We start from the raw sequence: 1,148,507 nt of genomic DNA, 5'->3' as shown, positions 1-1,148,507 counted from the left end.
ACTGGCTCCACTGGGCACTGATTGGGTTTAGATACAAGTTCTGCTACCTGTTAATAGTGGGCTCTCAAGGTTGGGAAGCCCACTGTGCCTCAGTTTCTTTTAAAAGTAGAGGTAAGGATAATCTGTTTCTCAGAAATGGAAAGTGTTAGTTGCTCAGTCGTGTTTGACTCTTTGTGATGCCATGGACTATACTCTGTCCATAGGATTCTCCAGGCCAGAATACTGGAGTGGATAGTCATTCCCTTCTCCGGCGGGGGGGTGGGGGGGGTGGTGAACCTGGGTCTCCTGCATTGCAGGCAGATTCTTTACCATTCTAAGCCACCAGAGGGCTGTTGCAAAGATTATATATGACAGTAACAATCACAATATAGTCTGTGGGATAGTGCCAGTCCATAAGCTGTTTGTAACTGTGTTAAAAATAAGTATAGGAATTTCAAGAAAGTTAGAAACTCACAGCTATTCGCTATTTAAATGACATCTACACTCAGGATGGGTGGGATCCTGAACAAGCCAGAGACCAGTGTGAGCATCACACTTGCATGGGAGGCACACATGGCTGAGCTGCTCATTAGCCGTGAGCAGCTTTGCGTAGCACAGTGGGATCATTGGTTAGTTTGCAGTGGGCTGAAAATTTAAATAAAACTGATTCTTAACTCCAGAAAATTGGGAAGCACTGCTTAGAACAATACTGGATATGTGATTAGCTCTCAACACATCCCTTTTATTATAATAATATAATCTATATTATTATTATTATAGATTATTATAATAAGATTTATATATACTAATATTAATATATTAATTATATATAATTATAATATATAATGCTGCTAAGTCACATCAGTCGTATCCGACTCTGTGCGACCCCATAGACGGCAGCCCACCAGGCTCCCCGTCCCTGGGATTCTCCAGGCAAGAACACTGGAGTGGGTTGCCATTTCCTTCTCCAATGCATGAAAGTGAAAAGTGGAAGTGAAGTCGCTCAGTCGTGTCCGACTCTTCACGACCCCGTGGACTGTAGCCTACCAGGCTCCTCCATCCATGGGATTTCCCAGGCAAGAGTACTGGAGTGGAGTGCCATTGCCTTCTCCGATAATATATAATAGATATATATAATTATGTGATATTTATTATAATCATCAGTTCAGTTCAGTTCAGTTGCTCAGTCCTGTCCGACTCTTTGCAACCCCATGAATCGCAGCACGCCAGGCCTCCCTGTCCATCACCAACTCCCGGAGTTTACTCAAACTCATGTGCATTGAGTCGGTGATGCCATCCAGCCATCTCATCCTCTGTCATCCCCTTCTCCTCCTGCCCCCAATCCCTCCCAGCATCAGCGTCTTTTCCAATGAGTCAACTCTTTGCATGAGGTGGCCAAAGTATTGGAGTTTCGGCTTCAGTATCATCCTTCTAATGAGGCTATGGTTTTTCCAGTGGTCATGTATGGATGTAAGAGTTGGACTGTGAAGAAAGCTGAGCACCAAAAAATTGATGCTCTTGAACTGTGGTGTTGGAGAAGACTCTTGAGAGTCTCTTGGACTCCAAGGAGATCCAACCAGTCTATCCTAAAAGAGATCAGTCCTGGGTGTTCATTGGAAGGACTGAAGCTGAAACTCCAGTACTTTGTCCACTTGATATGAAGAGCTGACTCATTGGAAAAGACCCTGATGCTGGGAGGGATTGCAGGCAGGAGGAGAAGGGGGCAACAGAGGATGAGATGGCTGGATGGCATCACCGACTTCATGGGCATGAGTTTGAGTAAACTCCAGGAGTTGGTGATGGACAGGGAGGCCTGGCGTGCTGCGATTCACGGGGTCGCAAAGAGTCGGACACGACTGAGCGACTGAACTGAATGCACACCCAGGGCTGAACTCCTTTAGGATGGACTGGTTGGATCTCCTGGCAGTCCAAGGGACTCTCAAGAGTCTTCACCAACACCACAGTTCAAAAGCATCAATTCTTCGGCACTCAGCTTTCTTCACAGTCCAACTCTCACATCCATACATGACCACTGGAAAAACTACAGCCTTGACTAGATGGACCTTTGTTGGCAAAGTAATGTCTCTGCTTTTTAATGTGCTATCTAGGCTGGTCATAACTTTCCTTCCAAGGAGTAAGTCTTTTAATTTCATGGCTGCAGTCACCATCTGCAGTAATTTTGGAGCCCATTTTATATATATAAATATACATTAATCTTTAAATACGTATTATAATATATACAATAATAAATATTACATATATTTATAAATTATATACTAATATATAATTATTATATATTATATAAATTATTTAAAATTTACTTAAAATTTTATTCAAAATATATATAATATATTAAAATAGTTATAAATATATTATATAATTATATATAAACTATATATTTATATTATATAATTACATAATATAGATTATAATATATTATATATTATTATATCAATATTAATCTAAAAGTAAAGTATAAAGGCTTTCCACTATACATTGGAAATATTTTAATAGCATAAAAAATAAATTCCTAAAGAAAAAAATAAAATAAAAAAAAATAAATTCCTGCTCAAGAGATTTTTATTTTCCCCTAAAGTTTAACAATAGTACTGTGCATATGCTTACATCTATTCTATTCTCGAATGAACAGTATGATCTTTACATTGAAGAAGGTACCTGGGAACACATCAGATCACTTTAGAAACTCTTCAGAAAACATAAGGTTTTCTGTATAAGCTGCTGATTTTCCTTTAAAAACTGAAGGACTAGGGAATTGATGAGCTTTTGATTTTTAAATCTAATGTCCTAAGGAAATTTACCTCATTTTTTTCAAACATTATAACAGCAGTGTATGCTTCGAAAACCTGAGAGAAATGTATGCTAGTTTGAATTTGAATTAAAAAAAAATTAATAGAAGGAATACCATACCCTATGAAACCTCCATACTATATTCCACATTCATCTAATTTGCCCTGGGAGTCAAATTGGGGTTGTATGTTTTCTCAAGAACCAGGATCAAGGTTTAGATACCCTAATAATATTTTATACTAAGCTTACCTTGGACGGTTTTGATGAAATTCATTCTTCTCAATCAGTAACCATGCTTATAAAACTATCGAACTCACAATTATCCATTCCAATAAGTGGAAGCTTTGGGTACTCCAAACCAGTGTTTGATCCAAAAGCTAATCATACTTAATTTTACATGAAAAACATTTTTAAAATTAAATTTTGCAGACTATGTAGACAGAAATTATATCACACTTGAAATGGTATAAGGAACAGTCAGCAAAAGACTGAGGATTTTAAAACTTCATATAACAAAATTTTTAAATCTATGAGTTTATACTGATTATAATTAAATATAAAATAGGAAGGGCAAGATCCTTCTTGCAGTAGAATGCCAACTAACAAATGGAGAAAAGTGGACAAAAAGCATACCATATGGCAATAATAATTGTCACAAGTAACTCACAAAATTCAATATTGGCTGATAAATGAATATCAAGTGAGTATTTGGAAGGTGAGGGGAGATGGAATTTTGCATAGATTGAAAGTATCTTTCCAGATTAATTAGTTCATAAGGGAGGAATTGTATGTTTAAAGGGGAAAAACCTGGTAGGCAAAATCCTAACCAAGTGACCAGAATTAACTTGACCAGTAATGGATCGACTGACACCCTTGCCTCTTGATGTATGAGATAGTGACTATCATTTCTATGGTATTCTTTCCCTTGCTTCCAAAAGAAGGAAATGAGTATAGCCTGAATCAAATTAACAGACAACACATTTGAAGACATTGTACAAAAAAGCTGGCCTGTGCTCTTTAAAAATATCAAAGACAAAGGTTAAGTTTTAGTTTTGTATCATTTACACTGCTCCCTGCAAGCTGCAGAGGTCTGGTCTAGTTTGGGGTGAAAACACAGAAATATGCACAGCCTCTCCAGAGAGCATGTGGAGTTGAGGTGCTTCCTGCTAACAAAATTACTTTTCACAGAGGCAGCCTACTGCCTTAGGTGATTTCTTTTGATGGATATAATAATAATACCAAATGCAGACTCACCTGTGAGCCATTCATTCCACTGTTGTTAGAGGGAGGGGCCCCTGTGGGATCACCTGTGTTTTGAGAGGAGGTTCTGCCAATAGTGGAGCTGCAGTGAGGAGTGGGTGCCTGGGGCCTCCAGGGGCAGTGGGAACACAAACCACTGCTCATCAGAGGCTCTGTAGACTCCTCCAAAGTATGTGTTCTGGTATAAGTTCATTTTCTCCAAAAGACTTATCTTTTCCTGTAATATATAGATAATTTCTACCTGGAGTTGTGCCAGTCAGGTTTATTCTGGTAGGCCTTTTCTTAATATGAAAATAGACCAACACTTTTCCCTTAATTTTGTTAAAGACGTGGTTTAACGGCTCTGACTCTGCACAGGTGGGCTTTGTAAGAAAGTATGGCTGCTGCTGTGATGCTACCTGTATATGTAGTAACGAATCCAACACACAAGGACACAGGAGAAGGTTAATGATTCCAGAATTCCTTTCCTCCAAGTAGGAAACCATTTTCAGAAAGTTCATCTTGACAATTGGAGATAATGCTGAGAAACAGGGATGTCTGATTTCACCTAATAGATTAACATCTCTGGTCACTTTAAAGTTCTACTGAAATTTGCAGATTTCTTTTACTAAATATTTACAATTTTTTTTCTTTCCTGTTGTTTTATAGCAAATACAATGAAAATTATAAGGGCATATTATGTTCTCCAAGTCACAAGGATTATAACAGACAATAGTTCCCTCTTAGCTCAGTCAGTAAAGAATCTGCCTGCAATGCAGGAGACCTGGGTTCGATTCCTGGGTCAGGATGATCCCCTGGGGAAGGGCATGGCAACCCACTCCAGTATTCTTGCCTGGACAATCCCATGGACAGAGGAACTTGGTAGGCTACAGTCCATGGGCTTGCAAGAGTTGGACATAACTTGGAGACTAAACTACTACTACTACAGTTTTTTTCTTCCTTGTTTTATAGCAAATACAGTGAAAATAACAGGGGCATATTGTGTTCTCCAAGTCACAAGGATTATAACAGACAATACTTACTGTTGTCAAGGATCCAGTAAACTAAGCTCTTTCAAACATGCTGTCCACCCCTCGCTACCCTGGAAGACGTGCCTCCCAGGCCCAGGACCACTCACGCCTGAGGAGTTGCCTGGTGCCATTGCCCTTGGGAGGATGGACTCATGCAGTAGGCCCATACAGGCTGTTAAAATGAGTTGGGGCCATTTGGGCAGGTCATTCTGGTATCCTGGGTATCTGGAGTGTCTACATCAGTGCTTCTGGGTCTTTAAGTTGCCAGTAATCCCCCTGGGGATCTTGTGAGACTGCAGACACCTGTTGACATGCTATGGTCAGAGGGCAGGCTGGGGAGCCTGCATTTTTCACCACCATCCAGAGGATGCTAATGCTGCTTGGCCACACTCAGCCAAGTGAGCACCTGGAGGAGAGAGCTGGACAGGGGTGTCTGCTTGACTCTCAGAGGCTTTACCCCATGTATACGGGGGGGCTAAAGGGCTAGATGGGGTTCCTGTAAAGTGTGAGGCTCAGGGCAGAGGCCTCTTGCCCTGGTCTAAGGGCAGTCTGGTCCCTTCTTTGCCCACGTCCCGATGAATCCATGGGCTCTGTTCCCACACTGTGGCCCTGGTCCTCCCCTACCAGCTCTGCCATGGCAGCCCTTTGATCTCCCAATTCACTTTCCCCAAGTCAGGTTTCTCTTGACTCCGTTTTCTGTAGTGGTTCGTACTCCTCCCGGCCCCCAACCACTACCCCCGCCATTTTTACTTCATGAAATAAATAAAAATGTTTCAAAAATATTGACAGTTGATGCTGATGAAATCATGTTTTGTTCTGTTGTGATGTAAACAGGCAGTAACAACAACCAGAGATACAGCATCTCTGCTATGCTCATGAACAGAACCCATTCTGCTCACCCATTACCTCAAATCAGGTTTTCCAAACATAATATTCACCAGACTAGAGGAAACTGAATTTTTGTCCCATATTTGTATTTGCAGAAGGCTACAAAAGCTGATGGAATCAAATTGGCTGCTGAAACTAACCCTTGCATTTTGCATTACAAACGGGGAAACACTTCCTTACTATGATGAAGTATTCAGTGTTCCAGTATTTGCACTGGTTTGGGATTCTCTTCTTCTTCCCAAGGCTATTTCTCACTATTGATCTGACTTATTTGAGCAGGTAGCTTTACACCTCCTATGCTAATGAGGCTTTTGTCTGCTTTGAGGCTGCACAGGCATTTAAGGCAGAAATATTTCTTTCTTGGTAAACCATTCATACCTATTCTGATAACCAGCTGCAAACCATTCCAGAAGGGCCTTCCCCGAAGTGGACCCACATTCAGCAAGGCAGAGGTCCTGAGGACAGTGAGGAGGCAGGACCTTCCTCTTCTCTCGCACACACTACAAGCAGCCCTGGGGCTGTGTCTTATGTCTGCACTCTTAGTTCCCTGGTCACAAAAAAAAAAAAAGAATGAAGTGTCTGTGGGATAGGGAAAGCCAGCTTATATATAGTTTAAAGGGATCAGGTCCTGAAATAAACCCACACACTACTCATGGTCAGTTAATCTAGGACAAAGAATAGGCAAGAATATACAATAGGGAAAAGGCAGTCTCTTCAATAAGTGGTACTGGGAAAACTGGATAGCGACATGTGAAAGAATAAAATGACAAATTATCTAACACCATATGCAGAAATAAATTCAAAATGGATTAAATATCTCAGTGTAAGACCAGATACTATAAAACTAGTGGAAAACATAGGCAGTACACTCTGGCATAAATCTCAACAATATTTTTTGGATCTATCTCCTGCAGTAAAGGAAACAAATGCAAAAATAAATGGGAACCTAATTAAACTTAAAAGCTTTTGCTCAGCATAGAAGACAAAATGAAAATGCAACCTAAATACTTGGAGAAAATATTTGCAAATGATGCAATGATCAACAAGGGATTTATTACCAAAATATACAAACAGTTCATATAACTCATTATCAAAAAAACAACCACCACCACCCAAACAATGGGTAGAAGACATAGACATTTCTCCAAAGAAGCCATACATTAGCCAACATGCACATGAAAAGATGCTCTATACTGCTATTAGAGAAGTACAAATTAAAACCACAAAGAGGTATAACCTCAGTTTGGTCAGAATGGCCATCATCATAAAAGCACAAATAACAAATGTTGGAGGAGTGTGGAGCTACACAGTTAGTGGAAATGCAGATTGGTACAGCCAGTATGGAAAAGAGTATGGAGGTTTTTTAAAAAGCTAAAAATAGAGTTACCATGTGATACAGCTACACCACTCTTGGACATTTATCCAGAAAAGACAGAAACTTTAATTCAAAAAGATACATGCACCCTGATGTCCATAGTAACACTATGTACAATAGCCAAGACATGAAAACAACCTAAATATCCATCAATAGATGAATGGATAAAGATGTGGTGCATATGTCTATATCTATATATAGAATGGATTACTCAGTCATTTAAAACAAAAAAAAAAAAAAAAAGAAAAGAAAGAAAGAAAGAAATGGGACTTCCCTGGTGGTCCAGTAGTTAAGAATCCACCTACCAATGCAGGGGATGCAGATTCAATTCTTGGTCAGGGAACTAAGATCCCACATGCCACGGAACAACTAAGCCCAAATGCTACAACTACGGAGCCCTCACACCACAACTAAGACCTGACACACCCAAAAATAAATAAATAAATATATTTTTAAAAAAGAATGAGGGCTTCCCTGGTGGCTCAGTGGTGGAGAATCTGTCTGCCAATGCAGAAAATACAGGTTTGATCTCTGATCTGGAAAGATCCCACATGCTGTGCAGCAACTAAGCTGATGCGTCACAACTATGGAGCTCAATCTCTAGAGCCCATGAGCTACAACTGCTTACTAAAGGCCACGTTCCCTAGAGCATGTGCTCCACAAGAGACATCACCACAATGAGAAGTCCAAGAACCACAACTAGAGAGTAACCCCCACTCACCACAACTAGAGAAAAACCCACACAGCAACAAAGACCCAGCACAGCCAAAAATAAATATATTAAAAAAGGAATGAAACAATGCTACTTGCAGCAAGATGGATGGAGCTAGGGATCATACTAAGTGAAGTAAGTCAGGAAGAGAAAGACAAATATCATAAGATGTCACTTATATGTGGAATCTAAAATATGATACAGGGGAGCTTATTTACAAAACAGAAACAGACTCACAGACATAGAATAGAAACTTATGGTTATAAAAGAGGAAAGGAGAGAGGGTTATATTAGGAGTTTGGGATTAACAGATACACACTATAATATATAAAAATTAAATAAACAGCAAGGACCTACTGAGCACAGGGCACTGCACTCAAGATCTTGTAACAGCCTATATTAGAAAAGAATCTGAAAAAATGTATGTGTATGTGTAAAACTGAATCACTTTGATGTACACCTAAAACCACACAATATTGTAAGTCAACCATATTTCAGTGTTTTAAAAACAGGATACTAAAGTCCTTCTTCCAAAAAAAGAAGGGATCAGATCCTGCCAACAAAAGAGCCTGTGATGATACCTAGTGAGCTCACCTGGCCGCCACTCCTCACTTGTACTCTGTAGGTGGGATCTCAAGCCATCTTCCCTGTTACCCACAGTCACTTGGGACAGCCATGCCTGTATGTGTGTTTGTGTGTGCACATGGACACACACACAATTACAGGTAATATGCCAAGACTCTGGGTGCTGCAATGAAGCAACTGTGCCTAGTACTCCACCTCTATCAATGTCCTTGTACCTACCATGACCCTCCAGTCCGCTGTCATCTCTATGGGAGGCAGAGGAAAGCTGGCAACTAGTGTGTGAACATGAGATTTCTATCCAGTGGACAAAGACCACAAAGAAGTGTTGGAAGGCAATCCCTGGAGCATATGCTCACCTACTTTTATCTGTAAATGAAAACAAATGGAATGTTGAGAAAATATGTGATGCTCTTTTTCAAATTTATGTAGGAGATAGAGTCATAAAAATGTAATTTTAAGTTTAAAATATTGCTGAAAGCAGGGTAGCTCTCCTCAAAATGTTTTTGCTCATTCAACAGAGCACAGCAGCACAACTGTAATTGTACTGTAGGAGGCTGTGGTTTCCTCCCAACTTCCACCCACCCAACCCCAGAGAGTGACAGCCACTAGTAGGGTCTCGGATTGGCCAAAGTCACTGGTTCACAAACCTGGCTACACATTAGAATCACCTGGGAAGTCTCTCTGATGCCCAGACACACCTATAGCAATGAAACTGGGATCTCTGGAGGGAGGGGTGGTTCTGATGGGCAGTAGGTGTTGAGAACGTCCATCAGAGGACTCTCATCCTCTGGCCACAGTGATTGTCTCAGAGAGGAGCAGTGGCCTGAGGCCTAAACCAATCAGCATACAATTAGATGAGTGGCAGGGTGATCATATGGAAAATCAAGAAGAATAAAAGCAGAACCACTCTAAGATGCAGTCTGTAAGAAACAGTAAAGACATTCTGAACCCAGAAAACCAAAGTGTACTTTATGGAAGATGGTAGCGATGAGGCTGGAAGACAGGTTCAGAAGTATATTATTAACAGTTCTAACTAACACATGAATTGATCTGACATGGGAAAACAATTTTTATTCCTAAAATGTACATGATTAGAATTTTAGGAAGTTAATTTTGGTGTCATTATGGAGAAGGGCCCTAAATGGAGACAGATGTGGGCCAGCCACTGATTAGGAGGTTGGTGTAGTGGGCTAGAGAAGAAATACTGTAGGGCTGTGGAGTTCCAAGACATTCTAGAAACTGAGAGAACTTCCGTGTCACTTGGACAAAAGTGGTCTTGGGATACAGCCACAGTGGCTGATAATGTATCATAAGCAGGAAAGACAGAAGGATGAAAGGAAAGTTTCCAAACATTTTTTAAAATCACAGGACCATGACAAAGTGTAATCCATTAAATAACAAAAGAATCCATTATGTTTTTGCTCCATAAACAGGAGAGAAGGGAACTATCTTGCATAATAAAATGCAAAGAAATTTAGAAGGGACAATAGAGGCAGAAAATTTTCCATTGAAGAAAAAACTAAAAAAAAAAAGAAAAAACTAGTGGGTGAAACTTTGAATGTGGAGCACAATATTTATGGAGAGGGGCACGGCAACCCACTCCAGTGTTCTCACTTAGAGAATCCCATGGACAGAGGAGCCTGGCGTGCTACAGTCCATAGGGTCACAAAGAATCAGACATGACTGAAGTTACAGCATGTATAATATTTGCATATCAGATCATCTCTCTGCAAATTACTTACTAGTTGTAAAAGGAAAAAAGCAACTGTACAGAGGATCTTCCCCAAAAACCTATTCAAATCCACTATGCATTATTAAATGATATTAATATGCAGAGATAGCCCAAAGATTAGCACCATCTTACTGATTTTGCAGGGTAAGGAAATTTCCAAGGCCAGATAGTCACCACCCATGAAAGTGGAAATAGCCATCCTCTTACTTATTGCATGATTCCCAGCATAATATGGGTACAGAGGAGATTCTTGAGAATTATATGTTGAATAAATGAATGCCTATAAATTATTAAAGAAGCAGTAAGAGAGACTGAGCTTCAGGTTTTGCTAACTCTAGTAGTTAGGTACCCCTAAAGAACCCCAGTCCAGGAGTCAAAAGACGGGTTTCTAGTCCCAGCAGTGGTACTGGTGACCCAGGACCTCAACTGTCTGTCTCCATTTCCTTCTCCACTTCAGTTCAGCATTTCCAAGACCCTTAATATCTCTAGGTCTGAATCTCCTTCCAAAACAAAAGTTATCAGTCAGCATCGCCACTAAACAAGTTTGAAACAAGTTGAGCCATTTATCCTACAGTCATTCCCTACAGAAAACACTCAGGGAATTAGCACTGGGACCTACCCTGAAAGGCCCTCTTTAAAATTCTTCTAGCACAGGAAAAGATTTTCATCATTGCTAATCATTAAGGTAATGAAAATCAAAACCAGAAGGAGATATCACCTCGTATGTATTAGGAGGGGGGAAAAAAGAGAAAAGAAGGTTTGGCGAGGATGTTGACCCCAAGGCTAATGAGGGGCCAACTGAGAGGATCTGTGTTGCTCTAAAGATGTCCCGCCAGACAAAGAGCAGCCATCACCACAGCAGAGTTCCTGAGTTACCCCTTGTGAACCCCAATAGAAAGCCTCTGCTAAGTTTGATGGATGAGGTTTCTAACTTTAATAGCAGCACACAACAGGATGAAGAAAGATTCCTCTTCTTTCCTGGTAAGGACTCAGCCAATGAAAAGCTATGGAGTCTGTATACTATAGCCCTCCCAACTTCCTTTTCCCCTCCATAAAAAAGTTCTCCGTCCCTAGCACTTAGAGGATTTGCAAATGGCTCACCATGATTACCGGTATAGAATTGCAATTTGTTGCTGATCCCAGCTAAACCCATTTTGCTGGAGAAATATTTGACCATCTATTTGTTCTACAAAAGGTGTACCAAAGGAAGGGTGTTAACAAGTGTTGGGATCAGAAAGGCAAATTATCTGCCTGACACATTTGAATGAACACTAGTTGACACCTCTCAAGATGATTCAGTGAGTTTTCAACAGGATCACCTCCTTAAACCATCTAAGCACTCAGCCAGTTCACATCCCCCTCATGTCATCAGCTTCTCTGACAAGAGTCTCTGGACAGTCTGTCTTGACACCAGAGACAGTTTCCACATCTGCACTCTCTGTGCAAGGGGACAGTTCACTGACTGAGACATGGCCAGAGTCAGAGTAGTGAGGATGTAACCACTCCCTGATGGGCCAAGTGCATCTGGTCCAAGACCCTGCTCCACCCTCATCTCTGGGGACAGGTCCTGCATTCACCCCCAACCTGCTGGCCTCTGGGATGATGGGGGAGAGAAATGCAGAGCTCACCCCAGAGGATGCAGCGAGGACAGGGGGGACATTGCCAGGGAGAGTCTCAGCAGACTGGACAGTCTAGGCCCCAGCTGGACACGGTTCATAAACTAGGCCACTGATTCCAAATAATGGGGAAGAGGGAGAATTATTCAATAAACTATGATGGGAAAGTGGGCTGCTTTGGAAAAATGGGGTCTATCTTATAACAAAGTGGTGGCTGCGCAAGGCTGGAGTGGCCATGAGGAGATACCGGACGTCCCCATGTTTAGGGTATTTGGAGATATGCTAAATTTGGAAAACTCAGCAGTGGCCACAGGACTGGAAAAGGTCAGTTTTCATTCCTATCCCAAAGAATGTATTGTATTGTGCACGAGCTAATCACATACCCTGCAACTCCTTCACCTTGCCTTTAAAAACCCTTTCCTAAAATCCATTTGTGTTTTCCAGGTTTTTAAGCATTGCTCCTTATTTGGCACCTGCAATAAAGCCTGCACTTTTCTTCACCACAACCTGATGTCAGTAGATTGGCTTTACCGTGAGAGGGCAAGCTGAACCAAGTTTGGTTCAGTAACAGATGGAGATCTAGGAGGCCATGTGGGGCCTCATGAACATGAGTAATAAATAGTTCTTACTCATGAACATGAGTAATAGTTCTTTCCCCAAACTTCAGCTTTTCAAACCATTAAGGGAGACTCATAGGAACTCAGTACAGGAGGGAAGCTCTATATAATCCTGTAGGTGAGCTCATGGTTACTCCAGGCATGAAAAGTATAGCTAGTCTGATAGTTGAGACATGCCCCATTCTGCACAGTGAACACCCAGACCCCAGATAAAGCCCATTCAGACCAGAGGGACACATCCTGGAGAAGACTGACCTTCTTGTCATGCCAACAGCACAGGGCAACTTCAGGTGTCTCCAGGTGCTAGTGGACATTGTTTAGACTGGGCAGAAGGGCTCCCCACTAGAACTGAAATGGCAAAGTGGCTAAAGTAACTGAGAAAACCCCGAGGTTTGGGCTCCCAGGATCCTTGTGATGAGGAAAATCATAAATAACAGAAAGAAGAAAAAAAAAGACAACTGACATGCTCCATTTATGGCAGGCCTTTCCCAAAGTGCAATGTGCATCTACATTACACATTAACCAGACCTCCTCAAAACAGGAGGATGAAATCAATCTGTGAGAAAAAGCTGGCCCCTTTCTTCAGAAGCCAGCACTATAATAATTCTATGATTGTTTCTTTTTCATCTCATGCAAGGGTACAAAGGGTCACATGGACCAAAGGCTTGTCTGTACATGAGTAGTTTAAAAAAAAACAAACACTTCATTGGTTGAACTATGGATATGATGCTAACCTGTCAACCTGGCACATAATTTGTCTCAAAGATGTATGAAAATGCATCTTTAATTCCTGATCAATGAAGATGTTCTCACAGCTTTTAAGAAACTGTTTCCTGGGTTAGCACCTTCATTTGGCTTGAAGAAAATTCTCTATTCTTTCTTAGTTTGATTACTGTTGGTTTTTTTGTCAACACAAAGTATAATGGCCGAGCATTCCTGCCTCAAGTGACAAAAGTGATGACAAGCACCTTGGACATAAAATGGACCTCACACTCAGCCTGGAGACCCTGCTTATCCGGGAAAGTAGAGTGATCCAACCAGACCTTAAAAGGAAATTAGTCAAGCTATGCCAGAAGACTCAAAAAAATTGATTAAATTACTCCCAATTGCCTTGCCCTGCATGTAATTAGCTCCCAGGGATAAAGTCAAGTGTGTTTGAGCTCATGTGTCGTAGACCCACTCCCCAAGCCCGAAAGAGGAGACATTTTAGACCCTTTGAAATGAAACAACTTAAGTGTGCCCTCCAGGTAGGAGAAACTATGGTAACCAGGTGAGGCTGCACCTGCTCACCTGCCCTCCACTTCTTCCAGCCAGAGGACCAGGTGGATCTAAAAACCCGAAAACCAGCAGCCTGCAATACCAATCACTCATTAGAGAAGCGGACCCCACCTGGTGATGCCGACTACCATCAGCCAGAAGCTGCAGGAGTTCACTCCATGGGGACATCACACTCGACAGAAGGGGGCCCTGAGCACCAATTTATGAGGAGACAATCTGGAGCAAGTGGGTCCCCTGGACTACTTATGTGAACATCTCTCTGACCTGAAGCTTTTCTTCCAGGAAACAATAAAAGTGTGTCCCCAAAGAGCAAATGACTAATTGTAGGAACTGTTGCACTCAGGGCAGTTAGAGACCTTGGCCGAAGGAACCATAGTCAACATTCACCATAAAAAAGATAACAGCCACCCTTGCGATGTTGGCTGACCAGACCTGCCTGGACTTCTAGTGTGACATAAGCCCATTGCCTCCCTGGCCGGGATGGTCCTGGTGACCGAGTTGCCTCTAATCACCTGTTCGCTGCCTGGGGAGGGGTCTGTGCACCAGGTGGCATGTGGAGCTGTTTTCACAAAGATGCATGTAGCCTCACTGAAGGAGGCATAGATGGACACTGGGCTGCAGACACCAGGTTGCCTGATCTGGGGAACAATCTGGGGCCAGAGTGAAGGGATCACCTGAGCACCACTGGGTTTGTGCCTTTCCTGGGCCCCTCCATGACCCCGAGAGTCTAGAAAACTCCAGACAGCGGTCTCGCAGGGACAGGGCAATTAGGGCCGAGGCCCAGGGGCACTAGACGTGTCCACAGGTGGCGAGAGATGTCTCGTTCCTCCCCAGGGCCTGATAACCCCACACTCAGCAGGAAGCAGCTGCAGGAGCCAGACCTGCACCCTCAGCACCTTCAGGATGAGGAGAGGATGGGGACAGAAGAGGGACGTGTCACCACAAAGCCCGTCAACAGTTCCCGGAGAGGAAGCACAGAATCTGCTCATCAAATAGTCTAACCTTTTTTCTTCTTCTTTGTGCTGAGTTGAGTTTCACTTGCTCACAGAGTGCCTCCTGAAGAGGCCTTGCACTCAGCCTTTCAGACCAGATGCCCTGATGCGAAATGGCCACACCTCAGCTCAGAGGGCCGTGCACAGAGATGCTGCACCTGGCACTGTGATCTGGAGCTTCAAACAGCACAGCTGAGCCCTCCTTTGGGAACCTTGCCCCCTCCCAGCTGACAGGAATTATATAAAACAGCCCTGCTGGTTTGGGGGAGAGCGTGTGCTCTAGACCAAACTCCTACCTCTTACGCTTTATTGGGAATAAAGCTCTCCTCTCATTCTGAATCAAACTTCTCATTCTATGGGTGCAAGTGACTCCTGGCAGAAGGACCCTTTTTGAGGTCTGACTCAGGAGTGTAGGTGACAAAACAAGAAGAAATCAAACCCTCTTATGCCCAATAACAGTAGGATTCTCCTAGAGACTTAGATAAGGGAGAAGCACTAGACTAACCAAGAAATTAGAATTTGTTTGATTCTTAAATTCAAGTGTGATCTGTATTATTCCCCTGAAATGTGATGCTTACCCTTGGAAACTCATTGCTCCCCCCCCCCCCTTGTAGAAGTGAGGTGAGGTGTGGAGACCTTCTGTTCTATCAAGAACCAGACAGCCAGGAACCTCTCAGAGGTGGGATTCTTGAGGGAAATCCATTCTCCAGGAGACCCAGGCTCACACTAGACCCAGGAGCCAACAGCATCAGAGCATTTTCTCCTTCAAATGCCCCCACTCTATTTGCTGTGAAGTAATGGGACCGGATGCCATGATCTTAGTTTTTTGAATGTTGAGTTTTAACCCAGCTTTTTCACTCTCCTCTTTCAAGATTCTCAGGCAGGATGCCACCTTCCTGGTTAATCAGATGGTAAAGAATTTGCCTGCAACACTGGAGACCAAGGTTTGATCTCTGGGCCGGGAAGATAGAATTCTGGGAAGACCTAAATGGATGTGAGGGGAGGTCCAGGGGCAGAGGGAACAGAAGGGTGGAGGTGCTGTGGGCAGGGCAGGGGGAGGACCAGCTGGGTCTAGAGGACGCTCATTTATCTCACTCTCCTCACCACCTCTTAGTCACGGGCTCACTCACACAGTCAAGGGGCTGGTGATGGAGACACAACAAGCCTTCTCTTAGCCTCAGTCCTGCTCTTCTGGGGAAGATGTGGGAAGAATTTGCAGAGGATGAAAGACAGGACTAAGTGATATCTATGTCCTTTCTACCCTGGGAGGGGATGAGAGATCTGACACTATAAAATGTGTGATGTCTGTACTTTGGGGTGGAGAGTAGCAACCATTTATACAAAGAGACACAACACGTGTCTCCCTCAAGTCAGTTTCCATTCACAGCCTTGACCTCAGAGCCTCAACCTCAACCTCAGCCTATGTCAGAGAATAGCCAGAGTGAGCCCTCAGGGAACTTCTCCATTCATCCTGGGAGCCCCCTTCACACACACAGGACAGGCTTTGTGCAAATCACAGCAACTGGTTGTTGGCTGGTCTCTTCTTGAACTAACAAGTTATTTTCTCCCTTCTCTTTCCAACTGTCTTCTATTTAAATCATATAGGTGTCCTTACTCTGATGCTCTCCCCCCACCACATCTGAAATTTATTAGCCACTAAATCCCTAATTCAAGGGGAAAAAGAAGCATTTGGGACTGGAAAGTTGTTCACCTACAGCCTGGGTGCTTTCAAAGTTTAGCTGAACTAGCTGAGCCCTCCTGTGGGCCAGGCTCCCTGACAGGTGCTGGGGTCCCTGGAGGAGACATAGCTGCTACCCTTCCAAGCTGAAGGAGTATGGAGATGAGAAAGGAGTGGACACAGGAGAGTCAGGAGAGGGGACAGGGAAGTGGGGGGTCTCATCTCATGGAGGAGGAGCCCTGCTTGGTAGACCCATGTTTCATGTGTGACCTGAGAGTAAGAGTCAGTCAATAAAAGACAAGGGGAGTTTCCAGGCAGTGGAAAGATGGGCCCAAAGATTCAGAACAAAGGAGAGGTTGGTGAATTCGAGAAGCTGAAAGGGATTAAGACACACTGGAGCTCAGGCTGGAGAGAGAGAGTGAAAGTCTGGAGATGCTGACCTAGGGATCAAACCCAGGTCTCCTGCATTGCAGGCAGATTCTTTACTGTCTGAGCCACCAGGGAAGCCATAAAGAACCATACCTGGACAAAGAAAGAGTAAACGTGAGCAGGTGATTCTGCCGGAGTGTGTGTTTCCTGTGTGTAGAGGGTGGGGTAGATGGAGAGGGTGAGGCTAGGGCCCCCCACCCTTCTTGTTGCCTGTGTGGCCTACTAGACCCACATTCCAGGGCCTTTCCCCTTTGCTCACCTGGATGCCTGGATTCTGCTGCTCCCTGGTGGTAGTTTTCAGTATGGCATAGTGGTCCCTGGAAAGAAAAGTGAAAGTGAAAGTCACTCAGTCCTGTCTGACTCTTTGGGACCCCATGGACTATAGCATCCATGGAATTCTCCAGGCCAGAATACTGGAATGGGTAGCCTTTCCCTTCTCCAGGGTATCTTCCCAACCCAGGGGTCAAACCCACATTGCAGGTGGATTCTTTACCAGCTGAGCCACAAGGGAAGAGGTTTTATAAAAGCCTCGCCTTAGTTCAGCACAACCCTAAGAGCATGAGTCCCAAGCTGTGGCTTGCTGGGAGGGGACTCCTGGGAATTGTATGTGATGAGCATCTTGCCAGTAACTTCAGGAATCACTACTGAGCAGAAAAGCTCAGGAAGCGTTAGGTCACTGGCCAAGCGCTGGTCTGTCACATGCCTGTAACTGGAGCCTTCCTGTGCCTACGGTTTGAGGAAATTGGTCTTATGAGCCAGTGACAAGTGCCTATGATATCAAGCATCAGGAAGTGCAGAGGTGTAAGGTGACAAGCTTCACAATAAATAGCAACAGCCCCTTATTCTTCTCTGTGTGGCAGGATGTGCTTTAACTTATCATGTTTAATTTTAATGCAAGCTCAGAGGGTATTAGGATCCCCATCTCAGAGACAAGGAAATAAGCCTATAGAGCCTAAGGACCTTGATCAATATCATAGACTCTTAACTGATAGATGCAGCTTCTGAGCCCCGGTAGGACCACACAGTGTCCCAGCTCCATCCACATCCCAGCAGAACCAGGAGGTCTCCCTGCCCAAAGATATGCTCAGCGGCTTCAGCCTGACCCTGTGGGTGGGTCCATGTGGTCCCTTCCAGGTGCCCACAGCCCCTTTGCTCCTATTGCCCCAATTTGGATTCCCTCCTTCTGCAGGGCTGCCCCCGAGAGCCCCACGGTCAGCAGGAAGACACCCGTGCCCCGTTTTGGCAGTTCCTCCTGCAGTCAGCTCCCAAGGGTGGGGTCAGGCCAGGTTTCAGGCCAGGTTGTGAGAATCAGGAGAGAAGCAGGAAGGTGTGAGCTGGTGATTGGCACCTTCCTTTGACCTGGGACCTCCCTCTCTTTCCCCTGATGCTTCCTGCCCCTTGGGGGAGCTCCACTCCATACACCCCACCCCCATTACAAGTGCTCCTGTAGCTCTGTTGTGGATCAGAGTCAAAAGGGAAGGGGTCAGAATGCAGAGTCCTAGGCTCCAGCCCCAAAGATCTGGTCCAGGGGGCCTGGGAATTTAAATTTTTGATTAACAACCCAGTGGATTCCGTCAGGGGTTTTGGCAGGAATTCTAAGGTCTAGGTGCTCAGAGCATGGCCTGGAGGGGGAGGGGCTCCAGGTAGCCACCCCCCCGACCCCTTGTCTTCTCTGGCTTCCTGCACCTGAGGGAGGGTGCAACCACAGGATGATCCCAGCAGGGCCTCTAAACCAGTGCTTCTCTCACTGTAATGTGAGCAGGACTCACCTGGGATCTGGAGATTCTGAGTCAGTGGGGCTGGGGTAGAGATAAGATTCCATATTCTAACAGCCTCCCAGGGCAAGCTGATCACTGGTCCACAGGCCATGTTTAGAATGGCAGAGCCCTAAGGCAGGGTGGGCAGAATTTTCCTATAAAGTGCCAGGAAGTCCATATGGTTTCTACTCAGAAAAAAAAAAACAAAAACATCTACTTCTGCTTTATTGACTACACTAAAGCCTTTGAATGGGTGCATTACAACAAACTGGAAAATTCTTCAAAAGATGGGAATACCAGACCGCCTTACCTGACTTCTGAGAAACCTGTATGCAGGTCAAGGAGCAACATTCAGAAGCAAATGTGGAACAACTGACTGGGTCAAAATTGAAAAAGAAGTATGACAAGGCTGTATATTGTCACCCTGCTTATTTAACTTATATGTAGACTATATCATGTAAATGACAGGCTTGATGAATCACAAGCTGGAATCAAGATTTCTGGGAGAAATATCAACAACCTCAGATAGGCAGATGATACCACTCTAATAGTAGAAAGTGAAGAGGAACTAAAGAGCCTCTTGATGAGGATGAAAGAGGAGAGTGAAAAAGCTGGCTTGAAACTCACCATTAAACAATCTAAGATTATGGCATCAGATCCATCACTTCATGGTAAATAGAAAAGGAAAAAGTGGAAGTAGTATCAGATTTTATTTTCTTGGGCTCCAAAATCACTGCAGATGGTGACTGCAGCTGTGAAATTAAAAAGACATTTGCTCCTTGGAAGGAAAACTATGACAAACCTAGACAGCATATTAAAAAGCAGAGACATCAATTTTCTGACAAAGGTCTGTATAGTCAAAGCTATGGTTTTTCCAGTAGATATGAACGGATGTGTGAGCTGAACCATAAAAAAGGCTCATCACCAAAGAATTGATGCTTTTGAACTGTGGTGTTGGAGAAGACTCTTGAGAGTCCCTTGGACTGCAAGGATATCCAACCAGTCAATCCTAAAGGAAATCAACCTTGAATATTCTTTGGAAGAACTGATGTTGAAGTTGAAGCTTCAATACCTTGATCACCTGATGCAAAGAGCTGATTCATTGGAAATGACCCCAGTGCTGGGAAAGATGGAAGGAGAAAGGATAAGGGAGTAACAGAGGATGAGATTGCTATATAGCATCACCAACTCAATGGACATGTATTTGAGGAGATAGTACAGTACAGAGGAGCCTGGCATGCTACAGTGCATGGGGAGTGACTGAACAACAATTCATTGGAAGGACTGACGCTAAAGCTGAAGGTCTGATACTTTGGCCACCTGATGCAAAGAGCCAACTCATTGGAAAAGACTCTGATGCTGGAAAAGACTGAAGGCAAAAAGAAAAAAACATGGCAGAGGATGAGATAGCATCACTACCTCAATGGACATGAATCTGAGCAAACTCCAGAAGATAGTGAAGGGCAGAGGAGCCTGGCTTACTGCAGTCCACGGGGTCGCAAAGAGTCAAACATGACAGTGACTGAACAACAACAACAAATGCTTTCTTCTTCATGGGGCCTGGGGGTGGGAGTGGGTGGTAGGCAAGAAAACCAGAAATGATATACTGTTGTCATTATCTCACACATCAAGAGCCATGAGGATCAGCAATGAACTTATCTACGAAACACAAACAGACTCACAAACATAGAGAACAGATTTGTGGTTGCCAAGACAGAGGAGGTGTAGGAGCGGGATAGACTTGGAGTTTGGGATTCGCAGATGCAAACTATTTATACCTAGAATGGATAAACAATAAGGTTCTACATTACAGCACAGGGAACTATATTCAATATGCTGTGATACATCATAATGGAAAAAAATGAAAAAGAATCTATGTATCTGTAAACAGCAGAAATTACTACAACATTGTAAATCAACTATACTTCAATGAAATAAATTTTTAAAGAAACAAACAAAAGCCAAGGATATCAGGAGGTTCATTATTAGTAACATTAACTTTGGTCATTTGCTTAGCCTGGTGTCTACCAGATTTTTCCAGTTTAAAAATACAGTCCTTCCCTAAAGAATTAATCTGTGAAGATACTTTGAAATTCCATGTCTTCCCCAACTTGCCAAATATTCACCACCAATTCAGCTAATAATGAATTTTGTCTGAATTATTTATGACAACGATGGCTGCTATATGGTACTATTCTGTCAATATTTCTACATTTGTGAGTTGGCATTCTATTGCAAAAAAGAACTTTCCCTTTCAATTTTATATCTTATCAGAATCAGTATAAACTCATGGATTTTTAAAAATTTTATTGTTGTAAAATGTAGGGTTTAAAAACCCTCAATCCTCTTTCGTTACTTACTTACAACACTTCTAATGTGATATAAACTGCATCTTAGAGACTCATTACCTTTCTAGGTAGTCTGCAAAATTTAATTAAAAAATATTTTTCCAGTAATGCTGTCCAAATTTAAATATGATTAACCATTGGATCAAGCACTGGTTTGGAATACCCAAAGCCTCCAACTATTGGGATGGATAATTGTGAGCATGGTTACTGAATGAAAGAGTGTATTTAGTCAGAACCATCCAATGTAAGTTTGTGTAAAACGTTCTTAGTGTGTATAAGTCTTAACCTTGGTTTTCAAAATATCACAAAATCCCAATTTGACTCCTCAGGCAAGTCAGATGGACCTGGTGTGCAGATGGAAGTCTCATAGGGCTGGGGCATCTTATTCCTTCAATGTTATTTTTTTAGTTTTAAGTTCGAATATATATATATTTCTCCCTGCTTTCAACACATTGTTGTTTTAGTTTTTGAGAAAAAATCTTTGGAATATTAGGTTTAAAAAGCAAAATTTCAATTAATCCATATTCTTTCTATCTTTAGAGGAAAATTAACAGCTTATACATAAAAACTTGTGCATTAAAAAAAAAACAAAAAAGCAAAACTCTGGAGGGTTTAAAGTGACCTGTTGTGTTTCCAGAGACCTTCTTCAACATTAGGACCATGCTGCTGATTAAAGAGTAGAATCAGTATAAATATATGCATAGTATTGTTTTTAGACTTGAAAAAAAAAAAACCCTCTAAACGTGAACAGTAATATAATTATTTCTAACTTTTAAATTCTGTTAAAATATGTATAGTAGGGCCTTTTGAAAGCCTATATGTTCCTATTTTAAACATAAATTTGATAGTAACAATTAATAAAGAAGGTAGGGCCAGAGAGGGTAGTACTGATTGACAGCTAATCACACATCAAGAATTGTTCAAAAGCAGTGTTTCTCACCTGTCTGGGGCTAAGAATCTGTTTTATTTAATTTTACATTTTCAGCCCACTGCCATCGAATCACTGTGCACGGCTAGTGTGCAGCTCAGTCATGTGCCCCTCTCCCTGCAAGTGCAACACACACACTAGTCTCTGGGCTGTTCTGGATCCCACCCATCCTGAGTGTGTATGTCACAGCAATAGCTGATGGCTCTGAGTTTCCAGCTTTCTTAAATTTCCTGTACTTCTTTAAGACCTAGTTGCAAAGAATTCATGGACTGGCACTAGTACACAGACCCCACTGTGAGCATCACTGTCATAGTTAATCTTTGCAACAGGGCTCTGAGAATTGCACTATCCCCACCACAACCTTCAGATAAAGACACTGAAGCACAGTGGACTTCCCAACCTTAAGAGCCCATGATTAGCAGGTAGCAGAACTTGTATCCAAACCCAGTCAGTGCCCAGAGGAGCCAGGATTTGTCCCTGACTCCAGAGCTTGTGCTCCTCCGAGTGTGCTTGTGTCAATTTAACTACATGTGGGGAGGAACAGTTTGGTTTAGGCCATCTGATGAGGACCTCCTCAGATACACCTTCTACAGTCTACAAACCTCCTTCATCCATGCCCATCCTGCTCTCCTCTCCTGGTGATTAGGAATCACCAAGGTCAGTGATTCCACCCTGTGTCTTTGGATGCTCTTGGTCCATCCATCATGCCAACCAAAGCAACTGTTCAAGAGCAGGAATTAGATTCATTTCCCAGACAAGAAGCTGAGACTCCTAGGGTAAGACACTTATCCAAACATGTAACTATGGTTGTGTGTGTCCAGAGCCCATTTTGTTAAGGATGGTGCCAGTTTATTGTCCTGGCACCTTGGCTGGTTATCACTTTCCCGTCACTCTCAATTGTCCCACTCTGGACAGTACATTCTTTGGGCACCCACACTGCTAATGAGGAGTAGAGAAAGAACTGAGATGTAGATCAGTGTTAATGACTCTAAAACCAGGGCTTTCTGTTATCCTGCCTGGGCTACCTCTTATAACTTCAAAATTATAATTTTGAGAAGGAAAGTTTGTTCTCAGTCATCATTTATTCATTCAGCAAACATTTACTGAGCAACCCCTGTGTGACAGACACTGTGCTGGAAGATGTAATTAAAAAGTGACTAGGGCACAATTTCAAGTCTTTCTCTTACTTGGTTTAGTGAGAAAACAGACCGTGTGTTAACACTCACAGTCAGGGCAGACTCCATGATTTAGATGACCCAGTCACAATGGAAAGAACAGGGCTCTTGTTTACAAATGAAGCATTTCAGGATGGTGACAATGAGACAATAACCAAGTATGGTTCAGTTTAACAAATGAGAGGTGCTGAGGGTATTATAGAAATATGAGTTACCTAGGATGATGACTGATCTTAAGGTGACTTCTTAGAAGAGGTGACAACTGGACTAACCCTTGAGAATGAGGGTTTCTCTCCTACATGGACCTTTTCCCCTATTTCTTAGACCAAAAGGTAGTGAGGAGAATCATTAAGTCATCATTTTGACTTACACATCAGTCAAGAGTTTCCCCCACAGTACACCCTCATTATCCACCTCTGGAGCTGTGATACATGCCATGGGAGGACATGGAAACGTGCTGTCCTGACCTCCCTTCAAGGACTTGTTGTCCAACTGCTGTAAGTGCTGCCAGTGGGCAAGTTTAAACCACTAGCCCCTGTGGGGGCAGCCTGTGTGCACTGACCCACCCAGGGAGGGGCATAAAGGCCTGGCCAGTGGACGTGTCAGGACAACCCTGAAGGGCCATCATCACTCCAGACCCACACGGGGTCAGCTAAGGTCATCTGGCCAGTGATCCAGCTTGATCTTTCCCTCTGCCTTACCCTGTTTCTTTCCTCCTGATTCCACAGTGTTGACCCCAAGGGCACCCCTGATACACATCCCAGAGCTAAACTCCATCTGAGTCTGCATCCCAGAGAACCAGCCTGCAACAGGTATCAGAAAATATTCCAGTACTCAGGAGGATTTTTATTTGAAAATTACTGATTACACACATATTTATAACATTTTAAAACCCCCAAATAAAACATAAAATGGTAGAAATAAGGACTTTTGTGTGAATGTGGTTACTTTTGGTTTAAAATCCACAATCTAACATTGTCTGACCAAAATGAATTTAAGTTATATAGTAATAAAAGAAAATTATTATGTTGGAATATATGAAAGTGCCATTTTATAGCTTATAGAAAGACTGAATGTTAGCAGTTTGACATAATTCATTCTAATAGAAAAAATCCATTACCATTTGAAATTTAGAGAACATTATACTTCTGAACAACTCATAGGTAAAATATATAGTTAATTAAGTTAGGAATTAGAAAATACATAATATGATTAGTGGTAAGTATCAAAACTTGCAGGTTGCAGCTAAAGTGGATGTCAGAAAAATATGTTGGCTTTATATACTTATATTAGAAAAATAATGATGTTATTAATCTGTTTCCAATTTAAGAATTTAGAGAAAAAATTCTTAAAGTAAAGGAAATGTTGAAGGAAAGAATGATATTTTGAGCTAGGGAAAGAAAAAAAAAACCAGAAAGCATCAATCAAGCAAAAAGTTGATTATTTGAAAATAGGAAAAAGTTATGCAAGATTATTAATAAAAAAGAGAAGGCTCAAAGAAAATTAAAAAGTCAAAAGAATACAGAGATGCTGCAGTTTAAATATATAAGGTATTGTGAATACGTTTATGCCAATCAAGCTCAAAACTCACAGGAAACATTCACTCCTAGAAAAATGAAACTTATCAAAATGACTCTGCAGAAATAACACACCGAATAGGAAGCACATAATTACCAAAAGTTACCCAGACAATGTGGCTGCACAACACTGTGAATGTGATTAATGCCACTGAACTGTATGATCAAAAATGGCTATATGGCAAATTTTATGCTATACATACTTTACCACAATTTTTTAAAAATGTAAAAAAATAAAATCCTCTATCTAGAAGACAGTCTAGAACATGGCTGTCCTTCATTAGCAAATACCCTGGAAGAGTTTCTACTTTGATAAAGCATATTTTCTCTTCCTTCTCTTTTACAGGACTTCCCCAATGGCTCAGTGGTAAAGAATCTGCCTGCAATGCAGGAGACACAGGAGATGAACACATAATATTGTCCCTCTGTATTTTAAACATATTTCTTTTTGGAGGGTAATACCTCTCTCTTCTATAATGTCATTTAAACTACATGTATGTTTTTCCTGTTAGTTTTTTCTGTAGTATTTTAACCAGAGGTCTTTGAGTGGAAAAATGGACAATAGGTCTGTTAAAGGAAGTGGTTACATAAAACGGCAACTTCACACTGTCTTCAAGTAAACAGAATCCCTGATGGAAAGTAATATGTAATTCTGGGAACAGTAAAAAAAAAAAATCATCTGTGACAACTTTGTCTCAAACCTTAGAAAATCAGTTTTGCTCTAGAGTCTCTCAAGACACAAAACCTGGGAGACAGCTTTTATTGATGGCCTGCACCTCTAATTTGTGCCGGGCCAGCCGGAAGATTTCAGCGAGCAACACGACACGTTCCTTTAGGCTAAGAAATAAAGACACAGAACAGATGGGGTTGAGAGGATCGCTGCAGTCAACGATGATTCTTTATTTCTCAGGGTTACATATATACTAAACCAAGAAGAGAGGCATCCCAAAGAAAATTCTTCCCCATGTACATCATCTTTAAGATAACAATCACCAGAGTTCTCTCATGGCGCCAAGGGATAAGAAAGGCATCCTACTTATCTTAAGGGCAGTCGTGCAAAGCTATCTATCTGCGCCTTGTGTGCATTCAAGGCTTACTAATGTTCTGTTAGGATTTAACTTGGATAGTAAATTCCAGAGGGGTGGCGGGACAGAGAGCTATGTCCGCGAACAGACCCTTGATAATCAATCAAGGCAGCTCCCAGAGTCAGCTCTTTCAAGCCGCTCCCCGCAGATTTGGATAAGAAAGAAAATAGTTTAACATTTAAATAAACATAATAAATCACTTTGCAAGAGCTTGAAATCACTGAGTGAAGTTGGAGGAAAAAATTATAGATTAACATCTTGGAATATGTAAATATTTGTTGCTGGTGTAAAAAATGTATAATATAATTTATGCAGTGCAAAACCCTATTGGAAAAATACCTTTGGAATAGACATGAACTCATGGTAGAAACAGAACATTGACTCAAAAATTGTTGAGGATGAGGGCTGTCCACTGGAAATATTCATAATCACATGGTCACTGTAATATCTGGCTATTTCCTTTCAGAGTGCACCTAAGGGGGGAAAAAGACAAAAACAAGATGGTTAAGAATTTTAAAGTCCTTCTAAGGCAACACATTTCTAGGTTAACTTCTTCATGTGAAGCAAATCATATTGAAGGAGGAAACAGAACAGGCTCTATCTTGAAAGCAGGACTCCATCTTGGGCCGGATTGTGGACTTTGAGCTATATGCCCAGTATCTATGGAAATGACATACCAACTGGAAAACAGGAAGAGCCCCAGGGCTCTCCATCGCCTAAAAGAATACCCTAATTATCTGTGCAACCGGATAGAATCATACTTTCTATTATGCTTATTGGATTATGACCACAAGCCTATTGATAATTGTCCACTGTTAACTACCTAGGCTTAAGGCTTATGAATCACAGGTTAACTTTGATTGTATCTTTCTTTTTCCTTTGTTCAAATTAGTTTCAGGGAATTTTGGGGAGGTGGGTTTGGGTGCTAACACTTAGGGTATATAAGGTTTTCACAAAAACTGGTCGGGATCCTTGGCTAAGAGAAGACTCTGCCTTGGGCCTACTGGGTGTAATAAACTGCAGTGAGTTTGTTTGCCAGAACTCATGGCTACAACAATATCACTAGTGGAGGCACAATTTTAAAAAAACAGGGGTAGATTTATTCTATGGAGAAAGTAGCCTCACTAAAATATAATCCCTCAGTGGGACTAGACTTAATGCCAAATAACACTGTAGATACACTTGAGTTCTGACCATTCTGATTCACAAATATGTTTTGTCACTAGGGTAAACTGATAAGTAAAATCATTTTACTGACTCAAAGCCTGGAAATAAATTAAAAACAAGGTGACAAAGAGGCTGGGAAAACTATTAATACTGTCTGCCCAACGGTTACTCATTTTCACACATAAAATGAGCACAACAAATTTGGATGTTAATATCAGGTTGTAATCTCTACATTTTATAAACTCTGATTGACAAACACTGAAAACAAGGAGTAGGAAATGGAGAAAGCATAACACTTTTTCATGTCACCATGAAAAAGAATGAGACAACTGTATGCATTAATATAATGAGATACAATATTAAATGAAAAAAAGGAAAGAACAACTATCCTTTGTGCTTAAAAACCAAAAGGCCACATATTCACAAGTTCTTCCTGATACACAAGACAGTGAGCAGTAGTGCTAGGGCTCCACGTGGGGGAGGAACTTGTGATGACAGGAATGGAAAGTGATTTACTTTTTACTCATAATTTTTTTAAAAGTATTTTTAAAAAGTGTTTAAATTGTCTAGCAGTAGATGTATCATTTGTTTTGTCACGTGAGTATATGTTCCTCGGTTCTTTGTCTCGTCACAACAAAAATTTGGAGTGATGGACATTAAAGCCCCCTGGCGAGTCACAGCTCTCGGAGGACAGACCATGTTATAGCTCTCAGGTCTCGAACAGACCGTGTTATAGCTCTTAAATAAATCAGTGTTACAGCTCAGTGTTACAACTCTATTTATTTAGATAATAGCAGGAATATCCATCTTCGAAGTGTGAGGGCACGTCGATCCAAAGATGCGAAGAGAAGATCGCCCCCATCGCGTGGGAGAGAGAAGGGAGCAAAAGGAGGGAAGAGGGCTTTGGCTCCTCTTTTTATATGTTTCTCTGTCCCTGGGCCTGCCTTATGTAAATTGGGCTTAGGCAGGAGCGTTGTTTGTTTTACCTGAGGTTCTCACTCCGGTCCTCGGATCTTCCTTTGTTCTATTTTCGTGGGCTTTCCCTTCCAGGTCTTTTAGCCACCGCCATTTTGGACTCTTTTTCCCTATTCTAACTACCTAACAATTTTAAAACTTATTATTAAAAATACATTTTAATTATTTAGAGCAGTGGCCCCCAACCTTTTTGGCACCAGGGACCCAGTTTCATGGAAGACAAGTTGTCCACAGACAGGACAGAGGTGGGAGGGGAGTGTGGAGGGAGGTTCAGGTGTAATGTGAGTGATGGAGAGCAGCAGATGAAGCTTTGCTCCTTTGCTCACCACTCACCTCCTGCTGTGTGCCCATGGACCAGTACCAAACTGCAATCCAGAGGTTGGGGACCCCTGATTTAAAGTCTCTAAAGTTACTTAGAAGAACTATGGGTATATTTTTTATTATTGAGATGCAAGGCTTCAATCTATGGCCTTTTAAAAAATAACCACACTTTTACACTGTAAAATGCTCTACAGTCTCAAAGTACGTAAGCATGTACTCTCTCATCTGATCCCCATAATAAATTGAAGAAGCCGACGGGACTGTAATCCCTGCCCTACACACAGGTGAGGACCTGAGGCTCAGAGACCTGGGGGACACAAGGCCACGTGGATGCTAAGCACCTCCTCCATCTTTTCAAACTGGTCCAGGCTCCTCGAGCCAGGGTATGAGGATTTTATAACTTCTGGGCTCTATTAGGTGATTTCATGAATAAACAAATTGGCACCTCTGTTACACACTGGGAACAAAGAAACCTCAGAAAACCTCAACCAGATTTGCTTTATCACAGGACAGAATGGATGACAGGCATTCATCTTTTGAGGTGAACTGTGTTCCCTCCAATTTTACATGTTGAAGTCCTAAACCCCCTAGTACTTCAGAATGTGACTGTATTTGGAGACAGGGTATTTAAAGAGGCAATAAAGTTAAAATGAAATCTTATAGGTTGGTCCTAATCTAATAGACTGGAGCTCTTATAAGAAAAGGAGATCAGGACACAGGCACACACAGAGGGAAGACAGTGTGAGGACACAGAGAGAACACAGCATCTTCAAATCAGGAGAGAGACCTCAGAGGAAACCAACCCTACTGACAACTTGACCTCAGATTTCCAGCCCCCAGAGCTGTGAGAAAAAAACATTTCTGTTGTTTAAGTCACCTACTCTGTGGTCTTTGTATGGCAGCCCAAGCAAACTAATGCCCCCTTCAGCTTTATGTATCTAAAAGGTACTTTCTCTACTATTTCATAGATCATCAGGTCTCTGAAAGGGTCAATTAAACAGCGATCGGCTCACCTGAACTATATGTTTTAAAAAATGTGACTTGGAAGCACCTTTTCCCAGATGTTGAGTTTTCTTTTCAAGTGAATTCTGTTCTATTAGAGTGAAAAGCTTGCTGATTTAGGCTAATGCAGTGTTATAATCCAGTGTTATAACTCTGAACAATGAATTGGTATCTGATCCTTGCACATTAAAAAAAAATGATAATCTGACAGTTTACCTAAGAGGATGCAGAGTATGCAGAAATAATGCAGTGTTATAATCCAGTGTTATAACTCTGAACAATGCATTGGTATCTGATCCTTGCACATTAAAAAAAAAATGATAATCTGACAGCTTACCTAAGAGGATGCAGAGTATGCAGAAATAATGCCAAGAAGATATTCAACTGGAATGGGAACCAATAAATGCATTTCTGTAGAGGTGACCTGACCCAGGGGCAGGACTGAAATCCAAGAGTGAGGTTCTGCCACTCTGTGAACATGGGTGATGGTCCCACCTTGGCTACTATGTGAAAGAGGCAGTGTTCTCAGACTCGACACAGAACATAGCACCTAAGGTAGCCCTAAGCCTCCCCCAGCAATTGCCCCTCTGTGCTTCCTGGACCAGCTCTGTGACCTTAGGTGAGCCCTGGACCCAACTCCTCATCCATGTCGTGAATAAAAATGGACCATCATGAGATTAAGTGAAATCATACATGTGAGAACAATGAAAAAGAAATGATAAAGAACTATACAAGTTAACTTACCATTAATATTGTTAGAGTAGGTGCAGGATTACTAGACCAGGAATCACAAGATTTCTAATTCTGTGACCTATGTCTGCTTCCATATGTATGTTACACTTGATTTAAAACATTCACTGAAAGAACGTATTTTTAATTCTGTATCTGCTGCAAGCCAGCTTAACACTAGTTACATACATATAGTTATATACATATAGTGTTTTATATATATATATAGGGCCACCTTCCTTCTAAAGGGCTTTAGTTTCCTCACCTATAAAATGAGGGTGTTGAATCCTGTATCTTATGATATCTGGACCTATCTAAAGTTCTGTGATCTATTTCTCATTATTCAATGTCTTAATAATATATAATGATAACATAGTTTTTAAATGAAGACTTTGACACAGAGGTGGGTACATCTCTTTTTGATGTGAAATGCATAAGGTCAAAAGAGCAAAAGAGTATGGGAGCTTCCTGGGTCTCTTGGTCTCAGGAAGGAAGCTCTGACTGGGAGATACTCTTAACAGATGAAAGCACTTTGTGAATTTCAGGCATAAAAATACAGAGTTCTTTGTTCAGCTTCTCAACACTTGCACACAATATTAAGTACCTATGAAAATTTCAGAACACAGACTTCCTTGTCCCTAAACCTAAGTATGAACTCCAACTCTGCCACCTCTTCAGCCAGCTCTGCAACCCAGGCAATTTCCTACCTGTGAACAGTGGAAGGTCCTGCTTGGCATTTCCTCACTTCTAAGGAGGACTGAGATGAGACAGTGATAGAGGGAACTTAGACAACATTTCAGATAAAGCTTTCATATAGAAGTACTGAAGATACTGGGACATGTTTTCTTTAAGAAATTCTCTAAATATTTCACACAAGTAAACTTCTACTTACAAATGAAAATCTGGAAATGCAGAAAAGTATGAAGAAGGGAAAATGCTTCCATAATTTAACAGAGGTAAATTTTCAATGGGAAACCTCACAACAGGCAGCTGGAAGCCTCATCTCATCCCAAGCCATGCATGATAAGGGGCAAGAACACCAGACCTTCCTTCCCTCCATCTTCCCATCAACCCTATTCCCACTCCCACCTTGTTCCAAATTACAGATGGTTGTATGACAATGGCTAAGTCTCCTAAACCAGACCTAAGTTACCATCTCACCATTGTTAGGAAGATGTCACATGACCTGACTGTTACCCATCGATCCCCTTCCTCACACCATGCACAGAGCTTAGTGCTTCACACACCTCATCTCTGAGAAAGTGCTTTGTAAACCTTCAAGCACCATTCAGCCTACAGTGTGAAGGTGTTGTGAGTTCTTGATTTGTCCTGATGACAATTTAATATTCTAGAAAGTAGAGGAAGCATGGGAGGCAACTGGACCTAATTCTAAACAACAAAGAATTAGGGATAAAGTGACAGTATCAGGTTGGCATTTTCTTTACAGATTACAAACAGAACAGGCCTACACCTTTCCCTGGAAGATCTTTCTAGAACCAAAATATTCCAAAATTTTCCTTAAACTCTCAAATTTCCTGGATATTCTTTGACAGCAATCAGAATGAACATAAAGGGTCTGCAAAATGAGTGTTCTGTGCTCTATGAGAATCTGAACCCACAGTCCAAAATGTGGAAATTCCAATTTGACATCTCTCTCTCAGGCACAGGTGTGGTCACACAGAAGAGCACACATCCCAACCCCACTCCCAGCACTAGCTGCAGATTCTCAGCAGACCTGCCTTCTATCTGCCATGTGTTGTTAAGATCCAGTCATGAAGCTTCCTCTCTGGAGGCTTATAAGGGCACAGAGTGCTTGTTATCAGACCCCTGGTGGAACTCATGTGAAGGGTGAACCCTGGAGATAAACTTTAATTACAACTCCCCACAGCAGGCTCACCTTTTTTTGCCCTTTCAGTGAGGGCAGCAGCCTCGGTCTCACCCAGTTGTTGTGCCATATTGTAAAATAGGCTGTCTGTATCTTGCAGCAAAACATACGGATTATCATGTTCTTCCAGTCTCCCTGAATCCAAAACCTATTAATCAGTAGAAAGAAACCCATTAGCATGCAATGTCTCCCAGTAACATATTATAACTCATACAGTATTTCAAAAAGAGGCAGTACAGGGAGAATAGAGAGAATCTGTTTAGGTGGTAGGACTGGCTGGTGTTTAGATGGCTTGATTACCTTGTTTTACTAGGCAAAGGCCTAACCCGATCTTTTAATATTATAATGTTATCGGAAAGGAAGAAAACAGAAGTTTTAGACTAGGATTACTGGCACTCTGTAGCATCTTATATTCTGCCCAGGGCATTTGGTGTTGTTATCTTTACCTAGTGTTTTTAGCTATCAGGCTCTGAGTTTTCAAGCAATTTATACAGAAACACAGAGTTGGAAAATAACTTGATTCAAGAAAATCAGTCCATTTATCTAAAAAGTAGGTGCAGTTCAGTTCAGTTCAGTCGCTCAGTCGTGTCCGACTCTTTGCGACCCCATGAATCGCAGCACACCATGCCTCCCTGTCCATCACAAACTCCTGGAGTTTACTCAAACTCATGTCCATTGAGTCGGTGATGGCATTTAGCCATCTGATCCTCTGTTGTCCCCTTCTCTTCCTGCCCCCAATCCCTCCCAGCATCAGGGTCTTTTTCAATGAGTCAACTCTTTGCATGAGGTGGCCAAAGTACTGGAGTTTCAGCTTCAGCATCAGTCCGTCCAATGAACACCCAGGACTTATCTCCTTCAGGATGGACTGGTTGGATCTCCTTGCAGTCCAAGGGACTCTCACGAGTCTTCTCTAACACCACAGTTCAAAAGCATCTATTTTTTGGCGCTCAGCTTTCTTCACAGTCCAACTCTCACATCCATACATGACCACTGGAAAAACCATGGCCTTGACTAGAAGGACCTCTGTTGACAAAGTAATGTCTCTGCTTTTTAATATGCTATCTAGGTTGGTCATAACTTTCCTTCCAAGGAGTAAGTGTCTTTTAATTTCATGGCTGCAATCACCATCTGCAGTGACTTTGGAGCCCAAAAAAATAAAGTCAGCCACCGTTTCCACTGTTTCCCCATCTATTTCCCATGAAGTGATGGGACCAGATGCCATGATCTTAGTTTTCTGAGTTTTGAGCTTTAAGCCAACTTTTTCACTCTCCTCTTTCACTTTCATCAAGAGTCACTTTAGTTCTTCTTCACTTTCTGCCATAAGGGTGGTGTCATCTGCATATCTGAGGTTATTGATATTTTCTCATACAAATGAAAGGGCAGTGCCCTGACAACATATTAATGGTCAAGCTGATTTGAAAATTCAAGCAATATTTGAGGAAAAGAGTAAGTGCTTCTGGGATTTCTTTAGGGTCCTGGATTATGTCAGCTGCTAAGAGGAGCAGAATCCCTTGTCTGAGAGGTTGAGATGCTTCTTGAAGTTGGATGTGGTTGTAGTTTATTCTTCCGAGTGAAAGTCTGGCAAAAAGATCTGGTACATAAGCAGCTTTTGCAGGATTGCTCTGCACAGAAGAAATGTCTAAAAACCAGTTTTCTCTTTGGATAAGACTAAAGAAGCAAGTAAGAAATTGATTAATTTCTGTGATTATAGCCTGCAGAGCACACAGGGCCAGCCCAACCTGAACTGCCTAGGATCTGAATTTGTTTTCACAAACTATCTTTCTTCCCATTTCTTTCCTCAGCTGCCTGCCTTTCACCCCTTCTATTGCTCATTAGTAAGTCTGCTAAATTGAAACAGAAAGGGAGAGGAAGGGGCTCTCAACTCTTTCTGCTTACTAGTGACATTGGTTAATGGTTCTGGAGGGGAAAAAAGTGTCTGAAACAACCAGCCCAAATGATACAACTTTAAAAATAGTTCTGATATTCAGTGGTATTTAATTCTTCATTTAGGTCATATTTAGAGTAAATGTATCTTAAAAGAATATGCTGGATGGGCTTCCCTGGTGGCTCAGTGGTAAAAGAATCTGCCTGCCACTGCAGGAGTCATGAGTTCGATCCCTGGTCCAGGAAGATCCCACATGTCACAAAGCAACTAAGACCATGCTCCATAACTATAGAGCCTATGCTCTAGAGCCTGGGAGCCACAACTACTGAGCCCACATGCATAGAGCCTGTGTTCTGCAGCAAGAGAAGCCGTGCAATGAGAAGTCTGCACACTGCAATGAAGAGTAGCTCCCACTCACTGCAACTAGAGAAAAGACCACACAGCAAGGAAGATCCAGCATAGTCAAAAATAAACAAATAAATAAATAAGATTAATTTTTTTAAAAAAAGAAGAGAATATGCTGGAACTCTAAATAAGACACAGGTTGTTTTTCCACATCTAGATACTGCAACTAATTTCATCCTTTGTATTTAATTGGAAACATTTATTAAGTGGCATAAAGGCCATTTTCCTGTTAATCTTACTACTGTGAATCATTGCTAAGTGCAGCTTTCTCAAAAGAGTCCAAAAATACCTGAATCTGTCTCAGTTTAGTCGCTCAGTCGTGTTTAACTCTTTGCAACCCCATGCAGCATGTCAGCCCTCCCTGACTATCGACAACTCCCAGAGTATATTCAAACTCATGTCCATTGAGTCGGTGATGCCCTCCAACCATCTCATCCTCTGCTGTCCCCTTCTCCTCCCACCTTCAATCCTTCCCAGCATCAGGGTCTTTTCAAATGAGTCAGTTCTTCACATCAGGTGGTCAAAGTATTGGAGTTTCAGCTTCAGCATTGGTTCTTCCAACGAATATTCAGGACTGATATTCTTTAGGATGGATTGGTTGGATCTCCTTGCAGTCTTGGGGACTCTCAAGAGTCTTCTCCAACACCACAGTTCAAAAGCATCAATTCTTCAGCACTCAGCTTTCTTTATAGTCCAACTTTCACATCTATACATGACTACTGGAAAAGCTTTGACTAGACAGACATTTGGTGGAAAGTAATGTCTCTGCTTTTTAATATGCTGTCTAGGTTGGTCATAACTTTTCTTCCAAGGAGCAAGTGCCTTTTAATTTCAAGGCTGCAGTCACCATCTGCAGTGATTTTGGAGCCCAAAAAAATCTGTTACTGTTTCCCTTGTTTCCCCATCTATTTGCCATGAAGTGATGGGACCAGATGCCATGATCTTAATTTTCTGAATGTTGAGTTTTAAGCCAGCTTTTTCACTCTCCTCTTTCACTTTCATCAAGAGTCACTTTAGTTCTTCTTCACTTTCTGCCATAAGGGTGGTGTCATCTGCATATATGAGGTTATCACTATTTCTCCCAGCAGTCTTGATTCCAGTTTGTGATTCATCCAGCCTGGCATTTCTCATGATGTACTCTGCATATAAGTTAAATAAGCAGGGTGACAATATACAGCCTTGACATACTCCTTTCCTGATTTGGAACCAGTCTGTTGTTCCACATTCAGTTCTAACTGTTGCTTCTTGACCTGCATACAGATCTCTCATGAGGCAGGTAAGGTGGTCTGGTATTCCTATCTCTTTAAGAATTTTCCATAGTTTGGCGAAATTATAGAGTAACTAGAATTATAAAGCAGCTATAACGATTGTGGAAAATTTGACATATAGTGAGAATTACCAAAAGGTGAGACAGAGACATGGAATGAGCAAATACTGTTGGGAAAATGATGCCCATAGACTTCGATGCAGGGTCATGATAAGCTCTCAAGTTGTAAAAAATGCAGTATCTGGGAAGTGCAATACAACAAGGTACATCTGTATTTCTAAAGCAAACAATACTAATAAGGTTCAAAATTGGGAAAGGAGCATGTCAAGACTGTATATTGTCACCCTACTTATTTAACTTATATGCAGAGGACATCGTGCAAAATGCTGGGCTGCATGAAGCACAAGCTGGAATCAATATTGCTGGGAGAAATATCAATAACCACAGATATGATACAGATGACACCACCCTTATAGCAGAAAGCAAAGAGGAACTAAAGAGCCTCTTGATGAACGTGAAAGAGAAGAGTGAAAACGCTGGCTTAAAACTCAACATTCAAAAGACTAAGATCATGGCATCCAATCCTACACTTCATAGTAAATAGATGGAGCAACAATGGACACAGTGACAGCCTTTATTTTCTTGGGCTCCAAAATCACTGCAGGCCATGACTGCAGTCATGAAATTAAAAGACACTTGCTCCTTGGAAGAAAAGCTATGACCAACCTAGACAGCATATTAAAAAGCAGAGACATTACTTTACTGACAAAGGTCCGTATAGTCAAATATATGGTTTTACCAGTAGTCAAATACATATGTGATAATTGGACCATAAATAAAGCAGACTGCTGAAGAATTGATGCTTTTGAACTGTGGTGTTGGATAAGACTCTTGAGAGTCCCTTGGACTTCAAGAAGATAAAACCAGTCAATCCTAAAGGAAATTAACCCTGAATATTCACTGGAATGACTGTTGCTGAAGTTTAAGCTCCAACAGATTGACCACCTGATGTGAGGAGCCTACTCATTGGAAAAGACACTGATGCTGGGAAAGTTTGAAGGTAGGAGGAGGAGGAGATGACAGAGGATGAGATGTTTGGATGGAATTACTGACTCAATGGACATGAATTTGAACAAACTATGGGACATAGTGAAGGAAAGAAAGGCCTGGCATGCCAAGGTCCAGGGGGTCACAAAGAGTCGGACACAACTGAGCAGCTGAACAACAACAATTTTCAGGAATGAGAGGAGCAACTAAGAGAAAATTAAATTACTGGAGGTTCCAATCAAGTTTTACAAAGATGGATATGCTGAAAAACTTAACAGAAATGAAAAAATTCTAAAATAGTGAGGGTCTTACCATTATCCATGTGCAGTCAATGACATTGCTCAACCTGTGTGCGATGGTTAGCACAGTGCACTGGGCAAATTTTTCACGAATTTTTTTTTGTATTAACTCATCAGTTCTATATTAAAAAAAGTTGATTTAGTTCAGTAAAGACATGACAAGCAGACTTAAGACTTAAAAATATATGATATTTTTATAATGTTTCTAAAAATCAATATGTTAACATATAATCTTGTTCCTAAAAAACTAAGTACAAAAAGTCTATTTAGAAATTTACTCTTTTTCATAAAATGATGGAAAATATTCTTCTCTCAAAATTGCTTGAAACTATAAGGAGCTAGATTTAGGAATCTAGCTCTCTCAGAATGCCTCATAATAACATTAATGCCATACAATATGTCTTGGTTTTTCCTTTGTTTTCTGGAATTGATATTATCAAAAGATATCCATTGGACTAAGAGAGCACTTAGAAACATTTCTAAGCATCACCAAATGTTTTCCATTTACCACACTGACAAGTCAGATTCAAGGTTCCCTGGTCTCAGCTCCATTACCTTGGATCCACATTCGATGTGGCTTTGTCAATAATCAATATCCGATTTTCCCTGAGGATAGCCCTGGCAAGACACACCAATTGTCTCTGTCCAGAACTCAAGTTCAATCCAGATTCTGCTAATTCAGTATTCATTTTACCAGGAAGACCTTCAATGGCTTCTTTAAGTTGCACCTGTGGGTACAGAAAGAATGACTTTTTCCTAAGCAAACTGTTACTAAAGTAGACAAACCTCTTAGACATTAGAGCTTTGATGTCCTCAGGACTTCTTACCTATATTGCATGTACAGCCAGTGTGATGGGAAGAGCTCTTTCTAATGAGCATTCACTGCGAAAGATGGTGGAGTCAACTAAGGAGAGAAAGATCACAGTGTCCCCCATCCCTGCTACAGGATATCCATCAGAAACCTTGCCTAGGGATTAGTTAAGGAAGTCTCTCAAAAAATGAAGCCTTTTCTCCCAGTGTGGTTTCAACAGAAAAGTTAAAATGATCTTTATGGTTAGTCAAGTTTCCCAAAGTACATTTTGCATAGGAGTTGGTACACTGAAGAAAAACTTTAAAAATTATTTACAGTAAGTCTTTTTCTCTGAAGATATAATCTTATCAACACTTTACCATTTGGTGAAGTTTACAATATGCAAATTCAAACAATGGCAACTGGAGCCTATTTTGACAATAGCTCCTTCCCAAGTTTAATACTATAAATAGTGGACCAATCGAGTGCATTTTCCTCAGTGTCATAAATGTCTTGCAGTGAATGAAAACTCATTCATTGAGTTTCATATAATGAAAACCCATTATATGAAAATAAGACACAACACCTTATTTCCCCCAGAATATGGATATAGGTGATGTTTATATTAATCTATCTTCATAAAATTGTACTTTTAAGATTAGAGAAAAAACACACTTTTAATTGCCACAGATAACTGAAAAGTACATTTGGTGGTAGGGGTCAGTTCAATAAATATTTATTTTGGAAAAATATTATAGAGCATTAACCAAACTCAGGCTATACTTGAAGTTGAAGATCAAAGGCAAAATACACTTCAAATTAAGAGACCAACAGATTGATGAGTGATGGCCGATAAGTTTTCTGACACAGTATAATGTCAGATAACAACACACCAAGGGTCAGTGAGGAGTGTTTTCTTTTTTTCATTTTTCAGGTATCCTAAATGCTGGAACACATCTATGAATGTGAACCTGAATTGTGCTATTGATGGAGTCCAATCCCAAGAAAGGGGAATTCTGAGTTAGAATTAAAAATGGTATTGTTATGCAGCATTATCCTGAGAAGTACACAAAATCTAAAGGGTAAGACTTGGTTTGTGGTACAAGTGGTTGGACTGACATCCTGACTCACACTTGCCCCTGACTTGGATGACATCTCATCACTAATTTGGTTTTCTACTTTCCTTCGAGTTTGTCCATATCCACTTCATGAGGAAAACGGGTTGTGAGAGGAAATGTTTTTCAGAAAATGATGTTTTCTGAGACTCTGTTTTCATTTATAAATCAGGGATGGCTATGAGAATATATGAATATAAAGGTCTTCTGTAGTGTAATCATAAAATTAAGTTATAATTAAGTATTAAAATGGGAAAAAAGGATAGTAGAAGCAGTAAACAAAAATAACAAGGAATTATAATTAGTGAATCTGAAAACATCCTGGATAATAGCATAATATTCTCTCAGATCATCCCACCCTTGCCTTATCAAGTGTGAAACAGATTGCCAGTCCAGGTTGGATGCATGAGACAAGTGCTCAGGGCTGGTGCACTGGGATGACCCAGAGGGATGGGATGGGGAGGTAGGTGGGAGGGGGGTTCAGGATGGGGAACACATGTAAATCCACGGCTGATTCATGTCAATGTATGGCAAAAACCACTACAATATTGTAAAGTAATTAGCCTCCAACTAATAAAAATAAATGAAAAAAATGTAATATTACTATTAAATTTATTGATTGAGATAACTGTATTAGGACATATAAGAGAACGTCCTTGTTCTCACAAGGTATATATTTATATGTTTAAAGGTGATTCAAACTTTTAAATAAACATTTCTTCAACTTACAAATAATTCATCAAAATATAGATTTTTAAAAGAGAGGAAGAAAATATAGGAAGACATAATAGCTGATGAATCTAGGTGAAGGTGTATATGTGTTCATCATACTATTCCTTTCATGTTCCTGTAATTTGAAATTTTTAAAACAAAAAATTGGAGGCTTGGGACTTCCCTGGTGGTCCAGTGGTTAAGAATCCACCTGCCAATGCAGGGAACATGGGTTCGATCCCTGGTTCAGGAAGATCCCACATGGAATGGAAGTAAGTAAATCCATGTGCCACAACTACTGAGGCCACACTCTAAAGCCCACAAGCCTCAACTACAGAGCCTGCATGCCACAACTACTGAAGCCTGTGCCTCTAGAGCTCAAGAGCCGCTACAAGAGAAGCCATGGCAATGAGAAGCCTGTGCATTGCAATAAAGAGATAGTCCATTTGCTGCAACTAGAGAAAGTCTGCAAGCAGCAATGAAGAACTAGCACAACAAAAAAAGAAAAAAAAAATTGGAGGATTGAAGCCAGGCAGCCTGGGCATAAGTTCTACCTAGCTCTGCCAACTGGGTAAGTTACTAAACTTACTCTGCCTTAGCTTCCTAAACTCTCACACTATAATATCATAATTATAAAGGTGGGTACCTCATAACATTGATAGAATACAAAATAAATCAGTACATGTAGAATTTACAGCAGATCAATAGATATTGCCCATTATTACTAATGCTTCCAATATGCTACTGGGGAAGAGTGGAGAATTACCAATAGCCCCAGAATGAATGAAGCAGCTTGGCCAAAGCAGATACGATGCTCAGTTATTGATGTGTCTGTTGATGAAAGTAAAATAAAGTGGTGCAAAGAACAGTATTGTATAGGAACCTGAAATGTTAGGTCCATGAATCAAGGAAAATCAGACATGGTCAAGCAGGAGATGGTAAGAATAAACACTGACATCCTAGGAATCAGTGAACTAAAATGGATGGGAATGTGAATTGAATTCAAATAGCCATTATATTTACTACTGTGGGCAAGAATCCCATAGAAGAAACAAAGTAACCCTCATAATCATCAAAAGTCTGAAACACAGTATTTGGGTGGAACCTCAAAAATGACAGAATGATCTCAGTTTGTTTTCAAGGAAAGCCATTTAACATCACAGTAATCAAAGTCTATGTCCCCACCACCAAAGCTGAAAAAGCTGAAAATTGATCAGTTCTGCGAAGACCTAGAAGACCTCCTAGAACTAACATCTAAAAAAGATGTTTTATTCATCATCAGAGATTAGAATGAAAAGTAGGAAGTCAAGATATACCTTGAGTAACAGGCAAGTTTGGTCTGGGAGAACAAAATGAAGCAGGGCAAAGGTTAACTGAATTCTGCCAAGAGAATGCACTAGTCATAAAAAATACTTTTTCAGCAACACAAGAGACAACTTTACACATGGGCATCACCAAATCGTTAATACTGAATCAAAATGATTACATTCTTTGTAGCAGAAGATGGAGAAGCTGTATACAGTCAGCAAAAACAAAACTGGGAGCTGACTGTGGCTCAGATCACCAGCCTCCCATAGCAAAATTCAGGCTTAAGCTAAAGAAAACTGTGAAAAACACTAGCCAGCCAGTTATGACTTAAATGAAATCCTGTATGAATTTGCAGTAGAGATAACAAATAGATTCAAGGGACTAGATCTGGATAACAGTATGCCTGAAGAACTATGGACAGAGGTCCATAATATTGTGCTGCTGCTGCTGCTGCTGCTAAGTCACTTCAGTCATGTCCGACTCTGTGCGACCGCATAGATGGCAGCCCATCAGGCTCCCCTGTCCCTGGAATTCTCCAGGCAAGAACACTGGAGTGGGTTGCCATTTCCTTCTCCAATGCATGAGAGTGAAAAGTGAAAGTGAAGTTGCTCAGTTATGTCCGACTCTTAGCGACCCCATGGACTGCAGCCTACCAGGCTCCTCCGTTCATGGGATTTGTGCAGGAGGTGGCAAAAAAACCATCCCAAAGAAAAAGAAAAGCAAGAAGGCAAAGTGGTTATCTGAGGAGGCTTTCTGAAGAATGCTGAAGGCTGGAGGCTTTCAGAAGAATGAAGAGAAGTGAAAAACAAGGGAGAGAGGGAAAGGTACATCAAATTAAACACAGAGTTTCAAAGAATAGCTAGGAAAGATAAGAAGGACTTCTTCAACAAACAAAACTTAATAACATAAGAAAACAACAAAAGGGGGGAAGACTAGAGATCTCTTCAGGAGAACTGGAAACATCAAGGGAGCATTCCGCCCAAAGATGGGCACAGTAAAGGATAAAAATGGTAGAGACCTAGTAAATGCTGAAAAGATCAAGAAGAGGTGGAAAGAATACACAAAAGAACTATATATATATATATATATAAAGCTTAGTGAACTGGATTACTATGTAGGTGTGGTTAGTCACCCAGATCCAGACATTCTAGAGTGTGAAATCAAGTGGGCCTTAAGAAGCACTGCTATTAATAAAGCTAATGGATGTAATGAAATTCCAGAAGAACTATTCAGATCCCTAAAGGGGGATGCCATCAAGGTTTTGCATTCATTATGTTGGCAAATCTGTAAGACTCTGCAGTGGCCACAGGACTGGAAAAGGTCAATCCTCATCCTAATTCCCAAGAAGGGCAGTACCAAGAATGTGCCAACCATCAGACAATTGTACTCATCTCCCAAGCTAGTAAGGTCATGCTTAAAATTGTTCATGCTAGGCTTTAGCATTATGCAAATCAAGAACTTCCAGATGTCTAAGATGGGTTTAGAAAAGGAAGAGGAACTAGAGATCAAATTGCCAACATTCACTGGATTATAGAGGAAGCAAGGGAGTTTCACAAAAACATTTATCTTTAGTTCATCAACTATGCTAAACCCTTTGACTGTGTTGATAATGACAAACTGTGGAAAGCTCTTAGAGAGATGGGAATACCAAACCATCTTACCTGTCTCCTGAGAAGCCTGTATGTGGGTCAAGAAGCAACAGTTAGAACCCTGTATGGAACAACTGACTGGTTCAAGATCGAGAAAGGAGTAGGGCAGGGTGGTCTGTTGTTACCCTGTTTGCTTAACCTATATGCTGAGCAAATCATGAGAAATGCTGGGCTGGATAAGTTACAAGCCTGAAGCAAGACAGACTAGAGAAACATCAATAACCTCAGATATGCAGATGATACCACTCTAATGGGAGAAAGCGAAGAAGAACTAAAGTGCCTCTTGATGAGGGTGAAGGAGGAGAGTGAAAGAGCAGGCTTAAGACTAAATATTAAAAAAAAAAAAAACAACTAAGATAATGGCATCGTGCCCCATTACTGCATGGCAAATAGAAGGGGAAAAAGTGGAAGTAGTGACAGATTTCCTCTTCTTTGGCTCCAAAATCACTGCAGATGGTGACTGCAGCCATGAAATCAGAAGATGATTGCTTCTTGGCCGGAAAACGATGACAAACCTAGCCAGTGTGTTGAAAAGCAGAGACATTACTGTGCCAACTAAGATCCATATAGTGAAGGCTATGGTCTTCCTAGTAGTCACATATCGTTGTGAGAACTGGACCACAAAGAAGGCAGAATGCCAAAGAATTGATTCCTTCAAAGTGTGGTGCTGGAGAAGATTCCTGGAAGTCCCTTGGATAGCAAGGAGATCAAACCAGCCAATCTTAAGGGAGATCAACTCTGAATATTTACTGGAAGAACTGACACTGAAGATGAAGCTCCAGTATTTTGGCCATCAGACAACACATTGGAAAAGTCCCTGATGCCTGGAAAGATTGAGGGCAGAAGGAGAAGAGAGTGTCAGAGGATGACAAGGCTGAATGGCTTAACTGATAAAATGAACATGAACTTGGGCAAACTCCAGGAGATGGTGAGGGCCAAGAAGGCCTGGCGTGCTGCAGTCCATGGGGTAGCAAAGAGTCAGACACAACTGGGCAACTGAATAACAACCACCTCCTAACACTGATAGAGTATAAAATGAATCAGTACATGTAAAATTTATAACATATCAATAGATATTGCCCAATATAAGTAATGCCCTCAGCTAGCACCTCTTCCAGAGAAGGCAATGGCACCCCACTCCAGTACTCTTGCCTGGAAAATCCCATGGACGGAGGAGCCTTGTAGGCTACAGTCCATGGGGTCGCGAAGAGTTGGACACGACTGAGCAACTTCACTTTCACTTTTCACCTTCATGCATTGGAGAAGGAAATGGCAACCCACTCCAGTGTTCTTGCCTGGAGAATCCCAGGGATGGCAGAGCCTGGTGGGCTGCTGTCTATGGGGTCACACAGAGTTGGACTCGACTGAAGTGACTTAGCAGCAGCACCACCACCTCTTCATGTTCTGCTCCATTTTCTTCCTTTGCATGTATCAGCATTGAGACCTTGTTGCATATACACAGGATTGTTTTCCATCTTCTCCAAGAGAATTTAAGCTCCAAAAGGGCAGAGACTTTGTCTCTTGATGACTGTGATAGCCCCAGAATCTGCAACACTGCCTGTCTAACAAGCTCTCAGGAGATATTTGTTGGCTGCATGAATGAAGGCATAAGTGAATTTCATTGTGTGACATGTCTGTTCCTATAAATTAGAAAATAAATCCATATAGATAAATAATTTTTATATAACACTATGGTTTTTCCAGTGGTCATGTATGGATGTGAGAGTTGGACTGTGAAGAAAGCTGAACGCCGAAGAATTGATGCTTTTGAATTGTGGTGTAGGAGAAGACTTGAGAGTCCCTTGGACTGCAAGGATATCCAACCAGTCCAACCTAAAGGAGATCAGTCCTGGGTGTTCATTGGAAGGACTGATGTTGAAGCTGAAACTCCAGTACTTTGGCCACCTCATGCAAAGAGTTGACTCATTGGAAAAGACCCTGATGCTAGGAGGGATTGGGGGCAGGAGGAGAAGGGGACGATAGAGGATGAGATGGTTGGATGGCATCACTGATTCAATGGACATGGGTTTGAGTAAACTCTGGGAGTTTGTGATGGACAGGGAGGCCTGGCATGCTGTGATTCATGGGGTTGCAAAGAGTCGGACACAACTGAGCAACTGAACTTAACTGATTTTCTTACTAAGTATAAGTGTAAAAGGAATATATTCTTATAACAATTAACTGGCTCCAAGATATCATAACATCACACTTTAAACAGTGGAAAGCACTGAAAAAGTTATGATTTAAGGAAAATGGATCAAATAATACTATGACTCAGGGAACTCAAACAGGGACTCTGTAACAATCTAGAAGGATGGGATGGGGAAGGAGATGGGAGTGAGGTCCAGGAGGGATAGGACATGGGTGTACCTATGGTTAATTCTTGTTGATGTTTGACAGAAAACAACAAAGTTCTGTACAGCAATTTTCCTTCAATTAAAAAATAAATAAATTTAAAAAACTATAATCTCAGTACAGAATACTTCAGATTGTCTTTGAACTTGGGAAAAAATAGAATATAGCAAAATTGAAAAATAATAAACTGAAATTTAAGGCACTCTATTTTTATCACCTTAAACATTTTCAAAGTAACCTACTACATGTGCTATATCTACCAACCAGGCACCAGCACCCCTCACAGGTAGTCAACATAGATGTCAGATAGTTTCTATATTTTGTGGAACTTTCTTACTTTTCAAAAAGAAAGGCTGGTGTGAGCTGGACTGAGACAGGGAAATGCAACCAACAGATGGGGAAGAGGTTTTACTAGAGCAGGACTGACAGTAAATGAAGTCAAGGGAGAGCCCCTTCACCTAAACACAAGACCCCAGGAAATGGACATATGAGCTGTCCCACAGCAAGGACTGAACCACGTGATTCCTAATGCACACACTGCTGATGCCCAGATTTATGTATGTTGGTTTCCTGTGTGATGAGACATTGTGTTGTTGTTCAGTGGCTCAGTCATGTCTGACTATTTGTCGTACTGCAGCACACCAGGCTTCCCTGTCCTTTACCATCTCCTGGAGTTTGCTCAAACTCATGCCCATTGAGTTGATGATGTCATCCAACCATCTCATCCTCTGTCTCCCCATTCTCCTCCTGCCCTCAATATTTCCTAGCATCAGGGTCTTTTCCAATGAGTCAGCTCTTCTCATCAGGTGGGCAAAGTACTGCATCAACAATAGCCTCAGTAGTCTTTCCAATCAATATTCAGAGTTGATTTCCCTTAGGATTGACTGGTTGGATCTCCATGCTCTCCAAGAGACTCTCAAGAGTCCTCCAGCACCACAGTCCAAAAGCATCAATTCAGCCTTCCTTATGGTCCAACTCTCACATCCATCCATGCCTACTGGAAAAACCATAGCTTTGACTATATGGACATATGAGACATACTTCTTCCCTAATAAAGATACTATCAATGTCAACCATTTGACTGCATGATTTTGTCCCAGTTTTGATGTAACAGATCATATACTTAATTCCATATCTTAGAATCTAAACTGTTTTTTTTTTTTTTTTTTTAACAGAAGCAACAGTTCGATGATTCATTTTGAGAGTTTTATTTACTGTGCTCTTTTAACCTTTGAATGATAAAGTGCTTCATTTTCAGGTACACTCCTGTTATATTTGTGGAGCTGCCTTTGCACCCCAATCAGCACTAATTTCTGATGAACTCTTGTCAGTTTATAGTAAGTTAGCTAGTTTTCAGTATATGAAAAATGTATTTTCAGCATATTTTGAAAAATAACCAAGATGAGATGGGCAGCATCCACAGGACTGTCTCCCTTCTGAATGTCCATCTCTCCCAAGGAAGAAGGAAGAAACAGAAACTAGCGGACTTTAAAAGAGGAAACATAGTGGTTTCCTCCTACTCACTCTCAGACCAACTCTGTGAGTTTGGGTTCACATGTCCAGTTTGGCATCACTTACAAACTAGTAACTAGGGTTTTGAGTTCACTTAAAAATTGATCTCATTGATTTAGTGATACCTCTTAGAGTGATGGACTTCCCAGGTGGTGCAGTGGTAAAGAGTCCTCCTGCCAATGCAGGAGATGTAAGATATGTGGATTTGATTCCTGGTTTGGGAAGATTCCCTGGAATAGGAAATGGCAATCCACTCCAGTATTTCTTGCCTGGAAAATTCCATGGACAGATGAGTCTGGAATGCTACAGTTCCACAGGGGGTCAAAAAGAGTCAGGTATGACTGAGCATGCACATGCATACACTTAGAGTGATTAATCATACCATTATTCCTTTTCTCTATGAATTATTTCTTTATCACATTTGTATGTTTTTCAATGAAAGATTCTTTAAAACAGTCATAAAGAAGTAATTCCTAGAGAAACACAATGATGGGATGATTTCTCTAAGTGTTATCACCAAAGCTAACATGGTCAATTGCAGAAGCAGTACATGGAAACCACATACTTCACTTTTGAAATAAACTCATGTTTATTTCCTTTTATAGAAACCTCCAAACATAGTTTAAATAAAGGTAGATCTTAGTATTATCTACCACTTGTACCACCTCATCATTTTTAGAATTTAGATTAACATTGCCCCTCTGTCCATGGAACAATACGTTCTGAAATTCTAGACTAATTTTGCTACCTGAGAATCCACGAAAAAAGATCTCAAACTGGGAAACAAACAGGAAAATAATTAACTAGTACTTCCAGTTTTTTTTAAAGATGTCATAATTTCACCATTAAATTTCACCATTAAATCTTGCACTCCTGTGAGTCCAAGATCAGCAGATCATCCTATCTTTATTTCACGTTTGATGGTTAACTAATCTCCCCACCTCTTCTCTTTAGAATTTCACTATAAAAAGACTCACAAACTTAAATGAAATCAGAGGTGCACTTCTTTTCAGGCAGGAAAAGGTAAAGCAATAGTCCAACATAGGAAAATAAAATCCCCGCAGTTGCTGGAAAGCAGGGTGGTGTGTAAAGACTGTGTACTGACATCCTTCAGAAACCAGAATTACTGAATGGAAATTGTCAAACTCCCAAATTTGCCTGCTCACAGTCAAGGCTCATCTGTATATTACAGATTTCAGAGCTTCCCTGGAAAGGTGACACTAAATGACACACACACCAACTCAAAATAACACGAATAATCAGTCACTCAGATTTGTGCAATACAAAAATTTTTCTAAGAAATACACCACACTTCTCTGAAATGAAAAGATCAATAAAACATTTAGTAGTTATTTTTTCATGTCAAAAAGTATTTTTGCTATTTTCCTCTAAGAGTATTATAGTGTCTGGTCTTACATTCGGTCTTAATTCATTTTTAGTTTATTTCTGTATATGGTATTAGGGAGTGTTCTCATTTCATTCTTTTGCATGTAGCTGTCCAGTTTTCCCAGCAGCTGGGAAGAGACTGTCTTTTTGAAAAGACTGTCTTTTCTCCATTGAAAATAGAAAAGACCATCTTTTCTCCATTGCACATTTTTTGCCTCCTTTGTCATAGACTTGGTGACCATGGGTGTATGAGTTCATCTCTGGGCTCTCTAGCCTGTTCCATTGATCTATGTTTCTGTCTTTGTGCCAGTGCCATACCATCTAGAGTACTGTAGCTCTGTAGTGAGTTGACCAAAAAATTCATTCAGGTTTTCCCATAACATCTTGTATAACAAACTTTTTGGCCAACTCAGTATCTTAAGTCAGGGAACCTGATTTCTCCAGCTTCATTTTTCTTTCTCAAGAGTGCTTTGACTATTCGAGGTCTGTGTTTCCATACAACTTGTAAAAATTTGGGCTCTAATTCTATGAAAAATGCCATTGGTAATTTGATAGGGATTGTACTGAACCTGTAGATTGCTTTGGGTAGTATAGTCATTTTCACAACGTTGATTCTTCCAGTCCAAGAACATGGTATATCCCTCCATCTGGTTGTGTTGTCTTCGGTTTCCCTTGTCAGTATCTTATAGTGTTCTGAGTACAGGTTATTTGCTTCCTTAGGTAGGTTTATTCTTAGGTATTTTATTCTTTTTGTTGCAATGGTAAATGGGATTATTTTCTTAATTTCTCTTTCAGATTTTTCATTGTTAGTGTATAAGAATGCTGCTGCTGCTGCTGCTAAGTCGCTTCAGTCGTGTCCGACTCTGTGCGACCCCATAGACGGCAGCCCATCAGGCTCCCCTGAACCTGGGATTCTCCAGGCAAGAACACTGGAGTGGGTTGCCATTTCCTTCTCCAATGCATGAAAGTGAAAAGTGAAACTTAAGTCGCTCAGTCATGTCCCACTCTTAGCGATTCCACAGACTGCAGCCTACCAGGCTCCTCCGTCCATGGGATTTTCCAGGCAAGAGTACTGGAGTGGGTTGCCATTGCCTTCTCCGTATTAGAATGCACATGCTTGTTTTTTAAAAGCACAAGACTGAGCTAGGTTCTATGAGAAATTAGAAGTCTGTCTACAGTTTAGACGTCTAGAGTTTTTGCCATCTGATTTGTAAAACAATGGAAAATACACAAAGTACTTTGTATAAAAATACAAGACAATGGAAGCTTAATAGTCAAAATTTTTCATTCAATGGTAAGGAAATTCAAAGAAGTGGGGAAAGGGGGAACATGATACAAATAACAGAAAATTCTCTAGAAATAAACCTGTTCACATAAAAAGTGAGCAAATGCTCTAGGGTTCTGTTAGCTACATTTATGCTACAGCATTAAAATGGCATAATCACCAATAAATAACCATTATCACATTCCAGTTATATAGTCTACCTTTATAAACACTTTCCTAAGAAATGCATAGCATTTTATTGGTATAATCTGTCATATCTTTAAGTTTATAATGAAAAACTACTATTGTCTCCACATCGTGGATGTTCCCTAAGACCAGGGGAATAAAATGAACATTGGAGGGTAATTAGGGTAATTAATTCACCAGGTCACTAGTAGAATTTGATCCCACAGCTTTAACATCTAATTTAGTGTTCTGCTAAGGACAAGATAATGTATCTAGTTGCTCACAGTATTAGGGAAAAAGAAAAAATAGAAACGTGAGGCATTATATTGTTGGTTTTCATCACCATCATCAATACACACATTTTAAGTACACTCATGTCATCAGTATTTTCCTAGGAGGTAAACAAAGTCAGTTCAACTGATAAGCTCCTTTTAATTACCCACAATGTTAAAAATGTACACACATATATACTCATGCTTACACTTTACGTTTAATAAATTACCTCTTCTAAAACATTCCACAGTTCTACATCCATATGATCGTTAAAGGGATCCAGATTTTTCCTCATTGTTCCAGTAAATAAAACAGGTTCCTAAAATGCAACAAAATAGTGAATATTTTTACCTTAACCTCTTTTCATTTTATTCCAGTGCTTACAGAACAGAAATAAAACATAAAATTCAAATCAAAATTCACTGTGATTATTAATAATAAAGTTTCAAATATATGTTTACAAAATAGTATCTCTAAAATAATTTTCCATTGTACAAAGTGTGCTACAAAATATCCTCTGGACTATTGAACACTAACAGAAGGTAGTGTTGAAGAAGTCTTTTCATATTAAGAAAGAAACTGATGAAGAGTAAGGAAGATTTGTTTGTTTGTTTGTTTGATTTTAAATACCTTCCTAGTAATAAATATCTGCTTAAACACACACACACAATGAGGATATAATTATTTGAGAAACTTTACATCAAGATCTGCATAAATTAATTGTCAATCCTGGTGTGATGCTGGGAAACATCAATAGCATTATTAGTTGAGGTTTTTGCCTCAAAGCAAAATTGTTAACTATTTTCACATTGCACTGAAGAATAAACTAGGATTCCTTTCTCCATTTGGTAAAATAGCCTTCTGGGATGGGGACTCTCTCCATAGGTATGAATGGACATCCCCACACGTGCAAAGAGAAGTCAGCTCCTGGGGCCTGTGGCTCCTCTTTCCATGGAGAGATCTCCCCTGGTTCTTCACCAGCTGGTCCCATGTTCTCTCACCTATGCATCAGGACAGAATGCCTCATAGAACCTGGTTACTAACTGAAAAGCCAGGAGGACCTGAAACCCACTGTGACCTGTGTCATAATAACATTATTTTAATTTAATAGCTCTTCCTATTCATCTACTTCAGGAGAAGCCACAGGTAAATTACTCTGGAAATATATGCCTCCTCTTGTGCCTCAGATGTTAAAGAGTCTGCCTGCAATGTGGGAGATCCGGGGTCGATTGGTTGGGCAGATCCCCTGGAGAAGGAAATGGCAGCCCACTCAGTGTTCTTGCCTGGAAAGTCCCAAGGATGGAGGAGCCTGGCAGGCTACAGTCTATGGGGTCACAAAGAGTCGGACAAGACTGAGTGACTGCATTTTCTTTCTTTTCTTTCTTTCTGTGTTTAAGAGAGAATCTTGTACATAAGCTCATGTAGGCCATTTAAGTTTCTTCTGGAAGGCTCTAGTAACCCAGGACACAGAATATGAGCAGCAGAGAAGAGTCCAACTGACTCCTTTCAATGAAGGAGGCAGACCAGGGATGCATATGTGTGGGAATAAGAATGCGTGGGAACTGGTCAAAATCACCATGTTCAAATCCTGCCTAGCCTTAGAGCTATTCTGTTCCTCCTCATTTCACAAAAGCCTGAGAAGGAAAATGAATATAGATATTTCTTCACTCCAGCCATGAAGAAGAACGACAGCCTCCCACATCATCTTTCCCTATTGTCTTAGTCTTAAGTCTTATAAGAGAGAAATGGATGCAGAAAACACATGGTATGCCATCAAAAAAAGATGTACCCCCTAAGTAGAATCCAAAATTAAAAAGACATTATAAAGGGAGCTTCATTTGCACATTGTTGAGCAAGCAGCCAATATGCCTCTAAAGCACTGAAAATCACAGGTCACAGGATGTTTCAAAATGATTACTGAATTGAACTGAAAAAAATCACAAGAACCACATTTAAGGCCTCCTTTAAAACTCTGGAATTTAGGACCAAAGACTAAACAACCATTTAAGCAATGCTAAGAGTTCCTTGTCAGGAAATAATCATCACTCTACTCCATTTAGAAAAACTTTTTATTCTTTGTAAGATTCCAACCTGCAGGCAATTTCTCCTCCTTTAGCTGTTTCCATTAGATTTACACAAATGATGTCTCTGGGAGAGAGGAGACTGGTCTGCGATATTCCTCCACCTTCCCTCCAAGTCTCTAATCTATGGCAGGATTTTATTCTGGGGCCCAAAACAAGAGTCTCTTCAAGCATTCATATTTGAGGAGATAAAGGGCTTGAAAAAGGCCAGCTTAAGTAACCAGCTTTGAGCCCAATTGGGAAAAGTGAGATGGGGTCTCTTTGCTTACAATGATGACAGGAATGCTTCTTTGCCCATCCTGGCTTACGTGACCTGAATATTTTTTCTCTCAGGTTTCTCTCATAAAGCAAATTCACATCCTGTTAAGACATCTAAGGTAGGAAGCATCCACCTGGTTTTCAAAGTATAGTCTATAAAAGTGTTATCTAAGATAGTCTATGAAAAAAAATCAGCTTATTTTTTAAAGACCTTTCTTCCTTCCTTAAACAATGAAAAGCCTCACAGTATTAGCACGTTTGCGAAGGGCAGTTTTGGGGATTCAGGAGAACAGGCACAGTGTCCCCATTTAAAGTTCAATCACCGATTTCATAATTAGAGCCTCTACTTATTGTTAACTCCCTCACCTTCTCTTGAGAATACTCCTTGAAGAGGATGAAGTTCTTCAAAGACTAGGGGACTAAAGCAGGATTCTTTGCCGAAGGAGGAGTCCCTCACTTCTGAGACCCTGACCAGCACCTGCAGCTGCTTCAGACTGAGCTTTCATCAGAGCCCTCAGACACTATGTAGGCCTTAAGGAGGTTCTGTTAATTATCACCAAAGCACTGCTGAATGTCATACAAAAAACAGAAATTAAGCATTTCCCATTGTAATAAGGGTCCCCGCTCAAGTCTATACCATCAATATAAAAGGATATATTGAGAGTTATGCATGTTTATTTAGCAGTATTAAATGGAAGAATATAGTTTAGTAAATAAGACTATTTATCTTTGCTAAGACATTTCAAAATCAGTAAAATTTTAATCAAAACTTGCTGAATAAAAAGAATGACTAATTAAAACATTAACTGATTGAAGTTATATTTTTCTTTAAAGCTGGCAGGCAATTTGTGATCAGTCTGTTTTAATATGTCAGAGTGTTTTATGCATGGTGTTCATTTCAGTTTCTACTCATTCTACTTCCAACATTTGCCAAATAAGAAACCATTATCTTCAAAAAGTAATAAATGTGCTCACAGTAGACATATACCACAAGGGTAAATAAGGGTCAAATGAGTGATCATTTCTGATAGATATTATTAAATTACTCACCTCTAAGCAATAAAGTTAATGAATTAATCTTATAAATAAGTGCAGGCAGAACACTTCATTGTAGAGATTTATGGTAGGAGACACAACCTTCATGTAAATATACACTAAATTTATTGTCTCATGTGTATTTTTTCTGAAAGTACACAATTAAACCCCATATAATAAGAGTAAGTGGCTCAATGGATAAAGAATCCACAATGTAGGAGACGTGGGTTGGATCCTTGGGTCAGGAAGATCCCCTGAAAAAGGGAACAGCTATCCACTCCAGTACTCTTGCCTGGAGAACCCCATAGACAGAGGAGCCTGATGGGGTACAGTCCACGGGGTCACAAAGAGTCAGACATGACTGAGTGCACACTTGCAGAGCTGGCACCACAGAGTCAGGAAAACAGACACTTATTCAATGTAATATTTTAAATGAAGCATTAGATTAAAAACTGTCTTTCATCATGGTTTAAAGTTTACACTATTTAAATTTATCATTTGTGCTATATTCTGTAGTAATTTTTCCCTTTCTCACTAAAATACCACAAGTTCATATTGGGTGTGTGTGGAGAAATTAACTGACAAAATAGCATCATTCAGGCTCTCCTGCCCCACTCTCTCCCCGCCTCTTACCTTGTGTTCTGTAAACAACCTCCCTGCTGACCTTGGTAGCACTGGGCCTGAGCACCCACTTGATCATGGGCTACTTTTGTCTGTCTTAATATAACAGTAGTCTTTGAAGACCTGGCTGCCGGGAGCCGGCACACGAGATCCCACCCATGACAAGGTCATGAGGAGAAAACCTGACAGTCAAGGCGGATCAGGTTTTTAGGGATTCCGAAAAGCTGCCCCCAGCACTCACCTTAAAGATGATATCTGTCTTTCTGATGCCTGCCTCAATGGACTACTCCCTAATTTCTGTGACACAGGCAGAAGGCCTTCCCCGATCTCTTCCCAAATAAGAATCAATTTAGAACTTTAATCAATAAGTTTCCCAGGTGGTGGTATTTTATGAGATTATTCAGGGTGAAAGGAGTGTTTTAATTTAAACTCCTTTGCTGGTAGTTTGTTAGCCAAATGCATTTATGCCCTTGGTACTAATATGCATGATTGATTATAATATTTTAATCATAAAATAGCATAAAGAACCTGATTATATAAAAGCTCTAATAGACATAGGGCATTTTTGAAGAGTGAAGGAGTCCTATTAGAAAACATAAGAAAAATTATTCTATAGGTGGTTATTGGGTTGAGATTTGCTTGCTGTGTTTTGCTTGCTGTGTTTTTGCTTTTAATGTGCTAAGGTTGTGTTATAGAAACCATTGTTGATATAGTTAAAGATCTAGAGAAATAAGAACTTAGCCCTAGTGTGGTAACAATGAGATGGTTGCTAACTGTCAGCCAGGAGGGCTAGGCAGAAGCTGCCTTACCGAAGCCGCAGAGTCTGTGTGGGGTAAACTTCTTAGGGAAATGCAACTGACAACTTCTGCAGAAGGATTAATTTTTGTGTTAACAAGGTTATACTTCCACTCTGTACTGTTGCCCTATGAGACTGCTACCTTTCAGTTAAGGTCACCATAGAAACAGAAAATAGGTTTACATTCACCTGACCTGCATAAAATGTTAATAGGCCCCAAGGCCAGAAGATAATGTACAAGACCCTCATAAACAAAGAAGTATGCAGAAAACACCCTGGTTTTGTGAAGGACAAGCTGACGTAATGTAAAACTATCTTCCCCTTAGAAATGTACTAACTTAGGGTATAAAAGCTATGGTAAAAAATAAAGCATTGCCAGACTCTGCCAGACCCTGCAAACACCTCCGTCTGGTCATTCATTCTCTTTCTCTCTCTCTCTCTCTCTCTCTCTCTCTCTCTCTCGCTGACGCCGTTCATCCTGAGGGTATCCCCTGGATCCTGCCGAGGCTGGACCCCGGCACCTGGCTGCTGCTGCCCAGAGAGAAAAAACCGTTCTGTAGTCCCCACAGCTCCTCAAGTCTTCTTCCAGCTTCCCCAGTGACACCTTATCTACCCTAGGTCCAATGAACCAAGTGAGTGGCAAGACAGCGTGTGACCCAAAAATGGCCACTCTGAATCAGAACATTTAATGTAGTAAATTGATAATCCCTCAGCATAACTGCAGGACTGAAAACAGCAATCATACTAAACCTTTCATAGAGGGTGCTAGAAGAAAAGCCTCTCATTATCTTACAAAGGCTAACCACTAGACTTCAGATGCTTAAGCAACCTGGAATGAAGGCAAAAAACACACAAGTGGTTACAAACAAAGCAGATAAAGCACAGCACTGTGCCCTAATCATCTCAGTCCCAAACCAGGAAACTGCCTTCCACTAAAGTATATTCTCAAGTGTATCTACCACTGCTGCTTCCTTCATAAAATGTAGAAAGGCTATGTTTTCATTTCTAATCTGAGTAGAAAGGCTACATTCTCATTTCTAATCTGAGCACCTTATTTAAAGGCAGCTAGTGTCTCTTGTTTCAAGAACGTGGGAATCACATGAGGTTGCTTTAATCTTGTTTTCTTTTTCTTCTTCTTTTTTAATCCTAAACCCTCTGAATGAACTGATCATCACCCATAAAGTGAGTGAAGGTTGCTCAGTTGTGTCCGACTCTTTGCGACCCCATGGACTATGCAGTCCATGGAATTCTCTAGGCCAGAATACTGGAGTGGGTACCCTTTCCCTTCTCCAGGGATCTTCCCAACCCAAGGATCAAACCCAGGTCTCCCACAATGTAGGTGGATTCCTTACCAGCTGAGCCATAAGGGAAGCCCAAGAATACTGGATTGAGTAGCCTATCTCTTCTCCAGTGGATCTTCCCAACCCAGGAATTGAACCAGGATCTCCTCCATTACAGGTGCATTTTTACCAACTGAGCCATGAGGGAAGCAGTTATGATCATCACCCATATTCAGATGAAAACATTCTTTTCCAAGAAAGGAAAAAGAATTTAAGTCCCATAAAGTCCTTCAGGGACTCCAGGAAGCAGTTCCATGGGATTTAATGGAGACTTCAGTGTCAGGAACAAAGGGCCAATTGCATTAGGCTAGATTCTAGTTGTATATCTTAACAACAGTAAAGAAATGTATAGTAATCCACCTATTTTCTTTTTCTCAACAAGAAAAAATGGAAAGAAAGCCAGGTAATCACAGAGAAGTCAGAGAGACAGCTCTAGTTCACCTTCAACCTGCTGCAGAAAACTCACAGAACAGAAATAAGAAAAAGCAGAGAGGGCTGTTTAAAAACTACCATGTTTTTGCTTTGATTTAAAAAAAACTATTAAATATAAAAATGAATCTGATTAATCATGATAAAGGTGATGGCTGCTGATCTGTGCCAACACTTGCAGTGCAAACATAAATACTGAATGTGCATGGAATCCCTCTTCAATTGCAAACATTTCCTTTGTGCCAACAGCATAAGGGGCTCACGGTCCAGAGAATCATCTGAAGAGATTCTGAAATTCATTTTCCAGATCCTTTCAGATAAGCAGCTACTCCTGAATATAATCTCCCCTTGATATTCTTTCTGCAGAGCATACTTAAAACTAAATACTTCAGGTTGTGAGCACAAAGGATACATACATTTCAGCTACCTGTTCTGTTTAAAGAAATTATTTAGGAAGCAGTTTCATTTTTGCTTTTTCCTGAAACTGTGAACACAAAGTGAGGAGTACTTTCTTGAGAATACAGTATTTGTCTCCGAAATTTCCCTACCGGACTCCAGGACCGATGGTCTATGTCACCACTCCCCTGCCTCTGGTTCCTAGGCAGGTCTTTGATGCTGTTACACCTACCCCACTTCTGATCTGCCCATGGTGGGGTCAACAGTGATGGGGGTGAGTGTGGGAGACAGAGAGAGAGAGAGAGAGAGATGACCCTGGAAGCTCACCACTGCTCCTAGGATCACAGGGGAGCAGGGAACCAAGGAGGATAATGCAGGCCTGGATCACCTAAGTGGGGCAACTCACAGAAACAGCTCCCCCTCTACAGAGTCTGCTCTCAGCTTCCCAGGTTCCCTAAATCAGGATGTTGAGACACAGGCATCATTGCTTCCTATTCATTTCAGGAGAAAAGGGATGTAAGCTCTTTGTACTTAAACAAGTAGCTTAATTAACCAAATCAACAGATTTTCTCCACCTCCACAACCAGCTAGACATTGTAAAGAGAAAGGGCTTTTGGCTAGGGAGGAGCGAGATTTTGAGTATCTTTCCCTGACACTTATTAGCCCATGATGTATAAGTGAATAAATCTGTTTCTAAACGGATACTGTCCAAATAACAGACATAACATTAGGAGTAGTATCTTCCAGTCTTGCTCTATACTTATTCATGTTTGTTACGGTTTGGGGAATCCTTTTGAGTGGGTTGGTAGGAAAAAATGGGAAAATATCTGATGACAACATCATTCAATTCAACAAACATTTTTTAAAAAAGGACAGTTTATTAGCTATTTGGTTCAGATTATGTTACAAATCTCCCTGAGCCCTAATTCCATTACTGGAAAATAGGCTCTGCTGTGAGAACCTCAAACAACAATGAAGCTCCTAAAGTGATGCTAACATGGACCAGAAGCCCAGTCCAAAAGGATGACAATGAGGAGCCATGTCTGGAAACTGCAGGTACAGTCAGTGAATCGTGATATCAATTGTGGGCTTGTGACCATCATTTTGTCTTTTGTATGAACTAAAATAGAACATATATAATAGAAAATATTGGAGCACAGTGCAAGAATAACATTGTTTCATAAAATTGTTGTTTCTCATGTGTGTCTCTGTATGTGGGTGTATGTGTGTGTGAGAGAGATGTTTGCACAAGCATGAAATCACAATACGAAAAAGTTTTACTGTGGATCACAGTCAACAGCATGTTGAAGTCACTAACAGAACAGTTAGCTGCTCAGGCTCTGGAGTTGGGAATCTCCTCAAATTTGAATGTTGCTTATATATTTTGTAAATTGATTCCTTGTTGGTCACATCATTTGTAAGTATTTTCTGCTGTTCCATAGGTTGTTTTTTGTTTTGTTTATGGCTTCCTTTGCTGTGCAAAAGTTTTTACATTTAATTCGGTCTCATTTGTCTATTTTTGCTTTTGTTTCCTTTACTGTAGGAGATGGAACCAAGAAAATACTGCTGTGATTTATGTTAAATAGTATTTGGCCTATGCTTTCCTCTAGGAGTTTTGTAGTACCTGGTCTTACATTTAGGTCTTTAATTCATTTTAAGTTTATTTTTGTACATGTGTTAGAGAATATTCTAATTTCATTCTTCTGCATGTTGTGTCCAGATTTCCCAGCATCACTTATTAGAGAGACTCTCTTTTCTCCCTTGTATTATATAGTCTTACCTTCTTTGTCTTAGATGAATTGACCATAAGTGTGTGGGTTTATTTCTCAACTTTCTATCCTACTTCACTCATCTCTATGTCTGATTTCTGTGCCATTACCATTGTTTCCATTGAAGTAGCTTTTGAAGTATGGTCTGAAGTCATAGCGTGTGATTTCTCCAGGTCTGTTCTTCTTTCTAAAGACTGTTTCTAGTATTTAAAGTTTTCTGTATTTCCATAAAAATTTTAATCTTTTTTGTTCTTGTTTTATGAAAAATGTTATTGTTAATTTGATAGGAATTGAACTCAATTTGTAGGGTACCTTGGCTAGTATGGTCATTTTAACAATATTGATTCTTCCAATTTAAGAACATGGTATATCTTTCCAACTGTTCACGTTGTCTTAAATTTATTTAATCAGTGTCTTACAGTTTTCTTTTGACTCCTTAAGTAGGTTTATTATGAGGTTCTTTTTCTTCATTTTCTCATGCAATGATAAATGGGTATTTCCCTTAATTTCTCTTTCTGCTTTCTTGTTGTTAATGCATAGAAGTGCAACAGATTTTTGTATATATAACCGCTTATACATCTCAATATCAAAAAAACAAACAACTCAATCAAAAAACAGACAAAGACCTAAGAAGAAATTTCTCCAAACAGAAAATACAGATGGCCAAGAGGGACATGAAAATATGCTCAATATCACTAATTATTAGATAAATGCAAATTCAAACTACAATGAGGTATTGTCTCACATCAGACAGAATGGCCATCATTAAAAAGCCTACAAAAAATAAATAATGAAGGAGGTATGGAGAAAAGGGGACCCTTATACACTGTTGGTAAATTGGGAATGTAAATTGGTGCATTATGGAAAACAGTAAGGAAATTTCTTTAAAAAAAAAAATTAGAGTTATCATATGACCCAGCAAATCCATTCCTGGCCATGTATCTAGAAAAGACAAAAACTCTAATTCAAAAGATACATGCACCCCGATGTTCACAGCAGCACTAGCTACAAGACATAGAAGCAACCTAAATGCCCATTGACAGATAAACTGATAAATCAGTTGCTTCCCTGTCTTGTAAGTAGTGCTTATAAGACATTAAGCATCTCTTTATCAGTTCAACTGATAAAAGCACCTCATTATCAGTTTATCAGTCAATGGACATTTAGGTTGCTTCCATGTCTTGTAAGTAGGGCTAACAAGTAGTATGCATATATATATATACACACATATATATATAGCACTATACATATACACACACACACTATATATATATACATACATATACACAGTATATACACACAAAGACACACACATGGAATATTACTCAGTCACAAAGAAGAATGAAATAATGCAATTTGTAGTAACATGGATGGATCTAGAGATTATCATACCAAGTAGGTCAGACAGAGAAAGACAAATGTAGTATGATATCTCTTATATGTAGAATCTAAAAAAGATGATAGAAATGAACTTATTTATAAAACAGAAATAAGCTCACCAACATAGAAAACAAACTAAAGATTATCAAAGGGCAAAGCAGGGGGGAGGGATAAATCAGGAATTTGTGATTAACAGATACACACTACTGTATATAAAAAAAAATGAACAAGGATCTATTGTATAGCACAGGTAACTATACTCAGTATTTTGTAATAACCTATAATGGAAAAGAGTATGAAAAAGAATATACCTACTCACACACATATGTATACAGATACACACACACACATATAAAATTGAATCACTTTGTTGAACACTTGAAACACTATAAACAACCATACTTCAACTTAAAAAAAATAGACATACACAGAATTCAAATCCTGACTTTGCTGCTTGCTGCTTACCTGGGCAGTGGGTTAAACTCACGATTGCTGTTGTTTATTCACTAAGTCATATCTGACTCTTTTGCAACCCCATGGACTGTAACTGACAGGCTGCTCTGTCCATGGGATTTCTCAGGCAAGAATACTGGAGTAGGTTGCCATTTCCTTCTCCAGGGAATCTTCCCAACCCCGGGATCAAACCCATGTCTTCTGCATTGGCAGGAAGATTCTTTACTGCTGAGCCACCAAGGATGCCCTAAACTCACATGTCTTGGTTTTTAAAACTGTCAGATAAGAAAAACAGGAGGATTGTGAGGATTAACTAGGACATGGTAGTGAAAGAAAGTGCAGTCGCTCAGTCGTGTCCGACTCTTTGCGACCCCATGGACTGTATGTAGCCCACCAGGCTCCTCCATCCATGGAATTTTCTAGGCAAGAGTGCTGGAATGGGTTGCCATTTCCTTCTCCAGGGGATCTTCCCAACCTGGGGATTGAACCTGGGTCTCCCGCATTGCGGGCAGACGCTTAACCATCTGAGACACCAGGGACATGGTAGGGATAAAGGCTAAATTTAACACCTGTTAAGGATTCCACAAACCTTTGGAAATATTACTAATACCTGTGTAGCTTGTTAGAGTCTGCAACAAGCTCTGGAGCAATAGGAATGAGAGACACAGGCCCCGTCCTCAAGGACAGGGAGATCATAGTCAAGAATGTGGGGAGGGTTGAGAAAAAGGCCAGAGGTCTTGGTGGGGGACTGGAAAGTATGAGTGGGTACAGGGTGGTGGTCAGGAAAGAAGCTAGTGGGAGGGGAATATGAAATCAAAACAAAATTAAAAATTGATATTGTCTCCTCTTGTTCCTCACAGAAAAGAGCTTAGACATATTTTTCTGTTTTACTTTTCCCCAAAACCTCTATTGTGTGTGTCAGGATGGTGGGGGTTGCTTTTCTGGTTTTTATTTTTTGCTTTACTGTTTAAATTTATATAAATAATCTGGTTTATAACCAATAAATATAAAGAAAATCACACACACAAAAACATAAATAGAAATTGAAAAGCAAAATTGTTTTCAGAATGTGTTACTCTTTTTATTTAAGTAGAAATAATCTCTGAAAGTCCAGTGCCCTAATCCTTAAGAATAATAATAATTACTACTGACTGAGCTTTCTCAAGAACCAGATATGGGACACAAACATTTTCTCACCCAGCTACATCTTCACAACACATCTGTGCAGCAGTAATTCCTAGATCTAGCTTAAGGACAAGGAGTCTGAAATTTGGAAACTGAGTGTCTTCATCAAGTCCTCACAGTCATAAGAGGCAGAGCAGGAATTAAAATGTGGGTCATGTTGACATTTGGTCTAAACCCTTAAACATCCTATCCCTGGCTTCCTTCTGTATCATTTCCTGAGAACTTTACACATTGCGGGGTCTCTCCAGAAACTCTCTTTAATCAACCAACATTGTGCCTTGGAGACAAAAGCATATAAAGTGGAATAATAAGTTTTGTAGTTATAATGGTTGGTGATCATTATCTACCTGAATACAAAGTTTAGCACTGCTTTGTAATCATGTTCTCCTCCTCCTCCGGAGTGTGTACACAGAGCATGATCAAAAGTAGGGTGGAGATTGATGGAATAGAACAAAAACCTGGTGATGTCGAGGGATGTTTAGTCTTCGCTCAGATGTGATTCCAAATATTACCAGCAGGGCCAAGAATCATCCCATTTTTCTTTATTGATAAAGTTCTTTTATATACACAAGCATACAACCTTTTTTTTTTTATTAAGGGGTATTAAAAATAACACAGAGCACATTTATAGATTCTTTCATCTGAGGATATAAAAGGACTTAGACACATCCACTATTTCTGCTAACTAATCTCATTTGATTCATTTCAGAGATCGATACAATCAAAACTTGGGAATCTAAACTCCTTGCATTCTACTGCAACCACTAAGTCATGAATTTGGTAGCCAGGGGAAATCTTTAAATATAAGGATTACAGGTGCTGAAAATTTCTTCCCATTTTTCCTGAACGGGATATCTTTTAAAAACTATTTTTAAACTGTGGCAAAATAGCATGGCTATTTTAAACTGTGGCTCAGCGGTAAAGAATCTGCCTGCCAATGCCTGCAATGCAGGAGATGTGGGTTTGATCCCTGGGTTGAGAAGCTCTGAAGAAGGAAATGGCAACACACTCCAGTATTCTTGACTGGAAAATTCCATGGACAGAGAAGCCTGGTAAGCTATAGTCCATGTGGTGCAAAAAGTCAGACATGACTTAGTGACTCAACAAAAACACATAATATTTACCACCTTAATGACTTTTAAGTGTACATTTAATTGGTATTAAACACATTCCCATTATCGTACAGCCATCACCACCATCCAGCCACAGACTCCTTCCATTTTGCACAAATGAAACTCTATAGCCATTAAACTCCCCTCCCTGCAACTCCAGGCACCCACAATTCTTCCTGTCTCTATGAACTAACTAATCCAGGTACTTCATATTAATAGAATTATACAGCAATTATCATCTGTGACTGGCTTATTTCACTTAACAGTTTCCTCAAGGTTCATCTTTGTTGTAGCATGTGTCAGAATTGACTTCCTTTCTAAGGCTGAATTATATTCCATTGTTTTGTTTTTCCAGTTATCTGTCAATGGAACCTTAGGTGACTCCATGTTTTTGCTATTGTGAATAATGTTGCTATGAACAAAAATATATAGAGATCTCCTCATGATCCTGCTTTCAATATTTGCGATTTATACCCTAAAATTGAATTGAATAAAATTGAATTGTATAAAATTGAATTTATACCCTAAAATCCTAGAATTGCAGGATCATATGATAATTCTGGTTCCAAATTGGGAAAGGAGTATGTCAAGGCTGTATATTGTCACCCTCTTATTTAACTTATATACAGAGTACACAGGACTGGAAAAGGTCAGTTTTCATTCCAATCCCAAAGAAAGGCAATGCCAAAGAAAGTTCAAACTACTGAACAATTGCACTCATCTCACACACTAGCAAAGAAATGCTCAAAATTCTCCAAGCCAAGCTTCAACAGTACATGAATTATGAATTTCCAGATGTTCAAGCTGGATTTAAAAAAGGCAGAGGAACTAGAGATCAAAGTGCCAACATCCGCTGGATCATCAGAAAAGCAAAAGAGTTGCAGAAAAACATCTACTTATGCTTTATTGACTACGCCAAAGCCTTTGCCTGTGTGGATCACAACAAACTGGAAAATTCTTACAAAGATGGGAATACCAGATCACCTGATCTGCCTCCTGAGAAATCTGTATGCAGGTCAAGAAGCAACAGTTAGAACCGTACATGGAACAACAGACTGGTTCCAAATCGGGAAAGAATTTCGTCAAGGTTGTTTATTGTCACTCTGCTTATTTAACTTATATGCAGAGTATATCATGTGAAATGCTGGCCAGGATGAAGCATAAGCTTGAATCAAGATTGCCTGGAGAAATATCAATAACCTCAGATATGCAGATAACGCTAGCCTTATGGCAGAAACAAAGAAGAACTAAAGATCCTCTTGATGAAAGTAAAAGAGGAGAATGAAAAAGTTGGCTTAAAACTCAACATTCAGAAAACTAAGATCATGGCATCTGGTCCCATCACTTCATGGCAAATAGATAGGAGAAATAATGGAAGCAGTGAGAGACTTTATTTTCTTGGGCTCCAAAATCACTGCAGATGGTGACTGCAGCCATGAAATTAAAAGACACTTGCTCCTTGGAAGAAAAGTTATGACCAACCTAGACAGCATATTAAAAAGCAGAAACATTACTTTGCCAACAAAGGTCCATCTAATCAAAGCTGTGGCTTTTCCAGTAGTCATGTATGGATGTGAGAGTTGAACTATAAAGAAAGCTGAGCAGCAAAGAACGGATGCTTTTGAATTGTGGTGTTGGAGAAGACTCTTGAGAGTCCCTTGGACTGCAAGGAGATCCAACCAGCGCATCCTAAAGGAGATCAGTCCTGAATATTCATTGGAAGGGCTGATGTTGAAGCTGAAACTCCAATACTTTGGCCACCTGATGCAAAGAACTGACTCATTTGAAAAGACCCTGATGCTGGGAAAGACTGAAGGCAGAGGAGAAAGGGATGACAGAGGTTAAGAGGTTAAGGTGGTTGTATGGCATCACTGACTCAATGGACATGAGTTTGAGCAAGCTCTGGGTATTGGTGATGTACAGGGAAGCCTGGTCTGCTGCAGTCCATGGGGTTGTAAAGAGTTAGACATGACTGAACGACTGTACTGAACTGAACTGATGATAATACTATTTTTAACTTTCAGGAGTTTCTATTGTGCATATTTATATAATCCAGCCTCTAAAACACTCCCTAAAAATAATATTTCTTTAGCAAGAAGGAAAAAACAATGAACTAAAAAAACCCCATACAAAATAAACAAAAACAAAGAATCAGAACAAAGGAAAACAGAATCAGAGCCCAGGAAGAGATGATCAATTCAAAGCTTCATCATCGCAACTATCATGTATGGGGTCTACATGAAGCACTGCACATGCACTGAACCATTTAGCCCTCACATAAGCTCAATGAGTTGGACTGTTAGCTGCCTTGTAAGGGAGAAAAAACTGAGGTACAGAAAGATGGAATTCCAAGTCCCCTGTTCTAACTCATTATTCTGTACTGCCTCCCTGGTTAAAATAATTTACTAATAGCTGAATTCTAAAAGACTCCCCAAAGCATCTATATACATCCTATAATTCTCAAAGCCCCACAGTTTCACAGAAAGTCCTCCAGGGAGATAATCACCCTGGAAAAAGTGGCTTTATTTCCTACAATAAAGTTCCATCATTAAAACACAAAATTCAGGTTTCCCTATAGGAACCTCTCCAGTGCTGCACAAACTAGTTATCATTTTGTCTTAGAATTATGTGGTTATCAATAGACAATATCATGACACCTAAAAAAGTGTAAGTCCAGAAATCTGTCTGGGTCAGTTATTAAATAACATGCACACAAAAGAAACAAATAAACAAAGTCTGGTATCTGATAAAATGCCTGTTGAAAATACCTGCTGCTAAAAATATTCTCTATTGGGAGAAAAAGGATCAACCTTTCATGCAATTTGAAAAAAAAATCAAATTAAAAGCAATTAAATCAGGTGCCTCATAAAAAGAACACATGAGAATACTCTGATGTGCATACCTGAGGTGCAACTGTCATTTTCTTCCTTAAATCGTGAAGTCCAATTTCATTTGTCCAGATGTCATCAACCTGAATTCTACCTTCAGGCTCTGACAATCTAAGAAGGGCAGCAATGACAGAACTTTTTCCAGCTCCTGTTCTTCCCACGATGCCAACCTGTGAAGAGATCCAGGAGGGATTAACAATTAACAGTATGCAACCAACCTAGCAGAAAATCTGATTGCTGAAGATGATTTTAGAAAGTTCTATATAAAAAGTAGTCTCCATTTCCAGACTTTTTTTTTTTTTTTGTATTTACATTTGTCCCGTGTTAAAACAATGAAGCGAAAATCAGCTCCCCTCTCTCTCTTTAGCATGATTCATGTATTTATATAGATTTGATTATTTTAATTTTCCTGTCTTTTTTTATTTTGTAAATTTTATGTACAGATTTGATTTTTCATAGTTTTCCCCTAGATTTTCAAGATAACTTCGTGCATTTTGTTTTTGACCGGATTTTGGTGGTGTTCGTGTCATTTACCTAGCACCCTGATTTTTTTTTTTTTTTTTTAATATAACCAGGGTTTCACTCTCTGTCCTTTTCAACTGAAGTAGGACATTTCATTCATACATTTCAGTATAGTCATTCATTTCCAGCTGTACATAGGATGAGGACAGACCTGATCCATGAACATGTCTTAAATAAATGGGTTGCTGTATTTTAGGGTTATAAACATTTTTCATTATTGGAAAGTGTAATGAGGACCTTCTGCAGAATCGTTTAGAACCAAAACCACCAGGACACAATTTTTATAGTGTCTGTATATTTGTGATGCAAGGTCTTGTAAAGGTTTTTACTGAAAACTACCATTAACCAGTCTTTCTTACTGACAATAAATTATTAATAAAAAAAAAAAAAAAGTAGTCTCTAAGTTTCTCAAACATCGATGGCACTATTGATATTTTGTTGAGGGGATGGGGGACTACCCTGTATATTTCTGGAGGGTTAACAGTAGCCATGGACTCTACCCACTGGATACCAGAAGCACCCCACAAACTATGGCAACCAAAAATTTCAGGCATTGACAACTATCCCCTGGTTGGGACCACATGGTAACAAGACAAGTTAAAACTAACAGAATCAATACACTAAAAGTAGTGAAAAGCCAGCAGTCTTCTAAGTGGTCCATAAGAAGTCAGCTTATAAATTAGCTTTATCCCTACCTGTCTGGGTATTTTGACTTTTAGAATTATATGGGTAATTTTACAGAGATGTCAAGTCTAGTCAGAAGTGTGATACATAACCAAATACTCACTTTTTCAGGTATCTGCTATTTAAGAGGAATTATTCTTTGATAGAGAAATTAAATCACTTATGTTAAATATTTTGATTATATTCTATCTTGAAAGGAAACATCTTAAAATTATAAAATTCAGTTCTCAGTGTCTTAAAAGACAGTGACCAATAGACAGAATACACATAATGAGTCAACAGCAACACAAACAACATTTATATGGGGCCTTTCATTTGAGCAGCTCAAAAGGTATTTTATAACAATACTTACAACTGAATCTTGGAAAGATACATGTCAAGTGTCAGTCTAGTTATTAAAACCAAAACAGAGATAGGGAGTTTGGGGTTGACATGTACACACTGCTATATTTAAAATGGATAACCAACAAGGGCCTACTGTATAGCACAGGCAGCTCTGCTCAATGCTATGTAATAATCTAAATGGAAAAGAATTTGAAAAAGAATACACACATGTATACGTATAACTGAATCACTCTGCTATACACATTAAGCTAACATACCACTGTTAATCAACTATAATATAAAATTTAAAGATTTTTTTAAAAAGCAGAGAAAAACTAAGTATACTAACAGTAAGATTAAAGAGTCTGTATAATATAGGTAAAATGTTGGTGGGGAATAAAACTATACTGTAAAGACTGGCTTTTAACTGTGTGCATTTAATATGTACACAGAGACTTTTCTTTTTTCTGACCAATGAGCTTGCTCAACTGCAAATTCCCTGGTGGGAGCTTCTCAAGAGATGATTTCATCTCTATTTAGGGATTTGGGATCGATGAAGGGTGTAAGACATGCGTTCAATCATTTGTCAATTAACTCAGTAAACTTTTAAAACTCTTGGATTCAAACAGAGAACTAAATTTTTCTGAGCACTGTTATCAGAATGCCCATACTCAGAACCTTTCATATTTTCTCACTTGAATATCTCCAAAGTATTGAATCTTAAGTCTGTAAAATCAGTCATGGCATTTAAAAAAACAATTTATTATTACAGAGGTTAAATGTAAGAAAAGAGGGCTTACCTAATTTTATTATCTTTGTAGCCATTTTGTACCTTATATTAAACTCTAACTTATATAATATAGATGGACCAGTCTCTGTACATAGGCAGGTTTAGGGTATGTATGGATGTATGTGTGTGTGTGTATACATATATGTATATATAAAACGCCTGTGCTCTGTGTACAGACAGACCTCAAAGATATTGCAGAGTTGGTTCCAGACCACCTCAATAATATAAATATCACAATATTGACACTATATTATAGTCTACATTATGTCTACAATGTACATACCTTAATTTTCAAATACTTTATTGTTATAAAAACACTAACCATTATCTGAGCCTTTATTGGGTTATAGTAACATTAAATTTCAGATCACTGCAACAAAAGCAAAATGAAAAAGTTTGAAATATTGCAAGAATCACCAAAATGTGACAGAGATACAAACTGAGCAAATGTTGTAGGAAAAAGGGTGCTGATCCATTTCCTCGAAGCAGGGTTGCCATGAATGCTCAATTTATTTAAAAAAAAAAAAAGTAGCACTATTTGTGAGGCACAATCAAACCAGGTATGTCTGTATTTCTGGCTGTTCCCATATATAAATCAACACAAATCAGGACATGGGTGAGAACTGTGTCTATGAGAATGTATGTTTCCACACTCTCAGTTCTACTGAAACTGATTCACCTGCGCAAACATGAACAAACTCTTGGCAAATGGCCAAGATTCTCAGGGGCACCACAGGCTGCTCACAACAGCAGTACTGTGAGCTCCAAACCCCAGTGAGGAGAGTAAGAAAAAGGCAACTCAAAGAAAACCGAGCTTTGCCTATTTCTACCATTCAATAATCAAAACTATAATCTCAAGTCTTTCCCAGGTCATCAATGTGTTTTACCAATTGCCCATGCAGAGTGTCACCAGCATGAATAAATTTGCATTCCTAACAAAAAGACATTTGGAGACAAAATAAGATTATTTTAGCTGCTTTGTGATGGCCCCTTGCTGTTTTCCCAGACCACAGAGGTGTTGGTTTCTGATGACCACACCAAATTGTTAGACATCTGCATCTAGATCTCTCTTCATATACCAAACGTAACATGATCAACACCCAATGGCCCACACAAAACAGCCACTTCCTCTGACTTCCCCACTCTAATCTCATTACTTCTTTCCCAGGCTCATAGGCTCAAAATGTTTACCTTACTTCCAGTTTTCCCCAAGTGCAGTGTGGTGCCAAGACCTGAAGATTCTTCCCCTGCAATGCTTCATGACTCAATTCCTCATTTTAAGGACCACATTCAGTACCTGAATGCCAGCTGTGCTACTTTTGAAAAACAGAATAAACTCTTTCCTTAATTATGTTGTTGTTGTCATTGTTGTTTAGTCGCTAAGTCGTGTCTGACCCTTTTGTGACCCCATGGACTGTAGCCTGCCAGGTTCCTCTGTCTATGGGATTTCCCAGGCAAAATATCAGAGTGGGTAGCCATTTCCTTCTCTAGGAGATCTTTCTGACTCACAGACTGAACCCGTGTCCTGCATTACAGGTGAATTCTTTTCCACTGAGCCACCTGGGAAGACCACATAAGATTACTTCAGTCAGTCAGTTCAGTTGCTCAGTCGTGTCCGACTCTGTGACCCCATGGACTGCAGCATGCCAGGCTTCCCTGTCCATCACCAACTCCTGGAGTTTGCGCAAACTCATGACAGCCAGCCCACCTGACATCAGGTACCCTCTTTGCTCAGTGAAGTCATCCTCTTGTTCCACCCATCACATTTTATGCATCTATGTTCATATTATGCTTCAACTCTCCTGTCATAAGATCGCTATGTTAGACCCGTTCCTTTAACTGCAGCTACACCTCTTCCCATTTTCTCTGTTTTAGCTACACAGAGGGACAAGATAAAAGTATCAGGCCATCTAAGTGGCCTGGCAACTAAGGCCATGCCTAAAGTGTCAGGCAACTAAGTCTGCCTGAAATAACAGAGCCTACAAGTCACAAGATGGGACCCAAGTCCACATATGTTGGCCTCTTTTCCATCTGCTGATGGTTTTCTTATCACCTGGATAGCTTGACACTTTATCATGTCCCTCCGTGTAGCTAAAACAGAGAAAGCGGGGAGAGGTATAGCTGCAGTTAAAGGAACAGGTCTAACATACAGATGTTATGATGGGAGAGTTGAAGCATAACACGAACATGGATGCATATAATGTGGTGGGTGGGACAAGAGCAATGACGTTACTGGGCAAAAAGGGTATGTGAGGTCAGGTGGGTTGGGTGTCTGCAGGAAGAACCTGCACCCACAGTTGGGCTGGGAGAGAAACCTGCAGCTAAGTGGGGCACATGGTGCCTGGGGAACAGGCCAAACAGACCTCGTGACCTGCTTGAGGAGCAAGACTTATTTTGGATCCCATCAGGTGGTGAAAGAGCTGCACATATGCTGCTGCATGGGGCTGTCTCTGACTTCAGGTCCAGGCAGGGCTGAGCCTGTGGGAAATCCCTCTAGTTCCCATAGGAGGCTGATGTGGGGAAGGCAGGAGCAGGATGAAAACTGCCTGTGATGAAGACAGACTCCATGGAAAGGATTCAAACAAATGCAGTGGGATCACACAAAATTGGATTATAATGTAAGGGTGTGATTTGCAAAATATGAAAGTAAATAAATCTATAGGATATTAAGTGCTGCAGAACGTTCCGGAACCTCATGCTCAAACACAGCAGGCATTTCGGTGATTCATGAGTTTGGTTTCAAACTGTCAAAGGACATTTCTTGGAAATCATGGGTTATGTGTCATCAAACACTGCCTATGGGAGAGAAAGAACTTTCTCGGAAGATCCTGTTCAAACGCAATGCTGAGAAAGTGGTCTGGGTGAGCCTGAGTTTCTGTATAAGAAGATCGAAGAGATGCAGGTGATACTGACCCGGGCAACACAGTCTGAGTCACAAGGAATCAGGAAACTTGGAGGGAAAGTGGGACAAACTGGAAGTGAGGGGAGGGGTTGCTGAGAAAATATTATGTAAAAAAAGGAGAAAATGCAGGAAACCAATATTTTTACACACTATAGCAAGCATCTGTAAAAATTCAAGTAATACCTCTGAGCAAGAAAAAAATAACAAAGCAAAATCAATCTACCTCTAGAGCTGGAAAATGCTTTAAAATTGCCCAGGACTCTTTAAAATTATCAAATCAACCAAAAATCATCTAAATGAGAAATGCAGCCCAAGTTCAAAATCTACCCAGGTAGCCTAGGGTTGCATTTGCCTCATTCTGGATCTTTATTTTTACTTGGTATTTCTTCCATGAATTAAAAACCAGCATAGCACCAACTATACTTTCCTATTAACTTTAATTTCCATGAATCAGGACAACTGAGAACATGGCAGAAAGACAAAGAGCACCCCTTCCACTGGCTGGACTCACTCCCAAGTCCTCTCCTCTCCTGCAGCAACCTTTCTTAATCAAAGCCAATACCAAAGGCGTGTCCTGGAGTGACAGGGCTTGGACAGGTGAGTAGGAAAGGAAAACTGGGTTGTACACAGGTGGAGTGAGATCATTTCAAGAACACACTGCCTGGGTATCATCTCACAACACAGAAGTGAAGGCAATGGTGATGCTGAGTGGACCAAGGCACAGATCAAAAGTCAGATTGTCATATTTATTAATTCAGTCTCCAAATTAAATGTTCCCTCAAACATTTTAGAATCTCAGATAGTCCTATGATTTGGGGGGATTTAAGATGGAAGACTCTTGAGAGTCCCTTGGACTGCAAGGAGATCCAACCAGTCCATCCTAAAGGAGATCAGTCCTGGGTGTTCATTGGAAGGACTGATGCTGAAGCTGAAACTCCAATACTTTGGCCACCTCATGCAAAGATTTAACTCATTGGAAAAGACCCTGATGCTGGGAGGGATTAGGGGCAGGAGGAGAAAGGGACAACGGAGGATGAGATGACTGGATGGCATCACCGACTCAATGGACATGAGTTTGAGTAAACTCCGGAAGTTGGTGATGGACAAGGAGGCCTGGGATGCTGCGATTCATGGGGTCGCAAAGAGTTGGACATGACTGAGTGACTGAACTGAACTGAACTAAAGATGGAAGAATACAAATCTGTTATGTTCCTAAGCTGTATATGAAGTTTCTAAGATAATTCATATTTTATGGCTTTGGAAGAAACACACACAAATTAATGGAATTATATTGACAAGGTGAAATCTGATGGACACAGAGTTATGAGTAATCAAACACTGATTTGCCTATAGCACTCTCAGGGACAGGGCTGCGTCAAGAGCTGTGGTCAATGTTTCCAAACACAGAAGTCCTCACCTTCTTCCTGACCTACAATGACACTGGAAATAATTAGGAGCCAACTTTTGCTCAGTGACTAACTGAAGCTGCTCCCTGAGTCTCTTTGGGGCATTAAGTTGAATATTTATTCTTTCATGTCACAAGATATGACACATACATTATATCATGGTTATAGTCCTCTAGGTGTGTCTGTGGTGGAGAGTTTTAAAGAGTGGTTATTTAAATGTAATCTGTTGCTTACCCAGTTGTCTTGTGAGTATGTTTAGGTTACTGGTTGTTCACATGTGTGTGTTACTCTCCTAGCCAGCAGTCCTCAGCACCCTCTCTGTACCTGTAAAATGCCACTCTCTAGGGAACAAGGATGAAAATAAGATGCTCTCTGCACTTAAGAAACTTCAGGGTTCTGTGAGATACAGACTCAAAATTACAAAGCATAGCACAGGTGCTATATCTTTTATGTTAATTGTGGCAAAATACATGTAGAAACCTGTATACCGGTCAAGAAGCAACAGTTAGAACCGGACATGGAACAACAGACTGGTTCAAATTCGGGAAAGGAGTATGTCAAGGCTGTATATTGTAACCCTGTTTTTTTTTTTTTACTTACATGCAGAGTACTTCATGCAAAATGCCGGATGGATGAAACACAATCTAGAATCAAGATTGCCAGGACAAATACCAATAACTTCAGATATGCAGATGACACAACCCTTATGGCAGAAAGTGAAGAGGAACTAAAGAGCCTCTTGATGAAAGTGAAAGAGGACAGTGAAAAAGCGGCCTAAAACACAGCATTCAAAAAACTAAGATCATGGCATCTGGCCCCCTCATTTCATAGCAAATAGATGAGGAAACAATGGAAACAGTGAGAGACTTTATTTTCTTGGGCTCCAAAATCGCTACAGATAGTGACTACAGCCATGGAATTAAAAGACACTTGCTACTTGGAGGAAAAGTTATGACCAACCTAGGCAGCATATTAAAAAGCAGAGATATTACTTTGCTGACAAAGATCCATATATTCAAAGCTATGGTTTTTCTAGTCGTCATGTATGGATGTGAGAGTTGGACCATAAAGAAGGCTGAGCACCAAAGAACTGCTGCTTTTAAACTGTGGTGTTGGAGAAGACTCTCAAGAGTCTTGGACTGCTTGGAATGCAAGGAGATCAAACCAGCCAATCCTAAAGGAAATCAATCCTGAATATTCATTAGAAGGACTAATGCTGAAGCTGAAGCTTCAATACTTTGGCACCTGATGGGAAGAGCTGACTCATGAGAAAAGGCCCTGATGTTGGGAAAGATTGAATGCAGGAGGAGAAGGGGACGACAGAGGATGAGATGGTTGGATGGCATCACTGACTCAATGGACATGAGTTTGAGCAAGCTCCAGGAGTTGGTGATGGACAGGGAGGCCTGGTGTGCTGCAGTCCATGCGAGTCACAGAGAGTCAGACACAACTGAGTGACTGAACAACACCAACATGTAACATGAAATTTACTAATTTAACTATATTAAGTGATTATAGTATTACATATATTCACATTGTTGTATAACCAAACCTCAGAATATATGTTCCCTCGTAAAACTGAAATTCTGTACCTATTAAACAACAATAGCCCATTCTCCTTCCTGTCACTGGGGACCATCATTCTACTCTCTGTCTTTGATTTCTCCAGGAACCTCATAAAAAATGAATCTTATGTTATTGGATCCATTCGTGTCTGGTTTATTTCATATGTCATGATAACCTCATGGTTCATCGATAGTCATTGTTTTTTTCCTTTTTTAAGGCTAAATATCATTTAATGGTAAGGATATACCATATTTGTTTATCCATTCATCTGTCACTTTCATCATGGACACTTGGATTGCTTCCAACTTTTGTCTGCTATGAACACAGGTGTACCATAAGCCCTATCTTAAAAGAATATATAAGATGCTGTAGAAGCAGAGAGGGGCCTGAATAGGCAGATACATTAGAGTTGACTGAAAATGAGGAGACTTTCTCCATCTAGATGACAGAAGAGAAGGGTCTCTGAGGTGGAGGGGCAGTGTGTGCACACTGGAAGCAGGCAGGACATGGCGCTTTGGGAGAATCTACACATGACCTGAGTGTAGAGGTTGTGAGCACATTAGGACTCAGTGATGAACAGGCAGGTGGGGAAGAGCTTCCTACCATGTTGTGTGTCTTGGTTTATTCTCTTCTTCAAGATTCTGCCCTGGTCCCAGTCAAGGGCCCCAACCTGAGTGTAAATGGAAACATCACCTGCGGACATGGACGCTGACAGGACCAGATCACAAACCTCTCTACCGTCTCCCAAGTGCATCTTTCTCTGCTCCCTTCAATTAGCTCTCATCTACTCTGAGTGCATCTCTGGGCCCTGTCTCCACCTGCAGGCTCTGGCTCCTCACCCCTGACTGAGTCAGTTCTGGGCTCCTCACTTTTCACTACAAGCTCATCCCACAGCCCCTGCTGAAGTGGACTTAGGGCTGCACTATGGTTCTAGCAACAGGTCAATTAGGCCAATAAGGATTAGATCTGTGCTAAAGAAAGAAGTCGTCTGTGGGAGGGAGGGCAGGGAGATGGCAGCTCATTGTAGGTGAGTGGAGGACAAGTCTATGGGAAGGGCCAAGGGAGAGAGGAGGAGGCTGCAACCAGCGAGTAACATAGGAATAAGAGAAGATTTCAGAAATACAAAGAAGAAAAGATGGAAAGGAGGAAAGTGGAGAGATATTGGGAGAGTTAGTGAAGGGAGCCAGGGCTCACTTCCCAGACTTCGTATGAATAATCAGGTGTCATGTATAGTGTCCTGGGTCAGGTTAAACTCCAGCTCCAGAGTCCAGGGCCAACAACCACCATGCGTGAACTCATAACCCAGGGGAAGAAATGCTGGGATTCCCATCCCATGGTCAGTTTCCAAGAAGGATTCTCGTATAATGTCATTGATCTAATCTGCATCCAAGAGAATCCTCTGGACTCACTGACAAGGAAGCCAACAGTGGATATAGCACTAAATTTTTAGCTGGATTTTAAAGAGGCAAATGACTTAAACAAACCTTTTCACTTGAGAATATGCATGGTATCAGGTCCTTCAATACCAGAGGCTCATCTAAGCTGTATCTGAAGTTCACATTGTAAAAGTCAATCACTCCTCTATGGGGCCAGGCTAGTGGTGGTCGAAACTTGTATTCCCAGGGCGCTTCTTTCTCACACTCTGTATATTCAATCCCCCTTTCTACTGAAATCATCTGAAACACATAAGACAACACAGGAGTTAGGAAAGGAGGGTGTTGCTTATGGATGTTCAGAGACTGTAAACAAAACCTTCTGCTTTTATGTCTTTACATCAGCTTTTCCATGGTTCAGAAGATCTCAGGTCTTAGCATCCACAAAGGAGAGAAGTAGGAGTTTTATGAGGCCTTTGACGATTCGCAAACTTGTTCATGGTCTTGTAACATTGTCATTTACAGGTACTTCCTTCAATATTGTATGAAAACTAAAAGAACTAGAGAAATGAATGCAAAGATTTTATTGATCCACTTTTCACACCTGAATAAAAAAATAAGGGAATTTTGTTTAAGAAAAGAATACTTATGGACACCAATCAGTAATGTGCAGCTACAGAAGGACCATCTGCTATAGATGAGCAAAACTGGATGGCTACCAAACCTAATTTTAATAATTAGTCACTTGCTGCTTTATTAAAAGCAAGAAGTGGAACGTTTTAATTTTTATTTGTTTTTCTCCCTTTGGGAGAAGGTGCAAATATTCAAAAGAGGAGATTATAATTTACATATTGACTAAGGTCTCTTAAAGTGGCAAAACTCCACAATTCTAATAGAGCATTCTGAGAGGGAGCTTATCTGACCAGCAAGAAGAGACATCAGGAAATTCAGATGCTAAAATGGGAGTGGAGGAACCTACTAATTAAATAAACAAATCTCAAAATACTGAATCCTTTATCTTAACCAACAATGAGGAATTATCTATTAAGAAACAAAGATAAAAAAGCCACTAAGAAATTAGCTTTTATTCTCTCTAGGATTTCAGAACATTTCTCCTGCAGAGATATTTATTATATTTGAAGACAGTTTGTGATGAATATAAGACCTGCTGACACAGCACACATAAGACTGAGAAAAGTGCATATATATATTGTATTTTATATTAACTTTAAATACATGGAAGAGGATGCAAACAAAAAAAACACTTCTGTTAATCATGATGTAAAAACAAGAATTTTATGGTTCTACCTAAGAATTGCTTTTATGCCAGCTAATAATGGCCAGGAGATTTGAAAAGGCTAAGAATGACAAGGTAAACATCACCATATTCTCAGCTTCGATGCTTTGCCTGACACAACACTGGAACATCCCCGTGAGTATGAGTGTGAGGGCAAGAGAGAGCACCAGGCCAACCTCCCCGGGGTTCAAACCTAAACAAGGAAGAAGAGGAATCAAGTCAGAATGGTTTTTAAACCCTTACCCAGCTCCTTCTGTAACTTTACAAAGAAGACTCCTTAATCATATTTCAGTCATTCATGTCGTGATCGTATTATTCATACTTTTACTATGTGGATTGAGATCATAATACAGTGGGAAAAATGACTATGAAAGACTGTGAGATGTGTTTATTAATCCCATCAGGACTGACATATATGTGACAATATCATATTGGTGAAGAATCAAGTCATTATTCAGACTACCATCATTATGGCTGCAAGAACCATTAGGTAATATAACTTTCTACATATCCAACGCAGCTGCAGTTGAAACCACAAAAACAAGGCAATAGGTTTTAAGAGCAAGTGCTTTTAAATCTAAAATACTACTCTCATTGTTCCATATTAAAGATTCAATGCAGTTAATATGGAATCAATAGGGATGGCGAATTCATGCCACACACACCAACAACAACTCATCTGGTATGCACACAGTTGGACACTGTTCTTCGCTGTAGAAAATCTTTCTTAACCCAGTGTACCAGGCACCTACAACCAAGAGATTTGAGTAGCCCTAAAGCTAAAACCTAACCTCTAAGCTGAAGGAAAAGCTTAATGGTAAACTTGGTTCTCTCCTCCTAACTACAAGATACTACCTAGAATGTTCAGAAGATCAACTTGCTACAGTTGCGTAGACTTCAACCCACTCAACAAAAGATAAAACGATAAAAAGTCTCATATTAAGACACAAATGACTTCATATGGACCACACTGTGGAATCATATGCTGCAAACACTTTAAAACAATTCATTAGAACCAAACAGTATATGATATTAGAAGAGGTGGCAATAATTTAATAATTGTAAACAAAACTATAAACTGTAAGCATACCACAAACCATTATTCAAATCTGTACTTACTTTCTGCCAGAATCAGGGCCCCAAAGGCAACAACAGTGACAAAGATGGCACAGACTACATCTAGATACACAGCGAGCCATCGGGACGTCGTCAAAAGCAGGAACCAAGCCTCTGGATTTGTGAGCCATAATAAGCATAGTACATAAATAGAAAAACCATGTTAGCTGCTTCTAAAAAGGGAGAGCATTTTGCTCAGTTGAAATATAAGAGATTTTCACACAAGGTAGAACAGCAAAGATACACACCTAAGGAGCCTGAAGATTCCTGAAAGCTACATTTTGACACAAGACAACATATAGGAAACATAGGAACTAGTTCAGGGGCTTTGTGGGGAGCATGAACCAAAAAATTCAACCTACCGGTTATAAACAGAAACATGATTCTAATAAAGAAGATGGGAAATGGTCTCACTGCTGTGTTTCCTGCAGTGCTGGGCTTCAGTGTGAAGATCATCCTCTCACAGGGTCAACTGTTTTCAGCTCTCAGACAGCAGACAGCACAGCTCTGCTGTTTTCTGCACCTTCTGCATTTACTACAGAGCCCTGCAGAGTGTATTCTCAGGAGCCAGTATCTAAATGACCATGAGCTAACCAGATTGGCATGTGTCTTTTGAAATGCCGTTTTACCTTCAAAGCACAATAAAGATTGGAAAGATAGGCCAAATTTTTATAGACTTAGAGGAAATTCTGAAATTTCTACCTAGGAAAAAAAAATTCAGAGATACAAAGAATAACACACATCAAGTATGCAGCAAATCTGATGATCAGGAAATGATTTTCCTCAATCATGTCAGCCACCCTGCATGCTCTGAAAATAGAATTGGCAAACTACAGTCTGGGGGCCAAGAACAACCACCGTTGGGTTCTGAAAATAAGGTTTTATTGGAATGCAGCCACAGCCATTTGTTGATGTATTATCTTTGCCTGTCTCCGTAGTGAGTAGTTACAATAGAGACTATACAGTACACAAAGCCTACAATATTTTCTATCCAGCTTTTTGCCAAAATAAAGTTTGCTGACTCCTGTCCTCAAGGGACAGAAAGCCACAGGGCACAGTGATGGAAGGACAATGCAAGGCAGTCAGGGGAGAAAAGCAGAGCATGTGAGAGGGGAAAAGGGGTACAGAGAGGGGATGCTGAGAGGAAGGGGTAGGGGAAGCAGGTGTGCAGAGAAGGACAATGGGGTGCATAGAAAGAGGAGCTGGACAGCAAGACCACCTGAGAGGGAGGTCAGGCCTCAGAAGACAGCACATCCCATCCTTTGAAATCACTTTCGGAAACGTACAGACCTGAGTGCAAGTCCTGGCATGTGTCGAACACTTCCTGAAACCTCTGTTCGGCTTTGTACGCCCGGATGGTCCAGAGTCCCCGGAGAGAAGATGCTAAGTGGGAAAACACTGGGCTCCGAGCTGGGGAAGCAGAGGCAGACACACGACAGAGAAAGTCAGGGAGACTGGATGCGAGGAAACCCACTGCCTCCTGGGCTTTATGGTCACATGTCCCGCCAAAGGGCACACCTGTGGCTTCCTGGTGGGCTGCCTGGGGGAGGAGGGACAACACCCCTTCTGGAGAGGATTCTCCATGTGATCCTTAAACTCCTGCTCACACCAACCTTCACTTCAAAAACCTAGAAATGAAAGATTCTCTTTGAACCTTTCTTTGACCTCATTCAAATCACAGCTAGAATTCTTTACTACTACTTTTATCAAGGTCCTCCTCAAACATGCCTCCCTCCAAATTCTTCTGGCATCTTTCCAGGTGGAAATTGTTCATATTTTTAAAATATATTGAAGCACAGTTGATTCACAATATTGTGTTCGTGTCAGGTATATAGTATAGAGATTCAGTTATTTTTTCTGATTATAGTTCATTACAGACTATTATAAAATACTGAAAAAATTCCCTGTGCTTCACAGTAAATCTTTGTTACTCACCTATTTCAAGTGGTAGTGTGTATAAATCCCATACTCCTAATATGTTCCTCCCTCTCATTCCCCCAACTTTGGTAACCATAAGTTTGTTTCTATGTCTCTGAGCCATATTATCCTTTAGATTCTATGTATAAGTGATGTCATATCATATGTTTTTCTGTGACTTAATTTACTAAGAATAATATTCTCTAGGTCCATACACATTCTCTAGGTCCATACATATTCCACAAATGGTATTACATTGTTTTTCATGGCTGAGTATTATTCACTAATTTTGAGTCAGTAGCATTCCAAATTTTAATTCCTCATCAGAGTCCTCACAAGGATGAAGTTTGATGAGCAACATGTGTGCTATCTCCTCCTTAGATGAGTAACCTAAGGGCTGGGATAGAGTCAGTACATCCCTTACCCTGGATCAGAGCCAGACATAGGACAGGGTCAAGACGAGTAAGGGAGTGGACAGTCTGCCGTCTCCCCCATCGTGGGACTTCCCCTGCACTTGAGCCGGGAGTCTCTGTGTGGGTCACGGAGCACCTGGTACTGCACTGCTCTTGTGCCCTCAGGACCCAGCAGACGAGGAGTCTTTGAATAGTCTTGACTTCCACTCTGGGAACCTGATGGATGTTTTCATAACTGCCCTGCTGGATACCTGTCCTGGTGTTTGGAGGTCACTGTGACATGTGACACACATCACCCTTTTAGAATCTGACAGTGGCCTCAGTGTCCATTTTCTTTTCAGTGGCTTCTTGTGGGTTTGGGATCTGGTGTCACATGACTGCCCATTCATTTCCTGCCATCTTCTCTAAGAGCACACTGACCATGAGCACCAGGCTCCTGCCTGTCAGGGAACAGGAGGGGTGCAGGCTCCCAGGCAGGGAGGATTTCTTACGGTTCTCATTCCCCACCATGAACAAGGATGTAACTTGCTGTTGTCATGGGCAGATAGTGAGCCTGCAATTTCTGTCTGGGATGAGTGATAACTTGTATTTTAACAGAAGAAAATACTGACATCACTTTGTTACCTGTGCATCTCCTAGAGAAGCATGAGTGCTAAGTTGCTGGTTGTTTCCAACTCTTTGAGACCCCATGGACCATAGCCCTCCAGGCTCCTCTGTCCATGGGATCCTCCAGGCAAGAACACTGCAGTGGGTGGCCATTTCCTTCTTCAGGGGATCTTGCTGACCCAGGGATCCAACCCCTGTCTCTTATGCCTCTGGCATTGGCAGGTGGGTTCTTTACCACTAGCACCACCTTGGAAGCCCCTCCTAAAGAAGAACTGTTAGTAAAACCCAGGTGTTTAGAGGAAGTTATGATCACTTATCTTGCAGGAAGCTACAGAGACTTTATAAAATGATGAGGGATAAGAATCAAGGGGGTACCAAATTGCAAACAGGCTCCCAGTTTCTAACCAAGGACTTCCTGAGATTCTGGATGGTCGACATCCACTGGAAGGGTCGCGGCTAGAGGCCAGCTCCAGAGTACAGACACAAGGTGCACTGGACCTGCGCGCGGGGAAACTGAGGCTGGGACCGCGGAGGGGATAAGGCGCACCGCACCCGGGGAGAGTGCACCTGTCAAGCTTCTGGCTGCCTGAGCTGCTCAGGCTGGGGAAGGCACAAAACTCAGGCCCAACCGAGTCCGCTCTTTTGTGGAATACCTGAAAGCTGGAACTAATCACAACGCAGGGTCTGCTCCACATAGAGCAGTCGGGAGCCTGAGCAGTGTAGACCGGAAAGCACACACCCGTGAATGGGGGCAAACCCAGTGTGGCCCGAACACTGCAAGTGCTCCCCACACACGCCAGTGACTTTTGTCTGCAGCGCCCCTCCCTCCCCGCAGCACGACTGAACAAGCGAACCTAAACAAGAGACCACTTCCGCCCACTTGTGTCAGAGCGGAAATTAGATAGATACTGAAGAGACCTGCAAACAGAAACCAAATAAATAAAGGGAACCGCTTTAGAAGCGACCAGTGCAACAGATTAAAATCCCTATAGGTAACACCGACTACACCAGAAGGGGCCTATAGATATCGAGAAGTGTAAGCTGGAACGAGGAGCTATCTGAAACTGAACCGAACCCACACTGACCACAACAGCTCTAGAGAAATTCCTAGATATATTTTTACTATTTTTTTTTTAATTAAAAAAATTTTTCTTTTCTTTTTTTTAATTTTTTCTCTTTTATTTTCTTTTAAAATTCCCTATTACTCCTCCATTACTCCTCAACTTTCATTTTCATATATTTTAACTATTTTTTAATTAGAAAAAAATTTTTATTTTATTTATTTTTTTACCCTTATTTTCTTTTAAAGTCCTCTATTACTCCTCTATTACTCCTTCATTTTCATTTTCATTTCACTATAACCTTGCAAAAAAAAAAAAAAAAAAAGAAGAGGTGCTATTTTTAAAACAAACTTCATAAATATTTCTTAAATTTTTTGTTTTTGTTTTTAATATTGTATTTTTTTTTAATATTGTATTTTTAAGAGTCGAACCTTTACTCTAGATTTTTAATCTTTGTTTTTCAGTATTTGATATCAATTTTGGACATTTAAGAATCCAATATTCAGTACCCATTTTTACTCAGGAGTGTGTTGATTACTCTCTCCCACTTTCAACTCTCCGTTATCTCCCTCAGATCACCTCTATTTCCTCCCTCCCCCTTCTCTTCCCAATCCAATTCTGTGAATCTCTGTGGGTGTCTGGGCTATGGAGAACACTCTGGGAACAGAGAACTGCATAGATCTGTCTCTCTCCTCTTGAGTCCCCCTATTTCTCCTCCTGCTCATCTCTATCTCCCTCCTCCCTCTCCTCTTCCCCATATAACTCTGTGAACCTCTCTGGGTGTCCCTCACGGTAGAGAATATTTTCACCATTAACCTAGAAGTTTTATTATCAGTGCTGTATAGTTGGAGAAGCCTTGAGGCTACTGGAAGAATAAGACTGAAAGCCAGAGGCAGGAGACTTAAGCCCCAAACCTGAGAACACCAGAAAACTCCTGACTACAGGGAACATTAAGTAATAAGAGACCATCCAAAAGCCTCCATACCTACACTGAAACCAACCACCACCCAAGAGCCAATAAGTTCCAGAGCAAGACATACCATGCAAATTCTCCAGCAACGCAGGAACATAGCCTTGAGTGTCAACATACAGGCTGCCCAAAGTCACATTTAACACATAGACCCATCTCAAAACACACTACTGGACACTCCATTGCACTCCAGAGAGAAGAAATCCAGTTCCACGCACCAGAACACCGATGTAAGCTTCCATAACCAGGAAACCTTGACAAGCCAATCGTCCAACCCCACCCACTGGGAGAAACCTACACAATAAAATGGAACCACAGACCACGAGAATACAGAAAGCCCACTCCAGACATAGCAATCTAAATGAGATGAAAAGGCAGAGAAATACCCAACAGATAAAGGAACATGAAAAAGGCCCACCAAGTCAAACAAAAGAGGAGGAGATAGGGAATCTACCTGAAAAAGAATTTAGAATAATGATAATAAAAATGATCCAAAATCTTGAAAACAAAATGGAGTTACAGATAAATAGCCTGGAGACACGGATTGAGAAGATGCAAGAAATGTGTAACAAGGACCTAGAAGAAATAAAAAAGAGTCAATTAAAAATGAATAATGCAATAAATGAGATCAAAAACACTCTGGAGGGAACCAACAGTAGAATAACGGAGGCAGAAGACAGGATAAGTGAGGTAGAAGATAAAATGGTGGAAATAAATGAAGCAGAGAGGAAAAAAGAAAAAAGAATCAAATGAAATGAGGACAACCTCAGGGACCTCTGGGGCAATGTGAAACACCACAACATTCGAATCATAGGAGTCCCAGAAGAAGAAGAAGACAAAAAGAAAGGCCATGAGAAAATACTCAAGGAGATAATAGCTGAAAACTTCCCTAAAACGGGGAAGGAAATAGTTACACAGGTCCAAGAAACCCAGAGAGTCCCAAAAAGGATAAACCCAAGGCAAAACACCCCAAGACACATATTAATCAAATTAACAATGATCAAACACAAAGAACAAATATTAAAAGCAGCAAGGGAGAAACAACAAATAACACACAAAGGGATTCCATAAGGATAACAGCTGACCTATCAATAGAAACCCTTCAGGCCAGAAGGGAATGGCAGGACATACGTAAAATAATGAAAGAGAATAACCTACAATCCAGATTACTATACCCAGCAAGGATCTCATTCAGATATGAAGGAGAAATCAAAAGCTTTACAGACAAGCAAAAGCCGAGAGAATTCAGCACCACACTCTTCAACAAAGGCTAAAGGATCTTCTCTAGACAGGAAACACAGAAAGGTTGTATAAACGTGAACCCAAAACAACAAAGTAAATGGCAACGGGACCATACCTATCAATAATTACCTTAAATGTAAATGGGTTGAATGCCCCAACCAAAAGACAAAGACTGGCTGAATGGATACAAAAAAAAAAAGACCCCTATATATGCTGTCTACAAGAGACCCACCATAAAACAAGGGACACATACAGACTGAAAGTGAAGGGCTGGAAAAAATTATTTCACACAAATGGAGACCAAAAGAAAGCAGGAGTCGCAATATTCATATCAGATAAAATAGACTTTAAAATAAAAGTCTGTGAAAAGAGACAAAGAAGGACACTACATAATGATCAAAGGATCAATCCAAGAAGAAGATATAACAATTATAAATATATATACACCCAACATAGGAGCACCGCAATATGTACCGCAAACGCTAACGAGTATGAAAGAGGAAACTAATAGTAACACAATAATAGTGGGAGACTTTAATACCCCACTCACAACTATGGATAGATCAACTAAACAGAAATTAACAAGGAAACACAAACTTTAAATGACACAATGGACCAGCTAGACCTAATTGCTATCTATGGGACATTTCACCCCAAAACAATCAATTTCACCTTTTTCTCAAGTGCACATGGAACCTTCTCCAGAATAGATCACATCCTGGGTCATAAATCTAGCCTTGGTAAATTAAAAAAATTGAAATCATTCCAGTCATCTTTTCTGACCACAGTGCAGTAAGATTAGATCTCCATTACAGGAAGAAAAATTATTAAAAATTCAAACATATGGAGGCTAAATAACACGCTTCTGAATAACCAACAAATCATAGAAGAAATCAAAAAAGAAATCAAAATATGCATAGAAACAAATGAAAATGAAAACACAACAACCCAAAACCTATGGGACACTGTAAAAGCAGTGCTAAGGGGAAGGTTCATAGCATTACAGGCTTACCTCAAGAAACAAGAAAAAGTCAAATAAATAACCTAACTCTACACCTAAAGCAACTAGAGAAGGAAGAAATGAAGAACCCCAGGGTTAGTAGAAGGAAAGAAATCTTAAAAATTAGGGCAGAAATAAGTACAAAAGAAACTAAAGAGACCATAGCAAAAATCAACAAAGCTAAAAGCTGGTTTTTTGAAAAAATAAACAAAATTGACAAACCGTTAGCAAGACTCATTAAGAAACAAAGGGAGAAGAACCAAATCAACAAAATTAGAAATGAAAATGGAGAGATCACAACAGACAACACTGAAATACAAGCCTACCAGCAGCTCTATGCCAATAAAATGGACAACTTGGAAGAAATGGACAAATTCTTAGAAAAGTATAACTTTCCGAAACTGAACCAGGAAGAAATAGAAGATCTTAACAGACCCATCACAAGCAAGGAAATAGAAACTGTAATCAGAAATCTTCCAGGAAACAAAAGCCCAGGACCAGATGGCTTCACAGCTGAATTCTACCAAAAATTTAGAGAAGAGCTAACACCTATCTTACTCAAACTCTTCCAGAAAATTGCAGAAGGTAAACTTCCAAACTCCTTCTATGAGGCCACCATCACCCTAATTCCAAAACCAGACAAAAATGCCACAAAAAAAGAAAACTACAGGCCAATATCACTGATGAACATAGATGCAAAAATCCTTAACAAAATTCTAGCAAACAGAATCCAACAACATATTAAAAAGATCATACATCATGACCAAGTAGGCTTTATCCCAGGAATGCAAGGATTCTTTAATATCTGCAAATCAATCAATGTAATACACCACATTAACAAATAGAAAGATAAAAACCATATGATTATCTCAATAGATGCAGAAAAAGCCTTTGACAAAATTCAACATCCATTTATGATTAAATGCTTTCCTCCAGAAAGCAGGAATAGAAGGAACATACCTCAACATAATAAAAGCTATATATGGCAAACCCACAGCAAGCATTACCCTAAATGGTGAAAAATTGAAAGCATTTCCCCTAAAGTCAGGAACAAGACAAGGGTGCCCACTCTTTTTTTTTTTTTTTAAGGGTGCCCACTCTTACCACTACTATTCAACATAGTTTTGGAAGTGTTGGCCACAGCAATCAGAGCAGAAAAGAAGTAAAAGAATCCAGATATGAAAAGAAGTGAAACTCTTGCTGTTTGCAGATGACATGATCCTCTACATAGAAAACCCTAAAGACTCTACCAGAAAATTACTAGAGATAATCAATGAATATAGTAAAGTTGCAGGATATAAAATTAACACACAGAAATCCCTTGCATTCCTATACACTAACAATGAGAAAACAGAAAAAGAAATTAAGGAAACAATACCATTCACCATTGCAACAAAAAGAATAAAACACTTAGGAGTATATCTACCTAAAGAAACAAAAGACCTATACATAGAAAACTATAAAACCCTGATGAAAGAAATCAAAGAGGAGACAAATAGATGGAGAAATATACCGTGTTCATGGATTGGAAGAATCAATATTGTCAAAATGACTATACTACCCAAAGCAATCTATAGATTCAACGCACTCCCTATCAAGCTACCAACAGTATTCTTCACAGAACTAGAACAAATAATTTCACAATTTGTATGGAAATACAAAAAACCTCGAATAGCCAAAGTAATCTTGAGAAAGAAGAATGGAACTGGAGGAATCAACCTGCCTGACTTCAGGCTCTACTACAAAGCCACAGTCATCAAGACAGTATGGTACTGGCACAAAGACAGAAATTTGGATCAGTGGAACAGAATAGAAAGCCCAGAGATAAATCCATGAACCTATGGACACCTTATCTTCAACAAAGGAGGCAAGGATATACAATGGAAAAAAGACAACCTCTTTAACAAGTGGTGCTGGGAAAACTGGTCAACCACTTGTAAAAGAATGAAACTAGAACACTTTCTAACACCATACACAAAAATAAACTCAAAATGGATTAAAGATCTAAATGTAAGACCAGAAACTATAAAACTCCTAGAGGAGAACATAGGCAAAACACTCTCCGACATAAATCACAGCAAGATCCTCTATGACCCACCTCCCAGAATATTGGAAATAAAAGCAAAAATAAACAAATGGGACATCATGAACTTGATGTAAAAGCTTTTGCACTACAAAGGAAACTATAAGCAAGGTGAAAAGACAGCCCTCAGATTGGGAGAAAATAATAGCAAACAAAGCAACAGACAAAGGATTAATCTAAAAATATACAAGCAACACTTGCAGCTCAATTCCAGAAAAATAAATGACCCAATCAAAAAGTAGGCCAAAGAACTAAACAGACATTTCTCCAGAGAAGACATACAGATGGCTAACAAACACATGAAAAGATGCTCAACATCACTCATTATCAGAGAAATGCAAATCAAAACCACAATGAGGTACCATTACACGCCAGTCAGGATGGCTGCTATCCAAAAGTCTACAAGCAATAAATGCTGGAGAGGGTGTGGAGAAAAGGGAACCCTCTTACACTGTTGGTGGGAATGCAAACTAGTACAGCCGCTATGGAAAACAGTGTGGAGATTTCTTAAAAAACTGGAAATAGAACTGCCATAAGACCCAGCAATCCCACTTCTGGCCATACACACTGAGGAAACCAGATCTGAAAGAGACATGTGCACCCCAGTGTTCATCACAGCACTGTTTACAATAGCCAGGACATGGAAGCAACCTAGATGTCTATCAGCAGATGAATGGATAAGGAAGCTGTGGTTCATATACACCATGGAATATTACTCAGCCATTAAAAAGAATTCATTTGAATCAGTTCTAATGAGATGGATGAAACTGGAGCCCATTATACAGAGTGAAGTAAGCCAGAAAGATAAAGACCAATACAGTATACTAACGCACATATATGGAATTTAGAAGGATGGTAATGACAACTCTATATGCAAAACAGAAAAAGAGACACAGATGTACAGAACAGACTTTTGGATTCTGCGGGAGAAGGTGAGGGTGGGATGTTTCGAGAGAACAGCATGTATATTATCTATAGGGAAACAGATCACCAGCCCAGGTGGGATGCATGAGACAAGTGCTTGGGGCTGGTACACTGGGAAGACCCAGAGGGATCAGGTAGAGAGGGAGGTGGGAGGGGGGATCGGGATGGGGAACACATGTAAATCCATGGCTGATTCATGTCAATGTATGGCAAAAACCACTATAATAAAGTAATTAGCCTCCAACTATGAAAAATAAATGAAAAAAAAAAGAATCAAGGGGGTAAACTCTAAAATGTTTTCAAGTTCTCTCTCCTTAGTCTGGCATCTGAATGGTTCAGTCAGTAGCAATGTGCACACAAGCACTGCAGGTGTGTGTGTGTGTGTGTAGGGGGGGTTGGCTGGGGCACAAGCAAGCAAAGATACAGAACCTCCTCCTGTGCTCAGTGTCCCCGGTTCTATAAGGAAGGAGCACGTTTCCTCCTGTGAGACACTAGGGCTTAGAGAGGGTGAGAAGCTCTGGGCTGGGGGCCAGCTGACCATCCACTCAACCCTTGGGCTCTTTCCACCTGGGACATCTGACCAGGAATCTTAACTGTTAGAGGCCTCACCTGTGAAACTAATATAGGGAAAATACCTTCTCTGAACAGTGACATTTTCTAACGTTTCCCCTTTGTACTTAATTCAGGCACAGAGCCTAAAGTGATTCGGTGGTGGTTTTGATCATCCAATTGTGAACCTGTGTTTTCATTCCAACATCCACACTCCTCTCTCTTCATTTAACTATTTATTTTACTTTCCTATAACTTTGCACTTATAAAAGCAACATGAACACAGACTGAGCTCCTGCTCCAAATTAGAAAGGCCTTTTCTGCACCCCAGCAGGTGACCCAACTCACCCCCAGAACCCAGTCAGTCTGGAAGCAGGGTACTCACAGGGATGACACAGGTAAATTCTGGGGCCCATCATCCTGTCAGGAGGATGCCGAGAGACCAGCTCCAAGGAGTGTGTAGAACTCACTAGAACCAGGCTCTCATTTCCAGAGCAAATGTTGTGATGTCAACACTGTTCATCACAGACAAGGCATCTGAGGAGGAAGCAGACATGGCTGTTCCCCCAGGGAGATCCTGGAGTGAACTCTCCAGCATGGCCTCCCTCACCTGCTTCTCTTGTCAGGAAATCAAAGCTGCAGGTGATTCTTTCCAGCAGGGATGGAGGGTGGGGTTGACTTTAGAAACCAGGTGTTATCTTAGCCTTGAACACCAGGGAACCAAACACCCCATCACCTACCTCACCTCAAGCCCAAGAGTAAGAGCAGGTCAGAGGGAATCAGGACCTGTGAAAGGCCATCCTGTTTCTTTCAAACCTCATTTAGGGCTAAGCAGGATGCCAGAATGAGTGAAATGGAGTGTCTGCAAAGACAATTAACTAGTACGGGGTAGAGGGGATGTCAAGGCTTTGATCTTACCTTGCTCAATGTAACAACATCCTTTTTCTCAAAAACACTGAGCTAGCTGTTCTGAAGCAGACTACGGCATCAGTCTGCAGTCACAGATGTGTGTAACCCTACAGTTCACATGACTGACAGCTGTGTTTTCCACAACCTTGAGGACACTTAGAGACACACCCCACAATGACTGCAGATCTCCCCAGGCCAGGGAACCCCAGGCTGACAGTCCTGCTGCTAGGTTATCATTCAAGCTATGTGAGACCTGCTAGTTGTGAATAAGTTCTTAATTCCTTCATATTCAAGGTTCTAGTGCCTTTAGTAGTGGCCACCAAGCATTTTACAAGCATCAATTCAATAAATCCTCATGAAAACTCCAGAGACTGAGGGATTAAGGGAACTCTCTGCCCAGGATTAAGTATATTGATCCACATTAGTGATAAACCTGGGTGCTGAGAGTCAACCACGCCTACTTCCAAGACTATGCTTAATCACAATAGTAGTGTCTCAGAGAGAGAATAATCAGGATTAAGGATGCCCATGTGTGATGATGTATATTTTTCCCCAGAAAAATTATTATAATTATATTATTGTTGTATTATTAATATATTATTATTGATTTGTTAGTATTATGCAATATATTATTATTATGTTCAGAAAACCTCCAAATCTTACTCAGCTAATATCAACACTCTTAGCCACTACTGCACATCTGAGAATCCAGCATGAGGAACCCTTAAAACAGCAGACTTGAGGATCCGTGGTCCTGATACACCTGATACACAGGCTAACCCTACCCTAACAATGACCATGGCAGACATTACTAATCATAGCACTTTCAGACAGAATTTGAATATGGCTTCATCATTCAGGCACTGCCAAAAGTAAAAAGCTGGCTAGAAAAAGGCAACCAAATGCCATCCTGCTTTTATGTACTTGTCCATGACTGACCACTGTTACGCTCACTTTTGCAAAAATGTGCCCCCCCCCAAACCCCATTATAATCAGCTGCCAGTATGTCATTAAGATAAACATGTCAGCCTAAGCTTCTAGGGGAAGTTAGGCAGTAGAATCTGAAACTAAACCTCAGGATGTCAGTGGTCCTTCAGAGCACAGGGATGAAGCAGGTTTGTGCTTTCTGGCCACAGAAGTCAGGTCTCCTTCCTTTTGCTGGTGGCTCCAGCAGGGACCTTAAGATATACTATGTTACTATTTAGAAAAAACAGCAATGTCATCGTTTAAGGCACAGACCCACCACCTAGAGAGAGAACATACACAATTCTAATCAACTGGCCACCACATGTGGTTACCTGGGGCATGGAGGAGTGGGTATCTGCTACTGCTGCTGCTAAGTCGCTTCAGCCGTGTCCGACTCTGTGCAACCCCATAGACAGCAGCCCACCAGGCTCCTCTGTCCACAGGATTCTCTAGGCAAGGACACTGGAGTGGGGTGCCATTTCCTTCTCCAAGTGGGTATCTAGGCTGAATTTATTGTCTAACTTGTTGCAATCTCAGGGTGTAAAGAGTCCCAATATTCCACAGGGATGATGCCAAAGTTCTCAAACTCCCCAGAACAAACACTGAGAAAATCCTGTACTGCTTCTTGAAAAAAGACTCAAGAGGTGTCCTTCACTCCACTTCCATGTGATGGGAAATGGCTCTTGCCCCAAGCAAAACTCTCTGTCAAATGTTCCTTCTGGAATGACCCCTCTTTGAAGGTACCAGAGACCTGCTTTGCAACAAGACTGCTGACTGACTGAATTTCATGGGCAGTCTCAAATCATAAAATCTCTGAAGCCTTGTCTATACAGAGGGCTGGATGGAGTTCATCACTCCCTCTACTGCCTCCCCAGGTCACATCAGCACAATGTTACACACATCTGGGCTCTACTGCTACCCATCCATCCAAACATTTCACAAAAATGGACTTTATACAACTTTAGCTGGTTCTCTTGATGACTGAATTTTTTAAATATAGCTTTTATGAAACTGATGATCACTATCCTTTTCACAAATAATTAGAATAAATACCTCTTAAGTGTTTACTATAAAAACAAAACATGCAAATGTCACAATGAAAAAAGCTTCTTTGATTGGATGAATTGAGAATTTTTTCCATTAGTAGATACAAAGAACCATGGGACTTAATATGCTTCTCTACTTGGTTTGGTATCTAGAAGGTTAAGTTGGTATTAATTTGCAATAATTATTCATGGTTGAGGTCTCTGATACAAACATCTTCTCTCCTCATCTTTTCGTCTATAGTTCTTATAACTTTTTAAGAAATATATAGCAATTCTATTTTCCTTATTATTTTTTGTTTTAATATTGATGAAATATATATATTAATAATGAGATAAATTCAATTATTTCATAATTTGTGATTACCTATAGAATGATTAATCATAAAATGTGTTCTCCATTATTCTAATTTTTTTGGCTGCACCATGCAAGATCTTAGTTACTCGATCAGGGACTGAAGCTGTGGCCCCTAGAGTGAAGTGCAGACTCTTAACCATAGGACCACCAGGAAAATCCCTGTTCCCCATTATTTTAAAACTAGAAAGTTGAATGGGGTAATAGACCAGATGCATACTGAACATATTCCCCTCCTATGTTCTCCTAGGGGATTATTTTCAGCACTATTTATATGAGTAGTTTAGAAAAATGGGGGACCACACTGTGGTATCCCCAAATACTGGTGATGATAAACAGCAAAGCTGAAAATAATAGCACTTATCTTTTCAATACATTTAACAACTGCAACTTACATGAACATGTAAAAGAATGTATTTTTCAAATATATCAGTTCTGACATATATTTCCTGATGTCTCCTTTCCTTTTCCTAATTGTTTCCTTTCCTTGTCATTTCTGGTAACTTCAGGAGAAGAAAAATTCTCTATTTTCCTGCTGCTTAGTTCCAACATGATGAAATACCTTATTTTTAAGAAATTTATAGGCTGGATACTCTGTGTTAGGAAGTATATCATGAACCAGACAGAAACAGTCCCTGCCCTCATGATGCTTATATTCCCTGTCCTAAGATCCAAACTGGAACTGACACAGGTCCATTTGCCTTAAGGACCACACTGACTCAGTGGTCATATATTTAATTACCTAATGTTAACTTAGTGAGAAATTCAAGAAGAAAGAATCTGCAGAATTTCAGGGGTGTAGTTCATTACAGCAAAAATGGAGGCCAGCCTGCACTGCCCTCCCAACCTGAGAGCCCTGGTACTCACTTGTGGATTCCAGGCGTTTCACATCTCGTGATGTCTGTAAGAAATATCGTTGGAGAACAAAGAAAATGATGCCAAGGGGAATCACAGGTATAGCCATCCAAGGAATCGTAGCCACCATCACACCCACCACACCAATCACAAGTAGAAACATCTGAAATAACGAAAATACAGAGAAATCCATGTCAAGGATACTTTTCAAAGATAAACTTTAATGGTTTGTGTTGTTAGGATTGAACTCCTTTCCTTGAAAGACTTGTTGGAACAGCAAGAAATGCTTTCCCGTCCAAAGAGATAAAATTATAGGTGGTCCTCATGATGTTTATTGCATGAGCCAAATACTGTGATAAGAACTTTCTAGGTATCCACTCTTGTGATACACTCAGTAACCCTATGTGGCAGTCAGTACTATCTTTAACAGATGAGAATATTTGAGGTTTAGAGAGTAGGAGCTGAATCCCAAACTATCATGAGTCAGCAGGTGTTACTGGAGGGATGAGCGAGCAGGCATCAAAGATGAGGAATCCGGAAGCCTCAGGGATGTAGGGATAAAGAAGTGGTTAATTACAAATTCAGGGTCCAGAAATGTAGGAAAAAATTAAAATATTGACCTTTGGAAGTGGGAATTCCTCTTTCTTGGTTTTCTATCCATAGTTAACATTTACTGAGTGCTGACTGTGTTCAGGGCTGAACATTTGATATTTCACATGCATTAACTCATTTATCCTCACAAAAGCTCTACCTAGTAACAGTATTATCTCGCTTTACAGATGGAGACACTGAGGCCCAGGGAGAGGAAAACCTGATGGACACTGCAAAGTATAAGTCACGGAGCCGGGAAACCCATGTCATGAGACTTTATGACATGTTTAAGCTTTCCCCCAACATACAGCCAACTTTCTTTCATTGTGCTAAGTATATAAAATGTACATTTCAAAGGTTAGTGATTATAACAACAGCAGACACCATTTACCAGGCATTTACAATACACAAGGTGTTGTGCTAAAAGTTCCATGAACATTCACTTAATTATCATGTCATCTGTGAGATGATTTTATCTTGGAGAATAGTCTTGTTCTATAAATCATTGGTTGATGCTGATATAAGCATGCATCTTTATCAGGGAAAGTATGATACCATGGTGGGCAGTTGCAGGCAATAAGAATACGATCAATACTTAGTATCTGCTTGCTATGAGAGCAAGGTGGGGTGGTGGAGACATGCAGATTCATATGGCTTAGGCCAAGGCCTCTGGAGTTTATGATCTCAGATGGATACAAATCCATGGCGATCTGAACATGGTACTGAGTGCTAGGGAAACACAGAGAGGAATACCTGAAAATTCTTAGACAATTCTGAGAAGACTTAGGACTGAAATTTACAGACTGGTTTAACAAATAGAAAGAGTGGCATGAATAATTTGTAGGTGGTAATCACAGTTGATGGAGATTTTGACCAAAAAGGAGGTGGGATCAGGTTAAGATGTTTGCCCAAATTAACACCAGTTGTTCTGTGTCCTCTCAGCATCACCATCACCTGCATCCCACACATGCCACCTCAGAGCCTCCCCACCTTGTCATCCAGGGCAGCTGGCCCCAGCACGTCTCTGAGGGACGGATTAGGGGGGTAATGTCTGTATCACAGAGACTCAGGTTATCATTTCACAGCTCTTCCTGATCAGTTTTCTCAGAAGTTCTTCACAACCATCTTCTGAATGAGAAAAGCAAAAACTTCATTTTCATTTACAGATAATACATGAAGCTAGGAGGGTAAGCGGTTTTCCAGGGAAGGACTGCAGGTCATGGAGAAAGACAGGAGCAGTTTGTACTCAGAGAATCCTAGAGCCACAGCTGCAGGCAGGAGGAGCCTGAGAGGAGGAGGAAATGTCCAGAACCATGACTCTGTGTCCAGGAGCCCTTGGGAACCAAACTGCATTTTCTGGATGGATACCCATGTGCCTTTCCTGTTTTTCCCCATCTCTGCCATGGTATCAATATGAAACTCAGAGTGAAGAGGACGGGATTCTGAAGGAATAAATTCCAATCATAAGTGGAGAAAAATAGGGCTGTCTGACCTCTCTCCTATTAGACCTACAGATGAATGATTTCTTACAGCCACTGCATTAACTGTGTATCTCACCATGCTGGACCCTCTACGCTCATGGGGTGGGGTCCTTCCAGCTCCTGCAATGTCTGGTCTTTAGTCACTTGGCTTGCCATTGTTGGTTATCAAAAAACCCTGCTAAAATGTCAACCAGGGAAAAATCCAAATTACAGTTTTTTAGCAGACCCGCATCATTTGGACAACATCTACCAGTTTCAATGATCTGGCTCTCCCCAGGTGAGGGCCTTTTATGACTAACCCAGCCTGGCACGTAACCTGGGAAGCAGAGGTAAGATCAAAATGAAGGACTCCACAGGGGCCTGTGCCAATGTTTTTTCCTTAGGTACCCACTGAAGACCCATTATTAATGCTCTCAGAAGCTCCCTAGTTAGGTTAGGTCCTTCAGATTTCATGACCCTAAATTCTGAAGTAATTCAGAGGATGTCTCTAACAGGTTTATTTATACTTGTAGGTAATACTATAGCCACCCTCATTGTGGATTGGATATTATACATATACATATATACACATATATAGTGTATGGGTTTACATTTATACATATATAGACTTGTGAATTTTTTATTGCCAGCCATCTCAAATCCCTTATAGAAGTTTGTAGAAGATGAAAATAGCATCTAAGAAAAAAATCAACATCTCAGAAGGAAACAAAAGATTCTATTATGCTTCCTTGAAGCCAATCTCATTTCTTTCTCAGACATTCCCAGGAATTTCAAAAAGTCCGACTCAAGATACACACACAATTCCCCCAACTGATTGGATTCCAGGCCCACCTGATGGCCCACATCACCATGGACAGTGTTTCTGTACTTCTGTCGCACAGGCACAGAGACAATGATGGGTACATAGAAAAAACCATACTGACCCCAGAGTGACCCAAGTCCTGATGCCCCTCAATATAAGGAGAATAATTATTTTTATATATTTCCCATTTGGAGCACACCATTTGGGAAATTCTATCCAAAGTCTATGAATCCACATGAACAAATAAAAAAAATTCTTAGATTAAATCTTCACTTGAGAGAAAATGGTGATTTTTCATAATTCAGAAAAATTCTTTAGTTTGTAGAGAATGAGAACCTACATCTGAAAGGGAAATTCCACTAGCCCAGTATTGTGCTAAGACAGGGCTTAGGGCTAACCTTCTTGAATAAACAGGGAGAGTAAGACTCTATACTTCACTCTCAACCTTAGTAAAAACTGGGATATACCAACAACATAAAAGGATGGTGGTAGGAATTAAATGAGGTAATGCACATAAAGTGCTAACTAGTTCATACATAACAAATAAAAACTCTAACTCCATCATTATCACCCTTCAGTGTGTTCTGGATGCCAGAAGTCAGGGGAGGAGGGAGGAGGTATTCAAAGACTTATGGACCCAAAGAATCTTAAGAAACTCATGACATTGCACCCCAAGAGATCACTCACTCTAACCACTAGAAGAGCTGATACGTCCAAGGACATAGCAGAGCAGGTGTTATTTTTCCTTTAGTTTAGTTTAGTGAAAGTCGCTCAGTCATGTCCAACTCCTTGTGACCCCATGGACTATACAGTCCATGGAATTCTCTAGTCCAGAATACTGGAGTGGGTAGCCTTTCCCTTCTCTAGGGGATCTTCCCAACCCAGGGATCAAACCCAGGTTTCCCGCACTGCAGGCAGATTCTTTACCATCTGAACCACAAGGCCTAGATGTGGTAATGATGTCACATGTACCAAAGTGATTGTGGCTTTTCTTTGGTCACAGTGAAAAACGTATCTGAGGTCCATTTTGTTTGAAGATGCAATTTTAAAATAACACGACCAGTATACTTCATGACTACAATTTCTCTCCTGTCTGTATTATCTATCTAATTTTAGACCTTCCAAAGATTGATATACTTAGGGATATGGCAGCAAGTAACATTTTTGAGATGGTTCTTTTCTTATTCTATATACTTCTTCTCTTTCCAGTTATCCTTTTTATTGGTGCAGATTTACTGCTTTGAAACTCCTGAGCATTTATGGGTGACTAAGGGGGAAAGTGGTGGACCTCTGGATCAACAAAACCAAATCAGATTATTCAATATAGTCAAAGAGAAGATCAATTTCACATTTTTTATTTTATGCACCAGGAATTGGTATATTGATACCAGTGGAAGTACAAAATCTAGATTTTGTAAACTTGTGAATCTCAGGAAATTCAATGTGTCCACTCCAGGTTCAGCATTCTTGATGCAGGTAAGTAGCCTAGTTAGGACATCAGGATGAATAAGGTAGAGAAAATGTCACCACCACCTATGGAAGGAAGTCTAATGAGCACCTTTCATCCTCTGAAAGGACGCTGTGCTATGAGCAGCTGTTTATGACAAGCCACACTGGCATCTAAATGAATTGTACATGAAGTATATAGAAAAACAGCATATTAAAAAACAGCAAAGAAAATAACACTTGTGTAAATGTTAATGTTTAAAAAATGTGCCCAACCAAAAAATTGAAAAATAAGACCTTGCTTTACTGCTAGTTCAGTTCAGTTCACTTCAGTCGCTCAGCCATGTCCGACTCTTTGCAACCTCATGAATCGCAGCACGCCAGGCCTCTCTGTCCATCACGAACTCCCGGAGTTTACTCAAACTCATGCCCGTCGAGTCGGTGATGCCATCCAGCCATCTCATCCTCTGTTGTCCCCTTCTCCTCCTGCCCCCAGTCCCTCCAAGCATCAGGGTCTTTTCCAATGAGTCAACTCTTTGCATGAGGTGGCCAAAGTATTGGAGTTTCAGCCTCAGCATCAGTCCTTCCAATGAACACCCAGGACTGATCTCCTTTAGGATGGACTGGTTGGATCTCCTTGCAGTCCAAGGGACTTGGACTTGCAGTCTCCTTGCAGTCTCAAGAATCTTCTCCAACACCACAGTTCAAAAGCATCAATTTTTCAGTGCTCAACTTTCTTCACAGTCTAACTCTCACATCCATACATGACCACTGGAAAAACCATAGCCCTGACCAGACGGACCTTTGTTGGCAAAGTAATGTCTCTGCTTTTTAATATGCTATCTAGGTTGGTCATAACTTTCCCTCCAAGGAGCAAGCGTCTTTTAATTTCATGACTGCAGTCACCATCTGCAGTGATTTTGGAGCCCAAAAAAACAAAAGTGTGACACAGTTTCCACTGTCTCCCCATCTATTTCCCATGAGGTGATGGGATCAGATGCCATGATTTTAGTTTTCTGAATGTTGAGCTTTAAACCAACTTTTTCACTCTCCACTTTCACTTTCATCAAGAGGCTTTTTAGTTCCTCTTCACTTTCTGCCATAAGGGTGGTGTCATCTGCTTATCTGAAGCTATTGATATTTCTCCAAGCAATCTTGATTCCGGCTTATGCTTCTTCTAGCCCAGCGTTTCTCATGATATACTCTGCATATAAGTTAAATAAGCAGGGTGACAATATATAGCCTTGACGTACTCCCACCTCCAAGGAGCGGCTGCTGCGTGGGCGCAGGAGGGCTGAGAGGAGCTACTCCACATTCAAGGTCAAGAGGGGCGGCCGTGAGAAAATAACCCTCGTCCAAGGTAAGGAGCAGCGGCTGCGCTTTGCTGGAGCAGCCGTGAAGAGATACCCCACGTCCAGGGTAAGAGAAACCCAAGTAAGACGGTAGGTGTTGCCAGAGGGCATCAGAGGGCAGACACACTAAAACCATAATCACAGAAAACTAGCCAGTCTGATCACAGGACCACAGTCTTGTCTAACTCAATGAAACTAAGCCATGCTATGTGGGGCCACCCAAGATGGTCAGGTCATGGTGGAGAGGTCTGACAGAATGTGGTCCACTGGAGAAGGGAATGGCAAACCACTTCAGTATTCTTGCCTTGAGAACAGTATGACAAGGCAAAATGATAGGCTACTGAAAGAGGAACTCCCCAGGTCGGTAGGTGCCCAATATGCTACTGGAGATCAGTGGAGAAATAACTCCAGAAAGAATGAAGGGATGGAGCCAAAGCAAAAACAATACCCAGTTGTGGATGGGACTGGTGATAGAAGCAAGGTCCGATGCTGTAAAGAGCAATATTGCATAGGAACCGGGAATATTAGGTCCATGAATCAAGGCAAATTGGAAGTGGTCAAACAGGAGATGGCAAGAGTGAATGTCAACATTCTAGGAATCAGTGAACTAAAATGGACTGGAATGGGTGAATTTAACTCAGATGACCATTATATCTATTACTGTGGGCAGGAATCCCTTAGAAGAAATGGAGTAGCCATCAGAGTCAACAGTCAAGAGTCCGAAATGCAGTATTTGGATGCAATCTCAAAAACAACAGAATGATCTCTGTTTCCAAGGCAAACCATTCAATATCATGGTAATCCAAGCCTATGCCCCAACTAGTAACACTGAAGAAGCCGAAGTTGAACGGTTCTATGAAGACCTACAAGACCTTTTAGAACTAACACCCAAAAATGATGTCCTTTTCATTATAGGGGACTGGAATGCAAAAGTAGGAAGTCAAGAAACACCTGGAGTAACAGGCAAATTTGGCCTTGGAGTGCGGAATGAAGCAGGCCAAAGGCTAATAGAGTTTTGCAAAGAGAACGCACTGGTCATAGCCTTGACTAGACGGAACTTTGTTGGCAAAATAATGTCTCTGCTTTTCAATATGCTGTCTAGGTTGGTCATAACTTTACTTCCAAGGAGTAAGCATCTTTTAATTTCATGGCTGCAGTCACCATCTGTGGTGATTTTGGAGCCCAGGAAAATAAAGTCAGCCACTGTTTCCACTGTTTCCCCATCTGTCTGCCATGAAGTGATGGGACCGGATGCCATGATCTTAGTTTTCTGAATGTTGAGCTTTAAACCAACTTTTTCACTCTCCTCTTCCACTTTCATCAAGAAGCTCTTTAGTTCTTCTTCACTTTCTGCCATAAGGTGATGTCATCTGCATATCTGAGGTTATTGATATTTCTCCAAGCAATCTTGATTCCAGCTTGTGCTTCCTCCAGCCCAGTGTTTCTCATGATGTACTCCACATATAAGTTAAATAAGCAGAGTGACAATATACAGCCTTGACGTACTTCTTTTCCTACTTGGAACCAGTCTGTTGTTCCATGTCCAGTTCTAACTGTTGCTTCCTGACCTGCATACAGGTTTCTCAAGAGCTGGGTCAGGTGGTCTGGTATGCCCATCTCTTTCAGGATTTTCCACAGTTTATTGTGATCCACACAGTCAAAGGCTTTGGCATAGTCAATAAAGCAGAAGTTGATGTTTTTCTGGAACTCTCGTGCTTTTTCGATGATCCATCGGATGTTGGCAGTTTGATCTCTGGTTCCTCTACCTTTTCTAAAACAAGCTTTTTTATTGCTAGAGGCCATGACAAATTTTCTCATTACACAGAAGTTCCACAATTCTCTAGATCTAGCCAACAAGCAAAGAAAGGATGGTTACCCAACACACCTAAATACCATTAACAGATGACATTTCATAAGGCTTATCATGAGTCCCATGTTGCAGGTATTTCACAGGCTTTATTTAATCTCATTCTCACATCAGTATGAGTAGGAAGGATTATCCTCTCCATTTACAAAGTAGGAAACTTTGCAGTGATGCTCAGAGAGGTTTATTGATTTGCCCAAATTCAGATAATTCTGTCATTTTGACCCCAAGTCTGTTCTTTTACTTTCTGCCTGATACTGTATCACATATAGAGATAAAATCCACATTTTAAAAATTAATATCTAAACATACTCCTCTTTTATGTATTTTCCCTTCTGTCTGTATTTTCTAATTTTGTTGGGTTTCTTGGGGTCATATCTGGTCTCTCGCATGAGGGGACCAGTTCTAGATTCCCAGCTAATTAGGTAGTAACGGCCTGCTCAGTTCAGAGAGCAGACCGATCATTAAAAGATCCTAAAGATGCTCATTAATAGAACACACTAATGTGTCAATTTAAGAACTGTACTTTAAAAAAGAAAAAGAAAAATCTTTCTTTATAAGAATGATGAGTTATAATCCCACAAACCCCAAGGACACAAAAAGAGACTGAGTAGTTTAAATGGTTAACATCTATATTTAGCTGATAATGAAAATGTTAAAATTTCACCAGGAAGTTTCTACATGTAGAGTTAACACTGTATACTAACACTGCAGATTTTAACATATTCCTTTCTCAGTCACAGTTTGAAATATAAGGACCTGTTTGCCTCCTTGGCATTTAATTTCCAAACTGCTTACAGTCTTATAGAAATTCCTAGGTATCTACCTACATGTAACTTTAAACTTAATTCCAAGGGATTTTGTTCCTGACATTCTGTATGAAGCTTGTGCCAAAGAACATGTTTTCTATAAACAGTAGTAAAAATACATTCTCCTTATTTTATGCAAATAAATATGCTATCCATAGTTTTGGCTCACTCCATTCTTACATGAGAGCTTCCCTGATGGCTCAAACAATAAAGAACCTGCCTGCAATGCGGGAGACCTGGGTTTGATCCCTGGGTTGGGAAGATTCCCTGGAGGAGGGCATGGGAACCCACTCCAATATTCTTGCCTGGAAAATCACCGTGGACAGAGGAGCCTGGTGGGCTGCAGTCCATGGGATCGCAAAGTGTTGGACATACTGAGTGATAAAGCACAACACATTTTTATGTAAATTATTTCTTGCTTGCTTTTATACTTATATTAGGTTCAATGTGAAATATCTGTTTAATCAGTAGGTAGTAATTTTATTATTTGTTTACAGTATTAAAAAACAGAATCAGAATCATTAAGACTGCTAACACCTCAAAAGAATTTCTGAGATTTTAATTCTGCAGTCAGACTCTTAAGAACTCTGTTTCAAGTTATGGTAGTTACAAATCATCCAGATTACCCTACACTATTATCGATTTTGCAAAAGATATAACTTAAGTACAATAAACAAGCAAGAGTCACTTCTTGGTAAGAAAACAAGACATGATTTCCTTGTGATTTAAAGAGGAAAAATGATGACTAGTTTTAATCAGTGGTTTATTGATGTGGGTGTAGGTGAGAGTCTTTTATCCATTTATTCTGCAAATATAAGAGATAAAAAATAACCTGTCAATGAAAAGACTATCACATAGATTGTGCTGTTGGCTAACACAAGATTCTTGTGGATGCGTTAAAATGCTGAACAGACTACCTGAAATTCTGAAAGGATTAAGAAATAAAATGTAATTCCTATCCAATGATACTCATTACCCTTCAATTACAGGATGAATAGAAGCAAAAAGAAAACATGGAAGGCTTTTAAAGGTAAGCTCCTAATTGTAACACTAACCTAGGGTCAGTATTGAACCTGCATGTAAGCTGATATGGTACCCTGCACGTCTCATTAGGTTCAGAGATCAGCTCTGGTTCCCAGATCCTTGCTTTATCACCCCTGTTTGCTTTGATCTCACCCACCTTGGTTAACTCTGTTAAATCAGAACATTATAAAACACTGGGGTGTCTTATTAGTATGCTGAGATCTATACAATCCCTAAGACTAAGCTTTTCTAAACTTGTCCTTTCCTTGGGATACACTAACCACACTCTTCACCCCTCATTTGGCTGCTTTGTATCTTTTCACAACCACACCAACTCTGGGACCTGTATATTCTTCAGTTAGCTCACAATTGAGAACACAGCTAACTCAACTGAAGAGTGAAAGGTGGGTTTGATTTATAGTCTGTTAACCAGCACAACAGAAAGGATTAGGGAAACATGGTGCACTTCCTCCTTCGTGTTCAGTGTATCATTGATTAATAGCTTCCTTTCTACCTTTTGTCAGGATTCAAGTTTATTACAAAATTCAAGACTGGAATCCATTCATTTGCTAATTTTACAAAGCATACCTTAAAAATAATAGCACAGAGAACTCTACCCAATATTCTGTGGTAATCTATATGAGAAAAGAATCTAAAAAAAGAATGAATATATGTATAACCGAATCACTTTGCTGTATACCTGAAACTAACACAACACTGTAAATTAACTATACTCCAAAAAAATTAAATTTTTTTGAAAAAAAGTTTTTTAAAAAAGCTAAAAGTCAAGGGTTTTCAGATCCATCTTATAATTCAAAAATTCAGCATATATATGCATAAGAATAGAAATAAGAAAAAAAGTAGACCTGAATGAAATAAAAAACTAACTTATAAGCAAAAAACTCAACAAACACAAAGCCTAGTTCTTTGAAAGCACCATGAAATGTAAAAGAAAAAAAACGAAGGGAAAATTTACCATTAACATGAATCAAAAGAAAATAATACAGCATACTAATGAATTGAATCTAACAACAAAAAAAAGATAATACTCCACAATCAGACTTGGCTAGGCAAGTCCAGAATCCTCAGGGCTGGCTGTTACAAAGGACAGGCTGGAATTCTTGGGCAGAAGCTGATGCTGTTATCCACAGGAAGAATTTTTTTTTCTTTAGGGAAGCTGTAGCTCTTAGGGCATTTCAATTAACTGAACTGTGTTAATTAACTGAAATTGTTAATTTCAGTTAACAATTAACTGTGTCCATGGAACTATCCAAGATAATTGCCCTTACTTAAAATAAACTGATTATGGACTTTAATCACATCTATAAAATACCTACAGAGCAACACAGAGATCATTTTTTGATTGAATAACTGGGGAATGTAGTGTGGTCAAGTTGACACTTCAATGACCATCACAAAATAAGAACTTTTCCCATGTTTACTCGTGAGGCCTGCATAATTCTAATACCAAAAGCTGACAAAATATTTTAAGAAAAGTAAATTACAGACCAATATCCTTCAGAAACAACAGATACAAAAATTCTTGACAAAATATTAACAAACTACATACAGCAATGCATAAAAAAGAGGCTACATTTTGACCAAGCAAAGTTTATTCAAGGAATGCAAGTTTAATCTTCAAATACCAATCACTATAATTCATATTAAAAGAGTTAAGATAAATAATCACATGATTATCTGAAGAGATGTAGAAAAAGTATTTGTCCAAATTCAACACCTATTCTTCACTAGAAAAAAAAAAAAAGCAAAATTCTTGGCAATCGAGGAATTAAGGAAATGTTTTCAATCTGATAGCAGATATCGATCTTAAAAATTGTAGTTAATATCATTTGTAATGAAGAAATACTGAAAGATTTTGCCCTAAGAGTACAAGATTGTCTTATATAATCATTTCTATTCAACACTGTACCGGAAAAAAAAAAAACAAAAAACACTGTACTGGAAGGTCTAGCTACAACAAGTCAAGAAAAGGAAATAAGAGTCATAAATACTGGAAATCAAGAAACAAAACTGTCATTATTTACAGCTGACATGATTGTATGTGTACAAAATTCTACAGAATTAAAAAAACAAACAAACAAAAAAATACCACCACAAACTCCAGGCAAAGCAAAGTGAATTCGTAAATAAATCAACCATATTTCTAGACTAGCAACAAGAAGTTGAATAATGGTATTAAAAGAAAAACTAATAGGACTTCCCTGGTGGTCCAAATGGATAAGAATCTACCTGCCAAAGCAGGACACATGGGTTCAATCCCTGGTTCTGAAAGATTCCACATAACAAGGAGCAACTAAATCCATGGTCACACCTACTGAGCCCATGCTCTAGAACCAGCGGGCTGCAACTACTGAACCTGCACACTGCAGCTACTGAAGACCATGTGCCCTAGAGACCATGCTTGGCAATAAGAGAAACTACCACAGTGAGAAGCCCATGCATAGCAACTAGAAAAAGCCCACGCATAGATAGCAACAGGCACCCAGCACAGGCAAAAATAAATAAATAAATGTTTAAAAATCCAATAATACAGTGAAAAAGCAAATATGCATAAATACATTTAACCAGAGAAGTATAAGATGTCTATATTTAAAATTATGAAACATTTCTAAAATCAAACAATACCTAAATAAGCGGAGAGAGACACCACATTTACAGTTGCAGATTCAACATTGTTAAGACTTAGATTCCTCAAATTATCTACAGTTAAAAGGAAATATTAATAAAATTATCAGTGGGCTTTTATGGGAAAAAAATTGAAAGGCTTCTAAAATTTACACAGAAAAGAATCCAGGATGATAAAAACAACCTTGACAAAGGAGTACAGAGTTAGAGGACTTAGACTATGGGTTTCATCTCTTATGAAAATATACAATAACCAAGATTGCAGTATTGATATAAGGATAAACATATTAGTGGAACAAAATAAAGTATACAGACACAGACCTCCTTGCATAGATTCAAAGGATTCATAACCAAAGTGCCAATTCAATGTAAGAAAGTCATTTAACAAATGTGGCCAGGATGACTGGAAAATATAAACCTCAACCACTAACTACTTTTCCATACACAAAAGTTAGTGCAAGGTGCATCATTTTCTAAAAAGGTAAAATAATAGGAAAGCCAGGCCTGGAAATCAGTGAGACTAGAATGTTCTCTCCTCATTAATGAAAATGTTTCCTACTGAAATCAGGTAGCATCGATCCCTGTCCCTCTATATGGTCATGCAAAAATGTGATGAATTCTGATTCTGACTGGTAACTAACCATGAGCTAAGCACACAGTGGAAACCCAACCTTGATCTAGCTTGCTATAGCAAAGAAACAGAACCATTCACAATATCTTTTCAAAGTAATTCACAATCACTGTCAAAATGTGACAATGTTTTTTGGGAAAGATTGCTTCTGGGGATAAATTACGAAGCTAAAGCCAGCAGGACACATTCATAAAGCAAGTTTGCAGAAAAGAAAAAAAATCAGAATTTTTTTTTTGGGGGGGCAGTAAAAGTCCTCTGCCTCTGAATCTCAGCTCACTTCTCATTAGTAAACAACAGAAGCCTTTGCTTATAGGCTGTTTGCATTCAGATGCTCAATGCTGTATTTCTGTGTACAACTTTTGATAAACTCCTTTCATTTCTAAAATTAACACTTGGAAAGAAAAAGAAAGTTCCCCACAGGCTTAATCACTGAAAAGCACATAGAATTAAATAGAAAAAAACACCACACATGAGCAACAATGCTGAATGAAGAGAAGAGAACTGAGATGACCCTACATCATTCTTCAGAAACTCAAGTTCACAGACAAAACAAAGGCTAGATAGAAGGCTAGATTTCTTTTTTTTCCCCTAAGAAACCTTAAGACAGAGCAATCAGCATGTAAAAAGAAAAACTGCCAACCAAAAATGAACAAGACATTTTCTGAGATAACTTTGATCCCATAGTCAAATTACTGGCTTAAAGCCTTTGTATCTTCAATAACTGCTCTCTATTGTCCTTGTTGGGCATCCCAGGTGGCTCAGTGGTAAAGAATTGGCCTGACAATGAAGGAGACGTGGGTTTGATCCCTGGCTCAGAAAGATCCCCTGGAGAAGGGAATGGCTAGTCACTCCAGTATTCTTGCCTGAGAAAGCCCATGGACAGAGGAGCCTGGCAGGCTACAGTCCATGAGGTCACAAAAGAGTCAGACATGACTCAGTGACTAAACAACAACATTATCCTAGTTAAAGTATTATTTTTACCTTATTTTTACCAATCTTTTCTTTCTAAGTAACCACATGTGGTTTTATCCAAATAAAATGGTGCAGTAAATATTTGTCCTCTGTGGTAAATCAATGCATAATTTAGTTTATCTAGGTTATCTTTCCATGAAAGATGCTTGTTTCTGTCATGAAATATGCTCACAGTAAAGGGAATCCACATTAGACACCTGGAAGGCAGAGGGAGAACCACTCATCCAGCATGTTGCTGCTTCAGACTAACCTTGACATGACTGTAGAGCCACTCCTGCCCCAGGTGTCACTCATGTTAACTCAGCCTCCCAATCACAGCCACACCTTTCTCTTATAAACACAGTCTCTTAATGAAGATAACAGGACACATCACCAGGCTGAAAGCCCACCCTCAGCCTCTGTGAAAAGGCCTTGACAAACAGGTACTTTGCTCTTCCCTGTGAGAACTCTGACAGGACTGTTTTGTTACCTGGATGAAATCTTGAAATATCAGGGGCAGTAAGTCATCCATATGCCCAATGTCTTTGGAGAAACGATTCAAAATTCTTCCTGCAAGAAGAGGACACAAGAAATGACTCATTTCCTCAGATAAGAGCTTTAAGAGAAATAATTCATGAACAAATGAAAGCAATATTCTTAAAGTATATGTAATTAGGGACTTCTCTCATGGCACAGTGTATAAAAATCTGCCTGCCAGTGCAGGAGACATGGGTTTGATCCTTAGGTTGGGACGGTCCCGTGCAGGAGAAAAGGCAACCCACTCTAGTATTCTTGCTTAGGAAACCCCATGGATCAGGAGCATGGCAGGCTATAGTCCATGTGGTCGCAAAAGAGTTGGATACAACTCAGCAACTAAACAAAAACAAAAATTTAATATATTACAGATTCACATGAAATAAGCTGACATCCATGGTAAAAAGAAAAAGAAAATAAGATGAAATTATACCGAATGGCAGTGGGTTGAAACTGAGCTCTGATATTTAAAAGAATCGGGAGAATCTTGTGGCAGCATCAGGAAGGGTTGGTGAATTTCAGAATGTTTCCTTCTTTTAGATTCATTCCATCTAAGACTCACTCCAGTGCTAAACTGGTAATAAACAGTTGCAAAATATGTAAGCTAATCATAATTGTTACACTAATTTTGCTTTAGTTATCCATATTAATTTTGCTAAGTGACACTTTTTAAATAAATATGATTCTAACCTCTCTTTTATAATTAAGTAACAGAAAAAGATATTTTCTGAGATGACTTTGATCCCATAATCAAATCACTGGCTTAAAGGCTTTGTGTCTTCAATAACTGCTCTATCTAGTCCATGTTGGGCTTTCCAGGTCGCTCAGTGGTAAAGAATCTACCTGCCAATACAGGGATGTGGGTTTGACCCCTGGGTCAGGAAGATCCCCTGGAGAAGGAAATAGCAACCACCCCAGTATTCTTGCCTGGGAAATCCCATGGACAGAAGAGCCTGGTGGGCTGCAGTCCATGGGGTTGCAAAGAATGGGACAAGACCTAGCAACTAAAGCACCAACTACCATAACTTCTCTGTAATTTTTTTTTTCCCCTCCAGATGGTTCACAGCATCTCCCATTTTGGGAAATTGTGGATTCTGGTCATTTCTAAGTTGTGAGTTTACTACTGGGGTAGTAAGTTTTATTTTCAGAGGTGTACAAGATGTGACACAGACAGACTTACGAATAAATATCTAAGAATATCAGAGGGATGTAGGCAGGAAAACAAAAATATTACTGAATGACTAAGACTCACTTATCATTGATTTTCTTTCCCTTGTCATAATCCACAACAATAGCATATCCAAAAGGCTGTAGAATTAGAAGATGAGAACTAATTTCTAGTAAATATCTTGTGTGAACTAAAAATGCCACTTGTTATTTCAATAAACAAAGGTTGCTGCAACCATTAGGACTCTGCAGCCACCCCTGCAAGGGCATCGCACCCTTTGGAAACTCGGGATGAGAAAGCACAGGGTACTGGCCCCAGATAGCAGAGGTGCCCATCAAAGGAACTGTAGCAGGGAAGAGTCAATTTTGACTCCATGTTGAGTCTGCTTGACTTTAACTTTAGCTAGTCATAGTTTTTGTCAGCAAAACCTGCCCCTCTGCCTGAATGTTAAATTAAAATGGCTTTTTGTCAGCTCATGGGGAGACAATCTGATCCTCTCCATCTCTGAATGGCTGCAGAAAAGAAAAAGTAACACATTCCCTCCTATTTTGCAAGATAAATGGTCTTTTAACTTTACTTCCTCACCTCCTCTCCCTCTTTGTTCTATAAAACAGATTAGCATCCAGACCCCAATAAGAAGATTTTTTGAGGCATTAGTCTGCCATCTTCTCAGTCTGCCAATTTTCCAAACGATGTCATTATTCCTGGCCATCACGCCTTGTCTGTAAGATTTATTGGCCTGTCATGAGGCAAGAAGAGTGAGCTTGAACTTAGGAATATGGCTATACGTGGTTTTCTCTTTATGACATAACATACCAGAAACAAAGTCCACCAGAAACAATCTATTACAAATTCTACTTTTGGAAATAAACACAGGGAAGAGTTCGATTTAATACACTATTAAAAGGGTAAATAACTGATGCCCCTAAACCTTTGCAAATAACCTAGTTTCTATTTTCTTGAAGGAATGAAGTTCTGATAATAGATACAGGAGGGACAGAAAAGACAAAGACACACACTGTGTATGCCTACTGCTCCAGAATTAGTGACTTGAAGATTTAAACTTAGTTCAAAATTCTTGAATAATAAATAAATCAGTATCTGGATAAGCCTACAGGCCATCAAGAGCCTGGTTAACTGCGGTCACAAGCACTCAGAGGCTGCAATAAGAGAAATTCAGTCCCACATGATGCTCCCAAATGTATGACTGCAGTTTTCACACTAACAGGCAAAGCAGAGCAACTTCGCAGCCATAATAGCATGGACTCCTCCAATCACTTCCTCACTCTGGCTTCATAATAAGATGAGATTGTGTGGGCCTCTGAAGTTTACCATCCTATGTTCCACGTAGTGCCTGGACCAAACAACATGTGCTGAAAAAAATCTGCACAAGATGCTGCCCTGAATAATCTTATGTAATCCTCACAACAGTCTTATGAAACAGGAAGGGCAGCAGTTATTCCCATTTCACAGGAGAGGAAGTTCCCAGACACTGTGTCATCATCCTCACTAAGGTTCACTGGGCACTGACCCTGGGGTAAGTGCTGTGAATGTATTAACGTGCTTAACACACACAATTTCAAGATATTGTGAGTGTGTGAATAGTATTTTCATTTTATACGTAAGAAAATAGAGACACAGAGGAATTAAATAACCAGCACATAAGTATTAACATAACTATAAGTAGCTATTACTATTAGTAACTATTTCCAGGACTGAATCCAAGAAGTTGTCTCCAGAGTCCATACTTTTTTTTTTTCTTTTTTTTTTTTTAAATTTTTTGGCTGTACTGTGCAGCATGTGAAATCTTAGTTCCCCGATCAGGAGTTGAACCTGGGCCCCCTACACTGGAAGCACAGAGTCTTAACCACTGAACCAGCAGGGAATTCCCCAGAGTCCATACTTATAACCATGACAACATCCTGCCTGGAGATTTGCCTACTGTAGCATCTACCTACTTTGGCCTTGATCACACAGCTAGTTGATGGCCAGGCCAAGGCTACTGCTGCCCTCCCTCCAGTGACATCTGTGCCTCAACAGGTCCTGTTAATCATAACCTGCATCACAAAGCCTCCCTGGGCCTCAGCACAAGTCTAACCACCTGAACAGAATGAGCATGTGCACTGATGAACTAGCTCTTCATAGGAACCCAAGTCAAGAGGCCACCTTCATAAGCAAGACAGGTCGAAGCCCTCAAGGAGGAGGAAGCAACCACTGGGAAACCTTCCGGGACACTCTAACTTTATACTGAAGATCCACCTGCTACCTACCACAAGATTCTTAAATGTAACCAAAAGTCTACTATAAAACTGGAAAGCTGATCTTATTGAAGAGGATGTTTACATTTCACTGATCTTGTATTTTAATTAATTTTCCATTACCGTTTATTTAAACATCAAAATATGAGCACATGCCAGAGCTCCATGGTCCCAGAAATGGATGGGCAATGAAAGAAAGAAACACACAGCCTGTCTTCTGTAGAGATGTTCCCAGAAGGTCCTTCCTAGTTAGCTTAACACTATGTAACACAGCCAGCATTTCAGCAAAACAAGTCAAAAACACTTCAACATATTTACACCATATGTTGGGTGTTTTATATGCCACATGACAAATGGACTCTTAAATCATCCTGCAAAGTAAACATTCATTAATCTTTACAGATCTGTACAAATTGGAATAAAAGCTTATATGCTCCTATATTCAGATTTTCTCTGGTAGGAAAAAAATACCAGTGAAGATTTTTGTAGAAAATGAATAAACACACACAGTAATTTTCTTCCAAGCAGCTCTTCCATTTTCAAATATGAAAATGTACTCAGGCACTAAATGTGGTATATAGACACTTTCACTGAGAAACTTGGTGTCTGACTTACCTATTGGATTTCTACTGAAGAACAATACCGGGGCTCTCAAAATGGTCTCCAACATTTTGTTGTGCAAAGTTTGTGAAGAATTAACAAGGACGTAGAATATCAACAGAGACCTTGTGATGCCAAGAAGGACGGTAGATACAGTTAACCCTGAAATAAAGAAATAACACTCAGAACAAGATCTCTGCCTTATCCTCAATGATGCTAAAGGATGGCAGACAGTTTACAAAGATTAGTTCAGATCAGTTTAGTCGCTCAGTTGTGTCCAACTCTTTGTGACCCCATGGACTGCAGCATGCCAGGCTTCCCTGTCCATGACCAATTCCCAGAGCTTGCTCAAACTCATGTCCATCAAGTCGGTGATGCCATCCAGCCATCTCATCCTCTGTTGTCCCCTTCTCCTCCCACCTTCAATCTTTCCCAGCATCAGGGTCATTTCTAATAAGTCAGTTCTTCGCATCAGGTGGCCAAAGTATTGGAGTTTCCGCTTCAGCATCAGCCCTTCCAATGAATGTTCATGACTGATTTCCTTCAGGATGGACTGGTTGGATCTCCTTGCAGTCCAAGGGATTCTCAGGAGTCTTCTCCAATACCACAGTTCAAAAGTATCAATTCTTTGGTGCTCAGCTTTCTTTATAATCCAACTCTCACATCCATACATGGCTACTGGAAAAACCATAGCATTGACTAGACGGACCTTTGTTGGCAAAGTAATGTCTCTGCTTTATAATATGCTGTCTAGATTGGTCATAACTTTTCCTCCAAGGAGCAAGTGTCTTTTAATTTCATGGCTGCAGTCACCATCTGCGGTGATTTTGGAGCCCCCCAAAATAAAGTCTGCCACTGTTTCCATTGCTTGCCCATCTATTTGCCATGAAGTGATGGGACCAGATGCCATGATCTTAGTTTTCTGAATGCTGAGTTTTAAACCAACATTTTCACTCTCCTCTTTCAATTTCATCAAGAGGCTCTTTAGTTCTTCTTTGCTTTCTGCCATAAGGGTGGTGCCATCTGCTATCTGAGGTTATTGATATTTCTCCTGGAAATCTTGATTCCAGCTTATGCTTCATCCAGCCCAGCATTTCTCATGATGTATTCGGCATATAAGTTAAATAAGCAGGGTGACAATATACAGTCTTGATGTACTCCTATTGATGTATTGTGTATTTTATTCTATAAATAAAATTTATATATAGAAACTTACATATATAGAATAAATAAATTTTATATATGTAAATATATATAAAGTAGATTCTGTAAGAGTTTAATGCTTTCACACAAATACATTTATAAAGAAGAATATAAAAATCAATGTTTTCCTCTCACTAAATAGCAACATGAGGGGAGGGAATCATGTGTAAACTATAGTTTCATTTTAGGCTTTCCTGATTCAATTACAAGTTCTAAAAAAATTTCACAAGATTGATAATTATAAAAAGCAGTTGATCTTCCTTTTTCCACATTTCAAATTTCACTATTTACTTCATGTCCTGTAATCTAAAACTGAGACATGCTCTGGCAACAGCATGTGAATTAAGAGGGAACAGGATAAATGATTTACCATTTCCTTATAATTTACAAGGAAATTTACTTCCACATAAACTAGCTTCTTAAGAACCTATATATAGCATAGGGATTTCTAGTCAATGCTCTGTGGTGACCTAAATGGGAAGGAAATCTAAAAAAGAGAGAGGATACATTTATAATTGGTTCACTTTGCTGTACAACAGAAACTAACATAACATTGGAGATCAACTATACTTTAATAAAATTTAAAGTATTAAAAATAAAGTAGCTACTTCTATGCCCAAGTAGCTTTAAAGAGTATGAAAAGACCTTGTTAAGTTGCAAGTGGGCAATCTCTTTAAATAATTGAATTGCAAGACACTACAAATTATATTATGACATGAGATAATTAATCTAAACAAGCAACTAATCCCTAAGTGTTCTGTAGAAGCTCAAAGCATTTGCAAATAAAGATAATCATTTAAATTTGTTTTATCAATGACATAAATGAACACTACTATGCATCTAAAAATTAAAACAGCCCTCCAAACATCTCGTCAATTCACAATGCTAAATAGAGTTGGGATAACTTCTGTAATAAATACTTCATCAAGCATTTTTTTTTTCATTCAGCTGACCAGTGTTATTTAAATTCTGAAAGCTGCTCAAATTCCTGAATTCCATCAATAGGGATTTAGTCCACCACCCTTTATGAATGTGTAACAGAATCCCTTCTTCTTCCTTAAACCCTCCTTGTCCACCAATTCAGAAGTTAAACAGCTGGTGGATTCAAATTTCTTAGTAAGTGATCAACTAAATAAATACCAAATTTCAAGGAATGGAATTTTACATTAACTCACTCTTTTGTAGAAAACTTGTACAAGCATGTCCTATGAGGATATTTAAGTTTTTATTTAGCTGTTTTTTTAAAATTTTTATTGGATTATAGTTTTATAATGTGTGTTAGCTTCTGTTGTACAAGGAAGTGAATCAGCTCTATATTTACATATAACTCCTCCCTCTTGGGCCTCCCTCCCCTGCACCCCTCTAGTCATCACAGAGCACAGAGCTGAGCTCCCTGTGCTATACGGTAGCTTCCAACTAGCTATCTGTTTTACACATGGTAGTGTATATATGTCAATCCTAATCTCCCAATTCATCTTCCTCACCTCCACACCCCTTGCTGTGTTCACACGTCTATTCTCTACATCTACAACTCTATTCCTGCCCTTCAAATAGGTTTATCTGTACTATTTTTCTAGATCCCATATATATGCATTAATATAACCTTTTTTTGTTTGTTTTTCTCTTTCTGACTTACTTTACTGTGTATGATAGACTCTTGGTCCATCCATGTCTCTACAAATGACCCAATTTCATTCATTTCTATGGATGAGTAATAATCCAGTGTACATATGTACCATAAAAGAGATGAAAAGACAACCCCGAGAATGGGAGAAAATAACTTCAAATTAAGCAACTGACCTTGGAAGAGACCAACCTAGAGAGCATATTAAAAACCAGAGACATTACTTTGCTAACAAAGGTCCATCTAGTCAAAGCTATGCTTTTTCCAGTAGTCATGTATTGATATGAAAGTGGGACTATAAAAAAAACTGAGCGCCGAAGAATTGATGCTTTTGAACTGTGGTGTTGGAGAAGACTCTTGAGAGTTCCTTGGACTGCAAGGAGATCCAACCAGTCCATCCTGAAGGAAATAAGTCCTGAATATCCATAGGAAGGGCTGATGCTGAAGGTGAAGCTCCAATACTTTGGCCACTTGATGCGAAGAACTGACTCATTTGAAAAGACCCTGATGCTGGGAAAGACTGAAGGTGGGAGGAGCAAGAGACGACAGAGGATGCGATAGTTGGATGGCATCACCGACTCAATGGACATGAGTTTAAGTAAGCTCTGAGTGTTTGTGACGAACCTCCCTGGTAGCTCAGATGGTAAAGCAGTAAAGCCTACATTGCAGGAGATCTGGGTTCAGTTCCTGGGTTGGGAAGATCTTCTGGAGAAGGAAATGGCAACCCACTCCAGTATTCTTGCCTGGAAAATCTCATGGATGGAAGAGCCTGGTAGGCTACAGTCCTTGGGGTCGCAAAGAGTTGGACTCAACTGAGCAACTTCACTTTCACTTTCACTTTTTCTGGGAGTTTCTGATGGACAGGGAAGCCTGGCGTGCTATAGTCCACGGGGTCACAAAGAATCAGACACGACTAAGCAACTGAACTAAACTGAAGCAACTGATCACAATACACAAATAGCTCATGCAGCCCAATATTAAAAAAAGAAAAAAAAAACACAACCCAATAAAAAAATGGACAGGAGATCTAAACAGACATTTCTCCAAAGAAGACATACAGTTGGCCAAGTGGCACATGAAAAGACATTCAACATCACTATTAGAGAAATGCAGATCAAAACTACAATAAGGTATCTCCTCACACTAGTCAGAATGACCATCATCAAAAAATATACAAACAATAAATGCTAGAGAGGGTGTGGGGAAAAGGGAACCCTTTTGGACTGCTAGCAGGAACATAAATTGATATAGCCGCTATGGAGAACAGTATGGAGGTTCCTCAAAAAACTAAAAACAGAAATACTGTATGACCCAACAGTCCCACTACTGGTCAGATACCCTGAGAAAACCATAATTCAAAAAGACATATGCACCCCAATGTTCATAGCAGCACTATTTACAAGTCAGGACATGGAAGCGACCTAAATGTCCATCAACAAATGAATGGATAAAGAAGGTATTTAAAATTTTAGCTGAAGATATCCTTTAAATAGCATATAATGCTATATATATTCTAAACCCTCTTGTGAATAGAGAGAGTCATGTTAATATAAGTCTGGCAAGCCATATGATAAACTAATCACATAATTTGGGAGGAGATAACACTGATCTCAAAGTAAGAAAGAGAAGGAATCTAATCCCAGACACTTGATTTCCCCTACTTAGCTTCTCAAGCAATTAGTGAAGCCCAAGAGATGAGCAGTGTGGTGAAGGGGAGCTTTGCATACCTGGGAAGGAATAATGCTTTTATCTGGGGCCCATGCTGCCAGAGGATTTCATCCAAGATCAATAAAAGCCAAGGTTTACTCAGACAGAATTGGATCAAGGTGAACCACAGGGTAGGGATCCATTTCTAATCCCCTGCCCATCCATATAATGACATAAGATTTAGCAAAAGCAATCTATGAGAATAGACAATAGCAATATATTTCCAGTGGCTGATTTTCTGAATGTGCAATCCTGGTTTAACTAACAAAATCCAGTACACAGCAAATTAAGAGTCTTCATTCAATCTCTTTTCTTCTAGTAGATCTTTAAAATAATCATTCTAATTAACTCACAGAGTAAATGCAACTCAGACACTTAAACTGTTAAGACATTACTGAATTACTCTGGAAGCCCTTGTTGCTCACACAGACTCATTGTAAGTAAACTCTGGTATAAAAGAGCAGATGACTCAATTTTACCTGAATAAACTCCTAAGAACCAGTTCAGAATAAGCATCACATTGACATCTTTTACTAAAGCCCCAGAATACAGGTCACTTTGTACATTTGCCCTATGGAACAGGGAAGAAAAAATATTATACTACACATATACACAGAATTAACACAAATATCAAAAAAAATTACCTCAATTCAAGAAATATATTTATGCTGGAAACTGTTTCCCAAATCACAAGACCCTGTGGGGGTCTCTCTGTTAAATATTTGTATCATGACTTTCAGTTCTCAAAATTGTCTATGCAGACAGACTTAGAAAATGAACTTATGGTTGCTAAGTTCATTTTAGCTTCCCCTCTAACTATGGGGAAGTATAGTTAGAGAGTTTGGGATGGTCATGCACAAACTGCTATATTTAAAATAGATAACCAACAAGGACTTATTGTGTAGCACATGGAACTTTGCTCAGTGTTATGTGGCAGCCTGGATGGGAGGGGTTTTGGGAGAGAATGGATACACATATATGTATGGTTGAGTCTCTTTGCTGTTCACCTGAACATTGTTAATATCACAACAGTGTTAATCAGCTATACCTCTATACAAAATTAAAAGTTCTAAAAAAGGAAAAAAAGTTGTCTGTGAAGAAGCTGCTAAAAGGAGGGACATGGGGAGAGACAACCAGGGAATCATATTCCACCCGCAAGAAGTTTAATTTTAATTCAGGGAAACTATGTGAGGGTCAGAAGAGGAGGCTGAACAAGCCTCACCTCTCTCCGACTCTGTGGGAAAGTGAGGTTCGTGTAGATTTCACAGCACTTTGGGTCAGACCAGGAATCACTCACCAGTCTGTAAGCCACCAGTCCTGCAGGGCGTAGGTGACCTGGAGCAGGAAACACAGTCACTCAGACACTGATGTCACTGAGCCTCACCCCTGCTCACCAGGGTAGGGGATGGGAAGGCTCCAGAACAAAGGACCATGGAGAAGGTCCTTCCGGCTCAGATCTGCACCAAACCCCACATCCCAGATGACCACAGGTGAGGGCATGTTTCATTTTAAAATCTTTAAAACATATCCTCTTTTCCCTAGAAAATTTTGCTCCCACAGATAATGTATTTCAATGCAAATCCAAGTGAACCTCAAAATGCAATAATAGCAGTACAAATGTTGAGATTTTTCAAAGGAAAAATCTTGACAGGTACTATGATGGTCAGTTTTCTGTGTCAGCTTGGCCAGGACAGTCTCCAGTGATTCAACCAAACACTCGACTAGATGTTGCTGTGAAGGTATTTTGTGGATGTGGTTCACTTCCATCATCAGAACTTAAGTAGAGGAGATCACCCTTAACACTGTGGTGGCCTCATCAAGTCAGACAAAGGCCTGAGAGCAAAACCTGAGGCTTCCTGGAGGAGGAAGAAATTCTGCCTCAAGACAGCAGGGACAACTCCTGCCTGAAGTTCCAGCCCTCAGGCCTGCCTTTCTGATTTCACATTCAACCAGCTAGATCCCAAAACATCATAAGTCAATTCTTTGAGATAAATCTCTTAATACACATTTTAAAATAATTATAAAATTCAATATAAATAGTATGTAAACATCAAACTAAGAACACAAGCCAAAATAAAAGCCCTTATGTACCTGAGCGGCCAAGTATACTAGAATAAGGAAGATGATGACAGGCCAGTCAGCACCAGCTGTGAAATAATTCTCATAGGTCTTAAAACCAACTTTTCCTTCCAGATGGTCCTCTAGAGGTAGTGTAACCTGTATATTCTCAGTCTAAAAGGGAAAAATGGCAGTTAGAGATGAAACTTTGTAAGAGATGAAATTTTAAACAATGAGCCCCAAATTTCAAGAGTTCAACAATGCCCTCCACTGCAAAGCTGTGGGGAAACAGATACATCTCATACTCTGGTAGAAGTGCAACATGATCCATCTCCTATGGAGAAGGGAGTGGGAATATCTGGCCAAACCACATATGCACTTACCCCTGGACCTAGCCATTCCACTCCTAGGAATTTATTAGAAATAGAGAAACATCATTTTCATGAGGTAATTCACTGTTGGGTGACTTTGCTTAAAAGCATAATATCTGAATCTATTTGGTTACTAAATCAGAGAGTGATTCTTGAGTGTGGAAAGTGAGGGACCAATCTGAACACTTATCAGAATCATCCAGGCTCTTGGGTTTGGATATAAAAGAATATCTGTGTTGTTTTTAAGGGAGATCTAGTGCATTTTTGCATTTTTGACTGGAGGACTTAAAATGCATTATAGAGTCACTGGAGCCCCGGATATCCTTGGCTCTATGCTGGCCAATGGAATTCCAGATCAATAAGATGTGGGTCTCGGTCTTGACTGGTAAGAAAGGAGGATGGGAACTAACTCCAAAGTGTCTACCATGTATCAGGTCCTTTGAATACGTTACCTCTGAGTTATGATAAACCTTCTGACAATGAGGCAAAATAATATTATCAGTCGCCTGCAGTGCCAGAACATTCCAACATTTAGGGAAAGTAGCCAATTTAATGTAGTCACAGCAGGACTCAGTTTAAGGGGGTCTTAACAATAAGCCCCAGGATGCATAAGGAAACCAGGGGCCATCAGAGCAAGTAGTATGTAACTAAGGTAAACTGAAGAGTTCTCAATCAGTGTGAGCCACATATACCCAGAAATTCACAGCAGTGCACCCAACCCTGATCTCCACTAAGATCCTCCATCCTACACTCAAAGGAGAACCCCAAGCAGGCTTTCTTCCTTCATGCTCTTCTAACTCTACCAATTCCATGGAACAAGACTTTTTAAACCTTAGAGTCTACTTTGGGACAAATGAAGATGTCATGAGTAAAGCAGACTGAAGGTCCACAAGGCCACCAGCAGCAGACAGACCCAGGTACACTGCAGAAGGAGAAACTCACATCTTGGTCTTCCGGAGCCGCATCTTTCAATGAGGGTCTGGGAGACTGGAGAGACTGACCCAAAGACTCGGAGATCAGAGTGGGAGTTCCTGGACCTGGAGATAGTTCAGGCTGCTCGTTCCCCTTCTCAAAAAAGGAAAAAATGTCTACCCCGGATTTCAGGAACTCAGAGTAAGTCCCCCTTTTCACTGTTTTGCCCTGAAATTAAAAAAAAAAAAATTGAGAGGAATTAATTTATATTTAATAATATTAAACCAACTTAAATACTAATTTTTAAAAAAGTTATCTAGTCTTAAATTATGCTTTTTGAAAAAAAAAAATCCCTGGGTCTAGAATACTTGCTGAGAAATCTAATTCAGTCAACTCGACACAGAACTGAGCATTGTGTTCTCTGCCAAATCCTGTGTTAGGTGGTGGACTATGTGAAAGAAATGTGGTATCATCTGTTAAAAATGGAGGCCCTTTGACATAAGTACCCTGGGAACTTAGGGAAGCAAGAAGCACAGAAGTTGGTGTGAAGATTGGCAATCTTTTTAGACAACATAGGAATTGAGAGAAGCCTCATGTGACAAGCAGAATTTTAAAAAACAGTCAACTGGGAAGAATATTCCGGGAAAGAAAGTTAAACTTGCCCCAGAGATGGGCACAAGCACTTCTACATAGGTAAGGGTCACTCAGCAAATCTTCACTGACCACTGTCATAGTATCATGTGTCCCACTGGGATAAGACGTGTAGGAACCAGCCCTGGACAGAGAACCTACAAGATGCATCTTCATGATCTGTCCAACTGCCCCACACACTCAGGAAGTTCACAACTGAAAATTCAATATTCCACCTGTTCAAGTAGTTAAACGAGGAGGCCATGAGTCTCTAAATCCTTGGCAGCCTGTGTCCACAAACCAAAATCTAAGCCAGAATCAAGGCACTCAGATCCAAGAAAATACTTACAACCAACCAACCACGTGCAACCAACCAGGCTTCCCCAAATTAGGCAACTGCTTAAGCTACAGCCAATCTAATCATGTTCTTTGAAAATGTGTGACATATCCTTGCACAGGTTCCCTCCCTTACAAAATCATATAAAATAATGTGCAGATGTTTTCATTATCTTCTGACCTTATGAAATAAGACTCAGCTGATTCATTCAGTGGCAAATAAAACACTAGCAAAAAAACCCCAGGATGCGAAACTCATCAAATGAGAGCAACTCTGGTTGAGGCAGGTCAGGTGGAAGAAGGTGGCCCAAGATCCTCGCTGGGACCCCTCTCACCCTATTCCCTGAGGTGAGCCATGGGGAGAAACCCAGTGAAGCCTTTGGGTAGCATCTGATACTGCAGAACTATAAAGTTATACAGGATATAGTGTGGCTTGTTCCTCTTGGGAGGTGAAATTCACACACTTCTTTAATGAAATCACCACTATGAAATGACTAGTGGTACAAAGACAGAAATTTCACCCAGCAGCCAAGCGCTGACAATTCCAAGAGGACAAGAGGGCAGCCATACCCTCTCTGCTGTGAGAGAGGGACCAGACAAACAGTGAGGATGGACCCCAGCTCATCCAGGAGTGCTCTCCAGTGGACAAATAGTTGTTTTGTTAGTGCTAAATTGGGGGTAGTGTTCTCAAAGGAGGCCATAAGGGGCCCCAAAACATCTTGGGACTGGCTAAATAGGTTATTCTTTGCTCATAACACTGTCAACACTGCGTTTGCACTCTAGAATCACCCCCTCTGAACATGAAATCAACTGCTCTCAACCTTGAAAACCTTAGCCCGCCTAGAGGAATGAAGAAGAGTCGACACATGGAACTGCTTCTAGAGAAAGAGAAGTTCTGCATTTTAATAATCTTTCTTAGAGCAAAATTTCATTTCATAAGTCAGGGATCTGACCAATAGCCTGTGGAACAGGCAGGAGTTAACAACAGAAGTGCTGAGGCCCAGAGGCAAACGAGCCAAGGAGTAAAGCATCAAACTACCACCAAGTCTGCAAACTTCTCATTACTCTCCACCCCATCCCTAGTCATGCTAGGAGCTGTGGACTGGATGGTGGCTTCTCCTCAAAAAGATAAGTTCCAACATGACACCTGTGAATATGACCTTATTTGGAAACAGGGTCTTTGCAGATGTAATCAAGTTAAGATGAGGACACACTGGAGCAGGGTGACCCTACATCCACCTGATGTAAGGGTCTGATGTCCCTATGGGAAGAGACTCAGACATGGGGACAATGGCCATGTGACATCAGAAGCAGAGACCACAGCACTGTAGCTGGAAGCCAAGGAACACAAGGAAGGCAGGTGAACACCAGAGGCTGGAGGGAAGGATTCTCCCCTGGAGCCTTCAGGGAGAGCACGGCCCTGCCAGCACCTGGATTTGGGATCGGTAGTCTGCAGAACAGGGATACAATAAATTTCTGTTGTTTAAAGTCACCCAGCTTTGTGACGGCAGCTCCAGAAACTGATACTCTAGCCTGAGCCCACACTTCTGTCTCCTCAGCTTTCCTAAGCCTTGTAACTGCTTCTGCTGTCGCCCTTCCAGTGACCATCAGAGGACTCTCTTAACTCCCACATCAGACCACATCTCTCCTCTGCTCTGGACCCTTCAAGGCTTCCATCCCACTTCTGGTCCCCTGCCCACTGCTTGGAGACCAGCTCCCTCTCGTCCTCTCTTCACTTCCCTCAGACACTCTGGTCTTCCTGCCGTTCCTCCAACCTGCCAGGTCACTCCTTCCTTAGGACTCCTTACCTCAGACCCCTTCCCCCAGGTGACTGTGTGGCCCCCATCTTCATGTCGCTCAGACCCCGTGAGGCAGCAGCTCCTCAGGGAAGGAGACAGGATGTCACCTTCTTTGTCACATCCTCCCCATAAGAACAGGAGCCCCATGAACACAGGGCCTTGTCCTCCTGCTGCACAGGCTCCCACATGTATCAGGCACATAGAGACCTGGGCAGGGAGACCAGCAACTGGAGACACCAGCAGAGAGGACGTCTCTGACCCGGGTACTCGGATACCCAACCTCACTTCTGGTGTTAATGGAAGATACTCTTTAGACAACCTGCACATGATAATCGCAGGGGTACAAGCAGGTCTTAGCATCTCTAACATCTAAGTAATACACTTTGACTTAAGTCATGGAAGAGGAAAATAAAAAGTTCTAAATAAAATTGCATCATTATCCCTAACAGATTTCATCAGAACAGTGATAATTCAATAACCCTGTGTTTGCACTTTTATACACTTTAGGGTTTATGTGGCTTACAGCATAGTAGTTACATTTCTATAGGTCTTTGGATTCATTCCCCAAGGCATGAACACCAACTCTTAGAAGAAGAGGGCAAAAAACTGAGGGAGAAGAAGGCACTTACCATGAATCCAAGGAGAGTGACCTGCAGAGAGGTGTGTCCTTGAACACACCTGAGTGCTAGCAATTCCCCAGACTTCTAGAAATTACTTACATCTCTCAGTATCAGAATCTGACTTGCATCTTTCAGGTACTGCAGCTGATGAGTCACTAAGATTATGATCTTCTCCTTCAAGACCTGACGAATACAACTACAAATGTAAAAGGTACAGAATACAAAAGCACATTAATGCGGGTGCTTCAAACTGGAAACTTGTATTTTGAAAACAGTGAGACAAAGACCACACAGCAGTCAAAGATCTTTAGTTTAAATACCAAATCAATAATACAAATTAAACAAAAATCAATTAATCTGACTAGGTTCTTAAATTTATCAGCAGCAAGCTTGAACCTAGCTCTGCTTAAAAATTCTAAAGAAGAGTCCAGTGAAGGAGGCACCAACAGCTAAGTACTTTTTTCCCCTAAAATTCAGTTTAACAATTATTTACATGTTTCATAAAGAAAAACAACTGAGTAATACTGAGATTCCAAAATTTGACTGAACTAAAAGACTATCTTATTGCTATGTGAGAATTGGAGGAGAGGAATCTATGTAATATAAAAATGTGTACATTCTTAGATAGCATTTTAGGTTATTATTTATAATTAATGATGCAAATATTAGCAACAAAAATTAATAGATTCTTTAATAGCACCTTTGTCAGAGTGAGTTTTCTAGATACTTCTTCCTAAATAATATTAAACAGAAATTGAATGCCAGCATGGCCTCCATCATTCTCTACAACATTCTCAGTCCCATCCAGGAAGCAAGTCTTCTTTCATTAGGACTGAACACCTTTCAAATATGAAAATAACAGAACAGAATCCAAGTGACCCAAATCACAGTGGAAATAACCCAATGGCTCAAAGGACATGTCAATTCTCTGTAGTCAAGACACCCCTCACTATTTAACCTTAAATTTTTTTCACAGTAAAAAACAAAACAAAAACTGCTCCTACATTTTAAATGCGATCTTCTAGGAACTCAGCCCCAGTCTCACCCACAGGGTCCACAACCCTCCAGGGAAGCAAGTGGCCAGGTCTGGGGCCCTGCTGACCATGGGCAGGGCTCCATGCGTGAACTCTGGGAGTCCGAGACCCTCACAGAGCAAATCTCAGGAACCTGGGCCACAGCTCAGCTGAGTGAGTCAGATGAAGAGTCTGGAGGCAGCAGATAGCAGCTCAGTCCCTCTCATGAACCTGACGACGTCGAATGACTAAACCTCAGCTTCTTCATCTCAAAACAAGGCCAGTGACAACCCATCCACACATTCTGAGAAACCAAACCACCAGTTAGCTCAGTAAATGTCAGCCCCCTTCCCCACTCCTCCCTAACCATGAGCAGTCCTGTGCTTTGGACTCAGGATAGAAAAGTCCCAAGGGGACACTCTGGACACTGGGTCTGTGATCAGAAACCAGACGGGAGGTAGACACAAACACCATCGCTTCGTTAAGTCCAAAATGATTCATTTTTTACCTTTTGACATGTCAGTCTATGACATGTCCTCTGAAGGAAAAGCAAGGGGGGCTGCTGTCTTACATGTGGAGACACGGAAGCTCTGAGACTGGGGAAACATCCTAAAAGAAGACATGGCAGGTGTGGGGTTCCTGGGACAGAACATGCTGGGCTGAGGAATCTTCCTGCATTCACAGCTTATGGGGGGTGGGGGACTCATAAATGGTCAAATGCACCCACTGAGGGCTGTGGGAAGACAGAGGGCACGGGCGCCCCCTGGAGGAGAGGGAGGGAACAGCAGGGCTGGTCTTCCACCTTCTGTGTCCTGGCACACTGCTCCCTGGCTCTGGGACAGAGGGACCAGTACGTACAGACAGAGAGGGGTCAGAAGGGATCCCCGCAAAGTCAGCTTGGCTGGATACTGAATGGGTGTGGGGATGAGCTGCAAAGGCTGATGGGGCAGATAGGAAAGAAGCCTGTTCTCTGTTTGAGGACTTAGAGCTGCATCCTGAATGTGGGAGTGGGGCATGGTCTGAGAAGGGCTGAAGCAGGAGGGTGAGGTGTGCAAATAGAAGCATGGGAATCTGATCAGGACAGACCTTAAGAGCTGATGATGCAGGAGGCAGGGGTCTGGGATGTGGGGCTGAAACACGTTGAGATCCATAGCATGATCCCCATGGCATGACGAGACTGCAACAGGTCACCTAAATCCTTTCGCCTTCTATAGGTGATAGAACCCACTTAGTGTTCACAGAGTATAGATGCAAATCTCACAAACCTTAATAACCTTGGATATAGATTCATGACTGAAGGAATAGGTTAATGGTAAAGTAGAAGTGTGATTCATTAACTTATAACACAAAGCATTTCTCATTACTAAGCTCCCACATGACTACTATCTCTCACGGCATACTGTTCCATCCAGCTCTCTAACTTGAGAACACTCTCCAGTTGCTGCTGAGTGGTTTTCTAAATTGCTTTCATGCTCTCTGCTTTAAGTCACCCTAGACAAAGTGGTTCTGATTAGCAAACAACAATCTTAACCTTGCTTCTATCAAGTATATATCCAAAGTGGTGCACCCAAAATATTTGAGAGGATTTTATAAATATCACCTGTGTTCAAAAAAGAACTCAGGAGAACATCTGTGATCAGCACACTGTACTTGACACCAAAATGCCTTGCTCTCCTCTCCCTGTGACATGGATGCAATGATCAGCAGAGTCTGTTCCTGCCCTGATGGAGAACTTGGGCAGATACACACAAGATGGGGTGACACACATTTGTGAGCTCAGGGTGGGGTGCTGGGAAGAAAGAGACTGAGATACTCATGATGCCAGGAGGGTGGGGATGGGGAATCCCTGTCACAGCACTAGCTCCTGTCTCTGAACTCATGACAAGACACAAGGCACTTCTCTAAGGAAAATTCATCAAGTCAGTAATAGGAAAGGGTGGGAAAGGGGGGTCAGATCAGAGAGCTGGAGACCATGCCATGTGTCAGCAGTCCTGCTCTCTAGTGTTCTCAGATATTCAGTGCTACTATGCAGGTTTGTGTGCATGTGTGTTACAATATACCTAACATGAAATTTACCATTTTAATCATACAGCCAGATAGTGGCATTAGGTACATTCGCCTTGTTGTGCAGCCATCACCAGCATCCATCTCTATGACACTTTCATCACCCCAACACTAGGCACGTCTTACATCTGGGCAGTTTCTGCCAAAGTCTAACAACCCCCGCTTAGTGGATGTGGAATCCCAGCTCCTCGTGTCCAGAGCTCAGAGCTCCTCACATACCTACTGATTCTGCTGAAGTCCGTTTACTTTGCTATTCTGGGCCTGCTATACACCAATCATCTCCCCCCTCAAATTCATATGTCACCTTAGTTATTAGCACCTTAGACTTTGGTGACAGGGATCATAAAGAAGTAATCACTACCCTTAAATACACTACACCTAGTCTGTTCTGACTGGTGTGCTTAGATGAAGAGGAGTCTAAGACATAAGGATATGGATACAGGTATGTAAATCAATGAAGTTAGAACACACCCTCCCACCATGCACAAAATAAACTAAAAATGGCTTAAAGACTTAATCATAAGATGTGACACCATAAAACTCCTAGAAGAGATTAAAGGCAAAATATTCTCTGACATAAATTAAAGCAATGTTTTCTTAGGTCAACCTTCTAAGGCAATAGAAATATAAACAAAAATATACAAATGGTGGCTGCCCTGGTGGCTCAGTGGTAAGGAATCCACCTGCCAGTGCAGGAGACACAGGATCTTTCCTGGTCCCAGAAGATCCCACACACGCAGAGCAACTAAACCCATGAACCACAACTACTGAGCCTGAGCTCAGGAGCCCAGGAGCTGCAATCACTGAGCCCACATGTCCTAGAGCCTGTCCTCTGCAACAAGAGAAAAACAAAGTAAAGAAATTTAAGTCACTCAGTCATGTCCAACTCTTTGCAACCCCATGAACTGTAGCCTACCAGGCTTCTCCATCCATCGGATTTTCTAGGCAAGAATAATGGAATAGGTTGTCATTTCCTTCTCTAGGGGATCTTTCCATCCCAGGGATTGAAACTGGGTCTCCCGTGTTGTAGGCAGATGCTTTACCATCTGAGCCACCAGGGAAGTCCAATGAGAAGTCCACACACCACAACTAGAGTAGCCCCTACTCGTCACAACTAGAGAAAAACCATCACAGCAACAAAGACCCAGTACAGCCACAAATAATTATTCTTTTAATTTAAAAAAACAAACAAATGGGACCTAATCAAATTTACAAGGTTTTGCACAGCAAAGGAAACCATAAACACAATGAAGAGACAACCCACAGCTGGGAAAAAATATTTGCAAATGATGTGACCAAGAAGGGCTTAATTTCTAAAATATACAAACAGCTCATACAACTCAACAAGGAGATCTAATTAAAAAAAAAATGGGCAGAAGAACTAAATAGACATTTTTCCAAAGGACACATAGAGATGGCCAATAGGCACATGGAAAGGAGCTCACCACTGTGAATTATCAAAGAAATGCAAATCAAAACTACAATCACCTCACACCAGTTAGAATCAGTTCAGTTCAGGTGCTCAATCGTGTCCAACTCTTTGCGACCCCATAGACTGCAGCACACCATGCCTCCCTGTCCAGCACCAACTCCTGGAATTTACTCAAACTCATCTCCATTGAGTCGGTGATGCCACCCAACCATCTCATCCTCTGTCATCCCCTTCTCCTCCTGCCCTCAATCTTTCCCAGCATCAGGGTCTTTTCAAATGAGTCAGCTGTTTGCATCAGGTGGCCAAAGTACTGGAGTTTCAGCTTTAACATCAGTCCTTCCAATGAACACCCAGGACTGATCTCCTTTAGGATGGACTGGTTGGATCTCCTTGCAGTCCAAGGGACTCACAAAAGTCCTCTCCAACACCAAAGTTCAAAAGCATCAATTCTTCGGCACTCAGCTTTCTTTATAGTCCAACTCTCACATCAATACACGACTATTGGAAAAACCATAGCCTTGACTAGACAGACCTTTGTTGGCAAAGTAATGTCTCTGCTTTTTAATATGCTATCTAGGTTGGTCATAACTTTCCTTCCAAGGAGTAAGCGTCTTTTAATTTCATGGCTGCAATCACCATCTGCAGTGATTTTGGAGCCCCCCAAAATAAAGTCTGACACTGTTTCCATTGTTTCCCCATCTATTTGCCATGAAGTGATGGGACCAGATGCCATGGTCTTAGTTTTCTAAATGTTGAGCTTTAAGTCAACTTTTTCACTCTCCTCTTTCACTTTCATCAAGAGGCTCTTTAGTTCTTCACTTTCCCAAACACCTCACACTAGTTAGAATGGTCAACACTAAAATAGCAATGGTTGAGAGGGTGTGGAGATAAGGGAACCCTCTTACACTACTGCTGAGAATGACAGTTGCTGCAGGCACTATAGAATACAGCATGGAGGTTCCTCAGAAAACTAAAAATAGAGTTACCTTATAATCCAGTAGTCCCACTTATGGACATATACATGCACAAAACTATAAACCAGAAAGACATGTATCCCTATATTCACAGCAGCACTATTCATAATAGCCAAAACATGAAAACAATGTAATGTTCACAGACAGATGAATGGTTGTGGTACATATAGATAATGTAACACAAAGGTCTGTCTAGTCAAGGCTATGGTTTTTCCAGTAGTCATGTATGGATGTGAGAGTTGGACTGTAAAGAAAGCCGAGCACTAAAGAATTGATGCTTTTGAACTGTGGTGTAGGAGAAGACTCTTGAGAGTCCCTTGGACTGCAAGGAGATCCAACCAGTCCATCCTAAAAGAGATCAGTCCTGGGTGTTCATTGGAAGGACTGATGTTAAAGCTGAAACTCCAATACTTTGGCCACCTGATGCAAACAGCTGACTCATTTGAAAAGACCCTGATGCTGGGAAAGATTGAGGGCAGGAGGAGAAGGGGATGACAGAGGATGAGATGGTTGGAAGGCATCACCAACTCAATGGACATGAATTTGGGTAAACCCCAGGAGTTGGTGCTGGACAGGGAGGCCGGCATGCTGCAGTTCACGGGGTCACAAAGAGTCGGACACGACTGAGCCACTGAACTGAACTGAACTCAGCCATAAAAAAAGGAAAAAGAATGCCATTTGCAGAAACATGGATGGACCTGGAGATTATTATACTAACTGAAGTAAGTCAGAACAAGTAAGACAAATATCATATGATATCACTTATATGTGTAATCTAAAATATGGCAAAAATTAACCCATTGACAAAACAGAAACAGACTCACAGACATAGTGAACAGATTAATGGCTGTATGGGTGGGAGGAGTGTGGGGGAGGGATGGACTTGGAATTTGGGGTTATCAGATGCAGAGTATTATGTGTATAATGGATAGACAACAAGGTCCTACAGTACAGTATAGTGAGCTATACTTAATATTCTGAGATAAACCACAATGGAAAAGAATATTGAAAAGAATGTATGTATGTATGTCACTGAGTAACTTTGCCATGCAAAGAAATTAACACAATAAAATAAAGCAATTATATTTCAATATTTTTTTTCTTAAAAAGGACAGAGATGGGGGTGCACATAGACAGAAGACAAACCATGTGAGGGCACAGCAAGGTGGATGCCACCAGCAACCAAGGACAGCATTCTCAGCAGAAACCAAACCTGCCCACATATTGAAATTCCAGCCTCCAGAACTGTGAGAAAATTAATTTCTATACTTCAAGCACTCCATCTGTGACCACTTGCTATAGACTGAATGCTTTTGTCCTCAAAATTCATATATTTAAACCTAATTCCCACTGTGTACTGAAAGTGTAGCCATTGGGAAGTGACAGGTCATGAGGGTGGAGCCCACATGAATGGGATGAGTGTCCTTATAAAAGGGACTACACGGCCTCCTCATCACTTCCCCTCATGAGGACACAGGAATCGTGCCCTCACCAGATGCTGAATCTGTCAGCACCTGAACTTGGACTTTCCCAGCCTCCAGAACCATGAGGGATAAACTGCTGTTTCTCATGAGCCGCCCAGGCTCTGGTCTCCTGTGAGAGCAGCCTGGATGGACACAGCCCCAGCAAACCAACACAGGACCTGACAGCGAGAATTCCCAAACGGCTGCTCTCTGCCGAACACCCTGCCTCCTCCAGGCGAGGATGTGCCTGCTGTCCTCCTCACAGCCCTGCTTCCTTCTCCCCCTACACCTATACTTCTACTCTTCCTTCAGCAAAAGGACTGGGTCCTCTTCTCAGCCTCCACACACCTGCCCAGCCTGCAGGCCCCAGGGCACTGCCTGCCCAGCCCCGGGCACAGGGAGCTTTCCAACTTCAGTGAAAGCCTCCAGCTGCCACTTCCACTTCCACTTAGTATTTCCTACCCTGTATTGAAACTCTCTAAACCTTGACTCAGCTGACCTTTTCCCAGGCATCTGTCTTAACAAGCTCCATGTAGAAACAGGTTCCTCAGAGGCAGGAAATGAGAGCTGGGTGTTCTAGTCTCCCTTATTTTGCCCAGTGTGGGTCCTTCCCCTCTCCTGGCTCACTGTCCTCCTTGTAGACTGAGAGGTTTTGTGCAAGAATATCTGTAAGGGCATTGATCTCAGTGCATACAGCAGGGCATTAATAAGTGCAGCTGGAAGGCTTGTTGGCTTTAACAAGGTGAACAACAGCAAGGAAACTAACTGTGCAGGTAGATGTGGAGGCTGCTTCAGAAAAAGCGAATTCATGAGGCTTTCAAAGAAGACAGTCTAGACTCCACCAGAGGCCTCAGTCAGTGTGTATTAGGACAGAAAAGCATCAGAGCTGTTCTCCTTCAGGATTTCCATGGCCAAGAAAGAGCCACTTGAAACAAATTCCAAAAACAAAGTGAGAGTCAGGACTTCAGAAAGATTCTAAACACCGAGTTTCAAATTTGAGTCAATCCTATATGTGGGTCTAAGTATTAATTCTAGTAAGGATCCATGAAGAAAAGTTAAATAATTGAGCCATAATCAGATGTGGAATAAATCATCTGTAAATTCTAAACTTTACTAAGTGTTTCTAGACCAACAGGATACTAAGCATAAACCAACAGGGTCTTTCACTTCTAATGTGCCTTCAACAAATGACAAAGGAAAAGAACTGGCAGCCAGTTACCAGGTTACCAAGTCCTAGTCTCTGATTTAAAAACTTTACATCAGCCTTCTTATCCCTGGGGTCTGGATCCATCAACTGCAAGTCCTGGAGGAATCCGCCACCTATCCCTGACTCCCTAAGTCAGACCCCACTGGCCCCCACATACTGGAAGCACCTTCTGTATCTTCCTGTCCTGACCTGATCATGATGCAAAATTTCTCCATGATGGATCTTCTGTGGAGGGAAGGGAGGGGAGAGAGGGACACCAGGGCAGAGTTTAGTCTCCTGAAGCACGAAGACCTTCCTGAACTCTCTTCCCTGATCTCTACAGGGTTCCTGGAAAGAAGAAATGACAGACAATAGGAGCAAACTCACTGTTCGAACAAGTGCCTGCTGACTCCTGCATCTACTGCGCTGAGTGGATCGTCCAGGAGGTAGATGTCTGCATCCTGATACACGGCTCTAGAAAACATAAAGAGACATAAGAAGACACTGCACACTTGCTGGGTCTCATCTCTGAATCATGACGTTGTCCAACAACTCCATGGTTCATTCTAGGAGCCCAGGGGAAGGACCAAGACCCTGCTTCACACAGGCCCACCCGGTGAGCGGGGTCTGTGTGCTCACGTCCACTAGGAGCCATGGAAGAAGAGGGGCAGGATGGCAACTGAAACCCCATTTACCTGGCGAGGCTGACCCGGGCTTTCTGTCCTTCACTCAGCGGGGTTCCTCCATCTCCTGTCACAGTTAGATCTCTTTCCTTCAAATTCTGCAAATCCTGTACGGAGATAGAAAAGAGAAAAAAGAAGATTTAAAATGTGTTGTCCTCCTGCCATCAAAGCCTTTTTGTATCAGTTCTTCATACAAGTGTTTAATTAATAGCAATGGGCTTATTTCACAGTGACTAAACTGTAACCAGGAAAATTTTAAAAAGCTCTCAGGGGACATGGGAAGATGGCATAGGAATAGGACAGGGAGACCACTTTCTCCCCTACAAATTCATCGAAAGAACATTTGAGCGCTGAGCAAACTGCATAAAACAAATTCTGATCACTAGCAGAGGACATCAGGTGCCCAGAAAAGCAGCCCATTGTTTTTGAAAGGAGGTTGGACAAAATATAAAAGATAAAAAGAGAGACAAAAGAGCTCGGGATGGAGACCCGTCCCAGGAAGAGAGCCATAATAGAGGAAGTTTCCAAACACCAGGAAACCCTCTCACTGGCAGGTCTGTGGGAAGTTTTCGAATCTCGGAGGGCAACCTAACTGGGAGGAAAAATAAATAAAACTCACAGATTACATGCTTAAAAGCAACTCCCAGCAGAAAAGTACCCCAGACGTTCGCATCTGCCACCAGCAAGTGGGGGCTGAATGGAGAGGAGCGGGCGGCATTGCTTAGGGTAAGTACTGGGCCTGAATGCCCTGAGCGCAATCGGAGGGAGCTAACGCAAGATAGCAACTTAAACTGTGGGATAGCAAGAGAGAGAGAGAAAATTAACCGGAGAAAAGTACGCGAACCGAACACACTGCCGGTCGTTGGCAGAACAAAAGAAAGACTGAGCAATTCCAGAGAAGAGCTAGCCGGCAGTGGACCGGCCCATCCCCTGCTGGAGGCAGGAGGCAAGGGGAAGGGGAAAGGGGCAAACTCAGCCCCAGAGATGGCATCCCTTACCAAACTGCAAACAGGCTCCCAGTTTCTAACCAAAGACTTCCTGAGATTCTGGATGGTTGACATCTGCAGGAGGGTCGCGGCTAGAGGCCAGCTCCTCAGAACAGACACAAGGCGCACCTGACTGGCGTGCGTGGAAACTGAGGCTGGGACTGAGGAGGGAATAAGGTACACCACACCCAGGGAGAGTCAAGCTCCTGGCTGCCTGAGCTACTCGGGCTGGGAAGGCACAAAACGCAGGCCCAACCGAGTCTGTGCTTTTGTGGAAGACCCGAAAACTGGAACCACACGCCACGCAGGGCCCGCTCCCTACAGAGCAGCCTGGAGCCTGAGCAGTGTAGACGGGGAAAGCACACACCCATGAGTGGGGGCAAACCCAGTGGGGCCGGAACACTGCGAGTGTGCCCCACACACTCCAGTGACATTTGTCTGCAGGGCCCCTCCCTCGCCGCAGCAGGACTGAATAAGCAAACCTAAACAAGAGACCACCTCCGCCCACTTGTGTCAGGGTGGAAATTAGATACTGAAGAGACCTACAAACAGAAGCCAAACAAACAAAGGGAACCACTTCAGAAGTGACCTCTGCAAAAGATTAAAATCCCTGTAGTTAACACTGACTACACCAGAAGGGCCTATAGATATCGAGAAGTGTAAGCTGGAACAAGGAGCTATCTGAAACTGAACTGAACACACTGCCCGCAACAGCTCCAGAGAAATTCCTAGATATATTTTTACTATTTTTTTAATTAAATTTTTTTTCTTTTTTTAAAATTTTTTCTCTTATATTTTCTTTTAAAATTCCCTATTACTCCTCTATTACTCCTTAATTTTCATTTTCATATATTTTTGCAACTTTTTTAATTAATTTTTTTTCTTTTCTTTTCTTTGAATGTCCTCTATTACTCCTCTATTACTCCTTAATTTTCATTTTCATTTCACTATAACCTTGCAAAAAAAAAGACTATTTTGAAAGTGAACTCTATACATATTTCTTAAATTTTTTGTGTTTTTGTTTTTAATATTGTATTTTTAAGAGTCTAACCTCTACTCTAGATTTTTAATCTTTGTTTTTCAGTATTTGATATCAATTTTGGACATTTAAGAATCCAATATTCAGTACCCATTTTTATTCAGGAGTGTGATGATTACTCTTTTCCCCTTTTGACTCGCCTTTTTCTCCCCCAGATCACCTCTATTTCCTCCCCCCGCCTTCTCTTCCCAATCCAATTCTGTGAATCTCTGTGGGTGTTCTGGGCTACGGAGAACATTTAGGGAACAAAGTACTGTGCAGATCTGTCTCTCTTCTCTTAAGGCCCCCCTTTTCTCCTCCTGCTCATCTCTACTTCCTCCCTCTCCTCTTCTCCATATAACTCTGTGAACCTCTCTGGGTGTCCCTCATGGTGGAGAATATTTTCACCATTAACCTAGAAGTTTTATTATCAGTGCTGTATAATTGGAGAAGCCTTGAGGCTACTGGAAGAATAAAACTGAAAGCCAGAGGCAGGAGACTTAAGCCCAAAACGTGAGAACACCAGAAAACTCCTGACTACAGGGAACATTAAGTAATAAGAGACCATCCAAAAGCCTCCATACCTACACTGAAACCAACCACCACCCAAGAACCAATAAGTTCCAGAGCAAGACATACCATGCAAATTCTTCAGCAACGCAGGAACATAGCCCTTAGTGTCAACATACAGGCTGCCCAAAGTCACACCAAACACATAGACTCATCTCAAAACCCACTACTGGACACTCCATTGCACTCCAGAGAGAAGAAATCCAGTTCCATGCATCAGAACACCAAGGCAATCTTCCCTAAACAAGAAACCTTGACAAGCCAATCATCCAACCCCACCCACTGGGTGAAACCTACACAATAAAATGGAACCACAGACCACGAGAATACAGAAAGGCCACTCCAAACACAGCAGTCTAGACAAGATGAAAAGACAGAGAAATACCCAACAGGTAAAGGAACATGAAAAAGGCCCACAAAACCAAACAAAAGAGGAGAGATAGGGAATCTACCTGAAAAAGAATTTAGAATAATGATAATAAAAATGATCCAAAATCTTGAAAACAAAATGGAGTTACAGATAAATAGCCTGGAGACATGGATTGAGAAGATGCAAGAAATGTTTAACAAGGACCTAGAAGAAATAAAAAAGAGTCAATTAAAAATGAATAATGCAATAAATGAGATCAAAAACACTCTGGAGGGATCCAACAGTAGAATAACGGAGGCAGAAGATAGGATAAGTGAGGCAGAAGATAAAATGGTGGAAATAAATGAAGCAGAGAGGAAGAAAGAAAAAAGAATCAAAAGAAATGAGGACAACCTCAGGGACCTCTGGGACAATGTGAAACGCCCCAACATTCGAATCATAGGAATCACAGAAGAAGAAGACAAAAAGAAAGGCCATGAGAAAATACTCAAGGAGATAATAGCTGAAAACTTCCCTAAAATGGGGAAGGAAATAGTCATACAGGTCCAAGAAATCCAGAGTCCCAAATAGGATAAACCCAAGGCAAAACACCCCAAGACACATATTAATCAAATTAACAATGATCAAACACAAAGAACAAATATTAAAAGCAGTAAGGGAGAAACAACAAATAACACACAAAGGGATTCCCATAAGGATAACAGCGGATCTATCAATAGAAACCCTTTAGGCCAGAAGGGAATGGCAGGACATACTTAAAGTAATGAAAGAGAATAACCTACAACCCAGATTACTATACCCAGCAAGGATCTCATTCAGATATGGAGGAGAAATCAAAAGCTTTACAGACAAGCAAAAGCTGAGAGAATTCAGCACCACCAAACCAGCTCTTCAACAAATGCTAAGGGATCTTCTCTAGACAGGAAACACAGAAAGGTTGTATAAACGTGAACCCAAAACAACAAAGTAAATGGCAACGGGACCATACCTATCAATAATTACCTTAAATGTAAATGGGTTGAATGCCCCAACCAAAAGACAAAGACTGGCTGAATGAATACAAAAACAAGACCCCTATATATGCTGTCTACAAGAGACCCACCTCAAAACAAGGGACACATACACACAGAAAGTGAAGGGCTGGAAAAAAATATTTCATGCAAATGGAGACCAAAAGAAAGCAAGAGTCTCATTATTCATATCAGATAAAATAGACTTTAAAATAAAGGATGTGAAAAGAGACAAAGAAGGACACCACATAATGATCAAAGGATCAATCCAAGAAGAAGATATAACAATTATAAATATATATACACCCAACATAGGAGCACCGCAATATATAAGGCAAATGCTAAGGAGTATGAAAGGGGAAATTAACAATAACACAATAATAGTGGGAGACTTTAATACCCCACTCACAACTATGGATAGATCAACTAAACAGAAAATTAACAAGGAAACACAAACTTTAAATGACACAATGGACCAGCTAGACCTAATTGCTATCCATGGGACATTTCACCCCAAAACAATCAATTTCACCTTTTTCTCAAGTGCACATGGAACCTTCTCCAGAATAGATCACATCCTGGGTCATAAATCTAGCCTTGGTAAATTCAAAAAATTGAAATCATTCCAGTCATCTTTTCTGACCACAATGCAGTAAGACTAGATCTCAATTGCAGGAAAAAAACTATTAAAAATTCAAACATATGGAGGCTAAATAACACGCTTCTGAATAATAAAAAAATCATAGAAGAAATCAAAATATGCATAGAAACAAATGAAAATGAAAACACAACAACCCAAAACCTATGGTACACTTTAAAAGCAGTGCTAAGGGGAAGGTTCATAGCATTACAGGCTTACCTCAAGAAATAAGAAAAAAGTCAAATAAATACACTAGCTCTACACCTAAAGCAACCAGAGAAGGAAGAAATGACGAACCCCAGGGTTAGTAGAAGGAAAGAAATCTTAAAAATTAGGGCAGAAATAAGTACAAAAGAAACTAAGACCATAGCAAAAATCAACAAAGCTTAAAGCTGGTTTTTTGAAAAGATAAACAAAATTGACAAACCGTTAGCCAGACTCATAAAGAAACAAAGAAAGAAGAACCAAGTCAACAAAATTAGAAATGAAAATGGAGAGAGCACAACAGACAACACTGAAATACAAAGGATCATAAGAGATTACTACCAGCAACTCTATGCCAATAAAATGGACAACTTGGAAGAAATGGACAAATTCCTAGAAAAGTATAACTTTCCAAAACTGAACCAGGAAGAAACAGAAGATCTTAACAGACCCATCACAAGCACGGAAATCGAAACTGTAATCAGAAATCGTCCAGCAAACAAAAGCCCAGGACCAGATGGCTTCAGAGCTGAATTCTACCAAAAATTTAGAGAAGAGCTAACACCTATCTTACTCAAACTCTTCCAGAAAATTGTAGAAGAAGGTAAACTTCCAAACTCATTCTATGAGGCCACCATCACCCTAATTCCAAAACCAAAGATGCCACAAAAAAAGAAAACTACAGGCCAATATCACTGATGAACATAGACGCAAAAATCCTTAACAAAATTCTGGCAAACAGAATCCAACATATTAAAAAGATCATACATCATGACCAAGTAGGCTTTATCCCAGGAATGCAAGGATTCTTTAATACCCACAAATCAATCAATGTAATACACCACATTAACAAATTGAAAGATAAAAACCATATGATTATCTCAATAGATGCAGAGAAAGCCTTTGACAAAATTCAACATCTATTTATGATAAAAACTCTCCAGAAAGCAGGAATAAAAGAAGCCTACCTCAACATAATAAAAGCTATATATGACAAACCTACAGCAAACATTATCCTCAATGGTGAAAAATTGAAAGCATTACCCTTAAAATCAGGAACAAGACAAGGGTGCCCACTCTCACCACTACTGTTCAACATAATTTTGGAAGTTTTGGCCATAGCAATCAGAGCAGAAAAAGAAATAAAAGGAATCCAGATAGGAAAAGAAGAAGTGAAACTCTCACTGTTTGCAGGTGACATGATCCTTTACATAGAAAACCCTAAAGACTCTACCAGAAAATTACTAGAGCTAATCAATGAATATAGTAAAGTTGCAGGATATAAAATTAACACACAGAAATCCCTTGCATTCCTATACACTAACAATGAGAAAACAGAAAAAGAAATTAAGGAAACAATACCATTCACCATTGCAACAAAAAGAATAAAATACTTAGGAGTATATCTACCTAAAGAAACAAAAGACCTATACATAAAAAACTATAAAACACTGGTGAAAGAAATCAAAGAGGACACAAATAGATGGAGAAATAGACTGTGTTCATGGATTGGAAGAATCAATATTGTCAAAATGAGTATACTACCCAAAACAATCTATAGATTCAATGGAATCCCTATCAAGCTACCAACAGTATTCTTCACAGAACTAGAACAAATAATTTCACAATTTGTATGGAAATACAAAAAACCTCGAATAGCCAAAGTAATCTTGAGAAAGAAGAATGGAACTGGAGGAATCAACCTGCCTGACTTCAGACTCTACTACAAAGACACAGTCATCAAGACAGTATGGTACTGGCACAAAGACAGAAATATAGATCAATGGAACAGAATAGAAAGCCCAGAGATAAACCCACGAACCAATGGACACCTTATCTTTGACAAAGGAGGCAAGGATATACAATGGAAAAAAGACAACCTCTTTAATAAGTGGTGCTGGGTAAACTGGCCAACCACTTGTAAAAGAATGAAACTAGAACACTTTCTAACACCATACACAAAAATAAACTCAAAATGGATTAAAGATCTAAATGTAAGGCCAGAAACTATAAAACTCCTAGAGGAGAACATAGGCAAAACACTCTCCGACATAAATCACAGCAGGATCCTCTATGACCCACCTCCCAGAATATTGGAAATAAAAACTAATATAAACAAATGGGACGTCATGAAACTTAAAAGCTTTTGTACAACAAAGGAAACTATAAGCAAGGTGAAAAGACAGCCTTCAGAATGGGAGAAAATAATAGCAAATGAAGAAACAGACAAAGGATTAATCTCAAAAATACACAAGCAACTCCTGCAACTCAATTCCAGAAAAATAAATGACCCAATCAAAAAATGGGCCAAAGAACTAAACAGACATTTCTCCAAAGAAGACATACAGATGGCTAACAAACACATGAAAAGATGCTCAACATCACTCATTATCAGAGAAATGCAAATCAAAACCTCAATGAGGTACCATTTCACACCAGTCAGAATGGCTGTTATTCAAAAGTGTACAAGCAATAAATGCTGGAGAGGGTGTGGAGAAAAGGGAACCCTCTTACACTGTTGGTGGGAATGCAAACTAATACAGCCACTATGGAGAACAGTGTGGAGATTCCTTAAGAAACTGGAAATAGAACTGCCATATGACCCAGCAATCCCACTCCTGGGCATATACACTGATGAAACCAGATCTGAAAGAGAACATGCACCCCAATGTTCATCGCAGCACTGTTTATAATAGCCAGGACATGGAAGCAACCTAGATGCCCATCAGCAGATGAATGGATAAGGAAGCTGTGGTACATATACACTATGGAATATTACTCAGCCATTAAAAAGAATTCATTTGAATGAGTTCTAATGAGATGGATGAAATTGGAGCCCATCATACAGAGTGAAGTAATCCAGAAAGATAAAGACCAATACAGTATACTAACACATACATATGGAATTTAAAAAGATGGTAATGATAACCCTATATGCAAAACAGAAAAAGAGACACAGATGTACAGAACAGACTTTTAGACTCTGTGGGAGAAGGCGAGGGTGGGGTGTTCAGAGAGAACAGCATTGAAACAAGTATACTATCAAGGGTGAAACAAATCACCAGCCCAGGTTGGATGCATGAGACGGTTGCACAGGGCTGGTGCACTGGGAAGACCCAGAGGGATGGGATGGAGAGGGAGGCAGGAGGGGGGATTGGGATGGGGAACACATGTAAATCCATGGCTGATTCATGTCAATGTATGCCAAAAACCACAACAATATTGTAAAGTAATTAGCCTGCAACGAATAAAAATAAATGGAAAAAAAAAAAAAACAAAAAAAACCTCTCAGGGCTTTTCATTCTGTATTTTTTCAAAGCATTTATGCATTTGGCCATTTCAACATGTATTTATTGAGGACTGACTACATACCAGGCATTGTTCTGGGCACAGTGAATTCAGCCATGAGGAAATAGAGCCCCTAGAGTTTCTCTCCATGGTGGGAGATAAAGAATAAGGAGGTTAAACCTGAGTGCAAGTACTGAGGATGAGAAGGAAAAGGAAGCTGGCTCAGGGGGGTGGAGAGTGAAGGAGGGAAGTGAGTCCACATTGGGGTGTGAGGGCTCTGCTCAGAGTGGTTGTGAGCAGATCTGGGGGAGGGGGGGGTGCTCAGGCAGACCTGGAGAGGCTGCTCCTCACAGAGGGAGGGGCGAGTGCAGGGGCCCCAGGGAGATGCCCAAGGGGTTCAGGACAAGGAGGCAGGAGAGCAGAGTAAGAATGAGGAGAGTGAGGGCAGAGATGGAGCAGGAGGAGCCTGGGGTCACTCCAGTAAAAGGGGGAGGGGGAGGCAAGGAGGGACCTGGTCTGAGGTTTGCAAGGAATCACTCCTGTGCTTTGCAGTAAACAGACAGTAAGGTTGTTTGGGGAAGGGCGGGGGGGTGGAGAATGGTGAGGGCAGATACAAGTGAGGAGGCTACTAGAATAATCTAGGGAGAAGTGGAAATGGAGAGACAGGGTCACACTCCAGACACACTTGGAAGGTGGAGTCTGTAAGATCTGCTAACAGGACGGGTGGGGGCTGTAAGAGAAGAGGAGAACTGTGGTGTCTGGGGGTGAGGACGGGGAAGGACAGGGTCTCCATGTTGGGGAAGATGGTGGAGGCAGGTTTAAGAGACATCACTTGTGGACAAGCTGAGACGAGCTTTCGGTGATGTCACTGTGTAGCTGAACATGCAAGTGTGAAGATCTGTGCTAGAGACACAGGTGTGAGAGCTGGCGTCCCAGGCTGGTGAAGGCACAGGACTCGTTTTATCTTAAATTATCAGTTTTGCTGATCTTGGTCTCCACTTCCCATTTTCAGAGAAGGGATAACACCTGACCTGAGCCTTCATAGTGATATTTAAGGCAATTCATAGAGTGACAGACAAGGTCTGTACAAGAAATAGGAGCAGAAAGAGCAGGCTGGGCAGGAAAGCCAAAAGGAAAGAAACAACATGCTTGAGGGACACAAAGCAGATCAGTTGGACTAAGTATATGCTTGCCTATGGAAGCAGAAAATACTCAACGCTAAGAAGGATATGAAGTTTTGACTTGAGGATCTGAGAATCTATCATAAGTTATATTTGAGTATTATTTAAAAAGTAGACGAATCAGTCTATTTTCCCCAGAGTATCTGGAGAAATTTTTTTTAAAAATGACAAGAAAACCCCCAAAATGACCAGGGAACAATCAGGTTTAAGTTATTACATGAGAAATCTTTACTTGAAATTATCTATTAAACCCCTCAGGCATCAACCTAAGATACACAGCAGTACCTTTCTGCAGATGATGCCCTCACTTCTGTCTCTACTTTAGAAATGTGGGGAGAAAACATGTAGCACACTGGGGTCTCCATGATAAACTAGTCCTCTGATCTCCCTAAGTCTCATTTTCCTCTTCTACATAATGTGCTGTAGAAACCAGAATCACTAAATTCAAGGAAGCTGTGAGAATCTAAGGAAGTGTATGAACACCCTCCATAAATGAAAACAGGACATGAATTGATTATAACTTGCTATTGGTGCCTGATGTCTATTTTCTCTTCAAACCAACAGTGGGACCCCATGCACAGTGTGGATCACAATATGCAAAGTACACGATCACAAGGAGGAGATAGAGACTGTCTCCATCATAACCCTCCCTGACAGCCACAAAGACATACAGACACACGCAGGTTTCCTGCTCACTCAAAGCTTAACTTGGGTGAATCCAATGAAGGGCAACAATTGCTCTGTTGTGAAAATTCATCATTATTTCACCTTCTCTCTTTCTGGAGCTCAGAAATTAAAACCATCTCTTACTTTGGTTTTCATGAACAACAATGAACCATTTTAAGATAGGTTCCAAGCCTTATACATACACACACACACACACACACACACACACACACACACACGAGTTACTTGGCCTCCATTTCACTGATGACAGTCCTTGTAAACTGTTCCACTTAGCTTTTATGCTTTGATTTTACATTGTTTTGGTTTCTTTCTCAAAATAGTAACACATTATAGCACAAAAATCTTAACCACACTCTAGAAAAGGCAGCTAAATCCATTCTTTCAATTAGTACATTAGGGGATAGAAACAGGCTCTCTTCAAGTGTGGTGGTAGGACTTCAAGTGTGTTGGTGACTCTGAAATTATTCATGCATGAGCCCCAGATGGGCAAAACATTTCAGAAGATTTGAAGTAAAATCCAAGGCAGGCTAATTTCCCAGTCACCATTTTCTGATTAAGAGGGAAAAGCCTGACTTGAGCATATATTACAATTCCTCCCACTGACAGGAAGGTATTTTATTCATGTTATTTTCCTCTAAGTTAAATTTCACCAATTTTCACTGAAGAGTAGACACCCAAATGAGAGGCAAACTAGGAAACGGTGACATTGGTTTGATGCCATTATCCAGAAGCACATCCAAGGCCCTTCAGCGATGGTGGAGACTTATGGTAGAAACACTGTTCTGTAGAAAGCTTTCACTTTCATGTCAGGTTCAAGGGATTTGTTAACAAAATAAGCCACTCGTTATATACAAATAAATAATACCAATGTTTATTATAGAATTATCTAGCTTACTTTCAATATACTAACATTAAAAGAGAAATAGAAACACCAGGGGATACATCTTCAAATTGGGTTCTGACCAACATCCAGACTCAAACAGTGCTGAGAGGTCCCATAACACAGCACATCTGGGGTCTCAATTTGTTACTGAATCCAACCTCGCTCTGCTCCCCACACAACAGGCCAATGAGATGAGTGGTTGAGGCCAGGAAGAAGAGAATTTATTTGGGGAGTCCACTGTCTGGGAAGATGCCAAGCTAGCATCTCAAAATAACCATCTTATCGGGGTCTAGGTGACAGGTTCTTTATAGGTCAGAGATGGGGAGGTGAGGAAACAAAGTAAAAAGGCCATTAATCTTGCAGATCTCCTAGAATGGCAAGACTCAGGTAGGGGACGTGTTAATTTCTTCCTTCCTGCCATCTACAGGTGGACAAGATTCTGAACAAAGGCACTTTAGTTTAACAGGCAGAGGAGCAGGATTTTCTGAGGTAGGACGTTCAGTATGATTATAATAACAAATGCAACAAAAAAATGAGTCAAAGAAATAGTTTCAACATGGAGTTAGAATTGGCTTCTTCTCTACAATGAATTGGGGAAAGGAGCCAGGTAGCACATCCACTCTGTGGGTGAGATTTCAAAAATTGCAGTTCAGTTGTTGTTATTCAGTTGCTTAGTCGTATCCAACTCTTTGCGACCCCAGGGACACAGCACATCAGGCTTCCCACTCCTTCACTATCTCCTGCAGTTTGCTCAAACTCACGTTCATTGAGTTGGTGATGCCATCCAACCATCTCATCCTCTGTCGGCCCCTTCTCCTCCTGACCTCAATTTCTCCCAGTATCAGGGTCTTTTCTAATGAGTCGGCTCTTCACATCAGGTAGCCAAAGTAATGGGGTTTTAGCTTCAGCATCAGTCCTTCCAATGAATATTTAGAGTTGATTTCCTTTAGGATTGACTGGTTTGATCTCCTTGCAGTCCAAGGGACTCGCAAGAGTTTTCTCCAGCATCACAGTTCGAAAGTATCAACTGAACAACAACAAACACCACAGAGAAGACTGTAGTAATGATTAATGAGGGCCAGATGTGAGACCCTGGTAGAAGAATGCTGTACCTTGGACTCAAACAGGGGGAGGCCCTGTCTTTTTTCACAGTATTTTTTCCATTTGAAATTGCCCCTCCTCTCATGGCCTGTCAATATCCTGCCCATCTTTCCAGGCTCACTCCAAACACACTCTCCCATGAAACCATCCTGGATTTATCTCTCTTCCTGTTGGGTTCCTAAGGCTCTGTTTACATCCCTTGTGAAGGACCCATCTTATTCTGCTCCATCATTTATACACATGCAGACAACTTTTCTCAGCTGCTGGGGGATAAGATCTGTGCACCAAGCACTGTGCTGGACCCTGATACTGATTATCTCTAAGCCTCACAACAAGCTGCACAGTAAGTACTGGCCCCATTTCACAGATGAGGAAATTGAGATTAAGTGAGGTCACATTACTGGTATGAGGACTGTCACCTGTTAAAAAGAAGAGCTGGACTCTGAACCAGCTCATGTCAGTTCAGAGCCTTTTGCTCTTTCATATCACGCTGCCTAGGTCATGACTAAAGAGTATATTTGAAATGAAGACAACATTAAACTAACTCAAGACATGAAGGCCTCTATACCTAGACACAGAAGGATCAATTAACTTATTATCCTATGATTTTCCAGGCAATCTGGAAAATGTTCACGTTAGGGGAAGCACACTGACTGAAACCGCCTACCCTGGCCAGGCAACATGGTAACCATTTGCATGAGGTCCTGGTAAGGAACATGGAACTAATAAGCCACCACCAACTGGAAGAGTTCGGGAAAGGTCAAAAGGAGACACCACATGTCTGACCACCTCCCAGAATCCTTCTCTCTGGCATCCATCTTGGCTGAACGAGTCATGTACCACCAGGAAGGACTCTAAGTCAAAATGATTGGCTAAAGACAACCCTGAAACTAATCCCATCACCATAAAACCTGAGACTGCTAGCCACATGACAGAGCAGTTCTCCTGGGTTCCCTTACCCCACTGCTTTCCACCCGGGCACCCTTTCCCAATAAAATCTCTTGCTTTGTCAGCATACGGGTCTTCTCGGACAATTCATTTCCGAGTGTTAGACAGGAGCCCAGTTTCGGGCCCTGGAAGGGGTACGCCTTCCTGCAACATCCATGATGGCTGGAATGTGGTAAATATGAGATGAAAGTACAAGCTTATAAGCATCCAAGAGGGCTTTGTAAGGTCAAGTGATGTATGTGGGAAAATATCAAACTAGAATTTATCAGCATGATACCTTTAACTGTGTTAGGCCTAAAAGTTTTTAAAAGCCTTAAAAATGCTTTGTAAAAACTTTAAAAAAAACAACTTAAAACTCAAAAGTTTTTAAAAATGGTTAAAGATGACAAGTAGACCAATGTTGCATACGTTCTTGCTTATGGTAACAGAATATGTTTACTGTTGATTTATGTAATATACAGCATGCATATGTAATATATGTACAGCACTTATATAAATTATCAGCTCAAATAATGAAAGTGACATATATAAAGAAGATACATTTTTTCTTACAAGTCACATTTTATGGATGTGACTTTACCAAAAACTGGTTGAGCTTACAATTAGAGGCTAATTTATTTTCAAAATTATTTTAACATTTATAGAGTGCTGTTATGTCCCTAGCAATCAGGTGCTTTAAAATCACTATTGCATGTCATTCTTGAAACAACCTTATAAGATTGACAGTATTATTATCTCCATTTTACAAATGAAGAAACAGGCTTGTAAGGTTCAGACAATCAGCCAAAACCACATACCTAGCAAACAGAGAAACTGAGACTCAAACCCTGAGTCTTCTGAGTCCTGGGCCCTGGAGTTGACGTAATCAGCCTGAACTGATGTTGCCAATGGGATCACTTCATGTCTCCCTGTTTTATCAGAGGAATGTTTTCATCTGAATGAACTTAAACATTTACTTTAATTTGACCTAGCTTAATACATCTAGTTGTTATTGACATATGTATTCCAAGAAACGTTGTTTTCCAGTGCTTTTTCTGCTAGGATTTGGGGGATGTAGGAGGAGGGAGAACCTTGGGAAAAATATCTTGATTATATTTATATGGATGTATGTGTGGATGGGGCTTCCCTGGTGGCTCAGATGGTAAAGCGTCTGTCTCCAATGCTCGAGACCGGGGTTCGATCCCTAGGTCGGGAAGATCCCCTGGAGAAGGAAATGGCAATCCACTCCAGTACTCCTGCCTGGGAAATCCCATGGACAGAGGAGCCTGGTAGGCTACAGTCCATGGGGTCGCAAAGAGTCAGACACGACTGAGCGACTTTACTTACTTACTTATGTGTGGATGGACAGATGTAGAAAAAAGGGTTAGAATAGTAACGACAGCGACCATTCTGAAAACCTGACATGCCTGCATTTCACAGGCATGGCCTATAGCCTTTACAATAACCCCACTCCTCCTGCATTTAATAAGAAAGGATACTGAGACAAACACCTGGAGATACTGCCTAGAACTGCTTCTCTCCAAAGGCCAAGCCTTTTCTACTGCACATACAGTCTCCGTATCTACAGGACAAAATACCTCCAGCACACCACTATTATGTGACCACCGATGCCCATCCACTGACACACAGATTCCGAAAGGAGATGAGCAGAGGATCATTAATCGTCAGGTGGTTCCCAGGTTGTCATAACGACCTTGCTGATCCCTGTTAATCAGTCAGAGATGACACTTCAGAGCAGCAGCAAAACCTCATGGAAACTTTCTGATCCAATGTCATCTTGAAATGTCAGAGGCCCAGGCAGGAAACAGAACATACCTAAAGTGACAGAAGGGAAGACTAAGCCACAACCAGGACTCATCTCTTCACTACTTCTCCGCCCTGGGCCTCCTTCCTGCCAAGGAGGGAATGGGCATGAAGGGCCCAACTCCATGTCCTGACCGTGCAGAGAACAGGAGAGCAGTCCGTGTTCATAAACATCACATCATGTACGGAAGAAGTGCTATGCAGCCAAGTCCTACAGGGCCCCTTCCCACTAGAGTCTGTGCTGCACAGACTCTTCACCAAGGATGGGTGAAGCCCTGGACACTGCCCACATTACTGGTCCTGTCACCCCATGTGGCTGCAGCAAAGCATTGGCCCCCAGGGAAACACTGAATATCAGCCACTGTCTGATATTCAGCACCTGATCTTTTGCAGATGCTCAAATGTGGGAAGAAAGACAAGGCTGAGCTTCACCAGAAAGGCAAGGTCATAAAGAAACACCCACACACTGGTCTGGGTCTCTGGAGTCTGATCTGGGCATCAGGAAGTTGACATGATTAAGGTAAAGAGGAAACTCCGGAAATCTGTTTATTCAACATCCCACCTTCCAGCTTTATCCATCACCTGCTTTTTAAAAAGTTCTCTCTCCAAGCCTCAGTTTTACCAACTATAAAATGAAGATGATAACACTGAAGTTATTCATAAAGAATTAATAATTCATATACCCTCTTCTGGGTGCATGTCTGAGACAAATGATTTGTATGTAGACTCTGAAAAAATGGGAGCTATTGTCTCAACAATGTTTTATGTTCACTTTCCCCTTCTTTTCTTACACAGTATAAACAATATTTAATAAAAATCTTGCTGATAACTGCTAACTTGAATCAGTTCTGCAAACACAATCTCCCATTAATTAACCATAGCCCAGGAGAAAAGAACAGAAGAGTGAGCAAAACGTCATCAAAAATTGATGTTCACCTGATAAAAATCTATGATATTCAAGCATTACTCAAGCAAAATTGCTGTTTCCTCAGAAAGCAGATTTAGAGCCTCCACCACCACACCTTTGAAAGACAGTCCCAGCCTTTTCCTCACAGTATAAAAGATGTCCAGTCTGAACGGACCACCATTTTAACACTATTGTTCATGGATTTTTATAACCCAAGCGAGTAAAATACTGTCTAATCTGTATTTATGTTTTTCTTTCTTTTTGCCAAATTACATTTTCCTATTAAGTTCAGTTTTCATCATTCATTTACTAATTTCATCTAAATCCCAAGGTAGAGTTAAATGTTTCTTCTTGCCATTTTCTGTGAAACTCAATGCAATTTCTGAAAACAATCTCTCCCCCAATGAAATGAGGCAGGATTAAGAAGAAATTTTAAAGTATTTTAAATTTTAAAGCATTTCATTTTCTTTAATAAATTACAAGTCAAAATCAAGCAGAGAGGGAAACCTGGAGACTTAAAGAGACTGAGGAGGCACTAACAAAGTGCAGAGGGCAGACCTCATGTGGAGTCTGATTCCATCAATGGTGAAAAAGATTTCTCAGTGAGATGATTAGCAACATGTAAACACTGATGAGAAAGTTGATGATATTCAGAAATTAGGGTAATTTTTCAGGTGAAATGGAGTTGGTGATTTTTTTTCCAAAGGCTTTCCTATCTTTTAGACAAAAACAGATGAAATGTTTACAGATGGACTAATCTGGGGTCTAGGATCTGCTCCAGAATAATAATGGGGTGGGGGTGGGGCTGGCAGAGGGCAGGGGTGGAGGTGCAGCGAGACTGGCCACCAACTGATACTGGTTGGAGCTGGGGGTGGGTACATGAGGGTTCATTATACTGTGCTTTCTGTTTTTACAAATTTTTGTAACTGTCCATTAAAAGAAACCTAAAAGTGAATGAAGCTTCACCAAATGAAATAAAGGCATTCTGTGATTATCACATCAGAATTAAAACAGCTGGTATACAACTGCATATTTACCCAGACCAGATTAAAGCAACAATCAAAGACCTTTCAAATTTAAAAACAAAAAAGAACTTTCAACAAACCTTATAGCTTAAGCCAACACTATCATTTGAAATTGGAGTATATGCAGCTCAAAAGTCATTACTCACCTCTTTCAAAGCACAAGCGTTTATCACTTCTTCATATCGGTCTTCTTCGTATTTCTTCCCAAATAAAATATTACTTCTCACAGTTCCTGGAAACACCCAGGGCTGCTGCGAAACATATGCGATCCTCCCGTGCACGCTGACCTTCCCCTGGCTCGGGGGCAGCTCCCCCAGAAGAGCACGTAACAGTGACGACTGAAACAGATGGCAACACACACAGGTGAACAGGCAGCACTCAGGATGGAACACGCCCTGCAGCACAGCCAACCCCACCCTGCTGCTTGATCAAGGATATCAGAAAAGGATAAAGTGCAGCTCTGGATATTGAAGGAAAAAAAAATGCAAAAGAGCACTATTGGTCAATGTAAACTTAAGGTAGATAAGGAATATAAATATCATAACAATCTACCCTGCCTGAGTTTCCCCAAATGAAGTGCTCTACTCAGCAAAGACTGTTTAACATCCTTCACTAGCAGAGCAGACCAGCAGGGTGTGTACTTTCTGTATCTAATGCAGTTGTTCCTGCATCTGGGTATCTGTTACTTGACAAACACTTGTTCTTAAAAAGCCACTTGGGGACTTCCCTGGTGGTCCAGTGGTGAAGAATCCACCTTCCAGAATGGGGGGAAGGGATAGTTTGGGAGTTTGGGATGGACATGCACACACTGCTATATTTAAGATGCATAACCAACAAGGATTTACTGTATAGCACATGGAACTCTGCTCAATGTTATGTGGCAGCCTGGATGGGAGGGGAGTTTGGCGGAGAATGGATACATGTGTATATGTATGGTTGAAATATACCCTCCACTGTTCACCTGAAAATATCACAACACTGTTAATTGGCTATATCCCAAAACAAAATAAAAAGTTTAAAAAATTAATAATTATATCCAGATAATTAAAAAAAAAAAAAAAAGAATCTGTTTCCAATGCCAGGGGCTCTGCTGAGTAGGTAGGGAACTAAGATCCCACATGCCCCAGGGCAACTAGGCCCACACACAATTACAGAGCCCATGTACTGCAACTAAGACCCAATTCAACCAAATAAATAAATATTCTTTTTTAACTTAAAGCAATGTGTGAAGAATATATCCAAAGATTATTAATTAAGAGAACTCTGAGGTTGTTGTGGTCAAAGAGTTAAAGTCCATCATGTCCAGGGAGCTCAAATTCAGTGCTCTGAAACAACCTAGAGGAGTGTGAGGTGGGAGGGAGGTTCAAGAGGTAGGGGACATACATACACCTATGGCTGATTCATGTTGACATATGGCAGAAACTGACACAATATTGTAAAGAAATTATCTTCCAATTAAAAAATAAATAAATTTTAAAAACAGGTAAAATAAATACATAATTTTTAAAAAAGAAATATAAATAAATAAATATTTTTAAAAGTCCATCATAGAGGTAATCATCTCCCTCTCGTGTACAAATCCCACCTTTAGGTTTCTGTATTTTGTTGTGCAAAACACAGGAGACTAAGTTCACATACACACGTCCTTCAAATCTGTTATAACACACAGAAGCGACATGCCTATGTCCACACATCAGAGCACTCACCACAATGGGCTGAAATAATCTGCCTGCATATCTGTCTCACCTCAGAATCTGGTTGCCTCTGAAAGGCAGAGGCATCGGGGTCTGGCTCATGTCTGTGTCTTAAGCTCTACCACATGGCTGCACATTCACTTACATGTGCACTGACGAGACCAAGTCAAGTCACATGAGGAAATGCTCAGAGCTTCTGGGAAGAGCTTTCACCACCTCCAGACTTCCTGGAGGGGCCACTGTGACAGAAAGAAGTCCCCACTGTCTCCGTCCATCCTGAACAGCTGTCACATTAATAATTTCTTTCACTGAAACAGCCAAACTCCCCATAAGCGGTTCCCAACTGTGCAACGTGAAACATCAAGAAGGAAAACACAGTCTGTTTATCCAGACTTATTTGCCCATGAAACCTTCTTGCAAAACTAATATTCTATGGAACGCACCTACAGAAACACTGTTCTATACACACCCAATTCAAACTGTGTCACACTCAGCTCTGGGCTCCACTCTGAGAATTTAACAGGAGCTGCAGCATTGCGTCAAACTGACAAAAGGCATCACAACTTACTTTTCCTGCTCCCACAGGTCCGACCACAGTCAATAGTTCACCTGGTCTGATGGTAAACGAAAGGCCTTTTAGGGTTGGTGATTCAGATTCCTGCAAATTACAGTTTATAAAAACACATTCATTTCAACAAAGTAACACACATTACTTCAGAAAGTAGTTGAAAATAATATAATAGTCATTGATATACTAATATATCTTCCCTGGTGACTTCCCCTGTGGCTGAGTAGGTAAAGAATCCGCCTGCAATGTAGGAGACCTGGGTTGGGAGGATCCCCTGGAGAAGGGAACAGCTACCCACTCCAGTATTCTGGTCTGGAGAATTCCATGGACTGTATAGTCCATGGGGTCGCAAAGAGTCAGACATGACTGAGCCACTTTCACTTTCATGCTAATATAGCCCACATTTTTTCTCCTTCCTATTTTAAGATACTATGTCCTGGAGGCCTTTTCATCCAATCCTATCTCTATGGGTGTTTGAAGCAGCTATAATTGCCTTTAGGAAGATACTTTCTTTCACCAGATTTCCATACAGACACAGCTCTAGACACACAGAATTTAAGTAGTAGAGATGACAAGGTACCCGCCTGAAATGCAAATTGCATGATGCACACAAACTTATTAATATAATGTGCTTAGAATATTCAGGGGGAGGTTTCTAATCATTTATAAGTTTTCATCATGACCTTTGGTTTTACCTGTTTATCTCATTAATCTTCACATGGTGGCAGCATAAGTACCTAGCATGCCTGGTCTTTTAATAAATAACTTGAAATCACTAATCTCTCCATTTTCATTTGAGGTAGAATAAACCTCAGTAATGCTCAGCAAGCAAAAGGGCACTTTATATGAAGAAGTCACTCATGCTAAATTAACTCTTATAAGTAACGGTCAGAGCTCTAATTTAACAAGAGCTCTAATGTAACGCCAACAACAAAATAATGAAGAATAAAGAAATTAGTTATGACATCATGGGTCAGAATGATAAAACCTCAATTTTATATGTGATACATGCATTACGTATCCTGGCTAAACAGGAGCAATAAAGTGCTTCTACTGTAAGGAAAACAAAAAACATGGATGCATAGACCGTGCATAGTCCAAAATGATGGAGAAGGAAAAGTACTCATCATGCCAATCATGGGTCAGATTGTTGCAGGAAGGGGGACCCCTTCCAGGGCCCGAATCTGGGCTCTTGTCTAACACTAGGAAATGAATTGTCCGAGGAGACACATATGCTGACAAAGCAAGAGATTTTATTGGGCAAGGGTACCCAGGTGGAGAGCAGTAGGGTAAGGGAACCCAGGAGAACAGCTCTGCTGCATGGCTTGCAGTCTTGGGTTTTACAGTGATGGGATTAGTTTCCAGGTTGTCTTTAACCAATCATTCTGACTCAGAGTCCTTCCTGGGAGTGCACGAGTTGTTCAGCCAAATGGATGCCAGAGAGAAGGATTCTGGGAGGTGGTCGGACATGTGGTGTCTCCTTTTGACCTTTCCTGAACTCTTCTGGTTGGTGGAGGCTTATTAGTTCTGTGCTCCTTATCAGGACCTCCTGTTGTAAAACAACTCATGCAAATAATTACTATGGTTCCTGGCCAGGGTGGGCGGTTTCAGTCATTGTTATTCTCCTAACAATATTCCTGGGAGACTTAGGGTGTCTGTACATCTTTACATATCTAAATGTTAAGAAAACTGTCAGTAACTGCTATGTTTAAGAAAAATATACATACATAGTGGTTACATGAGATTCAGTAAAAGTCTAGATAATCTTCAAATTGATTTTTTTTTCTTTCTGGAAAGAACTGAACTGATTAAAAAACGTTCACATACTAAAAAAAAAAAAAAATGACAATGATTTTTCACCACCAAAAATGCTAGTTCCAGATTTTAGGAATTAAAAATCTATCAATAAAAAGCTAGATTTTAAAACAAGAGAAAGATTTTTTAAGCTTTTAAAATTTCTCCACTTCTTTCTTCTTGCCTGAGACTTATTATTCTTATTTTACTACTTTTCACTCAGTTATGACTACAAAATAGTGAGCTACCTACAAACATCAGCTTCCCATTACAGCCCCTCAGTCAGGGCCACACCGAGTTCCCTCCCTGTTCAGGCTTCAGGATCCAGCACTGCTCTGGGGTGACCAGAAGGGGACAGCACACGACAGCTCAGAGGCACTGGGTTCCCTCCCCCACTGGTTATCCAGGCTCAGGAGACACTGACTCAACAAAACACCATCAGCTGAGCCCGGACTCTGTGCAGACACAGATTGAAACCCCTGTTCCATGAGATCTGGAGGCTCCCACAGGACCTTTATTTTGCTTCTTTTTTTCTTATTTTGGCTGCACTGGGTCTTTGTTGTGGTGTGTGGGCTTAGTTGCTCCAGAGCATGTGAGATCTTAGTTCCTCAACCAGGGGTGGAACCCGAGTCTACTGCATTGGAAGGTGGATTCTTAACCACTGGACCACTAGAGAAGTCCCTGGGACCATTTATATTAAAGCTGAGACTTTCCCCACCTGCCCACCTGGGTATATAGTGAGAAGGTTACCGAGCTCATGTCTATCTCCTGCCTCCCAACCCAGCAGGGGCTTCATTCAGACTCGGCTTCTCTCCAAACTCCCAACGTCTGTGCTTCTCCCCCTTTCAAAGGCTCTCTCACCCATGATCTATGACAGCCCCTAATTACTAATGACCCCAGCAAGGGGCACAGTCCTTCCATAGGCAAGGCCAGGACACAGAACAGGGTGTTTGTTCTGTACTAAGGGAAAGAAGTCTGAGAACATGATATTCAGCTCTTGAAAGGACAAAATAGTTCATTTTAAAATGCCGCATAGTTTGGTACAAAAGAAATTCAATGGACACCTGCACACAATGCAGGGGTGCGTGTGCAGGAGACAGGAGGACAGATGCAGCATTGGGCGCCCCAGGTCCACTTGAACACCTGCACAGAGGACGCTTTGTTGGGCTCTCCCACCTGCTGCTCTGGGCTGCGGGCTGCCTGGCCGCCCTCTGTGTGATGACCGGCTCAGGGCACCATCCAGGCCCTGACGTGACTACAGCCCGGCTTTACTGAGCACCTCGAGAGCCCCAGTACTGCCACTCCTTAGGGGCAGCTCTCCAGCCCCAGAAATCTGGGAAACCATAACAGCTGTGTCTCCTGTTTAGATGTTAAGGCTGCTAACACTACCTGCTTTTGTATTGAATGAAAGGTAAAAGCAGCTGTTCAGATAATTCAACATTAGTGACTGCCAGGTGGTCAACACAGTTGCCACACCATACCAACCACTTCGAAAACCTCAGCGCTGCCTTCCCCTCCTAAGCTCCCACTACAGCTACTCAGCTACAACTAACACCACTCTAACTCCAACCTCGCAACCTATGCCAAAGCCTGCCTTTGATGCAGCCAGTTTCTTTAGAGGAAATGTCCTTATCTTGGGTGTATAGGCTGTAATTTTCTTTATAAATTCTGAAAATTGAAAAACAAAACTACCACACTCCATGGGCTTCCCTGATGGTTCAGATGGTAAAGAATCTGCCTTCAATGTGGAAGGCCCAGGTTTGATCCCTGGGTGGGAAAGATCCTCTGGAGAAGGGAATGGCCACCCATCCCAATTTAAATGTAGCCATTTTAAAGCCTGAAAGCTGCATTATTTTTTAAGTGAACTCAGGATGTACTTTAGTGACCAGAATTGAGAAGAATGTGCTAAATGAGCATCAATCAAGTGGATTTTAGGCTATCATTTCAAAAGTGGAATAAATTTAAAAATTTAATATCCTTAGAGTAAAATTTTGTGCTTGATAACAGTTGTTTTTTCTATGTGGAAAAAAAGATGCCACACTCCAGATTTAAAGAAATGAATGGAAAAGATACAAAAATAGTAAAGAATAACAGATTATGGTTCATATTTGTAAAGCACCTTATATCATTTAGAAATTAAAGAACAATGCCTTAAAGACTAGATTTAACCTAAAATGTTGGTGATTCGGTATTTCACATTAAAGAAGGGAAAAGTTTGTCTGAGGATATAACTGTTGATGTGGGCAATAAAAAATCTGCGTTCAGGTACTATACTGTTAGTATTTAACTGAAGACATACCTACTTTATTTCAAGCCTGCATAACTTAAAGGATTTATATAAAGTCAAAAGCCTTCATTTATTCAACCACCCTAAATTTTTCTTATGGCTGTTAAAAAGTATAAAGTTGATTTAATTATATTTTCCTTTGTACTTCAAAAAAGTATCCTAACACTGTTGTACCTTAAAAAGATTTCCACCAAGATTTCCTAAAAAGTAACCTCTATGAGGCAGGAAGGAAATTGTTTTAGAATAATTTACTAACTCTTTAATGAGACAATCACTTTAAGTTTTGACACAGCAAATGGGACCAGTATAATTTCAGAAAAAGAATTTTAGTTAATCAGATTACTGTAGATTTTTAATAATGATTACCTTGGGTAAACAGATCACATTTTCATTCTTCTCTATCCTTTCTCAGTTTCAATTCCTGTGGTATGATAAGCATGCATACTTTGATTTCTCTAGTTTCCTTATGAATCAATAGTTTTTTCAGGTTTAGAGGGATCCTTCTTCCCTGCCTTTGACACACAAAATTAGTTCAGGGGATTAAGTCAGTTTAAAATGAGCTTTTGCTCACTAAGTCTCCAGATCATTAAGGCTTTTTTTTTTTTTTTTTTTTAGTTTCTTTATCCTACAGTGGCTGAATTTAGCATTTGGTTTTCAATATTTTACAGTAAGAAATGACAAGCTGCTTTTGACCATTTCTTAAGCCAAAATTCCTTACATTTAGATAATTAAAGGTTCATAAAATGAAGATTCACTATTTTGTCATTGCTTGCTGGTGCAGCTATAGTTTGTTTTATTTGAAAGTTTATACATATCCCTAAAGTTTTTAAGTGCCTTAATTGTTTAATATCTCTGGCTTCAAAGGTTTCTGGGAAAAAGGTATGCTTGCCTCACATTTTTGTGTCTCAGTAGCAACAGTCTAGGTACCTCACAAAAAATTTTATTATGGTGCCATGACTGTTAGTTTTTTGTGAGTGCTATAAGAGACAAGATTCAGTTGAAAATATTTAGAATTTTCATTCCCCCAAAGTGGTAAAAATTAGCTGCAATAGCATAATTATCATTTACCTAGATAGGAATACCTTTGCTTTGCTTTGCTTTGCTAAGTCACTTCAGGCGTGTCTGACTCTGTGACCCTATGGGCTGTAGCCCTCCAGGCTCTTCTGTCCATGGGATTCTCCAGGCAAGAATCCTGGAGTGGGCTGCCATTTCCTTCTCCAAGGAAACCTTGCCACACATTAATGTTAACATTGTAGCTATTTTCATGAAAATGAAGCTGATGAAGCCTCTCATCTCTGTAATTTTGAATATTGCTCTAACAGAATCATAATAAGCAATTAGTAAGATTTTATAAGAAGAACCTTACAGCAGAACTCACAACCTTTTCCCCTCTTCCTTTAGCAGTTTAGTATCTTGAGTTTTTAATAATTTGGATTTTTCTTTTTTACTCTAGAAGGTATATAGAAACCTTTTCAGATTTTTCATCTGATTTATTCACATAGGCTGTAGTACAACTAAAATCCCTTATTCTACCTTACAGCCATTTGTTGCATAGGCAGATACTGTTGTGTATATTTTTATTTCCGTTCACTAAAAACTGCAGAACCAATCTGTATCATATACCAAATTGATTTAAAATAAATCTACGTGTTTACTGGGAATTAAAGAAATCTGCTAATGAGTCATACAAAGTATGTACTAGCATTCACATAGAGCAGACTTTATAATGTAATTTTAGTGGTGCTTTCTGTAAATACTTCAAGAGCGTTATGATGAGGAACACCAAGCAGGAGATGAATCCACTATATTAAGGTAGGAGAAACCATCAGGGAAGGTCAGACACCTTGTGTGAGTCTCCATGGACAGAAGGTGCTGGGATGTGGCTTCATGCATCTGGGAACAAACCACTGTGTTGTCGGTGGGGAAGGCAGCTGCTGAGTCAGAAGCAGGTGAACACGATGCAGGTGGCACCATAGAGTCACAGGCACGAAAGACAGGATGAGTCTACATTCAGGACACATGCTCTCTGGTCCCCGCTCTGACAGCCCGGGCTTCTGGGCTCTGATCTGGAGGGTGGGCCCTCTGGTGGAGGCGCCGCATCCCTGAGTCCCTCCAGCCCTGAGGGTAGTAGCAGCTTCCTGCCTTTGATAACCAGTGGGTTGTCTCATGCACCACCATTTTGCCCTTTCTGGTTTTTTCCCCTCTTTTATCATCTACGTAACTAATTCCCTGCATGGAACTCTCTCTCCTGTGTGGGGTTCAGTTTTCCTGACTAATCTCCACTGATAGAGGAGGGTGAGCACAGAGGACCATGGAAACAGGGGGCAGGGGGGCATTTCAGTTGGTAAAGGGGCTGCACTGGGTATATTTGTGTATATATTGTGTATATATATATTGCACTGGGTGTGCAATACTGACAGCTTCTTGAGACCAAGCCCTGTTGTTTTTTCTGTTTGCCTAAACCTAACAAATAAACCAAGAGTTGGAAATCACCAGTTCCCCCTGTCAGCTTGCCACAGAGTGCAGTTCTTTAACTGGGAATCACTGGTGCTCACTACATCCACCTGCTGTCTCCTCCTGCCCCTGGCTGCCACCAAAGTGTCCAGAACCACCAGAAGCTCAGGATGGGGAAGCCCCCATCCTACCCCACAGCCAAGATCCAGATCATGGCCTAACTCTCTATATAATACAGTGATCTGATAATCAAGGCAAAAGTGTACACTGATTCCCCAAAGCATCTTTAACAACCAGTTGTGTATTTGTTAGTTAACCCATTCCATGCTACAGCATTTTGTCTGTCCAATTCCATAAATTCTAACATTAGAAATGTATGGACTTTAAGTTCAAAATGTGCTAACACTTTGAAAGCTCTCTTGAAAGTGACAGTGAGAGCAACATGTCAAACATCTTAGGCCAATTTCATATTTAATCATTAGATAAAAACCTTAATCCCAATTTTGAAAATTTTTGTAACATACTTTTGGTTAATGAGGAAGTCACATTTTATACCATGGGTAAAATCTAAAAATTCTCCAATAAATTCATGTCACAGTTGTATGTTAGCATTCAGGATCTTGGAATGGAAGATTTCTTACCTCATCCCAAAAAGCAGTGAAATCTTGCATGTCCACCATCATTTCACCACCTGACAGCAGTTGAGTGTTGAGCTGTGGTATTTCATCAAGTGATAAAAAATTCTACAGAAAAGAAGAAAAAAACAGATTGTTAAACTGCAGGAAGAAAGCACAAACAAAAACAATTGCTTTCCTGGGATTTTCTAACTTTGAACAGTCTAATACTGTTTCACTAACTGTACTTACAGTATTAGTTCACATCAGAACATATTAAATAATATATGGAATAATATATACTATTATTACAGCTCATGGTTGTAGTGGGAATTCCTAATAATGTGCTTTTACAGCCTTGAGAAATTTCACAGAAATAGCACTTGGAAAAACAGCATACATTAAGAAACTTTATTATGATTATTCTTCATGTTTTTCTTAGAATAATAGCCTTTTTACAGACCCCGAGGCCAGACCCAGAAGGGAGTATGACTGGGATCATGAAAGCATGGACCTTGGAACACCAGATCAGCGTCAGATATGAACACTGCCTATGCACTTGCTGATTGTTTCTGAGACTTTCCCAGAAGGGAACAGCCTGGGGTAAAAACAAGGAGATCTGGGCTATGTCAGTGTAGTGTCTTGGGAAAGAAATATCAAAGAGAGTATTGTAGTCTGCAATTAGAAATAAAAGCTGGACTCAGAGTGGACTCTGCACTTCAGTCCAATAGAGGCTGCAGGTCCCCTGAGCAATTGCACCAGATTTCATGTTCTGTTTTCATTCTTGTCACTTGCTCCCAGACCTTTAGGGCAACACATGGTATATATCAATATAATCATATAATATAGTGCATTTGTTGCTGTTCAGTCACTAAGTTGTGTCTGACTCTTTGCAATCCCAAAGACTATAGCACTCCAGGCTCCCCTGTCCTTCACTGTCTCCAAGAGTTTGCTCAAATTCATGTTGAGTCAGTGACACTATCTAACCATCTAATCCTCTGTTGTCCCCTTTTTGTCCTGCCTTCAATCTTTCTCAGCATCAGGATCTTTTCCAATGAGTCTGCTTTTGGCATCAGGTGGCCACAGAAAGTACTAGAGCTTTAGCTTTAGCACTGGTCCTTCCAAAGGATACTCAGGGTTGATTTCCTTTAGGATTAGTTGGTTTGAACTCTTTGCAGCCCAAGGGACTCTCAAGAATCTTTTCCAGTACTACGATTCCAAAGCATCATTTCTTCCATGCTCAGCCTTCTTTATGTTCCAACTCTCACATCCATACATGACGAATGGAAAAACCATAGCTTTGACTATACAGACCTTTGTCGGTAAAGCAATGGCTCTGCTTTTTAATATGTTGTCTAGGTGTGTCATAGCTTTTCTTCAAAGGAGCAAGCGTCTTTTAATTTCATGGCTGCAGTCACCATCTGCAGTGCTTTTGGAGCCCTAGAAAATAAAAGTCTTCCACTGTTTCCCCATCTATTGTCATGAAGTGATAGGACTGGATGCCATGATCTTAGTTTTTTGAATGTTGAGTCTTAAGCCAAAATTTTCACTCTCCTCTTTCATCAAGAGGTTCTTTAGTTCCTCTTCACTTTCTGTCATAAGGGTGGTGTCATCTGTGTATCTGGGATTATTGATATTTCTCCCAGCAATCTTGATTCCAGCTTGAACTTCATCCAACCCCGCATTTCGCATGATGTACTCTGCAAACAAGTTAAATAAGCAAGGTGATAATAAACAGCCTTGATATACTCATTTCCAAGTCCTGTTCTAAGTATTGCTTCTTGACCCGCATACAGGTTTCTCAGGAGGCAAGAAAGGTGGTTTGATATTCCCATCTCTTTCAGAATTTTCCAGTTTGTTGTGATCCACACAGTCAAAAGCTTTAGTGTAGTCAATGAAGCAGAAGTAGATGCTTTTTTTTTGGTAGTAGATGCTTGCTTTTTCAATGATCCAATGAATGCTGGCACTTTGACCTCTGGTTCCTCTGCCTTTTCTTAATCTAGCTTGTATATCTGGAAGTTCTTAGTTCACATAATGGTAGGAATTATAAATTTGAAAGGAAGAGGGTAGCTAGAGAGAATGGATTAAGCAGTAAATGAAAAAAGGACAGGGACGAAAAGGCCAATCCAAAAGACAGGCTCAGACATCAACAAGCAAAACATCTGTGCAGGAAAGAACTCATTTCAAACACAGAGAATTAAGTGAATCTGGGGCCACTCTTCCTGTCCAAGCAGCAAGGAGCTCTCAGCAAGTTTTTCCCCTCCCAGCCCAGAGAGGAATCTTGTACCCCAGAACTGTGCACAGTCACTGCCTAGTCACTGGAGTTAGCACAAGAGATGCACTCTGTTTGCTTCTCCTGCTTTTAGACATTTTAATCACTCTGAAAGCATCACTGCACAAGGGCCCTGTGCTACTGCTACTTATATATATTACTGCCCCTACATGAGAACCAGTCCTAGGATATCTATAACGCACTCTACCTAATAAGACAAAAGAGTACCTACAACATTCTGGGAAGTCTGCCAGCTTTCGCACTGAGAGAGTTAAATATCTCCTATCTGGAACACAGTGACACCAAACAAAAGAAGGCATTTTACAAAAACTCCACCTACAAAGGAAAACAATTATTTGTCCCCAAACCTTGATTCTTTGGATGCTGATGACGGCCTCTGACACCTTCTCAACGGCCATGGGGAAGTAGAGGGTGCTTGAGAACCGCAGAGCCTCGAACAACGTCACCACCACAAACACTTGTCTGGCTGTGACATGGTTGTCAAGGAGCTCATTGGTGATGAAGGTGACAAAAATCATAATTTTGCTGACAGCGAAAAATGATGCCAAATTCATGCCCCTAAGGTAGGAACTTTTCAGAATCTTGGAAATTTCCTTCCTGGAAAAGAGAACATGAAATAGGTTTTAAAAGAAGCACCGATATTCACATGGAGGTACTACACAGTGCACACCAAGGGCTCTGTCCTAACACCAGAGTCACACACTTCATCACCACTTCACTTTTCCAACTAAACAGAGGCTTATTTAATGTTACCTTTTAAACACTGTGGGTCAACTGAACTGGGTTTGAACATTCTTTCAATAAGCATTCATAACCACAAGTCCTGGTCCAGGCTCCCCACTGATGACAGAAAGACACAGGCCATCCCCTCCAGGAGCTCATGAACTTACAGGGGAAGAGAATAAGACACTCCAAAATTGTGAGGCACCGAGACATCAGACAGAGGCAGGCACCATGGCCTGCCTATTGTAATGGCCCTCTGGAAGCACACGTCTTGGCTATTGTAAATAGTGCTGCAATGAAGATTGAGGTACATGTTTTTTTGAATTCTGGTTTTCTCAGGGCATATGCCCTGTAGTTGGGATGGCTGGGTGGTATGGTAGACTTATTCCTAATTTTCTAAGGAATCTTCAGCCTGTTTTACATAATAGCTGTGCCAATTTGCACTCTCACCACAGTGCAGGAGGGTACCGTTTGTAGATTTTTTGTTGATGGTCATGCCTACCAGTGTGAGGTGATACTTCATTGTAGTTTTGATTTGCATTTTTCTAATAAAGAGTGATGTTGAACATTTTTTCATATGTTTATTGGCTGTTTGTCTTCAGAAGCATATATAATTTTGACTTTAAGAAGATGGTAAATGGAACAGCAGGTTGAAATGACATTCCCCCTCTTCCACTTAACCCTCCTGCCACATGTGAAGTGTGGAGTTCATAGTATTTAAGCTCATCTTCATGTGAAAACTTGGTAAGACTTCTAACTTCAGTCAGTGAAAATAGGGGGAAAAGTACAAAAATATGCTGTGATACAAACAAAAACTTACCTTCTCAGTCTGGTAATAAGGTCTATAAATGACTTTTCCCAAGCATTCATTTTTATTGTTCTGATGCCAGTTATGACCTCACTCATGGTCCTGATCCTGTCATCCGTGAGAGCTGCAGTCTTACTCCTGAGGGGACAGATGTGAGATAAGACTCAGTGACCACAGTCCAATTTTCCATAGCAGCAGCAGGAGGCACAGGGAGGGACCAGGGGATCGATGATCCCCTACAGCTCTTCTGTGCTGACATCACAGGAAGGTCCTTCTCAAAGTGCACATGGAGAAAAAGACAGAGGAAGTCAACCATTCAAGGAGTAACTTGGAGAACTGGCAGTACTGGCTGAGGAAGACCTGAAGTGAGTCAGGTACAAACTCTCTGCCCAAGGAGGTTGCAGTTGGGAAGGGAAGACAAAGACACTAAATCTAATGGGAAGACAGTGTCTGTGCTGTGATAAAACAGAAGTGAAGTGCTGGGGAGCAGAAAAGATCAGGCTGTTAATTTCACTGGGAAAGGAAAGCAAGAAGAGCTTTAGAGACCTGGTAGCACTGGAACAGGGCCTCGAAGGATAAGGAACATTTCTCCACAGGAAGACAGGAAAGGAAATTTCAAATAGACAAAACTATCACATGTAAAATCACAAAAAAAGAAGAAGAAAAAACTCAAGGAAGAAAAACTTCAAACAGCACAATACCTCTATCACCTGACAACCTGGACAATGACCCACCTCCAACCCTCTGGGACCTGCTTCAGGTCTATCTCATCACCATTAGGTCCTTCATTACCCGTCACTGTTCTATCACATATGCTGCTGGGACTATGGGTCTTTATAAAGATATGGTTAATTAAGACTGACCTTGTCCTTGAGACTCTTATAAATTAAAGGAAACACTGAATTAAAAACAAGACTACATACCTGAAAATTGCTCTAACACAAGCATAACAAAAATACACTCAGCTAAATTTGAGCCTATAAGATTACTATTTAATAAAGTTTAAATAATGTCAACGTAGGTACATTCTACTCAAGGACACTCCACTTATCCAGGTATGGTAGTGGGAAGAGCCAGTGAATGCCATCATCTTTCCCCTTTCAAGATCAGCCTTCAGCTTAAGGCTGGAGCCTCCACTAGCGAAGCCTGAAGGGTCTACAATGCACGCAAAGAAGAGACCAGAGAAGGCATTGGTTTTTTTCAAGAAAAGCATCAAGAAGATGGTGCATGTTACCAAGCATATATCACCTGTTTTTTTAAACCAGTGTTTCTCTTACCGGAGTGATGAAAACAACATCCCGAAGCAGCTTTGCAAAAGCAGAAGAATAATGAGAACCGCCATCCCAGCAACACACGATATTCCAATTTCCATCCAGAGCAGAGTGGTCACTGCGATAGCCTGCAGTGGTCCCACCCACAGATAGTGCAAGAATATTGTAACCTTAAAAGAGAAAGACAAAGCCTTCTTAGGACTGCATACAATAAAACCAGTTAAGGACACAGTGTACAAACAATCTGCTCTGAAGGAACAGACAGGAATCCAAACAGAAATGATCTCAGTGAGTTTTAAACCTGATGAAGCAGAAATCCAAGAGTCTACCCCAGATGATGCTATTCCGGGGCAGCACAGGGTCAGACTCAGGTACGTCCCAGGAGAACCTGACCAGCCGCACTGAAGGAAGATGTTTATTTTCTCCACAACACAGATGAGCTCAGGGCTTCCCCAGACTCTCTCTGTCCCAAAATTCACCCCCTATCTCTCCAGAAGAGCCTATATTATGGTACCTACCACACTGTCCGATATCTACTTGTGCATTTACCTTCCAGACAGGCTGTGGCCTTTCCAGGGCTGAAATTAAGGATTATTAACCTTCAAATTAACTAGAGGCCTTACATCATGTTTGATGAATTAATAATTGAAAGAGAAGTGAAAGTGTTAGTCGCTTAGTCATGTCCAACTCTTTGCGACCCCGTGGATTGTAGTCCACCAGGCTCCTCTGTCCATAGAATTATCCCGGCAAGAATACTGGGGTGGGGTGCAATTTCCTTCACCAGGGGTTTTTCCTGACCCAGGGATAGGAACCAGGCCTCCTGCATTGCAGGTGGACTCTTTACCACCTGAGCCACAAGGGAAGCCCCCAAACTTAAAGGCCGGGATCATCCAGGAAAGAGAAGTGGGCTATACAAATCTGTCCAACAGCTACAACACTCTGAGTAACATGATCTATTCATAAGGTAAGTGTGAAATGAGTATGATGGGACAGCAGAGAGGAGGTTACATGTAGCTAGAGACCACCCACTTGGCATATTCCTCAAAGGCACCTGATGCAGCAGGCACTGAATAGGGTGCAGAGAACAATTCCTGCCCACCAGGCCTTCATCATCCAGAGGAGGAAGAAGACAGTCCAGCAACACTTACACCACATGCCAAGAATGGCCACTCTAGGAGGACCGCAGAACACTAACCAAGCTGGGCAAGAACACTGCTGCCTGCCTATTACTGAAGTGTGTTACAGACAATGTCAGAAAAACAAAATTCTCATCTACAGGACAACACATATTATCACATCTAAGCTGCACACAGAAGAAATGAGGGTTGGATAAAGAGAACCTTTGTCTTGTGTCCTCAGCAGAACCCTGGCTGACACCAAACCCTGGCACCTGGCATCCCAATAAGCTAAACTCAGTGAGAAGGATGGGAAATGGAAGAGGATCCCTCAGGGGCAGCTCACCTGATCAAACCTGTTCACATCATTGGACAGCAGGTTGACTATCTGGCCTGTGGTGGTCTTCCCCATGGTGGAGCTACTTAGGCGAAGGGCCTGAAATGAGAGAGGGAGACAGAGAATCAGATTCCTACAGTGATACCAAGTCAGTCTGAGAACATAGCAAAATGGAGTATATTTTCATGGGGTCTTGTGTGGTGTAAGGACGAGCAGGATGATGCCTGAAAGCAGGGCTCTCCTTAGGATGAACCATGTTCATCCTTAGATGATTCAATGTGGCAGCAGCCCTGCTTACAAGGACAGCAAAGGGAGGAGCAGGAGACAGAAGCAAAACCTTCCACTCTGTTTCTCAGTGAACTTGGACCTGCCTGAAGGATAAAGGAATAGAGCTTTAGACTTAGGGGTCAACTAAAGCAATTTTGAGCCAAAATCTAGACAGCATATTAAAAAGCGGAGACATCACTATGCCAACAAAGGTCCATATAGTCAAAGACATGGTCTTTCCAGTAGCTTTCACATGTACAGATGTGAGAGTTAGACCATAAAGAAGGCTGAGCATGGAAGAATTGATGCTTTTGAAATGTGGTGCTGGAGAAGACTCTTGAGCATCCCTTGAACTGTAAGGAGATCCAACCACTCAATCCTAAAGAAAATCAACCCTGAATATTCATTGGAAGGACTGATATTGGAGCTGAAGCTCCAATACTTTGGCCACCTGATGCCAAAAGTTGACAAACTGGAAAAGACCCTGATGCTGGGAAAGATTGAGGGCAGGAAGAAGAGGGAGCAACAGAGGATAAGATGGTTGAATGGCATCCCTGACTCGATGGGCATGAGTTTGAGCAGGCTCCAGGAGATATTGAAGGACAGGGAAGGTTGGTGTGCTGCAGTCCATGGGGACACAAAGAGCTGGACAGGACTGAGTGACTGAGCAACAAGATGAGAGTGGAGAGGCCGCCTCAAGGAAAGAGATTAGGGGACTTGAACTATAAATCTGGTCAGTCATTAATACCAGGTGTGATATCATTTAAACACTTTGGTCTTAGTTTCCTCATTCTAAAACTAACCAGCATAATATTCAAAACACTAATCCTGTGAGGAACCTGTGTTCTTAATGCCAGTCTGCTGACTTGACAAAAAGCACAGCCTATGATGTACAATTCCTTCATTTGATAAAAAGCTCTGAAAAATTCTCTAGAGATCTGAGGAACCTGAACAGATCACCTCGAGCTGTTTCAACAGATCACCAGCTGGAGCCATGGATCCAAACAAAATGTCATGGTTCATAAAAATGTTCCATTTAGTCCTCAAGTTAAAAGTGATATAGCCACAATGGAAATGACTATGGCAGTTCCTCAAAAGACCAAACGTGAAATTAACATATAGTATAGCAATTTCACTTCTGGGAATGTACTCAAATTAAAGCATGAACTTGAACTGATTGTTTGTGCACTGTGTTCATAGCAGCATTATGTACAATAGTCAAAAGGTAGAAACAACTCAAATGTCCACTAACAGATGAATGGATACACACATTGTTGTATATACATATAAAGGAATATGATTCAATCTTAAAACGGACTTAAATTCTGACATCTGCTCCAAGATGGATGAATCTTGAAGACACTGCACTTACATGGCATAAATAAAATGACAAACATTGTATGATTTCACTTATATGAGGGACCTAGAGGAGTCAGATTCATAGAAAGAAGTAGTAGAAGGATGATGACTAAGAGGAGGGGACTGGGGAGTCAGTGTTTAATGGGTACAGAGGTTCAGTTTTGGAAGAAGAAAAAATTCTGGAGTTGCACAGTGGTGATGGCTGCACAAGAATGTGAATGTACTTAATGTCACCAAATGGTGCACTTAAAAACAGTTAAAATAGTAAATTTCATGTTGTGTATATTTTAACCACAATTTTTTAAAATGAATGAACCAAAACCAAAAGTAATTTTACCAAAGCTGCAGAAAGGTAAATAAATGACAAGTCATCTTATATATGATGTGTGTATTAGTCACTCAGTCATGTTTGATTCCTTGTGACCTTATGGACTGTAGCCCTCCAGGTTACTCTGTCTGTGGAATTCCCCAGGCAAGAATACTGAGTGGGTTGCCATTTCCTTCTTAATTATACATGATACATATTCCAAATTACAAACTATGACTATGAGCTTGGCAGCCATCCCATTTCCAACACTGGACCTGCTTTCTCCTCAGGACCGGGGGTCAGTAGGTGGGGCCTGAGCATGAACCACAGAGGCTCACAGGGGCCTTTCAGAGCTGCTCGACAGCCCCAGCTATGCCCTAAGGAATTGGCCCACTTGTAACCTGCAAGAAATGTCTTATTTCTCCATCTCATTAGAAATCTACATGCAAGGCTGTGCATGAGGAAATTCCCATGTTTCTGGAACTTCAGGTTATGTATGTACACAGTTTCTGACTTTGTAAAGGAACAATTATTTTAGGCTAATTAAGCCAGTAAATGAACACTGTGGGAGATGTTTGCATTCACATAAACAACATACAAAGTCAGATCAGATTTCCCAAAGGAGACATTCCAAAGTGTTAGTGGGAAGAGAAAGAAAACCAGGTGGACAGTGGCTCACCTGTGTAGCAAAGAACGAGCTTTGTTTGACTAAACCATCATCTCAAATCTAACTTAAGGTTTTCACAGTGCAGTTCTGGTGGAATTTCTGGTATATTTATGGGAGCTAAGCATGATCTGGAAAGATAAATATCTAGCTAATTTGTGGGGAAATCTGAGTATTTGTCTACTAAATAGCAGAAGGTGCAAGAAAACAACAAAAATGATGATGGCTGACAATGAAGATTCTTAACTGGAAGGTACGTCACCCAAGGAGAAACTGGGCTCATGTGCCATACCCAAAAACACAGACAGTGAGATGCCAGGCCCCTGAGTCCACACAGTCCCGACAATTAAGAAGAGTCTACTCAAGGAAAGATGGGAGAAGAAATTCTACATTTTGCCCAGAAAAGTACTCCAAAGAAACAGGAGCTCTAAGTAAGTAACAAATAGTAAAAGAAGTAATAATTTTCATTTAAATCGCCTGGTTTTTGCTTTCATTGAGGATTTTCTTCATTTTTAATAAAATTAAATATATTTACTATGTGCAATGTGATGTTTTGATGTAAATAAACATTGGGAAATGGTTACAGTAGGAAAACAAATGAACATACCCATCATTGCACATAGTTATCCTTTTGTGTGAGTGGTGAGAACACTTAAGATCTACTGTCAGCAAATTTCAGCAATAAAATACAGCTAAATAAATTTTTTTTTTCCCTAGGAAAAAGCAAACAGCCTAGGGCGAAGAGATACGCAGGGTCGTTTATAAAGAGCACTTCAGTTCTTAACACTGTGGCAATTCCTTTGTGAAAACAGCTAAAATCCTTAATTCTTTTAAACTAGTTAAGACTAGGGTAAACTATAGAATAATTCTGTGGCATTTCTCAACACAAAATCACTGAACACACCAAATCAGGTCTTATAAAAGTGCTAAAATGCATACTAAAGAAAAAGGAAATATTGAATTAAGAAAATAACTTGAATGAATAGCAACAAATTCTCACCAAAATTACTAAAAACTGCATAAGATTTCAAGTTTCATCCTAACATTCACTCTATTCTTTAATACCATTGTAAACAATCATAGCTATAGAATATAGTGAGAGAATCTATGTTTGACTTGGGTTCCATTTATATTTTTCTTTAGTTCACACAATTACATTCAATATGACTAGATGGGTCATTTAAACATATAATCATTCCCTTTTTCAAATGCATTTTGTGCTCCTAAATTTAATTTTATAAATCCAATCAATGAAGTTTACTTTTAAACACAAATTTGAAGTAAAATATGGTCTTAATGAACAACAAAATTGCCACAAAAACAGCTACAAGATTAAGGCATGGAAGCACTGAAAACCAATTTGATACTTTTTATACTTATTTTTTTAATTAGATTCCATTACAAGCTGAGTGGATATTATGCAACAACCTGTGGATAAAAGTTATCAAAGGCATCCCTAACCCTATCTCAATACAAAACTTTTCATCAGTTACTGGTAAAGTTTGCTTAAATGACAACAACAAAATTGGCTTGATGCAAATAGCAAGCCTCTCTAGGAAGGTTAAATGATCCCAGTTACAGATGTTTAATTTACAGAGAACCTTCCCAAAACATTCCTGATGCTTCAGGGGAGGTACACACCGTGGTACCGCATGACACTTACCTTGCGGTAGATCATATGGCACAAGGCTACTCTCAGCCTCATCCCCACACGCTGAATGTGATAGAAGTACACGTGGTGCAGAACGGCCCACACGAGCACGCAGGCGCTCAGCCCTGCCGCGTAGCCACAGGCTTCGTGCAAAGCGGCAGAATTGGCAGGATCATAGTTTTCAACATAACTAATAATTTTCCCCAAAAATATAGGCAGAACTACTTTGGTGCCTTCCTGAAACAAAAAAACCTTAATTAGAAATACAAGTCATGCCAGATTTTCTTAACACCAGCTTTACTTTAATTATTAGCTTCTTAAAAAGGCATCTTGACAAAATGCCACATTCATAGTACTAACCTAAAAGAAAAACACACAGATCCACTATCTCCAGTAAGACAAGCAGAAAACAGTTTTAACGTAAGCCAAAATCTTACATTCAAAGACAATAAAACCTTAGTATTGGGTTGGCCAAAAAGTTCTTTCAGTTTTTAAGTAAAAGATACATTTTTTATTTTCACTTAGAACTTTGTTGAACAACATCTTTAAAGTTCTGTTTCACTATCTCCTGACATTTTTTCAGGAAACCTGACAATTCCACCTTCCCAAAACTTTATATCTTTTTGAGCAAAGAACGATTTCAGGTGCCTTTTACAGTCTTCTTGGGAATTAAATTTTTTCCACTAAGAGAATTTTGTAAAAAAACAAAATAAACAGAAACCGAAAGGAGCAGTGTCTGGTGAATATGGCAGATCAGAACTTCTAAGTCAAACTGTAACAGTTTTTGCCTGGTCATCAAAGAAACATGTGGTCTTACATTATCCTGATGGAAGATAATTCATTTTCTGTTGAATAATTTCAACACATTTCATCAAGTGCTGCATTAAGTTGGCCTAACTGGGCGAAGTACTCATTGGAATTAACTGTTTGGTTTTCCGGAAGAAGCTCATAATAGAGGACTCCCTTCCAGTCTCACCATATGCACAATATCACCTTCTTTGGATGAAGACTGGACTTCGGTGTGGCTGGTCGTGGTTCATTTCACTTACCCAATGATCTCTTTCATTTCACATTAGTGTACAGAATCCACTTTTCATTGCCCATCACAATTTGTTTTTAAAAAGGAGCATTTTATTTATGGTTACATTTCAGTAGAGAATTACATGTGGAAATAATGGTCAAAAAGGTTTTTCTTTTTTTTCCCCTCGCCTAACTTAGGTGGAAACCAAACATCAAAGTGATTAATATAACCAAGATGGTGAAATGACTTTCAATGGTTTTTTTTTTTGGATATTTTGAGTATGTTGGCTATCTCCAACATGGTATAACATTGACTGTTCTCAGTTAATGTCTAGATTTTATCTCTGTCGACTTTAACTGGTCTAATTGACTGCAAAACATCATCCACCAAGCAATCTCCAACATGAACCCTTTTTTTTTCGCTGTATTGGGTCTTCATTGCAGTGTGCAGGCTTCTCTTCTTGGAAAGCGCCAGCTTAGTTGCCCTGAGGCACGTAATATCTTAGTTCCCCAACCAGGGATCAAACCTGTGACCCCTGCATTGGAAGGCAGACTCTTCACCACTGGATCGCAAGGGAAGTCCCCCGACAGGTTTGTTTTTGTTAGCTCTCTTCTGTCTGTAAAATGTTGAGGAACCCACAAGACAATCAGAAGGAGAATCCAAAACTCAAAACACAAAGTATAACTAAAATGCATTTTCTGCTCAACTAACTACTGCCTGATCAGATTATTTACAGAAAGTAGATCCCATCTCTCAAATGGATGTGACACTGAAGCCCTGCACTCCTGTCTTGTTCTACACACATGTTCACAGGCTGTAACACCTGCCTTACCTTCCACAAGGTCACAGATTTCATCTACTCCAGAGAAGAGAAGACTGTTTATTGGAAGAGTTATGACTAAGATGACCATTTCAGAGGAAGATGACCAATTCTCAAGAACACAAAGGCTCACTGTTACATTTCAAGCAAGTCTCATCATTTACCCCTGGAGGCACTAAGAGCTTAAGAAGAGCCCCTCATAGATTGTAAAACACAGTGTTTGTACACTTTACTGAGATAGAAGTCTGGAGACTTACACAGAGAATCAAGAAATTCAAACTACACATGGCAGTCCCAGCCCAGATACGATCAAGGGAAGCCCAGTGCTGCAGGCTACAAACCTGGGGCTATCTACCAGAAGCCCAGTGGTAACACCTGCCATCCCAAGGTGTCCTAAAATTGTGATTCTTTTTGGAAATCACTGGTGTCTTTTCAGTTCAGTTCAGTCTCTCAGTCATGTCCAACTCTTTCTGACCTCATGGACTGCAGCTTGCCAGGCTTCCCTTTCTATCACCAACTCCTTGAGCCTGCTCAAACAGATGTCCATTGAGTCAGTGATGTCATCCAATTATCTCATCCTCTGTCGTCCCTTTCTCCTCCTGCCTTCAATCTTTCCCAGCATCAGGGTCTTTTCAATTGAGTCAGTTCTTCGCAACAGATGGCCAAAATATTGGAGTTTCAGCTTCAGCATCAGTCCTTCCAATGAATATTCAGGATGGATTTCCTTTAGGATTGACTGGTTGAATCTCCTTGCAGTCCAAGGGACTCTCAAGAGTCTTCTACAACACTACAGTTCAAAGGCATCAGTTCTTCAGGGCTCAGCTTTCTTTACAGTCCAACTCTTACATCCATACATGACTACTGGAAAAACCACAGCTTTGACTAGATGGACCTTTGTTGGGTGTCATTCAGCTGTCTATTACTCATCTATTTGATTTCTAACATTGCTTCAATTACAGGAGGAGTAAGAGTAATGTCACCCACCTAAAAGAATACTAATAAATGCAAGAAATCCAGCAAAAAAGAATATGAAATAAGGCAGGTCATTACCGCCTAAGAGTCTGGGTTTATCTCCTGAGAGAGTCTTTAATACCCAGTTGAGCAAACAGACTCACAAAGGAGTCATGCCAGTCCATGGCCTATAGCTTCTACTCTTCTGTCTATTCTTGATCCTAACCCTGAACTAGTGAGGAATAAAACAACTGAGAAAATATTCCCTATCAAACTTGAAACTAACCACATTAAAACTTTCTGGATAAGCAGGCACAAGATCAAAAATCATGCCCCAAATTCTTCACCTTTGACATCAGTCTTAAGTTTGATTTGAGAATATTCTTTACACAAACCAGTTGAGAATAGAGTTCTTACATCTTCATAGGAATTCTTCACAACTGTGAAACCATGAAAGATTTTTTAAAAGAGTCTATTATAATATGACAACATTCGATCAAGGTTCTACAACAATGTCAGAGTCTCTGGGACAGACATTTCTTGGTGGAGTCCTTGGTTTTCAGCCTCCTGAAAGCATTTGACTTTTGGGCCCCATCTCCTGCTTCTTAGGGGAAATTTTCACAGGGTTAAGTGCTAAAATTTCCCTACTCAGTATAGTTTCTCTGTTACATTTCCACACGTACTTAAAAGGTTTCTTACTCAACTCCACCATCTCTGCTTTATGAGAAAAATTAAGAAAACACAGAAAACAGAAACAACCTATATCAGACAAAGAAAAAATGTTTGAGTGAAATATGTAAGCAGAAAAAAGTAATCTTATGGGAAAAATGAAGGAGCAATTTACCTTCAGAAATGGGGGAACAGGTGACAAACAGTAGAGTTGAGAAAGATCCAGAGCTAAGGAGGAAGAGCAGTGAATCTGGGAAAATAATAACCATTAGGATGCTAAATATAACTTCACTCCTCCTGACACAGTGGTCTTCATCCTGACTGCACCTTAGCATCACCTGGGAGGGGTTAAGAGCACTCTGAGGCCTGAAGCCAAGCCTCCAGAAACTGGTTTAGGTTCAACTGATTAAGGACAGACCCTGAAGTTCCCCCTGCCTGGAAGATTCTGGATGTAGAAACTAATCCCATGGAAGCATCTGCTATTCTCCTGCATCATCAGGGCATCTGGGCATGGAGAGGCCGTGAACCTGCTTTGAAGGACTTACAAGTGCCACAGAAGGTTTTACCCTGAGTTCCATGTTACATATCATACTTCAAAGAAAATTCCTTATGAACCCAAACTCTTGAGACTCCAAAGATGAAATTCAGACTTTTCATTTGAAACCACAGGAAAAAAATAAATGTTTATAAAATACGGTATTTACAAAATTAAAATATGAATCAAATTTGTAATTTATAACTAAAGAGGGAGAAGAATTAGAATGGAACAAGGATACCAGTCTTCTTTAAAAGTAGCCTCTTCTGTTGATTTGACTTTGGAATTGAGAAAACATTATACAGAATTGTAATTATAAAACAATCAAGTTTTCAAAATCAATTTCTAAAATTTCAGAGTAAAATAAAACAAAAACTACATCCATCCAGGAGGTTGGCAGTTATAAAAAAAAGAATTATTAAAAGTGGTTTAAAAAAAATTGAAAACACTATTCCCTGTGTGATATGCCTATCTAAGAACAATATAAACAACAACAACAATATGCTTCCAAAAGTCACATTATGATTAATAGTATTGATACTATAAGATTTGTAAATGAATAATATGTTGGTGTCATTGAGAACTGGGATTAACTGAAGTTTCTCAGTTGTGTCCGACTGTTTGTAACCCCATGGACTATAGCCTGCCAGGCTCCTCTATCCATGGAATTTTCCAGGCAAGAATACTGGAGTGGGTTGCCCTCTTCCAGGGCATCTGCCCAACCCAAGGATCGAACCCAGGTCTCCCACATTGCAGGCAGACTCTTTACCATCTGAGCCACCATTAGGCATGGCAGAAAAGAGGAGAGATGATGACAGGGAAAGAGATACCAATCTAATAGTAAAAAGATAAAGTAAAAGCACTACTGTCCTGAATCCGATTTCGACTGGAAATACCCATATAAACTCAAGGTCTGCTTACTACAAAAAATGTATACTAGCTTTGTCCAATGAAAAAGCTGAGAAACAAGAGCCAACTCAACAGCAATGAGCACCCCTAGTGCCCAGACCGCAGTCTCTAAATACCATTTCCCACTAGAAGGAGCCATGGCTGCTTGGAGAAATGGAGATTCCAGGGCTGGGGCAAATTTGTACTTAAAGATGCACAGCTTTTTTTGTGTAATGATAAACCAGAACCTTCTTGTCACACCAGAAGGTAAAAAATTAGCAAAGATATCTACAGTTTGCACAAAAGACAGGAGTCCTGGGAAGAGACCTATTCTACTCTTAATGGCAGAGGCTGGTTTCACAAAGGGCTTAGAAAACTCACTGCTGTTTATAGGCCATTGTGACAGAACAAGAACTGTTGAGAAAAGTCACTTTTAGAAGCCAAATTTTCTGGACAGTAATTAAAAATTTCACTTCTAAGCAGAATTTTGAATTTTTCACCATTATGAAAGCAATCTTTTTAAAAATGAGTCACCTATTTCCTTGGCTTATTAAAGATAATGGATTGAGGGGGATTGGAGTATGAGTGAAATAGGTGAGGGAGATTAAGAGGCACAAACTTCCAGTTATGGGAATGTAATGTACAACATAGGAAATATAGTCAATAACACTGGAATAACTTTGTATGGTGACAGAGGGTAACTAGACTGATCAGGGTGATCATTTTATAATGTACAAAAATATTGAATTACTATGCTATACACTTGAAACTAATATAATATTGTAAGTCAACTGTATTTCAATTTTTAAAAAAAAGTTTTCAATGAGACAGCAAAAATACAGTTTTTTTTTTTTAATGAATTGAAAAGCATCACCCTCACATATGTCTCAAAGTCATTACTGTGGATATCACTAACATCTGATGGCTAATACTATGCTCTCAAAATCAGCAGGGCAGGTCTGCTCTGCAGTTCCCTATCTGCTTGGCTCAATGCGCCCTCCTCTTCTCCCTTGCTGTGTGGTCTTCAGTGGTTGCTCTCAGCCCACAGTATCTCTGCCACCAGCAGCCACTCCCCAGCCTCCCAGGTTGAGCAGAAGTGAGGGACACATGGAAGAAACGGTTGGGAAATAAATGCAAAGACCACTTAGCTCTTGGGAACCAGCCCTGAGTCCAGGCACGAAGCCCACTGTGGGACGCAGAGGATTCTGTTTACTTCCTGCCCATCGGCTGAACTCCAAAGGGAAGATTTATACAAATACATGCCTTCCTATAGCCTCTACCTATAGGAAGAGACAACCAGCAACAGGGGCCTTGGACAAAGGTCAGTGATTAGACAAGGCCGGCCATTTCTAAGGTTCCCAGGAAGAGGACATGAACCCTGGCCAATCCTCCCCACTCAGGGGAAGGGAGTGAGTGAACCCACTGAGGCTCTTCAAGGTCACCCCACTTACACACCAGCAGGTAAACACCTCTCAGAGAGAAGCCCTGATGACCTGGGGAGGTGGGCTCTGTGTCTCTGGTCCAGGAAGAGTCTTCAGGCCCCTCCTCTCCACCCTGAGGGTCCCGGGCAGGTGGAGATCTGCTCTCCTTCTCCTCACCCAAGATCCCCATGGAGGTGCACACAGGGGCAAGGGTGCTGGGAACTCGCTGGCTGTTCTGTTCTAATTAGGGGTGACCTGCACGTGCTCCAGGTTGAACAATAGCCTGGTACTTGCTTCCCCAAGCATTATGATCATTCTTCAATTCTCACAGGACAGAGGTTTCACACTTTGAAATCCTAACCCTTAAAGCCTCACCCTAGACTGGCATCGCCCTGCCTCTTCCCACTGGTGCTGCCAGGAGTGCCTCTGCTGTGGTTGGTCACAGCACTGTCTGGGAGCCATGGGTAACCCATGAGTCATTCTGTGCACCACAGGAATTAAAAGAGGGCAGGAGATCACAAAGTAAATGTGTTCATGTTTTAGAGAGTCCCTGAGCTGAGTTTAGATCTTCTGCTATCTAATTATCACCACTTAGGGATGGTAATGAGGGGAAGGTTAAAGGGCTCCTGGTCCATCTGAACAGAGCAAAATGTTGCTTCTAGCATCAACATCTTAGTCAAATCTGGCACCCAGGGGACATGGACACCTGAACTCTACCCTCATTTAGGATCCCAAATCTGACTTCCTGCTCCAGGAAGTTCTGAGCATCCTATTTATTATCATTAGACAATGTTCAGGATGCATGTGCCTGACACTATGAATACAAAGCTCTAAAGACAAGCCTTTCTGACCCTGGACGAGCTCTCAGGCATTGAGATGAACAGGCTCATAAGTCAGAGTGCCCGAAGTGAACCTCAGTTTGTTCTTTAAGCTCTGTGTGACCACAGGCATCCTATGTAACTACTTGGACTTAGAGTCCTCTCTTCTAAAATGGGGGTAATATGAAACCTACAACTTCATTGAGTTAGCCCAAGGAATAAGAGTGATATTACACATAAAGTGTTCATAGCAGTTCCTGATACATAACTTATCTTAAGTACTTACTATTGTTACTGCTGCTGCTGCTGCTAAGTCACTGCTAATAGTACTGCTGCTGCCACCACCATGACTACTGAGTATGAGCCCTTGTTACTGCTACTAGTACTTCTAGTACGACAGAGGATGAGCTCCCTTGTTTTCAAGGTCCTCTACTCCCCACTTCTCTGCCATGACTGCCCACAACCAGCCTCCTGAAGGAGGGGCCAGGGCTCTACCAACTGACACCTGACATAGCCCCCAGGCCTGGCCTTCCTAGATTCCCAGCAGGAAGTAGTACTGGAGCTGGACAACTTTGAAATCAACACTCCACCCCACTCTTCAAAAGTCACTGCAGTATCTCAGTGGTCAGAACCCTCTCTAAGGTGACACTCTGCCCCACATACCTGTCCCCACCCTCCAGCACAATGGTCAACCCACCTTTGTCATCAACGAGAACTCCATCCCCCAGGACCACCCAGTCCCCTGGGAGCTGACAGATCTCTGTCCCTCCAGTTGTGTGGGGCGGACTTCACCTGCCCACTGCCCACAGTGCCCTTCAGTACAGCACAGCCTTTAAACAAGAGCCACGCCACCCACCTGTGAACCACCTGGCCCACCCACCTCACCCCCAACACAACGGACTGATGGCAGCTCACGCCTTCTCCACCTAAAACCCCCCTTTCACAGCAGCTGCATCTTCCATCCTCCTGCTCACACACTCACAGCCCGCCCGTGTCCCTAAGGCAGCACTAAAGACCACGGAGACCACGAGCAACCCAGGGGTGTCTGCAGCAGACCTCCAGCAGGCTCAGCCAGAACAGGGGGCTGACGGCACTCTGTCCCCAAGTGAACTGTCTCACTGGGGGATCCTGACCCAGGATCTTCAGGGTCATGGAGCTCACTGACCTCACAGCTTTCTGCCTTTGGTTTTCTCCTGCACATCCCCTCCTACACTCTCTGCCAGTGCCAGGATACCAAGACTCTCCTTTCAACCAGCAAACCACCCCCACAGTCAGTACTGAAACCAGCACAGATGGTGCATGGATTCTCCACGATTCATGGTGAAGCTGGAGCTTCTCCCCATGGGGGTCTCTGACCTGGATGACCTGGCCCACAGGGAGGGAGCAGCCCAGGGAAGGGTGTGCTCTTGGAGCTCTGGCAGCTCCTGCCCAGATGCAGGGCCCCGGGTCCTGTTCCCCTGGAAAGGGAGAGGTGATGATCCCTTCTTAGGAAAGCGTTTATCAGATGTGTCCTGGGCAAGTTAACAATTGCTTGCTGAGTAACTATAAAATGTCTTAGATTTTGGGCTCAGGTCCAAGTTTACTTCCTCCAAACCTTGAGGCACATATTCCTTGAGGTTTTAGGATCTTCTTTTTCTCAAGGATCACTTTTAGCATTTATATCATTTACTGAGCACTAACAATGTCCTGGAGAAGGAAAAGGCAAGCCCACTCCTGGTGGGCTGCGGTCTATGGGGTTGCACAGAGTCGGACATGACTGAAGCTACTTAGCAGCAGCAGCAACAATGTCCTAGTATGGTATAAAAGGTGTTTTCTTGTCAGTGCCATCCTTCCACAATACTATGTTTTAATTGGTTAAAAGTAAAATATTGGCTTGGCAAAAAATTCATTCAAGTTTTGCCATAAGCTGTTATGGGAAACCTGAAAGAATTTTTTTGCCAACCCAATAGTAATCCCTTGGAGCATTTGTCTTTAAGCACCTGTCCATTCTAAAAGTAAATACAACTGATGAACTACATCATGATTCGCAGACAAGTTTTACCTTCAGAACTTAAACCACTGTTCTCTCTCCCCACCATCTCATCCATCTCATCACTGATCTGTATACACTGAGAAGCAATGCACAATAAGTAAAAACTTTTACCTCAAGAAACATAAGTAGTCCCAAAGAGAAATAGAATTTCCAGTAACACTTGACAATTGCTTTCGTTAAAGAAGGCTCCCGTGCACCTTTCTTGGCTCTCAAAACTTCTCGATCCCAGTACCTGTGATGAGAAACAAAGCACAGTGAAGAGCAGCCTGGCTACAGGTGAAACGGGGGAGGGGCGGAGTGGGAGATGAGCCTTTACTGCAGGTGCTCTGCGGCTGCCCCATAGGTGCTGGCTAATTGGTCACAGGGCTCCTGAAGGATGAGCAGTGTAGACTGAAGCACCAGAAAAACCACCAGATCAGGTTTTGAGGGAAAAGTCCCAGTCTCAGAAAACAAGTTCCGGCCAAGCTTTGCTGGATTCACAGGTCATGAGCAGCTCAGGAGAGCAGACACCCTCCTCCAGTGGCCCCACCTCCGGGGACAGAGATCAGCCTCCAGGGCTGTGGCTGCGGGCTCCCTCCACGTCCACAGATGCACAGGGAACACAGCCTCCCCCAGCCTCCAAAGTGGGCTAAGCCCGGGGTCAGCCTGAGGGTGTGAGTGTGCAGTGTCAGGGGAGGAGGCTCCAGAGAACCCAGAGGAAAGCAAAGAGCACTCCCCCCCACACACACACCTTTAGCCCCACGTGGAAATTCTCACTCTCACTCCCCTCCTCCCTGCTGTCTGTGCTCACCCTTGCAGCTCTTCTCCAAGGTGCTGGGAGCGATCTTCCGGAAGCACTGAGTACAAGTCATCTTGTTTTAATTTCCGTTCATAACCAATTTTAAACAAGGGGTTTAGCCACCTGTTAAAAATTAAAAGGACAGTGACATATATCTAAATTACACAGCTTAATTAGAATCCATTGGAGAAGACTCTTGAGAGTCCCTTGGACTGCAAGGAGATCCAACCAGTCCCTCCTAAAGGAGATCAGTCCTGGGTGTTCATTGGAAGGACTGATGTTGAAGCTGAAACTCCAATACTTTGGCCACCTCATGCAAAGAGTTGACTCATTGGAAAAGACCCTAATACTGGGAAAGATTGAGGGCAGGAGGAGAAGGGGATGATAGAGGATGAGATGGCTGGATGGCATCACCGACTTGATGGACATGGGTTTGGGTAGACTCTGGGAGTTGGTGCTGGACAGGGAGGCCTGGCATGCTGCGGTTCATGGGGTCACAAAGAGTCAGACACAACTGAGTGACTAAATTGACCTGAATTAGAATCCTACAGTGATGGGCTTTGTTAAAAAAAAAAAAAAAAAACTATATTTTAAATATATAGAGATATGATGGAATAATTAGACATGTGTTTACACACTCACACACAGACACATACACACTCCCTAACTCTGTAGGCTGAGAGGCCCCGGAAGCAATGACACACTGGTAGCAAAGAGCATTCTAGCCCCTGGTTCTTCGGGTTTTGTTTAACATACACATTTACAATTTTTTTTTTTTTTTGTGGAAAGGACTTTCAAGGTCTACTCTCTTATCACCTTTCAAGTATTCAATACAGTAGGATTAACTATAGTCACCAGACTGGACATTACACCTTCATGAAAGTGCAAGTTGCTCAGTCATGTCCAACTCTTTGCGACCCCAGGACTATACAGTTCATGGAATTCTCCAGGCCAGAATACTGAAGTGGGTAGCCTTTCCCTTCTCCAGGGGATCTTCCCAACCAGGGACCAAACTCAGATTTCTCGCATTGCAGGTGGGAATTCCATGAGCTGTATAGTCCATGGAGAGGCAAAGAGTTGGACACGACGGAGGGACTTTCACTTTCACAAGGATGTAATGTGCAGTCTGGTGACTATAGTTAATCCAACTGTATAACTTATTTTATAATGGAAGTTTGTGTCCTTTGGCCCCCTTCACCCAGGTCTTGGCTTTTTAATATCCTTCTTCCCTGAAAGGAACCAACTGAAGAAATGGCTGGTTCCAAGGTTGGGGCTGTGTGTGTCAGCACTGATAATTCTGTGTTTTTTTTTTTGTTTTTTTTTTACTGTAATATAAGTGCCTGACATGAAGCTTTGGAGACATCCATGTCAAAGACATCCATCTCCAGTGAACACGTGACAGCTACATAACGAGATAAAGAGCCAGGTCACCCCACCCGTGAAGTTCCCGCTTTTAGAAAGCTCTGGTTGACCTGATAACAGACCATCTCACTGACTGCTTGCTTCTCCCTTCCCGCACTTTAATTCCCACTCTTATTTTTTAAATTCACCAATAAAGAGTGAACCTTTAAAATCCTAGACACCCCACTCTCAACCTCAAAAAGGCAGAATCCTAAGCCCAAGCTTGCTCATGAGCACTCTCTCTCTAACCAGGACCTCGCTGTGTCAACCCAGGGGTGACTTGTACCCTCCAGGGCATGTGAGTGATACACCTTGGCATTTCAAAGTTCCCTGATGGTTGTTGCTGAGACGTGTCTCACAATCCTAAGAACCACAAGGGCCGGTCCAGCCACAACACTGACTGCAAAAGGAGAATTTCTGTGGTGGCTGCTCATAACTAGTATGAGCCCTGGTGAGCAGAGCCCCAGGCAATTCCAGCAAAAGCCTCACTGTCTACAGGCCAAGACCAACAGGCAGAGAAAGTCCAAGATGGGTCTGGGACATCTTGTGCCATAAAATAAGGAAGCACTCAAGGAATCATGAGGATGTGTAGAAGGACAGAGAAGCTTGAATGGCTCTTGCTAGACAAATCTGGGATACTTTAAGCATCAAAACAAGCAAATGGCAATGAACCCTAACCCAGTATATAATGAAAGAATCCATGAATCTGTAGTGCTATGTAAATAGCAGAGAAAGGAAAGCTCTTGCAAACAAATGCAAACAAACAAAAAAGGAGTAATCAGTTACTTTTAAGCTGTGTACATAACTGAAAATGTACCATACTGAATAACTTTTAAGTGTAAGATATTTTTTATCTTTATATGAGGCAAAGCCCTTGGGAAATTGTTTTGTGATTCAACCTGTAAACTATGTGTCCCAAGACATGTCTGTTCTATATAGATGCTTAGTCCCTTGTGCAAATCAAGTGTTGGTCCAAAAGACTGCTAAAAAGACTGCTTACTGATATTTTACACTTTTTTATCCTGCATTTCCTATAAAGTTATAAGTCTGCACAATAAAAATGTTTAACAATTCAGAAAGAAAAGGAACCGTCAAGTCAGAAAATCATCAATGGAAATTAAAAATAGTGTGTGAAAGCTTGAAGCAGAAAATGAAAATTTACATAATCTCAACTTATTTTTCTGCAATTATTTATTATAAAGGGAAAAAAACAGTAACTGTACAGATGATCCCACCAAAAAACCTCTTCTGATCAATTATACATTATTTAAATGATAATAGTTAGCATGTAGAGACAGTCCATTGGTAAACACCATTTTACTGATGTGCCAGGGTAAGGAAATTTCCAAGGCCAGACCATAATAACCCATGGATAGAGATCAAAGCAGTCAGTCCTAAAGGAAATCAACCCTGAATATTAATTGGAAGGCCTGATGCTGAAGTTCCAATACTTTGGCCAACCTGATGCAAAGAGCTGACTGATTGGAAAAGACCCGGATGCTGGGAAAGATTGAAAGCAAAAGGAGAAGAGGACAGCAGAAGATGAGATGGTTAGATAACATTACAGACTCAATGGACATGAACTTGAGCAAACTATGGGAGAGAGTAAAGGACAAGGAAGCCTGGTGTGCTGGTCCATGGGGTTACAGAGTTGGACACGACTGAGCGACTGAATAATAGCAGCAACAGAGATTGCATTTCTTCTATCCTATCATTGCGAGGACAACATGGGTACAGATGCTCAAGAACTATTTGTTGAATGTATGAATATCCATGACTCATTAAAGAACCAATAAAATAAACTGAACTTCAGATTTTTCTAATCCTGGTACCTTGGCACCTCTAAAGAACCCTGGTCCAGGAGTCAGAAGACTGGACTCTAGTCCCAGCAGTGGTGCTGAGCACCCAGGACCTCAGCTGTCCTCTGCTGCATGTCTCCACTCCAGTTCAGCAGCTCCACGACCTTTAACATCTCTAGGTCTCAGTTTCCTTCCAAAACAACAGTGTACATCTAGGAGCTTTACCACTAAGCACGTTTGACACATGTTGGGTGATTTATTCCACACTTGTCCCCTACAGAAAATGCTCAGGCAATCAGCACTGGGACCTACCCAGATGATGACACCCTGCCCCCAAAGTGAAAGCGTTAGTCACTCAGTTGAGTCTGACTCTTTGCAACCGCATGGTCTGTTCACAGAATTCTCTAGGCAAGAATACTGGAGTGGGTGGCCATTCCCTTCCCCAGGGGATCTTTCTGACCCAGGGATTAAACCAGGTTCCCCTGCATTACAGGCAGATTTTTTACCTTTATCTGCTCTACAAGGGAAGCCCACAAAAGACCCTCTTTAAAATTCTGCTTGAAGAGGAAAAGATGCTCAACATCAAAATATCTTTGGATGCAGATTCCTTCTTAACTTTCGATGGGAAAGTTTAACATTTATTTATAGCGTTAAATAATGTTAAAAATGTGGTATTTATTTTTTAATTAAACTTTTTATTTTGTAAAGGAGTATATCCAATGGACAACATGATAGTTTCAGGAGGATAGCAAAAGGACTGAGCCATACATACACATGTATCCATTCTCCCTCAAACCCCACTCCCACCCAGGCTGCCACATAAAATTGAGCAGTTCCCTGTGCAATACAGTAGGTCCTTGTTGGTTATCCATCCTAAATACAGCAGTGTGTACATGTCCCTGCCAAACTCCCTAACTATCCCTTTCCCCCTTCACTCTCCTTGGCAACCATAAGTTTGTTCCCTAAAGTCTGAGAGTCTGTTTCTGTCAAAATGTGGTATTTAATTGAAATGTATGCAGTCTTTCACTTTTGTTTAATACAGTTTATTGTTAATTAGGATGTGATGCACATCTATGACCATATGTTTTGGTGCATCTTTCCTTTTTCCAAATTCCCAGAAGTAGAATAATTAGTAAAGGGCTGAATTGTTTTCCATTAGGTTCAGACCTTGATGCAGGTCAGGAAGCAACAGTAAAAACTGGACAAGGAACAACAAACTGGTTCCAAATAGGAAAAGCAGTACATCAAGGCTGTATATTGTCACCCTGCTTATTTTACTTATATGTAGAGTACATCATGAGAAACCCTGGGCGGAATCAAGATTGCTGGGAGAAATATCAATAACCTCAGATATGCAGATGACACCACCCTTATGGCAGAAACTGAAGAGGAACTAAAAAGCCTCTTGATGAAAGTGAAAAGAGGAGAGTGAAAAAGTTGGCTTAAAGCTCAACATTCAGAAAACTAAGATCATGGCCTCTGGTCCCATCACTTCATGGAAAATAGATGGGAAACAGTGGAAACAGTGTCAGACTTTATTTTTTTGGGCTCTAAAATCACTGCAGATGGTGATTGCAGCCATGAAATTAAAAGACACTTACTCCTTGGGAGGAAAGTTATGACCAACCTAGATAGCATATTAAAAAGCAGAGACATTACTTTGGCAGCAAAGGTCCGTCTAGTCAAAGCTATGGTTTTCCCAGTGGCCATGTATGGATGTGAGAGTTGGACTGTGAAGAAAGCTGAGCACTGAAAAATTTATGCTTTTGAACTTTGGTGTTGGAGAAGACTCTTGAGAGTCCCTTGGACTGCAAGAAGATCCAACCAGTCCATCCTAAAGATCAGTCCTCGGTGTTCATTGGAAGGACTGATGCTGAAGCTGAAACTTCAATATTTTGGCCACCTCATGGGAAGAGTTGACTCATTGGAAAAAACCCTGATGCTGGGAGGGATTGGGGGCAGGAGGAGAAAGGGATGACAGAGGATGAGATGGCTGGATGGCATCAACAACTCGATGAACTTGAGTTTGAGTAGACTCTGGGAGTTGGTGATGGACAGGGAGGCCTGGCGTGCCGAGATTCATGGGGTCACAAAGAGTTGGACACAACTGAGCGACTGAACTGAACTGAATTTGCCCTCTTAACAGCTATTTGTGAGCTTATTTCACTGTCACCTTTGAGTACCTGAATTACAGTTTTTCTGGACCTAAAGTTAAAAATAATTCAAACAGTTTTAATTTGAATTTATTTGACTTATGCATGCTCAGTCACTCACTCCTGTTCGACTCTTTGCAACCCCATGGACTGTAGCCTGTCAGACTCCTCTGTCCATAGGATTTTCCAGGATAGAATACAAGAGTGGGTTGCCATTTGATTCGTAAAGATGGAACACTTTTTATGTCCCTTAATCATTTGTCTTTCTTCAAATATCTATTAATATATTTTCTATAGAGCATTTATATTTTTGAAATTACTTGTAATAGTGCATATAATACTTTTTCAGATTTTCATTTGTTCTTTAGAGGTTTTAAATTATATATCATTAAATAAAATCAAGATTTTCTTTTTTCATTTCTCCTACTGCCTTTGTAGTATGTCTTCTGTAGTATATCCTAACATCATCTAAATCTCTGAGTTTTTAGCTTTTTTCTTATTTTATTTCTAACAGTAAAGCCAGCTAGAATTTTTTTTTTGTTTGTTTTTGATATAGGATAGGCCCCATTTTTTCCTAAAACAGTCCATTCTCCCATTATGGTTTAATGAATGTTTCTTATTCCTCACTAATGGAAATAAGAAGCACAGTTAATGAAGTGTGTCCAGCTGGGGACTGGATTGTCCAGTCCCTCGAGACTCTGTCCTCACTGCAGCCTCTGGGGTGAGCTCTGCATTTCTCTCCACCCTCGTCCCAGAGGCCAGCAGATTGGGAGTGAGTGCAGGACCTGTCCCCAGGGATGAGGGTGGGGCAGGGTCTTGGACTAGATGCACTTGGCTCATCAGGAAGCTGTTAAATCCTTGCTCCCCTGACACGGGCCACATCTCAGTGAACTGTCCCCTTGCAAAGGGAGTGTGGATGCAGAAACTGGTATTAAGACAGACTCTCTGGAGACACTTTTCAGAGAAGTTGATGGCATGAGAGGGGATGTGAACTGGCCGAGTCCTGAGACGGTTTAGGGAGGTTGGTCCTGCTAGGCCCTCAGTTAACTATCGATTGTGAATGGATATAAATGTTTAATTTCAAACTATGATTCTTTGCACCATTTTCAGAATATGACTTGTTATTATTCTTCATTAACAGTCAGAAATCCACATGTAGATGGAGGCTGGGTGAGCTCTTCAGGGCTCTTTCTCTGACCTTGACCTTTTCCCAGTGAGTGTTTAGTTTGATGAGTTTTGGTAATTTTATACAATAACCACAGCCTCAAGCAAGAAATAGAACATCCCAAAGGTATAATCAAATTTACTGGTATGTCCTTACAGCAAAACAAACTGCCTAACAAATTTATCTCCTGTAGTTTACTCTTGATTTTTTTTTTTTTTTTTTGGTCTTTATAGTTCTGCATCTGATCAGCCTGAGACTAGTGTCCTTTTAGAGGTGTCAAGTGGATAATTTGCCATCCAGAGTCTTCCGTGGGTTCCCCAGTGTGTTGATTCCCTACCCTTTGTTGACCTGAAACAAACAGACTGTCAGATATTTCTTCAGCAAAGATGGGCTTATCCAGAATCAACAGAGAATGGCAGTTTGAGGTCTGCATTTGTGGAGAGCCAAGTATAAGTCCCCAAAGTGCCAGGGCTGGAGAGCACTTTTATAGAGGGGAAGAGGAGGTTGAGAGGGCTCTTACAGAGTCCATGGCTTTTCATGGGCTGAGTTCTTGCCAGGAAAGGAGAGGAGTCTTTCTTCTTCCTGTTGGGGGCTGCTGTTGTTGTATCCTCATCTATCAAAGTCATCAGAGGCTTTCTACTGGGGACCACATGGGATTGCTTTAGCACTCTGTGGTGGTGATGACTGCTCTTTGGTTGGAAGGACTTGTCCTGTTCAGAGCATCACCGATTCTCTCAGCATCCCAGGGAGGTGTTCTCTCCAGGTCTTTGCCCCACTTTCCTGAGGCCAATACTGAGAGGTTATGTGGCTGGTTCACGGTCATATAACCAGGAAGTGGCAAAGTCTAGACCCTAACACAGGAACACTTCCAAATGAGGCACATCAGGTGCCATTTTTGTTTCACATTAAATTTTTTAAAACTGTGGAAAATGCACACAACATAAAATTTACCATGTTGATGATTATTTAAGCACACAGTTCATTATTGTTAACTATCTTCACATTACCATGCAACCAATTCCAGAACCCTTTTCATCCTGTACTGGTGTGCTACGAAACACTAACTCCCCACTTCCCTTGGCAACCACAAGGCCACTTTGTTCTCTTTGAATTTGACTTCTCTGAGGACTTCAGGTAAATCAAATCATAAAATATTTGTCCTTTGTGATATACCATTTTACAACCCCACCATCAGTGTGCAGGGTTCCATCCACATCCTTGCCCACACTATTGTTTCTTCCTTTTTTTTCCCACGTGTGAGCTGGTGTCTCATTGTGGTGCATAACTAACACAACAGGGTTAAGCAAATATCTACCAATAAAAATTAATTTTAAAAAACCATGAGCTATAATTTTAATTAAAAAAAACTGTGCATGTGCAGATATGCAAAGGTTTCTAGGGTAAAGGCTAAGAAATAACCAAAATATCAGCAAGTAGACCTGGCTAATAAATGCAAATCCTTATTCCTTTCTTCTTGTACGTGCTCAGTCATGTCCAACTCTTTGTGACCCTATGGACTGTAGCCCACCAGGCTCCTCTGTCCATGGGATTCTCCAGGCCACAATAATGGTGTGGGTTGCTATTTCCTACACCAGGGATCTTTCTAACCCAAGAATCAAACCTGCGTCTCTTATGTCTCCAGCACTGGCAGGTGGATTCTTTAGCTCTGTGCCACCTCTCTGGGAGGCCCTTCTTCTTCTATAGTTTTAAGTATTTTATAGAAATACAAATATATATATATGTTTTTCTAAAATTCACAATTACCAACAGTCAAAATGTATGCTTTCTCTTAGACTCTCAGTCCTAGCTGTGCTGTGAAAACATTAAATCCCCAGTGCGGTCACTTGTATAAAGTCAGTAAGCTAGTTATTGGCATCATTCACAAGTTGAGAAAGCAGATGAAATGAGAGAAGAAAAGCAAACACCCAGTGAGAAGATGAAAATTCAGTTTCTCTACAAGGGGGGGCCTTGTCTCTGGGCAGCACTTCCTGCCTGAGCTCATTTCAACTTTCCCAGGACAGCGAGTGGGGGACACGAGGAAATCTTGAGGGAACCTCAGACTTTACAAACAAGATGGCAATTGTGGTCACCAACCAGCTTCACAAAGTCTGGACCCCTTTTAAAAGTTAGCACTGAAGGAACAATGCCAGTGGGAGGAGCGGCATAAAGCAGAAGCCAGGCTCCACCTTCCATCAGAATCACCTGGAGCTTGTTTAACCCCACCCCCACCATTTCTAAATTTACAGAATTGGTCTAAAAGGACTGGAGGGGGTGGGATTTGCATTTCTAATAAGCTCCCAGGTGACAAGGATGCCACAGGTCTGAGAGCCATACTCTAAGAACAGCCGCCCTAAAGCTTGATTATAGAGATGTTTCATGAGCATCATCTCAAACAGCAAGAACTTGAAGAACTTCCCTTGAGAAACTCCTGCCTACAAGACCAAAGGTGTGTTTGTATTTGCCTTCTCCCTGCATTTAAGAACAAGAATCCAAAGAGAAGCAGCTAAGAATAGCAGTTACATACAGAACACAGACTCGGGAGTCAGAATCCTGATTTGGGATCCAACTTTAGCTATTAAGCTGTGTGATGCAGGCAAATTACTCAAACTCTTAGAATTTGGGGGAGAATGGATACATGTATAGGTATGACAGAGTCCCTTTCCTGTCCACATGAGACTATCACAACATTGTAACTTGGCTATACTCCAATATAAAATAAAGTTTAAAAAAAATTACTCAAACTCTCTGCTTAAGTGACTTCACATGTAAAATTAGAGGTAATAGCTCCCTCCAATTCAGCAGGAAAATTGGAAATGGGGTCTACCCAAATCAATGAGAAGTCCTTATCTTCCCATTTCCATACACACACATTTTGAAAATCCACAAATAGAACATCCCTGGAGAGTTCCTTGCCCTGTCTGAAGTTAAGGAGAGGTGTCTCTACTTTGTTATCATTTACAGTTGTTGCTATTTAGTCACTCAGTCATGTCCAGCTCTGCTCTGGCCATGAGATTTCCCAGGCAAGAATACTGAAGTGGATTGCCATCTCCTCCTCTAGGGGATCTTCCCCACCCAGAGATCAAACCCACATCTCCTGGGCTCCTGCTACGGCAGGCGAATTATTTACCACTGAGGCAACAGGGAAGCCCACACCCATATTTTTCCTTCTTGACCCTCTTTCCTTAAGGGCTATCAAACAGCCAAGAGATGTAGCCACACACACTGAATACACCACCATCAAAACATGCACAGGAACTTCTGTTTCCTGGGGATCACCAAGGCCCTCCCACATAAAAACAAAAGAAATATCAGAATTTGTGGGAAAGATGAATGGTTTAGGGTCCAGGAACGAACGATATAATAATCACTTAAGTGTGATTAAACCCAAAGGTTCCGCCCCACCTAGTTAGTGGTCCCAGCTACCAGATGGAAGACTTCAGTTAAGAGCTTCATCTCTCTGAGCCACTTTTCATCTATGTTACCTCCCAGCTCGGGGACCCTTCAGTGGTATCAGGACCAGAGGACCCCTGGGCAAGACCACCTGTATCAAGACCCTGCACTGCTTCTGGAAAGGCTAGAGATGCAGATAAGACCCCACAGGCTTCAGGGACCCCATTCCCAGGGTAACTCTCAAAGGTGGAAGCAGAGACATTCACAGTTAGGAAAGGGGCTGGTCAAATGCATCCTCCAGTCCTCTCAATGTATCCCATATAGAAGCAAAATGGGTTCAAGAATCATGTCCCCATTCATTAAATAAAAAACAACAGTGTTCTTACACACATGAAAAGCGTCACAGCTAGATACCAGGATGTACAGTGAGAGATGCGCACGGAGAGAAAGAGGGAGGGAGACATGGTCACAGACACAGGGACAAGGGGGCCCGGAGCAGCTGGAACTCAGCCTTCACCTCAGGAATGTGGGGAAAGGTGGGGACATTATTGGCAGATGGCAACAGGAGCAGGGCACTAATTAGATAAAGGAAGCTGTTCAGGGCTATTTGCTTAGTGGGGAAAGTGCGAATTAGCTCAGAACTAGGAATCCGGAGCTGGCCTGGGAAAGCCGGCTAAGGATGGAGGTCCAGGGTCCTGTCCTTCTCCCGCTGGCGGTGACCCCCCTGGGCAGCCTGGGTTCTCAGCCTCCCTGCCTCCCGCTCCCAGGACTGAGGAGGCTGACGGGGCAGCGAGCTGCAAGGCAGGGAGACCCTGTGCCCCTCCACCAGGTCCCTCTTCCCGTTTCTGCTACCCCTTCCCGCCGCCCCACCCAGAGGGCGCAGACAGGGACTCCCATGGCTGGCGTGTGGAGACCCCACCCGCTACAAGTAGCCATCGCAAAGCACTCCCTCGCCCTGACCCTCCACCCTCTGCCCCTGCAAGGCGCAGCATCATCAGGCACTGGCCCTGAGGAGGCGGGGTGTCTCAGTCCAGGCGGGAGCTCACCAGGAGAACAGCCGCGAGCAGACATTCGCGTCCTGCAGTGGGTTGGGCTTCTCCTCCGGGGACACCGGCCGCATCTTGCAGGCCTGTGGGGTGGGGGCAGCCGGGGCCACACGCAGGTGTGAAGCGAGGCTGCAGGCGCCGCTGATGGAGTTGGGGGGAAACGCACGACTTGGGGCACCAGGACCCCAGGCGCCCTGGATCCTGCCCTGGCTGCAAATTCTTCCAGAGGGCGCGGCTCTGAGCCCCGGACCCCACCCAGAAGGTGGAGAGGGAAGGGCGGGCTGCAGTAGAAACACCCCTCAGCTGTGGTCAAGACCTGGAGAAAGCTGGCAGAAGGAGATAGCAGCCTGCCCTCTGGGCACGCTGCCCTCATCAGGAGCAAACAAGGGTGCTGTGCGAAGGTCTCCAACTGGAATGGAGCAGGACCATGGGGTCCTTCCTGGGATAGACCCCACCCCACCGAGAGATACCCTGAGCTAGTGGCCAGTGCTGGTCAGTGGAGGTGAGAACTGATGATGGGCACAAAGCTGCCAGGCTACTTAGATGACAGCCCCAGACTCCCTAGTGTCTGTTCTACTGCTAGGCTGGCCCTGAGGAATCCTGTTTTGATAAGAGGAGGGAAAAGGAAAGACTATAGCACATTCTTCTCCTGGCATGAAGGACAGTTACTCAGCAGTGAACTGAAGCACAGAGAAAATACATAAGCAAGGAGTCGTTTACTTTGTTTATCCCTCAAATAAATAAATTTTAAATCAGCCAATAAGTGGGTATCAGTACAAGAGGGAAATGAATAGCTTCAGACATTTTTCCCATACATGAAGCCCATATGAATATATATGAGTAAAATAAATGCATTCAAAGAAATATTTCTGGAATGAACAAATGAAGTGTGGTATAGACATACAATGAAATTTCACTCAGCCTTAAAAAGGAAGGAAATTCTGACACATGCCACAGCGAGGATGAACCTTGAAGACTGTGATGTTGTGACTTATAATTAAAATATGTATTTAGTCTTCATGATGCTGCTGGCACAGAACTCCTAAAACCCTTATGTGCTCTAAGGTAAGAGTGAAAAAGTATCTTTTGATAATTATAACAGGCTCCTTTCAACTACACCTGAGTTTTAGTGAATTCATCTGTTTGTCAGAAAAACCAAACACCTGATTAAAGGGTTGGCATTTTCAGCCGCACCCTCCCATACAGGGAGAAGAGGGACTGGAAACAGTTGAACTACCAATAGCCAATGCATTAAGCAGTCTTGCCTAAAGTATGCTTCTATGAATCCTCAATAAAAAACCAATAGGATGGGGTTCACAGAGCTTCCCAGCTAGTGAACCTGTGCAGGTGCTGGGAGGGTGACTCACCTGGAGAAGCCTGGAAGCCCCTGCCCCTCCCCCTACCTTGCTCTCTGCATCTGGCTGTTCCGGAGTTGAATCCTTTTATAATAAACTAGTGAGCTAGTTGGATAAACTGTTTTCCTGAGCTGTAAGCCACTCTAGAAAATTACCAAACCCAAAGAGGGGGTTATGGGAGCCCTGATTTATGATCAGTCCATAAGAAGAGCAGGTAACCACCTGGACTCACCACTGGCTTCTGAAGTTGAGAAGAAGGAGTAGTTTGGTGGGACTGGGTCCTTGACCTATAACAAGGTCTAACAAAAACTCCAGGCAGACAGTGTCAGAACTGACTTAATTGTGGGACACAGTTGTGTCTGTATAGTCAGAGAACTAGTTCAGTTCAGTCACTCGGTTGTGTCCGACTCTGTGACTCCATGGGCTGCAGCATGCCAGTCCTTCCTGTCCATCACCAACTCCCGGAGTTTACTTAAACTCAAGTCCACTGAGTCGGTGATGCCATCCAACCATCTCATCTTCTGTTGTTCCCTTCTCCCGCCTTCAATCTTTCCCACCATCAGTGTCTTTTCAAATGAGTCAGTTCTTTGCATCAGGTGGCCCAAGTATTGGAGTTTCAGCTTCAGCATCAGTCCTTGCAATGAATATTCAGGACTGATCTCCTTTAGGATGGCCTGGTTGGATCTCCTTGCAGTCCAGGGGACTCTCAAGAGTCTTCCCCAACACCACAGTTCAAAAGCTTAAATTCTTTAGCACTCAGTTTTCTTTATAATCCAACTCTCACATCCATACATGACTACTGGAAAAACCACAGCCTTGACTAGATGGACCTTTGTTGGCAAATTAACATCTCTCCTTTATAATATAATAAGCTGTCTAGGTTGGTCATAACTTTCCTTCCAAGGAGTGTCTTTTAATTTCATGGCTGCAATCACCATCTGCAGTGATTTTGGAGCCCTTAAAAATAAAGTCTGCCACTGTTTCCAGTGTTTCCCCACCTATTTGCCATGAAGTGATGGGACCAGATGCCCTGATCTTAGTTTTCTGAATGTTGAGCTTTAAGCCAACTTTTTCACTCTCCTCTTTCACTTTCATCAAGAGGCTCTTTAGCTCCTCTTCACTTTCTGCCATAAGGGTGGTGTCATCTGCATATCTGAGGTTATTGATATTTCTTCCGGCAATCTTGACAGACTGAAAACCACAATCACGGAAAACTGAAAATTAGCTGTACTTAATCAAGGTGACGCTGGTCAGACCACCAATGACCAATTTCAAGATGACTGGCAGCGCTGACTCTGCTCTTTATACATGTAGCCCTCTCCCTCTGTCTATAAAAGCTCTTGCCCACTAATTGTCAACGGTGGGGACAGTCAGCCTTTGGACAGTTGCCCATGCTCCCTGCCCCCCACCCCCACACACACATACTGGCATCCAAAATAAAGTTCCTTTCCACCAACCTGGCCTCTTTATTGGCTTTTGAGCAGCAAGCAGCCAGACCCCCTCTTTGGTACCACTTTTTGGACTTCTATGGTGAGCCTTTGAACTATCACAGCACCGGTCATGGTGAGAAGGCAGTGAATTTTAGTGTTCAAATGCTGAATCAGAGACCATACCATGCTCAACACCATCTTGATTAGTTGGTTCAAGCCAGTTTTTGTGTGATCCTGTTTTTCTCAATATCTGCACCCCTCTTCCTTCCTGTCTCAAAAGCATGGACACAATGTTTCCATAGTGAGGAGGCCATCTTAGCCTGTCATCTTGGAGTCCAGCCCTTGTTCTCTGTGTACCCTAATGCCTACGTCATTCCCTTTCCCACTTAAGCAATACCAGGTTGTCTTCCTCAAATGAAGGGCACCACGGACTCCCACTTACTTCAGGAGCAACATCAAGCCCCAGCCAAGAGGGAGTTACCTTATGCATTAAACAAACAAAACAAAAAAAACTGATCATATCAATACCATTCCTTTTGGACCTTCAGGCATAGAGGAGAAATTGGTCTCTTTATCTTCATCAAGATTATCTCCACAGGTAACAAAGGAAACGGTCATTAGAGGTAAGCTGGGGCCCTTAATGTTCAGAGAGGCTGGGCTGTGACAGAACAGTCACCGACAAAGCCCATCAACAATTCCCTGGGAGTAAAATTAGATTCTGGATAATGAAATAAAGTGTCACCTATTTTCTCTCCCTTTGTGCTGAGTCTTGTTTCACTTGCTCACAGGGCACCTCGTGCAGAAGCCTCACACCTGGCCCTTCAGAGGAGACTCCCTGGTGTGAAAGGTTGCGCTGACACCTTGGCTCTGAGGGCCATGTGCAGTCTCTGTGCCCGGCACTGTGATTCAAGATGGTGACCCCGGGGCTGTGTTCAGAGATGCTGAGCCCAGCACTGTGATCTGGAGCCAGGGGCAGCACAGCTGAGCCTGTCCTGTGAGAACTCCCCATCCCCCAGCTGACAGGAATTACACACAGCAGTCTCAGGGGTGCTTTTAGGAGTGTGTGTCCTCTAGAGAACATTCTATTGTGACATGCCACACCTGGCAGAGGGGCTTCCTAGGTGACTCAGCAGTAAAGAACCTGCCTGCCAGGGCAGGAGACTCGCGTTGATTCCTGGGTCAGAAAGATCCCTTGGAGCTGAAAATGGCAACCCACTCCAGTATTCTTGCCTGGGAAATCCCACTGACAGAGGAACCCAGAGGGCTGCATTCTATGGGGTTGCAAAGAATCAGACATGACTGAGTGACTAAGCACACACATAAACCTGGTTAAAGGACTCCCCAACCCCGTTTGGGTCTGACTGGGGAGGGTCAGTAACAAAATAGGAAGAAATCAAACCATATTTGGTTTTCCTGGTGGCTCAGACGGTAAAGAATCTGCCTGCAATGGAGGAGACCCAGGTTTGATCCCTGGGTTGGGAAGATCCCCTGGAGAAGGGAATAGGCAACCCACTCCAGTATTCTTAGGTGGAGAATTCCAGGGAATTCTGGTGGCCTATTTTATGGAGTTCCAAAGAGTCAGACAAGACTGAGTGACAAACATTTTCTAGCAATGAAAGCAGCTGCCATTTGGGAAGAAATGAGATCTTTTGCTTCTAACAGAGGTCCTCTCCTGGCTGCAGGGTGGAATTACCTGTGGGGTTTTAAAAAGCGTTGCCTCCTGCCTCCCCTCTCCCGAGATTCTGATTTAACTGAGATGAGGCTTCAGCACTGAGATTTACAGAACTGCCCTGTGATTTTACAAACCACAAGCCTTTGCCATGTTTAAGCTATAAGGACTCTATCTGGACGAGGAACAGAGTAAACAAATCAGGTGGTTCTGTAGGAGCAGGAGTGTGTCTTTCTGTGTCTAGGGTGTAGATGAGGTGGGTGAGGTTGAGGCCTGTGATACCTCTTGCCCGCTGAGAGGTCTTTCTGGCCCCTCATTCCATGGCCTTTCCACGCTGCTCACCTGGATACGGGGATTCGTCTGCCCCCTGGTGGTGATGTTCAGTATAGCACAGTTGTACTTGGAGGTTTCACACCAGCCCAGCCTAGTTGGGCTTCCCTGGTGGCTCTGGTGGTAAAGAATCTCCCTGCCGATACAGAAGCTGCAAGGTTCAATCCCTGGTTCGGGAAGATCTCCTAGAGAAGGAAATGGCAACCCATTCCAGTATTCTTGCCTGGAGAATCCCATATGGACAAAGGAGCCTAGCAGGCTACACAGTTCATGGATTCACAAGAGTTGGACATGACTCAGCGACTAAACCACCGCAGCCTTAGTTCATCACAAACCTGAGCCTGAGTCCCAAGGTGTGGCTTGCTGGGAGGGAAATCCTGGGAACCATACAGGCTCGGCAGTAACTTCAGGAGTCCCTCCTGCGCAGCGAAGCTCAAGGAGCTCCGGGCCACTGTTCAAGCATGTGTCTATAACAGGGCTGTGACTGGAGTCTTCCTGTGCCTGGGTTCTGAGGGGTGTGTGTGTTCAGTCATGACAACTCTTTGGGACCCATGGACAGAGGATGGGATTTCCCAGGCAGGAATACTGGAGTGGGTTGCCATTTCCTCTTCCAATGGATCTTCCTGACCCAGGAATAAAACCTGCATCTCCTACAGTTGTAGGAAGATTCCTTACCATAAGCACCCCCTGGGGGGTTGAGGAAATGGATCTTATCAGCCAGTGACAGGTGCTTCCCAGCCTCAGTGATAAAGAATCTGCCTGCCACTGCAGGAGACACAGGAGAGGCAAGTTCCTTGTCTGGGTTGGGAAGATGCCCTGGAGGAGGAAATGGCAACCCACTCCAGTATTCTTGCCCAGAGAATCCCATGAACAGAGGAGCCTGGCAAGTTACAGTCATAGGGTTGCAAAGAGTCAGACGTGACTGAGCACAGCCAGTAACAAGTGCCCATGATATCGAGCATCAAGAAGTGCAGAGGTGTAAGGTGATGAGCATCCCAACAAACAGCAGCCGCCCCTTATTCTGCTCTGTGTGCCAGGATGTGTTTTTACTTAACTATTACGTTGTATTATTTTTTGGTATATAAAAATTTATTACTATCATGCTTTCATCATCCAAATTTATGTTCTTGGTCTTTCCTTCTTGCCTTTGTATAAGGCCAAAAGAAAGACACTGGCTACTTTGACAACCTTAAGTCAGACTCTAGGAATGTCACCAATGACATGACCTTTGCAACCAAATCCAGCAACCAGAATGTCATCATTTTCCTTAATAGAATTCAAGCAACCGTCACTGGGTACAAAGCCTGTGATTTTTTGCCATTCTTGATGAGTTGAACACTGACACATTTCCTGATGGCAGAATTTGGTTGTTAGGCTTCAACCCCTACTTTTTTGAGCACAATTCTCTTGGCATGTGAAGTGCCTCCAAAAGGGTTGGCCTTCAGGGCTGTGCCCAGATGGGCACATGTTCTTGTACTATTTATCATGCTGCTTCTGGGCTCTTTGGTGGCTATAGAAATTCCTGGCAGTATGAAGACTGCAACACTTGCCCATTCTGCCAGTGTCTCGGGCCTGAACAAAAGACTATCATGTTTAATTTTAACACAAGCTCGAAGGGTATTAGAAGCCCCATCTTATAGCACTTTAGGACCTTGATCAATATCATAGGACTCCTAACTAGCAGATGTATCCTCTGAGCCCAGGCAGGTGGGACCACACAGTCTGTCCCTGCTCCTCCCATCTCTCCACAGGACCAGGAGGTCTCCCTGCCCAAAGACCTGCTCAGCAGCTTCAGCCTGACTCCCTGGATGGGTCCATGAGGTCCCTCCAGGCGCCCGCAGCCCCTTTGCTCCTACTACCCCTGACTCAGGTCCTTCATTCTGCAGGGCAGCCCCTGAGAGCCCCATGGTCAGCAGGAGGACACACTTGCTCCGTTCTGGCAGCTTCTCCCTGCAGCCAACTCGCGGGGGTGGGGTCAGGCCAGGTTGTGAGGAGAATCAGGAGAGAAGCAGGAAGGGAGTGAGCTCATGGTCAGCATCTTCCTCTGACCTGGGACCTCCCTCTCTTCTCCCTGAGCTTCCTGCCCCTTGGGGCAGGTCCTCTCCACACACACACACACCCTGCACCATTACACATGCTCCTGTAGCTCTGCTGTAGATCAGAGTTACCAGGGAAGGGGTCAGAATGCATGTTCCTAGGCCCCAGCCCCAAAGATTTGATCCAGGGGATTACACAAGTGGGGCCTGGAAATTTGAAATTTTTTTATGCAGGGGGTCCTCTGAACACACTTTGAGAAGCATTTAACAGACCTGTCAGTCACATCCCCAGGGGGCCCCAGGTCAAGAGTAGAAATGAAGTACATACTATATGTTTAAATATTTAAAAGTTATAAATCAGTCAAACAAAACTGCCAAGTACTATTAAAACCTGGCAGGACCAGGAGGTCTCTCTGCCCAAACACCTGCTCAGTGGCTTCAGCTTGACTCCCTGGGTGGATCCGTGAGGTCCCTCCAGGCACCCGCAGCCCCTTTGCTCCTACTGCCCCTGACTCAGGTCATTCCTTCTGCAGGGCAGCCCCCAAGAGCCCCACGGTCGGCAGGAGGACACCCTTGCCCCATTCTGGCAGCTTTTCCCTGCAGCAAACTCACGGAGGTGGGGTCAGGCTAAGTTGTGAGGAGAGTCAGGAGAGAAGCTGGAAGGTGTAAGTTGGTGTAAGTGCCTTCCTCTGACCTGGGACCTCCCTCTCTCTCCCTGACACTTCCCGCCACTCGTGGCAGCTCCCCTCCATGTCCCCCCTAACATTACACGTGCTTCTGTAGCTCTGCTGTGGATCAGAATCACCAGGGGAGGGGGTCAGAATGCAGAGTCCTAGGCTCCATTCCCGAAGATCTGATCCAGGAGATCACATAGTGGGGCCTGGGAATTTGAATCTTTATCAAACATCCCAGTGGATTGGGATACACAAAGTCCTGTGAACACTCTGAGAAGCATTTAACAGACCTGTCATTCACATCCATGGCCCCAGGTCAAGAGTATAAATGAAGCCCATACTATATGTTTAAATATTTAAAAGTTATAAATCAGTCATACAAAACTGTCAAGTACACCTACATAACTATTAATACCTGGCAGACTGGGGTTTTGGACACTGAACTCCAAGCCAGAAGGCAGGACAGCAGAGGGAGGGGCCGCCCCAGCCCCCAGCCGCCCCCTGCTCTCCCCACCTCTGGCTCTGACTCTCTCTGTGCCCTGAGCACTCTGCTGCTCAAGCAAGAGCACCCCAGCCTTCAGGTTCAATCTCAGGACACGATCTTCGTACCCATAAACAGCTGTCGGGCTGGGACATGGGCCCCAGTAGGGAGGCAGGTGCTGGCGCTGGGAACAGGGGTTCTGGAGCCCAGGTGCTCAGAGCACGGCCTGGAGGGGGAGGGGCTCCAGGTGGCCACGCCCCCTGGTCCTCTCCGCCTGCCTCCGGGGAGGGTGCAACCACAGGATGATTGAGCAGGGCGTCTAAACCAGCACTTCTCTGACTGTACTGTTAGCAGAACTCCCCTGGGACCCGGAGATTCTGAGTCAGTGGGTCTGGGATACAGACAAGATTTCGTGTTTTAATGGCCCCCCATGCCAGCAGATGCTGCTGGTACACAGGCTGCGCTTAGAACAGCAGAGCTCTGGAGCAGGGTGGGCAGAGTTTTCCTGTAAAAGACCAGGAAGTCCATTTCCAGGCCTTGCGGGCCTTACGGTGTCTGCTCAGAAAAACATCTACTTCTGCTTCGCTGAGTACGCTAAAAGCCTTTGACTCTGTAGATGACCGCAAACGGGAAAACTTAAAGACCACCTTACCTGTCTCCTGAGAAATCTGTATGCAGGTCAAGAAGCAACAGTTAGAACCAGACATGGAACAACTGCCTGGGTCAAAATTGGGAAAGGAGTATGACCTGTATATTGTCACCTTGCTTATTTAACTGATATGAAAAAGAATGTATGTATATGTATAACTGAATTACTGCTGTACAGCAGAAATTAACACAACATTGTGAATCAATGATAGATACTTAAATAATTTTTTTAAAAAACAAGGAAAAAAAAAGCCAAGGGTGTAAGTAGGTTCACTATTAATAATATTTACTCTGGTTACTTGCTTAGCCAGGTGTTTGTCAGATTTTTCCACTTTGAAAATACAATTCTTCCCTAAAGAGTTAATCTGAGAAGATACTTTGAGTCCATGAAAATGCTGTGTCTCCCCCAACCCATGAACATTCACTGTATATTCAGACAATGATGAATTTTGTCTGAATTATTTATGACAAGGATGGCTTCTATATGGTAATTTTCAGTCAATCTGTCTACATTTCTGAATTGACCCTCTACTGCAAAAAAGGGCTTTCCCTTCCTACTATCTATTTTATGTCTTATAGGAATCAGTATAAACTCATGGATTTTAAAAACATTTTTAGTGTTATAAACCATAGGGTTTAAAAGCCCTCAGTCCTCTGTTTATCGTTATTTACTTATGACATTTCTAATGTGATAAAAACTCCATCTCAGAGACTCATTTTTTGTCGAGGTTATCTGAAAAATTTCATTTAAAAAATGTTTTTCATATAATGTCCTCCAGAATTAAATATAAGCTTTTGGATCAAACACTGGTTTTGAATACCTGAAGCTTCCACCTATTGGGACGGATACTTGTGAGCATGTTTGCTGAGTGAAAGAGTGAATTTAGTCAGAATCATCCAGTGTGAACTTCCTATAGAACATTCCTAGTGTGTCTAAGTCTTAACCTTGGTTCTTCTTAAAAAAATCACACAATCCCAGTTTGACTCCAAAGGCAAGTCAGATGGGCCTGGAGTCAGGTGGAGGTTTCACAGGGCTGGGACATGCGATTCCTTCTAGTAATGCTATTTTTTAAGTCTAAATTCAAATAAATACGTATTTCTCCCAGTTTTCAACACACATTGCTGTTTTAGTTTTTGGAAAAAAGAAACACTTTCCTTAGAACATTAGGTTTAAAAAACAAAAGCCCAGTTAATCCACATTCTGTTTTTAAAGGAAAATTAACAGCTTACACATAAAACCTTGTGTTTAAAAATTCTGAAAGTTTTAAAGTGACCTGTTGTGCTTTCAGGGACCTTCTTCAACATTAGGACCATGCTGCTGATACAAGAATAGAGTTGGTAAAATATATGCACAGTATTGTTTTTAGATTTGAAAAAAAAAAAACCTTTAAACTTGAACTGGAATTTCATTATTTCTAACTTTTTAATGCTATTAAAAACATTGATAATTATAGTAGGGCCTTTTGAAAGACTGTGTGCTCTAATTTTAAGATAAGTATGATGGTAACAATTAATAAAGAGGATAGTGCTGGAGAGGGTAGTACTGATTGACAGCTAATAACATATCCAACATTGTTCAAAAGCAGTGTTTCTCACCTGTCTGGGATTAAATATCAGTTTTATTTAATTTTACATTTTCAGCTCATTGCAACCTAATCACTGATCCACTGTGCATGGCTAGTGTGCAGCTCAGCCATGAACCCCTCCCCCACCCCGCAAGTGCAACACTCACACTGGTCCCCAGGGTGTTCAGGATCCCACCCATCCTGAGGGTGGATATCACAGTGAAGAAGGAATTCATAGGGCCAGGACTCCATCTCAGGCCTATCAGTGCTGATCATGCTCGGCTGCCTCTCCAGTGGACTCTGAACTCTTTGCTTAGTGCCTGTGGGAACGACAATGGAAGGATAAGACCCCCTCCGGACAGGGGAATCTTGAAGATCACATCCAGGTTACTCATTGCCTAAGAGGAAACATACGGTAATCACCCCTGTCTCTGGACAGGTCCTAAACTTTTTCCGTATCTATCAGGATGTAATCACAGGCTTATCGATTATTAACTGGTTGGAATGTGACCACAAGCTTATTGATTATTAACTGTTTGGAATGTAACTACGGGCTTATTGATTATTGACTGTTTGAACACATAACACGTGAATGATGGGGTTATTGTAGTTATATTTACCCTACCTTTGTCTATGTAAGTCTCAAGGGACTTGGGGTGGTGGGTTTGGACACGTACACATGGGGTATAAAAGATTTTCACAAATGCTGGTCGGGGTCCTTGGCTAAGAGGAGACTCTGCTTTGGGCCCGTCGGTGTAATAAACTGCACTCCATGATCTGTATTGTCCTTCTGAGTGAGTTTGTTCCCAGGAAAGCGTGGCTATAACAGCAATACAGATGGTTTTGAGTTTCTAGCTTTCTTGAATTTCCTGTACTTATTTCCAACTAGGTTACAAACAGGTCATGGACTGACACTAGTGCACAGACCAGACTGTGTCACTGTCATGGTTAATCTTTGCAGCAGCCCTCTGAGAATCACACTATCCCCACCTCAGCTTTCAGACAAAGACACTGAAGCACAGAGGGCTTCCCAACCTTAAGAGCCCATACTTACCAAGTAGCAGAACTTGTATCCAAACCCAGTCAGTGCCCAGAGGAGCCAGTATTTGTCCCTGATTCCAGAGCTTGTGCTCCTCCCATGTGCTTGTGTCATTTTAACTACATGTGGAGGCAGAACAGTCTGGTTTAGGCCATCAGATGAGGACCTCCTCAAGTACACCTTCTACAGCCTACAAACCTCCTTCATCCACTGCCGGGAGCCAGCACACGATATCCAACCCATGACAAGGTCATGAGGAGAAGATCTGACAAGCAAGGCAGATCAGGACTTCAGGGATTTCGAAAAGCTGCCCCGGCACTCATCTTAAAGATGATTTCTGTCATTCTGATGCTTGCTATATTAGACTACTCCCTAATTTCTGTGACACAGGTAGAAGGCCTTCCCCGATCTCTCTCCAAACAGAATAAACTTAGAACTTTAATCAATATGTCCCCCAGATGGTGGTATCCTATAAGATTATCCAGGATGAAAGGAGTGTTTCAATTTAGACCCCTTTTATGGCATTCTAGCCTGCTTGGCAAATGCGTACTAATGCACATGACTGCTCACAGCACCTTAATCATAAACAGCATAAAGAACCTGATCACACAAAAGGCCCTAATAGGCACAGAGCCCTTCGGGAGGTGAGGAAGCCCTATTAGAGAACATAAAAATATTATTCTAAAAAAAAAAAATTATTCTAAAAGTGTTTAAAGATTTAGAAAAATAAGAGTTTAGAATTGTTAATTTTAACCAGGAATGCTAAGCAGGGGCTGCCTCACCAGAGCTGCAGAGTCTTTGTGTGGTAAACCTTTTAGATAAATTTAACTGATAATTTCTGCAAAAGGACTGACCTTTGTGTTCAACAAAGAATAGATTAAGGAAAACAGCTTTGCATTCACCTAGGTCATAAAATGGCAATAGGCCCTAAGGCCAGAAGATAATGTACAAGACTCTCACAGAGAAGTATGCAGAAAACACCCTGGTTTTGTGAAGGACAAGCTGATGTAATATTAAACTATCTTCCCCTTAAAAATGTACTAACTTAGAATATAAAAGCTATGGTAAAAAATAAAGATTTGCCAGACTCTACTGCACACCCCCAGTCTGGTTTCTGTCTCTCTCTCTCTCTCTCTCTCTCTCTCTCTCTCTCTCTCTCTCTCTCTCTCTCGCTGATGCCGTTCATCCTGAGGGTACCCCTGGATCCTGCTGAGGCTGGACCCTGACAATCCACATCCATCCTGTTATCCTCTCCTAATGATAAGAATCACCAAGGTCAGTGATTCCACACTGTGTCTTTGGATGCTCGTAGGTCATCCATCATCCCAACCAAAGCAATAGTTCAAGAACAGGAACTATATTCATTTTCCAGACAAAGAAGCTGAGATTCAGAGGTTGAAATGCTTACCCAAGCATGTAACTAAGACTACATGGCTGTAGGATGTCCAGAGCCTATTTTGTCAAGGATGGTGGCATTCTAATGTCCTGGCACCTTGGCTGGTTACTGCTTTCCCTCACCCACACTGCTAGTGAGTAGTAGAGAAAGGACAGATTGAAAGGTCGGGGCATGCCCCCGGGAAAGTGCTGCAAGGCAAATTCCAGAGGCTGGCTAAACTTCCAGGGGCTGGCCCCCTGCAGCCTTGTCCAATCAGGTACCAACATAGAGCCCTCGGACACTGACCACCACTGTAGCCCGCGCTTTCTTCCTTATATGAAAAGACCTGGCCTGGACGCTCGGCCCGGACTATAAAACCCCTCCCCACCCCTCATACCTTGCAGACTCCCTTTGTCTCCTCACTCACCAGCCCCCGGGAGTTCTGCCCGAGAGCAACGCTTAATAAAAGGCCTTTACCACCGGTCCTTAGAGGTGGCTTTTTCCTTCCCGCGGCGTTTTTCCTAACACAGATCAGTGTGACTGACTCCAAAACCAGGACTTTCTGTTATCCCAGGTGACCTCTTAATATCTCAAAGTTAAAAAGTTGAGAAGGAAGCTTTGCTCTCAGTCATCATTTGTTCATTCCACAAACATTTACTGAGCACCCTCTATTACAGATACTCTGCTGGAAGACACAATTAAAAAGTGAACAGGGCACAGTTTCAAGTCTTTTTCTCACTTAGTTTAGTGAGAACACTCAGAGTCAGGGCAGGCCACATGCACAACAGAAAGAACAGGCCCCTTGTTTAAAAATAAAGTATCTCAGGATGGTGACACAGGACACTAACCAAGTATGGTTCAGTTTAACACGAGAGGTGCTCAGGGTAACACTCAAATCCGAGTTACCCAGGATGACGACTGATCTTAAGGTGACTTGCTAGAAGAGGCGACAACTGGGCTGACCCCGGGAAATGACGGTATCTCCCCTACATGGGCCTTCTACTCTATTTTTTAAACCAGAGGGTATTGAGGAGAACCACTGAGTCATCATTTTGACTTAAACATCAGTTATCAAGAGTCTCGCCCACAGTACACCCTCATCACCTACCTCTGGAGCTGTGATACATGCTGAGGGGGGACATGGAGACGTGTTGTCCTGACCTCCCTTCAAGGACTTGTTGTCCAGCTGCTGGAAGTGCTGCCAGTGGGCAACCTTAAACCACCAGCCCCTGTGGGGGCAGCCTGTGTGCAATGACCCATACGGGTGGAGGTATAAAGGCCTGATCATTGGATATATCGGGACAACTCTGAAGGGCCATCTTCACTCCAGACCCCCATGGAGTTAGCTCAGCTTGTCTGGCCAGTGATCCAGCTTGATCCTTCCCTCTGCCTTACCCTGTTTCTTCCCTCCTGATTCCACAGTGTTGACCCCAAGGGCAACCCTGATACACATCCCAGCACTAAACTTCATCTGAGTCTGCATCCCAGAGAACCAGCTGCAACATGTGTTAGAAGACATTCCAGTATTTGGGGAGGATTTTTATTGAAAACTACTGGTTACACATGTCCTTAAAACATTTTAAAACCCCCCAATAAAATACAAAATGGTACAAACAAGGACCTTTAGTGTGAACGTGCTTATCTTTGGTTTAAAATTCACAATCTTATGTTGTCTGACCAAATGAAATTAAGTTACATATTAATAACAAAAGACAACTATATGTTGAACCACATGAAAGTGCCATTTTACAGCTTATAAAAAGACTGAATGTTAGCAGTTCCACATGGTTCAATCTAAAAGAAATAATCCATTAGCATTTGAAATTTAGAGAACATTATACTTATGAATAACCCATGGGTAAAAGATATAGTTAATGAATTAAATTAGGAATTAGAAAATACATAATAATATGGCTATTGACGGTGGTGAGTACCAAAACTTGCAGGTTGCAGCTAAAGTGGATCTTAGGGGAAAAGTCAACTTTATATACTTATATTAGAAAAATGATGAAATTACTAATCTCTTTTCAATTTAAGAATTTAGAGGAAAACTCTCAAAGTTAAGGAAAAGTTGAAGGAAAGAAAGAATGATATGATGAACTAGGGAAAAAAGAAAGCATCAATCAAGCAAAAAGTTGATTCTTTGAAAACAGGAAAAAGTTATGCAAGATTATTCATAAAAAAAAAAAAAAGGTTAAAAGAAAATTAAAAAGCCAAAAGAACACAGTTAGAGATGATGCAGAGATTAAACATATAAAGTATTATGAATAAATTTGTGTCAATCAAGCTCAAAACTCACAGGAAACAGATTCCTCCTAGAAAAATGAAATTTATCAAAATGACTCTGCAGAAATAACACACCAAATAGGAAAAACATAATTACCAAAAGTTACCCAGACAATGTGGCTGCACAACACTGTGAATGTGATTAACACCACTGGATTGTGTGACTAGAAATGGTTATATGGCAAATTTTATGTTATATATACTTTACCACAATTTGTAATGTAAAAAAATTAAAATAAAATCCTCTATCTAGAAGACAGTCTAGCACACATCTGTCCTTCATTAGCAAATCCCCTAGAAGGGCTCCTATTTTGAGAAAGCATATTTTCTCTTCCTTCTCTTTTAGAACATATAATATTGTCCTTCTGTATTTAACCATATATCTATTTTTTCTCACTTAAACTATGGTATATTATATGTTTTTCCTATCAGTTTTCTCTGTAGTATTTTAACCAGAGGTCTTTTGGTAGAAAAATGGATCCTAGTCATGTTAAAGGAAGTGGTGACACAAAACAGCAACTTCACACAGTCTTCAAGTAAACAGAATCCCTGATATAATTGGAAAGTGACATGTAATTCTGGGAACAGCAAACAAACATCTATGACAACTTTGTCTCAAATCTTAGAAAATGAATTTAGCTCTGGAGTCTCTCAAGACACAAAACCTGGGAGACAGCTTTTATTGATGGCCTGCACCTCTGATTTGGATAAGAAGCAAGTAATATAACATTTAAATAAACATAATATATCATTTTTCAAGAGCTTGAAATCATTGAGTGAGGTTAGAGAACTAACATCTTATAATGTGTAAATATTTGTTGCTGGTGTAAAAAAAAGTAGAATATAGTTTATGCAGTGCAAAACCTATTGGAAAACAGCCTTTGGAATAGACACGAACTCATGGTAGAATCACAGTGTTGACTCAAAAATTGTGAAGGCTGAGGGCTGTTCACTGGAAACATTCATAACCACATGGTCATTGTGAATAATATCTGGCTATTTCCTTTTGAAGTACACCTGAGGGAGAAAAAGACAAAAACAACATGTTTAAAAGTTTTAAAGTCCTCCTCCTGAGACAACACATTTCTAGGTTTCCTTCTTCATTTGAAGCAATCATATCACTATTGGAGGCACAGTTTTAAAAAACCAGGGCTGTGTTTATTCTATGGAGAAAGTAGCCCCATTAAAACCCTCAGTGGGGCTGAATGTAATGCCAAATAACCTGTAGATCTACTAGATTTCTGGTCATTCTGATTCACAGATATGCCTTATCACTACAGTAAATTGATAAGCAAAATCATTTTACTCCCTGAAATACATTAAAAACAGGGTAACAAAGAAGATAGGAAATCTAACATCTGAACAGGATTTGTCATTTTCACACATAAAAGGAGCACAGCAGATCTGGATGTTAATGCTGCTACTGCTGCTGCTGCTAAGTCGCTTCAGTCGTGTCCGACTCTGTGCGACCCCATAGAGGGCAGCCCACCAGGCTCCTCTGTCCCTGGGATTCTCCAGGCAAGAACACTGGAGTGGGTTGCCATTTCCTTCTCCGATGCATGAAAGTGAAAAGTGAAAGGGAAGTCGCTCAGTTGTGTCTGACTCTTTGCGATCCCATGGACTGTAGCCCACCAGGCTCCTCCGTCCATGGGATTCTCCAGGAAAGAGTACTGGGGTGGGTTGCCATTGCCTCCTCCATTGGATGTTAATATCAGGTTGTCATCTTTATATTTTATAAACTCTGATTGACAGGCACTGAAACACTGGCATATACGTATGAAATATCTTGGTGTTTAATTTGTGCAGCAAAGCAGTTATATAGGGCCTAAAGAAATGTGACCTGTGGATAGTGACCGGGTCCCAAGAATGAAAAGAGAATCGAATGCTTTAACAATGACTTAACCAAGAGACTTCTCTAAAATGTAAGATGATACCCAATAATAGGACAGATCTCTGCCAGACTTTTGAGCTCTTGAATTTTACCAGATTCTAGCTGAACTGGAAGAGATACAGATTTTCTCAGTCTATAATCAGAACACAAAGGAAATAAAGTGCTGTCAAGTTCCACAATCATCAGTTTTTAGTAGCTGTGTTGTATCTCGGTTCCTTACAGATGCACATAACAAAATAAAATAATGTCAGGGCTTGTGAAGCCTTATCTCTGAATGTGTTTGGGCAAAAAAGGACTTCAAGTGTAACTCTTTTTCCTCAAAGAAGAGTGTGAAAAGTTTCATTTGAGTCTTTAAAACAGAAAATGTATCCTCTATCAGAGGCTGACTCATGTCAAACTGGGTTGCTTAGACATATGATTCCAGATCTCTTTTATAAAACCTGCCTACAAGTGCATTTGTGGATGCTGTAAACAAAGTTATCATGAGAGAGAATGAACTTCACACATGAAACAGAAAAGCACTAGGACACCTACCTTCATAGTAAGTACACTTTCTTATTCTCTTGTTGCTAACATAACCTGCTCTGCATATGAAATGTTATGTACTTAAATGTCACTTAAGGAGAAAAATTAACCCTCCAAACATTCTTGGGCTCACTGGCTGAAATCTGAGGCTATTTCCATTGTAATGGAAGCACTTTAAAAAAGCCTTTAGACTTTTGGACTCTGTGGGAGAAGGCGAGGGTGGGATGTTTCAAGAGAACAGCATGTATATTATCTATGGTGAAACAGACCACCGGCCCAGGTGGGATGCATGAGACAGGTGCTCGGGCCAGGTACACTGGGAGGACCCAGGGGAATCGGGTGTGTGTGTGGGGGGGGGGGGGGTGGGAGGGAGGATCGGGATGGGGAATACATGTAACTCCATGGCTGATTCATGTCAATGTATGACAAAACCCACTGCAGTGTTGCGAAGTAATTAGCCTCCAACTAATAAAAATAATTGAAAAAAAAAACAAAGCCTTTGGTGGGAGTAGGGGGGAGGTTAATTGCATATCATCACCCTCCTCCATTTTATTAAGCTAGATGTATTTTGTGATTATACATCTAAGTACTCTTTTGGTGAAACTAAAAACAGTTAAAGGAACAAAAGAAAATTCATTTCATTTTCTACTGTTAATATATTTCCAAATCATCTGGTTCTCTTCTCCATAATCCTTCTCAATACAATTTTTTTATAAAGAAATATTATTTTTAGCAACTTTTAACTGAAAAGGACTTTGTTTCATGGTCTGAAATACCTGAACTGAATACTGCAAAGGATATTCAACAGTTGGGGACCCCTGATTTAGAGTCTCTAAAGTGACCTAGAAGAATTATGGGTATATTTATTATTGGGAGGCAAGGTTTCTACCTACAGCCTTTTACAAAATGATCCCATTTTTATACCGTAAAATACTCTATATTCTCAAAGCCCTTAAGCATGAGCTCCCTCATCTGATCCCTGTGATAAGTGTGAAGAAGATAGCAGGGCTGTAATCCTGCCCTACACACAGGTGAGGACCTGAGGCTCAGAGACCCTGGGGGACACAAGACCACATGGATGCTAAGTGTCTCCTCCATCTATCCAACTGGATCAGGCTCCTAGAACTAGGATATGAGAATTTTATAACTTTTGGGCTGTATTAGGTGATTTCACGAATAGACAAAATGACACCTCTGTTACACAGTGGTTTAACACAAAGAAACTTCAAAAAAATCTCAACCTGATCTGCTTCATCACAGAACAGAATGGATGACAGGCATTTATTCTTGGAGCTGAACTGTGTCCCCTCTGAAAGGCTGTTGCTGAACCACGAAAGATGCCATGATTGTTGGCCTCCAAAGGAGAAGAATTCAATCTGGGGCCAGTGATGAGGCTTGATCACTCAGAGCTTTTGTGTAATAAAGTTTTATTAAAGTATAAACGAGATAGAGTAAGCTTCTGACATAGACATCAGAAGGAAACAGAAAGAGTGTCCCCTGATAGTCTTTAGGCAGATGTTACATAGCTAGTAGTAGTAGTAGTAGTCGCTCAGTCATATCTGACTCTTTGCAAACACATGGACTGTGGCCTACCAGGCTTCTTTGTCCATGGAATTCTCCAGGCAAGAATACTGGAGTGGATTGTCATTCCTTTCTCCAGAGGATCTTTCCGACCCAGGGATCTAACCCAGGTCTCCTGCATTGCGGGCAGATTCTTTACCCTCTGAGCTACAGGGAAGATCCACATAGCTACTGGCAGTATGCTAATTAGAGAAAGGAAATGTCTCAAAACTCAGAGACTGGCACCAGGCCCCTCACAAACAACTTGCATTTTGAGGTAACATTGGCACAAAGTGAGTTGTCCCTGGCCATAAATTGACATGAATCTTGAAGAAAGGCAGGTTTCTAAGCAAACATAGTCTCCTTGTCATAGCTTAAGAGAACATCTGCATGAGTAAAACATACTGGTTTCTTAAGTCAATTCTGAGTCTTAAGGGGAACCCACTTGAAGACAGAGTCTAGGGTGAATACATAGTTCATTAACATAGTTTAAGACAAACATTTCCATAAGAAAAATGCATTGGTTAGCTCAAGGTTTGAGAAAAGTTAAGTTCAGGTGGAACCAGGTATCTTCATGGCAACACAGAATTTTAAAAGAAACCTCCTTTTAAATTTGTATAGGTTCAGTTCAGCCACTCAGTCCTGTCCTACTCTTTGTGTCCCCGTGGACTGCAGCACGCCAGGCTTCCCTGTCCATCACCAAATCCCAGAGCTTACTCAAACTCATGTCCATTGACTCCCTAATGCCATCCAACCATCTCATCCTCTGCCATCCCCTTCTCCTCCTGCCTTCAATCATTCCCAGCATCAGGGCCTTTTCAAATGGGCCAGTTCTTTGCATCAGGAGGCCAACATATTGGCACTTCACCTTCAGCATCAGTCCTTCCAATGAATAATCAGGACTGATTTCCTTTAGGATTGACTGGTTGGATCTCCTTGCTGTCCAAGGGACTCTCAAGAGTCTTCTCCAACACCACAGTTAAAAAGCATCAATTCTTCAGCACTCAGCTTTCTTTATGGTCCAACTTTCATATCCATACATGACTACTGGGAAAACCATAGCTTTGACTAGATGGACCTTTGTTGTCAAAGCAATGTCTCTGCTTTTTAATATTTGTCTAGGTTGGTCATAACTTGCCTTCCAAGGAGCAAGTGTCTTTTAATTTCATGGCTGCAGTTAACATCTGCAGTGATTTTGGAGCCCCCAAAAATGAAGCCTGTCATTCTCTCCATTGTTTCCCCATCTATTTGCCATGAAGTGATGGGACCAGATGCCATGATCTTAGTTTTCTGAATGTTGAGCTTTAAGCTAACTTTTTAGCTGTCCTCTTTCACTTTCATCAAGAGACTCTTTAGTTCTTCTTCACTTTCTTCCATAAGGGTGGTGTCATATCTGAAGTTATTGATATTTCTCCCAGCAATCTTGATTCGAGCTTGTGCTTCATCCAGCCCAACGTTTCTCATCATGTACTCTGCATCTAAGTTAAATAAGCAGAGTGACAATATACAGCCTTGATGTACTCCTTTCCTGATTTGGAACCAGCCTGTTTTTCCATGTCCAGTTTTTACTGTTGCTTTCTGACCTGCATATTGATTTCTCAGGAGGCAGGTCAGGTGGTCTGGTATTCCCACCACTTGAAGGATTTTCCACAGTTTTTTGTGATCCACAGTGTCAAAGGCTTTGGCATAGTGAATAAAGCAGAAGTAGATGTTTTCCTAGAACTCTCTTGCTTTTTCAATGATCCAGCTGATGTTGGAATTTGATCTCTGGTTCCTCTGTCTTTTCTAAATGCAGCTGCTTAAACATCTGGGTGTTCCTGGTTCACATACTGTTGAAGCCTGGCTATGGATAATTTTGAGCACTACTTTGCTGGCGTGTGAGATGAGTGTAATTGTGCAGTAGTTCAAGCATTCTTTGCTATTGCCTTTCTTTGGGTTGGAATGAAAAGTGAACTTTACCAGTCCTGTGGCCACTGTTGAGTTTTCCAAATTTGCTGGCATATTGAGTGTAGCACTTTTACAGCATCATCTTTTAGGATTTGAATTAGCTCAACTGGAATTCCATCACCTCCACTAGCTTTGTTCATAGTGATGCTTCCTAAGGCCCACTTGACTTTGCAATCCAGGATATCTGGCTCTAGGTGAGTGATCACACCATCATGATTATCTGGGTCATGAAGATCTTTTTTGTACAGTTCTTCTGTGTATTCTTGCCACCTCTTCTTAATATCTTCTGCTTCTGTTAGGTCCATACCATTTCTGTCCCTTATTGTACCCATGTTTGCATGAAATGTTCCCTTGGTATTTCTAATTTTCTTGAAGAGATCTCTAGTCTTCCCCTTCTTTTGTTTTCCTCTATTTCTTTGCACTGATAGCTGAGGAAGACTTTCTCATCTCTCCTTGCTATTCTTTGGAACTCTGCTTTCAAATGGGTATATCTTTCCTTTTCTCCTTTGCCTTTAGCTTCTCTTCTTTTCTCAGCTATTTGTAACGCTTCCTCAGACAACCATTTTACCTTTTTGCATTTCTTTTCCTATGGATATAAATTTGTATAGAGAAGGGGAAAAATATAACACTAGTAGTTTGTTTCCTCCTGCATCTTAAGAGAGAGATAAAAAATGTCTGACACTTGCAGCCTACTCCCTCCATTTGGAGGCTCCTGGCCTTCTTGCCTGTTACCCTCTCACCTCCAATTTTACATGTTGAAGTCCTAAACTCCCCAGTACCACAGAATGTGACTGTATTTGGAGACAGCATCTTTAAAGAGGCAATAAAGTTAAAATGAAATCATACAGGTGGGTCCTAATCTAATAGACTGGAGTTCCCATAAGAAGAGATCAGGACACAGGCTCACACAGAGGGAAAAGCATGTGAGACACAGAGGGAAGATGGTGTCTACAAGACAAGGAGAGAGACCTCAGAGGAAACCAACCCTGCTGACACCTGACCTCAAGACTTCCAGCCTCCAGGGCTGTGAGGATGTAAGTTTCTGCTGTTTAAGTTGCCTACTCTTTGGTCTTTGTATGGCAGCCCTAGCAAACTACTACCCCTTTTAGCTTTATGTATCTAAAATATACTTTCTCTACCATTTCATGTATCATCCAAAAAGAGTCAATCAGATGGTGATCAGCTCACCTGAGCTAGGAGTTCAACAAAATGTGATGTGGAAGCACCTTCTCCCAGATGTTGGGTTTTCTTTTCAGATGAATGAATTCTGTTCTATCAGTGAAAACCTTGTGACTTAGGCTAACACTCCCTGTGTTATAGCGCTGAACAATGCATTGATATCTGATGCTTGCACATTCAAAAAACTGATAATCTGACAGTTTATCCTCCTAAGAGGATTCAGAGTATGCAGAAGTAATGTCAAGATTGGATGAGAATTAATAAATGTATTTATTTCTGTAGAGGTGACCTGAGCCAGTGGCAGGACTGAAATCCAAGAGTGAGGTTCTGCCACCCTGTGAACTTCGATGACTGGCCCTCCCTTGGCTACCACATGACAGGAGCAGTGTTCTCAGGCTCAACACAGAACACAGTGCCTAGGACAGCACCCAGCCTCCCTGAGCAATTCCTTCTCTGTGCTTCCTGGACCAGCTCTGTGACCTTGGGTGAGCTCTGGACACACTCTCCTCATCCATGACATGGGATAAAAATGGACCATCAGGAAAGTAAGTGAAATCATACATGTGAGAACTGTATAAAATAAATTATAAAGGACTACACAAATGTAACTTACCATTAATACTGTTAGAGTAGATGCAGGATTACTAGACCAGGAATCACAAGATTTCTAATTCTATGACCTATGTCTGCTTCAGGATGTATATTACACTTGATTTAAAATATTTACTGAGAGAACAAATTTATAATCCTGTGTCTGCAGCAGACTAGCTTAACACCAGTTATATACATAGGGCCACCTTCTGTCTCAAGCACCTTAGTTTCCTCACCTGTACAAAGAGAGGGTTGAATCCTAGTATCTTATTATCTGGACCAATCTAAAATTCTGTGTTATATTTCTCATTACTCAATGTCATGATAAAATAGTTTTAAAATGAAGACTTTGACATACAGGTGGGAAAACCTCTTTTTGATGTGAAATGACTAAGGTCAAAAGATCAAAAGGGTTTGGGAGATTCCTGGCTCTCGAGGTCTCAGGAGGGATGGTCTGACTGGGAGACACTCTAGTGGATAAAAGCACTCTGTGAATTTCAGGCATTAAAAAAATACAGAGTTCCTTGTTCAGCTTCTCAACACTTGCACACAATGTAAGTACTTATGAAAAGTTCAGAACACAGACTTTCTTTTCCTTAAACCTAAGCATGAACTCTAACTCTGCCAAGTCTTCAGCCAGCTCTGGGACCCAGGAAGTCTCCTACCTGATGAGCAGTGGAAGGTCCTGCTCTGCATTTCCTCATTTCTAGAGAGGACTGAGAGAATACAGTGATGAACTCATGCCACATTTTAGATAAATCTTTCATATAGAAGTATTTAAGACACTGGGATGTATTTTCTTTAAGACATTTTAAATATTACACAAATAATCTTATTCTATTTACAAGTGAAAATCTGGGAGAGGCAGAAAATTATGAAGAATGAAAAACACACCCATAATTTAACATCTAGAGATAAATTTTCAATGGGGAAGCCAAATCCCACCCTGAGCCATGCATGTTAAGGGGCAAGAACACCGGAGCTTCCTTCCCTCCCTCTATCTTCTCATCAACCCCAATCCCACTCCCACCTGGTTCCAGAAAGACTTACAGAGGGCTGCATGACAGTGGCTAAGTCTCTTAAACCAGTCCTTGGTCACCACTGCACCTCTGTTTGGAAGATGTCACGTGACCCGGATGTTCCTCACTGAGCCCCTTCCTCACACCACACTCAGTGCTTAGTGCCTCCCACACCTCGTCTCTGAGAAAGTGCTCTGTGACCTTCAGCACCACTCAGACTACAGTGGGAAGGTGTTGTGAGCTCTTGATTTGTCCTGATGACAACTTCGTCGTCTAGAAGGAAGAGGAAACATGGCGCGGGGGGGTGGAGGTGGCGGGGGGGGGGGGGGGGAGGCAAATGGACCTAATTCTAAACAACAAAGAATTAGGGAGAAAGGGAAATTAGGGAAAACTCTTAATTTCAGGTAAGAATTTTCTTTATAGATTACAAAACAGTAGAGACCTACACCTTTCTCTGGAAGATCTTCCTAGAATCAAAGCATTCCAAGATTTTTCCCCTTAAACTCTCAAATTTCCTAAATATTTCTCAACAGAACTTGTATCACAAATATACTGAGCACCAATCAGAATGAATGTAAAGGGTCTGCAAAATGAGAGGGTTCAGTGCTCCATGAGAGTCTAAACTCAAGAGTCCAAACATGTGGAAAATCGAATCCAAAATCTCTGTCTCAGGCACAGGTGTGTGCACACAGAAGGGTGCACACGTCCCGACCCCACCCCGAGCACTGCTGTAGATTCTTAGCAGACTTGCCTTCAACCTGCCACATGTTGTTAAGACTCAGTCATGAAGCTTCCACTCTGGTGGCTTCTAATTGAAAAGAGCACAGAGTGCTTGTTCCTAGACCCTTGGTGGAGATCCTGTGAATAGTGAACCCTGGAGGCAAACTCTAATTACAGCTTCCCGCAGCAGGCTCACCTATTTTACCCTTTTGGTGAGGACAGCAGCCTCCGCCTTGCCCAGTTGTTGCACCATCTTGTAAAATAGGCTGTTTCTATCTTGCAGCAAAAAATAAGGCAAACTACATTCTTTCCATGTCCCTGAATCCAAAACCTGTTAACAGCAGAAAAAGACCCATTAGCATACAATATCTCCCAGTAATATAACTCAGACAATATTTCAAAAAGAGGCAAGTCAGGGAGAATTTGGGTAGTAGGACTGGTGGTATTTAAATGGTTTGATTACCCTGTTTTACTAGGTAGACAAAGGCCTAGCCCAACCTTTCATCATTATATGGTTATATAAAAGGAAGAAAATGAAAATTTTAGAATATGATTACTGGAACTGAACAGTCTGTAGCATTTTATATTTTTCCCACGGCATTTGGGGTTGTTATCATTAGTTAGTGCTTTTAGCTCTCAGACTCTGACCTTTGAGGGCTATTTATGCAGATACACATAGTTGGGAAATGTCTTGATTCAAGAAACTCAGACTGCATTTATCTAAAAAGTAGGTTGACATCATACAAATCACATGGCAGTGTCCTGACAACAAATTGTCAAGTTGATTCGACAATCTGAGCAATATTTGGGGGGGAAAAAGTGAATGCTTCTGGAATTTATTTAGGGTCCTGGATTATGTCAGCCCCTACAGGAAGGACTAAGGCTGAAGCTGAAGCTCCATTACTTTGGCCACCTAATGGAAAGAGCTGATTCACTGCAAAAGACCCTGATGCTGGGAAAGATAGAAGGCAGGAGGAGAAGGGGACAACAGAGGATGAGATAGTTGGATGGCATCACCAATTGAATCAACATGAGTTTAAGCAAACTCCGGTAAGTAGTGAAGGACAGGGAAGTCTGGAGTGCTGCAGTCCATGGGGTTGCAAAGAGTAGGAAACTGAGAGACTGAGCGGCTGAACAACAACAAGAGGGGCAGAATCCCTTGTCCAAAGGTTAATATGCTTCTTGAAGTTGGCTGTGGCTGTAGTTTATTGTTATGAGAGTGGAAGGCTGGCAAAAAGAACTGCTATATAAGCAGCTTTTGCAGAACTGCTCTACACAGAAGGAATTTCTAGAAATACAGTTTCCTTTTTGGATAAGACTATAAAAACAAGTAAGAAATTGAGCTCCAAATTGAAGTGATCACAGCCTGCACAGCACATGGGACAGCCCAACCCGAACTGCCTAGGATCTGAATCTGTTTTCACAAATTATCTTTATTTGCTTCTTTTTCTTTCTTTCTCAAGCTGCCTGCCTTTCACCCCTTTTACTGCTCATTAACAAACCTGCAAATTGGAAATTGAAAGGGAGAGGAAGGGGCTCTTAACTCTGCTTTTCTATTTATGAGTGACCTTGGTTAATGGTTATAGAGGGGGAAAAAGTACCTGAAACAATTGACCCAAATAACAGAACTACCAGCACAGTTCTGATGTTAAGTGGAATTTAGTTATTCATTTAGGTCATATTTAGGGTAAATGTACCTAAAGAGAATATGTGGTATGGGCTTACGGTGGCTCAGTGGTGAAAGAATCTGCCTGCCAGTGCAGGAGTCCCAGGTTTGCTCCCTGGTCCGGGAAGACCCCACAGGCTGTGGAGCAAGAAAGCTCATGCACCGCAACTACCGAGCCCACGCGTCACAGCTCCTGAAGCCTGAGCGCCCCGCGCCTGCGCGGACGACAGACGCTCTGAGAGGAGAAGGCTGCGCGTCTGCCGCAACCAGAGGAAAGCCCACACAGCGACGGAGGCTCAGCACGGCCAGAAATAAACTGATAAAGATATTTTCTTAAAAAAGAAGAGAATATGCTGGAACTCTAAACAAGACACAAGTTATTTTTTCTACACATAGGTATTGCAGTTAACTTCATCCTTTGTATTTAATTGGAAACATTTTTTAAGTCTCACAAAGGGCATAATCCTATTAATCTTTTGTTTATACTGTGAATCATTGTTAAGAGCACCTTTCTCAAAAGAGTCCGAGAATAATTGAATGTCTCATCCACATAATGAATTTTCTATATGTCAATTGGGCATGTCAATTTAGATGCCCTGAATGCACAATTTTACTTAAGCATAGATAGAACATAACTGCTCCTCCTGATGTTGAAGAAGAAATACTGCAGCTTTAAAACACAGGTCTCCAAATATCTGTGTTCAATTAATCTATGAAAGCTTAGGTAAGAATATATATTGAAGAAAAGACAGTGTCTTTGCTAGAGAGTACTGGGAAAGTTGCATACCTGGAAATTAATGAAATTAGAATACTCCCTCATAACACACATAAAAATAAAATAGTTTAAAGACCTAAGATAAGACTGGGTACTATAAAACAAAAGGAAAACACAGGCAGAGAACACTTTGACATAAATCACAGCAATATTTTCTTTGATCAGTCTCCCAAAACAAAAGAAATAAAAGCAAAAATAAATTGGATCTAATTAAATTGAAGTTGGCAAGACTTCACATTAGGCGCTACAAGAGCTAAGATGGGACATAGACTGAAAAATAGCTGGAAACAGAATTTTACCAACTTAGCTTTCACATTTACTAGCTTGATCAAAGGTTCTAGATATTTCAGAACAAATAAACATAAAGCAAATCTAAATTCTCTTTATGTACGCAAATAGGTATAAATTTTTTTCATCCCTTATAAGAAAAATCTCATGTAATTTCCCACTATGTCCCCACCCTTTCTGTAACACAATAAGTTAAACTATAAACTAAATCACACCTTAAAATTGGTGTGATAATAATCCCTGAACCCCAGGATCTCTCCAGGAAATCCAAGCTTGAGTTACTTATCAAGCTCTAGTAGGTTAAGTAAAAATACATTATGTTGGACAAGTAAGTGAGTTACATAAGCTCAATGAAGATGTGTTTATCAAACCTGTTTATGTGCAGATATTCCTGGTAGCTGTCTAGACAGCTCCTTAATTTAAAAATTAAATGGACCCACTGCAAGATAACTTGACCCATTCATTGGCAAGATGCCATCAGTGAAAAAGAGGAATGCAAGGAGAGGTGGGTGAGTGCACAGAGGGGCGGGGGGCAGGAGAGGATGGAGTTAAAGGTTGATAAGAAATGATGACACTAGAGATAGAGCCCCACTTATCGGCAAGTAGAGTTGCAAGGGGAAGATCTATGTCATGTCTCTGTTTCTGGTTGCCAGGTGATGACACAGGGACAGCTGTCCAAACTTGCATAGTGGGTCCCTCATTGGTAAAATGGGTGCCCATGATCTTCTCACTGGGCAACGTGGCAAGTATTAACTCAAAATCCTTTCCTAGATGTTGAAATAATATGAGTCTCTCACCATGGTGATGATGAAGGCTGGGTTATGATCACCTCCATAGTCACTTTCCCAAATCTGCTCCCTTTGCACATAAGCACTCCCCTCTTAAAATATCTCATCTCCCCAACTGTGCTTTCTGCTTCCATATTAGTTGTTTTCCTTTGAAAACTTGAATGAAATCTTTTGGAGTTTTTGAAGGAGTTTCCACTTCTGAAATATTCTAATTGCAGCCATGTAGGCTTCTGAAAGAAAGGTTCCAGGAAGGTGAAAAACAGAATTTAAGTAAAACTCTAGTTAGGTACGAGCTGTTTTGTGCTTTCCAGGTGGGGATATTAGAACAGTTTCTGGTTTTGCTTTCTCTGGGAAAAATTCTACTAAGAAGAGGTTTGTGTTGAGGAAGAAACATTAAAAAAAAAAAAAAAAACATAAGACTGACTATAAACAAAAGAGGTGGAATCTGAGTTTCCTGTCCGTGGTTTTGGTTCTTCATCATTTGTTTCCAAAGAATTCTCTAGCTGCAGACAATGAAAATGTTGATCACGGACAACAATACTGTTAATGCAAGTGCAGACTGTCACATGCTTCTTTGTTCATGCTTCTAGGGAGAATTCAGGTGATATGAAGACTGCAGTGTGCAGGAACTGGAGGCAACAGCTGTGCTATTGGCTGCAGAGAAAGCAGGTCACAAGCACCCAGCTAATCCTAAAATCTGTAGGAAGAATCATCTAATGTAGAGACAGTAGTGAGTCTTAGGAGAAAAAGGATTTCTAATTTGTCTGTCTTGCTCCACTATTTTGGAGCAAATGAGGACGATTAACTTAGTTGCTGTTATGACTTTTATGCTTAATCATAACTTAGATGCTGTTATGACATCTTTAAGATACTTAACATTAAGAGAATTTCTTTGTAAAATAAAATTCTGAAATGGTTTAACTAACCAAAACTGGGTAAATCCCTTCAGAGAGCCAACACATACACAAAGCTATTCATTGGGTCACAGTTGTTTCCCAACAAGCCTTTTCTCTTGTTTACTTACACTAAGCAAAACCATATCCATCTAATCATTTGAAGATTTTTGAGTAAAAGTGACAATTTAAAAAATATATAATCTCTAAAGTGAAAGTGTTAGTTGCTCAGTCATGTCCAACTCTTTGCGACCCCATGGACTATAGCTTGCTAGGTTCCTCTGTCCATGGAATTCTCCAGGCAAGAATACTAGAGTGGGTAGCTCTTCCCTTCTGCAGGGGATCTTCCTGATCCAGGGATCAAACCTGGGTCTCCTGCATTGCAGGCAGATTCTTAACAGTCTGAGTTGCCAGGGAAGCCCATATTATGTCAAAGTTTCAGATTAATTATACTCTAAGAGGAAATTTTAGACAGCTATTAAAATCATGCTATAGAAAATTAATTAATGACATGGGGGATTTTAAGAATATATTGTTGCTATAAAAGTTCTGCTGATGAAATACTCTGTTTTGCATAAGACTAACTATTAAACTATTAATAGTTCTAATTTTACCCAAATAATATTATAGTACTATACAACTGTTACTTTCTGGTGGTGCATATTTTGTAATCTTCCCTTTATGAGATTTTTAAAATTTTTCCTGTTTTTACCTTGCACATTTATTGCCTTTTTGTAACAAAAATATATTTTTATGAGTTAGGCTCTTCATTTTAAAAACCAGATTAAAAGAAAATATCCATCTAATTTTGTGCAGAAGTATTCATCAGTGCAACAGCATGTAATTATTACACCTTAACACTTGCAGTGACAGGACTTTACAGTGACAGCACTGTTGGTTATGCCCTTTGTCTGCATCTGTCACTTCCCCAGCCCCTCCCCCAGGCTGGCAGCCCACCCTGTGAAGCATCAGGCTTTGCAGCAGATTGACTTGTCTTTATGTCCTTAAAGCTTTCAGAACAGACAATCACTTGCTTTCCAGAAAGGAACTAGTATAGGCATCCCTCAGTGCTATTGTGGGTTCAGTTTCAGAAAACCAGAATATAGTGAATATTGCAGTAAAGTGAGTCATGTGAATTTTCTGGTTTTCCAGGGCATATAGAAGTTATGTTTACATTATACTATACCCAAGCATATGTACAATAGCATTATATCTGAAAAAAAACAATGTACAGACCTTAACTTAAAATATAAGGTACTGCTAAAAAACATTAACCATCATCAGAGACTTCAGTAAGTCATAGTAGTAATATAAAAGATCATTGATGTTACAGATCACCAAAGTAACTGCAACGATAGTGAAAATGATTGATATATTGTGAGAATTACCAAAAGGTGACAGAGACATGGAATAAGCAGATGCTGATGGAAAAATGGTGCCTATAGACTAGCTCGATGCAGGTTTATGACAAGCTCCCAATTTGTAAAAAACGCAGTATCTGGGAAGCACAATAAAATAAGGTATGTCTATAGTTCTAAAACAAGCAATAAAAATAAGATTGCCTCAAAAATTGAAGGTTTGGGAAAGAACATTATTTGTGATGTTTTTGCTACATTGAAAGCCAACTGGTAATTAGAAGCTCTAGAATAACATACAAGCTTTACACCTGGGGTGAATGGAGCACAGAGGACAATCCCCAACCCTGAAGCTGGAGGATGCCTGTCTCTTGGTGCCCTGAGGTCTAATCCTTTTATTCCTATCAGAGAAGTCAGCAACCACAATCAACTCAGACTGAGATGTAAACACAGGGCCAAGCTTACATCTCTTGGTGGGACCTCCCCATGACATCACTGATGACCTCAACCAGGGAATCTTAAACTGAAGGTCTCCCAACACAGGAGTGGGAAGAGCGGTCTACGGCCATACCACCCTGAACGCGCCCGATCTCGTCTGATCTCGGAAGCTAAGCAGGGTCGGGCCTGGTTAGTACTTGGATGGGAGGAGTGGGAAGAGCAGCTCCACAGTGACGGGTAAGATCCTTTCCTGGAAACAAGGTCATTCATCACAAAGGTGACAGGCTCCGAATAGAACCTTTGCATTTCCCTTCTCCCTCCATCTTCCCCATTCACTCAGATGCTCAGTCTCTGCACCCAGAAACCAGTGTCAACCTCTCTCTCTGCCCTCAGACCCCATGTTCAATCCATCACACAGTCCACTTGGCTCCACTTCCTTATCTTCCCCAAGTCCCACCATCTCACCATTTCCACTGCAGGCACCTTAGACTAAGCCAACAGTCTAGAGAGGGCACATTCTAAGAGAGTGAAGATTGAATCTGGAGAACTGAAAGACCATCAGTGTGATTTTAGCTGTAAAGGAAGGCGGGAGAGCAGAGTGGGACAAAACTACAAAGTTGGGGAGGGACGGGCTGTGCACTGCTCATAAACTACTTTAAAGATTTGTTCACAGACATTGACCAAGAGAGAAAAATTTGAGGTTATAGAAATTTATAACCTCCTTACAAGGAGATATTGGTAAGTAAAAGATGCTTGCTCCTTGGAAGAAAAGTTATGACAAACCTAGACAGTGTATTAAAAAGTAGAGACATTGCTTTGCTGACAAACACCCATATAGTCAAAGCTATGGTTTTTCCAGAAGTCATGTATGGATATGAGAGTTGGGCCATAAAGAAGACTGGGTGCCAGTCGAAGAATTGATGATTTTGAACTGTGGTGCTGGAGAAGACTCTTAAGAGTTCCCTGGACTGCAGATCAAACCAGTCAATCCCAAAAGAAATCAACCCTGCATATTCACTGGAAGGACTGATGCTGCAGCTGAAGCCCCAATAATTTGGCCACCTGATGTGAAGAGCCAACTCACTGGAAAAGACCCTGATGATGGGAAAGATTGGGGGCAGGAGAAGGGGATGACAGAAGGTGGGATGGTTGGATGGGGTCACCAACTCAATGGACATGAGTTTGGGTGAGCTCTGGGAGATAGTGAAAGACAGGGAAGCCTGGCATGCTGCAGTCCATGGGGTTGCAAAGAGTTGGACATGACTGAGCGACTGAACAACAAACCAGTAAGTAAAGCATTTTAAAAAATGAATGTATTTTGATAATATCAGGAAAGCTGACTGGTTCAGAGGGGATAGATGTTCACATCTGCAGATCAGGTGCTGAGTGATAACTCTTTAGGACTGATCAACTGACATAGCCTCCAAATTCTGTCTTTCTTCAGTTTCCCTAACCAACCACACATTTCAAGCTGACAGTATTTTTAAGAATTAGATAATAAAAATTATCTGCTACCATGAATGTCATTAATGCTGCAATACCAAAAACCAAAAATAAATATTCACTGTACATTTAGGAACAAAGAATTTAATTGAACAGAGCCTTAATTGAGCTGGAGATCAAGCCATCTTTCTGCTGCTATGTCTAAAGCCTGACAAAGGGCTTGAAACAGGTACATTTCACAGCATCATTTATTTGTTATGGAAAAATGGTGCACTGGGGGACAGTCTTTGAAATACAATGTTGGGAGGTAAGACCAATAAAGTGACAGGTAAAAAATAGAAATAAAAGGCTACTTTTCCAATTAACATTCAAGAACACAAAATGAAGGAGTAAGGATGCCTGACACAAAATATTTCTAGAAATGAAGAGTCACTGTTAGGCAATCTTGGATGCCACCCCATCTCTCATGAAAGTCTGCAGGTAGAGCCTGCTTCCTACTGTGATGTCTAGTCCAGGTAGCCAGACACACTGCTTAGAGCCTAGAGCGTCCCTTTGGTTGGGGATGCCCCACTCCTGTCGTCTGCCTCCCCAGAGCTCACTCTTGTGCACGCCCAGCTTGGGGAGTGAGGCTACAGGCACTGCCTCAGTGCTGACAGCCTGGTATCTACTCAGTGCCCCACTGATGATCCCACACGACAATGCATGTGAAGTAGGACAGGAGGTGATATTCCAGAAGCTGCCCAAGAAGTCAAAAGAGATGGTACTATTATCCTTAGACATAAGGAAATATGTGGGTATTACTGACCACTCATTAGTGACTATTTCCTGTTTTGTATGGACCATCAAAATACCTTAAAGTATCTTGCATTCCTTGAGATTATTTGCTGCCAAAGTTTTCCCTTTGAGGAATGGTTTTCTTATGTTATAAAGCCACATCCCATTTCTCATTTATTGAAACTGAGCAAGCAACAGAGGGAAAGGACAAGGAAAGAGATAAAATGAAAGAGAGAGAGAAAAGGAATAGATGGAGGAAGGAAATAAAGTTAAGGAAGGAAATATTAAATTACTAAGGAAGACCCAACCAAACCTGAAAGGAAGATACTAGACAGATAACCAGAGATCAAAGCCTGGAGCCTGCCGTGTGTGCAGAACAGAGCTATTGTGTAAGAAACTTGGGGGTTGTTTATTTAGTCTCTCATCCCTGATTTGCCTTTCTTTCCAAACTGGCATCTGTGATGCAGAAGCTGGAATCTCTGCCAGTCACTTGAGTTCAGACTCTTTTGCCAGGTGGCCTTTGTTAGGTCCTGCCAGTAGGGGGCACTAGAGGGAGACTGAAGGTGGGAAACACAGCTAATGTTCTACCTGATTCTGCTACTAGCATCACCTCAGCACTGGGACCTGACTCCAGGGCCCAGCTATTAGCACATGGAGAACCAGCCCCATGCTGACCCCTCACAACCGGACAGTGACCTCTCCTTGGAGGTCTGAGCATCAATTCTTTAGGGCCTCTCTTCCACGTTTTCAGGTCTGGAGATCTGTCTGTGGATATGTTAGCTGCTTTCTAAAATCATTACCCCACTGTTTCTTTTTTCTAGCCCTCTAATCCCTATGTAATACATTTCTTATATTACATCCTTTCAGTTAAAAAATACTGTTTTTCTCACTAGGCCTTTTCTTCTCATGGACTCCTGAGAAATTCTACAACTCTAGCTATCAACCTCCTGGCAGTCTAAATTAGAGTCTATTTTTTTGATAAGGGAATCTAAAAATGCTGAAACAACTATGACACAGTGAAAATGACTGTATTCTACCCCACTAAAATATGGAGCTATACTTGGATTTAGAATACTTTAACAGTCAGCCATCATAAAGAAATGACAATTCAAATAAACTTTTAATATGAAAATATAAGATTATTGGATATATTATTTAATAGTACATTCTAAAAGTATAGGTAAGTACTTGAGTAATTTTCAGGAATGAGACAAGAAACTAAGAGAAACATTAATGGAGGTTCCTATCAAATTTTACAAGGAAGGATACATTGAAAATTGAACATAAATGGAAACAGCTAAAATGGTGAGGGTCTTACCATTATCCATTCACAGTCAATAATGGTGCTCAACCTGTGTGCAATGGTCAGCACAGTGCACTTGGCAAATCTCTTACGAATTTTTTTCTGTATTAACTCATCAGTTCTAGAAACAAAGAAGTTGATTTAGGTTCAGTAAAGAAAGGAAAAGCAGACTTAAGACTTAAAAATATCCTATGATATTTTTACAATGTTTTTAAAAATCAATACTTTAACATATAGTTTTGTTCCTAAAAACTAAGTATAAAAATTCTACTCAGAAATTTACTATTTTTCATAAAATGATGGAAAATTAGTCTTCCCTCAACATTGCTTGAAACTATCAGGAGCTGGATTTAGGAATTCAGCTCTCTTAGGATGCCTCATAACAACATTGACACCATATAACATGTCTTGGTTTTATTCTTTGTTTTCTGGAATTAATATTATCAACAGATATCCATGAGGCCAAGTGAGCACTTAGAAACATTTCAAAGATTCACTAAATGTTTTCCATTTACCACATTTACAAGTCAGTTCAAGATTTCCTGGGGCTCCGCTCCATACCTTGGATCCACGTATGATGTGGCTTTGTCAATAATCAATATCTGATTTTTCCTGAGAATAGCCCTGGCAAGGCACACCAGTTGTTTCTGACCGACACTCAAGTTCAATCCAGATTCTGCTAATTCAGTATTCATCTTAGCAGGAAGACCTTCGATGGATTCTTTGAGTTGTACCTGTGGATACAGAAAGAATGACATTTTTCTATGCAAACTGTTCCTGAAGTAGACAGCCTCTTAGACATTAGAGCTTTGACATCCTCAGGACTTCTTATGTATCTTACATGTACAGCCAGGTGATGGGGAGAGCTCCTTCCAATGAGTGTTCACTGAGAAAGATGGTGGAGTCAACTCAGGACAGCAAGATCTCAGTGTCCCCCATTCCCACCACAGGACATCCACCAGAAACCCCACCTAGGGGTTAGTTAAGGAAGTCTCTCAAAAAGTGAAGCTATTTCTCCCAATGTGATTTAAACAGAAAAGTTAAAAGGATCTTTATGGTTGGGTCAAGTTTCCCAAAGTACATTTTGCATAGGAGTTGGTACACTAGAGAAACTTTGAAAAATTTTACAGAAAATCTGGTTCTCTGAAGATACAGTCTTATTGGCCCTTTACTATTTTCTAAAGTTTAATATATTCAAGTTTCAAACAATGGCAAACTGCCCCTTAGGAATCCTGGAGCCCATTCTAATGATGGTTCTTTTCCAAGTTTAATCCTATAAATAGTGGACCAATGAAATGCATTTTATTCAGTGTCATAAATGCATTGTAGTGAATGAAAATGCATGAAAATAAAACACATTTTATTTTCCCCAGCATATGGATATAGGTTGTTGTTGTTCAGTCGCTGAGTCATGCCAACACTTTGCAACTCATGGACAGCAGCACACCAGGGTTCCTTGTCCTTCACTATTTCTTGGAGTTTGCTCAAACTCATGTCCATTAAGTCAGTGATGCCATCCAACCATCTTGTCCTCTTTTGTACCCTTCTCAACCTGTCTTCCATCTTTTCCAGCATCGGGGTCTTTTCCAATGAGTCGTCTCTTCACATCAGGTGGCCAAAGTGTTGGAGCTTCAGCTTCATCATCAGTCCTTCCAAAGAAAATTCAGGGTTGATTTCCTTTAGTTTTGACTGGTTTTATCTCCTTGTGGTCCAAGGGACTCACAACAGTCTTCTCCAGATCCACAGTTCAAAAGCATCAGTTCTTCAGCTCTCAGCCTTATTTATGGTCCAACTTTCACACTGGTACATGACTACTGGGAAAACCATAGGTTTGACTATGTGGACATTGTCAGCAAAGTGATGTCTCTGCTTTTTAATATTCTGTACAGGTTTGTTATAACTCCTCTTCCTAGGAGCAAGCGTCTTTTAATTTCACGACTGCAGTCACCATCTGCAGTGATTTTGGAAATAAAGTCTGTCATTGTTTCCACTATTTCCCCATATATTGCAATTAAGTGATGAGACAGGATGCCATGATCTTAGTTTCTTGAATGTTGAGTTTTAAGCCAGCTTTTTCACACTCCTCTCTCACTTTTATCAAGAAGCTCTTCAGTTCCTCTTCTCTTTCTACCATTAGGGTGGTGTCAGGTGCGTATCTGATGTCACTGATATTTCTCTCAGCAATCTTGATGCCAGCTTCATCCAGTCCGGCATTTCGCATGATGTACTCTGCATGTAAGTCAAATAAGCAAGGTGACAACATATAACCTTGACGTACTCCTTTCCCAATTTGGAACCAGTCTAAATTGTGGCTTGGAACCAGTTGTTCTCTGTGTGGTTCTAACTGTTGCTGCTTGACCTGCATACAGGTTTCGCAGGAGGCAAGTAAGGTGCTCTGGTATTCCTATCTCTTTCAGAATTTTCCACAGTTTGTTGTGATCCACACAGTCAAAGGGTACAGTGTAGTCAATAAAGCAGATGTTTTTCTTAAATTCTCTTGCTTTTTTGATGATCCAATAGATGTTGGCAATCTGATCTCCAGTTTCTCTGGCTTTTCTAAATCCAGTTTGCACATTTCGAAGTTCTTGGTTCATGTACTGCTGAAGCCTAGCATGAAGGATTTTGAGCATTACCTTGCTAGCATGGGAAACGAGTGCAATTGTGTGGTAATTTGAACATTCTTTGGCACTGCCCTTCTATAGGAATGGAATGAAGACTGACCTTTTCCATTCCTGTGGCCACTGCTGAGTCTTCCAAATTTGCTGGCATATTGAGTGCAGCACTTGAACAGCATTATCTTTTAGGATTTGAAATCAGTTCAGTTCTGTTCAGTCGCGCAGTCGTGTCCAACTCTTTGCAACTCCATGGACCACAGCACAGCAAGCCTCCCTGTCCATCACCAACTCTCAGAGTTCACTCAAACTCATGTTCATTGAGTCTGTGAGGCCAGCCAACCATGTCATCCTTTGTTGACCCCTTCTCCTCCCATCTTCAATCCTTCCCAGCATCAGGGTCTTTTCAAATGAGTCAGTTCTTTGCATCAGGTGGCCAAAGTACTGAAATTTCAGCTTCAACATCAGTCCTTCCAATGAACACCCAGGACTGAGTTCCTTTAGGATGGATGGGTTGGATCTCCTTGCAGTCCAAGGCACTCACAAGAGTCTTCTCCAAAAGCACAGTTCAAAAGCATCAATTCTTCGGTGCTCAGCTTTCTTTATAGTCCAAATCTCACATCCATACGTGACTACGGGAAAAACAATAGGCTTGACCAGATGGACCGTTGTTGGCAAAATAATGTCTCTGCTTTTTAATATGCTGTCTAGGTTGGTCATAACTTTCCTTCCAAGGAGTAAGCATCTTTTAATTTCATGGCTGAAGTCACCATCTGCAGTGATTTTGGAGCCCCCCAAAATAAAGTCTGCCACTGTTTCCACTGTTTCCCCATCTATTTGTCATGAAGTGATGGGACTGGATGCCATGCTCTTAGTTTTCTGAATGTTGAGCTTTAAGCTAACTTTATTGCTCTCCTGTTTCACTTTCATCAAGAGGCTCTTTAGTTCTTCTTCACTTTCTGCCGTAATGGTGGTGTCACCTGCATAACTGAGGTTATTGATATTTCTCCTGGAAATCTTGATCCCAGCTTGTGCTTCATCCAGTCCAGCATTTCTCATGATGTACTCTGCATAGAAGTTAAATAAGCAAGGTGACAATATGCAGCCTTGATGTACTACTTTTCCTATTTGGAACCAGTCTCTTGTTCCATGTCCAATTCTAACTGTTGCTTCCTTACCTGCATACAGATTTCTCAAGAGGCAGATCAGGTGGTGTTGTATTCCCATATCTTTCAGAATTTTCCACAGTTTATTGTGATCCACACAGTCAAAGGCTTTGGCAGAGTCATAAAGTAGAAATAGATGTTTTTCTGGAACTCTCTTGCTTTTTGATGATCCAGCAGATGTTGGCAATTTGATCTCTGGTTCCTCTGCCTTTTCTAAAACTAGCTTGAACATCTGGAAGTTTACGGTTCACGTATTGTTGAAGCCTTGCTTGGAGAATTTTGAGCATTACTTTACTAGTGTGTGAGATGAGTGCAATTGTGCAGAGTTTGAGCATTCTTGGGCATTGCCTTTCTTTGAGACTGAAATGAAAACTGACCTTTTCCAGTCCTGTGGCCACTGCTGAGTTTTCCAAATTTGCTGGCATAGTCAGTGCAATACTTTCACAGAATCATCTTTTATGATTTGAAATATCTCATCTGGAATTCCATCACCTCCACTAGCTTTGTTCATAGTGATGCTTCCTAAGGCCCATTTGACTTCACATTCCAGGATGTCTGGCTCTAGGTGAGTTATCACACTATCGTGATTATCTGGGTCATGAAGAACTTTTTTGTACAGTTCTTCTGTGTGTTCTTGTCATCTCTTCTTAATATCTTCTGCTTCTGTTAGGTCCATACTATTCCTGTCCTTTATTGAGCGCATCTTTGCATGAAATGTTCCCTTGATATCTCTAATTTTCTTGAAGAGATCTCTAGTCTTTCCCATTCTATTGTTTTCCTCTATTTCTTTGCACTGATTGCTGAGGAAGGCTTTCTTATCTCTCCTTGCTCTTCTTTGGAACTCTGAATTCACATGGGTATATCTTTCCTTTTCTCCTTTGCTTTTTACTTCTCTTCTTTTCACAGCTATATGTAAGGCCTCCTCAGACAGCCATTTTGCTTTTTTGCATTTCTTTTTCTTGGGGATGGTCCTGATCCCTGTCGTACAATGTCATGAACCTCTGCCAATAGTTTATCAGGTACTCTATCAGATCTAGTCCCTTAAATCTATTTCTCACTTCTACTGTATAATCATAGGGGATTTGATTTAGGTCATACCTGAATGGTCTAGTGGTTTTCCCTACTTTCTTTCTTTTTTTTTTTTTTTTATAGTTGATTTATAATATTGTATTAGTTTGAAGTATACAGTAAAGCTGTTTAGTCATATTACACACATATATGGGCTTCTCAGGTGGTGCAGTGGTAAAGAGTCCCCCTGCCAATGCAGAAGACACAAGAGACACCAGTTTGATCCCCGTGTTGGGAAAATCTCCTACTTTCTTCAATTTAAGTCTGAATTTGGCAATAAGCAGTTCATGATCTCAGCTACAGTCAGCTTCCAGTCTTCTTTTTCCTGACTGTTTAGAGCTTCTCCATCTTTGGCTGCTAAGTATATAATCAATTTGATTTCACTGTTGACCATCTGGCGATGTCCATGTGTAGACCTTATCTTGTGTTGTTGGAAGAGGGTGTTTGCTATGACCAGTGCGTTCTCTTGGCAGAACTCTATTAGCCTTTGCCCTGCTTCATTCTGTCCTCCAAGGCCAAATTTGCCTGTTGCTCCAGGTGTTTCTTGACTTCCTATTTTTGCATTCCAGTCCCCTATAATGAAAAGGACATCTTTTTTAGGTGTTAGTTCTAGAAGTTCTTGTACGTCTTCATAGAATCATTCAACTTCAGCTTTTTTCAGTGTTACTGGTCAGGGCATAGACTTGGATCATCATAATATTGAATTACTTGCCTTGGAAATGAACAGAGATCATTCTGTCATTTTTGAGATTACATCCTAGACTGCTCTTTTGTTGACTATGATGGCTACTATGTTTCTTTGAAGGGATTCTTGCCCACAGTAGTAGATATAATGGTCATCTGAGTTAAATTCACCCATTCCCATCCATTTTAGTTCGCCAATTCCTAAAATGTTGATGGTCACTCTTGCCATCTCATGTTTGACCACTTCCAGTTTGCTTTGATTCATGGACCTAACATTTCAGGTTCCTATGCAATATTGTTCTTTACAGCATCAGACCTTGCTTCTATCACCAGTCACATCCACAACTGTGTGTTACTTTTGCTTTGGCTCTGTCTCTTCATTCTTTCTGGAGTTATTTCTCCACTGATCTCCAGTAGATTATTGGGCACCCTACCAACCTGGGGAGTTCATCTTTCAGTGTCCTATCTTTTTGCCTTTTCATACTGTTCATGGGGTTCTCAAGGCAAGAATACTGAAGTGGTTTGCCATTCCCTTCTCCAGTGGAGCACGTTTTGTAGAACTCTCTACCATGACCCATCTGTCTTGGGTGGCCCTAAAGGGCATGGCTCATAGTTTCATTGTTAGACAAGGGTGTGGTCTGTGTGATTAGATTGGTTAGTTTTCTGTGATTGTGATTTTCAGTCTGTCTGCATGGAGACGGATAAGAGGCTTATGGAAGCTTCCTCATGGGAGAGACTGAGAGGGGGAAATTGGGTCTTGTTCCAAAGGGCAGGGCCATGCTCAGTAAATCTTTAATCCAATTTTCTGTTGATGAGTGGAGCTGTGTTCACCTATTCACAATAGATCAGTTGGAATTCCATCACCTTCACTAGCTTTCTTCATCATGATGCTTCCTAAGGCCCACTTGACTTCACACTCTAGGACGTCTGTCTCTTAGTGAGTGATCACACCATTGTGGCTATTTGGGTCATTAAGACCTTTTATAAAAATAGTTCTTCCATGTATTCTTGCCACCTCTTCTTAATATCTTCTGCTTCTGTTACATCCATACCGTTTCTGTCTTTTTATCATGCCCATCCCTGCAGGAAATGTTCCCTTGGTATTGCTAATTTTCTTGAGGAGATCTCTAGTCTTTCCTTTTCTATTGGTTTCCTCTATTTCTTTGCACTGATCACTTAGGAAGGCTTTCTTATCTCTCTGTGCTATTCTTTGGAACTCTGCATTGAGATGCGTATATCTTTCCTTTACTCCTTTGCCTTTTGCTTCTCTTCTTTTCTCAGCTATTTGTACGGCCTTCTCAGACAACCATTTTGCCTTGTTGCATTTCTTTTTCTTGGGGATAGTTTTGTTCACCACCTCCTGTAGAGTGTTACAAACCTCTGTCCATAGATCTTTAGGCACTCTGTCTATCAGAACTAATCCCTTGAATCTACTTGTCACTTCCACTGTATAATTTGTAAGGGATTTGTTTTAGGTCATATCGGAATTGCTTGTGTTTTCCCTACTTTCTTCCATTTAAGCTTGAATTCATGATCTGAGCCATAGTCAGCTCCTGGTCTTGTTTTTGCTGATAGTATAGATTTTCTCCATCTTTGGCTGCAAAGAATATAATCAATCTGATTTTGGTATTGACCATCTGGTGACGCCCACGTGTGGAGTTATCTCTTGTGTTGTTGGAAGAGGGTGTTTGCTATGACCAGCATGTTCTCTTGGAAAAACTCTGTTAGCCTTTGCCCTGCTTCATTTTGTACTCCAAGGCCAAAGTTGCCTGTTACTCCAGGTATCTCTTGGCTTCCTACTTTTGTATTTCAGTCCTCTATGATGAAGAAGACATCTTTTTTTGGTTTTAGTTCTAGAAGGTCTTATAGGTCTTCATCGAACTGTTCAACTTCAGCTTTTTTGGCATTAGGGGTTGGGGCATAGACTTGGATTATTGTGATACTGAATAGTTTCACTTGGAAATGAGCCAAGATCATTCTGTTATTTTTGAGATTGCATCCAAATGCTGCTTTTGGATTCTTTTGTTGACTAAATTTTTGTAACCAAACAAAAATAAATTGGAGACTTGAAGCCAGGCAGCATGGGCATAAGTCTTGCCTGGCTGTGCCAACTGGGCAAGTTCCTGAATCTACTCTATCTTAGCTTCCTAAACTCTAAGTAAGACTATAATATCATAATTATAAAGATGTGTACCTCCTAACATTGTGAAGAACATTAAATGATGACTCATTTAATATTGTAGAATTTGTAATAGATCAATAGATATTGCCCATTATTAATAATGCTATCAGCTCACCCCTCTTCATGTTCTGCTTCACTTTTCTCCTTTGCATGTATCAGCACTGAGATTTCATTACATATGCACTGGCTTGCTTTTCAACTTCTCCAGGAGAATTTAAGCTCCAAAAGGATAGACATTTTGTCTCTTGATGACTGTGATAGCCCCAGAATCTGAAACACTGCCTGACAAGCTCTCAGTAGATATTTGTTGGCTGGATGAGGTTGGGCTTCCCTGGTGCCTCAGTGGTAAAGAATCCACCTGCCAAGCAGGAGACTTCAGTTCAATCCTGGGTGAGAACACCTGGCTAAGGAAATTGCAACCCATTCCAGTATTCTTGACTGAGAAATCCCATGGACAGTGATGCATGGCTGGCTGTAGTTCATGGGGTTGCAGAAGAGTCAGACGTGACAAACAGCAACAACATGAATGAAGGCATAAGTGACTCTAATTGTGTGACATATCTGTTTCTGTAAACTAGAAACTAAATTCATATGGATAAATAATTTATATTTAAAACTGTTTTCTTATTAAGTGTAACTGTAAAAAGGATATAATCTTATAACCATTGACTGGCTCCAAGACATCATATCACACTAAACAAAGGAAAGCACTGAAAAAGTTATAATTTAAGGAAAATAGAACAAATAATTACTATTCAAAACTATACATCTCAGTATAGAATACCTCAGATTATTTTTGAGCTTGGGGAAATAATAGAATATAGCAAAACTGAAAAGTAATAAACTGGACTTATAAGGCCCCTGTCTCTATCATCACTGTGTGCACTATATGTAGTAGGTGCTGACGCCCCTCAGGAGGTGAACACAGTTGTCAGGTGGTTTCCACATTTTGTGGAACTTTCTTACTTTTCAAAAAGAAAATCTGGTGTGGGTCAGAATGAGACACTGAAATGCAATCAACAAATGGGGAAGAGCTTTTACTAGAGCAGGGCCAGCAGTGAAGGAAGTTCACCTAATACAAAGCCCAGGGAAATGGACTTGTGACCTGTGGCCACCGCAAGGACTGAACCACATGTTTCCTGCTGCAGAGGCTGCTGATGCCCAGGTTTCTGTATTTTGGTTTCCTGTGTGATGAGACACATTTGTGTCCTAACAGAGACACTATCAACATCAGACATTTAACTATGATTTCTTCCCAGTTTTGACAGGACATTTTTGTTATTGCTTAGTTGCTAAGTTGTAGACCTTATGGATTGCAGCCCGCCAGGTTCCTCTGTCTATGGGATTTCCCAGGCAAGAAGACTGGAGTGGGTTACCATTTCCTCCTCCAGGGAATCTTCCCAACTCAGGGATCAACCCCACTTCTCCTCCATTGCAGGCAGACTCTTTATCACTGAACAACTGGGGAAGCCCCCATACTCTACTCTTAACTCCAAATCCCAGTATGTAAGGTGTTTTGTTTTTGCTTTTAATAGAAACGACGCATCATTGATTCATTTCCAGAGTTTTATCTACTATGACCTTTTAACCTCTGAGTGATAAAGTGCCTCATCTTCAGGCACTACTCATGTTGTATTTTTGGAGCTGCCTGTGCTTTCTAGCACCGCAATAGCACCAATTTCTGATGAACTTTTATCAGTTTACAGTAAGTTGGCAAATTTTCAGTACATGAAAAATGTATTTTCAGCATATGTAGAAAAATAACCAAAATGAGACAGGCAGCATCCATGGGACTGTCTTCCTTCTGAATGTCCCTTTCTGCCAAGGAAGAAGGAAGAAACTAGAGGACCTCAAAAACATTTCTAAGCCATCTTTTCCTTTTAATTGAAGTTCATAAGGAGGAAAACATAGTGGTTCCCTCCTATTCATTCTCAGGTTAACTCTGTGAGTTTGGGTTCACCTATCAAGTTAGGCATCATTTACAAATTAATAACTAGGGTTTCTGGTTCACTTAAAAACTGACTTCATTGATTTAGTGATACCTATTGATGAGGGTGAAGGAGGAGAGTGAACAAACTGGCTTAAAGCGCAACATTAAGAAAACTAAGATCATGGCATCCAATCCCATTATTTCATGGCAAATAGAAGGGGAAAAGATAGAAGCAGTGGCAGATTTCTTCTTCTTGGGCTCTAAAATCAGTGCAGATGGTAACTGTAGCCTTGAAATTAGAAGATGGTTGCTTCTTGGCAGGAAAGCTATGACAAAACTAGACAGTGTGTTAAAGAGCAAAGCTATCACTTCGCTGACAAAGGTCCGTATAATCAAACCTTTGGTCTTCCCAGTAGTCATGTACAGAGGCGAGAGCTGGATGATAAAAGAGTGCTGAAGAATCGATGCTTTTGAACTGTGGTACTGGAGAACACTATTGAGAGTCCCTTGGAAAGCAAGGAGATCAAACTAGTCAATCTTAAAGGAAATCAACCCTGAATATTCTCTGGAAGGACTGATGCTGGAGCTGAAGCTCCAATATTTTGGCCACCTGATGCAAACAGTTGACTCATTGGAAAAGACCCTGATGCTGGGAAACGTTGAAGGCAGAAGAGGGAGACAGAGGATGAGATGGCTGGATGGCATCATCTATTCAATGGACATGAACTTGGGCAAACTCCAAGAGATGGTGAGGGACAGGGAAGCCTGGCATGCTGTAGTCCAAGGGGTCACAAAGAGTCAGAGATGACTTAGCAACTGAACAACAATAACTTAGAGTGATAAATCACCCCTTTATCCAGATCCTCTAGGAATTATTTCTTTATCACATTTGTATGTTTTTCAATGAATGATTTGGTAAGTTTTCTTTTAAAATAGTCATAAGGAATCAATTCCTAGAGAAACGTAACGATGGGATGATTTCTCTAAGTGATATCACCAAAGCTAACAGCGTTAATTCCAGAAGCAATACATGGAAACCACACACTTGACTTTGTGAAGTAAACTCACATTTCTTTCTTTTTATAGAAAGTCCAAAATGTAGTTTAAATAGAAGTAGATCTTAGTATTATCTACTACTTCAGCATTTTTATGATTTAGATTGCCTCTCTGTCCATGGAACAATATGTTCTAAAATTCTAGAGTAATGCTACCTGAGAATCTGTGAAAAAAAGGCCTCAAAATGGGAAACAAATAGAAAAATAATTTATCAGTACTTCCAGTTATTTTTTTAAGATGTGTCCCAATTTCACCATTAAATCTGTCCTATGAATTCAAGAGTAGTGGATCATCCTATCGTTCTTTGTGTTTAATGGTTAAATGCTCTACACACCTCTTCTCTTGTAGAATTTCATTGTAAAAGACTCACAAACTTAAATGAAATCAGAGGTGCACTGTTTTTCAGGCAGGAGAAGGTGAAGCAATCGACCCAATTTAAGAAAACAAAATCCACATGCTGCTAAAAAGCAAGATGGGTGTATAGACTCAGTGGTGACATCCTTCAGAAACCAGAATTACTGGCTGGAAATGGTCATATCTCCAAATCTGCCTGCTCATAGTCAAGGTTCATCTGTATAGTACAGATTTCAGAGCTTCCCTGGAAGGGTGATACTAAATGACAAACACACCAATTCAAACCAATGTGATCAATCAATCTCTCAGATCTGTGTAACAACAACAACAAAAACGATTAAAAAAACATGCCACACTGCTCTGAAATGAAGAGATCAATCAAACATTTAGTACTTATTTAGGTAGAGTGTTTTCCCTGTGTTCTCCTCTAAGAGTCTTATAGTATCTGGTCTTACATTTAGGTTTCCAATCCACTTTGAGTTTATTTTTGTATATGGTATCAGGGAGTGTTCTAATTTTATTCTTTTACACATAGCTGTCCAGTTTTCCCAGCACCACTTCATGAAGAGACCGCCTTTTCTCCACTGTATATTCTTGCCTCCTTTGTCATAGATTAGTTGATCACGGGTTTGTGAGTTCACCTCTGGGCTCTCCGGCCTGCTCCATTGATCTGTATTTCTATTTCTGTGCCAGTGCCATACCATCTTGATTACTCTAGCTCTGTAGTGAACTGGCCAAAAAGTTCGTTGAAGTTTTTCCATAAAATCTTACGTAACAAGCTTTTTTGCCAACTCAATAATATATTCTGAAGTCAGGGAACCTAATTTCTCCAGGTTCGTTTTTCTTTCTTAAGACTGCTTTTGTTACTTGGGTCTTTTGTGTTTCCATTAAAACTGTAAGATTTTTGGCTCTAATTCTATGAAAAATGCCATTGGTAATTTGTCAGGGATTGTATTGAATCTGTAGATTCTTTGGGTAGTATAGTCATTTTCACAATATTGTTTCTTCCAACCCAAGAACATGGTATATCCCTCCATCTGGTTTGCATCATCTTTGATTTCTTTTGTCAGTATCTTGTAGTTTTATGAGTACAGGTCTTTTGTCTCCTTAGGTAGGTTTATTCCTAGGTATTTTATTCTTTTTGTTGCAATGGTAAATGGGATTGTTCTCTCAACTTCTCTTTCTGATCTTTCATCGTTAATGTATAGGAATGTTCATTCTTACTTTTTAAAAGCAAAAGACTATGCATGACAAAACCACTACAATATTGTAAAGTAATTAGCCTTCAATTAAAATAAATAAATTAAAAAAAAAGTCTAGGGTTTCTGCCAGCAGTAGAACTGATTTGTAAAAGGAGTGCAAATACACAAAATAGTTTGCATTAAAATATAAACTGACAGCAACTTAATAGTCAAAATTTTTTTCATGCAAGGGTGAGGAAATTCAAAGAAGTGGAGCAAGGGAAAACATGACACACATAACAGAAAATTCTCTAGAAATGAACCTTCCCATGTAAAAGCTGAGCAGATGTTCCAGGGTTCTGTTACCTGTATTAATGCTACGGCATTAGAATGACATAATTGCCAATAAATAATCATCAACTCTGACTATATAATTAACCTTTATAAACACTTTCCTATGAAACGTCTACATTTTATTAGTATGATCTTGTTTACATCTTTTAGTTAATAAGTAAAAACTACTATTGTTTCCACTTAGTAGATGTTTCCTAAGACCAGAGGAATAAGATGAATATTGGAGTGTAATGGAGTAATCAATTCACTAGGTCACTAGTAGAATTTGATCCCACAGTTTTAACACCTAATTGAGTACTCTGCTAAGGACAAGATAATGTGTCTATTTGTTCAGGGTTCTAGGAAAAGAGCTAAAATGAAAACATGTCACATTATATTGTTGATTTTCTTCATCATCAATATGCACATTTTTAAACACACCCATGTCATCATTGTTTTCCTAGGGGGTTACTGAAGTCAGTGAAACTGATACACTCCCCTTAATTATCTGCAATGTTCTAAATGTAAACACACAGATACTGATGCTAACAAGTTAATTACAGTTACTATTAATAAATTACCTCTTCTAAGGCATTCCACAGTTCCTTATCCGTACGCTCATTAAAGGGATCCAGATTTTTCCTCATTGTTCCCGTGAATAAAACAGGTTCCTAAATACCCCAAAATAGTGAATGTTATTACCTTAACCTCTTTTCATTTTATTCCCAATGTGTACAGAATATCAAAATTAAAATACAAAAACATATAAATTCATTAAATATTAATAATAAAGTTGCAAATGTATGTTTACAAAGTATCTCTAAAATAATTTTCCATTGTACAAAGTGTGCTACAAAATATCTTCTGGACTACTGAACACTAACAGAAGAAAGTATTGAAGAAGCTTTTTTCATCTTAAGGAAAAAAATGAAGATGAAGATTTTATTAAAAAAAAACAAAAAGCCACCCTGGTAATAAATATCTGCTTAAACACACACACACAAACTGAAGAAATAATTACATGAGAAACTTAACATCAAGATCTACATAAATTAACTGTCAATCCTGGTGTGACTGGGAAATACCAATAGCATGATTAGTAGAGGTTTGTGCCTCAAAGCAAACCATTAAATATTTACACATTAGCACTGAAGAATAAAGGAGGCTATCTTCTCCATTGGTCAGACTGTCTTCTAGGATCTGGAATCTCTCCACATGTGTGAAATGAATATCCCCACATGTGTAAGGGGAACGTCAGTTCCCGGGGTCTGCAGCACCTCTGTCCATGGAGAGATCACCTCTGATTTTGGCATTAGCTGATCCCCACATTCTCTTACCTGTGTGTCAGAATCACCTGTCTCACACAACTTCATTATTAAGTGCAAGGCCAGGAGGACCTGAAACCCACCATGACCTGTGTCATGGTACTTTAATTTAAATAGTTCTTCCTATTCATCTGCTTCAGGAGGAGCCACAAGTAAATTACTCTGGAAATATATGCCTCCTCTTGGCCTCAAGAGAGAATCCTGTACATAAGCTCATGTAGGCTATTTACATTTTCTTCTGCAAGGCTCAGTAAGCCAGGTCATAAGAATATAGGCAGCAGTGAAGATCCCAATAAGCTCCTTTCAGTGAAGGGGGCAGAACAAGGGGATGCACATGTGTGGGAACAAGAGGAGACCTGACTCTTCCACAAGTGCCCAGAACTGCTCAGAATCCCCACATTCAAATCCTGCCAAGTCCTTGTTACCATCACATCTCCCCCAGTTCTGACCTGTTCATGCAGTGTCAGCAGGGACGGGGATGAGCCTGGGAGGAAGAGAGACCACCATGGAAGCTCCCTGTTGCTTCCAGGATCACAGGGACCAGGGATCCAGGGAAGATCATGTGGGCCTGGCTCAGCTAAGAGAGGCGACTCAAAGAAACAGCACTGGGCTCCCCCTCTGCAGAGTCTGCTCTCAGCTTCCTAAGTTCTCTACAATGGGGTGTGGAGACACAAGCATCACTGCTTCCTACTCATTTGGGAGGAAGAGTTATGTAAGTTTTTGCACTTAGACAAGTAAATTCAAGCAACCAAATTAACAGACTTTCTCCACCTCTGCAGCTAGGAAGACACTGTAAAGACAAAGGGCTCTTGGTTGGGGAGGGATAAGATTTTGAGAATCTTCTCCTGACACATATCAGCCCATGATATACAGTAGGAAAAATGGGGAAAATATCTGATGAGTACAACACAGCTGAAGAACTGATGCTTTTAAACTGTGGTGTTGGAGAAGATTCCTGAGAGTCCCTTGGACTGCAAGATCAAACCAGTCAATCCTAAAGGAAATCAACCCTGAATATTCACTGGAAGGAATGTTACTGAAGCTGAAGCTTCAATACTTTGGCCATCTGATGCGAAGAGCTGACTCACTGGAAAAGACCCTGATGCTGGGAAAGATTGAAGGCAGGAGGAGAAGGGGATGGTTGAATGGCATCACCGACTCGATGGACATGAGTTTGAGCAAGCTCCGGGAGTTGGTGACGGACAGGGAATCCTGGGGTGCTTCAGCCCATGAGGTCACAAAGAGCTGGGCATGACTGAGAAGTGGACAAGGTGGAGACTGGAGAGTGTCATATGACTAGTGCTTTGGATTTTACTCTGCTTCGATGGGAGTCTTTGGAGATAAAGCAGAAACTCTTTGCTATACAATAGGATAATCTACCAGTGACTCAGTTTTTAAATCTGTCAGATAAGGATAATGACAAATTGTGAGGATTAAGCAGGAAATGGTGGGATAAGAAACTAAAATGTGTTAAGGATTCCATCATAAACGTTAGGAATTATTACTAATACTCATGTAACTTGTCAGGGACTATAGCAAGCACTAAAGGAATGGAAATGAGAGATGTAGGCCCTGTCCTCAAAGGGAGAAAGAAAATAGTCAAGAGCGTGGGGAGGGCTGAGAAAAAGCCTGGAGGCCTTGGCGGGGGATTGGAAAGTAACGGTATGTACAAGGTGATGGTCAGGAAAGAAGCTGGTGGGAGGAAAGCCAGAAATCAAAATACAAAAAAAAAAATTTTAGTCTGATTTCTTCCTCTTGGTGGAAAATGTTAGATACATTTCTCTGTCATGCTTTTCCCCAAAATTCCTATTTTTTTTTGTTTGTTTTTATTTTCTGTTTCTTTGCTTTACTATTCATAGTTATGTAAACAATTTAGTTTTTATTATTAAATGATAAATATAAAGAAAATCACCAAGGACCATGAACACATAAACAGAAATTAAACAGTAAAGTCACTTCAGAAGGTGTTACTCTTTTTACTGAAATAGAAATAATACCCAAAGGGGAAGTGCCCTGATTCTTAAGAATAATAACAGTTCCTGATGACTGAACATTCCGAAGAATGAGACATGGGCACAAACATTGTCTCACTAAGCTACATCTTCACCACAAATCTGTGGGGCAATGATTTCCAGACTGGGTTTAAGGATGAGGATGATGAAGCTTGGCAGCTGAGTGACATCATCAGGGCCCCACAGTCGACGAAGCAGAGCAGGAATAAACTGTGGTCACACTGACACTTGGTCTACACTCTTAAACATTCTAGCCCTGTCTGCCTCCTGAATGGCTTCCTGGGAATCTTTACACATTGCAAGTTCTCCCCAGATTTCTTTCTCTTTAATCAACCAACACTGTACCTTGGAGACAAAGGTATATAAAGTGGAATCTACATGGATACAAAGTTTAGCACTATTTTGTAAGCTTGCTCTCTGGAGTGTGTACCTAGAACATGCTCAAAGGAAGGATGGAAACCAACAGAACAGAACCAAAACATGCTGATGTCAAGGCATGTTTAGGCTTTTGCTCAGATGTGCTTCCAAACATTATTGGCAGAGCCAAGAATCATCTAATGTTATTTATTTACAGAGTTATTTTATGTACACAAGCATACAACTTTTTCCTGTTAAGAAGCATTAAAAAGAATGCAGGGCATGTTTCTAAAGCTTTGCATCCAAGGATATGAAAGGACTTTACAGAAATGTCCTTTATTTCTACTAATGAATCTCACATGGCCATTTCAGAGATGAGTACCATCGAAACATAAAACTTGGGAATTTAAGCCCATTTATTTTCTACTGGAACCATAAGTCATAAATCTAATAGCCAGAGGAAATCTTTAAATATGGGGACTGAATGTGCTAAAAAGTTCTTCCCATTTTTCCTGAAAGGGATATCTTTGAAAAAAATTTTTTTAATTGTGGTAAAATATACATAGAATTTGCTAGATTAACCACTTTATGTGCACAGTTCAGCAGTGTTAAATACATTCACACTGTTGTACAGCCATCACCACCACCAGCCACAGATCTCCTTTCATCTTGCAGAACTGAAACTCTGTACCCATTAAACAACAACTCCCCTCACCTGGCCACTCCTGGCACCCACCATTCTACGACCTGTATCCATGAATTTGCTACTCTAGGTACCTCCTAGTAGTTGAATCATATGGTATTTGTCCTTTGTGACTGGTTTATTTCACTTAGCTTAATTTTCTCAAGGTTCATCTGCACTGTAGCATGTGTCAGAATTTTCTTCTTTTTTAAGGCTGAGTAATATTCTACTGTATGAATGTGCACCACATTTTGTTGATTCATCTTCAGTGGACCTTTGGGTGCCTCCACCTTTTGGCTGTGGAGAATAATGCTGCTATAACATGCATGTTCCAGTATCTTTTCAAGAACTTTCTTCCTATTCTTCTGGGTTTATACTCTAAAGTAGAATTGCTAGGTCATATGATAACTCCATCACTAACTTTTCAGAGCAACCAGCAAGTTGATTTCCATAGTAGCTGCACTATTTTACATTCCTATCAGCAATGAACAAGAATTCTAATTTCTCTACATCCTTGCCAACACTTATCATTTTCTTTTTTTCTCTCCCTTTTCTTTGATAGCAGACATCTTAAGGGGTGTGAGGTAGCATTTCACTAGAGTCTGAAAAAAATATCTTGGTTTTAAAATTACCTAGAGTAATTCCGGGTATTTTCGAGGTCATGGGTAGGTAGCAACAGCTGTACCCAAGTCTACATTCACCTTCCTTTGGGTGCCATGTTGTACATGCTTCCTGATAAACAGGTATTTCAAGACACATTACACCCACATTCCAGGAAGCACATTTGCCTGGCTCATTCTGTCTCATCTCCTCTCTGTTTCTCATCTCAAGAGGGTATTTTTCTGAGCTTCCTTTGATGGGCAGATGATTACTAAATATCTAAATAAAAACTCAATTTTTTATTTTTTAAATCAACAAGTCTGTCAAAGAAGAGGGCAGAATGATAGATGAGGACACAAGATCTAGGTTGCCCTTGGCTATATACCTGGAGGATAGTAATTTCTCAGTAAATATTACAGAATTATGTTGAGTGAATGAACCACAAGGAATGACAGGAGTGTCTACCCATGCATATAAGCCAGTCTCCAAAACTCTTCCTGAAAGTTATACTACTTTACAAAGAAGAAGAAAAGAGAACAGAATCAGAGCCCAGGAAGAGATGGCCAGTTCAACTCTCCACCATCACAGCAGGCACATATGGGTCTACATGAAGCACTTCACACTCACTGGCTTATTTTGTCCTCGCAACAGATTGAGGGGGTGATACTATTATCTGCCTTGTAAGACAGAGAAAACCAAGGTACATAGAGTCAGAATTCTGAGTCCCCTGCTCTTCCTCACTATTCTGTATTGCCTCCCTGGTGAAAATTAACCATTAATGGCTAAATTGTCAAAGTCTCTCTAAAGAATCTATATATCCTATAATTCTCAAAGCCCCACTATTTCACAGAAACTTCTCCAAGGAAATAATCACTTTTTAAAAGATATTCTCGATTCCCACAGCAAAATTACATTTGTAAGACACTTATTAATAAAATTCATATTTCCCTATAGGAACCTCTCCAGCGCTAATCAAACCATTTAGCCTTCTGTTCTCAGAATTATGTGATTATCAATGGATAACACTGTGGAAACTGAAGTCTGAGTCCAGAAATCTATCTCAGTAAGTTATTAAATTACATGCACACAAAACTAACAAATGAGCAAAAAAACCCAAAATCTGGTATCCGATGAAAGTGTCTGTTGAGAATACCCGCTGCTAAATATATGCTCTATTGGGAAAAAAAGGATCAAGTCATTCACTTAACTTGAAAAGACCAATCAAATTAAAAGCACTTAAACTTTAGACACCTTATGAAAAGAACATGTGAGAGCACTCTGCTATGCATACCTGAAGTGCAACTGACATTTTCTTCCTTAAATCGTGAAGTCCAATACGCACTGTCAAGATGTCATCAATACAAATGTCACCTTCAGGTTCTGACAATCTAAAAAGGGCAGCAATGAGGGAACTTTTTCCAGCTCCTGTTCTTCCCACAATGCCATACTGTAAAGAGACCCAGGGGGATGAAGAATTAACACGATGCACAAAACCCAGGAGAACCCTGATTGTTGAAGATGAATTTTAAAAGTTCTATTATATGTAAAGAATAGTCTATGAGTTTCTCAAGCAAGGCCCTACTGACATTTTGGATAAATAATTCGTTATTGAGGGTTGGGGGCCTGTCCTGTATATTGTAGGATGATTAACAGTACCCATGAACCAGATTCAACCCCCAAAATTGTGGCAACCAAAAATGACAGAAATTCACAAATATCCTTGATTGAGACCACCATCATCCCAAGAATACACAATAGAGACTATAGTGACTTTCATGCCTTCTAAAATTGTCAGGCAATTTTATTCAGATTTCCCTGATTAAATGCTTAATATGCAGAAAATTGTTTGTTTTCTATAATTATCACATAGTATCCATTATGTGGTATGTTAAAGGGGGAGACATGTATGTGTATGTCATGTGTGTGTGTGTGTGTGTGTGTGTGTGTGTGTTTGTAACTAACATTCGTAAATAAAGGAAGAAGATAACTTAAAAAAAAGAATCTGCCTGCAGGGATAAACCAGCAGTTTCCTAAGTGGTCCATAAGAAGTCAGCTTTTAAATTAGTTTTATTGCTACTCCCTGTATTATTTGACCTTGAGGATTACATGGGTAATTTTACAGAGATATCAAGAAGTCAAGTCAGAAGTATTATACACAAACAAGTACTCACTTCATCAGGGATATGTTATTTATTTAAGAGGAATTATTCTTCAGTAGAAAAATGAAATCACTTCCTGATATTAAATATCTTATTTATATTTTATCTTGAAAGGAAACATATTCAAATATAAAATGCAGGTCTCAGTCTTGAAAGACAGAGGCCAGTAGACAAAATGTGCTTAATGAGACCAACAACAACATAAACAATATTTGCTATTTACATGGGATCTTTCATCGGAGCAGTTTAAAAGGCATTTTATTAATACATTAATACTTAAAATTGAACCTTGGAAAAACACATGTAAAGTGCCAGTCTATTAATTAAAAGCAAAGCAGAGAGAAATTAAATGCACTAGTAATAAGATTAAAGAATCAATACAATGTAGGTAAAATGCTGGTGGTTGGTGGTTTAGTCGCTAAGTTGTGTCTGACTCTTGCAACCTGTGGACTGTAGCCTGCCAGGCTCCTCTGTCCATAGGATTCTCCAGGCAAGAATACTGGAGTGGGTTGTCATTTCCTTTTCCTAGGTAAAATGCTGGTGGGGAATAAACCACATTTAAATATATATGCAGAAACTGGCCTTTTTTACCAATGAAGTTTTAAGTGAAAGAAAGCATTAGATGATAAGTCGTGTCCAACTCTTTGTGACCCCATGGACTGTAGACTGCCAGGCTCCTCTGTCCATGGAATTCTCCAGGCTAGAAAGCTACAGTTGGTTGCCATTTCCCTATCTAGGGGATATTCCTGACCCAGGGATGGAACCCATATCTCCCACCTTGCAGGCAGATTCTTTACCATCTGAGCCACCAGGGAAGCCCAAGGAATGATTGGCTCCAATCATCCACGAAGGAAGCTTTCCAAGAAATTATTTCATCTCTATTTAAAATCTGGAATTGATGAGAGTGTAAGATATTCTTGGATCATTTTTAAATCAGTAAAGTTTTAAAACCCATGGCTTTAAAAAAAGAACAATTAAATCTTTCTGAGCAATATAATCAGAATGTTTAGAACTTTTCATGTTTTCTGATTTGAAAACCTCGACAGCTTCATATCTTAGTCTGTCAAATCAATCATGGCATTTCAAAAAAGAATTTATCTTTATAGAGATTAAACATAAGAAAACTGGTTTCAGCTAGTTTTATTATCTTATAAAGATAATACAATGACTATAAGATGCCTTGTTAGTGTTTAGTAGTGTCCAACTCTTTGCAAGCCCATGGACTGCAGCATGCCAGATTTCCCTGTCCTTCACTATCTCCTGGAGTTTGTTCAAACTCATGTCCACTGAATCAGTGATGCCACCCAACCATCTTATCCTCTGTCATCCCCTTCTCCTCCTGCCTTCAGTCTTTCCCAGCATCGGGGTCTTTTCCAATGAGTTGTCTCTTCGTGTCAGGTGGCCAAAGTATTGGAGCTTCAGCATCAGTTCTTCCAATGAATATTCAGGACTGGTTTCCTTTAGGATTGAGTGGTCTGATCTTGATGTTCAAGGGACTCTCAAGAGTCTTCTCCAGCTCCCCAGTTCAAAAGTACTAATTCTTCAGTGCCCAGCCTTCTTTATGACCCAACCCTTACATCCATACATGACTACTGGAAAAACCATAACTTTGACTATATGCACCTTTGTCGGCAAAGCAATATCTCTGCTTTTTAATATGATGTCTAGGTTTGTCATAGCTTTTCTTCAAAGGAGCAAGCATCTTCTAATTTCATGGCTGCAGTCACCATTCACAGTGACTTTCAGAGCCTAAGAAAATAGTCTATCACTGTTTCCATTGTTTGCCCATCTATTAGACATGAAGTGATGGAACCAGATGCCGTGATCTTAGTTTTCTGCAAGTTGAGTTTTAAGACAGCTTTTTCACTCTCCTCTTTCACCTTCATCAAGAGGCTCTTTAGTTCCTCTTTGCTTTCTGCCATTCGAGTGATATCATATGCTTATCTGAGGTTACTTATATTTCTCCTGGCAATCTTGATTCCAGCTTGTGCTTCATCCAGCCCAGCATTTCGCATGCTGTACTCTGCATGTAAGCTGAATAACAGGGTAACGATATACAGCCTTGAAGTACTCCTTTCCCAATTTTGAACTAGTCCATTGCTCCATGTCTGGTTCTAATTGTTGCTTCTTGGTCTGCAAACAAGCTTCTCAGGACATTTTGTACCTTATGTTAAATCCTATTTCATATAATATAGATGGGTCATTCTCTGCATACAGGTAGGTCATAGTATGTATATACGTGGCTCATGTGTTCTATGTACAGGCAGGCCTCAAAGATATTTTGGATTTGGCTCCAGACCACCACAACACATGAATATCAAAATAAAGCAAGTTATATCAATGTTTTGTTTTTCTGTGCAAATAAAAGTTACATTTATACTATATTGTAGTCTAATGATGTACAACAGCATTATATATAAAAATGTGCATACCTTAATTTCCAATACTTTATTGTTAAAAGAATGCTAACCATAAGCATTTATAGGGTAGTAACCAACCAGTCCATCCTAAAGGAGATCAGTCCTGGGTGTTCATTGGAAGGACTGATGCTGAAGCTGAAACTCCAGTACTTTGGCCACCTCATGCGAAGAGCTGACTCATTGGAAAAGACCCTGATGCTGGGAGGGATTGAGGGCAGGAGGAGAAGGGGACGACAGAGGATGAGATGGCTGGATGGCATCACTGACTTCATGGGCATGAGTTTGAGTAAACTCTGGGAGTTGGTGACGGACAGGGAGGCCTGGTGTGCTGAGATTTGTGGGGTCGCAAAGAGTCGGACATGACTGAGTGACTGAACTGAACTGAACATTAAAAACCCGTGATCATAGATCAGGATAATAAATATAATAATAACGAAATGGTTTGAAATACTGCAAGAATGAATTATCAAAATGTGACAGAGACATGAAGTGACCAAATGCTATAGGAAAAATGGTGTCAATGTACTTGCCTGACACAGTGTTGCCATAAATGTCCTTTAAAAAAAAAAAAAAGCATTATCTATGAAGCATAGTAAAATAGGTGGGCCTATATTTCTGAGTGTTCTTATACACAAATCAACACACATCAGGATACAGGTGAGAACTGATCAGTGAGAATGTGTGTATGTTCCCATGTTGTCAGCTCCACTGAAACTGATCCATCTGTGTAAACGGGAACATCTGTAAACTTTGCATAAATGGACTGAGATATGTAGGGGCACCGAGGACTGCTCATGACCACAGGACTGTGAGTTCCAAACTCCAGTGAAGAGAAATAAAAAACCAGGGGACTTCCCTGGCATTCCAGTGGTTAAGATTCTGTGCTTCCACTGCTGGAGGCGTGGATTCGATCCCTGGTCAGGAAACTAAGATCCCACAAGTTGCACGGCCTCAGGCCCCCACAGAAAGAGAAAGGCAACTCAAAGAAAACCTGATTCTGATTATTCCTAGAGTTCAGTCATCAAAGCTACAGTCTGGATGTCTTTTCTGGGTAACCAAAGGGTTTTACCAATTATACATGGAGAGTGTCACCAGTATCAGTAAGCTCACATTCTTCAATCTAAAGACACTTGGGAGGTTTCCCTGGTAGCTCAGTGGTAAAGAATCTGCCTGCCAATGCAGGAGATGTGGGTTCAATCCCTGGTCCAGGAGAATCCTGCATGCTGCGAAGCAACTAAGCCCGTGCATCACAACTACTGAGCCTGCGCTCTAGAACCCGGGAACCACGGCTCTGAGCCCACGTGCCACAACTAATGAAGCCCTCACGCACTATAGCCCATGCTCTTAACAAGAGAAGACACCACAGTGAGAAGCCCACATGTGACAACTAGAGAAAAGCCCGAGCAGCAACAGAGACCCAGCACAGCCAAAAATAAATAAATAAAATTATAAAGACACTTGAAGAAAATCTTCTGTTATTTGCTTTGCAATGGCCCCTTTCTGTTTTTCCAACCAGGTTGTTCTCTAACGATGACACAACTTGTTAGACACTTTCACCTGGATCTCTCTTCACACATCAAACTCAACATAATCAACACTCAAGGCCCCACACAAAACAACCGCTTCATCCATCTTCCCCACTTTACTCTCCTTACATCTTTCCCAGGTTCATAGTGTTTAAAAAACAAATTAAAATAAACTCTTTTCTTAATCATAATCAGTGCAAATGAATTTGAAAAGTAAATAAATACTAGCTATAGCCCAGCACTCTGAAAAAAATATTCTTAAAATGGTTTTACTTTCTAGGCTTCTGTATGTGTTCTTTTTGTTGTTGTTGTATTTCTTTTTGTATATGTTCTTAAAGATACAAGTTCACATATTTAAACAAAATGGGATTAATATGAACATACTGTTATATGTATGTTCATTTTGTATTTCATAAAAAAATATTTATTTTAATGGTTGCATAATATTATAGTACATGTGAGCATTTATTTAACTAATCCTCTCCTGCTGGATATTTAGGCAACATCAAATAGTTAGCTATTATAAATAACCCTGTGTTAAATATCCCTGAAGCTAAATCTTTGAAAACAACATTAATCATTTCCTTCAAAAAAAATCTCAGATGTGGAATTGCTGAGAGTCATGTATGAACCTCTTGGAAAGCAAGGAGATCAAAGCAGTAAATCCTAAAGGAAATCAATCTCAAATATTCATTGGAAGGACTGATGTTGAAGCTTTATTATTTGGCTACTTGACACAAAGAGCCAATTCACTGGAAAAGACCCTGATGCTGGGAAAGATTGAAGGCAGGAGGAGAAGGGGATGACAGAGGATGAGATGGCTGGATGGCATCACTGATACAATGAACTTGAACTTGGGCAAACTCCAGGAGATGGTGAGGGATAGAGAAACCTGGTGTATCTCAGTCTGTGGGGTCATGAAGAGTTGAACATGACTAGGTGACTGAACAACAAAAAAATATGAACTTTTCAGAGGAAGCTGTTAAGCTGTTAATGTGCCCTCCAGAAGTATGATACCAGTTTCTACTACCACCCATATCCCTGCATGTTCACAAATCCAGGTGTTTTAGCTTTGTTTTAATCAACACCAACTTTTTCCAAGAAGTGGAATCACTTTCCCAGGATGTCTTGCTGGAGGCATAACAGCTCCTGGCTCCCTGCCCCCTGCACCTGCCCACTCTGGTCCATGTGCTCTCACTTCTCAGATTAAACTCCTGAATGCCAGCTCAGCACCCAACACTTCACCCCAGGATGTCTCTTCTACAAAACTGTCCTCTCTAACCTCTCCATCCTTGATGTACATGAGTCTGCTTCCTTGGCATCACTAGGTAGTTGTGAGGGTTGAATGTAAAAATGTGTGTTACACACTTGGCATTTCATTTTCTGGATGCTTTTTTTTGCAGGTGTCTAGTTTTTCATTCACTGGATCAGGGCATCATGCTTTTGCTTATGCTGGCCTTACCTCCCAGAATGCCTTTCACATGCATTTCCACCTTCTGAAACCCTAAACACTAAGTCAGTCTCACATGTCTAATTCCTTGGAAATGCTCTCCCTGTCCCCTAATATGGACTTGTTCCAACTCTAACAGAAGTTATGTCAGTTTTTATAAACATCTATAAAAACTGTGATCTCCTTTTAGCTTACAAAGCTAATATAGCCATTTTCTTGTTTCTTCAACCAGACTGTTTATGCTGACATCAGGATCTGTATTGGACTTGACTTTTTCTTATTTGTATTACCTGTGGTGTCCTGAGACAAAGATTTCCATGGGAGCTGAGATTTTTAACTCAGGCCAGAGAAATTTATGGAAAAGCTATTACCAAATTATTTATGTATAGGATATATCAGACAGAGACAGACACAGCAGATGGATCCTACAGCCATAAATACAACTTCAAATGGCCAACACCTTATTCTCATGGGACAGACAACACCTTCCACAGCACAAGTGGTTATGGCCATTTTATGCCCTATGAAAATGATGACCATTTTTTGTCCATGCATTTACTCTGGGTGCTTTATATGCCTTATCTTTAAGTTGTACATAAACCCTACAGGTTACAATCTATCACTTCCATTTTGTGTAAGAAAAGATTGAGGCTTAGATGAATTAGCCTATCTAAATATCACAGCCCATAATTAGCAGGATGGGACTCAAATTCACATCTGTTGGCCTCTTTTCCATCTGCTGATGGGCTTCCTTATCCCCTGGATGACCTGACACCTGTCTCTGTGTAGCTAGAACAGAGAAAGTAGGTATAGTTTCAGTTAAAGGAACAGGCCTACCATAGAGATCTTATGTTCAGAGCATTAAAGCATGCTGTGGACACAGGCATATATGCGGTGAGTGAGAGCAAAGAAGGTACCTGAGGGCAGATGGACCAGCTGTCAGGAGGAAGAACCAGCACCCACAGCCTGATTGAGAAAGAAACCCGCATAAGTGGGACACATGGTGCCTGGGGAACAGGCTAAACAGACCTTGTGCCCTGTTTGGGGCAGCAAGACTCATTTTTGATCCCATCAGGTGGTGAAAGAGCCACATATACACTGCTGCATTGGACTCTCTCCTACTCCAGGTCCAGGCAGGGCTGAGCCTGTAGGAAATTCCTCCAGTCCCTGCATGAGGCTGGTGTGGAAAAGGACAGATAGCAGGATGAAAACTGCCTGTAATGAAGACAGACTCCACTGGAAAGATGCAAAGAAAAGCAGTGGAATCACACAGAATTAGATTATAATGTAAAGGTGCAATTTATAGAGCATCAGTTCAGTTCAGTCACTCAGTCATGTCCGACTCTTTGTGACCCTATGGACTGCAATGCACCAGGCTTCCCTGTCCATCACCAACTCCCGGAGCTTACTCAAGCTCATGTCCATTGAGTCAGTGATACCATTCACCCATCTCATAAAAGCATAAACGTAAGTAAATCTAGTGGCACAGAACATTCTAGAGCCTCTTGTTCAGTCACAGCAGAGATTTGGGAATTCTTGAGTTCAATTTCAAACTGTCAAAGGACATTTCTTAGGAATCACAGGTCATCATTCATCAAAAACTGCCCATGGGAGAGAAAGGTGGAGGTCATGTTCAGATACTAGGCTGTCAAGAGGTCTAGGTGAGCCTGAGACTCTGCATTTCTAAGAAGCTCCAGGAGAGGCAGTTGCTGCTCGCCCTGGCGCCACCGTCTGAGTCACAGGAAACTAGGAGCCAGCAGGAGAATGGGAGCAATCTGGGAGTGAGGGGAGCGGCTTTTAAGAAAATATTACTTAAAAGAAGGAAAAAATGTAGGAAACTAATATTTTTGCACATTACAGCATGGTCTACTAAGCATCTGTAAACATGTATGATCCAAATAATAGCTGTAAGAAGAAAGAAAGCAAAATCAATCTACCTCGAGAGCGGGAAAGTATTTTGTTGCCCGGGATTCTCTAAAATGTTCAAATCAACCACAAAATCCTCTAAATGAAAAATGCAGCCCATGTTCAGACTCTAACCAGGAAGTCTAGGGTCCTATTTACCTCATGTTGGCTTTTATGTTTGGCTGTGCTGGGTCCTGCTTGCCTTGCACGAGCTGTCTCTAGTTGTGACGATGGGGGCTGCTCCTGCAGTGCACGGGCCTCTCCCTGAGGGGCTTCTGCTGATGCTGAGCAAAGACTTCAGGAGCTGTGGCACGGGGGCTCAGTAGCTGTGGTGCAGGGCTTAGCTGCTCTGTGGCGGGTGGACTCTTCAGACCAGGGATTGAACCAGTGCCGCCTGCATTGGCAGGCAAATTCTTATCCACTGCACCACCAGGGGAATCCTGGTTCTTTATTTTCACTTGCTATTTCTTTTGTGATTAAAATCATGCATAGTACCTACTATACTTTCCTATTGACTCTAACTTCTAGAAATCAGGACAGAAAAGGAAATGAGGGAAAGAGAATAAAGCCCCACTTCTGCTGGGCTGGCTCACTCCCATGTCGCCTGCCCCCAACACCCCCCCACCCTCCACCCCTGACAACAGCTTCTCTTAATCAAATCCAATACCAAAGGGGTATCCTGGAGTGACAGGGGCTGGGACAGGTGAGCAGGACAGGGAACCTGGGATATACACAGGGGAGTGAAATCAATTCATGAACACACTGCCTGGGTATCATTTCCAAACAGAAATGAAGCTAACAGCGATACTGAGAGTGAACCAAGGCACAGATCAAAAGTCAAGTTACTGAAGTTGTTAATTCAGTCTCCAAACTTAATTTTCCCTCAAACACTTTAGAATCTCAATGATCTTATGATTTACAGGTTTTAAGAAGGAAGAATAAGAATAAGAATCTGTTATGTTCCTAAGTTGTACTATAGAGTTTCTTAGATAATTCATATTTTATGGCTTTGGAGAAAATTTAAGACAAGTGCAGGTTAACAGAAGTATATTTACAACAGAATATCTAACAGACACATTGTCTAAGAGTAAGTTAACATCACATACAGTGCTCTCAGGGATAAGATTATATCAAGAGCTGTGATTAATATTTTCCTAACACAGCAGTTCACCTTTTTCCTGACCTACAGTGGAACTGGAAATAATGAGGACCAGTTTTTGCCCTGTGACTAACTGAAGCTGCTCCCTGGGTAACATTCTGGCATTAAGTTGAATATTCTTTTATGTTACACGGGTTTCATTCATTAAATTATAGCTATTTTCCACTAGATGGGTCTGTGGGGTGATAAGAGTTTTAAAGAGCAGTTCTTTCAGTTAATTATGGAGTTGTCATGTGTGTGTATGTGTGTGTGTGTGTGTGTGTGTGTGTGTTGGTTCCTGCTTGCTCACACCTGTGTAACGCACTCATCCTCACAACCAGCAGTCCCTCAGCACCCTCTCTGTGCCTTGCAGAATGCTACTTTCTGGGAACAAATATGAAAACAAGATGCTCCCTGATTTTAAAAAGCCTCAAGGTACTATGAGATACAGATCTCAATTATAGAGCATGCCACAGGTACTATCTTTTATTTTAATTACAATAAAATACACATAACCTAAAATTTAATTATTTAACCATTTTTAAGTGGACAGTTTGGTGTTAAGTACATTCACATTGTTGTGCAACCAGGCTTGAGAATTTTTTTCTGCCTTGTAAAACTGAAATTCTTACCATTAAACAAACAACTCCCCACTTCCCCTCCCGGAGTCCCTGGAGACCACCATCCTACTTCCTGTTTTCTTGAATTGGGCTACTCTCAGAACCTCACATAAGTGAAATCAGAGTATTCATTCCTTTTGTGTCTGCTTATTTCATTTAGCAAGATGTCATCAAGGTTTATCCACAGGTCAGAACTTTCTTCCTTTTTAAGGCCAAATAATACTTCATTGTAAGGATTTAGTTCCTTCCAACTTTTGGCTGCTATAAACATAGGTGTATAAACACTATCTTTATAAGACACTAAGGAAAAACTGAGGGTCTCAAAGATGCATTAGAGTTGACTCAGAAAATGAGGAGATTTTCACCATCCAGATGACAGAGGACCTGGGTCTCTGAGGTTGAGGGGCAGCATGTGCACTGTGAACAGGGAGGATGTGGTGCTTTGGGAGAAACTACATACAATCCGAGTGCAGGGGGGTGTGTATATCAGACAAATTGGCTGCAGAGGGAGGTGGGGAAGAGCTTCCTACCACCTTGTCTGTTCTGGTTTAGTCTCTTCTTCAAGATTCTGTCCTAATCCCAGCTGAAGGCCTCAAACTGAGTGTGGAAGGAACATCACCAGCAAACATGGATGCTGACAGGTCCAGGTCACAAGCCTCTCTCACAAGTCCAGGTCACAGGTCAGGTCACAAGGCTTTGTATGAACCACATGGATCTTCTCTGTTCCCATCAAATTGCTTTTGACTTTGAGCCAATCTCTAGACCTTGCGTCCATCTGATACCATGATTCCTCATTCCTGACTGGGTCATTATTCAGACTCTTCTCTGGTGGACACAAGCTCACCCCACAGCCCCTGCTGGAGTGGACTTGAGGCTATGCTATGGTTCCAGCAGCAGCTCACCCAACCCAGTAAGGATCAGATCTGTACTAAAGAAAGCAGCAGTCTGTGGGGGGAGGGCAGGGGGATGGCAGCTCAGTGTGGGTAAGTGGAGGACAAGGCTACAGGAAGGCCTAAGGGACGGAGAAGAAGGCTGCAACCAGAGGGCACCATGGGAGAAAGAGAAGATTTCAGAAATACAAACAAGAAAAGATGGAAAGGAATGAGACATTGGAGAGTTAGGGCCAAGAAGACAAGGCTGACGTCCCAGACTCTGTATGAGTAATCAGGTGTCACATATAGTGTCCTGAGTCAGGTTAAGATGAAGCCAGGGATCCCAGGGCCCATCAACCATCATGAGGGAGCTCACAACACAGGGAAAAAATGTCCTGGTATCCCCATTCCATGGTCAGTTTCCAGGAAAGATTCACCTACAATGTCACTGATCTAATCTGCATCCATTAGGAACAGAGTCCCCCTGACACACTGACAAAGAAGCCAAGAGCAAATGTGGTGCTAAATTTTTAGCTGGATTTTAAAAAGGCAAATGGCTTAAACTAACCTTTTGTCCTGAGTAAATATCTGCATACATGTTCCTCAACACCAGAGGCCCATCCGACTTATGCCTGAAGTTCACATAATTAAAGGAAATCACTCCTTTGTTGGGCCAGGATGGCGGTGGACGATACTCAAGTTCCCAGGGTGCTTCTTTCACAAGATCTGTGTATTCAATCACCCTTTCTACCGAAATCATCTGAAACATATATGACATCTCATGAGTTAGTATCAGAGGGTCTTGTTTACGGATGGTCAGAGATTGTAAATGAAACCTTCTGCTTTTATATGGTTCAGAACATCCCAGGTCTCAGCATCCACAAAGGATAGAAGTAGGAGTCTGATGAGGCCTTGGATGATTTGAAAACTTGTTCATCATCTTCAACACTTTTACATATGACTACTTTCTTAAATTTTATATTAAAGTTAAAAAATTAAAGAAATGCATGGTAAAATTTTATTGATCCTCCTTTCACATCTGAATTAAAAAAAATAATTTTTTCAAAGAAAATAATACTTATGGACACCAATTAGTAATGTGTGGCTACAGAAGGGCCACGTGTTATAGATGAAAAGAACTGGATGGTCATCAAACTTCATTTTAATAATCAGTCATTTTCTACTCTGTTATCAGCTTCCCTGATAGCCTAGTTGGTAAAGAATCTGCCTGCGATGCAGGAGACCCTAGTTCGATTCCTGGTTGGGAAGTTCCCCTGAAGAAGGGATAGACTACCCACTCCAGTATTCCTGGGCTTGCCTTGTGGCTCAGCTGGTAAAGAATCCTCCTGTAATGAGGGTGACCTGGGTTTGATCCCTGGGTTGAGAAGATCCCCTGGAGAAGGGAAAGGCTACCCATTCCAGTATTATGGCCTGGAGAATTCCATGGACTCTATAGTCCATGGGGTCACAAAGAGTTGGACACGACTGAGAGACTTTCACTACTGCTACTCTGTTACAAGAAAGAAATGGAAATTTTTCATTTTTATTGTTTTTCTCCATTTAGGAAAAGGTACAAATATAAAAGTGAATAATTTACACATTGATTAAGGTCTTCTAAACAACCATGACTCCACACCTTAGAAAGCACACTCTGAGAGGGAGCCTATCCTACCAGGAAGAACGACCACCAGCAAATTCGGTGCTCAACACACACAGGAATAAATGATAAAATGGGGGAGGGGTGAAGGAACATAGTAATTAAATAAACCTCAAAATACTGGATTATTTTCTTTTTACCAAAAGTGAGGAATTACTCATTAGGAAACAAATACAAAGAAGCTGCTAAGAAATTAGCTTATATTGTCTCCAGAATTTCAGAACCTCCCTCCTACAGAGAGATTTATTGTATTTGAAGACAGTTTGTGATGAATACAAAACCTTCTGACATGGCATACACATGACTGAGAAAAACATGCATTTATTTTATTTTACATTTAAGCACATGGAAAGTTAGCATGAAAGTTGCTCAGTCATGCCCAACTCTTTGCAACCCCATGGACTCTAGCCTGCCAGGCTCCTCTGTCCATGGGAATTCCCAGGCACGAATACTGGGGTGGGTAGTCATTCTCTTCTCAAGGGGATCTTCCCAACCCATGGATCGAACCTGAGTCTCCTGTGGCTCCTGCATTGCAGGAGGATTCTTTATCATCTGAGCCACCAGGGAAGCCCTTAAGAAGATGGAGGAGAATGTAAAAAAACATTGTAAAATGATATCAAAATAACAGTTTTATTATTTTATATAAGAATTGCTTTTATGTCATATAACAGCAAGGAGACTTAAAAACGCTAAGAACAAAAAGATAAACATCACCATGTTCTCAACTTCCACACTTTGCCTGACGCACCACTGGAACATACTGGTAAGTGTGATGGTGAGCGACAGGACCAGGCCAACATGCCCAGCATCCAACGCTAAATGAGGAAGAAGAATAATAAAGTCAGTCTACTTCTCAACCCCTCACATAGTTCCTTCTGTCACTCTACAAAGAAGACTCCTTTATTTTTATGATTTTTATTGGAGTAATAGTTGATTTACAAAGTTGCATTAGTTTCAGGAGTACCGTAAAGTGAATTAGCCAGACATATATGTAATCTGCTCTTTTAAAGTTATTTTCTCACATACATCATTACTGAGTATTAAATAGAGTTCCCTATGCTATACAGTAGGTCTTTTTTAGTTATTTATTTTATATATAGTGTGAGAAGACTCCTTTATAATATTTAAATCATTTGCATGTAATGACAGTATTACTCATAATATTACTTCTGTTGTATGAGACATAATAAAACCACTATGAGGGACTTTCCTGGTGATCCAATAGCTAAGACTCCAAGCTCCCAATGCAGGAGGTCTGGGTTCGATCCCTGGTCAGGGAACTAGATAGACTCCACATGTCACAACTAAGAGTTCACATGCTGCAACTAAAGTCCTGCCTATTACAACTAAGACTGAAGATCCTGCATTCCCCAACTAAGACCCAGTACAGCCAAGTAAATAAGTAAATTTTTTAAAATACTATGAATTTAGAAAGAACTAACAAAGTTTTTAGACGACAGAGGATTTGATGGTTGGATAGCATCACCGACTCAATGGACATGAGTTTGAGTAAACTCTGGGAGTTGGCAATGGACAGGGAGGCCTGGCGTGCTGCAGTCCATGGGGTCACAAAAAGTCAGACACGACTGAGTGATTGAACTGAACTGAACTAAACAAAGTTGTTGTTCAGTCACTAAGTCATGTCTGACTCTGTGTCACCATGGACTGCAGCACATCAGGCTCCCCTGTCCTTCGTTATCTCCCGGAGTTTGCTCAAACTCCTATAATTCCAAAAGATACATCCACCCTTATGTTCATTTCAGCACTATTTACAATAGCCAGGACATGGACGCAATCTAAATGTCCATCAACAGAGCAATGGATAAGGAAGATGCGTTATCATACATATCGTGGAATATTACCCAGCCGTAACCAAGGGTGAAATAATACCATTTGCAGCAACATGGCTGGACCTAGAGATTTTCATACTGAGTGAAGTAAGTCAGACAGAGAAAAACAGAATTTGATATTGCTTATATATGGAATATAACAAAAGGCTACAAATGAACTTATCTACAAAACTGAAGTAGAGTAATAGATGTAGAAAATAAACTTATGGTTAACGGGATAAGGGAAGGAAGGGATAAATTGGAAGACTGGGACTAATGCATACATACTACTATATATAAAATATTAAAATAGATAACAAATAAGAAGCTACTGTAAAGTACAGAGAACTCGGTCATGACCTACATGGGAAAGAACCTAAGAAAGAGTGGATACATGTATATGTATAGCAGATTGACTTTGCATACATTGTAAACTAAGACAACAGTGTAAATGAACTATACCCCAATACAACTTAAAATAAAAGTGAAAGAATGGTCCAAGTGAGCCAAAGAAGGGGCCCAAGGCACCACAGGTCTGCTGGAATAGGATCGTTCATACCTGGTCTTTGCTCCTAAAGATTCCGAAAGTCAAAAACAGAAATTCTTTTCTAAAAGACAATTCATTTGAAGTATTAATCAAAATGCAAATTACTAAAAAAATACATGCACCCCCATGTTCATGGGGTATGGAAAAAGAATCTTTAAAAAAGTGGATATATGTATAACAGATTCACTTGGCTATACACCAAGTATATACACATTGTAAATCAACCATATGCCAATCAATTTTTTTTAAAAATGGCCTCTAAAAGGACCTACTATAAATAAATAAGTAAATGAAAAAAAAAAAGATAAAAGTTTTCATCAATACACAAATGACTCCACATGGACACACTGTGAAGTCACATACTGCAGGCACTTTAATACAATTCATTGGAACCAAAGAGTATATATTAGACAAGATGACAAGAGTTTAATAACTACAAACAAAGCTAGAAGTGTAAACATACCACAAGTATTCATATCTGTACTTACTTTCTACCAGGATCAGGGCCCCAAAAGCAATAACAGTGACAAAGATGGCACAGATGACATCCAGATACACAGCGAGCCATCGGGACGTCATCAAAAGCAGGAACCAAGCCTCTGGATTTGTGAATCATAATAAGTGTAATATATAAGCAGAAAAACCATGTTAGCTCTATTGTTAGCTCTCATGAGGGAGAGCATTTTCTCAGTTGAGCTACAGAAGATTTTACGCAGGTAGGACAGCAAAGTTACACACCCAAAGAACCTGAAGATTCCAGAAAACTAGGTTCTAACACAAGACAATGTATGGGACACACAGGAATCAGTCCAGGAAGCATGCATTAGAAACTTCAACCCACAGGTTATCAACAGAAATACGATCACAAGAAGGAAGATGGAAAATCGTCTCATCGGTGCATTTCCTGCAGTGCTGGGCCTCAACCTGAAGATCATCCTCTCACAGGGTCGACTGCTCCCAGCTCTCTGACAGCAGACAGCACAGCTCACACTGTTTCTAGCACCTTCTGCCCTCACTACAGGGCCCTGTGGTGTTTATTCTTAGGAGCCAGTGTCTATATGACCATCAGCTAACATGATATGCATATGACTTTCAAAATGCCATTTTTATCTTCAAAATACAATAATTATTGGAAAGTTTGGCTTGAATTTTATAGACTTGGAGGAAATTCTGAATTTTCTACCTAGGGAAAAATTTTCACTGATAAAAACATAATCAAGTGGGTGGCAAATAAGGTCATTATTTCCTCGATCACATCTGTCACCCTCCACGCTCTGAAAAGAGTCAGGAAACCGCAGCCTGGAGGGTGAGAACAGCCACCACCTGGTTGTTTTACTGGAACACAGCTACAGCCATTTTATGATGTATTATCTTTGCCTGTCTTTTTGCCACAAAAGCAAAGGTGAGTAGTTGCAAGAGACACAGTATAGCCCACAGAGCCTACATTATTTTCTATCTGGATCTTTGCAAAAAAGAAAAGTTTGCTGACTCTTGCCCTAAAGAGACAGAAGTCCAGAGGGCACAGTGACACAAGGAAAATGCGAGCCAGTCAGGGGAGTAATGCAGGGGATGATGGGGAAGAAGGGAGCACTGAGGGGATGCTGAGAGGAAGGGGTGGGGGAGGCTGGTGTGCAGAGGAGGATGTTGAGGTGACACAGAGAGAGGTGCGGGCCAGCCAGGCCACCTGAGAGGGAGTCAGCCTCAGAAGGCAGCATATCCCATCCTTAGAAATCATTTCCAGAAGCTTACAGACCTGAGTGCAAATCCTGGTGTGCATCAAACAGCTCCTGAAACTTCTGTTCAGCTTTGTACGCCCGGATGGTCCAGAGTCCCCGGAGAGAAGATGCTAAGTGGGAAAATACCGGGCTCCGTGCTGGGGAAGCAGAGACAGAGAAAGTCAGGGAGGCTGGATGCAAAGAAACCCATTGTCTCCCGGGCTCTGTGGTCACATGTCCTTCCCAAAGGGAATCCTCCATGTGACTTACAAACTCCTGCTCACACCACACTTCACTTTAATAACCTGAGAATAAAAGATTCTCTTTGAAACTATCTTTGATCAAATTCAAATCATAGCTAGATTTAGATAAAGAAATTCTTGTTCTTTCATCAAGATCCTCTCAAACATACCTCCCTCCGAATTTTTCTGGCATCTCACCAGGTGGAAATTGTTCACAATTTTTAAAAATTATATTGAAGTATAGTTGATTTACAATAATGTACTAGTTTCAGGTATGTAATATAGTCACTTAGTTAATTTTTTTTGGATTATATTCCATTACAGGTTATTACAAGATACTGAATAAAATTCCCTGTGCTTTACAATAAATCCTTGTTATCTATTTGACACATTAATAGCAGTGTGTCTATTAATCCCATACTTCTAATTTGTTCTTCCCTCTCTCCCAATTCCCTTTGGCAACTGTAAGTTTGTTTTCTATGTCTCTGAGTCTATTTCTATTTTGTGTACAGATTCATTTGTATTATTTTTAGATTCCATGTATAAGTGATATCATATTTATCTTTCTCTGACTTACTTTACTAATAATAATATTCCCTAAGTCCATCAATGCTGTTGCAAATGGTAATATTTCATTCTGTTTCATGGGTAATTACTGTTCACTAATTTTTGAATCAGTAGCATTTTATAATTTAATTCCTCATTAGAGTCCTCACCACACTGATTTTGATGAGCTACCTGTGGGCCGTCTCCTCCTTGGATGAGTAACCTAAGGACTGGGATAGAGTCAGTACATCCCCAACCCTGGACCAGACCCAGACCCAGGACAGGGGGAGACGAGTAAGGGGAATGGACAGTCTACCGTCTCCTCCATCTAGGGACTCCCCTGCACCTGCACCAGGAGTCCCTGTGTGATCACGGAGCACCTGGTACTGCACCGCCCTTGTGCCCACAGGACCCAGCAGACGAGGAGTCTTTGAATAGTCTTGATTTCTGCTCCGGGAACCTGATGGATGTTTTTATAATTGTCTGCTAGATACCTGTCCTAGTGTTCGGAGGTCACTGCGGCATGGGACACTCACATCAATCTTTTAGAATCTGACAGTGGCCTTAGTGGCCATTCTCTTTTGAGTGACTTCATGTGGTTTGGGGTCTGGTGTCACATGACTGGTCGTTCATTTCCTGCCATCTTCTCTAAGAGCACACTGATCTTGAGCTCCAGGGTCAGGCTCCTGCCTGTCAGGGAACAGGTGGGCTGCAGGCTGCTCAGCAGGGAGGACCACTTATGGTTTTCATTCCCCACCATGAACGAGGCTGCAACTTGCTGTTGTCAGGGGCACATAGTGAGCCTGTGACCTTTGTCTGGGATGAGTGATAACTTGTGCTGTATCAGCAGGAAATACTGACGTCACCTTGTTACCTGTGCGTCTCCTAGAGAAGACCTGTTAGTACAGCTAGGTTGTTTACAGGAAGTTAGTAATGCATCTTACAGGAGGCTACAGAGATTTTATAAAATGATGGGGAAAGAATCAAGGGTGACACTCCAAACTGTTCTCAGGTCCTCACTCCTTAGTCCAGGATCTGACTGCCTGTCTGGTACAGTTCAGTCAGTACCGACGTGCACCCGGGAACTGCATGTTTGGAGGGGTTGAGGTACGAATAGGTAAAGACACAGAACCTCCTCTTGGGTTTAGTGTCCCCAGTTCCAAAAGGAAGGAGAAGGCTTCCTCCTATGAGACACTGAGGCTCATAAAGGATGGGAAGCCCTGGGCTGGGGGAGGACAGCCTGGCCTAGGGGCCGGGTGACTGTCCACTCAGCCTTAGGATGAGATGGTTGTATGGTATCACCAACTCAATGGACATGAGTTTGAGCAAACTCTAGGAGATGGTGAAGGACAGGGAAGCCTGCCATGCTGCAGTCCATAGGGTCAAAGAGTCGGACATGACTGAGGGACTGAACACCCCCCCCCCCCCACCACCACCTAGACAGAGAACACAAACATTCTAGTCAACTGGCAACCACATGTGATTATCTGAGGTGTGCAGGATGGGGTACCTGGATTAAATGTATTGTCTAACTTGTTTCAGCCTACTAGGTGCAAAAAATCCAAATATTCCACAGTGATAGTGCCAGAGTTCTCAGACTCTCCAGATCAAATATTGAGAAAATCCTATACTGCTTCATGACAAAAGCCTCAGGAGGAGCCCTTCTTGCCACTTCCATATGAATGGGAAATGGCCCTTGCCCCAGGCAAAAATTCTGTCAAATATTCTTTCTGGAACAACCCCTCTCTCAATTTGCCAAAGACCTGCTTTGCAACAAGACTGTTGAATGACTCCATTTCATGAGTGGCCTCAAACCATAAAACGTCTGAAGCCCTGTCTACACAGAAGACTGGATGGAGCTCATCACTTCCTCTTCTGCCTCCCCAGGTCCTACCATCCTACTGAGCCATACAGGTAGAACGTCACACACACCTGGAATCTACTGCTCTCCATCCATCCAAACACCTCACCAAACTCAACCTCACAGGAGGTTAGCTGCTTCTCTTGATGAGTGAAAATGTCTTCTACAGACTTAATGAAACTGATAATCATTATCCTTTTTGCAGAAAAAGATAAGTACCTCAAGTGTTTGTTATTAAAAATAAAACATACAAATGCCACAGTAAAAAAAACTCCTCTGACTGGATGAACTGAGATTTTTTTTCCATTTAGTAGATATAGAGAAGCATGAGACTCTATATGTGTCTGTCCTTGGCTTGGTTTCTAGAAGGTTAAGTTGGTATTAATTTGCAATAATTATTCACAGTTGAGGTCTCTGATGCAAGCGTATTCTCTCCTTACTTTTTGGCTGTTGTTTTATAATGTTAAAAAATATATAACAATCTATTTTCCTTATTTTTATTTTAATATTGATGAACTGTCTACATTAATAAGAGAGAAATTTGACTATTTCATCATCTGTGATTACCTGTAGAATAGACTAATTAATCAAAAATGTGTTCCCCATTATTCTGTTTTTTTAGCTGCACCCCACAGGATCTGGTTTCCCAACCAGGGACTGAAGTGGTGGCCCCTGTAGTAGAAGCACAGAATCTTACCCACAGGACCACCAGGGACATCTTTGTTCCCCATTATTCTAAAACTAGGAAGGTGAATGGAGTAATCAACTAAATGCATGCTGAACAGATACCCCTCCTGAGTTCTCCTAGGGGATTATTTTCAGCATCATTTATATGAATAGCTTTTGAAAAAGGGGTACATAGTATGGTGTCACCCCAAATCCTGACAATGACAAAGAGCAAACCTGAGAATAACAGGACTTATCTTTTCAATAGGGCTTCCCTGGTGGCTTAGACATTAAAGAGTCCACCAGTGATACAGGAGACCTGGCTTCAATCCCTGGGTCAGGAAGGTCCTCTGGAGAAGGGAACAGCTACCCACTCCAGTGTTCTTGCCTGGGGAATTCCAAGGACAGAAGAGCCTGGTGGGCTACAGTCCATGTGGTTGCAAAGAGTCAGACATGACTGAGTGACTAATAGACATCATTTCAATACTTTTAACAACTGCAACTTACTAGAACATGTGAAAGAATGTATTTTTCAAATATATCACTTCTGACATATATTTCCTGAGATCTCCTTTCCTTTTCCTCATCTTTTCCTTTCCTTGTCATTTCTGGTAACTTTCAGTTCAGTTCAGTTGCTCAGTCCTGTCCGACTCTTTGTAATGCCATGGGACTGCAACACGCCAGGCCTCCCTGCCCATCACCAACTCCCAGAGTTTTGATAAACTCATGTCCATTGAGCCGGTGATGCCATCCAACCATCTTATCCTCTTCTCCTGCCTTCAATCTTTCCCAGCATCAGGGTCTTTTCAAATGAGTCAGCTCTTTGCATCAGGTGGCCAAAGTATGGGAGTTTCAGCTTCAACATCAGTCCTTCCAATGAACACCTAGGAGTGACCTCTTTCAGGATGGCCTGGTTGAATTTCTTTGCAGTCCAAGGGACTCTCAAGAGTCTTCTCCAACATGACAGTTCAAAGGCACCAATTCTTCAGTGCTCAGCTTTCTTTTGAAGAAAAATTCTCTATTTTCCTTCTACAATAGTTCCAACATGATGAAATACTTTCAAGAATAGTATTAACCGAGTGGATACTCTGTGTTAGGAAGTATGTCGTGAACAAGACAGAAATGGTCCCTGTCCTCATGGTGCTCACATCTGTCCTCCTTTGGCTAAAATGCAAAGTGCAGCTGACACACCGCCAGCTCCATTTGCCTTAAGGGCCAAACCTACCCTCAGGGGCCATAACTTTCAATCACCTAATGTTAACAGTGAGAAATTCCACAGAACAGTCTGCAGGGTTTCAGAGGTCTGGTTAATTGCAGTATGAGTGGAAGACAGACTGCACTACCATCCCAACCTGACAGCCCTGGTACTCACTTGTACATTCCAGGCGTTTTACATCTCGTGACGTCTCTAAGAAATATCGCCTAAGAAAAAAGAAACTGATGCCAAACGGAATCACAGGTATAGCAGTCCAAGGAATTGCAGCCACCATCACGACCACCACACCAATCACAAGTAGAAATGTCTGAAATAGCGAAAATACAGAGGACTTCATGTCAAGGATACTTTTCAAAGATAAATTTTATTGATTTGTTAGGATTAAACTCCTTTCCTTGAAACTTGTTGAAACAGCAGGGAATGCTTTCTCTTCCAAAAAAATAAAATTATAGGTGGTCCTCATGATATTTATTGCATGCACCAAACACTCTGATAAGAACTTTCTAGGTATCAGCTCTTGTGACACACTCAGCAGCCCTTTGAGGCAGGCATTACTGCTTTTAACAGAGGAGACTATTTGAGGCTCAGAGAGAAGGAGCTGCATCTCAAGCCATCAGGAGTCAGCAGGTGTTACTAGAGAGATGAGTGAGCATGTATCAAAGATGAGGAATCCAGACGCCTCAGCTATCCATGTAGGGATAAAGAAGTGGTTAATTACAAATTCAGTGTAACATATCTAGTATCAGTATTATCTAATTTTACAAATGGAGACAGTGAGGCACAGGGAGAGGAAAAGCAACTTGATGGAGACTGCAAAGCCTGAGTCACGGAGCTGGGAAGCCCATGTCATGAGCCATTATGACATGTTTAAGCTTGCCCCCAACTTACAGCCAACTTTCTATCATTATACTAAGTATTTAAAATGCCCATTCCAAAGGTTAATAATTATAACAACACCAGATTCCATTTACAATGTGTGTACTGTGTGTAAGGCCCTGTGCTGAGTTCCATGAACATTCTCTTAATCATCACATTATCCCCTGAGATGATATTCTCTTGGGAAATGATCTTGGTCTAAAAAAGACAGCAGGTAGAATAGAAAATGAAATCACTGGTTGATGCTGATTTAAGCATCCATCTTTATCAGGAAAAGCATGATACCCTGGAGGACAGTATCAGACAATAAGAATGCAATCAACATTTAGTGTCTGCCTGCTATGAAAGTGGGGTGAGGTGGTAGGGACTTGCAGATTCACCCAGTCTGGGCCAAGGCCTCTGAAGTTTATGATCTCAGGTGGATACAAATCCATGGTGATCTGCAGAGCGTGCTGGGGAAACACAGGGAAGAATACCTGAATATTTTTAGACAATTGTAAGACTTATGACTGATTTCATAGGCTTGTTTAACAAATAGAAAGAATGGCATGAATGACTTGCAGGCAGTAATCATAGCTGATGGAAATTTTGACCAAAAAGGAGCTGGGATGAGAAGGTTGAGATGCTTGTCTGAGTTTACACTGGCTGTTCTTTACAGATAAGAAATATGAAGTTGGGAGGGTAAGTGGTTGTCCTAAAGTTTCCCAGGAAGGTATTGCTTATCCTAGAGAAAGAGAGGAGGAACAGTTTGTACTCAGGGAATCCCAGAGTCACATTGCAGGCAGGAGGAACAAACAACCAGAACGGTGACTCTGTGGCCAGGAGCCCATGGGAACCAAACTGCATGATCTGGATGGAGACCCATGTGCTTTTCCTGTTTCTCCCCACCTCTGCTGTGCTATCAAAAGAAAACTCAGAGTGAAGACGATGGAATTCTGAAGGAATAAATTCTAATCATAAGTGGAGAAAACTAGGGCTGTCTGACCTCCCTCCAATTAGATCTACAGAAAACAATTTCTTACAGCCACTGATTTGACTGTGCATCCCACTATACTACAACCTTCATGTTCATGGGGAGGGGTCCTTCCAGCTCCTTCTATGTCTAGCCTTTAGGTCACTTGTCTTGCCATTGTTGTTTGGAAAAAAAAAAAAAACTACTAAAATGTCAATTATAAAAAAAATCCAAATTACTGGTTTTTAGCAGAGTTGCATCATTTGATAGACAACATTTATCTGTTTCAATAATCTGGCTCTCCCCAGGTGGCTTCCCTGGTGGATCAGTCATTATAGAATATGACTGCTATACAGGAGACCCAGGTTTGATCCCTGGGTCAGGAAGTTTCATTGGAGAAGGAAATGGCAACCTGCTCCAGCATTCTTGCCTGGAACATCCCATGGACAGAGGAACCTGGAAGGCTAGAGTCCATGGGGTCAAAAAAAATCAGACAAGATTGAGTGACTAAACCACTCCAAAAAATAAAAAAAATAAACCACTCCAGGTGAGGGCCTTTTATGCCTAACCCAGCCTGTCAAGTAAGCTGGGAAGCAGAGGTAAGATCAAAATGAAGGGTTCCATGGAAGCTATGCCAATGCTTTTTCCTTAGGTACCCACTGAAGACCCATTACTAATGCTCTCAGAAAATCTGGAGCTAGGTTCAGATTTCATGGCCCTAAATTCTAAAGCAATTCAAAGAGGATGTATCCAACAGTTTTATTACACACACACACACATACACACACACACACACACACACAAAGCATACTGGTTCCCCTGGTGACTCAGATGGTAAAGAATCCGTCTGTAATGCAGGAGACCCAGGTTTGATCCCTGGGTTTGGAAGATCCCCTGGAGAAGGGACTGGCAACCCACTCCAATATTCTTGCCTGGAGAATTCCATGGACAGAAGAGCCTGGCAGGCTACATTCCATGGGGTCCCAAAGAGTTGGACATGACTGAGCACTTTTCCTCTCATATGTATATACATTCGTGAATCTTTTATTGCCAGCCATCTTAAACCCTTTATAGAAGTTTGTAGAAGATGAAAATAATATCTAAGAAAAAGTCAACATCTAAAGAAGGAAACAAAAGATCCTAGTGTACAATAAACACACAATAAACCCCTTCCTTGAAGCCAACCTCATTTCTTTCTCCTACATTCCCAGGAATTCCAAAAAGCCCAATTCAAGCTACACACACAATTCTTCCCACCTAGTTGGGTTTCAGGCCCATCTGATGGATCACAGCACCATGGCCTGTGCTTCTGCACCTCTGTCACACTATGGAACAGAGACAGTGATGGGTATATAGAAAGAAGCATACTGACCCAGAAGCAAGTGACCCAAGTCCTGATGCCTCCCAAATAAGGAGAATCATTATTTTTATATATTTCCCTTTTGGAGCACACCATTTGGGAAATTCTATCCAAAGTCAATGAATCCACAGAACAAAAAAAAAAAAAAAAAAATCTTAGATGAACTCTTTCACTTGAGAGAAAATCGTGATTTTTCACAATTCAGAAAAATTCTTTAGTTTGCAGAGAATGATCGCCTATACCTGGAGGAGAAATTCTATTTGCCCAATATTGTGGTGAGATAGGGCTTCCCTGGTGGTTCAGATGGTAAAGAATCCACCTGCAATACAAGAGAACTGGGTTGATCCCTGGGTTGGGAAGATCTCCTGGAGGAGGGCATGGCAACCCTCTCCAGTATTACTGCCTGGAGAATCCCCATGGAAAGAGGAGCCTGGCTGGCTACAGTCCATGAGGTTGCAGAGTCAGACAGAGTTAGACACAGAGTTAGGCACACAAACTTAACACAAACCAAGGGGCAGTGAAGTCTTCACAGAAGCATATAGAGCAGCTCACACGTCTCAGGAAGTTTAGAGATTGGCTCTGGTTCTCAAAACCCTCCTTCATCACCTCTGCTTCTCCTTTGATATCACCCAACCCATTTCAGTTCAGTTCAGTCACTCGGTCATGTCTGACTCTTCGCAACTCCATAGACTGCAGCACGCAAGGCCTCCCTGTCCATCACCAACACCCGGAGTTTACTCAAACTCATGTCCATCGAGTTGGTGATGCCATCCAACCATCTCATCCTCTGTTGTTCCCTTCTCCTCCTGCCTTCAATCTTTCCCAACATCAGAGTCTTTTAAATGAGTCAGTTCTTCGCAACAGGTGGTCAAAATATTGGAGTTTTAGCTTCAGCATCAGTCCTTCCAAAGAACACTCAGGACTGATCTCCTTTAGGATGGACTGGTTGGATCTTCTTGTAAACCAAGGGACTCTCAAGAGTCTTCTCCAACACCACAGTTCAAAAGCATCAATTCTTCAGCACTCAGCTTTCTTTATAGTCCAACTCTCACATCCATACATTTTGTTGGCAAAGTAATGTCTCTGCTTTTCAATATGCTGTCTAGGTTGGTCATAACGTTTCTTCCGAGGAGCAAGCGTCTTTTAATTTCAAGGCTGCAATCACCATCTGCAGTGATTTTAGAGCCCAAAAAATTAGTCAGTCACTGTTTCCAATATTTCCCCATCTATTTGCCAGAAAGTGATGGAACCAGATGCCATGATCTTAGTTTTCTGAATGTTGAGCTTTAAGCCAACTTTTTCACTCTCCTCTTTCACTTTCATCAAGAGGCTTTTTAGTTCTTCTTCACTTTCTGCAACAGGGGTGGTGTCATCTGCATATCTGAGGTTATTGATATCTCTCCTGGCAATCTTGATTCCAGCTGGTGCTTCATCCAGTCCAGCATTTCTCATGATGTACTCTGCATATAAATTAAAAAAGCAGGGTGACAATATACAGCCTTGACGTACTCCTTTTCCTATTTGGAACCAGTCTGTTGTTCCATGTCCAGTTCCAACTGTTGCTTCCTGACCTGCATACAGGTTTCTCAAGAGGCATGTCAGGTGGTCTGGTATTACCATCTCTTTCTGAATTTTCCACACTTTATTTTGATCCACACAGTCAAAGGCTTTGGCATAGTCAATAAAGGAGAAGTAGATATTTTTCTGGGACTCTCTTGCTTTTTTGATGATCCAGTGGATGTTGGCAATTTGATCTCTGGTTCCTCTGCCTTTTCTAAATCCAGCTACTTAAACATCTGGGAGTTTACAGTTCATGTATTGCTGAAGCCTGGCTTGGAAAATTTTGAGCATTACTTTACTAGCATGTGAGATGAGTGCAACTGTGCATTAGTTTGAACATTCTTTGGGACTGGAATGAAAACTGACCTTTTCCAGTCCTGTGGCCACTGCTGAGGTTTCTAATTTTGCTGTCATATTGAGTGCAACACTTTCACAGCATCATCTTTTAGGATTTGAAATAGCTCAACTGGAATTCCATCACATCCACTAGCTTTGCTTGTAGTGATGCTTCCTAAGGCCCACTTGACTCCACATTCCAGGATGTCTGACTCTAGGTGAGTGATTACACCATCATGATTAACTGGGTCATGAAGATCTTTTTTATACAGTTCTTCTGTGTATTCTTGCCACCTCTTCTTAATATCTTCTGCTTCTGTTAAGTCCATACCATTTGTCCTTTATTGATCTCATCTTTGCATGAAATGTTCCCTTGGTATGTCTAATTTTCTTGAAGAGATCTCTAGTCTTACCCATTCTGTTGTTTTCCTCTATTTCTTTCCACTGATCACTGAGAAATGCTTTCTTATCTCTCCTTGTTATTCTTTGGAACTCTCCATTCAAATGGGTATATCTTTCCTTTTCTCGTTTGCTTTTCACTTCTCTTCTTTTCACAGCTAATTGTAAGGCCTCCTCAGACAGCCATTTTGCTTTTTTGCATTTCTTTTTCTTGGGGATGGTCTTGATCCCTGTCTCCTATACAATGTCACAAACCTCTGTCCATAGTTCATCAGGCACTCTATCAGATCTAGTCCCTTAAATCTATTTCTTACTTCCATTGTATAATCGTAAGGGATTTGATCTAGGTCATACCTGAATGGTCAGTGGTTTTCCCTACTTTCTTCAATTTAAGTCTGAATTTGGCAATAACGAGTTCATGATTTGAGCCACAGTCAGCTCCTAGTCTTGTTTTTGCTGACTGTACAGAGCTTCTCCATCTTTGACTGCAAAGAATATAATCAACCTAACTCTGGTGTTGGCTATCTGCTGATGTCCATGTGTAGAGTCATCTCTTGTGTTGCTGAAAGTGGGTGTTTGCTCTGACCAGTGTGTTCTCTTGGCGAAATTCTATTAGCATTTGCTCTGTTTCATTCTGTACTCCAAGGCCAAATTTGCTTGTTACTTCAGGTGTTTCTTGACTTCCTATTTTTGCATTCCAGTCTCCTATAATGAAAAGGACATCTTTTTTGGGTGTTAGTTCTAAAAGGTCTTGTAGGTCTTCATAGAACCATTCAACTTTAGTTTCTTCAGCATTACTGGTCGGGGCATAGACTTGGATTACTGTGATATTAAATGGTTTTCCTTGGAAATGAACAGAGATCATTCTGTCATTTTTGAGACTGCATCCAAGTACTGCATTTCAGACTCATTTGTTGAATATGAGGCCTACTCCATTTCTTCTAAGGGATTCTTGTCCACAGTAGTAGATGTAATGATCATCTGAGTTAAATTCACTCATTTCAGTCCATTTTAGTTTGCTGATTCCTAAAATGTTGATGTTCACTCTTGCCATCTCCTGTTTGACCACTTCCAATTTGCCTTGATTCATGGACCTAACATTCCAGGTTCCTGTGCAATATTGCTCTTTACAGCATCGGACCTTGCTTCTATCACCAGTCATATCCAAAACTGTGTGTTGTTTTTGGTTTGGCTCTGTCTCTTCATTCTTTCTGGAGTTATTTTTCCACTGATCTCCAGTAGCATATTGGGCACCTACAGGCCTGGGGAGTTCATCTTTCAGTGTCCTATCTTTTTGCCTGGACTTCCCTTGTGGCTCAGCTGGTAAAGAACCCATTTAACTCTGTTAAATTGCAACATTATAAAACATTGGTGAGTCTTATCTATATGCTGCTGCTGCTGCTGCTAAGTCGCTTCAGTCATGTCCAACTCTGTGTGCCCCCAAAGACAGCAGCCCACCAGGCTCTGCTGTCCCTGGGATTCTCCAGGCAAGAACACTGGAGTGGGTTGCCATTTCCTACTTCAATGCAAGAAAGTGAAAAGTGAAAGTGAAATCGTTCAGTCACATCCGACTCTTAGTGACCCCATGGACTGCAGCCCACCAGGCTCCTCCGTCCATGGGAGATTCCAGGCAAAAGTACTGAAGTGGGGTGCCATTGCCTTCTCCAATCTATATGATGAGATCTATACAGACCCTGGATTTCCTTGGTGACTTAGATGTTAAAGAATCTGCAATGCAGGAGACCCAAGTTTGATCCCTGGGTCAGGAAGGTCTCCTGTAAAAGAGATTGGCACCCTACTCCATTATTCTTGCCTGGAGAATTACATGGACAGAGGAGGTTGGCAGTCTAGCCCATTAGATTGCAAAGAACTGGACACAGCTGAGCGACTAACAAGTGCACACACACATACAAAGCCTAAGACTAAGCTTTTCTAAACCTGCCCTTTGCTTGGGATACATTAATCACATTCTTCATCCCTCATTTGGCTGCCTTGGATATTTTCACAACCACGTAAGCTCTGGGACTTGGGTATCCTTCAATTCACTCCCAACTGAGAGTTACAGCTAACTCCACTGAAGTGTGGATGGTGGGGTTTGGTTCACAGTTTGTTAACCACCACAACAAGCTTTAGGTTTATTTCCTCCTCCATGTTTAGTATATCTCATTGATCAATAGCTTCCTTTCCTCTTTTGTCAGGGTTCAACCTTATTACAAACTTTAAGTCTGGAATCCACTTATTTTCTAATTTAACAAAGTACACCTTTAAAAGAAGAGCACTATAAAAGTGTATCAGAGGGAAGCTACTCAACATTCTATGATAACCTATATGAGAAAAGAATCTAAAAAAGAATGAATACATGTATATGTATAACTGAATCATTGTGCTGTACAGCTGAAATAAACACAACATTGTAAAACAACTATATTCCCAAAAAATTGTATTTAAAAAAATATTAAAAGTCTTTAAAAAAGCTAAAAGTCAAGGTTTTGAGATCCATCTTATAAATAAACAAACAGCATATTAAATTATGTAGAAGAATGAAAATAAGAAGAAAAAAAAAAAAGACTCTTGAGAGTCCCTGGGACAGGAAAGAGATCAACCCAGTAAGTTCCAAAGGAAATCAACGCTGATTACTCATGGGAAAGACTGGATGCTGAAGCTCCGATACTTTGGCTGCCTGATGCAAAGAGCTGACTCATTGGAAAAGACCCTGATGCTGGGAAAGACTGAAGGGAGTAGGAGAAGGGAGGGACTGAGGATGAAATGGTTGGATTGCATCATCAACTCAATGGACATGAGTTTGAGCAAACTCTGGGAGATAGTGAAGGACAGGCAAGCCTGGGGTGCTGCAGTCCATGAGGCTGCAAAAAGTCAGACACAACTAAGCAACTAATGACAAAAGACCCAAATGAAAAAGAAAGCTAACTTCTAAGCAGAAAAATCAACAAATACAAAGCGTAGTTCTTTGAAATCACCACAAAATGCAAAAGAAAAAAAAAGGGGGGGGGCGTTTACCATTACATGAATCAAAAGAGGATAATACAAAAGATTGGGCTTCCCTGGCGGCTTAGATGGTAAAGAATCTGCTTGCAATATGGGAGACCCAGGTTTGAGCCCTGGGTTGGGATGATCTCCTAGCAAAGGAAATGGCAACCTATTCCAGTATTCTTACCTGGAGAATCTCATGGACAGAGGAGCCTGACAGGCTACAATCCACGGGGTTTTAAAGAGTCAGACATGACTGAGGAACTAACACTTTAGCTTTCACTTTAATACAAAAGATATCATGAGCATTACAAAGAGAATATAATAAACACCATGCAGATCAATTTTTAAATTTTAATGTAAAGGTCAAATGTCTTTAAAAATGACATACAAAAATAACATAATGACATAGAAAATCTGGATAATTGCATATTGATTTAAGAATTTGAATCCTTTATTTTATTTTACTCTATTTTATTGTTTTGGACATACCGTGCAGCTTGTGGGATCTTAGTTTTCCTACCATCAATCGAACCCAGGCCCACAGCAGTGAAAGTACCAAGTCGCAACCACTGGACCACCAGGGAATTCCCTGAATACATAATTTTTAAATTTTCCACAGAAAAGACTTTAAGTTTAGAAGGCTTCACAAAAACATTGTGCAGAAAAGTTTTACCAAACTTTTCCAGGGTACATGAGTCCAGCAATATCATGATATTAAAACAAGATAAAGACATTAAAGGAAGGAAAAATTTTATAAACCAAACTGTCTTGGGATATTAAACACATACCAATGAACTGAATCTAGCAATATAAAAAAGATAATACTCCACAATCTAATTTGACTGGACAAGTCCAAAATCCTCAGGGTTGGCTGTTACAGAGGACAGGCTGGAACCTGTGGGAAGGTGCTGATGCTGTTCTCCACAACCAGAATTTCTTTTTATTTCAGGGAAGGCTTAGCTCTTAAAGCCTTATAACTGACTGAACTGAGCTCATTGGACTATGTAGGATACTTGTCCCTACTTAAAATCAATTGATTTTGGACTCAATCGCATCTACAAAATACCTACAGAGCAACACACACATCACTTTTTATTGAATAACTGAGGAATGTAGTCTGGTCAAGCTGACACATTAAACTGACCATTAAAAATGGAAATATTCCCCATGTATTTTCATAAGGCTACAAAAGAATTGATGCTTTTGAACTGTGGTATTGGAGAAGACTCTTGAGAGTCCCTTGGACTGCAAGGAGAACCAATCAGTCAATCCTAAAGGAAATCAGTCCTGAATATTCAGGAAGGACTGATGCTGAAGAATAATTAGAAAAAATAAACCTCAACCACTAATTACTCTTCCACATACAAAAATTAGTGCAAGATGCATCAATATCTAAAAACATAGAACATAGAAAGGTATCGTCACACTGCTAAGGATATGCAAAGGTTTCTTAGGATATAAAACATCAACTACAAAAGAAAAAAAAAAGGTAAACATTAGACTTAATTAAAATTAAACCTTGATCTCCACTATGGATATAAACAGCAAGCTACTGATAGGAATATCCACAAAGCACTAGGATTAAATATATATTAAAACTAAACATCCCCAAGAGGGATTTGAGGAAGGGGTTAGGGAAGGGATCAACACCCACAAAGATCTCAAAATGACAAAGTCATTGTTCAGTGGGAGAGGCTGGGATACTCTTTACACACTTTCCCTGACATCTCCTGACATCTCCCTACACATTTTCCTGACACAATAAAAGGCAAGGGTCAGTGACGCTGAGACACATAAAGGCTGTAAAAGCAAGTGACCCATAATAACTTATTATGCTGAGTCTCAGGCTTCGCTCTCAATATCCAGATGCAGTGACCTGTTCTTTTGCACTCCCCTCTCTGGAAAGAAATGACTGAGGACACCTCCTTCATAGTTTCTTTTTCTTGAGCATTTTCACTTCATAAAGCTGCAGTCAGTGTGTTCTATGTGTGCTGAGGAGGGAATGACACACACCCTGGTGGTCCCACCACGGCCGCCATTGGTGGCTCAAGGGCATTTGCCCTTTGTGTCCATGAAAGGATGTGAAGAGTCAGTTGAGTTCTAACAAGCTGCTGATTTTCTTTGTTTTTCCTGAATGAGGGGTGTGTGGGGAATAAATGTTTTGCAACTTAGTTTTCCTCAATAAATCACAGCATCTTGCTGAGGGCAGCTGTGTGCAAGTTCACAAGCTCAGAGCAGTCCCAAACTTTTTTTGGAAAATTAAAATACCTAAATCTAACTTCCATATCTCATCTTCATTTTCACTTGTTTAGCAATAGGAAGACTTCTTGGAGGTGATGATTTCAATGACAAGAATTGTAGATAATTGACACTTCTAACTTAGTTTTATTTGGGACTTTGGCAAATTGTATGAAAATTACATTACTCTGAAATATTTAATGCTCAGTGGTCTATCTTGAAAACAACTGATTTTTATTCTGTGAGTCTACATAAGAAAGTATCCATCAAAATCTCCAAGGACTACAGACCTAGAATCTCTGTGATACAAACTCATGAGATGATATTTATGGGCCTGGAAACTGTCTCTGACAATAATTTTAATACAATATAATGTCACTTTGCCAAAGGCAAAAAGAGAAGAGGGTGGCAAAGAATGAGATGGCTGGATGGCATCACCGACTCAATGGAAATGAACTTGGGCAAACTCCGGGAGATAGTGAGGAACAGGAAGGCCTGGCGTGCTGCAGTTCATGCAGTCACAAAGAGTTGAACATGACTTAGTGAATGAACAACAACAAATGCCACTGTCATCAGACTATTTCTCTTACCTAAAACACACATGTGATATTTTAAAAATAGTTACCCATTACCTAGTGCTCAACATGCATTTAGATATTATGCAAAAAATTAATTAAAATGAATTTCATTTTGCCTTCCCAACAAACCTTAGGAACTGGGTATTATTTTCTCAATTTTACAGAAAGGAGTGTGTGGCTTTGTGGGGTAGAGACGGTAAAAGGAAGAGCCGAGATAGGGGACTGGAAAGGGAGACTGCGGGGCTCTGCACTGACAAACTTTAAAGCTGTTGACATCATGAATGATTATCAGGTGCAATCACACCACATTAACTGACTTTTTATGCTGCTTTCCTTCATCCTTTGAAATGGTGGACAACTCCAATTTGCCCAACCACTCATATAATGTGACTGAACAGGCTGGTAGCTGTGCGTTAGTGTACAGGATGGTGCACAAACTCATGCTCGTCTCTCTGTTGGGATGTGGTCTCTGAGTGACATCACCTGAGGGGATGGACTGAGCTGCAGGGTAGACCACTATTCAGAATCCAAGGTTTTCCTTAGCCACACTTGACATTACTATCACAAAATATTAAATAAATTATCTGAAATTCCATTTAAGGGAATGAGAAGGAATTAGATGAGGGAAAGTATATGGAATAAACACTGTTGAAGTAATAAAAATAAAAATGATCAAGAATCTTCTAAGGTTTATCAAATAAACCAAGGATAAGCAAAATCATAAAAAATGAGTTTGAACACCGGTACACTAACACAGCTGAACAATGCCCTTCCAGACCCTTCCCTTCCCCCCTCTTAGCTGATGATAGAAAGACGGGGTCCCACACAGGAACTCGGCTTCCAGCAGCACCTTCTGCCTCACCATCCACAGTGGCCTTTCCCTCTCATCTGGGATCAAAGGTCACCTCCTAGAAGCTCTGCCACTTCCTGGACCAGGTTCCCTAACTGCCTCCAGCCTCCACATCCAGTTTGCCTTCCAGGACTTCCTCCACAGAGCTCCCACAATTAGGATTCCAAAGCCATCAAGGGGTGAATCTCTAGATGCCTTCTTTCCCTGGGGAGGGAGGAAACCCATGAGGGGAGGGCTTCATGCCTGACTCACCTCTGTACCTCATGGCCTCAATTCTTGCTTGCTGAAGGGAAGGACAGAAGAGAGGGAAAAATCACCCATCATAGCTTATACTCCCCTCCCAGAAACTAAAATCTCAAACAATAGGCAAGAGCTTCTGAGACCCTTCATTCCAGATGGGCCTCTCTCCTGATTCATTCAAACTCCTTTCAGGCTGTCTTCACCTCAACTCCCTTCATGCCTCCCGAATTTACAGCCCTTTGCTAACTACTCCCATCTGAAACCTGCTCCTGGGGTCACCAGATGCTTCCTGATTCCAAATCAACCAACAAATTTCCGTGGACTCACCGCCTCATTTGCACTGAACAGACCTGTCCTTCCTCAGATCTCCACCGCATGTCCTCCTCTCTTTCTTGCTGTTCATTATGTGTCTTCAGTACTTCTCTTCTCTCTCTGCTTTCTCTCTGAATATCAAGCCTTCCCTAAGCTTCTGATCTTGGCTCCTAAAATGCTTTCCTCTCTCTGGGCAATCTTATCCATCCTCACAGGTTTAGCTACTTGCTCAGTCAGTGAAGAATATGCAGGCTCCATGCTCATCCCAAGCCTCTCTGTCAAAGAGCAGATCCTTACTTCTAATGAACTACAGGACACCTCCACCAAAATTCAAGATAATTGAACTACAAGTGGTAGAGAGGGACTGGAAATCAGCTAGACTAGAATTTTCTCTTCTCTTTAATGATAATATTTCCTGCTGAAATCAGGTAGCATCTACCACTGTCCCTCTATATGCCATCCAAAAATATGTGACAAATTCTGATTATGATGACTAACTAACCATATGCTAAGCCATGGTGGAAACCCAACCTTGGCCTAGCTTGCTGTAGCAAAGAAACAGAACTTTTCACAAAATCCTTTCAAAGTAATTTATAATCACTGTCAAAACATGACACTGTTTTTAGGGGAAAATTGTTTCTGGGGATAAATTATGTAGCTAAACTCAGCAGGGCACATTTATAAAATAAGTTTGCAGAAGAGAAAATCAACAATCAGACATCATTGCAGTAAAAGTCCTCTGCCTCTGAGTCTCAGCTTAGTTCTCATTGGTAACAGTGGAAGCCTTGCCCACAGGCTGCACTGTCTGTAGGACACTGTTGCACTGTTCATTACTGCATTTTTGTGTGCAGCTTTTGATAAATGGGCTTCCCTGGTGGCTCAGAGGTTAAAGCAACTGCCTGCAATGTGGGAGACCTGAGTTCGATCCCTGGGTTGGGGAGATCCCCTGGAGAAGGAAATGGCGACCCACTCCAGTATTCTTGCCTGGAAAATCCCATGGACAGAGGAGCCTGGTAGGCTACAGTCCACGGGGTAGCAAAGACTCCGACGCGACTGAGAGACTTCACTTTCACTTTGATAAATGCATTTCATTTCCAAAATTAACACTTGGAAATAAAAAGTAAATTCCCCACAGGCTTAATCACTGTTAAGTAGACAGAATAACAGAGAGAGAGAGAAAAAAAAAAAGTCACTCCATAAGAGCAACAGTACCGAATGTGAGGATGAGAGCTGAGATGACCTAACATTATTTCTTAGAACCTCAAGTTCACAGACAAACTGAGGCTAGATAGAAGGTATTCCTGTAGGTCTCTCTCTCTCTCTCAAGACACCTTAAGACAGAGCAATCAGCTTGTGAAAATAAAAACTCCTCCATAAACAAAAGACATTTTCTGAGATGACTTTGATTCCAGAATGGAATTACTGGCTTAAAAGCTTTTGTGTCTTCAAAGGTGCTCTCTATGGTCCTTCTTGGACTTCTCAGGTGGCTCAGTGGTAAGAATCTGCCTGCAATGCAGCAGACACAGGAGGCACGAGTTTGATCTCAGGGTTAGGAATATCCCCTGAACAAGGAAACGGCAACCTACTCCAGTATTCTTGCCTGAGATATTCCATGGATGGAGGAGCCTGGCAGGCTGCAATCCATGGGGTTACAAAAGAGCCGGACACAACTTAGCAAATAAACAACATTGTCCTTGTTAAAGTATTATTTTCACCTTATTCTTAGCCAAACTTTTCTTTGTAAGTAACCACACGTGGCCTTATCCACATAAAATGGTGCAGCAGATATTTGTCCTCCATGGGAATACAATGCATCATGCTCGTGCTATTGTGTCTGACTCTTTGCAGCCCCATGGACTATAGCCCGCCAGGCTCCTCTGTCCGTGGAATTTTCTAGGCAAGAATACTGAAGTGTGTTGCCATTCCCTTCTCCAGGGCATCTTCCCAACCCAGGGATCTATTCCATGTCTCTTGCATCTCCTGCATTGGCAGAAAAACTGATGCTTTTGCACTGTGGTGTTGGAGAAGACTCTTGAGAGTCCCTTGAACTGCAAAGAGATCCAACCAGTCCATCCTAAAGGAGACCAGTCCTGGGTGTTCATTGGAAGGACTGGTTGTTGAAGCTGAAACCAATACTTTGGCAACCTGATGTGAAGAGCTGACTCATTTGAAAAGACTCTGATGTTGGGAAAGATTGAGGGCAGAAGGAGAAGGGGATGACAGAGGATGAGATGGTTAGATGGCACCACCGACTCAATGGACATGAATTTGGGTAGGCTCTGAGAGTTGGTGATGGACAGGGAGGCCTAGCTTGCTGCATTTCATGGGGTTGCAAAGAGTCGGACATGACTGAGTAACTGAACTGAACTGAGCCACCTGGGAAGCCCAATACAATGCATAATTTAGTTAATCTAGGCTATCTTTCCATGAGAGGTGATTATTTTTATATTATGAAATGTGCTCACAGTAAAGGGAATCCACACCAGACACCTTGGAGGCAGAAGGAGAACCACTTACCCATCATATCATTGCTTCAGACCAACCTTGATGTGACTGTGTAGACACTCCTGCCCCAGGGGTGACTCATTTTAACTCAGGATCCCAATCAGAACTTCACCTTTCTCTCACAAACACAGCCTTTACTGAAGATAACAGGACACATTGCCAGACTGAAAGGCCCACCCTCAGCCCCTATGAAAAATCCTTGAGAAATGGGCACTCTGCTCTTCCCTGTGAGAACTCTGACAGGACTGATACATTACCTGGATGAAATCAAGAAATATCAGGGGCAGCAAGTAATCCATATGCCCAATGTCTTTGGAGAAACGATTCAAAATTCTTCCTGCAAGAACAGGATACGAGAAATTACTCATTTCCTCAGGAGTTTTAAGAGAAATAATTCATGAACATATCAAAACAATATTTTTGAAGACTATGTATTTAGGGACTTCCCTGGTGGTACAGTGTCCCCAGTGCAGGGGACATGTGCTCAATCCCTGGTGCAGGAAGATTCCACATGCCACAGAGCAACTAAGCCTGTGCACCACAACTACTGAAGCTCATGTGCCTAGAGTCTGAGCTCTGCAACAGAAAAAGCAACCACAATGTGAACCCCAGGCACTGCAATGAGGAGTAACCCTTGCTCGCTGTAACTAGAGAAAGCCCATGTGTGGCAACAAAGACCTAATACAACTAAAAATAAATAAATAAATCTTTAAAAAAATAAAGTACTTGCATTAAATATTTAATATATTTGGCTTCCCCAGGGACTCAGTGCTAAAGAATACATCTGCCAATGCAGGAGATAAAAGAAACAGGGGTTCACCCTGGGTCAGGAAGATCCCCTGGAGGAGGAAATGGCAACCTATTCCAGTATTCTTGCATGGAAAATCCCATGGACAGAGGAGCCTGGCAGGCTACAGTCCATGGGACTACAAAAGAGTTGGTCATGACTTAGCAGTAAAACAAAAACAAATTTAATATATTACAAATTCATATGAAATAAGCCAATGTCAGTGGTAAAAACAAAGACAAAATAGGATGATACCTGAGGAGAAACAAAAATACCACCAAATGGCATTGGGTGGGAAATTGAAACTTAGCCCTGCTTTTTAAAAGAATGGGGGAACCTTGTGGCAATATCAGGAAGAATTGGTGGATTTGAGAAAGTTCCCTCCCTTTAGATCCATCCCACCTAAGGCTCACTCCAAGTGCTAAATCTGTAAATAAACAGTTGCAAAATTCCTAAGTTAATCCTAATTGTCACACAAATTTTGCTTTAATTATCAAGATTAATTCTGCCAAGTGATGCTTTCTATAATAAACATAATTATATCCTCTCAGTATTTTTTTTTTCCCTCCAGATGGTTCACAGCACCTCACATTTTGGGAAATTTTGGATTCTGGCCATTTCCAAGTTGTGAGTTTACTACTGCGATAATAAGTTGCTATTTTCAGAGGTGTACCAGGTGTGACAAGCACAGACTTACAAGTAAGCATCTAAGACGACCACAGGGATATGGGCAGAAAAACAGAAATATTACTAAATGACTAAGAATCACTTATTATTTATTTTATTTCCCTTCTCAGAATCCACAGTAATAGTATATCCTTAAGGCTGAAGGATAGAATATAGGAATTTCTGGTAAATATCTGGGGTAAACTAAAAATGTCACATCACTAAACAGAGGATGCTGCAGCCATCAGGACTCTGCAGCCACCCCTGCAAGGGTGGTGAACTCTGAGAAGACTCAGGATGAGAAAGAACAGGACACTGGCCCCAGACAGGGGAGGTGCACACCAAAGGAACTATAACAGGGAGGAACTAATTTGACTTCATGCTGGATCTGTTTCTTTGACCACTGCTAGTCATTGTTTTGGTGAGGGAACCCTGCCCCTCTGCCTGAATGTTAAACTAAAGTGGCTTTTTTCAGCTCACAGGGAGACAATCTGACCCTCACCACCTGTCAGTGGCTTCAGAAAAGAAAAAATGAACAAATACCCTCTTATTGTGTGAGATAAATGGCCTTTTGACTTTACTTCCTCACCTCCTCTCCTCTCTATTCTATAAAAGAACCAGGCATCCAGATCCCAATAAGATGGCCATTTTGAGACATCAGTCTGCCATCTTCTCAGTCTGCCAGATTTCCAAATAAAGTCATTATTCTTTGCCTTAACACATCGTCTGTAAGACTTATCAGCATTGGGAGGCAAGCAGAGCGAGGTTGAACTTAGTAACAAGTAATACCACTCTGTGTGGTTCTCTCTTCATGCCATCACATTCCAGAAACAAAGATACCATAAACAATCTATTATAAATTCTACTTTTGATAACAGAACAGGGAAGAGTTCAAATTTAATATACCAATAAAAGAGTAAATAACTAGCCCCTAAACCTTTGGGTCTATCTTTGCAGTCCTTATTTGGGTTTCTATTTTCTTGAAGGGATGAAGTTCTGATAATAGACACAGGAGGAGGAGACAAGATACACACTGTGTATGCCTGCTGCTCTAGGATTAGTGACCTTAAAGATTTAAACTTGGTTCCAAATCCTTGAACAATAAATCAGCATCTGGAGAAGCCTACAGGTCATCAAAAGCCTGGTTAACAGTGGTCACAAGCTGTAATAACAGAAATTCAGTCCCACCTGATGCTCCCAAATGTACAACTGTAGTTTCCACATTAATAGGAAAAGTAGAGCAACTTCACAGCCATAATAACAAAGATTCTTCCAATTACTTCCTCACACCATTCGTAATAAAATGAGATTGTGTGGGCCTCTGCAGTTTACCATCCTGTGCTCCTCACAGTGCCTGGACTAAAGAACATGTGTTGAATAAATCTGCACAAGATGCTGCACTAAACAGTCTTATTTAATCCTCAAAACAGTCTTGGGAAACAAAAGTGGCAGTGGTTAATTCCATTTCACAGGAGAGAAGTTCCCAGACACCATGTCAACATCCTCACTGAGGTTCACTAGGCACTGACCCTGTGCTAAGCACTGTGAATGTATTAACCTGCTTCATGCCCACAACATCCAGATATCAGTAAGTGTGTGAATAGTATCCTCATTTTATAGGTAAGAAAATTGTGACACAGAGAAATTAAATAACTAACATAGCTAAGAAAATTGAGACACAGAGAAATTAAATAACTAACATGTAAGTATTAACATAACTATAACTGGCTATTACTATTAGTAACTATCTTCAGGACTGAACCAAGAAAGTTGGCTCCAGAGTCCATACTTATGACCATGACAACATCCTTCCTGGAGATTTGCCTGCCCAGTAGTATCTACCTACTTTGATCTTGATCACACAGCTAGTTGATGGCCAGGCCAAGGCTACTGCTGTCCTCCCTCCAGTCACATCCCTGCCTCAACCTGTCCTTTCAATCATGACCTGCAAAAACAAAGCCACCCTGGGCCTCAGCACAAGTCTAACCAACTGAATAGAGTGGGTATGTGCACTGATGAACTAGTTTTTCATAGGAACCCAGGTCAGGAGGCTACCTTCCAAAGCAAGACAAGTTGAAGGCCTCAGGGTGGAGGAAGCAACCACTAGGAACCCTTCAGGGACACTCTTACTTAATAAAGAAGATGCACCTGCTACATACCATAAGACATCTTTAATGTAACCAAAAGTCCATTGTAAAACTAGAGAGTTGATTTTATTGAAGAGGATGTTTACATTTCACTGATTTTGTATTTTAATTAATCTTACATTACCATTTAGGTAAAACTCAAAATATGAGCACATGTCAGAGCTCTGTGGTCCCAGAAATGGATGGGCAATGAAAGAAAGAAACACACAGCCTGTCTTCTGTAGAGATGTTCCTGGAAGATGGTCCTTCCTAGTTAGCTTAACACTATGTAACACAGCCGATGTTTTAACAACTAGTCAAAAACATCTCAACACGTTTTCATCATATGTTGGGTGTTTCATATGCCACATAACAAATGGACTCCTAAATCATCCTGCAAAGTAAACATTCATGTAATTTTACAGACATGCATAAATTGGAATAAAAGCTTATATGTTCCTATATTCATATTTTCTCTGGTAGGAAAAATTACCAGTGAAGCTTTTTGTAGAAAATGAATAAACATACACAGTAATTTTCTTCCAAGCATCTCTTCCACTTTCAAATATGAAAATGCAAATAGGCACTTAATGTGTTAACAAGACATTCATTAAGAAATTTGGTGTCTGACTTACCTATTGGATTTTTATGGAAGAACAACACCGGAGCTCTTAAAATGGACTCCAACATTTTGTTGTGCAAAGCTTGTGAAGAATTAGCAAGGATGTAGAATATCAACAGAGACCTTGTGATGCCCAAAAGGACAGTAGACACAGTTAACCCTGAAATGAAGAAGCATCACTCAGCACAAGATCTCTGTCTTATCCTCAATCATACTAGAGTATGGCAGGCAGTTTAAAAAGATACTGTGCATTTTATTCTATAAATAAAAGTTGTATAGAGATTTACATATATACAGAATAAAAAACAGGTTATCTAAGAGTTATCTAAGAGTTTAATGCTTTCAAAAATATATTTATAAAGAAAAATATGAAAATCACTGTTTTCCTCCCACTAAATACAAACAACATGGGGGAAAAATCATGTGTAAGCTACAGCTTCATTCTAGGCTTGCCTAATTCAATTACAAGTTCTAATAAAACTTATAAGAAAGATAATTATACAAGTAGCTGATCTTCCTTTCTCCACATTTCAAATCTCATTATTTACAACATGTCCCATAATCTAAAAGTAAGGTATACTTTGGTGAAAGTGAAAGTGTTAGTTGCTCAGTCAAGTCATACTCTTTGCGACCCCATGGACTGTAACCCTCAGGCTCCTCTATCCATGGAATTCTCCAGGCTAGAATACTGGAGTGAATTGCTATTCCCTTCTCCAATGCTTTGCTACCAGCACATGAATTAACAGGGAAAAGGAGAAATGATCTACCATTTCCTTGTAATTTACAAGGAAATATACTTCCATGTAAAGTAGCTTTTTAAGAACTTATTGTATAACACAGGGAACTCTACTTAACATTCTGTGGTGAGCTAATTGGGAAGGAAATCCAAAGAGAGGATATATGTTCAACTGGTTCACTTGGCTGTACAACAGAAATTAACACAACATTGGAAAGCAACTATAATAAAAATTAATAAAAATTTAAAATATTAAAAATAAAATAGCTACTTTCATGCCCAAGTAGCTATAAAAAGCATGAAAAGACCATGTTAAGTTGCAAGTGGACAATCTCTTTCATAACTGAACTGCAAGAAACTACAAATTATATTTTGACATGAGATAATCTAAACAAGATAATCTAGTCTCTCACTATTTATAGAACCCCAAAGCATTTGTAATAATCATTTAAAGTTATGCCTTATCAATGACATAAATGAGCACTACTATGCATATAAAAATTAAAATAGCCCTCCAAACATCTCTTCAACTCACAATGCTATATACAGTAGGTAAAATTCGACAACATATATTCCACCAAGTACTTTTTTCCATTCAGCTGCCACATCAGTATTATTTAAATTCTGAAAACTAGTTATATTCTTGAATTCCATCAACAGGCATTTGCCTTAGCCCACAATCCTATATGAATGTGTAATAGAATCCCGTCCATCTTCTTTAAGCCCTCATTGTCCATCAGTTCAGAAACAGCTGGTAGATTCAAGTTTCTTATCAAGTGATCAATAAAATAAATACAAAATTTCAATGAGTGGATTTTTATATAACTTAAAAGTCCGTCTAGTCAAGGTTATGGTTTTTCCAGTGGTCATGTATGGATGTGAGAGTTGGACTGTGAAGAAAGCTGAGTGCCGAAGAATTGATGCTTTTGAACTGTGGTGTTGGAGAAGACTCTTGAGAGTCCCTTGGACTGCAAGGAGATCCAACCAGTCCATCCTAAAGGAGATCAGTCCTGAGTGTTCATTGGAAGGACTGATGCTGAAGCTGAAGCTCCAATACTTTGGCCACTTCATGCGAAGAGCTGACTCATTGGAAAAGACCCTGATGCTGGAAGGGATAGGGGGCAGGAGGAGAAGGGGACGACAGAGGATGAGATGGCTGGATGGTATCACCGACTTGATGGACATGAGTTTGGGTAAACTCCGGGGGTTGGTGATGGACAGGGAGGCCTGGCATGCTGAGATTCATGGGGTCACAAAGAGTCGGACACGACTGAGTGACTGAACTGAACTGAACTGAATTCTTTGCAGAAAGATTTTCCAAGCATTTCCTGTGAGGATATTTAAATTTTTACTTATTTAAAAAAATTATTGGGGTATATAGTTGCCTTACAATGTTGTGTTATTTTCTGCTGTTCAACAAAGTAAATCAGCTATATGCATACATATATCCCTTCCCTCTTGGACCTCCCTTCCCCCAATCCCTCCCCTCTAGGTCATCGCAGAGCACTGAGCTGAGCACCCTGTGCTATACAGCAGCTTCCCACTCACTATCTGTTTTACATATGGTAGTGTATATATGTCAATCCTAGTGTTCCAATTCATCTCCCTCACTTCCCCACTCCTGCTCTGTGCCCAAATATCTATTTGCTACATCTACAACTCTATTCATCCCCTGCAAGTAGGTTCATCTGTACCATATTTCTCGATTCCATGTTGTTGCTCAGTTACCAAGTCGCATTCAACACTTCATAACCCCATTAACTGCAGCACACCAGGCTTCCCTGTCCCTCACCATCTCCCAGAGTTTACCCAAGTTCATGAATTGGTGATGCCATCCAACCAGCTCATCCTTTGTCACCCTGTTGTCCTTCTGCCTTCAACCTTTCCCAGCATCAGGTTCTTTTCCAGTGAGTCAGCTGCTTGCATCAGGAGGCCAAAGTATTGGAGCTTCAGCTTCAGCATCAGTACTTCCAATGAGTATTCAGGTTGATTTCCTCTAAGACAGACTGTTTTGATCTCCCTGCTGTCCAAGAGACTCTCAATCTCAAGTCTTCTCTAACACCACAGTTCTAAAGCATCAATTCTTCAGTGTTCAGCCTTCTTTATAGTCCAGCTCTCACATCCGTACATGACTCCTGGAAAGACCATAGCCTTGAGTATACGGCCCTTTGTCAGCAAAGTGATGTCACTGCTTTTTAACACACTGTCTCGATTTGTCATAGCTTTCCTGCCAAGAAGCAATTGTCTTCTAATTTCATGGCTGCAGTCTCCATCTGCAGTGATTTTAGAGCCCAAGAAGAGGAAATCTGTCACTTTTCCCTTCTGTTTGCCATGAAGTGATGGGACTGGATCCCATGATCTTAGTTTTTTGTTTTTTTTTTTTTAATATTCAGTTTTACAGGCTCTTTAGTTCTTTTTTGCTTTCTGCCATTAGAGTGGTATCACCCACATATCTGAGGTTGATATTCTCCAGCATTCTTGATTGCAGTGTAACCCATCCAGCCTGGCATTTCATCCAGCATTTCATCCAGCCTGTGTATAAGTTAAATAAATGGGGTAACAATAAATAGTCTTGTTGTACTCCTTTCTCAATCCTGAACCAATCAGTTGTTCCATACAGGGTTCTAACTGTTGCTTCTTGACCTGCATACAGGTTTCTCAGGAGACAGGTAAGAAGGTCTGGTATTCCCATCTCTTTAAGAGTTTTCCATAGTTTTTTATGACAAACACAGTCAAAGGCTTTAGCTTAGTTACTGAAACAGAGGTAGATGCTTTTCTGGCATTCCCTTGCTTTCTCTATGATCCAGCCAATGTTGGCAATTTGATCTCTGGTTCCTCTGCCTTTTCTAAATGCATCTTGAACATCTGGAAGTTCTCAGTTCATATGATGCTGAAACATAGCTTGAAGGATTTTGAGCATAACATTAGTAGCATGGGAGATGAGTGCAATTGTCTGGTGGATTGAACATTCTTTAGTACTGCCTTTTGGGAATTGGGATGAGGATTGACTTTTTCCAGTCCTGTGGCCACTGCTGGATTTTCAAAATTTGCTGACATATTGAGTGCAGCAATTTAAATCTTTTAGGATTTTAAATAGCTCTGCTGGAATTCCAATCACCTCTAGAAGCAGCTATGCTTCATAAGGCTTACTTGACTTCACACTCCAGAATGTCTGACTCTGAGTGAGACACTACATCATAGTGATTATCCAGGTCATTAAGATTTTTATTATATAGTTCTTCTGTGTATTCTTCCATCTCTTCTTGATATCTTCTGCTTCAGTTAGCTCTTTGTCATTTCTGTCCTTTATTGTGCCCACCTTCAGATGAAATGTTCCTTTGATACTTCCAAGTTTCTTGAAGATATCTCTAGCCTTAACCTTTCTGTTGTTTTTCCTCTATTTCTTTGTATTGTCCATTGAAGAAGGGCTTCCAGTCTCTCCTTGCTATTCTCTGGAACTCTGCATTTAGTTCTAGGAGGGCTTCTAGGTCTTCATAGAACTGATCAACTTCAGCTTCTTCGGCATAAGTGGTTGGAGCATAGACTTGTATTACTGAGATGTTGAATGGTTTATCTTGGAAATGAACCAAGATCATTCTGTCATTTTTAAGGTTGAACCCAAGAACTGCATTTTGGACCCTTGTTGATTATGAGGGCTATTCCATTTCTTCTAAGCAATTCTTGCCCACAGTAGTAGATATAATGGTCATCTGAATTAAATTCACCCATTCCGGTCCATTTTAGTTCACTGATTCCTAAGATGTTCATGTTTACTCTTACCATCTCCTGCTTGACCATATCCAATTTACCTTGATTCATGGATCTAACATTCAAAGTTCCTGTGCAATACTGTTCTTTACAGCAGAAGATTTTACTTTCCCCAACAGACACATCCACAACTGAGCATCGTTTCCACTTTGACCCAGATACTTCATTCTATCTGGAGCTATTAGTAGTTGTCTTCTGCTCTTCCTCAGTAGCTTATTGGACACCTTCTGACCTGGGGGGCTAATCTTTTGGTCTTATATCTTTTTGCCTTTTTATGCAGTTCATGGGTTTCTCATGGCTAGTACACTGGAGTGGTTTGCCATTTTCTCCTCCAGTGGATTACATTTTGTCAGGACTCTCCACTATGACCCGTCTGTCTTAGGTGGCCCTACATGGCATAGCTCATAGCTTCATTGAGTTATGCCAGCCCCTTCACCATGACAAGGCAGTGATCCATGAAGAGGCTAGATTCCATATATATGCATTAATACAAGGATTTTTTCTATTTCTGACTTACTTTATTTTGTATGACAGATTCTAGGTCTATCCACCTCTCGACAAATGACCCAATCTCATTCCTTTCTATGAATAAGTAATATTCCAGTGTACATGTGTGTTAGTCATTCAGTCATGTCCAACTCTTTGCAACCCCATGGACTGTAGCCTGCCAGGTTCCTCTGTCCATGGAATTCTCTGAGCATAAAATACTGGAGTGGGTTGCCACTCCCTTATCCAGGGGTTGTTCCTGACCCAGGGATGAAACTCAGGTCTTCAGCATTGCAGGCAAATTCTTTACCATTTGAGCTACCTGGGGGAGCCACCCTCCCCTGATCCAGTGTATATATGTATCACAAATGAGATGAAAAGGCAGCCCTGAGAATGGGAGAAAGTAATTACAAAATAAGTAACTAACCAAGGATTAATCTCCACAATATACAAACAGCTCATGCAGCTTAATACCAAAAAAACCAAACAACCCAATATAAAAATAGGTTGAAGACCTATATAGAACTTTCTCCAAAGAAGACATACAGATGGTCAAGAGGCACATGGAAAGATGCTCAATATTGTTATTTGAGAAATGCAGATCAAAACTATAATAAAGTATTACTTCACACAAGTCAGAATGGCCCTCATAAAAAATATACAAACAATAAATGCTAGGGAAGGTATGGAAAAAGAGAACCTTCTTGCACTGTTAGTAGGAATGTAAATTGCTACAGTCATTATGGGGAACAGTACGTAGGTTCCTTAAAAAATTGAAAATAGAACTACCATATGACCCAGCAATCCCACTACTGGGCATATACCCTGAGAAAACCATAATTCAAAAAGATACATGCACCCATGTTCATAGCAACACTATTTACAAAAGCTAGGACATGGAAGCAACCTAAACATCCATCAACAGATGAATGGATAAAGAAAGCATTTAAAATTTTTATTAAAGACATCCTTTAAATATATATATTAATTATATTATATTTAATATATTAATTAGTATATATTAATTATATATTAATAATAAATTATTTTATATAATAATTATTGTTAATATATTAATTTATATAATTAATATATAATAATAATTTATATATATATATCCTAAATACTCTTGTGAATAGAGAGAGTCATGTTAATAGTTAATTAGTCTGGAAAGCCAAATTTTGAATTAATCACACAGTTGAGGAGGAGATAACACTGTGATCTCAGGGTAAGAAAGAGAAGGAATCCTAATTCCAGACACTGGATTTTCCCTGCTTAGCTTCTCAAGTTATGAGTGAAGCCCAGGAGATGAGCAGTGTGGAAAGGGGAGCTTTGCATACCTGGGAGGGAATAATGCTTTCATTTGCAGCCCATGCCGCCAGAGGATTTCATCCAAGATCAATAACAGTCTGGTTTATTCAGACAGAATTGGAACAACCTGAACCACAGGGTGGGGATTTATTTCTATTCCTTGTCCATCCATATAATGATATAAGATTTAGCTAAAGCACTTATTAGAATACACAGTAGCTACATATTTCCAGTGGCTGATTTTCTCAATATGCAATCCTGGTTTAACTACCAAAATTCAGTATGGAACAAGTTAAGAGTCTTCATTCAACCATTTTTCTTCTAGTAGATCTTTAAAATATTTATTCTAATTAATTCACAGAGTAAATGCAATTCAGATACTTAATCTATTAAGGCATTACTGAATTACTCTGGAAGCCCTCTTGCTCATACAGACTCACTGTAAGCACCTTAAACTCTGGTATTATAGAGCATATGACTCAACTTTACCTGAATAAACTCCTAAGTACCAGTTCAGAATGAATACTACATCTTCATCTTCTTTTACATATACCCCAAAATACAGTTCATTTTGTACTTTTGCCCTATGGAACAGGAAGTAAAAAATATTACACTATAGATATACATAGAATTTACACAAATATCACAAAAAAATTACCTCAATTCAAGAAATGTATATTATGCTGGAAAGTGTTTCCCAGCTTGAAAGGCCCTGTGTGTATCTCCCTTTTAAAAATCTGAATCACGACTTTCAGTTTTCAAAATTATCTGGGTAGACAGACTTAGAAAATGAACTTATGGTTGCCAAGAGAAAGGATAGTTAGGATGTTTGGATGCTCATCCACACACTGCTATATTTAAAACAGGGAACCGACAAGGGCTTATTGTATAACACATGGAACTCTGCCCAATGTTATGTGGCAGCCTGGATGGGAGGGAATTTTGGGGGAGAATGGATACACGTATGTGTATGGCTGCATCCCTTCACTGTTCATATGAAACTGTCACAACATTGTTGATCAGCCATATCCCAAAACAATATTAAAAGTTCAAAAAAAGAAAAGAAAAATTGTCTGTGAAGAATCTATCACATACTACCCACAGGAACTTTCATTTTTCTCCAGGGAAACTACGTGAGGGTCAGAAGAGGAGGCTGAACTAGCCCCATCTCCACCCCTGACTCTGTGGGAAAGTGAGGTTCGTGTAGATTTCACAGCACTTTGGGTCAGACCAGGAATCACTCACCAGAATGCAAGCCACCAGTCCTGCAGGGCGTAGGTGACCTGGAGCAGGAAACACAGTCACTCAGATACTGACGTCACTGAGCCTCACCCCGCTCACAGGATGGGGGAGGGGAAGGCTCCAGGACACGGAGGCAGTCCTTCCAGCTCAGGTCTGCGCCGAGACCCTCACCCCGATGAGCACAGGTTAGGGGAAGGCACCTTACATGTTAATATCTTAAAAGAAATCCCCTTTTCCCTAGAAGACTTTGCTCCCCAAATATAATGTACTTCAATGCAAATCCAAGTGGACTCCAAAGTCAGTAATAACAGAACAAATGTTGGGATTTTTCAAAGCAAAAAGCTTGACAGGTACAGTGATGGTCAGTTCTGGGTGTCAGCTTGGCTGGGCCAATCTCCAGTGATTCAATTAAATACTCGTCTAGATGTTGCTGTGAAGGTATTTTGTGGATGTGACTCACATCCATCATCAGAACTTAAGTAGAGGAGATCACTCTCAACACTGTGGTTGCCTCATCCAGTCAGTCAAAGGCCCTTAGAGCAAAATCTGAGACTTCCTGTAGGAGGAAGAAATCCTATCTCAAGACAGCAGGGTCAGCTCCTGTCTGAGGTTCCAGCCTGCAGGCCTGCCTTTCTGATCTCACATTCACCAAGCTAGGCCCACAACTGCATGAGCCAAGTCTTTGAGATAAATCTCTTAATACAAATATCTTAAAATAATTATAAAATACAGTATAAATAGTATGTAAATATCAAGCCAAGTACACAAACCAAAATAAACGCCCTTACGTACCTGAGCTGCGATGTTTACTAGAATAAGGAAAATGATGACAGACCAGTCAGCACTATCTGTGAAGTAATTCTTATAGGTCTTAAAACCAACTTTTCCTTCCAAATGGTCCTCTAGAGGTAGTGTAACCTGTATATTCTCCGTCTAGAAGTGGAAAATGGCAGTGAGAGATGAAATTTTAAAAAATGAACCCCAAATTTCAAGAGTTCAACAATGTCTTCCACTGTAAAGCTGTGCGAATCAGACATATCCCACACACTGGTAGAAGTGCAGGATAGTCCATCTCCATATGGGTGTGGGAATATCTGGCCAAATCATATATGTGTTTACCCCTGGACCCAGCCATCCCACTCATAGGAATCTATGAGAAATAATAGATTCTCATAGAATAGAAACTCATTCACATGAGGTTGTTCACTGTCGGAGAGCTTTGCCTAAAATAGCACATGACTCTCAACACACACAGAACAAAATCAATTAATGTATAATGTAAAAACTTCCTCTAAAATAACAGACACAATGATATGGAGCTAATGTATCCCTCTAGATCACTGTGTCATTCATTCATAGAAATATAAAACATACTTGGGGCTCAAAACATTAGCCAAATACAGTAAACTGAGTTCACAGAGAGTAAGAGTAAATAGGAGTTTACATACCACGTTGCAAGCGTATCACCTGAATATTTGGTTCCTAAATTTCAGAGAGTGATTCCTGAGTTTAGAAAGTGAACAACTAATCCAAATACTTATCAGAATCATCCAGGCTCCTGGGTTTGGATATCAAGGAATATCTGTGTATATTTTTAAGGGAGATCTAGTGCATTTCTGCAATTCTGTCTGGAGGACTTAGAATGCATTATAGAGTCAGAGGAGGCTAGGATGTCCTCAGCTCTACCCCGGCCACTGGGATTCAAGGTCGATGAGGTGTGGTTCTCAGTTTTGAAGGGTAATAAAGGAGGATGGGAACTAACAGCAAAGTGTCTACCGTGTGTCAGGTCCTTTGCACATGTTACCTCTGGCCTATCACAAACCATCTGACACAGAGACAAGTTAATACCATCAGTCAGATGCAGTGCTAGAACATTCCAACATACACGAAAAGTAGCTGATTTAACGTGGCAACAGCAGGACTCAGTCTAAGGGGGTCTTCACATTAAGCCTCTGGATGCATAAAGGAAGCCGGGGGCAACCAGCATGAGTAGGATGTAACTAAGGTAAACTGAAGAGTTCTCAATTAGTATGAGCCACATTCACTAAGAAATTCATAGCAGTGCAACCACTACTGATCTCCATAAGATTCTCCATCCTACACTCAAAGGGGAACCTCAAGCAGGCTTGCTCCCCTCATGCTCTTCTAACTCTACCAATTCCATGGAACAAGACTTTGGGAAACTTGGGGTCTACTTTGGGACAAATGAAGATGTCATGAGCAGAGCAGACTGAAGGTCCTTGAGACCACCAAGAGCAGGCAGACTCGGGTGTGTTGCAGGATGAGAAACTCACTTCTTGGTCCTCTTGAGCTGTATCTTTCAAAGAGGGCCTGGGGGACTGGAGAGACTGAACCAAAGACTCAGAGATCACAGAGGGAGTTCCTGGAACTGCAGATGGTTCAGACTGCTCATTGCCCTTCTCAAAAAGGGAAAAAATATCGATCCCGGATTTCAGGAACTCAGAGTAAGTTCCTCTTTTCACCGTTATCCCCTAAAATAAAAAATTTGAGAGAAATTAATTTATATTTGATAATGTTAAACCAACCTAAATACTAATGAAGAAAAGTTATCTGGTCTTAAATTATGATTTTTGAAAAAAAATGATGCCTGGGTCTAGAATTCTTGTTGAGAAATCTAGCTCAGTCAACTCAGTATGGAACTGAGCATTGCATTCTCTGCCAAATCCTGTCCCTGTGTTAGGTGCTGGGGGATATGAAAGAAACATGTGTTCACATGTTAAAAATGGAGGCCACTGACATGACTACCCTGGGCACTTATGGAGGATCAGGACAGTCTTTTTAGACAACATGGGAATTGAGAGAAGCCTCATATGACAATTATAGGAAAGAAATTTATACTTAACCCAGAGTGGGCACAAGTACATCTGCATACAGGTAAGAGTCACTCATTAAATCTTCACTGACCACTGTCACTGTCATACTATCATGTGCCCAGCCGGGATAATAGGAACCAGCCCTGGACTGAAAATCCATGAGAGGCATCTCCATGGTCTCTACAACTGCCCCCACACACTCAGCAAGTTCCCAACTGAAAATTCAATATTCCATCTGATAAAGTAATTAAACAAGGAGGTCCTGGAGCTGGGGTGGCTCTGAAGCCTTGGCAGTCTGTGTCCACAAACCAAAACCTAAGCCAGAATCAATGCACTCAGATCCGAGAAAAAACTTAGGAACGATCAACCACAAGCAGCCAACGAGGCTTCCCCAAATCAAACAACTGCTTAAAATACAGCCAATCAAATAATTTTCTTTGAACACATGTGACATATCCTTGCACAGTTTCTCTCCCTTACAAAGTCATATAAAATAATGTCTACAGATGTTTTACTATTTTCTGACCCCATGAAACCATAGTTAGCTGATTCCCTCAGTAGCAAGTAAAACATTAGGGAAAAAAAAATCTCAGGATGCAAAACTCATCAAATGAGCAGCTCTGGTCGAGGCAACTCAGGTGGAAGATGACCAGGACCCTCACTGGGACCCCTCTCACCCTTTCCCCTGAGGGGGTCCACTGGGAGAAATGCAGGGAAGCATCAGAGTACCATCTGATACTGCAGAACTAGAAAATGATGCAGGATATATTGTGTCGTGTTCCACTTGGGAGGCGAAATTCACACACTTCTTTAGCGAAATTACCACTCAACACATCAAATCTGTAATATGCAAATTTAAATGACTGGTGGTACAAAGACAGAAATTTCACTCAACAGTCAAGCACTGACAGTTCCAGGGGCATGAAGGGACAGCCATCCCCCGTCTGCTGTGAGAGAGGGACATGAGTGAGGATGGACCCCAACTCATGCAGGGGTGCTCACCAGTAGACAAATAGTTGTTTTATTAGTACTAAACTTGGGGGTAATATCCTCAAAGGAAGCACTAAGCGGACCCCAAAAAATCTAGAGATGGGCTAAATAGGTTATAATCCTGCCCACTGATCCTGTGCTCATAACACAGTCAACATTGGGGTTGACACACTAGAATCGCCTCCTCTGCACGTGAAATCAACTGCTCTCAAACTTGAGAAACCTTCAGTTCAGTTCAATCACTAGTCGTGTCTGACTCTTTGTGACCCCAGGCACGCCAAGCCTCCCTGTCCATCACCAACACCTGGAGTTTACACAAACTCATGCCCATCGAGTCGGTGATGCCATCCAGCCACCTCATCCTATGTCGTCCCCTTCTCTTCCTGCCCCCAATCCCTCCCAGCATCAGGGTCTTTTCCAATGAGTCAACTCTTCGCATGAGGTGGCCAAAGTACTGGAGTTTCAGCTTCAGCATCAGTCCTTCCAATGAACACCCAGGACTGATCTCCTTTAGGATGGACTGGTTGGATCTCCTTGCAGTCCAAGGGACTCTCAAGAGTCTTCTCCAACACCACAGTTCAAAAACATCAATTTTTCGGTGCTGAGCTTTCTTCACAGTCCAATTCTCACATCGATACATGACCACTGGAAAAACCATAGCCTTGACCAGATGGACGTTTGTTGGCAAAGAAATGTCTCTGCTTTTTAATATACTATCTAGCTTAGTCATAACTTTCCTTCCAAGGAGTGAGCATCTTTTAATTTCATGGCTGCAATCAGCATCTGCAGTGATTTTGGAGCCCTCCAAAATAAAGTCTGACACTGTTTCCACTGTTTCCCCATCTATTTCCCATGAGGTGATGGGACCAGATGCCATGATCTTAGTTTTCAGAATGTTAAGCTTTAAGCCAACTTTTTCACTCTCCTCTTTCACTTTCATCAAGAGGCTTTTTAGTTCCTCTTCACTCTCTGCCATAAGGGTGGTGTCATCTGCATATCTGAGGTTATTGATATTTCTCCCGGCAATCTTGATTCCAGCTTGTGCTTCTTCCAGTCCAGCGTTTCTCATGATGTACTCTGCATATAAGTTAATTAAGCAGGGTGACAATATACAGCCTTGACATACTCCTTTTCCTATTTGGAACCAGTCTGCTGTTCCATGTCCAGTTCTAACTTTTGCTTCCTGACCTGCATAAAGGTTTCTCAACAGGCAGGTGAGGTGGTCTGGTATTCCCATCTCTTTCAGAATTTTCCACAGTTTATTGTGATCCAAAGAGTCAAAGGCTTTGGCATAGTCAATAAAGCAGAAATAGATGTTTTTCTAGAAGTCTCTTGCTTTTTTGATGATCCAGCAGATATTGACAATTTGATCTCTGGTTCCTCTGTCTTTTCTAAAACCAGCTTGAACATCTGGAAGTTCTTGGTTCACATATTGCTGAAGCCTGGCTTGAGCATTACTTTTGAGCATTACTTTACTAGCATGTGAGATGAGTGCAATTGTGTGGTAGTTGGAGCATTCTTTGGGATTGCCTTTCTTAGGGATTGGAATGAAGACTGGCCTTTTCCAGTCCTGTGGCCACTGCTGAGTTTTCCAAATTTGCTGGCATATTGAGTGCAGCACTTTCACAGCATCATCTTTCAGGATTTGAAATAGCTCAACTGGAATTCCATCACATCCACTAGATCTGTTGGTAGTGATGCTTTCTAAGACCCACTTGACTTCACATTCCAGGATGTCTGGCTCTAGGTGAGTGATCACACCATTGTGATTATCTGGGTCATAAAGATCTTTTTTGTACAGTTCTTCTGTGTATTCTTGCCACCTCTTCTTAATATCTTCTGCTTCTGTTTGGTCCATACAATTTCTGTCCTTTTTCGAACCCATCTTTACATGAAATGTTCCCTTGGTATGTCTAATTTTCTTGAAGAGATCTCTAGTCTTTCCCATTTTGTTGTTTTCGTCTATTTCTTTGCATTGATCGCTGAGGAAGGCTTTCTTATCTCTCCTGGCTATTCTTTGGAACTCTGCATTCACATGGGAATATCTTTCCTTTTCTCCTTTGCTTTTTGCTTCTCTTCTTTTCACAGCTATTTGTAAGGCCTTCTCAGACACCCATTTTACCTTTTTCATTTCTTTTTCATGGGGATGGTCTTGATCCCTGTCTCCTGTACAATGTCACGAACCTCCATCCATAGTTCATCAGGCACTCTGTCTATCAGATCTAGTCCCTTAAATTTATTTGTCACTTCCACTGTATAGTCATAAGGGATTTGATTTAGGTCATACCTGAATGGTTTAGTGGTTTTCCCTACTGTCTTCAGTTTAAGTCTGAATTTGGCAATTAGGAGTTCATGATCTGAGCCCAGTCAGCTCCTGGTCTTGTTTTTGCTGACTGTATAGAGCTTCTCCATCTTTGGTTGCAAAGAACATAATCAATCTGATTTCAGTGTTGACCATCTGGTGATGTCCATGTGTAGAGTCTTCTCTTGTGTTCTTGGAAGAGGGTGTTTGCTATGACCAGTGCATTCTCTTGGCAAAACTCTATTAGCCTTTGCCCTGCTTCATTCCGAACTCCAATGTCAAATTTGCCTGTTACTCCAGGTGTTTCTTGACTTCCTACTTTTGCATTCCAGTCCCCTATCATGAAAAGGACATCTTTTTTGGGTGTTAGTTCTAAAAGCTCTTGTAGGTCTTCATAGAATGATTCAACTTCAGCTTCTTCAGCATTACTGGTTGGGGCATAGGCTTGGATTACCGTCATATTGAATGGTTTGCCTTGGAAATGAACAGAGATCATTCTGTCGTTTTTGAGATTGCATCCAATTGCATTTTGGACTCTTGTTGACCATGATGGCTACTCCATTTCTTCTAAGGGATTCCTGCCCATAGTAGTAGATATAATGGCCATCTGAGTTAAATTCACCCATTCCAGTCCATTTTAGTTTGCTGATTCCTAGAATGTTGACATTCACTCTTGTCACCTCCTGTTTGACCACTTCCAATTTGCCTTGATTCATGGACCTAACATTCCAGGTTACTATGCAATATTGCTCTTTACAGCATTGGACCTTGCTTCTATCACCAGTCACATCCATAACTGGGTATTGCTTTTGCTTTGGCTCCATTCCTTCATTCTTTCTGGAGTTATTTCTCCACTGATCTCCAGTAGCATATTGGGCAGCTACTGGCCTGGGGAGTTCCTCTTTCAGTATCCTATCATTTTGCCTTCTCCTACCGTTCATGGGGTTCTCAGGGCAAGAATACTTAAGTGGTTTGCCACTCCCTTCTCCAGTGGACCACATTCTGTCAGACCGCTCCACCATGACCTGACCATCTTGGGTGGCCCAACATGGCATGGCTTAGTTTCATTGAGTTAGACACAACTGTGGTCCTGTGATCAGATTGGCTAGTTTTCTGTGATTATGGGAAACCTTAGCCTCCACCTATTCATAGAGGAGTGTAGAAGGGCTGACACATGGAACTGCTTCTAAAGAGGCAGGGGTTCTGTATCTTAATAATCTTTCTTAGAGCAGAGATTCATTTCAGAAGTCAGGGATCTAGCCAAGGGACTGTGGAGCAGTCAGTGGTTAACAACAGAGGTGATGAGGCCCAGAGGTAAATGAGCCAAGGAATGAAGCATCAAACAACCTCTAAGTCTGAATACTCACTACTCTCCACCCCACCACCAACCATGCTAAGAGTTGTGGCTTGGATGGTGCTCCCTCCTCAAAAAGATGTGCTCAAACATGACACCTGTGGATGTGACCTTATTTGGATACAAGGTCTTCGCAGATGTAATCAAGTTAAGATGAGGTCACACTGGAGCAGGGTGACCCTACAGCCAGTAAGACCTATGTTGCTATGAGAACAGAAGAGAACCAGACTGACTCGGGGAAAATGGCCGCGTGACATCAGAGGCAGAGACCACAGTGCTGCAGCTAGAAGCCAAGGAACATCAAGGAAGGCCGGTGAACACCAGAGGCTGGAGGGAAGGATTCTCCCCTGGAGCCTTCAGGGAGAGCATGGCCCTGCCAGCACCTGCATTTGGGACTTGTAGCCTCCAGAAGAGGACGGTGATAAACTCCTGCTGTCACCCAGCTTGCAGTACTGTGACTTGGGAGCTCTATAAACTGAATCTCTAGCCTGAGCCCACACTTCTGTCTTTTCAGCTTTACTAAGACTCCTAACTGTTTTTTCTGTCACCCCTCCAGTGACCATCAGAGGACTCTCTTAACTCCCACATCAAATGACATCCCTCCTCTGCTGTGGACCATCCAAGGCTTCCATCCCACTTCCGGGCTTGCTGCCCACTGCCTGGAGACCAGCTCCCTGCCGCCCCCGTGCTGACTCTCCTCAGACACACTGGTCTTCCTGCCATTCCTCCAACCTTCCAGGTCAACTCCTTCCTTAGGAGCCCCTGCCTCAGACCCCATCCCCCATGTGACTGTGTGGCCCCCACCTTCATATCACTCAGACCCCATGAGGCACCAGGTCTTCAGGGAGGCAGCCAGGACGTCACCCTCTTTGTCACATCCTCCCCGTAAGAACAGGAGCCCCATGAAGGCAGGGCCTTGTCCTCCTGCTGCACAGGCTCCCACACGTATCGGGCACAGAGAGACCTGGGCAGGGAGACCAGCAACTGGAGACACCAGCAGAGAGGACGTCTCTGACCCGGGTGCTTGGTTACCCAACCTCGTTTCTGGAGTTAATGGAAGATGCTCTTTTGGCAAACTATGTATGACAACCACCTGGATACCAACAGATCTTAGAATCTCTAATTTATAAGTGATACACTTTGACTTAAGTCATGGAAGAGGAAAGTAAAAAGTTCTAAATAAAACTGCAACATTACCCTTAAATTTCATTAGAATAGTGATGATTCAATAACACTGTGGTTGCGCACTTTAGTGTTTATATGTCTTAGAGTGTAATAGTGACATTTCTACAGGACTTTAGGTTCATCCTCCAAGGTATGAACACCAGCTCTGAGAAGAAGGGGACAAAAAACTGAGGGAGAGAAGGTGTTTACCATGAACCAAAGGAGAGTGACCTGTGGGGAGGTCTGTCCTTCAACACACCTAAGTGCTAGCAATTCCACGGATTTCTAGAAATTACTTACATCTTTCAATGTCAGAATCTGACTTGCATATTTTAGATACTGCAACTGATGAGTAACTAAGATTGTGATCTTCTCCTTCAAGGCCTGACGAATACACCTACAAATGTAAAAGGTACAGAATGGAAAAGCACATTAATGGAATGCCTCAAACTGAAAACCTATATTTTGAAAACAGTGAGACAAAGACCACACAGCAGTGAAAGATCTTTAGTTTAAATACCAAATCAATAATAAAAGTTAAATAAACATAAATCAATTAATCCAACTAGGTTTTTAAATTTATCAGCAGCAAATTTGAATCTAGTGCTATAAAATATTCTTAAAACCAGTCTAGTGAAGGAAGCAAAAACAGCTAAGTTTTTCCCTCTAACACTCAGCTTAACAATTATTTACATGTTTCATAAAGGAAAACAACTGAGTAATACTGAGATTTCAAAACTTGACTAAACTAAAACACTATTTTATCACTATTTGGGAATGGGAGAAGAGGGATCCATGTCATTTAAAAATGTGTACATTCTTAGCTTTCTAGGTGATTATTTATAATTAATGATGTAAATATTCACAACAAAAAATTAATATATTCTTGGTAATCTTTGCCAGAGTGCATTTGCTAGACACTTGTTCCCAAAGAATATTAGATAGAAAATGAATGCCAGGGTGGCCTCTATCAGTCACTACAACATTCCCAGTTCCATCCAGGAAGCAAGTCTTCTTTCATTTGGAGTGAACATCTTCCATATATGACAATAAAAGAACAGAATCCAAATGGCCCAAATCAGAGTGGAAATCACCCAATGACTCAGAGCATCCACCCTTTCTCTTAGTCAAGACACCCCTCACTATTCAACCTTAAATTGTTTTCACAGTAAAAAAAAAAAAAAAAAAAACAAAAACCAAAAAACTACTCCTACATTTCAAATGTAGACCCCTAGGGTCACAGCCCCAGTCTCATCCCACAAGGTCCACAACCCCTCTAGGGAAGCAAGTGGCTCTGGGGCCCCAGTGATTCCAGGCAGGTAGTCTGGGAGCCCGAGGCCCTTGGCAGAGCAAATCTCAGGAACCTGAGCCAGAGCTCAGCCTGTGAGTGAGTCAGATGGAGAGTCTGGAGGCAGCAGGCTGCAGCTCAGTCTCTCTCACGAGACTGATGACATCAGACAAGTGACTAAACCTCAGTTTCTTCATCTCAGAACATGATCAAACAACTCATCCACATGTTCTGAGAAATCAAACCACCAATCTACTCAGCAAATGTCAGCTTTCTTTCCCACTCCTCCCTAACCATGAGTGGTCATGTGCTATGGACTCAGGTTAGAAAACTCTTAACGGAACACTCTGGACACTGAGTCTGTGATCAGAAACAAGACCCTGGGATGTAAACACATATACCATACCTTCGCTAAGTCCAAAAGGATTCATTTTTACATTTTGAAATGTGTTAGCCCAGCATTCATACCTGTTTCTTGACTAACACCTTTTCAAACTTAGTACTAAAAACTTAGTACTAAAACAGATTTTTTCTCCTTAATTCATAATTGCCTGCCAATAATCCCTAAAGGTGGATGTTAATCAAATCTGACAAGGTGTTGTGTCCAAGATAAACCAACCCAAAACTTTTAAGATATTTTCTTCCTAACCCCATCACAGATGAGGTAATACAAATAATTACAATGAAGAGATCAGTTAATACCTTTGAATTTTTCCTAAATGATGCTTTTATCCAAATCACTAGAAAAATACACTATTTTCCAAGTTTTTAAAGATTTCTAAGTCATGCCATAGAAATGACTGAGTCAGCAACCAGTTGTATAACAGTTATTCCAATATAAAGGCTGTGTTAATCCTATAATCCCACATATAATCCTATATAAGGGCTCTATTAAGAGGGGACACATCCCATGGTGGAGGTGATCCAAGTAAGACAGAGGCCCCACCTCCATTCATTCAATCAGCAGAGGTTTATTAAGGAGCCAGGCACTGTCCTAAGTGCTGAGGATCCACCCACAGGTCAGGATAGAAGACAATACTCTGCACCGTGTAGAGGACACACTGAACAAGTATAGAAAATCCACTATTGGGCTGTGACCTGTGCTCTGAAGGAAAAATAAGGGCAGCTGCTGTCTTAGATGTGGAGACATGGGAGCCCTGAGACTGTCTGGGGAAACATCCTGGAAGAAGGCACAGCAGGTGCAAGGTTCCTGGGACAGAACATGATGGACAGAGGCACCTTCCTGCATTCATAGTTTATGGGTGGCAGGTGGTGGTGGTGGTTTAGTGGCTAAGTCGTGTCCAACTCTTGCAACCCCATGGACTGTAGCCCGCCACGCTCCTCTGTTCATGAGATTTTCCAGGCAAGAATACTGGAGTGGGTTGCCATTTCCTTTTCTAGATCTTCCCGACCCAGGAGTCGAACCCGGGTCTCCTGCATTGCAGGCAGATTCTTTCCCAACTGAGCTACAATGGGTGGCAGGAAGACTCATAAATGGTTAAGTGCACCCACTGAGGGCTGTGGGAAGACATAGGGCACGGGCGCCCCCTGGAGGAGTAGATGGGAATGGCAGGTCCCGTCTTCCACCTTCCTTCTGTGTCCTGGCACACTGCTCCCTGGCTCTGGGACAGAGGGACTATGTGTACAGACAGACGGGGGTATGAAAGGATCCCCACAGAGCCAGCACAGCTGGATACCGAGTGCGTGTGGGAACAAACTGGAAAGGCTTATGGGAGTACACGGCAAGGAAGCCTGTTTGTTTGAGGACTGGAGCTGCTTTGTGAATGTGGAATGTGGTGGTGGCGGAATGGTGGTGGTTGGTGGGGCGGGGCGGGGGAAGGTGTCAGTGAAGGGCTGGAGCATGTGGGTGAGCTGTGTAGACAGGAGGGTGAGCCGTGTAGGCAGCAGTGTGGGGAGGCTGATCAGGACAGACCCCAAGATCTGATGACACAGGAGGCAGGGGTCTAGTGATGTGGGGCTGAACCAGGATGGGATCCATGGCTGGACACAGGTGAGGCTGCATCAGTTCATGTAAGGCCCTCACCTTCTGTAGGTGATAGAATCCACTATGTTCACAGCATAAAGCTGTCAAAGTCATGAACCTCAATGACCTTGGATATAAATTCATGACTGATGGAAACTGTTAACAGCAAGAAGAAGTTTGAGTCATTCATTTGTAATACAAAACCCTCCCCATGAATAAGCTTCCACACGACCACCATATCTCACAACATATTGTTCCATCCGATTCTCTAACTTGAGAACACACTCCAGTTGCTGCTGAGTGGTTTCCTAAATTGCTTTCACACTCTCTGCTTTAAGTTTCCCTAGAGAATGGGGTTCTGATTACAAACAACAGTCTTAAGCTTGCTTCTATCAAGTATATATCCAAAGCGGCATACTCAAAATATTTGAGAGGATTTTATAAATATCTCCAGTGTTTGAAAAAGAACTCAGGAGAACTTCTGTGATCAGTACACTGTATTTGGCACCAAAATGCCTTGCTCTCCCTTCCCTGTGACACAGATGCAATGACCAGCAGAATCTGTTCCTGCCCTGATGGAGAACTTGTGCAGATGCACACAAGTTGAGGTAACACACATTTGTGAGTTCAGAGTGGGGTGCTGGGAACAAGTAAGCTGAGATACTCATGATGCCAGGAGGGTGGGGGTGGGGAATCCCTGCACAGCACGAGCTCCTGTTACTGAACTCATGACAAGACACAGGCACTTCTCTAAGGAAAAATTCATGAAGCCATGAACGGGAAAGGCTGGGAAAGGAGGGTCAGATCGGAGAGCTGGAGACCATGCCATGTGTCATCTGCCCTGTTCTCTTGTTCTCAAAGATTCTGTGCTACTATGCAGGTTTGTGTGTGTGTGTTACAATACATTTAACATGAAATAAACTATTTCTGCCATTTTAAGCATACAACTCAGTGGCATTAAGTACATTCACACTGATGTGCAACCATCACCACCATCCATCTCCACAACTCTTTTATCACCCCAACACTAAGCACGTTTTATACAAGGGCAGGTTCCACCAAAGTCTAACAATGCCCACTTAGTGGAGGTGGAATGCCAGCTCCTAGCGTCCAGAGCCCAGAGCCAATCACAGGCCTCCCTCTCACATTTGCTGACTCTGCTGAAGTCTCTACTTTGCTATTCTGGACATGCTGTAAATCAATCATGTCCCCTCAGATTCACATGTGGTCACCTGAGTCATCAGTACCTTAGAATTTGGTGTCATGGATTTTAAAGAGGTAATCATTACCCTTAATTATACTGAATCTAATCTAATCTGACTGGTATGCTTAGATGAAGAGACTAAGACACAAGGACAGAGACACAAGCATGTAAATCAATGAAGTTAAAACACACCCCCTCACCATGTACAAAAATAAACTCAAAATGGCTTAAATACTTCATCATAAGATGTGACACCATAAAACTACCAGTAGAGGTTATAGGCAAAACATTCTGTGACATAAATTATACCAATGTTTTCTTAGGTCAGTCTCCTAAGGCAATAGACACATAAGCAAAAATATACAAATGGGGGCTTCCCTGGTGGCTCAATGGCAAAGAATCCACCTGCCAGTGCAGGACACACGGAATCCCTCCCTGGTCCAGGAAGATCCCACAGGCGCAAAGCACCTCAGCCCCTGCAGCACAACTACTGCGCCTGCGCTCTGGAGCCCAGGAACCGCAGCTACTGAGCCCACGGACCAGAGCCGGGCTCTGCAACCAGAGGAGCCGTCGCCGTGAGAAGCCCATGCGCCACAATAGAGAGCAGCCCCTGCTCGCTGCAACTAGAGAAAACCCCGGCCGTGTGAGGACGCAGTGAGGGGGATGCGGTCAGAAGCCAAGGAGAGAGGTCTCAGGAGAAACCAAACCACCCACACCCTGAACCTGTAGCCTCAAGAACTGTGAGAAATTTAATTTCTATTCTTTGAGCACTCCCATCTGTGACAACCTGCTACAGACTGTTTCTCTCCTCAAAAGTCATACATTGAGACCTAATCCCCACTGTGTTGGTATCAGGAGGTGGGGCCATCAGGAGGGACCAGGTCATGAGGATGGAGCCTGCATGAATGGGATGAGTGTCCTTATAAAAGGGACCCACACGGCTCCTCACCTCTGCCACCACGTGAGGCCGCAGGAATCGGACCCTCACCAGACTGAATCTTTCAGCGCCCTGACTTGGACTTTCCCAGCCTCCAGAACCTTGAGATAAAAACTTCTGTTGTTTCTAAGCCACTCAGTGCTGGTGTCCTGTGAGAGCAGCCTGGACAGACACAGTCCTAGAAACTATCACAGGACCTGACAGAGAGAATTCCCAAACAGCTTCTCTCTGCCGCACATCCCGCCTCCTCCAGGCAAGGACATGCCTGCTGTTCTCCTCACAGCCCTGCTTCCTCCTCCCTCCACACCCGATTTTCTACTATTGCTTCAGCAAAGGACTGGGTCTTCTTCTCAGCCTCCACATACCCGGCCAGCCTGCAGGTCCGCAGGGCACTACCCGCCCATAGGGAGCACAGGGAGCTTTCCAACCTCAATGAAAGCCTCCAGCTGACACTTCCACTTTACATTCAGCTCTTACTGTCCTGTAGTAAAACACTCTAAACCCTGACTCTGCTGAGCTTTCCTTCAAGCATCTGTCTTAAAAAGCTCCACGTAGAGACAGGCTCCTCAGAAGCAGGAATGAGAGCTGGGCATCCTAGTCTCCCTTATTCTGCCCAGTGTGGGTCCTACCCCTCTCCTGGCTCACTTGTAAACTAAGAGGTTTTGAACAGTAACATCTGTAAGGGCATTGATCTCAGTGCACACAGCAGGGTGTTTATAAGTGCAACTGTAAGGGTCCTAGGCTTTAACAAAGCGAACCACAGAAAGCAGACTGACTCTGGAGGAGATGTGGAGGCTGTTTTAGGGGAAAAAACAAGTTCACAAGGCTTTCAAAAAGGCCAGTCCAGACTCCATAAGAGGCCTCAGTCAGTGTATTTTAGGACACATTATACACAGAAAAGAATCAGAGTTGTTCTACTTTACTCATTGTGTAGCCAACCAGGAGCCACTGACAAGTTCTGCATTTTAGAAACAGGAATGAGAGTCAAGACTTAGGCCAGATTATAGGTGACACTACCTTGTAGGTCCAAGTATTAATTCTAGTAAGCATCCATGAAATAACATGAAATGATTGAAATCATACTCAGATGTGGAATAAATGATTCTCAAATTCTAGACTTTATTAAGTCTAGACTTAATACACACTTTATTTCCAAAGTGATAGAATAACAAGCATAAACCGACAGGGTTTTTCCATGGAAGCCCTATGTCAGTACCGAAAACTTCGCCTCTAACATGCATTAAGCAAATGATGGAGGAAAAAATACTGGCAGCCAAGTACCAGGTTACAGAGTCTCACTCTCTGATTTAAAAACCCTACATCATCTTTCTTATTCCTGGGGTCTGGATCTACCCAGAGTGTCTGGTTATCAACTGCAAGTAGCAGAAAGGAAACTGTCATTTATTTGTCACTCCCTAAAGCATGGACCCCACTGACCCCACACTAGAAGCACCATCTGTATGTTCCTGTCCTGACCTCATCATGATGCAAGATTTCTCTATGATGGATCTTTTGTGGAAGGAAGGGAGGAGAGGGAGAGGAGAGAGGGACACTAGTCCCTCCCTCAGGAGGGAGCTGAGTCTCCTGGAGCAAAAGACCCTCCTGGGCTCTCTTCCCTCATCTCTACAGGGCTCTTGGAAAGACGAAACGATAGAAAACAGGAGCAAACTCACCTTTCGAACAAGTGCCTGCTGACTATTGCATCCACTGCGCTGAAAGGATCATCCAGGAGGTAGATGTCTGCATCCTGATACACGGCTCTAGAAAACGTAGAGAGACGTCAGGAAAGGACACTACACACTCACATTTCATGTTCCTTCTACAAGCCCAGGGAAAGGGCCAAGACCTTGATTCACACAGGTCCACCCGGTGAGCCGGGTTTGTGTGCTCACGTCCACTAGGAGCCACGGAGGAGGAGGGGCAAGATGGTAACTGAAACCCCACTTACCTGGCGAGGCTGACCCGGGCTTTCTGTCCTTCACTCAGTGGGGTTCCTCTTTCTGCTATCTCAGTTAGATCTTCTTCCTCCAAAAGCTGTAAATCCTATACAGATAGAAAAGGGGAAAAAGAAAAAGATATAAAACATGTTCTACTACCATCTTACACTTTTAGCATTATTTCCTCATACAAGTATTTGATTAATATGCATATATACTGAGCTGCTAAGTTGAATTCAACTCTTTGTAACCTCATGGACTAGGGCTTGTCAGGCTCCTCTGTCCATGGGATTCTCCAGGCAACAACACTGGAGTGGTTTGCTATTTCCTCCTCCAGGAGACCTTCCTGACCCAGGGATCGAATCTGTGTCTCCTGCGTCTCCTGCACTGGCAGGTGGATTCTTTCCCACCAAGCCACCTGGGAAGCCAGAGCAGTCAGAGTAACTAAACTGTGGCCTTGAATATTAAAAAAAAAAAAAAAAAAAAAAAAATACCTCTGTGTTTTTTGTTTTCATTTGTAGTTTTGCACAGCATCTACACTTTGACCATTTTAACAGATATTTACTGAGGACCTACTGTATGACAGGCATTGCTCTGGGCACAATGAACTCAGTTGTGAAGAAACAAAGCTCCTAGGGTTTCTTTCCATGACGGAAGATGGACGATATGGAAAATAACCTGAACTCAAGGACTGAGGACAGGAAGGAAAAGGAAGCCGCTCAGGATGGTGGAGAGTGAAGGAGGGAAGTGAGTCCACACTGGGATTGGAGGGCTCTGCTCAGAGGGGGTGTGAGCAGATCTGGGGTGGGGAGGGGCTCAGGCAGACCTGGAGAGGCTGCTCCTCACAGAGGGAGGGGCAGGTGCAGGTGCTCCGGGGAGATGCCCAAGGGGGTCGGGACAAGGAGGCAGGAGAGCAGAGTGAGAATGAGGGGAGTGAGGGCGGAGACAGAGCAGGAGGAGCCTGGGGTCACTCCAGTAACAGGAGGAAGGGGAGGACAGACCTGTTTGAGGTTTTAAGAAATCACTCCTGTGCTTTACAGAAAAAGACAGTAAGTGCGGAAGGGTGAGGGTGGATACAAGTGAGGAAGCTCCCAGAATAATCGAGGTGAGAGATGACGGTGGTCAGGACCAGAGTGAGAGCAGTGGGAATGGAGAGATGGGGTTACACTTCAGGCACATGTTGAAGGTGGAGTCCAAAAGACCTGCTGATGGGATGGGTGTGGCTGTAAGAGAAGAGAAGGACTGTGGTGTTTGGGGTGAGGAAGGGGAAGGACAGGGTCTCCATTTACTGAGTTGGGGAAGATGGTGGTTGCAGGTTTAGGAGACTTCACTTATGGACAAACTGAGATGACCTATCAGTGATGTCACAGTGCAGCTGGACAGGCAGATGTGAAGGTCTGTGCTAGAGACACAGGTGTGAGGCCTGGTGGCCCAGGCTGGCAAAGGCACAGGACTTGTTTTTATCAAGGAATGAGTGTCTGTTAAAAAGACATTTTGCTGATCTCTGGCTCAGTTTCCCACTTTCAGAGAAGGGATAACACTTGACCCAAGTCTTCAGAGTGATACTTAAAGTGAGTGATAGACAAGGTCTGTACAAGAAATGGGAGCAGAAAGAGCAAGCTGGGCAGGAAAACAGAAAGGAAAGAAACAGCGTGCTCAAAGGACACCCAGCAGATCAGCTGGACTAAGGAGATGCTTGTCTATGAAAGCAGGAAAAACTCAAAACTAAGAAGGAAATAAAGTTGTAACTTGAGGATCTGGGAATCAATCAAAAGTTATATTTGAATGTTATTTAAGACGCAAATAGACAAATCAGCCTATTTTCCACAGAGCACCATGGGGTAAAAGAAGAATAGATGACAAGAACATTCCCAAAATGATGAGACTATCAGGCTTAAGTAGTTGTTCACTCACTCAGTTGTGTCTGACTCTCTGTGATCCCATGGAACGCAGCACTCCAGCCTTCCTTGTCCTTTACCATCTCCTGGAGCTTGTTCAAACTCATGTCCACTGAATCGGGTATACCATCCAACCATCTCATCTTCTGTCATCCCCTTCTCCTCCTGCCTTCAATCTTTTTCAGCATCAGGGTCTTTTCTAATGAGTCGGTTTTTCCCATCAGGTGGTCAAAGTATTGAAGCTTCAGTCCTTCTAATGAATATTTAGGTTTGATTTCCTTTAGGACTGACAGGTTTGATCTCATTGCAGTCCAAGGGACTCTCAAGAGTCTTCTCCAACACCACAGTTCAAATGTATCTGTTCTTCTGCACTCGGCTTTCTTTATGGTCCAACTGTCACATCCATACATGACTACTAGAAAAACCATAGCTTTGACTATATGGACCTTTGCTGGCAAAGTAGTGGCTCTGCCTTTTAATATGCTGTCTAGGTTTGTCATAGCTTTTCTCCCAAGGAGCAAACATTTTTAATTTCATGGCTGCAATCACCATATGCAGCGATTTTGGAGCCCAAGAAAATAAAGTCTGTCACTGTTTCCTTTCTCTCCCCATCTATTGACATGAAGTAATGGAACTGGATGCCATGATGTTAGTTTTTTGAATGTTGAGTTTTAAGCCAACTTTTTCACGCCCCTCTTTCACCTTCATCAAGGGGTTCTTTAGTTCCCCGTCGCTTTCTGCTATAAGGGTGGTATCATCTGCATATCTGAGGTTATTGATATTTCTCCCAGCTATCTTTATTCTAGCTTGTGCTTCATCCAGCCTGGTATTTCACATGGTGTATTCTGCATATAAGCTAAATAAGCAGAGTGACAATATACAGCTTTGTACTCCTTTCCCAATTTGGAATCAGTCTGTTGTTCCATGTCCTGTTCTAACTGTTGCTTCTTGACCTCCATACAGGTTTTACAGGTGGCTGGTAAGGTGGTCTGGTATTCCCATCTCTTTTAGGAATTTTCCACCCATTGTTGTGATCCACACGGTGAAAGGATTTATCATACCAATGAAGCACAAGTAGATGTTTTTCTGGAATTCTCTTGCTTTTTCTGTGATCCAACAGATATTGGGAATTTGATCTCTGGTTCCTCTGCCTTAGACTTAAGTTACATGGTATTACATTAGAAGTCTTGGGTTGCCTATAATTATCAATTGGCACATTCTGTCATAGACAGAGTTTGTTTGGAGTTTTTAATCTACTAAACCCCCCATGCCTCAACCTAGGATGCGCAGCAGTACACTTCTGCAAATGAAGTCCTCACTTCTCTGTCTCTACTGCAGCAAATCTGGGGAGAAAGCAAGTAGCTCACTGGTGCCACCATGAAAAACAAGTCCTTTGATCTCCCTAAGTCTCATTTTCCTCTCCTATAGAATGTGCTGCAGAAACCAAAGTCACTGAACTCAAGGATGCTGTGAGAATCTAAAGAAGTGTGTGAACACCTCCACAAATGAAAAAAGGACATGAGTAGATTATAACTTGCTGTTGGTGACTGATCCCTATTTTCTCACCAAGTCAACAGTAGGACCCTGTTTACAGTGTGAATCATAACATACAAAGCACATGACCACCATGGAAGAAAGAGACTCCATCATAATCCTCCCTGACAACCACAAAGACACAGACACACACAGGTTCTCCACTCACTCAAATCTTAATGGAGGTGCATTTGATGAAAGGCAGCAAGTGCTCTGTTGTGATAATTTATAATTACCTCACATTCTTTCTTTCTTGAGCTCAGAAATTAATACCATCTCTTGCTTTTGGTTTTCATTGAAAATATTAGCTTTATGTTAAGTTCTTAGCCTCATGCACACAAAAATAATTACTTGGCCTCTCTTTTACTATTGACAGTCCTTGCAAACTGTTCCACTTAGTTTTTATGCTTTGATTTTATGTTGTTCAAATTTGTTTTCTTCTTAACATAGCACCACGTTGTAATACAGCAATCTTAACCACATTCCAGAAAAAGCACTCACAGCCTCTCTTTCCAGGACATAAGAAACTATCTCTGAGTCTGGTAGTAATACTTTGAATGTGTTGTTGACTCTGTAAATTATACATGAACAAGCCACCAAGGGGGAAAACATTTTGGAGGATTTGAAGTAAAACCAAGTCAAGTTGATTTCTCAGCCAACATGTTCTGATTAAAGGGGAAATGCCTGAGTTGGGCATATATTATAGTTCCTTCTATTGACAGGAAAGTGTTATTATTCATATTTGTTACCTCTAAGTTAAGTAAGTGTTAGTCACTCAATCGTGTCCAATTCTGTGATCCCATGGACTAAAGTCTACCAGGCTCCTCTGTCCATGGACTTCTCCAGGCAAGAATACTGGAGTGGGTTGCCATTTTCTTCTCCAGGGGATCTTTTCAACCCAGGGAGTGAACCCAGGTCTTGCTGCATTGCAGATTCTTTACTGTCTGAGCCACCAGGGAAACCCAAAAATTTAGCCAATTTGCTCACTGAATAATTCTGCTCACTGAACAGAAGACACACACACTAGAGGCAAACTAGGAAAGGTGGTGCTGGTTTGATGCCATCCATCCAGAAGCACATCAAGGGCCCTTCAGTGATGGTGGAAACTCACATTAGAGACACCATGGAGCAGACTGCTGAAATGGTTAACGAGGGCCAGACGAGAGGCCCTGGCAGAGGAGGGCTGGACTGGAGAGTCAAGCAGCAGGAGCCCTGCTTCCTTCACAGCTTTCCTTCCATGTAGAATCACCCCTCCTCTCATGGCCTATAAATATCCCACCCATCTTTCCAGGCTAAGCCCAAACACACTCTCCCATGAAACTATCCTGGACTCATCTCTCTTCCTGCTGGGTTCTGTTTACATATCTCAATTCTCATGAAGTACCTGTCTTATTCTGCTCCATCATTTGTACATGTGCACATGGCTTCTCACAGCTCCTGGGGGGTAAGATCTGTGCACCAAGATCTGTTCTGAAACCTTATGCTGATTATCTCTAATCCTCACAGCAAGCTTCACAGTAAGTATTGGCCCCATTTCACAGATGAGGAAACTGAGACTGAGTGAGGTCACATCACTGGTCTGAGGGTGGTCAGCTGTGAAACAGAAGACCTGGAATCTGAACCAGCTCATGTCAGTTCAAAGTCTTCTGCTCTTTCACATCATGCTGTCCAGGTGGTTGACTGAAGGTACGTTAGAAATGAAGACAACACTTAAGTAACTCAAGACTTGAAGGCCTCTATACCTAGACATGTAAGTATCAATAAACTTACTATCCTATGGCCAAGTAAGTGATCTATGTGGAAAAATGTTAAACTAGAATTTATCAGTTTGATACCTTTAAATACATGTTCACTAAACATTTTCAAAAGCCTTAAAGATAACATGTAGACAAATTTTGCACACTTGTTTATATTATGGTAACAGAAACTTATTATTGTTGATTTATATAATGTACTATGTGTAGAGCACCTATAGAAATACCAACTCAAACAATGGAAGTTAATACTCAGATACCTTCTTTCTTACATGTCACATTTTATGGATGCAATTTTACCACTAAGTGACTGAGCTTATAATTAAGAATTAATTTATTTTCAAAATCATTCTAATACTTACAGACCGCTTATGTCCCTAGAAATCAGGTACTTTAAAATCATAACCACATTTCATCTTCAAAACAACCTCATGAGGTTGATAGTCTTATTATCTCCATTTGATAGATGAAGTAACAGGCTTTTAAGGACAATCAGCCAAAACCATATGTCTGATGAACAGAGAAACTGGGACTCAATTCCTGAGCTGTCTGACTCCTAGACCCTGGAGTTAATGTCATCAGCCTGAATTGATGTTGCCAGTGTGATTACTTCATGTCTCCCTATTTTGTTACAGAAAAGTTTTCAGCTTAATGAACTTATATGATTACTTCAATCAGATCTAGTATAATACATCTAGTTGTTTTTAACATATGTTATATAAAAAATGTTGCTTTTAGAAAGATTGTAATGATGATCTTACATGCAAGGCAGCAAAGGAGACTGATGTAAAGAACAGACTTTTGGACTCTGGGAGAAGGCGAAAGTGGGATGACTTAAGAGAATAGCATGGAAACATCTACATTACCATATGTAAAATAGATGACCAGAGCAAGTTTGATGCAAGCAGGGCACCCAAAGTCAGTACTCTGGGACAACCCAGAGGGATAGGGTGGGTAGGGAGGTAGGGAGTGGGTTCAGGATGGGGGGGACATATGTATACCCGTGACTGATTCATGTTGACGTATGGCAAAATCATCACAATAATCCTACAATTAAAATAAATAAATTTTTAATAAATAAATAGATGTTGCTCTTTTATGGCTTTTCCTCTAGGATTTAAGGTAGGTGGGAGTAGGGAGAATAGTAAGGAGAAAGCTTTATTATATTTATATGGCTGGATGATGGATGGAGAGAAAAAAGTTAGAACAGTAACAGTAGCCACGACTTACTGAAACCCTGGCTTGTTTGCATTTCACAGGCATTGTCTGCAATCTTCACAGTAACCCCACCCCTTCCCCATTTAATAAGAAAGGAAACTGAGACAAACACCTGGAGTCACCACCCAGGACTGTTTCTCTCCAAAGGCCAAGCCTTTTCTACTGCACATGCTGTCTCTGTGTCTACGGCCAGACTAACTCCAGGACACCACTATTTCCTATGCCTGCCTTATGTCCATCCACTGATACCTGGAATCCCAAAGGAGATAAGCAGATGCTCTCACACTTACCAAGTAGTTCCCAGGTGTCATAAAGACCTTGCTAACCTCTTGTTAATCAGAATCATAGATGACATTTCAGAGCAGCAACAAAACCCTCTGACCTAATGTCCTCATTTTGCTGCAGAAAGGTCAGAGGCACAGGCAGGTAACAGGACGTGTCCAGAGTGACAGCAGGCAAGTGATGAACTTGGGGCCAGAGCTCTCCTCTCCACTACTTCTCCATGCTGGGCCTCCCTTCCTGCCGAGGAGGGAATGGGCACGAGGGACCCAACTCCATGTCCCAACTATGCAGCAGAACAGGAGAGCAGTCAGTGTTTATAGACGTCAAATCATGTACAGAAGAACTGCTGAGAATCCCAGCCCTGCAGGGCCCCTTCCAACCAGAGTTTATGCTGCACACATGCCCCACGTGGGTGAAGCCCTAGAACACAACCCACATTGCTGGTCTAGTCGCCCCAAGAGGCTGCGGCAAAGCATCGGCCCCCAGGATCTGAACTTGAGCTACAAATGTAGAGATGAGGTGACTCATCTCTCCAGGCCTCAGTTTTAATAACTATAAAATGAAGATGGGAATATCGAAGACACTCATAAAGAATAAATAATTCATAAACCTTTTTACGTGTGTGTATGCACATATGTGAAAGGCAGAAAAATGATTTGCACCTGGACTCTGAATTAATGGAAGCTACTGTTCTCACTGTTCCACGTTTGCTTTCCCTTCTTATATGGTATCTAGACCATTTAATAAAAATCTAGCTCATTCCTGCTAACTTGACATCATTTCTGCAAATGTACAGTCACCCATGAACAAGAACCTGGAAGAAAGAAACAAGCCCATTAAACAAGCAATTCTGCTTGACCACATCATTGTAAAATGCTGCTCACCTGATGCAGAGCTTCCCAGGTGGTGCTAGTGGTAAAGTATCCACTCGCCAAGGCAAGAGACAGAGACTTGGGTTTGATTCCTGGGTTGGGAAGATCCACTGGGGAAGGAAACGGCAACCCACTCCAGTATTCTTGCCTGGAGAATCCCATGGACAGATGTGTCTAGCAGGCTATAGTTCATAGCACCGCAGAGCTGGACACAACTGAAATGACTTAGCATGCGCAAACACACCTGATACAACCTATGATGTTCAAGCTGTTGTTCGAGAATTACTATTTCCTCACAAAGCAGGTTTGAAGCCTTCAACACCACACCTTTGAAAATCTGTCCCTGTTTTTTCCTCACAGTACAAAAGAGCTGTCAGATGTCCAGACCGCACTGAGCAGACCCCAGGGGGACCTTTAATGTTGTTATTTACTGATTTTTTACAACCTGAGAGAGTAACATAGTATTTAATATTATTTACCCTTTTCTTTTCTTTTTGCCAAATTGTATTCTATCTCTTAAGTTTAGTTCTCATCATTTATTCACTGGGGTTGCTGCTGCTGCTGCTAAGTCACGTCAGTCATGTCCAACTCTGAGACCCCATAGACGGCAGCCCACCAGGCTCCGCCATCCCTGGGATTCTCCAGGCAAGAACACTGGAGTGGGTTGCCATTTCCTTCTCCAATGCATGAAAGTGAAAAGTGAAGTCGCTCAGTCGTGTCCTAATCTTATTTAAATCCCAATGTAGAGTTAAACCTTTCATCTTACCATTCTCTGGGAAACTCAGTGCTGTTTCCGAAAACAATCTCCCTCAGTGAAATGACACAGTATTAAAAAGAAATTTTAAAGCATTCTGGTTTCCTTAAATAGTAAATTACTAGTCAAAAATGAAGTGGAGAGAGAAACTCACAGACTGAAAGGGACCAAGAAGGCATCAGCCAAGTGAAGGGGACAGACCTTATGTGGGTTCAAACAGTGGTGAAGATTTCTCAGTGAGATGATCAACAGCATGTAAACATAGACTAGCAGGTGGGTGATATTCAGGAATTTGAAGTATTTTTCAGGTGAAATAAAGTAGTGGTTTTTTCCCCCAAAGCTTTCCTATCTTTCAGAGAAAAATAATGAAATGTTTACAGATGAGCTAATCTGAAGTCTAGGATCTGCTTCAGGATACTCTGGGGTGGGGGTGGGGCTGGCAGGGGTAGAGATGCAGCGAGACAGGCAACCAGCTGATTCTAGCTGAAGCTGGGGGTGGGTACATGAGGTTTCATTACACCATGCTCTCTATTTTTGTAAGTATTTGTAGCTTTCCATTTAAAAATTTGAAACTGCACTGGAATGACCCAGAGGGATGGGGCGGGGAGGGAGGTGGGAGGAGGGTTCAGGATGAGTAACACATGTACACCCATGGCAGATTCATGTCAATGCATGGCAAAACCAATACAGTATTGCAAAATAATTAACCTTCAATTAAAATAAATTTATATTAAAAAAAAGTTGAAAGTGAATGAAACTTCACAGAATGAAATAATACCCCCCTCCAGAGAATGTATTGTGTTATTAACCTATAAGAATTAAAACAATAGCATATGTAAATACACCTGCTTATTTACCCAGAAGACCAACTTAAATATTAAGCAATATTCAAAAATCCATATTTTATTTTTTTTAATTAATTTTTTTTCATTTATTTTTAGTTGGAGGCTAATTACTTTACAATATTGTAGTGGTTTTTGCCATACATTGACATGAATCAGCCATGGATTTACATGTGTTCCCCATCCCGATCCCCCCTCCCGCCTCCCTCCCCATCCTATCCTTCTGGGTCTTCCCAGTGCACCAGCCCTGAGCACTTGTCTCATGCATCCAACCTGGGCTGGTGGTCTGTTTCACCATTGATAGTATACTTGCTTCAATGCTATTCTCTCAGAACATCCCACCCTCGCCTTCTCCCACAGAGTCCCAAAGTCTGTTCTGTACATCTGTGTCTCTTTTTCTGTTTTGCATATTGGGTTATCATTACCATCTTTTAAAAAAAAAAAAGAACTTTTAACAAACCTTGTAGTTTAAACCACTATCTTTATTTGAAATTCAAGTATATGCAACTCAGAAGTCATTACTCACCGCTTCCAAAGCACAAGCCTTTATTACTTCTTCATATCGTTTCTTTTCATATTTCTTCCCAAATAAAATGTTACTCCTCACAGTTCCTGGAAACACCCAGGGCTGCTGAGAAACATACGCGATCCTCCCGTGCACGCTGACCGTCCCCTGGCTCGGGGGCAGCTCCCCCAGCAGAGCACGTAACAGTGAGGACTGAAACAGACAGGAACACACACACGTGAACAAGGAGCACTCAGGACGGAACATGCCCCGCAGCACAGCCAACCCCACCCTGGCGCTTGATACATGATAGAACCTTTTCCTTCAACAGGATAAAGTACAGCCCTCGCAATTGAGACCAAAAAAAAACCCAAAAAAACAAAACTGAAAATAACACTGATGGTCAACAAAAATGACTGATAAGGAATATATTAATAGTATAAACAATCTACTCTGCCCAAGTATCCCCCCAAATTAAATTCTACTCAGCAAAGAATAATTGAGAATGCTTAACATCCTTCTCTGGCAGAGCTCAGCAGGATATGTATTTTATGTATCTGATGTTTAGTGTGATTATTCCTGCATCTTGTTTCCTTTACTTGACAAACACTTGTTCTTAAAAAGCCCATATTCCACATTAGATTTCTGTATTTTGTTGTTTCAGACCAAATGCATGTGCACCTTTCCTTTCAATCTTCAACATCACACAGATGTGGTGTGTATGTATCCTTACCATAGGAGTGCTCATGACACTGGGCTGAAATAATATATTTGCATATCTGCCTTGCCCCAGAACCTGGTTGCCTCTGAAAGGCAGACAGTCAGGGACTTGCTCACATCTGTACCTTTATCTCCAGCATGTGGCTGCACTTTCACTACATGTGCACTGATGGGATCACGTCAAGTCACAGGAGGAAATGCTCAGAGCTTCCAGGAAGAGCCTTTATGATCTCCAGACATCCTAGAAGGGCCACTAAGATGAAAAGAAGTCCCCATTGTCTCTGTCTATCCTGAATAGCGGTCACATAAATAATTTCCTTCACTGAGGAGTCCAAATTCCCCATAGGCAGTTCCTAACAGGGCAAGGTGAAGCACCAAGAAGGAAAAGACAGTGTGCACTTATCCTGATTTATTTGGCCATGAAACATTCTTGTAAAATGAATGTTCGATGGAACACACCTTAGAGAGATGCTGTTCTAGATACACTCAATGCAAACTGAATCACACACAGATCTGGGCTCCATTCTGAGAATTTAACAGGAGCTGTGGTGTTGCATCAAGCTGACAAAAGACACCATAACTTACCTTTCCTGCTCCCACATGTCCAACCACAGCTAACAGCTCACCAGGTCTGACAGTAAAGGAAAGTCCTTGTAGGGTTGGGGTCTTTGACGCCTACAAATTAAAGTTTTTAATTTAATTTAATTTACCAATTTTAATAAAGTAACACAAGCTTTTTTAGAAAGTGAAAAGTATAACAATAATCAACATAATTGATATGTAAAATATAATCCACATTTTTCTCTTTCCTATTTTAAGATACTGTATCCTGGAGGCCTCTTCATCAAATCTTATCTCTCTGGGGATTTGAGGCAGCTTTAGCTGATTTTAGGAAGGTTCCTTCTTTTACTAGATTCCCAAATGGACAGAAGAATGCTCCAACTACCACACAATTGTGCTCATTTCATATTCTAGCAAAGTAATGCTCAAAATTCTTCAAGCTAGGCTTTAGAAGTATGTGAATTGAGAACTTCCAGAGGTACAAGCTGGAATTAGAAAAGCAGGGGAACCAGAGATCAAATTGCTGATATCTGTTGGATCACAGAAAAAGCAAGGTAATTCCAGAAAAATATCTACTTCTGCTTCATTGACTAAAGCCTTTGACGATGTGGATCACAACCAACTGTAGAAAATTCTTAAAAAGATGTGAATACCAGACCATGTCACCTGTCATCTGAGAAATCTGTATGCAGGTCAAGAAGCAACAGTTAGAACATGCAACAATGTGCAACACAGACATGCAACAACAGACTGGTTAAAAATCAGGAAAGGAGTAGGTCAACAGAGTATATGGTCGCCCTGCTTGTTTAACTTTTAGGCATACTACATGATGCAAAATGCCAGGTTAGATGAATCACAAATGGAATCTAGAATTCTGACAGAATATCAACAATCTCAAACACACAGATGATGCCACTCTAATTGCACAGAGTGAAGAGGAACTAAAGAGCGTCTTGATGAAGATGAAAGAGAAGAGTGAAAAAGAGTGAATGTTGGCTTAAAATTCAACATTCAAAAATCTAAGATCATGGCATCTGGTCCCATCACTTCATGGAAAATAGAAAGGGAGAAAGTGGAAACAGAGGCAGATTTTATTTTCTTGTGCTCCAAAGTCACTCCAGACAGTGACTGCAGCCATGAATTCAAAGATGCTTGCTCCTTGGAAGAATAGCTATGACAAACCTAGACTGTGTATTAAAAAGCAGAGGCATTACTTTGCCGATAAAGGTCCATGTAGTCAAAGCTTCCCTGGTAGCTCAGAGGTTAAAGCGTCTGCCTGCAATGTGGGAGACCTGGGTTCGATCCCTGGGTCGGGAAGATCCCCTGGAGAAGGAAATAGCAACCCAGTCCAGTATTCTTGCCTGGAGAATCCCATGGACGAAGGAGTCTGGTGGGCTACAGTCCACGGGGTCACAAAGAGTCGGACATGACTGAGCAACTTCACTATTCACTATAGTCAAAGCTATGGTATTTTCAGTAGTCATGTATGGATGTAAGAGCTGGACCATAAAGAAGGCTGAGCACTGACAAATTGAAAGGGTTTGCAAAAATTTTGAACTATGGTGTTAGAGAAGACTCTTGACAGTCCCTTGGACAGCAAGGATATCAAACAAGTCAATCCTAAAGGAAATCAATCTTGCATATTTATTGAAAGGACTGATGCTGAAGTTGAAACTCCAATACTTTGGCCACCTGATACAAAGAGCAGACTCATTGGAAAAGATCCTGATGCTGGGAAAGATTGAAGGCAGGAAGAGAAGGGGACAACAGAGAACAAGATGATTGGATGGCATGATCAACTCAATGGATGTGAGTTTGAGCAAGCTCCGGGAGATGGTGAAGGACAGGGAAGTCTGGTATGCTGCAGTCCACGGACTCGCAAAGATCTGGACATGACTAAGTGACTGAACATCAACAACAGAAATATTGGAGTGGTTATCCATTCCCAGAGACAGAGGGGCCTGGTGGGCTGCAGTCCCTGGGGTCACAAAGACTTAGATACAACTGAAGCGACTGACACTTCACACCTCAGCTCAAAACATTAGATCTGGGTTTTCAAGAAAAGATATATTTGTGCTATTTATCTTTTCTTTAAGGTGATCCTATTGTATAGCACAGGGAATTATATTTAACACTTCGTAATAAACCATAATGAAAAATAAGCTAAAAATTAAAAGAAGATTTACATACTTTAAGTTCAACACGTGCTTATACACTGAAAGCTCTCTTGAAAATGAAAAAAAGTGCAACATGTCAAATGCCTCAGACTGATTTTACACTTAAGCTCCATTCATTCAAACCTTATTCCTGATTCTGAGCATTTTTATAACATATTCTCAGTAAATGAACAAGTCACATTTTACAGTATGTGTAAAATCTCAAAATTCTCCAATAAATCTATGTCACAGTTGTCTTTTACCAGGCACAATTTTGGAATGGAAGGTTTCTTACCTTTTCCCAAGAAGCTGTAAAAGCTTGCACATCCACAATTGTTTTACCATCTGATGGCAGCAGAAGGTAGCACTGTGATATCTCATCAAGCAACAGAAAGTTCTACAGAAAAAAGCAAACCATAGATTGTTTATACTGCAAGAACAAAGCACAAACAAAGCAATTCCTTCCCTTGAATTTGCAATAAAAAGTTTTATATCTATCATCATTTTACAACTGAATTTTATTAGGTCTTGGTTCACATGAGAAATATTAAATAGTATATAGTATATAATATACCATTATTATAGTATATATACACCTAAGTATAGAATACAGTATAGCACATAATATAGCATATACATATATATATATATATGTGTGTGTGTGTATATGTGTGTGTGTGTATGTATATGTGTGTGTGTTTCTGTGCATGTATAAAACAGATAAATAAAGAGTTCCTGGCCATGGGGCTATCTTTTTTACTTTCTCAACAAGTGTACAGGTTCCTAAGAAAAAAATATGGCTTCAAGCTCCAATACATTTAGAACCTGGACATTTTTATTGCTTTACTTTTGTGTTACCAACAATAAACAGGTGAGCTGGTAGGAAATTATTTCATAAATACTAATTGAATCCCACCAGGTGCCAAGCACCATGCGGCACTGCTAGGACACAGAGAAGAAGGCCCTTCCCAGGCCATCAGGAAGCAGGTGGCACAGGACAGGCTGGGAACACAAGATCAACGACAGAGACTTTGAGTGCAAACCCTGTACACTCTGCTTTCCCCCTCGTGTGTGTCAATACCACATCACTGCTTGTCATAAATTATCACTTAAGTCATCATTCTAAAAAGAAAATGCCATTGTTTCTATGTCTTAAAAAATATTTTACAAGCATCTTTTCACAATCACTGCCTCTTCTTAGTCAATGCCCTCTCTCCTCCACAGCAAGAATGGCTGCACTTCCCACTTCTTGTTATCTTCTACACCATTTAGCAGCTAATTGATGCAAAGTAGTAGAATAAAACAAAGCCTCATAAACTGCTACAAAGCTGACAAACACATACAAGAAAACTCCCTCTTGCCTTGCAAATGCTAAACATAATTCAATGAGAAAAGCTAGAGTAATAAAGATACTGAAAAGACAACTTAGACCACTCCCACTCCCCAAGATCCCCAAAAACTGTGAACATGAGGCAGAGACTGTTGGCTGTCCTCAAAACCTGCTCTCGTTCTTCTGAGGTAACAAACCTGGATTTTAGCTGCACGTGGCAGCCTGGAAGGAGGCCCTGACTCCAGGCTCCTGAGAAGACAGGAGCAGCCCCATGACTAAATCCAGGGCAGTGGGGAGTGACAGCAACCAGGACCTTCCTCTGCCCCAGCCTGGGCCTTGTGGGCTACCAGCGGGGTCAAGTCACATGCAGTGGAGTAACATAAGAAGAGAGAAAGAGTCTGGGTCCCAACACCATGGAGGTTCACACTAGCCATGGTACTAGTTATGAGGTGAATTGGATCCCCACAAAAAGATAAACTGCAATCCTAACCCCAGTTACCTCAAAATGTGACTTTATTTGGAAATTTGGTTGTTGTAAATGTAATCAATTAAAGTGAGATCACAGTGGAGTAGGGTGGGCCCTGAATCCAATATGACTGGAGTCCTAATGAGAGATGCAGACACAGACACACAAAAAAAAACTACCTGATGATGGAGACAGAGGCTAGAGTGATGGCAGTTACAAGCCAAGGAATGTCAAGGTTTGCCTGCAACCACTCAAAACTAGCAGAGACAAGAAAGGACGCTCCTTTATCGGATTCAGAAGGATCCTGACCCTGCTGATACCTTGATTTCAGACTTCTAGCCTCTAGGGCTGTAAAACAATACTTTCCCTTGGTTTTAAGCCACGTGGTTTGTGGTACTTCATATCAGCAGCCCCAGGAAACCCATTCAGAGCCTCACAAGGATTCTTGCATGAGAGAAAAACAAATGACCTGTGTAAGCAGCTTTAGCATGGGCACTTCTGGGACCCACAGGCAAACCAAATCCTAACCCATATAGGGGGCAACTGACACAAGCATGTGAGGATGTTTAAGAAAGAAAACAACACCAGAACAGTAATCTACCACCTTAAATATCTTGACACCCCATCTATCGTGCCTCAGAGTCATAAATGTGATAGCAAACTTCTACTTCAAAAGAAGAACAGGTAAACACTGAATGTGAAAACCTTTGTGCAGAAAAGGAAAGACGTGGTCCTTACATTTCTGTCAAATATCAGCTGGTGGAAGATGCTATTCCTTCATCCCCTCTGCCTCTCATTCAAGCTCACTGAGAACATAACACTGGGCATGGAGACTCCTACCATCCCCAAACTGTCCATCCCCTGTCCATCAGGAGGCAGGATGGACAGACCGTGGTCTGAGGACACAATCACAGACTCTCAACCACCGCAGCCTGAGTCCTCTCTCCACACCACTTCTCCCATCATCAACCAGGTACCAGCTCTCGTCTATTCTAACACAATTCACCTCTCTCCCAATTCTCTTTTCCTCTTGAAACAAAATAATTTCAGAATGTCACTCACCATTAATTATCTCAGTAATGCAACTTTTCTTTTTCTGGTTCCTTCCCCAGCCCTCTCCAACATCACTGACCTACCCCAAGACAACTCCCTCCTGATCTCCTTACAGCCCCTCTGAGAGTGTCCACAAGCTTAACACTCCCCAGTGACCCACAGCATCTAAGTCCACTCACCCCAGGTGGTGTCTGCCTGGACACCCTGAGTACTGACCCCAACCACCCTTCTGGGTCCATCTCAAATACTAACCATACTGGGAACCAGCTTGGCACATCCCCAGCTGGCACTGCCCTCCCTACCTCTGAATTCCCAGAGGAATATTAGGTCACACAGAGGGGAGACACTATGTCATCCATGCACTTATACAGTCCCAACTTCAGCTAAGACTGAATCTTACACAGTCTAAGCTGACACAGCAACAAGCAAAAGATTATGAGACATGCTTGGACCTGGGGTCCTTTATGGGAGCACTTGCACCTGGGCAAACGTCTCCTTGAGCAACAAAATACAAAGAAATCCTAAGGGACTAAAAATAACCACACACATGCAAAGGCGATCATGAACAGCAAGACACAAAAACACCACAAGCCAACTGGCATTTCTGAGGTGCTGGGAGCAAATCAGCGTACTGCATACAATCTTGGCACATGGCACCTACAAGACAGTAGGCAGACCACATAAGTCACCCCTCTGGCTAACACCACCAAACCTCCCCTACCCTCACCCCACTTAAGGAATCAGCCTACCCTTCTCAAAGAGTCAACAGGGCATCAGTCTCTTGTTTTCATACTTTGTGCTGTAGCACAAGCCTCAGTAAAGCCTTGCTTGAATTTCTTGTCTGGCCTATTATCAACTTCTATTGATTAAAAAGACCTAGGGCCCTGGAGAGTAATGTATATGTTATATATCTGGTCTAGACAGAATCAAATTCCAGTTTCAGCTGAAGCATGTAACCAAGACATCAATACTGAATGTGTATATATTAGAATAGAAATTCCTCACTTTGAAACAAAAAATAAAGAAGAGGAAAATTATGCCCTAAGTGAAGAATTGAATTTATTGACCACTTGTCCACAAATAATAGCTCTGAGGGGAACAGATGTCACAGTCTTCCAAGGGTTAAATGAGACCCCATTCAACACATGATCAGCTTGTAAAGGCACCAGAAGTGCTGGCTGCATTTTTCTCCAAGACTCACTCTGATGAAAAAGCTGAAATTAAATGGCCATTAGAACCATGAAGTACAGACCCAGAACAGGTTATGCAGGAAAGTATCAATATCAGAATTGCAGCTAAAGAGACTGATTTGTTTGTGGCTGGTAATGGATAACCTAAAGCTGCTTTTGAACAATATAATCCCAAAGACACATTTTACTGAATGTTAAAGTTACTGAAGACTTTTAGTGAGTGCTTTGAAGTTGAGATCTTTTGCGATCCTATTCGAGTCATCCAGTGCTAAGACCATGGGTCCCCCTTCCTCACTCAAAGATAAATAGAGAGACTTCTTGGGCTTATGAGGTCATCATAAACTATTCATTTTCACAGAGTTGATTCAATCTTCATTTTAAAAAGAAATACTTGAGCACCTCCTGTGTGCCAGGCCCTTGTCTTAGTGATAAAAATGATTTACCCCTGACTATTTAGGGACAGTTAGTTTAAAAAAGGAGACAATAGGTATGGTGGGAATCACAAGTTTGAAAGGAAGAGAACAGCTAGAGACAGGCTTAGACACTAAATAAAATAAGGACAGGAACAAAAATGCAGAGATCAACAAGAAAACATCTGTAAAGGAAAGAATCCATTTTTGAACACAGAGAAATAAGTGACTCAGAGGCCACTCTTGCTGCCCAGGGAACAGGGACTTCTCAGCAAGTTCCTCCCCTCCCAGCCCAGAGAGGAACCCTCGTCAGCCCAGGACTGTGCACAGTCCCTGCCTAGTCATTCCAATCAGCACAGGGGACGCATCTGTTTGCTTCTCCTGCTTTTAGACATTTTAATTGTCCTGCAGCCATTATTGCACATCAAGAGCCTGTGCTGCTGCTGTTTATACTACAGGTCCTAAACAAGCATGGATCTTACAGTACTTTTAATGCACTTTACCTAAGAAAAGAGGGGAATACATACATTTTGGAAAGATTGCCAGCTTGGCACTGGAAGAGTTAAATCTTATCTAACTGGCACACAGTGATACCACATAAAAGAGCATTTTAGGTAAAATTTGCCTATAACTTTAAAAAGTTATTTTTCAATAAACCTTGATTCTTTGGATGCTGACGACGGTCTCTGACACCTTCTCAATAGCCATGGGGAAGTAGAGGGTGCTCGAACACCTCAGAGCCTCGAACAGTGTCACCACCACAAACGCTTGGCTGCCTGTGATCAGGTTGTCAAGGACCACATTGCTGATGAAGGTGACAAAAATCATGATTTTGCTCATAGCGAAAAATGATGCCAAATTCATGCCCCTAAGGTAGGAACTTCTCAGAATCTTGGAGATTTCCTTCCTGTAAAAGAAAGTAGGACATAGGTTTTATAAGAAGCATCAACATACAAGACATGAATTCAGTGCCCTATGTAAGTGGCCCCTTTCCTAGGGAATGGACACAGATAAAGAAAATCCATCCCTCACTCATGCAGACACTGCACACCCAGGGGTCTGTCCCAACACCAGGACCATACACTTCATCTCCACTTCACTCTTTCTGTTACACTTTCAAACATTTAGGAGGCTTTCTCTTACACTTTCAAACATTTCGGGTCAATCAGACTGGGTTTGAACATTCATTCAACAAACATTCATAATCACAAGTCCTGTGCTGGGCTCCTCATAAAAAAACACAGACTGTCCCCTCCAGGAGCTCATGAACTTATAAGGAAAGAGAATTAGCAACCACAAAATTGAGAGACATTAGACAGAGATGATCAGCACAGCCCCCACGGGAGCTCAGGGCAGAGGCATGTAACTCGGAACAGTGGAGTCAGGGCAAGTCACACATACGTGGACCCTGAGATGAGCTGGAGTCAGTCAGGCTGGGTGGAGGCCAGAGAAGAAGGAAGATGGGCTCCTCAAAAGTGCAAAGTAAGAGGTGACAACATGGGGTCAGAGAAATGCTCATCAGATATTTAAATAAAATATAGAAAAACAGTTTACAAACATGAAGCAAAGCAAAAGGGACAGTATTTTCATAGCTCCATTTGAAATTAATAATAGTGATTCATGAACTTTCATGGAGGCAAAGAATCCACCCCCAATGCAGGAGACACGGGTTCAATCTTCCTGACTTGGGTCAGGAAGATCCTCTGGAGGAGGAAATGGCAACCCCTCCAGTATTCCTGCCTGGGAAATCCCATGGACAGAGGAGCCTAGTGAGCTACAGTTCATGGGGTCACAAAGAGTCGGATACAACTGAACGAATAAGCACAACAATGAAGAATAGTGATTCATGCAGTTCGGCTGGATACAGGTTCACCCAGACTCCACGTTTAAGGGCCATCAACATAAATTACAATTTTAATTTGAATGTCATTGTCTCAAATACTATCTTAAAAGCATTGCTTATTGGGATTCAAGATATTAAGACCTACTTAGAATTTCATTTCTATATAAGTAAGAAGCATATATTTTTTTCTTTTGAGGAGATGGCAAATGGGAGAGCAGGTTAAATGATTTCTCCACTATTCTCCTTAACACTCCTGCAACATGTGGGGGATGCAGTGAACAGTAAGTATTTAAGTTCATGCTAATGTGAAGGTGAACTTAAATGCTTCTTTGGTAAGACATCTAAAAGACATCCAATAGAATAGGAAATAAAGCATGAAAATATGGAGTGATATCTATATAGATAAACTTACCTTCTCAAGCTGGTAATAAGGTCTATAAATGACTTTTCCCAAACATTCATTTTTATTGTTCTGATGCCAGTTATGACTTCACTCATGGTCCTGATCCTGTCGTCTGTGAGAGCTGTGGTCTTACTCCTGAGGGGACAGACATGAGAGATGAGCCTTAGTGACTACAGCCCAAGTTTCCTTTCCAGCAGCAGCAGAGGGCACAAGGGGGAGTAGCTAGGAAGCAAACGGTTCTCTACAGCCCTTTTGCACTTAGAACACAGGCAGTTCCTAGTCAAAGTAGAAATGAAAAAAAAAAAAAAAAAAGGCTTCAATTGAAAGTCAACCATTCAGCCCATTTCAAGAAGCAACTTGGAGAACATGAAGCATCGGCTAAGGAAGACCTGAAATGAATCAGATACAAACCATTTGCTCAAAGAGGTCACAAGCAGGAAGGAAAGGCAGAAAGATACCTAGGAAGACAGAGTCTGTGCTGTAATAAAATAGGAGAGAATTTCTGGGGAGCAGAAAAAATGGGACTGTTAATTCTACCAGGAAAGGAGAACAAGAAGAGCTTCAGAGACCTGGTAGCACTGGAACAGGGCCTGGAAGGATAGGGAGTATTTATCTCTCCAACAAAGACGGGAAAGGAAATTCCAAATACAGAAAGACACCGAGCACAGACCTGCACACACACAACACACACAAGAACTCAGTGAGCTTCAAATAGCACAACATCTCCATCACCTGACAATCCCCCACCTCCAACCCTCTGGGACCTGCTTCAGGTCTAACTCAGCAGAAGGCTCTTCACCACCAGCCACTTTTCTACCACATGTGCTGCTGTGAATGTGGGGCTTCATAAAGATATAAGGAAGATCAGCCTGGCCCTTGGGGTGCTTATAATTTAATGGCAACATGAACATAAATACCTGAAAAGGCTCCAACACAAGCAAAACAAAACTATATGCATCAAGAAATGGACCTACAAGATTATTACTATTTAAAAATATTTAAATAACTTGGACATGGGTAAATTCTGCTGAGGACACTCTACTTGAACAGATATGGTGCCAAGAGGAGCCAGTGAATGCCTTCACTGTTCTTGTTTCAAGATGGGCCTTCAGCTTAAGGCTGGAGCCTCCACTGGCTAAGCCTGAAGGGTCTATAAATCACACAAAGAAGAAACCAGAGAAGGCATTTGTCTTGTTTTTTGAACAAAAGCATCAAACAGACTGTGGATGTTACCAATTACATATTATCAATTTTTGAAAGAAGTGTTTCTCTTACCAGAGTGATGAAAACAACTTCCCTATGCAGCTTTGCAAAAGCAGAAGAATAATCGCAACTGCCATCCCAGCAAGACATGACATTCCTATTTCCATCCAGAGCAGGGCAGTCACTGTGATAGCCTGCAGTGGCCCCAACCACAGATAGTGCAAGAATGTTGTTACCTTAAAAAAAGAAAGATAAGTCTTCTTAGGACTGTATACAATAAAACCAGTAAGGACACAGTGTAGAAACAATCTGCTCTGAAGGAAAAGACAGGAATCTAAACAGAAATGATCTCAGTGGGTTTTAAACCTGCTAAAGCAGAAATCCAAGTGTCCACCTGCTCTGGGGTTCCCTGGCACCCCAGGAAAGCCTATATTTTGGTACTTACCACTCTCTCCAGTAATTACTTGCGTATTTACCTCCCTGATAGGCTGTGGCTTCTATAGGGCAGAAACTAAGCTTTATTCATCCCTGAAACTGGGTAACAGCCTTACTTCATGTATAATGAATGAATACTTGAAAGAGGAGTGTCTAGTGCAATACAGATCTGGCCAACAGCTAAAACGCCCTGGGTCATGCTATCTATACAAAAGGTCAGTGGAAAAAAGACTGTGGAGGAGACAGCAGACAGGAGGCTGTGTCTGGCTGGGGACCACCCTCTTGGCATATTCCCTGAAGGCTCCCTATGCAGCAGGCACTGAACAGGGTGCAGCAGAAAGAACAATCCTTGCCCACCAGGCCTTCATCACCTAGAGAAGGAGGAAGACAGTATAGCAAAACCCACACCACGTGCCAAGAAGGGCTGCTCCAGGAAGACCCCAGGAACACTAACCAAGCTGGGCAAGAACACTGCTGACTATTTATTATTAGAAAAACAAAACTTTCACTTATGGAAAAATAAAGGTAATTACATCTAAGTTGCACAGGGAGAAATGAAAGTTGGATAAATAGAACCTTTGTCTTACATCCTCAATGGAATCTTGGCTGACACCAAACCCTGGCACCTGGCATCCCAATAAACTGAACCCAGTGAGGACAGGAAATGGAAGAGGATCCCTCAGGGGCAGCTTACCTGATCAAACCTGTTCACATCATTAGACAGCAGGTTGACTATCTGGCCTGTGGTGGTCTTCCCCCTGGACGAGCTACTCAGGCGAAGGGCCTGAAATGAGAGAGGGAGACAGATATCCGGATTCCTAAGGTGATACCAAGTCATCTTAGAATATAACACAATGGAGCATGCGTTCCTGGGGTCTTGAGTGGTGTCAGCACGAGCAGGGTTCTAGGGACCCTCATTTAACCTTTAACTCTTCAGTGTGGCAGCAGCCCCGTCCACAAGGAAGGCAAAGGGAGGAGCAGAAGGAAGAAGAGAAATCCGCCCTGCCCCACCCAGTTTCAATGAACTTGGACCTGCCTGAAGGATAAAGGATGTAGGTTTACACTTAAGAGACAACTAAGTAATTTTGAGCCAAATTAGATGAGAGTGGAGAGGCTGCCTTATTGTGATCCACAGACTCGAAGGCTTTGGCATAGTCAATAAAGCAGAAATAAATGTTTTTCTGGAACTCTCTTGCTTTTTCAATGATCCAGTGGATGTTGGCCATTTGATCTCTGGCTCCTCTGCCTTTTCTAAAACCAGCTTTAACATCTGGAAGTTCTCGGTTCACGTATTGCTGAAGCCTGCCTTGGAGGATTTTGTAAAGAATACTTTACTAGCGTGTGAGATGAGTGAAATTGTGCAGTAGTTGGAGCATTCTTTGGGATTGCCTTTCTTAGGGATTGGAATGAAAACTGACCTTTTCCAGTCCTGTGGCCAATGCTGAGTTTTCCAAATTTGCTGGCATATTGAGTGCAGCACTTTCACAGCGTCATCATTCAGGATTTGAAATAGCTCAACTGGAATTACATCACCTCCACTAGCTTTGTTCATAGGGATGCTTTCCAAGGCCCACTTGACTTCACATTCCAGGATGTCTGGCTCTAGGTTAGTGATCACACCATTGTGATTATCTGGGTCATGAAGATCTTTTTTGTACAGTTCTTCTGTGTATTCTTGCCACCTCTTAATATCTTCTGCTTCTGTTTGGTCCATACCATTTCTGTCCTTTATTGAACCCATCTTTACATGAAATGTTCCCTTGATATCTCTAATTTTCTTGAAGAGATCTCTAGTCTTTCCCATTCTATTGTTTTCCTCTGTTTCTTTGCACTGATCACTGAGGAAGGCTTTCGTATCTCTCCTTGCTGTTCTTTGGAACTGTGCATTCAAATGGGAATATCTTTCCTTTTCTCCTTTGCTTTTCACTTCTCTTCTTTTCACAGCTATTTGTAAGCCCTCCTCAGACACCCATTTTGCTTTCTTGCATTTCTTTTCCATGGGGATGGTCTTGATCCCTGTTTCCTGTACAATGTCACGAACCTCCATCCATAGTTCATCAGGCTCTCTATCAGATCTAGTCCCTTAAATCTATTTTTCACTTTCACTGTATAGTCATAAGGGGTTTGACATAGGTCATACCTGAATGGTCTAGTGGTTTTCCCTACTTTCTTCAGTTTAAGTCTGAATTTGGCAATTAGGAGTTCATGATCTGAGCCACAGTCAGCTCCTGGTCTTGTTTTTGCTGACTGTATAGAGCTTCTCCATCTTTGGCTGCAAAGAATATAATCAATCTGATTTCAGTGTTGACCATCTGGTGATGTCCATGTGTAGAGTCTTCTCTTGTGTTGTTAGAATAGGGTGTTTGCTATGACCAGTGCATTCTCTTGGGCAAAACTCTATGAGACTTTGCCATGCTTCATTCCATACTCCAAGGCCAAATTTGCCTGTTACTCCATGTGCTTCTTGACTTCCTACTTTTGCATTCCAGTCCCCTATAATGAAAAGGACATCTCTTTTGGGTATTATTTCTGCTTTACTGACTATGCCAAAGCCTTCGACTCTGTGGATCACAATAAATTGTGGAAAATTCTGAAACAGATGGGAATACCAGATCACCTCACCTGCCTCTTGAGAAACCTGTAGGCAGGTCAGGAAGCTACAGTTAGAACTGGACATGGAACAACAGACTGGTTCCAAATAGGAAAAGGAGTATGTCAAGGCTGTATATTGTCACTCTGCTTATTTAACTTATATGCAGAGTACATCATGAGAAACACTGGGCTGGAAGAAGCACAAGCTGGAATCAAGATTGCTGGGAGAAACATCAATAACCTCAGATATGCAGATGACACCACCTTTATGGCAGAGAGTGAAGAGGAACTAAAAAGCCTCTTGATGAAAGTGAAAGAGGAGAGTGAAAAACGTAGTTTAAAGCTTAACATTCGGAAAACTAAGATCATGGCATCTGGTCCCATCATTTCATGGCAAATAGATGGGGAGACGGTGGAAACAGTGTCAGACTTTATTTTGGGGGGCTCCAAAATCACTGCAGATGGTGATTGCAGCCATGAAATTAAAAGACGCTTATTCCTTGGAAGGAAAGTTATGACCAACCTAGATAGCATGTTAAAAAGCAGAGACATTACTCTGCCAACAAAGGTCCATCTGGTCAAGGCTATGGTTTTTCCAGTAGTCACGTATGGATATGAGAGTTGGACTGTGAAGAAAGCTGAGAGCCGAAGAATTGATGCTTTTGAACTGTGGTGTTGGAGAAGACTCTTGAGAGTCCCTTGGACTGCAAGGAGAGCCAACCAGTCCATCCTAAAGGAGATCAGTCCTGGGTGTTCATTGGAAGGGCTGATGCTGAAGCTGAACTCCAGTACTTTGGCCACCTCAAGGGAAGAGTTGACTCATTGGAAAAGACCCTGGGGCTGGGAGGGATTGGGGGCAGGAGGAGAAGGGGATGACAGAGGATGAGATGGTTGGATAGCATCACCGACTCGATGGACATGAGTTTGGGTGGATTCCAGGAGTTGGTGATGGACAGGGAGGCTGGCGTGCTGCAATTCATGGGGTTGCAAAGAGTCGGACACGACAGAGTGACTGGACTGAACTGAACTGAACTGAACTGAACTGAACTGGAGAGGCTGCCTTAAGGAAAGAAATTCAGAGACTTGGACTATAGATCTGGACTTAATCAATTCTGTGGGTGACGATACCTTTGGCTTAGTTGGTTCATTTTGAAATGAGCAAGTATAATGTTCAAAATACTGTTCCTGTGAGGAAAATCTGTGTTTAATGCCAGATTGCTAACTTTGCAAAAAATACAACCTGTGTTGCACAATCTCTTTATTTTGTAAGAAAAATGTCCTAGAGATCTGAGGAAACAATAGACACCAGGAACTGCTACAACAGACCACCAACTGGAGCCACTGATCCAAACAAAATGTCATGGTTTATAAAAATGTTTCATTTATGCCTCAAATTAAAGAAGAAAACCAATGATCAAGTGAGAATGTAAAATAACCACAATGGAAGAGAAGGTGCAAGTTCCTCAAAAATGAAACATGAAATTAGCATATAATACAGTAACTATACTACTAAGAAGATACTCAAGGAAACTAAAAATACAAAGTTGAACAAGCAATTTGTAAACTCATATTCATGACAGCAAAGTTCACAATAGCTAAAAGGTGGAAACAACTATCCATTGACAGATGAGGGAATACACAGAATGTTGTATAGACTTATAATGGAATATCAGTTCAGTTCAGTTGCTCAGTCATATCCGACTTTTTGCACCCCCATGGAATGCAGTACACCAGGCCTCCCTGTCCGTCACCAACTCCCAGAGCCTGCTCAAACTCATGTCCATTGAGTCGGTGATGCAATCCAACCATCTCATCTCTGTCGTCCCCTTCTCCTCACACCTTCAATCTTTCCCAGCATCAGGATCTTTTCAAATGAGTCAGCTCTTCACATAAGGTGGCCAAAGTACTGGAGGTCAAGCTTCAACATCAGTCCTTCCAATGAACACTCAGGACTGATTTTCCCTTGGGATGGACTGGTTGTATCTCCTTGCAGTCCAAGGGACTCTCAAGAGTCTTCTCCAACACCACAGTTCAAAAGCATTGATTCTTCGGCACTCAGCTTTCTTTATAGTCCAACTCTCACATCCATACATGACTACTGGAAAAACCATAGTCTTGACTAGATGGACCTTTTTTGGCAAAGTAATGTCTCTGCTTTTTAATATGCTCTCTAGGTCGGGCATAGCTTTCCTTCCAAGGAATAAGCGTCTTTTAATTTCATGGCTGCAATCACCATCTGCAGTGATTTTGGAGCCCAGAAAATTAAGTCTGCCACTGTTTCCACCGTTTCCCCATCTATTTGCCATGAAGTAATGGGACTGGATGCCATGATCTTAGTTTTCTGAATGTTGAGTTTTAAGCCAACTTTTTCACTCTCCTTTTTTACTTTTATCAAGAGGCTCTTTAGTTCTTCACTTTCTGCCATAAGGTGGTGTCATCTGCATGTATTAGGTTATTGATATTTCTCCTGGAAATCTTGATTCCAGCTTGTGCTTCTTCCAGCCCAGCATTTCTCATGATGTACTCTGCATATAAGTTAAATAAGTAGAGTGACAATATACAGCCTTGACGTACTCCTTTTCCTATTTGGAACCAGTCTGTTGTTCCATTCCAGTTCTAACTGTTGCTTCCTGACCTGCATACAGGTTTCTCAAGAGGCAGGTGAGGTGGTCTGGTATTCCCATTTCTTTCAGGATTTCCTACAGCTTATTGTTATCCACACAGCCTAAGGCTTTGGCATAGTCAATAAAGCAGAAATAGATGTTTTTTCTGGAACTCTCTTGCTTTTTCGATGATCCAGCAGATGTTGGCAATTTGATCTCTGGCTCCTCTGCCTTTTCTAAAACTAGCTTGAACATCTGGAATTTCATCGTTCATGTATTGATTGAAGCCTGGCTTGGAGAATTTTGAGCATTACTTTATTAGCTTGTGAGATAAGTGCAATTCTGTGGTAGTTTGGAAGGCAGATTCTTTACTGGCTGAGCCACAAGGGAAGCAATGGAATATCATTCAGCCTTATAAAGGAATTAAATTCTGACACCTGCCACAACATGGATGAACCCTGAAGACATTGTGCTACAGAACATAAGCCACACACAAAATGACAAACACTGTATGATTCCACTTACACGAGGTACCTAAAATGGTCAAATTCATAGAGAGAAGTAGTAGAATGGTGCTAGGTGAGGGGAGAGGGCCTTGGGAGTTAGCGTTTAATGGGTACAGAGGTTTAGTTTGGGAAAAAAGAAAAAGCTCTAAAGATGAATAATGGGTATGGTCACACAGTGAAGTGAATGTATCTAATATATCTAATGTCACTAAATGCTGCACTGAAAAGGAGTGAAAATGGTAAACTTTATGCTGTGTATATTTTACCACAATAAAAAAATCAATGATCAAAAGCCAATAATAACTTTACCAAAGCTGTGGAAATGTATTAATGAATAAATGGCAAATCATTTTTATATATGATACCTCCCTCACGATCATTCAAAGTTCATCTGAAAAGAGCACGAAAATGCTGAATAGGCCATTTTATGAGTGGAAATGTGCACAGATCTCCTGGAGACCTGCCCCAGCCTGGAATCCACAGTGTAGATAAAGCACAGCTACAAGCTTAGCAGCCACTCAATTTCTAACACCCAATCTGATTCCTCTCCAGGACCAGGGATCAGGAGGTGGGGCCTGAGCATGAATCACAGACATTCAGAGGGGCCTTTCAGAACTGCTCGGCAGCACCAGCTTTGCCCTAAAGAATCAGCCCACCTGTTACCTGCAAAGAAGTGTCTTGTTTCCATAGCAGCAGGACTCTGTATGCAAGGCTGTGCATGAGGAAATCTGTCTTTTCCAGGTTTCTGGAATTTCAGGCTATGTCTATGGTGTAATCCCCACAATTCCTGACTTCATATGGGGATAACCTTTTAGGTAAAATCAAGCCTCCAAATGAACTTCTTGGGAAATATTTACATTCACATAAGCCAACATTCCAGGTGAGATCACATTTCCCAAAAGCAAGATTCCAAAGTGTTAGAGGGGAGAAGAAGAAAAACAGGTGGAAATGGCTCACCTGTGCAGCAAAGAGTGAACTTTGACTAAACCATCAGCTCACACCTAACTTAAGGTTTTCGCAATGCAGTTCTGGTAAAATTTTGTAACAATTATGAGTTAAGTATGATCTGGAAAGGCAAACATTTAGCCAATTTGTAAGGAAATCTTTGAGTATCCATTTCCTAAATGGTTAAAGATGCAACAGGATAACAAAGATGATGATAAATGATAATGAAGACCCCTGACTGGAATGTTACCAGCACAGCTGCAATTTCACATCATCCAGAAGGAAACCAGCTCAGATATTGTTGCCAAACACAGACAGTGAGATGCCAAGTCCCCAGGTTCACACGGTCCTGAGATGAATAAAAATATGCTCAAGGAAAGATGACATGACATCTCACTTTCTGCTGAAAGAAATATTCTGAAGAAATAGAAGCTCTGGATAAGTAGCAGCTAGGTAAAAGAAGCAATATTTTCAAATTAAGCTGTTTGGTTTTATCTTTCAATGAGGACTTTATTTATTTATAAAAATTGTATATGTTTAAGGTTACAACATGATACTTTGATATAAATACACATTGGGAAAATTACTGTAGTAAAGCCATTTAAAATATTCACTATCTAGGATGGAGGAGCCAAGATGGCGGAGGAATAGGACGGGGAGACCACTTTCTCTCCTACAAATTCATCAAAAGAATAATTGGACGCAGAGCAAACATCACTAAACAACTTCTGATCACTAGCTGAGGTCATCAGGCACCCAGAAAAGCAACCCATTGTCTTCGAAAGGAGGTAGGACAAAATATAAAAGATAAAAAGAGAGACGAAATAGCTAAGGATGGAGATCCATCCCAGGAAGGGAGTCTTAATAGAGGAAGTTTCCAAACACCAGGAAACCCTCGCACTGGCAGGTCTGGAGGAAGTTTTTGAATCTCGGAGGGCAACCTGACTGGGAGGGGAACAATAAATAAAACCCACAGATTACGTGCCTAAAAGCGACTCCCAGCAGAAAAGTACCCCAGATGCCCGCATCCACCACCAGCAAGTGGGGGCAGAATGGAGAGGAACGGGCGGCATTGCTTAGGGTAAGGACTGGGCCTGAGTGCCCTGAGGACAATCGGAGGGAGCTTTTGTGAGATACCAACTTAAACTGTGGGATAGCAAGAGAGAGAGAGATAATTAACCGGCCCTAACACACTGCCGGCCGTTCGCAGAACAAAGGGACCGAGCAAGTCCAGAGAAGAGCTCACAGGCTGCGGACCGGCCCAGCCCTGCCGGACGCAGGAGGCTGGGGGGAGGGGAAAGGGGCAGGCTCGGCCCCAAGGACCGCATCCCCTACCACACTGCAAACAGGCCTCCAGTTTCTAATCAAAGACTTCCTGAGATTCTGGATGGTCGACATCCGTTGGGAGGGTCGCCACGAGGCACAGGGCGCAGGCACCCAACCAGCGCAGGCGGGGACTGGGGCTGGGGACGCGGAGGGCAGAAGGCACACGCACCCGACTGGCGTGGGTGGAAACTGAGGCTGGGACCACGGAGGGGAGAAGGCGCACTGCACCCAGGGAGAGTGCGCCCGTCAAGCTCCTAGGTGCCTGAGCCGCTCAGGCGGGGAAGGCACAAAACGCAGGCGCAGCTTTTTGTTCCGTGCTTTTGTGGAACACCCGAGGGCTGGAACCGCACACAGCACAGGGCACGCTCCATATAGAACAGCCGGGAGCCTGAGCAGCGTAGACGGGGAAAGCAGCGCCAGGCCCTCCCCGCAGCGCCAGGCCCTCTCCGCAGAGCGACTGAACTAGCAACCTGAACAAGAGACCACCTCCGCCCGCCTGTGTCAGGGCGGAAATTAGGCACTGAAGAGATCGGCAAACAGAAGCCAAATAAACAAAGAGAACCGCTTCAGAAGGGACCAGTGCAACATATTAAAATCCCTGTAGATAACACCGACTACACCGGAAGGGACCTGTAGATATTGAGAAGTGTAAGCTGGAACGAGGAGCTATCTGAAACTGAACCAAACCCACACTGACTGCAACAGCTCCAAAGACATTCCTAATTATAGTTATACTTCTTTTTTTTTAAGTAAAATTTTTTTCTTCTTTTTTATTTTTTCTCTTTTATTTTCTTTTAAAATTCCCTATTACTCCCCCATTACTCCTTAACTTTCATTTTCATAGATTTTTATGATTTTTTTAATTAGGAAAATTTTTTTTTCTTTTTTTTTCCTTTTTCTCTTCTATTTTCTATTTTTCTTTTTCTCTTATTTCCTTTTAAAGTCCTCTATTACTCCTCTACTACTCCTTAATTTTCATTTTCATTACACTATAACCTTATAAAAAAAAAAAAAAGAAGCCCTATTTTTAAACCGAACTTCATATATATTTCTAAAACTTTTTTTGTGTGTGTTTTGGTTTTTGTTTTTAATATTGTATTTTTAAGAGTCTAACCTCTACTCTAGATTTTTAATCTTTGTTTTTCAGTATATGATATAAATTGTGGACATTTAAGAATCCAATATTCAGTTCCCATTTTTATTCAGGAGTGTGTTGATTACTCTCTCCCCATCTTGACGCTCCGTTTTCTACCTCAGAACACCTCTATTTCCTCCTTTCCCCTTCTCTTCCCAATCCAATTCTGTGAATCTTTGTGGGTGTCTGGGCTACGGAGAACACTCTGGGAACAGACAACTGTGTAGATCTGTCTCTCTCCTCTTGAGTCCCCCTTTTTCTCCTCCTGCTCATCTCTATCTCCCTCCTCCCTCTCCTCTTCTTCATGTAACTCTGTGAACCTCTCTGGGTGTCCCTCACAGGGGAGAATCTTTTCGCCATTAACCTAGAAGTTTTATTATCAGTGCTGTATAGCTGGAGAAGTCTTGAGACTACTGGAAGAATAAAACTGAAATCCAGAGGCAGGAGACTTAAGCCCAAAACCTGAGAACACCAGAAAATTCCTGACTACATGGAACTTTAAGTAATAAGAGACCGTCCAAAAGCCTCCATACCTACACTGAAACCAACCATCATCCAAGAACCAACAAGTTTTAGAGCAAGACATACCACGCAAATCCTCCAGCAACGCAGGAACATAGCCCTGAACATCAACATACAGGCTGCCCAAGGTCACACCTAACACATAGACCCATCTCAAAACTCATTACTGGGCACGCCATTGCACTCCAGGGAGAAGAAATCTAGTTCCATGCACCAGAACACCGACGCAAGCTTCCCTAACCAGGAAACCTTGACAAGCCAATCGTCCAACCCCACCCACTGGGTGAAACCTCCACAATAAAAAGGAACCACAGACCTCTAGAATACAGAAAGCCCACTCCAGACATAGCAATCTAAACAAGATGAAAGGGCAGAGAAATACCCAGCAGGTAAAGGAACATGAAAAATGCCCACCAAGTCAAACATAAGAGGAGGAGATAGGGAATCTACCTGAAAAAGAATTTAGAATAATGATAATTAAAATGATCCAAAATCTTGAAAACAAAATGGAGTTACAGATAAATAGCCTGGAGACAAAGATTGAGAAGATGCAAGAAATGTTTAATAAAGACCTAGAAGAAATAAAAAAGAGTCAATTAAAAATGAATAATGCAATAAATGAGATCAAAAACCCTCTGGAGGGAACCAAGAGTAGAATAACGGAGGTAGAAGATAGGATAAGTGAGGTAGACGATAAAATGATGGAAATAAATGAAACAGAGAGGAAAAAAGAAAAAAGAATCAAAAGAAATGAGGACAACCTCAAGGACCTCTGGGACAATGTGAAACGACCCAACATTCAAATCATAGGAGTCCCAGAAGAAGAAGACAAAAAGAAAGGCCATGAGAAAATACTCAAGGAGATAATAGCTGGAAACTTCACTAAAATGGGGAAGGAAATAGCCACCCAAGTCCAAGAAACCCAGAGAGTCCCAAACAGGATAAACCCAAGGCAAAACACCCCAAGACACATATTAATCAAATTAACAAAGATCAAACACAAAGAACAAATATTAAAAGCAGCAAGGGAGAAACAACAAATGACACACAAAGGGATTCCCATAAGGATAACAGCTGATCTATCAATAGAAACACTCCAGGCCAGAAGGAAATGGCAGGACATACTTAAAGTAATGAAAGAGAATAACCTACAACCTAGATTACTGTACCCAGCAAGGATCTCATTCAGATATGAAGGAGAACTTAAAAGCTTTACAGACAAGCAAAAGCTGAGAGAATTCCTCACCACCAAACCAGCTCTTCAACAAATGCTAAAGGATCTTCTCTAGACAGGAAACACAGAAAGGTTGTATAAACGTGAACCCAAAACAACAAAGTAAATGGCAATGGAACCACACCTATCAGTAATTACCTTAGATGAAAATGGGTTGAATGCCCCAACCAAAAGACAAAGACTGGCTGAATGGATACAAAACAAGACCCCTATATATGCTGTCTACAAGAGACCCACCTCAAAACAAGGAACACATGCAGACTGAAAGTGAAGGGCTGGAAAAAAATATATCACGCAAATGGAGACCAAAAGAAAGCAGGAATCGCAATACTCATATCAGATAAAATAGACTTTCAAATAAAGGATGTGAAAAGAGACAAAGAAGGACACTACATAATGATCAAAGGATCAATCCAAGAAGAAGATATAACAATTATAAATATATATGCACCCAACATAGGAGCACCGCAATATGTACAGCAAACACTAACGAGTATGAAAGAGGAAATTAATAGTAACACAATAATAGTGGGACTTTAAAACCCACTCACAACTATGGATAGATCAACTAAACAGAAAATTAACAAGGAAACACAAACCTTAAATGACACAATGGACCAGCTAGACCTAATTGATATCTATAGGACATTTCACCCCAAAACAATCAACTTCACCTTTTTCTCAAGTGCACACGGAACCTTCTCCAGAATAGATCACATCCTGGGCCATAAATCTGGTCTTGGAAAATTCAAAAAAACTGAAATCATTCCAGTCATCTTTTCCGAACACAGTGCAGTAAGATTAGATCTCAATTACAGGAAAAAAAAAATTGTTAAAAATTCAAACATATGGAGGCTAAATAACACGCTTCTGAATAACCAACAAATCATAGAAGAAATCAAAAAGGAAATCAAAATATGCATAGAAATTAATGAAAATGAAAACACAACAACCCAAAACCTATGGGACACTGTAAAAGCAGTGCTAAGGGGAAGGTTCATAGCATTATAGGCTTACATCAAGAAACAAGAAAAATGCCAAATAAATAACCTAACTCTACACCTAAAGCAATTAGAGAAGGAAGAAATGAAGAACCCCAGGGTTAGTAGAAGGAAAGAAATCTAAAAAAATTAGTGCAGAAATAAATGCAAAAGAAACTAAAGAGACCATAGCAAAAATCAACAAAGCTAAAAGCTCATTTTTTGAAAAAAATAAACAAAATTGACAAACCATTAGCAAGACTCATTAAGAAACAAAGAGAGAACCAAATTAAGAAAATTAGAAATGAAAATGGAGAGATCACAACAGACAACACTGAAATACAAAGGATCATAACAGACTACTACCAGCAGCTCTATGCCAATAAAATGGACAACTTGGATGAAATGGACAAATTCTTAGAAAAGTATAACTTTCCAAAACTGAACCAGGAAGAAATAGAAGATCTTAACAGAGCCATCACAAGCAAGGAAATTGAGACTGTAATTAGAAATCTTCCAGCAAACAGAAGCCCAGGACCAGATGGCTTCACAGCTGAATTCTACCAAAAATTTAGAGAAGAGCTAACACCTATCTTACTCAAACTCTTCCAGAAAATTGCAGAAGAAGGTAAACTGCCAAACTCATTCTATGAGGCCACCATCACCCGAATTCCAAAGCCAGACAAAGATGCCACAAAAAAAGAAAACTACAGGCCAATATCACTGATGAACATAGATGCAAAAATCCTTAATAAAATTCTAGCAAACAGAATCCAACAACATATTAAAAAGATCATACATCATGACCAAGTGGGCTTTATCCAAGGAATGCAAGGATTCTTTAATATCCGCAAATCAATCAATGTAATACACCACATTAACAAATTGAGAGATAAAAAACATATGATTATCTCAATAGATGCAGAGAAAGCCTTTGACAAAATTCAACACCCATTTATGATTAAAACTCTCCAGAAAGCAGGAATAGAAGGAACATACCTCAACATAATAAAAGCTATATATGACAAACCCACAGCAAGCATTACCCTCAATGGTGAAAATTGAAAGCATTTCCCTGAAATCAGGAACAAGACAAGGGTGCCCACTCTAACCACTACTGTTCAACATAGTTTGGGAAGTTTTGGCCACAGCAATCAGAGCAGAAAAAGAAATAAAAGGAATCCAGATAGGAAAAGAAGAAGTGAAAGTCTCGCTGTTTGCAGATGACATGATCCTCTACATAGAAAACCCTAAAGACTCTTCCAGAAAATTACTAGAGCTAATCAATGAATATAGTAAATTTTCAGGATATAAAATTAATACACAGAAATTCCTTGCATTCCTGTACACTAACAATGAGAAAACAGAAATAGAAATTGAGGAAACAATACCATTCACCATTGCAAGAAAAAGAATAAAATACTTAGGAGTATATCTACCTAAAGAAACAAAAGACCCATACATAGAAGACTATAAAACACTGATGAAAGAAATCAAAGAGGACACAAACAGATGGAGAAATATACCGTGTTCATGGATTGGAAGAATCAATATTGTCAAAATGGCTATTCTACCCAAAGCAATCTATAGATTCAATGAAATCCCTATCAAGCTACCAACAGTATTTTTCACAGAACTAGAACAAATAATTTCACAATTTGTATGGAAATACAAAAACTTCGAATAGCCAAAGTAATCTTGAGAAAGAAGAATGGAACTGGAGGAATCAACCTGCCTGACTTCAGGCTCTACTACAAAGCCACAGTCATCAAGATAGTATGGTACTGGCACAAAGACAGAAATATAGATCAATGGAACAGAATGGAAAGCCCAGAGATAAATCCATGAACCTATGGACATCTTATCTTTGACAAAGGAGGCAAGACTATACAATGGAAAAAAGACAACCTCTTTAACAAGTGGTGCTGGGAAAACTGGTCAACCACTTGTAAAAGAATGAAACTAGAACACTTTCTAACACCATACACAAAAATAAACTCAAAATGGATTAAAGATCTAAATGTAAGACCAGAAACTATAAAACTCCTAGAGGAGAACTTAGGGAAAACACTCCGACATAAATCACAGCAGGATCCTCTATGACCCACCTCCCAGAATATTGGAAATAAAAGCAAAAATAAACAAATGGGACCTAATGAAACTTAAAAGCTTTGGCACAACAAAGGAAACTATAAGCAAGGTGAAAAGACAGCCTTCAGATTGGGAGAAAATAATAGCAAATGAAGCAACAGACAAAGGATTAATCTCAAAAATATACAAGCAGCTCCTGCAGCTCAATTCCAGGAAAAGAAATGACCCAATCAAAAAATGGGCCAAAGAACTAAACAGACATTTCTCCAAAGAAGACATACAGATGGCTAACAAACACATGAAAAGATGCTCAACATCACTCATTATCAGAGAAATGCAAATCAAAACCACAATGAGGTACCATTACACGCCAGTCAGGATGGCTGCTATCCAAAAGTCTACAAGCAATAAATGCTGGAGAGGGTGTGGAGAAAAGGGAACCCTCTTACACTGTTGGTGGGAATGCAAACTAGTACAGCCACTATGGAGAACAGTGTGGAGATTTCTTTAAAAACTGGAAATAGAACTGCCATATGACCCAGCAATCCCACTTCTGGGCATACACACTGAGGAAACCAGATCTGAAAGAGACATGTGCACCCCAATGTTCATTGCAGCAATGTTTATAATAGCCAGGACATGGAAGCAACCTAGATGCCCATCAGCAGACAAATGGATAAGGAAGCTGTGGTACATATACACCATGGAATATTACTCGGCCGTTAAAAAGAATTCATTTGAATCAGTTCTAATGAGATGGATGAAACTGGAGCCCATTATACACAGTGAAGTAAGCCAGAAAGATAAAGAACATTACAGCACACTAACACATATATATGGAATTTAGAAAGATGGTAATGATAACCCTATATGCAAAACAGAAAGAGACACAGATGTATGGAACAGACGTTTGGACTCTGTGGGAGAAGGCGAGGGTGGGATGTTTCGAGAGAACAGCATGTATATTATCTATAGTGAAACAGATCACCAGCCCAGGTTGGATGCATGAGACAAGTGCTCGGGCCTGGTGCACTGGGAAGAGACCCAGAGGAATCGGGTGGAGAGGGAGATGGGAGGGGGGATCGGGATGGGGAATACATGTAAATCTATGGCTGATTCATGTCAATGTATGACAAAACCCACTGCAATGTTGTGAAGTAATTAGCCTCCAACTAATAAAAATAAATGAAAAAAAAATAAAGTATTCACTATCTAATACAGTTATCCTATTTTTGTCTGTGGTGAGAACATTTAAGATCTACTCTCTTGGAAAATTTCAAGGATATGATACACTCAATGAGGATTTCTTTTTTTAAAGCAGTCTAAGGCATAGAGGTATCCAGGATGAAGAGTTTCAGCTTTTGACACTGATGTGTCTGTGGTAATACCTTTATAAAGATACCATAAATCCTTATTCTTTTTATACCAGTTTATACCAGGGTAAACTATGGAATAATTTCATGGCATTCCTCAATACAAAATCACTGAACACGTTAAATCACTTATTAAAAATGCTATAATGCATACTAAAGATAAAAGGAAATAATGTATTAAAATAGCCTAAATGAAAAGCAACAAATCCTCTTTAGAATTAAAAAAACAGTGTAAAATTTCAAATTTTATCTCAAATGTGTGTTCACTCAGTCGTGTTCAACTCTTTGTGACCCCATGGACTGTAATCCACCATGCTCCTCAGTCCATGGTACTTTCCAGGCAAGAATCCTGGAAATCCTGTCATTTCCTTCTCCATTATCTCAAATAGCCTACTATTTTATTTAATACCATTAAAAACAATACCATCTGTTAAATATAGTGAGTATATATTTGACATGAATTATCCATATTTTCCTTCAGTTAACATAATTATATTGACTATAATTAGATAGGTCTTTTAAAATTATAATCATTTTCTTTCTCAAATACATTCTCTGCTTCTAGATTTAATTTTATAGATCCAGTCACTGAAGTTCACTTTTAAATACAAATTTGATGTAAATGAAGGTTTTAATGAACAACCACAAAAAATTTCCATGAGTGACACTATGGGATTTAGGCATGAAGACATTGAAAATCATCTTGATACTTTTGATACTTAGTTTTAAATATTAATTTAATATTTTCACTACTAATTTACTGGGTATTAGGTCCATCTAGTCAAGACTACAGTTTTTCCAGTGGTCATGTATGGATGTGAGAGTTGGACTGTGAAGAAAGGTGAGCGCCTAAGAATTGATGCTTTTGAACTGTGGTGTTGGAGAAGACTCTTGAGAGTCCCTTGGACTGCAAGGATATCCAACCAGTCCAGCCTAAAAGAGATCAGCCCTGGGTGTTCATTGGAAGGACTGATGCTAAAGCTGAAACTCCAATACTTTGGTCACCTCATGTGAAGAGTTGACTTATTGGAAAAGACCCTGATGCTGGGAGGGATTGGGGACAGGAGGAGAAGGGGATGGCAGAGGGTGAGATGGCTGGATGGCATCACCAACTCGATGGGCATGAGTTTGAGTAAACTCTGGGAGTTGGTGATGGACAGGGAGGCCTGGTGTGCTGTGATTCATGGGGTCGCAAAGAGTTAGACACGACTGAGTGACTGAACTGAACTGATGCAGCAGCCTATGACTAAAAGTTATTAAGGGCAGGCTTCACTTGACCTGAAAAGAAAATTTTTCATTATTTATTGGTAAAGTTTGCTTCAACCATAACAATGAATTTGGCTTGATGCAAATAGTAAGCTTCTCTAGGAAGGTATAAACAATATCAGTTATGAAATTTTTAGTTTACAGAGAACTTTCCCCAAATGTTCCTGATCCCTCAAAGGAGGTACACATGGTACTTAGTGACACTTACCTTGTGGTAGATCATATGGCACACAGCTACTCTGAGCCTCATCCCCACACGCTGAATGTGATAGAAGTACAAGTGGTGCAGAACGGCCCACACCAGCATGCTGGCGCTCAGCCCTGCCGCATAGGCGTAGGCTTCATGCAAAGCGGCAGAATTGGTGGGATCATAGTTTTCAACATAACTAACCATTTTCCCCAAAAATATGGGTTGAACTACTCTGGTGGCTTCCTAAAAGAAAAGAAAAAAGCCTTAACTAGAAATGTCAGTTTTTCTTAACACAAGATTTACTTTTAGCATTCAATTCAGTCAGTTCAGTCACTCAGTCATGTCCATGCTAAAAACACATTTTGACAAAATGCTACATTCATGGATAATTTAAAAGAAAAATATGCAGATATACTATCTCCTATAAGACAAGCAGACAACAGTTTTAACCTTAAGACAAAATTTTAAATTAAAAAATAGTAAAGCCTTAGTACATTGTGCTTAGTGCACTGTGGATGCTCAGTATAAATATCACAACCAGAGCTTTAGAAGTCTACTGGCACAATACCAAGTAAGTCTTTTTTTTTTTTTTTTTTTTAAGATGAGTAAGAAAAAGGTGGCAGAAGAAGAGGAAGAAATCTGCTTCCATATGAACAAGCCTGCTGGCAGTCTGCCCCTGTCTCCTGTATTCTCAATGTCCCAGCCCAATAGAAAGTCAACATGATTCACATATGGGAGACACGCTTTTATCACCTTCATGAATCTTTATGAACTGAGACACTGGTACAAACACATCCACTCTTTTCCACCCCAAACTCCACATGTAGATTAAAGAAATGGAAACCAGCTTCAGTTGGAGCACCACAAAGAAACCGGGCTTGGCAACTCTGCAGGCTCTCAGTTCCCAAGAGTGCTGCCTCAATATGTCTCTGTCCCCTAGAAGTTGGAATGACCCTTGGAGTAAAAAAATTAAACATGGTGGAGGCCAAGTTTAAAAATTATGTCATCCATGGTTCTCCATCTACCATCCAATGCAGTTGGTGGTTTGGAAGACATATTCCCATCCTCTCTTCCCCAAGTCCTAAATCAATTGACTCAGGGTGCACTGAGGCTTCCACCCTGAGTAAGACTTAGGGAAATCCAGTTTCTTTCCCAAAGAAAAAGGCAAAGGAACAGCAACACTTACCCACCCTGCCAAACAGCCACTCCACCCCACAACCTACTTCCTCTCTCTAATCATTTCCTGAAGGGCCTCTTCTCCCCAGTTCCCCTTCCTTCTCCCCCATGAAGGAAAACCAAACACTCAACGAATCCAAGTCACCAAAAGTAAACACCTTGGCCCTCAACATCATTTCCTCCACAGACTTCTCAAAAGACAAAACACCAAAAGTTTGGAAGTCTTTTAGGAACAGGGCTTTTCCTTTTTGGCAATCCCACCTTACTAACACAGACAGAGGTAGCAACTGACAGGTTTGCTTTGATAGTTCTCTTCTGTGTGTCCAAAGCTGAGGAACCCACACACAAGAGGAAAGGAAGGAGAATCCATAACACCAAACACCAAAAAAACTAACCATTTTCTGCTCAGTCAACCAGTGCCTTATCAAGATATTTATCAAAAGATGGCTCAGTCCCTCATATGGGTGTCTCATTAAACCTCAGCATTCATGTCTTATTCTACACACATGCACACATGCATGCACACACACACGTTCACAGGCTGCACCAACTGCCTATCCTTCCATGAAGTCATGGAAATTTTCATCTACTACAGAAGATAAAGGGAACAGTATTGAGTTGAAGAAGTATAAGTAAGATGATCAGACCTGAGTAAAATAATCAGTTCTGATACATTTCCACCATGTCCTGTCATCCATCCCAAGTGGCATAGAGAGATCATGGAAGAGTCCCCCATACAATGGATTGTCAACCACACTGTTGTTATGGAATTTCCTGAGATGGAAATGTGGAGGCTCACACAGAGAAGCAAGAATATCAAACTGAACATACAGGCAGTCCCAGCCTAGGCATGGCCAAGGGCAGTCCAGTGCTGGAGCCACAAACCACCAGAAGCCCAGCAGTAATATCTGCCATTCCCACATTTCCTAAAACTTACGATTCTCTTTTGGGAATCACTGTTTCCTGTTACTCAGCTCTCCATTTGCCCCTAACACCCTTGTAATTACAGGAGAAATAAGAGTAATGTCACTCACCAAAGAGTATATGGATAAGTTCAATAAATCCAGCAAAACAGAGTGTAAATAAAGGCAGATCACTAATGCCTAAACATACCTGGATATGTTTGCTGAGAAACAGTATTTAATAACCCAGTAGAGGGACTTCCGTGGTGATCCAGTGGCTAAGACTCCACACTCCTAATGCAGGGTACCTGGGTTCAGGCCCTGGCTGGGGAGCTAGATCCCATATGCTGCAAATAAGACCCAGCTCAGTCAAATAAATAAATATTTTAAAAAAAGAAAACAGTTTAGCAAACAGCCTCATTAAGGTGTAATGCTAGTTCACAGCTTGTACCTTCCACTCATCTGTCAATTCTTTTTTTTTTTCTTGATGATTTTTCTTTATTTGGGATAAAAAATTTCAAAAAGATAATAAAGGTTTTCAATCATGGCCTGTAACTTTAATCTGATGTAACCTGGGAGGATAGTCATTTGTTATTTTTAAGCACTATTTTGGGACTTCCTTCCATGGCTCAATGGTAAAGAATCCAACTGTAATGCAGGAAACACAGGAGATGCAGGTTTGATCCTTGAGTTAGGAAGATCCTCTGAAGGAGGAAATCGCGACCCACTCCAGTACTCTTGCCAGGAAAATCCCACGGACAGAGGAGCCTGGTAGTCCATGGGGTCGCAAAGAATCAGACACAACTGAGTGACTGAGCACACATGCACAACTTTGCCTGCAGCAAGGAGCAGTCATAGCAATTCAGAAAAGTGATGAAAAGTATAATGTACAAGGAATTTCCATTCTGGAAATTGCAACTGTTGAAAATATAAAATTGACATTATACTCCATATGAAAAATAACAGCAAGTAAAAGACAATTTTATAGTAATTTCTCTCAAAAAAAAAAATAGAAAGCAAAATAGTGAATAGCACAAAATTGTGAAAACAAAACTCCAAAGTACATATAGAGAATAAGAACACACATATTAAATATGATTCTCCAAAACTTCCAGAACACATAGGGCAGAAATGACTGAGACCATCAAAGGTAGACTGAGTAAATGCATGCCCTCTACACACAAGGAAAGGTTAGAGATGAAGACTAATTTAACAGGAGAGCTGGCAGCAGCATTCGTAATCTGTGAGTGTTTCCATTTCTGACATTTGGTAAAACTGGCTGAGGCAAACCAGGTGAAAGGTTTTCCAGTTACCAGAAGATTAACTCCTGCATATGCTCAATGCTATGTTCCAAGTTTTAACTCCAAATGAAACAGTGGTATGAATCCCAAGGAAAGGTCCAATTTCAGAAGACTCTGCTTGTCTTGGAGAGTGTCTCAGAGAGGCAAGGAGTGACTGTGGCTCACCCTGGGGACACAGACACTGGCATCAGCTATTCCCGGGAGCCGCCCCTACACGTGTACACTGGTGTAGGCAGACACCATCAAGGAAATCTCTTATCTGTACATTCCTGATTCTCACCTTCAACTGATAAGAAATAAAACAACTGAGAAAATATCAACCATGGAACTAACAAGATTAAAACTTTCTTGACCAGCAGGAATAAGGTCAAACACTGCCCCCTTAAACCCTTCCTCTTTGACATCAATCTATGACCACATGTATATTCTTTTCACAAACCAATTAAGAATATAGTTCTTATCCTTTCACAAGAATTCTTCACAACTCTGAAATCATAAAGGATGTTTAAAATTAAGGGCCTATTTTAATACTACAGCATCCATTATTCAGGATTCTCTGAGAGTCTGAGACAGACTTTTTATTTTGACTACACAATGTGGCATGCAAAATTATAGTTTCCTGACCAGGAATCAAAAACCCTGGCATCTGCATTGGGGGCACAGAGTCTTAACCACTGGACTGACAGAGAAGCTCGAGGTAGACCTTTCTGGATAGAGTCCTTAATATTCAGCCTCCTGAAAGCACCTGGCAATGGGTTCCAGCTCTTGCTTCTTACGGTAACCTCTTACACAGCTAGGTTAGATGCTAGAACTTCTACAAAAGGTAGTATTCCTTCTCCACATTAATGTACTTAAAATATTTCTTACTCAACTTCCCCATATCTCATTTATGAAAAAATACTGGAAAAACAGAAACAAGCTATCAAAGAAAAATGCTTGAGTGAAACATATAAGCAGAAAAGTGTGAGCTTGCAGGAAAAAAAAATGAATAGGCAGTTATTCTTTAGAACTGGGGGAGAGGTGACAAAATGTAGAGTTGAGAAAAATCCAGAGATAAGGAGGAAAAGCAGTGAATCTGGGGAAATCATAGCCATCAGGATTCTAGACATCCCAGCCTTCACTCATCTTTTACACAGTGGTCTTCATCCTGACTGCACCTTAGCATCACCTGGGAGGGGATAAATGCACTATGATGCCCGAGGCTCAAAATCACTGCAGATGTGACTGCAGCCATGAAATTTCAAGACGCTTGCTCCTTGGAAGAAAAGCTATGACCAACTTAGACACCATATTAAAAAGCAGAGACGTTACTTTGCCAACAAAGGTCCGCCTAGTCAGAGCTATGGTTTTTCCAGTAGTCATGTATGGATGTGAGAATTGGACTATAAAGAAAGCTGAGCACCGAAGAATTGAAATTTTTGAATCACGATGTTTAAGAAGACTCTTGAGAGTCCTTTGGACTGCAAGGAGATCAAACCAGTCAATCCTAAAGGAAATCAGTCCTGAATATTCACTGGAAAGACTGATGCTGAAACTGAAACTCCAATACTTTGGCCACCTGATTCAAAGAACTGACTCGTTGGAAAAGACTCTGATGCTGGGAAAGATTGAAGGCAGGAGAAGAAGGAGACGACAGAGGATGAGATGGTTAGATGGCCTCACTAACTCAATGGACATGAGTATGAGCAAGCTCCGGGAGTTGTTGATGGATAGGGAAACCTGGTGTGCTGCAGTCCACGGGTTTGCAAAGAGTCAGACATGACTGAGTGACTGAACTGGACTGAACACCCGAGGCCCAGCCTCCAGAAAGTGGTTTAGGTTCAATTGTTTATGGTGGATAAAATTCCTCCCCCTGTAGATTCTGGATGCAGAAACTAACCCCACATAAGCATCTGCTAACTTCAACTCTTACACTGTCATGGCATCTGAGCTTGGAATGGCTACAGACCTGCTCTGAAGGAGTTCCAAGGATCACAAAGTTTCAACCAGAGTTGCATGACTTATTACATGCTTCTAGAAAAATCCTTATATACACAAATTCAGAGATTACAGTGACAAAATTAAAATTTTTCATTCGGCACAGTAGGAAAAATAAAATGTTTAGAAAAGACTATATTTTAAAAAGATTAATAAAAAGATTAATCAAAATTAGCCTGGAAAGTTACCCCTAAAAGGAGAAGTTGTTAGAATAGAGCTAACAAGCATATCAAACTTGTTTGAAAATAGCCTTCTCTTGATTTTGGAATCATGAAAACATTATACAGAATTATAATTATAAAATAATTGTTTAAAAATCAATTCCTAAAATTTCAGAGTAAAATTAAACAAAAGTACCTAAATATATACCCATTCTTTTGATTGACAGAGCCTTACAAAAAAAGAACTATCAAAAATGGTTTTAAACAAAACAACTTGAAAACACATTCTCTGTGTGATACATCCACCTGAAGACAGTATGAACTGCAAAAAAAAATCTTAAACTGTTTTCAGAAGTCACATTATAATGTAAAACAAATGAATAATTATGTTGATATCATTGATAACTGGGCTTAGACATGCGACAAATAATAGATGATGGGAGAAAAGAGATACAGATGTAAGAGCAATAAGATGAAATAAAAACACTAGTGATCTGCATCTGACTTGGATTCTAAATACCCATGTAAACATATTTATTTACCTTAAAAAATGTATTCTAAGTTTGTCTAATGAAAAAGCTGAGAAACAATAACCAAGAACAATAAGCACCTCTAGCACCCAGAGGTCTAGAAGTTTTAAATAGGTCTATAGTCTTTAAATACCATTTCACACTAAAAGAAGCCAGGGCTGCTTGGAGAAATGGATGATTCCAGAGATGAAGCAATGCTGTACAAAATGAGCTCGAAATATCCTGTTACTACAGAAACCAAAAAGAAAACAAAACAAAAAACTAGAAAAGACTTCTAGAGTATGTGCAAAAGACTTCAGACCCAAACTGAACAGACTCCCACTGCCCAAAGATGGCCAAGGTTGGCACAAGCGTAAAAATGAGTGGACTAAAGCAGATCAGAAATGCTTAAATCCATGAGCTCAAACTGATATTCACAAAACCAAACCAAACAAACAATAAAAATTCACTAGCCCCAGAAGAGAATCAACACATCATTTTGGAAATAGGTTTTAAGAAGTGAAAAAATTAATTTTCCCTACTCTTCCTATAAATATATTTCAGGATTAACCAAAGAGCTTAGAACATCCTCATTTTGCAACCCTTAATGAATCAATAGACCTTGAGCAAGGATCATGAATAGCTCATAACATCACACACACACACACACACACACACACACAAAATGTTATGTACCTCATAAGGAAGGTATACAACCCTACCTCCTACATAGACGAAAGGGGTGAAGAAAATCCAAATGAGTTACATCAAACTTTTAGACCTAAAGACCAAACTAATGTGCCAGAGGAACATGTTAATTGACACAGGGGGAGAAGTGACCAGCCAAATTCAGGCTGTGGGAATCTCTACAGGACAAACAACCTAGAGACATGGGGTGGAAGGGAACAGAAAAGCAATCTATATAACCTATGTCAGCCAAATGTACCTTGTTTAATACTGCTTCCAACAGCAAAAGGGGGAAAAAGACAGCTCTGAGTACTGACTAGATACGATGATATTAAAATTAATATTTATGCATAATAATAATATTTATGTTAATATGTTTAGTGGGGAGGGAGATTCTACATGTTTTAAAGATACATACTAAAATATTTATGGGTAAAAATGATATATCTTGGAATTGCTTTAAAATAATCTTGGGAAGGGAGAGCAAGTAGGGGTTCAGATGAATCAAGACTGCTCATTATGGCAATTATGGAAGCTGACTTAAGGTTACATTTCCCTGTACCCTTCTGAATTCTTAGCTGATTATTATTGTTTAGTTGCTAATTCGTGTCTGACTCTTTGCAATCCCATGGACTGTAGCCCTCCAGGTTCCTCTGTCCATGGGATTTCCCAGGCAAGAATACTGGAGAGGGTTATCCTTTCCTCCTCCAGGGGATCTTCCCAATCCAGTGATTGAAACTGTGTCTCCAGCATTGGGAGAGGAGATGAGTTTTTTTATCACTGAACCATGAGGGAAGCCCGGATAAGTGACAAAATAACAAGAGAAAATAAAACAGAAGTTTATTATCATGTCTATTTCTGATACACATGGGAAATATCAAGAAGAACTGAGTAACTCCCTGAGATGGCCCAAGCCACCACCTTAAATACCATCTCCAGCTAAAGACAAAAGAAAAGGTGAGGTAGCCCCTATGAGAGGTTAATAGGAAAAGCAGCTTAAACTAGGGTAGGGTTGGGTTTGTTATGTAGTTTTCATTCTTCTTGAAGATTGTCCTTCAACAGGATTCTGCTGTGATTTAGAGCCATCCTTCTCTTTCTGGTACAGAGAGGGAGTGAAAAGTGAAGTGAAAGTTGCTCAGTCATGTCCAACTCTTTACAGTCCATGGAATTCTCCAGGCCAGAATATTGGAGTGGGTAGTCTTGCACTTCTCCAGGGGTTCTTCCCAATAGAGAGGGAGATACCTTTACAAATGGAGATTTCCTTTATCAATGCAAATGTCCCTCATAGAAGAGTAACTTTTACTCTGACTTCAGAGTTTCTCTTGTGTTTATTTCTCAAAAAAAGAATCAACTCACAACAATCTTCCTGTCAGAGAGCCCTGTTCTGCAGTGACACATTGTGTTACCCTTCAAAAATTTCTATTTTTATATTTTTGAAATATTTTTAAAAGTCTACAGGGGAAAAAAAAAAACCCTCTATAGGAAGCAGTTGACAGAGGAGCCAGGAGCTGTTGAGGCTCTTGACTCTGAGCCTCAGTGGAGGCTGTGAGAGGAGAAGCCGCCTCAGGACATGATGCAGAGAACAATGGTCTAGGAATCAGAAGACTGTGCTTCAGAAACCAGATCGGCCACCTGAGAGTCACATGACCCCAGGGATCTCTTGTGCGTGCCCACCCCCCAGCCCAAACCCCATTGCTTCCAGGTCCTTATCTATGGAAATAACTGCCTTGCTTCTCTGGGTGGAATCCTGGGACAACTAAATGAGCTACAATAGCTCAAAGTGCTCTGAAATCATGTCATCATTTTTAATAACAGAAGTCCAGGGCAGAGATTTACTCTATTGATAATGGCAGAAGCTGGTTTCACAAAGGGCTTGGAAAACTCATCGCTGCTTACAGGTGATCATAGTAGAACAAGAACTCTTGAGAAAAATCACGTGTAAAAGCCAAATTTTCTAGACTGCAATTAAAGTTTCCCTTCTAAGCAGACTGCAAAAATTCTTAACCATTATGAATGCAGTCTTTTAAAAAAGAGTCACCTACCTCCATGACTGCTTAAAGAAAATGAATTGAGGGGGGTGAAGTGAAAAAGTGAAATAGGTGACGGAACTTAAGAGGTATAGACACCAAGTTATAAAATAAATAAAAGAGGATTGGGGGAAAAAGATAAATAACTAAAATAAATCACAGGATTTTAATATACAACATAGGAAATATACTCAATAATATTGGAATAACTTTGTATGGTGACAGTTGGTAACTAAAATTACTATATACTATATCAAATATTAAATCATTAATGATGTATACCAGAAATTAATAAAACATTATAAGCCAATCTTACTTCAATTTTAAAAACTCTTAATTTTGCAATAAAAACTTACATATGCTTAGAAAAAGAAAAGAAAGTGGATTGAAAACCATCACCCTCATTTATAACTCAAGGTCACATTGTGGATATTACTAACACGTAATGGCTAATGCTATGCTCTCAGGAACCAGCAGGGTGCACACAGCAGGTCTGCTCTGCAGGTCCCTGTCTGCTTGGCTCAACGCCTCCTCCTCCTCTCCCTTGCTGTGTGGTCCTCAGTGGTAGCTCTCAGCCCAGAGTATCTCTGCCACCAGCAGCCGCTCCTCAGCCTCCTGGATTGAGCAGAAGTGAGGGACACATAGAAGAAAGGGTTGGGAAATAAAGGCAAAGCCCACTGCAGCTCTCAGGGAACCAGCCCTGAGTCTAGGCACAGAACCCACTGTGGGACGCAGAGGATTTTGTTTACTTCCTGCCCATCAGCTGAGCTCCAAAGTGAAGGTTTACACACACATGTGCTTCCCAGCCTTCACCTGGACCAGAGACCATCAGTAAAAGTGGCCTCAGACAAAGGCCAAGTGACTGGACAAGATCAGGCGACTTCTCAGGGTCCTAGGAAGGGGAAAACTCCCAGCCACACCTCCCCTCTCAGGGGAAGGGACTGGGTGAACCCACTCTGGCTCTCTGAGGTCACCCCACTTACACACCAGCAGGTGGAGACCTCGCCTCTCAGAGAGAAGTGCTGATGAGCTGGGAAGGTCGTCTCTGTGACTCAGGCCCAGGAAGAGGTTTCAGGCTCCTCCTGTCCACCCCGAGCAGATGGAGACCTGTCCTCCCCACCTGCAGTCCCCGTGGAGGTGCACACAGGGGCCAGGGTGCTGGGAACTCTCTGGTTGTTCTGTTCTAAATAGGGGTGACCGGCAAGTGCTCCTTAGCCTGACATTTGTTTCTCTGAGCAATAGAGATACTCCTCACTTCTCATATGACAGAGGTTTTCAAATCTCAAAATCCTAAAACCCTAAAAGCCTCACCCTGGACTGGTGTCACCCTGCTTTATCCCAAAGGTGCTGCCAGGAGTACCTGGGAGGCCCTGCTGGTGCTGTGGGTGGTAAGACCACACTGCCTGGGATGATGGATGATTCACGGGGTGTTCTGTGCAGCCAAAAAATTGAAAGAGGGCTGGAGGTCACCAAGGAAACACGTTTGTGTTTTAGAGACTTCTGGGTTGAGTCTACATCTTCCACTATCTAACATACAAAGACCAACAAGCAGTAGAGATAGATCACAACATGGGAAGTTGCTTCATAAAATCAATTATTTAGCTAACTAGTACTGCTTACTAGTACTAGCAATACTACTACACAGATAAGCCCCTACATTTATGGTCCTCTACTCCCCACTTCTCCACCATGACCACCCAACAACCAAGCTCCTAAAAGAGGGGTCAGGGCTTTACCAGTTGCACCTTGTGCAATCCTCAGGGACCTTCCTTGACCCTTCAAGTGGCTCAGATGGTAAAGAATCTGCCTGCAATGCAGGAGATCCGGGTTTGATCCCTGGGTCAGGAAGATCCCCTGGAGAAGGAAATGGCAACCCACTCCAGTATTCTTGCCTGGAGAATTCCATGAGCAGAGGAGCCTGCCGGGCTACAGACCATGGGGTAATAAAGAGTCAGACCAACTGAGCAACTAACACTTTCACTTTCAGCAGGAAGTATTCCAGGGGCTGGACAACTTTGAAATCAACACACCCAGCACCACAGTGGGGCAGATCCCTCTCAGGAAGACCCCAGATCCTGTGGCCTCTCTGTCCATGTCTGCTTCTCTCATGAGCTGCCACAGCCATGATCCAGAGCTCATATTAGGATGGGATCCATCCAAGTCTTAGTGACCCCACCCAAGGAGCCAATAACCCAGGACAGCAAGAAAAACCAGAAGCTCAGTTCAAACCCAGCCACATGGGCTCTGCTTTGAGACCCACTTGCCTTCAAGCTTCTTTAGCATCTGGTACTAAAGAGAAACTAGAGGGCCAGGGACAGCAGAGAAAGACCTGCTCAAGAATGTGATGCAACATTAAACCTGGAGAACACTCATCCAACCAGGCACCTGGGATGAGCCACAGGCAGACACCGGAGCCCCAGGGTTTCCTGATAAGCAGAATTCATGAGAGCTCCGCTGTGTGAGGTCAGGAAATCCTGCACAAACAGGCCACACAGGCTTGCCACCTGTGTATTTAAAACAGACTTACTGTGACTATGCGGAAATACCATGACTGGGACAGCTACACCTGGGACAAAGAAGGGCTGGGACAGACTGAAGGTTTCCTGCTCCCTCTCCCACCCCCTGCCCTTCACAAGGCACTAAGGTACCTAGGTGGTCAGTGCCCTCTCTAAGGTGGCACTCTGTCCCACATGCCTGTCCCACCCTCTGGTGCAATGGCCAATCCACTTCTATCATCAATGAGAACTCCATCTCCCAAGACTATCCAATCACCTTGGAGCTGACAGATTCTCTGTCAGTCCAGTTATGTGGGTCAAACTTCACCTACCCAGCTGCCCACTGCCCGCAGTGCCCTTCAGTACAACACAGCCTTTAAACAAGAGCCACGTTGCCCACCTGTAAACTACCTGGCCCATCTCAACATACTGATGACAACTCACCACCTTCTCCACCTAAAACCCCCCTTTCACAGCATCTGCATCTTCCATCCTGCTCTCACACACTCACAGCCCGCCCGTGTCCCTAAGGCAGCGCTAAGGGACCACGGAGAGCACGAGCCACCCAGGGGGTCTGCAGCAGACCTCCAGCAGGTCAGCCAGAACAGGGGGCTGCCGGCACTGTGTCCCCAGGGGGACTGTCCTCTGGGGGGTCTTGACCCAGGATCTTCAGGGTCACGGAGGTCACTGACCTCACGGCTTTCTATCTCTGGTTTGCCCTGCACATCCCCTCCTACACCCTCTGCCAATGCCAGCTACCAAGACTCAACCAGAAATCAACCCCACAGACAGGACAGAAACCAGCATGGAGGGTGCAGAGAATTCACGGTGAAGCTGGAGCTCCTCCCCTCGGGGGCTTTGGCTCACAGTGCCAGCCCACGGGGAAGGGGGCGGCCTGGGGAAAGGTATGCTCTTAGGAGTTCTGGGCGGCTACAGTGCAGATGCAGGGCCCTGGGTTCTGTTCCCCTGGAAGAGGAAAGGCGATGGTATCTTCTTAGAAAAGCATTTATCAGATGTGACCTGGTCAAGGTAACAACTTTTACCTTGTTAAATTATAACAAGAGAGCCATAAAATGTATATTATTCTGGGCTCGGGTCCAAATTACCTCCCTCTAAATCACAGGGTACATATTGCCTGAGGCTGCTGGACTCTTCTTTTGGTCAAAGATCAGTCAGCGTTTATACTGAGCACCAGGAACTTTCTAACATAATATAAACTGCCTTTTATTTCAAGGCCATCTTTCCAAAACACTGTTTTCATCAGTTAAAAGAAAAATAGTAACCCCTGGAGGTCCAGCCCTTGTCCATTCCAGAGGTAAATACAACCTCTGAGCTCTATCATGTTTCCTAGAAGGTTTATCCTCAGACCTTAGACTACTGGCCTCTCTCCCTACCTGTCCCGTCCATCACAGAACTCAGATACATACAGCAAAAAGCAATGCACAGTATGAAACTCTTTTACCTCAAAAAATGTAAACAATCCCCAAATTAAATAGGATTTCCAGTAACACTTTATGATTGCTTTCATTAAGGAAGGCTCCTGTGCGTCTTTCTGGGCTCTCTTAACTTCTTGATCCCAGTACCTGCGATGAGAAACAGCACAGTAAAAAAAACAGCATGTCCACCAAAGGGAAAATGGGAAAGGGACCAGAGTGAAAGATAATCCTTCACTAACAAAGGTCTGTCTAGTCAAGGCTATGGTTTTTCCAGCAGTCATGTATGGATGTGAGAGTTGGACTATAAAGAATGCTGAGCGTCAAAGAATGGATGCTTTTGAACTGTGGTGTTGGCTTGAGAGTCCCTTGAACTGCAAGGAGATCCAACTGGTCCATCCTAAAGGAGATCAGTCCTGAGTGTTCATTGGAAGGACTGATGTCAAAGCTGAAACTCCAATACTTTGGCCACTTGATGCGAAGAGCTGACTCATTTGAAAAGACCCTGATGCTGGGAAAGACTGAAGGTGGGAGGAGAAGGGGACGACAGAGGATGAGATGGTTGGATGGCATCACTGATTCAATGGATATGAGTTTGGGTAAACTCCGGGAATTGGTGATAGACAGGGAGGCCTGGCATGCTGCAGTCCATGGGGTCACAAAGAGTCAGACACGACTGAGCAACTGAACTTAACAGAACAGAACTAAGCCCAGGGTCAGCCTGAGGTGGGTGAGCATGGAGTGTCAGGGAAGGAGGCTCAGAAGAACCCAGAGGAAGGCAAAACCCCCCTCCCCCACACCTTTAGCCCCACGTGGAAATTCTCACTCTCCCTCCCGTCTCCCTGCTGCCTGTGCTCACCCTTGCAGCTCTTCTCCAAGGTGCTGGGAGCGATCTTCCGGAAGCACTGAGTACATGTCATCTGGCTCTAATTTCCGTTTGTGACCAATTTTAAACAAGGGGTTTAGCCACCTGTTAAACATTAAAAGGAGAGTGACATGTATCCAAATTACACATCTCTAATTGGAATCTTACATTCATGGATGTTGTTTTAAAAAAGTCTACATTTTAAATATATAAAGATATGGTGGAAATTAGACATGTGCTTACAAACACACACACACATTCTAGGTACAGGAAAGTCATGCTGGCTTATACATGATATAACTTAATTAAAGAAGCCTGTTTGTGGCCTACTGATCATACATGGTACATCCACTTTAATTATTAAGGAAATAATACATTTAGAAATCAAAATAAAGTAACAGTGGTTCAGGCATGCAGAAGAGAGCTGAAAGGCCATTGTGGGTATGGCTGCAGATATGTTCCTGTATTACTGGGGACTTAAATCTTCTGAACTGTATCAGATTCAAGGATAGCTAGTTGATGCTAGTGGTAAAGACCCTATTTGCTAATGCAGGAGATGTAAGAGATACTGGTTCGATCCCTAGGCTGGAAAGATCCCCTGGGGAAGGAATGGCAACCCACTCCAGCATTCATGCCTGGAAAATCTCATGGACAAAGGATCCTGGTGGGCTACAGACCACGGGGTCACAAAGAGTCGGATATAACGAAAGTGTCTTAGCACCAGTCATATTCAAAGCAGCTGCAACCCTGCCATCTCAAGATCTCTTTAGAACAGCTGTCAACACAGAGGAGTTTTTACAGGGAATTATCTTATGGACACAACACCCTGAGTCTAACAGGCTCTGGATCCTGACCTCCTTACAGTCATGTCAGACTCCCCTCAGCCAGAACACTCATGAGAGCCTCTTTCTGACCCCAACATTCTGAAGACAACCTCAAGATAAGTAACATCTTCCTAACTAAAATGCACGGTTGATTCTTCTTATGGTCCTCCTTGCTATCACTCCCTAGCAGATTTATTTATCTTAAAAAGAAACATTCAAACATCCAAAAGGGCTGGAGTTTTACTGACTGTTGGATCTGTCACCATCAGCCTCAGTCGGGAAATAAATAGAGCCCACCAGACTTTCAGGGAACTCCACTAACAGCTGACAGCATCACCAAACTAGGTTTAATTCCTCCAAGCCCAGGCTTCTGACTAGGGACATCAAGGTTGCCCCCATTGCCACCCTTCTGCAACAAAGGCGTATGTGTTAGTCAAATTCCTGTTTCCTGGGGGTCCAACCAACCGTTCAATATGAGCCCTGCACCTACAGGCATGGCCGACTCTAGATAGTTACCATGCTTATGGGCTCTGGGGACAGGATCATACCAAACATGGAGGGGTCTGGCTATGCAGCCAGTGCCCTGGATGGAAGGGCACCACCATGAGCCTAAACATGACTCAAGAAAACCCAAAGACAGTGTATGTGCCCCTGAGGGATGTTTGTTCCTTGGGGCTCCTGTGGCATGTGTTACCCACATTGGGCCATCTACTGTCTCCAAGAAAACTCTACCAGGGGACACTGGGCTATAGATGGTTCATACCAGATCCAGGTTACTTTCAAATTTTAATTACATGCACACCACCTGTGAATCAAAGGGGGGCATTCATCTAGTCAAGAGCGGAGCTGGACTGGTAATAGCAGTGTCACTCTTGTAGGATCCCTGGTGAGCCTAGAATGAGAAACAATTTATAATACCCTAAGTATTTAACAACAACAACAACAAAAAGTCAGAGACTGGCCTGGGTAAGTAGAGGAACCAGTTCTAACCTTAGAATGACAAAATCTTCACTGGACCCTTGGCCCACATGACCACTACAAAGCTCTTGATTACCTGCTGGCTGATCAAGGGGGAATTTGTGCCTCAGCAACCATTTCCTATTGTTTCTATGTTAACAGAAGTGGTCAGATAGAAGAGAATGCATCCCAACTATCAGAGAAAGTCACTTGCAGACAAAGACAAATATTATATGGTATCACTTATACATGGAATCTTAAAAAACAGTACAAATGAACTTATCTACCAAACAGAAATAGAGATGTAGAAAACGAATTTATGTTTACCAGGGGGTAAAGGAAGAAGGGACAAATTGGGAGACTGGGATTGACATATATAAGCTGATATATTCATGTCCAACTCTTTGCAACCCCATGAACTGTAGCCCGCTAAGCTCCTCTGTCCATGGGATTCTCCAGGCAAGAATACCAAAGTGGGTTGCCGTTTCCTTCTCCAGGATCTTCCCAACCCAGGGATCTAACCCAGGTCCCTGCATTGCAGCTGGATTCTCTACTGCCTGAGTCTACAGGGAAGCATATATAAAATAGATAACTAGTAAGAACCTACCATATAGCAGAGGGGACTCTACTCAACCCTCTGTAATAGCCTTTATCTTTTTCTTTTTTAAAGAAAAGAATCTTTTTTTAAAAAGTGGATATATGTATAATTGATTCATTTTGCTGTATCCCTAAAACTAACACAACATTGTAAACCAACTATACTCCAACAAGAAAAAAATTGTTTTTAATAGACAGGCCACTTGGTTAAATACTCAGGTCAAAATGGCCTGTCTGAACAAATTTGTGACAATTTCAAAAGAAGGATTCCCAGCTTCCCTGAGCTTCTAAGGCCATTCTTAGAACCCCCTACAGTTACTGTCCTTCTCTTGCTCTTTGGTCCATGATTCCTCAATTGTCTCATCAGTTTTATCTCTTGGAGAACCAATACAGTCAACCCGCAGATGGTCTTTACTCTGGGCTATGGGCAGCTGGGACTCTAGTCTGGTGACAATCAGATTTGTTCTGGTTGAATCAGGAACAATACTGCTCCTCTAACCCAACATATGACAACACCCATGCTCAGCAGGAAGCAGCATCAGACCAACCTTCACCCTTTCAGAGTCTCTCAGATAAAAGGAGCTATAAAAAGGAAAGGCTGTTATGCCAGAATTATATCCCTGCCCCTCCCTTGAATGGAAACCAACTGCTCTTATCTGAGTTTCAAGCTTAATCATAAAAGGAAAGAGAGAAATAAGAACCGATTAGAACTAGTGAGGACCCAAATGGCAGAAGGCCTAACCTCCAGTAGACACAGAGCCTCATTATGCATTCATTGCTTCTCCATTCTTTCGTCACTGAGCAAAGCTTGTGCTTTACCAATCTCACCATTGGTTTACTTACTGGTTGCGGGAATATAAGTGGAAAAAGAACCTCCCCAGTCTTGATAAGGGGTTTCAACCTGGGCTAGAACCCTTGCACAAGTCCAGGCAACCAGTTCCATGACAAGCACAGCAGTTACATACACAAGAAACGTAGACTCCAGAACCAAACTGCCTGGCTTGAGATCCCACTCCACTGCTTACTAGCTGTGTGATGGTAGGCAACTTACTCAACCTCTATGCTTCAGTGTCTTCAGGTGTGAAATAAGAGGCTCCTTCCTCCCCAGCAGGAAAACTGGAAACAGGTGCCAACCAAAACCAAAGTCTTCACCTTCCATTTCTATGCACATACATTTTCAAAACCAACAAACAGAATGTGCTTTGAGAGTTTCTTAACCTACTTGAAGTTAAGGAGACATTTGTCTGTTTTGCTATTATTTATAGTAACCACACACATATTCTGGAGAAGGAAATGGCAACCCACTCCAGTATTCTTGCCTAGAGAATCCCATGGACAGAGGAGCCTGGTAGGCTGCTATCCATAGTGTCGCACAGAGTCAGACATGACTGAAGTGACTTAGCAGCAGGAGCAGCACACACATATTCCTTCTTCTAGGACCCTCTTTCCTTAAGGGCCATCAAATAGCCAAGAGATGTAGCCACATACACTGAATACACCACCATCAAAACAAGCATAGGAGCTGCCATCCCCCTGAGGATCCCCTAGACTGTCCCATAAAAGAAGTATCACAGTTTGTGGGAAAGATGAATGGGTTAGGGTAGAGAAACAAAAGACCTAATAATCACCCAAGTGTGATTAAAGTTCAAAGGTTCAGGCCTGCCTTTCTGCAGTCCAAGCTATTAGATGAAGACTTCATTTAAGAGCTTCAGTTCTCTGCAGCATTTTCATCTGTGTATTTCCTCCCAGCTCAGGGACCCTTCAGTGGTTTCAGGACCATAGGACTCCTGGACAGGACCATCTCCATCAAGACTATGCACTGCTCTCTGAGCTAGAGATCTGGATAAGACCCCACAGGTTTCAGGGACCCCATCCCAAGGGTTTGGTCCTCAAAGGTGGAAGTGGAGATATTTGCAATAGGGAAAGGGGCTGTGGTCAAATAGTCTGCTCCTGGCTGTGTGTCCCAGGGAAAAGCAAAAGGTGTTCCAAAATGGTATTCCCATTCATTTCATAGAAAACAATTGTGTTTTGTACGCACATGAAACTGACCACAACTAGGTACCAGGACAAACAGTCAACCACACAGGGAGGGAGGCAGGGAGAGAAAGAAAGACATGGTCATGACTGGGGGAGAGAGGGAGTGCAGGGCATTTGGAACTCCGATGTTCACCTAAGGAACATGGGGAAAGGTGGGGACATTATTGGAAGATGGCAAAGGTGCAGGGCACTGATTAGATAAAGAAAGTTGTTCATAAGCTGCTTGTTTGGAGTAAAAGCTGCAGCTTATTTCAGAGCTGACAGTGAATTGCTGAGCAGCTCTGAGGCAGCTGGATAAGGTGGACACTGGGTCCCTGGGTCCTCTTCCCAGGCCTACTGCCACCGGCCCCAGGCGTGCACCCTCTCCTTGTCCCTTGGTCCCCAGCAGAAGCCAGCAGTGTCAGGCAGGTGCCCGCAGCGATTGTCACAGCTCAGACGGGGCGCTCACCAGACAAACAGGCGTGAGCAGAAGTTCGCCTTCTGTAGCGGATTCGTCTTCACCTCCGGGGACACGGGCAGCATCTTGCTGGCCAAGGCGGACACAGACCGGGGTTGCCCTGCTTAGGTGGCGGTGGGGCTCCTGCTGCTCCTGGAGGTGCCGGCGGGGATGCTAGAGAGTGGCTGCCCCACAGGTCCACTGGGCGGGAGCCTGAGAACACCTGCTTCTGAGAGCGGAGCGCCCTTTGTGCACCAGGTCCCGCCTCCCAGGACTGAGCAGCCTCGAGTCCACCTTTGAGGCTCCCGCTCTGTGCAGGTCTGCCACAGGCATAGGATGGATACAGTGTGCCAAGTGTGGGGCTGCTGGACCAAGACACACCCAAGTAGACACTTCCAGAAGCCCCACGCAGGTGGGAGGCAAAAGCTACCAGATCTTTGATAAAGGCAGGCAGGCTGACTGCGGGGCACAACCAGCCCAGCTCCCTGGAGCACACCTGGCTGCAAACTCTGCGGAAGTTCCTGCTCTGAGCCCAGGCACTCACCCAGAAGGTGGAGAAGGGAGGCTCAGGCCCCGCCCATCTCTGCTGCGCACAGGCTCCCCATGAGCTGAAAAGGAAACCTGGAGAAAGCTGGCAGAAGGAGATAGCAGCCCACCCTCTGGGCATGCTGCCCTCCTCAGGACCAAACAAGGGCACTGCGGGAAGGTCTCCAACTGGATTAGAACAGGACCCCTGAGGGACCTTCCTGGGATAGACCCTACCCGCACCGCATGCCCTCTGCCTGTCTCTTGTTTGTAGAAAAGCTTCAGTCTCCCAGGCCTCCTCTGAGTCACAAAAGGCTGGCCCAAGGACGATTGGAAGAATATGAACATGTAATAACAAAAAAACTTTATCAATAGATTAGCCATACAGCAGTCACAGAATCTTTATAATAGGGTCTGGTGCACATTCCTGAGTTGTTTTGCAGATGCTAAAAAGTCCACCAGGTGGAAGAAGTTAACTGCATGATGACCATGATAAACTGGAACCTAGTGATTTATGATGATAACCCCTGTTACATTACCCTGCTCCTCAACATCAATCGGAATAGTACATGAGCTAATCAAGTACCCTGGACTCTCTCCCTCAGCTTGCCTTTAAAATCCTCCTGTGAAACCCACTGGGGACTTCCAGCCTTCTGAGCATGAACATCCTGTACTCCTTGCTTGACCCTTGCAATGAACCTTTCTCTGCTCAGAACTCCAACTTTTCATTTTGTTTCACCTCAATGTACATTGGGCACAAGACCTTGGTTTGGCCAATACAAACCAGGCACCAAACATTTGACGATGGCCAACAACAGGGTTTAGCACAGACTATGGTTACAGAGCTGCAGGACTTAGAGAAATGTAACAGAAGATTAGAAGGCTTCACATGATTTCGAAAGATGAATTCATGCTGTCATTAGAGATCTCCACAATGTGAGATGTCTTGCATCTCACAGGTTACATTGTGGGGGGACTCCTGGAAGCTTTTTGCTGCCCTCTTACAAGGGGAATTTGGGACAGAGAGATTGCCTTATGATTTCTTTCATCATGAGCTCAGGGTCTGCCTAGCAGAGTAACAGTGGCATATGTTACAGAATACAGGTTATGTGCATTTGTGGGGAACTTACTTCACTTTTAACCTAAACAATGCCCTATTGAAGGAGGTGTTATCTCTGTTTTACAGATGAGCAAAATGAGGCTCAAAAGACAGCACTTCTCTAAGGTCTTCGAATCAGTAAATGATGAATCTTGATTTGTATTCAAGTCCAAGTCCAGCATGACTGTCTCATTGGTGGATGGTCAGTGTGTGAAAAGTGCCAAGAATATGCTATCTGAATGAATCAATGACTGCAGGACTGAGAACAAAATCTTGGGCCCTCACTCATAAGCGATAAGTTATTTGTGTGGTCATCTTACCAGCTCAGAGGCTTTTGTTCCCTTTCATTCAAAATGAAGAAAGATCAAAGTTTGTGGGGCTTATAGCAAGATCACCTCATTATTCTTTGCTAATTTCCCATGTACCTTGGCTAAAATGGTGTTATTAATAATGACTTTTAGCTTCAGTTATACAAGATGAATATGTCCTGCAGAACTAGCGTATGGCGATGTGGCTACAGTTGACAGTACTGTACTGTGTCCTTTTCTGAGAGAAATGTACTGTGTCATTTGCTGAGAGAGTAGAGCTTGGGAGTTCTCAACATAAAAGAGAGAAAAAAATCTAAATGATTAAGATGTGAAGTGATGGATACATTGATTGGCTTGGTACGATGAGCATTTCATGTGTATATGTATGTCAAGTTGTACATCTAAATATATACAATTTTTGATTGTCAATTAGCCCTCAATAAAGCTGGAGGAGAAATCAACTTTAAAGAAATCCTTAATGTTTTCTAATACTTTTTATAACTCAAACATGTAACAATGGCAATGTGCTGATTATTTTCTATTGATGGGCATGATGGTGGTTTATTATACTCTTTTCTTGATTTTCATGCATGTTTGAAATTTTCTTTTGCAAAAAGGAAGACAGAGCTGAAAATTGTCAGTTTTCAATTACCCATCTTTCTGGTGTTAACTCCTTCTCAGATAATGCAATCTACAATCTAAATAATCACTCCTCACCTAATTTCCAGTTGTCTTTGAAATTCTCTACATTTTCTACCCCTATAAATGTTCAGCTACTAGTTCTACTTCAAAGATGAAGCAATTGCTTGCTGAAGTTGGAACTCTGGTGACTTCCCTTGTCACAATTCCCCAGACTGTTCTCTCTAGTTCCAGCTATCTCAGGACCATAGTTGTCATCTCCAAACTGTCAAATACACTCAGTCCCTTCAGCTTCTGCTGTATTTTTTTAAACTAATATTTTTTTTGAAACTTCTTAGCATTCTTTTCTGAACATAAACTAATATGATGTTTAGAAGAAATGTTGAAATCCATTGTTAAATTGTTCACAGAAGTGTCTCTAGAGCCAGGGGACCAGATATTTCACTCATCCTACTTCCAACAGGTTTACTGTGAGCCTCAGAATTTGCGAAATCATTTTGCAAAAACTAAAACCTAAAACAGCATGCAAATAAAACTTTGTTTTGAACAGATGTTCAGTGAATGCCTTTCAGGTGCAGGACCACTAGGCCAGACAGAGAACTTACAAACACGGGGGAGATGTCATAAGACCTCTATCGGTACTTGTTTATTCATCTGAAATGGTTCAATACTATGACTAATGGAGCAATAACAAGTGATAGAGAGGATGCAGAGAAATAGGAATCCTCATAGATTGCTGGTGGGAATGTAAAATGGTACAACCACAAAATTACCACATAACCCAGCAATTCTTCTCATAGTTATCTATCCAAGATAAATGAAAACCTATGTCCACTTGAAAACTTAGTTACAAATGTTATAACACCATTATTCATAAAAGATAAAGGTGTTAGAAGTGGGAGGAAGCAAGTGTACACCACCTTATGACTGGTAAATGAAATCTGGAATTACATGCAATAGGATATGATTTGTCAAGATAGATACACTGCTGTATGCCACAAAGCAGATGAACATTGAATATATTATGCTGAGTTAATGAAGACAGCCATTGACTGTAGTGAGGAGGGCAAAACAATATCTTAGGAAAAATTAAATCTTGTTGGACTTGATGATTCATTTCCAAACAAATCTCAAGGATACATTGTGGAAATATGCATCTGTGCAAACTATAAATTATTATATGGTCTACAGAAGGGGTCTCAACAACTGGTCTGTGGCCTGTTAGGAACCAGGCCACATAGTAAGAGGTGAGTGATGCGTAAGGAAGAGAAGCTTGATCAGTATTTACAACCACTCCACTCATCATTCTCATTACCACCTGAGCTCCGCTTCCTGTCAGATCAGCAGTAGCATTAGATTCTCTTAGAGGCACAAACCTTATTGTGACCTCCCCACATGGGGGATCTAGATTGCACACTCCTTATGAGAATCCAATGCCTGATGATCTGAGGTGGAGCTAAAGGGATAATGCCAGCGCTGGGGAGCACCTGCAAACACATATTATCATGAGCAGAGAGGTTGACGGCACAGAGACCAAAATAAAGCAATTGCTTGCAGACTCAGATCAAAACCCTTTCAGTGAGTGGCAAGTGACAAGCTGCATCTGCTAGCAGGCTCTACAGGAGCACATGAGTCGATGTACTTCAGCTGCACAGTTGCATCTCGTGATAAGCTTTCAGTCAGAATTCGACACTAATTTTAGTGTGCACAAGGCCTGCCCATTATTTTATTTACCACTTCCATCAGTGGCTTTTTCCTGCACTACACACTTGTCTCCATCACAGTTTTGGTAAGCCCACAAGCTAACTTTACCAAAATGAGTGAAAAACAAACATAGCTGGAGAGCTTCTTTGATAAGGGGGAGAGACCCAGTGATGAGACAGCAAAAGACTCTAAGACAGCCAACAGAAAGAAAACTTCATTTAAGATAAAATTTCCAGAGTTCTACATCAATTATGGGTTCATTGCAACACATATATGTGGCAACCAGCTATTTAACAAACTAAAGTAGCTGCATTCTTTGCCAAACTGGATCTATGCAGGTGACAAGTAAATGTTGGAGATTTTTGACATGTTTCAGGAATTAGCACAGATTTTTAAAGAGACTGAGCCAGGGACTTCTTTCTCCCAGCTGGTGTGTGATCACCCATCTCAGACTTCTAATGAGTTTGAGCATTATATCCCAACCACAAAAGACTCTTGAACTGGGAAGGAATGGATTGCGACACATCTGTGAATAAGACAGGTGAATCGACTTTGTTCATGCTAGAAAGAGGATCAGCTTCTTGAAACTGTAAATGATTATGACCTATAAAGTATGTTTGAGACAACTTCAAATTTCTATATGTTCTAGATTAAAGTCAAGGCAAAATATCCTGCCACAGGATATTCTCTGTAGCAGAGATTGCCAGAAAGCACTGAAAAGCCTATTTTCATTTCCAATAAGCTATCTCTGTAAAGCAGGGTTTTCTGCAGTGACAGCAACCAAAATAAGATGACAAAAAAGACTGGAGATAAGCAACACACTTCGGGTGTCACTCTTTCCCATCACCCCTGGATGAGACCATCTAGTTATAGAAAAATAAGCTCAGGGCTCCCTGATCCTGCAGTATCATGAGTTGTATAATTATTTCATTATATATCACAATGTAACAATAACAGAAATAAAGTGCACAATAAACAAAGTGATTGAATCATCTCGAAATCATCTCACTCTCCCTGGTCTGTGGAAAACTTGTCTTCCATGAAACTGGTCCCTGGTTCCAAAAAGGTTGAAGATGACTGGTCTACAGGATCTCTGTCAAATAGTCAAAGTTTTAAGAGTTAACTCTGGAGCAGATATAAGAGCAGAACTAAAATGGTTCAGCTGAGATAATGCGGTCCTCAAGCATTTTCAACCAAACCATATAGAAAAATGGGATTCACAGTTTAAACATAATCCTGTGGGTATCCATAGTTCTGAATATAGTGACAATTTCTCTATCACTCCTCCTAGCAATATATCCACCTCTGTAAACTCAAGAGTGGGCACCCAGTTGAAATCTAGCCAATCATCATATGCCATGTCCATGTCCAAAGGGCTTGGCCCAGAGGTAGTGAAAGTGAAGTCACTTAGTTGTGTCCAACTCTTGGCAACCACATGGACTGTAGCCTACCACGCTCCTCCATCCATGGGATTTTCCAGGCAAGAGTACTGGAGTGGGTTGCCATTTCCTTCTCCAGAGGATCTTCTCAACCCAGGGATCAAACCTGGGTCTCCCATACTGTAGGCAGACACTTTACCATCTAAGCCACAAAGGAAGTCATATGGTAACCTCATGGCTAACCAGACCAACTGAATTTCTTCCTTGAGATGGTGAGTGGGAATGAATTTTGTTTTCTGCTGGAACTAGAATGAGAAAACCTCTCTTTCCTTTCTGATGAGGGAGTTTTAAGGACATGACCCATGATTGGTAACCATGTGCCCCATTTACATTGAGAGCCTAAAAGAATAAAGCAGGCACTCAGGGAAAGTCAGGAGAAGGCAATGGCACCCCACTCTAGTACTCTTGCCTGGAAAATCCCATGGACGGAGGAGCCTGGTAGGCTGTAGTCCATGGGGTCGCGAAGAGTCGGACACGACTGAGCGACATCACTTTCACTTTTCACTTTCATGCATTGGAGAAGGAAATGGCAACCCACTCCAGTGTTCTTGCCTGGAGAATCCCAGGGATGGGGGAGCCTGGTGGGCTGCCGTCTATGAGGTCACACAGAGTCGGACACGACTGAAGTGACTTAGTAGCAGCAGCAGCAGGGAAAGTCATACAGTAAACAACTATTTATTAAACACCTACTGCTCCAGGAGCTAGGGATACATAAGTGAACAGGAAGAATGGTATAAAGCAGAGTCTCGGTGACATCAAATCCCTAGGGCATCTGAGGCTAACAGGATCTCTCCGTGGATGGTGTGACCTGCTGGAGCAGAAGCTGTCACTTTCACCTCTGACTTGTCCAGGACTAAGGAGCTCACTGCTTATCTGAAATTCTCTACTTAGGGCTTCTTTCTAGCTATGGAAGCTCACTGGGGCCATATGCAAAGCAAGCCAAAAACCTTGGATTCAACCCTTAATCAGTGATGGATGGGGAGGGGGTAGATAAATGTCCCAGTGCCCTTGCCTGTGAGTTGGAATAATTCTGTCTACCAGAGTGACCCCAAGGGAAGGAGCCCAGTTGCAAAAGCAGTAACTTTCTTGCTAACACACTTTTTATTAGCTTCCTTCCTATTTTTGTCTCACTTCACTCCCTACATGTGGATCACTTCCTAAATTAAGCCACTTCCACTCAAATGTTTGCCTCAAAATCTATGACTGGGGAACCCAAACTATGAAACCTATGAGGAACATCATTCCAAGTATTAAAAACTATATTCACTCCCTCCTTGAACCCATGAAAACCCTTTTTAATATTATAAACCTTAATGAGTAGCTCTATTCACATGACAATTTTGAGGTCTTGAAATGCATCTGGTCCAAACTGAGGTATGCTTTAACTCTACAATACAACACGGATTTCAAAAACAGCATAAAACTCTTTTTTGTCTCAATGATTTTTTACATTTATTACACGTTGATAAAGTATTTTTGACACATTGGCTTAAAAATATCTTACTAATATTATTTGTCCCTTTTAACTTTTTCACATGGCTACTACAAATCTAAATTTACAGATGTGGTTCACTTTATATTTCTATGGATAGCATGGCTATAACCAGTGGAAAGGCTTTAGCACCAAAAATTTCTCTCCCACTCAAGAAAGCAAATAAGTAAGGGTCATGTTAGTATACAAATTTCGAATATGATCTAATTCATGGAAAGAAGTCACATTCACATTTCAAAACTTTGTTTTTAGTGATGAGCTCCCGTGTCACTTCCCACTGGCCCTCAGTCATATTTGCATCGTTTCACTATCAGATAGAGCCCTGATGTAAAAAATTAAGCAAAACTTCTCAATTTGGGCCAATGGCTTCCCAGGGGGCTCAGTGGTAAAGAATCTGCTTGCTAATCAGGAGACCTGGTTTTGGTCCCTGGGTCAGGAAGATCCGCTGGAGAAGACAATGGCAACCCACTCCAGTATTATTGCCTGGGAAATCACATGGACAGAGGGGCCTGGCAGGCTACAGCCCATGCGGTCACAAAAGAGGCTGACTGAGTGACTAAACAACAACATTAAGATATTATAATAATACCGTTATTATTATATATATATATTCATATATATATTATATTCATTTATATATTATATTCAGTTATTTTGTTTTCAGCCTTTTGGAAAACTAGTCCATTACTGAGATAAGTTGTCCAGAAACTGCTAAGAGTTGATAAAGGTGTCCTTAGAAAATAATATACCTAAAAAGATGAAAACCCTGCTTTCATTAGGCTCACAATCAAAAGGCAAAGGTAAAAAGAAAATTGCAGCAAAATAATACAAATAATATAAACATATAAATATATTCATTCTCACCTATTAAATTAGCAACAATCTTTAAAACCAGAATACCCCATGCTAATGAAAAGTGTGATAGGCACTGTAATCTACCATTGGTAAACCATAAATTGGAAAAGCCGTTTCAGAACATAATCTGACAATATTAAGAGCCTTAAAAATGTTCATCTTCTTTGACTCAATAGGATTTCTACTTACAAGATGAAGGAAAAAAGTCATTTATAGAAAGCTATTTATGCACAATTTTATTTATATACAAATGTTTCTCAGAGCAGTGGTTATTGTTAAATTGTAACAGGATTTAGTAACATCAGAACTGCTAACTTTAGCAATAGCAACATGATTGAACAAATTATCAATTATTTTTAAACAAGTGCTTTTGAACATCTACCATATATCTACCCTTCAAAGCACTGGGAACCAATGGACTACAAGATATGTAAGGTTTATCTTCTCATGGTGTTTACACTGAAGTAGTGGGAGATAGACAGTAAAAAAGTAAATGGATGAACAAGATAACACCAGGTTTGATGAGGAATATGAAGAACAGGAAGTGAGAATGGCTGGAGATGGCTGGTAAGCCCTGATTTAAACTGGGTGGTCAAGAAGCCTGCTCAGAGAAGAAACTTCGGCAAAACCAGGGAGTCAGTCTTCCACAAACCTGGGAGCCAAAAAAAGGTAAAAACAAAAGATTAAAAAAATCCATGGTATTGAATAAGATAACTTAGGTGAGTGCAGATTAAAAAAAAAAAGAGGAAAGGGAGACCTGCTCTTGCATCTGTCAGAGGAGGCAAACTGCCACCCCTGAGACTGGGGAGGCCCACAGGTGAACAGAGGAAGTTGAGGCTTCCTCAGGGTGAAACCACCATGGGAACCCACGCTTGGGGAGGAAACCAGAGCCATAACCGACAAACTGCTGGAGGCTCAGTGTGAGCAATCTGAGAGTAAAAACTCCCGGGGACACAGTCATGGGGGGACTCACAATACTGTGAGCTTTACCTCCAGGAGCTTCACCAGGATCCTACAGTAAATGCCAGGGAAAGTACCCCCTGCTGGGAGTGGGGGGATGGGGAGTGGCCAATTTGAAACAGACCAGAACACTCAGTCCTCTTAAGAAGGCCTTCCCTAGAGGAAAACTAGTACTAGAGTCTAACCCTCCAGGGTATTAACTGAGCCCAACTGACCTGGGGGAAGGGAAATACCCAACTCCAGCTGGTTCGAGCCATTCTGTCCCACATAAGGGAAGGGGTGGGAGAGAGAAAAATGAGAAACACTTGTGAGGTTCACAGTCCAGAGGCAGAGGCTCACTGAGGGGCTGAGACCTAATCATGGGATCTGCCCGCCCTCACACTTCACCTCCTCATTACTAAAGCCCTCTTGTAGCAGTGGCTTTAATCCAGGACATCGTGTCTGTGTTTCAAGAAAAAGTTACAAAGGCATACCAAAAGGCTAAAAAAAAGAAAAAAAATATTTTTGAAGAGACAAAGCGTGCATCAGAACTAGACATGACAGTGATGTTGGAATTATCAGACCAGGAACTAAAAGCAACTATGACTTCCCTGGTGGCTCAGTGGTAAAGAATGTGCCTGCCAATGCAGGAGACCTGGGTTTGATCCCTGAGTCAGGAAGATCCCCTGGAGAAGAAAACGGCATCCCACTCCTGTATTCTTCCCTGGGAAATCCTACAGACAGAGGAGCCTGACCGGCTACAGTCCATGGGGTCACAAAAGAGTCAAACACTATGGAGAGACTAAACAACAATGACAATGACATAATTAATATGCCAAGGACTCTAATGGATAAAGTATACAGCATATAAAAACAATTGGGCAATAGAAGCAGAAAGATGGAGATTAAGAAAGAACCAAGAGGAAATGCTAGAGATAAAAAGCAGTGTAACAGAAATGAAGGGGGCGGGGGGGTGGGGAGCGGGAAACCCTACAACTAGGCTTATTATTTTCAAATTAAAGAAAAACATTTTGGCTATAGAGAAAGATAAGAATTATATCCAATTCTCCTCAGAAACCAAGCAAACATGGAAAAGAGTAGAGTGAAAAAGTTTTAAGTGTTAAGAGAAAAAACCACCAACTTAGAATTCTATAATTTGTGAAATGATTGTTCAAAAGTGAAGGAAAAATGAATACTTCTTCAGACAAACAAAAATTGGGAAAGGATTACAACAAGGCTATATATTGTCATCCTGTTTATTTAACTTATAGGCAGACTACAGCATGCAAAATGCCAGACTGGATAAAGCACAAACTGGAATCAAGAATATCAATAACCCCAGATATGCAGTTGAAGCCTAGTGTGCTGCTGTCTGCAAAGAGTTGGACACGACTGAGCAACTGAACTGAACTGATGCAGATGATACCACTCTAGTGGCACAAAGCAAAGAGGAACTAGAAAGTCTCTTGATAACGGTGAAAGACAAGAGTGAAAAAGCTGGCTTGAAACTCAACATTCAAAGAGCTAAGATCATGGTATCTGGGCCCATCACTTCATGGCAAGTAGATGGGGAAAAAGTGGAAGCAGTGACAGATTTTATTTTCTTGGGCTCCAAAATCACTGCGGATGGTGACTGCAGTCATAACATTAAAAGACACTTGCTCTCTGGAAGGAAAGCTATGACAAACCTAGTAAAATCTAAAGGGAAGATGTAGAAATTCTGGAGATGGATTCACAACAATGTGAATATAATTAATGCCACAGAGCAGTGCATTTAAGAAATGGTTAAAAAGGTTCGTTTTACATTATGTATACTTTACTGTGTAGGGGAGAGGAAAATTCCTCTTTCCTTTACACTTCTAGGCTCTCTGGATGGAGCCTTGGAAATTTAAATGATGTAAAACAGATGAACAAGAGAAATACAGTTTATTAACCTGTGCAGCATGCACACTTATGGAAAGATCTTCTATCATTTACAGATTGCTATTGGTGTACTCAGACAGTTTTGCAAAAGTGCTTCATGTTCAAGAAGATTCATAGAAAGGACTTTTGATAAAGACAGGTTGCTGAGAAATTTCAGACCATGCTGGTCAACTTTGTAAGAAATTTTATAAATCTAGCAGAAAACCTGATGGCTTCATAAAACTGTTAACAAAAAGAATTAGTTGCTGAGTGAACTGGTGAATATGGTTATGATTTTATAGTTTCTGTCTAAAATGTTACCAGTTTAAGTTTGCATTTTCAAGATATAATGAAACCCTTCCCTTCAAGATAATTATGACTTACAACAATTTGGAAAATTAGACCTATGTAAGTAGAACTAAAACATGGCTTTTCTTTCTACCTGATCCCTCCAAAACTTGGAAACTTTTTAGGTTCCCAGCAGATGTATCAGATAAATAAGGAAGGCTACCTCCTAACAAGGACAACTCTTCCACCTCCAGTTGATAATTGTATTCCTTGAACAAAGTTTCTCATCTGTAAAGTGGGTACTGAAAAGTAGTATCAATTTCATGGAGTTATTGTTGATATGAAACTGCTTACTGCAGTTCTTAGCATGGAAGAGATGTTCAATAAGTGGAAACTATTACAGCAAGATATTTTACCAGAATATTAAATTGACTGTCCCTTGCTATGTTGTGAATGTTTGTGTAAAAGGAATGAAAATGGAATTCTTGAGGTTATAGCTTAAAGGGTATTGGTGCTGGTATAAAGAACACAATGGGCAAGAAAACAGCCAACCAAGATTTCCTCCACAGAAGAGAGATCAAAACCCAAGTCAGAGGAGAGCAAAGGTCTGGGAATGAGAGGCAGAGAGCGGAAGAGCCCTCTCCCCAGTGATCACCATCCCCAAAGTAGGGGGGATATAGGATATGATAGCAACTCCTTCATGTATGGCTCATGCCTTACCTCCTGCTAGAAACCAGCAGAGTTACCAGCTTTGCAGAGAAGACTCCCGTGCCATAAACCTGTGTTACGAGTGAAGTAGAAAACCCTGATTTCCCTCTTGGGGTCTTGAAAATTCAGAAAGTGGAAGGCAGCAGGATTATGGAATCTGGAGCCAGGATGAGAGAATGCCATAGAGGGTGATGAAGCATGTGCCGTCCAGCTGGGGAGCAGATGAGAACCAGTTACATCCTTCCTTTAAAATCCCATGAAGCCAAGTGAAGTGAAAGTCACTCAGTTGTGTACAACTCTTTGTGACCCCATGGACTATACAGTCCATGGAATTTTCTAGGCCAGAATATTGGAGTAGGTAGTCTTTCAATTTTCCAGGGGACTGTCCCAACCCAGGGATCGAACCAAGGTCTCCCGCATTGCAGGCAGATTCTTTACCAGCCTGAGCCACCAGGGAAGGCCAAGAATACTGGAGTGGGTAGCCTACCCCTTCTCCAGTGGATGTTCCTGACCTAGGAATCAAACCGGGGTCTCCTGCATTGCAGGCAGATTCTTTACCAACTGAGCTATCAGGAAAGCCCTAAAATCCCATAGCAAAGTAGATTTTAAAAACAAAACAAATTAAAAAAGCAAAATCTGCTGGGAAAGCAGAAACCAGACTTTGCTAGAGTTTAACAGACACTAGGACAATAAATAAGAATTCTTCTTAAATATAGGCAACTACTTTATAATCAGGTTAGATCTATAATCTCTAGCCTTCATCCTCCAGGTTACAAGTGGTTCAGGAAAAGGAAATATCATCCTGGGAGCCCTGAAACCAGCTGTCCAGTGAGGGGTCCTTGGCTTCTGCAGGAAAGAATACAAGAGCGAGCTGAAGTAGAGTGAAAATGCACTGATTCAGGGAAATACACACTCCACAGACAGAATGTGGACTTTCTCAGAAGGCAAGAGTGCCCCCAAAGTATGGGGCTGTGAGTTTTTATGGGTTGGGGAAATTCATAGGATAGCGATTGGGAAGAATATTCTTGCTATTCTGAGGAAGGGACCGGGAATGTAAGGAACTGGGTCACTGCACATTTTTTGACCTTTTATGGTCAAGCCTTGGAACTATCACAGCGCTTGTCATGGTGTGAGGGGAATGAGTTTTAGCGTTCTAATGAAGGTGTAATGAGTTAGAGGTCAGTGACCAGATCATACTCAACACCATCTTGATTATAGCCAGTTCGAGCCAGTTTTTGTGGGATCCTGTTTTTCTTAATATCTGTGCTCCTATTAACAAATGCTCCTGTGCATTCTGTTAACAAATATGCCCCCTCCTTCCTGTCTCACAAGCATAGACACAGTTTCCACAGTGATGAGGCCATCTTAGCCCCTTAACTAGGAGCCCAGACCTGGTTCTATTACACCCTGATGCCTACGCCCTTCCCTTTCCTATTTAAACAATACCCAGTTATCTTTCTCAAATGAAGGGCACCAAAGACTTCCTCTAATTTCAGGAGCAACATCAAACCCCTGCCAAGAGGGAGTTACTTTGCAGGTAAAAAAAAAAAAACAAAACAAACAAAATTGATTATTTCTTCCGGCTTAGGGAAGAAATTGTTCGCTTTCTCTTTATTGGATTAGCACCACAGGTAACAAAGGAAATGGTCCTTAAGGCGGTGCCCTTAACATTCCAGGAGGCCAGGTGCTGATGAAACAGTCACTAGCAAGGCCCACCAACAATTCCCTGGAGTAAAAGTAGAATCTGGGGCTTCCCAGGTGACTCAGTGGTAAAGAAACCACCTACCAATGCCAGAGCCACAGGAGATGCGGGTTTGATGCCTGGTTGGGAAGATCCCCTGGAGAAAGAAATGACAACCCACTCCAGTACTCTTGCCCAGGAAATCTCATGGACGGAGGAGAATGGTGGGCTTCAGTCTACGTGGTCACAAAAGAGTTGGACAAAACTGAGCAACTAAACAACAGAATGTAGAATCTGGGTCATAAAATAAAAATCTAACCTTTTTTCTTTCCCTTTGTGCTGAGTTGACTTTCACTTGCTCACAGGTCACCTCCTGCAGAAGCCTCGCATCCCTGGCCCTTCAGACGAGACTCCCTAGGGAGAAATGGCTCCAATGACGCCTCACCGCAGAGGGCCGTGTGCAGAGACGCTGCTCCCGGGGCTGTGATTCAAGATGGCGCCATGGCCAGAGACGATGCACCTGGCACTGTGATCTGGGCGCGTAGCTACACAGCTGAGCCCGGACTCGCGAGAACCCCGCCCCTCTCCACTCACATGAACCACAAGCAGCAGCCTCGTGGAGGGCTTTTAGGGGAGAGCATGTGCTCCAGAGCAAGTTCTATTGGAACAAGCCACACCTGGCAAAGGACACTAGCTGGGGGCCTGATGTGGGAGGGTGGGTAACAGAACAGGAAGAAATCCAACCCCCTTCTGCTCAGTAAGAGTGTGATTCTCCTGCTGCTGCTCAGTCTCTTCAGTCGTGCCCGACTCTGTGCGACCACATAGATGTCAGCCCACCAGGCTCCCTGGTCCCTGGGATTCTCCAGGCAAGAACACTAGAGTGGGTTGCCATTTTTTCCTCCAATGCAGGAAAGCGAAAAGTGAAAGTGAAGTCGCTCAGTCGAGGCCAAAGTGACTCCATGGACTGAAGCCTACCAGGCTCCTCCGTCCATGCGATTTTCTAGGCAAGAGTACTGGAGTGGGTTGCCTTTGCCTTCTCCATGTGATTCTCCTAGAGACCTAGATAAGGGAGAAGCAGCAGACTAGTTAAGAAAATCATTATTTAATACCATTGTAGTTTGTATCATTCCCTTTAAAAGTTATGTTTACTCTTGGAAACCTGTGCCTCTCCTCCTGATAGAAGCCAGGTGAGGCTTATATACCTTCCTGTTGTATCAGGTCAAAGACTTAAAGAAGCAGACTCTCAGGATCCTCTCAGAATGGGATTCTTGAGGGAAATCCATTGTCTCAGTGACACAGGCTCACACTAGACCCAGAAACCAAGAGCATCTTCTCTTTCAGATGCCCCCACCCTTCCTGACCTGAGCCCCAAGAAATGCCCCGTCATGCTAAACAGGATTTAAACTCGAGATTTGCCAACTGGCCAGGGAATGGAGCCTGACTCAAGTGATGAGACCTTCATGAGGATGAGGTTTTCCCATGAGGATGGGTCTCCTGCAGGAGGCAGGTAGAGATTCATGTGAACAGAGTGGAAGGGAGCCCTCAGTAAAAAAACGGGTTCAAGAGGGATGGTGTTGCCCTGGGGAGTTCCCCCAAAAGAAAGAAAGAAAGTCAAGTCACTCAGTTGTTTCCAACTCTATGCAACCCCATAAACTGTAGCCCACCAGGCTCCTCTGTCTGTCGAAATCTCTAGACAGGAGTACTGGAGTGGATTGCCATTCCCTTTTCCAGGGGCTCTTCCCAACTCGGGGATTGAACCTGGGTCTTCCACGTTGCAGGCAGATTGTTTACTATCTGAGCCACAAGGGAAGCCTAGTCTCAATTCTTTAAGTGATTTCCCCTTTATAATATGGGAAAAGACAAATTGTGAAAAACTTCAGCTATTTCCCAGCTTACTGAAATAGATACTGACCCTTTTAAACATATTCTGGTTCTTGAGTTAACTAAGTGAGACCATCCCTGCCCAGCGCAGGGCTGCAGTTCCAGGGAGGCTGACAGACAGGAAGGTGAGATGGAAAGGGGACCAGTCTCCCCACCTCCACTCACTGACCTACTGGGGAGAGAGCGTCATCCTGTCAAGTGGACCGTGACTCAGAAACTCAGGTCCTGAGAGCAGTCCTGTGAAGGGGACAGAGCAGGAGGTAAGGGGAGAATCCCCCACAGTAGCAGGGAGCTCTCCTTCCTGCGCAGTCAGGGACAGCAGGGAGAATGAATCTGCTGTCACTACATCAACCTCCTGAGACATAAGCAGCCTAAACAGTGGTCACTTATTCATTACTCAGTACAGTTGTGAGGTCTGATGAGGCAGAGTTGTTGCTGGCCTCCTGGGCTCACTCACAGGCCTGCCCACAGCCGGGAGCCCTGCTGGTACTGGGTGTCCAGACAGACCTCACTTCCACTGTGGGCTGAGCTGGGATGGCTGGAGGACCTGGGGTGGCCTGGTTTCTCTCCCCATGTGGCCTTTCATCTCAGGCTGCTGACCGCTCGGTGGTCAGAGAAGGAGTCTGTGATGGAGTCACCTCCAAGCTGAGGTCTCCTAAAGGATTAGAAGGCAGCAGTGAGCAGGGAAAAGGGGGAGAGGCTGGTGAGAGGGCAGAAATTGACTTATAAGAGAGAATAGCAAGACCCTGTGAGGGAGGAGGAAGTATGACACTTTCTAGAAAAACAGGAATAAAATTAGTTTTGTTACTGCAAGTAATATAAGAAAAGAGGGGAGGTGAGTGTCCGGTCATGCAAATTCAAGGAGCTAAGGAGTTTTTTTTGTTTGTTTGTTTTTAATCTTCGTACTAAGAGTGGGAAACCATTGAGAAGTTTTAAGCAATGGGGTGACATGATCTGATGTTCTCTTTAAAGAAAGAGCATGATTATGCATTTCAGGTTTTACAGGGGGACTAGAGCAGGCTTTCTCAACCTTAGCACTGTTGCCATTTGGACCAGACAAGTCTTTTTTGGTGAGGGGACCTGTACATTGCAGGGTGTGTCACAGCATCCCAGACCTCTATCCACTGGATGCAGCAGTCACCTCCTCCCTCAGTCATGACAACCAAAAATGTGTCCAGACATTGTTGGTGAGCTATCCTTGGGGAAGCCAGTTCCTGGTTGAGAACCACTGGGCTGGAATGAATGCAGGTTTTCCTCTGATTTCCAGGAGAGGAATACTCCTCACCTGGCTTGCGTGGTGGAGGTGGAGCTGAGATGGGCAGATGGAATAGCAGAAAACAGGAGATAAACTCAACAGTACTTGCGTGGACAGACCCATCACAATGATCCAGTCCTCAGTCTTCTCTCTGCTTCCCTCCTTCAGCATTTCACCTGCTCTTTAGAAAGAGTCTGGTCTTGTGTTGGGGATACTCATAGTTGGGTGGCCAAAGAATAGTATGTGGAACTTAAAGTTCTCTTTCACCCTGTTGTTGTTTGCTGATGCAATGCTCATATAGTGTCGAAGTCTGATCAAGGAATTGATTTCTCACGTAGGGTCAAAGTTTAATCAAGGAACTGATTGAAAATTAGCAAGGCAGGGCAAAAACCCCCAAAAGTTAAAAAACAACAACAAAAGGAATTTCCCTGGCAGCCCAGTGGTTAATAAGACTATATACTCCCAATGCAGGAGGTACAGGTTTAATCTTATTTTCCCTGGTGGGGGAACGAAGACCCCCCCCCCCCCAGCTGCCACACAGTGTGGCAGGAAAGAAGGCAGGTTAGTCCGAGGATTGTTTGTTTACTTGTTTTACTTTTGGCTGTGCTGGTCTTTCGGTCTTTGTTGCTTTCATGCAGCTTTCTCTAGTTGGGGAGAGCAGGGGCTACTCTTCATTGTGTGTGTGGGCTTCTCTTTGCGGTGACTTCCCTTGTGTGGAGCATGGGCTCTAGGCATGCAGGCTTCAGTAGCTGCAGCACAGGCACTTGATAGTTGTGGCACACAGGCTTAGATGTTCCACAGCATGTGGAATCTTCCCGGACCAGGGATCAAACCTGTGTCCCCTGCATCAGCAGGTGGATTCTTATTCACTGTGCCACCAGGGAACTCCTCCCAGGCTTATTTTTGAATGAGGGAAGTCTAGAGGTCTGGAGAAAAAACTGAGATGTGAGGGCAATGGGGAGAGGACTCTGGAATGAACTTGCATGAGGCACTGGTAGCAAACCTTAGAACATCTGTCTGCAGAGGCAACCATGTTCTTTTAAAATATAATTGTGCCCTCATTCCCTTGGGTTTTCTTGTTCTTATTCAGTCACTTAGTCGTGTCCAGCTCTTTGTGACCTTATGAACTGTAGCACACCAGACTCCTCTGTCCTCCACTGTCTCCTGGAATTTGCTCAAATTCATGTCCATTTAGTCAGTGAAGCTATTTAACTATCTCATCCTCTACCACCCCTTCTCCTTCTGCCTTCAGTCTTTCCCAGAATCAGGGTCTTTTCCAATGAGATGGCTCTTTGCATTAGGTGGCCAAAGCATTGAAGTTTCAGCAACATTCCTTCCAGTGAATATTCAGGGTTGATTTCCTTTAGGATTGACTGGTTTGATATCCTTGCTATCCAAGGGACTCTCAAGAGTCTTCTCCAGACCACATTTCAAAAGCATCAGTTCTTTGGCCCTCAGCCTTCTTTATGCTCCAATTCTCACATGGATACACAACTATGGGAAAAACCAGAGCTTTGACTATATGGACCTTTGTCGGCAATGTAGTGTCTGCTTTTTAATACACTATCTAGCTTTGTGATACCTTTTCTACCAAGGAGCGAGTGTCATTTAACTTCATAACTGCAGTCACCATCTGCATTGATTTTGGAGTCCAAGAAAATAAAATCTGTTACTGCTTTCACTTTTTCTTTTTCTATTTGCCATGAAGTGATGGGATCATATACCATAATCTCAGTTTTCTTTCATGTTGAGTTGCAAGCCAGCTTTTTCACTTTCCTCTTTCACCCTCATCAAGAGGTTCTTTATTTTCTCCTCACTTTCTGCCATTAGAGTGGTGTCATCCACATATCTGAGGCTGTTGATACTTCTGCTGGAAATCTGGATTCCAACTTTTAATCCATCCAGCCAGACATTTCACATGATGTACTCTGCATAGAAGATAAATAAGAGGGTGACAATATACAGCCTTGATGTACTCCTTTCCCAATTTTGAACCAATTAGTTGTTCCACATTTGGCTCTAACTATTGCTTCTTGACTCACATACAGGTTTCTTTTTACATAATGAATAATAATTCTCTCTCCTGTGCCTGCCTATTAAGGAAGTATCATGAGAAATGGTGAGTTCCCAACTCTAAAACACTGGCAATTCATCTGATCAAAGACCCTGTCCTTAGTTCTTATTTGTTCATATCCTATCATGGCAAGTACGTGTTTAAACTTCTTATTATAGAAATTTTCAAACATATCCAAAAGAATAGCACAATGAACTTCCACAAAACAAGCTTCAACAGTTATTCACATGTTGTCCATCTCATTTCATTAAACTCTCCTCTTTTGCAGTAGTGCCCCCAGTATTTAGCACAACTCCCAGGTACATATTTCACCCACTGATGCTCCAGGACACATTCCTAAGAGCTAAACAAACACCTGAGAATGATGAACAGAGTACCATCATCCCTTTACTAATCACCTTAACATCAATATATATGTGTGTGTGTGTGTATATATATATACTCACACTCAGTACAGTATCTCAAGAGCATCTTAAGAAACTGACAGTTGCCTGCTAAAATCTTAATGCTAGGACTTCACTACAGTTTTCTTCAGATCCATCAGCCTTTATAAGCATATGCATTTAATTCAACATTACAGTCCTTTATGTATTGAACCCAAGAGGTTGTTCCAATGATCACTGCTTCCTTTTCTATTTTTTATTAAATTTATTTATTTTAATTGGATGCTAGTTACAGTATTGTATTGGTTTTGCCATACATTGACATGAATCTGCCACGGCTGTACATGTGTTCCCCATCCTGAACCCCCCTCCCGCTTCCCTCCCCATCCCATCCCTCTGGGTCATTCTAAATCATCATAAGCCATTGCTTTAATACTGCACTTGGGCTTCCTTGGTGGCTCAGTTGGTAAAGTATCTACCTGCAGTGCAGGAGACCTGGGCCTGGCTTGGGCAGATCCCCTGGAGAAGGGAAAGGCTATCCACTCCAGTATTCTGGCCTAGAGAATTCCATGGACTATGCCCATGGAGTTGCAAAGAGTCAAACACAACTGAGTGACTTTCACTTTCTTTCATGCTTTCTTTGTAATTTTACATGAGGGCAATTTCTGGAATGGTTTTTCTTCCCTTTGAAACATTGGATAATGAGCTTCAGTCTTATCTTGATACCACTCCTTTTCTTTTGCTATTATTATGCAATAAGCAAATGAGATAATTTTCCACCCAACAACTAGAGCCAGATAATAAACATGAGTTTGAGGGCTTCCCTGGTGGCTGAGATGGTAAAGCATCTGCCTGCAATGTGGGAGACCTGGGTTTGATCCCTGGGATTGGGAAGATCCCTTGGAAAAGGGAATGCCTACCCACTTCCATATTCTTTCCTGGAGAATCCATGGACAGAGAAGCCTGGCAGGCTACAGTCCATGCGGTCACAAAGAGTAGGACATGACTGAGCGACTAATACTTTTACTTTCACTTTGAGGAGAGGTAGGAACAAACCAAAGACCTGGAGTGTTGGGAGGGGCTGCTGGTGACACGGAGGTCACAGACCAACAAAGGTAACTTTTCCCCCCTGTCACAGTTGTAGGGGAGCTGGTTCTGGTGAAAATGCTGTGATGTGTGCCTTTGCTGTGTATTAAATGCCCCACTCCCTAGTTTAAAAGTGAGATAAGAAACCAATCAACACCTCAGACCCTCCTGCCTTTTCCATACTCCCGGTTCTCCCCTTGTCCTCCTGAGTGAAGTCACTCAACTATATCAAGTTATAAGCTTTTAAACAACAGAGAAGATGGTTTAAGAAAGATTTCTGCTCTGAGATAGAACTCTGGGAGGCCTTGCGTGAATATGAGAGGAAATCCAAGGGCAAGTCCAAGGGCAGAGGGAATGGAAGGGAGGAGGTGCTGGGGGCAGGGCAGGCGGAGCACTGGCTGAGGGGCCAGAGGACACTCACTCATCTCACCTCCACCCCACCTCTCAGTCACAGGCTCACTCAGCAGTCAGGGGGCTGGGGATGGAGACACCACAATCCTTCTCCTACCCTCAGCCCTGATCGTCTGGGGAAAGGGAATGAGGAGTTCTCAGAGGTTGAATGATAGAACTCAGTGATAACCAGTCCTTCCTTCCCTGGGAGTGGATGAGAGATTTGGACACTGTAAAATGTGTGATGTCCCTATTTAAGCGGCTTGTTTGGGGATGCAGAGTAGCAACCATTTATTCAAAGAGACACAACACGTGTTTCCCTCAAGTTGAGTTTCCATTCACAGCCTTGACCTCAGAGCCTCAGCATATCAGAGAAACAGCTAGAGTGAGCCTTCAGGGAACATCTCCATGGCACGTTCATCCTGGGAGCCTCTTTCACACACACAGAACAGGCTTTGTGCAAATCACATAAACTGGCTGTCAGCCATGCTCTTCCTGAAATTCCCAGTTCTTTTCTCCCTTCTCTCTCCAACTGTCTTCTATTTAAATCATGCAGGTGTCCTTACTCTGATACTCTCCCCCAAACACCTGAAGTTTATTAGCCACTAAGTCCGAAGTCCAAGGGGAAAAGAGAAGCAAGTGGACACATTTGAGACTTGGAATGTCCTTCACCTACCACCTGGGTGCTTTCAAAGTCAGCCACTGAATACTGAGCTCTCCCAGTTTCCCAGACAGGTGCTGGGGTCGCTGGGAGGAGACACAGCTGCTGCTCTTCCAGGCTGAAGGAGGAAGGAGAGGAGAAAGGAACCAACACAGGAGAGTCAAGAGATGGGGGGCATGGGGGGTGCTCATCTCAGGGAGAAGGAGTCCTGCTGGGTAGAGCCATGTCTCACTTGTGACCTGAGAGGAGAGTAAAAGTCAGTCAATAAAATATGTGTGTGTGTGGGTGGGGGGGGGGGGGGTGGATTCCTTGGCAGAAAAAGATGGGTCCAAAGGTCCAGAGCAAAGGAGAGGTTAGTGGATTTGAGAAACTAAAACAGTTAAGACAAGTTGGAACTCAGACTAGAGTGAGAGAAAGTCTGGAGATGAAGCAGACTTTAAGGAGGCAGGACTCAGGTGGTGGAGGCCTGTCCTTCTGGACAGACTAGAGCCACTCCCACTTCCTCCTGTGGACACAGTCTTTCATCCTAAAGGAGTCCTTCCTCAACTTCTTACATGACCCATTAGGATTTTTTAATGAGTAGTTAAAATCCAATCTTCCTCAGCACCTACTTGGGTAGGCCTGGGACTAGACCTGGAAGAAAACAATGATAACACTCAGTCCTCTTAATAAAGGGGCCATGTAATTATGTTGTTTTTGAAACACCAAATATTAAACACAATGAATCTATCTAAGACATAGGAGAAAAAAATTAAAGACTAAAAAAAAAAATTAAAGAACCCCACATAATCAACTCCTTTCAGTCATGTCTGACTCTTTGCAACACCATGGACTTCAACATGCCAGGCTTCCGTGTCCATCACCAACTCCCGGAGTTTACTGAAACTCATGCCCATTGAGTTAGTGATGCCATCCAACCATCTCATCCTCTGTTGTCCCCTTCTCCTCCTGCCTTTACTCTTCCCCAGTATCAGGGTCTTTTCCAATGAGGTCAGTTCTTCCCATCAGGTGGCCAAAATTTGGAGCTTCAGCATTAGTCTTTCCAATGATATTTAGGACTGATTTCCTTTAGGGTGGACTGGATGGATCTCCTTGCAGTCCAAGGGACTCTCAAGAGTCTTCTCCAATGCTACAGTTCAAAAGCATCAATTCTTTGGCACTCAGCTTTCTTTATGGTCCAGCTCTCACATCCATACATGACTACTGGAAAAAACATAGCTTTGACTAGACAGACCTTTGTTGGCAAAGTACTGTCTCTGCTTTATAATATGCTGTCTAGGTAGGTCATAACTTTCCTTCCAAGGAGCAAGTATCTTTTAATTTCATGGCTGCAGTCACCACCTGCAGTGATTTTGGACCCCCAAAAAATAGTGTCTCACTGTTTCCATTGTTTATCCATCTATTTCCTATGAAGTGATGGGGACTGGATGCCATGACCTTTGTATTTTGAATGTTGAGTTTTAAGACAGCTTTTTCAATCTCCTCATTTACTTTCAAGAGGCTTTTAGTTCCTCTTCACTTTCTGCTAAAAGTGTGGTGTCATCTGCATATTGATATTTCTCCCCTGGCAATCTTGATTCCAGCTTGTGCTTCTCCCCACCCAGCATTTAGTATGATGTACTCTCCATATAAGTTAAATAAGCAGGGTGACAATATACAGCCTTGATGTACTTTTCCCCAATTTGGTAGCACCATGTCCAGTTCTAATTCTTGCTTCTTGACCTGCATACAGATTTCTCAGGAGGAAGGTCAGGTGGTCTGGTATTCCCATCACTTGAAGGATTTTCCACAGTTTTTTTGTGATCCACACAGTCAAATGCTTTGGCGTAGTCAATACAGCAGAAGTAGATGTTTTTTTCTGGAAGTCTCTTGCTTTTTCCATGATCCAATGGATGTTGGCATTTTGATCTCTGGTTCCTCTGTCTTTTCTAAATCTAGCTTGAACATCTGGCAGTTCTCAGTTCTCGTACTGATGAATCCTCACCTGGAGAATGTTGACCATTAATTTGCCAGCATGTGAGATGAGTGCAATTGTGCAGTAGTTTGGACATTCTTTGGCATGGCCCTTCTTTGGGATTGGAATGAAAATTCAACTTTTCCAGTCCTGTGGTCACTGCTGAGTTTTCCAAATTTGCTGGCATATTGAATGCAGCACTTTCACAGCGTCATCTTTTAGGATTTGAAATAGTTCAACCGGAATTCCATTATCTCTACTAGCTTTGTTCATAGGGATGCTTCCTAAGGTCCACCTGACTTCACATTTCAGGATGTCTGGCTCTAGGTGAGTGATCACACCATCATGGTTATCCAGGTCATTAAGATTTTTTCTTTGCATAGCTTGGTGTTTTCTTGCCACCTTTTCTTAATATCTTCTGCTTCTGTTAAGTACACTGTTTGTGTCCTTTATTGTGTCCATCTTTGCATGAAATGTTCCCTTGGTATCTTTAATTTTCTTGAAGTGATCTCTAGTCTTGCCCATTCTATTGTTTTCCTCTTTTTTTTTTTTTTTGCATTGATCAGTTAAGAAGGCTTTCTTATCTCTCCTTGCTGTTCTTTGGAATTCTGCATTCAGATGTGTATATCCTTCCTTTCTTCCTTTGCCTTTAGCTTCTCTTCTTTTCTCAGCTAATTGTAAGGCCTCCTCAGACAACCATTTTGTCTTTTTTCATTTCTTTTTCTTGAGGATGGTTTTGATCACAACCTTCTGTATGATGTTACGAACCTCCATCCATAGTTCTTCAGGCACTCTATTTATCAGATCTAATCCCTTGAATCTATTTGTTACTTCTACTGTATAATCATAAGAGATTTGATTAGGTCATATCGGAATGGTCTAGTGGTTTTCCCTACTTTCTTCAATTTAAGTCTGAATTTTGCAATAAGGAACTCATGATCTGAACCACAGTCAGCTCCTGGTCTTGTTTTTGCTGATTGTATAGACTTCTCCATCTTTGGCTGAAAAGAATATAATCAATATGATTTTGCTGTTGACCATCTGGTGATGTCCATGTATAGAGTCATATCTTGTGTTTTTGGAAGTGGGTGTTTGCTGTGACCAGTGCGTTCTCTTGGCAAAACTGTGTTAGACTTTGCCCTTCTTTGTTCTGTACTCCAAGACCAAATTTGCCTGTTACTCCAGGTATCTCTTGACTTCCTACTTTTGCATTCCATTCCTCTATGATGAAAGGGACATCTTCTTTTGGTCTTATTCCTAGAAGGTCTTGTAGCTTTTCATAGAACCATTCAACTTTAGCTTCTTTGGCATTAGTGGTTGGGGCATAGACTTGGATTAGTGTGATATTGAAACGAACAGAGATCATTCTGTTGTTTTTGAAACTGCGCCCAAGTACTGCATTTCAGACTCTTTTGTTGACTTGGAAACGAACAGAGATCATTCTGTTGCTTTTGAAATTGCACCCAAGTACTGCATTTCAGACTCTTTTGTTGACTATGAGGGCTACTCCATTTCTTCTAAGGAATTCTTGCCCACAGTAATAGAAGAAATGGTCATTTGAATTAAATTCACTCATTCTGGTCTATTTTAGCTCACTAATTCCTAAAATGTCGATGTTCACCCTTGCCATCTCCTGTTTGATCACTTCCAATTTACCTTGATTCATGGACCTAATATTCCAAGATCCTATGTAATATTGTTCTTTACAGCATCAGACTTTACTTCCATCACCAGTCACATCCACAACGGGGCACTGTTTTCTCTTTGGCTCTGTCTCTTCATTCTTTCTGCAATTATTTCTCCACTTTTCATATTGAGCAACTACCAATCTGGGGAGTTCATCTTTCAGTGTCATATCTTTTTGCCTTTTCCTACTGTTCATGGGGTTCTCAAGGCAAGAATACTGAAGTGGTTCGCCATTCCCTTCTCCAGTAGACCACGTTTTGTCAGAAATGTGAATGAAAGCAGCTGCCATTTGGGAAGAAAGATCTTTTGCCTCCAACAGTGGTTCTCAGTTGGCAACAGGGTGGAATCACCTGTGGGGTTTTATTAATAAAAAGTGTTGACGCCTGCCTCCCCTCCCCTGGGATTCTGATTTAACTGAGATGACTACTCAGCATTGGGATTTTATAGAGCTCCTCTGGTGATTCGAATTTGCAGCCAAGTTTACAAACCACTGGCCTTTTTCATATTGAGGATATAAAGGACTGTACCTGGGGAAGGTAACTGAATATACAGGGATCAGGTGATTCTGCAGGAGCAGGAGTGTGCGTTTCTGTGTGTGGAGGGTGGGGTGAATGAGGGTGAGGCAATGCTAGAGGCCCCGCCCCTCTTGCCTGCTGTGAGGCCTTCCTGGCCCCTCATTCCATGACCTTTCCATGTGCCTCACCTGGACTCGTGGATTCTGCTGCCCTCTGGTGCTGATTTTCAGTATGGTACAGTTGTCCCTGGAGGGTTCTTACAAGCCCTTCCCCAATTCATCACAAATCTGTGAGCAGGATTCCCTCATATCTCAAAGATGTGGTTTGCTGGGAGGGAAATCCTGGGGACCCTACACAAGGAGCAGCTCGGCAGTAACTTCAGAAGTTGCTCCTGCACAGGGAAGCTCAGGGAGCTCCAGGTCAGTGGCCAAGCGCGGGTCTGGCACATGCCTGTGACTGGAGCCTTGCTGTGCCTGCGGTTTGAGGAAACTGGTCTTACCAGCCAGTGACAAGTGCTTGTGATATCAAACATCAAAAAGTGCAGAGCTGTAACTTGACAAGCTTCACAGTAAATGGCAACAGTCCTGCTGTATATTGCACCCTCCTGTATAGCAAAGATGTATTTTTACTTAATTACCATGTTTATCTGTAACACAAGACTAGAGGATGTTAGGATCTCCATCTCACAGACAAGGAAACAAGCCTACAGAGCTTAAGGAAATTGCTCAAGGTCATACAACTCCTAACTGACAGATGCAGCCTCTGAGCCCAGGCAGGTGGGACCACACAGTCTGTCCCCACTCCTCCCATGTCCTGGCAGGACCCAGAGTTATCTCCTGTCCAAAGATCTGCCCAGCCCTTCAGCCCGACTCCCCAGGTGGGTCCGGGTGGTCCCTCCAGGTGCCCACAGCACCTTTGCTCCTATTGCCCCTGACTCCCATCCTTCCTTCTGCAGGGCAGCCCCCGAGAGCCCCACAGTCGGCAGGAGGACACCCTTGCCTCATTCTGGCAGCTTCTCCCTGCAGCCAGCTCCCAGGGGTGGGGTCAGGCCAGGTTGAGAGGAGAATCATAAGAGAAGCAGGAAGGGAGTGAGCTCCTGGTCAGCACCTTCCTGTGACCTGGGACCTCCCTCTCTCTGCCTGACACTTCTGGCTACTTGTGGCAGCTCCCCTCTACATTCCTCCCCCCCCCCTACCCCGCCCCATTACAAGTGCTCCTGTAGCTCTGCTGTGGATCAGAGTCACCAGGGGAGAGGTCAGAATGCAGAGTCCTAGGCTCCATTCCCAAAGATCTGATCCAGGAGGTTACACAGTGGGGCCTGGGAATTTGACTTTTTATCAAACATCCCAGTGGATTGGGGGATTGGGATGCAGGGGGTCCTGTGAACACTCTGAGAAACATTTAATAGACCTGCCACTCACATCTGTGGGCCCTGGGTCAAGAGTACAAATGAAGGCCATAGTGTATTTTTAAATATTTAAAAGTTATAAATCAGTCATACAAAACTGTCAAGTACACCATCCTAGCTATCAATACCTGGCAGACTGGGGTTTTGAACACTGAGCTCCAAGCCAGAAGCAGGACAGCAGAGGGAGGGGCTGCCCCCCTCCACCCTACATTATAAAACGTAGGGTTTGAAAGCCCTGTCCTCTGTTTATCATTATTTACTTATGACATTTCTAATGTGATAAAAACTCCATCCTAGAGACTCATTTTTCGTCTAGATAATCTGAAAATTTTAATTTTAAAAACATTTTTCCAAAAAAAAAACCAAAAAAAACGTTTTTCCTGTAAAGTCCTCCAGAATTAAATACGATAAGCTTTTGGATCAAACACTGGTTTGGAATACCCAATGCTTCCACCTATTGGGACGGATACTTGTGAGCATGTTTGCTGAGTGAAAGAGTGAATTTAGTCAGGACTATCCAATGTAAACTTCTTGTAGAACATTCCTGGTGTATCTAAGTCTTAACTTTGGTTCTTATCAAAAAATCACACAATCGCAGTTTGACTCCTAAGGCAAGTCAGATGGGCCTGGAGTACACATGGAGGTCTCACAGGGCTGGGGTATGCGTTTCCTTCTAATAATGTTATTTTTTAGGGCTAAATTCAAATAAATATATATTTCTCACAGTTTTCAACACATATTGCTGTTTTAATTTTTGGAAAAAAGAAACACTTTTCTTAGAACATTAGGTTTAAAAAACAAAAGCTCAGTTTTTAATGGAAAATTAACAGCTTACACTTAAAACCTTGTGTTTAGAAAAATTCTGAAGGTTTTAAAGTGGCCTGTTGTGTTTCTAGGGACCTTCTTCAACATTAGAACCATGCTGCTGATTCCAGAATAGAATTGGCAAAATATATGCACAGTTTGTTTTTAGACTTAAAAAAAAAAAAAAAAAAAAAAAAACCCTTTAAACTTGAACAGGAATTTAATTATTTCTAACTTTTTAATGCTATTAAAAACATTGATAATTTATCGTAGGGCCTTTTGAAAGCCTGGGTGCTCTGATTTTAAGATAAATATGATGGTAGCAATTAATAAAGAGGATAGGGCTGGAGAGGTTAGTACCGATTGACAGATAATCACATATCCAGTATTGTTCAAAAGCAGTGTTTCTCACCTGTCTGGGATTAAATATCAGTTTTATTTAATTTTACATTTTCAGCTCATTGCAACCTAATCAATGATCCACTGTGCGTGGCTAGTGTGCAGCTCAGCCATGTGCCCCTCCCCCACCACACAAGTGCAACACTCACACTGGTCCCCAGGCTGTTCAGGATCCCACCCATCCTGAGGGTGGATGTCACAGCAATACAGATGGTTGTGAGTTTCTAGCTTTCTTGAATTTCCTGTACTTATTTCTAACCGGGTTACAAACAGGTCATGGACTGACACTAGTGCACAGACCACACTGTGTCACTGTCATAGTTAATCCTGGCAGCAGCCCTCTGAGAATCATACTGTCCCCACCTCAACTTTCAGACAAAGACATTGAAGCACAGTGGGCTTCCCAACCTTAAGAGCCCACACTTACCAGGTAGCAGAATTTGAATCCAAACCCAGCCAGTGCCCAGAGGCGCCAGGATTTGTCCCTGACTCAAGAGCGTGTGCTCTTCCCCATGTGCTTGTGTCATTTTAACTACATGTGGAGGAGGAACAGTTTGGTTTAGGCCATCAGATGAGGACCTCCTCAAATACACCTTCCACAGTCTACAAACCTCCTTCATCCACACCCAACCTGTTCTCCTCTCCTAGTGATAAGAACCAGCAAGGTCAGTGATTCCACACTGTATCTTTGGATGCTCGTAGGTCATCCATCATCCCAACCAAAAAAAAATGGTTCTAGAGCAGGAACTATATTCATTTTCCAGACAAAGAAGCTGAGATTCAGAGGTTGAGATGCTTATCCAAGCATATAACTAAGACTATGTGGCTGTAGGATGTCCAGAGCCTATTTTGTCAAGGATGGTGCCATTCTAATGTCCTGGCTGGTTACTGCTTTCCCACACCCACACTGCTAATGAGTAGTAGAGAAAGGACGGACCAGTGTGACTGACTCCAAAACCAGGACTTTCTGTTATCCTAGGCTACCTCTTAGTATCTCAAAGTTACAAAGTTGAAAAGGAAGGTTTGCTCTCAGTCATCATTTGTTCATTCCACAAACATTTACTGAGCACCCTCTATGTACAGATACTCTGCTGGAAGACATAATTAAACAGTGAACAGGGCACAGTTTCAAGACTTTTTCTCAGTCTAGTGAGAAAAAGACCACGTGTGAACACTCACAGTCAGGGCAGGCTACATGCACAACAGAAAGAACAGGCCCCTTGTTTAAAAATAAAGTATCTCAAGATAGTGACTGTTGGTCCTTTAATGGACCGGAATCTGGTGGCCCGGAGTCGACAATAAGAAAGTAAGAGAAAGAGGCTGATGGCGCTTGTTGGTCCTTTAATGGACCAGAACCTGGTGGCAGAGAGAGAGAGAGAGAGAGAGAGAGAGAGAGAGAGGCTGATATCCCCTGGTTTTCACGGAAAGCCATTAGAGTTCTGTTCTTAGGGCTCGCGCTGCTGCACGTAGGCACCAGGCGCCCTCTCGAGGAGGTGAAGGCACAATGCGCCTTCTCGAGAGGGTCTTAGAAGCCCGGGCAAGAAAGTGAGCTCAGCAGGCCTCCTTGTTCCAAGGAATTAGCCAGAAATAGAGAGAGAGAGAAAGACAGAAAGAAGGAATAGAAAGAAAGAAAGACAGACAGACACAGGGACCAAAGCTCTGATGGAGCAAAGGTGTTTTAATCAACATGGTGTGGACATATATACTGTCTTACAAGGTGGTTATTCTCAGCAAAGACAAAGATTAAAATTCCAGACTTACAAAACATAAGATGATCCCTATCAAAAAGAGAGTTGCAAACAATCATCTTTTACCATATGGCTCACAAAAAGGAAGAGGGTATTTATCACTGTAATGAGAAATGCCTGGGTTCCTCAGCCCCAGGAAAGGCATGCCTCTCCTCTTAATTCCTGAATATTCAGGAATCAATAAGGGCCAGAGGGTTCCTGACAGATCCAAAACAGCACACAGGAAGCCTCTTGTTCAAAGTTTCCTGATAGGTGACAATGGACTCTAACCAAGTATGGTTCAGTTTAACATGAGAGGGGCTCAGGGTAACACAAATCCAAGTTACCCAGGATGATGACTGATTTTACTGTGTGACTTCCTAGAAGAGGTGACAACTGGGCTGACCCTGAAGAATGACGGTATCTCCCCTACATGGACCTTCTCCTCTATTTTTCAGAACAGAGGATATTGAGGAGAGTCACCGAGTCATCATTTTGACTTAAACATCAGTCATCAAGAGTCTCCCCCGCAGTACACCCTCATTACCCACTTCTGGTGCTGTGAAACATGCCCGGGGGGACATGGGGATGTGCTGTCCTGACCTCCCTTCAGAGACTTGTCCAGCAGCTGTAAGTGCTGCCAGTGGGCAACTCTAAACCACCAGCCACTCTGAGGGCAGCCTGCATGCAATGACCCATCCGGGTGGAGGTATAAAGGTCTGGTCATTGGATGTGTTAGGACAACCGTGAAGGGCCATCGTCACCCCAAACTCCCATGGGGTCAGCTCAGGTCGTCTGGCCAGTGATCCCGCTTGATCCTTCCCTCTGCCTTACCCTGTTTCTTCTCTCCTGAGTCCACAGATTTGACCCCAAGGGCAACCCCAGCACTAAACTCCTTCCGAGTCTGCATCACAGAGAACCACCCTGCAACACGTATCAGAAAACATTCCAGTATTTGGGGAGGATTTTTATTGAAAATTACTGGTTACACATGTACCAGTTAACATTTTAACATTAAATGTTAACATTTTAAAAACTCCCAATAAAATACAAAATGGTAGAAACAAGGACCTTTAGTGTGAATGTGGTTACCTTTGGTTTAAAATTCACAATCTAATGTTGTCTGACCAAATGAAATTAAGTTACATATTAATAACAAAAGACAATTATATGTTGAACCATATGAAAGTGCCACTTTATAGCTCATGAAAAGACTGAATGTTAGCAGTTCTACATGGTTCAATCTAAAAGAAAAAAATCTATTAGCATTTGGAATTTAGAGAACATTATACTTATGAATAACCCATGGGTAAAAGATATAGTTAATGAATTAAATTAGGAATTAGAAAATACATAATACTATGGCTTTTGACGGTGGTGAGTACCAAAAGTGAAACCAAAGTGCAGGTTGCAGCTAAAGTGGATCTTAGGGAAAAAGCCAGCTTTATATACTTATATTAGAAAAATGATGACATTACTAATCTCTTTTCAATTTAAGAATTTAGAGGAGAAACCTCAATGTTAAGAAAAAGTTGAAGGAAAGAAATAATGATATGATGAACTAGGGAAAAAAAGAGCATCAATCAAGCAAAAAGTTGAATTGTTTGAAAACAGGAAAAAGTTATGCAAGATTATTCATAGAAAAGAAGGTTAAAAGAAAATTAAAAAGCCAAAAGAACACAGAGATGCTGCAGATATTAAACATATAAGATATTGTGAATAAATCTGTCAATCAAGCTCAAAATTCACAGGAAACAGATTCCTCCTAGAAAAATGAAACTTATCAAAATGACTCTGCAGAAATAACACACTGAATGGGAAAAACATAATTACCAAAAGTTACCCAGACAATGTGGCTGCACAACACTGTGAATGTGATTAATGCCACTGGATTGTGTGACTAAAAATGGTTATATGGCAAATTTCATGTTATATATACTTTACCACAATTTGTAATATTAAAAAAAAATAAAATAAAATCCTCTATTTAGAAGACAGTCTAGCACACATCTGTCCTTCATTAGCAAATCCCCTAGAAGGGCTCCTATTTTGAGAACGCATTTCTCTTCCTTCTCTTTTAGAACATATAATATTGTCCTTCTGTATTTAACCATATATCTATTTTTTGTTGTTGTTACTTAAATTATAGTATATTATAAGTTTTTCCTATCAGTTTTCTCTGTAGAATTTTAACCAGAGGTCTTTTGGTGGAAAAATGGATCTTAGTCATGTTAATGGAAGTGGTGACACAAAACAGCGCCTTCACACAGTCTTCAAGTAAACAGAATCCCTGATATAATTGGAAAGTAATATGTAATTCTGGGAACAGTAAAAAAAAATCTGACAACTTTGTCTCAAATCTTGGAAAATGAGTTTAGCTCTGGAGTCTCTTAAGACACAAAACCTGGGAGACAGTTTTTATTGGTGGCCTGCACCTCTGATTTGGATAAGAAAGTGAGTAATATAACATTTAAATAAACATAATAAATCCTTTTTCAAGAGCTTGAAATCATTGAGTGAAGTTGGAGAACTAACATCTTGTAATGTGTAAATATGTGTTGCTGGCGTAAAAAAAGTAGAATATAGTTTATGCAGTGCAAAACCTATTGGAAAAAAGCCTTTGGAATAGACACGAACTCATGGTAGAATCACAGTGTTGACGCAAAAATTGTGAAGGCTGAGGGCTGTCCACTGGAAACAATCATAACCACAAGGTCACTGTGAGTAATATCTGATTATCTCCTTTTGAAGTGCACCTGAGGGAGAAAAAGACAAAAACGACATGTTTAAAAGTTTTAAAGTCCTCCTCCTAAGCCAACACATTTCTAGGTTTCCTTCTTCATGTGAAGCAGTCATATCACTATTGGAGGCACAGTTTTAAAAAAAAACAGGGTTGTATTTATTCTATGGAGGAAGTAGCCCCATTAAAACCCTCAGTGGGGCTGGATGTAATGCCAAATAACCTGTAGATCTACTAGATTTCTGGTCATTCTGATTCACAGATATGCTTTATCACTAGAGTAAATTGATAAGCAAAATCATTTTATTCCCTGAAATAAATTATAAACAGAGTAACAAAGAGGATAGGAAATCTAGCATCTGAACAGGGTTTGCCATTTTCACACATAAAAGGAGCAAAACAGATTTGAATGTTAATGCTGCTGCTGCTGCTTCTGCCAAGTTGCTTTAGTCGTGTCCGACTGTGTGTGACCGCATAGACGCCAGCCCACCAGGCTCCTCTGTCCATGGGCTTTTCCAGGAAAGAGTACTGGAGTGGGTTGCCATTGTCTCCTCCGTTGGATGTTAATATCAGGTTGTTATCTTTATACTTTATAAACAGATTGACAGGCACTGAAACACTGGCATATGCGTATGAAATATCCTGGTGTTTAATTTGTGTGGCAAAGCAGTTATAGGGCCTATAGAGATGTGACCTGTGGACAGTGGATCCCAAGAATGAAAAGAGAATCAAATGCCTTAACAATGACTCAACCAGGAGACTTCTCTAAAATATAAGATGATACCCAATAATAGGATAGATCTCTGTCAGACCTTTGAGCTATTGAATTCTACCAAATTCTAGCTGAAATGGAAGAGATACAGGTTTTCTCAGTGTATAATCAGAACACAAAGGAAATGAAGTGCTGTCAAGTTCCACAATCAATCATCAGTTTTTAGTAGCTGTGTTGTATACCGGTTCCTTACAGATGAACATAACAAAATAAAATAATGTCAGGGCTTGTGAAGCCTTATCTCTGAATGTGTTTGGGCAAAAAACAACTTCAAGTGTAACTCTTTATCCTCAAAGAAGAATGTGAAAAGTTTAATTTCAGTCTTTAAAACAGAAAATATGTCATCTATCAGAGGCTGACTCATGTCACAAACAGGGTTGCTTAGACATATGATTCCAGATCTCTTTTATAAAACCTGACTGCAAGTGCATTTGTGGGTGCTGTAAGCAAAGTTATCATGAGAGAGAATGAACTTCACACACGAAACAGAAAAGCACTAGGACACCTACCGTCATAGTAAGTGCACTTTCTTATTCTCTTGTTGCTAACATAACCTGCTACCCCCAAAACAGCTCTGCATATGAAATGTTATATATTTAATTGTCACTTAAGGAGAAAAATAAACCCTCCAAGAATGCTTGGGCCCACTGGCTGAAATCTGAGGTCATTTCCATTGTAATGGAAACACTTAAAAATAAAGCCTTTGGTGGGAGTGGGGGGGTGGTTAATTGCATATCATCACCCTCCTCCATTTTATTAAGCTAGACATATTTGGTGATTATATGCTTATGTACTTTTTTGGTGAAACTAAAAACAGTTAAAGGAACAAACAAAAATTCATTTCATTTTCTACTGCTTAATATTCTTTCCAAAATCTTCTGGTTCCTTTCTCCATAATCCTTCTCAATACAATTTTTTATAAAGAAAATATTATTTCTAGCAACTTTTAACTGAAAAGAACTTTGCTTCATGGCCTGAAATACCTGAACTGAATACTGCAAAGGATCTTCAGCCGTTGGGGACCCCTGATTTAGAGTCTCTAAAGTGACCTAGAAGAACTATGGGTATATTTGTTTAATATTGGGAGGCAAGGTTTCTACCTACAGCCTTTTACAAAATGATCTCACTTTTATACTGTAAAACACTCTATATTCTTAAAACACTTAAGCATCTGCTCTCTCATCTGATCCCTGTGATAAGTGTGAAGAAGCCAGCAAGGCAGTAATCCTGCTCTACACAAAGGTGAGGACCTGAGGCTCAGAGACCCTAGGGGACACAAGGCCACGTGGATGCTAAGTGCCTCCTCCATCTATCCAACTGGACCAGGCTCCTAGAGCTAGGGTATGAGAATTTTATAACTGCTGGGCTGTATTAGGTGATTTCACAAATAGACAACATGACACCTCTGTTACACACTGGGAACAAAGAAACTTCAAAAAACCTCAACCAGGGCTGCTTCATCACAGAACAGAATGGATGACAGGCATTTATTCTTGGAGCCGAACTGTGTCCCCTCTGAAAGGCTGTTGCTAAACCACAAAAGACGCCATGATTCTTGGCTTCCAGAGGAGAAGAATTAAATTTGGGGCCAGTGATGAGGCCTGATCACTCAGAGCTTTTGTGTAATAAAATTTTATTAAAGTATAAAAGAGATAGAGAAAGCTTCTGACATAGACATCAGAAGGCGGCAGAAAGAGTGTCCCCTGATAGTCTTTCAGTTCAGTTCAGTCAGTTCAGTCGCTCAGTTGTGTCCAACTCTTTGCGACCCCATGAAGTGCAGCATTCCAGGTCTCCCTGTTAGGTGGATGTTATATAGCTACTAGTAGTAGTCGTGTTAGTCACTCAGTCATGTCCAACTCCTTGCGACCACATGGACCGTGGCCCACCAGGCTTCTCTGTCCATGGGATCCTTCAGGCAAGAATACTGGAGTGGGTGGTCATTCCCTACTCCAGAGGATCTTTCCGACCCAGGGATCTAACCCAGGTCTCCTGCAGTGCAGGCAGATTCTTTACCATTTGAGCTACAGGGAAGATCCATATAGCTACTGGCAGTCTGCTAATTAGAGAAAGGAAATATCTCAAAATTCAGAGACTGGCACCAGGCCCTTCACAATCAACTTGCATTTTGAGACAACACTGGCACAAGATGAGTTGACCCTGGCCATAAAATGATTGACATGAATCTTGAAGAAAGGCAGGCTTCTAAGCAAATACAGTCTCATTGACATAGCTTAAGAGAATATTTGCATGAGTAAAACATACGGTTTTTCAAGTCCATTCTGAGTCTTAAGGGAAACATACTTGAAGACAGAATCTAGGATAAATACATAGTTCATTAATATAGCTTAAGACAAACATTTCCATAAGAAAAATGCATTGGTTAGCTCAAGGTTTGAGAAAGTTAAGTTCAGGTGGAACCAGGTATCCTATATGGCAACACAGAATTTTAAAAGACAACTCTTTTAAAATTTGTATCAGTTCAGTTCAGTTGCTCAGTCCTGTCTTACTCTTTGCAACCCCATGGACTGTAGTACACCAGGCTTTCCTGTCCATCACCAACTCCCAGAGCCTACTCAAACTCATGTCTATCAAGCTGCTGATGCCATCTAACCATCTCATCCTCTGCCATCCCCTTCTCCTCCTGCCTTCAATCATTCCCAGCATCAGGGTCTTTTCAAATGAGTCAGCTCTTTGCATCAGGTGGCCAAAGTACTGGAGTTTCAGCTTCTAAATCAGTCCTTCCAATGGACACCCAGGACTGATCTCTTTTGGGATGGACTTGTTGGATGTCCTTGCAGTCCAAGGGACTCTCAAGAGTATTCTCCAACACCACAGTTCAAAAGCATCAATTCTTTGGTGCTCAGCTTTCTTTATAGTCCAACTCTCACATCCATACATGAGTACTGGAAAAACCATAGCTTTGACTAAATGGACCTTTCTTGGCAAAGCAATGTCTCTGCTTTTTAATATGCTGTCTAGGTTGGTCATAACTTTCCTTCCAAGAAGCAAATGTCTTTTAATTTCATGGCTGCAGTCACCATTTGCAGTGATTGTGGAGCCAAAATAAATAAATAAATAAATAAATAAATAAAACCTGCCACTGTATCCACTGTTTCCCCATTTATTTGCCATGAAGTGATGGGACCAGATGCCATGATCTTAGTTTCCTGAATGTTGAATTTTAAGCCAACTTTTTCACCCTCCTCTTTCACTTTCATCAAGAGGCTCTTTAGTTCTTCTTCACTTTCTGCCATGAGGGTGGCATCATCTGCATATCTGAGGTTATTGATATTTCTCCCAGCAATCTTGATACCAGCTTGTACTTCATCCAGTCCAGCATTTCTCATGATGCACTCTGCATATAAGTTAAATAATCAGGGTGACAATATACAACCTTGATGTACTCCTTTCCCAATTTGGAACCAGCCAGTTGTTCCATGTCCAGTTCTAGCTAATGCTTCCTGACCTACATACAGATTTGTCAGGAGGCAGGTCAAGAGGTGTGGTATTCCCATCACTTGAAGGATTTTCCACAGTTTGTTGTGATCCACACAGTCAAAGGCTTTGGCATAGTCAATAAAGCATAAGTAGATGTTTTCCTGAAATTCTCTTGCTTTTTTGATGATCCAACAGATGTTGGCAATTTGATTTCTGGTTCCTCTGCCTTTTCTAAATCCAGCTTGAACATTTGGAAGTTCATGGTTCACGTACTGTTGAAACCTGGCTTGGAGAATTTGGGGCATTTGAGAGTGTGAGATGAGTGCAATTGTGCAGTAGTTTTAGCATTCTTTGGCATTGCCTTTCTTAGGGATTGAAATGAAAACTGACCTTTGCCAGTCTTGTGGTCACGGTTAAGTTTTCCAAGTTTGCTGGCATATTGAGTGCAGCACTTTCACAGCATCATCTTTGCGGATTTGAAATAGCTCAACTGGAATTCCATCACCTCCACTAGCTTTGTTTGTACTGATGCTTTTCCTAAGGCCCACTCGACTTTGCATTCCAGGATATCTGGCTCTAGGTGAGTGATCACACCATCGTGATTATCTGGGTTATGAATATATTTTTTGTATAGTTCTTCTGTGTATTCTTGCCACCTCTTCTTAATATCTTCTGCTTCTGTTAGATCCATATCATTTCTGTCCTTTGTTGTACTGATCTTTGCATGAAATGTTCCCTTAGTATTTCTAATTTTCTTGAAGAGATCTCTAGTATTTCCCATTCTGTTTTTTTCCTCTATTTCTTTGCATTGATCACTGAGGAAGGCTTTCTTAATCTGTCCCTGCTATTCTTTGGAACTCTGTGTTCAAATGGGTATATCTTTCCTTTTCTCCTTTGCTTTAGGTTCTCTTCTTTTCTCAGCCATTTGTAAGGCTTCTTCAGACAACCATTTCACCTTTTTGCATTTCTTTTTATGTGGATATAAATTTGTATAGAGAAGGGGAAAAAATATAACACTAGTAGTTTGTTTCCTCCTGCAGCTTAAGAGGGAGATAAAAAATGTCTGATACTTGCAGCCTATTCCCTCCGTTTGGAGTCCCCTGGTCTTCTTGACTGTTACCCTCTCACCTCCAGTTTTACATGTTGAAGTCCTAAACCCTCCCTGGTACCTCAGAATATGACTGTATTTGGAGACATCATCTTTAAAGACACAATAAAGTTAAAATGAAATCATACAGGTGGGCCCTAATCTAACAGACTGGAGTTTTCATAAGAAGAGACCAGGACACAGGCTCACACAGAGGGAAGAGCACGTGAGGACACAAAAGGAAGATGGTGTCTACAAGACAAGGAGTGAGGCCTCAGAGGAAACCAACCCTGCTGACACCTTGACCTCAGACTTCCAACCTCCAGGACTGTGAGGATGTAAGTTTCTGCTGTTTAAGTTGCCAACTCTTTGGTCTTTGTATGGCAGCCCTAGCAAACTACTGCCCTCTTTAGCTGTATTCATCTAAAAGGGACTTTCTCTATTATTTCATGGATCATCCAAAAAGGGTCAATCAGACTGTGATCAGCTCACCTGAGCTAGGAGTTCAAGAAAATGTGATGTGGAAACACCTTCTCACAGATGTTGGGTTTTCTTTTCATTTGAATGAATTCTGTTGTATTAGAGTGAAAACCTTGTGACTGAGGCTAATGCTCCCCATGTTATAGCTCTGAACAATACATTGATATCTGATTTTTGCACATTCAAAAAACTGATAATCTGACAGTTTATCCTTCTAAGAGGATGCAGAGTATGCAGAAATAATGTCAAGATGGCATGAGAATTCAGAAATGTATTTCTTTCTGTAAAGGTGACCTGAGCCAGTGGCAGGACTGAAATCCAAGAGTGAGGTTCTGTCACTCTGTCAACTTCAGTGACTGGCCCTACCTTGGCTACCAGGTGACAAGAGCAATGTTCTCAGACTTGACACAGAACACAGTACCTAGGACAGCACCCAGCCTCCCTCAGCAATTCCCCCTCGGGCGCTTCCTGGACCAGCTCAGTGACCTTCGGTGAACTCTGAATGCACTCTCCTTATCCATGACTCGGGATAAAAATGGACCATCAGGAGATTAAGTGAAATCATACATTTGAGAACTGTATAAAATAAACTATGAAGAAATACACAAATGTAACTTACCATTACTATTGTTAGAGTAGGTGCAGGATTACTAGGCCAGGAATCACAAGATTTCTAATTCTATGACCTATGCCTGCTTCAGTATGTATGTTACACTTGACTTACAATGTTTACTGAAAGAACAAATTTCTAATTCTCTGTCTGCTGCAAACTAGTTTAACACCAGTTATATACATAGGGACACCTTCCTTCTAAAGCACCTTAGTTTCCTCACCTGTACAAAGAGAGGGTTGAATCCTATTATTTTATTATCTGGACCAATCTAAAATTCTGTGTTCTATTATTCATTACTCAGTGTCATTGAGAGGGTAACAGACAGGAAGGCCTGGGGTCTCCAAACAGAGGAAACAGGCTGCAAGTGCCAGACATTTTTATCTCTCTTAAGCGGCAGGAGGAAACAAACTGGCGATATATTTTTTCCTTCTCTATACAAATTTAAAAGGTTGTTTCTCTTAAAATGCTGTGTTGCCATGACACCTGGTTTCACCTGAAGCTAACTATTCTCAAACCTTCAGTTAACCAATACATTTTTTCTTATGGAAATGTTTGTCTTAAGCTATGTTAATGTACCCTAGACTCTGTCTTCAAGTTCTACCAAATGACTCAGAACCTACTTGACAAACCGGTATGTTATACTCAGATATTGTCCCCCTAATCTATGTAAACGAAACTATTTGTATGGTAAACTGCCCTTCTACAAGATTCAAGTCAATCGTTTCATAGTCCAGGATGAATCATCTGGTACCAAGATTATCACAAAATGCAATTTATGGATGAGGGGCCTGGTGCCATGCTGAGTTTTAAGACATTCCTTTCTTTTCATTAACAGACTGCTAGTGACTATGTAACATCTAGCTGAAGACTAGCAGGGGGGTATTCTTTCTGCCCTCTTCTGATGCCTATGTCATAAGCTTTCTCTATCTCCTTTATACTTTAATAAAACTTTATTACACAAAAGCTCTGAGCGATCCAGCCTCATCTCTGGCCCCAGATTGAATTTGTCTCATCCGGAGGCCAAGAATCCCAGCATCTTATCGTTCAGCAACAACCTTTCATCATGATAATATAATTTTAAAATGAAGACTTAGACACACAGGTGGGAACTCCTCTTTTTGATGTGAAATGACTCAGGTCAAAAGAGCAAAAGGGTTTGGGAGATTCCTGGCTCTCAAAGTCTCAGGAGGAATGGTTTGACTCAGAGACATTCTAGTGGGTAAAAGCACTCTGTGAATTTCAGGCTTAAAAAAAATACAGAGCTCCTCGTTTAGCTTCTCAACATTTGCAAACAATGTAAGTACTTATGAAAAGTTCAGAACAGAGACTTTCTTCTCCCTAAACCTAAGCATGAACTCTAACTCTGCCAACTCTTCAGCCAGCTCTGGGACCCAGGAAGTCTTCTACCTGATGAGCAGCGGAAGGTCCTGTTCTGCATTTCCTCATTTCTATGGAGGATTGCTGCAACGGACCGCCCAGAAGCATGGCCGTGAGGAGCTACCCCCTCCCCAAGGTCAGGGGTAGCGACCCAGAGCACCAGGCTGCCACAGCGCAGGAGCAGCGGCCAAGAGGAGCTTCCCCACCTTCAAGGTCAGGGGCGGCGGCCAAGAGGAGTTACCACACCTCGGAGGTCAGGGGTGGCGGCCAAGAAGAGCAACCCCACCTCCAAGGAGCGGCTGCTGTTGGGCGCAGGAGGGCTGAGAGGAGCTACTCCATGGTCAAGGTCAGGAGGGGCGGCCGTGAGAAGATACTCCTCCTCCAAGGTAAGGAGCAGCGGCTGCACTTTGCTGGAGCAGCCATGAAGAGACAACCCATGTCCGAGGTAAGAGAAACCCAAGTAAGACAGTAGGTGTTGCGAGAGGGCATCAGAGGGCAGACACACTAAAACCATAATCACAGAAAACTAGCCAATCTGATCATAGGACCACAGTCATGTCTAACTCAATGAAACTAAGCAATGCCGTGTGGGGCCACCAAAGATGGTTGGGTCATGGTGGAGAGGTCTGACAGAATGTGGTCTACTGGAGAAGGGAATGGCAAACCAGTTCAGTATCCTTGCCCTCAGAACCCCATGAACAGTAATGAAAAGGCAAAATGACAGGATACTGAAGGGGAACTCCCCAGGTCGGTAGGTGCCCAACATGTTACTGGAGATCAGTGGAGAAATAACTCCAGAAAGAATGAAGGGATAGAGCCAAAGCAAAAACAATACTCAGTTTTGGATGGGACTGGTGATAGAAGCAAGGTCCGATGCTGTAAAGAGCAATATTGCACAGGAACCTGGAATGTTAGGTCCATGAATCAAGGCAAATTGGAAGTGGTCGAAGAGTGAATGTCGACATTCTATGAATCAGCAAACTAAAATGGACTGGAATGGGTGAATTTAACTCAGATGACCATTATATCTACTACTGTGGGCAGGAATCCCTTAGAAGAAATGGAGTAGCCATCATACTCAACAAAAGAGTCTGAAATGCAGTATTTGGATGCAATCTCAAAAACGACAGAATGATCTCTGTTCGTTTCCAAGGCAAACCATTCAATATCACAGTAATCCAAGCCTACGCCCCAACTAGTAACGCTGAGGAAGCTGAAGTTGAACAGTTCTTTGAAAACCTACAAGACCTTTTAGAACTAACACCCAAAAAAGATGTCCTTTTCATGATAGGGGACTGGAATGCAAAAGTAGGAAGTCAAGAAACACCTGGAGTAACAGGCAAATTTGGCCTTGGTGTACAGAATGAAGCAGGGCAAAGGCTAATATAGAGTTTTGCTAAGAGAATGCACTGATCATAGCAAACACCCTCTTCCAACAACACAAGAGAAGACTCTACACATGGACTTCACATATGGTCAACACCGAAATCAGATTGATTATATCTTTGCAGCCAAAGATGGAGAAGCTCTATACAGTCAGCAAAACAAGACCGGGAACTGACTGTGGCTCAGATCATGAAGTCCTTATTGCCAAATTCAGACTTAAACAGAAGAAAGTAGGGAAAACCACTAGACCATTCAGGTATGACCTAAATCAAATCCCTTATGACTATACAGTGGGAGTGAGAAATAGATTTAAGGGATTAGATCTGATAGACAGAGAGCCTGATGAACTATGGACGGAGGTTCGTGACATTGTACAGGAGACAGGGATCAAGACCATCCCCGCGGAAAAGAAATGCAAAAAGGCAAAATGGTTGTCTGAGGAGGCATTACAAATAGCTGTGAAAAGAAGAGAAGTGAAAAGCAAAGAAGAAAAGGAAACATATTCCCATTTGAATGCAGAGTTCCAAAGAATAGCCAGGAGAGATAAGAAAGCCTTCTTCAGCAATCAGTGCAAAGAAATAGAGGAAAACAACAGAATGGGAAAGACTAGAGATCTTTTCAAGAAAATTAGAGATATCAAGGGAATATTTCATGCAAAGATGGGCTCAATAAAGAACAGAAATGGTATGGACCTAACAGAAGCAGAAAATATTAAGAAGAGGTGACAAGAATACACAGAAGAACTGTACAAAAAAGATCTTCATGACCCAGATAATCACAATGGTGTGATCACTGACCTAGAGCCAGACATCCTGGAATGTGAAGTCAAGGGAGCCTTAGAAATCATCACCATGAACAAAGCTAGTGGATGTGATGGAATTCCAGTTGAGCTATTTCAAATCCTAAAAGATGATGCTGTGAAAGTGCTGCACTCAATATGCCAGCAAATTTGGAAAACTCAGCAGTGGTCACAGGACTGGAAAAGGTCAGTTTTCATTCCAATCCCAAAGAAAGGCAATGCCAAAGAATGCTCAAAGTACCGCACAATTGCACTCATCTCACACACTAGTAAAGTAATGCTCAAAATTCTCCAAGTCAGGCTTCAGCAATACGTGAACCAAGAACTTCCAGATGTTCAAGCTGGTTTTAGAAATTGCAGAGGAACCAGAGATCAAATTGCCAATATCTGCTGGATCATCGAAAAAGCAAGAGAGTTCCAGAAAAAGCAAGAAAGTCCAGTATTGACTACGCCAAAGCCTTTGACTGTGTGGATCACAATAAACTGTGGAAAATTCTGAAAGAGATGGGATTACAGACCACCTGACCTGCCTCTTGAGAAACCTGTATGCAGGTCAGGAAGCTACAGTTAGAACTGGACATGGAACAACAGACTGGTTCCAAATAGGAAAAGGAATACGTCAAGGCTGTATATTGTCACACTGCTTATTTAACTTATATGCAGAGTACATCATGAGAAATGCTGGGCTGGAAGAAGCACAAGCTGGAATCAAGATTGCCAGGAGAAATATCAATAACCTCAGATATGCAGATGACACCACCCTTATGGCAGAGAGTGAAGAGAGTGAAGAGGAACTGAAAAGCCTCTTGATGAAAGTGAAAGAGGAGGGTGAAAAAGTTGGCTTAAATCTCAACATTCAGAACACTAAGATGATGGCATCCGGTCCCATCACTTCATGGCAGATAGATGGGGAAACAGTGGAAACAGTGTCAGACTTTACTTTTTGGGCTCCAAAATCACCGCAGATGGTGATTGCAGCCATGAAATTAAAAGAAAGCTTACTTCTTGGAAGGAAAGTTATGACCAAACTAGATAGCATACTGAAAAGCAGAGACATTACTTTGCCACCAAATGTCTATCTGGTTAAGGCTATGGTTTTTCCAGTGGTCATGTATGGATGTGAGAGTTGGATTGCGAAGAAAGCTGAGCACCAAAAAATTGATGCTTTTGAACTGTGGTGTTGGAGGAGACTCTTGAGAGTCCCTTGGACTGCAAGGAGAGCCAACCAGTCCATCCTAAAGGAGATCAGTCCTGGGTGTTCATTGGAAGAACTGATGCTGAAGCTGCAACTCCAGTACTTTGGCCACCTGATGTGAAGAGTTGACTCATTGGAAAAGACCCTGATGCTGGGAGGGATTGGGGGCAGGAGGAGAAGGGGACAACAGAGGATGAGATGGCTGGATGGAATCACTGCCTCGATGGGCATAAGTTTGAGTAGACTCCGGGAGCTGGTGATGGACAGGGAGGCCTGGCATGCTGCGATTCATGGGGTCGCAAAGAGTCGGACATGACTGAGCGACTGAACTGAACTGAACTGAATAGAAGATTGAGAGAAGACAGTGATGAACTCAGGCCACATTTTAGATAAATCTTTCATATACAAGTACTTAAGATACTGGGGTGTTTTCTTTAGGACATTTTAAATATTACACAAATAACAAATAATCTTATTCTATTTACAAATGAAAATCTAGGAAAGGCAGAAAAGTATGAAGAAGGGAACATACAACCATAATTTGACACTGAGAGATAAATTTTTGATGGGGAAGCCACCTCCCACCCTGAGCCACGCATGTTAAGGGGCAAGAACACCAGACCTTCCTTCCCTCCATCTTCCCATCAATCCCAATCCCACTCCCACCTTGTCCCAGAAAGACTTACAGATGGCTGTATGACAATGGCTAAGTCTCCTAAACCAGCCCTTGGTTACCAGTACACCTCTGTTGGGAAGATCCCACGTGACCCAAATGTTCCTCACTGAGCGCCTTCCTCACACCACACACAGTGCTTAGTGCCTCCCACATCTCATCTCTGAGAAAGTGCTCTGTGACCTTCAGCACCACTCAGACTACAGTGTGAAGCTTTTTGAGTTCTTGATTTGTACTGATGACAATTTCATTTTCTAGAATGTAGAGGAAACATGGGGGGCAAATGGGCCTAATTCTAAACAACAAAGAATTAGGTAGAAAGTGATAATATCAGGTAAGAGATTTCTTTACAGATTAGGAAACAGAAGAGACCTAATTTTTTACAGAAGATCTTCCTAGAATCAAAATCTTCCAAGTTTTTTTCCCTTTGCTCTCAAATTTCCTGGATATTCCTTGACAGAACTTGTATCACAAATGTGCTGAGCACCAATCAGAATGAATGTAAAGGGTCGGCAAAATGAGAATGTTCTATGTTCCATGAGAATCTGAACCCAGAGTCTGAACATGTGGGAATTCAGATCCAAAATCTCTGTCTCAGGCACTGATGTGGTCACACAGAAGGGTGCACATATCCTGACCCCACCCCCAGCACTGCTGCAGATTCTCAGCAGACCTGCCTTCCACCTGCCACATGTTGTTAATGCCCAGTCATGAAGCTTCCTCTCTGGAGGCTTCTATTGAAAAGAGCACAGAGTGCTTGTTCCCAGACCCTGTGAAGAGTGAATTTTAATTACAGCTTCCCACAGCAAGCTCACCTATTTTGCCCTTTTAGCAAGGACAGCAGCCTCCGCTTCACCCAGTTGTTGCACCATCTTGTAAAATAGGCTGTTTCTATCTTGCAGCAAATTATTTGGCCGATTATATTCTTTCAATTTCACTGAATCAAAAACCTGTTAACAGCAGAAAGAAACCCATTAGCACACAATGTCTCCCAGTAACACATAACTCAGACAATATTTTTTTTTTCAGACAATATTTTAAAAAGGAGCAGGACAGGTAGAATTTGGGTGATAGGATTGGTGGTATTTAAATGGTTTGATTACTCTGTTTTACTAGGCACACAAAGGCCTAACCCAGCCTTTCATTATTATATGGTTATAGGGAAGGAAGAAAACAAAAGTTCTCTTTCATTTTCAGAAAATGAAAGTTTTAATCATGACTGTGATTACTGGAACTGAACAGTCTGTAGCATTTTACCCAGGGCCTTTGGGGTTGTTATCATTAGTCAGTGCTTTTAGCTCTCAGAATCCAAGCTTTGAGGGCTATTTATAAGATACACAGAGTTGGGAAATGTCTTGATTCAAGAAAATAAAACATTCAAGAAAATCAAACATCTGTCACTTCCACAGCCCCTCCTCCAGGCTGGCGGTCCACCCTCTGGAGCATTAGACTTTGCAGCAGACTGACTTGTCTTTTTTTTTTTTTCCCATTTATTTTTATTCATTGGAAGCTAATTACTTTACAATATTGTATTGGTTTTTGCCATACATTGACATGAATCAACTTGTCTTTATGTCCTTAAAGCTTTCAGAGCAGACAATCACTTGCCTGCCAGAAAGAAAATAGGTACAGGCATCCCTCAGAGCTATTGCGGTTTCAGTTTCAGAATGCCAGAATATAATGAACATCACAGTAAAGTGAGTGACACAAATTTTCTGGTTTCCCAGGGCACATGAAAGTTATGTTTACATTATTCCATACCCAAGCATGTGTGCAATAGCATTATGTCTGGGAGGGGGTGGGGAACAACAATGTACAGACCTTAACATAAAAATAAGGTATTGCTAAAAAATATTAACTATCATCAGAGACTTCAGTAAGTCATAGTAGTAATATCAAAGATCATTGATGTTACAGATCACCAGAACAACTGCAATGATAGTGAAAATGTTTGATATATTGTGAGAATTACCAAAAGCTGACACAGAGACACAAAATGAGCAAATGCTGCTGGAAAAATGGTACCCATAGACTTGCTTAATCCAGGTTTATGACAAGCTCTCAATATGTAAAAATTCAGTATCTGGGAAGCACAATAAAACAAGGTATGTCTATATTTCTAAAGCAAGCAATAAAAATGCCTCAAAAATTAAAGGTTTGAGAAAAAATATTACTGGTGATGTTTTTGCTGAATTGAAAGTCAACTGGTAACCAGAAGCTCTAGAAAAACATACAAGCTTTACACCTGGAGTGAATGGAGCACAGAGGATAATCACCAACTCTGTAACCGGGGGATGCCTGTCTCTTGGTCCCCTGAGGTCTAATTCTGCTGTTCCTACCAGAGGAGTCAGCAACCACAGCCAGTTCAGACCAAGATGTAAACAAGTGGCCGAGTTTACATCGCCTGGTGGGACCTCACCATGACATCACTGATGACCTCAACCAGGGAGCCCTAAACTGAAGGTCTCCCAACACAGGAGTGGGAAGGGCAGCTCCACAGTGAAGGGTATAATCCTTTCCTGGAAACAAGGTCATTCATCACAAAGGTGACAGGCTCCAAAGAGAACCCTTGCATCTCCCTTCTCCCTCTGTCTTCCCCACTACAGATGCTCAGTTTCTGTACCCAGAAACCAACATCAACTTCTTTCTCTGCCCTCAAGATCCCATGTTCAATCCATTACGCAGTCCACTGGCTTCACTTCCTTATCTACCCCAAGTCCCACCATCTCACCATTTCCACTACAGGCACCTTAGACTAAGCCAACAGTCTAGGGAGGGCACATTGTAAGAGAGTGAACACTGAATTCTGGAGAACTGAAAGACCGTCAGTGTGATTTTAGCTGTAAAGGAAGGAGGGAGAGCAGAGTGGGACAAAACTAGAAAGTTGGGGAGGGACTGGCTGGACATTGCTTCATAAAAGTATTTTAGAGATTTGTTCATAGACATTGACCAAGAGAGAAAAATGTGAGAATATAGAAATTTACCAGGAGATATTGGTAAGTAAAAGACACTTGCTCTTTGGAAGAAAAGCTATGACAAACCTAGACAGTGTATTAAAAAGCAGAGACATTGCTTTGCTGACAAAGATCTGTCTATGATTTTTCCAGAAGTCATGTATGGATATGAGAGTTGGACCATAAAGAAGGCTGAACACTTTAGAATTGATGCTTTTGAACTGTGGTGCTGCAGAAGACTCTTGAGAGTCCCCAGACTGTAAGAAGACCAAGCAAGTCAATCATAAAGGAAATCAACCCTGAATATTCATTGAACGGACTGATGCTGAAGCTGAAGTCCCAATACTTTGGCCACCTGATGTGAGGAGGTGATTCACTGGAAAAGATCCTGATACTAGGAAAGATTGAAAGCAGGAGAAGGGGACAACAGAGGATGAGCTGACTAAATGGACACTAGGAGATAGTGAAGGACATGGAAGCCTGAGTTTCCTGAGGGACTAAACAACAAATCAGTAAGTAAAGCATTAAACAAATGAACATATTTTTATAATAGCAACAAAAGCTGCTATATTCAGAGGATACAGATGTTCACATCTGCAGATCAGGTGCTAATGATAACACTTTAGGACTGATCAGGTGACAGTTGAGCTCAGTTCAGTCACTCAGTCATGTCTGACTCTTTGCGACCCCATGGACTGCAGCATGCCAGGTCTCCCTGTCCATCACCAACTCCCAGAGCTCACTAAAACTCATGTCCATAGTCAGTGATGCCATCCAGTCATCTCATCCTCTATCAATCCATTCTCCTCCTGCCTTCAGTATTTCCCAGCATCAGGGTCTTTTCCAATGAGTCAGTTCTTCACATCAGGTGGCCACAGTATTGGAGCTTCAGCCTCAGCATCAGTCCTTCCAATGAAGATTCAGGACTGATTTCCTTTAGGATTGACTGGTTGGATCTCCTTGCAGTCCAAGAGACTCTCAAGAGTCTTCTAAAACATCACAATTCAAAAGCATCAGTTCTTTGATGCTCAGCTGTCTTTATGGTCCAACTTTCACATCCATACATGACAACTGGAAAAACCATAGCTTTTAACTAGACAGAGCTTTGTTGGCAGAGTAATGTATCTGCTTTTTAATATGCTGTCTATGCTTGTCATAGTTTTTCTTTCAAGCATCAAGTGTCTTTTAATTTCATGGCTGCAGTCACTATCTACAATGATTTTCGAGCCCAAGAAAATAAACTCTGTCACTGTTTCCATTGTATCCACATCTATTTGCCATGAAGTGATGGGACCGGATGCCATGACCTTAGTTTTTTGAATGCTGAGTTTTAAGTCAGCCTTTTCACTCTCCTTTTTCACTTTCATCAAGAAGTTCTTCAGTTTCTCTTCACTTTCTGCCATAAGGGTGGTGTCATCTGCATATTTGAGGTTATTTAAATAGCTGATAAATGAAGAGAAGCTAAAGGAGAAAAGCAAAGATATACTCATCTGAATGCAGAGTCCCAAAGAAAAGCAAAGAAAGATAAGAAAGCCTTCCTCAGTGATCAATGCCAAGAAATAAAGAAAACAATAAAATGGGAAAGACTAGAGACCAGGTGACATGTCCAAATTCTGTCCTTCCTCAGTTTCCCTAACCAAGCACACATTCCAAGGTGACAGTATTTCTAAGATTTAGATAATAAAAAGAATCTGCTACCATTAATGCCATTAATGCTATAATACCAAAAACCAAAAATAAATCTTCAGGGTACATTTAAGAGCAAAGAATTTAATTGAACAGACCCTTTACTGAGCTGAAGATCAAGCCGTCTTTCTGCTGCTATGTCTAAAGCCTGACAAAGAACTTGAAATAGGTAAATTTCACAGCATCATTTATTTATAATGGAAGAATGGTGCCTGAGGGGACAATCTTTGAAATGCAGTGTTGAGAGGTAAGAACAAAGTGACAGGTAAAATCTAGAAATAAAAGGTTACTTTTCCAATTAGCATAAAGACCACAAAATGAATGACTAAGGATGCCTGACACAGAACATTTCTAGAAATTAAGAGTCATTGTTGGGCAGTATTGAGCGTCACCCCATCCCTCATGAAAGTCTGCAGGTAGAGCCCACTTCCTACGGTGATGCTAGTCCAGGTGACCAGATGCACTGCTTGGAGCCTAGAGCATACGTTGGGTTGGGGATGCCACACTCCTGTCATCTGCCTCCCAGAGCTCACTCTTGTGCACACCCGGCTTGGGGTTACAAGCTACAAGCACTGCCTCAATGATGACAGCCTGGTATCTACTCAGTGTTCCCACTGATGATCCCACACGACAATGCATGTGAAGTAGGAAAGGAGGTGATATTCCAGAAGCTGCCCAAGAAGTCAAAAGAGACGGTACTATTATCCTTAGACATAAGGAACTGTGGGTATTACGGAACACTCATTAGTGATTATTACCTGTTTTGTATGGACCATCAAAATACCTTGAAGTATCTTGCATTCCTTGAGATTATTTGCTGCCAAAGTTTTTCCTTTGAGGAATGCTTTTCTTGTTTTATAAAGCCACATCCTAACATTTATTGAAACTGAGCAAGCAACAGAGGGAAAGGACAAGGAAAGAGATAAAATGAGAAAGAGAGAGAAAAGGAATAGATGGAGGAAGGAAATAGAGCTAAGGAAGGAAATATTAAATTACTAATGAAGAAAGAGCCAACCAAACCTGGAAGGAAGATACTAGACAGATATTCACAGACCAAAGCCTGGAGCTTGCCGTGTGTGCAGAACAGAAATATTGTGCAAGAGACTCGCAGGTTGTTTATTTAGTCTCTCATCCCTGATTTGCCTTTCTTTCCAAACTCTCATCTGTGATGCAGAAGCTGGCTCTCTGTAAGTCACTGCAACAGTTCAAAGACTCTTTGGCCAGGTGGCCTTTGTTAGGCCCTGCCAGTAGGGGGCACTAGAGGGCGACTGAAGGTGGGAAACACAGCTAATGTTCTACCTGATTCTGCTACTAGCATCACCTCAGCACTGGGACCTGACTCCAGCGCCCAGCTATTAGCACATGGAGAACCAGCCCCATCCTGCCCCCTCACAAATATGACCAGCAACCGGGCAGTGACCTCTCCTTGGAGGTCTGAGCATCAATTCTTTAGGGCCTGTCTTCCGAGTTCTTAGGTCAGGAGATCTGTCCTAGGATATGGCAGCTGCTTTCTAAAATCATTACTCCAGTATTTCATTTTTCTAGCCCTCTAATCCCTATGTAATATGTTTATTATATTAAATCTTTTCAGTTAAAGTACTGTTTTTCTCATTAGGCCATTTCTTCTCATGGACTCCTGAGAAATTCTACAAGTTTAGCCATCAACCTCCTGGCAGTCTAAATTAGAGTCTATATTTTGGTAAGGGAATCCCAAAATGCTGAAACAACTATGACACAGTGAAAATGACTGTGTTCTATCCCACTAAAATATGGAGCTATAACTTGGGTTTGGAATATTTTAATGGTTGGCCATCATAAAAAAAATGACAATTCAAATAAACTTTTAATATGAAAATATAAGATTATTGGATATATTATTTAATAGTGCATTCTAAAAGTATAGTTAAGTACTTGAGTAATTTTCAGGAATAAGAGAAGAAACTAAGAGAAAAATTAATAGAGGTTCCTATCAAATTTTACAAGGAAGGATACATTGAAAATTGAACATAAATGGAAACAGCTAAAATGGTGAGGGTCTTACCATTATCCAGTCATAGTCAATAATGGTGCTCAACCTGTGTGCAATGTTCAGCACAGTGCACTGGGCGAATCTCTCACGAATTTTTTTTTGTATTAACTCATCAGTTCTAGAAAAATAGAAGTTGATTTAGTTCAGTAAAGACAGGAAAAGCAAACTTAAGACTTAAAAATATCCTATGATATTTTTACAACATTTTTAAAAATCAATACTTTAAGATATATTCCTGTTCCTAAAAAACTAAATATAAAAAGTCTACTTAGAAATTTACTATTTTTCATAAAATGATGGAAAATTAGTCTTCCCTCCAAATTGCTTGAAACTATCAGGAACTGGATTTAGGAATTCCGCTTTCTTAGGGTGCCTCATAACAACATTAACACCATGTAACATGTCTTGTTTTTTTTCCTTTGTTTTCTGGAATTAATATTATCAACAGATATCCATGAGGCCAAGCGAGAACTAAGAAACATTTCGAAGATTCACTAAATGTTTTCTGTTTACCACATTTACAAGCCAGATTCAAGATTTCCTGGGGCTCAGCTCCACACCTTGGATCCACATATGATGTGGCTTTGTCAATAAGCAATATCTGATTTTTCCTGAGGATAGTCCTGGCAAGGCACACCAGTTGTTTCTGACCAACACTCAAGTTCAATCCAGATTCTGCTAATTCAGTATTCATTTTAGCAGGAAGACCTTTGATGGATTCTTTAAGTTGTACCTGTGGATACAGAAAGAATGACATTTTTCTAAGCAAACTGCTACTGAAGTAGACAAGCCTCTTAGACATTAGAGCTTTGATATCCTCAGGACTTCTTACATATCTTAGATGTACAGCCAGGTGATGGGGAGCACTCCTTTCAATGAATGTTCACAAGAAAGATGGTGGAGTCAACTCAGGACAGAAAGATCTCAGTGTCCCCCATTCCCATCACAGGACACCCAGTAGAAACCCCACCTAGGGGTTAGTTAAGGAAGTCTCTCAAAAAGTGCAGCTATTTCTCCCAATGTGATTTTGAACAGAAAATTTAAAAGGATCTTTATGGTTGAGTCAAGTTTCCCAAAGTACATTTTGCATAGGAGTTGGTACACTAGAGAAAAAGCTTCAAAAATTTTACAGAAAATCTGGTTCTCTAAAGATATAATCTTATTAGCCCTTTACTGTTTTCTAAAATTTAGTATATGAAAGTTCAAACAATGTCAAACTGCCCCTTATACATTAGTAATCCTGGAGCCCATTCTGATGATGGTTCTTTCCCAAGTTTAATCCTATAAATAGTGGACCAATCAAGTGCATTTTTTTCAGTGTCATAAATGCATTGTAGTGAAGGAAAATGCATGAAAAATAAAACACAACATCTTATTTCCCCCAGCATATGGATATCTGTTGTTGTTCAGTCACTGAATCGTGTCCAACACTTTGCAACTACATGGACGGCAGCACACCAGGGGTCCTTGTCCTTCACTATTTCCTGGAGTTTGCTCCAGGAAATTCATGTCCATTAAGTCAGTGATGCCATCCAACCATCTTGTCCTCTTTTGTACCCTTATCCACTTGCCTTCCACCTGTCCCAGCCTCAGGGTGTTTTCCAATGAGTCATCTCTTCACATCAGGTGGCCAAAATACTGGAGCTTCAGCTTCATCATCAGTCCTTCCAAGGAAAATCCAGGGTTGATTTCCTTTAGGATTGACTGGTTTGATCTCCTTGCGGTCCAAGGGACTCACAACAATCTTATCCAGAACTACAGTTCAAAAGCATCAGTTCTTCAGTGCTCAGCCTTATTTATGGTCCAACTCTCACACTGATACATGACTATGGGGAAAACCATAGGTTTGACTACATGGACTTTGTTGGCAAATTGATGTCTTTGCTTTTTAATATTCTGTCTAGGTTTGTCATAACTCCTCTTTCCAGGTGCAGGCATCTTTTAATTTCATGGCTGCAGTCACCATCTGCAGTGATTTTGGAACTAAAGTCTGTCATTGTGTCCAATATTTCTCCATATACTGCAATGATGAGACAGGATGCCATGATCTTAGTTCCTTAAATGTTGAGCTTTAAGGCAGCTTTTGCACACTCCTCTTTCACTTTTATCAAGAAGCTCTTTAGTTCCTCTTCACTTTCTACCAATAGGGTGGTGTCAAGTGCATATCTGATGTCATTGATATTTCTCTCAGCAATCTTGATGCCAGCTTCATCCAGCCCCACATTTCACATGATGTACTCTGCTTATAAGTCAAATAACCAACGTGACAACATATAGCCTTGATGTAGTCCTTTCCCAATTTGGAACCAGTCCCAATTATTGCTTGGAACCAGTTGTTCCCCTTCCGGTTCTAACTGTTGCTTCTTGAACTGCATACAGATTTCCCAGGAGGCAAGTAAGGTGGTCTGTATTCCTATATCTTGAAGAATTTTCCACAGCTTGTGATCCACACAGTCAAAGGCTATCGCTTAGTCAATGAAGCAGATATTTTTCTGGAACTCTTTTGCTTTTTCGATGATCCAATGGATGTTGGCAATTTGATCTCCAGTTCCTCTGGCTTTTCTAAATCCAGTTTGCATGTTTCATGTACTGTTGAAGCATAGCATGAAGGATTTTGAGTATTATCTTGCTAGCATGTGAAATGAATGCAATTGTGTGGTAATTTGAACATTCTTTGGCACTGCCCTTTTTTGGGAATGGAATGAAGACTGACATTTTCCAGTCCTGTGGCCACTGTTGAGTCTTCCAAATTTGCTGGCATATTGTGAAAGTTTTTGAGCACTTTCACAGCATCATCTTTTAGGATTTGAAATAGCTCAACTAATATTCCATCACCTTCACTAGCTTTGTTCGTAGGGATGCTTCCTAAGGCCCACTTGACTTCACATTCCAGGATGTCTGGCTCTAGGTAAGTGATCACACCATCGTGATTATCTGGGTCGTGAAGATCTTTTTTGTACAGTTCTTCTGTGTATTCTTGCCACCTCTTCTTAATATCTTCTGCTAGGTCCATACCATTTCTATCCTTTATTGAGCCCATCTTTGCATGAACTGTTATCTTTGTATCTCTAATTTTCTTGAAGAGATCTCTAATCGTTCCCATTCTATTGTTTTCCTCTGTTTCTTTACATGATCACTGAGGAAGGTTTTCTCATCTCTCTTTGCTATTCTTTGGAACTGTGCATTCAAATGGGTATATCCTTCCTTTTCTCCTTTGCTTTTCACTTCCCTTCTTTTCACAGCTATTTGTAAGGCCTCCTTAGACAGCCATTTTGCTGTTTTGCATTTCTTTTTCTTGGGGATGGTCTTGATCCCTGAATCCTGTACAATGTCATGAACCTTTGTAAATAGTTCATCAAGGATTCTATCAGATCTAGTTCCTTTCAATCTATTTCTCACTTACTCTATATAATCATAAGGGATTTGATTTAGGTTATACCTGAATGGTCTAGTGGTTTTCCCTACTATCTTCAATTTAAGTCTGAATTTGGCAATAAGGAGTTCATGATCTGAGCCATAGTCAGCTCCTAGTCTTGTTTTTCCTGACTGTTTAGAGCTTCTCCATCTTTGGCTAAAAAGAATATAACCAATCTGATTTTGGTGTTGACCATCTGGTGATGTCCATGTGTAGAGTCTTCTCCTGTGTTCTTGGAAGAGGCTGTTTGCTTTGACCAGTGCGTTCTGTAGCAGAACTCTATTAGCCGTTGCCCTGCTTCATTCTGTCCTCCAAGGCCAAATTTGCCTGTTACTCCAGATGCTTCGTGACTTCCTACTTCTGCATTCCAGTCCCCTATAATGAAAAGGACATCTTTTTCAGGTGTTAGTTCTAAAAGGTCTTGTAGGTCTTCATAGAACCATTCAACTTCAGCTTCTTTAGCATTAGTGGTCGGGGCATAGACTTGGATTACAGTGATATTAAATGGTTTGCTTTGGAAACGAACAGAGATCATTCTGTCGTTTTTCAGATTGCACCCAATTACTTCAGTTTGGACCCTTTTGTTGACTATGATGGCTACTGCATTTCTTCTAAGGGATTCCTGCCCACAGTAGTAGATATAATTGTCATCTGAATTAAATTCACCCATTCCAGTCTATTTTAGTTTGCTGATTCCTAAAATGCCAACATTCACTCTTGCCATCTCCCATTTGACCACTTCCAATTTGTCTTGATTCATGGACCTAACATTCCAGGTTCCTATGCAATATTGCTCTTTATAGCATCAGACCTTGCTTCCATCACCAGTCACATCCACAACTGGTTTTGCTTTTACTTTGGCTCTGTCTCTTCATTCTTTCTGGAGTTATTTCTCCACTGATCTCCAGTAGCTTATTGAGCACCTACCGACCTGGGGAGTTCATCTTTCAGTGTCCTATCTTTTTGCCTTTTCATATTGTTCATGGGGTTCTCAAGGCAAGAATACTGAAGTGGTTTGCCATTCCCTTCTCCAGTGGACCACATTTTGTCATAACTCTCCACCATGACCCATCATTCTTGGGTGGCCCTAATCGGCATGGCTCATAGTTTCATTGTTATACAAGGGTGTGGTCTATATGATTAGATTGGTTAGTTTTCTGTGATTGTGGTTTTCAGTCTGCCTGCCCTCTGATGGAGAAGGATAAGAGGCTTATGGAAGCTTCCTGATGGGAGACAATGACTGAGGGGGAAACTGGGTCTTGTTCTGAAGGGTGGGGCCATGCTTAGTAAATCTTTAATCCAATTTTCTGTTGATGGGTGGAGCTGTGTTCACCCATTTGAAATAGATAAGCTGGAATTCTATCACCTCCACTAGCTTTCTTCATCATGATGCTTCCTAAGGCCCACTTGACCTCACACTCCATGATGTCTCTCTCTAAGTGAGTGATTACACCATTGTGGCTATTTGGGTCATTAAGACCTTTTTTCTTTTTTTTTTAAATAGTTCTTCCATGTATTCTTGCCACCTCTTCTTAATATCTTCTGCTTCTGTTACATCCATACCGTTTCTGTCATTTATTGTGCCCATCCTTGCAGGAAATGTTCCCTTGGTATTGCTAATTTTCTTGAAGAGATCTCTAGTTTTTCCTTTTCTATTGTTTTCCTCTATTTCTTTGCATTGATCACTTAGGAAGGCTTTCTTATCTCTCTGTGCTGTTCTTTGGAACTCTGCATTGAGATGGGTATATCTTTCCTTTTCTCCTTTGCCTTTTGCTTCTCTTCTTTTCTCAGCTATTTGTAAGCCTTCTTGGACAACCATTTTGCCTTGTTGCATTTTTTTTCCTTTGGGATGGTTTTGTTTACCACCTCCAGTAGAGTGTTACAAACCTGTGTCCATAGATCTTCAGGCACTCTGTCTATCTGAGCTAATCCCTTGAATTTACTTGTCACTTCCACTGTATAATTTGTAAGGGATTTGTTTTAGGTCATATCATAATTGCTTGTGATTTTCCCTACTTTCTTCTATTGAAGCCTGGGTTTTGCACTAAGGAGGTCACGATCTGAGACACAGTCAGCTCCCGGTCTTGTTTTTCCTGACTGTATAAGAGCCTCTCCATCTTTGCCTGCAAAGAATATAATCAATGTGATTTTGGTATTGACCATCTGTGATATCCATATGTAGAGCCGTCTATTGTGTCATTGGAAGAGCATGTTTGCTATGACCAGCATGTTCTGTTGGAAAAACTCTGTTAGCCTTTGCCCTGCTTCATTTCGTACTCCAAGGCCAAACTTGCCTGTTACTCCAGGTATCTCTTGATTTCCTACTTTTACATTTCAATCCCCTGTGATGAAGAAGACATCTTTTTGGTTTTAGTTCTAGAAGGTCTTGTAGGTTTTCATTTAACTGTTCAACTTCAGCTTTTTTGGCATTACTGGTTGGGGCATAGACTTGGATTACTGTGATACTGAATCATTTCCCTCAGAAATGAGCCAAGATCATTCTGTCATTTTGGAGATTGCACCCAAATACTGCATTTTGGACTCTTTTGTTGACTTTTTTTTTTTTTTTTTTTTGCATCCAAACAAAAACAAACTGAAGACTTGAAGCCAGGCAGCCTGAGGATAAGTCTTGCCTGGCTGTGCCAACTGGGCAAATTCCTGAACCTACTCTACCTTAGCCTCCTAGTCTCTAAATAAGACTATAATTCCATAATTATACAGGTGTGTAACTCCTAACATTGTTAAGAATATTAAACGAGTCAGTACATGCAGAATTTGTGACAGATCAATAGCTATTGCCCATTATTAATAATGCTATCAGCTCACCCTGCCTCAAGCTCTGCTTCACTTTTCTCCTTTGCATGTATCAGCACTGAGATTTCGTTACATATGCATTGGCTTGCTTTTCAACTTCTCCAGGAGAATTTAAGCTCCAAAAGGACAGACATTTTGTCTCTTGATGACTGTGACAGACCCAGAATTTGCAACACTTCCTGACAAGCTCTCAGTAGATATCTTTTGGCTGGATGAAGGTGGGCTTCCCTGGTGGGTCAGTGGTAAAGAAGCCACCTGCCAAGCAGGAGACTTGGGTTTGATCCTGGGTGAGATCCCCTGGCTAAGGAAATTGCAATCAACTCCAGTATTCCTGACTGAGAAATCCCATGGACAGAGGAGCATGGTGGGCTACAGTTCATGGGGTTGCAGAAGAGTCCGACGCGACAAACAGGAACAACACGAATGAAGGCATAAGTGACTCTAATTGTGTGACATATCTGTTCTTGTAAATTAGAAACTAAATTCATATGAATAAATGATTTATATGTAAAACTGTTTTTGTATTAAGTGTAACTGTAAAAATGATATATTCTTATAACAATTAACTGGCTCCAAGATATATCACACTTTGAACAAAGGAAAGCACTGAAAAAGCTATAATTTAAGGAAAATAGAACAAATAATAACTATTCAAAACTATATATCTCAGTATAGAATACTCCAGATTATTTTTGAGCTTGGGAAAATAACAGAATATAGCAAAACTGAAAAATAATAAACTGGGCTTATAAGGCGCCCTGTTTCTATCATCACTGTGTGCTATGTGTAGTAGGTGCTGACGCCCCTCACAGGAGGTGAATGCAGATGTCAGGTGGTTTCCAAATTTTGTGGAACTTTCTTACTTTTCAAAAAGAAAATCTGGTGTGGGCCAGAAGGAGACACTTAAATTCAATCAACAGATGGGGAAGAGCTTTTAGTAGAGCAGGGCCAGCAATAAAGGAAGTTCACCTAATACAGGGCCCAGGGAAATGGACATGTGACCTGTCTCCACCGCAAGGACTGAACCATGTGGTTCCTGATGCACCAGCTGCTGACGCCCAGGTTTCTGTACCTTGGTTTCCTGTGTGATGAGACGAACTTGTGTCCTAACAAAGACACTATCAAAGTCAGACATTTAACTGCACAGTTTCTTCCCAGTTATGACAGGACATTTTTGTTATTGCTTAGTTACTACGTCGTGTACCTTATGGACTATAGCCCGCCAGGTTTCTCTGTCCATGGGATTTCCCAGGCAAGAATATTGGGGTGGGTTACCATTTCCTCCTCCAGGGAATCTTCCCAACTTAGGGATCAATTCCACTTTTCCTCCATTGCAGGCAGACTCTATATCACTGAGAAACTGGGGAAGCCCCCATACTCTACTCTTAATTCCAAATCCCAGTATCTAAGGTGTTTTGTTTTTGCTTTTAATGGAAGCAACGCATCAGTGATTCATTTCCAGAGTTTTATCTACTATGACCTTTTGACCTCTGAGTGATAAAGTGCTTCATCTTCAGGCACTACTCATGTTATATTTTGGAGCTGCCTTTGCTTTTTAGCACCCCAGTCAGCACTAATTTCTGATGAACTTTTATCAGTTTACAGTAAGTTGGCAAGTTTTCAGTACATGAAAAATGTATTTTCAGTATATTTAGAAAAATAACCAAGATGAGACAGGCAGCATCCATAGGACTGTCTTCCTTCTGAATGTCCATCTCTGCCAAGGAAGAAGGATGAAACAGAATGAGAGGACTTTAAAAAATTTTTTTAAGCCATCTTTTCCTTTTAATTGAAATTCATAAAGAGGAAAACATATTGGTTCCCTCCTACTCATTCTCAAACTCTGTGAGTTTGGGTTCACATATCCAGTTAGGCATCATTTACAAATTAATAACTAGGGTTTTTGGTTCACTTAAAAACTGACTTCATTGATTTAGTGACACCTTTTGATGAGGGTGAAGGAGGAGAGTGAAAAAACTGACTTAAAACTCAATATTAATAAAACTAAGATCATGGCATCCAGTCCCATCATTTCATGGCAAATGGAAGGGGAAAAGGTAGAAGCAGTGACAGATTTTGTCTTCTTGAACTTTAAAGTCAGTGCAGATGGTGACTGTAGCCTTGATATTAGATGATTGCTTCTTAGCAGGAAAACTATGACAAAATTAGACCATGTGTTAAAAAGCAACGATATCATTTTGCTGACAAAGGTCCATATAATCAAACTTATGGTCTTTCCAGTAGTCATGTACAGGTGTGAGACCTGGACCATAAGAGTGCTGAAGAATCAGTGCTTTTACACTGTGGTACTGGAGAAAATTATTGAGAGTCCCTTGGAAAACAAGGAGATCAAACTAGTCAATCTTAAAGGAAATCCACCCTAAATATTCTTTGGAAGAACTGATGCTGAGGCTCCAATACTTTGGCCACCTGATACAAACAGCTGACTCATTTGGAAAAGACCCTGATGCTGTGAAAGACTGAAGGCAGAAGGAGAAGAGGGAGACAGAGGAAAAGATGTTTGGATAGCATCATTGATTCAATGGACATGAACTTGGGCGCACTCCAGGAGATGGTGAGGGACAGGGAAGCCTGTGATGTTATAGTCCATGGTGTCACAAAGAGTGACTTGGCAGCTGAACAACAATAACTTAGAATGATAAATCACCCCTTTATTCAGATTCTCTAGGAATTATTTCTTTATCACATTTGTATGTTTTTCAATGAACAATTCGGTAAGTTTTCTTTTAAAACAGTCATAAAGAATCAATTCGTAGAGAAACACAATGATGTCATGATTTCTTTAAGTGATATCACCAATGTTAACAGGGTTAATTTCAGAAGCAATACATGGACACCACACACTTCACTTTGTGATATAAACTCACATTTTTTTCTTTTTACAGAAAGTCCCAAATGTAGTTTAAATAGAAGTAGATCTTAGTATTATCTACCACTTCAGCATTTTTATAATTTAGATTAACATTGGCTCTCTGTCCATCGAACAGTATGTTCTAAAATTCTAGCGTAATGCTGCCTGAGAATCTGTGAAAAAATATCTCAATCTGGGAAATGAATAGAAAAATAATTTACCAGTACTTCCAGTTATTTCTTTAAGATATGTCCCAATTTCACTATTAAATTTGTCCTATGAATTCAAGAGTAATGGATCATCCTGTCGTTCTTTACATTTAATGGTTAACTGCTCTACACACTTCTTCTCTTGTAGAATTTTACTGTAAAAGACTCACAAACTTAAATGAAATCAGAGGTGCACTGCTTTTCAGGCAGGAGAAGATGAAGCAATCAACCTAATTTAAGAAAACAAAATCCACATGCTGCTGAAAGGGAGGGTGTGCTTATAAAGACTCAGTCGTGACATCCTTCAGAAACCAGAATTACTTCCACATTAGGAACTAGAAAGTTCCACATTAGGTAGAAAACATTCTACCTAAATAACTACTAAATGTTTGATGAACCTTGACTGTGAGCAGGCAGATTTGGAGGTATGACCATTTCCAGCCAGTAATTCTGGTTTCTTTTGTCAGTATCTTATAGTTTTGAGTACAGGCCTTCTGCCTCCTTAGGTAGGTTTATTTCTAGGTATTTTATTCTTTTTGTTGCAAAGGTAAATGAGATTGTTTTCTCAATTTATCTTTCTGATCTTTCATTGTTAATGTATAGGAATACTCATTCTTACTTTTTAAAAGCAAAAGACTGTGTCAGGTTCTAGGAGCAATTAGAAGTCTGTGTATTGCTTAGAAGTCTAGGGTTTCTTCCATCAGTAAAATTGATTTGTAAAACAAGTGTAAATATACAAAATAATTTGTATTAAAATACAAACTGACAGCAACTTAATAGTCAACTTTTTTTTTTTTCATGCAAGGGTGAGGAAATTCAATGAAGTGGGGCAAGGGAAGACATGACACAAATAACAGAAAATTCTCTAGAAATGAACCTACTCATATAAAAGCTGAGCAGATGTTCCAGGGTTCTGTTACCTGCATTAATGCTACAGCATTAAAATGACATGATTGCCAATAAATAATCATCAATTCTGACTATATAATTAACCTTTATAAACACTTTCCTATGAAATGTCTACATTTTATTAGTATGATCTTGTTTACATCTTTTAGTTAATAAGGAAAAACTATTATTTTCTCCACTTAGTAGATGTTTCCTAGACCAGAGGAAGAAAATGAATATTGGAGTATAATGGAGTCATTAATTCACTAGGTCACTAATAGAATTTGATCCCACAGTTTTTTTTTTTTTTTGATCCCACAGTTTTAACATCTAATTGAGTACTCTGTTAAGGACAAGATAAGGTATCTATTTGTTCAGGGTTCTAGGGACATAGCTAAAATGAAAACATGTCTCATTATATTGTTGATTTTCATCATCATCAATATACACATTTTTAAGTGTGCCCATGTCATCAGTGTTTTCCTAGGAGGTAAACGAAGTCAGTGAAACTTATACGCTCCCCTTAATTATCTGCAATGCTCTAAATGTAAACACACAGATACTGATGCTAACAAGTTAATCATAGTTACTATTAATAAATTACCTCTTCTAAGGCGTTCCACAGTTCATTGTCTGTATGCTCATTAAAGGGATCCAGATTTTTCCTCATTGTTCCAGTGAATAAGACAGGTTCCTAAATATTCCAAAATAGTCAATGTTATTACTTTAAACTATTTTCATTTTATTCCAATGTGTACAGAATATCAGAATTAAAATACAAAAACATCTAAATGAATTAATTATTTATAATAAAGCTGCAAATGTATGTTTACAAAATAGTATCTCTAGAATAATTTTCCATCATACAAAGTGTACTAAAAAATATCTTCTGGATTATTGAACACTAACAGAAGAAAGTGTTGAGGAAGTTTTTTCATCTTAAGGAAAAAACTGAAGACAAAGGAAGATTTGAATTAAAAAAAAAAATCCTGGTAATAAATATCTGCTTAAACACATACACAAACTGAGGAAATAATTACATGAGAAACTTAACATCAAGATCTACGTAAATTAACTGTCAGTCCTGGAGTGACTGGGAAATACAAACAGCATGATTAGTAGAGGTCTGTGCCTCAAAGCAAACCATTAAATATTTACACATTAGCACTGAAGAATAAACTAGGCTATTTTCTCCATTGGTCAGACTGTCTTCTAGGATCTGGAATCTCTCCACACGTGTGAAATGAACATCCCCACATGTGCAAGGGGAACGTCAGCTCCTGGGGTCTGCAGCACCTCTGTCCCTGGAGAGATCTCTGATTCTGCATCAGGTTGTCCCACATTCCCTCACCTGTGTGTCAGGATGACCTGCCTCACAGAACCTTGTTACTATCTGCAAGGCCAGAGGACCTGAAACCCACTGTGACCTGTGTCATGATACTTTACTTTAAATAGTTCTTCCTATTCATCTGCTTCAGGAGGAGCCACAAGTAAATTACTCTGGAAATATAAGCCTCCTCTTGGCTTCAAGAGAGAATATTGACATAAGCTCATGTAGGCCATTTACATTTTCTTCTGGAAAGTTCTAGTAAGCCAGGTCATAAGAATATGGACAGCAGTGAAGAGCCCAACAGGCTCATTTCAGTGAAGGGGGCAGAAAAAGGGGAGGCACACGTGTGGAACAAGAGGAGACCTGACTCTTCCACAAGTGCCCAGAACTGCTTAGAATCACCAAGTTCAAATCCCGCCTGGCCTTGGGGCTGGACTTTCCTCCTCAATTCACAAAAACCTGAGAGGAATCGAAGAAGACAGACATTTCTTTTGCCTAGTCATGAAGAGGAATGATATCCAGGAAGCCTTCCAAACCTTCCTTAATTATGGTCTCAGTTTTAAGTTTGGTGAGAGAGAAATGAATACAAAAAACTCAGGGTGTGCCACCAAAAAAAAAGAGAGGTATCCCGGAGCAAATCCATAAATAAAAAGACATGATAAAGGGAGATTTATTCACACAAAGTTGATTAAGTGGCCAATATGCTTCCAAAGCACTGAAAATCACTAGTCATACAATATTTCAGAATGAGTACTGAACTGAACTAAAAAATCTCGAGACCCAAATTTAAGGTTTCCCTTAAAACTCTTGAATTCAGGATCAAAGACTAAGGAACTATCTAAACAGTGGTAAGCGTTCATTGTCAGGGGAATAACCATCATTCTATTTCAGATTTTTATAAAAACTTGTTACTGTTTGTAATTATCAACCCTAAGGTTCCCATTTGCAGGTGATTTCTCATCCTTCAGCTGTCTCCATGAGGTTTACACAAGTGAGGTTGCCAGGTGAGGGGAGGCTGGTCCCCAATATTCTTCCTCCTTCCCTTCTCCATCTCCCCTCCATTTTCCAGGTCCTTTCAAGTAAGCAGGCTACTCCCTGCATATAATCTCAATCTCTGTTCTTTCTGGGGGACATATTTAACTACTTCAGATCCTGAGCACAAATAACACAAATATTTCAGCTACCTGTTGTGTTTAAGGAAATTTTTAAAGAATAACTTTCATTTTAGCTTATTCCTGAAATTTTGAACAGAAGTTGAGGAATACCTTCTTAAGAACACAGTGTTCGTCTCTGAAAGTTCCCCCCAGGACTGATGGTCTATGTCCCCACTCCCCTGTCTCTGTTCCTACCCAGGTCCTTGTTACCATCATATCTCCCCCAGTTCTGACCTGTTCATGGGGGGTCAGCAGTGACGGGGATGAGCCTGGGAGGAAGATAGACCATAACAGAAGTTCCCTGCTGCTTCCAGGATCACAGGGACAGGGATCCAGGGAAGATGGTGTGGATATGGCTCACCTAAGAGAGGCAACTCAAAGAAACAGCGCTGGGCTCCCCCTCTGCAGAGTCTGCTCTCAGCTTCTGAATTTCCCTACACTGGGGTATGGAGACACAAGCCTCTCTGCTTCCTACTCATTTGGGGGGAAGAGGAATGTAAGTTTTTGCACTTAGACAAGTAAATTCAAGTAACCAAATTAACAGATGTTCTCCACCTCTGCAGCTAGTAAGACGCTGTAAAGACAAAGGGCTCTTGGTTGGGGAGGGATAAGATTTTGAGTACCTTCTCCTGACACATATCAGCCCATGACATACAAGTGCATAAACCCATTTCTAAACTGATATTTCCAAATGAGGAACAGAGCAATAGGAGTAGTATCTTCTGGCTTTGCTTTATCCTTATTCACTCTTCCTATGGTTTGGGGAGTCCTTTCAAGTGGGATGGTAGGAAAAATGGGGAAAATATCAGATGAGTACAACACAGCTTAAAATTGATGTTTTTGAACTGTGGTGTTGGAGAAGATTCTTGAGAGTCCCTTGGACTACAAAGAGGTCAAACCAGTCAATCCTAAAGGAAATCAACCCTGCATATTCACTGGAAGGACTGATGCTGAAGCTGAAGCTTCAATACTTTGGCTATCTGATGTGAAGAACTGATTCACTGGAAAAGACCCTGATGCTGGGAAAGATTGAAGGCAGGAGGAGAAGGGGGTGGTTGGATGGCATCACCGACTCGATGGACATGAGTTTGAACAAGCTCCAGGAGTTGGTGATGGACAGGGAATCCTGGGGTGCTGCAGTCCATGGGGTCACAAAGAGTCGAACATGACTGAGAAGTGGACAAGGTGGAAACTGGAGAGTGTAGGTCTCTGTCATATGACTGGTACTTTGGATTTTACTCTGCTGTGATGGGAGTCTTTGGAGATAAAACTGAAACTCTTTGCTTTACAATAGGATAATCTCCCAGTGACTCAGTTTTTAAATCTGTCAGATAAGGATAACAACAATTTGTGAGGATTAAGCAGGAAATAGTGGAATAAGAAACTAAAATGTGTTAATGATTCCATAAACATTAGGAATTATTATTAATACTCATGTAACTTGTCAGGGACTGTAACAAGCACTAGAGGAACAGAAATGAGAGATATAGGCCCTGTTCTCAAAGAGAGAAAGAAAATAGTCAAGAGTGCGGGGAAGGCTGAGAAAAAGGCTGGAGGTCTTGGTGGTGGATTGGAAAGTAAGAGTGTGCATAATGTGATGGTCAGGAAAGAAGTTGGTGGGAGGAAAGCCAGAAGTAAAAATACAAAAAATTTTAGTCTGATTTCTTGCTCTTGGTAGAAAATATTAGATACATTTCTCTGTTGTGCTTTTCCCCAAAATTTCTATTGTGGTTTTTTTTGTTTGTTTCTACTTTCTGTTTCTTTGCTTTACTATTCATATTTATGTAAACAATTTAGTTTTTATTATTAAAAGATAAATGTAAAGAAAATCACCAAAGACCATGAACACATAAACAGAAATTAAAGAGTAAAGTCATTTCAGAAGGTGTTACTCTTTTTACTTAAGTAGAAATAATACCCAAAAGGCCAGTGCCCTGATTCTTAAGACTAGTAACAGTTCCTGATGACTGAACATTCATAACAATGAGACATGGGCACAAACATTATCTCACTAAGTTACATATTCACCACAAATCTGTGGGTCAGTGATTTCCAGACTGGGTTTAAGGATGAGGATGTTGAAGCTTGGCAGCCAAGTGACATCATCGAGGCCCCACGGTCGACGAGGCAGAGCAGGAATAAACTGTGGGTCACACTGACACTTAGTCTACACTCTTAAATATTCTAGCCTGTCTGCCTCCTGAATGGCTTCCTGGGAATCTTTTTTACACATTGCAAGTTTTCTCCAGATTCTTTCTCTTTAATGAACCAACACTGCACCTTGGAGACAAAGGCATATAAAGTGGAATCTACATGGATACAAAGCTTAGCACTATTCTGTAAACACGCTTTCTGGAGTGTGTACCTAGAACATGCTCAAAGGAAGGATGGAAACCAACAGAACAGAACCAAAACATGCTGATGTCAAGGCATGTTTAGGCATTTGCTCAGATGTGCTTCCAAACATTATTGGCAGAGCCAAGAATCATTTAATGTTATTTATTTACAGAATTATTTTATGTACACAAGCATACAACTTTTTCCTGTTAAGAAGCATTAAAAAGAATGCAGGGCATGTTTCTAAAGCTTTGCATCCAAGGATATGAAAGGACTTTACAGTAATGCCCTTTATTTCTACTAACAAATGTCACATGGCCATTTCAGAGATGAGTACCATCAAAACATAAAACTTGGGAATTTAAGCCCATTTATTTTCTACTGGAACCATAAGTCATAAAACTAATAGCCAGAAGAAATCGTTAAATATGAGAACCGAATGTGCTAGAAAATCATTTCCATTTTTCCTGAAAGGGATACCTTTGAAAAAAAATTTTTAATTGTGGTAAAATGTACATAAAATTTGCCAGATTAACCACTTTAAGTGCACAGTTCAGTGATGTTAAATACATTCACATTGTTTTACAGCCTTTACCACCACCCAGCCCCAGATCTTCTTTCATCTTGAAGAACTGAAACTCTGTACCCATTAAACAACAACTCCCCTCACCTGGCCACACCTGGCACCCACCATTCTATGTCCGGTATCCATGAATTTGCTACTCTAGGTAACTCCTATTAGTAGAATCATACAGTATTTGTCCTTTGTAAATGACTTATTTCACTTAGCTTAATTTTCTCAAGGTTCATCTGTGCTGTAGCATGTTTCCGAATTTTCTTTTTTTTTAAAGGCTGAATAATATTCTACTGCATGTATATGCACCACATTTTGTTTGTCGACCCATCTGTCAATGGACCCTTGGGCACCTCCACCTTTTCGCTGTTGAGAATAATGCTGCTATAACATGCATGTTCCAATATCTCTTCAAGACCTTTCTTCCAATTCTTTTGGGTTTATACTCTAAAGTAGAATTGCTAGGTCATATGATAATTCCATCATTAACTCTTCAGAGCAACCAGCAAATTGATTTCCATAGTAACTGCACTATGTTACATTCCTATCAGCAATGAACAAGGATTCTAATTTCTCTACATCCTTGCCAATACTTATCATTTTCTTTTTTTCTCTCCCTTTTCTTTGATAGCAGACATCTTAAGGGGTTTGAGGTGGCATTTCACTAGAGTCTGAAAAGAATATCTTGGTTTTAAAATTACTTAGAGTAATTCCAGGTATTTTTGAGGTCATGGGTAGGTAGCATTAATTATACCCAAGTCCACATTCGCCTTCCTTTGGGTGCCATGTTGTACATGCTTCCTGATAAACAGGTATTTCAGGACACATTACACCCACATTCCAGGAAGCACATTTGCCTGGCTTGTTCTGTCTCATCTCCTCTCTGTTTCTCATCTCAAGAGGGTGTTTTACTGAGTTTCCTTTGATGGGCAGATGATTACTAAGTATATAAATAAAAACTCAATTTTTTTTTTTTTAATCAGCAAGTCTGTTAAAGCAGAGGGCAGGATGATAGATGAGGACACAAGATCTAGGTTGCCCTTGGCTATATACCTAGAGGATAGAAATTTCTCAGTAAATATCACAGAATTATGTTGAGTGAATGAACCACAAGGAATGATAGGAGTATCTACCCGTGCATATAATCCAGTCTCCAAAACTCTCCCTGAAAGTTATACTTCTTTATGAAGAAGAAGAAAAGAGAATAGAATCAGAGCCCAGGAAGAGATGGCCAACTCAACACTCCACCATCACAGCAGGCACATATGGGTCTACATGAAGCACTTCACACTCATTGACATATTTTGTCCTCACAACAGATTGAGGGGGTGATCCTTTATCTGCCTTGTAAGACAGAGAAACCCAAGGTACATAGAGACAGAATTCTGAATCCCCTGCTCTTCCTCACTATTCTGTATTGCCTCCCTGGTGAAAATTATTCATTAATGGCTAAATTGTCAAAGTCTCTCCAAAACATCTATATATCCTATAATTCTCAAAGCCCCATTATTTCACAGAAAGTTATCTAAGGACATAATCACTTTTTAAAAGATGTTCTCCATTTCCCACAGCAAAATTACATCTTTAAGACACTTATTAATAAAATTCATGTTTCCCTATAGGAACCTCTCAAACATAAGCAAACACTTATCTTTCTATTCTCAGAATTATGTGATTATCAGTGGATAACATCATGGAAACTGAGGAAGTCTGAGTCCAGAAATCTATCTCAGTAAGTTATTAAATCACATGCACACAAAGCTAACAAATGAACAACAACAAGAAAACAAAACCTGGTATCCAATGAAAGTGTCTGTTTGAAAATACCTGCTGCTAAATACATGCTCTATTGAGAAAAAAAGGATCAACTCATTCACTTAACTTGAAAAGACTGATAAAATTAAAAACACTTAAACCTTAGACGCCTTATAAAAAGAACATGTGAGAGGGCTCTGCTATGCTTACCTGAAGTGCAACTGACATTTTCTTCCTTAAATCGTGAAGTCCAATACTGGTTGTCAAGATGCCATCAATAAAAATGTCACCTTCAGGTTCTGACAATCTAAAAAGGGCAGCAATGAGGGAACTTTTTCCAGCTCCTGTTCTTCCCACGATGCCATACTGTAAAGAGACCCAGGGGGATGAAGAATTAACAGGATGCACAAAACCCAGGAGAACCCTGATTGCTGAAGATGAATTTTAAAAGTTCTATTATATGTAAGGAATAGACTATAAGTTTCTCAAGCAAGGCCCTGCTAATATTTTGGACCCATAATTCATTATTGAGGGTCGGGGGCCTGTCCTGAATATTGTAGGATGATTAACAGTACCCATGAACCCACTAGATACCAACCCACTAGATGCAACCCCCAAAATTGTGGCAACCAAAAATGACAGAAATTCACAAATGTCCCTGATTGAGACCACAATCATCCTAAGAATACACAATATAAACTATAGTGACTTTCATGCCTTCTAAAAATGTCAGGCAATTTTATTCAGATTTCCTTGATTAAATGCTTAATATGCAGAAAATTTTTGTTTTCTATAATTATCACATAGTATCCATTATGTGGTATGTTAAAGGGGGAGACATGTATGTGTATGTGGTGTATGTGTGTGTGTGTGTATGTTTGTAACTAACATTTGTAAATAAAGGAAGACGATAACTTAAAAAAAAATCACCTGACTGCAGTGAAAAACCAGCAGTCTCCTAAGTGGTCCATAAGAAGTCAGCTTTTAAATTAGCTTTATTCCTACTCCCTGTGTAATTTGACCTTGAGAATTACATGTGTAATTTTATAGAGATATCAACAAGTCAAGTCAGAAGTATTATACACAAATAAGTACTCACTTTCTCAGGGATATGTTCTTTATTTAAGAGGAACTATTCTTCAGGAAAAAAATGAAATCACTTCCTGATAATAAATATCTTAATTATATTTTATCTTGAAAGGAAACATCTTCAAATATGAAATGCAGGTCTCAGTCTTGAAAGACAGAGGCCAGTAGACAAAATGTACATAATGAGATTAACAACAACACAAACAATATTTGCTATTTACATGGGACCTTTCATCGGAGCAGGTCAAAAGGCATTTTATTAATACATTAATACTTCAAATTGAACCTTGGAAAAACATATGTCAAGTGTCAGTCTATTTATTAAAACCAAAGCACAGAGAAACTAAATGCACTAACAGTAAGATTAAAGAATCAACACAATGTAGGTAAAATGCTGGTGGTTTGTGGTTTAGTCACTAAGTTATATCCAACTCTTGTAACCCCTTGGATTGTAGCCTGCCAGGCTCCTCTGTCCATGGGATGCTCCAGGCAAGAATACTGGAGTGGGTTGCCATTTCCTTTTCCTAGGTAAAATGTCAGTGGGTAATAAACCACATTCAAATATACATGCAGAAACTGGCCTTTTTTACCAATGAATTTTTAAGTAAAGAAAGCATTAGATGATCAGTCATGTGCAAATCTTTGCCACCCCATGGACTGTAACTTCCAGGCTCCTCGGTCTGTGGAATTCTCCAGGCAAGAATACTAGAGTGGGTTGCCATTTCCTACTCCAGGGGATCTTCCTGACCCAGGGATGGAACCTGGGTCTCCTGCCTTGCAGGCAGATTTTCTACCTTCTGAGCCACCAGGGAAGCCCAACTGCAAATTCTCTGAAGGAAGCTCTCCAAGAGATGATTTATCTCTATTGAAAATCTGGAATTGATGAGAGTGTAAGATATGCTTGGAACATTTGCATCACTGACTCAATGGACATGAGTTTGGGTAAACTCCGGGAGTTGGAGATGGACAGGGAGGCCTGGCATGCTGCGGTTCGTGGGTGGCAAAGTGCCGGACAAGACTGAGCGACTGAACTGAACTGAACTGAAAGTTTAAAAACTCATGGCTTTAAAAAAAAGAACTATCCTTCTGAGCAATATAATCAGAATGTTTAGAACTTTTCAGGTTTTCTGATTTGAAAACCTCTGAAGTTTCACATCTTAGTTTATCAAATCAATCATGGCATTTCAAAAAAGAATTTATCTTTATAGAGATTAAACATAAGAAAAGTGGGTTCAGCTAGTTTTATTTTCTTATAAAGATAATACAATGACTATAAGAAAGTGGAGAAAACTACTAGACCGTTCAGATATGACCTAAATCAAATCCCTTATGACTATACAGTGGAAGTGAGAAATAGATTTAAGGGACTAGATCTGACAGACAGAGTGCCTGATGAACCATGGATGGAGGTTTGTGACATTGTACAGGAGACAGGAATCAAGACCATTCCCAAGAAAAAGAAATGCAAAAAAGCAACATGGCTGTTTCAGGAGGCCTAACAAATACCTGTGAAAAGAAGGGAAGTGAAAAGCAAAGGAGAAAAAGAAAGATATACCCATTTGAATGCAGAGTTCCAAAGAATAGCAAGGAGAGACAAGAGAGCTTTCCTCAGTGATCAATGCAAAGAAATAGAAGAAAACAACAGAATGGGAAAGACTAGAGATCTCTTCAAGAAAATTAGAGATACAAAGGAAACATTTCATGCAAAGATGGGCTCAATAAAGAACAGAAATGGTAGGGACCTAACAGAAGCAGAAAATATTAAGAAGAGGTGGCAAGAATCCACAGAAGAACTGTACAAAAAAGATCTTCATGACCCAGATAATCACAATGGTGTGATCACTCACCTAAAGCCAGACATTCTGGAACGTGAAGTCAAGTGGGCCTTAGGAAGCATCGCTACGAACAAAGCTAGTGGATGTGATGGAATTCCAGTTGAGCTATTTCAAATCCTGAAAGATGATGCTGTGAAAGTGCTGCACTCAATATGCCAGCAAATTTGGAAAACTCAGCAGTGGCCACAGGACTGGAAAAGGTCAGTTTTCATTCCAATCCCAAAGAAAGGCAATCCCAAAGAATGATCAAACTACCGCACAATTGCTCTCATCTCACATGCTAGTAATGCTCAATAGTCTCCAAGCCAGGCTTCAACAATACATGAACCGAGAACTTCCAGATGTTCAAGCTGGATTTAGAAAAGGCATAGGAACCAGAGATCAAATTGCCAATATCCGCTGGATCATCGAAAAAGCAAGAGAGTTCCAGAAAAATATCTATTTCTGCTTTATTGACTACACTAAAGCCTTTGACTGTGTGGATCACAATAAACTGTAGAAAATTCTGAAAGAGATGGGAATACCAGACCACTTGACCTGCCTCTTGAGAAACCTGTTTGCAGGTCAGGAAGCAACAGTTAGAACTGGACATGGAACAAAGACTGGTTCCAAATAGGAAAAGGAGTACATCAAGGCTGTATATTGTCACCCTGCTTATTTAACATAAATGCAGGGTACATCATGAGAAATGCTGGGCTGGAAGAAGCACAAGCTGGAATCAAGATTGCCAGGAGAAATATCAATAACCTCAGATATGCAGATGACACCACCTTTATGGCAGAGAGTGAAGAAGAACTAAAGAGTCTCTTGATGAAAGTGAAAGAGGAGAGTGAAAAAGTTGGCTTAAAGCTCAACATTCAGAACACTAAGATGATGGCATCCGGTCCCATCACTTCATGGGAAATAGATGGGGAAACAGTGGCTGACTTTATTTTTCTGGGCTCCAAAATCACTTCAGATGGTGATTGCATCCATGAAATTAAAAGATGCTTACTCCTTGGAAGGAAAGTTATGACCAACCTAGATAGCATATTAAAAAGCAGAGATATTACTTTGCCAACAAAGGTCTGTCTGGTCAAGGCTATGGTTTTTCCAGTGGTCATGTATGGATGTGAGAGTTGGACTATAAAGAAAACTGAGTGCTGAAGAATTCATGCTTTTGAACTGTGGTATTGGAGAAGAGTCTTGAGAGTCCCTTGGAGTGCAAGGAAATCCAACGAGTCCATCCTAAAGGAGATCAGTCCTGGATGTTCATTGGAAGGACTGATGTTGAAGCTGAAACTCCAATACTGTGGCCACCTTATGCGAAGAGCTGACTCATTTGAAAAGACCCTGATGCTGCGAAAGATTTATGGCAGGAGGAGAAGGGGAGGACAGAGAATTAGATGGTTGCATGGCATCACCAGCACAATGGACATGGGTTTGGGTGGATTCTGGGTGTTGGTGATGGACAGGGAGGCCTGGCGTGCTGCGGTTCATGGGGTTGCAAAGAGTCAGATATGACTGAGTGACTGAACTGAACTTATAAGACACTTTGTTATTGTTCAGTAGTGTCCGACTCTTCACAGGTCCATGTATTCCAGCATGCCAGGTTTCCCTGTCCTTCACTATCTCCTGGAGTTTGCTCAAACTCATGTCCATTGAATCAGTGATACTACCCAGCCATCTCATCCTCTGTCATCCCCTTCTCCTCCTTCCTTCAGTCTTTCTCAGAATCAGGGTATTTTCCAATGAGTTGGCTCTTCGTGTCAGGTGGCCAAAGTATTGGAGCTTCAGCATCAGTTCTTTCAATGAATATTCAGGACTGATTCCCTTTAGGACTGACTGGTTTGATCTCCTTGCTGTTCAAGGGACTCTCAAGAGTCTTCTCCAGCTCCCCAGTTCAAAAGTATGAATTCTTCAGTGCCCAGCCTTCTTTATGACCCAACCCTTACAAACGTACATGACAACTGGGAAAACCATAGCTTTGATTATATGTACCTTTGTGGGCAAAGCACTGTCTCTGCTTTTTAACATGCTGTCCAGGTTTCTCATAGCTTTTCTTCCAAGGAGCAGTTCAGTTCAGTCACTCAGTCATGTCCAACTCTTTGTGACCCCATGACCACAGCATGCCAAGCCTCCCTGTCCATTACCAACACCCAGAGTCTACCCAAACCCATGTCCATTGAGTTGGTGATGCAATCCAACCATCTCATCCTCTGTCATCCCCTTCTTCTCGTCATCTTTCCAAGGCCCTCAATCTTTCCAAGGAGCAAGCATCTTTTAATTTCATGGCTGCAGTCACCATCCACAGTGATTTTCGGAACCTAAGAAAATAAAGTCTGTCATTGATTCCATTGTTTGCCCATCTATTTGCCATGAAGTAATGTAACCAGATGCCGTGATCTTAGTTTTTTGCATGTTGAGTTTTAAGCCAGCTTTTTCACTCTCCTCTTTCACCTTCATCAAGAGGATCTTTAGTTCCTCTTTGCTTTCTGCCATTTGGGTTTTATCATCTGCTTATCTGAGGTTACTGATGTTTCTCCTGGCAGTCTTGATTCCAGCTTGTGCTTCATCCTGCCCAGCATTTCTCATGCTGTACTCTGCATGTAAGTTGAATAAGCAGGGTGACAATATACAGCCTTGAGGTACTCCTTTCCCAATTTTGAACCAGTGCATTGCTCCATATCTGGTTCTAACTGTTGCTTCTTGATCTGCATACAGGTTTCTCAGGACATTTTGTACCTTATGTTAAACTCTAATTCATATAATATAGATGGGCCATTCCCTGCATACAGGCAGGTTGTAGTGTGTATATATGTGGATCATGTGTTCCTTGCATAGGCAGGCCTTAAAGATATTTTGGATTTGGCTCCAGACCACCTCAATACATGAATATAAAAATAAAGCAAGTTATATCAATGCTTTATTTCTCTGTGCAAATAAAAGTTACATTTATACTATATTGTAGCCTAATGATGTACAATAGCATTATATATAAAAATGTACATACCTTAATTTCCAATACTGTATTGTTAAAAGAATGCTAACCATCTAAGCATTTATAGGGTAGTAAGCAACAGTTAGAACTGGACATGGAACAACAGACTGGTCCCAAATAGGAAAAGGAGTACATCAAGGCTGTATATTGTCACCCTGCTTATTTAACTTATATGCAGAGTACATCATGAGAAATGCTGGGCTGGAAGAAGCACAAGCTGGAATTAAGATTGCCAGGAGAAATATCAATAACCTCAGATATGCAGATGACACCACCCTTATGGCAGAGAGTGAAGAGGAACTAAAAACCCTCTTGATGAAAGTGCAAGAGGAGAGTGAGAAAGTTGGCTTAATGCTTAATATTCAGAAAACTAAGATCATGGCATCTGGTCCCATCACATCATGGGAAATAGATGGGGAAACAGTGGAAACAGTGTCAGACTTTATTTTGGGGGGTTCCAAAATCACTGCAGATGGTGACTGCAGCCATGAAATTAAAAGACACTTACTCCTTGGAAGGAAAGTTATGACCAACCTAGACAGCATAGTAAAAAGCAGAGGCATTACTTTGCCAACAAAGGTCCGTCTGGTCAAAGCTATGGTTTTTCCAGTGGCCATGTATGGATGTGAGAGTTGGACTGTGAGGAAAGCTGAGCACTGAAAAAATGATTCTTTTGAACTGTGGTGTTGGAGAAGACTCTTGAAAGTCCCTTGGACTCCAAGGAGAGCCAACCAGTCCATCCTAAAGGAGATCAGTCCTGGGTGTTCATTGGAAGGACTGATGCTGAAGCTGAAACTCCAATACTTTGGCCACCTCATGCAAAGAATTGACTCATTGGAAAAGACCCTGATGCTGGGAGGGATTGGGGGCAGGAGGAGAAGGGGACGACAGAGGATGAGATGGCTTGATGGCATCACCGACTTCATGGGCATGAGTTTGAGTAAACTCTGGGAGTTGGTGATGGACAGGGAGGCCTGGCGTGCTGTGATTCATGGGGTCACAAAGAGTCGGACATGACTGAGCGACTGAATTGAACTGAACATTAAAAACCACTGATCACATATCAGGATAATAAATATAATAATAATGAAATGGTTTGAAATATTGCAAGAATTATCAAAATGTGACAGAGATATGAAGTAATCAAATGCTATAGGAAAAATGGTGCCAATATACTTGCCTGACACAGCATTGCCATAAATGTCTTTTTCTTTTTTTTTTTAAAGTATTATCTGTGAAGCACAGTAAAACAGGTGGGCCTATATTTCTGAGTGTTCTTATACATAAATCAAGACACATCAGGACACAGGTGAGAACTGATCAGTGAGAATGTGTGTATGTTCCCATGTTATCAGCTCCACTGAAACTGACCCATCTGTGCAAATGGGAACATCTGTAAACTTTGGGTAAATGGACTGAGATGTGTAGGGGCACCAAGGACTGCTCATGACCACAGGACTGTGAGTTCCAAACTCCAGCAAAGGGAACTAAAAACCAGGGGACTTCCCTGGCATTCATTCCAATGGTTAAGATTCTGTGCTTCCACTGCTGGAGGCATGGATTCGATCCCTGGTCAGGGAACTAAGATCCCACATGCTGCATGGCCCCAGGCCCCCCACAAAGAAAAAGGCTACTCAAAGAAAACCTGACTCTGATTATTCCTAGAGTTCAGTCATCAAAGTTATAATCTAAACGTCTTCTCTGGGTAACCAAAGGTTTTTACCAATTGCCCATGGAGAATGCCGCCAGTATCAGTAAGCTCACATTCTTCAATCTAAAGACACTCGGGGGCTTCCCTGGTGGCTCAGTGGTAAAGAAACTGCCTGCAAATGCAGGAGACGTGGGTTCAATCCCTAGTCTAGGAGAATCCCACATGCTGTGAAGCACCTAAGCCCATGTGCCACAACTATTGAGCCTGCGCTCTAGAACCCAGGAACCACGACTATGAGCCTACATGCTACAACTGTTGAAGTCCTCACACCCTATAGCCCTTGCCCTTAACAAGAGAAGACACCATAGTGAGAAGCCCACACACAGCAACTAGAGAAAAGCCCGAGCAGCAACAGAGACCCAGCCCAGCCAAAAATAAAGAAATAGATACAATTATAAAGACACTTGAAGAAAATCTTCTGTTATTTGCTTTGCGATGGCCCCTTTCTGTTTTTCCAACCAGGTTGGTCCTGATGATGACACAACTTGTTAGACACTTGCTCCTGGATCTCTCTTCACACATCAATCTCAACATAATCAACACCCAATGCTCCACACAAAACAACCCCTTCATCCATCTTCCCCACTTTACTCTCATTACATCTTTCCCAGGCTCACAGTGTTTAAAAAACAAAATAAACTCTTTCCTTAATCATAATCAGTGCAAATGAATTTGAAAAGTAAATAAATACTAGCTCTAGCGCTGCACTCTGAAAAAAAATTCTCAAAATATTTTTACTTTCAAGACTTCTGTATGTGTTCTTTTTGTTGTTGTATTTTTTTTCTATGTGTTCTTAAAGATACAAGTTCACATATATAAACAAAATAGGATTAAGGTGAACATACTGTTAAATGTGTTTTAATTTTGTATTTCACCAAAATATTTATTTTAATGGTTGCATATTATAGTACATGTGATCATGTATTTAACAAATCCTCTATTGCTGGATATTTAGGCATTGTCAAATAGTTAGCTATTATAAATAATTCTGTGTTAAATATCCCTGAAACTAAGTCTTTGAAAACAACCTTAATCATTTCCTTGAAAAAAAATCTCAGGTGTGGAATTGCTGAAAGTCATGTATGAACCCCTTGGAAAGCAAGGAGATCAAACCAATCAATCCTAAAGGAAATCAGTCCTGAATATTCATTGGAAGAACTGATGCTAAAGCTCCAATACTTTGGCCACCTGACACAAAGAGCCAACTCATTGGAAAAGACTGATTCTGGGAAAGATTGAAAGCAGGAGAAGGGGATGACAGAGGATGAGATGGCTGGATGGCATCACTGATGCAATGAGCATGAACTTGGGCAAACTGCAGGAGATGGTGAGGAACAGAGAAGCCTGGTGTGTGTCAGTCCATGGTGTTGCAAAGAGTCCATGTGACTAGGTGACTGAACAACAACAAAGTATCAACATTTTCAGAGGAAGCTGTTAAGCTGCTAACCTACCCTCCAGAAGTATGATACCATTTGCTACTCCCACCCATTTCCCTGTATGTTCACAAATCCAGGTGTTATAGCTTTGTTTTAATCAACATCAACTTGATTTCAAAAAGTGGAATCACTTTCCCAGGATGTCTTGATGGAGGCATAACAGCTTCTGGCTCCCTGCCCCCTGCACCTGCCCACTCTGGTCCATGTGCTCTCATTTCTCAGATTAAACTCCTGAATGCCAGCTCAGCACCCAACACTCCACCCCAGGATGTCTCTTCTACAAAACTGTCCTCTCTAACCTCTCCAACCTTCATGTACATGAGTCAGCTTCCTTGGCATCACTAGGTAATTGTGAGGGTTGAATGTAAAAATGTGTGTTACACACTTGGTAGTTAATTTTCCTGAGTTCTTTGCAAGTGTCTAGTTCTTCATTCACTAGATCAGAACATCATGCTTTTGCTTATGCTGGTCTCACCTCCCGGAATGCCTTCCACATGCATTTCCACCTGCTGAAACCCTAACCACTAAGTCAGTCTCACATGTCTAATTCCTCAGAAATGCTCTCTCTGTCCGCTAATATGGACTTGTTCCAACTCTAACAGAAGTTATGTCATTTTTTATAAACATCTATAAAAATTAGATCTCCTTCTAGCTTACAAAGTTAATATAGCCATTTTCTTGCTTCTTCAACCAGACTGTATATGCTGACATCAGGATTTGCATTGGACTTGGCTTTTTCTTATTTGTATTACCTGTGGTTTCCTGAGACAAAGAAACCTCCATGGGAGCTGAGATTTTTTAACTCAGGCCACAGAAATTTATGGAAAATCTATTACCGTATTATTTAAGTACAAGATAAATCAGACAGAGACAGACACCACAAATGGATCCTACAGCCATAAATACAACATCAAATGGCCAACACCTCATTCTCATGGGACAGACACCACCTTCCACAGTGTAAGTGGTTATGGTCATTTTACACCCTATGAAAATGATGACCATTTGTGTCCAGGCATTTACTCTGGGTGCTTTTACATGCCTTATCTTGTTTAAGTTATACATAAAATCTATAGGTTACAATCTATCACTTCCATTTTGTGTAAGAAAAGATTGAGGTTTAGATGAATTAGTCTGTCTGAATATCAGAGCCCATATGTCATAGGATGGGACTCAAACCCACATCTGTTGGCCTCTTTTCCACCTGCTGATGGGCCTCCTTATCCCCTGGATGGCCTAACACATTATCATGTCCCTCTGTGCAGCTAGAACAGAGAAAGTGGGGAGAGGTGTAGCTGCAGTTAAAGGAACAGGCCTACCGTAGAGATCTTATGGTCAGAGTTAAAGCATGACGTGGACACAGGCATACATGTAGTGAGTGAGAGCAAAGAGGGTACCTGAGGGCAGGTGGACCAACTGTCAGCAGGAAGACCCAGCACCCACAGCCAGATTGAGAGAGAAATCTGCAGCTAAGTGGGACATATGATGCCTGGGGAACAGGCCAAACAGACCCCATGCCCTGCTTGGGGCAGCAGGACTCATTTTTGATCCCATCAGATAGTGAAACAGCCACACATACACTGCTGCATGAGGGTGTCTCTGACTCCAGATCCAGGCATGGCTGAGCTTGTGGGAAATCCCTCTAGTCCCTGCAGGAGGTTGGTGTGGGGAAGGACAGACAACAGGAGGAAAACTGTCTGTAATGAAGACAGACTCCACTGGAAAGATGCAAAGAAATGCAGTGGAATCATACAGAATTAGATTATAATGCAAAGGTGCAATTTACAGAGCATCTGTTCAGTTCAGTTGCTCAGTCATGTCCAGCTCTTTGCAACCTCATGGACTGCAGCATGCCAGGCTTCCCTGTCCATCACCAACTCCCAGAGATTACTCAAACTCATGTCCATCCAGTCAGTAATGCCATTCAACCATCTCATAAAAGCATAAAAGTAAGTAAATCTAGTGGCACAGAACATTCTAGAGTCTCTTGCTCAGTTAGCAGCAGAGATTTGGGAATTCTTGAGTTCAATTTCAAACTGTTAAAGGACATTTCTTGGGAATCACAGGTTATCACTCATCAAAAACTGCCCATGGGAGTGAAAGAAGGAGGTCATGTTCAGATACAAAGCTGAGTCAAGAGGTCTGGGTGGGTCTGAGACTCTGCATTTCTAAGAAGCCTCAGGAGATGCAGGTGCTGTTGGCTCTGGCACCAGTCTGAGTCACAGGGAATTAGAAAGCCAGCGGGAGAATGGGGACAATCTGGGAGTGAGGGGGAGTGGTTTTTAAGAAAATACTATTTAAAAAAGAAAAAAATGTAGGAAACTAATATTTTTGCACATTATAGCATGGTCTACTAAGCATCTGTAAAAATGTAGCATCCAAATAATAGCTGTGAGCAAAAACAAAGCAAAATCAATCTACCTCAAGAGCTGGAAAACACTTTAATTTCCCAGGACTCTCTAAAATGATCAAATCAACCACAAAATCGTCTAAATGAAAAACACAGCCCATGTTCAGACTCTCACCAGGAAGTCTAGGGTCCTATCTACCTCTTGTTGGCTTTTATGTTTGGCTGTGCTGGGTCCTGCTTGCCTTGCACACATCTAGTTGTGATGATGGGGGCTGCTCCTGCAGTGCACGGGCCTCTCCCTGAGGGGCTTCTGCTGACGCTGAGCAAAGACTTCAGGAGCTGTGGCATGTGGGCTCAGTAGCTGTGGTGCAGGGTTTAGCTGCTCTGCGGCGGGTGGACTCTTTCCAGACCAGGGATTGAACCAGAGTCTCCTTCACTGGCAGGCAAATTCTTATCCACTGCACCACCAGGGAAGTCCTGGTTCTTTTTACTTGTCATTTCTTCTGTGAATTAAAATCCTGCAGAGTGCCTACCATACTCTCCTATTGACTCTAACTTCTAGGAATTGGGACAGAAGAGGAAACGAGGGGAAGAGAATAAAGCCCCACATCTGCTGGGCTGGCTCACTCTCACATCCCCTATCCCCGTCACCCACCCCCCACCTCACCCCCCCTCCCCACCGCCCGACAACAGCTTCTCTCAATCAAATCCAACACCAAAGGGGTGTCCTGGAGTGACAGGGGCTGGGACAGGTGAGCAGGAGAGGGAACCTGTGATGTATACAGGCGGAGTGAAATCAATTCATGAACACACTGCCCGGGTATCATCTCCAAACACAGAAATGAAGCTAACAGTGATACTGAAAGTGGACCAATGCGCAGATCAACAGCCAAGTTATGCAGTTATTAATTCAGTCTCCAAATTCAATTTTCCCTCAAACATTTTAGAATCTCAATAATCCTATGATTTGCAGTTTTTAAGAAGGAAGAATAAGGATTTGTTATGTTCCTGAGTTGTACTACAGAGTTTCTTAGATAATTCATATTTTATGGCTTTGGGGAAAATTTAAGATAAGTACAGGTGAACAGAATTACATTTACAACAGAAAATCTGACAGACACACTGTCTGAGAGTAAGTAAACATCATACACAGTGCTCTCAGGGACAAGATTGTATCAAGAGCTGTGATTAATATTTTCCTGACACAGCAGTTCACCTTCTTCCTGACCTACAATGGAACTGGAAATAATTAAGACAAGCTTTTGCCCGTGACTAACTGAAGCTTCTCCCTGGGTAATGTTTAGGCATTAAGTTGAATATTCTTTTATGTTACAAGGGTTTCATTCATTAAATTATAGCTATTGTCCACTAGATGGGTCTGTGGGGAGGTAAGAGTTTTAAAGAGCAGTTCTTTCAGTTATTTACAGAGTTGTCATGTGTTTGTGTGTGTGTGTGTTGGTTCCTCCTTGCTCACACCTGTGTGTTACTCACTCACCCTCTCATCCAGCAATCCCTCAGTACTCTCTCTGTGCCCTGTAGAAAGCCACTTTCTGGGAACAACTATGAAAACAAGATGCTCCCTGATTTTAAAAACCCTCAAGGTACTATGAGATATAGATCCCAAAGTACAAAGCATGCCAGAGGTGCCATCTTTTAATTATGATAAGATTCACATAACATAAAATTTAACTATTTAACCATTTTTAAGTGGACAGTTCAGTGTTCAGTACATTCACATTGTTGTGCTACCAAGTTGAGAATTTTTTTTCTGCCTCAAAAAACTGAAATTCTTACATATTAAACAAATAATTCCCCATTTCCCCTCCCTGAGTCCCTGCAGACCACCATCCTACTTCCTGTTTTTTTTTAATTTGACTACTCTCAGAACCTCACATAAGTGGAATCAGAGTATTCATTCCATTTTGTGTCTGGCTTATTTCATTGAGCAAGATGTCATCAAGGTTTATCCATAGGTTAGAATTTTCTTCCTTTTTAAGGCCAAATAATACTTCATTGTAAGGATTTAGTTTCTTCCAACTTTTGGCTGCTATAAATATAGCAGTACCATAAATGCTATATTAAAAGAATATATAAGACCCTAAGGAAGAACTCAGGGTCTCAAAGATGCATTAGATTTGACTCAGAAAATGAGGAGATTTTCACCATCCAGATGACAGAGGACCTAGGTCTCTGAGGTTGAGGGGCAGCATGTGCACTGGGAACAGGGAGGACATGGTGCTTCAAGAGAACCTACACACAATCCAAGTGTAGAGGGGTGTGTATGTCAGACACACTGGCTGCAGAGGGAGGTGGAGAAGAGCTTCCTACCACCTTGTCTGTTTTGGCTTAGTGTCTTCTTCAAGATTCTATCCTGATCCCAGCTGAGGGCCTCAAACTGAGTGTGGAAGGAACATCACCAGCAGACATGGATGCTGACAGGTCCAGGTCACAAGCCTCTCTGCCATCTCCCACACGGATCTTCTCTGCTCCAATCAATTTGCTTTTAGCTTTTAGCCAATCTCTAGACTTTGCCTCCAACTGATACCATGATTCCTCACTGCTGACTGGGTCATTATTGAGGCTCTTCTCTGGTGGACACAGGCTCATCCCATGGCCCCTGCTGGAGTGGATTTGAGGCTATGCTATGGTTCCAGCAGCAGCTCAGCCAGGCCAGTAAGGATCAGATCTGTGCTAAAGAAAGCAGCAGTCTGTGGGGGGAGGACAGGGGGCTGGCATCTCAGTGTGGGTGAGTGGAGGACAAGGCTACAGGAAGGGTTAAGGGACAGAGAAGGAGGCTTCAACCAGAGGGCACCGTGGGAGGAGGAGGAGATTTCAGAAATACAAACAAGAAAAGATGGAAAGGAATGAGATATTGGAGAGTTAGGGCCAGGAAGACTTTGTATGAATAATCCAAGGTCTTATATATAGTGTCCTGGGTCAGGCTAAGATGGAACCCTGGATCCCAGGGCCCATTAACCACCATGAGGGAACTCACAACACAGGGAAAAAATTTCCTGGTATCTCCATTCCATGGTCAGTTTCCAAGAAATATTCACCTACAATGTCACTGATCTAATCTGCATCCCTTAGGAACAGAGTCCCCCTGACACACTGACAAGGAAGCCAAGAGCAGATGTGGTGCTAAATCTTTAGCTGGATTTTAAAAAGGCAAATGGCTTAAACCAACCTTTTCTCTTGGGTGAAAGTCTGGATACATGTTCTTCAATACCAGACGCCCATCCGACTTATGCCTAAAGTTCACATAGTTAAAGGTAATCAGTCCTTTTTTGGGCCAGGATGGCGGTGGACGATACTCAAGTTCCCAGGGCGCTTCTTTCTCAAGGTCTGTGTATTCAATCACCCTTTCTACTGAAATCATCTGAAACACATATGAAATCACATGAGTTAGTATCAGAGGGTCTTGTTTATGGATGTTCAGAGATTGTAAATGAAACCTCCTGCTTGTCTGTGATTCAGAACATCCCAGGTCTCAGCATCCACCAAGGACAGAAGTAGGACTCTGATGAGGTTTTAGATGATTGAAAACTTGTTTATCATCTTCAACACTTTTATATATGCCTACTTCCTTCAATTTTATATTAAAGTTAAAAAAATTAAAGAAATGCATGATAAAGTTTTATTGATCCTCCTTTCGCATCTGAATTAAAAAAAAAAGAATTTATTCAAAGAAAAGAATACTTTTGGACACCAATTAGTAATGTGTGGCCACAGAAGGGCCACGTGTTACAAATGAACAGAATTAGATGGTCATCAAATCTCATTTTAATAATCAGTCACTTTCTACTCTGTTATCAGCTTCTCTGATAGCTCAGTTCGTAAAGAATCCGCCTGCAATGCAGGAGACCCTGGTTAGATTCCTGGGTTGGGAAGTTCCCCTGAAGAAGGGATAGGCTACCCACTCCAGTATTCTTGGGCTTGCCTTGTGGCTCAGCTGATAAAGAATCCTCCTGCAATGCAGGTGACCTAGGTTTGATCCCTGGGTTGGGAAGATCCCCTGGAGAAGGGAAAGGCTACCACTCCAGTGTTCTGGCTTGAAGAATTCCATGGACTGTATAGTCCATGGGGTCACAAAGAATCAGACACGACTGAGTGACTTTCACTACTTCTACTCTGTTAGAAGAAAGACATGGGAAATTTTCATTTTTATTGTTTTTATCCCTTTAGGAAATGGTACAAATATTCAAAAGTGTATAATTTACACATTGATTAAGGTATTCTAAACAACCATGACTCCACACCTTAGAGCACATTCTGAGAGGGAGCCTATCCTACCAGGAAGAAGGGCCACAAGCAAATACGGTGTTCAACACACACAAGAATAAATGACAAAATGGGGGAGGGGTGGAGGAATATAGTAATTAAATAAACGTCAAAATGCTGGATTATTTTCTTTTACCAAAAATGAGGAATTACCCATTAAGAAACAAATACACACAAGCTGCTAAGAAATTAGCTTATATTATCTCCAGAACTTCAGAACCTCCCTCCTACAGAGACATTTATTATATTTGAAGACAGTTTGTGATGAATACAAAATCTTCTGACATGGCATACACATGACTGAGAAAAATATGTATATATATATTTATTTAACATTAATTTTAAGCACATGGAAAGTGAAAGTGAAAGTTGCACAGTCGTGCCTGACTCTTTGCAACCCCATGAACTGTAGCCTGCCAGGCTCCTCTGTCCATGGGGATTCTCCAGGCAAGGATACTGGAGTAACCATTCCCTTTTCCAGGGGATCTTCACAACCCAGGGATCGAACCTAAGTCTCTTGTGGCTCCTGCATTGCAGGAGGATTCTTTACCATCTGAGCCACCAGGGAAGCCCTTAAGAAGATGGAGGAGAATGTAAAAAGCTTTGTAAAATGATGTAAAAATAACAATTTTATTATTTTACATAAGAATTTCTTTTATGTCATATAATAGCAAGGAGACTTGAAAAGGCTAAGAACAGAAAGGTAAACATCACCATGTTCTCAACTTCCACACTTTGCCTGACGCACCACTGGAACATACTGGTAAGTGTGATGGTGAGCGACAGGACCAGGCCAACATGCCCAGCATCCAAAGCTAAATGAGGAAGAAGAAGGATAAAGTCAGTCTATTTCTCAACCCATCACATAGTTCCTTCTGTCACTCTACAAAGAAGATTCCTTTATTTTTATGATTTTTTTTATTGGAGTAATAGTTGACTTACAAAGTTATGTTACTTTCAAGTGTACAGTAAAGTGAATTAGCCAAACATATATGTAATCTGCTCTTTTAAAATTATTTTCTCACATATGTCATTACAGAGTATTAAATAGAGTTCCCTGTGCTATACAGTAGGTCTTTTTTAGCTGTCTATTTTATATACAGTAGTGAGAGGACTCCTTTATAATATTTAAATCATTTTCATATAATGATAGTTTTACTCATATTACTTCTGTTGTATGAGACAATAATAAAGTTAAAACACACACACACACACACACACACACACTATGAGGGACTTTCCTGATGGTCCAATAGCTAAGACTATGAGCTCCCAATGCAGGGGGCCCAGGTTTGAACCCGGGTCAGGGAACTAGACTCCACATGCCACAACTAAGAGTTCACATGTTGCAACTAAAGTCCTGCCTGTTACAACTAAGACTGAAGATCCTGCATGCCCCAACTAAGACCCAGTACAGCCAAATAAATAAGTAAATTTTTAAAAATACTATGAATTTAGAAAGAACTAACAAAGTTGTTAGATGACAGAGGATGAGATAGTTGGATGGCATCACCGACTCAATGGGCATGAGTTTGAGTAAACTCCGGGAGTTCGCAATGGACAGGGAGGCCTGGCGTGATGCAGTCCATGGGGTCGCAAAGAGTCAGACACAACTGAGTGATTGAACTGATCTAAACAAAGTTGTTGTTCAGTCACTAAGTCATGTCTGACTCTGTGTCACCATGGACTGCAGCACACCAGGCTTCCCTGTTCTTCGTTATCTCCCATAGTTTGCTTAAACTCATGTCCATTGAGTTGGTGATGCCATCCAACCATCTCATCCTCTGCCACCCCCTTCTCCTCCTGCCTTCAATCTTTCCCAGTATCAGGGTCTTCTCTAATGAGTCAGTGCTTCGCACCAGGTGGTCAAAGTACTAGAGCTTCAGCTTCAGCATCAGTCCTTCCGTGAATATTCAGGATTGATTTCCTTTAGGATTGACTGGTTTGAGCTCCTTACAGTCCAAGGGACTCTCAAGAATCTTCTCCAACACCACAGCTTGAAAGCATCAATTCTTCGGCCCTCAGCCTTTTCAATGGTCCAACTCTTAACATCTGTTGACAACTCTTACATGACTACTGGAAAAAATATAGCTTTCACTATATGGATCTCTGTTGGCAAAGTGATGTCTCTGCTTTGTAATATTCTGTCTAGATTTGTCATAGCTTTCCTTCTAAGAAGAAAACATATTTTCATTCATGGCTGCAGTCACAGTTTAAAGTGATTTTTGGAACCCAAGAAAATGAAATCTGTCACTGCTTTCAGTTTTTCCCCAGATGGGTCCAGATATCATGATCTTAGTTTTTTGAATGCTGAGTTTTAAGCCAGCTTTCTCACTCTGCTCTGTAACTTTCATCAAGAGGCTCTTCACTTTCTGTCATTAGAGTGGTATCATCTGCATATCTGAGGTTATTGATATTTCTCCCAGAAATCTTGATTCCAGCTTGTGCTTCATCCAGCCCAGTATTTTGCATGATGTACTCTGCATATAAATTAAATAAACATAGTGACAATATACAGCCTTGTCATTCTCCTTCTCCAGTTTTGAAGCAGTCGATTGTTCCTCATCCAGTTCTAACTGTTTCTTCTTGACTTGCATACAGGTTTCTCAGGAGACAGGTAAGATGGTCTGGTATTCCTACCTCTTTCAGAATTTTCCAGTTTGTTGTGATCTACACAGTCAAACCCTTTCACATAGTCAATGAAGCAGATGTTTTTCTGGAATTCCCTTGCTTTCTCTATGATCCAGGGAATACTGGCAATTTGATCTCTGGTTCCTCTGCCTTTTGTAAACCCAGCTTGTACAGCTGGAAGTTTCTGGTTCATGCACTGCTTAAGTCTTGTTTGAAGGAATTTGCATACAACCTTGCTAGCATGCAAAATGAGTGCAATTGTATGATAGTTTGTGAACATTCTTTAGCATTGCCTTTCTTTGGGATTGGAATGAAAACTAACCTTTTCCAATCCTGTGGCCACTGTTGAGTTTTCCAAATTTCCTGGTATATTGACTGCAGCACTTCAACAGAATCATCTTTTAGGATTTTAAATTGCTCAGCTGGAATTCCATTACCTTCACTAGCTTTGTTCATATAATGCTTTGAAGTTAAGGCCCAGTTGACTACACAGTCCAGGATTTCTGGCTTAGGTGAGTGACCACATCATCATGGTTATCCAGATCATTAAAATCTTTTTTGTATAGTTCTTCTGTGTATTCGTGCCATCTCTTCCTAATCTCTTCTACTTCTCTTAGGTCTTTACCATTTCCGTCCTTTATCGTATTAATCCCACCTGGATTGAGATACACTTGACAGTATAATAAAGGTAAGGATGTCATTGTTCAATTTTTTGACCTTATGCTTCAATTGTCATTATTTAATTTCACTTTCTATGTCCAATGTAGCTGCAGTTGAAATCACAAAAATAAGGCAATGGGTTTTGCAAAACAAGGCACTGCTTTTAAATCTAAAAAATTACTCTCATTTTTGCATTATTAAAGACTGCGATTCAGGGCTATTGCAATGGAATTATTAGAGGGACGGTGAATTCATGCCACACATTCCAACAACTGCTCATCTGTGACCCACATAGCAGTGAGGATACTGTTTTTGCTACAGAGACTCTTTCTCACACCAGTACACCAGACCCCTACAACCAAGAGATCCAAGTAGCCCTAAAGCTAAAACCTAAAACCTAAGCTGTACAGAAAGCTTAATAGTAAACTTGGTTCTCTCTATACAACTACAGGACACTACCTGGAATGTTCAGAAGGTCATCTTGCTACAGTTATGTAGACCTCAACCCATTCAACAAAAGATAAAAAGATAAAAGATCTCCATGAAGACCTACTATAAACAAACAAACTACTTAAGCAATCTACAGATTTAGTGCAATTCCTATCAAATTACCAATGGCATTTTTCACAGAAGTAGAAGAAAAAAGTTTACATTTTGTATGGAAACACAAAATACCATGAATAATCTTGAGAAAAACAAAGAAGAAAAATGAAGCTAGGAGGAATCATGCTCCCTGTCTTCAGGCTATACTACAAAGCTACAGTAACTGAAAGTGGCATCATAATAAAAAATACAGATCAACAGAATAGGACAGAAAGCCCAGAGATAAACCCACGTACCTGTGTCACCTATGAGAAAGGAAGCAAGAATATACAATGGAGAAAAGACAGTCTCTTCAGTCAGTGGTGTTGGGAAAACTAAACAGCTACTTTTAAAAGAATAAAATTAGAACTTTCCCTAACACCATACACAAAAATAAACTCAAAATGGATTACAGACATAAATGTAAGACCAGACACTACAAAACTCTTATATGAAAACATATGGAGTACTCTGACATAAACTGCAGCACATCCTAGAGTAACAAAAACAAAATAAAACATAAACAAATGGGACCCATTTAACCTTAAAAGCTTTAGCACAGCAAAGAAAACCGTAAAAAAATACCAAATCCAACCTGCAGAATGGGGGGGAAATACTTGCAAACAAAGTGACTTACAAGGAATTACTCTCCAAAATATACAAACGGTTCATGCAGTTCAATATCAATAAATAAATAAACAACAAACTTTAAAAAAATGGGCAGAAGATTAAAAGAGACAGTTTCCAAAGAAGATACACAGATGACCAAAAAACACATGAAAAGATGGTCAACATCTCTAATTAGTATTAGAGAAATGTATATCAAAACTACAGTGAAAAAAAATGAAAAAAAAAAAAAAAAAAGCAAAAATCTACCATGAGGTTTCACCTTACACCAGTCAGAATGACCATCATCAAAAAAAAAATAAATACTGGAGAGATGTGGAGAAAAGGGAACCCTCCAACACTGTTGGTGGGAATGTAAACTGGTAGAGCCACTATGGAGAAAAATATGGAGGTCCCTTTAAAAACTAAAAATAGAGCTACCATATGATCCAACAATCCCACTCCTGGGCATATATCCACTGAAAAACATAATTCCAAAAGATACATCCATGCTTATGTTCACTGCAGCACTATTTACAATAGCCAGGACATGGAAGCAACCTGAATGTCCATCAACAGAGCAATGAATAAGGAAGATGTGCTATCATACATACAATGGAATATTACTCAGCCATAGCAAACGGTGAAATAATACCATTTGCAGCAACATGGCTAGACCTAGAGATTTTCATACTGAGTGAAGTAAGTCAGACAGAGAAAAACAGAATATGATACTGCTTATATATGGAATATAACAAAAGGCTACAAATGAAATTATCTACAAAACTGAAGTAGAGTAACAGATGTAGAAAATAAACTTATGGTTACCAGGGAATAAGGGAAGGGAGGGATAAATTGGAAGACTGGGACTGACACATACATACTACTATATATAAAATATTAAAATAGATAACTAATAAGAAACTACTGTAAAGTACAGAGAACTCAGTAATGACCTACATGGGAAAGAACCTCAAAAAGAGTGGATATATGTACAGTATGTACAGCACACTGACTTTGTATACATTGGAAACTAAGACAAGAGTGTAAATGAACTATACCCCAATAAAACTTAAAATAAAAATGAAAGAATGGTCCAAGCAAACCAAAGCAGGGGCCCAAGGCACCACAGGTCTACTGGAACAGGCACGTCATACCTAGTCTTTGCTCCTAAGGATTCCAAAAGTCAAAAACAGAAATTCTTTTCTAAAAGACAATTCATTTGAAGTATTAATCAAAATGCAAATTACTAAAAAATACATGCACCCCAATGTTCATGGGGTATGGAAAAAGAATCTTTAAAAAAGTGGATATATGTATAACAGATTCATTTGGTTATATACCTGAAGCTAACACATTGTAAATCAACCATAAGCCAATCATTTTTTATAAAATGGTCTCAAAAGGGACCTAATATAAATAAATAAGTAAATGAAAAAAACAGATAAAAGTTCTCATCAAGACACATATGACTTCACATGGACCTCATTGTGAACTCACATACTGCAGACACTTTAATACGATTCATTAGAACCAAAGAGTGTATATATTAGACAAGATGACAAGAGTTTAATAACTACAAACAAAGCTATAAACTGTAACCATATCACAAATATTCACATCTGTACTTACATTCTACCAGGATCAGGGCCCCAAAGGCAACAACGGTGACAAAGATGGCACAGATGACATCTAGATACACAGTGAGCCATCGGGATGTCGTCAAAAGCAGGAACCAAGCCTCTGTATTTGTGAATCATAATAAGTGTAATACATAAACAGAAAAACCATGTTAGCTGCTTCTCATGAGGGAGACCATTGTGCTCAGTTGAGCTACAGAAGAGTTTACACAGGTAGAACAGCAAAGTTACACACCCAAGGAACCTGAAGATTCCAGAAAACTAGGTTCTAACACAAGACAGTGTATGGGACACACAGGAATCAGTCCAGGAAGCATGCATTGAAAACGTCAACCCACAGGTTATCAATAGAAATACGATCGCAAGAAGGAAGATGGAAAAATCGTCTCATCGGTGCATTTCCTGCAGTGCTGGGCCTCAGCATGAAGATCATCCTCTCACAAGGTCAACTGCTCCCAGCTCTCTGACAGCAGACAGCACAGCTCACACTTTGATTCCAGCACCTTCTGCCCTCACCACAGGGCCCTGCAGTGTTTATTCTTAGGAGCCAGTGTCTATGTGACCATCAGCTAACAGGATCTGCATGTGACTTTCAAAATGCCAGTTTCATCTTCAAAATAAAATAATGATTGGAAAGTTTGGCTTGGATTTTATAGACTTAGAGGAAATTCTGAATTTTCTACTTAGGGAAAAATCTTCACTGATAAAAACATAATCAAGTGGGTGGCAGATCAGGAAATTATTTTCTCAATCACATCTGCCACCCTCCATGCTCTGAAAAGAATCAGCAAACCACAGCCTGGATGGCAAGAACAGCCACCACCTGGTTTTGTAAATAAAGTTTCATTGGAACACAGCCACAGCCACTTTCTGATGTATTATCTTTACCTGTCTTTTTGCTACAACAGCAAAGGTGAGTAGTTGCAACAGACACAGTATAGCACACAAAGCCTATAATATTTTCTATCTGGATCTTCATAAAAAAAGAAAAGTTTGCTGACTCTTGCCCTGAAGAGACAGAAGTCCACAGGGCACAGTGACGCAGGACAATGTGAGCCAGTCAGGGGAGAAAAGCAAGGGTGATGGGGAAGAGGGGCGCACAGAGGGATGTTGAGAGAAAGGGGTGGGGGAGGCAGGTGTGCAGAGGGGGATGAGGGGCGACAGAGAGAGAGGTGGGAGCAGCCAGGCCACCTGAGAAGAAGGTCAGGTCTCAGAAGGCAGCAGATCTCATCCTTTGAAATCATCTCCAGAAACTGACAGACCTGAGTGCAAATCCTGGTGTGCGTCAAACAGTTTCTGAAACTTCTGTTCGGCTTTGTACGCCCGGATGGTCCAGAGTCCCCGGAGAGAAGACGCTAAGTGGGAAAACACTGGGCTCCGTGCTGGGGAAGCAGAGACAGATACACAACAGAGAAAGTCAGGGAGGCTGGATGTGAGGAAACCCACTGCCTCCCGGGCTATGTGGTGACATGTCCCACCAATTGGAATCCTCCATGTGACCCTAAACTCCTGCTCAGAGCAAGCTTCACTTTAAACCTGGGAGTGAAAGATTCTCCTAGAAACTATCTTTGATCAAATTCAAATCACAGCTAGATTTAGATAAAGAAATTCTTGTTCTTTCATCAAGATCCTCTCAAACACGCCTCCCTCCAAATTTTTCTGGCATCTCACCAGATGGAAATTGTTTACAATTTTTAAAAAATATATTGAAGTATAGTTGATTTACAATAACATGCTAGTTTCAGGTATATAGTATAGTCATTCAGTTATTTTTTTATTATATTCCATTACAGGTTATTACAAGATACTGAATAAAATCCCTGTGCTTTACAGTAATTCCTTGTTGTTGTCTATTTGACACATTAATAGCAATGTGTCTATTAATCCTATACTTCTAATTTGTTCTTCCCTCTCTCCCAATCCCCTTTGGCAACTATAAGTTTGTTTTCTATGTCTCTGAGTCTATTTGTATTTTGTGTGCAGATTCATTTGTACTATTTTTAGATTCCATATATAAGTGATATCATGTTTACCTTTCTCTGACTTACTTTACTGATAATAATATTCCCTAAGTCCATCAATGTTGCTACAAATGGTAGTATTTCTTTCTTTTCCATGGGTGAGTAATTACTGTTCACTAATTTTTGAATCAGTAGCATTTTAAAATTTAATTCTTCATTAAGTCCTCACCACACTGATTTTGATGAGCTACCTATAGGCCGTCTCCCCCTTAGATGAGTAACCTAAGGGCTGGGATAGAGTCAGTACATCCCCCTCACTGGACCAGACCCAGACCCAGGACAGGGTGAGACGAGTAAGGGAGCGGACAGTCTGCCGTCTCCCCGCTCCTGGGCCTCTCCCCGCACCTGCACGAGGAGTCTCTGTGCGGGTCACAGAGCATCTGGTACTGCATCGCCCTTTTGCCCACAGGACCGGGCAGATGAGGAATCTTTGCATGGTCTTGACTTCTGCTCCAGGAATCTAATGGACGTTTTTATAACTGTCTCCTGGATACCTGTCCTGCTGTTCTGAGGTCACAGCAGCATGTGACACTCACATCAATCTTGTAGAATCTGACACTGGCCTCTGTGTCCATTCTCTTTTGAGCGACTTCATGTGGGTTTGGGGTCTGGTGTCACATCACTGATCATTCATTTCCCGCCATCGTCTCTAAGAGCACACTGACCATGAGCACCAGGGTCAGGCTCCTGCCCATCAGGGAACAGGTGGGCTGCAGGCTGCTGGGCAGGGAGGACCCCTTACGGTTCTCATTCCCCACCATGAACGAGGCAGTAACTTGCTATTGTCAGGAGCAGACAGTGAGCCTATGACCTCTGTCTGGGATGAGTGATAACTTGTGCTGTATCAGCAAGAAATACTGACATCACTTTGTTACCTGTGCGTCTCCTAGAGAAGACCTGTTAGTACAACGAGGTTGTTTACGGGAAGTTAGTAATGCATCTTACAGAAGGCTACAGAGACTTTATAAAATGTTGGGGAAAGGATCAAGGGGGAAACTCCACACTGTTCTCAGGTCCTCAGTCCTTAGTCCAGGATCTGAATGCCTGTCTGGTGACAGTTCAGTCAGTACCGACGTGCACCCGGGCACTGCCCGTTTGGAGGGGTTGAGGTACAAACAGGTGAAGACACAAAACCTCCTCTTGGGTTTAGTGTCCCCAGCTCTATGAGGAAGGAAGGAGCAGGCTTCCTCCTATGAGACAGTGGGGCTTGGAGAAGGTGGGAAGTCCTGGGCTGGGGGAGGACAGCCTGCGCGGGGGGCCAGGTGACCATCCACACGGCCCTAGGATGAGACAGTTGGATGGCATCACCAACTCAATGGACATGAGTTTGAGCGAATTCTTGGAGATGGTGAAGGACAGGGAAGCCTGGTGTGCTGCATGCAGTCCAAGGGGTCAAAGAGTCAGACACATCTGAGGGACTGAACACCCCCATCACCATCACCCAGAGAGAGAACATAAACATTCTAATCAACTGGCCACCACATGTGGTTATCTGAGGTGTGCAGGACGGGGTACCTGGATTAAATGTATTGTCTAACTTGTTGCAGCCTACTAGGTGCAAAAAGTCCAAATAATCCACAGTGATAGTGCCAAAGTTCTCAGACTCTCCAGATCAAATATTGAGAAAATCCTGTACTGCTTCTTGACAAATGCCTCAGGAGAAGCCCTTCTTTCCATTTCCATATGAATGAGAAATGGCCCTTGCCCCAGGCAAAAAGTCTGTCAAATATTCTTTTGGAATAACCCCTCTATCAAGGTACCAGAGACCTGCTTTGCAACAAGACTGTTGAATGACTCATTTCATGAGTGGCCTCAGATCATAAAACATCTGAAGCCCTGTCTACCCAGGAGACTGGATGGAGCTCATCACTTCCTCTTCTGCCTCCTCAGGTCCTACCATACTACTCAGTCATACAGGTAGAACGTCACACACACCTGGACTCTATTGCTCCCCATCCATCCAAACACCTCGCCAAACTCGACCTCACAGGAGGTTAGCTGCTTCTCTTGATGAGTGAAAATGTCTTCTCCAGACTTTATGAAACTGATGATCACTATCCTTTTTGAAATAAAGGTAAGTACCTCAAGTGTTTATTATTAAAAACAAAACATACAAATGCCACAATAAAAAGAAAACTCCTCTGACTGGATGAACTGAGATTTTTGTCTGCTTAGTAGATACAGAGAAGCATGAGACTCAATATGTGTCTGTTCTTGGCTTGGTTTCTAGAAGGTTAAATTGGTGTTAATTTGCAATATTTATTCATGGTTGAGGTCTCTGATGCAAACATATTCTCTCCTTACATTTTGGCCATTGCTTTTATAACTTTTAAAATATATATAACAATCTATTTTCCTTATTTTTGTTTCAATATTGATGAAATGTGAGCATTAGTAAGAGGAAAAAAGTTGATTATTTCATCATCTGTGATTACCTGTTGAATAGAATAATTAATCATAAAGTGTGTCCCCATCGTTCTGTTTTTTTGCTGCACCTTACAGGATCTGGTTTCCCAACCAGGGACTGAAGTGGTGGCCCCCACAGTGGAAGTACAAAGTCTTAACCACAGGACCACCAGGGGCGCCTCTGTTCCCCATTATTCTAAAATTAGGAAGCTGAATGGAGTAATCAACTAAATGCTTACTGAACTGAGCCCCCTCCTGTGTTCTCCTAGGGGATTATTTTCAGCATCATTTATATGAATAGCTTTGAAAAAGGGGTACACAGTGTGGTGTCACCCCAAATACTGACAATGACAAAGAGCAAACCTGAAAATAACAGGGCTTATCTTTTTCAACAGGGCTTCCCTGGTGGCTTAGACATTAAAGAAACCACCAGCAATGCAGGAGACCTGAGTTCAATCCCTAGGTCAGGAAGATCCTCTGGAGAAGGGAATGGTTAACCACTCCAGTATCCTTGCCTGGGGAATTCCATGGACAGAAGAGACTGGTGGGCTACAGTCCATGCAGTCGCAAAGAGTCGGACATGACTAAGCGACTAACACACATTTTTTCAATACTTTTAACAACTGCAACTTACTAGAACATGTGGAAGAATGTATTTTTCGAATATATCACTTCTGACATATATTTCCTGAGCCCTCCTTTCCTTTTCCTAATTTTTCCTTTCCTTGTCATTACTGGTAACTTTCAGTTCAGTTCAGTTCACTCGCTCAGTTGTGTCCAACTCTTTGCAACCCCATGGACCACAGCACGCCAGGTCTCCCTGTCCATCACCAACTCCCGGAGTCTACTCAAACCCATGTCCATTGAGTCAGTGATGCCATCCAACCATCTCATCCTCTGTCGTCCCCTTCTCCTACTGCCCTCAATCTTTCCCAGCATCAGGGTTTTTCAAATGAGTAAGTTTTTCACATCAGGTGGCCAAAGTATTGGAGTTTCAGCTTCAATATCACTCCTTTCAATGAAAATTAAGGACTGATCTCCTTTAGGATGGACTGGTTGGATCTCCTTGCAGGCCAAGGGACTCTCAAGAGTCTTCTTGAACACCACACTTCAAAAGCATCAATTCTTGGGCACTCAGGTTTCTTTTGAAGAAAAATTCTCGATTTTCCTTCTATGATAGTTCCAACATGGTGAAATACTTTCAAGAATAATATTAATAGAGTGGATACTTAGCATTAGGAATTATGTCATGAACAAGACAGAAACGGTCCCTGTCCTCAGGATGCTCACATCCATCCTCCTTGGGCTAAGATGCAAAGTGCAGCTGACACACCGCCAGCTCCTTAAGGGCCAAACCTACTCTCAGGGGCCATAACTTTCAATCACCTAATGTTAACAGTGAGAAATTCCACAGAACAGTCTGCAGAATTTCAGGGGTCTGGTTAATTGCAGTATGAGTGGAAGACAGCCTGCACTGCCCTCCCAACCTGAGAGCCCCAGTACTCACTTGTACATTCCAAGCGTTTTACATCTCGTGACGTCTCTAAGAAATACCACCGAAGAACAAAGAAAATGATGCCAAGGGGAATCACAGGTATAGCAGTCCAAGGAATTGCAGCCACCATCACGACCACCACACCAATCACAAGTAGAAATGTCTGAAATAGAGAAAATACAGATGCCTTTGTGTCAAGGATACTTATCAAAGATAAATGTTATTGATTTGTTAGGATTAAACTCCTTTCCTTGAAACTTGTTGAAACAGCAGGGAATGCTTTCCTTTCCAAAGAAATAAAACTATAGGTGGTCCTTATGATGTTTATTGAATCCACCAAACACTCTGATAAGAACTTTCTAGGTATCAGCTCTTGTGACACACTCAGCAGCCCTTTGAGGCAGGCATTACTGCTTTTAACAGAGGAGACTATTTGAGGCTCAGAGAGAAGGAGCTGCATCTCAAACTTTCAGGAGTCAGCAGGTGTTACTAGAGAGATGAATGAGCATGTATCACAGATGAGGAATCCAGACGCCTCAGCTATCCATGTAGGGATAAAGAAGTGGTTAATTACAAATTCAGTGTAACATATCTAATAACAGTATTATCTAATTTTACAAATGGAGACAGTGAGGCACAGTGAGAGGAAAAGCAACTTGATGGACACTGCAAAGCCTAAGTCACGGAGCTGGGAAGCCCATGTCATGAGCCATTATGACATGTTTAAGCTTGCCCCCAACTTACAACCATCTTTCTACCATTATACTAAGTATTTAAAATGTCCATTCCAAAGGTTAACTATTATAACAACACCAGATTCCATTTACAATGTGTGCACTATGTGTAAGGCTCTGTGCTGAGTTCCAGGACCATACTCTTAATCGTCACGTTATCTCCTGAGATGAAATTCTCTTGGGAAATGATCTTGGTCTAAAAAAGACAGCAGGTAGAATAGAAAATGAAATCACTGGTTGATGCTGATTTAAGCATCCATCTTTATCAGGAAAAGCATGATACCCTGGAGGACAGTATCAGGCAATAAGAATACAATCAACATTTAGTGTCTGCCTGCTATGAAAGTGGGGTGAGGTGGTAGGGATTCACCCAGTCTGGGCCAAGGCCTCTGAAGTTTATGATCTCAGGTGGATACAAATCCATGGTGATCTGCACAGAGTGCTGGGGAAACACAGAGAAGAATATCTGAATATTTTTAGACAATTCTAACACTCATGACTGATTTTATAAGCTTGTTTACCAAATAGAAAGAATGGCATGAATGACTTGCAGGCAGTAATCACAGTTGATGGAAATTTTGACCAAAAAGGAGCTGGGATGAGAAGGTTGAGATGCTTGTCTGAGTTAACACTGGCTTTTCTTTAAGATAAGAAACATGAGGTTGGGAGGGTAAGTGGTTGTCCTAAAGTTTTCCAGGAAGGTATTGCTTATTCTGGAGAAAGAGAGGAGCAGTTTGTACTCTGAGAATCCCAGAACCACAGCTGCAGACAGGAGGAACAAACAACCAGAACTATGGCCAGGAGCCTTTGGAAACCAAATTGCATGATCTGGATGGAGACCCATGTGCTTTTCCTATTTCTCCCCATCTCTGTGGTGCTATCAAAAGAAAACTCAAAGAGGATGGAGTTCTGAAGGAATAAATTCTAATCATAAGTGGAAAAAAACAGGGCTGTCTGACCTCACTCCTATTAGATCTACAGAAAACAATTTCTTACAGCCACTGGCTTGACTGTGCATCCTACCAGGCTACAACCTTCATGTTCATGGGGAGGGGTCCTTCCAGCTCCTTCTATGTCTAGCCTTTAGGTCACTTGGCTTTCCATTTTTGTTTGTCAAAACAAACAAACAAACAAACAAACTACTAAAATGTCAATTATAAAAAAAATCCAAATTACTGGTTTTTAGCAGACTTGCATCATTTGATGAACAACATTCATCCATTTCAATAATCTGGCTCTCCCCAGGTGGCTTCCCTGGTGGATCAGTCATTAAAGAATCTGACTGCTATGCAGGAGACCCAGGTTTGATTCCTGGGTCAGGAAGTTCCCCTGAAGAAGGAAATGACAACCCACTCCAGTATACTTGCTTGGAACATCCCATGGAGAGAGGAACCTGGCCGGGCTAGTGTCCATGGAGTCAAAAAGAGTCACACAAGACTGAGCGACTAAACCACTCCAGGTGAGGGCCTTTTATGTCTAACCCAGCCTGGAAGGTAACCTGAGAAGAGCTAAGATCAAAATGAAGGGCTCCATGGAAGCGGTGCCAATGCTTTTCCCTTAGGTACCCACTGAAGACCTATTACTAATGCTCTCTGAAGCTCCGGAGTTAGGTTCAGATTTCATGGCCCTAAATCTAAAGCAATTTAAAGAGGATGGCTCTAACAGCTTTATTACACACACACACACACACACACACACACACACACACACACACACACACACAACATATTGATTTCCCAAGTGGCTCAGATGGCTAAGAATCTGCCTGTAATGCAGGAGACCCAGGTTTGATCCCTGGGTTTGGAAGATCCCCTGGAGAAGGGACTGGCAACCAACTCCAGTATTCCTGCCTGGAAAATTCCATGGACAGAGGAGCCTGGCAGGCTTTGGTCCATGGGGTCCCAAAGAGTTGGACATGACTGAGCACTTTTACTTTTATATGTATATACATTTGTGAATCTTTTATTGCCAGCCATCTCAAACACTTTATAAAAGTTTGTAGAAGATGAAAATAGTATCTAAGCAAAAAGCCAACATCTGAAGAAGGAAACAAAAGATCCTAGTGTACAATAAACACACAATAAATCCCTTCCTTAAAGCAAACCTCATTTCTTTCTCTTACAACCCCAGGAATTAAAAAAAGCCCAATTCAAGCTACACACACAATTCCCCCCACTGGTTGGATTCCAGGCCCATCTGATGGACCACATCACCACGGCCAGTGCTTCTGCACCTCTGTCACACTATGGAACAGAGACAAGGATGGATATAAAGAAAGAAACATATTGACTCAGAAGCAAGTGACCCAAGTCTTGATACTCCCCAGATAAGGATAATCATTATTTTTATATATTTCCCATTTGGACCACACCATTTGGGAAATTCTATCCAAAGTCTATGAATCCACATGCACAATAAAAAAAATTCTTAGATGAACTCTTTCACTTGAAAGATAATGGTGATTTTTCACAATTTAGAAAAATTCTTCAGTTGGCAGAGGATGACAATCTATACCTGGAGGAGAAACTCCATTAACCCAATATTGTGCTGAGATGGGCTTCCCTGGTGGCTCAGATGGTAAAGAATCTGCCTGCAATGTAGGAAACCTTCTTTGATCTCTGGGTTGAGAAGATCCCCTGGAGGAGGGCATGGCAACCCTCTCTAGTATTCTTGCCTTCAGAATCCCCAGGGACAGAGGAACCTGGCAGTATACAATCCATGAGGTTATAGAGTTGGACATGACTGAGCGACTAAGCACACAAGCTTAACACTAACCAAGGGTCAGTGCTGAGTCTTCATGTAAGCAGTTACAGTAGCTTGCACGTCTCAGGAAGTTTAGAGATCAACTCTGGTCCTCAGATCCCTCCTTCATCACCTCTGTTTCCTTTGATATAACCCAACTCATTTAACTCTGTTAAATTAGGACATTATAAAACATTGGTGAGTCTTAGCTATATGATGAGTCTTAGCTATACAAACCCTGGATTTCCCTGGTGACTCAGATGGTAAAGAATCTGTCTGCATTGCAGGAAGACCCCGGTTCAATCCCTGGCTTGGGAAGATCCCCCAGAAAAGGGAATGGCACCACACTCCATTATTCTTGCATGGAGAATTCCATGGTCAGAGGAGGCTGGCAGTCTATAGTCCATCAGATTGCAAAGAATCGTACACAACTGAGTGACTAACATGCATACACACACACGTACAAAGCCTAAGACTAAGATTTCTAAACCTGCCCTTTGCTTGGGATATATTAATCACATTTTTCATTCCTCATTTGGCTGCCTTGGATCTTTTCACAACCATGTAAGCTCTGGGACCTGAGTATCCTTCAATTCGCTCCCAAATGAAAGTCACAGCTTACTCCACTAAAGAGTGAATAGTGGGGTTTGGTTCACAGTTTGCTAACCAGCACAACAGGAAGCTTTAGGGAAACATGATGTATCTCTTCCTTCATGGTTAGTGTATCTCATTGATCAATAGCTTCCTTTCCACTTTTGTCAGGGTTCAACGTTATTACAAAATTTAAGTCTGGAGCCCACTTATTTGTTAATTTAACAAGGTACACCTTCAAAATAAGAGCACTATATAAGTATATTACAGGGAAATCTACTCAACATTCTGTGATAACCAATATGAAAAAAGAATCTAAAAAAGAATGAATATTTGTACATGTATAACTGAATCACTTTGCTGTACATCTGAAACAAACACAACATTGTAAATCAACCATATTCCAATAAAATTAAAATACCTTTTAAAAAAGAAAAAAAGTCTTTAAAAAAAGCTAAAAGTCAAGGGTTTTGAAATCTATCTTATAAATAAAAGAAAAAAATAGAACATAAAGTATGTAGAAGAATGAAAATAAGAAAAAAAAAAAAAAAAGCCTCTTGAGAGTCCCTGGGACAGAAAGGAGATCAAACCAGTCAATCCCAAAGGAAATCAATGCTGATTATTCACTGGAAAGATTGGATGCTGAAGCTCCAATACTTTGGCCACCTGATGTGAAGGGCTGACTCACTGGAAAAGACCCTGATGCTGGGAAAGACTGAGGAGAAGGGAGCGACTGAGGATGAGATGGTTGGATGGCATCATCAACTCAATGGACCTGAGTTTGAACAAACTCTGGGAGATAGTGAAGGACAGGCAAGCCTGGCGTGCTGCAGTCCAAGAGGCTGCAAAAAGTCAGACACAATTGAGCAACTAAATGACAAAAGACCTGAATGAAAAAGAAAACTAACTTTTAAACAGAAAAATCAACAAACACAAAGCATGGTTCTTTAAAATCACCAAAAATGCAAAAGAAAAAAAAAAGAGAAAAGTTACAATTCACACGAATTAAAAGAGGATAACACAAAAGACTGGGCTTCCCTGGTGGCTCAGATGGTAAAGAATCTGCTTGCAATAGGGGAGATCCAGGTTTGAGCCCTGGGTTGGGAAGATCTGGAAAAGGAAATGGCAACCTACACCAGTATTTTTGCTTGAAAAATCCCATGGACAGAGGAGCCTGACAGGCTACAGTCCATGGGATTACAAAGAGCGGAACATGACTGAGGAACTAATACTTTAGCTTTCATTTTAATACAAAAGATACCATAAGCATTACAAAGAGAATATAATAAACATTGTGCAGATAAATTTTTAAATTTTAATGTAAAGGACAAATGTCTTAAAAAATGACATACAAAACTAACATAATGACATAGAAAATCTGAATAACTGCATATTGATTTAAGAATCTGAATCCTTTATTTCATTTTACTTTATTTTATTGTTTTGGCCTTACTATGCAGCTTGTGGGATCTTAGTTTTCCTACCAGCAATCAAACCCAGGCTCACAACAGTGAAAGCATACAGTCGTGATCCATGGACTACCAGGGAATTCCCTGACTACATGGGCTTCCCTGAATACATAATTTTTAGATTTCTCAAAGAAAAGACTGTAAGTCCAGAGGGCTTCACAAAAACATTGTACAGAAAAGTTTTACCAAACTTTTCCAGAGTACATGAGTCCAGCATTATCATGATATAAAAAAAACAGATAAAGACATTAAAAGAAAGAAAAATTACAAACCAAACTGTCTTGGAATATTAAACAACATACCAATGAACTGAATATAGCAATATAAAAAAGATAATACTCCACAATCTAACTTGACTGGGCAAGTACAAAATCCTCAGATTCGCCTGTTACAAAGGACAGGCTAGAACCCTTGGGCAGGAGTTGATGCTGTTCTCCACAAGCAGAATTTCTTTTACTTCAGGAAGGCATTGTCCCTACTTAAAATTAACTGAATCTGGACTTCAATCACATCTACAAAATACCTACAGAGAAACATACAGATCACTTTTTGACTGAATAACTGAGAAATGTAGTCTGGTCAAGCTGACATTAAACTGACCATTAAAAATGGAAATATTTACCATGTATTTTCATGAGGATACATAAGAATTGATGCTTTTGAACTGTGGTGTTGGAAAAGACTCTTAACAGTCCCTCAGACTGCAAGGAGATCCAACCAGTCCATCCTAAAGGAGATCACTCCTGGGTATTCGTTGGAAGGGCTCATGCTGAAGCTGAAACTCCAATACTTTGGCCACCTGATGTGAAGAACTAACTCACTGGAAAAGAGCCTGATGGTGGAAGGATTGAAAACAGGAGAAGAAACGTGGCTTGGGAAATTTTGAGCATTACTTCATTAGCGTGTGAGATGAGTGCAATTGTGCAGTAGTTTGAGCATTCTTTGGCATTGCCTTTCTATGAGATTGGAATGAAAACTGACCTTTTTCAGTCCTGTGGCCACTGCTGAGTTTTCCAAATTTGCTGGCATACTGAGTGCAGCACTTTCACAGCATCATCTTTTAGGATCTGAAGTAGCTCAACTGGAATTCCATCACCTCCACTAGCTTTGTTTTAGTGATGCTTCCTAAGGCCCACTTGACATCACATTCCAGGATGTCTGGCTCTAGGTGGGTGATCACACTATCATGATTATCTGGTCCTGAAGATCTTTTTTGTACACTTATGTGTATTCTTGCCACCTCTTCTTAATATCTTCTGATTCTGTTAGGTCCATAACATTTCTGTCCTTTATTGAGCCCATTTTTGCATGAAATATTCCCTAGGTATCTCTAATTTTATCGAAGAGATCTCTAGTCTTTCCCATTCTATTGTTTTCTTCTATTTCTTTGCACTGATTGCTGAGGAGGCTTTCTTATCTCTCCTTGCTATTCTTTGGAACTCTGCATTCAAATGGGTGTATCTTTCCTTTTCTCCTTTGCTTTACGCTTCTCTTCTTTTCACAGCTATTTGTAAGGCCTCCTCTGACAGTCATTTTACTCTTTGCATTTCTTTCTCCTTGGGATGGTCTTGATTCCTGTCTCTTATACAATATCACAAACCTCCATCCATAGTTCATCAAGCACTCTGTCCATCAGATCTAGTCTCTTAAACCTATCTCTCACTTTCACTGTATAATCATAAGGGATTTGATTTAGGTCGTAACTGAATGGTCCAGTGGTTTTCCCTACTTTCTTCAATTTAAGTCTGAATTTGGCAATAAGACACCTTAAGACAGAGCAATCAGCTTGTGAAAAGAAAAACTGTCTACAAAAGCAAAAGACATTTTCTGAGATGACTTTGATCCCATAATTGAATTACTGGCATAAAAGCCTTCATATCTTCAAAGCTGCTCTCTATTAAACTTGGTGGACTTCCCAGGTATCTCAGTGGTAAGAATCTGCCTACACTGCAGGAGACACAAGTCTGATCTCTGGGTTAGGAATATTCCCTGGACAAGGAAATGGCAACCCACTCTGGTAGCCTTGCCTGAGAAATACCATGGATGGAGAAGCCTGGTGGGCTGCAGTCCATGGTGTTACAAAATAGTTGGACACAATTTAGCAAGTAAACAACACTGTCCTTGTTAAAGTGTTATTTTCACCTTATTTTTAACCAGTCTTTTCTTTGTAAGTAACCACACCTGGCTTTATCCAAATAAAAAGGTGCAGCAAATAATTGTCCCCTGTGGGAATACAATATATCATGCTCGTGCTTAGCTGTGTCCAACTCTTTGCAGCCCCATGGACTATAGCCCGCCAGGCTCCTCTGTCTGTGGAATTTTCTAGGCAAGAATACTGAAGTGGGTTGCCATTCCATTCTTCAGGGCATCTTCCCAACCCAGGAATCGAACCCACGTCTCTTGCATCTCTTGCATTGGCAGGTAAATTCTTTACCACTGAGCCACTTGGGAAGCCCAATACAATGCATAATTTAGTTAATCTAGGTTATCTTTCCATGAGAGGTGATTGTCTCTCTGTTGTGAAATGTGCTCACAGTAAAGGGAATCCATACCAGACAACTGGAAGGCAGACGGAGAACCACTTACCCAGCATGTTCCTGCTTCAGACCAACCTTGATATGACTCTGTAGCTACTCCTGCCCCTCATGCCCCTCATGAGTGACAAGGTGTCACTCATGTTAACTCAGCCTCCCAATCACAGCCATACCTGTCTCTCAGAAACACAGCCTCTTACTGAAGATAACAGGCGACATCAGCAGGCTGAAAGGCCCACCTCAAATCCCTGTGAAAAATCCTTGAGAAACAGGCACTCTGCTCTTCCCTGTGAGAACTCTGGCAGGACTGGTACACTACCTGTATGAAATCTTGAAATATCAGGGGCAACAAGTCATCCATATGCCCAATGTCTTTGAAGAAACGATTTAAAATTCTTCCTGCAAGAATAGGGATACAAAAAATTACTCATTTCCTCAGATAGGAACTTTAAGAGAAATAATACATGAACAAATCAAAACAATATTTTTGAAGTATATGTATTTAGGGACTTTCCTGGTGATACAGTGTCCCCAGTGCAGGGGACATGGTTTGATCTCTGGTGCAAGAAGATTCCACATGCCACAGGGCAACTAAGCCTGTGCACCACAACTACTGAAGTCCATGTGCCTAGAGCCTGAGCTCTGCAACAGAAAAAGCGACCACAATGTGCAGCAACAAAGACCCATTGTAACTAAAAATAAATAAATAAATAAATATTTTTTTTAAAGTACATGTATTAAATATTTAATATATTGGGCTTCCCTAGGGGCTCATGCTAAAGAATCCACCTGTCAATGCAAGAGACATAGGAGACAGGAGTTCAATTCCTGGGTCAGGAAGATCCCCTAGAGTTGGAAATGGCAACCCGCTCCAGTGTTCTTGCTAGGAGAATCCCAGGGACCGAGGAGCCTGGTGGGCTGCCATCTATGGGGTCGCACAGGGTAGGACATGACTGAAGCGACTCAGCAGCAGCAGCAGCCAGTATTCTTACCTGGGAAATCCCATGGACAGAAGAGCCTGGCAGGCTAGAGTCCATGGGACTACAAAAGAGTCAGACATGACTTAGTGGTAACACAACAACAAATTTAATATATTACAAATTCATATGAAATAAGCCAATGTCAGTAGTAAAAAGAAAGACAAAATAGGATGATACCTAAAGAGAAACAAAAATACCACCAAATGGCATTGGGTGGGGAATTGAAATTTGAGTCCTGATTTCTAAAAGAACGGGGGAATCTTGTGGCAGTAAAAGGAAGGGTTGGTGGATTTGAGAATGTTCCCTCCCTTTAGACCCATCCCATCTGAGGCTCACTCCAAGTGCTAAATTGGTAAATAAATAGTTGCAAAATACCTAAGTTTATCCTAATTGTTACATCAATTTTGCTTTAATTAACAAGATTAATTTTGCCAAGTGATACTTTTTAAATAAACATAACTATAACCTCTCTGCAATTGTTTTTTTCCCTCCAGATGGCTCACAGAAGCTCACATTTTGGGAAATTATGGCTTGTGGCCATTTCCAAGCTGTAAGTTTACTACTGGGGTAATAAGCCCTTATTTTCAGAGGTGTACTAGGTGTGACAAGCACAGACTTATGAATAAGCATCTAAGAAGACCAAAGGGATGTAGGCAGGAAAACTGAAATATTGCTAAATGACCAAGAATCACTTATCACTGATTTTATTTCCCTTCTCAGAATCCACAATAATAGTATATCCTTAAGGCTGCAGGATAGAATATGAGAATTTCTGGTAAATAGCCGGCATAAACTAAAAATGTCACCTGTCACTTCAGTAAACAAAGGATGCTGCAGCCATCAGGACTCTGCAGCCACCCCTGTGAGGGTGCTGCACCCTAAGGAAACTCAGGATGAGAAAGAACAGGACACTGGCCCCAGACAGGGGAGGCACACATCAAAGGAACTGTAACAGGGATGAGCCAATATTGACTCCATGCTGGATCTGTTTCTTTGACCATTGCTATTCACTGTTTTTGTCAGGGAACCCTGCCCTTCTGCCTGAATGTTAAAGTGGCTTTTATCATCTCACATGGAGACAATCTGACCCTCACCACCTGTGAATGGCTGCAGAAAAACTACCCTCTTATTGTGTAAGATAAATGGCCTATTGACTTCACTTCCTTGCCTACTCTCCCCTATATTCTGTAAAAGAACCAGGCATCTAGACCCCAATAAGATGGTTATTTTGAGATTTTAGTCTGCCATCTTCTCAGATGGCCAGGTTTCCAAATAAAGTCATTATTCTTTGCCTTAACACATTGTCTGTAAGACTTATCAGCATTGTGAGGCAGGCAGAGTGAGCTTGAACTTGGCAACAAGTAACACCACTCTATGTGGTTTTCTCTTCATGCCATCACATACCAGAAACCAAGACCACAATAAATCATCTATTAAAAAATTAGACTTTTGAAAATAAACACAGAGAAGAGTTCAATTTAATACACCACTAAAAGAATAAATAACTGATGCCCCTAAACCTTTGGACCTATCTTTGCAGTACTTATTTGGGCTTCTATTTTCTTGAAAGAATGAAGTTCTGATAATAGACACAGGAGGGGGAGATAAGATACACACTGTGTATGCCTCCTGCTCTAGGATTGGTGACCTTAAAGATTCAAACTTGGTTCCAAATCCTTGAATAATAAATCAGCATCTGGAGAAGTCTACAGGTCATCAAGAGCCTGGTTAACAGTGGTCACAACCACTCAGAGGCTGTGATAACAGAAATTCAGTCCCACTTGATGCTCCCAAATTTATTACTGTAGTTTTCACATTAACAGGCAATGTATAGAGACTTCACAGCTGCAATAGCAAAAACCTTTCCAATTACTTTCTCATTTCAGCTTTGTAATGAGAAGAGACTGTGTGGGCCTCTGCCATTTACTATCCTGTGCTCCTCACAGTGCCTGGACTAAAGAATATGTCTTGAATAAATCTGCACAAGATGCTGCCCTAAACAGTCTTATTTAATCCTCACAAGTCTTGTGAAACAGGAAGGGCAGTGGTTATTCCCATTTCACAGGAGAGGAAGTTCCCAGACCCCATGTCGACATCCTCACTGAGGTTCATAAGGCACTGACCCTGTGCTAAGTGCTGTGAACTATTAACATGCTTAATGGCCATAACACCAAGATATTGGTAAGTGTGTGAACAGTATGCTCATTTTACAGGTAAGAAAATTGAAACACAGAGAAATTAAATAACTAGCATATAAGTATTAACATAACTATAACTGGCTATTACTATTAGTAACTAGCACCAGGAAGTTGGATCCAGGGCCAATACTTATAACCATGACAACATCTTGCCTGGAGATTTGCTTCCAGTAGTATCCTCCTACTTTGGCCTTGATCACACAGCTAGTTGATAGCCAGGCCAAGGCTACTCCTGTCCTCCCTCCAGTCACACCCCTGTCTCAACAGGTCCTGTCAATAATCACCTGCAAAAACAAAGCCACCCTGGGCCTCAGCAGAAGTCTAACCAACTGGACAGAGTGGGCATGTACACTGATGAACTAACTCTTCATAGGAACCCAGATCAGGAGACTACCTTCCAAAGCAAGACAGGTGAAGGCCTCAGGGTGGAGAGAAGCAACCACTAGGAACCCTTCAGGGACACTTTTATTTAACACTGAAGATCCACCTGCTATAAACCACAAGACCTCTTAAATGTAACCAAAAGTCCATTGTAAAACTAGAAGGTTGATTTTATTGAAGAGGATGTTTACATTTCACTGATCTTGTATTTTAATTAATCTTACATTACCATTTAGGTAAAACTCAAAATACGGGCATGTGTCAGAGCTCAGTGGTCTCAGAAAAGGATGGACAATGAAAGAAAGAAACACACAGCCTGTCTTCTGTAGAGATGTTCCTGGAAAAAAAGGTTCTTCCTCGTTAGCTTAACACTACATAACACACCCAACGTTTCAACAGCTGGTCAAAAACATTTCAATACATTTGCATCATCTGTTAGGTGTTTCATATGCCACATAACAAATGGACTCCTAAATCATCCTGCAAAGTAAACATTCATGTATTTTTACAGACATGCATAAATTGGAATAAAAGATTATATGTTCCTATATTCAGATTTGCTCTGGCAGGAAAAATTATCAGTGAAGTTTTTGTAGAAAATGAATAAACAGACACAGTGATTTTCTTCCAAGTGTATCTTCCATTTTCAAATATGAAAATGTAACCAGGCACTTAATGTGTTAACAAGACATATTCACTGAAAAATTTGGTGTCTGACTTACCTATTGGATTTATATTGAAGAACAATACTGGAGCTCTTAAAATGGCCTCCAACATCTTGTTGTGCAAAGTTTGTGAAGAATTAACAAGGATGTAGAATATCAACAGAGACCGTGTGATGCCAAAAAGGACAGTAGACACAGTTAACCCTGAAATAAAGGAAATTTACTTCCATGTAAAGTAGCTTTTTAAGAACTCACTCTACTTAATGCTCTGTGGTGACCTAAATGGAAAGGAAATCTAAAGATAGGATATATGTTCAATGGTTCACTTGGCTGTACAACAAAAACTAAAACAACATTGGAAAGCAACTGTAATAAAAATTAATAAAAATTTAAAATAATACAAATAAACTAGCTACTTCTATGCCCAAGTAGCTACAAGGAGTATGAAGAGACCATGTTAAGTTGCAAGTGGACAATCTCTTAAATAATTGAACTGGAGAAACTACAAATTATATGTTGACATGAGATAATCTAAACAAGATAATCTAAACTAATCTCTCACTATTTTATAGAACCCCAAAGCATTTGTAAATAAATATAATCATTTAAATTTATGTCATATTAATGACATAAAAGAGCACAGGAGACAGGGATCAAGACCATCTCCATGGAAAAGAAATGCAAAAAGGCAAAATGGTTGTCTGAGGAGGCATTACAAATAGCTGTGAAAAGAAGAGAAGCAAAAAGCAAAGGAGAAAAGGAAACATATTCCCATTTGAATGCAGAGTTCCAAAGAATAGCCAGGAGAGATAAGAAAGCCTTCTTCAGCAATCAGTGCAAAGAAATAGAGGAAAACAACAGAATGGGAAAGACTAGAGATCTCTTCAAGAAAATTAGAGATATCAAGGGAACATTTCAGGCAAAGATGGGTTCGAGAAAGGACTGAAATGGTATGGACCTAACAGAAGCAGAAGATATTAAGAAGAGGTGGCAAGAATACACAGAAGAACTGTACAGAAAAGATCTCCATGACCCAGATAATCACAATGGTGTGATCACTGACCTAGAGCCAGGCATCCCGGAATGTGAAGTCAAGTGGGCCATAGAAAACATCATTATGAACAAAGCTAGTGGGTGTGATGGAATTCCAGTTGAGCTATTTCAAATCCTGAAAGATGATGCTGTGCAATCAATATGCCAGCAAATTTAGAAAACTCAGCAGTGGCCACAGAACTGGAAAAGGTCAGTTTTCATTCCAATCCCTAAGAAAGGCAATCCCAAAGAATGCTCAAAGTACTGCACAAGTGCACTCATCTCACACGCTAGTAAAGTAATGCTCAAAATTCTCCAAGGCAGGCTTCAGCAATACGTGAACCATGAACTTCCAGATGTTCAAGGTGGTTTTAGAAAAGGCCAAGGAACCAGAGATCAAATTGCCAATATCTGCTGGATCATCGAAAAAGCAAGAGAGTTCTAGAAAAACATCTCTTTCTGCTTTATTGACTATGCCAAAGCCTTTGACTGTGTGGATCACAATAAACTGTGGAAAATTCTGAAAGAGATGGGAATACCAGACCACTTGACCTGCCTCTTGAGAAACCTGTTTGCAGGTCAGGAAGCAACAGTTAGAACTGGACATGGAACAACAGACTGGTTCCAAATAGGAAAAGGAGTACATCAAGGCTGTATATTGTCACCCTGCTTTTTTAACTTATATGCAGAGTACATCATGAGAAACGCTGGGCTGGAAGAAGCACAAGCTGGAATCATGATTGCTGGGAGAAATATCAATAACCTCAGATATGCAGATGACACCACCTTTATGGCAGAGAGTGAAGAGGAACTAAAAAGCCTCTTGATGAAAATGAAAGAGGAGAGTGAAAAAGTTGGCTTAAAGCTTAACATTCAGAAAACGAAGATCATGGCATCTGGTCCCATCACATCATGGGAAATAGATGGGGAAACAGTGGAACCAGTGTCAGACTTCATTTTTTTGGGCTCCAAAATCACTGCAGATGGTGATTGCAGCCATGAAATTAAAAGATGTTTGCTCCTTGGAAGGAAAGTTATGACCAAACTAGATAGCATATTAAAAAGCAGAGACATTACTTGGCCAACAAAGGTCCATCTGGTCAAGGCTATGGTTTTTCCAGTGGTCATGTATGGATGTGAGAGTTGGACCGTGAAGAAAGCTGAGCACCGAAAAATTGATGCTTTTGAACTGTGGTGTTGGAGAAGACTCTTGAGAGTCCCTTGGACTGCAAAGAGATCCAACCAGTTCATCCTAAATGAGATCAGTCCTGGGTGTTCATTGGAAGGACTGATGCTGAAGCTGAAACTCCATTACTTTGGCCACCTCATGCAAAGGGTTGACTCATTGGAAAAGACCCTGATGCTGGGAGCGATTGGAGGAAGGAGGAGAAGGGGACAACAGAGGATGAGATGGCTGGATGGCACCACCAACTCGATGGGCATGAGTCTGAGTAAATTCTGGGAGTTGGTGATGGACAGGGAGGGCTGGCGTGCTGCGATTCATGGGGTCACAAAGAGGCAGACACGACTGAGCGACTGAACTGAACTGATGCATATAAAAATTAAAATAGCCCTCCAAACATCTCTTCAACTCACAATGCTATATAGAGTGGGGATAACTTTGGCAATATATATTCCATCAAGTACTTTTTTCCATTCAGCTACCACATCAGTGTTATTTAATTTCTGAAAGCAGCTTAAATTCCTCAATTCCATCAACAGGAATTTGCCTTAGCCCACCATCCTATATTTCTGTGTAACAGAATCCCTTTCTTCTTCTTTAAGCCCTTATTGTCCACCAATTCAGAAGTTAAAAACTGGTAGATTCAAGTTTCTTATCAAGTGATCAATAAAATAAATACCAAATTTCAATGAGTGGATTTTTACATATCTTACTCTTTGTAGGAAGCTTGTACAAGCATTACCTGTGAGAATATTTCAATGTTTAGTTATTTAAAAAAAATAATTGGGGTATAGTTGCTTTTCAATGTTGTATTAGTTTCTGCTGTTCAACAAAGTAAATCAGCTATACATATACATATATCCCTTCCCCCTTGGACCTCCCTTCCCCCATTCCTTCCACTCTAGGTCATTACAGAGCACTGAGTTGAGCACCCTGTGCTATGTAGCAGCTTCCCACTAGCTATCTGTTTTACACATGGTAGTGTGCATATGTCAATCTGAATCTTCCAATTCATCTCGCTCACCTCCCCACTTCCGCTCTGTGTCCAAATATCTATTCTCTACATCTACAACTCTATTCATCCCCTGAAAATAGGTTCATCTGTACCATTTTTCTAGATTCCATGTTGTTGTCAGTCGCCAAGTCATGTCCAACTCTTCACAACCCCATGAACAGCAGCATGCCAGTCTTCCCTGTCCCTCACCATCTCCTGGAGTTTGCCCAAGTTCATGAATCGGTGATGCTATCCAACTAGCTCATCCTCTGTCACCCTCTTCTCCTGCATTCAACCTTTCCCAGCATCAGAGTCTTTTCCAGAGAGTCAGCTATTTGCATCAGGTGGCGAAAGTATTGGAGTTTCAGCTTCAACATCAGTCCTTCCAGTGAACACCCAGGACTGATCTCCTTTAGGATGGGCTGGTTGGATCTCCTTGCAGTCCAAGGGACTCTCAAGAATATTTTCCAACACCACAGTTCGAAAGCATCAATTCTTTGGTGCTCAGCCTTCTTTATTGTCCAGCTCTAACATCTGTACATGACTACTGGAAAGAGAGCCTTGTGTATACAGACCTTTGTTGGCAAAGTGATGTCTCTGCTTTTTAACACACTATCTAGGTTTGTCAAAGCTTTCCTGCCAAGAAGCAATTGTCTTCTAATTTCATGGCTGCAGTCACCATCTGCAGGGATTTTGAAGTGCAAGAAAATAAAGTCTGTCACTTTTTCTGATGTTTGCCCATCTATTTGCCATGAAGTGATGGGACTAGATACCATGATCTTAATTTTTTTAATATTCAGTTTTAAGTTGGCTTTTTCACCCTCCTTCTACAACCTCATCAACAGGCTCTTTAGTTCCTTCTTTATTTTTGCCATTGGAGAGGTATCACTCACATACCTGAGACTGATACTCTCCAGCAATCTTGACTTCAGCTTGTAACCCATCCAGCCCAGCATTTCACATGGTGTGCTCTGTGTATAAGTTAAATAAATGGGGTGACAACAAACAGCCTTGTCACACTTCTTGCTCCATCCTGAACTAATCAGTTGTTCTGCACAGGGTTCTATCTGTTGCTTCTTGACCCACATACAGGTTTCTCAGGAGACAGGTAAGATGGTCTGGTATTCTCATCTCTTTAAGAGTTTTCCCCAGTTTGTTATGATCCACATAGTCAAAGGCTTTAGCTTAGCCAATGAAACAGAGGTAGATGTTTTTCTAGAATTCCCGTGCTTTTTCTATGATCTGGAAAATGTTGGCAATTTGACCTCTGGTTCCTCTGCCTTTCTAAATGCAGCTTGGACATCTGGAAGTTCTCAGTTCACATGATGCTGAAACATAGCTTGAAGGATTTTGAGCATAACATTACTAGCATGGGAAATGAGTGCAATTATCTGGTGGACTGAAATTCCTTAGTACTGCCCTTCTTTGGAACTGGGATGAGGATTGAGCTTTTCCAGTCCTGTGGCCACTGCTGGGTTTTCCAAATTTGCTGACACATTGAGTGTCACTTTAATAGCATCATATTTTATGACTTTAAATAGCTCTGCTGGAATTCCATCACCTCCACCACATTATAGGCAACAGTGCTTCCTAAGGCTTACTTGACTTCACACTCCAGAATGTCTGGCTCTGCTTAAGAGACTACATCATTGTGGTTATCCAGGTCATTAAGATCTTTATTGTACAGTTCTTCTGTGTATTCTTTCCATCTCTTCTTGATCTCTTCTGCTTCCATTAGGTCTTTACCGTTTCTGTCCTTTATTGTGCCCATCTTCGGATGAAACGTTCCTTTGATATTTCCAATTTCCTTGAAAAGCCTTATCCCTTCTGTTGTTTTCCTCTATTTCTTTGTATTGTCCATTGAAGAAGGCCTTCCGGTCTCTCCTTGTTATTCTCTAGAACTCTGCATTTAGTTCTAGGGGGTCTTCTAGGTCTTCATAGACCTGGTCAACTTCAGCTTCTTCAGCATCAGGGGTCGGTGCATAGATTTGGATTACTGAGATGTTGAATGGTTTGCCTTGGAAATGGATCGAGATCATTCTGTCATTTTTAAGGTGGCACCCACGAACTGCATTTTGGACTCTTGTTGATTATGAGTGCTATTCCATTTCTTCAAAGTGATTCTTGCCCACAGTAGTAGATACAATGGTCATCTGAATTAAATTCACCCATTTCTGTCCATTTGAGTTCACTGATTCCTAAGATGTCGATGTTTACTCTTACCATCTCCTGTTTGACCACATCCAGTTTACCTGGATTCATAGACCTAACTTTCCAGGCTCCTATGCAATACTGTTCTTTATAGCATCAGATTTTAACTTTCCCCACAAGACACACCCACAACCGAGTGTCATTTCCACTTTGACCCAGCCACTTCATTCTGTCTGGAGCTATTAGTAGTTGTCTTCTGCTCTTCCCAATAGCAGCCATGAAATTAAAAGACACTTACTCCTTAGAAGGAAAATTATGACCAACCTAGACAGCATATTAAAAAGCAGAGATATTACTTTGTCAACAAAGGTCCATCAAGTCAAGGATACGGTTTTTCAAGTGGTCATGTGTGGATGTGAGGGTTGAACTATAAAGAAAGCTGAGCGCAGAAGAACTGATGCTTTTGAACTGTGGTGTTGGAGAAGACTCTTGAGAGTCCCTTGACTGCAAGGAGATCCAGCCAGTCCATCCTAAAGGAGATCAGTCCTGAATATTCATTAGAAGGACTGATGTTGAAGCTGAAACACCAATACTTTAGCCACCTGATGTGAAGAGCTGACTCATTGGAAAAGCCCCTGATGCTGGGGAAGATTCAAGGCAGGAGGAGAAGGGGATGACAGAGGATGAGATGGTTCGATGGCATCACCGACTCAATCATCCGAGAGTTGGTGATGGACAGGGAGGCCTGACATGCTGAGATTCATAGGGTCACAAAGAGTCGGACATGAATGAGCAACTGAACTGATCTGAACTTCCCCAGTAGCATATTGGACACCTTCTGACCTGGGGGCTAATCTTTTGACATCCTATCTTTTTGCCTTTTTATGCATTTCATGGGTTTCTCTTGGCTAGTACACTGGAGTGGTTTGCCATTCCCTCCTCCAGTGGATCCCATTGTCATAACTCTGCACTATGATCTGTCTGTCTTAGGTGGCCCTACATGGCATAGCTCATAGCTTCATTGAGTTATGCCAGCCCCTTCGCCATGCAGAGACCCACAAAGAGGCTAGATTCCATATATATGCATTAATTAAAGTATTTTTTTTTTCTGTTTTTCTCTTTCTGACTTACTTTACTTTGTATGACAAACTCTAGGTCCATCCATGTCTCGACAAATGATCCAATTTCATTCCTTTCTATGGATAAGTAATACTCCAGTGTATATGTGTGTTAGTCACTCAGTCATGTTCAACTCTTTGCAACGCCATGGACTGTAGCCTGCCAGGCTCCTCTGTCCATGGAATTCTGCAAGCATGAACACTGGAGTAGGTTGCCATGCCCTTATCTAGGAGTTCTTCCTGACTCAGGGATTGAACCCAGGTCTTCCACATTGCAGGCAGATTCTTTACCATTTGAGCTATCAGGAAGCCCCCCCTCCCCCGACCCAGTGTATATATGTACCATAAATGAAATGAAAAGACAGTCCTGAGACTGGGAGAAAATAATTACAAAATAAGTAACTGACCAGGGATTAGTCTCCACAGTATACAAACAGCTCATGCAGCTTAATATATATACATTAAAAAAAAAAAAAACCCAATCAAAAAATGGGCAGAAGATCTATATAGACCTTTCTCCAAAGAAGATATACAGATGGCCAAGAGGCACATGAAAAAATGCTCATTATCATTATTAGAGAAATGCAGATCAAAATTCTGATACGGTATTACCTCACACAATAAATGCTAGAGAAGATGTGGAAAAAGGGAACCTTCTTTCACTGTTAGTAGGAATGTAAATTGCTACAGTCACTGTGGAGAACAGTATGCAGGTTTCTTAAAAAATAGAACTATCATGCAACCCAGCAATCCCACTACTGGGCACATATCCTAAGAAAACCATAATTCAAAAAGACACACGCACCCCAGTGTTCATAGCAACATGGAAGCAACCTAAATGTCTATCAACAGATTAATGGATAAAGAAGACATTTAAAGTTTTTGTTAAAGACATCCTTTAAATAATACATAATGCTATGCTATATGTATTCTAAATACTCTTGTGAATAGAGACAATCATGATAATATTAGTCTGGCAAGCAAAAGTTTGAATTAATCACACAGTTGGGGAGGAGGTAACACTGCGATCTCAGGGTAAGAAAGAGAAGGAATCCTAATTCTAGACAATGGACTTCCCTGCTTAGCTTCTCAAATTATTAGTGAAGTCCAGGTAATGAGCAGTGTGGAAAGGGGAGCTTTGCATACCTGGGAGGGAATACTGCTTTTATCTGGGGCCCATGCTGTCAGAGGATTTCATCCAAGATCAATAAAAGCCAAGGTTTATTCAGACAGAACCGGAACAACCTGAACCACAGGGTAGGGATCCATTTCTAATCCCCTTGCCCATCCATACAGCGATATAAAATTTAGTTAAAGCACCTATTAGAATACACAATAGCTACATATTTCCAGTGGCTGATTTTCTCAATATTCAATCCTGGTTTAATACCAAAATCCAGTATGGACCAAATTAAGAGTCCCCATTCAATCTCTTTTCTTCTAGTAGATCTTTAAAATAATTATTTTAATTAATTCATAGATTAAATGCGATTCAGACACTTAGTCTGTTAAGACATTACTGAATTACTCTGGAAGCCCTTGTTGCTCACACAGACTCATTGTAAGCGCCTTAAACTCTGGTATAACAGAGCAGATGACTCAGCTTTACCTGAATAAACTCCTAAGTACCAGTTCAGAACAAACACTACATCTTCATGTTCTTTTACATATCTCCCAAAATACAGGTCATTTTGTACATTTGCCCTATGGAACAGGAAATAAAAAGTATTACACTATAGATATACACAGAATTTACACAAATATCACAAAAAAATTACCTCAATTCAAGAAATATATATTATGCTGGAAAGTGTTTCCCAGCTTGCAAGGCCCAGTGTGTATCTCCCTTTTAAAAATCTGAATCATGTATTTACATGTATGACAAAAACCACTACAATATTGTAAAGTAATTAGCTTCCAACTAATAAAAATAAATGAAAAAAAATAAATTAAATAAAATAAAAATCTGAATCACGACTTTCAGTTTTCAAAATTATCTGTGAAGACAGACTTAGAAAATGAACTTATGGTTGCCAAGAGGAAGGATAGTTAGAATGTGTGGATGCTCATGCACACACTGCTATATTTAAAACAGGTAACCAACAAGGGCTTATTGTATAACATTTGGAACTCTGCCCAATGTTATGTGGCAGCCTGGATGGGAGGGAAGTTTGGGGGAGAATGAGTACATGTATATGTATGGCTGCGTCCCTTCGCTATTCAAATGAAACTATCACAACATTGTTGATCAGCTGTATTGCAATACAATATTAACAGTTCAAAAAAAAAAAAAAAGAATTGTCTGTGAAGAAGCTGCTATGGGGAGGGACATGAGGAAGGACCACAGGGGGATCACACACCAACTGCAGGAACTTTCATCTTTCTTCAGGGAAACTACCTTAGGGTCAGAAGAGGAGGCTGAACTAGCCCCATGTCTCCCCCTGACTCTGTGGGAAAGTGAGGCTCCGTGTATATTTCTCAGCACTTTGGGTCAGACCAGGAATCACTTACCAGTATGCAAGCCACCAGTCCTGCAGGGCGTAGGCGACCTGGAGCAGGAAACACAGTCACTCAGACACTGACGTCACCAGGGTGGGGGATGGGAAGGCTCCAGGACACGGAGACGGTCCTTCTGGCTCAGGTCTGCGCCAAGCCCCACAGGTGACCACAGCTCCGGGGAGGGCATCTTACAACTTAATATGCTTAAAAGAAATCCCCTTTTCCCTGGAAAACTTTGCTTCCCAGATATACCGTACTTCAATACAAATTCAAGTGGACTGCAAAAGGCAGTAATAACAAAACTAATGCTGGGAGTTTTCAAAGCAAAAAGCTTAACAGGTACAGCGATGGTCAGTTCTGGGTTTCAGGTTAGCTGGGCCAGTCTCCGGTGATTCAACCAAACACTCATCTAGATGTTGCTGTGAAGGTATTTTGTGGATGTGGTTCACATCCGTCATCAGAACTTCAGGAAAGGAGACCACCCTCAACACTGTGGTGGCCTCGTCCAGTCAGATGAAGGCTTGAAGAGCAAAACCTGAGGCTTTCTGGAGGAGGAAGAAATTCTGCTTCAAAACAGCAGGGTCAGCTCCTGCCTGAGGTTTCAGTCTGTAGGCCTGCCTTTCTGATTTCACATTCACCCAGATAGGCCTACAACTTCATGAGCCAACTCTTTGAGATAAATCTCTTAAAACACATATTTAAAAATAATTATAAAATATAGTATAAATAGTATGCAAATATCAACCTGAGTGCACAAACCAAAATAAACACCCTTACATACCTGAGCTGCGATGTTTACTAGAATAAGGAAGATGATGACAGGCCAGTCAGCACCAGCTGTGAAGTAATTCTCATAGGTCTTAAAACCAACTTTTCCTTCCAAATGGTCCTCTAGAGGTAGTGTAACCTGTATATTCTCAGTCTAGAAGGGGAATATGTCAGTGAGATGAAATTTTTAAAAATGAACCCCAAATGTGAAGAGTTCAACAATGTCCTCCACTGCAAAGCTGTGGGAAACACACATTTCATACACTGGCAAGAGTGCAGGATGGTCCATCTCCTATGGAGAAGGGTGTGGGAATATCTAGCCAAATCACATATGTGTTTACACTTGGACCCAACCATCCTACTTCTAGGAATCTATTAGAAAGAAGGAAATGTCATTCGCATGAGGTTATTCACTGTTGGGTACCTTTGCTTAAAATAGAACATGACTCTCAACACACACACAACAAAATCAATTATAACTGCAGAAGCTTGCTCTAAGGTAACACACAAAATGATATGGAGCTAATGTATTCCTCTAGATGACTTGTGTCATTCAATGATAGAAACATAAAACATACTTAGGGCCCAAAATACTAGCCAAATACAGTAAACTGAGTTCACAGAGAGAGTTGGAGTAATATGAGTTTGGATAGCACATTGCAAGCATGTGATTTGAATCTATTTGATTCCTAAGTTTCAGAGAGTGATTCCTGAGTTTAGAAAGTGAACAACTAATCTGAATACTTATCAGAGTCATTCCAGGGTCCTGGGTTTGGATATTGAGGGTTTGGTTATCAAGGGAATATCTGCATATGTTTTTAAGGGAGCTCTAGTGCATTTCTGTCTGGAGGACTTAGAATGCATTATAGCACCACAGGAGCCTAGTGTGTCCTCGGCTCTCTCCTGGCCACTGGGATTCAAGGTTGATAAGATGTGGTCTTTCTTGAAGGGTAAGAAAGGAAGATGGGAACTAACACCAAAGTCTCTACCATGTGTCAGGTCCTTTGCCCACATTACCTCTGACCTATCATAAACCATCTGACACTGAGGCAAAATACTTCCATCAGCCACCTGCAGTGCCAGAACATTCCAACATATAGGAAAAGCAGCTGATTTAATGTGGCAACAGCAGGACTCAGTCTAAGGGGGTCTTCACATTAAGCCTCTGGATGCATAAGGGAAGCCAGGGACCACCAGCATGACTAGGATGTAACTATGGTAAACTGAAGAGTTCTCAATCAGTGTGAGCCACATAAACCCAGAAATTCATAGCAGTGCACCCACTCCTGGTCTCCATAAGATTCTCCATCCTACACTCAAAGGGGAACCCCAAGCAGGCTTGCTCCCTTCATGCTCTTCTAACTCTACCAATTCCATGGAACAAGACTTTGGGAACCTTAGGGTCTACTTTGGGACAAAGGAAGATGTCATGAGCAGAGCAGACTGAAGGTCCGTGAGACCACCAAGAGCAGACAGACCCAGGCACACTGCAGGATGAGAAACTCACATCTTGGTCTTCTGGAGCCGCATCTTTCAGCGAGGGTCTGGGAGATTGGAGAGACTGAACCAAAGACTCAGAGTTCACAGTGGGAGTTCCTGGAACTGGAGATGGTTCAGACTGCTCATTTCCCTTCTCAGAAAGGGAGAAAACATCTACCCCAGATTTCAGGAACTCAGAATAAGTTCCTCTTGCCACCATTTTACCCTAAAATTAAAAAAATTGAGAGAAATTAATTTATATTTGATAATATTAAACCAACCTAAATATTAATCAAAAAAAGTTATCTGGTCTTAAATTATGATTTTTATAACAAAAAAATGATGCCTGGGTCTAGAATTCTTGTTAAGAAATTTAGTTCAGTCAGCTCAGGACAGAACTGAGCATTGTGTTCTCTGCCAAACCCTGTCCCTGTGTTAGGTGCTGGGGGATGTGAAAGAAAGGTGTGCTCATGTGTTAAAAATGAAGGTCATTGACATGACTACCCTGGGCACTTAGGGAAGGAAGAAGTACAGAGGTTGGTGGCAGGATCAGCACAGTCTTTTTAGACAACATGGGAACCGAGAGAAGCCTCATGTGACAATTCCAGGAAAGAAATTTAAACTTAACCCAGAGTTGGCACAAGCATATCTACATATAGGTAAGAGTAACTCATTAAATCTTCAGTGACCACTGTCACTGTCATACTATCATGTGCCCAGCTGAGATAATAGGAACCAGTCCTGGACAGAAAACCAATGAGAGGCATCTCATGGTCTCTACAACTGGCCCCACACACTCAGCAAGTTCCCAACTGAAAATTCAATATTCCACCTGATAGAGTAATTAAACAAGGAAGCCAAGGGTCTGGGGTGGCTGTAAAGCCTTGGCAGTCTGTGCCTATGAAACAAAACCTAAGCCAGAATCAATGCACTTAGATCCAAGAAAAAACTTCAGAACAATCAACCACATGCAACCAGCTAGGCTTCCCCAAATTAGGCAACTGCTTAAGCTACAGCAAATCAAATCATTTTCTTTGAACATGTGTGACACATCCTTGCAGTTTCCCTCCCTTACAAAGTCATATAAAATAATGTGCAGATGTTTCACTATTTTCTGACCCCATGAAACCAGACTCAGCTGATCTCCTCAGTAGCAAATAAAACATCAGAGGAAAAAAATGTCGGGATGCAAAACTCATCAATTGAGAGTTGTGGTTAAGGCAGCTCAGGTGGAGGGAGATGGCCCAGGACCCTCGCTGGGACCCCTCTTACCCTCTTCCCTGAGGGGGTCCACTGGGAGAAATGCAGGGAGGCATCTGGGTACTGTCTGATACTGCAGAACTAGAAAATTATGCAGAATGTATTGTGTCTTGTTCCACAGCAGAGGCAAAACTCACACACCTCTTTAATGAAATCACCACTCCCCACATCAAATCTATAATATGCACAATGAAATGACTGGTAGTACAAAGACAGCAATTTTTCTCAGCAGTCAAGCACTGACAATTCTGAAGGGACAAGGGGGCAGCCATCCCCTCTCTGCTGTGAGAGAGGAACCAGACAAACAGTGAGGATGGTCCCCAACTCATCCAGGAGTGCTCACCAGTGGACAAATAGTTGTTTTGTTAATACTAAAGTTGTAGGTAGTGTCCTGAAAGGAAGCAATAAGGGGGCCCCAAAACATCTAGGGACTGGCTAAATAGATTATTCTCCTGCCCACTGATCCTGTGCTCAGTGGGTCAATAGCAACACTGCAGTTTACACACTAGAATCACCCCCTCTGAACATGAAATCAACTGCTCTCAACCTTGCAAACCTTAGCCTCTTCTAGAGGAGTGGAGAAAGAGTTGACATATGGAACTGCTTTCAGAGAGGCAGGGGTTCTGTATTTTAATAGTCTTTCTTGGAGCAGGGATTCATTTCAGAAGTCAGGGATCTGACCAAGGGCCTGTGGAGCACTCAGGGGTTAACAACAAAGGTGCTGAGATCTAGAAGTAAAAAAGCCTAGGTTAAGTGAAGCATTAAACAACCATCAAGTCTGCAAACTTCTCACTAACCTCCACACCACCCCCAGTCATGCTAGGAGTTGCGGGTTGGATGGTGCCCCCTCCTCAAAAAGAGAAGTTCAAACATGACACCTATGAACATGACCTTATTTGGAAACAGGATCTTTGCAGATGTAATCAAGTTAAGATGAGGTCATACTGGAGCAGTGTTATCTCCAATAAGACTGATGTTCTTATGAGTAGAGACCCAGACATGGGGACAATGGCCATGTGACATCAGAGGCAGAGACCACAGTGCTGCAGCTGGAAGTCAAGGAACACCAAGGAAGGCCTGTGAACACCAGAGGCTGGAAGGAAGGATTCTCCCCTGGAGCCTTCAGGAGAGCACAGCCCTGCCAGCACCTAGATGTGGGACCCGAAGCCTCCAGAACAGGGAGATGATAAACTTCTGCTGTTTTAAGTCACCCAGTTTGCAGTACTTGGTTACGGCAGCTCTCGAAACTGATACTCTAGCCTGAGCTCACACTTCTGTCTCCTCAGCTTTACTAAGACTCCTAACTGCTTCTGCTGTCCCCCCTCCAGCGACCATCAGAGGAATCTCTTAACTCCTACATCAGACCACATCCCTCCTCTTCTATGGACCGTCTAAGCTTTCCATCCTACTTCCAGGCCCACAGCTCAGAGACCAGCTCCCTCCCATATCCCTGCTCACTCTACTCAGACACGCTGGTCTTCCTGCCGTTCCTCCAACCTGTCAGGTCAGCTCCTTCCTTAGGACCCCCTGCCTCAGACCCTGCCTCCCCCAGGTGACTGCGTGGTCCCCACCTTCATGTCACTCAGACCCCATGAGGCACCAGCTCCTCAGGGAGGCAGCCAGGATGTCAGTCCACCTCTCTCTGTCACATCCTCCCCGTAAGAACAGGAGCCCCATAAGGGCAGGGCCTTGTCCTCCTGCTGCACAGGCTCCCACATGTATCAGGCACATAGAGACCTGGGCAGGGAGACCAGCAACTGGAGACACCAGCCGAGTGGGCATCTCTGACCCGGGTGCTCAGCTACCCAATCTCACTTCTCGTGTTAATGGTAGATGCTCCTGAGGCAAACTATATGACAATCACCTGGATACAAACAGATCTAAGTATCTCTAATTTCTAAGTAATAAACTTTGCCTTAAGTCATGGAATAAGAAAATTTAAAAAAATCTAAATAAAATTACATCATTACACTTAACAGATTTCATTAGAAGAGTGATGATTCGGTAACCTAGGTTTTATGCAGCCTAGAGTTTGAAAGAAAGTGAAAGTCAGTCATGTCTGACTCTTTGTGACCCCATGGACTATACAGTCCATGGAATTCTCCAGGCCAGAATACTGGAGTGGGTAGCCTTTCCCTTCTCCAGGGGATCATCCCAACCCAGGGATTGAACCCAGGTCTCCCACACTACAGGCAGATTCCTTACCAGCTAAGCCACAAGAGAAGCCCTAGAGTGTAGGCTTAGAGTATAGTAGTGATACTTCTGGGCTTTCCAAGTGGCACTAGTGGTAAAGAATCTGCCTGTCAATGAGATAGTGTTCAATGGTAAGAGACTCAGTTTTAGTTCCGGGGTTGGGAAGATCCCCTGGAGGAGGACATGGCAACCCCCTCCAGTATTCTCGCCCGGGAAATCCCATGAACAGAAAAGCCTGGTTGGCTACAGGTCTTTGGATTCATCCTCCAAGGCATGAACAGCAGCTCTGAGCAGAAGGGGACATAAAACTCAGGGAGAAGAGGGTGTTTACCATGAATGCGAGGAGAGTGACTTGTGGGGATGTCTGTCCTTCAACACACTTGAGTGCTAGCAATTCCACAGACTTCTAGAAACTACTTACATCTTTCAGTATCAGACTTGCATCTTCTAGGTACTGCAACTGATGAGTCACAAAGATCGTGATCTTCTCCTGCAAGGCCTGACGAATACACCTACAAAGGTAAAAGGCACAGTATGCAAAAGCACATTAATGGGGGTACTTCAAACTGGAAACTTATATTTTGAAAAGAATAGGACAAAGACTAAACAGCAGTCAAAGATCTGCAGTTTAAATGCCAAATCAATAATAAATATTAAATAAACATAAATCAATTAATCCAATTATGTTTTTGAATTTATCAGCAGCAAATTTGAACCTAACTCTGCTTAAAAAAGCAGTCTAGTGAAGGAGGCACCAACAGCTAAGGTTTTTTTCTAAAACTCAGCTTAACAATTATTTACATGTTTCATAAATAAAAACAATTAATACTGAGATTCTGAAGTTCTACTGAACTAAAATACTATTTTATTGCTATGTAGGAATGGGAGGAGAGGGATCTATGTCATATAAAAATGTGTACATTCTTAGACACCTTTCTATGTAATTATAATTAATGATGTAAATATTAACAACAACAAAAAAAAACTAAGATTCTTGGTAATCTTTGCCACAGTGCATTTGCTAGACACTTGTTTCCAAAGAACATTAGATAAAAAACGAATGCCAGCGTGGCCTCCATTAGTTTCTGCAATATTCCCAGTTCCATCCAGAAAGCAAGTCTTCTTCCATTAGGACTGAACACTTTCCAAATATGAAAATAAAATGAACGTATTCCAAACGGCCCGAATCACAGTGGAAATCACCCAAAGTCTCAGAGCACGTGCCAGTTCTCTATAGTCAAGATCCCCCTTACTATTCAACCTTAAATTTTTTTTCATAGAAAAAAAAAAAAAAAAAACTGCTCCTACATTTTAAATGCAGACCCCTAATAACTCAGCCCCAGTCTAACCCCAAAGGGTCCACAACCCCTCTAGGAAAGCGAGTGTCCAGGTCTGGGGCCCTGGTGACCACGGGCAGGTTTCCAGGCAGGTACTCTGAGAGCCTGAGCCCCTTGCAGAGTAAATCTCAGGAACCTGGGCCAGAACTCAGCCTGTGAGTGAGTCAGGAGAGTCTGAAGGCAGCAGACTGCAGCTCAGTCCCTCTCAGGAGCCTGACAATGTTGGACAAGAGAGTAAATCTCAGTTTCTCCATCTCAGAACAACATCAATGACAACTCATCCATACCTTCTAAGAAATCAAACCACCAATACACTCAGTGAACGTCAGTCCTTTTCTCCACTCCTTCCTAACAACAAATGGTCAAGTGCTTTGGACTCAGGACAGAAGAGTCCTAAAGGGACACTCTGGACACTGGGTCTGTGATTAGAAGCAAGACTCCAGGATGTATACACATACACCATCGCTTCATTAAGTCCAAAAGGATTCATTTTTACTCTTTAACATGTGTTAGTTCAGCATTCATACTAGGTTTCTTGACTAACACTTTTTTTCAGATATAGTACTAAAGCATTTAAATAGAAATTTTTCTCCTTAATTCATAATTACCTGCCAGTAGTCTCTGAAGGTGGATGTTAATCAAATCCAATGGGCTGTTATGTCCAACCAACACAAAAGTTTTTAAATGTTTTCTTAACAGTCCATCACAGATGAGATAACGTAAATCATTACAAGAAAGTGATCAGTTGATGGCTTTATATTTTTTCCTAAAAAATGCTTTTATCCAAATCATTAGGAAAATACACTATTTTCCAAGTTTTTAGATTAAAGATTTCCAAGTCATGACATAGAAATTACTGAGTCAGCAACCAGTTGTTTAGCTGTTATTCCAATATAAAGTCTGTGTTAATCCTATAATCCCACATATAATCATATATAAGGACTGGCCCCTGATAGCTCAGTTGGTAAAAAAACTGCCTGCAATGCAAGAGACCTTGGTTTGATCCCTGGGTTGGGAAGATCCCCTGGAGAAGGGAAAAGCCACCCACTTCAATATTCTGGCCTGGAGAATTCCATGGACTGTATAGTCCATGGGCTTGCAAAGAGTCGGACATGACTGAGTGACTTTCACTTTTACCTTAAGAGAGGACACATCCCTTGTTGGAGGGGACACAAATGAGACAGACAGAGGCCCCACCTCCATTCATTCAATCGGGAGAGGTTTGCTGAGGAGCCAGGCACCGTCCTAAGTGCTGAGGATCCACCCACAGGTCAAGATAGAATATAGACATACAGATGGCTAACAAACACATGAAAAGATTCTCAACATCACTCATTATCAGGGAAATGCAAATCAAAACCACAATGAGGTACCACTTCACATCAGTCAGAATGGCTGCTATCCAAAAGTCTATAAGCAATAAATGCTGGAGAGGGTGTGGAGAAAAGGGAACCCTCTTACACTGTTGGTGGGAATGCAAGCTAGTACAGCCAATATGGAGAATAGTGTGGAGATTCCTTAAAAAACTGGAAATAGAACTGCCATATGACTCAGCAATTCCACTCCTGGGCATACACACTGAGGAAACCAGAATTGAAAGAGACGTGTCTACCCCAATGTTCATCACAGCACTGTTTATAATAGCCAGGACATGGAAACAACCTAGATGCCCATCAGCAGACGAATAGATAAGACAGCTGTGGTACATATACACCATGGAATATTTCTCGGCCATTAAAAAGAATACATTCGAATCAGTTCTAATGAGGTGGATGAAACTGGAGCCTATTATACAGAGTGAAGTAAGCCAGAAAGAAAAACACCAATACAGTATAATAATGCACACATATGGAATTTAGAAAGATGGTAATGATAACCCTGTATGTGAGACAGCAAAAGAGACACAGATGTATTGAACAGTCTTTTGGACTCAGTGGGAGAAGGCGAGGGTGGGATGATAAGGGAGAATGGCATTGAAACATGTAAATTATCATATGTGAAACGAATTGCCAGTCAAGGTTTGATGCATGAGACAGGGTGCTCAGGGCTAGTGCACTGGGATGACCCATAGGGATGGGATGGGGAGGGAGGTGGTGGGGGCTTCAGGATGGGGAACACATGTACACCCATGGAGGATTCAAGTCAATGTATGGCAAAACCAATATAATATTGTAAAGTAAAATAAATTAATTAATTTAAAAAAAAAAGAAGATAATGCTCTGCACCATGTAGAGGACACACTGAACAAGTATAGAAAATGCACTATTTGGCTGTGACCTGTGCTCTAAAGAAAAACCAAGGGGGGCTGCTGTCTTAGATGTGGAGACACGGGAGCCCTGAGACTCTCTGGGGAAACATCTTGGAAGAAGACACAGCAGGTGCAGGGGTCAGGACTGAACACTCTGGGCTGAGGCACTTTCCTGCATTCACAGTTTGGGGGTGGGTAGAGGGGACTCATAAATGGTCAAGGGCACCCACTGAGGGCTGTCGGAAGACAGAGGGCATGGGCGCCCCCTGGAGGAATGGGAAAGAACGGCAGGGCCCACCGTCCTTCTGTGTCCTGTGCACTGCTCTGGGATAGAGGGACCAGTGTGCACAGACAGACAGGGTGAGAAAGGACCCCCACGGAGCCAGCACAGTTGGATACCGAGTTGGTGTGGGGATGAGCTGGAAAGGCTGATGGGGACAGACAGCAAAGAAGCCTATTCTCTGTCTGAGGACCTGGAGCTGCTTCCTGAATGTGAAGAGGGGTCTGTGAAGGGCTGGAGCAGGAGGGTGAGCTGTGTAGACAGCAGTGTGGGAATCTGATCAGGACAGAACTGAAGACTTGATAATGCAGGAGGTGGAGGTCTGGGATGTGGGGCTGAACCAGGACCAGATCCATGGCTGGACACAGGTGAGACAGCATTGGTTCACCTAAGGCCCCTCACCTTCTGTGGGTGACAGAACTCATTTAGTGTTCACAGCATAATGTAAAACTCATGAACCTTAATGATCTTCCTTCATGACTGAAGGAATCTGCTAATCATAAGTAAAAGTATTATTCATTCATTTTTAATACAAAACCCTTCACATGACTAAGCTTCCACGTGACCACCATATCTCACAGCATATTGTTCCATCCAATTCTCTAACTTGAAAACACCCTCCAGTTGCTGCTGAGTGATTTCCTAATTTGCTTTCATGCTCTCTGCTTTTGCTTTAAGTCTCCCTAGAGAATGTGGTTCTGATTAGCAAACAACAGTCTTAAGCCTGCTTCTATCAAATATATATCCAAAGTGGTGCACCCAAAATATTTGAAAGGATTTTATAAATATCTCCTGTGTTCGAAAAAGAACTCAGGAGAACTTCTGTGATCAGCACACTATATCTGACACCAATTGCCTTCCCCTGTGACACGGATGCAACATCCAGCAGAATCTGTTCCTGCCCTGATGGAGAACTTGTGCAGATGCTCACAAGATGGGGTGACACACATTTATGAGCTCAGGTTGGGGCGCTGGGAACAAGGAGGCTGAGATACTCACGATGCCAGGAGGGTGAGGGTGGGGAATCCCTGCACAGGACAAGCTCCTGTCACTGAAGTCACGACAAGACACAAGGCACTTCTCTGAGGGAAAATTCATCAAGTTATTAACAGGAGAGGGTGGGAAAGGGAGGTCAGAGCAGAGAGCTGGAGGCCAAGCCATGTGTCATCTGCTCTGTTCTCTCATTCTCAAAGATTATGTGCTACTATGCAGGTTTGTATGTGTGTTACAATATACCTAACATGAAATTTACCATTTTAACAATTTTAAGCATACAGCTCAGTGGCATTAAGTACATTCACATAGTTGTGCAGCCATCACCATCATCCATCTCCATGACTCTTTCATCACCTCAACACTGAGCACATGTAAAATTTGGGCAAGTTCCACCAAAGACTAACGATCCCTGCTTAGAGGACATGGAATCCCACCTCCTCATGTCCAGAGCTCAGAGCTCCTCACATGTCTCCCTCTCACACACTGGACTCTGCTGAAGTCTCTACTTTGCTATTCAGGACCTATAAATCAATCATGTCCCCTCAGATTCACTTGACACTTTTAACCATCAGTACCGTCAAATTCACTGACAGGAACTTTTAAAAGGTGATCATTACCCTTAGTTATACTGGACCTAATCTAATCTGACTGGTGTGCTTAGATGAAGAGGAGACTAAGACACAAGGACACAGGCATGTAAATCAGTGAGGTTAGAACACACCCCCTCACCATGCACAAAAATAAATTTAAAATGGCTTAAAGACTTAATCATAAGATGTGACACCATAAAATTCTAGAAGAGATTAGAGTTTCTCTGACATAAATTATACCAATGTTTCCTTAGGTCAGTCTCCTAAGGCAATAGAAATATAAGTAAAAATATACAAACAGGGGCTTCTCTGGTGGCGCACTAGTAAAGAACCCGTGTGCCAATGCAGGAGACATGGATTTGATCTCTGGTCCTAGAGGATCACACATGCCATGGAGCAACTAAATCCATGCACCACAACTACTGGGCCTGTGCTCTGGGGCCCAGGAGCCTCAACTACTGAGCCCACGCACCCTAGAGCCAGTGCTCTGTTCAAGAGGAGCCACTGAAATGAGAAACCCACACACTGCAACTAGAGAGAAGTCCCTGCTCATCACAGCTAGAGAGAAAGCCCCACAGGAACAAAGAGCCAGCACAGACATAAATAAATATTTTTTAATTAAAAAAATAAACAAACAGGACATAATCAAACTTACAAGCTTTTGCACAGTAAAGGAAACCATAAACACAGTGAAGAGACAAATTACAGAATGGGAGAAAATACTACAAATGATGTGACCAACAAGGGCTTAATTTTCAAATACACAAACAGCTCAACAAGAACAACTACAAAAAATCCAATCAAAAAATGGGCAGAAGAACTAAATAGACATTTCAACAAAGGACACATATATATGGCCAATTCAGTTGAGTTCAGTCACTCAGTCATGTCCAATTCTTTGCGACCCCATGAACTGCAGCATGCCAGGCCTCCCAGTCCATCACCAACTCCTGGAGTCCACCCAAACCCATGTCCATAGAGTTGGTGATGCCATCCAACCATCTCATCCTCTATTGTCCCCTTCTCCTCCTGCCCTCAATCTTTCCCAGTCTTTTCCGATGAGTCAGCTCTTTGCATCAGGTGGCCAAAGTATTGGCGTTCCAGCTTCAACATCAGTCCTTCCAATGAACACCCAGGACTGATCTCCTTTAGGATGGACTGATTGGATCTCCTTGCAGTCCAAGGGACTCTCAAGAGTCTTCTCCAACACCGCAGTTCAAAAGCATCAATTCTTTGGTGCTCAGCTCTCTTTATAGTCCAACTCTCACATCCACACATGACCACTGGAGAAACCATAGCCTTGACTAGACGGACCTTTGTTGACAAAGTAATGTCTCTGCTTTTTAATATGCTGTCTAGGTTGGTTATAACTTTCCTTCCAAGGAGTAAGCATCTTTTAATTTCACTGCTGAAGTCACCAACTGCAGTGATTTTGGAGCCCAGAAAAATAAAGTCAGCCACTGTTTCTACTGTTTCCCCATCTATTTGCATGAAGTGATGGGACCAGATGCCATGATCTTAGCTTTCTTTTTTTTTTTTTATGATCTTAGCTTTCTGAATGTTAAGCTTAAAGCCAACTTTTTCACTCTCCTCTTTCACTTTCATCAAGATGGCCAATAGTCACATGGAAAGAAGCTCACCATTTTGAATTATTAGAGAAATGCAAATCAAAACTACAATGAGGTATATCACCTCACACCAGTCAGAATGGTCATTATTAAAATAACAGTTGCTGGGGGGGAATGGAGTAAAGGGAATCCTCCTACACTGCTGGGGAATATCAGCTGTTGCAGGCATTATGGAAAAGACTATGGAGGTTCCTCAGAAAACTAAAAACAGAATTACGTTATAATCCAGTAATCCCACTCCTGAGCATATATCTGGAGGAAACTATAAATCAAAAAGACACATGCTTCACTCTGTATAATGGGCTCCAGTTTCATCCATCTCATTAGAACTGATTCAAATGAATTCTTTTTAACGGCTGAGTAATATTCCATGGTGTATATGTACCACAGCTTCCTTATCCATTCATCTGCTGATGGGCATCTAGGTTGCTTCCATGTTCTGGCTATTATAAACAGTGCTGCGATGAACACTGGGGTGCACGTGTCTCTTTCAGATGAAGCCATATAGATAAAGAACATTACAGGATACTAACACATATATATGGAATTTAGAAAGATGGTAACGATAACCCTATATGCAAAACAGAAAAAGAGACACAGAAGTACAGAACAGACTTTTGAACTCTGTGGGAGAAGGTGAGGGTGGGATGTTTCAAAAGAACAGCATGTATATTGTCTATGGTGAAACAGATCACCAGCCCAGGTGGGATGCATGAGACAAGTGCTCGGGCCTGGTGCACTGGGAAGACCCGGAGGAATCGGGTGGAGAGGGAGGTGGGAGGGGGGGATCGGGAGGGGGAATACGTGTAAATCTATGGCTGATTCATATCAATGTATGACAAAACCCACTGAAATGTTGTGAAGTAATTAGCCTCCAACTAATAAAAAAAAAAAAAGAAAAAAAAACAAAAAACAAAAAGACACATGCATCCCTATGTTCATAGCAAAACTATTCACAATAGCCGAAACATGGAAATAACCTAATGTCCATAGACAAATGAATGGATAAAGAAGATATGATACATACAGACAATGCAATACCAGTTAGCCATAGAAAAAAAGAAAGAAAGAATACCATTTGCAAAAATGTGGATGGACCTAAACTTTATCATACTAAGTGAAGTAAGCCAGAAAGAGAAAGACAAATATCATATATCACTTACATGTGGAATGTAAAATATGGCAAAAATGAACCTATCTACAAAACAGAAACAGACACACAGACTAGTGAACAGACTTGGGGTTGTATGGATGGAGGGGGTTTGGGGGAGAGATGGACTGGGAATTTGGGGTTATCAGATGCAAACTATTATGTGTATAATGGACAGACAACAAGGTCCTATGGTATTGTAAAGAGAACTATATTCAATATCCTGAGATAAACCATAATGAAAGAATATTAAAAAGAATGTATATATGTGTATAACTGAGTCACTTTGCTGTACAAAGAAATTAACACAATACTGTAAATCAACTTTATTTCAATAAAAACTTAAAAAAAAAAACACAAAAAACGAACAGAGACACAGGGGTGCTCAAGGACAGAGGGAAGATCATGTAAGGACACAGCAAGGTGGACGCCACCAGTAGCCAAGGAGAGTGTTCTCAGCAGAAACCAAAGCTGCCCACACCCTGAACTTCCAGCCTCAAGAACTGTGAGAAAATTAATTTCTGTTCTCTAAGCACCTCCATCTGTGACACTTTGCTATAGACTGAATGCTTTTGTCATCAAAATTCATGCATTAAAACCTAATCCCCAGTGTGTTGGTATTAGGAGGCGGAGCCATCAGGAGGTGATCAGGTCATGAGGGTGGAGCCTCCATGAAAGGGATTAGTGTCCTGATAAAAGGAACCACAGGGCTCCCTCACCCTTCTACCATGTGAGGACACAGGAATCAGACCCTCACCAGATGCTGAATCTGTCAGCACCCTGACTTGGACTTTCTCAGCCTCCAGAACTGAGAGAGATAAACTTCCATTATTTTTAAGCCATCCAGGCTCTGGTCTCCTGTGAGAGCAGCCTGAATATACGCAGCCCCAGCAACTAACACAGGGCCTGACAGTGAGAATTCCCAAACAGCTTCTCTCTGCTGAGTACCCCGCCTCCTCCAGGCGAGGACGTGCCTGCTGTCCTTCTCACAGCCCTGCTTCCTCCTCCCTCCACACCTGAGCTTCTCCTCTTCCTTCCCCAAAAGAACTGGGTCCTCTTCTCAGCCTCCACACACCTGCCCAGCCTGCAGGCCCCCAGGGCACTGCCCACCCAGCCCCGGGCACAGGGAGCTTTCCAACTTCAGTGAAAGCCTCCAGCTGCCACTTCCACTTAGTATTTCCTACCCTGTATCGAAACTCTCTAAAGCTTGACTCTGCTGACCTTTTCCCAGGCATCTGTCTTAACAAGCTCCACGTAGAGACAGGTTCCTCAGAGTCAGGAATGAGAGCTGGGTGTCCTAGTCTCCCTTATTCGGTCCAGTGTGGTCCTTCCCCTCTCCTAGCTCACTGTCCTCCTTGTAAACTAAGAGGTTTTCTGTAGGAACATCTGTAAGGGCATCTAACTCAATGCACACAGCAGGGTGTTAATAAGTGCAGCTGGAAGGCTCATTGGCTTTAACAAGGTGAACAACAGCAAGAGAACTAACTGTGGGGTAGATGTGGAAGCTGCTTCAAAAGAGTGAATTCATGAGGCTTTGAAAGAGGCCAGTATAGACTCCACCAGAGGCCTTGGTCAGCATGTGTTAGGACAGAGAGGCATCAGAGCTGTTCTTCAGGAGTTCTGTGGCCAAGAAAGCACCACTGACAACAAATTCTAGAAACAAAGTGAGAGTCAGGACTTCAACCAAGATACCGAGTTTCAAATTCAAGGTAACCCTACATGAGGGTCTAAGTATTAATTCTAGTAAGAATCCATGAAACAGTGTTAAATAATTGAGTCATACTCAGATGTGAAATAAACCATTTGTAAATTCTAGACTTTATTAAGTATTTCCAAACCAACAGATTAATAAACCAACAGTTTTTCTATGGAAGCCCTATGTTGGTACTGAAAACTTCACTTCTAATGTGTCTTCAACACATAATGGAGGGAAATGATTGGCATTCAGTTATCAGGTTCCCAGGGCCTATTCTCTGATTTAAACATTTTACATCATCCTTCTTATCCCTGGGGTCTGGAAACATCAACTGCAAGTCATGGGGGAATCTGCCATCTATCCCTGACTCCCTAAAGCACGGACCCCAGTCTCCTCCACACACTGGAAGCACCTTCTGTATGTTCCTGTCCTGACCTCATCATGATGCAAAACTTCTCTACGATGGATCTTCTGTGGAGAGAAGAGAGGGGAGGGAGGAACACCAGGGCAGAGCGAGCTAAGACTCCTAAAGCACAAAGGATTTCCTGAGTTGTCCTCTCTGATTTCTCTCTACAGGTGCCTGGAAGGCAGAGATCATAGAAAACTGGCGCAAACTCACTGTTCGAACAAGTGCCTGCTGACCACTGTGTCCACCGCGCTGAGCGGATCGTCCAGGAGGTAGATGTCCGCATCCTGATACATGGCTCTAGAAAACATAGAGAGATGTCAGGAGAAAACACTTCATACTCCCTGGGTCTCAGCCCTGAATCATGACAGCGTCCAACAATTCCATGTTTGTTCCAGGAGCCCAGGGGAAGGAGCAAGACCCTGCTTCAAACAGGCCCACCCGGTGAGCGGGGTCTGTGTGCTCACGTCCACTAGGAGCCCTGGAGGAGGAGGGGCAGGACGGCAACTGAAACCCCATTTACCTGGCGAGGCTGACCCGGGCTTTCTGTCCTGCACTCAGCGGGGTTCCTCCATCTCCTGTCACAGTTAGATCTCCATCCTGCAGAAGCTGCAAATCCTGTATGGAGATAGAAAAGGGAAAAAGAAAAGATTTAGGATGTATTCTCCTCCTCGCATCCTATTTTTTTTTTTTTTTTTTTTTAGCCACACCGTGTAGCTTGTGGGATCTTAGTTCTTTGATAAGGGACTGAACCCACAGTCTCAGTCATGAGAGCACAAAGTCCTAACCACTGAACCACCAGGGAATTCCCATCATCCTAATCCTTTAGCATCAGTTCTTCATACAAGTATTTGATGAAGAGCAATGGGAATGTTTCATAGCGACTAAACTATAACCTTGAATAATAACAGCAAAAAAAAGCCTCTTAGGGTTTCTCATTTGTTTTCATTCTGTAGTTTTTCACAGCATTTATGCATTTGACCATTTTAATAGATATTTATTGAGGATTGACTACACACCAGGCATTGTTCTGGGCACAATTAATTCAGCCACTGGAAACAAAGTCCCAGAGTTTCTTTCCGTGGTAGGAGATGATGATATGGAAAATTAACCTGAGTGCAAGTACTAAGGATGAGAAGGAAGGAAGCCGACTCAGGGGGATGGAGAGTGAAGGGGGGAAGTGAGTCCACACTGGGGTGTGAGGGCTCTGCTCAGAAGGGGTGTGAGCAGATATGGGGGGGGTGCTCAGGCAGACCTGGAGAGGCTGCTCCTCACAGAGGGAGGGGTGGGTGCAGGGGCGGAATGCCCGAGGGGTTCAGGACAAGCAAGGACACAGGAGAGCAAAGTAAGAATGAGGGGGTGAGGGCGGAGACAGAGCAGGAGGAGCCTGGGGTCACTCCAGTAAAAGGTGGAGGTGGGTGATGGATCTGGTCTGAAGTTTTTAAGGAATCACACCTGTGCTTTATGGAAAACAGACAGGGGCAATGAGTGACGGTGGATACAAATGAGGAGGCTACTGGAATAATCGAGGTGAGAGATGACCACAGTCAGAACCAGAGTGGGAGCAGCAGGAATGGAGTGACAGGGTCACATTCCAGACCTAGTTGGATGGTGGAGTCTGTAAGACCTGCTGTGAGGATAAGCATCGGTCATAAGAGAAGAGGTGGTGTCTGGGACATGAGGAAGGGGAAGGATAGGGTCTCAATTTACTGAGTTGGGGAAGATGTTGGATGCAGGTTTAGGGGATTCTGCTCATGGACAAGCTGAGATGACCTCTCAGTGATGTCATGCTGCAGTTGTACATGCAGGTATGAAGGTCGGTGCTAGAGACACAGGTGTGAGAGCTGGTGTCCCAGGCTGGTGAAGGCACAGTATTTATTTTATCTTAAATTACCAGTTTTGCTGATCTTGGTCTCCCCTTTCCACTTTCAGAGAAGTAATAACACCTGATCTGTGTTTTCACAGTGATACTTAAGGCAAGTCATAGAGCAACAGACAAAAGCTATATAATAAATGTGAGTGCACACACACACACAAAACAAGCTGGGCAAGAAAAACCAAAGGGAAACAGTGTACTCAAGGGACAACAAGCAGATCAGCTAAACCAAGTAGATGCTTGCCTGTGGAAGCAGAAAACAAAGTTAAGAAGGATATAAAGCTTTGATTTGAGGATCAGGGAATCTATCACGAGTTTTATTTGACTATTACTTAAGAAATAAATAGAAAATTCAGTCTATTTTCTCCAGAGTACCTGGTGAAATTAAAAAAAAAATGACAAGAACATCACCAAAATCACAAGATAACAATTAGGTTTAAGTTACACAGTTATTAGAAATTTTAGACTACCTATATAATTATCACTGGACAAACCCTGGCATAGACAAAGCAGCACTCATTTCTTTGTCTCTACTTTAGCAAATTTGGGGAGGAAGCAAGTGACACACTGGGTCTCCATGATAAACAAGTCCTTTGATCTCCCTAGGTCTCACTTCCCTCTTCTATAGAATGTGCTGCAGAAACAAGAGTGACTAAACTCAAGGATGCTGTGAGAATATAAAGAAGTGTATGAACACTCTCCATAAATGAAAAAAAGGACAGGAATTGATAACTTCCTATTGGTGACTGATCACACTCCTAGTAAAGAGACAAACTGAGACTCAATCCTTGAACCTTCTGACTCCTGGACTTCAGAGTTATGTCATCAGCCTGAATTGATGTTGCAAATGTGATTACTTCATATCTCCCTACTTTCTTACAGCAAAGTCTTCAGCTCAATGAACTCAGAGGTTTATTGAGTTGCTCAGTTGCTCACTTCAGTTGCTCAGTCATGTCCTACTCTTTGTGACCCCATGGACTGCAGCACACCAGGCTTCCATGTCCATCACTAACTCCCGGAGTTTACTCAAACTCATATCCATCGAGTCGGTGATGCCATCCAACCATCTCACCCTCTGTTGTCCCCTTCTCCTCCTGCCCTAATCTTTCCCAGCATCAGGGTCTTTTCCAAAGAGTCAGTTCTTTGCATCAGGTGGCCAAAGTATTGGAGTTCCAGCTTCAGCACCAGTCCTTCCAGTGAATATTCAAGACTGATTTCCTTTAGGATGGACTGGTTGGATCTCCTTGCAGTCCAAGGGACTCTCAAGAGTCTTCTCCAACACCTCAGTTCAAAAGCATCAATTCTTTGGCACTCAGCTTTCTTTATAGTCCAACTCTCACATCCATACATGACTACTGCAAAAACCATAGCTTTTACTAGACAGACCTTTGTCAGCAAAGTAATGTCTCTGCTTTTTAATATGCTGTCTAGGTTGGTCATAGCTTTTCTTCCAAGGAGCAAGCATCTTTTAATTTCATGGCTGCAGTCACCATCTACAGTGATTTTGGAACCCTCCAAAAATAAAGTCTGTCACTGTTTCCATTGTTTCCCCATCTATTTGCCATGAAGTGATGGGACTGGATGCCATAATCTTAGTTTTCGAATGTTGAGTTTTAAGCCAGCTTTTTCACTTTTCTCTTTCACTTTCATCAAGAGGCTCATTAGTTCTTCTTCACTTTCTGCCATAAGGGTGGTGTCATCTGCATATCTGAAGTCATTTATATTTCTCCTGGCAATCTTGATTCCAGCTTGTGTTTCATCTAGCCTGGCATTTCTCATGATGTAGGGTGACAATATACAGCCTTGACATACTCCTTTCCCAATTTGGAACCAGTCCATTGTTCCATGTCCAGTTCTAGCTGTTGCTTCTTGACCTGCATACAGATTTCTCAAAAGGCAGGTCAGGTGGTCTGATATTCCCATCTCTTTTAGAATTTTTCAGTTTGTTGTGATCCACAGAGTGAAAGGCTTTGGTATAGTCCACAAAGCAGAAGTAGATGTTTTTCTGGAACTCTCTTGCTTTTTCTATGATCCAATGGATATTGGCAATTTTATCTCTGGTTCTTCTGCCTTTTCTAAACCCAGCTTAAATATCTGGAAGTTCACAGTTCATGTACTGTTGAAGCCTGGCTTGGAAAATTTTGAGCATTACTTTACTAGCATGTGAGATGAGTGCAATTGTGTGGTAGTTTGAACATTCTTTGGCATTGCCTTTCTTTGGGATTTGACTGAAAACTGACCTTTTACTTCAATTAGATCTAGTTTAATACATTAGGTGTTATTAACATATGTAATACAAAAAAAATATGTTGCTTTTTAAAAAACCTATTTGTCCTCCAAAATTAGGCAGATGTGAGCATAGGGAGAAATGTAAGGAGAAATCTTTATTATATGTATATGTATTTAAGTATGGATGAATGAAGAGAAATAGGCTATAATAGTGACAATGACTACCATTAACTGAAAGCATTTCACAGGCATGGCCTGTAGCCTTTAGAGTAATCCCACCCTTCCCCCACTTAATAATGAAGAAACTGAGATAAACACCTGGAGCTAGTACCAAGGACTGTTTCTGTTCAAATTCAAGCCTTTTCCATTGCAGATGTAGTCTCTGTATATTCAGGCCAAAATAACTCTTAAAACACTACTATTCTGAGACTATCTTATGTCCATCCACTGACACGTGGATTCCACAAGGAGATAAGCAGAGGATTATAACTCATTAAGTGGTTCCCAGGTGTTGCAAAGACCTTGCTGACCCCTTGCTAGTTGCTAATCACAGTCATAGACAACATTTCAGAGCAGCAATAAAACCTCTTGGAAACCCTCTGATTCATGGCCCTTACTTTGTTGCAGAAATGTCAGAGGGCCAGGCCGGTAACAGGATGTGTCCAAAGTGATAGCGAGCATGTGATGAACTGAGGCCAGGACTCCCTCTCAGCTTCTCCTCCACCCAGGGCCTCCCTTCCTGCCAAGGAGGGAATGCACACAAGGGGCCCCGACTCTATGTCCCAACCACACAGAGAACAGGAGAGCAGTTCATGTTTATAAATGTTCCATCACATACAGAAGAATCACTGTGCAGGCCAGTCCTGCAGGGGCCCTTCCCACCAGAGCCTGCTGCACAGACCTCCGAGGGTGGGTGAAGCCCTGGACACTGTCCATGTTACCGTTCTTGTCACCCCACGTGGCTGCGGGAAAGCATCAGTTCCCTGGGGAAAACGCTGAACAGCAGACACTGTCCCAGCATCTGCTCTTCTCAAGAGATGCTCAAATGTGGGGAAGAAAGACAGGGCTGAGCTTCACCAGAAAGGGGAGGCCGTGAAAGAAACACCCCACCCTGGCCTGAGTCTCTGGAGTCTGATCTGGGCATCAGGAGGTGGACGTGACTAAGCTAAAGAGGAAAGCCTGAGATCTGTTTACTCCACATCGCACTTTCCACTTTCATGCATCATCTGCTTTTTAAAAAGTTCTTTATTTTAAACTTCTTCAAGACAGCACAGCACTATGGGCAAGCATGGAGTCTAGAGTTGTACAGAAACGAATCTGAACTTGAGTACTAAACTTTAAGGACAGCTGTTTCAATTCCCCAAGTTTTAGTTTTACCAGAAAACAATGAGGAATTTAACATCAAGGACACTCACAAAGAATAACTTACATACCTTCTTATGTGTGTTCTCACAAACGGATGAGAGAGAGAAAAATGATTTACATGTACACTCTGAAAAAATGGGAGCTGACGTTCTCACTGTTTCACATTTGCTTCCCCCTTTTCTTATGCAGTATTTGTAATGTAGTGTTAGTTGCTCAGTTGTGTCTGACTTTTTTGATTCCAGGGACTGTAGCCCACCAGGCTCCTTTGTCCATGGGATTCTCCAGTTAAGAATACTGGAGGGGATTCCATTCCCTTCTCCAGGGATCTTCCTGACCCAGGGATTGAACTTGGGTCTCCACATTGCAGGTAGATCCTTTACCACCTGAGCCACCAGCGAAGTCCAAATATTTGCTTTTCTATTGTTTTTTACTTTTTGGTTGTGCCATGTGACATGTAGGATCTTAGTTTCTTGACCAAGGATTGAACCCATGCCCCCTGCATTGAGAGCACAGTTTTAACCACTGGGCCATCACAATACAAACATCATTTAATATAAATCCAGTTCACTCCTGCTTCCTTGATACCGTAATCAGGAAGGGTTATTTTTGAATTCATACTGGATCTATTTCTGTGATGTTAACTCTTATCTTGCTGCTTTTGCTATTGTAATAACAATAATCCTGCCCACCTCTGAAGGGTTATAAGGAAGTGAAAGTAACACATCCCCCTGCCTGAGGCTGCTGCTTTATGAGATACTTGCAAGAATTAAATGGCCTTATATTTTGTTTCCTCACCTCCTCCTACCTCTGATCCAAAGAAGAACCTGGAAACAGGCCCCAACAAAATGGTTATTTTGAGGTGCTAACCTGTCATCTTCCCAGGCAGCTAACTCCTGAAATAAAGTCCCTTCCTTTTCTGATTGCACTCATCTCACACACTAGCAAAGTAATGCTCAAAATTCTCCAAGCCAGGCTTCAACAGTACATCAACTGTGAATATCCAGATGTTGAAGCTGGATTTAGAAAAGGCAGAGGATCCGGAGATCAAATTGCCAACATTCATCATCAAAAAAGCAAGAGAGCTCCAGAAAAACACTGACTTCTGCTTTATTGACTATACCAAAGCCTTTCACTCTGTGGATCACAACAAACTGTGGAAAATTCTGAAAGAGATGGGAATACCAGGCCACCTGACCTGCCTCTTGAGAAATCTGTATGCAGGTTAAGAAGCAACAGTTAGAACTGGACATGGAACAATGGACTGGTTCCAAATAGGAAAAGGAGTATGTCAAGACTGTATATTGTCACCCTGCTTATTTAACTTATATGCAGAGTACATCATGAGAAATGCCAGGTTGGATGAAACACAAGCTGGAATCAAGATTGCCAGAAGAAATATCAATAACTTCAGATATGCAGATGAAACAACCCTTATGGCAGAAAGCGGAGAAGAACTAAAGAGTCTCTTGATGAAAGTGAAAGAGGAGAGTGAAAAAGTTGACTTAAAACTCAACATTCAAAAACTAAGATTATGGCATCCAGTCCCATCACTTCATGGCATGTAGATAGGGAAACAATGGAATCAGTGACAGACTTTATTTTTTTGGATTCCAAAATCCCTGTAGATGGTGCCTGCAGCCATGAAATTAAAAGATGCTTACTCCTTGGAACGAAAGTTATGACCAACCTAGACAGCGTATTAAAAAGCAGAGACATTGCTGACAACGGTCTGGCTAGTCAAAGCTATGGTTTTTCCAGCTGTCATGTATGGATGTGAGAGTTGGACTATAAAGAAAGCTGAGTGCTGAAGAATTGACGCTTTTGAACTGTGGTGTTGGGGAAGACTCTTGAGAATCCCTTGGACTGCAAGGAGATCCAACCAGTCCATCCTAAAGGAGATCAGTCCTGAGTGTTCATTGGAAGGACTGATGTTGAAGCTGGAACTCCAATACTTTGGCCACCTGATGCAAAGAACTGACTCATTGGAAAAAACCCTGATGCTGGGAAAGATTGAAGGTGGGAGGAGAAGGGGACGACAGAGGATGAGATGGTTGGATGGCATCACCGACTCGATGGACATGAGTTTGAGTAGACTCTGGGAGTTGGTGATGGATAGGGAGGCCTGGTGTGCTGCAGTCCATGAGGTTGCAAAGAGTCAGCGACTGAACTGAACTGAACTGTCTCCACACCTTATCTCGGATTTACTAGCCTACTGTGTAGTGAGCAGATCGAGCTTGGTCTCGGTAACAATTCATTTCCACAGAAGCACAATCTCCCATCAACAACAATCCAGGAGAAAGAAGGGTTTCCCTGGTGGCTCAGCTGGTAAAGAATCTACCTGGCTTAGATCCCTAGTTGGGAAGATCCCCTGGAGAAGGGAACTGTTACCCACACCAGTATTTTGGCCTGGAGAATTCCAAGGACTGTATAGTCCATGGGGTCACAAAGAGTCAGACACAGGACCATTAAACAAGTGATTATGTTCTGTTCATACCATCATAAAATGCTACTCACCTGATACAATCTATGATGTGCAAGCCCCTGTTCAAGCAAAATTACTAATGCCTCACCAAGTGAGTTTGGAGCCTTCAATACCATACTTTTAAAAGCCCATCCCAGCTTTTTCCTCACAGTATAAAAGAACAGACTGTACTGAATAGGCCTGGGGAGGGGAAGCCCTTCAACACTGTATTATCCACAGATTTTTATAACTCAAGAGAGTAATATAGTATTTATCAGCATTTAGTTTTTTCTTTCTTTTTGCCAAAGTATATCCTCTTATCAGGTAAGTTCAGTTTTCACCATTCATTCACCAATTTTATCTAAATTCCAACACAGGGTTTCATCTTGCCATTTTCTGTAAAATTCAATGCTATTTCTGAAAACAATCTCTCCCCCAGTAAAATAGGAAGAATTAAGAACAAATGTTAAACCATGCTATTTCCTTTAAATAAGAATAAGTCAAAACCAAGTGAAGAGAGAAACCTAGAGACTGAAAGGAACCAAGGAGGAGTGCATGGGGCAGACCTCATGTGGAGTCTGATTCAAACCAATAGTGAAGGAGATTTCTCAGTGAAGTGATTAGCAACAGGTAAATACTGACAAAAAGGTTGATAATATTGAGGAATTTGGGTTATTTTTCAGGTGAAATAATGTGTTTTTGTAAAGGCTTTTCTTAGTAAAACATTTTTGTATTAGTTGCTCAGTCATGTTTGACTCTGCAACTCCATGGACTATAGCCCCCAGGCTCCTCTATTCACAGAATTCTCCAGGCAAGAATACTGGGGTGGGTACATTCTTTCTCCAGGCTATCTTCCCAAGCCAGGAATCAAACCCAGTTCTCCTGCACTGAAAGCAGGTTCTTTACCATCTGAGCCACCAGGGAAGCTTTCAGTTTAGTTCAGTTCAGTCACTCAGTTGTGTCCGACTCTTTACCGGTCAACTAATCTGAGGTCTAGGATCTGCTCTAGAATAATCTGGGGTGGGGGGTGGGGCTGGCAGGGAGCAAGAGTAGAGATTCAGCAAGACTGGCCACCAGCTGAACCTGGCTGAAGCTGGGGATGGATACATGGGGGTTCATTACACTGTGCTCTCTAATTTTAGAAATTTTCATAACTGTAAACTAAGAAGTTAAAAGTGAATGAAACTTCACAAAATGAAACAATCCGCCCCGCAAAGAAGGGCATTCTGTGAGTGTCGTTATGACATCAGGATTGAACAGTAACATATATGCCTGCATTATTACCCAGGAGACCAGCATAAATATTAAGCAACACTGAATGATGTTTCAAACTTTGGAGAAAAGAAAAAACTTTCAACAAACCATACTTCTATTTTAAACCAGTTTATCATTATTTGAAATTATGGAACTACTCAAAAGTCATTACTCACCTCTTCCAAAGCACAAGCCCTTATTACTTCTTCATACCGTTCTTTTTCATATTTCTTCCCAAATAAAATATTACTCCTCACAGTCCCTGGAAACACCCAGGGCTGCTGAGAAACATAGGCAATCCTCCCTTGCATGCTGACCTTCCCCTGGCTCAGGGGCAGCTCCCCCAGCACAGCGCTCAACAGTGAAGACTGAAACAGAGGGCAACACACACAAGTGAATAGGGTGCACTCAGGATGGAACACACCCCGCGGCACAGCCGGCCCCACCCTGGTGCTTCATAAACAATAGAATCCTTGTTTTGGAACAGGATAAAGCACAGACCTTGAAGTCTGGACAAAAGCAATTGAAAATAACACTACTGGTCAATGTAAATGAATGGTTGATAAAAAAATATTAATAAAATACTACAATCTCCTCTGCCCAAGAGGAGACCCCAAATGAAGTACTACATTCAGCAAAAACTAAGAATGTTTAACATTCTTAACTAGCAAAGCAGCCCAGCAGAGTGTGTATTTCACGCACATGATGTTTAATGCAGCTGTTCCTGCATCTGGGTATCCTTCACTTGACAAACACTTGTTCTTAAAAAGCTATGTGTGAAGAATATATACAAAAATTATTACTTAAATGAACTCTAAAGTGAGTCGTATCTAAAGAGCAAAAGTCCATCACAGAGAAAATCATCACCCTCTCCTGTACACATCTCATGTTGAGGTTTCTATATTTTATTGTTTCACAACACAGGAAGCTAAGTGCAAGTGCACATGTCCTTCAGATCTCTTATAACACACAGAAGTGACATATCTGTGTTTATACCATCAGTGTGTTCACCACACTGGACTGAGATAATCTGCCTGCATATCTGTCCTACTCTGGAATCTGGTTGTCTTTGGATGGCAGACTTGTCAGGGTTTTGCTCATGTCTGTATCTTTAGCTCCAGCACATGGCTGCACATTCACTACACGTGCACTGACAGGATCAAGTCAAATCACATGAGGAAATCCTCAGAGCTTCCCAGAAGAGCCTTTACCACCTCCAGACTTCCTGGAGGGGCCCCTGTGACAAAAAGAAGTCCCCATTGTCTCCATCCATCCTGAACAGCTATCACATCAATAATTTCCTTTATTGAGATGTCCAAACTCCCGACAATGGTTCCCAACTGTGCAACATGAAGCACCAAAAAGGGAAACTCTGTGTGTGTTTATCAAGATTTACTTGCCATGAAACCTTCTTGCAAAACTAATAGTCCATGAAACACACTTAGAGAGACGCTATTCTAGACACACTTGATTCAAACTGAGTCACACTCAGCTCTGGGCTCCACTCTGAGGATTTAACAGGGGCTGTGGTATTGCATCAAGCTGACAAAAGGCATCACAACTTACCTTTCCTGAGCCCACAGGTCCAACCACAGCTAATAGTTCACCGGGTCTGACAGTGAAGGAAAGTCCTTGTAGGGTTGGGGTTCCTGATGCCTACAAATTAAATTTCATAAAAATGTGCACATTTCAATAAAGTAACATACATTACTTCAGAAAGTACAGAAAATTGATAAGCTAATGTAATTCATACTTTTCTCCTTCCTATTTTAAGATACTATGTTCTAGAGGGCTTTATATCCAATTGTACATATCTCTTTGGGAGTTTGAACGGTTTTAGTTGCCTTTAACAAGGCGCATTCTTTTATCAGATTTCCATAAGGACATAGCTCTAGACACCCACAGAATTTAAGTAGTAGAAACAGCAAGGTATCTGCCTTAAATGCAAACTGAATGATACATCTGAGATAATTAAAATAATGTACTTAATAGAACATTCGGGGGGGGTGGTGGTTAATCACTTATAAGTTTTCATCATAAACCTTGGCTTTAACTATCTCACTAAACTCCAAAGGTGGCAGCATAAGCTCCTGGCATGCCTTTGATATTTTTCAGTGGCTCTGTCTTATCTGACTCTTTGAGACCATATGGACTACAGCATGCCAGGCTTCCCTGTCCTTCACTATCTCCCAGAACTTGCTCAAACTCACGTCCATTGAGTCAGTAATGCCATTCAACCATCTCATCCTCTGTCATCCCCTCCTCCTCCTGCCTTCAATCTTTCCCAGCATTAGGATCTTTTCTAATGAGTCAGCTCTTCACATCAGGTGGCCAAAGTATTGGCGCTTCAGCAGCAGTACTTCTAATGAATATTCAGGATTGATTTCCTTAAGGATTTACTGGTTTGATCTCCTTACAGTCCAAGGGACTCTCAAGAGTCTTCTCCAACACCACAGTTCAAAAGCATCAATCCTTTGGTGTTTAACCTTCTTTCTGGTCCAACTCTAACATCCATCTATGACTACTGGAAAAACCATAACTTTGACTGTACAAAAGTTTGTTGGCTAAGTAATGTCTCTGCTTTTTAATATGTTGTCTAGGTTGGTCATAACTTTTCTTTTAAGGAGTGAGCATCTATTAATTTCGTGGGTGCAGTCACCATCTGCAGTGATTTTGGAGCCCAAGAAGATAAAGGCTGTCACTCTTTCCATTTTTTCCCCATCTATTTGCCATGAGGTAATGAGACCAGATGTCATGATCTTCAGTTTTTGTTTTTGTTTTTTTTTCTCTTGTCTTGGAAAAAATTTTATTTTATTTATTTTTTAATTTTTTCCATTTATTTTTATTAGTTGGAGGCTAATTACTTTACAATATTGTAGTGGTTTTTGTCATACATTGACATGAATCAGCCATGGATTTACATGTATTCCCCATCCCGATCCCCCCTCCCACCTCCCTCTCCACACGATTCCTCTAGGTATTTCCAGTGCACCAGGCCCGAGCACCTATCTCATACTTCCAGGCTGGGCTGGTGATCTGTTTCACCCTAGATAATACACATGTTTCGATGTTGTTCTCTCGAAACATCCCACCCTCGCCTTCTCCCACAGAGTCCAAAATTCTGTTCTGTACATCTGTGTCTCTTTTTCTGTTTTGCATATAGGGTTATCGTTACCATCCTTCTAAATTCCATATCTATGTGTTAGAGCCCTCAGATTGGGAGAAAATAATAGCAAACGAAGCAACAGACAAAGGATTAATCTGAAAAACATACAAGCAACTCCTGCAGCTCAATTCCAGAAAAATAAATGACCCAATCAAAAAATGGGCCGAAGAACTAAACAGACATTTCTCCAAAGAAGACATACAGATGGCTAACAAACACATGAAAAGATGCTCAACATCACTCATTATTAGAGAAATGCAAATCAAAACCACAATGAGGTACCATTACACACCAGTCAGGATGGCTGCTATCCAAAAGTCTACAAGCAATAAATGCTGGAGAGGGTGTGGAGAAAAGGGAACCCTCTTACACTGTTGGTGGGAATGCAAACTAGTACAGCCGCTATGGAGAAGAGTGTGGAGATTTCTTAAAAAACTGGAACTAGAATTGCCATATGACCCAGCAATCCCACTCCTGGGCATACACACTGAGGAAACCAGATCTGAAAGAGATACATGCACCCCAATGTTCATCGCAGCACTATTTATAATAGCCAGGACATGGAAGCAACCTAGATGCCCATCAGAAGACGAATGGATAAGGAATCTGTGGTACATATACACCATGGAATATTACTCAGCCATTAAAAAGAATACATTTGAATCAGTTCTAATGAGATGGATGAAACTGGAGCCCATTATACAGAGTGAAGTAAGCCAGAAAGATAAAGACCAATACAGATCTTCGTTTTTTGAATGTTGAGTTTTCAGCCAACTTTTTCCGTCTCCTCTTTCCCTTTCATCAAGAGGCTCTTTAGTTCCTCTGCTTTCTGCCATAAGGATGGTGTTTTCTGCATATCTGAAGTTATTAATAATTCTCCCTGCAATCTTGATTCTAGCTTATGGTTCATCCAGCCCAGAATTGTTCATGATGTACCCTGCATAGAAGTTAAATAAGCAGGGTGACAACATACACCCTGACATACTCCTTTCCTAATCTGCAATCAGTTGGTTGTTCCATGTTTGCTTCTAACTGTTGCTTTTTCACCTGCATACAGATGTTGTAGGAGGCAGGTAAGGTAGTCTAGCATTCCCATTTTTTTAAGAATTTCCCACAGTTTGTTGTGATCCACACAGTCAAAGACTTTAGTGTTGTTAATGAAGCAGATGTTTTTCTGGAATTCTCTTGCTTTTCTATGATCTAATGGACATTGGTAATTTAATCTCTGGTTCCTCTGACTTTTCTAAACCCAGTTGGAACATCTGTAAGTTCTCCGTTCACACACTGTTGAAGCCTAGCTTGCAGAAGTTTGAACATTACTTCACTTGCATGTGAAATGAGTGCAATTGTGTAGTAGTTTGAACATTCTTTGGCAGTACCCTTCTTTGGGATTGGAATGAAAACTGACCTTTTCCAGTCCTGTGGCTCAGGCTGAGTTTCCCATATTTGCTGGCATATTGAATAAAGCACTTTAACAGCATCATCTTTTAGGATTTTAAATAGCTCAGCTGGAATTTTATCAGCTTCACTAGGTTTGTTCCTAGTGATGCTTCCTAAATCCCACTTAACTTCTTATTCCAGGATGTCTGGCTCTGGTGAGTGATCACACCATTGTGGTTACCTGGATCATTAAGATGTTTTTTGGTATAGTTCTTCTATAGTTCTTCTGTGTATAGTTCTTCTAAGTCCTCTTCTTAATATCTTCTGCTTCTGTTAGGTCCATAGAATTTCTGTCCTTTTTTGTGTCTATCTTTGCATGAAATGTTCCCTTGTTATCTCGAATTTTCTTGAAGAAATCTATAGTCTTTCTCATTCTATTGTTTTCCTCTATTTCTTTGAATTGTTCACTTAGGAAGGCTTTCTTATCTCTCCTTGCTATTCTTTGGAACTCTGCATTCAGATGGGTATATATTTCCTTTCCTCCTTTGCCTTTAGCTTGTCTTCTTTTCTCAGCTATTTGTAAGGCCTCCTCAGACAACCATTTTGCCTTTTTGCATTTCTTTTTCTTGGGGATGATTTTGATCACTGCCTCCTGTACAATGTTACAAAACTGTCCATAGTTCTTCAGGCACTCTATCAGATCTAATCCCTTGAATATATTTCTCACTTCCACTGTATAACTGTAAGGGACTTGATTTAGGTTATATCTGAATTGCCTAATGGTTTTCCCTACTTTCTTCAATTTAAGCCTGAATTTTGCAATAAGGAGTTCATGACCTGAGCCATAGTCAGCTACCAGTCTTGTTTTTGCTGACTGTAGAGAGCTTCTCCACCTTTGACTGCAAAGAATATAATCAATTGATTTCAGTATTGACCATCTAGTGATATCCATGTGTAGATTCTTCTCTTGTGTTGTTGGAAGAGGATGTTTGCTATGACCAGTGAGTTCTCTTGTCAAAACTCTGTTAGCCTTTGCCCTGCTTCATTTTGTACTCCTAGGCCAAACTTTCCTGTTACTCCAGGTATCTTTTGACTTCCTACTTTTGCATTCCAGTCCCCTATTGTGAAAAAAAAAACTTTTTTTTTTTCTTTTTTACGTTAGTACTAGGTCATATAGGTCATCATAGAACTGTTCAACTTCAGCTTCTTTAGCATTATTGGTTGGGGCACAGACTTGGATTACTGTGATATTGAATGGTTTGCCTTGAAATCAAACAGAGATCATTCTGTTGTTTTTGATATTGCACCCAATTACTGCATTTTGGACTTTTCTGTTGACTATGAGGGCTGTGGGCTTCCCTGGTGGCTCAGATGGTAAAGCGTCTGCCTGCAATGCAGGAGACCTGCGTCTGATAGCCAGATCAGGAAGACCATCTGGAGAAGGAAATGGCAGCCCACTCTAGGACTCCTGCCTGGAAAGTTCCATGGATGGAGGAACCTGGTGGGCTACAGTCCATGGGGTTGCAAAGAGTTAGACATGACTGACTGACTTCATTTCATTTCACTTTGTGAGGGCTACTCCATTTCTTCTAAGGGATTCTTGCCCACAGTAGTAGATATAATGGTCATCTGAATTAAATTCACCCATTCCGGTTCATTTTAGTTCTCTGATTCCTAAAATGTTGTTCACTCTTGTCATCTCCTATTTGACCACTTCTAATTTACCTTGGTTCATGACCTAACATTGCAGGTTCCTAAGCAATACTGTTCTTTACAGCATCAGACTTTAATTTCACCACCAGACACATCCACAGCAGGGCATTGTTTCCTCTTTGGCCCAGCCTCTTCTTTCCTTCTCGAGTTATTTCTCCACTGATCTCCAGTAATATATTAGCCACCCACCAACCTGGGAAGTTCATCTTTCAGTGTCATTTCTTTTTTTGCCTTTTCATACTGCTCATGGGGTTCTCAAGGCAAGATTACTGAAGTGGTTTGCCATTCCCTTCTCCAGTGGACCACTTTCTGTCAGAACTCTCCACCATGACCCATCCATCTTGGGTGGCCCTACATGGCACAGCTCATAGTTTCATTGAGTTAGACAAGGCTGTGTTCCACATGATCAGTTTGGTTAATTTTCTGTGAATGTGGTTTTTATTCTGTCTGCCTCTGATGGATGAGGATAAGAGGCTTGTGCAAGCTTCCTGGTGGGAGGGAGTGGCTGTGGGGGAATCTGGGTCTTGCTCTAGTAGGTGGGGCCAAGCTCAGTAAATCATTAATCCAATTTTCTACTGATGGGTGGGGCTTTGTTCCCATAGTTTGGCCTGAAGGGTAATGGCTTTCCTTCAAAAGGACTTATGCCAACATGTCAAGGCTCCCAGGTCTGTTGTTGTCAGTCCTCTGACCTGGCAGCAGGCTACTGTCAACCCATGTCTCCTCTGGAGACTTCCAGACACTCACAGAGAAGTCTGGCTCATTATCCTGTGGAGTCACTGCTCCTTTCTCCTGGGTCCTGGTGTGCACAAGGTTTTGCTGTGTCCTCAAAGAGTCTGTTTCTTTGAGGGTTTTCAGTCCTTTTGCCGGATGCCCAGGTTAGGAAATCTAGAAAGGTTGTGGGCCAGGTTGTGGGCCCTAGAACTTTTGCAACACTGCAAGAACTTCTTTGGTATAATTGTTCTCCAGTTTGTGGGTTGTCTGCAAGGCGGCTCTATAGTGGCACTAATGGTGACCTCCCCCAAGAGGACTTATGCCTTTGCTGATTTCTGGGTTGTCTCACCCACCACCATTTTACCATTTTTGCTTTTCCCTGCTTTCATCATCTATGTAACTAATTCCCTGTAGGAATTCCCTCTCCTGTGGTTAGGGTTCTGTTTTCCTGACTGGTCCACACTGATACAGGAGGATATGCACAGAGGACCGGAGACCATAGTGATGGAAATGTTTCAGTCATGGGTAAAGGGGACAGCAATTCATGTGCAATTTTGAGAGCGGACCCTTTTTGTTTTTTCTGTTTGCCAGAAAGTCATAAATAAACCAAGTGTTGGAAAATCACCAGTATCCCTATCAGCTTCCACACTGTGCAACCCTTAAACTAGGAATCACTGGTGCTCATGATGCCCACCTGCTGTCTCTCCACTGCCTGTGGCTGCCACCCAAGTAGCCAGAACCATCCAGAAGCTCAGGATGGGGGAGCGCCCACCCTACCCCACAGCAAAGATCCAGATCACCCAGTATATAATAAAATGATAATCAAGGCAAAAAATGTACACTGATTTCCCAAAGCCTCTTGTCTTTAATAAATAGTTGTGCATTCATTAGTTAACCCATTCCACACTGCAGCATTTTGTCCCTCCAGTCCTGTAAAATCCAACATTAGAAACACATGAACTTTAAATTCAAACATATGTCCTTTTAAGTTCAATCATATGTACTTTAAATTATTAGAATAGTACTTTGAAAGCTCTCTTGAAAATGAAATAAAAAGCAACGTGTCAAACTTCTTAGGCTGATTTTACACTTAATCTCCATTAGCTGCAAACCTTATTCCCTATTTTCAGAATTTTTGTAACATAATCTCAGTCAATGATCAAATCACATTTTACACCATGTGTAAAACCACAACATTCTCCAATAAATCTGTCTTCGGTTGTCAATTAGTAGTCATGATGATCTTGGAATGGAGGACTTGTTACCTTTTCCCAAGAAGCAGTGCAATCTTTCACATCCACTATCGTTTCACCATCTGATGGTAGCTGACTGGTGAGCTGTGATATCTCATCAAGTAATAGAAAGTTCTACAGAAAAAAGGAAAAACAGTTTAAGTTGCAAGAACAAAGCACAAACAAAAATTATTGCTTTCCTGGAATTTGCAATAAAAGACTTTATACAGCCTACATATCATTTTGCCAGCTGTACTTAAAGTAGTTTTGTTTCATATCAGAACATACTAAATAATATACATTCTATAGAACAATATATATCATATGGAATATACAATCATGTAATATAGTATATATGTATACATAGTGTTTTATATACATATACATGTATAAATATGTAAATATATTTGTATAGAAAGCACATATAAGAATACTTCACATATAAATATTGTTGTCTAATCACTCAGTTATGTTGCCTCTTTTGAGCAACATTGGGATTTTTGGGATTTTTCAGGCAAGAATACTGGAATGGGTTTCCATTTCCCCTGCAGGGGATCTTCTTGACCCAGGGATCAAACCTGCATCACTTGCATCTCCTGCACCTCTTGCATCTCCTGCACCGAAAGGATTCTTTACCACTGCACCACTTGGGAAGCCATATAAACATATATACAAAATAAAGATTTCCTGGCCATGAGCAAAGTTATAACTTTCTCAACAAGTGAACTAGTTCCTCCTTAAAGGGAAAATATGACTCCAAACTCCAACAGTTAAGAACCTGGACACTTTTTATTGCTTAACTTTTGAGTTACTAACAACAAATAGCTGAGCTGATAGGAAATGATTCCATAAATATTTCCTGAATCCCACCATGTGTCAAGCATTATTAAGCACACTGCTAGGAACAGAGAGAGGAAGGCCATGCCCAAGCCTTCAAGTATCAAGTGGCACAGGACAGGCTGGGGACACGAAACCAAAGGCAGAGATACCAAACAAAAATCCCAGCTATGCCTGTTTTGCCTCATGGTCTTTTCCTGGGCACTTAAGCACACTTTGCCTTTCTCCTCATGTGTGTTAGGTCAGTATCACTGCTTTTCATTAACTATCACTTAAGTCATTGTTCTAAAAATAAAATACTCTTAAATTTCCATCTCTTAAGAAATATTTTACAAGTATCTTTTCACAATCACTGTCACTTCTCCCTAGTCACTGCCCTCTCTCCTCCTCTAGAGTAGGAATGGGTGCAGCTCCCACTTTTCGTGATTTTTCACACCACTTAGCAGCTATTCAGTGGAATATAGCTGAATAAAACCAAGTCCTGAGAACCACTACAAAACTAATATAATCTTATGCAGGAAAATTCCCTCTTGCCCTTCAAATGCTAGACATCATTCAGTGAGAAAAGCTACTATGATAGAGAAATTGAGTAAACAACCAAGACAACCCCAGTGCCACCTCCTCCTGCAAGAACTGTGAATGTGTGGCAGAGACTGTTGGCTGTCCTCAAAATCTGTTCTTCCTGAATGCCGGATTTTAGCTGCACCTGGCAACCTGGAAGGAAGGCCTCTCTCTCCAGCCTTCTGAGAAAATAGGTGCAGCCACATGACTAAATCCAGGTCGATGGAAAGTGGCAATGCCCAAGACCTTGCTCCACCCACCCCACCCCAAGCCTGGGCTTTGAAGGCTGCCAACTTGATCAAGGCCATACACAGTGGGGTAACAAGAGTCTGGGACTTCCCTCATGGTGCAGTGGATAAGAATCTGCCTGCCAATTCAGGAGACAGGGATTTGATCCCTGGCCCAGAACATTCTACATGCCACAGAGCAACTAAGCCCATGTATCACAGATACTGAGTCCAAGCTCCAGAGCCCATGTGCCACAACTACCAAAGCCTGTGCACCTAGAGACCATGCTCCACAACAAGAGGTCACGGCAATGAGAAGCACACTTGTTGCAACTAGAGAAAGCAGCAATAAAGACCCAGCACAGCCAAAAAAATTAATTAAATTTATTTTTTTAAAAGAATTTGGGCCCCTGGTACCATGGAGGATGATACTAACCACATAACTTGTTATGGGGTGAACAGCATCCCCACAAAAAAGTGTGCTGAAATCCTAACAGTGAGAACTGGACATGGAACAACAGACTGGCTCTGAATAGGGAAAGGAGTCTGTCAAGGCTGTATATTGTCACCATGCTTGTTTAACCTATTTGCAGAGTACATCATGAGAAACGCTGGGCTGGAGGAAGCGCAAGCTGGAATCAAGATTGCCAGGAGAAATATCAATAACCTCAGATATGCAGATGACACCACCCTTATGGCAGAAAGTGAAGAAGAACTAAAGAGCCGCTTGCTGAAAGTGAAAAAAGAGAGTGAAAAAGTTGGCTTAAAGCTTAACATTCAGAAAACTAAGATCATGCCATCCAGTCCCATCACTTCATGACAAATAGATGGGGAAACAGTGGGTGATTTTATTTTTGGGGCTCCAAAATCATTGCAGATGGTGACTGCAGCCATGAAATTAAAAGATGCTTACTCCTTGGAAGGAAAGTTATGACCAACCTAGACAGCATATTAAAAAGCAGAGACATTACTTTGTCAACAAAGGTCCGTCTAATCAAGGCTATGGTTTTTCCAGTAGTCATGTATGGATGTGAGAGTTAGACTATAAAGAAAGCTGAGTGCCAAAGAATTGATGCTTTTTAACTATGGTGTTGGAGAAGACTCTTGAGAGTCCCTTGGACTGCAAGGAGATCCAACCAGTCCATCCTAAAGGAAATCAGTCCTGAATATTCATTGGAAGGACTGATGTTGAAGCTGAAACTCCAATACTTTGGCTACCTGATGTGAAGAGCTGACTCATTGGAAAAGCCCCTGATGCTGGGAAAGATTGAAGGCGGGAGGAGAAGGGGACAATAGAGCATGAGATGGTTGGATGGTATCACCGACTCAGTGGATATGAGTTTGAGTAAACTCCGGGAGTTGGTGATGGACAGGGAGGCCTGTTGTGCTGCAGTCTGTGGGGTCTCAAAGAGTCAGACACAACTGAACAACTGAACTTAACTAAACCTCAAAATATGACTTGTTTAAAAACAGGATTGTTGCAGATGTAATCAGTTAAGGTGAGATCACACCAGAGTAGGGTGGGCCCTGAATCCAATATGGTTGGTGTCCTTATAAGAAAAGAAACCCAGAGACACACACAGAAGGAGAAAATGCCCACGTGATGATAGAGACAGAGGCTGAAGTGATTGCAATTACAAGCCAAGAAAGGCCAAGGTTTTTCTGCAACCACCTAAGTTAACAGAGGCAAAGAAGGATTTCTTCTTCCAGGATTCACAGAAATCATGACTCTTCTGACACCTTGATTTCAGTCTTCTAGGCTCTAGGACTGAGAAACAATTAATTTCTGGGGTTTTAAGCACCTATTTGTGGTACTTGGTTATGGCAGCCTCAGGAAACCCAAACACAGCATTAAAGGACACTCACATGAGAGAAAAATAAACTGTGTAAGCAGCTTTAACATAGGTAATTCCAGGACTCATAGGCAAACCAAGTCCTAATCAACACAGGGGAAATCTGAAATAAGTCTTTGAGGATTTTGAGGAAGAAAACAACACATAAATAGTAAACTGTGTGCTTAGTCGCTCAGTTGTGTCCTACTTTTTGGGACCCCATGGGTTGTAGCCTACCAGGCTTCTCTGTCCATGGAGATTCTCCAGGCAAGAATATTGGAGTGGGTGGCTTATTCTTTCTCCAGGGGATCTTCCTGACCCAGGAGTCAAACTGGGGTCTCCTGCATTGCAGGCAGATTCTTTATCGGCTGAGCTACCAGGGAAGCCCCAAATAGTAACCTACTACCCTACAAATCATAAATACCCCTGAAGCATTTAACTTCAGAATATCATGTCCCAAAGTCACAAATGTGATTGAAATCTTCTGCTGCAAAAGAACAAGTTGTAAAAACTGAATATGAAAACCTGCTTCTATGCAGGAAAAGTTAGATGAGATCCTTGCCCTTGCATTTCTCTCAAAGACCAGCTGGTGGGAGATGCAATCCACTCACTCATTCCTCCTCTCATCCAAGCTCACTGAGAATCTGAACACTGGGTACACCTACTCCTATCCACCCCGAGCCTGTGTCCAGAAGGAAGCAGGCCGCATGGACGGTGGTCTAAGGACTTCTCTGCAGACTCTCAACCACTGCTGCCTGAGTCCTCTCTCCACACCACCTCTCCCATCATCAGCCAGGTATCAGTTCTCACCTGTTCTGCCACTGTTTCTCCCCTTCCACTTCTTTCCTCTTGAAACAACATAATTTCAGAATCTCACTCACTATTAATCATTGTAAATACTAATACAACTTTTCTTTTTTCTGGCTCCTTCCCCAGCCCTCCCCAACCCCATCAAACTGACCCCAACACCACTCCCTCCTGATCTCCTTACACACCTGCAAAAGTGTCCACCACACTTAACAGCCTCCAGTGACCTGTCAGCACCTAAGTCCACACTCTCCAGGTGGCCTCTGTCTGGACACCCTGAGTGCTGACCCACCTATCCCTCCAGTCCATCTCAAATGCTAATCCTCCTGGGAACCAGCTCAGGACATTCCAGGTTGGCATCACCCTCCCTAATTTTGAATCTGCAGAGGGATAATAAGTCACGAAGAGGGGCGACACTATGTCATTCACACACTTACACAGTCCCAACTCCAACTAAGACCAAGCTTTGCACAGATTGACCAATTCATGGGTAAGATAAGGAACAGACTGTAGGGCTGGTTCAAATCAGTCCAACCATTGACTGCATGGCTATAACCTTACACAGCTGAGCTAACACAGCAACCAAAGGTCACACATGTATATTATACATCTTGTCTAGACAGAAATTCCAATTTTAGCTTAAGCATGCTACCATGACAAAAAAAAAATATCCAGTATGTACACAGTAGAAATTTCCAACTTTCAAAAAAAATAAGGTAAAGAATAAGCATGTCCTAAGTGAAGAATTAAATCTATTGAGCACTTGTCCACAAATAATAGGACTGAGTAGGGAAAGACATCACAGTCTTCCAGGGATTAAATGAGACTCCACTGAGCACATGACCAGCTTGTAAAGGTGCAGAAGTGCTGGCTGGATTTTTCTCAAGGACTCAAGGTAATGAAAAAGCTGAAATTAAATTGCTGTTAGACCCATGATGTGCAGACCCAGAACTGGTCACGTGGGAAAGTATTAACACCAGAACTGCAGCCAAAATGACTGACTTCCCAGTAGCATAATGGAAAACCTGCTCTGTGAACAATATAATTTTAGACACATTGTACTGGATGTAAAAGTCACTGAAGACTTTCAGTGCTTCAAAGTTAAGACAAGATATTTACAATCCTATTGGAGTCATTCAATGCCAAGACTTGCAGTCCCTTTCCTTATTCAGAGAAAAACAGAGGGACTTCTTGAGCCTGTAAGATCATAATAAATCTTCAAATTCTTTATATGAAAAAGGAAATTGAAAAGCATGTATAAATAAGACAAGAAACTTTGAAGCCCATTTGTAGGTCTGCCTGTGGGTATGAACCATCGCACCCTCTCCAAGGTGGGCAGGGGTGGTGGGTTTCCTTCCTAGGGCTCCCAGACATGACCTGAGCAGAAATCCTGGATGATGAACTATCCAGTCTACTGAGTGCCAGGCTGCAGGAGGCAGTGGGGCAGCAGGGCTCAACACCACACTGTGTTCTAAACTCGACACTCCCACCACGTCTCCAGCCCATCTGTGGTCAAATCTTGCCAAGTTTTGACCACCTGGTCAGTAAACTCAGCTGACCTTTTCTCCAACTTCTGTCCTTTTCACCTTCTAGTTGGGCATTATCACAATCTAAATGAGAGTCAGGGAAAGGAAGAAAACGAATATCTCATCATTGCCTGTTACTTGTTAGATAACAGGACAGAAGGCTGAATCAGGCCCATGGCTGGTCAGTCAGGTGGGTCTTAGAATAAAACTGAAAACACTGAGGTACTTCACAGCCTCTCAGAATTCAAAACCAAGTTCATGCTTTTCTCCTCCCCAAATTTGGTTCTCTTACAGTATTTATTTTAGTGAATCCAGGTGATTTTGCAGCCTGAAAACCAAAAGCAGCCCAAGATTCACCTCTCCCTCCTCTCATACCCAACTCAAGATGTGCCCTGAGTGGCTCTCAAATCTGGCCAAGGCCATTTCACCCTAAGCTAAAGCACATCATACTTTTCCTGGGCCATGCACAGCACTAAGCTCTTGATGCTTTTCCCTGTCTCTGCTCTGGGTCCCCATCCCACTTCCCTGACTTGTTTCCCAGGCTGCAGCCACAGTGAGCTTTGAGATAAGAAAAACTTTGATGTTACCTGTGGAGTCCTGTATAAAGTCAAAATCACTCAGCCATGTCTGACTCTTTGCAGCCTCATGGATGATACAGTCCATGGACTTCTCCAAGCCAGAATACTGGAGTGGGCAGCCTTTCCCTTCTCCAACCCAGGGGTTGAACCCAGGTGTCCCACATTGCAGGCAGTTTGTTTACCAGCTGAGCCACCAGGGAAACTCAGAATATTGAAGTGGGTAGTCTATCCCTTCTCCAGCAGATCTTTCCGACCTAGGAATCAACCCAGGGTCTCCTGCATTGCAGGTGGATTTTTATCAGCTGAGCTACCAGGGAGGCCTAACAGTCCCCTGCTCAAGCCTCTCACTCTCTATTCTGCAGCCTCAGACATTTTTGGTTCCTCAAATGCATGACCCCTTCCTGTGCACTAAAAGCCTGTGTCATATCACCATCCGCAGGAAAATGTGAAGCATCAACCCCCTACCTACCCCACCTCCCCACACAGAATTCTCCAGGTAACTTTCTCAGCCTTCCCAGGAAGCACGAGCTCTAAGACTACACCAGTAACTCTGCCAAAGCACCCCATGGCACCTTGGACTTTTCCTTCCAAGGACTAATGACACACAAACATGTCCACAGTGAGTTTCACTATTTGATTCTCTATTAACCCCCCACTTAATGAAACATATATTCCAAGCGGGAATCACTTCTCTGCATCTCCTTACCTATGATTGTTATATAAGCATCTAGCCTGTGCCAGGCTTCAGGCAGGCACTCAGTTATTCTGTAGAGAAAGTGACTGAAGGAATAAATTTAAATTTCACCCTGAAAAGTCTAGCATAAAACAAGAATTTTTTTTTTTTAAATCAACTGATTTTAGTCTTAACAAGATGCTATCATCTAAATGCTAAAGTACATTTTGTTTTTGTTTTCTGTAACCAAGATAATGTTACCAAAATATGGTTTATTTTCAGGTACACAGGATCATTGACTAAAGATATAGATATCTTGGGCCCTAGCCAATATCCCTAATGAATCAGAAACTCCAAGGTGTGATGATGTAGGTTTAATAAGCACTCCAGGTGATTCTGATGAACTAGAGAACTAGATTTTTAAAGGGTTGTCAAAACTGTATATTATGAAGAAGCATCTAATATCTAAAAGGTAAATCTTACGCCAATTAATTCAACTCACCAGGAATCAATTTCCCATGGTAACATCAACCCTTATCACCACTGTTATTCTCAGCCATTTGTCCCACCTTTACTGATAACAGCTACTGAAGAAAGATCTCTAAATTTCTAGACCACCTTCCTGACAGACACTTTGTGTACACAAGGGAAATTTTAGGTTTTATGACCAAAACAAAGGTGCTTTCTTCATCAGGACACAAAGGAGCTTGACAAAGTCAGCCCCAGAAAATTTAAAGTGTTTCCCAGGTCGTGATTTTAATATTACTGCACATATCTGCACAGGAAGAAATTTCAAGCCTCAGATAGTTCAGCTGCATTTTGGTGGGAAAAGAATAAAAAATCCTACCTAAATATTTGAGCACAATTCCTTGAAAACCTTCTGTAGGATCCCTTTTATACCACATTCTTTGGTGCATCACATAATTCACCAAAGAATCAAAGTCATCTGTCTCTCCACTACAACCATGCTTACTGGTTAGGCATCTGTTGCAGCCCAGACATGATGGAGCTGGAAGGTCCCTTCAGTTGCACATTTCCTGAGTACTTGCTATTTGGGAGGACTATGAAGATTAGCGAGGCATTGTATCTGCCCTTTAGGTAAGTCTGGAGTTCAGGGAAGCAAAGAAATCCATAAACACATGGCTTAGTGAGTACAAAGTCATATTCGGGAGCTTTAAGGAAGAGACGGGGATTCAAGAGGGTGTGATGGCTAATTTTATCTCAACTTAACTGAACTGCAGTCCCCATACACTTACTTAAATATGCATTACAGTGAAAATATTTTTCAGGTGAGACAAACTTCTAAATCCAGAAGACTCTGAATAAAATAGATTAGTCTTCATAGTGTGGATGGGCCTCATCCAATTAGTCAAAGGTCTTCAGAGAAAAAAGACTGACCAACTCCAAAGAGGAGGGAATTCTGTCTCAAAACCACCTTCAGACTAGAGATGCATTTTACCATAAAGCCTCATGGTATTGATCTTTTTTATTATTTCATGATGGCCAACAAGACAGTCGGACTAACTTTGTTAACTCAGTAAGACTGACTGTTTCTAATCACCTACAAGCCCCATGAGCCCAGATAAGGAGCCAGGCCAGCAGAGTCTACATGAACACCAGGCTGTGCAGGGCACAGCTTCTCTCTTCCAAGAGCAGGTCCACCAAGTCCAGTCAGGCTGGTTTCAGATACACAAATGGACACACAGAACAAGGGGAGGATTCCGACCTATTCCCACTCTGGATAAGATCCAGCTCCCCTGGGTTGAGACCCTTCCCCAAGACCTGATGTTGCAGAAATGCCTAACTCTAGCCTGCTCCCTCCTGCATTTCTGCAGCTTCTAGTACAGGTTGGATCACCCTGGGCCTCTGTGTCACATCCCAGCCATTTCCTGTAACTCTTGTTTCAATCAATCCAGTGTTTATCTACACTTAAGAGCAACCAGACATAGTCTGCTGTCACGGGGCTCAGAACACTCCCAGGGAGTCAGCTTCACGCCAACAAATACTAGGCTGAGTGGTGTGGGACTGGCCGTGCACATAAACAGAAGTCCTGGATCAGCGTGAACGGAAGTGCTGGCAGAGGGTCATGGGGCTGTGGGAAGCTCAGCAGCATTTGCCTAAATCAAGAACAGAAGAGAAGGAACCCAGGGGGCCCAACAGAGTGAGCCAAGACTCCAGAGTGAGGGTGAGTGTGGCAGGTCACAGGCAATGTCCCCCACTTCCCCCAACCCCCAGAGGGCAGAAAGTAATGGAGCAGCCAGTGGAGCCTAGGGTTTAATATTTTGATTCTACAAGAAACAAAGAACCTTTGAAGGTCTTCTGAGTGAGACTAGATGATGGAGACCACATTCAGGAGATATCTCACGTGCCAGAAGGCATGAAGGAGATACCATAACAGTGGTTAAAAATGAGGTTTTAGACAGACTCCTAGTTCTGTCACTTATGAGTAAGGATGGGTGAGCTGTTTCATCTGTTCCAGGAACCTGCTCGCTTATATGTATGGTGGGGGCACTGATGATTATCCCATTCAGTTGCTATCAGGTAAATGAGAAGATGTGTGACGGTTTCAGGACTGCCCAGACCACACATCGAGTCCTGACGGCACTGATCTAAGACAGTGACTGCGCCAGCAACAACCACAAAACCACAGCAGCACAAAATACATACGTGTGAAGCTTTCATCTGAGCAAATTACCTTGTCACTGATAAGGTCACCATAATCCAAGCACACAGTCCAAGTGTATTCCTAAACATCTTATTTCAAGATGTGAAAGCCATGAAAAAGAAATTTTGTTGAACTGAATGTATCATCCCTTATCAGTGTTGCTAAAAGCCCCCATCAGAAAGAAGAATAAACTCACAGAATCAGAACTGACTCCATATGACTAATGTTTTATGGGTAATAGTTTTTTGTAGTATAGAAACTTCATCACACACACACACACAAAATCAGCTTTTATGGCAAGACCTAAAAATAAAATGTCATCACAACCAGAGCTATATAACTTTTCTAGAGATCTATTACTGACCATACATCACTGTGGAGAAGTAGGAACAGAACGATTTAGACTTTTTATAAAGCCCAGATAAGTTCAAGCTCAGGCTGCACCACAGAGTCAATATATCTTCATTGCAGACCTACTCATAAACACGTGAATACTTGAGCACCTACTGTGTGCCAGGGCCTTATCTTGGTGATGTAAATTATCTGCCCCTAGCTATTTACAAACAGTTAGGAAAAGGACACAGTGGGTATGGAGGGAATCACAAGTTTGAAAGGAAGAGGGCAGCTAGAGATAGGATTAAGCAGTAAGTGAAAAGAGGACAAGGATGACAAGGCAGATCCAAAAGGCATGCTCAGAAATCCACCAGCAAAGCATCTGTGGAGGAAAGAACCCATTTTTAAAGACAGACAGCTAAGTGAATCTGAGGCCACTCTTCCTGCCTGAGGAGCAGGGAGCTCCCAGCAAGTTCTTCCCCCGCCATCCAGGCCAGAGAGGAAAGCCTATTCACCTCAGGACTGAACATAATTGTTACCTAGTCATTCAAGTCACAATCTGCTTCCTTCTTCTGCTTTTAGACATCTAATCACATTGCAGTCATCACTGCAAATTAAGATGCAAATGCCACTGCTACTGCTACCCATAAACGAGTAAGGATCTTAGCATATTTGTAATGCACTCTACCTTGCCTAAAAAATTCATGTTCAAGTGGATGGAGAAGCCTGGTGGGCTACAGCCCAAAGGTTCACAAAGAGTCAGACACAACTGAGTGACTGAGCATGTATGCACTACCTAAGAAAAGAGAGGAGTGTGTAAGACAGTTTGGAATGGCTGCCAGGTTTGGCACTGAGAGAGTTAAATCTCATTTATAGGAATACCGTCACATCAGATAAAAGGTATTTTACATAAAATCCACCTACAACTTGAAAAAGTTATTTGTCCCCAAACCTTGATTCTTCGGATGCTGATGACAGTCTCCGACACCTTCTCAATGGCCATGGGGAAGTAAAGGGTGCTCGAGAACCGCAGAGCCTCGAAAAGTGTCACCACCACAAACACTTGGCTGGCTGTGATCAGGTTGTCAAGGAGCTCATTGGTGATGAAGGTAACGAAAATCATGATTTTGCTTACAGTGAAAAATGATGCCAAATTTATTCCTCTAAGGTAGGAACTTCTGAGAATCTTGGAAATTTCCTCCCTAGAAATAAGAGTTTTAAAACAGATTTTAAAACAATTGTTGACATCCAAGGCATGAATTCAAGTGCCCTAGGTGAGTGACCCCTTTCTAGGGAGTAGACACAGATTAAGATAAACCACCCCTCCCGTCATGGAGACACTACACAGTACATACCCAGGGCCCTGCTCCAACGCAAGGACCACACACCTCATCACCACTTCACTCTTACAATTAAATGGAGGCTTAATGTTGCACTTTTAAACATTTTGGGTCAATCATACTGTATTTAAACATTCATTCAACAAGCATTCATAACCACAAGTCCCATGCCTGGCTCCTCACTGATGACAGAAAGACAAAGCCCATCCCCTCCAGGAGCTCATTAAATTGGGGGAGGGGGGAGAATAATAAACCCCTGTACTTCCCTTGTGGTACAGTGGATAAGAATCTGCCTGCCAATGAGGAGGACATGGGTTCAATCCCTGGTCCAGATAGTTACACATGCTGCAGAGCAACTAAGCCCATGCGCCACAACTAATGAGCCCAAGCGCTGGAGCCCACATGCTGCAACTACTGAAGCCAGCGTGCCTAGAGCCTGTGCTCTGCAACAAGAGAAGCCACCTCAGTTAGAAGTCCACACACCACAATGAAGAGTCTGCTTGCCACAACTAGAGAAGGCCTGCATACAACAATGAAGACCCAGCACAGCCAAAATTAATAAATAAAGAAATAAATAAAATGATGTGGTGTGATGTGTGTGTACATTAAAAAAAAGAAAAAAGAATAAGCCCCCAAATTGTAACACACTAGACAGAGGCAGCCAGCATAGCCCCCACAGGAGCACAGAGCAGAGGCATGTAACCCTGAACAGTAGTGACAGGAAAGTCACACACATGTGGACCCTGAGATGAGCTGGAGTCAGGGCTGGCAGAGGCCAGAGAAGAAGGAAGATGAAGGTGTATCCCCAGCAGAGGGAGGGGTGCACACAAAGGTGCACAGTGAGAGGGGACAGGGAGCAGCCAGAGAATTCTAAGCACCCTGGGCTCGAGGACAAACACTCATCAGATATTTAAACGAAATATTTTTTAAAAGTCTACAAACATAAAGCAAAGACAAAAGAACAGTCTTTTCAGGGCTCTGTTTACAATGAGTAATACTGGTTCATAACATTTGGCCTGATACAGGTACACTCAATCTCTATCAACTCCCCATTTATGCTATATCAACATATACTACAATTTTAGTTTAAGTACTGTCATCTCAAACACTAATATTTTACAATCAATGCTTAAGAAATATTTAGAATTTCATTTCTGTATAAGTAAGAAGCATATATGTATTTTCCTTTAAGAAGATGGTAGATGGAGAAGCAAGTTAAACTGACATCTCCACTGTTCCACTTAACATTCATGCCAAGTGTGAGGGGATAAAGTGAGTAGTATTTAAATTCACTTTAATGTGAAAACTAGATAAGACTTCTAAACCATTCAGTAAAAATAGGAAATAAAAAACTACAAACATACAGTGTAATATATATATATATATATATATATAAAACCTTACCATCTCAATCTGGGAATAATGTCTATAAATGACTTTTCCCAAGCATTCACTTTAATTGTTTTGATGCCAGTTATAACTTCGCTTATGGTTCTGATCCTGTCGTCTGTGATAGCTGCAGTCTTACTCCTGAGGAAACAGATGTGAGAGATGAGCCTTAGTAACCACAGCCCAAATTTCCTTATTATCAGCAGCAGCAGGGGGCACAGACAGAGACCAAGGATCAGAGAAGTCCCCACAGCTCTTTTGTGCTGACAACACAGGCAGCTCCTACTCAAAGTACAAATGGAGAAAGATTTCAATTAGGAAGCCAACCACTCAGTCCAAATCAAGAATTAACTTGGAGAACTTGCAGCATCAGCTAAGGAAGACCTGAAATAATTCAGATACAAAGCATCTGCTCAAAGAGGTCACAGTTAGGCGGGGAAGGCAGAAAAGAATATAACAGGAAGACAGTGTTTGTGTTGTAATAAAAATAGGAATAAAAATTGCTGGTAGCAGTGGAACAGGGCCTGGAAGGATAAGGAACATCTCTCCAAGCAAAGAGAGGAAAGAACTTCCAAGTAGAGAAAAATACCACACATGGTTGCAAAAAAAAAAAAAGTAGAAGAAGAAGAAAAAACTCAAGAAAAAACCTTCAAACAGCACAACACCTCCATCACCTGACAACCTGGACAATGAGACATCTCCAACCCTCTGGGACCTGCTTCAGCTTTATCTGATCATCACTAGGCTCTTCATCACCAGTCTCTTTTCTGTCACATACACTGCTGGGACTCTGGGGTTTTATGAAGACATAATTAAGGTCAACCTTGCCCTTGGGATGTCTATAACTTAATGGAAACATTGAAATAAAACACAACATAAACATGGCTCTAACACAAGTATAACAAAAATAAATGCAGCTAGAAATGGGCCTGTACAATTATGATTATTTTTAATAACATTTAAGTAACTTAGACATGGGTAAATTCTGCTTAAAGACACTCTGCTTATTCAGATACAATGCCAGGAGGAGTCAGTGAATGCCATTACCATGTCCACTTCAAGATCAGCCTTCAGCTTAAGGCTGGAGCCTCCACTGGCTAAGCCTGAAGGGTGCATGTATGTGTTCAGTTGCTAAATCATATCTGACTCTCTGCGATCCCGTGGACTACAGTCCACCAGATTCCTCTGTCCACGGGATTTTCCAGGCAAGAATACTGTAGTGGATTGCCATTTCCTTCTCCACGGGTCTACAGCCCACACAAAGAAGAGAGAAGAGAAACCTTTTGTTTTGCTTTTGAACAAAAACATCTAGACTGTGGAAGTTGCCAAGTACATGTTACCTATTTTTTAAAACCAGTGTTTCTCTTACCGGAGTGATGAAAACAAATTTCCGAAGCAGCTTTGCAAAAGCAGAAGAATAATGAGAACCGCCATCCCGGCAAGACATGACATTCCTATTTCCATCCAGAGCAGGGCGGTCACTGCAATAGCCTGCAGTGGCCCCACCCAAAGATAGTGCAAGAACATCATTACCTTAAAAGAGAAAGACAAAGCCTTCTTAGGATGGTATAAAAACAAAACCAGTAAGGACCCATTATAGAAATAATATGCTGTGAAAGAATAGACAGGAACCTAAATGGGAATGATCCCAATGAGTTTTAAACCTGCTGAAGCAGAGACTCAAGCATCTACCCCTGATGACGCTGTTCTGGGGCAGCACAAGGCCGGCCTCAGGGACATCCCGGGAGAACCAGACCAGCAGCCTTGAAAGAAAATGTTGATTTTGTCTATACCACATGTGAGCTCAGGGCTTCCCCAAACTTTCTCTGCCTCAATGTTCAGTCCCCATCTCACTCCAGCACCCAAGAAAAGCTTATATTACCTACCACACTCTCCAGTAATAACTTGTATACTCACCTTCCTGACAGCCCGTGACTTCTCCAGGGAAAAACTAAATTGCATTCATCCCTGAAACTGAGTACTGTCCTTACTTCATGTTTGATGAATGAATAACTGAAAGAGAAGTGTCTAGTGCAATATAGATGTTTGACCAATAGCAATAACACCCTGGGTCATGTGATCTATTCATTACATAAGTGGGGAAAAAAAGTATGGCGGGATAGCAGAGCATCAGCTGTGTCTGGCTGGGGACCACCCACTTGACATATTCTACACGGGCTCCTGATGCAGCAGGCACTGAACAGGGTTCAGGGGAAAGAACAATCCCTGCCCTCCAGGCCCTCATCATCCAGAGGAAGAGGAAGACAGTCCAGCAACACCAACACTACATGCCAAGAAAAGCCACTCCAGGAGGACCCCGGACACTAAGCCAGGCAAGAACACTGCTGCCTGCCTAGTATTAGAAAAACAAAACCCTCATCTACAGGACAACATACATTATTACATCTAAGCTGCACACAGAAGAAATAAGCATTGAATAAAGAGAACCCTTGTCTAAGTTCCTCAACAGAATCCGGGCTGACACCAAACCCTGGCACCTGGCATCCCACTAAGCTGAACCCCGCGAGAAGGACAGGAACTGGAAGAGAATCCCTCAGGGGCAGCTTACCTGATCAAACCTGTTCACATCGTTGGACAGCAGGTTGACTATCTGGCCTGTGGTGGTCTTCCCCATGGCGGAGCTACCCAGGCGAAGTGCCTGAAATGAGAGAAAGAAACAGAGAACTGGATTCCTGTGGTGATACCAAATCACTCTTAGAACATAAAATGAAGAGTTTTTCTGGGGTCTTCTGTGGTATCAGGACAAGCAAGATGATCCCTGACAGCAGGGCTCTAGGGACGGACTTCATTCATCCTTCGTGTCCTCAATGTGGCAGCAGCCCCACCCATGAGGACAGCAAAGGGAGGAGTAGAAGGTAGAAGCAAAATCCTCCACCCTGTTTCTCAGTGAACTTGGCCCTGTCTGAAGGATAAAGGGTGTAGGTTTAGGTTTTCCTTCTCCAGAGGTTTAGACTTGGGAACAAACTAAAGTAAATTTGAGGCAAATTAAGTGAGAGTGGAGAGGCTGCATTAAGGAAATAAAATAAGAGATTTGGACTGTAAATCTGGAATCAATCATTAATTCTGTGGATGATGTCATTTAAACACTTTGGGCTTAGGTTCTTCATTCTGAAATGAGTAAAACCTGAAATGTAGCATTCAAAGCACTATTCCTGTGAGGAACCTGTGTTCTTAATGCCAGTCTGCTGACTTTACAAAAAACACAGCCTGAGTTGCCCAATCCCTTTATTTGGTAAAAAGTTCTGAAAAATGCCCTAGAGAGAGAAAGAACCTGAAGAGACACCACAAGCTGCTTCAATAGACCACCAACTGGAGCCACTGATCCAAACAAAATGTCAGTTTGTAAAATCTTCTCATATAGTCCTTAAGGTAAACAGAAAAACCAATCAAGTGTGAATGTAAAATGATGTAGCTATGATGAAAGAGAGTATAGCAGTTCCTCAAAAAACTAAACATAAGATCAGCATATAGTACAGCAATTCCACTTCTGGGGATGTACTAAAAGAACTGAATACACAGACTTTTTGCACATCTGTGTTCATGGCAGCAATGTTCACAACAGCCAAAAGGTGGAAAGAACCCAAATGTTCACTGACAGATGAATAGATATACACAATGTTTTATAATGGAATATTATTCAACAATGGAATATTATGGAATATTACTCAACAATGGAATATTATACAACAATGATCTATAATGGAATATTATTCAGCCTTAAAGAGGAATTAAATTCTGACACCTACTCCAACATCAATGAACCCTGAAGGCATTGTGCTACATGACATAAGCCAGACACAAAATGACAAACATTGTATGATTCCACTTACATGAAGCACCTACAGTAGTCAAATTCAAAGAAGTAGAATGGTGATGTCTGATGGGAGGGAAGTTGTGGCTAAGAACAGTGGTGATAGCTGCACAACAATGTGAATGTAATTAATGAACTAATGGCTGATGCGTGTTGACGTGTGGCAGAAACCAACACAACACTGTAAAGCAACTATCCTTCAATTAAAAAAAAAATTAAAAACATAATAATAAAGTAATGAGATGCCCTTTAAAAAAGGCTCAGATGGAAAGAGGTTTAAAAGAAAAAGTTAAAAATGGTAAACGTTATATTGTGTATGAAGTGAAGTGTTAGTCGCTCATTCACGTCCAACTCTTTGTGACCCCGTGGACAGTATAGCCCCCTAGGCTCCTCTGTCCATGGGATTCTCCAAGCAAGAATATTGGAGTGGGTTGCCATTCCTTTCTCCAGGGGATCTTCCCGACCCAGAAATGGAACCTGGGTCTCCTGTATTACAGGCAGATTCCTTACCATCTGACCACCAGGGAAGCCCTATATTGTGTGTATTTTGCCACAATTTTGAAAAGTCAATGATCAAAAGCCAAAAGTAATTTTACCAAAACTGTGGAAATGTTAATAAATGACACACCGTTTTACATATGATCCCTCCCACAAGATCAAAGTTCATCTGAAAAGAGCACTAAAATGCTGAATGGGCTATTTTAGGAAATGGCAGATGTGCAACCTTAGAGAGCTCCTGGAAACATGCCCAGCCTGGAGTCCATGGTGTAGACAAACTATGACTATGAGCTTAGTGGCCACTGCATTTCTAATACTCAGCCTGGTTTCTCCCAGAATCAGGGATTATGCCACAGCCTGTGGGCTGAAAGTCATCAAAGGCAGCCCTGACCCAATCTCAATAGAAAGCTTCCCATTATATACTGGCAAAAGTTTGCTGAGATGACAACAAACTTGACGAGGCAAATAGCAAGCTTCTCTGTTGCTGTTCAGTCACTAAGTTGTGTACAACTCTTTGAGACTCCACAGACTGTAGCCTCCCAGGCTCCATGGGATTCTCCAGGCAAGAAAACTGGAGTGGGTAGCCATTTCCTTCTCCAGGGGATCTTCTTGACCCAGGGATCAAACCTGTGTCTCCTGCATTGGCAGGCGGGTTCTTTACCACTGAGCCACCTGGAAGCCCTAGCACATGTTTCTCTAGTAATGTGTAAGTATTTCTAGTCACAAAATGTATAATTTACAGAGAACTTTCCCCAAATGTTCCCAGTGCTTCAGGGGAGGTACACACTGTGGTACCGAGTGACACTTACCTTGCGGTAGATCATATGGCACACGGCTACTCTCAGCCTCATCCCCACACGCTGAATGTGGTAGAAGTACAAGTGGTGCAGAACGGCCCACAGGAGCACACAAGTGCTCAGCCCTGCCGCGTAGCCGTAGGCTTCGTGCAAGGTGACAGAATTGGAGTTTTCAACATAACTAATCATTTTCCCCAAAAATATGGGCTGAACTACTCTGGTGCCTTCCTGAAAGAAAAAAGCTTTAATTAGAAATGCAAGCCATACTTTTTTTTTTTTTAATTCAAGCTTTACTTTTATTATTAGAATGTTAAAAAGGTATTTTGACATAATGCTACATCCACGGCTAATCTAAAAACAACAACAACAACAACAAAACAAAACAAAAAAAGCATATATACTATCTTCTAGAAGACAAGCAGACAATAGTTTTAACCTTAAGCCCAAACTCTATATTCCAAGACAAGAAAGCTTTTAGTACATTGTGCTGAATACACTCTGGAAGTTCAATAAATAGTACAACCAGTACTTTAGAACACATTTGACAAAATACCAAGTGAGCCTTAAGATGAATAAGCATAAAGGTGGCAGAAGAAGGCTAAGAAATCTGCTTCCATATGAATACAAGCCCTCTGCCAGGCTTCCCCTGTCCCTCGTATGCTCAATGTCTCAACCCAACAGAAAGTCAAAGTGGCTCCTATATGTGGGACATGCTCTTACCATCTTCTGCTTTAAGAATCTTTATGAACAGAGACACCAGCACAAACATATCCACTCTTTCCCACCCTGAACTGCACATGTCTGTAGATGAAGAGAATGGAGCCCAGCCACTGTTGGAGTATAACAAAGAAACCAGGTTGGGGAGGTTCCCAGGCTCTCAGTCCCAGGGTGACACTGTGTTAACATCTCTACCCCCTAGAATCTGGGATGTACCTCAGAATCAACAATTAAACATGGCAGAAGTCAATCTAAAAAACAATATCTTCCATGATTTGTCATCAGCCACATATTGAAGGTACTGGTTTGGATGAAATGTTACCAATCATCTCTTCCCCAAGGCAAAAATTAAAATCCTAAATCAATGAACTGGGGGGCATTGAAACTTACCTCCTGAGTAAGACTTACAGAAAATAATTTTCTTCCCCAAAACTAAAAGCAAAAAAACTACATTTGCTCACTCTGCCAAATGGCCACTCCACCCCACAACCTACTTCCTCCCTCTAGTCACTCCCTGAATGTCCCCTTTTCCCCCATCAAGGAAAACCAAACACTCAACACAAATCCAACTCACCAAAAGTGAACACCTTGGCCCTCAACATCATTTCCTCCACAAAAAAAGACACAATGACAAAAGTTTGGAAATCTTTCAGGACCTTTGAAACAAGCTTTTCCTTTTAGGTAATCCCTTCTTATTAACACAGACAGGGTGAACAGCCAACAGCTTGCTTTGATAGCTCTCTTCTGTCTGTCTGAAGTTGAGAAGCCCACATGCAAGTGGAAGGGAAAGAGAATCCAAAACATCAGACATGAAACAAAACTAACAGCATTTTCTGTTCAGCCAACTAGTGCCTGATCAGGATATTTACAGAAAGGTGTCCCCATTCCTCAAGTGAATATAACGTGAAACTCCAACACTCCTGTTTTGTTCTACATACATGTTCACAGGCTGTACCAACTGTCTCACCTTACACAAGGTCACAGAAGGCTTCATCTACTACAGAGAAATAACAGATCAGCATTCAGCTGAAGAAGTATGAGTAGGATGATCAGATCAGAGTAGTAGGATCAATTCACAAGAACACAAAGGCTTACTATTACATTTCCAGCAAGCCCCATCATTTACCCCTAGAAGCTCTAAAAGTTTATGGAAGAGCCCCTCATACTGTAAAATGTAAAACAGACTTTTTATAGACTTCACTGAAAGAGAAATTTGTAGGCTCACACAGAGAAACAAGAATGTCAGCCCAGGCATGGCCAAGGGCAGTCCAGTGCTGCAGCCTGCAAACCCGGGGCTCTCCACCAGAAGCCAGCACTAACACCTGCCATCCCAACCTTTCCTGAAACATATGATTCTCTTTGGGAATCAGTGTTGCCTGTTAGCTCTCCATTTGAGCCTAATATCAGTGTAATTACAGGAGAAATAAGAGTAATGTCCCCTACCAAAGAGAATACTGATAGATACAACAAATTCACCAAAAATGAGTACAGAATAAAGGCGGGTCATTACTACCTAAGTGTCTGGAATTTTCTGCTGAGAGACAGTATCTAATAATCCAGTTGAGTGATCAGTCTCATTAAGGAGTAATGTCATGGGCTTCCCAGGTGGATCAGTGGTTAAGAATCCACCTGCCAATGCAATAGACATGGGTTCAATCCCTGGTCCAGGAAGATCCCACATGGCACTTAGCCCATGCACCACAATTACTGAGCCTACAGTCTGTGCTCCACAATTAGAGAAGCCATCATAATGAGAAGCCCGAGCACTGTAACTACAGTGTCCCTCACTTGCCACAACCAGAGAAAGCCTGAGCGCAGCAATGAAGATTCAGCACAGCTAAGAAAAAAAAATCACATAGGGATGGTAATGAGGGGAAGGTGATTCCTGAAGGGCTTCTGGTCCATCTGAAGGCAGCATGATGTTGCTGCCACCGTTACCCTAGCCACTTCTGGCACCCAGGGGACATGGCCACCTGGACTCTACCCTCATTTATGATCCCATCTGACTTCCTGCTGCAGGAAGTTCTTAGCATCCTATTTATTACCCTTTGGCCAAGTTCAGGATGCATATGTCTGAGACCATGAAGACAAAGCTCTCAAGACGAGCCTTCCTACCCTGGACAAGCTCGCAATCATTGAGATGGTCAGGCTCACAAGTCAGAGAGCCCAAGATGGAACCTCACTGTCCTTTATGTTTTGTGTGATCAGAGGCACACTGTGTAAATACTTGGACTCAGAGTCCTTTCTTCTAAAATGGGATGATATGAAACCTACAACTTTGTTGTCAGCCAAAGGAATAAAAGTGATACTGCACATAAAGTGCTCATTGCAATTCCTAATACATAACTTTTTTCAAGTACGTCCTGTTGTTGTGTGTGTGTGTTTTCATTTGCTAAGTCACATTCCACTCTTTGTGACCCCATGGTCTGCAACCCACCAGATTCCTCTGTACATGGGATTTCTCAGGCAAGAAAACTGGAATGGGTTACCATTTACTCCAGGGGATCTTCCCAACTTAGAGAAGGAACCCTCATATCCTGCATTAGCAGGTGTATTCTTTACCACTGAGCTACCAGGGAAGCCCTGCTTACTAAACTAATAGTACTGCTGTGGATACCACCATAACTTCTGAGTATGTAGTTATTTGTTACTTCTAGTACTAAAGAGGATGAACCCCCACATTTACCAGGTCCTCAACTCCCCACTTCTCTGCCATGACCACCCAACAACCAGTCTCCTGAAGGAGGGACCAGGGCTCTACCAGTTGCACCTTATGCAGCCCCAGGCCCGGCCTTCCTAGATCCCCAGCAGGAAGTATTCCTGGAGCTGGAAACTTAGAAATCAACACTCCATCCTGCCCTTCTCAAAACGCTGAGATATCTACATGGTCAGAGCCCTCTCTCTGCCCCACACACCTGTTCCCACCCTCTGGCACAATGGTCAACACACCTTTGTCATCAATGAGAACTCCATCCTCCAGGACCACCCAGTCCCCTGGGAGCTGACAGACTCTCTGTCTCTCCAGTTGTGTGGGGCGGACTTCACCTACCCAGCTGCCCACTGCCCACAATGCCCTTCAGTGCAGCACAGCCTTTAAACAAGAGCCACGCCGCCCACCTGTAAACCACCTGGCCCACCCATCTCACCCCCAACACAATGAACTAATGACAGCTCATACCTTCTCCACCTAAAACTCCCCTTTTACAGCAACTGCATCTTCCATCCTCCTGCTCACACACTCACAGCCCGCCCGTGTCCCTAAGGAGCACTAAGGGACCACGGAGAGCGCAAGCCACCCAGGGGGTCTGCAGCAGACCTCCAGCAGGCTCAGCCAGAACAGGGGGCTGCCGGCACTGTGTCCCCAGGTGGGCTGTCCTCTGGGGGATCTTGACTCAGGATCTTCAGGGTCATGGAGGTCACTGACCTCACAGCTTTCTGTCTCTGGTTTTCCCTGCACATACCCTCCTCTACCCTCTGACAGTGCCAGGCTACCAGGATCCCCCTTCAACCAGCAAACCACCCCCACAGCCAGGATGGAAACCAGCACAGCTGGTGCACAGATTCTCCACGATTCATGGTGAAGCTGGAGCTCCTCCCCACAGGGGGCTCTGGCCTGAGTGACCTGGCCTCTAGGGCAGGGGGAACAGCCCAGAGAAGGGCGTGCCCCTGGAAGCTCTGGCAGGTTCAGCCCAAACACTGGGCCCAGGTTCTGTTCCACAGGAAGGGGAAAAGAAATGATCATTTCTTAGGAAAGCATTCATCAGATGTGACCTGGGCAAGTTAACAATTATTTGCTGAGCACCTGCAAAATGCCTTACGTTACTGGGGCTCTGGTCCAAGTTTATTTCGTCCAAACCAGGAAGTATATATTCCTTGAGCTTGTAGGATATTCTTCTAGTAAAGGAATAATTTTAGCATTTATATCATTTACTGAGCACCAATAATGTCCTAATATGGTATAAAATGTCTTTTCTTTTTTAGTGTCATCCTTCCATCACACTATGTTGAAAGGAAAATATTCAATTAGCCAACAAATTCGTTTGGGTTTTTTCAAAAGACGTTATGGTGGTTAAGTGGTTCAGAATTCACATGCTAATGCAGGGAATACAAGTTCAATCCCTGGTCCGGGAAGGTTCCACACGCCATGGGGCAACAAAGCCTGTCTGCCACAACTGCTGAAGCATGTGTGCCCTAGAGCCTGTGCTCTGCAAGAAGAGAAGCCACTGCAATGAGAAGCCCACACACCATAACTAGAGAGTAGACCCTGCTCACTGCAACTAGAGAAATCCTGCACACAGCAACAAAGACCCAGTGCAGTCAAAATACATTTTTTTTTTAAAAAAAGATACATACAATCACTGAGTTATATCATATTTCCTAGATGAGATTTAGCCTCAGACCTTAAGCCATTGACCTCTCTCCACACATGTCCATCTCAGTACTGACCCGCATACCCTGAAAAGCAATGCACTGTATGTAAAAGTTTTTACCTCAAGAAAAGTAAAAATTCCCCAAACTATATAGGATTTCCAGTAACACTTTATGATCGCTTTCGTTAAAGAAGGCTCCCGTGCATCTTTCTCAGCTCTCTTAACTTCCTGATCCCAGTACCTGCGATGAGAAACAAAGCACAGTGAAGAACAGCATGTCCATCACAGGGAAATGGGGAGGGGCGGAGTGGGAGATGGGCCTTCACTACAGGACGCTCTGTGGCTGCCCCCCAGATGCTGGCTAACTGCTCACAGGGCTCCTGAAAGATGAGCGGTGCAGACCTTGAAGCACCAGAAAAACAGGCCTTGAGGTAAAAGTTTTAGTCTCAGGAAATAAGTTCCTGCCAAACTTTGCTGGATTCTTAGCACCATGAGCAGCTCATGAGGGCAGACATCCTCCTCCAGGGGCCCCACCTCCGGGGACAGAGCTCGACCTCCAGGGCCATGGCTGCAGACTCCCTCCACGTCCACAGATGCACAGGGAACACGGGCTCCCCCAGCCTCCAAAGTGGGCTAAGCCCAGGGTCAGCCTGAGGGAGTGAGTGTGCAGTGTCAGGGGAGGAGGCTCAGAAGAACCCAGAGGAAGATAAAGCCTCCCCACACCTGTAGCCCCATGTGGAAATTCTGACTCTTTCTCCCTTCTGCCTGATGTCTGTGCTCACCCTTGCAGCTCTTCTCCAAGGTGCTGGGAGCGATCTTCTGCAACCACTGAGTACAAGTCATCTTGTTTTAATTTCCGTTTATAACCAATTTTAAACAAGGGGTTTAGCCACCTGTTAAAAATTAAAAGGACAGTGACATATATCTAAATTACACAGCTCTAATTAGAATCCTACAGTGATGGGCTTTGTTAAAAACAACAACAACAACAACTGTATTCTAAATATATAGAGATAGGGGGAATAATTAGATATGTGTTTACACACTCACACACAGACATGCACACACATGTACACACTCCGTAATTGTATGTTGAGAGGCCCCAGAAGCAATGACACACTGTTAGCAAAGAGCATTCTAGCCCCCCGATCTTGGGGTTTTGTTTAACATACACAATTACAATTTTTTTTTCTTGTCGGAAGAAATTTGTAAGGTTTACTCTCTTATCAGCTTTCAAATATTCGATACAGTAGGATTAACTATAGTCACCAGACTGCACATTATATCCCCATAACTGACTTGTTTTATAACGAAGTTAGTGCCCTTTGGCCCCCTTCACCCAGACCTTGGCTTTTTAACACCTTCTTCCTTAAAAGGAACTAATTGAAGAAATGGCTGGTTCCAAGGTTGGGGCAGTGTGTGTCAGCACCTGATAGTTCATTTTTATTATTGTAATATAAGTGCCTGACATTAAGCTTTGAGGACAACCATGTCAAAGAAATCCATCTCCAGTGAATATCTACACAACGTGACAGCTACACAATGAGATAAAGAGCCAGGCCACCCCACCCATGAAGTTCCCGCTTTCAGAAAGCTCTGGTTGACCTGATAACAGACCATCTCACTGACTGCTTGCTTCTCCCTTCTCAGACTTTATTTCCCGCTCTTATGTTTTAAATTCACCAATAAAGAATGAACCTTTAAAATACTAGACACCCTACTCTCAACCTCAAAAAGGCAGAACCCCAAGTTCAAGCTTGCTCATGAGCACTCTCTCTCTATCCAGAACCTTGCTGTGTCACCCCAGGGGTGCATTGTACCCTCCAGGACATGTGAGTGATACACCTTGGCATTTCAAAGTTCCTTGATGGTTGTTTCTGAGATGTGTCTCACAATCCTAAGAACCACAAGGGCCAGTTCAGCCACAACACTGACTGCAAAAGGAGAATTTCTGTGGGGGCTGCTCATAACTAGTATGAGCCCTGATGAGCAGAGCTCCAGGCAGAGAAAGTCAAGATGGGTCTGGGACATCTTGTGCCATAAAATAAGGAAGCACTCAAGGAATCATGAGGATGTGTAGGAAGGACAGAGAAGCTTGAATGACTCTTGCTAGACAAATCTGGGATACTTTGAGCATCAAAATAAATAAATGGCAATGAACCCTAACCCAGTAAATAATGAAAGAATCCATGAATCAGTATTGCTACATAAACAGGAGAGAATGGAAAACTCTTGCAAACAAATACAAACAAACATTAAAGGAGAAATCATTTACTTTTAAACTGTGCACATAACTGAGAATGTACTCTACTGAAAAAATTTTAAGTGCAAAGGTATTTTTTTATCTTTATATGAGGAAATAACTTGGGGAATTGTTTTGTGATTCAATCCGTAAACTATGTATCCCAAGACATGTCTGTTCTATATAGATGCTTAGTCCTTTGTTCAAATCAAGTGTTGGTCCAAAAGACTGCTGAAATTTTAAATGCTTACTGATATTTTACACTTTTTTATCCTGCATGTCCTGTAAAGTTATAAGTCTACACAATAAAAATGTTTAACAATTTCAAAACAAAAAGGAACAATCAAGTCAGAAAATCATCAATGGAAATTAAAAACAGTGTGTGAAAGTTTGAAGGGGAAGATTATATTGACATAATCTCAATGTATCTCTCTGCAATTATTTATTATAAAGGGAAAAAATAGAACTGTACAGAAGATCCCACCAAAAAAACCTATTCAGATCAATTATGCATTATTTAAATGATAATAGCTAATATGCAGAGACAGCCCATAGGTAAACACCATTTTACTGATTTTGCCAGGGTAGGAAATTTCCAAGATCAGACCATAAAACCCATGGATACAGATCAAACCAGTCAATCCTAAATGAAATCGACTCTGAATATTCATTGGAAGGCCTGATGCTGAAGCTCCAATACTTTGGCCAAGCTAATGCAAAGAGCTGACTGATAGGAAAAGACCCGCATGCTGGGAAAGAATAAAGGCAAAAGAGAAGAGGACAGCAAAAGGTGAGATGGTTAGATGACATCACTGACTCAATGGACATGAGTTTGAGAAAACTCTAGGAGAGAGTAAAGGACAAGGAAGCCTGGTGTGCTGGTACATGGGGTGGCAAAGAGTTGGACAGGACTGAGTGACTGAATAACTGCAATGACAGAGATTACATTTCTTTTATCCTGTTATTCCTAGGATGACATGGGTACAGATGCTCAAGAACTATTTGTTGAATGTATGACTATGCATGACTCATTAAAGAAGCAATAAGACTGAACTTCAGATTTTGCTAATATGGGTACCTTGGCACCCCTAAAGAACCCCAGCCCAGGAGTCAGAAGACTGGACTCTAGTCTCAGCAGTAGGGCTGAGCACCCAGGACCTCAGCTGCCCTCTGCTCCAAGTCTCCACTCCAGTTCAGCACCTCCACCACCTTGAACATCTCTAGGTCTCAGTTACCTTCCAAAACAACAGTATACCATCTGTGAGGTTTACCACTAAACAGGCTTCAAACATGTTGGGTGATTTATTCCACACTTGTCCCCTATAGAAAATTCTCAGGGAATTAGCACCAGGACTTACCCAGATGATGACATCCTACCCCCAAAATGAAAGTGTTAGTCACTCAGTTGTGTCCAGTCTGCAACCACATGATCTGTCCATGGAATTCTCCAGGCAAGAATACTGGAGTGGGTAGCCATTCCCTTCTTCAGGGGATCTTTCTGACTCAGAGATTGTCTCCTGAATTACAATTTTTTTCATCATTTAAGTGACAAGGGAAGCCCACAAAGACCCTCTTTAAAATTCTGCTTGAAGAGCAAAAGATGCTCAAAATCACTAATCATGAAGGAAATGCAAAAGAAAACCACAATGAGATTCCAGCTCACATGTATTAGGAAGACTACCATGAGAAAAAAAGAATAAAAAATAGTGTCAGCAAGAATGTGGAGAAACTAGAACCCTGCACACTGATGGTGAGACTGTAAAATGGTGCATCACAAAGGCAAATATTTTATGATTTGATTTACATCACATGCTAGTAAAGTAATGCTCAAAATTCTCCAAGCCAGGCTTCAGCAATATGTGAACTGTGAACTTCCAGATGTTAAAGCTGGTTTTAGAAAAGGCAGAGGGACCAGAGATCAAATTGCCAACATCTGCTGGATCATCGAAAGAGCCAAAGAGTTCCAGAAAAACATCTATTTCTGCTTTATTGACTATGCCAAAGCGTTTCACTGTGTGGATCACAACAAACTGGAAAATTCTGAAAGAGATGGGAATACCAGACCACCTGACCTGACTCTTCAGAAACCTGTATGCAGGTCAGGAAGCAACAGTTAGAACTGGACATGGGACAACAGACTGCTTCCAAGTAGGAAAAGAAGTATGTTAAGGCTGTATATTGTCACCTTGCTTATCTAACTTACATGCAGAGTATCATGCATCATGAGAAATGCTGGGCTGGAGGAAGCACAAGCTAGAATCAAGATTGCCAGGAGAAATATCAATAACCTCAGATACACAGATGAGACACCCATATGGCAGAAAGTGAAGAAAAATTAAAGAGCTGCTTGATGAAAGTGAAAGAGGAGATTAAAAAAGTTAGCTTAAAGCTCAACATTCAGAAAACTAAGACCATGGCATCCAGTCCCATCACTTCATGGCAAATAGATGGGGAAACCGTGGAAACACTGGCTGACTTTTTTTTTGGGGGGGGGGCTCCAAAATCACTGCGGATGGTTATTGCAATCATGAAATTAAAAGATGCTTACTCCTTGGAAGGAAAGTTATGACCAACCTAGACAGCATATTAAAAAGCAGAGACATTGACAACAAAGGTCCATCTAGTCAAGGCTATGGTTTTTCCAGTAGTCATGTATGGATGTGAGAGTTGGACTATAAGGAAAGCTGAGCACCAAAGAATTGATGATTTTGAACTGAGGTGTTGGAGGAGACTCTTGAGAGTCACTTGGACTGCAAAGAGATCCAACCAGTCCATCCTAAAGGAGATCAGTCCTGGGTGTTCATTGGAAGGACCTATGTTGAAGGTGAAACTCCAATACTTTGGCCACCTGATGTGAAGTGCTGACTCATTTCAAAAGACCCTAATGCTGGGAAAGATGGAAAGCATGAGGAGAATGGGATGACAGAGGATGAGATGGCTGGATGGCATCACCGACTCAATGAATATGGGTTTGGGTAAACTCTGGGAGTTGGTGATGGACAGGGAGGCCTGGCGTGCTATGGTTCATGGGGTCACAAAGAATCGGACACAACTGAGTGACTGAACTGAACTAAACTTATATGAAGTCCTCAGAGCAGTCAAATTCAAAGAGAAACAAATTGGCCTCGTGGTTGCCAAGGGCTGGGGGCAAGTGAAGTGGCAAGTTATTGTTTTAATAGCACACTAGTATACCGTCTAGTCAAGGCTATGGTTTTTCCAGTCATCACGTATGGATGTGAGAGTTGGACTGTGAAGAAATCTGAGTGCCAAAGAATTGATGCTTTTGAACTGTGGTGTTGGAGAAGACTCTTGAGAGTCCCTTGGACTGCAAGGAGATCCAACCAGTCTATCCTAAAGGAGATCAGTCCTGGGTGTTCAGTGGAAGGACTGATGCTAAGGCTGAAACTCCAATACTTTGGCCACCTCATGCGAAGAGTTGACTCATTGGAAAAGACCCTGATGCTGGGAGGGATTGGGGGCAGGAGGAGAAGGGGATGACAGAGGATGAGATGGCTGGATGGCATCACCGACTCGGTGGACATGAGTTTGGGTGAACTCTGGGAGTTGGTGATGGATAGGGAGGCCTGGCTTGCTGTGAGTCATGGGGTCACAAAGAGTTGGACTCGACTGAACGACTGACCTGAACTGAACTGAGTACAGGATGAAAAGTATTCTAGAAATTGGTTGCATAATAACATGAATATACTTAACAATACTGAACCGTATGCTTAAAAATCATCAAGATGGTAAATTTTGTGTTGTGTACATTTTCCACAGTTTTAAAACATTTAATGAGAAACAAAAATGGAACCCAATGTGCCTCATTTAGAAATGTTCCTGTGTTAGAGTCTAGACTTCGCCACTTCCTGGTTACATGACCATGAACCAGCCACAAAACCTCTCAGGATTGGCCTCTGGAAAGTGGGGAGAACACCTGGAGAGAACACCTCCCTGGGATGCTGAGAGGGTCAGTGATGCTCTGAACAGGACAAAGTTCCCGGCCCCACCCCCCCCCCCCCCCCGCCCCAGACAAAGAGCAGTCATCACCACCACAGAGTGCTTGAGTAATCCCATGTGGTCCCCAGCAGAAAGCCTCTGAAAGTTTGATACATGAAGTTACAACAGCATTGCCCAACAGGAAGAAGAAGGACTGCTCTCCTTACCTGGCAAGGACTCAGCCAGTGAAAAGCCATGGACTTTGTAAGAGCCCGTCCAACCTTCTCTTCCCCTCTAAAAAAGTGCTTTCAAGCCCTGGCACTTTGGGGACTTACACTTGGCTCTCCACAAATGTAGACCTCAAACTGCCATTCTCTGATGATTCTGAATATGCTCATCTTTGCTGGAAAAATATCTGATAGTCTATTTGTTCAGGTCAACAGAGGGAATGGAATCAACAGGACAGGGAATCAACATGGAAGATTCCAAAAGGCAAATTATCTACTTGACACATCTGAGTGGATACTAGTCTCAGGCTGATCAGATGCAGGACTGTAAAGCCCAAAAAAGTCAAGAATAAACTACAAGAGATAAACTTAAATTTGTTAGGCAGTTTATTTTGCCATAAGGACATACGAGTAACTTTAAATATACCTTTGGGTTGTTCTACTTCTTTCTTGAGGCTATAGTTATTGTATAAAATTACCAAAACTCAACAAACTAAACGCTTACAGGCAACAGGTCAAGGCCAGAGAGAGAACCCTGGAGAGCTCACCCAGCCTCCTTCTACAACATGTGGATTTCTGACTGTTAATGAAGAATAACAAGTGGTATTCTAAAAATGGTGCAAAGAATCCTAGTTTGAAATTAAACATTTCTATCCATTCACAATCAGTAGTTACTGAGGACCTAACAGGACCAACCTCCCTAAACCATCTCAGGACTCAGCCAGTTCACATCCCCCTCATGTCATCAGCTTCTCTGACAAGAGTCTCTGGAGAGTCTGTCTTAACACCAGTGACAGTTTCCACATCCTCACTCCCTTTGCAAGGGGACAGTTCACTGACTGAGACATGGTCAGTGTCAGGGGATTGAGGATGCAACCACTCCCTGAAGGGTAAAGTGCATCTGGTCCAAGACCCTGCTCCACCCTCATCTCTGGGGACAGGTCCTGCACTCACCCCCAACCTGCTGGCCTCTGGGACAAGGGTGGAGAGAAATGCAGAGCACACCCCAGAGGCTGCAGTGAGGACAGTAGGGACATCATCAGGAATAGTGTCAGCAGACTAGACAATCTGGTCCCCAGCTGGCCACGGTTCATTAACTGTGCTTCTTAATTCCAATAGAGAGAAATAAGAATTATTTAATCAACCGTAATAGGAAAATGGACAGTTTTTAAAAAATTGGGGCCTATATCAAAAACTGAAAAAAAAATTTCTAGCTGTCTTTACTGTTAGAAATAAAATAAGAAAAAAGCTAAAACAAAACAGATTTAGATGACTTTAGGACTTTTAAAAGACATACTACAAAAGCCACAGGAGAAATAAAAAAGAAAAGCTCAATTTTAATTAACGATATATAATTTAAAACCTCTAAAGAACAAATGAAAATCTGAAAAAGTATTACATACACTTCAGTTCAGTCACTCAGTCATATCCAACTCTTTGGGACCCCATGGACTGCAGCAGACCAGGCCTCCCTGTCCATCACCAACTCCCAGAGTTCACCCAAATTCATGTCCATTGAGTTGGTGACGCCATCTAACCATCTCATCCTCTGTCCTCCCCTTCTCCTCCCGCCTTCAATCTTTCCCAGCATCAGGGTCTTTTCAAATGTGTCAGCTCGTCACATGAGGTGGCCAAAGTATTGGAGTTTCAGCTTCAAGCTAAGTCCTTCCAATGAACACTCAGGACTGATCTCCTTTAGGATGGACTGGTAGGATCTCCTTGCAGTCCAAGGGACTCTCAAGAATCTTCTCCAACACCACAGTTTAAAAGCATCAAGTCTTCGGCACTCAGCTTTCTTTGTTGTCCATCTCTCACATCCATACATGACACCTGGAAAAACCATAGCCTTGATTAGATGGACCTTTGTTGTCAAAATAATGTCTCTGCTTTTTAATATGCTGTCTAGGTTGGTCATAACTTTCCTTCCAAGGAGTAAGTGTCTTTTAATTTCTTGACTGCAATCACCATTATATGCACTATTACAAGTTATTTAAAAAATATAAATGCTCTATAGGAAAAAAAATCTATTAATAGACATTTGAAGAAAGACATAAATGGTCAATAGACATAAAAAAAATGTTCCATCTCTACAAATCAAATGGCAACCCACTCCAGTATTCTTGCCTGGGAAGTCCCATGGACAGAGGAGCCTGAGAGGCAGTCCATGGGGTTGCAAAGAGTCGAACAGGACTAAGTGACCAAGCTTGCGTAAATTAAATAAATTCAAATTAAAACTGAACTATTTTTAACTTTAGTCCCAGGAAAAATGTAATTCAGGTACTCGAAGTTGAAAATGAAATAAGCTCACAAACAGCTGTTAAGAGGGCAAATTGGTCTGAACCTAATGGAAAAAAATTCAGCCTTTCACTAATTATTCTACTTCTGGGAACTTGGAAAAGGAAAGATGCACCAAAATATATTGTCATAGATGTGCATCACATCCTAATTAGCAATAAACTGTATTAAACAAAAGTGAAAGACTGCATACATTTTAGTTAAATACCACATTTTGACAGAAACAGACTCTCAGAGAAGAAACTTATGGTTGCCAGGGAAAATGATAGGGGTAAGGGATAGTTAGGGAGTTTGGTAGGGACATGTACGCACTGCTTCATTTAGCATGGATAACCAACAAGGACCCGCTGTGTCACACAGGGAACTGTTCAGTGTTATGTGGCAGTCTGGATGGGAGGGGGGTTTGAGGGAGAATGGATACATGTGTATGTATGGCTCAGTCCCTTTGCTGTCGTCCTGAAGCTGTTACATTGTCCATTGGATATACTCCTATACAAAATAAAAAGTTTAATTAAAAAATAAATGCCATGTTTTGCACATTAGATAATGCTATAAATAAATGTTAACCATCAAAAATTAAGAAGAAATCAGGATTCAGACATATTTAACTTCATAGGAAAGCATGCATAACACAACATTGTTAAGCAATTTACTCCAATAAAAATTAATTCTAAAAAACCATAAGCTATAATTTCAATTAAAAAAAAAAAAACTGTGCATGTGCAGATAGGCAAAGATGTCGAAGGGAAAGACTAAGAAATAACCAAAATATCAGCAAGTATATCAGGCTAATAAAAACAAATCCTTATTCCTTTCCTCTTCTATGTGCTGTCCTGTCTGACTCTTTGAGACCCTATAGACTGTAGCCCACCAGGCTCCTCTGTCCATGGGATTCTCCAGGCAACAGTATTGGAGTGGGTTGCCATTTTTTACACCAGGATATCTTCCTAACCCAGAGATCAAACCCCTCGTCTCTTGTGTCTCCTGCACTGGCAGGTGGGTTCTTTATCTCTGTGCCACCTATCTAGGAGGCCCTCCTTCTTCCATACTTTTAAGCTTTTTATAGAAATATAAAAATATATATATTCTTCTCAAATTCACAATTACCAACAGTCATAATGCACGACTTCTCTTAGACTCTCAGTCCTACTTGTGCTGTGAAAACACTAAAACCCAGTGTGATCACTTGTATAAAGTCAGGAAGCTAGTTATTGGCATCATTGACAAGTTGAGGGGTTGCACAGAGTTGAACACGACTGAAGCGACTTAGCAGCAGCAGCAGCAACAAGTTGAGAAAGCAGATGAAATGTGAGAAGAAAATCAAACACCCAAAGAGAAGCTGAAAACTCAGTTTCTCTACAAGGTGGGTCTTGTCTCTGGGCAGCACGTCCTGCCTGGGCTCATTTCTACTTTCCCAGGACAGCGAGTGGGGGACACGAGGAAATCATGAGGGTACCTCAGACTTTACAAACAAGATGGCAATTATGGTCACCAACTAACTTCACAAAGTCTGGACCCCTTTTTAAAAGTTAACACTGAAGGAACAATGCCAATGGGAGGAGCGGCTTAAAGCAGAAGTCAGCCTCCACCTTCCATCAGAATCGCCTGAAGCCTGTTTAACCCCACTCCACCATTTGTAAATTTACAGAATTGGTCTAGAAGGACTGGAGTAGATGGGGGTGGGGTGGGGGTGGGGATTTGCATTTCTAACAAGCTCCCAGGTGACGACAAGGATCTTGCAGGTCTGAGAGCCATGCTCTGAGAACAGCCGCCTTAAAGCTTGATTATAGAGATGTTTCACGAGCATCATCTCCAACAGCAAGAACTTAAAGAAAATCCTTGAAAATCCCCTGCCTACAAGACCAAAGCTGTATTTGCATTTGCCTTCTCCCTGCATTTAAGAACAAGTATCCAAAGAGAAGCAGTTCTGAACAGCAGTTACATACAGGACAACACAGACTCAGGAGCCAGACTCCTGGTTTGGGATCCAAATTTTACTATTAAGCTATGTGACACAGGCAAGTTACTCAAACTCTTGGAATTTGGGGGAGAATGGTTACATGTATAGGCATGACTGGGTCCCTTTCCTGTCCACATGAAACTATCACAACATTTTAAATTGGCTATACTCCAATATAAAATAAAAAGTTTAAAAATACTACTCAACCTCTCTGCTTCAGTGACTTCACATGTAAAACAAGAGGTAATAGCTACTTCCAATTCAGCAGGAAAATTGCAAGTGGGGTCTACCCAAATCAATGAGAAGTCCTCATCTTCCTATTTCCATACACACACATTTTGAAAATCCACAAATAGAACATCCCTGGAGAGTTCCTTGCCCTGCCTCAAGTTAAGGAGAGGTGTCTCTACTTTGTTATCATTTACAGTTGTTGCTATTCAGTCACTCAGTCATGTCCAACTCTTTTGCAACCCCATGGACTGTAGCCTTCCAGGCTCCTCTGTCCATGGGATTTCCCAGGTAAAAATACTGGAATGGGTTGCCATTTCCTCCTCTACGGGATCTCTCCAACCCAGGGATTAAACCCACGCTTCCTGGTCTCCTGCTATGGCAGGCAGATTCTTTACCACTGAGCCAGCAGGGAAGCCTACACCCATATTTTTTCTACTTGACCCTCTTTCCTTAAAGGCTACCAAATGGCCAAGAGATGTAATTACACACACTGAACACACCACCATCAGAACAAGCATAGAAGCTTCGGTTTCCTGGGGATCCCCAAGGCCCTCCATATAAAAAAATGAAATGTCAGAATTTGTGGGAAAGATGAATGGATTAGTGTTCAGGAACAAAAGATAAAAATCACTCAAGTGTGATTAAACCCAAAGGTTCTGCCCCACCTAATTAGTGGTCCCAGGTACCAGATGGAAAACTTTAGTTGAGAACTTCATCTCTCTGAGCCACTTTTTGTCTTTGTTACCTCCCAGCTCAGGGACCCTTCAGTGGTTTCAGGACCAGAGGACTCCAGGGCAGGACCACCTGCATCAAGACCCTGCACTGCTTCAGGAAAGGCAAGAGATGCAGATAAGACCCCACAGGCTTCAGGGACCCCATCCTCAGGGTGACTCTCAAACGTGGAAGCAGAGACATTTCACAGTTAGGAAAGGGGCTGGTCAAATACATCCTCCAGTCCTCTCAATGTATCCCAGATAAAAGCAAATTGGGTTCAAGAATCACGACCGGTTCATTAAATAAAAAACAATAGTGTTCTTACACACGTGAAATGTGTCACAACTAGATACCAGGATGTACAGTGAGAGATGCGCACGGAGAGAAAGAGGGAGGGAGACATGGTCACAGACACAGGGACAAGGGAGCCCGGTGCAGCTGGAACTCAGCCTTCACCTCAGGAATGTGGGGAAACGTGGGGCCACTGTTGGAAGATGGCAACAGGAGCAGGGCACTCATTAGATAAAGGAAGCTGTTCAGGGTTGTTTGCTTAGTGGGGAAAGGGTGCAAATTAATTCAGAACTATGAATCCGAACTGTCCTGGGGAAGCCGGCTAAGGATGGAGGTCCAGGGTCCGGTCCTTCTCCGACTGGCGGTGACCCCTCTGGGCAGCCTGGGTTCTCAGCCTCCCTGCCTGCTGCTCCCGCTGCCCCTCCTGCCCCCGAGACTAAGGAGGTTGACGGGGCAGCGAGCTGCAAGGCAGGGAGACCCTGCGCCCCGCCACCAAGTCCCTCTTCCCATTCCTGCTACCCCTTCCCGCCGCCTCACCCAGAGGGCGCAGACAGGGACCCCCGCGGCCGGCGTGGGGCGACCCCACCCGCTACAAGCAGCCACCGGAAAGCGCTCCCTCGCCCTGAACCTCAACCCTCAACCCCTGCAAGGCGCAGCAGTGTCTGGCACTGCCCCTGAGGCGGCGGGGTGTCTCAGCCCAGGCGGGGGCTCACCAGGAGAACAGCCGAGAGCAGACATTCGCGTCCTGCAGCGGGTTGGGCTTCTCCTCCGGGGACACCGGCCTCATCTTGCCCGCCTGGACCCGCACGGGCCGGGGGCGTGGGGTGGGGGCAGCTGGGGCCACACGCAGGTGTGAGGCGAGGCCGCAGGTGCCGCTGATGGAGGCGGTGGGGGAACCTCACGGCGCGGGAAGCAGGACCCCAGGCGCCCACGTTCCCGCACTGGGCTGCAAACTCTACCAGAGGGCGCGCTCTGAGCCCGGGCCCCCACCCAGAAGGTGGAGAGGGAGGGGCGGGCTGCTGCAGAAACGCCCCTCAGCTGTGGTGAAGACCAGGAGAAAGCTGGCAGAAGGAGATAGCAGCCCGCCTTCCGGGCACGCTGCCCTCATCAGGACCAAACAAGGGCTCTGTGGGAAGCGCCAACTGGAATGGAGCAGGACCCTGGGGGACTTTCCTGGGGTAGACCCCACCCCACCGCGAGATACCCTGAGCTAGTGGCCAGTGCTGTTCAATGGAGGTGAGAACTGATGACGGGCACAAAACTGCCAGGCTACTTAGATGACAGCCCCAGGCTCCCTAGTGTCTGTTTTACTGCTAGGCTGGCCCTGAGGAATCCTATTTTGATAAAATGAGGGAAAAGGAAAGACCACAGCACATTCTTCTCCTGACATGAAGGACAGCTACTCAGCACTGAACTGAGCACAGAGAAAAGTACATAAGCAAGAAGTCAACGTTTACTTTGTTTATCCCTCAAATAAATAAATTTTAAATGAGCTAATAAGCAGGTATCAGTACAAGAGGGAAGTGAGTTACTTCAGCTATTTTTCCTATACACGAAGCTCATATTAATATATATGAAGAAAACAAATGCATTCAAAGAAATATTTCTGGAATGAATAAATAAAGTGTGGTATAAACATACAATGAAACATCACTCAGCCTTAAAATGGAAGGAAATTCTGACACGTGCTGCACCGTGGATGAACCTTGAAGACTGTGATGTTGTGACTTAGAATATGTCTTTGGTCTTCATGATGTTGCTGGTACAAAACTCCTAAAACCCTTAGGTGCTCTAAGGTAAGAGTGAAAAAGTATTTTTTGATAATTATAATAGGCCCCTTTCAACTACACCTGAGTTTTAGTGAATTCATCTATTGTCAGAAAAACCAAACACCTGATTAAAGGGTTGGCATTTTCAGCATCACCCTCCCATGTCTAGGGAGAAGAGGGACTGGAAACAGTTCAACCTCCAATGGCCAATGCTTTAACCAGTCTTGCCTAAAGTATGCTTCTATGAAACCTCAATAAAAAACCAATAGGATAGGGTTCACAGAGCTTCCCTGCTAGTGACCCTGTGCAGGTGCTGGGAGGGTGACTCACCTGGAGAAGCCTGGAAGCCCCTGCCCCTCCCCCTACCTTGCGTTCTGAATCTCTTCCATCTGGCTGTTCTGGAGTTGAATCCTTTTATAATAAACTATTATTGGGTAAATTGTTTTCCTGAGCTGTAAGCCACTCTAGATAATTACAAAACCCAAGGAGGGGGTTATGGGAACCCTGATTTATGATCAGTCCATAAGAAGAATAGGTAACCACCTAGACTCACCACTGGCTTCTGAAGTTGAGAAGAAGGGGTAGTATTGTGGGAATGGGTCCTTGACCTATACATGGTCTAACAAAAATTCCAGGCAGTGTCAGAATTGACTTAAATTGTGGGACACAGTTATGTCTGTATAGTCAGAGAACTAGTTCAGTTCAGTTGCTCTGTCATGTCCGACTCTGCAACCCCATGGGCTGCAGCATGCCAGGCCTTCCTGTCCATCACCAACTCCCAGAGTTTACTCAAACTCTTGTCCATTGAGTTGGTGATGCCATCCAACTGTCTCATCCTCTGTCATCCCCTTCTCCTGCCTTCAATCTTTCCCAGCATCAGGGTCTTTTCAAATGAGTCAGTTCTCTGCAACAGGTGGCCAAAGAATTGGAGTTTCGGCTTCAGCATCAGTCCTTCCAATGAATATTCAGGACTGATCTCCTTTAGGATGGACTGGTTGGATCTCCTTGCACTCCAAGGAACTCACAAGAGTCTTCCCCAACACCACAGTTCAAAAGCATCAATTCTTCAGCACTCAGCTTTCTTTATAATCCAACTCTCACATCCATATATAACTACTAGAAAAACCATAGCTTTGATTAGATGGACCTTTGTTGGCAAATTAATGCCTCTCCTTTTTTATAAGCTGTCTAGGTTGGTCATAACTTTTCTTCCAAGGAGCAAGCGTCTTTTAATTTAATGGCTGCAGTCACCATCTGCAGTTTTTGGAGCCCTTAAAAATAAAGTCTGTCACTGTTTCTATTGTATACCCATCTTATTTGCCATGAAGTGATGGGATCAGATGCCATGATGTTAAGTTTTCTGAATGTTGAGCTTTAAGCCAACTTTTTCACTCTCCTCTTTCACTTTCATCAAGAGGCCCTTTAGTTCTTCTTCGCTTTCTGCCATAAGGGTGGTGTCATCTGCATATCTGAGGTTATTGATATTTCTCCAGGCAATCTTGACAGACTGAAAATCACAATCACAGAAAACTGAAGATTAGCTGTACTTAAAACAATCAAGTTGACACTGGTCAGACCACCAGTGACCAATTTTAAGACGACTGTCAGTGCTGACTCTGCTGTTTATACACACAGCCTTCTCCCTCTGTCTAAAAAAGCTCTTGTCCACTAATTGTCAATGGTGGGGACAGTCAGCCTTTGGACAGGTGTCCACCTTCCCCCAGCCCCAAAACACACATACTGGCATCCAAAATAAAGTTCTTTTCCACCAACCTGGCCTCTTTATTGGCTTTTGAGCAGCAAGCAGCCAGACCCCCTCTTTGGTATCACTTTTTTGACTTCTATGGTCAGCCTTTGAACTATCACAGCACTGGTCATGGTAAGAGGGGAGTGACTTTTAGTGTTATAATGCAGGATCAGAGGCCAGACCATGCTCAACACCATCCTGATTTAACTGATTCAAGCAAGTTTTTGTGGAATCCTGTTTTTCTCAATATCTGTGCCCCTCTTCCTTCCTGTCTCAAAAGCATGGACACGCTATTTCCTTAGTGACCAGGCCATCTTAGTGTGTCATCTTGGAGTCCAGACCTGGTACCTGATGCCTAGGTCTTTCCCTTGCCCATCTAAGCAATACCAGGTTGTCTTCCTCAAATGAAGGGCACCACAGACTCCCACTTATTTCAGGAGCAACACCAAGCCCCAGTCAAGAGGAAGTTATGTTATGGGTAAAAAACTAAAACTGATTATATCAATACCTTTCCTTTTGGACCTTCAGGCATAGGGGAGAAATTGGTCTCTTTCTCTTCATCAAGATTATCTCCACAGGTAACAAAGGAAACATTCATTAAAGGTAAGGTAGGGCCCTTCAAAGCCCATCAACAATCCCTTGGGAGTAAAATTAGAATCTGGATAATGAAATGAAGTTTACCTTGTTTCTGAACTCCCTTTGTGCTGAGTCTTGTTTCACTTGCTCACAGGGCACCTCGTGCAGAAGCCTTGCACCTGGTCCTTCAGACAAGACCCCCTGGTGTGAAATGGCTGTGCTGACACCTCAGCTCTGAGGGCCATGTGCAGAGTCTCTGCGCCCGGCACTGTGATTCAAGATGCTGGCCAGGGGGCCGTGTGCAGAGATGCTGAGCCCAGCACTGTGATCTGAAGCCAGAGGCAGAACAGTTGAGCTTGCCCTGTGAGAACCCACCCATCCCCCAGCTGACAGGAATCACATACAGCAGTCCCAGGTGTGCTTTTGGGAGTGAGTGTGTCCTCTAGAGCATGTTATGTTAGGACAAGCCACACCTGGCAGAGGGGCTTCCCAGGTGGCTCAGCAGTAAAGACCATTCCTGCCAGTGCAGGAGACTCGCATTGATCCCTGGGTCAGGAAGATCCCTTGGAGCTGAAAATGGCAACCCACTCCAGTATTCTTGCCTGGGAAATCCCACTGACAGAGGAGCCTGGAGGGCTGCAGTCCATGAGGTTGCAAAGAGTCAGACATGACTGAGTGACTAAGCACACACACAAACCTGGTTAAAGGACTCCCCAACCCCGGTTTGGGTCTGACTGGGGAGGGTCAGTAACAAAATAGGAAGAAATCAAACCATCTTTGGTTTCCTGGTGGCTCAGATGGTAAAGAATCTGCCTGCAGTGGAGGAGACCCGGGTTTGATCCCTGGGTTGGGAAGATCCCTTAGATGAAAGAAATAGGCAACCAACTCCAATATTCTTACATGGAGAATTCCTTGGAATTCTGGAGTTGCATGAGAGTCATGGAGTTGCAAAGAGTCAGACAAGACTGAGTGACAAACATTTTCTAGCATGAAAGCAGCTGCCATTTGGGAAGAAATGAGATCTTTTGCTTCCTATAACATAGGTTCTCTATTGGCTGCAGGGTGGAATTACCTGAGGGTTTTTTTAAAGTGTTTACTCCTGCATCCCCTCTCCCGAGATTCTGATTTAACTGAGATGAGGCTTCAGCACTCGGTTTACAGAGTCCCCTGGTGATTTTACAATCCATTGGACTTTGCCATGTTTAAGCTATAAGGATTCCATCTGGACGAGGAACGGAGTAAACAAATCAGGTGATTCTATAGGAGCAGGAGTGTGTGTTTCTGTGTCTAGGGTGTAGATGAGGTGGGTGAGGTGGGGGCCTCTCTCTTGCCCGCTGAGAGGTCTTCCTGGCTGCTCATTCCATGGCCCTTCCACGCTGCTCACCTGGATACATTGATTCATCTCCCCCCTGGTGGTGATGTTCAGTATAGCACAGTTGTTCCTAGAGGTTTCACACAAGCCCAGCCTAGTTGGGCTTCCCTGGTGGCTCTAGTGGTAAAGAATCTCCCTGCCAATACAGGAGCTGCAACAGACACAGGTTCAATCCCTTGTTCGGGAAGATCCCCTGGAGAAGGAAATAGCAACCCAATACTGCAGTATTCCATGGACAGAGGAGCCTGGCAGGCTATAGTCTGTGGGGTCGCAAATAGTTGAACACAACTGAGCACACACACACACACACACACACACACACACACACACACACGCAGGATTTATGGGCAGATGCTGACAACATCAATTCACTCATGTTATTAAAAGCTGGCTACAAAACAGCCTCAGTGTGGATAAGTGCCTCTCCAAGTGTTACACTCCTGCAGTTACTTCTTTTAAAAGATTCCCTGATGGCTCAGATGGTAAAGAGACTACCCGCAATGCAGGGGATCTGAGTTTGATCCCCAGGTCGGGAAGATCCCCTAGAGAAGGAAATAGCAACCTACTCCAGTATTCTTGCCTGGAAAATCCCATGGACAGAGAAGCCTGGTGGGCTAGAGTCCATAGGGTTGCAAAGAGTCGGACACTGAGCGACTTCACTTTCACTCCTGGGGCTTCCCTCCTAGCTCAGCCAGTAAAGCATCTGCCTTCAAAGCAGGAGACCTGGGATTCAATCCCTGGGTCGGGAAGATCCCCTGGAGAAGGAAATGGCAACACATTCCAGTATTCGTGCCTGGAGAATCCCATATGGACAAAGGAACCTAGCAGGCTACAGTCCATGGATTCACAAGAGTTGGACAAGACTTAGCAACTAAACCACCACAGCCTTAGTTCATCACAAACCTTAGCCTGAGTCCCAGTGTTTGGTTTTCTGGGAGGGAAATCCTGGGAGCCGTACAGGATGAGCAGCTGGGCAGTAACTTCAGGAGTCGCTCCTGTGCATAGAAGCTCATGGAGCTCTGGGCCACTGGCCAAGCACGGGTCTATAACAGGGCTGTGACTGGAGTCTTCAAATGCCTGGGGTCTGAGGGGTGTGTGTGTTCAGTCATGATGACTCTTTGGGACCCCATGGACAGAGGATGGGATTTCCTAGGCAGGAATACTGGAGTGGGTTGCCATTTCCTCTTCTGGGGGATCTTCCTGACCTAGGAATGAAACCTGCATCTCTTGTGTCTCCTACAGTAGCAGGCAGATTCCTTACCACAAGCACCCCCTGGGGGGTTGAGGCAATTGATCTTATCAGCCAGGGACAGGTGCTTCCCAGTCTCAGTGGTAAAGAATCTGCCTGCCACTGCAGGAGACACAGGAGAGGCAAGTTCCTTGTCTGGGTTGGGAAGACACCCTGGAGGAGGAGATGGCAACCCACTCCAGTGTTCTTGCCTAGAGAATCCCATGAACAGAGGAGCCTGGCAGGCTACAGTCATAGGGCTGCAAAGAGTCGGACGTGACTGAGCACAGCCAGTGACATGAACAGCACAGCACAGCCTATGATATCGAGCATCAAGCAGTGCAGAGATGTAAGGTGATGAGTGTCCCAATAAACAGCAGCCGCCCCTTATTCTGCTGTGTGCCAAGATATGTTTTTACTTAACTATCATGTTTAATTAGTTTTTGGTATATAAAAATTTATTACTATCATGCTTTCATCATCCAAATTTATGATCTTGGTCTTTCCTTCTTGCCTCTGTATAAGTCCAAAAGAGAGACACTGGCTACTTTGACAACCTTAAAGCGTACTCCAGGAATGTCACCAACAGTATGACCTTTGCAACCAAATCCAGCAACCATAATGTCATTATTTTCCTCAATAGAATTCAAGCAACCATCACTGGGTACAAAGACTGTGATTTTTTACCATTCTTGATGAGCTGAACCCTGACACTTTTCCTGATGGCAGAATTTGGTTGTTTGGCTTCAACCCCTACTTTTTCGAGCACAATTCTCTTGGCATGAGAAGCGCCTCCAAAAGGGTTGGCCTTCAGGGCTGTGTCCAAATGGGCTTTATTGTACTACTTATCATGCTGCTTCTGGGCTCGTCAGTGGTTACAGAAATTCCTGGCAGTATGGAGACCACGACACTTGCCCATTCTGCCAGTATCATGGGCCTGAACAAAAGACTATCATGTTTAATTTTAACACAAGCTTGGAGGGTATTAGAAACCCCATCCTACAGCACTTTAGGACCTTGATCAATGGCATAGGACTCCTAACTGGCAGATGCAGACTCTGAGCCCAGGCAGGTGGGAACACAGTCTGTCCCCACTCCACCCGTGTCCTGCGGGACCAGGAGGTCTCTCTGCCCAAAGACCTTCTCAGTGGCTTCAGCCTGACTCCCCGGGTGGGTCCTTGAGGTCCCTCTAGGCACCCGCAGCCCCTTTGCTCTGACTCAGGTCCTTCTTTCTGTAGGGCAGCCCCCGAGAGCCCCACGGTCGGCAGGAGGACACCCTTGCCCCGTTCTGGCAACTTCTCCCTGCAGCCAGCTCATGGAGGTGGGGTCAGGCCAAGTTGTGAGGAGAATCAGGAGAGAAGCTGGAAGCTGTAAGTTGGTATCAGTGTCTTCCTCTGACCTGGGACCTCCCTCTCTCTCCCTGACACTTCCTGCCACTTGTGGCAGCTCCCCTCCATGTCCCCCCTAACATTACACGTGCTCCTGTAGCTCTGCTGTGGATCAGAATCACCAGAGGAGGGGGTCAGAAGGCAGAGTCCTAGGCTCCAATCCCAAAGATCTGATCCAGAAGGTCACATTGTGGGGCCTGGGAATTTGAATCTTTATCCATCCCAGTGGATTGGGATACATGAAGTCCTGTGAACACTCTGAGAAACATTTAAAAGACCTGTCACTTACATCCGTGGCCCCAGGTCAGGAGTATAAATGAAGCCCATACTATATGTTTAAATATTTTAAAGTTATAAATCAGTCATACAAAACTGTCAAGTACACCTAGGTAACTATTAAAACCTGGAAGACTGGGGTTTTGGACACTGAGCTCTAAGCCAGAAGGCAGGGCAGCAGAGGGAGGGGCCGCCCCAGCCCCCAGGCCTCCCCCTGCTCTTCCCGCCTCTGGCTCTGACCCGCTCTGTGCCCTGAGCACTCTGCTGCTCAAACAAGAGCACATTTACCCAGCCTTCAGGTCCAGTCTCAGGCCACGCTCTTCGTGCCCATAAACAGCTGTATCGTGACCACCTGTCGAGCTGGGACATGGGCCCCGGGAGAGGGGCGGGCACAGGCCCTGGGAGCAGGGGTTCTGGGGTCCAGGTGCTCAGAGCACGGCCTGGAGGGGGCGGGGCTCCAGGTGGCCACACCCCCTGGTCCTCCCTGGCAGCCTGCACCTGGGGAGGGTGCAACAGTAGGATGACGGATCAGGGCCTCTAAACCAGCACTTCTCTGACTGTACTGTGAGCAGGACTCACCTGGAATCCAGAGATTCTGAGTCAGTGGGTCTGGGATAGAGACAAGATTCCGTGTTCTAATGGCCCCCCAGGCCAGCCGATGCTGCTGGTCCACAGGCTGCGCTTAGAACAGCAGAGCTCTGGGGCAGGGTGGGCAGAGTTTTCCTGTAAAGGACAAGGAAGTCCATTTCCAAGCTTTGCGGGCCTTACGGTGTCCGCTCAGGAAAACATTTACTTCTGCTTCGCTGACTACACTAAAGCCTTTGACTCTGTAGATCACAACAAAATGGAAAACTTAAAGATCACCTTACCTGTCTCCTGAGAAACCTGTATGCAGGTCAAGAAGCAACAGTTAGAACCAGACATGGAACAGCCACCTGGGTCAAAATTGGGAAAGGAGTATGACCTGTATATTGTCACCCTGATTATTTAACTTATATGAAAAAGAATGTATGTATAACTGAATCACTGCTATACAGCAGAAATTAACACAACATTGTGAATCAATGATAGATACTTAAATAAATTTTTGAAGAAACTAGGGAAAAAAAAGTCAAGGCTGTCAGTAGGTTCGCTATTAATAATATTTACTCTGGTTACTTGCTTAGCCAGGTGTTTGCCAGATTTTTCCACTTTGAAAATACAATTCTTCCCTAAAGAATTAATCTGAGAAGATATTTTGAGTCCATGAAAATGCTGTGTCTCCCCCAACCCATGAACATTCACCATATATTCAGACAATGATGATTTTTGTCTGAATTATTTATGACAAGGATGGCTGCTATATGGTAATTTGCAGTCAGTCTGGCTACATTTGTGAGTTGACCCTCTACTGCAAAAAAGGGCTTTCCCTTCCTACTACCTATTTTACATCTTATAGGAATCAGTACACTCATGGATTTAAAAAAAAATTAATGTTATAAAACAGGGTTTTAAAGCCCTCAGTTCTCTGTTTATCATTATTTACTTATTACATTTCTAATGTGATGAAAACTCCATCTCAGAGACTCATTTTTTGTCTAGGTAATCTGAAAATTTTAATTTTAAAAATGTTTTTCATGTAATGTCCTCTAGAATTAAATATGATAAACTTTTGGATCAAACACTGGTTTGGAATACCCAAAGCTTCCACCTGTTGGGATGGATACTTGTGAACATGTTTGCTGAGTGAAAGAGTGAATTTAGTCAGAACCATCCAATGTGAACTTCTTATAGAACATTCCTAGTGTGTCTAAGTCTTAACCTTGGTTCTTCTTAAAAAAATAATACAATCCCAGTTTGACTCCAAAGGCAAGTCAGATGGGCCTGGAGTACAGATGGAGGTCTCACAGGGCTGGGGCATGTGATTCCTTCTAATAATGCTATTTTTTAGGTCTAAATTCAAATAAATATATATTTCTCCCAGTTTTCAACACACATTGCTGTTCTAGTTTTTGGAAAAAAGAAACACTTTCCTTAGAACATTAGGTTTAAAAAATAAAAGATCCACATTCTTTCTGTTTTTAAAGGAAAATTAATAGCTTACACATAAAACCTTGTGTTTAAAAATTCTGTAGGTTTTAAAGTGACCTGTTGTGCTTCCAGGGACCTTCTTCAACATTAGGACCATGCTGCTGTTTCAAGAATAGAATTGGTAAAACATATGCACAGTATTATTTTTAGACTTAAAAAAAAAAAGAAAAAAACCTTTAAACTTGAACAGGAATTTAATTATTTCTAGCTTTTTAATGCTATTAAAAACATTGACAATGTATAGTAGGGCCTTTTGAAAGCCTATGTGCTCTAATTGTAAGATAAATATGATGGTAACAATTAATAAAGAGGATAGTGCTGGAGAGAGTAGTACTGATTGACAGCTAATCACATATCCAGTATTGTTCAAAAGCAGTGTTTCACACCTGTCTGGGATTAAATATCAGTTTTATTTAATTTTACATTTTCAGCCCATTGCAACCTAATCAATGATCCACTATGCACGGCTAGGGTGCAGCTCAGCCACGTGCCCCTCCCCCACCCCAAAAGTGCAACACTCACACTGCTCCCTGGGGTGTTCAGGATCCCACCCATCCTGAGGGTGGATGTCACAGCAATACAGATGGTTTTGAGTTTCTAGCTTTCTTGAATTTCCTGTACTTATTTCTAACCAGGTTACAAACAGGTCATGGACTGACACTAGTGCACAGACCACACTGTGTCACTGTCATAGTTAATCTTGGCAGCAGCCCTCTGAGAATCATACTGTCCCCACCTCAACTTTCAGACAAAGACATTGAAGTACAGTGGGCTTCCCAACCTTAAGAGCCCCCACTTAGCAGGTAGCAGAACTTGAATCCAAACCCAGTCAGTGCCCAGAGGTGCCAGGATTTGTCCCTGACTCCAGAGCGTGTGCTCTTCCCCATGTGCTTGTGTCATCTTAACTACATGTGGAGGAGGAACAGTTTGGTTTAGGCCATCAGATGAGGACCTCCTCAAGTACACCTTCTACAGTCTACAAACCTCCTTCATCCAAACCCATCCTGTTCTCCTGTCCTAGTGATAAGATTCACCAAGGTCAATGATTCCACCCTGTGTCTTTGGATGATCTTAGTCCATCCATCATCCCAACCAAAGCAATGGTTTAAGAGAGCAGGAACTATATTCATTTCCCAGACAAAGAAGCTGAGATTTAGAGGTTGAGATATATACTCAAGCATGTAACTAAGACTACGTGACTAAAGGATGTCCAGAGCCTATTTTGTCAAGGATGGTGCCATTCTAATATCCTGGCACCTTGGCTGGGTACTGCTCGCCCACACCCACACTGCTAGTGAGTAATAGAGAAAGGACAGATCAGTGTGACTGACTCCAAAACCAGGGCTTCCTGTTATCCCAGGCTACCACTCAAAATCTCAAAGTTATAAAGTTGAGACGGAAGGTTTGCTCTCAGTCATCATTTGTTCATTCCACAAACACTTACTGAGCAATATGTATAGATATTCTGCTGGAAGACATAATTAAAAAGTGAACAGGGCACAGTTTCAAGTCTTACCACGTGTAAGCTGAAGCTGACTGTGGCTCGGATCATGAACTCCTTATTGCCAAATTCAGACTTAAAATGAAGAAAGTGGGGAAAACCACTAGATCATTCAGGTAAGACCTAAATCAAATCCCCTATGATTATACAGCAGAAGTGAGAAATAGATTTAAGGGACTAGATCTGATAGACAGAGTCCCTGATGAACTATGGACACAGGTTCATGACATTGTACAGGAGACAGGGATCAAGACCATCCCCAAGAAAAAGAAATGCAAAAAAGCAAAATGGCTGTTTGAGGAAGCCTTACAAATAGCTGTGAAAAGAAAGGAAGCAAAATGCAAAGGAGAAAAGGAAAGATATACCCATTTGAATGCAGAGTTCCAAAGAATAGCAAGGAAATATAGGAAAGCCTTCCTCAGCAATCAATGCGAAGAAATAAAGGAAAACAATAGAATAGGAAAGACTAGAGATCTCTTCAAGAAAATTAGAGATACCAAGGGAACATTTCATGCAAATATGGGCTCAAAAAAGGACAGAAATGGTATGGACCTAACAGAAGCAGAAGATATTAAGAAGAGGTGGCAAGAATACACAGAAAATCTATACAAAAAAGATCTTCACGAGCCGGATAATCACAATGGTGTGATCACTCACCTAGAGCCAGACATCCTGGATTGTGAAGTCAAGTAGGCCTTATGAAGTATCACTGGGAACAAAGCTAGTGGAGGTGATGGAATTCCAGTTGAGCTATTTCAAATCCTAAAAGATGATGCTGCACTCAATATGTCAGCAAATTTGGAAAACTCAGCAGTGGCCAAAGGACTGGAAAAGGTCAGTTTTCATTCTAATCCCAAAGAAAGGCAATGCAAAGAAAGTTCAAACTATCACACAATTGCACTCATCTCACACACTAGTAAAGTAATGCTCAAAATTCTCCAAGCCAGGCTTGAGCAATACATAAACTGTGAACTTCCAGATGTTAAAACTTGTTTTAGAAAAGGTAGAGGAACCAGAGATCAAATTGCCAACATTCACTGGATCATCGAAAAAGCAAGAGAGTTCCAGAAAAAAACATCTATTTCTGCTTTATTGACTATGCCAAAGCCTTTGACTGTGCAGATCACAATAAACTGTGGAAAATTCTGAAAGAGATGGGAATACCAGACCACCTGACCTGCCTCTTGAGAAACCTGTATGCAGGTCAGGAAGCAACAGTTAGAACTGGACATGGAACAACAGACTGTTTCCACATAGGAAAAGGAGTACATCAAGGCTGTATATTGTCACCATGTTTATTTAACTTATATGCAGAGTACATCATGAGAAATACTGGGCTGGAAGAAGCACAAGCTGGAATCAAGATTGCCAGGTTAAATATCAATAACCTCAGATATGCAGATGACACCACCCTTGTGGCAGAAAGTGAAGAGGAACTAAAGAGCCTCTTCATGAAAGTGAAAGAGGAGAGTAAAAAGTTGGCTTAAAGCTCAACATTCAGAAAACTAAGATCATGGCATCCAGTCCCATCATTTCATGGCAAATAGATGGGTAAACAGTGGAAACAGTATCAGACTTTATTTTTCTGGGTTCCAAAATCACTGCAGATGGTGACTGTAGCCATGAAATTAAAAGACGCTTACTCCTTGGAAGGAAAGTTATGACCAACCTAGACAGCATATTAAAAAGCAGAGACATTACTTTGTCAACAAAGGTCTGTCTAGTCAAGGCTATGGTTTTTCCAGTAGTAATGTATGGATGTGAGATTTGGACTATAAAGAAATCTGAGAGCAGAAGAATTGATGCTTTTGACCTGTGGTGCTGGAGAAGACTTTTGAGAATCCCTTGGACTGCCAGGAAGGACTGATGTTGAAGCTGAAACGCCAATATTTTGGCCACCTGATGCGAAGAGGTGACTCATTTGAAAAGACCCTGATGCTGGGAAAGATTGAAGGCAGGAGGAGAAGGGGGCGACAGAGGATGAGATGTTGGATGGCATCACCGACTCAATGGACATGAGTTTGGGTAAACTCTGGGAGTTGGTGATGGACAGGGAGGCCTGGCGTGCTGCGGTTCATGGGGTCACAAAGAGTCAGACACAACTGAGTGACTGAACTGAACTGAACACTCACAGTCAGGGCAGACTACATGCACAACAGAAAGAACAGGCCCCTTGTTTAAAAATAAAGTATCTCAAGATGGTGACAACAGGACACTAACCAAGTATGGTTTAGTTTAACACGAGAGGTGCTCAGGGTAACACTCAAATCCGAGTTACCTAGGATGACAACTGATCTTCATGTGACTTCCTAGAAGAGATGACAACTGGGCTGACCCTGGAGAATGAGGATATCTCCCCTACATGGACCTTTTCCTCTATTTTTTAGAACAGAGGGTATTCAGGAGAATCACTGAGTCATCATTTTAACTTAAACATCAATCATCAAGAGTCTCCCCCACAGTACACCCTCATCACCTACCTCTGGAACTGTGATACATGCCCAGGGGGGACATGGAGATGTGCTGTCCTGACCTTTCAAGGACTTGTTGTCCAGCAGCTGTAAGTGCTGTCAATGGGCAACCTTAAACCACCAGCCCTCTGGGGGCAGCCTACATGCAATGATCCATCCAGGTGAAGGTATAAAGGCCTGGCCATTGGATGTGTCAGGACAACCCTGAAGGGCCATCGTCACTCCAAACTCACATGGGGTCAGCTCAGGTCATCTGGCCAGAGTTGCACCTTGATCTTTCCCTCTGCCTTACCCTGTTTCTTCCCTCCTGATTCCACAGTGTTGACCCCAAGGGCAACCCTGATACACATCCCAGCACTAAAGTCCATCTGAGTCTGCATCCTAGAGAACCAGCCTGCAACACGTATCAGAAGACATTCCAGTATTGGGGGAGGATTTTTTATTGAAAAAATTTTATTGAAAATTACTGGTTACACATGTACTTATAACATTTTAACCCCCTGCCCCGAATAAAATACAAAATGGCAGAAACAAGGACCTTTAGTATGAATGCGATTACCTTTGATTTAGAATTCACAACCTAATGTTCTCTGACCAAATGAAATTAAGTTATATATTAATAACAAAAGACTACTATATGTTGAACCATATGAAAGTGCCATTTTATAGCTTATAAAAAGACTGAATGTTAACAGTTCTACATGGTTCAATCTAAAAGAAGAAATCTATTAGCATTTGAAATTTAGAGAACATTATACTTATAAATGTTCAAGCTGGTTTTAGAAAAGGCAAAGGAACCAGAGATCAAATTGCCAACATCCGCTGGATCATCGAAAAAGCAAGAGAGTTCCAGAAAAACATCTATTTCTGCTTTATTGACTATGCCAAAGTCTTTGACTGTGTGGATCACAATAAACTGTGGAAAATTCTGAAAGAGATGGGAATACCAGACCACCTGACCTACCTCTTGAGAAACCTGTAGGCAGGTCAGGAAGCAACAGTAAAAACTGGACATGGAACAACAGACTGCTTCCAAATAGGAAAAGGAGTACGTCAAGGCTGTATATTGTCACCCTGATTATTTAACTTATATGCAGAGTACATCATGAGAAACACTGGGCTGGAAGAAGCACAAGCTGGAATCAAGATTGCCAGGTTAAATATCAATAACCTCAGATATGCAGATGACACCACCCTTGTGGCAGAAAGTGAAGAAGAACTAAAGAGCCTTTTGATGAAAGTGAAAGAGGAGAGTGAAAAAGTTGGCTTAAAGCTCAACATTCAGAAAACGAAGATCATGGCATCTGGTCCCATCACCTGATGGGAAATAGATGGGGAGACAGTGGAAACAGTGTCAGAATTTATTTTTTGGGCTCCAAAATCACTGCAGATGGTGACTGCAGCCATGAAATTAAAAGACGCTTACTCCTTGGAAGGAAAGTTATGACCAATCTAGAGAGGATATTAAAAAGCAGAGACATTACTTTGCCAACTAAGGTCTGTCTAGTCAAGGCTATGGTGTTTCCAGTATTCATGTATGGATGTGAGAGTTGGACTTTGAAGAAAGCTGAGCACCGAAAAATTGATGTTTTTGAACTGTGGTGTTGGAGAAGAGTCTTGAGAGTCCCTTGGACTGCAAGGAGATCCAACCAGTCCATCCTAAAGGAGATCAGTTGGGTGTTCATTGGAAGGACTGATGCTGAAGCTGAAACTCCAGTACTTTGGCCACCTCATGCGAAGAGTTGACTCACTGGAAAAGACCCTGATGCTGGGAGGGATTGGGGGCAGGAGGAGAAGGGGATGACAGAGGATGAGATGGCTGGATGGCATCACCGACTCAATGGGCATGAGTTTGAGTAAACTCCAGGAGTTGGTGATGGACAGGGAGGCCTGGCATGCTGCGATTCATGGGGTCGCAAAGAGTCGGACACGACTGAGTGACTGAACTGAAGTGATTCTTATAAATAACCCATGGGTAAAAGATATAGTTAATGAATTAAATTAGGAATTAGAAAATACATAATACTATGGCTATTGACAGTGATGAGTACCAAAACTTGCAGGTTGCAGCTCAAGTGGATCTTAGGAAAAAAGTCAGCTTTATATACTTATAGTAGAAAAATGATGACATTACTAATCTCTTTTCAATTTAAGAATTAGAGGAAAAACCTCAAAGTTAAGCAAAAGTTGAAGGAAAGAAAGAATGATATGATGAACTAGCAAAAAAAGAGCATCAATCAAGCAAAAAGTTGATTCTTTGAAAACAGGGAAAAGTTATGCAAGATTATTCATAAAAAAGAAGGTTAAAAGAAAATTAAAAAGCCAAAAGAACACAGACGCTGCAGAGAGTAAACATATAAGATATTGTGAATAAATTTATGTCAATCAAGCTCAAAACTCACAGGAAACAGATTCCTCCTAGAAAATGAAATCTATCAAAATGACTCTGCAGAAATAACACACTGAAGAGGAAGCACATAATTACCAAAAGTTAGGCTGCGCTACACTGTAAATGTGATTAATGCCACTGGATTGTGTGACTAAAAATGGTTATATGGTAAATTTTATGTTATATATACTTTATCACGATTTGTAAACAATAAAATAAAATCCTCTATCTAGAAGACAGTCTAGCACACATCTGTGCTTCATTAGCAAATCCCCTAGAAGGGGTCCTTTTTTGAGAAAGCATATTTTCCCTTCCTTCTCTTTTAGAACATCTAATATTGTCCTTCTGTATTGTATTTAACCATATATCTATTTTTTTTGTTACTTAAACTATAGTGTATTATATGTTTTTCCTATCAGGTTTCTCTACGGTATTTTAATCAGAGGTCTTTTAGTATAAAAATGGATCCTAGTCATGTTAAAGGAAGTGGTGACACAAAACAGCAACTTCACACAGTCCTCAAGTAAACAGAATCTCTGATATAATTGGAAAGTAATATGTAATTCTGGGAACAGTAAAGAAACATCTGTGACAACTTTGTCTCAAATCTTAGAAAATGAGTTTGGCTCTGGAGTCTCTCAAGACACAAAACCTGTGAGACAGTTTATTGGTGGCCTGCACGTCTGATTTAGATAAGAAAGCAAGTAATAAAACATTTAAATAAACATAATAAATCTTTTTTCAAGAGCCTGAAATCAATGAGTGAAGTTGGAGAACTAACATCTTGTAATGTGTAAACATTTGTTGCTGGTGTAAAAAAAAGCAGAATATAGTTTATGCAGTGCAAAACCTGTTGGAAAAAAAGCCTTTGTAGTAGACATGAACTCATGGTAGAATCACAGTGTTGACTCAAAAATTGTTAAGGCTGAGGGCTGTCCACTGGAAACGTTCATAACCACAGGGTCACTGTGAGTAATATCTGGCTATCTCCTTTTGAAATACACCTGAGGGAGAAAAAGACAAAAACGACATGTTTAAAATTTTAAAGTCCTCCTCCTAAGGCATCACATTTCTAGGTTTCCTTCTTCATGTTAAGCAATCATATCACTATTGGAGGCACAGTTTTAAAAAACCAGGGTTGTATTTATTCTATGGAGGATGCAGTCCCATTAAAACCCTTAGTGGGGCTGGGTTTAATGCCAAACAACCTGTAGCTCTAAATTTCTGATCATTCTGATTCACAGATGTTTTATAATTACAGTAAATTGATTAGAAAAATCATTTATTCCCTGAAATAAATTAAAAACAGGGTAACAAAGAGAATAGGAAGTCTAGCATCTGAACAGGGTTTGTCATTTTCACACATAAAAGGAGCACAGCAGATCTGGATGTTAGTATCAGGTTATTATCTTTATATTTATAAACTCTGACAGGCACTGAAACACTGGTGTGTATGTATGAAATATCCTGGGGTTTAATTTGTGTGGCAAAACAGTTATAGGGCCTATAGAAATGTGATCTGTGGATAGTGGGTCCCAAGAATGAAAAGAGAATCAAACATTTTAATGATGACTCAACCAATAAACTGCTCTAAAATGGAAGATGATACACAATAATAGGACAGCTCTTGAATTCTACCAAATTCTAGCTGAACTGGAAGAGATACACTTATATCAGTATTTTTCAGTATATCAGTATTTTTTCAGTGTATAATCAGAACACAAAGGAAACGAAGTGCTGTCAAGTTCCACAATCATCAGTTTTTAGTAGCTGTATTGTATCTCGGTTCCTTACAGATGCACAAAACAAAATAAAATAATGTCAGGGCTTGTGAAACCTTATCTCTGAACATGTTTGGGCAAAAAATGAATTCATGTGTAACTCTTTTTCCTCAAAGAAGAATGTGAAAAGTTTACTTTGAGTCTTTAAAACAGAAAATGTATCCTCTATCAGAGGCTGACACCTGTCACAAACTGGGTTGCTTAGACACATGATTCCATATCTCTTTTATAAAACCTGACTGCAAGTGCATTTGTGGGTGTTGTAAACAGTTATTGTGAGAGAGAATGAACTTCACACATGAAACAGAAAAGCGCTAGGACACCTACCTTCATAGTAAGTGCACTTACTAATTCTCTTGTTGCTAACATAACCTGCTCTGCATATGAAATGCTATATATTTAAATGTCACTTAAGGAGAAAAATAAACTCTACAAGAATGCTTGGGCCCACTGGCTGAAATCTGAGGCTATTTCCATTGTAATGGAAGCACTTAAAAAAGCCTTTGGTGGGAGTAGGGGGGAGGTTAATTGAATGTCATCACCCTCCTCCATTTTATTAAGCTAGACATATTTGGTGATTATATATTTAAGTACTCTTTTGGTGAAACTAAAACAGTTAAAGAAACTGTTAGGTAGTTAGAATAGGGAAAAGGAGTCCAAAATGGTGGTGGCTAAAAGACCTGGAAGGGAAAAGCCCGCGAAAATGGAACAAAGGAAGGTCCAAGGACCAGAGTGAGAACCTCAGGTAAAGCAAACAGCACTCTTGGCTGGCCCAATTTACATAGGACAGGTCCAGGGAGAGAAAAACATATAAAAAGAGGAGCCAAATGTAGCTCGCTCTCTCTCTCTCCCGTGCACTGGGGCACTCTTCTCTTCGCGTCTTTGGGTCGACATGCCCTCATGCCTCGAAGATGAATTTTCCTGCTATTATCGAAATAAAATAGAGCTGTAACACTGAGCTAACACTGATTTCTCTAAGAGCTATAACACGGTCCGTTCGAGACCTGAGAACTATAACATGGTCTGTCCAAGACCCGAGAGCTGTAACATGCTGAGGGGCTCTAACATCCATCACTTCAAATCTTTGTTGTGACGAGACAAAAACCGAGGAGCATACACTCGCCTGACAGAACAAAAGAAAATTCATTTCATCTTCTACTGCTTAATATTCTTTCCAAAATCATCTGGCTCTTTTCTCCATAACCCTTCTCAATACAATTTTTTATAAAGAAAACATTACTTTTAGCAACTTTTAACTGAAAAGGGCTTTGTTTCATGGTCTAAAATACCTGAACTGAATACTGCAAAGGATATTCAGCAGTTAGGGACCCCTGATTAGGGTCTCTAAAGTGACCTAGAACAACTATGGGTATATTTGTTTTATTACTGGGAGGCAACATTTCTACCTAGAGCCTTTTACAAAATGATCCCACTTTTATACCATAAAACACTCTATATTCTCAAAGTACTTAAGCATCTGTTCTCTCATCTAATCCCTGTGATAAGTGTGAAGAAGCCAGCAGGGCTGTAATCCTGCTCTACACACAGGTGAGGACCTGAGGCTCAGAGACCCTGGGGGACACAAGGCCACATGGATGCTAACTGCCTGCTCCATCTAGCCAACTGGACTAGGCTCCTAGAGCTAGGATATGAGAATTTTAAAACTTCTGGGCTGTATTAGGTGATTTCACGAATAGGCAAAACGACACCTCTGTTACACACTGGGAACAAAGAAACTTCAGAAAACCTCAACCAGGTCTGCTTCATCACAGAACAGAATGGATGACAGGCATTTATTCTTGGAGCTGAACTGTGTCCCCTCTGAAAGGCTGTTGCTGAACCACAAAAGACGCCATGATTCTTGGCTTCCAGAGGAGAAGAATTAAATTTGGGGCCAGTGACGAGGCCTGATCACTCAGAGCTTTTGTGTAATAAAATTTTATTAAAGTATAAAAGAGATAGAGAAAGCTTCTGACATAGACATCAGAAGGGAACAGAAAGAGTGTCCCCTGATAGTCTTTAGGTGGATGTTACATAGCCAGTAGTAGTAGTCAGTAGTGTTAGTTGCTCAGTTGTGTCCAACTCTTTTTGACAACATGGACTGTGGCCTGACAGGCTCCTCTGTCCATGGGATTCTCCAGGCAAGAGTACTGGAGTGGATGGCCATTCCTTTCTGCAGAGGATCTTTTTGATCCAGGGATCTAACCCAGGTCTCTTGCATTGCAGGCAGATTCTTTACCATCTGAGCTACAGGGAAGATCCATATAGCAACTAGCAGTCTGCTAATTAGAGAAAGGAAATGTCTCAAAACTCAGAGACTGTCACCAGGCCCCTCACATACAACTTGCATTTTGAGATAACATTGGCACAAGGTGAGTTGTCCCTGGCCATAAAATGATTGACATGAATCTTGAAGAAAGGCAGGTTTCTAAGCAAATACAGTCTCATTGACATAGCTTAAGAGAACATTTGCATGAGTAAAACATTCTGGTTTGCAAAGTCCATTCTGAGTCTTAGGGGGAGCCCATTTGAAGACTGAGTCTAGGGTAAATACATAGTTCATTAACATAGTTTAAGACAAACATTTTCATAAGAAAATTGCTTTGGTTAGCTCAAGGTTTGGGAAAAGTTAAGTTCAGGTGAACCAGTTATCCTATAGCAACATAGAATTTTAAAAGAAACTTCTTTTTAAATTTGTATCACTTCAGTTCAATCCCTCAGTCCTGTTCTACTCTTTGCGTCCCCTTGGACTGCAGCATGCCAGGATTCCCTGTCCATCACCAACTCCCAGAGCTTACTCAAACTCATGCCCATTGAGTCATTGATGCCATCCAACCATCTCATCCTCTGCCATCCCCTTCTCCTCCTGCCTTCAATCATTCCCAGCATCAGGGCCTTTTCAAATGAGTCAGTTCTTCACATCAGGAGTCCAAACTATCGGAGTTTCACCTTCAGCATCAGTCCTTCCAATTTCCTTCAGGATGGACTGGTTGGATCTCCTTGCAGTCCAAGGAACTCTCAAGAGTCTTCTCCAACATCACAGTTCAAAAGCATCAATTCTTAGGCGCTCAGCTTTCTTTACTGTCCATCTCTCACATCCATATACAACTACTGGAAAAACCATAGCTTTGAGTAGATGCACCTTTGTTGTTTAAGCAATGTCTCTCTCTCTCTTTTTTTTTAATATGCTATCTAGGATGTTCATAACTTTTCTTCCAAGGAGCAAGCGTCTTTTAATTTAATGGCTGTAGTCACCATCTGCAGTGATTTTGGAGCCCCCAAAAATAAAGCCTGTCATTGTTTCCATTGGCTCCCCATCTATTTGCCATGAAGTGATGGGACCGGATGCCATGATCTTAGTTTTCTGAATGTTGAGCTTTAAGCCAACTTTTTCACTCTCCTCTTTCACTTTCATCAAGAGGCTCTTTAATTCTTCTTCACTTTCTGCCATAAGGGTGGTGTCATCTGCATATCTGAAATTATTGATATTTCTCCCGGCAATCTTGATTCCAGCTTGTACTTCATCCAGTCCAGCACTTCTCATGATGTACTCTGCATATAAGTTAAATAATCAGGGTGACAATATACAGCCTTGATGTACTCCTTTTCCTATTTGGAACCAGCCTGTTGTTCCATGTCCAGTTTTTACTGTTGCTTCCTGACCTACATATAGATTTCTCAGGAGGCAGGTCAGGTGGTCTGGTATTCCCATCACTTGAAGGATTTTGCACAGTTTGTTGTGATCCACAGAGTCAAGGGCTTTGGCATGGTTAATAAAGCAGAAATATATGTTTTCCTGGAACTCTCTTGCTTTTTCGATGATCCAATGTATGTTGGAAATTTGATCTCTGGTTCCTCTGTCTTTTCTAAATACAGCTGCTTAAACATCTGTGAGTTCATGGTTCACATCCTGTTGAAGCTTGGCTTGGAGAATTTTGAGCATTACTTTGCTAGTGTGTGAGATGAGTGCAAGTGTGCAGTAGTTCAAGCATTCTTTGCTATTGCCTTTCTTTGGGATTGGAATGAAAACTAACCTTTTCCACTTCTGTGGCCACTGCTGAGTTTTCAAAATTTGCTGGCATATTGAGTGCAGCACTTTCACAGGATCATCCTTTAGGATTTTAATTAGCTCAACGGGAATTCCATCACCTTCACTAGCTTTGTTCGTAGTGATGCTTTCTAAGGCCCACTTGACTTTGCATTCCAGGATATCTGTCTCTAGGTGAGTGACAACACCATCGTGATTATCTGGGTCATGAAGATCTTTTTTGTATAGTTCTTCTGTGCATTCTTCACACCTCTTCTTAATATCTTCTGCTTCTGTTAGGTCCATACCATTTCTGTCCTTTATTGTATCCATATTTGCATGAAATGTTCCCTTGGTATTTCTAATTTTCTTGAAGAGATCTCTAGTCTTTCCCATTCTATTGTTTTCCTCTATTTCTTTGCATTGATCACTGAGGAAGGCTTTCTTATCTCTCCTTTCTATTCTTTGGAACTCTGCATTCAAATGGGTATATTTTTCCTTTTCTCCTTTGCCTTTAGCATCTCTTCTTTTCTCAGATATTTTTAAGGCCTTCTCAGACAATCATTTTGCCTTTTTGCATTTATTTTTCTGTGGATATAAATTTGTATAGAGAAGGGGAAAAAATATAACACTAGTAGTTTTTTCCCTCCTGCAGCTTAAGAGAGAGATAAAAAATGTCTGATACTTGCAGCGTATTCCCTCTGTTTGGAGTCCCCTGGTCTTCTTGCCTGTTACCCTCTCACCTCCAATTTTACATGTTGAAGTCCTAAACCCCCCAGTACCATAGAATGAGACTGTAGTTGGAGACAGCATCTTTAAAGAGGCAATAAAGTTAAAATGAAATCATACAAGTGGGCCCTAACCTAACAGACTGGTTCTCATAAGAAGAAACCAGGACACACTCTCACACAGAGGGAAGAGCATGAGAGACACAGAGGGAAGATGGCGTCTCCAAGACAAGGAGTGAGGCCTCAGAGAAAACCAACCCTGCTGACACCTTGACCTCAGACTTCCAACCTCTGGGACTGTGAGGATGTAAGTTTCTGCTGTTTAAGTCACCCTCTCTTTGGTCTTTGTATGGCAGCCCTAGCAAACTACTGCCCCCTTTAGCTGTATGTATCTAAAAGGGACTTTCTCTACTATTTCATGGATCATCCAAAAAGGGTCAATCAGACTGTGATCAGCTCACCTGAGCTAGGAGTTCAAGAAAATGTGATGTTGGAAGCACCTTCTCCCAGATGTTGGGTTTTCTTTTCAGATGAATGAATTCTGTTCTATTAGAGTAAAAACCTTGTGACTTAGGCTAATGCTCCCGGTGTTATAGCTCTGAACAATACATTGATACCTGATGCTTGCACATTCAAAAAACTGATAATCTGACAGTTTATCCTCCCAAGAGGATGCAGAGTATGCAAAAATAATGTCAAGATGGCATGAGAATTCAGAAATGCATTCGTTTCTGTAGAGGTGACCTGAGCCAGTGGCAGGACTGAAATCCAAGAATGAGGTTCCGCCACCCTGTGAGCTTAGGTGACTGGCCCTCCCTTGGCTACCACGTGACAGGAGCAGTGTTCTCAGGCTCGACACAGAACGCAGTGCCTAGGACAGCACCCAGCCTCCCTCAGCAATCCCCGCTCTGTGCAGAAAAGTATGAAGAAAGGAAAATACAACCATAATTTGACACCCAGAGATAAATTTTCAATAGGGAAGCCACATCCCACCCTGAAACATGCGTGTTAAGGGGTAAGAACATCAGACCTTCCTTCCCTCCGTTTATCTTCCCATCAATCCCAATCCCACTCCCACCTTCTTCCAGAGAGACTTACAGATGGCTGTATGACAATGGCTAAGGTTCTTAAACCAGACCTTGGTTACCAGTACACCTCTGTTAGGAGGATACCACGTGACCGGAATGTTCCTCACTGAGTGCCTTCCTCACACCACACACAGTGCTTCGTGCCTCCCACACCTCATCTCTGAAAGTGCTCTGTGACCTTCAGCACCACTCAGACTACAGTGTGAAGGTGTTGTGAGTTCCTGATTTGTCCTGATGACAATTTCATCTTCTAGAATATAGAGGAAGCATGGGGGGAAATGGACCTAATTCTATGCAACAAAGAATTGGGGAGAAAGTGATAATATCAGGTAAGAGTTTTCTTTACAGATTAGGAAATAGAAGAGACCTACTTTTCTCTGGAAGATCTTCCTAGAATCAAAATCTTCCAAGATTTTTTTCCCTTAAATTCTCAAATTTCCTGAATGTTCTTTGACAGAAATTGTATCACAAATGTGCTGAGCACCAATCAGAATGAATGTAAAGGGTCTGCAAAATGAGAATGTTCTATGGTCCATGAGAATCTAAACCCAGAGACCAAACATGTGGAAAGTTGAATCTAAAATCTCTCTCTCAGGCACAGGTGCAGGCACACAGAAGGGCACACATCATGACCCCACCCCCAGCACTGCTGCAGATTCTCAGCCGACCGGCCTTCCACCTGCCCTGTGTTGTTAAGACCCAATCATGATGCTTCCTCTCTGAAGGCTTCTATTGAAAAGAACACAGGGTGCTTCTTCTCAGACCCTTGGTGGAGAGCCTGTGAAGAGTGAACTCTGGAGGTGAATTGTAATTATATCTTCCTGCAGCAAGCTCACCTATTTTGCCCTTTTAGCAAGGACAGCAGCCTCTTCCTCACCCAGTTGTTGAACCATCTTATAAAATAGGCTGTTTCTATCTTGCAGCAAATCATATGGTGGATAATATTCTTCCTGTTTCCCTGAATCAAAAACCTGTTAACAGCAGAAAGAAATCCATTAGCACACAGTATCTCCGAATAACATATAATTCAGACAATATTTCAAAAAGGGACAGGACAGGGAGAATTTGGGTGGTAGGATTGGTGGTATTTAAATGGTTTGATTACTCTGTTTTACTAGGCACACAAAGGCCTAACCCAGCCTTTCATTATTGTATGGTTATAGGAAAGGAAGAAAATGATAGTTCTCTTTCATTTTCAGAAAACAAAAGTTTTAATCATGACTATGATTACTGGAACTGAACAGTCTATAGCATTTTATATTCTGTCCAGGGGCTTTGGGGTTGTTATCATCAGTTAGTGCTTTTAGCTCTCAGATTCTGAGCTTTGAGGGCTATTTATAAGATACGCAGAGTTGGGAAATGTCTTGATTCAGAAAAATCAAACATTCAAGAAAATCAAACATCTGTCACTTCCACAGCCCCTCCTCCAGGCTGGTGGTCCACCCTCTGGAGCATTAGACTTTGCAGCAGACTAACTTGTCTTTATGTCCTTAAAGGTTTCAGAACAGACAGTCACTTGCTTTCCAGAAATAAAATAGGTACAGGCATCCCTCAGAGCTATTGTGGATTCAGGTTCAGAATACCAGAATATAATGAACATCACAGTAAAGTGAGTCACATGAATTTTCTGGTTTCCCAAGGCACGTGGAAGTAATATTTACATTATACTGTACCCAAGCATGTGTGCCATAGCATTACACCTGAAAAAAAATAATGTACAGACTTTAACTTAAAAATAAGGTATTGCTAAAAAATATTAACTATCATCAGAGACTTCAGTAAGTCATAGTAGTAACATCAAAGATCATTAATGTTATGGATCACCAGAGCAACTGCAATGATAGTGAAAATGTTTGAAATATTGTGAGAAGTACCAAAAGGTGACACAGAGACACAAAATGGGCAATTGATGCTAGAAAAATGACACCCATACACTTGCTTAATGCAGGTTTATGACAAGCTCTCAATTTGTAAAAAATGCAGTATCTGGGAAGCACAATAAAACAAGGTATATCTGTATTTCTAAAGCAATCAATAAAAACAAGATTGCCTCAAAAATTAAAGGTTTGAGAAAGAACATTACTGGTGATGTTTTTGCTGAATTGAAAGTCAACTGGTAACCAGAAGCTCTAGAAAAACATACAAGCTTTACATCTGGAGTGAATGGAGCACAGAGGATAATCCCCAACTCTGTAACTGGGGAATGCCTGTCTTTTGGTCCCCTGAGGTCTAATCCTGCCGTTCCTACCAGAGGAGTCAGCAACCACAACCAGTTCAGAACAAGATATAAACAAGTGGCCGAGTTTACATCTCCTGGTGGGACCTCCCTGTGACATCCCTGATGACCTCAACCAGGGAGCCCTAAACTGAAGGTCTCCCAACACAGGAGTGGGAACGGCAGCTCCACAGTGAAGGGTAGGATTCTTTCCTGGAAACAAGGTCATTCATCACAAAGGTGATAGGCTCCAAAGAGAACCCTTGCATCTCCCTTCTCCCTCTGTCTTCCCCACTCACACAGATGCTCAGTCTCTGTACCCAGAAACCAACATCAACTTCTTTCTCTGCCCTCAGATCCCATGTTCAATCCATCAAGCAGTCCACTTGGTTTCACTTCCTTATCTATCCCATGTCCCACCATCTCGCCATTTCCACTACAGGCACCTTAGACTAATCCAACAGTCTAGGGCACATTGGAAGAGAGTGAACACTGAATCTGGAGAACTGAAAGACCGTCAGTGTGGTTTTAGATGTAAAGGAAGGAGGGAGAGCAGAGTGGGACAAACTAGAAAGTTGGAGAGGGACTGACCGGACATTGCTTCATAAAAGTATTTTAGAGATTTGTTCATAGACATTGACCAAGAGAGAAAAATGTGAGATTATAGAAATTTACCAGGAGATATTGGTAAGTAAAAGACACTTGCTCTTTGGAAGAAAAGCTATGACAAACCTAGACAATGTATTAAAAAGCAAAGACATTGCTTTGCTGACAAAGATCTGTCTATGATTTTTCCAGAAGTCATGTATGGATATGAGAGTTGGACCATAAACAAGGTTGAGCACTGCAGAATTGATACTTTTGAACTGTGGTGCTGCAGAAGACTCTTGAGAGTCCCTAGACAGCAAGAAGATCAAACAAGTCAATCCTAAAGGAAATCAAACCTGAATATTCATTGAACGGACTGATGCTGAAGCTGAAGTCCCAATACTTTGGCCACCTGATGTAAGGAGATGACTCACTGGAACATACCCTGATGCTGGGAAAGATTGAAAGCAGGAGGAGAAGGGGACAACAGAGGATAAGCTGGTTGGATGGCATCACCGACTAAATGGACATGAGTTTGAGCAACCTCTAGGAGATAGGGAAGGTCATGGAAGCCTGAGCTTCCTGAGGGACTAAACAACAATTTGATAAGTAAAGCATTAAACAAATGAACATATTTTGATAATAGATACAAAGCTGCTGTGTTCAGAGGATACAGATGTTCACATCTGCAGATCAGGTGCCGATGATAACACTTTAGGACTGACCAGGTGACAGTTCAGCTCAGTTCAGTCACTCAGTCATGTCTGACTCTTTGTGACCCCATGGACTGCAGCATGCCACGCCTCCCTGTCCATCACCAACTGCCAGAACTTTGCTCAAACCCATGTCCATAGAGTCAGTGATGCCATCCAATCATCTCATCCTCTGTCGTCCCCTTCTCCTCCTGCCTTCAATCTTTCCCAGCATCAGGGTCTTTTCCAATGAATAAGCTCTTTGCATCAGGTGGCTACAGTACTAGAGTGTCAGCTTCAGCATCAGTACTTCCAATGAATAGTCAGGACTGATTTCCTTTAGGATTGACTGGTTGGATCTCGTTGCAGTCCAAGGGACTCTCAAGAGTCTTCTCCAACACCACAATTCAAAAGCATCAATTCTTTGACACTCAGCACTCAGCTTTCTTTACGGTCCAACTTTCACATCCATACATGACTACTGGGGAAAAAAACATAGCTTTTAACTAGACAGAGCTTTGTCAGCAGAGTAATGTCTCTGCTTTTTAATATGCTGTCTAGGCTTGTCATAGATTTTCTTTCAAGGAGCAAGTGTCTTTTAATTTCATTGCTGCAGTCACTATCTGCAGTGATTTGGGAGCCCAAGAAAATAAACTCTTGTCACTGTTTCGATTGTGTCCCCATCTATTTGCCATGAAGTGATGGGACCGGATGCCATGGTCTTAGTTTTTTGAATGTTGAGTTTTAAGTCAGCTTTTTCACTCTCCTCTTTCATGTTCATCAAGAAGTTCTTCAGTTACTCTTCACTTTCTGCCATAAGGGTGGTGTCATCTGCATATCTGAGGTTATTTAAATAGCTGGTAAATGAAGAGAAGTTAAAGGAGAAAAGCAAAGACATACTCATCTGAATGCAGAGTCCCAGAGAAAAGCAAGGAGAGATAAGAAAGCCTTCCTCAGTGATAAATGCCAAGAAATAAAGGAAAACAATAAAATGGGAAAGACTAGAGACCAGGTGAAATGTCCAAATTCTGTCCTTCCTCAGTTTCCCTAGCCAACCACACATTCCAAGGTGACAGTATTTCTAAGAATTAGATAATAAAAAGAATCAGCTACCATTAATGCCATTAATGCTATAATACCAAAAACTAAAAATAAATCTTCAGGGTACATTTAGGAGCAAAGAATTTAATTGAATAAACCCTTAACTGAGCGGGAGATCAAGCCATTTTTCTGCTGCTGTGTCTAAATCCTGACAAAGGGCTTGAAATAGGTAAATTTCATAGCATCATTTATTTATAGTGGAAGAATGGAGCTTTAGGGGACAATTTTGAAATACAATGTTGAGAGGTAAAAACAATGTGACAGGTAAAATCTAGAAATAAAAGGTTACTTTTCAATTAGCATCAAGAACACAAAATGAACGATTAAGGATGCCTGACACAAAACATTTATAGAAATTAAGAGTCACTGCTGGGTAATCTTGAATGTCACCCTGTTCCTAGTGAAAGTCTGCAGATATAGCCTGCTTCCTACTGTGATGTCTAGTCCAGGTAACCAGACACACTGGAGCCTAGAGCATCGTTTTGGTTGGGGATGCTCCACTCCTGTCGTCTGCTTCCCCAGAGCTCACTCCTGTGCACGTCCAGCTCAGGGAGTGAGGCTACAGGCACTGCCTCAGTGCTGACAGCCTGGTATCTACTCGGTGTCCCCACTGATGTCCCATCTGACAACACATGTGAGGTAGGGTGGGAGGTGATATTCCAGGAACTGCCAAGTCAAAAGAGGTAGTTCTATTATTATCAGACATAAAGAACTCTGGATATTACTGCCACTCATTAGCAATTATTGTCTGTTTTATATGGACCATTAAAATACCTTAAGGTATCTTCCATTCCTTGAAATTATTTGCTGCCCAAAGGTTTTCCTTTGAGGGGTGCTTTTCTTATTCATAAAGCCACATCCTAACATTTATTGAAACTGAGCAAGCAAAAGAGGAAAAGGACAAGGAAAGAGATAAAACGAAAAAGAGAGAGAAAAGGAATAGATGGAGGGAGGAAATAGAGCTAAGGAAGGAAATATTAAATTACTAAGGAAGAAAGAGCCAACCAAACCTGGAAGGAATATACTAGACAGGTATCCAGAGACCAAAGCCTGGAGCCTGCCTTGTGTGCAGAACAGAGCTATTGTTTAAAAGACTCACTGGTTGTTTATTTAGTCTCTCATCCCTGATTTCCCTTTCTTTCCAAACTCTCATCTGTGATGCAGAAGCTGGCTCTCTGCAAGTCACTGCAACAGTTCAAAGACTCTTTGGCCAGGTGGCCTTTGTTAGGTTCTGCCAGTAGGGGGCACTAGAGGCAGACTGACGGTGGGAAACACAGCTAATGTTCTACCTGATTCTGCTACTAGCATCACCTCAGCGCTGGGACCTGACTCCAGCCCCCGGCTATTAGCACATGGAGAAACAGCCCCATGCTGCCCCCTCACAACCGGACAGTGACCTCTCCTTGGAGGTCTGAGCATCAATTTTTTAGGGCCTCTCTTCCGAGTTCTCAGGTCTGGAGATCGTCCGAGGATATGGTAGCTGCTTTCTAAATTCATTACCCCAGTGTTTCATTTTTCTAGCCCTCTAATCCCTATGTTGGAGAAGGAAATGGCAACCCACTCCAGGGTTCTTGCCTAGAGAATCCCAGGGACGGCGGAACCTGGTGGGCTGCCGTCTGTGGGGTCACACAGAGTTGGACACAGCTGAAGCGACTTAGCAGCAGCAGCAATCCCTATGTAATACATTTCTTATATTAAATCCGTTCGGTTAAAAAATACTCTTTTTCTCACTAGGCCTTTTCTTCTCATGGACTTCTAAGAAATTCTACAACTTTAGCTATCAACCTCCTGACAGTCTAAATTAGAGTCTATTTTTTGGTAAGGGAATCCCAAAATGCTGAAACAACTATGACACAGTGAAAATGACTGTGTTATACTCCACTAGAATATGGAGCTATAACTTGGGTTTTGGAATATTTTAATGGTTGGCCATCATAAAAAAAATGACAATTCAAATAAACTTTTAATATGAACATATAAGATTATTGGATATATTATTTAATAGTGCATTCTAAAAGTATAGTTAAGTACTTGAGTAATTTTCAGGAATGAGAGAAGAAACTAAGAGAAAAATTAGTGGAGGTTCCTATCAAATTTTACAAGGAAGGATACATTGAAAATTGAACATAAATGGAAACAGCTAAAATGGTGAGGGTCTTACCATTACCCATTCACAGTCAATAATGGTGCTCAACCTGTGTGCAACGGTCAGCACAGTGCACTGGGAAAATCTCTCATGAATTTTTTTTTGTATTAACTCATCAGTTCTAGAAACAAAGAAGTTAATTTAGTTCAGTAAAGACAGGCAAAGCATACTTAAGACTTAAAAATATCCTATGATATTTTTTTAATGTTTTTAAAAATCAATACTTTAACATATATTCTTGTTCCTAAAAAACTAAGTATAAAAAGTCTACTTAGAAATTTACTATTTTTCATAAAATGATGGAAAATTAGTCTTCCCTCCAAATTGCTTGAAATTATCAGGAGCTGGATTTAGGAATTCTGCTTTCTTAGGGTGCCTCATAACAACAATAACACCATATAACATGTCTTGATTTTTTCCTTTGTTTTCTGGAATTAATATTATCAACAGATATCCATGAGGCTAAGCAAGCACTTAGAAACATTTCAAAGATTCACTAAATATTTTCTGTTTACCACATTTACAAGTCAGATTCAAGATTTCCTGGGACTCAGCTCCATACCTTGGATCCACATATGATGTGGCTTTGTCAATAATCAATATCTGATTTTTCCTGAGAATAGTCCTGGCAAGGCACACCAGTTGTTTCTGACCAACACTCAAATTCAATCCAGATTCTGCTAATTCAGTATTCATTTTAGCAGGAAGACCTTTGATGGATTCTTTAAGTTGTACCTGTGGATACAGAAAGAATGACATTTTTCTAAGCAAACAGCTACTGAAGTAGCCTCTTAGACATTAGAGCTTTGACATCCTCAGGACTTCTTACATATTTTACGTGTACAGCCAGGTGATGGGGAGAGCTCCTTCCAATGAATGTTCACTGAGAAAGATGGTGGAGTCAACTCAGGACAGAAAGATCTCAGTGTCCCCCATTCCCATCATAGGACATCCAACAGAAACCCCACCTAGGGGTTAGTTAAGGAAGTCCCTCAAAAAGTGAAGCTATTTCTCCCAATGTGATTTAAACAGAAAAGTTAAAAGGATCTTTATGGTTGAGTCAAGTTTCCCAAAGTACATTTTGCATAGGAGTTGGTACACTAGAGAAAAACTTTGAAAACCTTTACAGAAAATCTGGTTCTCTAAAGATGTAATCTTATTGGCACTTTACTATTTTCTAAAGTTTAATATATGCAAGTTTCAAACAATGGCAAACTGCCCCTTTTACATTAGTAATCCTGGAGCCCATTCTGATGATGGTTCTTTCCCAAGTTTAAACCTATAAACAGTAGACCAATCAACCATATTTTCTTCAGTGTCATAAATGCATTGTAGTGAAGGAAAATGCATGAAAAATAAAACATAACATCTTATTTCCCCCAGCACATGGATATAGGTTGTTGTTGTTCAGTCACTGAGTTGTGTCCAACACTTTGCAACCACATGGACAGCAGCACACCAGAATTCCTTGTCCTTCACTATTTCCTGGAGTTTGCTCAAACTCATGTCCATTAAGTCAGTGATGCCATCCAACCATCGTGTCCTCTTTTGTACCCTTCTCAACCTGAGGCCATCTTTCCCAGCATCAGGGTCTTTTCCAATGAGTCATCTCTTCAAATCAGGTAGCCAAAGTATTGGAACTTCAGCTTGATCATCAGTCCTTCCAAGGAAAATTCAGGGTTGATTTCCTTTAGAATTGACTGGTTTGATCTCCTTGAAGTCCAAGGGACTCACAACAATCTTATCCAGAACCACAGTTCAAAAGCATCAGTTCTTCAGTGCTCAGCCTTCTTTATGTCCCAACTCTCACACTGATACATGACTATGGGGAAAACCATAGGTTTGACTACATAGACTTTGTCAGCAAAGTGATGTCTCTGCTTTTTAATGTTCTGTCTGTGTTTGTTATAACTCCTCTTCCCAGGAGCAAGCATCTTTTAATTTCATGGCTGCAGTCACCATCTGCAGTGATTTTGGAAATAAAGTCTGTCATTGTTTCCACCATTTCCCCATATATTGCAATGAAGTGATGAGCTAGAATGCCATGATCTTAGTTTCTTGAATGCTGAGCTTTAAGCCAGCTTTTTCACACTCCTCTTTCACTTTTATCAAGAAGCTCTGTAGTTCCTCTTCACTTTCTACCATTAGGGTGGTGTCATGTGCATATCTGACATCATTGATATCTCTCTCAGCAGTCTTGATGCCAGCTTCATCCAGCCCTGAATTTCGCATGATGTACTCTGCATATAAGTCAAATAAGCAAGGTGACAATATATAGCCTTGATGTACTCCTTTCCCAATTTGGAACCAGTTCAAATTGTTGCTTGGAACCAGTTGTTCCCTGTCCGGTTCTAACTGTTGCTTCTTGACCTGCATACAAGTTTCGCAGGAGGCAAGTAAGGTGCTCTGGTATTACTATCTCTTTAAGAATTTTCCACAGTTTGTTGTGATCCACACAGTCAAAGGGTACAGTGTAGTCAATAAAGCAGATGTTTTTCTTAAATTCTCTTGCTTTTTCGATGATCCAATAGATGTTGGCAATCTGATCTCCAGTTTCTCTGGCTTTTCTAAATCCAGTTTGCACATTTCGAAGTTCTTGGTTCATGTACTGATGAAGCCTAGCATGAAGGATTTTGAGCATTACCTTGTTAGCATGGGAAATGAATGGAATTGGTTGGTAATTTGAACATTCTTTGGCACTGCCCTTCTTTGGGAATGGAATGAAGACTGACATTTCCCAGCCCTGTGGCCACTCCTGAGTCTTCCAAATATGCTAGTATATTGAGTGCAGCACTTGAACAGTATTATCTTTAAGGATTTGAAATCAGTTCAGTTCAATTCAGTCATTCAGTCGTTTGTCAGCTTCTTTGCAACCCCATGGACCGCAGCACATTAGGCCTCCCTGTCCATCACCAACTCCCAGAGATTACTCAAACTCATGTCCATTGAGTAGGTGAGACCATCCCACCATCTCATCCTCTGGCAACCCCTGCTCCTCCCACCTTCAATTTTTCCCAGCATCAGGGTCTTTTCAAATGAGTCAGTTCTTTGCATCAGGTAGCCAAAGTATTGGAGATTCAGCTTCAACATCAGCCCTTCCAATGAATATTCAGGACTGATTTCCTTTAGAACGGACTGGTTGGATCTCCTTGCAGTCCAAGGAACTCACAAGAGTCTTCTCCAACACCACAGTTCAAAAGCATCAATTCTTTGGCACTCAGCTTTCTTAATAGTCCAACTGTCACATCCATACCTGACTACAGGAAAAACCATAGCCTTGAATATATGGGCTGTTGTTGGCTAAGTAATATCTTGGCTTTTTAATATGCTAAGTTAGTCATAACTTTCCTTCCAAGGAGTAAGCATCTTTTAATTTCATGGCTGCAGTCACCATCTGCAGTGATTTTGGAGCCCAAAAAGATAAAGTCTGTCACTGTTTCCACTATTTCCCAATCTATTTGCCAGGAAGTGATGGGACCAGATGCCATGATCTTAGTTTTCTGAATGTTAAGCTTTAAGCCAACTTTTTCACTCTCCTCTTTCACTTTCATCAAAGGGTTCTTTAGTTCTTCTTCACTTTCTGCCATAAGGGTGGTGTCATCTGCATATCTGAGGTTATTGATATTTCTCCTGGCAATCTTGATTCCAGCTTGTGCTTCCTCCAGTCCAGCATTTCTCACAATGTACTCTGCATATAAGTTAAATAAGCAGGGTGACAAAATAAAGCCTTGGCATACTCCTTTTCCTATTTGGAAGCAGTCTGTTGTTCCATGTCCAGTTCTAACTGTTGCTTTCTGACCTGCATACAGATTTCTCAAGAGGCAGGTCAGGTGGTCTGGTATTCCCATCTCTTTCAGAATTTTCCACAGTTTATTTTGGTCCACACAGTCAAAGGCTTTGGCAGAGTCATAAAGCAGAAATAGATGTTTTTCTGGAGCTCTCTTGCTTTTTCAATGATCCAGCGGATATTGGCAATTTGATCTCTGGTACCTCTGCCTTTTCTAAAGCCAGTTTGAACATCTGGAAGTTCACAGTTCACGTATTGTTGAAGTCTTGCTTGGAGAATTTTGAGCATTACTCTACTGGTGTGTGAGATGAGTGCAATTGTGCAGAGTTTGAGCATTCTTGGGCATTGCCTTTCTTTGAGACTGAAATGAAATCTGACCTTGTCTAGTCCTGTGGTCACTGCTAAGTTTTCTAAATTTCCTGGCATATTCAGTGCAGCACTTTCACAGGATCACCTTTTAAAATTTGAAATAGCTCAACTGGAATTCCATCACATCCACTAGCTTTGTTCGTAGTGATGCTTCCTAAGGCCCACTTGACTTCACATTCTAGGATGTCTGGCTCTAGGTGAGTGATCACACCATCATGATTATCTGGGTTATGAATATCTTTTTTTACACTTCTTCTGTATATTCTTGCCACCTCTTCTTAATATCATCTGCTTTAGTTAGGTCCATACCATTTCTGTCCTGTATTGAGCCCATCTTTGCATGAAATGTTCCCTTGGTATCTCTAATTTTCTTGAAGATATCTCTAGTCTTTCCCATTCTATTGTTTTCCTCTATTTCTTTGCACTGATCACTGAGGAAGGCTTTCTTATATCTCCTTGCTATTCTTTGGAACTCTGCATTCACATGGATATATCTTTCCTTTTATCCTTTGCTTTTCACTTCTTTTCTTTTCACAGCTATATGTAAGGCCTCCTCGGACAGCCATTTTGCTTTTTTGCATTTCTTTTTCTTGGGATGGTCCTGATCCCTGTCTCCTGTACAATGTGATGAACCTCTGTCAATAGTTTATCAAGTACTGTATCAGGTCTAGTCCCTTAAATCTATTTCTCACTTCCACTGTATAATCATAAGGCAGTTGATTTAGGTCATACCTGAATGGTCTAGTGGCTTTCCCTACCTTTTTCAATTTAAGTCAGAATTTGGCAATCAGGAGTTCATGATCTGAGCCACAGTCAGCTTCCAGTTTTTTTTTTTTCCTGACTGTTTAGAGCTTCTCCATCTTTGGCTGCAAAGTATATAATCAATCTGATTTCACTATTGACTATCTGGTGATGTCCATGTGTAGAGACTTCTCCTGTGTTCTTGGAAGAGGGTGTTTGCTTTGACCAGTGCGTTTTCTTGGCAAAACTCTATTAGCATTTGCCATGCTTCATTCTGTCCTCCAAGGCCAAATTTGCCTGTTACTCCAGGTGATTCTTGACTTCCTACTTTTGAATTCCAGTCCTCTATAATGAAAAGGACATCTTTTTTGGGTGTTAGTTCTAAAAGTTCTTATAGATTTTCATAGAACCGTTCAACTTCAGCTTCTTCAGCATGACTGGTTGAGACATAGACTTGGATTACCATGATATTGAATGACTTGCCTTGGAAACAAACATATCATTCTGTCATTCTTCAGATTGCACCCAAGTACTACATTTCGGACTCTTGTTGACTCTGATGTCTACTCCATTTCTTAGAAGGGATTCTTGCCCACAGTAGTAGATGTAATGGTCATCTGAGTTAAATTCACCCATTCCAGCTCATTTTTGTTCGCCAATTCCACAAATGTCGACGTTCATTCTTGCCATCTCCTGTTTGACCACTTCCAGTTTGCCTTGATTCATGGGCCTAACATTTCAGGTTCCTATGCAATATTTCTCTTTACAGCATCGGAACTTCCTTCCATCACCAGTCACATCCACAACTGGTTTTGCTTTTGCTTTGGCTCTGTCTCTTCATTCTTTCTGGAATTATTTCTCCACTGATCTCAGGTAGATTACTCGACACCTACTGACCTGGGGAGTTCATCTTTCAGTGTCTTATCTTTTTGGCTTTTCGTATTTTTCATGCGGTTCTCAAGGAAGATTACTGAAGTGGTTTGCCATTCCCTTCTCCAGTGGACCACATTTTGTAGGACTCTCCACAATGACCCATTGGTATTGGGTGGCCCTAAACAGCATGGCTCATAGTGTCATTGTTAGACAAGGGTGTGTTCTATGTGATTAGATTGGTCAGTTTTTTGTGATTGTGGTTTTTGGTCTGTCTGCCCTCTGATGGAGAAGGATAAGAGGCTTATGGACACTTCCTGATGGGAGAGACTGACTGAGGGGGAAACTGGGTGTTGTTCTAAAGGGTGGGGTCATGCTCAGTAAATCTTTAATCCAATTTTCTGTTGATGGGTGGAGCTGTGTTCATCCACTTGAAATAGAAAAGCTGGAATTCCATCACCTCCACTAGCTTCCTTCATCATGATGCTTCCTAAGGCCCACTTGACTTCACATTCCAGGTCGTCTGTCTCTAAGTGATTGATCACACCATTGGGGCTATTTGAATCATTAAGACCTTTTTAAAAAATAATTCTTCCATGTATTCTTGCCACCTCTTCTTAATATCTTCTGCATCTGTTATATCCATACTGTTTCTGTCCTTTATTGTGCACATCCTTGCAGGAAATGTTCCCTTGGTATCTCTAATTTTCTTGAAGAGATCTCTAGTCTTTCTTTTTCTATTGCTTTCCTCTATTTCTTTTCACTGATCACTTAGGAAGGCTTTCTTATCTCTCTGTGGTATTCTTTGGAACTCTGCATTGAGATGGGTATATCGTTCTTTTTCTCCTTTGCCTTTTGCTTCTCTTCTTTTCTCAGCTATCTGTAAGGCCTTCTCAAACAAACATTTTGCCTTGTTGCACTTCTTTTTCTTGGGGATGGTTTTGTTCACCACCTCCTGTAGAGTGTTACAAACCTGTGTCCATAGATCTTCAGGCACTCTGTCTATCAGAATTAATCCCTTGAATATACTTGTCACTTCCACTGTATAATTTATAAGGGATTTGTTTTAGTCACATCAGAATTGCTTGTGGTTTTCCCTAGTTTATTCCATTTAAGCCTGAGTTTTGAACTAAGGAGTTCATGATCTGAGCCATAGTCAGCTCCTGGGTTTGTTTTTCCTGACTGTATAGAGCTTCTCCATCTTTGGCTGCAAAGAATATAATCAATCTGATTTTGGTATTGACCATCTGGTGATGTCCATGTGTAGAGTCCTCTATTGTGTCATTGGAAGAGGGTGTTTGCTATGACCAGCATGTTCTGTTGGAAACACAGTTAGCCTTTGCCCTGCTTCATTTTGTACTCCAAGGCTAAACTTGCCTGTTATTCCAGGTATCTCTTGACTTCCTACATTTGTATTTCAGTCCCCTAATATGAAGGAGAGTCTGAAATGCAGTACTTGGATGCAATCTCGAAAAACGACAGAATGATCTCTGTTCATTTCCAAGGCAAACCATTCAATATCATGGTAATCCAAGCCTATGCCCCAACCAGTAATGCTGAAGAAGCTGAAGTTGATCGGTTCTAAGAAGACCTACAAGACCTTTTAGAACTAACACCCAAAAAAGATGTCCTTTTCATTATAGGGGCCTGGAATGCAAAAGTAGGAAGTCAAGAAATACCTGGAGTAATGGGCAAATTTGGCCTTGGAGTACGGAATGAAGCAGGGCAAAGGCTAATGGAGTTTTGCCAAGAGAACACATTGGTCATAGCAAACACCCTCTTCCAACAACACAAGGGAAGACTCTACACATGGACATAACCAGATGGTCAACACTGAAAGCAGATTGATTATATTCTTTGCAGCCAAAGATGGAGAAGCTCTATATAGTCAGCAAAACAAGACGAGGAGTTGACTGTGGCTCAGATCATGAACTCCTTATTGCCAAATTCAGACTTAAACTGAAGAAAGTAGGGAAAACCACTAGACCATTCAGGTATGACCTAAATCAAATCCCTTATGACTATACAGTGGAAGTGAGAAATAGATTTAAGGGACTAGATCTGATAGACAGAGAGCCTGATGATCTATGGACAGAGGTTCGTGACACTGTACAGGAGACAGGGATCAAGACCATCCCCATGGAAAAGAAATGCAAAAAGATTGTCTGAGGAGGCTTACAAATATCTGTGAAAAGAAGAGAAGCAAAAAGAAAAGGAGAAAAGGAAAGATATTCCCATTTGAATGCAGAGTTCCAAAGAATACCAAGGAGAGATAAGAAAACCTTCCTCAGTGATCAATGCAAAGAAATAGAGGAAAACAACAGAATGGGAAAGACTAGAGATCTCTTCAAGAAAATTAGAGATATCAAGGGAACATTTCAAGCAAAGATGGGCTTGATAAAGGACAGAAATGGTATGGACCAAACAGAAGCAGAAGATACTAAGAAGAGGTGGCAAGAATATACAGAAGAACTGTACAAAAAAGATCTTCACGAGCCAGATAATCACAATGGTGTGATCACTCACCTAGAGCCAGACATCCTGGAATGTGAAGTCAAGTGGTCCTTAGAAAACATCATTATGAACAAAGCTAGTGGATGTGATGGAATTCCAGTTGAGCTATTTCAAATCCTGAAAGATGATGCTGTGAAAGTGCTGCACTCAATATGCCAGCAAATTTTGAAAACTCAGCAGTGGCCACAGGACTGGAAAAAGTCAGTTTTCATTCCAATCCCTAAGAAAGGCAATTCCAAAGAATGATCAAACTGCCACACAATTGCATTCATCTCACACACTAGTAAAGTAATGCTCAAAATTCTCCAAGCCAGACTTTAGCAATACGTGAATCGAGAACTTCCAGATGTTCAAGCTGGTTTTAGGAAAGGCAGAGGAAACAGAGATCAAATTGCCAATATCCGCTGGATCATGGAAAAAGCAAGAGAGTTCCAGAAAAACATCTATTTCTGCTTTATTGACTACGTCAAAGCCTTCGACTGTCTGGATCACAATAAACTGTGGAAAATTCTGAAAGAGATGGGAATACCAGACCACCTGACCTGCCTCTTGAGAAACCTGTATGCAGATTAGGAAGCAACAGTTAGAACTGGACATGGAACAACAGACTGCTTCCAAATAGGAAAAGGAGTAAGTCAAGGCTGTACATTGTCACCCTGTTTATTTAACTTATATGCAGAGTACATCATGAGAAATGCTGGGCTGGAAGAAGCACAAGCTGGAATCAAGATTGCCAGGAGAAATATCAATAACCTCAGATATGCAGATGACACCACTCTTATGGCAGATAGTGAAGAGGAACTAAAAAGCCTCTTGATGAAAGTGAAAGAGGAGAGTGAAAAAGTTTGCTTAAAGCTTAACATTCAGAAACTAAGATCATGGCATCTGGTCCCATCACCTGATGGGAAATAGATGGGGAGACAGTGGAAACAGTGTCAGACTTAATTTTGGGGGGCTCCAAAATCACTGCAGATGGTGACTGCAGCCATGAAATTAAAAGACGCTTACTCCTTGGAAGGAAAGTGATGACCAACCTAGACAGCATATTAAAAAGCAGAGACTTTACTTTGTCAACAAAGGTCTGTCTAGTCAAGGCTATGGTTTTTCCAGTGGTCATGTATGGATGTGAGATTTGGACTGTGAAGAAAGCTGAACGCCGAAAAATTGATGCTTTTTAACTGTGGTGTTGGAGAAGACTCTTGAAAGTGCCTTGGACTGCAAGGAGATCCAACCAGTCCATCCTAAAGGAGATCAGTCCTGGGTGTTCATTGTAAGGACTGATGCTGAAGCTGAAACTCCAATACTTTGGCCACCTCATGCAAAGAGTTGTTGATTCATTGGAAAAGACTCTGATGCTTGGAGGGATTGGGGGCAGGAGGAGAAGGGGGCGACAGAGGATGAGATGGCTGGATGGCATCACCGACTCAATGTGCATCAGTGTGAGTAAACTCCGGGAGTTGATGATGGACAGGGAGGCCTGGTGTGCTGCGATTCATGGGGTTGCAAAGAGTCGGACACAGCTGAACAAATGAACTGAACTGAACTGAACTGAAGTGAAGATGAAGGAGACATCTTTTTTTGGTTTTAGTTCTAGAAGGTCTTGTAAGTTTTCATTAAACTGTTCAACTTCAGCTTTTTTTGGCATTAGTGGTTGGGGTATAGACTTGGATTACTGTGATACTGAATAGTTTCCCTTGGAAATGAGCCAAGATCATTCTGTCATTTTTGAGATTGCATCCAAATACTGCATTTTTGACTCTTTTGTTGACTTTTCTTTCTTTTTTGTTTTTTTGCAGCCAACAAAAACAAATTGGAGACTTGAAGCCAGGCCCCCTGAGGATAAGTCTTGCCTGGCTGTGCTAACTGGGCAAATTCCTGAACCTACTCTACTTTAGCTTCCTAAACTCTAAGTAAGACTATAATATCATAATTATAAGGGTGTGTACCTCCTAACATTGTTAAGAATATTAAATGAGTCAGTACATGCAGAATTTGTGACAGATCAATAGATATTGCCCATTATTAATAATGCTATCAGCTAGCCTCTACTTATGTTCTGCCTCACTTTTCTCCTTTGCATTTATCAGCACTGAGATTTCATTACATATGCACTGGCTTGCTTTTCAGCTTCTCTAGGAGAATTTCAGCTCCAGAAGGACAGATATTTTGTCTCTTGACGACTGTGACAGCCCCAGAATCTGCAACATTGCCTAAGAAGCTCTCAGTAGCTACTTGTTGGCTGGATGAAGGTGGGCTTCCCTGGTGGCTCAGTGGTAAAGAATCTACCTACCAAGCAGGAGACTTGGGTTCGATCCTGGGTGAGATCCCCTGGCTAAGGAAATTGCAACCCACTCCAGTATTCTTGACTGACAAATCCCATGGACAGAGGAGCATGGTGGGCTACAGTTCGTGGGGTTGCAGAAGAGTCAGACATGACAAACAGCAACAACATGAATGAAGACATAAGTGACTAACTGCATGACATATCTGTTCCTGTAAATTAGAAATTAAATTCATATGGACAAATAATTTATATATAAAACTGTTTTATTATTAAGTGTAATTGTAAAAAGGATATATTCTTATAACAATTAACTGGCTCCAAGATATCATATCACACTTTAAACAAAGGAAAGCACTGAAAAAGTTATAATTTAAGGAAAATAGAACAAATAATAACTATTCAAAACTATACATCTCAGTATAGAATACCTCAGATTGTTTTCGAGCTTGGGAAAATAATAGAATATAGCAAAACTGAAAAATAATAAACTGGGCTTATAAGGCATCCTGTTTCTATCATCATTGTGTGCACTATATGTAGTAGGTGCTGACGCCCCTCACAGGAGGTGAACATAGATGTCAGGTGGTTTCCAAATTTTGTGGAACTTTCTTACTTTTCAAAAAGAAAATCTAGTGTGGGTCAGAAGGAGACACTGAAATGCAACCAACAAATGGCAAAAAGCTTTTATTAGAGCAGGGCCAGAAGTAAAGGAAGTTCACCTAATACAAGGCCCAGGGAAATGGACATGTGACCTGTCTCCACTGCAAGGACTGAACCACGTGGTTCCTGATGCAGAGGCTGCTGACTCCTAGGTTTCTGTATCTTGGTTTCCTGTGTGATGAGACACACTTGTGTCCTAATAGAGACAGTATAAATGTCAGACATTTAACTGTATGATTTCTTCCCGGTTTTGACAGGACATTTTTGTTATTGTTTAGTTGCTAAGTCGTGGACCTTATGGATTGTAGCCCACCAGGTTCCTCTGTCCATGGGATTTCCCAGGCAAGAATATTGGGGTGAGTTACCATTTCCTCCTCCAGGGAATCTTCCCAACTCAGGGATCAACCCCACTTCTCCTCCCTTGCAGGCAGACTCTTTATCACTGAGCAACTGGGGAAGCCCCCATACTCTACTCTTAATTCCAAGTCCCAGTATCTAAGGTGTTTTGTTTTTGCTTTTTAATAGAAGCAACACATCAATGATTCATTTCCAGAGTTTTATCTACTATGAACTTTTAACCTCTGAGTGATAAATTGCTTCATCTTCAGGTACTACTCATGTTATATTTTGAAGCTGCCTTTGCTTTTTAGCATCCCAATAGCACTAATTTCTGATGAACTTTTATCAGTTTACAGTAAGTTGGCAAATTTTTAGTACATGAAAAATGTATTTTCAGCATATTTAGAAAAATAACCAAAATGAGACAGGCAGCATCCATAGGACTGTCTTCCTTCTGAATGTCCATCTCTGCCAAGGAAAAGGGATGAAAGAGAACTAGAAGACCTTAAAAAAATTTCTAAGCCATCTTTCCTTTTAATTGAAGTTCATAAAGAGGAAAACATAGTGGTTCCCTCCTACTCATTCTCAGGTTAACTCTGTGAGTTTGGGTTCACATATCCAGTTAGGCATCATTTACAAATTAATAACTAGAGTTTTTGGTTCACTTAAAAACTGACTTCATTGATTTAGTGACACCTCTTGATGAGGGTGAAGGAGGAGAGTGAAAAAACTGGCTTAAAACTCAACATTAAGAAAACTAAGATCATGGCATCCGGTCCCATCATTTCATGGCAAATAGAAGGGGAAAAGATAGAAGCAGTGGCAGATCTCCCTTTCTTGGACTCTAAAAGCAGTGCAGATGGTGACTGTAGGCTTGAAATTAGAAGACGATTGCTTCTTGGCAGGAAAACTATGACAGTGTGTTAAAAAGGAAAGATATCACTTTGCTTACAAAGGTCCGTATAATCAAACCTATTGTCTTTCCAGTAGTCCTTTACCGGTGCGAAAGCTGGACAATAGATGAGCGCTGAAGAATTGATGCTTTTGAATTGTGGTAATGGAGAACATTATTGAGAGTCCCTTGGTAAACAAGGAGATCAAACTAGTCAGTCTTAAAGGAAATCAACTCTGAATAGTCTCTGGAAGGACTGATGTTGAAGCTGAAGCGCCAATATTTTGGCTGCCTGATGCAAACAATTGACTCATTGGAAAAGAGATGCTGTGAAAGACTGAAGGCAGAGAAGAGGGAGACAGAGGATGAGATGGCTGGATGGCATCATCGATTCAATGGACATGAACTTGGGCAAACTCCAGGAGATTGTGAGGGACAGGGAAGCCTGGTGTGCTGTAGTCCGTGCGGTCACAAAGAGTCAGACGTGACTTAGAAACTGAACAAGAATAACTTAGAGTGATAAATCACCCCTTTTTCCAGAGTCTCTAGGAATTATTTCTTTATCACATTTCTATGTTTTTCAATGAATGATTTGGTAAGCTTTCTTTTAAAACGGTCTTAAGGAATCAATTCCTAGAGAAATATAATGATGGGATGATTTCTCTAAGTGATATCACCAAAGTTAACAGAGTTAATTCCAGAAACAGTACATGGAAACCACACACTTCACTTTGTGAAATAAACTCACATTGCTCTCTTTTTATAGAAAGTTCCAAATGTAGTTTAAATAGAAGTAGATCTTAGTATTATCTATCACTTCAGCATTTTTATAATTTAGATGAACATTGACTCTCTGTCCATGGAACAATATGTTGTAAAATTCTAGAGTAATGCTACCTGAGAATCTGTGAATAAAGGTCTCAATCTGGGAAACAAATAGAAAAATAATTTTCCAGTACTTCTAGTTACTTTTTTTTTTTTAAGATGTGTCCCAATTTCACCATTAAATTTGTCCTATGAATTCAAGAGTAGTGGATCATCTTACCATTCTTTACATTCAATGGTTAAATGCTCTACACACCTCTTCTCTTTTAGAATTTTACTGTAAAAGACCCACAAACTTAAATGAAATTAGAGGTGCACTGCTTTTCAGGCAGGAGAAGGTGAAGAAATTGACCCAATTTAAGAAAACAAAATTCACATGCTGCTGAAAAGCAGGGTGGGTGTATAAAGACTCAGTGGTGACATCCTTCAGAAACCAGAATTACTGGCTAGAGATGGTCATACCTCCAAATCTGCCTGCTCACAGTCAAGGCTCATCTGTATATTACAGATTTCAGAGCCTCCCTGGAAGGGTGACACTAAATGACAAGCACACCAATTTAAACCGACATGAACAATCAATCTCTCAGATTTGTGTAACAACAAAAAATTTAAAAAATATGCCACACTTCTCTAAAATGAAAAGGTCAATCAAACATTTAGTAGTTACTTATGTAGTGTTTTCTCTGTGTTTTCCTCTAAGAGTTTCATAGTATCTGGTCTTACATTTAGGTTTTCAATCCACTTTGAGTTTATTTTTGTATACAGTATTAGGGAGTGTTCTAATTTTATTCTTTTACACATAGCTGTCCAGTTTTCCCACAGAACTTACTGAAGAGACCACCTTTTCTCCATTGTATATTCTCCCCTCTTTCATCATAGATTAGTGGACCACAGGTATGTGAGTTCATCTCTGGGTCTCTAGCCTGTTCCATTGATCTATATTTCTGTTTTTGTGCCCATGCCATGCCATCTTGATTACTCTAGCTCTGTATTGAACTAGCCAAAAAGTTCATTAATTTTTCCATAAAATCTCATTTAACAAACTTTTTGGCCAACGCAATAATATATTCTGAAGTCAGGGAACCTAATTTCCCCAGCTTTGTTTTTCTTTCTTAAGACTGCTTTGGCTACTTGGGGTCTTTTGTATTTCCATTAAAACTGTAAAATTTTTGGCTCTACTTCTATGAAAAATGCCATTGGTAATTGACAGGGATTGTATTGAATCTGTAGATTATTTGGGTAGTATAGTCATTTTCACAATATTGTTTCTTCCAATCCAAGAACATGGTGTATCCCTCCATCTGGTTTGCATCATCTTTGATTTCTTTTGTCACTATCTTGTAGTTTTATGAGTACAGGTCTTTTGCCTCCTTAGTTTATTCCTAGGTATTTTCTTCTTTTTGTTGCAATGGTAAATGAAATTGTTTTCTCAATTTCTCTTTCTGATCTTTCATTGTTAATGTAAAGGAATGCTCATTCTTACTTTTTAAAAACAAAAGACTGAGCTAGGTCCTAGGGGAAATCAGAAATTTGTCTATGGCTTAGAAGTCTGTTTTCCACCAGTAGAACTGATTTGTAAAATGAGTACAAGTACATAAAATAGTTTGTATTAAAATATAAACTGACAGAAACTTAATAGTCAAAAAAATGTTTTTTTCATGCAAGGGAAATTCATGGAAATTCAAAGAAGTGGGACAAGGGAAAACATGACACAAATAACAGAAAATTCTCTAGAAATGAACCTACCCATATAAAAACTGAACAGAATTTCCAGGGTTCTGTTATCTGCATTAATGCTACAGCACTAAAATGACATGATTGCCAACAAATAATCATCAATTCTGACTATATAATTTACATTTATAAACACTTTCCTATGAAACTTCTACATTTTATTAGTATGATCCTATTTACATCTTTTAGTTAATAAGGAAAAATTACTATTGTCTCTACTTAGTAGATGTTTCCTAAGACCAGAGGAATAAAATGAATATTAGAGTATAATGGAATAATTAATTCACTAGGTCACTAATAGAATTTGATCCCACAGTTTTAACATCTAATTGAGTACTCTGCTAAGGACAAGATAATGTATCTATTTGTTCAGGGTTCTAGGGAAATAGCTAAAATGAAAACTTATCACATTATATTATTGATTTTCATCATTATCAATACACACATTTTTAAGTGCACCCATGTCATCAGAGTTTTCCTAGGAGGTAAACAAAGTCAGTGAAACTGATATACTCCCCTTAATGATCTGCAATGCTCTAAATATAAACACACAGATACTGATGCTAACAAGTTAGTTACAGTTACTATTACTAAATTACCTCTTCTAAGGCACTCCACAGTTCGTTATCCGTATGCTCATTAAAGGGATCCAGATTTTTCCTCATTGTTCCAGTGAATAAAACAGGTTCCTAAATACCCCAAAATAGTCAATGTTATTACCTAAACCTCTTTTCATTTTATTCCAATGTGCACAGAATGTCAAAATTAAAATACAAAAACATCTAAATTCATTAATTATTATTAATAAAGTTGCAAATGTATGTTTAAAAAACTATATCTACAATAATTTTCCATTGTACAAAGTGTGCTATAATATATCTATTGGACTACTGAACAGTAACAGAAGAAAGTATTTAAGAAGTTTTTTTCATCTTAAGGAAAAAACTGAAGACAAAGGAAGATCTGTTTTTGTTTTTGTTTTTTTAATACCACCCTGGTAATAAATATCTGCTTAAACATGTACACAAACTGAGGAAATAATTCCATGAGAAACTTAACATCAAGATCTACATAAATTAACTGTTAATCCTGGTGTGACTGGGAAATACCAACAGTATGATTAGTAGAGGTTTGCTCAGTTCAGTTTAGTTCAGTCACTCAGTCATGTCCGACTCTTTGCGACCCCATGAACCACAGTACGCCAGACCTCCCTGTCCATCACCAACTCCTGTAGTTTACCCAAAATCATGTCCATTGAGTCAGTGATGCCATCCAACCAACTCATCCTCTGTCATCCCCTTCTCTTCCTGCCCTCAATCTTTCTCAGCATCAGGGTCTTTTCAATTGTGCCTCAAAACAAACCATTAAATATTTACACATTAGCACTGAAGAATAAACTAGACTATTTTCTCCATTGGTCAAACTGTCTTCTAGGATCTGAAATCTCTCCACATGTGTGAAATGAATCCCCACATGTGCATGGGGAACGTCAACTCCTGGGATCTGCAGCACGTCTGTCCATGGAGAGATCTCCTCTGATTCTGCATCAGCTGGTCCCACATTCTCTAACCTGTGTGTCAGGATGACCTGCCTCAAAGAACCTCATTATTAACTGCAAGACCAGGAGGACTTGAAACCCACTGTGATCTGTGTCATGATACTTTAATTTAAATAGTTCTTCCTATTCATCTGCTTCAGGAGGAGCCACAAGTAAATTACTCTGGAAATATATGCCTCTCTTGGCTTCAAGAGATAATCCTGTACAAAAGCTCAGGTAGGCTATTTACATTTTCTTCTGGATGGTTCTAGTAAGCCAGGAAATAAGAATATGGGCAGCAGTGAAGAGCCCAACAGGCTCATTTCAGTGAAGGGGGCAGAACAAGGGATGTACACCTGTGGGAACAAGAGGAGATCTGACTCTTCCACAGGTGCCCAGAACTGCTCTGAATCCCCACGTTCAAATCCCTCCTGGCCTTAGGGCTGGACTTTCCTCCTCACTTCACAAAAGCCTGAGAGGAAAGATGAAGACAGACATTTCTTTTCCCTAATCATGAGGATGAATGATACTCAGGAAGCCTTCCAAACCTTCCTTCAATATGGTCTCAGTTTTAAGTCTGGTGAGAGAGAAACAAATACAGAAAACTCATGGTGTGCCACCAAAAAAGAGATATCCCTGAGTAAATCCACAATTAAAAAGACATTATAGAGGGAGATTTATTCACACAAAGTTGGTTAAGTGACCAATATGCCTCCAAAGCACTGAAAATCACTAGTCATACAATATTTCAGAATAAGTACTGAACTAAACTAAAAAAAATTTGAGACCCAAATTTAAGGTCTCCCTTAAAACTCGAATTTAGGACCAAAGGCTAACAACCATCTAAACAATGGTAAGCGTCGCTTGTCAGGGGAATAACCATCATTCTACTTCAGATTTTTATAAAAACTTGTTACACTTTGTAATTCTCAACCCTAAGATTCCCACATGCAGGTGATTTCTCATCCTTCAGCTGTCTCCATGAGGTTTACACAAGTGCCAGGAACAGGCAAGGGGAGGTTGGTCCCCAATATTCTTCCTCCTTCCCTTCTCCATCTTCCCTCCATTTTCCAGTTTATTTCAAGTAAACTGGCTGCTCCCTGCATATAATCTCAATCCGTGTTCTTTCTGGGGATATATTTAACTACTTCAGATCCTGAGCAAAAAGGATGCACATACTTCAGCTACCTGTTGTGTTTAACGAAATTATTTAAGAATTTTAATTTTTGCTTATTCCTGAAATTTTGAACAGAAGTTGAGGAGTACCTTCTTAAGAACACAATATTCATCTTTGAATATTCCCCCCGTGACTGATGGTCTATGTCCCCACTACCCTGTCTCTGCTCCTACCCAGGTCCTTGTTACCATCACATCTCCCCTAGTTCTGACCTGTTCGTGGGGGGTCAGCAGTGACGGGGATGAGACTGGGAGGAAAAGAGACCACCATGGACGTGCTCTGCTGCTTCCAGGATCACAGGGACCAGGGATCCAGGGAAGACGGTGTGGGCCTGGCTCACCTAAGAGAGGCAACTCAAACAAACAGCACTGGGCTCCCCCTCTGCAGAGTCTGCTTTCAGCTTCCTAAGTTCCCTACAATGGGGTGTTGAGACATAAGCATCACTGCTTTCTACTCATTTGAGGGGAAGAGGAATGTAAGTTTTTGCACTTAGACAAGTAAATTCAAGTAACTAAACTAATAGATGTTCTCCACTTCTGCAGCTAGCAAGATGCGGTAAAGACAAAGGGCTTTTGGTTCGGGAGGGATAAGATTTTGACAATCTTCTCTTGACATATATCAGCTCATGAAATACAAGTGCATAAACCCATTTCTAAACTGATATTGTCCAAATGAGGGACAGAGCAATAGGAGTAGCATCTCCTGGCTTTGCTCTATCCTTATTCACTCTTGCTATGGTTTTGGGAGTCCTTTCAAGTGGGATGGTAGGGAAAATGTGGAAAATATCTGATGAGTATGACATAGCTGAAGAATTTATGCTTTTTAACTGTGGTGTAGGAGAAGATTCTTGAGAGTCCATTACAAGGAGATCAAACCAGTCAATCCTAAAGGAAATCAACCCTGAATATTCACTGGAAGGATTGTTGCTGAAGCTGAAGCTTCATTACTTGGCTATCTGATGTGAAAAGCTGACTCATTGGAAAAGACCCTGATGCTGGGAAAGACTGAAGGCAGGAGGAGAAGGGGATGGTTGGATGGCAACACCAACTCGATGGACATGAGTTTGAGCAAGCTCCGGGATTTGGTGATGGACAGGGAATCCTGGCATGCTGCAGTCCATGGGGTCACAAAGAGATGGGCATGACTGAGAAGTGGACAAGTTGGAGACTAGAGAGTATAGGTCTCTGTCATATGACTAGTACTTTGGGTTTTACTCTGCTGCAATGGGAGTCTTTGGAGATAAAGCAGAAACTCTTTGCTATACAATTGAAACATTGTGAATCAACTATACTTTAATAAAAAAAAAAAAAAAATAGACTTGCATAAAATTTGAATCCTGGCTCTGCCCCTTACTTGAAAAGTAGGATAATCTCCCAGGGACTCAGTTTTTAACCCTGTCAGATAAGGATAACAACAAATTGTGAGGATTAAGCAGGAAATGGTGGGATAAGAAAATAAAATGTTAATGATTCCATAAACGTTAGGAATTATTATTAATACTCGTGTAATTTGTCAGGGACTGTAGCAAGCACTAGGGGAACAGAAATGAGAGATACAGGCCCTGGCCTCAAAGAGAGAGAAACAAAATAGTCAAGAGTGCGGGGAAGGCTGAGAAAAAGGCTGGCGGTCTTGATGGGGGATTGGAAAGTAAGAGTATGTACAAGGTGATGGTTAGGAAAGAAGTTCGTGGGAGGAAAGCTAGAAATCAAAATACAAAAATATTTTAGTCTGATTTATTGCTCTTGGTAGAAAATATTAGATACATTTCTCTGTTGTGCTTTTCCCCAAAATTCCTATTGTTTTTGTTTGTTTGTTTTTATTTTCTGTTTCTCAGCTTTACTATTCATATTTATGTAAACAATTTAGTTTTCATTATTAAACAATTAATATAAAGAAAATCACCGAAGACCATGAACACATGAACAGAAATTAAAGAATAAAGTCATTTCAGAAGGTGTTACTGTTTTAGTTAAGTAGAATTAATACCCAAAAGGCCAGTGCTCTGTTTCTTAGGAAAAATTACAGTTCCTGATGACTGAGCATTCCTAAGAATGTGACATGGGCACAAACATTATCTAAGTTACATCTTCACAACAAATCTGTGGGGCAATGATTTCCAGACTGGGTTTAAGGATGAGGATGTTAAAGCTTGGCAGCCAAGTGACATCATCGAAGCCCCACAGTTGATGAGGCAGAGCAGGAATAAACTGTGGTCACATTGACACTTGGTCTACACTCTTAACCATTCTAGCCCTGTCTGCCTCCTGAATGGCTTCCTAGGAATCTTTACACATTGCAAGTTTTCTCCAGATTCTTTGTCTTTAATCAAGCAACACTGCACCTTGGAAATAAAGGCATATAAAGTGGAATCTACATGGATACAAAGCTTAGCACTGTTTTGTAAGCATGCTCTCTGGAGTGTGTACCTAGAACATGCTCAAAGGAAGGATGGAAACCAACAGAATAGAACCAAAACATGCTGATGTCAAGGCATGCTTAGTCTTTGCTCAGATGTGCTTCCAAATATTATTGGCAGAGCCAAGAATCATCTAACATTATTTATTTACAGTTATTTTATGTATACAAGCGTACAACTTTTTCTTATTAAGAAGCATTCAAAATAACACAGGGCATGTTTTTAAAGCTTTGCATCCAAGGATATGAAACGACTTTAGAGACATGCCCTTTATTACTACTAACTAATCTCACATGGCCTTTTCAGAGATGAATACCATTAAAACATAAAACTTGGGAATTTAAGGTCATTTATTTTCTATTGTAACCATAAGTCATAAATCTAATAGCCAGAGGAAATCTTCAAATATGGGGACTCAATGTGCTAAAAAGTTCTTCCCATTTTTCCTGAAAGGGATACCTTTGAAAAAAATTTTTTTCAATTGTGATAAAATACACATAAAATTTGCTAGATTAACCATATTAAGTGCACAGTTCAGTGGTGTTAAATACATTCACATTGTTGTATAGCCATCACCACCATCCACCCACATATCTTTCATCTTGAAGAACTGAAACTCTGTACCCATTAAACAACAAATCCCCAGGGGGGTGGTCCTAAAATGGTGGAGGAATAGGACAAGGAGACCACTTTCTCCCCCACAAATTCATTGAAAGACCATTTGAACACTGAACAAATTCCACAAAACAACTTCTGAACACTGGCAGAGGACACCAGGCACCCAGAAAGGCAGCCCATCATCTTTTAAAGGAGGTAGGACAAAATATAAAAGATAAAAAGAGAGACAAAAGATTTAGGGATGGACACCCGTCCCATGGAGGGAGTCATGAAAGACGAGAAGTTTCCAAACACCAGGAAACCCTTTCACTGGCGGGTCTGTGGGGAGTTTTGGAATCTCAGAGGGCAACATAACTGGGAGGAAAAATAATAAAACCCACAGATTACATGCCTAACCACAACTCCCAGGGGAGAAGTAGCCCAGATGCTCGCATCTGCCACCAGCAAATGGTGGGGGGGGCTGCTGAACAGGGAGGCACAGGCTGCATTGCTTAGGGTAAGGACCAGGCCTGAATGCCCTGAGGGCAATCTGAGGGACCTAATGTGAGATAACTACCCAAACTGTGGGGTAGCCAGAGAGAAAGATTAAGAAAAGAGATAGAGAACTTTCCTGTGAAAAGCTCTAACCTAAGGCATGCTGGGCCTGCTCACAGAACAAAGGACTGAGCAAATACCAGAGGAAAGCTAGCCGGCTGCGGACAGGCCCACCCCTGCCAGAGGCAGGCGGGCAACAGCCAGAGTGGGAAAGGGGCAAACTCAGCCCCAGAGACAGCATCTTCCACCAAACTGTGAGCAGGCCCCCAGTTGCTAACCAAGACTTCCTGGGATCCTGGATGGTTGACAACCGCCAGGAGGGTCATAGCCAGAGATCAGCTCCCCAGAGGAGAAACACAGCACACCTGAGGTGGTGCTCTCACTGCACAGCCAGAAAACCTAGTGGCTGGGACCAGGGTGGCGATAAGATGCACCACCCGCCTGGGGAGAGTGCATTCATCAAGCAGCCTCAGCTGCTCAAACGTGGGAAGGGCACAAAACACAGGCCCAACCAAGTCTCTGTCTTTGTGGAGTACCCGAGAACCTGAACAGCTTAGACCTGGGAAGTACATGCAGCCCAGCCCACCTCAGTCAGTTCCCCTGCAGAGCAACCTGGAGCCTGAGCAGTGTAGACTGGGGAAGCACATAAACCGTGAGCTGGGGCAAACCCAGTGTGGCCCAGGCACTGTGAGCACTCCCCACACCTGCCAGTGATATTTGTTTGCAATGATACTCCCTCCCCACAGCACAATTGAACAAGGGAGCCTAAATAAATGACCACCTTCACCCTCTTGTGTTAGGGCGGAAATTAGACACTGAAGTGACTTGCAAACAGAAGAAGCCAAAATAAACAGAGGGAACCGCTTTGGAAGAGACAGGTACAACAGATTAAAACCCTGTAGTTACCACTGACTACATTGGAAGGGGCCTATAGACCTTGAGCAGTACAAGCTGGAACAAGGAACTATCTGAAACTGAACTGACCCCACACTGCCTTCAACAGCTCCAGAGAAATTCCTAGATATATTTTACTATTACAATTTTTTAAAAATTTTTTTTATTTTTAAGTCCTTTATTACTCCTTTAATTTTCATTTTTATAATCTACTATTACCTTGCAAAAAAGAAATACCCTATTTGTAAATCAAATTTCATTTATATTTTTATAATTTTGGGTATTTTGCTTGGTTTTTTTAATATTGTATTTTTAAGAGTCTAACCTCTACTTTAGATTTTTAATCTTTGCTTTTTGGTATTTGTTATCAATTTTGTACCTTTAAGAATCCAATCTTATGTACCCATTTTTACTTAGGAGTGTGATTACTGGCTTGATTGCCCTCTCCCCCTTAGTGACTCTCCTTTTTCTCCCCAAGGTCACCTCTATCTCCTCCCTCCCCCTTCTCTTCTCTACCCAACTCTGTGACTCTCTTTGGGTATTCCAGGCTGTGGAGAGGACAAGGGATTTTATTACTGGCTAGATTGCTCTCTCCACTTTTGATTCCCCCTCTTCTCCTCCTGGCCACCTCTATCTCCCTCTTCCCACTTCTCTTCTCCATGTAACTCTGCAAACCTCCCTGGGTGTCCCTCACTGTGGAGAATATATCTCCATTAACCTAGATGTTTTATCATTGGTGCTGTATGGGTGGAGAAGTCATGGGGGTACTGTAAGAATAAGACTGAAAACCAGAGGCAAGAGGCTTAAATCCAAAACCTGAGAACACCAGAAAACTCCTGACTTCAGGGAACATTAATTTATAAGAGCTCATCCAAAAGCCTCCATACCTACACTGAAACCAAGCTCCACCCAAGAACCAACAAGTTCCAGAGCAAGACAGTTAAGTTCAGTCACTCAGTCATGTCCGACTCTTTGCGATCCCATGAATCACAACATGCCAGGCCTCCCTGTCCATCACAAACTCCCGGAGTTTACTCAAACTCATGCCCATTGAGTCAGTGATGCCATCCAGCCATCTCATCCTCTGTCATCCCCTTCTCCTCCTGCCCCCAATCCCTCCCAGCATCAGGGTCTTTTCCAATGAGTCAACTCTTCACATGAGGTGGCCAAAGTATTGGAGTTTCAGCTTCAGCATCAGTCCTTCCAATGAACACCCAGGACTTGTCTCCTTTAGGATGGACTGGTTGGATCTCCTTGCAGTCCAAGGGACTCTCAAGAGTCTTCTCCAACACCATAGTACAAAAGCATCAATTTTTCAGCACTCAGCTTTCTTCACAGGCTAACTCGCACATCCATACATGACCACTGGAAAAACCATAGCCTTGACCAGATGGACCTTTGTTGGCAAAGTAATGCCTCTGCTTTTTAATATGCTATCTAGGTTGATCATCACTTTCCTTCCAAGGAGTAAGCATCTTTTAATTTCATGGCTGCAGTCACTATCTGCAGTGATTTTGGAGCCCCAAAAAATAAAGTCTGACACTGTTTCCACTGTCTCCCCATCTTTTTCCTATGAGGTGATGGGACCAGATGCCATGATCTTAGTTTTCTGAATGTTAAGCTTTAAGCCAACTTTTTCACTCTCCTCTTTCACTTTCATCAAGAGCAAGATATACCACACTAATTCTCCAGCAGTGCAGGAACATAACCCTGGGCTTCAATATACAGGCTGCCCAAAGTCACATCAAACCCACAGACACCTCAAAACTCACTACTGGACACTTCATTATACTCCAGAGAGAAGAGATCCCGCTCTACCCACCAGAACACCGAAACAAGCTTCCCTAACCAGGAAACCTTGACAAGCCAGTTGTCCAACCCCACCCACAAGGAGGAACCTCCACAATAAAGAGAAGCCACAAACTGCCAGAATACAGAAAGGTCACCCCAAACACAGTGATCTAAACAAGATGAAAAGACAGAGAAATATTCAGCAGGTAAAGGAACATGATAAATGCCCACCAAACCAAACAAAAAAGTACGAGATAGGGAGCCTACCTGAAAAAGAATTCAGAATAATGATAGTAAAAATGATCCAAAATCTTGAAAACAAAATGGAGTTACAGATAAATAGTCTGGAGACAAGGATTGAGAACATGCAATAAATGTTTAACAAGGACCTAGAGGAAATAAAAAACAATCAATCAATATGAATAATACAATAACTGAGATCAAAAACACTCTGGAGGGAACCAACAGTAGAATAGCTGAGGCAGAAGATAGGATAAGTGAGGTGGAAGACAGAATGGTAGAAATAAAGCAGAGAGGAAAAAAAGAAAAAAGAATTGAAAGAAATGACGACAACCTCAGAGACCTCTGGGACGTCATATGCCCAAACAGTCAAATCATAGGAGTCCCAGAAGAAGAAGACAAAAAGAAAGGCAATGAGAAAATACTTGAGGAGATAATAGTTGAAAACTACCCTAAAACGGGAAGGAAATAGCCACCCAAGTCCAAGAAACCCAAAGAGTCCCAAACAGGATAAACCCAAGGCGTAACACCCCAAGACACATATTAATCAAATTAACAAAGATCAAACACAAAGAACAAATATTAAAAGCAGCAAGGGAAAAACAACAAATAACACACAAGGGGATTCCTATAAGGATAGCAGCTGATCTATCAATAGAAACTCTTCAGGCCAGAAGGGAATGGCAGGACATACTTAAAGTGATGAAAGAGAAAAACCTACAACCCAGATTAATATACTCAGCAAGGATCTCATTCAAATATGAAGGGGAAATCAAAAGCTTTACAGACAAGTAAAAGCTGAGAGAATTCAACACCACCAAACCAGCTCTCCAACAAATGCTAAAGGAGCCTCCCTAGACAGGAAACATGGAAAAGGTGTATAACCTTGAACTCAAAACAAAATAAATGGCAATGAGATCATACTTATCAATAATTACCTTAAATGTAAATGGGTCGAATGCCCCAACCAAAAGACAATGACTAGCTGAATGGATACAAAAACAAGACCCCTATATATGCTGTCTACCAGAGACCCACCTCAAAACAAGGGACACATACAGACTGAAAGTGAAGGGCTGGAAAAAGATATTTCATTCAAATGGAGACCAAAAGGAAGCAGGAGTACCAATACTCATATCAGATAAAGTAGACTTTGAAATAAAGGATGTGAAAAGAGACAAAGAAGGACACTACATAATGATCAAAGAATCAATCCAAGAAGAAGATATAACAATTATAAATATATATGCACTCAACATAGGAGCACCACAATATGCAAGGCAAATGCTAACTAGTATGAAAGGGGAAATTAACAGTAACACAACAATAGTGGGAGACTTTAATACCCCACACCCACCTATGGATAGATCAACTAAACAGAAAATTAACAAGGAAACACAAACTTTGAAGGATACAATGGACTAGTTAGACCTAATTGATATCTGTAGGACAACTCACCCCAAAACAATCAATTTCACCTTTTTCTCAAGTGCACACAGAACCTTCTCCAGGATAGATCATATCCTGGGCCACAAATCTAGCCTTGGTAAATTAAAAAAAATTGAAATCATTTCAAGCATCTTTTCTGATCACTTGCGGTAAGATTAGATGTCAACTACAGGACAAATCTATTAAAAATAAAAACATACAGAGTCTAAACAACACTCTACTGAATAACCAACAAATCAGAGAAGAAATAAAAAAAGAAATCAAAATATGCATAGAAATGAATGAAAATGAAAACAAGACAACCCAAAACCTACGGGATTCAGTTAAAGCAGTGCTAAGTGGAAGGTTCATAGCAACATAAGCTTACCTCAAGAACAAGGGAAATATCAAATAAATAACCCAACTCCACAACCGAAAGCAACTAGAAAAAGAAGAATTTAAGAACCCTGGGGTTAGTAGAAGGAAAGAAATCAAAAAAATTAGGGCAGAAATAAATGAAAAAGAAACAAAAGAGACTAGAGCAAAAATCAACAAAACTAAAAGCTGGTTCTTTGAGAAGATAAATAAAATAGACAAACCATTAGCCAGGCTCATTAAGAACAAAAGGGAGAAGAATCAAATCAACAAAATGAAAAATGAGAAACCACAATGGACAAAACAGAAATACAAAGGATCATAAGAGACTACTATCAGCAACTATATGCCAATAAAATGGACAACTTGGAAGAAATGGACAAATTCTTAGAAAACTATAACTCTTCAAAACTGAACCAGGAAGAAATAGAAAATCTTAACAGACCCATCACATGAATGGAAATTGAAACTGTAATCAGAAATCTTCCAGCAAACAAAAGCCCAGGACCAGACAGCTTCACAGCTGAGTTCTACCAAAAATTTAGAGAAGAGCTAAAACCTATTCTACTCAAACTTTTCCAGAAAATTGCAGAGGAAGGTAAACTTCCAAACTCATTCTATGAGGCCACCATCACCCTAATGCCAAAACCAGACAAAGATGCCACAAAAAAAAAAAAAGAAAGAAAGAAAAGGAAAGAAAACTACAGGCCAATATCACTGATGAACATAGATGCAAAAATCCTTAACAAAATTCTAGCAAACAGAATCCAACAACATATTAAAAAGATCATACATCATGACCAAGTGGTCTTTATCCCAGGGATGCAAGGATTCTTTAATATCCACAAATCAATCAATGTGATACACCACATTAACAAATTGAAAGATAAAAAGCATATTATTATCTCAATAGATGCTGAGAAAGCCTTTGACAAAATTCAAGATACACTTATGATAAAAAAAAAAAAAAAAACCCTCCAGAAAGCAGGAATAAAAGAAACAGATGTCAACATAATAAAAGCCATATATGATAAACCCACAGCAAATGTTATCTTCAATGGTGAAAAATTGAAAGCATTTCCCCTAAAGTCAGGAACAAGGCAAGGTTGCCCACTCTGACCATGACTATTCAATATAGTTTTGGAAGTTCTAACCACAGAAATCAGAGAAGAAAAAGAAATAAAAGGAATCCAGATCAGAAAAGAAGAAGGAAAACCCTCACTGTTTGTAGATGACATGATCTTCTACATAGAAAACCCTAAAGAGTCCACCAGAAAATTACTAGAGCTGTGGTGTTGGAGAAGACTCTTTAGAGTCCCTTGGACTGCAAGGAGATCCAAACAGTCCATCCTAAAGGAGATCAGTCCTGGGTGTTCATTGGAAGGACTGATGTTGAAGCTGAAACTCCAATACTACTGCCACCTGATGTGAAGAGCTGACTCATTTGAAAAGACCCTGATGCTGGGAAAGATTGAGGGCAGGAGGAGAAGGGGACAACAGAGGATGAGATGGTTGGATGGCATCACCGACTTGATAGACATGGGTTTGGGTGGACTCTGGGAGTTGGTGATGGACAGGGAGGCCTGTTGTGCTGCAGTTCATGGGGTCGCAAAGAGTCAGACACTACTGAGCGACTGAACTGAACTGAATCAATGAATACAGTAAAGTTGCAGGATATAAAATTAACATACAGAAATCCCTAGCATTCCTATACACTAACTATCAGAAAACAGAAGGAGAAATTAAGGAAACAATTCCATTCACCATTGCAATGAATAGAATAAAATGCTTAGGAATAAGTCTATCTAAAGAAACAAAAGACCTATATATAGAATACTATAAAACACTGATGAAAGAAATCAAAGAGGACACAAATAGATGGAGAAATATACTGTGTTCATGGATTGGAAGAATCAATATTGTGAAAATGAGTATACTACCCAAAGCAATATATAGATTCAATGCAATCCCTATCAAGCTACCAACGGTAATTTTCAGAGAACTAGAACAGATAATTTCACAATTTGTATGGAAATGCAAAAAACCTCGAATAGCCAAAGCAATCTTGTGAAAGAAGAATGGAACTGGAGGAATCAGCCTGCCTGACTTCAGGCTCTACTACAAAGCAACAGTCATCAAGACAGTATGGTACTGGCACAAAGACAGCAATATAGATCAATGGAACAAAATAGAAATCCCAGAGATAAATCCACTCACCTATGGACACCTTATCTTTGACAAAGGAGGCAAGAATATACAATGGAGAAAAGGCAATCTCTTTAACAAGTGGTGCTGGGAAAACGGGTCAACCACTTGTAAAAGAATGAAACTAGAACACTTTCTGACACCATATACAAAAATAAACTCAAAAGGAACTAAAGATCTAAATGTAAGACTAAAAACTATAAAACTCCTAGAGGAAAACATAGGCAAAACACTCTCCGACATAAACCACAGCAGGATCTTCTATTACCCACCTCCCAGAGTAATGGAAACAAAAGCAAAAATTAAGAAATAGGACCTAATTAAACCTAAATGCTTTTGCACAATGAAGGAAACTATTAGCAAGGTGAAAAGACAGCCTTCAGAATGGGAGAAAATAATAGAAAATGAAGCAACTGAAAAAGAATTAATCTCAAAAATATACAAGGAACTCCTGCAGCTCAATTCCAGAAAAATAAGTGACCCAATCAAAAAATGAGCCAAAGAGCTAAACAGACATTTCTCCAAAGAAGAGATACCAATGGCTAACAAACATGTGAGAAGATGCTCAACATCACTCATCATCAGAGAAATGCAAATCAAAACCACAATGAAGTACCATCTTATGCTGGTCAAAACAGCTGCTATCAAAAAATCTATAAACAACAAATGCTGGAGTGGGTGCAGAAAAAAAGGAACCCTCATACACTGTTGGTGGGAATGCAAACTAGTACAGCCACTATGGAGAACAGTGTGGAGATTCCTTAAAAAACTGAAAATAGAACTGCCATATGACCCAGCAATCCCACTGCTGGGCATACACACTGAGGAAATCAGAATTGAAAGAGACGCGTCTACCCCAATGTTCATCGCAACACTGTTTACAATAGCCAGGACATGGAAGCAACCTATATGTCCATTGGCAGACGACTGGATAGGAAAGCTGTGGTACATATACACAGTGGAGTATTACTCAGCTATTAAAATGAATGCATTTGAATCAGTTTAAATGAGGTGGATGAAATGGAGTCTAATATACAAAGTGAAGTAAGTCAGAAAGAAAAGCACCAATACACTATATTAATGCATATATATGGAATTTAGAAAGATGGTAACAATGACCGTATATGTGAGACAGCAAAAGAAACACAGATGTAAAGAACAGACTTTTGGACTCTGTGAGAGAAGGCGAGGTTGGGATGATTTAAGAGAATAGCATTGAAACATGTATATTATCATATGTGAAACAGATTGCCAGTCCAGGTTTGATGCATGAGACAGGGTGCTCAGGGCTGGTACACTGGGATGACTATGAGGGATGGGATGGGGAGGGAGGTGGAGGGAGGGTCAGGATGGGGAACTCATGTACAACCATGGCTAATTCATGTGAATGTATGGCAAAAAATACCACAATATTGTAAAGTAATTAGCCTCCAATTAAAATAAATTAAAAAAAAAAAAAGAAAGCTGTGGTACATGTACACAACGGAATATTACTGAGCCATTAAAAGGAATGCATTTGAATCAGTTCTATTGAGATTGATAAAACTGGAGCCTATTATACAGAGTGAAGTAAGTCAGAAAGAAAAACACCAATACAGTATACTAACGCATATATATGGAATTTAGAAAGATGGTAATGATGACCCTATATGCAAGACTGCAAAAGAGACACAGATGTATAGAACAGTCTTTGGACTCTGTGGGAGATGGCAAGGTTGGGATGATTTGAGAGAAGAGCATTGAAACATGTATATTATCATATGTGAAATAGATCTCCAGTCCAGGTTTGATGCATGAGACAGAGTGCTCAGGGCTGGTGCACTGGGATGACCCTGAGGGATGGGGTGGGGAGTGAGGTGGGAGGGGGGTTCAGGATGGGGAACACACATACACCCATGGCTGATTCATGTCAATGTATGGCAAAAACCACTACAATATTGTAAAGCAATTAGCCTCCAATTAAAATAAATAAATTAATTAATTTTTAAAAAATCCTCTCTCCTGGCCACTCCTGGCATCTACCATACTATGTCCTGTATCCATGAATTTCCTACTCTAGGTAACTTCTATTAGTAGAATCATATAGCATTTGATCTTTGTAAATGACTTATTTCACTTAGCTTAAATTTCTCAAGGTTCATCTGTGCTTTAGCATGTGTTAGAATTTTCTTCTTTTTTAAGGCTGAGTAATATAGAACTGGACATGGAACAGCAGACTGGTTCCAAATCTGGAAAGGAGTACATCAAGGCTGTATATTGTGACCATGCTTATTTAACTTATATGCAGAGTACATCATGAGAAACACTGGACTGGAAGAAGCAAAAGCTAGAATCAAGATTGCCAGGAGAAATATTAATAACCTCAGATATGCAGATGACACCACCTTTATGGCAGAAAGTGAAGAGGAACTAAAAAGCCTCTTGATCAAAGCAAAAGAGGAGAGTAAAGAAGTTGGCTTAAAACTTAATATTCAGAAAACTTAAGATCGCGGCATCTGGTCCCATCACTTCATGGGAAATAGATGGGGAGACAGTGGAAACAGTGTCAGACTTAATTTTTGGGGGGCTCGCAAATCACTGCAGATGGTGATTGCAGTCATGAAATTAAAAGACGCTCATCCTTGGAAGGAAGGTGATGACCAACCTAGACAGCATATTAAAAAGCAGAGACATTACTTTGCCAACAAAGGTCCGTCTGGTCAAGGCTATGGTTTTTCCAGTGGTCATGTATGGATGTGAGAGTTGGACTATAAAGAAAGCTGAGCACTGAAAAATTGATGCTTTTGAACTATGGTGTTGGAGAAGACTCTTGAGAGTCCCTTGGACTGCAAGGAGATCCAACCAGTTCATCCTAAAGGAGACAAGTCCTGGGTGTTCATTGGAAGGACTGATGCTGAAGCTGAAACTCTAGTACTTTGGCCACCTCATGCGAAGAGTTGACTCACTGGAAAAAGCCCTGATGCTGGGAGGGATTGGGGGCAGGAGGAGAAGGGGATGACAGAGGATGAGACGGTTGGATGGCATCACCAACTAGATAGACATGGGTTTGAGTAAACTCCAGGAGTTGGTGATGGACAGGAAGGCCTGGCGTGCTGCGATTCATGGGGTTGCAAACAGTCAGACATGACTGAGCGGCTGAACTGAACTGAACTGAATATTCTACTGTATGTATACACATCACATTTTGCTTTTTGATTCATCTTTCAATGGATCCTTGGGTGCCTCCACCTTTTGGCTGTTGAGAACAATGCTGCTATAACATGCATGTTTCAGTATCTCTTCAAGACATTTCTTTCAATTCTTTTGGGTTTATACTCAAAAGTAGAATTTCTAAGTCAGATGAGAATTTTATCTTTAACTTTTCAGAGCAACCAACAAGTTGATTTCCATAGTAGCTGCACTATTTTACATTCCTATCAGCAATGAACAAGGATTCCAATTTCTCTACATCCTTGCCAACACTTATCATTTTCTTTTTTCTCTCTCTTTTCTTTGATAGCAGATATCTTAAGGGGTGTGAGGTGGCATTTTAATAGAGTCTGAAAAGAAGATCTTGGTTTTAAAAGTACTTAGAGTAATTCCAGTTATTTTAGAGGTCACGGGTAGGTAACAGCTGTATCCAAGCCCACATTCACCTTCCTTTTGGTGCCCATGTTGTACATATTTCCTGATAAACAGGTATCTCAGGAAACATTACACCCACATTCCAGGAAGCACATTTGCCTGGCTCGTTCTGTCTCATCTCCTCTCTGTTTCTCATCTCAAGAAGGTGTTTTCCTGAGCTTCCTTTGATGGGCAGATGATTACTAGGTATATAAATGAAAATTCAAAATTATTTTTAAAATCAGCAAATCTGTCAAAGCAGAGGGGAGGATGATAGATGAGGACACAGGGACTTTGTTGCCCTTGGCTATATACCTGGAGGATAGTAAATTATCAGTAAATGTCACAGAATTATGTTGAGTGAATGAACCACAAGGAATGACAGGAGTGTCTACCTCTGCATATAATCCAGTCTCCAAACTCTCCCTGAAAGTTTTACTACTTTACAAAGAAGAAGAAAAGAGAACAGAAGCAGAGCCCAGGAAGAGATGGCCAACTCAACTCTCCACCGTCACAGCAGGCATATATGGGTCTACATGAAGCACTTCACACTCATTGACCTATTTTGTCCTCACAACAGATTGAGGGGGTGATCGTGTTATGTGCCTTGTAAGACAGAGAAACCCAAGGTACATAGAGACAGAATTCTGAGTCCCCTGCTCTTCCTGATTATTCTGTATTGTCTCCCTGGTGAAAATTATTCATTAATGGCTAAATTGTCAAAGTCTCCCCAAAGCATCTATATATCCTATGATTCACAAAGCCCCACAGTTTCACAGAAAGTTCTCCAAGGATATAATCACTTTAAAAAGATGTCCTCATTTCCCACAGCAAAATTACATCTCTAAGACACTTATTAATAAAATTCATGTTTTCCTATAGGAAACTCTCCAGCACTAAGCAAACCACTTATCCTTCTATTCTCAGAATAATGTGATTATCAGTGGATATAATTGTGGAAACTGAGGAAGTCTGAGTCCAGAAATCTATCTCAGTAAGTTATTAAATCACATGCACACAAAGCTAACAAATGAACAAAAAACAAACAAAACCTGGTATCTGATGAAAGTGTCTGTTGAAAATACCTGCTGCTACATATATGCTTTACTGGGAAAAAAAGGATCAACTCATCCACTTAACTTGAAAAGACCAATCAAATTAAAAGCACTTAAACTTTAGACACTTTATAAAAAGAACATGTGACAGTGTTCTGCTATGCATACCTGAAGTGCAACTGATATTTTCTTCCTCAAATCGTGAAGTCCAATGCTGGTTGTCAAGATATCATCAATGTAAGTTTCACCTTCTGGTTCTGATAATCTAAAAAGGGCAGCAGTGAGGGAACTTTTTCCAGCTCCTGTTCTTCCCACGATGCCACACTATAAAGAGACCAAGGGGGATGAAGAATTAACAGGATGCACAAAACCCAGGAGAACCCTGATTGTTGAAGATGAATTTTAAAAGTTCTATTATATGTAAAGAATAGTCTGTACGTTTCTTAAGCAAGGCCCTGCTGACATTTTGAACCAGACAATTCATTGTTGAGGGTCAGAAACCTGTCCTGTATATTGTAGGATGATTAACAGTAGCCATGAACCCACTAGATACCATATGCAACTCCCAAAACTGTGGCAACCAAAAATGACAGAAATTCACAAATGTCCCTGATTGAGACCACCATCATCCCAAGAATACACAATATAAACTATAGTGACTTTCATGCCTTCTAAAAATGTCAGATAATTTTATTCAGATTTCCCTGATTAAATGCTTAATATGCAGAAAATTGTTTGTTTTCTATAATTATCACATAATATCCATTATGTGGTATGTTAAAGGGGGAGACATATATGTGTATATGTGTGTGTGTGTGTGTGTGTATGTGTATGTATGTAACTAACATTTATAAGTAAAGGAAGATGACTTAAAAAAAAATAACCTGACTGCAGTGAAAAACCAGCAGTCTCCTAAGTGGCTCATAAGAAGTCAGCTTTTAAATTAATTTTATTCCTACTCCTTGTGTAATTTGACCTTGAAAATTACATGGGTAATTTTATAGAGATATCAACAAGTCAAGTCAGAAGTATTATATACAAACAAGTACTCACTTTCTCAGGGATATGTTATTTATCTAAGAGGAATTATTCTTTGATAGAAAAATGAAATCACTTCTTGATATTAAATATCTTAATTACATTTTATCTTGAAAGGAAACATCTTCAAATATGAAATGCAGGTCTCAGTCTTGAAAGACAGAGGCCAGTAGACAAAATGTACATAATGAGACCAACAACAACACAAACAACGTTTGCTGTTTACATGGGACCTTTCATCAGAGCAGTTCAAAAGGCATTTTATTAATACATTAATACTTACAATGGAACCTTTGAAAAACATATGTCAAGTGTCAGTCTATTTATTAAAAACAAAGCAGAGAGAAATTAAGTGCACTAACAGTAAGATTAAAGAATCAATACAATGTAGGTAAAATGCTGGTGGTTGGTGGTTTAGTCGCTAAGTTGTGTCCGACTCTTGCAACTCATGGACTGTAGCCTGCCAGACTCCTCTGTCCATGGGATTCTCCAGGCAAGAATACTGGAGTGGGTTACCATTTCCCTTTCCTGAGTAAAATGCTGGTGGGGACTAAAATCACATTCAAATATATATGCAGAAACTGGCCTTTTTTACCAATGAATTTTAAAGTGAAATAAAGCATTAGACGATCAGTCATGTCCAACTCTTTGCAACCCCATGGACTGTAGACTGCCAGGCTCCTCTGTCTATGGAATTCCCCAGGCAAGAAAGCTAGAGTGGGTTGCCATTTCCTACTCCAGGAGATCTTCCTGACCCAGGGATGGAACCTGAGTCTCCTGCTTTGCAGGCAGATTCTCTACCATCTGAGCCATCCAGGAAGCCCAACTGCAAATTCTCTGAAGGAAGCTTTCCAAGAAATGATTTCATCTCTATGTAAACTCTGGAATTGATGAGAGTGTAAGATAAGCTTGGATCATTTATAAATCAGTAAAGTTTTAAAACATCTGGCTTTATAAAAGAATAACTAAATCTTTCTGAGCAATATAATCAGAATGCTTAGAACCTTTCATGTTTTCTGATTTGAAAAACTCTGAAGTTTCACATCTTAGTCTGTCAAATCAATCATGGCATTTCAAAAAAGAATTTATAGAGATTAAGCAAGAAAAGTGGGTTCAGCTAGTTTTATTATCTTATAAAGATAATACAATGACTATAAGACATTTTGTTTTGTTTAGTAGTGTCCGACTCTTTGTGACCCCATGGACTGCAGCATTCCAGGTTTCCCTGTTCTCGGTCTCCTGGAGTTTGCTCAAACTCATGTCCATTGAATCAGTGATGCCACCCAACCATCTCATCCTCTGTCATCCGCTTCTGCTGCCTTCAGTCTTTCCCAGCATCAGGGTCTTTTCCAATGAGTTGGCTCTTCTTGTCAGGTGTCCAAAGTATTGGAGCTTCAGCATCAGTTATTCCAGTGAATATTCAGGACTGATTTCCTTTAGGATAGGCTGGTTTGATCTCCTTGCTCTTCAAAGGACTCTCAAGAGTCTTCTCCAGCACCCTAGTTCAAAAGTATGAATTCTTCAGTGCCCAGCCTTCTTTATGACACAACCCTTACATCTGTAATTGACTACTGGAAAAAACCATACTTTGACTATATGCACCTTTGTTGGAAAAGCAATGTCTCTGCTTTTTAATATGCTGTCTAGGTTTGTCATAGCTTTTCTTCCAAGGTGCAAGCGTCTTCTAATTTCATGGCTGCAGTCACCATCCAGAGTGACTTTCAGAGCCTAAGAAAATAAAGTCTATCACTGTTTCCATTGTTTCCCCATCTATTTGACATGAAGTGATGGAAACAGATGCTGTTATTTTAGATTTTTACATGGTAAGGTTTAAACCAGCTTTTTCACTCTCCTCTTTTACCTTCATCAACAGGCTCTTTAGTTCCTCTTTGCTTTCTGCCATTCAGGTGGTATCATCTGCTTATCTGAGGTTACTGATATTTCCCCTGGCATGTGGATTCCAGCTTGTGCTTCATCCAGCCCAGCATTTTGCATGCTGTACTCTTCATGTAAGTTGAATAAGCAGGGTAGCAATATACAGCACTGAGGTACTCCTTTCCCAATTTTGAACCAGTCCATTGCTCCATGTCCAGTTCTAACTGTTGATCTGCATACAGGCTTCTCAGGACATTCTGTACTTTATGTTAAACACTAATTCATATAATATAGATGGGCCATTCTCTGCATACAGGCAGGTCATAATATGTATATGTGTCATGGCTCATGCGTTCTGTGTACAGGCAGGCCTCAAAGATATTTTGCAGTTGGCTCCAGACCACCTTAAGACATGAATATCAAAATTAAGCAAGTTATATGAATGTTTTGTTTCTATGTGCAAATAAAAGTTACATTTATACTATATTGTAGTCTAATGATGTACAACAGAATTATATATAAAAAATGTACATACCTTAATTTCCAATACTTTATTGTTAAAAGAATGCTAATGATCTAAGCATTTATAGGGTAGTAACATTAAAAACCAGTGAAGGCAATGGCAACCCACTCCAGTACTCCTGCCTGGAGAATCCCATGGATGGAAGAGCCTGGAAGGCCGCAGTCCATGGGGTCACTGAGAGTCAGACAAAACTGAGCGACTTCACTTTCACTTTTCACTTTCATGCACTGAAGAAGGAAATGGCAACCCACTCCACTGTTCTTGCCTGGAGAATCCCAGGGACGGGGGAGTCTAATGGGGTGGTGTCTATGGGGTCACACAGAGTTGAACACGACTGATGTGACTTAGCAGCAGCAGTAGCAATATTAAAAACCACTGTTCAAAGATCAGGATAATAAATATAATGATAATGAAAGGTTTGAAATACTGCAAGAATTATCAAAATGTGACAGAGACATGAAGTAACCAAATGCTATAGGAAAATGGTGCCAAGGTACTTGCCTGACACAGCGTTGCCATAAATGTCCATTTCTTTTTAAGGCAATATCTGTGAAGCCAGACATCCTGGATATGAAGTCAAACGGGCCTTAGGGAGCATCACTACAAACAAAGCTAGTGGAGGTGAATGCCAGTTGAGCTATTTCAAATCCTAAAAGATGATGCTGTGAAAGTGCTGCACTCAATATGCCAGCAAATTTGGAAAACTCAGCAGCGGCCACAGGAATAGAAAAGGTCAGTTTTCATTCCAAACCCTAAGAAAGGCAGTGTCAAAGAATGCACAAACTACGAACAATTGCACTCATCTCACACACTAGTAAAGTGATGCTCAAAATTCTCCAAGCCAGGTTTCAGCAATATGTGAACCGTGAACTTTCAGATGTTCAAGCTGGTTTTAGAAAAGGCAGAGGAACCAGAGATTAAATTGCCAACATCCGATGGATCATCAAAAAAGTAAAAGAGTTCCAGAAACACATATATTTCTGCTTTATTGACTATGCCAAAGCCTTTGACAGTTCACAATAAACTGTGGAAAATTCTGAAAGAGTTGGGAATACCAGACGACCTGACCTGCCTCTTGAGAAATCTGTATGCAGGAAGCAATAGTTAGAACTGGACATGGAACAGCAGACTGGCTCCAAATAGGAAAAGGAGTGCGTCAAGGCTGTATATTGTCACCCTGTTTATTTAACTTATATGCAGAGTACATCATGAGAAATGCTGGGCTGGATGAAGCACAAGCTGGAATCAAGATTGCTGGGGAAAATATCAATAACCTCAGATATGCAGATGACACCACCCTTATGGCAGAAAGTGAAGAAGAATTAAAGAACCTCTTGATGAAAGTAAAAGAGGAGAGTGAAAAAGTTGGCTTAAAGCTCAACATTCAGAAAACTAAGATCATGGCATCTGGTCCCATCACTTCCTGGCAAATAGAAGGAGAAACAGTGGAAACGGTGGCTGACTTTATTTTTCTGGGCTCCAAAATCACTGCAGATGGTGACTATAGCCATGAAATTAAAAGATGCTTACTCCTTGGAAGGAAAGTGATGACCAACCTAGACAGCATATTAAAAAGCAGAGACATTACTTTGTCAACAAAGGTCCGTCTAGCCAAGGCTATGGTTTTTTTCAGTGGTCATGTATGGATCTGAGATTTGGACTATAAAGAAAGCTGAGCGCCGAAGAATTGATGCTTTTTAACTGTGGTATTGGAGAAGACTCTTGAGAGTCCCTTGGACTGCAAGGAGATCCAACCAGTCCATCCTAAAGGAGGTCAGTCCTGAGTGTTCATTAGAAGGACTGATGTTGAAGCTGAAAGTCCAATATTTTGGTCACCTGATGCGAAGAGCTGACTCATTTGAAAAGACCCTGATGTTGGGAAAAATTGAAGGCAGGAGGAGAAGGGGATGACAGAGGATGAGATGGTTGGATGGCATTACCAACTCAATGGACATGGGCTTGGGTAAACCCTGGCAGTTGGTGATGGACAGGAATGCCTGGCGTACTGTGGTTTATGGGGTCGCAAAGAGTCAGACATGACTCTTTCACCTTCATCAAGAGGCTCTTTAGTTCCTCTTTGCTTTCTGCCATTTGGGTGGTATCATCTGCTTATCTGAGGTTACTGATATTTCTCCTGGCAGTCTTGATTCCAGCTTGTGCTTCATCCTGCCTAGCATTTCTCATGCTGTACTCTGCATTTAAGTTGAATATGCAGGGTAACGATATACAGCGTTGAGGTACTCCCTTCCCAGTTTTGAACCAGTCCATTGCTCCATGTCCGGTTCTAACTGTTGCTTCTTAATCTGCACACAGGCTTCTCTGTATAAAAAATGTACATACCTTAATTTCCAATACTTTATTGTTAAAAGAATGCCAACCATCTAAGCATTGATAGGGTAGTAACATTAAAAACCACTGATCACAGATCAGGATAATAAATACAATAATAATGAAATGGTTTGAAATATTGCAAGAATTATCAAAATGTGACAGAGACATGAAGTGACCAAATGCTATAGGAAAACTGGTGCCAGTGTACTTGCCTGACAGAGTGTTGTCATAAATGTCCTTTTTTTTTTTTTTTTTAAGCATTATCTCTGAAGCACAGTAAAACAGGTGGGCCTGTATTTCTGAGTGTTCTTACACATAAATCAAGACACATCAGGACACAGGTGAGAACTGATCTGTGAGAATGTGTGTATGTTCCCATGTTATCAGCTCCACTGAAACTGATCCATCTGTGCAAATGGGAACATCTGTAAACTTTGGGTAAATGGACTGAGATATGTAGGGGCACCAAGGACTGACTGCTCATGACCACAGGACAGTGAGTTCCAAACTCAAGCACAGAAAACTAAAAAACCAGGCGACTTCCCTATTAGTTCAGTGGTTAAAATTCTGTGCTATCACTGCAGGACGCATGGATTCAATCCCTGGTCAGGGAACTAAGATCCCACATGATGCATGGCCCCAGGATCTCCAAAAAGAAAAAAGGTAACTCAAAGAAAACATGACTCTGATTATTCCTTGAGTTCAGTCATCAAAGCTATAGTCTAAACGTCTTTTCTGAGTAACCAAAGGTTTTTACCAATTGCCCATGGAGAGTGCCACCAGTATCAGTAAGCTCACATTCTTCAATCTAAAGACACTCGGGGGCTTCCCTGGTGGCTCAGTGTTAAAGAAACTGCCTGCCAATGCAGGAGACGTGGGTTCAATTCCTACTCCAGGAGAATCCCACATGCTGTGAAGCAACTAAGCACATGTGCCACAACTATTGCACTCTAGAACCTGGAAACCACGACTATGAGCCTACAATGCTACAACTGTTGAAGTCCTCACACCATATAGCCCTTGCTCTTGACAAGAGAAGACACCATAGTGAGAAACCCACACACAGCAACTAGAGAAAAGCCCGAGCAGCAACAGAAACCCAGCCCAGCCAAAAATAAGGAAACAGATACAATTATAAAGACACTTGAAGAAAATCTTGTTATTTGCTTTGCGATGGCCCCTTTCTGTTTTTCTAACCAGTTTGCTCTCTGATGATGACACAACTTGTTAGACACTTGCTCCTGGATCTCTCTTCACACACCACACTCAACATAATCAACACCCAATGCTCCACACAAAACAACCCCTTCATCCATCTTCTCCACTTTACTCTCATTACACCTTTCCCAGGCTCAGTGTTTAAAAGTAAAATTAAAATAAACTCTTTCCTTAATCATAATCAGTGCAAATGAATTTGAAAAGTAAATAAACACTAGCTATACCCCAGCACTCTAAAAAAATAAATTCTTAAAATTTTTTTACTTTCTAGGCTTCCGTATGTATTCTTTTTGTTGTTTTATTTTTTTGTATATGTTCTTAAAGACACAAGTTAACATATTTAAACAAAATGGGATTAATGTGAACATACTGTTATATGTGTTTTCATTTTGTATTTCATAAAAATATTTATTTTAATGGTTGCATAATATTATACTACATGTTGAGAGGGTAACAGGCAGGAAGGCCAGGGGTCTCCAAATGGAGGAAATAGGCTGCATGTCAGACATTTTTATCTCTCTCTTAAGCAGCAGGAGGAAACAAACTAGTGATATTTTTTTCCTCCTCATTACAAATTTAAAAGGAGGTTTCTTTAAAATACTGTGTTGCCATAATGATACCTGGTTCCCGTGAAGTTAACTATTCTCAAACCTTGAGTTAACCAATGCATTCTTCTTATGGAAATGCTTGTCTTAAGCTATGTTAATGTACTATGCATTTACCCCAGACTCTGTCTTCAAGTTGGTTCTGCCTAATGGATCAGAACCGAGTTGACAAACAAACCAGTATGTTATATTCAGACATTGTTACCCTAATCTATGTAAACGAAACTGTATGGTAATCTGCCTTTCAACAAGATTCAAGTCAATCATTTTGTGGCCCGGGATGACTCCTCTGGCACCAAGATTATCCCAAAATACATCTTATGGATGAGGGGCCTGGTGCCATTCTGAGTTTTAAGACATTCCTTTCTTTCATTAACAGACTGCTAGTGACTATATAACATCCAGCTAAAAACTAGCAGGGGATACTCTTTCTGCCCCCTTCTGATGCCTATGTCAGTTGCTTTATCTATCTCCTCTATACTTTAATAAAACTTTATTACACAAAAGCCCTGAGCGATCAAGCCTGTCTCTGGCCCCAGATTGAATTCTCCTCCTCCAGAGGCCAAGAATCCCAGCGTCTTTTCATGGTTCAGCAACAACCTTTCAATATCATTTATTTCACAAATCCTCTACTGCTGGATATTTAGGCAGCATCAAATAGTTAGCTATTATAAATAACTCTGTGTTAGATACCCCTGAAGCTAAATCTTTGCACACACCTTAATCACTTCCTTCACAAAAATTCTCTGATGTGGAATTGCTGAGAGTCATGTATGAACCCCCTGGAAAGCAGGGAGATCAAACCAGTCAATCCTAAAGAAAATCAGTCCTGAATATTCATTGGAAGAACTGAGGCTAAAGCTCCAATACTTTGGCCACCTGACACAAAGAGCCAACTCATTGGAAAATTCCCTGATGCTGGGAATGACTGAAAGCAGGAGGAGAAGGGGATGATAGAGGATGAGATGGCTGGCTGGCATCACTGATACAATGAGCATGAACTTGGGGCAACTGCAGGAGATGGTGAGGGACAGAGAAACCTGGTGTGTGTCAGTCCATGGGGTCGTGAAGAGTCATACACAACTAGGTGACTGAACAACAACAACAAAGTATGAATATTTTCAGAGGAAGCTGTTAAGCTGCTAACCTACCCTCCAGAAATATGATACCATTTTCTACTACCACCCATTCCCCTGCATGTTTACAAATCCAGGTGTTACAGCTTTGTTTTAATTGACACCAATTTGATCCCAAGAAGTGGAATCACTTTCCCAGGATGTCTTGCTGGAGGCATAACAGCTCCTGACTCCCTGCCCCCTGCACCTGCCCACTCTGGTCCATGTGCTCTCACTTCTCAGATTAAACTCCTGAATGCCAGCTCAGCACCCAACACTCCACCCCAGGATGTCTCTTCTACAAAATTGTCCTCTCTAACCTCTCCATCCTTCATGTACATGAGTCAGCTTCCTTGGCATCACTAGGTAGAGGGTTGAATGCAAAAATGCATGTTACACACTTGGTAGTTCATTTTCCTGAATGCTTTGCAGGTGTCTAGGTCTTCACTGGATCAGGGCATCATGCTTTTGCTTATGATGGTCCCACCTCCTAGAATGTCTTCCACATGATTTCCACCTCCTGAAACCCAAACCACACATCACTAAGTCTGTCTTACATGTCTAATTCCTTGGAAATGTTCTCCCTGTCCCCTCATGTGGGCTTGTTCCAACTCTAACAGAAAGTTATTTCATTTTTTTTTTTTTTTTTAATTTTTTTATTAGTTGGAGGCTAATTGCTTCACAACATTTCAGTGGGTTTTGTCATACATTGATATGAATCAGCCATAGATTTACACTTATTCCCCATCCCGATCCCCCCTCCCATCTCCCTCTCCACCCGATTCCTCTGGGTCTTCCCAGTGCACCAGGCCGGAGCACTTGTCTCATGCATCCCACCTGGGCTGGTGATCTGTTTCACCATAGATAGTATACATGCTGTTCTTTTGAAACATCCCACCCTCACCTTCTCCCACAGAGTTCAAAAGTCTGTTCTGTATTTCCGTGTCTCTTTTTCTGTTTTGCATATAGGGTTATCGTTACCATCTTTCTAAATTCCATATATATGTGTTAGTATGCTGTAATGTTCTTTATCTTTCTGGCTTACTTCACTCTGTATAAGGGGTTCCAGTTTCATCCATCTCATTAGGACTGGTTCAAATGAATTCTTTTTGACGGCTGAGTAAAATTCCATGGTGTATATGTACCACAGCTTCCTTATCCATTCATCTGCTGATGGGCATCTAGGTTGCTTCCATGTCCTGGCTATTATAAACAGTGCTGCGATGAACATTGGGGTGCACGTGTCTCTTTCAGATCTGGTTTCCTCAGTGTGTATGCCCAGAAGTGGGATTGCTGGGTCATATGGCAGTTCTATTTCCAGTTTTTTAAGGAATCTCCACACTGTTTTCCATAGTGGCTGTACTAGTTTGCATTCCCACCAACAGTGTAAGAGGGTTCCCTTTTCTCCACAGCCTCTCCAGCATTTATTGCTTGTAGACTTTTGGATAGCAGCCATCCTGACTGGTGTGTAATGGTACCTCATTGTGGTTTTGATTTGCATTTCTCTAATAATGAGTGATGTTGAGCACCTTTTCATGTGTTTGTTAGCCATCTGTATGTCTTCTTTGGAGAAATGTCTGTTTAGTTCTCTGGCCCATTTTTTGATTGGGTCATTTATTTTTCTGGAATTGAGCTGCAGGAGTTGCTTGTATATTTTTGAGATTAATCCTTTGTCTGTTGCTTCATTTGCTATTATTTTCTCCCAATCTGAGGGCTGTCTTTTCACCTTACTTATAGTTTCTTTTGTAGTGCAAAAGCTTTTAAGTTTCATTAGATCCCATTTGTTTAGTTTTGCTTTTATTTCCAATATTCTGGGAGGTGGGTCATAGAGGATCCTGCTGTGATTTATGTCGGAGAGTGTTTTGCCTATGTTCTCCTCTAGGAGTTTTATAGTTTCTGGTCTTACATTTAGATCTTTAATCCATTTTGAGTTTATTTTTGTGTATGGTGTTAGAAAGTGTTCTAGTTTCATTCTTTTGCAAGTGGTTGACCAGTTTTCCCAGCACCACTTGTTAAAGAGGTTGTCTTTTTTCCATTGTATATCCTTGCCTCCTTTGTCAAAGATAAGGTGTCCATAGGTTCGTGGATTTATCTCTGGGCTTTCTATTCTGTTCCATTGGTCTATATTTCTGTCTTTGTGCCAGTACCACACTGTCTTGATGACTGTGGCTTTGTAGTAGAGTCTGAAGTCAGGCAGGTTGATTCCTCCAGTTCCATTCTTCTTTCTCAAGATTACTTTGGCTATTCGAGGTTTTTTGTATTTCCATACAAATTGTGAAATTCTTTGGTCTAGTTCTGTGAAAAATACCGTTGGTAGCTTGATAGGGATTGCATTGAATCTATAGATTGCTTTGGGTAGAATAGCCATTTTGACAATATTGATTCTTCCAATCCATGAACACGGTATGTTTCTCCATCTGTTTGTGTCCTCTTTGATTTCTTTCATCAGTGTTTTATAGTTTTCTATGTATAGGTCTTTTGTTTCTTTAGGTAGATATACTCTTAAGTATTTCATTCTTTTTGTTGCAATGGTGAATGGTATTGTTTCCTTAATTTCTCTTTCTGTTTTTTCATTGTTAGTATATAGGAATGCAAGGGATTTCTGTGTGTTAATTTTATATCCTGCAACTTTACTATATTCATTGATTAGTTCTAGTAATTTTCTGGTAGAGTCTTTAGGGTTTTCTATATAGAGGATCATGTCATCTGCAAACAGTGAGAGTTTCACTTCTTCTTTTCCTATCTGGATTCCTTTTACTTCTTTTTCTGCTCTGATTGCTGTGGCCAAAACTTCCAACACTATGTTGAACAGTAGTGGTGAGAATGGGCACCCTTGTCTTGTTCCTGATTTCAGGGGAAATTTATTTCATTTTTTTATAGACATCTACAAAAATTATGACCTCCTTCTAACTTCCAAAGTTAATATAATCATTTTCTTGTTTCTTCAACCAGACTGTATAGGTTGACATCAGGATCTCTAGTGGACTTGACTTTTTCTTACTTGTATTACCTGTGGTGTCCTGAGACAAAGAAACTTTGATGGGAGCTGAGATTTTTAACTCAGGCCAGAGAAATTTATGGAAAATCTATTACCATATTATTTAAATATAAGATAAATCAGAGACAGACACAGCAGATCAATCCTACAGCCATAAATACAACTTCAAATGGCCAACACCTCATTCTCATGGGACAGACAACACCTTCCACAGCGTAAGTGGTTATGGTCATTTTACACCCTATGAAAACAACTATTTTTGTCCAAGCATTTACTCTGGGTGCTTTGCATGCCTTATCTTGTTTAAGCTGTACATCAACCCTACAGGTTACAATCTATCACTTCCATTTTGTGTAAGAAAAGATTGAGGCTTAGATGAATTAGTCTGTCTGAGTATCAGAGCCCATAAATAGCAGGATGGGACTCAAATCCATATCTGTTGGCCTCTTTTCCATCTGCTGATGGGTCTCCTTTCCACCTGCTGATGGGCCTCCTTATCCCCTGGATGGCCTGACACATTATCATGTCCCTCTGTGTAGCTAGAACAGAGAATGTGGGGAGAGGTGTAGCTGCAGTTAAAGGAACAGGCCTATCATAGAGATCTTATAGTCAGAAAGTTAAAGCATGATGTGGACACAGGCATACATGTGGTGAGTGAGAGCAAAGAGGGTACCTGAGGGCAGGTGGACACCAGCTGTCAGCAGGAAGACCTGGTACCCACAGCCAGATTGAAAGAGAAACCTGCAGCTGAGTGGGACACATGATGCCTGGGGAACAGGCTAAACAGACCCCATGCCCTGCTTGGGGCAGCAAGACTCATTTTTGATCCCATTAGGTGGTGAAACAGCCACACATACACTGCTGCACGAGGGTGTCTCTGACTCCAGATCCAAGCAGGGCTGAGTCTGTGGGAAATCCCTCCAGTCCCTGCAGGAGGCTGGTGTGGGGAAGGACAGACTGCAGGATGAAAACTGTCTGTAATGAAGACAGACTCCACTGGAAAGGTGCAAAGAAATGCAACAGAATCACACAGAATTAGATTATAATGCAAAGGTGCAATTTACAGAGCATCAGTTCAGTTCAGTTGCTCAGTCATGTCCAGCTCTTTGCAACCCCATGGAATGCAGCACGCCAGGCTTCCCTGTATGTCACCAACTCCCAGAGCTTACTCAAACTCATGTCCATCGAGCTGATGATACCATTCAACCATCTCATAAAAGCATAAAAGTATGTAAAGCTAGTGGCACAGAACATTCTAGAGTCTCTTGCTCAGTCACAGCAGAGATTTGGAAATCCTTGAATTCAATTTCAAACTGTCAAAGGACATTTCTTGGGAATCACAGGTTATCACTCATCAAAAATTGCCCATGGGAGAGAAAGAAAGAGGTCATGTTCAGACGTGAAGCTGAGTCAACAGGTCTGGGTGGGCCTGAGACTCTGCATTTCTAAGAAGCTCCAGGAGAGGCAGGTGCTGCTGATCCTGGCACCACCATCTGTCTGAGTCACAGGGAATTAGGAAGCCAGCAGGAGAATGGGGGCAATCTGGGAATGAGGGGAGTGGTTTTTAAGAAAATAATACATAAAAAAGGAAAAAATGTAGGAATATTTTTGCACATTATAGCACGGTCTACTAAGCATCTGTAAAAATGTATCATCCAAATAATAGCTCTGAGCAAAAGCAAAGCAAAATCAATCTACCTCAAGAGCTGGAAAATACTTTATTTCCCAGGACTCTCTAAAATAATCAAATCAACCACAAAATCATCTAAATGAAAAACACAGCCCATGTTCAGACTCTCACCCGGAAGTCTAGAGTGCTATTTACCCCATGTTGATTTTTTCTCTGTTTGGCTGTGCTGGTTCTTGATTGTTTGCATGAGCTGTCTCTAGTTGTGATGATGGGGGCTGCTCCTGCAGCACACAGGCCTCTCCCTGAGGGGCTTCTGCTGATGCTGAGTGAAGACTTCAGGAGCTGTGTCATGGGGACTCCATAGCTGTGGTGCAGGGCTTAGCTGCTCTGTGGCAGGTGAACTCTTCAGACCAGGGATTGAACCAGAGTCCCCTGCATTGGCAGGTGAATTCTTCTCCACTGCACCACCAGGGAAGTCCTAGCTCCTTATTTTTACTTGCTATTTCTTCTGTGAATTAAAATCCTGCATAGTACCTACTATAGTTTCCTAGTGACTCTAACTTCCAGGAATCAGGACAGAAGACGAAATGAGGGAAAGAGAATAAAGCTCCCAGTCTGCTGAGCTGGCTCATTCCCATGTCCCCTGCCTGCCTTCACCCCAACCCCGCAGCTTCTCTCAATCAAATCCAACATCAAAGGGGTGTCCTGGAGTTGTGAGGGATGGGACAGGCAGAAGAGGGAACCTGGGATGTACACAGGTGGGGTGATGCCTGGGTATCATCTCCAAACAGAGAAATGAAGCTAACAGTGATACTGTGAGTAGACCAAGGCACAGATCAAAAGTCAAGTTACTGCAGTTATTAACTCAGTCTCCAAATTCAATTTTCCCTCAAACATTTTAGAATCTTGATAATCCTATCATTTGCAGGTTTTAAGAAGGAAGAATAAGAATCTGTTATGTTCCTACATTGTACTACAAATTATCTTAGATAATTCATATTTTATGGCTTTGGGGAAAATATAAGACAAGTGTAGGTGAACAGAATTATATTTACAACAGAAAATCTGACAGACACACTGTCTGAGAGTAAGTAAACATCACCTACAGTGCTCTCAGGGAAAAGATTGTATCAGGACCTGTGGTTAATATTTTCCTGACACAGCAGTTCACGTTTTTCCTGACCTACAATGGAACTGGAAATAATTAGGAGGGGGCTTTTGCCCTGTGACTAACTGACACTGCTCCCTGGGTAGCATTTGGGCATTAAGTTGAATATTCTTTCATGTTGCAAGAGTTTCATTAATTAAATTACAGCTACAGTCCATTAGATAAGTCTGGGGTGGTAAGAGTTTTAAAGAGCAATTCTTTCAGTTATTGACAGAGTTGTCGTGTGTGTATGTGTGTGTGTTGGTTCCTGCTTGCTCACACCTGTGTTACTCACTCACCCTCACAACCAGAAGTCCCTCAGCACCCTCTCTGTGCCCTGCAGAATGCCACTTTCTGGGAACAAAAATGAAAACAAGATGCTTCCTGATTTTAAAAAGCTTCAAGGTTCTGTGTGATACAGATCCCAAGTTACAAAGCATGTCACAGGTGCTATCTTTTATCTTAATTATGATAAAATTCAACTAACCATTTTTAAGTGGACAGTTCGGTGTTCAGTACATCCATATTTCTGTGCAACAAAGCTTGAGCATTTTTTTTCTGCCTCAAAAAACTGAAATTCTTACCCATTAAGCAAACTAGTCCCCATTTTCCCTCCCCCAGTCCCTGGAGTCCACCATCCTACTTCCCATCTTCTTGAATTTGATTACTTTAGGAATCTCACATAAATGGAATCAGAGTATTTATTCCTTTTGTGTCTGGCTTATTTCATTTAGCAAGATGTCATCAAGGTTTATCCATAGGTCAGAATTTTCTTCCTTTTTAAGGCTAAATTGTAAGTATTTAGTTCCTTCCAACTTTTGGCTGCTATAAACATAGGTGTACCATAAACACAGGTATACTATAAACACTATCTTAAAAGTATACATAACACACTAAGGAAGAACTGAGAGTCTCAAAGATGCATTAGAGTTGACTCAGAAAATGAGGAGATTTTCACCATCCAGATGACAGAGGGCCTGGGTCTCTGAGGTTGAGGGGCAGCATGTGCACTGGAAACAGGGAGGACATGGCGCTTTGAGAGAAACTACACGCAATCTGAGTGCAGGGGGGCATGTATGTCAGACATACTGGCTGCAGAGGGAGGTGGGGAAGAGCTTCTAACCACCTTGTCTGTTCCGATTTAGTCTCTTCTTCAAGATTCTGTCCTGATCCCAGCTGAGGGCCTCAAGCTGAGTGCGGAAGGAACATCACCAGCAGACATGGATGCTGACAGGTCCAGGTCACACACCTCTTTGCCGTCTCCCACATGGATCTTCTCTGCTCTCTTAAATTTGCTTTTGACTTTGAGCTAGTCTCTAATCCCTGCCTCCATCTGAGGCCCTGGTTCCTCACTGCTGACTGGGTCATTATTGAGGCTCTTCTCTGGTGGACACAAGGTCACCCCACGGCCCCTGCTGGAGTGGGCTTGAGGCTATGCTATGGTTCTAGCAGCAGCTCAGCCAGGCCAGTAAGGATCAGATCTGTGCTAAAGAAAGCAGCAGTCTGTGGGGGGAGGGCGGGGGCTGGCAGCTCAGTATGGGTGAGTGGAGAAGGCTGCAGGAAGGGCTAAGGGACAGAGAAGGAGGCTGCAACCAGAGGGCACCATGGGAGGAAGAGAACATCTCAGAAATACAAACAAGAAAAAATGGAAAGGAATGAGATATTGGAGAGTTAGGGCCAGGAAGACAAGGCTGATGTCCCAGACTCTGCATGAATAATCAGGTGTCACATGTAGTGTCCTGAATCAGGTTAAGATGGAGCTCTGGGTCCCAGGGCCCATCAACCACCATGAGGGAGCTCACAACACAGGGAAAAAATTGCTGGGATCCCCATTCCATGGTCAGTTTCCAAGAGGGATTCATCTACAATGTCACTGATCTAATCTGCATCCATTAGGACAGACACACTGACAGATCCCCCTGACACAATGACAAGGAAGCCAAGAGCAGATGTGGTGCAAAATCTTCAGCTGGATTTTAAAAAGGCAAATGGATTAAACTAACCTTTTGTCCTGGGTAAATGTATGCATACACATTCTTCAGTACTAGAGGCCCATCTGACTTATGCCTGAAGTTCACATTGATAAAAGAAATCAGTCCTTCATTGGGCCAGGATGGTGGTGGACGATACTCGAGTTCCCAGGATGCTTCTTTCTCAAGGTCTGTGTATTCAATCACCCTTTCTAGTGAAATCATCTGAAACACACATGACATCTCATGAGTTAGTATCAGAGGGTCTTGTTTATGGATGTTCAGAGATTGTAAATGAAATCGTCTGCTTGTCTGTGGTTCAGAACATCCCAGGTCTCAGCATCCACAAAGGACAGAAGTAGGAGTCTGATGAGACCTTGGATAATTAGCAAACTTGTTCATTGTCTTCAATACTTTTACTTATGACTACTTTCTTCAATTTTATATTAAAACTAAAACAATTAGAGAAATGAATGGTAAAATTTTATTGATCCACCTTTTACATCTGAATAAAAAACAAGAGAATTTTTTCTAAGAAAAGAACACTTATGGACACCAATCAGTATATGTGGCTACAGAAGGGCCACATGTTACAGATGAGCAGAACTGGACAGTCATCAAACCTCATCTTAATAATCAGTCACTTTCTACTCTGTTAGAAGAAAGAAATGGAAAAACTTCATTTTTATTGTTTTTCTCCCTTTAGGAGAAAGTACAAATATTCAAAAGTGTATAATTTACATATTGACTAAAGCTTCTTAAACAACCATGACTCCACACCTTAGAGAGCACACTCTGAGAGGGAGCCTATCCTACCAGGAAGAAGGGCCACAAGCAAATTCAGGTGTTCGACACACACAAGGATGAATGCTAAAATGGGGGAGGGGTGAAGGAACATAGTAATTAAATAAACCTCAAAACACTGGTTTCTTTTCTTTTACCAAAAATAAGGAATTACCCATTAAGAAACAAATAGAAACAAACTGCTAAGAAATTAGTTTATATTGTCTCCAGAATTTCAGAACCTCCCTCCTATAGAGACATTTATTGTATTTGAAGACAGTTTGTGATGAATATAAAACCTTCTGACATGGCATACATATGACTGAGAAAAATATGTATATATTTTATTTTACATTAACTTTAAGCACATGGAACATGAAAGTGAAAGTTGCTTAGTCCTGTCTGACTCTTTGCAACCCCATGTACTGTAGCCTGCCAGGCTTCTCTGTCCACAGGGATTCCCCAGGCAAGAATACTAGAGTGGGTAGCCATTCCCTTCTCCAGAGGATCTTCCCAAACCAAGGATTGAGCCTGAGTCTCCTGTGGCTCCTGCATTGCAGGTGGATTATTTATCATCTGAGACACCAGGGAAGCCCTTAAGCAGATGGAGGAGAATGTAAAACTTTGTAAAATTAAGTAAAAATAACAGTTTTATTATTTTACATAAGATTTACTTTTATGCCATTTAACAGCAAGGAGACCTGGAAAGGCTAAGAACAGAAAGATAAACATCACCATGTTCTCAACTTCGGCACTTTGCCTGACGCACCACTGGAACATCCCGGTAAGTGTGAGCGTGAGAGACAGGACCAGGCCAACATGCCCGAGATCCAAAGCTAAATGAGGAAGAAGAGGAATAAAGTCAGTCTACTTCTCAACCCCTCACACAGGTCCTTCTGTCACTTTACAAAGAAGACTCCTTTATTTTTATGATTTTTATTGGAGTATAGTTTATTTACAAAGTTGTGTTAGTTTCAGGTATACAGTAAAGTGAATTGGCCAGACATATATATAATCTGCTCTTTTAAAATTATTTTCCCATATACATCATTACAGAGTATTAAATAGAGTTCCCTGTGCTATACAGTAGGTCTTTTTAGTTACCTATTTTATATATAGTAGTGAGAAGACTCCTTTATAATATTTAAATCAGTTGTATGTAATGATAGCATTACTCATAATATCACTTCTGTTGTATAAGACAATAATACATTAAAAAAATTTTAAAAACCCATTGTGTGGGACTTCCCTGGTGGTCCAATAGCTAAGACTCCAAAATCCCAGTGCACAGGGCCCGGGTCTGATCCCTGGTCAGGGAATTAGACTCCACATGCCACAACTAAGAGTTCACTTGTTGGAACTAAAGTCCTGCCTGTCACAACTAAGACTGAAGATCCCAAGTGCCCCAGCTAACACCCAGTACAGCCAAATGAATAAGTAAATTTTTAAAAATATTTTGAATTTAGGAAGAAGTAACAAAGTTGTTGTTGTTCAGTCACTAAGTTATGTCTGACTCTGTGTTGTGATGGACTGCCACATGCCAGGCTTCCCAGTCCTTCATTATCTCCCAGAATTTGCTCAAATTCATGTCCATTGAGTTGGTGATGCTATCTAACCATCTCACCCTCTGCCACCCCCTGCCTTCAATCTTTCCCAATATCAGGGTCTTTTCTAACGAGTCAGCTCTTTGCATCAGGTGGTCAAAGTATTGGAGCTTCAGCTTCAGCATCAGTCCTTTCAGTGAATATTCAGGGTTGATTTCCTTTAGGATTGACAGGTTTGATCTCCTTACAAACAGTCCAAAGGACTCTTAAGTGTCTTCTCCAACACCACAGCATGAAAGCATCAATTCTTCAGCCCTCAGCCTTCTTAATGGGCCAACATGTAAATCTGTTGACAACTCTTACACAACTACTGGAAGAAACGTAGCTTTCACTTATACAGACCTTTGTTGGCAAAGTGATGTCTCTGCTTTTTAATATTCTGTCAAGATTTGTCATAGTTTTCCTTCCAAGAAGCAAACGTCTTTTCGTTCATGGTTGCAGTCACACTTCACAGTGATTTTTTGGACCCAAGAAAATAAAATCTGTCACTGCTTTCAATTTTACCCCAGATGGGACTGGATGCCATGATATTCGTTTTTTTAATGTTGAGTTTTAAGCCACATTTTCCACTCTGCTCTCTCATTTTCATCAAGAGACTCTTTAGTTCCTTTTCACTTTCTGCCATTACAGTGGTATCATCTGCATATCTGGGGTTATTAATATTTCTCTCAGCAATCTTGATTCCAGTTTGTGTTTCATCCAGCCTGGCATTTTGCATGATGTATTCTGCATATAAGTTAAATAAACATAATGACAATATACAGCCTTGTCATACTCCTTTCCCAATTTTGAACCAGTCCATTGTTCCACATCCAGTTCTAACTGTTTCTTCTTGACCTGCATACAAGTTTCTCAGGAGACAGGTACAGTGGACTGGTATTCCTATCTCTTTCAGAATTTTCCACAGTTTGTTGTGATCCACACAGTCAAAGCCTTTCACATAGTCAATGAAGCAGATGTTTTTCTGGAATTCCCTTGCTTTCTCTATGATCCAGTGAATGTTGGCAATTTGATCTCTGGTTCCTCTGCCTTTTCTAAACCTACCTTGTATAGCTGGAAGTTCCTGGTGAATGCACTGTTGAAGTCTTGTTTGAAGGAATTTGAGTATATCCTTACCAGTATGCAGAATGAATGCAATTGCATGATAGTTTGAACATTCTTTGGCATTGCCTTTCTTTGGGATTGGAATGAAAATTGACTTTTTCCAATCCTGTGGCCACTGCTGAGTTTTCCAAATTTGCTGATATATTGAGTGTGGCACTTCAACAGAATCATCTTTTAGGATTTTAAATAGCTCAGTTGGAATTCCATTACCTTCACTAGCTTTTTTCATATTAAAGCTTTGAAGTTAAGGCCCACTTGACTTCACACTCCAGGATGTCTTGCTCTAGGTGAGTGACCACACCATTGTGGTTATCCAGGTCATTAAGATCTATTTTGTACAGTTCTTCTGTACATTCTTGCCATCTCTTCCTAATCTCTTTGGCTTTTCTTCGGTCCTTACCATTTTTGTCCTTTATCCATATTAATCCCACCTGGATTGAGATACACTTGGCAGTATAATATAGGTGAAGATGTCATTGTTCAGATTTTTGTCCTTATGCTTCAATTATAATTAAGTAATTTCACTTTCTATGTCCAATGTAGCTACAGTTGAAATCACAAAAACAAGACAGTGGGTTCTAAGAGCCAATGTTTTTAAATCTAAAATATCACTTGCATTTTTCCATTATTAAAGACTGTGATTCAGGGTTATTGCTATGCATAGTGAGGGATGATGAATTCATGCCACACATTCCAACAACTGCTCACCTGAGACCTACATAGCAGTGGGGATACTGTTTTTGCCACAGAGAATCTTTTTCACCCCAGTACACCAGACCCCTACAACCAAGAGATCCAAGTAGCTCAAAAGCTAAAACCTAAGCTGTACCTGGTTCTCTCCATCTAACTATAGGACACTACCTAGAATCTTCAGAAGGTAATCTTGCTACAGTTATGTAGACCTCAACCCATTCAAAGAAAGAGAAAAAGATAAGAGATCTCAATGAAGACCTACTGCAAACGAACAAGCAAACTACTCAAAGCAGTATACAGAGTCAATGCAATCCCTATCAAATTACCAATGGCATTTTTCACTGAATTAGAACAAAATTTACATTTTGTATGGAAACACAAAATACCATGAATAGCCAATGTAATCTTGACAAAAAAAAAGAAGAAAAATGAAGGTAGGAGGAATCATACTCTCTGTCTTCAGACTATACTACAAAGCTACAGTAATTAAAACAGTATGCTAGTGGCACCAAGGACAGAAATATAGATCAATGGAACAGGACAAAAGTCCAGAGATAAACCCATGCATCTGTGATCACCTATGGTAAAGAAGGCAAGAATATACAATGGAGAAAAGACAGTTTCTTCTGGGTCTCTCGAAACATCCCACCCTCACCTTCTCCCACAGAGTCCAAAAGTCTGTTCTGTATATCTGTGTCTCTTTTTCTCTCCTGCATATAGGGTTATCATTACCATCTTTCTAAATTCCATATATATGTGTTAGTATGCTGTAATGATCTTTATCTTTCTGACTTACTTCACTCTGTATAATGGGCTCCAGTTTCATCCATCTCATTAGAACTGATTCAAATGAATTCTTTTTAACAGCTGAGTAATATTCCATGGTGTATATGGACCACAGCTGGCTGATTCATGTCAATGTATGACAAAACCCACTACAATATTGTAAAGTAATTAGCCTCCAACTAATAAAAAGAAATGAAAAAAAAAAAAAAAGACAGTTTCTTAAATAATTGGTGCCGGGAAAACTGGACAGCTACATGTAAAAGAATAAGATTAGAATACTCCCTGACACCATACACAAAAATAAACTCAAAATGGATTACAGACATAAATGTAAGAACAGACACTACAAAACTTAGATGAAAACAGGGAGAACTCTCTCTGACATAAATTGCAGCAAGCTTTCTTTTTTTTTTTTTTAACCCATCTCCTAATGAAAATAAAATAAAATAAAACCTAAACAAATGAACCCAATTAAGCTTAAAAGCTTTTGAACAGAAAGGAAAACCATAAAAAAAAAAAAAAACAAAAAAAAACAAAGACAACCTGCAGAATGGGGAGAAATACTTGCAAATGAAGTGACTGACAAGGGATTACTCTCCAAAATACACAAATGGTTCATTGCAGTTCAATATCAAAAAATAAATAAATAAACAAACAACAAAACAAAAAAATGGGCAGAATATTAAAAGACATTCTTCAAAGAAGACATACAGATAGCCAAAAAGCACATGAAAATATGGCCAACATCTCTAATTATTAGAGAAATGCATATCAAAACTACAGTGAAAAAAAAATGAAAAATAAAAGCAAAAAACTACAGTGAGGTGTCACCTCACACCAGTCAGAATGACCATCATCAAAAAGTCTACAAAGAATAAATACTGAAGAGGATGTGGAGAAAAAGGAACTCTCCTACACTGTTGGTGGGAATGTAAACTGGTACAGCCACTAAGGAGAACAATTTAGAGGTTCTTTTAAAAACTAAAAATAGAGCTACCATATCATCCAGCAATCCCACTCCTGGGCATTTATCCAGAGAAAACCAAAATTCCAAAATATACATACACCCTTATGTTCACTGCAGCACTATTTACAATGCCAGGACATGGAAGCACCCTAAATGTCCATTAACAGAGCAATGGATAAGGAAGATGTGCCATACATACAATGGAATATTACCCAGGGATAACAATAGGCAAAATAATGCCATTTGCAGCAACATGGCTGGACCTAGAGATTTTCAAACTGAGTGAAGTAAGTCAGACAGAGAAAAATAGAATATGACATTGCTTATACATGGAATCTAACAAAAGGCTACAAATGAACTTATCTATAAAACAGAAGTAGAGTAACAGATGTAAAAAACAAATTCATGGTTACCAGTGAGGGTAACAGGCAGGAAGGCCAGGGGTCTCCAAATGGAGGAAATAGGCTGCAATTGCCAGACATTTTTCTCTCTCTTAAGTGGCAGGAGGAAACAAACTAGCGATATTTTTTTTTTCCTCCTCTATACAAATTTAAAAGGAGGTTTCTCTTAAAATGCTGTGTTGCCATGACACCTGGGTTCACCTGAAGCTAACTATTCTCCAACCTTGAAGTAAATACATTTTTTTCTTATGGAAATGTTTGTCTTAAGCTATGTTAATGTACCCCAGACTCTGTCTTCAAGTTGGTTCCGCCAAATGGCTCAACCTACTTGACAAACCAGTATGTTATACTCAGATATTGTTCCCCTAATCTATGTAAATGAAACTATTTGAATGCCCTTCTACAAGATTCAAGTCAATTGTTTTATGGCCCGGGGTGAATTATCTGGTGCCATTCTGAATTTTAAGACATTCCTTTCTTTTCTTTAACAGATTGCTAGTGACTATGTAACATCCACCTGAAGACTAGCAGGGGGTACTCTTTCTGCCACCTTCTGATGCCTATGTCAGAAGCTTTCTCTATCTCCTTTATACTTTAATAAAACTTTATTACACAAAAGCTCTGAGCGATCCAGCCTCGTCTCTGGCCTTGGATTGAATTTGTCTCCTCCGAAGGCCAAGAACCCCAGTGTCTTATTATTCAGCAGCAGCCTTTCACCAGGGGATAAAGGAGGGGAGGAATACATTGGAAGGCTGGGATTGACACATTCATACTACTATATATAGAATATTAAAATAGATAGCTAATAAGAAGCTACTGTAAAGTACAGAGAACTCTGTAATGACCTATATGGGAAAATAATCTAAAAAATTTTGTGTGTGTGTGTGTGTGTGTGTGTGTGTGTGTGTATGTATATACACATATATATACATACATTATGTATAGCGTGTATATATATATATATATATATATATATATATATATATATATGTATAGTGGATTGACTTTGCTATATATCAGAAACTAAGACAACAGGGTAAACAAACTAAACCCCAATAAAATTATATACAAAAATGAAAGAATGGCCTGAGTGAGCCAAAGCAGGGGCCCATGCCACCACAAGTCTGCTGGAGCAGGCATATTCATACCTGATCTTTGCTCCTGAAGATTCCTAAAGTCAAAAACAGAAATTCTTTTCTAAGTGACACTTCATTTGAAGTATTAATCAAAATGCAAAGTACTAAAAAAATACATACACCCAAATGTTTATGGGGGTATGGAAAAAGAATCTTTAAAAAAGTGAATATATGTATAACAGATTCAGGTACACATGAAGCTAACACACTATAAATCAACCACACACCAAAAATTTTTTTTTAAATGGTCTCAACAAGGACCTACTGTAAATAAATAAGTAAATGGAAAAAAAGATAAAACTTCTCACCAAGACACAAATGACTTCACATGGACCACAATGTGGAGTCACATACTGCAGACACTAATACAATTCATTAGAACCAAAGAATATATATTAGACAAGATGACAAGAGTTTAATAACTACAAGCAAAGCTATAAACTGTAAATGTACCACAAATATTCACATCTGTACTTACATTCTACCAGAATCAGGGCCCCAAAGGCAACAACAGTGACAAAGATGGCACAGATGACATCTAGATACACAGCGAGCCATCGGGATGTCATCAAAAGCAGGAACCAAGCCTCTGGATTTGTGAACCATAATAAGTATAATGCATAAGCAGAAAAACCATGTTAGCTGCTTCTCACAAGTGAGAGCATTTTCTCAGTTGAGCTACAGAAGACTTTACATAAGGCAGGACAGCAAAGTTACACACCCAAGAAACATGAAGATTTCAGAAAACTAGGTTCTAACACAAGACAACATATGGGACACACAGGAATCAGTCCAGGAAGCATGTATTGAAAACGTCAACCCACAGGTTATCAATAGAAATATGATCACAAGAAGGAAGATGGAAAATCGTCATTTCCTGCAGTGATGGGCCTCAGTGTGACGATCCTCCTCTCACAGGGCCGACTGCTCCCAGCTCTCACACAGCAGAGAGCACAGCTCATACTGTTTCCGGCACCTTCTGCCCTCACTACAGGGCCCTGTGGTGTTTACTCTTAGAGGCCAGTGTCTATGTGACCATCAGCTGACAGGATCTGCACGTGACTTTCAAAATGCCATTTTATCTTCAAAATACAATAATGATTGGAAATTTTGGCTCGAATTTTATATACTTAGAGAAAATCCTGAATTGTCTACCTAGGGAAAAAATCTTCACTGATAAAAACATAATCAAGTGGGTGGCAAATCAGGAAATTATTTTCCTCAATCACATCTGCCACCCTCCATGCTCTGAAATGAGTCAGCCTGGAGGGCGAGAACAGCCACCACCTGGTTCTGTAAATAAAGTTTTATTGGAACACAGGTACAGCCATTTTCTGATGTATTATCTTTCCCTGTCTTTGTGCCACAACAGCAAAGGTGAGTAGTTGCAACAGACACAGTATAGCACACAAAGCCTACAATATTTTCTATCTGGATCTTTGCAAAAAAGAAAAGTTTGCTGTCTCTTGCTCTAAAGAGACAGAAGTCCACAGGGCACAGTGATGCAAGGACAATGCAAGCCAGTCAAGGGAGAAAAGCAGGGCTGTGAGGTGGGGGAGGGGGAGCATAGAGTGGGTGCTGAGAGGAAGGGTGGGGGAGGCGGGTGTGCAGAGGGGGATAAGGGGAGGCACAGAGAGAGATGCTGGCCAGCCAGGCCACCCGAGAGGGAGTCAGCCTCAGAAGGCAGCAGATCTCATCCTTAGAAATTATCTCCAGAAACCTACAGACCTGAATGCAAATCCTGGTGTGCATCGAACACTTCCTGAAACTTGTGTTCAACTTTATACGCCCGGATGGTCCAGAGTCCCCGGAGAGAAGATGCTAAGTGGGAAAACACCACGCTCCGTGCTGGGGAAGCAGAGACAGACACACAGAGAAAGTCAGGGAGACTGGACGTGAGGAAACCACTGCCTCCTGGGCCCTGTGATCATACGTCCCGCCAAAGGGAATCCTCCATGTGACCCTAAACTCCTGTTCACACAAAGCTTCACTTTAATGACCTTGGAATGAAAGATTCTCTTTGAAACTATCTTTGATCAAATTCAAATCACAGCTAGATTTAGATAAAGAAATTCTTGTTCTTTCATCAGGATCCTCTCAGACATGCCTCCCTCTAAATTTTTCTGGCATCTCACCAGGTGGGAATTGTTCACATTTAAAAAATACATATATTGAAGTATAGTTGATTTACAATAATGTGTTAGTTTCAGGGATATAGTATAGTCATTCAGTTAGTTTTTTCGATTATATTCCATTACAGATTATTGTAAGATACTGCATAAAATTCCCTGTGCTTTACAGTAATGACTTATTGTTATCTAGCAGTGTGTCTATTAATCTCATACTTCTAATTTGTTCTTCCCCCTCTCCAAATCCCCTTTGGCTACTGTAAGTTTGTTTTCTATGTCTGTGAGTCTATTTCTGTTTTGTGTACAGATTCATTTGTATTATTTTTAGATTCCATATATAAGTGATATCATATTTATCTTTCTCTTACTTTACTAATAATAATATCCCCTAAGTCCATCAATGTTGCTGCAAATGATAATATTTCATTCTTTTCCATGGGTGAGTAATTACTGTTCACTAATTTTTGAATCAGTAGCATTTTAAAATTTAATTCCTCATTAGAGTCCTCACCACTCTGAATTTTGGTGAGCTACCTGTGGGCCATCTCCTCCTTAGATGAGTAACCTAAGGTTGGGATAGAGTCAGTACATCCCCCACCCTGGACCAGACCCAGACCCAGGACAGGGTGAGACGAGTAAGGGAGCAGACAGTCTGCCGTCTCCCCGCTCCTGGGCCTCTCCCCGCACCTGCGCCAGGAGTCTCTGTGCGGGTCACAGTGCATCTGGTACCGCACCGCCCTTTTGCCTACAGGACCAGGCAGGTGAGGAATCTCTGCATAGTCTTGACTTCTGCTCCAGGAATCTAATTGACGTTTTTATAACTGCCTGCTGGATACCTGTCCTGCTGTTCTGAGGTCACAGCAGCATGTGACACTCACATCAATCTTGTAGAATCTGACACTGGCCTCTGTGTCCATTCTCTTTTGAGTGACTTCATGTGGGTTTGGGGTCTGGTGTCACATCACTGACCATTCATTTCCCACCATCTTCTCTAAGAGCACACTGACCATGAGCACCAGGGTCAGGCTCCTGCCTGTCAGGGAACAGGTGGGCTGCAGGCTGCTGGGCAGGGAGGACACTTCCTGGTGGGGTTTTCATTCCCCACCATGAATGAGGATGTAACTTGCTGTTGTCAAGGGCACATGGTGAGCCTGTGACCTCAGTCTGGCTGAGTGATAATTTGTGCTGTATCAGCAAAAATACTGACATCACTTTGTTACCTGTGCATCTCCTAGAGAAGACCCGTTAGTACAATGAGGTTGTTTACAGGAAGTTAGTAATGTATCTTACAGAAGGCTATAGAGACTTTATAAAATGATGGGGAAAGGATCAAGGGGGAAACTCCATACTGTTCTCAGGTCCTCACTCCTTAGTCCAGGATCTGAATGCCTGGCTGGTACAGTTCAGTCGGTACCGACATGCACCCGGGCACTGCCCGTTTGGAGGGCTTGAGGTACAAACAGGTGAAAACACAGAACCTCCTTTTGTGTTTAGTGTCCCCAGCTCTATAAGGAAGGAAGGAGCAGGCTTCCTCCTTGTGAGACACTGGGGCTCAGAGAGGGTGGGAAGCCCTGGGCTGGGGGAGGACAGCCTGAGCAGGGAGCCAGGTGACCATCCACTTAGCCCTAGGATGAGATGGTTGGAAGGCATCACCAACTCAATGGACATGAGTTTGAGCAAACCCTGGGAGATGGTGAAGAACTAGGAATGGGAAGCCTGGTGTGCTGCATGCAGCCCATGGGGTCAAAGAGTCGGACATGACTGAGGGACTGAACACCCCCATCACCACCACCTAGATAGAGAACAAAAACATTCTAGCCAACTGGCCACCACATTTGGTTATCTGAGGTGTGCAGGATGGGGTACCTGGATTAAATGTATTGTCTAACTTGTTGCAGCCTACTGGGTGCAAAAAATCCAAATAATCCACAGTGATAGTGCCAAAGTTCTCAGACTCTCCAGATCAAATATTGAGAAAATCCTGTACTGCTTCTTGACAAATGCCTCAGGAGAAGCCCTTCTTTCCACTTCCATATGAATGGGAAATGGCCCTTGCCCCAGGCAAAAAGTCTGTCAAATATTCTTTCTGGAACAACCCCTCTCTCAATGTACCAGAGACCTGCTTTGCAACAAGACTGTTGAATGACTCATTTCATGAGTCACCTCAAACCATAAAAGGTCTGAAGCCCTGTCTACACAGAAGACTGGATGGAGCTCATCACTTTCTCTTCTGCCTCCTCAGGTCCTACCATACTACTCAGTCATACAGGTAGAATGTCACACACACCTGGACTCTACTGCTCCCCATCCATCCAAACACCTCGCCAAACTCGACCTCACAGGAGGTTAGCTGCTTCTCTTGATGAGTGAAAATGTCTTCTACAGACTTTATGAAACTGATGATCACTATCCTTTTTGCAAATAAAGATAAATACCTCAAGTGTTTATTATTAAAAACAAAACATACAAATGCCACAATAAAAAAAAACAACTCCTCTGACTGGATGAACTGAGATTTTTGTCCGCTTAGTAGATACAGAGAAGCATTAGACTCAATATGTGTCTGTTCTTGGCTTGGTTTCTAGAAGGTTAAGTTGGTATTAATTTGCAATAATTATTCATGGTTGAGGTCTCTGATGCAAACATATTATCTCCTTAATTTTTGGCTAGTGTTTTTATAAAATTTTAAAAATATATAACAATCTATTTTCCTTATTTTTAATATTGATGAAATGTGTGCATTAATAAGAGAAATTTGATTATTTCATCATCTGTGGTTACCTGTAAAATAGACTAATTAATCATAAAATGTGTTCCCCATTATTGTTTTTCTGCTGCACCTTGCAGGATCTGGTTTCCTAACCAGGGACTGAAGTGGTGGCCCCTGCAGTGGAAGCACAGAATCTTACCCGCAGGACCACCAGGGACGCCTCTCTTTCCCATTATTCTAAAACTAGGAAGGTGAATGGAGTAATCAACTAAATGCATACTGGACAGATTCCCCTCCTGTGTTCTCCTAGGGGATTACTTTCAGCATCATTTATATGAATAGCTCTGAGAAAGGGGTACATAAACAGTGTGGTGTCACCCCAAATACTGACAATGACAAAGAGGAAACCTGAAAATAACAGGGCTTATCTTTTCAGCAGGGCTTCCCTGGTGGCTTAGACATTAAAGAATCCACCAGTGATGCAGGAGACCTGGGTTCAATCCCTGGGTCAGGAAGATCCTCTGGAGAAGGGAACAGCTACCCACTCCAGTATTCTTGCCTGGGGAATTCCATGGACAGAAGAGCCTGGTGGGCTACAGTCCTTGTGGTCGCAAAGAGTTGGACATGATTAAGCAACTAACACACATATTTTCAATACTTTTAACAACTGCAGCTTACTAGAACATGTGAAAGAATGTATATTTTCAAATATATCACTTCTGATATACATTTCCTGAGGTCTTCTTTCCTTTTCCTAATCTTTTCTTTTGCTTGTCATTTCTGGTAACTTTCAGTTCAGTTCAGTTCAGTCACTCAGTCGTGTCCAACTCTTTACAACACCATGGACTGCAGCACGCCAGGCCTTCCTGTCAATCACCAACTCCCAGAGTGTACCCAAACTCATTTCCAATGAGTCGGTGATGCTATCCAACCATCTCATCCTCTGTCATCCCCTTCTCCTCTTGCCCTCAATCTTTCCCAGCAATAGGGTCTTTTCAAATGAATCAGCTCTCTGCATCAGGTGGCCAAAGTATTGGAGTTTCACCTTTAACATCAGTCCTTCCAATGAACACTCAGGACTGATCTCCTTTAGGATGAACTGGTTGGCTTTCTTTGCAGTCCAAGGGACTCTCAAGTGTCTTCTCCAACACCACAGTTCAAAAGCATCAACTCTTCAGAGCTCAGCTTTCTTTTTCTTTTTTTTTTTTTTTTTAATTTATTTATTTTAATTGGAGGCTAATTACTTTACAATATTGTACTGGTTTTGCCACACATTGACATGAATCAGCCATGGGTGTACATGTGTCCCCCATCCTGAGCTCTGCTCTCAACCCCCTCCCTATCCCACCTCTCTGGGTCATCCCAGTTCACCAGCCCTAAGCATCCTGTCTCATGCATCAAACCTGGACTGGCAATCTATTTCACATATGATAATATACATTTTTCAATGTTATTCTCTATTTTCCTTCTACATTAGTTTCAACATGATGAGATAGTTTTAAGGATAGTATTAATACAGTAGATACTCTATGTTAGGAAGTATGTCATTAACAAGACAGAAATGGTCCTTGTCCTCATGGTGCTCACATCCGTCCTCCTTGGGCTAAAATGCAAAGTGCAGCTGACCCACCCCCAGCTCCATTTGCCTTAAGGGCCAAACCTACTCTCAGGGGCCATAATTTTCAATCACCTAATGTTAACAGTGAGAAATTCCACAGAACAGTCTGCAGAATTTCAGGGGTCTGGTTAACTGCAGTATGAATGGAAGACAGCCTGCACTGCCCTCCCAACCTGAGCACCCTGTACTCACTTGTACATTCCAGGCGTTTCACATCTCGTGATGTCTCTAAGAAATACCACCGAAGAACAAAGAAAATGATGCCAAGGGGAATCACAGGTATAGCAGTCCAAGGAATTGCAGCCACCATCACGACCACGACACCAATCACAAGTAGAAATATCTGAAATAGCGAAAATAGAGGCATTCGTGTCAAGGATACTTTTCAAAGATAAACTTTGTTGATTTGTTAGGATTAAACTGCTTTCCTTGAAATTTGTTGAAACTGTAGGGAATGGTTTCCCTTCCAAAGAAATAAAACTAAAGGTGGTCCTCATGATGTTTATTGCATGAACCAAACACTCTGATAAGAACTTTCTAGGTATCAGCTCTTGTGACACATTCAGTAGCCCTTTGAGGCAGGATTTACTATTTTTAACAGATGAGAATATTTGAGGTTCAGAGAGTAGGAGCTGCATCTCAAACTATCAGGAGTCAGCAGGTGTTGATTCATCTACTAGAGAGATGAGTGAGCATGTATCAAAGATGAGGAATCCAGACACCTCAGCTATCCATGTAGGGATAAAGAAGTGGTTAATTACAAATTCAGAGTAACATATCTAATAACAGTATTATCTAATTTTACAAATGGAGACAGTGAGGCACAAAGAGAGGAAAAGCAACTTGCAAAGGACATTGCAAAGCCTGAGTCACAGAGCTGGGAAGCCCATGTCATGAGCCATTATGACATATTTAAGCTTGCCCCCAATATACAGCCATCTTTCTATCATTATACTAAGTATTTAAAATGTCCATTCCAAAGGTTAGCTATTATAACAACACCAGATTCCATTTACAATGGATGTACTGTATGTAAGGCTCTGTCCTGAGTTCCATGAACATTCTCTTAATCATTACATTATCCCCTGAGATGGCATTCTCTTGGGAAATGATTTTGGTCTAAAAAAGACAGCAGGTAGAACAGAAAATGATATCGTTGGTTGATGTTGATTTAAGCATCCATTTTATCAGGAAAAGCATGATACCCTGGAGGACAGTATCAGGCAATAAGAATACAACCAACATTTAGTGTCTGTCTGCTATGAAAGTGGGGTGAGGTGGTAGGGACTTGCAGATTCACCCAGCCTGGGCCAAGGTCTCTGAAGTTTATGATCTCAGGTGGATACAAATCCATGGTGATCTACACAGGGTGCTGGGGAAACACAGGGAAGAATATCTGAATATTTGTGGACAGTTCTAAGACTTATGACTGATTTTATAGGCTTGTTTACCAAATAGAAAGAATGGCATGAATGACTTGCAGGCAGTAATCACAGTTGATGGAAATTTTGACCAAAAAGGAACCAGGATGAGAAGGTTGAGATGCTTGTCTGAGTTAACACTGGTTGTTCTTTAAGATAAGAAATATGAGGTTGGCAGGGTAAGTGGTTGTCCTAAAGTATCCCAGGAAGGTATTGCTTATCCTGAAGAAAGAGAGGAGCAGTTTATGCTCAGGGAATCCCAGAGCCCCAGCTGCAGACAGGAGGAACAAACAACCAGAAGTGTGACTCTGTGGCCAGGAGCCCTTGAGAACCAAACTGCATGATCTGGATGGAAACCCATGTGCTTTTCCTGTTTCTCTCCACCTCTGCTGTGGTATCAAAAGAAAACTCAGAGTGAAGATGATGGAATTCTGAAGAAATAAATGCTAATCATAAGTGGAGAAAAATAAGGCTTTCTGACCTCCCTATTAGACCTATTAAAAAACAATTTCCTACAGCCACTGGTTTGACTGTGCATCCCACTATGCTACAACCTTCATGTTCATGGGGAGGGGTCCTTCCAGCTCCTTCTACGTCTAGCCTTTAGGCCACTTGGCTTGCCATTTTTGTCAAAAAAAAAAAAAAAAGAAAAAAAACTACTAAAATGTCAATTATAAAAAAATGCAAATTACTGGTTTTTAGCAGACCTGCATCATTTGATGGATAACATTCATCCATTTCAATAATCTGGCTCTCCCCAGGTGGCTTCCCTGTGAATCAGTCATTAAAGAATCTGACTGCTATGCAGGAGACCCAGGTTTGATCCCTGGAGAAGGATATGGCAACCCACTCCAGTATTCTTGCCTGGAAAATCACATGGACAGAGGAACCTGGCAGGCTAGAGTCCATGGGGTCAAAAAGAGTCAAATAAAACTGAGCAACAAAATCACTCCAGGTGAGGGCCTTTTATGACTAACCCAGCCTGGCAGGTAACCTGGGAAGCAGAGGTAAGATCAAAATGAAGGACTCCATGGAAGCTGGGTCAATGCTTTTTCCTTAGGTACCCACTGAAGACACATTACTAATGCTCCCAGAAGCTCTGGAGTTAGGTTCAGATTTCATGGCCCTAAATTCTAAAGCAATTCAAAGAGGATGTCTCTAACAGCTTTATTACACACACACACACACACACACACACACACACACACACACACAACATATTGTTTTTCCAAGTAGCTCAGATGGTTAAGAATCTGCCTGTAATGCAGGAGACCCAGGTTTGATTTCTGGGTTTGGAAGATCTCCTAGAGAAGGGACTGGCAACCAACTCCAGTATTCCTGCCTGGAAAATTCCATGGACAGAGGAGCCTGGCAGGCTACAGTCCATGGGGTCCCAAAGAGTTGGACATGACTGAGCACTTTTCCTTTTATATGTATATACATTTGTGAATCTTTTATTGCCAGCCATCTCAAACCCCTTATAGAAGCTTGTAGAAGATGAAAATAGTATCTAAGCAAAAAGTTAATATCTGAAGAAGGAAGCAAAAGATCCTAGTGTACAATAAACACATAATAAATCCCTTCCTTGAAGCCAACTTCATTTCTTTCTCCTACATTCCCAGGAATTCCAAAAAGCCCAATTCAAGCTACATACACAACTCCCCCCACCTGGTTGGATCCCAGGCCCATTTGATGGACCACATCACCATGGCCAGTGCTTCTGCACCTCTGTCACACTATGGAACAGAGACAGTGATGGGTATATAGAAAGAAGCATACTGACCCAGAAGCAAGTGACCCAAGTCCTGATGTCCCCCAAATAAGGAGAATCATTATTTTTATATATTTTTATATATTTCCCATTTGGACCACACCATTTGGGAAATTCTATCCAAAGTCTATGAATCCACATGCACAAATAAAAAAATTCTTATATGAACTCTTTCACTCGAGAGAAAATTGTGATTTTTCACAATTCAAAAAAATTCTTCAGTTGGCAGAGGATGACAATCTATACCTGGCGGAGAAACTCCATTAGCCCAATATTGTGCTGAGATAGGGCTTCCCTGGTGGCTCAGATGGTAAAGAATATGCCTGCAATGTGGGGAACCTGCCTTTGATCCCTGTGTCGAGAAGATCCCCTGGAGGAGGGCATGGCAACCCTCTCCAGTATTCTTGCCTGCAGAATCCCCAGGGACAGAGGAACCTGGAAGGCTATAGTCCATGAGGTTGTAAAGAGTTGGACATGACTGAGCGACTAAGCACACAAGCTTAACACTAACCAAGGGTCAGTGCTGAGTCTTCATGTAAGGAGATACAGTAGCTTGCACGTCTCAAGAAGTTTAGAGATCAGCTCTGGTTCTCAGATCCCTCCTTCGTCACCACTGTTTCCTTTGATATCATTCAACTCATTTAACTCTGTTAAATTAAGACATTATAAAATGTTGGTGAGTCTTAGCTATATTATGAGTCTGAGCTATACAAACCCTGGACTTCCCTGGTGACTCAGATGGTAAAGAACCTGCCTGCATTTCAGGAAGACCCTGGTTTGATCCCTGGGTCGGGAAGATCCCCTGAAAAGGAGAATGGCACCCCACTCCATTATTCTTGCCTGGAGAATTCCATGGACAGAGGAGGCTGACAGTCTACAGTCCATGAGACTGCAAAGAATCGGACACAACTGAGTGACTAACATGCATACACACACAAGTACAAACCCTAAGACTAAGCTTTTCTATACCTTCCCTTTGCTTGGGATACATTAATCACATTCTCCATCCCTCATTTGGCTGCCTTGGATCTTTTCACAACCATGTCAGCTCTGGGACCTGGATATCCTTCAATTCACTCTCAACTGAGAGTCACAGCTAACTCCACTGAACAGTGAATGGTGGGGTTTGGGTCACACTTTGTTAACCAGCACAACAGGAAGCTTTAGGGAAACATGGTCTATTTCTTCCTTCATGTTTAGTGTATCTCATTGATAAATAGCTTCCTTTCCACTTCTGTCAGGGTTCAACCTTATTGCCAAATTTAAGTCTGGAGTCCCCTTATTTGATAATTTAACAAGGTACACCTTAAAAAGCACCATTACAGGGAGATCGACTCAACATTCTGTGATAATCTATATGAGAAAAGAATCTGAAAAAGAATGAATATATGTACATGTATAACTGAATCACTTTGCTGTACATCTGAAACAAACACAATATTGTAAACCAACCATATTCCAATAAAATTAAAATAATTTTTTAAAAAAAGTCTTTAAAAAACTAAAAGTCAAGGGTTTTGAAATCCATCTTATAAATAAAAGAAAAAAACAGCATATTAAAATATGTAGAAGAATGAAAATAAGAAAAAAAAATAGACTCTTGAAAGTCCCTGGGACAGCAAGGAGATCAAATCAGTCAATCCCAAAGGAAATCAACGCTGATTATTCACTGGAAAGACTGGATGCTGAAGCTCCAATACTCTGGCCACCTGATGTGAAGCGCTGACTCACTGGAAAAGACCCTGATGCTAGGAAAGATTGAGGACACAAGGAGAAAGGAGCGACTGAGGAAGAGATGGTTGGATGGCATCATCCACTCAATGGACATGAGTTTGAACGAACTCTGGGAGATAGTGAAGGACAGGCACACCTGGCGTGCTGCAGTCCACGAAGCCGCAAACAATCAGACACAACTAAGCAACTAAATGACAAAAGACTTGAATGAAAAAGAAGGCTAACTTCTAAGCAAAAAAATCAACAACCACAAATCATGGTTCTTTGAAATCACCACAAAAATGCAAAAGGAAAAATAAAAAGAGAGAGAGAGAATTTACAATTCACATGAATTAAAGGAGGATAACACAAAAGATTGGGCTTCCCTGGTGGCTCAGATGGTAAAGAATCTGCTTGCAATAGGGGAGATCCAGGTTTGAGCCCTGGGTTGGGAAGTCCCCCTGGAAAAGGAACTGGCAACCTATACCAGTATTCTTTTTTTTTTTTTTATCAGTTGGATGCTAATTACTTAACAATATTGTAGTAGTTTTTGCCATACATTGACATGAATCAGCCATGGATTTACATGTGTTCCTCATCCCGATCCCCCCTCCTGCCTCCCTCCCCACCCCATCCCTCTGGGTTTTCCCAGTGCACCAGCCCTGAGCACTTGTCTCATGCATCCCACCTGGGCTGGTGATCTGTTTCACCCTTGATAGTATACTTGTTTCAACGCTATTCTCTCGGAACGCCCCACCCTCGCCTTCTCCCACAGAGTCCAAAAGTCTGTTTTGTACATCTGTGTCTCTTTTTCTGTTTTGCATATAGGGTTATCGTTACCATCTTTTTAAATTCCATATATATGTGTTAGTATACTGTATTGGTGTTTATCTTTCTGGCTTAATTCACTCTGTATAATGGGCTCCAGTTTCATCCATCTCATTAGAACTGATTCAAATGAATTCTTTTTAATGGCTGAGTAATATTCCATGGTGTATATGTACCACAGCTTCCTTATCCATTCGTCTGCTGATGGGCATCTAGGTTGCTTCCATGTCCTGGCAATTATAAACAGTGCTGTGATGAACACTGGGGTGCACGTGTCTCTTTCAGATCTGGTTTCCTCAGTGTGTATGCCCAGGAGTGGGATTGCTGGGTCATATGGCAGTTCTAATTCCAGTTTTTTAAGAAATCTCCACACTGTTCTCCATAGCGGCTGTACAGCATTTATTGCTTGTAGACTTTTGGATAGCAGCCATCCTGACTGGTGTGTAATGGTACCTCATTGTGGTTTGATTTGCATTTCTCTGATAATGAGTGATGTTGAGCATATTTTCATGTGTTTGTTAATCATCTGTATGTCTTCTTTGGAGAAATGTCTGTTTAGTTCCTTGATTGGGTCATTTATTTTTCTGGAATTGAGCTGCAGGAGTTGCTTGTATATTTCTGAGATTAATCCTTTGCCTGTTACTTTGTTTGCTATTATTTTCTCCCATTCTGAAGGCTATCTTTTCACTTTGCTTATAGTTTCCTTTGTTGTGCAAAAGCTTTTAAGTTTAATTAGGTCCCATTTGTTTATTTTTGCTTTTATTTCCAATACTCTGGGAGGTGGGTCATAGAGGATCCTGCTGTGATTTATGTCGGAGAGTGTTTTGCCTATGTTCTCCTCTAGGAGTTTTGTAGTTTCTGGTCTTACATTTAGATCTTTAAACCATTTTGAGTTTATTTTTGTATATGGTGTTAGAAAGTGTTCTAGTTCATTCTTTTACAAGTGGTTGACCAGTTTTCCCAGCACCACTTGTTAAAGAGGTTGTCTTGTTTCCATTGTATATCCTTGCCCCTTTTGTTGAAGATAAGGTGTCCATAGGTATGTGGCTTTATCTCTGGGCTCTCTATTTTGTTCCATTGATCTATATTTCTGTCTTTGTGCCAGTACCATACTGTCTTGATGACTGTGGCTTTGTAGTATAGTCTGAAGTCAGGCAGCTTGATTCCCCCAGTTCCATTCTTTTTTCTCAAGATTACTTTGACTATTCAAGGTTTTTTTGTATTTCCATACAAATTGTGAAATTATTTGTTCTAGTTCTCTGAAAAGTACCGTCGGTAGCTTGATAGGGATTGCATTGAATCTATAGATTGCTTTAGGTAGTATAGTCATTTTCACAATATTGATTCTTCCAATCAATGAATATAGTATATTTCTCCATCTGTTTGTGTCCTCTTTGATTTCTTTCACCAGTGTTTTATAGTTTTCTATATATAGGTCTTTCGTTTCTTTAGGTAGATATACTCCTAAGTATTTTATTCTTTTTGTTGCAATGGTGAATGGTATTGTTTCCTTAATTTCTCTTTCTGTTTTCTCATTGTTAGTTATACCAGTATTCTCGCCTGGAGAATCCAATGGACAGAGGAGTCTGACAGGTTACAGTCCATGGGGTTATAAAGAGTCAGACATGACTGAGGAACTAACACTTTAGCTTTCATTTTAATACAAAAGATACCATAAGCATTACAAAGAGAATATAATAAACATTGTGCAGATAAAATTTTTTAATTTTAATGTAAAGGACAAATATTTTAAAAATGACATACAAAACTAACATAATGACATAGAAAATCTGAGTAACTGCATATTGATTTAAGAATTTGAATCCTTTTTAAAATTTTACTTTATTTTTTTGGCCATACTGTGCAGTTTGTGAGATCTTAGTTTTCCTACCAGCAATCAAACCCAGGCCCACAGCAGTGAAAGCACCAAGTTGTGACCACTAGACCACCAATGAATTTCCTGAATACATAATTTTTAAATTTCTCAAAGAAAAGACTGTAAGTCCAGAGGGCTTCACAAAAACATTGTGCAGAAAAGTGTTACCAAACTTTTCCAGCGTACTTTCCCAGGGTCCAGGATTACCATGATACAAAAACCAGATGATGACTTTAAAAGAAAGAAAAATTGTGAACCAAACTGTCTTAGAATATTAAACAACATACCAATGAACTGAATATAGCAATATAAAAAAGATAATATTCCACAATCTAACTTGACTGGGCAAGTCCAAAATCCTCAGGGTCGCCTATTACAAAGGACAGGCTAGAACACTTGGGCAGGAGCTGATGTTGTTCACAACAAGCAGGATTTCTTTTTACTTCAGGGAGGCTTTGTCCCTACTAAAATCAACTGATTATGGACTTCAATCACATCTACAAAAATACCTACAGAGCAAAAAAAAAAAAAAAATACCTACAGAGCAACACACAAATCACCTTTTGACTGAAAAACTGAGGAATGTAGTCTGGTCAAGCTGACATTAAACTTACCATTAAAAATGGAAATATTTCCCATGTATTTTCATGAGGATACTTAAGAATTGATGCTTTTGAACTGTGGTGTTGGAGAAGACTCTTGAGAGTCCCTTGGACTACAAGGAAATCCAACCAGTCCATCCTAAAGGAAATCAGTCCTGAATATTCACTGGAAAGACTGATGCTGAAGCTGAAACTCCAATACTTTGGCCACCTGATATGAAGAACTGACTCATTGGAAAAGACCCTGATTCTGGGGAAGATTGAAGGCAACAGGAGAAGGGGATGATAGAGGATGAGATCGTTGGATGGCATCACTGACTCGATGGACATGAGTTTTGAGTAAGCTCCAGGAGTTGCTGATGGACAGGGAGGCCTGGCGTGCTGTGGTTCATGGAGTCGCAAAGAGTCAGACATGACTGAACAACTGAACTAACTGACATACTTCTGGTAACAAAAGCTGACAAAATATTTTAAGGAAAGCAAATTATAGACCAATATCCTTCATGAAAAACAGGTACAGAAATTCTTGACAAACTACACACAGCAATAAATAAAAAGATGCTACATTCATTTTAGTTCAGTTACTCAGTCGTGTCCCACTCTTTGTGACCCCATGAACCACAGCATGCCAGGCCTCCCTGTCCATCACCAACTCCCGCAGTCCACCCAAACCAATGTCCACTGAGTTGGTGATGCCATCTAACCATCTCATCTTCTGTTGTCCCCTTCTCCTCCTGCATTCAATCTTTCCCTGCATCAGGGTCTTTTCAAAGGAGTCAGCTCTTTGCACCAGGTGGCCAAAGTATTGGAGTTTCAGCCTGAACATCAGTCCTTCCAATGAACATCCAGGACTTATTTCCTTTAGGATGGACTGGTTGGATCTCCTTGCAGTCCAAGAGATTCTCAAGTGTCTTCTCCAACATCACAGTTCAAAATCATCAATTCTTCTGTGCTCAGCTTTCTTTAGAGTCCAATTCCTACATCCATACATGACTACTAAAAAAACCATAGTCATGACTAGATGGACTTTTGTTGTCAAAATAATGTCTCTGCTTTTTAATATGCTATCTAGGTTGGTCATAACTTTCCTAACAAGGAGTAAGTGTTTTTTAATTTCATGGCTGCACTTACCATCTGCCGTATTTTTGGAGCCCCCAAAAATAAAGTCAACCACGGTTTCCACTGTTTCCCCATCTATTTGCCATGAAGTGATGGGACCAGACGCCATGATCTTAGTTTTCTGAATGTTGAGCTTTAAGCCAACTTTTTCACTTTCCTCTCTCAAGTAAAGTCTTTTCTGGGAATGTTAAGTTTATCTTTCAAATACCAATCACCATAATTCACATTAAGAGAGTAAAGATAAGTAATTGTATGACCAGCTGAAGAGATGCAGAAGAAATATTTGTTAAAATTCAATACCTCTTCTTCATTTTTTAAAAAAAGTAAAATTCTTGCAATTGAGGAACTAAAAGAAATATTTTCAATATGATAACAGATATCTACCTAAAAATGCAATTAATATTATTTGTAATGAAAAATCACTGATTTTTCCCTGAGAATACAAGATTATATTATCTAACCAATTCTCTTTAACATTAACTGGAAAGTCTAGCCACAAGTCAAGAAAAGGAAATAAAAGTCATAAATATTGGAAATGAAGATACAAAACTGTGATTATTTACAGCTGACATGATTGCATATGGACAAAATCCTATAGAATTAAAAAAATAAAAAAGCATACCACTATTGACTCCATCAATGCAAAGTTAATTCACAAATAAATCAACTATATTTCTATAGACTAGCAACAAGCAAGTGAATAATGGTATCAGAAACAAGACTTCCCTAGTGTTCCAACTGGTTAAGAATCCACCTGCCAATGCAGGGAACATGGGTTTGATCACTGGTTTGGGAAGAATCCACATGTGTAGAGCAGCTAAGCCCATGTGCCACAACTACTGAGCCCAGGCTCTAGAACCAGATTGCTGCAACTACTGGCACCCATGAGCCCTAGAGCCCATACTCTGCAATAGAAAAGCCATCAAAATCAGAAGTCCACCCATAGCAACTAGTCACCACCTCTCACCGCAACTAGAGAAAGCCCATATATAGCAAAGGAGGCCCAGTGCATCCAAAATAAATGAATAAATAATTTTTTAAAAATCCAATAATACTATGAAAAAGAAAATATGCATGAATAAATTTAACCAGAGAAGTGTAAAATGTCTATAGTAAAAATTACAAAATATTTCTAAAATTAAAGACCTAAATAAGCAGAGACACATATTAGTAACTGTAGATCCAACATTGTTAAGACTCAGACTTCTCAAATATTTTACAGCTAAAAGGAAATATTAATAAAATTTTCAGGCTTTTATTTAAAAACAAATTGAAAGGCTTCTAAAATTTACACATAAAAGTAAAAGAATCCAGAATAATTAAAGCAACCTTGACAAAGAAGCACAAAGTTAGACAATTTAAACTATGGGTTTCATCTCTTATTAAAACGTACAGTAACTAAGAATGCAGTATTAGTATAAGGATCAAAATATCAGCATAAACTGCAACTACTGAGGAACAAAATATATCATACAGATTTCCTTAATTCAATGCATAAAAGTCTTTAATAAATGTGTCCAGAAAAATTGGAAAAAATATAACTCAACCACTAATTACTCTTTCACATATAAAATTAGTGCAAGATGCATCAATATCTAAAAAGGTAGAACATAGAAAAATATCTTCACACTTCTAAGGATAGGCAAAGATTTCTTAGGATACAAAAACATCAACTGTGAAAGAAAAAAGGTAAACATTAGACTTCATCAAAATTAAACCTTGATCTCCACTAAGGATAAAAATGGCAAGCCACTGACTGGAAGAAAATATCCACAAAGGACTCGTATTAAATATATGTTAAAAATAAACACCCCAAGGGGGATTTGAGGAAGGGGTTAGGGAAGGGATCCACACCACAGAAATCTCAAAATGACAAACTCATTATTCAGTGGGAGAGGCTGGAATACTCTCTACACACTTTCCCTGACATCCCTACACAACAAAATGCAAGGGTCAGAGGTGCTGAGACAAGTAAAGGCTGTAAAAGCAAGTGACCCATAATAACCTATTATGCTGATTCTCAGGCTTCGTTCTCAATATCCAGGTGCACTGGCCTGTTCTTCTGTGCTCCCCTTTCTGGAAAGAAATGACTGAGGACACCTCCTTCACATTTTCTTTTTCTTGGGCATTTTCACTTCATAAAACTGCAGTCAGTGCGTTGTGTGTGCTGAGGAGGTAATGACACAGCATTACCTGTGTAACACACAGCATTATAGCTGTGGCGAGGTGCTCTCACCACAGCCGGCATTGGTGGCTCAAGGGCATTTGCCCTTTGTGTCCATGAAAGGACGTGAAGACTCAGTTCAGCTCTGACAAGCTGCTGATTTTGTTTTTTTCCCGCTGAATGAGGGATGTGTGGGGAATAAGCATGTTACAACTTAGTTTTCCTCAATAAATTACAGTGTTTTGCTGGGAGCAGCTGTGTGCAAGTTCACACGCCCCAAACTTTTTTTTTTTTTTTTTAATTAAAATGCCTAAACCTAACTTCCACATCTCACTTTCAGTTTTACTTATTTTAGCAGTAGGAAGACTCCTTGGAGGTGATGATTTCAATGACAAGAATTGTAGATAACTGAGACTTCTTACTCAGTGTTATTTGGGACTTTGGCAAATTGTATGAAAATTACATTACTCTGAAATACTTAATGCTCAATGGTCTGTCTTGAAAACAACTGATTTTTATTTTGTGAGTCTACATAAGAAAGTGTCCATTAAAATCTTCAAGGATCATAAACCTGGAATCTCTGTGATACAAAATCATGAGTTGATATTTATGGGCCTGGAAACTCTCTCTGACAATAACTTTAATGCAACATAATGCCATTTTGCCAAAGGCGAAAAGAGAAAAGGAAAGCAGGGAACAAGATGGCTGGATGGCATCACTGATTCAACGGACATGAACTTGGGCAAACTCTGGGAGATAGTGAGGGACAGGAAAACCTGGTGTGCTGCAGTTTATGGGGTCACAAAGAGTTGAACATGACTTAGTGACTGAACAACAACAAATACCAGTGTCATCAGACTATTTCTTACCTAAAACACATATGTGGTATTTTAAAAATAGTTACTTACTGCTCAACATGCATTTAGATGTTATGCAAATAAGAATATTAAAATGAATTTCATTTTGTCTTTCCAACAATCTTGTTAAGTGGGCATTATTTTTCCATTTTACAGAAAGGAGAGTGTGGCTTTGTGGGGCAGAGATGGTAAGAGGGAAAGCTGGGACGGGGGCTTGGAAAGGGAGACTGTGGGGCTCTGCACTGCCTCACTTTAAAGCTGTTGACATCATGAATGACTATCAGGTGCAATCACACCACATAAATTGATTTTTTAAGCTGCTTTCCTTCATCCTTTGAAATGGTAAGCAGCTCCAATTTCCCCCACCACTCATATAATGTGACTAAACAGGCAACATATCTGGTAGCTGTGAGAGTCAGTGTACAGGATGGTGCACAAACTCACGATCACCTCTCTGTTGGGATCTGGTCTCTGAATGACATCACCTGAGGGGGTGGACTGTCCTGCAGTGTAGACAACTACTCAGAATCCAGGGTTTTCCTTAGCAACACCTGGCATCACTTTCACAAAATATTAAATAAATCATCTGAAATTTCATTTAAGGGAGTGAGAAGAAATTAGATGAAGGAACGTATATGGAATAAATACTTTAGAAGTAATAAAAATAAAAACAATCAAGAATCTTCAAAGGTTTATACAACAAGGATAAGCAATATCATCAAAAATGAGTTTGAAACAGGTGCGCTTACCCAGCTGAACAAGGACTTTCCAGCCCCGTCCCTTCCCCTCCTCAGCTGGTGATAGAAAGACTGGGCCTCACACAACAATGTGGCATCCACCAACACCTCCTGCCCCACCATCCACAGCAGCCTTTCCCTCCCATCTGGAGTCAAAGGTAACCTCCTAGAAGCTCCGCCACCTCCTGGGCCAGGAGTCAGCTCTTTGCGTCAGGTGGTCAAAGTATTGGAGTTTCAGCTTCAACACCAGTCCTTCCAATGAACGCCCAGGACTGATCTCCTTTAGGATGGACTGGTTGGATCTCCTTGCAGTCCAAGGGACTCTCAAGAGTCTTCTCCAACACCACAGTTCAAAAGCATCAATTCATTGGCGCTCAGTTTTCTTTATAGTCCAACTTTCACATCCATACATGACTACTGGAAAAACCACAGCCATGACTAGATGGACCTTTGTTATCAAAGTAATGTCTCTGCTTTATAATATGCTGTCTAGGTTGGTCATTACTTTCCTTCCAAGGAGTAAGCGTCTTTTAATTTCATGGCTGCACTCACCATCTGCAGTGATTTTGGAGCCGCTCCAAAAAAAAGTCTGCCACTGTTTCCACTGTTTCCCCATCTACTTGCCATGAAGTGAGGGGACCAGACGCCATGATCTTAGTTTTCTGAAAGTTGAGCTTTAAGCCAACTTTTTCACTTTCCTCTTTCACTTTTATCAAGAGGCTCTTTAGTTCTTCTTCACTTTCTGCCATAAGGGAGGTGTCATCTGCATGTCTGAGATTATTGATATTTCTCCCAGCTATCTTGACTTCAGCTTGTGTTTCATCCAGCCCAGCGTTTCTCATGATGTACACTGCATATAAGTTAAATAAGCAGGGTGACAAAATACAGCCTTAACGTAGTCCCTCTTATATTTGGAACCAGTCTGTTGTTCCATGTCCAGTTCTAACTGTTGCTTCCTGACCTGCATAAAGATTTCTCAGGAGGCAGGTCAGGTGGTCCAGTATTACCATCTCCTTCAGAATTTTCCACAGTTTATTGTGATCTACACAATCAAAGGTGTTGGCATAATCAATAAAGAAGTAGTAGATATTTTTCTGGAATTCTCTTGCTTTTTTGATGATCCAGAGGATGTTGGTAATTTGATCTCTGGTTCCTCTGCCTTTTCTAAATCCAGCTTGAACATCTGGAAGTTCACAGTTCACATATTGTTGAAGCCTGGCTTGGAAAATTTTGAACATTACTTCACTAACGTGTGAGATGAGTGCAATTGTGCAGTAGTTTGAGCATTCTTTAGCATTGCCTTTATTAGGGGTTGGAATGAAAACTGACCTTTTCTAGTCCTGTGGCCACTGCTAAGTTTTCCAAATTTGCTGGCATATTGAGTGCAGCACTTTTATGGCATTATCTTTTAGGATCTGAAGTAGCTCAACTGGAATTCCATCACCTCCACTAGCTTTGTTTTAGTGATGCTTCCTAAGGCCCACTTGATGTCACATTCCAGGATGTCTGGCTCTAGGTGAGTGATCACACCATTGTGATTATCTGGGTCGTGAAGATCTTTTTTGTACAGTTATATGTATTCTTGCCACCTCTTCTTAATATCTTCTGATTCGGTTAGGTCCATATCATTTCTGTGCTTTATTGAGCCCATTTTTGCATGAAATATTCCCTTGGTATCTCTAATTTTCTTGAAGAGAACTCTAGTCTATCCCATTCTATTGTTTTCCTCTATTTCTTCACACTGATCACTGAGGAAGGCTTTCTTATCCCTCCTTGCTATTCTTTGGAACTCTGCATTAAAATGGGTATATCTTTCCTTTTCTCCTTTGCTTTTCACTTCTCTTCTTTTCACAGCTATTTGTAAGGCCTCCTCAGACAGTCATTTTGCTTTTTTGCATTTCTTTTTCCTGGGAAATGGTCTTGATCCCCGTCTCCTGTACAATGTCCTGAACCTTCATCCATAGTTCATCAGGCACTCTGTCCATCAGATCTAGTCCCATCAATCTATTTCTCACTTCCACTGTATAATCATAAGGGATTTGATTAAGGTCATACCTGAATGGTCTAGTGGTTTTCCCTACTTTCTTCAATTTAAGTCTGAATTTGGCAATAAGACACCTTAAGACAGAGCAATCAGCTTGTGAAAAGAAAAACTGTCTACAAAAGCAAAAGACATTTTCTGAGATGACTTTGATCCCATAATCGAATTACTGGCTTAAAAGCCTTCATATCTCTAAAGGTTCTCTCTATTATAATCTTGGTGGACTTCCCAGGTATCTCAGTGGTAAGAATCTGCCTACACTGCAGGAGACACAAGTCTGATCTCTGGGTCAGGAACATTCTCTGAACAAGGAAATGGCAACCCACTCTAGTATTCTTACCTGAGAAATTCCATGGATGGAGAAGCCTGGTGGGCTGCAGTCCATGGTGTTACAAAAAGTCCCACAATTTAGCAACTAAACAACATTGTCCTTGTTAAAGTATTATTTTCACCTTATTTTTAACCATTTTTTTCTTTGTAAGTAACCACACCTGGCTTTATCCAAATAAAATGGTACAGCAAATAATTGTCCCCTGTAGGAATACAATGTATCATGCTCGTGCTCAGCTGTGTCCAACTCTTTGCAGCCCCATGGACTATAGCCCGCCAGGCTCCTCTGTCTGTGGAATTTTCTAGGCAAGAATACTGAAGTGGGTTGCCATTTCATTTTTCAGGGCATCTTCCCAACCCAGGAATTGAACCCACATCTCTTGCATCTCCTGCATTGGCAGGTAAATTCTTTACCACTGAGCCACTTGGGAAGCCCAATACAATGCATAATTTAGTTGATCTAGGTTATCTTTCCATGAGAGGTGATTGTCTCTCTGTTATGAGACATGCTCACAGTAATTGACAAAAGACACGTGGAAGGCAGAGGGAGAACCATTTACCCTGCACATCGCTGCTTCAGACCAACCTTGACGTGACTGTGTAGCCACTCCTGCCCCAGGTGTCTCTCATGTTAACTCAGCCTCCCAATCACAGCTGCACTTCTCTCTCAGAAACACAGCCTCTTACGTAAGAAAACAGGACACATCAGCAGGCTGAAAGGCCCACCTCCAGTCCCTGTAAAAAATCCATGAGAAACAGGCACTCTGCTCTTCCCTGTGAGAACTCTGGCAGGACTGGTACACTACCTGGATGAAATCTTGAAATATCAGGGGCAACAAGTCATCCATATGCCCAATGTCTTTGAAGAAACGATTTAAAATTCTTCCTGCAAGAATAGGATACAAAAAATTACTCATTTCCTCAGATAGGAGCTTTAAGAGAAACAATTCATGAACAAATCAAAACAATATTTTTGAAGACTATGTATTTAGGGACTTCCCTGGTGGTATAGTATCCCCAGTGCAGGGAATATGGGTTCAATCCCTGGTGCAGGAAGATTCCACATGCTGCAGAGCAACTAAGCCTGTGAGCCAGAACTACTGCAGCCCATGTGCCTAGAGCCTGAGCCCTGCAACAGAAAAAGCCACCACAATGTGAACCCCAGGCACTGCAATGAGTAGTAACCCTTGCTCGCTGTAACTAGAGAAAGCCCACATGCAGCAACAAAGAAGAATGCAACTAAAAATAAATAAATAAATCTTTTTTTAAAGTACATGTATTAAATATTTAATATATTGGGCTTCCCTAGGGGCTCATGCTAAATAATCCACTTGCCAATGCAGGAGACATAAGAGACAGGGGTTCAATTCCTGGGTCAGGAAGATCCCTGGAGGAGGAAACGGCAACCCACTCCAGTATTCTTACCTGGGAAATCCCATGGACAGAGGAGCCTGGCAGGCTACAGTCCATGGGACTACAAAAGAGTCAGACATGACTTAGTGGTAACACAACAATGAATTTAATATATTACAAATTCATATGAAATAAGCCAATGTCAGTAGTAAAAAGAAAGACAAAATAGGATGATACCTAAAAAGAAACAAAAATACCACCAAATGGCAGTGGGTGGGGAATTGAAATTGAGTCCTGATTTTTAAAAGAATGGGGGAATCTTGTGGCAGTAACAGGAGGGGTGGGTGGATTTGAGATTGTTCCCTCCCTTTAGATCCATCACATCTAAGACATACTCCAAGTGCTAAATTGGTAAATAAATAGTTGCAAAATACCTAAGTTAATCCTAATTGTTACACCAATTTTGCTTTCATTATCAAGATTAATTTTGCCAAGTGATACTTTTTAAATAAACATAATTATAACCTCTCTGCAATTGTTTTTCTCTCCAGATGGCTCACAGCAGCTCACATTTTGGGAAATTATGGCTTGTGGCCATTTCCAAGTTGTAAGTTTACTACTGGGGTAATAAGCCATTATTTTCAGAGGTATACCAGGTGTGACAAGCACAGACATATGAATAAGCATCTAAGAAGATCAGAGGGATATAGGAAGGAAAACAAAAATATTACTAAATGAGTAAGGATCACGTATCATTGATTTTACTTCCCTTCTCAGAATCCACAATGATAGTATATCCTTAAGGCAGCAGGATAGAATATGAGAATTTCTGGTAAATATCTGGCATAAACTAAAAATGTCACCTGTCACTTCAGTAAACAAAGGATGCTGCAGCCACCTTTGCAAGGGTAGTGCACCCTGAGGAGACTCAGGATGAGAAAGAACAGGACACTGGCCCCAGACAGGGGAGGTACACACCAAAGGAACTGTAGTAGGGAGGAGCCAATATTGACTCCATGCTGGATCTGTTTCTTTGACCATTGCTATTCACTGTTTTTGTCAGGGAACCCTGCCCTTCTGCCTGAATGTTAAACTAAAGTGGCTTTTATCATCTCACATGGAGACAATCTGACCCTCACCACCTGTGAATGGCTGCAGAAAAACTACCCTCTTATTGTGTAAGATAAATGGCCTTTTGACTTCACTTCCTTGCCTACTCTCCCCTATATTCTGTAAAAGAACCAGGCATCCAGACTCCAACAAGATGGTTATTTTGAGATATTAGTCTGCCATCTTCTCAGTCTGCCAGGTTTCCAAATAAAGTCATTATTCTTTAGCCTTAACATGTCGTCTGTAAGACTTACTGGCATTGTGATGTGAGCAGAGCAAGCTTGAACTTGGTAACAAGTAACATCACTCTATGTGGTTTTCTCTTCATGCCATCACATACCAGAAACCAAGACCACAATAAATCATCTATTAAAAAATTAGACTTTTGAAAATAAACACAGAGAAGAGTTCAATTTAATACACCACTAAAAGAATAAATAACCGATGCCCCTAAACCTTTGGACCTATCTTTGCAGTACTTATTTGGGCTTCTATTTTCTTGAAAGAATGAAGTTCTGATAATAGACACAGGAGGGGGAGACAAGATACACACTGGTATGCCTGCTGCTCTAGGATTAGTGATCTTAAAGATTTAAACTTGGTTCCAAATCCTTGAATAATAAATCAGCATCTGGAGAAGTCTACAGGTCATCAACAGCCTGGTTAACAGTGGTCACAACCACTCAGAGGCTGTGATAACAGAAATTCAGTCTCACTTGATGCTCCCAAATGTATGACAGTAGTTTTAACTTTAACAGGCAAAGTAGAGAGACTTCACAGCTGTAATAGCAAGACTCTTCCACTTACTTCCTCACTCTAGCTTCATAATACCATGAGATTGTGTGGGCTTCTGCAGTTTACTATCCTGTGCTCCTCACAGGACCTGGACTAAAGAACATGTCTTGAATAAATCTGCACAAGGTTTATTCACTGAACAGTCTTATTTAATCCTCACAACAGTCTTGTGAAACAGAAAGGGCAGCAGTTAATCCCATTTCACAGGAGAGAAGTTCCCAAACACCATGTCAACATCCTCACTAAGGTTCATTAGGCACTGACCCTGTGTTAAGCACTGTGAATGTATTAACCTGCTTAATGCCCACAATATCAAGACACTGGTAAGGTGTGTGAACAGTATCCTCATTTTATAAGTAAGAAAATTAAACATAGAGAACGAAACACAGAGAAATTAAATAACTAGCATATAAGTATTAACATAACTTTAACTGGCTATTACTATTAGTAACTAGTACTAGGATTGAACCCAGGAAGTTGGCTCCAGACTCCATACTTATAACCATGACAACATCCTGCCTGGAGATTTGCCTGCCCAGTAGTATCTACCTACTTTGGCCTTGATCACACAGCTAGTTGATGGCCAGGCCAAGGCTACTGCTGTCCTCCCTCCAGTCACATCCCTGCCTCAACAGGCCCTGTCAATCATGATCTACAAAAACAAAGCCTCCCTGGGCCTCAGCAGAAGTCTAACCAACTGAACAGAGTGGGCATGTGCGCTGATGAACTAACTCTTCATAGGAACCCAGGTCAGGAGGCTACCTTCCAAAGCAAGACAGGTCGAAGATCTCAGGGAGGAGGAAATAACCACTGGGAACCCTTCAGGGACACTCTTACTTATAATGAAGATCCACCTGCTAGGTACCACAAGACCTCTTAAATGTAACCAAAAGTCCATTGTAAAACTAGACGGTTGATTTTATCAAAGAGGATGTTTACATTTCACTGATCCTGTATTTTAATTAATCTTACATTACCATTTAGGTAAAACTCAAAATACGGGCACATGTCAGAGCTCTGTGGTCCCAGAAATGGATGGATAATGCAAGAAAGAAACACACAGCCTGTGTTCTGTAGAGATGTTCCTGGAAAAAGGTCCTTCCCACTTAGTTTAACACTACATAACACATCCAACGTTTCAACAATTAGTCAAAAACATTCAATACATTTGCCTCATCTGTCAGGTGTTTCATAAGAAATGGACTCCTAAATCATCCTGCAAAGTAAACATTCATTTATCTTTACAGATATGCATAAATTGGAATAAAAGCTTATATGCTCCTATATTCAGATTTTCTCTGGCAGGAAAAATTATCAGTGAAGCTTTTGTAGAAAATGAATAAACAGACACAGTGATTTTCTTTCAAGTGTATCTTCCATTTTGAAATATGAAATTGTATTTCATACAAACCAGGCACTTAATGTGTTAACAAGACATATTCACTGAAAAATTTGGTGTCTGACTTACCTATTGGATTTATATTGAAGAACAATACTGGAGCTCTTAAAATTGCCTCCAACATTTTGTTGTGCAAAGTTCGTGAAGAATTAACAAGGATGTAGAATATCAACAGAGACCGTGTGATGCCAAAAAGGACAGTAGACACAGTTAACCCTGAAATAAAGAAACATGACTCAGCACAAGATCTCTGTCTTATTCTCAACCATGCTAAAGCATGGCAGGCAGTTTAAAAAGGCACTGTGTATTTTATTCTATAAATAAAATTTATATAGAGGTTTACATATATAGAATACAGAAAAACCATATATGTATGTATATATATATATATTTATATATAAAGTAGATTCTCTAAGAGTTTAATGCTTTCAAAAAATACATTTATAAATAAAAGTGTAAAATCACTGTTTTCCTCTCACTAAATAGAAACAACATGGGGGGAAAATGTGTAAACTACAGTTTCATTCTGCTGCTGCTGCTGCTGCTAAGTCACTTCAGTCGTGTCTGACTCAGTGCGACTCCATAGACGGCAGCCCACCAGGCTCCGCCGTCCCTGGGATTCTCTAGGCAAGAACACTGGAGTGGGTTGCCATTTCCTTAAAGTGAAAAGTGAAAGTGAAGTCGCTCAGTCGTGGCCAACTCTTCGAGATCCCATGGACCGCAGCCTACCAGGCTCCTCCGTCCATGGGATGTTCCAGGCAAGAGTAATGGAGTAGGTTGCCATTGCCTTCTCCACAGTTTCATTCTAGGCTTGCCTAATTCAATTACAAGTTCTAATAAAACTTATAAGAAAGATAATTATACAAGTAGCTGATCTTTCTTTCTCCACATTTCAAATCTCATTATTTACAACATGTCCCATAATCTAAAAGTAAGGTATGCTTTGGTGAAAGTGAAATTGTTAGTTGCTGAGTCGTGTCATACTCTTTGCAACCCCATGGACTATAGCCCCAAGGCTCCTCTAACCATGAAATTCTCCAGGCAAGAATACTGGAGTGAGTGGGTTGCCATTCCCTTCTCCAATGCTTTGCTACCAGCACAAGAATTAACCGGGAAAAGGAGACATGATCTACCATTTCCTTGTAATTTATAAGGAAATTTACTTCCATGTACAGTAGCTTCTTAAGAACCTACTGTATAGCACAGGGAACTCTACTTAATGCTCTGTGGTAACCTAAATGGAAAGGAAATCCAAAGATAGGACATATGTTCAATGGTTCACTTGGCTGTACAACAGAAACTAACACAACATTGGAAAGCAACTATAATAAAAATTAACAAAAATTTAAAATAATACAAATAAACTAGCTACTTCTTTGCCTAAGTAGCTATATAGAGTATAAAAAGACCATGTTAAGTTGTAAGTGGACAATCTCTCAAATAATTGAATTGCAACAAATTATATTCTGACATGAGATAACCTAAACAAGATAATCTAATCTCTCACAATTATATAGAACCCCAAAGCATTTGTAAATAAATATAATCATTTAAATTTGTGTATTATTAATGACATAAAAGAGCACTACTATGCATATAAAAATTAAAATAGCCCTCCAAACATCTCTTCAACTCACAATGCTATATAGAGTAGGGATAACTTTGGCAATATATATTCCATCAAGTACTTTTTCCATTCAGCTACCACATCAGTATTATTTAATTTCTGAAAGCTGCTCAAATTCCTGAATTCCATCAACAGGAATTTGCCTGAGCCCACCATCCTATATGAATGTATAACAGAATCCCTTCCTTCTTCTCTAAGCCCTCACTGTCCACCAATTCAGAAGGTAAACTGCTGGTAGATTCAAGTTTCTTATCAAGTGATCAATAAATACCAAATTTCAATGAGTGGATTTTTACATAACTTACTCTTTGTAGAAAGCTTGTACAAGCATTTCCTGTGAGAATATTTTAATTTTTTAAAATTTATTGGGATATAGTTGCTTTTCAATGTTGTATTAGTTTCTGCTGTTCAACAAAGTAAATCAGCTATACATATACATATATCCCTTCCCCCTTGGACCTCCCTTCCCCCTATCCCTCCCCTCTAGGTCATCACAGAGCACTGAGCTGAGCACCCTGTGCTATGTAGCAGCTTCCCACTAGCTATCTGTTTTACACATGGTAGTATGTATATGTCAATTCTAATCTCCCAATTCATCTCTCTCACTTCCCCACTCCCGCTCTGTGTCCAAACATTTTTCTCTACATCTACAACCCTGAAAATAGGTTCATCCCCTGAAAATTCATCCCCTGAAAATAGGTTCACCTGTACCATTTTTCTAGATTCCAAGTCATGTCCAACTCTTCACAAACCCATGGACTGCAGAATGCCAGGCTTCCCTGTCCTTCACCATCTCCTGGAGTTTGCTGAAGTTCATGAATCAGTGATGCTATCCAACTAGCTCATCCTCTGTCACCCTCTCCTCCTTCTGCATTAAACCTTTCCAAGCATCAGGGTCTTTTCCATTGAGTTAGCTGTTTGCATCAGGTGGCCAAAGTATTGGAGTTTCAGCTTCAACATCAGTCCTTCCAGTGAACACCCAAGACTGATCTCCTTTAGGATGGGCTGGTTGGATCTCCTTGCAGTCCAAGGGACTCTCAAGAGTCTTCTCCAACACCCCAGTTTGAAAACATCAATTCTTCAGTGCTCAGCCTTCTTTATTGTCCAGCACTCACATCTGTACATGACTACTGGAAAGAGAGCCTTGTGTATACAGACCTTTGTCGGCAAAGTGATGTTTATGCTTTTTAACACACTAGGTTAACACATCTAGGTTTGTCATAGCTTTCCTGCCAAGAAGCAATTGTCTTCTAATTTCATGGCTGCAGTCACCATGTGCAGGGATTTTAGAACCCAAGAAGAGGAAATCCGTCACTGCTCCCAGATTTTCCCCTTCTGTTTGCCATGAAGTGATGGGACTGGATGCCATGATCTTAATTTTTTTAATATTCAGTTTTAAGTTGGCTTTTTCACCCTCCTTCTTCACCCTCACCAAGAGGCTCTTTAGTTTCTTTTCGCTTTCTGCCATTAGAGTGGTATCACCCACATCTTGAGACTGATACTCTCCAGCAATCTTGACTCCAGCTTGTAAACCATCCAGCCCAGCATTTCACATGATGTGCTCTGTATATAAGTTAAACAAATGGGGTGACAACAAACAGCCTTGTCATACTTCTTTCTCCATCCTGAACTAATCAATTGTTACATACAGGGTGCTACCTGTTGCTTCTTGACCCACATACAGGTTTCTCGTGAGACAGGTAAGATGGTCTACTATTCCCATCACTTTAAGAGTTTTCCCCAGTTTGTTATGATCTACACAGTCAAAGGCTTTAGCTTAGTCAGTGAAACAGAGGTAGATGTTTTTCTGGAATTCCCGTGCTTTCTCTATGATCCAGCAAATGTTGACAATTTGCTCTCTGGTTCCTCTGCCTTTCTAAATGCAACTGGGACATCTGGAAGTTCTCAGTTCACATGATGCTGAAACATAGCTTGAAGGATTTTGATTATAACATTATTAGCATGGGAGATGAGTGCAATTGTCTGATGGATTGAACATTCTTTAGTACTGCCCTTCTTTGGAACTGGGATGAGGATTGACCTTTCCCAGTCCTGTGGCCACTGCTGGGTTTTCCAAATTTGCTGACACACTGAGTGCAACACTTTAATAACATCATGTTTTAGGATTTTAAATAGCTCTGCTGGAATTCCATCACCTCCACTACATTATAGGCAACAGTGCTTCCTAAGGCTCACTTGACTTCACACTCCAGAATGTCTGACTCTGCATGAAAGACTACATCATCTTGGTTATCCAGGTCCTTAAGATCTTTATTGTACAGTTCTTCTGTGTATTCTTTCCATCTCTTCTCGATCTCTTCTGCTTCCAATAGGTCTTTACCATTTCTGTCCTTTATTGTGCCCATCTTTAGATGAAACGTTCCTTTGATATTTCCAATTTCCTTGAAAAGCCTTACCCCTTCTGTTATTTTCCTCTATTTCTTTGTATTGTCCATTGAAGAAGGCCTTCTGGTCTCTCCTTGTTATTCTCTAGAACGCTGCATTTAGTTCTAGGAGGTCTTCTAGGTCTTCAGAGAACTGGCCAACTTCAGCTTGTTTAGCATCAAGGGTTGATGCATAGACTTGGATTACTGAGATGTTGAATAGTTTGCCTTGGAAATGAATCGAGATCATTCTGTTATTTTTAACTGAATTTTGGACTTTTGTTGATTATGAGTGCTATTCCATTTTTTCCAAGTGATTCTTGCCCACAGTAGTAGATACAATGGTCATCTGAATTAAATTTACCCATTCTTGTCCAATTTAGTTCATTGATTCCTAAGATGTCGATGTTTACTCTTACCATCTCCTGCTTGACCACATCCATTTTACCTGGATTCATAGACCTAACATTCCAGGGTCCTATGTAATACTACTCTTTACAGCATCAAATTTTACTTTCCCACCAGACACATCCACAACTGAGCATTGTTTACACTTTTGTCCAGTCACTTCATTCTCTCTGGAGCTATTAGTAATTGTCTTCCACTCTTCCCCAGTAGCATATCGGACACCTTCTGACCTGGGGGCTAATCTTTTGGCATCTTATCTTTTTGCCTTTTTATGCAGTTCATGGGTTTCTCATGGCTAATACACTGGAGTGGTTTGCCATTCCCTCCTCTAGTGGATCCCATTTTGTCAAAACTCTCCACTATGACCCATCTGTCTTAGGTGACCCTACATGGCATAGCTCATAGCTTCACAGAGTTATGCCAGCCCCTTTGCCATGCAGTGATCCACGAAGGGGCTAGATTCCATATATATGCATTAATTCAAGTATATTTTTTTCCTGTTTTTCTCTTTCTGACTTACTTTACTTTGTATGACAGACTCTAGGTCCATCCACATCTCGACAAATGACCCAATTTCATTCCTTTCTTTGGATAAGTAATACTCTAGTGTATATGCGTGTTAGTCACTCAGTCATGTTCAACTCTTTGCAACCCCATGGACTGTAGCCTGCCAGGCTCCTCTGTCCATGGAATTCTCCAAGCATGAATACTGGAGTAGGTTGTCATACCCTTATCCAGGAGTTCTTCCTGGCCCAGGGATCAAACACAGATCTCCCACATTGCAGGCAGTTTCCTTACCATTTGAGCTACCTGGGAAGCCCCCCTCCCTCCTTGACCCAGTGTATATATGTACCAAAAATGAAATAAAAAGACAGTCCTGAGAATGGAAGAAAATAATTACAAAATAAGTAACTGACCAGGGATTAATCTCCACAATATACAAACAGCTCAGCAGCTTAATATAAAAAAATATAAAATTAAAAAATGGGTAGATCTATATAGACCTTTCTCCAAATAAGACATACAGATGGCCAAGAGGGACATGAAAAGATGCTCAATATCATAATTAGAGAAATGCAAATCAAAACTCTGATAAGGTATTACCTCACACTAGTCAGAATGGCCACCATCAAAAAACATACAAACAATAAATGCTAGAGAAGGTGTGGAAAAAGGGAATCTTCTTGCACTGTTAGTAGGAATGTAAATTGCTACAGTCACTATGGAGAACAGTATCAGTTCAGTTCAGTTGCTCAGTTGTGTCTGACTCTTTGTGACCCCATGAACTGCAGCATGCCAGGCCTCCCTGTTCATCACCAACTCCCGGAGTTTACTCAAACTCATGTCCATTGAGTCGGTGATGCCCTCCAACCATCTTATCCTCTGTCATCCCCTTCTCCTCCTGCCCTCAATCTTTCCGAGCATCAATGTCTTTTCAAATGAGTCAGCTCTTTGCATCAGGTGGCCAAAGTATTGGAGTTTCAGCTTCAACATCAGTCCTTCCAATGAACACCCAGGACTGATCTCCTTTAGGATGGGCTGGTTGGATCTCCTTGGAGTCCAAGGGACTCTCAAGAGTCTTCAACACGACAGTTCAAAAGCATCACTTCTTTGGTGCTCAGCTTTCTTTATGAAAGTTCCTTAAAAAATAGAAAACAGAACCACCATACGACCCAGCAATCCCACTACTGGGCACATATCCTGAGAAAACCATAATTCAAAAGACATATGCAACCCAGTGCTCATAGCAACACTATTTACAAAAGCTAGGGTATGGAAGTAACCAAAATGTCCATAAACAGATGATTGGATAAAGAAGGCATTTAAAATTTTTGTTAAAGACATCCTTTAAATAGTATGTAATGCTATGCTATATGTATTCTAAATACTCTTATGAATAGAGCAGTCATGATAATATTAGTCTGGCAAGCCAAAATTGAATTAATCACACACTTGGGGAGGAGATAACACTGTGATCTCAGGGTAAGAAAGAGAAGGAATCCTCATTCCAGACAATGGACTTCCCCTGCTTAGCTTCTTGAGTTATTAGTGAAGCCCAGGAAATGAGCAGTGTGGAAAGGGGGAATACCTGGGAGGGAATAATGCATACCTGGGAGGGAATAATGCTTTTATATGGGGCCCATGCAGCCAGAGGATTTCATTCAAGATCAATAAAAGCCAAGGTTTATTCAGACAGAATTGGAACAACCTGAACCACAGGGTGGGGATCCATTTCTAATCCCCTTGCCAATCCATACAGCAATATAAAATTTAGTTAAAGCACCTATTAGAATATACAATAGCTACATATTTCCAGTGGATGATTTTCTCAATATTCAATCCTGGTTTAACTACCAAAATCCAGTATGGACCAAATTAAGAGTCTCCATTCAACCTCTTTTCTTCTAGTAGAGCTTTAAAATAATTATTTTAGTTAATACATAGAGTAAATGTGATTTAGACACTTAGTCTGTTAAGACATTACTGAATTACTCTGGAAACCCTTGTTGCTCACACAGACTCATTGTAAGCACCTTAAACTCTCGTGTAATGGAGGAGATGACTCAGCTTTACCTGAATAAACTCCTAAGTACCAGTTCAGAACGAACACTACATCTTCATCTTCTTTTACATATCTCCCAAAATACAGGTCATTTTGTACATTTGCCCTATGGAACAGGAAATTTAAAGTATTACACTATAGATACGTACAAGATTTACACAAATATCACCAAAAAATTACTTCAAGAAATGTATTTTATGCTGGAAAGTGTTTCCCAGCTCACAAGGCCCTTTGTGTGTCTTCCTTTTAAAAGTCTGAATCATGAATTTCAGTTTTCAAAATTATCTGTGAAGACAGACTTAGAAAATGAACTTATGGTTGCCGAGGGGAAAGATAGTTAGAATGTTTGGATGCTCATGCACACACTGCTATATTTAAGACAGGTAACCAACAAGGGCTTATTGTATAGCACATGGAACTCTGCCCAATATTATGTGGAAGCCTGGATGGGAGGGAAGTTTAGGGGAGAATGGGTACGCGTATATGTATGACTGCATCCCTTCACTGTTCATATGAAACTATCACATTGTTGATCAGCTATATTGGTATACAACATAAAAAATTAAAATACAATATTTAAAGTTAAAAAAAAGAAAAAGAATTTTCTGTGAAGAAGCTGCTACAGGGAGGGACATGGGGAGAGACGACAAGGGGATCACACACCACCCACGGGAACTTTCATTTTTCTTCAGGGAAACTACCTGAGGGTCAGAAGAGGAGGCTGAACTTGCCCCATCTCTCCCCCTGACTCTGTGGGAAAGTGAGGCTTCATGTAGATTTCACAGCACTTTGGGTCAGACCAGGAATCACTCACCAGTATGCAAGCCACCAGTCCTGCAGGGTGTAGGCGACCTGGAGCAGGAAACACAGTCACTCAGACACTGACATCACTGAGCCTCACCATCCCCCCACCCCTCCACCCCGCCTCACAGGATGGGGGAGGGGAAGGCTCCAGGACACGGAGGCCGTCCTTCCGGCTCAGGTCTGCGCCAAGTCCCTCACCCCGATGACCACAGGTCAGGGAGGACATCTTACATGTTACTATCTTTAAAAGAAATCCCCTTTCCCCTAGAAGACTTTGCTCCCCAAATATAATGTACTTCAATGCAAATCCAAGTGGACTGCAAAAGGCAGTAATAACGAAACAAATGTTGAGATTTTTCAAAGCAAAAAGCTTGACAGAAACAGTGATGGTCAGTTCTGGTTGTCAGCTTGGCTGTGCCAGTCTCCAGTGATTGAACTAAACACTTGTCTAGATGTTGCCTTGAAGGTAGTTTGTGGATGTGGTTCACATCTATCATCAGAACTTCAGGAGAGGAGATCACCCTCAACACTGTGGTGGCCTCATCCAGTCAGTCAAAGGCCTTTAGAGCAAAACCTGAGGCTTCCTGGAGGAGGAAGATATTCTGCCTCAAGACATCAGGGTCAGCTCCTGTTTGAGGTTTCAGTCTGCAGGCCTGCCTTTCTGATTTCACATTCACCAAGCTAGGCCCACAACTGCATGAGCCAAGTCTTTGAGATAAATCTCTTAATACAAATATTTTAAAATAATTATAAAATATAACATAAATAGCTGAGTGCACAAATCAAAATAAACACCTTTACGTACCTGAGCTGCGATGTTTACTAGAATAAGTAAGATGATGACAGGCCAGTCAGCACCACCTGTGAAATAATTCTTATAGGTCTTAAAACCAACTTTTCCTTCCAAATGGTCCTCTAGAGGTAGTGTAACTTGTATATTCTTAGTCTAGAAGGGGAAAATGGCAGTGAGAGATGAAATTTTTAAAAAATGAACCCCAAATTTCAAGAGTTCAACAATGTCCTCCTCTGCAAAGCTGTGGGAATCAGACACAACTCATACACTGGTAGGAGTGCAGGATGGTCCATCTCCTACAGAGAAGGGTGTGGGAATATCTGGCCAAACCACATATGTGTTGACTCCTGGACCCAGCCATCCCACTCATAGGAATCTATGAGAAATAATTAAATGTCACCCACATGAGCTTATTCGCTGTTGGGGAGCTTTGCTTAAAATAGAACATGACTCTCAACACACACGTAACAAAATCAATTAAAGTATAAATGCAAAAATTTCCTCTAAAATAACATACAAAATGATATGGAGCTAATGTATCCCTCTAGATGACTTGTGTCATTCAATGAGAGAAACATAAAACATTCTTGGGGCTCAAATACTAGCCAAATACAGTAAACTAAGTTCACAGAGAGTAAGAGTAAATAGGAGTTTACATAGCACGTTGCAAGCATATGATCTGAATCTATTTGGTTCCTAAATTTCAGAGAGTGATTCTTGAGTTTAGAAAGTGAACAGCTAATCTGAATACTAATCAGGGAGGACCCAGGGGAACCGGGTTGGGGAGGGAGGTGGGAAGGGGGATCTGGATGGGGAATACATGTAACTCCATGGCTGATTCATGTCAATGTGTGACAAAACCCACTGCAATGTTGCAAAGTAATTAGGCTCCAACTAATAAAAATAATTGGGAAAAAAAAAAAAAGAATCATTCCAGGCTCCTGGGTTTGGTTATCAAGGAACATCTATGTATATTTTTAAGGGAGATCTAGTGCATTTCTGCATTTCTGTCTGGAGGACTTAGAATGCATTACAAAGTCACAGGAGGCTAGGATGCCCATGACTCTCTCCTGGCCACTGGGATTCAAGGTTGATAAGATGTGGTTCTCAGTCTTGAAGGGTAAGATAGGAGGACGGGAACTCACATTGAAGTGTCTACCATGTGTCAGGTCCTTTGCACACATTACCTCTGACCTATCACAAACCATCTGACACTGAGGCAAAATACTACCATCAGTGATATGTAGTACCAGAACATCCCAACATACAGGAAAAGTAGATGATTTAACATGGCAACAGCAGGACTCATCTAAGAGGGTCTTTACATTAAGCCTCTGGATGCATAAAAGAAGCCGGGGGCCACCAGCATGAGTAGGATATAAATATGAGTCCTCAATCAGTGTGAGCCACATTCAGTCAGAAAATCACAGAAGTGCACCCACTCCCGGTCTCCATAACATTCTCCATCCTACACTCAAAGGGGAACACTAAGCAGGCTTGCTCCCCTCATGCTCTTCTACCAATTCCATGGAACAAGACTTTAGGAACCTTAGGGTCTACTTTGGGACAAATGAAGATGTCATGAACAGAGCAGGCTGAAGGTCCATGAGACCACCAAGAGCAGACAGACCCAGGCACACTGCAGGATGAGAAACTCACATCTTGGTCCTCTTGAGCTGCATCTTTCAACACGGGTCTGGGAGACTGGAGAGACTGAACCAAAGACTCAGAGATCACAGTGGGAGTTCCTGGAACTGGAGATGGTTCAGACTGCTCATTCCTCTTCTCAAAAAGGGAAAAAATATCTATCCCAGATTTCAGGAACTCAGAGTAAGTTCCTCTTGCCACCATTTTTCCCTAAAATAAAAAAGTTGAGAGGAATTAATTTATATTTGATAATATTAAACCATCCTAAATACTAATCAAGAAAAGTTATTTGGACTTAAATTATGATTTTTGAAAAACAACAATCCCTGGGTCTGGAATTCTTGTTGAGAAATCTAGTTCTGTCAACTCAGTACAGAACTGAGCATTGTGTTCTCTGCCAAACCCTGTCCCTGTGTTAGGTGCTGGGGGATGTGAAAGAAAGGTGTGCTCATGTGTCAAAAATGGAGGCCATTGACATGACTACCCTGGGCACTTAGGGAAGGAAGAAGTACAGAGGTTGGTGACAGGATCAGCACAGTTTTTCTTAGACAACACAGGAATTGAGAGAAGCCTCACGTGACAATTCCAGGAAAGAAATTTAAACTTAACCCAGAGGTGGGCACAAGCATATCTACATATAGGTAAGAGCAACTCATTAAATCTTCTTTGACCACTGTCACTGTCATACTATGATGTGCTCAGCTGGGATAATAGGAGCCAGTCCCAGACAGAAAACACAAGAGAGGCATACCTGCCCCCACACACAGCAAGTTCCCAACTGAAAATTCAATATTCCACCTGATAAAGTAATTAAACAAGGAGGCCATGGGGCTGGGGTGGCTCTAAAGCCTTGGCAGTCTGTGCCCACAATCAAAACCTAAGCCAGAATCAATACACTCAGATCTGAGAAAAAACTTAGGAACGACCAACCACAAGCAGACAATTAGGCTTCCCCAAATCAGGCAACTGCTTAAGCTACAGTCAATCAAATCATTTTATTTGAACACATGTGACACATCCTTGCAGTTTCCTTCTCTTACAAAGTCACATAAAATAATGTGCAGATGTTTCACTATTTTCTGACCCCATGAAACCAGACTCAGCTGATTCACTCGGTAGCAAATAAAACATTAGAGGAAAAAAATGTCAGGATGCAAAACTCATCAAATGAGAGCAGCTCTGGTTGAGGCAGCTCAGGTGGAGGGAGATAGCCCAGGACCCTCGCTGGGACCCCTCTCACCCTCTCCCCTGAGGGGGTCCACTGGGAGAAATGTAGGGAAGCACCTGAGTACCATCTGATACTGGAGAACTAGAAAATGATGCAGGATATAGTGTGCCATGTTGCACTGGGGAGGCAAAATTCACACACCTCTTTAAGGAAATCACCACTCACCACATCAAATCTGTAATATGCAAATTGAAATGACTGGTGTTACAAAGACAGCAATTTCACTCCACAGTCAAGTGCTGACAATTCCAGGGGGATGAAGGGACAGCCATTCCCCATCTGCTGTGAGAGAGGGACCAGACAAACAGTGAGGATGGTCCCAACTCATGCAGGGCTGGTCACCAGTGGACAGATAGTTGTTTTGTTAGTACTAAAATTGGGGGTAGTGTCCTCAAAGGAAGCAATAAAAGGATGCCAAAACATCTAGGGACTGGCTAAATAGGTTATTCTCCTGCCCACTGATCCTTTGCTCATAACACTGTCAACACTGGGGTTTACACACTAGAATCGCCCCCTTTGCACATGAAATCAACTGCTCTGTTGAAAACCTTAGTCCCTCCCCCCATTCCTAGAGGAGTGGAGAGGAGTTAACACATGGAACTTCTTGCAAAGAAGTAGGGGTTCTGTATTTTAATAATCTTTCTTAGAGCAGAGATTCATTTCAGAAGTCAGGGATCTGACCAAGGGCCTGTGGAGCAGTCAGGGGTTAACAACAAAGATGCTGAGACCCAGAGGTAAACAAGCCAAGGAGTGAAGCATCAAATGACCACCAAGTCTGAACACTTCTCACTACTCTCCACCCCACCCCCAACCATGCTAGGAGCTGTGGATTGGATGATTCCCCCTCCTCAAAAAGATAAGTTCAAACATGACACCTGTGAACGTGACCTTACTTGGGAACAGCGTCTTTGCAGATGTAATCAAGTTAAGATGAGGTCATACTGGAGCAGGGTGACCCTACATCCAATATGACTGATGTCGTGATGAGAATAGCAGAGACTCAGACTGACATGGCGACAATGGCCATGTGACATCAGAGGCAGAGACCACAGTGCTGCAGCTGGAAGCCAAGGAACGCAAGGAAGGCTGCTGCTGCTAAGTTGTTTCAGTCCTGTCCGACTCTGTGCGACCCCATAGATGGTAGCTCACCAGGCTCCCTGGGATTCTCCAGGCAAGAACACTGGAGTGGGCTGGCAAACACCAAAGGCTGGAAGGAAGGATTGCCCTTGAGCCTTCAGGAGAGAATGGCCCTGCCTGCACCCGATTTAGGACCTGTAGCCTCCATAACAGGGAGACAATAAGCTTCTGCTGTTGTAAGTCACTCAGTTTGCAGTACTAGGTTACGGCAGCTCTAGAAACTGATACTCTAGCCTGAGCCCACACTTCTGTCTCCTCAGCTTTACTAAGTCTCCTGACTGCTTCTGCTGTCACCCCTCCAGTGACCATCAGAGGAATCTCTTAACTTCCACATCAGACCTCATCCCTCCTCTGCTCTGGACCATCCAAGGCTTCTATCCCACTTCCACCCATTGCCCACTGCTTGGAGACCAGCTCCCTCCACAGCCCCTGCTCACTCCCCTCATACACGCTGGTCTTCCTGCCATTCCTCCAACCTGCCAGGTCAGCTCCTTCCTCAAGACCCCCTGCCTCAGATCCCCTCCCCCAGGTGACTGCGTGGTCCCCACCTTCATGTCACTCAGACCCCGTGAGGCACCAGCTCCTCAGGGAGGCAGCCAGGATGTCAGTCCACCTCTCTCTCTGTCACATCCATCCCCATAAGAACAGGAGCCCCATGAGGGCAGGGCCTTGTCCTCCTGCTGCACAGGCTCCCATGTATCGGGCACATAGAGACCCGGGCAGGGAGACCAGCAACTGGAGACACCAGCAGAGTGGGCGTCTCTGACCCAGGTGCTCGGCTACCCAACCTCGCTTCTGGTGTTAATGGAAGATGCTCTTTAGGCAAACTATGTATAACAATCAACTGGATACAAACAAATCTTAGATCTCTAACTGCTAAATAATACACTTTGACTTAAGTCTAATTTCTAAAAAATACACTTGGACTAAATAAAATTGCATCATTATCCCAAACAAATTTCATTAGAACACTGATGTTTCAATAACCCTCTGGTTGCATTTCTATATACTTTAGGGTTTATGTGACTTAGAGTGTAGTAGTGACATTTCTACAGGGCTTTGGATTTATTCTCCAAGGCAAGAACACCAGCTCTGAGAAGAAGGGGGTGAAAAACTGAGGGAGAAGAGGGTGTTTACCATGAATCCAGGGAGAGTGACCTGCTGAGAGGTCTGATCTTCAGCATGTCTAAGTGCTAACAATTCCACAGACTTCTAGAAACTACTTACACCTTTCAGTATCAGAATCTGACTTGCATCTTTTAGGTACTGCATCTGATGAGTCACTAAGATTGTGATCTTCTTCTTCAAGGCCTGACGGATACACCTACAAATGTAAAAGGTACAGAATGCAAAAGCACATTAACGGGGGTGTTTCAAACTAGAAACTTACATTTTGAAAACACTGAGACAAAGACCACACAGCAGTCAAAGATCTGCAGTTTAAATATCAAATCAATAATAAAAATTAAATAAACATAAATCAATTAATCCAAATAGGTTATTAAACTTATCAGCAACAAATTTGAACCTAATTCTGCTTAAAAAATTCTAAAAAGTTCTCCAGTGAAGGAGACACCAAGAGCTAAGTTCTTTTTCCTAAAACTAGGCTTAACAATTATTTACATGATTCATAAAGAAAAATAACTGAGTAATACTGAGATTCCAAAACTTGACTGAACTAAAACACTATTTTATCTCTATGCAGGAATGGGAGGACAGGGATCTATGTCATATAGAAATGTGTACATTCGTAGCTTTCTAGGTGATTATTTATAATGAATGATGTACGTATTAGCAACAAAAACTTAATAGATTCTTGGTAACTTTGCCACAGTGCATTTTCTAGGCACTTGTTCCCAAAGAACGTTAGATAGAAAATGAATGCCAGCGTGGCCTCCATCAGTCTCTACAACATTCCCATTTGCAACCAGGAGGCAAGTCTTTTTTCATTAGGACTGAATACCTTACAAATATAAAAATAAAAGAACAGAATCCAAACGGCCCAAATCACAGCAAAAACCACCCAACAGCTCAGAGCACATGCCAGTTTTCTATATCCAAGACCCCCCTCACTATTCAACCTTAAATTTTATTCACAGTTAAAAAAAAAAAGCTGCTACATTTAAAATGCAGACCCCTAGGAGCTCAGCCCCAGGCTCACCCACAGCATCTACAACCTGTCAAGGGAAGCAAGAAGCTGGGTCCGGGGCCCCAGTGACCATGGGCAGGGCTCTAGGCAGGGACTCTGGGAGCCCGATGCTCCCACAGAGTAAATCTCAGAAACCTGGGCCAGAGCTCAGCTGAGAGAGTCAGAGCAAGAGTTTGGAGGCAGCAAACGGCAATTCAGTCCCTCTCAAGAGCCTGACGATGTCAGACAAGCAACTCAACCTCAGTTTCTTCATCTCAAAACAAAGTCAATGACAACTCATCCACACCTTCTAAGAAATTAAACCACCAATACGCTCAGTAAACTTCAGCCCCCTTCTCCACTCCTCCCTGACCCATAAGTGGTCCTGTGCTTTGGACTCAGGACAGAAAAGTCCTAAGGGGACATACTGGACACTGAGTCTGTGATCAGAAGCAAGACTCTGGAATGTAGATGCATACACCATCACTTCATTAAGCCCAGAAGGATTCATTTTTACCTTTTGACAACGCTTGCTCCATGTTCATACTTAAGTTTCTTGACTTAAGTTTCTTTTCATACTTAAGTTTCTTTTCAAACTTAGTACTAAAACATTTCAACAGAATTCTTCTCCTTAATTCATAATTACCTGCCAATAGTCCCTAAAAGCAGATGTTAACCAAATGTGAAAGTCCGTTATGTCCAAGATGGACCAACCCAAAGTTTTAAAACATTTTCTTCCTCACATTCCATCACAGATAAGGTAATATAAATTATTACAATGAAGTGATCAGTTGATGTCTTTGAATTTTTCCTAAATAATGCTTTTATCCAATCACTAGATAAATACACTGTTTTCCAAGTTTTTAGAGGAAAGATTTCCAAGCCATGCCATACAAATGACTGAGTCAACAACCAGTTGTTTAACTGTTATTCTTATATAAAGGCTGTGTTAATCCTATAATCCCACATATACTACTATATAAGGGCTGTGTGTGTTAAGAGGTGACACATCCCATGGTGGAGGGGATACAAATAAGACAGACAGAATCCCCACCTCCATTCATTCAATCAGCAGAGGTTTGTTGAAGAGCCAGGCACTGTCCTAAGGCAAGACAGCAGATGATACTCGGCACTGTGTACACAGGGACACACAGAATGAGTGTAGAAAATGCACTATTGCACTGTGACATGTTTTATGAAGGAAAAGCACAGGGTGCTGCTGTCTTAGATGGGGAGACACAGGAGCCGTGAGACTGTCTGGGGAAACATCCTGGAAGAAGACACAGCAGGTGCAGGGCCTGGGACAGAACACTCTGGGCTGAGGTGCTTTCCTTCATTCACAGCTTAGGAGGGGTTGGGGGGACTCATAAATGGTCAAGTGCACCCACTGAGGGCTGTGGGAAGGCAGAGGGCATGGGTGCCCTGGAGGAGCAGGAGGGAACAGCAGGGCCCATCTTTCACCTTCCTTCAGTGTCTTGGGACACTGCTCCCTGGCTCTGGACAGAGGGACCAGCACGTACAGACAGAGAGGAGTGAGAAAGAACCCACCACAAAGCCAGCACAGCTGGATACCAAGTTGGTGTGGGTTTCCAGTGATGAGCTGGAAAAGCTGATGGGAGCAGACAGCAAAGAAGCCTATTCTCTGTTTGAGCACATGGAGCTGCATCCTGAACATGAGGGGTAGAGGGGGCTCTGTGAAGGGCTGGAGCAGGAGGGTGAGCTGTGTAGACAGCAGTGTGGGAATCTGATCAGGAAGACATGAAGAGCTGATGATATAGGAGGAGTGGGTCTAGGATGTGGGGCTGAACCAGGATGGGATCCATAGCATGATAAGACTCCGTCAGTTCACCTATGGCCTCTCACCTTCTGTAGGTGATAGAACCAACTTAGTGCACCCAACATAAAACTCCCCAACATAAACTCACAAACCTCAATGACCTTGGAGATAGATTCATGACTGTAGGAAAGTGCTAATGGCAAGTAGAAGTGTGATTCATCCACTTTTAATACAAAACACTCCCCATGACTAAGTCTCCATATGACCACCATCTCTCACAGCATATTGTTCCATCCAATTCTCTAACTTGAGAACACTCTCCAGTTGCTGCTGAGTGATTTCCTAAATTGCTTTCATGCTCTCTGCTTTAAGTCACCCTAAAAGACATGGTTCTGATCAGCAAACAACAAACTTAAGCTTGCTTCTATCAAGTATATATCCAAAGTGGTACACCCAAAATATCTGAGAGAATCTTACAAATATCTCCTGTGTATGAAAAAGAACTCAGGAGAACTTCTGTGACCAGTACACTGTACTTGGCACTAAAATGCCTGCTCTCCCTTCCCTGTGACACGAATGCAACCACCAGTAGAAACTAATCCTGCAGTGATGGGGAACTTGTGCAGATGCTCACAAGACAGGGTGACAGACATTTGTAAGTCCAGGGTGGGGTGCTGGGAACAAAGGGCCTGCTATACTCAGGATGCCAGGAGGGTCGGGGTGGGGAATCCCTGCACAGCACTATCTCCTGTCATTCAACTCACAGCAAAACACAAGGCACTTTTCTAAGGGAAAATTCATCGTCATGATCAGGAGAGAGTGGGAAATGGGGGCTAGATCAGAGAGCTGGGGGCCATGCCATGTGCCAGCTGCCCTGCTCATTCATGTTCTAAAAGATTCAGTGATACTATACAGTTGTTTTTTTTAATTGTGGTAAAATATACCTAACATGAAATTTACCATTTCTGCCATTTTAAGCAGACAGCTCAATGGCATTAAGTACATTCACATTATTGTGCAGCCATCACCACCATCCATCTCTACGACTCTTTCATCACCCCAACACTGAGCACATTTTATATTCGGGCAAGTTTCACCAAAGACTAACGACCCCTGCTTAGTGGACATGGAATCCCAGCTTCTCATGTCCAGTGCTCAGAGCTCCTCACATGTCTCTCTCTCACATTTGCTGACTCTGCTGAAGTCTCTACTTTGCTATTCTGGGCCTGCTATACATCAATCATGTCCCCTCCAGATTCACTTGCTGACACCTTAGTTACTAGCACCTTGGAATTTGGTGACAGGGACCTTAAAAAAGTAATCATTACCCTTAGTTATACTCAGTTCAGTTCAGTCGCTCAGTCGTGTCTGACTCTTTGCGACCCCATGAACCGCAGCACACCAGGCTTCCCTGTCCATCACCAATCCCCAGAGTTTACTCAAACTCATGTCCATCGAGTCGGTGATGCCATCCAACCATCTCATCCTCTGTCGTCCCCTTCTCCTCCTGCCCTCAATCTTTCCCAGCATCAGGGTCTCTTCAAATGAGTCAACTCTTCACATCAGGTGGCCAAAGTATTGGAGCTTCCACTTCAGCATCAGTCCTTCCAATGAACACCCAGGACTGATCTCCTTCAGGATGGACTGTTTGGATCTCCTTGTAGTCCAAGGGACTCTTCAGAGTCTTCTCCAACACCACAGTTCAAAAGCATCAATTCTTCTGTGCTCAGCTTTCTTTATAGCCCAACTCTCAAATCCATACATGACCACTGGAAAAGTCATAGCCTTGACTAGATGGACCTTTGTTGACAAAGTAATGTCTCTGCTTTTTAATATGCTATCTAGGTTGCTCATAACTTTCCTTCCAAGGAGTAAGCCTCTTTTAATTTCATGGCTGCAATCACCATCTGCAGTGATTTTGGAGCCCCCAAAAAATAAATTCAGCCATTGTTTCCACTGTTGCCCCATCTATTTCCCATTAAGTGATGGGACCAGATGCCATGATCTTAGTTTTCTGAATGTTGAGCTTTAAGCCAACTTTTTCACTCTCCTCTTTCACTTTCATCAAGAGGCTCTTTAGTTCTTCTTCACTTCTGCCATAAGGGTGGTGTCATCTGCATGTCTGAGATTATTGATATTTCTCCCAGCAATCTTGATTCCAACTTGTGCTTCATCCAGCTCAGCATTTCTCATGATGTACTCTGCATATAAGTTAAATAAGCACGGTGACAATATACAGCCTTGACGTACTCCTGTTCCTATTTGGAACCAGTGTGTTGTTCCATGTCCAGTTCTAACTGTTGCTTCCTGACCTGCATACAGGTTTATCAAGAGGCAGGTCAGGTGGTCTGATATTCCCATCTCTTTCAGAATTTTCCACAGTTTGTTGTGATCCACACAGTCAAAGACTTTGGCATAGTCAATAAAGCAGAAATAGATGTTTTCCTGGAACTCTCGTGCTTTTTCAATAATCCAGCAGATTTTATACTGTACTTAATCTAATCTGACTGGTGTGCCTAGATGAAGAGGAGACTAAGACATGAGGACATGGACACAGGCATATAAATCAATGAAGTTAGAACACACCCTCCCACCATGCACAAAATAAACTAAAAATGGCTTAAAAACTTAATCATAAGATGTGACACCATAAAACTCCTAGTAGAGATTACAGGCAAAACATTCTCTGACATAAGTTATACCAATGTTTTCTTAGATCAGTCTCTTAAGGCAATAGAAATATAAACAAAAATATACAAATGGGGGTTTCCCTGATGGTTCAGTGGTAAAGAATCCACCTGTCAATGTGGGAGACATAGGATCCATCCCTCGTTCAGGACGATCCCACAGGCGCAAAGCAACTAAGCCCATGCACCAAAACTACTGAGCCTGTGCTTTGGAGCCTAGGAGCTGCAACTACACACAGCCCACACAGCCTAGAGCCCATGCTCTGCAATGAGAGGAGCCATCGCCATGAGAAGTCCACACACCACAGCTAGAGAGTAGCACCTGTTCATCACAACTAGAGGAAACCCCCCCACAGCAACAAAGACCCAGGGGAGTCACAAATAATTATTTTTTAAAAAAATTAAAAATGGGACCTAATCAAACTTACAAGCTTTTGTACAGCAAAGGAAACCATAAACAAAATGAATAGACAACCTATAGAATGGAAGAAAATATTTCCAAATGATGTGACAAACAAGGGCTTAATTTCCAAAATATACAAACAGCTCATACAACTCAACAACAACAAATCCAATAAAAAAAATGGGCAAAATATCTAAATAGACATTTCTCCAAAGGACACATACAGATGGTCAACATACCTATGAAAATAAGCTTACCACTGTGAATTATTAGAGAAATGCAAATCAAAGCTACAATGAGGTATCACCTCACACCAGTCAGAATGACCATCATTAAAATAACAATGACTGAGAGGGTATGGAGTAAAGGGAACCCTCCTACACTGCTGGCGGAATACAAATTGCTGCAGGCACTATGGAAAACAGTATGGAGGTTCCTCAGAAAACTAAAAATAGAGTTACCTTATAATCCAGTAATCCCACTCCTGAGCATATATCTGGATGAAATTATAAACCACATGTACCCCTATATTCATAGCAACACTATTCACAACAGCCAAAACACGGAAACAACCTAAATGTGCATTCACAAATAAATGGATGTGGTACATAGCAACAATGCAATACTACTCAGCCATCGAAAAAGAAAAAAATTATACCATTTGCAGAAACATGGATGGACCTGGAGATTATCACACTAAGTGAACAAAGTCAGAAAGAAAAAGAGAAAGAAAAAGACAAATATCATATATCACTTACATGTGGAATCTAAAATATGGCAAAAATGAACTTATCTACAAAACAGAAACAGACTCACAGACATAGTGAACAGACTTGCAGTTGCATGGATGGAGCCATTATTGGGGAGGGATGGACTGGGAATTTGGGGTTAGCAGATACAAATTATTAAGTATAGAATGGATAAACAAGGTTCTACAGTATAATACAGCAAACTATATCCAATATCCTGAGAGAAACCATAATGGAAAAGAATATTAAAAACAATGTATGTATGTATATGGGCTTCCCACATGGCTCAGTGGGTAAAGAAGCTGCCTGCAGTGCAGGAGATGCAGATGCAGGAGACACAGTTTCGATCCCTGGGTAGGGAATATCCCCTGGATGTGGGCATGGCAACCCACTTCAGTATTCTTGCCTGGAGAATCCCATGGACAGAGGAGTCTAGCGGGCTACAGTTCATAGATTTGCAAAGAGTCGGACAGGACTGAAGCAACTGAGAATGCATGCACATGTATGTATATAACTGAGTAACTTTGTCACACAAAGAAACTAACACAATATTATAAATCAACTATATCTCAATAAAAACTTCTTTAAAAAAGGGACAGAAATACAGGGGTGCACAAGGACAGAGGGAAGACCATGTGAGGACATCGTAGGGTGGATGCCATCTGTAGCCAAGGAGAGAGGTCTCAGCAGAAACCAAACCTGCCCACACCTTTAACTTCCAGCCTCAAGAACTGAGAAAATTAACTTCTATTCTTTAAGTACCCCCAACTGTGACAACTTGTATAGACTGAATGTTTTTGTCCTCAAAATACATACATTGAAACCTAATCCCCACTTTAAAGGTACTAGAGTATAGCCACTGGGGGGTGACCAGGTCTTGGGGGTGGAGGTTGCATGAAATGGATTAGTGTCCATATAAAAGGGACCCACACTGCTCCTTCATCCCTGCCACGACATGAGGACATAGGAACTGGACCCTCACCAGACACTGAATCTTTTGGCACCCTGATCTTAGACTTTTTCAGCCTCTAGAACTGAGAGAGATAAACTTCACTTCTAATGTGCCTTCAACACATGATGGAGGAAAAGAACCGGCAGCCAATTACCCGGTAACCAAGTCCTACACTCTGATTTAAAAACGGTACATCATCCTTATTTCTGAGCTCTGGATCCATCCACAGTGTCTGGATTCATCAGCTGCAAGTTGCAGGGGGAAATCTTCCATCTATTCCTCACTCCCTAAAGTACAGACTCCACTGTCCTCCACACACTGGAAGCACCTTCTGTATTTTCCTGTCCTAACCTTATCAGGAAGTAAGATTTCTCTATGATGGATCTTCTGTGGAGGGAAGGGAGGGGACAGAAGGACACGAGGGCAGAGCAAGCTGAGTCTCCTGGAGCACAAAGGCTTTCCTGAGCTCTCTTCCCTGATCTCTACAGGATTCCTGGAAAGCAGAGATGATAGAAACACAGGAGCAAACTCACTGTTCAAACAAGTGCCTGCTGACTCCTGCATCCACTGCGCTGAGCGGATCGTCCAGGAGGTAGATGTCTGCGTCCTGATACACGGCTCTAGAAAGCAGAGAGAGACGTCAGGAGAGGACGCTTCACACTCCCTGGGTCTCATCTCTGAATCATGACAGCGTCCAACAACTTCATGTTCCTTCTACAAGCCCAGGGAAAGGGCCAAGACCCTGCTTCACACAGGCGCACCCAGTGAGCAGGGTCTGTGTGCTCACATCCACTAGGAGCCGCGGAGGAGGGGCAGGATGGCAACTGAAACCCCATTTACCTGGCGAGGCTGACCCGGGCTTTCTGTCCTTCACTCAGCGGGGTTCCTCCATCTCCTGTTACAGTTAGATCTCCTTTATTCAATTTCTGCAAATCCTGTATGGAGATGAAAAAGGGAAAAAAGAAAAAGATTTTAAATGTGTTCTCCTCCTGCCACCTTAACCTTTATAGTTCTTCATACAAGTGTTTAATCAGTAGCAATGGGCTTATTTCACAGTGACCAATCTGTAACCTGGAAAATTAAAAAACCTCTCAGGGATTTTCATTGGTTTCTATTCTGCATTTTTTCAAAGCATTTTTGCATTTGATCATTTTAACAGATATTTATTGAGGACTGATTATACTCCAGGCATTGTTCTGGGCACAGTGAATTCAGCCATGAGAAAACAGAGCCCCTAGAGTTTCTCTCCACAGTGGGAGATGGACACAATGGAAAATTAACCTCAGGGGAAGTACTGAGAACAAGAAGGAAAAGGAAGCCGACTCAGAGGGGTGGAGAGTGAAGGAGGGAAGTGAGTCCACACTTGGGGGGGGGGACGGCTCTGCTCAGAGCGGGTGAGAGCAGATCTGGGGCGGGGAGGGGCTCAGGCAGACCTGGACAGGCTGCTCCTCACAGAGGGAGGGGTGGGTGTAGGGGCCCCGGGGAGATGCCAAAGGCGGTCAGGACAAGGACACAGGAGAGTGGAGCTGAGTTAAAATGAGGGGAGTGAGGGCAGGGATGGAGTAGGAGGAGCCTGGGGTCACCCCATTAAAAGGGGGAGGGGGCAGGGGAGGACTGAGATGGTCTGAGGTTTATAAGGCATCACTCCCGTGCTTTGCAGAAAACAAACAGCAAGGTCGGGGTGGGGGGGTGGATGGAGGGTGAGGGTGGATACAAGTGAGGAGGCAACTAGAATAATCTAAGGAGCAGTGGGAATGGAGAGACGGGGTCACACTCCAGACACACTTGGAAGGCAGAGTCTGTAAGACCTGCTGACAGGATGGGTGTGGGCTATAAGAGAAGAGGAGGACTGTGGTGTTTGGGACATTAGGATGGGGAAGAAAAGGGTCTCCATATACTGAGTTGGGGAAGATGGTAGAGGCAGGTTTAGGAGACTTGGCTTGTGGACAAGCTGAGATGACCTCTTGGTGATGTCAATTTGCAGCTGGACATGCAGATGTGAAGGTCTGTGCCAGAGACACAGGTGTGAGAGCTGGTGGCCCAGGCTGGTGAAGGCACAGGATTTATTGTATCTTAAATTACCACTTTTGCTGGTCTTGGTCTCTGCTTCCCACTTTCAGAGAAGGGATAATACCTGACCAATGTCTTCACAGTGACACTTAAAGAGTGACAGACACAGACAAGGTCTGTGCAAGAAATGAGAACAGAAAGAGCAAGCTGGGCAGGAAAACCTAAAGGAAAGAAACAGTGTGCTCAATGGACACCAAGCAGATCAGCTGAACTAAATAGATGCTTGTCTGTGAAAGCAGGAAAAACTCAACGCTGAGAAGGATATGAAGTTTTGACTTGAGGATCTGGGCATCTATCATAAGTTACATTTGAATATTATTTAAGAAGTAAATAGACAAATCAGTCTATTTTCTCCAGGGTATCTGGGGAAATTTAAAAAAAATGACAAAAATATGCCCAAAATGACAAGATAACAATCAAGTTTAAGTTACACAGTTATCATATTAGAAATCTTTGAATTATCTACCAAACCCTTCAGGCATCAATCTAAGATACACAACAGTACCCTTCTGCCGATGACGTGCTCACTTCTCTGTCTCTACTTTGGCAAACTTGGGGAGAAAGCATGGTACACTGGTGTCTCCATCATAAATAAGTCCTTTGACCTCCCTAAGTCTCACTTTCCTCTTCTACAGAACGTGCTACAGAAACAAGAGTCACTAAACTCAAGGATGCTGTGAGAATCTAAGTATGAACACCCTCCACAAATGGAAAAAGAATAGGAATTGATTGTAACTTGCTACTGGTGGTTGATGACTATTTTCTTATCAAACCAACAGTAGGACACCATTCACAGTGTCGGTCATAACATGCAAAGCACAGGACCATAAAGAGAAGAAAGATAGGGTCTCCATCATAAGCCACACTGATAGCCACAATGACACACAGACACACACAGTTTCCCTGCTCACTCAAAGATTAACTGAGGTGCATCCAACGAAAGGCAACAATTGCTCTGCCATGAAAATTCATCATATTTCACCTTCTTTCTTTGTTGAGTTCAGAAGTTATTACTAGCCTTTGCTTTGGTTTTCATGAACAATAATGAGCCATTTTAAGACAGGTTCTCAGTCCCCCCACCCGCCACACACACACACACACACACACACACACACACAGGTACTGGCCTCTATTTCATTGTTGAAGTCCTTGCAAACTGTTTCACTTAGGTTTTATGCGTTAATTCTACATTGTTTCATTTTGTTTCTCAAAATAGTAACATGTCATAGCACAGCAATCTTAACCATGTTCTAGAAAAGGAACCTAAACCCACTCATTTACTCAGCACAGTCAGGGCATAAGAAACAGGCTCCCTCCAAGTCTGGTAGCAGGACTGTGAGTATGTTGTTGACTCTGACAATTATTTATGGACCAGCTCCAAATGGGAAAAACATTTCAGAGAATTTGATGCAAAATCCAAGTCAGGCTAATTTTCCAGTCACCATTTTCTGATTACGTTAAAGGAGAAAGCCTGACTTCAGCATACACTACAATTCCTCCCACTGACAGGAAGGTGTTCTTATTCACATTATTTTCCTTTAAGTTAAATTTCACCAATTTTAACTGAACAGCAGACACACACACTAGAGGCAAACTAGGAAATGGTGATGCTGGTTTGACACCATCTGTCCAGAAGCACATCAAGGGCCCTTCAACAACTGCAGAGACTTAAGAGTAGAAGCACCACAGAGCAGACTGTTGAAATGCTTAATGTGGCCCAGACATATCCTGGCAGAGGAGGGCTGGATTCTGGAGTCAAGCAGCAGGAGCCCTGCCTTCCTTCACAGTTTTTCTTTCATTTGGAATTGCCCCTCCTTTCACGCCTGTCAATACCCTGCCCATCCTTCCAGGCTCAGCCCAAACACACTCTCCCATGAAACCAACCTGGATTCATCTCTTCCTGCTGAGTTCCTAAGGCTCTCTTTACATCTCTCATCTCTTATGAAGGATCATCTTATTCTGCTCCATCATTTGTACATGTGCACACAGATTCTCTCAACTCTTGGGGGGTAAGATCTGTGCACCAAGCTCTGTGCTGGACCCTGACGCTGATTATCTCTAATCCTCACAACAAGCTGCACAGGAAGTACTGGGCCCATTTCACTATGAGGAAACTGAGACTAAGTGAGGTCACATCACTGGTCTGAGGACAGTCAGCTGATAAGCAGAAGAGCTGGAATCTGAACCAGCTCATGTCAGTTCATAGTCTTTTGCTCTTTCACACCATGCTGCCCAGATGGTAACTAAAGAGCATATTTGAAATGAAGGCAACACTAAAATAACTCAAGTCTTGAAATCCTCTATACCTAGACACAGACGGATCAATACACTTATTATCCTATGATTGTCAGGGCAATCTGAAAAGAAAATGTCCAAGTTGAAAGGAGTGTGTAAATATAAGATGAAAGTACAAACTTATAGGCAGCCAAGAGGGATTTGTAAGGTCAAGCAATCTATGTGGAAAAATATCAAACTAGAATTTATCAACATCATAACTTTAACTATGTAATGCCTAAAAGTTCTTAAAATCCTTAAAAGCTTTTTATAAAAACTTGTTTTTAAAAAAAATCTTAAGTTTTTAAAAGTGGTTAAAGATAATATACAGGCAAATGTTACATACTATATTGCTTATGGTAACAGAATATGTTTATTGTTGATTTATATGGCATCTGGTCCCATCACTTCATGCAAACAGACAGGGAAAAGGTGGAAACAGTGACAGATTTTATTGTCTTGGGATCAAAAATCACTGCAGATGGTGACTGCAGCATGAAATTAAAAGATGCTTGCTCCTTGGAAGAAAAGCTATGACAAACCTAGCAAAATATTAAAAAGCACTTTGCCAACAAAGGTCCATATGGTCAAATCTATGGTTATTCCAATAGTCATGTACAGATGTGAGAGCTGGACCATAAGGAAGACTGAGTGTCAAAGAATTGATACTTTTGAATTGTGTTGCTAAAGAAGACTCTTGAGAGTCCCTTGGACTGAAAGGAAACCAAATGAGTCAATCCTAAAAGAAATCAACCCTAAATGTTCATTGGAAAGATGAATGCTAAAGCTGAAGCTCCAATACTTTGGCCACCTGGTACGAAGTGCCAACTCATTGGAAAAAACCCTGATGCTGGGAAAGACTGAGGGCAGGAGGAGAAGGGGATGACAGAGAATGAGATGGTTGGATGGCATCACCATCTCAATGGACATGAGTTTGAGCAAACTCCTGGAGATGGTGAAGGACAGGGAAGCCTGGCCTGTTGCAGTCCATGGAGTCGAAGAGAGTTGGACAGGACTTATTGACTGAACAACAACAATGAAATGTTTACAGATGAACTAATCTGAGGTCTAGGATCACTTTAGAATCCCAGGGGATCAGGTGGGGGTTTGAGTGGAGGGGTGGCACAGGGCAAGAGTAAAGATCCAGCAAGACTGGCCACCAGCTGACCCTGGATGAACCTGGTGGTGGGAACATGAGGGTTCATTACACGGTGCTCTCTATTCTTACAAATTTTTGTTAACTGTCCATTAAAAAAAGAATCTAAAAGTGAATTAAACTTCACCAAATGAAACAAAGGCATTCTGTGTCCATCATTATCGCATAAGAATCAAAACAGCAACGTACATGACTACATACTTATCCAGAAGTCCAGCTTAAAACAACAAATAAAAGACTTTCCAAACTCAAATAAAAAGAACTTTCAACAAATCTTAGAGCTTAAACCAATATTGTCATTATTTGAAATTCGAGTACATGCAACTCAAGAGTCATTACTCACCTCTTCCAAAGCACAAACCCTTATTACTTCTTCATATCGTTCTTTTTTATATTTCTTTCCAAATAAAATGTTACTCCTCACAGTTCCTGGAAACACCCAGGGCTGCTGAGAAACATACACGATCCTCCCGTGCATGCTGACCTTCCCCTGGCTCGGGGGCAGCACCCCCAGCAGAGCATGTAACAGCGACGACTGAAACAGATGGGAACACACACACGTGAACAGGGTGCACTCAGGATGGAAAACTCCCCGCAGCACAGCTAACCCCACCACGATGCTTGATCAATAATATCAGAACAGAATAAAGTACAGCTCTGGAAGATTCAGGAAAAAATGGAAAACAGCACTATTAGTCAATGTAAACTAAAAGTTGATAGTTCAGTTCTGACACTCAGTCATGTCTGACTCTTTGTGATCCCATGAACCGCAGCACACCAGGCCTCTCTGTCCATCACCAACTCCTGGAGTCCACCCAGACCCATGTCCATTGAGTCGGTGATGCCATCCAACCATCTCATCCTCTGTCATCCACTTTTCCTTCTGCCCTCAATCTTTCCCAGCATCAAGGTCTTTTCAAATGAGTCAGTTCTTCACATCAGGTGGCCAAAGTATTGGGATTTCAGCTTCAGCATCAGTCCTTCCAATGAACACCCAGGACTGATCTCCTTCAGGATGGACTGGTTGGATCTCCTTGTAGTCCAAGGGACTCTCAAGACACCACAGTTCAAAAGCATCAACTCCTTGTTGCTCAGCTTTCTTTATAGTCCAACTCTCACATCCATACATGACCACTGGAAAAACCATAGCCTTGACCAGATGGACCTTTGTTGACAAAGTAATGTCTCTGCTTTTTATTTTATTTATTTATTTATTTATTTATTTATTTTTTCCAGTGGGTTTTGTCATACATTGATATGAATCAGCCATGGATTTACATGTATTCCCAATCCCAATCCCCCCTCCCACCTCCCTCTCCAATGCTGTCTAGTTTGGTCATAACTTTCCTTCCAAGGAGTAAGCGTCTTTTAATTTCATGACTGCAGTCACCATCTGCAGTGATTTTGGAGCCCAAAAAAATAACGTCTGACACTGTTTCCATTCTTTCCCCATATATTTCCCATGAAGTGATGGGACGAGATGCATGATCTTAGTTTTCTGAATGTTGAGCTTTAAGCCAAATTCTCACTCTCCTCTTTCACTTTCATCAAGAAGCTCTTTAGTTCTTCTTCACTTTCTGCCATAAGGGTGGTGTCATCTGCATATCTGAGGTTATTGATATTTCTCCCAGAAATCTTGATTCCAGCTTGTGCTTCATCCAGCTCAGCATTTCTCATGATGTACTCTGCATATAAGTTAAATAAGCACGGTGACAATATACAGCCTCGATGTACTCCTTTTCCTATCCGGAATCAGTGTGTTGTTCCATGTCCAGTTCTAACTGTTGCTTCCTGACCTGCATACAGGTTTCTCAAGAGGCAGGTCAGGTGGTCTGGTATTCCAATCTCTTTCAGAATTTTCTACAGTTTATTGTGATCCACACATCAAAGGCTTTGGCATAGTCAATAAAGCAGAAATAGATGTTTTCCTGGAACTCTCTTGCTTTTTCAATGATCCAGCAGATGTTGGCAAAAGTTGATAAGGAATATTAACACTGTAACAACCCACTCTGCCTGAGTTTCTGCCAAATGAAGTGCTCTACTCAGCAAAGACTAAGAATGTTTAACATCTTTCACTAGCAGAGCAGACCAGCATGATGTGTACTTTCTGTATCTGATGTTTAATGCAGTTTTTCTTGCATATGGGTATCATATACTTGAGAAACACTTGTTCTTAGAAAGCTATGTGGGGACTTCCCTGATGATCCAGTGGTTAAGAATCCACCTTCCAGGATAGGGGGAAGGGACAGTTTAGGAGTTCAGGATGGACAGGTACACACTGCTCTATTTAATATGGATAACCAACAGGGTGACTGTTGTAGTCAACATGGTGACTACATGGTGCAGCCATGAAATTAAAAGACGCTTACTCTTTGGAAGAAAACTTATGACCAACCTAGACAGCATGTTAAAAAGCAGAGACATTACTTTGCCAACAAAGGTTCATCTAGTCAAGGTTATGGTTTTTCCAGTAGTCATGTATGGATGTGAGAGTTGGACTATAAAGAAAGCTGAGCACTGAAGAATTGATGCTTTTGAACTGTGGTGTTGGAGAAGACTCTTGAGAATCCCTTGGTCTGCAAGGAGATCCAACCAGTCCATCCTAAATGAAATCAATCCTGAATATTCATTGGAAGGACTAATGTTGAAGCTGAAACTCTAATACTTTGGCCACCTGATGTGAAGAACTGACTCATTTGAAAAGACCCTGATGCTAGGAAAGATTGAAGGTGGGAGGAGAAGGGGACAACAGTGGATGAGGTGGTGGTTGGCATCACCGACTCAATGGACATGAGTTTGAGTAAACTCTGGGAGTTGGTGATGGATAGGGAGGCCTGCGTGCTGCAGTCCATAGGGTCGCAAAGAGTCGGACATGACTGAGCAACTGAACTGAACTGACTGAACCAACAGGGACCTACTGTATAGCACATGGAACCTTATTCAATGTTACATGGCAGCCTGGATGGGAGAGGGGGGAGAATGGATACATGTATATGTATGGCTGACATATACCCTTCACTGTTCACCTGAAACTATCAGAACATTGTTTATTGACTAAACCCCAATACAAAATAAAAAGTTAAAAAAATAATAATTACATTCAGATAATAAACACTGCAGAAAAATAAGACAAAACTACTTCCAATGCCAGAGGCTCTGGTTAGATCCCTGGTCCCCTGGTCAGGGAACTAAGATCCCACATGCCCCAGGGCAACTCAGCCCACTTGCCACAGTTAGAGATATCATGCACTGCAACCAAGACCCAATGCAACCAAATCAATTTTAAAAAACTTTTAATCTATATGTGAAGAATATATCGAAATATTATTATTTAAAAGAACTCTGAGGTTGTTGTATTTGAAGAGTAGAAGTCCATCATGCTCAGGGAGCTCATATCCTGTGCTCTGTGACAACCTACGGGGGTAGGATGGCGTGTGAGGTGGGAAAGAGGTTCAAGAGAGAGGAAACATATGTAAACCTATGGCTGATTCATGCTGATGCATGGCAGAAATGAACACAATATTGTAAAGTGATTATTCTCCAATTAAATAAATTTTTTAAAAGTCCTCCATGGAAGAAATCATCACCCTCTCCTGTACACATCCCATGTTTAGGTTTCTGTATATTGTTGTACAAAACACAGGACACTAAGTGCACCTACACATGTCCTTCACATCTCCTGTAACACACATAAATGATGTATCTGTGTCCACACCATCAGAGTGCTCACCACATGGCTGAAATAACCTGCCTGTGTATCTGTCTTGTCCCAGAACCTGGTTGCCCCTGAAAGGCAGAGAGTCGGGGTCTTGCTCAAGTCTGTGCCTTTATCTCCAGCACGTGGCTGCACCTTCACTACATGTGCACTGATGGGACCAAGTCAAGTCACGTGAGGAAACGCTCAGAGCTTCCCAGAAGAGCCTTCACCACCTCCAGACTTCCTGGAGGGGCTGCCGTGACAAAAAGAAGTCCCCACTGTCTCCATCCAACCTGAACAGCTGTCACATAAATAATCTCCATCACTGAGACGTCCAAATTCCTGACAACCAGTTCCCAACTAAGCAACGTAAAGCACCAAGAAGGAAAACATAATGTGCATTTATCCAGATTTATCTGGCCATAAAACCTTCTTACAAAACAAATATTCCATCAAACACACCTAGAGAAACACCGTTCTAGATACAGCCAATTCAAACTGTGTCACACTCAGCTCTGGGTTCCACTCTTGAGTGTTTAACAGGGGCTGTGGTATTGCATTGAGCTGACAAAAGGCATCACAACTTACCTTTCCTGCACCCACAGGTCCAACCACAGCTAACAGTTCACCAGGTCTGACAGTAAAGGAAAGTCCTTGTAGGGTTGGGGTTTCTGATTCCTGCAAATTAAAATTTATAAAAATGTACCCATTTCAATAAAGTAACACACAACTTACTTTAGAAAGTAGAGAAAATAATGTAATAGCTATTGATATGCTAACATTAACCAACATTTTTCTCCTTCCTATTTCAATATACTGTGTCCAGGAGGCCTTTTCAACCAACTCCATCTCTTTGGGGGATTGAGGAAGTTTTAGTTACTTTTAGGAAGCCTCCTTCTTTTACCAGATTTCTGGACACAGCTCTAGACCCCCACAGAATTTAAACAATAGAGGTGAGCAGGCACCTGCCTGAAATGCAAACTGAAGGATGCACACTAGTTTTTAAAAATAATGTACTTAGTAGAATATTCAGTGTGGGAGGTTTTTAATCATGTGGCTCAGATGGTAAAGAATATACCTGCAATGTAGAAGACCTGGGTTCGATCTCTGGATCAGGAAGATCCCCTGGAGAAGGGAATGGAAACCCACTCCAGTATTCCTGCCTAGAGAATATCAGGGACAGAGGAGCCTGGTGGGCTACACACCATGGGGTCACAAACAGTAGGACCCCTGAGTGGTCTGAGCAACTAACACTCACTTCCTTTTCAAGTTCTCATCATGACCCTTGGTTTTAACTGTCTATCTCATTAATCTCCACAAGGTGGCAGCATAAGCACATGGCACTTTAATAAACAATTTATAATATAAATAAATATAATAATAATCTCCACAAATCTCTCCATTTTCATTTGATAAAGAATGAAACTCAGTAATGCTCAGCCAAGGAAAGGGGAACTTTAATATGAAGAAGTCACTGTTGGTAAATTAACTCTTACATGTAACAGTCAAAGCTCTCACTTAACGAGAGCTCTAATGTAACACCAACAACAAAACAAGGTGGAATAAAGAAATTAATTATGACATCATAGGATAAAGTGATATAGCCTCAAATTCATATGTGGTACATGCATTACCTGTCCTGGCTAAATAGGAGCAATAGAGTACTTCTACTGTAAGAAAAACATAAAACATGAAGGTACACGCAACAGCACACATTCCAATGTGAGGGAGAAGAACAAAGTACTCATCATGCTGATCACAGGTTGTATTCCTGGGAGACTTAAGGGTGTGTGCATGTGTCTTTACATATTCAAAGTGTTAATAAAATTGTCAGTAACCACTGTGTCAAGAAAAAAAAAAGGAGTGGTTACATGTGATTAAGTAAAATGCCCTAAAAACTAAAAGCACAGAGTCTGGATTAAAAGTCGGAATAATCTTCAAATTGAAATTTTTTTCTGAAAAGAACTGAACTGATTATATAAGATTCACATACTTAAAAAAATGACAATGATTTTTCAACACCAAAAAAGCTAGTTTCAGATTTGGGAAATGACAATTTATCAACAAGAAGCTTGATTTTAATACACAAGAAATACTTTTTAAGCTTCTCCACTCCTTTCTTCCTGTATGACACTTAGGATTACAACATTACTACTTTTTACTCAGTTATGACTACAAAATAGTGAACCACCTACAAACATCAGCTTCCTATTGCAGGCCCTCAGTCTCTCAGGGCCAGCCACTGAGTTCCCTCCCTGTTCAGGCTTCAGGATTCAGCACTGCTCTGGGGTGAACAGAAGGGGGCAGCACTCAACAGTTCATGGCTGCTGGGTCCCCTCCGCCACTGATTATCCAGGTCGGGGGACACTGACTCACAAAAATCATCAGTTGAGCCCCCACTCTGTGCAGACACAGTTCAAAACCCCTGCCCCATGAGATCTGGAGGCTCCCACAGGACCATTTATTTATTTATTTTATTTTGGCTGCACTGGGTCTTTGTTGCGGTGTGTGGGCTTAATTGCTCCATAGCATGAGATCTTAGTTCCTCAACCAGAGGTGGAACCCACATCCTCTGCACTGAAAGGTGGATTCTTAACCACGAGACCATCAGAGAAGGCCCTGGATCATTTACTTTAAAGCTTAAAGACTGAGACCAGGTACTATTATTCCACGAATGAGACCTGGGTCCCTGAGACCTCCCCACACCTGCCCAACTGGCTGTCTAGGGGAGCAGGTTACAGAGCTCTTGTTTGTTTCCCACCTCCCAACCCAGCAGGGACTTCATTCAGACTCAGCTTCTCTCAGAAACCCCAATATCTTCCACTTCCCCTCGAGGGCTCTCTCACCCATGACCTAACATGACAGCCCTAATGACTAACGACCCCAGGAAGGGGCACAATCCTTCCATAGGCAAGGCCAGGACAACAGAACAGGGTGTTCTGGACTACAGTGCAATTTACACAGAAGTCTGTGAGCATGTTATAAAGCTCTTGAAAGAACAAGATAATTAATTTTAAAATGCTGCATAGCTCTATGCCAATAAAATGGACAACTTGGCAGAAATGGACAAATTCTTAGAAAAGTATAACTTTCCAAAACTGAACCAGAAAGAAATAGAAGATCTTAACAGACCCATCATAAGCAAGGAAATTGAAACTGTAATCAGAAATCTTCCAGCAAACAAAGCCCAGGACCAGATGGCTTCACAGCTGAATTCTACCAAAAATTTAGAGAAGAGCTAACGCCTATCTTACTCAAACTCTCCCAGAAAATTGCAGAGGAAGGTAAACTTCCAAACTCATTCTATGAGGCCACCATCACCCGAATTCCAAAACCAGACAAAGATGCCACACAAAAAGAAAACTACAGGCCAATATCACTGATGAACATAGATGCAAAAATCCTTAATAAAATTCTAGCAAACAGAATCCAACAACATATTTAAAAAAATCATACACCATGACAACTGGGCTTTATCCCAGGAATGCAAGGATTCTTTAATATCCACAAATCAATCAATGTAATACACCATATTAACCAATTGAAAGATAAAAACCATATGATTTTCTCAATAGATGCAGAGAAAGCCTTTGACAAAATTCAACATCCATTTATGATTAAAACTCTCCAGAAAGCAGGTATCGAAGGAACATACCTCAACATAATAAAAACTGTATATGACAAACCCACAGCAAGCATTATCCTCAATGGTGAAAAATTGAAAGCATTTCCCCTAAAATCAGGAACAAGACAAGGGTGCCCACTCTCACCACTACTATTCAACATAGTGTTGGAAGTTTTGGCCACAGCAATCAGAGCAGAAAAAGAAGTAAAAGGAATCCAGATAGGAAAAGAAGAAGTGAAACTCTCACTGTTTGCAGATGACATGATCCTCTACATAGAAAACCCTAAAGACTCTACCAGAAAATTGACAAGCCATTAGCAAGACTCATTAAGAAACAAAGAGAGAAGAACCAAATTAACAAAATTAGAAGTGAAAATGGAGAGATCACAACAGACAACACTGAAATACAAAGGATCATAAGAGACTACTACCAGCAGCTCTATGCCAATAAAATGGACAACTTGGATGAAATGGACAAATTCTTAGAAAATTATAACTTTGCAAAACTGAACCAGGAAGAAATAGAAGATCTTAACAGTCCCATCACAGGCAAGGAAATCGAAACTGTAATCAAAAATCTTCCAGCAAACAAAAGCCCAGGACCAGATGGCTTCACAGCTGAATTCTACCAAAAATTTAGAGAAGAGCTAACACCTACCTTACTCAAACTCTTCCAGAAAATTGCAGAAGAAGGTAAACTTCCAAACTCATTCTATGAGGCCACCATCACCCTAATTCCAAAAGCAGACAAAGATGCCACAAAAAAAGAAAACTACAGGCCAATATCACTGATGAACATAGATGCAAAAATCCTTAACAAAATTCTAGCAAACAGAATCCAACAACATATTAAAAAAATCATACACCACGACCAAGTGGGCTTTATCCCAGGAATGCAAGGATTCTTCAATATCCGCAAATCAATCAATGTAATACACCACATTAACAAATTGAAAGATAAAAACCATATGATTATCTCAATAGATGCAGAGAAAGCCTTTGACAAAATTCAACACTCATTTATGATTAAAACTCTCCAAAAAGCAGGAATAGAAGGAACATACCTCAACATAATAAAAGCTATATATGACAAACCCACAGCAAGCATCACCCTCAATGGTGAAAAATTGAAAGCATTTCCCCTGAAATCAGGAACAAGACAAGGGTGCCCACTCTCACCACTACTGTTCAACATAGTGTTGGAAGTTTTGGCCACAGCAATCAGAGCAGAAAAAGAAGTAAAAGGAATCCAGATAGGAAAAGAAGAAGTGAAACTCTCACTGTTTGCAGATGACATGATCCTCTACATAGAAAACCCTAAAGACTCTACCAGAAAATTACTAGAACTAATCAATGAATATAGTAAAGTTGCAGGATATAAAATTAACACACAGAAATCCCTTGCATTCCTATATACTAACAATGAAAAAACAGAAAGAGAAATTAAGGAAACAATACCATTCACCATTGCAACAAAAAGAATAAAATACTTAGGAGTATATCTACCTAAAGAAACAAAAGACCTATACATAGAAAACTATAAAACACTGATGAAAGAAATCAAAGAGGACACAAACAGATGGAGAAACATACCGTGTTCATGGATTGGAAGAATCAATATTGTCAAAATGGCTATTCTACCCAAAGCAGTCTATAGATTCAATGCAATCCCTATCAAGCTACCAACGGTATTTTTCACAGAACTAGACCAAAGAATTTCACAAATTGTATGGAAATACAAAAAACCTCGAATAGCCAAAGTAATCTTGAGAAAGAAGAACGGAACTGGAGGAATCAACCTGCCTGACTTCAGACTCTACTACAAAGCCACAGTAATCAAGACAGTGTGGTACTGGCACAAAGACAGAAATATAGACCAATGGAACAGAATAGAAAGCCCAGAGATAAATCCACAAACCTATGGACACCTTATCTTTGACAAAGGAGGCAAGGATATACAATGGAAAAAAGACAACCTCTATAACAAGTGGTGCTGGGAAAACTGGTCAACCACTTGTAAAAGAATGAAACTAGAACACTTTCTAACACCATACACAAAAATAAACTCAAAATGGATTAAAGATCTAAATGTCAGACCAGAAACTATAAAACTCCTAGAGGAGAACATAGGCAAAACACTCTCTGACATAAATCACAGCAAGATCCTCTATGACCCACCTCCCAGAATATTGGAAATAAAAGCAAAACTAAACAAATGGGACCTAATGAAACTTAAAAGCTTTTGCACTACAAAGGAAACTATAAGTAAGGTGAAAAGACAGCCCTCAGATTGGGAGAAAATAATAGCAAATGAAGAAACAGACAAAGGATTAATCTCAAAAATATATAAGCAACTCCTGAAGCTCAATTCCAGAAAAATAAATGACCCAATCAAAAAATGCGCCAAAGAACTAAACAGACATTTCTCCAAAGAAGACATATAGATGGCTAACAAACACATGAAAAGATGCTCAACGTCACTCATTATCAGAGAAATGCAAATCAAAACCACAATGAGGTACCATTACACGCCAGTCAGGATGGCTGCTATCCAAAAGTCTACAAGCAATAAATGCTGGAGAGGGTGTGGAGAAAAGGGAACCCTCTTACACTGTTGGTGGGAATGCAAACTAGTACAGCTGCTATGGAGAACAGCATGGAGATTTCTTAAAAAACTGGAAATAGAACCGCCATATGACCCAGCAATCCCACTTCTGGGCATACACACTGAGGAAACCAGATCTGAAAGAGATACGTGCACCCCAATGTTCACTGCAGCACTGTTTATAATAGCCAGGACATGGAAGCAATCTAGATGCCCATCAGCAGACGAATGGATAAGGAAGCTGTGGTACATATACACCATGGAATATTACTCAGCCGTTAAAAAGAATTCATTTGAATCCATTCTAATGAGATGGATGAAACTGGAGCCCATCATACAGAGTGAAGTAAGCCAGAAAGATAAAGACCATTACAGTATACTAACACATATATATGGAATTTAGAAAGATGGTAATGATAACCCTATATGCAAAACAGAAAAAGAGACACAGATGTACAGAACAGACTTTTGGACTCTGTGGGAGAAGGCGAGGGTGGGATGTTTTGAGAGAACAGCATCGAAACATGTGTATTATCTATGGTGAAACAGATCACCAGTCCAGGTTGGATCCATGGGACAAGTGCTCAGGCCTGGTGCACTGGGAAGACCCAGAGGGATCGGGTAGAGAGGGAGGTGGGAGGGGGGATCGGGATGGGGAATACATGTAAATCCATGGCTGATTCATGTCAATGTATGACAAAAACCACTACAATATTGTAAAGTAATTAACCTCCAACTAATAAAAATAAATGAAAAAAAAATAAATGAAATGCTTCATAGTTTGGTACAAAAGAAATTCAATGGATACCTGCACACACTGGGGGCGGGGGGGAAGGTGCAGGGGACAGAAGGACAGACAGCGTTGGGTGCCCCAGGTCCACTTGAACACCTGCATGGAGGACATGATGTCCAGGCTCTCCCACCCGCTGCTCTGGGCCACAGGCTGCCTGGCCATGCTCTGTGTGATGACCGGCTCAGGGAACCACCGTGACCCTGAACGTGACTACAGCCCCAGCTTTACTGAGTACCACCACTAGAGCCCCAGTACCACCACTCCTCAGGAGAACCTCTTTAGCACCAGAAATCTGTGAAAAGCACAAATGTGTTTCCTGTTTTGATGCTAAGGCTGCTAATACTACCTGCTTTGGGAATAAATGAAAGGTAAAAGCTACTCTTCAGATAATTCAACATCAGTGACTGCCAGGTGCTGAATTCTGTTCTGTGCCCACTGCCAACCTTCACCAACCAATTCTAAAACCACAACTCTGCCTTCCCCTCCTCAGCTCCCACCACAGCGACCACATCAGGTACAACTAACGCCACTCTAACTCCGACCTCCCAACTTGTGCCAAAGTCTGCCTTTGACACATCCAGTTTCTTTGGAGGAAATGTCTTTGTCTCGGGTGTACAGGGTGTAATTTTCTTTCTCTATAAATTCTGCAGATCTAAAAAACAAAACTACTACACTGTGAAAACAGACCTGCTAAATTAACAAGGACTGGAGTGTGACTAACTGAAACAATATTATCTTTCAATATGTCCCATGTGGAAGATGTTATACTAGGACCTTTAATTGTTCCCATATGAGCATTGCCCTTGAAGAAGAATCAGTTAAATCACTTTGTTCAAGGGAATATTTAAAATATTCTTCATGAATCCTTGTGTCTTCTTTTACCTTAAATGATTGTTGCTGTGTTATTAGGTTCTCTCTTCTTGACATGTCAGCTGTGACTCTGTAAGTGATGGAAAACACTGTCCTGTACAGACAACCCCATGACTCTCTTGGCAGTTTAAATGTTGTCATTTTAAAGCCTGAAAGCTGAATTATTTTTATGCAAACTCAGGATGTAGTTTGGTGACCAGAATTGAGAAGAATATGCTGAAGGAGCATCAACCAGGTGGATTTTGGGCTATCATTTCCAAAGTGGAATAAATTCATAAATTTAGTGACCTTAGAGCAAAATTTTGTGCTTAATAACAGTAATTTTTTCTACATAGAAACAAGAAAAATAGTAAAGTATAGCAGCGTATTGTTCATACTTGTAAAGCACCTTATATCATTGAGAAATTAAAAAACAGTGCCTTCAATACAGACTGAAAGGTATACTCAACCTAAAATTTTGGTGATTCGATATTTCACATTAAAGAAGGGAAAAGTTGGTCTGAGGATGTAACTGTTGATGTGGGTAGTAAAAAACCAGGTTTAAGATACTTAACAGTCAGCATTTAATTGAAAACATCCCTGTTTTAATCAAAGCCCAAGTGACTTAAACAATGTTATATTAAGTCAAAAGCCTTCGTCTATTGAACCACCCAAAAGTTTTCTTATGGCTATTTAAAGTATAAAATTGATTTCATTTTACTTTCCTTTGTACTTTAAAAAATTATCCTAACACCGTTGTGCCTCAAAGAGATTTCCACCAAGCTTTCTTGAAAAGTAACTTCTATAAGGCAAGAAAGAAGGTGTTTTAGAATCATTTACTCTTTAATGAGACAATCATTTTAAGTTTTAACACAGTAAATGTGAGCAGTGTAATTTAAGAAAAAATTTAGTTGATCAGATTACTGTGGATTTTTAATGATGATTGCCGTGAGTAAACAGATCATACTTTTTCTTTCTTCTCTCCCATCCTTTACCAGTTTCAATTCCTGTGGTTTGATAACATGCATACTTTCATTTCTTTAGTTTCTTTATGAAGCACTAGTTTTCTCAGGCTTAGAGGGATCCTTCTTCCCTGCCTTTGACACACAGGATTAGTTCAGGGGCTCAAATCAATTTAAAATGAGCTTTTGCTCATTAAGGCTCCAGTCACTAAGGCTTTTTTGTTTTAGTTTCTTTAACCTATAGTGGTTGAATTTAGCACTTGGTTTTCAATATTTTATGGTAAGAAATGACAAATTGTTTTTGTCCATTTCTTAAGCCAAATTTCCTTACATTTAGACAATTAAAGGTTCTTAAAATGAAGATTTACTATTTCTTCATTACTTGTTGGTACAGCTTGAGTTTCTTTTCCCTGCAAATCTGTACATATCCCTAGTGTTTTCAAGGGCCTTAATTGTTTAAAATCTCTGGCTTCAGAGGTTTCTGGGGAAAGGCAGGCTTACATTTTTGTGTTTCCCTCAGTAGTAACAACCGAGGTACCTCACAATAGTGCCATGACTATTAGTTTTTAGTAAGTGCTATAAGATACAAGATTCAGTTGAGAATACACAGAATTTCCATTCTCCCAAGGTGGTAAATATTAGCTGCAATGGCATCATTGTCATTTAGGTAGACAGGAATACCTTGCCACACAGTAAAGTTAACACTGTAGCTATTTCTGTGAAAATGTAGCTGATGAAGCCTCTCCTGTAATTTTGAATGCTGCTCTAACAAAACCATAATATGGAATTAGAATTTACAAGAAAAGTCTCACAGCCTTGTTCCTCTTCCTTTAGCAGTTTAGTACCCTGAGTTATTAATAATTTGATTTTTTTTTTTACGTTAGAAGGTATATAGAAACCATTTCAGATTTTTCACCTGATTTTTTCACATAGACTGTAGTACAACTAAATCTCTTATTTAAAAATAAAAATAAATAAAAAATAAAATAAAATCCCTTATTTTACCTTACAGATATTTGTTGCACAGGCAAATATGGTTGTATATAGATACTTTATTTCAGTTCATTAAAAACTGCAGAACCAATCTGCATCATATATCAAACTGATTTAAAATAAATCTACAAAAAATAAATAGATAAATCTATGTGCTTCCTGGGAAAAAAGAAATCTGCTAATGAGTCATATAAAGTATGTGTTAGCATTCACATAAAGTGGCCTTTAAAATGGAATTTTAGCGGTGCTTTCTATAAATGCTTCAAGAGCATTATGCCGAGAAACAGCAAGCAGGAGATAAATCTACTATATTAAAATAGGAGAAACCATCAGGGAAGGGCAGGCACCGTGTATGAGTCTCCATGGACAGAAGGTACAGGGATGTGGTTTCATGTATCTGGGAGCAAACCACTGTCTTGACTGTGGGGACTACAGGGGCTGAGTCAGAAGCAGGTGAACACGATGCAGGTGGCACCACAGAGTTACAGGCACGAAAGACAGGATGAGTCTACAATCAGGACATGTGCTCTGTGGTCCCTCCCCACTCTGACAGCAGCCGGGTTCCTGGGCTCTGTTCTGGAGGGTGGGCCCTCTGATGGAGGTGTCTCCTCCCTGAGTCCCCCCAGCCCGGGGATGGGAGCAGCTTCCTACCATTGCTAATCTCCAGGTTGTCTCATGCACCACTGTTTTACCCTTTCTAATTTTTTCTCCCTCTTTTATCACCTACGTTACTAACTCCCTGCATGGAACTCCCTCTCCCGCGGTGGGATTCAGTTTTCCTGACTAATCCACACTGATACAGGAGGGTGAGCACAGAGGACCACGAAACCTGGGGTGGGGGGAGCATTTCCCTCGGTAAAGGGGCTGCACTGGGTGTGCGATACTGACAGCTTCTTGAGACCAGACCTGGTTGTTTTTTCTCTTTGCCTGAAACTAACAAATAAACCAAGTGTTGGAAATCACCAGTTCTCTGTCAACCTGTCATCAAGTGCAATCCTTTAACTGGGAATCACTGGTGATCATTATTCCCACCTGCTGTCTCCCCCTGCCCCTGGCTGCCAACAAAGTGCACAGACCATCCAGAAGCTCAGGATGGGGGAACCCCCACCCTACCTCAGCCAAGACCCAGATCACAGTCTCACTCTATGTATAATAATGTGATCTGATAATTAAGGCAAAATTGTACACTAACCCCCCAAAGCCTCTTTAACAAACAGTTGTGCATTTGTTAGATAACCCATTCCACACTGCAGCATTTTGTCTGTCCATTTCTGTAAATGCTAACATTACAAATGTATGTACTTTAAGTTCAAATGGTGCTAATACTTTGAAAGCTCTCTTGAAAATGACATAGAGAGCAATAAGTCAAAGGTCTTAGGTTGATTTTATACTTAATCTCCATTAGATACAACTTTAGTGCCAATTTTGAGAATTTTTATAACATACTTTCAGTAAATGAGCAAGTCACATTTTACACCACGCATAAAATTTAAAAATTCTCCAGTAAATCCACGTCACAGTTGTCTGTTAGCAGTCAGGATCCTGGAATGGAGGACTTGTTACCTCATCCCAAAAAGCAGTGACATCTTGCACGTCCACTGTCCTTTTACCATCCAATGGCCGCTGAGGGTGGAGCTCTGGTATCTCATCAAGTAATAGAAAATCCTATAGAAAAGAAAAAAGAAAAAAAATATTGTTAAACTGCAGAAGAAAGCACAAACAAAAACAACTGCTTTCCTGGGATTTGCAATAAAAACCTTTGTACAGTCTAAATAATGTTTTACCAACTGTACTTAAAGCATTAATTCACATCAGAACATATTAAATAACATATGGAATAATATTTACTGTTATTACAGCTCATGGTTTATATCAATAAAATCATATAATATAGTGTATTTGTTGTGGTTCAGTCATCAAGCAGTGTCTAACTCTTTGCAGCCCCATGGACTGCAGCATGCCAGGCTCCCCTGTCCTTCACTATCTCCAAGAGTTTCCTCAAATTCATGCTGATTGAGTCAGTGACACTATCTAACCATCTCATCCTCTATTGCTGCCTTCTCCTGCCTTCAATCTTCAAAAAACATCAGGGTCTTTTCCAATGAGTCGGTTCTTGGCATTAGGTGGCCAAGTATTGGAGCTTCAGCTTCGGCATCAGTTCTTTCACTGAGTACTCGGGGTTTAAAATCTTTGCAGCCCAAGGGACTCTCGAGAGTCTTCTCCAGCACCACAATTCCAAAACATCAATTATTTGGCACTCAGTCTCCTTTATGGTCCAACTCTCATATCTGTCATTACTACTGGAAAAATTATAGCTTTGACTATATGGACTTTTGTCGGCAAAGTAATGTCTCTGCTTTTTAATATGCTGTCTAGGTTTGCCACAGCTTTCCTTCCAAGGAGCAAGCATCTTTTAATTTCATGGCTACAGTCACCATCTGCAGTGATTTTGGAGCCCAAGGAAATAAAATCTGTCACTGCTTGCACTGTTTTCCCATATATTGCAATGAAGTGATGGGACCAGATGCCATGATTTTAGTTTTCTGAATGTTGAGCTTTATTTCTGAATGTTGAGCTTTTTCACTCTCCTCTTTCCCTTTCGTCAAGAGGTTTTTAGTTTGTCTTCACTTTCTGCCATTAAAGTGGTGTCATCTGCATATCTGAGGTTACTGATATTTCTCCTGGCAATCTTGATTCCAGCTTGAGCTTCATCCAGCCCGGCATTTCACATGATGTACTCTGCATATAAGTTAAATAAGCAGGGTGACAATAAACAGCCTGATGTGCTGTGCTGTGCTTAGTTGCTTTGGTCATGTCCAACTCTTAAGGACCCCATGGACTGTAGCCCGCCAAGCTCCTCTGTCCATGGCAATTCTCCAGGCAAGAACACTGGAGTGGGTTGTCATGCCCTTCTCCAGGGGATCTTCCCAACACAGGGATCAAACCCTGGTTTCCTACATTGCAGGCAGATTCATTACTGACTGAATCTTGACGGAAGGTTACAATACACAGTCTTAACATACTCTTTTCCCAATTTGAAACCAGTCTTTGTTCCATGTCCTTGTTCCAGCAACAGTTCTAACTTGCTTCTTGACCCGAATACAGTTTTCTCAGGAGACAGGTAAGATGGTCTGGTATTCCCATCTCTTTCAGAATTTTCCACAGTTCATTGTGATCCACACAGTCAAAGACTTTGGTGTAGTCAATGAAGGAGAAGCAGATGTTTTTCTGGAATTCTCTTGCTTTTTCTATGATTCAATGGATGTTGACAATTTGGTCTCTGGTTCCTATGTCTTTATAAATCCAGCTTGTGTATATGGAAGTTCTTGGTTCACATAATGGTGGGAATTACAAATTTGAAAAGAAGAGAGCAGTTAGAGAGAGGATTAAGCAGTAAATAAAAAGGGGCCAGGGATGAAAAAGCAGATACAAAAGGCAGGCTCGTATACCAACAAGCAAAACATCTGTGGAGGAAAGAACTCATTTTTGAACACAGAGAATTAAGTGAATCTGAAGTCACTCTTCCTGTCCAAGGAGCAGGGAGCTCTCAGCAAGTTCCTCCCCTCCCGGCCCAGAGAGGAATCCTGTACCCCAGGACTGTGCACAGTCACTGCCTAGTCATCAGAGTTAGCACAGGAGAGGCAATCTGTTTGCTCCTGCTTTTAGATATTTTAATCCCTCTCTGCAGGCATCACTACACAAGAGCCCTGTGCCACTGCCATCTATATATACTACTGGCCCTACATGAGAACCAGTCTTATGATACCTGTAACACACTCTACCTAATAAAAGAAGAGAGTACTTACAACATTCTGGGAAGTCTGCCAGCTTTGGCACTGGGAGAGTTAAATATCACCTAACTGGAACACAGTGACACCGAATAAAAGGAGGCATTTTACAAAAAATGCACCTACAACTGAAAAAAATTATTTGTCACCAAACCTTGATTCTTTGGATGCTGATGACAGCCTCTGATAACTTCTCAACAGCCATGGGGAAGTACAGGGTGCTTGAGAAACGCACAGACTCGATCAGAGTCACCACCACAAACACTTGGCTGGCTGTGATCAGGTTGTCAAGGAGCTCATTGGTGATGAAGGTGACAAAAATCATGATTTTACTGACAGCAAAAAATGATGCCAAATTCATGCCCCTAAGGTAGGAACTTTTCAGAATCTTGGAAATTTCCTTCCTGGAAAAGAGAGCATGAAATAGGTTTTAAAAGAAGCATCGATATCAAGTCCTCACAAGGAGGGACTATACAGTGCACCTCCGGGGCTCCATCCCAACACCAGGACCACAGAGTTCATCACCACTTCACTCTTCCAACTAAACAAAGACTTCATGTCACCCTTTTAAATACTGTGGGTCAATCAGACTGGGTTTGAACATTCATCCAACAAGCATTCATAACCACAAGTCCTGGGCGGGGCTCCCCACTGACGACAGAAAGACACAGCCCCTCTCTTCCAGGAGCTCATGAACTTGTGGGGGAAGAGATTAATACACCCCAAAATTGTGAGACACCAAGACATTAGACAGAGGAAGGCACCATGGCCCCTCTGGAAGTACATGTCCTGGCTATCGTAAATAGTGCTGCAGTGAACATTGAGGTACAAGTGTCTCTTTGAATTCTGGTTTTCTCAGGGTATATGCCCAGTAGTGGGATGGCTGGGTCATATGTAGACTTATTCCTAGTTTTCTAAGGAATCTCCATCCTGTTGTCCATATAGCTGTGCCAATTTGCACTCCCACCACAGAGCAGAAGGGTATTGTTTGTAGATGTTTTCTTGATGGTCATTCCTACCAGTGTGAGGTGATACTTCATTGTAGTCTTGATTTGCATTTCTCTAATAAAGAGTGATGTTAAGCATTTTTTTCATGTGTTTATCGACTGTTTGACTTCAGAAGCATATATAATTTTGCCTTTAAGAAAATCATAGATGGAACAGCAGGTTAAAATGACATCTACCCTCTTTCACTTAACCCTCTTGCAACATGTGAGGTGTGGAGTTCATAGTATTTAAGTTTGTCTTCATGTGAAAACTTGGTAAGACTTCTAATTTCAGTCAGTAAAAATAGGGGGGAAAGTACAAAAATATGGTGTGATACATACAAAAACTTACCTTCTTAGTCTGGTAATAAGGTCTATAAATGACTTTTCCCAAGCATTCATTTTTATTGTTTTGATGCCAGTTATAACCTCACTTATGTTCCTGATCCTGTCATCTGTGAGAGCTGCGGTCTTACTCCTGAGGGAACAGACGTGAGGGATGAGCGTTAGTGACCACAGCCCAACTTTCTACAGCAGCAGCAGGAGGCACAGGGAGGGGCCAGGGATCAATGATCCCCTACAGCTCTTCTATGCTGACATCACAGGTAGGTCCTTCTCAGAGTACAAATGGAGAAAAAGACTTCTAGGAAGTCAACCATTCAGCCTAATTCAAGGAGTAACTTGGAGAACTCGCAGTACTGGCTAAGGAAGACCTAAAGTAAGTCAGGTACAAACTCTCCTCCCAAGGAGGTCACAGTTGGGCAGGGAAGGCAAAAAGACACTGAATCTAACAGGAAGACAGTGTCTGTGCTGTGATAAAATAGGACTGAAGTGCCAGTGAGCAGAAAAGATCAGGCTGTTAATTCCACTGGGAAAGGAGAACAAGAGCTTCAGAGACCTGGCAGCACTGGAACAGGGCCTCAAAGGGTAAGGAACATCTCTCCACAGCGAGACAGGAAAGGAAATTTCAAATAGACAAAAATAACTCATGTAAAGTCACCAAAAAAAGAAGAAGAAAAAAAAATTCAAAAAACACAATACCTCCATCATCTGACAACCTGGACAAAGACCCACCTCCAACCCTCTGGGACCTGCTTATTATTACTATTTAATAATGCTTAAATAACTTCAATATAGATAACTTCTTCTCAAGGACACTCCACTTATTCAGGTATGGTGCTGGGAGGAGCCAGTGAGTGCCAACACCTTTCCCTCTTCAAGATCAGCCTTCAGCTTAGGGCTAGAGTTTCCACTGGCTAATCCTGAAGGGTCTACAAAGCACGCAAAGAAGAGACTAGGGAAGGCATTGGTTTTGTTTTTGTACAGAAGCATTGAGCAAATGGTGAACGTTACCAAGCACATATCACCTATTTTTTAAACCAGTGTTTCTCTTACCTGAGCAATGAAAATGCATTTCCAATGCAGCTTTGCAAAAGCAGAAGAATAATGAGAACCACCATCCCAGCAAGACATGATATTCCTATTTCCATCCAGAGCAGGGCGGTCACTGCGATAGCCTGCAGTGGCCCCACCCACAGATAGTGCAGGAACATCGTTACCTTAAAAGAGAAAGACAAAGCCTTCTTAGGACTGTATAAAATCAAAACCAGTAAGGAGAGAGTGTAGAACAATCTGCTCTGAAGGGACAGGAATCTAAACAGAAATGATCTCAGTGAGTTTTAAACCTGATGAAGCAGAAATCCAAGTGTCCACCCCAGATGATGCTGTTCGGGGTCAGCATAGGGCCAGCCTCAGGGACGTGCCAGGGAGAACCCAACTAGCAGCACTGAAGGAAGATGTTGATTTTGTCCACAACACAGATGAGATCAGGGCTTCCCCAAACTCTCTCTGTCCCAAAATTCAGCCCCCATCTCCCCAAAAAAGCCTATATTATGGGACCTACCACACTCTCCAATAATTACTTGAGTATTTACCTTCCAGACAGGCTGTGGCCTTTCCAGGGCAGAAATTAAGGCTTCAGTTCAGTTCAGTTCAGTCTCTCAGTTGTGTCCAACTCTTTGCGACCCCATGAATTGCAGCACTCCAGGCCTCCCTGTCCATCACCAACTCCCGGAGTTTACTCAAACTCATGCCACCGAGTCAGTGATGCCATCCAGCCATCTCATCCTCTGTCGTCCCCTTCTCCTCCTGCCCCCAATCCCTCCCAGCATCAGGGTCTTTTCCAATGAGTCAACTCTTCGCATGAGGTGGCCAAAGTATTGGAGTTTCAGCTTCAGCATCAGTCCTTCCAATGAACACCCAGGACTGATATCCTTTAGGATGGACTGGTTGGATCTCCTTGCAGTCCAAGGGAATCTCAAGAGTCTTCTCCACCACCATGGTTCAAATGCATCAATTCTTCGGCGCTCAGCTTTACTCACAGTCCAACTCTCACATCCATACATGACCACTGGAAAACCCATAGCCTTGACCAGACAGACCTTTGTTGGCAAAGTAATGTCTCTTCTTTTTAATATGCTATCTAGATTGTTCATAACTTTCCTTCCAAGGAGTAAACATCTTTTAATTTCATGACTGCAGTCACCATCTGCAGTGATTTTGGAGCCCCCCAAATTAAGGCTTATTCACCTTCAAATTAAATATAGGCCTTCAGATCAGTTCAGTCGCTCAGTCATGTCCAACTCTTTGCAACCCCATGAATTGCAGCACGCCAGGCCTCCCTGTCCATCACCAACTCCCAGAGCTTACTCAAACTCATGCCCATTGAGTCAGTGATGCCATCCAGCCATCTCATCCTCTGTTGTCCCCTTCTCCTCCTGCCCCCAATCCCTCCCAGCATCAGGGTCTTTTCCAGTAAGTCAACTCTTCGCATGAGGTGGCCAAAGTATTGGAGTTTCAGCTTCAGCATCAGTCCTTCCAAAGAACACCCAGGACTGATCTCCTTTAGGATGGACTGGTTGGATCTCCTTGCAGTCCAAGGGAATCTCAAGAGTCTTGTCCAACACCATAGTTCAAAAGCATCAGTTTTTCTTTTTTTTTTTTTTTTTAAGACATTTAAAAGAATTTATTTATAATCTTATGTACAGAATTTATATAATTAAAATATTACCTAAATATTTGTTGCTAAATCATTTTAGCAACAATTCAAAGATGTAATATGAATGTGATACCATTTTTAATGTTGTTTTTATGTTTTTTCTTTTTCTTCCCCATTTATTTTTATTAGTTGGAGGCTAATTTAGACGCTCAGCTTTCTTCACAGTCCAACTCTCACATCCATACATGACCACTGGAAAAACCATAGCCTTGACCAGATGGACCTTTGTTGGCAAAGTAATGTCTCTGCTTTTTAATATGCTATCTAGGTTGGTCTTACATCATGTTTAATGAAAAAATAATTGAAGGAGAAATGAAAGTGTTAGTCACTTAGTCATGCCCAATTCTTTGCGACTCCATGGATTGCAGCCCACCAAGCTTCTCTTCCCATGGGATTTTCCCAGGCAAGAATGCTGGAGTGAGCTGCCATTTCCTTCACCAGGGAATCTTCCTGACCCAGATATAGAAACCAGGCCTCCTGCATTGCAGGCGAACTCTTTACCACCTGAACTACAATGGAAGCCCCTAAACTTAAAGGCCAAGATCATCCAGGAAAGAGAAGTGGTCTATACAGATCTGGCCAACAGCTACACCACTCTGGGTAATGTGATCTATTTATAAGGTAAGTGTGAAATGGGTATGATGGGACAGCAGAGAGTATGCTGTGTCTGGCTGGAGACTACCAACTTGGCATATTCCTCAAAGCCTCCCTATGCAGCAGGCACTGAACAGGGCACACAGAAAGAACAACCCCTGCCCACCAGGCTTTCATCATCCAGAGGAGGAGGAAGACAGTCCCTCAACACCCACACCACGTGCCAAGAAGGGCCACTCCAGGAGGACCCCAGGGGCCCTAACCAAGCTGGGCAAGAACACCGCTGCCTGCCTATTACTGGAGTATGTTACAGACAATGTCAGAAAAACAAAATGCTCATGTACAGGACAACACATATTATCACATCTAAGCTGTACACAGAGGAAATGAGGGTTGGATAAAGAGAACTTTTGCCTTGTGTACTCAATAGAACCCTGGCCAACACCAAACCCTGGCACCTGGTATCCCAATAAGCTAAACCCAGTGAGAAGGATGGGGAATGGAAGAGGATCTCTCAGGGGTAGCTCACCTGATCAAACCTGTTCACATCATTGGACAGCAGGTTGACTATCTGGCCTGTGGTGGTCTTCCTCATGGCCAAAGTACTCAGGCGAAGTGACTGAAATGAGAAAAAGATACAGAGAATTGGATTTCTACAGTGATACCAAGTCAGTCTGAGGACATAGCAAAATGAAGTGTATTTTGATGGGGTCTTGTGTAGTGTCAGGACAAGCAGGATGATGCCTGAAAGCAGGGCTCTAGCGACCCATGTTCATCCTTAGAAGATTCAATGTGGCGGCAGCCCTGCCCACAAGGACAGCAAAGGGAGGAGCAGGAGACAGAAGCAAAACCCTCCACCCTGTTTCTCAATGAACTTGGACCTGCCTGAAGGATAAAGGGATACAGATTTAGACTTAGGGGTTAAATAAAGCAATTTTGAGCCAAAATCTAGACAGCATCTTAAAAAGCAGAGACATCACTATGCCAACAAAGGTTTATATAGTCGAAGCTATGGTCTTTCCAGCAGTCATGAACAGACGTGAGAGTTGGACCATAAAGAAGAATTGATGCTTTTGAAATGTGGTGCCGGAGAAGGCTCTTGAGAGTCCCTTGGACAGCTAGGAGATCTAACCACTCAATCCTAAAGAAAATCAACCCTGAATATTCATTGGAAGGACTGATATTGAAGCTGAAGCTCCAATACTTTGGCCACCTGATGCCAAGAGTTGACAAACTGGAAAAGACCCTGATGCTGGGAAAGATTGAGGGCAGGGAGAAGAGGGGACAACAGAGAATGGCATGGTTGAATGGCATCCCTGACTCGATGGACATGAGTTTGAGCAAACTCCAGAAGATATTGAAGGACAGGGAAGGCTGGTGTGCTATATAGTCCATTGGGTCACAGAGAGCTGGACAGGACTGACTGACTGAACAACAACAACAAGATGAGAGTGGAGAGGCAGCCTCAAGGGAAGAGATTAGGGGACGTGGACTATAAATGTGATCAGTCATTAATACTAGGTGTGATATCATTTAAACACTTTGGTCTTAGTTTCCTCATTCTAAAACTAACCAGTATAATATTCAAAACACTAATTCTGTGAGGAACCTGTGTTCTTAATGCCAGTCTGCTGACTTTACAAAAAGCACAACCTATGCTGTACAATTCTTTCATTTGATAAAAAGCTCTGAGAAATTCCCTAGAGATCTGAGGAACCTGAACAGACTACCTTGAGCTATTTCAACAGACCACCAACTGGAGCCATGGTTCCAAACAAAATGTCATGGTTCATAAAAATGTTTCCTTTAGTCCTCAAGTTAAACAGAAAAATCAATGATCAAGTAAGACTATAAAGTGATACAGCCACAATGGAAGAGACTATGGCAGTTCCTCAAAAACCAAACATGAAATTCACATATAGTATAGCAATTTCACTTCTGGAAAGGTACTCATATTAAAGCACAAACTTAAACTGATTATTTGTGCACTGTGTTCATAGCAGCATTATGTACAAAAATCAAAAGGTAGAAACAACTCAAATGTCCACTAACAGATGAATGGATACACACAATATTGTATATACATATTAAGGAATATGATTCAATCTTAAAAACGACTTAAATTCTGACATCTGCTCCAAGACGGATGAATTTTGAACACATTGTACGTACATGGCATAAACAAAATGACAAACATTGTGTGATTTCATTATATGAGGGACCTAGAGAAGTCAAATTCATAGAAAGAAGCAGCAGAAGGGTGATGACTAAGAGGAGGGGACTGGGGAGTCCATGTTTAATGCAGGCAGAGATTCAGTTTGGGAAGAAGACAAAATTCTGGAGATGCACAGTGGTGATGGCTTAATGTGAATATACTTAATGTCACCAAATGGTGCACATAAAAACAGTTAAAATGGTAAATTTTATGTTGTGTATATTTTACCACAACTTTTTTAAATGAATGAATCAAAGCCAAAAGTAATTTTACCACAGCTGCAGAAAGGTAAATAAATGACAAGCCTTTTATATACAATCCTTTTTTTGTTAGTTTTACAGTTTATTTTTAATTGAATAACATGTTTTAGTTAGTTTTCCATGTCTACAAAAGTAGTTCTAACATCCATTTTTAAAACAGAATGATTTATACTAGCCACTCAGTCACGTTCGATTCTTTATGACCCTATCGACCAGAGCTCTCCAGGCTCCTCTGTCCATGAAATCCCCCAGGCTAGAATACTGGAGTGGGTTGCCATTTCCTTCTCCATTATATATGATACGTATTCCAAATTATAAACTATTACTTTGAGCTTAGCAGCCATTCCATTTCCAACACCCGACCTGCTTTCTCCTCAGGACCAGGGATCAGGAGGCAGGGCCTGAGCATGAGCCACAGACGTTCACAGGGGCCTTTCAGAGCTGCTCGGCAGCCCCAGGTTTGCCCTAAGGAATTGGCCCACCTGTAACCTGCAAGAAGTGTCTTATTTCTGCATCTCACGAGAAATCCAGATGCAAGGCTGTGCACGAGGAAATTCCCATGTTTCTGGAATTTCAGGTTATGTACAGTTTCTGACTTTGTAAATAAATAATTATTTTAGGCTAATTAAGCCAGTACATGAACACTTTGGGAGATGTTTACAATCACATAAGCAACATACAAGGTCAGATCAGATTTCCTAAAGGACTCCAAAGTGTTAGTGGGAAGAGGAAGAAAACTAGGTGGACAGTGGCTCACCTGTGCAGCAATGCATGAGCTTTGTTTGACTAAACCATCATCTCAAATCTAACTTAAAGTTTTCACAATGCAGTTCTGGTGAAATTTCCTGCATACTTATGGGAGCTAAGCATGATCTGGAAAGATAAACATCTAGCTAATTTGTGGGGAAATCTGAGTATTTGTCTACTAAATGGTAGAAGGTGCAAGAGAATAACAAAAATGACGATGACTGACAGTGAAGACCCTTAACTAGAGGGTATGTTACCCAAGGAGAAACTGGGCTCATGTACCAAACACAGACAGTGAGATGCCAGGGCCCTGAGTCCACACGGTTCTGAGACTTAGCAAGAGTCTACCCAAGGAAAGATGGGAGAAGACATTTTACATTTTGCCCAGAAAAGCATTCCCAAGAAACAGGAGCTCTAGATAAGTAACAAATAGTAAAAGAAGCAATAAGTTTCATTTAAATTGCCTGGTTTTAGCTTTCATTGAGGATTTTCTTCATTTTTAATAAGAATTAAATATATTTAATGTGGGCAACATGATGTTTTGATGTAAATAAACATTGGGAAACGGTTACAATAGGAAAACAAATGAACATACCCATCATCGCACATAGTTATCCTTTCATGTGTGTGGTGAGAACACTTAACATCTACTCTCTCAGCAAATTTCAACTATAAAATACAGCTAAATAAAAAAATTTTTCTAGGAAAAAGCAAACAGCCCAGGGCAAAGAGATATGCAAGTTTATAAAGTTTATAAATCTTATAAAGTTTATATAGTTTATATAGAAACTTTATATAGAAACTTTATAAACTATAAAGTTTATAAAATTTATAAAGATCAAGTTTATAAAGAGCTCTTCAGCTAGGTGTATCTGTGGCAATTTGTAAAAACACCTAAAATCCGTATTTCTTTTAAACTAGTTAAGATCAGGGTAAACTATGGAATAATTCTGTGGTATTTCTCAATACAAATTCACTGAACACATCAAATCAGGTTTTATTAAAAGTGCTAAAATTCATATTAAAGAAAGAGGAAATATTGAATTAAGAAAATAACTTGAATGAATAGCAATAAATTCTCACAAAAATTACTAAAAACAGCATAAGATTTCAAGTTTCATCCCAACATTCAGCTCTATTCTTTAATACCATTATAAACAATCATAACTACAGAATATAGTGAGCAAGTCTATGTTTAGCATGGATTCCATTTATATTTTTCTTTAGTTCACATAATTACATTCAACATGATTAGATGGGTCATTTAAACATAAAATCATTCCCTTTCTCAAATACATTCTGTGCTCCTAGATTTAACTTTACAAATCACTAAAGTTTACTTTTAAAAACAACTTTGATATAAAAGATGGTCTTGCTGCTGCTGCTACTGCTGCTGCCGCTGCTAAATCGCTTCAGTCATGTCCGACTCTGTGCGACCCAATAGCCGGCAGCCCACTAGGCTCCTATGTCCCTGGGATTTTCCAGGCAAGAATACTGGAGTGGGTTGTCATTTCCTTCTCCAAAAGATGGTCTTAATGAACAACATAATTGACACAAATACAGCTACAAGATTAAGGTATGAAAACATTGAAAACCAATTTGATACTTTTTATACTTATTTTTTAATTAGATTCCATTACAAGTTGAGTGGATATTATGCAATAACCTGTGGATTAAAGTAATCAAAGGCAGCCTTGACCCGATCTCAATACAAAACTTTTCATTATTTACTGGTAAAGTTTGCTTAAATGATAACAACAAAATTGGCCTGCTGCAAATAGCAAGCTTCTCTAGGAAGGTGTAAATGATCCCAGTTACAAAATGTTTAATTTACCGAGAACTTTCCCAAGACATTTCTGATGCTTCGTGGGAGGTACACACTGTGGTACCAAGTGACACTCACCTTGCGGTAGATCATGTGGCACACGGCTACTCTCAGCCTCATCCCCACATGCTGAATGTGGTAGAAGTACACGTGGTGCAGAATGGCCCACACGAGCACGCAGGCGCTCAGCCCTGCCGCGTAGCCATAGGCTTCGTGCAAAGCAGCAGAATTGGCAGGATCATAGTTTTCAACATAACTAATAATTTTCCCCAAAAATATGGGCAGAACTACCTTGGTGCCCTCCTGAAAGAAAAAAGCCCTAATCAGAAATACAAGTCATGCCAGTTTTCCTTAACATAAGCTTTACTTTTATAATTAGCATTTTAAAAACCCATCTTGACAAAATGCTACATTCATGGCTAACCTAAAAGAAAAATACACAGATCCACTATCTCCAATAAGACAAGCAGAAAATAGTTTTAACATAAGTCAAAATCTCACATTCAAAGACAATAAAGCCTTAGTATTGGGTTGGCCAAAAAGTTCTTTTGGTTTTTAAGTAAAAATAAAAGACACATTTTTCATTTTCACCAAGAACTTTGTTGAACATATTCAAAGTTCTGTTCCACTATCTTCTGCCATTTTTCAGGAAACTTCATAATTCCATCTTCCCAAAACTTTATATCTTTTTGAGCAAAAACTATTTCAGGTACCTTTTACAGTCTTCCTGGGAATTAATATTCTTTCCATTAAAATAATTTTGTAAAAAACAAAATAAACAGAAACCCTAAGGAGCAGTGTCTGCTGAATATGGCAGATGAGTCAGAACTTCCAAGGCAAGCTGTAACAGTTTTTGCCTGGTCAACAAAGAAACATGTGGTCTTACATTATCCTGATGGAAGATAATTCATTTTCTGTTGACTAATTCCAACACTTTACATCAAGTGCTGCTTTAAGTTGGCCTAACTGGGAGAAGTAGTTGTTGGAATTAACTGTTTGGTTTTCCAGAAGGAGCTCATAACAGAGGACTCCCTTCCAGTCCCACTGTATACACAATATCACCTTATCTGGATGAAGACTGGACTTTGGTGTGCTTGATGGTAGTTCATTTCACTTACCCAACCATCTCTCTCATTCCACATTAGTGTAGAGTATCCACATGTCATCGCCCATCACAATTTGTTTTTAAAAAGGAGCATTTTATTAATAGTTACATTTCAGTAGAGAATTGCATGTGGAAATAATGGTCAAGAAGGTTTTTTTTTTTCCCTCGCTTAACTTAGGTGGAAACCAAACATCAAAGTGATTAATTGAACCAAGATGGTGAAATGACTTTCATTTTTTTTTTTTTTTTTTTGCATATTTTGAGTATGCTGGCTATCTCCCACATGATATAACATTGATTGTTCTCAATTAATGTCTAGATTTGATCTCTATCAACTTTAACTGGTCTACTCGATTGAAAAGCATCATTCACCAAGAAATCTCCAACAGGAACCTTTTTTTTTTTTTTTTTTTTTTTTTGCTGTATTGGGTTTTCATTGCAGTGCACATGCTTCTCTAGTTGGAAAGCACCAGCATAGTTGCCCTGAGGCATGTGATACCTTAATTCCCTGAAAGTGAAGTCGCTCAGTTGTGTCCGACTCTTTGCAACCCCATGGACTGTAGCCTACTAGGCTCCTCCATCTATGGGATTTACCAGGCAAGAATACTCGAGTGGGTTGCCATTTCCTTCTCCAGGAGATCTTCCCAACCCAGGGATTGAACCCAGGTCTCCCGCATTGTAGGCAGATGCTTTACTGTCTGAGCCACCAGGGAACTCAAAGCCTACAGCACCCGGTATTTCCACGTGGTCTCCCATCAAAGTACTAACCAGGCCTGACCCTGCTTAGCTTCCCAGATCAGACGAGATCGGGCAAGTTCAGGGTGGTAATCAAACGCATGACCCTTGCACTGGAAGACAGACTCTTAACCACTGGACCACCAGGGGAGTCCCCTGATGGGTTTGTTTTTGATAGCTCTCTTCTGTCTGTAAAATGTTGAGGAACCCACAGGAGGAAGAGGAGAATCCAAAATTCAAAACACAAAGCATAACTAAAAGCACTTTCTGCTCAACTAATAGTGCCTGATCAGATTAATGACAGAAAGCTGATGCCATCTCTCAAATGGATGTGACACTGAAGCCCTACACCCCTGTCTTGTTCTACACACATGTTCACAGGCTGTGACACCTGCCTTACCTTCCACAAGGTTACAGGAGATTTCATCTACTCCAGAGAAGAGAAGACTGTTTATTGGAAGGATTATGAGTAAGATGACCATATCAGAGGAAGATGACCAGTTCTCAAGAACACAAAGGCTCACTGTTACATTTCTAGGAAGCCTCATCATTCACCCCTGGAAGCACTAAGAGCTTAAGAAGAGCCCCTCATAGATTGTAAAACACACTGTTGATATAGTTTACTGAGATGGAATTCTGGAGACTTACACAGAGAAGCAAAAACATCAAACTACACATGGCAGTACCAGCCCAGATAGGATCAAGGGAAGCCCATTGCTGCAGGCTACAAACCTGGGGCTATCCACCAGAAGCCCAGTGGTAATACCTGCCATCCCAAAGTGTCCTAAAACTCTGATTCTTTTTGGGAATCACTGCTGTCTGTTCAGTACAATTGCTCAGTCATGTCCAACTCTTTACAACCCCATGGACTGCAGCATGACAGGCTTCCCTGTCCATCACCAACACCCAGAGCCTGCTCAAACTCATGTCCACCAAGTCAGTGATGCCATCCAACCATCTCATTCTCTGTCATCCCTTTCTCCTCCCACCTTCAATCTTTCCAGCATCAGGGTCTTTTCCAATGAGTCAGTTCTTCGCATCAGGTGGTCAAAGTATTGGAGTTTCAGCTTCAGCATCAGTCCTTCCAATGAATATTCAAGACTTATCTCCTTTAGGATGGACTGGTTGGATCTCCTTGTAGTCCAAGGGACTCTCAAGAGTCATCTCCAACACCACAGCTCAAAAGCATCAGTTCTTCAGTGCTCAGTTTTCTTTACAGTCCAACTCTCACATCCATACATGACTACTGGAAAAACCATGGCTTTGACTAGACGGACCTTTGTTGGCTGTTACTCAGCTGTCTGTTACTCATGTATTTGGTCATAACATCATTTCAATTACAGGAGGAGTAAGAGTAATGTCACCCACCTAAAAGAGTACTAATAAATGCAAGAAATTCAGCAAAAAGAGTGTGAAATAAAGGCAGGTCATTACTGCCTAGGCGTCTGGGGTTATCTCCTGAAAGACAGTCTTTAATAACCCAGATGAGCAAACAAACTCACTAAGGAGTAATGCCAGTCCAGGGCCTATAGCTTCTACCCTTCTGTCTATTCTTGATCCTCTCCTCAACTAGTGAGGAATAAAACAACTGAGAAAATATTCCCTACCAAACTTGAAACTAACCAAATTAAAACTTTCTGGATAGGCAAGCACAAGATCAAAAATTGTTCCCCAAAACTCTTCATCTTTGACATCAGTCTGATTTGAGAATATTCTTTCCATAAACCATTGAAGAATAGAGTTTTTATATCCTCATAGGAATTCTTTACGACTATGAAACCATGAAAGATTTTTAAAAAAGAGTCTAATATAATATGACAAAATTTGATCAAAGTTCTACAAGAATCTGAGTCTCTGCAGCAGACATTTCTTGGTGGAGTCCTTGGTATTCAGCCTCCTGAAAGCAATTGATTTTTGGGCCCCATTTCCTGCTTCCTAGGGGAACTTTTCACAGAGTTAAGTGCTAAAATTCCTACTCAGTATAGTTTCTCCGGTACATTTTCACACATACTTAAAAGGTTTCTTACCCAACTCCACCATCTCTGCTTCATGAGAAAAATTAAGAAAACACAGAAAACAGAAACAACCTACATCAGACAAAGAAAAAATGCTTGAGTGAAATATATAAGCAGAAAAAAAAATGAGCTTGTGGGAAAAATGAAGGGGCAATTTATCTTCAGAAATGGGGGAACAGGTGACAAAGAGCAGAGTTGAGAATGATCCAGAGCTAAGAAGGAAAATCAATAATCCTGAAAAATCATTAGGATTCTAAATGCAACTTCACTCCTCCTGACACAGTGGTCTTCATCCTGACTGCTCCTTAGCATCACTTGGGAGGGATTAAGAGCACTCTGAGACCTGAAGGCAAACCTCCAGAAACTGGTTTAGGTTCAACTGATTAAGGATGGACCCTGAAGTTCCCTCTCCCTGGAAGATTCTGGATGTAGAAACTAATCCCATGGAAGCATCTGCTATTCTCCCACATCATCAGGGCATCTGGGACTGGAGGGGCCATGAACCTGCTTTGAAGAACTTACAAGTACCACAGAAGGTTTAAACCTGAGTTCCATGTTACATATCATACTTCTAAGAAAATTCTTTATGAACCCAAGCTCTTGAGACTCCAAAGATGAAATTCAGACCTTTCGTTCGAAACCACAGGAAAAAAATAAATGTTTATAAAATAAAGTATTTACAAAATAAAAGTATGAATCAAAATTTGTAATGTTACATCTAAAGAGGGGGAAGAATTATAATGGAACAAGGATACCAGTCTTCTTTAAAAATAGCCTCTTTTGTTGATTTGACTTTGCAATTGTGAAAACATTATACAGAATTGTAATTATAAAATAATCAAGTTTTCAAAATCAATTCCTAAAATTTCAGAGTAAAATGAAACACAAACTATATCCACCAAGTAGGTTGGCAATTACACAAAAACAAATTATTAAAAGTGGCTTTTAAAAAAAATTTGAAAACACATTCCCTGTGTGATATGCCTATCTAAAAACAATATCAACAGCAACAACAACAACAACAATATGCTTCCAAAAGTCACATTATGGTTAATAGTGTTGATATTATAATATTTTTAAATGAATAATTAGGTCAGTATCATTGAGAACTGGGATTCACTGAAGTTGCTCAGTCGTGTCCGACTCTTTGTGACCCCAGGGACTATAGCCTGCCAGACTCCTCTATCCATGGAATTTTCCAGGCAAGAATATTGGAGTGGGTTGCCATGCCCTCCTCCAGTGGACCTTCCCAACCCAAAAATCGAACCCAGGTCTCCCATGCTGCAGGCAGACTCTTTACCATCTGAGCCACCAGTAGGCATGGAAGAAAAGAGAAAAGATGATGAGAAGAAAAGAGATACCAATCTAAGAGTAAAAGATAAAGTAAAAGCACTACTGTCCTGAATCTGATTTAGATTGGAAATACCCATATAAGCTCAAGGTCTGTTTACTACAAAAAAAATGTATTCTAGCTTTGTCCAATGACAAAGCTGAGAAACAATAGCCAACTCAATAGCAATGAGCACCCCTAGTGCCCAGACTGTAGTCTCTAAATACCATTTCCCACTAGAAGGAGCCATGGCTGCTTGGAGAAATGGAGACTCCAGGGCTGGGGCAAATTTGTACTTAAAATGCACAGCTTTTTTTTGTGTAACGATAAGCCAGAACTTCTTGTCATACCAGAAAGCAAAAAATTAGCGAAGATTTCTACAGTTTGCACAAAAGACAGGAGTCCTGGGAAGAGATCTATTCTATCCTTAATGGCAGAGCTCGGTTTCACAAAGGGCTTAGAAAACTCACTGCTGTTTACAGGCCATCATGGCAGAACAAGAACTCGAGAAAAGTCACATCTAAAAGTCAACTTTTCTGGACAGTAATTATAAGTTTCACTCTAAGAAGAATTTTGAATTTTTCATGATTATGAAAGCAATCTTTTTAAAAAGGAGTCACCTATTTCCTTGACTTATTAAAGAAAATGGATTGAGGGGGATTGGAGGATGAGTGAAATAGGTGAGGGAGATGAAGAGGCACAAACTTCCAGTTATGGAAATGTAATTTACAACATAGGAAATATAGTCAATAACACTGGAATAACTTTGTATGGTGACAGAGGGTAACTAGACTGATCAGGGTGATCATTTTATAATGTACAAAAATATTGAATTACTACACTGTACACTTGAAACTAATATAATATTGTAAGTCAATCATCCTTCAATTTAAAAAAAAAGTTTTCAATGAGACAATAAAAATACAGTTTTTTTTAAATGAATTGAAAAGCATCACCCTCATATATGTCTCAAGGTCATCACTGTGGATATTACTAACACCTAATGGCTAATGCTAAGCTCTCAAGAACCAGCAGGGCGCACACAGAAGGTCTGCTCTGCAGGCCCCTGTCTGTTTGGCTCAATGCCCCCTCCTCCTCTCCCTGCTGTGTGGTCCTCAGTGGTTGCTCTGAGCCCACAGTATCTTTGCCACCAGCAGCCACTTCCCAGCCTCCCGGGTTGAGCAGAAGTGAGGGACACATGGAAGAAAGGGTTGGGAAATAAATGCAAAGACCACTCAGCTCCTGGGGAACCAGCCCTGAGTCCAGGCACAAAGCCCACTTTGGGATGCAGAGGATTCTGCTTACTTCCTGCCCATCAGCTGAGCTCCAAATCAAAAACTTACACAAATATGTGCCTTCTTATAGCCTCTACCTAAAACAGAGACAGCCAGCAAAAGTGGCCTTGGACAAAGGTCAGTGATTAGACAAGACCGGCCATTTCTAAGGTTCCCAGGAAGAGGACATAAACTCTGGTCACTCCTCCCCACTCAGGGTAGGGAGTGAGGGAACCCACTGAGGCTCTTCAAGGTCACCCCATTTACACACCAGCAGGTGGAGACCTCACCTCTCAGAGAGAAGCCCTGATGACCTAGGGAGATGATCTCTGTGTCTCTGGCCTAAGAAGAGTCTTTAGGATCCTCCTCTCTACCCTGAGGGCCCCAGGCAGGAGGAGACCTATTCTCCTCCTCGCCCAAGATACCCATGAAGGTACACACAGGGGCCAGGCATGCAGGGAACTCACTGGCTGGTCTATTTAGGGGAGACCTGCACATGCTCCAGGTTGAACAATAGCCTGGTACTTGTTTCCCCAAGCATTATGGGCACTCCTCAATTCTCACAGGACAAAGGTTTCACACTTTAAAATCCTAACCCTTAAAGCCTCACCCTGGACTGGCATCACCCTGCCTCTTCCCACTGGTGCTTCCAGGAGTGCCCGTGCTGTGGTTGGTCACAGCACTGTCTGGGAATCATGGGTAACCCATGAATCGTTCTGTGTACCAGAGGAATTAAAAGAGGGCAGGAGGTCATAAAGTAAATGTGTTCATGTTTTAGAGAGGCGGAGCCTGGTGGGTTGACATCTATGGGGTCGCACAGAGTCGGACACGACTGAAGCGACTTAGCAGCAGCAGCAAGCTGAGTTTAGATCTTCTGCTATCTAAAATTATCACCGGTGGTAATGAGGGGAAGGTTAAAGGGCTCCTGGTCTATCTGAACACAGCATGATGTTGCTTCTAGCATCAACATCCTAGTCAAATCTGGCATCCAGGTGACATGGACACCTGAAATCTACCCTCATTTAGGATCCCAAATCTGACTTCCTGACCCAATTACCTGGGAGCTGACAGATTCTTTGTCTCTCCAGTTGTGTGGGGCGGACTTCACCTCCCAGCTGCCCACTGCCCACAATGCCCTTCAGTACAACACAGCCTTTATACAAGAACCATGCTGTCCACTTGTAAACCACCTGGCCCACCCACCTCACTCCCAACACAATGGACTGACGACAGCTCACACCTTCTCCACCTAAAACCCCCCTTTCACAGCAGCTGCATCTTCCATCCTCCTGCTCTCACACACTCACAGCCCGCCCGTGTCCCTAAGGAGCACTAAGGGACCACGGAGAGCACGAGCCACCCAGGGGGTCTGCAGCAGACCTCCAGCAGGTCAGCCAGAACAGGGGCTGCCGGCACTGTGTCCCCAGGTGGGCTGTCTCACTGGGGGATCCTGACCCAGGATCTTCAGGGTCACAGAGGTCACTGAGCTCACAGCTTTCTGTCTCTGGTTTGCCCTGCACATCCCCTCCTACACCCTCTGCCAATGCCAGCTACCAAGACTCTCCCTTCAACCAGCAAACCACCCCCCACAGTCAGGACTGAAACCAGCACAGATGGTGCATGGATTCTCCACAATTCATGGTGAAGCTGGAGCTCCTCCCCATGGGGGGCTCTGACCTGGATGACCTGGCCCACGGGGAGGGTGCAGCCCAAGAAGGAGCTATGCAGCTCCTGCCCAGATGCAGGGCCCCAGGTCCTGTTCCACTGGAACGGGAGAAGTGATGATCCCTTCTTAGGAAAGCATTTATCAGATGTGTCCTGGGCAAGTTAACAATTGCTTGCTGAGTGACTATAAAATGTCTTAGGTTTGGGGCTCAGGTCCAAGATTACTTCCTCCAAAGCAGGAGGCACATATTCCTTGAGGTTTTAGGATCTTCTTTTTCTCAAGGATCACTTTTAGCATTTATATCATTTACTGAGCACTAACAATGTCCTAAGTAAGTAAAGTCACTCAGTCATGTCCGACTCTTTGCGACCCCATGGACTGTAGCCTACCAGGCTTCTCCGTCCATGGGATTTTCCAGGCAAGAGTACTGGAGTGGGTTGCCATTTCCTTCTATTATGGTATAAAATGTCTTTTCTTGTCAGTGCCATCCTCCCACAATACTATGTTTTAATTGGTTAAAAGAAAACTATTAGCTTGGCAAAAAGTTCATTCAAGTTTTGCCATAAGCTGTTATGGGAAACCTGAAAGAATTTTCTGGCCAACCCAATAGTAATCCCCTGAAGCATTTGTCTTTAAGCACCTGTCCATTCTAAAAGTAAATATAACCACTGAACTCCATCCTGATTCACAGACAAGTTTTATCTTCAGACCTTAAACCACTGTCCTCTCTCCCCACCATCTCATCCATCTCAGTACTGATCTGCATACACTAAGAAGCAATGCACAGTATGTAAAAGCTTTAACCTCAAGAAATGTAAGTAGTCCCAAAACGAAATAGAATTTCCAGTAACACTTGACGATTGCTTTCATTAAAGAAGGCTCCCCTGCATCTTTCTTGGCTCTCAAAACTTCTTGATCCCAGTACCTGTGATGAGAAACAAAGCACAGTGAAGAGCAGCCTGGCTACAGGTGAAACGGGGGAGGGGCGGAATGGGAGATGAGCCTTTACTGCAGGTGCTCTGCGACTGCCCCATAGGTGCTGGCTAATTGGTCACAGGGCTCCTGAAGGATGAGCAGTGTAGACCGAAGCACCTGAAAAAGTACCAGACCAGGCCTTGAGGGAGAAGTCTTAGTCTCAGAAAACAAGTTTCTGCCAAGCTTTGCTGGACTCACAGGTCATGAGCAGCTCAGGAGGGCAGACACCTTCCTCCAGGGGCCCCACCTCCGGGGACAGAGCTTGGTCTCCAGGGCCATGGCTGTGAGCTCCCTCCACTTGCACAGATGCACAGGGAACACAGGCTCCCCCAGCCTCCAACGTGGGCTAAGCCCGGGGTCAGCCAGAGGGGGTGAGTGTGCAATGTCAGGGGAGGAGGCTCCAGAGAACCCAAAGGAAGCAAAGCCTCCCCCCACACATAAACCCCTTTAGCCCCACGTGGAAATTCTCACTCTCCCTCCCTTCTCCCTGCTTCCTGTGCTCACCCTTGCAGCTCTTCTCCAAGATGCTGGGAGCGATCTTCTGGAAGCACTGAGTACAAGTCAGCTTGTTTTAATTTCCGTTCATAACCAATTTTAAACAAGGGGTTTAGCCACCTGTTAAAAATTAAAAGGACAGTGACATATATCTAAATTACACAGCTCTAATTAGAATCCTACATTGATGGGCTTTGTTAAAAAAAAAACTTTATTTTAAATATATAGTGATATGATGGAATAATTAGACATGTGTTTACACACTCACACACAGACACATACACACTCCCTAACTCTGTAGGCTGAGAGGCCCTGGAAGCAATGACACACTGGTAGCAAAGAGCATTCTAGCCCCCCAATCTTGGGGTTTTGTTTAACATACACAATTACAATTTTTTTCTTCTGGGAAGGACTTTTAAAGTCTACTCTCTTATCACCTTTCAATTATTCAATACAGTAGGATTAATTATAGTCACCAGACTGGACATTATACCTTCATGAAAGTCAAAGTTGCTCAGTTGTGTCCAACTCTTTGTGACCACATGGACTATACAGTCCATGGAATTCTCCAGGCCAGAATACTGGAGTGGGCAGCCTTTCCCTTCTCCAGGGGATCTTCCCAACCCAGGGATCAAACTCGGGTCTCTCGCATTCCAGGCTGGAATTCCGTGAACTGTATAGTCCATGGGGTTGTAAAGAGTCAGACACAACAGGGGGACTTTCACTTTCATGAGGATGTAATGTGCAGTCTGGTGGCTATAGTTAATCTACTGTATAACTTATTTTATAATGGAACTTTGTGTCCTTTGGCGCCCTTCACCCAGTTCTTGGCTTTTTAATATCCTTCTTCCCTAGAAGGAACCAACTGAGAACTGGCTGATTCCAAGGTTGGGGCTGTGTGTGTCAGCACCTGATAGATATAAACACCTGACATGAAGCTTTGGAGACATCCATGTCAAAGACATTCATCTCCGGTGAACATGTGACAGCTACACAACGAGATAAAGAGCCAGGCCACCCCACCCTTGGAGTTCCCGCTTTCAGAAAGCTCTGGTTGACCTGATAACAGACCATCTCACCGACTGCTTGCTTCTCCTTTCCCGTACTTTAATTCCTGCTCTTATTTTTTAAATTCACCAATAAAGAGGGAAACTTTAAAATCCTAGACACCCAACTCTCAACCTCAAAAAGGGGGAACCCCAAGTCCATTCTTGCTAATGAGCTCTCTCTCTCTACCCAGGACCTCGCTGTGTCACCCCGGGGGTGCCTTGTACCCTCCAGGGCATGTGAGTGATACACCTTGGCATTTCAAAGTTCCCTGATGGTTGTTTCTGAGATGTGTCTCACAATCCTAAGAACCACAAGGGCTGATCCAGCCACAACACTGACTGCAAAAGGAGAATTTCTCTGGGGGCTGCTCATAACTAGTATGAGCCCTGGTGAGCAGAGCCCCAGGCAATCCTGGCAAAAGCCTCACTGTCTACAGGCCAAGACCAACAGGCAGAGAGAGTCCAAGATAGGTCTGGGACATCTTGTGCCATAAAATAAGGAAGTGTTCAAGAAATCATGAGAATGTGCAGGAAGAACAGAGATGCTTGAATGGCTCTTACTAGACAAATCTGGGATACTTTGAGCATCAGAACAAATAAATGGCAATGAGCCTTAACCCAGTAAATAATGAAAGAATCAATGAATCTGTAGTGCTACATAAACAGGAGAGAAAGGAAAGCTCTTGCAAATAAATGCAAACAAACATAAAAGAAGTCATCAGTTATTTTAAGTTGTGTACATAACTGAAAATGTGCTATACTGAATAATTTTTAAGTGCAAGATATTTTTTATCTTTATATGAGGAAAAGTCTTGGGAAATTGTTTTGTGATTCAATCTGTAAACTATGTATCCCAAGACATGTCTGTTCTATATAGATGCTTAGTCCCTTGTGCAAATCAAGTGCTGGTCAAAAAGACTGCTGAAATTTTATATGCTTATTGATATTTTATACTTTTTTATCCTGCATGTCCTGTAAAGTTATAAGTCTGCACAATAAAAATGTTTAACAACTCAGAAAAAAAAACAAGGATCAAGTCAGAAAATTATCAGTGGAAATTAAAAATAGTGTGTGAAAGTTTGAAGCAGAAGATGATATTTACATAATCTCAACTTATCTCTCTGCAGTTATTTATTATAAAGGGAAAAAAACAGTAACTGTACAGAGGATCCCACCAAAAAACCTATTCAGATCGATTATGCATTATTTAAATGATAATAGTTACTATGCAGAGACAGTTCATTGGTAAACACCATTTTACTGATGGGCCTCGGTAAATTTCCAAGGCCAGACCATAAAAACCCATGGACAAAGATCAAACCAGTCAGTCCTAAAGGAAATCAACTCTGAATATTCATAGAAAGGCCTGATGCTGAAGTTCCAATACTTTGGCCAAGCTGATGCAAAGAGCTGACTGATTGGAAAAGACCCGGTTGCTGGGAAAGATTGAAGGCAAAAGGAGAAGAGGACAGCAGAAGATGAGATGGTTAGATAACATCACTGACTCAATGGACATGAACTTGGGCAAACTCTAGGAGACAGTAAAGGACAAGGAAGCCCAGTGTGTTGGTCGATGGGGTCGCAGAGTTGGATATGGCTGAACGACTGAATAACAGCAATGACAGAGATCACAGTTCTTCTATCCTGTTATTCCAAGTACAACATGGGTACAAATGGTCAAGAACTATTTGTTGAATGTATGAATATCCATGACTCATTAAAGAAGCAATAAGATAGACTGAACTTCAGATTTTGCTAATCCAGGTACCTTGGCACCTTTAAAGAACCCTGGTCCAGGAGTCAGAAATCTGGACTCTAGTCCCAGCAGTGGTGCTGAGCACCCAGGGCCTCAACTGTCCTCTGCTCCACTTCATTCCAGTTCAGCTTCTCCATGACCTCTAACATCTCTAGGTCTCAGTTTCCTTTCAAAACAACAGTGTATATCTAGGAGATTTACCACTAAACAGGTTTGAAACATGTTGGGTGATTTATTCCACACTTGTTCCCTACAGAAAATGCTCAGGGAATCAGCGCCAGGACTTATCCAGATGATGACACCCTGCCCCCAAAGTGAAAGCATTAGTCACTCAGTTGTGTCTGACTCTTTGCAACCCCCTGGTCTGTCCACCGATTTCTCTAGGCAAGAATACAGGAGTGGGTAGCCATTCCCTTCTCCAGGGGAATCTTTTTGACCCAGGGATTGAACCAGGTTCTCCTGCATTACAGACAGAGCTACAAGGGAAGCCCACAAAAGACCTTCTTTAAAATTCTGCTTGAAGAAGAAAAGATGTTCAACATCAAAATATCTTTGGATCCTGATTCCTTCCTAACTTTTGATAGTTAACATTTATTTATAGCATTAAATAATGTTCAAAATGTGGTATTTTTCTTTTTTTAAATTTTTATTAGTTGGAGGCTAATTACTTTACAATATTGTAGTGGTTTTTACCATACATTGACATGAATCAGCCATGGATTTACATGTGTTCCCCATCCCGATCCTACCTCCTGCCTCCCTCCCCATCCCATCCCTCTGGGTCTTCCCAGTGCATCAGCCCTGAGACTTGTCTCATGCATCCAACCTGGGCTGGTGATCTGTTTCACCCTTGATAGTATTTTTTAATTAAACGTTTTATTTTGTATAGGAGTATAACCAACAGACAATGTGATAGTTTCAGGAGAACAGCAAAGAGACTGAGCCATACATACACTTGTATCCATTCTCCCTCAAACCCTGCCCCAATACAGGCTGCCACATAAAATTCAGCAGTTCCCTGTGCAATAAAGTAGGTCCTTGTTGGTTATCCATCCTAAATGCAGCAATGTTTTCATGTCCCTACCAAACTGCCTAACTATTCCTTTCCCCCATCACTCTCCCTGACAACCATAAGTTCATTCTCTAAAGTCTGAGAGTCTGTGTCTGTCAAAATGTGATATTTAATTGAAATGTATGCAGTCTTTCACTTTTATTTAATACAGTTTATTGCTAATTAGGATGTGATGCATATCTATGACCATATATTTTGGTGCATCTTTCCTTTTTCCAAATTCCCAGAAGTAGAATAATTAGTGAAGGGGTGAATTGTTTTCCATTAGGTTCAGACCAATTTGCCCTCTTAACAGCTGTTTGTGAGCTTATTTCATTGTCACCTTTGAGTACCTGATACAGTTTTTCTGGGCCTAAAGTTAAAAATAATTCAGAACGTTTTAATTTGAATTTATTTGACTTAACGCGTGCTCAGTCACTCAGTCCTGTTTGACTCTTTGCAACCCCACGGACTATAGCCTGTCAGACTCCTCTGTCCATGGGATTTTCCAGGGAAGAATACAAGAGTGGGTTGCCATTTGATTCATAGAGATGGAACATTTTTTATGTCTCTTTATCATTTATTTGTCTTTCTTCAAATGTCTGTTAATATATTTTCTTCTATAGAGCATTTACATTTTTGAAATAACTTGCAATCATGCATATAATACTTTTTCAGATTTTCATTTGTTCTTTAGAGGTTTTAAATTATATATTATTAAATAAAATCAAGCTTTTCTTTTTCATTTCTCCTGCTGCTTTTGTAGTATGTCTTTTAAAAATCCTAACTTCATCTAAATCTCTATGTTTTATTTTAGCTTTTTTCTTATTTTATTTCTAAGAGTAAAGGCAGCTAGCATTTTTTTTTTTTTAGTTTTTGATATAGGATAGGCCTCATTTTTTCCTAAAATAGTCCATTCTCCCATTATGGTTTACTGAATTTTTCTTATTCCTCACTATTGGAAATGAGAAGCACAGTTAATGAAGCGTGTCCAGCTGGGGATTGGATTGTCCAGCCCCTTGAGACTCTGTCCTCACTGAAGCCTCTGGGGTGAGCTCTGCATTTCTCTCCACTCTCGTCCCAGAGGCCAGCAGATTGGGGGTGAGTGCAGGACCTGTCCTCAGAGATGAGGGTGGGGCAGGATCCCATCAGGAAGCTGTTAAATCCTTGCTCCCCTGACATTGGCCACGTCTCAGTGAACTTTCCCCTTGCAAAGGGAGTGTGGATGTGGAAACTGGTGTCGAGATAGACTCTCTGGAGACACTTTTCAGAGAAGCTGATGACATGAGGGGGGATGTGAACTGGCTGAGTGCTGAGATGGTTTAGGGAGGTTGGTCCTGCTAGGCACTCAGTAACTATCGATGGTGAATGGATAGAAGTATTTAATTTCAAACTCGGATTCTTTGCACCATTTTCAGAATATCACTTGTTATTCTTCATTAACAGTCAGAAATCCACATGTTGTAGATGGAGTCTGGGTGAGCTCTCCAGGGCTCTTTCTCTGACCTTGACCTGTTCCCAGTAAGTGTTTGGTTTGATGAGTTTTGGTAATTTTATACAATAACCACAGCTTCAAGCAAGAAATAGAACATCCCAAAGGTATAGTCAAATTCACTGGTATGTCCTTAAGGCAAAACAAATTGCCTAACAAATTTAAGTTAATCTGTAGTTTACTCTTGACTTTTTTGGTCTTTATAGTTCTGCATCTGATCAGCCTGAGACTAGAGTCCTTTCAGAGGTGTCAAGTGGATAATTTGCCATTCGGAGTCTTGCATGGGTTCCCCAGTGTGTTGATTCCCTACCCTTTGTTGACCTGAAACAAATAGACTGTCAGATATTTATTCAGCAAAGATGGACTTATTCAGGATCAGCAGAGAATGGCAGTTTGAGGTTTTCATTTGTAGTGAGCCAAGCGTAAGTCCCCAAAGTGCCAGGGCTGGAGAGCACTTTTATAGAAGAGAAGAGGAAGTTGGGAGAGCTGTTACAGAGTCCATGGCTTTTCATTGGCTGAGTTCTTGCCAGGAAAGGAGAGGAGTCTTTCTTCTTCCTGTTGGGCACTGTTATTGTTGTATCCTCATCTATTAAAGTTATCAGAGGCTTTCTACTGGGGACCACATAGGATTGCTCAAGCACTCTGTGGTGGTGATGACTGCTCTTTGTTTGGAAGGACTCGTCCTGTTCAGAGCATCACCGATCCTCCCAGCATCCCAGGGAGGTGTTCTCTCCAGGTGTTCTCCCCACTTTCCAGAGGCCAATACTAAGAGGTTATATGGCTAGTTCAAGGTCATATAACCAGGAATTGGCAAAGTCTAGACTCTAACACAGGAACAAAGCTTCCAAATGAGGCACGTCAGGTGCCATTTTTGTTTCACATTAAATTTTTTAAAACTGTGGAAGATGCACACAACATAAAATTTACCATCTTGATGATTTTTCAAGCACACGGTTCATTATTGTTAACTATCTTCACATTACTGTGCAACCAATTTCCAGAACTCTTTTCATCCTGTACTAGTGTGCTATTAAAATACTAACTCCCCACTTCCCTTGCCCCCAGCCCTTGACAAGCACAAGGACACTTTGTTTCTCTTTGAATTTGACTGCTCTGAGGACTTCATGTAAATCAAATCATAAAATATTTGTCCTTTGTGATACACCATTTTACAACCCCGTCCAGTGTGCAGGGTTCTATCCACATCCTTGCCAACACTATTGTTTCTTCCTTTTTTCCCCATGTGTGAGTTGGTGTCTTATTGTGGTGCATAACTAACACAACAGGGCTAAGCAACTATCTGCCAATAAAAATTAATTCTAAAAAACCATGAGCTATAATTTAAAAAAAAAAACTGTACATGTGCAGATATGCAAAGATTTCTAGGGTAAAGACTAAGAAATGACCAAAATATCAGCAAGTATACCTGGCTAATAAAAATAAATCCTTATTACTTTCTTCTTGTACGTGCTCAGTCATGTCCAACTCTTTGAAACCCTATCAACTGTAGCCTACCAGGCTCCATGGGATTCTCTAGGCAACAATAATGGTGTGGGTTGCCATTTCTTACACCGGGGAATCTTTCTAACTCAAGAATCAAACCTGCATCTCTTGTGTCTCCTGAACTGGCAGGTGGATTCTCTACCTCTGTCCCACCTATCTGGGAGGCCCTTCTTCATCTATAGTTTTTTTATAGAAATAGAAAAATATATATCCTTTTCTAAAATTCACAATTTACAATAGTCAAAATGTATGCTTCTCTTAGACTCTCAGTCGTACTTGTGCTGTGAAAACACTAAAACCCCAGTGCGGTCAGTTGTATAAAGTCAGTAAGCTAGTTATTGCCATCATTTATAAGTTGAGAAAGCAGATGAAATGTGAGAAGAAAAGCAAACACTCAGTGAGAAAGTGAAAATTCAGTTTTTCTCTACAAGGTGGGCCTTGTCTCTGGGCAGCACTTCCTGCCTGGGCTCATTTCAATTTCCAGTGGGGACACAAGGAAATCACAAGGGTACCTCAGACTTTACAAACAAGATGGCAATTGTGGTCACCAACCAGCTTCCCAAAGTCTGGATCCCTTTTTAAAAGTTAGCACTGAAGGAACAATGCCAGTGGTTGGAGCTGCGTAAACCAGAAGCCAGCCTCCACCTTCCATCAGAATCACCTGGATCTTGTTTAACCCCACCCCCACCATTTCTAAATTTACAGAATTGGTCTAAAAGGACTGGAGGGGGGATCTGCAGTTCTAACAAGCTCCCAGGTGACAAGGATGCCACAGGTCTGAGAGCCATACTCTGAGAACAGCCGCCCTAAAGCTTGATTACAGAGATGCTTCACGAGCATCATCTCCAACAGCAAGAACTTTAAGAACTTCCCTTGAGAAACTCCTGCCTATAAGATCAAAGGTGTGTTTGCATTTGCCTTCTCCCTGCATTTAAGAACAAGTATCCAAAGAGAAGCAGCTCAGAATAGCAGTTACATACTGGGCTACACAGACTCGGGAGCCAGGCTCCTCATTTGGGATCCAACTTTCACTATTAAGCTGTGTGATGCAAGCAAGTTACTCAAACTCTTAGAATTTGGGGGAGAATGGATACATGTGTAGGTATGATACATGTAGGATGAAAGGTCCCTTTCCTGTCCACATGAAACTATCACAACATTGTAAATTGGCTATACTCCAATATCAAAGTTTAAAAAAAAATTACTCAAACTCTCTGCTTAAGTGACTTCACATGTAAAATAAGAGGTAACAGCTCCTTCCAATTCAGCAGGAAAACTGGAAATGGGGTCTACCCAAATCAATGAGAAGTCCTCATCTTCCCATTTCCATACATTTTGAAAATCCACAAATAGAACATTCCTGGAGAGTTCCTTGCCCTGCCTGAAGTTAAGGAGAGGTGTCTCTACTTTGGTATCATTTACAGTTGTTGCTATCTAGTCACACAGTCATGTCCAACTCTTTTGCAACCCCATGGACTGTAGCCTACCAGGCTCCTCTGTCCATGGGATTTCCCAGGCAAGAATACTGTAGTGGATTGCCATCTCCTCCTCCAGGGGATCTTCCGCACCCGGGGATCTTCCGCACCCAGGGATCAAATACACGTCTCCTGGTGTGGAGGAGACCTCCTGCTATGGCAGGCGAATTATTTACCACTGAGGCAACAGGGAAGCCCACACTCATATTTTTCCTTCTTGACCCTCTTTCCTTAAGGGCTATCAAATGGCCAAGAGATGTAGCCACACACAGTGAATAAACCACCATCAAAACATGCACACAAGTTTCTGTCTCCTAGCGATCCCCAAGGCCCTCCCACATAAAAACAAAAGAAATGTCAGAATTTGTGGCAAAGATGAATGGTTTAGCGTCCAGGAATGAAATATATAATAATCACTCAAGTGTGATTAAACCCAAAGGTTCTGCCCCACCTAGTTAGTGGTCCCAGTTACCACATGGAAAACTTGAGTTAAGAGCTTCATCTCTCTGAGCCCCTTTTCATCTGTGAGTTTCCTCCCAGCTCAGGGACCCTTGAGTGGTTTCAGGACCAGAGAACTCCTGGGCAGGACCACCTGCATCAAGATTCTGCACTGCTTCTGGAAAGCCTAGAGATGCAGAAAAGACCCCACAGGCTTCAGGTACCCCATCCCCAGGGTGACTCTCAAAGGTGGAAGCAGAGACATTCACAGTAAGAAAAGCGGCTGGTCAAATACATCCTCCAGTCCTGTCAGTGTATCCCAGATAAAAGCAAAATGGTTTAAGAATCACATCCCCATTCATTAAATAAAAAACAATAGTATTCTTACACACATGAAATGTGTCACAACTAGATATCAGAATGTACAGTGAGATGCGCACAGAGAGAAAGAGGGAGGGAGACATGGTCACAGACACAGGGACAAGGGAGCCCGGTGCAGTTGGAACTCAGCCTTCACCTCAGGAATGTGGGGAAAGGTGGGGACATTATGGCAACAGGAGCAGGCCACTAATTAGACAAAAGCAGCTGTTCAGGGCTGTTCGTTTAGCGGGGAAAGTGAGAATTAGTTCAGAACTATGAATCCAGAGCTGTCCTGGGGAAGCCGGCTAAGGATGGCATGCGGGGTCCGGTCTTTCTCCGGCTGGCGGTGACGCCCCTGGGCAGCCTGGGTTCTCAGCCTCCCTGCCTCCTGCTCCCGCTGCCCCTCCTGCTCCCCGGGACTAAGGAGGCTGACAGGGCAGCGAGCCGCAAGGCAGGGAGACCCTGCGCCCCGCCACCAAGTCCCTCTTCCCGTTCCTGCTACATCTTCCCACAGCCCCACCCAGAGGGCGCAGACAGGGACCCCCGCGGCTGGTGTGAGGAGACCCCACCCGCTACAAGTAGCCATTGGAAAGCGCTCCCTCGCCCTGACCCTCGACCCTCAGCCCCTGAGAGGGGTCAGCAGCCTCAGGCACTGGCCCTGAGGCAGCGGGGTGTCTCAGCCCAGGCGGGGGCTCACCAGGTGAACAGCCGCGAGCAGACGTTCGCGTCCTGCAGCGGGTTGGGCTTCCCCTCCGGGGACACGGGCCGCATCTTGCCGGCCTGTGGGGTGGGAGCAGCCGGGGCCACACGCAGGTGTGAGGCGAGGCCGCAGGTGCCGCTGAGGGAGGCAGTGGGGGGACCGCACAGCGCGGGGCACAGGACCCCAGGTGCCCACGGTCCCGCACTGGGCTGCAAACTCTACCAGAGGGCGCGCTCTGAGCCTGGGCCCCCACCCAGAAGGTGGAGAGGGAGGGGCGGGCTGCAGCAGAAACGCCCCTCAGCTGTGGTGAAGACCTGGAGAAAGCTGGCAGAAGGAGATAGCAGCCCGCCCTCCGGGCACGCTGCCCTCATCAGGACCAAGCAAGGGCGCTGTGGGAAGGTCTCCAACTAGAATGGAGCAGGACCCTGGGGGGGCCTTCCTGGGATAGACCCCACCCCACCGCGAGATACACTGAGCTAGTGGCCAGTGCTGGTCAGTGGAGGTGAGAACTGATGACCGGCACAAAGCTGCCAGGCTACTTAGATGACAGCCCCAGACTCCCTAGTGTCTGTTCTACTGCTAGGCTGGCCCTGAGGAATCCTGTTTTGGTAAGAGAAGGAAAAAGGAAAGACCACAGCTCATTCTTCTCCTGGCATGAAGGACAGTTACTCAGCAGTGAACTGAGCACAAAGAAAAGTACATAAGCTGGAAGTCAAGGTTTACTTTGTTTATCCCTCAAATAAATAAATTTTAAATGAGCTAATAAGCAGGTATCAGTACAAGAGAGAAATGAATAGCTTCAGACATTTTTCCCATACATGAAGCCCATATGAATATATAGGAAGAAAATAAATGCATTCAAAGAAATGTTTCTGGAATGAATAAACAAAGTGTGGTATAAGCATACAATGAAATATTACTCAGCCTTAAAAAGGAAGGAAATTCTGACAAGTGCTGCAGCGTGGATGAACCTTGAAGACTATGATGTTGTGACTTAGAATATGTCTTTGGTCTTCATGATGTTGCTGGTACAGAACTCCTAAAACCCTTAGGTGCTCTAAGATAAGAGTGAAAAAGTATCTTTTGATAATTATAACAGGCCCCTTTCAACTACACCTGAGTTTTAGTGAATTCATCTGTTTGTCAGAAAAACCAAACACCTGATTAAAGGGTCGGCATTTTCAGCCACACCCTCCCATGTCTAGGAAGAAGTGGGACTGGAAACAGTTGAACTACCAATGGCCAATGCACTAACCAGTCTTGCCTAAAGTATACGTCTATGAAGCCTCAATAAAAAATCAATAGGATGGGATTCACAGAGCTTCCCAGCTAGTGAACCTGTGCAGATGCTAGGAAGGTGACTCACCTGGAGAGGCCTGGAAGCCCTGCCCCTCCACCTTAAAGGTAAGGTGGTGCCCTTAATATTCAGGGAGCCTGGGCTGTGATGGAACAATCACTGACAAAGCCCATCAACAATTCCCTGGGAGTAAAAGTAGAAACTGACTAATGAAATAAAGTGTCACCTTTTTTCTCTCCCTTTGTGCTGAGTCTTGTTTCACTTGTTTCACTTGCTCACAGGGCACCTCATGCAGAAGCCTCACACCTGGCTTCTGGTGTGAAAGGCTGCACTGACACCTCAGCTCTGACGGCCATGTGCAGTCTCTGCACCCGGCACTGTAATTCAAGATGGCGGCCCCAGGGCCGAGTGCAGAGACGCTGAACCCACTTCTATGATTCAAGATGGCAGCAAGGGGGCTGTGTGCAGAGATGCTGACCCAGCACTATGACCTGGAGCCATGAGCAGCACAGCTGAGCCTGCCCTTTGAGAACCCCATCCCCCAGCTGACAGGAATTACACGCAGCAGTCCCAGGGGTGCTTTTAAGGGAAAGAATGTCCTGTAGAGCATTCTATTGAGACAAGCTACACCTGGCAGAGGGGCTTCCCAGGTGGCTCAGCAGTAAAGAACCTGCCTGCCAGTGCAGGAGACTCCCGTTGATCCCTGGGTCAGGAAGATCCCTTGGAGCTGAAAATGGCAACGTGCTCCAGTATTCTTGCCTGGGAAATCCCACTGACAGAGGAGCCTGGAGGACTGCAGTCCATGGGGTTGCAAAGAGTCAGACATGACTGAGTGACTAAGCACACACACAAACCTGGTTAAAGGACTCCCCAGCCCCGGTTTGGGTCTGACTGGGGAGGGTCAGTAACAAAGTAGGAAGAAATCAAACCATCTTTGTTTTTCCTGGTGACTCAGACGGTAAAGAATCTGCCTGCAATGGAGGAGACCCAGGTTTGATCCCTGGATTGTGAAGATCCCTTGGAGAAGGGAATATGCAACCCACTCCAGTATTCTTACGTGGAGAATTCCAGGGAATTCTGGTGGCCTACAGTCCATGGAGTTGCAAAGAGTCAGACAAGACTGAGTGACAAACATTTTCTAGCAATGAAAGCAGCTGCCATTTGGGAAGAAATGAGATCTTTTGCTTCCAACAGAGGTCCTCTCTTGGCTGCAGGGTGGAATTACCTGTGGGGTTTTAAAAAGCGTTGCCTCCTGCCTTCCCTCTCCTGAGATTCTGATTTAACTGAGACGATGCTTCAGCACTGGGATTTACAGAGCTCCCCTGGTGATTTTACAAACCACAAGCCTTTGCCATGTTAAGCTTTAAAGACTCTATCTGGACGAGGAACAGAGTAAACAAATCAGGTGATTCTGTAGGAGCAGGAGTGTGCGCTTCTGTGTCTAGGGTGTAGATGAGGTGGGTGAGGTGGGGGCTTGTGATACCTCTTGTCCGCTGAGAGGTCTTCCTGGCCCCTCATTCCATGGCCTTTCCACGCTGCTCACCTGGATACGTGGATTCGTCTGCCCCCTGGTGGTGATGTTTAGTATACCACAGTTGTACTTGGAGGTTTCACACCAGCCCAGCCTAGCTGGGCTTCCCTGGTGGCTCTGGTGGTAAAGAATCTCCCTGCCAATGCAGAAGCTTCAACGTTCAATCCCTGGTTCGGGAAGATCTCCTAGAGAAGGAAATGGCAACCCATTCCAGTATTCTTGCCTGGAGAATCCCATATGGACAAAGGAGCCTAGCAGGTACAGTCCATGGATTCACGAGAGTCGGACATGACTTAGCGACTAAACCACCATAGCCTTAGTTCATCACAAACCTGAGCCTGAGTCCCAACGTGTGGCTTGCTGGGAGGGAAATCCTGGGAACTGTACAGGATGAGCAGCTCGGCAGTAACTTCAGGAGTCGCTCCTGCGCAGGGAAGCTCAGGGAGCTCCGGGCCACTGGCCAAGCACAAGTCTATAATAGGGCTGTGACTAGAGTCTTTCTGTGCCTGGGGTCTGAGGGGTGTGTGTGTTCAGTCATGAGGACTCTTTGGGACCTCTTGTTGGGCTGGGACATGGGCCCCGGGAGGGAGGCGAGCACTGGCGCTGAAGCGGGGGTTCCGGGGTCCGGGCGCTCAGAGCATGGACTGGAGGGGGCGGGGCTCCAGGTGGCCACGCCCCCTGGCCCTCCCTGCCTGCCCCCCGGGGAGGGTGCAACCTAGCAGGAGGACCAGGAGGACGGGTGCAGGGCCTTTAAACCAGCGCTTCTCTGACTGTACTGTGAGCAGGACTCCCCTGGGATCCGGAGATTCTGAGTCAGTAGGTCTGAGGTAGAGACAAGATTCCGTGTTCTAACAGCCTCCCAGGGCAGGCCAAAGATGCTGGTCCACAGGCCTCGGTTAGAACGGCAGAGCCCCAGGGCAGGGTGAGCAGAGTTTTCATGTAAGGGACCGGGAAGTGTATTTCCAGGCTTTGGGGGCCTTATAGTCTCTGCTCAGGAAAACATCTACTTCTGCTTCACTGACTACGCTAAAGCCTTTCTGTGGATTACAACAAACTGGAAAACTTAGAGAGATGGGAATGCGAGACCACCTTAACTGTCTCCTGAGAAACCTTGTACGTCGGTCAAGAAGCAACAGTGAGAACCAGACATGGAACAACTGCCTGAGTGAAAATTGGGAAAGGAGTATCATAAGGCTGTATATTGTCACCCTGATTTAATTTATATGAAAAAGAATGTATGTATCTGTATAACTGAATCACTGCTCTACAGCAGAAATTAACACATTGTAAGTCATATACTTAAATATACATATACTTAAATGAATTTTTAAAGAAACATGAAAAAAAAGCTAAGGGTGTCATTAGGTTCATTATTAGTAATGTTTATGCTGGTTACTTGCTTAGCCTGGTGTTTGCCGGATTTTTCCACTTTAAAAATATAATTCTTCCCTAAAGAATTAATCTGAGAAGATATTTTGAGTCCATGAAAATGCCGTGTCTCCCCCAACCCCCAAACATTCACTGTATATTCAGCCAATGATGAAATTTGTCTGAATTATTCATGACAATGATGGCTGCCATATGGTACTTTTCTGTTAATCTGTTTAGATTTGTGAGTTTGCATTCTACTGCAAAAAAAGAGCTTTCCCTTCCTCCTATTTTCTGTCTTATCAGAATCAATATAAACTTGGATTTTTAAAAATTTTTATTGTTGTGACGTGTAGGGTTTAAAAACCCTCAAGCCTCTGTTTATCATTACTCATGACATTTCTAATGTGATATAAACTACATCTAAGAGACTCATTCTTTGTCTAGGTAGTCTGCAAGATGTAATTTTAAAAATGTTTTTCACATAATGTTCTCAATTAAATATGATTAGATTTTTTATCAAACACTGTTTTGAAATACCCCAAGCTTCCACCTATTGGGATGGATACTTGTGAGCATCGTTGCTGAATGAAAGAGTGAATTTGGTCAGAACCATCCAATGTAAACTTTGTGTAAAACATTCTCAGCGTGTCTTAACCTTGGTTCTTCTTAAAGCACACACACACACACACACACACACACACACACACAATCCCAGTTTGACTCCTAAGGCAAGTCAGATGGGCCTGGAGTACAGATGGAGGTTTCATAGTGCTGGGCATTTTATTCCTTTTTGTAATGTTATTTTTTAGGTCTAAATTCAAATAAATATATGTTTATCCTAGTTTTCAACACACATCGCTGTTTTAGTTTTTGGAAAAAAACAATTTCCTTAGAACATTAGGTTTAAAAAACAAAAGCTCAGTTAATCCCTATTCTTTCTGTTTTTAAAGGAAAATTAAGAGCTCACACATAAAATCTTGTGTTTAAAAACTATGAAGAGTTTTAAAGTAGCCTGTTGTGTTTCCAGGTACCTTCTTCAACTTTAGGACCATGTTGCTGATTCAAAAATAGCATCAGTATAAATACATGCACAGTATTGGCTTTAGACTTGGGAGAATAAAAACCTGTAAACTTAAAGAGAAATTTAATTAGTTCCAACTTTTTAATGCTATTAAAAATATTGATAATGTACAGTATGGCCTTTTGAAAGCCCATATGGTCTCATTTTAAGCAGAAATAAGATGGTAGCAATTAATAAAGAGGGTAGTGCTGGAGAGGGTAGTACTGATTGAAAGCTAATCACACATCCAGCATTGTTTAAGAACAGTGTTTCTCACCTGTCTGGGATTAAATATCAGTTTTATTTAATTTTACATTGTCAGTCCATTGTGACCTAATCACTGAAACACTGTGCACGGCTAGTGTGCAGCTCAGCCCCATTCCCCTCCCCCTGCAAGTGCAACAGTCACACTGGTCTCTGGGATGTTCAGGATCCCACCATCCTAAGTGTGGATGTCAGAGCAGCAGCTGATGGCTCTGAGTTTCTAGCTTTCTTAAATTTCCTGTGCATACTTCTAACCTGGTTACAAACAGTTTACTTGCTGGCGCTAGTGCACAGACCACATTGGGAGTGTCACTGTCATAGTCAGTCTTTGCAACAACCCTCTGAGAATCATACTATCCCCACTTCAACTTTCAGACAAAGACACGGAAGCATAGTGGGCTTCCTAACCTTAAAAGTGCATGATTAGCAGGCAGCTGACTTTGTATCTAAACCCAGTCTGTGCACAGAGGAGCCGGGATTTGTCCCTGACTCCAGAGCTTGTGCTTCTCCCCACATGCTTGTGTCATTTTAACTACATGTGAAGGAGGCCATCAGATGAGGACCTCCTCAGATACACCTTCTACAGTCTACAAGCCTCCTTCCTCCACACGCATTTTGCTCTTTTCTCTTGGTGATTAAGAATCACCAAGGCCAGTGATTCCACCCTGTGTCTTGGATGCTCTTGGCCCATCCATCATCCCAACCAAAGCAATGATTCAAGAGCAGGAATTATATTCATTTTCCAGACAAAGAAGCTGAGATGCAGAGGTTAAGATAGTCTCCCAAGCATGAAACGAAGTCTACATGGCTGTAGGGTGTCGAGAGCCCATTTTATCAAGGATGGTGCCAGTTTATTTCCCTGGAATCTTGGCTGGTTATCAGTTTCCCATCACTCTCAAGTGTCCCACTCTTTGGACACCCACACTGCTGGTGAGTAGCAGAGAAAGACCTGACAGGCAGGTCAGTGTGGCTGACTCCAAAACCAGGGCTCTCTGTTATCCCAGGCTACCTCTTAAAATTTCAAAATTATAAATTTGAAAAGGAAGATTAGTTCTCAGTCATCATTTATTCATTCAACAAACATTTACTGAGCACCCCATTTATGATGCACATTGTGCTGGAAAATATAATTAAAAAGTGGATAATTCCAAGTCTTTTTCTCACTTGATTTAATGAGAAAACAGACCATGTATGAACACTCACAGTCAGGGTGGGCTATGTCCTTTACAGGACCCAGTGCACAATGGAAAGAACAGACTTTGTTTACAAATGAAGTGTCTCAGCATGGTGACACAGGACACTAACCAAGCACGGTTCAGTTTAACAAACGAGAGGTGCTCAGGGTCCTACAGAAACACGAGTTACCTAGGATGATGACTGATCTTAGGGTGACTTCCTAGAAGAGGTGACAACTGGGCTGACCCTGGAGAATGAGGATATCTCCCCTATAGGGACCTTCTCCTCTGTTTTTTAGACCAGAGGGTATTGAGGAGAATCACTAAATCACCATTTTGACTTACACATCAGTCATCAAGAGTTTCCCCCACAGTACACCCTCATCACCTACCTCTGGAGCTGTGACACATGCCCAGGGGTGACATGGAGATGTGCTGTCCTGACATCCCTTCAAGGACTCGCTGTCCAGCTGCTGGAAGTGCTGCCAGTGGGCAAGTTTAAACCACCAGGCCCTCCAGGAGCAGCCTATGTGCACTACCCATCCAGGGGGAGGTATGACAGCCTGGCCAGTGGACGTGTCAGGACAACCCTGGAGAGCCCTCATCACTCCAGACCCCCATGTGGTCAGCTAAGGTCATCTGGCCAGTGTTCCTCTGCCCTATCCCATTTTGTCCCTCCTGATTCCACAGTGTTGACCCCAAGGGTACCCCTGATACACATCCCAGCACTAAACTCCATCCGAGTCTGCATCCCAGAGAACCAGCCTGCAACATGTATCAGAAAACATTCCAGTATTTGGGGAGGATTTTTATTTGAAACTTACTGGTTACATACATATTTATAACATTATAAAACCCCAAATAAAATACAAAATGGTAGAAACAAGGACTTTTTGTGTGAATGTGGTTACCTTTGGTTTAAAATCCACAATCTAATGTTGTGTGACCAAAATGAAATTAAGTTATATATTAATAACAAAAGAAAACTATTATGTTTAACCATATGAAAGTGCCATTTTACAGCTTATAAAAAGACTGAATGTTAGCAGTTCCACGTGGTTCAATTTAATAGAAAAAATCCATTAGCATTTGAAGTTTAGAAAACATTATACTTATGAATAGTCCATAGATAAGATATAGTTAATGAATTAAATTAGTAATTAGAAAATACATAATACTTTGACTCTTGCTTGGTAGTATCAAAACTTGTAGGTTGCAGCTAAAATGGATCTCAGAAAAAAAATGTCAGCTTCATATACTTATATTAGAAAAATAATGACATTATTAATGTTTCCAATTTAAGAATTTAGAGAAAAAAATCTCCAAGGAAAAGTTGAGGGAAAGAAAAAATGATGTGAAGAATTAGAAAAAAAAAAAGAGAGAGCCTCAATAAAACAAAAAGTTGATTCTTTGAAAATAGGAAAAATTTATGCAAGATTATTAATAAAAAAGAGAAAGCTTAAAGAAAATTAAAAGCCAAAAGAACACAGAGATGCTGCAGAGATTAAGCATATAAGATACTGTGAATAAATGTATGCCAATCAAGCTTAAAACCCACAGGAAACAAATCCACTTCTAGAAAAGTGAAACGTACCAGAATGACTCTGCAGAAATAACAAACTTTACCAAAAGCTACCTAGACAGTGATGGTTGCACAACCTGTAACTGTGATTAATGCCACTGAATTGTATGACTAAAAATGGTTATATGGCAAATTTTATGTTATATGTTTTACCACATTTTTTTAAAATGTAAAAAAAAATTAAATTCTGTATCTAGAAGACAGTCTAGCACATGTTTGTCCTTCATGAGCAAATCCCAGGAAGGGTTCCTACTTTGAGAAAGCATATTTTCTCTTTCTTCTCTTTTAGAGGGTTCCCCAGTGGCTCAGAGGTAAAGAATCTGCCTGCAATGCCGGGGACACAGGAGATGAACATAAAATATTGTCCTATACTTTAACCATATTTTTTTTTTGGAGGGCAACACCTCTCTTTCCTATAATGTCACTTAAACTACATGTATTGTATGTTTTTCCTATTAGTTATCTCTAGTATTTTAACCAGAGGTCTTTGAGTGGGAAAATGGATTGTAGTTCTGTTAAAGGAAGTAGTGACACAAAACAGCAAATTCACACTGTCTTCAAGTAAACAGAACCCCTGACATAATTGGAAAGTAATATGTAATCTGGAAATAGTAAAAAATCATCTGTGACAACTTTGTCTCAAATCTTAGAAAATGAGTTTGGCTCTGGAGTCTCTCAAGACACAAAACCTGGGAGACAGGTTTATTGGTGGCCTGCACTCTGACTTGGATAAGAAAGAAAATACTGTAACTTATAAATAAAGATAATAAATCCTTTTGCAAGAGCTTGAAATCAGAGTGAAGGTGGTGAGAAAAAATCCAGAAAAAAAAATAAACATCTTGTGATACATAAATATTTGTTGCTAATGCAAAAAGTGCAATATGATTTATGCAGTGCAAAAACATATTGGAAAAATGCCTTTGGAATAGACATGAACTCATGGTAGAATCACAGAATTGACTCAAAAATTATTAAGGCTGAGGGCTGTCCACTGGACATTTATAACATTCATAAAATCACACAGTCACCATGAGTGCAATCTGGCTATTTCCTTCAAAACACACCTGGGGGTGGGGAAAGACAAAAACAAAATGTTTAAGAGTTTTAAAGTCCTTCTCCTAAGGCAACACATTTCTAGGGCTACTTCTTCATTTGAAGCAAATCATATCAGTACTGGAGACACAATTTAAAAAAACAGGTGTGTTTATTCTATGGAGGAAGTAGCCCCTTGAGAACCCTCAATGGGGCTGAACTTAATGCCAAACAACCTGTAGATCCACTAGAGTTCTGATCAGTTTGATTAACAAGTAAGTTCTATCGCTAGAGCAAACTGATAAAATCATTTTACTAATTCCAAGCCTGGAGATAAACACAGGGTGACAAAGAGGCTGGGAAATCTATTAATACTGTCTGCCCAAGGATTTCTCATTTTCACACATAATGTGAGTACAACAAATTTGGATGTTAATATCAGGTTGTAATCCCTATGTTTTAAAAACCCTGCTTGACAAGTATTGACAATAAGGAGTAGGAAATAGAGAAAGTGCAACACTATGTAGTCATTAAAAGGAATGAGACAACTATATGCATTGATATAATCTGAGATATAATATTAGCTGAAAAAAGGAAAGAACAGCTATCATATGTGCTTAAAAACAGGAAGACCACATGTTACACAAGTTCCTCCTGATGCACAGAACAGTCAACAAGACAGTCAACAGCAGTGCTGGGGCTCCACCCGGGGAGGAGCTGTGTGATGACAGGAGGGAAGGGTGATTTACTTTCTGTTCATAAATTCTTAAAAAGTATTTTTAAAAAATTTTAAATTTTGTAGCAGTATATGTATCATTTGTTTCAAAACTTATTATTAAAAATAACTTTTAATTATTTACAGCAGCAGTCCCCAATCTTTTAGGCACCAGGAACCCAGTTTCATGGAAGACAAGTTGTTCACAGACAGGACTGGGGTGGGACGGGAGGAGGTTCAGGTGTAATGTGAGTGATGGGGAGCAGCAGATGAAGCTTTGTTCACCAGCCCACCACTCACCTCCTGTTGTGTGACCCAGTTCCTAACAGTCCATGGAGTGGTACAAGTCTGTGGTCCAATGGTTGGGGATCCCTGATTTAGAGTCTCTGAAGCTACTTAGAAGGACTATGGGTATATTTGTCTTATTATTGGGAGGCAAGGCTTCTGACTACAGCCTTTACAAAATGATCCCTTTTAATTTTTTTTTAATTGAAGGATAATTGTTTTATAGAATAGTGTTGGTTTCTGCCAAACATCAACATGAATGAGCCTTAGGTACACATATGTCCCCTCTTTTTTGAACCTCACTCCCACTCCCTTCTCATCCCACCCCTCTAGATTGTTACAGAGCCCAGGTTTGAGTTCCCAGAGTCATACATCAAATTCCCACTGTCTGTCTATTTTACATTCAGTAATGTAAGTTTCCATGTTACTTGCTCCATACATCCCACCATCTCCTTCCTACCCCCATCACACCAGGTCCATAAGTCTCTTCCCTATGTCTATGTCTCCATTGCTGCCCTGCAAATAATTTCATCAGTACAATCTTTCTATATTCCATATATACACATTGGTATATGATACTTATTTTTCTCTAGAGTATAATAGGCTCTAGGTTCATCCACCTCATTAGAACTGACTCAAATGTGTTCCTTTCTATGGCTGAGTAATAGTCCACTGTGTATATGTACCACAGCTTCTTTATCCATTCATCTGTCGATGGACATCTAGGTTGCTTCCATGTTCTAGCTATTGTAAGTCATTGCTGCTACAACATTGGGGTACACATGTCTTTTTCAATTTTGGTTTCCCCAGAATATATGCCTAGTAGTGGGATTGCTAGGTCATATGGCTGTTTCATTCATAGTTTTTTAATGAACCTCCGTACTGTCTTCCATAGTGGCTGCATCAACTTACATTCCCACCAATAGTGAAAGAGGGTTCCCTTTTCTCAACACCCTCTCCAGCATTTAGTGTTTGTAGACTTTTTGATGATGGGTGTGAGGTGATATCTCACTGTGGTTTTGATTTGCATTTCTCTAACAATGAGCAATGTTGAGCATCTTTTCATGTGTTTGTTAGCCATCTGTATGTCTTATTTGGATAAATATATGCTTATGTCTTTTCCCCACTTTTTGACTGGGTTGTTTGTTTTTCTGGAACTGACTTGCATGGAAGTGCGGTAGTGTTAGCATCTCAGTTGTGTACGACTCTTTGCGACCCCATGGACTGTAGCCCACCAGGCTCCTCTGTCCATGGGAATCTCCAGGCAAGAATACTGAAGTGGGTTGCCATTTCCTATTCCAGAAGATTTTCCTGACCCAGGGATTGAACCTGGGTCTTGCACATTGCAGGGTTCTCCCTCATTGCAGGCAGATTCTTTACTGTCTGAGTCACTAGGGAAGCCTTGCATGGGCAGCTTGTATGTTTTGGAAATTAATCCTTTGTCAGTTGTTTCATTTCCTATGATTTTCTCACATTCTGCGGGTTGGAAAAATGATCCAACTTTTATACTGTAAAACACTCTATAGTCTGAAAGCATTTAAGCATCTGCTCTCTCATCTGATCCCTGTAATGAGTGTGAAGAAACTGGCAGAGCTATAATCCCTGCTCTACACACAGGTGAGGACATGAGGCTCAGAGGCCTCAGGGGACACAAGGCCACATGGATGCTAAATGCCTCCTCCATCGATTCAAACCGGTCCAGGCACCTAGAACTAGGATATTAGGATTTTGTAACTTCTGGGCTGTATTAAGTGATTTTATGAATAGACTAAATAACACCTTTGTTACACACCAGGAGCAAAGAAACTTCAAAAAACTTCAACCAGGTCTGATTCATCACAGGACAGAATGAATGACGGGCATTTATTCTTTGTTGAGTTGAACTGTGTCCCCTCCAATTTTACATGTTGAAGTCCTAAACCTGCCAGTACCTCAGAATGTGACTGCATTAGGAGACAGTCTTTAAAGAGGGAAAAAAGTTAAAATGAAGTCAAACAGGTGGGTCCTAATCTAACAGACTGGAATTCTTACAAGAAGAGAAGATCAGGACACAGGTACAAACAGGGAAGACCATGTGAAGACACAGAGGGAAGATGGCATCTCCAAGCCAAGGAGAGAAACCTCAGAAGAAACCAACCCTACTGACACCTTGACCTCAGACGTCCATTCTCCAGGGCTGTGAGAAAATAAATTTCTGTTGTTTAAGTCGTCTACTCTGTGGTACTTTGTATGGCAGTCCTAGCAAACTAATGTCCCTTCAGCTTTGTGTATCTGAAAGGTAATTTCTCTGCTATTTCATGGATCATCTAAAATGGTCAATAAGACAGTGATTCAGCTCACCTGAACTATGTATTTTTAAAAATGTGACTTGGAAGCACCTTTTTCAAGCTGTTGAGTTTTCTTTTCAGATGAAGGAATTCTGTTCTATTAGAGTGAAAATTTTGTTGACTTAAGCTAATGCTCCTAGTGTTACAGCTCTGAACAATTCATTGGTATCTGATGCTTGCACATCCAAAAACCTGATAATATGACAGCTTACCTAAGAGGATGCAGAGTATTCAGAAAGAATGTCAAGAAGATGTTCAACTGGGATGAGGATCAAGAATGTTTTTTTTTTTTTTTTTTTTTCTGTAGAGGTGACATGACCCAGTGGCAGGACTGGAATCTAATAGTGAGGTTCTGCCACTCGGTGAACTTGGACGATGGCCCCACCTTGGCTACCACATGAAAGAAGCAGTGTTCTCAGACTTGACACAGAACACAGTACCTAGGGTGGCCTTCAGCCTCCCCCAGCAATTGCCCCTCTGCGCTGCCTGGACCAGCTTTGTGACCTTAGGTGAGCCCTGGACCCACTCTCCTCATCCATGACGTGGATAAAAATGGACCATCATGAGATTACATGAAATCATACATGTGAGAACAATGTAAAATAAATTATGAAGAACTACACAAATGTAACTTACCCTGAATATTGTTAGAGTCGGTGCAGGATTACTAGACCAGGAAGCACAAGATTTCTAATTCTATGACCCATGTCTGTTTTTATATGTATGTTGCACCTGATTTAAAACAGTTACTGAAAGAAAAGATTTCTAATTGTGTATCTGTTGCAAACTAACTTAACACCAATTATATACATAGGGCCACCTTCCTTCTAAGGGGCCTTAGTTTCATCACATGTAAAATGAGGTTGTTGAAACCTGTTATGTTATCTGGACCTATCAGAAGTTCTGTGATCTACTTCTCATTACTCAATGTCTTGATAATACATAATGATAATAGTGTTTAAATGAAGACTTTGACACAGGTGGGTACACCTCTTTCTGATGTGAAATGCCTAAGTTGGAAAGACCAAAAGAGTTTGATTCTTGGCTGTCTTGTGATTTGGTCACACAGAAAATGACAAATGCTTATCAAGTCTTCAATGACTGGCAGACTCTCAAATTAATGAAAATGCTCTGTGAATTTCAGGCATTAAAAAAATATATAGGGTGATATATGGCTCAGATGGTAAAGAATTTGTCCTCAATGTGGGAGACTGGAGTTCAATCCCTGGATTGGGAAGATCTCCTGAAGAAGGGAATGGCAACCCACTCCAGTATTCTTGCCTGCAAAATTCCATGGACAGAGGAGACTGGTAAGCTACAGATAATGGTGTTGCAGAGTCAAACATGACTTGATGACTAACACACACACTCTACAGCTGCATACAATATAAGTACTTTGGAAAAGTTCAGAACACAGACTTTCTTGTCTCTAAACCTAAGTACGAACTCTAACTCTGCCACCTCTTCAGCCAGCTCTGCAACCCAGGAAGTCTCCTACACTATGAGCAGTGGAAGGTACTGCTCTCCATTTCTTCATTTCTAAGGAGGGTTGAGATGAGACAGTGATGAACTAAGGCCACATTTTAGATAAATGTTTCATATAGTAGTACTTAAGATACTGAGACATGTTTTCTTTAAGACATTTAAAATATTACACTAGTAATCTTATTCTACTCACAAGTGAAAATCTGCGAAATGCACAAAAGTATGAAGAGCAGAAAACATACCCACAATTTAATACTAGGAGATAAATTTTCTATGGGGAAGCCTCACCACAGGCAGCTGGAAGCCTCATCCCACCCCAAACCCTGCATGTCAAGGGTCAAGAACACCAGACCTTCCTTCCCTCCCTCCATCTTCCCATCAACCCTATTTTCACTCCCACCTCCTTCCAGAAAGACTTACAGATGGCTGTATGACAACGGCTGAATCTCCTACACTAGACTTCAGTTACCATCTCACCTTTGTTAGGAAGATATCACGTGACATGAATGTTACCCATCGATCCCCTTCCTCACACCATACACAGTGTTTAGTCCTTCACACACCTCATCTCTGAGAAAGTGCTTTGTAAACCTTCAAGCACCATTCAGACTACAGTGTGAAGGTATTATGAGATCTTGATTTGTCCTGATGACAATTTCATTTTCTAGAAGGTAGAGAAAGCCTGGGGGTGGTGGGTGGCAAATACACCTAAGTCTAAACAACAAAGAATTAGGGAGAAACTGGCAGTATCATGTAGAAGTTTTCTTTACAGATTAGAAAACAGAAGAGACCTACACTGTTCCCTGGAAGATCTTCCTAGAATCAAAATATTTCAAAAATTATCCCCTGAACTCTCAAATTTCCTGGATATTCCTTGACAGAACGTGCATCACAAATATGTTGAGCACCAATCAGAATGAATGTAAAGGGTCTGCAAAATGAGAGTGTTCTGTGATCTATGAGAATCTGAACCCAGAGTCCAGAAGTGTGGAAAGTCCAATCTGACATCTCTGTCGCAGGCACAGGTATGCACACAGAAGGGTTCACATATGGTGACCCCATCCCCACCACTGCTGCAGATTCTCAGCAGACCTGCTCTTAACCTGCCATGTGTTAAGACCCACTCATGAAGCTTAGTCTCTGGAGGTTTATAAGGGCACAGAGTGCTTGTTATCAGACCCCTGATAGAGATCTTATGAAGAGGGAACCTGGAGACAAACTTTAATGACAACTCCCTGTCCTATTTTGCCCTTTCAGTGAGGACAGCTACTTCCTCCTTGCCCAGTTGATGCACCATTTTATAAAACAGACTGTTTCTGTTCTGCAGCAAATCATTTGGCTGACCAGTTTCTTTCCGTCTCCCTGAATCCAAAACCTGTAAACAGCAAAAAGAAACCCATTAGTACATAATGTCTCCCAGTAACATATTATAACTCAGACAGTATTTCAAAAAGTGGCAGGATAGTGAAACAGAGAAAATCCATTTGATTAGTAGGACTGACTGATGTTTTAATAGTTTGATTAATTTGTTTTACTAGGCAGACAAAGACCTAACCTGACCTTTTAATATTATAATGTTATAGGAAAGAAAGAAAATATAAGCTTTAGACTATGACTACTGGTACTCTATAACATCTTATTTTATATTCAGGGCATTTGGTGTTATCATTAGCACCTTTAGCTCTCAGACTCCGAGCTTTGAGGCAATTTATACAGATACACAGAGTTGGCAAATATCTTCATTCAAGAAAATCAAACTCCATTTACCTAAAAAGTAGCTTGATGTCATACAAACCAGAGGGCAGTGCCCTGACAACAAATTAATGGTCGATTTGAGAATCTGAGTGATATTTGGGGGAAAAAACAAAGGCTTCCAGGATTTCTTAAGGGTCCTGGATTATGTCAGCTTCTAAGAGGAACAGAATCCTTGTCCAAGGGGTTGAGATATTTCTTGAAGCTGGATGTGGTTGTAGTTTATTCTTCTGAGAGTGAAAGGCTGGCAAAAGGAGCTGGCACATAAGCAGGCACAGAAGAAATCTCTAGAAATCCAGTTTTCTCTTTGGATAAGACTAAACAAGCAAGTAAGAAATTGAGCTCCAAATTCCAGTGATCATGGCCTACAGAGCACAAGGGGCCAGCCCAACCTGAACTGCCTAGGATCTGGATCTGTTTCCACAAATTATCTTTCTTTCCTTGTTTCTCTTTCTTTCTTCAGCTGCTTTCCCTTCACACCTTTTATTGCTCATTAATAAGTTTGCTACATACAAACTGAAAGGGAGAGGAAGGGGTCCTTCACTCTGCCTTTCTACTTATTAGTGACTTTGGTTAATAGTTCTGGATGGGGAAAATGTGTCTGAAACAATTGGCCCAAGTGATATAATTATAAAAACAGTTCTGATGTTCAGTGGTATTTAATTCTTCATTTAGGTCATATTTGAAATAAATGCATATTAAGAGAATATGCTGGATGGGCTTCCCTAGTGGCTCAGTGGTAAAAGAATCTGCTTACTAATGCAGGAGTCTCGTGTTCCATCCCTGGTCCAGAAAGATCGCACATGCCACAGAGCAACTAAGCCCATGTGCCGTAACTACAGAGCCTGTGGTCTAGAGCCCAGGAGCCTCAACTATTGAGCCCACATGCCTAGAGCCCATGCTCTGCAACAAGAGAGCCCATGCAAAGAGAAGTCTACACACACCAATGAAGAGTAGCCCCTACTCGCTGCAACTAGAGAAAAGTCAGTGCAGCAAGGAAGACCCAGCACAGCCTAAAATAAATAAATAAATAAATAAATAAATAAAAGTTTGTTGTTGTTTTTTTTTTTTTTTTAAGGAACAGAATATGCAGGGACTCTAAATAAGACATAGTTTTGTGTTTTTCTTTCCCCAACATATAGGTACTACAGTTAACTTTATCGTTTGCATTTAATTGGAAACATTTATTAGTCTCATAAATGCCATTTTCCTGTTAATCATTTGTTTACTACTGGGAATCACTGCTAAAGGCAGCTTTCTCAAAAGAATCCAAGAATAATTGAATCTGTTTCATCCACTTACTGGGCTTCCAAGGTAACTCAGTGGGTAAAGAATCTGCCTGCAATGAAGGAGACACATGAGACACAGGTTCGATCCCTGGGTTGGGAAGATCCCCTGGAGAAGGGCATGGCAACCCATTCTAGTATTCTTGCCTGGAAAATCATATGGACAGGGGAGCCTGGTGGACTACAGTCCATGAGATGGTAAAGAGTTTTTATGACTTTTTTTATGACTTTTATTTATTTATTTATGACTTTATTTATGACTGAGCAACTTTCACTTTCACATCTGCATAGTAATTTAAATGTTCAGTGAAAGTTGTTCAGTCATGTATGACTCTTTATGACCCTGTGGGACTGTAGTCCACCAGGCTCCTCTGTCCATGGAATTCTCCATGTAAGAATACTGAAGTGGGTAGCCATCTCCTTCTCCAGGGGATCTTCCTGACCCAGGGATTAAACTCAGGTCTCCTGCATTGCAGGTGGAATCTTTACCATCTGAGTCACCAGGGAATCCCTGTAATGTGGCGTGTCAATTTAAATGTCTCAAAAGTGCAATTCTACTTAAGTATAGCATAACAGAACATAACTACCACTCCTGATGTTGAAGAAGAAAAACTGCAGTTTTAAAACAATTGGTCTCCACACATCTATATCAATTAATCTATGAAACAGCAAACAAGAATTAGAGAAGACAGTTTCTATGGTAAATAGTACTGGGAAAGCTGAACACCTGAAAATATATGAAATTAGACACTCCCTCACATCATGCACAAAAATAAACTCAAAATGGCTTCAAGATCTAATATAAAACTGGGAACTACAAAACTAAATGAAAACACAGGCAAAAGACTCTTTGACATAAATCACAGCAATTTTTTTTTTTAGATTAGTCTCCCGAAGCAGAAGAAATAAAAGCAAAAACAAATGGAACCTAATCAAACTTAAAAGCCAAGGCTCACGTAGAGTCTACAAGAGCTGAGATGGGACACAGACTGAAAAAACGCAAGAAATAGAATTTTACCAACTTAGCCTTTACATTTACTGATTTGGTCAAAGACTGTAGATATTTCAGAACAAAAATAAACATAAACCAAATCCAAATTCTCATTATGTATCAAAATAATTTTGGACTTTTTAACATCCCTTATAAGAAAAAGCTCCTACAATCTCCCATTAGGTCCCCAACTCTTCTCACAACCCAAGATAAACTGTAAACTAAACCACATATTCAAATTGGTATGATAACAATCCCCGAACCCTAGCATCTCTCCAGGAACCACAACCATGAATTGCTTATAAAGCTCTAGTAGGTTAAGCAAAAATACATTATGTTGGATGAGTAAGTCAGTTACATAAGCTCAATGAAGACGTGTTTATGAAGCCTGTTTATGTGCAGATATTCCAGACAGCTGTCCTAGAAATAAAAATGAAATGGACTCACTGAAAGATAATTTGATCCATTTTCACTGGCAGGATGCCATTAGTGATAAAGAAGAATGCAGAGAGAGGTGGGTGAATGTACCAAAAGGCAGTGGTGCTCAGGAGAGGATGGAGGAAAAGCCTGATAAGAAAGATGCTGGGAAATGATGACAACAATAGAGAGAGATACCACTGAGCAACAAGTAGAGTGGGGAGGGGAAGGTCTGAGTGTCAGATCTGTCTCTGGCTACCAGGTAATGACACAGGACAGCTGTCCAACCCTGGAAGGTGGGTTCTCGTCGGTAAAATGGGTGCCTGTGATTTTCTCAGTGACTGGACAATGTGGCAGGTATTAACTCAAAATCCTGTCTTGGGTCTTGAAATAGTAAATCATTATTCTCACTGGGGAGGGATGAAGGCTGGGTCAAGGCGACCTCCTCAGCCACTCTCCCAAAGCTGCTGCCTTTGCACACAAGCGCCCCCCTCATAAAGTATTTCTTCTCCCCAACTGCACTTTCTACCTCAGTGTTAGTTATCTTTCCTCTGAAAACATGAGTGAAATCTCTTGGGAGTGTTTTTGAAGGAGCTTTTCTCTTCTCAAATGTTCTAAATGCAGCATGTAGGTTTATGAAAGAAAAGCTCCATTAAGGTGAAAAATTTAAATAAAACTCTAGTTAGGTTGAGCTGTTTTATGCTTTTCAGGTGGGGGTGTTAAAACCGTTTCCGATTTTCACTTCTGTGGGAAAAATTCTAAGTAGAGGTTTGAGATGACGAAACAACTAATATAAAACCATTAGATGGACTATAAACAGAAGAGGTGGGATCTGAGGTTCTCAGCTCTGCTTTTGGTTCTTCATCATTCATTTCCAGAGAATTCTCTAACTGAGGACAGTGAAAGTGTTGACCACAGACAACACTGTTAGAGCAACTGCAGATTGTCACATGCTTCCTTTGTTCACACCAAGAGGAGAATCTGGGTGATATGAAGGCAGCAGCGTGCAGAGACTGGAGGGAAGAGCTGTGCTGTTGGCTGCAGAGAAAGCAGGTCACGAGCACCCAGCTACTCTCAAAAACCACAGGAAGAACCCTCTAGTGTAGAGAGAGTGGTGAGTCTTAGGATAAAGAGCATTTCTAATTTGTCTGTCTTGCTCCACTGTTTTGTGGCAACAGAGAAAGTAAGGAAGATTATATTAGATGTCATTATGACTCCATCATGTTTAATAAATATTGAGAGAACTTCTTTGTGAAATAGAATTCTAAGCCTGACACATGAATGGTGCTTAATGAACCAAAGCAGGGTAAATCCCTTTGGAGAGACAACACATAAACAAAGCTATTAATTAAGTCACACTTGTTTCCCAACAAGCCCTTTCTCTGATTTACTTACAGTGAACAAAATCATATCCATCTAATCATTTCAAGATTTTTTATAAAAGTGACAATTTGGAAAATATATAGATGTCTAAGTTTGAGATTAATTATGCTCTATCCCTGTGATGAAATTTTAGGCAGCTTTAAGAACTGAGATGTGGAAAATTAATAAATGGCATGGGGAATTTTAAGAATACATAAAAATTCTGGTAATGAAATATTCTGTTTTGCAGAATAAAACAAATTTTAAAATGGCTCTGATGTTATCCAAATAATATTATAGCACTATATAACTGCCACTTTCTGGTAGTGGGAATTTTGTAAACTTGCCTTTATGAGATTTTCTTTTATTTTCCTATTTCTACCTTGCACATTTATTGCTTTTTTATAACAAAAAATATTTTTACAGATTAGATTCAATTAAAAATAGAATTAAGAAAATATACTCATATATCTTTCTGAGGAAGTATTCACGTGTAATAAAATGTAATTATTACACCTTATCACTTGCAATGATAGGACTTTATGGTGACAACCCTGTCGGTTATGCCCTTCGTCAGCATCTGTCACTTCCCCAGCTACTCCTTGAGGCTGGTCACCCGCCCTCTGGAGCATCAGGCTTTGAAGCAGATTGACTTGTCTTTATATCCACATTAAAGCTTTCAGAATAGACAGTCACCTGTTTTCCAGAAAGGAAAGAGGTTCAGTCATCCCTCAGTGTGGGTACAGTCCCAGAACACCAGAATGAAGTGAATATGGCAGTAAAGTGAATCATATGAATGTTCTGGTTCCTCAGAACATACAGAAGTTATGTTTACATGACACATGCCTATCAAGTGTGCAATAGCATTATGTCTGAGAAAACAATGTAGAGACCTTAGCCTAAAAGCAATGCATTGCTTAAAAAAAAATACTAACCAACAGAGGAGACTTCAGCAAGTCATAGCAGTAACACTGATGTTATAGATCACCAGAGAAACTATAATGATTGTGAAAAAGTTTGACATATAATGAGAATTACCAAAAGGTGAGACAGAGAATTGGAATGAGGAAATACTGTTTGAAAAATGGTGCCCATAGACTTGGTAAATGGAGGGTTATGATAAGCTCTCAATTTGCAAAAATGCAGTATCTTGGAAGTACAATAAAAAAAGGATGTCTATTTCTAAAGCAGGAAATATAAATAAGGTTCAAATTGGGAAAGGAGTATGTTAAGGTTGTATACTGTCACCCTGCTTATTTAATATATATGCAGAGTACATCATGCAAAATGTCGCGCTGGATGAAGCTCAAGCTGGAATCAAAATTGCCGGGAGAAATATCAACAACCTCCGATATGGAGATGACACCACCCTTATGGTAGAATCAAAGAGGAACTAAAGAGCCTCTTGATGAAAGTGAAAGAGGAGAGTGAAAAAAGCTGGCTTAAAACTCAGCATTCAAAAGACGAAGATCACGGCATCCGGGGCCATCACTTCATGGCAAACAGATGGGGAAACAATGGAAACAGTGACAGACTTTATTTTCTTGGGCTCCAAAATCACTGTAGACAGTGACTGCAGCCATGAAATTAAAAAGATGCTTGCTCCTTGGAAGAAAAGCTATGACAAACCTAGACAGCGTATTAAAAAGCTGAAACTTTACTTTGCCAACCAAGTTCCGTCTAGTCAAAGCTATATGGTTTTTCCATATAGTCATGTATGGATGTGAGAGTTTGACCATAAAGAAGGCTGAGCACCAAAGAATTGATGCTTTCAAACTGTGGTGATAGAGAAGACTCTTGAGAGTCCCTTGGACTGAAAGAATATTAAACCAGTAAATCCTAAAGGAAATCAAGCCTGAATATCCATTGGAAGGACTGATGCTAAAGCTGAAGCTCCAATACTTTGGCCACCTGATGCAAAGAGCTGATTCATTGGAAAAGACTCTGATGCTGGGAAAGACTGGAAGCAGGAGGAGAAGGAGAAGAGGACGACAGAGGATGAGGCGGTTGAACAATGTCACAGACTCAACAGACATGAATTTGAACAAACTGGGACACAGTGAAGCACAAGGAGGCCTGGTATGCTGAATTCCATGGGGTCACGATCAATCAGACATGACTGAGTGACTGAACAGCAGTTTTCAGGAAAGAGAGGAGAAACTAAGAGAAAATTACATTACTGGAGGTTCCTATCAAGTTTTACAAGGAAGGATACATTGAAACATTGAACATTATTGAAATCAACTAAAATGGTGAGAGTCTTACTGATATCCGTTGACAGTCGATGACATTGCTCAACCTGTGTGTGATGGTTAGCACAGTGCAGTGAGCAAATTTCTCACGAATTTTTTTCTGTATTAACTCATCAGTTCTAGAATCAAAGAAATTGATTTAGTTCAGTAAAGACAGTTAAAGCAGACTTATGACTTAAAAATATCATGATACTTTTATAATGTTTTTAAAAATCAGTACCTTAACGTATAATCTTGTTCCTAAAAAACTAAGTATAAAAAGTCTATTTAGAAATTTACTGTTTTTCAAAAATGGAAAATAGTCTTCCCTCAAAATTGCTTGAGATTATGAGCTGGATTTAGGAATCTAGCTTTCTCAGGATGCCTCATAACAACATTAAACCTATATAACATGTCTTGGTTTTTCCTTTGTTTTCTGGAATTAATATTATCAAAAAATATCCATGAGGCCAAGAGAACACTTAGAAACATTTCTAAGCATCACTAAATGTTTTCCATTTACCACCTTAAGAATTCAAGGATTCAGATTCAAGGTGTCCTGGATCTCAGCTCCATACCTTGGATCCACATTTGATGTGGCTTTGTCAATAATCAATATCTGATTTTTCTTGAGAATAGCCCGAGCAAGGCACACCAGTTGTCTCTGTCCAACACTCAAGTTCAACCCAGATTCTGCTAGTTCAGTATTCATTTTACCAGGAAGATGTTCGATGTTGTCTTTAAGTTGCACCTGTGGATACAGAAAGAAGGACATTTTCCTAAACAAACTGTTATTGAAGTAGACAAGCCTCTTACACATTAGAACTCTGACATCCTCAGGACTTCTTATGTATCTTACATGTACAGCCAGGTTATGGGGAGAGCTCTTTCCAAACAGCGTTCACTGAGAAAGACGGTGGAGTCAAGTCAGGACAGAAAGAAATCAATGTCCACCATCCCTGCCAAAGGACATCTTCCAGAAACCCCATCTAGGGGTTAGTTAAGGAAGTCTCTAAAAATATGAAGCTTTTTCTCATTAAACTTGTCTGTTTAAATGTGGTTTAAACAGACAAGTTAAAACAATCTTTATGGTTGAGTCAAGTTTCCCAAAGTTCATTTTGCATAGGAGCTGGTACAGTAAAGAAAAACTTCAAAAATGTTTATAGTAAGTCTTTTTCTCTGAAGATAAAATCTTACCAGCACATTTGGTTTTAGAAAAGGCAGAGAAAACAGAGATCAAATTGCCATCATCCACTGGATCACTGAAAAAGCAAGAGTTTCAGAAAAACATCTATTTCTGCTTTATTGACTATGCTAAAGTCTTTGACTGTGTGCATCACAATAAACTGTGGAAAATTCTGAAGGAGATGGGAATACCATACCACCTGACCTGCCTCGTGAGAAATCTGTATGCAGGTCAGGAAGCAACAGTTAGAACTGGACATGGAACAACATACTGGTTCCAAATAGGAGGAGTACATCAAGGATGTATATTGTCACCCTGCTTATTTAACTTATATGCAGAGTACATCATGAGAAATGCTGGGCTGGAGGAAGCACAAGCTGGAATCAAGACTGCCGGGAGAAATATCAATAAATTCAGATATGCAGATGACACCACCCTTATGGCAGAAAGTAAAGAAGAACTAAAGAGCCTCTTGATGAAAATGAAAGAGGAAAGTGAAAAAGTTGACTTAAAGCTCAACATTCAGAAAACTAAGATCATGGCATCCGGTCCCATCACTTCATGGCAAATAGATGGGGAAACAGTGGAACTTGGCTGAATTTATTTTGGGGGGCTCCAAAATCACTGCAGGTGGTGATTGCAGCCATGAAATTAAAAGACGCTTACTCCTTGGAAGGAAAGTTATGACCAACCTAGACAGCATGTTAAAAAGCAGAGACATTACTTTGTCAACAAAGGTCCGTCTTGTAAAGGCTATGGTTTTTCCAGTAGTCATGTATGGGTGTGAGAGTTGGACTATAAAGAAAGCTGAGCACCGAAGAACTGATGCTTTTGAACTGTGGTGTTGGAGAAGACTCTTGCGAGTCCCTTGGACTCCAAGGAGATCCAACCAGTCCGTCCTAAAGGAGATCAGTCCTGGGTGTTCAGTGGAAGGACTGATGTTGAAGCTGAAACTCCAATACTTTGGCCATCTGATGTGAAGTACTGACTCATTGGGAAAGACCCTGATGCTGGGAAAGATTGAGGGCAGGAGGAGAAGGGGATGACAGAGGATGAGATGGTTGGATGGCATCACTGACTCAATGGACATAGGTTTGGGTAGATCCTGGGAGCTGGTGATGGATAGGGAGTCTTGGCGTGCTGCAGTTCATGGAGTCACAAAGAGTCAGACACAACTGAGCAACTGAACTGAATGGAAAATACACAAATTCAAACAATGGCAAACTGCAGCTTATACACTAGTAATCCTGGAACCTGCTCTGGTGATGGTTCTTTCCCAAGTTTAATTCTATAAATAGTGGACCAATCAAGTGCATTTTCCTCAGTGTCATAAATGTCTTGCAGTGAATGAAAACTCATGAAAAATAAGACACAGTGTCTTATTTCCCCCAGAATATGGATATAGGTGATGTTTATATTAATCTATCTTCATAAAGTTATACTCCAAAGATTAGAAAAAGCAAACTTTTAACTGCCAAAGATAATCTGAAACTACATTTGGTGGTAGGGATCAGTTCTATAAATATTTATTTTGGAAAAGTATTATAGAACAAGAACCAAACTCAGGCTTTACTTGAAGAACAAAGAAGACATACACTCCAAATTAAGAGACCAACAGATTGATGAGTGATGGCTGATAAATTATCTGACACTTTACAATGTCAGATAACAATACACCAAGGATGAGTCAGCAGTGTTTTTAATTTTTCATTTTTCCGGTATCCTAAATGCTAGAGCACGTCTATGAATGTGAACCTGAATTGTGTTCCAGATGGGACTCCGATCCCATGAAAAGGGAATTCTGAGTTAGGATTAAATATGATATTTGTAGGTAGTGTTAGCATGAAAAGTACATAAAATCTAAAGGGTAAGATTTGGATTGTGGTGCAACTGGTTGGATTTGCTTAAGACTGACATCCTGACTCACACTTGCCTCTGACTTGGATCACATCCCATCACTAATTTGATTTTATACTTTCCTTTGAGTTTGTCCATATCTGCTTCATGAGGAAAAAGGGTTGTGAGGAGAAATGTTTTTCAAAAAATGTTAATTTCTGAGACTCTGTATTCATTTATAAATCAGGGATGGTTATGAGAATATATGAATATGAAGGCCCTCTGTAATGTAATGATAAAATCAAATTATATTAAGTTTTTAAAATGGGAAAAAAAGACAATAGAAGCAGAGACAATAAAGAGCTAAAACTAGAGAATCTGAAACCATACTAGATAATAGTATAATATTACTGTTAAATTTATTGATTAACATGCCTGTGTTAGGACATATAAGGGAATGTCCTTGTTTTTACAAGGTGTACATTTTTGTATTTAAAGGTGAAATCCAACTTTTAATAAACATTTCTACAACTTACAAACAATTGAGCAAAATATAGATTATATTGATGGAGAAAATATGGGAAGACACTAACAGCTGATGAACCAGGTGAAGGTGTGTATGTGTTCATCATAATATTCCTTCCATGTTCCTGTGATTTGAAAATTTTAAAACAATAAATTGGAGGCTTGGGACTCCCTGGTGGTCCAGTGGTTAAGAATCCAACTGCCAATGCATAGGACATGGGTTTCATCCCTGGTCCAGGAAGATCCACATGGCAAGGAGCAAGTAAATCCATGTGCCACAACTACTGAGCCCACACTCTAGAGCCCACAGGCTGCAGCAACTGGCCTGCAGGCCACAGCTACTGAAGCCTGTGTGCTCCAGAGTCCAGGTGTCACAACAGGAGAAGCCATGTCAGTGAGAAGCTGTGTCCTGCCACAAAGATTAGCCCCTGTTTGCCACAACTAGAGAAAGCCTGCAAGCAGCAATGAAGAACCAGCACAGCCAAAAGTGGGGGAAAAAAAAAATGGAGACCTGAAGCCAGACAGACTGGGCATAAGTCCTGCCTGGCTCTGCCAACTGGGCAAGTTACTAAACTTATTCTACCTTAGCTTCCTAAGCTCTAAGACTATATTATTGAGAGGGTAACAGGCAGGAAGGCCAGGGGTCTCCAAATGGAGGAAACAGGCTGCAAATGCCAGACATTTTTATCTCTCTTAAGCAGCAGGAGGAAACAAACTATTGATATTTTTTTCTTTCTCTATACAAATTTAAAAGGAGGTTTCTCTTAAAATGCTGTGTTGCCATGACACCTGGTTTCACCTGAAGCTAACTATTCTCAAAACTTGAGTTAACCAATACAGTTTTTCTTATGGAAATGTTTGTCTTAAGCTATGTTAATGTACTATGAATTTACCCCAGACTCTGTCTTCAAGTTGGTTCCACCAAATGGCTCAACCTACTTGATAAACCAGTATGTTATATTCAGATATTGTTCCCCTAATCTATGTAAACAAAACTATTTGATGGTAATCTGCCCTTCTACAAGATTCAAGTCAATCGTTTTATGGCCCAGGATGAATCATCTGGTACCAAGATTATCACGAAATGCAATTTATGGATAAGGGGCCTGATGCCATTCTGAGTTTTAAGACATTCCTTTCTTTTCATTAACAGACTGCTAGTGACTATATAATATCCAGCTGAGGACTAGCAGGGGATACTCTTTCTGCCCCCTTCTGATGCCTATGTCAGAAGCTTCCTCTATCTCCTTTTTACTTTAATAAAACTTTATTACACAAAAGCTCTGAGCGATCCAGCCTTGTCTCTGACCCCGGATTGAATGTGTCTCCTCCGGAGGCCAAGAATCCCAGCATCTTATCATTCAGCAACAACCTTTCATTATCATAATTATAAAGATGGGTACCTCCTAACATTGATAGAGTATAAAATGAATCAGTACATGTAGAATTTATGACAGATCAATAGATATTGCCCAATATTAACAATGCTGTCAGCTAGCCTCTCTTCATGTTCTGCTCCATTTTCCTCCTTTGCATGTATCAGCACTGAGACCTTGTTACATATGCATTGACTTGTTTTCCATCTTCTCCAAGAGAATTTAAGCTCCAAGGGTAGAGATTTTGTCTTTTGATGACTGTGATAGCCCCACAATCTGCAACACTGCCTGTCTAACAAGTTCTCAGGAGATAAGTGTTGGCTGTATGAATGAAGGCATGACTGTATCTCATCGTGTAACACAATTGTTCCTATAAATTAGAAAATAAATCCACATATATAAATAATTTATACATAACACTATCTTCTTATTAAGTGTAAAAGGAATATATTATAACAATTAACTGGGTCCAAGATATTACAACCTCACACTTTAAACAGTGGAAAGCACTGAAAAAGTTATGATTTAAGGAAAATGGAGTAAATAATACTATTCAAAACTATACATCTCAGTACAGAATCCTTCAGACTGTTTTTGAGTTTGGGAAAATAACAGAATATAGCAAAATTGAAAAATAATACACTGAAATTGAAGGCACTCTATTTCTATCACCATAAACATTTTCAACGTAACCCACTACATGTACTCTATCTACCAACCAGCCACCAACACCCCTCACAGGAGATCAACACACATGTCAGATGGTTTCTATATTTTGTGGAACCTTCTTACTTTTCAAAAAGAAAGGCTGGTGTGGACTGAAGGAGACACTGAAATGCAATAAACAGATGGGGAAGAGCTTTTACTAGAGCAGGACCGGCAGTAACGGAAGTAAGGGACTTAATAACTTAGTAAAGTTAGCCCGTTCACCTAACACAGGGCCCGGAAGTGGACATGTGACCTGTCTCCACCTCAAGGACTGAACCGTGTGGTTCCTGATGCACAGGCTGCTGATGCCCAGGTTTCTGTATCTCGGTTTCCTGTGTGATGAAACACACTTCTGTCCAAACAGAGACACTATCAACATCGAACATTTGACTGCATGATTTCCTCCCCAGTTTTGACAGGACAGACCATATGCTTAACTTCATATCCCAGAATCCCAGCTGTTTTGTTTTCATTTTTTTAACAGAAGCGACACATTGGTGATTCATTTTGAGAGTTTGATCTACTGTGCTCTTTTAACCTTTGATTGATAAGGTGCTTCCTCTTCAGGTACATTCATGTTATACTTGTGGCATTATCTTGCTTCTTAGTGCCCCAATCAGCACTAATTAACTGAAGAATTTTTGTCACTTTATAGTAAGATGGCTAATTTACAGTATATAAAAAAATGTATTTTCAGCATATTTTGAAAAATAACCAAGATGAGATGGGCAGCATCCACTGGACTGCCTCCCTTCTGAATGTCCATCTCTCCCAAGGAAGAAGGAGGAAACAGGACTGCTGCTGCTGCTGCTAAGTCGCGTCAGTCGTGTCCGACTCTGTGCCACCCCATAGATGGCAGCCCATCAGGCTCCCCCATCCCTGGAATTATCCAGGCGAGAACACTGGAGTGGGTTGCCATTTCCTTCTCCAATGCAAGAAAGTGAAAAGTGAAAATGAATTCATTCAGTCGTGTCCAACTCTTAGCGGCCCCATGGACCACAGCTTACCAGGCTCCTCCATCCACGGGATTCTCCAGGCAAGAGTACTGGAGTGGGTCCCCAGTGCCTTCTCTGGGAAATAGGACTAGAGGACTTTAAAAGAGGAAAACATAGTGATTCCCTCCTACTCACTCACACTCAGGCCACCTCTGTGAGTTTGGGTTCACATGTCCAGTTTGGCACCACTTACACACTAATAACTATGGTTTTGAGTTCATATAAAAATTGACCTCACTGGTTAGTGATACCTCTTAGAGTGACAGGCTTTCCAGGTGGTATAGTAGTTATGAATCCTCCTTCCAAATTCAGGAGATGCAAGAGATGCGGGTTCAATTCCTGGTTTGGGAAGATCCCCTGGGGGAGGAAACAACAACCCATTCCAGTATTTCTTGCCTGGAAAACTCCATGGACAGACGAGTCTAGTGGGCTATAGTTCCAACAGAGGGTCACAAAAAGTCAGACATGATCAAGCATGCATACACACACACTTAGAGTGATAAATCATCCCATTATTCTATTTCTTCAGGAATTTTTATCACATATGTATGTTTTCAATGAAAGATTTGGTAGGTTTTCTTTAAAACAGTCATAAAGAAGCAATTCCTAGAGAAAAACAATGATGGGATGATTTCTCTAAGTGACATTACCAAAGTTAACACAGTAAATTCTTGAAGCAATATCCAAAAACCACATACTTCACTTTTGAAATAGACTCACGTCTATTTCTTTTTATAGAAAGCTCCAAATGTAGTTTAAATAAAGGTAGATCTTAGTATCATCTACCCCTTCTACCACTTCATCATTTTTAGAATTTAGATAAAAGTTGCCTCTCTGTCCATGGAACAATGTGTTCTAAAATTCTGGAGTAATTTTTCTACCTGAGAATCTGTGAAAAAATATATCACCTGGGAAACAAATAGAAAAATAATTTACCAGTACTTCCAGTATTTTTCTTAAGATGTCATAATTTCACCATTAAACCTGTCCTGTGAATTCAAGATCAATTAGTTCAATTCAGTTCAGTCGTTCAGTCATGTCCTACTCTTTGCAACCCCATGGACTACACAACACCAGGTTTCCCTGTCCATCACCAACTCCCGGAGCTTACTCAAACTCATGTCCATCAAGTCAGTGATACTATCCAACCATCTCATCCTCTGTCGTCCCCTTCTCTTCCTGCCTTCAATCTTTCCCAGCATCAGGGTCTTTTCCAATGAGTCAGTTCTTCACATCAGGTAGCCAAAGTATTGGAGTTTCAGCTCCAGCATCAGTCCTACCAGTGAATATTCAGGACTGATTTCCTTTGGGATGGACTAGTTGGATTTCCTTGCAGTTCAAGGGACTCTTAAGAGTCTTCTCCAACACCAGAGTTCAAAGTCATCAATTCTTCGGTGCTCAGCTTTCTTTATAGTCCAACTCTCACATGATTACTAGAAAAACCATAACTTTGAGTAGAAGGAACTTTGTTGGCAAAGTAATGTAATATTTAAAGTAATATGCTGTTGAGATTGGTCACAGCTTTTCTTCCAAGGAGCTAGCGTCTTTTAATTTCATGGCTGCAGTCACCATCTGCAGTGATTTTGGAGCCCACCCCAAAAAAGTCTTTCAGTGTTTCCATTGTTTCCCCATTTATTTGCCATGAAGTGATAGGATCAGATGCCATGATCTTTGTTTTCTGAATCTTGAGTTTTAAGCCAACTTTTTCACTTTCCTGTTTCACTTTCAACTGCAGCTTCTTCAGCATTCTTCAGCAAGATCAGTGGATCATCCTATCTAATTACATTTGATAGTTAACTGCTCTTCCCTCTTCTCTTCTAGAATTTCACTATAGACTCAAAGACTTAAATGATCAGAGGTGCACTTCTTTGGGGGCAGGAAAAGGTAAAGCAATTGGCCCGATTTAGGAAAACAAAATCCTCACGTTGCTGGAAAGCCAGGTGGGTGTGTAAAGACTCAGTGCTGACATCCTTCAGAAACCAGAATTTCTGGCTGGAAATGTATGACCTCCATCCAAATCAGCCTGCTCACAGTCAAGGCTAATCTACATATTACAGACTTCAGAGCTTGCTTGGAAGGGTAACACCAAATGACAAATACATCAATTCAAAGCAACATGAACAATTACTCGGATTTGTGTAACAAAAAAAATTTAAAGAACTATGCCACACTTCTCTGAAATGAAGAGAGCAATAAAAATTTGGTAGTTATTTATGTCAAAGAGTGTTTTTCCTTTGTTTTCTCTAAGAGTTTTATTGGGTCTGGTCTTACATTTAGGTCTTTAATCCATTTTGAGTTTATTTTTGTATATGGTATTAGTTGCTGCTGCTGCTAAGTCTCTTCAGTCGTGTCCAACTCTGTGTGACCCCATAGACGGCAGCCTACCAGGCTCCTCTGTCCTGGAATTCTCCAGGCAGGGATACTGGAGTGGGTTGCCATTTCCTTCTCCAATGCATGCGTGCATGCTAAGTCGCTTCAGTTGTGTCTGACTGTGCGACCCTATGAACAGCAGTCCACCGGGCTCCTCTGTCCACAGGATTCTCTAGGCAAGAATACTGGAGTGGGTTGCCATTTCCTTCTCCAATATGGTATTAAGGAGTATTCTAATTTCATTCTTTTACATGTAGCTGTCCAATTTTCCCAGCACCACTTATTGAAGAGATGTCTTTTCTCCATGCTAGATTCTTGACTCCTTTGTCATAGACTAGGTGACTTTATCTCTGGGCTTTTTATACTGTTCCATTGATCTATATTTCTGTTTTTTTGTGTGTCTGTGCCAGTACCATGCCATCTTGATTACTGTAGTTCTGCACTGAATTTGTCAAAAAGCTCATTTGGGTCTTTCTATAATATCTTATGTAATGAACTTTTTGGCCAACTTAATAATGTAGTCTGAAGTTAAGGAACCTAATCCCCAGCTTCATATTTTCTTTCTTAAGATTGCTTTGGCTATTTGGGATCTTCTGTGTTTCCACATAAATTGTAAAATTTTTTGCCCTAACTCTATGAAAAATGCCATTGGTGATTTGACAGGGATTGTATTGAATCTGTAGACTCTTTGGGTAGTATAGTCATTTTCACAATTTTGATTCTTCAAATCCAAGAATATATCTTTCAATCTGTTTGTGTCAACTTTGGTTTCCTTTGTCAGTAAATTACAGTTTTTTGAGTACTGATCTTTTGCCTACTTAAGTAGGTTTATTCTTATGTATTTTATTCTTTTTGTTGCAATGGTAACAGGATCCTTTCCTAATTTCTCTTTCTGATCTTTCATTGTTAGTGTATAGGAATGCACATGCTTACTTTTTAGAAGCACAAGACTGAGCTAGGTCCTATGAAAAATTAAAAGACTGTCTATGGTTTAGAAGTCTAGAGTTTCTGCCCTCAGTAGAAGCAATTTGTAAAATGAGGGCAACACTAAATATTCAAACCAACAGCAAGATAATAGTCAAAAATGTTTCATGCAAGGGTAAGGGAATTCAAAGAAGTGGGGCAAGGGGAAACATGATACAAAAAATGACAGAAAATTCTCCAGAAATGAACCTCTCCACATAAGAGCTTAGCAAATTCTCCAGGGTTCCGTTACCTGCATTCATGCTTCAGCATTAAAATGACATAATCACCAATAAATAATCATTCTCATATTCCAGGGCTTCCCTGGTGGCTCAGACAATAAAGAATCTGCCTGCAATGTGGGAGATTCAGGTTCGATCCCTGGGTTGGGGAGATCCCCTGGAGGACAGAAAGGCAACCCACTCCAGTATTCTTGCCTGGAGAAGTCCATGGACAGAGGAGCCTGGCAGGCTACAGTCTGTGGGATCACAAAGAGTCAGATATGACTGCATGAATCTCTTTTTTCTATCTTCTTCTCATATTCCAACTATAAAATATACTTTTATAGACACTTTACTATGAAACTTCCTCATTTTACTGGTCTGACCTCATTCACATCTTTCAGTTAATAATGAAAAACTACTACTGTCTCCACTTAGTAGATGTTCCCTAAGACCAGAGGAATAAAATGAACACTGGAAGGTGATTAAGGTAATGACTTCACTAGATCACTAGTAGAATTTTATCCCATAGCTTTAACATCTAATTTAGTGCTCTGCAAAGGGCAAGATAGTGTGCCTAGTCATTCAAGGCTTTAAGGAAAAAGCTAAAATGGAAACATAGCATTATGTTCTTGGTTTTCATCATCATTAATTAATAAACATTGTAAGTGTACACATGTCATCAGTGTTCTTATAGGAGGTAAACAAAGTCAGTTAAACTGTAAAGCTCCTCTTAATTACCTGCAATACTCAAAATGTACATGCATGGATACTGATGCTAACAGTTAATTATATTTAATATTAATAAATTACCTCTTCTAAGGCATTCCATAGTTCCTCATCTGTATGTTCATTAAAAGGATCCAGATTTTTCTTCATTGTTCCAGTGAATAAAACAGGTTCCTAAATGCCCCAAAATACTGAATGTCATTACCTTAACCACTTTTCATTATATCCCAATGCTTACAGAACATAATTAAAATATAAAATATCAAAATTACTATAATTATTAATAATCAAATTGCAAATGTATATTTAGAAAACATTATCTATAAAATAATTTTCCATGTACAAAGTGTGCTACAAAATATCCTCCAGACTATTGAACATTAAAAGAAGAAAAAAGTGTTGAAGAAGTTTTTTATCTTAAGAGAAAAACTGAAGAGAAAGGATTTAATTATTTTTTAAAAAAAAGGTTTCCTGGGACCATGGGCTTAAGCACACACATGCAAACTTAGGATATAATTACTGGAGAAACTTTACATCAAGATCTACATAAATTAATTGTCAATCTTAGTGTGACTGGGAAATATCAATAGCATGATTAGTTGAGGTTTCTGACTCAAAGCAAACCATTGTGACTCAAACCATTAAATATTTACACATTGGCACTGAAGAATAAACTAGGCTCTTTTCTCCGCTGGTCAAACAGTCTTCTAGGATATGGAATCTCTCCACTTGTGTGAAAGGAACATCCCCACACGTGCAAAGAGAAGTCATCTCCTGGGGTCTGCAGCACCTCTGTCCATGGAGAGATCTCCTCGGATTCTGCGTCAACCTGATCCCCACATTCTCCCACCTGTGTGTCAGGATGACCTGCCTCACAGAGCCTCCTTACTACTAACTGCAAGGTCAGGATGACCTGAAACCCATTATGACTGGGTCATAATAAAATTATTCAAATAACTTTTCCTGTTCAACTTTTGGAGGAGCCACAAGTAAACTGCCCTAGAAATGTATGTGTCCTTCCAAGTTTCAGGACTTCCCTGGTGGCTCAGAGGGTAAAATGTCTGTCTGCAATGCAGGAGACCCAGTTTCGATCCCTGGGTCAGCAAGATCCCCTGGAGAAGGAAATGGCAACCCACTCCAGTATTCTTGCCTGACGAATCCCATGGACGAAGGAGCCTGGTAGGCTGCAGTCCACTGGATTGCAAAGAGTCCAACATGACCGAGCAACTTCAATTTCCTTTCCCTTTTTCTAAGTTTCAAGAGAGAATCTTGTACAAAACTCCTGTAGGCCATTTACATTTTCCTCTGGAAGGCTCTAATAATCCAGGCCACAAGAATAGGAGCAGTAGAGAAGAGCCCAACTGGTTCCTTTCAGTGAAGAGGGCAGAACAAGGGGATGCACATGTGTGGGAACAAGGGGAGACCTGACGCTTCCACAAGTGCCCGGAACTGCTCGGAATCACCAGCCTCAAAAATCCTGCCTGGCCTTGGGGATAGACTTTCCTCCTCACTTCACAAAAGCCTGAGAAGATGAAAAAGACAGATATTTCTTTTTCCTAGTCATGAAGAAGAATGACACTCAGACAGCCTCCTATACCTTCTGTCAATATTGTCTCTGTTTTAAATCTGGTGAGTGACAAATGAATGAGAAGACTCAGGGTGTGCCACCAAAAAATGTGTATCCCTAAGCAAAATCCTACATAAAAAGACATTATATAGGAGCTTTATTGCACAAAGTTGATTAAGTGGCCAATATGCCTCCAAAGTGGTGAAATCACTGCTCATACATTTCAAAATGATTACTGAACTGAAAACTCCCAAAACGCAAATTTAAGGTCTTCCTTAAAATTCTTGAATTTAGGACCAAGACCAAACAACCATCTGTGCAATAGTAAGAGTTCCTTGTTAGGGGAACCATCATTCTACTTCAGAGTTTCACAAAACTTTTTTACTCTTTGTAATTATCAACCCTAAGATTCCTACATGCAGGCAATTTCTCATCCTTCAGTTGTTTCCATGAGGTTAAAACAGATGACATGGCCAATCAAGGGGAGGCTGCTCCCCAGTATTCCTCTTTTCTCCATCTTCACTTCATTTTCCAGATCCTTTCAGATAAGCAGCTGCTCCCTGAACATAATCTCAGTCAGTGTTCTTTCTGGGAAACATACTTAACTACTTCAGATCCTCAGCACAAAGGATGAACATACATCCTTTGTTCATCAACCTACTTTGTACATCAGCCTACTTCAGATTCTCAGCACAAAGGATGAACATACATCCTACTTGCTCTGTTCAAGGAAATAACTTATGAGGAGCTTTCATTTTTGCTCATTCCTGAATTTTGAACACAAACTGAGGAGTACCTTCTTAAAAACACAGTATTCATCTTCAAAAGATCCCCCCAGGACTGATGGTCTATGTCTCTACTCCCCTGTCTCTGGTTCCTACCCAGATCCTTGCTGCTATCCCCTTTCCCCCAATTCTGATCTGCTCATGCAGGGTCAGCAGGATGGTGGGATGAACCTGGGAGAGAGGTAGACAGAGGACCCCAGAAGCTCGCTGCTGCTCCAAGGATCACAGGGCAGCCAGGGAAGATGCTGCGAGTTCATTATCTGAGTGGCTCACCCGAGTGGGGCAACTCAAAGAAACAGCCCTGGGCTCCCCTTCTGCACAGTCTGCTCTCAGCTCCCCAGGTTCCCTAAATTAGGGTGTTGAGATACAAGCATCACTGCTTCCTACTCATTTGGGGGGAAGAGAGATTTAAGTTCTCTGCACTTAGACAAGTTAACTTCATGTAACCAAACCAACAGACTTTCTTCATCTCTGAGCCAGTAAGACATTGTAAAGACAAAGGGCTCTTGATTCAGGAGGGATAAGATTTTGAGTATGTTTTCCTGACACTTATTAGTCCAAGACACATAAACAAATAAACCCATTTCAAAACTGATACTGTCCAAATAAGGGACAGGACAGTAGGAGTAGTATCTTTTGGCTTTGCTCCATACTTATTCACTTTTGTTATGGTTTGGGGAAAACTTTTGAGGATTTTTTAACATAAAATGTTATGTTATGTTATGTTAAAAAATTCAGGAAAATATCTGATGAGAACATCATTTAGTTCAACTAACATTTATTGAAAAAAAATAAACTTGGAGTCAGACAATTCTCAGTTCTGATTTTACTGCTCATAGTTATTAGACTCAGGGTAAATTATTAACCTTCCCAAGATTTACTGCAAACTGGGGTTAGCCTTGCAGGGCTGCTCTGAGAATCTGGAATAACAGGGAAGCTCCTGCTGTGATGTTAACATGGACCAGAAGCCCCCAGCAGGGGGACAGTGATAAAAGGCCGTGTTTGTCAAAATGCAGGTGCAACGAATGGATCAGGAAATCAATTTTGTGCCTTGTGACCATCATTTTATCATTTATATGAACTAGAATAGAACTGGTATCACAGAAAATATCAGAGCACAGAGCAAGAGTAATGTTATTTGTGAAATTTTTGTTCCTCTGTGTGTATGTGTGTATACACACAGAGGCACATGGATCATGATACAAATCAACTGTACGTGAACCACACTCAACACCCACATGAAGGCACAAGCAGAGTAATTTGCTGCCCAGGCTCTGGAGCTGGGACTCTCTTTAAATTTGAACACTGTTAGTATATTTTGGAAATTAATACCTTGCTGGTTGCAACATTTGCACATATTTCCTTCCCTCCCAGAGGCTGTTGTTTCAGTTTTATTTATGGTTTACTTGGTGCTTCGATTCTTTTAACTAGGCCCCCTTTATTCTTGCTTCTGTTTCCATGACTTTAGGGGACAGATCCACAAACATATTGCTGTGATTTATGTCAAAGAGTATTCTATGTTTTCCTCTAGGATCTTGTCTTACAAATCTTTAGGTCTTTAATTTATTTTGACTTTATTTTTGTCTATGTTATTAGAGAAAGTTCTAATTTCATTCTTTTACATATAGTTGCCCAGATTTTCTGGCACTATTTATTGAGAGACTGTCTTTAATCCATTAATATTCTTACCTCTTTTGTCTTAGATTAACTGACCATAAGTGCGTGGGTTTATCCCTGGGTTTTTTATCCTGTTCCATTAATCTATGTGCCTGGTTTCTGTGACAGGAACATACTTTTCTTTATTGTGTCTCTGTAGTACAGTCAGAAGTCAGAGATTTTGAATCCTCCTGCTGTGTTCTTTCTCAAGATGGTTTTGGCTATTTGAGGTCTTTCCTGTCTCCGTATAATTTTTTTAAAATTTCTTTTGTTCTAGTTCTGTGAAAAATGCCATTGGTAATTTGATAGGGATTGCACTGAATCTGTAAATGGCCTTGTATAGTTTTGTCATTTTTAACAATATTGATCCTTTCAATCTAAGAACACAGTATAACTTTCCATCTGTCTGTGTTGTCTTCAATTTCTTTCATCAGCGTCTTATAGATTAAGGGTCTTTTGCCTTCTTAGGTAGGTTTATTCTTAGTTATTCCTAGCATTGTTTTTATTTTTTATTTTTTTCCCTTTGACATGATGCCCAATGAGGTTGTTTCCCTAATTTCTCTTTCTGATACTTTGTTTTAGTCTATATAAATGCAAGAGATTTCTGTATATACAACAGTTATACAGCTCAATATCAAAGACAGAAACAACCCAATCAAAAAATGGACCAAAGATCTAAATAGACATTTCTCCAAAGAAAAATACAGATGGCCGAAAGGCATATGAAAAGATACTCAACATCACTATTAGAGAAATACAGATCAAAACTACAATGAGGTATGACTTCACACTGGTCAGAATGGCCATCATGAAAAAGTCTGCAAATAATAAATGCTGGAAAGGGTGTGGAGAAAGGGTACCTTCCTACACTGTTGGTGGGAATGGAAACTGGTGCAGCTATTATGGAAAACAATGTGGAGGTTCCTTAAAAAGCAGAAAAAGAGTTCCCATGTGATCCAGCAACTCCACTCCTCAGCATATATCCAGAAATAGATAAAAACCTTTATTCAAAAAGATACATGCACCCAAGTGATCACAGCAGAACTACTTAACAACAGCCAAGATATGTCCATAGACAGATGAATGGATGAAGAAGATGTGGAGTATACTCACACATGCACACACAATGGAATATTATCAGCCATATAAATGAAACAAATAATGCCACTTGCAGCAACAAGGAAGGACCCAGAGATTGTTAGGCTAAGTGAAGTAAGTCAGACAGAGAAAGACAAACATCATATGAGGTCGCTTATATATGGAGTCTTAAAAAATGATAGAAATTAACTTATTTACAACCCAGAAATAGACTCACAGACATATAAAACAAATAATGGCTACCAAAGGAAAAGAGATAGGGAGGGATAAATTAGAAATCTGGTAATAATGGATACACACTACTATATACAAAAAGATTAAAAGGATCTACTTATAGAACAGGGAACTATATGTAATATCTTGCAATAACCTATGATAAAAGGATCTGAAAAAATATGTGTGTATATACATGCATATATATAATTATATATAAATATATATAATTATATATATAAATATATATATCTGAACCTCTTGGCTGTACTACTGAAACACTGTGAATCAACTATGCTTCAATTTAAAAAATAAACAGACATACACAAAATAAATCCTGACTCTGTCCCTTACTTGATAAGTGGGATAAGCTCCCAGTGCCTCAATTTTTAAATCTGTCAGGTAAGGATAACAAAAGAATTGTGAGAATTAAGCAGGAAGTGGTAGGATAAGTGGCTAAGACATGTTAATCATTCCACAAACATTAGGAATTATCAATACTCATGTAACTTGCCAAGGATTATAACAAGCACTAGAGGAAGAGACATGAGAAATATAGGCTCTTTCCTCAAGGAAATGAAGAAAAGAGTTGAGAGTGTGAGGCAGGCTGAGAAGGCCACAGGTCTTGGTGTATAAGTAAGTAAATGAGAAAGTGCCAGTGTGTATAAGGTGGTGATCAGGAGAGAAACTGGTGGGAGGGGAGCCAGAAATCAAAGTACAAAAAAATGCTAATCTGTCTTCTTGCTCTCGGTGGAAAACATCAGATACATTTCTCTGTTACACTTTTCCCCAAAATTCCTACTGTGTTTTTTGTTTCTTTGCTTTACTGTTTATATTTATAAAAATAACTTAGTTTATACTGTAACAATAAAGAAAATAACCAAGGACTATAAACACATAAGCAGAAATTAAAGTCACGCCAGAAGGTGTTACTCTTTTTACTTAAGCAGAAATAATACCCAAAGGTCTGTGCCCCAAGCCTTAAGAATAACAACAGTTCTTATTGACTGAACTTTCCTAAGAACTAGACACGGGCACAAACATTTTAATACCCCGTTACATCTTCACAGCAAATCTGTGTGACAATGATTCCCAGAACTGATTTAAGGATGAGGATGCTGAAGCCTGGCAGCCAAGTGATGTCTTCAAGGTCCCACAGTCATATGAGGCAGAGCAGGAGTAAGACTATGGGTCATGTTGACACTCGGTCTACACTCTTACACATTCTACCCCTGTCTGCCTTCTAAATGGTTTCCTGGGATCCTTTACACATTGCAAGTTCTCTCTAGACTCTCTCTCTTTGATCAACCAACATTGCACCTTGGAGAAAAAGGCATATAAAGTGGAATTTAGATGGATACAAGTTCAGTTCAATACAGTCACTCAGTCATGTCCCATGGACTCTTGGGTGCGCCTCCACCTTTTTGCTGTTGAGAATAATGCTGTTATAACATGCATGTAGAGGTATCTCTTCAAGACCTTTCTTCCAATTCTTTTGCATTTAATATCTAAAATAGGATTGCTAGGTCATATGACAATTCTATTTCTAACTTTTCTGAGCAAACACCAACTTGCTTTCTACAGTGGCTGTACTATTTTACATTCCTACAAGCAATGAATAAGTTTTCTAATTTCTCTACATCTTTGCCAACACTTGTCATTCTCTTTTTCTCTCTCTTTTCTGACAGCAGACATCTTAAAGGTTGTGATGTGGCATTTCATTATAGTCTGAAAAGAATATCTTGGTTTCAAAAGTACTTAGAGTAATTCCAGGTATTTTAGAGGCCACGGGTAGGTAGCAACTGCTGTACCCAAGCCCACATTCTCCTTCCCTTTGGGTGCCATGTTCTATATGCTTCCTAGTAAACAGGCATTTCAGGGCATATTACACCCACATTCTAGGAAGCACAATTGCCTGGCTCATTTTCTCTCATCTCCTTTCTGTTTTTCATCTCAAGAGGGTATTTTTCTGAGCTTCCTTTGATGAGCAGATGATTATCCAGTATATTTTTAAAAATTCAAATTCTTCTTTTTTAAATCAGTAAGTCTGTCCAAGCAGAGTGCAGGATGGAAGATGAGGACACATAATCTAGGTTGCCCTTGGCTATATACCTGGAGGATAGTAATTTCTCAGTAAATATTCACCAAATTATGTTGAGTAAATTAACCACAAGGAATGACAGGAGTGTCTACACTGCATATAATCCAGTCTCCAAAACACTCCCTGAAAGTTATACTTCTTTACGATGCAGAAGATAAGAAAACAGAATCAGAGTCCAGGAAAGCACTGGCCAACGGCCAGCTCAGTGCTCCACCATCACAGCAGTCACATCTGGGTATGTGAAGCACTTCACACTTTGTGACCTATTTTGTTTTCACAACAGCTCAAGGGGTTGGTACTGTTAGTTACCTTGTAAGAGAGAGAAAACTGAGGTACATAGAGACAGAATTCTCAGTTACCTGCTCTACCTCCCTATTCTACACTGTTTCCCTGGTGAAAATTATTTATTAATGGATGAACTGTCAATGTCTCCCCAGCATCTATATACCCCGTAATTCTCAAAGCTCAACAGTTTCACAGAAAGTCCTCCAAGGAGATAATCACCTTTGAAAAGATGTCCTCATTTCCCACAGCAAAATTCCATCTGTAAAACACTTAAAAGTCATGTTTCCCTATAGGAACCTCTCCAGAACTAGACAAGCCATTTATCCTTTGATTCTCAGAATTATGTGATCATCAGTGGATAAAATTGTGGCAACTGAGGAAGACTGAGTCCAGAAATCTATCTCAGTAAGTTATTAAATCACATGCACACAAACTAACGAATGAACAAAGAAACAAAACATGGTATCCGATGAAAATGTCTGTTGAAAATACCTGATGCTAAAAATGTGCTCTATTGGGGAAAAAAGGATCAATCCTTTCATGTAATTTGAAAATAAAAATCCAATTAAAAGCAATTAAACTTATACACTTTATTAAAAGAACATGTGAGAATGCTCTGATGTGCATACCTGAGGTGCAACTGACATTTTCTTCCTTAAATCATGAAGTCCAATGTTGGTGGTCCAGATCCCATCAATCCAAATGTCAGGTTCTTCAGGTTCTGATAATCTAAAAAGAGCAGTGATGAGGGAACTTTTTCCAGCTCCTGTTCTTCCCACAATGCCACGCTGTAAAGAGACCCAGGGAAATTAAACCCTGATTGTTGAAGATGAATTTTTAAAGTTCTATTATATATGAAGTGTAGTCTATAGTTTCTCAAGCATGGTCTTGGTGACATTTGGGTCCAGATAATTCATTGTTGGGGCGTCTGAGGACTGTCATGCATATTGTAAGATGTTTGACAGTAGCAATGAACTCTACCCACTAGATATCAGATGAAATGCCCAAATTGTAGCAACCGAAAATGGCAGATATTTACAAGTGTCCCTGGTTGAGACCACCATCAACCCAAGCATATGTAATATAAACGTGAGTGATTTTTATGCCTCCTTACAGTTTTATTTATTTATGTAGTATTATTCAGATTTCCCTGGAAGTGAAAGTGAAGTCACTCAGTCGTGTCCTACTCTTTGCGACCCCATGGACTGTAACCTACCAGGCTCCTCCATGGGATTTTCCAGGCAAGAGTACTCGAGTGGGTTGCCATTTCCTTCTCCAAAGGATCTTCCCAACCCAGGGATCGAACACAGGTCTCCTGCATTGTAGGCAGATGCTTTACCGTCTGAGCCACCAGGGAAGTCAGATTTCCCTGAAGGAAAGCTTAATATGCTAAAAATTGTTTGTTTTCTGTGATTATCACATAGTATACACTATGTGGTAGGTTAAAAGGGGGAGACATATATTGTGTGTGGTGTATATGTATACATGTGTATGTATGTGTGTAATTAACTAATATTCATAAATAAAGCAAGAAGATACAAAAAAAAATCTGCTGGCAATGAAAAAACAGCAGTCTCCTAAGTGGTGCATAAGAAGTCAGTTTTTAAATTAGCTTTATTCCTACTGTTTGGGTAATTTGACCTTGAGAATTACATGGGTAATTTTACAGATATGTCAACAAGTCACCAAGTGTTATACATAAACAAGTACTCACTTTCTCAGGAATCTTTTAAGAGGAGTTATTTGGTAGAAAAATGAAATCACTTCCTGATATTAAATATCTTAATTATACTTTATCTTGAAACAACTTAAAATATAAAATAGATAAAATGCACATAGAGATTAAAAACAACACAAAGAAAATTTGCTATTTACATGGGACCTTTCATCAGAGCAGTACAAAAGGCAGTTTATTAAAAAATTAATACTTACAATTGAATTTTGGAAAAATAAAAAATACATATCATGCCAGTCTATTTATTAATACCAAAACAGAGAGAAATTAAATGACTAACAATAAGGGTAAAGAATCTATAGTGCAGATTAAATGTTGGTAAGGAATAAAACTGCATTCGAATATGTATGCAGAAACTGGTCTCTTTTACCAATGAGTTTGAAAGTGAAAGAAAGTATTAGTCACTCAGTCTTTTTTTTTTTTTTTGGTGGAGAGATAATGTGGTTTATTTTTTAATTTTTTATTTTTTTCCATTTATTTTTACTGGTTGGAGGCTAATTATTTTACAATATTGTAGTGGTTTTTACCATACATTGACATGAATCAGCCATGGATTTACATGTACTCCCCATCCCGATCCCCCCTCCCACCTCCCTCCCCACCCCATCCCTCTGGGCCTTCCCAGTGCACCAGCCCCTAGCACTCAGTCTTGTCCGGCTCTTTGTGACCCCATGGAATGTAGCCCGCCAGGCTCCTCTGTTCATGGAATTCTCAAGGCAAGAATAGTATAGCAGGTTGCTGTTTCCTACTGCAGGGGATCTTCCTGACCCAGTGATGAAACCCAGATCTCCTGCCTTGCAGGCAGATTCTTTTCCATCTGAGCCACCAGGGAAGCCCAACTGCAAATTCCCTGAAGGAAGCTTCCCTAGAGATGACTTCATCTCTATTTAGAATCTGGAATTGATGATGGTGTAAGACATGATTTTGATCATTTGTAAATCAGTAAAATTTTAAAACTCATAGCTTTAAATGGAACAACTAAATCTTTCTGAGCAATATAATCAGAATTCTTGGAAATTTTCATATTTTCTGATTTGAATCTCTAAAGTTTCGCATCTTAGTCTGTCAAATCAATCATGGCATTTCAAAGCAGAATTTATCTTTAAAGAGATTAAACATAAGAAAAAGTGGGTTTAGCTAATTTTATTATCTTACAAAGATAATACAATGTCTATAAGAGACTTTGTTGTTGTTTAATCACTCAGTCACGTCCAATTCTTTGCGACCCCATGGACTGCAGCATGCTAGGCCTCCCTGTCCTTCATCATCTCCCCAGGCTTGCTCAAACTCATGTCCATTGAGTCAGTCAGTGATGTGATCCAACCATCTCATCTTCTGTTGTCCCCTTCTCCTCCTGCCTTCAATCTTTCCCCTCAGGGTCTTTCCCAATGAATTGCCTCGTCTCATCAGGTAGCCAAAGTATTGGAGCTTCAGCTTCAGCATAAATTTTTCCAATGAATATTCAGGATTGATTTCCTTTAGGATTGACTGGTTTGATCTCCTTGCTGTCCAAGGGACTCTGAAGAGTCTTCTTCAACACCACAGTTCAAAAGCATCAGTTCTTCAGTGCTAGCCTTCCTTATGCCCCAACACTCACACCATACATGACTACTGCTTTGATTTTATAGACTTTTGTTGGCAAAGTAATATCTCTTCTTTATAATACACTGTCTAGGTTTGTCATAGAGTTTTCTTCCAAAGAGCAAGCGTCTTTTAGTTTCATAGCTGCAATCACCGACCACAGGGATTCTGGAGCCCAAGAAAATATAGTCTGTCACTGTTTCCATTGTTTCCCCATCTATTTGCCACAAAGTGATGGGATTGGATGCCATGATTGTTGTTTGTTAAATGTTGAGTTTTAAGCCAGCTTTTTCACTCTCCTCTTTCACTTTCACTCTTTAGTTTTTTTTCACTTTCTGCCATAAGTTTGGTGTCATCTGCATAACGCATAACTGAGTTTATTGATATTTCTCATGGCAGTCTTGATTCCAACTTGAGCTTCAATCAGCCCAGCATTTCACATGGTACTTTGCATATAAGTTGAATAAGCAGGATAACAATATACAGCCTTGATGTACTCTTTTCCCAATTTTTAACCAGTCTTTTATTCCATGTCCAGTTCTAACTCTTGTTTCTTGACCTGCATACAGGTTTCTCAGGACATTTTGTACCTTATTTTAAACCCTAATCTGTATAATACAGATGGGCCATTCTGTGCACACAGGCAGGTTATAGTGTGTACATATGTGGCTCACATGTATGTATATGTAGAACTCAAAGATATTTTGGATTTGGTTTCAGACAACTTTAATCATGTGAAAAATCACAGAATAAAGAAAGTTATGTGAATTTTTTGTTTCTCTGTTCAAATAAATTTATGTTTATACTATATTGTAGTCTCGGGGGGAAAGGGATGACAGAGGATGAGATGGCTGGATGGCATCACCGACTTGATGGACATGAGTTTGAGTAAACTCTGGGAGTTGGTGATGGACAGGAAGGCCTGGCGTGCTGTGATTCATGGGGTCGCAGAGTTGGACACGACTGAGTGACTGAACTGAACTGAACTGAAGTGTACAATAGCATTATATATTAAAATGATGTACAACCTTAATTTTCAATAGTTTATTGCTAAAAGAATACTAACCATCATCTGAACCTTTAACATTAAAATACACTGATACAGATCAGATTAACAAATATAATAATAATGAAACAGTTTGCAATTTTGCGAGAATTACAAAAATGTGACACAGAGACATGAAGTTAGCAAATGCTGTAGGAAAAATGGTGCCAATATACTTGCTTGACACAGTGTTGTCATAAATGTACAATTTGTTTTAAAAAATGCATTATCTGTGAAGCACAATAAAACAGGTGTGCCTATATTTCTGGGTGTTCTCATACACAAATCAACACACATCAGGACACAGCTGAAAACTGTATCTGTGAGAATGTGTGTATGCTCCCATGTTATCAGCTCCACTGAAACTGATCTATCTGTGCAAACAAGAACATTTGTAGACTTTGAATAAGCGGGCTGAGATATGTAGGGGCACCGAGGACTGCTTATAACCACAGGACTGTGAACTCCATACTCCAGTGAGGAGAATAAAAGAAAGAAAAAAAAAAAACACAAGAAAACGGGGGTACTTGCCTGGCAGTCCAGTGGTTAAGATTCAGTGCTTCCTCTGTAGGAGGTGTGAATTCAATCCCTCATCAGAGAACTAAGATCCCACATGCAGCATGGCCACAGGCCCCCCGCAAAAGAAAAAGGCAACTAAAAGAAAATCTGGCTCTGGCTATCCTGCAGTTCAGTCACCAAAACTATAGTCTGAATGTCTCTTCTGGGTAACCAAAGGGTTTTACCGATTACCCATGGAGAGTGTCACCAGTATCAGTAAGAGCACATTCTTCAATCGAAAGACATTTGGAGGGTTTTCCTGGTGGCTCAGTGGTAAAGAATCTACCTGCCAGTACAGGAGACATGGTTTCAATTCCTGGTCCAGGAGAATCCCACATGCCACAGAGCAACTAAGCCTGTGTGCCACAACTATTGAGCCTGCACTCTACAACACGGGAACCAAAACTACTAAGCCACATGTCACAACTACTGATGCCCTCACATCCTATGGACTGTGCCCTGTAACAGGAGAGGCCACCACAATGAGAAGCCCAGGTACACAACTAGAGGAGTCCCCGTTCACAGCAACTAGAGAAAAGCCCGAGCAGCAACAGAGACCCAGCACTGTCAAGAATAAATAAATAAAATTATAAAGACACTTGGAGAAAATCTTATTTTATTTGTTTTGAAATGGCCCCTTTCTGTTTTTCCAACCAGGTTGGTCCCTGATGATGACACCAACTTGTTAGACATTTGCACCTGGATTTCTCTGCACACACCAAACTCAACATAATCAATACCCAATGCCCCACACAAAGCAACCCTTTCCTCCATCTTTCCCACGTTACTCTCATGACTTCATTTCCAGGCTCAGGGGCTTAACTGTCCACCTTACTTCCCTGAATCCAGGACAGTGCCAAGCCCTGAAGACTCGACTCTTGCAGTGTGTTATGACTCAGTTCCTCATTTTAAGATCTACAGTCAGCACTGGAGTGCCATGCTGCATTACCTTTTAAAAACAAGTTAAAACAAACTTTATGATTTATAATAAACTATGCTTTATGGTTATGACCCTTAATCATAATCAGTGCAAATAAATTTGAAAAGTAAATAATAGCTATACTCAGCACTCTGAAAAAAACATTTTCAAGATGATGTTTTTACTTTTTAGACTTCTGTATGTGTCCCTAAAGACACAAGTTCCCATATATAAACAAAATGGGATTAATGTGAACATACTGCTGTGTGTTTTCATTTATTATTTCATAAGAATATTTATTTTAATGGCTACAAAATATCACAGTACATGTGATCATTTAACAAACCCCTTCTGCTGGATATTTAGGCAGTTTCCAATAATTTGCTATTATAAATAATCTGCTAAATATCTTTGAAACTAAATCTTTTTTTTTGCAAATACTCTCAAGGATTTCCTTTAGATAAATTCTCAGATGTGGAACTGCTGAGAATCAAGTATGAATATTTTCAGAGGAAGCTGTTAAGCCGTTAACCTATTCTCCAGAAATATGATACCATTTTCTACTCCCACTTAATTCCCTGCACATTCACATACCCAAGTGTTATATCTTTGTTTTAATTGACATCAGTTTGGTTCCAAAAAGTGGAATCACTTTCCCAGGACATTTTCCTGGAGGCACAACAGCTCCAGGCTCCCCACCTCCCGCATCTGCCCACTCTGGTCCTCAGGCTCTCACTTCTCAGATTAAACTCCCAAAGGCCACGGGCTCCATGCCTATCACTCCACCCCAGGATGTTTCTTTTACAAAACTGTTCCCACTAACCTCTCCATCCTTCATGTCCACAAGTCACCTTCCTTGGGCGACTCGGGAGTTGTCAGAGTTGAACATGAAAATGTCTGCTGCACACCTGGCAGCTGATTTTCCTGAATGCTCTGCAGGCGCCTAGTTCTTCACTCACTGGATCAGGGCATCAGGCTTTTGCTTATGCTGACCCCACCTCCTAAAGAACTTTCACACGCATTTCTGCTGAATGCATCTCCACCTGCTGAAACCCTAACCACACATCACTAAGTCTGCCTCACATGCCTAAATCCTTGGAAATGCTCTCCCTGTCCCTCAGGTGGGCTTGTCCCAACCCTAACAGATGTTATGTTGTTTTCGTAAAAACCTCTATAAAAATTATGATCTTTTTCTATCTTACAAAGCTAATATAGTCATTTTCTTGTTTCTTCAGATGAACTGTAAATGTTGACAGCAGGATCTGTATTGGATTTGACTGTCTTATTTGTATTACATGTGGTGTCCTGAGAAAAAGAAGCTTCCATTGGGAACTGAGATTTTTAACTCAGGCCAGACAAACTTATGGAATATCTATTACCGTATTATTTAGGTATATGATAAACCAAACAGATAAATATAACAGATGGATCCTACAGCTATAGATACAACTTCAAATGGCCAACACCTCTCTTCTCATGGAATAGACAACTTTCGGGTGTAAGTGGTTATGGTCATTTAACACCCATTGAAATGATGGCCATCTTTATCCAAGCAATTACTCTGATCCCCATGCTGGGTGCCTTACATGTCTTATCTTGTTTAAGTGTACAACAAACCTACAGGTTACTTCCTATAGCTTCCATTTTGCAAAAGAAAAGATTGAGGCTTAGTTAGATGAATTAGTCTGCCTGAAATGTCAGAGCCCATAAGTCACAGGATGGGACTCAAATCCACATCCTCAGGCTCTTCTCCATCTGCTGATGGCCTCCTTATCACCTGGATAGCCTGGTACCTTCTCATGTCCCTTTGTGTAGCCAGAACAGAGAAAGTGGGGAGAAGTATAGCTGCAGTTAAAGGCACAGGCCTAACATAGAGATCCTACAGCCAGAGAATTAAAGCATGGTGTGAATATTGGCATGTACCTAATGAGTGTGCCTGAGGGCAGGTGAGTCAGCTGTCAGCAGGAAGAACCAGCACCCACAGCTGGGCTGAGACAAACCTGCAGCTGATGGGGCACACGGTGCCTGGGGAACAGACCAGACAGACCCCGTGCTCTGCTTGGGGCAGTAAGATTCATATTTCATCCCGTCAGGTGGTGAAAGAGCCACACCTACTCTCAGCAATCTCTGACTGCCTCACTTAGCTATCTCTGACTCCAGTTCCAGGCAGGGCTAACCCTGTGGGAAACTCCTCCAGTCCCTGCAGAAGGCTGGTGTGGGGAAGGACTGACAGGATTAAAACAGCCCATGATGAAGACAGACTCCATGGGAAGATGCAAATAAATGCAGTAGAATCAAAGAATTAGACTATACTGTAAAGACCCGATTCATACAATATAAACGTAAGTAAATCTGTAGGGTAAATGGCACAGAGCTTTCTAGTACCTCCTGCTCAGTCACAATAGGGGTTTGGGTGATTCATGAGCTCAGTTTCAAACTGTCAAGGACATTTTTTGGAAATCACAGGTCATCAGTCATCAAACACTGCCCTGTTTAAATGCAATGCTGAGAAAGTGATCTGAATGGGCCTGAGACCCTGCATTTCTAAGAAGCTCCAGGAGATGCAGGTTTTGCTGCTCTGGCACGACAGTCTGAGTCACAAGGAATGAGGAAGTCGGCAGGGGAAGGGGGACAAGCTGAGAGTGAAGAGAGGGGTTTATAAGAAAACATTACATAAAAAAAGAGAAAATATAGAAAACTAATATTTTTGCATATTATAGCAAGGTCTAGTAAGCATCTGTAAAAATGAATTATCCAAGTAAGAGCCGTGAGCAAAAACAAACAAAATCAATCTACCTCAAGAGCTGGAAAATGCTTTAGTATGGCTCAGGACTCTCTAAAATGATCAAATCAACCACAAAATCATCTAAATGAAAAATGCAGCCCATGTTCAGGATCTAACCAGGAAGCCTAGCAGGCTATTTACAAGCTGATTTTTTTTTTTTTTTTTAGTTTTTGGCTGTGCTGGGTCATGGTTGCTTTGGGTAGGCTGTCTCCAGTTGTGATGAGTGGAAGCTACTCCTTGTTGCAGTGCAGGGACTTCTCACTGAGGTGGCTGCTTTTGTGGCTGAGCACAAGCTTTAGTAGTTGTGGCATGTAGGCTCAGTAGTTGTGGCGCATGGACTCAGCAGTTATGGCACACAGGCTCAGTTGCTCTGTGGCATGTGGAATCCTCTTGGTTCAGATCAAGGATTGAATCAGTGTCCCCTGCATTGGCAGGTGAATTCTTCTCCACTGCACCACCAGGGAAGTTCTGGCTCTTTATTTTCACTTGTCATTTCTTCCATGGGTTAAAGTCCTGCATAGTATCTACTACACTTTCCTATTGATGGTAACTCCCAGGAATTGTGACAGCAGAGGAAACAAGGGAAAGAGAATAAAGCCCACTTCTGCTGGGCTGGTTCACTCCCACGTCCCCTCCCCACCCACAGCAGCCTCTCTCAATCAAATCCAACACCAAAGTGGCGTCCTGGAGTGACAGGGGTGGGGACCCGTGAGCAGGAGAGGAAACCTAGGATGTACACAGGTGGAATGAGATGGCTTCGTGAACATGCTGCTCGGGTTTCATCATCCCACACAGAAATGAAGCTAATGGAGATACTGTGTCAAGCTGCTGCAGTTATTAATTCAGTCTCCAAATTTAATTTTCCCTCAAACATTTTAGAATCTCAATAATCCTATGATTTGCAGGGTTTAAGAAGGAAGAATGAAAATCTCTTAATGTTCATAAGTTATGCTACAGAGTTTCTTAGATAATTCATATTCTATGGCTGTGGGGAAAATTTAAGAGAAGTGTAAGTTAACAGAATTATATTTACAATGGAAAATCTGACTGACACGTTGTCTGAGAGTAAACAAACATTGCCTTCAGAGCTTTCAGAACAAAATTGTATCAAAAACTGTGCTTTATGTTTTCCTGACATGGCAGTTCACCTTCTTCCTGACCTACAGTGGAACTGGAAATAATTAGGACCACCTTTTGCCCTGTGACTAACTGAAGCTGCTCTCTGGGTAGCATTTGGGGATTAAGTTGAGTATTTATTTTTTTCATTTTCATGTTACAAGGCTATCATTCATTAAATTACAGCTATAGTCCACTAGATGGGTCTGGGGCGGTGAGAGTTTTAAAGAGCAGTTTTGGTTATTTACAGAGTTGTCTTCTGTGTGTGTGTGTATTGGTTCCTGGTTGCTCACACCTGTGTACTACTCACTCACCCTCTCATCCAGCAATCCGTCAGTACCCTCTCTGTGCCCTGCAGAATGCCACTTTCTAGGGAACAAAGATGAAAATAAGATGCTTCCTGATTTTAAAATGCTTCAAGGTACTGTGAAATACAAACTTCAAATTACAAAGCATGCCACAGGTGCTATCTTTTAATTTAATTATGATAAAATTCACATAACAAAAGATTTAACTACTTAACCATTTTATTGGACAGTTTGGTGTTCAGTACATTCACATTATTGTGCAACCAAGCTCGAGAGTTTATTTTTTTTGCCTCATAAAACTGATATTCTATACCCTTTAGACAAACAACTCCTCATCTCCCCTCCCGTAGTCCCTGGAGACCACCATCCTACTTCCTATCTTCTTGAATTTGACTGCTCTAGGAAACTCACGTGAGTGGAATCAGTTTCATTTCTTTTGTGTCTGGTTTATTTCATTCAGCAAGATGTCCTCAAGGTTTATCCATAGGCCAGAATTTTCTTCCTTTTTAAGACTGAATAATATTTCATTGTAAGGATTTAGTTCCTTCCAACTATTGCCTGCTATGACCACAGGTGTACTGTAAATGCTATGTGAAAAGAAAAGATAAAACACTGAGGAAGAATTGAGAGTCTCAAAGATGCATTAGAGTCGAGTCAGAAAATGAGGAGACTTTCACCATCCAGATGATGGAGGGGATGAGTCTCTCAGGTTGAGGAGCAGACTGCACACTGGAAGCTTGGAGGACACAGTGTTTTGGGAGCACCTACACACGACCTGAGTGCAGGGGTGTGTGTAAATCAGGAGACATACTGGCCGCAGAGGGAGATGGGGCAAGGGCTTCCTACCACCTTGTCTGTTCTGGTTTAGTCTCTTCTTCAAGAGTCTGCCCTGGTCCCAGTTGAGGATCCCAATCTGAGCATGAAAGGAACATCACCAGCAGACATGGATGCTGGCAGGTCCAGGTTACTAGCCTCTCTGTCATCTCCAATGTGAATCTTCCTTGCTCCCTTCAATTTGCTTTCGACTCTGAGTGAGTCTCTAGGTCCTATCTCCATCTGGGGCTCTGGTTCCTCACTCGTGACTGAGTCGTGATTCTGGCTCTTCTCTAGTGGCTAAGAGCTCAACCCACAGCCTCTACTGGAGTGGGCTTGGGGCTGTGCTGTGGTTCTACTGGCAGCTCACTCAGGCCAGTAAAGTCAGATCTGTGTTTCAGAAAGAAGCAGTCTGCAGGGTGGGGCAGGGCGATGGCAGTTCAGTATCGGTGAATGAGGACAAGTCTACGGGAAAGGCCAATGGAGAGAGGAGGAGGCAGCAACCAGAGGGCACCATAGGAAGAGGAGGAGATCTCAGAATACAAAGAAGAAAAGATGGAAAGGCGGAAAGGTAGGGGATATTGGGCAGTTAGTGGCAGGGAGCCAGGGCTGACTTCCCAGACTTAGTATGAATAATCAGGTGTCCTGTAGAGTGTCCTGGGTCAGGTTAAGATTGAGCCCTGGAGCCCAGGACCCATCTACCATCATGAGCGAGCTCACTCCACAGGGAAAAAATTGCTGGTATCCCCATTCCATGGTCAGTTTCCAAGAAAGATTCACCTATGATGTCACTGATCTAATCTGCATCCATTAGGAACAGAGTCCCCCTGACACACTGACACGGAAGCCAAGAGCAGATGTGGTGCTAAATCTTTAGCTGGATTTTAAAGGGGAAAATGGCTTAAACTAACCTTTTCTCTTGGGTCAATGAGCGTGTCCAGGTTCTTCAATACCAGAGGCCCATCCAGGCTGTACTTGACGTTAACATAAGTAAATCCTTCCTTCATGAGGCCAGGATGGTGGTGGACGATACTCGAGTTCCCAGGGTGCTTCTTTCTCAAGGTCTGTATATTCAATCCCCCTTTCTACTGAAATCATCTGAAATGCATATGACATCACACAAGTTAGTGTCAGACAGTCTTGCTTATGAATTTTAGAGATTGCAAGTGAAACCTTCTGCTTTTATATCTTCACATTAGCTTTTATATGGTATAGAATATCTCAGGTCTCAGCATCCACAAAGGACAAAAGTAGGGGCCTTTTGTCTTATGGGGCCTTGGGTGATTTGCAAATTTGTTCATCATCTTCATCATCTTTTACTTACAACTACTTCCTTCAACTTTATATTAAAGCTAAAAGAATTAGAGAAATAAATGTTTAAGATTTTATTGCTCTACCTTTCACATCTGAATTTTTAAAAAAGAGAATTTTTTCAAAGAAAAGGACACTTATGGACACCAATTAAAAAAGTGTGGTTACAGAAGGGCCACATGTTACAGATGAGCAGGACTGGACGGTCATCAAACCTCATTTTAATAATTAGTCACGTTCTACTCTGTTAGAAGACCGAAATGAAAAGACTTCATTTTTATTGTTTTTCTCCCTTTAGGAGAAGGTGCAAATATTCAAAAAGTGTATAATTTACATATTGACCAAGGCCTCTGAAACAACTATAACTCCACATCTTTGAGAGCACATTTTGAGAGACAGCTTATCCTACCAGAAAGAAGGGCTTCTAGCAGTTTCAGGTGCTCAACACATACAAGAATAAATGATAAAATGTGTTGGGGGGAAGGCAGAGGAAACTATTAATTAAATAAACAAACCTCAAAATACTGACTTCTTTTTTTTTTTAACCAAAAATGAAGAATTACCCCTTAAGAAACAAAGATAAACAAGCTGCTAAGAAATTAGCTCATATTGTCTCCAGGTTTACATGACCTCCCTCCTACAGAGACATTTATTATACTTAAGGATAATCTGTGACTATAAAACCTGTTGACATTGAGCACATAAAACTGAGAAAAAGATGTATATATTTTAATTAACATTAAGCAGATGGAGAAGAATAAAAAAAAAATCCCTCTGTTAACAATGATGCAAAAAGGATAGTTTTACTATTTTACATTAAAATTGCCTTTATTCCATTTAACAGCAAGGAGACTTGAAAAGACTAAGAATGGAAAGACAAACATCACCATATTCTCAACTTCGGTACTTTGCCTGATACACCACTGGAACATCCCCGTAAGTGTGATGATTAGAGACAGGACCAGGCCAACCTCCCCAGGATTCAAAGCTAAATGAGGAAGAAGAGGAATAGTCAGTCTCCTTCTCCACCCCCTTACCTAGTCCCTTCTGTCACTTTATGAAGAAGACTTCTTTATTTTTATAATTTTTATTGGAGCATATTTGATTTACAAAGTTGTGTTAGTTTCAGGTATACAGTAAAGTGAATTAGCCACACATATACATAAAATCCATTCATTCTAAAATCATTTTCCCATATAGGCCATTACAGAGTATTGAGTAGAGTTCCCTGTGCTATATAGTAGGTCCTTAATAGTTATCTATTTTATACTAATATATAATAGTGAGAAGACTTCTTTATGACATTTTAATCAATTGCATGTAATGATAATGTTACTCATAGTAATTACTGTCTATTGATTGGGACCATAATACAGTGAAAAAAACACTATGAATTTAGAAAGAATTAGACAGATGATTTTATTAATCTCAACTGGATTGACATACAGTTGACAGTATTATATGGGTGAGGATCATGTCATTATTCAGACTTTCATCATTACGGCTTCAATTATCATTATGTAATCTCACTTTCTATGTCGAATGTAGCTGCAGTTGAAATCACAAAAACAAGGCAATCAATTCTAGGAGCCAGTGCTTTTAAATCTAAAGTAGTACTCTCATTTTTCATCATTAAAGACTATGATTTGGAGTTATTACTATGAAATAGTTAGGAATGGTGAATTCATGTCACACATGCCCAACCTGCTAATCTGGTACCCATACAGCAGTGAGGATATTGATCTTTGCTACAGAGAATCTTTCTTACCCTAATGTACAATTACCTATAACTAAGAGATCCAGGTAGACCTAAAGCTAAAACCTAAACTCTCATTTGTGGAAAAAGTTTAATAGAAAACTTGATTCTACCCTCCCAACTACAGGACATTACCTGGAATGTTCAGAATGTCATGTTGCTACAGCTGTGTAGACCTCAACCCATTCAAAGAAAGATGAAAAGATAAAAGGTTTCAACAAGGACCTACAGCAAATAAATATACAAAGAAAGTACCCGAAGCAATCTATAGATTCAATGTAATCCCTATCAAATAACCAATGACATTTTTTTACAGAATAAGAACAAAAACCTTTACAATTTGTATGGCAACACAAAAGACAATGAATAGCCAAGGCAATCTTGAGAAAGAAAAATGAAGCTGAGGGAATCAGGCTCCCAGTCTTAAAACTATACTACAAAGCTTCAGTAATCAAAACAGTATGCTACTGGAACCACAAACAGAAATATAGATCAATGGAATAGGATTGAAAGTACAGAGATAAACCCATGCTCCTATATCACTTAATCTATGACAAAGGAGGCAAGAATATATAATGGAGAAAAGACAGTCTCTTCAATAAATGGTGCTGGCAAAACTGGACAGCTACTTGTAAAAGAATGAAATTAAGACACTCCCTAACACCATACACAAAAATAAACTCAAAATGGATAACAGACATAAATGTAAGTCCAGACACTGTAAAACTCTCAGATGAAAATAGATAAAACACTCTCTGACATAAGCTGAAGTTGTAACTTTTTGATCCACCTCTGAAAGTAGTGAAAATAAAATAAAAAATAACAAACAGGACATAATTAAACTTAAATACTTTTATACAGCAAAGGAAACCATAAATAAAATGAAAAGACAACCCATAGTATGGAGGAAAATATTTGCAAATGAAATGACTAACTAGGAATTACTCTCCAATATATAAAACAGTCCATGGTTCTATATCAAACAAATAACCCAATCAAAAAATGGGCAGAAGTTCAAAAATGACATTCTCCAAAGAAGATATACAAATGGCCAAAACAGCACATGATAAGATGCTCAACATCTCTAATTACTAGAAAAATGCAAATCAAAACTACAATGAGGTATCACCTCACACCAGCCAAAATGACCATCATCAAAAAGTCTACAAACGATAAATGCTGGACAGGATGTGGAGAAAATGGAAACCTCCTACACTGTTAGTGGGAATGTTAACTGGTATAGCCACTATGGAGATCAATACAGAGGTTCCTTTAAAAACTGAAAATAGAACTACCATGTGATCCAGCAATCTCACTTCTGGGTATATATCCAGAGAAAACCATAATTTCCCCCAGTGTTCATTGCAGCACTATTTACAATAGCCAAAACATAGAAGTTGGACATAAATGTTCACCAACAGAGGAATGGATAAAGAAGAGGTGGTATATATACACAATGGACTATTACTCAGACATAAAAAGGAAGAAATAATGCTGTTTGCAGCAACATGGATGGACCTAGAGATTCTCATAAGTCAGATTCAGAGAAAGACAAATAGAATATGATATTGCCTATATGTAGAATCCAACAAAAGGCTACAAATGAACTTATCTACAAAACAGAAATATACTTACAGATGCAGAAAATATAAGGGTAAGGGAGGGGAGGGAAAATTGGGAAGACTGACACACACACACTACTATAGATAAAATAGATAACTAATAAGGACCTACTATAAAGTGCAGGGAACTCTGTAATGACTTATAGGGAAAAGAAGCTAAAAAAGAGTAGGTATATGTATAACAGATTCACTTTGCTGTACACATGAAGTGCTGTACACTAAGACAACAGTAAAAATCAACTATACCCCCATAAAATACTTTAAAAATAAAAGAATGGCCCAAGTGAGTCAAAGCAGGTACCCAAGGCATCACAGATCAGCTGGAACAGGCACGTTCATACCTGGCCTTTGTTCCTGAAGATTCCAAAAGCCAAAAAGAAAAATTCTTTCCAATAGGGCCATTTATCTGAAGTATTATTTAAAATGAAAATTACTAAAAACATGCATGCAGCCCAATGTTCATGAGGTAGAAAAAAAGAATCCAAAAAAGGGGGATATAAGTATAACAGATTTGGGTTTCCCAGGTAGCTCAGTGGTAAAGAATCTGCCTGCTAATGCAGAAGACACAGGTTTGATCTCTGGGTCGGGAGTGGCAACCCACTCCAGCATTCTTGTCTGGAAAATCCCATGGACAGAGGAGCCTAGCAGGCTATGTCCATGGAGTTTCAAAGAGCTGACATGACTTAGAGACTGAGCACACAGTAACAGATTCACTTGGCTGTATATTTGAAACTAATACAACATTATAAAGCAAATAAATGCCAATAAATCATTTTTTAACGGTCTCAACAAGGATCTACTGTAAATAAATAAATGGAAAAAAAGATAAAAGTTCTCATCAAGATGCAAATGACTTCACATGGACCACGCTGTGGAGTCACATGCTACAAAACCTTTAATACAATTCATTAGAATCAAAGAGTATATATTAGACAAGTGGCAAGAGTTTAAATTAATAACTGGAAATGAAGCTATAAACTGTAAGCATTTCATAACTATTCAGATTTACTTACTATCTGCCAGAATCAGGGCCACAAAGGCAACAATAGTGACAAAGATGGCACAGATGACATCCAGATACATAGTGAGCTGTTGGGACATCGTCAAAAGCAGGAAACAAGCCTCTGGATTTGTGAACCATAATATAATGAATAAACATAAAAACCATGTTAGCTGCTTCTAATGAAGGAGAGCATTTTGCTTAGTTAAGCATTTACACAAGGGGACAGCAAAGTTACACATTCAAGGAAACTGAAGATTCCAGAAAGCTAGGTTCTGACAAAGACAACATATAGCACATATAGAATCTGTCCAGTGGCTTTGTGAGAAGCATGCACTGACAACTTCAACTCACTGGTTATCAACAGAAATACAATCACAAGGAAAAAGAGGGAAAAAATTCTAATCCACACATTTCCGGCAGTGCTAGACCTCAACATGAAGGTCATCCTCTCACATGTCGACTATTCCCAGCTCTCTGATAGCAGACAGCATAGCTCACATTGTTTCCAGCACCTTCTGCACTCATCACACGACCCTACATGTGTCTACTTTTAGGAGCCAATATCTAAAGGACCATCAGCTAACAGGATCTGCATGCGGCTTTTTAAATGCAGTCATTATCTTCAAAACAGAATAAAGATTTTAGAGACAGGTCAAAATTTTACAGACTTAGTGGAAATTCTGAAATTTCTTCCTAGAAAAAAATTCACTGATACAAAGTATGATGAAGTGGGTGGCAAATCAGGAAATTATATTCCTCAATCACATCTGCCACCCTGCATACTCTGAGAGGAGAGTCAATAAACTAAAGCCTGTGGGTCAAAAACAGCCACCACCTGGTTCTGTAAGGTTTTACTGGAACACAGCCATGGCCATTTGCTGACATATTACCTTTGCCTGTCTTTGTGCTACAACAGCAAAGGTAAGTAGCTGCAATAGAGACAGTATAGTACAAAAAGTCTACAATATATTCTACCTGGATCTTTACAAAAAAAAAAAAAGAAGTTTCATAACTCCTGCCCTAAAGAAAGAGAAAACCATAGGGCACAGTGATGGAAGGACGAAGGACAATGCAAACAAGGCGGGGGAGAAAAGCAGGGGGTGATGGCGAAGAGGGGCGCACAGAGGGATGCTGAGAGGAAGGGGTGGGGGAGACAGGTGTGCAGAGGGGGATGGGGGGTGGCAGAGAGAGAGGTGGGAGCAGCCAGGCCACCTGAGAAGAAGGTCAGCCCTCAGAAGGCAGCAGATCTCATCCTTTGAAATCATCTCCAGAAACTGACAGACCTGAGTGCAAATCCTGGTGTGAGTCGAACAGTTTCTGAAACTTGTGTTCGGCTTTGTACGCCTGGATGGTCCTGAGTCCTCGGAGAGAAGATGCTAAGTGAGAAAACACTGGACTCTGTGCTGGGGAAGCAGAGACAGACAAACAAGAGAAAGTTAGGAAGACTGGATACAAGGAAACCACTGCCTCCCGGGCTCTGTGGTCACATGTCCTGCCAAAGGGCACACCCAGGGCTTCCTAGAGGGCTGCCTAGGGAAGGAAGCTGCCCCTTTTGGAGAGGATCCTCCATGTGACCCTCAAACTCCTGTTCACACCAACCTTCACTTTAACAACCTGGAAATTAAGGATCCTCTTTGAACCCACCTTTGACCAAATTCAAATTGAAACTAGATTTATGTAAAGGAACTCTTTATTAATTAATTCATCAAGGTCCTCTCAAATACACCTCCCTCCAAATTCTTCTGGCATCTCTCTATGTGGAAATTGTTCACAGTGTTTTTTAAAACATATTGAAGGATAGTTGATTTATAACAATGTGTTAGTTTCAGGTATATAGTACAGTGAGTCACTTATTTTTTCTGATTATATTCCATTATAGGTTATTACAAGATACTGAATAAAATCCTTTGTGCTTTACAGCCAATCCTTGTTGCTTACCTATTTGACATGGTAGTGTTTATCTGTTAATCCCATATTCCTAATTTATTCCTCCCTTCCAGTCCCCTTTGGTAACCATAACTTTGTTTTCTATATCTCTGAGTCTATTTCTGTTTGGTATATAGTCTTTTACTTTTTAGATTCCACGTATAAGTGATGACGTATCATATTTGTTTTTCTCTGAATTACTTTACTAAGAATAATATTGTTTCCATCCATGTTGCTGAAAATGGCAGTGTTTCATTCTTTTTCATCACTGAGTAATTATTCACTAATTTATTAGTCAGTGGCATTCCAAAATTTAATTCATTACAGTCCTCACCACACTGAATTTTGATGAGCTACCTGCGTGCTGTCTCCACCTTAGACAAGTAGCCTAAGAGCTGGGATAGAGTCAGTACATCCCCCACCCTGGACCAGAGCCAGACCCAGGACAGGGTGAGACGAGTAAGGGAGCGGACAGTCTGCCGTCTCCCCCATCTGGGGCTCTCCCCGCACCTGCACCAGGAGTCTCTGTGTGATCATGGAGCACCTGTTACTGCACTGCCCTTGTGCCCACAGGACCCAGCAGATGGAGTCTTTGAACAGTCTTGACTTCCACTCCGGGAACCTGATGGATGTTTTTATAACTGCCTGCTGGATACATGTCCTGGTGTTTGGAGGTCACTGTGGCATGTGACACTGACACCACCTTTTTAGAATCCGACAGTGGCCTTGATGTCCATTCTCTTTTGAGTGACTTCATGTGGCTTGGGGTCTGGTGTCACCTGACTGGTCATTCGTTTCCTGTCATCTTCTCTAAGAGCACACTGACCACGAGCTCCAGGGTCGGGCTCCTGCCCATCAGGGAACAGGTGGGCTGCAGGCTGCAGGGCAGGGAGGACCCCTCAGGGTTCTCATTCCCCACCGTGAACGAGGCTGTAACTTGCTGTTGTCAGTGGCAGACTGTGACACTGTGACCTCTGTCCGGGATGAATGACAACTTGTGTTTTATCAGCAGGAAATATCGACATCACCTTGTTACCTGTGCATCTCCTGAGAAGAGCTGTTAGTAAAACCTGGGTGTTTAAAGGAAGTTAAGATCACTTATCTTACAGGAGGCTATGGAAATTTTATAAAACGAAAGGGAAAAAAGTCAAGGGGGAGAACTCCAAATTATTTTCAGGGCCTGACTCTTTAGCCAAACATCCAAATGTCTGTCTGGGTGACAGTGTAGTCAGTACCAGAGTGCACATGGGCACTGCAGTGGGGGTGGGGGCTGGGGTACAAGGGGGCAAAGACACAGAACCTTCTCAATGTTTAGGGTCCCTAGTTCTACCAGCAAGGAAGGAGCAGGCTTCCTCCTGTGAGGCACTGGAGCTCAGAGGGTGGGAACCCCTGGCTGGGGGAGGACAGCTTGGGCTGGAGGCAGTTGACCATCCACTGGACCCTGGGGCTCTTTCCACCTGGGGGTGTCTGACCAGGAATCCTAACTATTAGGGCCCCACCTGTGACACTGACTTAAAGGGAAAACCTTCTCTGAACCTGATCAAACATGTCCCCTTTATACGTTGTTCAGGCAAAGACCTGAAAGTGATTCAGTGGTGCTGTGCGTTTGATCATACAGTTGTGTGCCTGTGTTCTCATTTCAGCATCCACACTGCTTTCTGTCTTCATTAAGTTGAATAACATTTTATTTTAGCTTCCTATAACTTTGCCCTTATAAGAGCAACACAAACACAGACTGAGCTCAAGCTCCAAATAAGAGAGGCTGGGACCTCTGTTCAGGCCTTTTCAATACCCCAGCAGGTGTCCCAGTCCAACCCCAGGACTCAGTCTGGAAGCAGGGTGCTCACAGGGATGATGCAGGTGAATTCTGGGGCCATCACCCTGTCAGAAGGATGCCAAGGGTCCAGCTCCAGAGGGCACAGAAAACTCACTAGAACCACTCTCATTTCCACAACAAATGTGGTGACATCAACACTACTCATCACAGACAAGGCTTCTGAGCAGGAAGCAGACTTGACTGTTCACCCAGGGACAGTCCTGGAATGAACTCTTCAGCAAGGCCTCCCTCACCTGCTTCTCTGTCGGGAGATCAAAGCTGCAAGTGATTCCAGCAGGGATGGTGGGCAGGGTCGACTTTAGAAACCAGGTGTCATCTCAGCCTTGAACACCTGGGAACCAAACATCCTACCACATACCTCACCTCATGCCCAAGAGTTACAGTGGGCCAGAGGGAACGCACACCTGTGAAAAGCCATCCTGTTTCTTTCAAACCCCACTTAGGGCTAAGCAGGATGCCAGGATGAGTGAATGGGAGGGTCTGCAAAGACAATTAACTCATACAGGGGAAGAGAGGATGTCAAGGCTCTGGTATTATGTTGCCCAATGTAACATCCTTTTTCCCACAAACACTGAGCTCACTGTCCTGAAGCAGATATGTAACAGACATGGCATCACTCAGCAGTCACAGACACGTGTAACTTTACATGGCATCACTCAGCAGTCACAGACACGTGTAACTTTACATTTCGTGTGACTGACAGCTACATTTTCCACAACCCTGAGGACACTTGGGAACAAACCCCACAAGGCCAGCACAACTTCCCTGGCAGGGGGAGGGAGGGAATTGCATGCAAGGACCCTGGGCTGACAGCCTTCCTGCAGGTTATCATTCATGCTCTGTGAGACCTGCTAGTTGTTGTTGTTCAGTCCCTAAGTCATGTCTGACTGTTTGTGACCAAAAGAACTACAGCACGCCAGGCTTCCCTGTCCTGCACTCTCTCTCAGAAGTTTGCTCAAATTCATGTTCACTGAGTCAGTAATACCACCTAAACATTTTATCCTCTGTCATCCCCTTCTCCTGCTTTCAATCTTTCCCAGCATCAGGGTCTTATCCAATGAGTTGGCTCTTCAGATCAGGTAGCCAAAGTATTGGAATTTCAGTTTAAGCATCAGTCCTTCCAATGAATATTCAGGACTGATTTCCTTTACAATTGACTGGTTTGATCTCCTTGCTGTCCAAGGGACTCTCTAGAGTCTTCTCCAGCACCAAAGTTCAAAAGCATCAATTCTTCCATGCTCAACCTTCTTTATGGTCCAACTTTCACATACATACATGACTACTGGACAAACCATACCTTTGACTATACAGACCACTGATATCTCTGCCTTGTAATATGCTGCCTAGGTTTTTCAGTTTTTCTTCCAAGGGCAAGTATCTTTCAATTTCATGACCATGGTCAACATCCACAGTGATTTCAGAGCTCAAGAAAATAAAGTCTGTCACTGTTTCCACTTTTTCCCCATATGGGATCCCCATCATGGGATGGGATTGGATGCCATGATCTAGTTTTTTGAATGTTGAGTTTTCCCCATCATGGGATGGGATTGGATGCCATGATCTAGTTTTTTGAATGCTGAGTTTTAAACCAGCTTTTTTCACCCTCCTCTTTCACCTTCATCAAGAGATTCTTTAGTTCTTCTTTGCTTTCTGCTATTAGAGTGGTTATCACCTGCATATCTGAAGTTGTTGATATTTCTCCCAGCAATTTTGATTCCAGCTTGTGATTCATCCAGCCCAGCATTTCATACGATGTACTCTGCATGTAAGTTGAATATGCAGGGTGACAATGTACAGACTTGAAGTACTTCCTTCCCAATTTTGAACCAGTCTGTTGTTCCATGTCCAGTTATGACTGTTGCTTCTTGTCTTGCATGCAGGTTTCTCAGGAGGCCGGTATGGTGGTCTGATATTCCCATCTCATCAAGAATTTTTCAGTTGTTGTGACCCACACAGCCAAAGGCTTCTATGTAGTCAATGAAGCAGAAATAGATGTTTTGCTGGAATTCCTTTGCTTATCTATGATCCAACGGATGTTGGCAATTTGATCTCTGGCTCCTCTGCCTTTTCTAAATCCAGCTTGCACATCTGGGTGTTCTTGGTTCATGTACTGTTGAAGCCTACCTTGAAGAGTTGTGAACATTACCTTACTAGCATAGAAATAAGTGCAACTGTGCAGTAGTTTGAACATTTTCTGGCATTGCCTTTCTTTGAGATTGGAATGAAAACTGACTTTTCCAGTCCTCTGGCAATTGCTGAGTTTTCCAAATTTGCTGGCATATTGAGTTTGCAGCAAACTAACAGCATCTTCTAGGATTTGAAAGAGCTCAGCTGGAACTCGATCACCTGCACTAGCTTTGTTTGTAGTGATGCTTCCGAAGACCCATTTGACTTCACACTCCAGGATGTCTGATTCTAGGTGAGTGATCACATCATCGCTGCTGCTGCTGCTCAGTTGCTTCAGTTGTGTCCGACTCTGTGCGACCTCATAGACGGCAGCCCACCAAGCTCACCCGTTCCTGAGATTCCTCAGGCAAGAACACTGGAGTGGGTTGCCATTTCCTTCTCCAATGCAGGAAAGTAAAAGGGAAGTCACTCAGTTGTCCGACTCCTAGCAACCCCATGGACTGCAGCCTACCAGGCTCCTCCGTCCATGTGATTTTCCAGGCGTGAGTACTGGAGAAGGGTGCCATTGCCTTCTCCAGATCACATCACTAGTTGTTAATATTTTCTTATTTCTTCTTGTTCAAGGTCTGGTGTCTTTGGCAGTGGCCTGCAAGTACTTTATAAGTGTCAAACTCAAGAAATTCTCATACCGCAGAAACTGAGAGATTTAGAACACTCACTGCCCAAGATTAAATAAGTTAACCTACCTAAGTGGTAGAGCAGATGTCAGACCCGACTCTGTTTTATTCCCAAGTCTGTACCTGTGTACTAAGTCATTTCAGTCATGTCTGATTCTTTATGACCCTATGGACTGCTGCCCACAAGTCTCCTCTATCCATGGAATTCTCCAGGCAAGAATACTGGAGTGGGTTACCATTTCCTTCTTCAGGGGATCTTCCCACCCCAGGGATCGACCCTGCATCTCTTATGTCTCCTGCACTGAGAGGCAGGTTCTTAACCACCAGCGCCACCTAGTTCAGTTCAGTTCAGTCTCTCAGTCGTGACCAACTCTTTGGAAGCCCCTTATTCCCAAGGCTGGGCTTTTATTCACAGCTGCAGTGTCTCTGAGGGAGAATAATCAGGGTTAAGGATGCCCATGTGTGAATACATGCATTTTTCTTCAGACTTCATTATTTATATTCAGAAAACTCCCAGATCTAACTCAGCTAATAACTAACAGCCTTTGCCATTACCGTACGTCTTATTAAGCACCAGAGATTGAACAAAGTTCCTGGGAATCTTGTATGAGAACATCTTAAAACAGCAGACTTAAGGATCCATGGTCTGAATACACCTGAACAATGTGCTAACCCACTGCAAACAAAGCCTGTGGCAGACATTGCTAGTTGATCACAGCAGCCTTTCAAACAGAATTTGCATGTGACTTCATCATTCAGGCACTGCTAAATGTGGAGTGGACCAGACCATTAAAAAGAATGAAATAATGCCATTTGCAGCAACATGGATGGACCTAGAGAGTGTCACATGAATGAAGTCAGACAAAGAGGGAGAAATATCATATGAAATCCTTTATATGTGGAATCTAATAGGAAATTATACGAGTGAGCTTACAAAACATAAACAGACTTGTGTACTTAGAGAACGAACTTATGGTTGCCGGGGGAAGAATGAGAAAAGATAGGGAGTTTCGGATGGACATGTACACAGTGCTGTATTTAAAATGGATAATCAACAAGTATCTACTAAGTAGCACATGGAATGTTAAGTGCAACCTGGATGGGAGAGGGGTTTGGAGTAGAATGGATACATGTATATGTATGACTGAGTTCCTTCATTGTTCACCTGAAGCCATCACAACGTTGTTTGTTAACTGGCTATACTCCAATATAAAATAAAAAGTTTAAAAACAAACAAAAAAGAATTGGCTAGAGAAACACAATCAAACGCCATCTAGGTTTTATGCACTGCTCTGTGACTATTGCTATGGTCAATTTTGCAAAAATGTTCTCAATAAACCCATTATAATCAGCTGCATATTCATCATTCAGATGAAAATGTCAGCCTAATCTTCTAGAGGCAACTAGGCAGCAGGATCTGAAACAAAACCTCAGGACTTCAGTAGTCCTTCAGAGCACAAAGAAGAAGCAGGTTTATGCCTTCTGGCCACAGCAGTCAGACAAGTGAACTTACAAAACAGATGTCCCTACAAAACAGATGTATGGTATCCTTCCTTTTGCTGGTGGTTCCAGCAGTGACCTTAAGATATACTATCAGTTACTATTTAGAGAAAACAGCAGTGTTATTATTTATGGCACAGACACACCACCTAGAGAGAGAACATAGACAATTCTAATCAACTAGCCACCACATGTGGTTATCTGGGGTGTGGAGGAGGGGGTATCTGGATTGAATTTACAGTCTAACATTCCTGCAGCCTACTAGGATACTAAAAACTCCATTATTCCACAGGGATGGGGCCAAAGTTTTCAGACTCTTCAGATGAAACACTGAGAAAATCCTGTACTGCTTCTTCATAAAAAAGGCCTCAGGAGGTGCCCTTCACTCCACTTCTGTGTGGAGAGGAAATCTTAATCATATGTTCCTTCTGGAATAACCCCTCTTTGAATGTACCAGAGATCTGCTTTTTCCAACAAGACTATTGAATGACTCCAGCTCATGTGCACCCTCAAATCATAAACATCTGAAGCCTTGTCTACACAGAAGACTGGATAGAGCTCATCACTTCCTCTTCTGCCTCTCCAGGTCCTACCGTGCTACCAAGTCACATCAGCAGAACGCCACACACCTGGACTCTACTGCTCCCCATCCATTGAAACACCTCACAAGACCAGACTTCACAGGAGTTCAGCTAGTTCTCTTGATGAGTGAAAACTTCTAAAGCTTTTATAAAACAGATAATCACTATCCTTTCGGCAAATAATTAGAATAAGTATCTCTTAAGCATTTTTTATTATTAAAAACAAAGCACACAAATGCCACAATAAAGGGAAAAAACTCCTTTGACTGGATGAACTTAGGTTTTTTTCCACTTGGTAGATACAAAGAACAATGGGACTCATATTCTTCTCTTCTTGGCTTGGTTTCTAGAAGGTTAAGTCGGTATTAATTTGTAACAATTATTCATGATTCGGGTCTCTGATATAAACATCTTCCTTCCTTATTTTTTGGCTATAGTTCTTATAACTTTTTAAAAAATATATAACAATTCTACTTTTATTTTTTAATATTGATGAAATATGTACATTAATAATCAGATAAATTCAATTATTTCATATCCTTGATTACCTATAGAAGGATTAATCATAAAATGCATTCTCCATTATTATTTTTTTTTTTTTTTGGCTGCACTGTGTGGGATCTTAGTTCCCCAACCAGGGATTGAAGTTGTGCCCCCTGCATTGGAAGCACAGTCTTATCCACAGGACCACCAGAGAAGTTCCTGTCCCTCATTATTCTACAAGTAGGAAACTGATTGGGATAATAAACCAAATGCCTACCAAACAAATTCCCCGTCCTGGGTCCTCCTAGGGGAATGTTTTTCATACCGTATCTCATAGAGCTATTCCCATATAGCATCATTTATATGAGAAGTTTTGAGAAAGGAGGAACCACAGACAGTGTGGGATCACTCCAAATACTGGTGATGATAAAGAATGAAGCTGAAAATAATAGGATTTATCTTTTCAATACATTTAACAGTTGCAACTTACTTGGACATGTAAATGAATGTATTTTTCAAATATATCACTTCTGACATACCTTTCCTTAATGTCTCCTTTCCTTTTCTTAATCTTTTACTATCCTTGTCATCTCTAGTAGGAGAAGAAAAAATGTCATCTTCAGGAGAAGAAAAACTCCCATTTTCCTTCTACATTAGTTCCAACATGATGAAATGTTTCATTTTTAAGGAAAGTATTTATAGAGTGGATAATCTGTTAGGCAGTATGTCATAAACAAGACAGAATGGTCCCTGTCCTCACTGTGTTCACATTCATCTTCTTTGTGCTAAAATGCAAAGCTGCGGCTGACTTGTTAAGGGCCACACTGACTCACAGTGGCCATCACATTCAATTACATAACGTCAACTTAGTGAGAAATTCCTGAAGATAGACTCTCTGGAATTTCAGGGGTATGGTTAATTACAGCATGGAAGCCAGCCTGCTTTGCCGTCCCAACCTGAGAGCCCCAGTACTCACCTTCAGATTCCAGGCGTTTCACATCTCGTGATGTCCTTAAGAAATACCACTGGACAACAAAGAAAATCATGCCGAAGGGAATCACAAGTATAGCAACCCAAGGAATCACAGCCACCATGACACCCATCACTCCAATCACAAGTAGAAATATCTGAAATCGCAAAAATAAATACAGAGGGCTCCTTAGGAAGGACACTTTTCAAACTTTAATGGGCTGTTTTGTTAGGATTAAACTCCTTCGCTCGAAAGACTTGTTGAAACAGTAAGGAATGCTTTCGCATCCTAAGAAATAAAACTATAGGAGGTCCTCATGATGTTTATTATATGAACCAAACACGATGATAAGAACTTTCTCAGTATTCTTGTTCACTTGCTAACTTGAGCCTGACTTTTTGTGACCCCATGGACTGCAGCACACCAGGCTTCCCTGTCCTTCACCATCTCCCAGAGTTTGCTCCAACTCATGTCCATTGAGTCAGTGATGCCATCCAACCATCTCATCCTCTGTCATCCCCTTTTCTTCCCGCCTTCAATATTTCCCAGCATCAGGGTCTTTTCCAGTGAGTTGGCTCTTTACATCAGCTGGCCAAAGTATTGGAGCTTTAGCTTCAGCATCAGTCCTTCCAATGAAGAGTCAGGGTTGATTTCCTTTAGGATTGACTGGTTTGATCTCCTTGCTGTCCAAGGGATTCTCAAGAGTCTTCTCCTAACCACAGTTCAAAAGCATCAATTTCTCAGCACTCAGCTTTCTTTATGGTCCAGCTGTCACATCCATACATGACTACTGGAGAAACCATAGCTTTGACTAGATGGACCTTTGTTGGTAAAGTAATGTCTCCGCTTTTAATACACTGTCTAGGTTTGTCATTGCTTTTCTTCCAAGGAGCAAATGTGTTTTAATTACATGGCTGTAGTCACCATCTGCAGTGATTTTGGAGCCCAAGAAAATAAATTCTGTCACTGTTTCCATTGTTTCCCCATCTATTTGCCATGAAGTGATGGGATTAGATGCCATGATCTTTATTTTTTGACAGAGCTCCCACAATTAGGAGTCCAAAAGCATCAAGGGGTGAGTTTCTAGATGTCTCCCTCCCCTGGGTGACTGGAGGACACCCAGGAGGGGAGGGCTTCAGGCCTGACTCACACCTGTACCTCAGGACCTCAAATCTATCCCGTTTGTTGAAGGGAAGAAGGGAGAGAGGGAAATATCCTCACCACCTCACACACACCTAACTCACAAACTTAAAATCCAAACAACCAGCAATATATCCTCAGACCCTACATTCCAGATGGACCTCTCTCCTGCTTCAGTCAAACTCCTTCCAAAAGTAGCCTGTCTTCACCTCAACTCCCTTCACGCCTCCTGGATTTGCAGCCCTTTGCAGTCTGGCCTCCTCCCATCTGAAGCCTATTCCACGAGTCACCAGAAGCCTCCTGATTTGAAATCAACTGACAATTTTCCAGGGACTCACCCTGTTATTTGAGTTGAACAGACTCATCCTTCCTTGGCTCCCCAACCTAATTCCTCCTTTCTCCCTTGCTATTCATTGTGTGTCTCCTCTCCTCCCCTTTCTCTCTGCTTTCTCTTTGAGTATCCAGCCTTCTTATCTTGACCCCTAAAAGTGCTTCACTCTCCCTGGGTTTTCATCTTCACAGATTCAGCTACTACCTGCTCAGTGGAAAATACACAGGCTCCTTGCTCATCCCAGGTCTCTCCCTCGAACACCAGACTCTTACTTCCAATGACCTGCAGGACGCCTCCACCTTCAACTTCAAGATAATTGAACTACAGGGCAGAGCTGGGATTGGAAATCAGTGAGACTAGAATTTTATCTCCTCATTACTGAGACTGGATCCTACAGAAATCAGGTAGCATCTATCTCTGTCCTTCTATATGTCATGCAAAAATATGTGACTATTCTGATTATGACCACTAACTAACCATATACTAAGCACACGGAAGAAACCCAACCTTGGCCTAGCTTGTCATTAACAAAGATACAGAGCCTTTCACAAAATCTGTTCAAAGTTATTCACAATCACTGTTAAAATATAACACTGTTTTTAGGGAAGATTTGTTTCTGGGGCTAAACTATGTAGTTAAACTCAGCAGGATGCACTTATAAAATAAGTTTGCTAAATCCACAGCTGATTCATGTCAATGTATGACAAAACCCACTACAATACTGTAAAGTAATTAGCCTCCAACTAATAAAAATAAATGAAAAAATAAATTAAAAAATAAAATAAAATAAGTTTGCGGAAGAGACAAAAAAAAAAAAAGAACAAACAGACATCTCTGCAGTAAAAGCACTCTGCCTCCAAATCTCAGCTTAATTCACACTGGTAACAGTGAAAGCCATGCCCACAAGCTACACCGTCTGCAGTCAGATATTGACTGCTGCGTTTCTGTGCTCAGCTTTTGATAATGCATTTCACTTCTGAAATTAACAATTGGAAAGAAAATGAAAATCCCCCACAGATTTAATCACTAAAAAGTTGACAATATTAAATAACAGAAAAAAACACTTCACATGAGCAACAGTACTGAACAAAGAAATGAGAGCTGAGATGACCCAACATCATTCTTTAGAACCTCAAATTTGCAGACAAAACAAAGGCTGGATAGACAGTATCCCTGTAGCTCTCTCTCTCTTTTTTTAAGACCCCCTTAAGACAGAGCAATCAACTTGTTAAAAGAAAAACTGCCTACAAAAACAAAAGACATTTTATGAGATGGCTTTGATCGTGGAATTGAATTACTGGCTTAAAGGCTTCGTATCTTCAATAACTGCTCTCTATTGTACTTGCTGGACTTCCCAGGTGGCTCAGTGGTAAAGAATCCACCTGCCAGTGCAGGAGATGTGGGTTTGATTCCTGGGTCAGGAAGACCTCCTGGGCAAGGAAATGGCAATCTGCTCAAGCATTCTTGCCTGAAAAATCCCATGGATGGAGGAGCTTGGTGGGCTACGGTCCGTGGGGGTCACAAAATACTTGGACACAACTTAGTAACTAAACAACAACAACATTGTCCTTGCTAAAGTATGAATTTCACCTTATTTTTACCACTTTTCTCTTTGTAAGTAACCACACCTGGCTTTATCCAAATAAAATAGAGCAGTAAGTATTTGTCCTCCGTGGTAATACAATGTATCAGCTCGTGCTCAGTCATGTCCAACTCTTTGTGACCCCATGAACTGTAGCCCACCAGCTTCCTCTGTCCATGAAATTCTCCATGCAAGAATAGTGGAGTGGGTTGCTCTTTCCTCCTCCAGGGGAATCTTCCTGTCCCAGGGGTCGAACTCACATCTCTTGCATCTCCTGCACTGGCAAGCAAGTTCTTTACCACTGAACCACCTGGGAAGCCTGACACAATGCATAATTTAGTTAATCTAGGCTATCTTTCCATGAGAAGTAATTATTTCTGTATTATGAAATGTGCTCACAGTAAAGGGAATCTAGTGAGACACCTGGAAAGCAGAGGGAGAACCACTTGCCCAGCGTGTTGCTGCTTCAGACCAACCTTGACGTGACTGTGTAGCCACTCCTGCCCCAGGAGTTGCTCGTGTTAACTCAGCCTCCCAATCACAGCTGCACCTCTCTCTCATAAGCATGACCTTACAGAAGATAACAGGACACATCACCAGGCTGAAAGGCCCACCCTCAGCCCCTCTGAAATGGCCTTGAGAAACAGGCACTCTGCTATTCTCTCTGAGAACTCAACAGAATTGGTACATTACCTGGATGAAATCTTGAAATATCTGGGGCAGCAAGTCATCCATATGTCCAATGTCTTTGGAGAAACGATTTAAAATTCTTCCTATAAATAAATAAATAACTAAATAAAATAAAATTCTTCCTATAAGAACAGGATATGAGAAATTACTCATTTCCTCAGCTAGGAAACAATTCACAACAAATCAAAACACTATTTTTAATAGCGTTAATAATACATATAGTTATATGTATTTAGGGACTTCCCTGGTGGTACAGTGTCCCCAGTGCAGAGGACATAGGTCCAATCCCTGGTCCAGGAAGATCCCACATGCCGCAGAGCAACTAAGCCTGTGTGGCACAACTACTGAAGGCCCTGTGCCTAGAGCCTGAGCTCCACAAGAGAAGCCACTGCAATGAGAAGCAGGAGCACCACAATGAAGAGCAGCCCTGCTTGCTGTAAGTAGAGAAAGCCCATGTGCAGCAGCAAAGACCCAATGCAACTATATATAAATAAATCTTAAAAAAAAGAAATATGTCTATTAAAAGACATCTATTAAATATTTAATGTATTGGACTTCCCTAGTGGCTCAGTGGTGAAGAATCCACCTGCCAATGCAGGAGACAAAAGAGATGGAAGCTCAATCCCTGGGTTGTCAAGATCCCCTGGAGAAGGAATGCAAGGATTCTTTAATATCTGCAAATCAATCAATGTAATACACCACATTAACAAATTGAAAGATAAAAACCATATGATTATCTCAATAGATGCAGAGAAAGCCTTTGACAAAATTCAACACTCATTTATGATTAAAACTCTCCAGAAAGCAGGAATAGAAGGAACATACCTCAACATAATAAAAGCTATCTATGACAAACCCACAGCAGGCATCACCCTCAATGGTGAAAAATTGAAAGCATTTCCCCTGAAATCAGGAACAAGACAAGGGTGCCCACTCTCACCACTACTATTCAACATAGTGTTGGAAGTTTTGGCCACAGCAATCAGAGCAGAAAAAGAAGTAAAAGGAATCCAGATGACATGATCCTCCACATAGAAAACGCTAAAGACTCTTCCAGAAAATTACTAGAGCTAATCAATGAATATAGTAAAGTTGCAGGATATAAAATTAACACACAGAAATCCCTTGCACTCCTATATACTAACAATGAAAAAACAGAAAGAGAAATTAAGGAAACAATACCATTCACCATTGCAACAAAAAGAATAAAATACTTAGGAGTATATCTACCCAAAGAAACAAAAGACCTATACGTAGAAAACTATAAAACACTGATGAAAGAAATCAAAGAGGACACAAACAGATGGAGAAACATACCGTGTTCATGGATTGGAAGAATCAATATTGTCAAAATGGCTATTCTACCCAAAGCAATCTATAGATTCAATGCAATCCCTATCAAGCTACCAACGGTATTTTTCACAGAACTAGAACAAATAATTTCACAATTTGTATGGAAATACAAAAAACCTCAAATAGCAAAAGTAATCTTGAGAAAGAAGAATGGAACTGGAGGAATCAACCTGCCTGACTTCAGACTCTACTACAAAGCCACAGTCATCAAGACAGTATGGTACTGGCACAAAGACAGAAATATAGACCAATGGAACAGAATAGAAAGCCCAGAGATAAATCCACGAACCTGTGGACACCTTATCTTTGACAAAGGAGGCAAGGATATACAATAGAAAAAAGACAACCTCTTTAACAAGTGGTGCTGGGAAAACTGGTCAACCACTTGCAAAAGAATGAAACTAGAACACTTTCTAACACCATACACAAAAATAAACTCAAAATGGATTAAAGATCTAAATGTAAGACCAGAAACTATAAAACTCCTAGAGGAGAACATAGGCAACACTCTCTGACATAAATCACAGCAAGATCCTCTATGACCCACCTCCCAGAATATTGGAAATAAAAGCAAAACTAAACAAATGGGACCTAATGAAACTTAAAAGCTTTTGCACTACAAAAAAAAACTATAAGTAAGGTGAAAAGACAGCCCTCAGATTGGGAGAAAATAATAGCAAATGAAGAAACAGACAAAGGATTAATCTCAAAAATATACAAGCAACTCCTGCAGCTCAATTCCAGAAAAATAAATGACCCAATCAAAAAATGGGCCAAAGAACTAAACAGACATTTCTCCAAAGAAGACATACAGATGGCTAACAAACACATGAAAAGATGCTCAACATCACTCATCATCAGAGAAATGCAAATCAAAACCACAGTGAGGTACCATTACACGCCAGTCAGGATGGCTGCTATCCAAAAGTCTACAAGCAATAAATGCTGGAGAGGGTGTGGAGAAAAGGGAACCCTCTTACACTGTTGGTGGGAATGCAAACTAGTACAGCCACTATGGAAAACAGTGTGGAGATTTCTTAAAAAACTGGAAATAGAACTGCCATATGACCCAGTAATCCCACTTCTGGGCATACACACCGAGGAAACCAGATCTGAAAGAGACACATGCACCCCAATGTTCATCGCAGCACTGTTTATAATAGCCAGGACATGGAAGCAACCTAGATGCCCATCAGCAGATGAATGGATAAGGAAGCTGTGGTACATATACACCATGGAATATTACTCGGCCGTTAAAAAGAATTCATTTGAATCAGTTCTAATGAGATGGATGAAACTGGAGCCCCTTATACAGAGTGAAGTAAGCCAGAAAGATAAAGAACATTACAGCATACTAACACATATATATGGAATTTAGAAAGATGGTAACAATAACCGTATATGCAAAACAGAAAAAGACACAGAAGTACAGAACAGACTTTTGAACTCTGTGGGAGGAGGTAAGGGTGGGATGTTTCGAAAGAACAGCATGTATATTATCTATGGTGAAACAGATCAACAGCCCAGGTTGGATGCATGAGACAAGTGCTCGGGCCTGGTGCCACTGGGAAGACCCAGAGGAATCGGGTGGACAGGGAGGTGGGAGGGGGGATCAGGATGGGGAATGCATGTAACTCTATGGCTGATTCATATCAATGTATGACAAAACCCACTGAAATGTTGTGAAGTAATTAGCCTCCAACTAATAGAAAAATAAATTAATTAATTAAAAAGTAAAAAAAAAAAAAAAAAATCCCCTGGAGAAGGAAATGGCAACCTGCTCCAGTATTCTTGCCTGGGAAATTCCATGAACAGAAGAGCCTGGTGGGCTACAGTCCATGGGACCACAAAAGAGCCGGACCTGATTTAAGAATTAAACAGCAAATTTAATATATTACAAATTCAAATGAAGTAAGCTGATTTCTGTGTAAAAAGAAAGAGAAAACAGGATGATACCTAAAGAGAAACAAAATACCACCAAATGGCAGTCGCTGGGGAGTTGAAACTGAGCCCTGATTTTTAAAAGAACAGGGGAATCTTGTGGCAGTATCAAGAAGGGTTGGTGGATTTCAGAATGTTCCCTCCCTTTAGATCCATCCCATTTAACACTCAATCCAAGTGCTAAATTGGTAAAACAGTTGCAAAATACCTAAATTAATCTGAATGTTACACTAACTTTGCTTTAATTATCAAGATTAGTTTTCCCAAGTGATACTCTTTAAATCAACATAATTATAACCTCTCTGTATTTTTTTTCCCCTCCAGATCATTCACAGCACCCCATATTTGGGGAAACTGTGAGTTTTGACCATTTCCAAGTTGTGAGTTTACTACTGGGTTAATAGAGTCGTTATTTTCAGAGGTGTACCAGGTGTGACAAGCACAGACTTATGAATAAGCATCTAAGAAGATCAGAGGGATGTAGGCAGGAAAATAAATATATTACTAAATGACTAAGGATCACTTATCATTGATTTTATTTCCCTTTTCAGGATCCACAACAATATTATATCCACAACAATCTATATAAAGGATGCAGGATTAGAATATGAGAACTAATTTCTATTAAGTATCTAGTGTGAACTTAAAATACCACTTGCCACATCAGTAAACAAAGGATTCTGCAGCCATGAGGACTCTGCAGTCACCCCTGCAAGGGTGGTGCACCCTGAGGAGACACAAGATGAGAAAGCAGAGGGTACTGGCCCCAGACCAGGGAGGTGCACATCAAAGGAACTGCAACAAGGAGGAGCCAATACTGACTCCATGTTGGATCTGTTTCTTTGACCATTGCTGTTCACTGCTTTTGTCAGGGAACCCTGCCCCTCTGCCTCAAAGGTAAACTAAAGTGACTTTTTTCCGCTCACAAGGGGACAATCTGACCCTCACCACCTGTGAATGGCTGCAGAAAAGAAAAAATTAACAAATCCCCTCCAATTTTGCAAGGTAAATGGCTTTACTTCCTCGCCTCCTCTCCTCTGTGTTCTATAAAAGAACCTGGCATCCAGACCCCAATAAGATGGTTATTTTGAGACATTAGTCTGCCAGGTTTCCAAATAAAGTCACTATTTCTTGCTTTAACACATCAGCTACAAGATTTACTAGCATTGTAAGGTGAGCAGAGTGAGCTTGAACTTGGTAACAAGTAACACCAGTCCATGTGGTTCTCTCTCCATGCCATCACATACCAGAAACAAAGACACCATAAACAGTCTATTACAAATTCTACTTTTGAAAATAAACACAGGGAAAAGTCCAACTTAATGTGCCACCAAAAGAGTAAATAAGTGATGCCCCAAAACCTTTGGGCGTATCTTTGCAGCACTTAATTGGGCTTCTATTTCTCGAAGGAATAAAGTTCTGATAATAGACACAGGATGGGGAAACAATATTTACACTGGTATGCTTGCTGCTCTAGGATTAGTGACCTTGAAGATTTAAACTTGGTTCCAAATCCTTGAATAATAAACACATCAGCATCTGGAGAATCCTACAGGTCATCATCAGCCTGTTGAACTGTGGTCAGGAGCACTCAGAGGCTGTGATAACAGAAACTCAGTCCGACTTGATGCTCCCAAATTTATAACCATAGCTTTCACATTAACAGGCAAAGTAGAGCGGCTTCACAGCCACAATAGCATGGACTCCTCCAATCACTTCCTTGCTATGGCTTCATAATATGATGACATCTGTGTGAGCCTCTGCACCTTACCATCCTGTGCTCCACACAGTGCCTGGACTAAACAACATGTGTTGAATAAATCTGCACAAGATGCTGCCCTAAATAGTCTTATTTAATCCTCACGACAGCCTTGTCAAACAGGAAGGGCAGCAGTTATTCCCATTTCACAGGAGAGGAAGTTCCCAGACACTATGTCATTACCCTCACTAAGGTTCATTAGGTACTGCCTGTGTGCTAAATGCTGTGAATATATTAACCTGTTTAATGCCCACAAAATCAAGATATTGGTAAGTGTGTGAATAATATCCTCATTTTATAGGTAAGAAAATCGAGACACAGAGAAATTAAATAACTTGCACGTAACTATTAACATAAATATAACTGGTTATTACTATTAGTAACTAGCACCAGGACTGAACCTAGGAAGTTGGCTCCAGAGTCCATACTTATAACCATGACAACATCCTGCCTAGAGATTTGCCTGCCCCGTAGCATCCACTTACTTTGACCTTGATCACACAGCTAGTTGATGACCAGGCAACTCCTGTCCTCTCTCCAGTCACATCCCTGCCTTGACAGGTCCTGTCAATCATGACCTGCAAAAACAAAGCTGCCCTGGGCCTCAACACAAGTCTAACCAACTGAACAGAGTGGGCATACATGCTGATGAACTAACTGTTCATAGAAATCCAGGTCAGGAGACTACCTTCCAAAGCAAGACAGGTCAAAGGCCTCAGAATGGAGGAAGCAACCACTGGGAAACCTTCAGGGACACCCTTACTTAGTAATGAAGATCCACCTGCTATGTACCACAAGACCTCTTAAATGTAACCAAAATGCCACTGTAAAACTAGAGGGTTGATTTGATTGAAAAGGATGTTTACCTTTCACTGATCTTGCATTTAAATGAATTTTCCATTACAATTCAGGTAAACCTCAAAATATGAGCACATGCCAGAGCTCTGTGGTCCCAGAAATGGATGGACAGTGAAAGAAAGAAACACACAGCCTGTCTCCTGCAGAGATGTTTCTGGAAGAAGGTCCTTCCTAGTTAGCTTAACACCATGTAACATGGCCAACGTTCCAACAACTAGTCATAAGCATTTCAACACATTTGCATTGTATATTGGGTATATATAACCAATGGACTCCTAAATCATCCTGCAAAGTAAACATTAATTTTTTTACAGATGTGCATAAATTGGAATAAAAGCTTATATGCTCCTATATTCAGATTTTTTTCCTACCAATAAAAATTATCAATGAAGCTTTTTGTAGAAAATGAAAAAACATGGACAGTGATTTTCTTCCAAGCATATCTTCCATTTCCATTTTCAAATATGAAAATGTAATCAGGCACTAAATGTGTTAGTAAGACATATTCATTGAGAAGCTTCATGTCTGACTTACCTACTGGATTTCTATTGAAGAACAATACTGGAGCTCTCAAAATGCTCTCCAACATTTTGTTGTGCAAAGTTTGTGAAGAATTAGCAAGGACGTAGAATATCAGCAGAGACCTTGTAATGCCAAAAAGGATGGTAGATACAGTTAATCCTGAAATAAAGAAACATCACTCAGCACAAGATCTCTATCTTATCCTCAACGATGCTAAAGCATAGTAGGCAGTTTATAAAGATACAATACATTTTATTCTATGGGTAAAATTTACATAGAAATTTACATACACATAGAATAATACAATTTTATATATGTAAATATAAATATAGTAAATTCTGTAAGAGTTTAATGCTTTCACAAAATACATTTACAAAGAAGAATATAAAACTCAATGTTTTCCTCTCACTAAATAGAAACAACACAGGGGTAAAAATATCATGTTACCTACAGTTTCATTCTAAGCTTTCCTAATTCAATTACAAGTTCTAATAAAAACTCACAAGATTGATAATTGCAAAAAGTAGTTGATCTTCTTCTCTCCACATTTCAAATTTCACTATTTACAACATGTCCCACAATCTAAAAGTGAGGTATGCTTTGGTACCAGCATGTGAATTAATAGGGAATAGGAGAAATGATTTACCATTTCCCTATAATTTACAAGGAAATTTACTTCCATGTAAAGTAGCTTCTTAAGAACCTACTGTATAGCACAGGTAACTACTCAATGCTCTGTGGTGACCTAAATGGGAAGGAAATCCAAAGAGGATACTGTATTATTGGTTTACTTTTCTGTACTGTAGAAACTAACACAATATTGGAGAGCAAGTATACTGAGATAAAAATTAATAAAATTTTAAAATATTAAAAATAGGGTAGCTACTTCTAGGCCCAAGTAACTTTAAAGAGTATAAAAAGACCATGTTAAGTTGCAAGTGGACAATCTCTTAAATAATTGAATTGTAAGAAACTACAAATTATATTCTGGCATGAGATAATTAATCTAAACAAGCAATTAATCTCTCACTAAGTGTTTGATAGAATCCCAAAGCATTTGTAAACAAATATAATCATGCAAGTTTATGTTTTATCAATAACATAAATGAACACTACTATGCATATAAAAATTAAAAGAGCCTCTAAACATCTCTTCAATTCACAATGCTAAATAGAGTTGGGGTAACTTCTGTAATAAATATTCCACCAAGCACTTTTTTCCATTCAGCTGACCAGTATTATTTAAATTCTGAAAGCTGCTCAAATTCCTGAATTCTATTAACAGGCATTTGGCTTAGCCCACTGTCCTATATAGATGTGTAACAGAATCCCTTCCTTCTTCTCTAAGCTCTCATTGTCCACCAATTCAGAAGGTAAATTGTTGGTGGATTCAAGTTTCTTAACAAGTAAACAAAATAAATGCCAAATTTCAATGAGTGGATTTTTACATAACACATGCTTTGTTAATCTTTGTACAAGCATTTGTACAAGTAAACTTTGAAAAGCATTTTCTGTGAGGATATTTAAATTTTTATTTAGTTTTTTAAAAAAATTTTATTCAGGTATAGTTGCTTTACACTGTTGTGTTAGTTTCTGCTGTACAATGAAGTTAATCAGCTATATGTATACATAGATCCCCTCCCTCTTAGACTTCCCATCCCCTTATCCCTCCTCTAGGTCATCACAGAGCACTGAGCTAAGCTCCCTGTGCTATATAGCAGCTTCCCACTAGCCGTCTGTCTCATACATGGTAGTGTATATGTGTCAGTCCTAATCTCCCAGTTCATCTTGCCCACCTCCCTACCCCTCGCCAGGTCCACACATCTGTTCTCTATGTCTCTACTCCATTCCTTCCCTGTAAATAGGTTTATCTGTACCGTTTTTCTAGATTCCATATATATCCATTAATATAAGCATTTTGTTTGTTTTGCTCTTTTGACTTACTTTACCCTGTATGATAGACTCTAGGTCCATCCATGTCTCTATAAACGACCCACTTTCATTACTTTCTATGGATGAGTAGTATTCCAGTGTATATATGTACCATAAATGAAATGAAATGAAAAGACAGTCCTGAGAATGGGAGAAAATAACTGCAGACTAAGCAACTGACAGGGATTAGTCTCCACAATATACAAGCAGCTCATACAGCTCAATATCAGAAAAAAAATAATAAATAAATTAAAATGGGAAGAAGACCTAAATAGACATTTCTTCAAAGAAGACATACAGATGGCCAAGAGGCACATGAAAAGATGGTCACCATCACTATTGGAGAAATGTAGATCAAAACTACAATAAGGTATTATTGTAGAATGGCCATCATCAAAAAATACAGTCAGAATGGCCATCATCAAAAAATACACAAACAGTAAATGCTAGAGAATGTGGAGAAAAGGCAACCCCCAGTCAGAATGGCCATCATCAGAAAATACACAAACAGTAAATGCTAGAGAAGGTGGAGAAAAGGCAACCCCCTTGCACTGTTGGTAGAAATGTAAATTGATACAGCCACTATGGGGAACAGTATGGAGGTTCCTTAGAAAACTAAAAATACAACTACTATATGACCCAGCAATCTCACAACTGGGCCTATACCCTGAGTAAACCATAATTCAAAAAGACACATGTGCCCCAATATTCATAGCAGGAATATTTACAAAGGCCACGGCATGGAAGCAACCTAAATGCCCATCAACAGATGAATAGATAAAGAAGATATTTAAAATTTTAGGTGAGATACCCTTTAAGAAGTACATAATGCGGTATATATTCTAAACATTCTTGTGAATAGAGACAGTCACGCTAATATTAGTCTGGCACACCAAATGTTAAATTAATCACACAGTTGGGGAGGAGATAACACTGTGATCTCAAGGTAAGAAAGAGGACTCTAATCCCAGACCCTGGATTTCCCCTGCTTAGCTTCTCTGGTAATTAGTAAAGCCCAAGAGATGAGCAGTGCGGTAAAGGGGAGCTTTGCATATCTGCGAAGGAATAATGCTTTTATCTGGGACCCATGCTGCCAGAGGATTTCACCCAAGATCAATAAAAGCCAGGGGTTATTTAGACTGAATTGGAACAACCAGAACCACAGGGTGGGGATTCATTTCTAATCCCCTTACCCATCCATATAGATAAATGATTTAGCTAAAGAAATCTATTTAATAGACAACAGCCATGTATTTCCAGGGGCTGAATTTCTGAATGTGCAATCCTGGTTTAACTACCAAAATCCAGTACAGAGCAAATTAAAAGTCTTCATTCAACTTCGTTTCTTCTAGTAGATCTTTAAAATAATTATTCTAATTAATCCACAGAGTAAATGAGACTAAGACAATCTGTTAAGACATTGCTGAATTACTCTGGAAGCCCTAGTTTATCACACAGACTCATTATAAACACCTTAGACTCTGCTATAATGGAGCAGATGATGCAACTTTACCTGAATAAACTGCTAAGAACCAGTTCAGCACAAACATTACATCTACGGCTTCTTCTACATTTGTCCCAAAATACAGGCCACTTTTTACATTCGCCCTATGGAACAGGGATGAAAAGATATTACACTATAGATTATACATAGAATTTACACAAATATCAAAAAAATTTACCTCAATTCAAGAAAGGTATTTTATGCTCTAAAGTGTTTCCCAGCTCACAAGACCCTGTGTGTATCTCCCTTTTAAAAATCTGAATCACAACTTTCAGTTTTCAAAACTGTCTGTGAAGACAGACTTAGAAAATGAACTTACAGTTGCCGAGGGGAAGGATAATTAGAGAGTTTGGATGGTCATGCACACACTGCTATATTTAAAACAGGTAACCAACAAGGATTTACTGTACAGCACATGGAACTCTGCCCAATGTCATGTGGCAGCCTGGATGTGAGTGGGGTTTGGGGGAGAATGGATACATATATATGATGACTGAGTCCCTTCAATGTTCACCTGAAACTATCACAATGGTGCTGATCGGCTATACTACAATACAATATTAAAAGTTCAAAAAAAGAAAAAAAAAAACTTTTTGTGAATAAGCTGCTAAAGGGAGGGATGTGGGAGAGATCACAGGGGGATCACACACCACCCACAGGAACTTTCATTTTTCTTCAGGGAAACTATGTCAGGGTCAATCCCCCTGACTCTGTGTAAAAGTGAGGCTTCGTATAGAATTTACAGCACTTTCAGTCAGACCAGGAATCACTCACCACTTTAAAAGCCACCAATCCTGCAGGACATAGGCAACCTGGAGCAGGAAACAGCAATCACTCAGACACTGATGTTACCGAGCCTCACACCCGCTCACCAGGATGGGGGGTGGAAAGGCTCCAGAAAACAGAGACGGTCCTTCTGGCTCAGGTCTGTGCCAAGCCCCACACCCCAGATGACCACAGGTCAGGGGAGGGCATCTTACAAGTTAATATCTTCAAAAGAAATCTTCTTTTCCCTAGAAGACTTTGCTCCCCAAATATAATGTATTTCAATGCAAATTCAAATGGACTGCAAAAGGCAGTAATAACAGTACAAGTGTTGGGATTTTTCAAAACAAAAAGCTTGACAGGTACAGTGATGGTCAGTGCCAGTGTCAGCTTGCCTGGGCCAGTCTCCAATGATTCAACCAAACACTTGTCTAGATGTTGCCGTGAAGGTAGTTTGTGGATGTGGTTCACATCCATCATCAGAACTTCAGTAGAGATCACCCTCAACACTCTGGTTGCCTCATCCAGTTAGGCAGAGGCCCTAAGAGCAAAACCTGAGGCTTCCTGGGGGAGGAAGAAATTCTGCCTCAAGACAGCAGGTTCCAGCCTGCAGGCCTTCTTTTCTGATTTCACATTCACCAAGCTAGATCCCACAACCTCATGAGCCAATTCTTTGAAATAAATCTCTTAATACACAAAAATAATCATAAAATACAGTATAAATAGTATGTAAATATCAACCTGGGTACACAAATCAAAATAAACACCCTTACGTACCTGAGCTGCGATGTTTACTAGAACAAGGAAGATGATGACAGACCAGTGAGCACCAGCTGTGAAGTAATTTGCATAGGTCTTAAACTCCACTTTTCCTTCCAATCGGTCTTCTAGAGGTAGTGTAACCTGTATGTTCTCAGTCTGGAAGGAAAAAATGGCAGTCAGAGATGAAATTTTAAATAGTGAACCCCAAATTTCAAGAGTTCAACACTGTCCTCCACTGCAAAACTGTGGGGAAACAGACACACTGAATACACTGGTAGGAGTGCAGGATGGTCCATCTCCTGTGGAGAAGGGTGTGGGAATATCTGGCCAAATCACATATGCATTCACCCTTGGACCAAGTCATCCTACTTTTAGGAAACTATTAGAAATAAAAGAACATTCGCATGAGGTTATTCACTGTTGGGTAGCTTTGCTTAAAATAGATCATGACTCTCAGCACACCACACCAAAATGAATTAATGTATAAATGCAGAAGTTTGCTCTAAAATAACACACAAAATGATATGGAGCTAATATATCCCTTTAGATGATGTGTGTCACTCAATGATAGAAACAGAAAACACATTGGGCTCAAAATACTAGCCAAATACAGTAAACTGAGATCACAGAAAGGGTTGGAGTAATCAGTTTGGATAGCACATTGCAAACGTATGATCTGAATCTATTTGGTTCTGAAATTTCAGAGTGATCCTTGAGTCTAGAAAGTGAACTGCTAATCCGAGTAATTATCAGAATCATCCAGGCTCCTGCGTTTGGATATTGAGGGTTTGGATATCAAAGAATATCTGTGTATTTTAAGGGAGATCTAGTGCATTTCTGCATTTCTGTCTGGAGGACTCAGAATGCATTATAGAGTCACAGGAGTCTAAAATGTCCTACTCTATCCTGGCCACTGGGATCCAAGGTCAATAAGATGTGGTTTCGGTCTTGAAGGGTAAGAAAGGAGGACGGGAACTAACACCGAAGTGTCTACCATGAGTTAGGTCCTTTGCACATGTTACCTCTGACCTATCACAAACCATCTGACACCGAGGCAAAATACTACTGTTAGCCATATGCAGTGCTAGAACATTCCAACATACAGCAGGACTCAGTCTAAGGCAGTCTTCACATTAAGCTTCTGGATGCATTAGGGAAGTTGGGAGCCACGAGAGCAAGTAGGACACAACTATGGGAAACTGGAGAGTTCTCAATCAGTGCGAGCCACAGGTACCCAGAAATTCACAGCAGTGTACCCACGACTGACCTCCATGAGATTTTCCAACTACACCCAAAGGAGAGCCACAAACAGGCCTGCTCCCTTCATGCTTTTCCATGGATTCCATGGAATAAGACTTTGGAAACTCTACTTTTGGAAAAATGAAGATATCATTAGAGAAGCAGACTGAAGGTCCATGAGGCCACCAAGAGCAGAAAGACCAGGGCACACTGATGGATAGAAACTCACATCTTGGTATTCTGGAGCCACATCTTTCAACGAGGGTCTAGGAGACTGTAGAGACTGACCCAAAGACTCGGAGATCAGAGTGGGAGTTCCTGGAACTGGAGATGGTTCAGGCTGCTTATTCCCCTTCTCAAAAAGGGAAAGAATATCTATACCAGATTTCAGGAACTCAGAGTAAGTTCCCCTTTTCACTGTTTTGCCCTAAAATAAAAAAAAAAAAAATTGAGAGAAATTAATTTACATTTGGTAATATTAAAACAACCTAAATACTAGTCAAGAAAAGTTATCTGGCCTTAAATTATGATTTTTGTAAAAAAAAATAATTTGATCACTGAGTCGAGAAGTCTTGCTGAAAAATCTAGTTCAATCAACTCAGTACAGAACTGAGCATTGTGTTCTCTGCCAAACCCTGTGTGAGGTGTTGGGGGATATGAAAGAAACATGTGCTTGTGTGTTTAAAATGCAGGCCGTTGACATAAGTACCCTGGGCACTTGGGGAAGCAAGAAGCACAGAGGTTGGTGGGAGGATCAGCACAGTCTCTACAGACAACATGGGAATTGAGAGAAGCCTCTCTGGTGGCTCAGACAGTAGAGAATCTGCCTGCAATGCGGGAGACCTGGGTTCGATCCCTGGGTTGGGAAGATCCCCTAGAGGAGGGCATGGCAACCCACTCTAGTGTTCTTGCCTGGGAAATCCCATGGGAGCCTGGCAGGCTACAGTCCATGGGGTCACAAAGAGTCAGACATGACTGAGTGACTAAGGACATACAGCACATTACGTGAGAAGCAGAATTTATAAAAACAGTCAACTGGGGAGGATATTCCCGGAAAGAAATTTAAACTTAACCCAGACGAGGGGACCAGCACATCTGCATATAGCTAAGAGTTTCTCATTAAATCTTCACTGACGACTGTCAGTGTCACACTATCATGTGCCCAGCTGGGATAATAGCAACCAGCCCCAGACAGAAAATCCATGAGAGGCCTCTCCTTGGTCTACAACTGTCCTCACACACTCAGCAAGTTCCCAACTGAAAATTCAATACTCCACCTGATAAAGTAATTAAACAAGGAGGCCATGGGGCTGGGGTAGCTCTAAAGCCTTGGCAGTCTGTGCCCACAAACCAAAACCTTAGCCAGAATCAGTGCACTCAGATCCGAGAAAAAAACTTAAGAACAACCAACCACAAGCAGCCAACCAGCCTTCCCCAAAACAGGCAACTGCTTAAGCTACAGCCAATCTAATCACGTTCTTCAAACACATGTGACAGATCCTTGCACAGTTTCCCTCCCTTACAAAGTCATATAAAATAATATGCAGATGTTCAACCATTTTCCGACCCCTAAGCAAGACACACCTGAATCACTCAGTGGCAAACAAAACATTAGGAAAAAAAAATCCCAGGATGCAAAACTCATCAAATGCAAGCAGCTCTGGTTAACACTGAGATCAGATGGAAGATGACTCAGGACCCTAGTTGGGACCCCTCTCACCCTTTCCCCTGAGGTGAGCCAAAGGGAGAAACCCAGTGAAGCATCTGGGTACCGTCTGATACTGCAGAACTAGAAACTTATGTAGGATATAGCATGTCTTGTTCCACTTGGGAGGCAAAATTCATACACCTCTTTAAGGAAATCAGTGCTCACCACTAGATACCTGTAATATACACAATGAAATGACTGGTAGTGCAAAGACAGCAATTTCACTCAGCAGCCAAGCTCTGACAATTCCAAGGGGACAAGGGGGCAGCCATCCCCCTCTGCCATGAGAGAGGGACCCCACAGTGTGGATGAACCCCAACTCATCCAAGGGTGCTTACCAGTGGACAAATAGTTGCTTTGTTAGTAAAGTTGGGGGTAGTGTCCTCAAAGGAAGTAATAAGGGGACACTAAAACATCTAGAGACAGAAGAAATAGGTTATTCTCCTGCCCACTGATCCTATGTTCATGACACTGTCAACACTGGGGTTTGCACACTAGAATTGCAACCTCTGCACATGAAATCAACTGCTCTCAAGCTCAAAAAACCTTAACCACCACCCCCTTCCCATTCCTGGAGGAGCACGCAGGAGTCAACACATGGAACTGCTTTCAGAGAGACAGAGGTTCTGCGTTCTAATAACCTTTCTTAGAGCAGAAATTCATTTCTTAAGTCAGGAATTTGACCAAGCACATGTGGAACATTCAGGGGTTAATGACAAAGGTGCTGAGACACAGAGGAAAACGAGCCAAGGAGTGAAGCATCAAACGACCTCTAAGTCTGAACACTTCTCACTGCTCTCCACTGCACTCCCAACCATACTAGGAGTTGTAGGTTGGATAGTGCCCCCTCCTCAAAAAGATAAGTTCAATCATGACACCTGTGAACATGACCTTATTTGGAAGCAGGGTCTTTGCAGATGTAATCAAGTTAAGATGAGGTAACCCTAGAGTAGGGTGACCCTACATCCAATATGACTGATATCCTTATGAGACCCAGATTGACACGGGGACAACGGCCATGTGACATCAGAGTCAGAGATCACAGTGCTACAGCTGGAAGTCAAGGAACACCAAGGAAGGCCGGTGAACACCAGAGGCTGGAGGAAAGGATTCTCCCCTGGAGCCTTCAGGAGAGCACAGCCCTGCCAGCACCTGGATTTGGAACTTGTAGCCTCCAGAACAGGGAGACGATAAACCTCTGCTGTTTTAATGTCACCCAGCTTGCGGTACTTGGTCACGGCAGCTCTAGAAACTGATACTCTAGCCTGAGCCCACACTTCTGTCTCCTCAGCTTTACTAAGTCTCCTAACTGCTTCTTCTGTCACCCCTCCAGGGACCATCAGAGGAATCTTTCAAATCCACATCAGACCACATCCCTCCTCTGCTCAGGACCGTCCGATGGCTTCCATTCCACAACCGCCCATTGTCCACTGCTCAGAGACCAGCTCCCTCCATGTCCCCCTGATCACTCTCCTCAGACACGCTGGTCTTCCTGCCATTCCTCCAACCTGCCAGTCAGCTCCTTCCTTAGGACCTCCTGCCTCAGACCCCCTCCCCCAGGTGACTGTGTGGCCCCCACCTTTATGTCACTCAGACCCCATAAGGCACCAGCTCCTCAGGGAGGCAGCCAGGATGTCAGCCCACCTCTCTCTCTGTCACATCCTCCCCATAAGAACAGGAGCCCCGTGAAGGCAGGGCCTTGTCCTCCTGCCGCACAGGCTCTCACACGTATCAGGCACATAGAGACCTGGGCAGGAAGACCTGCAACTGGAGACACCAGCCGAGTGGGCGTCTCTGACCCAGGGGCTCAGCTACCCAACCTCACTTCTGGAGTTAATGGTAGATGCTCTTTAGGCAAACTATGTATAACAATCACTTAGACACAATCAGATGTTAGTATCTCTAATTTCTAAGTGATACATTGTGACTGAAGTTGTGAAAGAGGAAAATAAAAACTTCTAAACAAAATTGAATCATTATCCTTAACAGATTTCATCAGAACAGTGATGATCTAGTAATACTGTAGTTGCACTTTTGTATACTTTAGGGTTTATGTGGCTTAGAGTGTAGTAGTGACATTTCTGGACTTCCCAGGTAGTGCCAGTGGTAAAGAAACTGACTGCCAATGAGACAGTATTCAATAGTAAGAGACTCGGGTTTGATCTCTGAGTCAGGAAGATCCCCTGGAGGAGGCCATGGCAACCCCCTCCAGCATTGTTGCCTGGAGATTCCCATGGACAGGAGCCTCGTGGGTTACAGGTCTTTGGGTTCATCCTCCAAGGCATGAACACCACCTGCTCTGAGAAGGGGGTGTTTACCATGAATCCAAGGAGAATGACCTGCAGGGATGTCTGTCCTTCAACACATCTGAGAGAAAAGCAATTCCCCAGACTTCTAGAAACTACTTACATCTTTCAGTATCAGAATCTGACTTGTATCTTCTAGGTACTGCAACTGATGAGTTACTAAGACTGTGATTTTTTCCTTCAAGGCCTGATGAATACACCTACAAATGTAAAAGGCACAGAATGCAAATGCACATTAATGGGGGTGCTTCAAACTGGAAGCTTATATTCTGAAAACAATAAGACAAAGACTACACAGTAGTCAAAGATCTGCAGTTTAAACACCAAATCAATAATAAAAATTAAACATAAATCAATCAATCTGACTAGGTTCTTACATTTATCAGCAGCAAATTTAAACCTAACTGACTATGCCAAAGCCTTTGACTGTGTGGATTACAATAAACTGAGGAAAATTCTGAAAGAGATGGGAATACAAGATCACCTGACCTGCCTCTTGAGAAACCTGTATGCAGGTCAGGAAGCAACAGTTAGAACTGGACACGGAACAACAGACTAGTTCCAAATAGGAAGAGGAGTACATCAAGGCTGTATATTGCACCCTGCTTATTTAACTTAAATGCAGAGCACATCATGAGAAATGCTGGGCTGTAGGAAGCACAAGCTGGAATCAAGATTGCCGGGAGATAAGATATCAATAACCTCAGATATGCAGATGACACCACCCTTATGGCAGAAAGTGAAAAAGAACTAAAGGGCCTCTTGATGAATGTGAAAGAGGAGAGTGAAAAAGTTGGCTTAAAGCTCAACATTCAGAAAACTAAGATCATAGGATCCGGTCCCACCACTTCATGGCAGATAGATGGGGAAACAGTGGAGACAGTATCAGACTTTATTTTTTTGGGCTCCAAAATCGCTGCAGATGGTGACTGCAGCCATGAAATTAAAAGAGGTTTACTCCTTGGAAGGAAAGTTATGACCAACCTAGACAGCATATTAAAAAACAGAGACATTACTTTGCCAACAAAGATCCGTCTAGTCAAGGCTATGTTTTTTCCAGTGGTCATGTATGGATGTGAGAGTTGGACTGTGAAGAAAGCTGAGAGCCAAAGAATTGATGCTTTTGAACTGTGGTGTTGGAGAAGGCTCTTGAGAGTCCCTTGGACTGCAAGGGGATCCAACCAGTCCATCCTAAAGGAGATCAGTCTTGGGTGTTCACTGGAAGGACTGATATTAGAAGCTGAAACTCCAATACTTTGGCCACCCGATGTGAAGAGCTGACTCATTTGAAAACACCCTGATGCCGGGAAAGTTTGAGAGCAGGAGGAAAAGGGGACGACGGAGGATGAGATGGCTGGATGGCATCACTGACTCGATGGACATGGGTTTGAGTAAACTCCGGGAGTTGCTGATGGACAGGGAGGCCTGGCATGCTGCGGTTTATGGGGTCGCAAAAAGTCAGACACAACTGAGAGCGACTGAACTGAACTGAAAAAAATTATAACAAGTAGTCCAGTGAAGGAGGCACCAACAGCTAAGTTTATTTTTCTAGAACTCAGCTTAACAATTATTTACATGTTTCATAAAGAAAAACAACTGAGTAATACTGAGATTCCGAAATTTGACTGAACTAAAATATTATTTCATCGCTATGTGGGAATGCAAGGAGAGGGATCTACGTCATATAAAAATGTGTACATTCTAGGGCAACTTTCTACATGACTATAATTAATGATGCAAATATTAGCAACAAAAAACTAATAGATTCTTTGTAATCTTTGCCACAGGGCATTTGCTAGACACTTGTTCCCAAAGAATGTTAGACAGAAACTGAATCCTAGAGTGGCCTCCATCAGTCTCTGAAACATTCCCAGTCCCAATCAGGAAGCAAGACCTCTTTCATTAGGACGGAACACCTTCCAAACATGAAAATAAAAGGACAGAACCCAAGTGGCCCAAATCAAAATGGAAATCTAACAGCTCAGAGCACCCACCATTTCTCTATAGCCAAGATGCCCCTCACTATTCACCTTAAATTTTTTCACAGACAAAAAAAAAAAATTACAACTGCTCCTACCTTTTAAAATCAGACCCTTGGAACTCAGCCCCAGTCTCATCCCACAGGGTCCACAACCCCTCTAGGGAAGCGAGTGTCCAGGTGTGGCGCCCCCGCTGACCACGGGCAGGACTCCAGGCAGGTACTCTGGGAAACTGAGCCCCTCGCAAAGCAAATCTCAGGAGCATGGGACACAGCTCAACCTGTGAGCGAGTCAGACAGAGAGTCTGAAGGCAGCGGGCTGCAGCTCAGTCCCTCACAAGCCTGATGATGTCGGACAAGAGACTAAACCTCAGATTCTTCATCTCAGAACAACGTCAATGACAACTTCATCCACACCCTCTGAGAAATCAAACCACCAACATGCTCAATAAACATCAGCCCCCTTCTCTGCTCCTCCCTAGCCACAAACGGTCATGTGCTTTGGACTCAGGACAGAAGAGTCCTAAGGGACACTCTGGACACTGGGTCTGTGATCAGAATCAGGACCACAGGACACAGACACACAAACCATCGTTTCATTAAATCCAAAAGGATTCATTTTTACCCTTTAACATCTGTTAGTTCAATGTTCATTCTAAGTTTCTTGACTAACACTTTTTTCAAATTTAGTACTAAAGCTTTAAAATAGAATTTTTTCTCCTTAATTCATAATTACCTGCCAGTAGTCTAGGAAGGCAGATGTTAAACAAATCTAATGGGCTGTAATGTCCAAAATAGACCAACATAAAAGTTTTAAAATGTTTTCTTCTTAACATTCCATCACAGATGAGGTAACATAAATAATTGCAATGAAGTGATCAGTTGATGGCTTTGAATTTTTCCTAGATGGTGCTTTTATCCAAATCATTAGGAAAATACACTATTTGCCAAGTTTTTAGAGTAAAGATTTCCAACTCATGCTATAGAAATTACTGAGTCAGCAACCAGTTGTTTAACTGTTATTCCTATATAAAGGCTGTGTTAATCCTATAATCCCACATATAATCCTATATAAGGGTTGGTCCCTGACAGCTCAATTGGTAAAGAATACGCCTGCAATGCAGGAGACCCTAGTTCAATTCCTGGGTCGGGAAGATATGCTGGAGAAAGGATAGACTACCCACTCTGGTATTGCTGGGCTTCCCCTGTGGCTCAGCTGCTAAAGAATCAGCCTGCAATGCAGGAGACCTGGATATGATCCTGGGTTGAGAAGATCCCTTGGAGAAAGGAAAGGCCACCCACTCCAGTATTCTGGCCTGGAGAATTCCATTGACTGTATAGTCCATGAGGTCACAAAGAGTCGGATAAGACAGCGACTTTCACTTTTCTGGGGAGATACAGGAGCCCTGAGGCTGTCTGGGGAAACATCCTGGAAGAAGACACTGCAGGTGCAGGGGTCCTGGGACAAAACAAGCTGGGCTGAGGCGCCTTCCTGCATTCACAGCTTGTGGGCAGGTGGGGGGACTCATAAATGGTCAAGGGCATCCACTGAGGGCTGTGGGAAGACAGAGGGCAGGGCGCCCCCTGGAGGAGCACGAGGGAATGGCAGGGCCCACCTTCTTGTGTCCCGTGCACTGCTCCCTGGCTCTGGGACAGACGGACCAGTACGGACAGACAGACGGGCTGAGAAAGGACCCACACAGAGCCAGCACAGCTGGATACCAAGTCGGGGTGGAGCTGGAAAGGCTGAGGGGGGCAGATGGCAAGGAAGCCTGTTTTCTGTTTGAGGATCTGGAGCTGCTTCCTCAATGTGAAGAGGGGTCTGAGAAGGGCTGGAGCAGGAGGGTGAGCTGTGTAGACAGCAGTGTGGGAATCTGATCAGGACAGACCTGAAGACTTGACAATGCAGGAGGCAGGGGTCTGGGATGGGGAGCTGAACCAGGACAGGATCCACAGCTGGACACAGGTGAGACAGCATCAGTTCACCTAAGGCCCCTCACCTTCTGTGGGTAACAGAACCCATTTAGTGTTCACTGCATAAATTGTAAAACTCACAAACCTTAATGACCTTCCTTCATGACTGAAGGAATCTGTTAATTGTAAGTAGAAGTGTGATTCATTCACTTTTAATACAGAACCCTTCACATGACTAAGCTTCCACATGACCACCATCTCTCACAGCATATTGTTCCATCCAATTCTCTAACTTGAGAACACTCTCCAGTTGCTGCTGAGTGATTTCCTAAATTGCTTTCATGCTCTCTGCTTTTGCTTTAAGTCACCCTAGAGAATGTGGTTCTGATTAGCAAACAACTGTCTTAAGCCTGCTTCTCTCAAGTATATATCCAAAGTGGCACACCCAAAATATTTGAGAGGATTTTATAAATATCTCCTGTGTTCAAAAAAGAACTCAGGAGAACTTCTGTGATCAGCACACTGTACTTCACACCAATTGTCTTCCTCTGTGACATGGATGCAACAGTCAGCAGGATCTGTTCCTGCCCTGAGGGGGAACTTGTGCAGATGTTCACAAGATGAGATGACACACATTTGTGAGTTCAAGGAAGGGTCCTGGAAATAAAGAGGCTGAGATACTCACAATGCCAGGAGAGTGGGGGTAGGGAATCACTGTCACAGCACTAGCTCCTGTGACTGAACTCATGACAAGACACAGGCACTTCTCTAATGAAAAATTCATCAAGTCATGAACAGGAGAGGATGGGAGGTCAGATCAGAGAGCTGGAGGCCACGCCATGTGTCATCTGCCCTGTTCTCTCATGTTCTCAAAGATTCAGTGCTACTATGCAGGTTGGTATGAGTGTTACAATATATATATAACATGAAATTTACCATTTTAACAATTTTAAGCATGTAACCCAGTGGCATTAAGTCCATTCACATAGCTGTGCAGCCATCACCACCATCCATCTCCACGACTCTTTCATCACCCCAACACTGAGCACATTTTACATACGGCAGGTTCCTCCAAAGGCTAATGACCCCTGCTTAGTGGATGTGGAATCCTAGCTCCTTGTATCCAGAGCTCAGAGCTCCTCACACGTCTCCCTCTCACACACTGGACTCTGCTGGAGTCTCTTCACTTTGCTATTCTGGACCTTCTGTAAATCAGTCATGTCCCCTCAGATTCACTTGACACTTTAACCATCAGTATCTTAGAATTTGGTGACAGGGACTTTAAAAAGGTAATCATTACCCTTGATTATACTGCTGCTGCTGCTAAGTCACTTCACTAGACCTAATCTAATCTGACTGGTGTGCTTAGATGAGGCAGAGACTAAGACACAAGGATAGAGACACAGGACTGCAAATCAATGAAGCTGGAACACACTCTTCCACCATGCACAAAAATAAACTCAAAATGGCTTAAAGACTTAATCATGAGACGTGACCCCATAAAACTCTAGAAGAGATTAGAGGCAAACATTCTCTGACTTAAATTACACCAACGTTTTCTTAGGTCAGTCTCCTAAGGCAATATAAATATAAGCAAAAATATACAAAAAGGGCTTTCCTGGTGGCTCACTGGTAAAGAACCCATGTGCCAATGCAGGAGACATGGTTCCAATCCCTGGTCCTAGAGGGTCCCACATACCATGGAGCAACTAAGTCCATGGACCACAACTACTGGGCCTGTGCTCTGGATCGCAGGAGCCTCAGCTACTGAGCCCACACACCTAGAGCTGGTGCTCTGCTCAAACGGAGCCACTGAAATGAGAATCCCACACACTGCAACTAGAGAGAAGCCCCTGCTCATCACAACTAGAGAGAAAGCACCACAGAGACAAAGAGCCAGCACAGCCATAAATAATTATTTTTAATTAAAAAAAAGTGAACAAACAGGACCTAATCAAACTTACAAGCTTTTGCACAGTAAAGGAAACCATAAACACAATGAAGAGACAACCTACAGAATGGGAGAAAATCCTACAAATAATGTGACCAACAAAGGCCTAATTTCCAAAATATACAAACAGCTCATACAACTCAACAACAACAAAAATTCTAAGTGAAAAGTAGGCAGAAGAACTAAATAGACATTTCTCCAAAGGACAGCTACAGATGGCCAAAAGAAGCTCACCATTGTGAATTATTGGAGAAATGCAAATCAAAACCTCAATCAGGTATCACCTCACACCAGTCAGAATGGCCATGATTAAAATAACAGTGGCTGAGGGGGAATGGAGTAAAGGGAACCCTCCTACACTGCTGGTGGGATTATCAGTTGTTGCAGGCATTATGGAAAACAGTATGGAGAATCCTCAGAAAACTAAAAACAGAATTATTTTATAATCCAGTAATCCCATTTCTGGGCATATATCTGGAGGAAACTATAAATCAAAAAGACACATGCACCCCTATGTTCATAGCAAAACTATTTACAATAGCCGAAACATGGAAATAACCTAAATGTTCATAGACAAATGAATGGGTAAAGGAGATGTGGTACATAGGGACAATGCAATACTACTCAGCCATAAAATAAAAAGAAAGAAAGAATACCATTTGCAGAAATGTGGATGGACCTAGACTTTATCATACTAAGTGAAGTAAGTCAGAAAGGGAAAGACAGATATCATGTATCACTTATATGTGGAATCTAAAATATGGCAAAAATGAACCTATCTACAAAACAGAAACAGACTCACAGACATCGTGAACAGACTTGGGGTTGCATAGGTGGAGGGGTGTGGGGGAGGGATGGACTGGGAATTTGGGGTTAGCAGATGCAAACTATTATGTGTATAATGGACAGACAACAAGCTCCTATGGTATAGTGCAGCAAACTATATTCAGGATATTCAATATCCTGAAATAAACCATAATGGAAAAGAGTATTAAAAAGAATGTATATCTGTGTATAACTGAGTCATTTTGCTGTACAATGAAATTAACGCAATATCATAAATTAACTATATTTCAATAAAAGCTTTTTTATAAAAAAGAACAGAGACACAGGGGTGCTCAAGGACAGAGGGAAGACCATGTGAGGACACAGCAAGGTGGATGCCACCAGTAGACATGGAGGACGTTCTCAGCAGAAACCAAACCTGCCCACACCCTGAACTTCCAGCCTCAAGAACTGTGAGAAAATAAATTTCTATTCTCTAAGCACCTCCATCTGTGACAACTTGGTAGAGTGAATGTTTTTGTCCACAAAATTCATGCATTAAAACCTAATCCTCACTGTGTTGGTATTAGGAGGTGGGGCCACTGGGAGGTGGTCAGGTCATGAGGGTGGAGCCTCCATAAAAGGGATTAGTGTCCTGATAAAAGGAACCACAGGGCTCCCTCACCCTTCCACCACATGAGGATAATGGAATCAGACCCTCACCAGACGCTGAATCTGCCAGCACTGACTTGAACTTTCTCAGCCTCCAGAACCAAGATAGATAAACTTCCAGTATTTCTTTCTTCTTTTTTTTTTACTTTTCTTTTTTTCCCATTTATTTTTATTAGTTGGAGGCTAATTACTTTACATTATCATAGTGGTTTTTGTCACACATTGACATGAATCAGCCATGGATTTATTTACATGTATTCCCCATCACGATCCCCCCCTCCCACCTCCCTCTCCACCCAACCCCTCTGGGTCTTCCCAGTGCACCAGGCCTGATTAAAAAACTGGAAATAGAGCTGCCATATGACCCAGCAATACCACTTCTGGGCATACACACCGAGGAAACCAGATCTGAAAGAGACACGTGCACCCCAATGTTCATCACGGCACTGTTTATAATAGCCAGGACATGGAAGCAACCTAGATGCCCATCAGCAGACGAATGGATAAGGAAGCTGTGGTACATATACACCATGGAATATTACTCAGCCATTAAAAAGAATTCATTTGAATCAGTTCAAATGAGATGGATGAAACTGGAGCCCATTATACAGAGTGAAGTAAGCCAGAAAGATAAAGAGCAATACAGTATACTAACACATATATATGGAATTTAGAAAGATGGTAATGATAACCCTATATGCAAAACAGAAAAAGAGACACAGATGTACAGAACGGACTTTTGGACTCTGCAGGAGAGGGCGAGGGTGGGATGTTTTGAGAGAACAGCATCGAAACGTATATTATCTAGGGTGAAACAGATCACCAGCCCAGGTTGGATGCATGAGACAACTTCCATTATTTCTAAGCCACCCAGCTCTGATTCCTGTGAGAGCAGCCTGGATAGACACAGTCCTAGAAACTAACACAGGACCTGACAGCGAGAAGGCTTCTTTCTGCCGAACACCCCGCCTTCTCCAGGCGAGGACGTGCCTGCTGTCTTCCTCACAGCCCTGCTTCCTCCTCCCTCCACACCTGAGCTTCTCCTCTTCCTTCAGCAAAGGACTGGGTCCTCTTCTCAGCCTCCACACACCTGCCCAGCCTGCAGGCCCCCAGGGCACTGCCCACCCAGCCCCGGGCACAGGGAGCTTTCCAACTTCAGTGAAAGCCTCCAGCTGACACTTTCACTTCCACTTAGTATTTCCTACCCTGTATGGAAACTCTCTAAACTGTGACTCTGCTGAGCTTTCCCAGGCATCTGTCTTAACAAGCTCCATGTAGAGACAGTTTCCTCAGAGGCAGGAATGAGAGCTGGGCATCCTAGTCTCCCTTATTTGGCCCAGTGTGGTCCTTTCCTCTCCTGGCTCACCGTCCTCCCTGTAAACTAAGAGGTTTTGTGTAGGAATATCTGTAAGGGCATCGATCTCTGTGTATACAGCAGGACATTAATAAGTGCAGCTGGAAGGCTCGTTGGCTTTACAAGGTGAATGACAGCAAGGAAACTAACTATGAGGGTAGATGTGGTGCTGTTTCAGAAAAAGTGAATTCATGAGGCTTTCAAAGAGGCCAGTCTAGACTCCACCAGAGGCCTCAGTCAGTGTGTGTTAGGACAGAAAAGCATCAGAGCTGTTCTCCTTCAGGAGTTCTGTGGCCAAGAAAGAGCCACTGACAACAAATTCCACAAACAAAGTGAGAGTCAGGACTTCAACCCAGATACCGAGTTTCAAATTCAAGGTTACCCTACATGAGGGTCTAAGTATTAATTTTAGTAAGAATCCATGAAGCAATGTTAAATAATTGAGTCATATTCAGATGTGAAATAAATCTTTTGTAAATTCTAGTCTTTATTAAGTATTTCCAAGCCAACAGATTAATTAATAGGCATAAACCAATAGTCTTTCCATGGAAGTCCTATGTCAGTACTGGAAACATCACTTCTAATGTGCCTTCAACACATGATGGAGGAAAAGGACTGGTATCCAGTTACGTTACCAAGTCCTACTCTCTGATTTAAAAATTTACATTGTCCTTATCCCTGGGGTCTGGATTCATCAACTGCAAGTCATGGGGGAATCTGCCATCTATCCCTCACTCCCTAAAGCATGGACCCCACTCTCCTCCACACAATGGAAGCACCTGCGGTATTTTCCTGTCCTGACCTCATCATGATGTAAGATTTCTCTATGATCGATCTTCCATGGAGGGAAGGGAAGGGAGGGAGGAACACCAGGGCAGAGGTAGCTGAGTCTCCTGAAGCACAAAGGCTGCCCTGAGCTCCCTTCCCTGATCCCTACAGGGTTCCTGGAAAGAAGAAATTATATAAAACAGGCGCAAACTCACTGTTTGAACAAGTGCCTGCTGACTTCTGCATCCACTGCGCTGAGTGGATCGTCCAGGAGGTAGATGTCTGCGTCCTGATACACAGCCCTAGAAAACAGAGAGACATCAGGAAAGGACACTTCACACTCCCTGGGTCTCATCTCTGAATCGCAATAGTGTCCAACAACGTCATGTTCCTTCCTGGAGCCCAGGGAAAGGGACAAGATCCTGCTTCACACAGATCCAGCCAGTGAGCAGGGTCTGTGTGCTCATGTCCACTAGGAGCCGTGGAGGAGGAGGGGCAGGATGGCAACTGAAACCCCATTTACCTGGCCAGGCTGACCCGGGCTTTCTGTCCTTCACTCAGCGGGGTTCCTCCATCTCCTGTCACAGTTAGATCTCTTTCCTTCAAATTCTGCAAATCCTGTATGGAGATAGAAAAGGAAAAAAAAGGAAAACATTTAAAATGTGTTCTCCTGCCATCCTAACCTCTTAGCATCAGTTCTTCATACAAGAGTTTAATCAACAGCAATGTACTTATTGCATAGTGACTAAACTGTAACCAGGAAAATTAAAAAAAAAAACTCTTAGGGCTTTTCACTTGTTGTCATTCTGTATTTTTTCAAAGCATTTATGCATTTTGCCACTTTAACACATATTTATTGAGAACTGACTATACACCAGGCACTATTCTGGGCACAATGAATTCAGCCATGAGGAAACAGAGCCCTTAGAATTTCTTTCCACGGTGGGAAATGGGTGATATGGAAAATTAACCTGAGCACAAGGACTGAGGACAAGAAGGAAAAGGAAGCCGGCTCAGGGGGGATGGAGTGCAAAGGAGGGAAGTGAGTCCACACTAGGGTGGGAGGGCTCTGCTCAGAGGGCTGTGAGCAGATCTGGGGGAGGGAGGGACTCAGGCAGACCTGGAGAAGCTGCTCCTCACAGAGGGAGGGGCGGGTGCAGGGGCCACGGGGAGATGCCCAAGGGGTTCAGGACAAGAAGGCAGGAGAGCAGAGTGAGAATGAGGGGAGTGAGGGCGGAGACAGAGCAGGAGGAGCCTGGGGTCACTCCAGTAATAGGAGGAGGGAGAAGGGAGGACTGACATTGTCTGAGGTTTACAAGGAAACTCCTGTGCTTTGCCGAAAACAGGCAGTAAGTGGGGAAGGGTAAAGGCAGATACAAGTGAGGACATTACTGGAATAAGCTAGAAAACAGTGGGAATGGAGAGACGGGGTCACACTCCAGACACATTCGGAAGGCAAATTTGTAAGACCTGCTAACAGGATGGGTGTGGGCTATAAGAGAAGAGGAGACTATGGTGTCTGGGGTGAGGAAGGGGAAGGACAGGGTCTCCATTTACTGAGCTGGGGAAGATGGTGGTGGCTGGTTTAGGAGACATTACTTGTGGACAAGCTGAGATGAGCTCTCAGTGACATCACAGTGCAGCCAGACATGCAGGTGTGAAGGTCTGTGCCAGAGACACAGGTGTGAGAGCTGGAGGCCCAGGAGGTGAAGGCACAGGACTTATTTTATCTCAAGTTACCAGTTTTCCTGATCTTGGTCTCTGCTTCTCACTTTCAGAGAAGGGATAACACCTCGCCAATGTCTTCCCAGTGATACTTAAGGCAAGTCATAGAGTGACAGAAAAGGTCTGTACAAGAAATGGGAGCAGAAAGAGCAGGCTGGGCAGGAAAACCAAAAGGAAAGAAACAGTGTACTCAACGTAGGCCAAGCAGATCAGCTGAACTAAGTAGATGCTTATCTGTGAAAGCAGGAAAAACTCAAAGTTAAGAAGGATTTGAAGCTTTGACTTGAGGATCTGGAAATCTACCATAAGTTATATTTGAATATTATTTAAGAAGTAAATGGACAAATCAGTCTATTTTCCAAAGAGTATCTGGGGAAATTAAAAAAAAAAATCACAACAATATCCCCCAAATGACAAGATAACAATCAGGTTTAGGTTACAAAATTATTATGTTAGAAATCTTTGAATTATCTACTAAACCCCTCAGGCATCAACTTAAGATACACAGCAGTACCTTTCTGCAGATGACGCCCTCACTTCTCTGTCTCTGCTTTAGCAAATTTGGGGAGAAAGCAGGTAGCACACTGGAGTCTGCATGATAAACAAGTCCTTTGATCTCCTTAAGTCTCAGATTCCTTTTCTACAGAATGTACTACAAAAACAAGAGTCACTAAACTTAAAAGTGAGAACACCCTCTATAAATGGAAAAAGGACTAGAATTGATTATAATTTGCTACTTGTAACTGATGCCTATTTTCCCATCAAACCAACAGTGGGACCACATTCACAGGGTGGGTCATAACATACAAAGCACATGACCATAAAGAGAAGAAAGAGTGTCCCTCATAACCCTCCCTGACAGGCACACAGACACACAGGTTCCCTGCTCATTCAAAGCTTAACTAGGTTATATCCAATGAAAAGCAGCAATTGATCTGTCATGAAAATTCATCATTATTTCATCTTCTTTCTTTGTTGAGTTCAGAAGTTATTACCATCTCTTGATTTGGTTTTCATGAACAACAATGAGCCATTTTAAACAGGTTCCCAGCCCTCCATTCATACACACACACACACACAGAGAATTATTGGTCTCTGTTTCACTGTTGAAGTCCTTTCAAACTGTTCATTCCACTTAGCTTTTATGCTTTGATTCTACATTGTTTCATTTTGCTTAACAAAATAGTAACACGTCATAGCACAGCAACCTTAAGCATGTTCTAGAAAAAGCACCTAAATCCACTCATTCACTTAGCACAGTTAGGGCACAAGAAACAGGGTCTCTCCGAATCTGGTAGCAAGACTGTGACTGTGTTGTTGACTCTGAACATTATTTATGGACCAGCCCCAAATGGGAAAACAATTTCACAGGATTTGCAACAAAATCCAAGTCAGGCTAAATTCCTAGCCACCATTTTCCAATTATGTTAAAGGGAAAAGCCTGACTTGAGTATAGACTACAATTCCACCCACTGACAGAAAGGTGTTCTTATTCACATTATTTTCCTTTAAGTTGAGTTTTCCCAATTCCACTGAACAGCAGACACACACACTAAAGGCAAACTAGGAAATGGCAAAGCAGATTTGATGCCATCTGTCCAGAAGCACATCAAGGGCCCTTCAGCGATAGTGGAGACTCACAGTGGAGACACCACGGAGCAGACTGCTGAAATGGTAAATGTGAGCAAGACGTGAGACCCTGGCAGAGGAGGGCTGGACTTGAGAGTGAAGCAGCAGGAGCCCTGCTTCCTTCACAGCTTTTCTTACACGTGGAATCGCCCCTCCTCTCACAGCCTGTCAATATCCTGCCCATTCTCCCAGGCTCATCCCAAGCACACTCTCCCATGAAACCATCCTGGACTCATCTCTACCTGCCGGGTTCCTAAGGCTCTGCTTACATCTCTCATCTCTCATGAAGGACCATCTAATTCTGCTCCATCATTTGTACACGTGCACATGGGTTCTCTCAGCTCCTAGGGGGTAAGATCTGTGCACCAAACTCTGTGCTGGACCCTGATGCTGATTATCTCTAATCCTCACAACAAGCTCACAGGAAGCACTGGCCCCATTTCACAGATGAGGAAACTGAGACTAAGTGAGGTCACATCACTGGTCTGAGGATGGTCAGCTGTTAAACAGAAGAGCTGGAATCTGAACCAGATCATGTCCTTTTGAACCACTTCAAAGCCTTTTGCTCTTTCACATCACACGGCCCAGGGGGTGACTGAAGATTATATCTGAAATGAAGACAACACTAAAATAACTCAAGTCTCGAAGGTCTGTATACCTAGACACAGAAGGATCTTATTATCTATGATTGTCAAGGCAACCTGAAAAGAAAATGTCCAAGTTGCCAGGAATGTGTAAATATGAGATGAAAGTATAAACTTACAGGCATCCAAAAGGGCTTTGTAAGGTCAAGCAATCTATATGGGAAAATATCAAACTAGAATTTATCAACATGTTACCTTTAACTTGCCTTCTCCAACCTTTAACTAGGTAATGCCTAAAACTTTTAAAAATCCTTAAAAGTTTTTTATAAAAACTTGTTTAAAAAGAAACTTAAGTTTTAAAAACTGGTTAATGATAATATGCAAATATTACATACTATATTGCTTATGGTAACAGAATATGTTTCTTTATGATTTATGTGGCAACTGGCCCCTTTACTTCATGGCAAATAGATGGGGAAAAGGTAAAAACAGTGACAGATTTTATTTTCTTGGGCTCAAAAATCACTGCAGACAGTGACTGCAGCCACGAAATTAAAAGATGCTTGCTCCTTGGCAGAAAAGCTGTGACAAACCTAAACAGTATATTAAAAAGCAGAGACATCACTTTGCCAACAAATTTTCATATAGTCAAAGCTATGGTTTTTCCACAAGCCATATATGGATGTGAGAGTTGGACCATAAAGAAGGCAGAGTGCTGAAGAATTGATACTTTTGAATTGTGGTGCTGGAGAAGACTCTTGAAAGTCCTGTGGACTGCAAGGAGATCAAACCAGTCCATCCTAAAGGAAATCAACCCTAAATATTCATTGGAAGGACTGATGCTAAAGCTGAATCTCCAATACTTTGGCCACCTGATACAAAGTACCAACTCACTGGAAAAGACCTTGACACTTGGAAAGACTGAGGGCAGGAGGAGAAGGGGACAACAGAGGATTAGATGGTTGGATGGCATCACCGACTTGATGAACATGAGTTTGAGCAAGCTCCAGGAGATGGTGAAGGACAGGGAGGCCTGGCCTGCTGCAGTCCATGGAGTTGAAAAGAGCTGGACAAGACTTAGGGACTGAACAACAACAACAATGAAATGTTTACAGATGAACTTATCTGAGATCTAGGATTTGCTTTAGAACCCCGGGGGGATGGGGTGGTGGGGTTGTGTGGAGGGGTGGCACAGGGCAGGGTTAAAGATCCAGCAAGACTGGCCACCAGCTGACCCTGGCTGAACCTGGAGGTGGGAACATGAGGGTTCATTACACAGCACTCTCTATTCTTACAAATTTTTGTTAATTGTTCATTAAAAAAAGAATCTAAAAGTAAAAGATACTTCACCAAATGAAACAAAGGCATTCTGTGACCATCATTATCACACCAGAATTAAAACAACAATGTATATCACTGCATACTTACCCAGAAGTCCAGCGTAAAGCAACATATAAGAACTTTCAAATTACAAAAAACTTTTAACAAACCTTAGAGCTTAAATCAATGTTATCATTATTTGAAATTCGACTACATGCAACTCAAGAGTCATTACTCACCTCTTCCAAAGCACAAGCCTTTATTACTTCTTCATATCGCTCTTCTTCATATTTCTTCCCAAATAAAATGTTACTCCTCACAGTCCCTGGAAACACCCAGGGCTGCTGAGAAACATATGCGATCCTCCCGAGCACGCTGACCTTCCCCTGGCTCGGGGGCAGCTCTCCCAGCAGAGCGCTTAACAGTGATGACTGAAACAGACGGCAACACACACATGTGAACAGGGTGCACTCAGGATGGAACACGCCCCGCAGCACAGCCAACCCCACCCTGGTGCTTGATAGAGGATATCAGAAGTATATAAAGTACAGCTTTGGATACTGCAGGAAAAAAAATGGAACAGAGCATTACTGGTCAACTCTTAAACTAAAGGTTGATAAGGAATATTAACACGATAACAATCTACTCTGCCTGAGTTCCCTCAGATGAAATGCTCTACTCAGCAAAGACTAAGAATGTTTAACATCCTTCTCTAGCAGAGCAGACAAGCAGGATGTATATTTTCTGTATCTGATGTTTAATGCAGTTGTTCCTGCACCTGGATATCTTTTACTTGACAAATACTTGTTCTTAAAAAGCTATGTGGGGCTTCCCTGGTGGTCCAGTGGTTAAGAACCCACCTTCCAGGATGGGGGGAAAGGGACAGTTAGGGAGTTCCGGATGGACAGGTACACACTGCTGTATGTAAAATGAATCACCAGCAAGGACCTACTGTACAGCACGTGGAACTCTATTCAATGTTGTGTGGCAGCCTGGATGGGAGGGGAATTTGGGGGAGAATGGGTACATGTATATGTATGGCTGACATATACCCTTCACCGTTCACCTGAAACTATCACAACATTGTTAATTGGCTATACCCCAGTACAAAATAAAATATTAAAAAAACAACAATTATATCCAGATAATAAACACTAAAAAACCAAGGAGAATCCACCTTCCAGTGCCAGAGGCTCTGGTTAGATCCCTGGTCCCCTGGTGGGGGAACTAATATCCTACATGCCCAGGGCAACTGAGCCCACATGCCACAATTAGAGACACTATGCACTGCAACAAAGACTCAATGCAACCAAATACATAAATAAGTATATTAAAAATTTAACTATGTGTGAAGAATATATCCAAAGATTGCTATTTAAAAGAACTCTGAGGTTGTTGTATTTGAAGAACAGAAGTCCATCATGCCCAGGGAACTCAAATCCTGGGCTCTGTGACAAGGTAGGGGGGTAAGATGGGATGAGAGGTGGGAAACAGGTTCAGGAGAGAGGAAACATATGTATACCTATGGCTGATTCATATTGATGTATGGCAGAAACCAACACAATATTGTAAAGCGATTATCCTCCAATTAAAAATAAATTTTAAAAAAGTCCTTCATGGAGGAAGTCATCACCCTCTCGTGTGCACATCCCACATTTAGGTTTCTGTATTTTGTTGTACAAAACACAGGACGCTAAGTGCACATGTACATGTCCTTCACATCTCCTGTAACACACAGAAATGACATGCCTATGTCCATACCATAAGAGCGCTCACCACACTGGGCTGAAATAGTCTGCCTGCATATCTGTCTTGCCCCAGAACCTGGTTGCCTCTGGAGGGCAGACGTGTCAAGGTCTGGCTCATGTCTATATCTTTAGCTCCAGCACGTGGTTGCACATTCCCTATACGTGCACTGATGGGACCAAGTCAAGTCACGTAAAGAAATGCTCAGAGCTTCCTGGAAGAGCCTTCACCACCTCCAAACTTCCTGGAGGGGCCACTGTGACAAAAAGAAGTCCCGACTGTCTCCATCCATCCTGAACAGCTGCCACATAAATAATCTCCTTCACTGAGATGTCCAAACTCCCCACGAGCAGTTCCCAACTATGTCACATGAAGCATTAAGAAGGAAAACACAATGTGCATTTATGCTGATGTAGTAGGCCATGAAACCTTTTTGCAAAACTAATGTTCCTGGAGAAAAACCTTTCTAGAGACACCCAATTCAAACTCAAACTGAGTCACACTCAGCTCTGGGCTCCACTCTGAGGACTGAACAGAGGCTGTGGTATCACATCAAGCTGACAAAAGGCATCACAACTTACCTTTCCTGCTCCCACAGGTCCGACCACAGCTAACAGCTCACCGGGTCTGACAGTAAAGGAAAGGCCTTGTAGGGTTGGGGTTTCTGATTCCTGCAAATTAAAGTTTATAAAAAATGTACCCATTTCAATAAAGTAATACACATTACTTTAAAAAGTAGAGAAAATAATGTAATAGTCACTGATATCCTAACATTAACTCACACTTTTTTTCCTATTTTAAGATACTGTGTCCCAAAGACCTTTTCATCCAATCCTATGTCTTAGGTGGTGTGAAGTAGTTTTAAGTTGCCTTTAGAAAGCCTCCTTCTTTTATCAGATTTATATACAGAAACAGCTCTAGACACCCACAGAATTTAGTAGCAGAGATGACAAGGCACCTTCCTGAAATGCAAACTGAATGATGCACACTAGTTTATTAAAATAATGTACTTAATACAATATCCAGTGTGGAAGGTTTTTAATCATTTGTAAGTTTTCATCATGACCCATGGTTTTAACTGTCTCATTAATCTCCACAAAGCTGCAGCATAAGTGTCAGGGAATGTTCAACTTTAAGAAATCCAATATGTTGCACTTTTCTTCCTTTGTGTGCCATTTCTCAAGGATTCTCTGTTCCTCATCAGTTCCTATTCTGGGAACAAGCATAGCTTCACACAATTCTCAGGACTGAGATCATGGGAAAGGGTACCTGCTTGGGTTCTTTTCAGTAGCTCCCTTTAGTGACTCTTTTCAATATCAGTGACCTTGTATGTATTAGACTATCCATTTTGTTGCAACTGATGGAATTTCATCCTTTGTAATGGCTGAGTAATCATTTTATTAAAGATATATAAGCCTGCACTTCTGCTAATAAAATACCCTTGCTCCACTAGAGACTTGGGTCCCCCACATCCTTCTTTCTGTCTTAATTCTCTTCAGAGCGTGGAAACCTGCCAAGCTCACTCTCTCACCCGGGCTTTCAAGACCTCCTTGAGAGGACGCCCTGTGCCTTAGTGAGTGGTACAAGTCCTGTGCATGGGCTTTATTGGTTTTCCATGTAACCCGAGAGATACTGCACTCTCTCTCTCTTTCTTTTAATCTACTCCGGTCCACCAGTTTCCCGGTCTATATCAAAGACCAACAAGTGGTGCCCGAAACAGGGACCTGGAATTTGTGGTATTCAGGCCGGAGTGACTGGGACCTATTGAGGTCAGTTAAGTGCAGGGTTATGGGACAAACAGCTGGAAAGCCCCACCATTTTTCTTTTTAAGGACTTTTGGTTTCACGTCAACACATAGAGGCATGCCTTCAAACAGTGGTTGAATATAATCCCTGGTTCCCTGATGAGGGCAGTTTTGATATAGAAATTTGGAACTCGGTTAAAGAGAATATTAAACAAGCCACTAGACGGGGAAAAAATATTCCAATAGATCTCTGGATCCTATGGGCTCTCATTAAAGCTGTGATTCTGCCATTTCAAGGTAATCCTAGCCCTCCTGATATTCAGCAACAGGCAGAACACTTGTTATATGAATATGAATTAGATAATGAAACTTTTCAAAAGACCAACACATAAGTACCCAGCATGCCTGGCCCTTTACTAAATAAATAAATTGAAAATGAAAGTCGCTCAGTCGTGTCCCAACTCTTTGCGATCCCATGGAATTCTCTAGGCCAGAATACAGGAGTGGATAGTCATTCTCTTCTCTAGGGGATCTTCTCAATCCAGGGATTGAACCCAGGTCTCCCACATTTCAGGAGGATTCTTTACCAACTGAGCCACAAGGGAAGCCCAAGAATACTGGACAGGTAGCCTATTCCTTCCCCAGGGGATCTTCCCAAACCAGGAATCGAACTGGGGTCTCCTGTATTGCAAATGGATATTTTACCAACTGAGCTATAAAAGAAGCCCTAAATAATTTGAAATCTCCACTAATCTCTCCATTTTCATTTGATGTAATGAACCTCAGTAATGCTCAGCAAGCAAAGAGGCACTTTATATTAAGAAGTCACTCTTGGTAAATTAACTCTTATAAGTAATCTTCAAAGCTCTAAAGAGAGCTTTAATTCAAAACCAACAAAAAAAAATGGGTAATAAAGAAATTAATTATGACACCATGGGTGAGAGTGATAAAGCCTCAGTTTTATACATGATACATGCATTACGGGTCCTGGCTAAACAGGGCAATAAAGTACTTCTATTGAAAGAAAAATATAAAAAATGAAGGTATATGTGACAACACATAATCCAACTCAAGGGTGAAAGACAAAGTACTCCTCATGCTGGTCACAGGTCACGTTCCTGAGAGACTTAGGGTGTCCGTGGGTCTTTACATATCCTGAGTGTTAAGAAAATAGTAACTGCTATGTCAAAAAAAAAAAAGTTATAAGTGATTAAGTAAAATGCCCAAAAGACCAAAAACACAGTCTGGATTAAAAGTCTGAATAATCTTCAAATTGAATTTTTTTTCTAGAAAAAACTGAACTGATTAAACAGCATTCACATACTTAAAAAATGACGATTTTTTATCACCAAAAAGACTAGTTTCAGATTTTAGGAATGAAAAATCTATCAAAAGAAGCTACATTTTAATATACAAGAAACATTTTTTAAGCCTTCGAAGCTTCTCCACTTTCCTTCTTAGTCAGTCTCTCCCATCAAGAAACTTCCATAAGCCTCTTATCCATCTTCATCAGAGGGCAGACAGACTGAAAACCACAATCACAGAAAATTAGCCAATCTGATCACATGGACCACAGCATTGTCTAACTCAATGAAACTATGAGCCATGCCATGTACGGCCACCCAAGACAAGCGGGTAATGGTGGAGAGTTCTGACAAAACACGGTCCACTGGAGAATAAATGGCAAACCACTGCAGTATTCTTGCCTTGAGAACCCCATGAAGAGTATGAAATGGCAAAAAGATAGGACACTGAAAGATGAACTACCCAGGTCGGTAGGTGCCCAATGTGCTACTGGAGATCAGTGGAGAAATAACTTCAGAAAGAATGAAGAGATGGAGCCAAAGCAAAAACAAGTTGTGGATGTGACTGGTGACAGAAGCAAAGTCCGATGCTGTAAAGAGCAATATTGCATAGGAAACTGGAATGTTAGGTCCATGAATTGGAAGTGGTCAAACATGAGATGGCAAGAGTGAACGTCGACATTCTAGGAATCAGCAAAATAAAATGACTGGAATGAGTGAATTTAACTCAGATGACCATTATATCTACTACTGTGGGCAAGAATCCCTTAGAAGAAATGGAGTAGCCATCATAGTCAACAAGAGTCTGAAATGCAGTACTTGGATACAATCGCAAAAATGACAGAATGATCTCTGTTCCTTTCCAAAGCAAACCATTCAATATCACGGTAATCCAAGTCTATGCCCTGACTAGTAATGCTGAAGAAGCTGAAGTTGAATGGTTCTATGAAAACCTACAAGACCTTCCAGAAAGTAAAGTGAAATCACTCAGTTATGTCCAACTCTTTGCGATCCATGGACTGTAGCCTACCAGGCTCCACCATCCATGAGATTTTCCAGGCAAGAAAACTGGAGTGGGTTGCCATTTCCTTCTCCAGGGGATCTTCCTGACCCAGGGATTGAACCCAGGTCTTCCTCATTGTAGGCAGATGCTTTACCATCTAAGCCACCAGAACTAACACCCAAAAAAGATGTCCCTTTCATTATAGGGGACTGGAATGCAAAAGTAGGAAGTCAAGAAACACCTAGACTAACAGGCAAATTTGGCCTTGGAGTACAGAATGAAGCAGGGCAAAGGACAATAAAGTTTTGCCAAGAGAACTCACTGTTCATGGCAAATACCTTCTTCCAAAAACACAAGAGAAGACTCTATACATGGACATCACCTGATGGTCAATACTGAAATCAGACTGATTATATTCTTTGCAGCCAAAGATGGAGAAGCTCTATACAGTCAGCAAAAAAAAAAAAACAAAACTGTGGCTCAGATCATGAACTCCTTATTGCCAAATTCAGACTGAAATAGAAGAAAGTAGGGAAAACCAGTAAACCATTCAGGTATGTCCTAAATCAAATCCCTTACTATTATACAGTGGAAGTGAGAAACAGATTCAAGGGATTAGATATGATAGAGTGCTGGATGAACTATGTACAGAGGTTCATGACACTGTACAGGAGACAAAGAGCAAGACTATCCCCAAGAAAAAGAAATGCAAAAAAGCAAAATGGCTGTCTGAGGAGGCCTTACAAATAGCTGTGAAAAGAAGAGAACTGAAAAGCAAAGGAGAAAACGAAAGATACATCCATTTGAATGTGGAGTTCCAAAGAGAAGAAAGGAGAGATAAGAAAGCCTTGATCAGTGCAAAGAAATAGAGGAAAACATTAGAATGGGAAAGACTAGAGATCTCTTCAAGAAAATTAGAGATAACAAGGGAATATTTCATGCAGAGATGGGCACAATAAAGGACAGAAATGGTATGGACCTAAAAGAAGCAGAAGACATTAAGAAGAGGTGGCAAGAATACACAGAAGAACTAAACAAAAAAGATCTTCATGACCCAGATAATCATGATGGTGTGATCACTCACCTAGAGCCAGACATACTGGAATGTGAAGTCAAGTGGGCCTTAGGAAGCATCACTACAAACAAAGCGAGTGGAGGTGATGGAATTCCAGCTGAGTTAATCCAAATCCTAAGAGATGATGCTGTGAAAGTGCTACACTCAATATGCCAGGAAATTTGGAAAACTCAGCAGTGGCCACAGGGCTGGAAAACATCAGTTTTCATTTCAATCCCAAAGAAACGCAATGCCAAAGAATGTTCAAACTACTACACAATTGCACTCATCTCACATGCTAGTAAAGTAATGCTCAAAATTCTCCAAGCAAGGCTTCAACAGTACATGAACTATGAACTTCCAGATGTTTAAGCTGGTTTTATAAAAGGCAGAGGAACCAGAGATCAAATTGCCAATATCCGTTGGATTATCAAAAAAGCCAGAGTTCCAGAAAAACATCTATTTCTGCTTTATTGACTGCACCAAAGCCTTTGACTGTGTGGATCACAATAAACTATGGAAAATTCTTTAAGTGATGGGAATACCAGACCACCTGACCTACCTCTTAAGAAATCCGTATTCAGGTCAGGAAGCAACAGTTAGAACTAGACATGGACCAACCGACTGGTTCCAAATAGGAAAAGGAGTACGTCAAGGCTGTATATTGTCACCCAGTATATTTAACTTATATGCAGAGTACATCATGAGAAACGCTGAGCTGGATGAAGCACAAGCTGGACTCAAGGTTGCCGAGAGAAATATCAGTAACCTCAGATATGCAGATGATACCACCCTTATGGCAGAAAGCGAAGAAGAACTAAAGAGCCTCTTTATGGAAGTGAAAGAGGAGTGAAAAAGTTGGCTTAAATCTCAACATTCAGAAAACTAAGATCAAGGAATCTGGTTCCATCACTTCATGGTAAATAGATGGGAAAACAGTGAGAGACTTTATTTTTTGGGGCTCCAAAATCATTGCAGATGGTGACTGCAGCCATGAAATTAAAAGATGTTTGCTCCTTGGAAGAAAAGCTATGACCAACCTAGACAGCATATTATAGAACAGAGACATCACTTTACCAACAAATGTACATCTAGTCAAGTTTTTCCAGTAGTCATGTATAGATGTGAGAGTTGGACTATAAAGAAACCTGAGAGCCGAAGAACTAATGCTTTTGAACTGTGGTGTTGGAGAAGACTCTTGAAAGTCCCTTGGACTGCAAGGGGATCCAACCAGTCCATCCCAAAGGAGATCAGTCCTGAATATTCACTGGAAGGACTGATGTTGAAGCTGAAACTCCAATACTTTGGCCACCTGATGTGAAAAACTGACTCATTTGAAAAGACCCTGATGCTGGGAAAGATTGAAGGTGGGAGGAGAAGGGGACAACAGAGGATGAGATAGTTGGATGGCATCACCAACTCAATGGACATGAGTTTGAGTAAGCTGCAGGAGTTGGTGATGGACAGGGAGGCATGCTACAGTCCACGGGGTCACAAAGAGTCAGACACAACTGAATGACAACTGAACTGAACTCCTTTCTTCCTGCCTGACACTTGGAAATCCTATTTTACTACTTCTCACTTAGTTATGACAGCAAAATAGTGAACCACCTACAAATATCAACTTCTATCACAGCCCCTCAGTCTGTCAAGGACAGAGTACCCTCCGTGTTCAGGCTTCAGGATCGCACACTGCTCCAGAAAGGGGCAGCACTCGCCAGCTCACGGCTGCTGGGTCGCCTCCCCCACTGGTTATCCAGGCTCAGGGAACACTGACTCAACAAAGATCATCATCTAAGCCACTACTCTGTGCAGACACGGTTCAAAACCCTGCCCCATGAGATCTGGAGGCTCCCACAAGACCGTTTGTCTTGCTTGCATTCATTCATTCATTCATTCATTTATTTAATGCTGCTCTGGGTCTTTGTTGGGGTATGTGGGCTTAGTTGCTCCCTAGCATGTGAGATCTTAGTTCCTCAACCAGGGATGGAAACAGAGTCCCCTGTATTGGAAGGTGGATTCTTAACCACTGGAACACCAGAGAAGGCCCTGGAACCATTTATTTTAAATCTTAAAGATCGAGACCAAGTCCCATCATTTCATGAATGAGACCCGGGTCCCTGAGACCTTCCCCACCTGTCCATCTGGCTGCCTAGGGGAGCAGGCTACAGAGCTCACATCTGTCTCCTGCTGCCCAGCCCAGCAGGGGCTTCATTCAGACTCAGATTCTCTCTAAAACTCCAATGTTTTCCCCTTCCCCTCCAAGGCTTCCCTCACCCATGACCTAACCTGAAAGCCCTAATTACAAATGACCCCCACAAGGGGCACAGTCCTTCCATAGGCAAGGCCAGGACAACAGAACAGGGTATTCTGGACTATAGTGCAATTTACACAGAAGTCTGTGACCATGTTATTAAGCTCTTGAAAGATAGTTCATTTTAAAATGCTGCATAGTTTGGTACAAAAGCAATTCAATGGACACCTGCACACACTGGGGGGAGGATGCAGGGGACAGAAGGACAGACGCAGCGATGGGCCCACTTGAACACCTGCATGGAGGACGCGTTGTTGGGCTCTCCCACCTGCTACTTTGGGTCGCGGGCTGCCTGGCCACGCTGTGTGTGATGACCGGCTCAGGGCACCACACTGGCCCTGACGTGACTACAGCCCGGCTTTACTGAGCACTACGAGAGCCCCAGTACCGCCACTCCTGAGGGGCACCTCTCCAGCACCAGAAATCTGGGAAACCACAACAGCTGTGTTTCCTGTTTTGATGCTAAGGCTGCTAATACTACCTGCTTTTGAACTGAATGAAAGGTAAAAGCTACTGTTTACATAATTCAAAGTTAGTGACTGCCAGGTGGTGAACACAGAATTCTTTCTGTGCCCACTGTCACGCCATCGCCAACCAATCCGAGAGCTGACACCACAACTCTGCCTTCCCCTCCTCAGCTCCCACCGCAGCTGCCACGTCAGGTGTGACTAAAACCACTAACTCCGAGCTCACAACCTGCACCAAAGTCTGCCTCTGATGCAGCCAGGTTCTTTGGAGGAATTGTCCTTTCTTGGGTGTGTAGGTTGTAATTTTCTTTCTCTATAGATTCTGCAAATCTAAAACACAAAACTACCACACTCTGTAGGCTTCCCTGGTGACTCAGATGGTAAAGAATCTGCCTGCAATGTGCAAGACCCAAGTTTGATCCCTGGGTAGGGAAGATCCTCTGGAGAAGGGAATGGCTACCCACTCCAGTATTCTTGCCTGGAGAATTCCATGGACAGAGGAGACTGGTGGACTATAGTTCATGGGGTCACAAAGACTTGGATCCGACTAAGCAACTAATGCTAACCCCACCCTCTGAAAATAGACCTGCTAAATTAACAAGGGCTAGAGTGTAACTCACTGAAACCAAAATATCATCTTTCAATATGTCCCACATGGAAGATGCTATTCTGGGATCTTTAATTTTTCAAGGGATGCATATAGCAGCATTGCTCTTGAGGAAAAATCAGTTAAATCATTTTGCTCAAGGGGGATATTTAAAGTACTCTAGATGAATATTTGTGGCTTCTTATTTTACCCTAAGTGGCTGCTGCGCTGGGGTTAGATTCTCTCCTCCCGACACGCCAAATGTAACTCTGTAAGTGATGGAAAACACTGTCCTGTTCAGACAACCTCATGACCCTTCTGCAAGTGCAGTGAAAGTCACTTAGCAGTCCCTAGGCAAGAATACTAGAGTGGGTTGCCATTCCCTTTTCCAGGGGATTTTCCCAACCTAGGAACCAAACCTGGGTCTCCTGCACTGCAGGCAGGGTCTTTACCATGGAGCCACCATGGAAGCCCAATATTGTAAAGTAATTAGCCTCCAATTAAAATTTTTTAAAAAGTAGTTATTTTAAAGCCTGAAAGATGCATTATTTTTATTCAAACTCAGGATGTACTTTAGTGACCAGAATTGAGAAGAAGGTTCTAAATGAGCATCAATCAGGTGGATTCTTGGCTATCATTTAAAAAGTGGAATAAATTTAAAAATTTAGTATCCTTAGAGTAAACTTTTGTGCTTGATAACAGTTATTTTTTCTACATGTATAAAAGATGTCACATTTCAGATTTAAAGAAATGAATGGAAAGGACAAAAAATAGTAAAGTATAACATATTATTGTTCATACTTATAAAGCACTTTGTATCATTTAGAAATTAAAGAACAAGGCCTTAAAGTCTAGACTTAACCTAAAATGCTGGTGATTTGCTATTTCACATTAAAGAAGGGAAAAGTTGGTCTGAAGGTGTAACTGTTGATGTGGGCAATAAAAAATCTGCTCTAAGATACTACACTGTCAGTGTTTAACTGAAAACTTACCTATTTTATTTCAAGCCTGAGTAACTTAAACAATTTATAGGAAGTCAAAAGCCTTCATTTATTGAACCACCCAAAATTTTTCTTATGGCTGTTAAAAAGTATAAAGTTGATTTAATTATATTTTCCTTTGTGCTTCAAAAAGGTATCCTAACTGTTGTACCTTAAGATTTCCACTGAGCTTTCTTAAAATGTAACTTTCATGAAGCAAGAAAGTTGTTTTAGAATCATTTACTAACTCTTTAATGACAATCATTTTAAGTTTTGACACAAAAAAGGTAAGCAGTATAATTTCAGAAAAAAATTTTAGTTGATCAATTACTGTCGATTTTTAATGATGATTGCCCTAGGTAAATAGATTGTACTTTTTATTTCTTCTCACCCATCTTTTTCCTCTTAGTTTCAATTCCTGTGGTATGATAAGCACGCCTACTTTCATCTCTTTAGTTTCCTTATGAATCACTAGTTTTTTCAGGTTTAGAGGAATCCTTCTTCCCTGCCTTTAACACACAGGATTAGTTCAGGGGCTTGCTACTGCTGCCAAATCACTTCAGTCGTGTCCAACTCTGTGCGATCCCATCCCTGGGATTCTCCAGGCAAGAACACTGGAGTGGGTTGCCATTTCCTTCTCCAATGCATAAAAGTGAAAAGTGAAAGTGAAGTCGCTCAGCCATGTCCGACTCTTCTCGACCCCATGGACTGCAGCCTACCAGACTCCTCCGTCCACAGGATTTTCCAGGCAAGAGTACTGGAGTGGGGTGCCATTGCCTTCTCCGAGTTCAGGGGCTTAAGTCAGTTTAAAATGAGCTTTTGCTCATTAAGGCTCCAGGTCATTAAGGCTTTTTTGTTTTAGTTTCCTTACCCTACAATGGCTGAATTTAGCACTTGGTTTTCAATATTATATAGTAAGAAACGACAAGTTGCTTTTGACCATTTCTTAAGCCAAAATTCCTTATATTTAGATAATTAAAGGTTCATAAAATGAAGATTTACTATTTCTTCATTGCTTGGTGGTACAGCCATAGTTTGTTTTACTTGCAAGTTTATACATATCCCTAATGTTTTCAAGTGTCCTAATTGTTTATCTCTGACTTCAAAGGCTTCTGGGAAAAGATATGCTTACCTCACATGTTTGTGTCTCCCTCAGTGGTAACAGTCTAGGTATCTCACAAAAAATGTTATTATGGTGCCATGGCTGTTAGTTTTTAGTGAGTGCTAGATTTTCAACTAGATTCAGTTGAAAATATTTAGAATTTCCATTTCCTGAAAGAGGTAAAAATTAGCTGCAATAGCATAGTTATCCTTTACCTAGATAGGAACACCTTTCCTTTGCTTTGCTAAGTCACTTCAGTCATATCCGACTCTGCAACCCTATGGACTGTAGCCCACCAAGTTCTATCCGTGGGATTCTCCAGGCAAGAATGCTGGAGGGGGTTGCCATTTCCTTCTCCAAGGGGACCATGCCACACAATAATGTTAACATTGTATCTATTTTTGTGAAAATGTAGCTGATGAAGCCTCTCATCTCTGTAATTTTGAATTCTGCTCTAACAGAATCATAATATGCCATTAGTTAGATTTTACAAGAGCCTTACAAAAGAACTCACAGCCTTTTCCCCTCTTTAGCAGTTTAGTATCTTGAGTTAGTAATAATGTGGGTTTTTTGTTTTTTTTTTTAAACTCTAGAAGCCATATAGAAACCTTTTCAGCTTTTTCATCTGATTTATTCACATAGACTACAGTACAACTAAAATCCCTTATTCTACCTTACAGGCATTTGCTGCACAGGCAGACTGCTGCATACAGATATTTTTATTTCAGTTAATTAATAACTGCAGAACATATACTGAACTGATTTAAAATAAATCTACATGTTTTCTGGGAACAAAAGAAATCTGCTAATAATTTCATACGAAGTATGTGTTAGCATTCACATGAAATGGTCTTTGTAATGGAATTTTAGTGGTGCTTTCTATAAATGCTTCAAGAGCATTATGACGAGAAACACCAACCAGAAGGTAAATCCACCGTATTAACGTAGCAGAAGCTCTCAGGTTAGATCAGACACCGTGTGTGTTTCCATGGACAGAAGGTGCTGGGATGTGGTTTCATGTATCTGGGAAAAAACCACTGGTTGTCAGTGGGGACGGCAGCTGCTGAGTCAGAAGCAGGTGGCACCACAGAGTCACAGGCACGAAAGACAGGGTGAGTCTACAGTCAGGATACGTGCTCTATGATCCCCACTCTGACAGCCTGGCTCCTGGGCTCTGATCTGGAGGGTGGACCCTCTGGTGGAGGCACCACCTCCCTGAGTACCCCCAGCCCTGGGGGTGGGAGCAGCTTCCTGCCTTTGATAACCCCTGGGTTGTCTCACGCACCACCGTTTTGCCCGTACTGCTTTTTTCTCCCTTTTATCATCTGCGTAATTAATTCCCTGCATGGAACTCCCTCTCCCGTGGTGGGGTTCTGTTTTCCTAACCAATCCTCACTGATACAGGAGGGTGTGCACAGAAGACCATGGAACCGGAGAGCGGGGGGTGGAGGGGGGCATTTCAGTTGGTAAAGGGGCTGCACTGGGTGTGTGATACAGACAACTTCTTGAGACCAGACCCTGTTGTTTTTTCTGTTTGACTGAACCTTCCCTGGTGGCTCAGAGGTTAAAGCATCTGCCCGCAATGCGGGAGACCTGGGTTTGATCCCTGGGTCAGGAAGATCCTCTGGAGAAGGAACTGGCAACCCACTCCAGTATTCTTACCTGGAGAATCCCATGGACAGAGGAGCCTGGTGGGTTACAGTCCATGGGGTCGCAAAGAGTTGGATACAACTGAGTGACTTCACTTTCACTTTCCACAAATAAACCAAGGGTTGGAAATCACCAGCTCTCCTAGTCAGCTTCCACACAGCATAATGCTTTAACTAGGAATCACTGGTGCTCACTATGATCACCTGCTGTCTCCTCCTACCCTGGCTGCCACCAAAGTATTCAGAACCACCCAGAAGTTCAGGATGGGGGAGCCCCCACTCTACCCCAGAGCAAAGATCCAGATCATGGCCTCACTCTGTGTATAATAAACTGGTCTGAAAATCAAGGTAAAAAATATATGCTGATTCCCCAAAGCCTCTTTAAAAACTAGTTGTGTATTTTTGAGATAACCCATATCACATTGCAGCATTTTGTCTGTCCAATTCTGTAAATGCTAACATTACAAATGTATGGACTTTAAGCTCAAAATGTGCTTATACTTTGAAAGCTCTCTTGAAAATGAGACAGCAACATGTCAAATATCTTAGGTTGATTTTATAATTAATCTCTATTAGATAAAACATTAGTCCCTATTTTGAAAAATTTTGCAACATACTTTTAGTAAATGAGCATGTCACATTTTACACCATGGGTAAAATCTAAAAATTCTCCAATAAATCTTAGTCACAGTTGTCTGTTAGCAGTCATGATCTTGGAATGGAAGATCTGTTACCTCATCCCAAAAAGCAGTGAAATCTTGCATGTCGACCATCACTTTACCATCTGATGGCAGCTGAGTGTTGACCTGTGGTATTTCATCAAGTAATAAAAAATTCTACAGAAACAAGGGGAAAAAAACAGATTGTTAAACTGCAGGAAGTAAGCACAAACAAAAACAATTGCTTTCCTGGGATTTGCAAACTTTGAACAGTATAAATACTGTTTTGCTAACTGTACTTAAAGTATTAGTTCACATCAGAACATATTATGCAATACATGAGACCCTGGTTCGATTCCTGGATTGGGAAGATCCTCTGCAGAAGGGTTAGTTTACCCACTCCAGTATTCTTGGGCTTCCCTTGTGGCTCAGCTGGTAAAGAATCCACCTGCAATGCAGGAGACCTGAGTTTAATCCCTGGGTTGGGAAGATGCCCTGGAGAAGGGAAAGGCTACCCATTCCAGTATTCTGGCCTGGAGAATTCCACGGACTGTATAGTCCATAGGGTTGCAAAGAGTTGGACACAACTGACCAACTTTAACTTTCACTCAGAACATATTAAATAATGTATGGAATGATACATTACATAATTAATATTATTACATACTTAATAATTACTATTATTACAGCTCATGGTATGTATCAATATAATCATATAATATAGTGTATTTGTTGTTGCTCAGTCACTAAGTCATGTCTAACTCTTTGCAATCCCATGGATTGCAGCACTTCAGGATCCCCTGTCCATCACTATCTCCAAGAGTTTGCTCAGACTCATGTCTGTTGAATCAGTGATGCTATCCAACCATCTCATCCTCTCTCGTTCCCTTCTCCTCTTGCCCTCAATCTTTCCCAGAATCAGGGTTTTTTCCAATGAGTTGGCTCTTGACATTAGGTGGCCAAAGTATTGGAGCTTCAGCATCAGACCTTCCAATGAATACTCAAGGTTGATTTCCTTTAGGATTGGCTGGTTTGATCTCCTTGCAGTCCAAGGGGCTCTCTAGAATCTCCTCCAACACCACAGTTCAAAAGCATCAATTCTTCAGTGCTCAGCCTTCTTTATGGTCCAACACTCACATCCATACACGACTAGTAGAAAAACCATAGCTTGGACTATAGGGAATGTTGTTGGCAAAGTAATGCCCCTGCTTTTTAATACACTGTCTAGGATTGTCATAGCTTTTCTTCAACGGAGCAAGGGTCTTTGAATTTCATGGCTGCAATCAGCACCTGAAATGATTTTGGAGCCCAAGAAAAAAAAGTCTTTTTCTGTTGCTATTGTTTCCCCATCTATTGCCATGAAGTAATGGAATGAGATGCCATGATTGTAGTTTTCTGAATGCTGAGTTTTAAGTCAGCTTTTTCACTTTCCTTTTTCACCTTCATCAAGAGGCTCGTTAGTTCCTCTTCACTTTCTGCCATAAGGGTGGTGTCATCTGCATGTCTGAGGTTACTGATATCTCTCCCAGCAATCGTGATTCCAGCTTGAGCTTCAATCAGCCCAGAATTTCTCATGATGTACTCTGCATATAAGTTAAAAAAAAGCAAGGTTACAATATACAGCCTTCATGTACTCCTTTCCCAATTTGGAACCAGTCCATTATTCCACGACCAGTTCTAACTGTTGCCTCTTGACTTGCATACAAGTTTAACAGGAGACAGGTAAGGTGGTTTGATATTCCCATCTCTTTCATGATTTTCCACAGTTTGTTGTGATCCACACAGTCAAAGGCTTTAGAGTAGTCAATGAAGCAGTAGCAGACATTTTTCTGGAATTCTCTTGTTTTTCTATGATCCAATGGATGCTGGAAATTTGATCTCTGGTTCCTCTGCCTTTTCTAAATCCAGCTTGTATATCTGGAACTTCTTGGTTCACATAATGGTGGCAATTACAAATTTGAAAAGAAGAGGGCAACTAGAGAGAGAGGATTAAGCAGTAAATAAAGAGGCGCCAGGGATGAAAAGGCAGATGCAAAAGGTGGCTCAGACATCAAGAATCAAAACATCTGTGCAGCAAAGAACTCATTTTTGAACACAGAGAATTAACTGAATCTGAGGCCACTCTTCCTCTCCAAGGAGCAGGGAGCTCTCAGCAAGTTCCTCCCCTCCCGGCCCAGAAAGGAATCCTATATTCCAGGACTGTGCATAGTCACTGCCTAGTCACTAGAGTTAGCACAGGAGATGCACTGTTTGCTTCTCCTGCTATTAGACATTTTAATCACTCTGCAGGCATCACTACACAAGAGCCCTGTGCTACTTATATATACTACTGCCCCTACACGTGAACCAGTCTCACGGTATCTGTAATGCACTCTACCTATGAAAAGAAGTGGGCACCTACAACATTCTGGGAAGACTGCCAGGTTTGGCACTGAGAGAGTTAAATATCACCTGACTGGAACACAGTGACACCAAACAAAAGGGCATTTTACAAAAAATCTACCTACAACCGAAAACAATTATTTGTCCCCAAACCTTGATTCTTCGGATGCTGACAGCGGCCTCTGACACCTTCTCAATGGCCATGGGGAAGTAGAGGGTGCTTGAGAACCGCAGAGCCTCGAACAGTGTTACCACCACAAACACTTGGCTGGCTGTGATCAGGTTGTCAAGGAGCTCATTGGTGATGAAGGTGACAAAAATCATAATTTTGCTGACAGCGAAAAATGATGCCAAATTCATGCTCCTAAGGTAGGAACTTTTCAGAATCTTGGAAATTTCTTTCCTGAAAAGGAGAGTAGGAAAGAGGTTTTAAAAGCATCATCAACATCCAAGGCATGAATTCAAGTCCTCATATGGAGACACTACACAGTACATGCCTGGGGCTCCATCCCAACACCAGGACCACACACTTCATCACCACTTCACTCTTCCAACTAAACAGAGGCTTCATGTCACCCTTTTAAACACTGTGGGTCAATTGGACTGGGTTTGAATATTCTTTCAACAAGCATTCAAAACCACAACTCCTGGGCCAGGATGCCCACTAATGACAGAAAGACACAGCCCATCTGCTCCAAAAGTTCATGAACTTGTGGGTAAGAGAATAAGACACCCCAAAATTGTGAGGCACCAACACATTAGACAGATTAGGCAGGCACCATGGTCCCTATGGAAGCACATGCACTGGCTATTGTAAATAGTGCTGCAATGAACATTGAGGCACATGTGTCTTTTTGAATTCTGGCTTTCTCAATGCATATGCCCAGTAGTGGGATGGCTGGGTCATATGTAGATTTATTCCTAGTTTTCTAAGGAATCTCCAGCCTGTTTTCCATAATAGCTGTGCCAATTTGCACTCCTACCACAGTGCAGGAGGGTTCTGTTTGTAGACTTTTTGTTGATGGCCATGCCTACCAGTGTGAGGTGATACTTCATTGTAGTCTTGATTTGTATTTCTTTAATAAAGAGTGATGTTGAGCATTTTTTCATGTGTTTATTGGCCATCTGTATGTCTTCAGAAGCATATATAATTTTTCCTTTAAGAAGATGGTAAATGGAACAGCAGGTTAAAATGACATCTCCCCTCTTCCACTTAACCCTCCTGCCACATGTGAGGTGTGGAGTTCATAGTATTTAAGCTCATCTTCATGTGAAAACTTGGTAAGACTTCTAATTTCAGTCAGTAAAAATTGGGGGGAAAGTACAAAAATATGGTGTGATATGTATAAAAACATACCTTCTCAATCTGGTAATAAGGTCTATAAATGACTGTTCCCAAGCATACATTTTTACTGTTTTGATGCCAGTTATAACTTCACTCATGGTCCTGATCCTGTCATCTGTGAGAGCTGCGGTCTTACTCCTGAGGGAACAGATGTGAGAGATGAGACTTAATGACTACAGCTCAACTTTCTACAGCAGCAGCAGCAGGAGGAGCGGACACAGGGAGGGGCCAGGGATCAATGATTCCCAACAGCTCTTCTGTGCTGACATCACAGGCAGGTCCTTCTCAAAGTGCAAATGGAGAAAAAGGCTTCTAGAAGTCAACCATTCAGCCTAATTCAAGGAGTAACTTGGAGAACTTGCAGAACTGGATGAAGAAGACCCAAAGTAAGTCAGGTATAAACTCTCTGCCCAAGGAGGTCGTAGTTGGGCAGGGAAGGCAAAAAGACATTGAATTTAACAGGAAGACAGAGTCTGTGCTATGGTAAAATAGGAGAGAAGTTCTGGGGAGCAGAAAATGGAACTGTTAATTCTACCAGGAAAGTAGAACAAGAAGAAATTCAGAGACCTGGTAGCACTGGAACAGGGCCTTGAAGGACGACAAGGAACATCTCTTCACAGAAGACAGGAAAGGAAATTGCAAATACACAAAAGCAGCACATGCAAAGTCACCAAAAAAAAAAAAAAAAAGAAGAAGAAGAAGAAAAATCTCAAAGGAAAAAAAAAACAAAACAAAACTTCAAAGAGCACAATACCTCCATCACCTGACAACCTGGACAATGACACACCTCCAACCTTCTGGGACCTGTCTCAGGTCTATCTTATTACCATTACGTCTTTCATCACCAGTCACTGTTCTGTCACATATTCTACTGGGATTGTGGGGCTTTATAAAGACATATATAATTAAGATTGACCTTGTCCTTGAAGCACTTATAAGTTAATGGAAGCACTGAACTAAAAACAAGACATGAAAATGGATACCTGAAAATTGTTCTAACATAACAAAAATACATGCAGCTAAATTTGAGCCTATAGGATTATTACTATTTAATAAAGTTTACATAACATCAACGTAGGTACATTCTGCTCAAGGACACTCCACTTATTCAGGTATGGTAGTGGGAGGAGCCAGTGAGTGCCATCTCCTTTCCCTCTTCAAAATCAGCCTTCAGTTTAAGGCTGGAGCCTCCACCTGCAAAGCCTGAAGGGTCTACAATGCACTCAAAGAAGAGACCAGAGAAGGCATTGGTTTTGATTTTTATCAGAAGCATCAAGCAGATGGTGCATGTTACTAAGCACATATCACCTATTTTTTAAACCAGTGTTTCTCTTACCTGAGCAATGAAAATGCATTTCCAATGCAGCTTTGCAAAAGCAGAAGAATAATGAGAACTCCCATCCCAGCAAGACACGACATTCCTATTTCCATCCAGAGCAGGGCGGTCACTGCGACAGCCTGCAGTGGCCCCACCCACAGATAGTGCAGGAACATCGTTACCTTAAAAGAGAAAGACAAAGCCTTCTTAGGACTGCATACAATAAAACCAGTAAGGACACAGTGTAGAAACAATCTGCTCTGAAGGAACAGACAGGAATCTAAACAGAAATGATTTCAGTGAGTTTTACACCTGATGAAGCAGAAATCCAAGCGTCCACCCCAGATGACGCTGTTCTGGGGTAGCACAGGGCCGGCCTCAGGGACGTGCCAAGGAGAACCCGACCAGCGTCACTGATGGAAAATGTTGATTTTGTCCACAGCACAGATGCGCTCAGGGCTTCCCCAAACTCTCTCTGTCCCAAAATTCAGCCCCCATCTCCCCAGAAGAGCCTATAATATAGTAGCTACCATACTTTGTGATAACTGCTTGTGCATTTACCTTTCGGACAGTCTGTGGCCTTTCCAGGGCAGAAATTAAGACTTATTCATCCTTCAAATTAAGTAGAGGCCTTACATCATGTTTGATGAATGAATAATTGAAGAAGAAGTGAAAGTGTTAGTCGCTTAGTCATGTCCGACTCTTTGCGACCCCATGGATTATAGCCCACCAGGCTCCTCTGTCCATGGAATTATCCTGGCATGATAACTAGAGCAGGGTGCCATTTCCTTCTCCAGGGAATGTTCCTGACCCAGGGATCAAACCCAGGCCTCCTGCATTGCAGGTGGACTGTTTACCATCTGAGCTACCAGGTAAGCCCCCAAACTTAAAGGCCAGGATCATCCAGGAAAGATAACTGTTCTATGCAGATCTGGCCAACAGCTGCAACACCTTGGTAATGTGATCTATTCATAAGGTAAGTGTGAAATGGGTATGATGGGACAGCAGAGAGGAGGTTGTGCATAGCTGGAGACCACCCACTTGGCATTATTCCTCAAAGGCTCCCTATGCAGCAGCACTGAACAGGGTGCAGGAGAAAGAACAATCCCTGCCCACCAGGCCTTCATCATCCAGAGGGAGGAAGACAGTTGAGGCAGCAACACTGACACCGCATGCCAAGAAAGGCCACTGTGAAACTTCTATGCAGGACCCCTATGAACACTAACCAAGCTGTCCAAGAACACTACTGCCTTCCTACTACTGAAGTATATTGCAGACAATATCAGAAAAACAAACTTCTCATCTACAGGACAAAACTATTATCACATCTAAGCTGTACACAGAGGAAATGAGCATTGGATAAAGAGAACCCTTGTCTTATGTCCTCAACAGAACTCTGCTGACACCAAACCCTGGTACCTGGCATCCCAATAAACTAAATCCAGTAAGAAGAAGGATGGGAAATGAAAGAGAATCCCTCAGGGGCAGCTCACCTGATCAAACCTGTTCACATCATTGGACAGCAGGTTGACTATCTGGCCTGTGGTTGTCTTCCCCATGGCCGAGCTACTCAGGCAAAGTGACTGAAATGAGAAAGATACAGACAGTCAGATTCCTACAGTGATACCAAGTCAGCCTGAGAACATAGCAAAATGGAGTGCATTTTCACGGGGTTTTGTGTGGTGTCAGGACAAGCAGGATGATGCCTGAAAGCAGGGCTCTAGGGACCCATGTTCACCCTTAGATGATTCAAGGTGGCGGCAGCCCTGACTGCAAGGACAGCAAAGGGAAGAGCAGAAGACAGAAGCAAAACCCTCCACTCTGTTCATCAGTGAACTTGGCCCTGTCCAAAGGATAAATGAATATAGGTTTAGACTTAGGAGCCAACTAAGTAATTTTCAGCCAAAACCTAAACAGCATATTAAAAGCAGAGATATCATTATGCCAACAAAGGTCCACATAGTCAAAGCTACGTTCTTTCCAGTAGTTATGTACTGATGTGAGAGTCTGACTATAAAGAAAGCTGAGCACCGAAGAATTGATGTTTCTGAACTGTGGTGTTGGAGAAGACTCTTGAGAGTCCTCTGGACAGCAACGAGATCCAACCAGTCTATCCTAAAGGAAAGCAGTCCTGAATATTCACTGGAAGGACTGATACTGAAGCTGAAATTCCAATATTTGGCTGCCTGATGCAAAGAACTGACTCATTGGGAAAGACCCTGATGTGGGGAAAGATTGAAGGCAGGAGAAGAAGGGGATGACAGAGGATGAAATGGTTGGATGGCATCACTGACTCAATGGACATGAGTTTGAGTAAATTCTGGGAGTTGGTGATGGACAGGGAAGCCTGGTGTGCTGCAGTCCAAAGAGGTCTCAAAGAGTCGGACACGACTGAGCAACTGAATTGAACTGAATTTGTGGGGAAATCTCAGTATTTATCTATTAAATGGTAGAAGGTGCAAGAGAATAACAAAGATGATGATGACTGACAGTGAAGATCCTTAACTAGAGGGTATGTCATGCAAGGAGAACCTGGACTCATGTGCCAAAGCCAAACACAGACAGTGAGATGCCAGGGCCCTGAGTTCACAGTCCCAAGATTTAACAAGATTTTACTAAAGGAAAGATGGGGAGAACACATCCTACATTTTTCCCAGAAAAGTATTCCCAAGAAACAGAAGCTCTAGATAAGTAGCAAATAATAAGAGAAGCAATATTTTTCACTTAAATTTTTTGGTTTTAGCTTTCAATGAGGATTTTATTTGTAGTAAAAATTAAATATATTTAATACATGCAATGTGATGTTTTGATATAAATAAACACTGGGAAACAGTTACAGTAGAAAAACATACGCCATCATCACATTTAGTTACCCTTTTGTATGTGTGGTGATAAGACTTAAGATCTACTCTCTGTACAAATTTCAACTATAAAAAACAGTTATATAATTTTTTTTTCTAGAAAAACAGCCCACGGCAAAGAGACATCCAAGATCAAGTTTATAAAGAGCCTTTCAGTTCATAACACTGGTGTATCTGTGGCAATTCCTTTATAAAAACACCAAAAATCCTTATTTCTTTTAAACTAGTTAAGGCCAGGGTAAACTATGAAATAATTCTGTGGCATTTCTCATTACAAGATCACTGAACACATTAAATCAGGTGTTAAATGCATACTTAAGAAAAAAGAAACATTGAATTAATTAAATAACTTGAATGAATAGCAACAAATTCTCACCGAAATACTAAAAACAGTATATGATTTCACGTCTCATCCCAACATTCAGCTCTATTCTTTAATACCATTATAAACAATCATAACTATAGAATTAAGTGAATGAGTCTACGTTTGGCATGGATTCCATTTATATTTTTCTTTAGTTCACACAATTATATTCAATATGATTAGATGGGTCATTTATACATATCATCATTTCCTTTCTCAAATACATTTTTTGCTCCTAGATTTAATTTCATAAATCCAGTCACTGAAGTTTACTTTTAAACACAACTTCAATGTAAAAGAAGGTTTTAATGAACAACAAAAGTTCCACAAACACAGCTATGAGATTTAAGTATGAAAACATTGAAAACCAATTTGATAATCAGAATCCATTACAAGCTGAGTGGATATTATGCAACAACCTGTGGATAAAAGTTATCAAAGGCAGCTCTGACCCGATCTCAACACAAAACTTTTTATTATTTACTGGTAAAGTTTGCTTAAATGACAACAACAAAATTGGCCTGATGCAAATAGCAAGTCTCTCTAGGAAGGTGTAAATGATCCCAGTTACAAATTTTTAGTTTAGTTTTTATTTCCCAAAATACTTCTGATGCTTCACGGGAGGTACACACCGTGGTACCGAGTGACACTCACCTTACGGTAGATCATATGGCACACGGCTACTCTCAGCCTCATCCCCACACGCTGAATGTGGTAGAAGTACACGTGGTGCAGAACGGCCCACATGAGCACGCAGGCGCTCAGCCCTGCCGCGTAGCCGTAGGCTTTGTGCAAAGCAGCAGAATTGGCAGGATCATAGTTTTCAACATAACTAACCATTTTCCCCAAAAAGATGGGTTGAACTACTTTGGTGCCTTCCTGAAAGAAAGAAGAAAAAAACCTTAATTAGAAATACAAGTGATGCCAGTTTTTCTTAACACAAGCTTTACTTTTATTATTAGCATGTTAAAAAGCCATCTTGAGAAAACGCTACATTCATGGCTAATCTAGAAGAAAAATACACAGATCCACTATCTCAAAGAAGCCAAGCAGACAACAGTGCTAGTTTTAACGTAGGCCAAAATTTTACATTCAAAGACAATAAAGCTTTAGTATTGGGTTGGCCAAAAAGTTCTTTTTGGTTTTTAAGTAAAAATAAAAGGCACATTTTTCATTTTCACCAAGAACTTTGTTGAACAACCTTTTCAAAGTTCTGTTCCATTACCTTCTTCCATTTTTCAGGCAATTTCCTAATTCCATCTTCCCAAATCTTTGTACCTTTTTGAGAAAAACTTTGTATCTATTTCTGGTGCCTTTTACAGTCTTTCAGAGAATTAAAATTTTCTTCCAGTAAAAGAATTTTGTAAAAGACAAAATAAATGGAAATCTGAAAGTGCAATGTCTGGTAAATACGGAAGATGAGTTAGATCCTCCAGGACAGGCTGTAACAGTTTCTGCCTGGTCATCAAAGAAACATGCAATCTTACATTATCCTGATGGGAGATAATGCATTTTCTGTTGACTAATTTCAGACACTTTTCATCAAGTGATGCTTTAAGTTGATCTAACTGGGAGAAGTACTCATTGGACTTAACTGTTTGGTTTTCCAGAAGAAGCTCATAATAGAGGACTCCCTTTCAGTCCCACAATATACATAACATCAGCTTCTCTGGATGAAGACTGGACTTTGGTGTGGTTGGTGGTGGTTCATTTCACTTACCCCATGATCTCTTCCATTCCACATTGGTGTACAGTATCCACTTTTCATCGCCCATCACAATTTGTTTTTAAAAAGGAGCATTTTATTAATAGTTACATTTCAGTAGGTAATTGAGTGTGGCAATATGGTCAAGAAGGGTCCCCCCCACCACCCTGCTTAACTTAGGTGGAAACCAAACAACAAAGTGATTAACATAAACAAAATGGTAAAATGATTTTCGATGGGTTTTTTTTTTGGATATTTTGAGTATGTTGGCTATCTCCCACATGATATAACATTGATTGTTCAATGTCTGGATTTGATCTCTATCAACTTCTACTATCAACTGGTCTACTCAACTGTGGAACATCATCCACCAAGAAACCTCCAGCTCAAAACTTTTTTTTTTTTTTTTTTTTTGGCTGTGTTGAGTCTTCACTGCAGTGTGCAGGCTTCTCTAGTTGGGAACTGCCAGTTTAGTTGCCCTGAGGCATGTAATATCTCACTCTCATGACCAGAGATCAAACTCGTGACCCCTGCATTGAAAGAGAGACTCTTAGGACCACCAGGGAAGTTCCCAGATGGGTTTTCTTTTGAGAGCTCTCTACCGTCTCTAAAAAGTTGAGGCACCCACACACAAGAGGAAAGAAGGAGAATCCAAAGCTCAAAATGTGAAGCATAACTAAAAAGCATTTTCTGCTCAACCAACTAGTGCCTGCTCAAATTATTTACAGAAAGCTGACCCCATCTCTCAAATACATGAGACACTGAAGCCCTACACTCCTGTCTTGCTCTACACACACATGTTCACAGGCTGTAACACCTGCCTTACCTTCCACAAGGTCACAGGAGATTTTATCTACTCCAGAAAAGAGAAGACCATGTAGTGGAAGAATTATGAGTAAGATGACCATATCAGAGTAAGATGACCAGTTTTCAAGAACACAAAGGCTCACTGCTACATTTCCAGAAAGCCCCATCATTCACCCCTAGAGGTGCTAAAAGCTTAGAAAGAGCCCCTCACATCATAGATTATAAAACACACTGTTTATAGAGTTTACTGAGATAGAAGTCTGGAGGCTTACACAGAGAAGCAAGAATGTCAAACTACACAAGGCAGTCCCAGCTCAGATACGATCAAGGGAAGCCCAGAGCTGCAGGCTACAAACCTGGGGCTCTTCACCAGAAGCCCAGCAGTAACACCTGCCATCCCAAAGTGTCCTAAAACTGTGATTCTCTTTGGGAATCACTGCTGACTGTTAGTCAGCTCTCTATTTGGTCCTAATATCATTGTAATTACAGGAAAAGTAAGAGTAATGTCACCTACTTAAAGAACACTGTAAATGCAACAAATCCAGCAAAAAAAAAAAAATTGCAACATAAAGACAGGTCATTGTTGCCTAAATGTCTCGATTTTTCTGCTGAGAGACAGAATTTAATATGCTAGTTGAGCAAACAGCCTCACTGAGGAGTAATGCCAGTCCAGGGTCTGTAGCTTCTACTCTTCTGTCTGTTCCTAATCCTAACCCTCAATTAGTGAGGTAAAAAACAACTGAGAAAGTATTCACTACCAAACTTGAAACTGGGGGCTCTCCTGATAGCTCAGTAGGTAAAGAATCCACCTGCAATGAGGAGACCCCTGTTTGATTCCTGGGTCTGGAAGATCCGGTGGAGAAGGGAAAGGCTACCCACTCCAGTATTCTGGCCTGGAGAATTCCATGGACTGTATAGTCTATGGGGGTCGCAAAGAGTCAGACACAATTGAGTGACTTTCACAAACTTGAAACTAACCAAATTAAAACTTTCTGGATAAGCAGGGAAAAGATCAAAAATTGTTCCCCAAACCCTTCATCTTTGATGTCAATCTAAGTTTGATCTGTGAATATTCTTTCCACAAACCAATTGAGAATAGAGTTCTTACTCCTTCACAGGAATTCTTCACAACTGTGAAACCATAAAAGATTTTTAAAAGAGTCCAACAATATAACAACATTCATTCACAGGAATCTCAGGGTATGAGAGAGATAGACATTTCTTGGTGCAGTCCCTGGTATTCAACCTTCTGAAAGTACTTAACTTTGGGGCCCCATTTCCTGCTTCTTAGGGGAACTTCTCACAGGTTTAAGTGCTAAAATTTCCCTAGTCAGTATAGTTTCTCTGTCATATTTCTACATGTACTTAAAATGTTTCTTACCCAACTCTACCATCTCCACTTTATGAGAAAAATTAAGAAAACACAGAAAATAGAAACAAGCTATCAAAGAAAAAAATGCTTGAGTGAAATATATAAGCATAAAAGAATGAGCTTATGGAAAAAATGAATAGACAGTTTTATCTTCAGAAATGGGGGAACAGGTGACAGAGTAGAGCTGAGAAAGATCCAGAGCTAAGGAGGAAAAGCAGTGAATCTGGGAAAATAATAGCCATTAGGATTCTCAATATAACTTCACTCCTCCTGACACAGTGGTCTTCATCCTGACTGCAGCTTAGCATCACCTGGGAGGGGTTAGGAGCACTCTAAGGACTGAAACCCAGCCTCCAGAAACTGATTTAGGTTCAAATGATTAGGGATGGAGCCTGAAGTTCCCTCTCCCTAGAAGATGCTGGGTGCAGAAACTAATCCCATGTAAGCATCTGCTATTCTGCATCATCAGGGCATCTGGACATGGAGGGGCCATGAACCTGCTCTGAAGGACTTACAAGTGCCACAGAGGGTTTTAACCAGAGTTCCATGTTACATATCATGCTTCTAGGAAAATTCCTTATGAAACCAAACTCTTGAGACTCTAATGATGAAATTCAGACCTTTCATTTGACACTACAGAAAAAATTAAATGTTTATAAAATACTACATCTGCAAAATAAAAACATGAATCAAACTTTGTAATGTTACCTCTAAAAGGGGAGTGTGAATTAGAATGGAGCCAGCAAGGATATCAGTCTTCCTTAAAAACAGCCTCTTCTGTTTACTGAGTTTGAAACTGTGAAAACATTATCAGTTCAGTTCAGTCACTCAGTTGTGTCTGACTCTTTGTAACCCCATGGACCACAGCACACCAGGCCTCCCTGTCCATCACCAACTCCCGAAGACTACTCAAACTTATCTCCTTTTTGCGTTGGTGATGCCATCCAACCATCTCATCCTCTGTTGTCCCCTTGTCCTCCTGCCTTCAATCATTCCCAGCAAAACATTATACAGAATTATAATTACATGTAAATCCATGGCTGATTCATGTCAATGTATGGCAAAAACCACTACAATATTGCAAAGTAATTAGACTCCAACTAATAAAGATAAAGAAAAAAATTAAAAAGAAAAAAAAAATAAAATAAAGTTTTCAAAAGCAATTCCTAAAATTTCAGAGTAAAATGAAGAAAAGTTATATCCATCCAGTAGGCCGACAGAGTTATAAAAAAGAATTACTAAAAGTGGTTGTAAAAAAATAATTTGAAAACACATTCCATGTGCGATATGTCTAAGGACAATATGAACAACAACAACAACAACAAAAGCTTCCAAAAGTCACAATATGGTTAATAGTGTTGATACTATAAGATTTTTAAATGAGTAATTATGTTTATATCACTGAGAACTGGGATTAGGCATGGCAGAAAAGAGAACAGATGATGAAAGAAAACAGATACCAATCTAAGAGTTAAAAGGTAAAGCAAAAGCACTACTATCCTGAATGTGATTTAAATTGAAAATACCTGTATAAACTCAAGGTTTGTTTACTACAAAAAATGTATACTAGCTTTGTCCAATGACAAAGCTGAGAAACAATAGCCAACTCAACAGCAATGAGCATCCCTAGTGCCCAGACCACAGTCTCTAAACACCATTTCCCACTAGAAGGAGCCATGGCTGCTTGGAGACATGAAGATTCCTGGGCTGAGGCAAATTTGTACTTAAGGCTGCACAGCTTTTTTTGTGTAAAGATAAGCTAGAAACATCTTGTCACATCAGAAAGCAAAAAATTAACAAGGATTTCTACAGTATGCACAAAAGACAGGAGTCCTGGGAAGAGACGCATTCTATCCTTAATGGCAGAGGCTGGTTGCACAAAGGGATTAGAAAGCTCATTGATGTTTACAGGCCATTATGGTAGAATGAGATCTCTTGAGAAAAGTCACTTCTAAAAGCCAACTTTTCTGGAATGTAATTAAAAGTTTCACTTCTAAGCTGGATTTTTATTTTTGCATCATTAAGAAAGTAATCTTTTAAAAAAGGAGTCATCTATTTCCTTGATTTTTTTAAAGAAAATGGATTGAGGGGGATTGGAGGATGAGTGAAATAGGTGAGGGAGATTAAGAGACATAAACCAATTATAAAATAAATGTCATGGGAATGTAATGTACAACATAGGGAATACAGTCAATAACATTGGAAAAATTTGTATGGTGACAGAGGATAACTAGACTGATCAGGGTGATCATTTAATAATCAAAATAATATTTAGTTATCAAAATAATCAAAATAATACAAAAATACTGAGTCACTACGCTATACACTTGAAACTAATATTGTAAGTCAATCATACTTAAATTTTTAAAACTTTTTTTTCAATGAGACAACACAGATTTTTTTTAAAAATGAATTGAAAAACATCACCCTCATATATGTCTCAAGGTAATCACTGTGGATATTACTAACATCTGATGGCTAATGCTATGCTCTCAGAATCAGCAGGGCAGGTCTGCTCTGCAGGTCTCTGTCTGCTTGGCTCAGTGCCCCCTCCTCCTCTCCCTTTCCGTGTGGTCCTCAGCGGTTGCTCTGAGCCCACAGTACCTCTGCCACAAGCAGCCACTCCTCAGCCTCCTGGGTGGAGCAGAGTGAGGTACACATGGAAGAAAAGGTCGGGAAATAAATGCAAAGACCGCTCAGCTCTCCGGGACTGAGTCAAGGCACAAAGCCCTGAGTCCAGGCATAAAGCCCACTGTGGGACGCAGAGGATTCTGTTACTTCCTGCTCATCAGTTGAGCTCCAAAGATTTACACAAATATGTGCTTCCTACATTCTCCACCTAAAGCAGAGACAACCAGCAAAAGTGGCCTTGGACAAAGGTCAGTAATTAGACAAGGCCAGGCCATTTCTAAGGTTCTCGGGAAGAGGACATAAACCCTGGTCACTCCGCCCCTCTCAGGGGAAGGGACTGGGTGAACCCACTCTGGTTCTCTGGGGTCACCCCACTTACACACCAGCAGGTGGAGATCTCATCTCTCCGAGAGAAGCCCTGATGACCTGGGGAGTGGTCTCTGTCTCTCCGGTCCAGGAAGAGTCTTCAGGCACCTCCTCTCCACCCTGAGGGCCCTGGACAGGCGGAGGCCTGTTCTCCCCACCCAAGGTCCCCATGGGTGTGCACACAGGGGCCAGGGTGCTGAGAACTCGCTGGCTGTTCTGTTCTAATTAGGGGTGACCTGCACGTGCTCCAGGTTGAACGTTAGCCTGGTACTGGCTTCTCCAAGCATTATGATCACTCCTCAATTCTCACAGAACAGAGGTTTCACACTTTGAAATCCTAACCCCAGAATCCTCACCCTGGACTGGTATTGCCTGCCTCTTCCTACTGGTACTGCCAGGATTGGTTGGTCACAGCACGATCTGGAAACCATGGGTAACCCATGAGTCGTCCTGTCCACCAGAGGAATTAAAAGAGGGCAGGACATCACAAAGTAAATGTGTTCATGTTTTAGAGAATCCAGAGTTTAGATCTTCCACTATCTAAAATTATCACCACTTAGGGATGGTAATGAGGGGAAGCTGGCTTCTTAAAAGGCTCCTGGTTTATCTGACCACAGCATGATGTTGTTGCTGGCATCAACATCCTAGTCAAATCTGGCCCCTGGGGGACGTGGTCACCTGAAATCTACCCACAATTAGGATCCCAAATCTGACTTCCTGCTCCAGGAAGTTCTTAGCATCATATTTATTACCCTTAAACAAAACCACTGCACATGGTGATTGCAGCCATGAAATTAAAAGACGCTTATTCCTTGAAAGGAAAGTTATGACCAACCTAGATAGCATGTCAAAAAGCAGAGACATTACTTTGCCAACAAAGGTCCATCTAGCCAAGGCTATGGTTTTTCCAGTGGTCATGTATGGATGTGAGAGTTGGACTGTGAAGAAAGCTGAACGCAGAAGAATTGATGCTTTTGAACTGTGGTGTTGGAGAAGACTCTTGAGAGTCCCTTGGACTGCAAGGAGATTCAACCAGTCCATCCTGAAGGAGATCAGTCCTGGGTGTTCATTGGAAGAACTTATGCTGAAGCTGAAACTCCAATACTTTGGTCAACTGATGTGAAGAGCTGACTCTGGAAAAGACCCTGATGCTGGGAGGAATTGGGGGCAGGAGGAGAAGGGGACAACAGAGGATGAGATGGCTGGATGGCATCACCGACTCGATGGACATGAATTTGGGTAAACTCCGGGAGTTGGTGATGGACAGGGAGGCCTGGCGTGCTGCAATTCATGGGGTCACAAAGAGTCAGACACGACTGAGCAACTGAACTGAACTGAAACAAAGTTTAGGATGCATGTGTCTGAGACCCTGAAGACAAAGCTCTAAATACAAGCCTTCCTGACCCTGGACAAGCTCTTAGTCATTGAGATGATCAGGCTTGTAAGTCAGAGTGCCTGAAATGGAACCACACTTTGTCTTTTAAGCTCCCTGTAACTACACGCAACCTATGTAATCACTTGGGTTCAAAGTCCTTTCTTCAACAATGGGGGTAATAGGACACCTACAACTTTGTTGAGTTAGCCAAAAGAATAAAAATGTTATTACACATAAAGTGCTCACAGCAGCTCCTGATACATAACTTATTTCGAGTACTTACTATTGCTATTGCTGCACTACTAATAGTACTGCGGCTGCCACCACCAGTACTACTCAGCACGACCCCTTGTTACTGCCACTAGTACTTGTAGCACTACTACTGAGAGGAGCCCCCACATTTACCAGGTCCTCGACTCCCCACTTCTCTGCCATGACCGCCCAACAACCAGCCTCCTGAAAGAAGGGCCAGGGCTCTACCACTTGCACCTTATGCAGCCCCCAGGCCTGGCCATCCTGGATCCCCAGCAGGAAGTGTTACTGGGGCTGGAAAACTGTGAAATCAACACTCCACCCCACCTTTCACAAGGCAGTACAATATCTCAGTGGTCAGTGCCCTCTCTAAGGCGGCACTCTGCCCCACACACCTGTCCACCCTCTGGCACAATGGCCAATCCTCTCCTGACATCAGTGAGAACTCCATCCCCCAAGACCACCCAGTCCCCTGGGAGCTGACAGATCCGCTGTCTCTCCAGTTGAGTAGGGCGGACTTCACCTGCCCAGCTGCCCACTGCCTGCAGTGCCCTTCAGTACAGCACAGCCTTTAAACAAGAGCCACGCCGCCCACCTGTGAACCACCTGGCCCACCCACCTCACCCCAACACAATGGACTGACAACAGCTCACACCTTCTCCACCTAAAACACCCCGTTCACAGCAACTGCATCTTCCATCCTCCTGCTCTCACACACTCACAGCCCACCCGTGTCCCTAAGGCAGCGCTAAGGGGCCACGGAGAGCACAAGCCACCCAGGGGGGTCTGCAGCAGACCTCCAGCAGGTCAGCCAGAACAGGGGGCTGCCGGCACTGTGTCCCCAGGTGGGCTGTGTCACTCGGGGGATCTTGACCCAGGATCTTCAGGGTCACGGAGGTCACTGAGCTCACAGCTTTCTGCCTCTGGTTTGCCCTGCACTTCTCCTCCTCCACCCTCTGCCAATGCCAGGCTACCAGGACCCCCTTCAACCAGGAATCTGCTGCCACAACCAGGGAAAGAAACCAGCATAGAGGGTGCATGAATTCATGGTGAAGCTGGAGCTCCTCCCCACAGGGTTTCTGGCCTGGGTGACCTGGCCCACGGGGAGGGTGCAGCTCAGGGAAGGGTGTGCTCTTGGAGCTCTGGCAGCTCCTGCCCAGATGCAGGGCCCAGAGTTCTGTTCCACAAGAACAGAAGAAGCGAGGACCCCTTTTTAGGAAATCATTTATCAGATGTGACCTGGGCAAGTTAACAATTACTTGCTGGAGCACCTATAAAATGCCTTATGTTACTGGGCTCTGATCCAAATTTACTTCCTCCAAACCAGGAGGCTCATATTCCTTGAGGTTGTAGGATCTTTTTCTCAAGGATCACTTTCAGCATTTATATCAAGTACTGAGCACTAAAAATGTCCTGCTGCTGCTAAGTCGCTTCAGTCATGTCTGACTCTGTGCAACCCCATAGACGGCAGCCCACCAGGCTCCACCATCCCTGGGATTCTCCAGGAAAGAACACTGGAGTGGGTTGCCATTTCCTTCTCCAAAAATGTCCTAATATGGTATAAAATGTCTTGTCTTGTCAGTGCCATCCTTTCCCATAAGCTGTTATCGGAAAACCTGAAGGAACTTTTGGCCAACTTAGTACTAATCCCCTGGAGGCTCAGTCCTTTAAGCATCTGTCCATCCTAAAAATAAACACAACCACTGAGCTACATCATGATGAGATTTATCCTGTGACAAACCGCTGTCCTCTCTCCCCACCATTGCATCCATCTCAGTACTGATCTGCATACACTGAGAAGCAACGCACAGTATGTAAAAATTTTTACCTCAAGAAATGTAAATATTCCTAAAACTAGACAGGATTTCCAGTAACACTTTACGATTGCTTTCATTAAAGAAGGCTCCCGTTTGTGTGTCTTGGCTCTCAAAACTTCCTGATCCCAGTACCTGCGACGAGAAACAGCACAGTGAAGAACAGCGTGTTCACCACAGGGAAACGGGGGAGGGGCTGAGTGGGAGATGGGCCCTCACTACTGGGCGCTCTGTGGGGCCCCGTAGATGGTGGCTAACTGCGCTCAGGGCTCCTGAAAGATGAGCGGTGCAGACCCTGAAGCACCAGAACAAAAAGCTTTGAGGAGGAAAAGTCCCAATTCTGGAAATAAGTTCCTTCCAAGCTCTGCTGGACTCACAGGTCATGAGCCACTCAGGGGGGCAGCCTCCCTCCTCCAGGGACCCCACCTCCAGGGACAGAGCTTGGCCTCCAGGGCCGTGGCTGTGGGCTCCCTTCATGTCCACAGATGCACAGGGAACACGGGCTCCCCCAGCTCCCTTAGCTGGGCTGACCCAGCTAAGCCCAGGGCCAGTCTGAGGGGGTGTGCGTGCAGTGCCAGGGGAGGAGGCTCAGAAGAACCCAGAGGAAGGCAAAGCCCCCCACACACAACTTTAGCCCCACGTGGAAATTCTCACTCTCCCTCCTCTCCTCCCTGCTGCCTGTGCTCACCCTTGCAGCTCTTCTCCAAGGTGCTGGGAGCGATCTTCTGGAAGCACCAAGTACATGTCATCTTGTGTTAATTTCTGTTCATGACCAATTTTAAACAAGGGGTTTAGCCACCTGCTAAAAATTAAAAGGACAGTGACATATATCCAAATTCTCTCTGCTCTGCTCAGATGCTCAATTGTACATCCAAATTACACATCTCTAATTAGAATCCTACATTTATGGCTTTGTTAAATAAAAACAAAAAACTACATTTTAAATATATAGAGGTACGGGGGAATAATTCGATAAGTGTTTACACACTCACATACATACACACAGTCCCTAACTCTGTACTCTGAGAGGCCCTGGAAGCAATGACACACTGGTAGCATTCTAGCCCCCTGATCTTGGGGTTTGGAGTAATATACACAATCACAATTTTTTTCCTCTTGTAAGAAATATTAATGTCTCTTATCAGCTTTCAAATATTCAGAACAGTAGGATTAACTATAATCACCAGACTGCACATTACATCCCCATAACTGACTCATTTTATAGTGGAAGTTTGTGACCTTTGGCCTCCTTCACCCAGACCTTGGCTTTTAATACCTTCTTCCCTAAAAGGAACCAACTAAGAAATGGCTGGTTCCAAAATTGGGGCAGTGTGTGTCAGCATGTGATAATTCTTTTTTTTTTTTTTTTTACACTGTAATATAAGTGCCTGACATGAAGCTTTGGAGACATCCATGTCAAAGACATCCATTTTTGGTGAACACATGACAGCTACACAACGAGATAAAAAGCCAGGCCACCCCACCCGTGAAGTTCCCACTTTTAGAAAGCTCTGGTTGACCTGATAACAGACCATCTCACTGACTGTTCAATTCTCCCTTCCTGCACTTTAATTCCCACTCTTATTTTTTAAATTCGCCAATAAAGAGTGAAACTTTAAAATCCTAGACATCCCACCCTCAACCTCAAAAAGGTGGAACCCCAAGTCCAAGCTTGCTCATGAGCGCTCTCTCTCTACCCAGGATCTCGCTGTGTCACCCCAGGGGTGCCTTGTACCCTCCAGGACATGTGAGTGATATACCTTGGCATTTCAAAGTTCCCTGATGGTTGTTGCTGAGACATGTCTCACAATCCTAAGAACCACAAGGGCCGGTCCAGCCACAGCACTGACTACAAAAGGAGAATTTCTGTGGGGGCTGCTCATATCTAGTATGAGCCCTGGTGAGCAGAGCCCCAGGCAATCCTGGCAAAAACCTCACTGTCTACAGGCTAAGACCAACAGGCAGAGAAACTCAAGATGGGTCTGGGACATCTTGTGCCATAAAATAAGGAATCATGAGGATGTGTAGGAAGAACAGAGAAGCTTGAATGGCTCTTGCTAGAAAAATCTGGGATACTTTGAACATCAAAACAAATAAATGGCAATGAACCTTAACCCAGTAAATAATGAAAGAATCCATGAATCTGTGGTGCTACATAAATAGGAGAGAAAGGAAAGCTCTTGCAAACAAATGCAAACAAACATAAGAGGAGTAATCACTTATTTTAAGCTGTGTATATAACTGAAAATGTACTATACTGAATAATTTTTAAGTGCAAGATATTTACCTTTATATGAGGAAAATCACTTGGGAAATTGTTTTGTGATTCAATCTATAAACTGTGTATTCTAAGACATGTCTGTTCTAGATAGATGCTTAGTCCCTTGTGCAAATCAAGTGCTGGTCCAAAGGACTGCTGAAATTTATATGCTTACTGATATTTTACACTTTTTTATTCTGCTAGTCCTGTAAAGTTATAAGTCTGCACAATAAAAATGTTTAATAATTAAAAAAAAATTAAAAAGGAACAATCAAGTCAAGAAAATCATCAATAGAAATTAAAAACTGGTTGAAAGTTTGAAGCAGAAGATGATATTTACATAATCTCAACTTATTGCTCTGTAATTATTTATTATAAAGGGGAAAAAACAGTAACTGTACAGATGATCTCGCCAAAAAATCTATTCAGATCAATCATGCATTATTTAGATGATAATAGTTAGCATGCAGAGACAGCCCATAGGTAAACACCATTTTACTGATTTTGCCAGGGTAAGGAAATTTCCAAGACCAGACCATAATAACCCATGGATAGAGATCAAACCAATTAGTCCTAAAGGAAATCAACCCTGAATATTCATTGGAAGGCCTGATGCTGAAGCTCCAATACTTCAGCCGACCTGAAGCAAAGAGCTGACTGATTGGAAAAGACCAGGATGCTGGGAAAGGTTGAAGGCAAAAGGAGAAGAGGACAGCAGAAGATGAGATGGTTAGATAACATCACTGACTCAATGGACATGAGTTTGAGCAAACTCCGGGAGACCGTAAAGGACAAGGAAGCCTGGTGTGCTGGTCCATGGGGTCGCAAAGAGCCGGACACGACTGAGCAACTGAATAACCACAACAACAGAGATCACATTTCTTTTATCCTGTTATTCCTAGGACAACATGGGTACAGATGCTCAAGAAATATTTATTGAATGTATAAATATCCATGACTCATTAAAGAAGCAATAAGACTAAACTTCAGATTTTGCTAATCTGGGTACCTTGGCACCTCTAAAGAACCCTGGTCCAGCAGTCAGAAGACTGGACTCTAGTCCCAGCAGTGGTGCTGAGCACCTAGGGCCACAGCTGTCCTCTGCTCCAACGTCTCCACTCCAGTTCAGCAGTTCTACGACCTTTAACATCTCTAGGTCTCAGTTTCCTTCCAAAACAATGGTGCACATCTAGGAGCTTTACCACTAAGCAGGTTTGAAACATGTTGGGTGATTTATTCCACACTTGTCCTCTACAGAAAATGCTCAGGGAATCAGCACTGGGACTTACCCAGATGATGACACCCTGCCACCAAAGTGAAAGCGTTAGTCACTCAGTTGTGTCCGACTCTTCGTGACCCCGTGGTCTGTCCACAGAATTCTCCAGGCAAGAATACTGGAGTGGGTAGCCATTCCCTTCTCCAGGGGATCTTTCTGACCTAGGGACTGAACCAGGTTCTCCTGCATTACAGACAGATTTTTTACCATCTGAGCTACAAGGGAAGCCCATAAAAGACCCTGTTTAAAATTCTGCTTGAAGAGGAAAAGATGCTCAGCATCACTAATCATGAGGGAAATGCAAATGAAAACCACAATGAGACATCAGCTCATGCATATTAGGAGGGCTACTATGGAAAAAAAAAAGAAGAAGAAATAGTGTTGGCAAGGATGTAGAGAAACTGGAAATCTGCACACTGACAGTGGGATTGTAAAATGGTGTATCACAAAGGACAAAGATTTTTTTATTTGATTTACATGAAGTCCTCAGAGAAGTCAAATTCAAAGAGAAATAAAGTGGCCCTGGGGTTGCCAGGGCCTGGGGACAATGGAACCGGGCAGTTAGTGTTTTAATAGCACACTAGTACAGGATGCGGAGAAGGCAATGGCAACCCTCTCCAGTACTCTTGCCTGGAAAATCCCATGGATGGAGGAGCCTGGTAGGCTAATAGTCCATGGGGTCTCAAAGAGTCGAACATGACTGAGCGACTTCACTTTCACTTTTCACTTTAATGCTTTGGAGAAGGAAATGGCAACCCACTCCAGTGTTCTTGCCTGGAGAATCCCAGGGACAGGGGAGCCTGGTGGGCTGCCATCTATGGGGTCACACAGAGTCAGACACGACTGAAGTGACTTAGCAGCAGCAGCAGCAGTACAGGATGAAAAGAGTTCTGGAAATTGGCTGCACAATAATATGAATAGACTTAACAATACTGAACTGCATGCTTAAAAATGGTCAAGACTATAAATTTTATGTTGTGTGCATTTCCCACAATTTTAAAAAATTTAATCAGAAACAAAAATGGTACCTGATGTGCCTCATTTGGAAGTCTTCCTGTGTTAGAATCTAGACTTTGCCACTTCCTTGTTATATGATCGTGAACAAGCCACAGAACCTCTCAGTAGTGACCTTGGGAAAGTGGGGAGAACACCTGAAGAGAACACCTCCCTGGGATGCTGAGAGGGTCAGTGATGCTCTGAACAGGACAAAGTCCCCCCAGACAAACAGCAGTCATCACCACCACAGAGTGCTCGAGTAATCCCATGTGGTCCCCAGTAGAGAGCCTCTGAAAGTTTGATACATGAGGTTATAAAAACATCAGTGCCCAACAGGAAGAGGAAAGACTTCTCTCCTTTCCTGGCAAGGACACAGGCAATGAAAAGCCATGGACTCTGAAAGAGCCTTCCCAACTTCTTCCCCTCTATAAAAGTGCTCTCCAGCCCTGGAACTTTGGGGACTTAAATTTGGCTCTCCACAAATGCAGACCTCAAACTGCAATTCTCTGCTGATTCTGAATAAGCCCATTTTTGCTGGAGAAATATATGACACTCTATTTGTTCAGGTCAACAGAAGGAAGGGGATCAACATGACTGGGGGACCCATGGAAGACTCCGAAAGGCAAATTATCCACTTGACACATCTGAAAGGACACTTGTCTCAGGCTGATCAGATGCAGAACTATAAAGACCAAAAAAATCAAGAATAAACTACGGGTGATAAACTTTAATTTGTTAGGAAGTTTATTTTGCCATAAGGACACACCAGTAAATTTGAATATACCTTTGGGATGTTCTACCTCTTGCTTGAAGCTGTGGATATTGTATAAAATTATCAAAACTCATCAAACTAAACATTATTGAGAACACGTCAAGGCCAGAGAAACAGCCCTGTAGAGCTCACCCAGCCTCCTTCTCCAACATGTGGATTTCTGACTGTTAATGAAGAATAACAAGTGGTATTCTGAAAATGGAGCAAAGAATCCTAGTTTGAAATTTAACATTTCTATATATTCACAATCGATAGTTACTAAGGGCCTTACAGGATCAACCTCCCTAAACCATCTCAGCACTCAGCCAGTCCACATACCCCTCAAGTCATCAGCTTCTCTGACAAGAGTCTCTGGAGAGTCTGCCTTGACACCAGTGACAGTTTCCACATCCGCACTCACTCTGCAAGGGGACAGTTCACTGAGCGGCGGCCAGTGTCAGCAGAGCAAGGATGTAATCATTCCCTGAAGGGTCAAGTGCATCTGGTCCAAGACCCGGCTCCACCTCATCCCTGGGACAGGTCCTGCACTCACCCCCAGCCTGCTGGGCTCTGGGATGAGGGTGGAGAGAAACCAGAGCTCACCCCAGAGGCTGCAGTGAGGACAGCAGGGACATGGCCAGGGAGAGTCTCAGCAGACTGGACAGTCCAGTCCCCAGAGGGACACAGTTCATAAACTAGGCCACTGATTTCCAATAATGGGGAAGAAGAATTATTCAATAAACCATAATGGGAAAATGGGCTGTTTTAGAAAAAAATGGGGCCTATCTTACATCAAAAACTAAAAAAATTATAGCTGCCTTTACTGTTAAAGTAAGAAAAAAGTTAAAATTAAACACAGAGATTTAGATGATGTTAGGATTTTTAAAACACATACTACAAAAGCAACAAGAGAAATCAAAAAGAAAAGCTCGATTTTAATTAATGATATATAATTTAAAACCTCTAAAGAACAAATTAAAATCTGAAAAAGTATCATATGCACAATTACAAGTTATTTCAAAACTATAAATGTTCTATAGGAAAAATACTCTACTAACAGACATTTGAAGAAACACAAATAAATGGTCAATAGACATAAAAAATCTTCCATCTCTACAAATCAAACCGCAACCCACTCCAGTATTCTTGCCTGGGGAATCCCGTGGACAGAGGAACCTGACAGGCTACAGTCCATGGGGTTGCAAACAGTCAAACTGGAACAGGTGACTGAGCACACATAAATCAAATAAATTCAAATTAAAACTCTTTGAATTATTTTTAACTTTAGGCCCAGGAAAAAAACGTAATTCAGGTACTCAAAGGTGACAAGGAAATAAGCTCACAAACAGCTGTTAAGAGGGCAAATTGATCTGAACCTAATGGAAAACCATTCAGCCTTTCACTAATTACTCAACTTCTGGGAATTTGGAAAAAGAACAGATGCACCAAAATATATGGTCATAGATATGCATCATATCCTAATTAGCAATAAACTGTGTTAAACAAAAGTGAAAGACTGCATAAATTTCAATTAAATACCACATTTTGACAGAAACAGATTCACAGATTTAGAGAATGAACTTGCGGTTGCCAGGGAGAGTGATGGGGGAAAGGGATAGTTAGGGAGTTTAGTAGGAACATGGACACACTGCTGTATTCAGGATGGATAACCAACAAGGACCCACTGTATCACACAGGGAACTCTGCTCAATGTTATGTGCCAGACTCGATGGGAGGGGGGTTTGTGGGAGAATGGATACATGTTTATGTACAGCTGAGTTTCTTTGTTGTCCACCTGAAACTATCACATTGTCAGTTGGATATACTCGTATACAAAATAAAAAGTTTAAAAAATAAATGCCACATTTTGAACATTATTTAATGCTATAAATAAACATTAACCATAGAAAATTAAGAAGGAATTAGGATCCAAAGATATTCAATGTTATAGAAAAGTGTGCATAACACAACATTGTTAAGCAACTACGCTACAATAAAAATTAATGCTAAAAAACCATGAGTTATAATTTCGATTAAAAAAACAACTGTGCATGTGCAAATATGCACAAAAATTTCTAGGGGAAAGACTAAGAAATAACCAAAATATCAGCAAGTATACCTGGTTAAAAAAAAGAAAAAAAAATCCTTGTTCCTTTCTTCTTCTTTTTCTATGTGCTCAGTCATGTCTGACTCTTTGCAGAGTAGCCCACCATGGGATTCTCCAGCCAACAGTATTGGAGTGGGTTGTCATTTCTTACACCAGAGGATCTTCCTGACACAGGGCTCAAACCCATGTCTCTGTGTCTCCACATTGGCAGGTGGGTTCTTTACGTCTGGGCCACCTGGGAAGCCCTTCTTCTTCCATAAAGTTTTTTATAGAAATAGAAAAATATATATTCTTTTTTAAAATTCACATTACCAATAGCCATAATGTATGCCTTCTCATAGACTCTAAGTCCTACCTGTGCTATGAAAACACTAAAACCCCACTGAGGTCATTTGTATAAAGACAATAAGCTAGTTATTGGCATCATTTACAAGTTGAGAAAGCAGATGAAATGTAAGAAAAGCAACACCCAATGAGAAGATGAAAACTCAGTTTTTCTCCACAAGGTTGGCCTTGTCTCTGGGCAGCACTTCCTGCCTGTGCTCATTTCAATTTCCCAGGACAGTGAGTAGGGGACATGAGGAAATCACGAGGGTACCTCAGACTTTACATACAGGATGGCAATTGTGGTCACCAATTAACTTCACAAAGTCTGGATCCCTTTTTAAAAGTTAACACTGAAGGAACAATGCCAATGGGAGGAGTGGCTTAAAGCAGAAACCAGCCTCTACCTTCCATCAGAATCTCCTGGAGAAACCCATCCCCAGGGTTTCTAACTTTACAGAACTGGTCTAGAAGGAGCATGGGGCAGGGGTGGGAGGGGGGTGGTGATGTGCATTTCTAACAAGCTCCCAGGTGAGGAGGATGCTGCAAGTCTGAAAGCCATATTTGAGAACAGCCGCCCAAAGCTTGATAATAGAGACGTTTCACGTGCATCATCTCCAACAACAAGATCTTTAAGAACTTCCCTTGAGAAACTCCACCTACAAGACCAAAGGTGTATTTGGAATCACCTTCTCCCTCCATTTAAGAACAAGAATCTCAACAGAAGCAGCTCAGTACTGCAGTTACATCCACAACAACACAGGCTAGGAAGCCAGACTGCCTGGTTTGGGATCCAACTCTTACTAGTAGCTGTGTGTTGGTAGGCAACCTGGTCAACCTCTTGGAATCTGGGGCAGAATGGATATACGTTTATATATGGCTGAATCCCTTTCCTGTCCACCTGAAACTATAACAACATTGTAAATCGGCTATGAAAATGACAGTCATTCAGTCGTATCTGACTCTTTGCGACTCCATGGATTATATAGTCCGTGGAATTCTCCAGGTCAGAATATTGGAGTGGGTAACCTTTCCCTTCTCCAAGGGAATCTTCCCAACCCAGGGATCGAACCCTGGTTTCCCACGTTGCAGGCAGGTTCTTTACCAGCTGAGCCACAAGTTTATAAAATAAAAAGTGTTTAAAAAAGTTACTCAATCTCTCTGCTTCAGGGACTTCACATGTTAAATAAGAGGTAATAGCTCCTTCCATTTCAGCAGAAAAATTGGAAATGGGTGCCTACCCAAAGCAATAAGAAGTCCTCACATTCCCATTTCCATGCACACACATTTTGAAAATCCACAAATAGAGCATGCCTTGCCCTGAAGAGTCCCTTGCCCTGTCTGAAGTTAAAGGGAGGTGTCTCTACTTTGTTATTATTTATTGTGGTTGTTGTTTAGTCACTAAGTCATGCCCAACTCTTTTGCAACACCATGGACTGTAGCCCGCCAGGTTCCTCTATTCATGGGATTTCCCAGACAAGAATACTGGTGTGGGTTGCCATTCCCTACTCCAGAGGATCTTCCCCACCAAGGGAACAAACCCACATCTCCTGGTCTTCTGCTATGGCAGGTGGATTCTTTACCACTCAGCCAACAAGGAAGCATACACCCATATTTTCTCTTCTTGGCCCTCTTTCCTTAAGGGCCACCAAATGGCCAAGAGATGTAGTTACACACACTGAATACACCACCATCAGAACAAGCACAGAAGCTTCTGTTTCCTGGGAATCCCCAAGGACCTCCCATGTGAAGAAAAGGAAATATCAGAATTTGTGGAAAAGATGGATGGTTTCAGGTCCAGAAACAAAAGATATGATAATCACTCAAGTGTGATTGAACCCAAAGGTTCCGGCCCACCTAGTTAGTGGTCCCAACTACTAGATGGAAAACTTCAGTTAAGAGCTTCACCTCTCTGAGCTGCTTTTCACCTGTGTGTTTCCTCCCAGCTCAGGGCCCCTCAGTGGTTTCAGAACCAGAGGACTCCTGGGCAGGATCACCTGCATCAAGACCCTGCACATTTTCTGGAAAGGCTAGAGATGCAGATAAGACCCCACAGGCTTCAGGGACCCCATCCCCAGCGTGACTCTCAAAAGTGGAAGTAGAGATTCACAGTAAGAAAAGGGGCTGGTCAAATACATCTTCCAGTCCTCTCAATTTTTCCCAGATAAAAGCAAAATGGGTTCAAGAATCATGTCCCCGGTCATTTTTTAAAAACTGTTTTTTTACACACATGAAATCTGTCACAACTAGCTACTGGAATGTAGTGAGAGATGCACACAGAGGGAGCAAGGGAGACATGGTCATAGACACAGTGACAAGGGAGCCTGGTGCGGTTGGAACTCAGCTGTCACCTCAAGAATATGGAGAAAGCTGGGGACATTATTGGCAGATGGCAACATGAGCAGAGCACTAATTAGATAAAGAAAGTTGTTCAGGGCTGTCCATTTAGCCGGGAAAGGGTGCGAATTATTTCAGAACAACGAATCCGGAGCTGTCCTGGGGAAGCCGGCTAAGGATGGATGTCTGGGGTCCGGTCCTTCTCCCTTTGGCGGTGACCCCCTCTGGGCAGCCTGGGTTCTCAGCCTCCCTGCCTGCTGCTCCCGCTGCCCCTCCTGCTCCCCCGGGACTAAGGAAGCTGACGGGGCAGCGAGCTGCAAGGCAGGGAGACCCTGCGCCCCGTGACCAGGTCCCTCTTCCCGTTCCTGCTACCCCTTCACCCAGATGGCGCAGACAGGGAACCCCGCGGCCGGCGTGGGGAGACCCCACCTGCTACAAGCAGCCATCGGAAAGCGCTCCCTCGCCCTGACCCTCGACCCTCAGCCCCTGAGAGTGGTCAGCAGCGTCAGGCACTGGCCCTGAGGCGGCGGCGTGTCTCAGCCCAGGCGGGGCTCACCAGAACAGCCGGGAGCAGACGTTCGCCTTCTGCGGCGGGTTGGGCTTCTCCTCCAGGGACACCGGCTGCATCTTGCCAGCCTGGACCCGCACGGGCCGGGGGCGTGGGGTGGGGGCAGCCGGGGCCACACGCAGATGTGAGGTGAGGCCGCAGGCGCAGCTGATGGAGGCGGTGGGGGAACCTCACGGCGCGGGGAGCAGGACCCCAGGCGCCCCGCACTGGGCTGCAAACTCTACACGAGGGCGTGCTCTGAGCCCGGACCCCCAACCAGAAGGTGGAGAGGGAGGGGCAGGCTGCTGCAGAAACGCCCCTCAGCTGTGGTGAAGACCCGGAGAAAGCTGGCAGAAGGAGATAGCAGCCCGCCCTCCGGGCACGCTGCCCTCATCAGGACCAAACAAGGGCGCTGTGGGAAGATCTCCAACTGGAATGCAGCAGGACCCTGGGGGTCCTTCCTGGGATAGACCCCACCCCACCGCGAGATACCCTGAGCTAGTGGCCAGTACTGGCCAGTGGAGGTGAGAACTTATGACCGGCACAAAGCTGCCAGGCTACTTGGATGACAGCCCCAGGCTCCCTAGTGTCTGTCCTACTGCTAGGCTGGCCCTGAGGAATCCTGTTTTGATAAGAGGAGGGAAAAGGAAAGACCACAGCTCATTCTTCTCCTGGCATGAAGGACACTTACTCAGCAGTGAACTAAACACAGAGAAAAGTACATAAGCAAGTCAAGGTTTACTTTGTTTATCCCTCAAATAAATAAATTTTAAATCAGCCAATAAGCGGGTATCAGTACAAGAGGGAAATAAAGAACTTCAAACCTTTTTCCCATATATGAAGCCCATATGAATATATATGAAGAAAATAAGTGCATTCAAAAGTATTATTTCTGGAATGAATAAACAAAGTGTGGTATAAATATACAGTGGAGTATCACTGACCCTTAAAAACGAAGGGAATTCTGACACGTATTGTAGCGTGGATGAACCTTGAAGACTGTTATGTTGTGACTTAGAATACTTATTTAGTCTTCATGCTGTTGCTGGCTCAACTTTTAAAACCCTTAGGTGCTCTAAGAGTGAAAAAATATCTTGATAATTGTAACAAGCCCCTTTCAACTACACCTGAGTTTTAGTGAATGCATCTGTCTGTCAGAAAAACCAAACACCTGATTAAAGGCTTGGCAGTTTTAGCCCACCGCCCATGTCCAGGGACAAGAGGGACTGGAAACGGTTCAACCACCAATGGTCAATGCTTTAATCAACCTTGCCTAAGTATGTTTCTTGAAGCCTCAATAAAAAACCAGTAGGATGAGGTTCACAGAGCTTCCCAGCTGGTGAACCTGTGCAGGTGCTGGGAGGGTGACTCACCTGGAGAGGCTTGGAAGCCCCTCCCCTCCCCCTACCTTGCTCTGCATCGCTTCCATCTGGCTGTTTCTGACTTGAATCCTTTTATAATAAACTAGTGATCTAGTTGAGTAAATTGCTTTCCTGAGCTGTAAGCCACTCCCAAACCCAAGGAGGGGGTAATGGGAACTCTGATTTATGATCAGTTCATAAGAAGAACAGGTAACCACCTGAACTCATGACTGGCTCTGAAGTAGAGAAGGGCCAGTCTTGTGGGACTGAGTCATTAACCCACGATGAGGTCTAACACTAACTCCAGGCAGATAGTGTCAGAACTGACTTAAATTGCAGGACACAGTTATGTCTGGTGAGTTGGAGAATTGGTTAGTATTGGTTAGCACATACACGGTGTCAAGAAGTACTGAGTCACCAAAAGACAAATACTGTGATTCCAGTTATATGAGGGGCCTAGACTAGTCAAATTCAGAGAAACACAAAGTAGAATGGTGTTTGCTGGGGGTGGGGGGGGAGTGGGGGGGGAGGGGCAGTGTGGGGAGTGTTTAATGGACACAGAGTTTCAGTTGGAACATGAAAAAGCTCTGGAGATGGACTGTGGTGATGGCTCCACAGCAATGTGAATATAATCAATGCCCACAATAGTACATTTAAAAATGGTTAAAATAGTTCACTTGTGTTATGTATATTTTACCATGTAAGGGAGGAGAAAATTCCTTTTCCTTTTACCCTTCTAGGCCCTCTGACTGGGACCTGGGAAATTCAACTGATGTAAGACAGATGAACAAGAGAAAAACAGTTTATTAACCTATACGGCATGCATGTGTATGCAAGAAGTCTTTCATCACACAGTTGTTGCTGTACTCATGTGTTTGTAAAAGTGCTTCATTTTTAAGAAGATTCATGGGAAGGACTTTTGACAAGTACAGATTTCTGATAAGTTTCAAACCACAAGCTAAACTTTGTAAGAAATTATGGAGTCCTAATGGAAAACCTGATTGGAGAAGGAAATGGCAACCTACTCCAGTGTTCTTGCCTAGAGAATCCCAGGGACAGCGGAGCTTGGTAGGCTGCTGTCTATGGGGTCGCACAGAGTTGGACACGACAGAAGCGACTTAGCAGCAGCAGCAGCAAGGGAAAACCTGATGCCTTCATAAAACCATGAACAAAAAGGACTAGTTGCTGAGTGAACTGGAGAATATGCTTATAAATTTTATTTTTTTTGTCTAAAATATTAGTGATTTAAGTTAAGTTTTTCCTAACATGAAAAAATCCTTTCCCTCAAGCTAATGATGACTTACAACAATTTGGTAAATTACACTTTATAAGTAGAATTAAAACATGTGTCTTTTCTTTATACCTGGTTCTTCCCAAAACTGGAAACTCTTAGGTTCCCAGAAGCTGTGTCAGATAAATAAGGAAGGGCACCTCCTAACAGGGGTGACTCTTTCACCTCTAGCTGAGTGACACATGTTCTCTGAACTCAGTTTCTCGTCTGTAAAATGGGTATTAAAAAGTAATATCTGGGACTTCCCCGGTAGTCCAGTGGTTAAGAATCTGCCTTGCAACGCAGGGGAGTTGGTTTCAATCCCTGGTCAGGGAACTCAGAGCCCACATGTCAGCAGAGCAACTAAGCCTGAGCACCGAAACTATTGAGCCTGCCCGCTCCATATAAGTCCATGCACCACAATGAAAGATCTCGCATGATACAATGTAGGTCCTGAGTGCCACAACAAAGCCCCAACAAAGCCAAAATTAAAAAACAAAAGTAATAACTATCTCATGGAGTTATTGTTTATGTGCAAGTGCTTGTTGTAATTTCTGATGGAGAAGGGCTGTTCAGTAAGTGGAGGTTATTATAGCAAGATATTTTATCAGAATATTATATTAATTGTCCTTGATATGGTATGAATGCTTGTGCTAAAGGAATGAAAATGGAATCCCTGAGGTTATAGCTTAAAGACTACTGGTGCTCGCATAAAGAGCACAGTTTGCAAGAAAACTTAACCAACCAAATTTTCCTCCAGAGAAGAGAGATTGAAACCCGTCAGAGGAGAGCAAAGGTCTGGGGACAAGAGGTAGAGAGTTGGCGACCCCTGTCCCCAGTGGTCACCATCCTCAACCTCCCAGGCAAGGGCAAAGTAGGGGGATACAGGATATGACAGAACACCCACCCCCCCAGGTACAGCTGGTTCCTTACCTCCTGCTAGAAGCCAGGTGAGTTGGCTGCTTTGCAGAGGAGCCTCCCATACCATCATCTTGTCTTACAAGTAAAATAGAAAAACCTGATTTCCCACTTGGGGTCTGGAAAATTCAGAAAGGGGGAGGTAGCAGGCTTACAGAGTCTGTGAACCAGGATGAGAGAATGCCATAGAGGGTGATGAAGCATGTGCCGTCCATCTGGGGAGCAGATGAGAACTCAGTTACATCCTTCCTTTAAAATCCCACAGCAGAGTTGATTTTAAAAACAGAATACATTTTAAAAAACATTTACCCAGAAAAGTGGAAACCAGACTTTGGTAAAGTTTAAGAAACAACACCAGGAAGATAAATAAGAACTCTTCCTAAAACTAGATCATCTGCTTTATAATCAGGTTAGATTTATAGTCCCTATTCTTCTTCCTCCACATTACAAGTGATGCAGGAGAAGGAAATATCTCATCTTGGGAGATGTGGGTGTACCAGGGACCAGCTCCCAAGTGAGGGTCTTTGGCTTCCTGTGGGAGAGAGTTGAAGAGAGAGCTGAAGTAGAATGAAAATGGATTTATTCAGGGAGACACACACTCCATAGTCAAAATATGGACCCTCTCAAAAGGTGAGAGGACCCTGGGTGTTAGTTGTCATGGCTGGGTAATTTCATACGATAATAAGCGGAACGAATGTTCTTGCTATTCCAGGGAAGGGGCAGGGATTTTCAAGAACTGAACCACTACACACTTTTGAAATGGAGCAGGACCCTATGGTCCTTGCCTGCCTTTTGTCTGTTGAAAATCTTTAGTAAAAGAATAAGTTTAATCCCAGAAGTGCAAACATGCAGATACAAAGAAAAACAGTTAAAGGAGACCAAATAATAATAATATAGTCATTAAGCATAGTCAGTTCAGTTCAGTTCAGTCACTCAGTTGTGTCCGACTCTTTGCAACCCCATGAATCGCAGCACGCGAGGTCTCCCTGTCCATCACCAACTCCCGGAATTTACCCAAACTCATGTCCATCGAGTTGGTGATGCCATCCAGCCGTCTCATCCTCTGTCATCCCCTTCTCCTTCTGCCCCCAACCCCTCCCAGCATCAAGGTCTTTTCCAATGAGTCAACTCTTTTCATGAAGTGGCCAAAGTATTGGAGTTTCAGCTTCAGCAGTCCTTCCAATGAACACCCAGGACTGATCTCCTTTAGGACGGACTAGTTGGATCTCCTTGTAGTCAAGGACCTCTTAATTCCTTCCCAAGGGCTATAGATAATATTCTGAACTGTATTCTGTGAGCTGTCTTATAGGTACTGAAAACCCCTCCAGGTAAAAGAAATACATGATGATCAGACTGTAGCCATGACATAAGCTGCCACAGTTCTGAGAATGGACCCTGAGAAATGGGAATAAACCAACCCTGGAACTGAAGAGTAACTATACTTAAAACAATCAAGATGAAGCTGGTCAGACTACCAGTGACCAATCTCAAGATGACTGTCAGCGCTGACTCTGCTGTTTCTGCACGTTACCCTCTCCCTCTGTCTATAAAAGCTCTTGTCCATTCATTCTCAAGGGAGTGGGCAGTCAGCCTTTGGACAGGTGACCACCCACCCCCCCACCACATATGGCATCCAAAATAAAGTAAATGTTCCTTTCTACCAACCTGGCCTCTTTATTGGCTTTTGAGCACAAGAAGCCAGACCCGCCTCTTCGGTATCACTTTTGGCTTTCTATGGTCAGCCTTGGAACTATCACAGCAGCTGTCATGGTGAGACAGGAGTGAATTTTAGTGTTATAATGAAGGTGTAATAAATTAGAGGTCAGAGGTCACACCATACTCAATGCCATCTTGATTTTAGCTGGTTCAAGCCAGTTTTTGTGGGATCCTGTTTTTCTCAATATCTGTGCCCCCTTCCTTCCTGTCTCACAATCATAGAAACACTGTTTCCAGGGTGATGAGGCTGTGTCAGCCTCTCATCTAGGAGTCCAGACCTGGTTCTCTGTGTATCCTGATGAATAGGCCCTTCCCTTTCCCATTTAACCAATACCAGGTTGTCTTCCTCAAATGAAGGGCACCACAGACTCCCACTTATTACAGAAGCAACATCAAGCCCCAGCCAAGAGGGAGTTACCTTATGGGTAAAAAAACAAAACTGATTATATCAATAGCTTCCCTTTTGGATTTTCGCACATAGAAGAGAAATTTGTCTCTTTCTCTTCATCAAGATTATCTCCAAAGGTAACAAAGGAAACAGTCATTAAAGGTAAGCTGGGTCCCTTAATATTCAGGGAGGCTGGGCTGTGAAGGAACAGTCACTGATAAAGCCGATCAACCATTCCCTGTGAGTAAAGTCAGAATCTGGATAATGAAGTGAAGTTTCCCTTTTATCTCTCCCTTTGTGCTGAGTCTTGTTTCACTTGCTCACAGGGTGCCTCATGCAGAAGCCTCGCAACTGGTACTTCGGTACTTCGTGTGAAATGGCTGTGCCGACACCTCAGCTCTGAGGGCCGTGTGCAGAGTCTCTGCGCCCGGACCTGTGATTCAAGAGGGCGGCCAGGGGGCCGTGTGCAGAGATGCTGGCCCAGCACTATGATCTGGAGCCACGGGCAGCACAGCTGAGCCTGTCCTGTGAGAACCCACCCATCCCCCAGCTGACAGGAATCACACACAGCAGTCCCAGGGGTGCTTTTAGGAGAAACCCTGTCCTATAGCACATTCTATGGACACAAGCCATATCTGACAGAGGGGCTTCCCAGGTGGCTTAGCGGTGCCAGTGCAGGAGACTCGCATTGATCCTGGGTCAGGCAGATCCCCTGGAGCTGAAATTGGCAGCCCGCTCCACTATTCTTGTCTGGAAATCCCACTGATAGAGGAGCCTGGAGGGCTGCAGTCCATGGGGTTGCAAAGAGTCAGACATTACTGAGTGAGCACACACACACCTGGCAGAAGGAACCCTTTGGCCTTTGGGGTCTGACTGGGGAGGGTCGGTAACAAAATAGGAAGAAGTCAAGCCATCTTTGGTTTTCCTGGTGGCTCAGATGGTAAAGAATCTGCCTGCAATGGAGGAGACCCAGGTTCAATCTGTGAGTTGAGAAGATTCCCTGGAGAAGGGAATGGCCTCCCACTCCAGTATTCTTCCCTGGAGAAGTCCATGGAATTCTGGTGGGCTATATAGTTTGTGGAGTCACAAACAGTCAGACACAACTGAGCAACTTACACTTGTTCACACTTTCTAGCAATGAAAGCAGCTGCCATTTGGGAAGACACGAGATCTTTTGCCTTCAACAACGGTTCTCACTTGGCTGCAGGGTGGAATCATCTGTGGGGTTTTAAAAAGTGTTGACTCCTGCCTCCCCTCCCCCAAGATTCTCATTTAACTGAGATGAGGCTTCAGCACTGGGATTTCAAACAACTCCCCTGTAGCCAAGTTTACAAACCCCTGGCCTTTGCCATACTGACGATATAAAGAACTGTACCTGGTTGAGGAAACTGAGTAAACTGATACAGTGATTCTGCAGGAGCAGGAGTGTGCATTTCTGTGTATAAGGTGTAGATAAGGTGGGTGAGGTGGGGGCCTGTGACCCCTTTTGCCCCATGTGAGGCCTTCCTGGCCCCTCTTTCCACGGTCTTTGCACACTGCTCACCTGGACAGTGTGGCCACCAGTGGGGCACAGTTTTCCCTGGAGGTTTCACAGGAGCCCCGCCTTAGGTCAGCACAAACTTATGAGCACCTCCTCTACACCCTGCACACAGAAACGCACACTCCTGCTCCTGAAGAATCACTGTTTACTCTGTTTCCTCATCCAGGTACAGTTCTTTATAGCCTCAGTGTGTGCTAGTTCAGCACAACCCTATGAGCTTGCTGGGAGGGAAACCCTGGGAACTGTAACAGGATGAGCAGCTCGGCAGTAACTTCAGGAGCTGCTCCTGCACAGGGAAGCTCAGGGAGCTCCAGGCCACTGGCCAAGCACGGGTCTGGCACATGCCTGTGACTGGAGCCTTCCTGTGCCTGGGGTTTGAGGTGTGTGTGTGTGCTCAGTCGTGACGATTCTCTGGGACCCCGTGGACAGAGGATAGCATTTCCCAGGCAGGAATACTTGGAGTGGGTTGCCATTTCCTCCTCTAAGGTCTGTTCCCCTACCTACATCTCTTAGATCTCCTGCATTGGCAGGCAGATGCTTTACCACTAGCGCCCCCTGGGGGTGTGAGGAAATTGGTCTTATCCTCTAGTGACAGGTGATTCCTGGGCTCAGTGGTAAAGAATCCGCCTGCCAATGCAGGAGACACAGGAGACGTGAGTTGAATCCCTTGGTCCGGAAGACTCCCTGGAGGAGGAAATGGCAACCCACTCCAGTATTCTTGACTGGAAAATCACATGAACAGAGAAGCCTGGCAGACTACAACCACAAGGTCGCAGAGTCGCGCATGACTAAGCACAGCCAGTGACAAGTGCCTATGATATCGAGCACCCGGAAGTGCAGAGACGTAAGGTAATGAGCGTCCCAATAAACAGCAGCCGCCCCTTATTCTGTTCTGTGTGGCAGGATGTGTCTTTATCACGTTTCGTTTTAACACAAGCTCAGAAGGTGTTAGGATCACCATCTTACAGACAAGGGAAAAAATCCCCAGAGCTTAAGGATCCTGATCAACGTCATTCAACTCCTAACTGACAGATGCAGCCTCTGTCCCAGCTCCTCCCGTGTCCTGGCAGGACCAGGAGGTTTCCCTGCCCAAAGACCTGCTCAGCAGCTTCAGCCTGACCCCCCCCTCCCCGGGTGGGTCCATGTGGTCCCTCCAGGCGCCTGCAGCCCCTTTGCTCCTATTGCCCCAGACTCAGGTTCTTCCTTCTGCAGAGCAGCCCCCGAGAGCCCCACGGTCGGCAGGAGGACACCCTTGCCCCATTCTGACAGGTTTTCCCTGCAGCAGCTCCCGGGGGTGGGGTCAAGCCAGGTTGTGAGGAGAATCAGGAGAGAAGCAGGAACGGTGTAAGCTCATGGTTGGCACCTTCCTCTGACCTGGGACCTCCCTCTCCTGATGCCTCCCGCCACTTGGGTCAGCTCCTCTCCATGCCCCCTACCCCATTGCAAGTGCTCCTGTAGCTCTGCTGTGGATCAGAGTCACCAGGGGAGGGGTCAGAATAATATTATGATTCAGGGGGTCACACAAGTGGACCCTGTGAATTTGAATTGTTATCAAGCAGCCTAGTGGATTGGGATGCAGGGGGTCTCTGGACACACTTTGAGAAGCATTTAACAGACCTGTCACTCACATCAGTGAGCCCCGAGTATAGAATGAAGCCCATCCTATATGTTTAAATATTTTAAAGTTATAAATCAAGCTAACACACTGTCAAATACACCTTTGTAACCACCTGGCAGGCTGGGATTCCTGGACCTTGGAGTTTGGAGCCAGAAGGCAGGACAGCAGAGGCAGTCCGCCCCCAGACCTCCCCCGCTCTTCCCACCTCTGGCTCTAACCCTCTTTGTGCCCTGAGGAATTTGCTGCTCAAGCAAGAGCACGCCCAGCCTTCAAGTTCAAGCTCAGGCCGCCCTCTTCCCACCCATAAACAGCTGAATCTTGACCTCCTGTTGGGCTGGGACATGGGCCCCAGGAGGGAGGCCGGCACTGGCTCTGGGAGCAGGGATTCTAGAGTCCAGGTGCTCAGAGCACGGCCTGGAGGGGGCGGGGCCCCAGGTGGCCACACCCCCTGGTCCTCTCTGTGTGCCCCTGGGGAGGGTGCAACCACAGGAGGACTGAGCAGGGCCTCTAAACCAGCGCTTCTTTGACTGTACTGTGAGCAGGCCTCCCCTGGGATCCGGAGATTCTGAGTCACTGGGTCTGGGGTAGAAACAAATTCCATGTTCCTAACAGCCTCCCAGGCCAGGCCAAGGATGCTGGTCCATCCTTAGAACAGAAGAGCCCTAGGGCAGGGTAGGCAGACTTTCCCTGTAAACAGTCAGGAAGTCAAAATATTTCCAGGCTTTGTGGGCCATATGGTCTCTGCTCAGAAAAACGTCTACTTCTGCTTTATTGACCACACTAATGCCTTTGACTGTGGATCACAACAAACTGTGGACAGTTCTTAAAGAGATGTGAGTACCAGAGCACCTTACCTGTCCCCTGAGAAACCTACATGCAGGTTAAGAAGCAACAGATGGAACCAGACATGGAACCACTGCCTGGGTCAAAATTGGGAAAGAAGAACAAAAAGACTGTACATTGTCATCCCGCTTATTTAACTTATATGAAAAAGAAAGTATGTATATGTATAACTGAATCACTCCCGAATAGCAGAAATTAACACAACATTGTAAATCAGCTATGCTTAAGTAAAATAAATTTTTAAAGAAGAAAAAATGCCAAGGGTGTCAGTAGGTGCATTATTAGTAATGTTTACTCTGGTCACTTGCTTAGCCTGCTGTTTGCCAGATTTTTCCACTTTAACACAACTCTTCCCTAAAGAATTTATCAAGGAAGATACTTTGAGTCTATGAAAATGCCATGCCTCCCCCAACCCCGTGAACATTCACTGTATATTCAGTCAATGATGAATTTTGTCTGAATTATTTATGACTGCTGTATGATACTTTTCTGTCAGCCTGTCTGCATTTGTAAGTTGGTATTCTATTGCAAAAAAGAACTTACCCTCCCTCCTGTCTATTTTATGTCTTATCAGAATCAGTGTAAACTCATGGATTTTTAAAAATTTTATAGTTGTAAAATGTAGGGTTTAAAAACCTTCAATCCTCTGTTTATCATTACTTACTTACAATATTTCTAATGTAATATGAACTCCATCTCAGAGACTCATTTTTTGTTTAAGTAGTCTGAAAAATTTAATTTTAAAAGTATTTTTTACATAATATCCTCCATAATTAAATGTGATTAGCTTTTGAAGTAAACACTGTTTTGGAATACCCAAAGCTTCCACCAATTGGAATGGATAATTGTGAGCATGTTTGCTGAGTGAAGAGTGAATTTAGTCAGAACCATCCAAAGTAAACTTCCTGTAAAACATATTCAGTGTACCTAAGTCTTAATTTTTGTTCTTCTTAAAAAAAATCACACAATCCCAATTTTGACTCCTAAGGCAAGTCATTTGGGCCTGGAGTATAGATGGAGGTCTCATTGAACTCAAGCATGTATTCCTTCTTGTAATGTTGTTTTTTAGTTCTAAATTCAAAAAACTATGTATTTCTCCCAGTTTTTCAGCATACATTGCTGTTTTAGTTTTGGGGGAAAAAATTTTTTTTCCTTATGAAAGGTTGTTGCTGAACGATGAGACGCGGGATTCTTGGCCTCTGGAGGAGATGAATTCAATCCGGGGCCAGAGACGAGGCTGGATCGCTCAGAGCTTTTGTGTAATAAAGTTTTATTAAAGTATAAAGGAGATAGAGAAAGCTTCTGACATAGGCATCAGAAGGGGGCAAAAGAGTACCCCTTTGCTAGTGTTAGCAATGGAGTTATATACTCTCCAATGAATCCAAAGAATGTCTGGAGGTTGCAAAGACCTCACCAGACCCACTCCCATAATTTACATTTTAAGGTAACAGAGTTGGCCAGAAGGTTTAATCCAAAGACTGTCCTCAGGCAGGATACATTCTTGTAAAGACCAGACCTACTCCCATAATTTACATTTTAAGATAACAGAATTAGCCAGAGGGTTTGATCCAAAGACTGTCCTCAGGCAGGATACATTATTGTTATATAATTCTAAGGAATGTAGAGGAAAAAAAGTAAAAAAAATTGTCCTTTCTTCCTCCTTGAATATCCCAGACCTCTCTCTCCTTGGGGACCCCTAGACTTCTTATCAACTTGCCTAGGAAATGACTCTCTCACTTACTACACTAGGTTTAAAAAACAAAAGCTCAGTTAATCCATATTCTTTTTGTTTTTAAAGGAAAATTAACAGGTTACACATAAAACCTTGCATTTAAAAAACTCTGAAGGCTTTAAAGTGGTCTGTTGTGTTTCCTGGTAACTTCTTCATTAGGACCATGCTGCTGATTCAAGAATAGCATCAGTATAAATATAAGCATAGTATTGTTTTTAGACTTGAAAAAAAAAAAAAGAGCTCTCCAAACTTGAACAGAAATTTAACTATTTCCAACTTTTTAATGCTATAAAAAATATTGATAATGTATAATAGGGCCTTTTGAAAACCTGTGTGGTCTAATTTTAAACATAAATATGATGGGAACAATTAATAAAAAAGGCAGTGCTGGAGAGAGTAGTACTGATGGGGCGCTGATCACAAATTCAGCATAGTTCAAAAGCAGTGTTTCGCACCTGTCTGGGGTTAAGAATCAGTTTTATGTAATTTTACATTTTCAGCCCATTGCAACCTAATCAATGATCCACTGTGCACGGCTAGTGCTCAACTCAATCATGTGCCCCTTCCCTCTGCAAGTGCAACAGTCACACTGGTCTCTGGGCTGTTCAGAATCCCACCCCTCCTGAGTGTAGATGTCACAGCAATAACAGATGGCTGCATGTGTCCAGTTTTCTTGAATTTCCTGTAGTTATTCCTAACATAGTTACAAACGGGTCATAGACTGGCTCTAGCCCACAGGCCATGCTGTGAGTGTCACTGTCACAGTTCCCTTTGCAACAACCCTCTGAGAATTGTACTAACCTCACTTCAACTATCAAAGAAACTGAGACACAGCGGGCTTCCTAATCTTAAGAGCCCACAACTAGCAGGTAGCAGAATCATAACCCATCCCAGTCAATGCCCAGAGGAACCAGTAATTGTCCCTGAAAGCCTGACTCCAGAGCATGTGCTCCTCGTGTGCATGTTTCATTTTTATATGTGAAGGAGGAACAGTTTGGTTTAGGCCATTAAATGAGGACCTCCTCAAATACATCTTCTGTAGTCTACACACCTCCTTCATCCACCTTGCTTCATCCATCTTGCTCTTCTCTCCTGGTGATTAGGAATCACCAAGGTCAATGATTCCACCTTGTGTCTTTGGATGCTCTTGGTCCATCCATCGTCCCAACCAAAGAATTGTTCAAGGGCAGAAACTATATTCATTTTCCAGATGAAGCTAAGATTCAGAGGTTGAGACACTTACCCAAGCATGTAACTATGGCTACATGGCTATGGGGTGACCAGAGTCCATTTTGTCAAGGATGGTGCCAGTTTATTTTCCTGGCACCTTGGTTGGTTACTGCTTTCCTTTCACTCTCAAGTGTCCCATCTGGACAGTACATTCTTCGGGCACTCACACTGCTAGTGAGGAGCAGAGAAAGAACTGGCATGCAGATCTGTGACTGACTCCAAAACCAGGGCTTTCTGTTATCCCAGGCTACCTCTTAAAATTTCACAATTATGAAGTTGAGAAGGAAGGTTTGTTCTCAATTACCATTCATTCATTCATGCATTTAGCAAACATTTATGGAGCACCTGCTATGTGACACATACTGTGCTGGGAGATGGAATTAAAAAGTGAATAGGGCACAGTTTAAAGTCTTTTTCTCACTTAGTTTCATAAGTAAACAGAATGCTTATGAATATTCATAGTTAAGGCAGGTTATGTAATTTATAGGACCCAGTGCAAAACGGAAAGAACAGGGACCCTTCTTTAAAAATGAAGTATCTCAAGATGGTGACAAGATGACACTACCCAAATATGGTTCAGTTTAACAAATGAGAGGTGGTCAGGGTATTACAGAAATCCAAGTTCTGGGATAAAGGTTAATCTTGAGGTGACCACTGGGCTGACCCTAGAGATGAGGCTATCTTCTCTACATGGACCTTCTTCTCTACTTTTTTTAGACCAAAGGGCACTGAAAAGAATCACTAAATCATCATTTTGACTTACATGTCGGTCACCAAGAGTTTCCTCCACAGCACATCCTAATCACCCATGTCTGGAACTGTGACACATGCTGTTGCATAACATGGAGATGGGCTGCCCAGACCTCTCTTCAAGAACTTGTTCTCCAGGTGCTGGAAGAGCTGTCAGTGGGCAGTGTTCAGCCACCAGGTCTTCTGGGGGCAGCTTCTATGCAATGTCCCATCCAGGTGGAGGTCCCATCCTGGCCACTGGACATGTCAGGATAACCCTGAAGGGCCATCTTTACTCCAGCTCTCCATGGGGTCAGTTAAGGTTGTCTGGCCAGTGATGCAGCTTGATCTTTCCCTCTGCTCTATCCTGTTTCTTCCCTCCTGATACCACAACTGTTGTTCCCAAGGGCACCTCCTGATACACATCCCAGCACTAAACTCCATCCCAGTCTGCATCCCAGAGAACCAGCCTGCAACACGTGTCAGAAAATACTCCAGTACTCGGGGAGGGCTTTTATTTGAAAATCACTGATCACACAAATACTTATAACATTTTAAACCCCCCAAACAAAATACAAAACGGGGTTAACAAGGACTTTTTTACAAAACGGAGTTAACAAGGACTTTTTTTACAAAACGGGGTTAACAAGGACTTTTTTACAAAACGGAGTTAACAAGGACTTTTTTTACAAAACGGGGTTAACAAGGACTTTTTTACAAAACGGGGTTAACAAGGACTTTTTGTGTGAATGTGGTTACCTTTGATTTAAAATCCACAATCTCATGTTGTCTGACAAAAATGACATTATGTTGTTAATAACAAAAGAAAACTATCAGGTTGAACCACATGAAAGTCCCATGGTATGGCTTATAAAAAGGCTGAATGTGAGCAGTTCCACATGGGTCAATCTGATAGAAAAAATCCATTAGCATTTGAAATTTAGAGAACATTATACTTATGAATAACTCATGGGTAAAATATATAGTTAATGAATTAAACTAGGAATTAGAAAATACTATGACTATTGATTGGTGGTTAGTACCAAAACTTGCAGGTTACAGCTAAAGTGGATGTTAGTGGGATGAAAAAGTTGGCTTTATATACTTATATTACAAAAATGATGACATTATTAATCTGTTTCCAATTTAAGAATTTATAGGAAAAAAAAAAACTCAAAGTAAAGGAAAAGTTGAAGGAAAGAAAGAATGCTACAATGAACTAGGGAAAAAAGAGCATCAATCAAACAAAAAGTTGATTCTCTGAAAACAGGAAAAATTTATGCAAGATTACTTATAAAAAAAGAAGGCTCAAAGAAAATTAAAAGCCAAAATAACACAGTTAGAGATGCTGCAAAGATTAAACATATAAGATATTGTGAATAAATTTATGCCAATCAAGCTCAAAAACACACAGGAAACAGAGCCACTCCTAGAAAAATGAAACTTATCAAAATGACTCTGCAGAAATAACACACTGAGGAGGAAACACATAATTACCAAAAGTTACCCAGACAATGATGGCTGCACAATACTGTGAATGTGATTAATGCCACTGGATTGTGTGATTAAAAATGGTCATATGGCAAATTTTATGTTATATATACCTTACCACAATTTTTAATGTAAAAAAAATAAAATCCTCTATCTAGAAGACAGTCTAGCACATGTCTGTCCTTCATTAGCAAAACCCTAGAAGGGCTCCTATTTTGAGAATGCATATTTTCTCTTCCTTCTCTCCTAGAACATATAATATTGTCCTTCTGTATTTTAACCATATATCTATTTTTTTTTTAAGGGAACACCTCTCTCTCCTATGATGTCACTCAAACTATAGTATATTGTATGTTTTTCCTATCAGTTTTCTCTGTAGTATTTTAACCAGAGGTCTTTTAGTAGAAAAATGGATCCTAGTCATGTTAAAGGAAGTGGTGACACAAAACAGCAGCTTCACACAGTCTTCAAGTAAACAAAATCCCTGATATAATCAGAAAGTAATATGTAATTCTGGGAACAGTAAAAAAACATCTGGGAAAACTTTGTCTCAAATCTTAGAAAATGAGTTTGGTTCTGGAGTCTCTCAAGACACAAAATCTGGGAGATGGCTTTTATTGGTGGCCTGTGCCTTTCATTTGCATAAGAAAGAAAACAGTATAACATATAAATAAGTATAATAAATCCTTTTTCAAGAGCATGAAATCTTGAGTGAAGTTGGAGAACTAACATCTTGTAATGTGTAAATATTTGTTGCTAGTGTAAAAAAAAGTAGAATATAGTTAATGCAGTGCAAAACCTATTGGAAAGAAAGCCTTTGGAATAGACATGAACTCATGGTAGAATCAGTGTTGACTCAAAAATTGTGAAGGCTGAGGGCTGTCCACTGGAAACATTCATAACCACAAGGTCACTGTGAGTAATACCTTTTGAAGTACACCTGAGGGAGAAAAAGACAACAACAACATGTTTAAAAGTCTTAAAGTCCTCCTCCTAAGGCAACACATTTCTAGGTTTCCTTCTTCTTGTGAAGCAATCATATCACTAGTGGAGGCATAGTTTTAAAAAACCAGGGCGGTATTTATTCTATGGAGGAAATAGCCCCACTAAAACCCTCAGTGGGGCTGGGTTTAATGCCAATCAACCTGTAGATCTCCTAGATTTCTGATCATTCTGATTCACAGATATGCTTTATCACTACAGGAAATTGATAAGCAAAATCATTTATTCCCTGAAATAAATTAAAAACAGGGTAACAAAGAGGATAAGAAATCTAGCATCTGAACAGGGTTTGTCATTTTCGCCCATAAAAGGAGCACAACAGATTTGGATGTTAATATCAGGTTGTAATCTTTATATTTTAAAAACTCTGACTGACAGACACTGAAACACTGGCATATATGTATGAAATATCCTGGTGTTTAGTTTATGTGGCATAACAGTTATAGAGCCTATAGAAATGTGATCTGTGGATAGTGGGTCCCAAGAATGAAAGGGCATCAAAAGCTTTAGCAAAGAATCAACCAAGTGACTTCTCTAAAACGGAAGATGATACCCAATAATAGGATAGTTCTCTGCCAGGCCTTGGAGTTCTTGAATTCTACCAATTTCTAATTGAACTGGAAGAGATACAGGTTTTCTCGGGGTAATCAGAACACAGAGAAAGTGAAGTGCTGTCAACATCCACAATCATCCATTTTCAGTAGCTGTATTGTATCTCAGTTCCTTAACAGATACACATAACAAAATAATGTCAGAGCGTGTGAAGCCTTATCTCTGAATGTGTTTGGACAAAAAACTACTTCAAGTGTAACTCTTTTTCCTCAAAGAAGAATGTGAAAAGTTTCGTTTGAGGCTTTAAACCAGAAAATGTATCGTCTATCAGAGGCTGACTTGTGTTACAAACTGGGTTGCTTAGAAACATGATTCAGATCTCTTTTATAAAACCTGACTACAAGGAGATCCAACCAGTCCATCCTAAAGGAGATCAGTTCTGGGTGTTCATTGGAAGGACTGATGCTGAAGCTGAAACTCCAGTACTTTGGCGACCTCATGCGAAGAGCTGACTCATTGAAAAGACCCTGATGCTGGGAGGGATTGTGGGCAGGAGGAGAAGGGGACAACAGAGGATGAGATGGTTGGATGGCATCACCGACTTGATGGACATGAGTTTGAGTAATCTCTGGGAGTTGGTGATGGACAGGGAGGCCTGGCATGCTGCAATTCATGGGGTCGCCAAGAGTCGGACACGAGTGAGCAACTGAACTGAACTGAACAAGGCATTTGTGGGTGCTGTAAACAAAGTTATTGTCAGAGAGAATGAACTTCACACACGAAACAGAAAAGCACTAAGACACCTACTTTCACAGTTAGTGCACTTTCTTACTCTCTTGCTGCTAGCATAACCTGCTACCCCCAAACAGCTCTGCCTACAAAATGTCATATATTTAAATGTCACTTAAGTTAAGGAGAAAAATAAACCTCCAAGAATGCTTGAGCCCCGCTGGCTGAAATCTGAAGCTATTTCCATTGTAATGGAAGCATATACAAGCAACTCCTGCAGCTCAATTCCAGAAAAATAAATGACCCAATCAAAAAATGGGCCAAAGAACTAAACAGACATTTCTCCAAAGAAGACATACAGATGGCTAATAAACACATGAAAAGATGCTCAACATCACTCATCATCAGAGAAATGCAAATCAAAACCACAGTGAGGTACCATTACACGCCAGTCAGGATGGCTGCTATCCAAAAGTCTACAAACAATAAATGCTGGAGAGGGTGTGGAGAAAAGGGAATCCTCTTACACTGTTGGTGGGAATGCAAACTAGTACAGCCGCTATGGAGAACAGTATGGAGATTTCTTAAAAAGCTGGAAATAGAATTGCCATATGACCTAGCAATCCCACTTCTGGGCATACACACTGAGGAAACCAGATCTTAAAGAGACACGTGCACTCCAATGTTCATCGCAGCACTGTTTATAATAGCCAGGACATGGAAACAACCTAGATGCCCATCAGCAGACGAATGGATAAGGAAGCTGTGGTACATATACACCATGGAATATTACTCAGCCATTAAAAAGAATTCATTTGAATCAGTTCTAATGAGGTGGATGAAACTGGAGCCCATTATACAGAGTGAAGTAAGCCAGAAAGATAAAGAACATTACAGCATACTAACACATATACATGGAATTTAGAAAGATGGTAACGATAACCCTATATGCAAAACAGAAAAAGAGACACAGATGTACAGAACAGAGTTTTGGACTCTGCAGGAGAAGGCGAGGGTGGGATATTTCGAGAGAACAGCATGTATATTATCTATAGTGAAACAGATCACCAGCCCAGGTGGTATGCATGAGACAAGTGCTTGGGCCTGGTGCACTGGGAAGACCCAGAGAAGTCGGGTGGAGAGGGAGGTGGGAGGGGGGATCGGGATGGGGAATACCTGTAACTCCATGGCTGATTCATGTCAATGTATGACAAAACCCACTGCAATGTTGTGAAGTAATTAGCCTCCAACTAATAAAAATAAATGAAAAAAAAAAGTTAAAAAAAAAAAAAAAAAAAAGAAACATTCCCTCCAAAAAAAAAAAAAAGTAGAGAGTATATAACTCCATGGCTAACACTAGCAAGGGGGTACTCTCTCTGCCCCCTTCGGATGCTTATGTCAGAAGCTTTCTCTATCTCCTTTATACTTTAATAAAACTTTATTACACAAAGCTCTGAGCAATCAAGCCTCGTGTCTCTGGCCCTGGATTGAATTCTTCTCCTCCGGAGGCCAAGAATCCTGGCATCTTTTCTGTGGTTCAGCAACAACCTTTCATCTTGGGTGCTCATTCAGGATTCTTCAGGACAAGGTAAGGATGCTTGCAGCTCTAGTTCTTTATTCTCCTAGTGAATACGTTTTCTGCTGTACTTTACTAACTCTATGGTGTGCTTGCATGAATGAATGAAATGCCCTGCTCGAAGCAAGTGAGGAGCCCTGCTCTGCAGTTCCACAGTGACCTCATACGGCTTATGGCAGAAACCTGTTGGGGGTTTACACCGACCTGCCAATGCCAAGAGGCACCCAATGTCTCCTTCAGGGACAGACCAGAAATAGGCAAAGTGTGTGGACTGAACTCTCCTTTCTCAGTCAAACTTTTCGGTCTCTTTGACCATTTCATAACTCCTTGGGAATTAGAAGTACTAACCTAATCTGTCGAGTCATAGACTTTCAAGGGACTTGTGATCTATGCTGTTATTGCATACTATGACTTAGGTCCTAAACTTGGATTGGTAGTCAGGAAGCACCTAGCCTCGCTAGGTGTGGAAAGTTTGGAAGCTAGATGGAGCTCTAGCTCCAAGAGCATCTCTGAGGTTAAAGGTTACTCAGATTGGAACTGCAATGGGGTTTTTTCCTTTGGTAACGCTGGCTCCTAGTGGACCAGAGGAGATTCTTATACTGGTGGGATGACGCTTGGAAGGAACGCCTCAGTTTTATGTTCGTATTGGTCTTATTGTGGTCAGGAATATACTTTTTAATGGTGAGGAGCTGGATGTCAGCCAGTAATGCCATCAGGTCTACCCCTGGTGCATCTCCACCCCATCTTGGTAGTAGAACCGGGAGGGACAAGTATGTCGCCTGTGTCGGTAAGGGACAGACTAAGTCCGACCAGGAAAGAAAAGCTTTGGTGTAAAGTCTGTCTACACCCCCATCTAGAGCAGGGAGGGATGCCTCCGGTAGAAAGAGGGTGCTGGTCACTGTTTTTTCTCTCTTACAGATGGGAGTTAACAATTCCACCCTCACTCCTTTGAACTGTATCCTGAAAAACTGGGATAGATTGTATCCCCAGGGCTTAAAGAAGACACACCTGGTCTTCCTATGTGATACTGCATGACCACAGTATCCATTGGAGGGTGACGAACGGTGGCCGGTTGGAGGATCTCTTAAGTATAATACTGTTTTACAATTAGACTGGTTCTGTAGAAAACAAGGGAAATGGGTAGAAGTAGTATATGTGTTGCCCTTTTTCTCTCTGTGAAATATGCCAGACTTGTGTCCTAAGGGTATAGATTTGGGTGTGACACCTTCAGCTCCCTCCTGTCCTCCTACTTTGCTAGATGAGATGGAGGGCAGGAGACAAAGAGATAAAGAAAAGCAGGTTTCTCCAATCTATCCCTGGGATCATATGCACAGAGCAGCCAGAGAGACGAGGAACAGCCACACAAGCTGTTGCCTCTTTATGAAGCACTCACCAGGAGAAATAATCAGTCTATGAGAGTTAATAAGCCTTTTTCTTATCAAGAAATAGAAAATATCAAGGAGGAACTGGGAGACTATTTAGAGGACCCAGAAAATATATATTAGAGCTTTTAAAGGTGTTACTCTGCTTTATGACCTGACTTGGAAGGATGTGATGTATATCTTGGGACAAACGCTGACTCCCGACTCAAAGACTCGAGTTTTGGGAAAAGCAGTTGTTTTTGGAGATGAATGGTTTAGTATTGAATCAGTAGGGAAGAGGGAGGATAAGATAACCACCCTCCCCACTGGGAATCAGGTGGTCCCAACTACAGAACCAGACTGGGACTACAACACAGCTAAAGGAAGATGGGATCAGAGTCATTTTGTCAGATGTATTCTTAAAGGACTCAGGCAGGCATGTGCTAAGCCTTTAAACTGTGGCAAACTGGCAGACATAGAACAGGAGGAGAAGGAAGCTCTTGGTAAATTCCTAGATAGACTGAGAGAAGCCCTTGGCAGATTCACTGAGATTGATCCCGAAAGTGAAGAGGGAAAAGTGATCTTAAAGGATAGATTTCTCACTCAGTCGGCTCCAGATATCCACTGTAAGCTACTGAAATGGGTATATGGACCAAATCGGTCTTTAGATACTCTGTTACAACTGGCTCAGACAGTCTATTATGATAGGGAATACAAGGAAAAGAAAGGCAGGCAGAAAAGGAAAAAGGAATAGGAGGAAGCCCTCGCAATGACTATGAAAACTGTTCTTAAACAGCCTGAGAAAAATGCCCAGAGGGACACAGGTAAAAAGGGATGGGCTCGCTATTACTGTGGAAAGGCGGGGCACCTCAAGCAGGATTGCCCTCAGGCATCCAAGCCGCCCCCGGCTCGGCTCCATGTCCGGTCTGCAAACAACCACACTGGAAGAGAGACTGCCCCCAGAGGTGTAGGTTTCAGGGGTTGGACTTTCAAGACAATCAGGACTGAAGGTACCCGGGGGTCCCCACACAAGCTCCCGTCCTAATTACACCTGAGGAACCTCGGGTATTAATAACTGTGGGGCCAATCCATCGATTTCCTTTTAGATACTGGGGCAACTTACTCCATGCTTAGTGAAGCCCCTGGCCCACTTTCTTCCAGATCCCCTTTCATAATGGGACTGTCTGGATGAGCCAAAAGGTATTACTTCAGTGTTTCTGTCAGTTGTGACTGGGATTCAGTGCTATTTTCACATGAGTTTCTGATTGTGCCAGGTCTCCCTCACCCCTTTGGGGGAGGGATATACTGAGCAAGGTCCATGCCTCTGTTTTCATGAATATGGAGCCTTCCCTTTCTCTCCCTTTAACTGAACAAAATGTAAATCCTAGAGTATGGGTTGATGGAAAAATCTGTGGGTTGAGCACAAAATGCTATTCCTGTAGTTGTCAGGCTCAAAGACCCGCACTTATTTCCACATAAAAAGCAGTATCCACTGAAACCTGAGGTTAAGGAAGGGTTAAAACCCATCTTTGAGAATTTAAAGGAGCAGGGACTAATAATTCCCTGTAACAGTCCATGCAACACACCTATTTTGGGTATAAAGAAATCAAATGGTAAATGGAGGCTAGTTCAAGATTTACAAATAATAAATGAGGCTGTGGTTCCTTTACACCCCGTGGTGCCTAATCCTTATACTCTATTGTCTGAAATTCCTGAACAAGCCAAATATTTCTCAGTAATTGATTTGAAAGATGGCTTCTATTCAGTGTCTTTAGAGGAGGAAAGTCAATTTCTATTTGCCTTTGAGCCAGCTTCTCAGTTAACCTGGACAGTTTTGCCCCAGGGATTTCAGTACAGTCCTCACTTATTTGGACAAAGTTTGTCACGGGATCTACAAAACTTTAATAGCTCCGAAGCAGTGGTGTTACAATATATAGATGATATTTTGCTCTATGCTGAGACAGAGGAAGCTTGTTCACGAGCCTCAGAAGACTTAAACTTTCTGGCAGGCTGCAGTTACAAGGCATCAAGAGAAAAGGCTTAACTTTGTCAACAATCTGTTAGATATCTGGGCCTAATCACATCAGAAGGGACTAAGACCATGGGCCCTGAGAGAATTAAACCTATACTAAATCATCCCCTACCTATGACTTTAAGACAATTTAGAGGATTTTTGGAATCACAGGTTACTGTCCATTTGGATTCCAGGTTATGGGGAACTCGCCCGGCCTTTATATAAACTTATAGCTGAAACTCAGCAGGCCCAAACCGACAAACTAGTTTGGTCTCCAGATACTCAAAAAGCTTTTAAGGTTCTTCAGACTGCTCTCCTAAAAGCTCCCGCTCTGAGCTTGCCCACAGGGTCAGAATTTTTTAATTTGTTTGTCACTGAAAGAAAAGGTGTGGCCTTGGGAGTTTTGACACAACCCCATGGGCCTCACCAGCAACCTATTGCTTATCTAAGCAGATAATTAGATGTAATTTCACATGGGTGGCCCCACTGCCTAACAGTAATTGGGGCAACGGCTTTATTAGCACCTGAAGCTTTAAAAATAATTAATGGACGATACCTTACTGTACTAACTTCTCATGCTGTAAGTGGAATCTTAAATTCTAAGGTTAATATTTGGATGACAGACAGTAGGCTTCTTAAATATCAGTCATTGTTGTTAGAAGGACCAGTAACTAAGATTAAAGTTTGTGGAAGTTTAAATCCTGCCACTTTTCTTCCTGAGAAGGAAAATGAAACATCTGATCACGATTGTTTCCAATTCCTAACTTTAAACTATGCAGCTTGGGAAGATCTAATGGATACCCCATCCTGACATGGAAATATTTACAGATGGCAGTTCTTTTGTTCGGGATGGAAAGCGTAAAGCAGGTTATGCCGTGGTGACTGCTGAACAGGTTTTAGAAGCAAAATCTCTCCCCCAGGGAACCAGTGCTCAGTTAGCAGAGCTTGTGGCTCTGACCCGAGCTCTAGAGTCAAGCAAAGGGCAGCGGGTAAATATCTATACTGATTCTAAGTATGCTTATTTGACTTTACATGCTCATGCTGCAATATGGAAAGAAAGACAGTTTAAAACAGCAACAGGAGAACCTATTAAACATTTTAGAGAGATCAAGAGACTTTTAACTGCTATATATTGTCCTAAAGAAGTAGCTGTTATGCATTGCAAAGGACACAACAGGGATGGGAGTAAAGTAGCTGAAGGTAATCAGCTGGCTGACTGTCAAGCCAGAAAAGCAGCACTTTAGGAAACCCCCTCACTACAGACTGTCCTCACTACAAACCCCCTCACTACAATCTGTCCATGGGATTTTCCAGGCAAGAGTACCGGAATGGGGTGCCATTGCCTTCTCCGCTGTAACTCAGGGGGTGTCTAAAGCTCTAGGAATAGAATATCACTTACACTGTTCCTGGAGACCCCAATCCTCAGGAAAGGTTGAAAAAGCTAAAGACATTATCAAAAGACATTTGCGTAAGTTAACTCAAAAGACGCAGGACAACTGGATGAAAGTCCTACCCATAGCTTTAATGAGGGCTCGAACTGCCCCCAAAAAAGGACTGTCCCCGTTTGAATGTATTTATGGAAGGTCTTTCTTATGCACAGATATTCTTATAGACCCTGAAGCCTTGGAATGAACTAATTATGGAATTAACTAATTATGTAACTCAGCTCTCAGCTTTTCAATAGGCATTAACAGAACTCTGGAAGACGACTCCTGACCCAGCCTCTGAATCAAGCAAGCCTCTATTTGAGCCAGGAACCGAGGTCCTCATAAAAACATGGGGGTCTGGGGGCCCATCCCTTGAGACCCTCTGGGAAGGCCCTTACCAGGTTATTCTGTCTTCTCCCACAGCTGTCAAAGTGCCAGGAATTGATTCGTGAGTACATCACACTCAAGTTAAGAGGTGGCACCCTGACCAGAACTAAGTGACTTCATTTTATGTCTTTACTTTCTATGCTCTGACTTTGTACTTTTCAGATGGGCCTAATAATCTATGTGAGCCTACTTATGCTAACTCCAAAAATCCCGAGTCTGCTGTTTTATCCTCAAGACAATGCCTTCCTATCCTGGGCTCACTCCTACACAGCATTTCACAATCAGTCTAACTGCTGGGTCTGTGGAGCGCTCCCCTCTGCATCAGTGGAAGGCTTCCTGTGGTGGATATCTCCACTTCAAGGAAAAGACCCCCCTTTCTCCATGCCTGCGAATACCTTCAACAACAATCATATGTGATGCCTCTTCTTCATCTGATGACATCTAACAACCCTAAAATGGACTGGTGCAACACATGGTACTTTAACTATGGACATGATGTGACTTCTAATTTTGATTATACATTGTCTCGGTTCAATGACTATTTTGTTACACATAAGGCAAATAGTTCTAGATCTAATGGTTTTTTACCTGACATTTATCAAATATGGGATGAGGTTATATGGTTAACTCCTGAAAAAGGACGTCTAATATCTACTGTCCTATATGCTGGGAACAAATAGAACCATCCCCAAAAGTTAGTCAACAACTTAATTATAGTGATTGGAAACACTTGGGATTTTTGCTTCAGTAAATATGCAATGTAATCATTCCCGTGTTTTCCAACCCCAATTCACCTCCTCCTTTCGTCTGGCCAGGCACTGATTGGGACTGGATATCTCGTTCACGCTGGCTTGCTCCAAACGGGACTTATTGGATATGTGGCTCTTACTTATGGGCTTGGCTTCCTCCGGTTGGATAGGGAGATGCACCCTAGGTCTAGCCTTTACTCAGGGCTTTATATTTTCAGAGCTTCCAGAAAAGCCTGCTAATTTAACCCACCTTAGAACTCGGTGGGCAAGGTCTGTATTTCACTGGTATGATTATTTGGCTGCAGTGTTTGTTCCCTCTTTAGGAACTACAGATGTTATGCTACGAGTGGACGCTTTGACTAATTTTACTCAACAGACATTACAAGATTCTCAGAAAGCTATTTCAGCTCTTAATGCTGAACAAGCACAAATTAGAAAGGTGGTTTTACAAAACAGATTAGACTTAGATATTCTGACAGCTGCACAAGGAGGAACTTGTGCCATCATTCATACCCAATGCTGTACTTATATACCTGATATGAGCACTAAAGTTACTCATTTTACTAAACACATGACCAAGATGATTGGGGCTATGGATACTCCAGAAGCCTCAATTGCCTCACTTTTGGAGACATTAACTAGTTCCCCATTGAGGAAAACTATCTTAATTACAATAATTCTGACTGTTCTATCTTTTCTGTTTGCTCCCTGCATCTGTAACTGTGTAATTGGATTTGTTTCTAGTCACATGAAGGCTTTTAAGTTACAAATGATTGTCCGAGCTCCTATGAGCGCCACAGCCTCCTCCAACTATTACTTGGGGCCCCTGGATCAGAGACCCTCAATATGAGGGTTAGTAGAATATGCTGTCTCAAAAATTTAGGGACCACGCCCCTAAATAGCAGGAAGTAGTTATGGAACGAAAATGACACCCCTTTCCCTTGGCAACATAATTCTCCTAAAAGAAAGGGGGGGATGAGAGAGTTAATTCCTAGGCAGATTGATAGGAAGTCCAGGGGTCCCCAAGGAGAGAGGGGTTTGGAATTCTCAAGGAGGAAGAAAGGACAAACTTTTCTGTCCCTCTACATTCCTTAGGATTATATAACAATAATGTATCCTGCTTGAGGACAGTCTCTGGAAAAAAACCTTCTGGCTAATCCTGTTATCTTAAGGTGTAAATTATGGGAGTACCTCTAGTGAGGTCTTTACAACCACCAGACATTCTTTTGATTCACTGTAGTAACTAATTAGAGAGTATATAACTCCATGGCTAACACTAGCAAGGGGGTACTCTTTCTGCCCCCTTCTGATGCTTATGTCAGAAGCTTTCTCTATCTCCTTTATACTTTAATAAAACTTTATTACACAAAGTTCTGAGCGATCAAGCCTCGTCTCTGGCCCTGGATTGAATTCTTCTCCTCCAGAGGCCAAGAATCCTGGCGTCTTTTCCATGGTTCAGCAACAACCTTTCAATAATATACATGTTTCAATGCTATTCTCTCAAATCAAATGAAGACTTTGACACATAGGTGAGTACATCACTTTTTGATGTGAAATGCCTAAGGTCAAAGAGAAAAAGGGTTTTGGAGATTCCTGGGTCTCTAGATCTTAGGAGGGAAGGTCTGACTGGGAGACATTCTAGTAGATGAAAGCACCCTGTGAATTTAAGTCATAAAAAATACAGAGTTCTTTGTTCAACTTCTCAACATTTGTATACAATATAAGTATTTATGAAAAGTTCAGAACACAGACATCCTTGTCACTAAACCTAGGTATGAACTCCAACTCCACCAACTCTTCAGCCTGCTCTGTGACCCAGGCAATTTCCTATCCTATGAGCAGTGGAAGGTCCTGCTCTGCATTTCCACTCCCACCTTGTTCCAGAAAGAATTACAGGCAGCTGTATGACAATGGCTAACTCTCTTAAGCCAGACCTCAGTTACCATCTCACCTTTGTTAGGAAAATGTCAAGTGACCTGGATGGTACCCATCAAGAACCTTCCTCACACCAAGCACAGTGCTTAGTGCTTCACACACCTCATCTCTGACAAAGTGCTTTGCAAACCTTCAAGCACCATTCTGACCATAGAGTTAAGGTACTGTGAGTTCTTGATTTTTCCTGATGACAATTTTACCTTCTAGAAGGTAGAGGAAGCACAGTGGGGCAACTGGACCTAATTCTAAACAACAAGGAATTAGAGATAAAGTGATAATATCAGGTAGACGTTTTCCTTACAGATTAGAAAACAGAAGAGACCTACACCTTTCCCTGGTAGATCTTCCTAGAGCCAAAATATTCTAAACTATTTTCCCTTAAACTCTCAAATTTCCTGGATATTCCTTGATAGCACTTTTAGTACAAATGTGCTGAGCACCAATCAGAATGAATGTGAGGGTCTGCAAAATGAGTTTTTTGTTCTCTATGAGAATCTGAACCTAGAGTCCAAAAGTGTGGAAAGTCTAAGCTGACATCTCTCTCTCAGGCCCATGTGTGTGCACAGAAGAGCACACACATCCTACCCCACCCCCAAATCTGCTGCAGAATCTCAGCAGACCTGCCTTCAACCTGCCATGTGTTGTTAAGACTCAGTCATGAGACTTCCTCTGTGGAGACTTATAAGGGCACAGAGTGCTTGTTATCAGACCCCCAGTGGAGATTGTGAAGATTAAATCCTAGAAACGAACTTTAATTACAACTTCCCACAGCGGGCTCACCTATTTCGCCCTTTCAGTGAGGGCAGTGACCTCGGCCTCACCCAGTTGTTGCACCATCTTGTAAAATAGACTGTTTTTTTTCTTCAGCAAATCATTTGGCCATCCAGATTCTCTATATATCCCTGAATCCAAAACCTGTTAACAGCAGAAAGAAATCCATTAGCACACAATATCTCCCAGGACCATATTACAGCCCAGACAATATTTCAAAAAGGGGCAGGACAGGGAGAAAAGAGAGAATCTGTGTGGGTGGTGTGACTGGCTGGTGTTTAAATGGTCTGATTACTCTGCTTTACTGGGCAGACAAAGGCCTCACCCGACCTTTTACTATTACAATTCTTAATGAAAGGAGGAAAAGGACAGTTTTACTAGGATTACTGGTACTCTGTAGCATCTTATATTCTGCCCAGGGTATTGGGGTTGTTATTACTAGTGCTTTTAGCTCTCAGGCTCTGAGCTTTGAGGCAATTTATACAGATACACACAGTTGAGAAAATTGATTCAAGAAAATCAAACTGCATTTATCTAAAAAGTAGGTTGATGTTATACAAACCACAGGGCAGTACCCTGACAACAAATTAAATGTCAAGTTGATTTGAGAAATCTGAGCAATATGTGGGGAAAAAAGAAAATGCTTTCATAATTTCTTTAAGGTCCTGGATTATGTCAGCTGCTAAGAGGAACGGAATCCCTTGTCTGAGAGGTTTAGATGCTTCTAGAAGTTGGCTGTGGTTGTGGTTTATTCTTCTGAGAGTGGAAGACTGGCAAAAAGAGCTGGGACAGAAGCAACTTTTACAGAATTGCTCTGCACAGAAGAAATCTCTAGAAATCCAGGTTTGTCTTTGGTAAGACTAAAGAAGCAAGTAAGAAATTGAGCTCTGAATTCCAGTGATCTCAGCTTGCAGATTACATGGGGCAGCCTAGTCTGAACTGCCTAGGATCTGAATCTGTTTTCACAAATTATTAATATCTTTCTTATTTTGTTTCTCTCTCTTAAACCGCCTGCCTTTCACCCCTTTTATTGCTCATTAATAAGTCTGCTAAGTGGAAATTGAAAGTGAGAGGAAGGGGCTCTTAACTCTGCCTTTCTACTTATTACTGACTTTGGTTAATGGTTCTGGGGAGAAAAAAAAGTGAAATAAATGGCCCAAATAATATACACAAAAACAGTCCTGATGTTAAGCAGTACTCAAGTCTTCACTTAGGTCATAGAGTAAATGTATCTTAAGAGAATATGCTGGATGGGTCTCCTGGTGGCTTAGTGGTAAAAGAATCTGCATGACAATGCAGGAGTGACGCCTTTGATTCCTGGGCCTGGAAGATCCCACATGGTGCAGAGCAACTAAGCCTGTGGGCCACAAATATACAGCATGTGCTCTAGAGTCTGGGAGCCACAACTCCTGAGCCCATGAGTCACAACTACTGAAGTCCACATGCCCAGAGCCTGTGCTCTGCAACAAGAGAAGCCACCACAATAGTAGCTCCACTCACTACAACTAGAGAAAATCTTGTGCAGCAAGGAAGATCCAGCACAGCCTAAAATAAATAAATAAATAAAATTAATTTTTTAAAAAAGAAGAGAATATTCTGGAACTGTAAACAAAATAGAGGTTGTTTTTCCACATCTAGGTGTTTCAATTAATTTCAGCCTTTGTATTTAATTGGAAACATTCGTTAAGTCTCATAAAGGCCATTTTCCTGTTAATCATTTGTTTACTACTGTGAATCATTGCTAAAGACAGCTTTCTCAAACAAGTCCAAGAATAATTGAATCTGTCTCATCCACATAATAATTTGAATGCTCTAACTTGGCATACCAATCTATATGCCCCAAATGCGCAGTTTTACTTAAGCATAGCATAATAGAACATAATTGTTCTTCCTGATGTTGAATAAGAAAAACTGCAGTTTTAAAACACTGGTCTCTATACATCTATGGTCAATTAATCTATGAAAGAGTAAACAAGAATGGAGAAAAATAGTTTCTTTGGTAAACAGTACTGGGAAAGCTGAACACCAGAAAATGAATGAAATTAGAACACTCACACACACCATACACAAAAATAAGTTCAAAATTGTTTAAAGACCTAATATAAGACTGAGTACTATAAAACTAAAGGAAAACACAGGCAAAAGACTCTTTGACATAAATCACAGCAAATATTTTCTTAGATCACTCTTCCCAAAAGAAAATAAATAAAAGCAAAAACAAATGGAACCTAATCAAACTTAAAAGGCAAGGCTCACTTCAGGCAGTACAAGAGCTAAGATGGGACAGAGACTGATAAAAGGCCAGAAATAGAAACTTATCAACTTAGCCTTTATATTTACTGGTTTGATCAAAGACTCTAGATATTTCAGAAGAAAAAAATATAAAGCAAATCCAGAAAAATAGGATAATTACAAATAATTGTAAATAATTTTTATTTACAGAAAAATAGGTATAATTTTGAATGTTTAACATCTTTTATAAGAAAAGGTTCTGATAATTTGCCTCTGTCCCCACTCTTCCTGTAACCCAAGTTAAACTATAAACTAAATCACACATTCAAGTTGGTATGATAACAATCCCTGAACCCTAGGACCTCTTCCTGAAACCCCAAACTTGAATTGCTTATCAAGCTCTAGTAAGTTAAGTAAAAATACATTATGTTGGATGAGTCAGTCAGTTATATAAGCTCCATGAAGATGTGTTCATCAAGCTGTTTATGTGCAGATATTTCCAGTAGCTGTCCAGGACATAAATATGAAATGGACCCACTGTAAGATAATTTTATCCATTTTCACTGTCAGGATGTCATCAGTGATATAGATGAATACATGGAGAGATGGGGGACAGGAGAGGGTGGAGGAAAATCCTGACAAGAAAGATGGTGGGAAATGATGACAAACAATAGAGATAGATCCCACTTAGCAATACATAGAGTTGTGAGGGGAAAGACCTGTGAGTCAGACCTCTGTCTTTGGCAAACAGGTGATGACACAGAACAGCTGTCCAACCCTGGAAGGTGGGTCCCTCATTGGTAAAATGGTGCCTGGATTTTCTCAGTGACTGGACAATGCGGGGGAACTATTAACTCAAAATCATTTTTTAGGTCTTGAAATAGTAAATCATTCTCTCACTGGGGGAATAACGAAGGCTGGGTCATAGTCACCTCCATAGCTGCTCTCTCAAAACTGTTGCTTTTGCAAATAAGCGCCCCATTCATAAAGTATTTTTTCTCCCCGACTATGCTTTTTACCTCAGAGTTAGTTACGTCTCCTCTGAAAACTTGAATGAAATATCTTGGCATGTTTTTGAAGGAGTTTTTCTCTTCTTAAATGTTCTAATTGCAGCCATGCAGGCAGGTTTATGAAATACAAGTCCCATGAAGGTGAAAAATAGAATTTAAGTAAAACTCTAGTTAGGTATGAGCTGTTTTGTGCTTTTCAGGTAGGGATGTTACAAGTTTCAGGTTTTCACTTCTGTGAGAAAATTCTAAGAAGACGTTTGAGGTGTGGAAGAAACATAAAGAATATAGAACCATAAACTGACTATAAACAGAAGAGGTAGAATCTGAGTTGGCTCTGATTTTGGTTCTTCACCATTCATTGCCAAAGAATGTTCTAACTAGAGACAGTGAAAATGTTGACCACAGACAACAATACTGTTAGAACAAGTGCAGATTGTCACATGCTTCCTTTGCTCACATTACCAGGGAGAATCCGGGTATAGGAAGACTGCAGTGAAGCAGAGACTGGAGGGAAGAGATGTGCTGTTGGCTGCAGAGAAAGCAGGTCACGAGCACCCAGCTAATCCTGAAAACTACAGGAAGAACCCTAAGTGTAGAGATAGTGGTGAGTCTTAGGGTAAAGAGCATTTCTAATTTGTCTGTCTTGCTCCACTGTTTTGTGGTAACAGAGAAAGAAAGGAAGATTATATTAGCTGTCATTATGACTCCATCATGTTTAATAAACTTAATACTGAGAGAACTTCTTTGTGAAATAGAATTCTAAGCCTGACACTTGAGTGGTTTAATGAACCAAAGCAGGGTAAATCCCTTAGGAGAGACAACACGTAAACAAAGCTATTAATTAGGTCACAGCTGTTTCCCAACAAGCCCTTTCTCTGATTTACTTACAGTAAACAAAACCATAACCATTTAATCATTTCAAGATTTTATGATAAAAGTGACAATTTGGAAAATAAATAGATGTCTAAATTTGAGATTAATTATACTCTATTTCTATGATGAAATTTTAGGCAGCTATTAAGAATCAAGCTGTGGAAAATTAATAAATGACATGGGGAATTTTAAGAAAAAATAAAAATTCTGCTAATAAAATACTCTGTTTTGCATAAAAAATTATTAAACTGGCTCTAATGTTATCCAAATAATATTATAGCATTATACAACTGTTACTTTCTGGTAATGGGTATTTTGTAATCTTCCATTTATGAGATTTTCTTTTATTTTCCTATTTCTACTTTGCATATTTGTTGCTTTTTTATAGCAAAAACTATTTTTGTGGATTAGATTGAATTAAAAAAATTAAAAAAACACATCTATCCATCTTCGTGCAGAAGTATTCACTAGTACAACAAAATGTAATTATTATACCTTCAGTTCAGCTCAGTTCAGTCGCTCAGTCATGTCCGACTCTTTGCAACCCCATCGACTGCAGCACACCAGGCCTCCCTGTCCATAACCAACTCCTGAAGTTTACTCAAACTCATGTCCATTGAGTCAGTGATGCCATCCAACCATCTTGTCCTCTGTCGTCCCTTCGCCTCCCATCTTCAGTCTTTCCCAGCATCGGGGTCTTTTCCAGTGAGTCAGTTCTTCACATCACGTGGCCAAAGTATTGGAGTTTCAGCTTCAGCATCAGTCCTTCCAATGAGTGTTCAGGACTGATTTCCTTTAGGATGGACTGGTTGGATCTGTTTGCTGTCCAAGGGACTCTCAGCAGTCTTCTTGAACACCACAGTTCAAAAGCATCAATTCATTGGCATTCAGCTTCCTTTATAGTCCAACTCTCATATCCATACATGACTACTGGAAAAATCATAGCTTTCACTATATAGACCTTTGTTGGCAAAGTAATGTCTCTGCTTTTTAATAAGCTGTCTAGGTTGGTTACAACTTTTGTTCCAAGGAGCAAACATTTTTAATTTCATGGCTGGAGTCACCATCTTCAGTGATTTTGGAGCCCCAAAATAATGTCTGTCACTGTTTCCACTGTTTCCCCATCTATTTGCCATGAAGTGATGTGACCAGATGCCATGATCTTAGTTTTCTGAATGCTGAGTTACACCTTAAACACTTGCAATGATAGGACTTTATGGTGACAACCCTGTCGGTTATGCCCTTCGTCAGCATCTGTCACTTCCCAGCTACTCCTTGAGGTCAGTCACCCACCCTCTGGAGCATCAGGCTTTGCAATAGATTGATTCATCTTTATGTCCATGTTAAAGCTTCCAGAACAGACAATCACCTATTTTCCAGAAAGGAAAGAAGTACAGTCACCTCTCAGTGTGGGTACATTTCCAGAACACTGGAATGAAGTGAACATGGCAGTAAAGTGAATCATATGGATGTTCTGGTTTCCCAGAACAATACAGAAGTTATATTTACACTACAGTAGCCTATCAAGGGTGTAATAGCATTATGTCTGAGAAAACAATGTACAGATCTTAACCTAAAAACAATGCATTGCTAAAAAAATATTAACCAACAGAGACTTCAACAAGTCATAGCAGTAACACTGAGGTTACGGATCACCAGAGCAACAATAACGATTGTGAAAAAGTTTGACATAGTGGAAATTACCAAAAGGTGAGACAGAGACATGGAATGATCACATACTGTTTGAAAAATGGCACCCATTGACTTGTTCGATACAGGGTTATGATAAACTCTCAATTTGTAAAAATATAGTATCTGGGAAGTGCAATAAAACACATTATTTCTATTTCTAGAGAAAGAAATAAAAATAAGGTTCACATTTGGAAAGGAGTACATCAAGGCTGTATATTGTCACTCTGCTTATTTAACGTATATGCAGAGTACATCATGCAAAATATTGGGCTGGATGAAGCTCAAGCTGGAATCAAGATTGCCAGGAGAAATATCAATAACCTCAGATATGCAGATGACACCACCCTTATGACAGAAAGCAAAGAGGAGCTAAAGAGCCTCTTGATGAAGGTGAAAGAGGAGAGTGAGAAAAGCTGGCTTAAAACTTAACATTCAAAAGATGAAGATCATGGCATCCGGTCCCATCACTTCATGGCAAATAGATGGGGAAACAATGGAAACAGTGACAGACTTGATATTCTTGGTCTCCAAAATCACTGTGGACAGTGACTGCAGCCATGAATTAAAAAGACACTTGCTCCTTGGAAGGAAAGGTATGACAAACCTAGACAGCATATTAAAAAGCAGAGACATTACTTTGCTGACAAAGATCTGTCTAGTCAAAGCTACATGTTTTTTCCAGTAGTCATGTATGGATATGAAAGTTGGACCATAAAGAAAACTGAGTGCCAAACAATTGATGCTTTTAAACTGTGGTGCTGCAGAAGACACTTGAGAGTCCCTCAAACTGAAAGAATATCAAACCAGTCAATCCTAAAGGAAATCAACCCTGAATATCCATTGGAAGGACTAATGTTGAAGCTGAAGCTCCAATATTTTGGCCACCTGATGCAAAGAGCTGACTCACTGGAAAAGACTCTGATGCTGGAAAAGATTGAAGGCAGGAAGAGAAGGGGATGATAGAGAATGGGATGGTTGGATGGCATCACGGACTCAACGGACATGAGTTTGAACAAACTGGGACATAGTGAAGGACAGGGAGGTCTGGTATGCTGAACTCCATGGCGTCATGAAGAATCAGACATGACTGAGCAACTAAACAACAACAATTTTCAGGAAAGAGAGGAGAAACTAAGAGAAAATTACATTACTGGAGGTTCCTATCAAGTTTTACAAGGAAGGATATGTTTAGAAATTGAACATAAATGAAAACAACTAAAATGGTGAGGGTCTTACCAATATATATTGACCATCAATGACGTTGCTCAACCTATGTGTGATGGTTAGCACAGTGCACTGGGCAAATTTCTTATGAATTTTTTTTTGTATTAACTCATCAGTTCTAGAATCAAAGAAATTGATTTAGTTCAGTAAAGACAGGAAAAGCAGACTTAAGACTTAAAAATATCATTGTACTTTTATAATATTTTTAAAAAATCAATACCTTAACATATTAACTTGTTCCTAAAAAGCTAAGTTTAAAAGGTCTATTTAGAAATTTAGTGTTTTTCATAAAATGATGGAAAATGGTCTTCCTTCAAAATTGCTTAAAACTATAAGGAGCTGGATTTAGAAATCTAATTCTCTCAGGATGCCTCATAACAACATTAACCCCATATAACATGTCTTGGTTTTTCCTTTGTTTTCTGGACTTACTATTATCAACAAATATCCATTGGACCAAGAGAACACTTAGAAACATTTCTAAGCATCACTAAATGTTTTCCATTTACCACATTTAGAATTCAAGGATTCAGATACAAGGTGTCCTGGGTCTCAGCTCCATACCTTGGATCCACGTTTGATGTGGCTTTGTCAATAATCAATATCTGACTTTTCTTGAGAATAGCCCTGGCAAGGCACACGAGTTGTCTCTGTCCAACACTCAAGTTAAATCCAGATTCTGCTAATTCAGTATTCATTTTACCAGGAAGATGTTCTATGGTGTATTTAAGTTGTACCTGTGGATACAGAAAGAATGACATTTTCCTAAGCAAACTCTTACTGAAGTAGACAAGCCTCTTACACATTAGAACTTTAACATCCTTATGACTTCCTATGCATCTTACATGTACAGCCAGGTGATGGGGACAGCTCTTTCCAAAGTGTCCACTTAGAAAGATAGTGGAGTCAAGTTAGGACAGAAGGATCTCATCCCTGCCACAGGACATCCTCCAGAAACCTCACCTAGGGATTAGTTAAGGAAGTTTCTCAAATAATGAAGCTATTTCTCCCAATGTGGTTTAAACAGAAAAATTAAAACAATCTTTATGGTTGAGTCAAGTTTCCCAAAGTTCATTTTACACAGGAGTTGGCACACTAAAGAAAAACTTCAAAAAATTTTACAGTAAGTCTTTGATATAATCTTAGCAGCACATGTGGTGAAGTTTAAAATACACAAATTCAAACAATGGCAAACTGCACCTTATACATCAGTAACCTGGAATCTCCTCTGGTGATGGTTCTTTCCCAGGTTTAATTCTATAAATAGTGAACCAATCAAGTGCATTTTCCTCAGTGTCATAAATGTCTTGCAGTGAGTGAAAACTCATGAAAAGTAAGACACATCATCTTATTTTCCCCAAAATATGGATATAGGTGATGTTTATATTAATCTATCTTCATAAAATTGTACTCATAACATTAGAAAAAACAAAATTGTAACTACCAAAGATAACCTGAAAGTACATTTGGTGGTAGGGGTCAGTTCAATAAATATTAGTTTTGGAAAAGTATTATAGAACAAGAGCGAAACTCAGGCTATACTTGAAGAACAAAGAAGAAATACACTTCAAATTAAGAGACCAACAGATTGATGAGTGATGGCTGATAAGTTATATGACACATTATAATGTCAGATAACAACACACCAAGTGTGAGTGAACAGTTTTCATTTTTCAGGCATCCTAAATGCTGAAGCACATCTATAAATGTGAACCTGAATTGTGCTCCTAATGGAGTCCAATCCCATGAAAGGGGAATTCTATATTAGGATTAAATATGGCATTGTTATGTAGCATTGCCATGAAGAATACAGAAAATCTACAGGGTAAGATTTGGATTGTGGGTAAGTGGTTGGACTTGATTAAGACTGACATTCTGACTCACACTTGCCTCTAACTTGAATGACATCTCATCACTAATTTCATTTTATACTTTTCTTCTAGTTTGTCCATATCTGCTTCATGAGGAAAAAGGGTTGTGAGGGGAAATGTCTTTCAGAAAATTCTGTTTTCTGAGAGTCTGTCTTCATTTATAAGTCAGAGATGGTTATGAGAATCAGTTCAGTTCAGTTCAGTCACTTAGTCGTGTCCAACTCTTTGTGACCCCATGAACTGCAGCACGCCAGGCTTCCCTGTCCATCACCAACTCCCGGAGTCCACCCAAACCTATGTCCATCGAGTCGGTGATGCCATCCAACCATCTTATCCTCTGTCGTCCGTTATGAGAATATATGAATATAAAAGCCTTCTGTAGTGTAATGATAAAATCAAGTTATACTTAAGTATTAAAATGGGAAAAAAGGACAATAGAAGCAGAGACAATAATAACTAGGAGTTACAACTAGAGAATCTGAAAACATACTTCAGTTCAGTTCAGTAATAGTATAATATTACTATGAAATTTACTGATTGAGATAACTGTGTTAGGACATATAAGAGAACATCCTTGTTCTTACAAGGTGTACATTTATGTATTTAAAGGTGAAATCCAACTTTTAATAAACATTTCTACAACTTACAAACAATTCAGCAAAATACAGATTATAGAAGAGATGAAGAAAACGTGGTAAGACACTAATCCTGATGAATCAGGTGAATGTGTATATGTGTTCATCATACTATTCCTTCCATGTTCCTGTGATTTGAAAATTTAAAAACAAAAATTAGAGGCTTGGTACTCCCTGGTGGTCCAGTGGTTAAGAATCCTCCTGCCAATGCACAGGACATGGGTTTCACCCCTGGTCCAGGAAGATCCACATGGCAAGGAGCAAGTAAACCCATGTGCCACAATTACTGAGCCCACACTCTAGAGCCCACAGGCTGCGACCACTGAGCCTGCAGGCCACAGCTACTGAAGCCTGTGCGCTCCAGAGTCCAGGTGTCACAACAGGAGAAGCCATGTCAGTGAGAAGCTGTAAACTGCCACGAAGATTAGCCCCTGTTTGCCACAACTAGAGAAAGCCTGCAAGCAGCAATGAAGAAGCAGCACAACAACAACAACAAAAAAGGAGACTTGAAGCCAGACAGCCTGGGCACATAAGTCCTGCCTGGCTCTGCCAACTGGACAAGTTACTAAACTTACGTGACCTTAGCTTCCTAAACTCTAAGACTGTAATATCATAATTATAAAGATGGGTACCTCCTAACATTGATAGAGTATAAAATAAATCAGTACATGTAGAATTTATGACAGATAAATAGATATTGCCCAATATTAATAATGCTGTCAGCTAACACCTCTTTATGGTCTGTTCCATTTTCCTCCTTTGCATGTATCAGCACTGAGACCTTGTTACAAGTGCACTGACTTGTTTTCCATCTTCTCCAAGAGAATTTACGCTCCAAGGGTAGAGACTTTGTCTCTTGATGACTGTGATAGCCCCACAATCTGCAACACTGCCTGTCTAACAAGCTCTTAGGACATATTTGTTGGTTGAATGAATGAAGGCATGAGTGGATCTCATCGTATGGCATATCTGTTCCTATAAACTAGAAAATAAATCCACATAGATAAATAATTTATATATAACACTATTTTCTTATTAAGTGTAAGTGTAAAAGGAATACATTCTTAAAACAATTAACTGGCTCCAAGATATCACAACCTCATACTTTAAACAGTGGAAAGAGCTGAAAAAGTTATGATTTAAGAAAAATGGAGGGGGGAGGAGCCAAGATGGCGGAGGAGTAGGACCGGGAGACCACTTTCTCTCCTACAAATTCATCAAAAGAATAACCGAATGCAGAGCAAACTTCACAAAACAACTTCTGATCGCTAGCTGAGGTCATCAGGCGCCCAGAAAAGCAGACCATTGTCTTCGAAAGGAGGTAGGACAAAATATAAAAGATAAAAAGTGAGACAAAAGAGCTAAGGACGGAGACCCGTCCCGGGAAGGGAGTCTTAGGCGGCCTTGCTTGGGCTAGGGTCCGGGCCTGAGTGCCCTGAGGACAATCGGGGGGAGCTTCTGTGAGGTGCCAACTTGAACTGTGGGAGACCAAAGGAGAGAGAGAAAATTGACCGGCCGGAACACACTGCCGGCCGTTCGCAGAACAAAGGGACGGGGAAAGTCCCGAGAAGAGCTCGCAGGCTGCGGACCGGCCCAGCCCCGCCGGAGGCAGGAGGCAGAGGGGAGGGGAAGGTCGCGGCGAGACACAGGGCGCAGGCACCCGACCGGCGCGGGGCGGGGACTGGGGCTGGGGACGCGGAGGGCGGAAGGCGCGCGCACCCGCCTGGCGCCAGCGGAAACTGAGACTGGGTCCGCGGAAGGGAGTGGGTGCGCCACACCTGGGGATAGCGCGCCCACCAAGCCCCTGGCTGCCTGGACCGCTCTGACGGGGAAGGCACAGAGAGCAGGCGCAGCTTTTCCTTCCGCGCTTTTGTGTAACACCCAAGGGCTGGAACCTCGCGCAGCGCGGGGCGCGCTCCATATAGAACAGCCGGGAGCCTGAGCAGCGCAGACGGAGAAAGCAGCGTCAGCCCCTCCCGGCAGCGCCAGCCCGCCCCCGCAGGGCCAGCCCCTCCCCGCAGCGTCAGCCCCGCCCCCGCAGGGCCAGCCCCTCCCCGCAGCGTCAGCCCCGCCCCCGCAGGGCCAGCCCCTCCCCGCAGCGTCAGCCCCGCCCCCGCAGGGCCAGCCCCTCCCCGCAGCGTCAGCCCCGCCCCGCAGCGCCAGCCCCGCCCCGCAGCGTCAGCCCCTCCCAGCAGCGCAACGGAACTAGCTACCTGAATAAGAGTCCACCTCCGGCCACCTGTGTCAGGGCGGAAATGAGCCTCTGAAGAGACCGGCAAACAGAAGCCAAATAAACAAAGGGAACCGCTTCAGAAGGGACTGGTGCAACAGATTAAAATCCCTGAAGAAAACACCGACTTCACCGGAAGGGCCCTGTAGATATCGAGAAGTGCAAGCTGGAACGAGGAGCTATCTGAAACTGAGCCGAACCCACACTGACCGCAACAGCTCCAGAGAAATTCCTAGACATATTTTTACTTTTTTTTTTATTTTTCTATTTTTTCTAAGTAAGGAAAAAAAAAAAATTTTTTTTATTTTTATATTTTTCTTTTTTATTTTTTCTCTTTTATTTTCCTTTAAAATTCCCTATTACTCCCCCATTACTCCTTAACTTTCATTTTCATAGATTTTTACGATTTTTTTAATTAGGGGAAAAAAAAATTTTTTTTTTCTTTCTTTTTTTTTTTTTTCCTTTTTCTTTTTTTTTCTTTCTTTTTTTTTCTCCTTTTTCTTCTTTTTTTTTTCTTTCCTTTTTCTCTTCTATTTTCTATTTTTCTTTTTCTCTTATTTCTTTTAAAGTCCTCTAGTACTCCTCTACTACTCTTCATTTTCATCTTCACTACACTATAACCTTACAAAAAAAAAAAAAAAAAAGAGAAGCCCTATCTTTAAACCGAAGATTATTCCCTCCCAATCTTGACTCTCTGTTTTCTACCTCAGAACACCTCTATTTCCTCTTTTCCCCTTCTCTTCCCCATCCAATTCTGTGAATCCTTGTAGGTGTCTGAGATACGAGAACACTCTGGGAACAGACAGCTGCGTAGATCTGTCTCTCTCCTCTTGAGTCCCCCTTTTTCTCCTCCTACTCATCTCTATCTCCCTCCTCCCTTTTCTCCTGTTCATGTAACTCTGTGAACCTCTCTGGGTGTCCCTAACGGGGGAGAATTTTTTCGCCATTAACCTAGAAGTTTAATTATCAGAGCTGTATAGTTGGAGAAGTCCTGAGACTACAGGAAGAATAAAACTGAAATCCAGAGGCAGGAAACTTAAGCCCAAAACCTGAGAACACCAGAAAACTCCTGACTACATGGAACTTTAAGTGATAAGTGACCGTCCAAAAGCCTCCATACCTACACTGAAACCAACCACCACCCAAGAGCCAATAAGTTTTAGAGCAAGACATACCACGCAAATTCTCCAGCAACACAGGAACATAGCCCTGAATGTCAACATACAGGCTACCCAAGGTCACACCTAACACATAGACCCAACTCAAAACTCATTACTGGGCACTCCATTGCTCTCCAAAGAGAAGAAATCAAGTTCCACGCACCAGTACACTGACGCAAGCTTCCCTAACCAGGAAACCTTGACAAGCCAAACGTCCAACCCCACCCACTGGGTAAATCCTCCACAATAAAAAGGAACCACAGACCTCCAGAATACAGAAAGTCCACTCCAGACACAGCAATCTAAACAAGATGAAAAGGCAAAGAAATACCCAACAGGTAAAGGAACAAGAAAAATGCCCACCAAGTCAAACAAAAGAGGAGGAGATAGGGAATCTACCTGAAAAAGAATTTAGAATAATGATAATAAAAATGATCCAAAATCTTGAAAACAAAATGGAGTTACAGATAAATAGCCTGGAAACAAAGATTGAAAAGATACAAGAATTGTTTAATAAAGACCTAGAAGAAATAAAAAAGAGTCAATTAAAAATGAATAATGCAATGAATGAGATCAAAAACACTTTGGAGGGAACCAAGAGTAGAATAACGGAGGCAGAAGATAGGATAAGTGAGATAGAAGATAAAATGGTGGAAATAAATGAAGCAGAGAGGAAAAAAGAAAAAAGGATCAAAAGAAATGAGGACAACCTCAGGGACCTCTGGGACAATGTGAAATGCCCCAACATTCGAATCATAGGAGTTCCAGAAGAAGAAGACAAAAAGAAAGGCCATGAGAAAATACTCGAGGAGATAATAGCTGAAAACTTCCCTAAAATGGGGAAGGAAATAGCCACCCAAGTCCAAGAAACCCAGAGAGTTCCAAACAGGATAAACCCAAGGCGAAACACCCCAAGACACATATTAATCAAACTAACAAAGATCAAACACAAAGAACAAATATTAAAAGCAGCAAGGGAAAAACAACAAATAACACACAAAGGGATTCCCATAAGGATAACAGCTGATCTATCAATAGAAACCCTCCAGGCCAGAAGGGAATGGCAGGACGTCCTGAAAGTAATGAAAGAGAATAACCTACAACCTAGATTACTGTATCCAGCAAGGATCTCATTCAGATATGAAGGAGAACTCAAAAGCTTTACAGATAAGCAAAAGCTGAGAGAATTCAGCACTACCAAACCAGCTCTTCAACAAATGCTAAAGGATCTTCTCTAGACAGGAAATGCAGAAAGGTTGTATAAACGTGAACCCAAAACAACAAAGTAAATGGCAACGGGACCACACCTATCAATAATTACCTTAAATGTAAATGGGTTGAATGCCCCAACCAAAAGACAAAGATTGGCTGAATGGATACAAAAACAAGACCCCTATATATGCTGTCTACAAGAGACCCACCTCAAAACAAGAGACACATACAGACTGAAAGTGAAGGGCTGGAAAAAAATATTTCATGCAAACGGAGACCAAAAGAAAGCAGGAGTCGCAATACTCATATCAGATAAAATAGACTTTCAAATAAAAGCTGTGAAAAGAGACAAAGAAGGACACTACATAATGATCAAAGGATCAATCCAAGAAGAAGATATAACAATTATAAATATATATGCACCCAACATAGGAGCACCGCAATATGTACGGCAAACACTAACAAGTATGAAAGAGGAAATTAATAGTAACACAATAATAGTGGGAGACTTTAATACCCCACTCACAACTATGGATAGATCAACTACACAGAAAATTAACAAGGAAACACAAACTTTAAATGACACAATGGACCAGCTAGACCTATTTGATATCTATAGGACATTTCACCCCAAAACAATCAACTTCACCTTTTTCTCAAGTGCACACGGAACCTTCTCCAGAATAGATCACATCCTGGGCCATAAATCTGGTCTTGGAAAATTCAAAAAAATTGAAATCATTCCAGTCATCTTTTCTGACCACAGTGCAGTAAGATTAGATCTCAATTACAGGAAAAAAATTGTTAAAAATTCAAACACATGGAGGCTAAATAACACACTTCTGAATAACCAACAAATCATAGAAGAAATCAAAAAAGAAATCAAAATATGTATAGAAATGAATGAAAATGAAAACACAACAACCCAAAACCTATGGGACACTGTAAAAGCAGTGCTAAGGGGAAAGTTCATAGCATTACAGGCTTACATCAAGAAACAAGAAAAAAGCCAAATAAATAACCTAACTCTACACCTAAAGCAATTAGAGAAGGAAGAAATGAAGAACCCCAGGGTTAGCAGAAGGAAAGAAATCTTAAAAATCAGGGCAGAAATAAATGCAAAAGAAACTAAAGAGACCATAGCAAAAATCAACAAAGCTAAAAGCTGGTTTTTTGAAAAAATAAACAAAATTGACAAACCATTAGCAAGACTCATTAAGAAGCAAAGAGAGAAGAACCAAATTAACAAAATTAGAAATGAAAATGGAGAGATCACAACAGACAACACTGAAATACAAAGGATCATAAGAGACTACTACCAGCAGCTCTATGCCAATAAAATGGACAACTTGGATGAAATGGACAAATTCTTAGAAAAGTATAACTTTCCAAAACTGAACCAGGAAGAAATAGAAGATCTTAACAGACCCATCACAGGCAAGGAAATCGAAAGTGTAATCAAAAATCTTCCAGCAAACAAAAGCCCAGGACCAGATGGCTTCACAGCTGAATTCTACCAAAAATTTAGAGAAGAGCTAACACCTACCTTACTCAAACTCTTCCAGAAAATTGCAGAAGAAGGTAAACTTCCAAACTCATTCTATGAGGCCACCATCACCCTAATTCCAAAACCAGACAAAGATGCCACAAAAAAAGAAAACTACAGGCCAATATCACTGATGAACATAGATGCAAAAATCCTTAACAAAATTCTAGCAAACAGAATCCAACAACATATTAAAAAAATCATACACCACGACCAAGTGGGCTTTATCCCAGGAATGCAAGGATTCTTCAATATCCGCAAATCAATCAACGTAATACACCACATTAACAAATTGAAAGATAAAAACCATATGATTATCTCAATAGATGCAGAGAAAGCCTTTGACAAAATTCAACACTCATTTATGATTAAAACTCTCCAAAAAGCAGGAATAGAAGGAACATACCTCAACATTATAAAAGCCATATATGACAAACCCACAGCAAGCATCACCCTCAATGGTGAAAAATTGAAAGCATTCCCCCTGAAATCAGGAACAAGACAAGGGTGCCCACTGTCACCACTACTGTTCAACATAGTGTTGGAAGTTTTGGCCACAGCAATCAGAGCAGAAAAAGAAGTAAAAGGAATCCAGATAGGAAAAGAAGAAGTGAAACTCTCACTGTTTGCAGATGACATGATCCTCTACATAGAAAACCCTAAAGACTCTACCAGAAAATTACTAGAACTAATCAATGAATATAGTAAAGTTGCAGGATATAAAATTAACACACAGAAATCCCTTGCATTCCTATATACTAACAATGAAAAAACAGAAAGAGAAATTAAGGAAACAATACCATTCACCATTGCAACAAAAAGAATAAAATACTTAGGAGTATATCTACCTAAAGAAACAAAAGACCTATACATAGAAAACTATAAAACACTGATGAAAGAAATCAAAGAGGACACAAACAGATGGAGAAACATACCGTGTTCATGGATTGGAAGAATCAATATTGTCAAAATGGCTATTCTACCCAAAGCAATCTATAGATTCAATGCAATCCCTATCAAGCTACCAACGGTATTTTTCACAGAACTAGACCAAAGAATTTCACAATTTGTGTGGAAATACAAAAAACCTCGAATAGCCAAAGTAATCTTGAGAAAGAAGAATGGAACTGGAGGAATCAACCTGCCTGACTTCAGACTCTACTACAAAGCCACAGTCATCAAGACAGTATGGTACTGGCACAAAGACAGAAATATAGATCAATGGAACAGAATAGAAAGCCCAGAGATAAATCCACGAACCTATGGACACCTTATCTTTGACAAAGGAGGCAAGGATATACAATGGAAAAAAGACAACCTCTTTAACAAGTGGTGCTGGGAAAACTGGTCAACCACTTGTAAAAGAATGAAACTAGAACACTTTCTAACACCATACACAAAAATAAACTCAAAATGGATTAAAGATCTAAATGTAAGACCAGAAACTATAAAACTCCTAGAGGAGAACATAGGCAAAACACTCTCTGACATAAATCACAGCAAGATCCTCTATGACCCACCTCCCAGAATATTGGAAATAAAAGCAAAACTAAACAAATGGGATCTAATGAAACTTAAAAGCTTTTGCACTACAAAGGAAACTATAAGTAAGGTGAAAAGACAGCCGTCAGATTGGGAGAAAATAATAGCAAATGAAGAAACAGACAAAGGATTAATCTCAAAAATATACAAGCAACTCCTGAAGCTCAATTCCAGAAAAATAAATGACCCAATCAAAAAATGGGCCAAAGAACTAAACAGACATTTCTCCAAAGAAGACATACAGATGGCTAACAAACACATGAAAAGGTGCTCAACATCACTCATTATTAGAGAAATGCAAATCAAAACCACAATGAGGTACCATTACACGCCAGTCAGGATGGCTGCTATCCAAAAGACTACAAGCAATAAATGCTGGAGAGGCTGTGGAGAAAAGGGAACCCTCTTACACTGTTGGTGGGAATGCAAACTAGTACAGCCACTATGGAAAACAGTGTGGAGATTCCTTAAAAAACTGGAAATAGAACTGCCATATGACCCAGCAATCCCACTTTTGGGCATACACACTGAGGAAACCAGATCTGAAAGAGACACGTGCACCCCAATGTTCATTGCAGCACTGTTTATAATAGCCAGGACATGGAAGCAACCTAGATGCCCATCAGCAGATGAATGGATAAGGAAGCTGTGGTACATATACACCATGGAATATTACTCAGCTGTCAAAAAGAATTCATTTGAATCAGTCCTAATGAGATGGATGAAACTGGAGCCCATTATACAGAGTGAAGTAAGCCAGAAAGATAAAGAACATTACAGCATACTAACACATATATATGGAATTTAGAAAGATGGTAATGATAACCCTATATGCAAAACAGAAAAAGAGACACAGAAATACAGAACAGACTTTTGAACTCTGTGGGAGAATGTGAGGGTGGGATGTTTCAAAAGAACAGCATGTATACTATCTATGGTGAAACAGATCACCAGCCCAGGTGGGATGCATGAGACAAGTGCTCGGGCCTGGTGCACTGGGAAGACCCAGAGGAGTCGGGTGAAGAGGGAGGTGGGAGGGGGGATCGGGATGGGGAATAAGTGTAAATCTATGGCTGATTCATATCAATGTATGACAAAACCCACTGAAATGTTGTGAAGTAATTAGCCTCCAACTAATAAAAAAATTAAAAAAAAAAAAAAAAAAAAAAAAAAAAAAAAAAAAAAAAGAAAAATGGAGTAAATAATACTATTCAAAACCATATCTCTCCGTAAAGAATCCTTTAGACTGTTTTTGAGTTTGGGAAAATAATAGAAAATAGCAAAATTGAAAAATAACACACTGAAATTGAAGGCATTTCAGGTACCCTATTTCTTTTTTTTTCCCATTTATTTTTATTAGTTGGAGGCTAATTACATTACAATATTGTAGTGGTTTTTGCCATACATTGACATGAATCAGCCATGGATTTACATGTGTTCCCCATCCCGATCCCCCCTCCTGCCTTCCTCTCCACCCAATCCCTCTGGGTCATCCCAGTGCACCAGCCTCGCGCACTTGTCTCATGCATCCAACCTGGACTGGCGATCTGTTTCACACTTGTTAATATACGTGTTTCGATGCTATTCTCTCAGATCATCCCACCCTCACCTTCTCCCATAGAGTCCAGAAGTCTGTTCTGTACATCTGTGTCTCTTTTTCTGTCTTGCATATACAGCTATCGTTACCAACTTTCTATCCTATTTCTATCATCATAAACATTTTCAATGTAACCTACTACATGTACTGTATCTAGCAACGAGGCACCAACACCTCTCACAGGAGGTTGACACAGATGTCAGATGGTTTATGTATTTTGTGGAATCTTTTTACTTCTCAAAAAGAAAGGCTGAAAGGAGCCCTTCCACCCCAGTGTGGGCTGGAAGGAGACGCTGAAATGCAATCAACAGATGGGGAAGAGCTTTTACTAGAGCAGGACTGGCAGTAAAAAAAACAAGTAAAGGGAGAGCCTGTTCACCTTAATACAAAGACCAGGAAATGGACATGTGAGCTGTCTTCACTGCAAGGACTGAACCACGTGGTTCCTGATGCACAGGCTGCTGATGCCCAGGTTTCTGTATCTTGGTTTCCTATGTGATGAGACACACTTCTGTCCGAACAGAGACACTGTTAATATTGAACATTTGACTGCGTGATTTCTTCCCCAGTTTTGACAGGACAGACCATATGCTTAATTTCACATCCCAGAATCTAAGGTGGTTTTATTTTTATTTTTATTTCTTTTTAACAGAAGCAACACACTGGTAATTCATTTCGAGAGTTTTATCTACTGTACTCTTTTAACCTTTGAGTGATAAAGTGCTTCATCTTCAGGTACATTCATGTTATATTTGTGGTTCTGCCTCTGCTCTTTAGTGCCCCAATTAATCACTAATTTTTGATGAAGTTTTGTCAATTTATAGTAAGGTGGCTAGCTTTCAGTATATGAAAAATGTACTTCCAGCCTATTTTGAAAAATAACCAAGATGAGATGGGCAGCATCGATAGGATTGTCTCCCTTGTTAATGTCCATCTCTCCCAAGGAAGGAGGAGGAAACAGAATTAGAAGAACTTAAAAGAGGAAAATATAGCGGTTCCCTCCTTCTCACTCTCAGGCCAGCTCTGTGAATTTGGGTTCACATGTCCAGTTTGGCATCATTTACAAACTAATAACTAGAATTTTGGGTTCACTTAAAAATTGATCTTACTGATTGAGTGCTACCTCTTAGAGTGACAGGCTTTCCAGGTGGTGCAGTGGTAATGAATCCTCCTGCCAATGCAGGAGATGCAAGAGATGCGGGTTCCATTCCTGGTTTGGGAAGATCCCCTGGAGTAGGAAATGGCAACCCACTCCAGTATTTCTTGCCTGGAAAACTCCATGGACAGACGAATCTGGCGGGCTACAGTTCCAAAGAGGGCCGCAAAGAGTCGGACACAACTGAGCATGCACATGCACACATTTAAGAGTGATAAATCACCCCATTATTCTGTTTCTTTAGGAATTTTTCTTTATCACATCTGTATGTTTTTCAATGAAATATTTGGTAGATTTCCTTTAAAACAATCATAAAGAAGCAATTCCTAGAGAAATACAATGATCGGATGATTTCTCTAAGTGATATCACCAAAGTTAACAGGGTCAATTCCACAAGCAATACATGGAAACCACATACTTCACTTCTGAAATAGACGCACATCTATTTCTTTTTATAGAAAGCTCCAAATGTAGTTTAAATAAAGGAAGATCTTAGTGTTATCTGCCCCTTCTACCACTTCATCAATTTTAGAACTTAGATTGCGTTGCCTCTCTGTCCATGGAACAAGGTGTTCTAAAATTCTCGAGTAATTTTTCTATCTGAGAATCTCTGAAAAAAGATATCAGTTGGGAAACAAATAGAAAAATAATTTAGCAGTACTTCCAGTTTTTTTTTAAAGATGTCATAATTTCACCATTAAATCTGTCCTGTGAATTCAAGATCCGTGGATCATCCTTTTATTGCATTTGATGGTTAACTGCTCTCCCCTCTTCCTCTTCTCTTCTAGAATTTCACTATAGACCCACAAACTTAAATGAATTCACAGGTGCACTTCTTCTTGGACAGGAGAAGGTAAAGCAATTAGCCCAATTTAGGAAAACAAAATCCCCACGTTGCTGGAAAGCCTGGAGGGTGTGTAAAGACTCAGTGCTGACATCCTTCAGAAACCAGAATTACTGGCTGGAAATTGTCAGGCCTCCAAATCTGCCTGCTCATGGTCAAGGCTCATCTACATGTTACAGATTTCAGAGCATCCTGAAACGGTAACACTAAATGACAAACACATCTATTCAAAACAACACAAACAATCACTCAGATTTGTAACAACAACAAAAAAAAAGTTAAAGAACTATGCCACACTTCTCTGAAATGAACAGAGCAATCAAAAAGTTAGTAGTTATTTATGTCAAAGAGTATTTTTCCTATGTTTCCTCTAAGAGTTTTATCATGTCTAGCTTTACATTTAGGTCTTTAATTCATTTTGAGTTTATTTTTGTATATGGCATTAGCAAGTGTTCTAATTTCATTCTTTTACATGTAGCTGTCCAGTTTTCCCAGCACCATTTATTGAAGCAATGTCTTTTCTCCATTCTATATCCTCGCCTCCTTTGTCAAAGATTAGATGACCATAAGTGTGTGAGTTTATCTCTGGGCTTTCTATCCTGTTCCATTGATCTATATTTATTTATTTATTTTTGGTACCATTACCATATCATCTTGATTACTGTAGCTCTGCATTGAGTTTGTCAAAAGGTTAATTTGGGTTTTTCTATAACATCTTATGTAATAAATTTTTTGGCCAACTCAATAATGTAGTCTGAAATCAAGGAACCTAATTTCCTCAGCTTCATTTTTTCTTTCTTAAGATTGTTTGGCTATTTGGGGTCTTTTGTGTTTCCATTCAAATTATAAACGTTTTAGCCCTAATTCTATGAAAAATATCATTGGTAATTTGATAGAGACTGTGTTGAAACTTTAGATTCTTTGGGTAGTACAGTCATTTTCACAATATTGATTCTTCAAATCCAAGAACACGATATATCCTTCAAACTTTGTGTTGTCCTTGGTTTTCTTTGTCAGTATCTTACAGTTTTCTGAGTACTGGTCTTTTGCCTCCTTGGGCAGGTTTATTCTTAGGTACTTTATTCTTTTGTTGCAATGGTAATGGGATTGTTTCCTAATTTATCTTTCTGATCTTTCATTTTTAGTGTACAGGAATGCACATGCTTACATTTTAGAAGCAAAAGACTGAGCTATGTCCTATGAGAAATTCGAAGACTGTCTATGATTTAGAAGTCTAGAGTTTCTGCCATCAGTATAAATGATTTGCAAAACAACTGCAAATATACAAAATAATTTGCATTAGATATTCAAACGAACAGCAAGTTAATAGCCAAAAATGTTTCATGCAAGGGTAAGGGAATTCAAAGAAGTGGGGCAAGAGGAAACATGACACAAATGACAGAAAATTCTCTAGAATGAACCTCTCCATGTAAAAGCTCAGCAAATTCCCCAGGGCTCTGTTACCTGCATTCATGCTGCAGCATTAAAATGACAGAATCATCAATAAATAATCTTTCTCACATTCCAGGGCTTCCCTGGTGGCTCAGACAGTAAAGAATCTGCCTGCAATGTGGACGACTCAGGTTCAGTCCCTGGGTTGGGAAGATCCCCTGCAGAAGGGGATGGCAACCCACTCCAGCATTCTTGCCTAGAGAATTCCACGGACAGAGGAGCCTGGCAGATTATAGTCTGTGGGTTTGCAAAGAGTCAGATATGACTACGTGAATCTCTGTCTTCTATCTTCTTCTCATATTCCAACTCTGTATTTTCATAAACATTTTACTATGAAACTTCCTCATTTTATTGGCTTAATGTCATTCACATCTTTCAGTTAGTAATGAAAAACTACTATTGTCTCTACTTAGTAGATGTTCCCTAAGACCAGAGGACTAAAATGAACACTGGAGGGTAATTAGGGTAATTATATCACTAGATCACTAGTAGAATTTGATCCCACAGCTTTAATGTCTAATTTAGTGCTCTGCTAAGGACAAGATAATGTGTCTAGTCTTTCGGGGTTTTAAGGAAAAAGCTAAAATGGAAACATGGCATTATATGGTTGGTTTTCACCATCATCAATTCATAAACATTTAAAGTGCACACATGTCATTAATGTTGTTCTAGGAGGTAAACAGAGTTAGTTAAACAGTTAAGCTCCTCTTAATTACCTACAATGCTCTAAATGTACACACATGGATATTGATGCTAACAAGTTAATTACATTTAATATTAATAAATTACCTCTTCTAAGGCATTCCACAGTTCCTCATCTGTATGTTCATTTAAAGGATCCAGATTGTTCCTCATTGTTCCAGTGAATAAAACAGGTTCCTAAACACCCCAAAATAGGGAATATTATTACTTTAACCTCTTTCCATTATATCCCAATGCTTACAGAACAGAATTAAAATACAAAATATCAAAATTCACTGTAATCATTAATAATAAAGTGACAAGTGTATGTTTAGAAAATATTATCTATAAAAAATTCCCATGTACAAAGTGCACTACAAAATATCCTCCAGACTACTGAATGTTAATGGAAGAAGAAAGTGTTGAAGAAGCTTTTTATCTTAAGAAAAAAACTGAAGAAGAGAAAGGAGGATTTGATTCTTTTTTTTTTTTTTTTTAGTGCCATCCTGGGAATATCAGCTTAAGCACACACACACACACTGAGGATAAAACTACTTGAGAAACTTTACATCAATATCTACACAAATTAGTTGTCAATCCTAGTGTGACTGGGAAATATCAATAGGTAGCCACAGGACTGGAAAAGGTCAGTTTTCATTCCAATCCCAAAGAAAAGCAATGCCAAAGAATGCTCGAACTACCGCACAATTGCACTAATCTCACACTCTAGTAAAGTAATGCTTAAAATTCTCCAAGCCAGGCTTCAGCAATATGTGAACTGTGAACTTCCAGATGTTCAAGTTGGTTTTAGAAAAGGCACGGGAACCAGAGGTCAAATTGCCAAAATATGTTGGATCATCGAAAGAGCAAGAGAGTTCCAGAAAAACATCTATTTCTGCTTTATTGACTATGCCAAAGCCTTTGACTATGTGGATCACAATAAACTGTGGAGAATTCTGAAAGAGATGGGAATACCAGATCACCTGACCTGCCTCTTGAGAAATGTGTATGCAGGTCAGGAAGCAACAGTTAGAACTGGACATGGAACAACAGACTGGTTCCACATCATGAAAGGAGCACATCAAGGCTGTATATTGTCACCCAGCTTATTTAACTTACATGCAGAGTATGTAATGAGAAATGCTGGGTTGGAGGAAGCACAAGCTGGAATCAAGACTGCTGGGAGAAATATCAATAACCTCAGATATGCAGATGACACCACTCTTATGGCAGAAAGTGAAGAAGAACAAAAGAGCCTCTTGATGAAAGTGAAAGAGGAGAGTGAAAAAGTTGTCTTAAACAGTCATCAAGACAGTATGGTACTGGCACAAAGACAATATAGATCAATGGAACAAAATAGAAAGCCCAGAGATAAATCCACGTACCTATGGACACCTTATCTTCGACAAAGGAGGCAAGACTATACAATGGAAAAAAGACAACCTCTTCAACAAGTGGTGCTGGGAAAACTGGTCAATCACTTGTAAAAGAATGAAACTAGAACACTTTCTAACACCATACACAAAAATAAACTCAAAATGGATTAAAGATCTAAATGTAAGACCAGAAACTATAAAACTCCTAGAGGAGATCATAGGCAAAACACTCTCCGATATAAATCACAGCAAGATCCTCTATGACCCTCCTCCCAGAATATTGGAAATAAAAGCAAAAATAAACAAATGGGACCTCATGAAACTTAAAAGCTTTTGCACAACAAAGGAAACTATAAGCAAGGTGAAAAGACAGCCTTCAGAATGGGAGAAAATAATAGCAAATGAAGAAACAAAGGATTAATCTCAAAAATATACAAGCAACTCCTGCAGCTCAATTCCAGAAAAATAAACGACCCAATCTAAAAATGGGCCAAAGAACTAAACAGACATTTCTCCAAAGAAGACATACACATGGCTAACAAACACATAGAAAGATGTTCAACATCACTCATTATCAGAGAAATGCAAATCAAAACCACAACGAGGTACCATTACACGCCAGTCAGGATGGCTGCTATCCAAAAGTCTACAAGCAATAAATGCTGGAGAGGGTGTGGAGAAAAGGGAACCCTCTTACACTGTTGGTGGGAATGCAAGCTAGTACAGCCACTATGGAAAACAGTGTGGAGATTCCTTAAAAAACTGGAAATAGAACTGCCATATGACCCAGCAATCCCACTCCTGGGCATAGGCACCGAGGAAACCAGATCTGAAAGAGACATGTGCACCCCAATGTTCATTGCAGCACTGTTTATAATAGCCAGGACATGGGAGCAACCTAGATGCCCATCAGCAGATGAATGGATAAGGAAGCTGTGGTACATATACACAATGGAATATTACTCAGCCATTAAAAAGAATACATTTGAATCAGTTCTAATGAGATGGATAAAACTGGAGCCCCTTATACAGAGTGAAGTAAGCCAGAAAGATAAACACCAATACAGTACACTAATGCCTATATATGGAATTTAGAAAGATGGTAATGATAACCCTATATGCAAGACAGAAAAAGAGACACAGATGTATACAACAGACTTTTGGACTCTATGGGAGAAGGCAAGGGTGGGATGATCTGAGAGAATAGCATCAAAACATGTATATTATCAAGTGTGAAACAGATCGCCAGTCCAGGTTGGATGCATGAGACAAGAGCTCGGGGCTGGTGCACTGGGATGACCCAGAGGGATGGGATGGGGAGGGAGGTGGGAAGGGGGTTCAGGATGGGGAACACATGTAAATCCATGGCTGATTCATGTCAATGTATGGCAAAACCCACCACATTTAAATGGAAATTAATCTAAATTAAATTAAAAATTATTAAAAAAAAGAAAGAAAAAGTTGGCTTAAAGCTCAACATTCAGAAAACTAAGATCATGGCATCTGGTCCCATCACTTCATGGCCAATAGATGAGGAAACAGTGGCTGACTTTATTTTGGTGGGGGGGCTCCAAAATCACTGCAGATGGTGACTGCAGCCATGAAATTAAAAGACACATACTCCTTGGAAGGAAAGTTATGACCAACCTAGATAGCATATTTAAAAGCAGAGACATTACTTTGCCAACAAAGGTCCATCTAGTCAAGGCTATGGTTTTTCCAGTAGTCATGTATGGATGTGAGAGTTGGACTATAAAGAAAGCTGAGCACAGAAGAATTGATGCTTTTGAACTGTGGTATTAGAGAAGACTCTTGAGAGTCCCTTGGACTGCAAGACGGTCCACCCATTCCATCCTAAAGGAGATCAGTCCTGAGTGTTCATTGGAAGGACTGATGGTGAAGCTGGAACTCCAATACTTTGGCCACCTGATGCGAAGAGCTGACTCATTTGAAAAGACCCTGATGCTGGGAAAGATTGAGGGCAGGCAGAGAAGGGGATGACAGAGGATGAGATGGTTGGATGGCATTACCAACTCGATGGGCATGAGTTTGGGTAAACTCCAGGAGTTGGTGGTGGACAGGGAGGCCTGGCGTGCTGTGGTCCATGGGGTCACAAAAAGTCGGACACGACTGAGCGACTAAACTGAACTGATTAGTTGAAGTTTGTGCCTCAAAGCAAAACCATTAAATATTTACACATGGGCACTGAAAAATAAACTAGGCTCTTTTCTCCACTGGTCAATCTTCTAGGATATGGAATCTCTCCATTTGTGTGAAAGGAACATCCCCACATGTGCAAAGAGAAGTCAGCTCCTGGGGTCTGCAGCATGTCTGTCCGTGGAGAGATCTCCTCGGATTCTACATCAACCTGATCCCCACATTCTCTCACCTGTGCATCAGGATGACCTGCCTCACAGAACCTTGTTATTCATATTAACTGCAAGGTCAGGATGACCCGAAACCAATTATGACCTGGGTCATAATAAAATTATTTAAACAACTTTTCCTGTTCTACTTTTGGAGGAGCCACAAGTAAATTACCCTAGAAATATGTGTCCTTCCAAGTTTCAAGAGAGAATCTTGTACATAAGCTCATGTATACCATTTACATTTTCTTCTGGAAGGCTCTAGGAAGCCAGGGCACAAGAATATAAGCAGCAAAGAAAAACCCAATTGGCTCCTTTCAGTGAAGGGGGCAGAACAAGGGGAGGCACACCTGTGGGAACAAGAAGAGACCTGATTCTTCCACATGTGCCTGGAACTGCTCGGAATCACCAGCCTCAAAATCCTGCCTGGCCTTGGGGCTAGACTTTCCTCCTCACTTCAAGAAAGCCTGAGAGGAGAGATGAAGAAGACAGGCATTTCTCTTTCCTAGTCATGAAGAATGACACTCAGACAGTCTCTTGTATCTTCTTTTAATATTGTCTCTGTTTTAAGTCTGGTGAGAGACAAATGAATGCAGAAGACTCAGGCTGTGCCACCAAAAAATGTGTTCAGTTCAGTTGCTCAGTCCTGTTGGACTCTTTGTGACCCCATGAATCACAGCATGCCAGGCCTCCCTGTCCATCATCAACTCCTGGAGCTCACCCAAACTCATGTGCATCAAGTCGGTGATGCCATCCAGCCATCTCACCCTCTGTTGTCCCCTTCTCCTCCTGCCCCCAATCCCTCCCAGCAAAAATGTGTATCCCTAAGAAAAATCAAAAATTAAAAAGACATTATAAAATGAGCTTTATTTGCACAAAGTTGATTAAGTGGCCAATATGCCTCCAAAGCAGTGAAATCACTGGTCATACATTTCAAAATGATTACTGAACTGAAAAATCCCGAGACCCAAACTTAAGGTCTCCCTTAAAACTCTTGAATTTAGAATCAAAGAATAAACAACAATCTATGCAATGGTAAGGGTTCTTGTCAGGGTAATAATTATCATTCTACTTCAGATTTTCATAAAACTTTTACTCTTTGTAATTATCAACCCTAATATTCCTACATGCAAGCAATTTCTCATCCTTCAGCTATTTCCATAAGGTTAAAACAGATGACATGGCCAGGTAAGGGGAGGCTGGTACCCAGTATTTCTCTTTTCTCTGTCTTCATTTCATTATCCAGTTGCTTTCAGATAAGCAGCTACTCCCTGAATATAAACTCAATCGGTATTCTTTCTGGGAAACATACTTAACTACTTCAGATCCTCAGCACGAAGGATGAACATACTCCAGCTACCTGTTCTGTTCAAGGAAATTACTTAGGAAGAGCTTTCATTTTTGCTTATTCCTTAAATTCTGAACACAAATTGAGGAGAACCTTCTTAAGAACACAGCATTCATTTTTGAAAGATCCCCCCAGGACTCAAGGTCTATGTCAACACTCCCCTGTCTCTGGTTCCTACCCAGGTCATTGGGAATCTGTTTAAATTTGAATCCTTTTAGTATATTTTAGAAATTAATACCTTGTTGGTTGCAACATTTGCAAATTTTTTTTTTCCATTCCATAGGCTGTCTTCTCAGTTTTTTTATTATTTCCTTTGTGCTGCAAATTCTTTTTAAGTTTAACTAGGTCCCATTGGTTTATTTTTGCTTTTGTTTCCATGACTTTAGGGGACAGATCCAAGAACATATTGCTGTTATTTATGTCATAGAGTACTCTATGTTTTCCTATAGGATCATGTCTTACAGGTCTTTAGATCTTTAATTCATTATCATGTTATTTTTGTATACGGTATTAGAGAAAATTCTAATTTCATCCTTAAATTTACCAGCACTATTTATTGAAGAGACTGTCTTTATTGCATTACATATTCTTTTCTCTTTTGTCTTTGATTAATTAACCATAAGTGCATGGGTGTATTTCTGGGTTTTCTATCCTGTTCCATTAATCTATGTGTCTGGTTTCTGTGACAGGAACATACTTTTTCCATTACTGTATCTTTGTAGTATAGTCTGAAGTCAGACACTGTGATTCCTCCAGTTTTGTTCTTTCTCAAGACCATTTTGGCTATTCGAGGTCTTTTCTGTTTCCGTACAAATTTAAAAACAAAAAAATTGTTCTAGTTCTGTGAAAACTGTCACTGGTAATTAGATAGGGATTGCATTGAATTTGTAAATTGCCTTGGGTAGCATAGTCCTTTTAAACAATATTGATTCTTCCAGTCCAAGAACACAGTATATCTTTCCATCTGTTTGTGAAGTCATTGATTTCTTTCATCAGTGTCTTATAGTTTTTGGGCTATAGGTCTTTTGCCTTCTTAGGCAGGTTTATTCCTAGGTATTCTTAGTGTTGTTTTCTCTTCCTTTGACATAATAGCCAGTGAGATAGCTTCCTTAATTTCTCTTTCTGATACTTTGTTTTTAGTCTATATAAATGCAAGAGATTTCTGTATATACAACAGCTTATACAGCTCAATATCAAAGAAGCAAACAACACAATCAAAAAAATGGGCTGAAGACCTAGAGATTTCTCCAGAGAGAAATACAATGGTCAATATGCATATGAAAAGCTACTCAACATCACTAATTATTAGAGAAATGTAGATCACAACTACAGTGAGGTATGACTTCATACAGGTCAGAATGATCATCATTAAAAAGTCTACAAATAATAAATGCTGGAGAGGGTATGGAGAAAACGGTACCTTCCTACACTGTTGGTGGCAATATAAACTGGTACAGTTATGTAGAACAATGTGGAGATTCCTTAAAAAAGAGAAAAAGAGTTGCCACGTGATCAAACAACTCCACTCCTAAGCATATATCCAGAAAAAGACAAAAATCCTAATTCAAAAAGATATATGTACCCGTGTTCACAGCAGAAGTATTTAAAATAGCCAAGGTATGTCCATGGACAGATGAATAGATAAAGAAGATGTGGGGTATACACACACATGCACACACAATGGAATATTATCATCCATAAAAAAAGAATGAAATTATGCCACTTGCAGCAACAAGGATTGGGACGCAGAGATTGTCAGATTAAGTGATATAAGTCAGACAGAAAGACAAACATCATATGAGATCACTCATATGTGGAATCTTAAAATTGATAGAAATGAACTTACTTACAATAAAGAGATAGATTCACAGACACAGAAAACACACTCAGTTCAGTCTCTCCGCCATGTCTGACTCTGTGCTACCACATGGACTGCAGCATGCCAGGCTTCCCTTTATCACCAATTCCTGGAGCTTGCTCAAACTCATGTCCATCGAATCAGTGATGTCATCCAACCATCTCATCCTCTGTCATCCCCTTCTCCTCCTTCAGTCTTTCCCAGCATCAGGGTCTTTTCTAATGAGTCAGCTCTTCACATCATGTGGCCAAAGTATTGGAGCTTCAGCTTCAGCATCAGTTCTTCCAATGAATATTCAGGACTGATTTCTTTAACATTGACTGGTTTGATCTCCTTGCAGTCCAAGGGACTCTCAAGAGTCTTCTCAAACACCACAGTTCAAAAGCATCAATTCTTCAGTGCTCAGCCTTCTTTATGGCCCAACATTCACATCCATACATGACTACTGGAAAAACCATAGCTTTGACTAGATAAACCTTTGTTGGCAAAGTAATGTCCCTGCTTTTTAATACACTGTCTAGGTTTGTCATAGCTTTTCCTCCAAGTAGCAAGCATCTTTTAATTACATGGCTGCAGTCACCATCTGCAGTGATTTTGGAGCCCAAGAAATAAAATCTCTCACTGTTTCCATTGTTTCCCCATCTACCTGCCATGAAGTGATAGGACCAGAAGCCGTGATCTTAGTGTTTTGAATGTTGAGTTTTAAGTCAATTTTTTCATTTTCTGTTTTAACTTTCATTAAGAGACTCTTTAGTTCCTCTTTGCTTTCTGCCATAGGGGTGGTGTCATCTGCGTATCTGAGGTTATTGATATTTCTCCCTGCAATCTTGATTCCAGCTTCTGCTTCATCCAGCTCAGCATTTCGCTTGATGTACTCTGCATATAAGTTAAATAAGTAGGGTGACAATATATAACTTTGATGTACTCCTTCCCCAATTTCGATCCAGTCTATTATACATCCCATTCTAACTGTTGCTTCTTGACCTGCATTCAGATTTCTCAGGAGGCATTTAAGGTGGCTTTGTATTCCTATCTCTTAAAGAATTTTCCATATTTTGTTGTGATCCTCATAGTCAAAAGCTTTGGTGTAGTTAATAAAGCAGAAGTAGGTGTTTTTCTGGAATTCTCTTGCTTTTTCTGTGATCCAACCGATGTTGGCAATTTGGCATCTGGTTCCTCTGCCTTTTATAAACCCAACTTGAATATCTGGAAGTTCTCAATTCACAGACTGTTGAAGCCTAGCTTAGAGAATTTTGAGCATTACTTTTCTAGCGTGTGAGATGAGTGCAATTTTGTGATAGTTTGAGCATTCTTTGGCATCGCCCTTCTTTGGGATTGGAATGAAAACTGACTTTTTCCAGTCCTGTAGCCACTGCTGAGTTTTCCAAATTTGCTGGCATATTGAGTGCAGCACTTTCACAGCATCACCTTTTAGAATTTGAAATAGGTCAGCTGGAATTCCATCACCTCCACTAGCTTTGTTTGTAGTGATGCTTCCTAAGGCCCACTTGACTTCACATTCCAGGATGCCTGGCTCTAGGTGAGTGATCACACCATCATGGTTATCTGGGTCATAAGATTTGTTTTTGTATAGCTCTTCGGTGTATTCTTGCCACCTCTTCCTAATATCTTTTGCTTCTGTTAGGTCCATACCATTTCTGTCCTTTATTGTGCCCATCTTTGCATTAAATTTTCCTTTGGTATCTCTAATTTTCTTGAAGAGATCTCTAGTCTCTCCCATTCTATTGCTTTCCTTTATTTCTTTGCATTGATCACTGAGGAACAGTTTCTTATCTCTCCTTGCTATTTTTTGGAACTCTGCATTCACATGTGTATATCTTTCCTTTTCTCCTTTCCTTTTGCATCTCTTCTTTTCTCAGCTTTGTAAGGCCTCCCCAGACAACCGTTTTGTTTTGCCTTTTTGTATTTCTTTTTCTTGGGGATGGTTGTGGTCACTGCCTCCTGTATAATGTCACAAACCTCCATCCATAGTTCTTCAGTAACTCTATCAGATCTAATGCCATAAATCTATTTGTCACTTCCACTGTATAACCATAAGGAGTTTGATTTAGGTCATACCTGAATAGTCTAGTGGCTTTCCCTACTTTCTTCAATTTAAGTCTGAATTTTGCAATAAGAAAAGAAACTAGTGGCTACCAAAGTCATAAGCAATGGGGAGGGATAAATTAGAAATCTGGTAGTAATAGATACCAGAGAAGGCAATGGCACCCCACTCCAGTACTCTTGCCTAGAAAATCCCATGGATGGAGGAGCCTGGTAGGCTGCGGTCCATAGGGTCGCTAAGAGTCGGACACGACTGAGTGACCTCACTTTCCCTTTTCACTTTCATGCATTGGAGAAGGAAATGGCAACCCACTCCAGAATTCTTGCCTGGGGAATCCCAGGGACGAGGGAGCCTGGTGGGCTGCCATCTATGGGGTCGCACAGAGTCGGACTTGACTGAAGTGACTTAGCAGTAGCAGCACTAGCAGCAGTAATAGATATACACTACTATATACAAAATAGATAAAAATGATATATTGTATAGAACAGGGAATAATATGTAATATCTTGCAATAACCTATGATAAAGAATCTGAAAAATATATATGTGCATGTATATACACATATATATAATATACATAAAAATATAAATTTATATAAATTTTACATATAAAAATATATAAAACTGAGCCACTTTGCTATACAATTGAAACACTGAATCAAGTAGGCTTCAATTAACAAAAAATAAACAGACATATATAACATTTAAACCTGGCTCTGCACCTTACTTAGTAAGTGGTATAAGCTCCCAGTGCCTCAGTTTTTAAATCCGCCAGGTAATGATAACATCAGAAGTGTGAGAATTAAGCAGGAAATGATAGGATAAGGGGCTAAAAATGTATTAATGATTCCACAAACGTTAGGAATTATCAATACACATGTAACTTCTCAGGGACTGTCACAAACACTGGAGGAACAGAAATGGGAGATATAGGCCCTGTCCTTAAAGAGAGGAAAAAAATAGTCGAGAGTGTGGGGAGGGCTGAGAAAAGGCCAGAGGTCTTGATGTTAAATTAAGAAAATACCAGTGTGTGCAAGGCGGTGGTCAGGAAAGGACATGGTAGGAGCGGAGCCAGAAATCAAAGCACAAAATGTTAGGCTGTCTTTTTGCTCTTGGTGGAAAATGTTAGATACATTTCTCTGTTACCCTTTTCCCCAAAATTCCTATTGTGTTTTTTGTTTTTGTTTATTTGCTTTACTATTTATATGTATATAAACAACCTAGTTTATATTGTAATAATAAATATAAAGAAAATCACCAAGGACCATGAACACATAAGCAGAAATTAAAGAGTAAAGTCACTCCAGAAGGTGTTAGTCTTTTTACTTAAGCAGAAGTAATACCCAAAGGCCAGTGCCCTGATCCTTATGAATAACAACAGTTCCTAATGACTGAGCTTTCCCAAGAACCAGACATGGACACAAACATTATCTCACCCAGTTACATCTTCACAGCAAATCTGTGTGGCAATGATTCCCAGACCTGGTTTAAGGACGAGGATGCTGAAGCCTGGCAGCCAAGTGACATCATCAAGGCCCCACAGTCATATGAGGCAGAGCAGGAATAAAACCGTGGGTCATGTTGACACTGGCCTACACTCTTAAACATTCCAGCCCTGTCTGCCTCCTGAATGGTTTACTGGGAATCTTTGCACATTGCAAGTTCTCTCCAGGTTCTCTCTCTTTGATCAACCACCATTGTATCTTGGAGACAAAGGCATATAAAGTAGAATGTACATGGACACAAAGCTTAGCACTATTTCGTAAGCATGCTCTCTGGAGTGTGTACCTAGAACATGTTCAAAGGAAGGATGGAATCCAAAAGAACAGAACAAAAACATGCTGATGTCAAGGTATGTTTAGTCTTTGCTCAGATGTGCTTCCAAATATTATCGGCAGAGCCAAGAATCATCTAACGTTATTTATTTACAGTTATTTTATGTACACATGCATACAACTTTTTCCTATTAAGAAACATTAAATATAATGCAGGGCATGTTTCTAAAGCTTTGCATCCAAGGATATGAAAAGACTTTACAGAATACCTATTATTTCTACTAACTAATCTCACATGGCCATTTCAGAGATGGGTACCATCAAAACATAAAACTTGGGAATCTAAGCTCATTTATTTTCTATTGTAACCACAAGTCATAAATCTAATAGCCAGAGGAAATCTTTAAATATGGGGACCGAATGTGCTAAAAGTTCTTCCCATTTTTCCTGAAAGGGATACCGTTGGAAAAATTTTTTTTAATTGTGGTAAAATACACATAAAATTTACTAGATTAACCACTTTAAGTGCACAGTTCAGTGATGTTAAATATATTCACATTGTTGTACAGCCATCACCACCACCAGCCACAGATCTCCTTTCATCTTGAAGAACTGAAACTCTGTACCCATTAAACAACAACTCCCCTCTCCTGGCCACTCCTGGCACCCACCATTCTATGTCCTATATCCATGAATTTACTACTTTAGGTAACTCCTATTAGTAGAATCACAGAATATTTGTCCTCTGTGACTGGCTCATTTCACTTAGCTTAATTTTCTCAAAGTTCATCTGTGCTGTAGCACGCGTCAGAATTTTCTTCTCTATTAAGGCTGAGTAATATTCTATTGTATGTATATGCACCACATTTTGTTTGTTGATTCATCTGTCAATGGACCCTTGGGAGCTTCCACCTTTTTGCTATTGAGAATAATGCTGTTATAACATGCATGTTCCAGTACCTCTTCAAGACCTTCCTTCTGATTCTTTTGGGTTTATACTCTAAAGTAGAATTGCTAGGTCATATGATGATTCTATCTTTAACTTTTCACACCAACCAACAAGTTGATTTCCACAGTGGTTGCACTATTTTACATTCCTATCAGCAATGAACAAGGATTCTAATTTTTCTACATCCTTGCCAACACTTGTAATTTTCTTTTTTTCTCTCTCTTTTCTTTGATAACAGACATCTTAAGGGGTGTGAGGTGGCATTTCACTAGAGTCTGAAAAGACTATCTTGGTTTCAAAAGTACTTAGAGTAACTTCAGGTATTTTAGAGGGCATGGGTAGGTAGCAACAGCTGTAGCCAAGTCCACATTTGCCTTCCCTTTGGGTGCCATGTTGTACATGCTTCTTAATAAACTGACACTTCAGGACACATTACACCCACATTCCAGGAAGCACATTTGCCTGGCTTATTCTGTCTCATCTCCTCTCTGTTTCTCATCTCAAGAGGGTATTTTTCTGAGCTTCCTTTGATGGGCAGATGATTACTAAGTATATAAGTAAAAACTCATTGTTTTTTGTAAATCAGCAAGCCTGTCAAAGCAGAGGGCAGGATGATAGATGAGGACACAGGATCTAGGTTGCCCTTGGCTATATACCTGGAGGATAGTAATTTCTCAGTAACTATCATGGAATTATGTTGAGTGAATGAACCACAAGGAATGACAGGAGTGTCTACTGTGCATATAATCCAGTCTCCAAAATTCTCCCTGGAAGTTAAACTACTTTACAAAGAAGAAGAAAAGAGAACAGAATCAGATCCCAGGAAGAGATGGCCAACTCAACACTCCACCATCACAGCAGGCACATATGGATCTACAGGAAGCACTTCACACACACTGACCTATTTTGTTCTCACAACAGATTGAGGGAGTGATACTGTTATCTGGCTTGTAAGACAGAGAAAACCAAGGTACATAGAGACAGAATTCTGAGTCCCCTGCTCTTCCTCACTATTCTGTTTTGCCTTCCTGGTGAAAATTATTCATTCATGGCTAAATTGTCAAAGTCTCCCCAAAGCATCCATGTATCCTATAATTCTCAAAGTCCCACAATTTCACACAACATTCTCCAAGGAAATAATCACCTTTGAAAAGATGTCCTCATTTCCTACAGCAAAATTACATCTGTAAGACACTTATTAATAAAATTCATGTTTCCCTATAGAACCTCTCCAGCACTAAACAAACCATTTATTCTTCTGTTCTCAGAATTATGTGATTATCAGTAGATAAAACCATGGAAATTGAGGAAGTCTGAATCAAGAAATCTATCTCAGTAAGTTATTAAATTACATGCACACAAAACCAACAAATGAACAAAAAAACAAAACCCGCTATCCAATGAAAGTGTCTTTTGAAAATACCTGCTACTAAAAATATGCTCTATTGGGGAAAAAAGGATCAACTCATTCACTTAATTTGAAAAAACAACAATCACATTAAAATCACTTAAACTTAGATACCTTATAAAAAGAACATATGAGAGTGCTCTGCTGTGCATACCTGAAGTGCAGCTGACATTTTCTTCCTTAAATCGTGAAGTCCAATACTGGTTGTCAAGATGCCATCAATATAAATGCTACCTTCAGGTTCTGACAATCTAAAAAGGGCAGCAATGAGGGAACTTTTTCCAGCTCCTGTTCTTCCCACAATGCCATACTGTAAAGAGACCCGGGGGATGAAGAATTAACAGGATGCACAAAACCCAGGAGAACCCTGATTGTTGAAGATGAATTTTAAAAGTTCTATTATATATAAAAAGTAGTCCATAAGTTTCTCAAGCATGGCCCTGCAGACATTTTGGACCAGGTAATTCTTTGTTGAGGGTCGGGGGCCTGTCCTGTATATTGTAGGATGATTAACAGTAGCCATGAACCCACTAAATACCAGATGCAACCCCCAAAATTATGGCAACCAAAAATGACAGAAATTCACAAATGTCCCTGATTGAGACCACCATCATCCCAAGAATACACAATGTAAACTATAGTCACTTTCATGCCTTCTAAAAATGTCAGGCAATTTTATTCCGATTTCCATGAATAAATGTTTAATACACTGAAAATTGTTTGTTTCTATAATTATCACATAGTATCCACTATGTGGTATGTTATAGGGGGAGACATATATGTGTATAGGGTATATATATGTGTGTGTATGTGTGTAACTAACATTTGTAAATAAAGAAGGAAGATGACTTAAAAATATGTAACCTGCCTGCAGTGAAAAACCAGCAGTCTCCTAAGTGGTCCATAAGAAGTCAGCTTTTAAATTAGCTTTATTCCTACTCCCTGGGTAATTTGACCTTGAGAATTACATGGGTATTTTTACAGAGATGTCAACAAATCAAGTCAGAAGTGTTATACACAAACAAGTACTGACTTTCTCAGGGATATTATTTATTTAAGAGGAATTATTTTTCAGTAGAAAAATGAAATCACTATCTGATATTAAATATATTAATTATATTCTATCTTGAAAGGAAACATCTTCAAATATAAAATGCAGGTCTCAGTCTTGAAAGACAGAGGCCAGTAAACAAAATGTACATAATGAGATCAACAACAACACAAACAATGTTTGCTATTTACACGGGACCTTTCATTGGAGTAGTTCAAAAGGCACTTTATTAATACATTAATACTTACTATTGAACCTTGGAAAAACACATGTCAGGTGTCAGTCTATTTATTAAAACCAAAGCAGAGAAAAATTAAATACACTAACAGTAAGATTAAAGAATAAATACAATGTAGGTAAAACGCTGGTGGTTGGTGGTTTAGTCACTAAGCTGTGTCCAACTATTGTGACTCATGGACCCAGGTTCTTCTGTCCATGGGATTCTCCAGGCAAGAATATTGGAGTGGGTTGCCATTTGCTTCTTCCAGGTAAAATGCTGGTGGGGAATAAAACCTCATTCAAATATATATGCAGAAACTGGCCTTTTTTACCAATGAATTTGTAAGTGAAAGAAAGTATTAGTCGATCAATCATGTCCAAATCTTTGCAATCCCATGGACAGAAGACCACCAGGCTCCTCTGTCCATGAAATTCTCCAGGCAAGAATATTAGAGTAGGTTGCTGTTTCCTACTCCAGGGGATCCTACTGACCCAGGGATGGAACCCGTGTCTCCTGCATTGCAGGCAGATTCTTTACCATTTGAGTCACCAGGGAAGCCCAACTGCAAATTCTCTGAAGGAAGCTTTCCAAGAGATGATTTCATCTCTATTTAAAATCTGGAATTGATGAGAATATAAGATATGCTTGGATCATTTGTAAATCAGTAAAGTTTTAGAACTCATGGCTTTAAAAAGATAACAACTAAATCTTTCTAAGCAATATAATCAGAATGCTTGGAACTTTTCATGATTTTTTATTTGAATACCTCTAAAGTTTCAAATCAGTCTGTCAAATCAATCATGGCATTTCAAAAAAGAATTTATCTTTATAGAGATTAAACATAAGAAAAGTGGGTTTAGCTAATTTTATTATCTTGTAAAGATAATACAATGACTGTAAGACATTTTGTTGTTGTTCAGTCACTCAGTTGTATCCGACTCTTTGTGACCCCATGCCAGCAACATGCCAGCTTTCCCTCTCCTTCACTATCTTCTGGAGTTTGCTCAAACTCATGTCCATTGAATCGGTGATGCCACCCAACCATCTCATCCTCTGTCATCCGCTTCTCCTCCTGACTTCAATATTTCTCAGCATCAGGGTCTTTTCCAATGAAATGGCTCTTCACATCAGGTGGCCAAAGTATTAGAGCTTTAGCATCAGTTCTTCTAATGAATATTCAGGATTGATTTCCTTTAGGATTGGCTGGTTTGATCTTCTTGCAGGCCAAGGGACTCTCAAGAGTCTTCCCAAGCACCCCAGTTCAAAAGCATCAGTTCTTCAGTGCCCAGCCTTCTTTATGACCCAACTCTTATATCTGTACATGACTACTGAAAAAACCATAGCTTTGACTATATGCATCTCTGTTGGCAAAGTAATGTCTGCTTTTTAATATGCTGTCTAGGTTTGTCATAGCTTTTATTCCAAGGAGTAAGCGTCTTCTAATTACATGACTGCAGTCACCATCCAGAGTGATTTTGGAGTCCAAGAAAATAAAGTCTATCACTGTTTCCATTGTTTCCCCATCTATTTGCCATGAAGTGATGGGGCCAAATGCCATGATCTTAGTTTTTTGCATGCTGAGTTTTAAGCCAGCTTTTTCACTCTCCTCTTTCACCTTCATCAAGAGGCTCTTTAGCTCCTCTTTGCTTTCTGCCATTTGGGTGGTATCATCTGCATATCCGAGGTTACTGATATTTCTCCTGGCATCTTTATTCCAGCTTGAGCTTCATCCAGCCCAGCATTTCACATGTTGTACTCTGCATGTAAGTTGAATAAGCAGCTTAACAATATACAGCCTTGAAGTACTACTTTCCTAACTTTGAACCAGTCTGTTGTTCCATGTCTGGTTCTAACTGTTGCTTCTTGATCTGCATACAGGCTTCTCAGGACATTTTGCACCTTATGTTAAACCCTAATTCATATAACACAGATAGGCCATTCTCTGCATGCAGGCAGGTCATAGTGTGTATATATGTGGCTCATGTGTTCTGTGTACAGGCAGGCCTCAAAGATATTTTGGATTTGGCTCCAGACCACCTCAACAATGTGAATATCAAAATAAAGCAAGTTATATGAAATTTTTTGTTTGTGAAAATAAAAGTTATGTTTATACTATATTGTAGTCCAATGATGTACAATAGCATTATATATTAAAAAATGTATACACCTTAATTGCCAATACTTTATCACTAAAAGAATGCTAACTATCTGAGCATTTATATGGTAGTAACATTAAAAACCACTGATCACAGATCAGAATAATACATATAATAATAATTAAATGGTTTGAAATATTGCCAAGAATTATCAAAATGTGACAGAGGCATGAAATGTGTAAATGCTGTAGGAAAAATGGTGCCAGTGTACTTGCCTGACAGCGTTGCCATAAATGTCCAATTTGTTTTTTTGCTTTTTTTTTTTAAAGCATTATCTATGAAGCACAGTAAAACAGGTGTGCCTGTATTTCTGAGTGTTCTCATATGTAAATCAACACACATTGATCCATCTGTGCAAACAGGAACATTTGTAAACTTTGGGTAAATGGACTGAGATATGTAGGGGCACCTAGGACTGCTCATGACCACAGGACTGTGAGTTCCAAATTCCAATGAAGAGAACTAAAAAACCAGGGGACCTTCCTGGCAGTCAAGTGGTTATTTTCTGTGCTTCTACTGCAGGAGGCATGGACTTGATCCCTGGCCAGGGAACTAAGATCCCACATGCTGCATGGCCACAGGGCCCCTTAAAAGAAAAAGGCAAGTCAAAGAAAACCTGATTCTGATAATTCCTAGAGTTTAGTCGTCAAAGCTATAGTCTGAATGTCTTTTCTGGGTAACCAAAGGGTTTTTCCAATTGCCCATGGAGAGTGTCACCAGTATCTGTAAGCTTACATTCTTCAATCTAAAGACACTCGGGAGGCTTCCCTGGTGGCTCAGTGGTAAAGAATCTGCCTGCCAATGCAGGAGACATAGGCTCAATCCCTAGTCCAGGAGAATCCCATACAACGAAGCCCGTGTGCCACAACCACTGAGCCTGCGCTCTAGAACCCAGGAACCACAACTACCAAGCCTACGTGCCACAACTGTTGAAGCCCTCGCACCCTATAGCCCGTGCTCTTAGCAAGAGAAGACACCACAGTGAGAAGCCCACACGCGGCAACTAGAGAGAAACCCAATCAGCAACAAGGACCCAGCACAGCCAAAAATAAAGAAAGAAATAAAATTATAAAGACACTTGAAGAAAATCTTCTGTTATTTGCTTTGCAATGGCCCCTTTCTGTTTTTCCAACCAGGTTGGTCTCTGATGATAACACAACTTGTTAGACACTTGCTCCTGAATCTCTCTTCACACATCAAACTCAACATAATTAACACCCAATGCCCCACACAAAACAACCCCATCATCCGTCTTCCTCACTTACTCTCATTACTTCTTTCCCAGGCTCGTAGTGTTTAAAAAATGAATTAAAATAAACTCTTTCCTTAATCATAATCAGTGCAAACAAATTTGAAAAGTAAATAAATGCTAGCTTTACCCCAGTACTCTGAAAAAAAATTTCTTAAAATGATGTTTTTACTTTCTAGGCTTCTATATGTGTTCTTTTTGTTGTTGTTGTATTTCTTTTTGTATGTGTCCTTAAAGACACAAGTTCACATATTTAAACAAAATGGGATTAATGTGAACATACTGTTATATGTGTTTTCATATTTCATAAAAATATTTACTTTAATGATTGCATAATATTATAGTACGTGTGATCATTTATTTAACAAATCCTTTACTACTGGATATTTAGGCAACATCAAATAGTTCACTATTATAAATAACTCTGTGCTAAATATCCCTGAAACTATATCTTTGCATACAACCTTAATCATTTCCTTCACATAAATTCTCAGATGTGGAATTGCTGAGAGTCAAGTATGAACTCCTTGGACAGCAAGTATGAATTCCTTGGACAGTAAGGAGATCCAAACAGTCAGTCCTAAAGGAAATCAGTCCTGAATATTCATTGGAAGGACTGATGCTGAAGCTCCAATACTTTGGCCACCTGACACAAAGAGTCAACTCATTGGAAAAGACCCTGATGCTGGGAATGATTGAAAGCAGGAGAAGGGGACGACAGAGGGTGAGATGGCTGGATGGCATCACTGATACAATGAGCATGAACTTGGTCAAACTCCAGGAGATGGTGAGGGACAGAGAAGCCTGGTGTGTGCAGTCCATGGGGTTGTGAAGAGTCAGACATGACTAGGTGACTGAACAACAACAACGAATGAACATTTTCAGAGGAAGCTGTTAAGCTGCTAACCTACCCTCCAGAAGTAAATACCATTTGCTACTCCTACCCATTTCCCTGCATGTTCACAAATCCAGGTGTTGTAGCTTTGTTTTAATCGACATCAATTTGATACCCAAAAGTGGACTCACTTTTCCAGATGTCTTGCTGGAGGCATAACAGCTCCTGGCTCCCTGCCCCCTGCACCTGCCCACTCTGGTCCATATACTCTCACTTCTCAGATTAAACTCCCGAATGCCAGCTCAGCACCCAACACTCCACCCCAGGAAGTCTCTTCAACAAAACTAACCTCCCCATCCTTCATATACATGAGTCAGCGTCCTTGGTATCACTAGGTAGTGGTAAAGGTTGAATGTAAAAATGTGTGTTACACATTTGGTAGTTCATTTTCGTGAATGCTTTGCAGGTGTCTAGGTTTTCATTCACTGGATCAGGGCATCATGCTTTTGCTTATGCTGGAGTTTTGCTTATGCTGGTCTTTTGCTTATCCTGGTCTCACCTCCCGGAATGCCTTTCACATGCATTTCCACCTGCTGAAACCCTAACCACACATCACTAAGTCTGTCTCACATGTCTAATTCCTTGGAAATGCTCTCCCTGTCCCCTCATGTGGGCTTGTTTCAACTCTAACAGATGTTATGTCATTTTTCATAAACCTCTATAAAAATTATGACCTCGTTCTAGCTTACAAAGCTAATATAGTAATTTTCTTGTTTCTTCAACTAGACTGTATACATTGACATCAGGATCTCTGCTGGACTTGACTTTTTCTTATTTGTATTACCACTGGTGTCCTGAGACAAAGAAACTTCCACTGGGAGCTGAAATTTTTAACTCAAGGCAGAGAGATTTATGGGAAATCTATTTCCATATTATTTAGGTATAAGATAAATCAGACAGAGACAGACACAGCAGATGGATCCTACAGCTGTAAATACAACTTCAAAAGGCCAACACCTCATTCTCATGGGACAGACACCTTCTGCTGCATAAGTGGTTATGGTCATTTTACACCCTATGAAAACGATGACCATTTTTGTCCAAGCATTTACTCTGGGTGCTTTACATGTCTTATCTTGTTTAAGTTGTACATGAACCCCACAGGTTACACCCTTTCACTTCCATTTTGCATAAGAAAAGGTTGAGGCTTAGATAAATTAATCTGTCTGAATATCAGAGCCCATAAGTAGCAGGGTGGGACTCAAATCCATGTCTGTTGACCTCTTTTCCACCTACTGATGGGACTCCTTATCCCCTGGATGGCCTGACAACTTATCATGTCCCTCTGTGTAGTGAGAACAGAGAAAGTGGGGAGAGATATAGTTGCAGTTAAAGGAACAGGCCTACCACAGAGATCTTATGGTCAGAGAATTAAAGCATGACGTGGACACAGGCATACATGTGGTGAGTGAGAGCAAAGAGCGTACCTGAGGGCAGGTGGACCAGCTGTCAGCAGGAAGAACGAGCAGCCACAGCTGGATTGAGAAAGAAACCTGCAGCTGAGTGGGACACATGATGCCTGGGGAACAGGCCAAACAGACCTCGTGCCCTGCTCGGGGCAGCAAGACTCATTTTTTATCCCATCAGATAGTGAAATAGCTACACATACACTGCTGCATGGGGCTGTCTCTGACTCAGGTTCAGACAGGGCTAAGCCTGTGGGAAATCCCTCCAGTCCCTGCAGAAAGCTGGTGCGTGGAAGGACAGACAGCAGGATGAAAACTGCCTGTAATGAAGACAGACTCCACTGGAAAGATGCAAATAAATAAGGCAGAATCACACAGAATTAGATTATAATGTAAAGGTGCAACTTATAGAGCATAAAAGTAAGTAAATCTAGGGGCACAGAACATTCTAGAGCCTCTTGCTCAGTCAGAACAGAGATTTAGGAATTCTTAAATTCAATTTCAAACTGTCAAAGACATGTCTTGGGAATCACAGGTTATCACTCATCAAAAACTTCCCACGGGAGAGAAAGGTGGAGGTCATGTTCAGATACGAATCTGAGTCAAGAGGTCTGGGTGGGCCTGAGACTCTGCATTTCTAAGGAGCTCCAGGAGAGGCAGGTGCTGCTGGCCCAGGCACCACAGTCTGAGTCACAGAGAATTAGGAAGACGGCAGGAGAAGGGGATAATCTGGGAGTGAGGGGAGCGGTTTTTAAGAAAATATTATGTAAAAAAGGAAAAAATGTAGGAAACTAATATTTTTGCACATTATAGCATGATCAACTAAACATCTGTAAAAATGTATCATCCAAATAATTGCTGTGAGCAAAAACAAAGCAAAATCAATCTACCTCGAGAGCAGGAAAATACTTTATTGCTCAGGACTCTCTAAAATAATCAAATCAACCACAAAATCATCTAAATGAAAAATGCAGCCCATGTTCAGACTCTAACTAGGAAGTCCAGGGTGCTATTTACCTCATGCTGATTTTTTTTTTTTATGTTTGGCTGTGCTGGGTCCTGCTTGCTTTGCACGAGCTGTCTCTAGTTGTGATGAGTGGGAGCTACTCCTGCAGTGAACAGGCTTCTCACTGAGGTGGCTTCTATTGTTGCTAAGCAAAGACTTCAGGAGTTGTGGCATGTAGGCTCAGTAGTTGAGGTACAGGGTTTAGTTGCTCTGCAGCATGCGGAATTATCCCAGACCAGGGATTGAACCAGAGTCTCCTGCATTGGCAGGCAAATTCTTATCCACTGCACCACCAGGGAAGTCCTGGTTCTTTATTTTCACTTGTCATTGCTCCTTTGAATTAAAATCCTGCATAGTACCTACTACACTCTCCAATTGACTCTAACTTCTAGGAATCGGGACAGAAGAGGAAATGAAGGAAAGAGAATAAAGCCCCACTTCTGCTGGGCTGGCTCACTCCCATGTCCCCTGGCCCTGCCCCCCAACCCCCACCCCCAGACAACAGCTTCTCTCAATCAAATCCAACACCAAAGGGGTGTCCTGGAGTGACAGGGGCTGGGACAGGTGAGCAGGAGAGGGAACCCGTGATGTGCACAGGTGGAGTGAAATCAATTCATGAACACACTGCCCGGGTGTTATTTCCAAACACAGAAATGAAGTTAACAGTGATACTGAGAGTGGACCAAGGTACAGATCAAAAGTCAAGTTACTGGAGTTATTAATTCAGTCTCAAAATTCAATTTTCCCTCAAACATTTTACAATCTCAATGATCCTATGATTTACAGGTTTTAAGAAGGAAGAATAAGAATCTGTTATGTTCCTAAGTTTTACTACAGAGTTTCCTAGATAATTCATATCTTATGGCTTTGGGGAAAATTTAAGACAAGTGCAGGTTAACAGAATTACATTTACAACAGAAAATCAGACAGACACATAGTCTGAGAGTAAGTAAACATCACATACAGTGCTCTTAGGGACAAGATTGTATCAAAAGCTGTGATTAATGTTTTCCTGACACAGCAGATCACCTTTTCCCTGACCTACAATGGAACTGGGAATAATTAGGACCAGCTTTTGCCCTGTGACTAACTGAAGCTGCTCCCTGGGTAACATTCAGGCATTAAGTTGAATATTCTTTTATGTTATAAGGGTTTCATTCGCTAAATTATAACTATTGTCCACTAGATGGGTCTGTGCGGTGGTAAGAGTTTTAAAGAGCAGTTCTTTCCATTCTTTACAGAGTTGTGTTTGTGTGTGTGTGTGTGTGTGTGTTGGTTCCTGCTTGCTCACACCTGTGTAACTCACTCACCCTCACAAACAGCAGTCCCTCAGCACCCTCTCTGTGCCCTACAGAATGCTACTTTCTGGGAACAAACATGAAAACAAGATGCTCCCTGATTTTAAAAAGCCTATTCAAGATACTATGAGATACAGATCCCAAGTTGCAAAACATGCCACAAGTGCTATCTCTTATTTTAATTATGATAAAATTCACATAGCATAAAATTTAACTATTTAACCATTTTTAAGTGGACAGTTTGGTTTTCAGTACATTCACATTGCTGTGCAACCAAGCTTGAGAATTTTTTTTTTTTCCCTGCCTCATAAAACTGAAATTCTTACCCATTAAACAAACTTGGTTTCCAAGTTCCTGGAGACCACCATCTAACTTCCTATTTTCTTGAATTTGACTACTTTCAGAACCTCACATATGTGAAATCAGAGAATTCATTCCTTTTGGGTCTGGCTTATTTCACTTAGCAAGATGTCATCAAGGTTTATCTGCAGGTCAGAATTTTCTTCCTTTTTAAGGCCAAATAATACTTCATTGTAAGGATTTAGTTATGTCTAACTTTTGGCTGCTATAAACATAGCTGTACCATAAATGCTATTTAAAAGAATATATAAGACACTAAGGAAGAACTGAGGGTCTCGAAGATGCTTTAGAGTTGATTCAGAAAATGAGGAGATTTTCACCATCCAGATGACAGAGGGCCTGGGTCTCTGAGGTTGAGGGGCAGCATGTGCACTGGGAACAGGGAGGACATGGTGCTTTAAGAGAACCTACACACAATCCGAGTGCATGGGGGTGTGTATGTCAGACACACTGGCTGCAGAGGGAGGTGGGGAAGAGCTTCCTACCACCTTGTCTGTTCTGGTTTAGTCTCTTCTTGAAGATTCTGTCCTGATCCCAGCTGAAGGCCTCAAACTGAGTGTGGAAGGAACATCACCAGCAGACATGGATGCTGAAAGGTCCAGGTCACAAGCCTCTCTGCTGTCTCCCACACAGATCTTCTCTGCTCCCTTCAATTTGCTTTTGACTTTGAGTCAATCTCTAGACCTTGCTTCCATCTGATACCATGATTCCTCACTGCTGACTGGGTCATTATTGAGGCTTTTCTCTGGTGGACACAAGCTTACCCCATGGGCCCTGCTGGAGTGGGCTTGAGGCTATGCTATGGTTCCAGCAGCAGCTCAGCCAGCCCAGTAAGGATCAGATCTGTGCTAAAGAAAGAATCAGTCTGTGGAGGGAGGGCAGGGGGCTGGCAGCTCAGTGTGGGTGAGTGGAGGACAAGGCTACAGGAAGGCCTAAGGGACGGAGAAGGAGGCTGCAACCAGAGGGCACCATGGGAGGAGGAGGAGATCTCAGAAATACAAAAAGAAAAGATGAAAAGGAATGAGATATTGCAGAGTTAGGGCCAGGAAGACAAGGTTGACGTCCCAGACTTTGTATGAATAATCGGGTATCACATATAGTGTCCTAAGTCAAGTTAAGATGGAGCCCTGGGTCCCAGGACCCATCAACCACCATGAGGGAGCTAACAACACAGGGGGAAAATTTCCTGGTGTCCCCATTCCATGGTCAGTTTCCAAGAAAGATTCACCTACAGTGTCACTGATCTAATCTGCATCCATTAGGACAGAGTCCCCCTGACACACTGACAAAGAAACCAAGAGCAGATGTGGTGCTAAATCTTTACCTGAATTTTAAAAAGGCAAATGGCTTAAACTAACCTTTTGTCCTGGGTAAAAGTATGAATACATATTCCTCAATACCAGAGGCCCGTCCGGCTTATGCCTGAAGTTCACATTGTTAAAGTAAATCCTTCCTGAATGGGGCCAGGATGGCGGTGGACGATACTCAAGTTCCCAGGGCGCTTCTTTCACAAGGTCTGTGTATTCAATCACCCTTTCTACTGAAATCATCTGAAACACGTAGGACATCTCATGAGTTAGTATCAGAGGGTCTTGTTTATGGATGTTCAGAGATTGTAAATGAAACCTTCTGCTTTTATATGGTTCAGAACATCCCAGTCTCAGCATCCACAAAGGACAGAAGTAGGAGTCTGATGAGGCCTTGGATGATTTGAAAACTTGTTCATCATCTTCAACACTTTTAAATACAACTATTTCCTTCAATTTTATATTAAAGTTAAAAAATTAAAGAAATGCATAGTAAGATTTTATTGATCCTCCTTTGCCATCTGAATAAAAAATTTTTTTTCAAAGAAAAGAATACTTATGGACACCAATTAGTAATGTGTGGCTACAGAAGGGCCACATGTTACAAATGAACAGAAATGGATGGTCATCAAACCTCATTTTAATAATTAGTCATTTTCTACTCTGTTATGAGCTTTCCTGATAGCTCAGTTGGTAAAGAATCCACCTGCAATGCAGGAGACCCCAGTTCAATTCCTGGGTCCGGAAGTTCCCCTGAAGAAGGGATAGGCTACCCACTCCAGTGTTCTTGGGCTTGCCTTGCGGCTCAGCTAGTAAAGAATCTTCCTGCAATGCGGGTGACCTGGGTTTGATCCCTGGGTTGGGAAGATCCCCTGGAGACGCGAAAGGCTACCCACTCCAGTATTCTTGCCTGGAGAATCCCATGGACTGTATAGTCCATGGGGTTGAAAAGAGTCAGACACGACTAAGAGACTTTCACTACTTCTACTCTGTTAGAAGAAAGAAATGGAAAAACTTCATTTTTATTGCTTTTCTCCCTTTAGGAGAAGGTACAAATATTTCAAAAGTGTATAATACACACATCAGTTAAGGTCTTTTAAACAACCATGACTCTACACCTTAGCACATTCTGAGAGGGAGCCTATCCTACCAGGAAGAAGGGCCACCAGCAAATTTGGTGTTCAACTCACACAAGAATAAATGATAAAATAGGGGATGGTTGGAGGAACATAGTAATTAAATAAACCTCAAAATACTGTATTATTTTCTTTTACCAAAAATGAGGAATTACCCACTAAGAAACAAATACAAACAAGCTGCTAAGAAATTAGCTTATATTGTCTCCAGAATTTCAGAACCTCCCTCCTACAGAGACATTTATTGTATCTGAAGACAGTTTGTGATGAATACAAAACCTTCTGACATGGCATACACATGACTGAGAAATATATATATATATATTTTATTTTACATTAACTTTAAGCACATGAAAAGTGAAAGTGAAAGTTGCTCAGTCATGCCCAACTCTTTGCAACCCCATGGACTGTAGCCTGCCAGACTCCTCTGTCCATGGGGATTCTCCAGGCAAGAATACTGGAGTAGCCATTCCCTTTTCCAGAGGCTCTTTCCAACCCAGGGATCGAACCAGAGTCTCTTGTGGCTCCTGTGTTGTAGGTGGATTCTTTACATCTGAGCCACCAGGGAAACCCTTAAGAAGATGGAAGAGAATGTTAAAAAAAAAAACTTTGTAAAATGATGTAAAAATAACAGCTTTATTATTTTATAGAAGAATTGCTTCTGTGTCAAATAACAGCAAGGAGACTGAAAAGACTAAGAACAGAAAGATAAACATCACCATGTTCTCAACTTCAGCACTTTGCCTAATGCACCACTGGAACATCCTGGTAAGTGTGATGGTGAGCGACAGGACCAGCCCAATATGCCCAGCATCCAAAGCTAAATGAGGAAGAAGAAGAAGAAAGTCAGTCTACTTCTCAACCCATCACACAGGTCCTTCTGTCACTCTACAAAGAAGACACCTTTATTTTTATGATTTTTATTGGAGTATAGTTGATTTACAAATTTGTGTTAGTTTCAGGTGTACAGTAAAGTGAATTAGCCAGACATATATGTAATCTGCTCTTTTAAAATTATTTTCCCACATACGTCATTACAGAGTATTAAATAGAGTTCCCTGTGCTATACAGGAGATCTTTTTTAGTTACCTATTTTATATATAGTGTGAGAATACTCTTTTATAATATTTAAATCATTTGCATGTAATGTAATGAAAGTATTACTCATAATACTACTTCTGTTGTATGAGACAATAATTAAAGTAAAAAAAAAGAAACACTATGAGGGACTTCCCTGGTGGTCCGATAGCTAAAACTCTGAGTTCCCAATGTAGGGGCCCCAGGTTCAATCCCTGGTCAGGGAATTAGACTCCACATGCCACAGCTAGGAGTTCACATGCTGCAACTAAAGTCCTGCCTGTTAAAACTAAGACTGAAGATCCTGCATGCCCCAACTAAGACCCAGTACAGCCAAATAAATAAGTAATTTTTTTTAATATTATGAATTTAGAAAGAACTAACAAAGTTGTTAGACAACAGAGGATGAGAGGGTTGGATGGCATCACCGACTCAATGGACAGGAGTTTAAGTAAACTCCGGGGGTTGGTGATGGACAGGGAGGCCTGGAGTGCTGCAGTTCATGGATGGGGTCACAAAGAGTCAGACACGACTGAGCAACTGAACTAAACTGAACAAAGTTGTTGCTCAGTCACTAAGTCATGTCTGACTCTGTGTCGCCATGGACTGCAGCACACCAGGCTTCCCTGTCCTTCGTTATCTCCTGGAGTTTGCTCAAACTCATGTCCATTGAGTTAGTGATGCCATCCAACCACCTCATCCTCTGCCACCCGCTTCTCCTCCTGCATCTTTCACCTTCTCCTCTTTCCCAGCATCAGGGTCTTCTCTAATGAGTCAGCTCTTCGCATCAGGTAGTCAAAGTATTGGACCTTTAGCTTCAGCATCAGTCCTTCCAGTGAATATTCAGGGCTGATTTCCTTTCAGATTGACCGATTTGATCTCCTTACAGCCCAAAGGACTCTCAAGAATCTTCTCTAACACCACAGCTTGAAAGCATCAATTCTCTGGCCCTCAGGCTTTTTAATGGCCCAACTCTTAACATCCATTGACAACTCTTACATGATTACTGGAAAAAATACAGCTTTCACAATATGGACCTTTGTTGGCAAAATGACGTCTCTGCTTTATAATATTCTGTCTAGATTTGTCATAGCGTTCCTTCCAAGAAGCAAACATCTTTTCATTCATGGCCGCAGTCACAGTTTGAAGTGATTTTTGGAACCCAAGAAAATAAAATCTGTCACTGCTTTCAATTTTCCCCCAGATGGGACCAGATATCACCATCTTAGTTTTTTGAATGTTGAGTTCTAAGCCAGGTTTTTCACTCTGCTCTGTCACTTTCATCAAGAGGCTCCTCACTTTCTGTCATTAGAGTGGTATCATCCGCATATCTGTGGTTATTAATATTTCTCCCAGAAATCTTGATTCCAGCTTGTGCTACATCCAGCCCAGGATTTTGCATGATGCACTCTGCATATAAGTTAAATAAACATAGTGACAATATACAGCCTTGTCATTCTCCTTCTCTAGTTTTGAAGCAGTCCATTGTTCCTCATCCAGTTCTAACTGTTTCTTCTTGACTTGCGTACAGGTTTCTCAGGAGACAGGTAAGATGGTCTGGTATTCCTATCTCTTTCAGAATTTTCCACAGTTTGTTGTGATCTACACAGTCAAAGCCACTGTTGAGTTTCCAAATTTGCTGGTATATTGACTGCAGCACTTCAACAGAATCATCTTTTAGGATTTTAAATTGCTCAGCTGGAATTCCATTACTTTCACTAGCTTTGTAGTAATGCTTTGAAGTTAAGGCCCACTTGACTTCACAGTCCAGGATGTCTGGCTTAGGTGAGTGATGACATCATCATGGTTATCCACGTCACTAAGATCTTTTTTGTACAGTTCTACTGTGTATTTGTTCCATCTCTTCCTAATTTCTTCTGCTTCTCTTAGGTCCTTAACATTTTCATCCTTTATCATATTAATACCACCTGGATTGAGATACACTTGACAGTATAATATAGGTGAGGATGTCACTGTTCAGATTTTTATCCTTATGCTTCAATTATCATTAGGTAATTTCACTTTCTATGTCCAATGTAGCTGCAGTTGAAATCACAAAAACAAGGCAATGGGTTTTCCAAAACAAGGCAGTGCTTTTAAATCTAAAAAATTACTCTCACTTTTGAATTAAAGACTGTGATTCAGGGTTATTGCTATGGAATAGTGAGGGATGGTGAATTCATGCCACACATTCCAACAACTGCTCATCTGTGACCCACACAGCAGTGAGGATACTGTTTTTGCTACAGAGACTCTTTCTCACACCAGTACACCAGACCCCTACAACCAAGAGATCCAAGTAGCCCTAAAGCTAAAACCTAAAACCTAAGCTGTACAGAAAGCTTAATAGTAAACTTGGTTCTCTCTATACAACTACAGGACACTACCTGGGATGTTCAGAAGGTCATCTTGCTACAGTTATGTAGAACTCAACTCATTCAAAGAAAGATAAAAGATCTCCATGAAGACCTACTGTAAACAAACAAACTACTTAAGCAATCTACAGATTCAATGCAATGCTTATCAAATTACCAATGGCATTTTTCACAGAATTAGGACAAAAAAGTTTACATTTTGAATGGAAACACCAAATACCATGAATAGCCAATGTAATCTTGAGAAAAACAAAGAAGAAAAATGAAGCTAGGAAGAATCATGTTCCCTGTCTTCAGACTATACTACAAAGCTACAGTAACTGAAAGTGGCACCAAATGCTAAGTGGCACCAAAATCAGAAATACAGATCAACAGAACAGGACAGAAAGCCCAGAGATAAACCCATGCACCTATGATCACCTATGACAAAGGAAGCAAGAATATATAATGGAGAAAAGACAGTTTTTTTAATAATTGGTGCTGGGAAACCTGGACAGCTACATGTAAAAGAATAAAATTAGAACTTTCCTTAATACCATACACAAAAATAAACTCAAAATGGATTACAGACATAAATGTAAGACCAGACACTACAAAACTTTTAGATGAAAACATAGGGAGAATTCTCTCTGACATAAACTGCAGCACCTCCTAGAGTAATGAAAATGAAATAAAACATAAACAAATGGGACCCAATTAATCTTAAAAGCTTTTGCACAGCAAAGAAAACAATAAAAAATACCAAAGAAAACCTGCAGAATGGGGGGAAATATTTGCAAACAAAGTGATTTACAAGGGATGACTCTCCAAAATATACAAACAGCTCATACAGTTCAATATCAAAAAATAAATAAATAAATAATCAAAAAAATCCAAAAAATGGGCAGAAGATTAAAAGAGATGGTCTCCAAAGAAGAAACATAGATGGCCAGAAAAACACATGAAAAGATGGTCAACATCTCTAATTATTAGAAAAATGTATATCAAAACTACAGTGAAAAAAAAAAAAACAAAAAAAATACAGTGAGGTTTCACCTCACACCAGTCAGAATGACCATCATCAAAACAATAAATACTGGAGAGGATGTGGAGAAAAGGGAACCCTCCAACACTGTTGGTGGGAATGTAAACTGGTAGAGCCACTATAGAGAAAAATATGGAGGTTCCTTTAAAAACTAAAAAAAATAGCTAACATATGATCCAGCAATCCCACTCCTGGGCAAATATCCAGAGAAAACCATAATTCCAAAAGATACATCCACCCTTATGTTCACTGCAGCACTATTTACAATAGCCAGGACATGAAAGCAACCTAAATGTCCATCAACAGAGCAATGGACAAGGAAGATGCGCTATCATACATATAGTGGAATATTACCCAACCATAACAAAGTGAAATAATACCATTTGCAGCAACATGGTTGGACCTAGAGATTTTCATGCTGAGTGAAGTAAGTCAGATGGATAAAAACAGAATATGATATTGCTTATATATGGAATACAACAAAAGGCTACAAATGAACTTATCTACAAAACAGAAGTAGAGTAATAGATGTAGAAAATAAACTTATGGTTAATAGGGGATAAGGGAGGGGAGAGATAAATTGGAAGTCTGGGATTGACACATACATACTACTATATATAAAATATTAAAATAGATAACTAATAAGAAACTACTGTAAAGTACAGAGAACTCTGTAATGACCTACATGGGAAAGAACCCAAAAAAAGAATGGATATATGTGTATGTACAGCAGACTGACTTTGCTATACATTGGTCACTAAGACAACAGTGTAAATGAACTATACCCCAATAAAACTTAAAATAAAAATGAAAGAATGGCCTGAGCAAGCCAAAGCAGGGGCCCAAGGCACCACAGGTCTACTGGAACAGGCACGTCATACCCAGTCTTTGCTCCTAAGGATTCCAAAAGTCAAAAACAGAAATTCTTTTCTAAAAGAAGATTAATTTGAAGTATTAATCAAAATGCAAATTACTAAAAAAAAATACATTCACCACAATGTTTATGGGGTATGGAAAAAGAATCTTTAAAAATGTGGATATGTGTATAACAGATTCACTTGGCTATACACCTGAAGCTAACACATTGTAAATCAACCATATATCAATCAATTTTTTTAATGGCCTCAAAAAGGACCTACTGTAAATAAATAAGTAAACAAAAAAAGAGATAAAAGTTCTCATCAAGACACAAATGACTTCACATGGACCTCACTGTGAAGTCACATACTGCAGACACTTTAATACAATTCATTAGAACCAAAGAGTATATATTAGACAAGATGTCACGAATTTAATAACTACAAACAAAGCTAAAAAGTATAAACATACCACAAGTAATCATGTCTGTACTTACTTTCTACCAGAATCAAGGCCCCAAAGGCAACAACAGGGACAAAGATGGCACAGATGACATCTAGATACACAGCGAGCCATCGGGACGTAGTCAAAAGCAGGAACCAAGCCTCTGTATTTGTGAATCATAATAAGTGTAATACATAAACAGAAAAACCATGTTAGCTGCTTCTCATGAGGGAGAGCATTTTCTCAGTTGAGCTACAGAAGACTTTACGCAGGTAGGACAGCAAAGTTACACACCCAAGGAACCTGAAGATTCTAGAAAACTAGGCTCTAACACAAGACAATGTATGGGACACACAGGAATCAGTTCAGGAAGCATGCATTGAAAACGTCAACCCACAGGTTATCAACAGAAATATGATCACAATAAGGAAGATGGAAAATCACCTCATCGGTGCATTTCCTGCAGCACTGGGCCTCAACCTGAAGATCATCCTCTCACAGGGCCAACTGCTCCCAGCTCTCACACAGCAGAGAGCACAGCTCACACTGTTTCCAGCACCTTCTGCCCTCACCACAGGGCCCTGTGGTGTTTATTCTTAGGAGCCAATGTCTATATGACCATCAGCTAACAGGATCTGCATGTGACTTTCAAAATGCCATTTTTATCTTCAAACTACAATAATTATTGGAAAGTTTGGCTTGGATTTTATAGACTTAGGGGAAATTCTGAATTTTCTACCTAGGGAAAAAATTTCACTGATAAAAACATAATCAAGTGGGTGGCAAATCAGGAAATTATTTCCTCAATCACATCTGCCACCCTCCACGCTCTGAAAAGAGTCAGCAAACCACAGCCTGGAGAGCGAGAACAGCCACCACCTGGTTCTGTAAATAAAGTTTTATTGGAACACAGGTACAGCCATTTTCCGATGTATTATCTTTGCCTGTCTTTGGGCTACAACAGCAAAGGTGAGTAGTTGCAACAGACACAGTATAGCACACAAAGTCTACAATATTTTCTATCTGGATCTTCACAAAAAAGAAAAGTTTGCTGACTCTTGCCCTAAAGAGACAGAAGTCCACACGGCATAGTGACGCAAGGACAATGCAAGCCAGTCAGGGGAGAAAAGCAGGGGATGATGGGGAAGAGGGGAGCACAGAGGGGATGCTGAGAAGAAGGGGTGGGGGAGGCAGGTGTGCAGAGGGGGATGTGGGAGTGACACAGAGAGAGGTACTGGCCAACCAGGCCACCTGACAGGGAGTCAGCCTCAGAAGGCAGCACATCCCATCCTTAGAAATCATCTCCAGAAACTTACAGACCTGAGTGCAAGTCCTGGTGTGAGTCAAACAGTTCCTGAAACTTCTGTTCAGCTTTGTACGCCCGGATGGTCCAGAGTCCCCAGAGAGAAGACGCTAAGTGGGAAAACACCGGACTCCGTGCTGGGGAAGCAGAGACAGACACATGACAGAGAAAGTCAGGGAGGCTGGAGGCGAGGAAACCACTGCCTCCCGGGCTCTGTGGTCACACGTCATAGCAAAGGGAATCCTCCATGTGACCCTAAACTCCTGCTCACACCAAGCTTCACTTTAATGACCTGGGAATGAGAGATTCTCTTTGAAACCATCTTTGATCAAATTCAAATCATAGTTAGATGTAGATAAAGAAATTCTTGTTCTTTCATCAAGATCCTCTCAAACACACCTCCCTCCAAATTTTCTGGCATCTCACCAGGTAGAAATTGTTTACAATTTTTAAAAAAATATATTGAAGTATAGTTGATTTACAATAATGTACTACTTTCAGGTATGTAGTATAGTCATTCAGTTCATTTTTTTGGATTATATTTCATTACAGCTTATTACAAGATACTGAATAAAATTCCCTGTGCTTTACAGTAATTCCTTGTTATCTATTTGACACATTAATAGCAGTGTGTCTATTAATCTCATACTTCTAATTTGTTCTTCCCTCTCTCCCAATCCCCTTTGGCAACTCTAAGTGTGTTTTCTATGCCTCTGAGTCTATTTCTATTTTGTGTACAGATTCATTTGTATTATTTTTAGATTCCATATATAAGTGATATCATATTTATCTTTCTCAGACTTACTTTACTAATAATAATATTCCCTAAGTCCATCAATGTTGCTGCAAATGGTAATATTTCACTCTTTTTCATGGGTGAGTAATTACTGTTCACTAATTTTTGAATCAGTAGCATTTTAAAATTTAATTCCTCATTAGAGTCCTCACCACACTGAATTTAAGTGAGCTATCTGTGTTTTGTGTCTACCTTAGATGAGTAACCTAAGGCTGGGATAGAGTCAGTACATTCCCCACCCTGGACCAGAGCCAGACCCAGGACAGGGGGAAACAAGCAAGGGAGCAGACAGTCTGCCGTCTCCCCCATCTGGGGCTCTCCCCGCACCTGCGCCAGGAGTCTCTGTGTGATCACGGAGCACCCGGTACTGCACCGCCCTTGTGCCCACAGGACCCGGCAGACAAGGAGTCTTTGAATAGTATTGACTTCTGCTCTGGGAACCTGATGGATGTTTTTATATCTGCCTGCTAGATACCTGTCCCAGTGTTCAGAGGTCACTGCAGCATGTGACACTCACATCAATCTTGTAGAATCTGACAGAGGCCTTAGTGTCCATTCTCTTTTGAGTGACTTCATGTGGTTTGGGGTCTGGTGTCACATCACTGACCATTCATTTCCCGCCATCTTCTCTAAGAGCACACTGACCATGAGCACCAGGGTCAGGCTCCTGCCTTTCAGGAAACAGGTGGGCTGCAGGCTGCTGGGCAGGGAGGACCCCTTACAGTTCTCATTCCCCACCATGAATGAGGCTATAACTTGCTATTGTCAGGGGCACATAGTGAGCCTGTGACCTCTGTCTGGGATGAGTGATAACTTGTGCTGTATCAGCAGGAAATACTGATGTCACCTTGTTACCTGTGCATCTCCTAGAGAAGATCTGTTACTATAAGTAGGTTGTTTACAGGAAGTTAGTAATGCATCTTACAGGAGGCTACAGATTTTATAAAATGATGGGAAAGAATCAAGAGGGAAACTCCACACCGTTCTCAGGTTCTCACTCCTTAGTCCAGTATCTGGATGCCTGTCTGGTACAGTTCAGTCAGTACCAACGTGCACCCGGGCACTGCCCGTTTGGAGGGCTTAAGGTACAAACAGGTGAAGACACAGAACCTCCTCTTGGGTTTAGTGTCCCCAGCTCTATGAGGAAGGAAGGAGCAGGCTTCCTCCTGTGAGACAGTGGGGCTCAGAGAGGGTGGGAAGCCCTGGGCTGGGGGAGGACAGCCTGGGCTGGGGGCCAGGTGACCATCCACTCAGCCCTAGGATGAGATGGTTGGATGGCATCACCAACTTAATGGACACAAGTTTGAGCAAACTCTGGGAGATGGTGAAGGACAGGGAAGCCTGGCGTGCTGCATGCAGTCCATGGGGTCAAAGAGTCAGACATGACTAAGAGACTGAACACCCCCACCACCACCAACTAGAGAGAGAACATAAACATTCTAATCAACTGGCCACCACATGTGGTTATCTGAGGTGTGCAGGACGGGGTACCTGGATTAAATGTATTGTCTAACTTTTTTCAGCCTACTGGGTACAAAAAATCCAAATATTCCACAGTGATAGTGCCAAACTTCTCAGACTCTCCAGATCAAATACTGAGAAAATCCTGTACTGCTTCTTGACAAAAGCCTCAGAAGGAGCCCTTCTCTCCACTTCCATATGAATGGGAAATGGCCCTTCCCCAGGCAAAAATTCTGTCAATTATTCTTTCTGGAACAATCCTTCTCTCAATGTGCCACAGGCTTGCTTTGCAACAAGACTGTTGAATGACTCCATTTCATGAGTGGCCTCAAACCATAAAATGTCTGAAGCCCTGTCTACACAGAAGACTGGATGGAGCTCATCACTTCCTCTTCTGCCTCCCCAGGTCCTAGCATCCTACTGAGTAATACAGGTAGAACATCACACACACCTGGACTCTACCACTCCCACCCATCCAAACACCTCGCCAAACTCGACCTCACATGAGGTTAGCTGCTTCTCTTGATGAGTGAAAATGTCTTCTACAGATTTTATGAAACTGATGATCACTATCATTTTTGCAGATAAAGATAAGTACCTCAAGTGTTTATTATTAAAAACAAAACATACAAATGCCACAATAAAAAACCTCCTCTGACTGGATGAACTGAGATTTTTTTCCACTTAGTAGATACAGAGAAGCATGAGACTCAATATGCGTCTGTTCTTGGCTTGATTTCTAGAAGGTTAAGTTGGTGTTAATTTGCAATCTTTATTCATGGTTGAGGTCTCTGATGCAAACATATTCTCTCCTTACTTATTGGCTATTGTTTTTATAACTTTTAAAAATATATAACAACCTATTTTCCTTATTTTTATTTTAACATTGATGAAATGTGTACATTAATAAGAGAGAAATTTGATTATTTCATCATTTGTGATGACCTGTAGAATAGACTAATTAATCATAAAATGTGTTCCACATTATTCTGTTTTTTTGCTGCACCTTGCAGGATCTAGTTTCCCAACCAGGGACTGAAGTGGTGGCCCCTGCAGTGGAAGGACAAAGTCTTACCCCAGGACCACCAGGGACACCTCTGTTCCCCATTATTCTAAAACTAGGAAGGTGAATGGAGTAATCAACTAAATGCATACTGAACAGATCCCCCTCCTGAGTTCTCCTAGGGGGTTATTTTCAGCATCATTTATATGAATAGCTTTGAAAAGGGGATACACAGTGTGATGTCACCCCAAATCCTGACAATGACAAAGAGCAAACCTGAAAATAACAGGGCTTATCTTTTCAATAGGGCTTCCCTGGCTTAGACATTAAAGAGTCCACCAGCGATACCAGAGACCTGGGTTCAATCTCTGGGTCAGGAAGATTATCTGGAGAAGGGAACAGCTACCCCCTCCAGTATTCTTGCCTGGGGAATTCCATGGACAGAAGAGCCTGGTGGGCTACAGTCCATGTGGTCGCAAAGAGTCAGACATGACTGAGTGACTAACACACATCTTTTCAATACTTTTAACAACTGCTACTTACTAGAACATGTGAAAGAATGTATTTTTCAAATATATCACTTCTGACATATATTTCCTGAGGTCTCCTTTCCTTTTCCTAAACTTTTCCTTTCCTTGTCATTTCTGGTAACTTTCAGTTCAGTTCAGTTCAGTCACTCAGTCGTGTCCAACTCTTTGCAACACCATGGACTGCAGCACACCAGGCTTCCCTGTCCATCACCAACTCCCAGAGTTTACCCAAACTCATGTCCGTTGAGTCGGTGATACCATCCAACCATCTCATCCTCTGTCATACCCTTCTCCTCCTGCCTTCAAGCTTTCCCAGCATCAGGGTCTTTTCAAATGAGTCAGCTCTTCGCATTAGGTGGCCAAAGTATGGGAGTCTCAGCTTCAACATCAGTGCTACAAGTGAACACCCAGGACTGATCTCCTTTAGGATGGACTGGTTGGATCTCCTTGCAGTCCAACGAACTCTCAAGAGTCTTCTCCAACAACACAGTTCAAAAGCATCAATTTTTTTTTAAACTACAATTGCTAAAAAATTAAATTAAATTAAAAAAGCAGCCAAAAAAAAAAAAGCATCAATTCTTCAGCGCTCAGCTTTCTTTTGAAGAAAAATTCTCTATTTTCCTTCTACAATAGTTCCAACATAATGAAATACCTTCAAGAATAGTATTAATAGAGTAGATACTCTGTGTTATGAAGTATGTTGTGATCAAGACAGAAATGGTCCCTGTCCTCATGGTGCTCACATCCGTCCTCTTTAGGCTAAAATGCAAAGTGCAGCTGACCCGCTGCCAGCTCCATTTGCCTTAAGGGCCAAACCTACTCTCACAGGCCAACTTTCAATCACCTAATATTAACAGTGAGAAATTCCACAGAACAGTCTGCAGAATTTCAGGGGTCTGGTTAATTGCAGTATGAATGGAAGACAGACTGCACTGCCATCCCAACCTGAGTGCCCTGGTACTCACTTGTACATTCCAGGCGTTTCACATCTCGTGACGTCTCTAAGAAGTATCGCCGAAGAAAAAAGAAAATGATGCCAATGGGAATCACAGGTATAGCAGTCCAAGGAATTGTAGCCACCATCACGACCACCACACCAATCACAAGTAGAAATGTCTGAAATAGTGAAAATACAGAGGCCTTCATGTCAAGGATACTTTTCAAAGATAAATTTTATTGATTTGTTAGGATTAAACTCCTTTCCTTGAAACTTGTTGAAACAGGGGGAATGCTTTTCCTTCCAAAAAAAATTAAATTATAGGTGGTCCTCATGATGTTTATTGCATGCACCAAACACTCTGATAAGAACTTTCTAGGTATCAGCTCTTGTGATATACTCAGCAGCCCTTTGAGGCAGGCATTATTGTTTTTAACAGATGAAACTATTTGAGGCTCAGAGAGTAGGAGCTGCATCTCAATCAATCAGGAGTCAGCAGGTGTTACTAGAGAGATGAGTGAGCATATATCACAGATGAGGAATCCAGACACCTCAGCTATACATGTAGGGATAAAGAAGTGGTTAATTACAAATTCAGTGTAACATATCTAGTATCAGTATTATCTAATTTTACAAATGGAGACAGTGAGGCACAGGGAGAGGAAAAGCAACTTGATGGAGACTGCAAAGCCTGAGTCACGGAGCTGGGAAGCCATGTCATGAGCCATTATGACATGTTTAAGCTTGCCCCCAACTTACAGCCAACTTTCTATCATTATACTAAGTATTTAAAATGCCCATTCCAAAGGTTAATAATTATAACACCACCAGATTCCATTTACAATGTGTGTACTGTGTGTAAGGCCCTGTGTTGAGTTCCATGAACATTCTCTTAATCATCACATTATCCCCTGAGATGATATCTCTTGGGAAATGATCTTGGTCTAAAAAAGATAGCAGGTAGAATAGAAAATGAAATCATTGGTTGATGCTGATTTAAGCATCCATCTTTATCAGGAAAAGTATGATACCCTGGAGGACAGTATCAGACAATAAGAATGCAATCAACATTTAGTGTCTGCCTGCTGTGAAAGTGGGGTGAGGTGGTAGGGACTTGCAGATTCACCCAGTCTGGGCCAAGGCCTCTGAAGTTTATGATCTCAGGTGGATACAAATCCATGGTGATCTGCACAGGGTGCTGGGGAAACACAGGAAATAATACCTGAATATTTTTAGACAATTCTAAGACTCATGACTGATTTTACAGGCTTGTTTAACAAATAGAATGAATGGCATGAATGATTTGCAGGCAGTGATCACAGTTGATCGAAATTTTGACCAAAATGGAGCTGGGATGAGAAGGTTGAGATGCTTGTCTGAGTTAACACTGGTTGTTCTTTACAGATAAGAAATATGAGGTTGGGAGGGTAAGTGGTTGTCCTAAAGTTTCCCAGGAAGGTATTGCTTATCCTGGAGAAGGAGAGGAGCAGTTTGTGCTCAGGGAATCTCAGAGCCCCAGCTGCAGACAGGAGGAACAAACAACCAGAACTGTGACTCTGTGGCCAGGGGCCCTTGGGAACCAAACTGCATGATCTGGATGGAGACCCATGTGCTTTCCCTGTTTCTCCCTGCCTCTGCCGTGGTATCACAAGAAAACTCAAAGTGAAGAGGATGGAGTCCTGAAGGGATAAATGTTAATCCTAAGTGGAGAAAAATAGGGCTGTCTGACCTCCCTCCTATTAGGCCTATTAGAAAACAATTTCTTATAGCCACTGGCTTGACTATACATCCTACCAGGCTACAACCTTCATGTTCATGGGGAGGAGTCCTTCCAGCTCCTTCTATGTCTAGCCTTTAGGTCACTTGGCTTGCCATTGTTGTTTGTAACAAAACCCTACTAAAATGTTAATTATAAAAAATCCAAATTACTGGTTTTTAGCAGACTTGCATCATTTGATGGACAACATTCATTCACTTCAATAATCTGGGTCTCCCCAGGTGGCTTCCCTAGTGGATCAGTGATTAAAGAATCTGACTGCTATGCAGGAGACCCAGGTTTGATCCCTGGGTCAGGAAGTTCCCCTGGAGAAGGAAATGGCAACCCACTCCAGTATTCTTGCCTGGAACATCCCATGGACAGAGGAACCTGGAAGGCTAGAGTCCATGGGGTCAAAAAGAGTCAGACAAGACTGAGTGACTAAACCATTCCAGGTGAGGGCCTTTTATGACTAACCCAGCCTGGCAGGTAACCTGGGAGGCAGAGGTAAGATCAAAATGAAGGGCTCCATGGAAGCTGTGACAATGCTTTTTCCTTAGGTACCCATTGAAGACCCATTACTAATGCTCTCAGAAACTCTGCAGTTAGGTTCAGATTTCATGGCCCTAAATTTTCATGGCCCTAAATTTTAAAGCAATTCAAAGAGGATGTCTCTAACAACTTTATTATACACATGTGTGTGCACGCACACACACACACACACACACCATGTTGGTTTCCCAAGTGGCTCAGATGGTAAAGAATCTGCCTGTGATGCAGGAGACCCAGGTTTGATCCCTGGGTTTGGAAAATCCCCTGGAGAAGGGACTGGCAACCCACTCCAGTATTCTTGCCTGGAAAATTCCATGGACAGAGGAGCCTGGCAGGCTACAGTCCACGGGGTCCCAAAGAGTTGGACATGACTGAGCACTTTTACTTTTATATGTATATACATTTGTGAATCTTTTATTGCCAGCCATCTCAAACCCTTTATAGAGGTTTGTAGACAATGAAAATAGTATCTAAGCAAAGAGTCAACATCTGAAGAAGGAAACAAAAGATTCTAGTGTACAATAAACACACAATAAATCCCTTCCTTGAAGCCAACCTCATTTCTTTCTCCTACATTCCCAGGAATTCCAAAAAGCCCAATTCAAGCTACACACACAATTCCCCCCAGCTGGTTGGATTCCAGGCCCATCTGATGGACCACAGCACCATAGCCAGTGCTTCTGCACCTCTGTCACACTATGGAACAGAGACAGTGATGGGTATATAGAAAGAAGCATACTGACCCAGTAGCAAGTGACCCAAGTCCTGATACTCCCCAGATAAGGCAAATCATTATTTTTATATATTTCCCATTTGGACCATTTGGGGAATTCTATCTAAAGTCTATGAATCCACATAAATTAAAAAATTATTGGATGAAATATTTCACTTGAGAGAAAATAGTAATTTTTCACAATTCAGAAAAATTCTTCAGTTGGCTGAGAATGACAATCTATACCTGGAGGAGAATTCCCATTAGCCCAATATTGTGCTGAGATAGGGCTTCCCTGGTGGCTCAGATGGTAAAGAATATGCCTGCAATGCAGGAGACCTGCGTTTGATCCCTGGGATGAGAAGATCCCCTGGAGGAAGGCATGGCAACCCTCTCCAGTATTCTTGCCTGCAGAATACCCAGGGACACAGGAACCTGGCAGGCTACAGTCCGTGAGGTTGTAAAGAGTTGGATATGACTGAGCAACTAAGCACATAAGCTTAACATTAACCAAGGGTCAGCGCTGAGTCTTCATGTAAGCAGATACAGTAGCTTGCACACCTCAGGAAGTTTAGAGATCAACTCTGGTTCTCAGATCCCTCCTTCATCACCTCTGCTTCCTTTGATATCACCCAACTCATTTAACTCTGTAAATTAGGATATTATGAAACATTGGTGGGTCTTAGCTGTATGATGAGATCTATGCAAACCCTGGGCTTCCCTGGTGACTCAGATGGTAAAGAATCTGCCTGCAATGCAGGAAGACCAGGGTTCAATCCCTGGGTCAGGAAGATCCCCTGGAAAAGAGAATGGCATCCCACTCTATTATTCTTGCCTGGAGAATTCCACGGACAGAGGAGGCTGGCAGTCTACAGTCCATGATATTGCAAAGAATCGGACACACCTGAGTGACTAACACGCATATACACACAAGTACAAACCCTAAGACTAAGCTTTTCTAAACCTGGCCTTTGCTTGGGATACATTAATCACTTTCTTCATCCCTCATTTGGCTGCCTTGGATCTTTTCACAACCATACCAGCTCTGGGACCTGGGTATCCTTCAATTCACTCTCAACTGAGAGTCACAGATAACTCCACTGAAGAGTGAATGGTGGGGTTTGGTTCACAGTTTGCTAACCAGCACAACAGGAAGTTTTAGGGAAACATGATGTATTTCTTCCTTCATGTTTAGTGTATCTCATTGATCAATAGTTTCCTTTCCACTTTTGTCAGGGTTCAATGTTAATACAAAATTTAAGTCTGGAGTCCTCTTATTTGATAATTTAACAAGGTAAACCTTAAAAAGAAGAGCACTATAAAAATATATCACAGGGAAATCTACTCAACATTCTGTGATAATCTATATAAGAAAAGAATCTAAAAAAGAATGAATATTTGTACATGTATAACTGAATCACTATGCTGTACATCTGAAATAAACACACCACTGTAAATCAACCATATTCCGATAAAATTTAAAAAGTTTTTAAAAAAGAAAAAAGTCTTTAAAAAAGCTAAAGGTCAAGGGATTTGAAATCCATCTTATAAATAAAAGAAAAAAAAACAGCATATTAAAGTATGTAAAAGAATGAAAATAAGAAAAAAAAAATAGACTCTTGAGAGTCCCTGGGACAGCAAAGAGATAAAACCAGTCAATTCCAAAGGAAATCAATGCTGATTATTCACTGGAAAGATTGGATGATGAAGCTCCAATACTTTGGCCACTTGATGTGAAGTGCTGACTCACTAGAAAAGACCCTGATGCTAGGAAAGATTGAGGGCAGGAGGAGAAGGGAGCAACTGAGGATGAGATGGTTGGATGGCATCATCAACTCAATGGACCTGAATTTGAACAAATTCTGGGAGATAGTGAAGGACAGGCAAGTCTGGTGTGCTACAATCCATGAGGTCACAAAAAGTCATGCACAATTGAGCAATTAAATGACAAAAGTCCTGAATGAAAAAGAAAACTAACTTCTAAGCAGAAAAATCAACAAACACAAAGCATGGTTCTTTGAAATGACCACAAAATCCAAAAGAAAAAAAAATAAAAGAGAAAACTTACAATTCACACAAATTAAAAGAGGATAACACAAAAGATTGGGCTTCCCTGGTGGCTCAGACTGTAAAAAATCTGCTTGCAATAGGATAGATCCAGGTTTGATCCCTGGGTTGGGAAGATCTCCTGGAAAAGAAAATGGCAACCTATACCAGTATTCTTGCCTGGAGAATTCCATGGACAGAGGAGCCTGACAGGTTACAGTCCATGGGGTTACAAAGAGTCAGACATGACTGGGGAACTAACACTATAGCTTTCATTTTAATACAAAAGATACCATAAGCATTACAAAGGGAATATAATAAACATTATGCAGATAAATTTTTAAATTTTAATGTAAAGGACAAATGTCTTTAAAAATGACATACAAAACTAACATAATGACATAGAAAATCTAAATAACTGCATATTGATTTAAGAATTTGAATCCTTTTTTTAAATTTTACTTTATTTTATTGTTTCGGCCATACTGCGCAGCTTGTGGGATCTTAGTTTTCCTACCAGCAATCGAACCCAGACCCATAGCAGTGAAAGCACCAAGTCGTGACCACTGGACTACCAGGGAATTCCCTGAATACATAATTTTTTAATTTCTCAAAGAAAAGATTGTAAGTCCAGAGGGTTTCACAAAAACATTGTGCAGAAAAGTTTTACCAAACTTTTCCAGGGTACTTTTCCAGGGTCCAGCATTATCATGACAAAAAAACAAAAAAAAAAAAACAGATAAAGACATTAAAAGAAAGAAAAATTGCAAACCAAACTGTCCTGGAATATTAAACAACATTCCAATGAACTGAGTCTAGCATTATAAAAAAGATGATATTGCACAACCTAACTTGACTGGGCAAGTCCAAAATCCTCAGGGTCACCTGTTACAAAGGACAGGCTGGAACCCTTGGGCAGGAACTGATACTGTTCTCTACAAGCAGAATTTCTTTTTACTTCAGGGAGGCTTTGTCCCTACTCAAAACCAACTGATTATGGACTTCAATCACATCTACAAAATACCTACAGAGCAACCACACAGATCACCTTTTGACTGAATAACTGAGGAATGTAGTCTGGTCAAGCTGACATTAAACTGACCATTAAAAATGGAAATATGTCCCATGTATTTTCATGAGGATGCATAAAAATTGATGCTTTTGAACTGTGGTGTTGGAGAAGACTCTTTTGAGTCCCTTGGACTGCAAGGAGATCCAACCAGTCCATCCTAAAGGAAATCAGTCCTGAATATTCATTGGAAGGACTGATGCTGAAGCTGAAACTCCAATACTTTGGCCACCTAGTGCAAAGAGCTGACTCATTGGAAAAGACCCTGATGCTGGGAAAGATTGAAGGCAGGAGGAGAAGGGGATGACAGAGGATGAGATGGTTGGATAGCATCCCTGACCCAATGGACATGACTTTGAGTAAGCTCCGGGAGTTGGTGATGGACATGGAAGCCTGGTGTGCTGCAGTCCATGGGCTTGCAAAGAGTCAGACATGACTGAGCGACTGAACTGACTGACATACTTCTGATAACAAAAGTCGACATATTTTAAGAAAATATGTTGATATTTTAAGAAAAGCAAATTATAGACCAATATCCTTCATGAACAATAGGTACAAAAATTCTTGACAAACTACATACATCAATACATAAAAAAAGATGCTACATTATGACCAAGTAAAGTCTTTTCCAGGAATGTTAAGTTTAACTTTCAAATACCAATCACTATAATTCACATTAAAAGAGTAAAGATAAATAATTGTATAACCAGCTGAAGAGATGTAGAAGAAATATTTGTTAAAATTCAATACCTATTCATTTTTTTAAAAAAAGTAAAATTCTTGGCAATTGAGGAATTAAAAGAAACATTTTCAATCTGATAACAGATATCTACCTTAAAAATTGCAATTAATATTATTTGTAATAAAAAATTACTGAAAGATTTTGTCCTAAGAATACAAGGTTATATAATCTAACCAATTCTCTTTAATACTAACTGGAAACTCTAGCCACAACAAATCAAGAAAAGGAAATAAAAGTCATAAATATTGGAAATGAAGATACAAAACTGTCATTATTTACAGCTGACATGATTTCATACGGACAAATCCTATAGAATTAAAAAAAAAATAAAAAACATACCACTATTGACTCCAGGCAATGCAAAGCTAATTCACAAATAAATCAACTACAATTCCATAGACTAGCAACAAGCAAGTGAATAATGGTATCAGAAACAAGACTTCTCTAGTGGTCCAAGTGGTTAAGAATCCACCTGCCAATGGAGGGAACATGGGTTCGATCCCTGGTTTGGGAAGAATCCACATGTGCAGAGCAGCTAAGTCCGTATGCCACAACTACTGAAACCCATGCACCCTAGAACCCATGCTCTGCAACAGGAAAAGCTACCAAAATGAGAAGTCCACCCACAGCAACTAGTCACCTCCTCTCACCGCAACTAGAGAAAGCCCACTCATAGCAAAGAAGGCCCAGTGTATCCAAAATAAATTAATAAATAATTTTAAGAAAACAATCCAATAATACTATGAAAAAGCAAATATGCATGAATAAATTTAACCAGAGAAGAGTAAGATGTCTATACTAAAAATTACAAAATATTTCTAAAATTAAAGAAGACCTAAATAAGCAGAGAGATACACATATTAGTAATTGTAGATCCAACACTGTTAAAACTCAGACTTCTCAAATATTCTATAGCTAAAAGGAAATATTAATAAAATTTTTGGCTTTTATTTAAAAACAAATTGAAAGGCTTCTAAAATTTACACATAAAAGTAAAGAATCCAGAATGATCAAAGCAACCTTGACAAAGAAGCACAAAGTTAGACAATTTAAACTATGGGTTTCATCTCTTATTAAAATGTACAGTAACTAAGAATGCAGTATTGGTATAAGGATCAAAATATTGGCATAAACTGCAACTACTGAGGAACAAAATAAATTATACGGATGCAGATTTCCTTAATCCAATGCATAAAAGTCTTTAACAAACGTGTACAGAATAATTGGAAAAAATAAAACTCAACCACTAATTACTCTTTCACATATAAAAATTGGTGCAAGATGCATCAATATCTAAAAAAGTAGAACATAGAAAAGTATCTTCACATTCCTAAGGATATGTAAAGATTTCTTAGGATACAAAATATCAACTATGAAAGAAAAAAAAAAAAAGGTAAACATTAGACTTCATCAAAATTAAACCTTTATCTCCACTAAGGATATAAATGGGAAGCCACTGACTGGAAGAAAATATCCACAAAGGACTAATATTAAATATATATTAAAAATAAACATCCCCAAGGAGGATTTGAGGAAGGGGTTGGGGAAGGGATCAACACACCAAAGAAATCTCAAAATGACTAACTCATTATTCAGTGGGAGAGGCTGGAATACTGTCTACACACTTTCCCTGACATCTCTACACAATGAAATGCAAGGGTCAGTGGTGCTGAGACAAGTAAAGGCAGTTCCACTCTTTGCTTTTATAAAAGCAAGTGACCCATAATAATAACCTGTTACACTGAGTCTCAGGCTTCGTTCTCAATATCCAGATGCAGTAGCCTGTTCTTCTGCGCTCCCCTCTTTGGAAAGAATGACTGAGGACACCTTCTTCACATTTTCTTTTTCTTGGGCATTTTCACTTCATAAAACTGCAGTCAGTGCATTGTGTGTGCTGAGGAGGGAATGACACAGTCCCTGGTGGTCCCACCACAGCCGACATTGGTGACTCAAGGGCCCTCAGGATTAGCCCTTTGTGTCCATGGAAGGACGTGAAGACTCAGTTCAGCTCTGCCAACCTACTGATTTCTTTTTTCCCCTGAATGAGGGATGTGTGGGGAATAAGTGTTTTGCAACTTAGTTTTCCTCAATAAATTACTGTATTTTGCTGAGAGCAGCTGTGTGTAAGTTCACACGCTCAGAGCAGTCCCAAACACTTTTTTTGGAAAATTACAATGCCTAAACCTAACTTCCTCATCTCACCTTCATTTTCACTTGTTTTAGCAGTAGGAAGACTCCTTGAAGGTGATGATTTCAATGACAAGAATTGTAGATAATTGAGACTTCTTGTTCAGTGTTATTTGGGACTTTGGCAAATTGTATGAAAATTATATTACTCTGAGGTATTTAATGCTCAGTAGTCTATCTTGAAACAACTGATTTTTATTCTGTGAGTCTACATAAGAAAGTGTCCATCAAAATCTTCAAGGATTACAAATCTAAAATCTCTGTGGTACAATTCATGAAATGATATTTATGGGCCTTGAGACTGTCTCTGACAATAACTTCAATGCAACATAATGCTACTTTGCCAAAGGCAAAAGTAGAAGAGGGTGGCAGAGAATGAGATGGCTGGATGGCATCACTGATTCAATGGACATGAACTTGGGCAAACTCCAGGAGATAGTGAGGGACATGAAGGCCTGGTGTGCTGCAGCTCATGGGGTCACAAAAAGTCGAACATGACTTAGCAACTGAACAACAACAAATACCACAGTCATCAAACTACTTCTCTTACCTAAAACACACATGTGGTATTTTAAAAATAGTTACTTACTGTTCAAAATGCATTTAGATGTGATGCAAAAAATAATATTAAAATGAATTTCCTTTTATCTTTTCAACAAACTTAGGAAGTGAGTGTTATTTTCTCCATTTTACAGAAAAGAGAGTGTGGCTTTGTGGGATGGAGATGGTAAGAGGGAGAGCTGGGACGGGGGCTTGGAAAGGGAAATTATGGGGCTCTGCACTGCCACACTTTAAAGCTGTCGGCATCATGAATGATTAGCAGGTGCAATCACACCACATAAACTGACTTTTTTATGCTGCTTTCCTTCATCCTTTGAAAAGCTGAACAGCTAAAATTTGCCCAATCACTTATATAATGTGACTGAACAGGCTGGTAGCTGTGAGAGTCAGTGTACAGGATGGTACACAAACTCATGATCCTCTCTCTGTTGGGATGTGGTCTCTGAGTGACATCACCTGAGGGGGTGAGCTGTCCTGCAGTGTGGACCACTATTCAGAATCCAGGGTTTTCCTTAGGCACACTTGGCATCACTATCACAAAATATTAAATAAATTGTCTGAAATTTCATTTAAGGGAGTGAGAAGAAATTAGATGATGGAAAGTATATGGAATAAACACTTTAGAAGTAATAAAAATAAAAATGATCAAGAATTTTCTAAGGTTTATCAAATACAACAAGGATAAGCAAAATTATGAAAAATTAGTTTGAACACAAGTACACTTACACAGGTGAACAAGAACCTTCCAGCCCCTTTCCTTCCCCCCTTCAGCTGGTGATAGAGAAAAAGACTGGGTCCCACACCGGAACTTAGCTTCCACCAACACCTTCTGCCCCACCATCCACAGGGGCCTTTCCCTCTCATCTTGGATCAAAGGTCACGTCCTAGAAGCTATGCCCACCTCCTAGACCAGGAGTCAGCTCTTTGCATAAGGTGGCCAAAGTATTGGAGTTTCAGCTTCAACACCAGTCCTTCCAATGAATATTCAGGACTGATTTCCTTTAGGATGGACTGGTTGGATCTCCTTGCAGTCCAAGGGACTCTCAAAAATCTTCTCCAACACCATAGTTCAAAAGCATCAATTCTTCAGCACTCAGCTTTCTTCATAGTCCAACTCTCACATCTGCACATGACCACTGAAAAAACCACAGCCTTGACTAGATGGACCTTTGTTGACAAAGTAATGTCTCTGCTTTTTAATATGCTATCTAGGTTGGTCATAACTTTCCTTCCAAGGAGTAAGCGTCTTTTAATTTCATGGCTGCAATCACCATCTGCAGTGACTTTGGAGCCCCCCAAAATAAAGTCTGACACTGTTTCCACTGTTTCCCCATCTATTTGCCATGAAGTGATGGGACTGGATGCCATGATCTTAGTTTTCTGAATGGTGAGCTTTAAGCCAACTTTTTCAGTTTCCTCTTTCACTTTCATCAAGAGGATCTTTAGTTCTTCGCTTTTTGCCATAAGGGTGGTGTCATCTGCATATCTGAAATTTTGATATTTCTCCCGGCAATCTTGATTCCAGCTTGTGCTTCTTCCAGCCCAGTGTTTCTCATGATGTACTCTGCATATAAGTTAAGTAAGCAGGGTGACAATATACAGCCTTGACGTACTCCCTTTTATATTTGGAACCAGTCTGTTTTTCCATGTCCAGTTCTAACTGTTGCTTCCTGACCTGCATACAGGTTTCTTAAGAGGCAGGTCAGGTAGTCTGGTATTCCCACCTCCTTCAGAATTTTCCACAGTTTATTGTGATCCACACAGTCAAAGGCTTTGGTGTAGTCAATAAAGCAGAAATTGGTATTTTTCTGGAACTCTCTTGCTTTTACCATGATCCAGCAGATATTGGCAATTTGATCTCTGGTTCCTCTGCCTTTTCTAAAACCAGCTTGAACATCTGGAAGTTCACGGTTCACGTATTGCTGAAGACTGGTTTGGAAAATTTTGAGCATTACTTTGCTAGGGTGTGAGATGAGTGCAATTGTACAGTAGTTTGAGCATTCTTTGGGATTGCCTTTCTTTGGGATTGGAATGAAAACTGACCTTTTCCAGTCCTGTGGCCACTCCTGAGTTTTCCAAATTTGCCGGCATATTGAGTGCAGCACTTTCACAGCATTATCTTTTAGGATCTGAAATATCTCAACTGGAATTCCATCACCTCCACTAGCTTTATTGGTCGTGATGCTTTCTAAGGTCCACTTGACTTCACATTCCAGGATGTCTGGCTCTAGGTGAGTGATCACATCATCATGATTATCTGGGTCGTGAAAATCTTTTTTGTGCAGTTCTTCTGTGTATTCTTGCCACCTCTTCTTAATATCTTCTGCTTCTGCTAGGTCCATACCATCTGTCCTTTATTGAACCCATCTTTGCATGAAATGTTCCCTTGGTATCTCTAATTTTCTTGAAGAGCTCTCTAGTCTTTCCCATTCTATTGTTTTCCTCTATTTCTTTGCACTGATCACTGAGGAAGACTTTCTTATCTCCCCTTGCTATTCTTTGGAACTCTTCATTCAAATGGGTATATCTTTCCTTTTCTCCTTTGCTTTCCACTTCTCTTCTTTTCACAGCTATTTGTAAGGCCTCCTCAGGCAGTCATTTTGCTTTTTTGCATTTCTTTTTCTTGGGGATGGTCTTGACCCCTATCTCCTGTACAAAGTCATGAACCTCCATCCATAGTTCATCAGGCACTCTGTCCATCAGATCTAGTCCCTTAAACCTATTTCTCACTTCCACTGTATAATCATTAGGGATTTGATTTAGGTCATACCTGAATGGTCTAGTGGTTTTCCTTACTTTCTTCAATCTAAGTCTGAATTTGGCAATAAGGCACCTTAAGACAGAGCAATCAGCTTGTGAAAAGAAAAACTGTCTAGAAAAACAAACGACATTTTCCGAGATGACTTTGATCCCATAATCGAATTACTGTCTTAAAAGCCTTCATATCTTCAAAGATGCTCTCTGTTAAACTTGTTGGACTTCCCAGGTGGCTCAGTGTTAAGAATCTGGCTACACTGCAGGAGACGCAGGAGACACAAGTCTGACCTCTGGGTCAGCAATATTCCCTGGACATGGAAATGGCAACCCACTCCAGTATCTGTCCCTAAGAAATCCCATGGACGGAGAAGCCTGATGGGCTGCAGTCCATGGTGTCACAAAAGAGTCAGACAAAATTTAGCAACTAAACAACAATGTCCTTGTTAAAGTATTATTTTCACCTTAGTTTTAACCAATCTTTTCTTTGTAAGTAACCACACCTGTCTTTATCCAAATAAAATGGTGCAGCAAATAATTGTCCTCTGTGAAAATACAATGCATCATCCTTGTGCTCAGTTGTGCCTGACTCTTTGCAGTCCCATGGACTATAGCTCACCAGGCTCTTTTGTCTGTGGAATTTTCTAGGCAAGAATACTGAAGTGGGTTGCCATTCCATTCTCCAGGGCATCTTCCCAACCCAGGAATGGAACCCACTTCTCTTGCATCTCCTGCATTAGCAGGTAAATTCTTTACCACTGAGCCACTTGGGAAGCCCAATACAATGCGTAAGTTAGTTAATCTAGGTTATCTTTCCATGAGAGGTGATTGTCTCTCTGTTATGAAATGTGCTCACAGTAAAGGGAATCCACACCAGACAACTGGAAGGCTAAGGGAGAACCATTTACCCAGCATGTTCCTGCTTCAGACCAACCTTGATATGACTCTGTAGCTACTCCTGCCCCCGGTGTTATTCATGTTAACTCAGCCTCCCAATCACCACACACCTTTCTCTCGGAAACACAGCCTCTTATGGAAGATAACAGGACACATCATCAGGCTGAAAAGCCCACCTCCAGTCCCTGTGAAAAATCCTTTAGAAACAGGCACTCTGCTCTTCACTGTGAGAACTCTGGCAGGACTGGTACACTACCTGGATGAAATCTTGAAATATCAGGGGCAGCAACTCATCCATATGCCCAATGTCTTTGAAGAAACGATTTAAAATTCTTCCTGCAAGAATAGGATACAAAAAATTACTCATTTCCTCAGATAGGAGCTTTAAGAGAAATAATTCATGAACAAATCAAAACAATATTTTTGAAGTATATGTATTTAGGGACTTTCCTGGTGATACAGTGTCCTCAGTGCAGGGGGCAAGGGTTTGACCCCTGGTGCAGGAACATTCCACATGCCACAGAGCAACTAAGCCTGTGCACCACAACTAGTGAAGTCCATGTGCTTAGAGCCTGAGATCTGCAACAGAAAAAGCCACCACAATGTGCAGCAACAAAGACCCATGCAACTAAAAATAAATAAATCTTTTTTTAAAAGTACATGTATTAAATATTTAATATATTGGGCTTCCTTAGGGGCTCATGCTAAAGAATCCACCTGCCAATGCAGGAGACATAAGAGACAGGGGTTCAATTCCTGGGTCAGGAAGATCCCCTGGAGTTGGAAATGGCAACCCACTCCAGTACTGTTACCTGGGAAATCCCATGGACAGAGGAGCCTGGCAGGCTACAGTCCATGGGACTACAAAAGAGTCAGACATGACTTAGTGGTAACACAACAACAAATTTAATATATTACAAATTCATATGAAATAAGCCAATGTCAGTGGTAAAAAGAAAGACAAAATTGGATGATACCTAAAGAGCAACAAAAATACCACCAAATGGCGGTGGGTGGGGAATTGAAATTGACTCCTGATTTCTAAAACAATGGGGGAATCTTGTGGCAGTAACAGGAAGGGTTGGTGGATTTGAGACTGTTCTCTCCCTTTAGATCCATCCTATCTAAGACTTACTCCAAGTGCTAAATTGGTAAACAGTTGCAAAATACCTAAGTTAATCCTAATTGTTACACCAATTTTCCTTTAATTATCAAGATTAATTTTGCCAAGTGATACTTGTTAAATAAACATAATTATAACCTCTCTGCAAGTTTTTTTCCCTCCAGATGGCTCACAGCAGCTCACATACTGGGAAATTATGCCTGTGGCCATTTCCAAGTTGTAAGTTTACTACTGGGGTAATAAGCCATTATTTTCAGAAGTATACCAGGTGTGACAAGCACAGACTTATGAGTAAGCATCTAAGAAGACCAGAGGGATGTAGGCAGGAAAACTGAAATATTACTAAATGACCAAGAATCACTTATTGAATTTACTTCCCTTCTCAGAATCCACAATAATAGTATATTCTTAAGGTTGAAGGATAGAATATGAGAATTTCTGGTAAATATCTGGTGTGAACTAAAAATGTCACCTGTTACATCATTAAACAAAGGATGCTGCAGCCATCAGGACTCTGCAGCCACCCCTACAAGGGTGGTGCACCCAGAGGAGACTCAGGATGAGAAAGTACAGGACACTGGCCCCAGACAGGGGAGGTGCACATCAAAGGAACTGTAACAGGGAGGAGTCAATTTTGACTCCATGCTGGATCTGTTTCTTTGACCATTGCTATGCATTGCTTTTGTCAGGGAACACTGCCCTCCTGCCTGAATGTTAAACTAAAGTGGCTTTTATCAGCTCACAGGGAGACAATCTGACCCTCACCACTTGTGAATGGCTGCAGAAAAAATACCCTCTTATTGGGCAAGATAAATGGCCTTTTGACTTTACTTCCTCGCCTCCTCTCCCCTATGTTCTGTAAAAGAACTAGGCATCCAGACCCCAATAAGATGGTTATTTTGATATATTAGTCTATCATCTTCTCGGTCTGCCAGGTTTCCAGATAAAGTCATTATTCTTTGCCTTAACACATTGTCTGTAAGACTTACTGGCATTGTGAGGCAAGCAGAGTGAGCTTGAACTTGGTAACAAGTAACACCACTCTATGTGGTTTTTCTCTTCATGCCATCGCATACCAGAAACAAAGACCACCATAAATCATCTATTAAAAATTCCACTTTTGAAAATAAACACAGAGGAGAGTTCAATTTAATATACCGCTAAAAGAGTAAATAACTGATGCCCCTAAACCTTTGGGCCTATCTTTGCAGTGCTTATTTGGGCTTCTATTTTCTTGAAGGGATGAAGTTCTGATAACAGACACAGGAGGGGGAGACAAGATACACACTGGTATGCCTGCTGCTCTAGGATTAGTGACCTTAAAGATTTAAACTTGGTTCCAAATCCTTGAATAATAAATCAGCATCTAGAGAAGTCTACAGGTCATCAACAGCCTGGTTAACAGTAGTCACAACCACTCAGAGGCTGTGATAACAGAAATTCAGTCCCACTTGATGCTCCCAAATTTGTGACTGTAGTTTTCACTTTAACAGGCAAAGTAGAGAGACTTCACAGCTATAATAGCAAAGACTCTTCCAATCACTTCCTCACTCCAGCTTCATAATTAGATGAGATTGCGTGGGCCTCTGCAGTCTACCATCCTGTGCTCAACACAGTGACTGAACTAAACAACATGGGTTGAATAAATCTGCACAGGATGCTGCACTAAACAGTCTTATTTAATCCTCACAACAGTCTTGTGAAACAGGAAGGGCAGCAATTATTCCCATTTCACAGGAGAGAAGTTCCCAGACACCATGCCATCATCCTCACTAAGGTTCCTTAGGCACTGACCCTGTGCTAAGTGCTGTGAATGTATTAACCTGCTTAATCCCCACAATGTCAAGATATTGGTAAGTGTGTGAATAGTATTCTCATTTTATAGGTAAGAAAATTGAGACACAGAGAAATTAAATAACTAACATATAAGTATTAACATAACTATAACTGGCTACTACTATTAGTAACTAGCACTAGGACTGAACCCAGGAACTTGGCTCCAGAGTCCATACTTGTAACCATGACAACATCCTGCCTGGAGATTTGCCTCCAGTAGTATCTACCTACTTTGGCCTTGATTGCACAGCTAGTTGGTGGCCAGGCCAATGCTACTGCTGTCCTCTCTCCAGTCACATTCCTGCCTCAACAGGCCCTATCAATCATCACCTGCGAAAACAAAGCCACCCTGGGCCTAAGCAGAAGTCTAACCAACTGAACAGAGGGGGCATGTACGCTGATGAACTAACTTTTTATAGAAACCCAGGTCAGGAGGCTACCTTCCAAAGCAAGACAGGTTGAAGGCCTCAGGGTGAAGCAACCACTGGGAACCCTTCAGAGACACTCTTAACACTGAAGATCCACCTGCTATAAACTACAAGACCTCTTAAATGTAACCAAAGTCCACTGTAAAACTAGAGGGTTGATTTTATTGAAGAGGATGCTTACACTTCACTGATCTTGTATTTTAATTAATCTTACATTACCATTTAGGTAAAACTCAAAATATGGGCACATGTCAGAGCTCTGTGGTCCCAGAGATGGATGGGCAATGAAAGAAACACACAGCCTGTCTTCTGTAGAGACATTCCTGGAAGATGGTCCTTCCTAGTTAGCTTAACACTATGTAACACAGCCAACGTTTCAACGACTAGTCAAAAACATTTCAACACATTTGCATCATCTGTTAGGTGTTTCATATGCCACATAACAAATGGACTCCTAAATCATCCTGCAAAGTAAACATTCATGTATTTTTACAGACATGCATAAATTGGAATAAAAGATTATATGCTCCTATATTCAGATTTTTCTCTGGCAGGAAAAATTACCAGTGAAGCTTTTGTAGAAAATGAATAAACATACACAGTGATTTTCTTCCAAGCATCTCTTCCATTTTCAAATATGAAAATGTAAACAGGCACTTAATGTGTTAACAAGACATATTCACTAAAAATTTTGGTGTATAACTTACCTATTGGATTTCTATTGAAGAACAATACTGGAGATCTTAAAATGGTCTCCAACATTTTGTTGTGCAAAACTTGTGAAGAATTAACAAGGATGTAGAATACCAACAGAGACCGTGTGATGCCAAAAAGGACAGTAGACACAGTTAACCCTGAAATAGAGAAACATCACTCAGCACAAGATCTCTGTCTTATCCTCAACCATGCTAAAGCATGGCAGGCAGTTTAAAAAGATACTGTGTATTTTATTCTATAAATAAAATTTGTATAGAGGTTTACATGTATAGAATACAGAATAAAAAACTTTTATATATATATATATATATATAAAGTAGATTCTCTAAGAGTTTAATGCTTTCAAAAATACATTTATAAAGAAAAGTGTAAAAATCACTGTTTTCCTCTCACTAAATAGAAATAACACAGGGGGAAAAATAAGTGTAAACTACAGTTTCACTCTAGGCTTGCCTAGTTCAATTACAAGTTCTAATAAAACTTATAAGAAAGATAATTATACAAGTAGCTGATCTTTCTTTCTCCACATTTCAAATCTCATTATTTACAACATGTCCCATAATCTAAAAGCAAGGTATGCTTTGGTGAAAGTGAAAGTGTTAGTTGCTCAGTCATGTCATACTCTTTGCAACCCCATGGACTGTAGCCCCCAGGCTCCTCTAACCATGGAGTTCTCCAGGCAAGAATACTGGAGTGGATTGCCATTTCCTTCTCCAATGCTTTGCTACCAGCATGTGAATTAACAGGGAAAAGGAGACATGATCTACCTTGATCTATATGATCAAGGAAATTTACTTCCATGTAAAGTAGCTTTTTAAGAACCTACTGTATAGCACAGGGAACTCTACTTAATGCTCTGTGGTGACCTAAATGGAAAAGAAATCCAAAGATACGATATATGTCAGTGGTTCACTTGGCTGTACAACAGAAACTAACACAACATTGGAAAGCAACTATAATAAAAATTTAAAATAATAAAAATAAACTAGCTACTTCTATGTCCAAGTAGCTATAAACAGTATGAAAAGACCATGTTAAGTTGCAAGTGTACAATCTCTTAAATAATTGAACTGTAAGAAACTACAAATTATATTTTGACATGAGATAATCTAAACAAGATAATCTAAACTAATCTCTCACTATTTTATAGAACCCCAAAGCATTTGTAAATAAATATAATCATTTAAATTTATGTCTTATCAATGACATAAGTGAGCACTACTATGCATATAAAAATTAAAATAGCCCTCCAAACATCTCTTCAATTCACAATGCTATATAGAGTGGGAATAACTTTGGCAATATATATTCCATCAACTACCACAGCTGTTTTCCATTCAGCTGCCACATCAGTGTTATTTACATTTTGAAAGCTGCTTAAATTCCTGAATTCCATCAACAGGCATTTGCCTTAGCCAACCATCCTATATGAATGTGTAACAGAATCCCTTTCTTCTTTAAGCCCTCATTGTCCACCAATTCAGAAGGTGAACAGCTGGTAGATTCAAGTTTCTTATCAAGTGATCAATAAAATAAATACCAAATTTCAATGAGTGGATTTTTACATAACTTACTCTTTGTAGAAAGCTTGTACAAGCATTTCCTGTATTTTATTTTATTGGGGTATAGTTGCTTTTCAATGTTGTGTTAGTTTCTACTGTTCAACAAAGTAAATCAGCTATATGTATACATATATCCCTTCCCTTTTGGACCTCCCTTCCCCCATTCCCTCCCCTCTAGGTCATCACAGAGCACTGAGCTGAGCACCCTGTGCTACACAGCAGCTTCCCTCTAGCTGTCTGTTTCACACATGGTAGTGTGTATGTGTCAGTCCTAATCTCCCAGTTCGTCTCTCTCACCTCCCCACTCCCACTCTGTGTCCAAACATCTATTCTCTACAACTCTATTCATCCCCTGCAAATAGGTTCATCTGTACCATTTTTCCTAGATTCCATGTTGTTGTTTAGTCACCAAGTCATGTCCAACTCTTCACAACCCCATGGACTACAGCATGCCAGGTTTCCCTGTCCCTCACCATCTCCCAGAGTTTGCCGAAGTTTATGAATCAGTGATGCCATCCAACCAGCTCATCCTCTGTCATCCTCTCCTTCTTCTGCCTTCAACCTTTCCAAGCATTAAGGTCTTTTCCAGTGAGTCAGCTGTTTGCATCAGGAGGCCAAAATACTGGAGCTTGAGCTTCAGCCTCAGTCCTTCCAATGAGTATTCAGGGTTGATTTCCTTTAAGACTGACTGGTTTTATCTCCTTACTGTCCAGGGACTCTCAAGAGTCTTCTCTAACACCACAGTCTTAAAGCATCAGTTCTTCAGTACTCAGCCTTCTTTATTGTCCAGCTCTCACATCTGCACATGACTACTGAAAAGATAGCTTTGAGTATATGGACCTTTGTCAGCAAAGTGACGTCTCTGCTTTTTAATACACTATCTAGGTTTGTCATAGCTTTTCTGCCAAGAAGCAACTGTCTTCTAATTTCATGGCTGTAGTCACAATCCACAGTGATTTTAGAGCCCAAGAAGAGGAAATCTGATACTGCTCCCATATTTTCCCCTTCTGTTTGCCATGAAGTGATGGGACTGAATGCCATGATCTTAGTTTTTTTAATATTCAGTTTTAACTTGGCTTTTTCACTCTCCTTCTTCACCCTCATCAAGAGGCTCTTTAGTTCCTTTTTGCTTTCTGCCATTAGAGTGCTATCACCCACATATCTGAGGTTGATATTCTCCAGCAATCTTGATTCCAGATTGTAAGCCATCCAACCTGGCATTTCACATGATGTGCTCTGTGTATAAGTTAAATAAATGGGGTGACAACAAACAGCCTTGTCATACTTCTTTCTCCATCCTGAATCAATCAGTTGTTCCATACAGGGTTCTAACTATTACTTCTTGACCCACAAGTTTCTCAGGAGACAGGTAAGATGGTCTGGTATTGCTATCTCTTTAAGACTTTTCCAGTTTGTTATGATCCACACAGTCAAAGGCTTTAGCTTAGCCAATGAAACAGAGGTAGATGTTGTTCTGGAATTCCCTTGCTTTCTCTATGATCCAGAAAATGTTGACAATTTGATCTCTGGTTCCTCTGCGTTTTCTAAACACAGGTTGAACATCTGGAAGTTCTCAGTTCACATAATGCTAAAAACTAGCTTGAATGATTTTGAGCATAATGTTAGTAGCATGGGAGATGAGTACAATTGTCTGGTGTATTGAACATTCTTTAGTACTGCCCTTCTTGGGAATTGGGGTGAGGATTGACCATTTCCAGTCCTGTGGCCACTGCTGGGTTTTCCAAATTTGCTGACATATTGAGTGCAGCACTTTAATAGCATCATCTTTTAGGATTTTAAATAACTCTGCTGGAATTCTATCACCTTCACTAGCTTTATAGGCAGCAGTGCTTCCTAAGGCTCACTTGACTCCACACTCCAGAATGTCTGGTTCTGAGTGAGAGGCTGCATCATTGTGGTTATCCAGGTCATTAATATCTTTTGTACAGTTCTTCTGTGTATTATTTACTTCTCTTCTTGATCTTTTCTGCTTCAATTAGGTCTTTACCATTTCTGTCCTTTATTATGCCCATCTTCAGATGAAACGTTCCTTTGATATTTCCAATTTTCTTGAAGATATCTCTAGCCTTACCCTTTCTGTTGTTTTCCTCTATTTCTTGGTATTGTCAATTGAAGAAGGCCTTCCGGTCTTTCCTGGCTATTCTCTGGAACTCTGCATTTCATTCTAGAAGGTCTTCTAGGTCTTCATAGAACTGGTCAACTTCAGCTTCTTCGGCATCAGTGGTTGGGGCATAGACTTGGATTACTGAGATGTTGAATGGTTTGCCTCGGAAATGAACTGAGATCATTCTGTTGTTTTTAAGCTTGCACCCAAGAACTGCATTTGGACTCTTGTTGATTATGAGGGCTATTCCATTTCTTCGAAATAATTCTTGCCCACAGTAGTAGATATAATGATCATCTGAATTAAATTCACCCATTCCCATCCATTTTAGTTCACTGATTCCTAAGATGTTGATGTTTACTCTTACCATCTCCTGCTTGACCACATCCTATTCACCTGGATTCATGCACCTAATATTCCAGGCTCCTATACAATACTGTTATTTATAGCATCAGATTTTATTTTCCCCACCAGACACATCCACAACTGAGCGTCGTTTCCACTTTGACCCAGCCATTTCATTCTCTTTGAAGGTATTAGTAGTCGTCTTCTGCTCTTCCCCAGTAGCATATTGGACACCTTCTGACCTGGCAGCTAATCTTTTGATGTCTTATCTTTTGGCCTTTTTATGTAGTTCATGGGTTTCTCATGGCTAGTACACTGGAGTGGTTTGCCATTCCCTCTTCTAGTGGTTCACATTTTGTTGTAACTCTGCACTATGACCTGTCTGTCTTAGGTGGCCCTCCATGGCATAGCTCATAGCTTCATAGAGTTATGCAAGCCCCTTTGTCATGATAAGGCAGTGATCCATGAAGAGGCTAGATTCCAGATATATGCATTAATTCAAGTATTTTTTTCTGTTCTTCTCTTTCTGACTTTACTTTGTATGACAGACTCTAGGTCCATCCACATCTCAACAAATGGCCCAATTTCATTCCTTTCTATGGATGAGTAATATTCCAGTGAACATGTGTGTTATTTGCTCAGTCATGTCCAACTATTTGCAACCCCATGGACTGTAGCCTTCCAGGCTTCTCTGTCCATGGAATTCTCCAAGCATGAATACTGGAGTGGGATGCCATCTCCTTATCCAGGGGTTCTTCCTGATACAGGGATCAGACCCAGGTCTCCCACAATGCAGAGAGATTCTTTACCATTTGAGCTACCCGGGAAGCACCCCCCTCCCCTGACCCAGTGTATATATGTACCATAAATGAGATGAAAAGACAGTCCTGAGAATGGGAGAAAATAATTACAAAATAAGTAACTGACCAGGGATTAATCTCCACAATATACGAACAGCTCATGCAGCTTAGTATAAACAAAAACAAAAACAAAAAGCAACAACAACCAAACAACCCAATCAAAAAATGGTAAGTATATCTATATAGATCTTTCTCCAAAGAAGACATACAGATGGTCAAAAGGCACATGAAAAGATGCTCAATATCGTTATTTGAGAAATGCAGATCAAAACTCTGATAAGATATTACCTCACAACAGTCAGAATGTCCATCATCAAAAAATATACAAACAATAAATGCTAGAGAAGGTGTGGAAAAAGGGAACTTTCTTGCACTGTTAGTAGGAATGTAAATTGCTACAGTCACTATGGAGAACAGTATGGAGGTTCCTTGAAATATAGAAAATAGAACCACCATATGACCCAGCAATCCCACCACTGGGCACATATCCTGAGAAAACCATAATTCAAAAAGACACATGCACCCTAGTGTTCACAGCAACACTATTTACAAAAGCTAGGATATGGAAGCAACCTAAATGTCCATCAACAGATGAATGGATAAAGAAGGCATTTAAAGTTTTTGTTAAACACATCCTTTAAATAGTATGTAATGCTATGCTATATATATTCTAATACTCTTGTGATGAGAGAGAGTCGTGATAATATTAGTCTGGCAAGCCAAAATTTGAATTAATCACACAGTTGGGGAGGAGGTAACACTGTGATCTCAGGGTAAGAAAGAGAAGGAGGCCTAATTCCAGACACTGGACTTCCCCTGCTTAGCTTCTCAAGTTATGAGTGAAGCCCAGGAGATGAGCAGTGTGGAGAGGGGAGCTTGGCATACCTGGGAGGGAATAATGTTTTTTGGGGCCCACGCTGCCAGAGGATTTCATCCAAGATCAATAAAAGCCAGGGTTTATTCAGACAGAATTGGAACAACCTGAACAACAGGGTGGGGATTCATTTCTATTCCCCTTGCTCATCCATATAATGATATAAGATTTAGCTAAAGCACCTATCAGAATACAGAGTAGCTACTTATTTCCAGTGGCTGATTTCCTCAATATGCAATCCTGGTTTAACTACCAAAATCCAGTATGGAACAAGTTAAGAGTCTTCATGCAACCTTTTTTCTTCTAGTAGATCTTTAAAATAATTATTCTAATTAAATCACAGAGTAAATGTGATTCAGATACTTAATCTATTAAGACATTACTGAATTACTCTGGAAGCCCTCTTGCTCACTCAGACTCATTGTAAGCACCTTAAGCTCTGGTATTATAGAGCAGAAGGCTCAACCTTACCTGAATAAACTCCTAAGTACCAGTTCAGAACGAACACTACAGCTTCATCTTCTTTTACAAATGCCCCAGAATACAGGTCACTTTGTACATTTGCCCTATGGAATGGGAAATAAAAAATATTACACTATAGATATACATAGAATTTACACAAATATCACAAAAAATTACATCAATTCAAGAAATGTATTTTATGCTGGAAAGTGTTTCTCAGCCCACAAGGCCCTGTATATGTCTCCCTCCAGAAATTTGAATCACGATTTTCAGTTTTCAAAATTATCTGTAAAGACAGACTTAGAAAATGAACTTATGGTTGCTGAGGGGAAGGATAGTTAATGTTTGGATGCTCATGCACACACTGGTATATTTAAAACAGGTAACCAGCAAGGGCTTATTGTATAGTACATGGAACTCTGCCCAATGTTATATGGCAGCTTGGATGGGAGGGAAGTTTGGGGGAGAATGGATAATTGTAAATGTATGGCTGCATCCCTTCGCTATTCAAATGAAACTATCACAACATTGTTTATCGGCCATATCCCAATACAATATTAAAAGTTCAAGAAAAGAAAAGAAAAATTGTCTGTGAAGATGCTGCTAAAGGGAGGAACATGGGGAGAGACCACCGGGGGATCACACACCACCCATAGGAACTTTCATTTTTCTTTAGGGAAACTATGTAAGGGTCAGAAGAGGAGGCTGAACTAGCCCCATCTCTCCCCCTGACTCTGTGGGAAAGTGAGGCTCCGTGTAGATTTCACAGCGCTTTGGGTCAGACCAGGAATCACTCACCACAACACAAGCCACCAGTCCTGCAGGGCGTAGGCGACCTGGAGCAGGAAACACAGTCACTCAGACACTGATGTCACTGAGCCTCACCCCACTCACAGGATGGGGGAGGGGAAGGCTCCAGGACACGGAGGCGGTCCTTCCGGCTCAGGTCTGCGCCAAGCCCCAAACCCTGATGACCACAGCTCAGGGGAGGGCCTCTTACATGTTAGTATCTTTAAAAGAAATCCCCCTTTCCCTAGAAAACTTTGCTCCCCAAATATAATGTACTTCAATGCAAATCCAGGTTGACTGCAAAAGGCAGCAATAACAGAACAAATGTCGGGATTTTTCAAAGCAAAAACTTGACAGGTACAGTGATGGTCTGTCAGGAAGCATTTAACAGGAGGCTTCCTGTGTGTTGTTTTGGGTCTGTCAGGAATCCTCTGTTCCTTATTAATTCCTGAATATTCAGGAATTAAGAGGCGAGGCAAGCGTCTCCCGGGGCTGAGGAATCCAGGCATTTCCTTCCTCAGTTTTTCAATACGGTGGTAAGTACCCTCTTCCCTGTTATGAACCATAAGGTAAAAGTGATTGTTTACAATTCTCTTTGATATGAATCGCCTTATGTTTTGTAAGTCTGGAATTTTGATTTTTATCTTTGCTGAGAATAGCTACCTTGTAAGACAGTATATATACCCACACCATGTTGAATAAAACACCTTTGCTCCATCAGAGCTTGGGTCCCCGTGTCTTTCTTTCTCTCTATCTCCTTATTTCTGGCTGATTCCCTGGAGCACAAAGGCCAGCTGCATAACCCAGGGTTATGCATCAACTCATCATCAACTCCAGGCCACCAGGTTCCGGTCCATTAAAGGACCCCAACAATGGTCAGTTCTGGGTGTCAGCTTGGCTGGGCCAGTCTCCAGTGATTCAACCAAACACTCGTCTAGATGTTGCTGTGAAGGTGTTTTGTGGATGTGGCTCACATCCATCATCAGAACTTAAGTAGAGGAGATCACTCTCAACACTGTGGTCACCTCATCCACATCAAAGGCACTAAGAGCAAAACCTGAGGCTTCCTGGAGGAGGAAGAAATTCTTTCTCAAGATATCAGAGTCAGCTCCTACCTGAGGTTCCAGCCTGCAGGCCTGCCTTCCTGATTTCACATTCACCCAGATAGGCCCACAACTGCATGAGCCAAGTCTTTGAGAAAAATCTCTTAACACAAATATTTAAAAATAATTATAAAATACAGTATTTATAAATACTGTAAAAAATAATTATAAAATACTATTTAAGTATGCAAATATCAAGCCAAGTGTAGAAACCAAAATAAATGCCCTTATGTACCTGAGCTGTGATGTTTACTAGAATAAGGAAGATGATGACAGACCAGTCAGCACCAGCTTTGAAGTAATTCTTATAGGTCTTAAAGCCAACTTTTCCTTCCAAATGGTCCTCCAGAGGTAGTGTAACCTGTATATTCTCAGTCTAGAAGGGAAAAATGGCAGTGAGAGATGAAATTTTAAAAAATGAACCCCAAATTTTTAGAGTTCAACAATGTCCTCCATTGCAAAGCTGTGGGAAACAGACACATCTCATATACTGGTAGGAGTGCAGGATGGTCCATCTCCTACGGAGAAGGGTGTGGGAATATCTGGCCAAATCACATATGTGTTTACACCTGGACCCAGCCATCCTACTTCTAGGAATCTATTAGAAATAAGGAAATGTAATTCACTGCTGGGTAGTTTTGCTTAAAATACATCATGACTCTCAACACACACACAACAAAATGAATTAATGTATAAATGCAGAAACTTCCTCTAAAATAACACACAAAATGATATGGAGCTAATGTATCCTTCTAGATGACTTGTGTCATTCAATGATAGAAACATGAAACATACTTTGGACTCAAAACACTAGCCAAATACAGTTAACTGAGTTCACAAAGAGAGTTAGAGTAAATAGGAGTTTGGATAGCACGTTGCAAGCATATGATCTGAATCTATTTGGTTCCTAAATTTCAGAGAGCGATTCCTGAGTTTAAAAAGTAAATAGCTAATCTGAATACTTATCAGAGTTATTCCAGGCTCCTGGGTTTGGATATTGAGGGTTTGGCTATCAAGGGAAGATCTGTGTATTTTAAGGGAGATCTAGTGCATTTTTGTCTGGAGGACTTAGAATGCATTATACAGTCACAGGAGGCTAGGATGTCCTTAGCTCTATCCTGGCCACTGGGATTCAAGATTGATGAGATGTGGTTCTCTGTCTTGAAGGGTAAGAAAGGAGGGTGGGAGCTAACAGCAAAGTGTCTACTATGTGTCAGGTCCTTTGCACACGTTACCTCTGACCTATCACAAACCATCTGACAGCAAGGCAAGATAATACCATCAGTCACATGCAGTGCTAGAACATTCCAACATATAGAAAAAGTAGGTGATTTAATGTTGCAACAGCAGGACTCAGTCTAAGGGGGTCTTCACATTAAGCCTCTGGATGCATAAGGGAAGGTGGGGGCCACCAGCATGACTAGGATGTAACTATGGTAAACCAAAGAGTTCTCAATCAGTGTGGGCCACACAAACCCAGAAATTCATAGCAGTACACCCACTCCTGGTCTCCATAAGATTCTCCATCCTACACTCAAAGGGGAACCCCAAGCAGGCTTGCTCCCTTCATGCTCTTCTATCAATTCCATGGAACAAGACTTTGGGAACCTTAGAGTCTACTTTGGGACAAATGAAGATGTCAAGAGCAGAGCAGACTGAAGGTCTGTGAGTTCACCAAGAGCAAACAAGACCCAGGCACACTGCTGGATGAGAAACTCACATCTTGGTCCTCTTGAGCTGCATCTTTCAGCGAGGGTCTGGGAGATTGGAGAGATTGACCCAAAGACTCAGAGATCACAGTGGGAGTTCCTGGAACTGGAGATGGTTCAGACTGCTCATTCCCCTTCTCAAAAAGGGAAAAAATATCTACCTCAGATTTCAGAAACTCAGAGTAAGTTCCTCTTTCCACCATTATCCCCTAAAAAAAAAAAAATTTGAGAGAAATTAATTTATATTTGATAATATTAAACCAACCTAAATACTAATCAAGAAAAGTTATCTGGTCTTAAATTACGATTTTTGAAAAAAAAAAAAAAATGATCCTTGGGTCTAGAATTCTTGTTGAGAAATCTAGTTCAGTCAACTCAGTACAGAACTGAGCATTGTGTTCTCTGCCAAACCCTGTCCCTGTGTTAGGTGCTGGGGGATATGAAAGAAACATGTGCTCACGTGTTAAAAATGGAGGACATTGACATGACTACCCTGGGCACTTAGGGAAGCAAGAAGTACAGAGGTTGGTGGGAAGATCAGCACAGTCTTTTTAGACAACATGGGAATTGAGAGAAGCCTCACGTGTCAATTACAGGAAAGAAATTTAAACTTAACCCAGAGGTGGGCACGAGTACATCTGCATATAGGTAAGAGTCACTCATTAAATCTTCACTGACCACTGTCACTATCATACTATCATGTGCCTGGCTGGGATTATAGGAACCAGCCCTGGACAGAAAACTCATGAGAGGCATCTCCATGGTCTAAACTGCCCCCACACACTCAGCAAGTTCCCAACTGAAAATTCAATATTCCACCTGATAAAGTAATTAAACAAGGAGGCCATGGGGCTGGGATGGCTCTAAAGCCCTGGCAGTCGGTTCCCACAAACCAAAACCTAAGCCAGAATCAATGCACTCAGATGTGAGAAAAAACTTGGGAACAACCAACCACATGCAGCCAACTAGGCTTCCCCAAATCAGGCAACTGCTTCAGCTACAGCCAATCAAATCATTTTCTTTGAACACACATGACACATCCTTGCACAGTTTCCCTCTCTTACAAAGTCATATAAAATAATGTGCAGATATTTCACTGTTTTCTGACCCCATGAAACCAGATTCAGCTGATTCAGTCAGTAGCAAATAAAACATCAGGGGAAAAAATCTCAGTATGCAAAACTCATCAAATGAGAGCAGCTCTGGTTAAGGCAGCTCAGGTGGAGGGAGATGGCCAGGACCCTCGCTGGGACCACTCTCACCCTCTTCCCTGAGGGCGTCCACTGGGGGAAATGCAGGGAAGCCTCTGGGCACCATCTGATACCACAGAACTAGGAAATGATGCAGGATGTAGTGTGCCTTGTCCCACTTGGGAGGCAAAATTCACACACCTCTTTAAGGAAATCACCATTCACCACATCAGATCTGTAATATGCACAATGAAGTGACTGGTGGTACAAAGACAGCAATTTCACTCAACAGTCAAGCACTGACAATTCCCGAGGGATGAAAGGACAGCCATCTGTTCTGAAGAGAGGGACCCGACAGTGAGGATGGACCCCAACTCAGGCAGGGGTGCTCACCTGACAGATGGTTGTTTTGTTAGTACTAAAATTGGGGGTAGTGTCCTCAAAGGAAGCAATAAGGGGACTCTAAAATATCTAGGGATGAGTGAAATAGGTTATACTCCTGCCCACTGATCCTGTGCTCATGACACTGTCAACACTGGGGTTTACACACTAGAATTGTCCCCTTTGCACATGAAATCAACTGCTCTCAAGCTTGAGAAACCTTAGCCTCCCCCCACTCCTAGAGGAGTAGAGAAGGGCTGACACATGGAACTGCTTCTAGAGAGGCAGGGGTTCTGTATCTTAACAATCTTTCTTAGAGTAGAGATTCATTTCAGAAGTCAGGGATCTGACCAAGGGCCTGTGGAGCAGACAGGGGTTAACAACAAAGATGCTGAGACCCAGAGGCAAACAAGCCAAGGAGTGAAGCATCAAATGACCTCTAAGTCGGAACACTTCTCACTACTCTCCACCCCATTCCCAACCATGCTAGGAGTTGCAGGTTGGATGCTGCCCCCTCCTCAAAAAGATGTTCTCAAACATGACACCTGGGAACATGACCTTATTTGGATACAGGGTCTTTGCAGATGTAATCAAGTTAAGATGAGGTCACCCTGGAGTATGGTGACCCTACATCCAATATGACTGATGTCCTTATGAGACCCAGACTGACACGGGGACAACGGCCATGTGACATCAGAGGCAGAGGCCACAGTGCTGCAGTTGGAAGTCAAGGAACATCAAAGAAGGCCGGTGAACACCAGAGGCTGGAAGGAAGGATTGTCCCCTGGAGCCTTCAGGAGAGCACGGCCCTGCCAGCATCTGGATTTGGAACCCGTAGCCTCCAGAACAGGGAAAGAATATACTCCTGCTGTTTTAAGTCACCCAGCTTGCAGTACTGTGATATGGCAGCTCTAGAAACTGATACTCTAGCCTGAGCCCACACTTCTGTCTCCTCAGCTTTACTAAGACTCCTAACTGCTTCTGCTGACTCCCCTCCAGTGACTATCAGAGGACTCTTAACTCCCACATCAGACCACATCCCTCTCTGCTCTGGACCATCGAAGGCTTCCATCCCACTTCCTGTCCCCTGCCCACTGCTCAGGGACCAGCTCCCTCCTATCCCCCTGCTCATTCTCCTCAGACAAGCTGGTCTTCCTGCTGTTCCTCCAACCTGCCAGGTCAGCTCCTTTCTTAGGCCCCCTGCCTCAGACCCCCTCCCCCAGGTGACTGTGTGGCCCCCACCTTCATGTCACTCAGATCCTGTGAGGCAGCAGCTCCTCAGAGAGGCCAGGATGTCACCTTCTCTGTCACATCCTCCCCATAAGAACAGGAGCCCCGTGAAGGCAGGGCCTTGTCCTCCTGCCGCACAGGCTCCCTCATGTATCAGGCACATAGAGACCTGGGCAGGGAGACCAGCAACTGGCGACACTAGGAGAGAGAACGTCTCTGACCCAGGTGCTGGGATACCCAACCTCACTTCTGGAGTTAATGGAAGATGCTCTTTTGGCAAACTATGTATGACAATCACCTGGATACCAACAGATCTTAGAATCTCTAATTTCTAAGTGATATACTTTGACTTAAGTCATGGAAGAGGAAAGTAAAAAGTTCTAAATAAAACTGCAACATTATCCTTAACAAATTTCATTAGAAAAGTGATGATTCAATAACCCTGTGGTTGTACTTTTATACACTTTAGGGTTTATGTGGCTTAGAGTGTAATAGTGACATTTCTACAGGGCTTTAGGTTCATCTTCCAAGGCATGAACACTAGCTCTGAGAAGAAGGGGGCAAAAAACTGAGGGAGAAAAGGGTGTTTACCATGAACCCAGGAGAGTGACCTGCAGGGAGGTCCATCCTTCAACACACCTGAGTGCTCCCAATTCCACGGATTTCTAGAAATTACTTACATCTTTCAATATCAAAATCTGACTTGCATCTTTTAGGTACTGCAACTGATGAGTCACTAAGATTGTGATCTTCTCCTTCAAGGCCTGACAAATACACCTACAAATGTAAAAGGTACAGAATGCAAAAGCACATTAATGGAATGCCTCAAACTGAAAATTTATATTTTGAAAACAGTGAGACAAAGACCACACAGCAGTGAAAGATCTTGAAATACCAAATCAATAATAAAAATTAAATAAACATAAATCAATTAATCCAACTAGGTTCTTAAATTTACCAGCAGCAAATTTGAATCTAGTGCTATAAAAAATTCTTAAAATCAGTCTAGATAAGGAGGTAAAAGCAGCTAAGTTTTTTCTTCTAAAACTCAGCTTAACAATTATTTACATGTTTCATAACGGAAAACAACTGAGTAATACTGAGATTTCAAAACTTGACTAAACTAAAACACTATTTTATCATTCGGGAATGGGAGAGGAGGGATCCATGTCATTTAAAAATGTGTACATTCATAGACAGCTTTCTAGATGATTATTTATCATTAATTATGTAAATATTCACAACAAAAAATGAATAGATTCTTGATAATCTTTGCCAGAGGGCATTTGCTAGACACTTGCTCCTAAAGAATATTAGATAGAAAATGAATGCCAGCGTGGCCTCTATCAGTCACTAAAACATTCCCAGTTCCATCCAGGAAGCAAGTCTTCTTTCATTTGGAGTGAATACCTTCCAAATATGAAAGTAAAAGAACATAATCCAAATGGCCCAAATCACAGTGGAAATCACCCAGTGACTCAGGCACCCACCAGTTCTCTTAGTCAAGACACCCCTCACTATTCAACCTTAAATTGTTTTCACACTTAAAAAAACAAAACAAAACAAAAAAAAACTACTCCTGCATTTCAAATGTAGACCCCTAGGGACTCAGCCCCAGTGTCATCCCACAGGGACCACAACCCCTCCAGGGAAGCAAGTGGGTGAGTTTGGGGCCCCGGTGACCACAGGCAGGTACTCTGGGAGCCCGAGTCCCTTGCAGAGCAAATCTCAGGAACCTGGGCCAGAGCTCAGCCTGTGAGTGAGTCAGATGGAGAGTCTGGAGGCAATAGGCTGCAGCTCAGTCCCTCTCACAAGCCTGAAGACATTGGAGGAGCAACTAAACCTCAGTTTCTTCATCTCAGAACAAGGTCAATGACAGCTCATCGACATGTTCTGAGAAACCAAACCACCAATCTGCTCAGTAAACGACAGCTTTCTTTTCCACTCCTCCCTAACCACGAGCGATTATGTGCTTTGGACTCGGGTCAGAAAATTTTTTTTTTCCATTTATTTTTATTAGTTGGAGGCTAATTACTTTACAATATTGTAGTGGTTTTTGCCATACATTGACATGAATCAGCCATGGATTTACATGTATTCCCCATCCTGATCCCCCCTCCCATCTCCCTCTCCACCCCATCCCTCTGGGTCTTCCCAGTGCACCAGCCCTGAGCACTTGTCTCATGCATCCAACCTGGGCTGGTGATCTGTTTCACCCTTGATAATATACATGTTTTGATGCTGTTCTCTCGAAACATCCCACCCTTGCCTTCTCCCACAGAGTCCAAAAGTCTGTTTTGTACATCTGTGTCTCTTTTTCTGTTTTGCATATAGGGTTATCTGGACATTGGGTCTGTGATCAGAAACAAGACCCGGGGATGTGGACACACAAACCATCGCTTTATCAAGTCCAAAAGGATTCATTTTTACATTTTGACATGTGTTAGCTCAGCATTTATACTAAGTTTCTTGACTAACAAACTTAATACTAAAACAGAATTTTTTCTCCTTAATTCATAATTGCCTGCCAATAATCCCTAAAGGTGGATGTTAATCAAATCTGACGGGGTGTTGTGTCCAAGAGGAACCAACCCAAAAGTTTTAAGATGTTTTCTTCCTAACATCCCATCACAGAAGAGGTAATACAAATAATTATAATGAAGAGATCAGTTAATGGCTTTGAATTTTTCCTAAATGATGCTTTTATTCAAATCACTAGAAAAATGCACTGTTTTCCAAGTTTTTAAAGATTTCCACATCATGCCATAGAAATGACTGAGTCAACAACCAGTTGTATAACAGTTATTCCAATATAAAGGCTGTATTAATCCTATAATCCCACATATATTCCTATATACGGGATCTATTAAGAGGGGACACACCCCATGTTGGAGGCGATACAAGTAAGACAGACAGAGGCCCCACCGCCATTCATTCAATCAGCAGAGGTTTGCTGAGGAGCCAGGCACTCTCCTAAGTGCTGAGGATCCACCCACACGTCAAGATAGAAGACAATACTCTGCACCGTGTAGAGGACACACTGAACAAGTATAGAAAATGTGCTATTCTGCTGTGACCTGTGCTCTGAAGGAAAAACAAGGGGAGCTGCTATCTTAGATGTGAAGACATGGGAGTCCTGAGACTATCTGGGGAAACATCGTGGGAGAAGACACAGCAGGTGCAGGCTTCCTGGGACAGAACACGCTGGGCTAAGGTGCCTTCCTGCATTCACAGTTTATGGGGGGTTCAGTTCAGTTCAGTCACTCAGTCGTGTTCAACTCTTTGTGACCCCATGAGTCTCAGCACGCCAGGCCTCCCTGTCCATCACCAACTCCTGGAGTCCACCCAAACCCATGTCCATCGAGTCGGTGATGCCATCCAGCCATCTCATCCTCTGTCATCACCTTCTCCTCCTGCCCCCAACCTTTCCCAGAATCAGGGTCTTGTCCAATGAGTCAACTCTTCGCATGAGGTGGCCAAAGTATTGGAGTTTCAGCTTCAACATCAGTCCTTCCAATGAACACCCAGGACTGATCTCCCTTAGGACGGACTGGTTGGATCTCCTTGCAGTCCAAGGGACTCTGAAGAGTCTTCCCAACACCACAGTTCACGGGGACTCATAAATGGTCAAGGGCACCCACTGAGGGCTGTGGGAAGGTGGGTGCCACCTGGAGGAGTGGGAGGGAATGGCAGGTCCCTTTTTCTTCACCTTCCTTCTGTGTCCTGTGCACTGCTCCCTGGCTCTGGGACAGAAGGACCAGTGTGTACAGGCAGATGGGGGTGAGAAAGGATCCCCACAGAGCCAGAACAGCTGGATACTGAGTGGCTGTGGGGACGAGTTGGAAAGGCTGATGGGGGCAGATGGCAAAGAAGCCTGTTTGAGGACCTGGAGCTGCTTCCTGAATGTGGTGGACTGGCAGGGGCAGTTGGCGGGGGGAGGCGATGTCCATGAAGGACTGGAGCAGGTGGGCGAGCTGTGTAGACAGCAGCGTGGAGTCTGATTAAGACAGACGCCAAGACCTGATGATGCAGGAGGCAGAGGTCTAGTGATGTGGGGCTGAACCAGGATGGGATCCATGGCTGCATCAGTTCATGTAAGGCCCTCACCTTCTAAGTGATAGAATCCACTGTGTTCACGGCATAAAGCTATAAAAGTCATGAACCTCAATAATTTTGGATATAAATTAATGACTGAAGGAAACTATTAACAGCAAGTAGTAGTGTGAGTCATTCACTTTTAACACAAAACCCTCCCCATGACTGCTTCCACACAACCACCGTATCTCACAGCATATTGTTCCATCCAATTCTCTAACTTAAAAACACTCTCCAGTTGCTGCTGACTGGTTTCCTAAATTGCTTTCATGCTCTCTGCTTTAAGTTTCCCTAGAGAATGTGGTTCTGATAACAAACAACAGTCTTAAGCTTGCTTCTATCAAGCATATATCCAAAGTGGTATACTCAAAATATTTGAGAGGATTTTATAAATATCTCCAGTGTTTGAAAAAGAACTCAGGAGAACTTCTGTGATCAGCACACTGTACTTGGCACCAAAACGCCTTGCTCTCCCTTCCCTGTGACATGGATGCAATGACCAGCAGAATCTGTTCCTGCCCTGACGGAGAACTTGTGCAGATGCTCACAGGATGTGGTAACACACATTTGTGAGCTCAGGGTGGGGTGCTGGGAACAAGGAGGCTGAGATACTCATGATGCCAGGAGGGTGGGGGTGGGGTACCCCTGTTCACAGCATGAGCTCCTGTCACTGAACTCATGACAAGACATGAGGCACTTCTCTAAGGGAAAATTCATGAAGCCATGAACGGGAGAGGCTGGGAAAGGAGGGTCAGATCAGAGAGGGGAAGACCATACCATGTGTCATCTGCCCTGTTCTCTCATGTTCTCAGAGATCCAGTGCTACTATTCAGGTTTGTATGTGTGTTACAATATACCTAACATGAAATTTACCATTTCTGCCATTTTAAGCATTCGGCTAGTGACATTAAGTACATTCACACTGTTGTGCAACCATCACCACCATCCATCTCCATAACTCTTTTATCACCCCAACACTAAAAGGATAAAAGTATAAAGTGAAGTTGCTCAGTTGTGTCTGACTCTCTGTCACACCTACCAGGCTCCTCCGTCCATGGGACTTTCCAGGCAAGAATGCTGGAGTGGGTTGCCATTTCCTTCTCCAGGAGATCTTCGCGACCCAGGGGTTGAACCTGTGTCTCCCACATTGTAGGCAGATGCTTAACTGTCTGAGCCACCAGGGAAGTCTTTATACACGGGCAGGTTCCATTAAAGTCTAACAATCCCCACTGGTGGACATGGAATCCTAGCTCCTAGCCAGCTCCTAGTGTCCAGAGACCAGAGCTCTTCACAGGCCTTCCTCTCACACTTACTGACTCTGCTGAAGTCCCTACTTTGCTATTCTGCACCTGCTGTAAATCAATCATGTCCCTTCAGATTCACATGTAGTCACCTTAGTCATCAGTACCTTAGAATTTGGTTTCATGGACTTTTAAGAGGTAACCATCACCCTTAATTATACTGAACATAATCTAATCTGACTGGTCTGCTTAGATGAAGAGGAGACTAAGACACAAGGACAGAGACACAAGCATGTAAATCAATGAAGTTAGAGCACACCCCCTCACCATGCACAAAAATAAACTCAAAATGGCTTAAATACTTAATCATAAGACGTGACACCATACAACTCCCAGTAGAGACTGCAGGCAAAACATTCTGTGACATAAATTATACCAGTGTTTTCTTAGGTCAGTCTCCTAAGGAAACAGACATACAAGCAAAAATACACAAATGGGGCTTCCCTGGTGGCTCAGTGGCAAAGAATCCACCTGCCAGTGCAGGACACACGGAATCCCTCCCTGGTCCAGGAAGAGCCCACAGGGGCAAAGCACCTCAGCCCCTGCAGCACAACTACTGTGCCTGCGCTCTGGAGCCCAGGAACCTCAGCTACTGAGCCCACGCACTAGAGCCGGGCTCTGCAACCAGAGGAGCCGTCGCTGTGAGAAGCCCACGCACCACAATAGAGAGCACCCACTGTTCATCCCAACCAGAGAAAACCTCTCACAGCAATGAAAACCCAGCACAGCCATGAACAAATAATAATTTTTAATTAAATAAATAAACAAATGGGCCTAATGGGACCTAAAGGAAACTATAAACACAATGAAGAGACAACTTACAGAATGGGAGAAAACATTTGCAAATAATGTGACCAACAAGGGCCTAATTTCCAAAATATAAGAACAGCTCATACAACTCAACAACAAGAAAATCTAATTAAAAAATAGTTAGAAGAACTAAAAAGACATTTCTCCAAAGGACACATACTGATGGCCAAAAAGCACATGAAAAGAAGTTCACCATTGTGAATTACTACAGAAATGTAAATGAAAAGTACAATGAGCTATCATCTCACACCAGTCAGAAAGACCATCATTAAAATAACAATGGCTCAGAGGGTGTGGAGTAAAGGGAACCCTCCTAAACTGCTGGTGGGAATATCACTTGTTGCAGGCACTATGGAAAACAGTATGGATGTTCCTCAGAAAACTAAAAGTAGAATTACTTTATAATCCAGTAATCCCACTCCTGGGCATATATCTGGATGAAACTATAAATCAAAAAGACATGCACTCCTATGTTCATAGCAGCACCATTCACAATAGCCAAAACATGGAAACAACCTATATGTCCATCAACAAATGAGTGGACAAAGAAGATGTGGTACACCAGACAAGGCAATGCTACTCAGTAATAAAAAAAGAATGAAAGAATACCATTTGCAGAAACATGGATGGACCTGAAGTTTATCATACTAAGTGAAGTAAGTCAGAGAGAAAAAACCAAATATCATATCACTTACATGTGGAATCTAAACTATGGCAGAAATGAACCTAATTACAAAACAGAACCAGACTCAACAGATACAGTGGACAGATTTATGGCTGCATGGATGGAAGGAGGTGGTGGAGAGGGATGGGCTGGGAATTTGAGGTTAGCAGATGCAAACTATTATGTGTAGAATGGATAAATAACAAGGTCTTATGGTATGGCACAAGGAGCTATATTAAATTTTCTGAGATAAACCATTATGGAAAAGAATGTATGTGTGTGTATATCTGAGTCACTTTGTTGCACAAAGAAATTAACACAATGTAGTAAATCAACTATATTTCAATAAAAAAATTTTTTTTTAAAAGGACAGAGACACAGGTTGCATGTAAACAGAGAGAAGACCATGTGAGGACACAGTGAGGTGGATGTGGACAGCAGCCAAGGAGAGAGGTCTCAGGAGAAACCAAACCACCTAAACCTTGAATGTGTAGTCTCAAGAACTGTGAGAAAATTAATTTCTATTCTTTGAGCACCCCGATCAGTGACAACTTGCTATAGGCTGAATGTTTTCCTCCTCAAAAGTCATACATTGAGACCTAATCCCAATGTGTTGGTATTAGGAGGTGGGGTCTTGGGGAAGGACCAGGTCATGAGGGTGGAGCCTCCATGAAAGGGATTAGTGCCCTGATAAAAGGAACTACATGATCCCTCACCCTTCCACCATGTGAGGACACCACAGGAATCAGACCCTCACCAGACTGAATCTTTCAGCACCCTGACTCGGACTTTCCCAGCCTCCAAAACCTTGAGAGATAAACTTCTGTTATTTCTAAGCTACCCAGATCTGGTCTCCTGTGAGAGCAGCCTGGACAGACACAGTCCTAGAAACTAACACAGAACCTGACAGCAAGAATTTCCAAACAGCTTCTCTCTGCTGAACACCCCGCCTCCTCCAGGAAAAGACGTGCCTGTTGTCCTCCTCATAGCCATGCTTCCTCCTCCCCCCACACCTGAGCTTCTCCTCTTCCTTCAGCAAAGGACTGGGTCCTCTTCTCATCCTCCACACACCTGCCCAACTGCAGGCCCCCAGGGCACTGCCCACCCAGCCCCGGGCACAGGGAACTTTCCAACTTCAGTGAAAGCCTCCAGCTGACACTTCCACTTTACATTCAGCACTCACTATCCTGTATTAAAACCCTCTAAACTGTGACTCTGCTGAGCTTTCCCCAGGCATCTGTCTTAACAAGCTCCACGTAGAGACAGGTTCCTCAGAGGCAAGAATGAGAGCTGGGCATCCTAGTCTCCCTTATTCTGCCCAGTGTAGGTCCTTCCCCTCTCCTGGCTCAGCGTCGTCCTTGTAAACTAAGAGGTTTTATGTGGTAACATCTGTAAGGGCATTGATCTCAGTGCACAAAGCAGAGCGTTAATAAGTGCAGCCGGAAGGCTTATTGGCTTTAACAAAGTGCACAACAGCAAGTGAACTGACCATAGAGGAGATGTGGAGGCTGTTTTAGGGAGAAAAACAAGTTTGCAAGGCTTTCAAAAAGGCCAGTCTAGACTCCATAAGAGGCCTCAATCAGTGTGTATTAGGACCCATCATACACAGAAAAGCATCAGAGTTGTTCTACTTTAGTCACTGTATAGCCAACCAGGAGCAACTGACAAGTTCTAAATTTGAGAAACTGGAATGAGAGTCAAGACTTAAGCCAGATTATAGGTGACCCTACATTGCAGGTCTAAGTATTAAATCTAGTAAACATCCATGAAATAACATGAAATGATGAAATCATACTCAGATGTAGAATAAATGATTCTCAAATTCTAGACTTCATTAAGTCTAGACTTAATAAAGACTTTATTTCCAAAGTGATAGAATAATAAGCATAAATCAACAGGGTCTTTCCATGGAAGTCCTATGTCAGAACCAAAAACTTCACTTCTAATGTGCCTTAAGCAAATGATGGAGGGAAAAAACTGGCAGCCAGGTACCAGGTTATAGAATCTCACTCTCTGATATAAAAACTCTATATCATCTTTCTTATTCTTCGGGTCTGGATCCACTCAGAGTGTCTGGTTATCAACTTCAAGTAGCAGGAGGAAAACTGCCATCTATTTGTCACTCCCTAAAGCATGGACCCCAGTGGCCCCCAACATTGGAAGCACCTGCTGTATGTTCCTGTCCTGATTTCATCATGATGCAAAATTTCTCTACGATGGATCTTCTGTGGGTGGAGGAAGGGGAGGGAGGGACACAAAGGCAGAGGGAGCTGAGTCTCCTGAAGCACAAAGACCTTCCTGAGCTCTCTTCCCTCATCTCTACAGGGCTCTTGGAAAGAATAAACGATAGAAAACAGGAGCAAACTCACTGTTCGAACAAGTGTCTGCTGACTCCTGCATCCACTGCGCTGAGCGGATCGTCCAGGAGGTAGATGTCCGCATCCTGATACACGGCTCTAGAAAACAGAGAGAGACATCAGGAGAGGACACTTCACACTCCCTGGGTCCCATCTCTGAATCACGATGGTGTCCAACAACTTCATGTTCTTTCTACAAGCCCAGAGAAAGGGCCAAGACCCTGTTTCACACAGGCCCACATGGTGAGCAAGGTCTGCGTGCTCACATCCACTAGGAGTCGTGGAGGAAGAGGGGCAGGATGGCAACTGAAAACCCACTTACCTGGCGAGGCTGACCCGGGCTTTCTGTCCTTCACTCAAAGGGGTTCCTCTTTCTCCTATCTCAGTTAGGTCCCCTTCCTCCAAAAGCTGTAAATCCTATACAGATAGAAAAGGGGAAAAAGAAAAAGATATAAATGTGTTCTACTACCATCTTACACTTTTATTATTAGTTCCTCATACAAGTATTTGATTAACGTGCATACATGCTCAGCTGCTAAGTCTTATTCAACTCTTTGTAACCCCCTGGACTAGGGCTTGTCAGGCTCCTCTGTCCATGGGATTCCCCAGGCAACAACACTGGAGTGGCTTGCTATTTCCTCCTCCAGGAGATCTTCCTGACCCAGGGATCGAATCCGTGTCTCCTGCGTCTCCTGCACTGCAGGTGGATTCTTCCCCACCGAGCCACCTGGGAAGCCAGAGCAGTGGGTATAAGTCAGAGGAACTAAACTGTGACCTTGAACATTAAAACAAAACAAAACAAAACAACCTCTCAGTGTCTTTTATTTGTTTTTATTCTTTAATTTTGTACAGCATCTACACATTCAACCAATTTAACAGATATTTACTGAGGACCTACGGTATGACAAGCATTGCTCTGGGCACAATGAACTCAGTGGTGAAGAAACAAAGCTCCTAGAGTTTCTTTCCATGATGGGAGATAGACGATATGGAAAATTAACCTGAGCACAAGGACTGAGGATGGGAGGAAAAGCAAGCCGGCTCAGGGGGGTGGAGAGTGAAGGAGGGAAATGAATCCACATTGGGGGGGAGGGCTCTGCTCTGAGGGGGTGTGAGCAGATCTGGGGCGGGGAGGGGCTCAGGCAGACCTGGAGAGGCTGCTCCTCACAGAGGGAGGGGCGGGTACAGGGGCCCCGGGGAGATGCCCAAGGGGTTCAGGACAAGGAGGCAGGAGAGCAGAGCCCAGTAAGAATGAGGGGAGTGAGGGCAGAGACAGAGCAGGAGGAGCCTGGGGTCACTCCAGTAATAGGAGGAGGGGGACAGACCTGGTTTGAGGCTTTAAGGAATCACTCCTGAGCTTTACAGAAAACAGACAGTAAGTGGGAAAGGGTGAGGGTGAATACAAGTGAGGAGGCTACCAGAATAATCAAGGTGAGAGATGACGGTAGTCAGGACCAGAGTGAGAGCAGTGGGAATGGAGAGATGGAGTTACATTCCAGGCACATGTTGAAGGCAGAGTCCGAAAGACCTGCTGATGGGATGGGTGCGGCTGTAAAAGAAGAGGAGATGGTGGTGTTTGGGGTGAGGAAGGGGAAGGACAGGGTCTCCATTTACTGAGTTGGGGAAGATGGTGGATGCAGGTTTAGGGAACTTCGCTCATGGACAAGCTGAGATAACCTCCCAGTGGTGTCATGGTGCAGCTGTACATGCAGGTGTGAAGGTCTCTGCTAGAGACACAGGTGTGAGAGCTGGTGGCCCAGGAGGTAAAGGCACAGGACTTGTTTTTATCAAGGAATGAGTGTCTCTTAAAAAAACATTTTGCTGATCTCTGGCTCAACTTTCCACTTTCAGAGAAGGGATAACACCCGACCCAAGTCTTCACAGTGATACTTAGAGTGAGTGACAGACAAGGCCTGTACAAAAAAATGGGGGCAGAAAGAGCAAGCTGGGCAGGAAAATCAAAAGGAAAGAAACCGTGTGCTTAAAGGACACCCAGAAGATCAGCTGGATTAAGCAGATGCTTGTCTGTGAAAGCAGGAAAAACTCAAAACTTAGAAGGAAATAAAGTTGTAACTTGAGGATCTGGGAATCAATCAAAAGTTATATTTGAATATCATTTAAGAAATTAATAGAGAAATCAGCCTATTTTCCCCAGAGTACCACGGGGAAAAAAAAGAATAGATGAAAGAACATTCCCAAAATGACAAGATAGAAATCAGGCTTAAGTAGTTGTTCACTCGTTTAATTGTGTCTGACTCTCTGTGATCCCATGGAATGGAGCACTCCAGGCTTCCTTGTCCTTTACCATTTCCTGGAGATTGTTCAAACTCATGTCCACTGAGTCAAGGATGCCATCCAACCATCTCATCCTCTGTCATCCCCTTCTCCTCCTGCCTTCAATCTTTTTCAGCATCAGGGTCTTTTCTAATGAGTCGGTTCTTCCCATCAGGTGGTCAAAGCATTGGAGCTTCAGCATCAGTCCTTTCAATTAGTATTCAGGGTTGATTTCCTCTACGATTGACGGTTTTGATCTCCTTGCAGTGCAAGGGACTCTCAAGAGTCTTCTCCAACACCACAGTTCAAAAGCATCTGTTCTTCTGCACTCAGCTTTCTTCATGGTCCAACTCTCACATCCATACATGACTACTAGAAAAACCATAGCTTTGACTATATGGACCGTTGTTAGTAAAGTAATGGCTCTGCCTTTTAACGTGCTGTCTAGGTTTGTCATAGTTTTTCTCCCAAGGAGCAAACGTTTTTAATTTCATGACTGCAGTCACCATCTGCAGTGATGTTGGAGCCCAAGAAAATAAAGTCTGTAATTGTTTCCATTGTTTCCCCATCTATTGCCATGAAGTGGTGGAACCAGATGCCATGATCTTAGTTTTATGAATGTTGAGTTTTAAGCCAACTTAATTACTCTCCTCTTTCACCTTCATCAAGGGGCTCTTTAGTTCCCCTTCACTTTCTGTTATAAGGGTGGTATCATCTGCATATCTGAGGTTATCGATATTTCTCCCAGCAATCTTTACTCCAGCTTGTGCTTCATCCAATCTGGCATTTCACATGGTGTACTCTGCATGTAAGTTAAATAAGCAGGGTGACAATATACAGACTTGTACTCCTTTCCCAATTTGGAATCAGTCCGTTGTTTCATTTCCAGTTCTAACTGTTGCTTCTTGACCTCCAAGCATGTTTTGTAGGTGGCCAGTAAGGTGGTCTGGCATTCGCAGCTCTTTTAGGAATTTTCTACCCTTTGTTGTGATCCACACAGTGAAAGGATTTATCATACCAATGAAGCAGAAGTAGATGCTTTTCTGGAAATGTCTTGTTTTTTCTATGATCCAACAGATGTTGGGAATTCGATCTTTGGTTCCTCTGCCTTAGACTTAAGTTACATGGTATTATATTAGAAGTCTTAGGTTGCCTATTAATTATGAATTGGCACATTCTGTCATAGACAGAGTTTGCATTTTTATCTACTAAACCCCTCATACATCAACCTAGGATGCACAGCAGTACCTTTCTGCAAATGAAGCCCTCACTTCTGTCTCTACTGCACCAAATCTGGGGAGAAAGCAAGTAGCACACTGGTGCCACCATGACAAACAAGGCCTTTGACCTCCCTAAGTCTCATTTTCCTCTTCTATAGAATGTGCTGCAGAAACCGAAGTCACTGAACTCAAGGATACTGTGAGACCCTAAAGAAGTGTGTGAACAACTCCACAAATGAAAAAAGGACATGAGTTGATTATAACTTGCTGTTGGTGACTGATCCCTATTTTCTCACCAAGCCAACAGTAGGACCCTGTTTACAGTGTGAATCATAATATAAAAAGCACATGACCACCATGAAAGAAAGAGACTCCATCGTAACGCTCCCTGACAACCACAAAGACATAGACACACACAGGTTCCCCACTCACTCAAATCTTAATGGAGGTGCATCTGATGAAAGGCAGCAAATATTCTGTTGTGACAATTTATAATTACCTCACCTTCTTTCTTTCTTGGGCTCAGAAATTAATACCATCTCTTGCTTTGTGTTTTCATTGAAAAAATGAGCTTTGTGTTAAGTTCTCAGCCTCATACACACACACAGAATTACTTGGCCTCTCTTTCACTGTTGACAGTCCTTGCAAACTGTTCCACTTAGTTTTTATGCTTTGATTTCATGTTCTTCAAGTGATTTTCTTCTTTAAAAAGCACCACATTGTAATACAGCAAGCTTAACCACATTCTATAAAAAGCACTCATGGCCTCTCTTTCTAGGACATGAGAAACTATCTCTGAGTCTGGTAATAACACTTCGAGTGTGTTGTTGACTCTGAAAATTATATATGAACAAGCCACCAAGGGGAAAAACATTTTGGAGGATTTGAAGTAAAACCAAGTCAAGTTGATTTCTCAGCTACCACATTCTGATTAGATTATAGGGGGAAAGTCTGAGTTGAGCATATATTACATATATATGAGCATATATTATTAACCCTAACCCTTCCACTGACAGGAAAGTGTTTTTATTCATATTTGTTACCTCTAAGATAAGTAAGTAAATGTTAGTCGCTCAATCGTGTCCAATGCTGTGATCCCATGGACTATAGCCTACCAGGTTCCTCTGTCCATGGACTTCTTCAGGCAAGAATACTGGAGTGGGTTGCCATTTTCTTCTCCAGGGGATCTTTCCAACCGAGGGAGTGAACCCAGGTCTTCCTGCATTGCAGACAGATTCTTTACTGTCTGAGCCACCAGGGAAGCCCAAAAATTTAGCCAATTCTCACTGAACAGCAGACACACACACTAGAGGCAAACTAGGAAAAGGTGATGCTGGTTTGATGCCATCCATCCAGAAGCACATCAAGGCCCTTCAGCAATGGTGGAGACTTACAGTAGGGACACCACAGAGCAGACATCTGAAGTGGTTAACGAGGGCCAGACGTGAGGCCCTGGCAGAGAAGGGATAGACTCGAGAGTCAAGCAGCAGGAGCCCTGCTTCCCTCACAGCTTTTCTTCCATGTGGAATCACCCCTCCTCTCAGAGCCTGTCAATATCCCGCCCATCTTTCCAGGCTCAGCCCAAACACACTCTCCCATGAAACCATCCTGGACTCGTCTTTCTTCCTTCCGGGGTCTGTTTACATCTCTCATCTCTCATGAAGGACCCGTCTTATTCTGCTCCATCATTTGTACATGTGCACATGGCTTCTCACAGCTCCTGGGGGGTAAGATCTCTGCACCAAGCTCTGTTCTGGAACCCAATGCTGATGATCTAATCCTCACAGCAACCTGCACAGTAAGTATTGGCCCCATTTCACAGATGAGGAAACTGAGACTGAGTGAGGTCACATCACTGGTCTAAGGATGATCAGCTGTGAAACAGAAGAGCTGGAATCTGAACCAGCTCATGTCAGTACAGAGTCTTCTGCTCTTTCACATCGTGCTGTCCAGGTGGTGACTGAAGGTATGTTTGAAATGAAGACAACACTTAAGCAACTCAAGACTGAAGGCCTCTATACTTAGACATGTAAGTGTCAATAAACTTACTATCCTAAGGCCAAGTAAGTGATCTCTTTGGAAAAATATTAAACTAGAATTTATCAATTTGATACCTTTAAATATGTGTTCACTAAACATTTTCAAAAGCCTTAAATATAACATGGAGACAAATGTTGGACACTGTATTGCTTATATTATGGTAACAGAATATTGTTATTATTGATTTATGTAACGTACTATGTGTAGAGCACCTATAGAAATACCAACTCAAACAATGGAAGTTAATGCTCAGATATCTTCTTTCTTACATGTCACATTTTATGGATGTAATTTTACCAGAAACTGACTGAGTTTATAATTAAAAACTAATTTATTTTCAAAACCATTCTATTACTTACAGAGGGCTTATGTACCTAGCAAGCAGGGGCTTTAAAATCACAACCACATTTCATCCTCAAAACAAACTCATGAGGTTGATTACCTCCATTTTACAGATGAAGTAACAGGCCTGTAAGGATCAATCAGTCTAAACCACACACCTGATCAACAAAGAAACTGGGACTCAATTCCTGAAACTTCTGATTCCTAGACCATGGAGTTGATGTCATCAGCCTGAATTGTTGTTGCCAGTGTGATTACTTCATGTCTCCCTATTTTGTTACGGAAAAGTTTTCAGCTCAATGAACTTAAATGATTACTTCAATCAGATCTAATATAATACATCTAGTTGTTTTTAACATATGTTATATAAAAAATGTTGCTTTTAGAAAGATGGTAATGATGATCTTACATCCAAGGCAGCAAAGGAGACTGAGGTAAAGAACAGACTTTTGGACTCAGTGGAAGAAGGTGAAGATGGGATGATTTGAGAGAATAGCATTGAAACACATACATTAACATATGTAAAACAGATGACCAGTGCAAGTTTGATGCATGAAATAGGGCATCCAAAGTCAGTACTCTGGGACAACCCAGAGGGATAGAGTGGGTAGGGAGGTGGGAGGTGGGTTCAGGATGGAGGGACATATGTATGCCCATGACCGATTCATGCTGATGTATGGCAGAAATCATCACAATATTGTAATCATCCTCCAATTAAAATAAATAAAATTTTAATAAATAAATGGATGTTGGGATTTTTTATGGCTTTTCCTCCAGGATTTGGGGAAGGCGGGAGTAAGGAGAACAATAAGGAGAAATCTTTATTATATTTATATGGGTGGATTGATGGATGGAGAGAAAAAGGTTATAATAGCAACAGTGGCCACCACTTACTGAAACCCTAGTTTGTTTACATTTCACAGGCATTTTCTGTAATTTATACAGTAACCCCACTCCTCCCCCATTTAATAAGAAAGGAAACTGAGACAAACACCTGGAGTCACTACCCAGGACTGTTTCTCTCCAAAGGACAAGCCTTTTCTACCGCACTGTCTATGCCGTCTCTGTGTCTATGGCCAGACTAACTCCAGGACGCCACTATTTCCTGTGCCTGCCTTATGTCCATCCACTGATAACCTGGAATCCAAAAGGAGATAAGCAGATCCTCTCATAACTAAGTAGTTCCCAGGTGTGGTAAAGACCTTGCTAAATCTCTTTTTAATCAGAGTCATAGATGACATTTCAGAGCAACAACAAAACCCTCTGACCCAATGTCCTCATTTTGCTGCAGAAACATCAGAGGTTCAGGCAAGTAACAGGACATGTCCAGAATGACAGTAAGCAAGTGATGAAGCTGGGCCCAGAACTCTCCTCTCCGCTACTTCTCCATGCTGGGCCTCCCTTCCTGCCAAGGAGGGAATGGGCACAAGGGACCCAACTCCATGTCCCAACTATGCAGCAGAACATGAGAGCAGTCCATGTTTATAGCCGTCACATCATGTACAGAGGAACTGCTGTGCATCCCAGTCCTCAGGGCCTCTTCCACCAAAGTCTGTGCTGCATACATGCCCCATGTGGGTGAAGCCCCAGAACACTGCCCGCGTTAGTGGTCCAGTCACCCACGAGGCTGCAGCAAAGCATTGGTCCCAAGGATCTGAACTTGAGCTACAAATGTAGAGATGAGGTGTCTCATCTGTCCAGGGCTCAGTTTTACTAACTATAAAGTGAAGATGGGAATATCAAAGATAATCATAAAGAATGAATAACTCATAAACCTTTTATGGGTGTGCACGCACATGTGTGAAAGGCAGAAAATTGAGTTGCATGTGGACTCTGAATTAATGGGAACTGCTGTTCTCACTGTTCTGCATTTGCTTTCCCTTCTTATATGGTATCTGCTGCTGCTGCTGCTGCTGCTAAGTCGCTTCAGTTGTGTTCGACTCTGTGCGTCCCCAGAGATGGCAGCCCACCAGTCTCCCCCGCCCCTGGGATTCCCCAGGCAAGAATACTGGAGTGGGTTGCCATTTCCTTCTCCAATGCAGGAAAGTGAAAAGTGAAAGCGAAGTCGCTCAGTTATGCCTGACTCGTAGCGACACCATGGACTGCAGCCTACCAGGCTCCTCCGTCCATGGGATCTTCCAGGCCAGAGTACTGGAGTGGGTTGCCATTGCCTTCTCCATATATGGTATCTACACCATTTAATAAAAATCTAGCTCATTCCTGCTAACTTGACATCATTTCTGCAAATGTACAGTCACCCATGAACAAGAACCTGGAATAAAGAAACGAGCCCATTAAACAAGCAATTCTGTTTGTCCACATCATTGTAAAATGCTGCTCACCTGATACAGGGCTTCCCAGCTGGCACTAGTGGTAAAGTATCCACCTGCCAATGCAGGAGACAGACTTGGGTTTGATCCCTGGGTTGGAAGGATCCCCTGGGGAAGGAAATGGCAACCCACTCCAGTATTCTTCCCTGGAGAATCCCATGGACAGAGGAGTCTGGTGGGCTATAGTTCATAGGGCCGCAGAACTGGACATGACTGAAGTAATTTAGCATGAACACACACACCTGATACAACCTATGGTGTTCAAGCTGTTGTTCGAGGAGAATTACTATTTCCTCACAAAGCAGGTTTGGAGCTTTCAATACCACACCTTTGAAAATCTGTCCCTGTCTTTCCCTCACAGCACAAAGAACAGTCAGATGTCCAGACTGCACTGAACAGACCCCGGGGGGAGACCTTTAATGGTTTTTTACAAACCAAGAGAGTAACATAGTATTTAACATTATTTACTCTTTTTCCTTTCTTTTTGTCAATTGTATTCCCCTATCAATTAAGTTTAGGTCTCATCATTTACTCACTAATCTTATTTAATTCCCAAAATACAGATAAATCTTTCATCTTACTATTCTCTGTGAAACTCAATGTCATTTCTGAAAACAATCTCCCTCAGTGAAATGACACAGTATTAAGAAGAAATTTTAAAGCATTCTGCTTTCCTTAAATAATAAATTACAAGTCAAAAATGAAGCGAAGAGAGAAACTCACAGACTGAAAGGGACCAAGGAGGTATCAGCCAAGTGCAGGGGGCAGACCTTGTGTGGGTCCCAATAATGGTGAAGATTTCTCAGTGAGATGATCGACAGCATGTAAACACAGACTAGCAGGTGGGTGATATTCAGGAATTTGAAGTATTTTTCAGGTGAAATAAAGTAGTCATATTTTTCCCCAAAAGCTTTCCTATCTTTTAGAGAAAAATAATGAAATGTTTACAGGTGAACTAATCCGAGGTCTAGGATCTGCTCCACGATACTCTGGGGTCGGGGTGGGACTGGCAGGGGTAGAGATGCAGCCAGACTGGCCACCAGCTGATTCTGGCTGAAGCTGGGGGTGGGTACAGGAGGGTTCAATAAACCATGCTCTCTGTTTTTGTAAATATTTGTAACTTTCCATTAAAAAGTTGAAAGTGAAGGAAAACTTCACAGAACAAAACAATCCCCCTCTCCAGATAATGTATTCTGTGAGGGTTATTAACCTATAAGAATTAAAAAGACAGCACATGTAAATACATATGCTTATTTATGTAAACCTGCTTATTTATCCAGAAGATCAACTTAAATATTAAACAATGTTCAAAAATCTATTTTTTGAAAAGAACTTTTAACAAACCTTGTAGTGTAAACCACTACCATCATTTGAAATTCAAGTATATGCAACTCAGAAGTCATTACTCACCTCTTCCAAAGCACAAGCCCTTATTACTTCTTCATATCTGTCTTCTTTATATTTCTTCCCAAATAAAATGTTACTCTTTACAGTCCCTGGATACACCCAGGGCTGCTGAGAAACATACGCGATCCTCCCATGGATGCTGACCTTCCCCTGGCTTGGGGGCAGCTCCCCCAGCAGAGCGCTTAACAGTGATGACTGAAACAGACCGCAACACACACATGTGAACAGGGTGCACTCAGGATGAAACACAACCCGCAGCACAGCCGACCCCACCCTGGCTATTGATACATGATAGAACCCTTTCCTTCAACAGGATAAAGTACAACCCTGGCAGCTGAGACCAAAAAAAATGAAAATAACACTAATGGTCAATGAAAAAGACTGATAAGGAATATATTAATACTATAAACAATCTACTCTGCCCAAGTATCTCCCCAAGTGAAATTCTACTCAGCAAAGAATAATTAAGAATGTTTAACATCCTTCTCTAGCAGAGCCCAGCAGGATGTGTATTTTCTATATTTGATGTTTAGTGCAATTGTTCCTGCATCTGGTATCCTTTACTTGACAATCGCTAGTTCTTAAAAAGCTATGTGTGAAGAATATAGCCAAAGATGATTAATTGAAAAACTCTCAGGTGAGTTGTGTCTGCAGAGCAAAAGTCCATCATAGAGCACTTTCATGTACATATCCCACATTTTAAAAAATAATTTTATTCATTTATTTTTAGTTCTTTTATCTTTTTCATTTATTTTTTACAATGTTGTGTTGGTTTCTGCCATCCCACAATTCTAAATGTATTTATTTTTGCTTGTGCTGGGTCATCATTGCAGTGCATGGGGGTTTTCTTGTTGAGGAGCACAGGCTCTAGTGGGCAGGCTTCAGCAGCTGTGGCCCATGGGCTCAGTCATTGCAGCCCCCAGGCTCCAGGGCACAGGCCCAACAGTTGTGGTGCACAGGATTAGTTGCTCCACAACTGGGAAGTGGGAACTTCCCAGACCAGGGACCGAACCTATGTCTCCTGCATTAGCAGGAGGATTCTTCTACCACTGAGCCACCAGGGAAGCCCACATCCCACATTAGATTTCTGTATTTTGTTGTTTCGGACCAAGTGCATGTGCACCTTTCCTTTCAACCTTCAACACCACACAGATGTGGCGTGTATGTATCCACACCATCAGAGTGCTCATGACACTGGGCTGAAATAGTATGTCTGCATATCTGTCTCGCCCAGAACCTGGTTGCCTCTGAAAGAGAGAGTCAGGGTCTTGCTCATGTCTGTACCTTTATCTTCAGCACATGGCTGCACATTAACTACAGGTGCACTGATGGGATCACGTCAAGTCACAGGAGGAAATGCTCAAAGCTTCAGGGAAGAGCCTTTATGATCTCCAGACACCCTGGAAGGGCCACTAAGATGAAAAGAAGTCCCCACTGTCTCTGTCTATCCTGAACCCTGTCAGTTCAGTCGCTCAGTCATGTCTGACTCTTTGTGACCCCATGAACCACAGCACACCAGGCCTCCCTGTCCATCACCAAATCCGAGTTTACGCAAACTGATGTCCATTGAATTGGTGATGCCATCCAACCATCTCATCCTCTGCAGTCACCTTCTTCTCCCGCCTTCAATCTTTCCCAGCATCAGGGTCTTTTCTAATGAGTCAGCTCTTTGCATCAGGCGGCCAAAGTATTGGAGTTTCAGCTTCAACATTAGACCTTCCGATGAATATTCAGGACTGATCTCCTTTAGGATGGACTGGTTGGATCTCCTTACAGTCCAAGGGACTCTCAAGAGTCTTCTCCAATACCACAGTTCAAAAGCATCAATTCTTCGGCACTCAGCTTTCTTTATAGTCTACCTCTCACATCCATACATGACTACTGGAAAAACCATAGCCTTGACTAGACGGACCTTTGTTGACAAAGTAATGTCTCTGCTTTTTAATATGCTGTCTAGCTTGGTCATAGCTTCCTTCCAAGGAGTGTCTTTTAATTTCATGGCTGCAGTCACCATCTGCAATGATTTTGGAGCCCAAAAATATAAAGTCAGTCACTGTTTCCCCATCTATTTGCCATGAAGTGACAGGACTGGATGTCATGATCTTAATTTTCTGAATGTTGAGCTTTAAGCCAACTTTTTCACTCTCCTCTTTCACTTTCATCAAGAGGCTCTTTAGTTCTTCTTCACTTTCTGCCATAAGGGTGATGTCATCTGCGTATCTGAGGTTATTGATATTTCTCCTGGCAATCTTGATTCCACCTTATGCTTCCTCCAGCCCAGCATTTCTCATGATGTACTCTGCATATAAGTTAAATAAGCAGGGTGACTATATACAGGCTTGACGGACTCCTTTTCCTATTTGGAACCAGTCTGTTGTTCCATGTCCAGTTCTAACTGCTGCTTCCTGACCTGCATACAGGTTTCTCAATAGGCAGGTCAAGTGGTCTGATATTACCAACTCTTTCAGAATTTTCCACAGTTTATTGTGATCCACACAGCCAAAGGCTTGGGCATAGTCAACAAAGCAGAAATAGATATTTTTCTGGAACTCTCTTGCTTTTTCAATGATCCAGCAGTTGTTGGCAATTTGATCTCTGGTTCCTCTGCCTTTTCTAAAACCACCTTGAACATCTGGAAGTTTATGGTTCACGTATTGCTGAAACCTGGCTTGGAGAATTGTGAGCATTACTTAACTAGCGTGTGAGATGAGTGCAACTCTGTGGTAGTTTGAGCATTTTTTGGCACTGCCTTTCTTTGGGATTGGAATGAAAACTGACCTTTTCCTGTCCTGTGGCCACTGCTAAGTTTTCTTTTTTTTTTCTTTTCATTTATTTTTATTAGTTGGAGGCTAGTTACTTTACAATATTGTAGTGGTTTTTGCCATAGATTGACATTAATTAGCCATGGATTTACATGTGTTCCCCATCCTGATCCCCCCTCCCATCACCCTCCCTATCCCGTATTGAGTGCAGCACTTTCACAGCATCATCTTTCAGGATTTGAAAGAAATCAACTGGAATTCTGTAACCTCCACTAGCTTTGTTCGTAATGATGTTTTCTAAGGCCCACTTGACTTCACATTCCAGGGTGTCTGGCTCTAGGTGAGTGATCACACCATCGTGATTATCTGGATCATGAAGATCTTTTTTGTACAGTTCTTTTGTGTATTCTTGCCACCTCTTCTTAATATCTTCTGCTTCTGTTAGGTCCACACCATTTCTGTCCTTTATTGTGCCCATCTTTGCATGAAATATTCCCTTGGTATCTCTAACTTTCTTGAAGAGATATCTAGTCTTCCCATTCTATTGTTTACCTCTATTTCTTTGCATTGATTGCTGAGGAAGGGTTTCTTCTCTCTCCTTGCTATTCTTTGGAACTCTGCATTCAAATGGGGATATCTTTCCTTTTCTCCTTTGCTTTTCACTTCTTTTCTTTTCATAGCTATTTGTAAGGCCTCCTCAGTCAGCTATTTTGCCTTTTTGCATTTCTTTTTCTTGGGGATGGTCTTGATCCCTGTCTCCTGTACAGTGTCACGAACCTCCGTCCATAGTTCATCAGGCACTGTATATCAGATCTAGTCCCTTAAATCTATTTCTCACTTCCACTGTATAATCATAAGAGATTTGATTTAGGTCATACCTGAATGATCTATCGGTTTTCCCCACTTCCTTCTATTTAAGTCTGATTTAATTTAATTTAATCCCAAACAGCTGTCATATAAATAATTTCCTTCATTGAGACATCCAAATTCCCCACAGGCAGTTCCTAACAGGCAAATGGGAAGCACCAAGAAGGAAAAGACAGTGTGTGTTTATCCTTATTTATCTGGCCATGAAATATTCTTGTAAAATGAATGTTCCATGAACACACCTAGAGAGACACTCTTCTAGATACACTCAATTCAAACTGAGTCACACACAGATCTGGGCTCAATTCTGAGAGTTTAACAGGAGCTGTGGTGTTGCATCAAGCTGACAGAATACATCATTAACTTACCTTTCCTGCACCCACAGGTCCGACCACAGCTAACAGTTGACCAGGTCTGACAGTAAAGGAAAGTCCTTGTAGGGTTGGGGTTGCTGATACCTACAAATTAAAGTCTTTAATTTAATTCACCCATTTTAATAAAGTAACACAAATTTTTTTTAGAAAGTGGAAAAGATAACAATAATCAACGTAACTGATATGCAAAATATAATCCACATTTTTCCCTTTCCTATTTTAAGATAGTGTGTCCTGGAGACCTCTTTATCAAATTTTATCTCTTTGGGGATTTGAGGTAGCTTTAGCTCACTTTAGGAAGTTTCCTTCTTTTTTCCAACAACCACACAATTGTGCTCATTTCATATGCTAGCAAAGTATCGCTCAAAATTCTTGAAGCTAGGCTTCAGCAGTATGTAAACTGAGAATTTTCAGAGGCATAAGCTGGAATTAGAAAAGGCAGAGGAACCAGAGATCAAATTGCCAACGTCTGTTGGATCACAGAAAAAACAAGGTAATTCTAGAAAAACATCTGCTTCATTGACTAAAGCCTTTGACTGTGTGGATCACAACAAACTGTGGAAAATTCTTCTAGAGATGGGAATACCAGACCACCTTACCTGCCTGCTGAGAAACCTGTATTCAGGTCAAGAAGCAACAGTTAGAACTGGACATGCAACAACAGACTGGTTCAAAATCAGGAAAGGAATACGTCAAAGCTATTTATGGTCACCCTACTTGTTTAACTTTTATACAGAATACATGATGAATCACAAAATGCAATCTAGAATTCTGACAGAATATAAAAATCTCAAACATTCAGATGATGCCACTTGATGGCAGAAAATGAAGAGGAACTAAAGAGCCTCCTGATGAAGGTGAAAGAGGAGAGTGAAAAAGAGTGAATATTGGCTTAAAACTCAACATTCGAAAAACTAAGATCATGGCATCTGGCCCCATCACTTCATGGCAGATAGAAAGTGGAAACAGTGACAGATTTTATTTCTTGTGCTCCAAAATCACTTTAGACAGTGACTGCTGCAGCCATGAAATTCAAAGATGCTTGCTCCTAGGCACAAGAGCTATGACAAACCTAGACTGTGTATAAAAAGCAGAGACATTACTTTGCCAACAAAGGTCCATCTAGTCAAAGCTATGGTTTTTCCAGTAGTCATGTATGGATGTGAGAGTTTGACCATAAAGAAGGCTGAGCACTGAAGAATGATGCTTTTGAACTGGGGTGTTAGAGAAGACTCTTGACAGTCCCTTGAACAGCAAGGAAATCCAACCAGTCCATCCTAAAGGAGATCAATCCTGAATATTCATTGGAAGGACTGATGCTGAAGCTGAAACTCCAATACTTTGGCCACCTGATGCGAAGAGCTGACTCATTAGAAAAGACCCTGATGCTGGGAAAGATTGAAGCCAGGAGAAGAAGGGGGACAACAGAGGATGAAATGGTTGGATGGCATCACTGACTTGATGGACATGAGTTTGAGCAAGCTCCTGCCGTTGGTGATGCACAAGGGAGTCTGGCATGCTGCAGTTTATAGAGTTGCAAAGTTTTGGAGATTACTGAGTGACCGAACAACAGCAGAAATGCTGGAGTGGGAGTCCATTCCCAGGGACAGAGGGGCCTGGTGGGCTACAGTCCATGGGGTCACAAAGACTCAGAGACAAGTGAAGTGACTGACACTTCACACTTCAGCTCAAAATACTAGATCTGAGTTTTCAAGAAAAGATGTATTTGTGCTCTATTTTGTATTTTGTTTAAGGTGATCCTATTGTATAGCACAGGGAGTTATATTTAATACTCTGTAATAAAACATGATGAAAAATAAACTAAAAATTAAAAGAATTTATATACTTAAGTTCAACATGTGCTAAAAAAAGAAAAAAAGTTAAACATGTGCTAATACACTGAAAGTTCACTTGAAAATGAGAAAAAAAGCAACATGTCAAATGCCTCAGGCTGATTTTATACTTAATCTCCATTCAATGCAAACCTTATCCATGATTCCGAGAATTTTTATAATATATTCTAAGTAAAGGAGCAAGTCACATTTTATAGTATATGTAAAATCTCAAAATTCTCCAATAAATCTATGTCACAGTTGTCTTTTAGCAATCATAATTGGAAAGCAAGACTTCTTACCTTTTCCCAAGAAGCTGTAAAAGCTTGCACATCCACTATCATTTTACCATCTGATGGAAGCTGAGGGTAGTACTGTGACATCTCATCAAGTAAGAGAAAGTTCTACAGAAAAAGGCAAAACATAGATTGTTTATACTGCAAGAACAAAGCACAAGCAAAACAACTGCTTCTCTGGAATTTGCAATAAAAAGTTTTATACCTACCATTTATACCAACCTATCATTTTACAACTGTATTTTATTATGTCTTGGTTCACGTGAGAAATATTAAATAGTATATAGTATGTAACATACTATTATTATATGTACAACTAAGTATACAATATAGTATAGCATATATATATATATATATATATATTATAAAACATATATATATATATATATAAAACATAGCATATGCACACATATATAGAGTATGTGTGTGTGTGTGTGTGTGTGTGTGTTTAAATAAATAAATAAGAGTTCCTGGCCAGAGGCCCTCTTTGTTAACTTTCTCAACAAGTGTCCTCGTTCCTCTCTAAGAAGAATATATGGCTTAAAACTCCAGTACATTTAGAACCTGGACATTTTTATTGTTTTACTTTTGTGTTACCAACAATAGACAGGTGAGCTGGTAGGAAATTATTTCATAAATACTAACTGAATCCCACCATGTGCCAAGCAGCAGGTAACACTGCTAGAACAGAGAGGAAGGCCCTTCCCAGGCCGTCAGGAAGCAGGTGGCACAGGACAGGCTGGGAACACAAGACCAATGACAGAGACTCTGAGTGCAAACCCTGCACACAATGCTTTTCTCCTCGTGTGTGTCAAATCCATATCACTGCTTGTCATTAACTATCACTTTAGTCATCATTCTAAAAAGAAAAAGTTTCTATGTCTTAAAAAAAATTTCACAAGCATCTTTTCACAATCACTGCCTCTTCCTAGTCAATGCCCTCCCTCCTCCACAGCAGGAATGGCTGCACCTCCCACTTCTTGTTATCTTCTATACCACTTAGCAGCTAACTGATGCAAAGTAGCCAAATAAAACAGTCTCATAAACTGCTACAAAGCTGACAAGCACATACAAGAAAACTCCCTCTTGCCTTGCAAATGCTAGATATAATTCAATGAGAAAAGCTAGAGCAATAGAGAAATTGAACAAACAACTTAGACCACTCCCACTCCCCAAGGTCCCCAAAACTGTGAACATGGGGCAGAGAGTGCTGGCTGTCCTTGAAATCTGCTCTTGTTCTTCTGCAGTAACAAACCCTGGATTTTAGCTGCACATGGCAACCTGGAAGGAGGCCCTCCCTCTGTCTTCAGGCTCCGGAGCAGACAGGAGCAGCCGCATGACTAAATCCAGGGCAATGGGGAGTGACAGCAACCAGGACCTTCCTCTGCCCCAGCCTGGGCCTTGGGGGCTGCCAGAGGGGTCAGGTCACATGCAGTGGAGTAACATAAGAGAGAAAGAGTCTGGGTCCCAATACCACAGAGGTTCACACTAGCCATGGGACTAGTTATGGGGAGAGTTGTATCAACACAAAGAAGATACATCCTAACCCCAGTTAGCTCAAAATGTGACTTTATTTGGAAATGTGGTTGTTGGAAATGTAATCAATTAAAGTGAGATCACAAACAGCATTGAAATATGTATATTATCTATAGTGAAACAGATCACCAGCCCAGGTTGAATGCATGAGACAAGTGCTCGGGCCTGGTGCACTGGGAAGACCCAGAGGGATCGGGTAGAGAGGGAGGTGGGAGGGGGGATCGGGATGGGGAATACATGTAAATCCATGGCTGATTCATGTCAATGTATGACAAAAACCACTACAATATTGTAAAGTAATTAGCCTCCAACTAATAAAAACAAATGGAAAAAAAAAAAAAAAGACAAAAACAAAGTGAGATCACAGTGGAGTAGGGTGGGCCCTGAATCCAATATGACTGGAGTCCTCATGAGAAATGCAGAGACAGATAGACATGCGAAAAACAGCTACCTGATGATGGAGACAGAGGCTGGGGTGATGGCTTTCAAGCCAAGGAATGTCAAGGTTTGCCTGCAACCACTCAGAGCTAGCAGAGGCAAGAAAGGATGCTCCCTTATCAGATTCAGGGGGATCATGACTCTGCTGACAGCTTGATTTCAGACGTCTAACCTCCAGAACTATGAAACAAAACATTCCTGTGGTTTTAAGCCACATGTTTTGTGGTACTTGGTATCAGCAGCCCCAGGAAACCCATACAGAGCCTCACAAGGATTCTTGCATGAGAGAAAAATGAATGACCTCTGTAAGCAGCTTTAGCATGGGTACCTCTGGGACACACAGGCAAACCAAATCCTAATCCATATGCGGGGAAACTGAAACAAGCATATGAGGATGTTTGAGAAAGAAAACAACACATAAATAGTAATCTACTACCTTAAACATCTTGACACCCCATCTATCGTGCCTCAGAGTCATAAATGTGATTGCAAACTTCTACTTAAAAAGAAGAATGGGTCAAAACTGAATGTGAAAAAAAAAAAAAAAACTGAATGTGAAAACCCTTGTACAGGAAAAGAAAGATAGGATCCTTGCATTTCTATCAAATATCATCTGGTGGAAGATGCTTTCATTCATTCCTTCCTCCTCTCATCCAAGCTCACTGAGAACCTAACACTGAGCACAGTGACTCCTACCTGCCCGGAGCCTGTGTCCACCAGGAGGCAGGATGGACGGACGGTGGTCTGAGGACACGTTTGCAGGTTTTCAACCATCGCAGCCTGAGTTCTTTCTCCCCGCCACCATCATCAGCCACATACCAGCTCTCGCCTGTCCTGACACAATTCATCTCTTTCCCAACTCTCTTTTCCTCTTGAAACAACATAATTTCAGAATCTTACTCACTATTAGTTATTTCAACAATGCAAATTTTCTTTTTCTGGTTCCTTTCCCAGTCCTCCCCAACACCACTGACCCTACCCCAAGACAACTCCCTCCTGATCTCCTTACAGCCCCTCTGAGAGGGTCCACAAAATTAACACTCCCTCCAGTGACCCACCTGCACCTAAGTCCACACTCCCCAGGCAGCCTCTGCCTGGACACCCAGAGTACTGACTCCCCCCACCCTTCTGGTCCATCTCAAATACCAACCATACTGAAACAAGCTCAGGATATCCTTAGCTGGCACTGCCCTCCCTACCTCTGAATCCCCTGAGGAATATTAAGTGACACAGAGGGGAGACACTACATCATTCATGCACCTTTACAGTCCCAATTCCAACGAAGACCGAGCCTGTACAGTCAGCCCATCGAGGGCATCAGCTACAGGAAGGAACAGACTGCACGGTTGTTCAAACCATCCAACCACTGACTGCATGACTACAGCCTTACATAGTCTAAGTTGACACAGCAACAAGCAAAAGGTGATGAGACAGGCTGGGACCTGGGGCCCTGTGTGGGAGCACCTGCACCTGGACAAACATCTCCTTGAGCAACAAAATACAAAGAAATCCTAAGGGACTAAACATACCTGCACACATGCAAAGGCACTTACAAACAGTAAGATAAAAAAACACAAGCCAACTGGCATTTCTAAGCTGCTGGGAGCAAGCAGGGAACTGTGTACGATCTTGGCACATGGCAGACTACTTAAGTCACCCCTGTGGCTCAAACACCAATCCTCCCCTATCCTCACCCCACTTAAGGAACCAGCCCACCCTTCTCAAAGAGTCAAGGGGGCATCAGTTTCTTGTTTCCATACTTCGCGCTGCAGCACAAGCCTCAGCAAAGCCTTGCTTGAATTTCTCGTCTGGCCTATTATCAACTTCTATTGATTAAAAAGACCAAGGGCCCTGGAGAGTAATGTACATGTTATATATCTGGTCTAGATAGAATCAAATACAGTTTCAGCTTAACCATGTAACCAAGACATCAATACTCAATGTGTATACATTAGAATAGAAATTCCTCACTTTCAAACAAAAGACAGAGAAAAGGAAAATTATGCCCTAAGTGAAGAATTAAATTTATTGAGCACTTGTCCACAAACAATACCTCTGAGGGGGACAGATGTCACAGTCTTCCAAGGGTTAAATGAGACCCCATTCAATACATGATCAGCTCCTAAAGGCGCCAGAAATGCTGGCTGGATTTTTCTCCAAGACTCAGTCTGATGAAAAAGCTGAAATTAAATGGCCAGTAGAGCCATGAAGTGCAGACCCAGAACAGGTTATGCAGGAAAGTATCAATGCCAGAATTGCAGCCAAAAAGACTGACTTCTTTGTAGCTGGTAATGGAAAACCTAAAGCTGCTTTCTGAACAATATAACCTGAGGACAGATTTTAACTAGATGTTAAAGTTACTGAAGACTTTTACTGAGTGCGTTGAAGTTGAGACCTTTTGCAATCATATTGAAGTCATCCAGTGCCAAGACCATGGGTCCCCCTTCCTCACTTAGAGAAAAATAGAGAGACTTCTTGGGCTTATGAGGTCATTATAAATCATTCATTTTTACAGAGCTGATTTAATCATCATTTTAAACAGAAATACATGAGCACCTACTGTGTGCCAGGCCCTTGTCTTTGTGATAAAAATTATTTACCCCTGACTATTTAGGGACAGTTAAGTTTAAAAAAGGAGACAATAAGTATGGTGGGAATCACAAGTTTGAAAGGAAGAGGGCAGCTAGAGACAGGCTTAGACACTAGTAAAATAAGGACAGGAACAAAAAAGCAGAGATAAGAAATCAACAAGAAAACCTATTTGGAGGAAAGAATCCATTTTTAAACACAGAGAACTAAGTGATCTGAGGCCACTCTTCCTGCCCAGGGAACAGGGACTTCTCAGCAAGTTCCTCCCCTCCCGGCCCAGAGAGGAATCCTAGTCACCCCAGGACTGTGCACAGTCACTGCCTAATCATCCCAGTCAGCACAGCAGATGCATCTGTTTGCTTCTCCTGCTTTTAGACATTTTAATCATCCTGTGGCCATCACTGCACATCAAGAGCCTGTGCTGCTTCTATTTATACTACCTAAACAAGCATGGATCTTACAGTACTTTTAATGCACTTTACCTAAGAAAAGAGGGGAATAGATGTTTTGGAAAGATTGCCAGCTTGGTACTGAAAGAGTTAAATCTCACCTAACTGGCATACAGTGGTACCACATAAAAGGAGGCATTTTAGGTAAAGTCCACCTAAAACTTTAAAAAGTTATTTTTCACTAAACCTTGATTCTTTGGATGCTGACGATGACCTCTGACACCTTCTCGATGGCCATGGGGAAGTAGAGGGTGCTCGAACACCTCAGAGCCTCGAATAGCGTCACCACAACAAACACTTGGCTGGCTGTGATCATGTTGTCACGGACCACATTGCTGATGAAGGTGACAAAAATCATGATTTTGCTCACAGCAAAAAATGATGCCAAATTAATGCCCCTAAGGTAGGAACTTCTCAGAATCTTGGAAATTTCCTTCCTGTAAAAGAAAGAAAGTAGGACAAAGGTTTTATAGGAAGCATCAACATCAGTCAGTCAGTCAGTCAGTTCAGTTGCTCTGTCGTGTCTGACTCTTTGCGACCCCATGAATCGCAGCACCCCAGGCCTCCCTGTCCATCACCAACTCCCAGAGCTTACTCAAACTCATGCCCATTGAGTCGGTGATGCCATCCAGCCATCTCATCCTCTGTCGTCCCCTTCTCCTCCTGCCCCCAATCCCTCCCAGCATCAGGGTCTTTTCCAATAACTCAACTCTTCGTATGAGGTGGCCAAAGTATTGGAGTTTCAGCTTCAGCATCAGTCCTTCCAATGAACAGCCAGGACTGATCTCCTTTAGGATGGACTGGCTGGATCTCCTTGCAGTCCAAGGGACTCTCAAGAGTCTTCTCCAACACCACAGTTCAAAGCATCAATTTTTCGGCACTCAGCTTTCTTCACAGTCCAACTCTCATATCCATACATGACCACTGGAAAAACCATAGCCTTGACTAGATGGACCTTTGTTGGCAAAGTAATGTCTCTGCTTTTTATTATGCTATCTATGTTGGTCATAACTTTCTTTCCAAGGAGTAAACGTCTTTTAATTTCATGGCTGCAGTCACCATCCACAGTGATTTTGGAGCCCCAAAAAATAAAGTCTGACACTGTTTCCACTGTCTCCCCATCTATTTCCCATGAGGTGACGGGACCAGATGCCATAATCTTACTTTTCTGAATGTTAAGCTTTAAGCCAACTTTTTCACTCTCCTCTTTCACTTTCATCAAGAGGCTTTCAGTTCCTCTTCACTGTCTGCCATAAGGGTGGTGTCATCTGCATATCTGAGGTTATTGTTATTTCTCCTGGAAATCTTGATTCCAGCTTGTGCTTCTTCCAGCCCAGCGTTTCTCATGATATACTCTGCATATAAGTTAAATAAGCAGGGTGACAATATACAGCCTTGACGTACTCCTTTTCCTATTTAGAACCAGTATGTTGTTCCATGTCCAGTTCTAACTATTGCTTCCTGATCTGCATATAGGTTTCTCAAGAGGCAGGTCAGGGGGTCTGGTATGCCCATCTCTTTCAGAATTTTCCACAGTTTATTGTGATCCACACAGTCGAAGGCTTTGTCGTAGTCAATAAAGCAGAAATAGATGTTTTTCTGGAACTCTCTTGCTTTTTCGATGATCCAGCGGATATTGGCAATTTGATCTCTGTTTCCTCTGCCTTTTCTAAAACCAGCTTGAACATCTGGAAGTTCTTGGTTCACATATTGCTGAAGCCTGGCTTGGAGAATTTTGAGCATTCAACATACATGACATGAATTCAGTGCCCTGTGTAAGTGGCCTCTTTCTAGGGAGTGGACACAGATTAAGATAAACCATCTCTCACATCAAGGAGACACTGCACACCCAGGGGTCTGCCTCAACACCAGGACCACACCCTTCATCACCACTTCACTCTTTCAAGTAAAAGGAGGCTTTCTGTCACACTTTCAAACATTTCGGGTCAATCAGACTGGGTTTGAAAGTTCATTCAACAAACATTTGTAATCACATGTCCTGTGCCGGGCTCCTCACAAAAAGACACAGCCTGTCCCATCCAGGAGCTCATGAACTTGTGGGGAAAGAGAATTAGCAGCCGCAAAATTGGGAGACATTAGACAGAGATGGTCAGTACAGACTCCATGGGAGCTCAGAGCAGAGGCGTGTAACTTGGAACAGTGAAGTCAGGGCAAGTTACACACATGACCTGAGAAGATGAGCTGGAGTCAGTCAGACTTGGTGGAGGCCAGAGAAGGAAGATGGGCTCTGCATAGGTGCAAAGTAAGAGGCAACAATGTGGAGTCAGAGAAACGCTCATCAGATATTTAAATAAAAGATGGGAAAACAGTCTACAAACATGAAGCAAAACAAAAGGGACAGTATTTTCATAGCTCGATTTGAACTAAATATAGTGATTCATGAGCTTTCTTGGTGATAATGGATCTACCCTCAATGCAGGAGATATGGGTTCAATCCCCGGGTCTGGAAGATTCTCTGGAGGAGGAAATGGCAACCCACTCCAGCATTCTTGCTGGGAAATCCCATGGACAGATGAGCATAGCGAGCTACAGTCCATTGAGTCACAAAGACTCAGATACCACTGAGCTACTAAGCACAACACCAGTGAAGAACAGTGATTCATACAGTTCGGCTCGATACAGGTACACCCAATCTCTATAATCTCCCTGTTTATGGGCCATCAACATAAATTACAATTTTAGTTTGAATTTCATTGTCTCAAATACTATCGTAAAAGCATTGCTAATTGGGATTTGAGGTATTAAGAACTGCTCAGAATTTCATTTTTATATAAGTAAGAAGCATATATATTTTTTCCTTTGAGAAGATGGTAAATGGAAGAGCAGGATAAATGATGTCTGCACCATTTTCCTCAACCCTCCTGCAACATGTAGGGGATGCAGTCAATAGTAAGTATTTAAGTTCACCTTAATGTGAAGGTGAACTTAAATACTTCTTTAGTAAGACATCTAAAGCATCCAATAGAATAGGAAATAAAGCATGAAAATATGGAGTGATATCTATAAACTTACCTTCTCAATTCAGTAATAAGGTCTATAAATGACTTTTCCCAAGCATTCACTTTTATTGTTCTGACGCCAGTTATGACTTCACTCATGGTCCTGATCCTGTCGTCTGTGAGAGCTGCGATCTTACTCCTGAGGGGAGTGAGAGACGAGCCTTAGTGACTATAACTCAACTTTCTTTAGCAGTAGCAGTAGTGGGCATGGGGGCGGGGGGTGGTGGCTGGGAATCAAATGCTTCTTTATAGCCCTTTTGCATTTAGAACACAGGCAGGTCCTACTCAAAGTACAAATGGAGAAAAAGGCTTCAATCAGGAAGTCAACCATTCAGTCCATTTCAAGAAGGAACTTGGAGAATATGCAGCATCGACTAAGAAAGACCTGAAATGTGTCAGATACAAACTGTTTGCTCAAAGAGGTCACAGTCAGGTAGAGAAGGCAGGAAGATACCCAGGAAGACAGTGTCTGTGCTGTAATAAAATAGAAAAGTTCTGGAGAGCAGAAAAACTGGGATTGCTAATTCTACCAGGAAAGGAGAACAAGATTTTCAGAGACCTTATAGAACTGGAACAGAGCCTCAAAGGATAGGGAGTATCTCTCTCTCCAGCAAAGACAGGAAAGGAAATTCCAAATACAGAAAGACACCAAGCACAGACCTGCACACACACAACACACACAAGAACTCAGTGACCTTCAAATAGCACAACATCTCCATCACCTGACAACCACCCACCTCCAACCTCTGGGACCTGCTTCAGGTCTAACTCAGCACCAGAAGGCTCTTCACCACCAGCCACTTTTCTGTCACATGTGCTGCTATGAATGTGGGGCTTCATAAAGATACAATGAAGATCAGCCTGGCCCTTGGGGTGCTTATAACTTAATGGAAACATGAACATAAATACCAGAAAAGGCCCCAACACAAGAATAACAAAAATATATGTGGTGAGAAAAGGGCCTATAAGATTATTACTATTTAACAATATTTAAACAACTTGGACATGGGTAAATTCTGCTGAGGGACACTCTACTTATTCAGATACTGTGCCAAGGGGACCCAGTGAATGCCTTCCCTGTTCCTGTTTCAGGATCATCCTTTAGCATAAGACTGGAGCCTCCACTGGCTAAGCCTGAAGGGTCTACAACCCACACAAAGAAGAGACTAGAGAAGGCATTTGTCTTATTTTTTAACAAAATCATCAGGCAGACTGTGGATGTTCCAATTACATATTATCAATTTTTAAAAGGAGTATTTCTCTTACCGGAGTGATGAAAACAACTTCCCGATGCAACTTTGCAAAAGCAGAAGAATAATGAGAACCGCCATCCCAGCAAGACACGACATTCCTATTTCCATCCAGAGCAGGGTGGTCACTGCGATAGCCTGCAGTGGTCCCACCCACAGATAGTGCAAGAACGTCATTACCTTAAAAAAGAAAGACAAAGCCTTCTTAGAATGGTATACGAACCAATAAGGACACAAGGTAGAAATAATCTGCTCTGAAGCAACAGACAGGAACCTAAACAGAAATGATCTCACTGAGTTTTAAAGCTGCTAAAGCAGAAATCCAAGTGTCTATCATGGCATCTGGTACCATCACTTCATGGGAAATAGATGGGGAGACAGTGGGAACTGTGTCAGGCTTTATTTTTTTGGGCTCCAAAATCACTGCAGATGGTGACTGCAGCCATGAAATTAAAAGACGTTTACTCCTTGGAAGGAAAGTTATGACCAATCTAGATAGCATATTAAAAAGCAGAGACATTATTTTGCTAACAAAGGTCTGTCTACTCAAGGCTATGGTTTTTCCAGTGGTCATGTATGGATATGAGAGTTGGACTGTGAAGAAAGCTGAGTGCCGAAAAATTGATCCTTTTGAACTGTGGTGTTGGAGAAGATTCTTGAGAGTCCCTTGGACTGTAAGGAGATCCAACCAGTCCATCCTGAAGGAGATAAGTCCTGGCTGTTCACTGGAAGGACTGATGCTGAAGCTGAAACTCCAATACTCTGGCCACCTCATGCAAAGATTTGACTCATTGGAAAAGACCCTGATGCTGGGAGGGATTGGGGGCAGGAGGAGAAGGGGACGACAGAGGATGAGATGGCTGGATGGCATCACCGACTCAATGGGCATGAGTTTGAGTAAACTCCGGGAGTTGGTGATGGAAGGGAGGCCTGGTGTGCTGGGTCACAAAGAGTCGGATACTACTGAGGGACTGAACTGAACTGAACCCCAGATGACACTGTTCCAGGGTAGCACAGGGCTGACTTCAGCAATGACCAGGGAGAATCAGACCAGCAGTACTGAAGGAAGATGTCAATTTTGTCCACAACACAGATGAGCTCAGGGCTTCCCCAAATGCTCTCTGTCCTAGAATTTAGACCCCATCTCCTCTGGGACTCCCCAGCATCCCAGGAAAGCCTGTATTATGGTTCCTACCACTCTCTCCAGTAATTATTTGTGTATTTACCTCCTGTTAGGCTGTGACTTCTATAGGGCAGAAACTAAGCTTTATTCATCCCTGAAAGTAAGTAGGGGCCTTACTTCATGTTTGAAGAATCAATACTTTAAAGAGAAGGGTCTAGTACAACACAGATCTGACCAACAGCTACAATGCTCTGGGTCATGTGATCTATGCCTAAGGTCAGTGAAAAAAAGACTGTGGAGGGGACAGCAGAGAGGAGGCTGTGTCAGGCTGGGGACCACCCACTTGAAGGCTCCCTATGCAGCAGGCACTGAATAGGGTGCAGGGGAAAGAACAATCCCTGCTCACCAGGCTTTCATCACCTAGAGGAGGAGGAAGACAGTCTAGCAACACCCACACCATATGCCAAGAAGGGCCATGCCAGGGGGACCCCTAGGGACACTAACCAAGCTGGGCAAGAACACTGTGTATATTTATTATTAGAAAAACAAAACTCTCACTTATGAAATAATACATATAATTACATCTAAATTGCACACAGAGAAATGAAAGTTGGATAAATAGAACCTTTGTCTTACATCCTCAGTGGAATCCTGGCCAACACCAAGCCTGGCACCTGGCATCCCAATAAGTTGAACCCAGTGAGAAGAACAGGAAATGGAAGAGGATCCCTCAAGGGCAGCTTACCTGGTCAAACCTGCTCACATCGTTGGACAGCAGGTTGACAATCTGGCCTGTGGTGGTCTTCCTCATGGCTGAGCTACTCAGGCGAAGGGCCTGAAATGAGAGAGGGAGACAGAGATCTGGATTCCTAAGGTGATACCAAGTCATTTTAGAACATAACACAATGGAGCATGTGTTCTGGGGTCCTGGGTGGTGTCAGCAGGAGCAGGATGACCCCTGACAGCAGGGATCTAGGGACCCCTGTTCACCCTCTAACTCCTCAGTGTGGTAGCAGCCCTGCCCGCAAGGACGGCAAAGGGAGGAGCTGGAGGTAGAAGCAAAATCCACCCCCTGTTTCAGTGAACTTGGACCTGCCTGAAGGTTAAAGGGTGTAGGTTTAGGCTTAGGAGCCAACTAAGTAATTTTTAGCCAAATTAGATGAGACTGGAGAGGTTGCCTTAGGAAAGAAATTTGGAGACTTGGACTATAAATCTGGACTCAATCGATCATTCTATGGGTGACAATATTTAAACACTTTGGGTTTAGTTTCCTCATTCTGAAATGAGCAAGTATAATGTTCAAAACACTGTTCCTGTGAGCAAACTGTGTTCTTAACGCCAGTCTGCTGACTGTACAAAAAACACAGCCTGTGTTGCCCAGTCCCCTAGAGATCTGAGGAAGCTGAAAAGACACCAGGAGCCACTTCAGCAGACCACCAACAAGAGCAACTAATCCAAGCAACATGTCATACTTTACAAAAAACTTTTCGTTTACTCCTCAACTTGAAGAAAACAATGATCAAGTGAGAGTGTAAAATGATAAAATCACAATGGAAGAGAAAACGGAAGTTCCTCAAAAATTAAACATGAAATTAGCATACAACACAGCAATCACAATACTAAGGATATACTCAAGAAAACTAAAAGCACAAACTTGAACAGACAGTTTGTACACTGATATTCACAGCAGTAATGTTCACAGTAGCTAAAAGGTGGAAACAACTGTCCATTGACAGATGAAACAAATACACAGAATGTTGTATAGATCTATAATGGAATATTATTCAGCCTTAAAAAGGAATTAAATTCTGACACCTGCCACAACATGATGAAGCTTGAAGACATTGTGCTACAGAACATAAGCTAGACACAAAATGATAAACACTGTATGATTCCACTTACACGAGGTACTAAAGTAGTCAAATTCACAGAGAGAAGAAGTAGAATTGGTGCTGGGTGAGGGGACAGGGGTTGGGGAGTTAGTGTTTAATGGGAGCAGAGTTCAGTTTGGGAAAAAGAAAAAAGTTCCAGAGATAAATAATGGTGATGGCCACATAACAATGTGAGTGTACCTAATGTCACTAAATGCTGTACTTGAAAGGACTGAAAATGGTAAACTTTACACTGTGAGTATTTTACCTCAAAAAAAAAAAAAAAAAAAAGATCAAAAGCCAAAGGTAATTTTACCAAAGCTGTGGAAATGTATTAATCAATAAGTGGCAAGTCATTTTTATATACTCCTCCCTCATGATCATTCAAGATTCAGCTGAAAACAGCATGAAAATGCTGAATGTGCCATTTTAGGAGCAGAAGATGTGTAGACTTAGAGATCTCCTGGAGACCTGCCCCAGCCTGGAATCCATGGTGAGGATAAACTATGGCTACGGGATTAGAGCCATCCTATTTCTATCACCCAATCTGATTTCTCCCCAGAACCAGGGATCAGGAAGTGGGGCCTGAGCATGAACCACAAATAATCAGAGGGGCCTTTCAGAGCTGCTCAGCAGCATTAGCTTTGCCCTAAGGAATCAGCCCACCTGTAACCTGAAAAGAAGTGTCTTGTTTCCATAGCAGCAGGACTCTAGATGCAAGGCTGTACATGAGGAAATTTGTCTTTTCCAGATCTCTGGAATTTCAAGTTGTGTCTATGTTATAATTTCCATAATTCCTGACTTCATAGAGGGCCAACCTTTTAGTTAAAATCAAGCCAGCAAATGAACTTCTTAGGAGATATTTACATTCAAGTAGGCCAACACGTGAAATTAAAAGATGCTTACTCCTTGAGAGGAAAGGTGTGACCAACCTAGATAGCATATTAAAAAGCAGAGACATTACTTTGCCAACAAAGGTCCGTCTACTCAAGGCTATGGTTTTTCCAGTGGTCATGTATGGATGTGAGAGGTAGACTATAAAGAAAGCTGAGTGCCGAAGAATTGATGCTTTTGAACTGTGGTGTTGGAGAAGACTCTTGAGAGTCCCTTGGACTGCAAGGAGATCCAAACAGTCCATCCTAAAGGAAGTCAGTTCTGGGTGTTCATTGGAAGGACTGATGTTGAAGCTGAAACTCCAATACTTTGGCCACCTGATGCAAAGAGCTGACTCATTTGAAAAGACCTGATGCTGGGAAAGATTGAGGGCAGGAGGAGGAGGGGACAACAGTGGATGAGATGGTTGGATGGCATCACCGACTCAATGGACATCAGTTTGGGTGGACTTCGGGAGTTGGTGATGGACAGGGAGGCCTGGTTTGCTGCAGTTCATGGGGTCGCAAAGAGTCGGACACGACTAAGCGACTGAACTGAACTGAAGCCAACATGCCAGAGCAGATTACATTTCCCAAAGGCAAGATTCCAAAGTGTTGGGGGGAAGAGGAAGAAAAACAGGTGGACAATGGCTCACCTGTGCAGCAAAGAGTGATCTTTGACTAAACCATCACCTCACACCTAACTTAAGGTTTTTGCAACACCGTACAGGTAAAAGTTCGTAACTATTGTAAGAGTTAAGTATGATCTGGAAAGACAAACATTTAGCCAATTTGTGGGGAAATCTGAATACCCATCTCCTAAATAGTTAAAGATGCAACATAATAACAAAGATGATGATACATGACAATGAAGATGCCTGACTGGAGTGTACCGGCACAACTGCAATTTCCACATCACCCAGCAGGAAACCAGCTCAGATGCTGTTGCCAAACAAGAAGTGAGATGCCAGGTCCCCAGGTTCACACAATCCTGAAAAGTACAAGACTCTGCTCAAGGAAAGATGAGGAGAAGACATCTCACTTTCTGCTGAAAAAAGTATTGCAAAGAAACAGAAGCTCTATTATAAGCAGCAACCAGGTAAAAGCAGCAATATTTTCAATTTAAGCTGCTTGGTTTTATCTTTCAATGAGGACTTTATTTATTATTAAAAATTGCATATGTTTAAGGTTACAACATGATACTTTGGTATAAATACACATTGGGAAATGATCACTGTAGTGAAACCACTTAAAAATATCCACTATGTAATATACTTATCTTGTTTTACATGTGTGGTGAGAACATTTAAAATCTACTCTCTTTGAAAATGTCAAGGATACAATACAGTCAAATAAGGATTTTTTTTAAACAGTCTAAGGCAAAGAGATATCCAGGATCAAGTTTATACAGAGCCCTTCAGCTCTTGACACTGATATATCTGTGGCAATACCTTTGTTAAGATACCTGAAAGCCTTACTCTTTTTACACTAGTTTAGACATGGGTAAACAATGGAATAATATCATGGCATTCCTCAATACAAAATCACTGAATACATTAAATCCCTTCTTATTAAAAGTGCTACAATACATACTAAAAATAAAAGGAAACATAGTTTTAAAATAATTAAATGAAGAGCAACAAATTCTCTCTAGAATTAATAAAACAATGTAAAATGTCAAGTTTCATCTCAAAGATCCTATTTTCTTTAATACCATTAACAAAAATTATCTATAAATTAAAAGGAGTGAGTCTATATTTGGCATGAATTCTCTTTTTATTTTTCTTTAGCAAACATAATTATATTGAATATAATTAATGGGTCTTTTAAAATTAGAATCATTCCCTTTATCAATTACATTCTCTGCTCTTAGATATAGTTTTATATATCCAATCGTCAAAGTTCACTTTTAAATACAAATTTGATGTAACTGAAGGTATTAATGAACGACAACAAAAAATTTCCATAAACAGCACTATGGGATTTAGTCATGAAGACATTGAAAATCAACTTGAACTTTTAATACTTATTCTTGAATATTAATTTAATATTTTACACTACAAATTTAGTGGTTATTATGCCACAGCCTGTGGCTAAAAGTTGTCAAGGACAGCCCACACTTGATCTTGAAAGAAAACTTTTCTTCGTTTACTGGTAAAGTTTGCTTCAACAACAACAAACTTGGCTTGATGCAAAAGCAAGCTTCTCTAGGAAGGTGTAAATGATTTCAGTTACAAAATTTGTGATTTACAGAGAACTTTCCCCAGATGTTCCTGATTCTTCAGGGGAGGTACACACTGTGATACCGAGTGACACTCACCTTGCCGTAGATCATATGGCACACGGCTACTCTCAGCCTCATCCCCACACGCTGAATGTGATAGAAGTACAAGTGGTGCAGAACGGCCCACACGAGCACACAGGCGCTCAGCCCTGCCGCGTAGCCGTAGGCTTCATGCAAAGCAACAGAGTCATTAGGATCATAGTTTTCAACATAACTAATCATTTTCCCCAAAAATATGGGTTGAACTACTCTGGTGCCTTCCTAAAAGAAAAGAAAAAAGTCTTAATTAGAAATGTCAGTTTTTCTTAACACAAGATTTATTTTTATCATTAGCATGTTAAACATACATTTTGACAAAATGCTACATTCATGGCTAAATTAAAAGAAAAATATGCAAATCCAATATCTCCTATAAGACAAGTGGCAACAGTCCTAACCTTAAGGGAAAATTTTACTTTCATATATAGTAAAGCCTTAGTGCCTTTTGCTTAGTACACTGTGGATGCTCAGCATAAATATCACAAACAGGCTCGATACCAACTGAGTCTTAAGATGAATAAAGAAAAAGGTGGCAGAAGAAGAGCAAGAAATCTGCTTCCACAGGAACAAGCCTGCTGGCACCCTGCCCCTGGCCCCATACTCTCAAAGTCCCCGCCCAATAGAAAGTCACATATGGTTCATCTATGGGAGACATGCTTTTATCACCTTCTTTGTGAATCTTTACAAACTAAGATACTGGCACAAACACATTCTCTCTTTTCTACCCCAAACTCCACATGTCTGTAGATCAAGAGAAAGGAAACCAGCTTCAGTTGGAGTACCACAAAGAAACCAGGTTTGGGAGCTCTGCAGGCTCTCAGCTCCCGAGAGCACTGCCTCAATATGCCTCTACCCCCTAGAAGTTGGAATGTTCCTTGGAGTAAAAAAATAAACACGGCGGAGGCCAAGGTAAAAAATGATGTCTTCCATGGTTCTCCATCCACCATCCACTGCACTTGGTGGTTTGGAAGAAATTTTTCCAATCCTCTCTTCCCCAAGGCTAAACCAATTGACTCAGGATGCACGGAGGCTTCTACCCAGAGTAAGACTTAGGGAAAGCAAGCTTCTTTCCCAAAGAAAAAGGCAAAGAAACAGCAACACCTACCCACCCTGCCAAACAGCTGCTCCACCCCACAACCTACTTCCTCTCTCTGGTCACTCCTTGAAGGTTCCCTTCACCCCAGGTCCCCTTCTTCACCATCAAGGAAAATCACTCAACAAATCCAAGTCGCCAAAACTAAACACCTTGGCCCGCAATATCATTTCCTCCACCGACTTCTCAAAAGACAAAATGCCAAAAGTTTGGAAATCTTTCAGGAACAGGGCTTTTTCTTTTTTGGCAATCCCTCCTTACTAACACAGACAGGGTGAGCTTGGCTTACCTGACAGGTTTGCTTTGATAGCTCCCTTCTGTCTGTCCAAAGCTGAGGAACCCACACACAAGAGGAGGGAAGGAGAATCCATAACACCAAACACCAAAAAAAAAAAAAAAAACCCCAAGCATTTTCTGCTCAGCCAACCAGTGCTTGATCAGGATATTTATCAAAGGTGCCCCCATCCCTCATATGGTGGTCTCATTAAACCTTAACATTCATGTCTTGTTCTACCAAATGGACACTGCATGCATACACACACATTCACAGGCTACACCAACTGCCTCTCCCTCCATGAAGTCATGGAAATTTCCATCTACTATAGATGATAAAGGAAACATTATTTATTTGAATAAGTGTAAGATGATCAGACCTGAGTGAAATGATCAGTTCTGATACATTTCCACCATGTCCTGTCATCCATCCCAAAAGGCACAGAGAGCTCATGGAAGAGTCCCTCATACAGCGGACTGTCAAACACACAGTTTATAGAGTTTCCTGAGATAGAAATGTGGAGTCCTACACAGAGAAGCAAGAATGCCAAAACTGTACACACAGGCAGTCCCAGCCCAGGTGTCACCAAGGGCAGTCTGGTGCTGTACCCACAAACCACCAGAAGCACAACAGTAATATGTGCCATCCCAAACTTTCCTAAAACTTATGATTCTCTCTGGGAATCACTGATGCCTGTTACTCAGCTCTCCATTTGAGCCTAACATCCTTGTGACTACAGGAGAAATAAGAGTAATGCCACTCCCCAAACAGAATATGGATAAATGCAACAAATCTAGCAAAAAAGATTGCAAATAAAGGCAGGCCACTGCTGACTAAGCATATCTGGTGTTTTTCACTAAGAAACAATATTTAACAACCCAGTTGAGGGACTTCCCTGGTGGTCCTTTAGTTAAGACTCCACACTCCCAGTGTAGGGGACCTTGGTTCGATCCCTGGTCAGGGAATTAGATCCCACAGGCAGCAACTAAGACCCAGCACAGCCAAATTAAAAAAAAAAAAACAGTTGAAGAATAGCCTCATTAAGGTATAATGCCAGTTCATGGCTCAATCTTCCACTCATCTGTCAATCCTTTCTTTTCTTGATAATGATTATTCTTTAATTGGGATAGAAAATTTGTAATCTTTCAAAAAGATAACAAAGGATTTCAAATATGAAGTGTTACTGATGCAGTTTGGGAGGATAGTCATTTATTATTTTTAAGCACTATTTTGGGACTTCCTCTGATGACTCAATAGTAAGGAATCCATCACAATGCAGGAGTCACAGGAAATGCAGGTTTAATCCCTGAGTTGAGAAGACCCTCTGGAGAAGACAATGGCAACCCACTCCAGCATTCTTGCCAGGATAACCCCATGGACAGAGGAGCCTGGCAGGCTACAGTCCATGGGGTCACAAACAGTCAAACACAATTGAGTGACTGAGCACACATACACAACTTTACCTCCAGCAAGGAACAGTCATGGCAATTGAGAACTGATGAAAAGTATAACATACAAGGAATTTCCATTCTGGCTTAAGTTGCAACTATGGAAAAGAGAAAACTGATATTCTGCTCCATTTGAAAAATAACAGTAAGTAAAAAAATAATTTTCCAGTAATGTCTCTCAAAAAGAAAATATAGAAAGCAAAATAGTGAATACCACAAAATTGTGAAAACAAAACCCCAAGTTCACACAGAGATTAAGAATACACATATTAAAAATGATTCTTCAAAGCTTCCAGAACACACAGGGCAGAAGTGACTGTGAGTGTTTCCATTTCTGACATTTGGTAAAACTGGCTGAGGCAAACCAGGTGAAAGCTTTTCCAGCTACCAGAAGATTAACTTCTGCATATGTTCAATGCTCTAGTTCAAGTATTAACTCCAAATGAAACAGTGGTTTGAATCCCAAGGATAGACCAAATTTCAGAAGACTCTGCTTGCCTTGGACAGTCTCTCAGAGAGGCAAGGAGTGGCTGTGGCTCACCATGGGGACACAGACCTGGCGGCAGCCATTTCCGGGAGCCGCCCCTACACGTGTACACTGGTGCGGGCAGACACCACCAAGGAATTCTCTCATCTGTACATTCCCAATTCTCACCTTCGACTGATAAGAAATAAAACAACTGAGAAAATATACATTATCAATCATGAAGCTAACCGAATTAAAACTTTCTTGATAAGCAGGAACAAGATCAAACACTGTCCCCTTAAACCCTTCCTCTTTGACATAAATCTATGACCACATGCATATTCTTTCCACAAACCAATTGAGAATATAGTTCTTATTCTTTCACAAGAATTCTTCACAACTCTGAAATCATAAACATTCTTTAAATGAGCAGAATTTAATACCACAACATCCATTATTCAGGATTCTCTGAGAGTCTGAGTCTCTGAGACAGACTTTTTATTTTGGCCACACCCTGTGGCATGCAGAATCTTAGTTCCCTGACCAGGGATCAAAAACCCTCGCATTTGCACTGGGGGGCATGGAATCTTAACCACCAGATTGCCAGGGAAGCTCGTGGTAGACATTTCTTGATAGAGTCCTTAGTATTCAGCCTCCTGAAAGCACCTGATATTGGGTCCCACCACTTGCTTCTTAGGATAACTTCTTGCAGGGTTAGGTTAGAAACTAGAACTTCTGTAGTAGATAGAATTCCTCCTCCAAGCTAATGTACTTGAAACATTTCTCACCCAATTTTCCCATATCTCTTTCATGGAAATATAGACACAAAAATAGAAACAAGCTAACAAAGAAAAACACTTGAGTGAAACATATAAGCAGAAAAGAGTGAGCTTGTAGGGGGAAAAAAATGAACAGGCAATTAATCTTTAGAACTGGGGGAGTTCTAAAGTGGAGTTGAGAAAAATCCAGAGATAAGGAGGAAAAGCAGTGAATCTGGGAAATAATAACCACCAGCATTCTAGATATCCTAGCCTTCACTCATCTTTCACACGGTGGTTTTCAACCTGACTGTACCTTAGTATCACATGGGAGGGGATAAGTGCACTTTGACGCCCAAGGCCCAGCCTCCAGAAACTGGTTTAGTTTCAACTGATTAGGGATGAAGCCTGAAGATTCCTCACCCTGTAGATTCTGGATGCAGAAACTAACCCCATGCAAGCATCTGCTAACCTCCACTCTTGCACTGTCTTGCCATCTGAGCCTGGAATGGCTACAGACTTGCTCTGAAGGAATAAGGAATTACTACGATCACAAAGAGTTTTAATCAGAGTTCCATGGTACATTTCAAGCTTCCAGAAAAATCCTTATAAACCCAAGTCCAGAGATTACAGTATTGACATTGAAAATTTTCATTATGCACAGTAGGAAAACTAAAATTTCAGATAAAACTATATTTAAAATACATTAATAAAAAGATGAGTCAAAATTAGCCTTGAAAGTTATCCCTAAAAAGAGAAGGAGAATTAGAATAGTGCTAACATTTGTATATTTTTGCTTTTATTTCCAATATTCTGGGAGGTGGGTCATAGAGGATCCTGCTGTGATTTATGGTGGAGAGGGTTTTGCCTATGTTCCCCTCTAGGAGTTTTATAGTTTCTGGTCTTACATTTAGATCTTTAATCCATTTTGAGTTTATTTTTGTGTATGGTGTTAGAATGTGTTCTAGTTTCATTCTTTTACAAGTGGTTGACCAGTTTTCCCAGCACCACTTGTTAAAGAGTTTGTCTTTTTTCCATTGTATATCCTTGCCTCCTTTGTCGAAGATAAGGTCTCCCTAGGTACATGGATTTATCTCTGGGCTTTCTATTCTGTTCCATTGATCTATATTTCTATCTTTGTGCCAGTACCATACTGTCTGGATGACTGTGGCTTTGTAGTAGAGCCTGAAGTCAGGCAAGTTGATTCCTCCAGTTCCATTCTTCTTTCTCAAGGTTACTTTGGCTATTCGAGGTTTTTTGTACATACAAATTGTGAAATTATTTGTTCTAGTTCTGTGAAAAATACCGTTGGTAGCTTGATAGGGATTGCATTTAATCTATAGATTGCTTTGGGTAGTATAGCCATTTTCACAATATTGAGTCTTCCAATCCATGAACACGGTATATTTCTCCATCTATTTGTGTCCTCTTTGATTTCTTTCATCAGTGTTTTATAGTTTTCTATATATAGGTCTTTCGTTTCTTTAGGTAGATATACTCCTAAGTATAGCCCAATTCCAGAAAAATAAATGACCCAATCAAAACATGGGCCAAAGAACTAAACAGACATTTCTGCAAAGAAGACATACAGATGGCTAACAAACACATAAAAAGATGCTCAACATCCCTCATTATCAGAGAGATGCAAATCAAAACCAGAACAACGTACCATTACACGCCAGTCAGGATGGCTGCTATCCAAAAGTCTACAAGCAATAAATGCTGGAGAGGGTGTGAAGAAAAGGGAACCCTCTTACACTGTTAGTGGGAATGGAAACTAGAATAGCCACTATGGAGAACAGTGTGGAGATTCCTTAAAAAAATGGAAATAGAACTTCCATATGACCCAGCAATCCCACTCCTGGGCATACACACTGAGGAAACTAGATCTGATGAGACACATGCTCCCCAATGTTCATCGCAGCACTGTTTATAATTGCCAGGACATGACAGCAACCTAGATGCCCATCAGCAGACGAATGGATAAGGGAGCTGTGGTACATATACACAATGGAATATTACTCAGCCATTAAAAAGAATTCATTTGAATCAGTTTTAATGAGATGGATGAAACTGGAGCCCATTATACAGAGTGAAGTAAGCCAGAAAGATAAAGACCAATACAGTATACTAATGCATATATATGGAATTTAAAAAGATGGTAATGATAACCCAATATGCAAAACAGAAAAAGAGACACAGATGTACAGAACAGACTTTGGGAGTCTGTGGGAGAAGGCGAGGGTGGGATGTTCTGAGAGAATAGCATTGAAACAAGTATACTATCAAGGGTGAAACAGACCACCAGCCTAGGTTGGATGCAAGAGACAAGTGTTCAGGGCTGGTGCACTGGGAAGACCCAGAGGGATGGGATGGGGAGGGAGGCGGGAGGGGGGATCGGGATGGGGAACACATGTAAATCCATGGCTGATTCATGCCAATGTATGGCAAAAACCACTACAATATTGTAAAGTAATTAGCCTCCAAGTAATAAAAATAAATGAAAAAAAAAAAAAAAGAATAGCACTAACAAGGATATCAGTCTTCTTTAAAAGTAACATTGTCTTGATTTTGGAATCATAAATACATTATACAGAATTATAATCATAAAAGAACTAATTTTTTAAAAAGCAATTCCCAAAATTTCAAAGTAAATTTAAATAAAAGTACCTAAATATCTACCCATCCTGTTGGTTCACAGAGCCATACAAAAAACAACTATCAAAAGTGATTTTAAACAAAACAATTTGAAAACATATTCTCTGCGTCATACACCCACATGAAGGGAATATGAACTGCAAAAAGATAAATCTTATAATGTTTTCAGAAGTCACATTATAAGATAAAACAAATGAATAATTATGTTTATATCAATGAGAATTGGGCTTAGACATGGGACAAAGAGAATAGATGATGGGAGAAAAGAGATACAGATATAAGCACAATAAGATGAAGTAAAAACACTAGTGTCCTGCATCTGACTTGGATTGGAAACACCCATGTAAACATATTTATTTACCTTAAAAAAATGTATTCTAACTTGGTCTAATGAAAAAAGCCAAGAAACAATAACCAAGAGCAATAAGCTCCTCTAGCACCCAGACTATAGTCTTTAAATACCATTTCACACTAAAAGAAGACAGGGCTGCTTGGAGAACTGCATGATTCCAGGGCTGAGCAAATGCTGTACAAAATGAACTAGAAATATCCTGTCATACCAGAAAGCAAAAAACAAAACAAAAGACATGAGAAAAAAAAAAAAAAATTTGCCAAGACTTCTAGAGCATGTGCAGAAGACTTAGGACCCAACCTGAATAGACTCCCACTGCCCAAATAGGGCCAAAGGTTGGCACAAGCATAACAAATGAAATGGACTGAAGCAGGTCAGAAATGCTGAAATCCATGAGCTCAAACTGACATTCACAAAACCAAACCAAACAACAATAAAAACTCACTAGCCCCTCTCCTCACTAGAGGAGAACCAATTCATCATTTTGAGAACAGGTTTTAAAAACTGAAAAAATTATTTTCCCCTACTCTCCCTATAAATACTATAGTTCAGTGTTAACCAAAGAGGTTAAAACATCTCTATTTTGCAACCCTTAATAAATTAATGGACCTTGAGCGAGGATCATGAATAGCTCCAACATCACACACACACACACACACACACACACAAAAGATGTTATGTACATTATAAGGGATATATACAACCCTACCTCCTACATAGACAAAAGGGATGAAGAAAATCCAAATAAGCTACATCAAGCTTCTAGACCTAAACACCAACCTAAGGTGCCAGAGGAACATGTGAATTGACACAGGGGGAGAAGCAATCAGCCAATCCAGGCTGTGGGAATCTCTACAGGACAAACAACCTAGGGGCATGGGGTGGAGGAGAACAGAAAAGCAATCTGTATAACCTATGTCAGCCAAATGTACCTTATTTTATACTGCTTCTGACAGCAAGAGGGGAAAGACAACTGTGAGCACTGGCTAGATAGTAATGATATTAAAGTTAATATTTATGAATAATAATAATAATGTTGATGCTAAATACATTTAGTGGGGGGAGATTCCATATCTTTTAAAGATACATACCCAAGTATTTATGGATAAAAATGATATGATGTCTTGGAACTGCTTTAAAATAATCTTGGGAAGTGAGGGTGAGTCTCAGATGAATCAAGACTGCTCATTATGGCAATTATTGAAGCTGACTTAGGGGGACATAGAGGGTTATTTCCCTTTACCCTTCTGAATTCTTAGCTGAGGATCTCTGTAATAAATGACAGAATAGCAATAGAAAATCAAACAGAAGTTTATTAACATGTATATTTCTGATACACATGCGAAATATCAAGAAGAACTGAGCAACTCCCTGAGATGCCCAAGCCACCACCTCAAATGCATCTCCAGCTAAAGACAGAAGGAAAGGTGATGAGGCACCTATGAAAGGTTAACAGGAAAAGCAGCTTAAACTACAGCAGGGTTGGGTGTGTTATGCAGATTTCATTCTTCTTGAAGACTGTCCTTCAATAGGATCCTGCTGTGATTTAGAGCCATCCTTCTTTTTCTGGTACAGAGAGGGAGACACCTTTACAAAGGAGACTTCCTTTATCAGTGTAAATGTCCCTCAGAAGAATAAGTTCTATTGTGTCTTCAGAGTTTCTCCTGTGTCTATTTCTGAAAAACAGAATCAACTCACAACAATCTTTCTGCCAAAGAGCCCTATTCTGGAGTGACACATTGTGTTACCTTTCATTCTATTCTTGTATTTATGAAATGTTCTTAAAAATCTGCAGGAAATTAAAAATAAAACAAAACAAAAAAACACTATACAAAGCAGGTGACAGAAGGGCCAGAGCTGTTGCTAGAGAAACAGCCCTTCTTGGCTCTGAGCCTCAGTGGAGGCTGTGGGAGGAGAGGACAGAACACAGAGAACACAGGTCTAGGAGTCAGAACACTGCGCTTCAGAAACCAGGTGGGCCACCTGCAAGTCACATGACACTAAGCCCATCTTGTGTCCTCCTGGGCCTCTGGGTCTTTATCTGTGAAAATACCCATTTTGCCTCCCTCGGAGGAATCATGGGACAACTAAACGAGCAACAACAGCTCAGAGTGCTCTGAAACCACCATAAAAACAAGGGTTTTTCATCACTTTTATTAGAAGTCCTGGTAAGAGATTTACTCTTTTCTTAATGGCAGAGCCTGGTTTCACAAAGGGCTTGGAAAACTCATTATTGCTCACAGGTGGTCACAGTGGAATAAGAACTCTTGAGAAAAGTCTTGTAAAGCCAAATTTTCTAGACTGCAATTAAAGTTTTACTTCTAAGCAGATTGCTAAAATTTTTAACCATTATGAATGCAATCTTTTAAAAAGAGTCTCCTACTTCCCTGACTACATAAAGAAAATGGATTGAGGGGGTGGAGGAAACAAGCAAAAACAGGTGAGGGAACTTAAGAAGTACAAATTCCAAATTATAAGTAAAAGGGAATCGGGGACAAAAAATAAATATATAGACTTTTAAAAAATAAATCACAGGATTATAATATACAACATAGGAAATATATTCAATAATATTGGAATAACTTTGCATGGTGACAGTTGGTAACTAAAGTTATCATGTACTGTATAAAATATGAAATCACTAATGATGTATACCAGAAACTAATATAACAGTGTAAGCCAATCATACTTCAATTTTAAAAATTCTTTTAATTTTACATTAAAAACTTACATATACTTAGAAAAAGAAAAGAAGGTGGATATAAAACCCTCATTTATTTTATAACTCGAGGTCATCACCGTGGTTATTACTAACACCTAATGGCTAATGCTATGTGCTCAGGAACCAGCAGGGCACACACAGCAGGTCTGCTCTGCAGGTCCCCATCTGCTTGGCTCAGTGCCCCCTCCTCCTCTCCCTCGCTGTGTGGTCCTCAGTGGTTGCTCTCAGCTCACAGTATCTCTGCCACCAGCACCCACTCCTCAGCCTCCTGGGTTGAGCAAAGTGAGGGACACATGGAAGAAAGGGCTGGGTAAACGCAAAGACCACTCAGCTCCTGGGGAACCAGCCCTGAGTCCCGTGGGATGCAGAGGATCCTGTTTACTTCCTGTCCATCAGCTGAGCTCCAGAATGAATGTTTACACACACATGGGCTTCCCACGGCCTCCACCTGGACCAGAGACCACCAGCAAAAGTGGCCTCAGACAAAGGCCAAGTGACTGGACAAGCCTGGACCATTTCTCAGGGTCCTGGGAAGAGGACATAACTCCCGGCAACACCTCCCCTCTCAGGGGAAGGGACTGATTGAACCCACTCTGGCTCTCTGAGGTCACTCCACTTACACACCAGCAATGGAGACCTCGCCCCTCAGAGAGAAGCGCTGATGACCTGGGGAGGTGGTCTCTGTGACTCAGGCTCCTCCTCTCCACCCTGAGGGCCCCGGGCAGTCGGAGACCGGCCCTCCCCACCCGCAGTACCTGTGGAGGTGCACACAGGGGCCAGGTATGCTGGGAACTCTCCGGCTGCTCTGTTCTAATTAGGAGTGACCGACAAGGGCTTCTTAGCCCGGTACTTGTTTCTCTGAGAGGTAGAGATACTCCTCAGTTCTCACAGGACAGCTCATGGAATTCTCCAGGCCAGAATACCGGAGTGGGTAGACTTTCCCTTGTCCAGGGGATGTTCCCAACCCAGGGATCGAACCCAGGTATCCCTCATTGTAGGCAGATTCCTTACCAGCTGAGCTATCAGGGAAGCCCTTCTCATAGGACGGAGGTTTCCATATCTCAAAATTTTAAAACCCGAAAAGCCTCACCCTCGACTGATGTCACCCTGCATTTTCTCACTGGTGCTGCCAGGAGTACCTGGGAGGCTCCGCTCATGCTGTGGGTGGTAAGAGCACACTGCTTGGGATCATGGATGATGCACAGGGTGTTCTGTGCACCTGAGGGATTAAAAGAGGGCTGGAGATCAAAAAGGAAACATGTTTGTGTTTTAGAAAATCCTGGGCTGAGTTTAGATCTTCCACCATCTAAGATATAAAGAACAACAAGCAGTATAGATTGATCACAACACAGGAATGGCTTCAGAAAATCAATTATTTAACTACTACTGCTAGTAGTACTACTACACAGATGAGCTGCTACATTTACGTCCTCTACTCCCCACTTCTCCTCCATGACCACCCAGCGACCAACCTCCTGAAGGGGCCCAGGGCTCTACCAGTGTCACATTATGCAGCCCCCAGCCTGGCCTTCCTGGATCCCCAGCAGGAAGTATTACTGGGGCTGGAAAACTGTAAAATCAACACTCCTAGCACCACAGTGGGGAGAATTCCATCTCAGGAAGAACCCTAGATCTTGTGGCCTCTGCCTCTATGTCAGCTTCTCCCATGAGCTGCCACAGCCAAGACCCAGGACTCATATTAGAATGGGATCCATCCAAGGCTTAGTGACATTACTCAAGGGGCTAACAGCCCAGGACAGCAAGAAAAAAAAAAAAAAAAAACCAGCAGCTCAGTTCAAACACAGCCAAATGGCTATGCTTTGAGACTCACGTGACTTTAAGACTCTTTAGCATCTATACCAAAGCCTTTGGCTGTGTGGATCACAATAATCTGTGGGAAATTCTGAAAGAGATGTGAATACCAGACCACCTGACCTGCCTCTTGAGAAACCTGTATGCATGTCAGGAAGCAACAGTTAGAACTGGACATGGGACAACAGACTGGTTCCAAATAGGAAAAGGAGTACGTCAAGGCTGTATATTGTCACCCTGCTTATGTAACTTACATGCAGAGTACATCATGAGAAACGCTGGGCTGGCGGAAGCACAAGCTGGAATCAAGATTGCCAGGAGAAATATCAATAACCTCATATATGCAGATGACACCACCCTTATGGCAGAAAGTGAAGAGGAACTAAAAAGCCTCTTGATGAAGGTGAAAGAGGAGAGAGAAAAAGTTCATTTAAAGCTCAACATTCAGGAAACTAAGATCATGGCATACGGTCCCATCACTTCATGGGAAATAGATGGGGAGACAGTGGAAACAGTGTCAGACTTTATTTTTTGGGGCTCCAAAATCACTGCAGATGGTGAGTGCAGCCATGAAATTAAAAGACTCTTACTCCTTGGAAGGAAAGTTATGACCAACGTAGACAGCATATTAAAAAGCAGAGACATTAGTTTGCCAACAAAGGTCCTTCTGGTCAAGGCTATGGCTTTTCCAGTGGTCATGTATGGATGTGAGAGTTGGACTGTGAAGAAATCTGAGTGCCGAAAAATTGATGCTTTTGAACTGTGGTGTTGGAGAAGACTCTTGAGAGTCCCTTGGACTGCAAGGAGATCCAACCAGTCCATCCTAAAGGAGATCAGTCCTGGATTTTTCTCAACCGTGGGGACTATATGTGTTTCCCTCTAAACATGCCCCGACGGCAGTGTTATATCAAAATGCTCCCTTACAGTGGATCCATTTACCTGTATCGCCTTCAAAAGTTCTTACTCCTTTTTTTTATTTCATTAGCCTCCTCGTTGCCAAAGGAAGGCGTCTTTCCAGAGAAATGTTAGGAGCTGATCCTGCTTACATTTATGTGCCCTATACCAAAGAACAGCAGGAATGGCTTTTTCAGTTTAATGACTCGTGGGCTTTGGCCTTTTCCTCCTTTACAGGTCAAATTATTAATCATTTACCTTCTGATAAACTTTTGCATTTTGCCAGCCAGCATTCATTTATTTTTCCAAAGAATGTTTCTAATGTTCCTATTCAAGATGCTCTTATGATCTTTACTGATGGATCCTCCAACGGAACCGCTGCCTTTGTGGTTAATGATACCTTTTCTCCTGGCAGACGAACTATACATCGGCTCAAGAAAAAGAACTTTCAGCCATTCATAAAGTATGCTCATGATATTCCTCACAGTCTTTTAATTTGTTTACTGATAGCAAATGCATTGCTCATGCTTTGCAATATATAGAAACCGTTCCCTTTATTTCTACTGTGAATTCTAACATTCAACATTTGTTACGTTCAATTCAGTCTCTGCTGCAACAGCGCACCTTACCCTGCTTCTTTGGACATTTACGTGCCCACACTGGGCTTCCTGGACCTCTATCTATGGGAAATCAGATGGCTGATTCTCACACTAGAGTTTTTCTTTCACAGGTGGAAGCAGCACAGCAGTCACATGCACTACATCACCAGAATAGTAATACTCTTCGTTTGCAGTTGCAAATCCCTCGAGAGACTGCACGACAAATCTTGTTCTGTTTGCCCTAAGTTTCTTCCAGTTCCACATCTTGGCGTTAATCCTCGCGGGCTTCTACCGAATCATCTTTGGCAAATGGATGCCACTCATGTCCCTTCCTTTGGTCATTTAAAGTACGTTCATGTATCTATTGACACCTTTTCAGGATATATTGTGGCATCCTTACAGACTGGTGAAGCCGCAAAACATTCTATCTCACATTGTCTTTATGCTTTTTCCGTTTTAGGCACGCCAAAGATTATAAAAACTGATAATGGCCCCGGCTATGTCTCCTCTGCCTTCAAAAATTTTTGTTCCTCTTTTTCTATCACCCTAAAAACAGGCATTCCTTATAATCCACAGGGTCAAGGCATCGTGGAACGTGCTAATCAAACTTTGAAACTACAGCTTCAAAAAATACAGAGGGGGGAGCTCTACCCCCTTCTACCCAGAAATTACCTTAATCACGCTTTATATATTCTAAATTTTTCAATTTTAGATAAAGAAGGACATTCAGCTGCGCAGAGATTTTGGGACCCTCAGATTTCCAGCAGAAAGCCGATGGTCTTGTGGAAAGACCCGCTGGATAATAACTGGCATGGCCCAGATCCCATGTTAATTGGGGGGAGGGGTCATGTATGTGTTTTTCCACAGGATGCTGAAGCACCGCGCTGGCTCCCGGAAAGGCTGGTACGCCAGACGGAGGAGATTACTGAATCAGCAATTAGGTCGGCTGACTTTATAGCAGAGGAATCTTCTCCCGACAAATCAGCAGATGCATGAGTTTATCCTTCAAGCAAGGAGGATGGCTGCAGAGACGGCCCAACTCTACGCGCTGGCTTACAACGCCCTCGCTTTGGCATGCACGATAATGAATCAAGCCTTCCCTCAGGCTGAAGCCAATGCTTTCGTTTCCTGGGCTCACTTATGCTGATTTTTACAATGAAACAGCCTGCTGGGTCTGCACAAGCATGCCTGTATCAGTTACAGAAGGATTACCCTGGTGGGTGCTTCCCTTTCCAAAAAATGAAACTTCGGCTTTATGTGATTTTTTAAAAGAATATCAGAAGAAACATCAAAGCTTAATTACAGTTAATTTTGATATAGATTCTCGATGCTCTGATCCTTTACACGCTTCTTCTTTTTATTTTAATGTAACACAAAGTTATCAGGAAATTGTTAATGCGTACTTATATTATGAAAATAGATCTGTTTCTTCTCCTAATGATTTTAATCGATTTGAGGGTGACTACTACCAAGTTTGGGATGAATATTTCTGGATGACCCCTGAAAAAGGACAGCTACTGACCCCTGCTGTCATTTGCTGGGAGCAAAAGACTCATGTACCAGCTTTTGGAGGCCGGGAATTTCCAGGATATCACATGAAACATATGGGACTATTGCCTACCCACAAATGTAAGACTGTAATGGATGTAACGTTTATTGTCAACAAGTCTGTTATTTGGCCGCGGACAGATTGGGAAAATAGCCCTGGTATAAGATGGGTAGCCCCAAATAACACTCGATGGATTTGTGGATACAACCTTTGGCCCTGGCTCCCTGTAGGATGGGTGGGGAGATGTACCCTAGGGTTTGTGTTTGCCCCTGGGAGAATTCATAAGCAAAAAATTAGTCAACCTGTTAATTTACCTTATGTTAAAGCCCGGTGGTCACGCTCTGTTTTTCATTGGTATGATTATTTAGCCTCAATTTTTGTGCCCTCTTTAGGAGCCACTGATATTATGCTCAGGGTAGAGGCTTTGAACAATTTTACAAAACAAGCTTTGACAGATACTAGAAGAGCTTTAGAGGCTCTTAATGAAGAACGAAAACAGATGAGTAAAGCCATTCTACAAAATCGTATGGCTCTGGATATTCTAACAGCCTCTCAAGGGGGAACATGTGCCTTAATAAAAATGGAGTGTTGTGTATATATTCCTGATTATTCCTCAAATGTTTCTGATGCTTTAGAAGATATGAAACAACAAGTAGCCGCTATGAATTTTTCTGACTCCAGCATTTGGAGTCAGATATCTGCCTGGTTTCATAGTGGTTGGTGGAAATCTATAATTTTTATCATTATATGCATATTGTTATTGCTGTGTTTTGGCCCTTACATTTGTCAATGCTTATCTGAGATGATAAATAAAAGATTGCTGATGTTTTCCTGTTTGCAAACGCGGCCATTTCCTTCGAGGGAGATATAATGGCCATTAGTCAAAAGAAAAGGGGGAGATGCGGGGAGCCGGCCTGACTGCTCAGGCCCCTTCTCGGCCCTGAGAGAGATCTAAGAGGTCCCTCTCTGTCCCGCCACCCCTGATTTGTTAAAGTGCAAATTGGCCTTTCTCACCTCCCTCAAGGAAATCGCTGCAGCCACCATTTGCCCATTTTCCTGACTCTGATGAGATTATCGGGCTCCTGTGAATGGTTTATGTCTAGGTAGTCTTTAACTGATTGTAAGACACTGGTGCCATGCTCTGCTGGAGTTAAGATAAAACTCCTGAGCTAAAACTACTGTCTGCAGTTCTGCACGTATGCAAGTCTTTGATCTAAAATTTGGTAAATCCTGTTAGTATATATATGTATGTTACCCCTCAATAAAGTCGTCGGAATCAGTCACAAGCTGACTCCGTCCCTCTCAACCTCATCTTTCCTAGTCTTTTATTTCTCAGGTGCTCTGGTGATTGCGTCCTCTACCTGTTCCTTTTGCCAGCAGGCCCGGCACACAGAGAAACTAGAGAACCAGGGACAGCAGAGAAAGACCTGCTCCGGGATATGATCCAACGTTAAACCCTAAGGCCACTCATCCAACCAGGCACCTAACATGAGTCATAGGCAGACACCGAGGCCCCAGGGTTTCCTGATAAGCAGAATTCATGAGAGCTCTGCTGTGTGAGGTCAGGAAATCCTGCACAAACAGGCCACACCAGCTTGCCACCTGTGCATTTCAAACAGAGACTTATTGTGACTATGTGGAAATACCACGACTTGGACAGCTGCACACGGGACAAAGAAGGGCTGGGACAGCCTAAAGGGCTCCTGCTCCCTCTCCCACACCCAGCCCTTCACAAGGCACTGCAGTATCCAGGTGGTCAGTGCCCTCTCAAAGACAGCATTCTGCCCCACACACCTGTCCCACCCTCTGGCACAGTGGCCAATCCTCTTCTGACATCAGTGAGAACTCCATCCCCAAGGACCACCCAGTCCCCTGGGAGCTGACAGACTCTCCGTCTCTCCAGTTGTGTGGTGCGGACTTCACCTACCCAGCTATCCACTGCCCGTGGGCCCTTCAGTACAGCACAGCCTTTAAACAAGAGCCATGCCGCCCACCTGTAAACCACCTGGCTCACCCATCTCACTCCAGCACAATGGACTGATGACAACTCACTATCTCCTCCACCTAAAACCCCCCTTTCACAGCAGCTGCATCTTCCATCCTCCTGCCCTCACACACTCACAGCCCGCCCGTGTCCCTAAGGCAGCGCTAAGGGACCACGGAGAGCACGAGCCACCCAGGGGGTCTGCAGCAGACCTCCAGCAGGTCAGCCAGAACAGGGGCTGCCGGCACTGTGTCCCCAGGGGGACTGTCTCACTAGGGGGTCTTGATACAGGCCCTTCAGGGTCACGGAGGTCACTGACCTCAGAGCTTTCTGCATCTGGTTTGCCTTGCACATCCCCTCCTCCACCCCCTGCCAATGCCAGGCTCCCAGGATCCCCCTTCAACCAGGAATCCATCCCCACAACCAGGGAGAGAAAGCAGCATTGAGGGTGCACAGAATTCATGGTGAAACTGGAGTTCCTCCCCATGAGGATTTTGGCTCACAGTGTCAGCCCATGGGGAAGGGGGCAGCCTGGGGATAGGTGTGCTCTTAGGAGTTTTGGGAGGCTACAGTCTAGACACAGGGCTCTGGGTTCTGTTCCCCTGGTGGAGGAGAGGTGATGGTATCTTCTTAGAAAAGCATTTATCAGATGTGACCTGGTCAAGGTAACAATGTTTACCTTGTTAAACTATAACAAAAGGGCCATAAAATGTACTTTATTCTGGGCTCAGGTCCAAATTACCTTCCTCTAAATCACAGAGCACATATTGCCTGAGGCTGCTGGAATCTTCTTTTGGTCAAAGATCAGTCAGCGTTTATACTGAGCACCAGGAACTTTCTAGCATAATATAAAATGTCTTTTATTTAAGGCCATAATAGTAACCCCTGGTTGTCCAGTCCTTGCCATTCTAAAGATAAATACAACCTCTGAGCTTTATCATGTTTCCGTGAGGGTTCATCCTCAGACCTTAGACTACTGGCCTCTCTCCCCACCCGTCCCATCCATCTTAGTACGGAGATACATACACCAAAAAGCAACGCACAGTATGAAAATCTTTTACCTCAAGAAATGTAAACACTCCCCAAATTAAATAGGATTTCCAGTAACACTTTATGATTGCTTTCATTAAGGAAGGCTCCTGTGCGTCTTTCTGGGCTCTCTTAACTTCCTGATCCCAGTACCTGCGACGAGAAACAAAGCACAGTGAAGAGCAGCGTGTCCACCACAGGGAAACGGGGGAGGGCGGAGTGGGAGAGGAGCCTTCATTACAGGGCGCTCTGTGGGGCCCCATAGATGCTGGCGAACTGCTCACAGGGCTCCTGAAAGATGAGCGGTGCAGACTCTGAAGCACCAGGGAAACAGGCCTTGAGGGAAAAGTCCCAGATTCTGGAAACAAGTTCCTGCAGAGATTTGCTGGATTCACATGTCATGAGCAGCTCAGGAGGGCAGACACCCTCCTCCAGGGGCCCCACCTTCAGGGACAGAGCTTGGCCTCCAGGGCCATGGCTGCGGGCTCCCTCCACGTCCACAGATGCACAGGGAACATGGGCTCCCCCAGCCTCCAAAGTGGGCTAAGCCCGGAGTCAGTCTGAGCGGGGTGAGTGTGCAGAGTCAGGAGAGGAGTCTCAGAAGAACCCAGAGGAAGGCAAAGCTTCCCCCACACCTTTAGCCCCACATGGAAATTCTCACTCTCCCTCCCGTCTCCCTGATGTCTGTGCTCACCCTTGCAGCTCTTCTCCAAGGCGCTGGGAGCGATCTTCCGGAAGCACCGAGTACATGTCATCTGGTTCTAATTTCCGTTTGTGACCAATTTTAAACAAGGGGTTTAGCCACCTGTTTAACATTAAAAGGAGAGTAACATACATCCAAATTACACATCTCTAATTAGAAACCTACATTCATGGACATTGTTTAAAAAAAAGTCTACATTTTAAATATATAAAGATACCAGGGGAAATTAGACATGTGCTTACACACATACATTCTAGGTATAGGAAAGTCATGCTGGCTTATACATGGTATAACAATTAAAGCAGGCTATTTGTGGCCTACTGAACATACATTGTATGTCTGCTTTAATTATTAAGGAAAAAATATATCTAGAAATGAAAATAAAGTAACAGTGTTTCAGGCAAGCAGAATAGAGCTGAAAGCCCATTGTGGGTAAGGATGCAAATATGTCCCTGTATTACTGAGGACTTAAATCTTCTGAACTGTATCAGATTCAAGGATACCTAGGTAGCGCTAGTGGTAAAGAACCCGTTTGCTAACCCAGGAGATGTAAGAGATGCTGGTTCTATCCCTAGGTTGGGAAGATCCCCTGGAGAAGGAAATAACAACCCACTCCAGTATTCATGCCTGGAAAATCCCATGGACAGGGGAGCCTGGTGGGCTACAGTCCATGGGGTCACAAAGAGTCGGATATGACTGACGTGTCTTAGCACCAGTCATATTCAAAGCGGTTTCAACCTTGACGTCAAGATCTCCTTAGATCAGCTGTCAGCACAGAGGGATTTTTACAGGGTATTATCTTATGGACACAACACCCTGAGTCTAACAGGCTCTGGACCCTGACTTCCTTACAGTCCTGTCAGACTCCCCTCAGCCAGAACACTCATGTGAGCCTCTTGCTGACCCCAGCCTCCTGAAGTCATTCTAAAGATAAGTAACACCTTCCCAACTAAAATGCACAGTTGAAAAAAAAAATGCACAGTTGATTCTTCTTATGGTCCTCCTTGCTATCACTCCCTGGCAGATCCATTTATTTTAAAAAGTAACATTCAAACATCCAAAAGGGCTGGAGTTTTACTGACTGTTGGATCTGTCACCATCAGCCTCAGTTGGGGAATAAATATAGTCCACCAGACTTTCAGGGAACTCCACTAACAGCTGACTGCATCACCAAACTAGATTTAATTCCTCCACGCGCAGGCTTCTGCCCGGGGACATCAAGGTTGCCCCCACTGCCACCACACCCCTGCAAAGGCATATGTGTTAGTTAAATCCGTGTTTCCTGGGGGTCCAACCAACTGTTCACTATGAGCCCTCCACCTACAGGCATGGGCAACTATAGATAGTTACCATGCTTAAGGGCTCTGGGGACAGGATCATACCAAACATGGAGGGGTCTGGCCATGCAGCAAGTACCCTGGATGGAAGGGCACCACCATGAACCTAATTGTGACTCAAGAAAACCCAAAGACAGTGTGTGCACCCCTGGGAGATGTTTATTCCTTGAGGCCCCTATGGCAAGGGCCACCCATGTTGGGCCATCAACTGTCTCCAAGAAAACTCTACCAGGGGACACTGAGCTCTAGGTTGTTCACACCCAGATCAAGGTTACATTCAGATTTTAATTACACTCGCACAACCTGTGAATCAAAGGGGGCCATTCATCTAATCAGGAGGGGAGCTGGGCTGGTAATAGCAGTTGTCTCTCTTGTAGGATCCCTAGTGAGCTTAGCATGAGAAACAATTTATAATACCTAATTGTATGTATATGTATATACATATGCATACATATATGCATATATATACTTATATATATATATAAGTCATATGTATATATATACATACATATATATGTATGTATATGCCTATATATGTGTGTGTGTGTGTGTGTGTATATATATATATATAAAAGTCAGTCAGAGACTGGCCTGGGTAAGTAGAGAAACCAGTTCTAACCTTAGAATGATAAAATCACACTGGACCCTCTGGCATGACATGAAACTTGACCACCCCAAAGCTCTTGATTACCTCCTGGCTGATCAAGGGGGGATTTGTGCCCCAGCAACCATTTCCTGTTGTTTCTATATTAACACAAGTGGTCAGAAAGAAGAGAGGGCATCCCAACTGCCAGAGAAAGCCGCTTGCAGACAAAGACAGATATCATATGGAATCACTTATACATGGAATCTTTAAAAAAACAGTACAAATGAACTTACCTACCAAACAGAAATAGAGTTACAGATGTAGACAACGAACTTATGCTTACCAGGGGGTAAGGGAAGAAGGGACAATTGGGAGACTGGTACTGACATATATAAACTACTGTATTCGTGTCTGACTCTTTGTGACCCCATGAACTGTAGCTCGGTAAGCTCCTCTGTTCCTGGGATTCCCCAGGCAAGAATACTGGAGTGGGTTGCCATTTCCTTCTCCAGGGGATCTTCTCAACACACAGATCTAAACCCAGGTCTCCTGCACTGCAGCTGGATTCTCTACTGTCTGAGTCACCAGGGAAGAATATATAAAATAAATAAGTAATAAGAACCTACTGTATAGCAGAGGGAACTCTACTAAATACTCAGTAATAGCCTTTATTTTTCTTTTTTTAAAGAAAAAAAATCTTTTTTAAAAAGTGGATATATGTATAATTGACTTACTTGTAAATTAACTATACTTCAATAAACAGAATTTTTTTTAATAGACAGGCCACTTGGCTAAATACTCAGAACAAGAATGGCCTGACTGAACAAACTTGTAACAGTTTCAAAAGAAGGATTCCCAGCTTCCTTGGGCTTCTAAGGCCATTCTTAGAATCCCTACAATTACTCTCCTTCTCCTGCTCTTTGTTCCGTGATTCCTCAATTGCCTCATTAGTTTTATCTCTTGGAGAACTGAGACAATCAAGCGGCAGATTGTCTTTACCCAGGGCTATGGGAAACTGGGATTCTAGCTTGGTGACAATGAGATTCATTTTGATTGAATCAGGAAAATTCTGATCCTCTAACCCAGCATACAACAGCGCCCAACCTTAGCAGGAAGCAGTATCAGAAGACCAACCTTTGCCCCTTTAGACTCCATCAGGAACGAGCAGCAGTAAAAAGGAAAGGCTGTTGCCCCAAAATTATATCCCTGCCCCTTTCTCAAATGGAAACCAACTGCTCTTATCTGAGTTTCAGACTCAATCATAAAAGGAAAGAGAAAAATAAGAACTGATTAGAACTAGCCAGGACCCAAATGGCAGAAGACCTAACCTCCAGTAGACACAGAGCATCGTTACACATTCACTGTAATATATTAGCTGCTAAATGACACACCCACCAGGACCACTACAGTTGACAGTGGCTATGACAACAAAGTGAAGAGCTCATACAGGGACTAAAAAGGAGTGTTGTCTTAATTTCAGGTCCAAATCACACCCCGTTCTTGCATAAACCATGAATATTCCTCCCTCTCTTAACCTGATTCCCTTCCATTTGCTTCAGCCCTTCTAGATTGTCTCAGCCCAAAATGGGCTGAGGGGTTATTTGCAAACTAAGTCTCCTTCTCTCCATTCTTTGGTCATTGAGCAAAGCTTGCGCTCTACCATTCTCACCATCTGTTTACTTATTGGTTGTGGGAATCTGAGTAGAGAAAGATACTCCCCAGTCATGATAAGGGGTCTCAATCTGGGCTAGGATCTGGGCACAAAACCAGGCAACCAAGTCTGTGATAAGCACAGCAGTTACATACACAAGACACGTAGACTCTAGAACCAGACAGCCTGACTTGAAATTCCACTCCACTGCTTACTAGCTGTGTGATGGTAGGCAACCTACTCAACCTCTATGCTTCAATGTCTTTAGGTGTGAAATAAGAGGTAATAGCTCCTTCCTCTCCAGCAGGAAAACTGGAAATGGGTGCCAAGCAAAATCAAAGTCCTCACCTTCCATTTCTATGCACACACACTTTCAAAATCAACAAACAATGTGCATTGAGAGTTTCTTGCTCTACATGAATTTAAAGAGACATTTGTCTATTTTGTTATTATTTATGGTAACCACACACATATTCCTTCTTCTAGGACCCTCTTTCCTTAAGGGCCATCAAATAGCCAAGAGATGTAGCCACATACACTGAATATATCACCATCAAAACAAGCATAGAAGCTGCCATCCCCCTGGGGATCCCCTAGGCTGTCCCATAAAAGAAGTATCAGAATTTGTGGGAAAGATGAATGAGTTAGGGTCGAGAAACAAAAGATTACTAATCAACCAAGTGTGATTAAAGTCCAAAGGTTCAGGCCTGCCTTTCTGTAGTCCTAACTATTAGATGAAGACATCATTTAAGAGCTTCAGCACTGCAGCATTTTTCATCCTTTTTTCCTCCCATCTCAGGGATCCTTCAGTGGTTTCAGGACCATAGGACTCCTGTGCAGGACCATCTACATCAAGACCATGTACTGCTTCTCTGAGCTAGAGAGAAGCTCTACCTCTTCCAAGCCCTACTTCCACCGGCCCCAGGCGCGCACCCTCTCCTTGTCCCTTGGTCCCCAACAGAAGCTGGCAGTGTCAGGCAGGTGCCCGCAGGGACTGTCACCACTCAGACGGGGCACTCACCAGACAAAGAGGCGTGAGCAGAAGTTCGCCTTCTGTAGCGGGTTGCTCTTCACCTCCGGGGACACGGGCAGCATCTTGCCGGCCAAGGCGGACACAGACCAGGGTCGTCCTGCTTAGGTGGCGGTGGGGCTCCTGCTGCTCCTGGAGGCGCCGGCGTGAATGCTGGAGACTGACCACCCCGCAGGTCCACTGGGCGGGAGCCTGAGAACACCTTCTTCTGAGAGTGGAGTGCCCTTTGTGCGCCAGCTCCCACCTCCCAGGACTGAGCAGCTTCCAGGGTCCACTTTTGAGGCACCTGCTCTGTGCAGGTCTGCCACAGGCATAGGATGGATGCAGTGTGCGATGTTTGCGGCTGCAGGACCAAGGGACACCCAGGTAGACGCTTCCAGAAGCCCCACGCAGGTGGGAGGCAAAGCTACCAGCTCTTTGATGAAGGCAGGCAGGCTGACTGCTGGGCACAACCAGCCCAGCTTCCTGGAGCTCACCTGGCTGCAAATTCTGTGGAAGTTCCTGCTCTGAGTCCAGGCACTCACCCAGAAGGTGGAGAAGGGAGGCTTAGCCCCGCCCATCTCTGCTGCTCAGAGGCTCCCCATGGGCTGCAGAGGAAACCAGGAAAAAGCTGGCAGAAGGAGATAGCAGCCCGCCCTCCGGGCACGCTGCCCTCCTCAGGACCAAACAAGGGCACTGCGGGAAGGTCTCCAACTGGAATGGAGCAGGACCCTGAAGGAACTTCCTGGGATAGACCCTACCCCCACCACATGCCCTCTGCCTGTCTCTTGTGTGTAGAAAAGCTTCAGTCTCCCAGGCTTCCTCTGAGTCACAAAAGGCTGGCTCAAGGATGATTAGAAGAATGTGAAGATGTAATAATAAAAAAACTTCATCAATAGATTAGCCATACAGCAGTCACAGAATCTTTATAACAGGATCTGGTGCACACTCCTGAGTTATTTTGCAGATGATAAAAAGTCCACCAGGTGGATGAATTTAACTGCATGATGACCAGGATAAACTGGAACCTAAGGATTTATGATGATAACCCCTGTTACATTACCCTGCTCCCCAACATCAAGCAGAACAGTGCATGAGATAATCAAGTAACCTGGACTCTTTCCCTCAGCTTGCCTTTAAAAATCCTCCCCTGGAATCCACTGGGGAGTTCCAGCCTTCTGAGCATGAATATCCTGTAGTCCTTGCTTGACTCTTACAATGAACCCATCTCTGCTCAGAACTCCAACTTTTCAGTTTGTTTCACCTCAATGTACATTTGGCACAAGACCGTGGTTTGGCCAATACAAACCAGGCACCAAACATTTGACGATGGCCAAGAACAGGGTTTAGAACAGATTATGGTTATAGAGCTGCAGGACTTAGAGAAATGTAACAGAAGATTAGAAGACTTCAAATGATTTCAAAAGATGAATTCATGCTGTCATTAGAAATCTCCACAACATGTGAGATGTCTTGCATCTCACAGGTTACATTGTGGGGGGACTCATGAGTTTTTTTGCTGCCCTCTTACAAGGGGAATTTGGAACAGAGAGATTGCCTTATGATTTCTTTCATCATGAGCTCAGCTCAATAAAGCTGGAGGAGAAATCTATTTTAACAAAATCCTTAACATATTCAAACATTTTTTTATAACTCAAACATGTAACAGTGGCATATGTTATAGAACACAGGTTATGTGCATTTGTGGGGAACTTACTTCACTTTTAACTCAAACTATGCCCTATTCAAGGAGGTGTTATTTGTTTTACAGATGAGAAAAATGAGGCTCAAAGACAGCACTTCTCCAAGGTCTTCGAATCAGTAAATGATGAATCTTGATTTGGATTCAAGTCCAAGTCCAGCATGACTGTCCCACTGGTGGATGGTCAGTGTGTGAAAAGTGCCAAGAATATGCCATCTGAATGAATCAATGACTGTAGGACTGAGAACAAAATCTTGGGCCCTCACTCATAAGTGATAAGTTATTTGTGTGGCTGCCTTACCAGCTCAGCAGCTTTTCTTCCCTTTCATTCTAGATGAAGAAAGATCAAAGTTTGTGGGACTTACACCAAGATCATCTCATTATTCTTTGATAATTTTCCATGCACCCTGGCTAAAACAGTGTTATTAATAATGACTTTTAGCTTCAGTTATGCAAGATGAATATATCCTGCAGAACTGGGGTATGACAATGTGGCTACAATTGACAATTCTGTACTGTGTCCTTTTCATTTGCTCAGAGAGTAGAGCTTGGGGGTTCTCAACATAAAAGAGAAAAAAAAATCTAAATGATTAAGATGTGAAGTGACAGATATAATGATTGGCTTGGTATGATGAGCATTTCAGTGTGTATGTATGTCAAGTCATCAAGTTGTACATCTAAATATATACAATTTTTGATTGTCAATTAGACCTCAATAAAGCTGGAGGAGAAATCAATTTTAAAGAAGTCCTTAATGTAGTCAAACATTTTTTATAACTCAAACATGAACAATGGCAATATGTTGATTATTTTCTATTGATGGGCAGGATGGTGGTTTATTATACTATTTTCTTGATTTTCATGCATGTTTGAAATTTTCTATTGCAAAAAGGAAGACAGAGCTAAAAATTGTCAGTTTTCAATTACCCATCTTTCTGGTGTTAACCCTTTCTCAGATAATGCAATCTACAATCTAAATAATCACTCCTCACCTAATTTCCAGTTGTCTTTGAAATTCTCTACATTTTCCATCCCTATAAATGTTCAGCTACTAGTTCTACTTCAAAGATGAAGAAATTGCTTGCTGAAGTTGGAAGTCTGGTGACTTCCCTTGTCACAACTCCCCAGACTGTTTTCTCCAGTTCCAACTATCTCAGGACCATAGTTATCATCTCCAAACTGTCAAATACACTCAGTCCCTTCAGCTTCTGCTGTATTTTTTAAAACTAAGATTTTTTTGAAACTTTTTAGCATTCTTTTCTGAACATAAACTAATACGATGTTAAGAATAAATGTTGAAATCCAGTGTTAAATTGTTCAGAGAAGAGTGGCTCTAGAGCCAGAGGACCATATACTTCACTCATCCTACTTCCTACAGGGTTTCTGTGAGCCTCAGAATTTGTGAAAGCATTTTCTAAAAACTAAAACCTAAAACAACATACAAATAAAACTTTGTTTTGAACAGATGTTCCGTGAATGCCTTTCAGGTGCAGGACCAATAGGCCAGACACAGAGCTTACAAACGGGGGAGATGTCATAAGACCTCTATCTGCACTTGTTTACTGATCTGAAATGGTTCAATACTATGACTAAAGGAGCAATAACAAGTGATGGAGAGGATGCAGAGAAACCAGAATCCTCATATACTGCTGGTGGGAATGTAAAATGGTACAATCACAAAGTTACCACATAACCCAGAAATTCTTGTCATAGTTATGTATCCAAGATAAATGAAAACATATGTCCACTTGAAAACTTAGTTACAAATGTTATAGCACCATTATTCATACAGAGGTAAAGGTGTTAGGGCTTGGAGGAAGCAAGTGTACACCACCTTATGAATGAGTAAATGAAATCTGGAATTACATGCAATAGGATATGATTTGTCAAGATAGATACACTGCTGTATGCCACAAAGCAGATGAACATTGACTATATTATGCTGAGTTAATGAAGACAGCCATTGACTCTAGTGAGGAGGACAAAACAATATCTTAGGAGAAATTCAATCTTGTTGGACTTGAATCATCAAGTCCAACAAACAAATCTCAGGGATACGTGATGGAAATCTGTATCTATGTAAACTATAAATTATTATATGGTCTACAGAAGCGGTCCTCAACCACTGATCTGTGGCCGGTTAGGAACCAGGCCACATAGTAAGAGGTGAGTGATGGACAAGGAAGAGAGGCTTGATCAGTATTTACAGCCACTCCACTCATCACTCGCATTACCACCCGAGCTCTACCTCCTGTCAGACCAGCAGCAGCATCAGATTCTCATAGAACCACAAACCTTATTGTGAACTGCACACGCGAGGGATCTAGGTTGAGCATTCTGAAAGGTCGGGGCATGCCCCCGGGAAAGTGCTGCAAGGCAAATTCCGGAGGCTGGCTAAACTTCCAGGGGCTGGCCCCCTGCAGCCTGGCCCAATCAGGTACCAACATAAAGCCCTCGGACACTGACCACCGCTGTAGCCCGTGCTTTCTTCCTTATATGAAAAGACGTGGCCTGGATGCCTGCCCGGACTATCAAACCCCTCCCCACCCCTCATACCTTGCAGACTCCCTTTGTCTCCTCACTCACCAGCCCCCGGGAGTTCTGCCCGAGAGCGACACTTAATAAAAGGCCTTTACCACCGGTCCTTAGAGGCGGCTTTTTTCCTCCCGCGGCGTTTTTCCTAACACATTCCTTATGAGACTCCAGTGCCTGATGATCTGAAGTGAAGCTGAAGGGATAATGCTAGCACTAGGGAGCACCTGCGAACACAGATTATCATGAGCAGAGAGGTTGAAGGCACAGATACCATAATAAGGCAATTGCTTGCAGACCCAGATCAAAACCCTTTCAGTGAGCGGCAAGTGACAAGCTGCATCTGCTGGCAGGCTCTACAGGAGCACATGAGTTGATGTACTTCAGTTGCACAGCTGCATCTCATGATAGGCTTTCAGTTAGAATCCGACTAATTTTAGTGTACACAAGGCCTGCCCATTATTTACCACTTCCATCAGTGGCTCTTTTCTGCACTGCACACTTGTCTCCATCACAGTTTTGGTAAGCCCACAGCTAACTTTACCAAAATGAAAAACAAACATAGCTGGAGAGCTTCTTTGATAAGAGGGAGAGACCCAATGATGAGACAGCAAAGGATTCTAAGACAGCCAACAAAAAGGAATCTTCATTTAATATAAAATATCGAGAGTTCTACTTCAATTATGGGTTCATAGCAACACAGATATACGGCAACCAGCTACCCAACAAACTAAAGAGGCTGCATTCAATGCCAAACTGGATGTATGGGGGTGACAAGTGAGCATTGAGATTTTTGACATGTTTCAGATATTAGTAGAGATTTTGAAAAAGACTGAGCCAAGGACTTCTTTCTCCCAGCTGGTATGTGATCACCTATCTCAGCTTTCTAACGAGTTTGAGCATTATATCCCAACCACAAAAGACTCTTGATCTGGGAAGGAATGGATTGTGACCCATCTGTGAATAAGCCAGGCGAATCGACTTTGTTCATGCTAGAAAGAGGATCAGATTCTTGAGACTGTAAATGATGATGACCTAAAAACTATGTTTGAGACAACTTCAAATTTCTATACGCGTTAGTTTACAGTCAAGGCAAAATATCCTGCCACAGGATTTTCTCTGTGGCAGAGATTGCCACAAAGCACTGAAAAGCCTGCTTCCACTTCCAAAAAGCTATCTTTGTAAGGCAAGGTTTTCTGCAGTGACAGCAACCAAAACAAGATCACAAAGTCAACTGGACATAAGCAACATACTTCGGGTGTCACTTTCTCCCATCACCCCTGGAGGAGACCATCTAGTTGTAGAAAAACAAGCTCAGGGTCCCTGATTCTGCAGTATCATGAGTTGTATAATTATTTCATTATATATCACAATGTAATAATAATAGAAATAAAGTGCACATAAAATAAAGTGAGTCATCTCGAAATCATCCCACTCTCCCTGGTCTGTGGAAAAATTGTCTTCCATGAAACTGGTCCCTGGTTCCAAAAAGGTTGAAGATGACTGGTCTACAGGATCTCTGTCAAATAGTCAAAGCTTTAAGTGTTAAATCTGCAGCAGGTATAAGAGCAGTACTAAAATGTTTCAGCTGAGATAAGGCTGGTCCTCAAGCATTTTCAACCAAGACATAGAGGAAAATGGGATTCACAATTTAAACATAATCCTGTGGGTATCCATAGCTCTGAATATAGTGACAATTTCTCTATCACTCCTCCTAGTAATATATCCATCTCTGTAAACTCAGGAGTGGGCACCCAGCTGAAATCAAGCCAATCATAATATGCCATGTCCATGCCCAAAGGGCTTGGACCAAAGATAACCTCATGGCTAACCAGACCAACTGGATTCTTCCTTGAGAATGTTGAGTGGTGGTGGTGGGGATGGGGGAGGTGGGGGTGATTTTTGTTTTGTTTTTTGCTGGAGCTAGAAAGCGAAAACCTCTCTTTCCTTTCTGATGAGGGAGTTTTAAGGACATGACCCCTGGTAACCATGTGCCCCATTTACATAGAGAGCCTGAAAGAATAAAGCAGGCACTCAGGGAAAGTCATACAATAACTATTTATTAAACACCTACTATTCCAGGAGCTAGGGATACATAAGTGAACAGGAAGAGTGGTATAAAGCACAGTCTCAGTGACATCAAGTCCCTAGGGCTCCTGAGGCTAACAGGATCCCTCCTTGGATGGTGTGACCTGCTGGAGCAGAAGCTGTCACTTTCCAGCTCAATTCCACTGACTCTTGTCCAGGACTAAGGAGCTCACTGCTTATCTGCAGCTCTCCACTTAGGTCCTCTTTCTAGCTATGGAAGCACACTGGGGCCATATGCAAAGCAAGCCAAAAACCTTGGATTCAACCCTTAATCAGTGATGGATGGGGAGTGCATAGATAACCAATGTCCTTACCTGTGGGTTGGAATAATTCTGTCTACCAGGGTGACCCCAGAAGGAGCCAAGTTACAAAAGCAGTAACTTTCTTGCTGACACACATTTTATTGGTTTCCTTCCCTTGTTTATCTCACTTCTCCACTCCCCACATGTGTTTTCCTAGGATCACTTCTAAAATAAACCACTTTCACTCAAATGTTTGCCTCAAAGTCTGTGACTGGGGAACCGAAACTATGAAACCTATGAGGAACATTATTCCAAGTATTGAAAACTATATCCACTCCCTCCTCGAACATATGAAAACCCTTTTTAATATTATAAACCTTGGGTTTATAATATTAATGCAGTAGCACTATTCACATGACAAAATGCATCTGGTCCAAACTGAGGTATGCTTTAACTGTACAATACAACACTGATTTCAAAGACGGCGTAAAACTCTCTTTTGTCTCAATGATTTTTTTGCATTTATTACATGTTGATATAGTATTTTTGACACATTGGTTTAAAAATCTTACTAATATTATTTGTCCCTTTTAACTTCTTCACATGGCTACTACCAATTTAAATTTACAGATGTGGTTCACTATATATTTCCGTGGATAGCATGGCTGTAACCAGTGGAAAGGCTTTAGCACCAAAAATTTCTCTCCCACTCAAGAAAGCAAATAAGTAAGGGTCATGTTAGTATACAAATTTCAAATGTGATTTAATTCATGGAAAGAAGTCACACTCACATTTCAGAACTTTGTTGTTAGTGATGAGTTCTCATGTCACTTCCCACTGGCCCTCAGTCATATCTGCATCATTTCACTATCATATAGAGCCCGGAGGTAAAAAATTAAGCAAAACTTCTCAATTCGGGTCAATGGCTTCCCTGGGGGCTCAGTGGTAAAGAATCTGTTTGCCAATCAGGAGACCCAGGTTCAATCCCTGGGTCACGAAGATCCCCTGGAGAAGGAAATGGCAACCCACTCCAGTATTCTTGCCTGGGAAATCCCATGGACAGAGGGGTCTGGCAGGCAGGTCCATGTGGTCACAAAGAGGATGACTGAGTGACTAAACAACAACATTGAGATATCATAATAATACTGAGAGCTGCAATTATTTTGTTTTCAGTCTTTTGGAAAACTAGTCCATTACTGAGATGAGTTGTCCAGAAACTGCAAGAGTTGATAAGGGTGTCCTTAGAAAATAATATACTTAAAAAGATGAAAACTCTGCTTTCATTAGGCTAACAATCTAGAAAAGGAATAGGTAAAAAGGAAATTGCAGCAAAATAATACAAATAATATAAACATATAAATATATTCATTTTCACCTATTAAATTAGCAACACTCTTTAAAAACCAGAATACCCCATGCTAATGAAAAGTGTGACAGGCAGTGTAATCTACTATTGGTAAACTATAAATTAGAAAAGCCTTTTCAGAACATAATTGGACTATCTATTAAGAGCCTTAAAAATGTTCATCTTCTTTGACTCAATAGGATTTTTACTTACAAGATGATAAAGGAAAAAAGTCATTTATAGAAAACTATTTATGCACAATTTCATTTATATACAAATTTTCTCAGAGCAGTGGTTATTATTAAATTGTAATAGGATTTAGAAATATCCTAACTTCTAAGTTTAGCAATAGCAACATGATTGAACAAATTATGAATTATTTTTAAACAAGTGCTTTTGAACATCTACCATACATCTACCCTTCAAAGCACTAGGAATCAACAGCCTACAAGATATGTAAGGTTTATCTTCTCACAGTGTTTACAGAAGTAGTGGGAGATAGATGGTAAAAAAGTAAATGGATGAACAAGATAATATCAGGTTTGATGAGGAATATGAAGAACAGGAAGTGAGAGTGACTGGAGATGGCTGACAAGCCCTGATTTAAATTGGATCGTGAAGAAAGCTGCTCAGAGGAGAAACTTAGCCAAAGCCAGGGAGTCAGTCTTCTGCAAACCTGGGAGCCAAAAAAAAAAAAAGGTAAAAAAAAAAAGATTTAAAAAAATCCATGGTATTGGATAAGATAACTTAGGTGAGTGTAGATTTTAAAAAAAAAAAAAAAAAAAAGGAAAGGGAGACCTGCTCTTGCATCTGTCAGAGGAGGCAAACTGCCACCCCCGAGACTGGGGAGGCCCACGGTGAACAGAGGAAGTTGAGGCTTCCTCAGGGTGAAACCACCACGGGAACCTGCGCTTGGGGAGGAAACCAGAGCCCTAACTGACAAACTGCGGGAGGCTTATTGTGAACAATCTGAGAGTAAAAACTCCAGGGGACCCAGTCATAGGCGGACTCACAATATTGTGAGATTTACCTCCAGGAGCTTCACCAGGATCCTACAGGAAATGCCAGGGAAAATCCCCTCAGCCTTCCTGTTGGGAGTGGGGGGATGGGAGTAGCCAATTTGAAATAGACCAGAACACTCAATCCTCTTAAGAAGCCTTGCCTAGAGGAAAACTGGTTAACCAGAGTCTAACCCTCTAGGGTATTCTTTTTTCTTCTTTTTTCTGCCCACCTAAATCCTATCAGTCCCTTCAAGGACTGAAGCGAAGTGAAGTGAAATGGCTCAGTCGTGTCCGACTCTTTTCGACCTGTGGACCCACCAGGCTTCTCCCTCCATGGGATTCTCCAGGCAAGAATACTGGAGTGGGTTGCCATTTCCTTCTGCAGGGGATCTTCCCGACCCAGGGATCGAACCCAGGTCTCCTGCATTGCAGGCAGACGCTTTAACCTCTGAGCCACCAGGGAAGCCCCTCTAGGGTATTAACTGAGCCCAACTGATCTGGGGGAAGGGAAACACCCAGCTCCAGCTGGCTCAAGCCATTCTGTCCCACAAAAGGCAGGGGGTGGGGGAGAGAAAAATTAGAAACACTTGTGAGGTTCATGGTCCAGAGGCACAGGCTCACTGAGGGGCTGAGACCTAATCATGGGATCTGCCCACCCTCACACCTCACCTCCTCATTACTAAAGCCCGATTAAAGCAGCACCTTTAATCCAGGACATCATATCTACATTTCAAGAAAAATTTACAAGGCACGCAAAAAAGCAAAAGAAAAATATTTGTGAAGAGATAAAGTATCATCAGAACCAGACATGGCAGGGATGTTGGAGATATCAGATGAGGAATTCAAAAGCAACTATGGCTTCCCTGGTGGCTCAGTGGTAAAGGTTCGGTCTGCCAATGCAGGAGACCTGGGTTTGATCCCTGGGTCAGGAAGATCCCCTGGAGAAGGAAATGGCAACCCACTCCAGTATTCTTGCTTGGGAAATTTTATGGACAGAGGAGCCTGGCGGGCTACAGTCCATGGGGCCACAAAAGAGTCGCACTATGGAGAGACTAAACAACAGTGATAATAATATGATTAATATGCCAAGGGCTCTAATGAATAAAGTATACAGCATATAAAAACAGATGGGTGATAGAAGCAGAAAGATGGAGATTCTAAGAAAGAACCAAGAGGAAACGCTAGAGATAAAAAGCAGTGTAACAGAAAGGAGGGAAAAAAAAAAAAACAACCTACAACTAGGCTTAATATTATCAAATTAAAGAAAAACATTTTGGCTATAGAGGAATAAAGATAAGAATTATATCCAATTCTCCTCAGAAACCAAGCAAATACAGAGAGAGTAGAGTGAAAAAATTTTAAGTGTTGTGAGAAAAAACCACCAACTTAAGAATTCTGTAATTTATGAAATGATTGCTCAAAAGTGAAGGAAAAATGAATACTTCCTCAGACAAACAAAAATTGGGAAAGGAGTACAAAAAGGCTGTATATTGTCATCCTGTTTATTTAACTTATATGCAGACTACATCATGCAAAATCCCGGACTGTATAAAACACAAACTGGAATCAAGATTGCCAGGAGAAATATCAATAACCTCAGATACACATGAAGCCTGGTATGCTACAGTCCACACGGTCGCAGAGTCGGACGATTGAGTGACTGAACTGAACTAAACTAAACTGGTGCAGATGATACCACTCTAGTGGCACAAAGCAAAGAGGAACTAGAGAGTCTCTTGATGAGAGTGAAAGACAAGAGTGAGAAAGCTGGCTTGAAACTCAACATTCAAAGAGCTAAGATCATGGTATCTGGTCCCATGACTTCATGGCAAATAGATGGGGAAAAAGTGGAAGCAGTGACAGATTTTATTTTCTTGGGCTCTAAAATCACTGTGGATGGTGACTGCAGCCATAATATTAAGAGACACTTGCTGTTTGCAAGGAAAGCTATGACAAACCTAATAAAATCTAAAGGGAAGGTGTAGAAATTCTGGAGATGGGTACACAACAATGTGACTATAATTAATGCCACAGAGCAGTGCATTTAAGAAATGGTTAAAAAGGTCCATTTTACATTATGTATACTTTACTGTGTAGAGGAGAGGAAAATTCCTCTTTCTTTTACACTTTTAGGCTCTCTGGATAGAGCCTTGGAATTCAAATGATGTAAGACAGATGAACAAGATAAATACAGTTTATTAACCTGTGCAGCATGCACACTTATGGAAAGATCTTCTATCATTTACAGATTGCTATTGTTGTACTTGGACAGTTTTGCAAAAGTGCTTCATGTTCAAGAAGATTCATAGAAAGGGCTTTTGATAAAGATATGTTTCTGATAAATTTCAGACTGTGCTGGTCAACTTTGTAAGAAATTTTATAAATCTAGCAGAAAGCCTGATGGCTTCATAAAATTGTTAACAAAAAGGATTAGTTGCCAAGTGAACTGGTGAATATGGTTATAATTTTTATGGTTTTTGTCTAAAATATTACCAGTTTAAGTTTGCATTTTCCAGATATAATGAGACCCTTCCCTTCAAGATAATTATGACTTACAACAATTTGGAAAATTAGACCTTTGTAAGTAGAACTAAAACATGTCTTTTCTTTCTACCTGATCCCTCCAAAAATTGCAAACTCTTAGGTTCCCAGCAGATGTATCAGATAAATAAGGAAGGCCACCTCCTAAGGGGGACAACTATTCCACCTCCAGCTGATAATTGTATGCCCTGAACAACGTTTCTCATCTGTAAAGTGGGTACTAAAAAGTAGTATCAGTTTCATGGAGTTATTGTTGATGTGAAAGTGCCTACTGCAGCTCCTAGCACAGAAGAGATGTTCAATAAGTGGAAACTATTATGGAAAGATATTTTACCAGAATATTAAATTGACTGTCCCTTGCTATGGTGTGAATGTTTGTGTAAAAGGAATGAAAATGGAATTCTTGAGATTATAGCTTAAAAGGTACTGGTGCTGGTATAAAGAGCACAGTTGGCAAAAAAAACAGCCAACCAAGATTTCCTCCACAGAAGAGAGATCAAACCCCAAGTCAGAGGAAAGCAAAGGTCTGGAAATGAGAGGCAGAGAGCTGGAGAGGCCTGACCTCAGTGATCACCATCCCCAAAGTAGGGGGGATAAAGGATATGATAGAAACCCCTTCTAGTATGGCTTGTGCCTTACCTCCTGCTAGAAACCAGCAGAGTTAGCAGCTTTGTAGAGGAGACTCCCTGGAGAAGGCAATGGCACCCCACTCCAGTACTCTTGCCTGGAAAATCCCATGGATGGAGGAGCCTGGTAGGCTGCAGTCCATGGGGTCGCTACGATTCGGACACGACTGAGCGACTTCTCTTTCACTTTTCACTTTCATGCATTGGAGAAGGAAATGGCAACCCACTCCAATGTTCTTGCCTGGAGAATCCCAGGGACAGGGGAGCCTGGTGGGCTGCCATCTATGGGACCACACAGAGTTGGACACGACTGAAGTGACTTAGCAGCAGCAGCAGCAGAGGAGACTCCCGTGCCATAAATCTGTGTTACGAGTGAAGTAGAAAATCCTGATTTCCCACTTGGGGTCTGGAAGATTCAGAAAGCGGGAGGCAGCAGGATTATGGAGTCTGGAGCCAGGATGAGAGAATGCCATAGAGGGTTATGAAGCGTGTGCTGTCCAGCTAGGGAGCAGATGAGAACCAGTTACATCATTCTTTAAAATCCCATGAAGTGAAGTGAAGTGAAGTGAAAGTCATTCAGTCATGTCCAACTCTCTGTGACCCCATGGATTACAGAGTCTATGGAATTCTCCATGCCAGAATACTGGAGTGGGTAGTCTTTTGATTTTCTAGGGGATCTTCCCAACCCAGGGATCGAACCAAGGTCTCCTGCATTGAGGGGAGATTCTTTACCAGCTGAGCTATCAGGGAAGCCCTAAAATCCCATAGAAAAGTAGATTTTAAAAACAAAGCAAATTAAAAAAGCAAAATCTACTGGGAAAGCAGAAACCAGACTTTGCTAGAGTTTAAGAGACACTAGGAAAATAAATAAGAATTCTTCATAAATATAGGTCAAACTTTATAATCAGGTTAGATCTCTAATCTCTACCCTTCATTCTCCAGGTTACCAGTGTGGTGCAGGAAAAGGAATTATCATGTCCTGTGAGCCCTGAGACTACCTGTCCAATGAGGGTCCTTGGCTTATGCAGGAAAGAATACAAGAGCGAGCTGAAGTAAAGTGAAAGTGAATTGATTCAGGGGTACACACTCCACAGACAGAATATCGACTTTCTCAGAAGGCAAGAGTGCCCCCAAAGTATGGGGTTGTGAGTTTTTATGTGTTGGGGAATTTCATAGGATAGCGAGTGGGAGGAATATTCTTGTTATTCTGAGGAAGGCACCGGGAGTGTCAGGAACTGGGTCACTGCACATTTTTTGGCCTTTTATGGTCAGCCTTGGAACTATCCCAGCGCCTGTCATGGTGTGAGGGGAATGAGTTTTAGTGTTTTAATGAAGGTGTAATGAGTTAGAGGTCAGTGACCAGATCATACTCAACACCATCTTCATTGTAGCTGGTTTGAGCCAGTTTTTGTGGGATCCTGTTTTTCTTAATATCTGTGCTCCTCTCCTCATTCTGTTAACAATTGTGTCCCCTCCTTCCTGTCTCACAAGCATAGACGCAGTTTCCATAGTGATGAGGCCATCTTAGCCCCTTACCCAGGAGCCCAGACCTGGTTCTCTTGCACACTAATGCCTAGGCCCTTCCCTTTCCTATGTAAACAATATCCAGTTGTCTTCCTCAAATGAAGGGCACCAAGGATTTCCTCTAACTTCAGGAGCAACATCAAACCCGACCAAGGAGGAGTTACTTTGCGGGTAAAAAAAGCAACAAAACAAACAAAATTGATTATTTCTTCTGGCTTAGGGAGGAAATTGGTCTCTTTCTCTTCGTTGGATTATCACCACAAGTAACAAAGGAAACAGTCATTAAAGGTAAGGTGGTGCCCTTAACATTCCAGGAGGCCAGGTGCTGATGAAACAGTCACTAGCAAAGCCTACCAACAATTCCCTGGAGTAAAAGTAGAAGCTGGGGCTTCCCAGGTGACTCACTGGTAAAGTACCCACCTACCAATGCCGGAGGCACAGGAGATGCGGGTTTGATGCCTGGTTGGGAAGATGCCCTGGAGAAAGAAATGGCAACCCGCTCCAGTACTCTTGCCCAGGAAATCCCATGGACAGAGGAGCACGGTGGGCTTCAGTCTACGGGGTCACGAAAGAGTTGGACATGACTGAGCAACTAAACAACAGAAAGTATAATCCGGGTCATAAAATAAAAAAATCTAACCTTTTTTCTTTCCCTTTGTGCCGAGTTGACTTTCACTTGCTCACAGGTCACCTCCTACAGAAGCCTCCCATTCCTGGCCCTTCAGACGAGACTCCCTGGGGAGAAATGGCTCCAATGACACCTCAGCTCAGGGGCCGTGAGGGGAGACGCTGCTCCCGGGGCTGTGATTCAAGATGGCGGCCAGGGGGCCGTGGCCAGAGACGATGCCCCTGGCACTGTGATCTCTGCATGTAGCTACACAGCTGAACCCGGACTCGCGAGAACCCCACCCCCCTCCACTCACATGAACCACAAGCAGCAGCCCCTGGAGGGCTTTTAGGGGAGAGCATGTGCTCCAGAGCAAGTTCTATTAGAACAAGCCACACCTGGGAAAGGAGGCTTGTTGGCTTCTGATGTGGGAGGGTGGGTAACAGAACAGGAAGAAATCCAACCCCCTTCTGCTCAATAAGAGTGTGTTTCTCCTGCTGCTTCAGTCGTGTCCGACTCTGTGCGGCCCCATAGTCGGCAGCCCACCAGGCTACCCCGTCCCTGGAATTATCCAGGCAAGATCACTGGAGTGGGTTGCCATTGCCTTCTCCATGTGATTCTCCTAGAGACCTATATAAGGGGGGAAAAGCAGACTAGTTAAGAAAATCATTACATAATACCATTGTAGTTTGTATCATTCCCTTTAAAAGTTATGTTTATTCTTGGAAACCTGTGCCTCTCCTCCTGATAGAAGCCAGGTGAGGCTTATATACCTTCCTGTTGTATCAGGTCAAAGACTTAAAGAACCAGACTCTCAGGAGCCTCTCAGAGTGGGATTCTTGAGGGAAATCCGTTGTCTGGGTGACCCAGGCTCACACTAGACCCAGAAACCAAGAGCATCCTCTCCTTCAGATGCCCCCACCCTTCCTGACCTGAGCCCCAAGAAATGCCCCGTCATGCTAAACTGGATTTAAACTCAAGATTTGGTGACTGGCCAGGGAATGGAGCCTGATTCAAGTGATGAGACCTTCATGCGGATGGGGTTTTCCCATGAGGATGGGTCTCCTACAGGAGGCAGGTAGAGATTCATGTGAACAGAGTGAAAGGGGGCCCTCAGTAAAAAACCAGGTTCAAGAAGGATGGTGTTGCCCTGGGGAGTTCCCCCAAAAGAAAAAAAGAAAGAGTAGTCGCTTAGCTATTTCCAACTCTCTGCGACCCCATAAATTGTAGCCCGCCAGGCTCCTCTGTCTATGGAAATCTCTAGGCAGGAGTACTGGAGTGGATTGCCATTACCTTTTCCATGGGCTCTTCCCACTCAGGGATTGAATCTGGGTCCTCCACATCGCAGGCAGATTCTTTACTATCTGAGCCACAAGGGAAGCCCAGTCTCAATTCTTTAAGTGATTTCCCCTTTATAATATGGGAAAAGATAAATTGTGGAAAACTTTAGCTATTTCCCAGCTTACTGAAATAGATACTGACCCTTTTAAACATGTTCCGGTTCTTGAGTTAACTAAGTGAGACCATCCCTGCCCAGCTCAGGGCTGCAGTTCCAGGGAGGCTGACGGGCAGGAAGGTGAGATGGAAAGGGGGACAGTCTCCCCGCTTCCACTCACTGACCTACTGGAGAGAGAGCGTCATCCTGTCAAGTGGACCGTGACTCAGAAACTCAGGAACTGAGAGCAGTCCTGTGAAGGGGACAGAGCAGGAGGTGAGGGGGGAATCCCCCACAGGAGCAGGGAGCTCTCCTTCCTGCATAGTCAGGAACAGCAGGGAGAATGAATCTGCTGTCACTACATCAGCCACCTCAGACATCAGTGGCCTAAAGCAGTGGTCACTTTTCCATTACTCAGTACAGTTGTGAGGCTGATGAGGCAGGGTTGTTGCTGGCTTCCTGGGCTCACTCACAGACTTGCCCACACCTGGGAGCCCCGCTGGCACTGGGTGTCCAGACGGGCCTCACTTCCACTATGGGCTGAGCTGGGATGGCAGGAGGACCTGGCCTGGTTTCTCTCCCCACGTGGCCTCTCATCTCAGGCTGCTGACTGCTTGGGGGTCAGAGAGGGAGTCTGTAATGGAGTCACCTCCTAGATGAGGTCTTCTAAAGGATTAGAAGGCAGCAGGGAGCAGGGAAAAGGGGGAGAGGCTGGTGAGAGAGCAGAAATTGACTTAGAATAACATGTGCCAAGACCCTGTGTAGGGGGAGGAAGTATGACACTTTCTAGAAAAACAGGAATAATGTTAGTTTGTTACTGCAAGTAATATAAGAAAAGAGGGGAGGTGAGTGTCAGGTCATGCAAGTTCAAGGAGCTAAGGAGTTTTTTTTTGTTTGTTTGTTTTTAATCTTCATACTAAGAGTGGGAAACGGTTGAAAAGTTTTAAGCAATGGGGTGACATGATCTGATGTTCTCTTTAAAGAAAGAGCATGATTATGCATTTCAGGTTTTACAGGGGGACTAGAGCAGGCTTTCTCACCTTAGCACTGTTGACATTTGGACCAGACAGGTCTTTGTTGGTGAGGGGACCTGTACATTGCAGGGTGTGTTGCAGCATCCCCAACCTCTATCCACTGGATGCAGTAGTCACCTCCTCCCTCAGTCATGACAACCCAAAATGCGTCCAGACATTGTTGGTGAGATATCCTCCGGGAAGCCAGTTCCTGGTTGAGAACCACTGAGCTGGAATGAATGCAGGTTTTCCTCTGATTTCCAGGAGAGAAATACTCCTCACCTGGCTTGTGTGGTGGAGGTGGAGCTGAGATGAGCAGATGGGCTAGCAGAGACCAGGAGATGAACTCAACAGTACTTGGGTGGACAGACCTATCATGATGATACAGTTCTCAATCCTCTCTCTGCTTCCCTCCTTCAACATTCCACCTGCTCTGAAGAAAGAATCTGGTCTTGTATTGGGGATACTCATAGTTGGGTGGCCAAAGAATAGTGTGTGGAACTTAAAGTTCTCTTTCACCCTGTTGTAGTTTGTTGATGCAACACTCATATAGTGTCAAAGTCTGATCAAGGAATTGATTCCTCATGTAGGGTCAAAGTTTGATCAAGGAACTGATTAAAAATCAGCAAGGCAGGGCAAAAAAAAAAAAAAAAAACAACAACAACAACAACAAAAGTTAAACAACAACAACAAAAGGGATTTCCCTGGTGGTCCAGTGGTTAATAAGACTATATGTTCCCAATGCAGGAGGTACAGGCTTAATCTTATTTTCCCTGGTCAGGGAACAAAGAGCCCCCTGCCACACAGTGTGACATAAAAAAGAAAAAAAAAAAAAAAGAAGGAAAGAAGGCAGGTTAGTCCGAGGATTGTTTGTTTACTTGTTTTACTTTTGGCTGTGCTGGTCTTTCTGTCTTTGTTACTTTCATGCAGCTTTCTCTAGTTGAGGAGAGCAGGGGCTGCACTTCATTGTGGTGTGTGGGCTTCTCTTTGCGGTGACTTCCCTTGTGTGGAGCACGGGCTCTAGGCATGCAGGCCTCAGTAGCTGCAGCATGGGCACTTGATAGTTGTGGCACACAGGTTTAGATGTTCCACAACATGTGGAATCTTCCTGGACCAGGGATCAAACCTGTGTCCCCTGCATTGGCAGGCGGATTCTTATTCACTATGCCACCAGAGAACTCATCCCAGGCTTATTTTTGAGTGAGGGAAGTCTAGAGGTCTGGAGAACAGACTGAGACGTGAGGGCAATGGAGAGAGGGCTCTGGAATGAACCTGCATGAGGCACTGGTAGCAAACCTTAGAAATCTGTCTGCAGAGGCAACCATGTTCTTTTTAAATATAATTGTGCCCTCATTCCCTTGGTTTTTCTTGTTCTTATTCAGTCACTTAGTCGTGTCCAGCTCTTTGTGACCTTATGAACTGTAGCACACAGACTCCTCTGTCCTCCACTGTCTCTTGGAATTTGCTCAAATTCATGTCCATTTAGTCGGTGAAGCTATTTAACCATCTCATCCTCTACCACCCACTTCTCCTTTTGCCTTCAGTCTTTCCCAGCATCAGAGTCTTTTCCAATGAGATGGCTCTTTGCATTAGGTGGCCATGGTATTGAAGTTTTAGCAACAGTCCTTCCAGTGAATATTCAGGGTTGATTTCCTTTAGGATTGACTGGTTTGATATCCTTGCTATCCAAGGGACTCTCAAGAGTCTTCTCCAGACCACAATTCAAAAGCATCAGTTCTTTGGCCCTCAGCCTTCTTTATGCTCCAACTCTTACATGGATACACGACTATGTGAAAAACCAGAGCTTTGACTATATGGACCTTTGTCGACAATGTAATGTCTGCCATTTCATACACTATCTAGCTTTGTGATACCTTTTCTACCAAGGAGCAAGTGTCTTTTAATTTCATAACTGCAGTCACCATCTGCATTGGTTTTGGAGCCCAAGAAAATAAAATCTGTTAATGCTTTCACTTTTTCCTTTCTTATTTGCTATGAAGTAATGGAATCATATACCATAATCTTAGTTTTTCTTCATGTTGAGTTGCAAGCCAGCTTTTTCACTCTCCTCTTTCACCCTCATCAAGAGGTTCTTTATTTTCTCTTCACTTTCTGCCATTAGAGTGGTATCATCCACATATCTGAGGGTGTTGATACTTCTGCTGGAAATCTTGATTCCAACTTGTAATTCATCCAGCCAGACATTCCGCATGATGTACTCTGTGTAGAAAATAAATAAGCAGGGTGACAATATACAGCCTTGATGTACTCCTTTTCCAATTTTGAACCAATTAGTTGTTCCACATCTGGCTCTGTTGCTTCTTAACTCACATACAGATTTCTTTTGACATAATGAATAATAGTTCTCTCTCCTGTGCCTGCCTATTAAGGAAGTATCATGAGGAATGGTGAGTTCCCAACCCTAAAACACTGGCAATTCATCTGATCAAAGACCCTGTCCTTAGTTCTTATTTGTTCATATCCTATCGTGGCAAGTAGGTGTTTAAACTTTTATTATGGAAATTGTCAAACATATCCAAAGGTAGAATAGCACAATGAACTTCCACAAAACAAGCTTCAGCAGTTATTCACATGTTGTCCATCTCATTTCATTAAACTCCCCTCTTTTGCAGTAGTGCCACCAGTATTTAGTACAACTCCCGGATACATATTTCACCCACTGATGCTCCAGGGCACATTTCTAAGAGCTAAATAAACACCTGAGAAAGATGAACACAGTACCATCATCCCTTTACTAATCATCAATATATATGTGTGTGTGTGGATATATATACTCACACTCAGAACAGTATCTCAAAAGCACCTTAAGAAACTGACAGATGCCTGATAAAATGTTAATACTAGGATTTCACTACAGTTTTCTTCAGATCCATCAGCCTTTATAAGCGTACACATTTAATTCAACATTACAATCCTTCATGTGTTGAACCCAAGAGGTTGTTCCAATGATCACTGCTTCCTTTTCTATTTTTTAAATTAAATTTATTTATTTTAATTGGATACTAATTACTTTACAACATTGTATTGGTTTTGCCATACACTGACATGAATCCACCACCGGTGTACACGTGTTCCCCATCCTGGACCCCCTCCCACCTCCCTCCCCATCCCATCCCTCTGGGTCATTCTAAATCATCACAAGCCATTGCTTTAATACTGCACTTGGGCTTCTTTGCTGGCTCAGTAGGTGAAGAATCCACCTGCAATGCAGGAGACCTGGGCGCAATCCCTGGGTTGGGAAGATCCCTGGAGAAGGGAAAGGCTACCCACTTCAGTACTCTGGCCTAGAGAATTCCATGGACTATACCCGTGGAGTAGCAAAGAGTTGGACACAACTCAGTGACTTTCACTTTCTTTCACACTTTCACACTCTTTTGGAGAAGGAAAGGGCAACCCACTCCAGTATTCTTGTCTGGAGTAGCCCATGGACGGAGGAGACTGGTAGGCTACAGTCCATGGGTCACAAAGAGTTGGACACGACTGAGCGACTTCACTTTCACTTTCTTAGGAATTTTACATGGGGGCAGTTTCTGGAATGATTTATTTCTTCACTTTGAAACAACGGATAAAGAGCTTCGGTCTTATCTTGATACCACTCCTTTTCTTTTGTCAATATTATGCAATAAGCTAATGAGATAATTTGCACCCAACAACTGGAGCCAGATAATAAACATGAGTTTGAGGGCTTCCCTGTGGCTGAGATGGTAAAGAATCTGCCTGCAATGTGGGAGACCTGGGTTTGATCCCTGGGATTGGGAAGATCCCTTGGAAAAGGGAATGACTACCCACTCCCATATTCTTTCCTGGAGAATCCATGGACAGAGAAGCCTCGCAGGCTACAGTCCATGGGGTCACAAAGAGTAGGACATGACTGAGTGACTAATACTTTTACTTTCCCTTTGAGGAGAGGTAGGAACATACCAAAGACCTGGAGTGTTGGGAAGGGCTGCTGGTGACATGGAGGTCACGGGCCAACAAAGGTAACTTTTCCTCCCTGTCACAGTTGTAGGGGAGCTGGTTCTGGTGAAAATGCTGTGATGTGTGCCTTTGCTGTGTGTTAAGTGCCCCACACCCTCGTTTAAAAGTGAGATAAGAAACTCAGCAACACCTCAGACCCTCCTGGCTTTTCCATCCTCCTGGTTCTTCCCTTGTCCTCCTGAGTGAAGTCACTCAACTATCAAGGGATACACTTTTAAACAAAGGAGAAGATGGCTTAAGAAAGATTTAAGCTCTGAGACAGAATTCTGGGAAGCCTTGCATGAATATGAGAGGAAATCCAAGGGCAAGTCCAAGGGCAGAGGGAATGGAAGGGAGGAGGTGCTGGGGGCAGGGCAGGGGCAGGACTGGCTGTGGGACCAGAGGACACTCACTCATCTCACCTCCTCCCCACCTCAGTCACGGGCTCACTCAGCAGTCAGGGGGCTGGGGATGGAGACACAACAAGCCTTCTCCTACCCTCAGCCCTGCTCTTCTGGGGGAAGGAAGTGAAGAGTTCTCAAAGGTTGAAGGATAGGACTCAGTGATAACCAGTCCTTCCTACCCTGGGAGTGGATGAGAGATTTGGACACTGCAAAATGTGTGATGTCCCTATTTAAGCAGCTTGTTTTGGGGTGCAGAGTAGCAACCATTTATACAAAGAGCCACAACACGTGTTTCCCTCAAGTTGAGTTTCCATTCACAGCCTTGACCTCAGAGCCTCAGCATATCAGAGAACCAGCCAGAGTGAGCCCTCAGGGAATGTTTCCATGGCATGTTCATCCTGGGAGTCTCTTTCACACACACAGGACAGGCTTTGGCAAATCACCGCAACTGGCTGTTGGCCATGCTCTTCCTGAACTTTCCAGTTCTTTTCTCCCTTCTCCCTCCAACTGTCTTCTATTTAAATCATGCAGGTGTCCTTACTCTGATAGCCTTCCCCTGAACACCTGAAGTTTATTAGCCACTAAGTCCTAAGTCCAAGGGGAAAAGAGAAGCAAGTGGACTCATTCAAGACTTGGAAAGTTATTCACCTACTGCGTGGGTGCTTTCAAAGTCAGCCACCAAATACTGAGCCCTCCTGTGCCCAGGCTCCCAGACAGGTGCTGGGGTCCCTGGAGGAGACACAGCTGCCGCTCTTCCCGGCTGAAGGAGAGGAGAAAGGAGCCAACACAGGAGAGTCAGGAGAGGAGTACAGGGTAGGGGGAGCTTATCTCAGGGAGAAAGTCCTGATGGGCAAAGCGATGTTTCACTTGTGACCTGAGAGGAGAGTAAGAGTGAGTCAATAAAAGGTTGGGGTGGGGAAGATTGCTTGGCAGAAAAAGATAGGTCCAAATGTCCAGAGCAAAGGAGAGGCTAGTGGATTTGAGAAACTAAAACAGTTAAGACATGTTGGAACTCAGGCTAGAGTGAGAGAAAGTCTGGAGACGAAGCAGGAGAAGAGGCAGGACTCAGGTGGTGAAGGCCTGTCCCTTGGGACAGACTAGAGTTACTCCCACTTCTTCCTGTGGACATAGTCTTCTGTCCTAAAGGAGTCCTTCCCCAACTTCGTACACACCCCGTTAGGGTTTTTCACTGAGTACTTAAAATCCAACCTTCCTCAGCACCTACTAGAGCAGGCCTGGGACTAGACCTGGAGGAAAACAGTGATAACACTCAGTCCTCCTAATAAAGAGGCCATGTAATTATGTTCTATTTGAAACACCAAATATTAAACACAACAAATCTATCTAAGACATAAGAGGAAAAAATTAAAGACTAAAAAAAAAAAAATTTAAAAATCCATATAATCAACTCCTTTCAGTTCAGTCACTCAGTCGTGTCTGACTCTTTGTGACCCCATAGACTGCAGCATGCCAGGCCTCCCTGTCCATCACCAGCTCCCGGAGCTTACTCAAATTCATGCCCATTGAGTTGGTGATGCCATCCAACCATCTCATTCTCTGTCGTCCCCTTCTTCTCCTGCCTTCAATCTTCCCCAGCATCAGGGTCTTTTCCAATGAGTCAGTTCTTCGCATCGGATGGCCAAAGTATTGGAGTTTCAGCTTCAGCATCAGTCCTTCCAAAGAATATTCAGGACTGACTTCCTTTAGGATGGACTGGTTAGATATCCTTGCAGTCCAAGGGACTCTCAAGAGTCTTCTCCAACACCACAGTTCAAAAGCATCAATTCTTCAGTTTCAGGTTTTTTTTAAACTCTCACATTCATACATGACTAGTGGAAAAACCGTAACTTTGACTAGTTGGACCTTTGCTGGCAAAGTAATATCTCTGCTTTTTAATATGCTAAGTTGGTCATAGCTTTTCTTCCAAGAAGGAAACATCTTTTAATTTCATGGCTGCAGTCACCAGCTGCAGTGATTCTGAAACCGTAAAATAAAGTCTCTCACTGTTTACATTGTTTCCCTATTTGCCATGAAGTGATGGGACCAGATGCCAGGATCTTAGTTACTAAATTTTAAATGAGTGTCACACATATCACTAGAGATAAAATCAAAACTCTAAAGAAGTAGGGTTCTAGTACCCTTGACAAAAATTTTTAAAAGGGAGGTATTATTGGCATATACCATTAGTTTCAGAATTAGTACAGAATGGTTTGACATTTGTATATACTGCAAAATGATCACCATGATAAACCTGGTTGATATTCGTGACTAGATAGTTACAAATTTGTGTGTGTGATAAGAACTTTGAAGATCTACTCTCTTAGGGGTAGATCTTAAAAGTTCTTATCTTCCACTTCAGGGGCACAGGTTCAGTGCCTGGTCAGGGAAATAAGCTCCCAAAGGCCAGACCACCAAAAGAGAGAGAGAGAGAGAGAGAGAGAGAGAGAGAGAGAGAAATCTATTGTTTTAGCAACTTTCAAACATACAACACAGTGTGATTAACTAAACTCACTGTGCTGTACATTACATCCCCAGGTCTTACATAAATAACTTTTGACCATCTTCCTCAATTTTGCCCACTGTGCACCCCCGCTTCTGGTAACCAACAATCTCTGTATCTATGAATTTAGTTTTGGTGGCTTTGGTTTGTTTTTAATAAAATGTCATAATGTTCAGAGTGCAGATGAGAAGCCTGGCACCATGATCATAGTGGAGCCTGACTGCACCGACCACGGTGCTGAGAACCTAGGGCTCCCTGGACATTGATGGAGTTAATCCTCCAGACACTCCTGAGAACTTCATGTATGTTAACAACACCCTAGAGATTCTCACCACAGTTGTTCACTTACTCGTCCAACTGTCATTGGTGAGCTTTCCCTGTGTGTGCTCAGGTCTGTGTACACACCGTGGACAGTGTATAAGGGAGGACCCAGTGGGAGAAGAGGCAGGACAGGAAAGAGCTGGAACCAGCTGCTCTCCCCGTGGGCAGAGAAGGCAGACAGGAGCCTGAACAGCCTGCAAAGGATCCCAAAGGCGCCTGTGCAGACAGAGGCTGCTCTCCTCCAGACCCTGCATGTGGGGCCACACCAGCAGGGGGCAACATGTGGCAGCTTCCTACTGATGGGGACCCTTGGCCCCCTTGGTCTTCCTGAGTCTGAAACTGCATGTTGACAGTGTCCCCAGGGGACCAGCAGACACATTCAAATATGGAAAGTGCTGGTCCCAATTACAGACAGACACGTGGGCAGATGGAGAAAAAGTGTGACGAGTTAGGAAGGCTTCCTGGAGGATGTCTCCAGCAATGAAGATCAGTCCAGTTCAGTCACTCAGCTGTGTCCAACTCTTTGCCACCCCATGGACTTCAGCAAAACAGGCTTCCCTGTCCATCACCAACTCCTGAAGCTTGCTCAAACTCATGTCCATCGAGTCAGTGTTGACATCCAACCATCTCATCCTCTGCCATCCCCTTCTCCTCCTGCCTTCAATCTTTCCCAGCATCATGGTCTTTTCCAATGAGTCAGTTCTTCACATTAGGTGGCCAAAGTTTGGAGCTTCAGCAGCAGTCCTTCCATGAATATTCAGGACTGATTTCCTTTAGGATTAACTGGCATGATCTCTTTGCAGTCCAAGGGACTCTCAAGAGTCTTCTCCAATACCACAGTTCAAAAGCATTAATTCTTCAGCGCTCAGCTTTCTTTATGGTCCAACTCTTACATCCATACACGACTACTGGAAAAAACATTGCTTTGACTAGATGGACTTTGTTGGCAAAGTAATGTCTCTGCTTTTTAATATGCTGTCTAAGTTGGTCATAACTTTTCTTACAAGGAGCAAGCATTTTTTAATTTCATAGCTGCAGGCACCATCTGCTGTGATTTTGAAGTCCCCCAAAATAAAGTCTCTCACTGTTTCCATTGTTTCTCCATCTATTTGCCATGAAGTGATGGGACTGGATGCCATGATCTTTGATTTTTGACTGTTGAGTTTTAAGACAGCTTTTTCAATCTCCTCATTTACTTTCAAGAGGATTTTAGTTCCTCTTTGCTTTCTGCTAAAAGGGTGATGTTATCTGCATATCTGAGGTTATTGATATTTCTCCTGGCAATCTTGATTCCAGCTTGTGCTCTTCCAGCCCAGCATTTAGTATGATGTATTCTGTATATAAGTTAAATAAGCAGGGTGACAATATACAGCCTTGATGTACTCTTTTCCCAATTTGGTAGCAGTCCATTGTTCCATGTCCCGTTCTAACTGTTGCTTCTTGACCTGCACACAGATTTCTCAGGAGGCAGATTAGTGGTCTTGTATTCCCATCTCTTGAAGGATTTTCCACAGTTTTTGTGATCCACACAGTCAAAGGCTTTAGCATAGTCAATAAAACAGAAGTAGACATTTTTCTGGAAGTCTCTTGATCCAATGGATGTTGGCATTTTGATCTCTGGTTCCTCTGCTTTTTCTAAATCCAGCTGGAACATCTGGAAGTTCTCAGTTCACGTACTGATGAATCCTCACCTGGAGAATGTTGACCATTAATTTGCCAGCATGTGAGATGAGTGCAATTGTGCAGTAGTTTGAACATTATTTGACATTGCCCTTCTTTTGGTATTGGAATGAAAACTCACCTTTTCCAGTTCTGTGGACATTGCTGAGTTTTCCAAATTTGCTGGCATGTTGAGTGCAGCATTTTCTCAGCATCATCTTTTAGGATTTGAAAGAGCTCAACTGGGATTACATTATCTCTACTAGCTTTGTTCATAGTGATGCTTCCTAAAGTCCACCTGACTTCCCATTTCAGGATGTCTGGCTCTAGGTGAGTGATCACACCATCATGGTTATCTGGGTCATTAAGATCTTTTTTCCATAATTCTGTGCATTCTTGCCACCTTTTATTAATATCTTCTGCTTCTGTTAAGTTCATTCTGTTTGTGTGCTTTATTGTGTCCATCTTTGCACGAAATGTTCCCTTTAATTTTCTTGAAGAGATCCCTACTCTTGCCCATTCTATTGTTTTCTTCTATTTCTTTGCATTGACCGGTTATGCATGCTTTCTTATCTCTCCTTGCTGTTCTTTGGAATTCTGCATTCAGATGGGTATATCCTTCCTTTCCTCCTTTGCCTTTAGTTTCTCTTCTTTTCTCAGCTAATTTTAAGGCCTCCTCAGACTACCATTTTGTCTTTTTCGCATTTCTTCTTCTTGGAGATGGTTTTGATCACAGCCTTCTGTACAGTGTTACAAACCTCCATCCATAGTTCATCAGGCACTCTATCAGACCTAGTCCCTTAAATCTATTTCTCACTTCCACTGTGTAATTGTAAGGGATTTGATTTAGGTCATACCTGAATGGTCTAGTGGTTTTCCCTAGTTTCTTCCATTTAAGTCTGAATTTTGCAACAAGGAACTCATGATCTGAACCACAGTCAGCTCCTGGTCTTGTTTTTGCTGACTATATAGAGCTTCTCCATGCTTGGCTGAAAAGAATATAATCAGTGATTTGATGGTTGACCATCTGGTGATGTCCATGTGTACAGTCGTCTCTTGTGTTTTTGGAAGTGGTGTTTGCTATGACCAGTGCGTTCTCTTGGCAAAACTCTGTTAGCCTTTGCCATGCTTCGTTTTGTACTCCAAGACAAAGTTTGCCTGTTACTCCCAGTATCTCTTGACTTCCTACTTTTGCATTCCATTCCTCTCTGATGAAAAGGACATCTTCTTTTGGTGTTAGTTCTAGAAGGTCTTGTAGGTCTTCATAGAACCGTTCAACTTCAGCTTCTTCAGCATTACTGGTCAGGGCATAGACTTGGATTAGTCTGATATTGAATGGTTTGTCTTGGAAACAAACAGAGATCATTCTGTCATTTTTGAAATTACTGCACCCAAATTCTGCATTTTGGACTCTAGTTGACTATGAGGGCTACTCCATTTCTTCTAAGGAATTCTTGCCCACAGTAATAGAAGTAATGGTCATCTGAATTAAATTCAGTCATTCCGGTCTATTTTAGTCCACTGATTCCTAAAATGTTGATGTTCACTCTTGCCATCTCCTGTTTGACCACTTCCAATTTACCTTGATTCATGGATCTAACATTCCAGGTTCCTATGCAATATTGTTCTTTACAGCATCAGACTTTACTCTCATCACCAGTCACATCCACAACTGGGCATTGTTTTCTCTTTGTCTCTCTCTCTATATTTTTTCTGGAGTTATTTCTCCACTCTTCTCCAGTAGCATATTGAGCAACTACTGATCTGGGGAATTCATCTCTCAGTGTCATATCTTTTTGCCTTTTCATACAGTTCATGGGGTTCTCAAGGCAAGTATACTGAAGTGGTTTGCCATTCCCTTCTCCAGTGGACCACCTTTTGTCAGAAATGTGAATGAAAGCAGCTGCTATTTGGGAAGAAATGAGATCTTTTGTCTCAGTTGGCTGCAGGGTGGAATCACCTGTGGGGTTTTATTAAGAAAAGTGTTGACTCCTGCCTCCCCTCCCTGAGATTCTGATTTACTGACATGAATACTCAGCATTGGGATTTTATAGAGTTCCCCTGGTGATTTGAATTTGCAGCCAAGTTAACAAACCACTAGCCTTTGTCATATTGAGGATATAAAGGACTGTGCCTGGAGGAGATAATTGAATATACAGGGATCAGGTGATTCCACAGGAGCAGGAGTGTGTGTTTCTTTCTTTTTTTTTTTTTTTTTTTTTTATTAGTTGGAGGCTAATTACTTCACAACATTGCAGTGGGTTTTGTCATACATTGACATGAATCAGCTATGGAGTTACATGTATTCCCCATCCCGATCCCCCAGGAGTGTGCGTTTCTGTGTGTGGAGGGTGGGGTGAATGAGGGTGAGGCAATGCTAGAGGCCCCGCCCCTCTTGCCTGCTGTGAGGCCTTCCTGGACCCTCATTCCATGGCCTTTTCAGCCTCCTCAGCTGGGATTCCTGGATTCTGCTGCCCCCTGGTGGTGATTTTCAGTATGGTAAGCTGTCCCTGGAGATTTCATTCAAACCCAGCCTTAGTTCTTCGCAAACTTGTAAGCAAACTTGTTTGCTGGGAAGGAAATCCTGGGAAGCATACACAAGGAGCAGCTCGCAGTAACTTCAGGAGTCGCTCATGCACAGGGAAGCTCAGGGAGCTCTAGGTCACTGGCCAAGCGCGGGTCTGGCACATGCCTGTGACTGGAGCCTTCCTGTGCCTGCGGTTTGAGGAAACTGGTCTTATCAGCCAGTGATAAGTGCCTATGATATCAAGCATCAGTTGACAGATGCAGCTTCTGAGCCCAGGCAGGTGGGACCGCACAGTGTGTCCCTGCTCCTGCTGTGACCTGACAGGACCTGGAGTTCTCCCCTGTCCAAAGACCTGCTCAGCGGCTTCAGCCTGACTTCCCCGGGTGGGTCCGTGTGGTCCCTCCAGGAGTCCACAGCCCATTTGCTCCTATTGCCCTTGACTCTAGTCCTTCCTTCTGCAGGGCAGCCCTGGAAAGCCTCACAGTTGGCAGGAGGACACTCTTGCCTCATTCTGGCAGCTTCTCCCTGCAGCCAGCTCCCAGGGGTTGGGTAAGGCCAGGTTGTAAGGAGAATCATAAGAGAAGCAGGAAGAGAGTGAGCTCCTGATAAGCACCTTCCTGTGACCTGGAACCTCCCTCTCTCTCCCTGACACTTCCCGCCACTTGTGGCAGCTCCCCTCTATGTTCTTCTCCCCCCACCCCCGCCCCATTACAAGTGCCCCTGTAGCTCTGCTGTGGATCAGAGTCACCAGGGGAGGGGTCACAATGCAGAGTCCTAGGCTCCATTCCCAACGATCTGATCCAGGAGGTCACACAGTGGGGCCTGGGAATTTGAATTTTTATCAAACATCCCAGTGGATTGGGGGATTGGGATGCAGGGGTTCCTGTGAACACTCTGAGAAACGTTTAATAGACCTGCCACTCACATCTGTGGGCCCTGGATCAAGAGTACAAATGAAGGCCATAGTGTATTTTTAAATATTTAGAAGTTATAAATCAGTCATACAAAACTGCCAAGTACACCTTCCTAACTATTAATACCTGGCAGACTGGGGTTCTGAACACTGAGCTCCAAGCCAGAAGGCAGGACAGCAGAGGGAGGGGCTGTCCCAACCTCAGCCCTCCCCCCGCTCTCCCCACCTCTGGCTCTGACCCTCTTTGTGCCCTGAGGAATCTGCTGCTCAAGCAAGAGCACCCCCAGCCCTCAGGTCCAAGCTCAGGCCACACTCTTCCCGCCCCATAAACAGCTGTATCTTGACCACCTGTCCGGCTGGGACATGGGCCCCAGAAGGGAGGCCTGCACTGGGGCTGGGAGCAGGGTCCAGGTGCTCAGAGCATGGCCTGGAGGGGGCGGGGCTCCAGGTGGCCACACCCCCTGGTCCTCTCTGGCTGCCTGCACCTGGGGAGGGTGCAACCTCAGGATGACCTGAGCAGGGCCTCTAAACCAGCGCTTCTCTAACTGTACTGTGAGCAGGACTCACCTGGGATCTGGAGATTCTGAGTCAGTAGGTCTGGGGTGGAGAGAAGATTCCGTGTCCTAACTGCCTCCCAGGCCAGCTGATGCTGCTGGTCCACAGGCCACACTTAGAACAGCAGAGCTCTGGGGCAGGGTGGGCAGAGTTTTCCTGTAAAGGACCAGGAAGTACATTTCCAGACTTTGTAGGTCTTATGGTTTCTGCTCAGAAAAACATCTACTTCTGCTTCATTGACTATGCTAAAGCCTTTGACTCTAGATCACAACAAACTGGAAAACTTAAAGACCACCTTACCTGAGAAACCTGTATGCAGGTTAAGAAGCAACAGTTAGAACTGGAGATGGAACAACCACCTTGGTCAAAGTTGGGAAAGGAGTATGACCTGTATATTGTCACCTTGCTTATTTAACTGATATGAAAAAGAATTATGTATATGTATAACTGAATCACTGCTGCACAGCAGAAATTAAGACAGTATTGTAAATCAACGATACTTAAATTTTTAAAGAAACACACTCAAAAAGTCAAGGCTGTCAGTAGGTTCACTATTAATACTATTTACTCTGGTTACTTGCTTAGCCAGGTGTTTGCCAGATTTTTCCACTTTGAAAATCCAATTCTTCCCTAAAGAATTAATCTGAGATGATACTTTGAGTCCATGAAAATGCTGTGTCTCCCCCAACCCATGAACATTCACCATATATTCAGACAATGATGAATTTTGTCTGAATTATTTATGACAAGAATGGCTGCTATATGGTACTTTTCTGTCAATCTGTCTACTTTTGTGAGTTGACCTTCTACTGCAAAAAAAAAAGGGCTTTCTCTTCCTACTATCTATTTTATGTCTTATAAGAATCAGTATAAACTCATGGATTTTAAAAAATTTTTTAGTGTTGTAAAATGTAGGGTTTAAAAGCCCTCAGTCCTCTGTTTACCATTATTTACTTATGACATTTCTAATGTGATAAAAACTCCATCTCAGAGACTCATTTTTTGTCTAGATAATCTGAAAATTTTAATTTTAAAAATGTGTATCCTGTAATGTCCTCCAGAATTAAATATGATAAGCTTTTGGATCAAACACTGGTGTGGAATACCCAAAGCTTCCACCTACTGGGACGGATACTTGTGAGCATGTTTCCTGAGTGAAAGAGTGAATTTAGTCAGGACTATCCAATGGAAACTTCTTGTAGAACATTCCTAGTGTATCTAAATCTTAACCTTAGTTCTTATTAAAAAAAAATCACACAATCCCAGTTTGACTCCTAAGGTAAGTCAGATGGGCCTGGAGTACAGACGGAGGTCTCACAGGGCTGGGGCATGTGATTCCTTCTAATAATGTTATTTTTTAGGTCTAAATTAAAATAAATATATATTTCTCCCAGTTTTCAACACATATTGCTGTTTTAGTTTTTGGAAAAAAGAAACACTTTCCTTAGACCATTAGGTTTAAAAAGCAAAAGCTCAGTTAATCCACATTCTTTCTGTTTTTAAAGGAAAATTAACAGCTTACACTTAAAACCTTGTGTTTAAAAAAATTCTGAAGGTTTTAAAGTGGGCTGTTGTGCTTCCAGGGACCTTCTTCAACATTAGGACCATGCTGCTGATTCGATAATAGAATTGGTAAAATATATGCACAATTGTTTTTAGACTTGATAAAAAAAAAAAAAAAAAACTTTAAACTTGAACAGGAATTTAATTATTTCTAACTTTTTAATGCTATTAAAAACCTTGATAATGTATAGTAGGGCCTTTTGAAAGGCTGTGTGGTCTAATTTTAAGATAAATATGATGGTAACAATTAATAAAGAGGATGGTACTGGAAAGGGTAGTACTGATTGACAGCTAATCACATATCCAGCAGTGTTCAAACGCATTGAACATACCAGCATTGTTTCTCACCTGTCTGGGATTAAATATCAGTTTTATTTAATTTTCCATTTTCACCCCATTGCAACCTAATCAATGATCCACTATGCACGGCTAGGGTGCAGCTCAGCCACGTGCCCCTCCCCCACCCCGCAAGTGCAACACTCACACTGGTCCCCGGGGTGTTCCGGATCCCACCCATCCTGAGCGTGGATGTCACAGCAATACAGATGGTTTTGAGTTTCTAGCTTTCTTGAATTTCCTGACTTATTTCTAACCAGGTTACAAACAGGTCAGGGACTGACACTAGTGAGCAGACCACACTGTGTCACTGTCATAGTTAATCTTTGCAGCAGCCCTCTGAGAATCACACTATCCCCACCTCAACTTTCAGACAAAGACACTGAAGCACAGTGGGCTTCCCAACGTTAAGAGCCCACACTTACCAGGTAGCAGAATTTGTATCCAAACCCAGTCAGTGCCCAGAGGGGGCAGGATTTGTCCCTGACTCCAGAGCGTGTGCTCCTCCCCATGTGCTTATGTCATTTTAACTACATGTGGAGGAGGAACAGTTTGGCACAGTTTCATGTCTTTTTCTCACTTAGTTTAGTGAGAAAATAGACCGTGTGTGAACATGCACAGGCAGGGCAGGCCACATGCACAACAGAAAGAATAGGCCCCTTGTTTAAAAATAAAGTATCTCAAGATGGTGACAACAGACACTAACCAAGTATGGTTCAGTTTAGCACAAGAGGTGCTCAGGGTAACACACAAATCCGAGTTACCTAGGATGATGACTGATTTTCATGTAACTTCCTAGAAGAGGTGACAACTGGGTTGACCCTGGAGAATGAGGATATCTCCCCTACATGGACCTTCTCCTCTATTTTTTAGAACAGAGGGTATTCAGGAGAATCACTGAGTTATCATTTTGACTTAAACATCAGTCTTCAAGAGTCTGCCCCACAGTACACCCTCATCACCTACCTCTGGAGCTGTGATTCATGTCCACGGGGGACATGGAGACGTACTGTCCTGACCTCCCTTCAGGGACTCGCTGTCCAGCAGCTGTAAGCGCTGCCAGTGGGCAAACTTAAATCACCAGCCCCTCTGGGGGCAGCCTGCGTGCAATGACCCATCCGGGTGAAGGTATAAAGGCCTGGTCACTGGATGTGTCAGGACAACCCTGAAGGGCCATCGTCACTCCAAACTCCCATGGGGTCAGCTAAGGTCATCTGGCCAGTGATCCAGCTTGATCCTTCCCTCTGCCTTACCCTGTTTCTTCCCTCCTGATTCCACAGTGTTGACCCCAAGGGCAACCCTGATACACATCCCAGCACTAAACTCCATCTGAGTCTGCATCCCAGAGAGCCAGCTGCAACACGTATCAGAAAACATTCCAGTATTTGGGGAGGATTTTTATTGAAAATTACTGGTTACACATGTACTTATAACATTTTTTTAAAAAAACCCAATAAAATACAAAATATTAGAAACAAGGACCTTTAGTGTGAATGTGGCTACCTTTGGTTTAAAATTCACAATCTAACGTTGTCTGACCAAATAAAATTAAGTTATATATTAATAACAATAGATAACTATATTATATGTTGAACCATATGAAAGTGCCATTTTATAGCTTATAAAAGGACTGAATGTTAGCAGTTCCACATGGTTTAATCTAAAAGAAAAAAATCCATTAGCATTTGAAATTTAGAGAATATTATACTTATGAATAACCCATGGGTAAAAGATATAGCTAATGAATTAAATTAGGAATTAGAAAATACATAGTACTATGGCTATTGATGGTGGTGAGTCCCAAAACTTGCAGGTTGCAGCTCAAGTGGATCTTAGGGGAAAAGTCAGCTTTATATACTTATATTAGAAAAATGATGACATTACTAATCTCTTTTCAATTTATGAATTTAGAGGAAAATCCTCAAAGTTAAGGAAAAATTGAAGGAAAGAGAGAATGATATGATGAACTAGGGAAAAAAAGAGCATCAATCAAGCAAAAAGCTGATTCTTTGAAAACAGGAAGAAGTGATGCAAGTTTATTCATAAAAAAGAAGGCTAAAAGAAAGCCATTAAAAAGTCAAAAAGAACACAGTTAGAGACGCTCCAGAGATTAAACATATAAGATATTGTGAATAAATATATGTCAGTCAAGCTCAAAACTCACAGGAAACAGATTCCTCCTAGAAAAATGGAACTTATCAAAATGACTCTGCAGAAATAACACACAGAATAGGAAAAACATAATTACCAAAAGTTACCCAATGTGGCTGCACAACACTGTGAATGTGATTAATGCCACTGGATTGTGTGACTAAAAATCGTTACATGGTAAATTTTATGTTATATATACTTTACCACAATTTGTAATGTAAAAAAATAAAATAAAATCCTTTATCTAGAAGACAGTCTAGCACATATCTGTCCTTCATTAGCAAATCCCCTAGAAGGGCTTCTGTTTTGAGAAAGCATATTTTCTCTTCCTTCTCTTTTAGAACATATAATATTGTCCTTCTGTATTTAACCATATATCTATTTTTGTTGTTGTTGTTACTTAAACTATAGTATATTATTTGTTTTTCCTATCAGTTTTCTCTGTAGTATTTTAGCCAGAGGTCTTTTGGTGGAAAAATGGATCCTACTCATGTTAAAGGAAGTGGTGACACAAAACAACAGCCTCACACAGTCTTCAAGTAAACAGAATCCCTGATGTAATTGGAAAGTTATATGTAATTCTGGAAACAGTAAAAAAAATCTATGACAACTTTGTCTCAAATCTTAGAAAATGAGTTTAGCTCTAGAATCTCTCAAGACACAAAACCTGGGAGACAGCTTTTATTGGTGGCCTGCACCTTTGATTTGGATAAAAAAGCAAGAAATATAACACTTAAATAAACATAATACATCATTTTTCAAGAGCTTGAAATCATTGAGTGAGGTTAGACAACTAACATCTTATAATGTGTAAATATTTGTTGCTGGTGTGAAAAAAGCAGAATATAGTTAATGCAGTGCAAAACCTATTGGAAAAAAGCCTTTGGAATAGACATGAACTCGTGGTAGAATCACAGTGTTGACTCAAAAATTGTTAAGGCTGAGGGCTGTCCACTGGAAACATTCATAACCACACAGTCACTGTGAGTAATATCTGTCTGTGTCCTTTTGAAGTACACCTGAGGGAGAAAAAGACAAAAACAACATGTTTAAAGTTTTAAAGTCCTCCTCCTAAGGCAACACATTTCTAGGTTTCCTTCTTCATGTGAAGCAATCATATCACTATTGGAGGCACAGTTTTAAAAAACCAGGGCTATATTTATTCTATGGAGGAAGCAGCCCCATTAAAACCCTCAGTGGGCCTGGGTTTAATGCCAAATAACCTGTAGATCTCCGAGATTGCTGGTCATGCTGATTCACAGATATGCTTTATCACTACAGTAAACTGATAAGCAAAATCATTTTATTCCCTGAAATAAATTTAAAACAGGGTAACGAAGAGGATAGGAAAACTAGCATCTGAACAGGGTTTGCCATTTTCACACATAAAAGGAGCACAACAGATTTGTATGTTAGTATCAGGTTGTTATCTTTCTATTTTATAAACTCTGGCATAAAACTCTATTTTATGCCAGGCACTGAAACACTGGCATATATGTATGAAATAACCTGGTGTTTAATTTATGCAGCAAAGAAGTTATAGGGCCTAAAGAAATGTGACCTGTGGATAGTGGGTCCCAAGAATGAAAAGAGAATCAAACGCTTTAACAATGACTCAACCAAGAGACTTCTCTAAAATCTAAGCTGATACCCAATAATAGGACAGATCTCTGCCAGATCTTTGAGCTCTTGAATTCTACCAAATTCTAGCTGAACTGGAAGAGATACAGGTTTTCTCAGTGTATAATCAGAACACAAAGGAAATGAAGTGCTGTGAAGTTCCACAATCATCAGGTTTCAGTAGCTGTATTGTATCTCGGTTTCTTACAGATGCACATAACAAAATAAAATAATGTCAGGGCTTGTGAAACCTTATCTCTGAACATGTTTGGGCAAAAAATGACTTCAAGTGTAACTCTTTTCCTCAAAGAAGAATGAGAAAAGTTTCATTTGAGTCTTTAAAACAGAAAATGTATCCACTATCAGAGGCTGACTCATGTCAAACTGGGATGCTTAGACATTTGATTCCAGATCTCTTTTATAAAACTTGCCTACAAATGCATTTGCGGGTGCTGTAAGCAAAGTTATCATGAGAGAGAATGAAATTCACACAACCAGAAAAGCACTGGGACACCTACCTTCATAGTAAGTGCACTTTCTTATTCTCTTGTTGCTAACATAACTTGCTCTGCATATGAAATACTATATATTTAAATGTCACTTAAGGTGAAAAATAAACCCTTCAAGAATGCTTGGGCCCACTGGCTGAAATCTGAGGCTATTTCCATTGTAATGGAAGCACTTTAAAAAAAGCCTTTGGTGGAAAGGGGGGAGGTTAATTGCATATCATCACCCTCCTCCATTTTATTAAGCTAGACATATTTTGTAATTATATATTTAAGTACTCTTTTGGTGAAACTAAAAACAGTTAAATGAACAAAAGAAAATTCATTTCATTTTCTACTGTTTAATATTCTTTCCAAAATCATCTGGTTCTTTTCTCTATAACCCTTCTCAATATAATTTTTTATAAAGAAAATATTATTTTTAGCAAATTTTAACTGAAAAGGACTTTGTTTCATGGTCTGAAATACCTGAACTGAATACTGAAAAGGATATTCAGCAGTTGGGGACTCCTGATTTAGAGTCTGTAAAGTGACCTAGGAGAACTATGGGTATATTTGTTTTATTATTGGGAGGCAAGGTTTCTACCTACAGCCTTTTACAAAATGATCCCATTTTTATACCGTAAAACACTCTATATTCTCAAAGCCCTTAAGCATGTGCTCCCTCATCTGATCCCTGTGATAAGTGTGAAGAAGACAGCAGGGCTGTAATCCTGCTCTACACACAGGTGAGAACCTGAGGGTCAAAGGCCCTGGGGGACACAAGGCCACATGGATGCTAAGTACCTGCTCCATCTAGCCAACTGGACCAGGCTCCTAGAGCTAGGATATAAGAATTTTATGACTGCTGGGCTGTATTAGCTGATTTCATGGATAGACAAAATAACACCTCTGTTATACACTGGGAGCAAAGAAACTTCAAAAAACCTCAACCTGATCTGCTTCATCACAGAACAGAATGGATGGCAGGCATTTATTCTTGGAGCTGAACCATGTCCCCTCTGAAAGGCTGTTGCTGAACCACAAAAGACATCATGATTCTTGGCCTCCAGAGGAGAAGAATTCAATTTGGGGCCAGTGATGAGGCTTGATCCTCAGAGCTTTTGTGTAATAAAGTTTTATTAAAGTATAAAAGAGATAGAGAAAGCTTCTGACATAGACATCAGAAGGAGGCAGAAAGAGTGCTCCCTGCAGTCTTTAGGTGGATGTCATATAGCCACTAGTAGTAGTAGTGTTAGTCACTCAGTCGTGTCCAACTCTTTGTGACCACATGGACTGTGGCCTGCCAGTCTTCTCTGTCCATGGGATTCTCCAGGCAAGAATACTGGAGTGGATTGCCATTCCTTTCTCCAGAGGATCTTTCCAACCCATGGATCTAGCCCAGGCCTCCTGCATAGCAGGCAGATTCCTTACCATCTGAGTTACAGGGAAGATCCATATAGCTACTAGCAGCATGCTAATTAGAGAAAGGAAATGTCTCAAAACTCAGAGATTGGCACCAGGCCCATCACATACAACTTGTATTTTGAGATAACATTGGCACAAGGTGAGTTGTCCCTGGCCGTAAAATGATTGACATGAATCTTGAAGAAAGGCAGTTTTCTAAGCAAATACAGTCTCATTGACATAGCTTAAGAGAATGTTTGCATGAGTAAAACAAATTGGTCAAGTCAATTCTGAGTCTTAGGAGGAACCCACTTGAAGACTAGAGTCTAGGGTAAATACATAGTTCATTAACATAGATTAAGACAAACATTTCCATAAGACAAATGTATTGGTCAGCTCAAGGTTTGAGAAAAGTTAAGTTCAGGTGAGACCAGGTATCCTCATGGCAACACAGAATTAAAAAAAAAAAAAAATTCTTTTAAAATGTGTATCAGTTCAGTCGCTCAGTCCTGTCCTATTCTTTGCGTGCCATGGACTGTAGCATGCCAGGCATCCCTGCCATCACCAACTCCCAGAGCTTACTCAAACTCATGTCCTTTGAGTCGCTGATGCCATCCACCATCTCATCCTCTGCCATCCCCTTCTCCTCCTGCCTTCAATCATTCCCAGCATCAGGCCCTTTTTAAATGGGTCAGACCTTAGCATCAGGAGGCCAAAATATTGGAGTTTCACCTTCAGCATCAGTCCTTCCAATGAATATTCAGGACTTATTTCCTTTAGGATTGACTGGTTGGATCTCTTTGCTGTCCAAGGGACTCTCAAGAGCCTTCTCCAACACCACAGTTCAAAAGCATCAATTCTTTGGTGCTCAGCTTTCTTTATGGTCCAACTCTCACATCCATACATGACTACTGGAAAAACCATAGCTTTGACTAGATGGACCTTTGCTGGCAAAGAAATGTCTCTGCTTTTTAATATGCTGTATAGGTTGGTCATAACTTTTCTTTCAAGGAGCAAGTGTCTTTTAATTTCATGGCTGCAGTCACCATCTGCAATGATTTTGGAGCCCCCCAAAATAAAGCCTGTCATTGTTTCCATTGTTTCCCCATCTATTTGCCATAAACTGATGGCCCCAGATGCCATGATCTTAGTTTTCTGAATGTTGAGCTTTAAGCCAACTTTTTAGCTCTCCTCTTTCAGTTTCATCAAGAGGCTCTTTAGTTCTTCTTCACTCTCTGCCATAAGGGTACTGTCATCTGCATATCTGAAGTTATTGATATTTCTCCCAGCAATCTTGATTCCAGCTTGTACTTCATCCAGTTCAGTGTTTCTCATGATGTACTCTGCATATAAGTTGAATAAGCAGGGTGACAATATACAGCCTTGACGTACTCCTTTCCTGATTTGGAACCAGCCTGTTGTTCCATGTCCAGTTTTTACTGTTGCTTCCTGACCTGCATATAGATGTCTCAGGAGGCAGGTCAGGTGGTCTGGTATTCCCATTACCTGAAGGATTTTCCACAGTTTGTTGTGATCCACAGTGTCAAAGGCTTTGGCATAGTCAATAAAGCAGAAGTAAATGTTTTCCTGGAACTCTCTTGCTTTATCAATTATCCAACAGATGTTGGCAATTTGATCTCTGGTTTCTCTGGCTTTTCTAAATCGAGCTGCTCAAACATCTGTGAATTCATGTTCACATACTGTTGAAGCCTGGCTTGGAGAATTTTGAGCATTTCTTTGCTAGCGTGTGAGATGAGTGCAACTGTGTATAGTTTGAACATTCTTTGCTATTGCCTTTCTTTGGGGTTGGAATGAAAACTGACCTTTACTAGTCCTGTGGCCACTGCTGAGTTTTCCAAATTTGCTGGCATATTGAGTGCAACACTTTCGCAGCATCATCTTTTAGGATTTGAAATAGCTCAACTAGCATTCCATCACCTCTCCTAGCTTTGTTCGTAGTGATGCTTCCTAAGACCCACTTGAATTTGCATTCCAGGATATCTGGCTCTAGGTGAGTGATCACACCATTGTGATTACCTGGGTCATGAATTTCTTTTTGTGTAGTTCTTCTGTGTATTCTTGCCACCTCTTCTTAATATCTTCTACTTCTGTTAGGTCCATACCATTTCTGTCCTTTATTGTGCCCATCTTTGCATGAAATGTTCCCTTGGTATGTCTAATTTTCTTGAAGAGATCTCTAGTCTTTCCCATTCTATTGTTTTCCTCTATTTCTTTGCATTGACCATCGAAGAAGGCTTTCTTATCTCTCCTTGCTGTCTTTTGGAACTCTGCATTCAAATGGGTATATCTTTCCTTTTCTCCTTTGCCTTTACCTTCTCTTCTTTTCTCAGCTATTTGGAAGGCCTCCTCAGACAATCATTATATCTTTTTGCATTTCTTTTTCTCCAGATATAAATTTGTATAGAGGAGGGGAAAAAATATAACACTAATAGTTTGTTTCCTCATACAGCTTAAGAGAGACATAAAAAATGTCTGACACTTGCAGCCTACTCCCTCCATTTGGAAACCCCTGTTCTTCCTGCCTGTTACCCTTTCACCTTCAATTTTACATGTTGAGGTCTTAAACCCCAAGTATGACAGAATGTGACTGTATTTGGAGACAGCATCTTTATTTTTTTTTTTATTCCCAAATTATGTAATTTTATTTTATTTTATTTTTTTTTCTTTTTTTATTAGTTGGAGGCTAATTACTTCACAACATTTCAGTGGGTTTTGTCATACATTGATATGAATCAGCCATAGATTTACACGTATTCCCCATCCCGATCCCTCCTCCCACCTCCCTCTCCACCCGATTCCTCTGGGTCTTCCCAGTGCACCAGGCCAGAGCACTTGTCTCATGCATCCCACCTGGGCTGGTGATCTGTTTCCCCGAGACAGCATCTTTAAAGAGGCAATAAAGTTAAAATGAAATCATACAGGTGGGTCCTAATCTAACAAACTGGAGTTCTCATAAAAGAGACCAGGACACAGGCTCACACAGAGGGAAGAGCATGTGAGACTCAGAGGGAAGATGGTGTCTACAAGACAAGGAGAGAGACCTCAGAGGAAACCAACCCTGCTGACACCTTGACCTCAGACTTCCAACCTCCAGGCCTGTAAGGATATAAGTTTCTGCTGTTTAAGTCACCTACTCTTTGGTTTTTGTATGGTAGTCCTAGCAAACTACTGCTCCCTTTACCTTTATGTATCTAAAAGGGACTTTCTCTATTTCATGGATCATCCAAAAAGGGTCAATCAGACCGTGATCAGCTCACCTGAGCTAGGAGTTCAAGAAAATGTGATGTGGAAGCACCTTCTCCCAGATGTTGGGTTTTCTTTTCAGATGAATGAATTCTCTTCTATTGGAATGAAAACCTTGTGACTTAGGCTAATGCTCGGTGTTATAGCTCTGAACAATACATTGATATCTGATGCTTGTACATTCAAAAAACTGATAATCTGACAGTTAATCCTCCTAAAAGGATGCAGAGTATGCAGAAATAATGTCAAGATGGAATGAGAATTAAGAAATGTATTTCTTTCTGTAGAGGTGACCTGAACCAGAGGCAGGACTGAAATCCAAGAGTAAGGTTCTGCCACCCTGTGAACTTCAGTGACTGGCCCTACCTTGGCTACCACGTGACAGGAGCAGTGTTCTCAGGCTCGACACAGAACGCAGTACCTAGGACAGCACCCAGCCTCCCTCAGCAATTCCCCCTCTGTGCTTCCTGGACCAGCTCTGTGACCTTGGGTGAGCCCTGGACCCACTCTCCTCATCCATGACATGGGATAAAAATGGACTATCAGGAGAGTAAGTGAAATCATACATGTGAGAACTGTATTAAATAAATTATAAAGGACTACACAAATGTAACTTATCATTAATACTGTTAGAGTAGGTTCAGGATTACTAGACCAGGAATCACAAGATTTCTAATTCTATGACCTATGTCTGCTTCCATATGTATGTTACACTTGATTTAAAATATTTACTGAAGGAACAAATTTATAATTCTGTGTCTGCTGCAAACTAGCGTAACAGCAGTTATATACATAGGGCCACCATCCTTCTAAAGCATCTTAGTTTCCTCACTTGTACAAAGAGAGGGTTGAATCCTATTATTATCTAGACCAATCTAAAATTCTGTGTTCTATTTCTCATTACTCAATGTCATGATAATATAATTTTAAAATGAAGAATTTGACATACAGGTGGGAACACCTCTTTTTGATGTGAAATGATTAAGGTCAAAAGAGCAAAAGGGTTTGGGAGATTCCTGGCTCTTGAGGTCTCAGGAGGGATGGTCTGACTGGGAGACACTCTAGTGGATAAAAGCACTCTGTGAATTTCAGGCATTAAAAAAAAACAAAAACAAACAAAAAAAAAAACCAAGAGTTCCTTGTTCAGCTTCTCAACATTTGCACACAATGTAAGTACTTATGAAAAGTTCAGAACACGGCTTCCTTTTCCTTAAACCTAAGCACGAACCCAAACTTTGCCAACTCTTCAGCCAGCTCTGGGGCCCAGGAAGTCTACCCAATGAGCAGCAGAAGGTCCTGCTCTGCACTTCCTCATTTCTATAGAGGACTGAGGGGAGACAGTGAGGAACTCAGGCCACATTTTAGATAAATCTTTCATATAGAAGTATTTAAGACACTGGGACATATTTTCTTTAAGACATTTTAAATATTACACAAATAATCTTATTCTATTTACAAATGAAAATCTGGGAGAGGCAGAAAAGAAGGAATAATGGAAAACACACCCATAATTTAACATCCAGAGATAAATTTTCGATGGGGAAGCCACATCCCACCCTGAGCCATGCATGTTAAGGGTCAAGAACACCAGACCTTCCTTCCCTCCATCTATCTTTCCATCAATCCCAATCCCACTCCCACCTGGTTCCAGAAAGACTTACAGATGGCTGCATGACAGTGGCTAAATCTCCTAAACCAGCCCTTGGTCACCACCTCACCTCTGTTAGGAAGACCCCACGTGACCCGGATGTTCCTCACTGAGCGCCTTCCTCACACCACACTCAGTGCTTAGTGCCTCCCACACCTCGTCTCTGAGAAAGTGCTCTGTGACCTTCAGCACCACTCAGACTACAGTGTGAAGGTGTTGTGAGCTCTTGATTTGTCCTGATGACAATTTCATCTTCTAGAAGGTAGAGGAAGCATGGGGGGGAAATGGACCTAATTCTAAACAACAAAGAATTAGGGAGAAAGTGATAATGTCAGGTAAGAGTTTTCTTTATAGATTACAAAACAGAAGACACCTACACCTTTCTCTGGAAGATCTTCCTAGAATCAAAATATTCCAAGATTTTCCCCCCTAAACTCTCAAATTTCCTGGATATTTCTCAACAGAACTTGTATCACAAATATACTGAGCACCAATCAGAATGAATGTAAAGGGTCTGGAAAATGAAAGTGTTCAGTGCTCCATGAGAATCTCAACTCAGAGTCCGAACATGTGGAAAGTCGAATCCAAAATCTCTGTCCCAGGCACAAGTGTGTGCACACAGAAGGGTGCGCACATCCCGACCCCACCCCCAGCACTGCTGCAGATTCTTAGCAGACCAGCCTTCAACCTGCCACATTTTGTTAAGATCCAGTCATGAAGCTTCCTCTCTGGTGGCTTCTAATTGAAAAGAGCACAGAGTGCTTGTTCCCAGACCCTTGGTGGAGATGAAGAATGAACCCTGGAGGCAAATTTTAATTACAGCTTCTGGCAGCAGGCTCACCTATTTTGCCCTTTTGGTGAGGACAGCAGCCTCCGCCTCGCCCAATTGTTGCACCATCTTGTAAAATAGGCTGTTTCTATCTCGCAGCAAAATATACGGCAAACTACATTCTTTCCATGTCCCTGAATCCAAAACCTGTTAACAGCAGAAAGAAACCCATTAGCACACAATATCTCCCAGTAACATAACTCAGACAATATTTCAAAGAGAGGCAAGTCAGGGAGAATTTGGGTAGTAGGACTTGTGGTATTTAAATGGTTTGATTACTGTTTTACTAGGTAGACAAAAGCCTAGCCCGACCTTTCATTATTATATGGTTATACAAAAGGAAGAAAATGAAAATTTTAGAATATGATTACTGGAACTGAACAGTCTGTAGCATCTTATATTCTTCCCAGGGTATCTGGGGTTGTTATCATTAGTTAGAGCTCAGACTCTGAGCTCTGAAGGCTATTTATACAGATACACAGAGTTGGCAAATATCTTGATTCAAGGAAATCAAAGTCAATTTATCTAAAAAGTAGGTTAACATCAGACAAACCAGAAGGCAGTGACCTGACAGCAAATATTCAAGGTGGTTTGATAGAATCTGAGAAATATTTGGGGAAAAAAAGAAGATGCTTCTGGAATTTCTTTAGGGTTCTGGATTACTGTCAGCTGCTAAGAGGGGCTGAATCCTTTATCTGAGAGGTTAAGATGCTTCTTGAAGTTGGTTGTGGTTGTAGTTTATTACTCTGAGAGTGAAAGGCTGACAAAAGGAGCCTGCTACATAGCAACATTAGTAGAATTGCTCTGCACACAAAAAAATCTGTAGAAATCCAATTTTCTCCTTGGGTAAGATCAAAGAAGCAATTCAGAAATTGAGCTTGTAATTCTAGTGATCATGGGCCATACAGCACATGGAGGCAGCCGAATCTGAATTGCCTAGGACCTGAATCTCTTTTCACAAATTACATTTCTCTGCTTCTTTTTCTTTCTTAAGCTGCCTTCCTTTCAGCCCTTTTATTGCTCATTAATAGATCTGCTGGGCTACCCACGTAGCTCAGCTGGTAAATAATCCACCTGAAATGCAGGAGATCCCAGTTCATTCCTGGGTGGGGCAGTTCCCCTGGAGGAGGGATAGGATTCCTCGCTGGGACTCAGCCCTCGGCTGCAGAAAGGTGCCCGCGACTCTAGGCAAGGGCCTGGCAGGGGAATGTCAGGGCTCAGGCGGAGCGCTTACCAGAAGAACAGGCGCCAAGTTCGCCTCCTGCAGTGGGTTGGGTCTCACCTCCGAGGACACTGGCTCCATTTTGCCGGCCAGGATGAGCTCCTGGAAGCTCCAGAGAGGCGGCTGGAGCCCCAGCTGCCACGTAGGTTGGCTCTGTAGAAGCCAGAGAGCCACTTGCGTCCACGAATAGGGCTCTGGGCAGGGTGGGGGGCACCCTCAGTCTCCGCCTCCTCTGGCCACACCACCTCCCCAGGCCACCTGGGGGCGCCGGCTAAGGGCCATGGCCTGAGCCCTGGGAGACAGAAGTTGGGCTCCAGGTGCTGGGCTGCTTGATTACGAAAGTAAAACGTCAGTGGCTCTGTCCTCTGACTCTTAGCTACCCTATGCACTGTAGCCCACCAGGCTCCTCTGTCCATGGAATTCTTCAGGCAAGGATACTAGAGTGGGTTGCCATGCATGATTAAGAAGGGGCAAGCACAGCTAACAGGAGCCACAGGCAGGTGTAAGGCAAGGCCTCCAGCGCAGTTAATGGAGGCAAGTAGGCAGAATGTCCAGCACACTGGGTCCAGCGCCCAATCACACACATACTGGCACCTGGCTGCAAATTCTGCCAAGTGCTTCACCTGATCCCAGGCACCCACCCAGAAGATGGAGAAAGAACTGAGACATTAACTGCCACTGCTACTCAGAAATGCCCTCTGGGTTGAAAGGAAGACTAGGAAAAAGCTGGTGGAAGGCAACCCACCCTCTGTTCACCCTACCCTCATCAGTATCAAACAGGGGCACTATGAGAGGTTCCTCAACTGTGACCGGAAGGACCCCATGGAGCCTTCAGAGGACAGATTCTGCAGCACACTCCCCTCCACTCCCCTCGACCTCCCCCCTCCCACATACAGTCTCTCTAATGTCTGCTGTCGTTTGTATTGATAAGAAAGCTTTAGTCTCCCAGGGCACAAAGGCTAGCTTAGGAATTAATGATCAAATAATGTGAATACGCGGTAACAAAAAATTACAGAAAACAATGTCTAATCCACATTTCTGAGTTGTTTTTTTTTTTTTTTTGCAGGTACTGAACACCCCACTAGATGAAATAAGTTAACTGCATGTTGACCATGAACACATAGCCCCTGACCGGCTAGAACCTGAGGACTGATTATCTTAACTCCTGAAACACAGCTATGTTACCTCATCAAAAACCACTCAGAGAATTGTGCAGGAGCTAATCATGTACGCTAAACCTCTCTCCCTCATCTTGCCTTTAAACACCTTCCCTTGAATTTTATCAAGGAGTTCAAGTTCTTTGAGCATGAGCTGCCTGTACTCCTTGTTTGGCCCTTGCAATAAATCATCCTCTGCTTCAATCTCTGGTTTCAGCTTTTTTGGACTCACTGTGCATTGGTCAGGTTCAAAAACTTGGGTTGGACAACACAATCTGTGGCAAGCTTCTGAACTTGGACAATAGCAGGGTTCAGCACAGATTATGTTTGTAGTGTTTAAGACATCATGTGTGCTAAGTTGCTTTAGTTGTGTCTGACCTTTAGCAACCCTATGGACTGTAGCCTGCCAGGCTCCTCTGTCCATGGGGTTCTCCAGGCAAGAATACTGGAGTGGGTTGCCATTTCATTCTCCAGGGCATCTTCCCAATCCTGGGATGAAACCTGTGTCTGTTATGTCTCCTGCATTGGCAGGCAGGTTTTTTACCACTGGAGCTACCTGGGAAGCCCATTTAAGACATAAAGAAAGGTGATAAAAAAAATTAGAACTCAAATGATTTTGGAAGATGAATAGACACTGTCACTGGGAGCAGGTTTTTGGCATCTCATATGCTGCATTATGTGGGGAACCTCTGTGAGTCTTTTACTGCTCTCTTAGACTGGGAAAGGGGAATATGGGGAAAGAGAGACTGCCTTATGATTTCTTTCGCCATATGCTCAGAGCCTAGACAAATAACAGTAACATATGTTGCAGAACACAGGTTGCACATATTTCTGTGGAATGTTCCTTTCTTTTAACAAAGCCCTATTCAAGAAGGCAATATCATCCCTATTTTATGGATGAGAAAAATGAGGCTCAAGGACAACACTTCTTCAAGGTCTTTGAATCAGTACATGATGAATCATGATTTGGACTCAAGTCCAATTCCAGCATGATCTGTCTCACTGGTGGGTGGACACTGTGTTTGAAAACTACCTTGAGTACACTGTTTGAATGAATGAATGACTATAGGACTGAATGAACAAAATCTTGAACTCCCTCTTGTCTTTAGTTATTTGTGTGGCCGTCTTACCCACTGAATAACTTCTCTTTCATTCCTCACAAGTTGAAGAAAGATCAACAGCTGTGGTGCTTGTAACAGGAACACTTTATTACTCTGATAATTTCCCATGTAGCTTGGCTAAAATGGTATTAATAATGGCTTTAACTTCAGTTATTCAAGATGAATAACTGTTGAACTGGTGTACAGTAATGTGGCTGCAATTGGCAATATTGTACTATGTACTTTTAATTTGCTAGAAAAATAATTCTTGGGTGTTCTCAATATAAAAGAGAGGAAAGAAAAAAATGGCCAAGGTGGAAAATGATGGCTGTGTTTATTTGTTTGGCTGTGGTGAATAATTCACAATGTCTATCAAGTAATCTGGTTGTACATCTTAAATCATAAGTTTTTGATTGCCAGGTATACCACAGTAAGGTTGGAGGGGAAATGGATTTTAAAGAAAGCCATAATATATTCAAACCTTTTTTATAAATCATTTTATAAAAATGGCAAAATTTAATAATTTTCAATTGATGGGCATGATGGGGGGGTTTATTATGCCATCTTATTGATATTCCATGCGTGTTTAAAGTTTCTGTTGTGAAAAGAAAGACAATTAGAGCTGAAATTTTCTTTTCTTTTTTTTTTTTAATTATCTGCCTTTCTGGTATTAGTTCTTTCTCAGATAATGCATTCTACAACCTACATAATAAGTTCTCACCTGATTTACTCTTTAATATTCTGTACATTTTCCAGGACTGTAAATTCTAAGCTACTAGCTTTATTTCAAAGATGAAGAAATTTCTTGCTGAAGTTGGAAGTCTAGTGATTTTCCTTGTCAGGCTACTCCAGACTGTACTCTCCAGTCCCCACAACTATCTCAAGACTATAATTAGCCATCTCCAAACTGCCAAATATGCTCCTTTCCTTCAACTTCAGCTGTCTTTTTTTTTTTCTAACTAAGATGTTTTTAAACTTAGCATACTTTTATGCACATTAACTAATAGGATATTTCAAAGAGATATTGAGAACCAGTATTGAATTGTACAGACACGACTAAATATGAAGCTGGGGAACCAGAGATCTAGATGCTTTGCTCATTAGCTAACCTATCTCAGATCAACAATGGGAAATCCCTACTCTTTCTACTTCCTGCAGGATTACTGTGAGCCACAAAACTTGTGAATGCACTTTGTGAAAACTAAAACCTAAGGCAACATATTAATACAAATAAAAGGCTTTTCTTTTCATTCATTGAACACATGTTTAGTGAATTCCTTCTAAGTGCATGACCACTAGGCCACACACAGAGCTTACAAACATGAGGGAAATGTCATAAGAGCTTTATCTGCACATGTTTACTGATCTAAAATGGTTGAGTACTATAACTAAAAAGACAATAGCAAGTGTTGGAGAAGATGTAGAGAGATTGGAATCCTCATACTAGCTGGCAGGACTGGTATGTGGTACAGTTCCAAAGTTACCATATAATCCAACTATTCTACTCCTAGGCAGAAGAATGAAACACATGTCCACATGAAAACTTACATACAAATGGCATAATAGCACTATTTGCAAAAGCCAAAAAGTGTGTTGGGGAGGGGGGAACCAAGTTACATCAACTGATGAATGAATAAATAAAAAGTGGTTTTATGTGCAATAGAATATTACTTTTCAAATATACTGATTCCTGCTACAACATAGATGAACACTGAATACATTATGCTGAAATAAAGAAGCCAGTCATTGACTCTAGTGAGGATGATGAGATAACATCTAAGGAGAGATCCAGTCTTGTTGGAATTGATGATTCATTCCCAGACAAATCTCAGGGACACATGATGCAAATTTGCAACTGTGCAAACTGTTAGGTTTGTCAAAATTTTTGTTCATTTTTTCCCCCATATGATGGCTCTAATAGTGCTTAGTTGTCTTTAACTCCATTCAAAACAATTTTCTTAAATTGAATTATGACAGCTGTAATATCAGCATGCATTTAAAAATCCTTATCAAAATTGCTGAATTTCTGTGTAGCCATTTTAATATTGAAGGTGGATGAAAAAAAGGAACATTTCCAGCATATTATGCTTTACTATTTCAGGGAAGATAAAACCACAACTGAAATTTAAAAAAAAAAAAGTTGTTCAGTATATGGAGAAGGTCCTGTGACTGATTCAACATTTCAAAAGTGATTTGAGAAGCTTCATGCAAAGATTTCTCACTGGACTATACTCCACAGTGAGTAGACGAGTTCAAATTGATAGCGATCAAATCAAGACATTAATTAAGAACAATCAACGTTATACCACACAGGAGATAGCCAATATACTTAAAATATCCAAATCAAGAATTGAAAATCATTTGCACCAGCTTTGTTATATTCATCTCTTTGATGTTTGGATTCCACATAAGTGAAAAAGACTTCTTGACTATGTTTCCGCATGCAATTCTCTACTTAAACATAATGAAAATGTTCCATTTAAAAAAAAAAAATTGTGACAAACGATGAAAAGTGGATACTGTATAAAAATATGGGATGGAAGAGGTCATGGGGCAAGTGAAATGAACCAACACCTACAACACCAAAGGCCAGTCTTCATCCAAAGAAGGTGATATTATGTATAGGGTCAGATTGGAAGGGAGTCCTCTAGTATGAGCTCCTTCTGAAAAACTAAATGATTATTTCCAACAAGCACTGCTCCAAGTTAGACTACTTGAAAGCAGCACTCGAAAATAAGTGTCTAGAACTAGGCAAAAGAAAATGCACAATCTTCCATCAGGGTACCACAAGACTGCATGTTTCTCTGATGACCAGGCAAAAGCTGTTAGAGTGTGGCTGGGAAGTTCTGATTCATCTACTGTATTTACCAGGCATTGCATCTTCAGACTTCCATTTATTTTGGTTAAAAAAAATGTCAATTCCCTGGAAGACTGCAAAAGGCACCTGGAATAGATCTTTGCTCAAAGAGATAAGTCGTTTTGGGAGGATGGACTTATGAAGTTGCCTCAAAAATGGCAGAAGGTAATGAGTATCATGCACTGTCATCCATCTCTGCCTCTCATTCAACTGAACTGCCTATGGTTTCATTCCCATAAAAAAGTAACATCTTTTAATTGTAATGGTGCTTGTTTGTTTTTCACTTTCCTGCATTCTTTAAAATAAATAGAAGGAAAATTAATATGTTAATATTAAAAAAGCAATTAGTGCAAAGATAGAGTGAGCATGAAATAGACCAAAGGAGATATCTCCTTAGTACATATATTCCAAACAGATTATATAAAGTGTTGACATTTTCCCATAGTCATGTCAGAATTTTCATTAGAGAAATAAAATATATAGAAAAAACCAAAAGGAGAGAAGGAGAGAGAGGCCAAAAACTGAGTCCTGAGACCCTCCAACATTTGCAGGTAGAGACCCACTTGAACAGACTGAAATGGGAGAGAAGGGCTTCCCAGGTGGCTCAATGGTAAAAAATCCAGTTGCCAATGCTGGAGACATGGGTTCAGTCCCTGGGTTGGGAAGATCCCATGGAAAAACGAATGGCTACCCATTCCAGTATTCTTGCCTGGAGAATTCCCATGGACAGAGGAGCCTGGCAGGCTGCAGTCCATGGGGTCACAAAGAGTCAGACACGACTGAGTGACTGAGCCTGCATGCATATGCAGTCACAGAAGTGCAGAAAAAGATAGAGCCTAGGCTTCCGAGATGCTGGTAAGTTAAGACAGAAAAGTAACAATTGGATTTGGCAAATGGAGGGTTTTGGTGACTTATTAAAAGCAGTATTTTGAAGAAAGAGAGAGAAACCCTGTAAAATGTGTTGAGCAGAGAACCATGTACAAAGGCTTGGAGACATTGGTTGAACACAACTCCTGTGAGAAATTTTGCTGTGAGGAGGACCAGATACTAGAGAGAGAAATAACTGCAGAAGTGTAACCCTCGGAGAGGCACTCATGCACAGTGTAGACTGTTCTATAGCCAGCTTTAATAACATGGCTGAGTTGCTGTTGTCAGTGTCTCCCCATAAGCCCTGCTCACTTCCATGTCACACTAGCCTGACATCCTGCAACTCTCCCTGAGCGCTTTCTCTGCCCCAGAGTCAATTTTGCCGAAGTACAAGGCAGCCCACGAGTGCCAGGAAATTTAACGGCTACCTCTGCCCTCCTCCCTCAATAGCCTTCAGTCAACAGACAGGAGCTGATGTATGCCAACTCACTCATCCAGGGAGGTACTCTTGAGGTTTGTGCTCCACTGTCTCCTAAAGTACCCCTGCAGGATTACGCTCCAGTAGCCCATCCTGGCAACATGCTTGATGATACATCCACTATGCCTTCATTAGCTTTCTTGTCTCACTTCCCAATTCCATTCTGACTGTTTCCTGAGACCACCTCCCAAATAATCTATTATATTCAAATCGTTAAAGTTTAGCTTTAGGAGACCCAAATGAAGACAACAAAAAAAATTCATATAATGACATGAAACCATTATTCCATTTTGTACAACAATGCATGGAAAAAGAAACATTGGAAGAATGTATTCCAAAATGATAACAATGATTATTTATTTCTGCATTGTGAGATTATGGGTGATTAAAAATCAAAACAAATTTTACTTTTCCCCAGGAAAGAAGGAATTTGGGTTTGTTTCCTTGTTTTGGTGAAGAGGTACTGTAAGTACAACATACAGATTCATAGAGGGTTTGTGAATTTCAAAAGGTGGCCTTACAAGAACAAAAACTGTTATTAAATACTAAATGAAATCATGGCTGCTGCTAGTTTTCTAGCAACACAAATGAAGTGCTGATGTTCATATGAAAAACACACCAAAACCCCAACTTTCAAAGGAATTTAGAATCAGTCTAGAAGTATACCTCAGACTGAAGGTCATGTCATATAAGGTAATTATTTGACAAAATATGATATTTTTCATTCAATAACAATAGCTACCATTTATTGAATGTGTAACTATACCCTTTTATCATCTCACTAAATCCTTGCAACACTATTATACAGTATCTATTACTATTACCTTTTCACAGATAATAAAGTTCGGATAAAATAAAGTGAATTCTCCAAAATATGGAAAAACCCCACAAGATTTGAACCCAGATATTGGTCCCAAAGCCCATGAACTTTCTGCTGCTTTGGGCTGTCAACTTCAGTTATTATTTTAGAGCTACCAACAGAAAGTAAAGACATAATCATTGCATCAACACGTCTGACGTACTTGGTGCAATTTAGAATCAGGAGGATAGAAGTGTAAAAGGCCACGTTGCTGGGGCAAATGGTTGCATCAGAGCAAGTTGAAGTGGGTTCACCAGAGTTGTGTTGGATAGAATGATTGGAACTCTGTGCTCTCCAAACCATGGAACCATGGCCTGTATGATCACAATAGCAGAAAAGTCAGCATTTACAGCAGAGACATGCATGCATTTTTTTAATTGTCCAGGCCAAGAAAACACAATTTTAAAGTATATCCAAGCTTAAAGGGTTAAAAATAGCACAGATTACATAACAACATGCTGTAGAATAAATTTTTGATCAGAGTTAGATTCTTCAGTCACATTTTACATGAGAATAGCTCTTACTTACCCATCTACCAGCAGTATTTGCTGAGTACCTCCTGGATGCCAGTTACTCACTATATTATTAACAGGTAAAATGTAAACTAAACTTTAGGAGAAAAGGAAAAAAGAATCCTGTTAGTTCAATGAAAATGCTTTCAAAAAAATGAGCTACTAGTTATAATTGTCTGATCTGCACTGGACCACAGGCTTTTAAAGCAGGTGGAGAAGGACTAGTTCCTGGAACTCAAGTGTCCACTCAACACCCTGCCCACAGGAATCTTTGAAAGCATATGTCTGGTGAAATATGAGGGTATCACACTGCACCAGAAATAAGAGGGTGCTGTAACCTTTGAAAATATTTAATGTGGCTCAAAAAATTTCTCTTTCTTGACCAAAGTAGAGACTGCTTCTCCCATTGCCTGAGATACCTGGAGCTAGTGGTCCACACTGGTCAGTGGAGGTAAGTATAAATGGCAAGGACAAAGCCAGCCAGTCAGTTTAGAGCAGGGTCCCCAAACTCTCAGCCTTGGATTGACTGGTACCTTCTGTCAAATCAGTGGTAGCATTAGATTAGAAATAAAGAGCACAATAAATGCAATGTGCTTGAATCATCCCAAAACCATCCTCCCACCAACCCCCAGTCCATGGAAAAATTTTCTTCTATGAAATTGGTCCCTGGTGTCAAAAATGTTGAGGACTTCTGATTTAGCTGACAACCCTAGAGTCCCTAGTGTCTGTTCTACTGCTAGGTTGGTCCTGGGGGAATCCTGTTGTGATAAGAGAGGGAAAGAGGAAAAACTACAGCACATTCTTTTCCTTGAATGAAAGACAGTTGCTTAGGAACTGATGTACAGACAAAACTGCCCAAGTAAGAAGTAAAAATTTGGTTCAGTTATTCCTCAAATAAATAAATAAATTTAAATGTGCTAATAAGGGAATATCAGTACAAGAGGGAAATAAGTAACGTCAGCCTGTGTTTTTTTTTTTCTCACATATGACACACATCTGAACACATATGAAGAAAATAAATGCAACCAAAAGTGCTGTTTCTGAAATGAATAAACAAAATGTGGTATAAACATGTAATAGAGTATCTTTCCACTTTAAAAAGGAAGGAAATTCTGACACATGCTACGGCATGGATGAACTATGAAGGCTGTGATATTGTGATTTATAAATAGAAATATATCTGGTCTTTTGGGACTTCCTGCTGATCCAGTGGCTAAGACTCTGTGTTCCCAATACAGGGGGCCCAGGTTCAATCTCTTGTCAGGGAACCAGAACCCACATGCTGCAATTAAGAGTTTACATGCCACAACTAAACACCCTGCATCACACAAAAAGGATCTAAGATCCCACACACCACAACTAAGACCCAGTGCAGCCAAATAAATAAGTAAATATTAAAAGAAAATAAAAAGAAATATATTTGGTCTTCATGATGTTCTGGCACAGAGCTTCTAAAACCCTTAGGAGTCCTAAGAGTGATAAGGTGTCTTTTGTCGATTATAACAAGCCCCTTTCAACCATACCTGAGCTTTTGTGAATGATTCTGCTTGTCAGGGAAACCAAACACTTGATTATAAGATGGAACTTCCAACCCCACCCTACTCCCCACATAGAGAGAGGAGAGGGACTGGAAACTGAGTTCGATCACCAATGGTCAATGGGCTTTAATTATCCTTGTTTAAGTATGCTTTTATGAAGCCTAAATTAAACCAAACCAAAACAAAAAAACAAACAAAAACCACTAGGATGTGGTTCAGAGAGATTCCAGGTTGACGGACATTTGAAGGTGCTGGGAGGGTGACTCAACTGGAGAGAGCTTGGAAGTCCCATTTCCTTTCCCCTGTACTTTGCTCTCTCTGTCTCTTCCATATGGCTTTTCCTAAGTTGAATCCTTTTATAACAGAGAGAGAGAGAGAGAGAGAGAGTGTTTATGTGTGTGTGTGTGTTTTCAGTCATGTTTAACTCCTTTGACCCTATAGACTGTAGCCCTCTATGCTCCTCTGTCCATGGAATTTTCCAGGCAAGAATGCTGGATTGGTTGCCATTTCCTACTCTGGGAGATCTTCCCAACCCAGGAATCAAACCCATGTCTCTTGCATCTCATGCATTGGCAGGCCGGTTCTTTACCCCTGCACCACCTGAGAAGACTTTATAATGAACTAATAACCTACTAAGCAAACTGTTTTCCTGAATTGTAAGTGCCTGCAAGGTGAGAGACAGGTTCGATCCCCGGGTTGGGAGATTCCCTAGAGAAGGGATGTGATACCCATTCCAGTATTCTGGCCTGGAGAATTTGATGGACTGTATAGTCTATGGGGTCACAAACAGTCAGACACAAATGGGTGACTTTCAGTATTTTTTCTGTGATCTAGAAAATTACCAAGCCCAAGGAGTGGGTTTTTATGACCAATTGGTAAGAAGCACAGGTAACCACCTGGACTCACATGCTTCTGAAGTTGGGAAGGAGGGGCAGTATTATGGGACTGAATCCTTAACCTACAAGGTCTGACATTAACTCCAAGTACGTTGTGTCAGAATTGACTTAAATGGTAGGACACAGTTATATCTGGAGAGTTAGAGAACTGGTTATTATGGGGGAAAGCCCACACACTTGGTGTCCAGAAGTATTGAGTCACTGAAAGACAAATATTGTGGGAGCCCAAGGCAGGTGGGCACAGCCCCTCACTCACCCCCAGGGATGCAGGCCTTGAGTGGATTTCCTGACTGGCTCTGAGCTCCATGCCACCTCATGGTCCATGCCAGGCTCCCTCTTCTCCACTACTAAGCCCTCAGGTTGAGAGATCCTTGAATCTTCCTAGACCAAAAGCTGGTACAAAGCAAAACACTTGGCGGATTGGTTCAAGTTGGCAGAGTAGAAAGACGTGTGTTCTGTGCCCATCTTCTGTGAGAGCACCAAAGTAGCAACTAGCTGTTTGAACAACCATCTATAGGAGGACATTGGAACACACCAAAAAAAAGATATCCCATATGCAAGGACAAAGAGAAGCTGCAACAACCTGGTAGGAGGGGAGCAATCACAATAAAATCAAATCTTATACCTCCTGGGTAGGCAATCCACAAACTGGAGAAAAATGATACCCAAAAGAAGTTCATGCACTATTGTGAATGTTCTAGGCCCCACATTAGGCTCTCCAACCTGAAGTTCTGGCAAAGGGACTCGGAATCCCCAGGGAAGCTGTCCATGAAGGCCAGTGGGATTTGATTACAGAACTTCCACAGGATTGGGGGAAACAGAGTCTTGGAAAGCACAAACAAAACCTTGTGTGCACCAGGATCCAGGGGAAAGGATCAGTGATCCCAAAGGAGATTGAGCCAGACCTACCTGTGAGTGTTTGATGGTCTCCTGAAGAGGAATGGGTCAGCAGTGGCCCACTGTGGAGATGGAGGCACTGTCAGCAGGAGTCCTGAAAAATGTGTCTTGGCCTAAGTCCTCTTGGATGTCACCATTAGCCCTACTATAGAGCTTCCCTGGTAGGTCAGACAGTAAAGAATCTGCCTATGATGTGGGAGACCTGCGTTCAATCCCTGGGTCAGGAAGAACCCTTGGAGAAGAGAACAAATATCCACTCCAGTATTCTTGCCTGGAGAATTCCATGGACAGAGGAGCCTGGTAAGCTACAGCTCATGGGGTCACAAAGAGTTGGACACCACTGAGCAACTAACACTTTCACTACTTTCTTTGTGACTTCCCTGGTGGCTCAGACAATAAAGAATATGCCTGCAATGCAGGAGACCCAGGTTCAATCCCTGGGTTGAGAAGATCCCCTGGAGAAGGGAAAGAAGGGAACAGCTAACCACATCAGTACTCTTGCCTGGAGAATCCCATGGATGGAAGACCCTGTTGAGCTACAGTTCATGGGGTCACAAAGAGTCAGACATGACTGAAGGACTAACACTTTCACTTTTGGAGCCTGAAGACTCCAGCAGTGGGTCACCTCAGTCCAAACTACTAACAGGGAGGGAGTGCAGTCCCACCTATCTGCAGACAACTGTATTAAAGTTTTACTGAGCCTGGCCTGAAACACCAGAGCAAGATCTACTTTCCCCCCACAACCAGTCCTTCCCATAAGGAAGCTTGCACAAGCCTCTTACTCCCATCCACCAGAGGGCAGACAGAAGAAACAAGAGCTGCAATCCCACAGCCTTCAGAAGGAATATCACAATTACAGAAAGCTAACCAAAATGAAAAGAAATAGTATTATGTCCCAGATGAAGGAATAAGATAAATCTCCAGAAAAAAAAAAAAAAACAACAAATAAGTCAAAAAAAAAAAAAAAGACTAAATGAAGTAGAAACAGGCAAACTTCCAGAAAAAGAATTCAGAACAATGATAGTGAAGATGATCCAGGATCTCAGGAAAAGAATGGAGAAGAGGCAAGAAATGTTTACCAAAGACATAGAACTAGAAAAACAAACAGAGATGAAAAATACACTAGAATGAATCAATAGCAATATAATTTAGGCAGAAGAACAGATAAGTGACCTGCAAAACAGAATGGTGGAAGACAAATACTGTGATTCCAGTTATATGCGGTGCCTAGAGTAGTCAAATTCATAGAGACACTAAGTAGAATGGCATTTGTCAGGGGCAAGGGGGAGGGTGGAGAGTTGTTTAACAGATGTGCATGCATGCTAAGTCACTTCAGTCGTGTCCAACTCTATGCGACTCCATGGACTGGAGCCCACCAGGCTACAGTGGATAGAGTTTCAGGTGAAAGATGAAAAAGTTCTGGAGATGGACGGTGGTGATGGTTGCACAACAATGTGAATATCATTAATACCACAGAAGTCGCTGAGTCTCAGTTGTGACCAACTCTTTGTGACCCCATGAACTGTACCATGGAATTCTCTAGCCCAGAATACTGGAGTGGGTAGTCTTTCCCATCTCCAGGGGATCTTCCCAACCCAGGGATCAAACCCAGGTCTCTGGCATTGTGGGCAAAGTCTTTATCAGCTAAGCCACAAGGGAAGCCCAATACCACAGAAGAGGACTTTTAAAAATGGTTAAAATCATTCACTTCATGTTATGCATATGCTACGATGTAGGAGAGGGAGAAATTTTATCTTTTACCCTTCTAGGCTCTATGAATGGGACCATGGAAATTCAATTGATATAAGACTGATAAACAACAGAAAATAGTATATTAACATGTGCAGCATGCACACATATGGGGAAATCTTTTATCATCTTTTATGGTTATTGCCCTATTTGGATGTTTTTGCAAAAGTGCTTTATCTTCAAGTAGATTCAAAGGAAGTACTTTTGGCAAACACAAGTTTCTGATAAATTTCAGATTATGCTGCTAAACTAGGTAAGAAATTAGAGTCCTAATGGAAAATCTAATGCCTTCATAAAAGTGTTAACAAGAGGATTATTGCTGAGTGAACTGTGGATGTGGTTGTAATTTTTATGTATTTATCTAAAATATCACTTGTTTTAGCTTATGTTATCCAGATAGATGCTTGTTCCTTGGAAGGAAAGCTATCACCAACCCAGACAGCATATTACAAAGCAGATACATTACTTTGCCAATAAAATTCTGTCAAGGCTATGGTTTTTCCAGTAGTCATCTAAGGATGTGAGTGTTGGACTATAAAGAAAACTGAGCACTGAAGAATTGATGCTTTTGAACCATGGTATTGGAGAAGACTCTTGAGAGTCCCTCAGACTTTAAGGAGATCTAACCAGTCAATCCTAAAGGAATTCAGTCCTGAATATTCACCGGAAGGACTGATGCTGAAGCTGAAGCTCCAATACTTTGGCCACCTGATGGGAAGAACTGACTCATTGGAGAAGATCCTGATGCTGGGAAAGACTGAAGGCAGGAGGAGAAGGGCATGACAGAGGATGAGGTGCTTGGATGGCATCACCGACTCGATGGACATGAGTTTGAGCAAGCTCTGGGAGTGGTGATGGACAGGGAAGCCTGGCGTGCTGGAGTCCATGGGGTCACAAAGAGTTGGACACAACTGAAACTTGAACAGGAATTTAACTCTTTCTAAATTTTAAATGCTATTAAAAACATTGATAATGTACAGTATTGCCTTTTGAAAGCCGGTATGGTCTCATTTTAAACATAATTATGATGGTAAATAAGAAGGCAGTGCTGGAGAGGGTAGTCATGATCGACAACTAATCACATATCCAACATTGTTCAAAAGCAGTGTTTCTCAACTGTCTGGGGTTAAATATCAGTTTTATTTAATATTACATTTCCAGCCCATTGCAACTCAGTCACTGATCCACTGTGCATGGCTAGTGTGCACCTCCCCCTTCAAGTGCAACACTCACATTGGTCTCTGGGCTGTTCAGGATCACATCCATCCTAAGGGTGGATGTCATGTCAATAGCTGATGGCTCTGAGTTTCTAGCTTTCTTGAGTTTCCTGTACTTACTTCTAACCTGGTTACAAACAGTTCACAGACTCGCACTAGTGCACAGACCACACAGTGTGTGTCACTGTCATAGTTAATCTTTGCAACAACCCTCTGTGAATCATACTATCCCATGTCAACTTTCATGTCAACACTGAAGCACAGTGGAGTTCCCAACCTTAAGACCCCATGGTAAACAGGAGCAGAATTTGTATCCAAACCCAGTCAGCAATGCACAGAACCAGTATTTGTCCCTGAAGGCTGACTCCAGAGCTTGTGCTCCTCCCTGGAGGCTTATGTCATTTTAACTACATGTGGAAGAACAGTCTGGTTTAGGCCATCAAATGAGGACCTCCTCAAATACACCTTTACAGTCTACAAACTTCCTTCATCCACACTCATCTTGTTCTCCTCTCCTGCTGGTTAGGAATCACCGAAGTCAGTGATTCCACCCTGTGTCTCTGGATGCTCTTGGTCTATCCATCATCCCATCCAAAGAACTCCAAGCCCAGGAATCATATCCATCTTCTGGATGAAGAAGGTGAGATTCAGAGGCTAAGATACTTGCCCAAGTATGAAACTAAGGCTACATGGCTGTAGGAAGTCCATTCCATTTTGTCAAGGATGGTGCCAGTTTATTTCTCTGGCACTCTGGCTGGTTACTGCTTTCCTTTCACTCTCAAGTATCCCATTCTGTACAGCACATTCTTTGGACACCCACACTGCTGGTGAGAGCAGAGGAAGACCTAACAGGCAGATCAGTGTGACTGGCTCCAAAACCAGGGCTTTCTGTTATCCCAGGCTACTTCTTAGAATTCTAAAATTAAAAAGTTGACAAGGAAGGTTTGTTCTCAATCATCATTTATTCATTCAGCAAACATTTACTGAGTGCCCCCTATGTGACAGACACTGTGCTGAAAGATGAAATTAAAAAGTGAATAGAGCACAGTTCCAAGTCTTTTTCTCACTTGGTTTAGTGAGAAAACAGACCATATGAATAAAGAGAGCTGAGCGAAGAAGAATTGATGCTTTTGAACTGTGGTGTTGGAGAAGATGCTTGAGAGTCCCTTGGACTGCAAGGAGATCCAAACACTCCATCCTAAAGGAGATCAGTCCTGTGTGTTCATTGGAAGGACTGATGTTGAAGCTGAAACTCCAATACTTGGGCCACCTAATGTGAAGAGCTGACTCATTGGAAAAGACCCTGATGCTGGGAAAGATTGAGGGCAGGAGGAGAAGGGGATGACAGAGGATGAAATGGTTGGATGGCATGACCGACTCAATGGACATGGGTTTGGGTGTACTCCGGGAGTTGGGGATGGACAGGGAGGCCTGGCGTGCTGCAGTTCATGGGGTCGCAAAGAGTCAGACACGACTGAGCGACTGAACTGAGACCATATGAATATTCATAGTCACAGCAGGCTACATAGTTTACATAACCTGTGTAAAATGGAAAGAACAGGGTCTCTTATTTAAAAATCACGATACTGGATGACAATAGGACACTAATCAAGTATGGTTTAGTTTAACAAATGAGAGGTGCTCATGGTATTACAGAAATATGAGTTACTTAGGATGATGACTGATCTAAAGGTAACTTCCTAGAAGAGGTAACAACTGGGCTGACCCTAGAAAATGAGATTTCTCCCCTTCATGGATCTTCTCCTCTATTTTTTTTTTCTCTTCTATTTTTTAAACCAGAGTGTATTGAGGAGAATCACTAAGTCATCATTTTGACTTACACATTAGTCATCAAGAGTTTCCCCCACAGTGCACCTTCATCACCTACCTCTGGAGCTGTGACACAGGATGTGGGGGGACATGGAGATGGGCTGTTCAGACCTCCCTTCAAGGACTTGCTGCCTGCCTGCTGGAGGTGCTGCCAGTGGGCAACCTTAAACCACCAGGCTGCATGCAATGATCCTTCCAGGTAGAGGTATAAAGATCTGGCCATTGGATGTGTCAGGACAACCCTGAAGGGCCATCTTCACTCCAGATGCCCCATGGGATCAGCTAAGGTCATCCAGCCAGTGTTCCAGCTAGATCTTTCCTTCTGCCCTATCTCGTTTCTTCCCTCCTGATTCCACAGTGTTGATTCCAAGGGCAGCCCTGATAAACATCCCAGCACTAAATTCAATCTGAGTCTGCATTTCAGAGAACCAGCCTGCAACATGTATCAGAAAACATTCCAGTACTCAGGGAGGACTTTTATTTGAAAATTACTGGCTACACATGTACTTAAAACATTTTAAAACCCCCAAATAAAATACAAAATGGTGGAAACAAGGACTTGGTGTGTGAATATCATTACCTTTGGTTTAAAATCCACAACCTAATGTTGTCTGGCCAAAATGAAATTAAGTTATATATTAATAAAAGAAACTATTATGTTTAAATACATGAAAGTGCCATTTTATATAAAAGGCTGAATGTTAGCAGTTCCACATGTTCAATCTAATAGAAAAAAGCCATTAGCATTTGAAATTTAGAAAACATTATACTTCTGAATAACTAACGGGTAAAAGATATGGTTAATGAATTAAATTAGGAATTAAAGAATAATATTAAAACAACTTCATTTTATCTTCCCAACAACATTTACTTTCTCTATTTTGCTGAGAAGGAGACTGGCCTTGTGGGGCAGAGACAGGAAGAGGGAGACCTGGGATTCAAGGTTGGAAAGGGAGACTGCAGAGCTCCCCACTGCACTTTAAAGCTTTTGCCATCATAAATGATTATCAGGTGGAATCATAAGACATACACTGACTTTTTTATGCTGCTTTTCCTTCATCCTTTTTGAAATGGTGAACAGCTACAATCTGCCCAACAACTATAATGTGACTGAACAGGCAACATATTTGGTAGCTATAAGAGTCAATGTACAGGATGGTGCACACACGCATGATCACCCTCTGTTGGGATGTGGTCTCTGAGTGACATCGTCTGAGTAGATGGACCATCCTGAAGTGTAGACCCACCACTCAGAACTCAGCATTTTCATTAGCCACACTTGGCATCACTATTACAAAATATTAAATAAATTATCTGAGATGTCATTTAAGGGAATGAGAAGGAATTGAATGAGGAAAAGTATATGAAATGGACTCTTTAGAAGTAATAAAAATGATCAAGAATCTTCCAAGGTTTATCAAATACACCAAACATAAGCAGAATCATCGAAAATAAGTTTGGAAACTCTTGGCATGAACTGTATCCTTTAAAACAACACTGAACAACCCCCTTCCAGACCCTTCCCGTCCCTCCTCTCAGTTGGTGAAGGGACAGAAAGACTGGTTCCTACATAGGAACTGCTGCTCCAGCAGCATCTTCTGCCCCATCATCCACAGCGGCCTTCTCCTTTCACCCAGGATCAAAGGTCACCTCCAAGAAGCTCCGCCACCTTCTGGACCAGGCTCCCTAACTGCATCCAGCCCCCACATCCAGTTTGCCTTTCAAGACTTCCTCCACAGAGCTCCCATAATTAGGATTCCAAAGGCAGCAAGGGGTGAATCTCTGGATGTCTTCCTTCTCTGGGGGAGCTGGAGCAGACCCTTGAGGGGAGGGCTTCAAGCCTGACTCACCCCTACACCTCAGGACCTCAATTCTAATCCTTGTTTGTTGAAGGGAAGGAGGGAGAGAGGGAAATACCACCCACCACCTCACACACACCCCCAACTCACAAACTATACACCCCAACAGCCAGCAATACCTCCTCAGAGCAATACATTCCAGATGGGCCTCTCTCCTGCTTCATTCAAACTCCTTCCAGGAATAGCCTGTGTTCACCTCAACTCCCTTCACACCTCCTGGATTCTCAGCCCTTTTGCGCTCTGGCCTCCTCACATCTGAAACCTGCTTCTTGCGTCACTGACATCTCCTGATTCCAAATTAACCAACAACGTTCCATGGACTCACCTTCTCGTTTGCATTGAGCAAACCTGTCCTTCCTTGATTCTCCAACCTACTTCCTTCTTTTTCCCTTGCTGTTCACAGTGAGTCTCTTCTCCTCCCCCTTCTCTCTCTACTTACTCTCTGATATCGAATCTTCTTATCTTGGCCCCTAAAAATGCTTCTCTCTCTCTGGGCAATCTTGTCATCTTCACAGATTCAGCTACTACCTGCTCAGTGAAAGGTACACAGGCTCCAAGCTCATCCCAGGTCTCTCCCTTGAACACCAGACTCTTACTTCCAATGACCTGCAGGACACCTCCACCTTCAACTTCAAGATAATTGAACTACAGGGCAGAGCTTGGATTGCAAATTAGCAAGACTAGAATTTTCTCTCCTCTTTAATGAGAATGTTTCCTAATAAAATCAGGTAGCATCTATCCTTGTCTCTGTCTGTCATGCAAAAGTATGTGACAATTCTGATATGACCACTAACTAACCATGCGCTAAGTATATGGCAGAAAGCCAACCTTGGTCTACCTTGCCATAGCAAAGAAATAGAACTTTCATAAAATATTTTCAAAGTAATTCACAATCACTGTTAAAATGTGACACTGTTTTTAGGAAAAAATTGTTTCTAGAAATAAAGGCACATTTATAAAAATAAGTTTGCAAAATAGAAAAAAATCAGACATCTGTGCAGTAAAAGTCCTCTGCCTCTGCCTCTCAGCTTTGTTCACATTGGTAACAGTGGAAGCCTTGTCTACAGGCTATGCTGTCTGCAGTGAGAAGTTCACTGCTGCATTTCTGTGTGCAGTCTTTCATAATCTATTTCATTTCCAAAATAAACACTTGGGAAGAAAAGGAAAATTCCCCACAAACTTAATCACTGAAAAGTAGACAGAATTAAACAACAGAAAAGAACACCCCACGTGAGCAACGATACTGAATGAGATGAGAGCTGAGATGACACAACATCATTCTTTAGAACCTCAAGTTCACAGACAAAACAGAGGCTGGATAGAAGTTATTCCCTAGGTCTCTCTTTCTCTTTAAGACATCTCAAGGCAGAGCAATCAACCCATGAAAAGAAAAAAGTGAGACACCAGGCCTCTGAGTCCACACAGCCCAGAGATTTAACAAGAGTCTACTCAAGGAAAAATGGGAAAAGACATTCTACATTTTGCCCAGAAAAGTATTCCCAAGAAACAGGAGCTCTAGATAAGTAACAAATAGTAAAAGAAGTAATTATTTTCATTTAAATTGTCTGGTTTTAGCTTTCATTGAGGATTTTCTTCATTTGTAATAAGAATTAAATATATTTAATATGGGCAACATGATGTTTTGATGTAAATAAACATTGGGAAATGGTTACAATAGGAAAACAAATGAACATACCCATCATCACATATAGTTATCCTTTCATGTGTGTGGTGAGAACACCTAAGATCTACTCTCTCAGCCAATTTCAACTAAAAAATACAGCTAAATAAAATTTTTTTTATATGAAAAAGCATGCAGCCCAGGGCAAAGAGATAGGTAGGATCAAGTTTACAAAGAGCTCTTCAGCTCTTAACACTGGTGTATTTGTGGCAATTCCTTTGTAAAAACACCTAAAATTCCTACTTCCTTTAAATTAGTTAGGACCAGGGTAAACTATGGAATAATTCTGTGGTATTTCTCAATACAAAATCACTGAACACATCAAACCAGGTTTTATTAAAAGTGCTAATATGCATACTAAAGAAAAATAAAATACTGAATTAAGAAAATAACTTGAATGAATAGCAATAAATTCTGACCAAAATTACTAAAAACAACATAAGATTTCAAGTTTCATCCCAACATTCAGCTTTATTCTTTAATACTATTATAAACAATCATAACTATAGAATATAGTGAGCGAGTCTGTGTTTAGCATGGATTCCATTTATATTTTTCTTTAGTTCATACATTATATTCAACATAATTAGATGGATAATTTAAACATATAATCATTCCCTTTCTCAAATACATTCTGTGCTCCTAGATTTAACTTTATAAATCCGATCACTGAAGTTTCCTTTTAAATACAACTTTGATGTAAAAGATGGTCTTAATGAACAACAAAATTGCCACAAATACAGCTACAAGATTAAGGTATGAAAACTTTGAAAACCAATTTGATACTTTTTAAACTGTGGAAAATTCTGAAAGAGACGGGAATACCACAACACCTGACCTGCCTCTTGAGAAAGCTGTATGCAGGTCAGGAAGCAACAGTTAGAACTGGACATGGAACAACAGACTGGTTCCAAATAGGAAAAGGAGTCCGTCAAGCCTGTATATAGTCACCCTGCTTATTTAACTTATATGCAGAGTACATCATGAGAAATGCTGGGCTGGAAGAAGCACAAGCTGGAATCAAGATTGCCAGGAGAAATATCAATAACCTCAGATATGCAGATGACACCATCCTTATGGCAGAAAGTAAAGAGGACATAAAAAGCCTCTTGATGAAAGTGAAAGAAGAGAGTAAAAAAGTTGGCTTAAAGCTCAACATTCAGAAAACTAAGATCATGGCATCTGGTCCCATCACCTCATGGGAAATAGATGGGGAGACAGTGGAAATAGTGCCAGACTTTATTTTTTTGGGCTCCAAAATCACTGCAGATGGTGACTGCAGCCATGAAATTAAAGACACATACTCCTTGGAAGGAAAGTGATGATCATCCTAGATAGCATATTAAAAAGCAGAGACATTACTTTGCCAACAAAGTTCCGTCTAGTCAAGGCTATGGTTTTTCCAGTGGTCATGTATGGATGTGAGAGTTGGACTGTGAAGAAGGCTGAGTGCCGAAAAATTGATGCTTTTGAACTGTGATATTGGAGAAGACTCTTGAGAGTCCCTTGGACTGTAAGGAGATCCAACCAGTCCATCCTAAAGGAGACCAGTCTTGGGTGTTCATTGGAAGGACTGATGCTGAAGCTGAAACTCCAATACTTTGGCCACCTCATTCGAAGAGTTGACTCATTGGAAAAGACCCTGATACTGGGAAGGATTGGGGGTAGGAGGAAAAGGGGATGACAGAGGATGAGATGTCTGGATGGCATCACTGACTTGATGGACATGAGTTTGAATAAACTCCGGGAGTTGGTGATGGACAGGGAGGCCTGGCGTGCTGCGATTCATGGGGTCGAAATGAGTCGGACATGACTGAACGACTGAACTGAACTGATACTTATTTTTTAATTAGGTTCCATTACAAGGTGAGTGGATATTATGCAACAACCTGTGGATTAAAGTTATCAAAGGGAGCCCTGACCCTATCTCAATACAAAACTTTTCATTATTTACTGGTAAAGTTTGCTTAAATGACAACAACAAAATTGGCCTGGTGCAAATAGCAAGCTTCTCTAGGAAGGTGTAAATGATCCCATTTACAGAATGTTTAATTTACAGAGAAGTTTCCCAAAATGTTTCTGATGCTTCAGGGGTGGTACACACTTCAGTACCGAGTGACACCTTGCTGTAGATAATATGGCACACGGCTACTCTCAGCCTCATCCCCACACGCTGAATGTGATAGAAGCACAAGTGGTGCAGAACGGCCCACAGGAGCACGCAGGCGCTCAGCCCTGCCGCATAGGCGTAGGCTTCGTGCAAAGCGGCAGAATTGGCAGGATCATAGTTTTCAAAGTAACTAATAATTACCCCCAAAATATGGGCAGAACTACCTTGGTGCCTTCCTGAAAGAAAAAAAGCCTTAATTAGAAATACAAGTCTTGCCTGTTTTTCTTAACACAAACTTCACTTTTATTATTAGCATGTTAAAAAGCCATCTTGACCAACTGCTACATTCATGGCTAACTTAAAAGAAAAGTACACAGATCCACTGTCTCCAGTGAGACAAGCAGACAGCAGTTTTAATGTAAGCCAAAATCTTACATTCAAAGACAATAAAGCCTTAGTATTGGGTTGGCCAAAAAATTCTTTCAGTTTTTAAATAAAAGATACATTTTTCATTTTCACCAAGAACTTTATTGAACAATGTATTCAAAGTTCTGTTCCACTATCTTCTGCCATTTTTCAGGAAACTTCATAATTCCATATTCCCAAAACTTTACATCTTTTTGAGCAAAGAACTGTTTCAGGTACCTTTTACAGTCTTCCTGGGAATTAATATTTTTTCCATTAAGAGAATTTTGTAAAAAACAAAATAAATAGAAACCCAAAGGAGCAGTGTCTGGTGAATATGGCAGATGAGTTAGAACTTCCAAGCCAAGCTATAACAATTTTTGCCTGATCATCAAAGACATATGTGGCCTTACATTATCCTGATGGAAGATAATTCATTTTCTGTTGACTAATTCCAACACTTTACATCAAGTGCTGCTTTAAGTTGGCCTAACTGGGAGAAGTACTCATTGGAATTAACTGTTTGGTTTTCTGAAAGGAGCTCATAATAGAGGACTCCCTTCCAGTCCCACCATATACACAACACCAACTTCTTTGGATGAAGACTGGACTTTGGTGAGGTTGGTGGTGGTTCATTTCACTTACCCAAAGATATGTTTCATTCCACATTAGTGTACTGTATCCACTTTTCATCGCCCATCACAAGTTGCTTTTAAAAAGGAGCATTTTATTAATAGTTACATTTCAGTAGAGAATTGCATATGGAAATAATGGTCAAGAAGATTTGTTTTTTTTTTCCCTCATTTAACTTAGATGGAAAACAAACATCAAAGTGATTAATATAACCAAGATGGTGAAATGACTTTCAGTGGTGTTTTTGGATATTTTGAGTATGTTGGCTATCTCCCACATGATATAACATTGATTGTTCTCAATTAATGTCTAGATTTGATCTCTATCAACTTTAACTGGTCTACTCAACTGCAAAACATCATCCAAGAAATCTCCAAAACGAACCTTTTTTTTTTTTTTTTTTAATGTGTTGGGTCTTCATTGCAGTGTGCAGGCTTCTCTATTTGGAAAGCGCCAGCATAGTTGCCCTGAGGCATGTGATATCTTAATTCCCTGACCAGGGATCAAACCCGTGACCCCTGCCTTGGAAGGCAGGCTATTCACCACTGGACCACCAGGGAAGTCCCCTGATGGGTTTGTTTTTGATAGCTCTCTTCTGTCTATAAAATGTTGAGGAACCCACAAGAGGAAGAAAAGGAAAATCCAAAGCTCAAAACACAAAGTATAACTAAAAAGCATTTTCTGCTCAACTAACTAGTGCCTGATCAGATTATTTACAGAAAGCTGACCCCATCTCTCAAATGGATGTGACACTGAAGCCCTACACTCCTGTCTTGTTCTACACACACATGTTCACAGGCTGTAACACCTGCCTTACCTTCCACAAGGTCACGGGAGATTTCATCTACTCCAGGGAAGAGAAGACTGTTTATGGGGAAAATTATGAGTAAGATGACCATATCAGAGGAAGATGACCAGTTCTCAAGAACACAAAGGCTCACTGTTACATTTCTTGGAAGCCTCATCATTCATCCCTGGAGGCACTAAGAGCTTAAGAAGAACCCCTCATAGATTGTAAAACACACTGTTGATACAGTTTACTGAGACAGAAGTCTGGAGACTTACACAGAGAAGCAAGAAAGTCAAACCACACATGGTAGTCCCAGCCCAGATATGATCAAGGGAAGCCCAGTGCTGCAGGCTACAAACCTGGGGCTATCCACCAGAAGTGCCGTGGTAACACCTGCCATCCCAAAGTGTCCTAAAATTGTGATTCTTTTTGGGAATCACTGCTATCTGCTCAGTTCAGTTCAGTCGCTCAGTTGTGTCCAACTCTTTACGACCCCATGCACTGCAGTATGCCAGGCTTCCTGGTAGGTCATCACCAACTCCCAGAGCTTGCTCAAACTCATTTCCATCGAGTCAATGATGCCATCCAACCATCTCATCCTCTGTCGTCCCCTTCTCCTCCCATCTTCAATCTTTCCTGGCATCAGGGTCTTTTCCAATGAGTCAGCTCTTCACATCAAGTGGTCAAAGTATTAGAGTTTCAGCTTTAGCATCAGTCCTTCCAATGAATATTCAAGACTGATCTCCTTTAGGATTGACTGGTTGGATCTCCTTGCATTCTAAGGGACTCTCAAGAGTATTCTTGAATACCACAGTTCAAAAGCATCAGTTCTTCAGTGCTCAGCTTTCTTTATAGTCCAACTCTCACATTCATACATGACCACTGGAAAAACCATAGCCTTGACTAGACGGACCTTTGTTAGCTGTTACTCAGCTGTCTGTTACTCATCTATTTGATCCTAACATCGTTTCAATTACAGGAGGAGTAAGAGTAATGTCACCCACCTAAAAGAATACTAATAAATGCAAGAAATTCAGCAAAATAAAGTGCACAATAAAGGTAGGTCATTACCACCTAAGTGTCTGCGGTTATCTCCTGAGAGACAGTCTTTAATAACCCAGTTGAGCAAATAGACTCATTAAGGAGTAATGCCAGTCCATGGCCGATAGCTTCTACTCTTCTGTATATTCTTGACCCTCACCTCAACTAGTGAGGAATAAAACAACTGAGAAGATATTCACTATCAAACTTGAAACTAACCAAATTAAAACTTTCTGGATAAACAGGCACAAGATCAAAACTTGTTCCCAAAATCTCTTCATCTTTGACATCAGTCTAAGCTTGATTTGTGAATATTCTTTCCACAAACCAATTAAGAATCGGGTTCTTAAAACTTCATAGGAATTCTTCACAACTATGAAACCGTGAAAGATTTTTTAAGAGTCTAATATAATACGAAAACATTTGATCAAGGTTCTACAAGAATCTCAGAGTCTCTGGGGCAGACATTTCTTGATGGAGTCCTTGGTATTCAGCCTCCTGAAAGCACTTGATTTTTGGGCCCCATTTCCTGCTTCTTAGGGGAACTTCTCACAGGGTTGCTGCTGCTGCTGTGTCGCTTCAGTGGTGTCCGACTCTGTGTGACCCTGTAGACGGCAGCCCACCAGGCTCCCCCGTCCCTGGGATTCCCCAGGCAAGAACACTGGAGTGGGTTGCCATTTCCTTCTCCAATGCATGAAAGTGAAAAGTGAAAGTGAAGTCGCTCAGTCGTGTATGACTCTTCGCGACCCCATGGACTGCAGCCTACCAGGCTCCTCCGTCCATGGGATTTTCCAGGCAAGAGTACTGGGGTGGGGTGCCATTGCCTTTGTCTCACAGGGTTAAGTGCTAAAATTTCCCTAGTCAGTACAGTTTCTCCGTTACATTTCCACACATACTTAAAAGGTTTCTTACCCAACTCCACCATCTCTGCTTCATGAGAAAAATTAAGAAAACACAGGAAACAGAAACAACCTATATGAGACAAAGAAAAAAATGCTTGAGTGAAATATATAAGCAGAAAAAAATGAGCTTGTGGGAAAAAAGAAGGAGCAATTTATCTTCAGAAATGGGGGAACGGGTGACAAACAGTAGAGTTGAGAAAGATCCAGAGCTAAGGAGGAAAATCAGTGAATCTTGGAAAACAATAATCATTTGGATTCTAAATATAACTTCACTCCTCCTTACACAGTGGTCTTCATCCTGACTGCACCTTAGCATCACCTGGGAGGGGTTAACAGCACTCTGAGACCTGAAGCCAATCCTCCAGAAACTGGTTTAGGCTCAACTGATTAAGGATGGACCCTGAAGTTTGCTCTTCCTGGAAGAGTCTGGATGTAGAAACTAATCCCATGGAAGTATCTGCTATTTCCTGCGTCATCAGGGCATTAGGCATCTGGGCCTGGAGGGGCCATGAACTTGCTTTGAATGACTTACAAGTACCACAGAAGGTTTTACCCTGAGTTCCATTTTACATATCATACTTTAAGAAATTTCCTTATGAACCCAAACTCTTGAGACTCCAAAGATGAAATTCAGACCTTTCATTTGAAACCACAGTTCAGTTCAGTTCAGTAGCTCAGTCATGTCCAACTCTTTGCAACCCCATGAACTGCAGCACGCCACGCCTCCCTGTCCATCACCAACTCCTGGAGTCCACCCAAACCCATGTCCATTGAGTCAGTGATGCCATCCAACCATCTCACCCTCTGTTGTCCCCATCTCCTCCTGCCCTCAATCTTTCCCAGCATCAAGGTCTTTTCAAATGAGTCAGCTCTTCGCACCAGGTGGCCAAACTATTGGAGTTTCAGCTTCAACATCAGTCCTTCCAATGAACACCCAGGACAGATCTCCTTTAGGATGGACTGGTTGGATCTCCTTGCAGTCCAAGGGATTCTCAAGAGTCTTCTCCAACACCATATTTCAAAAGCATCAATTCTTTGGTGCTCAGCTTTCTTTATGGTCTAATTCTCACATCCATACATGACCCCTGGGAAAAACATAGCCTTGACTAGACAGACCTTTGTAGACAAAGTAATGTTCCTGCTTTTTAATATGCTGTCTAGGTTGGTCATAACTTTCCTTCCAAGGAGTAAGCATCTTTTAATTTTGTGACTGCAATCACCATCTGCAGTGATTTTGGAGCCCAGAAAAATAAAATCAGCCACTGTTTCCACTGTTTCCCCATCTATTTGCCATGAAGTGACAGGACTGGATGTTATGTTCTTAGTTTTCTGAATGTTGAGCTTTAGGCCAACTTTTTAACTCTCCTCTTTCACTTTCATCAAGAGGCTCTTTAGTTCTTCTTCACTTTCTGCCGTAAGGGTGGTGTCATCTGCATATATGAGGTTATTGATATATCTCCCGGCAATCTTGATTCCAGCTTGTGCTTCTTCCAGCCCAGCGTTTCTCATGATGTACTCTGCGTATAAGTTAAATAAGCAGGGTGACAATATACAGCCTTGATGCACTCCTTTTCCTATTTGGAACCAGTCTATGGTTCCATGTCCAGTTCTAACTGTTGCTTCCTGACCTGCATATAGGTTTCTCAAGAGGCAGGTCAGGTGGTCTGGTATCCCCATCTCTTTCAGAATTTTCTACAGTTTATTGTGATCCACATAGTCAAAGGCTTTGGCATAGTCAATAAAGCAGAAATAGATGTTTTTCTGGAACACTCTTGCTTTTTCGATGATCCACTAGATGTTGGCGATTTGATCTCTGATTCGTCTGCCTGTTCTAAAACCAGCTTGAACATCTGGAAGTTCACGGTTCATGTATTGCTGAAGCCTGGCTTGGAGAATTTTAAGCATTACTAGTGTGTGAGATGAGTGCAATTGTGCTTAGTTTGAGTATTCAAAACCACAGGAATAAAATAAATATTTATAAAATACAGTATTTACAAAATAAAAATATGAATCAAAACTTGTAATGTTACATCTAAAGAGGGAGAAGAATTAGAATGGAACAAGGATACCAGTCTTCTTTAAAAATAGCCTCTTCTGTTGATTTGACTTTGCAATTGTGAAAACATTATACAGAATAGTAATTATAAAACAACCAAGTTTTCAAAATCAATTCCTAAAATTTCAGACTAAAATGAATCAAAAGCTATATCCATTCAGTAGGTTGGCAGTTATACGAAAAATAATTATTAAAAGTGGTTTAAAAAAAATTTGAAAACACATTCCCTGTGTGATATGCCTATCCAAGAACAATATGAACAGCAGCAACAACAATATGCTTCCAAAAGTCATATTATGGTTAATAGTGCTGATACTATAAGATTTTTAAATGAATAATCATGTTCATATTATTGAGAACTGGGATTAACTGAAGTTGGTCAGTCGTGTCCGACTCTTTGTGACCCCATGGACTACAGCCTGCCAGGCTCCTCTATCCATGAAATTTTCCAGGCAAGAATCCTGGAGTGGGTTGCTATGCCCTCCTCCAGGGGACCTTCCCAACCCAAGGATCGAACCCAGGTCTCCCACGCTTCAGGCAGACTCTTTACCATCTGAGCCACCATTAGGCATGGCAGAAAAGAGAAAAGATGAGGAGAGGAAAAGAGATACCAATCTAAGAGTAAAAAGATAAAGTGAAAGCACTACTGTCCTGAATCTGATTTAGATTGGAAATACCCATATAAACTCAAGGTCTATTTACTATTAAAAAAAAAATGTATACTAGCTTTGTCCAATGAAAAAGGTGAGAAACAATAGCCAACTCAACAGCAATGAGTACCCCTAGTGTCCAGACCATAATCTCTAAATACCATTTCCCACTAGATGGAGCCATGGATGCTTGGAGAAATGGAGATTCCAGGGCTGGGGAAAATTTGTACTTAAGGATGCACAGCTTTTTTTGTGTGTAATGATAAAGCAGAAACTTGTCATACCAGGAAGTAAAAATTAGCAAAGATTTCTACAGCTTGCACACAAGACAGGAGTCCTGGGAAGAGACCTATTCTATTCTTAATGGCAGAGGCTGGTTTCACAAAGGGCTTAGAAAACTCACTGCTGTTTATAGGCCATCATGGCACAACAAGAACTCTTGAGAAAAGTAAACTTTTCTGGATAGTAATTAAAAGTTTCACTTCTAAGCAGAATTTTGAATTTTTCACCATTATGAAAGCAATCTTTTTAAAAAGGAGTCACCTATTTCCTTGACTTATTAAAGAAAATGGATTGAGGGGGATTGGAGGATGAGTGAAATAGGTGAGGGAGATTAAGAGGCACAAACTTTCAGTTATGGGAATGTAATGTACAACATAGGAAATAGAGTCAATAACACTGGAATAACTTTGTATGGTGACAGAGGGTAACTAGACTGATCTGGGTGATCATTTTATAATGTACAAAAATATTGAATTTCTATGCTATACACTTGAAACTAATATAACGTTGTAAGTCAATCATCCTTCAATTGTTTTAAAAAGTTTTCAATGAGACAGTAAAAATACAGTTTTTTTTTTTTTTTTAAATGAATTGAGAAGCATCACCATCATATATGTCTCAAGGTCATCACTGTGGATATTTCTAACACCTGATGGCTAATGCTGTGCTCTTGGAATCAGCAGGGCAGGTCTGCTCTGCAGGTCCCTGTCTGCTTGGCTCAGTGCCCCCTCCTCCTCTCCCTTGCTGTGTGGTCCTCAGTGGTTGCTCTCAGCCCACAGTATCTCTGCCACCAGCAGCCACTGCTCAGCCTCCCGGGTTGAGCAGAAGTGAGGGACACATGGAAGAAAGGGCTGGGAAATAAATGCAAAGACCACTCAGCTCCTGGGGAACCAGCCCTGAGTCCAGGCACAAAGCCCACTCTGGGACGCAGAGGATTCTGTTTCCTTCTTGCCCATCAGCTGAGCTCCGAAGTGAAGGTTTACACAAATGTGTGCCTTCCTATAGCCTCTACCTAAAACAGAGACAACTAGCAAAACAGGCCTTGGACAAAGGTCAGTGATTAGACAAGGTCGGCCATTTCTAAGGTTCCCAGGAAGAGGACATAAACCCTGGTCACTCCTCCCCACTCAGGGTAGGGAGTGAGGGAACCTACTGAGGCTCTTCAAGGCCACCCCATTTGCACACCAGCAGGTGGAGACCTCATCTCTCAGAGAGAAGCCCTGATGACCTGGGGAGGTGGGCTCTGTGTCTCTGGTCCAAGAAGAGTCTTCAGGCCCCTACTCTCCACCCTGAGGGCCCCGGACAGGCAGAGACCTGTTCTCCTCACCCAAGGTCCCCATAAAGTTGCACATAGGGGCCAGGCGTGTTGGGAACTCACTGACTGTTCTGTTCTAATTAGGGGTAACCAGCACATGCTCCAGGTTGAACATTAGCCTGATACTTGCTTCCCCAAGCATTATGATCACTCCTCAATTCTCACAGGACAGAGGTTTCACACTTGGAAATCCTAACCCTAAAGCCTTGCCCTGGACTGGCTTCACACTGACTCTTCCCACTGGTGCTTCCAGGAGTGCCTGTGCTGTGGTTGGTCACAGCACTGTCTGGGAACCATGGTTAACCCCTGAGTCATCCTGTGTACCAGAGGAATTAAAAGAGGGCAGGAGGTCACAGAGTAAATGTGTTCATGTTTTAGAGAATCCTGAGCTGAGTTTAATAGCTCTTCCACTATTTAAAATTATCACCACTTAGGGATGGTACTGAGGGGAAGGTTAAAGGGCTCCTGGTCCATCTGAACACAGCATGTTGTTGCTACTGGCATCAACATCCTAGTCATATCTGGCACCCAGGGGACATGGCCACTTGAACTCTACTCTCATTTATGATCCCAAATCTGACTTCCTGCTCCAGGAAGTTCTTAGCATCCTATTTATTATCCTTAGACAATGTTCAGGACTCATGTGTCTGATACCATGAATACAAAGCTCTAAGGACAAGCCTTTCTAATCCTGGACGAGCTCTCAGTCATTGAGATGAACAGGCTTGTAAGTCAGAGTGCCCAAAGAGGAAACTCAGTTTGTTCTTTATGCTCCGTGTGACCACGAGCATCCTATGTAACTACTTGGACTTACAGTCCTCTCTTCTACAATGAGGGTAATATGAAACCTATAACTTCATTGAGTTAGTCCAAGGAATAAAAGTGATATTACACATAAAGTGCTCATTGCAGTTCCTGATACATAACTTGTTGTTGAGTACTTACTATTGTTACTAATGCACTACTAATAGTACTGTTGTTGCCACCACCATGGCTACTGAGTATGAGCCCCTGTTACTGCTACTAGTACTTCTAGTACTACAGAGGGTGAGCTCCCTTGTTTTCACAGTCCTCTACTCCCCACTTCTCTGCCATGACCGCCCAGTGACCAGCCTCCTGAAGGAGGGGCCAGGGCTCTACCAACTGACACCTGACACAGCCCCAGGCCTGGCCTTCCTGGATCCCAGCAGGAAGTGTTCCTGGGGCTGGACAACTGTGAAATCAACACTCCACCCCGCCCTTCACAAGGCACTGCAGCGTATCAGGAGTCAGAGCCCTCTCTAAGGCGGCACTCTGCCCCACACACCTGTCCACCCTCTGGCACAATGGCCAATCCTCTCCTGACATCAGTGAGAACTCCATCCCCCAGGACCACCCAGTCCCCTGGGAGCTGACAGATCCTCCGTCTCTCCAGTTGTGTGGGGCGGACTTCACCTGCCCAGCTGCCCACTGCCCGCAGTGCCCTTCAGTATAGCACAGCCTTTAAACAAGAGCCACGCCACCCACCTGTGAACCATGTGGCCCACGCACCTCACCCCAACACAATGGACTGAGGACAACTCACACCTTCTCCACCTAAAACCCCCCTTTCACAGCAGCTGCATCTTCCATCCTCCTGCTCTCACACACTCACAGCCCGCCCGTGTCCCTAAGGCAGCGCTAAGGGACCACGGAGAGCACGAGCCACCCAGGGGGTCTGCAGCAGACCTCCAGCAGGTCAGCCAGAACAGGGGGCTGCCGGCACTGTGTCCCCAGGCGGACTGTCTCACTGCGGGGTCTTGACCCAGGATTTTCAGGGTCACGGAGGTCACTGACTTCACGGCTTTCTGTCTCTGGTTTTCCCTGCACATCCCCTCCTCCATCCTCTGCCAATCCCAGCTGCCAAGACTCTCCCTTCAACCAGCAAACCACCACCACAGCCAGGACAGAAACCAGCACGGGTGGTGCACGGATTCTCCACAATTCATGGTGAAGCTGGAGCTCCTCCCCACGGGGCGTTCTGGCCTGGCTGACCTGGCCCATGGGGAGGAAGCAGCCCAGGGAAGTGTGTGATCTTGGAGCTCTGGCAGCTCCTGCCCAGATGCAGGGCCCCGGGTTCTGTTTCATAGGAACGGGAGAAGGGACAATCCCTTCCTAGGAAAGCATTTATCAGACATGTCCTGGGCAAGTTACTTGCTGGACAACAATTACTTGCTGAGTGACTATAAAATGTCTTATGTTTTGGGCTCTGATACAAGTTTACCTCACCCAAACCATGAGGCACATATTCCTTGAGGTTGTAGGATGTTCCTTTTCTCAAGGATCACTTTTAGCATTTATATCATTTACTGAGCACTAACAATGTCCTAATATGTTATAAAAGGTCTTTTCTTGTCAGTGTCATCCTTCCACAATACTATGTTTTAATTGGTTAAAAGAAAAATATTGGCTTGGCAAAAAGTTCATTCCATGAGCTGTTATGGGAAAACCTGAAAGAATTTTTTGGCCAACCCAATAGTAATCCCCTGGAGCATTTGTCCTTTAAGCACCTGTCCATTCTGAAAGTAAATACAACTGCTGAACTACATCATGATTCATAGACAAGTTTTATCTTCAGACCTTAAACCACTGTCCTCTCTCCCCATCACATCCATCTCAGTACTGATCTGCATACACTGAGAAGCAATGCACAGTATGTAAACGCTTCTACCTCAAGAAATGTAAGTAGTCCCAAAACGAAATAGAATTTCCAGTAACACTTGATGATTGCTCTCATTAAAGAAGGCTCCCGTGCATCTTTCTTGGCTCTCAAAAATTCTCGATCCCAGTACCTGTGATGAGAAACAAAGCACAGTGAAGAGCAGCCCGGCTACAGGTGAAACGGGGAAGGGTGGAGTGGGAGATGAGCCTTTACTACAGGTGCTCTGCGGCTGCCCCATAGGTGCTGGCTAACTGGTCACAGGGCTCCTGAAGGATGAGCAGTGTAGACCAAAGCACCTGAAAAACCACCAGACCAGGTTTTGAGGGAAAAGTCCCAATCTCAAAAAACAAGTTCTTCCGAAGCTTTGCTGGACTCACAGGTCATGAGCAGCTCAAGAAGGCAGACACTCTCCTCCAGGGGCCCCACCTCCGGGGACAGAACTCGGCCTCCAGGGCCATGGCTGCAGCTCCCTTCATGTCCATAGATGCACAGGGAACACAGGTTCCCCCAGCCTCCAAAGTGGGCTAAGCCTGGGGTCAGAATGAGGGGGTGAGCATGCAGTGTCAGGGGAGGAGGCTCAGAAGAACCCAGAGGAAGCAAAGGCCTCCCAAAACATTCAGCCCCACGTGGAAATTCTTACTCTCCCTCCCTTCTCCCTGCTGCCTGTGCTCACCCTTGCAGCTCTTCTTCAAGGCGCTGGGAGCGATCTTCCAGAAGCACCGAGTACATGTCATCTTGCTTTAATTTTCGTTTGTAACCAATTTTAAACAAGCCACCTGTTAAAAATTAAAAGTACTATGACATATCTAAATTGCACATCTCTAATTAGAATCCTTCAGTAATGGGCTTTGTTAGAAAAAAAACTATTTTAAATATATAGAGATATGGCAGAATAAATAGATATGTGTTTACACACACATAGACACATACACACTCCCTAACTCTGTAGGCTGAGAGGCCCTGGAAGCAATGACACACTGGTAGCAAAGAGCATTCTAGCCCCCCAGTCTTGGGGTTTTAACATACACAATTACAATTTTTTTCTTGTGGGAAGAACTTTTAAGGTATATTCTCTTATCAGCTTTCAAATATTCAATACAGTAGGATTAACTATAGTCACCAGACTGGACATTACACCTTCATGAAAGTGAAAGTCACTCAGTCATATCTGACTCTTTGCGACCCCATGTACTATATAGTCCATGGAGTCTCCAGGCCAGAACACTGGAGTGGTAGCCTTTCCTTTTGCCAGGGAATCTTCCCAACCCAGGGATCGAACCCAGATCTCCCACACCGCAGGCAAGAATTCCATGAACTGTATAGTCCATGGGGTTGCAAAGAGTCAGACAAGACTGAGCAACTTTCACTTTTATGAGGATGTAATGTCCAGTCTGGTGACTATAGTTAATCCTACTGTTTAACTTATTTTATAACTGGAAGTTTGTGTCTTTTGGCTTCCTTCACCCAGATTTTGGCTTTGTAATATCCTTCTACCCTAAAAGGAACCAACTGAAGAAATGGCTGGTTTCAAGGTTGCAGCAGTATGTGTTAGCACCTGATAATTCATTTTTATTATTGTAATATAAGTGCCCAACATTAAGCTTTGGAGACATCCATGTCAAAGACATCCATCTCCAGTGAACACATGACAGCTACACAATGAGATAAAGAGCCAGGCCACCCCACCCGTGAAGTTCCCACTTTCAGAAAGCTCTGGTTGACCTGATAACAGACCATCTCACTACTTACTGCTTGCTTCTCCCTTCCCGCACTTTAATTCCCGCTCTTATGTTTAAATTCATCAATAAAGAGTGAACATTAGATTAAAATCCTAGACACCACACCCTCAACCCCAAAAAGGCAGAACCCCAGGTCCAGGCTTGCTCATGAACTTTCTCTTTCTCTCTCTAACCTCACTGTGTCACCCCAGGTGAGTCCTGTACCCTCCGGGGCATGTGAGTGATACACCTTGGCATTTCAAAGTTCCCTGATGGTTGTTGCTGAGATGTGTCTCACAATTCTAAGAGCCACAAGGGCTGGTCCAGACACAATGCTGACTCCAAAAGGAGAATTTCTGTGGGAGCTGCTCATAACTAGTATGAGATCTGTTGAGCAGAGTCCCAGGCATTCCCAGCAAAAGCCTCACTATCTAGAGGCCAAGACCAAGAGGCAGAGAAAGTCCTAGATGGGCCTGGGACATCTTGTACCATAAAATAAGGAAGACTCAAGGAACCATGAGGATGAGTGGAAAGGAGAGAGAAGCTTGAATATCTCTTGCTAGACAAATCTAGAATACTTTGAGCATCAAAACAAATAAATGGCAATAAACCCTAACCCAGTAAATAATGAAAGAATCCATGAATTGTACTGCTACATAAACAGGAGTGAAGGAAAACTCTTGCAAACAAATGCAAATAAGCATAAAAGGAACAAGCAAGTCAGAAAATCTTCAATGGAAATTAAAACCAGTGGGTGAAAGTTTGATGTGAAGATGATATTTACATAATCTCAACTAATCTGTCTGCAATTATTTATTATAAAGGGAAAAAACAGTAATTGTACAGAGGATCCCACCAAAAAAACCTATTCAGATTGATTATGCATTATTTAAATGATAATAGTATGCAGAGACATGCCATAGGTAAACACCATTTTACTGATATTGCGAGGGAAGGAAATTTCCAAGGCCAGACCATAATAACCCATGGACAGAGGTCAAACCAGTCAATCTTAAATGAAATCAACCCTGAATATTCATTGAAAGGCCTGATGCTGAAGCTCAAATATTTTGGCCAACCTGTGAAGAGCTGTGATGTGAAGAGCTGACTGATTGGAAAAGACCCGGATGCTGGGAAAGATTGAAGGCAGAAGAAGAGAAGGGCAGCAGATGAGATGGTTAGATAACATCACTGACTCAATAGACATGAACTTGAGCAAACTCTGGGAGAGAGTAAAGGACAGGGCAGCCTGGTGTGCTGGTCCATGGGGTTGCAAAGAGATGGACACAACTGAGCAACTGAATAACAGCAGCAACAGAGATCACATTTTATCCTGTTATTCCTAGGACAACATGGGTACAGACACTCAAGAACTGTTTGTTGAATGTATGACTATTCATGGCTCATTAAGAAGCAATTAGAGAGAGTGAACTTTGCTAATCCTGGTATCTTGGCAGCTCTAAAGAACCCCTTCCAAGAGTCAGAAGACTAGACTCTAGTCCCAGCAGTGGTACTGAGCACCCAGGGCCTCAGCTGTCCTCTGCTCCACTTCACACCAGTTCAGCATCTCCATGACCTTTAATAACTCTAGGTCTCAATTTCCTTCTGAAACAAAAGTATAAATCTGAAAGCTTTACCACTAAACAGGTTTAAAACATATTGGGTAATTTATTCCACACTTGTCCCCTACAGAAAATGCTCAGGGAATTAGCACTGGGACTTACCCAGATGATGACATCCTGCCCCAAAAGACACTTTAAAATTCTGCTTGAAGAGGAAAAGATGCTCATCATCATTAATCATGAGGGAAATGCAAATGCTAATGAGAAACCACAATGAGGCATCAGCTCACACATATTAGCAAGGCTACCATGGGGAAAAAAAGAAGAGAAAATAGTGTTGGCAAGGATGTGGAGAAACTGGAACCCTGCACACTGATGGTGGGGTTGTAAAATGGGCCCTCACAAAGGATGAATATTTTATGGTTTGATTTAGTTGAAGTCCTCTGAGCAGTCAAATTCAAAGAGAAACAAAGTGGCCCTGTGGTTGCCAGGGGCTGGGGGCAAGGGAAGTGGGTAGTTAGTGTCTGATAGCACACCAGTACAGGATAAAAGAGTTCTGGAAACTGGTTGCACGATAATGTGAAGGTAGTTAACAATACTGAACTGTATGCTTAAAAATCATCAAGATGGTAATTTTTATGCTGTGTGCCTTTTCCAGTTTGAAAAATTTTAATGAGAAACAAAAACGGCACCTGATGTGTCTCATTTGGAAATGTTCCTGTGTTAGAGTCTAGACTTTGCCACTTCCTGGTTATATGAGCATGAACCAGCCACAAAACCTCTCAGTATTGGCCTCTGAAAAGTGGGGAGAACACCTGGAGAGAGCACCTCCCTGGGATGCTGAGAGGGTCAGTGTTGCTCTGAACAGGACGAGTCCTTCCAAACAAAGAGCAGCCACCACCGCCACAGCGCTCTCCAGTAATCCCATGTGGTCCCCAGTAGAAAGCCTCTGATAACTTTGATACATGAGGTTACAACAGCAGCAGCCCAAACAGGAAGAATACTCCTCTCCTTTCCTGGCAAGGACTCAGCCAATGAAAAGAAATGGGCACTGTTTAACATTCCTCCCAACTTCCCTTCCCCTCTATAAAAGTGGTCTCCTTTCCTTGCTCTTTGGGGACTTTCATGTGACTAACGCTGGTTTGAAAGCTTGAACAGCAATTCTCTGCTGAACACAAAGAAACTCATCTTTGCTGGAGAAATATCTGACAGTCTCTTTGTTTCAGGTCAACAGAGAGAAGGGAATCAACATGATCAGGGAACCCAAGGAAGTCTCAGAAAGGCAAATTATCCACCTGACATATCTGAAAAGACATAGCCTGATACCTCTTCACTGATGGGAGGCAGGACTAGAAAGACCCCCAAAATCAAGAATAAACTATAGGAGATAAATTTGTTAGGCAGTGTATTTTCCCATAAGGACATAGATGTAAATCTGAATACACCTTTGGGATGTTATACATCTTGCTCGGGGCTGTCCTTATTGTTTAAGATTACCAAAACTCAAGATAAATAGTTTACAAGGGAAACAGTCTGAGGCCAGAGAAAGAGCCCTGGAGAGCTCACCTAGCCTGCATCTACAAGATGCGGATTTCTCACTGCTAATGAAGAACAACAAGATCCATACAAATGATATTTTGAAAATGGTGCAAAGAATCGTAGTTTGAAATTAAACCTTTCTATGTATTCACAACCGATAGTTACACTAAGGGCCTTAGAGGACCAACCTCCCTAAACCATCTCAGCTCTCAGCCAGCTCACATCCCTCTCATGTCAGCAGCTTCTCTGACAAGAGTCTCCAAAGAGTCTGTCTTGACACCAGAGACAGTTTCCACATCCGCACTCACTCTGCAAGGGGCCAGTTCACTGACTGAGAGGTGGCCAGTGTCAGCGGAGCGAGGATGTAACCAGTCCCTGAAGGGCCAAGTGCATCTGGTCCAAGACCCTGCCCCACCTCATCCCTGGGACAGGTCCTGCACTCACCCCCAACCTGCTGGGCTCTGGGATGAGGGAGGAGAGAAATGCAGAGCTCACCCCAGAGGCTGCAGTGAGGACAGCGGGGACATCACCAGGGAGAGTCTCAGCAGACTGGACATGGTTCACAAATTGTGCCACTGATTTCCAATAATGGGTAAGAGGAAGAATCATTCAATAAACCATGATGGGAATATGGATTGTTTGGAAAAATGGGGTCTATTTTATACCAAATACTGAAAAAACATACTATCTGCCTTTATTATTAGAAATAAAATGGATAACCAACAACAACCTACTGTATAGCAGAAGGAACTCTCCTCAATGTTATGTGGCAGCCTGGATAGGAGGGGAGCTTGGGGGAGAATGTATACAGATGACTGAGTCCCTTTGCTATCCATCTGAAACTATCACAACATTGTAAATTGGAGATATTCCAATACAAAATAAAAAGTTTAATTAAAAAATAAATACCACATTTTGAACATTAGTTAATGCTATAAATAAATGTTAACCATAGAAGATTAGGAAGGAATCGGGATCCAAAGATATTTAACTTTCTAAAAAAGTGTGCATAACTAATACAACATGATTAAGCAACTATGCTCCAATAAAAATTAATTATAAAAAAAGAGCTATAATTTTGATAAAAAAAATACCACGCATGTGCATATATTTCAAGGGGAAAGAATAAGAAATAACCAAAATATCAGCAAGTCTACTTGGCTAATAAAAACAAATCCTTACCCCTTTCTTATTCTATGTGCTCAGTCATATGTGACTCTTTGTGATCCCATGGACTGTAGCCCACCAGGCTCCTCTGTCCATGGGATTCTCCAGGCAACGATATTGGAGTGGGTTGCCCTTTCTTATGCTAGGGAATCTTCCTGACCCAGGGATCAAACCCACATCTCATGTGTCTCCTGCATTGGCAGGTGGGTTCTCTACCTCTGTGCCATCTGGGAAGCCCTTCTTCTTCTATAAAGTTTTTATAGAAATAGAAAATATATATATCCTTTTCTAAAATGCACAATTACCAATAGCCATAATGTACGACTTCTCTTACACTCTAAGCTCTACCTGTGCTGTGAAAACAGTAAAACCTCAGTGAGGTCATTTGTATAAAGACAATAAGCTAGTTACTTGCATCATTTACAAATTGAGAAAGCAGATGAAATGTAAGAAAAGCAAACACCCAAAGAGAAAGTGAAAACTCAGTTTTTCTCTACAAGGTGGGCTTTGTCTCTGGGCAGCACTTCCTGCCTCAACTCATTTCAACTTTCCCAGGACAGCGAGTGGGGGACACAAGGAAATCAGTAAGCTGCCTCAGATTTTACATACAGGATGGCAATCATGGTCAACATCTAACTTCACAAAGTCTGGACCCCTTTTAAAAGTTAATGCTGAAGGAACAATGCCAATGGGAGGAGTGGCTTAAAGCAGAAGCCAAACTCCACCTTCTATCAGAATCACCTGGAGCTTGTTTAACCCCATCCCCAGAGTTTCTAACTTTACAGAACTGGTCTAGAAGGAGCACTGGAAGGATGTGCATTTCCAACAAGCTCCCAGGTGAGGAGGATGCAGCATGTCTGAGAGCCAGACTCAGAACACCCTAATGCTTGATTATAGAGACGTTTCACATGCATCATCCCCAGCAGCAAAAACGTTAAGAACGTCCCTTGAGAAACTCCACCTATAAGACCAAACGTGTGTTTGGAATCACCTTCTCCCTGCATTTAAAACAAGAATACAAATAGAAGCAGATCAGAACAGCAGTTACATCCACAACACAGGCTCGGAGGCCAGACTACCTGATTTGGGATCAAACTCTCACTACTAGTTGTGTGATGGTAGGCAACCTACTCAACCTCTCAGAATGGGCGGCAGAATAGGTACATGTTTATATATGGCTGAATCCCTTTTCTGTCCACCTGAAACTATCACAACATTGCAAATCAGCTATATTCCAATATAAAATAAAAAGTTTTTAAAAAATTACTTAACCACTCTACTTTAGTGACTTCACACATTAAATAAGAGGTAATAGTGCCTTCCACTCCAGCAGAAAAAACTGGAGATGGGTGCCTACCCAAATCAATAAGAAGTCCTCACATTCCCATTTCCATGCACATATATTTTGAAAATCTACAACAGAACATGCCTTGCCCTGAAGAGTTCTTTGCCCTGTCTGAGGTTAAGGAGAGGTGTCCCTACTTTGTTATTATTTATGGTGCTTGTTGTTCAGTCACTAAGTCATATCCGACTCTTGCAACCCCATGGACCATAACCTGCCAGGCTCCTCTGTCCATGGGATTTCCCAGGAAAGAATACTGGTGTGGGCTGCTATTTCCTCCTCCAGGGGATCTTCCCCACCCAGGAATCAAACCCACGTCTCCTGGTCTCCTGCTGTGGCAGGCGGATTCTTACCACTGGGCCAACAGGGAAGCCTACACCCATATTTTTCCTTCTTGACCTTCTTTCCTTAAGGGCCATCAAATGGCCAAGAGATGTAGCCACAAGCACTGAATACACCACCATCAGAACAAGCAGAGAAGCTTGTTTCCTGGGGGTCCCCAAGGCCCTCCCATATTAAAAAAAAAAAAAAAAAGGAAATATCAGAATTTGTGAAAAGATGAATGGTTTGGGGTCCAGAAATGAAAGATATAATAATCACCCAAGTGTGATTAAACCCAAAGGTTCTGGCCCACCTAGTTAGTGGTCCTAACTACTAGATGGAAAACTTCAGTTAAGAGCTTCATCTCTCTGAGCTGCTTTTCATCTGTGTGTTTCCTCCCAGCCCAGGGATCCTTCTGTGGCTTCAGGAACAAATGACTCCTGGGCAGGACCGCCTGCATCAAAGGTGGTCCTGCACTGCTTCTGCAAAGCCTAGAGATGCAGATAAGGCCCCACAGGCTTCAGGGACCCCATCGCCAGGGTGACTCTCAGAGGTGGAAGCAGTTATATTCACAGTAAGGAAAGTACATCCTCCAGTCCTCTCAATGTATCCCAGGTAAAAGCAAAATGGGTTCAAAAGTCATGTTCCTGTTCATTTTTAAAAAGTGCGTCTTTTACACACGTGGGATTTGTCACAACTAGGTACCAGGATATATAGTGAGAGATGCGCACAGAGAGAGGGAGGGAGGGAGACATGGTCACAGACACAGTGACAAGGGAGCCTGGTGCAGTTGGAACTCGGCTGTCACCTAAGGAATATGGGGAAAGCTGGGGCCATTATTGGAAAACGGCAACAGGCTCAGAGCACTAGATAAAGGAAGCAGTTCAAAAGCTGCTTGCATAGGGAGGAAACGGTGCAAATTAGTTCAGAACTGCTAATTCCAGCAATACTGGGGAAGCCAGCTAAGGATGCAGTGCGGGGGTCCGGTCCTTCCTCTGGCGGTGGCCCCCGCACTGGGCAGCCTGGGTTCTCAGCCTCCCTGCCTCCTGCTCCCGCCGCCCCTCCTGCTCCCGGGCCACAGGAGGGTGATGACGAGACGAGCTGCAAGGCAGGGAGACCCTGAGCCCCGCCACCAGGTCTCTCTCCAGGGTCCTGCTACCCCTTCCCGCGGCCTCACCCCAGAGGGCTCAGACAGGGACCTCCGTGGCCGGCGTGGGGCGACCCCACCCGCTACAAGAAGCCATCGGAAAGCGCTCCCTCGCCCTGAACCTCAACCCTCAGCCCCTGCAAGGCGCAGCAGCGTCAGGCACTGGCCCTGAGGCGGCAGGATGTCACAGCCCAGGCGGGGGCTCACCAGGAGAACAGCCTGGAGCAGAAGTTCGCGTCCTGCAGCGGGTTGGGCTTCTCCTCCGGGGATACCAGAGGCATCTTGCCGGCCTGGACCCTCGTGGGCCGGGGGCTTTGGGGTGGGGGGAACCGGGGGCCGCACGCAGGTATGAGGCGAGGCCGCAGGCGCCGCTGATGGAGGCGGTGGGGGAACCGCACAGCACGAGCCGCAGGACCCCAGGTGCCCTTGTTCCCCAACTGGGCTGCAAACTCTACCAGAGGGCGCGCTCTGAGCCCAGGCCCCAACCCAGAAGGTGCAGAGGGAGGGGCGGGCTGCAGCAGAAATGCCCCTCAGCTGGGGTGAAGACCTGGTGAAAGAAAGCTGGCAGAAGGAGATAGCAGCCCGCCCTCCAGGCACGCTGCCCTCAACAGGACCAAACAAGGGCGCTGTGGGAAGCGCCAACTGGAATGGAGCAGGACCCTGGGGGACTTTCCTGGGATAGACCCCACCCCACCACAAGACACACTGAGCTAGTGGCCAGTACTGGTCAGTGGAGGTGAGCACAGATGACAGGCACAAAGCTGCCAGGTTACTTAGATGACAGCCCCAGGCTCCCTAGTGTCCTACTGCTAGGCTGGCCCCGAGGAATCCTGTTTTGATAAGAGGAGGGAAAAGAAAAGACCACAGCTCATTCTTCTCCTGGTATGAAGGACAGTTACTCAGCAGTGACCTGATGCACAGAGAAAAGTACATAAGCAAGAAGTCAAAGTTTACTTTATCACTTAAATAAATTTTAAATGAGCTAATAAGCAGGTATCAGTACAAGAGGGAAATAAATAACTTCAAACTTTTTCTGATACATGAAGCCCATATGAATATATGTAAAGAAAATAAATGCATCCAAAAGAATTATTTCTGGAACGAATAAACAAAGTATGTTATAAACAAACAATGGAGTATCATTCAGTCTTAAAAAGGAAGGAAATTCTGACACGTGACTGCAGCCATGGATGAACCTTGAAGACTGTGATGTTGTGACTTATTAAGATACTTATTTAGTCTTCATGCTGTTGCTGGCACATAACTCCTAAAACCCTTAGGTGTTCTAAGAGTGAAAAAGTATCTTTTGATAATTGTAACAAGCCCCTTTCAACTACACTTGAGTTTTAGTGAATGCATTTGTTTGTCAGAAAAACCAAATACCTGATTAAAGGGCTGGTGCTTTCAGCCCCACCCCCCACATTCAGGGTGGAGAGGGACTGGAAACAATGACCAACGCTTTAAATACTCTTGCCTAAGTTGATTCTATGCTTCTATGAAGCCTCAATAAAAAGCCAGTAGGATGGGGA

At 41.5% G+C, this 1,148,507-nt stretch overlaps 5 protein-coding genes, 4 long non-coding RNA genes and 2 pseudogenes across 10 annotated transcripts; 4 read left to right on the top strand and 7 right to left on the bottom strand.

Moving 5' to 3' along the window:
• Window positions 1-172,942: 172,942 nt before the first annotated feature.
• Window positions 172,943-187,995, bottom strand: LOC122687105 (ATP-binding cassette subfamily C member 4-like). The gene is made up of 4 exons (XM_043892544.1): window positions 187,922-187,995; window positions 176,980-177,090; window positions 176,295-176,421; window positions 172,943-172,996 (listed from the first exon to the last, which is right to left on the bottom strand). The coding sequence occupies exons 1-4, from the start codon at window positions 187,993-187,995 to the stop codon at window positions 172,943-172,945; spliced, it is 366 nt and encodes a 121-aa protein (XP_043748479.1).
• A 5,829-nt stretch (window positions 187,996-193,824) lies between these two features.
• LOC122687101 lies at window positions 193,825-194,259 on the bottom strand (annotated as a pseudogene).
• A 7,788-nt stretch (window positions 194,260-202,047) lies between these two features.
• On the bottom strand, window positions 202,048-1,062,290 carry LOC122687096 (ATP-binding cassette sub-family C member 4-like). Of its 2 annotated transcripts, XM_043892534.1 has the most exons (37): window positions 1,061,796-1,062,290; window positions 1,057,192-1,057,302; window positions 1,056,530-1,056,650; window positions 1,038,857-1,039,081; window positions 1,034,539-1,034,628; window positions 1,032,687-1,032,850; window positions 1,031,434-1,031,559; window positions 1,028,588-1,028,837; window positions 1,023,395-1,023,496; window positions 343,020-343,244; window positions 326,933-327,022; window positions 325,876-326,039; window positions 324,610-324,735; window positions 323,012-323,261; window positions 318,201-318,302; window positions 315,774-315,863; window positions 314,490-314,681; window positions 304,822-304,916; window positions 304,547-304,633; window positions 297,761-297,857; window positions 291,111-291,308; window positions 289,609-289,749; window positions 288,820-288,857; window positions 288,064-288,158; window positions 281,287-281,433; window positions 277,330-277,409; window positions 262,032-262,182; window positions 257,383-257,502; window positions 256,118-256,228; window positions 253,968-254,068; window positions 252,165-252,356; window positions 240,798-240,953; window positions 235,112-235,201; window positions 222,526-222,698; window positions 221,980-222,085; window positions 212,438-212,572; window positions 202,048-203,826 (listed from the first exon to the last, which is right to left on the bottom strand). In XM_043892534.1, exons 1-36 carry the CDS (start codon window positions 1,061,867-1,061,869, stop codon window positions 212,438-212,440), a joined length of 4,815 nt encoding a protein of 1,604 aa, XP_043748469.1. In that variant the 5' UTR covers window positions 1,061,870-1,062,290; the 3' UTR covers window positions 202,048-203,826. The 2 variants fall into 2 exon arrangements, with proteins under 2 accessions (XP_043748469.1, XP_043748470.1); XM_043892535.1 differs by lacking the exons at window positions 1,023,395-1,023,496; window positions 1,028,588-1,028,837; window positions 1,031,434-1,031,559; ... (4 more) ...; window positions 1,057,192-1,057,302; window positions 1,061,796-1,062,290 and adding exons at window positions 355,699-355,819; window positions 356,529-356,639; window positions 361,398-361,880.
• LOC122687102 lies at window positions 554,235-554,665 on the bottom strand (annotated as a pseudogene).
• On the bottom strand, window positions 564,738-734,881 carry LOC122687099 (ATP-binding cassette sub-family C member 4-like). The gene is given in 30 exon segments (XM_043892539.1): window positions 564,738-564,845; window positions 572,302-572,436; window positions 578,223-578,328; window positions 578,770-578,942; window positions 593,822-593,911; window positions 611,264-611,419; window positions 627,579-627,770; window positions 629,064-629,164; window positions 635,498-635,608; window positions 636,748-636,867; window positions 641,669-641,819; window positions 657,742-657,821; window positions 661,662-661,808; window positions 668,586-668,680; window positions 669,389-669,426; window positions 670,184-670,324; window positions 671,831-672,028; window positions 675,411-675,507; window positions 683,413-683,499; window positions 683,720-683,814; window positions 688,723-688,914; window positions 692,665-692,754; window positions 703,467-703,568; window positions 705,846-706,095; window positions 707,030-707,155; window positions 708,073-708,236; window positions 710,859-710,948; window positions 724,306-724,426; window positions 724,981-725,091; window positions 734,793-734,881. Coding segments are annotated over 30 exon segments (3,741 nt in total). The 5' UTR covers window positions 734,867-734,881.
• On the top strand, window positions 614,845-634,495 carry LOC122687108. The gene is made up of 3 exons (XR_006339015.1): window positions 614,845-614,887; window positions 621,994-621,997; window positions 634,383-634,495. It is a non-coding gene; the product is annotated as an uncharacterized LOC122687108 (long non-coding RNA).
• Window positions 748,689-881,155, bottom strand: LOC122687106 (ATP-binding cassette sub-family C member 4-like). The gene is given in 31 exon segments (XM_043892545.1): window positions 748,689-750,294; window positions 756,993-757,098; window positions 757,537-757,709; window positions 767,952-768,041; window positions 776,202-776,360; window positions 787,344-787,428; window positions 787,430-787,530; window positions 788,631-788,731; window positions 792,135-792,245; window positions 793,408-793,527; window positions 802,232-802,382; window positions 805,972-806,051; window positions 812,414-812,560; window positions 815,847-815,941; window positions 816,612-816,649; window positions 817,380-817,520; window positions 818,833-819,030; window positions 822,721-822,817; window positions 832,235-832,321; window positions 832,543-832,637; window positions 837,517-837,708; window positions 839,605-839,694; window positions 851,961-852,062; window positions 854,421-854,670; window positions 855,625-855,750; window positions 856,949-857,112; window positions 858,424-858,513; window positions 860,810-861,034; window positions 870,492-870,612; window positions 871,166-871,276; window positions 881,085-881,155. Coding segments are annotated over 31 exon segments (3,852 nt in total). The 3' UTR covers window positions 748,689-750,159.
• On the top strand, window positions 847,756-865,034 carry LOC122687107. Its single transcript, XR_006339014.1, has 3 exons — window positions 847,756-847,766; window positions 849,277-849,279; window positions 864,854-865,034. It is a non-coding gene; the product is annotated as an uncharacterized LOC122687107 (long non-coding RNA).
• Window positions 888,629-905,238, top strand: LOC122687110. The gene is made up of 3 exons (XR_006339017.1): window positions 888,629-888,641; window positions 894,738-894,742; window positions 905,122-905,238. It is a non-coding gene; the product is annotated as an uncharacterized LOC122687110 (long non-coding RNA).
• On the top strand, window positions 1,037,926-1,055,170 carry LOC122687109. Its single transcript, XR_006339016.1, has 3 exons — window positions 1,037,926-1,037,937; window positions 1,050,541-1,050,544; window positions 1,054,880-1,055,170. It is a non-coding gene; the product is annotated as an uncharacterized LOC122687109 (long non-coding RNA).
• A 72,652-nt stretch (window positions 1,062,291-1,134,942) lies between the features above and the next one.
• LOC122687085 (ATP-binding cassette subfamily C member 4-like) lies at window positions 1,134,943-1,147,259 on the bottom strand. Its single transcript, XM_043892531.1, has 6 exons — window positions 1,147,186-1,147,259; window positions 1,142,291-1,142,418; window positions 1,138,856-1,138,958; window positions 1,138,192-1,138,312; window positions 1,136,084-1,136,086; window positions 1,134,943-1,134,996 (listed from the first exon to the last, which is right to left on the bottom strand). The coding sequence occupies exons 1-6, from the start codon at window positions 1,147,257-1,147,259 to the stop codon at window positions 1,134,943-1,134,945; spliced, it is 483 nt and encodes a 160-aa protein (XP_043748466.1).
• Window positions 1,147,260-1,148,507: the final 1,248 nt, after the last annotated feature.

This window comes from Cervus elaphus, chromosome 30, assembly GCF_910594005.1.
Source record: "Cervus elaphus chromosome 30, mCerEla1.1, whole genome shotgun sequence".
NCBI classification, from domain to species: Eukaryota; Metazoa; Chordata; class Mammalia; order Artiodactyla; family Cervidae; genus Cervus; species Cervus elaphus.
This window is presented reverse-complemented; position numbering and strand designations above follow the sequence as displayed.

Bases quoted from the DNA above. Each gene is read 5' to 3' on its own strand.
- LOC122687105 (XM_043892544.1), bottom strand. From the start codon at position 187,995: ATGCGGCCGGTGTCCCCGGAGGAGAAGCCCAACCCACTGCAGGACGCG. The intron at 177,091-187,921 runs GTGAGCTCCCGC...AATTTTTAACAG, and splicing joins TGCTCGCGGCTGTTCTCCTG to GTGGCTAAACCCCTTGTTTA. The intron at 172,997-176,294 runs GTTTTTACTTAT...TCAACCTGGGAG, and splicing joins TTATGTTTCTTGAGGTAAAA to GCTGGGGAGTGGCTGCTGGT.
- LOC122687096 (XM_043892534.1), bottom strand. From the start codon at position 1,061,869: ATGCTGCCCGTGTCCCCGGAGGTGAAGAGCAACCCGCTACAGAAGGCG. The intron at 1,039,082-1,056,529 runs GTAAAAGATTTT...CTTTTCTTTTAG, and splicing joins GAGTGTTTACATTTCTTGAG to GAAGGCACCAGAGTAGTTCA. The intron at 252,357-253,967 runs GTGATGTTTATC...TATATGTTTCAG, and splicing joins GTGTGGAAGTTGAGAACATG to ATGATTTCGGTAGAAAGGGT.
- LOC122687085 (XM_043892531.1), bottom strand. From the start codon at position 1,147,259: ATGCCTCTGGTATCCCCGGAGGAGAAGCCCAACCCGCTGCAGGACGCG. The intron at 1,138,959-1,142,290 runs GTGCTCTCTCCA...AATTTTTAACAG, and splicing joins CCTCTCAGCATCCCAGGGAG to GTGGCTTGTTTAAAATTGGT. The intron at 1,138,313-1,138,855 runs GTGAGCACAGGC...TTCTCATCACAG, and splicing joins CTTGAAGAAGAGCTGCAAGG to GTACTGGGATCGAGAATTTT.